Source organism: Pelodiscus sinensis, chromosome 2 (genome assembly GCF_049634645.1).
Source record: "Pelodiscus sinensis isolate JC-2024 chromosome 2, ASM4963464v1, whole genome shotgun sequence".
Taxonomy (NCBI): Eukaryota; Metazoa; Chordata; order Testudines; family Trionychidae; genus Pelodiscus; species Pelodiscus sinensis.
In genome coordinates this window covers 4860160-6013592 of record NC_134712.1, presented here as the reverse complement: position 1 = coordinate 6013592, position 1153433 = coordinate 4860160, and the positions used below count along the sequence as shown (strand labels likewise).

The 1153433-nt window shown below is 45.6% G+C and overlaps 1 protein-coding gene and 2 long non-coding RNA genes across 15 annotated transcripts in view; all 3 read right to left on the bottom strand.

Annotated features, from left to right (window-relative positions):
• Positions 1–402977: 402977 nt before the first annotated feature.
• Positions 402978–1134160, bottom strand: TSNARE1 (t-SNARE domain containing 1). 13 transcript variants are annotated; one of them, XM_075920025.1, is made up of 14 exons: positions 1134016–1134160; positions 1133134–1133289; positions 1045363–1045519; positions 1001193–1001259; positions 902744–902865; positions 826643–826720; positions 812203–812272; positions 741837–741927; positions 732252–732326; positions 729189–729245; positions 681826–681993; positions 630268–630340; positions 483802–483917; positions 402978–406497 (listed from the first exon to the last, which is right to left on the bottom strand). In XM_075920025.1, exons 5-14 carry the CDS (start codon positions 902826–902828, stop codon positions 406417–406419), a joined length of 894 nt encoding a protein of 297 aa, XP_075776140.1. In that variant the 5' UTR covers positions 902829–902865; positions 1001193–1001259; positions 1045363–1045519; positions 1133134–1133289; positions 1134016–1134160; the 3' UTR covers positions 402978–406416. The 13 variants fall into 13 exon arrangements, with proteins under 13 accessions (XP_075776140.1, XP_075776143.1, XP_075776148.1 ...); XM_075920028.1 differs by lacking the exons at positions 1133134–1133289; positions 1134016–1134160 and adding exons at positions 984526–984618; positions 1079264–1079410; XM_075920033.1 differs by lacking the exons at positions 1133134–1133289; positions 1134016–1134160 and adding exons at positions 614880–614962; positions 1079264–1079409 and having other exon boundaries at positions 681826–681990.
• Positions 598067–612523, bottom strand: LOC142826916 (uncharacterized). Its single transcript, XR_012901179.1, has 2 exons — positions 599493–612523; positions 598067–598881 (listed from the first exon to the last, which is right to left on the bottom strand). It is a non-coding gene; the product is annotated as an uncharacterized LOC142826916 (long non-coding RNA).
• A 14810-nt stretch (positions 1134161–1148970) lies between the features above and the next one.
• LOC142826681 (uncharacterized) overlaps positions 1148971–1153433 on the bottom strand; it is a 12476-nt gene continuing 8013 nt past the window's right edge. Inside the window, exon 3 of the long non-coding RNA XR_012900881.1 lies at positions 1148971–1149278. This is a non-coding gene — a long non-coding RNA (uncharacterized LOC142826681). The remainder of the gene's footprint in view (positions 1149279–1153433) is intronic.

Genomic DNA, 1153433 nt, shown 5'->3' with positions numbered 1-1153433 from the left:
CTCTTGGTGAAGGTCCTGAACCGCTGGACTTTGAATAGACCCCCATCTAATCTAACCTGGATGTGTACACCTTGGCCAAAGTGCTGGAATGCACATAGGAACTGGGCTGACAATGGCAGAGAGAACTGGATCTATTACACATATTTGCTTGGTGTCCTTAGTGCCAAGGAAGACTTGTGATGCGTCACCTCACCCAGCACCCTGGCCATCATGAAATGCGCAGTTGTTAGCAGTCATCGTCTCTGGGCAACCAAATTTCTGAACGAGTTTCCATAGTCCCTTGTGATTCACTGTGTGGAAGGCCCTGTGATTTACTATGTGGAAGGCCTGCTCGACAAACACAATGTAGAAATCTTTGCTCAGTTGACAAGTCTTTTTTCGTATTTGTTGGGCTGCAGAGATTGTGTCCATGTTGCCCAAAGAACACAAAAGCCACACATACACTGAGTCCACTGGGTGACAGATGGGCGGCTAATGAATACTACAATAATGATACCAATGAACTATGTCATTAAGGACAGATAATAATGTCCATGCATTCACTGTTATTAAACTAGTTATATCAGGTGAAGGTAACTGAGGCCTCTCTGCTCATAACATGAAGGTCTATTTAGAAAAGGAAAAATTACCTTTTCTCTCAGAGGACAGACTACAGAGGGAGGACCTCATTTCTTGGGTACCCTCACTCAATGAGGGTGCTTGTTATGAATGATGGGGAAGTTGACTACTAGCCTCCCAGAAGATGGTCCCTTCACCCATCACTTCATGTGGGGGTCGTTCATGGTATGATGGGTGTGCTAGTCAGGACAGCTAGTCTATTGTTAGGATCATATTACATTGTTCTACTCTGAGGGTACGTCTAGACTACGTGGCTCCGTCAACGGAGCCATGTAGATTTGTTGTTTTGGCAAAGGCAAATGAAGCCACGATTTAAATGATAGCGGCTTCATTTACATTTACATGGCTGCCGCGCTGAGCCGACAAACAGCTGATCAGCTGTTTGTCCGCTCAGCACGCTAGTCTGGATGCTCCCCTGCCGACATCAAAGCCCTTTGTCGGCAGCCCCGGTAAACCTCGTCCAATGAGGAATAATGGGGCTGCCGACAAAGGGCTTTGATGTCGGCAGGGGAGCGTCCAGACTAGCGCGCTGAGCGGACAAACAGCTGATCAGCTGTTTGTCGGCTCAGCGCGGCAGCCATGTAAATGTAAATGAAGCCGCGATTATTTAAATCGTGGCTTCATTTGCCTTTGCCTATGTGTCTAATCTACATGCCTCTGCCGACAGAGGCATGTAGTCTAGACACAGCCTGAGAGTATTCACAATGACTATCCAGTCTTGAGATACTTGCTCAGGCCCTACTTGGGCTGTGTCTACACTGGGAAGGTTTGGTGACAAAAGTGCTCTCGACATGCAAAAGTCAACAAAAGCGAGAGCCGGTTACGCCATTTTTTTTCTGACTCCCATTATTAACATTTCATGGCCACCTTGCTAGCACCAGGTCAACACACAGAGCAAAGCAATGTGGGTAAGCATCCCACAGGGTAGTGTTGTGGGAAGGCAGAGCTGATCCCTGCACTTCTGGGGAATCCTTCCTAGCTCTGTGAGCTCTTCCTGCTGAGGAATGTCAAAGAAGCACAGCCATCTCACCAGCCCTCCTTCCACAGCATTAGTCTGCCCGCTGCTGTCTTTCTAGTGTCAGGCAGAACAGGAACATTCCAATGATTTGCTCTTTGTTTGTTCTCCAAAGGGAGCAGCTCACTCAGATGTCAGAGACTTCCTGGAGCTTTGAAAAGGGGGGGGAGAGGGAGTGCATGCCTGCAGGGCAGCAGAGATCACAAAACACTGAGCACAGCCATAAGGGCAGGCATTGTGGGATACTGATGGAAGCCATTTCTCTTGACAACAAACAGCAGAGTTTACACTGGCTCTTTGTCCACAATAAAGGGAGGGGAAAAGACAAAAGTCTTTCACAGAGGTGGAAGTTTTTTGCCACAAAAATTGGGTGTTTTCCTGAAAAAAGTCACACTGCAGTGTAAACCTTCTCACTGTTTTGTCGTCAAAAGGCAGTTTTTATCAACAATATGTGCCAGTGTAGACAAGGCCGTAGAGTCTTTGATTTAAGTCTTGGGTGCAGCAGGGTGATTGTTGCCCTACTAAATTAAATTGGCATTAGTCTGATTAAGGACCAAATGAAAACAGACTCGTGATTTTGCCATTAATTTTTAATACCTTGCCTTTCTTCCGGTATATCTATTTACACAACACTGAAGATTCTGACATAACGTGTCACCATTTTGTTCCACTCTGATCAACAAAGTCAGCTTCATGCTCATAATTATGCTCTTCCATAGATATTTATCTATAGACCTGAAAAAAAACTCCTCCAGGGTGATCAGTATCTCTCTCCCCATTTTACAGAGGGGAAGGCTGAGGCCCAGAGCCAGGCCCAAATTCATCCAGCTGCAGACCTGAAAATAAAAACCTAGTCTCCCAAGTCCCCATCTACTTCTCATTCCACTTGACCAGGCTACTTGTAACGAACACTCCGATTTTCTTTTATTGTTGTCAGACATATAGTCAGCCTGGCCTATGGAGGTGTGCTAGAGTGTGATTTTTGCCTCCCCCAGATTGCCAAGTCAAAGTAATGTCAAGGGGAAGATGAGTTTAGATTCAGGAGGCAGTGACAGGTTTCTCTGATTTGTCCCTAGGATATCAGATCCTCACCAGGGTTGCTCATGCTGTCCTTGTGCCCTGCACTCTGTCCTGCACCCTGGGTAGTAAAAGTCTTTATGTTTGGCAGGTCAGTTAAAAAATAACTATCCCCCTGTTTGTTTTATGGGCAACTTCATTAACGAGAAACAGCATGGACTGAAATACAGGGCTGTAAAACCCACGTTCGGTTGGCAGTGTAATGCCATTCGAGTAATTAGTCCACTTACACGCTTTAATGTGGTCTCCTGGTTTCCAAAGTGCACAAATGCTTTTTAAAGCCAGTTCCAAAAGATTTGGTTTGCATTGCACTGCGGGTGTGAGAATCAGAAAGCAGAGCACACATCAATGCTTTACAGGTATAATGCCGAAGGAGCAGCCCTGACTGTTGCATGAGCCAAGGTGGGAAACATTTTTGGCACCCTCTACTCAAGCCAAAATTTAAAGAAACGAAAATGCTGGCCAGTCAGCAGAGCAAAAATGAATGGCAGATCAGGGAGAGTGGAGAAAACAAACAAAGGAGCTCATTTACACTGGCTGAGGATTTGGTCTTTGAAGCACTTTTCACTCAGATATCTCAAACCACAGCAAAAGTGGTTGATTATTGCTCTCCATGGGGTGTTGCATAATCCTAGGGTTGGAAGAGACCTTAGGAGGTCATCGAGTCCAACCCCCTGCCCAAAGCAGGAAAAAAAAGAGGGACCAAGGTGAAGAGACATCTCCAGGGTGCTGGGTCCACGGTCCTGCAGTGAAAACAGTAGCAGAACCAAGAGTAGAAACTATTCCTGTCCACACGGGGCTGCATCCCATTTACATTGGAAAATGAAAGACTCCAGTTCAAGTAGAGATAGTGGCATTTCCATGGTGAATCACTGAACACTGGAATAGCAAAGCAATTAGAAATGCACGATCCTTACACGGTTCTTCATTTGGGTTCAGTTTTATTACCCGCAAAATTTCCTTATCTCTTCCACACTTCAGAGACACACAACTTCTCCCAATTCCTAGGGCTCAAGGTGCAACCCTGTTAATTTAAACACCCACCCGTACCCAGTTCCTAGGGCTCAGGGCGTAACTTCCAGCAGGTCTGCAGGATCTTTTACTAGTGAAAGAGCTTTACACGTTAATATTTGTATTCTCTATTTATTGACAATTGCCAAGGAAGCAGAATGCACATGCTAAGCACACAGAGTCATGCTCACCAATCCTGATAAAGGCAGGCAGACTTCTCGGCTTTGTCTAGACTGGCCAGTTTTTCCGGAAAATCAGCCGCTTTTCTGTAAAAACTTGCCAGCTGTCTACACTGGCCGCTTGAATTTCCGCAAAAGCACTGACTTCCTACTGTAAGAAATCAGTGCTTTTTTGCGGAAATACTATGCTGCTCCCATTTGGGCAAAAGTACCTTTTGTGCAAAACTTTTGTGTGAAAGGGCCAGTGTAGACAGCTGAGATTTGTTTTGCACACAAAAGCCCCGATCGCGAAAAATGGCGATCGGGACTTTTTTGTGAAAAGCGTGTCTAGATTGGCACGGATGCTTTTCCGCAAAAAGTGCTTTTGCGGAAAAGCGTCTGTAGCAATCTAGATGCTCGTTTCCGAAAATACTTTTAACTGAAAACTTTTCCGTTAAAAGCATTTCCGGAAAATCATGCCAGTCTAGACGTAGCCCTCCTTTTGGCCAGGCAAGGTCAGTCTCTCGGGATCTGAGCTGCTGCACCTCAAAAATCATGCAGAGGAGTCTTTGCAGCTTGGGTCTCAGGCTGTGTCTTGGAGGTGAATTCTTCTTCCAGGTCGTCCATCCTTTTTCTTGCTGTTCCTTTCTTCCTTTCTTCTTTCTCTTCCTCTTTCCCTTTTTTCCTCCTGGTCTCCTTCTTGGATCCCAGGTTACATAGTGAAACTTAAGTCCTGCTTAGCTAGAGCTTCACCAATTATTTTAGTATAATTTTACTAACCAATCAGAGCATACTGTAACAGAATTACCTAACCAATCATATGCCACCACCTTACGTTGATTTACATCTTGCAAAATTAATTAGACATCCAACAGAAACAATGAAAAAACAGAGATCACACAGACAATCAATAGGAAAGTGAGGACAATAATCGTAGAATGAGGATTCCACAACCTCAACTATTGATAACCAGTTTCTTGCCAGACAAAAAGCTATTAAGTTAAGTTTTCTCTACCCGTCTTGAGATCTATTTTGTTATCTGGTGACAGTAGGGGCCATTAGGACACGATTTCTTTTTCAAGAGCCTGGTGTGACACTATTTTGATGCAGTTTAGATAGACTGTGAGTTTGTGACACCAAGCTTTACAACTAATCATAGAATCATAGAATACTAGGACTGGAAGGGACCTCGAGAGGTCATCGATGGCAACTGCTCTTCAGTGTGGCTGCAAAAAAGGCTTTAGGCCTTCCATTGTGGCTACAGGACTTCCAATATGGCCACAGAAAAACCATATTATTACACTTCAGACTATCATCCTAAACCAGATGTTTCTCAAATGTTCTTACACAGTATCCAGACTGTTGGGGTGTGCAAAATTAGCATGCCATGCTATATGGGGTTCAGTTCAATTGGGACGGAGGGCACTGAACATCTGGCAGGATTTAGATTCTAAGCCTAAAGATGTCTCAAGAATTACAAACTCTTTTAGCAATTTGTAGATTTTTTTTAGGATCAGAGGAGGAAATTGCAATGGTCTCAGCTGATCACCTGCATAGCCCAAGCCATAGAATTTCTCTTTGAGATTCCTGCAGTGGAATGAATGGTTTTTCCCTTTGAAATATCTGCTCAGATGTTACAAAAATGCTATGTGAACTGAGGCGCACGTTGAAATCTACAAGGTTTGAAAGATAAATATAGTATCATGAGCTTTCATGGGCACAACCCACTTCTTCTGATGAAAGCTCATATATCCCGAAATAGCTACCCTGCATCTACACAAGCCACCCGTTATTTCAAAATATTTTTTCAAAATAACGGACGCTCTATTTTGCCATCCTGGTAAACCTCGTTGCACGAAGGGTAAGAGATGGCTCGAAATAGCATATTATTTCAAAATTTGGTGCTGTATGGATGTGCCAAATTTCAAAATAAGCTATTTCAAAATAGATTTGAGATAAGATACGCAATTTGCATAGCTCAGATTGCGTATCTTATTTTGAGTTTAGGGTTCTGTGTAGTTTACACAGAAATCTTATTTTGAGTTTAGTGGTCCTGTAGCACCCTAAGGTGCTACAGGACCACTAGTTTTTAGGCGGGTTTTTTTTAGTTACAGACTAACATGGCTACCTCTCTGAGGGTTTGACATATAAATCCATGCATCATTGCTAATAAATGAAGGCAACTATGGGTTCCTTCCTAACTCATCTTTTCCTACTGGCTTGTGCAACAACACTGAATTTGTAATATCATGTATTTAGTACTGGTTGGAAAACAGAATTTCCATCCCGGGGCGGGGGAGGGGGGAATTCCAACAATTCAGGGGGGAAATTGTTTGGAATTGGAATGAAAAGACAAATTTCAAATGTCTTTCAGAAGAGAAATGAAACATTTCAATTCCGAGACACTGAAATACTCCGTTTTGATCATTTCATGTCAGTAATGTCAAAGCACTCTAATAGACATCAACAATGTTTTATAGTCTATCACATAAATGTTGTCATATTTCAACAGACAAATTTAAAACATTAAAACAGATGATGAAAAAAATGTGTCAATGTTCTCTAACCTTGTTTCACATGGTTTCACATGCTTCCATTGAAAACGGCATTGAAAGTGACACTTTCCCACAAAATGTTTCAGTTTTTTACTAAACAGTTTTCTGATAGAAAACCAGTGCTGTTGAAAAAATTCCAGACAGGTCTACTTGCATCGTCATGGCAATGGGTTGCCATGGTACCAATCCTGAGGTCTGACATCTCTAGAAGACTGGCCTTCAGCGTAGGTTGGGCTAGGAGTAAAACTATTTTCTGAGCAGACAGGGATGCAGAAAATGACTCATCAAACAAAGTGGCCGGCACCCTGGTGGGTCACGTTTTGCTGTGACCTATCAAGTTTCCCCGGCAATTTCCTGTTTGGACAGGCGAGTTGCCAGGGAGAGATGGTCAACTCAGGAGGTGTTCTCTGTCCTGGTCTACACTAAAAGGGAAAGTCAATTAGAGCTGGAATTGATGTATCTTAAATCGAGTTTTCATGCCGTCCACACAATGGGAGGTCCATGAGAGCAAACACTCCCGTTGGCTTCCCTTACTCCTCGTGAGGAGCAGAACGAGCAGCACCAACAGGCACATGCTCTCAGTTTGAATTAATGGGTCTTACATAAGAACATAAGAATGGCCGTACTGCGTCAGACCAAAGGTCCATCTAGCCCAGTATCCTGTCTGCCAACAGTGGCCAGCACCAGGTGCCCCAGAGAGGGTGGACCGAAGACAATGATCAAGTGATTTGTCTCCTGCCATCTCTCTCCAGCCTCTGACAAACAGAGGCCAAGGACACCATTTTATCCCCTGGCTAATAGCCTTTTAATAGCCTCTTTTGGGCCCCACCCCACAACCTACGGGGGCCCACAAAAATCTCTTCACTTGACCTAATAACTTGAACGCTAGAAGATGGACCTCCGGAAGGTCGATCTTCTCCAAAGTGTAGACATGCCCTCTGTGACTTAGGAGAGTGATGGTGTGGATCAGAACTCAACCAATCCTCCAGCATGGGCTTACACACTACAGTGCTGCCTGTGAAATCAGAATGGTCCCAGTGCTGCATCAGGAAGGGTTTTCTTTCCAGGGAAGGGGTGGTTTACACCTGGGCTACGTCTACACTGGCCCCTTTTTCCGGAAATGCTTAAAATGGAACAATTTTCCGTTATAAGTATTTCCGGAAAAAGAGCGTCTACATTGGCAGGATGCTTTTCCGGAAAAGCCCTTTTTCTGGAAAAGCGTCCGCAGCCAATGTAGACGCGCTTTTCCGGAAAAAAGCCCTGATCGTCATTTTCGCGATCGGGGCTTTTTTGCAGAAAACACTACTGTGCTGTCTACACTGGCCCTTTTCCGGAACAGTTTTCCAGAAAAAGGACTTTTGCCTGAGTGGGAGCTGCATAGTTTTTCCAGAAAAGCAGCTGATTTCATACAGTAGATCGTCAGTGCTTTTCCGGAAATTCAAGGGGCCAGTTAGACAGCTCGCAGCTTATTCCGGAAAAGCGGCTGCTTTTCCGGAATAAGTGGCCCAGTGTAGACACAGCTCTGGTGGCCTGACCACTATTACAGGAGAATATGTTGCATTCATCTATATTTCCCCTGCGGTCTAATCCGAAGCTCAGTGAAGTCAATGGGAAACTTTGCCTGATTTCCGTCATATTGATTCAGACCTGTCTGCATAGACGATTCTTCTTCGTTCCTTTCCTAGGATATTAGTGTTCCCGGCTCATGCGCATTGTCTCAAAGGTCTGGGTATGTGCAAACTGTACCTGCTACACCACTGTGCTGCAGAGGGTATTCGACCCAGGAGGAAAGCAGATGGTGCATGGGCCGCTTGAACATACATTTGTGATGCCCAAGGAACTACACGCGGGCAGCGGCTGGTTTGAAGAGGCAATGAATTAAGGTAATGCCTGTCTATCACTTGCGCTAACCAGCTATGGGCTCCCTTTAATACAGGGGTGGAGAACCTATTTTGGGTAGCCAGGGGCCGCTGACCCAGAGAAAAATCAGTGATGGGCTGCACAAAAGTGAGAAGAAAGAAAAACCCGCCTCATTGACAGGGCCCCGGACTGAGAAGCAGAGAGTCACTCCTCACATTCTCCTCACATACAAGAGCCCTAGGGGAAGGACTCAGGCTAGTAGATTTTTGTGGGCCCCCGTAGGTTGTGGGGTGGGGCCCAAAAGCGGGGCTTAGTGGTGGGGGGGGAGGCTGCCAGGAAGCAGGATTTGGGTGTGGGGTCTGGGAGGGAGAGAGGATGCAGAAGTAGGTTGGGGGTTGATGGGTGGGGGGAGAGTGGTAGGGTGCAGGAGTAGATTGTGGGTGTGGAGTCTGGGCAGAAGAGAGGTTGCAGGAATGGGGTGGGGTCTGGAGAGGAGATAGGGTGCAAAAGCGGAAGGGGGTGCAGGAGCTTCCTCCCCCTACCAGGAAGAGCCTGTGGGTCAGATCCAGCCCCAGCTTGCCTGACTCCAGCATGTGAGGCTTTGCTCCCCCCCCCCCCCACCCAGCAGTGGGGAGCCAGCTCTGGCAGCCAACTCGATGGGGCAGGGTGGGGAGGGGAGACACAGGGCTGCAGTCTGCTTTAAAAGGCGATAACCTTGAACCGCTGCAGCTTTCTTCCTGCCGCTAGCCCTCTCCCACTGCTGTCCTAGCTCAGGGCTGAGCCTAGCCTGCCGTGTGAACCCAGCCACCGGTCTCTGCCCCACTGATACCTGCCTATCACTTTGCAAAGGGCCCTAGGAGGCCATACAAGACAGATTGTGTGCACTTTGTCAGGAACGCCTCCTTTACAGAAATCAAACTCCCGGGTCTCGACACTCCGCTGCCCGCTCCCTGGCATGGGCGTCGGCACCCGGGCACAGTGTGGACGGCTTGTGGGAACTGACTGCGCTTTGCCCGGCTGGGAAAGGTGCCAGGGCCAGGCAGAGTCAAGCCTTGCTCTGATGGCCCATCGATTGTGTTGCTAGACTTGCTGCGCAAGCAAAATGTCTCTGCTCTTCTGAGCAGGCTAACCACTGAGCGTTAGCTTTGGCGGAGTGGGCCTATTCTCCTTAACTAACGCACACCCCGACAGGAGCCAAGAGAGTGCAGCCTGGCACATGCTACCTTGCTGGGCCCGTTCGTAACATTCTTGATTTTCACAGGGTGGCGTTTAACTCTTTGGTAATGACTAGGGAGTCATTATGAGATGGGTTGGATTCGGGGAGGTGCAGGAAATGAGAAATCTGTTAACAAACAGTTGGCTTTGGTTCTTTTCCTTCTAATTAGATAATTTGCCGTTAGCAGTGTGACGTCCAGGTTATTTCTAGCTATTTATCTGAAACCGATCCGCTCCTTCTGTAAATCTCACCACAGTTTGGAAAATGAGTTTTCCCAAATGTTAGCGGTGCCTGGGCTTTCTCTTTCTCTCTCTCTAACACACACACATACGCGCACCTGTGGAAAGTGCACATCCTGTGGGAGTAAGGCAACACGGAGAGGACAGCTGGGCTTTGGTTAGAGCAACAGGTTAGGACTCTGCAGATCTTGGTTTAATTTTTGGGCCTGCCACAGAATTCCCGTGTAATCTTGGGCATGTCATTTAATCCCTCTGTTGCCCTGCTTTATAATGGGGATGTAACTAACTCTTTCCTCCCATCCTTCATCTTGTCTATGTAGATTGCAAACCATTGGAAGCAGGGACTGTCTCTTACGAGGTGTATGTATAACACCAAGCACAATGGGGCTCTGGTCTTGGTGGCAGTTGCTAGGGGCTACAAATAATAATCACTCGGCCCCGTTTTTTAACACTATTGGCCCAATTGTGTCTGGGCCTGTGCTCAACAAACTTTCTCTTCACCTGCAAAGGGGCATGTCTTGATACCATGTCTATGAGAATAGAAGGGAGAGGGATGATGCTAGAAACCACAGAAAGGGCGGAGAAGGGTGTGGTGAGGAATGACCCTGGCTTTTCCCCCTCTGCACAAGCCAGCAGTACTACACTACCGCAGGATGGGCTGGTATCTGCTCTCTGATTCCAGAAGGATCTGGTGGCTCCAGTCTATCTTCCAGGTAGGCTGATATCCAGGGCTGCTACACATGCCCTCCTTGATTTATAGCGACCAGCAGGTGGGACCTTCTCCCATCACACTCTGACTTGGCCACAGGTATCGGTGCATTCATAACCTGGAGGCTTGTTTATTGCAATCATTGTAAGTAACAATAAAGCTGCCAAGGATGGAAAAGCTCCAATCACTCCAGAACTCCTCAGCCACTCACTTTGCAAGGGTCTGAGGGCACAACACCCCAGTGTTCTGCTCTGACTCACAATGGTATGGCCCATCTCATACTGGGCTTTGGTCCTGAAGGACCCAGCTCTCCACGGGACTGACCCACGTCACTTGACGACCTGCCTCCTTGATGTTTGATTGATGTTCCAGTGGGCCGGTGGAATGGCCAACGCTCGTAAAGGTGAGACTTAACAGCACAGGGCGGAGAGGTTGCTCATCACATGGCCAGTGACTTGGAGTACTCATTGCTGACATGCAAATCTCACTGCCCTCTGTGTCAGATGAATGGCTTCCTGATTTTAACGCCGCTCTCCCACAGCACACGCACTATGCAAAAAGGAGAGAAGTATTAGACAAAAATCTTGCACAGCGCTCAGATGCCACGGAGACAAGCAAAATATGAAAGCACAGAAAGATCATAAGAACATAAGAACACCCATAAGAACGCTGTCTGCCAACAGTGCCCAATATCAGATACCCCAGAGGGAGGGAACACAAGTAATCCTCATGTGATCCCTCCCCTGTCACCCATTTCCAGACAAACAGAGGCTAGGGACACCATTCCTACCCATCCTGGCTAATAGCCATTGATGAACCTAATCTCCATGAATCTATCTAGATCTTTTTTGAACCCTATTAATGTCCTAGCCTTCACCACATCCTCTGGCAAGGAGTTCCACAGATTGACTGTGCACTGAGTCAAGAAAAACTTCCTTTTGTTTGTTTTAAACCTGCTACTTATTAATTTCATTTGGTGACCCCTAGTTCTTATACTGTGGGAATAAGTGAATAACTTTTCCTTATTCACTTTTTCTACACCGGTCATGATTTTATAGACCTCTATCATATCCCTCCCTTAGTCTCCTCTTTTCTAAGCTAAAAAGTCACAGTCTTTTTAATCTCTCTTCATATGGGATTTTTTTTTCCCCCCTTTTCTGAACCTTTTCCAAAGCCAAGATACCCTTTTTAGATAAGGCAACCACATTGGTATGCAGTATTCAAGATGTGGACGTTCCATGGTTTTATATACAGGCAGTCCCCGGGTTACACGGATCCGACTTACATTGGATCCCTTACAAACGGGGTGAGGCAACCCCGCACTAGCTGCTTTCCCCCAGCAGACCAGGGAGATGCGACGCTAGCGCCCCCCCCCCCCCAGCAGACCAGGGAGACGCGAAGCTAGCGCTGCCCCCCCCCCAGCAGACCAGGGAGACGCGAAGCTAGCGCCCCCCCCCCCCCAGCAGACCAGGAAGACGCGGAGCGGCTTTTCTCAGCAGACACCTCAGCTTGAGAATAAAGGACTGAGGGAAGTGAGGTGTGGGAGAATAAAACTGAGCTCTGGAGAAATGTTTGGCTAGAGTTTCCCCTACAATATGTACCAGTTCCGACTTACATACAAATTCAACTTAAGAACAAACCTACAGTCCCTATCTTGTACGTAACCCGGGGACTGCCTGTAGAGGTAATAAGATATTTTCTGTCTTATTCTCTAGCCTTTTTTTAATGATTCTTAACATTCTCTTTGCTTTTTTGACTTCCGCTGCACGCTGAGTGGATGTTTTCAGAGAACTATCCACAATTACTCCAAGATCTCTCTCTTGAGTAGTTGGAGCCAAATTAGTCCCCATCATATTGTATGTATAGTTCAGATCAGTCAGTGATACAGGTATAGTGCACCAAGTAAGATTTAGTGGGCACCCCCTTGAAGGGAGTCAGACGGAAAGTCTCCAGGGACTCTATGTGTGCATATACACTGCATCATTAATTTGGAATAACTAGTGTTAACAAAATGCAGGACAATATAGCACTTTAAAGACTAACAAGATGGTTTATTAGATGATGAGCTTTCGTGGGCCAGACCCACTTCCTCAGATCAAATAGTGGAAGAAAGTAGTCACAACCATATATACCAAAGGATACATTTAAAAAAATGAACAAATATGAAAAGGACAAATCACATTGCAGAACAGAAGGGGGATGCGGGGGGGGGGGGGGGAGGGGGAGGAAGGAAGGTAAGTGTCTGTGAATTGATGATATTAAAGGTAGGGAGAGTGGGATGTTTGTGAGTTAATGGTATTACAGGTGATAATTGGGGAAACTGTCTTGGTAATGGGTGAGATAGTTCAAATTCTTGTTAAGTCCTTGTTGGCAAGTGTCGAATTTTAACAATGCTAGTGTTAACAATGCAAGCGTCTACACAGCAATTCTGTTATTTCAAAATAATATTGAAATAACAGGTGGCTTATTCAGACTTCTGTAAATCTCATTCCACGAGGAATAACTCCTCTTCCGAAATAGCTATTTTGAAATAGCTGCAGTGTGGACGCTCCACTGCTGCTGTTTTGAAATAGTTCCTCACCAGGGCTATTGTAAGTAATTTCTCCCCAGTGCTTCCTGGGGCTCTAAATCTACATAGTCCATCCACTGCCTGGACTAATTTTGAGACTTCCCTGTAGTGTGGATGCTCTGTTTTGAAATAAGCTATTTCTGAATATATCTTCCAGAATAGCTTATTCCGAAATAAGCATGCAGTGTAGACGTACACTATCGGATGCCTTTTGCATCTTCCCCATCCCTAATAATAGATGTGATTTAACAACCACGTAAGACACAAATTGGAAGGTTAATGTGATGAGGTGAAACCAGGAGCCAGGAGAGCTGATTAACATTGAGACTGACTTAATCCATCTAGGGCTGCTGGCAAGCATTCATTGTTTAGGCCGTGTTTGGAGCTTGATCCAATCCTGCTGACGCTAAAGAATTCAGGACCTTCAAAGAGAAACTCACGGTCTCTTAACATCTGCCCAGACCAGGAAGGGGAAAAAATATTTCTTTTAGAGACATCTGTTCTGTGATATTAACTAGTAAATAATGCATGAATCGGTACAATGTTTGGCACGACAACATTCCTTTGTGCAAAATATATAGTCAACACATTCTAATAAAGCAAATAGCAAAGAACCCTGGAACATGGCAGAATTTACATGCACAGTATTTCTTGCCAGCTAAGCCTGAGGCAGGTTGGGAGGCTAAAAGCAGAAAGGGAAATGTTTTTTCTATGCCTGGGTCTGTGTTGAGACTCACAGTGCAAAAGGGATTGTGCAAATGCTTGCTCCGTTGTTATGTGGGTGGGTTTGGGAGCAGACAGAGAAAGTTTAATTTGCATTTTGTGCGGGAGCAAATGCCAACAATCTCTGAGAGACACTTACTTAGTCATGTTGTGATGCACCTGGATTCATGTAGAATCAGCCAACACTCCACATGGCACCAGGGCTCACTGTGAAACAATAAACCTCCTCAGAATTTACTTACCACGGACCATACGTTGATTCAAGAGGTTTGGGAACTTTTGCAAACCTTGCTGAGAATGTCGAGCCATAGGGAAGTTAGTGGGGATTTTGCTTTAGACTTCGATGGAATCCTAGTTTGGTCTGTGGTTTGAATTCTGGCTTCATTGCAACTCAGAAACCCACGCAAGCTGGTTTCTTGCAAAGATGTCCCAGGGTTCCATCTGCAGAACTCACTTGTGGGACACACGGTAGAAATGGTGATGTGGTTATGAGCACAGTGAGGGTGTTCTACTGAATGTTCAGGCAAAGCTTAGTCTAGCCCATTACCTCCTTAGGAATCATTTGCATTAATAGTAATGAGTGGGCTTCTGCTATTGGGGGAACAAGAACTATTCCTGGGAGCCAACTGGAATTCAGCAAAATATGATGGGGCGGGGGAATACGTCTAGAAGCCAATGAGAATGCCTATCTCCACCAAGAGCTGCTGGAGTTAATGATAGGGTAGAGCATCCATGCAATTCTGCCTGTGGTACCGGGGTTGGTTCTCTAGTTCCAGCTAGTCTCTTCCATTTGGTTTAGGTTCTCATACAGGGCTCATCTCTGTCACATCAGAGCACCGTCCAGAAGTGCACTGAACAGAGTTAATTGCTCTCTCATTGTCTCTCCAGGGCAGGGTTTTCCAACCTATGGGTCACCAGGTGGCTCTGAAGGAGCCATTCACACATTTTTTGAATTGCCCTGGGTCACCAAGTCTTCCTGAATTGTCAAAATGGGTCCCTCTCTGGAAAAGGTTGGGAATCGCTGTTCCAGGGGAAGCAGCGTCTGCAACAGAGGTTGGGTTTTAGGTTTTAGGGGGAAAAAAGACATGCTGTTGTTAGGGAAGACAAGGTCAAAGAAGGATGCACTTGGAGCAGAAGATGGGAAGCTTTGTTTGGCTCTATGGTGTCCAACATGCTAGTTACTAGTCACAAGGGGCTATTTGGCCAGTTGAGTGTGGCTAGTTGGCTATCGCAGTATCTACTGTATTATTTACATTTTCAGAATAATGTGGCTAGTTCGCTATAGCAGTCGTCACTATAGTGGCAACTGCTTCAGAACTGATTGAACACCACGGGTTTAGATCCTTGATTCTTTGTGGCAGTGTATTCAAATTCCTGGCAGTCTGCAGGCATTGAAAGCTATGCATCTCCTCCTTCAATAGGGTTGAATATTCTGGGAAACCTCTTTCAATCAGGTCTGCAGTTAGGGGTGGGATGGAGGAAGTAACACAATCCAAGTCTGTAGCATGTAATACAGGTGTGCTTTAAAAGACCCTTCGATAGCATAAAATACAATGAGTGGTCCGGAGGTATCTTGAGGTATGTCCACACAGTAAAGTTATTTCAAAATAACAGCCGTTATTTCGAAATAACTTTCCTAGCGTCTACACAGCCATTCCATTATTTTGAAATTAATTCGAAATAGTGGATGGCTTATTTCGAAATTGGTAAACATAATTCCACGAAGAATAGTGCCAATTTCAAAATTGCTATTTTGAAGTAATCGCTGTGTAGACACTTATTTTGAAAAAGGGGGCCTCCAGCCCTTCTCAGGGTGCCCTGCTGGCCACAAGGTAACTTCTGACCTGATGCCCTGCCAGAACTGGTTCCAACCAGCCTTTAATGCAATTCAATGTCCACTAAGTGTGGACGCGCTATTTCAAAATAGAAAAACGCTATTTCGAAATGCATTTTGTGTGTAGACACATTATTTCGAAATAAGCTATTTCAAATTAACTATTTCAAAATTAGGTATTTTGAAATAGCGCTGTAGTGTAGACATACCCTTGGAGACTAACAAATTTATACAGGGTCATGAGTTTTCTGGGGTAAACCCACTTCACCCGATGAGTTCATGAAAGCTTGTGATTCTGTATATTTTTGTTAGTCTGTAAGATGCCACAGGACTACTCGTTTTTAAAGTTACAGACTAACATGGCGCCCCCTTTGGGACTTTTCAGTCACAGTGTCCTTTAACATTCATAGACATCAACATTTCCTTCCAACCCAAGGTGTCACCTTTCACTGCATTGTACCAATATATATCAAATCTGACTGGCCTTAAAATGTTTTAAAAAAAGGATTAAATGAATTTAGCAGAGATCTGAGGACAGTTTTGCATAGATTTACTATGTCCCTCCCTGTTTAGTATCTCTCACCCATTACTGATGCATGAAGTGCCTGCCAGAATTTGGAAATCTCTTTCATTTACTTACTTAGAAGAAAATGTTTAATAGATGCCACATGAATTTTGCAAATTGTGCTCAATCTGATGCTGATTAATAGAAAGCTGTGCAAAATGCATCAATAATTTCTTGCCTTAAATTAGTGCTGGGTTCTACTTAAATCCAAGGGATAGAGGCAGACGTTGATTCTTTTACTTTCACCTGTTTTCAGCATATTTATGTCTTCACCGAGTTTCATGTTAAAGATGAAATTGGAGCATATTACAGGATGGACATTGGGTTTCTTCCATTATCGCTAGCCTACAAGAGGGTGCGTGTCTGTACCACCATGCAACCAATCCCAAATTGCCCTGATTAGTCTGAAACCTAAAAAAACCACTTTCCCTTAAACGGCTTTACGTTAAACAGCTAAAATGATAGAAGCCAGGACACCATCTAATGTGCTTAATGTAAATCAGAGTGAAGTTTTGCCCCACCACTTACTGAGGGAGGGTTGACCCGACTCTAATCCGCTCGGTTGATTTAGGATTTAAACTAAACTGCTTACAAGTTGCTCCTTTCAGTGCCATGCGAGCTGTCAAGAGGACCAAAATCTTTTCTGCAGCCTTCCGGGAGCATCAGCCTTTCTGGCGTCTGTGTTGAGAGCAGTACTCACTTAAGTCATTTGCTGAAATAACACTGACGCTGAGGGCGACTGTGCTGGTGCTTAGCTGAGAGGAGGCCAGTGATGGATGATAGAATATGTCGCTTGGAGGCCATCGGTTCAAATCTCGCCGGGCCAACGCGATTGCCCCAGTCGCTACCATCTGTCAGGAATGTATGTGGAATGAATTGAGGGGTCTCCCTCCAGCCCCAGGTGTTCATGGCGTGAAAGCCGCTGCTGCAACTGGCGCTAATTGGCCCCCCCTTCTTGACAGCCTCAGAGGTGAGGGGACGCGCTAAGCGGACCATGGAAACTGAACTGAATTCCCTTTTCATCTGTACGAGAACAGGCTTGGAGCATGTTGGCCCGGTGCTGTCTACATGTTGTGGTATTTCTTCTGAGGATAAATACAGGCCTTGATTCTTTGGGGTTGTCAAATCTCACCTTTCAGTAGCTCCACTGACCCCACTATGCCTCAGTTTTCCACTGGGCATAGGGCTGCCAGTCAGTGGGGATGGGAAAGGGGAGAGGGAAAGTCTAGCTGGCCACCTACAGGCCTGTCTTTTATGCTCAGGACCAGCTGCCACCGCTTATCTTGCATTTTTCCAAGTGTCAGAGTTTGCAGACGTGTCTAAAAGTTCAGCCCCTGCCTCTGTGGCAGCAATTCTTGAGACAGTGTCAGCCCAGCACAAGGCATCCCAGCGGACGTTTCAGTTTTCTCTCATGTTGCCCATGTCTCAATGAGCAAGACATTTCAGAGCCTATTTGAGATGTATCCAGGCCTGGGCAAACTACACTGTGCGGGTTGGATGCGGCCCGCTAAGCTGCCAGATCCTGCCCGCGGACGCAGCGGGGAACCTCAGGCAGACTCCCTGACTGCCCCCGACACGCTGCTGAGAAATATTGCTGCGGGGTCCTTTTTGAACAGCTGTGAGTCCAGGGGAGGGAGGAGAGGGTTAGCAGACTGCTCCTGCCCCCAGCACAATCCCATTGGCCAATTTCTGGCCAATGGAAGCTGCCTGTTGTCAATAGGCAGCTTGGGAAGCACCGTTCCCCCTCCCCTGAGGCTTGTAGCTCTTCAAAAACCATATGGTCCCTGCAGCCAGTGCAGAGAGGAGCAGGCAGGGAGTCTGCTTGAGAAGGTTGCTGGCTGGGTGTCAAGCAGGTAAGTCTCCCAGCCAGAGCCTGCTTCTGGCCCCCCAACCCTTTTCCCCTCTCCCCCACATAACCCAAACCCTCTGCCCCCCTCTTGCCCTCATACTCCCTCCCAGATCCTGCACTCCAATCTCCTGCCCCCGGTCACTGCCCATGCCTGTCCTAGGTCATAACCTAAACTCCAGCACCCTAGTCTCTTAACCCAGGTCACAACTGCCTCCTTTACCCAAACTCCCTCCCAGACCCCCACACCTTCTCCTGCACCCCAATCCCTTACTGCAAGCTCCCTTCTGCTCCCAAACTCCCTCCCAGACCCCCACACCTTCTCCTGCACCCCAATCCCTTACTGCAAGCTCCCTTCTGCACCCAAACTCCCTCCCAGACCCCCACACCTTCTCCTGCACCCCAATCCCTTACTGCAAGCTCCCTTCTGCACCCAAACTCCCTCCCAGACACCGCACCTCCTCCATTAATATCATGGGAGAGTGCAGTCCTTGACCACTTTCCAAATTCTTGGAGTGCCCTCCCCATCAAAAATTATTGCCCACCCCTGCCATCGCCGCACCTCCTTTCCTGCCAGCACTGCCCACTTTCTACTGTGTTCCTCCTTCCAGCGGACTCCTGGTGGATTAGGTTTTGTGGCTACTTTACCCCATGCCTCCATTTCCTCTCTGTTTAGCAGTTTGAATTTTTATGGGTAAATATTGAGAAACCTCAATTTCATGGTACACACAAACCAAAACAATATTTCAATCGATAATCATTTAAATGTACAGCTAAGCGGGGCGGGGGGGGTCTTACTTTGCCTGGGAAATTCTTAAAGTTTGATTCGAAGATGTTGACTTTGTATGTTTTGACATGCACTGTTGACAGTTTGTGTATTAACAGTGATGAAGCTTTTATTTCTTGACTCTCCATGGATATTGTCATGAAATTATTGTCAACCCCCCTGCCCTTTTCTCCATTTCCTGCAACTATGAAAATTTAAATTGAAAAAGCACAAACATAAAAATCAATATTATTTAAAAAAATTGAATTCTGTCAGGTCTACCTGCTGTGGTGGCAAAAAACAGAGGTAGAAGTGGTCCTTGAGCAGCTTGAAAGGTGTTTATTCAAGTAAGGTGCATTGGCCTTCAATGAGATTTGGATCAGGCCCTTAACGTATGTTTACACTGCAGTAAAACACCTGGTGCATATCTGCAACTAGCCTGGTCAGCTGACCAGTTGCAATATAGATAGTGAGGCTTGTGATGAAGCCCATGTTGTTAGAACCTGGAAGCTTGAAAGTCTACCCCACAATCAGCCCAAATCAGAGTACTTGAACAGGTTTTGTTATCAGAGTGTAGACATAACTTTTCTTCGGAACCGGTTCACCTATCCCCACTGAGAAAGGCGCCATGAAATTGCTATAGATTCTGAGGCAAATTGTACTTTTCAAACACCTGGACGTTATCATTTTCTGTACGCTAGGTCACTTGTCGGAAGTCAGCCAACATTTTTACTTGGAGAACATTATATTCAGAGTATTTTATTTAATTTGACAAATATCTGGAGGTAATTTTCCTTGTTTCTCCTCATCTCACCGCAGTAGTCTTTTCAGTCATTACAAGTTAGCTCTAAAATGTGATATAGCTGGCATCCAGCATTTCCTGGAAGTTACCCATTTCCAACTACTTTCACTGAAACAGACGCCTGTTGTTAAACTGAAGTCATTATTTGACAATAGATTTACAACTCATACTATGTGTCCTTGATGCAGACTGTGAAAAGCCTCAGCCACAATGGGAAAATGGGGCTTGTCCATTACTATATGGAAATGGCAGAATTACCAATAATAGTGGTGTAATAAAATATTGGAACAATTTAGCAAGGACGATGGTGGATTCTCCATCACTGGCCATTTTCACATCAAGATTGGATGTTCTTTTAAAAGAGGGGTGGGGAACCTAAAGCCTGGGGGCCCGGATGTGGCCCCTGGGTTGCATGGATCTGACCCCCGAAAGTTAGGGCCTCCCCCAGGATTGGAGAGCCTGTGCGGGCACTCCAACTGTCTCCCCACCTCCCCACAGCCCACAGCCCTCGACTGATTTTTCTTTGGGTCAGCAGCTCTGATCTGAAAAAGGTTCCCCGCCCCTGTTCTAAAAGACCTGCTGTAGGAATTCTGTGGCTTGTGTTATGAAGGAGGTCAGACCAAATGATCACAGAATCTAAGAATAACTCTCTTGACATTTCTGGTACGTACAGCTTAAGTCGTCACTTAGCCTCAGAGGTCAATCGCTGCATCTTCCTAATTACTTTTGCCGGCTTTCTCTGATTTAGCGCTGGTTTTTGTCTAACAGCGTTCAGAGCCATTGACTTTCCATTTGGCTCATACAAAGGAAAGGCCCCTTACCTCTCTGATTCCTGAAGCGAGGTCTTTTCATCATTTCATTGGCTATTTTTTGCTGCTGTGCAATACCGCCTTACAAACATAACTCATTTTGCTGCCCGATATTGCCTACTCTTTTTCAGCATCACTGCTTCCCAGGTGTTCATGGCTTTTAAGGCCAAAGGGGATCATTATGATCCCTTGGTAAATGAAATCTTCCCATAGTAGATATTTCTAGACTGTGCTCAAGTGATCAGTTACACTTTTTTTGTGTGTGGATAAACTCAATAGACTGATGCCCTTTAGTCTCTCTCTGTAAGTTGGGTTTGCCAGACCTGAAATAATTCTCTTGCTTTTTCCCCAGCCCTTTCAATTAATCAACATCCCTCTTATCGGTTGCCACCGGAACTGGAGCGAGTATTTCAGTCATAATCTCAATAATGCTGCACATGGTGGAAATACCACCTCCCTACTCCGCATTGATCTTGCCCTGCGTATGCATCCCACAGTCTCTTACCACATCACCTCGCACTGGGAACTCGTGTTCCATTGAGTACCCTCTATGAGCCATCTCTTCCAGAGTCATTGCTTTCCAGGACACAGTCTCTCACTGTGGTCGCTGAGAAGGCCCCGCAAGAACATTTCTCTCAGCACTTTCTGTTGGGGTCAGAAATAACTCACTTACCTCTGGAGTCTTTAAACAATAACCCTTCTTTCCTGGAATCTAGCTTATTTCATTCCTCAAAAGAAGTCATTCCTCAATAGAGGCCATCCTGACTATTACAGACCGGTAAGTCTAACTTCAGTACCAGGCAAATTAGTTGAAACAACAGTAAAGAATAGAATTGTCAGGCACGTACAAGAACATAATTTGTTGGACAAAAGTCAACATGGTTTCTGTAAAGGGAAATCATGTCTTACTAATCTGTTAGAGTTCTTTGAAGAGGTGGGATGGCTCCTTTGTCCTGCTACCCTTCAGGGGAGAGGCCAGCACTTGAAAGTGTGCCCTGCATTCTTTGTTTTGACCTCTATCAGGGCTACTCAACACATGGCCCGCAATGCAGTCTGCTGTCCATTTGTTAACAGCCTGAAGTGCGGTTTGGGCTTTCGGTGCGCTTTGGGTTCAGATGTGTTTTAGTGGTTACATTCCTGGACTGTCATTGCTCATTACCAGTGCTGTCATATGGGTGGAAAATGGGTAAATCTTGCATTTTATTAATATCAGCAGAACTGACTTAAATGGGGCCTGCAGGTTGTGTACTCTTGTCTTAATCTTTGTATTTGCTCCTGACAGTATGAAAGAATTTATTTGCATACATTTGCATATACATTTGCATGTATATGCAACCACACTTAAGTTGTGGCCCTCAGCATGTGCTGTGAGTATCATTGTGTCCCCCAAGGCTTCCAAAATTGAGTAGCCTTGATCTATATGAACTTTCTCCCTCACATACAGTATATGGGATTCCCGGGGGGGGAGGGCGGGAGAGAGGTGTGTTTCACGTATGTATTATCTTGCATTTCTCCAAGTTGTTGATTTTTTTTCTTAATTTGCTTCTAGTCTCATTTCATTCCTTTGCATTATTTTCCTGTCATCACTGGAGTCCACAGAGGCACCCACATATGAGTGTCAGATGTGTATTCTACTAGCACTTTGATCCTTCTTTTAGATCATGACATGAGATGCTAAATACAATTTAACCTGACACCGATCCCTGAAACATCCTCGCCTGACACAAACTCTCAGCCCAACCCTGCACTGTGCTTCAGTAATTGAGATTTTTCATATCAAACCCTACTGGAACTGAGCCTCAAAATCAACCGCACAAAATTTAAGCACACATTTACATGCTCAGCAAAAGAGTGGCTGAAATCCCATTCTGCTTCTTGTTTCATTATCCTCTTATTTGGTTTGATGGGTTTTTCTCTTAATATCAGCGTCATCATTCTATTAGGGATTGAATTTAGATGGATGTGGGGTTAATTGCCAGGATCACTCCTCTCTCTCTTTTCAAATACCAGCATGGCCTCTGCTTTTCTCCAAATATTTCTGGTACCTTTGTAATTCTCCATGACATTTGAAAGATAGTTTTCAATAGTACTAAACATTTGCTATCTCTTTCCCTTAGTTCTCTAGGATATGTATATCAGGGCATGTCTACACTAGGAAATTATTGTGAAAAAACTCCATTTGAAATATTAACACCCAAAATAACTATTCAAAATAAGTGTTATTCCCCGAGGAAAGCAGGGGTACAGAATTCAAAATAACCAGACTGTTATTTTAAAATAATGGGCTTGGTAGTGTGGGTGTACCACTTATTATTTTGAAATAAGGGGGGTTATTTCGAAATAACTCCCTCGTGTAGACCAGGGATTACTATATAGACTTGCAAAAAGAGGGTCTGTGTACTAGAAAGTGGTAACTCCAAAAAGAGGTCATAATGGACATGCATCTTGATAGGGGCTCCTACTGCGGTGGTATGGCAAAATGAGCTAATGCACTGCATGGGTGTGTAAATGGAAGGAGTAGTTATTAAGAGTGTCAGTCCCCGTAATACACGAGGTTCGAAGGGATGCCGGAAAGGATGAGACCACAACTGGGGGTTTCAAAAAGTACAAACTGATTTTATTTTGATGGCGCCAGACAATCATCAGAACAAAAATTAAACAGATTGCCAGACAACACAAAACAATTCCCTGAGGCTTTTCTAAATCACAATAATTCCCAATAATTGCCCAGGGGTTAGGAACAGTTGAATTAACACTGGTATTATCCATAGGGCTGACTATTTACACAACTTTATACAAGGAAACAGTAAAAAACCTAAACCACAACTATTTATAAACTAACTTAGTAACTTTTTAGCCACTGTCACTTGGCAAGCAATAAGGACAACTAAAAAATCAATTAGGATAGGGATGATGGCGGGGGGGGGGGGGTTATACCAGTTCTGGAGACAGCAGGAACACAAGTACCGGTCACACGCTCATAAACTGTCTCCACTCTGGTCGACCAACTCGGAGTACGCTCAGTAAGACTCAAGAGCGGGGGGTGCAAGGCGTCTGGGTGATCAGGCCAGGCGTTCACTCAATGCGAATCCCCCGTGAGAGAGGGGCTGCCTGCCTGTTTTATTGCCTGTGAACTTATCACCCCATAGGTTGGTTTTTGCTGCAGTGGGTGGAGTAGCAGGCCTGAGCACCAGTCAGCCCACTGGCTGATCTGTTACTGCAATGGGTGGAGTGAGCAGGGGAAGATTATTAATTTACATGCCCTTATATGGAAAACACTCCACCTCACAGACAGAGCCCCCTATACCAGCCTCAGAGGTATTACAGGCTATGACTCCCTGCGACGGGCAGCCATTCCTGATGTTCTGTCTCGGACATGCCCCCGTGGCTGTCCGGAGCAAGCGGTAAGGGGGTTGCCTAAGGTGAGAGCGCACGTAAGGGTAATCAGCAAGAAGCCAATTGGGTAAATTGAGGTTCTGGTGAGCTGCTGTCTTCAGAAAGGGGAGAAAGGGAAAAGTAAGCAACAGTAACAGGGAAAGCGGAAACAACTCTGTGGATAAGAGCTTTTGCAACAGCAGTGCCCACTAAAAAGGCTAGTAACACAAGAGCACATACAATCAACCACTGCTTAATGGTGGATGCCCAAGTACTCAGTCCTCAAGAGGAAAGTTTTGTTTGCCACCAGTCCCATTCTTCCCGCTGTTCGCGAATCCGAACTGCAAGTGAGGTCAGCTGATGGGTGATGGCTGAAACGTTGTTCCACCCGAGCTTGAAACGCAAACGGTATTGGTCCTTAAACCTGGGGTCAAGGTCCTCGAGTGCCATACAAAAGTCCTTCTGCAATATAACCTGTATCATTAGACGATTCTTTTCGGCATAATGAGCTAGTACAGTAAGAGCCAAATCAACTTGTCGAAACCCTTCAGCGGTCAAATTAGTGAGGGCTTCGAGATTGCGGGACAGTTGGTAACATATCCCCAAACGAAAGATTTAGTGGCAGACTTAAATTTTTTCCATCTTGATGGTTCTCGTCGGCTCCGGAAGTCAAACAGCCGGTGGGGGGCTCGAATGGGTTGGTACCTGAAAAACAAAAAGGGGACAAACAACGCCCTCAAGGCGGGCTAATTAAGATCGAAGAGAAAGCCAATTGTGATGGACTAACATAGGTTGCTTCAACGCTATTTAATCCCTGTACAAAGACTATCTTTCCAGTGGGGGTGTGGGGCATATCGGGGGGGATGATGGATACCTGTGCCCCCGTGTCTAACAAAAAGGGGATAATTGTCTCGTTTTCGGTAGTCAGGTTTTGATAGGGTCGAGGGTCATTTAAATCGGGCCGAGTGACTGCTAGGCACTCGGCCTCTCCCCGTTTTTTGGCTGCGGGGGAATAGGGCGATCTTCCCACCCCAATTTCACAGCCAAGTCTTTCTGTTGATCACTATTCATTTTCCTAATAGCTTCCTTGGTGAGTCCCTTACCCAATAAAAATCCAAAAATCTTACGCTCGATGAACGAACGCTCGGGGTATTTGGGTTTGGGCGCCATTTTGGACCCTTTCACCAGAGTAGAGGGGGTTGCAAGTAGGGCGGCCTTTAGTGTTGCCCACTTCACCCTCTCTACAGCGTCGTATAGTCGGCCAATAGGTTGTCCTGTGTATCCCCTTAGCCACAGAAGAGCCCCTGTGTCTAGATTAGGGCTGTTGTCCACGGCTAGGGTAACAGCCGCATCTTCTATGGGAATCTGAGTGGGATCATCAACAAAACGAAATGGGTTTTGTGCTACCGTCTGAACGTTAGTTAAGTTGAGGGGGTGTGCGGTGGGATCCCAGAGCAGAATAGAACTCCCAGCGATTGCGTACATAAGGGTAGTGGAGTTATTCACACAATCAGGTGGCATCTGTACTGCGCGAAATCCCCCTTGTATTTGGAGGTGCGCGGCAGCTGCGGCCGTTACAGGCCAATGATTATTCGCTGCCAATACTCCCCCCATAAGGCCCCGCGACCAACTCCCGGTACGGGTTAACGTTAAGGCTTCCTCCCGGTCAACCCAGTCACTCCCCTGTTCCAAGGCTAATCTCCCTACCCAGATTATAGGAGGCTCATCTGGACGTCGGGCAGTATCTGTGATGAACTCCTTCATTTCCGCCTTGGTTCGGGGGCGGGTCTCAGTTACCTGAGAGGTATTCCCCTGACCATCCATTTTTAATCGGGTTACAGTCACAGGGAGGGCCTCCGGTACAATCAGGTCGGGAGCTGTGGGTATGGTTGAACTCAGGGTAGTCAAGCCAGGGTAAATGTTTGGTGGGTCATGAGAGCCTTGGTATGGGGGAGGAAGTTGTGTCTCTAAAGGAGGCGTCTTTGGCGCCTGAGGGGAAAACTCCGGTTCTCCCTCTGACTGTGAGTGCGCCACCCCACGTGCACAATTTGTAACGGCCCCATGGTAGACAGTAACTTTATCAAGGGCTGCTGCTAGGGTATTGCAGATGGCAGCCAGAACATCCTCTGATTTATAAGAATCGGGGCGTAGTTTTTTAACCTTTTTTATCCCATCTAACCTTTGGACCAATCCTATTAACAGGTGGTGTGCAGGTGATCCATGTGGGGCTCTTGGCTCGGGGGCCAAGATGGAGGGGGCTACCCCACAGAGTTTAATTACCCTGTTCACCTCTTTCCAGAGGCTAAGAGGGTTTGAATTAGGGGCTGTCTCACCCACTTGAGTGAGACACGGTTGAAGGCTATTATCGGCCGGGGTGGCCCTGAAGGTGGGATGGCAAGTTAGCAAGCAGCCCACATCGCTCAACCCCAAAGGAATGGTGTAGGTCCTACAATCATGGCCGTGTCCTATGACACAGACCCAGTCAAAAGTGTTAGGGGCCCCTTCGCGCTGTCGAGTACAGAGGAGGTGGTATTGCAAATGATTAAACTGATCCTCCTCAGAACCTGGGGTCTCAGTTTTAGCCCAGGGGCAACTATCAGAGTTGTCATGGTCTCCGGGGTTCCGGCATCCTGTTCGTGACGCCATGTCAGTCCCCGTAATACACGAGGTTCGAAGGGATGCCGGAAAGGATGAGACCACAACTGGGGGTTTCAAAAAGTACAAACTGATTTTATTTTGATGGCGCCAGACAATCATCAGAACAAAAATTAAACAGATTGCCAGACAACACAAAACAATTCCCTGAGGCTTTTCTAAATCACAATAATTCCCAATAATTGCCCAGGGGTTAGGAACAGTTGAATTAACACTGGTATTATCCATAGGGCTGACTATTTACACAACTTTATACAAGGAAACAGTAAAAAACCTAAACCACAACTATTTATAAACTAACTTAGTAACTTTTTAGCCACTGTCACTTGGCAAGCAATAAGGACAACTAAAAAATCAATTAGGATAGGGATGATGGCGGGGGGGGGGGGGTTATACCAGTTCTGGAGACAGCAGGAACACAAGTACCGGTCACACGCTCATAAACTGTCTCCACTCTGGTCGACCAACTCGGAGTACGCTCAGTAAGACTCAAGAGCGGGGGGTGCAAGGCGTCTGGGTGATCAGGCCAGGCGTTCACTCAATGCGAATCCCCCGTGAGAGAGGGGCTGCCTGCCTGTTTTATTGCCTGTGAACTTATCACCCCATAGGTTGGTTTTTGCTGCAGTGGGTGGAGTAGCAGGCCTGAGCACCAGTCAGCCCACTGGCTGATCTGTTACTGCAATGGGTGGAGTGAGCAGGGGAAGATTATTAATTTACATGCCCTTATATGGAAAACACTCCACCTCACAGACAGAGCCCCCTATACCAGCCTCAGAGGTATTACAGGCTATGACTCCCTGCGACGGGCAGCCATTCCTGATGTTCTGTCTCGGACAAAGAGTAGGAAGGTTATTTTAATTCTATATATGACATTGATGGGACCTATAGTGGAATACTGTGTCTAGTTCTGGCATCCGCATTGTAAAAATGTGGAGAAAATTGGAGAGGGTACAAAAAAACGCCAACCCACACACCAAGGAATTGAAGGCTTGAGAAAATGCCTGCCAGTGAGAGATTTAAGGCGCTCAGACAAGATTGAGAGGTTTATGTAAAGTACCTTCATAGGGAGAAAAAATCAGGTACCAAAAGGGATCTTTAACCTAGCAGAGATGTGCGTAAGAAGAACAAATGGCTAGAAGCTGAAGCCAGACAAATTTTTAAAAAGGCATATTTTTAACAGAAACAACAAGGAGTCTCGTGGCACGTTAAAGGCCAACATATTTATGTGAATGTCACAACTTGGTTCGGTGATGTGATTGGGGGCCCCCAAGGGTTAAAGCCGACTACCCAGTGAAAACTACTGGATGATGGTGAAACAAATGATTTTTTATTAAACAGAATGGTTTTCTTATAAAAAATCAAGTGACTTTTAAATGAATTTTAAAACAAGCAATTGCCTAATGCTTTTACAGGAGAGGAAAACTGAACCAAACTGCACATAACTTTGTGATTATAATTAACAAACTTTGTGATTATAATTCGATTATATTAAATTACTAGCTCTAATTTGCTTAAGGCAGAGGAGCATGCAAGAAAAAATACAAAAACAAAGCCAATATAATGATAATAAAAACTCCGTCCACAACCAGCCCCTCTATGGTTATTTTAGGGCAGCTGGTGGAGTTAGTCATTAATCTACCTCTACAGCTTAACAACTCCTGGGTTTCTATTTCTAACACTTATACTTGGCCTACATACAACACCACTGCACAACACAAGATTATACAATTTACACCGTGTGGTTAATAGAACTCAGTTACATTCTACAGAAATTAACACGATTCAAATATTAACTAAACCAATAACTAATATATTTAAGCAATACTTACAAATCCAGCAACGACAACAACGTAAAGACACATTAAAATTCGGAGCATGCTCAGGACTCGCGCACCCCTATCTTTGACTCGAAGGGTGGGGAGGCAGCCTCAGGGTGATCAATCCTTCAGCCGGGGCAAAAAAGACACGTGCCCTCAACATTCGGAACCTCCTCGAACAAAGGGGTTGAGGGTCTTTTATAACACTGATATCCTGTACCTTAGGGTCTGTTCCCTGACCGGGCCTGATAGGCTGGTAATGAGGTAATGTGCAATATTGCCCTATAGGATTTTTCATGATGCCTGCCTGATGGCCCCATGGACAGTGCCGGGTGCGGGCATAGTCAGTGTGCATGGCAGTTGCGTCTTATCTCCCTGTGCCTACCTCCCTACCTTCAAGGACCAGTCAAGAGAGTCTTAACTATCTGTTGCAGCTGTGCTCTACCTTTTCATGCTCACCTCCCTGTTCTTTGAAGCCTACAAGGTTAAATTTCGTTCACAGAAAGCTGCATTGTGTCCTTACAAGTTATGCTTTCTCAGAGTGTGTCAGCGGCCTACATTTTCTCTGAGGGGCCTTTGTGTGGCAGAATGGGCAATGCGCGTGCGAGACCGTGGTCAAAAGGACCTGCTCTACGACAGTGAGGATAAGCTTTCATGGGTCAACACCCCTTTATCAGATTTATGGAGTAGACTTTTTTAGTAAAGAAAGTCAATAACAATCGGAAGAAACCAACAAGGGAATTGTTGGATTGTACATCTCCTGATGACTTCAGATCAAGACTTGATGTCCTCTCAGAAGACATGCTGGAGCCAAACACAAGTTGTTGGGCTCAATACAGGAATGAGTTGAACAAAATTCTGCGGGCTGTCATACAGAGAAGCTCAGACTAGCCGAGAAAGGAGTAATCAAACGTGGGCTCGCCATTTCTAGCCAAGGGGAGCTGCGGGAAGTGGCATAGGGCTCCGTGTCTATGGACACTTAGATAAACAAAACATCTCGTAGACAGCCTGCAACCCCAGTTTGAAAACCCCTGGATAATCGTTGTCCCTTCTGGTCTTAATGTCTATGCATTTATGGATTGTCTGCCCTGCATGGCTTATATCTGTTTTATTTCCCACTTATTTCCCTACCAACTTGTTTACAAAATCTTATCTTCTAACTTAATTTCTTTGAGACAGATCCTCCTCTGGTGTAAACGGGTTTTATGGCATTTTTTCAATTGACACCCACAAGTATTGGGTCCTTTAGGTTTCCTGTTAAAGGTTTTTAAAAATCTGTTATTCACGCCATCTTTTTGAGCTGCCTGTGACTCAAAATGTTTTTGCCTTTCCCTAGTTCTGAGCATTGCAAACCGTGCCTCAGAAAGTCGTCATCCACGCTTTCCTCCAGTCCTGTGGGCCGATGGCAGATAGACAGTGTCATTTCTCCTTTGTTTCTCATTTCTGTTCTCAACATATTTTACCATCATACTCTTCATTGGAGACGGGTAGCTCACAGGCATTTTAAATGCATCTGATGCATAGCATGAGCCTACTGTGTCTTCTGCCATTTCTATCTTTCCCATATAGATTGCACCTATCTATGAAATGACAGTTCAGTTATGTGACTCATCCCACTAGGCTGCAACAGTGTCCTCTAGATCATAATCTCCCTCATTTAGCAACATTCTCACTTTTCTTTCTTCTATCTTCTCATGTGCCTTGCATTTAAGTGCAAATCCTTCAGCTCACTTCTTATTCTTTACCTTTGGTGGCAGAAAAACTCCACCCCCTGCCTTACTTTGTATGTTGAAGTGCTTGCTGTGTTCTCTGAGGTAAGACAACACTCCTTGGGTCCCTCTTCTCAACCTCGTTTCACGCCTGTTGAATCAGATAGTCCTTACGCTTTTGAACATAAACATCACTTCTGTTCTCATAGAAACCGTATGTGGGTTGGGAAGGAATTTATCAGCTTGGGAGAGACCCTGGTGGGTTTTTACTTTCCTTTGCAGCATGAAGTACTCGTAAATGGCGGAGTCTTTGTAATTTGGGCTAGATGGACCTTTGGTCTGACCCAATATGGCTATCCTTATGGTCTTAAAATCTCGTCTTTGAGTGGTAACAGCTAATTTACACCCCATCATTACATATATATATATACATAGAGAGAGAGAGAGAGAGAGAGAGAGAGAGTTGGGATTCTATTTAAAAATGTGTATTACTTTGTGTTTATCAACAATAAATTTCATTTTGTTGCCCAATCACCCCATTTCATGAGATCCCTTTGTGACTCTTCACAGTCAGCTTTGGACTTAACTCTCTTGAGTAATTTTGTACCATCTGTAAGCTCTGCCATCTCCTGGGTTACTGCCAGTTCCAGCTCATTTATGACTATAGCCAACAGCATTGGTCCCAGTACAGATCCTTGGGGGACTCTACGGTTTACCTCTCTCCACTGTGATGCTGACCATTTATTCTGACCCTTTGTTTCCTTTCTAACCAGTTTCTGATCTGTGGGAGGACTTTGCCTCTTATCCCACGGCTGCTTAATTTGCTTAACAGCCTTTGACGAAGGACCTTGTCAAAAAGCTTCCTGAAAGTCCAAGTACATTATGTCCACTGGATTGTCCTTGTTCGCATGCTTGTTGACACCCTCGAATAATTCTGAGAGATTGGTCAGGCGTGATTTCCCTGTGCTAACGTCATATTGACTCTTCCCCAGCATTGCGGGGAAGAGAGGAAGGAGAGAGAGGAACAGGATTGCTGGGCCCCTGGGCAATTTGGAGAGAGCGTAAGGGGAGGGGCTCTGGCAAAGGGGGCAGTGTTGGGAGCAGCCAGCCCTCAGTGCTGTTCAGATTGTTCCCCCTTTCCCCTACAACTCTCAGAGCTACCACAAGTACACAGTCCTTCTGTGGTGCTCCCGCAGAGATTGAAAGGGCCCAGGGCTCCAGCTATTGCTGCTGCCATGGTAACAGCAGCCATGGCCAGAGCCTTGGGCCCTTTTGAATTGCCAGGCACCAAGGGAATTGCCCCATTGGCAGGCCTGCCCAACATGTATGTCTGATAATTCAGTTCTTTACCATAGTTTCAACCAATCTGGTTGACTGAAGTTCAGTGGAGTTAGACTTACTAGCCTAGCCGACATCACCTCTGGAGCCTTTGTTAAAAATCAGCATTCTGTTAGCTAATTATTCCCCAGTCATCCGGTACAGAGCCCAATGTAAGCAATAGGTTACATACTACAGTTAGTAGTCTTGCAAAGTTATCTTTCCATTCCTTCCAAAATCCTGAGTGACGGCCATCTGGTCCGGGTGACTTTATAGTTTAATTTACCAATTTGTTCTGAAAGCTCTGCTATTGGCACTTCAGTCTGGGAGAATTCCTCAGCCTCATCATCTAGAAAGAACGGCACATGTTGAAATCTCTCTCCCAACCTCTGCCATGGAGACTAATGCAAAATTCATTTGGTGTCTCTGCGTCTCACAAAAGAACTAGACAGATTCACAGAGGATAAGTCCATCGACGGTTATTAGCCAGGATGGGTAGGAATGGTGCCCGTAGCCTGTTTTTCAGAGGCTGGAAATGGGCAACAGGAGAGGGATCACTTGTTGGTTCCACGTTCTGTTCATTTCATCTGTGGCACCTGGCATTGGCCAATGTTAGAAGTCAGGCTACTGGGTTAGATGGACCTTTGGTCTCTCCCAGTAGAGTCTTTCTTATGTTCTTATGCAATGTTCTTGTCTTCCTTGAGTGCTTCTTTAACAGCTCAATCATTCAGAGTCCCCATGGACTGTTCGGCAGGCTTCTTACTTCTGAGGTACAAAAAATAAATTGGTGCAAATTTTGTGTCTTTTGCTAGTTTCTTTTCCATTTTGTGGTGGGTGGGGGGAGGAGGGGGCTTTTAAAAGGGTTGAAAATGCATACATCCATCGTTTCAGTGAATTCAAATGTCCTCCAAGTTATTTCTTTCTCTGGACTTCTGTCAGCTGACGGTCAGGGCAGTGTGTGTGGGTATGTCTCCTAAGTCTTTGACTGCTAAGACACGAAGTCTCGTCGCAGCGGGCAGCCCGGAAGGCTGAAAGGAGCCCCGAAAGTTTTTAACGTCCATGACTTTACTGCTAGGACCACAGTCCCTTCGCAGAGGGTAGCCAAACAGGCTAACAGACGCCCCAGTGTGTAGGAAGAGCTTATTACACCTTAGATTTTAGCTGCTAGAACACAAAGTTCCTTCGCAGCGGGCAGCCTGGGAAAGGCTGGAAAGGTGCCCCAACGGATCTTGTCACCTGGGAGTGACACAGATCCAAATGCCCAAGCTCTCCCTATGTCTGTCCCTTTATGACCGGCTGAAGTTCTTTTAAATTGTGCTTGGTTCTATTACAGCAACTGAAGGAGTCAGGTTAAAGCTTAAACAGTTACAGGTTTATTAAAAGACTTATAAAAGCATATGGTTACGATGGCTATTGCTCTCTTTCTTAACTGTTAGCAAATACAGATTTTAAAAATGGTTACAAAGAAAATAAAGATAGAAAATAGAAATAATGGTACCAAGTGACAGCTTAATCTTTAAAGAGCTCTAAGTCTATGTGTACACTTAAGACAAAGGACCACATCCAGGTACCATTTTTACCCCTTTCTGTGCCTCTCGACTCCAGCATGTCAAGCCAGGGCTGGTCTCTCAATTCCTAGGAAAGACGAATATGAGGTAGGCGTCCCCTCTGGAACTCAGGAGATCAAACACCTAACTCGACCAGCAGATAGATGGTAGATTGACACTCAGAGAAAATGTGCTGCTGGACCCATCTATACACCCCTGGGGGCCCGTATCCTCTTTCTTATCTAAGATGCCGAATTCTACTGGTCCGTTTTGTGGCGCCAGTTCTTACAAGCAAGTTTCAAGTTAATTTACACTTGTAAGAGAGGAAGATAGCTAAATTAGGAGTACTAGACATTTTTTTACTGAATGAGAGATTCCTCCCCCCGCGGATGGATGTGTGTTCATATCAATATGGGTTTGAGTCAAGGGCACTGCTTGGCAGCCTCTTGGTCAGCAATTGGCATATCTCTGTTTACAGCCATTCACGGTCACACAGCCTGGGCCTTCTGCTCTGTGTGCCCTGGATGCTCCAGACAAGCAAAAATGGATGTTACAAGGGGGGTTCCTGTCTGGCTACAACTTCCCAGTGTGAACGGTCTTCTCTGCTTGTCTTCCACTGGTGCAGTGGCTTTCATGATAGTGTGTGTTTCCAAAGCGGAGATCCTCATCCCCATATCATTATTATCTCCACAGCAGGAGCACAGCCTGTGTTACTAGGTGAAGTGAAATTAATACGAAGACGCTAGACCTGCTCCAGAATGAATGGGAGCATCTAGGTGCTGGAATTTCTAACAAGAAGATATAGGCCCTCCCAAAGATCCTGGACTTGCTCAAAGTCACGAAGGAAATTCATGACACAGAGAGGAATTGACTCAAGGTCTCCAACGTATTTGTCACCTAACCACTGCAACCTAACCACAAGATCATCCTTCCTCTCGTTAAGAAGCACATTAATAAGTTATTAACCCCCCTGCAGCGTGTAGTTTATTTGCAGGTCAACGTGGGCTAATAGGGCTTTTTGTCCTTCTCCTACACGTCTGCTGGTATTAACGGATTCCCATAAAACTACTTCATTTATTACCATTTCAAGCTCGCTGGAAGAGATAAATAGGACATTAAACATGTACAGTGATTTAAACTGGCAAAATCCCATCTGTTCCAACCCTTCCACGAGACACGCAGGAGTCTACCATCCATCAGGCCCATGGCTCTGGGCCAGGAAGCAGCACTGTATTTTCCCCAGAGCTGGAAAAGTCATGGGGTGTTGTGCAGTCTCCCATTTATGTTTTTTACTTGCAGGGGTGTGGTTGCTGTGTTGGTCCCGGGGTACAATCGAGACAAGGTGCGGGAGGTAGTAACTTTCATGGGACGAAGTCTATAGGTAAAAAAAAAAACTAAAAAAACCCGAGTAGTTCCGTGGCACCTTAGGCTAAGTCTACATTGCACATTAACTTCTAAATAAGCTATTCTGGAGTAGTTAGTCTGAAACAACTTATTTCGAAATAGCAAGTTGTTGCAGGGCCGAATGATGGACGAAGTCGGGTGCAGTGGTAAGAGATGATTTATTTGGTTACAGCATCCAGACCGCTCGTTTCCCTCCGCCTCGCGACCAACGACGTGAGCCCCGAGTTATGGTTACAGCATCTTTTATCCCTACCCTTCCTTGGTACTCGCCCTATCCCGTTCTTCCAAATCAACCTTTTGTTTCCTAATACGGTTTCCTAATAAGGTAAGGATTGCCCCTTCTCGGACCCGACCTCTTTGCTTCCTAATATGGAGAGGCTACCTTTTCCCAGACGCTACCTATTGAGTCCTTATATGGTGCATTTTGAAGCCTTATTTTAATGGCAGCAGATGGGATAACTGGATGGCCTAATTTACGGTAGGGAACTTGGTGGCTTAATTTACGAGAAAGCGCTACTCCTGAGGCAATCCTTGCATGGCCTCTTTCCTGTTACACAGGGCCCGTCATGCAGCTGAGGGTCATCTCGTTTCTAAGCTTGGGTTTCTGTGGAGAATTATGAAGGCAGGCCTTTATGCCTGGATCTTGCCTTCCGCTCCCAGCGGGCCAGATCCAGCGCTGAGACCCTCTTTATTTCTGCACCCACACTATAGGGAAGTACACTATAGGGACACCTCAAAATTAGTCCAAGGCAGGCTCCCCTAATGTAGACTTGCTATCCTGATTTAGCGCCCCCAGGGGGCCCTAGGGAAGAATAACTTAGAATGGCCCTTATGAGGGGTTATTTCAAAATACAGGCAGTCCCCGACTTACGCGGATCCGACTTATGTCAGATCCGCACTTACGTACGGGGCTTTTCTCGCCCTGGAGCTCACAGGCGGCGGGTCGCCACCCGTGTCCTCCGGGGCGAGAAAAGCTTCTCCCGGTCTCCCTGGTCTGCTGGGGGGGGGGGGTCCAGAAAAGCCGCTGGACCCCCCCAACAGACCTGGGACACCCGAGCAAAGCCGCCGCCTGGGCGGCTTTGCTCGTTTGCCCGGGAGCAAAGCCGCCCAGGCAGCGGGACCCCCGCAGCCTGGGCGGCTTTGCTCCTGTCCCCCTGGTCTGCTGGGGGGGTCCAGCGGCTTTGCTGGACCCCCCCAGCAGCCCAGAGGGACAGGAGCAAAGCCGCACAGGCGGCATCCCGCCGCCTGGGTGGCTTTGCTCGGGGGCAAAGGAGCAAAGCCAGACGGGCGGCAGGGTCCCTCTGCCTGTGCGGCTTTGCTCGGGTCTCCCTGGTCTGTTGGGGGGAGAAGGGGGCGCAGCTAGTGCCCCTTCCCTCCCAGCAGACCAGGCTTTTGTTACGGGACGCCTCGGGTAGAGCAGCTCGGGTGCTGCCTGGTTGGTCCTGTGGGAACCTACCGGGCAGCGCCCCAGCTGTTCTGTCCCAGGCTCCAGATTCAGCAGGTGTTGAAACTGATCAGGCTGATTCCAGGAAGCTGGGGGCAGAGCAACTCTGCCTCCGGCTTCCTGTAGTCAGCCCCTGGTCAGTTTCAGTGGCAGCAGCTGAATCTGGAGCCAGTTCCGACTTACATACAAATTCAACTTAAGAACAAACCTATAGTCCCTATAGTGCGTAACCCGGGGACTGCCTGTAGCAGCAGTGGAGCGTCCAGAGACACCTTATTTCAAAATAACTGTTTTGAAATAGGCATTATTCCCCATAGAATGAGCTTTACAGATTGCAGAATAAGCTGCCCCTTACTTCAAAATTATTTTGAAATAAAGGAATGGCTGTGTAGACACTCACATAGCTATTTCGGAATAACGGCCGTTATTCTGAAATAACTTTGCTGTGTAGACATACCCTGAGACACTAACCAAAGTATATGTTTAGTATCATGAGCTTTCGTGGACACAATCCACTTCTTCAGATGAGATGATCTTGAGTCAAAGAGACTCTTCCTCAGGTCTGTGATGTTCTGGCAATCATCCAGACCAGTAAAGGGTCTCTTACCATCTGCTTTATGACATGGGCTGTCTTAATCTTGGGCTGCTATGGTTCAGAGCCACACACAAGTAGCCAAGTCACAAGTATGCACATTTCACTCTGCCTTCCACCAGTCTAGTTATGCCTTGCAACCGCAGCAGCCGGTTGGGTCATGAGTCTCCCCAAAACTGTTTGCCCCAAGTTCTCAACTACAAGACACTCTGGCTTTTCACCTTGGTTCATCCTCCCCACCCCCACCATGACCAGTTCATACTGGCATATACGCTCCACAGAGTTTGCACAGCAGAGACCTACTTGAGATAAACATTTTAAAAAATGGTTTATTTAATAGAAAAACCACAGGCTCAAAGATGAAATAGGAAGGGACACAGAAAATACACAAAAGTACAACTGTGCACGTCTATTTAAGATAAATCCCTTTTCTGATAGAAGTGACCTATTCAAACACTTTCCAAGTCTTCTCCTTGGCACACAGGGGATAGCATAAGAACACAAGAACGGCCGTACTGAGTCAGACCAAAGGTCCATCTAGCCCAGTATCTTGTCTTCCAACAGTGGCCAATGTCAGGTGCTCCAGAGGGAGTGAACAGAACAGGTAATCATCAAGAGAACCCTTTTCTGTTACCCATTCCCCAGCCTCCGATGGACAGAAGCTAGGGACACCATTCCTACTCATCCTGGCTAATAGCCATTGATGGATCTATCCGCCATGAATTTATCTAGTTCTTTTTTGAACCCTGTTAAGCCCTGGCCTTCACAACATCCTCTGGTAAGGAGTTCCACCGGGTGACTGTGTGTTGTTGTTGGGGTGTGTAAGAGCTAAATAAAGGATCTGGATAATGGCTGTCATGATGATGGGGATCCAGTATGGGCAGGCACTCTCCCTATTGATTTGTAGATGTGTTTTCCTCCTTTCCTGTTTGCTTGGGATGAGCACGTAATCATACCAATGATGCAACTTTCAATGAATGCTCTATGTGTTAAACAAATAGTATCTCCCTACTCTCTTATCTGTTCCCATTTGCGCTGAAGTATACATTCAGGGTCACATTTCCTATCCCCCTTGCCAGATGCTGAGTTTTGTGATGTGAGAACTTCTTACATCAACTAAAATGGTAAACAGTAAACAGGGGTGGGTATAATTATATTCCTCACATGGTAGCAAAGGAAAGAGAACTAAATTAGCAGAAATAAAGACCAGCATGCATCTTCTCTGTCCTATCAGGGTCTTCCAGCCATGGGTCCTATAGTTCTTCATTTAGTGGCAGCCTAGAACTCTGCTATGCTCCTTTGTGTGAGAGGAGGAGCGGCCCATCCCCCCACCCAAAATGCAGCCTTCTGAACCGAGCCACTCCCTTTTTAAGGCTCTTCTTCCAAAACTGGGAAGCCTGAACCCAAAGCTGCTCTTTGCTCCCTTTTTCTTCCTGAAGTGGGGTTTGTGCACCTCCTCACAAGGTGGTGGTGACATGGGTGGTACAAGCAGAAAACCCTCGGGTTAAGGTTATCCCTAGTTACTGTTATAAGACCATGCGCTGGACTGCTTATCATAGAATCATAGAGCTGGAAGAGACCTCAGAAGGACATCAAGTCCAGCCCCCTGCTCTAGGCAAGACCAATCCCAACTAAATCAACCCGGCCAGGGCTCTGTCAAGCCAAGACTTAAACAGCTCTAGGGATGTTGACTCCACTACTTCCCTAGGTAACCCATTCCAGTACTTCACCACCCTCGTAGTGAAATAGTTTTTCCTAATATCCAACCTGGACCTCTCCCACCTCAACTTGAGACCATTGCTCCTTGTTCTGCCATCTGTCACTACTGAGAACAGCCTTAACAGCCTTTCTCCATCCTCTTTGGAACCTTCCTTCAGGAAGTTGAAGGCTGCTATCAAATCCCCCCCTCAGTCTTCGCTTCTGCAGACTAAACAGACCCAACTCCCTCAGCCTCTCCTCATAAGTCATATGCTCCAGCCCCCTAATCATTTTGGTTGCCCTCCGCTGGACCCTTTCCAATGCGTCCACATCCTTTTAGTAGTGGGGGGCCCAGAACTGGACACAATGCTCTTATGATACTCCCAGACTGTAACCACACAGCCTGAATTTTTCTACGCTCGTTGTCTGCCTCAGAAGTAAATGTTTTTGGAAAGTGTATACAAAAATAGATCAGTCATGTCCAGGAACCAGCTTAAGGGAAACCGTGCTGCTTGGCCCAGGAAAACAAAGAGGTTATATGGATGATTTTTGAGAAGCTCTCCTGTCTCTGTGTTTTGAAATAGGGACTTGTAACTTAGAAGTGGGGCCACTCTTTTGAAAGGGAGGTGCCTGTTGCTTTTCCTAAGAAAAAAGGAAACTTTGGTAAAATTACAAGACTTTGGAAAAAAAAACCAACCTCGGTTTACACAGGAAAGACTTGTTCGATTTTTGGCAGCCACATGTTCTGAAGATTCTGTCTATAGTGAGCGTGCTCCAGCTCTCACTGCTCCTATCTACCAGATATATTGGGCATGCGCCAGCCTTGTGCAGAACCCCAGATCTGCAGGGGTAAGGAGGATGCTCTCTGCAACTGCCCCTCCACAGGGACAGAGCAGGAGTCTGGGGGGTTGAAATAGGAGGGGCAGAAGATGGAGGAAATAGGGGCATGGACAGGAATGAGGGCCGGGAATAGAGTGGCTAGCAGAGTCTATAGTCATTTGAAAGCTCTTCTTTATGGATGTTGGAATTTAATCCATTATTCCTGAGTTTTACATTCCTGATCTGTCATCAACCATTGGTGAAATCCACCAGCAAAGTATGTGTCCCTGTCCACTGTCTAGGGGCAGTCCACACAGAAGACAAATCTTCAATCACCACCAGTTACTCTTTTCGTTCAAGCAATGGAAGATTGTGCTAGGTCTCTAAAGAGCCCTGCTGCGGACCTGTGAGGGAAGGACCATTGTGGTTTTGCAGGATGGAATTTTTGTGTTGTCTGTGTTTAGTTGTTAAGAAACAAGAGGTGGATAGGATGTCATTTCCTGCGTGTAAAGAATGCCGGGTTTGCAAAGCGAGCACAAGAAAAGGTGAATTGCCTGGGTTAAGGATGCCTGTGCAACCTTAATTTGGTCTCCGTGGGTGCATGTGTCATGGTATTGTCTTTAATTCCTTGATCCGCCCTTATTGAGTCCACAAGAGCTCTGCCTCATTGCTACCCAGATCAGTGGCAAATCCTTCCCTTTCTGTTCTGACTCAGCTGGGCTTGCTGCTGAAATGGGGGATGGAGCTGAGGCCTGTCCATTTCCTGCCCAGGTCCATGGGGAGTGGGAAGGGAGTCATGGCCCTACTGGGTCTGCTCTTAGGGTTGCCAGATGGTTTAACAAAAATACCAAACATTCCACCCCCCTCCCAAAAAAAACACCACCGGGGAAAAATTCTGTCGAGGAAAAAAAAAGGGATGATCAAAGTTGTTAAGCCAACCCCCCTCCCCCCACCACCCCCACCAGCCCCCGAACAGAATTGTGGAGCAAAAAAAATTTTTTTTGAATTTTTTTTTAAAAAGGAGGCTGCCCCTTTAACAGCCACCATCTTCGGTGCCATTTTTAAAACCTCGCAGCTCCACCTGGTAAGCACAGGGAAGCCGGGGACTGGGAGAGGGAGCCGGCAGGGGGCCGTTCAGGAGGGGACGCAGGAGCGGCTTTGCAAGTCACACTTTTGGGGGGGCAAGAGCCACGGGTTGGCCACAGCTGGTGTTGAGGGAAGCGTCACGTGGTCAGCTCCTGGGTCTCAGCTGGTCACGTGGGCTAGAGCAGCGCACGCTTCACTCCCACCCCAGGCCGACGCTCCACTAGCGTGGCATCTGGCAAGTGCCCCCTCTACTCCTCCTTCGCTATGCCTCTGCTGTGCTCCTCACTACCCCGCTCCCGCCAGATGCAGCAGGGGAAAATTGTCCCTGCCGTGCTTCTGTCCCAGGGAAACAGGAAATACTAGACATTTCACATGTTCAGTATTTTCTGGGTTTTTTTACCGGACGGAGCCTGCAAATGCTGGACTGTCCGGGTGAATATCGGACACCTGGCAACCCTATTTGCTCTATCTCCTGCCCCACCTGCATACAGGACCCAGCATGGCTGTGTGGGGCAAGTCACAAGCTTGACTTTCACCTGCAAGCTCCTCAGGAGGGGGCTCTGTCTTTATCTCTGTTATGAAGAACAATCCTATTTTCACCCACTCCGGAGTGTTGTTTCCTAGGCACTGGAGTCCTTTGGGAGTGAGCCACTCCATGACTTTAAACCCCTGAGTCTCTGCCTATTTACTATTGTGGGCCGCATCCCCACATTATATATACCGGCTCTATGGGCCTGAGGATGTCAGTCACATGGGCCACAGCTGCATGCTCATTGGGCCACAAGCGGCCTATGGAGAGTCACTGCTTCAAACTGTCATCTCGTCCCATGCTCCTTTATGGAAGTCCAGGCGGTGCTCTACCTATGCCTCATGCCCACTGCTCCACCCGAAGAGAAGGGCTACAGCACAGTAACCTATATGAGGCCGGGCCAGGCCATTCTAACCAGTGTTGGCTGCGTCCTTTGATTTGCTGCACCATTCCTGCCGCCTGCAACTCTGTAAAGCCAGGACTGGGAATGAGGTCATCTCCCATCCACCACAGAGCTGCTACTTTATCCAGAGTGCACCTGAAATGAAAATATTGGCCTTTGTGGACAGACAGTAGATTTGCCACAAGCCGGCTCCCGGAGATAATGACCCTGACCTTGAATAGCCGCATTATTCACTCCGAACGGCAGCAAGTGATGCCACGGCAGGGTACTATCTGCACCGCTCTCATGGCCTAAATTACCTCGCAAACATAGATGGATGTCCAGAGGTTCTTCAGTGTAAATTGATTCCCGGAGGCTTTTGTGCATGTGTACTGTTTTCCCCTCCCTAGTGATCATTGAAAAACACTTTTCCATAATAGCACAATTCACTAGCTGCTCGATAGGAAGCAAAGACGTAGATCTGATAGGAGATTAATGCAGTGCAAAGTGAAAAGCTTTCTAATTTATGTTGCCCGGGCTGGCAAAAGCCTTCAGGCATATAGAACAGAGTCACTCCTTCATTCCCTTCAGGGCAAGGGTGCCTCAAACACACTGGCTCCTAGCATGCACTGGGGATCATAGAATCACAGAGCTGGACCTCAGGAGGTCATCAAGTCCAGCCCCTGGCCCAAAGCAGGACCAATCCCAACTAAATCAACCCAGCCAGGGCTTTGTCAAGCCAAGTCTTAAACACCTCTAGGGATGGAGATTCCACCACCTCCCTAGGGAATCCATCCCAGCGCTTCACCATCCTCCTAGGGAAATAGTTTTTCCTAATATCCAACTTAGCCCTTCCCCACTGCCATTTGAGCCCATTGCTCTTCGTTCTGCCATCCGTCACTACTGAGAACCACCCCTCTCCATCCTCTTTGGAACCCCCCGTCAGGATACCCCATGCTTTATCGAGGTAACACACAGGGCATGTCTTCACTACCCACTAGATCAATGGGCTGCGATCAATCCAGGGCTAATCGATTCATCGATAAAGGAAGGTGCTTGGTCCTGACTCGTGCCAGGTCCAGGCGCTCCCCCTGCTGTGGCTCTGTCATTTAAATATAGTAGGAGCCAGGTGCGCAGGCAGCCCGGCTTCTACTATGTTTAAACTGCAGCGCTGCAGCAGGGGTAGGTCCCCGACCTGGAACAAGCTGGGACTAAGCAAGCCTGGCTCAGTCCTGGCTCACGCTGGATCCAGGAACTCTCCCTGCCGAGCTCTGCGTGTGAAATGTAGAGCCGCAGCAGTCTCGGACCTGACGAGAGCTGGGACTGAGCTGGGCTTGCTCAGTTGCGACTTGTGCCGGGTTCAGCAGCCCCTGTCTGCTCAGTTTGGGGAGGGTTCCAGCGGGGAACTGGGGGCCCCCTGCAGACAGGGGCTGCTGCTGGATGATGCTGCTGGATGCTGCTGCTCTGTGGGATGCAGAACAGCCTCTTCTCGTGGTAAGATGGGCCCATCATGGGCAGACGCTGCTTCACAGCAGCCTCCCCTGCCCTCTGCCCCCGTGGTGCTGCCTCTGACAGAGGCAGCAGTGCGGGGTGGCGGGGGAGAAAGGAGCAGGCAGAACCCCAGAGATGGTGCTGGGGGGTACTGGCTTTTAAGCCCCAGAACAAGCTCCTGTTCCCCCCCCCCCCCCACACACACACGCTTGTTGCCTCTACAGAGGCAGGAAGGGGGAGGAAATGAGAGCAGTCAAGTGGTCAATTTGACTACTCTCTTATATCCCTAGGATAGACACCATGGCTACGTCTACACTGGCATGATTTTCTGGAAATGCTTTTAACGGAAAAGTTTTCCGTTAAAAGCATTTGCGGAAAAGAGCGTCTAGATTCCGCAAAAGCACTTTTTGTGGAAAAGCATTCGTGCCAATCTAGACGCACATTTGCGCAAAAAAGCGCCGATCGCCATTTTCACAATTGAGGCTTTTTTGCGCAAAACAAATCTCATCTGTCTACACTGGCCCTTTTACGCAAAAGTTTTGTGCAAAAGAGGCTTTTGCCCAAACGGGAGCAGCATAGTATTTCCACAAAAAGCACTGATTTCTTACAGTAGGAAGTCAGTGTTCTTGTGGAAATTCAAGTGGCCAGTGTAGACAGCCGGCAAGTTTTTCCGGAAAAGCGGCTGATTTTCTAGAAAAACTGGCCAATCTAGACACAGCCAATAAGTTGACCAACTCCTCTGTTGACTCCACCAAAATGAGAAGAGTGGGCAGGAGAACATCAGCTGTCGATTTACCACTCTGAAGATACTGTGGTAAGCAGACCTAAGTACGTTGACTTCAGCTATTTTGTTCACATGGGTCAATGACCCGCGGTAGTGTAGACAAGGCCAAGGAGAGCTCAGTTGTAGCTTTTCCACAGCATGTCGTATTGGATAGTTTCATTGCCCCGGCACCAAGCTTGGAGCCACACAGCAATGCTCAGCAGAGTGTTGCTCCAAGTTGGTAGTAGTCTGGGCCAGATCTAGACCCAATACAGACCACTTCCTTTGACACGCAGGCTCAGCTGTGTTGCCCTGCCCATCTTGATGGGGTGTGGGAATAGCTGTTCCATGCAAGACTCACAACTGAGCTGGTGAGTATCACTCAATACTTCACTGACTGATGTAGGAAATCAGATGTTCCAAAGTCCTGTCTCACCATGGACTTGATCCTACAAAAGCAGGACTGAAATCCTGGTCACACACGTTCAGCATTAAAGTGGAAGAACATGCCATGGGAGCTTGAGTTTAAGAACATAAGAACGGCCATACTGGGTCAGACCAAAAGTCCATCCAGACCAGTATCCTGTCTGCTGACAGTGGCCAATGCCTGGTGTCCCACAGGGAGTGAACCGAACAGGTAATGATCAAGCAATCTCTCTCCTGCCATCCATCTCTACCGTCTGACAAACAGAAGCTAGGGACACCAATCATTCCCCGCCAAAACTGGCTAATAACCATTAATGGGCCTAACCTCCATAAATTTATCTAGTTCTCTTTTAAACCCTGTTATAGTCTTAGCCTTCACAACCTCCTCAGGCAAGCAGTTCCACAGATTGACTGTGCGCTGCGTGAAGAAGTTTGTGTTCATGAACATTGCTAAGTAGCAACTAACTATCCTTACCCCAAAGTGAAGTGTCCTAGAGTGAGCCTCTTAAAGTAGGTTCCAGGCTCATATTATTCTGGCCTGGATAGTGTGACAGACCCAGGGCAGCTGGCTATAACAGTTTGGTGGAGGCTAAACATACCAGGAGCTGGGTGAATGCATCTCTGTTTCCTGAGTGAACTGTTGGCAGTTCCTGAGGCTAATTAAGGCAGGCAGGCACCTGAGGCTAATTAAGGTCTTGCCTGAAGCAGCAGGCTAATCAGGCACCGGCAGCCAATTAAGGCCTGCTGGGCTACCTTAAAAGGTTTCCCCTTAGGTAAGGGAAGGAGAAGGAGAAGAATGAAGGACTGAGAGGAGGAAGTGTGTTCCCAAGAGCCGAGACAGGAAAGAAGTGTTTGTGCTGAAGCAAAAAAATTCACTCAGGTATCAGGGAGAAGGTTCTAGTGGAGCGTTTGGAGAAATGGCCCAGGGAGAAGGCTGCTATATCGGAGCAAGAGGAAAATCCCTGTCAATTGCTACTACCTAGGGTCCCTGGGTTGGAACCCAGAGCAGTGGGTGGGCTCAGGTTCCCCCCAAATCTCCATGCCACTGAAAAGTCTGCTCCTGGAAAGGGAAGCTAGGATTATGGGGGGGAGTCCCCCCTCTCAATCTTTTGACTCTGCCAGTGATGAGGATAACTCAGTAAACGGTGACTCTGGCCTCTAGGAAAAATAAGAAACAGGGTGTCGGGTCACAGAGAGCCTCTGAGGCATACAGTAACCACCTAGAAGCACAGGACCCACGGGGCATGTCTGGAGCTTTGCCACAATAGTAAACAATGTCGCTGCTTGTAGCCTGAAGGACACCTTACATCACCAGAAGGCATGCTGGGAAAGAGGCCAGCCCATATAAACCATTCTACACAAGAGGAGAACGGGGAGAGTGGTCTTATTCCCATCATAGCAGGCAAGAGGCCCACTAGAAAAAGTGAGTTTTGAGGGATACACATGGCAGGTTTAGGGGCACAGATAGCTTGGCCTATCCCTTTTTTAACTTGTGTGCTTGGGAGCAAGGCTGTGGGCAGGGAGGTGGGGTCCTGAGATGTGAAGGAGGATTATGCCTACTCTGAGCCCACGAGTAGCTTGGATTTTGGCTTGGCTGGGACATCACACTCTCGCCCTTTATAGCTCTCATTGGAGAGTTTTGTGGGGTCTGTCTATTGGTTTCTCTGTGGACCGCATGCCTATGAGCACTGCGCCGGAGTCTCTCCAGAGATCCTACCATATGGAGGTACCCATATGTTGGCAGAGGCCAATGATTTAACAAGGGGGTCTCACCCTAACACCCTCCACCACTCAGCCTGTGGTATAACCCACACCTCAGAGTCTTTCAGAGGGGAGAGGGATAGCTGGAAATCTCCCCCAACTTTTCCTTCTTAAGAAAGGAACTTTCTGAAATTGAAAGGCAAAAGAAGTTAGAAAACATGTTCACATGTGAGGCACCGACATCAGGGTGTTATGTTTTCTATCTCTCCAGGCTCGTCTGTGTTCTTCTTCCAACACTGTATTATCTAGCACTTAAAATGTATCCCCACAACCTGTATAGGTGGCAAACGGAGGCACAGACAAATTGTGAGCTGCCCAGGGTCACTCAGGGTATGTCTAAACTGCCAAAAAAATTTTCAGAAAAACAGCTGTTTTTCACTTATGTCCATACTGCAATCGTGTTCATTTGAAAAAAAAAAATTGAAATAACAAAGGGGTTTTTCCAACATTGGTAAACCTCTTTCTACGAGGAAGAAGCCTTTTTCTGAAAGACCTCTTTCACAAAAAGGTGTGTGTGGATGGGGAAGAGAGAGTTCTTTCAAAAGAAGAGGAAAAAGCACAGGTGCCCTGATAGCCACTCCGTCCATAGCAATCACAGCTTACATGCCAGATAGCGTCCATTCAGTGTGGACACAATCTTTCAAAAAAGCAGATCATTTTTTCGATGCACTTTGGCAGTGTGGACAATCTCTTCCAGAAAAGCTCCTTCCGAAAGAAAAGCCTGCAGTCTAGACAGAGCCTCAGAGAATATTGGTACATCTAGACTACAGGCTTTTGATAACAGAAGTTTTGTCAACAGATACTGTCGACAAAGCTTCTGTCGAAAAAGAGCATTTAGACTACATCCAGTTCTGTCAACAAAGCAAGCCACTTCGTCGACATGACAGTGTAGACGTAAAGGACATTGTAAATGCAATAACACCTTCTGTCGACAGAACTCTGTCAACAAAAGGTGTTATTCCTCGTAGATTGAGAGTGTCACTAGACTACAGGTTTTTGTCAACAAAAGTGGACTCAGAAGTTTTGTTGACGGCTGTAAACCCTTATTCTATGAGGAATAACGCCTTTTGTTGACAGAGTTTTGTTGACAGAAGGCGTTATTGCATCTCCACTGTCATGTCGACAAAGCGGCTTGCTTTGTAGACAGAACGGGATATAGTCTAGACACTCTTTGTCGACAGAAGCTTTGTTGACAGTATCTGTCGACAAAGCTTCTGTAGACAAAAACCTGTAGTCTAGACGTACCCTGAGGGTTTACAGCTGTCGACAAAACTGCTGAGTTCTGTGGACGTTATGTCGACAGAACTCAGCGGCAGTGTAGATGCAGGTATAGTTTTGTCGACATAAGTCCACTTTTGTTGACAGAACCCTGTAGTCTAGACACACCCTAGGTCACAAAACCAGGAAATGGATTCAGGTCCTTCAGGTCGTACCTCATCCCCTTATCCACAACCCTGACCTACCTCTTGACACTGAGGGTGCATCTAAACTACATGGCTCCATCAACGGAGCCATGTAAAGTAGTTTACTCGGCATAGTCAATGAAGCAGGGATTTAAATAATCCCTGTTTCATTAAAATAAAAATGGCTGCCGCGCTGTGCCGACAATCAAGGGATGCCTTTGTCGACTGCTCCAGTAAACCTCATTTCACGAGGCATACCGGAGTAGTCGACAAAGGCTTCCCTTGTCGACCGTGCCATGTCTAGACAGCTGCACTATGCCGGATCAGCTGATTGTCGGCACAGCGCGGCAGCCATTTTTATTTTAATGAAGCGGGGATTATTAAAATCCCCGCTTCATTGACTATGCCGAGTAAACTACTTTACATGGCTCTGTCGACGGAGCCATGTAGTCTAGATGCACCCTGAGAGACTTCATTGGCTTGACTTTTCCTACAGTTTGGTGACATATTTGAACACAGATCTCCGGTGAGCAGTTTGTCAGGAAACCAAAAATCTGTGACTATAAATCTGCACCATTTTAAAATAATAATAATAATAATAATAATAATTGCAAAGAATGGCAATTTTTCCTGATATAGCACTTATAATTTCCAGCCGCTCAGCTAAACTTCTCACTCTACTGACTCTCAGCAATTATGGCCTGCAAGAATTGTGAAATGGTCAGGCTGTTGTGGATTTAGTTTTACGTTTATATCTCAGTGGACTCTTCACCCCATTTATTGTGTTTGTCTCCTTTGAGCCCCTCTAAAAATAATGAGGACGGAAATGAAAATCCGTGGATCCTTTTGTTATCAGAATCCCCTCTTATCTGAGCATGCCACGGTCAGCGATGCGGTTGTGCACCCTGACAGGCTTTGCAACAGCCCCGTGCATTTATCCATAACCCTGGGCATCCAGCTAAGTCCCCTGGCTCCTGTTCTAGTCAGATAAACAGCCTCAGCTTTGTATTCATTTATTTTAAAGACATGGCTTGTTGTTTGAGTGCACCAGCCGTAAAAGCTCCTCGTTTGGCTTTGTTCTTCTCACCTTGCAATTAGAGGAAGAGGGCAGCCATGCGTCATGTTTTAGGACATCACAAGCAGCATTTTGACAGTATTCGGGGTATAAATAGCAGGGGCAGAAAGAAAGGGAAGAGAGGGAGAAGGAGCAATGCTGTGTTTTTTAAAAAGGATCTAAAGATTGGCCTAGCCTGGGCAACAAGCCTTAGAGGCGCAGCCGTGTTCGTCTGTCCACACAAAAGCAACAGGAAACCCTGTGGCACCTTAGAGACTGAAATTTTTCTTTGGGCATCAGCTTTTGTGGGCTGAATCTCACTTTGTCGGAAGCGTCTGTCCTTGAAAGCTGAAGCCAAATAAATCTATTAAGGTGCCACCGGACTCCTCCTCATCATCACATGTTTGGGTGCCACTGCTCTCTAGGGGGTGAAATCAGAATTGCTTTATTAACCTGCCACTACTAATTGTTGTTCTCTCTGAGAAATGGCTCCGTTGACAGGGGCGGTGAGCCAAAGTCCATTAAAATCAGCGGACAGATTCCTGTTGGTTTTTCAACTTTGCCAGAGGCCCTTGGACTAAAATCAAGACTCTTAGCCTACCTGATACTCGCAGGCCCATGGGAGGGGGAGAGGGAGGGAGAGGCGGAAGGCCCTGAGGCTTCTGTGTGCTGCCACCGCTACTGCAGCAATAGTGGAGCCAAAAGCTCTGGGCCTTTGAAATCACTGCTGGAGCAACATGCTCCGGGCAGCTCTGAGGGCAGGGGGAGGCAGGGTGCCATGGGCCAAGCGACAGTGAAAGGTGACTGACTCAGTTCCACCCATTCCACTTGAGGCCCTGCCCCATCCAGGAGTGTGGAGCTACATCGCCTTCCCCAGGGGTTTGGCAAGGTTGTTGTCTCTCCTGGATACAAGCCTAATGACACCCATGAAATCATTAGGTAGCCAGAGTTTCATCCTTGCTACTGCTATTTAATAGCACTAACAATAAGAGTCTAGCACCTACAGCAGCTCAGAAAACAGAATTGCCATTCCACAGGAAAATCCACCTTTTCAAAATTTGTTTTCATTCGGAATCAGAACCAAAAGGAAAAGTTTCTTATGGAATGAATTTTTTTTAAAAAGCACTTGGAATCATCAAATCATTTTGGTTTCACCACCTCAGAACATGCTGTAATCGTATATAATATATTAAATATTATAAGTAAATATAATGATGTTAATATTTAAAATAGTGTAAAAGCCAAAAAAGAATGAACAAAATGAAGCATTCCGATATTATTAAAACAAATTGAGAACATTGTGTTTTCATTCTGACTTCTTCCCATGAAAACCAACACAGTCATACAAAATATTTAGATGTTGATGAAACTGCGTCTTCCAGTGGGAAGCTACTCAATAGAAAAATATTCCAACCGTTGTACTTCAAGTATTTTTCATCCAATCCACTTCCTCATGGTGGCTAATTAAAGCTGACCTCAGCTAGGGAATCTAAACAGAGCATCCACCCTACTAAGCCCATTATTTTGAAATAAAAGGCTAGTTATTTTAAAATCTGTACTCCTGCTTTCTTCGGGGAATAGCGCTTATTTTGGAATAGTTATTTCGATATAGCGATAGTATGGATGCTTCACTGCTGCTCTTTCAAAATAACTACTTTCCAGAGTAATTCAAAGTAATTACTCCCTAGTGCTTCCTGGGGCTGTGAGTCAAGGGAGCACAACCCCACAAACAGAGGCTGCCTCAGACTAATAGCTATAGTGGGGCGACGCTATTTCGATTTTGTTATTTTGGGAGTTATTAAGTCAAATTTAGTAGTTTTGAAATAATTTCCTAGTGTAGACATGCTCATGGGCTGTGTCTAGAGTGGCAAGTTTTTCCGCAAAATCATCTGCTTTTGCGGAAAAACTTGCCAGCTGTCTACACTGGCCGCTTGAATTTCCGCAAAAGCACTGACGATCTCATGTAAGATCGTCAGTGCTTTTGCGGAAAAACTGCTGCTCCCATTCGGGCAAAAGTCTTTTTCCGAAAGACTTTTGCGCAAAAGGGCCAGTGTAGACAGCTGAGATTTGTTTTGCGCAAAAAAGCCCCGATCACGAAAATGGCGATCGGGGCTTTTTTGCGGAAAAGCGCATCTAGATTGGCCACGGACGCTTTTCTGCAAAAAGTGCTTTTGCAGATAAGCGTCCGTCACTGGAAAATTATGCCAGTGTAGATGTAGCCTTAGTGTTTCTCTCTCTCTCTCTCTCTCTCTCTCTCTCTCTCTCTCTCTCTGTGTATATATATATATATATATATATATATATATATATATATATATATATATATGGTGTCGTGGGCTTTCATGGGCTTTCATGGGGGCCAGACTGGCTCATAAAATATTGAATATCACCTTTGACCATCTCCTTGGATTCTGCGTGCGTATATGGGGAAAAAGTCTTAATCATGTAGTTTGGTTATAGGATATAAGAACTGTCTACGAGAATGTGAAGGGTGTAAATGTTCAGGACAGAGAGGAATTATTTATTTAGGAAAGAACAGGAGATCATTACTGACAAAGAGAAAATTGAAACTTTCAGGAAAAGTGTCTTGACAGTGAGATATATTAGAATGGAAAAACAATCTCCCAAGGGATATGATGGAAACCCAGCTGCTTGGGACAAATTTAAATTAGATCAAACAATGCATTAAAAAGGTACCAAAAGGGAATGACCTTGCACTGGTGGGAAGGTAAACTCAGTGACTTAACTGATCTTTTTCCCATCTAATTTATCTGAGGGTGCATCTACACTGCACCCATAGCTCAAAATAAGCTACACAATTTGAGCTACACAAATTGCGTAGCTTATTTTGAATGCATTTCGAAATAGAGCACTATTCCAAAATGATCCTTAATCCTCAAGGAACGAGGTTTACAGAGACATTGGAATTATGAGCCCTGTGAATTTATGAAAGCAATTTCAAAATAACGGGCTTGTTTCAAAGACGCGGAATAGCTATTTTGGGATACCGGACATATCCTGAAATTGCGCCTAAGTGTAGACATACCCTGAGAGTAGTATGGAATAGCAGTATGAGGCTGACTCATGCAGCGGGAAATCATGATATTAAGGGCTAGATTTTCAAACACTGAACAGGCATATTGGGCATGCAATTAAATAACTTCATGTGCCGAATGAAACACTGCAAGCTCATGAGCAATTGTGTATAAAGACACCTGTTTGCATGTTATAATTTCTCTTCTCTCATGAGCAAATGTCCAAGTGCCAAGATGATGGTGAGCAAATATCTAATGTTGGCTCCTGTGAGTGGGCAGGCTTGAGCCTGAGACCTCTGAAACTGAGTGAATGTAAGAACATGAGAATGGCCATACTGGGTCAGACCAAAGGTCCATCCAGCCCAGTTTCCTGTCTGCTGACAGTGGCCAATGCCAGGTGCCCCAGAGGGAGTGACCTGAACAGGGAATCATCATGTGAGCTCTTCCCTGCCACCCATTCCCAGCTTCTGACAAACGGAGCTTAAGGACACCATTCCTACGCATCCTGGCTAATAGCCATTGATGGACCTAACCTCCATGAATTTGCTAACTCTTTTTTGAACCCTGTTAAAGTCTTGGTCTTCACCACATCCTGTGGTAAGGAGTTCCACTGGTTGCCTGTGCGTTGTTTGAAAAAGAAAATACTTCCTTTTGTTTCTTTTAAAGCTGCTACCTATTAATTTCATTTGGTGACCCTTAGTTATTGTGTTACACTGCAGTGGTCTCCAACCTTTTTACACCCAAGATCACTTTTTAAATGACAGACCAAGCCAAGATCTACCGCCCCGCCCCTTCCTTGAAGCCCCGCCCTCTCTCTTCTCCTCCTCTCCATCATTTGCTATCCCCAATCCTTATACTGCTGCTTTAAAAAAAATTCCCACCATTCCTCGCAGCTACTCACCTGTGCTGTTGCTCAGTGAGTAGCTGCTCCTCAAGTGAGGAAATCTAATGTAAATGTACTGTGCAGGCATGCAGTTCAGAGAGGGCTCAAGAGCTACTCTTAGAGCCTCAGAGATCTACCGGTAGATCATGATCTACTGGTTGGTGACCACGGTACAGTATATGAGTGTCTACTGCAAGAGCCGAAAGCTCCCTGAAGTTTAGCTGAGACTGTAGCAGACTCATGACTTTCTTAGTGGTCTCAGTGCCAGCAGCAGGGAACAGAGTGCCATATCCAGCAGGCATAGTTTACAAATGCACATACAGTATTTTGTAGACAACACGGCTATGTCTAGATTGCCATGATTTTCTGGAAATGCTTTTAACGGAAAAGTTTTCCGTTAAAAGCATTTGTGGAACAGAGAGTCTAGATTGGCATGGACGCTTTTCCGCAAAAGCACTTTTTGTGGAAAAGCGTCCGGGCCAATCTAGACGCGCTTTTGCGCAAAAAAGCCCCAATCGCCATTTTCGCGATCGGGGCTTTTTTGAGGAAAACAAATCTGAGCTGTCTACACTGGCCCTTTTGCGCAAAAGCTTTGCGCAGAAGGGACTTTTGCCTGAATGGGAGCAGAATAGTATTTCCGCAAGAAGCACTGACTTCTTACAGTAGGAAGTCAGTGCTTTTGTGGAAATTCAAGCAGGCAGCGTAGACAGCTGGCAAGTTTTTCCAGAAAAGCGGCTGATTTTCCAGAAAAACTGGCCTGTCTAGACACAGCTCACATGTTCTAGGACTGCAAATGTAAAGCTTGGAGTTAAGACAGAATGGAATGAGTTGAACCATCAGGTCAACATTAAAAGAGGCAGGGAAACGTTTTCCATAGAAAAACTGGTTTACTGTATTATGATTTTGGACAACAGAATCTGAAACATTTAAAAAAATAGTATGGGGTGACTGAAACCAAACAATTTCAGCTGGTTGGACAAAAATGTCTGCTTGTACTGAACAGATAAGGGGTGTGTGTGGGGGGGGAGGTAACATCTTTGGGTGTGTCTAGACTACAGAGTTTTGTCGACAAAAGTGGACTTTTGTCGACAAAACTATAACCTGCGTCTACACTACTGCTGTGTTCTGACGACATAATGTCGACAGAACTCAGCAGTTTTGTCGACGCTGGTAAACCACATTTTACGAGGCATAACGCCTTTTGTCGACAGAGTTCTGTCGACAGAAGGTGTTATTGCATCTAGGGTTGTGTCTAGACTACAGGGTTTTGTTGACAGAGCAGCTTGCTTTGTCGACAGAACTGACTGTAGTCTAGACGCTCTTTGTCGACAGAAGTTTTGTCGACAGATACTGTCGACAAAGCTTCTGTCGACAAAACCCTGTAGTCTAGACGTACCCTTTTATGGGACAATTTGTCCTTCTCACTAACGGAAGTTGCTCCAACAAAAGATACTACCTTAACTACCTTGTTTCTAATACCCTGGCACCAACATGGTTACAACAGCACTGCTTTGCCTGAACATTTTCATCCTATCAGCCAAATGACTCCAGTTTTTTCCCTCCCCCCAACCAGAAACTTTTCAATTTGCCACAAAAAGCCTGAAAATATTCATTAAAATTGACATTTCTTGCAAAAAAATTCCATTTTGACACCAGGCCATTTTATGCGGAGAAAACAGTTGGAACTTAAAATGTTGACCAACACTATGCAGCATATACTTTGATAATTATTTTTTTTTTGCACTAAATGAGTCTTTCTATGCAATTAGATAATTTGGTTGCTGTTTGCATGTGATTCATCAATAGTTATTGATGAACTCTCATACAAGATGACACAGAGATCAATTAAAAAGCATGCCCCAGAGCCAAAGCAATTCAAATACATAATTATAGGCTCCTTACTTCAATAATACCTGCTTATTGCTTTTATTTTGTATAGTCCAACAGTAATTGAAATCCTTGCCTTCGGGCCTCCTTTGGCCCCTGTGTTTTACAGTGCAGTGGAGAAAAACAAACTTTTGGGATCTTAATGGCAATTCAGATTTTTTTTTAATAAATATGAAAATAACCTTGCATTCACAGCTTCTTATTTTCAAAAAAAAAATGCACGAAAAGTCAGAAAATAAGATTCCCTGGTAACAGCTAGGTCAGTGGATGAGCTAATTGCTTTCTGTTGGCTCTCAGACAGGGCCTTCCAGCTTGAGTGAGGTGAATCTCTCCTCACCACCTGGAATCTGCAATTAGTGCCGCATGTTCTGTAGCATCCCAGCCCCAGAACATGGTTCAAAACCTGGAGAAGCAGCACCAGCAGCCTGATTACTAATCACAGTGTGTGCGCCTGCTTCCCCTTTGCTCCAAGGGGACGATGGATGTTCCAGATCATTTTCTGACTCAGCTGACTTGGACAATCATACAGCTGGCCACCGTAATGGTAGCCAAGTGTCCAAATCTGTTGCTGGGTGCATTAGGGAAAGAACTGGAAATACGACAGTGTATCCTAGGTTTTATGGCAGGCACCCACCTGCTTTCAGGGGAGGCTGGATTCCACTGCAGCGCTGTGTGATTTTTGCACCACTACTGTTTATGCATCATCTGTGCATTACTTGCCTTCTCCAGAGGATAGCGGGAGTCAGCTCTCGTTACAGTGGAGCGGTTTTTAGGGCAAAACTCTCATTTGAATCCTCTCTGGAATTTACCAGGCTTCCCATTTAGCACCAGTCCAGAGATAACTAGGTGAAGGCAAGTTTCTTTCTGCTAATTGCTGTTTGCAGAGGCCATTTGTATCTTGAAAGTAGGTTCTGGTTTTTTTATTTTTATCTTCAGTGCTCCTGACCATCTCTCCATCCTGACGAGTGGTATTTCAGAGATGGTTTCAACGGCTCTCATCTGAGAACTTAAATTAGCCTGGAGAGAAAAGAGCTGCGAGATCTTTATCATCAAGGCTAGGAAAAGAAACTGACTGTGGTGGGAGATTCATTTTTAAAAACACCGCTGCACTCAGGAGTTATCCGAGTAGCTCTTCCCACTCCACTGTGAAAACCGATCACTTCCATACTTGGCAAGGCCAGTGTTGATGAGTGCCCATCAGGGAGCAAGGCCTCCATACTAGGCACTGTACAAAAAAAATAACACAAGGCAGTCCCTTTCCCCTGGAAGTGGCTTTCAAGAATTTGAACACTATGGGTACATCTAGATTACATGCCTCTGCTGACAGAGGCATGTAAAATAGGCTACCTGACATAGTAAATGAAGCGGGGATTTAAATATCCCTGGCTTCATTAAAATAAACATGGCCGCCACACTGTGCCAGCTCAGCTGATTGTCGGCACAGAATGGCAGTCAAGACACGGATCGGTCGACAGGGAATGCCTTATACGAGGCATAAGGGAGTGGTCGACAAAGGCATTCCCTGTCGACTGATCCGCGTCTTGACTGCCGTGCTGCGCCGATGATCAGCTGAGCCGGCACAGCGCGGCGGCCATGTTTATTTTAATGAAGCCGGGGATATTTAAATCCCCGCTTCATTGACTATGTCGGGTAGTCTAATCTACATGCCTCTGTCGGAAGAGGGATGTAGATTAGGCACATCGCTATTGCAAATGGAGCGGGGATTTAAATATCCTGTGCGTCATTTGAATAAAAACAGTTACCGCTTTTTGCCAACGCGGCACTTTGCCGGCCAAAAGCGGCAGTCTAGACGGGGATCGGTTGACAAGGAAAGCCCTTTCCGACCGATCCTGTAAACCTCGTTGCACGAGGCATAAGGGATCGGTCAGAAAAGGCTTGCCTTGTCGACCGATCCCGGTCTGGATTGCTGCTTTTTGCCGGCAAAGTGCCACGTCAGCAAAAAGCGGCGGCCATTTTTATTCAAATGCAGTGGGGTATATTTAAATCCCCGCTTCATTTGCAATAGCGATGTGCCTAATCTACATCCCTCTGTCGGCAGAGGGTTGTAGTTTAGACACATCCTGAGAGAAGAGCAGGAAGGGAATGTGTTTCTCTAGGCATTTGAAAGTATAGCAGATGTTGAAACCCATTGTGACTAGGCCTGAAGCCCCCTGCTGGTGGTTGGTGTCCTTGCCACACTGCGCCCCCAGGAAAAGAGCAGAAGATTGGTCCTCCAGGCAAGCTAGAGTGGCTGCTTCTGCTGCAGCCAATCAGGGCCCAGCAAGCCAGTATAAAGAAGCTGCTGGGCCAGGGCCTGGCTGTTCCTTGCTGGAGCTCAACCCAGTCAGACCTAGGGACTTACTGGGAAGACAGCAGCACCGTGGACAGCTCCGAGTGTGAGCTAGCTTTCAGAACTGGCTCACACCCAGGTCCCGTGGCTGAAGACTGGCCGTGGTAGACTACAGCAAATTGCAGTATCCTGGACAGGATCGTGTGAGAACTTGACCTCAAAACCCTGAGAGAAAGGATGGGACAGAGCAGCTTCTTGGGGAAGTGGCCCAGGAAGCGAGGGGGTGGTAGTGGATAGCAGGGACACTTAGCGGGCAACTGCTACTGACAGGGTCCCTGGGCTGGGCCCCAGAGGTGTGGATGGGTCTGGTCCCCCACTAAATCCCCCAGCATATGTAAAAAGAAGCTTGGTCCCAGGCGACCGACCAGAAAGGCCATTTGGGACACCTCCATTCCCAGAGCCAGTCAGAGTGGAGGAGCTTCTGAACACACAGGGTCACGCGGAAGAGGGCGAGCCCATATTTGACTAAATCTAACACAAAATGGGGGAAAAATGTATAAGGAACATCAACCGCTTAATAGCTTTTGTTAAAGAGTTATTCATGGTTATTCAAGTGGCTGACTTGTCATAAACCAATTCTACTAGCCAGATACACAGGGAAGCATTGGAATTAGAGTTCATCTACAAATTCAATTCGCATGCTAATGGACTCAATCATGATGAAGGATGGTTAGGACATTATCTACTTAATAGTCTATGAAAGTGCAAACAGCTCTTTGTGTAGACTCCTATGTCAGGAAGGATACTATCAATTGACTTTGATTCTTATCTGCTTCGTTTTAACTACCCAATCTTCAGATACTTACTGATTCCCTCTACCTTCCTGAATTTGCTGTACCCTCTGCACCCTGTCTCCCACCCCCTCCTTTTTTCTCCCCTCCCCCCCCACCCCCCCCCCCCCCACCCCTCTCCTATTTATTTTGGGTCTGCACATCCTAAACTTAAAACTCAGGTCAACTGAAAAGTGGGCTGTGCCCATGAAAGCTCATGATACCACCTACATGTTTTGTTAGTCTAAAAAGTGCTACCAGACCATTTGTTGTTGTTTTTCTGTACAGACTAACTCGGCTACCCCCTGAAACATTTACAGTGTTTTCCAATCCTTACTATGTGTTTTTTGTGCATTAAATGTTTGGGGTTTTTTTACTAAAAAAGTGAATGGTGCCTCACACAAGATGATGGGGTCTAAATTAACTCTTACCACTCAAGAAAAAGGTCTTGGGGTCATTGTGGGTAGCACTCTTGAAATATCTGCTCACAATACAGTGGCAGTCTGAAAAGCAAACAGAATGTTGGGAATCATTAAGAAAGGGATAGACAGTGAAACAGACACTAGCCTACTGCCAGTCTATAATTCCATGGCATGCCCACCCTTTGAATACTGCATGCAGATTGGATTGCTCAATCTCAGAAAGACATACTAGCATTGGAAAAGGTACAGAAAAGGGCAACAAAATAATTAGGGGTATGAAACAGCTTCTGAATGAGGAGAGATTAAAAGGACTGGGAATTTTCAGGTTGGAAAAGAGAGAACTAATAGGGAATATGCTAGAGGTCTATTACATCGTGTCTGGTGTGAAAAAAGAGGTAAGGATCTCAACCAAAGGGACATAAACTCTTACACTGACTCCACACCACAGTTTCCTGACTCCACGACCTCTCAATGCCAATGGGTTTTGGCTTCCTTGTTCCTTGGGCAGCAGACACAGTTTAGTTGAGGGTGACCCCCTCCATCAGGGAATCCCAAGCACAGTTCTTCCCCTCTTGATTCTTCACACAGCAAAGATAATGACCCCTTATTATCTCTGCCCCTCCCCCCAATAATGTTGTGACTTGTGAACGAGCTCAAAGTGATTGTTTGGGAAAAGCGGGCCCATCCCACTGAGCAATGAGACAGGGTGGGTGTGACCATGCAAATCAATTGACTCCTGCAGTCCCCTTTCCCAGTTCGTGGCTAGGTGTTGGGGTGAGTTCATTCAAACCTTCCTTAAGAACGACAATGTGTTGATGTGGGCCAGCTCACAAATGTTCCCTCAGTCCAAATGGGCCACAGGACTGAATTGGGACAGTTAACCGATGTGCAGAGACTCCAGCCAGCCTGTTTTTCCTGCCAGTTTAGGCCCCCAATATCCTGTCTTGAGTCAGACACGTAGGGTCTGAGACACGCTCCCAAAGCTGCAGATCTTAACTGAAAATAGCACAGTGAGATACCCATCTCCCGCACTCAGCCTTTACAAAGACAATTGGTATCATTGCCCTGCTTTCAAGATGGGGAAACTGAGGCATAGAGGGGAAGGAGACTTGAGGTCACCCAGCAGACGAAAAGCTGGGACTAGACCCCAGATCTCCTTAGTGCATGTCCAGTGCCCTAGCCACTAGTCCACATTGGTAGTTGAATCCTAAATGAATCTGTCTTATACTGTATCGAAATATGTATACAATAAACTTACGAAAGTCACCCTCTTTCTCAGTGTAAAGAGACAGATGCACAGACATCTTGCCCCAGCAGATAATTACTTACCCTGGACATATTACTAAATAAAAGTTATTTTAATAATACAAGATTGGATTTAAGTTCACATAGGAGGGAGCACAGAACAATGTAGGTTGCTAAGCAAAATAAAACAACATGCAAGCTAAGTGCAATACACTAAAGAAACTAGTTAAATGTAATATTTTACCTTCAGAGTTGTTCTGATAAGTTTCATTGACATACTGGAAGGCCTTCCAGAAGTCATCCTTGGGGGGGTAGCCAGGGAGAAGTAACAATCTAAATTACTTCAGGCTTCACCCTTACATAGGTTTTGCATAAGGCAGGAATCCTTTGTGTGCAGTCTGAATTTTCCTTTTGCTTTTGTAGAAAAATAAAATGTCCAAAATGGACCCCAGCATCATGTGACATGGCTACATGTCTTGATAAAAGCCACCATACCCCCTCTTTCCAGGCTTACGGGGGGAAAAACAAGTCTATACTCAGATTATTGTCTTGGGTACTGGGCCATTAAGTTCCTTGAGTATTACTAATGGCCCTCACTGGGAATTGAATATATTAGTAACACAGGTTTATACTTAACGTTTCTAACTTCCAATACAGGAAGAATCCGTGCATATGAATGAGATAATCATGATCAGTAGATTACAAGCTTTCTAAAGGTATCTCATATGAAGTGTCTCACATAAAACATATTCCAGTTTTGTCATATTCACAAACATATTCCCATAAAGAATAACGAATGACCCGTCACAACCACCATCTCTTATTATTGTCACAGGTCGGCTGCCATTTCCCCAACGTCTATCTGCACATCAGACTTAGACCGCGCTGAATAAAAAGATGGCTTCCGCTTCCTTATGTTTCCAGTGGTGATGAAGCCACGCTCACAGGCACTGTTGTCACTGCTCTGTGGTTCGGGGGCTGGTCAAGACTCAGGGACTTTGAGGAGTAGCTGAGACCATTGTGAAAGGCAGCAAGAGCAGGAGGAAGATTTAGAGAGGGAAGAGGGATGCAAAGGGCAGGATGGGGGCGTCAGGGCCCTGTGCAGATAGGAGGGAGTTGGCAGACCATGAAGAAGCTAGTGATGGTTGTGAGAGAGAGGGATCGGATGGCAGCTCCCTCCAGTCTGGCCATGAGAAGTTTTATGACGTTCCAGGTCCGAGCACCTGGGCAGAGCTTTGTGTGAGAGCTGAGCTCTGATCTGAACACACCAACCTACCTTGCCACTGAGCCCTGCCTTCAGGCATGGCCCGAGGGCAGAGAGAGGCCTGGGGCAGAGGGGAATTTTAACACTCCTGCTGGCGGATCCCAGGAGTGCAGTCCCAGGGCAGTGAGAGGCGCAGATCTAAGGCGGCTGGGGCATGACATGAAATGGCCGGCAGATCCCCTCGCTGCTGGGTAAGAAGAGGGGTCAGTGGCTGCACCATCTGAGTGGGCAGGGAGATCAGTGCATTGATACATAGTCGGCTTCTCCACTTGACATTAACCCCCCCCCCCCCTCGCCGGCAGAGTGGAGTTCAAAAGTCAACAGGCTAAACTCGGTGATTCTATTAAAAAAGCTCTCATGATTTTTCATCCCTTGAGGCTGGCAATACTGGGCAAAGAAAGGAAAGGGAGGGGCCCAATACCAGTCTGTAACCTACTTCCCCAGGAACCAGCCAGCCCCCGAGATCCCCTAATCACCCCCATCTACCTCTGGACATAAGAACGGTCGTACTGGGTCAGACCAAAGGTCCTTCTAGCCCAGTATCCTGTCTGCCAACAGCAGCCAGCACCAGGTTCCCCAGAGAGGGTGGACCGAAGACAATGATCAAGCGATTTGTCTCCTGCCATCTCTCTCCAGCCTCTGACAAACAGAGGCCAAGGACACCATTTATCCCCTGGCTAATAGCCTTTTATGGACCTAACCTACAGGAAATTATCTAACTTCTCTTTAAACTCTATTATAGTCCTAGCCTTCACAGCCTCCTCTGGCAAGGAGTTCCACAGGTTGACCCACTCACTCTCAGCTCTCCATTGCCCCCAGCTATCTCTAGTGCCTGCCCCACACAACTCCCCCACCTACCCTAGCCACTGCATATATGGAGCTTAAGCTGAGAATCCCATGCTAATTATTTGCAATATTCAGCCCAGCCTCTTAATTAATAACAATGTGTCATGCACAGAGCTGCAGTGACTAGCAGAGAATGCCATTTTTTAAGATAGAAATATACCTATCTCATAGAGCTGGAAGGGACCTCAAAAGGTCATTGAGTCCAATCCCCTGCCCTCCCAGCAGGACCGAACACCATTCCTGACAGATTTGCCCCAGATCCTGACATGGCCCCCTTGAGGATTGAACTCACAACCCCAGGTTTAGCAGGCCAATGCCCAAACCACTGAGCTATCCCTCCCCCCCATTTCTGAGATGTAAGGCTAGCACTGCTTGTGCTTATGCAGATGGAAAGTGCTATGCGTCCGCTCCCACCTTTACATGCCAAAGCTCACAATCTAGGCCTGATCATTCAGGCTCGGTGCAATTAACACTAATGCTGTAATTACTGGAAACGTGCATTGCAAATACCGAGATTCCCTAAGGATTCGGCACCAGCTTCAGTCCTCCCTGAATCCTGCTAATCTCGCCGCTGAAAGATCTTTGTTCTTTGCCTTCATGATGGGTATTTCTCTCCCCACCGCTCAAATGCATCATTCGCTCTGCCCACGCCGCTTTATTGATGCCCCCATTAGCTCCTCCTGCTATGAAACACAAGGGCAGGCTGGGTGTTTTTCTTTAAACTCCATTGGCTGTTGTGAATTCTTGCAGGCCCATCATAAAAGTAGTTAATAGCCAGCCAAAATCAACATTTTGGAAGAGGAGGCTTGGAAGTGGCTCCATTTTTCGGCAGCGGTGTTATCAGGTCTAATGCAGCAGTGGTTTGAATGCTCAATCAATCGTCTTGCCTGCTCAATGAGCTTGCTCGCTAGAGTCCTAATTAACACTGAACGAGAGCTGTTTGTATCCTTTATGAGCACTGGCTGTTGCCTGGATGATCCTGTTTTGGTGGGAGGCGGAGAGGGAGGAGAGCGTGTTTAATATTTCTTGATTAGACAAGTGTGACAAGTGGGAGCCGACGGAAAAGCCTTTCAAATCATTCATCACAGGCAAACGGAAAGGAATAGCAGCCATACCATGTAGCCGGTGAGGCTATTTGCAGCGTAAGGCACTGTCCACTGTGTGTGAAGACAACAAAACAAGAATCTCGATCTCACTCAAGCTACGTCTACACTACAAGGCTTTTGCGCAAAAACCGGAAGAGCGTCCACACCTCAAACACATTTTTGCGCAAAAAAAAATCCCAGTAAATTGATAAGGCAGAGGGCTTTTGCCAGTAGAGTTATTCCTCTCCCCATGAGGAAAAACTCCTTTTTGCACTACAGCTCTTGCACCAAAAGTCATGTGTGGACGCTCCACAGGGGTTGCCTGTGCAAAAATATCTGACACAGGTGCTCTGATGGCCATTCTGTGAATGGCAATCAGAACTTTCTTGTGCAAGAGCGTCCATGCAGTGTGGACGCTCTCTTGTGCAAAAGCACATGGCTTTTGCACTGCACTTTTGAGGTGTGGATGCGCTTTTGCACAAGAAGGTTTTGCAGATGATCTCTTCCGCAAAAAGCTTCTTGCGCAAAAACCCTGCAATGTAGATGGAGCCTCAGGGCTAAGTTTTGTTCATAGTGATAATTCTATGAATAAGAACATAAGAACAGCCATACTGAGTCAGACCAAATGGCCGTCTTGCCCAGTTTCCTGTCTTCTGCCATTGGCCAATGCCAGATGCCCCAGAGGAAATTATCAGAACAGGTAATCATCAAGTTATGAATCCCATGTTGGCCATTCCCACTTCTGACAAACAGAAGCTAGGGACACTATTTCTGCCATCCTACCATTGATGGACATATCCTCCAGGAATTTTTGTTGCTCTTATTTGAAGCCTGTTAAAGTCTTAGTCTTTATAACATCCTCTGGCAAAGAGTTCCACAGATCACTCCATCACCACAGCACTGGGCCAGACTTTGAACAGGCACAGACGGTGTAGTTGTAACTTGAGTTCCATACACCGAGGACTGGACTCAGAATGTTAGAACTTTCTGGGTGTGTCTAGACTACCTAGTTTTGTCGACAAAAGTGGACTTTTGTCGACAAAACTATACCAGCGTCTACACTACCGCTGAGTTCTGTCGACATAACGTCGACAGAACTCAGTAGTTTTGTCAACGCTGGTATACCTCATTTTACGAGGCATAACACCTTCTGTCGACAGAACTCTGTCGACAGAAGGTGTTATTGCCTGTAACACTGCGTCCAGACTACGGAGTTCTGTCGACAAAGCAGCTTGCTTTGTCGACAGAACTCAATGTGTCTGGACGCTCTTTGTCGATGGAAGTTTTGTCGACAGTATCTGTCGACAAAACTTCCGTCGACAAAACGCGGTAGTCTAGACGTACCCTCTGACACCCTGTGTTCTCATTGAGACCAGCTGGTGTGGACTGAAGTCCATGTGGGTGCTGGAGTGTAATGGTAAACAACAGTGTCCCACAGAGTGAATTTCGGCCTTGTGTAGAGGGCCAGTGTGTGCACTGGATCAGGTTGAGGTGAACTCACTGAGCAATGAGGATAACAAAAATTCAGTTAATTAAGAAATCATTATCAAAATCGATTTTGGATTGGAGGGTGTCTTAGCCCTACATGGCTACTGAGGGTGTTTCCCACCCAATGGCATAGGATGTGTTAGGACTCCTGGATCACAGCTCCTGGCATTGAGAAGAAGCACGCAAGGACTTCCCCAGAGATAAGAGGGGGGACAGAGCTGAGACTCAACTCTGTGCCCTGTCCCATTCCCAAAACCACTGTAAGTAGCACTGCCCGGATTTGTCAGCAGGGAATATGGTGCATTCCATAAAGTATTGCCACAAGTTTCCCTCACCCCTGCCTCCCCTCACAGTGCCCCAGGAGAAATTACACCTCTCCACATCACAAGGCAGGTGCGGCATCTCCCAGAGGTCACTCTGCCTTCCTCTTTATAATTTATGCAAAACTATTCTTGCCCCTTCTCACCGAGAGTCCGATCCAACCCCTACTGAAGTCAATGGGCAAGCTCCTGTTGATCTCCCAAGGAGCAGGTCAGATCCTCACGGCACAGCATCCATGATGCATACTGAATGAGGGGGGGTGCTGAAGAAATAGCAGAAAGGTTGTGACCTCCATGGCAGCAGCCTCAGTAAGGCAGACTCCAGGGCTCACACAATGAGGCAGGGTAGGTATTCCTTCTCAGGCTGGAGTGTCAGTCTCGAAGCCCAGGCAGGGATGTCTACCCAGCTCGTGGTGAAAGCATGAGAGCACAGGTCCAGACTGAGACTCGCCACTGCAAGGTTTTTTTGTGTTTGGGGTTTTTTGCAGTGTACCTGCACTCTAAGAGCTCTGGTAACGCAGTGCACATGCACAAGGGTCAGAGTTAAGGGTGAATGTGAGAAATTAATTGTTGTATTTCCTGACTTTTGAGATAGTTTTGTGACCGTAATGTGTTAACATAATTTTCTGTGTGTAAAAGATGCAATTGATGAAGCCATGGGTGTGGATGAAGTAAAGTGTAAAGTTTGATGAGAAGGGATCCTTTTGGGCCTGATCCTGAGCTTGTGTAGGTGTGACTTCATCTAGGAGCTGTGAGCAATAATATATCCTCGTACAGAAGTGTGGAACAATTAGGCCCTTAAATATTTTAATTTGGCTAAGTACTTAAAAAAAGGAAATATGAAGTTAATGAAGCTTCACCAATTAATACGCCCTGACAATATTTCCCCAGCGATTATATTCCAGTTTCTCCATCTGTAAATGGAGTTTACTGTTAGGCTATGTCTACACAGCAGAGCTATTTCGGAATACCTCGATATTACCAGAGGTATCCCAAAATAGCTATTCTTGGTCTTAAGAGCATGCCGGTTATATAAATAGCTATTCCAGTGTCCATGCAAATCTCATTGCATGAGGGTTAGGGACATTTCAGAATAGCGCCTTATACTTGCATACTACAAGTGCATAGCTTATTTCCAGGGCTCACCAAGCGGCGGCAAGCCCCACTTGCCAGCCGCGTGGTTTCGTGCGGTTCCGAGTTCTGCGCATGCACAGATCACTCTGCACCGGCTCTTCCAGGTTGTAATCTACTCGCCATGGGTGAATAGATTATATTATTTGTCGAGCCCTGCTTATTTCGAGGTAAGGGTATTGTGTAGATGCACCCTTATTTATTTATTTGCATTATAGCAGCAAGTAGCAGCCAACCAAAGCCACAACCCTATTGTGCTAGGTATTGTACAAACACACACACACACACAGTCAGCAAGCCATGCTTCAAAGAGCATACAATCTAAATAGACAAGACAGACTAAGGGAAATAATGTAGCATCCTAGTTGAGTGAACAGATAATGCTTACTTGCAGAGCCGTTGAAAATTATTTGATGGAACAGTTTGGGGTCAGATAATTCTGAGTTGATGAAATCAGCACATTTCATGGGAACCTATTGATTTTGTTGAAAATTATGTGAAATTTTAGAATTGTTTTAACAAGATCAAATGACGTAGTACATAAAATAACAATAAAACATTTTGACATTCTACATTATAAAGTACAACATAATATAAAATTAATATCAGAATGAAATATAAAAGTTCAGAAAAGTTCATATTGCTAAAAGTTCTGACATTTCTGCTTTTCAAATTCCAAATGAAAAGAACTTTCAGAATCCCTGAATTTTCTACTGGACAAGAATTCCGTTTTTTTCACCAGTTCTACTTAATTGCTAAGTAGTCCAAAGGTTAATCAATACCATGACATCTAATGCAATCTAATGGTAGAAGTTACTTCTCCACCTGTAAAGATTGACTCATATTTTTCTTTCATTCAAAGAAGTGGGAATAGACACAAATTCTGCTCTTAGTTACACTATCTGTCCATTTTACCTGTCCATCTATGTTCTCTGCCTATGCTACCTACTTTTAATCCCCATTGCCAGTGTATCTTAGGGTACATCTACACTGCCACACTATTTCAAAATAACTAGTGCTATTCCGAAATAACATAGTCTGCATCTACACAGCAGGCAGTTATTTTGAAATAATGTCAAAATACTGTCAAGCTAGAGGACTTCTTACTCTGACCCCAGTAACCCTCATTGTATGAGGAGTAAGGGAACTCAGAAGAAGAGTGCTCTGTTTTGAAATAAGTGCTATGTAGATGCTCCCTATTTCGAAACAAGCTATGTCGAAATAAGTGATGCAATTCACATACCTCAATGTGCATTGCTTGTTTTGTGTTACGCCCTGAAGTGTAGACACACCCTTAGTCTCACACTCCAATGCAGCCACACTGAGCGCCCTCAAAATGAGTGAAACCGGTGGCTTTGAATGGGTGCAACTGAGAGCAAAATTTGTCCCTAAGCAATTTTGTGTATATCAAACCATCTAATATTATTCACATGAGAATATATCTGTACGGACGAGTAATTCACAACAGGTACCAAAAACCCACAATTTATCACCCTATTATCTATGACTTTGAAGGCACGCATATTATTATTTATGTCTAAGCTAGCCTAAAGAAAAATTTTATAAGCAATTTATTTTATACAGGGAGAAACAGTGCCCTGAGACAGCTGGCGGGGATGACAAGGGTTGTAATATATAAATAATACAATCTATAAAGATGAAATATTTAGAAGGACTGAAGAATGCAATAAAAGTCCCGAAATAGCCAAATTATTCCTCAAAAGAAGGGAATTTCACCATCACCTTCTCATGTGTATATAAGACAGATACAACACCTGATTTGCCACTCAGGCTGTGTCCAGACTCAGGGTTTTTTTTGGGAAAAGTAGACTTTTTCCGAAAAAACTTCTCCTGCGTCCAGAATCAAGCCGCGTTCTTTCGAAATTGAATCGAAAGAACGCGGCTTTTCTTTCGATGGCGGTAAACCTCATTTCACGAGGAAGAACGCCTTCTTTCAAAAGTTCCTCTTTCGAAAGAAGGCATTCTTCAATGTAAATAGGGCTTCTTCGAAAGAGAGCATCCAGACTCACTGGATGCTTTCTTTCGAAAAAGCAAGCTGCTTTTTCGAAAGTTCAACGTGCAGTCTAGACGCTCTCTTTCGAAAAAGGCTCTTTCGAAAGTATCTTTCGAAAGAGCCTCTTTCGAAAGAGGCTTGCAGTCTAGACATAGCCTCAGTTACTCCAGTTTTAAGCACCCATTCAGTAAGGTATGCAAGCCCATACCTAACTTTTAGGACACCAGGGTACAGTCAAAAGAGTACTCATGATGTGAGGTACTTTGGTGAATGGGGGCTATTTACAGTATAAGGCATTTGGATTTAAGCGTGTTACATTGATCCAGAATTGGAGTGTTGCAGTCATGAACTGACCCCATATTCATTAAGTAGCATGTATCCAATAATTGTGTTGATCACTGTTACATTGACAAGCACTGCTTTTACAGTATGTCTAAAAGGTGACCAAAGGGAGAAGGAAGGGGGGTTCGTAAACCTCTCAGCCCTGATCTACACGAGGACTTTATTTCAAAATAACCCCCCTTTAGTTGAATGTATAAGTGGAGCGTCCACACTACCATGCACTTTATTTTGAGATAACAGGCTGGTTATTTCAAAATAATAACTCCCGTTTTCCTCAGAGAATAACGCTTATTTTGAAATAGCTATTTCAAAATAGCAGTAATGTGGATGCTCCACTGCTGCTATTTCGAAATAACTATGCTGCAGATGAATTTGAAGTAAGTACTCCTCGAAGTGCTTCCTGGGGCTCTAAGTCAAGGTAGTATGTCCACAAAAATGAAGCCTGACTCGGACTAATTTCGAGGTTTCACCATAGTCAGGATATGCTAGTTTAATTTTGTTATTAAGTCGAATATACTAATTTTGAACTAGTTTACTAGTGTAGACATGGCCTCTCGGTGTGGCACACACTTAGCAGTCTATATTAAATGATTTGCCACAATTGTATTTAATTTACAAATCTTTGTAATATACTGACCAGGCCCCACAATCATAGTGAATCAGCACCTCAGTCCTTAATTATATTTATCCCCATGGCACCTCTGTGAGGTAGGGAGGTGTAGGAGTAATAGGGAGGGTAAATGAGGCCCAGCATGACTAAAGAATTTGCCTCAGCTCATTCACAAAAGGTATGTCTCTACTGGAGCTAATTTCCAGCTTGGGCTTGTGTAGCTGTCTGGGCTGTGGGGGATCAGACTTAGTGGTGGAAGTGGCTTATAAGCAAGGCAGCTAAATCAGCAGCCAATGAGAGGCCATGGTGACACTGTCTGTTCCAAGGCAGTAGAACTGGTCTCACTGGTTGCTTAGCAGCACAGTGAGGCAGGAAGCTGGTCCTAGTTGGTCTGGTCCCTGGAGAGCTCAGTGCAATGTGACAGATTAGGCAGCCTGTGTCTGAGCCCGTCTGACACCCTAGGCTACATCTAGACTGCAGCTCTTTTCCGGGAAAAATTTCGGAAAAGCGGCCACGCTGTTTCGCCATCCCTGTAAACCTCATTTTATGAGGAAGAAGGGATGTGTTGAAAGAGGAGGTATTTCTGAAATTTGGCACCATGCAGACATGCCAAATTTCAGAAAAGCCTCTTCCGAAAGAAAAGTTGAAAAAGATCAATTTGTGTATCTTTTTCTGGCTTTTCTTTGTAGTGTAGACATATACCTAGGCAGCAGCTTGGGAAGCTAGCCAGTCTAACACTAGCCCAGTCTTCAGAATTAGGGATCCCATAACATAAGAATGAGGAGTCGCCAATTGAAATTAATGGGTAGCAGGTTTAAAACAAACAAAAGGAAGTTTTTCTTCACACAGCACACAGTCAACCTGTGGAACTCCTTGCCAGAGGATGTTGAAGACCAGGACTTTAACAAGGTTCAAAAAAGAACTAGATACCTCCATGGAGGATGGGTCCATCAACATTTATTAGACAGGATGGGTAAGAATGGTTGTCCCTAGCCTGTTTGTCAGAGGCTGGAAATGGATGTTAGGGGAGGTTCATTGATTATTACCTGTTCTGTTCACTCTTGGGGGCATCTGGCATTGGCAACTGTTGGAAGACAGGATACTGAGCTAGATGGACCTTTGGTTTGACCCATTATGGCAGTTCTTATGTTCTTATCAGAGCTGGTGTGGGTATGTCTATCCATGCTGGAATTTACTTCTTCATGGTCTGCGAATACATACCCAAAGTCTGTGGTAGAGCAGGCTTTACAAGTCCCCAGCTACTACCCTAACCACAGGAAACCCATTTTCTCTCCAAACATGCCTCTAGTAGCCTGTCTGTGCATCGTCTATAAGAGATGAAAAGGGCCCATGTTGGATATTTAATGCAAACAGATTGAAATGTGGAACTGTGAGTACTTACCTAATGTTGACAGCAGACCCAAACCTGAGACCTCTAGAGATTAGTGCAGAAGTCTCTACAGCAGCCTAAGGGTATGTCTACACTGCCACCCTAGTTTGAACTAGGGTAGCTCATGTAGGCATTCGAAGTTGCAAATGAAGCCCGTGATTTAAATATCCCGGGCTTCATTTGCATCTTGCCGGGCGCCACCATTTTTAAATCCCCCTTAGTGTGGACTCCATGCCCGTGGCTACACGCAGCACAGAGTAGGTGGTTCGAATTAGGCTCTCTAATTCGAACTACTGGTACACCTCGTTCCATGAGGAGTAATGGTAGTTCAAATAAGAGATCCTAATTCAAACTACCTACTCCCGGCAAGATGCAAATGAAGCCCAGGATATTTAAATCCTGGGCTTCATTTGCAACTTCAAATGCCTATATTAGCCACCCTAGTTCGAACTAGAGTGGCAGTGTAGACATACCCTAAGGGACCAGACACATTCACAGATCAATTCTAGTTTGGATCTTTCCCAAAATACTTCACTACCAGACGATCCTGTTGTATCAAAGACCAAAGGTTTTATTATAAATGAAAAGACAAGAAGGAGAAGAGAGTTGTTAAGTAGTCAATGCACTCAGGTACATACATATAATTTCAGAGTCCATATATCAGGGTCTTAGCAGCATTGGTGAGTTTGCTGGCTTATACAGTCCTCTGGGAACACATCCAAAACTTGGACAGGTCTATCAATCCTTTGTTCATAGCTTCTAGAAGTATTTGTAGCGAAGTGAGTCCAGAGGTGAGAAGCAGGATTGACAGCAAAACGGAGATGATGCAGCTGCCTTTTTATATCCTTTGTCGTGTGTGTGTGGGGGGGGAGGTATATTCTTTGTCCCAAGCATAAGCTCACAGCACATGAGCACAGAAAGGAATTTGAAGTTCTCTGTCCGTCGGAATATCCCTACATGTCCTGATGTCTCACAGGTGTAGCTGTGTCTTCTCCCCATTGTACAGCCGATTGCCCTTGATGGTCTATCAGTCATCCCAATCTGATACCAATCTGTATGGGGATGTCACCCAGAAACTGCATGAGCATGAGATATCAATATATCACACATATAACTCATGATACAAATATGAAATATGCATATAAACAAGTCTATCATATTTAGCAAGTCTTAACTTCTTCACTGATACCTTACATGACATAGTATAAGATGTATTGAATTTTTGTAATATTGGTATCAATAATATAAATAGTCACCCATATTCCATACAGCATCACAAAGGGGCTGGAACGGGAGGCGGAATCCACTTTAGTGCTTCCATGAAATTTTCATAGACTCTTCACTCAACGCAAGCTTTGGCCTAAAGATGAAGTCTAGGCCATCAAGCAAATAATCCATTAGTCTGCCTCCTCTACTGACCAATACCTGCAGCAGAAGCAGCAGCAGAAGAAAAATTAACAATTTTGCAGTAGGGTAACAGGGTCCTTTCTGACCTCTGCAGCAGAAAGTCCTACAGGATTGGATGGAGAACCCTACATTTCCTATAGATTTCTTTCTTTGGAACAACCTTTAGACTTAAAGACTGCGTCTAGACTGGCCACTTGAATTTCTGCAAGAACACTGACTTCCTACTGTCTGAAATCAGTGCTTCTTGCAGAAATACTATGCTGCTCCCATTTGGGCAAAAGTCCCTTTTGCACAAAGCCTTTGCACAAAAGGGCCAGTGTAGACAGCTCAGATTTGTTTTGCACAAAAAGCCCCGATCGTGAAAATGGAGATCGGGGCTTTTTTGCACAAAAGCGCATCTAGATTGGCACGGACGCTTTTCTGCAAAAAGTGCTTTTGTGGAAAAGCATCTGTGCCAATCTAGACGTTCTTTTCCACAAATGCTTTTAACGGAAATCTTTTCTGTTAAAAGCAGTTGCGGAAAATCATGCCAGTCTAGACGTAGCCAAATAGAAAATTATGTCCCTGCTGTAGAATTCTAAAAGAGGAGTCAAAACCCCAGAGAAAGTCAGTATTTTGCTACAAGTTTTTAGAGTAGTTTTTTTTTAATGCATATTTTCTGAAGGTTCTTATTCTATACCTGTTGCAGTCTATAGGACTTTTCCACTGTGGTTCTAATGCCTTCAAACGTGAGATCTGATCCCTCTTCCTGGATAACTGTGGATTCCAAATAATAAAAATAGTATTGTAGAAAAATTACTCTGTCTGGCAAGCTGGGTGATGGTTTATCTGACTGTAGTGTTACTTCATTCACACTCTAGATGATAACAGTGTTGTCTCATAATCGATTTAAGTAACAGTGCTGGAAATCCTTCCTCCAAATAGCTAAAAAGAGGCTTATGACCACATCTTTTGTCCTAGATGAGCAGATCTGTCTGTGTGAATCATTTCATGGATTCCCAGGGAAGCCGAGTCAGGTGGAAATTTGTTGGTCTCAAAGGGTATTATTTGTCCCAACAATACAGCTAAACTAAAGATAAGCAAAATCAATAGAGCTGGCTGAAAATTTTCTGACATTAGAGTTTTCTGTTGTCAAAGACAGACCCAGTGAAATCAAAATATTTCCTAGGAAAGTACTGAGTATGTCAACATTTTCTCAGGGAAATTATTGAAACATTTTGATGGAATAAGTCTCTGATGCCATTCACTTTATGTGACATTCTAATTTAATATAAGACAAACAACATATAGTATAATCAGAAGATTTATCTGATGTCGCTCTGGTCCTTAACTCAATTAATTTTTGTTTTTTGGAAAATCAAAGGAAAATGGACATGCTTCGTTTGAAACATGGCTCTGGGTTGGGGCTGGGGAGGAGGGGTTCAGGATGCCTTGGGGAGAGAGGACAACCTCAGCCCTCTCTCACCGCAGCAGCTTGGGGCCAGGTGAGAAGCACCTCTCCATGGCCGCTGCAGCCTGCCCCAGCCGGGGAGGGGTGCATGTCCCCAGGCTGGGGCAGGTCCAGGTTCATCTGCCCCCGTGCGCTCCCCAGCCAGAGTGAGGAATGCAGCAAACTGTGCACTTTCCCCTCGTTCCCTGATGAAGGGGAACAGCCAGCAATGATCCCTATGAAGCAATGGGAGAGAAGGGCACTTGGAGGTGGGAGTCTTAGGGCTTGGGCAGTCCCTGAGGTGGTGGGGTTCTGCCCCCAGCCAATCCCTTTCACATGCCTGGTGATTCTGTCTCTTTTCTGTACAGTTTTCTGAGAAATGATCCCATTCCAGGCACATCCCATTCTCCTAGCAAAATCAACCCCGACCTTGCTTTAAATTATGATAAAAGGAAGCTGCCTACCAAATTGGGTGGTGCTAGCTTTTACCAGTTAGGAGGAATTCCTGAACAAACAGAGGGTATGTCTACACTACCACCCTAGTTCGAACTAGGGTGGTTAATGTAGTCATACGAACTTGCAAATGAAGCCCAGGATTTGAATTTCCCGGGCTTCATTTGCATGTTGCCGGGCGCCGCCATTTTTAAATGTCCGCTAGTGCGGACTCCGTGCCCGCAGCTACACGCAGCACGAACTAGATAGTTCGGACTAGGCTTCCTATTCCAAACTATCTAGTTTGTGCCGCGTGTAGCCGCGGGCAAGGAGTCCGCACTAGCGGACATTTAAAAATGGCGGCGCCCGGCAACATGCAAATGAAGCCCGGGAAATTCAAATCCCGGGCTTCATTTGCAAGTTCGTATGACTACATTAACCACCCTAGTTCGAACTAGGGTGGTAGTGTAGACATACCCAGAGAGACAAACTCTCTCAAATATATAGGGGTATGTCTAGACTACATGACTCTGCCGACAGAGGCATGTGAAATAGGCTACCCGACATAGTCAATGAAGCGGGGATTTAAATATCTCCGGCTTCATTAAAATAAAAATGGCCGCCGCGCTGTACCGGCTCAGCTGATCGTTGGCACAGCGCATGAGTCAAGACATGGATCGGTCAACAAAGGAAGCCTTTGTCGACCAATCCCTTATGCCTCGTGAAACAAGATTCACAGGAGCGGTCAACAAAGGCTTCCTGTATTGACCGATCCACGTCTTGACTTGCTCGCTGGGCTGATGATCAGCTGAGCCAGTACAGCGTGGCAGCCATTTTTATTTTAATGAAGCTGTCGATATTTAAATCCCCGCTTCATTGACTATGTTGGGTAGCCTATTTTACATGCCTCTGTCAGCAGAGGCATGTAGTCTAGACATACCCTGGTAGATTAATATAATATAATGTAAAAAGTTGAAACGAGAAAGCCAAAATAAAAAATGTCAATAAGATCAAATCAACATATTATTGGGAGAGCTTCCTTTGGGAAAAAAATCAGAGTTTTTGAATTTTCATTCTGATTCAAGACAAATCAAAATTTCATTAACCTGCAAGATCGAAATTCTCAATTTTGACCAGGTCTGAACATTTACCCTAGATTACCTTTCTATCTTCTTCAAGAGTGGTAGGGCCAGCATGACTCGGGAGATACTCAGTAGCTTTACAAATAGAAGGCTAACAGATGGTTTTATGATGATCTATGAAAGACATCACAGCAGATGCTAGAGCACTCTATAATTTAACAGGCCAAGTTGTAACTGGATCTTGCATCTGGAAATTGAAGCATGAAAATTCAAGTAGAAATAAGAGGAAAATTGTTTGCTTGTTTGTTTTTTAAAATGGTCACCGCGCTGTGCCGGCTCAGCTGATTGTCGGGACAGTGCGGCAGTCAAGACGCGGATTGGTCAACAGGGGAAGCCTTTGTCGACCGCTCCCTTATGCCTCGTGAAACAAGGTTTACAGGAGCAGTTGACAAAGGCTTCCCATGTTGACTGATCCGCGTCTTGACTCGCATGCTGTGTTTACGATCAGCTGAGCAGGCACAGCGCAGTGGCCATTTTTATTTTAATGAAGCTGTCGATATTTAAATCCACACTTCATTGACTATGTCGGGTAGCCTATTTTACATGCCTCTGTCGGCAGAGACATGTAGTCTAGACATACCCTTGGGGTGTTCAGATGCAGAATAGATGATTTTCTAAAAAGTATTTTCTAGTTTAACCACAAGTTGTTTTGCTCACAGCAGGAATCAGTGGGTGAAATACTTGCATCATGTAGAAGATCAGACTATAGGTATGTCTAGACTACAGAGTTTTTGTGGAAAAACGGCCGTTTTTTCAACAAAACTCACGGAATGTCCACACTGCAAGCGCATTCTTTCGATAGTAAATCGAAAGAACAGAGGAGTTTTTGCGTAATTGCTATGCCTCATTCTACAAGGAAGAAGCCTTTTTGCGAAAGAGTTCCTTCACAAAAAGGTGTTTGTGGACAGGGAAGAAGGAGTTTTTTTGGAAAAAAAAGGGAAGAGGAAAAAGCACAGGTGTCCTGGTGGCCATTCTGTCCATAGCAATCACTGCTTACATGCGAGATAGCATCCAAGCAGTCTGGACACTACTTTTCGAAAAAGTGCATTGCTTTTTCGATGTGCTTTTGCAGTGTGGGCACTCTCTTTCGGAAGAAGTTTTTTCAGAAGATCTCTTCTGAAAAAACCTTCTTGCGCAAGAAGCCTGTAGTCTAGACGTAGCCTGTATGATCATCATGGTTCTTTCCGGTCTGAAAATCTGGAATTCCAAAACTGTTCACGTGGCGTGAAGATAGTGGTCTCCCTATTTGTGGCAAGCCACACACTTACCCAAATCAATAACATTCCTGACAAGAGGAAAAAGTGAGCTCTTTAAGCCATTTATCCCACCACAGCATCACCCTTTTCATAGCCTTCAGAGTTATTACTATTCCCATACTTTACGGCAGCTCACTCTATAAAATGTTTGTTAGCAGCAATGTGCAATGTCCCAGGCAGCAAAGGACTCTCTGATTTACTGACTCCCCTGTCTCTCTGTTGAATATTAAAATGATGTGCCAATTGATCTCACAGTGCTCCTTGGTGGCCTTCAGTCCAACCTGATTAGCTGCTCGTCCTGCTCATGCCTGAGGCTTGGATGTACCATACTCTACTTGTCTAATGCTCATAATTTCCCCTCTTGGCCTGATGCCTCAAATTTATGTAAGTTCTGGGCAGAGAGCTGAAATCAGTCTAGGCTTAAGGAAACCTATGATTGTTATCTTGAGAATCACCTGGAAACCAGAGGCCTACCAAGGTATTTACTTAAGTCCAGAGGGAGAATCTGTAGTAGAAATTGCCCCAGGAACTCGAATGATACCCTCAATCTTCTTAGCTTGCAAGTGACCTTCCCAAGTGTTGTTTGATAGAAATTCACTAAGCTGGTTCAGAAATTTTGCATTCCTCAGACTATTTTGGACCTAATCCCATAACATAAGAATGAAGGGTCACCAAAGGAAAATAATAGGTAGCAGGTTTAAAACAAACAAAAGGAAGTTATTCTTCACAAAGCACGTAATCAACCTGTGGAACTTCTTGCCAGAGGATGTTGTGAAGACCAGGACTTTAACAGGGTTCAAGAAAGAACTAGATAGATTCATTAGCCAGCTATTAGCCAGGACAGATAGGAATGGTGTCCCTAGACTCTGTCAGAGGCTGGGAATGGGTGATGGGAGAGGGATTGCTTGAAGATTCCCTGTTCTGTTCACTCCCTCTGGGGCCCCTGGCATTGGCCACTGTTGGAAGACAGGATCCTGGGCTAGATGAACTTTTGGTCTAACCCAGTATGGCCGTTCTTATGTTCTTATGGTCTAAGATAAGTGACTATGCCAATGATCATGCTCCATCTGTGGTCAGTCTACCAAATGCAAGAGAGAGAGGAAGAAATCAGACACAGAGAGAGGTTTCCCCATCAGATGCAGATGATTTTCCCATTGTCTCAGAAGCCAACTACTGCATGATGTCTGTGGGTGTCTCAACACTACAGAAGCTATTATAAACTATGCCACTGTCACTATGCCAGCATAAATTTGTAGTGTAGACACAGCCTATACCAATGGAAGGGGTTATTCTATCAGCATAGGAACACCACCCCTCTAGTTTATTGAAGCATCCTTTCATTGACCTACCTGTGTCTACACCAGGGTTGGGCTGCCATACCTATGTCATTCAGGGGAATGGATCTTTCTCATCTCAGACTGAAATAGCTACAATGACCTAGATTTGATACGTAGACAAGGCCTGTATTGTCACTGGAAATGAGGGACTTAGATTCTGATTTGCAAAAACTCATCATTCGGGTTATGGTGATATTAGAAACAAACTCAAACACCGGGATGGTTCAGCTTCCCCCAACCACTTCCTTTGAAACGCCAAAATCTCCTCTTTCCTGGCCTTGGCAAACAACCAGATGGAGCTATCGCTAATCCCCGATGACTGTGAGCTGGTTTAAAAGTCCAAAGGGTGTGAATAGTATGAGTTCAGCATCCATTTCCTGGGCTTTTATTTATTTATTTAAACATTCTCATGGATTTGTGTGATTGTCACAAAAACTTTGCAGCACCTGTTGTTCTCTGTGAAGCATTAAAAAGCAATAGGATTTCTACTCTCAAGCCACATAGGTCCAGATTCTCAAAGGTATTTAGGTTCCAAATTCCCACTGAAACCGTGTGAACCAGGTAAAAATTGGCCTCAATCCTGGACTAAATTATAAAGTAGCTGATGCAGGACTTTTTAAATAGAGAATTAAAGAAGGGTAATGCATTTAATTACATTAAGAGTAATGGGATTTTCTATCAAGATGGATTTATAGAAAATAGACCCTGTCAAACTAATATGGTATCTTTTTTAATGAGCTCGCACATTTGGTTGATAAAGATAATAGAGGTGATATAGTGCATTTAGACTTCTGTAGACAGCGCTCCCTCCAATTTTCCCCATCCATGTGCAGAATAAGTGTTATGTGCACCAAGACTGGTGCAGATGCGCACCACCAATAGAAACACATACTGCTGTCTGTGGGAACTCTGCTAATCAGCTAGGTAGCATTTGTGGGTCTGGATGTTTGACACTCTTCATAACTTAACATTAGACTTTATCAGGGGTCTGTCTTCTCTGGGCATGATGCAAAGAAGGCCAGTTCCTTTATAGCATGCTCTAAAGACTAACGACTAAATGTGTTCATGATCTGAGACTAATTCAAAACAAGACACAAAAAGTATTAAAAATTAAAATCAAGAGCATCATAACCTCTTAAACACAAAGAAAGTTTCAGGTTGTTGGTTTTTTTTTTTTTTTTTTTTTGCTAAAGAGCAATTTTTGATCCTTTTCTGGCTAAATACATTTTGGGAACATTTGATTATGTTTCTTAACCTCTCACAAGTAGAGCAGGTGAAGAAGCATTTTAGCGAAGTTGCATTATAAATGCATAAGGAAGAGAAATGCTTTGATTAGGTGAATGTGCCTAGCACACTTAAGAAAAGGAATGGGCTTTCCCAATGAGTCAGTGGCTGTTTGATACAAACCTTTCAAGCCTAAACCCTCAGATTATAGAGCAAATGGAGCTTTGAGGGGATTTGCAGGAGTTGGTACGTGTCTGAGTGGCCTAGTCCGGTGGAAAGGAAAATCTGAAGAGAAGTGATAACGTTCATGTCCAAGGCTTCAGATGGGACGTAATTGATACGTAGCCCTGACGACTGCTAAAAGAGGATTTAGCTGTGGCAATGCTCAATACTGAGGTAGGAATAGGAATAGGAACAAATTGAGGTCTGTGTATTTAAGCTCATACATTAAGGTTGAAATGAATTTATTAATAAAAATAAGAGAAGAGACATTCAGTTTATACTATCAGGAGGACCCTTAAGGTTCCCTGGGTTTCAAGGCTCTCTTTTCAGGTATCTAAAAGGGTGTCATAAGGAGGAGGGAGAAAACTTGTTCATCTTGGCCTCTGAGGATAGAACAAGAAGCAATGGGCTTAAACTGCAGCAAGGGAGGTTTAGGTTGGACGTTAGGAAAAAGTTCCTAACTGTCAGGGTGGTTACACACAGGAATAAATTGCCCCGGGAGGTTGTGGAATCTCCATCTGTGGAGATATTTAAGAGTAGGTTAGATAAATGTCTATCAAGGATGGTTTCTCTAGACAGTACTTGGTCCTGCCATGAGGGCAGGGGACTGGACTTGATGACCTCTCGAGGTCCCTTCCAGTCCTAGTATTCTATGATTCTAAGCTTAAAGCTTTTCTAGTCTTTCTAAAAGATGGAAAAATATTGCTGCTGTAGGTAACTACCCCCTGCTGAGGCTGTAGGTGGTAGATACAATGTACATATCACAGAAGATGGTGTGTCATCTACCTCTGGTTCCAAACCTTGCCCAATTGCCATGTTAACGAGACTCATCCGTGAGGCTTTAGTTAAGAGAGTAGTATTCAGAAATTATAAATCAGGCTCTGAAAACTCATGAGAATGGATTGTTTTAAACAACAAATAAGAGCGTCTTTCTATTTGCCTTCTGGTTTCTGAGCCCTGCTGGTGCACACAGGTTATAGTTTCAAGTTTTTCTCTGCCACCAAGAAGGCCTGAAACATTTTTTAATAATTAAAGTTGAGATTCTCATGAAAAAACAGGACAGTAGGAGCTGGGGTTTGAGAACACCTACTGTGGCAAAACTTGAGATGCAATCATATGATTTGCCAGCACCAGCTGAAAAGCATCCTGAGCCTATGGAAACCTGTGAGGTTTCATAATTCAAATGAATTAGCTGGACGGACACACACACACACACACACACACACGCACCTCCCCTCTCCTCCCTTCACCCCATGCAGAGCCAGAAAATGACCAAATAGGGAAGTCTATATGATGTAGAGGGAATTTTCAGTACACAGTACTCTTAAAGCATTTCCAGTAAAATACATTCTTCCAAGTAGCTGGTCATTTTAATTTGGATTTCACTGCAGCATAAATACAGGTGAAGGCAGGCAAGAAAAGCAGAGCATCTGGGTTTTAAAGCAACAAAGCATCTGGGTCTCTCTACCCTGGTGACTCTAGGAACTGGAGCCTGATGTCTTCCCCACCAGGGAACTTTGTGTGTGACGGATGGCTGTTTAATCAATTGATCAGTTCCATTTCAATTTCCCTGTGTTTCTATAATCATGTGGTGATGGCTGATCGTAATAAATTACTCAATTATTTAAGCACATCTCTGATTTGCTGCAAGCATCTCTCTTCTTTTTTCCCCTCCTTTCTTTTTATTCCCTGCCCAGTGAGAAACAGACAACAGGAAGGGAGAGGAGAAAAGAAAGCTGGGAAAGTGATATGGTGGGGATGGGAGAGAGGGAAAAGTAAACGTTGCTAGTGTTCCCAGTGATGTTACTATGTCACACAAGCTACATCTACACTATGAGTTTTTATGGCAAAAAATATGCTAATGAGGGGCTCATTTGCATGCATCACAATCTAATTTGCATATTTTCTGCCGATCTGTTTTTGTGCTATGGGTTTTGCGCACAAACAAGCAGTGTGGATGTTTCCTTTTTGCGCAAAACCCCCATTTTCTGCAAAATCTTGCAGAAAAACGGGGGGGGGGTTGCAAAAAGGAAATGTCCACACTGCTTGTTTTTTGCACAAACCCCCTAGCACAAAAATGGCTCATCAGAAAATATGCAAATGAGATGGCGACTCATGCAAATGAGGCCTTCATTAGCATATTTGCTGAAAAAACTCATAAGAACATAAGAACGGCCGTACTGGGTCAGACCAAGGGTCCTTCTAGCCCAGTATCCTGTCTACCAACAGTGGCCAGCACCAGGTGCCCCAGAGAGGGTGGACCGAAGACAATGATCAAGTGATTTGTCTCCTGCCATCTCTCTCCAGCCTCTGACAAACAGAGGCCAAGGACACCATTTTATCCCTTGGCTAATAGCCTTTTATGGACCTAACCTCCATGAAATTATCTAGCTTCTCTTTAAACTCTGTTATAGTCCTAGCCTTCACAGCCTCCTCTGGCAAGGAGTTCCGCAGGTTGACTACACGCTGTGTGAAGAAGAACTTTCTTTTATTCGTTTTAAACCTGCTACCTATTAATTTCATTTGGTGACCTCTAGTTCTTCTATTTAGGGAACTAATAAATAACTTTCCTCTCCACACCACTCATGATTTTATAGACCTCTATCATATCCCTCCTCAGTCTCCTTTTTTCTAAACTGAAAAGTCCCAGTCGCTTTAAACTCTCTTCATATGGGACCCGTTCCAAACCCCTAATCATTTAGTTGCCCTTTTCTGAACCCTTTCCAAGGCCAAAATATCTTTTTTGAGGTAAGGAGACCACATCTGTACACAGTATTCAAGATGTGGGCGTACCATAGTTTTATACAGTAGCAGTAAGATATTCTGGGTCTTATTTTCTATCCCTTTCCTAATAATTCCTAGCATCCTATTGGCCTTTTTGACCGCTGCTGCACACTGCGTGGAAGTTTTCAGAGAACTGTCCACGATAACTCCAAGATCTCTTTCCTGATTTGTCGTAGCCAAATTAGCCCCCATCACACTGTACGTATAGTTGGGGTTATTTTTCCCAATGTGCATTACTTTACACTTATCCACATTAAATTTCATTTGCCATTTTGCTGCCCAATCACTGAGTTTGGTGAGATCTTCTTGGAGTCCCTCACAATCTGCTTCTGTCTTGACTATCCTAAACAGTTTGGTATCATCCGCAAACTTTAACAGTTTGATATCATCCGCAAACTCATAGTGTAGACGTAACCACAGAGAATAAAGGAGATAGTCTGCTGGATTTCTGTCCGTGACAATTTGCCTGGGGAGTTCACTGCACAGCAAACTAGGAACAAAAGGAGAAAAAGACAGGTAGCAGCTTTTCACTGAATTCAGGGCATGAAGGGGGAGGGTGGAATGGAGAAGGGAGTGAAAGGGTCATGAATTAAAAATCATCAAAATCCCTGGAGGTGTAGCAGGTTGCCTCCAAAGCATGTATACAAGGATTAAAGGTGCCAGCAAAAAGCTGTGGTGCAGCGCAGCAAGGGACTTTTCACAGCAAGCAGAGAGTCCACGTGGTTTGGATTTCTATTTCCTCTGCACTGCCTTTCATCAGCTGTAAACGTCTCTGACGGCATTCAGAAATGGGACGGATCTGTCAGCCCTCCTCTCCCCACTGAGCATGCTCAGACCTTTTGCCTGAACTCAGCGCTGTCCTCCCAGATTTACCTGATGTCTTTAGCAAAATGGCCTCTCTTTGGATTGTGCTGCAAACCAACTGCTCTGCAAGAACATGTTGTTTTACCCCTGTCCCACTAGCCCCACATTCATGAGGCTATGTCTAGACTGCAGGCTTCTTTCAGAAGAAGCTTTTCAGGAAAAGATTGTCCAAAAAAACGTCTTCCGAAAGAGAGCGTCCACACTGCGAAAGCGCATCGAAAAAGCAATCTGCTTTTTGAAAGAGAGCGTCCACACTGAATGGACGTACTCTCGTATGTAAGGTGTGATTACTATGGGCAGAATGGCCACCAGGGCACCTGTGCTTTTTCTTCTTTCCTCTTCTTACAAAACAACTCCTTCTTCCCCATCCACACACACCTTTTTCCAAAAGAGCTTTCAGAAAAAGGCTTCTTCCTCACAGAAAGAGGTTTACCAATGTCAGAAAAACTCCTCAGTTCTTTTGATTTTTTTTGGAAAGTTCACGATTGCAGTGTGGACGTAATTGAAGATTTTTTTGGAAAAATGGACGTTTTTATAAAAAAAACTCTCTGTAAGTGGTCTAAGAGCTGCTCCCTGTGACAGTGCACCATACCCAATAGGTGTGTGGGTTACAATAGTCCTTGTGACTTTCTTTTTCTCTTTGTTCCTGTGCTTTGGAGATGAATTTATGAGAATTTACAATGGAGACTAAGATGCTCACTGTCATGGGATAAGAGGGAAAGTCCTCTCATATACTGATAACAGACTAAAAGATAGGAAACAAAGGGTAAGAATAAATGGTCAGTTTTCAGATTGGAGAGAGGTAGCTAGTGGTGTCCCCCAAAGGTTCATATTGGGATCAATCCTATTCAACATAGTTATAAATGGTGTGGAGAAAGGGGTAAACAGTGAGGTGCCAAAATTTGCAGATGATACAAAACTGCTCATGACGGTTAAGACTAAAGCAGCTTCAAAAAGATCTCACAAAACTAAATAACTGGCCAATACAATGGCAGATGAATTTTAATGTTGATAAATGCAAAGTAATGCACGTTGGAAAGCATATTCCCAGCTATAGGTATAAAATAATGGGGACTAAATTAACTCTTACCACTCAAGAGAGAGATCTTGGAGTCACTGTGCATATTTCTCTGAAAACATGCACTCAATGTGCAGCAGCCGTCAAAAAAGCAAACAGAATGTTAGGAGTCATTTAAAAAGGGACAGATGATAAGAAAGAGACTATATTATTGCCTCTACATAAATCCACGGTACGCCCACATCTTGAATATCGTGTGCAGATGTGATTGCCTCATCTCAAGAAAGAGATCTTGGCATTGGAAAAAGTTCAGAAAGGGCAACAAAAATGATTAGGGGTGTGTAATGACTGCCATATGAGGAGAGATTAGGAAGACTGAGACTTTTCAGCTTGGAAAAGAGGAGACTAAGGGAGGATATGGCAGAGGTCTGGTGTGAAGAAAGAAAATAAGGAAAAGTTATTTACTTGTTCACATGACATAACACAAGATCTAGGGGTCACCAGAGGAAATTAATATGTAGCAGGTTTAAGACAAACAAACAAAAGGAAGTATTTCTTCACTGAACATACAGTCAACCTGTGGAACTTGTTGCCAGAGGATATGGTGAAGGGTTCAATACAGAGCTAGATAAATTCATAGAGGATAAGTCCATCAATGACTGTTTGCCACGATGGACAGAAATGCTGGCCCTAGCCTTTGTTTGTCAGTTGGTAGGAATCGGCAACAAAGGGGATGGATCTTTTGATGATTACCTGTTCTGTTCATTTCCTCTGGGGCTCCTGGATTGGCCACTGTGAGAAGACAGGATACTTCTCACAGTGGACTTTTGGTCTGACCTAATATGGCCGTTCTTATGTTCACCTTGCATCCGAATGGATCCCAAAGTTCTCTGTGGAGTTTTTAGTAAGGGATCGTGCAAGCATTCTGGCCAATTATTTCACTCATCTCTGAAGTGCAGCTGTGTAAGGCATGAATATAGCCTCTGTTTAAGAGCACACTGCACAAACTATTTTGAAAATGAGGTGCAGTGTGAGGGAATTGATTAAATGGATTTCTCCATATGGACATTTGACCAGCACTTTCCTCGAGAATATGTTTTGTAGAGAAGTGCAAGTGGGTTTCATATTGCAAAAAGGCCTCTATTGCTGCACTAGTTCCATATGGAGTGTGACTGCAGCAGATATAAATAGAATCAATAATACAGAGAATTGTTCAAGCAGCAGCCAAGGAATTAGCTTTCATGTCCATGTCTGATAATTGGAGGACATCATCTACCAGTCAGTGAAAGGGATCAGATAGCCAGAAAGGCATATAGATAGTTCGGTTCGAACAAGCCGGCATTTAAAAATGGCGCCGGCCGGCTTATGCAAATGAAGCCTGGGAAATTCAAATCCCGGGCTTCATTTGCAAGTGCGGTATGCCTACATTACCCCGCTAGTTCGAACTAGCGGGGTAATGTAGAAATACCCTCTGAGATTTTCAAAGGTGGCTAACAGCCTATCTACACATACCATGCTGCGGTGCTGTACCGATGTAGCTGGGCCACTGCCGCATGTCTGGTGAAGATGTTCCGTGCCAACAGGAGAAATTTCTCTCGTCGGCATAATAAAAACCATCTCTGAAAATGGCAGAAGCTATGTCGGTGGGGGATGCTTTCCCACTAACATTGTACCGTGCACACGCACGCTCGTGTCTGTGCACCTTTGCGCCGCCCAGAGGTGTAGTTTATTCACGCCCCCTGCACAATGTAAATTTTACCAAAATAAGCTGCAATGTTGACATAGCTGAAGGCAGTTAGAAATCCATCTCCCTTTGCATGCCAGTTGTATTTGCGCTCTTTAAAGAGCTCGTCTTTTACAAATCCCATCTTAATCTCATATGAACATAAGAACGGCCAGACTGGGTCAGACCATAGGTCAATCCTGCCCAGTGTCCTGTCTCCTGATAGTGGCCAATGCCAGGTGTCCCCCAAGAGGAATGAATAGAACAAGTAATCATCTCACTTAGGGCTTGATCAAATTTCCACTGAAATCATGAGTAAGATTTCGATTGGCACCAATGGGATTTAGCTCCTACCTTAATTGCTTGAAATATCCTTTTGCTCTCCAAATAAATGACCATTTTTCCTTCTTAAAATGCCGATTGTGTTGCAGGGCTTAGAATGAAAGTGTCACCTACGATTTAATTGTATCCTTCATTAGTGCAGAACCATAACTGATCATTAATGATACGTTGTGTTTATATACTGTTGATGATCTTAAAGCACTTCATATACAGTGCATTGACTCATCCCATTGCCTTTTCCTCAGCAAGTTGTTCCATGCATATTATAAATGCAATCCGGCTTTCCAATAGTTAATTGGCTATGTATGGTGAAATTGTAGCAGTCTCTGTACTAACCTCTGTTGATCTCCAGCAGTTGTCCCAGAATAAAATTCTTACTTATGTTTGCTAGTAATTAGCTTTAGTCCTAATTATGAGATCTAAATTGTAAAAGTTCCGGAGATGATATGCCTTTATTTGGCAAAAACTTATGCTTGCTAGTTTTTAATTACAGATGAACCTCTTAGTCATTTCTCATTTGCCAGAAAAAGAACTAATTTGGTGTAGAATTGTTTGAAACTTTTAAAATATATAACTTAATGTTCTTTTCTGTGTAGTGTATATATATATATATATATATATATATATATATATATATAATCTTATATAATGTAACGGTATGCTGAAGGTCAGAGAAGTTTATTAGACTATTCATTCATTTTCCAAGGGAAGTAGAATTCTCATTTCTTGGAATGTTTCAAACTACAGGGTGAAAGCATTGGTGAATTTCCATTTTGGGAGCCCAACATTTGAACTTATGGCATCTGATACCACGTTCAGGTGATCCAACTAGCCAGCTGGGTTTTGTCTACTGTGTTGATATATCATAAGAACATAAGAATGGCCATACTATGTCAGACCAAAGGTCCATCTAGCCCAGTATCCTGTCTTCTGACAGTGGCCAATGCCAGCTGCCCCAAAGGGAATGATCAGAAAAGGTAATCATGAAGTGATCCTCTGTCACCCATTCACCCATGCCTATTCCCAACTTCTGGTGAAAGAAGGTACAAGCTTTTGAGCTACACAGAACTCTTGCAAATCCAGAAAAGGTAACCATAGTGTCCAAGCTAAATACAAAGTGAACAGATTGTTGAGCATCTGGGGTTCACACATATTGTAGGATACCACTTAAAATGAGTAGACAGTTAACATCTCTGCAACTGCAGGACAGAGGAAGGTGAGTAGGCAGCAGGGTGTGTTACAAATTGCTTGAGTGTGCCACAAAATCTCGTTTGGCTCTAGAATATGTTGTGGAGGTTTCCGTTGAGGATGATGATTTGAGAGGGCTGATATGGAGTGATGCATTTGTGAAAAGTGTTCTTGCCTGTGAGTGAAAGCCAGGAGCAGACTGGCCCGGCAGGATACTGGGAATTTCCCAGTGGGCTGTCGTCCAGTGGGCTGTCGTGTCCGCACGCTGTTACCCCTAACTCCGAGTGACTCAGCGTCCATGCTGCATGCGGCACACAGAGCCTGACCCTCCACGTGCACCACGTGCTGGACATGACACAGAGGGCGGGCCTTGAGGGGCACTCAGGGGTGATGTCATAGGGAGGGCCATTCTGAACTCATTTCCCAGGCCTATTTTGATTGCCAGTATGCTCCTGGTGAAAGCGTGCTTTTCTCTTTTCCTTGTGAATTCATTTGCGAGCACAGTGACTGTCCATTTTCACTGACATAGCTCTCCTGGTGCTGGTGGGGCATTTGAATTACTGGATGAGGTATGCACATGGCGTGACAGGCATGTTTCGGAGCCATGGATATTGGAAAATGAAAGGTACTGATCTGTATAGCAGTGTAGATATGCCTGGAAGTTGTTCTGGAAGGGTCTAGCGACTGTTTGAGTTGAATATCGTGATCTGTGCAGAGCTTGCTTCCGATGCTAAACATGGTGGCTGTGTCTACACTGGGCCACTTATTCCGGAAAAGCAGCTGCTTTTCCGGAATAAGCTGCGAGCTGTCTACACTGGCCCCTTGAATTTCCGGAAAAGCACTGATGATTTACTGTAAGAAATCAGCTGCTTTTCCGGAAAAACTATGCTGCTCCCGCTCGGGCAAAAGTCCTTTTTCCAGAAAACTGTTCCGGAAAAGGGCCAGTGTAGACAGCACAGTAGTCTTTTCCGCAAAAAAAGCCCCGATCACGAAAATGACGATCGGGGCTTTTTTCCGGAAAAGCGCGTCTACATTGGCCATGGACACTTTTCCAGAAAAAGGGTTTTTCCGGAAAAGCATCCTGCCAATGTAGATGCTCTTTTTCCGGAAATACTTATAACGGAAAACTGTTCCGTTTTAAGCATTTCCGGAAAAAGGTGCTAGTGTAGACACAGCCTGTGAGACTAGGTGGGCTGGGAAAGATTTCTTTCAGATGCAGTCACCATCAGATATGAATTGTAATAGAGAGGTAGCCTTGTTAGTCTGATCTTGCTAAAACAAAAGGAAAAACTATGTCGCACTTTAAAGACTAACAAGATGGTTTAATAGGTGATGAGCCTTCGTGGGCCAGACCCACTTCCTCAGATCATACTCTGGAAGAAAACTGGCATGACCATATACAGGCAGTCCCCGGGTTACGTACAAGATAGGGACTGTAGGTTTGTTCTTAAGTTGAATTTGTATGTAAGTCGGAACTGGTACATATTGTAGGGTAAACTCTAGCCAAACATTTTTTTTAGTTTTGGATAGCATAGGGAAAGGTTAACTCCCCTCTAATGTTTGTTTTGCTGTCTGTTCCCCTGTTCAGAAGATTTCACATCTATTTCTGTCCCTGTGACAAACTCAGGACTAAAGGAGTAACTCATCAAATACCAAACAGCTCTGCACCATGCTTTGAGCTAATAGCTTTATTTCCACACACCACCCAGGGTTCTAGGAGGAGGGTCCTTTTTTTGCTAACACAATGAGGCCAGCACTTTGTTTGTTTTGGTGGAGTCTTTGTTTGCCCAGGGAGCCCAGCATGTATAGGGGGAGGAGGGGCGGAGAGGCTGCTTTTGTCTGCTGTTCGGCAGCCTGTTGCTCAGGGGAGGGGGCAGCCTGTTGCTGGCAGGGGGGGAGGGGGAGGTGTGCAGGATGCGAGGCTGCGGGGGGGGGGGGCAGCGGGCGTGGGGAGGCACTTTTCCTCTGCCCGGCAGCTCTGCGGGATCCCTGTCCCTGTGGCCAGCTGCTGCAGGCAGAGGCCAGTTGGAGCCGGCCGAAGAGCAGGAGTAGGTGGATTCTAGGACCCAGGTGAGCGAGCCCCGGGGACGCTGCTGCGCTCCCGGAGCCCGGCATGTATAGGGGGAGGAGGGGCAGAGAGGCTGCTTTTGTCTGTTCGGCAGCCTGTTGCTCAGGGGAGGGGGCAGCCTGTTGCTGGCAGGGGGAGGCACTTTTCCTCTGCCCGGCAGCTCTCCGGGACCCCAGTCGGAGCCGGCCGGAGGAGGAGGAGGATCCTAGGACCCAGGTGAGCGAGCCCCGGGAATGCTGCTGCGCATGTGCGGGAGTTGCCTCACCCCGTTCGTATCTAGGGATCCGACGTAAGTCGGATCCACGTAAGTCGGGGACTGCCTGTATACCAAAGGAATACAATGAAAAAAGTGAACACATTATTACACTGACAAATCAGATTTAGTATAGAAGGTGAGGCAAGGGAGAGCAAGAGAGGGAACAGCGATTTATGAGTCAATGAATGGCTAATCAGGGGTGATAAATGGGGAAGCTGTCCTTGTAATGTCTAAGGTAATTAGCTTCTTTGTTAAGGCTCATTCGTAAAGTGTCAAATTTAAACATGAATGAAAGTTCTGCAGTTTCCCTCTGTAATCTGGTGTTAAAGTCTCTTTGAAGTAAGATGCATGTAGTAAGGTCATTAAGACTATGTCCAGGTAGGTTGAAATGAAAACCAATTGGTTTTTCCTTGTGAAGATGTCTGTTGTCTGATTTGTGGGCATTAATTCTTTGGTGAAAGTGGTAGGTGACAAATAAGAGTGTGCAGTCAGTGGTTTGTTTATTAGTTTTTTCTGTATTGAATCAGATTCTTCTGGGGTATCTGTGTGACCAGTTCCATGATGTGGTCTAGTTCTCTGGTGGAGTGCCTTTGTTTAGTGAATGCAGTTTTATGTGGGTTAAGATATATATCCTGACATATTTTCTCTTGCACAAAAACTCCCTTTTATGCAACATCTGTATACCTCCTTTTTTGAGGCATAAGGATCTTGAGCAAAAGGGTTTTTTTGTGCAAAACGGATCCATCTACACTGCTTGTTTTTGCGCAAAAACCTCTTGCACAAAAAGCCTCAGGCAGACAATATGCTAATGAGCACTTCATTAGCATTCTCTATGCCGGTAAAACCCTCTAGTGTAGACGTTGCCCAGAAATCTTCTAGTCCAGTCCCCTGCACTTATGAGAGGACTATGTATTATCTAGACAATCCCAGACAGGAGTTGTCTAACTTGCTCTGAAATGTCTCCAACAATGGAGATTCCACAACCTCCCTAGGCAATTTATTCCAGTGATGAACCACCCTGACAGACAGGAAGTTTCTCCTAATATCCAACATAAACCTCCCTTGCTGCAATTTAAGCCCATTGCTTCTTGTCCTATCCCCAGAGGTCACGGAGAACAATTTTTCTCCCTCCTCCTTGTGACAACCTTTTACATACTTGAAAACTGTTATCATGTCTCCTCTGAATTTTCTCTTTCCAGACTAAACAAATCCAGTTTTTTGCAATTTCCCACATACATCATGTTTTCTTCACCTTCAGTCATTTTTGTTGCTCTTCTCTAAACTTTCTTCAAATTGTCCACATCATTCCTGCTATGTGGTGCCCAGAATTAGACCCACTATTCCAGGTGTGGCCTAATCAGCCAGGAGTAGAGTGGAAGAATTACTTCTTGGCTGCGTCTAGACTGGCATGATTTTGCGCAAATACTTTTAACGGAAAAGTTTTTCCGTTAAAAGTATTTCCACAAAAGAGCATCTAGATTGGCATGGATGCTTTTGCGCAAAAAGTGCTTTTGAGCAAAAACATCCATGCCCATTATAGATGCGCTTTTGCGCAAGAAAGCTCCGATGGCCATTTTAGCCATTGGGCTTTCTTGCGCAAGAAATTAAGGTGCCTGTCTATGCTGGTCCTCTTGCGCAAGTATGCTTGTGCAAGAGGGCTTATCCCTGAGCGGGAGCGTCAAAGTATTTGCGCAAGAAGCACTGAATTCTTATATTAGAACATCAGTGCTCTTGCGCAAATTCAAGTGGCCAGTGTAGACAGGCAGCAAGTTTTTGCGCAAAAGTGGCCGCTTTTGCGCAAAATCTTGCCAGTCTAGACGCACCCCTTGTGTCTTGCTTACAACACTCCTGCTAATACCAAAAATACCAAAACACTCCTGCTAATACATATAGCAAGGTAAAATGAAGTGAGGTACAGATCTCACTTGCTCATGTACAGAAGGACCAAACAACTAAGTGCTGCACATGCTTTCTTTTCCTAAAGATGGCTCTGCTCTTTAGATTCCAGTAACACACTTTATTCATGAGTTCAGGGAGGAAATTCCCTCCAGCAAATAGTAGAGATATTACTCCTAATGCTAGCCTTAGGCTACATTCCTTTTTCAATTCCCCTTGCTCAGACTCTTGCTATTACCAGGGCGAGTGTGCTGTTTAGAGAAGAGAAGCAACACAGAAATGGGAGACTTCTAGACTGTGTTGACACTACGAAGCCTATACCAACAAAGCTATGTCAGCATAGCCATACGGGCATCACCCCATAGTGTGTAGGCAAACTGGCGAAAGGGGTTGGAACACTATCAATGGAAGCATTCTTCCAACAATGTTTCTGTGTCGACAAATGAGGGCAAAGTCAGCATTGTTCACACTTTTGACCAATCGGATGGTCAACCTAATGTTTAAACATAGACCATGGTAGATATAGTACATGTTCCTGTGGACATCTCATTCATCTGTAATATACTGGGGCTTCATCTCATTATGATGCGGTCTTCCATCTTTTGAAAAGTGTCAATCTAAGGCCCATTAAGTCAATGGACTAAGATTTCCAATTTTGGTTGGACATATGCATGTGTGATAATCGTCTTGCTCCAAATGAGAGGACAAAACTGGCAGAAAAATCAGCTTGCTCCATGTTGATTAGGCTTCAACTGGAGTATTTGGTCGAGTTCTGGGTGCCACATTACAGGAAAAATGTGGACAAACTGGGGAAAGTACAGAGAGGATCAACAACCATGACTGGCAGTCTAGAAAACATGAGGTGTGAGGGAGAAACTTGCAGGAGCACATCCTGTAGTTCAGTGGTCCCCAACGTGGTGCCCGCGGGTGCTATGGTGCCTGCCGGGGCATTTATGTGCGCCCGCCTAGTGACCGGGTCAGCCCGAGCCATTCTTGAGCCCCGGGCCCCAGGCTCCCGGTGCATGTGCGGCCCCGACCCCGGGCGCCCAGCAGCCCCAAAAGGTTGGGGACCACTGCTAGTTTATCTATCCTTAGCAAAGTACAGGATGTTAAGGGCAGATTTGCTGAGACAGAAAAGCTGGACACTAGAATCTCCCCATGCATTTGCAAGCTGTTTGCAATAGTAAATCTTGGTAAAAATAAATACTTCATAGTATTAAATCTCATAAGAACATAAGAACGGCCATACTGGGTCAGACCAAAGGTCCATCTAGCCCAGTATCCTGTCTGCCGACAGTGGCCAGTGCCAGAGAGGGAATGAACAGAACAGGAAATCATCAGGTGATCCCTCTCATGTCATACATGCCCAACCCCTGACAAACAGAGGCTAGGGATACATTCCTATACATTCTGACTAATACGAATTGATGGACCTAACCTCCATGAATTTATCTAGTTCTTTTTTTAACCCTGTTAAAGTCCTGGTCTTCACAACATCCTCTGGCAAGGAGTTCCACAGATTGACTGTGCGCTGCATGAAGAAAAACTTCCTTTTGTTTGTTTTAAACCTGCTACCTATTAATTTCATTTGATGACTCCTAGTTCTTATGTTATGGGAACAAGTAAATAACTTTTCCATATTCACTTTCTCCATACTGGTCATGATTTTATAGACCTTTGTCATATCCCCCAATATCTCCTGATATTTTCCTTTTTTTTTCTGAGAGGATGTTTGTCAGGTAGGATTGTTCCTCCCACTCCCCCGCCAAAAATAAATTGAATGTGTTTCTCCTTTGAGCACTTCCTCCCATCTCTTCCTCCAACACACACACACACACACACACACACACACACACACACACACACACACAGTGGAACTGTCCATGAAAGGGACCTATCACCACATGAGCTCAGTACCTGCCAGATGGATCAACCAGGTGCAGACATGAATGGCATTTTCAGTCTTCTAAAAGAATGTTTCAAATAACAAAGTGTTAAAGAGAAATCCATATGGCATCAGCTGACAGTGTCTTTTTAATTAAAAGAGAAAACCCCAATTGAGCATCCTTCTGAACCAGAAATAAATACGGCTGCTTAAGAGAACCAGAGAAGTATTTCCCTTTCTTCGTGCCCTCGCATGATAACCTTTAGTAGGTGAGTAATACATCATCAGAGTTATGCTTTGACAGCACAGCCATTAGTGTGGATTGCTTTGAAGGCGCACTATGGTAAAGGGTCCCAACAGCAATCAATTACAATTACTAGCAACGCTTCAACAGGCTAACACTGGAGAGCGCCTCCGCCCCAGGAAAACAGCAGCAAATAAACTGTGCTTGCTGAAATGTGGGTGGCTTTCATTCATTAAAATATTCCCAGGGCATGCCCTTTTTTCTCTCCCTCTTCCCCTCCCGCTGAATGAATTCTAATACTGTATAGATGGAAAACATAAATGTAAAATGTTTAAAAATATTGTTTAAAAATAATATGGTTAAAATGCTGTGGCCTGCGTCATCGTGTTCTTCATATCACAGACTTATCAGCCTGGGTCACTTCCCTAAGTCTCCATAAATATCATGATTTACTGTTTGTGACATGGTCCCGTCTACTCCAGGGGTGGGCACATACTGGCCGATAGGCCGGATCCAGTCCACTATAGTTAGCTCCTGGTAGGCCCCACTGCTTTAGTTATCTACATGGCTGTAGATATGGGCGATCACAGCTCCTATTGGCGTTTCCAGCCAATGGGAGCTGTGGGAAGTAGTGTCTCAACCCACACTGCTTCCTATTGCTCCCATTGGCTGGGAACAGCCATCCGCAGCCAATGGGAACTGTGATCACTGGTACGTGTGGCCAGGCAAGTAATATTGCAGTGGCAACCCACCAGGCACTAACCCTGGTGAACCGCCTCTGTGGTATTGCCCACCCCGATCTAGGCATTGCAACCAAGATTACGAACACCATTCCACTAAGCTTTCTACAAATATATAGTGAGAGGCAGCCCCTTCTTTGGTGAGAAGAAGTGACTTATTCAAGGAAGTGACTTATTTGGTAGGATAACAAGCCTTGTGGGTAAGGGAGAAGTGGTGGATGTGGTATACCTAGATTTTAATAAGACATTTGATATGGTCTTACATGATCTTCTTATCAGTAAACTAGGTGAATATGACTTAGATGGGGCTACTGTAAGGTGGGTGCATAACTGGCTGGATAACTGTTCTCAGAGAGTAGTTATTAACAGTTCTCAATCCTGCTGGAAAGGCATAACAAGTAGAGTTCCACAGGAATCTGTTTTGGGACCCGTTCTGTTCAATATCTTCAACGATTTAGATATTGACATAGAGAGTATGCTTATTAAGTTTGCAGATGATACCAAGCTGGGAGGGGTTGCAACTGCTTTGGAGGACAGGGTCATAATTCAAAATAATCCGGACAAACTGGAGAAATGGTCTGAGGATGAAGTTTAATAGGGACAAATGCAAAGTACTCCACTTAGGAAGGAACAATCCATTTCTCACATACTGAATGGGAAGTGACTGTCTAGGAAGGAGTACTGCAGAAAGGAATCTAGGGGTCATAGTGGACCACAAGCTAAATATGAGTCAACAGTGTGATGCTGTGGCAAAAAAAGCAATGTGATTCTGGGATGCATTAACTAGAGTGTTGTGAGCAAGACATGAGAAGTCATTCTTCTGCTCTACTCTGCATTAATTAGGCCTCAATTGGAGTATTGTGTCCAGTTCTGGGCACCAAATTTCAAGAAAGATGTGGAGAAACTGAAGAAGGTTCAGAGAAGAGCAACAAGAATGATGAAAGGTCCAGAGAAAATGACCTATGGAGGAAGACTGAAAGAACTGAGCTTGTTTAGTTTGTAAAGGAGAAAACGGAGAGGAGACATGATAGCAGTTTTCAGGTATCTAAAAGTGTGTCACAAGGAAAAGAGAGAAAAATTGTTCTCTTTGGCCTCTGAGGATAGGACAAGAAGCAATGGGCTTAAACTGCAACAAGGGAGGTTTAGGCTGGACATTAGGAAAAACTTCCTAGCTGTCAGGGTGGTTAAACACTGGACTAAGTTGCCTAAGGAGGTTGTGGAATCTCTGTATCTGGCTAGATAGACATCTATCAGGGATGGTCTAGACAGTACTGGGTGCTACCATGAGGGCAGGGGACTAGACTCGATGACTCTTGAGGTCCATTCCAGTTCTTGTGTTCTATGATTCTAAGCTCATGTAACACATCCATGGCAGAGGTGGGAGTAGAAATCATGTTCCTCACATCAGTATGCCACATCCTGTCCACTAGACATCCTGCCTGGTGACCACTTGAGTGCTTCGAAATACTTTAAGTTCACATTCTTTCTGATAATAGGCCTGATCCTACAAACATTTTTTTTTTCTGAGTGTAATGAACTCCAGCAGTAACTCCTGAGAATCCAATGGGCCCCTTGCTTTTCGGGATGCTGCAGTTGGCTTCCAGCAGACAGGGCTCTCCTAATTTTCCGCTGGGGCACTCAGTTGGTCCACATTCTTCTCCTCCTCCAATTCACACCACAGAATGTTGCCTACCTCATCATGCCATGATTCAGAATGCAACACTGCCATGTAGTGTCATAACCTGGGAATCAGAAATGGAGACATAGCAGAAAATGGAAGCTTGGCATCACAAGGGACTATCTTGATCTAATTTGTGTCTACACAACAGCTGCTATAGCAACTTCCTGCATCGACAGATGAGGATTCAACATACATGTCATTAATCTGCCTCTCTGAGGGTACAGCTAGACTGCAGGTTTTTTTCAGGATACTGGAGGTATCCCAAAAAAAACTCTGCCGCGTCCAGGGAATGCGTTTGCTTTTCCGCATTTTTTTGCAGAAGAGCAAATGTGCTTTTTTGAAAGCCCCCGTATTCCTCGTTCTACGAAGAAGGGGGCTTTCGAAAGAGGGTTTTTTTCTGACATTTGGCCCAGTCTAGATGGCCAAATGTCAGAAAAGCCTCTTCTGACAAAAGAATCAGAAAAAGGTACATAGCCATAGTGTCATGACACAAAAACAGACACAGGCTAGTGACACGTAACACGATGCAAAGAGACCCATTCTGTTGTGTTGTTTCTTCTATGATGAGCAGGAACCCACATTCAGAGTTTCACTAGTGAATACGAACAAGTTCACTGCAATAGACAAGCTCTCACCAGTATCCACAGTCTGTCTTCATTTGGGAGCAGACACCTTCAAGACCTTTTGTTCACCCCTTTTAAGACAGGGTCAGCACACAGTTCTCTTCTGGGTGCATTAAAGGCACGTATTTCTCTAATAGGACTGAACCACAACACATGGATAGATTTTGCTGAGGATTCATCTCGGAAGACACTGGATCAGATTTTTATGTGCAGGAGTCAAGATAAAAAATAAAGTGGAGAGTAACTGAGGTCTCCTGCTATCCCCGGCTCCACTCTGGTTTTACACCTCTCTGGGGGTACGTCTACACTAGCTTGTTAGTTCGAGCTAGGTAGGGTAATTAGGGCAACCAGAGTTGCAAATGAAGCCCAGGATTTAAATATCTTGGGCTTCATTTGCATGTTCCCAGGCGCTGCCATTTTTAAATCCCCCTTAGTCCGAACTCCGTGCCTGCAGCTACACGTGGCATGGAGTAGGTAGTTTGAATTAAAGATCCTAATTCGAACTGTCATTCCATGGAATGAGGAGTAACAGTAGTTTGAATTAGGATCTTTAATTCAAACTACTTACTCTGTGTAATCCTCATTGAACGAGGAACAAGGGAAGTCAGAGGATGAGTATTTTATTTCGAAATAAGTGCTGTGTAGACACTTCCTATTTCAAAATAAGCTAATTCGAATTAAGATACGCAATTGACACAGCTCAATTTGCATAGCTTGTTTCAAGTTAAGCCCTGCAATGTAGATGCACCCTTAGGCCAGGTTTACACTAGACCTGGAAGGTCGGCCTAAGGTACGCAATTCCAGCTAGACAGAATATGTAAGCTGAGCTTGGCGGAGCCCCCACAGTGGGACGCTGCAGCTGTCCTCAGTGCTCGATTTATGAGTCTATACTACACCCGTTCAATTGAATGCCAGAACTCTGATCTCCAGCACAGCGAGTGAAGTCTTGCCCTTAGGAGACCTTTTCTGGGGATAGTTCTCATTGGTCAAGGTGTTTCTGTATCTCAAATCCTGCCAGATCCCTACTCAGTGCAATTTTCAAAGCCCACTGCTTTGCACTGGGATCTCCATTGTCAATCCAGGCTGGAATGCTGAGGAGACAACCTTCCATATCTGCTGTCCATCAGCCTTTTCTCTTCCTCCCCCTCACCTCAAGGGATCGAGACTTGTTTCTGAAATTATGTTTTTGACAACATGAGCAGCCAGCATTTTGATTAGCCCAGCACTTGGCCCCAGGGTGAAAGAACAGGAACAACGCAGAAGCCAACATTTTAATTGGCTTGGCAATTTGCCCCCTAAGAACAAAATCAGATGGAAGAAAGAAGCAGGACAGAGGTAGAACATACACATGGTTAGTTGTGCAAGACGAATATGCTTGGTTTTCATAGACACCGTTAGAGGAGCGTTCTTTCACTTCGTGGTCCTGCAACAGGGTACCTTGAGCCTTAAACAAAACCAGGCCCAGAATTCCTGTTCATCTCCAGGTGCTCCCTCATTTGCATAAATGACAGTTCAGATGCATGAGTGTGAGATAAGCAAAATAAACTGTCATGGGAAAAGAGGGTAGGTCCTCTTCTGGATTGATAACTGGTTAAAAGATAGGAAACAAAGAGTAGGAATAAGTGGTCAGTTTTCAGAATGGAGAGAGGTAATTAGTGGTGTCCCACAGGGGTCTGTGCTGGGACCAATCCTATTCAACATATGCATAAATGATCTGGAGAAAGAAGTAAAGAGTGAGGTGGCAAAATTTGCAGATGATACAAAAGTGCTCAAATTTGTTAAGTCCAAAGCAGACTGTGAAGAGCTTCAAAAGGATCTCACGTAACTAGGTGACTGGGCAACAAAATGGCAGATGAATTTGTTAATAAATGTAAAGTAATGCACATTGGAAAACACAATCCCAACTATAGGTATAAAATGACGGGGACTAAATTAGCTCTTTCCAAACAAAAGAGAGATGTTGGAGTCATGGTGCATATTTCTCTGAAAACATGCACTTAATATGCAGCAGCAGTCAAAAATGCAAATAGAATGTTAGGAATCATTTAAGAAGAGAAATTTAGAAAAGAAGACAGAGAATATATTATTGCCTCTACATAAATCTATGGTACGCCCACATATTGAATATTGCATGCAGATGTGGTCACCTCATCTCAAGAAAGATATCTTGGCACCAGGAAAAGTTCAGAAAAGGACAACAAAAATCATTAGGGGTTTGGGATGGCTAACATATGAGGGGAGATTAAAAAAACGGGGACGTTTCAGCTTAGAAAAGAGGAGAGTAAGGGGGGATATAACAGAGGTGCATAAAATCATGACCAGTGTGGAGAAATATATAAGGAAAAATTATTAACTTCCTCCCATAACACAAGAACTAGGGGGGCACCAAATTAAATGAATGTAGCACATTTAAAACAGACATAAAACAAACATAAACAGTATTTCTTCACACAGAACACAGTCAGTCTTTGGAACTTCTTGACAGAGGATGTGGTGAAGACCAGGACATTAACAGGGTTCAAAAAAGAACTAAATAAATTCATGGAGGTTGGGTCCATCAATGGCTATTAGCCAGGATGGGCAGGAATGGTGTCCTTAGCTTCTGTTTGTTCAGAAGCTCGGAATGGGTGACAGGGATCACTTGATGATTCCCTGTTCTGTTCACTCCCTCTGGGGCACCTGGCATTGACCACTTTTGGCAGACAGGATACTGGGCTAGATGGACCTTTCTTCTGACCCAATTTGGCCATTCTTATGTTCTCAGGAGGGATGTGTCTACATTCCAGGGCTTAAATCGAATTAAGCTATGCAAATTGAGCTACATTAATTGTGTATCTTATTTCATAATAGCTTATTTTGAAAAAGGGAGCATCTACACAGCACTTATCTATCTATAATATATAAAGGAGAATTTTGGTATGTTTGTACACTAATAGCTTTGACACTATGAGTATGTCTAGACTACATGCCTCTGACGACAGAGGCATGTAGATTAGGCTACCCGGCATAGGGAAATGAAGCCGCGATTTAAATAATTGCAGTTTTATTTAAATTTAAATGGCTGCCACGATCTGCTGACCAGCTGATGATCAGCTGTTTGTCGGCAGATCGGGGCAGTCTAAACATGCCGCGGTCGACAAGGAAGCCTTTGTCGACCAGTGCAGGTATGCCTCGTGAAACCAGGTTTACATGCACCAGTCGACAAAAGCTTCCTTGTTGACTGCAGCGTGTTTAGACTGCCCCGATCTGCCGACAAACAGCTGATCATCAGCTGGTCGGCAGAGCATGGCAGCCATTTAAATTTAAATAAAACTGCAATTATTTAAATCGCAGCTTCATTTCCCTATGCCGGGTAGCCTAATCTACATGCCTCTGTCTCCAGAGTCATGTAGCCTAGACATACCCTATAAGGGCTACCACAACCAAACTTTGCATGGGATAAAACCTTCTCCTGGAGGAAAGCTTAAGTGACTGTGTGAGGGAAGAGATGAGAGACTGATGCCTCTTCCCGGGGCTGCTCGGAGCTTGGCAGTGTGGGGAGAAGCAGCTTCCCGGGGGAACTAGCAGGCACAGTCACTCACTAAGGCCAGCGGGGAACAAGGAAGCAGAGGGCAGGCTCAGCACTGGCAGCAGGTGCAGAGCTTCCTTCTTCCTCCCTCCCCTTGGGCTCCTCACCTCAGTTATATCAACTTTCCCGAGCAACTCCAGCTAGTTTCAAAATCAAGCACTCTTAGGGTATGTCTACACTACCCTCCTAGTTCGAACTAGGAGGGTAATGTATGCATACCGCACTTGCTAATGAAGCCCGGGATTTGAATTTCCCGGGCTTCATTAGCATAAGCGGGGAGCCGCCATTTTTAAATCCCCGCTGCTTCGAACCCCGTGTAGCGCGGCTACACGGGGCTCGAACTAGGTAGTTCGGACTAGGGTGCCTATTCCGAACTACCGGTACTCCTCGTGAAACGAGGAGTACCGGTAGTTCGGAATAGGACCCTAGTCCGAACTACCTAGTTCGAGCCCCGTGTAGCCGCGCTACACGGGGTTCGAAGCAGCGGGGATTTAAAAATGGCGGCTCCCCGCTTATGCTAATGAAGCCCGGGAAATTCAAATCCCGGGCTTCATTAGCAAGTGCGGTATGCATACATTACCCCGCTAGTTCGAACTAGCGGGGTAGTGTAGACATACCCCTGCTCGTACAATGAGGGTTACAGGAGTTGGAGTAAGAAGTCCGCCAGCTTGGCAGTATTTTGACACTATTTTGAAATAACTGACTACTGTGTAGACGCAGACTAAGTTATTTCGGAATAGTGCTAGTTATTTCGGAATAGTGTTGCAGTGTAGACATACCCGAGGTGTTCAGAAAGGGCATGCAGGAGTAGAACTGACAGCTTCAGGGAAGGGGCCAGTAGAGAGATTCCGCTACTAAGTTCTGGATGGGCAGGGCAGGCTGGTGAAAACAGAATGGATATTGGAGCGTCACCTGCAAACTTTTCCATGCCAGAGACCCATGGCCAGAGATGGCTGAAAGGAGGGGAATGATGACTGGGTTGAGTCCAGTGATTTCTCTTGGCAAGACCTGGAGCAGTATCTGGAAAGGCACAGAAGTAAACTTACACTCAAGGCTGGCCCGAGCCATTTTGGTGCTCCGGACCCCAAGCGCATGGCACCACTCCCGGGGCTCACAGCCCCACCTCCGGGCACACGGCGCATGCGCGGGCCCGCCCCCAGGATACGCAGCCCCACCTACGGGAGCACAACGCATGCACAGGCCCGCCCCGGTGGACGCACAGCACATACGCTGCCCAGTCGGCCTGGCCACTGCCGATGGCACGCAGCCTGGGGCCGCCCGGGGCGGGCTGCACCTGGCCATGCAGGGCCCTGCGGCTGCGGGGGGAAGGGTGCTGCTGGCCGGTGCTGCGGGTATTAACATGGCCCCCGCCCTGGGCGGCCGCTGCAGCCTGCCAGGAGCCGGGCATCCCCCTTAGGTTGGTGCCCTGGGCAGCTACCCGGCTAGCCCACCCCTTAGTCCAGCCCTGCTTACACTGACCAGAGGGACTCCTTGCAGTGTGCTGGGAGGATCCTGCTGTGGGCAGTGGGTTTTTGGTGATCCATTCATCCTACCGAAAAGAACTATTTATGTTCTTCAAAAGCAGTGCCAGCTTGGTTTGAGGAACCATGCGTGAAGCCGCTGGGAGGTCCCAAAGCCACCAAAGAATCCTCAACAGACTGCCACATATTCCCAGCACCATTGAACCAGTCAGACTCACCTTCATATATAACACTGGAGGATCAGACCCCTCCCCACCACCCTGGAACTGCATAAGCATAAGAGACAGTGCCTGTCCCAGAGAATGGACACTTTAGAGACAAGAGGAGGGATGGGAGAAAGGAAGTATTTACTGTTCCAGTTTTTCCAAGGGGAACTGAATCAAGGGAGATTAAGAACCTAACCTCTGCTGACGTAAATTGGTCTTGCTCCACTGAAATCATTAGGAATGAGTGAATGAGCGTGCAACCTCCTGCTCTCTGCAGATGTTGTGACTGATAAAATATTCACAACCCAAGTGTACCTGGGATACATAAAGGCAGGAAACAGCAGCATGTTAGACCATAACATGAAAACTCCAGTAACAGACAATGGATTTGAGATTCAAGCTGGGGGCATAATGCAATTTGTCAGAATCATTTGGAAAATAACTAAGAAGCACCATACTGATAGAAATGTAGCCGTGTTAGTCTGGTCTAGCTGAAACAAAAAACAGGACTATGTAGCACTTTAAAGACTAACAAGATAGTTTATTAGGTGATGAGCTTTCATGGGCCAGACCCACTTCCTCAGATCACAACCATAAATACCAAAGGATACAATCAAAAAATGAACACATATGAAAAGGACAAATCAAATTTCAGAACAGAAGGAGAATGGGGTGGGGAGGTAAATGTCTGTGAGCTAATGATATTAGAGGCGATAATTGGGGAAGCTATCTTTGTAATGGGTAAGATAATTAATGTCTTTGTTAAGACCTAGGCATAAAGTGTCAAATTTAGGCATGAATGACAGTTCAGAGGATTCTCTTTCAAGTCTGGTGTTAAAATGTCTTTGAAGCAGGATGCAGGTAATTAAGTCGTTGAGACAATGCCCTTTCTGGTTGAAATGGCAAGAAACTGTTTTTTCTTTGTGATCCTGTCTAATATCTGTTTTGTGTGCATTGATTCTTTGGCGAAGTGTATGAAACGTTTGTCCAATGTACATAGCAGACAGACACTTTCGGCACATGGTAAGCATCAGGATATCTTCACAGGCTGAAAGAAATATAAGGAGTTATAGGCTAGCTGTGCTGAAATAAAAACAGAATTTGCTGGCTCATGTAAAAGCGAGGTGTTGCCAATACCTATATAGTCTAAATTTCTAATGGAATTTTTCAGGTTCCTTTCCTCCAAACACATTTTGCCCCCCACTAATTTGAATGGTCTCTTCCATTATGTGTCAATTCATCTCAAACATCCAGACAGATTCCAAATGCCTCCTGTGATGTTATCAACCCTATTCCATGTTCCAGTCTATTTATATATCCATGGAAAATAAGGGGATGGGGTGTCCTTTAGGAATGAGTGTACAAAAGCTGTGTTTAAAATCACATCCATTAAAAGCACCCAGTACTAAATCTGAGAAAATCGGATGCATCATTTTTCTAGGCAAAGTTGGTAGCGACACTTATACTTAACATTGATCAACATTTCTCTTTATGAGACCCTCTTTTCTGACACCAAACGTAAACAATTTGAGGTGTGAGTTTTCCACTTCTTCTGGCTAAACTTTATTGGTAAATCTGAGGCAAACGCAGGCAGACGGTTTCCAAGAGCAAGAGTAAAGGGGAAAATGATTTTGCTCGTGTTCAATAAATTCGTACGATTGTTTCATTGAGAGGCTGCCATACACACTTAGGAGTAGGCAACTTAGCATTTGGCCATGAAGTCACCTTGACATCAAGGCTGTGTCTGTTGCCATTTCAATGAAAATTCACCCAAATTTGGCAAAAGTTACAAACCTCCAAAAAAATCTCACCCTGAACTCGCCCAATAGAGACTTGATCGAGTTTAGCAACTACATGCATGGAAGATTACATCCACACTGAGCATGCTCCAGCCCCCAGAATGCCTATGTGGGACCAGACTCCAAATGTACCTTCCCCACAGAGTGACTGAGTAGTCTCAATTCCAGGACTGCCAGGGCAGAGAGAACTTTCCCTCCTATTGCTCCTCTAAGCAAGATGAGTGGAGGGGGAAGGCTGTCTGTCCCTCTTGTGCTCACATTGGTCTCAAAGGATGGATGAAAGGAGCCAGGAGGTGGATGGTTGTGAAGATGGGAAAAGACCAGAAGAAGAGTGGATCTGGAGAGGAGGGTGAGGAATGTCTAGGAAAACAGGGGAACAGAGACAGGCTACAGGCAGAATGATTTACAACTATAACAGTGTGCTGTGCCGGTGCTGGCCACTGTCGACGGACAGGATACCGGGCTAGAAGGACCTTTGGTCTGACCCAGTACGGCCGTTCTTACGTTATGTTCTTATGTTCTCTCCTACAAGCCCTACAATTCAACCCAGTAGATCTCTGTCTCCATATGACTGCTATCAGCAAATCTCCATGAAATCCACTGATCAAGTCTCATCTGCCTCCAGTGCAGCGCCCCCTACAGAATAACAACCTTCTACTAGGGGTTACCAAATGAAGTTAATAGGTAGAGGGTTTAAAACAAACAAAAGGAAGTATTTCTTCATGCAGCGCACAGTCAACCTGTGGAACTCCTTGCCAGAGGATGTTGTGAAGACCAGGACTGTAACAGGGTTCAAAAAAAGAACTAGATAAATTCATGGAGGATAGGTCCCTCAATGGCTATCAGCCAGGATGGGTAGGAATGGTGTCCCTAGCCTCTGTTTGTCAGAGGCTGGAAATGGTGATGGGGAGGGATCACTTGATGATTCCCTGGTGTGTTCATTCTCTCTGGGACATCTGGCATTGGCCATTGTCAGAAGACAGGCTACTGGGCTAGATGGACCTTTGGTCTGACCCAGTCTGGCCGTTCTTATAAGGTGGAGTGAGGAGGGATGGGGTCAGGGCCAGCAGTAGGGAGGGTGGACCTGGACCCTGAACTTGGGGGATTGGGAGGAGTAGCCCCCAGCCTTTCCCCTCCCCCAGTGATATTCCTTCATATCTCTTTGGGAGGATGTATCTTATAGTAGACCTAGAGGCCTCAGCATGGTCAGGGCTTCATTGTGCTAGACACTGTATGGACACACGGTCAGACACCCTTGTCCCCAAAGGGCTTATAATCTAACCACGGGGAGATTCTCATTGGCAGCTTCATTCTGTAGACAGGGACCGTACTTGCCCCCCCCCCCCCAAATAAGAGCTAGGAATTCTTTTCTCAGCCGTTCCAACCCGGGGTCTTAACCACCAGACCTGCATTCCTCACTTGCACTGGAGATGGGAACGTTTCACTCCTTTTCCTTCAGGCCACTGGGAAGTTGGTCCGGTTCAGTATGTGTCTTTGGGACACTGAGCAGCCGGTCTGGACTTTAGAGCAGTGTTCCCTGTGAGCTGTGCACTTGTGCGGTCACTCAGGAGAGATGCAAATGTCACCCAGCTGATTGGCAGAGTGCCCACAGGTAGGTTTTTTGTGTCTAGTGGTGGTGCACTTGGTGCACATAACAATTATTCCACACATGCAGAAAAACCCACTTATAGATGGAAAAGATTAGCGGAAACATTGCCTTATTTGATCCCAGGCCAGGGGGAAAAAAAACAGGTCTCCTGATTCAAAAGCTGCCATAGATTTAAGGCACTAGATCATGCTTCCTTTCTAACAGCACAGTGGAGGATTCACAGGAGCCATTCACACTTGTTTAATGTCCGTCTATCTCTCCCTGCTCCATTTGCCTTCTTTGATAGCATCCCCTGCCATCTCAGAGAAAAGAGGCCTCCGTCTTCCATCAGCATGGTCCCTCTGCCTTTTCTCCTCTCTGCCGGAACTTCAGGAGTGTGTGTGTGTGTGTAGCTCTTAACTCACCATCCCTGTCATTCAACGCCACATAAAGCCATTTCCTCAAACGCTCTGCTGGCCTCTCTGACAAAGCCGACAGCAGCTTCCCCTGGATTCCAGCTCAGCTGTCAGGCTGACTGTCTTTCCGTAACCCAAAACGCGTCCAAAGTGCATGGGTTTTGCTGGCTGGAGCATTCAGCTGCGCCCCCTTAATGATCTATTCTAATGCGGCTAATAATGATCGTGTGTCTGCCTCTGTGATGGCCACGTCATCTGTGACTGGCCCTCCCTTGGATCTGTCTCACTTCTTCTGGTAGCCGAGCCCTGTATGGGCTCGGTGAATATCACACCACCGCATCCGGAACGTGCCAGAGACATCTGTAGAAGGTTCAGCTACACAGCTTCCTTCCCCAATTATGCTCCCCCAGTCCCGCGCTTCCTTCCCGGGTTTATTTATTGGCGATGGAAACAGCGGAGCTGTAGGGAAACCAGGTAGCAAGTTTGAATAATTGAGACACTTTTGGGGGGGAGGGGCAGGGAAGGTGCATAGTAGCCTAGATAAGGCAAAGTCCCTAATATTTGGATGATCCCGATAATATTGGAACATCTGGTCACCGTATTGAGGTTTGCTTGTTTAAGTGAACTTGGTGCCTGAGGGTGAGGAAAGCCCTCTGTTTAGCCCCAGGACAGGTACAGCCGCCATCAACTCAGGGCGAATGGGACTATCGTCTCGGGATGGAAGGGTGGCTAATGACTTTTAAAGACCCCAGGCGGCCTGCAAAGGTGTTAAGGGCCAGTCCAAGTGGCCTTCGGCTCCGACCCTCCTCCAGTTCTGTATGAAAAGCTGAGTATCAGGTGCCATCCGCTCCATTCCAGACAAACCTGAGGCCTGATGTGTCACCATGGCGCAAGTGAGAGACTCAATTGACTTCAGGAAAATAATCCAGGGAAGTGATTGTTCCCCTTTATTCAGCACTGGTGAGGCCACACCTGGAGGATTGCGTCCAATTCAGCCCCTTCCTCCCATTACAGAAAGGGTGTGGACGCATTGGAGAAAGTCTAGCAGAGGGCAACCAAAATGATGAGGGGGCTGGAGCACATGACTCACGAGGAGAGGCTGAAGGATTTCGGCTTATTTAGTCTGCAGAAGAGAAGAGTGAGGGGGGATTTAATAGCAGCCTTCAACGTCCTAAAGGGAGGTTCCAAAAAGGATGGAGAGAGGCTGTTCTCAGTGGTGGCAGATGCAGTGGGGGGAAGCCAAGGTTGGATATTAGGAAAAACTATTTCCCAAGGAGGGTGATGAAGCACTGGAATGGGTTACCTAGGGAAGTGGTGGAATCTCCATCCCGAGAGGTTTTTAAGTCCCGGCTTGACAAAGCCCTGGCTGGGATGATTGAGTTGGGGTTGGTCCTGCCTTGGGCAGGGGGCTGGACTCGATGACTCCTGCGGTCTCTTCCAGCGCTAGGATTCTGTGATTCTATGAAAACTTCCTGGGTGTCAGGGAAGCTGGCCCTGGAAACCTTCTAGGTTGCTCAAGCAGCTCAAAGTCTGCTCTTCCTGCATGAACAGTAGTTAAGTGCAAGCGATCCAGCCTTGATACATGACTGCACAGGCCGTTCCGGGCAGAGTTTAGAATGAGCTAGTCATCAAAGTAGTCGGAGGCCTACTCCACCGCCCTCCTGCCCCCCCGTTCCCACTCATCCTCAATAATACTGCCACAAGTAGACCCACAAGGGATACGTCAGGGCTCCTCTGCCCTCCTCAGGCACCGTGGCATCCAATAAACCCACCTTCCACCTTCCTAAAGTCAGGATTCTCCTTTAAATACCATACCTACTCATCCCGAGCTACAGGATGTGGCTTCTTTGTGCTGCTCCAGCAGCCCGGAGAGGCCAGGAAGTGAGCTATTGCCTCAGCTCAGAGGGACTTCACAAGGAAGGGCTGCCTCTGTGCTCCAAAAATCACTAGCCACCCGCATGGCCCTTGGGAGTGTGACCAGGCAGCCATGAGCCATGGCAGCCGCTAGGTCCCTCAACATGCAGCAGGGGCTGGAATGGCTCCTACCTGAATCCAGGACTCATAAAGGTGACAGAAAGACACTTTGAGTGTGTCTAGACTACCTGGCTCCGTCGACGGAGCCACGGAGATGAGTTTACCAGACATAGCAAAATGAAGCGGCGATTTAAATAATCGCCGCTTCATTTACATCAAAATGGCCGCCGCGCTGTGCCGATCAGCTGATTGTCGGCACAGCACGGTAGTCTAGACGGGGATCAGCCGATCCCAGCACCCTTTGTCGTCAGATCCTTTACGCTTCGTGCAACCAGGCTTACCGGACCTGATGACAAAGGGTGCTGGGGTCGGCTGATTCCCATCTAGACTACCGCGCTGTGCCAACAATCAGCTGATCGGCACAGCGCGGCGGCCATTTTGATGTAAATGAAGCGGCGATTATTTAAATCGCCGCTTCATTTTGCTATGTCTGGTAAACTCATCTCCGTGGCTCCGTCGACGGAGCCATGTAGTCTAGACACAGTCTTTATGATCTCCTCCTCCTGGTTCTTCGTTATACTTATACTTACATCCCTGTGCTGTCTTCATTGCGCTTCTCTGGGGCCATAACATCAACCTGACAGGTTCTAGGACTGGCTCTACCCTTTTCCTGGTTGTGCCCAGAAAAGAAACATTCTGAAGCTGTTCGGTTCTAGGGAGATTTTTGCCTGAGAGCCCTGACTGCTTCGTTAACCTGCCTGGGCACTCACTCGTGGATTTAAAAGTAGCCATTCTTCCACAAAGGAATTTTACCAGCTAACTAGAGAGTGTGGCATTGACCTTCATATGAAAACCTGACAGGGTTTCCCTGGGCTTGAACAAGACTTGAACTGGATGGCCCATTATAAAACCACCTTTCCTTACATTCAGCACCCCCATTGACATCAAAAGCTAAATATGAGACACTTCCTGCCCACTCCGTTAGCCTCATTAGCACCAGCACTACAATGGACAGATCCTTTCCCCCCCTCCCTTCTTTTTCCTGTTATAATTCTGAGAGTCCTCCCATTTTTTTCTCCACTTCTGAGGAAGTGGGTTTTGCCCACGAAAGCTTATACTATTTATATATTTTTGTGAGTCTCTAAGGCTAAGCCCACACTGGGAAATTATTTCGAAATAAATGATTTTGAAATAATAACTCCCGAAATAACTCTTTCGATATAGCGCATTCACACTATAGGGAAGCCTCGAAACAGGCTCTGTCAATGTGGACATGCTACCTTGACTTAGCATCCCAGGAAGCGCTGGGGATGAATTACTTTGAATGACTCTGGGAATTAGTTATTTCGAAATAGCAGCTGAGCACCCATGCTAACACTGTTTCGAAATAACAATTTTGAACGAATCATTATTCCTCTTCATAAGCTGGAATTATTATTTTGAAATGACAAGCCCGTTATTTCAAAGTAATTTCGAAATAACGGGCTGGCTGTGTGGACGCCTGCTTGTTATTTTGAAATAAGGGGAGTTATTTTGAAGTAACTCCCCAGTATAGACATACCCTAAGGAGCTACAGGATTACTCATTGCCTCTTACTAGGTTAGAAATCAGTCAGACACACAGTGGTAGGGGCACTTTAAGGTCCTTTGTGACCCTGTGACCTTGTCACATTGATCTTCTCCATCTCTGACACATCCTGTCCCTACCTTCCATAGGAATTGGCACCACTGTCCCCTCCCCATATGACCTCTCTTATTAGCTGCTCTGTCTTGCTGTCTTTTCCCCTCTTGTCCTTAATTTCCCGCTCCCCACCCGCCCCTTTCCTGATCTCATGCAGGAAGCCTGACAGCCTCAGAGCTCTTCCTCTCCTGGAACAGGGAAAGTGCTGACGGTTTACAAGGTTGATGTCACGGATCAATTTTTATTAAATATCTCACGTTAATCAGCCCCATTACGGCAGCCTAACCTGGCGTTCCCATGCCATTAGCCCAGTGTGGCGGAGGGGACATGTGCCCATAAGCTGTTCATGAAACTGATCCCCTGTTTATCGTTCTGCGTCTCCGACTGTGAGTCTGCCTGTGCTCACCGAGCAGACAGGTCCACTAGATGGCAGCGGAACAGAAACAATCCACGTGCAATTAGCTTTGTGTGTGCATCCCCAGGAGCCGCTACTCTTGAACTGTAATTGCGTTGAGTTCAATGTAGCCAGGCTCCCGGTGGGTGCTGACTGTCTGTAGTGTGAGCCACCAATCAAACCACCACACAAGGCACTCCTGAGAGCTACCCCTCCCAGAGGCAAGGGAACATTTTTAAGGGTGCCGAGTCCCTTTGCCTGTGGCCACCCCCACTCCCAGTTCAGTCTGAGCCCCAGCACACAGGGCCAGAAGCCAGCACCCCAGGTGCTCTTGGCTGTCTCCCTGCATGCTGGGGACTCTGCTGCCCCCAGGTGCATGGGGCTCTAACAAGGGCCCCAATGTGTGGGGCTGGCAAATTAACAACCCAGCGTGTGGGCACTAGGCCGAGAACTGCACCACAGTTTCCTGCCAGTTGGGCACATGTGCGGCCCTTCAGGAGAGAATCAAATGCCACCCAGCTGATTAGCAGAGAGCCCACAGCTAGGTTGTTGTTTCCACGGGTGGTGCCCATTTGTACATGCTTCGGTGCACATCATAATTTATTCCACACATGGATGGAAAAGATTCAAGGAATCATTGTCCTGCACTCCTCCTTCCTGTGCCGGTTGACCCATCCAGATCATTTTTTTAAAGACACCCAGACAACACTTCCTAGGTCCTGTCCCTGTTTTCCCAGCCCCACTAGCAACTACACCACTCAATGCTCAACACCTTCTTCTAAGGTACAGCTACAGAGGGCTGAAAAGCCCATGGCTGGCCTTACTCAATGAACTCAGGCTCACGGGATGTAGGATGAAAAATTGCTGTGTAGACCGATGTTCAGGCTCAGGCTGGAATTTGAGCTCTGGGATCCTGCGTGGATGGAGGGTCCCAGAACACAGGCTCCACCTCAAGTGCAAATGCCTACACCGTATTTTTTAGCCCTGCAGCCTGAACCCCACAAGCTGGAAACAGCTGACTCCAGGCAGCCGCAACTTCACTGCGGGTCTTTTATCCTAGAGTAGAGGTACCCTGAAAGGTCTGGGAACACCTGTTGAGTCCTGAATGTTACTTCAGCCCCAGCCATCTGTCTCTTGGGGCACTGCTAAGTTCTCATGGATGGGCTGGCCCCAAGACACACTGGGAAATCTGTTTCTGCTGTCTCACGCCTGGAGAAATAGCTCCAAAAATTATTCCTACATCCTGTTCCTTCAGCATCCAGCTGCTTTGGAGGAAGGTGTAAGACGCCATGCAGTAGGCCGCTATGGGATCAGCTCCTCCCTGGCCTGTCCTTGTTAAAGGCTGGCTTCTGCAGTTGGATCCCTTCCAAAATGCTTCTCTGTTACATCTAGAAAGTATTTGCTGTGATAACTCTGGATATCTTTGTTTTGCATTTGGGTGTCTCATTCTGAATCCGAGTCAGATGCTATTCGCATTGCTTCCTGCACAACTGGCAGGCACTGAGATGCTACAGTGATGAGAATGAGGGAAAAGCCCATATGAATGGATGGTATCCAGTGGCAATGAGTTCCATGGGCTAATTGCGAATAACATTTTTTTCCCTTCCACTGCTTTTCAGTGCCTTGTGTCACTGGCTGTCCTTGTGTTCTGGGATGGGGATCAGAAGGGCCACCCTACCTTTTCTGTACCGTCCACTGCTTTCAACATGGAATCATAGAATCCCAGGGCTGGAAGAGACCTCAGAAGGTCATTGAGTCCAGCCCCCTGCCCAAAGCAGGTCCAACCCCAACTAAGTCATCCCAGCCAGGGCTGTGTCAAGCCGGGACTTAAAAACCTCTAGGGATGGAGAGTCCACCACCTCCTTAGGTAACCCATTCCAGGGCTTCACCACCCTCCTAGGGAAATAGTTTGTCCTAATATCCACCCTAGACCTCCCCCACTGTAACTTGAGACCATTGCTCCTTGTTCTGCCATCTGTCACTACAGTGAACAGCCTCTCCATCCCCTTTGGAACCTCCCTTCAGGAAACTGAAGTTGATTCATCCTACTTTGAAGTCATGCACCAGTCCCATACCAGGCAGGTACCTGGCTCTCAAGTTTTTTCCAGACTCACTGGGTCTATGAGTCCTTGGTGGTGAACCAATGACAGGATTGGTCCACTTCCTGGGTGGCAAGTAGGGAAAGCTCAGACTTCCACTTGGAGGACAACAGGGCTAGATTAAGATATACTGAGGCTCTAAACTACATCAAGTTTAATAGACCCCATAGCATTAACCTCCTCCCCCCACCCCACCCAAAAGTGTATTATTCTAACAGAGAGGACAATGAAAATAGAAATAATCAAGTTCTATATTTGCATTTGTAGCGGTACATAGGGGAGGATGCAACTAAAAACTAATTTTTTTTTTATTGAAAGGCTCCCTCCTAATCTGAGGCTCCTCCATCCTGTAGTTTAGTTAGCTTGTGCATAAATCCGGCCATTCCATGCTCAGTGCAGAATGAGGGGCAAAAATGGTGCTAACGGTGGAAAATGAGCATTTGGCCAGGATCGCTGCCTCACGGTTGCCATGACGAACACAAGATTTTGATGCCTGGTCTTAGGCCCAGATCCTCAGAGATATTTAGGCTCTGGAGGTTAGCCCCTTGCTGTGCTTTAAATGTGCTACCGTGTTCAAACCCACACAGATCCTGTGCCAGAGGGTGTGAGAGAGGCAGGGACTAATAACTAACATAGGCCTTCGAGTAAATGATTGTAGCAAGCTAAATCTGAGTCTTAGCCATGGCCTGACGCCAGTGTGTGACTCTCTTGAATGTGCCTCGGCAACCAGAGCTGGAAGGGAGGTGCCCTGGCCGGGAGAGGATGCAGCGAAGTTGGTTTTGGGGAGGAGGGGGTGGAACATGGCAAAAGAAAATAGATTCTGAATGGTTGTTCCTTGACTGTGAGTCAGATGGAACCCTAAGCGGGGTGCTGCGGAGGTTCTCACAGTACGTGGCTTTGGCAGGTGTGGAATGTGCTGTATTACTGGGCTGATAAATGAACCTTTCAGGAAGCTGTCTCGGATATAATTGCACACACAGACAAAACAATGAGTCGCTTATTAGTTCAGAGCAGCACGGAGCGCAGCTGAGTTGGAACAGCTGCTGAAGCAGTTTCTTGTGGGGTTTTTTAATATGGAACGGGGACACCGTCATGTCGACCCCTGAAGCCCTCAGGGGTCTTTGAGCAAGTGGGGTACCTGCTAGATTGTCCTCTGTACTGCATCGTTCGGGGCCAATTCCTCCGCCCGCCTCTTAATTGCAATGGTTAAAACCAGGTGTGGCGGCGGAAAAGGGTTGTGTCTTAGAGAATACCCTGTAAGTGCAACCCTCGTCATGCTAATGAGCTGCTTAGCTATGCGCTCCTTACGGTCCTGCACTCTCCTAGAGGGCAGAAATTTGACTGCTGCAGCAGGGTCAAATGAGTTCATATCCCCCTCCAAAAACTGGCAGGGATCTATCACCCCACAAGTCCACCCTTAACTTCATCACTGGCTAGTGCCCGCCAGCTGCAGTTTACATAAGCACAGAGGTTTCTGTTGCCTGCAACCCAGCAAGCAGGGTCCAGATTTTGCTGCAGGCAAAAATGTGAATTAAATCAACAGGAGTGAATTGAATCACATGCTTTTCCACAAATGCGGGGGAAGGGAGAGGGTGCTGGCTGGACTCTGGTTTATATAAGGACCTGACCCTGAAAGGTGCTTTATTCCCTCAACACCCAGTTGCTTAGACAGAGGTAGGAGGTATGTGCTCAGTCTCTGGCAGCAACGGGCCCTAAGTGAAGAGGAAGTCCTGTGATCCCAACTCCGGGTTTTTTTCACTTCCCTGAGGCCAGGTCTGTACTAGACCCACAGCTCAGCTTCAGGTATGCAACTCCAGATGCGTACAATACGTTGCTGACGTCAGCTTACCTTAAGTCGAGCCTGGCGGTGTCCCCACAGTGGGAGGCCAATGGGAGCAAATGCGTCCGTTGGCTTCCCTTACTCCTCATAGGGTTGCCAGTGTCTGGTAGTCTACCGGACAGTCCAGTTTTTGGGCCCTCTGTCTGGTGAAAATATTTAGAAAATACTGGACATGTGCAGTGTCCAGTATTCTCTGGTTTTCCGGCAGGCACTGGACAGAAGCCTTGCGAGGGCGGGGGGAGTGGCTGGGAGTGAGGGGGCAAGATCGGCGCTGGGAGCCCTCAGCTGGTTGCATCTGAGGAGGAGGGGAAGCCCTGTCCCTGCTCCTGAGCGCTGGTCAAGTGTGTGGTGGAACTGCAGTTGGACTTCCTTCGCCAGGACGGGCAGCGCCCTGGGATCTACACATGCCCGGGTCAGTTCCTCTCCCCGCTGGTGGATTCGCTCCCCCCTTCCTCTGGCCAGCCCCGCTGCCCATGACCCCACCCTCCCACCAGCTCTGCTTCCCGTCTCCCCCCCTTCCTCCCGGCCAGCCCCACTGCCCATGACCCCACCCTCCCACCAGCTCTGCTTCCCGTCTCCCCCCCTTCCTCCCGGCCAGCACCGCTCCCCTCCCGGCTGGTTCCTCCTCCCTGCCCCCCCAATCAAGTGTGTCCAGTATTTTTTTTGAGACTACTTGGTAACCCTACTCACAAAAGCAGGAATACTGGATGCCGACAGCAGTGCCCTCTGAGTTTGATTTAGCGAGTCTTAAGTAGACTCACTTAGGGTATGTCTACACTACAGCGCTAATTTGAACTAACTTAGTTCGAATTAGTTAATTCGAACTAAGCTAATTCGAACTAACGCATCCAGACTAAAAAACTAGTTCGAATAAGCATTTTGCTAATTCGAACTAGCATGTCCACATTAAGTGGACCCTGAACCGGGGTTAAGGATGGCCGGAAGCAGTGCCGGCAGGGCATCAAATGAGGACTTAGAGCATGGAGCTGCTGCGTCAGGCTAGCCGAGGGCTGTGCTTAAAGGGACCCGACCCCCACCCCGGACAGACAGTTCTCAGGGGTGCCCCGCTTGCAAATCAGTCCTGGCTTGGAGTGCCCTGAGTGCCCACACTGGGCACATCACAGCACTCAGCCATCAGCCCGGCTGCACTTGCCGCAGGCTGCCATCTGGGGAAAGGGGGTAATTGGGGGGCTGCAGGAGAGCTTCCACCCCCAGAAGCCCGCAGAGCCAGCCCAATCCTCCCCATCGGGGGCTCATACCCCATTCCTCCCCATCGGGGGCTCATACCCCATTCCTTCCTCACCTCCTTCCACTTACCACTCCCTAGCCCCCCTTCCTGATGTACAAAATAAAGAAAATATGTGGTCAAAAATAGAATCTCTCTTTATTGAGCAAAACTCGGGGAGACTGGGAAAAGGAGGTGGGAGAGGGGAAGAGAGATGGTGGGAGAGGGGAGGGCAACTAAAATGATCAGAGGTTTGGAACAGGTCCCATATGAAGAGAGGCTAAAGAGACTGGGACTTTTCAGTTTAGAAAAGAGGAGACTGAGGGGGGAATAGGATAGAGGTCTATAAAAGTATGAGTGGGGTGGAGAGGGTGCATCAAGAAAAGTTCTGCATTAGTTCCCATAATAGAAGGGCTAGAGGACACCAAAGGAAAGGAATGGGTAGCAGGCTTCAAACTAGTAACAGAAAGTTGTTCTTCACAAAGCAAAGAGTCAACCTGTGGAACTTCTTGCTGCAGGAGGCTGTGAAGGCTAGAACTAGAACAGAGTTTAAAGAGAAGTGAGATAAAGTGATGAAGGTTGGGTCCATGGAGTGGTATTAGCCAAGGGGTAGAAGTGGTGTCCCTGCCCAAAGTTTGTGGAAGGCTGGAGAGGGATGGCACGAGACAAATGGCTTGGTCACTGTCTTCGGTCCATCCCCTCCAGGGTCCCTAGGGTTGGCCGCTGTCGGCAGACAGGCTACTGGGCTAGATGGACCTTTGGTCTGACCCAGTACGGCCATTGTAAGTTCAGGGCTCAGGGTCGGGGGTCTCAGTGAAGCACCTTGATTTTCATGCACAGCTGCTCCTGGGTGGCCAGGCTGGCAGCTCTCCTGCCCTAGATGGCCACTTTCCTGTGCCTAGTGCGGCGGTCGTGGACGAGGTCCACGATGTCCGCACTAGACCAGGCGGGCGCCCGCCTCTTGCGGTCCCGGGCAAGCTCCCAGGAGCCGCCAGCCTGGTCCCGGGAAGAGGGGGAGGGCTGGGGGGCATCAGGTGGCTGGCTCGAGCCATGCCAGGTGCAGGGTCTGCTGGCTGGGTGCTGGCAGGCTTGCACCTGGCACGGGCACCGTAGCCAGCCCGTGCCCCTTTAAGGGGTCCGGGGCCGGGAGGGGGGCAATAGAGTTTCCCTGGTGTTGGCCAGAGTGGCCACCAGGAAAATCTGGGGAGGGCTAGCCTCCCACTAGTTCGAATTAAGGGGCTACACAGCCCTTAATTCGAACTAGTAAGTTTGAACTAGGCTTAGTCCTCGTACAATGAGGTTTACCTAGTTCGAACTAAGCGCTCCGTTAGTTCGAATTAAGTTCGAACTAGCGGAGCGCTAGTGTAGCGCCTATCAAAGTTAATTCAAACTAACGTCCGTTAGTTCGAATTAACTTTGTAGTGTAGACATACCCCCAGTCAAACTCTGGAAGATTGATCGCAGCAGCGGCAATCTTCCGTTTAGCATAGACAAGGCCTCGCTGTCTATTTTTAGCAAGGTTAGCCTTATATTTCTCCACCTATAATCATTTGGGATGTGATTGGAATGGTCAGTGGGAAGGTGGGAGCAAGGAGTAGGCTTCTAGTCCAGCATCCTTGTCTTCTGACAGTGGCTAATGCCCGGTATTTGAGGGAATAAACAAAACAGATAATCATCAAGTGATCCATCCCCTGTGAAACTGGGTTGATTTAGTTGGGATTGGTCCTGCTTTGGGCAGGGGGCTGGACTTGATGACCTGCTGAGGTCTCTTCCAGCCCTAGGATTCCATGAAACTTTCCCAGCTTCCAGGAAACTGAAGCTAGGGACATCATTCCTGCCCATCCTGGCAAATAGTCATTGATGGATCCTCTATGAATGTCTCAATTCTTTTTTGTACCCTTTTAGTGTCTTGGCCTTCACAATATCTTCTGGCAAGGAGTTCCACAGACTGAGGATGCGTTATATGAGGAAATACTTCCTTGTGTTTTAAGTCTGCTGCCTACCAAATTCATTTGGTGATACCTGGTTTGTGTTATGAGGAGTAAATAACACTTCCTTATTTACTTTCTCCACACCTGTCATGATTTTACAGATCGCTATCATATCACCTCCTAGTCTTCATTTTCCAAGTTGAAAAGTCCCAGTCTTATTAATCTTTCATCCTGTTTTCAGTCTAAGGAGCCATATGCCCGTCAGCACTTGGGCTATGTCTAGACTGGCCCCTATTACTAAATAGCCATGCTAATTTCCAACTTTGGAATAGGGAAATCCGCGGGGGATTTAAATATCCCCGCGGGATTTATATAAACATGTCCGCCGCTTTTTTTCTGGCTTGGGGAAAAGCCGAAAAAAAGCATCTAGACTGGCGCGATCCTCCGGAATAAAGCCCTTTTCCGGAGGATCTCTTATTCCTACTTGAAAGTAGGATTTCCCTATTCCAAAGTTGGAAATTAGCATGGCTATTTCGTAATAGGGGCCAGTCTAGACGTAGCCTTGGAGATGTGTACATCAAATGGGTCTAGCATTTACTGCCTCTCCAATGTGAAAACAACAAGCCAGCATGCAGCATAACAGCCCACCTATCAAGTCGAGAAGCCTCTTCCCATCTAAAATTAGTAAATAATTGCACAGTGTCAGATAAATTACTGGTTGTGCCTATTGATGTTGCTTCGAAACACAGCTCCAATAGCCTGCCAATTCTTGTTTTCACCTGTGGTTCCATTACAGACAGAATTGCAGGGCAGGTTTAAATCAGCATCGCTCACTCTGGACCAATGGAGCTTCACCAGCTGGGGAGTCCAGAAGCCTTTAGAGTTGGACAATACCAATTGGGACAGTGATGGTCCATTTTCAGAGATGCTGAACCTCTCTGAGCCACAGCTGGTCTCTGTGTATTATTACTCTCTCAAGAATGGAATTGGACCCAATGCAGTTATCATGTGTTCCACGTTATGTGTTCTGCGCTATGTGTTCTAAGAGGAAAAGGAATACAGGAGTGAGGTCAGTTTCACAGGATGATACTAAGAATAGCACAATTGCAACGTATCTGATGCAAAAAAAACGTAGAAAGACTAGTAAGAGGCCAACATGGCTCCATCATGAGCTTATTAATTACCTGAAAATCAAAAAGGAACCTTACAAGAAATGGAAACACACAACTTGCTCAGGGTGAGTACAAAAGAATCCTACAACCTTTTAGGGGCAAAAGCAGAAAGGCTAAAACATAGCAAGGAAAGACAAAGGCAATAAGAATTTCCATAAATAGATTAGGAGACGGAGAAAGACTAAGGAAAGTATAGGCGTCATACTTCAATCACTCTTAAACTTTTCAGACCACTGCACCCCTTTCGGAAGTTTCATCTGTCTTATATACCCCCACAAGTTTCACCTCACTTACCTCTACACAGCAGCATTATTTTGGCATAACTGACGTTATTCCAAAATAACAAAGAGTGTGTGTACACTGCAAGTCTTTATTTCAAAATAATATCAAGCTGGAGGACTTCTTACTCTGACTCCTGTAACCCTCATTGTGCGAGGAGTAAGGAAAGTCGAAGGAAGAGTGCTCTTTCTTCAACTTCCTGCTGTGTAGACAGTGTCTAAAGGCGAATTAAGCTCATTTGATATAAGCTACTTTATTGACATAGCTTAAGTTGCATAACTTAATTCGAGTTTTGCCTTGCTGTGTAGCTGTACCCTTACTGGTTTACAAAATCAGACATAAAAATACAAGCATCACAGCATGTTATTACTGAATAATTGCTTCCTTTCTCATTTTTACCATACCATGCTAAAATAAATCAATTGGAATACAAATATTGTACAGGCAGTCCCCGGGTTACATGGATCTGACTTACATCGGATCCCTACTTACAAACGGGGTGAGGCAACCCCGCACTAGCTGCTTCCCCCCGGCAGACCAGGGAGATGCGAAGCTAGCGCTCCCCTCCCCCCTCCCCCCAGCAGACCAGGGAGATGTGGAGCGGCTTTTCTCAGCAGACACCTCAGCTTGAGAATAAAGGACTGAGAGAAGTGAGGTGTGGGAGAATAAAACTGAGCTCTGGAGAAATGTTTGGCTAGAGTTTCCCCTACAATATGTACCAGTTCCGACTTACATACAAATTCAACTTAAGAACAAGCATACAGTCCCTATCTTGTACGTAACCCGGGGACTGCCTGTACTCTTTTTCAGTATATAATATATAGAGCAGCATAACTTAGTTGTTGTCTGCATGAAATTTTAGTTTGCACTCACTTGGCTCACGCTTCTATGTAGTCTGTTGTAAAACTAGGCAAATATTTAGACGAGTTGCTGTACCCACTGAAAGGCCCCTGCGTACCCCCAAGGTACCCATATCTCTGGCAGAAAACTTCTCCACTTTGCAGGAAAAGAGAGCTAACAGATGGCATGAAAAAGGGTGAGGTGCATAATGACTATGTTGCTTCAGTCTTCACTACGGGTACTTGCTGAAGCACTCTTGGAACTGTTTCAGCAATTATTTTTGAGAACTCATGGAGAACGAGTTTAGTCTCACACACATGGAGAATGGCAAATATAGTCCCTATTTTAAAAAAGGGAAACAAAGAGGATGTGGAAAATTACTGATCAATTATCCTAATTGCAGTACCTGAATGATACTGGAACAAATTTTTAACCAACCAATTTTGCAAGCGCACCTAGCGGATAACAGGGTAATAAGTAATAGCCAACTTGAATTTGTCAAGAAGAAGTCATGCCAAACCAACCACATTTCCTTCTGTGACAGGGTTACAGGCCTAATGGCTGGGGAAAGATACTGTAGATGGGATACATCTTGATTTTAGTAAGGCTTTTGACACAGTTCCACATGATATTCTCCTAGGCAAAGTAAGGAAATTTGGTCTACATTTAATTACTGTATTGTAGGTGCATAACTGGTTGAAGGAGCATACTCTAAAATACATTAGGAACAAGTGAAAGACTAAGGAAAATATAAGTCTTCTACTTAGCAGGAAAGGAGAGCTGATAACCAATGAGGTCTAGAAGGCTGAGGTGTTTAATGCCAATTTTGCTTCGGTCTTCACTGAAAAAGGTAAATAGTGGCCATGTTCTGGAGTGGCTTGGGCCCCTTAGACAGCGTGGGTACATCTAGACTACAGGCGTTTGTCGACAGAGGCTTTGTCGACAAATACTGTTGACAAAGCTATTGATGACAAAGAGCATCTACATCCAGTTCTGTCGACAAATCAAGCCGCTTTGTCGACATGAGAGTGTAGATGCAAAGGACAGTGTAGATGCAATAACGCCTTCTGAAGACAGAACTCTGTTGACAAAAGGCGTTACTTCTCATAGAATGAGGTTTACTGCCATCAATAAAACTGCTGAATTCTGTCGACGTTATGTTGACAGAACTTGGAGGTAGAGTAGACTCAGGTATAGTTTTGTCGACAAAAGGCCACTTTTGTCGACAAAACCCTGTAGTCTAGACATACCCTGTGAGAACATGGTTTTAATTTACTTTTCAATGAAGACGGAAGCAAAATAGGCATTAAACACCTCAGGGCAGGCTGCCAGAAAGCAAGGCAGACTCCCCACATTGGTGGCATATTCTATAATGAGATTTCACTAGGCCTGTACCAAATATGAACAATCCTAGATCACTATACCAGCCGTACCATGGAGTTGACAGTCCCCTTAAACTCTCTAGTCTCTCGCCACCCAGACAAACTGGACTTTATGATAATGTTACACCAGTGCTGGTAACCTGTTCTAAAATAAACTTTCCAAAGGTTAATAAGGTAAGAAAAGGAAATGAGAGTTACTGAGAAGTTAAAGCAGGTAAAATATATGCACATGTGAGTTACAGTCTATAATTCCAAAAGGCAGCAGAGATGTAGCAATCTGCCCATTTACTGAAAGTCTCTCAGGGCTACCCAAAATAACTCTGGGAATCTGTCTTCTCATTCAATGATTCCACCCAAGGAAGGGGTCAATGTATGATCTACCACACAGAAAAGATGTGTCCACTGAAGTTGGACACACTAATCCTGGTGTGACTCCCAACCAGTTCTAGACTAGGGTTGTGAATGAATAGTCAAGTAGTTGACTACCTGATCATCCCCCGCCACTGCCCTGTGCTCATAGAGGGGACAGAGAGGAGCCAGCGCGCAAAGACGCCGGCTCAATCTCGGGTCCCCCACCAGAGCTCAGGCCTCCTCCCCCCGCCCCTGCTGCTACTCTGCCACAGAGCAGCAGCAGCCGGTCCCATGGGTCTCAGCACAAGCTCCCCCACTCCCCAGATAGTGGAGGGGTTGTCCTGAGACCCGACAGGGGGACAGAAATTAAACCAGCATCTTTGTGTACCAGCTTTTCTCTATCCCTTTAAGAGTGCAAAGTGGGTCGGGAGGGTTGTGCTGAGACCCAGAAGTGAGCGCTGTAACTGCTTTCCCTAATGACTAGTCGAGTAGTCGATGGAAATTTCATCGACTACTCGAATAGCAAATTAATCACTACTTAACATCCCTATTCTAGGCACATTTCAAGAAGGATGTGGAGAAACTGGAGAAAGTGCAGAGATGAAAACCAAAACTGATGAATGGTCTAGAACACATGACTTCTGAGGGAAGAGGATGATAGGACAAGAAGCAACAGGCTTAAATTGCAGCAAGGGAGGTCTAGGTTGGACATTAGGAAAAACTTCCTGTCAGGGTGGTTGAGCACTGGAATAAATTACCTAGAGAGGTGGTAGAATCTCCATCACTGGAGATTTGTAAGAGCAGGTTAGACAACTCCTGTTGAGCAGGTCCAGATGGTGCTTGGTCCTGCCATCAGTACAGAGAAATGGACTAGATGACCTCCTTGGATAGCAGGTAATGTAGCCAAACTCCCACCACCTGAGAGAGCTGGGGCTACAGCATCGTTGCTTGGCTCTCTGCCTGCCAGGGAATGCTGGGAATGCCATGTGGGGAACTCAGCCACCAGGAAGGGGAGGGCCATGACACAGCTGCCCACCTCTCCAAACATTTGAGAGGGATGGGGCCGCAGCATGGCTGCCCAGTTCTCCAGCCATTTGGGAGGACTGGGGCCGTGGTGTGGCTGCCTGGCTCTCCAGCCGGTGAGGAAGGGCAGGGCCATGTTAGTCACTGAGTAAGGACTCTCAGGATGTTCAGGTCGCTGGGGGCAGTAACCTGAGGTGAGCTTGGCTCTGGGCTAGGAGGTTGTGGAAAGTGCAGGGCTATGGTTTGCCTTCCCCAGTTGGGCATTCACCCGCTGCCCATGATGACTTCTAGATCTAGACCTTAGGACTGGAAGGAACATTTCTAGATGTTCCTTCCAGTCCTAAGATTTGAGGAAACATTTGACTTCTTCCCTGAGGAGCATGGAAGCTTTACGGTAAACCAACATTGGGTCAAGTCATTAGCTGTGAAGATGGCTTTATAGTTTTCCTTTTTTGTGGTGTGGCATGGGAGGAAATCAATAAACAGCATTTTAGGAATAATCAAAAATACATAAACAGTCTCTGACTCAGAGTGAGTGCTGGGCCTGGAATGTGTTTCACAGTGCTACAGGATAATGCATTTCCCCCTCCCTGAACTTTTGAAGAAGAGAAATTCATTTCATCATTTGTGTGAGCTCTGGCAAGCACTCAGAGATGCTGCCAAAGGAGAACTTGCAATAGAGTGTCAGAAACAACAGTTTTTCACTCTTTGAACTCTTTCCCAAGTTCATAGCAAGCAAAGATGTCCTTTATTATCCTTTTACTTTATCCCTACTCTCACTGACAATTATTCAGAGACTCAGATTCTAAAAGAAATGGGAAATGCTGTATAGTTTGTTGGAAAAAGAAATAACCCTTCCTTTTTGCTTTTCATGGTCAGTGCTTCCATCTACAGATTTATTGCATTTGAACTGTACTGAAAGGTAATTATAACAATTCCCTAATCCTGCAGCGTGGCAGATAACACACCCTTCAAAAGAAAGGTCCCGTTCCACCTCACCTTATATTTTCATTGGATTTTGGAAAATTCTGAGCATCACTGATTTTTCTGAAAGAAGGAGAAACCAGTATCCCCACTAGGCCAAGTACTTGCAAAATAGTAGTAGACTGCAGAGAATGTTTCCGGGAGAACCAAATAAATGGTTGCACTTTATAAAACCCTGTTTATAAGTATCTCAGAGAAGCAATGTGCAACCACTAGCTAGTGTTCCCCCAAGAAACAGAAATTAAACGGTTGATTATTTACTTTTATTGGCATCCTGGGCACCATCTGGAGCCATTTTCCAGAGGGGAAGTGGATGAGTGGGGTGGGCCTCTCCCACCTACCCTCTTAAGTCCAAGGCCCTCTGGCCTGAGTCTGAAGCACAGTCCACATCCAGCCCTTTCTGGCAATGCCAAGGCCCTCTGGCCTGAGTCCATAGCACAGTTCAGGGTAGCGGGGACACACCCCAGGTAGGGGGGCCCAGGCCCACTCTACTCCACTGGGTCCCGGTCCAGGACCCTGTGAGTGACCGAGTAGCGGGTGTGGCGGCATGTCAGCATTCCCCCACCTCCTGCACCCCCGTAGTGGCACGAACAGGCTCCACCAGCCAGTAGAATAGAGGGAGTTTATTGCTTCTCCAGGATACAGCACAGCAAAGATGTAATCCGGTTACAGGGCAGGCCTAGGATGCCTCAGCCCCCCTTGAGATGGGGGAGACTGGGCCCCTAAATCCCAGCCCGTTGCTTAGGCTGCTTCCTCCATGATACCAGACAGAAACTCCAAACGTCCCTTCCAGCCCTGCCCCCCAGCCAGGGGCTGACCTCGCCCTCCTTCCTTTGTCTCTCCCCTTGGGAGGCAACTGGTCAGACACCCCTTGCATAATGACTCATCCCCTGTCCTGCTGGGCCGTGCTACAGACAGCAGCCAGTGGGGGTCACCCACAGCCCACCACCCAGCATAGCAACCAGCAAGGTACCAACACTACATCACAGTGGGTCACTCCCTCAGTGGGGCAATCCAGCCAAAATGGAGGGGAGGCTCCCGCTCCTGCCCTGGGCCACTTCCTACCCAGTTCCCTGGGGTTTCTTCCCCTGTACTCATCCCGCTTGCTGCAACCTCCAGGCCGGCATCTCCTCAGCAGGCAGTCTCTGGGGTGCACCAACTCACCTCCTCCAGCCTCTCCAGGAGTCTCCAGCAACAGCAGTGCAGGCACTCCCTTCACAGGTCCTTCTCCTCCAGCTGTCTCCCCAGACTGAGTCCTTCCCCAGGCTTTTATAGTGGAACTACAGCCCGAGCATGCTCGGTAGGGCTGTGGGGGAGGGGCCTCTGCAGCCAGGTAACCCTGGCTGGGCCCTGCAGGTTCAGTGCGGGGCTGCCTCACCCCGTCACAACGAGAGTTGGACAGCTCAAGCTTGCAGTACCTAGACACCTTCATATGCGATGTTCAAATGCTTTCAGAGATCACTTATCCCTCTGTGCTTCCAAGGCAGATTAGTTTAGTTCCTTGCTGTTTGCTTAGTGTGGGTTGTTCTGATGAAGCTCTAGCTCTGTTGCATGAGGGACATGAAAGTCATGATGGCATGGACGAGGACTAAAAACCTCCTGATGGGGGACTCGGGGTCCTGCCCACCCATCCCAGGAATGGAGCAGTGAAGAGGTCCATAAAGCAGGCCAAAAGGACTGCAGGGGAAGCAGCCAATCAGAGAGGCTGCAGGAATCAGCCAATGGGGGCCCGATAGGCTGATATAAAAGGAACTGCTGTGCCACAGTGAATTCAGTCTGTTTGCAAGGACTGGGGGAGCAAGGGGTGAACAGGTCAGTCTGCTAAGGAGGAGCGGGGAATGGGAAGTGGCCCTGGGAAATATGGATCGTTACAAAGATGTGTCATGTGTCTGCTGTGGAGAGGGTGTCCAGGCTGGGACCTGGAGTAGGGGATGGGCCTGAGCTCCCGCTGAGAGACGGGAGTGTAGCCAGGGCTAGGGAAGGGACTGTAGCAGAACTGATACCCCCTAGAAGAGGCTGACCTGAGACTGACCCAATTGGACAGCCAGGCTCGGAGGACTAACGAGCAGGCCGAGAGCCTCCAGGAAGGAAACCGTGAGGATGTTGCTCCAGCCAGGAGCAGGAACCTCTGCACACAAGCTGGGCCATCTAGGGTACAGAGATAGGTCCTGTTTCTCAGATGTAGGACCAGAGGGAAGGCTACAGAGACATGACCAACAGAGGGTTGCCATGGTGCGCCCAGTTGACCTGTGAAGGGACTGAGCCCGGAGAAGGCTGGGGACTTTGATGGGCCTGGTTGGGTTTATTTGCACATGGACTGTGGGTGTCTCAGCTAAGACCTCGAACCCCAGCCTGACAAGCACTGCAGCCGACAGGAGGCACCGTGAGGTGAGGCTGCTGACAGAATTGGCAGGCCCCTGGCCTAGGTAGGAGGGGCCCAGTAGGGGCAGAGCTGGGGCTGCCCAGCCTGTGCTGCCCAGGGCTCTGGTGGCAATTTTAAAGATCTGGGGCTCTGGCCACTGCATGTTAGCAGCGGTGGTAGCCAGGAGTCCTTCAAATCACCAGCGACGGAGGTATCTGCCCCTTTTGCCCCACCCTCGGCGGCGGCGGTCTGACCGTGAGCTGAGAAACTGAGAAAATTGCCGGCACGCACACACTCGGCCAGAGGGTGCTTGTGAGAGGTGGGTGCCACGCCATTCCATTCTACCTGCCTTTTCAGAAGAGTAAGGGATTGCTTTGATGTCCATGGCCCAAATTTCCCCTACATTTGTCGCTGGATAGCTACAGTACCAAAGTCCTGTGGGTCTCTCAGTTGACTTCAGTGGGCTTTGGATCAGTCTTTTTCATGAGGGACAGTGTGGCCTAATGGCTAGTAAGGGGCTCTGTGAGTCAGGAGATATTGGCTCTGTTCCTAGCTCTGCTACTGGCCTGCAGTAAGGTCTTGGGGCAGTCACTTAAATGCTTCCCTGCCTCAGTTTCCCAAAGGGGAATTACACTGGCCTCCTTTGTAAAGCAGTTTGTGATTTACTGGTGGGCAAAGGGCTGTATGAGAGTTGTAACTATGTACAATATGAACATGGAAATATTTGTCCACTCAAAACAACTATTGCAGTCATAGAGAAATATCTTCATTCTCATGTATTCCCACTCTTTTTACTACCTGTCATTAATTAAATACAAATCCTTCTGTAGTCTCGTCTCCCTTCAGCTCTTCCTCTCACCTTGCGTCTCTGCAGTGCCCATTCAGCCAGCCTGGAAAACAGCGAGGGTGCCAAATAAATTCAGTAGCATTTCCCCCATGACACACCACGGAGTCAGGCACATTATTTTGCTGCTGCTGTATCATTAACTGTGAAATATTTTCCTCCTCTCCCACATATGCACATTATATTTATACTTGCCACCCCTCTGAAGTGTTATAAAAAGCCTCCACTTGCCCCTTCCGACCTCGTCACAGCAAATTGCTTTTTGATCCTTTTCCATTTGAAGAAGCACAGGCATTTATCTTCGTGTCCCTGCCGGTTCTGAAGAAAAATGCTCCACTCTGTGTCTGGCTGGGATCTTTCGCACCCGGACGCGCTCTGTTCTTCTCCCCTCTCCCCGGCGAGAGGCCATGGAACCCCTGTGACCAGCTCGTGATCATTCCCACGTGGTCGGTTACTGCTATGCTTCCCTGGAGCAGAGGCCGACCTGAATACCAGAGGAGAAGCGTGCGGTGGTAGGCAGCTGACGTGTCTGCAGATGGCAATTGGGATCAATCTGGTGCACTGTTTACACAGGAAGGGAAGTTTGGTCTAGTGCAGGCGTGGGCTATAATTTGTAATGAGGAGACACACCAAGATTTTGGGGAGCAGTCAAGGTCAGCACTTTTCTACGGGGAGGGTGCCAGGTGTTGGGTGCAGATGGGAGCTCAGGGTAGGGGACTGGGGTTCAAGAGAAGGTGTGGGGTCTGAGAGGGAATTTGGGTGAAGAAGGGGGTGTGTGACCTATGGCAAGGACTTGGGGGGCAGGGTCTGGGAGGGAGTGTGGATGCAAGAGAGGACTTTGACCTGGGGCAAGGGTGCAGAACGGGATGAAGAGGATTGGGGTTAAGACTTAGGGCAGGGGATTGAGGAGCTGCGTGTGTGTGTGCAGAATTGGGGATGGGGTTGGTTCCAGGAGAGGATTCGGGCCTGGGGGAAGGATGTAGGAGGGATGCAGTGTCTGGGAGGAAGCTGAGATCTCGGACAGGAGGGACGAGGGGAGAGGGGCAGAAGATTTAGGTGGTGGCTTGGGGCAGGGAGTTGGCATGCAGCAGGGGGAGGGGTGCAGATGCAGGCTCTGGCTGGGAGACACTTACCTACATGGCCCCTCTCAGAAAAGTGCGTGAGGGAGAGACCTTCCACAGGGCCGCTCTGGAGTTTGTGATGGGAGCAGCACAGCGAGCGGTGGGGAAATGCTCGTAACTGACAGAGCCTGTGTCCTTGCGCACGGCAGGAAAGAGGCTCAGGTGCCTTCCCTGGGAGTCAGGGGAAGCAGATGTGGAAGCCAGATTTCTGCCTTGTCGTCCAATGCCAGCTCCAAAGCAGCGGGCGAGTGGGACGGCGTGACTTGAGCGTGCTGCTGTGTGATAGCCGGCCCCAGGGGAGCCCGATTCCAGCCTGGCATGCAGAGGCAGGTTTCTCTTTCAGAATTGTCTGCATTGTTCTCGGGGGACCTGGGTGCTGCTGTAAGCGGTCACGCTGACCGCCTGGACATTGGTCCTCGGTGTGTCCACAGAAACGGGGGTGGCCAGGCTCTGTCTCCGAGTGTCCCTGGAAAGTTTCTCCACAAATTCCTAGCGATAGTCCCAACCTCACCAGTGATATATCCCACGAGCCATCCTGCATCAAGCATGGCTCAGCAAGGCCGTGTCCCTATCATTCGCATATCATTCACATCTGGAATACTGTGTACAGATGTGGTCTCCTCACCTCAAAAAAGACATTTTGGCCTTGGAAAGGGTTCAGAAAAGGGCAACTAAAATGATTAGGGGTTTGGAACGGGTCCCATATGAGGAGAGGTTAAAGCGACTGGGACTTTTCAGTTTAGGAAAGAGGAGACTGAGGGGGGATATGATAGAGGTCTATAAAATCCTGAGTGGTGTGGAGAGGGCTGATAAAGAAAAGTTATTTATTAGTTCCCTAAATAGAAGAACTAGAGGACACCAAATGAAATTAATGGGGAGCAGGTTTAAAACTAATAAAAGAAAGTTCTTCTTCACACAGCGTGTAGTCAACCTGTGGAACTCCTTGCCAGAGGAAGTTGTGAAGGCTAGGACTATAATAGAGTTTAAAGAGAAGCTAGATAATTTCATGGAGGTTAGGTCCATAAAAGGCTATTATCCAGGGGATAGAATTGGTGTCCTTGGCCTCTGTTTGTCAGAGGCTGGAGAGGGATGGCAGGGGACAAATTGCTTGATCGTTGTCTTCGGTCCACCCTCTCTGGGGCACCTGGTGCTGGCCACTGTCGGCAGACAGGATACTGGGTAGAAGGACCTTTGGTCTGATCCAGTACGGCCGTTCTTATGTTCTCTAGTTTGTCCAGATTATTTTGATTTATGACCCTGTCCTCTAAAGCAGTTGCTACCCCTCCCAGCTTGGTATCATCTGCAAACTTAATAAGCGTACTCTCTATGTCAATATCTAAATTGTTGAAGATATTGAACAGAAGGGGTCTCAAAACAGATTCCTGCGGAACCCCACTTGTTATGCCCTTCCAGCAGGATTGTGAACCATTAATAACTACTCTCTGAGAACAGTTATCCAGCCAGTTATGCACCCACCTTACAGTAGGCCCATCTAAGTTATATTCACCTAGTTTATTGATAAGAAGATCATGCAAGACCGTATCAAATGTCTTATTAAAATCTACCACATCCACCACTTCTCCCTTACCCACAAGGCTTGTTATCCTACCAAATAAGTCACTTCCTTGAATAAGTCACTTCCTCTCACCAAATGTAAGCGGGAGAATGATCCCGCTATTGTGGGGAACTTTCCTGGCTTCTATACCACCCCGGTGAAATGAACCAGCGAAAGGATCTGAGTCCCCACTCCCACTTCCTTTACCCCACGGCTCCCTGATCCTGAGGGCTCCCCCTCCACTCTCCAGAGTAGCAGAGCCCTCGAAACCCCAACAAGGCTGGGCCCAGGTTTCCTGGGGCTTAATTCCTGACCTTGTAGTCACTAGGGGCTCACTAGGGGCAGGAGTTAGGGTGTCCCCACTCCGAGGTGCTCTCTTTACACTGCAGGCCTTCTTGGCCCAGTGATCACTTCATAAGGTTCAAAGCAAATACAATTTATTAAACATCAACTGATTAAAGAGAAAAGAATAAGAAAAAATGAGAATGGTTAAATGAGAACACACAGCCCTGCTCTGTAGCACAGGGACATCAAAACAGCAGTCTGCAGAGTGTAAGGACAGTCCACAGTCTCTTTCTTAGAGGCCCTGGATATGCTGCAGGGGGGGCTACAGGCTGGACACGCTAGCTCTGGTAGTGACCACACAGTCTCAAGCTCGAAGTGGCCAGACCCCTCTCCCAGTCCAGAGCCTCTCCCCACACTTTGCTGGTCCCAGGTGCTCACCACATCCAGCTGCAGGCTGTGCTGCTTGGCCAGTTCCAGCTCCTTGTGTTGCTTCTCTGTTCCTTTTGGCTCTCTGAGCACTGCCAGTCTGCTGCTCAACACAGGGTCTGCACCCCTTGAGTTGTGTATGCCTGGCTCTGCTGCTGCAAAAACTGCCCCTCAGCACAGCTTGCACTCCTCTTAGCAGTCTCTCAGCTCTCTGTTCCTTTTGCAGGACTTCTTCTGCACACAGCTTGCACTGCTCGGGCTGTCTGTGTCTGTTTCTGTCGCTGCAGGACTTCTTCACAGAGCTTGCACTACTCTTTCAGCTTTCTGTTTGCTCAGAGAGAGCCAGAACAATCCCCGCTTACAAACTGTCAGTCAGGCTGAGCTGGAGTGTTGACTGCTTTCCATTGTCTCTGGGGTCTGTCAGTCTCATGAACCCTTCCCCTTCTGAAGCTGGGAGCTGGCAAACCAAAAAACTCCCACAGAGTTTTAGTAAGGGGTAACAGTCCCCTTACACAAAGAAGGGGCTGCCTCTCACTATATATTTGTAGAAAGATTAGTGGAATGGTGTTCGCAATCTTGGTTGCAATGCCTAGATCGGGGTGGGCAATACCACAGAGGCGGTTCACCAGGGTTAGTGCCTGGTGGGTTGCCACTGCAATATTTACTTGCCTGGCCACACGTACCAGTGATCACAGCTCCCATTGGCTATGGATGGCTGTTCCCAGCCAATGGGAGCAATAGGAAGCAGTGTGGATTGAGACACTACTTCCCACAGCTCCCATTGGCTGGAAACGCCAATAGGAGCTGTGATCGCCCATATCTACAGCCATGTAGATAACTAAAGCAGTGGGGCCTACCAGGAGCTAACTATAGTGGACTGGATCCGGCCTATCGGCCGGTATGTGCCCACCCCTGGACTAGACGGGACCGTGTCACAAACAGTAAGTCATGATATTTATGGAGACTTAGGGAAGTGACCCAGGCTGATAAGTCTGTGATATGAAGAACACGATGACGCAGGCCACAGCATTTTAACCATATTATTTTTAAACAATATTTTTAAACATTTTATATTTATGTTTTCCATCTATACAGTATTAGAATTCATTCAGCGGGAGGGGAAGAGGGAGAGAAAAAAGGGCATGCCCTGGGAATATTTTAATGAATGAAAGCCACCCACATTTCAGCAAGCACAGTTTATTTGCTGCTGTTTTCCTGGGGCGGAGGCACTCTCCAGTGTTAGCCTGTTGAAGCGTTGCTAGTAATTGTAATTGATTGCTGTTGGGACCCTTTACCATAGTGTGGATTGCTTTGAAGGCGCACTAATGGCTGTGCTGTCAAAGCATAACTCTGATGATGTCTTCGGTCCACCGTCTCTGGGACACCTGGTGCTGGCCACTGTCGGCAGACAGGATACTGGGCTAGATGGACCTTTGGTCTGACCCAGTACGGCCGTTCTTATGTTCTTATATTTTGGTAAAGCATATGGAATATTATATCATTCAGTGGATGTCCCCTGGATTTACACTGAGGCCATATGATATTTTCAGGCTTGCTATCGATCCTTTTCTTATGGATTCCCAACATTCTGCTCGCTTGTTGCGTCTGTACACTGAGTGGATGTTTTCAGACCTCGTGTGGAGTAAATAAAAGCCAGGAAGCAGGGTGCGGGGTACAGGGGCAGGGCAGGGAATGGGTGGCGTGGAGCCAAAGGGGCGCAAGGGGGGGTGGGCTCAGCGAGCTGGGCGAACGGCAGGGAGCGGTCTCTTGCCGGCGAAGGGGACTGGGGCCACAGCAGGACTGGCTGCACCACGCTCTGCAACCAGCTCCCGGGGACATGCAACCAGAGCCGAGCTCCAGCGGCCCTTTAAAATCGGCGGGGCGGGGCTGCGCATTGCTGGGGGTGGTTGCTTCCCAGGAAATGCCACCCCTGGAAATGTGCCGCCCCAAACACGTGCCTGATTTGCTGGTACCTAGAGCCGGCCTTGCCTCTGAGATGCAAAGAGTCTGACACTCCTCTCCTGATGCGGTTACTAGCTTGTGAGTGATGATGGGGGAGCTTTCTTCTCTCCCAGGCATCAAAATGCTGCCCATGACCGTCAATAGAGGCGGCAGTTCTGTGACCATGGCCAGCCCAGTCCTAAGCAGGCGATGCACCGATCAGCTCTGATATCAGTTGCTGGAAGATGACTGCAGTGCAAAGTGGATTCTCGTTGGCTACGTCAGAGATGGGTGACGTGCATAGTGTGTCTACCCAGCAAGCGGCAGCCCAGGCCTACAGGAAGTTCCCGGCCAGCATTAAAAATAGCTGGGCAGCCATCCAGGCTTGGTCTCTGAAACCTAAGGAGGAGTTGGGCTTCACAGCCGCAGCTCTGGCTTGAGCCCAAACAGCTGCAGGGCTGCTTCTGAGGCTGTAGCATGAGCCCAAGTCTGCTTAGCTGGGCTCCGAGAGGATGTGTACACGGCCCACTCAGATCCTGCTCTGATTCAGGTTTCAGCCCAACCCCCTGTTCCATCCGCAAGCACATGAGTCTGACTCAGGTCCACAAGTCCTCCAAACCCAGGTCCTAGGACTCTGCTGGATGGAGGCTCAGCCCCTTTGGTGACTCGTGTCCAAACCTTGTCCCGTCTGAGGACAAAGCTCAAGCTACAGACTCAAGTCAGAAGGTCTGTGTAGACTGATGAGCATAGCTGTGAAACTCAGGCCCCACAACTGTACCCCAGCTCCTAACGCAATGCGGATGCTCAGATCCAGGCCCAGACGCTTGCTGCCGCTCACTATGTACACATACCCGTAAAGGGATAAAGGACAGTTCAGGTCAAGGACCTGACCCTAAGGCCACCAGACTCCAAAGGAAATCCACACACATTCTATCCATCGTGATGTTTTATTTCAAAGGGCTTTGGAAGAGGCCCTAAGACAGGGGTGGGAAAGAGGCGGCCAATGGGCCGGTTCCAGCCTGCCAAGCTACCGGATCCAGCCTGAGGCCACGTCACCAGGACCCTTAGGCACAGAGCAGCTGACACTTTAAACATCTGGATGCCCTCTGCTCAGGACACTGGGGAGGGAGGCTTCGTGTGCTTCCCCACTCCCAGCAAAATCTCTCAGCTCCCATTGGCCAGGTTCCAGCCAATAGGTGCTGAGAAATGTTGCTGTGGGCAGGGGCATCATGTGAAACCTCCTTCCCCTGCTTTTCCTCTTCCCCATGCTGAGGGCAGAGCCACATGAAGCAGCCAGCAGACCAGCCTGGGTCTGCAGCAGACAGCCTGCGTCAGATTCCTGCAGGGCTGCTGGCTGGGAGCCACCTAGGTAAGTACCTCCAAGCCAGAGTTTGCTGTTCCCCTTTTCTCCCCCTCCCTGACCCAGCACCCCATTCCCCTGCTCCATGTCACCACCCAAACCCTCTGCACCTCCTCTCCTCCCTTCTCCCAGGTCACAACTCCCTGTCAGACCCTGCATCCCCTCTTACACCCGTTCCCCAGGCCAGAATCCTCTCCTGCACCCATACCCCTCCCAGACCCTGCATCCCAAGTCCCTGCCCCAGATCACAACATCCTCCTTCCCCAAAACTCCCTCTCAGATGCCGCATTCCCTCCTGCACCCTAGTCCCTCAGCCTAAGCTCCCTTCTACACCCAGCCTCCATTGCAGACCCCACACCTCCTCCATAGACATGCAAAAATCTTGCCAAAATCTCGCAGTGGCCTTCCCGTTAAAAATTATTGCCCACCCCTGCCCTAAGTGAAAATCCAAATGAACTGGGTAGGAAGCTACTGTATTAGCAATAGCAACTTCCCACAAAACTCTGCATTTTGCAAGGTCACCCATCCAAACACGCCCTTAAGTCTTCTCAAGAGAGCTGACACGATTGCACTCCAACAGACGGTCATTCTTTGCAGCATTGGGAAGCCCGTGCTGGCGCTCCAGCCTCCCTTGCCGCCCCTCTGCAGGGCTGGAGCACAGAAAATCTACTAGCCTGGCCCCCACAAGCTCTGTTGTGTGAGCGGTTTGTGGGGAAAGACTTTCTCCTTCTTAAGCTATGTCTAGACTGCATCCCTCTGTCGGCAGAGGGATGCAGATTAGGCAGGTCGACATTTCAAACAAAGCGGGGATTTAGGCTGTGTCTAGACTACATGGCTCCATCGATGGAGCCATGTAGATTAGGGTTGTAGGCAAAGGCAAATGAAGCCGCGATTTAAATGATCGCGGCTTCATTTAAATTTCCATGGCTGCCACACTGAGCCGACAAACAGCTGATCAGCTGTTTGTCGGCTCAGTGCGCTAGTCTGGATGCTCTCCTGCCGACATCAAAGCCCTTTGTCGGCAGCCCCGTTATTCCTCGTGGGATGAGGTTTACCGGGGCTGCCGACAAAGGGCTTTGATGTCAGCAGGGAAGCATCCAGACTAACGCGCTGAGCCGACAAACAGCTGATCAGCTGTTTGTCGACTCAGCGCGGCAGCCATGTAAATTTAAATGAAGCCGCGATCATTTAAATCGCAGCTTCATTTACCTTTGCCAAAACAACAAATCCCCACCCCAATTTAACACTGAACAAGTGTCATCAATATGCTTTTTCAACATATTGAGATAAAAGAAGAGCAGATCCTGTGGCTGGCCAAGTAATGATGCACGCAGCATGCAAATTGCGAGGCAGGGCGCTATTTAGGACTAAATGGTATCCAAGAGAGATCCATGAAGTGGCTGGATTGTGGTATAACTCTTTTTTAATCTTCCTTCTGCTGCCTGATCTCTCTCTCTCCTTCCCCTCTTGTCCATCTCTTCCTCTCCTTTCCTCCCCCCCCACACTGATTCACGTTCCCTTCTCGTTACAGTAGAGCATTCAAGTCCAGTGTCGCAAAGTCGGGCAGAGAACACAGCTTATGGATTATGAAATGGATTTTATTTTTAGCAAAAACCCAGTTAATTTGTCTCTGGCACAAATGTGCTCATCGCCTGAAAATTACTGTAACTTAAAATACTTACAGTGAGGAGAAGGGTTAATCCGGGAAGTTTTGATAATAGCCCCGCTCGTGTTACCTATCGCAGTACCCATTAACATTGCCATGCTCTTTATTAACACAACTAATTGAGATAGGAATGCATGGAAAACCTGTTCAATGGTACTTTAAAAATAAGTTTCAAGGGATGGATTTTGCCTCCCACAATGCACCATGGAGCATGCTGATTATGTTGCCATGCAGTGACTTTTTACACTGAAGTCGTTAAGCATGTAAGATAATTGCTACCGGGGGAGGTTAGGGAAGGGATGACCACTCTACATTGACCCTTGATTTTACCAATTAGTCCTGGTCCTGCACATCTTTCCTCATTGCGTAATCTTTACTCACGCAAGTCACGGGTTTCGCTCACTCCCCATTACCCTGGGGCCTGATCTACACGAGACCAGGTAGGTCCGTTTAAGGCTGCACAAAATGCATAGCTGGATTCGGCTTACCTTACGCCGAGCCCCCGTCTGCAGATGGCCAATGGAGCACATGATCCCGCTGGCTTCTCTTACTCCTCACAGAAGGGGGAATACTAATTGCAGGTGGGGGCTGCCATCCGCAGTTGTTTTTCGGGTCTACATGAGCCTCGCTAAATTGAACACTAGAAAATTGACCTCCGGAGGGTCTATCTTCTTTGCAGTGTAGACATGCTCTGAGATAGTTTGAGGCATGCTGGAGAAAGGGATCAAGAGGACAATATCTGCCACAGGTTGGAGTTGCAAGGAGCATCTACCATGCTTCTTTCCTCTCCCTGCCCTGTCTCCATCCCCCAACATGTCAGTTACCCTGCTTCCTCAGGAATGGGAGACCTGAGTTGGAAGGGAGAATTTTGGCCGGTTGGGGAGTGTAGTCAACTTAGACCAGAACATCCAGCCTGTGGCTTCTATTTATAGTCTCATGTCTGTGCAATTCAGGAGTAACTACTGAAGTCAGTTGAGTTGCAGTGATGTGAACCCACTGAAATGAGAGCAGAATCTGACCCACAGAGTTTGGTGATTCCACTCATGCTTAGAGCTAAGGCCACGTCTTCATGGTGGATCTGGGGACAGTACATTGCTGGATATAGGTATGTGTCGGGGGCCACCCCTCACGCTCGGGGTTGCCGCCCTCACCCGGGGTATAATCCAGCCCGCTTGGGCCTAGGCCCGCAGTGTGATTCCCCTTTATTTAGGGGAAATATGGCCCACTGGCCTAGTCTCGAAGTACACTGCCCCTGCAGTTGGGGAGATACGGCCTCCCAGCCTAGTCCTCAATACGCAGGTCCTGAGGCCTAGTCCAAAAATCCTTTATCCCAGCCCCCACTCGCCGGGGTCCAGGGCAGCTGGGGTAGGGGGGCCCGGGCCCTCCCTCTCCACCGGGCCCCGACCCAGGGCCCTATGAGCAGCGGGTGGCTCCCACCACTGGCTCGGTGGGGGGTCCTCCCCGCAACGCGCCAAGCCCTCAGGTACTTTTCCAGCTCCCTGCCCTGGGTCACTTCCTACCCCCTCTTCCCGACCCGTAGCAGTCTCACTGGTCGGCGTGAGTGGCATGGCGGTCGTGGCACGTCCCCTGTCGGCATCGGGGCTGGGGGGCAGTTGGTCCGATGCCTGGGTCACCGCGAGGGTGGTCAGCTGGCGGCTCCGTCGTCTGGGTCGAGCTCGGCTTGGGACTGGTGGATCCAGCAGCCCTGGCAATTCCCTCTCTGTCCGTCCAGTCTGCGCCGCGGGCCGTGTGGCTTTAGCTCCAGCTCTGGCTGCAGTCTCCCCTTTTGGAGCAGGCCGGCAGTCCTTTATACACTGGTCGCCCTGGGAGCATGCCCGGTAGGGCTGTGTGGGTGGAGCCCTCTCCGCCCCCTGCACCAGGTGGCTGCCCTGGGCTTGAGTGCGGGGCGGGGCTGTCCCGTCAGAGTATGGTATAAAACATTTCCTCCACATTCGCTTGGGATGCCTGTTTTTACTTTTGGAAACATTCCAGAGGGGCTTTAGAAGTATTATTAGTTGAACCTCTCTAGTCTAGTCCTCTCAGGACTTGACCAGTTCCAAACTAGAGAATTTTCTGGACCATGGGAGGTCAATAACATCTAGCATCATTACCAATGCTTCCATTGCTTACTGGGTTCTTAGAGGACATTTAGGGGTAAATTGGAGCTAAATAACAGCACAAAGCACTAAGAGCCACGACTAGGGGCTGCAAATAAACTTTATGGGACCATGGGAAATGGCCACACTCATGAAAAGTGGACATTCAGCGAACTCAAATCATGCTGGTCGACAGATGTTACCAGACCAGAGCGTGCTGGATTAGAGAAGTTCAACCTGTACAGGTAGTCCCCGGGTTACATGGATCCGACTTACATCGGATCCCTACTTACAAATGGGGTGAGGCAACCCTGCACTAGCTGCTTCCCCCCAGCAGACCAGGGAGATGTGAAGCTAGCGCCCCCCCAGCAGACCAGGGAGACGCGAAGCTAGCGCTACCCCCAGCAGACCAGGAGATGCGGAGCGGCTTTTCTCAGCAGACACCTCAGCTTGAGAATAAAGGACTGAGGGAAGTGAGGTGTGGGAGAATAAAACTGAGCTCTGGAGAAATGTTTGGCTAGAGTTTCCCCTACAATATGTACTAGTTCCGACTTACATACAAATTCAACTTAAGAACAAACCTACAGTCCCTATCTTGTACGTAACCCGGGGACTGCCTGTAGTAGTTTTTGTATTTTTCCACTTGTAAAATCAGGCTCCCTGAGATCCTAGGATCCACTTCACAAGCCTCAGAGTGAGAATGGTCCCCAATAAGTCCTAGACACCACAAAACATTACCCAGCATTGGTACCCTCTCCATACAATCTTAAAATCATCTCTGTGATTCCCTGAAACTCCAGAGAACTAGAAAAACATGACTTTCTCTGTAGTCCCTTGATCATCAACTCTTCTATTTCAACCCATAACTCTTGTGAAAACTTATTTCTTCCTTTGCTGACACCTTTTAGTTCCCCTGATTTGTAATTAACTCCAGAATTGCATTTGTGAGCTTTGAAACAGGCGTCGGGGTAAATGTTTATACAGAAGACATCCTACACAAAATAGCCATGGGCTATGTCTAGACTGGCATGATTTTCTGGAAATGCTTTTAACGGAAAAGTTTTCCATTAAATGCATTTGCGGAAAAGCGCGACTAGATTGGCACGGACGCTTTTCCGCAAAAGCACTTTTTGCGGAAAAGCGTCCGTGCCAATCTAGACGCGCTTTTGCGCAAAAAAGCCCCGATCACCATTTTCACAATCGGGGCTTTTTTGCACAAAACAAATCTGAGCTGTCTACGCTGGCCCTTTTGCGCAAAAGCTTTGCACAAAAGGACTTTTGCCTGAACGGGAGCAGCATAGTATTTCTGCAAGAAGTACTGATTTCTTACATGAGATCGTCAGTGTTCTTGTGGAAATTCAAGCGGCCAGTGTAGACAGCTGGCAAGTTTTTCTGCAAAAGCAGCTGCTTTTACGGAAAAACTTGCCAGTCTAGACACAGCCATGAGTTGTATGGTAGATGTACCCAGTCAGAATTCTTTTTACTCAAAAGACTAGTCTCAGAAAGGGGGAATTTTGGGTCTCTTAGGTAAGCAATGGACAGTTTGAGTGCAAATGCTGGGAAATACTCAGGAAACATTGATCAAAGAATTTCCTTTTTGCAGGAAAAAAAGTTTCAAAGAGATTAAATCTTTCAACAAGCGAGCTCTGATTAAGCAGTGATCTTGCACTCTGAGGGATACTTTCATGTACATTTTCTGACTCTGTAAGCCGTCAGAATGGTTCATGTCAGCAATGCAAAGCTTTCCTGAATATTGATTAGAGAAACACCCCCACAGTTGGTCCTCATATAGAAGCTGCAAATATGAGAAGGAAGATGAGAAAGTTAGAGAATTAGGTGGAGCTGTGGGGGCACATTATGTCATTAAACTGACCAATTAGATGATTTGGAAAGTCCTCAGCATAGAGCACATGATCTTGTTAGTATATCAGCCTGTGGCTGCTATGTCTACACTAGCACTTTGGGGGTAAATGTATGATGCTTAGCTGTGTTCCCTGTAAACTGAGCACTTGGGCGGCCACCCAAGAGAGATTCAACCACTGCCCAGCTGATTAACGGAGCGCTCACAGTGCCCACAGCCAGCAGCATGGTGGTGCACATACACACATGCCTCAGTGCACATCACAACATTTATTCTGCACATGTGTAACACTGAGAGGTGGCCTCAAACCTGGGACCGCTGGAGCTTAATGCATGAGCCTCTACCACCTGAGCTAAAAGCCAGCTGCAGCTCAGCTAAGGCTGTAGGACCAATTCTTTATTCTCTCCATAAGTGGTCTCAGTGCCATTAGATGGAGAGGGCAGCACACCCAGCAGGTGCTCCTTTAAACTTAACCCATAGACTCTCAACAGGTTTTTCTCCCTCTTTATACTGGAGTTCAGAGCAATCGTCGTTTCCTTTTGGGGGTGGTGGCCGTGGAACCCCCATCCGTAGGACTACGCATCCCATGCCTTCCAGTAGATGGTGTTCCCTTCTGGTTTCTTCCTTGTGAGGTCCCTTCCAGAGCTTTCAGCACTGCAGAGCCTGTGGAGAGAGCTTGAAAGCGATTGCTTACCTCTATAGCATCGGGGGATTCCCGTGCTGGCCTTTTTCCCCTTTTAGAAGTTACATGCTGCCAGTTCTCTTCTTGGTCATGTACTGCCCTCTCTGGCTCTTCTGCCTGCCGTGCTTGAAGGATTAAATGCTGCCTTCTATCGAGGAAGTCTTCATCCTCTCTGATCAAGCGTAGGGTCAACACTTGTGCCTCCAGTCCTCTAATTTTTTCTTCCAAAATATCGACCAGCTTGCACTTGGTGCAGATGAAATCCGTTCTTTCTTCCGGGAGGAAGACAAACATGGCATACGCTGTGAAGGTAACAACAGCAGACCCATCACCAACCATCGCTGCTGTCCTAGAAAAGGGATTTAAAAAGAAAGGCAAGAGAACCTCCCGCCCTTCCCTCTCCCCTTCCAAACTCCCTCTCAAAACTCCCTGTTAGCACTCACCTGTTCGCAAGCTGCTTGGTTGCTTGCCCACTGCCTTATAAAGCCCCTCCCCCTACCAAGGCTCAGCCAATCAGCAGAGGCTTCTAGAATTCAAACTTTAATTAGAAGCCAACAGTTTCCACCTGCCAATCACAGCCAATCACAGCACAAACTCCATCAAAGGGAGGGGGAGGGCAGAGGGAAGGTGGGGGGGAAAAAAAGCCTCACTCTCAAACACAGAGGAAAATAAATAAATAAAAAAAGAACACACACCAGCCCTCACTCACAAACACAAGCTCAGCACACAACAAGAAAGCCCCAAACACAACACCCATTTCCCCCAAGACTCCTGTATCTGCTTCTCCTCTACCTGGAGAACTCCCTCTCTAAAGCCTCACTCAAACAGGGGAAAAAAAAAACCCACCACCACACACCAAACAAACACAAGCTCAGCACACAGTAAGAAAGCCCCAATAACAAAAACACACTTCCCTCAAGAGTCCTGTATCTGCTTCTCCTTCACCTGGAGAACTCCCTCTCAAAACTCCCTGTTAGCACTCACCTGTTCGCAAGCTCCTTGGTCGCTTGCCCACTGCCTAACATTTAACGGTTCCTAACATTGTTTGCTTTTATGACTGCCACTGCACACTGACTGGATGTTTTCAGGGAACTAGCCACAATGACTCCATAAAATGTACTCAGGGTCATGCTCCCTCCCCTCTAAGTTGCTGATTCAGGGACTTTATGCTGGGGACTTTATGCTGTGAGAACTGCATGCTTCATCTAAAAGTGCTGTAAACAATAAACAGGGTTGGGTATCATTTTGTTCGTCACACGGTTACTACTATTCATTATATATGGGTGTTCACATTACTCAATAAGGGTTTCAGGGGCATTGTAATAGAGATGTGTATTTACATGCTAACTTAGATAAAAGAGCATACCTGTGCTTAATTCGTTGCTCACTCAGACAGGGTTTTTGAGGGCCATGGTGGAATGAATCTCTGCAATAAAGAAACCCGTCTTTTCCACATGCCTCTGGGGCACCTGTTCTTGTCTAACAACATGGAGAAAAAAAAATGAGCGGGAACATTTGTGCTCAAGGATGTCCACAAACCCACGCTTGACTGACGTAAATTATTGCCACAGACGTGCCAGCGTAGACAGCACTGTATCTCCCGCCAACAAATCTACCATCACTCAGTTGGTGATGATATATTTATCATAGAATCATAGAATCATAGGACTGGAAGGGACCTCGAGAGGTCATCGAGTCCAGCCCCCCGCCCTCAAGGCAGGACCAAGCTCCGTCTACACCATCCCTGACAGATGTCTATGTAACCTGTTCTTAAATATCTCCAGAGAGGGAGATTCCACCACCTCCCTTGGCAATTTATTCCAATATTTGACCACCCTGACAGTTAGGAATTTTTTCCTAATGTCCAATCTAAACCTCCCATATCAATGGGAGACCTCTCTCCAGTTGGCCTAGAGCATCTACACAGGAGATCCTATTGTTGCTACAACTGTGCTGCTGTAAGGTCTCTAGTGTAGACACAACCTAAGACTCAGGAGACCTGGTTGAACATTTTAGCTCTTCCAGAGACCTGGTGAATCGTTGTACGATTCTAGTCAATTCACTTGGTTTGTCAGTTCTACCTTTGTGAGCTAATTATAGTAACGAGAGCAGAGTGGAATTTGTTTGGCAGAAACTTTTGGACCAAAAATGCAGATTTGGTGTAACCAAAATATTTCAAAACTGTGCATTGTGTTGGCTGAATTAATCTTGGGCAAAATCCTGAACACCTCAAAGCGATGTGTTTTGATATTTTTTAAAGAAATGTTTTGATGGGGGGATCACGATGATTTTTCATTTCAAAATGTCCTTCGATATTATTTTAAAAATATATAAAACAATGAAACATTCAAAAATGTTTTGTTTAACCCAAACCAATGCCTTGATTTTAGAATTTGCTAAAAATTTCATTCTCGAGTCAAACCAGAAATTATTTATTTTCTGATTTTTTGGAACTGTAAATGTGGGGGGGAAAATCTCTTGTTCACACAGGTGCCATAATGCTAATCTCATTTCCTTTCTCCACTAAGATTACAAAGGCTTTCAGACAGGGAAACACTTTAAAAATGGGAATGATGAAACTGACCTTTTTTAAAGCATCCTTGGGGGTCTGCTAATGTAAACGTTGGGAAACTGAGGCACACAGGTGTCCTGGGGCAAGCCATGTTCCAGCCAGCAGGCTAATGACAGAGCTGGAAATAGAATCCAGGTCTCTTGAGTCATATGGCCAGCACTCTATCCACTAGGTCATATTGCTGCTGCAAGAAACAGAGCTTTTTTCCAAGCTTGGATGAGAGTGGTCCGGCAAGGAACACTTATTCTCCTCCTTTCCCGACATGAGGCAGCATGGCTTCCACAGTAGCCATTGGCATAAGCATCCCTGTGGCTTTTCAGCAGCAGCTGAGGCAGGGGTCTCCGAAGGACCTAAGAAGGACCTTGTGACGGGGCATCTGCCCTGCACTGTCTCTTTAAGGGTTAAAACCCAGCCCTGGGAGAGGGCTGGAGGTGGAGCTATGGAGCCAGCAGCTGAGGAATTAGCCAATTAGGGCCCAGCTGAGGGCAATATAAGACTCCTGGAAGGGAGGAAAGACTCCAACTCAGTCTTGCTCCAGATGGGGAGCAGGAGGGACCTAGCTGCCAGGAAAGCTAGAGGCTTCCTAACTTAGAGCAGGACTGGGAAAGGCAGGCAGAGCTGGGGAAGCTCTGGCCAGGCAAGCTCCCAGGCTGCAGGGCCTGAAGCAAGGCCTGAGGCTACTAAGGGACACAGCCAGGATAGCAGAAGTCCGCAGGTCCATGCCTCCTTGTCAATGGTGAGTGGCCATTGCAGACTGCAGTTTGCCTCTATGGCAGGGCCTAGATGAGGACTGGCAGTGGGCCACTGAGGCAAAGTGGGCATAGAGGTGTAACCCCCAAAGAGATTGCTTGGATTCCCGGGGCTTTGTCTGCTGGCAGCTCAGGGAGAAGCACTCTGAGTTTGCCTTGGCTCCCCCTCCCTACCAGGGCCAGAGTCTGCCCGGCAACCCATGGGGAGTGAGATGCCCCTCCCAGGGGGAAGGAGAGACCATTGTTGAGGGGAGTCTGGAGCCAGCCAGGAAAAGGGGAGGACTGAGTGTGTGGGAGCTAGTAAGCCCCAGGCCTGCATGCAGGGTTCCCCCTGAGAGCTAGCCTCTAGGGACCTGAAGGCAGGATCCCTCCGCTGGGTTTATGTCTCCACTGTTGATTCCCAGTTGTGGAGTTTGCTGGGAGGCTTCCCCAGCCAGGCGGAGTTGGCTCTCCAGCTCCCTGGGTGAGAGAGTCACTGCATGGTCAGCTGGGCTCTAGCAGCAAGTTCAGGGCTGCTGCCTGCTGTGTGGGTCTGGAGGCTGGCCTGGGAGGCTATAGTTTTGAATTTTGGTGCAGTTGTGTGGTCTGCATCTTGAGCCCTGCACCCCTTCACAGTGAGGGGAAATTCTGGGACCGAAGCAGCCTGGTTCCTGCTTGAAGAGGACCCCTGTGAGAAGAGAGCAGCCCCTTTGCAGAGACTGAGTCATCTCTCAACCTGAGGCTCATTCATGGAGTGTGTGAGTGCACCAATTTTTAGTTAGTAAGTCAGGGAATTTGTTTGGGGATTTTATTACCTGCAGCCTATTAAACTGTGGAGGGATTTGCTGCCTTCTCCCATTTGTGAGTCCTTTGGGCTGTACTGGACCTAGTCAGCCCCACTGCTAAACCTCTGCAGAGAAGGATTGTGTGGTCAACAGTCATCAAGGGCCCCAACAAAGTACGCGTACCAACGGGACACTAACTTCACAGTTGCAGGGCACCGGTGACCCTAAAAATAATGTTTTACCCTGTTCTGTTATAATTGTCTCCTGTTTAATATAATTGTGTTTATTATAGTGTATGTGTTTGTGTTATTTTCTGGGAGTCTCCAACTATCTGGTGAATACGTGGGGATTATCCTGGGCTAGAATTTTCCTCCCAAGCTGCCCTGGCAACCCTGCTAGGAAGGAGTGAGGGGGGTGGAGGCACCGCCAAGTACATCAATCAGAAAGAATAAAATTGAGTAGGTGGCGGGATCCAGAAGAACCCAGACCCATCCATCCGAACCTGAAAGGAGATTGGCTCTAAAAGAAGGTAACCAGGTGGAGAGGGGGCGCTACAGAGGATTGGGGGGTTGCAGAGGGGAAAGACCTCAGAGTGTAGGGGTGCTGCAGCAGGGCAGTACCCGGGGAGGATGCCATGGTCTGGGAGGGACATCTCCTAACACAGAGGTGGAAGAAAAATAGATAACAGCGGGTGAGACGCCAGCCAAAAGGGGGCGCTCCAGAGCTGAACAACTAATTCCCAGAATGTCCAGCAGGAGGTGCCATGGTGGTGAGTCCCGCGCCATGTTACAGACCCAGCCACGTTATCTCTTGCACAGGCCTTGCAAGGGAGAGTGCTGGAAAGAAAGACACCTCCCCATCTCTACTCACCCCATGCGGCGCAGCTCCCTTTAGGCACAGTAAAGCTTCCCTAGGGCAGGTCCCGGGAGAGGAAGAGTGTAGCGCAGGTGGAACGTCTAGCCTCGCCTTTCTGTGCTCCCTAGGGGCCAGGTTCTTAGCCGGCGTGCTTCGGCGTCTCTCCAGCAGAGCCCGGCCAGTCACCCCAGCTGAGATCTGGCCTCGGAGCTCTACGAGAAGGCACATTCACAGCAAGACCAAGCCGAGCTGCTCAACATCCACTACTCACAGGAGCGCCTCCCCCCACTTCCGTCGGCCCCAGGCACAGTGCTTGGGCATATTGCCTTTGCGATGTAGGTTCTGGTGTCGGAGTCCGGGGAGACCGGCGAGGCAGCTTCCCACAGGAGCAAATGAAATGGAAACAGGAAGACAGAGACAGAGCGCTCGTGTCGAACAAGTCGCTCCAGGCACCGCTTCGCAATATCACAGAGTGCACTAGAGAGAGGGAGAAACCAATTGATAGCTAGATAAAGTTGTTATTTAGCCCGTGGAAGCGGGAAGGCGGGTAGAGTTCCCCTCCACACATCCAATCATACTCCACATAACTGAGGAAAGTGGGGGACGATCATAGGACATCTCTCCCCCCACCCCACAGCAGATCTGGAGTTGCTATTCCACCCTTAACTTTTTGGTTTTCCTTATTAAAGTTCCAGGAACATTTTATTCTTAAAAAAAACCCAAAGCCTTCCTAAAGCTTCCAGTTGCACATCCTGGTCGGTGAGCTCCCCGGAGGCGACGGTGTATTTCCGAATGTCTGGCGCGTAGGATTTGTCATCCTGGATCGTGGACCATGAGGTGACTAGTACAGTGATACACTAGACTGGGCTAGTGAGTGGGCCACATGAGTGGCCTTCCTTCATCTCAGTAGGCCTGAGAGGGGGTGGATGTGCCCCGCCCTGAAGGGGCGGGGGCTAAGATTCTGTCGGCGGAGACTGGGCATGCTCCAAGTGCTGGAGCTGCATAAAAGCCAATGGAGCAGCTCAGTCTAGGTGGACCGCCAGCAGGGAAGGAGCTCAGGCTGGAGCTCCCGACCACTCCCTGCAGCTACCGCCACCCCAGCAGCAACCTCAGCAGCCCTGGGACCCGCAGCCCTGGCAGCCGCCGCCACAGCCTCGGTGGCAGCAATCGAGCAACGCCCCGAGAAGAGGGTGACACTAGTAAGTAACGCAGGGTGGAGGGTCGTCCCTCCCGGCAGCTCAGCATGTTGCAGTGGGAAGCTTTGCTGAGCTGGCACCAAAAGCGTCCACTGCCAAAAGGGCCCTGGGTTGGGACCCAGTGGAGCGGGAGGGCCCGGGTCCCCCTTCCTCCCTACCCTACAGTACTCGTCTCCTTAACAGCCAGGGGAGACTTACCAAGGCCTTAGGCCTTCAGGCCAGAAAGCGTTCCAGAAAGAGACAACTGTATTTGGGAACTAGGCCTATAGGGCCGTATTTGCCCTGAAAGAAGGAACAGTACTTTTTGGACTAGGCCTATAGGGCCGTATTTATCCTAAAAAGGGGAATTCGAATTGTGGGTTCCTACAGCCCTTGTGAAAAGCGACATCGACCATGCCTTTTCCTGCCCCTTCTACTCCTCTCCCTACCAGTGCGGGGGTCTGGCCCCCGACAGGGCTGCAAGATTGTCATAATCGAGATGGTCTCCCAGGACAGGGTAGTGTTGCTAACTGCGCCTGCCTACCGAGAATTTGCGGGGGGTGCTGACTGAACCATGGCAGCACTTCGACTGCAGAGAGAGTGCATGGCTCTCACAGTCAGTGTTCAAAAGTCTTAGTGGGGGTAGCCATGTTAGCCTGAAACATTAAAAATGAATCATCCCGTGGCACGGTAGTATATAGTATCCTGAGCTTTCGTGGGCAAAACCCACTTCTTCAGATGAGCTGGAAACTGGACTGGAAATAACTGGAACCCAGGATTTATAACAGAAAAAGAAGGGAAATTTAAAAAGTACCTGTCAATTGTAGGACCAGTGTTTAATGAGGCTAATTAAGTGGGCTGGAAGTGTCCCATACGTAGCTTTTGATATCAATGAGGTGTTGACATCAAAAGCTAAGTATGGTAGACTCAGTGCTTACTAATAAAATCAAGATTATCATGATCTCTTCTAGTGCACCACTCATACAACAATTTTCTTTTCCCCAGACAAATCGGCCTTGTAATTGATGGAGACTGATCTCCTCTCTTGAAAGACTAATATTTTCAAAACTACGTGACAGAGTCTATTCAGTTTTAATTTGATATAAATGAGACACCAGAGATGCCCCAATTTACTTTATGGTGGATACACTAAGGAGTTATTTCAAAATCACCCCCCTTTTTTCGAAATCACAAGTGGAGCGTCCACATTACAAAGCCTGCCATTTCGAAATAACAGGCTGGTTATTTCAAAATCTGTACTCCTGTTTTTCTCAGGGAACAAGCTTATTTGGAAATAATTATTTTGGAATGATTATTTTGAATTTAGTTATTTTGAAATAATTTCCTAGTGTACACATGCCCAAAGCTTGTCTTAGGAGCAGAATTGTTTCCTTCTCAATGGGTAGGAAGAGAGTTTGCCAGGCTGTGTTACTGAAATGAACCAAACAACTTAAAGCAATGGATTTAGAATGTGCAAACCACAGCTCTCAAGAAACTCTTAACAATTAATGAATCGTTTGTGTGAAGGAAAGAGACTGAGTTTAGCACAAGTCTTCTTTGCTTTCCTTAGACAGAGCTGAGCAAAATATGGCCCATGAGCTGCATCTGGCTCGCCAAGCCCCTGAATCCAGCTTGCGGGACGCTCTGCCAGGCTCTCTGCCTGCCCTGCCTTTTCATGCTGCTCCAAGCAGCAATCTGAATGCTGCAAGCCCGGGGGGAAGGTGAGGTGAGTGCTTCAAGCATTGCCACCGCCCCCAGAAAAATCTTGCAGCTCCCATTTGCCAATTTCTGGCCAATGGGAGCTGCCTGTTTGCAGGACAGGTAGCATGCAAAGGACCCCTCCCCCATTTGGGCCGTGCCTTACAATCAGAAGAAACAATCAAGGTGACGGAAGAAACGTGTCTGCACAAGACCTCCAACCCTGGTGGCCTATGGATACAATTCTGTCAACATAGAAATGCTGGCCCCTAAATTGTGCTACATTTGCAAAGATGCTTTAAAGAAAGGTAGGTTACCTCCTATTAAGATGGAAGCCCTGCATTATTTAAACCTGACAAGGATATGCAAAAGTCAGTCAGTTAGAGACTCATCTCTTTAATCAATATTGTTATAAAATAATTGACAAATATGGGCTCAGAAGCTTTAAAAAGTAATGGGTGATATGGCTTCCCTCAGGAGTGAGTTTATTTAAAAAAAAAAGGCCTGGTTCAGATAACCTGCTTCATCCACATTTCATCAGCACTCTAGAAATTCCCCTGCAACCATTTTCTTTAAAGCAGAGAATGCTTTTGACAGACTACATGGGCAACAGGGTTTCCTGTGAGTTGTGCACTTGTCTGGCCACTCAGGGTGTGTCTAGACTACATGCCTCTGTCGTCAGAGGCATGTAGATTAGACACATAGGCAAAGGCAAATGAAGCTGCAGTTTAAATGATCGCAGCTTCATTTACATTTACATGGCTGCCGCGCTGAGCCGACAATCATCTGATCAGCTGTTTGTCCGCTCAGCGCGCTAGTCTGGACGCTCCCCTGCCGACATCAAAGCCCTTTGTCGGCAGCCCCGGTAAACCTCATCCCACGAGGAATAACGGGGCTGCCGACAAAGGGCTTTGATGTCGGCAGGGGAGCGTCCCTGATCAGCTGTTTGTCGGCTCAGCGCGGCAGCCATGTAAATGTAAATGAAGCCGCGATCATTTAAATCGCGGCTTCATTTGCCTTTGCCAATGTGTCTAATCTACATGCCTCTGACAACAGAGGCATGTAGTCTAGACAGACCCTCAGTGCTCTCACCGCTAGGTATCGTACTTGTACTGGTGGTGCACATTCAATCTGCACATGGAAGGAAAAGATTAGAGGAGACATGAACATAAGAACATAAGAATGGCCATACTGGCTCAGACCAAAGGTCCATCCAGCCCAGCATCCTGTCTGCCGACAGTGGCCAATGCCAGGTGCCCCAGAGGGAGTGAATCGAACAGATAATGATCAAGCGATCTCTCTTCTGCCATCCATCTCCACCCTCTGACACACAGAAGCTAGGGACGCCATTCCTTACCCATACTGGCTAATAGCCATTAATGGACCTAACCGTCATGACTTTCATAGAACCATAGAGCTGGAAGAGACCTCAGAAGGTTATCAAGTCCAGCCCCCTGCTCTAGGCAGGACCAATCCCAACTAAACCAACCCAGCCAGGGCTTTGTCAAGCCGAGACTTAAACATCTCTAGGGATGGAGACTCCACTACTTCCATAGGCAACCCATTCCAGTGCTTCACCACTTTCCTAGTGAAATAATTTTTCCTAATATCCAACCTGGACCTCTAGTTGGATATTTATCTAATTCTCTTTTAAACCCTGTTATAGTCTAGCCTTCACAACTTCCTCAGGCAAGGAGTTCCACAGGTTGACTGTGTGCTGTATGAAGAACTTCCTTTTATTTGTTTTAAACCTGCTGCCCATTAATTTCATTTGGTGGCCCCTAGTTCTTATATTATGGGAACAAGTAAATAACTTTTCCTTATTCACTTTCTCCACACCACTCATGATTTTATAGACCTCTATAATACCCCCCACTTAGTCTCCTCTTTTTCAAGCTGAAAAGTCCTAGTCTGCTTAATCTCTCCTCATATGGGGCCCGTTCCAAACCCCTAATCATTTTAGTTGTCCTTCTCTGAACCTTTTCTAATGCCACTATATCTTTTTTGAGATGAGGAGACCACATCTGTATGCAGTATTCATGGATGGCAATATCTGTTTCTTACCCCCAAACAAATTTGGGTTGGGAAAATCCTTTATTTTAAAGATATTATGTAGCAAGCCCAACTCGTGTAGCCTAACAAGTAGGATAATATCCCTCTCCCCTGTCCCCTTTGTTCTGTTTTAGACCGGTATGCACTTTCTTCCCGCTACTGTTCAGTCTACACTAGAACTGATTAGGGAACACCAAGGCATTCCAGGGATCAGATCAGGGATTCAGGAGACAAAAAATCCTTCTATATGCCAACAGCATCCTCCTATTTATTAAAAACCCACATCAATCCATTTCTTTCACCTTCCAAACTCTCCCTATGCCCCTTTGAATTGGGACCTTCCTATCATTTCCCAGGCTTAAGGAGGGATGGGGTGGCATCTGGTGAGTGTCTGAAAGGGAGAAAACCAAATAGTTCCCAGACAGCAGCAGTAAATTTTGAGGTGAAACTCTCCCATCTGGGCCAATTTACCTGCATGTTGGTAAGGGTGGGGATATATTATTTTCTGCAGCTCATTTGGGATCCGTCAGGATGAAAGGCGCAATATAAATATATTATTATCCAGCTCGAAATAAATGCAGATAATGTATCCCACGCTTATCTCCATGGTATCGGAGCATCTATGAGCTGGCATAATAATATAATCTCTCTAAAGATGGTACCATAATTATGCTCCCCGCTGTAACATTCCACATGAAAATAATGTTAATGGGTAGTACTCTTGTACTTACTTTTGGAAAGGGTTCACTGTCTTCTGAGAGAGACTGCAGAAGAACACTAATGACAGAAAAGTTGGTCTAATAGTGAAGGCCCTAAAACAAACTACAGGAGAACTGAGATTAATTCCAGGTGCACTGCTACAGACTGGGTGACTTTGAGCATCTCTGTGAGTTTTAGTTTTCCTACAGTAAACTAGCGATATTACTTAATTGAACTGTGAAACAATAATAATACCATTTATTTAAATATTTGTAATGTTTTCTACATTTTTAAATATACCGATTTCAGTTACAACACAGAATACCAAATGCCTAGCGCTCACTTTATATTATTTTTATTACTGGTATTTGCACTGTAAAAAGGTAAACAAAGGACAGTACTTTTAGTTCACATCATACAAGTACTATAGAATAGAATAGAATAGAATAGAATAGAATAGAATAGAATACTAGGACTGGAAGGGACCTCGAGAGGTCATTGAGTCTAGTCTCCTGCCCTCATGGCAGGACCAAATACTGTCTAGACCATCCCTGATAGACATTTATCTAACCTACTCTTAAATATCTCCAGAGATGGAGATTCCACAACCTCCCTGGGGAATTTATTCCAGTGTTTGACTATCCTGACAGTTAGGAACATTTTCCTAATGTCCAACCTAAACCTCCCTTGCTGCAGTTTAAGCCCATTGCTTCTTGTTCTATCCCCAGAGGCCAAGATGAACAAGTTTTCTCCCTCCTCCTTATGACACCCTTTTAGATATCGGAAAACTGCTATCATATCCCCCCTCAATCTTCTCTTTTCTAACTAAACAAACCTAATTCCTTCAGTCCTATAGTGCAATCCCTTTATCATGAAAGTATAATTTACCAATGTAGAATTATTATTTTTTACATATCTGAACTCAAAAATAAAACAATGGGGAAAAAACCTTTAGAGCCTACAAGTCCACTCAGTCTCGCTTTTTCTTCAGCCAATCACGAGGACAAACAAGTCTGTTTACATTTATGGCAGATAATGCTGCTCCCTTCTTATTTACAATGTTACCTGAAAGTGCAAACAGCTGCATGGCATTGTTGGAGTTGGCATTGCAAAATATTTACATATCAGATATGCTAAACATTTGTACTTCCCTTCCTGTCTGTCAACATGCAAGCATATAATCTGAAATGGGGCTGAAGCATGAACGTTTAGCATAATTTAAATGAGTGTATTTAAAAATATGAAAAAACATCTGAAATATTTATAATAAATTGAAATTGGTATGCGATTATTCTTTAACCGTGTAATGAAAACTATGCTTAATCGTGATTATTTTTAATCAGCTTAATTTGTTTTGAGATAATTGCTTGAATTAACTGTGATTAATTGGCAGCCCTCAATTTAAGTTGAGTTCTCTCCCTTCCTGATCAAGAATGCAGCTGTGAAAATCAGGACCTTTCGCAGGTGAAATGTGGCCCAACATAATTTTTCAAATTCCAAATTTTTCCTCCCTTTTTCTGCAGCGTGGCTGTTAATCATATCTTTGTAGCATTTTAATTCAACATCTTTAAATGAGAGTTCAAAGATGCTTGTTGTAATTATTAACATTTTCCTTCCACCAGATCCTTTCGCACTTTATGATCTCTATGAAAAGCTAATTATTTTTTTTGTTTGGTTATTGTGCTTAACTTGCTGATTTCTGGTTTGACTTTCTGCATTTAATTAGCTAAGAAGAAGGTTGTCAGATTTTAATTAGTTAAAATACATGCAAGTATGCAGTCTCTGCCAACTATCTCCATTTTTAATCAAAGGTAATGGAATTTTTTCCCCTGAAAATTCATACAGCATGATGTGTTTTTAGGCAGATCTGTTTGTGCTTCCAGAGGATCTCCTGGGCACAATGTAAGCTGAAAAAAAATAAATTTTACTGTACAAAAATGAAACCCAATTCAGCACTGTGACTCTCATGTGTATGCAGAACCTCATTGCTCTCCACCTGCAGGAATGGGACCTAAATGCATAAAACACATTGGCTGTGTCTACACTGGCATGAATTTCCGGAACTGCTTAAAACGGAATACTATTCCGTTTTCAGTTTTTCCAGAAAAGGAGCGTCTACATTGGCAGGCTGCTTTTCTGGAAAAGCCCTTTTTCCGGAAAAGCGTCTGTGGCCAATGTAGACGCGCTTTTCCGGAAAAGACTACTGGGCTGTCTACACTGGCCCTTTTCCAGAACAGTGTTCCGGAATAAGGACTTATGCCCGAGCGGGAACAGAATAGTTTTTCCGGAATAGCGACTGATTTTGTACAGTAGAGCGTCGTTGCTTTTCCGGAAATTCAAGGGCCAGTGTAGACAGCTCGCAGCTTATTCCGGAAAAGCGGCTGATTTTCCAGATTAAGTGGCCCAGTGTAGACACAGCCAATGGGTTAACTTCATACTGGATTCTGTGCACTGTTTACTTCTTTAGGCCCAATTCTTCCACATAAGTGTTTTTTACCATTGACTTTAATACTGTAGAAACAGGCTCATCATGATATTAGGAATCGTAATCTGTCCTTTCTTTCTCATGGTGCCAGCCTAAAGGCACAAATGAGCAGGGCACAGTCATAGAAAATTGCCTTTTGCTTCCAAGGAACGATCAATGAAATGCCGTTGCCTAGAAGGCTAACAATATGGTGGGCTGCATTAGGAGAAGCATTGCCAGCAGATGGAGGGAACCGATTATTTCCTTCTATTCAGCACTGGGGAGGCCACATCTGGAGTACTGCATCCAGTTTTGGGGCCCCCATGACAGAAAAGATGTGGACAAATTGGAGAGAGTCCAGCAGAGGGCAACAGAAATGATGAACGGGCTGGAGCACATGACTTGTGAGGAGAGGCTGAGGGATTTGGGATTATTTATTTTGTAGAAGAGAAGGGGGAAGGATTTGATAGCAGCCTTCAACTACCTGAAGGGGGGTTCCAAAGAAGATGGAGAGGGGCTGTTCTGAGTGGCAACAGATAACAGAATAAGGACTCAAGTTGCAGTGGGGGGGTATCTAGGTTGTATTTCAGGAAAAACTACTTGACTCAGAGGGGGATGAAGCACTATGATGGGATACCTAGGGATTCTGAAGGCGAGGCTTGACAAAGCTCTGGCTGGGATGATTTAGTTGAGGTTGAAACAAAACACAGGACTATGTAGCACTTTAAAGACTAACAAGATGGTTTATTAGGGGGTTGAACTCGATGGCCTCCCGAGATCTCATCCAACTCTGTGATTCTCTGGTTCCATAATGCAGACAACTGAGTGGGGCTGGGATGTACTGGTAAGCACGCAGCAGGACTAGACTAACAGCTTGCCACTTCTGCCCAAGTCAAGAAAGGTGTACGGCACAAGCCCACCACTTGGTAATGCACAGCTCCTTAAACACTAAGATGCCTCCTTTAACATTCCCTATGGCCCCTTTTACTTTTTACTCCTCTTTTTACTGCCACAAGACCTTGGAGAAAACCAAACCACGTTGGGTTTGAACCCATGGCTGTGTCCTCTTCCCTCCCAATGGTCGGTCCTCCTGGTCATGCTGAGTTATTTCTACATGTGTCCACACGAAGTCTTGCAGCAGCCACTTATTCGTGGCCCTCATTACATTTTGGGACAAGTGGTCCATACACCAGGTGGGACAGCCCAGCCTACAATTAAGCTACACTGAGTCTTAAAGGAGTCATCTCTAAAAAAGGAAACCGGTTGAAACAGTTTTCAGATAGCGACTGCTAACAGCTTTCCATAAGCATCTCATCCAGATTGAGCTGTACTATAGTTGGTGGCTCAGGTGCTCTGTGCATCTTTAAAAACACTGTCAAGTATCAGAGGGATAGCCGTGTTAGTCTGAATCTGCAAAAGCAGCGAGGAGTCCTGTGGCACCTTATAGACTAACTGAAGTGTAGGAGCATAAGCTTTCGTGGGCAAAGACCCACTTCGTCAGATGCATGTGTTTTTTAAAAACACTGGTTACACTTGTTTCTGCGTTTGCAAGTTCACAAATATTGTATGCGCCTGCAGGTGTCATTTCAGCACAGCACACTGCGAGACTCATAAAGCAGTTGCATGAAATTTAAAGAGGCTAACCAGAGGCACTAAACAGATCCGGGAAACCTGCCACAGTGCACGGATCAGCTACTTCCAATGTAGGGACCACATGGCAATATGTTAGCACCATGGACAGCACTGCTCTCCTGTTGAAGAGGTCATGAGGTTATATTGTGAGCAGAGAGCTTTAAGTGACCCCTGCAAGGATCCAAAAACATCTGAATATGGGGGCCATGCTGGTGCTAAGTACCTGTCGGTATGGACAGCAAGGCCGGTTTTCAGCTCTCAGGCAACACCATAGTCTAACAGAGTGAGCCCAGGAGTTGGAAGCAGAGAGTCAAAGTGCCAGTGCTGGCTTGGACACAAGGATTTAAGTTAGCCCAAGTTCCTGTGTGACCGGCACTTTCCCAAGTCTGCGTGACTCCTTTCCCCCAACTCTAGCAGGATATTTCATAGAATCATAGAATAATAGGACTGGAAGGGACCTCAAGAGGTCATCGAGTCCAGCCCCCCGCCCTCAAGGCAGGACCAAGCTCCGTCTACACCATCCCTGACAGATGTCTATCCAACCTGTTCTTAAATATCTCCAGAGAGGGAGATTCCACCACCTCCCTTGGCAATTTATTCCAATATTTGACCACCCTGACAGTTAGGAATTTTTTCCTAATGTCCAATCTAAACCTCCCCTGCTGCACTTTAAGCCCATTACTCTTTGTCCTGTCCTCAGAAACCAAGAGGAACAAATTTTCTCCTTCCTCTTTGTGACACCCTTTTAGATATTTGAAAACCGCTATCATGTCCCCCCTTAATCTTCTTTTTTCCAAACTAAACAAGCCCAGATCATGAAGCCTGGCTTCATAGGTCATGTTCTCTAAACCTTTAATCATTCTTGTCGCTCTTCTCTGTACCCTTTCCAATTTCTCCACATCTTTCTTGAAATGTGGCACCCAGAACTGGACACAGTACTCCAGCTGAGGCCTAACTAGTGCAGAGTAGAGCGGCAGAATGACTTCACGAGTTTTGCTTACAACACACCTGTTGATACAATCTAGAATCATATTTGCTTTTTTTGCAACAGCATCACACTGTTGACTCATATTCAACTTGTGGTCCACTATGACCCCTAGATCCCTTTCCGCCATGCTCCTTCCTAGACAGTTGCTTCCCATCTTGTATGTATGGAACTGATTGTTCCTTCCTAAGTGGAGCACTTTGCATTTCTCTTTATTAAACCTAATCCTGTTTACCTCTGACCATTTCTCTAACTTGCTAAGGTCATTTTGAATTATGTCCCTATCCTCCAAAGAAGTCGCAACCCCACCCAGTTTGGTATCATCTGCAAACTTAATAAGCGTACTCTCTATCCCAATATCTACATCATTGATGAAGATATTGAACAGTACGGGTCCCAAAATAGACCCTTGAGGAACTCCACTTGTTATCCCTTTCGAGCAGGATTTAGAACCGTTAACAACAACTCTCTGACTACGGTTATCCAGCCAATTATGCACCCACGTTATCGTGGCCCTATCTAAGTTATATTTGCCTAGTTTATCAATAAGAATATCATGCGAGACCGTGTCAAATGCCTTACTAAAGTCTAGGTATATGACATCCACCGCCCAGGAGCCCTGAAAGGTTGGGGACCACTGATCTAGACAGTGTGTGGTCCTGCCGTGAGAGCAGGGGACTGGACTTGATGACCCCTCGAGGTCCCTTCCAGTTCTAGTGTTCTATGATCCTATATTGTTTCCTTATACCAATTTTACAAAGTGATCCAAATCACTCTGTAATAGTTACCTGTCCTCTTTATTATTTACCTCTCTCCCCATTTGTATGAAATCTGCCAACTTTTTCAGTGATGGCTTCATATTTTTTTGCAGGTCATTCATAAGAATGTTAAATAGCGTGAGGCCAAGAAGAGATGCCTGAGGGACCCCCATTAGAAACACATCCATTCAATGATTATCCCCTGTTTAGAATTATATTTTGGGGCTTATCAGTTAGCCAGCTTTAAATACATTTAACATTTGCCACGTTAATTGTATTTTGTTCTGGATTTTTAATCAAAATCTCATATCATCCCAAGCCAAATGCCTTAGAGTTGACATAATATACTTAGACTTCTCTATTACCTTTATCAGCCAAACATAATTTCATAAAAACTGTATCAAGTTAGCTTAACAGGATCTATCGTCCATACATTCATGTTGATGAGCCATAGTTATGTTTTCAAAAGTGTTCCTTTATCTGAAATAAGTGGGAACTGCTGAATCCTCATTATCTGTGAAAATCTAGCCATTTGGGTGCCAAAAGATGACCTCCAGATCCTCATTTTAGGCATCTCTATCAACATTTTCAAAAGATCTGATTAGTCTCAGATCTTTGGGGAGATATAGGCACCTAGCTCCCATTGGAATCAATTGGAGATAGGCACGTATGTTACTTTGACAATTTAGGCCATTAGGGATTGGGGTGCCTTTGTTTTTGGCTTTTGCAGAGACTTGAACACCTACCCTCTGAAAATCAGGCCCCTTTAAGCTACCTCAACTTGGGCACCGCAAAAGTTTGAGGCAGCCAAAAATCACTCACCCTTTTTGAAAATCTTGATTCCATTCACTGATGATAGTGCAGAAATTCCCAGTTTAATTAGCAAAGGATTAATAATTGCAGGAAAGGAGGTTATTTCAGAACTTGATTTCAAGAGCAGACAAAATCTAGCTTGTGTCCAGAAAAGTATACTGACATGAAAAAAAAACAGCACAAGTGAATGTTAAGAATAGAACAGAGTCCAGATTTCTGTAACAGGTTTCATACTCAAAACACCGGACGGCTCTTTGTACAGAGCAAATGTACTTAGCTATCATTAAGTGTAAAAGGAATATTTATGTATTTATTTAGCTGTTAACACGATGGCCCAGAGCTATTAATGTTTTTGATTTACAATAGTCATTGCAGATAATGGACAACTTAATAGGCTTGTTTAATTGGATTCTAACTACCGATGACTTGATACGGCTTTTCTTTTTTGCCAAAAGGCAGCAATATTCCTGACAATTCCACTATGAGTGTAAGGTGCTGGTGACTTTAATTCCACTTTTATTGCTTATTCAAATGGGAGTTCCTTTGTGCGCCAAAGCAAGGGTCAGATGTAGAGGAGGCAAAGGTTGATTCCTCTCCCAGATGCGAGCACAAAACAGTTGCGAAGAAACTCCCAGATGTTTGCTCTATGTATTAAATTGATCAACAGGCCCACCCCCCCCCCTTGCTGGTTCTGCCATGGTGGGTCAGATACCCCCATGCGCGGTTGTTTGGCAGGTTTGGACTGAATTATGAGAGTCGGAAACACATGCTCTCCGCAGATCGCGGAGTTGGCATCACTTTGGATTACCAGGTTGTGCTTGCAAACTGACTTTAAAATCATCATCAAGTTATAGACTCCCAGGGCTGGAAGAGACCTCAGGAGTCATTGAGTCCAACCTCCTACCCAAAGCCAGACCAGCCACAATGAAATCATCCCTACCATGGCTTGGTCAAGCTGGGACTTAAACACCTCTATGGATGGAGATTCCACCACCTCCCTAGGGAACCCATCCCAGTGCTTCGCCCCCCCCCCCCTAGGGAAATAGGACTTGTTCATGCTGTCTCTCACCCAAGTGGAAACTGCCCCTATCAGGAAACATCCATCTGATGCACTGCTATCCCCATATCCAAAGGGTAAGTTCTAGAGGGACTGACAACTTCTGTAGGCCCCCAGGCAAAATATGTGTGCAGAAGGGGGTGGTATCTCTTGCTCCCAAAAAGGGTGTGGCCTCAGGTGGAAAGGGCAGGGCTAGCAGCCCTCAGAGTCATCTAGACCCTGGCTCTGGGCCCCTCCAGCCCTCAGAGCCATATGGAGCATGTACAGCAGTGCTCTGGCAGCAATTCAAAATACCCGTGGCTCTGGCTGTTGCAGTAGCAGCAGCAGTGGCCACAAGCCACAGGCCCCTTTGAATCTCCGGGCCCTGGGGCAACTGTCCCCTTTCTCCCCCCCCCCCCCCCCGTGAGCTTGATGAGTACTATTAGCAGGTGATTGCACTCTCTCTCTCCTCCATTAATCTACAGGCTGAGGAGCAAAGAGCACTGAATAGAGAAATGGTCTGAGGTAAACAGGATGCAATTTAATAAGGACAAATGCAAAGTGCTCCACCTGGGAAGGAACAATCCGTGTCTCACACACAGAGAGGGAAGTGACTGTCTAGGAAGAAGTACTGAAAAAAAGAGATCTAGGGGTTATAGTGGACCACAAACTAAATATGAGTCAACAGTGTGACACTGTAGCAAAAAAAGCAAACATGATTCTGGGCTGCATTCACAGGAGTGTTATAAGCAAGACACCAGAAGTCATTCTTCTCCTCTATTCTGCACTGATTAGGCCTCCGTTGGAATATTGTGTCCAGTTCTGGGCATCACATTTCAAGAAAGATGTGGAGAAACTGGAGAAGGTCCAGATAAGAGCAACAAAAATAACTAAAGGTCTAGAAAATATGAGCTATGAGGGAAGGCTGAAGGAATTGGATTTTTTAGTTTGGAAAAGAGAAGACTGAGAGGGGACATGATAGTAGTTTTCAGGTATCTAAAATGGTGTCACGGAGCGAGGCGGGGGAAATTGTTCTCCTTGGCATCTGAGGATAGGACAAGAAGCAATGGGCTTAAAATGCAGCAAGGGAGGTTTAGATTGGACATTAGGAGAAACTTCCTAACTATCAGGATGGTTAAACACTGGAATCATTTGCCTAGGGAGGTTGTGGAATCTCCATCTCTGGAGAGATTTAAGATATTGAATAGACATCTATCAGGGATGATCTAGATAGTGCTTGGTCCTGTCGTGAGGGCAGAGGACTGGACTCGATGACCTCTCAAGGTCCTTTCCAGTTCTAGTATTCTATGAATGGTTGTTTCTGTACAATGCTCTGAATTTGGGATTTCAAGACTTTAGCACATGTGAAATGACCAGGTTTTCACATGCTCTTGTTTTTAACATTGATGCCCACTGCTCGCTTTGACTTCAGCACTTCTACTGATCAGGCACCCAGATTCTTAAATCAGGCATCCAGGAAATGGGAAGCACAAAATTAGTGACCACAGCTGAAAAGTTGGGTTTAAGGGTATGTCTAAACTACAGGCTTTTGTCAACAGAAGTTTTGTTGACAGATACCGTTGACAAAGCTGCTGTCAACAAAGAGCGTCTAGACTACATCCAGTTCTGTTGACAAAGAAAGCTGATTTGTCGACATGACAGTGTAGATGCAAAGGACAGTGTACATGCAATAATGCCTTCTGTCGATAGAAGGCATTATTCCTCGTAGAATGAGGTTTACAGCCATCAACAAAACTGCTGAGTTCTGTCGACGTTATGTCGACAGAACTCAGCAGCAGTGTAGATGCAGGTATAGTTTTGTCGACAAAAGTCCACTTTTGTCGACAAAACCCTGTAGTCTAGACGCACCCTAAGTGACTGGTAGAGGCAGGAAAAAGAATCCAGTTCTCCAGGGGGGTATTCAACTGCCTTCTCCCTTGTCAGCCGACGGTCAGGGCAATGTGTGTATGTGTGTTTCCGAGAAAAGGTTTAACGTCTGTGTCTTTAATGCTAGGACCGGGATCCCATCGCAGAGGATGGCCAGCAGGCCAACAGATGCCCCTTTATATAGGAAGAGCTTATTACACCTTAGATTTTAGCTGCTAGAACACAGGGTTCCTTCGCAGCGGGCAGCCTGGGAAAGGCTGAAAGGTGCCCCAACGGATCTGTCACCTGGGAGTGACACAGATCCAAACGCCCAAGCTCTTCCTATGCCTGTCCCTGTATGACCGGCTGAAGTTCTTTTAAATTGTGCTTGGTTCTATTACAGCAAGGCTACGTCTACACTGGCCCCTTCTTCGTAATAGCCATGCTAATTTAGAACTTTGGAATAGGGAAATGCGCGGGGGATTTAAATATCCCCCGCGGGATTTAAATAAAAATGGCCGCCGCTTTTTTTCCAGCTTGGGGAAAAGCCGGAAAAGAGCGTCCAGACTGGCGCGATCCTCCAGAATAAAGCCCTATTCCGGAGGATCTCTTATTCCTAGGAATAGGGCTTTATTCCGGAGGATCGCGCCAGTCTGGATGCTCTTTCCGGCTTTTCCCCAAGCCGGAAAAAAAGCGGCGGCCATGTTTATTTAAATCCCGCGGGGGATATTTAAATCCCCCGCGCATTTCCCTATTCCAAAGTTCTAAATTAGCATGGCTATTACGAAGAAGGGGCCAGTGTAGACACAGCCCAACTGAAGGAGTCAGGTTAAAGCTTAAACAGTTACAGGTTTATTAAAAGACTTATAAAAGCATATGGTTACAATGGCTATTGCTCTCTTTCTTAACTGTTAACAAATACAGATTTTAAAAATGATTACAAAGAAAATAAAGATAGAAAATAGAAATAATGGTACCAAGTGACAGCTTAATCTTTAAAGAGCTCTAAGTCTATGTGTGCACTTAAGACAAAGGACCACATCCAGGTACAATTTTTACCCCTTTCTGTGCCTCTCGACTCCAGCATGTCAGGCCAGGGCCGGTCTCTCAATTCCTAGGAAAGACGAATACGAGGTGGGCGTCCCCTCTGGAACCTCGGGAGATCAAACACCTAACCCGACCAGCAGATAGATGGTAGACTGACACTCAGAGTAAATGTGCTGCTGGACCCATCTTTATACCCCTGGGGGCCCGTATCCTCTTTCTTATCTAAGAGGCTAAATTGTACTGGTCCATTTTGTGGCGCCAGTTCTTACAAGAAAGTTTCAAATTAATTTACACTTGCAAGAGAGATAACTAAATTGTGAGTACTAGACATTTTTATTACTGGGTAAGAGATTCCTCCCCCCGCGGACGGCTGTGTGTTCGTATCAATATGGGTTAAGTCAAGAGCACTCCTTGGCAGCCTCTTGGTCAGCAATTGGCGTATCTCTGTTTACAGCCATTCATGGTCACACAGCCTGGGCCTTCTGCTCTGTGTGCCCTGCATGCTCCAGGTAAGCAAAAATGGATGTTACAGGGGGGTTCCTGTCTGGCTACATCCCTGCAATCCTGTTTCTTTCACTACACGCCTTCCAGTTTCTGCCACAAATAAGACAGCAGTCCTACAGACAAAACATCTTCACTAGGCAGCCTGGATTCATCCCGAGTTCTGGTCCAAGCAGTACACTGAAGGGGCAGGCATCCTGTATTATAAATAATATCTGATCCATGTAGTTAAAGAGTGAATTATAATGCATGCACGTAGAGGGGCTGGCCTGCACAGGTGACCTCAATTCTGACATATCCTTCCTTTTGGTTGTGTAAAAGGCTGCACTCTCTGCTGGTGTACTCCTTGTGGGTGGACTTGCCGTACCAGCAAAGAGGAACAAGTCCTCACAACTCTTTCATTGGAGCCACCTGTCCTGTTTCTGGGGACCTGTTGTAATGCCCATGTGTGCAGGAGAGGGAAGATTTGGGAAAATAAACCTACTTCACAACCCTACAGCCTAAATCATAGGCTCATAGAACCTTAGGGTTGGAAGAGACCTCAGGAGGTCATCAAGTCAAACCCCCAAATCTAATATGGCCTAAATAACTGTATGAGTTTCTCTATAATTCCTAGGCTGGGAGGGGGGGCATTGTAGCAGAACTCTGCAATATTTGTTTAAAACTGGCAGTTTTTGAAAGAAAACAAAACTTATGAATATTATTTGATGCTCTCATCCTTTGGCATCTATGGATAGAAGAGCTAAGTCTTATTATTATTGGAGATAGCTACTAGTACAGGTATTACTGAGCTAACCTTTCCTTTCAAGATGCTGTATGTAATTGCTGTAGTCTCTTTCCTATGTTTCTATTTCTGTGTTTTTTAAAGGAGGTAGGGGGTTTTAAGAGTGGCGGGGGTGAGTTGGAACTTTCCCTGAGAAATCAATTAAGGTCTACAATCCAGCAAACTGTGAAAAAAGACAATAACCCTCTTTTAACGTTACATTAGCGCCCAGTAACAGCTCATTAGATTATACTAGGTATGTGTAATTGCCCAGAAAAGATGCACTACCTTCCGTGTGGCTTAATTTAATCTCCACTCTTTACATACAACTGTAACCACCCACTAAGCAAGATTCATGGCTTTGTGCCCAGGTGTGTTTAAAAAAAGGAGAACACGTTTAACAGCCAAAACGGGTACAGTCTTTATTCTGAGCTGGTCACAGAAACCTTGCCAACCAGGACCGTGAAGAGCAGGTGTTCTCTGAGAAGAAAGGGTTTACAGAGGCTGGGCAGTTCTGGCTTCTTATTTGTGTAAGCAGGATTTCCTTGTCATCTTTTGCACACAACGGCTGGTCTTGCCAGCCCCTCCATGCCCACTGATGGCAGATATTCTGTCACTGCCTGTCTGTATGGTTGGCAACCTATTAAAAAGTTCTTCGCAGACATACGGTGTATTCTACAATGGCGTGTTACAAAGACAGTTTTGCTAGTCACTCTGTGAGGGTTAGTGGGGTGATGGCTTTTGCTCTGTTTTAGCTCCCCATGGGGTACATTTTCCTTTGATTCCACAGGATTTGCTCAGTTCATTTGTAGATGCTGACAAATGTGGCATAGCTATGAACCTGTCATGTCTGTATTGTGTGTGTACAGCACCTTTCAAGTTCTAGGAATTGCAATTCCAGTGGCCATTTTGTTTTCAGAGTTGCTGCAGCTTGTTACAAAGAAAGAGAGACACACCCTGTGCTCTCTCTCCCTCATGAAGACTTGGCTTTTGACCTTTCTTGTTGCTTTTGTCAGCAGCTCTGGCAGGGAATTTTTTTTCCTTTTTATAAGTCTTTTCAGCTGAGCCAGATTAGGTCAAATAAGAACATCCCCAAACCTATCCTTTGTTCTAACCTTGAACTGAATCAGTATTGAAGTTTAGACCTGGTTTGGATGGATTGAGCAAAATCATGACAAAACTACCATTCACTTCAGTGGGGTCAGGACTTCATCAACGGTTTTCATTTTCACCGACCTCTGACCTTGTTTCCAACTGGGATAGTATACAGAAGAGCAGAACTAGTCCCCAAAACGGTGGTTCTCTCACCTCTAGTAGGAGATACAAGAAATCTTCTGTATACAGCCGGTCCCCAAGTTGCAAACGGTCGACTTACAACCGTTCGCAATTACGACCAAAAGCGTCGTAAATGGCGGACCCCGAATTATGAACGCGATCCGTGCTTACGAACAGCGCGGTTGCGTGTAACTCAATGGGGTCCGACTTACGAACAAACTGAGTTACAACCAATTGCTTGGTCTGTAACTGGTTCATAAGTCGGAGACGGGCTGTAAATGTGTTCTTACTAGACCACAATGCCATTTTGAAACATCTGAGAGATTCAGAGACATAAATATCTCCGAGGGACTCCAATCATTGTGAGGTTCAGCTGTTGTTGTTGGGATATGTAAAAAATGAAAAGAGGTCTGAAATTGCTTTACATTAGTGGTTCAGGGGGCAGACACAGTATTACCCTTTAAACATGCTTTTTCTTTTTGTTTTTTGTCATTTGGGAAGAGTCCAGTCAAAACCAGTATTATCCTTTCTGATGTATAAACACGTTCTTTCTCTTCATTCTTGTAGCCTAAGAAACCAGATAAGTATGGAGTTGCTTTATTTTGTTATGTCTCTTGCTTATCCTCATTGGCTCTGTATAACACATCTTCAGGGTCAAATTCCTTGTACTCTCTGTAACCTGTTGATTTAGAAAGTTTGTAGTATAGAAAAGTGTTGATTTCATTAGAAATTATGGAAATAGTAATTAGGAGGTGGGTATAATTGTATTCATTATTTGCTTATTAATTTTCATTTTATGGGAATTAACATTATTAAATAAGGTTTTAGGAAAAGTAGTGATAGACATGTGAATTAACATACCAAAATAGATAAAAGGGTATGACTAATGCCAATTTGTTGCCACTTGGACCTTGTGTTAATGCTTGAGATAAACATGCATAGGCAATAAAGCAGTTTCGTTTACCCCATCCATTCTTGGATTGCCTGTTTCTTCTCTAACAGTTATTATTATTGTCAAATGTTTGTATCGCTGGCAAAGCGATTATTTCTAAAATGCTCTAGACAGTTACCTAAAACCTGATCAACCACATGAAATACTTTTACTTGTGTTAGCTGTAATTTTCCATGCTCCCCAGAAGTCAGGCACAACATAGTCCCTTGCAGTGAGTAACTATGTTAGAATGCTAATATAATCCCACCAGAGCTTTCCAGTCCAGTGCTAGGTGACAGTCCAGTTACTAAGAATCTTGTGAGACAGCCTGCTTTCAAGAAATCTGCCAAGAACTGAGATGGTCAGATATGCAAGAGAGAAATATCCAATTTCTGGGTGCTTATTCTGGCAAGGCCAAATCCCTGAACTAGAGCTGGTAAAAAATGGTGGACATGTTTAATGGAAAAAAAACAGTATTTTTGGAGAGGGAGGAATGAGAATTTTCTTTACAAAAAAATCTTTGCAGAAAAAAAAATGAAAACTTTTCAGCAGAATTTTGAATTTCCCTCCAAATTTCTGCCAGCGGCAATGCGCTTGTGCCCCAAAACACCGATAAAGTCTGCCTCCCGCTACTCTTTCTTTGCTTTCCAAGAGCTCCCCTTCTTGCTGCGAGGTGCCATTCTGTGCCAGACCGCGCAGCGCATCGATCTCACAATTTCCTGCCTGTTGGTTTATAACAAACAGAGTTCTCAAGCACTCCCTGAGGCCGAGTGTGTTGGACAGGCATTGATTTTGCAAGGATGAAGACTGTTCAAATGGCACGGGGGCAGAAAGTACAGTGCCTTTTAATGTGACACATCAGGCATACATCAGCCATACTAATGGGGAAGGGAAATTAAAAGAGGCCGGAGAACATTAGTTTTCACTCAGCAAAAGCAATTATTTAGATGCTTAAAGCCTTCCTCTAATTTAGCATGCTGTGACACAGATACCTTGAGCTGTTTCTCCCAGATGGCATGAGGCATTCTGAAATGATGTCAGGTGACTTGACAAGAATACGTCCCACGATACACTTTAGGGCAGGGGCGGGGAATCCAAGGCCTGCCCTGGCTTACCTAGATCCACTCTCCCCCTCCTCCAGCATTGGAAAGCCTGCACTGGTGCTCCAGCATTCCTCACTGCTCATCTGCAGGGCTGGGGAACACAAAATCTACTAGCCTCATCCCAATCTAGGCTCTGGTGTGTGAGGGGAATGTGGAGAGTGTTTTTCTCCTTCTTAATTGGGGGCCATGTCAGTGAAGGGTTTTTTGTTTTGTCTTTTTTGGTTTGTTTATTTCTTTGGGTTTTTTGTTTGGTTGGTTGGTCGGTTGGTTGGGATTTTTTTGCTTTTTACTTGTATGAGGTCCCGGACTGATTTTTCTGTGGGTCAGCAGCCCCCAGACCCAAAACGGTTCCCTACCTTTGGGGAGAAATAGGTCCATTTGCACCCTCTGGAATAATCAACTCTTTCCCAGTTTAATCAGCCCCAACCCCTAGCTGTTACATTGTCCTGATGGCTGTGGTATTTTAATTTGCAGCCTGTACATGAAAACATAACTAAGCAGATACGACAACTGGCTAATTCTACCTCAGACGGTGCCCCTCGCGCTACTATCTGAGCACTTCACAAGCTTTTATGCACCCTGTGGGGTAAGGCAGGGATATTAGCTCCCTGTGACAGATGAGGACCCCAGTCACGGAGAGACAAAACCGTTTGCCTAATGGCATACAGGAAGAATGGGGTGGAGCAGGGAATTGAACCTGGTTTCATAAGTCCCCGATTAGCATCATAATCACTACATTAGCCTTCTCAGTTTTCCGAGTACCCCTTGTCTTCACCCTCTGTGGGCTGCACTGGCATAACAGCACCTTGGAAACTATGGGTGCCTCCTTCGAGTTTCAGGAAACCAAGAGATCTGGCAGCCTCTGGGCAAGGTGGTGGCTTTGTGATCCCAGAAGGGGCGGGGCTTTGGGCAGAAGGGGCGGGACCAGAGCAGCCAGACCTCAGCACCACCCAGACGGTGGTGCACCTCCCCACCCCAACTTCAGAGCTGCACTGAGCACAAAATGTGGCTCTTCAGCATCCACACTGACACGGATGCTTTTGTGCAAAAGCAAATCTTTTGCGCAAAGGCACATGCCAGTATAGGCACTCTCTTGTGCAAATACTTTTAACGGAAAAACTTTTCCTTTTGCGCAAAATCTTGCCTGTCTAGATGCAGCCCTGAAGTGCAAGCCGGAGGAAGAATAACATTGCCGGAGATTCCAGGCCCCACAAAGCCACAAGGCAGGACTGCTGAGAGCCAGGGCCAAAAACCCCTTCCACACCAGCAAGCTGTGCCGTGCCAGGTGCTATGGGTAGCACATGATGTGCTCCAACATATGTGCTGTGTCGGGCGATATCTGCAGCAGTTTGCAATCCTCAGCAAGTACCAACTGCACAGGGCAGCTTGTGTTGTCTTCCATCATCTGAGCGCCAGTCCCGAGTTTTACAGATGGTTTAAAATTAAAGCTAATGTTTGAAATAAGGATTGACCGCCAAGTGTTGTGCTTGGATTATCTAAAATTACATACAAAACCTGTTGGAAAACACTTTAATCTCCCTGGGCATTCATTAACTGATCTTCAAGTAGCTGTTTTGTTATAAACCAATTCCACAAGCCAAATACACAGGGAAGGACTGGAACTACAACTCATTCACAAGTTCTATTCTCACACCCATGGATTGAATAAAGATACTGGATAACTGGGTCATTATCAACCTACCAAACAATGAAGGCGACAATGGTTCTTTGTCTATGTAGAATCTTATGATACCATCTACAGGTTTTGTCAATCTTTAAGTGCTACTTGACCATTTGTTCAGGAACTTCAGGAGGTAGCCGAGTTAATCCGTTATGTTAGTTCCTCCTGCAATGAGGTTTAACGGGTAGTTTGAAATAGGGCTTTATTTCGAAATACCATTTCACTGCCGCGTGTAGACGCGGGCAGATACTTCGGGCTTGTAAATTTCAAAAAATGGCGACTGGCTGGGAAGATGCAAATCAAGCGCGGGATATTTAAATCCCGGGCTTGATTTGCAATTTCGAATGCCTACATTTGCAGCCCTATTTCGAAATAGGCTGCAAGTGTAGACATCCTCTTACAGAAAAAAATAACAAATGGTCTGGCACAGCCCACTTCTTCAGATTGTTGTTTGATAATTAATGGTTCTTATCTGCCTCTTTTAACTATCTGGCCCTTTTGCTTTTCCTATTACATTCCAGTTTGGCTTTCTCCTTGATATTTTTTACCCACAGCCTCTTCTTGTCCCCCCGCCTCCCATTTTTTCCTTCTTCTTCCCCACCTCCCTTTTCCCCCATTTATTTTGGTCCTGGACATCCAACAATCTGGTCATCTGAAGAAGTGGGCTCTGCCCACGAAAGCTCATGATACCATCTACATATTTTGTTAGTCTATAAGGGTATGTCTACACTGCCACCCTAGTTCGAACTAGGGTGGCTAATGTAGGCATTCGAAGTTGCAAATGAAGCCTGGGATTTAAATATCCCGGGCTTCATTTGCATCTTGCTTGGCGCCGCCATTTTTAAATCGCCCTTAGTGCGGACTCCATGCCCGCGGCTACACGCGGCACGGAGTAGGTAGTTCGAATTAGGCTCTCTAATTCCACGAGGTGTACCGGTAGTTCGAATTAGAGATCCTAATTCGAACTACCTACTCCGTGCCGCGTGTAGCCGCGGGCACGGAGTCCGCACTAAGGGCGATTTAAAAATGGTGGCGCCCGGCAAGATGCAAATGAAGCCCGGGATATTTAAATCCCAGGCTTCATTTGCAACTTCGAATGCCCTCATTTGCCTAACTAGCTCGAACTACCGAGCTAATGTAGACATACCCTAAAGTGCTACCAGACTATTTGTTGCTTTTTTAAGTTTATTCTGTACAGACTAACTCAGCTACCCCCTGAAGCTTCTAAAATTAAAAATTTGACTTATAAAGTCACACAATACCTACAGTATTTAATCAGCATTGATCCAGATGTCGGTGCACACATTTAGCTATACAGCTTTGGTTTTAGTGAACAAATATTTGAGTACATCCCCTGTGGAAAGTTTTACAGAGCTAGTTGTGGAAAGAGGGTATGTTAATGAGTGGAGATTGTTCCTCAGCCCATCAGTATTTGGGATAGACTGTCTGCTGGAAAATACAGTCTGCCAAGGAAATATTTGAGCAATGTTTGGTACAAGTCCATATTCTCCTGCAGTGATGCGTCCATTGGGAAAACTCTCAGTGATATCTATGGGAATCGGATACCAAGTATGGGCTCTGATTCAGAAAAGTACCACTTTTTTAGGGAGTACTTAAGCACACTTACCTTTAAGTACACATTTAAGTCCAATTGAGGTCCCTAGGTTTAAGAATGTGTGTGTTTTTCTGAATTCACATGCTAGTTTGTAAATTACACAGGGTATCCCTAAGAATGAATGATACTATACACTATATATATATACTCCCAATTTGTTTTCATTGTAATATAATTTCATCCTCTGCATTTTAATTAAAGCATGGACAGGTTTCCTCTAATAACATAAACTGGTCTAATGCCCATATACATCTCTAGTGACACTTCTGATCTTGTCTCTTTGATATCGATTACAGCAATCAGCATTCAACCAGTTCCTGTTTCCAGGAACCCAGGTAAAAGTCTGATGTTATACAATTGATGTTAATGGTGTTTCTCCAGGTTTCTGTCAGGGTAATGGAGCACAGAAACTGGGCCGTTGGTTTTTATTTTAAATTAGTGATGAGCCATTCCTGAACCAAACTTATATTTCCACTCTTCGTACAAAAACACGAGGATAAGAGCAGAATAAATATTTAGGGCACAGTGGCTGCCAAATGAACAGCCTTCAAAATTAAACATGGGTGAGAAATGGAAGCTGACACTCCGGAAATGAAACTCTTAACTACGCAGGTTATTCACCACAGGAACTCGGTGGCCCTACCAAACTCATTTTCTTGTTCTCATCTGCTTTTCCCTTCTTTCCTGAAATTGCCTGATAATGCTAATTTCCAGCCAAATGGGATGGTGGAGATATAAAAGGAGTGTGTATGTGTGTTTAGAATCTGTGTTTGACAAAGGGGATTCTATAACTACTTCAGTGTCTTTATTATTAACCAGAGCCTGAATCAGTGATATTTTCCAGCTTTTTTAGAGGGTGGGAGATGCCAAAAAATGAGTTTGCAACTAATACAATTGTGTCTTGGTGGAAAGATGGACAAAGCATTTAAGAGGAGCCTCTTTAATAATAATTAGCACTTGTCAGAACTATTTACTACTAAGCCCCATTAGCATGTTAGTATTAAATATTAGCCAAATGTAATGAGAGTAATAACAATTGACATTTATATAGAACTCCATGAGTTCAAAGCACTTTGCATACATTATGAAGCCACCCAGCCCTGACGAGTACAGCTGGGTGAAAAAGGCAATAAAATGCTATGTAAGTGTGCGCTCAAAGTTTTTATCTAATTGTCTTTGATTGGGCTCCTGCTGCTTTCAGGGACTACTCTAATTATTGAGTAAGACTCTGTTTGTACTGCACCTATCAGAAGGGAGAAACTGGCCCATGACCTGCCTCCTAGGTGCGACCGTGCTGCAAATACAAAAGAATGACATTAATTAATGTTCATCAAATGCTCAGTAAATGCTACATGATTGTTGCCGCCTGGGAGCAGGAATTGCATTTGAAATTCAGAACCATAAATATTCTTACACAAAATCCAATCCTAAAAGTGGCATGTGTCAAGTGGAGGAATAGGAAAGTAGCGCGTGACCTTTGTCCACTCCACAATCCCCAAGATTCAAACTTCAAATGTCAAATAATGGCAGCAAATTTGCTCATGAATAAGATGCGGCCCAGAAATTCGTTGCAGAAATTATTCAAGGGAATAATGTCAGATATGGAATACATTTGAGAAAAATCAAAATTTGCGGGCAGGCAATTTGTGAGCCGGGAAGGAAAGGTGACGTTTATCAAATAAACTATTTCCCTATGTTATTTTCACCTTGCTTTTGTTGTGCAATATGTAAACTAGTTTGCAAATGGTGAAACTGCAGCAAAGAGAGGGAAAAAATAACTTGCCCAGGATTACCTAGTCATAGGCCTGAGATTAGAATCCAAAAGTGAGACCATGAGATCATAGAATCTGAGGGCTGGAAGAGCCCTCAGGAGTCATCAAGTCCAACCGCCGGTCCAAAGCAGGACCAACCCCAATTATCATCCCAGCCAGGGCTTTGTCAAGTCAGGATTTAAAAATCTCTAGGGATGGAGATTCTACCACCTCTCTAGGGAATCCATCCCAGTGCTTCACTACCCTCCTAGGGAAATAGTTTTTCCTAATATCCAACCTAGACCCAGGCTTGTGTGAGTCAGCAGGGACTAGCCCTCAGGACAGAAATTCCAGGTCTTTGTCCCATTTAATTCCAGTCTGCTTTTTCTGAGCTAGAAACAAGTGCACCAGGAGAGGGTTAACATTCATGATGACTCAAAAATGGCTAAGAAGTGACAGGCTGCTCAGTAACTGTACACGGACACTGGGAGTGGAGGGGGAAGGATGTGCTACATGAGTGGTTACCTCTACAGATCAGGCCCCCGATTTACTTGGATCTGGTCAGTGATGAGGCTCTAGGCTCCCCGCCCCATTGCGGTGGACTGGCATTCGTGATCTAGTCCTGCGGCAAGTCTATGAGCCACAATATACTCTGGATCCTCATAGAACATAAGAACGGCCACACTGGGTCAGACCAATGGTCCATCCAGCCTAGTATCCTGTTTGCCGACAGTGGCCAATACCAGATGCCCCAGAGTGAGTGAACAGAACAGGTAATCCTCACATGAACCCCCTGTCACCAATTTCCAGAGAAACAGAGGCTAGGGATACCATTCCTTACCCATGCTGGCTAATAGCCATTGATGGACCTAACCTCCATGAATCTATCTAGCTCTTTTTTGAACCCTGTTGAAGTCCTACTCTTCACCAAATTCTCTGGCAAGGAGTTCCAGAGGCTGACAAAGTGAAAGAGACTTTTTAAAAAAAATTTGCTTCTCCCCTGTGCATGACCCCTGAATGATTTTTCCATGGGCCAATGGCCCACAACGAAAAAATGGTTCTGCACCTTTACTCTAACAATGCAATGAAACACTACTGAACTCACAGCAAATGCTAGCATTCATGCATGGGTACCCATCAGACCACTTACCTCCCAGGACCTATTGATCTTCTTCATCGAAAAAAACTCTGAAAACATCGGCTCAACGAACAGCTGCAGTAAAAAAAAAAAAAAGCTAAGGGAATGTTAGAACCTATTTGGGAAAGGCATAGCTAACAAGACAGAAAATATGCCCACGTTTTCTGTCCCCCATGGACTATTTTGGAAGTTATGGCCGTTTGGGGTTGATGTATGGGAATTCAGAAATTGAGTGAAAATGAGCTAATCTCCCTAAGATGTCGTAATAATTTTTGTCAGAGCAAACATGAGGTGGCAAATGATTTTTGCCAATATTTTAGTCTTGAGAAGGAGGTTTTGATAATACTGTTGTATAAAGCCAGGATATTCATCTTTGAATTGAAGGCAAACAAGAGGACTAAAGGAACACTTGGTATAATTCAGATGCAGTGAAGTACACAGCTCATGCTAAGAGCTAACACAATAGCCCCAATCAAATATGATTTAGGCACAGTTAGAAATAGTACTTTAATTACTGGCAATTGACTTAGCTAAAGGGCTTCCTGAAACTCAGATGCAAATATGGAAGGAGAAGAGGACTCTTTAAAATAACAATGGTTTCCAAATATTAAGATAAAAAATTAGCGGGTCCGCAGGGCTTTTTAAGGACTATGTCAAAGGAAATGTTGTCATCCGTAAATCCTAATGTGCACGCCGTACTAGCCATGGGAGTCAAAGAAATGGGCAGAGAAATGGGCAGGGGACAGAGAAATGTGACAGCCTACGACTCTCTCCTTATCTGTGTGATTGGTCAACTCTACTTGTGATCGGCAGGGAGAAGAGCTCCACCAAAAGATTAGTGGGTTCCCGTGTATACATCCGTTCTACTGGAATATAGCCACATGGCACTGTCTAGAGTCATAGAATCCTAGAATCCTAGGGCTAAAAACATTTAGGGATGGAGATTCCACCACCTCCGTACGGAACCCATCCCAGTGCTTCACCACCCTTCTAGAGAAATAGTTTTTCCTAATATTCAACCTAGACTTCCCCCACTTGAGAACACTGCTCCTTGTTCTGCCCTCTGTAACTACTGAGAACAACCCCTCTCTATTCTCTTTAGAACCTCCCGTCAGGAAGTTGAAGGCTGCTATCAAATCCCCCCTCACTCTTCTCTTCTGCAGACTAAATAAGCCCAAAGCCCTCGGCCTGTCCTCATAGATCATTTTGGTTGCTCTCCACTGGACTGTCTCCAATGAGTCCACAACCCTTCTGTAATGGGGGGGCCAGAACTAGATGCAATACTCCAGGGCTGTGTCTACACTGGGACCTTTTTCCGGAAATGCTTAAAACGGAACAGTTTTCCATTATAAGTATTTCCGGAAAAAGAGCGTCTACATTGGCAGGATGCTTTTCCGGAAAAGCCCTTTTTCCGGAAAAGCGTCCGTGGCCAATGTAGACGTGCTTTTCCGGAAAAAAGCCCCGATCGTCATTTTCACGATCAGGGCTTTTTTCCGGAAAAGACTACTGTGCTGTCTACACTGGCCCTTTTCCGGAACAGTTTTCCGGAAAAAGGACTTTTGCCCGAGCGGGAACAGCATAGTTTTTCCGGAAAAGCAGCTGATTTCTTTCAGTAAATCGTCACTGCTTTTCCGGAAATTCAAGGGGCCAGTGTAGACAGCTCGCAGCTTATTCCGGAAAAGCGTCTGCTTTTCCAGAATAAGTGGCCCAGTGTAGACACAGCCCAGATGTGGCCTCACCAGTGCTGAATAAAGGGGAATAATAACTTCTCTAAATCTGCTGGCAATGCTTCTACTAATGCTCCCTAATATGCCATTAGCCTTTTTGGCTACAAGGGCGCCATGTTGACTCATATCTAGCTTCTCATCCACTGTAATCCCCAGGTCCTTCTCTGCAGAACTGCAACTTAGCCAGTTGGTTCCCAACCTATAGCAGTTCATGGGACTCTTCCATCCTAAGTGCAGATTCTGCACTTATCCCTGTTGAACCTTATCAGATTTCTTTTGGCCCAATCTTCCAATTTGTTAGGTCACTCTGTATACTGACACCATCTTCCAGCGTATCTGCCTCTCCTCCTAGCTTAGTGTCATCTGTGAACTTTCTGAGGGTGCAATCCATCCCTTCACCCATGTCATTAATCAAGATGTTGAACAAAACCTGCCCCAAAATTGTCCGTTGGGGCACCCCGCTTGATATTGACTGCCAACCAGACATTGGGTTATTCTGTTTCACTTTCTGGTTCCCATGCAGAAGCACAGGGCTGGTGTGTTTCAAAGGGAGTTTTCATTATAATTAAAATAAATCAGGGAAATGTTTCAGTTAGTATCAGATTCCATAAGCTCCCCGTGCCTCTATTTAATGCATTTTCATGTCTTTATACAGTTACATTCAATTGAAATGCAGCCCTGCAACCCCGATGGTACCTTTTGAGATGATTTACCTGCTAGACACAAATGGAAACTGTTTCACGGTTTCCTTTTAAATAAGCAGCGAGTTAATTAAAGAAGGCTGGGAATCACTGCTTTAAGCACCGGATGAAGGAAAGATCAAGATAATTTTGGAATTGTTCTAATCTCATGAATCAACACCTTAAAGAACCCATTTCCAGTCAATTTAGTCTTTGGCCACTGACTAAAATCTAATAACTTTGGTAGCAAATGAGGCGTGAAATGCTGTCCAACGAGTATCAATAATACATTGTGTGACTCCAAACATTTAAATTCTCCAGTGAGGTGGTGCTGTAAAAGCAGTGGGCTTCAAATCAACTATTCTAAAAACCAGGGTTTTGCATAGTTTGCAGCCCCCTGAATCCTGATAATTAGAAGATATTCTCAGAAACATTAACTTTTATTATCCCTTTTGATGTCTTTTCTTGTCCTTCATAGCTATATGAATCTTTAACAAAGGCCATGGTTCTATATTATAAACTTGGAAAGCTGTTCCTATAAGGAGTTCCAGAGAACCAGGAAGTTTATTGTGAACAGCGAAGCATGCTGTGTTTTTTTCCTGTATAAATACAGATACACTTATGTTCCTCTTAAGAATTCTGGGTAGTGTAATCAAAGAAGCAACTTCCTACACTAAGCACTGAAATTAGAATTACTACTGAGTCATTGAAGACAAAGGGTGCATCTACACTGCACCGTTATTCCGGAATAACAGCTGTTATTCCAGAATAACAATGCTAGTGTCCACACAGCAAGGCTACGTCTAGACTGGCATGATTTTCCGCAAATGCTTTTAATGGAAAAGTTTTTCCGTTAAAAGCATTTGCGGAAAACAGCGTCTAGATTGGCATGGATACTTTTGAGCAAAAGCACTTTTTGCAGAAAAGCGTCCGTGCCAATCTAGATGTGGTTTTGCGCAAGAAAACCCCGATCGCCATTTTCGCCATCGGGGCTTTTTTGCGCAAAATGGTTCTCAGTTGTCTACACTGGCCCTCTTGCGCAAAAGCATTTGTACAAGAGGGCTTTTTCCCGAATGGGAGAGTCATTGTATTTGCGCAAGAACACTGATGATCATACATTAGATCGTCCGTGTTCTTGCGCAAATTCAAGTGGTCAGTGTAGACAACTGGCAAGTTTTTCCGCAAAAGCAGCTGCTTTTGTGGAAAAACTTGCCAGTCTAGACGCAGCCCAATTGCATTATTTTGGAAGAAATACAAAATAATGGAGGGCTTTTTCTGATGTTGGTAAACCTCATTCCACGAGGAATAACACCTTTTCTGAAAAAGCTCTGTCAGAAGAGGGGGTGTGTGGACGCTCCACTGCTGCTATGTCGAAATAGCTCCTCAATAGGGCCATTTTACGTTATTCCTCCCCAGTGCCTTCTAGGGCTCTAAGGCTACGGCTACACTGCAGCCTTCTTCCGGAAAAGCTTATGCAAATGAAGCACAGCATGGAATATCGCTGCACTACATTTGTATAATTAATTAGCAGAGGCTTTTGTGCAAAAAGGAGCTGTGTAGACACAAAAAAAAAAAAACCCTTGCACAAGAGCTGTTCTTCCTGAAGAAATGAGCAGTGGGGCTAGTTACATACTCCATGTTAACCATGGGTTTCACGGCTTTGCTGGATCCACATCAGGACTTTAGTCCTTTTCTCTTTCTCGTAAGTCAGTCCCTTTTCTCCCTTCATCAATTCAATAATAGTTTCTTGTTTCCTTCATTGTTTGTGTCTTTTTCATGCAATCACTTCACCTTGATGTAAGCTTGGCACTGAGAACTGTAAGCAGCATGGCCAATGTGATCTCACCAGGACCATATAAACAGGAACTGTTTGCTCCCTGCTCTGTAACCTGACTCCAGGTAAACAGCCCAGAATTGCTCTGTTTTGGCTCATGCAAACTGCTGTCTAGTTTGCACTCTGTGTTGAGGTCTCTCTTAGCATTGCTGTTTCCTAGGCATTCCCCTGCTACTAAAACTCCAGGGTTCAAATGATGGCATAGCATTTTTAAAAATGGATTTCATATTGTGCTCTCATCTAGCTGATAATAACAAGGCTGAATAAGATAGGACTGAAGGGTGATTCTTGCATTATCCTGTGAATCGCCTCTTGATAATCTCATTTGGGATGTTGTGACACTCTGTACCTTGGGGGTACACCCTGTATCCTCCATAGTCCTCATCTGTATACAGTTGTGATATTACATATAAGTGTGCCTTGTAAGGTATCAAGGGAAAGGTTATGATCTACCAAAAGTCATCTCTCGATTTGCATACGTATATTATTAACCGATATGAAGTTATGAGAATTAGGGTGTTTGGCTGTCACTAAAACATGCTGTAAGTTGGGGAATCAGGCAGAAACTAACTTTCCCCAAGACAATAGCCAGGAGAGTGATCAACACGTAGATGGGTGACAGTGATCATTGTCCAGCAAGGGGAACTACAATGCAATGACTCACCTGCCTGTGGACTGAGGTTTTGAATTTGATTCGCTATTCTGTTAGAAGACCAAGGCTTGGAGATACTTGCCTGAGCAACATAAGAACACAAGAACGTGATGCAAGCAGGAGACCGGCATGACCTGCTCATGGTAGCCCATGATGTTGAGCAGACAAGCTGTAGCCTTCTATACTGGTTGGAGTTCCGTAAGGGCTTCGTGTCACTGTAGTCCAGGCAGGAGATGACGGCATGAATAATTTGGGCCAACTCCTTTTTTGCCAGTAGGGAATGCAGTCTTCTAACCAAAAAGGAAGTTGCTATTAGAATGGATTAAAATCTGTGTATCCTCTGTAGGAAGAGGAGAGTTTCCCCCTGTCCCAAGGAAGTTCTTTCATGGGTGGTCCATATGGATCAGAGTCCAGATATATGGAGGGAATGAGGGACAGTATGGAGAAGAAGGCTGATCTCCATGGCTTTGTCCCTACCACTCCCAAGCCTGAAAAGCATCCCAGGGTGAGGTAAACTGAGCCAGGCAGCATTGTCCCGTATGGCCCAGAGGGTTGTTGAACTAGCACCTTTCACCAGCACGTTGAAGTTCTAAAGGGATTAACTCCTAGTCCCTTTCAAGTCATTAGCAAAACTCCATCTGCTTCAAGGAAGCCCGTTCCTCTGTCTATTCACAGTGGACAGCTCAAAATAATGCAAAACCCTGACTCTTAAAGCCCAAGCTTGAGAAACACAAAAGAACCTGGTTTCCAAGAGTGTTTTAACCAGCTTAGAAAAAGTCTCTGAACCGCTCAGTTCTCCTCCCCCATCCTCACAAGCTTTTGTGGGAGCCTTTTACGGGGTGCCTTCTTTGACCTCACTCTTATCAGAAAGGGGGTTCAAGAGTAGTTATTTCAAAGAAAATCACTTTGCTACCTTCAATTATCTCAATGATTGTTTTGATCCAGGGATAAAGAAAAGGCGCACTATTTTTGGACAGTCAATAGGAGAGGAATGTAGCCCTATCCTCTGCCAACAATACTTGATCATTTTGGTACCAAATGGCAGAAAAAAAGCTGAAACGCCATAAAACTGAAAAGATTCAGAAGGGGGGAAAAGCCAGCTTCACGACATTTTATTTTTATGTGGTTTTTAAATAACATAAAGATCAAAAAAGAAAAGACAGAGTAGAGCCTTAGGGAGAGCTAATCAATTTCGCTCCATTGACTTCAGCGGATCTGTGCTACTATACATCTCTGGGGTAGTTCACCCACTGCTAGGGTACCCCCTTGTGGCTGCATCACAGGATAAGCTCCTCTCCTCTCCTCTGACCTGCCCGCCGTTCCTCTCTCTCTCTCTTCAGGACTCAGGGTGCTCCTTCTTCGTGACTCAGGTCACTGGCCAAGTCATTAAACTCCTCCCCTTCTTGGATAACAAAGGCTCTCTGTGCCAGGGCTGTGTTTACATTGGTGTGGTCACTTTTGCGCAAAAACTTGCTGCCTGTCTACACTGGCCGCAAGTTCTTGCGCAAGTACACTGACGTTCTAATGTGTGAAATCAGTGCTTCTTGCACAAGAACTATGATGCTCCCACTCAGAAATAAGCCCTCTTGCACAACTGTTCTTGCGCAAGAGGCCAGTGTAGACTGGCAACATGAATTTCTTGTGCAAGAAAGCCCTATGGATAAAATGTCCATCATAGCTTTGTTGCGCAAGAAAGCATCTACACTGGCATGGATGCTCTTGCGCAAAAGCACATCTCTTGCGCAAACACACATGCCAGCATAGACGCTCTCTTCTGGAAGAGTTTTTGCACAAGAATTCTTCCGCAAAAGAGTTCTTGCGCAAAAGCAAACAATTCCGCTGTGTAGGAAAGATAGAAAATATGGCAAAAGACCAGCTTGGCTTAACAAGGAGATCTTGCACGATCTCAAAATAAAAAAGGAGTCATATAAAAAATGGAAACTAGGACAACTAACAAAGGATGAATATAGGCAAGCAACACGGCAATGCAGGGGCAAGATTAGAAAGGCAAAGGCACAAAATGAGATCAAACTAGCTACAGGCATAAAGGGAAACAAGAAGACCTTTTATAAATACATTAAAAGCAAGAGGAAGACCAAGGACAGGGTAGGCCCACTGCTTAGTGAGGAGGGAGAAGCAGTAACAGGAAACTTGGAAATGGCGGAGATGCTCAATGACTTCTTTGTTTCGGTCTTCACCGAGAAGTCTGGAGGTGTGCCTAACGTAGTGAATACAAGCAGAGAGAGGGTAAGTTTAGAAGATAGGATACACAAAGAACAAGTTAAAAATCACTTAGGAAAGTTAGATGTCAGCAAGTCACCAGGTCCTGATGAAATGCATCCCAGGATACTCAAGGAGCTGATAGAGGAGGTATCTGAGCCTTTAGCTATGATCTTTGAAAAATCATGGCAGACAGGGGAGATTCCAGAAGACTGGAAAAGGGCAAATATTGTGCCCATCTATAAAAAGGGGAATAAGAACAACCCAGGAAACTACAGACCGGTCAGTTTAACGTCTGTCCCAGGGAAGATAATGGAGCAGGTAATTAAGGAAATCATATGCAAACACTTGGAAGGTAATAAAGTGATAGGGAATAGCCAGCATGGGTTTGTGAAGAACAAGTCATGCCAAACTAATCTGATAGCTTTCTTTGATAAGATAACGAGCCTTGTGGATAAGGGAGAAGCGGTGGATGTCATATACCTAGACTTTACTAAGGCATTTGATACGGTCTCGCATGATATTCTTATTGATAAACTAGGCAAATATAACTTAGATAGGGCCACGATAAAGTGGGTGCATAATTGGCTGGATAACCGTAGTCAGAGAGTTCTTGTTAACGGTTCTAAATCCTGCTGGAAAGGGATAACAAGTGGAGTTCCTCAAGGGTCTGTTTTGGGACCCGTACTGTTCAATATCTTCATCAATGATGTAGATATTGGGATAGAGAGTACGCTTATTAAGTTTGCAGATGATACCAAACTGGGTGGGGTTGCGACTTCTTTGGAGGATAGGGACATAATTCAAAATGACCTTAGCAAGTTAGAGAAATGGTCAGAGGTAAACAGGATGAGGTTTAATAAAGAGAAATGCAAAGTGCTCCACTTAGGAAGGAACAATCAGTTCCATACATACAAGATGGGAAGCGACTGTCTAGGAAGGAGCATGGCGGAAAGGGATCTAGGGGTCATAGTGGACCACAAGTTGAATATGAGTCAACAGTGTGATGCTGTTGCAAAAAAAGCAAATATGATTCTAGGTTGTATCAACAGGTGTGTTGTAAGCAAAACTCGTGAAGTCGTTCTGCCGCTCTACTCTGCACTAGTTAGGCCTCAGCTGGAGTACTGTGTCCAGTTCTGGGCGCCATATTTCAAGAAAGATGTGGAGAAATTGGAAAGGGTACAGAGAAGAGCGACAAGAATGATTAAATGTCTGGAGAACATGACCTATGAAGCCAGGCTTCATGAACTGGGTTTGTTTAGTTTGGAAAAAAGAAGATTAAGGGGGGACATGATAGCGGTTTTCAAATATCTAAAAGGGTGTCACAAGGAGGAAGGCGAAAATTTGTTCCTCTTGGTTTCTGAGGACAGGACAAGGAGTAATGGGCTTAAAGTGCAGCAGGGGAGGTTTAGATTGGACATTAGGAAAAAATTCCTAACTGTCAGGGTGGTCAAATATTGGAATAAATTGCCAAGGGAGATGGTGGAATCTCCCTCTCTGGAGATATTTAAGAACAGGTTAGATAGACATCTGTCAGGGATGGTGTAGACGGAGCTTGGTCCTGCCTTGAGGGCGGGGGGCTGGACTCGATGACCTCTTGAGGTCCCTTCCAGTCCTATTATTCTATGATTCTATGATTCTAAGATCATGCCAGTGTAGACATAGCCTGCTGCTGTTTGGATGGCATCTCCACCACTCCTCTGCCACTTCTCGTGGCTATTAGGACAGCACCGTGCCACTCTCCACAAGGGGTTCCAGCTCAGGAACTTTCTAACAAGCAGCCAAAATCTTCACTGTTTTACCCCTTGCTGCTCTTTTCCTAGGCTTCTTCCTGCCACGCTCTCTCAGGTTTCCTTTCCCCACTACTCCTCTGGAGTTGATCCTTGTTCTAGGGCTATAACCCCAAGGCTTTGTCTCCTTCTTGGGTTGTCACCTCATCTCCTCTCTGTTCCCACAGAATGACTGCAGAGTCTCCCTGAAACCCCGTTCTTCTGTAGACTTCCTGTCTTTATCATCCAGTCTTCTGTGGCCCAGCTAAACACTTTGGCTTTAGACTAAACACTTTAGACTGGCAAGATTTTGCGCAAATACTTTTAATGGAAAACTTTTTCCATTAAAAGTATTTGCTCAAGAGAGCATCTGTGCCAGTGTAGACGTTCTCTTGTGCAAGAACGCTCCGATGGCCATTTTAGCCATGGGGCTTTCTTGCACAAGAAATTAACTTGTCTGTCTACACTGGCCCTCTTGCACAAGAATACTTGCATAAGAGGGCTTATCCCTGAGTGGGAACGTCGGAGTATTTGCACAAGTAGCACTGATTTTGTACAGTACAAAGTCAGTGTTCTTGCGCAACTACTCACGGCCAGTCTAGACAGGTGGCAAGATTTTGCGCAAAATCTTGCCAGTCTAGATGCAGCCCTTGTTTATTTCAACCCAACTTTGGCTCCCGATATAGTCAGTTACCCTAACTGTTCCCTCAATCCCACATTCCCCAAACAGGCCCTGAAGGGGTTAATGTACCGCATCAGAGGCCCTCAGCTCTCATGCTACCTACATTTCCAATGTAGTATAGAATATTTCTTCCCTTCTTATGTTCACAGATGGTGCCATGGGAGAGCGGACATGATAGCAGTTTTCAAGTACCTAAAAGGATGTTACAAGGAGGAGGGAGAAAAATTGTTCTCTTTGGCCTCTGAGGATAGGACAAGAAACAATGGGCTTAAACTGCAGCCAGGGAGGTTTAGGTTGGACATCAGGAAAAACTTCCTAACTGTCAGGGTGGTGAAACAGTGGAATAAGTTGCCTAGGGAGGTTATGGAATCTCCATCACTGGAGATATTTAAGAGCAGGTTGGACAGACATCTATCAACCTGTGGAACTCCTTGCCAGAGGAGGCTGTGAAGGCTATAACTATAACAGAGTTTAAAGAGAAGCCAGATACATTCACGGAGGGTAGGTCCATAAAAGGCTATTAGCCAGGAGGTAGGAATGGTGTCCCTGGCCTCTGTTTGTCAGAGGTTGGAAATGGATGGCACGAGACAAATCGGTCCAGGGCACTTGGCGCTGGCCACAGTCGGCAGATAATGGGATTGGTCCTGCCTAGAGCAGAGGGCTGGACTTGATGACCTTCTGAGGTCTCTTCCAGCTCTATGGTTCTATGATTTTATGATTCTATGACAGACTACTGAGCTAGATGGACCCTTGGTCTGACCCAGTACGGCCATTCTTATGTTCTTATCAGGGATGGTCTAGATGGTGCTTGGTCCTGCCATGAGGGCAGGGGACTGGACTTGATGACCTCTCGAGGTCCATTCCAGTTCTAGTATCCTATGATTCTTTGTTCCTGAGTGCCAGGTTCTACTCTACAAGTGACTCCATTTCAGTAGTGGATTCCTAAATATAATTTTGCTTGCAAAGCACTTTGGAATCCTTCTGGATGAAAGGTAACATATAAATGAAAGCCACAGCCCCTCTGCCTAGCGGCCCTGTTGAACTGACACATATTTACATTGCACACATACGTCTTTTTTAACAGGAAATCTTGCTGTTCTCTCTTTTCCTTAGCTAAATCATTTATTCACAAATAACTTCAGGCTTCACATGCAGGCTTCCTATCCTAGCTACTCTGAGTCATACACACAGTGCATCAGCAGAAGGGTCCCAATAATCTATTTGACATGGTTTGGTTTGCATTAGATCTCGGTCAAATTTACCCAGATGAGTTTTTGTCTCAATAAAGCATAGCAGACTGAATGATTGATACAGCGGAGCAAAACAAGACAACACAATAAATGTTTAACACGCTGATAACACGGGTTTGGTAATATTTGCCTTATGGAAAACAATTAGCGGGAGCATACCATCGGTAATGCGGTGTGCAATCATTTCTGAAAAATGTATGTGACTTGTGAAATTCAGATTAGCTGGGTTGCCTAGGGAAAGAGTGGTTGCAAATGTATTTGACTTTCGAGGCAGCACTGGACAGTCTGACATTAGCAAAAAAAATCAGATTTTTAACAAATAGCAGCAAATGAATGCAAATATACATTTACATAGGGCTGGATTGGGGCTTTAGACAATGTGACTCATTTAGACAATGAGATAGGCCTGAATCACAGCATAGAACATAAGAAGGACCACCCTAGCTCAGACCAATGGTCCATCTAACCTAGCATCCTCTCTTCTGACACCTAATATTAGGTGCTTCAGAGGGAATGAACAGAACAAGAATGTACGTGACTAGTCAACTATCCATAAGCTTAAGCTTGTCGGATAGTCAACTAGTGATGTGATTAGTTGCTTCCCCCTCCCCTTGCTGCATCTATCAGGCCATGTCTACACTATAGAGTTTTTTTGGAAAAACCGCCATTTTTCCAAAAAAAACCCCTTCGCTTACGTCCACACTGCAATCACGTTCTTTTGAAAAAAAAATCAAAAGAATGGAGGTTTTTTTCCGACACTGATAAACCTCTTTCTACGAGGAAGAAGCCTTTTTCAGAAAGAGCTCTTTTGGGAAAAATCATGTGTGGACAGGGAAGAGGGCGTTCTTTCAGAAGAAGAGGAAAGAGGAAAAAGCACTGGTACCCTGGTGGCCATTCCACCCATAGCAATCACAGCTTAAATGCGAGATAGCGTCCATTCAGTGTGGACGCTATCTTTCAAAAAAGCAGATCATTTTCGATGCACTTTGGCAGTGTAGACACTCTCTTTCGGAAGAAGGTTTTTCAGAAGATCTCTTCCAGGAAAGTTTCTTCCACAAGAAGCCTGAAGTCGAGATGTAGCCTCAGAGGCTATGTCTAGATTGCAGAAATTTGTCGACGGAGGCAATGCAAATGAGGCGCTCGTTAGCATTTCTCATGCTGGCATTTGCATAGTCTCTTCTGATCCTTTTTGCAGAAGAGGTTTTTGCACAAATAAAAGCAGTATAGACGGGGCCATTTGGTGCAAAAAAAACCTTTTGTGCAAGATCCTATATACCTCCTTTTTTGAGGCACAAAAGTAGTTTTTTGTGCAAAATGGCCCCATATACACTGCTTTTTTTTGCGCAAAAACCTCTTCCACAAAAAGGATCGGAAAAGACTATGCAAATGACAGCGTGAGAAATACTAATGAGGGCTTCATTTGCATTGCCTCTGCCAACAAATTCCTGCAGTCTAGATATAGCCAGAGAGACGCAGCAAGGTGGGGGAGCAGGAACTGGTGCTAAGGGGGCTGGTTGAAAAGCCAGTTCCCCTCACCACTGTCTCCGCAGGAGCAGAGGAGATAGAGGCACAGCGGGAATCTGAATAAAATTCCATCCAGCATAAATCCTGCTTTGCTAGGAACAAATAGCAGAGGATTATCCAATGCATCTGCAGACAGCTGAACTGGAGGGAAAAAAAACAAACTATTTGTAATACTGTCTCCAATCTACGGTGGTGAGGGAATTTGACATTTCTCATTGGAGTGGCTTTTTTCAGATTACAATAGAGGTTGAGATTGGGAGTAAATGATTTAACAATAAATCAGACCAAATTTTTGGAAGCACCTTCTTCAGAAAATGCACTGATCATTCCCCCATTGTGTGCTCTTACAGGTCTACCCCGAGTGAACAGAATAGCTTATGCAGATCTTCATTATGTGCCTCCTCTTTTCCTTTCCACATTTTGAGAAGCAAAATAGTAAAAATCCTTGATGTTTACAGTATCATTCTTGCAATCTGAGTTATTACTATGAAAAATCACAGGGCACTTCACACCTTGGAGCTATTGTTTCAGGCTCTTTGCAAACTCAAACATCTTCTTAGCATCAGTTACTTACACCTGAGTCATATTTTTCAAAACTTCTATGAAGCCTCAATAGCTGGAGATTTTTCAAAGGCAAGTTTATAATCTGGAAAATTATGTCTGCATACACCTCCACACACCATCTCCAAATGAGAGCTAAGCCCTTAATTTTCTATGTTCTCTTCAAACACATACTAAGTCTACACAGTGGAGCTATTTCAAGATACCTCCGGTATCTCAAAATAGCTATTCCGTGTCTTAAGAGCAAGCCCAATATATTGAAATGTAACAGGCTTGCTATTCTGACATCTCTAAATCTCATTGCACAAGGGTTAAGGGACATTTCGGAATAGCACCTTATTTCAAAATTTGGCATTGTGTAGACAGTGTCAAATTTCAAAATAAGCTATTTTGAAATTATTTCGAAATAAGCTCTGCAATGTGCATAGCACAAATTGAATAGTTTATTTCAAGGTAAGGATGCTGTGTAGACACCCCCTCCCTCTGGGCAGTCCAAATCTGGAAGAGAAAAAAACAAGACAAAGAAAGGATCCGGGTTCTTGTTCCGTAAAGTATTTGAAGGGAGGCACCTCGGTGTGTCTCGCTTTGTGAAATGCCGCATGACGAGTGATTGACCATGCAGCAATTGGATTTTGTACTGAACCAATGCTCCAAAAATGATTTCAAGAGCCACTCGGCTGCTCGTAGGTGCCGTCTTTTAATTAACGCATGCAATTGAGTTCTTGACCATATTTTCCCATAAAAATAAAGAAGGAGGGACTCTTGGGTAGAACACTAGACTTGAGATTAGGAGATGTGGATTCAGCTCATGGCTCTGCTGTAGACTTCCTATGTGAACTTGGCAAGTGACTTCTCTCTCACTGCCTGATCTCCCTGGCTGCAAAATAGGACCATAATACTCCCCTTTCAACTGTTTGTCTTGTCCATATGGGGTATGTCTAGACTACATGCCTTTGTCGCCAGAGAAATGTAAATTAGACTCCCCGAAATAGTCAATAAAGCCGGGATTTAAATATCCCCAGCCTCATTAAAATAAAAATGGTCGCTGCACTATGCCGGCTCGGCTGTTCATTGGCACAGCACGGCAGTCAAGACGCAGTTCGGTCAACAGGGAATGCCTTTGTCGACCGCTCCTGTAAACCTCATTTCACGAGGCATACGGGAGCGGTCGACAAAGACGTTCCCTGTTGACCGATCTATGTCTTGACTGCCATGCTGTGTCAATGATCAGCTGAGCCGGCATAGCATGGTGGCCATTTTTATTTTAATGAAGCCGGGGATATTTAAATCCCAGCATAACTGACTATGTCGGGTAGTCTAATTTACATGCCTCTGGTGACAGAGGCATGTAGTCTAGACATACCCTTAGATTTTAATCTCTCCAAGGCTGGGCCTGTGTCTGATTTTATGCTTGTACTACACCTACCAACAGGGCCCCTCGGAACTCGTTTAGGACCCCGGACCTCCTGTAGTAACACAAAAATAATAACATTCCATATTGCTCCTTGCTGGAATAAGGGTTAGTCTACATAGCAAGTTAGGGTGTGCATCTATAGCCCACGAGCTTGACATGAAGTAATGTCCCATGTGGACACTGGTGTCGCAAGCTAAGTTTCTGGGCAGTAATTTGCTGGCTAGGCCAGTTCCGAGAGGTGCTTCCCACAATATCATCCCAGTTGTCTAGTCCTACATTCCACCCACCATCTACAATTTCGATTTTAATCCCACAGCTGTGGTACAGCACTGTTAAAACAGGTCCTATGTCCCTCCACAGAGTTGGCAGCATTTTCTTGTGGAGTGGTGAAATGCTTTGGGGATAAGTGCATTGCTGCTTTTTTGAATTAAATACAGGGGCAGCCCTAGACTAGCTGCCAGCAATTGGCGCCCGAGGCAAACCATGCAATTGACGCCCCCACCTCCAAACCCCTTGATGATATTGCGCCACCATTTGGCACCCCATTTAACTTGGCGCCCTTGGCAACCGCCTAGTTTCGCCTATATAGACGGGCCACCCCTGATTAAATATATACATGATCAGTAATAATGATGAGGTTTTGACACATCCCTTGGCACCAGTTCATGGCACCAGGCAATCCTCTCTCTTCCCTGAACGTGCTGTATTTTTGTAGCTAATTGATGAAGGACTGTGTGCTGTGGAACAATAGATCCTGAAATAAAAACCTTCTGCTGAGTACGTGCCTCCTAGGACAGTCATAATGAATGTGATAGCACAATTACAGGGCTGTGATTTCACCCCCAAGATCTTCTACACGGCGGAGGCGACAGCAAGACGCATAGCTTTCAATTAGGGGAGACAGCCTGGCCATTCGAGAGCTCGAATTCTCGCTGTACCCTCACCTGCCATTGTGTTGTCATACCTCTTCATGGTGTAATTTAAAGACATTAGACATTTTTAATTAAAATTACACCAACCCTCCGGTTACGTAAACCTTCAATTACGCCCCCCTTCACACCCAGTTCTAGACAGCTGTATGGGGAACTGCAAAGCATCTCAAACAATAATTCACCACTGCACCCAGCAGAAAAACAAGAGCCTTCTGTCATGACTGTGGTTTGGAGGACTTGTGCTGCATTCAGTTGGATGTGAAGTTCCTTACCCTAGGTGAGTTGCTGTCACACAGCTCACAGGGTTAACGCCCATGAATGCATTTGCAGCCAGGGCTTTGGAATGGTCTGCTTAACTTGAATTACAACTCCTGATGCCAGGGGTACTGCGGTAGTTAGTTTAGCCTATGTTTGGACACGCTCTGTATAACAATTGCCATAGATCCTCGAACCAGTTTTCCTCCTAGTCGACAGTCTGAGGCCACGCCTTCACTAGGGGAAAGATTGACCTTGCCACGATTGATCTTCCGGAGTTTGATTTAGTGGGTCTAGTAAACATCTGTACTCTGCAACCCTCCCCTGGCTGTGCCTGCTGCAACAGCCATGGAGAGGTGCTTCTCCCCTGGCCCCAAGCTGATGCTATGAAAGAGGGATGGGGCTGTCCTTTCTCCCCAGGGCAGCTGCATCCTGACCCCCTCATCCTCAGCCCCACCCCAGAGCAACGATTTAAATAAATAAAAACAAAACTTACTTGAGTTAAGGACACGAACAACTACATCTTCTGGTGTATTCATATGTAAGGCTCTGATTTGGGTGGAGATATTTGTATTAAAAGTCACAGGGCATTTCCACACTGAAGAGGAAGGTTGACTTCAGATACACAACTCCAGCTATGTTAATTACATCGTTGGAGTTCACATAAGAACATAAGAATGACCATATTGGGTCAGACCAAAGATCCATCTATCCCAATATCCTCTTTTCCAAGTGGCCAATGCCAGATGCCCCAGAAAGATGAACAGAAACAGGTAATCATCAGGTGATTCCTCTCCTGGCACACATTTCCTTTCCCTGACAAACAGAGGCTAGGGATACCATTCCTACCCATTTTGGTTAATATGTATTAATGGACTTTACCCCCCATGCGCGGCGAGGAGTCCTGTGGCACCTTAGGGTATGTCTACACTACCCTGCTAGTTTGAACTAGCGGGGTAATGTATGCATACTGAACTTGCTAATGAAGCCCGGGATTTGAATTTCCCGGGCTTCATTAGCATAAAGCCGGCGCCGCCATTTTTAAAAGCTGGCTTGTTCGAACCCCGTGCTGCGCGGCTACACGCGGCACGGGCTAGATAGTTCGAACTAGCGAGCCATTCTGAACTATCTGTGGAACGAGGCGTACAGATAGTTCGGAATGGCTATCTAGTTCGAACTATCTAGCCCGTGCCGCGTGTAGCCGCGCAGCACGGGGTTCGAACAAGCCGGCTTTTAAAAATGGCGGCGCTGGCTTTATGCTAATGAAGCCCGGGAAATTCAAATCCCGGGCTTCATTAGCAAGTTCGGTATGCATACATTACCCCGCTAGTTCGAACTAGCGGGGTAGTGTAGACATACCCTTATAAACTTACCGGAGTGTTGGAGCATAAGTTTTCCTGGGCAAAGACCCACTTCGTCAGACATGCATCTAATGAAGTGGGTCTTTGCCCACAAAACCTTATGCTCCAACACTCCGGTTAGTCTATAAGGTGCCACAGGACTCCTCGCTGCTTTTGCAGATTCAGACTAATATGGCTACCCCTCTGATACTCTACCCCCCATGAATTTATCTAGTTCTTTCTTGAACCCTGTTAAAGTCCTGGTCTTCACAACATCCTCTGGCAAGGAGTTCCACAGGTTGATGGTGCGCTGCATGAAGAAAACTTCCTTTTGTTTGTTTTAATCCTTCTACCTATTAATAGCATTCGGTGACCCCTAGTTCTTATGTTAGGGGAACAAGTAAATAACTTTTCCTTACTCACTTTCCCCATACCTGTCATGATTTATGATGTATCTTAAATCAGCATCCACATAGCGGGAGGACCCATTGGCTACCTTTACTCCTTTTGAGAAGCAGGAGTACTGGTGCTGACAGGGCAACCTCTCCACTTCAATTAGTGGGTCTTTACTAGTCTCACTAAATCGAACCCTGGAAAATCGACCATGGCAGCGTCTTGAAGACAAGGCCACAGAGAGGATGTGGGCAATAAATAATACTTTATGGAAATGTATACACAGTATTGAAAACTGAGCCCCTTGGCCTGAGGCTGAAGCCGAAGACAAAGAACTCATGGACATCTCTTAAAAGAACAGATTCTGTGACCAAATTGTAGCCTTACAAGGGGCCAAACCAGCTCTGACACTACCACACTTTTAGTTGCTCTCACTGGTTTGTCCTTTTTACACAAGATCATATTTTAAAATGTGAGGGGTTAACCCTTTCCACTCCATACCCACCACCTCCCCCCCCCACTCTGCACTATCCAAGATGTTTCATTTCACAGCCTTTCGGTTCCCTGCATGGGGGAGACAGCTTCTTCGGTTTTCCTTTCTGATCAGTTGCTCCCAGACAAAGTGAAGGCAGAATTTGTCCAGACAGCAAACGCAGCCCGTGAAAACATGGAATGAAGTGCAGTCACGACAGTGCAACCTCACCTTGATGATCATCCCTTTTTCAAGGGAAGGGAGCAATCAGGCATACGGAAGCACAGCTTCTTGCCAGAACACATCAAGCCACAGGCTGGGAGCAAAGTTCCAACAGCGGTAGGCAATGAAATCATACGGCTGTGTGGGTGCCAGGAAGGAGAGAGGTACAGTACTTCTGTAAGTTCTTTGGGAGCCTCTGAATGGCTCTATCTAGCCTTCAGTACATCATTAGGTAAATCCTTTAGCTACAGCCCCTGAGAAGGGGAGCTATGGAAGCCAAACTGTAGAACACTAGCGGCAAAGCACTTTAGAGATGAACTCCCATGATTCTCTGGAGTTTGATTTAGAGGGTCTAGTAAACATCTGCACTCTGTAACCCTCCCTGGCTGTGCCTGCTGCAGCAGCCATGGAGAGGTGCTTCTCCCCTGGCCTCAAGCTGCTGCTATGAAAAAGGGATGGGGTTGTCCTTTCTCCCCAGGGCAGTCTGCATCCTGACCCCCTCGTCCCCCAGCCTCACCCCAGAGCAATGATTTAAATAAAGAAAAACAAAACTTAAGGACACGAGCAAGTACATCGTCTAGAGTATTCGTATGAAAGGCTCTGATTTAGGTGGCGATATTTTTATTAAAAGTCACAGGGCACTTCCACACTAAAGGGGAAGGTTGACTTAAGATACCAGGAAAGTCTCAAAAGTCAAATACATTTGCAACCATTGCAAAGGCAATTATGTATATGTGGTTCCACAACCATGTGGTTCCAAGAGCTCCTTACAGGATCCAAGAAATGTTTTTTTTTTAATTTCATGAGCTATCAAATGGTGCATTATCTTGACTGAACGTACCTTTCTTGTGAATCTTAAGAGTGGTCTTGTAGCAATGAGGCTATGTCTAGACTACAGGCTTCTTTCGGAAGAACCTTGTTTCAGAAGAGATCTTCCGAAAAAACTTCTTCCGAAGCAGAGCGTCTACACAGCAAAAGTACATAGAAAAAGAGATCTACTTTTTTGACAGATAGCGTCCACACTGAATGGACACTATCTCACTTGTAAGCTGTGATTACTATCGGTGGAATGGCCACCAGGGAACCTGTGCTTTTTCCTCTTTCCTCTTCTTGCAAAAGAACTCCCTCCTCCCCATTCACATACGCCTTTGTGTGAAAGAGCTCTTTCGCAAAAAGACTTCTTCCTCATAGAATGAGGATTACCAATGTCGGAAAAAGCCCTCTGTTCTTTTGATTTACTATCAAAAGAACGCGATTGCAGAGTGGCCGTAACTCAAGTTTTTTTCAGAAAAAAGGCCGTTTTTCTGGAAAAAAAAACTCTGTAGTGTAGACATATCCTGATATATCACCTGGTATCTGAATATCTCTTACAAAGAGAAAATTGATATTCTGTAGTCAAAGTTACACCTTACTGCTTACAGACTGAGGCCATGTCTTCACTCAGGGGAAGTCCGACGCTGCCATGATCAGTCTTCCAGAGTTTGATTTAGCGGGTCTAGTAGAGACCTACTGAATCAAACTCAGAGGGTGCCCTCAGCAACAGCTGGTACTCCTGCTCCTGTGAGGCATAAGGGAAGCCAACAGGAGTGTTTGCTGCCATCAGCCTCCGACTGGGGGCATGGTGGGGAAACTTGAATTAGGGTACATCGACTCTAGCTATGTAATTAACATAGCTGGAGTTGTGTATCTTAATTAGAACTTCCCCTTTAGTGTAGACCTAGCCTCAGTATTCCACCCCTCTTTAGCAGTAAGCTGTGTAGGTAAGCAGAAATGCTAGTACTGTTGGTTCTTATTTAACCTGAAATGGGTCGCCCATAGGAATTGCCATACTGGAACTAGACCATCTAGCCAGGTTTCCTGCCTTCAATATTTGATTCTCTCGATAAAGTAGGGAGGAAATAAAATAAAGCTCATAATGTACCTGGCCAGTTGTGCAACATTGCAGATGAAAAACAAATTAAAAATTCTTTTGATTGGTAAGAAAATAACCCCAGCATTGAATTGCATATGATAGCATGAGTTTGTCTAGATTACTGCCATCATGTTAATGTCCACTTGTATCATTGTGTTAGCTATTTTCTACACCCTAAATGCCACAAAATGTATCATCTAGCAATGGACTGTTATCCCATTTTGTCTTTCTCTGGATCCCGGGCTTCCTTCCCATGAGGTTAATGCTTTCATGTTGTGTTACCACAAGGGTTTAACCTTCAGTAGGCTGAAAGTTTTACTCATTTCAGGTAAGTCTCTGCCTTGTGAAGGCACCAAACTAACATTGTAAAGGAGAAATGTAAAGCCCAGGAAGTATTTAGACAGAGTACGTGATAAATGAAGTGTCTAATCAATCATGGGATGGTTGATTTGATTAACTCCTCTGCTAGCAACTCCAGGGAGTAATTGCTGCCAGTAGTTTGCTTTCCTTTCAGCTACTAAACAAATTCATTAGCTCTGTTAATTTTACCAACTCTAGGAAGCGTGAGCTTTCCTAATTGCCCTTCTCCCTGGCAGCTCTGAGGAAGCATTTCACACGAAATGGAAGGTTTCGTCCAAAACTTGTAGAACTTCAAACAGCGTCACCAAACTCCCCACTGAATGCAACCTGAGATTCCATGAACATTGATGGCCGAAATGTAGATAGGTAACCTCTAGATATTATCCTTGCTACTCACCACCGAACAAGTCTTGTTTAAGTAAGGATGACTTACAGGTCTGTAGCAATTTATGCTTTGTCTACTTTGCAGGGTTTTTGCGCAAGAAGCTTTTTGCGGAAGAGAGCTTCTGCAAAAACGTCTTGCACAAAAGCGTGTCCACACCTCAAAAGCGCATCGCAAAAACGATGTGCTTTTGCACAAGAGAGCGTCCACACTGCAGGAACACTCTTGCGCAAGAAAGTTCTGATTGCCATACACAGAATGGCCATCAGAGCACCTGTGCTTTGCACAAGAACGTACAGTGCAAAAAGCCCTCTGTTCTGCCATATTACTGTAAATTTTCTTGCACAAAAATGTGCTTGAGGTGTGAACGCTCTGTGGGGTTTTGCGCAAAAACAGCTGTTTTTGTGCAAAAACCCTGTAGTGTAGACATAGCCCAAGAGACAGGACAATTGGGATTGGGTTCTCATGGAAGCTTGAAAAGACTTTGGAATATCAGCTTGTTTTAGATGGATGCCAGAAAGTCAAAGCTAAAGCACAAAGCTTTCCTTCCCCAGTACTGAGCAAAAACTTACACTATTCCACCAGATATTGGGTTCCAAGAGAGTTCTAAGTGATCTTTTCACCACCAGTTGGATTTTTGATTGTTCTGGGCATATTGGGACTTCATTTGGCTGTTTGTTCTGAATAGTCATTTTCTCCTTTATCCTATTCTGCTTTAGCTCATCAGAAGGTTATTTTAAATGGGTTCTGTGGAACCGTTATATAGCTATAAAAATGAATTCCTATCCCTCTTATTCCTCAGATGGATTTGGACCAACACTTTCAGAAATCCAGTCTCTATAAATGGACCTTCTACCATCTTTACAAACAGGGTTTAATTTCATCTGGATTTCCCTGGAGTGAAGTTCCCATAAACATTTTCACCATATGGGGCTGAGGCCCCAAGTCCCAGCGCACCCCATGGGGCTGAAACCTTGAGCACTGAATGGAGAGCTCCAGGAAATGGTATATGAACATTTAAGCCCAGCTTATTAACAGAGTGTAATTAGTTTGCTCCACAAATCGGCAGATTGAGTTCCACCATTCATAGCACTTGGTACCACTTAGTGCAAATGGAGATAATATAGCCTAGCCCTTTGTATATTCTGCATTCACCCTGAGATCCAGATGCATTTTTGTGGAGCTATTGACCTTGGCAAAGCTGCAAAGCTTCATTTAGCACTGCTTTTTTCTTAAGTGAAATGTACATATTTTAACTGGGTTGGAAAGGGAGGGGTATTTAGAGGGGTGTATGTTTCGGGCAATAAATGACTTCAGGCATTCAAATTCTACCGGTCAGTAAGACAGAACTTCCTCTGGGTATGTCTACACTAGTCACCCTAGTTCGAACTAGGGTGGCTAATGTAGGCATTCGAACTTGCAAATGAAGCCTGGGATTTAAATATCCCGGGCTTTATTTGCATGTTCCCGGGTACTGCCATTTTTAAATGCCCCGTAGTTCAAACTACCTGCCCGCAGCTACACGCGGCACGGGCTAGCTAGTTTGACTTAAAGCTCCTAATTCAAACTACCATTACTCCTCATTGCAGGAGGAGTAATGGTAGTTCGAATTAGACGCTTTAATTCAAACTACCTAGCCCGTGCCGCGTGTAGCTGCGGGCAGGTAGTTTGAACTACGGGGCATTTAAAAATGGCGGCGCCCGGGAACATGCACATAAAGCCCGGGATATTTAAATCCCAGGCTTCATTTGCAAGTTCGAATGCCTACATTAGCCACCCTAATTCAAACAAGGGTGGCTACTGTAGACATACCCTCTTGCAGTAAAATGGTTCAGGATGTTATATGCTGGCTATATCGTACAAGAGATGCATGCTACCATGAGAAATTTAAAATATATATTACCTATTATTTAAAAACTGTAATATTTTATTAAAGTTTTTAAAAACCGGCTTCTGTAAGCCACACACGTACTGGCCATGGTGGACTGTCCCATGTGGTAGCACCAAGATCACTTACAGAGAGAATAATCAGTCTGCTCTATAGCCTTACCTGAGATCTTAGCTCAACCTTAGATGAGGCTTCTAGCTGATGCAATAGCAACTCAAGCACTAAGCTCCAGAGGTTCCAGGTTCAATTCTGCCCACCAATGACTGGAGTCTGCTGTGGTATACTTCCATCTCAGAAAAAAATATTGACTTATTCTATGCATGAGCGGCTTGCTAAATCCTTAAAGATTAATAATAATTGATCAAATTAGTAGGGCCTCCCTTTCCTGGCTGGAGATGGGGGTACCCATGTAATGTTCAAAACTCTTATTTACGCTAACAAAAGCAATCTAAAAATAAGGAACTATGAACAACCTAGTACTCAAGAGACGCCCTGCAATAACGAACCAGCACGTGCAGTCTAGCACTCATTAGCAACTTGAAAATACAATGCCCGCTTCCAGGAATGATCCTACAACATCCAACCAGTGTGCACTTCCTGAGCAACTTCACAACAATAAACTAACAAGGACAGATGGTGGAAAGAGAAAAATGTGAATAAAACCAGTGAAAGCAACGTCCGATTGTCATCGCCCCACTGGGGGGACTTCGGGAAATTATAAGGCAGTTCTCTGTAGACCCAGAGCCAGAGAACTAGAATGCCAAGGCACCGGATGTGTTTAAACTTGGGATCAGCATGTGGCCAAACGCTGATTATGCTACAGGTAACCCCATGAAGATTGTTTTCAAGAGGTGGGCACGACCAGGGATGTGGATGAACGAGCCTTTAAACATGGAGGAAGACTTGGGTGAATAAATCCTCTTTGAACTTTGGGAAGCTCAGTCTTTGGGACTATTTGAGGGCTATCAAATACACAGAGCAAACAAATGGAAAACATCAACAAACACTGCCTTCCTGTTCATCTGCCCACGATGGGAGTCCAAGGGGCTACTTGTAAACCAGGTGGTCTGTATTTTTCCAGATGGGAACACAATTTCTCAAGTCAGCTCTTTAATTCTAATGAGCTTAACTGAAACTGGATGAGCAGCTGGGGACGGCAGGTGGGAGGTGGCCTTCCTGAGGTGCCATCCCCTACAGAGCTCTCCAGCAGGATAGCCGCCACCAAGTACAGGCAACCCCCGCATTTATGACCTAATTGGTTCCTGGAGAGCCGACGTAAGTCGAACCCTTATTTCCCATAGGCGCAATGTTATCAATGGTGGTGCCATTCCTGGAAATCCATTTCATACCCTAAAACTACCAAAAATGACTACGGAAATGGAGGAAAATTAAACTAAATAGGCCAAAGAACACACAAAAATAACCAAAAAGTGAAGATTGATGTGGTGGAAACTCATGCAGTTCAAGCAGCAGTTGTAGACTAGTGAGTCTGACTGACTTTGTACATTTCCTGTTTTGGGATGATGCGTGGAGTTTGCATCATACACTGTCATAAATGCAAGCTGCAGATGTAAATTGAGGGGTTTTAGGAGCTATCTCCCATGAAAAAAATGGTTGTAAATGCAGGGGGTTTGTAAGTCAGGAAGTTGTAAGTCGGGGGTTGCCTGTATCATTACTGAGCAGAGGTGAATGTTGTCCGAGAGGTGAAGACGTTGCAAGGTGGCTCAGGGGAGCGGAATGCACACCCTCTCTCTGATACTGACTTCTTGTGTGAACCTAAGTGCCTGACCCAATCTCTCAGCGCCTTAATTCCGTTGCTGTAATAAGATGCCAGTAATGCTTTGTTTCCCCTCCCTCTTCTTTGTCTTGTATACTTAGCCTCTGTGTGTTGCTGCAGGGAGAGTCTCTCACTTTTGTCTGTCCCGTGTTTTGAACAATGAAGCCCTGATCTCAGGTGAGGCATCTAAGTGTTAATCCAGTCATAATAGGAATAATCTTTGCTATATGGGGACAGCCAGGAAAATAAAGACAAATTAACTACAGGTATGATTTTTAACTGGATTTGTTTAAACCACATTACAACCTCCTGAGAGTGTAATTATTCAAAATTTGAAGTGGCCTTAATTTGGTTTATCTTAATTCATTTTGGAAATGAATTAAACCAAACCAAATTAAGGCCACTTTATTTCTGAACAAGAGTGTTCACACAGGGACTTAATGTCGTTAAATTAACCCATTTCAAAGTCACACTTTAAATTAATTCAGATTAATTCTCTTGGATGTTCCCATGCAGATATGCTTTACATGTTTATACATTCCCTGCCAACCAGGTCTTCAATCCATAGTTGCAGCTGTATTATTATTGTACTGTGAAAGAAACCACAAATGTTAATGGACCAACTTCTGTCAGGGACTATCTCTCCCATCCTGTCTCTGTAATATTTGGGACCAACACAGCTACAACATCACCGTAAACAACAATTATTAAATTTGTTACTTAAATAGTGTAGTGCCAGAAACCTCAGACAGTGCTAGACCCTGTACAAACTTATTCAAAACAGAGTTTTAGCTGATCACCCCCAGTGAATGATAGTTTTTCTAGATATCTTGGAGCCTTTTCCAGGTAAATCTGCTGATTGGTGTCACATCTTGGAATCCTAGGGCTGGAAGAGACCTTGGGAGGTCTTGGAGTCCAATCCCTTGCCCAAAGAAGGACCAGTCCCAACTAAATCATCCCAGCCAGGGCTATGTCAAGATGGGACTTAAAAACATTTAGGGCTGGAGGTTCCACCACCTGCCTAGGGAACCTATCCCAGTTCTTCACCACCCTCCTAGAGAAATAGTTCTTCCTAATATGCAACTTAGTCCTCTGCCATTGCAACTTGAGACCATTGCTCCTTGTTCTGCCATTTGTCGCTACTGAGAACAGCCTCTCTCCTTCCTCTTTGGAACCTCCCTTCAGATAGTTGAAGGCTGCTGTCAAATCCCCCCTCACTCTTCTCTTCTACAAAGTAAATAAGCCCGAATCCCCCAGCCTCTCCTCATATGGCAAGTGCTCCAGCCCCCTTATCATTCTGTTGCCTTCTGCTGGACTCTCTCCAATCTATCCACATCTTTTCTGTAGTGGGGGGAGGGGCAAAACTGGACACAATACTCCAGATGTGGCCTCACCAGTGATGAATAAAGGAGAATAATCACGTCTCTAGATCTGCTGGGCAATGCTCCTCGCTAATGCAGCCCAAAAGACTGTTAGACTTCTTGACTACAAGGACGTACTGTTGACTCATAAAAGAAAAGAGAACAGCTGAGCCAAAGGCTGCATCGATTAAGCATTGAGTCCAGACCAGCCACTTGGAAGGCTGCCATGATAACCACTACACCACCAACATCCTCCATTAATAAATGTGGGGAAAAGAATAATGGCTGGGTGGCCATCGGTGCTAAAACAACATTGTCCTATTGCATTTGCTATTGCTGTGGTTCTCATATCCTCTATCTTTTCACATTTGTGGTGTCTGTGGACAACAAAAGTAAGATGGCACTTGTGTAAATGAGGCTAATCAAGCCAAGCTGGAAGTGGTTCTTTCTTTAGTTGTTCTTATACCCAGGCCTCTGTAAATTCCACTCCAATTCAACTGATGAAGTAGGTTTTATTGATGAAAGTTGATGCCCCAATACATCTGTTTGTCTCTTAGGGTATGTCTAGTCTACATGGCTCCATTGACGGAGCCATGTAAACTAGTTTACCACACACATTCAATGAGGTGGGGATTTAAATAATCCCCGCTTCATTAAAATAAAAATGGTCGCCACACTGTGCCAACAATCAGCTGATCCAGCACAGTATGGCAGTCTAGACACGGATTGGTCAACAAGTGAAGCCTTTGTCGACTGCTCCCTTATGCCTCGTGAAATGAGGTTTACAGCAACGGTCAACAAAGGCTTCCCTTGTTGACTGATCCGCGACTAGACTGTTGTGCTGTGCCAGATCAGCTGATTGTCGGCACAGCGCAGGCACCATTTTTATTTTAATGAAGCCGGGGATTATTTAAATCCCCGCTTCATTGACTATGTCAGGTAAACTAGTTTACATGGCTCCGTCGACGGAGCCATGTAGTCTAGACATACCCTAAGGTGCCACAGGATTGCGTGTTGTTTTTGCAGACACAGACTAACACAGTTACCCCTCTGAGATGATAACTGTGGATTCACTTCATGGCATGAATACTTAGGAAGGAACAATCTGTTTCACACCTACAGAATGGGAAGCGACTGTCTAGGAAGGAGTCCTGCAGAAAAGGATCTAGGGGTCACAGTGAACCACAAGTTTAACATGAGTCAATAGTGTGACACTGTTGCAAAAAAGCAAACATGATTCTGGGATGTATTAATAAGAGTGTTGTGAACAAGACACAAGAAGTCATTCTTTTACTCTACTCTGCACTGATTAAGGCCCAATTGGAGTATTGTGCCCAGTTCTGAGCACCGCACGTCAAGAAAGATGTGGAGAAATTGGAGAAGGTCCAGAGAAGAGAATTGGAGAAGGTCCAGAGAAGAGCAACAAAAAGGATTAAAGGTCTAGAAAACATGAGCTATGAGGGGACACTGAAAGAATTGGAATGGTTTAGTTTAGAAAAGAGAAGACTTAGAGGAGACATGATAGCAGTTCTCAGGTATCTAAGAGGGTGCTACAAGGGGAGAGAAAAAATTGTTCTATGTGGTCTCTGAGGACAAGAAAAGAAACAATGGGCTTAAATTACAGCAAAGGATGTGTAGGTTGGACATTAGGAAAAAGTTCCTAACTGTCAGGATGGTTACACACTGGAATAAATTGCCTAGGGAGGTTGTGGAATCTCCATCATTAGAGATATATAAGAGCAGGTTAAACAGACACCTGTCAGCTGTGATCTAGACGGTGCTTGGTCCTGCCGTGAGGGCTTGATGACTTTTCAAGGTCCCTTCTAGTTTTAGGATTCTACCATTTCCCTGCCTTAAATGAATGCAGTGAAAGCGTTGTTCACTGGCACTCATGCAGTATGGGGATTGCCAGTTAATTGAATAACAAAGCTTAGTGCTGTGTTCCCGCACGCTACTGGCAGCTCTCGCTCCTGGCAACTCAAGGAAGGCTGAGGGGGAAGGAGGTGCCTGCTGCTGATCTCAGCTAGTGGTGCCGGCTGTCAGAAACCCTGCAATGGCTGGCTGGGCAGGTGGGAGTTAGGCACGTATGCCGGAAGACGCGGGGGGAATTGCGGCTGGGGCAATGCCTATTAACAGAGTTTTCCAGCGAACAGCATGCCAGATAACAAAGGGATCCTGATGATTATCTAAACAGACCTCATGGAAAACACAGGCCACGGAATTTCACTCAGCCCTTCCTACCTTGAGCCCAGTGGCTGAATTCAAGTGCATCTTTGAGCATTCTCGATTGAAGGACGCACGTGGTAGAGAATCCATCATCTCTCTGTTCCGATGGGCACTGCCCTCATTGGCTAGTAGAAAAAAGGGTATTTTCTTTCCACTTTGAGCTTGGCTGGCTTCACTTTCTAGGGACTGGATCTGGCCATGCCTTTCTCTCTCGAATTAAAGGTTGCTGCTGTACTATCATTCTGGGGACTATCTTTCCCAAGCTTCATCCCCGATTCAAGCAACACACAATCTCGATTTTATGCTTTACTGGAACTGAAATTCCGTTTTGTCAAAGCTTGACCTTTCAGATGCACTCTGAGGCGTTGTCTTCACGCTCCCAGCGTTTGCGCTATACTTGCAATGTTTTCCCCCTTTAATTATTTAGCATGCGAAAAGCCGAGCTTGGCCACTCCAATTCCAGTCCCCAGCTTTATTCCCATCTAACTGATTTACAAATCAAGTCTTGCCCCTAATGGGGCTGTGCATTTCCATTTCCAGTGCTTTCCTTTACTGTCAGCTCTCATTGCAGGGAGCAAACGTCATCCCACAAATAATCAAAATTAATGTCAAATTCTATAAAGTGCAGCTTGAATTTCAATTACCCGATCAGAGCAAAATGCCTTGTTTTCAGCAAACAGCAATAACATTATGCAGCTCACAGCCCCTGCATGCACTTTACTAGAAAGCAGCCAAGTCTAGACAAAGCTACAAGATTTAGCAACCTTAAACCCAATCTGCTTCACACTTAGTTAAGGCCAATTTGCTGAGAGAACAGCTGGCTCTGGATTTCATGCAGGCCCTCCCTCTCTGAATCCACTCCTTCCCCTCCCTGCTGGGACATATGTGTTTGAATCTCAGCAATCTCATCGGTGCACAATGCAAAATGATTAGATGAGCACCTAACCTCCAAAGGTTGGATGCAAACAGCTCTCCCTCTGGGGAAGTTCAAATCCCGGGTTTGTGGCTTAGCTTGGCTCTATTTCTGTATCTGGCACCATTTGCAGTGGCTGGGTGGGAAGGGGCTAGGATGTTTCAAGACACGGTTTGTTCTGCTTTGATCATGGCCCAGCCTGGCTCCTTAGTCAGCAAAGAATGCAACTCCCAGTTCAGCACCCACACCAGAGGACTTGTTGAACAGGCCTCTGAGTTCTTATCTAACCTGGTCCCCAGGGTGGGTGCTAAGCCCTGGGAAAGGTCTCAGTGAGCAATCTGGGAATGCTGGCCACCAAAGCTACATCCCACGCCAGATACAACAGACCAAGTCATAGTTACTACTGAGCTAGCAGCGCACACCCTCCAATTATCCTGATTGCATGTTGTTCCGAAAAGCTCTTCTTCCTATCACCACTTGCTTGAATCACAAAATCACAGAATCATAGAATCCTAGAACTGGAAGACATCTCGAGAGGTCATCGAGTCCAGTCCCCTGCCCTTATGGCAGGACCAAGCATCATGTAAATCATCCCTACAGGTGTCTGTCTAACCTGCTCTTAAATATCTCCAGTGATGGAGATTCCACAACCTCCCTAGGCAATTTATTCCAGTGTTTAACCATCCTGACAGGTAGGAAGTTTTTCCTAATAGACTCATAGAATCATAGAGCTGGAAGAGACCTCAGGAGGTCATCGAATCCAGCCCCTTGCCCAAGGCAGGACTAATCCCAACTAAATCAACCCAGCCAGGGCTTTGTCAAGACTTAAAAACCTCTAGGGATGGAGATTCCACCACAACTTTTGCGCAAAGGGGCCAGTGTAGACAGCTGAGATTTGTTTTCTGCAAAAAAGCCCTGATCACGAAAATGGTGATCGGGGCTTTTTTGCGCAAAAGCGCTTCTAGATTGGCCATGGACGCTTTTCCGCAAAAAGTGATTTTGCGGAAAAGCGTCCGTGCCAATCTAGACGCTCTTTTCCAAAAATGCTTTTAACAGAAAACTTTTCAGTTACAAGCATTTCCGGAAAATCATGCCAGTCTAGACGTAGCCGAAAGGTTTCTATAGCCATGTTAGCAATAAGAGGGTGAACAGAGAAGGTTTGGGGCCTTTACTGGATGAGGGAGGTAACCGAGGCTACCTGCAGACTAGAACCTCTGTCGGCAGAGGGATGTATATTAGGCACTTTGAAAGTGCAAACGAGCCCGGGATTTAAATTTCCTAGGCTTCATTTGCATACTCACGTTCGGGCGCTGTGCCGACCAGGCACCCTTTTGAAAGTGAAAGTAAAGTCTAGCCGTGGCTCTGCCGACAGCAGGGAGCTTTTTCAGCAGATCCTGTACTCCTCGTATTTTTTACTTTACTTTCACTTTCAAAAGGGCGCCTGATCGGCACACCACCCAAACGTGAGTATGCAAATGAAGCCTAGGAAATTTAAATCCCGGGCTCATTTGCACTTTCGAAGTGTCTGATCTACATCCCTCTGTCGGCAGAGGGATGAAGTCTCTGATCACCCTCTTATTGCTAACATGCCTATAGAAACCTTTCTTGTTCCCCTTCACATCCCTTGCCAGCTGCAATTCCAATTGCGCTTTCGACTTCCTGATAACTCCCCTGCATTCTCGAGCAATATATTTATACTCCTCCCTAGTCATCTGTCCAAGTTTCCACTTCTTGTCCAACCTAAATTGCAGTTTAAGCCCATTGCTTCTTGTCCTATCCTCAGAGGTCAAAGGGAACACTTTTTCTCCCTCCTCCTTGTAACACCCTTTTAGGTACTTGAAAGCTGCTATCATGTCCCCTCTCAGTCTTCTCTTTTCTAAACCCAGTTCTTTCAGCCTTGAAAGATATCTTGATATTGGGATCTAGAACCATTTGCTGCTCCTTTCTTGCTCCCCCAATCTCTGCCCTCCTATTCTTCCACATCTGAACGCACCGATTTGTAAACATTAACTGTTGTTTGTGTTTCAAACGCTCACCTCCTCCTTTACCATTTTTTTAAAAGTGCTGATTATGCTCTGTGTCTGCAAAGTGTCTCCAAGAAGCACTTCATGCCCTGCGGACTGGCAGAACTTCCTCTTGCCCCTATGTGCCCCGAAGGTGTCCCCTCAGAACAGACTTTATGGAAGACCAGCCACACTGGCTTTCCCACGCCTTCCTCTGTCGTATTCTTTGCACGTGTATTGTGCCATGGATTCATTTTGGGGCGTGAATGCACTTTCACTGGCCTTCGAATAAGAGATGTCTGCCACCGTGTAATTAATTGGCCTTTGTGCTATTTTAGTAGATTCTGTGGGCTGCAGTGTGATGGAACCAGAGAAGGCCCGTTGGCTGAGATCATTATAGACGTGGTATCTTCTTTGGGAATGTATTAGTGAACTTGCATGAATCCCCATTCTGTCCCAGCGCTTTCCTGGCATGGTGGGGGCAGCCTAACCCACAGGTCCTGTGCTTTTTCACTTGCTGTTGAAAATGCTGAGCAGAAGTTAGTTCAGCATATGAGGCTAAGTCTAGAATGCAGGCTTCTTTCAAAAGAAATGTTTTCAGAAGAGATCTTCTGGAAAAACTTCTTCCGAAAGAGAGCGTCTACACTGGCCAAGCGCATTGAAAAACCGATCTGCTTTTTCGATAGAGAGCATCCACACTGAATGGATGCTCTCTCGCATGTAAGCTGTGATTACTATGGGCAGAGTGGCCACTGGAGCACGTGAGCTTTGTTCTCTTCCCTCTTCTTGTGAAAGAACTCCCTCTTCCCCGTCCACACACACCTTTTTCCAAAAGAGTTCTTTCAGAAAAAGGCTTTTTCCTCGTAGAAAGAGGTTTACCAATGTTGGAAAACCCCTATGTTCTTTCCATTTTTGTTTTGTTTTGTTTTGAAATAATGCGATTGCAGTGTGGACGTAATTAAAGTTTTCTCGGAAAAATGGCTGGAAGGAAGGAAGGAAGGAAGGAAGGAAGGAAGGAAGGCAGACACTAGGGGTGTGTCTAGACTACATGCCTCCTTCGACGGAGGCATGTAGATTAGCCAGATCGGAAGAGGGAAATGAAGCCGCGATTAAAATAATCGCGGCTTCATTTAAATTTAAATGGCTGCCCCGATCTGCCGATCAGCTGTTTGTCGGCAGATCGGGGGAGTCTGGACGCGATGCCCCGACAAAGAAGCCTTTCTTCATCGACACAGGTAAGCCTCGTGAAACCAGGCTTACCTGTGTCGATGAAGAAAGGCTTCTTTGTCGGGGCATCGCGTCCAGACTCCCCCGATCTGCCGACAAACACCTGATCGGCAGATCGGGGCAGCCATTTAAATTTAAATGAAGCCGCGATTATTTTAATCGCGGCTTCATTTCCCTCTTCCGATCTGGCTAATCTACATGCCTCCGTCGAAGGAGGCATGTAGTCTAGACACACCCTGAGTGAGGGAGGGAGGGAGAAAAGGAGGAAGGGAGGAAGGGAGGAAGGAAGGAAGGCAGAGAGAGAGGGAGGGAGGGAAGGAGGAGGGAAGACACGGAGGGAGGAAGGGAGGAACGAAGGAAGGAAGACACTGAGTGAGAGAGGAAGGGAGGAAGGGAAGGAGGAAGGAAGACGAGGACAGAGAGAGGGAGAGAAGGAAGGAAGGAAGGAAGGAAGGAAGACACTGAGTGAGGGAGGGAGGAAGGAAGGGAGGGAGGGAAGGAGGAAGGAAAGAAGGAAGGAAGACGAGGAGGAAGGGAGAGAGGGAGGGAGGGAGGAAGGAAGGGAGGAAGGAAGGAAGGAGGGAAGACACGGAGGGCGGGAGGGAGGGAAGGAGGAAGGGAGGAAGGAAGGAAGACACTGAGTGAGAGAGGAAGGGGGGAAGGGAAGGAGGAAGGAAGACAAGGAGGGAGGGAGAGAGGGACGGAGGGAAGGAGGAAGGAAGGAGGGAAGACCTGGGAAGACCTGGAGGGAGGAAGGAAGAAAGGAAGACACTGAATGAGGGAGGAAGGGAGGGAGGGAAGGAGGAAGGAAAGAAGGAAGGAAGACGAGGAGGGAGGTAGAGAGGGACGGAGGGAGGAAAGAAGAAAGGAGGGAAGACACAGAGGGAGGAAGGGAGGGAGTGAGGAAGGAAGGCACGGAGGGAGAGAGGGAGGAAAGGATACAGGGAAGGTAGTGTGACAACAATGCTAATTAAATGAGAATCCTAGGGAGTTAATGATCTACCTGCCTCCAGGGAGTGACTGAAGCCTCCCATACTGTTGCCAACCTCCATGCTTTGTAGGAGTCCCACTTGTTCCCTCAGTTACCTTCCTCCAACCTCTATCTCTCCCTTTTGCAGCCTACTTGGCTGATTGGACCCACATAGGCCAGTTTAGGAAGCTGTTGACCAAATGCAAGGGGGCTGAAAAAATGCAACCAACCAAATATTTTCACTGCAGTTCATTGACAAGTCAAATGCAAACCGGGGAACCACCAACCTGGCCCTGCTTTCTGCCTCTCCCAGTCAGACAGGAAAAAACCACCCAGCAATTGAGATCAGCTGGCGATGGTGCCGATGATGCACAAGGCAGAAGAGACTCCATCACACTCTCCCATGGCTGCATGAGCACTGAACTCAGGATAGAAAATCAGGTCTTGGCGCGATAAGCGGCTCCCATTCAGAAATAACCCGGCACACGGAGCAGACAGAAGGTGTCCAGGTGTCATTTTAGAAAATGCCTCGTCTGTTTATGGCCCTGCTTAAATGTTTGATACAATTATCATTTAGAACCTGACGTCCTGGAAAAGCAAACGGGTTTCGGACAGCTGACACACAGCTCACTCATAATGTGATGCACACCTGTGTGTCACGATCAGTTTACTGCAACTGCAGAATATCTAGCCTGACAGGAAGCAGTCAGCCATGCCAACTTTGTTAATTGTATTCCTTAAAACCACAGTGGGATTACGAAGAGATTCTTAGAAGGACGTGGATTTGCTTTTAGATTGACAACGTTGGTGGCAGAAGTCCTCTCTTCAACTGCAGAACAGAGACAATAAAAAAGCAAACATTTCTGAGACGAGAAGTAATCTACTTAGATGGCAGCAAGGGAGGTTTAGGCTGGACTGTGCAACTGCTCTATCCAGGGATGGCCAGGAGTTTGAAACCAGTGGACTCGATCACTCTTGTGGTCTCTTCAAGCCCTGCTCCACCGTACGATTCCTCCTCCACCGTACATCAGCAGCAGCAGGGTTTCCGTTGGCCTTCAGCTCAGAGTGCACAGCTCTGCCATTTGTGCTAAAGGAGTAACTCCGTTAACTGGCACAAGTAGTAGGCTATTATTCAGCAGTGAGAGAGTCCCCAGAGGAGGGGAGACATGGTACACAGACCTTGCCACAGTGTCCCCTTTGCACTTTCAGAGCAATGCCCTGGTGTGCAGATATGGAAATATTTGCTGTGCTGTTTCCTCTAGGGGAATGGATGCCGATCTGGGTGGTGGTGTATTTTGGGATGGAAGGAATTATATACATGTAATAATATAGATACCCTTGTAATGTTCAAATATTCTGTACTGCTCATCGTAATTCACTTCAGGAATATGGCCCAGTTTGTGGGATAAAGCTCCAGGCACGACGTCACTCTGTCTGTCCCTCCCCTTCACTCCCACTCCCCTAGAGAAGTGGAGTTTCAGTACTGGGGCCCTGAGTCTCCTTGCTCAGCACTCGGGGACCCTGGCAGCTGACTAAAACTGGATTGTGACCCACACGTCCTGTTCTGACACTGTGCTGCACCCTGAAAGCCGCCAGCAGCAGGTCTGGCTCCTAGGCAGAGGGTCCGGGGGGCTCCACACGCTGCCCCTGACCAGACAGTGGGAGCTGGGAGGAGAGCTGTGTGGATGCACTTGCATGCCTCCACCTCTGAGCCGGACCTGCTCCTGGCTGCTCTGAGGCACAGTGCAGTCCACCGTGCCAGGACAAGCAGGAAGGCAGCCTCTGTACTCCCACTATGCTGCTGACCGTGGAGGTACTGTGCCCCATGCCACAATCCCTTGCCCCACTCCTCCAAACCTAGAGCCCCCTCCTGCACTCCAAACCCCTCATCCCTCACCCCACCTCAGAGCCTACATCCCCAGCCTAGAGCCCTGAAACCCTCCTGCACCCCAACCCCTTGCCCCAGCCCAGAGCCTCCTCCCATGACCTGAATCCCTCATTCCTGGCCCTACCATTTCACCAACCTCCCTGCACTCCAACCCTCTGCTCCAGCCCTGGACCCCGCCCCCAACCCCTCATCCCCAGTTCCATTGGGCCATGAGCATCAACGATTTTCTTCAATTGGGTGTCCATGAAAAAGAGTTTGCAAACCACTGCCCCAGAGATTCCCCACTCTCTCGATTGTGCAGTGCTTACCCTGCATTCAAGATGTAAGAACTCCACTGTGCCGACGTCTTCTAGTCTGATCCATGTATCAAAAGACAGAGCTTCAGTGGGAACTTAGTTGAAGGGGTTTGAAGCTCTCAGCATCGGAGCTGCCAGGAAAGAAAACACGGAGATGAAATAATGTGATCCATCCCTGAGTGTTTAAAAGTTTGTTGTGACATCCTGTACCACAAAAGCCAGTTTGCTAGGACTTAAAATCTCAACCAAACGTATCCATAATGGGGCAAATGCTTGGTTGCTGTGAATTTAGCTTGAGAAATCTAATAACACAAGATGGTGGAGTTAGAGAGGTTTCTCAAATGCCTTAGTTCCCATTGTATGGGGGCAGATTACCTCAGACGCTAAGCTCTGGTTTTGGGAGCCATTAGCACGTCCGCAAAGCGGCTTACGTAGCTAAGCTCCCAATTGTGAAAACAACTTTCGCTAAGATGTAGAAGGGTCAAGAAAATGCCAGTCTCTGTAAATTACAACAGGGGCTGGTCTTTGGATTAAGAAAGTCTGTTTCACTCGCATCATTTAAAGAAACAAGAAATGGGAATGATGGGCTAAGATTTGCTCTTCAGCTCAAGATCTATTTGCATATGAAGTTGGTTAGGAGAAGGGGGAACATCAGTGCTTCTGGCAACAGCTGGAATGGAGACTCATTTCATAGGAACAGAAGAACGGCCGGACTGGGTCGGACCAAAGGGCCATCTTGCGAGGATCCTGTTTGCCGACAGCGTCCAATGCCAGGTGACCCAGAGAGAGTGAACAGAACAGGTTGCCACCAAGGGCATGTCTACACTAGGAACTTATTTCAAAATAACTAACTTCAAAATAATCATTCCTGAAATAACTATTTTGAAATAAGCTAATACCCTGAGGAATTCAGGAGTACAGACTTTGAAATAACCAGCCCGTTATTTCGAAATAACAGGTAGTGTGGACGCACCAATTGTTATTTCGAAATAACTCCCTAGTGTAGTCCAGGGCCAAGTGATCCTGCCCTGTTGCGAAGTCCCAGCTTCTGACAAACAGAGACTAGGAACACCATTCGTACCCATCCTGGCCAGTAAGTATTGATGGTCCTATCTTCCTATTTCACCCTGTTTTCTTTTTCCCAATCCAGTCTTTTTATTGTTTAAATATTTCAACTGCAGCACACTCATAATAGGGATGTAAAGGACTGGTCGACAGGATAGTCAACTAGTCGCTCCCCCCCCCCTTGCTGCCTCTATCAAACAGAGGCAGCAAGGGGGCGTAGGGGGACACTTAAAAGCGGCAGCACCGCACGGAGCCTGGGGTCAGCTGCTCCGTGCGGCGCTGCCACTTTGAATGTCGTGGAGAGCCCAGCGTCAGGCTCCTCGCGGCTTTTCAAAGCGGCAGTACCGCGTGGAGCCTGGGACTCCCTAGCTGACCCCCGGCTCCATGTGGTGTGCCTGCTTTGAAATGTACAAGAGTTCCCAGCAGGGCAGGGGGCGAGGTCTTGTACATTTCAAAAAGGAAGCGCAGCATGGAGCCGGGGGCCAGCGCGGGGAAAGCGTCCGCTTGGAGCCCAGAATAAATGGGACTTCAAAGGCGGAACACGGAAGTGCCTATCGACTAGTCGAGTAGTCGATGGAATTTCCATCCACTACTCAACTAGCAAATTAATTGCTCCTTAACATTCCGAGAAACTAGGCCACGCCATGTTATTTTATAAACACTCATCCTATTCTTTCTCAAATTATTGCCTTCTCGTACCAGGCAGCCAAAATGAGAAGTATGTGAAATATTTCTTTGACAGGAGGGCAAAGATACATCCATTGAGCCCCACCTGTCACCTAACATTGAGGGAGGGGCAATGCAATGTTTTTTCTTTATTATTTGTATTATAGGCTACATAGAAGCCTTCTGGCCAAAGTTGAGCAGCCAAATCCACGAGTCACTTGGCCACTGCACTGGGAACTGAGCTGAGAAGGGACCAGACGTACTTCTTAGGCTCCGGACCCCACTCTCTTAGAAAAGACTTTTTACCCTGCCCTTTTGGTGTTTTAAAAGTTGGCCAGAACTGGATTTCCCTTAGGATTTAAAGTTCTTTCACGTAGGATTTCAGTTAATACCGCCCATTAAAGAGAATCACAAACTCAAGAAAATGACTGCAAAAGAGGTCAACAGGATTATAGGCTCAAATCAGGGAACTTGAATGCCTGACAACCGAACAAAAGCAGAGTTCTCCCTGCCCCGATCTCACACAAAGCTATCTATCTTGTGGATTTATAGAGCTCCCATTCCTATAGTAACGGCAGGCTCACAATCCTTCATTTATTTATCCATCACTGAGAGGCAGGAAAGCACAATTGTCCCAAACTTACAGACGAAGAAATTAGTTCTTTGCTCAAGGTCCCACAGCAAATTAGTCATAGAATGAGGGCTTACATCAGGGGTGGGCAAAAGGGCCTTCATGGGCTGGAGCTGGCCCGCCAAGGGGGTGGATCCGAGCCGTGAAGGCCTTGCTGCTCACCCACCCCCAGGCCAAAAAGGGCCTGGGGGCAGAGGAGCACACAAAGCCTCCTCTCGCCCTGCCAGGAGTATGTGGTGCTTCGAAGCGCTGCGCACTGCTCACAGGGTGCTGGGAGAGCAGAGGAGGTTTTGCGTGTTATTTATTAGTCCCCATAATAGAAGAACTAGACGACACCAAATGAAATTAATGGGTAGCAGGTTTAAAACTAATAAAAGGAAGTTCTTCTTCACACAGCGTGTATCAACCTGTGGAACTCCTTGCCAGAGGAGGCTGTGAAGGCTAGGACTATAACAGAGTTTAAAGAGAAGCTAGATAAATTCATGGAGGTTAGGTCCATAAAAGGCTATTAGCCAGGGGATAAAATGGTGTCCTTGGCCTCTGTTTGTCAGAGGCTGGAGAGGGATGGTAGGAGACAAATCGCTTGATCATTGTCTTCGGTCCACCCTCTCTGGGGCACCTGGTGCTGGCCACTGTCGGCAGACAGGATACTGGGCTAGATGGACCTTTGGTCTGACCCAGTACGGCCGTTCTTATGTTCTTATGTTCTTATGCGTGCTCCCCCGCACCCAGGCCAATCAGGGCCTGGGCATGGGGAAGTTGCGTGAAGCTTCCTTCACTCTCCCCCAGCCCTGCAAGGAGCCCGCGGCGCTTCAAAGTGCCACGTGTTCCTTGCAAGGCGGGAGGAGGTTTCCCGCCCTCCCACCCCCTCAGGCCCCGATTGGCTTGGAGGTGGGGAAGCGTGCCAAGCCTTTTCCAGGGCATGGTTGCCTAGAGGGAAAGGGGGACAAAGGGGATCCTCCACCCCCAGACCAATCATCGTCTGGGGGGTGAGGTAGCCCCGCCTCTTCCTGTTTAGGCCCCATCCCTTCCGGGGTGGCCAAGGGCTACTTAAAAATGTTTTGAAGTGGCCCCCAGTCAAAATTATTGCCCACCCCTGGCTTACATCCACATTTTTCAATAGCTAGGGTAGCCATCTGAATCATTCTTCAACTCATTTTGTATTTACTCCCATCCTGCGCTCCAGTTGATCCTCAGTGGGTGTGTCAAACCCCAGAAGGCTTGCATGAGTATCTGTGAGGAGAGATCTCGGAGATGCTCATCTCTCTACCTGCTATCACAGCACTCAAACATATAAATATTCATGGCTAGAAGCTCCACCAGGCCCCAGGTCTTTCTGGGGAGACTATAGACACAGGGGAGAGTTTCAGGGGTGGTTTTAGGCAGCCTGCAGTGGTTCTCTGACCTTGCACTTCCTGGCCCTAGTGTAAATCAGAGCTGCTGAAGATCTAGTCCTAACCCAATGACATAAGGTCCCTGCCTAGAGGAAGTCTTCTTGCAATGGAAATATGGAACCAAACAAGAACACTAGAGCATATTGAAGGAATGAATGGGCTCAGTCGAGTTCACAGCTGGGCAGACATCAGCATCACAATACTCACTGTTGCAACTACTATCCAGACTGTGTTTCCTAGCAAAGGCACCCTGGATGGAATGAGTGGTACCCGAACTGATGGGTCCTCTCTGCAGCATAAGTGGTCCCTCAAGAAGAAGGTTAAGAACATACAATTTATAGCATCTCATGCCTTATGTCTTCCTATTGCTCTACTAACACCACTACTTTGTCCTCATAATGCCCTGGGGAAGGTCAAGTTGCCATGGTATACATGGCAGAAACTTCAAGGCTTCAGGGCCACATTTTCAAAAGGGGCCTCTGATCTTATCGGAGGCACTAAGGTCACTCAAAAAGTCAGGGGCAGTGGAAGGATAAGACCTCACGGACTCCCCTAGTTCACTAAAGTGTCATTGCCTCGGTCAATGCTGCCAAGCTCCAATCCAATTAGTCATCCCTAAAAGAGAATAAGTGAATTTCATTTTTCAGTGTTGTCCTTCTCCAGCCCTAAACCCTCCCCATGTAAAACTCGCCCACTTCTGCACTTTCCTAGCAGGAAGTCACTGACGTGGGCTGAGCACACTGCGAGAAGTTATTTATGGTGCAGTCACAAGTGTCATATTTTGAGACGGTTGCACCTTGAAGACACAGCTGCACGGTAATCAACCCGCATTTCACATGGCTGACTTCTGGGATGGAGGGAGAGGGTGACAACAGCGGTGCAAAAAAAAATTGCCTTGGCATTTTAAAATTAGAAAACGGTGGGTGGGTGACATTAAAATTCCATCTTGCTTTGGAGGTGTAGGAAGCTAATACTCCATAGCTCCTCTCCTTTCTTCACAGCAGCAGAAGATCAATAGAGAAGACAGATGCCAATATTCATGACCTAGACACACGTGCTCATGCGCCACATGCTATTTTCCACATCAAAAGGCCAAGTCCTATTTCTGACAGCACACGAAGTACTCAGGAAGCTGGTTGTTGTCTTTCCGCATGTCCATTTATACAGTTGTATGTAGCAGCACATTGGGTGACGTGTAAATATTGTTGAGGTCATCGGGGAAACTCTCGTTGAAGGCAACAAGTTTTGGATTATGTCCTGAAGAGTAACACCCTCAAAGGACTGCCCTTGTAAATCAAACCCGGACTCCACATTAATTCGTAAATTTGTAATAAACAACCTCATGTTTGCACAAGACCCCGGACAATCTGGTGCAGAACACTGGAACCATTCAGATGTGCACCTAGAAATTGAGAATACAGGCCACACTTACATGGTGGCAAATTTTATCCTGGGAAGCAGGGACTGGAAAATGTCGTGGGGTATAAATAAGGAACGTTGAACAATACTAGAGCGCTTCTGTTAATTCTGTCTATGGTGCTAGTGTTCAGATCTGTTGTTCACACTTCCAAACAAATGTACAAGGTCAAGAAAGGGTTCATTAGAGAGCCACAAGCATGAAGCACGGTTTGGAAAACCTGCTTTATGGTGAAAGGCTCAAGGAACATTGTCAGTTAGGATACATCTACACAGCAGTATTATTCCGAAATAACATAGTCCGTGTCTACACTGCAAGCTGTTACTTTGACATAATGTCAAAGTAAGGTTGAGCTGGAGGACTTCTTACTCTGACTCCTAGTAACCTTCATTTTATGAGGAGTAAGGGAAGCCGAAGGAAGAGTGCTCTTTCTTGGACTTCCTGCTGTGTAGACAGTGCCAAAAGCCGAAATAAGCTATTTCGACTTAAGCTATGTATTTGCCGTAGCTCAAGTTGCGTAACTTATTTCAGCTTTAGCCCTGCTGTGTAGACATAGACCAAAGAGAAAAATAAGTGATAACGTGATCGTGGGCTGAAATAGCTTGTCTACATGGCCACATAGTGCAGATGATGAGAGTGTGAATTCCCGTGCACGCTGAAGTGTTGAACTTTAGCTGACCCATGTAGTGTGAACTAAAAGTGCCCACTTTGTGTTGACATAGATTATGTTAATGCAAACTAGGCACTGCTAACAGGGTCCACATGGGAGCAGTTACAGCACAACACTTTAGTTCATGCTCCATGCTTGTAGGCTGCACTGTGTGGGCCATGCAGAGAAGCCCTAAGTATCTATATAGCACCAAGTGGAACTGAACCTGGGACCTCTGGAACTTAGTGCATGAGGTGGCTGTACAGCAAACTCATTCTCCCTCTCTGCAAGTGGTCTAAGTGCCACTCCATGACACAGTGTGCCATGCCCAGTATGTCTACAGAGCAACATTATTTCAAAATAACTAGTGTTATTACGAAATAATGTAGTCCATGTCTACTGAAGGACTTCTTCCTCTGACTTCTGTAACCCTCATTGTACAAGGAGTAAGGGAAGTCGGAGGAAGAGTGCTCTATTTTGAAATAAATGCTGTGAAGACACTCCCAATTTCGAAATAAGCTATTCCGAAATAAGCTACTCAATTAATGTAGCTCAATTTGCGTAGCTTATTTCGAGTTAAGCCCTGCTGTGTAGACGTGTCCTTGGTGTGTAGGTTACACATAAATGAAAAGTTGTTCAATAATAGCCGACTCTTTAATCCAAGAGACTGAGGCATAACAAGATGTAATGACAAGAAGATGAAACTAGATAAATCCAGAAAGGAGATATGGTGACGATTTTTAACAGAAAAGGTAATCAACTATGGGTACCATTTACCAAGACATGTGATACGTTCTCCATTACTCTGGAGTTTTTACATCAAGACTGGATGCCTTTGGAAAAGAAAGACAATAATTCAACCACACATCACTGGGTTGGTGTAGGAATAATGGGTGAAATTCTCCAGTCTGTCTGATGCAGGAAATTAGACTAAATGATCATAACAAATATCTTCTAGCCTTTAAACTATGAGTACAGCCTTAAAATGCTGGTGAGTAGGGCTTCTTTCTGCCTTGATTACCCCTAGTGCAACTCCAGCTGAAGTCAAGGGAAGTTGTGTGGGCATATCTGAGGGTAAAACTGGGCAATATGGGTACGTCTAGACGGAGCCATGTAGATTAGTGTACTCGAAAAAGGGAAATGAAGCGGCAATTTAAATAATTGACACTTCATTTACATCAAAATGGCTGCCGCACTGTGCCAATCAGCTGTTTGGCGGCACAGCGCGGTAGTCTGGACGCTCTGCGGTCGACAAGGGAACCCCATTCCACAAGGCATAACGGGGCAGTTGACAAGGGCTTCCCTTGTCGACTGTGGACTGTGGTCCCTTCCAGCTTTAGGAGATAGGCAATCTCCATTAATTTATAGAAAGAGCTTTGTATATTTTAGACTTCAAAGTTCTGTGTAGATGGAACAACCATTTCATGGTTCTCTCTCTCTCTCTCTCTCTCTCTCTCTTTCTGACAATAATTGAGGCCGCCGGATCAGACCAGCTAATATTACTTCATGTCTCTCTCTTAACTCCTGTTCCCCTGTGTTTTCTTGCCTAGACCTGGTACCATTTCCAGATTTCCCTTCTTCACTAGTGCTGATGTTTTATGTGATTTCACTTCTGTAATTAAATTCTGATGTTTCAATGTGCTGATGCGTTTGCAAGAATGGCCATTAAACCAACGCAAGGAAAACCTCTAGTCAGAGGAGACACTGGCTTCTAGAAAATGAAAGAAAGAAATGGCCCAGGAGAGAGGTTAGAAGGGAAGGTCAGAATTCAGGACCCTATTGATCTGTTCTCCGCAGCAGCATGTGGACCTGGGGCTGCTGGAGGCTAGCGGTGCTTTTAGAAGGCTCCGTATCTAGAGAGCTGAATTCTGCTACTGCATTGCCCCATCCAGAATCAATGAAGATCAAACTGATGAAAGATTTGCAGGAAATGGGTTATTTTCCATCTTGGTGGGTGGCTGAGGAGTCAGTGGGGGTGGCTTCCTTCCTTCCTTCAACCAGTAAGTTCCCATTAGAAGGTGTAACTCAGCTTGTCCAATGCAGACATCTTTCCTCAGTTGAAATGTCTCTGCTCAGACCCAGAGGGATGGTTCAGGCTGCGGTACGGAACATGCAGAATCCAGGGGCCAAATACTCAGCCAGTGTAAATGATCCTACTTCCATTTACTCCAGCTCAGGGTCTGGTCCAAGAGGCATTATTCCCAATGCATCCACCGCTAGGCTTAGTTTAAAGCAGATTGAGGGATTGCCTCCACGACACTGCCACAATCGATCCACTGGCCATTGATTTATCATATTTGCTTAGACTCGATAAATCGATCTCCGGGAGCTCTCCTGTTGACGCCGGTTCTCCATCAGGACAAGAAGAGTTGCTGGCATCAAAGGGGAAGCAGCCCCCTGGCCTTACTGCATACAAGACACCTTGGTAAGTATGTCAACTTCAGCAACACGATTTGCACAGCTGACGTCATGTACATAGACAAGGCCTATGCGCCACGAGCCAAATCGTGTTCTATGTTCCCTGGCATGAATCCAGATTAACTCCATCAAAGCCAATGTAGTTACTCTGGATTTACCCTGGTGTAAGTGAGAACAAAGTCTGATGCTTTATGTCCCAGAAGGGAGGAGTCTGCATTGTGCTGGAGATGTGACATATGGGCAAAGGGGAGAACCAGCTGCTCTCTTCAGGAGTGGACAAGCTGGTGAAAGAGCATCAGACATCTAAAACCCTGAACTGTGTTCATAGAATCATAGAACCCTAGGGCTGGAAGGGACCTCAGGAGGTCATCAAGTCCAGCCCTCTGCCCAAAGCAGGACCAACCCCAACTCAATCATCCCAGCCAGGGCTTTGACAAGCTGGGACTTAAACACCTCTAGGGATGGAGATTCCACCTCCTCCCTAGGGAACCCATTCCAGTGCTTCCCCACCCTCCTAATGAAATAGTTTTTCCTCATATCCAACCCCCACTGCAGCTTGAGAGCATCGCTCCTCATTCTGCCATCTGTGTTGGAAGAATGACTGTGTCCACCCCCACTTCTGTCCCCACCCTACCTCACATGAGCACTGCTTGGCCAGGCTGCTAGGGAGAATGATGTACAGCAGGGTAAGAAAGCTTTATGAGATCATGTAGGATGGGTTGCTTGTGATGGATGGGAGAGCCAGGGTTCAAGAGCCCTGATGCTGTCTTCTGGTTTATGTCTTACAATCCTAAAGCTCATGCTTCAGGGTGTCAACCGGCCATCGATTGTGGTCAGGAAGGGATTACTCCCCTTTACTGTGTTCTGGGAGGGGTTTTGTCTCCTTCTACACTGCACCAAATTTCAAAATAAACCACTATTCTGACACGCCCCTTAATCCTCGTGGAACAAGGTTTACAGGGATGTTGGAATAGCGCGCTTGTTGTATTTCGAAATAATGAGCATGTTTCAAAGACATGGAATAGCTATTTCCATATCCTGAAATAGCCCCACAATCTAGACATACCCTAACTGCTGATCAGTCTTAGACTTCTATAATTCTGCACATTAACTCTACTTAACAGACAATGAAAATACGTAACGTGTTCATTTATCATAACGTCACACAATAAACAGAGAATAAATTAAAACCATCGCTTACATTAGTGGGTTACATTTAATTTGGGATAATATGATGGTTGAGTTCAGTGTGTGGGCGTTGGTGGCCAGTGGGATGCAGAGAATCAGAATAGATGCTTTACTGCTCCCTGCTGGCCGTAAACTCTATGGCTCATGGTGCACAGTAACACACTCATACAGCCGTGGCTACACCATGTACTGCAGCAGGTAAATACACGAGAGGACGAGTGTGGGGGAGTGAAGAGAGGAGGGCCTGGTATCACAGGGGTTGGACAAAGCCTTTTGGCCCAGCTAGCCCCGCCCCGCTTTACCTGTAGCCAATGCCAAGCCTGGAGGGAGGATAAAAGGAAGGAGCCTGGCTCAGTGAGGGGCAGACCAGCAAGAGGACAGGAACCAGAGCCCGTTCATTTGGCCAGCCACAGGAGCAAGTAAGCCTGCAACCCCACCCCCCGGGACAAAGGGGGAAACCTGCTAGAACCCTACCTGAGGGAAAAATCTGGACTCTTGGGGCCACACCCCAAAATTAAGGCCTATACTCATACAGTGGGCTGGAGTTTCTAGGCTGGGGCACCAGTGGCAGGGTTCTGTACCATTTTCTGCCAGCTAATCAGGGGCAGATGAGAGTGCCGTGGGGCCCTGGGCAGCACAATTTCACGGGGGCCCCCCCTTTGACACGGCGCATGCAAGCTCAGGGCCCGGGGAAGCCGCCCCACCCCAAATCCGCCGCTGTGGCTAATGCTGGGTCCTCACCACTGCCACGGTGTCTGGAAACGAGTGACAGGGGAGGGATCATGTGAGGATTCCCTGCTGTGTTCCCTGCCACTGGGGCACCTGACATTGGCCACTGTTGGCAGACAGGATACTGGGCTAGATGGACTTTTGGTCTGATCACGTCTGGCCATTCTGATGTTCAGGGAAACCCAGCCACAGTGAGAGAATCTGGAAATAATCCAGCCTCTGAATCAAGCAAGAAATAAGTACCCAGGGTCAGGATGCAGACCCAGATATATAAAGAAGAGGGATACAAACTGTAATGCCATTGGCCAAGTCTTTGTGACCATGACCATGCTATGGGAAGTCCACCCAACGTCATTATGGTCTTTGCTCTTGTTTGGCAGCCTAGACTGTCATCTTCCCCCATCAGCCCTATTCCGCTGAGTGCTGTTGGCCATGTGTTACTTGTGTTGTGTGGAATTCATTGGGGCCTGATTGGGTTCCCCATTCTCCCACCATCCCAACTGTTGGTGTGTTAACCTGATCACAGGGCAACGGAAGTGAATCAGGTGGCTAGTTATTTGCCTGTGTGGTTGGCACCGGCTCCATCCACCTGCCATACAGACTAGTAGGTCTAACTCGTCTTTTGTCCATGCCCTGCTTGTTGCATGCCTGCATTTTTAGCCCATTTGAAAGAGAGCAATAGGGTGTCAAGCCCTCTATTTGATGAACTGAAAGCTGCACTATTTTAACCCTTGCAGTGGGGCCCTGAGGGGATTTTGGGGGGTGAATAAACTTGGCATCTTCCATCTGATCACCTGAATATCTGAATGCAGGTGCTCACATTATGGTTGGTTTCTCTCTCTCCTTTCTTCTTCCCTCCTGGAGCTTCCCTCTTGACAAATCTCAGCTTCATAGGAAATGTCTTGAAGATCTGAAGCTGCCCATTGCTTTCCCACCTCAGAATCAGACCCAACCGGCCCATGCTGAGGGGAAGAGCTGGGTGAAATATGGGGACCAACCAGTCACGCAAGATTCACCATGGCATAAATGTATGTGGAATCCGGCCTCTTTCATTTCCACATCCTGGAGCTTCAAAATCTCCTTACCCGTGTCGGATGAATTCTACTGAACGCCAAAAAGACCTTCCCTTCTTGAACTTGCACCTCAAATGTGTGAGTTTGCTTTAAATGATGATGGAGCTCTCAGTCCCCTGGAGCCATTGTGCCGAACACAAAGGAAGACATTTTGCTTTCACAGGCAATCTCTCTCCTTGTGCATTTGTCTCCTGGATGTTTGACTCCTAGGGTGTGTCTAGACTCCATGCCTCCTTCGACGGAGGCATGTAGATTAGCCAGATCGGAAGAGGGAAATGAAGCCGCGATTAAAATAATCGCGGCTTCATTTAAATTTAAATGGCTGCCCCGATCTGCCGATCAGCTGTTTGTCGGCAGATCGGGAGAGTCTGGACGCGATGCCCCGACAAAGAAGCCTTTCTTCATCGACACAGGTAAGCCTCGTGAAACCAGGTTTACCTGTGTCGATGAAGAAAGGCTTCTTTGTCGGGGCATCGCGTCCAGACTCCCCCGATCTGCCGACAAACAGCTGATCGGCAGATCGGGGCAGCCATTTAAATTTAAATGAAGCCGCAATTATTTTAATCGCGGCTTCATTTCCCTCTTCCGATCTGGCTAATCTACATGCCTCCGTCGAAGGAGGCATGTAGTCTAGACACACCCCTAAGGGCCTACATACAAACACTCTAATAGCACCTGTGTTTAGGCAAAGGCTAAGCAAAATCAGAGTTTCGAAAGAACTGTTTTTATAGTTCACTGTTAAGTTCTTAAAAAGGTCACCAGACACTTTTTTTTTTTTTTTTGCATTCTGCCCCTGTTGCTGCTGCCTCGAGAATGGGTGGCTTAATTGCAACTGTCATCATTATGAGCAGCCAAATTAGACATGCATATGGAATGTATTTAAATTTACATAAATTGATTATTAGAAGAAATGGAAATTCGGAACCAGCGTCTCCCCTCTGCCCTTCTGCTGTTTTCAGCAAGGTCTTTGCAAACAAGTTTGCACCGCCTCTCCATTTACCTCTCAGAGTCATTCTGGGCACGCCAGCCATCTGCATTCCCTTTGCAGTGACCTAAAGCAAGAAAACGTGGGGGGTAATGCTTGGTGAGTTGAATGCTCCTTTGACTGACAGCCCTGGCACTGAGGACTCCTATTTATGCAGTGTGACGTTCACCTCTGTGCAAAACAGCCTGGAGGAAGGCTATCTAGTTCCACTTAAGCCATATTCTGGGAGGATTAGAAGAATTTAGGCAGGACAGAGACCTTTTGCCGTGCTGGGGACAGAACCAGAGACCTCTAGAACTAAAGGGATACACTATTAAAAGGTTATACCAACATGCCAAGCCAACTGAGGTAAGTGGGCAATGCCAATGTAACTTCTGCAAATTGGGCACAGGGTGGGGCAGTAACTCACACTCCCCAGTGGTGCTTTGTAGAGGAGTGAACTTTGCCCCAGTAGAACAAGTATAATCAACCTTCATGCTTCAGCCAGTCACCAGTAGGGGTCAGGAAGGATTTTTTTCCCCTGAGGCACAATTGACTAGATATATTCCAAAATTATTTCATCACTTTCCTTTGAGTCATCAGAGATGGTCACCACAGAAGATGGGACAATAGACGGGGTGGACCAGTACCTTAAAGAGACACAGAAACTCTTTTCTCTAGATGCCTGGCAGGGGTGTCTTATACACTTATCGGCTGTGTCTAGACTGGCCAGTTTTTCTGGAAAATCAGCCGCTTTTCCGGAAAAACTTGCCAGCTGTCTACACTGGCCGCTTGAATTTCCGCAAAAGCACTGACTTCCTACTGTAAGAAATCAGTGCTTCTTGAGGAAATACTATTCTGCTCCCGTTCGGGCAAAAGTCCCTTTTGCGCAAAAGGGCCAGTGTAGACAGCTCATCTGAGATTGTTTTTCGCAAAAAAGCCCCGATCACGAAAATGGCGATCGGGGCTTTTTTGCGGAAAAGCGCGTCTAGATTGGCACGGATGCTTTTCCGCAAAAAGTGCTTTTGCGGAAAAGCATCTGTGCCAATCTAGACGCTCTGTTCCAAAAATGCTTTTAACGGAAAACTTTTCCGTTAAGAGCATTTCTGGAAAATCATGCCAATCTAGACGCAGCCATCAAGTTTGGGTCAGGAAGAAATTTTCATCCCCATTAGACTGGCAGGGAACATGAAGGGTGGAGGGGAGATTCACTTTCCTCTTCAGCATGGGGGTGTGGATCATCAGCTAGATTCACCGGGATATTACTTACCTAATCAATTTCCTCCATTTTAGGGCCCTGGGGCAATGCCGGAATCTTGGTCTCTCCTGTTCTCTCCCTGTGGCACACAGTGTAATCGCCTGAGGACAGAAATGATTTTGTCTATATAAAGGCGTTGGGCTCGATAGAGTTATCTGGGTGCTAACAACCATTCTGTATTATTCAGGAGATCGGCTTAGATGATCAGATGGTCCCTTCTGGCTTTCAGCTCTATGAAGCTATGAAGTAAATGTGTCAGTTTCTTTCCACAGGCAGTCTGGGCTAGTTTTGACCCAGTGACTCAGAGATGAAAAGGAGAAAAACTCAACATGATTCATTTAGGCTTGCAAACAAACGTTGACACAACCTCTCAGAAGAGGATTTTTAGAACAATAGATCAGATTTAGGTAAGAGGCGAAGGACTGGGCCAGAAACAGGCTACGAGAAAACAAAGAGTCAAGGAATCAACATATTGACTGTTTTTGTTATGGCAGCAAGATGCCACGAAGTTCCATAATCCAACTGGCATTGTGGCATATACAAATTAACTCTGTGGAATGGGGGTTGAGCAGTAACATGGCAAACTTCAGAGACACCATCTAAGTGTTTAGCATAATCAAGACCAGAGAAGAGTGGAAAACATTTCAGAAAGGCTTTAAAGAGATAGATGACTATGTAATACGATGGCAGATAGAATCCCACATTGGCAAGCTAATGCACACTGAAAGGAATAGTGGACGCTATTAATATACACTTCTGGGATCTGAATTATCTATGTTTGCTCAGGAAAAAAGACCCATGCCGTTAGCTTGCCTGGATAATAGTCAGCATAATGCGGAGACGGTATGCTTTTTATTTTTCGAAAAAAACCTTTTCCGAAAAAGGGATTGGAAGAAGATATGCAAATTCAGGGTAGTCTATACAAAGCCCCTGTTGAGACAGGTTTTAGGGCCTAATCCAATCCTCACTAAAATCAGTGGAACGTCTCTTATTGATTTTCGACAAGATTTAGATCAAGTTTATTAACTCTCGTGCTTCAGGGCAGATGCTAAACTCTGAGGGTATGTCTAGAATACACGGATCTGTCGCCAGAGCCATGTAGATTAGTTCACTAGACATACCCAAATGAAGCCGCGATTTAAATAATCGCCGCTTCATTTAAATTAAAATGGTTGCCGCGCTGCGTCAATCAGCTGTTTGTCAGCTCAGTGTTGCAGTCTAGACGCTCCGTAGTCGACATCAAAGGCATTTGTCGACCTCCCCGGTAAACCTCATCTCACGAGGCATACCAGGGAGTTCGACAAATGCCTTTGATGTCAACCGCGGAGCATCCAGACTACAGCGCTGAGCCGACAAACAGCTGATTGGCACAGCACGGCAGCCATTTTAATTTAAATGAAGCGGTGATTATTTAAATCATGGCTTCATTTGGGTATGTCTAGTGAACTAATCTATATGACTCTGGCAACAGAGCCATGTAGTCCAGACACATCCCGAGTCAGGGGGCTAGGTAGAAATTTGTCTTCGGGCAGGTTGTCCCATAACTACCAACTACAGGGCTTCTCCCAGCTTCTTCTGACGTAGCTGCCACTAGTTGCTCCTGGAGAAAAGATACCATTGGTCTGATTTTTAGCAGTTCCTAGGCCCTTTTGATTGCAAACATTATTTTATATGTATAAAATATTAATGATTATTAAAGATTATTCATTTACTTTTAATAACTATATAGTCAGATGTGGGTCTTACATGGTTTATAACCCTCATTAATTTGTGTATCTAATTGAGATGCAGAAAGTGCCTTATCAAACCTAAATTAAATATTTATTTGAGACACTTGATTTAAAATGTGCTGTGTATGTTTTGAGTGGATTCTAATCGTAAGGTTTTGCACTATAGTTACACAGTACAATACCACTGCCTAACGGTACCCAATGAAACTCAAATTTCTCTCTCACTCTCATGTTTAGGTTGTGTTCACAGCCAATTGTAGATCTCTCCAGAGATGAAAGCGAGGTTTGGCTCTCTAATTAGGCAGCCAAGTCTGCCTATGTACACAGCACTTCCTTGTAAAAACTTTGGTTGCTCTTCACAGATCCAAAGACATCTCTGCATCCTTCACTCATCAGTTCAGGTTGTCACCAGCTTTTCCTGTGTTTGGCATTTGGCTTGAAAGTGTCTTATCGGCTTTCTTTTTTTCTTCCATATTTATGTCAAGGACTCCAAAATATCTACTGATGTCAGCCGTTATCTCACAGGGCACCGCACTCTGAGGACAGAACAAGAAGCAATGGGCTTCAATTGCAGCAAGAAAGGTTTAGGTTGAACATTAGGAAGAACTTCCTGTCAGGGTGGTTAAACACTGGAATAAATTGCCTAGAGAGGTTGAGGAATCCCCATCACAGAATCACAGAATATTAGAACTGGAAGGGACATTGAGAGGTCATCGAATCCAGTCCCCTGCCCTCACGACAGGACCAAGCATTGTCTAGATCCAGGGCTGACCTTATCATGAGGTGAACTGAGGCAGCTGCCTCAGGTGCCAGACTGTGGGGGGAGGGAGTGCCACTAGGACCCAGAGTGTAGAAAATTGTGTCTGCTGCTGGTGCAGATGTATTCTCTCTGCTCTAGATGCACAGAGATGGAGGAGTGCTGTGCTGGAGGAAGGATGGCACAAGAGACATAACAGGCAGGCAGGAGAAAGACATTCAAGAGCAGGTTAGACAAACACCTGTCAGGCATGGCCTAGATGTTGCTGGATCCTGCTGTGAGGGCAGGAGACTGGACTAGATGACCTCTCGAGGTCCCTTCCAGTTCTAGTGTTCCATGATTCTATGATTGTCATGTTGTTAGGGATCCGCTGGCAACCAAAGAAAAATTGTCTAGGGTTCTTCACCAATATCACCGCAGCTTGGGTCCAGAACTGTGTGTGGCCCTGAAGCACTGATGTGTAAGGTACACTGCCTGCCTTTTTCACCACGCTTCACATCTTCAGCCATTTCTGTTTCAGCTCCTGTAATGCAGAAGTGACTAGGTGCCGTTGGGACAGAAATTGTGGGTGCAGAACAAAACAGTAAGAGCTGTGTTGATTAGGAAGGGTTAATTCAGCTATAGAAGTCAATGAAGATAAAGTATTCTGGCGGGTTCTGTCCACAATGGTAGGGAGAGGCCAAACCCATTGCAGTCATGTGTAGGTACATACAGTTTATAAAAAAAAAAATCCAAAGAAGTATTTCCCCAACTCAGGAACTGTACTGATGTAATCCCGACAGAGCCCAGTGAGCAGAGCCTAGAATCAAACCTGGGACTTCTGGATCTTAATGCATTAATTGCTACTGCAGGATCAAAAAGACAACTCTCACTTAGCTAAGCTACAGCTGGTCCTCACATTCTAGCTGCTCCACTTGCCACTAGAGGGGGACAGAGTGTCCCACCACACAACATGGGCTACACTGGGATCACACTTGGGATATGCTGTAGGGGGAGCCATGCCTAGAGCCCGTTGTTACATCCACTTTATAGGGCCATGGGGAGGCTACGGTAACTTAAAACAAACCCAGGGCTGCCTAAGTTAATACGGAGAGCTTCTGCAACAAGCGAGACAGCCCAAAAATGGCTCCTGGAGGTATGGGACCCCCTTTTGCAGGGTTTGGTGATGACTTTTTTGATTTATTATGCCCCCTACCCCAGCATTCCTGATGAAACCAGAAAGGCAAATAGCACCACCGCCTCTGCCAGCCCTCCAGGAGCCTTTGGCTACGTCTACATTGGCCCCTTTTCCGAAAGGGGCATGCTAATTTGACAGGTCGTAATAGGGAAATCCGCGGGGGATTTAAATATCCCCCGTGGCATTTAAATAAAAATGTCCGCCTACTTTGAAGTAGGAATAAGAGATCCTCCGGAAAAGGGCTTTTTTCCGGAGGACCGGGGCCAGTGTAGACGCTCTTTTCCGGCTTTTCTAAAAGCCGGAAAAAAGCGGCAGACATTTTTATTTAAATGCCGCGGGGGATATTTAAATTCCCCACAGATTTCCCTATTACAACCTGTCAAATTAGCATGCCCCGTTCGGAAAAGGGGCCAGTGTAGACATAGCCTTTATGTATACAACTCCAGTTGGGCCCTGATTGGCTGTTTCTGCCACTGCTGTGGGCTTTGCTCTCAGCCCTCTCCCCCTTAAAGGGCCAGTGTGGGGCAGATGCCCAGTCACTATCAGCTATTTGAAATTACACTTTGTTTTCAAGCTCTCTCCTGAGGGAGGGTAAAAGAGCTTGGGGGATGCCCTACAGAAAGAAGTTCCCAAGTGAATCTTAGTGGGTTCAAAAAGAAAGGGGGTTTTGCGCTTGGGTGAGGGCAGCATATCACCCCAGGTCAGGGAATCTGTCCATGCCTACACTAGGAAATGATTTTGAAATTTCTAAATTCGACTTACGAACTCCCAGTTTAACAAATTCGAAGTTCCGTGTCCTCGCAATGGGGAAGCATCGAATGTGGTCTGAGGCAGGCTCTGTTAATGCGGACGCACTACCGCCAACTCAGAGCCCCGAATTACACTTTGGGGAGCAGCGAGAAGCCTCCCGGGGGCCAACGAGTTGCAAATAGCAGCACCGGAGCGTCCCCACCCACGCGGAATTAGCGTTATCCCTGATGAAAAGCAGGACAACGAAGTTCGAGTTCTGCAGCTCGTTATTCTGCAATAACGGGCTTGGGAGTGTGGACACACCACTTACAATTTCGAACTTGGGGTGGGGGGGTTATTTCGGACCAAGGTCTGAGTGTAGATCAGCTTTCTGTGACCTTGGGGAGTTTTTAAGCAGGAGCCCTAGAGGCAAGGTGGTTTAAAAGTCTCCTGTGGACCTCCACCTTCTGCACTCGAAGTGCCAGCGTGGGGAACAGACCTGGCAGAGACATTTTGTGATTTCAGCCTCAACCCTGATATTCCACGGAGGCTTTTCTTAGCAGCCTTTTGTCTGTATCCGCAGGCGCGAATCAACTCTGTTTTTGTTAGCGGAAAGGCTGCTTGAACTGCTGGCTGCAATTCAAACAGACTTCTTTGGATTATTTCGGGGCATAGCAAGAGAAGTGCGACAGTCTCTCTGTATGAGCGGCCTGGTTGCTCTGGCTGCTTCTGATTCTTCATGGCGGCTCAGTCCCTTCCCTCAGTCCCGTTACGTTGTTTAACAGAGTCGCCAAAAAGGAAACAACACCCTTGCCCCAGACAGCAGGTTCCGGCTGTAATCGCATCCTCCCAGACTGGCATAGCCATCGGCCTTTGGAGAAGACCCTTTCTGATTTATGCAGAGCCATTTGTACAGTAATCATACGCCTGTTAATACAACTGTTCATGATTTTAATTCAAAAGGGTTTTGCTTCTTTGCCCCAGAGCTGCTATCATCAGAGTCAGAGCTAGTGCCTTTGAAATGATCCACTCTTCTGTGCTGCATGGAATGAACATGAAGAGGCTGTTCCGCGTGTTGATTCATTTGAGGAAGAGATCGATAGTTTACAGTGAGACCCAGGGACCAGAGCATATGGCAAAAGGTGCTGCTAAGAAGTGTGTTTGCAATTTGGGAAGATTGCCCCTGTTTTTGTGGAAATGCTAATAGAAAGGAGCTGGCTTTGCAGTAATGGAGACTGGAATGCAGTATGCTCCCACGGTTAGGGGAACTGACAGGGCCCAAAGAAGCGACAGGCCTAGCCCAGGCTCTGCTACTGACCTGCTGCATGGCCTTGGTCAAGTCCCTTCACTTTTGGTTCACCTCCCACTCTACCAGGACTGAAAGTTCTTCCAGGCAGAGTCTTCAAAGCCCACCTGTGCTGCAGAAAGACACAGTTTTCCTTTTCTTTTTTTTTTTCCTTTTCAAGCTGAGGAGTAGCACGGGCTGGAAAATTGTGAATGACACGTTTTTCCCCTGAGGAAAAATTTTTCCATGAGGCACTGTGGCCACTCAGACCCAGGGAGGGCCCACAGTGAATCTTGGGAAAGGTAGTCTAGTTTGAGGAGCAGGGCTGTTGGGGAAGTGGAGACTTAAGGACCCAGAACTACAGCTCCCAGGGATCTCAGGTGGCCACAGAGAGTTTCAGCTTTTCCAAATTCAGCATTTTTTTTTGGTGAAAACTTGTTATTCAGATTCCCTCCCCCCCCCCCCCCCCCCAATAGGAGACAAAAACAGGCCTCAAAGGCTTACATTTCCCATAGGAAAATGGGAAAGAGGGGAGGGGCGATTTGTTTTTTTTGGTAATGATCACTTGTTTGGTGTCTTCCAGCGATTGGAGCACAAAGTTGTACTCTTTCTCTTTTACTTAGTCATCAAATGTTTTTATTCTTAAAGCTGAGAGGCCCCATAGAACACTTTCCCTTGTAAAACCCCAGCCGACTCCAGCAATAACGACAGTAAAGAATCCGCATTGGCCTGGGAAAAAAAAAACCAGGCCCCTTGTTCTCAGCTTGTAATGATCATGCAAATACGCGCTGATAAAACGGGGGGAAGGGAGGTTGGCTCAGGTTTACCGCCTCTAAACGCATTATAAATACTGTATGGCGCCGTTCTTCACGGGAACACCCGGGCTGATTAAATTAACTGCTTTGCTGTCCTTGCTTCAATTGATGCCCCAGGGACATAGTAAATATAGAAAGCTCTTTTCTAGGTGTCTGTGCTGTTGCTGTTTGAGGGAGGATTTATTAGTATGGGAAGAGAAACAAGACGACTCAGGGCCTTGCTGGTTTTGTACTTTCTGTCTTCTGAAACTGCGGGTGTTGTTTTTTCTCTCTCTGACTGAAACTTGACAACTCTTTTCCTCGAGGAAAGCACACCAAAAAACCCACAAGCAAAACCAAGCAAAAAAACCCAATTAAACCAACCACCAGTCCTTCTCCTTATTTACCAATCTGTCTCATACAAGGCTCAACCCTCAAGCACGTTTAATGATGGGTTAAAAAAAAAGCATTTCTTTCTGTTGAGAAACTTGGGCTCTTTTCTTTGGGAAAGTCTCTTGCTTTTTCAATAAGTATCAACGCAAAGGGCGATGAGAGATGGAAAGAGGGGTCTTTCTCACAGCTAAATCCGATTTTGCCATCACAAAATGTATTTACACGTAGAGCTAATGAGAGAAGCAGGTTCTCTGTGTAGCACCTGCAGGGGTGGGCCTGATTCTACATTGCAAATGGCCGCCCACTGCCTAGGGAGTGTTGCCTGAGGGAGGGGTCCACTGAGGTGACTGTTGCAAAGCATTCTGGGACAGATTCTCTGCTGCCCTATGTGGGGAGGGGTGCAAGGGCTTCCTGGGAGCTGATTATTACTCCCTGTTTCTCCAACCAGACACATAATAGAGCAGCCGGGGTGCTGCTCTTACTTGTACTATCTACCAATTGGGGAGTGTTGCAGCCTTTCCCTGACTCCAGCCCATCCCTTTTCATGCTTGACACATGCCCGGGTCACCCCATGCTGGGTATCTGTAGGGTTGCCAGGTGCCCAGCATTTTCACCTCCTGGCGGGGGAAAAATTCAGAGAATACCAGACATCTCAGGTGTCCGGTATTCTCTGAATTTTTTTTACCAGACAGGAGACGAAAATACCAGACTGTCCGGGTGAATACCGGACACCTGGTAACCCTAGACACAAAGGGTGAGGACAGATGGAAGCCCTGAGAAATGGGAAGCAAAGTTTGCAGGGCTGGAACCAGGGGCCAAAGATGCAAATCTTTGAGCAGACCAAGACCTGGCTTGAGGGCTGATTCAGGAAGAGACCTTGTGTCACTAAGGGTATGTCTACACTACCCCGCTAGTTCGAACTAGGAGGGTAATGTAGGCATACCGCACTTGCAAATGAAGCCCGGGATTTGAATTTCCCGGGCTTCATTTGCATAAGCCGGGTGCCATTTTTAAATCCCGGCTAGTTCGAACCCCGTGCCGCGCGGCTACACGCGGCACGGAGTAGCTAGTTCGGATTAGGCTTCCTAATCCGAACTAGCTGTACTCCTCATTCCACGAGCTAGTACATTCTCATCCCCCTCATTCCACGAGGAGTACAGCTAGTTCGGATTAGGAAGCCTAATCCGAACTAGCTACTCTGTGCCACGTGTAGCCGCGCGGCACGGGGTTCGAACTGCCGGCATTTAAAAATGGCGCCAGCCGGCTTCATGCAAATGAAGCCCGGGAAATTCAAATCCCGGGCTTCGTTTGCAAGTGCGGTATGCCTACATTACCCTCCTAGTTCGAATTAGGAGGGTAGTGTAGACATACCCTTAGTCTCTCTGTGGCCCAGTGCCCATGTGTGAAACTGGGTGTGCTCAATGGTGAGTCATTCTTCTACTCCTCTGGCTCTTCCGGGTGTGTGTGTGAGTGTGTGGTGGAGAGGAGGGGGGCAGCTACAAATGTTTCCCCTTAATCCCTTTCCTGGGGCTGCCCAAGGGCCCTTCCTGCTCTTTGCCAGGCCGTGTCTGAGATGTGGCCACAAGGTGGTATGCTAATTTGCACGCACAAGTGCAATTGCTAACGCCTCCCAGATAGGGAGGGGGTTCCATCACTGCATTAGAGGGAAGAAGTTGCTACCCTGTCTAGATGAGCCACAGCAGGTTACTGGGTGGAACAGCCTGGTACAGCCTCGGGTTTTGTATTATCTGTCAGCAGCAGCCTCAATCGCATGGACCATGTTCTGCTGAGCTGTCCTCTCCCTTTCTGGAGCAGGCTTGAGTGACCGTATTTCCAGGGACTGGTTTGGGGGAGGGGTGATTATTTATCTCCTCCAAGGGATCTCTAGTGCAAGGCTCCATTTTAATCGCCTTCCCTGTACAATGTGTGTGGGAAGCCTCCGGGGGAGCCAGTGAGCCCATACAAACTCCTTCCATCACCAATGTGCCATTGAATCCCGGCCATTGAATCCCAGCCAGTCTCACCCCCTCATACTCGCGTGGAACAGCGTCTTTGCCTTCCAAGTCCACAGCTCAGGATTTGATTGCGTAGCCTGGTCAGTTGGGTGGGAAGAGGAAGGATCTTGTGGGCTCTGTGAGGTTTGGAGGTCGGTGTTCTACCCCTATCGCGGATGGGGTTTCTCATGAGTCCTTCCAAGAAGTTTGCAGCTGGGAAGTGATTTTTGCAGCCCATCTGCTCCCATAGGCCCCACAGTCACAGAAAAGCCAGTTTGTGCTGATGACATGAGAGACGTCTACCGTTTCTTTGCTTGGAGCCTCACCTCAGCAATGGGATCTGCAGCTCTGAGTGGCCTACACTGGATGGTTTCTGTGCTCTCTGCATGAAGCAGCCTCGCTCTACGTGGGACTCATTGAAATACTTCCGTAGTGGGTGCAGAATGTGACTTCGCAGAGCCTTGAAGGTGAAAATGTTTTCTCGGCGTTGTCAGACGGAACCAGCAGGATGGCTTGCATTTCACAGATTAGCATGCAGAACATGTGAGTTCAAGACCAGTTCTTCTGTAGACTTCCCAGGGTCAACTAGCCTCGCTGGATGTGAGAAATGGGGATCCTATTGCCCCCCTGGTCTATCTTGACTGTAAGCTCCTTGGGGGCAGAGGCAGCTTCCTGATTTGTGTATGTCCAGCCCCTGGCACAATAACACCCTAATTTGAGTGGGGGGGCCTCTTAGTACTTCTGTTCTATGAATATTAATGTACAAAGTGGAGCATGTTCAAATTAGCCACATAAAGACATCCATGTTTTTACAGCCACCAGGCAGATATGAACCTGGGACCTCTGAAGTTTAGTGTAGGAGCCTTTACAGCTTGAGCTATAAAGTCAGCTAATGTGCAACTTAGGCTGTAGAGCTCCCTTGTTCTTATCTCTTGCTGTAAATGGTCTAAGTGTCACTCCATGGGACACTGAACCACACCAGGGCTATGTCTACACTGGCGGCTTCTTGCGCCAGAAATATGCAAATGAGGCTAAGCATGGAACATCACCGAGCCTCATTTGCATACCTAATGAGCCGCCATTTTTGCAGAAGAGGCTCTTGCACCAGAGTAACGGCAATGCGCAAGAGGGTTTCTCTTGCGCAAGAAGGGGCAGTGTAGATGCTCTTTCTGGTGCAAGAACCTCTTCTGCAAAAATGGCAGCTCATTAGTTATGCAAATGAGGCTCGGCGGTATTCCACACTTAGCCTCATTTGCGTATTTCTGGCGCAAGAAGCCGCCAGTGTAGACATAGCCCAGATGTGTGAGGTAGACAGTGAAGGGCTGTCTTCTATCACCCACCCAACAAATACCTGCCGTAAGACTGTTGTTTGGGCTGTCTTCTATCATTTCCCATTCGCTGCACAGCGACCGGCAGCTTCCTGAGCATACACAATAATTTACCCAGGAAAGGCAGCCAGGCGAGCCAGGGCAGGGAATTTGTCAGTGGCTCAAGTATTTCTCCTGACTCAACTTGTCTGAGTTGAAGGGCCATAAAGTGCCAATAGCTGTTGAAACGGCAGAGTCAGCACTTGGCGTCTGTTCTTCTACCTCAATGCAGGTTTAGCCCAATTCAAAGAGGCTTCAAATTGAGTGGTCGGTGAGTCCTCTTTCCTTTGTTAGCAAAAGCACAGTCACATGGCCATGTGCCACTGCATTATTCCAGTTATTCAGGGTAGGTCTACACTGCCGTTTTAAAAAACTTCAATTACGTCCACAATGCAATCGCCTTCTTCCACAAAAAAAATCAAAACAACAGAGGGTTTTTTCCGACATTGGTAAACCTCTTTCTATGAGGCAGAAGCCTTTTTCTGAAAGAGCTATATCAGAAAAAGGCGCGTGAGGACAGAGAAGAGGGAGTTCTTTTGAAAGAAGAGGAAAGAGGAAAAGCACCGGTGCCCTGGTGGCCACTCCATCCATAGTAATCACAGCGTAAATGTGAGTTAGCATCCATTTAGTGTGGATACTTTTTTGATGCGTGTGGCCAGGGTGGATGCGCTCTTTTGGAAGAAGCCTGCAGTCTAGACATAGCCCCATAGCTCTGCAGGGGCTTGCAGAACATTCCCTGCTACTTGAGACCAACTCATCCACCAGAGAGCCTAACACAGCATCAAAGCACTGTGTGCCCAAAGGACCCGCTGTTGGGTGAGTTGAGAAACCCAGTCAAGTTGGGGACTGCAGTGAATTCTGCTAGATGGACCAGGGACATTTTTAGTAGCACGAGTGCTGAAAGTTAGCCCCCTTATCCCCTCCAGAGCTGGGGCTGGGAGCGATACGTGTCTCCAGGAGGGGGGACCTGGATGCGGGTACGGTGGGCTTAAGGCTTGACAGATCACAGAACGAGGAGCAATGGGCTCAAATTCCAGCAGGGGAGTTCTAGGTTGGAAATTAAGAAAAACTATTTCCCTAGGAGGGTGGTGAAGCACTGAAGTAGGTTCCCTAGGGAGGTTGTAGAATCTCCATCCCGAGACGTTTAGGTCCCGGCTTGACAAAGCCCTGGCTGGGATGATTTAGTTGGGGTTGGTCCTGCTTTGGACTCGGTGACCACTTGAGGTCTTTTCCAACCCTAGGATTCCATAGGCAAGTCTACACAGCAGGGCTAAAGCTGAAATAATCTGCGCAGCTTCCGCTATGTCAATTGCGTAGCTTAAATCAAAATAGCTTATTTCGGCTTTTGGCGCTGTTTACACAGCAGGAAGTCCGAGAAAGAGCACTTTTCCTTGAACTTCCCTTACGCCTCATAAAACGAGGGTTACAGAGGTCAGAGTAAGAAGTCCTCCAGCTCGACATTATTTTGACATTATGTTGAAATAACGGCTTGCAGTGTAGATGTGCACTATGTTATTCCAGAATAATGTCAGTTATTCCGAAATAACACTGCTGTGTAGACGTACCCTATGATTCTAAGGTGGGGGCAGGCATGGGGCTGGCAGCTGGGATCTTTGGGACAGGACCAGCACTGGAGCCCCATGTACAACGTGAGAGCCCCCACTGCACCCTTCATTTCCACGGCAACGAGATGGTGAGGAAGCCCTGTAGCACATAGACATCTCGATCCCAACACAGATAAGAAATGCTCCCAGTTGCTCCCGATGCATTTGCCATTGTGACTTATTGCTATGTTCTTCCAGGACAAGGGGGGGCTGGGAAATTTTTTCAGGAACAGTCCGGGACCTTCTTGCAGAAATGTATTGGTTTCTGCAAAGCTTTCCCCAGGAATGTTTTGGTGGTGATAGAAAAGAGACTGGCTGGCTGGCACTGGCCTGACTTGAAGAGACCCGGGATGAAAAGCTCTATTCTGAATCAGGCAGAACTGGAGTTTCCTGTTTCCCAGGCCCATATCCTAAGCACCAGACTACAGTCTCAGCCTGGGCAGAGCTGGCCCAAGGTACAGGCTGACCAGGCTACCGCCTGGGGTGCCCCATTGTAGGAGGCGCCGCATAGGGCTGCCGGGCCGGGTGGGGGTGGCACCGTGCATGCTCCGTGTACCTGGGGCAGTGCCATGCATGTGCCGTGCACCCGGGGGCGGGTCCGCGCATGCGTTGCACTCCCGGGGGCAGCGCCACGCTCCTGGAGCGCACAAATGTCTCGGGCCAGCCCTGAGCCTGGGTCATCTGACTTGGTCTCACAGGGCTCAGGTTGTGGGCCTAGAAATGGTAGTGTAGACGTTCAGGCTTGGGCTGGCACCCAGGTCTGGAACTCCTCCCTTCTCCTGGAGTCTCAGAAGGCTCCAATTACCCTGCACTCTTTCAGCCCAAGATCCAGGAGCCTGAGTAGATGGTCTTTTATTGCAAAGCAGAGGTCCCAAGTGTGAAGCATGTGCATGCCCAAACCTTCCCCTGCCACAGTTTTGCAAGACGGCACCAAAACACCTCCAAAACGTGTGCACACCAACTAAGAAGTCAGTTCAAACACCCACCGGTCCTGAGAAAATACCCAAAAGCCACATGCTGTCGAGATCCTCTGCTAATTTCACTTCATTCTGCCTTTCCTTTAAAATTCACAGATACGGGCCTAATTCTTTTAAGACAGGGGTGGGGAACCTCAGGCTCAGGAGCCAGATGAGGCCCTCAGCTTGCCTGGATCCGGCCCCTGAGATTCAGGGCCCACAGTGAAGGTTTTTTTCCACTTCTCACTTGTGTGTGGCCCCCAACTGATTTTTCTGTATGTCAGTGGCTTCCGATCCAAAAAATCTTCCCCGCCCCTATTTTAAGAGGAATATAATGAGAAACATGCTCCCCTCTTTTTTCAGCAAACCTGATACTGCTAATTAAAGGTGCTAACTGGTGCATCTGATTACACACACACAATCACCTCGCCTTTTATCTCTCTCTACCTAAAATGCAAAGGAGAAACATTTTGAAAACAGTGCATCTATTATACGCCTGAAGACTTTTTGGCAGCTACCAGAACGTCTCTTACCAACGAGACTACAATTCAGCTCTCAGGATCAAAACAGGATAAGGTCTCTCTGCCTTAGTGGGTGTTTTGACAGATTGTTACACATTTACTTACTGCAGTCACCGTAAAAGATCTATGCGCACTTTTCTCTTACCTTCTACTTACAGTAATTGATTTATGTGCCCTCTTTCTCTTATACCTTTTCCTGTGAGTAAAAGGTGTGTGCATGTCCCTCTTCCCTGTTACTGCATTTACATGTACCAGCTCCTGGTCTGAGCTAAAGCCCACTGAAGCCAATAAAAAGACTGGGTCAACCTCAATGATGGCAGCATAGTCTGTGATGAGAGGGAGGCTGAGTTGAAATCATCCATCCGCATTTCAGTTATTTTCCTTTTCTTACCGTCAGGGACATTTCCTTCTCTCATTCCCATCTTCACGCCTTGAATCACACTGGTCCCTCTGCATACAGTGATCTCCCCGTGATAAATTAGCTTGGCTGTAGCGGGCAAATGTTCTGGCACTGGTAGTTTATTTGCAGAAGCAGATAGTTCAGCATGGTATGTTCACACGCAGGAGATGGAAAGGCTATTTCCCTATTTTCCATAGTTGCTTCCTAAGGATTGAGGGCGGACCAGCAAAAGCCCAGAAGTACTCAAGGTTTTGTAAACTTTCCACTCAAGAATCCTAAGGGTTGAGAGACAGACAGAGGCTACATCTAGACTGCAGGCTTCTTTCAGAAGAAACTTTTCCAGAAGAGATCTTCCAGAAAAACTTATTTCGAAAAAGAGCGTCCACAAAGCTACATGCTTTTTCGAAAGATGGTGTCCACATGGATTGGACGCTATCTCACATTTAAGTTGTGATTAGTCTGGATGGTGTGGCCACCAGTGCACCTGTGTTATTTCCTGGAGGTCTCTTCCTTCGAAAGAACTCCCTCTTCTGCGTCCACACATGCCTTTTTCTGAAAAAGCTTTTTCGACAAAAGGCTTCTTTTTCGTAGAATGAAGTTTACCACCGTTGGAAAAACCCCTCCATTCTTTTGACTTTCTGTCGAAAGAACTCAATGGCAGTGTGGGTGCAAGTATTGTTTTTCCAAAAAATGGCCGTTTTACCCAGAGAGACAGAGAGACTCGTCAATTGCATCTTATTTCATTTTGTGACCCAGCCAATCCAAAAAACTCTGTCCTCGCTCCTGTGAAAGTTGACTGTTTGATGGTCATGACTGTGAATCAGTAGCTCAGCAGTCTTTGTAGCTCAAGCTGTAGAGCCGCCCACATTAAGCTTTAGCAGTCGCAGGTTCAAATCTACCTGATAGTGGTTATATTTGGGGGCTCGTCTGGGATCTCAAATGGGTCTCTGAAGCTCAGGATGTGCTCCCTTGCCTAGGAGAAGTATGTAACCCACATGCCTAGGCTATGTCTACAGTGGCAGGTTCCTGCGCAAGAGCTCTTCCTCAAAAACATGGCCATGTACTTTTGTGCAAGAGCATCCATGGCAGTGTGGATGCTCTCATGCGCAAGAAAGCTCTGATGGCCATTTTAGGCATAGGGCCCCTGCCACGCATCCACACTGCCTTCTTGCGCAAGAAGGCTTACACCTGTTAGAAAAGAGCATACCTCTTGAGCAAGAAGCCCTCTCTTCCCATGCCGTACTATAAATCTTCTTGTGCAAGAGCGGCAGTGTGGATGCTCTGCGGAAGAATGGCCGTTCTTGCACAAGAACGCGCCAGTGTAGACATAGCCTTAGTGTGGTTGGCTGGCCCACAGCAACAGATGAGAACATGAGACCTCTATAACATGCACTGAGGCCCAGCTGGCTTTATAACTTCAACTGTAGTGTAGAGGCTCCTAAACTAAACTCTAGAGGTCCCAGGTTCAAATCCACCTGGTGAGAGTTACCCTTGGAGACCATGATAGAGTATCACAGGGTCAGACCACATAGGTCCCTAGGAAAAACATCAGGCAAGTGCTGGGTGGAATTAGACTGGTTGGGCACCTATTACTATTCCCTTTCCCTTAGCACAAGCTCCATCAGTGGCATCTGAATTCATAATCTCCATCCAGGCTGAGCTTGACAGAGGGCTGTCTTTCATGATTCAGGGAACAATTTGCCTGCCCTCCCCTCACACAACCATTTCCTATTGTTTGTACAATAACAAGGAACCTCTCTAACCTGTTCTTTCCATCACAACAGTGGAAGGAGCACCTGGAATTTGTCAATGGGAATATTATGGCCCAGATATTTATCTGGACTAGGCTTTCCTGCAGTTGCTTTTGCTCTGTTGTAGCTGCCAAATCAGCCCCTGGGTCTGTTTGTATTCGTTTAAGCACATTTAACAGCTGCTGAAAGAGTTTGGAAAGGACTGTTGGGTTTGGCATTTCCTTCAGCCCTTGTTGGTACATCATAAGGCATTGAACCACATGCTGGCATGGTATCACTGTCATTCTGAGCTTCCTGAAGGATTAACAACACTGTCTGTCACTTGTGTGCTAGAAACACCATCATGCCAAATAAAAGGAAAGGGAGCAATTCCCCTTCCAGAAATTTAACATCCTTGGAGGTGGGGATCCAAAGAAACCCACCAGCATTTTACTTCAACAAGGGGACCTATACAAAAATCAGGAGGCTAATTACATGGAAATTAAAAGTCACAAGAGTGAAATGTTGCCAAGCTTTGTGGAAACTTTTTTTAAACACTGGAAGAGAGATTCAAATCCCATGTATAACCCTCAATTTAAAAAAACTTATAAGAGGACCAAAAGAATATCATCATGGATAAACAATAGAGCAAGAGAAACAGAGAGACAAAAAGACATATTTGGAAAATTGGAAGCCATGGCCTACTTAGGAAAATTGGAATTGAACATAATCTCTGGCAAGTCACGTGTATAAATATAGTTAGGAAGAACACACACGCAAAAAAATAATTTGAATAGGAATTTACAAAATACCCAACGTCCTAGCAAATTTTTAAAGTACAGGCAGTCCCCGGGTTACGTACAAGATAGGGACTGTAGATTTGTTCTTAAGTTGAATTTGTATGTAAGTCGGAACTGGCGTCCAGATTCAGCCGCTGCTGAAACTGACCAGCGGCTGACTACAGGAAGCCCGAGGCAGAGTTGCTCTGCCCCCAGCTTCCTGGAATCAGCCGCTGATCAGTTTCAGCAGCGGCTGACTTGAGGACACCTGGGGTAGAGCAGCTGGGGTGCTGCCGTGTTGGTCCTGCGGCTTTGCTCCGCGTCTCCCTGGTCTGCTGGGGAGACCAGGGCCCCCCCGTCTGCTGCGGAGACCAGGGCACCCCCCCAGCAGACCAGGGAGATGCGGAGCAGCTTTTCTCGCCCCGGAGGACGCGGGCGGCGGGACCACGGCACGTCTGGGCGGTCCCGCCACCCGCGTCCTCCAGGGTGAGAAAAGTCTCGTTTGTAAGTACGGATCCGACATAAGTCGGATCCGCGTAACTCAAGGGACTGCCTGTACATCCAAAGCAGGATGCCTGCCAAACAATCAGTGGTCGTTGGATGACTGAGGTACTAAAGGTGCACTCAAGGATTTTGCACAGAAGCTAAATGAATTCTTTGAGTAAGTCTTCACTGCGGAGGACATGAGGGAGATTCCCATACCTGACCCATTCTCTTTAGTTAACAGATCAGGTGAACTGTCCCAGACTGAAGTGTTAATAGAGATTTTGGAACAAACTGATAAATCAAACAGTAATAAGACACCAGGAGCAGATGGTAATCACCCAAGAGGTCTGAAATAACTGAAATATGAAATTGCAGAGATATTGTGGTATGTAACCTATCACTTAAATAACCTCTAAAAAACGAGTATTCCTGTAGCATCTCAGGGTGCATCTACACAGCAGGGCTTAACTCAAAATAAGCTAAGCAAATTGAGCCATGCAAATTAAGCTTACAGGCAGTCCCCGGGTTACGTACAAGATAGGGACTGTAGGTTTGTTCTTAAGTTGAATTTGTATGTAAGTCGGAACTGGTACATATTGTAGGGGAAACTCTAGCCAAACATTTTTTTTAGTTTTGGATAGCATAGGGAAAGGTTAACTCCCCTCTAATGTTTGTTTTGCTGTCTGTCCCCCTGTTCAGAAGATTTCACATCTATTTCTGTCCCTGTGACAAACTCAGGACTAAAGGAGTAACTCATCAAATACCAAACAGCTCTGCACCATGCTTTGAGCTAATAGCTTTATTTCCACACACCACCCAGGGTTCTAGGAGGAGGGTCCTTTTTTTGCTAACACAATGAGGCCAGCACTTTGTTTGTTTTGGTGGAGTCTTTGTTTGCCCAGGGAGCCCAGCATGTATAGGGGGAGGAGGGGCGGAGAGGCTGCTTTTGTCTGCTGTTCGGCAGCCTGTTGCTCAGGGGAGGGGACAGCCTGTTGCTGGCAGGGGGGGAGGGGGGAGGCGTGCAGGATGCGAGGCCGTGGGGGGGGGGGCAGCGGGCGTGGGGAGGCACTTTTCCTCTGCCCGGCAGCTCTGCGGGATCCCTGTCCCTGTGGCCAGCTGCTGCAGGCAGAGGCCAGTTGGAGCCGGCCGAAGAGGAGGAGGAGGTGGATTCTAGGACCCAGGTGAGCGAGCCCCGGGAATGCTGCTGCGCATGTGCGGGAGTTGCCTCACCCCGTTCGTATCTAGGGATCCGACGTAAGTCGGATCCACGTAAGTCGGGGACTGCCTGTATTTTGAACCTGGGAGCATCTACACAGCCCTTATTTTGACATAGAGAACTCTCCCTCTGACTTCCCTTACTCCTCGTACAATAAGGCTGTGTCTAGACTGGCCAGTTTTTCTGGAAAATCAGCCGCTTTTCCGGAAAAACTTGCCAGCTGTCTACACTGGCCGCTTGAATTTCCACAAAAGCACTGACTTCCTACTGTAAGAAATCAGTGCTTTTTGGCGAAATACTATGCTGATGTAAACAGCTGAAATATGTTTTGCGCAAAAAAGCCCCGATGGCGACTGTGGCTTTTTTGCACAAAAGTGCGTCTAGATTGGCCACGGACGCTTTTCCGCAAAAAGTGCTTTTGCAGAAAAGCGTCCGTGCCAATCTAGATGCTCTTTTCCGAAAATGCTTTTTACAGAAAACTTTTCCATGAAAAGCATTTCCGGAAAATCGTGCCAGTCTAGACGTAGCCTGAGGGTAACAGGAGTCAGAGTAAGAAGTCCTCCAGCTTGTCAGTATTTTGACATTATTTCAAAAGAACTGCCCGCTGTGTAGACATGGACTAAGTTATTTCAAAATAACGCTAACAAAATATATATAGTAGCATGAGCTTTGGTAGGCAAAACCCACTTCCTCAAATGCATGGAGAAAAGGAGTGGGGAAAAAAGGGGGAACCTCCAAATTTATAACAGAAAAAGACAGGAGAGGACGAGGAAAAAAACCACCTGTCAATAGTAATGTCAGTGCTAGTTAAGTGGTAAAATGTGCAGGTGACACACAATTATTCAGGGGTGGTTAAGTCCAAAATTCACTATTTACAGTTACAATGGAATATCAACAATATGGGGTGACTGAGCAACTGGGAAATGCACAATAATGCACATTGGAAAACATAATCCAAACCAGACATACAAAACGGTGGGGTCTGAATTAGCTGTTACCACTCAAGAACGATCTTGAAGTCACCGTGGATAGTTCTCTGAAAACAACCACTCAATGTGCAGTGGCCACTGAAAAATGTCGGAAATCATTAGGAAAGGGAGAGGCAAGCAGACACCAAATCTTTTAATGCCCCTATCTGCCACATCTTGAACACTACAGTACATGCAGTTTTGGTTGTCCCATCTTAAAAAAGAAAAGATAGGTTAGAATGGGAAAAGGTACAGAGAAGGGCAACACAAGTGATTTAGCGCCATGTCTACACTAGGAAACTATTCCAAAATGGCTAAATTTGACTTAAGAACTCCTGATTTAACAAATTGGAAGTAGCGTGGCCTCACTACGGGGAAAGTAGTCTGAGGCAGGCTTCATTAATGTGCACGTATTACCTTGGACTTAGAACCGCAGGAGCCACTCTGGGGAGCTGAGGGAGGCCTCCCGGAGGCCAGTAAGTTTGAATTAGCGGAGCATCCACACTAACATTATTTCCAAATGACTATTTTGGAATTAGCATTACTGCTCATGAAAAGCAAGAGTACAGAGTTCGAATTCTGTGGCCCATTTTTTCAAAATAATGGTCTTGGTAGTGTGGATGCACTACTTATAAATCAGAACTTGGAGGGGAAGGGGGATATTTAGGAATAAGGTCCTAGTGTAGACCAGAGCGGTGAGTGCAGAACATAGAAGAGATTTAAATGATTAGGACTTTTCAGCTGGGAAAAGAGACAATAAAAGCAAGATATAATAGAGGTCTATAAAATGATGAAAGGCATGCATAAAGTGAATAAGGATGTGTTATTTGTTCCTTCTCATAACACACAAACTAGGGGTCACACAATAAAATGATTAGATAGTAGGTTTACATGAATGTGGGGAAGTACTTCTCAAAACACACAATCTGTGGAACTCATTGCCAGAGGCCCAAAGTATAACAGCTTTCCAAAAAGAATTAGATAAGTTCATGCAGAAGAGGAATACAACTCAGTGCTCTGAGTGTCCCTAAACATCTCACTACTGGAAACCAGACCTGGATAATGGGATGAGGCCTGGATGATGGGATAGGTTTCTCAAGATATTGCTCCGTTCTTTTCTTTCCTGCGAGGCATCTGGCATCAACCACAGTTTGCAGCCAGGATACTGCGTTAGATCATTTGTCTGACCCAGAATGGCCACTCTTATATTCTTACGTACCATTGATATAACCTCATTACACCAGGTTCTACTCAGTGAGACAGAATCTTTTAAGAGACCATCTAGGTATGTGCTACAAATGTTATTGATTTAGCACCACCAATGAGCTCCATGCTGTACAGCAGGCAGAATAAACGGCCCCTGCCCCGAGGAACAAACAAAGTCACAGGCTCCAGTGAAGGTCCCTTCACCCTGCTTTGGTTGCTCAATGCTCAGGCTGAACTCCATACCAGGAAGTCCTGCTGACGCAGTGGGTTTGACACTGGCATAGAGTGGGTGGAGCACAGAGACATGCTGACTGGTAGGGGGTGTGGCCAGAGGGTACTGCACTCTGGCTATTCTGGTCCAATAGAGCTGACCATCGGTGAGTCGTTAAGGCTGCTATAATTCACAGCTGTCCCGCTTCACGGTTTCTTCTGTCTAGTCAGTTTCCTGTTGGGCTTCTGTGGCTTTTCCACACAGGAACCAGGGAGAGGGAAAAAACATCTGAAAAATAGGTAACTGATGATAGTTAAACCACCAACATTGGCGAGGAGACTCAAGGACACGTGTAGGATGTGAAACTCCTCCTAACTAATTTTTAATTGAGTAGCCTTTGAGTTGACTGTCTCCCTTTAACACATTTAAGTGCGGAAAAGCTGCACCATACTTCTAATAGCGTCTTTAAGATTCAGTTCAATGCAGTTCGACTCCTTGCCCAGAAAATGAAGGATTAATGAATAGAGTTTGACTGTACGATACAGTAGCTGCTTTTATATGCAAAGGTGCCTCCGCCTGCTTAATAAATAGTGAGTTACAATAGCAAAGGCACTGCATTGCTTAGCAAGTCACACCTTGGGTTAATTGGATTGAGGGTGCACATAAAATATGTAAAAGCTCAGACAGACTCAGTCACGTCACTGAATGTGTGGTGCAAATAATGAATCTGCTAGCATGGTGTCAAAACCACAGCAACAATAAGTTACACAAGATGCAACCGAAACAGCTGCATGAAGGTATCTGTGTGTGCAACGGTAAGAGCTTTCCAGCTGTTTCCAACATCTGCATCAACAGCTGGCAAGCCAAGCACTTTTTTTTAATCACTTCTTTTCTAGAAATACACAGGGGAAAATTCTTTTTTTTTCCCCCGACTCATGCAAAATCTTGGTGGATTTTGGTCCTGCTTCAAGAAATCACGTGCTTAATGGTAACCAAGCATTAGGGAGGTCTCAGTTCTGGTTAAGGTAATTCCATGGGCCCTACTACTGCCACAACATCTAGGGACTTCATTATCTTTAATATATTTATCCTCAAAGCACTCCTGAAAGGCATGTTGTACTATTATCCCCATGGTACAGAGACAGAGCTAAGGCACAGAGACAGTAAGATATTTAAGCTGAGGCACACAGCCTCAAAGGTATTTAAACTCCTAATTTCCAGGACAATAAGGCTATGTCTACATGGTGGGTTTTTTGCGGCAGAGGAAATGCAAATGGAGCACTCATTTGCATATCTTCTTCCAATCTTTTTTGCAGAAGAGGTTTTTGCAATAAAAAACCCCGTGTAGATGGGGTCATTTGTTGGAAAAAAAAAACCCTTTTGCACAAGAGCCTGTAAACCTCATTTTTTACTCTTTGAAGTCAAAAATCCCCTCTTGCGCAAGAGCCGTTCTTCCTGAGAAAAGGCAGCAGAACGGCTCTTGCACAAGAAAGAGTTTTTTTGCACAAAAAGGAGCTGTGTAGATGGCTCCTTTTTGCACAAAGGCCCCTTGTGCAAAAATGGCTGCTCATTAAGTATACAAATGAGGCACGGCGATATCCACCACTTCACCTCACTTGCATATTTTCTTGCGCAAGAGGGGGCAATTTAGATGTAGCCAGAAAGTATTACTGAATATGATGAAATAGCTGAAAACACGTAAGATTTCCTTGGAAAGAATAAGGCTTTGCAAAACCATTCTATTTACTCTGTGATGCCTTCTCCTATCCATCGAGCAATGCAAGGAGATCATGTAATCTAGCAACCCTAGAGGTATTTTAACCGATATAGTTACACTGGTATAAGCTCTATTCAGGACACAGATATACTTGTAATTTATTTCATTCCCCAGACTGGCCTAAAACTGTCTCCTATGGGAAGTGAGAATTCACTATTGACTTCATTTGCCATTCTCCCTCAGAGTATGCCTACGCAGCAGGGCTAATATGGGACCGGAAGTATCCCAAAATATCTACCCCTTGTCTTTTGAGCATGCCCACTATTCCAAGATAGTTCTCAAAATAGCAGACACGCTATTCCGGCGTAACACTCATTTCACAAGAGTGAAGGGATGTCTCGAAATAGAGCATTATTTTGAAATTTGGCACTGTGTAGACAGGCCAAATTTTGAAATGTGCCATTTTGAAATTCGATCGAAATTAGATACGCAATTTGCGCTATGCAAATATTTTATTTCGAGTTTAGGGTGCTGTGTAGACACCCTCAAATTCCCCCTCCCTCTATAGACAACATCAGGCTACTCATATGTTCTCCCCATCCCTCCTCCCCACACACACACACACACACACACACGGAGCGAGAGAACAGAATTAATTATTAATTGTGCGAGAAAGGCTTTGAACTCGATTGATTTTTGTGCCGGATTCTTGATTGCCTCTGATAAATTCATTCCCTTTTGATGGCATTAAGTATTTTGAATAATTGATGTGATAATTTATCCCAAGCTGCCGAATAAATGTTACCTTCCACTTGAGGGATGGTGGGGGAAAGTACTTCTGGGGCATTTTTCCCAGTCTCTTTGAAGTCAAGTTGGTACTGAAAATAGGGGTCTGTTTAAGCGCTAATGCGTCTCCTGGACTCCAGTACACACAGCAACGCATGCATCGGCATTCATTCATACCTCCTGCCTTTTAACTGACTGGAGCACAAGCAAAGCAATAAATTATTTGAATTACACAGGACGGCTGAACGAGGAGCAAAGGAGGCAGCTGCCCCAGAGCCCGGCGATTCAAAAAGGACCAAGGCTTCTGGCCGTCGCTGCTTCCAGCGGGGGGGACGGTGCGCTATAGGCAGCGCTAAAGGGCTGGATAGGGAGCACGTTATGATCCAGTTGATGCTGAGGGTCAGCAGGGGGATGAGATGACCAGCACAGTGAGCTCCGGAAGGCACTGAGGGCTGGCAGCACCCAGCCCCGCCCCTTTTGCCCAAGGCCACACCCTTTCCAGGAGTAAGGAGCAGGCCTTTCCCACACACTTTGTCCAGGGGGCTGGCAACTCTGTCAGCCTTCCCGGAATTACCAGCTTGCTTGATGGAAAAAAAAAATCTCTGGCCTTGTAGGGTCTGATACAGGATCATTGAAATCAAGGAGAGTTTTGCCTCTGATTTTCGTAGGAGTAAGACAATGGCTCTAGTCCAGGCCTCTGCCAAGGACGAGTATTAAGTATTTACACAAGATTCCCTAAGGTGTTGATTTTAAGTGATGCTAGTGATTGCTACTGGAGAATTCAGGTTGGACCTCTCTGATCTGGCACCCTTGGAACCTGCCTGGTCCTGGATGAGGGATTTTTCCAGACCACAGGAAGTCATTTCAGGCCCCCCCCACACAACTCTCCTCCCGCTTCCTGGCCCTCCTCAGGCCATCTGAGCTGTGTGCCGGCTTCTGGTGCTCCCTTGCACCCCAGTTAAGCTGCCCACCGGCTTCCTCCCCCACCCCCAGCAGCACAGTGGAGCCACATGCCGGCTCCCTCCCCTTTGCAGTCCAGTTAAGCTGCGTGCCAGCTCCTGGCTCCCTCCTCACAATCTAACTGAGCCGTGCGCTGGCTCCCAGGCCCCTACCCCCCTGCAGCGCGATGGGACTTTCTGGTCCTGGAACATCCGTGGTCATGCTGGACCATGGATGTTGCTGGACCAGAGAATCCCAGGGTATGTCTACACTACCCTCGTAATTCGAAATAGGAGGGTAATGTAGGCATACCGCAATTGCAAATGAAGCCCAGGATTTGAATTTCCCGGGCTTCATTTGCATAAGCGAGGCTCCGCCATTTTTAAATCCCCGATCGTTCGAACCCTGTGCTGCGCGACTACACGGGGCACGAACTAGGTAGTTCGAACTAGGCTTCCTAGTTCGAACTACCGTTACTCCTCGTGGAACGAGGTTTACCGGTAGTTCGGAATAGGAATCCTAGTTTGAACTACCTAGTTCAAGCTCCGTGTAGCCGCGCTGCACGGGGTTCGAACCAGCGGGGTTTTAAAAATGGCGGCTCCCCGCTTATGCAAATGAAGCCCGGGAAATTCAAATCCCGGGCTTCATTTGCAAGTGCGGTATGCCTACATTACCCTCCTAGTTCGAACTAGCGGGGTAGTGTAGACATACCCTGAGAAACACTGCTCTAAAGTGCCCTCCAGTTTCCACTCTCTGGTGCTCGCTGCCACATGGTGCATTGTCAAGCATTTTGTCTGTCAACTGCTCTTGGCCACTCAGAAATACAGAGAAGCAGACATGATGAATTCTAGAACCTGCATGACATTACACCTCCTCTGTCTTCAACTTTCTGGATCTTTCCAACACCTACTACCAGGGGCAGCATTACTGTGAATACTTGCTACCAGTGTAACCTTCTCTTAGCCCTGGCACCTCTGGCTATTTCATAGTGACGAATAGTCTCCTCTGTCTATTCCCGAATGTGTGTCTCTCTCCTAGGAGATGGTACTTTACGAAAACAGTGCCTTGAAATTCCCTAAACATTACGGCTACGTCTAGACTGGCATGATCTTCCGGAAATGTTTTTAACGGAAAAGTTTTCCGTTAAAAGCATTTTCTGAAAAGAGCGTCTAGATTGGCACGGACACTTTTCCACAAAAGCACTTTTTGCGGAAAAGCGTCCGTCGCAATCTAGACGCGCTTTTCCGCAAAAAAATCCCGATCGCCATTTTCACGATTGGGGCTTTTTTGCGGAAAACAAATCTGAGCTGTCTACACTGGCCCTTTTGTGCAAAAGTTTTGCACAAAAGGACTTTTGCCCAAACGGGAGCAACATAGTATTTCCGCAAGAACACTGACAATCTTACATGAGATCGTCAGTGCTTTTCTGGAAATTCAGGCGGCCAGTGTAGACAGTTGGTAAGTTTTTCCAGAAAAGTGGCTGATTTTCCGGAAAAACTGGCCAATCTAGACACAACCTACTTTTAAATAAAAGCTACGAGGAAGATCATAAATCATAGAAATCATAGAATCATAGGACTGGAAGGGACCTCGAGAGGTCATCGAGTCCAGCCCCCGCCCTCAAGGCAGGACCAAGCTCCGTCTACAATGTGTCTTCCAGCTGCATTTATCTGGATTAACAGTGCAAAACCCTTCAAGCCATGTGTGCCTCTTTTAGAGACAAAAATAAAAGAAACCCTTGTGGCATTTTTCTGGGGTTCCCTGCTGAAGGTAACTTGGAAAAGTTTTCTTATCTTATGAAATAACTTTTTTAACAACACCACAGGTAATAGGAACTTTTGTGAAAGAGAATCATTTGCTGATAGATTCATCCCACACTAGCAGATACAAACCTTGCAAAAAGGGCAGGAACTTACCTTGAGCAATATTTGTTTTGTTTTGTTTCTTGCTCTTGTTTTTTCAATGTCTGTATCAAAAGCTGTAATTTCCTCCAGGCAGCTATGATTCCAATTCCATGCCATCATCAAACATACATTGGGACCAAAGTTGTTTTTCGGAATGTCTCATATGATAAAAAAGAAACTTTCCCTAGCTGGCCAATGCAAAGATGCCAAAAGTTGGAAGAAGATGATTCAAGAGGGAAAAATAATAAAGAGGGCTTTGTGGTACTGGCATGCAAGACAGCTAAGTTCAAATCCCAGCTCAACCGCATGGCTCCTGTGGGGTCGTGGGCGACTCACTCAACACCTCTGTGTCCCATCTGTGACGTAGAGATGACAACACTTCCTTGTCTGTCCTTTCCCACTAGAGCATTGTTTCTTAAACTTTTTAAGACCAGGGAACACCAAACAATATTTTTTTTTTATGGGGAACACCAAGGATTTTTTTGTTGAGGAAAAAAAAGCCCCCAGGGAAAAGTTGTTGAGCAAAAAAAAAAAATGGAGCCTTGTCCCTTTAAGGGTGGCCATTTTTAATTCTGTTCTCTCCATGGCACACCGGTATGCCACGGAACACACTTTCAGAAATGCTGCACTAGATGGTGAACTCTTCAGAGCAGTGACTGTGTCTGACTTTGCAAGTGCTTTGTCTCATTTGAGACCTCTAGGTGCTACCATAACATAAACAAGGATAAGATAACAGCACTTGCCACTTCAGCCGATTCAAGGAAAGTAAAGAAAGAAAAGGATATTGGCTTGAATATATAAATGGGATCATTTGCTTGCAACTCAATGACTTCCAGCCCTTAGTTGGAAAACATAACGCACTACTGCGTGCCTCTATTTTAATTCGGTAAAAACATAACGTCCATGTAAGCGGCGGCTGATCTTGGCAGGATACACGTAAATTTCCATAATATTTTTTCCGTAGACAAAAAGGTCTCCACGGGCCGGATGAGAGGGCCTCGCGGGCCGCATCCGGCCCGCGGGCCGTAGTTTGGAGACCCCTGCTCTAGAGCAAGAGTTCTCAGTTGAGGTCCAAGACCCAGCAGGGGGCCATGAGTAGGTTTCAGGGGGTCTGCCAAAATAAACCAGAGAGCAGGGCTGGTGTTAGAGCCACTGGGGCTGAGGGGGAAAAGCCCAAGCAGCTTAGTGTAATGTTGACCCCTGTGGCGTGGGGCACCAGAGTAATTTCCACGTGCGCTACCTCCTCATGCAGGGGTGGGCAATAATTTTTGGCAGGCAGCCACTCCGAGATTTCGGAAAGTGGTCAAGGGCCACACTTTTATGTGAAGGGAATGCAGGGTCTAGGTGGAGGTTGGGCGCAGAAGGGCGCACGGGGTAGGGGACTGGGGTGCAGGAGAGGGTGTGAGGTCAGAGGTAGTTTGGGCAAAGGAGGAGGTTGTGACTTGGGTCAGGGAATTGGGGTGCAGGGTCAGGGAGGGAGGATGGGTGCAGGAGAGGATTCTGACCTGGGAGAGGGCCTCTAGGAGGAGTTGCAAAGTCTGGGAGGGAGTTGTGACCTGGGAGAAGGGGAAAAGGGGGTGCAGACTGCAGAGGGTTTGGGTGGTGACCTGGGGCAGGGGATTGTAGTGCAGGGTCCAGGAGGGGATCTGGGTGCAGGAGAGAATTCTGGCCTGGAGGAGGAGTGTAGGAGGGGGTACAGAGTCTGGGAGGGAGTTGTGACCTGGGGCAGGAGGGTGCAGAGGGTTTGGATGGTGACCTGGGGAAGGGAATTGGGATGCAGGAAGGGCAGGGGTGCCAGAGGCAGGCTCTGACTGGGAGGCACTAAGTCAGCAGCCCTGCAGTACCCCCAAAGCAGGCTGGGCTCCCTGCCTGCTGCAGCTCCAGATCACTTTAAACTTCATGCTTGTTCCCTCCATATGGCTCTCAAGGGCAGGGAAAGAGGCTTGTGCTGTCCCCATTCCCCAGGCTAATTTCTCAGCTCCTATTGGCTGGTTGTTTCCAGCCAATAGGAGCTGAAGATTGGGCTGGGGGCAGGGAGATCACAGGAAGCTTCCCCCTCCCAGCGGAGCGCAGAGCCGCACGGACTGCTCTTTAAACCGCAGCAGCTGTGTGCCTGAAGGTCCCGGCAAGCTGCTCCATGGGCCGCATCCGACCCCCGGGCTGTATTTTGCCCAGCCCTGTCCTAATGCTGGCCCTGGTTTTTGTTGTGGCACAGGTGGGCTGTGCAGTTTTATAGCATGTTGCAGGGGGAGGTTCAGAAAGAAAAGGATGAGGACCCCTGCCTTAGATGAGTGGCTTTCCACCTTTCCAGACTACTGTCCCCCCTTCAGAAGCCTGATTTGTCTTGTGTACCCCTAAATTACACCTGACTTAAAAACTTTGTCTTTGGTTTTCTGTCCTGGCCCCCAACACCGACCCTGGTGACTCCATTGCAATGAACTCACCCACAGTTTGGGCCTTGCGGATGGAGTGCGTGGAACAAAATGAACACGTCACTGGATGAATTTTTAGTTCGTACTGACTTCGCCAGGGCTTTTCATGTAGCCTGTTGTTAAATTCAGCAAGTATCTAGATGAGTTGATGGACCTTCCTGGAAACCTCCCATTCAGGGGCACACATTCCCTTGGTTGAGAAGCCCTGCTCTGGATCACCGTGGATGCATGCTAGTTATTGCCTTTGTCTGGAGCCTTGAACAAGGAACAAGCCTAGATTTCCAGGTACCAGCTATAGCTTATAGCCCCTCCCCCTCTTTTCCCCATATGTGGCTACATCAGAACTTAGCTTTCCTAACTCACCCAGACCTCACATCAGTCCTCCATTCTGGTGTCCGCTCCAGGCATGGAGAGGTTCAGTTATTTTTACACAAATAGCACGTCTGCGTCAGAGCTGAAAACAAATGCCCAGGTCTCCGGGTGTCCTCCAACATCGTTCCTTCACCTTGGACGCCTGCCCGAGACAGAGCTTCTTCGCCTCAGGTACGGTTCCCTCACCCAAATTATTGACCTACAAGAACGCCATCATTTATTAGCCAGCATGTTGTGGTGCTCCCATGAGAAGAGGAAAATTCTGCGAGGCGTTGATTTGGCTGTTTGCCCCCACTCCAAAGCCTTTTGATATCTCGTGCATGCGTAAATAATTCATGAGCCACTCACGCTGCAGCGGCCCTCTGTTGAGAAGGCTGATGAATGAGATGAAAGGGGGTTCCTGCTGTTCCCTTGTGCAGTTGTTGGTTTAAAGGATGATAAATATCTGGCTTCCCAGCTACGCAAAAAGCAGGGAGGCAGGCCGGCCTTTTTGTAAGCTTCTAACACACAGCGTGGGCTCGGGCCGACCCCTCGTGAGAGCCCAGTGTGTTGGGAACAAGGGGTGGTGTGTCCATGCGGTGGCGAATGATTGAAAGTGTTTGGGAGCCGCTATGCAAACCAGATCCATTCCCGAGTTGCCAGGTATCCACCACACAGCACTCTCACCAGCATAACTGGTGCTCGGCCTTTTTTGATCTGCAACCCCCGTGCTGTGGGGGTCGCCAACTACCGGGCCCAGCCCCCAGCCAGCCAGATCTAGGTGCTGTGCCGCAGGGGCCTCCAACTGCTGGGCCCAGCCCCTGGCTGGCCAGATCTAGGTGCCACACGACCACCAACAGCCAAGCCCAGCCCCTGGCCAGCCGGATCTAAGCACCGCAACACCCCAGGAAGACATCCATGATCACTTTGGGCAGTGTTTCCTAAATTTTTTAAGACCGAACACCAAACAATACTTTTTTTTTTTATGAGGAACACCAAGGATTTTTTGTTGAGGGGGGAAAAAAAAGGTCGGGGGAGGGGGAGAAAAGGGTTGGGGGGAAAGTTAATGAGAAAATAAAGAGTGGGGGAAAGTTATTAAAGAAAAAAATTGTCTGCCCCTTTAAGGGTGGCCATTTTGAATTCTGTTGTTCTCCGTGACACACCTCCAATTGCTTCGCAGCACACCAGTGTGCCGTAGAACACAGTTTAAGAAACACTGCCCTTGGGGGTCGCAGCCAATAAAAACATAAGAACGACCATACTGGGTCAGACCAAAGTTCCATCTAGCCCAGTATCCTGTCTGCCGACAGTGGCCAGCACCAGGTGCCCCAGAGAGGGTGGACCAAAGACAATGATCAAGCGATTTGTCTCCTGCCATCCCTCTCCAGCCTCTGACAAACAGAGGTTTCATCCTTCTCCAACCTCTGACAAATAGGTTGCACACCACTGTTTTAGAGGATCCACTCTTTCAGGCCTAGTGCTCTCATTTGCCACGTTTGTACAGGGTCTCTCTGTGACATGTCTAAGGGGCAACCGGGGTTGTGAGACACCTTGCTAACACTATCCTTGTCTTCAAGGAGCCTGCTCTGCATCTTCTGTCGGTCAGTTCCCAACCACCAGCCTCTAGCATGTCCTTCTAGGCTGAAACTGGCCCTGCTTTCTTTTTGCACACCGCCAGCCCCCAGACATCTCCCTGAAGCATCCAGACCTTGTGCTTCTGAGTAACACCAGCAGACCGCAATAGTCTGCAGGTAGAACTGAACATGGGACCACGGGAGCTTAGAACACGAGCCTCTACCGCAGGAGCTCAAAGCCAGCTGGCTCTCAGCTCAGGCTGTGGAGCAGACTCATTATTCTCTCTGTAAGTGGTCTCAGTGCCACAAGATGGGGCACACCCAGCAGGTGTGGGGGTTACCCCTGCAAAGCCACAGAATTCATGGAACTGCTGCTTCCCAAAGAATGATGCACCCAGCTTACCATTTACCCCCCAAGGTCACCGGTCCACTCAGCACACTGTAAAAGCAGGGCCTGTCGCTAGCAAGGGCCAGAGATTCAAGGAGGAGCAAGTGGGTAGAAGTATCAGAAACAAAGGGTTACATGTCAGATAAAAGCAACACACATTCTAGAAGCTAGTAGTACCCGCCAGCAGTTTTCAGCCAGGTAGGCCGCAATCCCTTTGCCACGAGACAAGCTGTGCTCTCTGCTTGTCCCCTCCACGAAGGAAGCAGAGTACAGCTGTGTACCAACAGTCAGAGTCCAAAAATCCAGCGTTCCCTGGTAAACTGGTCTCCTTGGTGCTGGTTTAGTTCTTCCTCTAAGTTCCCTCTCTGGGGGTACGTCTACACTACAGCGCTAATTCGAACTAAGCTAATTTGAACTAACGCGTCTAGAACTAAAAACTAGTTCAAATTAGCGTTTTGCTAATTCGAACTAGCATGTCCACATTAAGTGGACCCTGAAGCGGGGTTAAGGATGGCCGGAAGCAGTGCCGGCAGGGCATCAGCCCAGGCGGGTGCCCGCCTCTTGTGGTCCTGGGCAAGTTCCCGGGAGCCACCAGCCTGGTCCCGGGAAGAGGGGGAGGGCTGGGGGGCATCGGGTGGCTGGCTCGATCCGTGCCAGGTGCAGGGTCTGCTGGCTGGGTGCTGGCAGGCTTACACCTGGCACGGGCACCGTAGCCAGCCTGTGCCCCTTTAAGGGCTCCGGGGCCGGGAGGGGGGCAATAGAGTTTCCCTGGTGTTGGCCAGAGTGGCCACCAGGGAAACCTGGGGAGGGCTAGCCTCCCACTAGTTCGAATTAAGGGTCTACACACCCCTTAATTCGAACTAGCTAGTTCGAACTAGGCTTAATTCTCGTAAAATGAGGATTACCTAGTTTGAACTAAGCGCTCCGCTAGTTCGAATTAAGTTCGAACTAGCGGAGCGCTAGTGTAGCGCCTATGAAAGTTAGTTCGAACTAACGTCCGCTAGTTCGAACTAACTCTGTAGTGTAGACATACCCTGGGAGATCTGATCATCTCTTCATTAGCATTTGGCATTGAAATATAACAGGCTCACTCTTCTGACGTCCCTGTAAACCTCATTACATGAAGGTTAAGGGGCATTTTGGAATAGCACCTTATTTTGAAATGAGCTATTTTGAAATAAGACCGAAATAAGCTACGCAATATGTGTATTTCAAGGTAAGGATGCTCTGTAGTCGCACCCTAAGGTGAACCATACAACAGTCATTTTACCTCTAGCCAGACAGGTGGATCAACATCTCTTGCCTGAAAGATGCTATATTCAGTGCACATGTACAACTCCTTACATATCATCTATACATTTATAGCACAAGGATTGTGAAGACCAGTGTGACACACCCTTTACGTGACTCTGCTGGCGAACTAGTAGGTAGATACCAGATGAAGGGTATCCCTCATCCTTCTGCACCACTCTGACAGCTGACACAAGAGAGCCCTGTTCACACTAGCACAATGGGTGCTACCATGATAACTCATTAGTGCCTTCTTGAGCGGCAGCCCCCGAAGAGGGACCAGGACTGTGAAGAACGAAGGACCCTCTCATTACTAGAAATGGTCCCTGAAGACCAGGGTTGAGCTACAGTGGCAAGGAGCTGCTGTGGGAATGCTTGTGTTGACAAGGGCAGTGTAGCCTACTGGCTGGAGCAGGTAGCATGCCTAGCTGCCGGAGTCAGAGCAGACTCAGTTGCCAGAGTCAAACCCAGATGTCAGGAACTGGATGCCAGAGCCTGAATATGGAGCCAGGTGCCAAAGGTCAAAATCAGAGGTCAGGAGCTCTTATACTCCTGTCTTATACTCCAAGGGCACCTCATATCTTCTAGACTTTGCCTACAATAAATACCGGAAACCTGGACATGAATGGACAACGTGTAATTCTTTGTTAATTTTCTATCACATGCACGCATCCCTTTATTGAACTATTTGGATCATTGGACGGCACATTATTACCGTTCTGCCTGTAAAACCGATAGACCTCTCTCAGAATTAGGGCCCTATTGTGCAAGGTGCTGCATACATAGAGCGAGAGGCAGCTTCTGTCCTGACTGGACTACAAACAAATGTTGGAATGGTAAACAGAAGTGAAGTAACTTCCCAACGTCCCAGAGAAAATCTACGGTTGCCAGCCCTTCTGGATTGTCCTGGAGTCTCCAGGAATTCAAGATTATTTTGTAATGAAAGATTATGATTGTGTCATGAAATCTCCGGGAATTCTTCCAAAGTCGGCAGCCTTACTAATTGAACCCAGATCGCTCAACTTCCAGGCAACTACATTTAAACCAGTTTACTCTGGGTGTCCCTTATCTGGGAACACCCATGATACAGAGGAGGAAGCGGATCTGTGCACTGCCAATCCCTCCCCCTAGCTGGGGGTACAGCAATCAGCGCACAGAGTCGCTTCCCCTGAGGCATTTCCTCACCGCTCCCATAGAACTGGGGTGCAGTGTTTGAGTGCAGCGTGGGGCATGGAGACACATGTGCCCCCAGGAGCAGGACGGCTAGTAAGCACTCAACCCTGTTCCCCTCACACTCCGACCCTGCAGTACCCTCCCCAGCCCGACAAAACCTTTAATCCGGAGTACCCTGTTTGCCAGGGTTGCCAGATTAAAGAGGCTCAAGTGAGCCTTAACCACAAGATCATTCCTCCTCTCTGTGGGGAAGTCGTGTGACCAAAACCTATTTTGCACTGGGGCTAACACAATAATTTTATTTTCAATGCTATGAAAGCCAGGATTTGAATCTTGCAACTGTTCTTTTTAATGCCTTGAAAGATCATTTCTCGGACTAGCATCTAACTGTGCCACATTTTCATTTCTCATAAAAATAATTTCACTCAAAAATACTTTTGCCTGTGGCATTTCAATGAGATGTAAATCAGTATTTATGATCCCTTTCAAAGAAAACGAAACCGTCAGTTCTTCCCTTACGGTGATTTTGCTGGACTAAACAAGCTAATTCTTGCTTCTTGAAAAGTAGTTTTTGACAAAATGCTGATCGTAACATTAAATTTGCAGAAGCTCAACTGTTTATCTGTTTCGCCCACAGACACCATACGGTGCATAATATGTAGGACACATTGAGTGGCTGGAATTAGCACAACCATTTGCAAACTGCATATAAATGTATCATTTGCACCCTAATTCTCTGGGATAATAGGCAAATTATGGAAAGCGATAGCATTGTTATTTTTATAAAGTTGCCATGGATGGTGATTATCTTAGTCGATTCTATACTACTCAACGCAGAACCAGAACTTCAAGACATCATGGACACGTGTTGTCAGAATGCCCTGTTAAGCATGACGTGACCCAAGAGTTTGTGGAAGATTTCCTGTGCCAGAAATATTAAGAGTCATATTTTGCTCTGAGTGATAACAGATGAATGCCCTGCTCTAACAAAACATTTAGGCTCAGATCCTCAAAGGTGTTTGAAATCAATGGGAGTTAGGCACCTAGATAGCTGCATATCGAGGATCTGGATAAATCAGTTGCTTACCTGTAAGTAAGTCAACTGGATTGTGTGCACACTTAGATTTAATTGTTTTCCTAAGTGCTTTGCCAGATCAAGGCCAAAGCAAAAGCAGAGTCAGGCCCACCAATGGCAAACAGGCTCAAAGAAGAGTAAAACACTTCAGTTTAAACGTCAAACTGTTTTTCATGTATATCACAGGAGGTTGATGTTTTAAAATGCTGTGCAAACCTCTCTCAATATTTGGGCTGCAATTGATTTGTAATGGAATTTTCTAAATAAAATAGGAGGTGAATGTTTTGTGATGCTCTAGATCTTTTCTAGTAATCTTATCTGAACCTTTAAAGTCTAGAACCAGATCCAGAAATAACAAAGTTTTCTCCGAGAAAATTCCTATTTTCACAGAGCTGGAAATATGGCCATAGCAGTCTAGCTTCCTATTGCAATGTATTGTGTAATGTTAAATACTGCCCTCAACTGGATGTTACAAGAACTGCTTGTCTGTGTGTCCTAGGCTCTGTATTGTCAATAGCAAAAGGTGATTCTCACTTTACTAGAGTGATAGGACCTGTGCTTTTTGAGCAGGAGGGTCTGAGTTCTAACTCAATTATCACTGTGGCATTAATGGCCTTGGTGTGCTGGTAAGATAGCCTCAGGTTTATGATATTTTAGTATGTCAGTAGGGAAAATGTGCAGTGTTTGTGCAAATGAACTCTAGCCCTCCCCTAAGCCTAATCTTTAATCAAACACCTGTAATACTCATCTCGTATCGAGAGTCAGAGATTGGGGTCAGATTCCGGTCTAGCAGGGCCTTAACCTCAGGCCAATTGGCTGGCCCAACCATGTTCATTAGCACTGGAACGACTCCATAGCTGCCTTGGATTTTTTGACCAAACTAATGCTAAGGAATCAACATCAACCCAAATGGAAAACAATGGGTTTTTGATAGCAGCTGGACTCTGCGGGGAATTTTGGTCAAGATCCATGTAGGTGATATCATTTGTTGTGCCTTGTGATGGATAGGAGGAGTGTTGGCCAGCTCCCAGTGACTAAGGGGTTAAACCAGCGGTGGGCAATAATTTTTGATAGGGGAGGACCACTCTAAGAATTTGCAAAGTGGTTGAAGGCCACACTCTAACATCATATTAATGGAGGAGATGTGGGGTCTGGGATGGAGGTTGGGTGCAGAAGGGAGCTTGGGGTAAGGGAGGGAGTTGTGACCAGGGGCACTGGACTGGGGTGGAGGGCATTGGATTGTGACCTAGGGCAAGGAATTGGGATACAGGAGGGGTTGCAGGGATTTGGGTTGTGAGCTTGGGCAGGAGGGGACTGTGATCTGGGGCAGGGGATTGGGCTGCTGGATCTGAGAGGGGATATGGGTACAGAATGGGGGCAGAGGATTTGGATATGTGGAGTAGGGGGCAGGAGTGGGGGAACAAGGGTTGGGGAAGGGAGGGACTAGGGTGCCAGAGGTAGGGTTGCCAGATACTTTCCCAAAAAATACCATACATGGTGGGGAAAAAATTGATTGAGCAAAAAAAAAAAAATTTTTTTTTACATATCTGGTATTTTCTTTTCTTTCTTTTTTTAACCGGACAGAGGCCAGGCCAACTCTGGACACCTGGCAACCCTAACCAGAGGTAGGCTCTGCTAACAGACTTACCAGCCAGCAGCAGTTCCTGAATCAGCGTCTCTGCCAGCCCCACCCCCACACAGGCTGCAACCATGTACTCTGGAGCCCCTTGTGCTTTGTGGCTGCCTGTTATTCAAACAGGCAGCTCCCACTGGCCAGTTTCTAGCCAGAAACTAGCCAATGGGACTGTGCTGGGGATGGAAGCTGCTCCCAAAGCTTCTCCCCTCCCCTCTGGACTTATAGTTTTTAAAGAAAAACTGCCCCACAGCCGCATTTCTGAGCGCCGTGCGGGTAAGGCAAGTGGGGAGCCTGCCTGGGGTTCTCTGAGGCATCTGCAGGCCAGATCTGGTGTCTTGGCGGGCTGTATCCAGCCCACGGGCCATATTTTGCCCAGCCTGCTGTAGAGGCAAGGTATATCTGAAGTGTTTTCAGGCCCCCATCATCTGCATTTGGAGTGCCAGAGTGAGAAACAGCCCTGACAAACCTGAATAGAGACTGGGAGTGGCTAGCTCAACTCAAAAAGCTCCCCTTTTAGTATTCTCACCTTCTCATCAGCTGTTGGGAGTGAGCCACATCCGCCCTCATTGAACTGGCCTCATTAACACTGGATAGCGCTCCTCCGCATGGCGATGTAACACCCCCATCCTTGCATGTGGCTATATCCCTGCCAACATGAAGGTTCCACTTCATGCATCTGACGAAGTGGGCTGCAGCCCACGAAAGCTTATGCCCACTTCAATTCGTTTAGTCTTTAAAGTACCTCCAGCCTCCTCGTTGTTATTACTGTGGAGTTGAGCATCTCCGAGATGATCACTGCCTCTTGTGCTTGGTGTGGCGCAAACACACAGCAAGACATGGCCTCAAAGAGCTCCGCATCTGTGTTGACAAGACAGAGGCAGGCAATGGCTTGACCTAGAAGGCCACTGACAGCAACAAGAGTCGAGCCTAGGGTTCCTGACTCTTGGGCTGCTACCGTTCTGTGGCAGGGCGTCTGTCCCACACCGGCCCTAGCAAGGGTTAAATCCGGTCCTGAGAGAGGGCTAGGGCTGTGAGCCAGCAGCTATGGCAAGTAGCAGCCAATTAGGGCCCAGGTGGGGCTGTATAAAAGGAGTTCTTGGAGAGGAGGGGAACAGACATCCTTGCTCCACTTGTGGTGCAGGAGGAAACCTGGTTGCTAGGGAAGCTACAGAGGCTTCCTGAGACAGAGCAGTGTTGGGGAAGAGTAGACAGACCTGGGGAGCTCTGGTCAGGCTAACTCCCAGGCTGAGGCCTTGCCCTCAATGCCTGAGGGTACCAGGGCTGCGAGGAGAGAGCCAGGGCAGCAGAGGGCAAAAGGTCCACCCCCTTGCCAATGATGAGTGGTCATTTCAGCCTGCAATGCTAGATGACGACTGGCAGTGGGTCACTGAGGCACAGTAGGCACAGGGGGCTGGGGCTTTCCTGAGGAGGAGGACCCTAGAGCATGTGGGCACTGTGATAAGGCAGTGCCCTGGGGGAAGGGCTCTGCGGCTGGGGCAGGGGGGCACAGGTCTTCATACAAGGTGGTGGAGAACAACAGCAGGTGAGACACCGGTTTGAAGGGGGCTCTCTAGGGCTGAACTGAACTGAGCCGATTCCCTGAGTGACCAGCAGGAGGTGCTGCAGCAGAGAGTCACGCCCAGTTACACCTTCCCACAAGCACCCTTGTACTCAGGCTGTTCTGCTCCCATTGACATGGTCCACTTGTCCCCCTGCTGCCTGCTCATCCTTTGAAAGGACTCGGAGCCAGGTTTCCACAGCGACGTGGAATCTGTCGGTTTGGGTTTCCTGCCCATCACGGGGCCTGTACCATTCACACACAAAGACTGTGCCATTCCCATGGGCAACCATGCGCTGCTTCCACCCTGAGGCAGGAAGGGTGTTGCAAGTGAGATAAACGAACGCTGCAACAAGACTTCTATCTACTCCATTTCACTCCCTCAGGACTGCTGGAGTTATTCACGACTGCAAGCAAGTAATCTCTCTGTGGGATGCTTTTATCAGGAATCTTCACGTCACAACTGCTTCTCTTCAATCCTAGTTTTATCACGGGTTTCTTTTTGCCCTCCAAGACTTTTGAGATCTCCATATCGTTCCTGTCACAAACCGTTACCGCCTCGTCTTCTCCACCATTACAGAAAAGAACGGCGCCGGCGAGGAATTGACATGGCATTCACTGAGATCAAGAGCTGGCCTAGAGATCAGAGAGAAGCTGTCCCACAGAATGGCAGTGGGTTGTCATGGCTCTCTGGATACCTCTCTAGCAAACATGAGGCCCAGTGTCAATATACTGAGGGAGAAGTGAATTGTGTCCATCACGAAACTGGAAAGAACTCACTAGCAGTGAGGTACCCACAGCGGGCGGCTCATTGATCCCAGCTCATTCTGCAAATAAACCTGGTCTCCTGACTGGATGGAAACTCCTGTAAGCATATTCCTAGCCTGCCTCACGCTGGGGTCTCTGACTGCTCACTGGACCTCCACGACTGCGCTGTTTCAGGTCCTGCCTGCTGCATCTTGTCCCTAGCTTCCAGTCTTGGTTCTCTCCCCGGGTTCCTACTTTCCATTCCTAGCTCCTACCCCTACTCTGGGGGTGCGTCTAAACTACATGGCTCCGTCGATGGAGCCATGTGGATTAGGCTGATCGGCAAAGGGAAATGAAGCCGCGATTTAAATAATCGCGGCTTCATTTTAATTTAAATGGTTGCCGCGCTGAGCCGACAGAGAGCTGATCAGCTGTTTGTCGGCTCAGCGCGCTAGTCTGGACGCTCCTACGCCGACCTGAAAGCCCTTTATCGACCTCCCCGTTATGCCTCGGTGGATGAGGTTTACCGGGGAGGTCGATAAAAGGCTTTCATGTTGGCAGGGGAGCATCCAGACTGCCCTGATCTGCCAAGAAACAGCTGATCGGCAGAATGGGGCAGCCATTTAAATTTAAATGAAGCCGCGATTATTTAAATCGCGGCTTCATTTCCCTTTGCCGAACAAACAAATCGACATGGCTCCGTCGACGGAGCCATGTAGTCTAGACGTACCCTGGCTGACCTCTGGCACTGAATCCTGTCTGATAGCTCAGGTTCCCTCCCTGAACTTCATAGCTCCTGATCTAGGCTCTGGTCCAGTCTCTGCTGTTCCAACCACTAGAGAAACCCCCCACCTTGACCATTAGGCAAGATTGCCCCCAGCTTGGTCCTTAACACACGTTTAACAGTAAAAAAGACTCATTCTGAGTCAGGAGACACACTGGGTGTAGGAATGGAGGACTTGATTCAACACCTACTGAAGTAATCTGAAAATGCCTGCAGTAGTTCAATGGTTCCATTATTGTTGTATCTGGACACCTCACACTAGAATAAAACAGTAACAATAAAATCTTTTGTTTTTTTAAATAGATCTCTCCTGGCAACACCCCTGTGGAACACAAAATGGGGAGCTAAGGCAGGAATTCCCAATGATCATGGAGGGAGCGGGCTCTTTTGGAAAGTTGGGACTCAGCCTCACCTATGCCAGATCTCACCTAGGCCAGTGTAGACAGCTCAGGTTTGTTTTACGCAAAAAAGTCCCGATGGAGAAAATGGCGATCGGGGCTTTTTTGCAGAAAAGCGCGTCTAGATTGCCACGGACGCTTTTCCGCAAAACTTTTAACACAAAACTTTTCCATTAAAAGCATTTGCGGAAAATCACGCCAGTCTAGACGTAGCCTGGGAGTTCACTGTGTCCCTTCTAAGGCCGAGTCTCTGAGATGCCGATAACTCTGGATCTGAAAGCAAGCCAGAAAATGTCTCTGTGAATGCAAATTGCCTGGCTGGTGGGGAAGGTGAGAACTGCCCATAAGTGGCAGCACAAAGGGGTTGTGGATGGTTAATATACCTGGCCAACTAGCAAGGCTCATATTGTAACCCTCAGGAGGTGATGGCAGCAGGAGGCAAACCTGAGAATAAGGGGAGCAGGTTAACCCTAAGTAGAAAAAAATATGCACGCACAGTGCTAAAATCTGAAAACAGGGATAAAAGGGATCTGTTATCATGCACGCTATCCCTACCAAAGACAAATTGTCTAATAAAAGGCACAGTAAACATTGCAGAGCTTATCTGCCCTTCCAATCCACTCATAGCCTTTATGAGAAAACTACTTTGGGAAAGCAAGTGAACACAAAAATTAATATTTTTATGGGCTTTTCCCCTCCCTCCCTCCTAAAAGATCAGTGTGCATCCAAGTGAAGATGGATGTGATTTGGAATACCATCAATTAGGTGTTCACTTTGATAACAACCTTTTTGCACTCCTCTGACAGATCTGAGCTGAAATGCATACATTAATCAAATGCTGTCTCCAGTATTTCCCAAGAACCACCATGCTGGGGGTACGGTGGGGGAGGAAATCAACATCTCCATCTACTAGGAACACGCTTGTTGATCAATTGGATCCTTTTCAGGTAACACTGACATGTAGCCCATGTATATAACATGTAGCGGTAGATCTTGAAGCACTTATTTGATGAAGTTGATTTTACTACAAAAGCTCATCTGTCTATATATATATAAAAATGATTTTCCTGCGGGACAACAGAGTGACATTATCATGTGTCCCGCAGCTCCTCCCTCACTCTTCCCCTTTCCCTCCCTAGTGCTTTGTGGCCAGAAGGAAGAGTGCAAAGCCTGCAAGGTCCTTGGGAGGTCCCCCTCCCCCACGCCGCCTTTCCCCCCACAAGAATTGGAGCCGCTCGGCCTTAGCTGAGTCGCCAGCTGCACGGCCCTTCCCCCTCGTGATCAGGGGGGCTGAGCTGCACAGCCATCCCCCATCGTGGGCCCAACCCCCCTGGTGGCCAAAGGGAGGGAGCCAGGCCAGCTGCGGCCTCGGCCTGGTCCAGCCCCCCGGCAGCGGAAGGGAGAGAGCTGGATCACTCTGGGCCCAGCCCAACCTCCCCCCGCCGGCAGCAGGAGGGAGAAAGCCAGGCCAGCCTGGTGCCCGGCAGAGAGGCTGGGAAGGCCAGGATTGGCCTGGACTTAAGGGGGGACCGGCAGCCAGAAGGAGAGAGCTGGGGCAGGCCAGGGCTGCCACGCCTCAGCCTGGCCCTCCCCGCCTGTTGGGGGGAGAACTGGGGCTGTCTACTCCCAGAGAGGGGGATGGCGAGAGTAGCGAACAGGGGGCACTGCCCCCTAGTGATCCTGTATATCTGTCAGTCTCTAAAGTGCCACAGAGCAATACTAAAAGAAACTACACCATCTGCTCATGAAACTCCCTGCTACAACTCGGGACCAAATCTACACAAATGCACCCCCCAAATCCTCAAGCTGGAGTATTCTATCTGCTACCCAAGATCCTTAAACCCGGAAATCCCGGATGTCCCATCACCTCAGGCATTGTCACCCTTACAGCAGGATTACCCGGTTATGTTGAGTCTCTCCTCAGACTCAATGCCTTTGAGACACCACTAACTTCCTGAGGAAACTACAGAGCATTAGCAATCTACCTGAAAACACCATCCTGGCCATGAGGGATACAGAAGCGCTTTACACCAACATTCCACGTGATGATGGATTATTCGCTGTCAGGAACACTATCCCCAATGATGCCACAGCACCGCAGGTTACTGAGCTATGAGACTTTGTCCTCACCCACAACTATTTCCAATTTGGGGACAATTTATACCTTCAAGCCAGCAACACAGCCATGGGCACCCATGTGGTCCCACAATATGCCAACATTTTTATGGCTGTCCTCAAATGTTTCCTCAGCTCTTGTCCCCTAGCAACCTTCCTCTGCCTACGCTACATTGATGACTTCTTCATCATTTTGACCCACAGGAGGGAGGGTCACAGAGATTTCAACAATTCCCACCCACCATCAACCTTAGCCTGAACCAGTCCACACAAGAGAGCCACTTCCTTGACACTAGTACAACTAAATGATGTTCACATTACCACCACATTATTCCAGAAACCTACCAATCGTTATTCTTACCTATATGCCTCTAGCTTCCATTCAAGACACGTCACATGATTTATTGTTTACCGCCAGGCCCTAAAATACAACCAGATTTGCTCCAATCCCTTAGACAAAGATAATCACCCATGGGATTCTTAAAACTTAAATACCCATCCAGGAGGAAACACTGATTTATTATTAACATTAGCAAATCCACGGGCTACATCTAGACTGGCATGATTTTCTGGAAATGCTTTTAATGGAAAAGTTTTCTGTTAAAAGCATTTTCAGAAAAGAGCGTCTAGATTGGCATGGATGCTTTTCCGCAAAAGCACTTTTTGTGGAAAAGCATCCATAGCTAATCTAGACACGCTTTTGCGCAAAAAAACCCCAATCGCCATTTTCGCCATCGGGGCTTTTTTGCGCAAAACAAATCTCAGCTGTCTACACTGGCCCTTTTGCCCGAATGGGAGCAGCATAGTATTTCCGCAAAAAAGCACTGATTTCTTACAGTAGGAAGTCAGTGCTTTTGCGGAAATTCAAGCGGACAGTGTAGACAGCTGGCAAGCTTTTCCGGAAAAGCAGCTGATTTTCCGGAAAAACTTGCCAGTCTAGACACAGCCACGATGTTACTTTTTGGTCTTTCCATCCTTCTCTCTTCCATGATATTATGATTCCCTCTGTATCAAAATGACCAATATGGGTAAAATCCACCCCTGTGAAGCAGACAAGTACAAAGCCTGTCATCTCTTACGTTTATGATCTGTTCTATGAAGAAGGTCAGACTTGTTGGTCCCTTTTGGCCTTAAAGTCTATTAAGATTCATTCTGAGGTCTTATGTCACCCACAAAGGGCTGTGCTGGCTTCATACCCTAAAAACTTAGTCTTCAAGCTCTAAAATTCTGGCATGTATCACCTTCCTATTTCATGAAAGGTATTTTTACTGAATGCAACTCTCAGTGATTAAATAACATGACAACAGATTTGTGGTTATTTAGAGGTGAATTTGCTTTATGTGAGGAGATTGTCTGCTGCTGGCATTCTTATCATTAACTTCCAGCAATACCGTGTTTAGGTGTTAGCTTTGTTTGCTTGCACTCCGTCAGAGCATTCTGTCTCCTGGTGTGCCGAAGTGGCTCTCCACTGAGCACGGCTACATAACAACAATGTTTATTCTGATACTGATTCGGAAGCTTTCTGCACGGGTGACTATTGTTATCTTTCCAGTCACCAATGGGATCATGTGATATTTCTCAGACTTTTTGTTTTGTGTTTGAACAGTGCCTAAGCACAGGGGTGGGCAAACTATGGCCCATAGGCTGTATCCAGCTTGTCTGACCTTAAAATCCAGCCCTCAAGCTCCTGCCAGGGAGCGGGTTGGGGCCTTGCCCCACTCTGTTTGCCGTGGCTCTACATGGCTCCTGAAAACAGAGGCATGTCCCCTCTCAAGCTCATACATGGGGGCTTTGCAGCCCCAAGTGCCAGCTCTGCAACTTCCATGGGCCAGGAATTGCAGCCAATGGGAGCAGATGGGGCAGCATGCAGAGCTGTTTGGCTGTGCCGCCACCTAGGAACTGAAGGGGGTTGGACATGCTGTTGCTTGAGAAAATGCCACCCAGAGCCTGCACACCTAACTCCCCTTTCCCCGTGCCCTAATCTTCAACCCATGATCTCCCTCCTGCCCTCCAATTCTTTGATCACAACCCAAAGTATCCTTCTATTCCCCAGACTGCTCATCTCCAGCCAGAGTCTTCACCACCCCATACTCTGACCCCTTGTCACAGCCCAGATCCCCCTCCCTACTTCCAAACCCCTTGGTCCCATCCTAGAGCACCCCCCTGCATCCCAAATCTCTTATCTCTGTCTCCACCCCAGAAACTGCGCTTCCAGCCAGAGCCCCCATTCCCTTCCAGATCTCGACTGCCTGCTCCAGCCTGGAGACCCCTCCCACTCCCTGAATTCCTGATTTCTGGCCCCACCCCAGAACCCACACCCCCATCTGGAGCTCTCACCCCCTACCACAACCCAGCCCCCAATTTCATGAGCATTCGTGGCCTGCCATGCAATTTCCACACCAAGATGTGGCCCTCAGGCCAAAAAGTTTGCCCAGCCCTGTCCCTGGTCTAGCACATTCATGACTGTGGCTTCTATGAATGCCAGTGTACACATTCTGAATAATAATAATTAAGGAAATGGACAGTAGCGTGAAAACTTGGGTTAGGCGCCTCATTCATAAACTACAGCAGTCCCCGCTGTTCTAATCTAGGATGGCAGACAGCAAAAGAGTTAATGTAGATATCATCCCATCTGGAAATAATAAATATGTGGCCTCTCTGGGTTCTTATTCATAAAACATTTACCTTTCGCGTGATCTGCTGTGCTCTCTTCTTTCTCAATGATCCCATACAATTGGCGCATGAAACTCCTTGCCATTAGAAATCATAGATCATGGAGGCTAAGAGCTTTGCAGGATTAAAAAAAAAGGCTTCAATATTTACATGGACAATGAGCGCAATCTATAGTTGCATTATGAAATCATAGAAGGGATCTCTAGTCATTTCTTCCAGTCCCTAAACCGAGACAGGATTTAATATTATCTAGACCATCACTAACAGCTTTTTAGAAAAAAGTAGGAGATATTTAAGCCCATACATTTCAGGGCATTACCACAATTCTAACCAATGGCAGATCGAAAGAAGCCTCCATCATGTTCTAATTAATCCACAATTATCCACTTCAGGTTTTCTTTCACCTTCCTCTGAAGCATTAGGTAGCAGCCACTGTCTAAAATGAGGTATTGGATGATTGGATGGATCCACGAGGGCAGTTTTCATGCGGTCAAGACCCAGAATCCATTTTATCCAGCCCCCCAAAATTCTTCAGGTGTATAGAAAAGCATACAGCACCACTGAGGACATAATCATTGGTTTTACTCAGCAGAGCAACTCTTTTGTTCTCCTAAAGGTACCAGCTCTGTCCCCTTCTCCCCCACTTTAAAACTCTATTTATGAAAAGAAAGAAAAGTTTCTTTGCGTAAGTTAAAAATTGCCGAGGCATGTTGTCTTTGATCAACACTGAAACGGAGGTGGTGGAAGAGATATGAAAGACAGTGTCTTTCAAAATAATAAACTGATCAATCCTTCCACACTTTTTCATTATTTCCTTTTGGGAGGGGGATTATTGAACAGGCAAGAGTGCAACACAATGGCACAATCCTGTGAAGACAGACGAGATCTCATTTATTTTTCCCAATAACAACACACAATGATCTACAAGTTTCTTCTCTCTCTTTTTTTTTAAACCCTGAATTCTGAGAGAGAAAATATTAATATTTTGGGAAGCTACAGTAAAATAGGAAGCACAGCTGAGTAAAAAGAAAATTATACGTGGATCACCATATTTTTGCCCCACTTTTTTTTTCATGGAGCTAATGGGAGAGGACCCACATGTTTGATTTTAGAGTATAAATTACATGAGAAAAATGAATGTTGTTCAAGAGCTCCAGCAGAGGATGAAGTGAAGCAAAACATTTTTCACAGCAGGCTGGGAGTTCACTGCCTTGGGGCTAAGAAAAAAAAAAACCTCAGAACAACCCATTGCACTATTGATTGCAATTCCTTATGGCGCATTAGTGATTAAAAAGTCAACCACCCCATCTAAGCATTAAGTCCTGATTAATCATTCTCAGAAGCCTAAAAGTAATATTTAAAGCATAGGTAAGATCAGTTTAGGGCAGTGCTTCTCAAACTTTTTAAGACCGAGGAACACCAAACAATTTTTTTTTATGGGGAACACCAAGGATTTTTTTGTTGAGAAAAAGCAAAAGCCCCCAGGGAAAAGTTGTCGAGAAGAAGAAAAAAAAAAGGAAGGTTGTCCTTTTAAGGGCAGCCATTTTGAATTATGTTCTCTCCATGGCGCACAGAATACACTTTAAGAAACGCTGGTTTAGGGCCTCGTCTGAACTCAGTTGGAGGTTTTCACTATTTTGCATGGGCTTTCTGATACTAATCTGTTTCCCAACCTGTGGGTACCAACTCACATCTAGGGTTTCCAGATGGCTGAAAGAAAAATACCAACCCCCACCCCCAAAAAAAACCACCGGGAAAAAATTTTGTTGCAGGAAAAAAAAGGGGGGGAGACCAAAAAAAAAAACTTAACAACCTCTGGATCACTGCTAGCGGTTACCAGGTAATCATTTAAAAAGAAACACCCCGAACACGCTTCATGGGGGGAGAGAGAAGGAGTGGGCCTAGAAACAGCTAATGGGGGGGTGGCAACGGGGCTGGCCAGGGGAGATGGGGGGGCCAGCGGGAAGCAGGGCTGGTTGTGGGGAGGGAGGGTCAGGTGGAACGGGGCTGGCTGTGGGATATTGGGGGAGGGGGGACTGGCTGGAAGGGGGTGGGGCTGGCTGGGAGTAAAGGGGGGGTGGGAAGCACAGCTGAGGGTGATTGGGGGCCGTGAGGGTGGCCAGGAGGAAGGGGGAGCGGGAAGCAGAGCTGGGGGGGGGGGATACAGCGGCATTGGCTGGGAGGAAGGAGGAACAGGAAGCACAGCTGGTGCGGGGGTGCACCGGTGGGGGGGCCAGGAGGAAGGGGGGTGGAAAGCAGAGCTGATGGGGGAGGGTGCAGCAGTGCTGGCCAGGGAGATCAGGAAGAGGAACAGGCCAGTGGGAAGCAAAGCTGGGGAGGGGGGTCAGGGGACATGGGGCTGGCCGGGGGAAGGGGGAGCGGGAAGCAGAGTTTGTGGGGGGGAGGGGTGCAGCAGCGCTGGCCAGGGGAGACAAGGAAGAGGAACGGGCCAGTGGGAAGCAGAGCTGGGGGCGATGCATGGGGGTGGCCGGGGAAGATCAGGAGGGGAAGTGGGGGGAGAACCGGCCGGCCGAGAAGGGGGGGTGAGCAAACTGGCCAGCAGGGAGCGGGTCTGACCTGGGCACTTGCTGCCTGTCCCGCGCAGGCTCCCGGCGACACACGAACGAGGAGGAGGCTTCCCCTCCTCCTTACACTGAAACGAATTGATGGCTCCCGGCAGCAATCCCAGCCCTGCCTCCCAGCTGCTCCCCCACCACACCAGGCTTCTGTCCAGTGCGCAGCCGGAAAAATCAGAAAATACCGGACATTGCACATGTCCAATATTTTCTGATTTTTTTTTACCGGACAGAGAGTGCAAATACCAGACTGTCCGGTACAATACCGGACACCTAGCAACCCTACTCACATCACATCAAAGGCCCCCAGAGAAATCCCAAACCATTTGAAACTCAGAATCACATACTAGAGTCACCAAAAGTTTCACAACCTCTATGAGAGCCTGACACACGTCTCCAGCGTATCTGTGCATAAAGACTGGCCAAGTATTTAAAATTAGTGGGCCAGCTTACGGTTCCTGATACCAAGGAGGATGTGGGGGACAAGGCGATGGGTGCCCTTTCAGCCCAGATAGCACCTTTGCTGGCATGTGTTGCATCTCTCCCCTAGATATCGACTGCTCACCCACTTGCCAGCAGCTGGCTATTTCCCAGCCCATCTCAACCTAGCTCCCAAATTGCTTGTGATTCTCTTCACAACCAGCTGCTGGCAGGCTGCTCCTGCTGCCAGGCAGCCTCTAGATTCCCTTGGGTCTCCAGTGGTACTTGCCTTTACAAGGGGGATTGGGATACTTTGCTGGCACTGGGGCTACCTCTGTACTACATCCCTCTGTCGACAGAGAAGTGTAGTCTAGACACACCCTGGGAGTTAACAGTGGTGGAATGGGAGGGGGAATGGGCGGTTGTATCCCTCAGAGTGCAAACAATGACACTGGGAATAGTTCCCAAATTCGCAAAGGTATAGTATGTGCAAAGAACCCAGACTGGGAAGCAAGGGCTTAGTTTTGGCTGTTTTCAAGGTTTAAAAATCAGACAGACCAAGCAATACCGCCACAGAAAATAAGCCAAGCTACTAAGGGTGCATCTACACTGCTCCCTGAGCTTGGAATAAGATTCACAATTTGAGCCATGCAAATTGTGTATCTTATTTCAATCTAATTCCGAAATAAACCGTTATTTTGAAACGTTCCTTAACACTCATGGAACAAAGGTTACAGGGATGTTGGAATAGCAAGCCTGTTATTTCAAAATCTATTTTGAAATAACGGGCTGGTTTAAAAGACGTGGAATGGCTATTTCAGAATACCTCTGGTACCACGAGACAGCACCGCCGTCTAGACATGCCCTAACATTCCTTACGGTGAACTGGCAACACAGCAGGGAGAAAAAGACGCCACCAAAATGAGATGCCCAGAAGGCAGAGGGGAAAGGACAGCTGAGCAGTGTGACACAGAAAATGGCCAAGTGAGGCAGACTCAAGCCACCCAGAAAATAAAACTGGCCCCCACCCTGATCATAATGGGAGCCCTCCATGTGCAATTAAAGTAAATGATTAGTAGGTTAGATAGACATCTGTCAGGGATGGTGTAGACGGAGCTTGATCCTGCCTTGAGGGCGGGGGGCTGGACTCGATGACCTCTCGAGGTCCCTTCCAGTCCTATGATTCTATGATCATCTGCCCATGTAAGGGAGGGCTTGGGGTAAAATTGGTCACAGCTTTGCCCCACAACCCTTTCTGCACTTCAGCACTTCTCTTTGCAGGACCTCAGGCCAAAGTGTTACCGGAAGGCACCACACAGGTACAGGTGACCTTTGAACAGCTTTCAAGCCCTATACTTTAGAGTAGGGACGTAACATTTGGCAGTGTGACCTTTGCGTCAGGACTGGCCATTCCCATGAACAACCACCCAAATTAGACCCAGTTGGAAGCCCCTAAGAAACAGCAGCTCTCACATGTAAATAAAGACTTAGCAGCTGAATTCGCCCAAGGAATGTCTGCACTGGACGTGTTCCAGTCCAGGGCTGAACAGGACTTTCCCTGAAATTGCATCGCTGGGGTGCTCCAGGATATGCTGCAGCCAGGTCTGGGCCCATGAAATGAGGGCAGGGAGGGAGCCGGTCTCTCCTGGGTGCCCACGGGTCCTCTGCTGGGCTACGGCTGCTTGACTTGTATGCAGAGGAGACAAGAGCCAGACTTGTGGGTGGATGGGAGTAGGGGAGGCAGATCTGGACAAGTTGTGGGGAGACGGAAACTGGGAGCTGGAGAAGGGGATACTGGGACTGGCTGGACAAAGAAGCTGAGAACATGGGAGGGAAACGAGGGAAACTAAGGCCCTGTCTACGTGACTTCAACTACGCAAATAGCATAGCTGAGATTGACGTAGTCACTGCAGCGTCTTATGTGCGGTATGGTCGAGAAGGGCTGCTTTCCCCTCAACACCAGCTGCTCTTTTAATCCAGACAGAATAGGGGAGAGCACTCAGAGATCAATTAATTGTGTCTAAGCAGACCTGATAAATCAACAGCCAGTAGACTGATCACTACAGAGTTGATCCTCAGCATAGTTGAGACAAGCCCTAAAATCCCATAGGCTGGGAGAGATTAAGGTTGGATGAGGCGTTGATGGGGGATGGAAACAGTGGGACAAGCGGGACAAGGACATGGGAGCTGAGAACGTGATAGCCTGCAAAGGAAACTAAAAGAAACAGCTGTCTTTAGACTTTGTTTTCCAATCTGGGTTTTCCAAAGAATGAAAGGTCAAGATAGGAATCAGAAATGTCACTCTTAGATGACATAGGAAAGGTCTGACACACTGAGAGGCAAATATATAGGACTATCAGTGGCCGTTTTATATTGCAAGTGTCCATAGTTTACATCATTGCGTCTGAGGAGAACTTTTGCCTGGAAGGAGATTCTGTTTTGGTTAAAATTAATACGCATTCAAGCTGTAAAAGGAAAAATAAACTGGGAGGTAATTTCAAGCAGGCTGTACAGACAGATGATGTTGTGACGAATCCTGAGCTGCTTGCAACTTGGAGATTTCATACTTCATTTTTTTCGTGTTGTTTATGTTATTTGATCTAAAACAAAAATAACTCACACTGAAATTTTGCAATGTGTCTGCCGTTGGTGTATGAAGAGCCGCGATAACAAAATATGGATTCTCGTGCTCCAAAAAGGCAAGCCTGTTATGGTATGAGCTGAAGAGGATCTCCCTCATCTGTCAGTAGTATAGAAATGTGATCAATAGCTGAACAGCTCTGTTTTCATCCAGCAGAAGTCAGTGCTGCAAACGAACCCCACATAGGTCATTCTTGCTTTTTCTGTCCTTTCAGGTGTTTCTCTCTTGAATTTTCACAGATTCTTGCATGCTAAATAGAAAAGGTCTTGTTGGACACTCAGTCCAACATCTATCAATGCAGATTAGTACTTTACGGTATATGCACAAGTATTTTATCTAAAACAATGTGTAGTCCTGTGACATCTGTTCATTCCCTCTGGGGCATCTGGCATTGGCCACTGTCAGAAGACAAGATACTGGGCTAGATGGACCTTTGGTCTCACCTAGTATGGTTGTTCTTATCTTCTTATTATCTTACCTTAGAGTACGTCTATACTTGCTCCCTAGTTAGAGTTAGGAATGCAAATGTAGTGGACTGAAATTGCTAATGAAGCGGGGATTTAAATATCCCATGCTTCATTAGCATAATATTGCCCACTTGTTATTCTGCTCAACAGCTGATTCGAACCAGGAAGTGCACTCCAGGTCGCTCTAGTTTGAATCAAACCCCTTTGTTCGAACTAACATTACTCCTCAAAACATGAGGAGTAACGTTAGTTCGAACCAAGGCATTTGATTCGAACTAACATGTCGAATAACAGTTAGTTATTGAGCAGAATAACGCGTGGGCAAGATTATGCTAATGATGCGCGGAATATTTAAATATCTGCTTCATTAGCAATTTCCGTGTGCTACATTTGCATCCCTAGCTCGAACTAGGGAGCAAGTGTAGACGTACCCTTAGAGACTAACAAACATATATATAATATGATGAGCTTTGGTGGGTAATACCTACTTCAACAGATGATGAGCTGTAGTGGAAATAACAGAACCAATATATTTATAACTGGGGGAGCGGGTACCTGTCAATTGTAGGACCGGTGCTAATGAGGTTAATTAAGTGGACTGGAAGTGTCCCATTCTTAGCTTGTGGTGTAAAAATGCAGTTGTTAGAGGCAGAGGAGGCTAGTTTTATAATGCAACATCCAGTTAATGTCTTTGTTCAAGCCCAGGGAAACCATGTCAAATTTGTAGATGAATATCAATTCCGCACTCTTGCTCTGTAGTTGGCTGGTGACATTTTTTGTAGGAGAATGGCTGCTTTTAAATCCATGATTGAGTGCCCAGGCAGGTTAAAATGTTCCCCTACAGTTTTATGTGTGTTACCATTTCTGATGTCTGATTTGTGTCCATTTATCCTTTGTTGCACAGACTTTCCAAATTGGCCAATATATATGGCAGATGGGCATTGCTAGCACTTGATGGCATAGATCATATTATAGGATGTGCAGCTGTATGAACTCCTAATGTGGTGGCTTTTGTGGTTAGGTCCTGTGATGGTGTTGCTTGTCTAGATATGTGCACAGAGTTGACAACAGAGTTTGTTCTAAGTTAGTTTAAATTAACCAGCCAACAGGGCAGCCACCACTTTCTATGCAAAAGTATTAGATCTTGTTCATAAATGTGCCCTTTGCCCAGTTTTATTCCATTACTCTGTGTCGCCCCATAAAAATAACCATCTCAGCTCAATTATGAATATTAAAAGACGCTCATGAGTCTTCCACAGTCCAGAAAACACTCACAGAGTCTAACATGGTGAGAGAGTTGGTATTTTTTCTGACATTGTGTGTGAGCTGTTTCAGCAACCCTGCCATTCCCATCAAGCATGCTAGAGGGTAGGAGGCAAGACACATGTGCCCTTTCTTACCCTAAATCAACCACCCATGGACTGGGAAAAATATAAAGATAAACTAAGCCTGACTTGGATGCATGGCAAGGAAGTAAACATTCCCCCCTTCGTCCCCACCCCCACCCCCCGTGTCCTAATTATCAAGTAAGTATCCATTTCAATAGAATGCTAAGGGCACGTCTACACTACAAAACTATTTCAAAATAACTAAAATCGATTTAATAACTTCCAAAATAACAAAATCTAAATAGTGTGTCCTTACTATGGGAAAGCCTTGAAATTAGTCCGAGGTAGGCTCCGTTAATGTGGACACGCTAACTCGACTTAGAGCCCCAGGGACCACTGGGGAGTAATTACTTTGAATGACTCTGGGGAGTAGTTATTTTGAAATAGCAGCACCCGAGCATCCACAATATCTCTTTTTCGAAGTAACTATTTCAAAATTAGCATTATTCCTCGAGGAAAGCAGGAGTACAGATTTCAAAATAACCAGCCCATTATTTCAAAATAACAGGGTTGGCAGTATGGACGCTCCACTTATTAATTCGACCTAAGAGGGGTTATTTTGAAACAAAGCCCTAGTGTAGACTAGGGCTAAAGGAAATGCAAATGATGTCCCTCTGAATAATAAATAAGTCCATGGTGATGGGTGGCATTAGAATGAAAGAAGGCAAAACGCTGTAATAATTGGTCATTGGTGCTAAGGTGAAGTTTGCTTTTTCTGCAGCTACATGTCACATCTTGTTTTTTATACGGTTTCTGCCTCATAATTTATCTGCTTACACTGAGTACTAATTTTCATTTTTCCCGACAGCATCTAACCTCGTGTTAAAAAAAATCTCCTGACTACAGATGCTTTCTTCGTCTCTTGAGAATATTATTGTTCTCAAGGGATGAATAATCTATATTCCTTCTGTTCTTCTATAATTCTATAACAACACAGGGTTTGCAAATACAGTTGCATCAATAAGAGACACTTTCTCGGAGTCTAGGCTAGTTTATATGTAGCACTTGGGTAGCTATCATTTGTGGACTTAATCTTTTGCTCCAGGCACTAAGTCTGGTTTCCTGAACTGTACTCATACAGTGGCATAGGGAGAAATGCTCTGGCCTGGCAAAGTTTCATGCATAAAGACGACCTTTCCAGTCTCAAATTGGGTATGTGCAAAAAGCGAATTAGAAACGCAACAAACCACTTGTTAGCATGTGTCAAGGCTTGTTAGCATGTGTCAAGTATTGCCCCTGGAGCCTTTTAAAAACATTGATGTTGCATTAACTATCCTCCTGTTCGATTTATGAATTTGTTCCCAACCCTTCTCTATTGATGCCTCAATCGGTGACAATTCTTTCCTAAAAAGAATACTTCAGGCATGGGAATCTCCCTCTTGCTCTTCAGTGAAGACCGATGCAAAGAATTCATTTACCTTCTCTGCTATGGCCTTGTCTTCCAAGAATGTACTTTTAGCGTCTCACTCATCCAGTGACCCCACGGATTGTTTGGCAAGCCATAGAATTGCATCCAATTCTTACTATTGCTTATGTTTGACTAAGGCATTCAGTCTTGATTTGAAGGTCTCAAGAGATAGAAAAATCGCTTTCTGGTTTGTTCCAAAGGTTAGTGATCCTTACTGTTAGAAATGTGTGCTTCATTTGTAATTTGTGTGTGTTTGTTTGGTTCTTGTTATACCTTTCTCTGCGAGATTAAAGAGCCCTTTGGTACCCAGTTTATACATCTTGTGAAGGTATTTGTACATTGTCATCAAGTCACGTCCGGGTCGTGAGGTTTTTTTTTTTCTTTTTTTAAATAAGCTAAAAAGCTTAGTTGTCTTCATAGCAATTTCTAGGCTTCCACTAGATGAAGGAATTCAGTTTTGGGCACCAGCTGTGTTTTAAGAGAGAAACAACATAATGATCAAAGTCTGCAGTATTCCATAAGATTTATGATAGCAAGGGGCTGGTTGAACTGTTCATTATAGACTGGTGAGAAGAGGCCAGAAGGGAATAATGGTAGTTGCTTAAAGGCATGGTGTGCAAAGGACAGGGATCGATTACTCTCAGTCCTAGTCCACCCTCAGATCCTAGACTGTTCCTCAATCTCAATTTAAGCCTCATCTGGTCATCATCTGGTCTCCTGCCACTGCTAGGTGGACAGTTGTTCATATCATAGATCTATACTTCCTTCTGGCACCAGTCTCAGTTACAGAAGAGTAGGAGCCATCACAGGAATTGTAGGCCTGGACTGAGGTAACACCGTAACTGGGGGTATGTCTACACTGCCACCCTAGTTCGAACTAGGGTGGCTAATGTAGGCATTCAAAGTTGCAAATGAAGCCTGAGATTTAAATATCCCAGGCTTCATTTGCATCTTGCCGGGCACTGCCATTTTTAAATCCCCCTTAGTGCGGACTCCGTGCCCGCGGCTACATGCGGCACGGAGTAGGTAGTTCGAATTAGAGAGGTGGAACGAGGTGTACCGGTAGTTCAAATCAGAGAGCCTAATTAGAACTACCTACTCCATGCTGCATGTAGCTGCAGGCACGGAGATCGCACTAAGGGGGATTTAAAAATGGAGGTGCACTGCAAGATGCAAATGAAGCCCGGGATATTTAAATCCCGGGCTTCATTTGCAACTTCGAATGCCTACATTAGCCACCCTAGTTGGAACTAGGGTGGCAGTGTAGACATACCCTGGTATAGCAAGGAAGCTTGTTGCTCATGGTTAAGCTTTGTTGACAGAGCTGTGGAGGGCTATGAGAGATGAGCAGTATTGGGAGCAGGGCTGCGCTGAGATACATTGACAGCTCTGTGGGGGATTGAGGACTGGACTATCTAGTTGTGCTATGAATCCAAATTGAGGTTCACACACCTAGCAGGCTTCAGGCATCATATAAACAGTAACAAGGCCTGGAATAGGAGATGGTGGTGCCGGTCTAGATTGTATGGCTATGGCAAAACTGGGAGAGGGGGACATGCAAGGGGTAAAACTGAAGGCAGTGGTGCAGTGTGTTTACCTTACACTTGCCCTGAAAGGGTGAAAGCAGATCAAGAAAGAGGGCTAATTAATTTAACAGACCACAGCTCAGAGGAATCAGATGGCCAAAAAATCCCTCGGCTGAGGGAGGGAGCCAAATGGAGGAGGGATGAGCTAGCTGGAAATGTAAAGACAGGAATTTGGGAAAGTCTGCAGTCATTGCTGGGGAGAAGGGAGGCATGTTTGGAGGCTGTGAGAATAGGGAGTGCACGGTTACGCCCTGCGAGAAAGGAGTTCAGAAGTTGGAAAACCCCAGATAGGGGAGAAAGCCTGACAACAGAACATGGCTCAAGAAAAGGCAGTAGTGTCAAAGAGGGAACTTGACTGCTGGCTAACTGCTCCCTGAGCCAGAACCTGGGGCATTGGGTGAGCCCTGGTTCCCCTGCCAGCCACTGAAGCAGAGAGAAGGGATCCTGCCCACGTTGCTGAAAGAAAGCCCAGAGAAGGGGAAAGCTCATACAGTGACCTGGCCAAAGGGCCGAGTCATGGAGAGGCAGCAGCAGCTTGTGGAGCATGAGAGGCTGCAGACCAGGGCTGTGTCCAGACTCAGGGGTTTTTTCGAAAAAAGTAGCCTTTTTTTCGAAAACACTTCACCTGCGTCTAGACTGCAGCCGCGTTCTTTCGAAATTAAATCGAAAGAACGCGGCTTTTCTTTCGACGGCGGTAAACCTAATTCCATGAGGAAGAACGCCTTTTTTCGAAAGTGCTCTTTCGAAAAAAGGCGTTCTTGAAAACAAACAGGGCTTTTTAGAAAGAGAGCATCCAGACTCACTCGCTGCTTTCTTTCGAAAAAGCGGCTTGTTTTTTCAAAAGTTCCGCCTACAGTCTAGACGTTCTCTTTCGAAAGAGGCTTTTTCGAAAGTATCTTTCAAAAAAGCCTCTTTCGAAAGAGGCTTGCGGTCTAGACATAGCCCAGTAGAGGAAGGTGGAGTGACAGGGTGCAACCACAGGAAGGCGCGTCAAGCTGACCAGGAGGAGATGTTTCCCTGGCAGAGAGCGGAACACCTCATCCCGGCGGCATTGACCAGAACTGGGTGTGGAAAAGGAAAGGAGCTTAAAGCTCATGAATCAGGCCCTGGAGGGAAGTTCTAAAGGGTATGTTGTGGACAATGCAGAATCTCATCATAATTAGAACATTGTGGTGCCTCTAAATTGGGATGTAACAAGAAGCATCTGGAGTTTTGCATCCAATGTTGGGCCCTCTGTTACAGAAAGGATGTGGACACATTGGAGAGGGTCCAGCGGAGAGCAACAGAAATGATTAGGGGGCTGGAGCACATGACCTATGAGAAGAAACTGAGGGATTTGGGTTTATTTAGTCTGCAGAAGAGAGTGAGGGGGGATTTGATAGCAGCCTTCAACTACCTGAAGGAGGGTTCCAGCTAGGATGGAGAGAAGCTGTTCACAGTGGTGACAGATGACAGAATGAAGAGCAATAGTCTCAAGTCACAGTGGGGAGGTCTACATTGGATGTTAGGAAAAACTATTTCACTAGAAGGATGGTGAAGCACTGGAATGGGTTCCCTAAGGAAGTGGAGGAATCTCCATCCTTAGAGGTTTTTAAGTCCTGGCTTGAAAAAGCCCTGGATGGGATGATTGAGATGGGGTTGGTCCTGCTTTGGGCAGGGGGTTGAACTTGATGACTCCTGAGGTCTCTTCCAGCCCTGGAATTCTATGAGAAGCCATGGGGAAGGAGCCTCACTCAATCAGCAAGACCCAGGAAATTCCGAGGCCAGCCTGCTGCTTGTCCTCGAGTCAACGTACCGAGTTTTGGCATTGTGGGAGGCTGGGTGCACAAGTTCACCTTCTGCTCTGAGACTGCTGCAGTCCCTGAGTGGGAGCCAAGCTTCGAGTAGCAACCCTAGCTCTGTGTTTGTTATTCTGTTACTTAACAGGGTTCCTCTATTTCACAATTTACACTTCGGCTACAGAAATGAATGGTAATTGAGGCGACCTCTTACACTCCCTGGTCACAATGTCAGTATCTTCGGGACATATTATGATATTGATCTATGATATCGGAATTGGGAAAGGTACAGAGGAAGGCGGCAACAACAACAATTGGGGGTGTGAAATGGCTTCCACCTGAGAAATGATTAATAAAACTGGGACATTTTCAGGTGGGAAAAGAGAAGACTAAAGGAGATTTGATAGAGGTCTATAAAATCATCACTGGTGTGGACAAAGTAAATACAGAAGTGTTTGTTTACTCCTTCTCATTATACAAGAACTAAGGGGTCACCCAAAGACATTAAGAAGTACCAGGTTTAAAACAAATAGGAGGAAGTATTTCTTCTCACAACATACAGTCAGTCTGTGGAACTCTTTGCCAGGCCAAGACTTTAACAAAACAAACAAACAAACAAAAAAACCTCAATACATTCATGGAGAATAGGTCCATCAATGGCTGACTGAATTGCCAGGGATGATGTCCCTAGACTCGGTTTGCCAGAAGCTAGGTCTTGTAAGAAGAGGACTTGAAATATAAGCCCATGTAGCACAGGCCTGGTGTAAGCCAAAGTAGTTAAGACTTTGCTAAGATAAAGCAAAGTTGAGCCGTAAGCAAGAGGCAGGCCCCGCTCACAAAATCTGGCAAGAATAAGGCGAATATTGCAAAATACACATACCGACTGAGGTATGAGGAACAGGCCACGTAAACACATTTTAGAGTATCACCAGAGACCCCAACAGCAACACACTCTATAGATAATATAAACATATTGACCCATCTTAAGGATAAGGTCAGGATGATGGATGGGGATGTTTTGATCAAACCAACATGTACAAGGCAATAAGTGGCACTCAAACACGTCAGAAGGAGGCACCTTGATGTGCCAAGGACACATAACTTATTTGTACCTGGGTATAAAGATGGACCTTATTGGGGGCTGCCTTTGTCTGGCCTAAGGGGCAGTGGATGTCCCGATACTGACTGAGCTGGTGCATTGCAATGGGCTTATGTGTTAGGGGACCTATTTACCATTGAGCCAGGACTGTGCATCATTGACAATAAACATGGCCAGGTGCCTTCACACCTTATCTGATTTTGTGATCCTTGGGGGTTCTCTTGGGGGCTGCTGGGGTGGCTGGCAGCACAGAGTCCAGGGTAGCACACAAAGGGAGCAAACACATGCAGACCAATTGTTATCAACATCTGACAGAGCAAAATCCCTGTCAGGACATCCACATTGGTGACACTAAGAATGCAGGGTAGGTGCTGGATCACTTGGTGATTCCCTGTTCTCTTCATCCCCTTGGGGGCACCTGGCATTGGCCATTGTCAGAAGGCAAGACACTGGGCTAGAGGGACTTTCGGTCTGACCCAGTATGGCCATTCTTATATTAACCACAGCAGATTATAAAACAGAGAGGGTCCCAGATCAAAATGATTTATCCAAATACTTTTACCACTGGACAGAGACGATGACCATGTTTAGTTATAGTTTTGCAAACCCAAAGCCACTCATGGCGTTGTTCAGCTCTCATGTTGGGGCCCTGTGAGTAGGAAGCCGCTGTGGAGGGTTGTACTGAATCAATGCTACATATTTCTGAAACACAGAAGCATAGTCTGGGCCTCTGACTATCTGTGCTCATACCTCTAACTCGCTCAGGGGATAAGGGAGCCCAAATGCCTCTTTGTGACAGAAAGATGGGTGACAAAATTGTTTCCACTAGGAGCAGCTGGACCAAATCTGTAACGGGGCCAGGAAATAAAGTTTGGCTTCACTCCTATGTGTCAGGCCTTTATTGCACAATCAGAGCTAGATAGGGTATGGGGATAGAGAGAGTGACACAACTAAGTGAGCTAGACAGGGTGTACATGGAAGGATACATTCTGCCATGACATACGGAATCAGAGTCCATCCTGACCAGGAGGCATTTCTTCAACAAAACCACTACAACCACAATTACAAACAGGTTTCCACATAGCTTGAGTTCTAGCTTTGTCTCCCTTGGTTACCAGGGTTCACATCACACATACAAGTAAACAATTCTGTATGGTGCATATTGACAGCTAGTAGCACAACTGTATAACTGCAGGTATATATATTATACATTGAGGGTATGTCTACATTGCATTCCTCCTTCGAGAGAGGAATGAAAATGCAGACAAGTGAAATTACAAATGAAGCACAGACTTGAATTTCCCCCACTTCATTTGCATAATGTCGGCTGGCCGCTTTTCCGAAATAGCGTATTTTGAGAAAACATATGCAGTCCACGTGGGGTTATTTCGAGAAAAACCCTTCCTTCATTTTTTAAGAGTTCTTGTGCAAAAAGGAATTCTTCCTCATAGGAGGAGGAATACCTACACAGGAAAAAACACTCTGTTCTTTTGTTTTACTTGTGCAAAAACATACTTGAGGTGTGGGCGCACCCTGAGTTTTTGCAGAAAAATGGCCATTTTTGCACAAAAACTCTGTAGTGTAGACCTAGCCTCACAGATCAAACATATATCATAATCAAGGCAACTCCTGGCAGAAGTGCTGAGGTAAATCTACAGTGGACTGGCCTTGTGCCCGGCGTCAATGAGTGATGTCTTCAAGTGGCTGGGCCTATGATCTAGTACCTTCTTTTACAGTGAGCTGTGAAAGATCCTGTTTTAGCTGAAGTGGCAGAGGCTTGCGTTGGTTTTTTTGGGGAGCTGAACAATCAGACTCAAGGGCTGCAGGAATGTGCGTGTTCTGCAGCACATGGATTTGATACAAGTCATGCACAAGAGCATCTAAAATGGATGTCTTAGGATCAGAAGACAGAAAAGGCTTCTTAGGTCAACCACCCCATCCTACTGGGAGCCCGGGTGGGGTTGGTCCCTGCAATGCATGCTGAGTTTCCCTGCTCAATAACACAAGTGGCAGGTAATTTATCACATCCCCTGAGGCATCGGTCTGCTTCCAGGCACCATAGTAGTGTGCTGTGTTTTCCTCCTGCATGGGGGAATTTATGCTTGGCCACCTTGATGTAAAATATTTATCTGAGCTATGAATTATTTAGTATGTAGGAAGAACTTTCACAGTTTATGTTGTTTACATGGCCAGCTGCTCCTGGGACCTAAAGACAGTTTTATGTTCTCTACCGGCCAGTAAGGAGAGCCGCTGTGCTTGCTTCCTTCTGCTAGTCCCCACCAAGAGCCCAAATGGCTCTCAGTGGGTTTTGTTTATGGAACACTCAGGGTCGGCCATGAGATTCTCTAGCCTGACCATCAAGCCCTTTCGGCTCAGAGATAGATGGTGGGGGAAGCAACGTTCTCCTTACATCACCCTACAGCAAGGTATGTAGTTTCAACACGCAGTGTGTCGACTGGGAAAATCAGAGGATTGTGAGGATGAGCTGACAGAAAATATCTTAATGGCACTATATGAATCCATATTGTGCCCACGCCTTCTAGAAATCCATACTGTGCCCACACCTTGAATATTGCATCCACTTCTGGTCGTCCCCTCTCAGAAAGGATACAGGAGAATTGGAAAAGGGTCAGAAAAGGGCGACAAAGATGATTAAGGGTGTGGCTTCCATATAAGGGGAAACTCAAAAGATTACAATTGTTCAGCTTGAGAAAGGAGTTGACTGGGGGAAAGGGGAGATATGATAGATGTCTTTCAACACCATTCATGATTTTATAAACAGTACAGTCACCATATTTTCTGAACCAAAAATAGGGACACATTAGCCACATCCTGACCCTTTTTAGCCACGCCCCAAACCCCTTTAGCTATGTCCCCAACTTCCTTTAGCCATGCCCACCTGCCACCAGAAGGGTTTATACACAGCACTGGCTCTGTCTTTTAAATTGAGGAAGAGCCACACGGACCCTTACATTTAAAGGGCAGAGCCGGCGCTCTGCACAAACCAGGATCAGCTGATTTCAAGCACGGCTCTGCCTTTTAAATCTAAGACCTGCATGACTCTTACTAAGTTTAAAGGGCAGCGAAGTTTCGTGGAGAGGGCGGGGAGGGGGAGGGGGTCAATTACCTGTGCTTCTTCCCGGAGTGGCTCCCAAGAGAACTATGTGCCAGCCAGAGCAGCAGAGGGCCAGAGATCAGGCACTACCTCCTGCTGCTCTTATTGGTTGGATTCCAGAGCAGCAGGAAAAATCTGTAGAAAGGACCCTGTACATCAGTGTTCCCCCGGAAGAGGGAGGGGAAAGGGAAACAGCCACTTCTAGCTGCACTGCCATTTCCGGGACATTTTCAGTGCTTTATGGGGCACTGGGACAGGAGATTGAAATTTGGGATTGTCCTGGATTTTCCGGGCCATATGCTTAGTGTAAGAACCAGTAACTAGACAACTGTTATCTATCCTCTCACATGATACAAAAACCCAGAGGTCACCCAACTTTCATTGGTGTAAAACCAATGAAAGGAAGTACTCTGTCACACAGGTAACCTGTGGAATCCATTGCCTTGAGATGTGATGGCCAAATAGCACCTGGCCTCAGAACAGAAGTAGATACACTTAGTGAGGATAGGCCCATCAATGATTGTTAGCCAGAGTGGTCAGGGATGCAACCCTGCGCCGAGGGCAACTCTAATATTCTGAGTGAGCGGAAGATGAGGTAGTTAACTCCAGAATGGTCCAATTCTGGGCACACTCCCTGAAAATCTGGTACAGGCCACTGTCGGAAGACAAGATGGATACTGGACAAGCTGGATGAGGGTCTCAGACTCATAGACTTTAAGGTCAGAAGGGACCATTATGATCATCTCGTCTGACCCCCTGCACAATGCAGGCCACAGAACCTCACCCACCCTCTCCTAGAATAATCCTCTCACCTATATCTCAGATACTGAAGTCCTCAAATGATTTAAGGACCCCAAGATGCAGAGAATCCTCTAGCAAGAGATCCGTGCCCCATGCTACAGAGGAAGGCGAGAAACCCGGGGTGTGTCCAGACTACAGGGTTTTGTCAACAAAAGTGAACTTTTGTTGACAGAACTATACTTGCGTCTACACTACCACCGAGTTCTGTCGACATAACATCAACAGAACTCGGCAGTTTTGTAGACAGCAATAAACCTCATTCTACGAAGAATAACGTCTTTTGTCGACAGAGTTCTGTTGACAGAAGGCATTATTGCATCTACACTGTCCTTTGCGTCTACACACTCATGTCCTCATGTCGACAAAGCAGCTTGCTTCGTCGCCAGAACTGGATGTAATCTAGACGCTCTTTGTCAACAGAAGCTTTCTCAACAGTATCTGACGACAAAGCCTCTGTCGACAAAAGTCTGTAGTCTAGACGTACCTTCAGTGTTGCCGTTTTTATGTTAAGATGAGCCAGCAGAGAGCACCGGAGGAATGAAAAAAACAACTATTACTGGTGAGCCATGTGGAGACTTGTAAACCGCTTTCCTAGTGGGTATTGTGATGGGGTGAGGTCAGAAAAGACCCTTTGAGGCTGTTCCCCAGTGTGCTGATTATGCCACTAACACTCATTTTCTTGCTTTCTGGAGCTCTCTCTACCCTACCCTGCTGGGCCAGATCCTCTGGTCTTCCTCTGAGGAGGTACAGAGTTGAGGTAACCTCCCACTGCCCCCCGAAGACCAATGCAGACAATGAACCACTTCAGCTCTAGAAGAATGCAATTCTAGTGCACAGCACCCAGGAAACCAACTTTTAAGAGGGATCACAACCCCAAATAAATCTGTTTTACACAAGGAAAGATCATGCAGATGTTTGCCCTCTTTATCGATGAAAGAGAGAATATGCCTACTGATTGTTCCTCCCAGGCAAGAATTATTCACCCGGGGCTTGACAGTAAACAAAAGTGCTTTATTAAGTACATGCAGTAGGATTTGAGTGGTTGCAAGTGAAAGCAGACAGATCAATGCAAGTTACAGAATTAAAATCAAAAGAAACAAATAGCTATCTTTAATGCATTAACGCTTATTACAAACTTACCCGAAAGGCCTGCTCAAAGATGACCTTTTACTCTGATTTGCATCTCTCATCTCTCCCTTTGGTTGTATTGGGCCGGCCAAAGACAAAGGGACTGAGAGCTTCCCATTGTTTCTATAGACATTCCCTGGGTGGGAATCTTTTGTTCTCTACCCTCCCAAGTTACCTGGTAAACTGGTATTCTGGTACCAGGTAGTATGTCATATGTCTTCCTAGGACCAACTACCATTTAGACATAAAGGACAAACAAGGCTTTTTCTCAGGTCGTTAAGCTGATCACTCAGTCATTAAGGCTTCCTGAGTACCACTGATGGCTCTCATTTGCACATTTAAAACCATAAACAGTCTCATACTTCGCACATTTCTAACTTTACATACAAGAAGGATACATACCCCTAAATAAGATATACAGACCCAGCAGATTGTAACATTAAAATTATACATTGCATGAGGTATCTTGTGCAAAGCGTCTTCAAATTATGCACACAGGCAGTCCCCGGGTTACATGGATCCAACTTACATTGGATCCCTACTTACAAACGCGGTGAGGCAACCCCGCACTAGCTGCTTTCCCCCAGCAGACCAAGAAGACGCGAAGCTAGCGCCCCCTCCCCCCTCTCCCAGCAGACCAGGGAGATGCGGAGCAGCTTTTCTCAGCAGACACCTCAGCTGGAGAATAAAGGACTGAGGGAAGTGACGTGTGGGAGAACAAAACTGAGCTCTGGAGAAATGTTTGGCTAGAGTTTCCCCTACAATATGTACCAGTTCTGACTTGCATACAAATTCAACTTAAGAACAAACCTACAGTCCCTATCTTGTACGTAACCCGGGGACTGCCTGTATTTATATTCATAAACCAATCGCATAAAGCATGAGGAGGGGAGCTTGTCACAGATATCTCCCAGAAGCAGAAAGTTAATGGACTGGCTTGAGCATCACAGGCATGGACAGGAAATTTTCTAGTTACCCTTCTAGTTGCTTTCCTTCCAGATTTACAAATAATCTCCTGGACTGTTTGAGGAAACCTCGATCAGTGATTTTCTTGGTATAACAAGACATCCTAGGCAACCTAGGGACCCAATGTGTGACATCTTCCAGGGTTCCGATCCCCAGACAAGAGAGCCTTAGCACTTTCTGAAAATCAGGCCTCTTTAAGGTGCCACAAGTTGATCCCCTAAAATTGTGACCCCCCCCCCATAGAATCCTAGGGCTGGGAGAGATCTCAGGAGTCGAGTCCAACCCCCAGTCCAAAGCAGGATCAACCTCAACTCAATCATCCGAGCCAAAGCTCTCTCAAGCCAGGACTTAAAAACCTCTATGGATGGAGATTCCACCACCTCCCTCAGTAATCCATTCTAGTGCTTCACCACCCTCCTAGGGAAATAGTTTTTCCTAATATACAACCTAGACCTCCCCCACTGTAACTTGAGACCATTGCTCCTTGTCCTGCCATCTGTCACCACTGAGAACAGCCTCTCTCCATCCTCTTTGGAACCCCCCTTCAGGAAGTTGAAGGCTGCTATCAAATCCCCCCTCACTCTTTCTTCTGCAGACTAAATAAGCCCAAATCCCTCAGCTTCATAGGTCATGTGCTCCAGCCTGCTAATCATTTTGGTTGCCCTCCGCTGGACCCTCTCCAATGCACCCACATCCTTATTTTCACCTCCTGTCTGGTAAAAAAATTCAGAAAATATTCACCTAAAATGTCCGGGATAGTCTGATTTTCTTCCCAGCCAGGAGGCGAAAATCCCAGTTGCTTACGGATTCCACAGGGGAGCTGTGCAGCCCGGAGCAGGGAGACAATATGGCGGATGGCCACTGGCAGCCTGTTAGGGCCAAAAAACCTCTTTAAAAACCTTCTTAAAAAGGGCCACGCTTTAAAAAAAAAAATTCTCAACAATTTGGGGAGGAGGGAGGGTGTTCAGTATTTTTGGTTTAACCATCTGGCAACCCTAAGGCCTATATGTATGCAGACACATCCATTCCCTGTCCATGCTGGGCCCCTTTCTTGCAGAGCCTTAAACGTAAACCCATCCCTTCTCTCCCTAAAGCCTCAATTGCAAGGGAAGATTGCTGTCGGACAGAGGGTCTCCCTTCCTTAGGCAGATCTTCAAAGTAAAAGCAGTAAAGAACAAGTATATATATCTTCCCGTTACACACATCAACAGCTAACGGTTATCTGTTTGTTTATACAACCTCCTTCCAGATGCTTCCTTATCTCAAGGTTCCTGCCTAAGTCAGCATTCCATCCTTATCTCTAAAGAGAGACGGGGAGAGAGCATCTCTTACAACTCTCGCGTGGTTAGGGCTAGGGCTAGCTTGTAACAAACCTAAAATGGCTATGAACAAATCCCCTTTCCCTTTCCCTGTGTCCACAAGTGCTTAGCTCGTGCCTCTTCTCCATGTGCTCCTAGGCAGCTAAACCTGACACAAGTAAAAGTCTGTAGGTGTGGTCCATTGCAGTTGAAAGGAGTCCTTTGGACCTCTAACACATTAAATGACATTGTGTCGGTGGAACATTTGCCTTTAGGCAGACAATGTCAAGAAAAGGAAGGAGGGGAGAGAAATCTGTCAATATCTAATCTCCTAAGAATGAATGAGAACTGTTTTTCTTGGCTGTCTGCAGCAGCGGCAGTCAGTTCACTTCAACAGAAGTCTTTAATTTCATACATCAATAAATGTGAGATCACAGTGTGAGCGCTATCAAGGGCTGTCATTGTTTATCACAAACTCATCTTCATAAGCACTGGTCTATAAACAGAATCTCTTTCCAAGAACGTTTGCTTAAGAACGTCCAGTGAGATGCCTTACAAAAATCAAGAAAACGGTGGAATAAATAAAACCAACAGCTTTTCTGTTAAGTTTGTAAAGGCAAAAGACAGTATAAATTATGTGCGCTAAACTCCTTCCTTATTTTGCACCATACAGAGTGAGAACCAGTCCCTGTCTCCCAAAGAATCTCCAAGCTAAACAGATGAGACAAAAGCTGAAAAGTGAAAATGAGCTCACGGGGCAGTCATTTGTCATATGCAGGAGGTTGGTGGCCATATGTAGGAAATAGTGTCCACGTCTCCCATACAATGCATTGAGAGGAAGGATGTTCCACTGTTCTGGAGCTGACGTAGGAAGAAACATGGATTTAATGCCTGTCCGGGGTGGGGGTCAGGTCCCTTTATGCACAGTCCTCGGCTAGCCTGAGACAGCAGCTCCACGCTCTAAGTCCTAATCTGAGGCCCTGCCGGCACTGCTTCCGGCCAGCCTTAACTTCGGTTCAGGGTCCACTCAATGTGGACATGCTAGTTCGAATTAGCAAAATGCTAATTCGAACTAGTTTTTAGGTCTAGATGCACTAGTTTGAAATAGCTTAGTTCGAATTAACTAATTTGAATTAAGTTAGTTCGAATTAGTGCTGTAGTGTAGACATACCCTCAGGCTCTGTCTACACAGCAGCGTTATTTCAGAATAACTGACATTATTCCGAAATAACATAGTCCGTATCTAAATACAAGCAGTCTTTACAACATGATGTCGAAATAACGTTGAGCTGGAAGACTGCTTACTCCAACTTCTGTAACTCTCATTGTACGAGGAGTAAGGGAATTTGGAGAAAGAGCACCCTATCTCAAAATAACTGCTGTGTAGATGGAGCCAAAGTCGAAATAAGCTATTTCAACTTAAGCTATGCAATTAGTGTTGCTCAAGTTGCATTGATTATTTCGAGTTTAGCCCTTCTGTGTAGACATGCCCTTTGCCTCTCTCTGAGGGTACGTCTACACAGCACTTTTAGCTCAAAATAAGCTACGCTGGGAAAATTGCATAGCTTATTTCAAGTGTATTTCAAAATAGCTTATTTTGTAACTTGGCGCGGACTACACAGCACCAAATTTTGAAATAACTTGCTCTTCCAAAATGCCCCTTAACCCTCATGGAACAAGGGTTTCTGGGACATTGGAATAAGCCACTCATTATTTCAAAATCGATTTTGAAATAACGGGCTGCTTCAATTGATGTGGAATAATTATTTAGGGATGCTTCCAGTATCCTGAAATAGCTCCCCAGTGTAGACATATCTAGACTCAGTTCTTCATCTGTAAAATGGACGCAAAAGCACTTCCCTTAGGGGTGTTTTGAGGGTAAATACATTAAAGATTGTGAGATGCTCAGATACGCTGGTAGTGGGGGTGTGTGTATATGTATACAAGATTGTTACGTTAGGATTGTGCATGGTACATTGTTTGTATGGCATAGCAAATTCCGAACCAATCAAAAAAAATATTTCAAACACAAAATTACTATTCGTCTGTGTAATTCAATGCGGTAAGGTACCATCAAAGCCTAGCGCAGAGGGGGACAAACTATGGCCCATGGGTCACATTCAGCCCCCTAGATCAGGGGTGGGCAAAAAGACCTCTGTGAGCTAGTTCTGGGCTGCTAAGCAGGTTGATCTGGCCTGCAGAGGCGGGTGGGGGGAAATGCATAAAGTCTAGTCCAGTGCTGCTCCCATCCTGCAGGGAACGTGTGGCACTTAGAAGTGCCACGTGCTCCTTGCTGGAAGAGGGCAGGGCAGGAGGAGACTATGTGCTTTCTCTGCCCCCTGGCTCTTTGAGAAGGTGCAGCCTCCCCTAACTTCTACCTAGCCTTCCATACATTTTTGAACCCCAGTGTGGCCCTCAGGTCAAAAAGTTTGCCTACCCTAGCCTAGAGTATAACATGATCCAAAAAGGGACTGAGACATACATTGCACAGTGGGAATATCCAGAGTTGTCATATGAAATAAGCAAGAGTAAGGCTAAGTTACAGTAATGGGTACCATAGATGTACTGAAGAGAGATGTGCACTGGGCCATGCTATTGGCACAACATTGTCAACTCACAGGGACAGGGCCCAACAGCGTTGTGGATTGGCTTCAAGACGGAGTCTTGCAGTGGCTGGCACATTATCCTACACTGAAACAGGTCTAAATATGGGACAGGGGTATCTACATATCAGGATTTTCCCCATTCCCCAGAACAAGTAGAAACTCTTAAGTTGACATTTGTGATAATGCATTGTTGCAGGTAAATTAGGTAAAGTTAATTAAAAGTCAGAGAGTTAGTTGATGAGCTCCAGTGCACATTAAAGATCATTACTTCATCCACAAAGAGTAATTAGAGAATTGTTTCTAGTGCACTCTGTTCTCCTGGGTGCTCGGCTGGCATGCCACATGAGTCATTCAAAGTGAAGAAAAGAAGCCACTGATCTCAGGATTTACCGCAGTTGTCGGATAAACGTGGCAAATCAAGTGGCAGTTGGGAAATTCCACAAATAATTACTTCTTGTCCCTACCCATCAGCCCAAGGTGGGCAGTGTTCATTCGTGTGTCCCATGTCTGGAAAATGCTTCCTTGTAGAAATTCAGAGTTTCTGTAGCCGTGTTGGCTCCAGAATCCTAGAAAGAAGGGGTGGAAGGTCCAGGGGCGGTTGGGAGCATGGAGCAGAGGGTTGGATAGGAGGTGGGGGCCAGGCCACGTCTGACCGCTTGAGGAAGCAGTTTCCCCTACCTGGCTCTCTCTATAATTTCTGAACTGCAATGTGGCTTCAGGCTAAAACGTTCGCCTACCCCTCGTCGAAGGCCAAGTGTGCAGCTTTGTTAAGGTTCAGATAGAAAGAGAAAACTAACTGTGCCTAAGAAAAGCTGATTCCCAATGTCTGTACTGCCAACCCTAGCAGTACTGGACCCGGGCCTTTTGCTCTAACACCACAACCCCATTTCCTTTACTGCGTCCATGCTGTCACCCTGGAATCCCATTCCGAGGGGCTAAGGAAAGCATTTACTCCACAGTCAGTAGGAGCTCAGAAAGGCTTCACGACAGAAACGGTCACTGGACTGAATCAGAGTATGAGAGAGCTACAATGAGGAAGTCGGCCATTACTGAATTCCTTGCCCTCAGCAGGCCGCATACTGAGAACCAGTAGTTAACTGGCTCGAAGGAGAAAGCAGGCAGACAAGTTGTAAAGAAAAGACATGGGCGCGCGCGCACACACACACTCTTTTAGTATGTATGACTATAACTAGCACGCCATCTCTCTCTGGCTACGCCTGAGCAGTCTCAATTACATGCTCAGGCAAACCTTTGAGAGAGGAGCCTTCGGACACGGTAACCTTTGCAGAATCTCGCCTCTGCTTGGGACCTCACCTGAAAAGCTCAGGATCAGGCAAGACTACTTACTCCTCCCCCACTTCACTCAGCCCTGACGCTCCCTTGCTTCCTGTAAATAGTCTTTAGACTCTAAAGGCTTCAGAGCTGAGCTGTAAGATAAATAACATGAAGGCCTGGAAGGGGACTTGGGAAGCTGCAGGCCCCAGCGGGGATGTTGTATGAAGCAGCTAGAGTAGGATACTTCAGGGGGCATATAAAGGATGGAGGTATCTCCATCCCATTGAATGCCATCTCCCTGTGTTCCTCAGTTCCCCTTAAAAGTGCTTCCTTTGTCTCATTCATTTACAATTGGGGTGTCTCCGATACACTCCACACCCACGCGGTGTGGTACTCAGTCAGTGGCCAACAGGGCCTGAGTCCCAGAAAGGGTCCTATTACAACCTTGGAAGACACAGGTGGGTCTTTTAGCTCGAACAGGGGAGGCTCATGCATTCAGATCCAGACGTTCTGGGCTTGATCTCCACGCTAGCAGCCCTGCCAGGGTGCAGCGTTATAACCAGTGGCCTGTACAGGCAATGAACCCATCATCATGGCAAAGTAAAACCCTGTGGCCCAGCCTGGGTAACCTATGCTAGGGAATGGGTCGCAGGAGTGGCCCTCCTCCATCTCAGTAGGCTGCAGGATTGTCGTAATCGAGTCAGTCTCCCGAGAGAGGGCAGTTTCGCTCACTGTGCTTGCGTACCTACAATGTGCAGGGGCGGGGGCTGATGGAACCGTAGCAGCGCTGGGATCGGATGCCCCCCCTCTGCTGGTGAACAAGGGAAGAATGGCCTCAGAGCTGCCACATCTACATAAGACATCCCACAGCTCCAGCTGGAGAAATGCTCCAGAGAAGGAGGCCTCTGGTACAATTTATTAGTGAAAAGGTGGAAGTGTGGCTTCATAGAGGGCTTCATTTGCATGAGTTCTCTACCCAGAATTCCCTGAGTTACATTTTGAGAGTCACCATAACTGAATAAACTCAGCACTGATTGAAATGTAGAACTGACCTACGTGATGGGGGAAACCAGTTCCTATCATGTGACAAGGAGGCAACGGTTTGGCTCAAGATTCTGGCTATTCCTTCTGAAGAGATTGTAGACGGGTCTATTTAAGTGCACCTCGGGACTCTATTACCCACTGATCCCAAACTGTGAGGTCAGAGAGTAGGGCTATGTTTACACTGGCAAGTTCTTGCGCAAGAACTACTGTTCTTCCGCAGAGCGTCCACACTGCTCGCCTGCTCTTACGCAAGAAGATTTACAGTAAAGCATGGTAAGAGAGGACCTCTTGCACAAGAGCTACGCTCTTTTCTAACAAAGTGTAAGCTCTCTTGCGCAAGAGGGCAGTGTGGACGGCGGCAGGGGTTTCTTGCGCAAGAAAGCCCTATGGCTAAAATGGCCATGAGAGCTTTCATGCGCAAGAGAGCGTCCACACTGCCATGGATACTCTTGCGCAAAAGTACATTTCTTGGGAAAAAGATGGTCTTGCACAAGAAGTTGCCAGTGTAGACATGGCCTAGGAGTGGTGAAAAGAAGGGATATTTGTTAGTGGATATTAATACCTTTGAGTGAGGGACCAAGTTCACAGACTACTATTACTAGCATTGCCTGGGACAGCAATATAGATAATCGTTCATTTAGATAAAAGATTGCTTTGTTTTCCCAGCTTGACGGTGTGTTCTCTTTCCCCTAATAAAGTTTTCCTGGTTTTAATGCAGAAATAGCTTTGCCAGAGGGAAAGTATTTCCTGATAAGGGCAGCCAAGGAAGATATTTAATGATTTTTAATTAAATTACAACAAGTTCGAATTCTTGAAGAGGGAACCTTATCCAGCTATTATTATTGTCACCCCTACCCGGTGGAAGACTCAAACTTGTGTTTGTACAGCACTAAGCCCAGTGAACTGTCCATCTCGGTTGGGGCTTCCCAATGCTGCCATGGTACAGTTTTTTTGGTCAGGAGCCAGGCCCTCTTTCAGGGTTTTCCAATGCCGAGTCAGTCCTGAACTGACCCCTGAACTCGAATGAGAGAAAATAAATGAATAAGAATGGGCCCCAACTTCATGGAAAGCCTATTTTTCACTCCTCCAGTCGTTTTGAACAGAAACAGCTTGTAAATCATTAGCTAGCCCCTGCTCCAGCCTGTTATGAAGTTTGATTTATGACATAATATATGAACCTTCCAAATGAACCTGGTTTTTCGTTTGAACTGAGATGGCTCCAAGAACGAATTGGTCATTATCTTCTCATCGCTCACATCTTAACTTATCAAATGCAGCCACCTCTCTCCCCAAGTGCAACGGTTTGTAAACAGCGCAATTAGACTTTTGTTCTTCTCAGAGCCTGGGACAGAGCGGAGAAAGAGGGAGAGAGACATGCTGCATTACAAGTGGGATTTCTAAATTACACATGCCAGGGCTCTCGTAAAACCCTTATCAAACAAAGCCAGCTAGAGGAAAGAAAGAGGACTAATTATCAGAGAGTGCTAGTAAATCAAAAGGAGCAGCCAACTGTATTTTGAAAAGTAAGATACAGTGAGATAATTGAGCCAAGCCGGCTCACCTAAAAGATAGTTGCCCAAGTGTGAAAGCGTTTTATGCAACCTGAGTTTAAAGAAAAGCTGCAGTGGAAGGCAAAAGTTATTCTTGTCACTCTATCTAGTTATGAGAGAAGAGGAAAAACTGCAGCAGAATTATTTTAGCATGCCGATGAAAAAGCCTGATTAACTATTGCATAGAACCTTCCCTCTTCATCATCTGAAGGAGGAGATTTTTCTATATAGCTCCCAAGAAAAGCGGGTCACAATGTTTCCATCTGTATCATTTTATTGAAGCCTGGCTTTTTGACAAAACTGTCATGCAGGCGGAGGGAGGTGGGGGAGAGAGAATGCTAAAAACCCAAGGTTTTCATTAAAAAATGTTTCCCCAAAATGTTTGCTCTTCATTGAAAATTGTAGATGGAGCTAAGTGGTGACAAAATAATTATTCCTCAACCAGCTGTACTCCTAAGGGATTTAGGAGTATACATCTGATTGAAAGTCACTGGAACTTCTGCTCCTAAACCCCATAAGCTCAATGTCAGCATGGATCTTTCCATTGATGTTAGTGGGCTCTGGGTCAAACCCCAAAGAAAATGTATCTCCTATTTGAATATGTGGGATAGGGAGCAATTTACAGTGTGGTTATATAGTCAGTGAGGACATCTGGAGGCTACTAGAAGACACCAGAAATATGGGAATACACATTCAGGCTTCCCCTGAAAAAAGGCAGCAAAAGGGAAATGAGGAGGCCAATATGATTTTGGACGGACAGTTTCAAGAAAACTAAATGAGAGCAGAGTCAGTGAACACTTTTTAAAATACAGCATGGGCAGCAAGTCTAGGTCTACACTACAGGCTTCTTGCACAAGAAGCGTTTAGCGGAACAGATCTTCTGCAAAAACTTCTTGTGCAAGAGCACATCCACACTGCATGGACATGCTCTCAAAAGGAAACTCTTGATTGCTATTAAATAATGGCCACCAGAGTACCTGTGCTTTTTTCGATTGCCTCCTTTTGCACAAAAAAACCCCGTTTCCTGTCCACACGCACTTTTTTGCACAAGAGTTCTTGCGCAAAAAGGAGTTCTTCCACATAGAAGAAGGAATATCTACACAGGAAAAACCCCTCTGTTCTTTCGTTTTACTTGTGCAAAAACACACTTGAGATGTGAGCGCTCCCTGAGTTTTTGCAGAAATATAGCCATTTTTGCACAAAAACTCTGTAGTGTAGACCTAGCCCACGTTAGCAGAATGGACAAGGATTAGTAACAGGCTTATAGAAAATAAGTTGGGCTTTATACATATAATTGGGGAGAAGAAAGAAACTTGGTTCTTGGGTAAACAGAGAAGGGGATGAAACAGACTTAAAACCATCTGTGTCTATTTTCCTTGTATATGGATTTTAAAGGAGATGCATTAGGAGTCAGTGAGAGATGCCTTTGTATAAGCACAGCTTAGATTGTAAGCTTGGCAGGCAGGGACTACTCTTTTGTTCTGTGTTTGTACCGTGCCAGGCACTGTAGCTATGACAGCAATACAAATAATTAATAAATATGCCTATTAGTAAAGTTCATCGTGGAAAATGTGACCATATACTCATCAGCCAGTCTGAAGAGATGCATTCAAAGGTTATTAAGGAAAACAAACGAACTTACTGCACCAGTCACTCTTATGTTCCGAAAGCCATGGGAAACCACTGACAGAGGAGAAGAGGTAACATGAGAGGAATCAGACCTATATCTCACAATCTCCTGACTACCTTCTAGAGCTTCCTCACTGGTCCAGCTCCCAGGATCTCCTGGCTGTACCCTGTGGATGGGATATTCCACACTGTGGAGTAGTGGGAGGTGTAGGTGAGGTAATATAACCAAGATTAGCATGATTGATTAAAATCCCCTGATACCACCCCCTACCCGGCCAAGTGTTGCGAGTATCATCCAGAGAGAGACTTATGTGAGATCAGGGAACAGTGCTTGGAGGAGGCATTACCTCTTTCCGTCATCCCTTAGCAGGAATCCTGGGGGTTTTCCTCTCCTCCATCTGCAGAGGCAGATGGGTCTAGTTGTTGATTCAGCCAGAATTTTTGTAGCCATTTAGGCCATAGCATTATTATAGCTTGTATCTAAGTAGCACCTAAAGGGCATGTCTACACTAGGGAATTATTTCAAAATAACTTAATCTGAAATAACTCCCAAAATAACAAAGTAGTGTGTCCCCACTATGGAGGGAGCCTCAAAATTAGTCAACAGCAGGCTCCATTATTGCAGATGCGCCATCTCAACTTAGAACCCCAGGAAGCACTGGGGAGTAATTGCTTTGAATGACTCTGGGGAGTCGTTATTTCGAAATAGCAGCAGTGCAGCGTCCACACTAACGCTATTTCGAAATAACTCTTTCTAAATAAGCGTTATTCCCCGAGGAAAGCAGGAGTACAGATTTCAAAATAACTAGCCCGTTATTTCAAAATAGCGGGTTGGTAGTGTAGATGCTCCACTTATTAATTTGAAAGTCGAAGGTTATTTCAAAATAACGCACTAGCATACACCAGGGCAAAAAGCATACCCAGGCCGTGTCCAGACTCAGGGGTTTTTTCGGGAAAAGTAGCCTTTTCCCGAAAAAACTTCCCCTGCGTCCAGACTCAAGCCGCGTTCTTTCGAAATTATTTCGAAAGAACGTGGCTTTTCTTTCGATGGCGGTAAACCTCATTTCACGAGGAAGAACGCCTTCCTTCGAAAGTTCCTCTTTCGAAGGAAGGCGTTCTTCAATGTAAAGAGGCTGTCTTCGAAAGAGAGCATCCAGACTCGCTGGGTGCTCTCTTTCGAAAAAGCGGATTTTTCTTTCGAAAGATCCGCCTGCAGTCTAGACGCGATCTTTCGAAAGATGCTCTTTCGAAAGATGCTTTCGAAAGAGCATCTTTCGAAAGAAGCCTGCAGTCTAGACATAGCCCCAGTGAGGAATCAGGACTCCTTTGTGTTAGGCACCATATGCACATCACAAAAAGCTGGTCCCTACCCCCAGGTACCTCAAATTCTGAATACAGTAGTAAATCGCTGCAGATTTATGCTCCATATTACACCTGAAACCCTGCGCCTTTGCTCTGTGGAAGGTGTCAGTGGAGAGTGATAAGGCAGCTACTAAAAGCTAGTATTAGCAACAGAAGAGTTTTATAGCCACACACCTTTGGGATAGGATGACTCTGTGCTTCTTTCAATGCTGATTTTAGGGACCATCAAGGAAGACCAGTAGGCAAATGGATAGCTTTTATATATGAAAAACATTGCTAACTATTGGTAGGAGGCATACAAATTACTAGATAGTGGTTCGGAAATCTCTTGTGCCATGTTAAGTTGGCAGTTTAGCATCAAATTATGTTTATTTTCCCCTTCTATGGGGTAGATTCATGCATCACTGAGAAGCTTTAGAAATGTTTATGCATTATGTACTCGGAATAAAACGAGTCGAAGCTCCATTATAGGCATCGCGTTGAAACTCCTATTAAGTGGCTTCTGTAAGGAGGTATAATTTGGAAGATGCCCTGTGATATGAATAACAATGCAAAGGCGGTTTTGATTTTTGCAGTAACCACAGTAGAATGCCAGACACACTAACAATGAGAAGAAGCCAGAAAGCAGCTTTTAACAGCTGCTTTGAATGAAGTGAAGCTCTGATGTCATGCCATGTAATTATAAGAAGATGGGGATAGTTTGGGGTTTATTATGGCCAGGGGATGCCATTGTTTGCAGTAGGAGGGGCTTTCATTTTTGTGTAATTAAAAAAACCCACACCCTAGAATCCTAGACCTGGAATGGACCTCAAGAGATCATAAAGTCCAGCCCCCTGCCTCCACAGCAGGACCAAACACCATCTAGATCATCCCTGACAGGTGTCTATCCAACTTGCTCTTGAATATCTCCAGAGATGGAGATTCCACAACCTCCCTGGGCAATTTATTCCAGTGTTTAACCACCCTGACAGTTAGGAAGTTTTTCCCTAATGTCCAACCTAAACCGCCCTCGCTGCAGTTTAAGCCCAATGTCTTTTCATCAGAGGTCAAGGAGAACAATTTTTCCTCCCTCCTTCTTGTGACACCCTTTTAGAAACATGAAAACCGCTCTCATGTCCCCTCTCAGTCTTCTCTTTTCTATATTAAACAAGCCCAATTCCTTCAGCCTTGCCTCATAGCTCATGTTTTCTAGACCTTTCATCATTTTTGTTGCTCTTCTCTGGACCTTCTCCAATTTCTTCACATCTTTCTTGAAATGTGATGCCCAGAACTGGACACAGTACTCCATTTTAATATGAATAAAAGACATTCCAATTTCTAGTCATTTCTGGCCACATTTTGTCCTCCTGTAGACTGGTTCCAAACATTACACACATGAAGCCAAGATCCAGATTTGCCCCTATTTGGGATTGTAAGGAACTGTGACTCACTAAAGGTGCTCACCCAGGTCAGTTTACACCAGCTGAAGATGTGGCCCAGTGTGTTTAAATGGAAGAAGTGAACGGATAATGGAAGGGAAATCCTGAATTCTACTCCTGTCTCTGCCGCTGATAACTTCACATAGGTACAACTTTATTCACGTTGTTCCAACCACTGGATCTTGTTATACCTTTGTAGGCAAGGATCAAGAGCCTACTACAATATAATTAGACCTGCTTAAATGTTGTTGAAAGGCTAGCTGATGCTGTGTAGAATAAGGATGCATTCTCAGTACTGATCCATGGCCACTAACTCTCTGATACCTGCCTGTGATAATATATGCTATAACATACAACTACCCCAGCATGGTCACATAGAAGAGCAGCATGCAATGATAGTATTAATGTATGGTTGGCTGTCACTTTCCATAAATAGGTTCATTGGGAAGAACTTAAAAAACAACGAATAGTCTGGTAGCACTTTAAAGACACACAAACCATGTTGATGGTATCATAAGCTTTTCTGGTCAGAGTCCACTTCTTCAGATGACATGGCTTAAATGCAATGAATGCACTCAATGATCTCAGTTATCTTTCAGTTCCCCAGTTGGTAGGTCTCATAAACAACATGGCTATGTCTAGACTGGCATGATTTTCCGGAAATGCTTTTAACGGAAAAGTTTTCCATTAAAAGCATTTGCGGAAAAGAGCGTCTAGATTGGCACGGACGCTTTTCCACAAAAGCACTTTTTGCGGAAAAGCGTCCGTGGCCAATCTAGACGCGCTTTTGTGCAAAAAAAGCCCCGATCGCCATTTTCTTGATCGGAGCTTTTTTGCGCAAAACAAATCTCAGCTGTCTACACTGGCCCTTTTGCACAAAAGTTTTGCGCAAAAGGGACTTTTGCCCGAACAGGAGCAGCACAGTATTTTCGCAAAAAGCACTGATTTCTTACAGTAGGAAGTCAGTGCTTTTGCGGAAATTCAAGCGGCCAGTGTAGACAGCTGGCAAGTTTTTCCGGAAAAGCGTCTGATTTTCCGGAAAAACTGGCCAGTCTAGACATAGCCCATAAGTGTTCCATGGAAGGAAGTAACATCATGATTACAGAGTTTCCCTTAATAAACATGTGGACAGGTGGAACCGATCCTGAGACCTCTGGAGCTTAGTGTGTGAGTCTCAACAGCTAGATCTCAGTTAAGGCTGCAGAGCAAACTCATTCTCTCGCTCTCTAAGTGGTCTCTCTTTTCACCACGCACATGTAAAATAAATCAATGGGAATAGAACGATTGCACTTGCAGGACAGTGTCTAGTTGACAGAGCAGTATAAACAAGGCATGGTCTGTCAGAAATTGGACTTTGCTTGGGCTTTTGATGCGGCCTGTTGTAAAAATGGGCAACTGTCTAGATGAGTTGCTGTATTCCCTGGAAGAGTCGTCCCCCACCCCCAGATACATGTTCTTCTGGTAGACACAGACGGTTTTACACATGGGAATATGGACATTGATGGAGCTAGTGAGTCACCTCTGTAAGTTCCTCCGTCCCATTGCATCCTTCTTTGTCTCTCCCCTTACTGTGTGGGGCAAACCGTATGCCATGTCCTGAGCAAGCCCAACAAAGGAATGATTCTTCACTATCTTAACTATTTCTATAGTGCCCATCGCCATCATATTGAAAGCCCCATCCTGCAACTGACTGTCTGGGCAGACTTCTGCAAACATGGAGAAATCCATTGGTTTTTTTATTGTCCCTGCACGAGAGATCCACTTGATGTGTTTAATGGGGGGTGGAGGGGTGATCAAGAAGCCAGCTGTGTTTCCCTGCTGATTCTGACTTAAGCGAGAGCAGTGGAGAAGGAGTTTTGCCTTACATCACTAGCAATGCAGAGGTTTGCACCCATCCTGAAATCCCCCAAACTCAGCCTTTCCCCCTGTGCTGAAGAAGGCGGGGGGGTGGGGGGGGGTGGTCCAAAGCAGACACAGCTATGTAGAGAATCCCTTCTTTATTGGTCCCTAAAACACTTAGCATATTGTCACCGTTATACAAATAATAAATAGCTACCGTCGGCTAAATCTTGACTCAAAATCCCAGTATCCCTCTTGAGGTCCCTTCCAGTCCCAGTATCTTTGCAGGAAGTTCTGCCTGGCCAAATTCTGAAGAATGGGCTTCAGGATTTCTCCCAAGAAGAGCAGTGGGTGCATACAAAGTCTGAGTATGCTTTTAAATCAGAGATTGCCATGGGATTCCTGCTGGTCTCGCCAGAGGCGTTCTGCAAGGTTCTGCCACAAATGCCTTACCTAACTGTGGATTTCATTTTCAACTGCAATGTTTAAGGAAAACATGCGTGTAGTCAGCTCTGAATGCTCAAAGCAAAAAAACGTAAGTGGGTAGTGCTGCTTACACAGTTTTGACTAAAGATGAAACCTTGTAGCTGACTGTCAAATACACTGGTTCTAAGGTAAGGAGATTTCAGGGAAGAGCGAAATGGGTCATGAAAATGAAGGCACTTGCTAGGACTGAACAGGAACAAAGTTTCAGGGCTCAGTTCCTTCAAGCTTTTCCTTCAGTCTGAATTCACTACGGCTTGCCTCCTTGAGTTTCATTCACCCCTCCCCTCAAATTTCCAAGCGAGTTCCTGTCAATACTATGACTGTGCAACCAGTTTTTAAGTCAAACCTCAGATAAAGCCATCCTGATACATTGCTACACCGGCCAGCTTCCTTCACATGGTGCTTGAACTTATTTTGTTTCAAAATTGAACCATTTTAAAGTGAATGTTTGTGGAAATTGATGTGACCTTTGCAAAATGTCATAGTATGCACAAAATCGTATTTTTACACCCGATCACTGTTCCCTGTAAGCTGTGTGTGTGGCTGCTCAGAAGGGATTCATGTGCCACACTGCTGATTAGCAAAGTGCCCACAGCTAGGTTTGTGGTTATCTTGGTGGTGCACATCCACACATGCCACAATGCACACAACAAAATTTATTCTGCACATGGATGGAAAAAAATCCACACATGGATGGAAAAGACTAGAGAGAACATTGTCCGCAATGGAAAATAATTTTGTTGTACCTTTAGGCACATAAATATGTTGAAGGTATGGCCTCTGGGATCTTGACTCAGGCACAGATGACTGGCGTCCTCTCGCGTTTTACATGAGAGGCCTGCTGAGATGGTGGTGTTTAAATAAAACTTCGCATACTGATCTACCTTGGAACTGCTTCCTGTGCCTCAGTGAAGCACCGAGCTTAAATTTGGAGAAAACCCCTTATTGTCTAGTGTTAATCGCCATCAGAAACTGCTTTTATTTGTGTTTTCTGCAGATTGTCAGTTCACACTGTGAGGGCAGGTCATGGCCCGAGAGCCACTTCCAGCCTTCGAGGGTTGTGTGTGTGGCCGGCAAGACATTTTGTTCATCAATGCCCATGTGCAGGGTTGCCAGACTGTGCTGGTTTCCATCCATGTCATTTTTTGCATGCCGGTATTGCTAACGTGACACACACATGTGGAGTGAGGTGAGTGCGGATGCCACACAACATTGATTGTAAAAGCCCTGTGGTCCTTACCCAATCCAAGTGCTGCTATGGCTCCATCGGCACATCCGGCAAATTCTAGGTACACAAGCGCATGTAGTAAAACTACACTAACCCGGGAGACCGTCTTGGTTGTGACCATCTTGTGGCCTATGGAAACGAAGGAGGCCGCTCCTGCCCACTCACTAGCATCTGTTGCCCATTGTTGCTGTAAGCTGTCCAAGACAGGGATCATGCCACCAAGCTCTGTACAATGCCCAACATTGAGGACAGTGCAATGGAGCCTTGATTGAAGTGCCTACGCGCTTCAGTATTACACAAAATAAACAGTAATAATGGGCTTGGGATCAGGCCTATTGCCAGCGCTCAACACACACAATGGAACAGCAATGAGCTTAATAAGGAATATCTCTGCTTCTAGACATCTAAAAGCACATAACAATGTAAAGCTGTAGCACCGTGCATCCTCTTCATCACTGTTAAAGGCAGCAAAGGGACACTGAGGAACACGATGATAATATCATCAGTTGTTGCTGACGGGCTGAAATGAGATGAGGGAAGACAAGCTCTGCAGAGGTCCAATTACTTCTACGATAGCAGCAGAAAAAGCCACGGCTGCGCCAAACTACGCTTTCTGTCAGGGAAGCGAGATACGAAGTAATCCACTTAGGCTGTGGAAACACCCTTATCCTGAGGAGAGGCTCTTACACTCTGACTCCTTCCCTCTGTCAGGCACAAACTAAGGATGTTAAGTAGCCTGTATTTCACTAATCGAATAGTCGATGCATTTTTGCATCGACTATTCGATTAGTCGACAGGGTGGCGCTGCCACTTTGAAATGCTGCCATGGCATTTCAAAGGGACAGCACTGAACAGGAGCCCGAGATCAGCTGGGAACTCCCCAGCTGACCCTGGGCTCCACGCGACACTGCCGCTTTGAAATGCCACCGTGGCATTCCAAAGGGGCAGCGCTGCACAGCTGATCCCGGGCTTAGCACCGCAAGGAGCCTGGGGTCAGCGGGGGACTCTGTGCAGAGCTGAGCCTTTGAAACACTGCGGTGGCATTTCAAAGGGGCAGCACCGCACAGCTGATCCCTGTCCTCTTCCCCCCCTCCTTGCTGATAGAGGCAGCAAGGGGGCGGGGGAGCAACTAGTCCTTCACATCCCTAGCACAAACCAAGGTTCTCTGATTCCTCACCCCACAGAGGGGTCCTACTGCACTGTATCCTGTGGGGTGGGCTTTGCACAGCGTATTCACTCCTGCTTGGTGTGTGGGTGGCTTGGTGTTTGCAATTTGGAGACATGCTCACTAACAGTGGGGGGTAAAAAGGGCAATTGCCCTGCGTCCCAGTGGCCGAAGCCCCTTTAAATGGCTACCCAGAGCACTATGCTGCATGCTCCAGGTGGCTCTGAGGGTTGGGGTGGGAGTGCCACACTCCGGGCAGTGCAGAGAAATGGATACCCTAGTCCTGCCCTCTTCTGCCTGAGGCCCTGCCCCTTCTGGGATCATGGAGCTGCCCCCACACAGGCTTTGCCCAGGGTCCCAGAGGCCATCGGCCATCTTGTTTGAAGATCATGGTACAACAGTAAATAACTACACCCATTGTGTCTAGGAGCTCTAGTCACAGGCAAATGAAAAATGTGTGATCTCCTGCAGCAGTGTAACCATCCTACCCACCAGTCACAGACTGTCCCCTTGGGCACACCACACCAGCAAACTGAACCAACTGCTAGTTGGCTGCTAAATTCCAAAGATCCCAAAAACTAGTTGCTTGCTTACAAGTTGGACCTCCCTGGTCCAGCACCCTCGGAACCGGACTGGTCCTGGATGAGGGATTATTCCCAGACCAGGGGAGGTCATTTCTGGCCCCTCTGCTGCCAGCCCCCATCTGCCCTGCCTCCCCACTGAGCTTCCTGGCTCCCCACAGCTGAGGGGCCTCCCTCCAACCCTCACAGCACAGCTGAGCTGTGGGTCAATTCACCCCTCGTGAGGTGAATGCTCCTTTCCATATTGACATACCTTTGCACTCCCTGGGATTGTGACCCCTCTCACTCACCTCTGTGGGACTCATCTCTGCAGCCAGGACACCAAATGGTTTCTCCTTCTGGGGTTGGCAAGTCTCTTTCCACAAACAGGCTCAGGCAGCAAGTCCATTCCCTTCCTCAGAGCACTGCTCTTCAGTAGCCGGCAGGAGAACCCGGGTCTGCCCTCTGCTCCAGGTTCTGGCTCAGGGATTTTCTAGCCAGCAGGTACATTTAGAGTTGCCAACTTTCTCAACCAGACAGACCAGATGCCATTCGTGGCAATGAAATCTGGCCAAGGAGATTGGTCAGCTTTAGACCACTCTTTGCTCTGGCGGTTGATCTTCCAGAGTTTGATTACGTGGATCTAGTAAAGACCTGCTAAATCGAATGTGGAGGGTGCCCCCATTGATGCTGGTACTCCTCAATTTGCGAGGATAAGGAAAGTCAACAGGAGCCCCTCCCGCTGTGGAGACAGCGCCGAAGGTCGAAATAAGGTAGGTCAACTCCAGCTACACAAATAACATAGCTGGAGTTGTGTATTTTAGTTCAACTTTTCAAGGAAGCATAGACAAAGCCTTAGACCTTGCTTCCTTTCCCTGAGCCTTGTCCTATAGGGCACTGTTTCCTCCCTAGAGTTGGCCAACTTTCCCCTCCTAGGGAATATCTATCCTAACAGCTTCCAAACACCTTTCTTCTAGCACCCTTTCTGTTGCCAGTTTCCTGCCTTTATAACCCCAACCCAGCTCATTCCTCCTCATCTGGGCTCCCTGACTCAGTCAGAGGATCACTCAGCCAACTGGTTCCCCGCAGATGTGGCCTGTTGGGTTCATTACCCTGGTCTTTGTCTTTCTGAGCTCTTTCCGGGCAAGTGTGGGGTGAAACCATTGACTCAGAGCCCTATTCATTATTTTATAACTGGAACCCAACTATGACATGAAACCTTTTCGATCCTAATGAGAATTGAGCATCTACTCAGGCAGCTTTGAGACTCTGATGAGGGTGCTCAGAAAGATGGACAATGGACAGAGGGATGGAAGCCTGATTGCATGTCTTAGGACAGTGTTTCTCAACCTTTTTTTATAAAGTACCCCTTTTAAAAAAAATTGTAATACCTCTTTTAAAAAAATTATAAGTATCCCCAGTATCTACAGTTTTCAGATACACAATTTTTCCCCTTACCGTTGCAACACAATTGTTTAAACAACTTAATCATAGTCAGGCAGGCGATGAAATTTGTGGGTGTAAAAAATACAAAAATAAAGCGCTGTAAAACTTAAAACAAAAATTCAGTTTTCTCCAAATCTCAGTTGTGTTGACATTCCTCCTTGAGTTCTCTCGAGTACCTTTAAGGATGTTTGTATCACTGGCTGAGAAACACCGTATTAGGAGGTGAAAAAAATCTTTCCACCTGACCTTTGCAACAGGATGTCCAGCACCCAGGTCTCAAAGCCACAAGGCCAGAGCCGTCTGTCTTCTCCCATGACAATGATTTAAATTAAATTGAGCATGTACAAAACATCCAGGAAATGATTAGACACAGAGTGTTCCTGGTGCACTCCTGCTCCTCAAATTAATTCTGTACATGTGCCAATACAATTAACAAAGTGGTTTCCTAATGGATGCACCAAATACTATTTTAGTACCTTCTTGGAGCGTGGTTTTATACAACCGCATTTAACATGGGGAAAAAGTAATTCACTGCCTCTCCGCAACCAGCAACAATAAACCTCGTGTGGGTTTACAGATAAATCTTCTGAGTAAATAAAGCACTTTGGAAACTGGAGGTAATAATGCTCACCATAGTTAAGATCTTGCGGAGGGCCATGATATAGAGATTACAGCTGCTCCACAACTGTAGCGTTCAAAGCAGAGCCTGAGTTAATCAGACACACCACTAATTGAGGTCTGAGCTCTGCAGCAGGGCCTCAGTGCAGTGGAAGATGTATGGAACACACAGTCATCACATGAGCCAGTACTAGTGTTCAGACTAGTCACAGAGCTCTTGGCTGGAATGGGGAAACAGAATCGGACAGCGGAGAAAATGCAGTGTGAAAAATTCTGGGGTCTTTGTACAAGCGAATTCTCATAGACGTCAGCAAGAGTTTTATCTGAGTGAGGGTCACCATAGCTGGGCTAAGCTTCACTTCATGGCCTTTCTCCAGTGCCTTAAAAACCCAACTTCCACAGAAAAGTAGATGGAGACCCAGACTGCAGTCTCGAAGGATTTTCAGCAAGGATTGAATAGAGTCAACCTCCCCACAAGCAAATCCCCAAAGGAACTAAAGAAACAAACTTAATTAAATAACTTTATATGAAATATGATCATGAAGAAACAAATCATCTACTTTTTACAACACAGCATAGCTGTATTCTAACCAAGACATTATCTTCACTGTTACAATACAGGCAGTCCCTGAGTTACGTGGATCCGACTTATGTACGGGTTATGAACGGGGTTTTTCTCACCCCGGAGGATGGGAGCAGCGGGACGCCCAGATGCGCCGCGGTCCCGTCGCCCGCGTCCTCCGGGGCGAGAAAAGCTGCTCCGCGTCTCCCTGGTCTGCTGGGGGAGAAGTCCCCCCCAGCAGACCAGGGAGACGCTGAGCAAAGCCGCGGAGCACACGGGCAGCGGGACAGCCCAGACGCGCCGCGGCTGTCCCGCTGCCGGCGTCCTCCGAGGCTTTGCTCCCCATCTCGCTGGTCTTCTGGAGACCAGCAGACCAGGGAGACGCTGAGCAAAGCCGTGGAGCACGCGGGCGGTGGGACCGCGGTGCGTCTCGGTCCGCCGACCGCGTCTCCCTGGTCTGCTGGGGGGGGCGCAGCTAGTGCGCCCCTCCCCCCCCGCAGACCAGGCTTTTCTCCGGACGCCTGGGGTAGAGCAGCTGGGGGGCTGCCGGTTGGTCCCGCAGCGCCGCTCCTTGGCGCTACTGGACCAACCCGGCAGCACCCCAGCTGCTCTGCCCCAGGTGTCCCCAAGTCAGCCGCTGCTGGTCAGTTTCAGCAGCAGCTGAATCAGGACGCCTGGGGCAGAGCAGCTTGGGTGCTGCTGGGTTGGTCCAGTAGCACCGAGGAGCGGCGCTACTGGAGCAACCCAGCAGCACCCCAGCTGCTCTGCCCCAGGCATCCCCAACTCAGCCACTGCTGAAACTGACCAGCGCTGACTACAGGAAGCCCGAGGCAGAGTTGCTGACTTGGGGACGCCTGGGGTTCTTAAGTTGAATCTATATGTAAGAACTGGCATCCAGATTCAGCCTGTTGAAACTGATCAGCAGCTGATTCCAGGAAGCCCGGGGCAGAGCAACTCTGCCTCCAGCTTCCTGTAGACAGCCGCTGGTCAGTTTCAGCAGCGGCTGAATCTGGATCCCAGTTCTGACTTACATACAGATTCAACTTAAGAACAAACCTACAGCCCCTATCTTGTACGTAACCCGGGGACTGCCTGTACACATAAATAGAAAACCAAAAGTATCATTTGAACAGTTCAGTCCACACAGAACACAGTAAGAAGAAACGGAGTGATCTCAAAAGCTCACCCAAGGCTAAGATATTGTCCCGGAGCACCAAATCTGCACAATTTGCTGAGTCTAAACCATCTTGCTTGTAGGAATCCTCAGTTAGGGTGTTATTTCGGAATAATGGCCATTATTCCAAAATAACTATGCAAGTGTCTACACAGCAATTCTGTTATTTCAAAATAATTTTGAAATAATGGATGGCTTATTCCAACTTCTGTAAACCTCATTCTACAAAGAATAACGCCTATTCCAAACTAAAGCCATTCTGCTATTTTGCTCCACTTCTGCTATTTTGAAATTGGCTCTGGTGAGAGGCTTTCTAAGTTATTCCTTGTGGGGCTCTAAACTGAAATAGCATGTCTACACTACAGTCATTTTGAGGCTTCCCTGAAGTGTAGACATGCTATTTCGAAATATGCTATTTAGGATTAACTATTCCAGACTAGCTTATTCCAAAATAACTATGCAGTGTAGATGTAGCCCAATTAGAATCCAGGCAGACTTTTCCTCTGCTGTGGATCACTGCTAGATAGCCAGCTCACTGATTAACAAATCACCTCAGTTAAGCCACAAGTATGCAAGCAAATACAAAAAACTGAGAACAACAAAATAGAAATGACTCTTTCCCCATTTCAACCTTTAACGATAAATTGATGAATCACATTAGTTGAGAAACAAACGTGTAGCCCTGTGGCATTTTAGAGTCTAACAAACAGGAGCTTTCCCGGGTAAAACCCATTTCATCAGATGAGTTGGAGTGGAAAATAGAGAATTCAGAGTACACAGAACAGAAAGCTCTTGATAGAATATACTTGTTAGTCTCTAAAGTGCAACAGGACTGCTTGTTGCTTTTAAAGCCTAACAGGTCGCTCTGAGACTAGTGGAAAAAGTGAACCAGAACAGTTTGGCTGAAATCAAAACAACAACCCAGGAATACAACTAAAACAGAAGTTATTTTTCCTTCCAGTTTCCCCCTTGCTATAATTAACATTGCCCATGTGCCCTGGTAGAGAGCTAGCAATCACACTAACCTGATGCAAATGAGGGACAACATTCTGTTCTCTGCCCTGAGCCCAGCTCACCAGGGCCTCATGGGCCTTAGAAAAGCAGCTGTCCTGCCAGCTTGCTCCTGGAGTCTGACCCTAGCAGCAGAGCCAAAACCTACTAGAGCAGACCCCAAAGCTACCGCACCCAACTCCAGAGCTCCTGGGTGTGAAGTGCTAAACCTGCCTAGCACCAGTGACCCAGACACAACTCCCTTCTACCTCCCCCCCACCGGTCTCTTAAAGAGACATCTCCCAATAAGCTGTCCTGACATGAGAACTCCCAGATTTGACTGGGGCTCAGCATCTCTCATTCACTTCAATGAGAGTTTGCCTGAGCAAGGACCGAGCAATAGCAAAGCAAGGATGCTTGGGATTTGCCCCTCTAGACAGTTATAGGGGAACACTGAGTGCCAAGTGGCTAGGGTGGTGTGACGGGGCATCTGCCCTACACAGGCCTAGTAAGGGTTAAAGTCAGCCCAGGGAGAGGCCTGGGGAGATGGACTATCAGCTAGGGCTGTATCAGCCAATTAGGGCCCAGCTGGGGGCTGGATAAATAAGGGTTCCTGGAGCACAGGGGAACAGATGTTCTTGCTCCAGCTGTGGAGCAGGAGGGGCTGGGTTCCTAGGGAAACCAGAGGCTTCCTCAGACGGAGCAGGCTGGGTGAAGGCAGGTAGAACTGGGGTGCTCAGGTCTGACCTAGTTTCTAGGCTGAGGCCTAGTGACAGGGCCTGAGGTATTGAGGCTGTGGAGAGGCAGTCAGGGTAGGAAAAGGGAGCCGGTCCTCACCCATTGCCAATCAGAGAGTAGTTATTAATGGTTCACAATCCTGCTGGAAAGGTATAAACAAGTGGGGTTCTGCAGGGGTCTGTTTTGGCATTGGCTCTGTTCAATATCTTCATCAATGATTTAGATATTGGCATAGAAAGTACGCTTATTAAGTTTGCAGATGATACCAAGCTGGGAGGGGTTGCGACTAATCTGGAGGATAGGATCATAATTCAAAATGACCTGGACAAATTGGAGAAATGGTCTGAGATAAATAGGATGAAGTTAATAAAGGCAAATGCAAAGTGCTCCACTTAGGAAGGAACAATCAGTTTCACACATACAGAATGGGAAGCGACAGTCTGGGAAGGAGTACGGCAGAAAGGGATCTAGGGGTTATAGTGGACCACAAGTTGAATATGAGTCAGCAGTGTGATGCTGTTACAAAGAAAGCAAACATGATTCTGGGATGTATTAACAGGTGTGTTGTGAGCAAGACACGAGAAGTCATTCTTCCGCTCTACTCTGCGCTGGTTAGGCCTCAACTGGAGTATTGTGTCCAGTTCTGGGCACCGCATTTCAAGACAGATGTGGAGAAATTGGAGAGGGTCCAGAGAAGAGCAACGAGAATGATTAAAGGTTTAGAGAACATGAGCTATGAGGGAAGGCTGAAGGAATTAGGTTTGCTTAGTTTAGAAAAGAGAAGATTGAGGGGGGACATGATAGCAGTTTTCAGGTATTTAAAAGGGTGTCATAAGGAGGAGGGAGAAAACTTGTTCATCTTGGCCTCTGAGGGTAGAACAAGAAGCAATGGGCTTAAACTGCAGCAGGGGAGGTTTAGGTTGGACATTAGGAAAAACTTCCTAACTGTCAGGGTGGTTAAACACTGAAATAAATTGCCCAGGGAGGTTGTGGAATCCCCATCTCTGGAGATATTTAAGAGGAGGTTAGATAAATGTCTATCAGGGATGATCTAGACAGTATTTGGCCCTGCCATGAGGGCAGGGGACTGGGCTTGATGACCTCTCGAGGTCCCTTTCAGTCCTAGTATTCTATGATGAGTGGCCATTTTGGGCTGCAGTTTGCCCCTCAGGCAGGGGCTAAGTCATGACTGGCCGTGGGTCACTGGGGCAAAGGGGGGTGGGGGTTTCCTGAGGGGGAGGACCTCAGAGTGTGGGGGCCCAGTGGCAGGGCAGTACCCTGAGGGAAGGCAGGTATGGGTCCTGATAAGGGAAGAGAACAGACAAACATGTAAAGCAAGTGAGACCCTTGCCAGAGGGGGATGTTCCAGGGCTGAATTGAGCTAATTCCCAAAGGGCCCAACAGGAGGCACTGCAACAGCGAGTTGTGCTGCAGTACAGGTGGATTCATTATATACACAGAGCTCATCGTATTTAGCCAGACTTGCTCTGTGGGGTAGCATCAGAGCAGCCCAAATCCATGTCCTAGTCCCTATACTGTTCCCATGTAATGGGGAGTCACCTTTGCCTGAACTGATAAGCACCTTGTGATTTTTTTGGAGTAGGAAGTTCTGAGTTTTCATAGAGTTTTCACTATGATCATCTAGGGTGATTTCCTGATGAAGGCGAGCCTTAGTATTTTTTTCAAAGAAACCTGCAGCAATCCCACAATTCCCTACTGCTATGAACTTTGCATTTGGCCCGGGGCTGCAGTATATGTGCTGCCTGATTGTGATTTTGTTGTATTGTTTGATACAAATTAGATCAGCCACCTCTAACAATAACAAACAGCCTTGTCACTTTCATTGTTTCTTCTGCTTTCGGCTCTGCACCCGCTGCCTTTAGATTTGCATACTCCTCTTAAACCTTCCTCGTGCTTTGCATTCAGCACAGCTAACTGCCCAGCAGTTTAATACACAGCCTCTCAGATTTTGTAGCCGAGAGGTTCAACTGACTCTCATCTTCTTGGATTGTCACTGCCTGATGATGATGTCAATATCTCCAAACTCCAGTGGCTTTTCAGGACATTCTGCAGATAGCTTCGTTTCCTTGGCAATTAGTGGACTTGGTTCTTCTCCATGCTCCCAATTCCCATAGGTCTGTGCTAATAATACACAGGGCAGAGTGAGTCATCACACGCTTAAAAAGCCATGCAGGTGCAAAAGGACATTTGAACGCTATCAGTCTTTTTCCTCCCTCTTCCCTTACAGCTGTTTCGCAGAGATTTTCAAAGGCTATTGCCATGGCTGACGAGTCAGGTTTAAAATATAAAAAAACCCAGCTTCAAGGTACTGCAAATCTGCTTCATGGTAATTACAGTGGGAAATATGTGTCTGTGCTAGAATCAAAGTTAGTTGTGGCTAGATATAGCCAAGGGTACTTGTATGGTCCCCATGGCCAAAGTATTACAGCACCTCCCAAACTTTTCATGGATTTATCCACACTAGGGCAGTGCTAGTATCTCCATTTTGTGGGAGGAGAATGGAGGCACAGGGCCTGTGTCTACACTGGCACCTTTTTCCGGAAATGCTTAAAACGGAACAGTTTTCCATTATAAGTATTTCCGGAAAAAGAGCGCCTACATTGGCAGGATGCTTTTCCGGAAAAGCCCTTTTTCCGGAAAAGCGTCCGTGGCCAATGTAGACGCGCTTTTCCGGAAAAAAGCCCCGATCGTCATTTTCGCGATCGGGGCTTTTTTCCAGAAAAGACTGCTGGGCTGTCTACACTGGCCCTTTTCCGGAACAGTTTTCTGGAAAAAGGACTTTTGCCTGAGTGGGAACAGCATAGTTTTTCCGGAAAAGCAGCTGATTTCTTACAGTAAATCGTCAGTGCTGTTCCAGAAATTCAAGGGGCCAGTGTAGACAGCTCGCAGCTTATTCCGGAAAAGCGGCTGCTTTTCCGGAATAAGTGGCCCAGTGTAGACACAGCCAGGGATACTAACCTTTTAGTTAGTCTACTAGGCTGTGTCTAGACTGGCAAGCTTTTCCGCAAAATCATCTGCTTTTGCGGAAAAACTTGGCAGCTGTCTACACTGTCCGCTTGAATTTCCGGAAAAGCACTGACGATCTCATGTAAGATCGTCAATTCTTTTCCGGAAATACTATGCTGCTCCCGTTTGGGCAAAAGTCTTTTTCCGAAAGACTTTTGCGCAAAAGGGCCAGTGTAGACAGCATAGTACTGTTTTCCGCAAAAAAGCCCCAATCGCAAAAATGGCGTTTGGGGCTTTTTTGAGGAAAACCGCGTCTAGATTGGCCACGGACGCTTTTCCATAAAAAGTGCTTTTGCGGAAAAGCATCCTGCCAATCTAGACGCGCTTTTCTGAAAATGCTTTTAACGGAAAACTTTTCCGTTAAAAGCATTTTCGGAAAATCATGCCAGTGTAGACGTAGCCCTAATGTCTACTGGGAGAGTAACATTTTTATACTCACCTGAGTGACATAGGAGCATTAGGTCCCTTTCAAAGTGGGACCTAGTATCCAGATTCTCAAGGTATTTAGGTGCCTAACTCCCACATCTCTGAGGATCTGGGCATTTTTGTAATTTATACCCAGAGGCTATGTCTATACTGCCCCCGTTTTGAGCAAAAAATATGCAAATGAGGTGAAGCGTGGAATATTGCCGTGCCTCATTTGCATAATTAATGAGGCTCCGTTTTTGCACAAGAGGTTTTTGCCCAAAAAGGAACCGTCTACATGGCTCCTTTTTGCGTAAAACCCCCCTCTTGCACAAGAGCCGTTCTTGCACATTTTTGTCAGGCCATGTAGATGGCTCCTTTTTGTGCAAAAGCCTCTAGCACAAAAATGGAGCCTCATTAATTATGCAAATGAGGTGCAGCAATAGTCCACGCTTTGCCTCATTTGCATATTTTTGCACAAAACGGGCGCAGTATAGACGTAGCCTAAGAGTCTATCTAGGTGGGGGCTGGGAGGAGTCTGCCAGGCCTAGCAGATTCATGCTAGCAGGGCTTCAGTAGGGTACTAAAAATTTTGGCCACGCTGCAACAACCACAGAGCTATTTTAAGAGCAATTGTTCAACCCTGGCTAGCGTAAGTCCATTTGCCTGGAGTGGAAGGCTCACTTCCTGCTGCTCTGTGGTCATACGTTAAGTGACTTGCCCAAGGCCATACATGACATCGGTGGCAGAGGAGGTTATTTAACCCCCGTCACTGAAGTCTCAGGCTAGCCCCCTAGCCACAGCTGTAAAAGGAACAAAACCTCAGAGGGGGATGAACCAAGAGGTTAAGGGAAGCTCTTTAAAGATAGCTGCTCTACAAACAAGGCTGACATTCCTCTTATACAGGATCATTTCTTGTTCACTCAGTGTTACTTCCCCACAATGGCTATGTCTACACTGGCAGGTTTTTGTGCAAGAACATCTTGCATAAGAACATGTCCACACAGCCATGTGCTTTTGCGCAAGGGATGTGCTTTTCCTCAAAACCATCCATTGCAGTGTGGATGCTGTCTCGAGCAAGAAAGCTCTGATGGCCATTTTAGCCATAGGGCTTTCTTGCACAAGAAACCCCTGCTGCATGTCCACACTGCCCTCTTGTGCAAGCGCTCTTGCACAAGAGGGCTTACACTTGTTAGAAAAGAGTGTAGCTTTTCTGCAAGAAGCTTTACTGTAAATCTTCTTGCGCAAGAGTGGGTGGGCCGTGTGGACGCTCTGGGGGTTCTTGTGCAAGAACCTGCCAGTATAGACATAGGCTTACTTATTTACTTGTCCCCATAACACAAGAACTAGGGGTCACCCAATGAAATTAATAGGCAGCAGGTTTAAAACAAACAAAAGGAAGAACTTCTTCATGCAGTGCACAGTCAACCTGTGGAACTCCTTGCCAGAGGATGTTGTGAAAACCAGGTCTTTAACAGGGTTCAAAAAAAGAGGTAGATAAATTCATGGAAGATAGGCCCATCAATGGCTAGTAGCCAGGGTGGGCAGGAGTGGTGTCCATAGCATGTGTTCTTCAGACTCTGGGAATGGACAATAGGGGATGGATCACGGGATGATTGTCTGTTCTGTTCACTCCCTCTATAGGGTTGCCAGATGGTTTCAACAAAAATACCGGACACACTTGACATTACATCACAAACTACATTACATCTTATTTAGAAAAAAACGGACATTTCTGTTTTCTCATTTATATTTTCTCAATTTGTTTCCCGAACAGAAAGCTCAAATACTGGACTGTCTGGTTCAAAACCAGACACCTGGCTACCCTGTCCCTCTGGGGCACCTGGCATTGGCCACTGTTGGCCGACAGGATACTGGGCTAGATGGACCTTTGCTCTGACCCAAAATGGCAGTTCCTATGTTCTTACCTTCACTGTTCCCTCCGAGCCTGCCAGAATGCGCTTCTTCTGCAAGGAAAGCCTCTGTAGATGGTAGCCTGATATTCCAGGACTTTACTTTGCACAGGGATGAGTTGTCTCCTGTGGCATTCTCCCTCCCCCCCTCCTCCCCCCCGACACATTTATTATTACTCTATATACTTGTACTAGGTACAATACAAACACAAGCTAGGAGGCATGTATCTGTAGTCAGTGCATAGTAGCAGATGGTAAATGTTGATTCTATAACATCTCCTGAGGTAACTCTTTGAATCTGCTTTACCTTTATGCAACATTTAATGTAAAAAGCCCCGCTGTTCCTAGCTTGGACTTGGCAGTGCCAAAACCGATAGCGTTGCCTCAAAGAGGCCCAGAAAGCAGTTCGTTCTCTGCTGTGATTATAACAAATGATCTTCAATAAATAGGCCCTCATGCAGCACACCAGGGCTTTGGATTAGCTACAGAGTTGGGGATATGCCGCTTGGTACTTTTTTTTTTTTCAATCTTCATAAAACACTGCCAGATCCTCAGGGGACAATGCCTGTAGCATTCCTATCTGTCATGAGAAATAGAAGAGAATCTGGTTTATTGCTGAGTTCTCTCTCTCTGTTTTATGCCCATCATTTCTTGTTAGTGCTTCTTCATATCAGATACGTTAGGAGAAATAACAAGAAGCAAGAAGGTGGGTCTGAACAGTAAGATTAAAGGAGATGTGGCGGGGAAAGGAAACGAAACATGGACCGGACCAAGGCTGTTTAAGCCATCATTCATGCCCTAGCACCATGCCTAAGGGTTCTCTTCTGTATAACTAGTGCACAATAAACCAGCATGTCCATACATCATGGCTATGTGTAGACTGGCCAGTTTTTCTGGAAAATCAGCAGCTTTTCCGGAAAAACTTGCCAGCTGTCTACACTGGCCACTTGAATTTCCACAAAAGCACTGACTTCCTACTGTAAGAAATCAGTGCTTCTTGCGGAAATACTATGCTGCTCCCGTTCGGGCAAAAGTCCCTTTTGCGCAAAACTTTTGCGCAAAAGGGCCAGTGTAGACAGCTGAGATTTGTTTTGCGCAAAAAAGCCCCAATTGCAAAAATGGCGATCGGGGCTTTTTTGCGCAAAAGGGCGTCTAGATTGGCCACAGACGCTTTTCCGCAAAAAGTGCTTTTGCGAAAAAGCGTCCGTGCCAATCTAGACACTCTTTTCCGAAAATGCTTTTAACGGAAAAACTTTTCCAAGAGGGCTTTTGCCCGAACAGGAGCAGCATAGCATTTCCACAAGAAGCACTGATTTCAGACAGTAGGAAGTCAGTGTTCTTGAGGAAATTCAAGCGGCCAGTATAGACAGCTGGCGAGTTTTTCCACAAAAGCAGCTGCTTTTGCCGAAAAACTTGCCAGTCTAGACGCAGCCCAGTGTTTAACCACCCTGACAGTTAAGAAGTTTTTCCTGATGTCCAACCTAAACCTCCCTTGCTGCAATTTAATCCTGTTGCTTTTTGTCCAATCAGCAGAGTCCAAGGAGAACAATTTTCCCCCTTCTCCCTGTGACATCCTTTTAAATACCTGAAAAGTGCTATCACCTCCCCTCTCAGTCTTCTCTTTTCTAAAATAAACAATCCCAATTGTTTCAGCCTCACCTCATAACTCATGTTTTCTATGCCTTTAATCTTTCTTGTTGCTCTTCTCTGGACCTTCTCCACTTTCTCCACATCTTTCTTGAAATATGCCCAGAACCAGACACAATACTACAGTTGAGAGCTAACTGAGGAAACTCAGTTAAAAAGATGGAGCAAAAGGCCTCGGAGAATTGATACCTATCTGAAGGTGTTTTGCTACACAAAATGGACAAATGAGAAGCAACTGCAGGCTCATTACTGTTATGCCATCAGGATTTTACAAAGGCTCATACAACATCATTATTGTGGAAGGACCGTTAGCTGCCAGGAGATTAAATTGCTGTTCAATTATTTTCAACTTTATCCTTCCAGATTCATGAGTGCTCTTGACTCTTCCATTTAGTTATTGTTTCTGTGGTAATGTGACATTGGTGCCAGACTTTTCCCCCATTTCACAAGGCTTCATCATGCTTGGCCCATGTCCAGGTGAAAAGAGGCTCTTAAAATAAGGGATAAGGGATATTTCAGAAAAGGCTTTATTTTCCGAAAGATCCGCGTCTAGACTGGCGCTTTTTTCCGGCAAAGCCCCGAGCCAGAAAAAAGCAGCAGCCATTTTTATGCTAATGAAACAGGGGAGATTTAAATCCCCGCTTCATTAGCAATTGCGATACGTCTAATTTGCATCCCTTTTCCGAAAAAGTGATGCAATCTAGTTGTAGCCTGTCACTGTTCAACTTCCAGTCTAAATTGGCTGAGCTTCAGCTTCCAGCTATTTGATCACATTAGACCTTTCTCTGCGGGATTAAACATCCATTTACTGCACATTTGTCCCCCATGTAGGTACTTATAGATTGTCATCAAGTCTTTTCTCTTTGCTACGCTACTTAGACTGAGCTCTGAATTGATCATTGGAAGGATGTCTTTGAATCCTTTAATCCTTCTTGCAGCTCTTCTCTGAATCTACTCCAATCCATCACCATCCTTCATGAATTGCAGGCACCAGAACTGGACACGGTATTGCAACAACACTATCACCAGTGCCAAACAAAGAGGTAAAATAACCTCTACTCCTACTCAAGATTCCCCTGTTTGTGCGCCCTAGAATCGCAATAGCTCTTTTGACCCCTGCTGTTCATCTGATTATCTAAATGACCCCCAAACCTTTTTCAGAGTCACTGCTTCTCCAGTAGAGTCCCCATCCTGTAACTACGGACTACACTCTCTGCTTCTAGGTGAATATATTTGCATTTAACCATATTAAAATGTAATTGTATAGTGTTCTAGTTTTTTAATCAAAATGTCCTGTGATACCAAGTCAAACACCTTATGGAAGTCTATTATATCAACGCTATTATCTTCATCAAGCAAACTTGTAATCTCGTCAAAAAAAAGGATATCAAGTTAGTTGACAGGATCTGTTTTCCATAAACCCATGGTGATTTGCATTAATTACATTATCCTCCGTTAATACTTTATTAATCAAGTCCCATTTCAGCTGCTCCATTATCTTGCCAAGGATTAATGTCAGATTCACAGACCTATAATTACATCTCTGAGCTAACAGAGTTTGTGAGCCTAGCACTAACCAAGATATCTAGATTTGGATTATAGGGTCATTTTTGCAACCTTTATTCACACAGATAGCCCCATTCACATGCATAAAGGTTAACAGGAGATTAAATTGCCAGCTGACAAAGTAAGGCAGTCAAGAACCAGCCCTAGATAGAACCCACATCCTGCCATGGCTCCGCCTCTGTGCTATGGCCTCTCCCAATCTTAATGTGACAGTCGTTTTCATTGTTAAGAAGAATGAAGACCTGAAGGCTAGATCTTTTTTTAACAAATGAAAGCTGAAATTCTCATCGCAACATGAGTCTCTAGGAATGGAGCTGGTGGAGGGGTGAAGGGTGGGAATTCCCTTGCAGAAAATTTAGAGTTTTCATTGAAAAAAAAATTTTGGGAGGGTGGTGGCAGGATTTGATTGGGAGGAGTTGAAAGAGGGGAGGGGCTTGACAATCATAAAAAAATTGGCTGAAATCTGCCAAACTCTGGAAAAAATATGCAAATTAGAGAACACTGAAAAAATCAGTTTGGGGACATTTTTTTTTTTTTTTTTAAGTTTGGGGATTTGGAGTTTTCTGACTCAACTTCAAAGTTTTTCAAAGGAAGCTGACACTGGCGTCCAAAACCTTTATTGCATCAATAACCCAGTTTCCCACTGAAAAGAAGGGGAGACAGAAAATGTTCTACCCGCCCTATAAAGGAGCTGTGGTGCCAAGCATGGACTCTGGGATATGTCTAAACATTAATGGGGCAAAGGTGTAATTCTCAGGGGATAGGCATACATCTGGAGTGCTACTAGAGCTAGCATGCTAATGATAGCAGGTGGCCTGCTCTCTGGTCCTAGACACAGCTCATTGCCCTCAGCCAATTCACAAACCTTGCCTCTTGAATGCCTGAAGACTCCAGCAGTCACATCCTTAAACCCTGCAGCCACGCTGGGTCTCTAGCTACTCTGTAGCGTTCCAAGGGTGCCTCTGAATTTCAGATCCTGCTCTCAGCTTCCTCCTTTCCCCTGGCTCCTGCTTCTTCTTCCTGGTATCCACTCTTGCTGTGCATCTAGACCAGTGTTTCTTAAACTGTGTTTCGTGGCACACTGGCAGTTGGAGGTGTGCCGCGGAGAACATAATTCAAAATGGCCACCCTTAAAGAGACAGGTAACCTTTTTTTCCTCAATAACTTTCTCCCCGGCCCTTTTTCCCCACGACTTTTTTTTTTTTTTTGGCTCAACAAAAAAATCGTTTGTGTTCCTCATTGAAAAAAAATATTGTTTGGTGTTTCTCGGTCTTAAAAAGTTTAAGAATCACCAGTCTAGACTACCTTCCTCTTTCAAAAGAGGAATGCAAATGAGGAAAATCGAAAATGCAAATGAAGCTCTGATTTCCAAATCTCATGCTTTGTTTGCATAATCTCTTCCAATTGCTTTTTAATAAGAGATATTTTTCGGAAAAAAAAGCAGTCTAGATGGGGTTCTTTTTCAGAAAAAAAATCCCTTTTTCGAAAGAACCCTTATTCTTGAAAAAATGAGGTTTATAGGGTTCATTCTAAAAAGGGTTTTTTCGAAAGAATCCCGTCCAGACTGCCTTTTTTTTTCAAAAAAATCTCTTCTGAAAAAGCAATCAGAAGAGATTATGCAAATGAAGCACGAGATTTGTAAAATAGTATTTCATTTGCATTTTCGATTTCCCTCATTTGCATTCCTCTTTTGAAAGTGGAATGTAGTCTAGATGCACCCTTGGTTTCCTGCCGTTGCTTTGGTGATAATTTGGCTCCTGATTCTTGGCTCTGTCCCATTTCATGTCCTTGATATTTGTCTTCTGACCACAGCTCTTCCCTTGATTTCCAGCTCATTTTCTGGACTTGTTAACTCGTGATCTGGACTCTGGACACTAGCTCCAACCAACAGGGCCATGTCTACAGTAGGAAACTATTTCAAAATTAGTAAATTCAACTTAACTCCCAATTTAACAAAATCAAACTAGCATGTCCACACTATGGCTGTGTCCAGACTCAGGGGTTTTTTCGGGAAAAGTAGCCTTTTTCCGAAAAAACTTCACCTGGGTCTAGACTGCAGCCGCGTTCTTTCGAAATTAAATTGAAAGAACGCGGCTTTTCTTTCGACGGCGGTAAACCTCATTTCACGAGGAAGAACGCCTTCTTTTGAAAGTGCTTCTTTCGAAAGAAGGCGTTCTTGAATGTAAATAGGGCTTCTTCAAAAGAGAGCATCCAGACTCACTGGGTGCTTTCTTTCGAAAAAGCGGCTTGCTCTTTCGAAAGTTCCGCGTGCAGTCTAGACGCTCTCTTTCGAAAGAGGCTTGCAGTCTAGACATAGCCTATGGGTGCATCTACACTTCAGGACTTAACTCAAAATAAGCAACGCAAATTGAGCTACGTCAGTTGCATATCTTATTTTGAAATAGCTTATTGTGAAATAGGGAGTGTCTACGCAGCACTTATTTTGAAATAGAGCACTCTTCCTCCGACTTCCCTTACTCCTCGTACAATGAGGGTTACAGGAGACAGAGTAAGAAATCCTCCTGCTTGACAGTATTTTGACACTATTTCAAAATAACTGCCTGATGTGTAGCCGCGGACTAAATTATTTTGGAATAGCGCTAGTTATTTCGAAATAGCGTTGCAATGTAGACGTGCCCAATGGGAGAAGCCTCTAAATTAGTCTGAGGAAGACCTATTCATGTGAACACTTTATCTTGGACTTAGAGCCCCAGGAAGCACTGGGGAGTAAACTGAATTACTCTGGGGAATAGTTATTTCAAAATAGCATCACTGGTGCATCCACACACCCACTATTTCAAAATAACTATTTCAGAATTAGTGTTACTCCTGATGAAAAGCAGGTGTACAGATTTTGAATTAAGCCGTCCATTATTTTGAAATAAAGGGCTTGTAGTGTAGAGAAAATGCTTTTAAATTTGACCTAAAGGGGCGTTATTTTGAAATAAAGTCCTAGTGTAAACCAGGGCTAGGCCAGTCTCCCACCCCTGATCCAACCACTAGGCCAGTCTCCCACCCTGACCACTAGGAAAGAACGCTCATGCCTTAAGACATATAAGGAGCTCTATGGGATTAAGCTGAACCAAGCTTTTTTTAATAGTGTTATTATTACCCATGGAACTGTCTGTGCTTGAGAGAGATGTTATCTATGAATAACGGAGGGTCTCCTTTTATAGTCAGATTCTAGATGCTTTATGATTAAATTGAGGTTGCTCATGAAATAATAATAAAAACAAAAAATAAATGCTGACACTATAAATCAGCCAGAACCAATCTTCTGTCTTCCCGGGAGTTACTGTAGGAAAATTAATTCTCTGCACAGCCAGAAGCCAGCCTTCCAAGTAGAAGTAATTGATAAACTATGTTTTGGCTCCCATGTAATTAGGAATAATGGCTCCCTTCCTTTTGATTGAGCAGGATGGCAGGAGTGACAAGTCGTATTTGCTTGTCAGGAAGAGGAGAGCTTTGTTCATCTTTTTTGTCTCCCATGTCCTCGTTGTGCAGCGTTTCATGAGTCAGGGAGGCAGCTGCTTGGTTTCTCCTTCTTGAGATGCGACAAGTCCACATTCAGGTCAACCTTTGCTTGGACCCTCTGGAGATGTAGGCTGATTTACGGAGGTTACCCACACACAAGCACACATACATTCCTGGAGGGACAGATTCGGACCCCGGGCATGTCTCATTGATTTTAGCGTTCTCCTGCCTCACACCAGGTGTTACCCTTTATCGCTGCAGTCCATCAGAACAGTTTGCAATCCACATGACAGCGCCATATCCCGAGCAATCCCAAATGACGCTTTCAGGTAAAATTTCATAAGATACTGTGTCAAATGCATGATTAAAATCAAAACCGATCTCCTCCCCCGCATCCCTTTCATCTCCTAATTTTGTGTTTCTATCAAGAAAAGCAATCACATTTTGTCTAACGTGATTTGTGCTGTACAAGGCTGCCCTGCTTGTTCCTGAAGGCCATTTGAGCAAAGAAAAGGAATAGAAACTTCATTATGCTAAAAATAAAAGATTAGATTCTGGGGAACATACAATAGCAAAATCTCTGGGAAATTTATAAATGCAAAACAAGCTTAAGGCCATAAATCTTAATTAAACCACTCATGTAGTTGGCAAGTGCTTTTGATACTGTATGCAGTTTGGGACTAGTAGGGCTGTGTCTAGACTACATGCCTCTGTCGGCATGCCTCTGTCCTAGACTACTAGGACTGTCGGCAGAGGCATGTAGATTAGACACATAGGCAAAGGCAAATGAAGCCGCAATTTAAATGATCGCGGCTTCATTTACATTTACATGGCTGCCGCGCTGAGCCGACAAACAGCTGATCAGCTGTTTGTCCGCTCAGCGCGCTAGTCTGGACGCTCCCCTGCCGACATCAAAGCCCTTTGTCGGCAGCCCCGTTATTCCTCGTAGGATGAGGTTTACCGGGGCTGCCGACAAAGGGCTTTGATGTTGACAGGGGAGCGTCCAGACTAGCGCGCTGAGCAGACAAACAGCTGATCAGCTGTTTGTCGGCTCAGCGCGGCAGCCATGTAAATGTAAATGAAGCCGCGATCATTTAAATCGTGAAGCTGATCATTTAAATCGTGGCTTCATTTGACTTTGCCAAACAAACAAATCTACATGGCTCCGTCGACGGAGCCATGTAGTTTAGACGTACCCTAGGGGACGTCTACACTGCAACCCTATTTTGGGATACCGGAGTATCCTGAAATAGCTATCCCGTGTCTTCATAGCAAACCCGTTATTTCAGGCTCACTATTCCGACGTCCCTGTAAACCTCATTCGACGAGGAGTAAGAGACATTTCGGAATAGCGCTTTATTTCGAAATTTGCTGCTGTGTAGAAATAGCATTGAAATAAGATACACAATTTGTGTAGCTCCAATTGCATATCTTATTTCGAGTTACGCTGCAGTGTAGACATACCCGTGTTGTCTGTAAAGTGCCATATATGACCCACACAATTTCTGGGTGTGGTGCACTGTTCCACCTAGTGTCACTAACACAACTTACACAGAGAATGAGTCTGCTCTGTAGCTTTTGCTAAGAGCCCACTGGCTTTTGGCTCATGCGGTAGAGGCTTGTGTACTAAGCTATAGAGGTCCCAGGTTCAGTTCTGTAGAAATCATGTATCCATTCGTGTGCTATGTGTCAGCCCATAGATGGTTTGCTCGCGTAAATATGACTCTGCTACAGGTGTCAGCAAAAGGAGTTGATCCTTCAGGTCACGCTTTTAACACTGGAGATCCTAGATCCAAGTCCCTTGTGCTGGTCACAGACAGCTGTTCTTATACTATAAAGATGTATGTATTTATTAATATACATCAAGGGGCAGAGTCCCTGACCCCAGGCTCTAGCTTCAACCCAGAAGTCTACTCTACATTTTTATAGGCCCATAACTGAGCTCCATGAGCCTGAGTTACCCCACAAAGGTCAGCCGGAGGTATGCTATTGTGGCGTAGACATACACAACCCTTCCATCTGAGGCTAACGCACTGGACACGTTTTATCTGTCACTGACTCATCCCACTGTTATCGCAAGTGTGGCCTGATCTTTAGATTGTGTATTAATTATCTACGTCACTTATGAATTTCCAGCCACTTGGAAGGTTGATCCTTGTCCAAGGATCGGACCCAGTGTGTAAATCAGTCTCTGGTTGGGAACCCTGATGTGCACAGTTGCAGAGCTCATGCTACAGGAACTCTTGCACGGTTACAAATATCATTTATCAATACATTTAGCACAGTCACAAACTCACCCCAACTCCACAGGATAGACGTGGAATCATAGACTCATAGAACACTAGGACTGGAAGGGACCTCGAGAGGTCATCGAGTCCAGTCTCCTGCCCTCATGGCAGGACCAAGTACTGTCTAGACCATCCCTGATAGACGTTTATCTAACCTACTCTTAAATATCTCCACAGATGGAGATTCCACAACCTCCCTGGGCAATTTATTCCAGTGTTTCACTACCCTGACAGTTAGGAACTTTTTCCTAATGTCCAACCTAAACCTCCCTTGCTGCAGTTTAAGCCCATTGCTTCTTGTTCTATCCTCAGAGGCCAAGATGAACAAGTTTTATCCCTCCTCCTTATGACACACTTTTAGATACCTGAAAACGGCTATCATGTCCCCCCTCAATCTTCTCTTTTCTAAACTAAACAAACCCAATTCCTTCAGCCTTCCTTCACAGGTCATGTTCTCTAGACCTTTAATCATTCTTGTCGCTCTTCTCTGGACCCTCTCCAATTTCTCCACATCTTTCTTGAAATGCGGTGCCCAGAACTGGACACAGTACTCCAGTTGAGGCCTAACCAGTGCAGAGTAGAGTGGCTTGCTCACAATACACCTGTTAATGCATCCCAGAATCATGTTTGCTTTCTTTGCAACAGCATCACACTGCTGACTCATATTCAACTTGTGGTCCACTATAACCCCTAGATTCCTTTCTGCTGTACTCCTTCCCAGATAGTCGCTTCCCATTCTGTATGTATGAAACTGATTGTTCCTTCCTAAGAGGAGCACTTTGCATTTGTCTTTATTAAACTTCATCCTATTTACCTCAGACCATTTCTCCAATTTGTCCAGGTCATTTTGACTCTATCCTCCAGATTAGTCGCAACCCCTCCCAGCTTAGTATCATCTGCAAACTTAATAAGTGTACTTTCTATACCAATATATAAATCGTTAATGAAGATATTGAACAGAGCTGGTCCCAAAAGAGACCCCCAGTGGAACCCCACTTGTTATGCCTTTCCAGCAGGATTGTGAACCATTAATAACTACTTTCTGAGTATGGTTATCCAGCCAGTTATGCACCCACTGTATAGTAGCCCCATCTAAGTTGTATTTACCTAGTTTATTGATAAGAATATCATGCGAGACCGTATCAAACGCCTTACTCAAGTCTAGATATACCACATCCACCGCTTCTCCCTTATCCACAAGACTTGTTATCCTATTAAAGAAAGCTATCAGATTGCTCCATTATCTTCCCTGGCACAGAAGTTAAACCAACTGGTCTGTAGTTTCCTGGGTTGTTCTTATTTCCCTTTTTATAGATGGGCACTATATTTGCCCTTTTCCAGTCCTCTGGAATCTCTCCTGTCTCCCATGATTTTTCAAAGATGATAGCGAGAGGCTCAGATACCTCCTCTATCAGCTCCTTGAGTATTCTAGGATGCATTCCATCAGGCCCTGGTGACTTGCAGGCATCTAACTTTTCTAAGTAATTTTTAACTTTGTTTTTTTTTATTTTACCTTCTATAACTAACCTCTTCTCACTAGCTTTCACTATGTTATGCGTTCCTACAGACTTCTCGGTGAAGACCGAAACAAAGAAGTCATTAAGCATCTCGCCATTCCCAAATTTCCTGTTACTGTTTCTCCCTCCTCATTGACCAGTGGGCCTACCCTGTCCTTTGTCTTCCTCTTGCTTCTAATGTATTTTTAAAAAGTCGTCTTGTTTCCCTTTATTCCCGTAGCTAGTTTGAGCTCATTCTTTGCCTTTCTAATCTTGCCCCTGCATTCCTGTGCTGTTTGCCTATATTCATCCTTTGTAATTTGTCCTACTTTCCATTTTTTATAGGACTCCTTTTTTATTTTTAGATCATGCAAGATCTTGTGGTTAAGCCAAGGTGGTCTTTTGCCATATTTTCTATCTTTCCGATGCAGCGGAATCGCTTGCTTATGGGCCCTTAACAATGTCCCTTTGAAAAACTGCCAACTCTCCTCAGTTGTTTTTCCCCTCAGACTCGATTCCCATGGGACCTTACCGATCAGCTCTCTGAGCTTACCAAAATCCACCTTCCCGAAATCCATTGTCTCTATTTTGCTGTTCTCCCTTCTACCCTTCCTTAGAATTGTGAACTCTATGATTTCATGGTCACTTTCACCCAAGCTTCCTTCCACTTTCAAATTCTCAACCAGTTCCTCCCTATTTGTTAGGATCAAATCTAGACCAGCTTCCCCCCGGTAGCTTTTTCAACCTTCTGAAATAAAAAGTTGTCTCCAATGCAGTCCAAGAACTTACTGAATAGTCTGTGCCCCGCAGTGTTATTTTCCCAACATATATCTGGATAGTTGAAGTCCCCCATCACCACCAAATCTTGGGCTTTAGATGATTTTGTTAGTTGTTTAAAAAAAGCCACATCCACTTCTTCCACCTGGGTAGGTGGCCTGTAGAAGACTCCTAGCATGACAGCACCTTTGTTTTTAATCCCTTTTAGCCTAACCCAGAGACTCTCAACACTTCCGTCTCCTATGTCCATCTCCACTTCACTCCAAGGCTACGTCTACACTGGCCCCTCTTCCGGAAGGGGCATGTAAATTTCACGAGTCGTCGTAGGGAAATCCGCGGGGGATTTAAATATCCCCCGCGGCATTTAAATAAAAATGTCCGCCGCTTTTTTCCGGCTTTTAAAAAAGCCGGAAAAGAGCGTCTAGACTGGCCCCGATCCTCTGGAAAAAGTGCCCTTTTCCGGAGGCTCTTATTCTTACTTTGAAGAATATTTAAATCCCCCGCGGATTTCCCTACGACGACTCGTGAAATTTACATGCCCCTTCCGGAAGAGGGGCCAGTGTAGACGTAGCCCAAGTGTGTTCATTTTTAATGTATAAGGCAACACCTCCTCCCTTTTTTCCCTGTCTATCCTTCCTGAGCAAGCTGTACCCTTCCATACCAACATTCCAATCGTGTGTATTATTCCACCAAGTTTCTGTGATGCCAACAATGTCATAATTGTACTTATTTATTAGCACTTCCGGTTCTTCCTGCTTATTTCCCATACTTCTCACATTTGTATATAGACATCTGAGATCCTGATTTGACCTTGCCTCCCAGTTTTGCCCTGACCCTCCTTTCTCTCTGCCATTGTAGCCCATGCTCCCTCCCGTTTCTGACCCATCTCCCAGGTCTCCATGTTCTCCACTTACCTGTGGGCTTTGCTCACCTGTCCCCGTCGAACATAGTTTAAAGCCCTCCTCACTAGGTTAGCCATTCTGTGTCCAAATAGGGTCTTCCCCCTCCTCGAAAGGTGAACGCCATCCCTGCTTCGCAGTCCTTCCTGGAATAGCATCCCATGGCTGAGGAAGCCAAAGCCCTCCTGGCGACACCATCTTCGCAGCCAGGCATTCGCCTGCAGGATGCACCTGTCTCTGCCTGGGCCCCTACCTTCGACATCCTCACTGCCCTATACTCACTCCATTCCTTCTAGCACAGTGGTCACCCACCCATAGATCAGGATCTACCAGTAGATCTTGGAGCCTCTGACAGGTGATCCTGACTAGTTTGACTGGGAGGCACTTCAGCCACCCGTCCACACACTGCCCTGCTGTTCCTCAGAGCTGCCCCCTGGGAGCCTCCCGCTTGTTGTTCAGGGTGGGGAAGACAGTGGTAGGGGCCACTGATGTCACTCTGTCCTGCTCCCCTGTATCCCATCTTCACAGAGTGATGAAGGTGGGGCCTTGAGGAAGGGGTGGGGCAGGGCCTCAAAGAAGGGACAGGGGTATTTGGGTTTGAGGTAGATCCTGGGCTGACTTATATTCAAAAAGTGATCTTGTGCTTGAAAAGGTTGGAGATCCCTGTTCTAGAACAACCTGAAGTGTTATCCATTGTCTTCCTCGTCTCCATCGTCTTCCCGATCATCCCCATTGGCCATTCTTCTGGCAAGCCCTACATCTCCTTCTCCTACTGTTTCTAGCCTGGGATGCCGCTTTCTTAGTATTGCATAGGGTATGTCTACACTACCACCCTCGTTCAAACTAGGGTGGTTAATGTAGGCATCCGAAGTTACAAATGAAGCCCGGGATTTAAATATCCCGGGCTTCATTTGCATCTTGCCGGGCACTGCCATTTTTAAATGCCCTTTAGTGCGGACTCCGTGCCCATGGCTACACGCGGCACGGAGTAGGTAGTTCAGATTAGGAGTAACGAGGAGTAACAGTAGTTCGGAATAGAGAGCCTAATCCGAACTACCTACTCTGTGCCGCGTGTAGCTGTGGGCATGGAGTCCGCACTAACGGGCATTTAAAAATGGCGGCGCCCGGCAAGATACAAATGAAGCCCGGGATATTTAAATCCCGGGCTTCATTTGCAACTTCGGATGCCTATATTAACCACCCTAGTTCGAACTAGGGTGGTAGTGTAGACATACCCGTACTGAATACAGTAGGTTTGATGCATATTCAGTAGGGGATTTTTCCCTCTTTCCTCATTTTGTATTTCCTAAACTCACTAGTGGGGAATTGCCTGTTTCCTGTCCGTCAGTATATCATTGATCTCAGCTTATTATCATGTGTGTCAGTTCATTCCCATGGCCCCTTTGTGGTCGTGTCTCACTCTAGCAGATGTGCCTGGCATTGCTCGGGGCTCTAACTCAAGTAAGGTGGGGGGGTTTTTGGTGGTTTGTTGTTTGGAAAATAAAAGGAAAATGTTCACACTTTATTTAAATGAATATATTGTTTAAGAAATAAAGCAAAAAGACATTTGTATTCATAAAAGAATAAAAGTGATTCAAGTGTTAGACAAAGCTGCTTGGAAGACAATAGGGCAGAGGATAGCAGGCTAAGGGCAGGGGGCTGGATGTGGGGGGGGGCTCAGGGCAGGAGATGGCAGTTGCCGGAGTTGGGGGGGGCGGTGGGGTCTCAGGGCAAGGGGTTGGATTCATGAGTGGGCTCAAGGCACGAGTGAGGTACAGGAGTCAGGGCAGGACTTGGGGGGCTCAGGGCAGGGGGTTGGGTTTGTGGGGGGGCTCACAACAGGGGGGTGTAGGAGTGAGGGCAGGGGCTGGGAGATGGGGGCTTGAGTGCAGGAGGTGGGGATGCAGGGTAGGATTTGGGTATGTGGTGGGGCATGGTGGGTGGGTGAACCCTGATTTCCAAATGCTTGTGTCTGATAATACAGTATTGTCCTTTTGCAGACTTGGGCAGGGTATTTCACCTCTTTGGGGCTGTTTCCATATCGGTAAAGTGGAGAGAAAGATCATTCCTAGCCGGACCGCTTTACAAAGGAGAGGAAATATTCCAGAAATAGCAACGTTCGGAGGCTGTCCAACCTGCTGTGATTAACACCATTGTTCTATCTGTGGTACCTCAACAAAATCAGTGATGTAAAAGCCATGTTGTCGTCAATATGATTCCACAGGTGAAAATAGAGAATGAGAGAGACTATGACCCTATACTTGAATAGCCTGCAATTAATTATTTAAAATTGAGAGTACTTCTTCCACTGGAAAATGCTTCGGGCTTTTATTATTGTCCTGATTTTGAGTTTAGCTGTGGCAGCAGATGTAATTCTATTGGTCACAGAAACATGCGGAAGACAGTTGCAAGCATTCAAACTTTCTTTCTATTCACTTTCTTTTCAGAGGAATATCTCTCAGCCTGCAATGCCTGTTTTTAAACATACAGCTGCAGTGACCAAAAGCAGCAGCTAGGAGGCAGCGTAACTGAAACACTGCACCTGTTGAGGCTAAACTGTGGACAACATGGTCAGATCCCAGGTACCAGCCTGCTTTTAAACATGGCTGCAAACACTTTGCAATGTTCCTTTGCATTCTGTTAATCCCAAACGGTAAAGCTATTCATCTAAAAGAAGAAGCAAATGCCTGAGATTTAGTCTTTAAAGTAAGAGAAGTTTGCGATGACAAACTTTGGACTGTGATAAATATCAGCATTTTTGGTTTCACCCATGTGCCCTGCATACAGGGGAGATTGTGAGGCTGTAGAACGTAACGGAAAGCGGGCCAATCAATACTGTTATTTTTCAATCGATCTTTATTAATTTACACACTGTTTTCATTGGTGTCTGCAAGAGAAATAAAAGGGTGAGAACACCGATGCCACCTAAAAGAATAACATGATGAAAGAACAACACTTAAACCAGCTGCGCGTCTGTACTAGTGCTCTAGAAAGTAACCGTTGCTTATGGGTGTGTGCTACGACAAGTTCTGGACCGCTAGTGGAAAATGAAGACCGCTGGGGTGGGTTGTGTAAACTACACATTGGAAGGGGTTAAGGAGCCGTTCCAGACCCTGAGGATTCTGCCCCGCCCCCTTCAGCTGCAGAGCATGCTCTGTCTGAAAAGGGTGTCCGACCGTCCGGAAGGGCGGCAGAGAGTAGAAGAAACAGACCTGTCCTGGAGATGTTGCACAAGAGAACCTCAGACGCCTTTGGGGTGAGGAAGCAGCTACAAGCTGAGTGAATGGGTGTTTTGGTATTGACTTCAGGGAGGCTTTCTGGCTCCCCAGTGGAACTGGGCACATATCACGGTAAAGATACCCTAGAGAGCTTTATAATCTGCCACGTGACCCTTCTGTGTTCGTACCACAAAGAGCAGCCTCGTGGACCACTTTCTCCCCCGATTACCTGGCATAACCAAATGTTGCTGTGATAGCCCAGGGATCGATGTATTTCAGGGCATTTTCAATATCCTGCATGTCCCAGCAGTGACTATCCTCTGGGAAGTCCCATCAGAAAAGCCTCTAACGACTGTAGTCAGCAGGGCTAATTAGTGTAGGCCCACTGAAGTTACGGGGTAGCGGGGGAGGCGGATTCTTCCACAGCATTCAAAGGGCACTGGATGAAGTCCTGAAGTCTGAGGTACAAGTACCAGAAGATTGTGTCTTTGTGCTGCCAGGGAGGAGGCTAGCCAGAGGCAGCGGGGCTGACAGCCACCTCAGGCCCTGGGCCAAGGGGAGTAGGGAGCCTGGCTCCTGCTCCCAGAAGAGACAAGGCTGGGGCAGCCAGCCCTCAGTGCTGCCTGGACCACCATGCATCCCCCCTCCTCCCCAGTCCTCAGGGCTGTGCAGAGCAGTGCTCCAACATTGATTCAAAGGCAGCTGCCAGAGCCTCAGGCCCCTTTGAATCACCGGGCCCTGGTGCAACTGCTCCCTTTGCCCCCCTCGTATCGGAGGGCCTGGCCTCATGCTCTTGTCCAATAAATTTCGGGAGATGGGAGGGGGTGAGATTATGGCATTAGATTTCTACTCATATTCTCCTGATACATGGGTTTGTCTGAAGATTGGTTGTCATTGTTCTTTGCCCTTTGATGCTTTGATACCCAGGCTGGAGGACCCGAGTGTCCAAAATTATACATCTTTAATTAAACACTAAGAATAACTGAAATATTAATGGTTGGGTCCAACTAACACACCGCGAAGCCGTTTTCTTAGGCCTCCGTCACCATACTCCGTAACTAGCCACTGCACTTTTTACATCTCTCGCACACGAGGCTCTCAGACCGCATTAATTCATTCTCATGGCATCCCCTCAGAAGTACTTGTCATCGGTGTTATTATTACCACGCCCATTTTACAAATGTGTAAAGTGAGGCAGTCCTGGAGAAGTTAACTGTGTGGCGTGGCAGGGTCAGAATCCAGGAGTTCACTCTAGCACTAGCCACTAGACCATACTTCCATGAAGGGTTATAGCTCTTGGCGGTGCTAATATGTTTTGCCACAAAACAAACTGGTGCCCATCAAGGACTCTGCAGCTATCACAGATCAACAGCTATCGCCACTTACAAAAAACAAAACAAAACACACCCCACCAAAACAAAGCCATGCACTCTGCATGCTTCCGCTTTGGAGAGAGAATGAAAGAACAAACATTCAGTAGGAATTAGTCACGCTGTTTAATGTACTACTAGAACACACTCCGCTATGATGATGCTAAACATGATAGAAGAACCTATATAGAATAAAAAAAAGCTATGCCCCTCAACATAGAATCATAGAATCATAGGACTGGAAGGGACCTCAAGAGGTCATCAAGTCCAGCCCCCCACCCTCAAGGCAGGACCAAGCTCCACCTACACCATCCCTGACAGATGTCTATCTAACCTGTTCTTAAATATCTCCAGAGAGGGAGATTCCACCACCTCCCTTGGCAATTTATTCCAATATTTGACCACCCTGACAGTTAGGAATTTTTTCCTAATGTCCAATCTAAACCTCCCCTGCTGCACTTTAAGCCCATTACTCCTTGTCCTGTCCTCAGAAACCAAGAGGAACAAATTTTCTCCTTCCTCCTTGTGACACCCTTTTAGATATTTGAAAACCGCTATCATGTCCCCCCTTAATCTTCTTTTTTCCAAACTAAACAAGCCCAGTTCATGAAGCCTGGCTTCATAGGTCATGTTCTCTAGACCTTTAATCATTCTTGTCGCTCTTCTCTGTACCCTTTCCAATTTCTCCACATCTTTCTTGAAATGTGGCACCCAGAACTGGACACAGTACTCCAGCTGAGGCCTAACTAGTGCAGAGTAGAGCGGCAGAATGACTTCACGAGTTTTGCTTACAACACACCTGTTGATACAACCTAGAATCATATTTGCTTTTTTTGCAACATGACTGTTTAGGAACTACAGTAAGAATATCCTAGCCCAATATGCTCTTTTGGTAGTCCTTTTCAAGTTGTGTTATGTCTGTAGGACTATAAGGAGAGGTAGGTACAAGGGCTTCATTATGTCATGCATTGTACAAAGCCTTAGTAGAAATCAGTCCCCGTCCCAAAGCACTTACAAATTAAAAACAAAAGAAGGACAGAAGCTTCAGCGGGTAGCCAAGTTAGGCTGTACAGGATAAACTTAACAAACAACAAATGGTCTGGTAGCACTTTATAGACTAACAAAACATGTAGATGGTATCATGAGCTTTCGTGGGCACAGCCCACTTCTTCAGATGAGTCCGGTCATAGAATCATAGAATACTAGGACTGGAAGGGACCTCGAGAGGTCATCGAGTCCAGCCCCCTGCCCTCATGGCAGGACCAAATACTGTCTAGATCATCCCTGATAGACATTTATCTAACCTACTCTTAAATATCTCCACAGATGGAGATTCCACAACCTCCCTGGGCAATTTATTCCAGTGTTTAACTACCCTGACAGTTAGGAACTTTTTCCTAATGTCCAACCTAAACCTCCCTTGCTGCAGTTTAAGCCCATTGCTTCTTGTTCTATCCTCAGAGGCCAAAATGAACAAGTTTTCTCCCTCCTCCTTATGACACCCTTTTAGATATTTGAAAACTGCTATCCTGTCCCCCCTCAGTCTTCTCTTTTCTAAGCTAAACACACCCAATTCCTTCAGTCATCTGAAGAAGTGGGCTGTGCCCACAAAAGAAGGACAGTAACTCACTTAACAATTGACCGCGCCCGGAACAGAGCTCAGCACTTTTGAGTTCCCATAGCCCAGGTCTACACTAGGGCTTTATTTCAAAATAACACCCCCTTAGGTCGAATTTATAAGCGGCACGTCCACACTACCAAGCCCATTATTTCGAAATAACGGGATGCTTAATTTGAAATCTGTATTCTTGCTTTTCATGAGGCGTAATGCTAATTCCAAAATAGTTACTTCGAAATAAAGGTAGCCTGGATGCGTCGGTGACGTTATTTCAAAATAATTACTCCCCAGCGTAATTCGAACCAATTGCTCCCTAGTGCTTCCTGGGGCAGTAACTCCAAGGAAGGCCATCCACATTAACGCAGCCTGCCTCAGACTAATTTATGTTGTAATTTTGGGAGTTATTAAATGATTTTAGTTATTTTGAAAAAGTTTCCTAGTGGAGACATGCCCTAAGTGGGTTTTGTGCCTTGGCTCATGCTGCCACTAAGATTTAAAAAAAAAAAAAAAAGAAGTACTATTGAGACAGTGCCTAAACTATTGGGTCAACTCTCAGCTGTTGACAATTGCTGGAGTCACAATCGCATCAAGCCAGCAATTATGCTTAGTAAGGACCTTGTCTTAGTCACACTGAGATTTAAGACCAAAAAACACTACAGTAGCAAACTGCTTCCTTTCCTTTCCCTTCTTTTCTGAGCTGAGATGCAGAAAAGCAAGGGGAGTCACCTAAAAGGACATTCAACAACCCTCAGGAAGTGCAAGTGGATGAAGACGGAGAAAGCAACACAACAAAACGCGGAGAGATCAAGGGATAGAAAAGCATCAAGAATGTGACTTTTATTGTGAGTGGGAACAGTGAAAGGGCACAGCTATTGAAAATGAAGGAACACACACATGCACAATGCAGCGTGATTGGCTGGCTATTAGTCTCACGGAATAATTGAAACCTGCAGGTCTGAGAAAAGTTCCATTTCGAGGTAGTTTAGTGCCTTTCTAAAGACCTTGGAATGAGTTGTGATGATGCACTAGGGGAAGCTAAAGAATCGTTTTGCTTGCCAGGCAGACTAGGCGAGCAGAACATGTGTTGCCCTACTATGGGGGAAGTCAGTATGTGCTATGTGGGTCAAACCTCTACCACCAGTTGGGCCACAACATCCTTTCGCTTCCTCTTATCATCATCCTTATTATTTTCTCTGGAGTCTGGACTTTGACCTGGACTTGGACACCTACACACCTCTCCTTCCTGGACCTCATTGCAGGAGTTTCTATTTAGTTTTACAGGACCATCATTGTGGTATCTGAACCCCTCACAGCCATGACTCTGCTTATCCCCAGAACACCCCAATGAGAGAAGCATCATGCTCACATTACCTCCAAGGCCCTACCTGGAGTCCGGGACACAGCCAAACATGAACAAAGGCCTTCTGAAGGCTTCTCCAGTCTCTTGACCACAGAACAACCCTTCCCTCCTTTTTCTCTTAGCCCTGGTCTACACTAGGGAGTTATTTCAAAATAACCCCCCTCAGGTTGAGTTTATAAGTGGAGCGTCAACACTACCAAGCCCATGATTTCGAAACAACAGGCTGGTTATTCTGAAATCTGTACCCCTGCTTTCCTTGGGGAATAATGCTATTTTCAAAATAGTTATTTTGAAATCACATTTATGTGGATGCACCAGTACTGCTATTTCGAAATAACGACTCCCCAGAATAATTCAAACTAATTACTCCCCAGTGCTTCCTGGGGCTCTAAGTCCAAGGTAGCGCATTCACATTAACGGCGCCTGCTTCGGACTAACTTCGAGGCTTCCCCATAGTGTGGACATGCTATTTCAATTTTGTTATTTCAGGAGTAATTCAATCAATTTTAGTTATTTTGAAATAGTTTCCTAGTGTAGACATGCCCTCAGTGTTTATTTAGTCAGAAGACCCGGCTTTGGGTATTCCCCCTATGACTCATTGTACTTACATGGCCCCCTTTACTGTAGTATCTGAGCACCTCCTAATCATGGCTGGACTTAGTGAATGGAGCCAAAAGAAAACTCTCCACAGGTACAAATGCCCACGATGGGGAGAAATGCCTTAAATTGAGCCAGGACAGCTATATCAGTACAGTGTAGAATAAAAGCCTAGATAGGTAAGGTCCTTGCTTGGAGCTCTACTTTTGGCTTTGCTACTAGGATTGCGACCGAGAGGAGAGAGGCTCAGTTTTGGTGGGGATTTGTGTGATTTGGACATTTCCTACATGTAGAACATCAGGGTACTACTTAAAAGCCACTGACACTTCCTCGGGGGCTTTTGCCCACAATCCACCAACCAGGGTTTCAACAGGTAATGCTGGGAAAGAGGTCTTTAAAATACATGTACAGGATTTGCCACGTACAGTAACTACCACTGACATGTGTTGGCTAATTGCGTGTTTTGAGCAAAAGTTTGGTGTTGTGATTAAAGCATTAGCATGGGTTCTGAGGGATCCAGGTTCAAGTCTAACCTGTGGGTATGTCTAGACTACATGGCTCCGTCAATGGAGCCATGTAGATGAGTTTACTTGACATAGGAAAATGAAGTGGTGATTTCAATAATCACCACTTCATTTACATAAAAATGGCCGCTGCACTGTGCCGATCAGCTGTTTGGCGGCACAGCGCGGTAGTCTGGACACACTGCGGTCGACGAGGGAAGCCTTTGTTGGCCGCTCTGGTAAACTTCATTTCAGTGGCCATTTTGATGTAAATGAAGTGGCGATTATTTAAGTCACCACTTCATTTTCCTATGTCTAGTAAACTCATCTACATGGCTCCGTCGACGGAGCCATGTAGTTGAGACATACCCTGTATGATTTGGGGCAAATAGTTCACTCTTTCTAGAACTCAGCTCCTTCCATGCAAAATGAGGCAATGATACTTCCTGTGTCTGCCCTGGATAATTAATTTGAAAGGGGCAGATTCACAGAGACAGGGAAGCAGTGCCCGGCCTGGTTTGTAGGTGACTGCAAATGCCCCACAAGAGTGATCCACAAAGCCTCAGTTCGGCATGGAAGTGCCCTATACAAAGAATGGGGAGAGATAGGTCCCTTAGGGCAGGTCTACACTGCAGCATTATTTTGAAATACTCACATTATACCTTCTTATGCCGACTTTTGTAATCCTCATTTCACGAGGAATAAGGGAAGTCGAAGGAAGAGTCTTCTTCCTTTGACTTCCTGCTGTGTAGACAGCGCCTAAAACCGTGTTAAGCTCCTTCGACTTCAGCGACGCAATTGATGTTGCTGAAGTTGCGTATCTTAATTTGACTTTAGCCCGCATTGTAGACGTGCCCTTAGAAGGTGATCCACAAACCCAGTGCACTCGGTGGGGAGCCACCTAAGCAAGCCAATGAGAGATGTCAGGCAGGCAGGTGTATGCTAAGCCCTGCCCCTCACATAAAGATAGACACCCAAATCCAGCCATCTATCTTTGCATGCAATCCATAAATCAAGGATAGATAGGCAGGCAACTGCCTGCATTGCCTACGGGCCCCCCAAAAAAACAGCTGGTGGAAGGAAGGTTCTTTTAGCCTAGTAGATAGGGCACTTAGCCAGTCTGTGGGAGACTCCTACATCAGCTAACCCACCCTCAATTGGGGAAAAGGAAATTTAAACAAGGATTTGCCCAACTATGGGATTTTCTAGTCTGAGCTCCCTCAATCTCTCCTATTGGCGTTCTTCCACTGTAATTAAAAATAATTGGATACTTAAATATGAATTGGACCAGTGAAAGAGTGAAAATGGCTCTACAGCCTTGTGATTAGAGCACAAACCTGAAAAGTGGTATCTCCCGGTTCAAATCCCTTCTGCCACTTAAAAAGAAAGGGAAATTTGAATTGGGGGTTGCCCACATCCTAGCTGAGTACCCTCTCCCCTGGGCTAAAGATTATCAAGGCAGTTGTCCCCATCCTCCTGACTGTTGAGTTTGAATGTGCTTGAGGGTGTACTCAGAGGCCATGTACGAGGTGAGGTCCTAGCACATGACTTCAGGAGCCAAATGCCTGTCTGCCTTGGTTCATGAATAAACTCTAGGCTACGTCTACACTGGCATGATCTTGTGCAAGAACTCTTTTGCGGAAGAGTTCTTGTGCAAAAACTCTTCCAGAAAAGAGCGTCTACACTGGCACGTGTGTTTGTACAAGAGATGTGCTTTTGCGCAAGAGCATCCATGCCAGTGTAGACACTCTCTTGCACAAGAAAGCTCTGATGGCCATTTTAACCATAGGGCTTTCTTGCGCAAGAAATTCATGTTGCCTGTCTACACTGGCCTCTTGCGCAAGAACAGTTGCACAAGAGGGCTTATTCCTGAGCGGGAGCATCAGAGTTCTTGTGCAAGAAGCACTGATTTCACACATTAGAATGTCAGTGTACTTGCACAAGAACTCGTGGCCAGTGTAGACAGGCAGCAAGTTTTTGCGCAGCACAAGATCTAGACACAGCCTAGGTTTTCAGTAGGAGATAGGCATACACACATACTGTAATGCCCAAACATAGGCACCCAGTGAGTGTAGGCAACTACAGGGTTGGACAGCAAGTGTTATGTGGATTGCCATGGGGGCAAAAAATGGGACTCGGGTACTTAAATATCTTCCTGGATCATATCTTAAACACTCTGGAGCAGGGATTGTCCCTTACTTGATTATTTAAACACAACCCTTCCTACTGCAGTGAATGTGGATTGTCCGTGTTTGCCCCATTGCCAACTCCTCTTGATAGGAGATTAGCCTTTGTGCTCTAACATGAAATGTAATTGAGACTATTGAATAACGATAGATGTCTTTAAAACATTGCAACGCCTTGGGATCTAAAATCCCCTCCAATTCCCATCTTTAGGTATCCATTGGAAAAATTCTAGGCACCTTTTCTGTTGTTTCTAGGGCCCTGGAAGAATGTAAAGATATACATATGATTTGGGGTGGAGAAATCTTATGTTAAAGTTAATTGACGCAAAAAACATTGGTGTAGATTTCTTAATATTCATCCCACCAATAAAAGACTTACAAGTTATATTTAAAAAAACAAAACCTAAAATCCCACTTAAAGAGATTTGCATATGGCTTTTTTGAAGGTTCACATCAGGCAGCAAAGACTAAATAAATCATTCGTCACAGACAAAACAATGTTTTTAAAAGGAATGATTTGCAAGAGATAGACCATAAAACATTACCCAGGGCAAGTGTAGGATCCGTGTTATATACTGAACAGCCACAAATGACATTAATGGTCTTCTTGGAGGGTTATTTCAGAGAGAGACCTGGGCTAGCTAACGTGGAGTGAAGCACAAGGAGACCTAGTTAAGCCACTCACTGCCTTACACTGTCCATTAATGCCCCTCTTTTAAATACTTCAACATTTTTTTTCTGTTTTAGGCAAAATTTAATAGTTTTTTTCTGATGTGAGAAAAAAATTAAAACATTTTCTTCGACCCTAAAAGTTCATTTTTTTCTTCTGATTTTAAAAGAAATTCAAACATTTTCGTGGGCCCCTAAAAGTATCATGGGCCCTAGGTACTGTGCCTAATGGATAAGTCGGCCCTGACTCAAACACCGTGTCTCAGTGGGATAGAACTCAACTGAGGGAGGCAAATTCAGGACAAATTGCTGAGAAACAGGGCTGACTCACCTCAAACTGGTGGCTAGTCTCTCATTAGATTACACCAAGCCAGGAACAAAAGTAAACTTCTGTCTCACCACGCTGCTTCACAAAAAGCCAAAAACACAGTTTCCTTGGGCGTTCCAGCCTTTGGCTCCTCACCCACACACAGGACTTGGTAATTTTATCAAATATAGGGTCCTTCTCATCCCAAAAGACCAGCCACTTAACCCGGACAATGTTTAACAAAAGGTGTAATAATAAAAGGTAAGCGGATGATGGTTAAGAGATTGTATATGTACAAATAATTGCAACCCTTCTATCAGGTTTTGTAGCAGTAATGGAATGGACTTCTCGAAGGTCACAATCCATAGTACAAAATGTTCCTTGCAGTTGTAAATCCACAATCTAGAGCAGGGGTGTTCAATACGTGTCCCTTTAAGTTCAAGCCAAATGGCCTCATTGTGATTGGTGCTATTACCATGAAGTTCAAAGGAAATTACAATAAAAGCACTCTTAAAAGTAAAGGATTACCATTGCAGCTAGCTGGCTATTAATGATAAATGCCAATTTCTCTCGGAAAGTCTATTTCATCTAAAGGTGGTATGTTCTGAATGCTTCTCTGGTGTGAATTAGACAGAAGGAAAGATGACTCGACCGATTATTTTGCGCTGGGTGGAGCCTGCACAAAATAATCATAGAGCCAAAGTATAATGTTGGCATGTTGGGGTCCAAGGCTGAATTACTATGGTAATAAGTGGTAGGAGGAGGTGTGCAGGTTTATAGGCATGAGTTAGATGCTCAGGAGAGTTTAACATTGCATTCATGACAGTCAGCCCCTGGTAGGTTGATGTTTACAGGCATCATTTACAAATGACCATGGTAGTTTGAAGAGAAGGAGTCAGGGCTTATAAGTTTTAGTCCTGACTCTGTTACTGATCCGACGCATGGTCAGGTGGAAGTCCCTTAACCTCTGGGCAGCTCATTTTATAAAATGCAGATCCTTCCCCAATAGGAATAGTTTCATTGTTATAGCACCTGGCTCCCCCAGTCAAGGCTTGCACCAGGCTCTGTATGAACATGTAACTAAAAGACATTCCCTGCCCCAGAAGTATTGATGGTTTAATGAGTCAATGTTAGGAAAACGTTTGAGATCCTTGGATAATAACGGTAAAGGGTCATGTCTCAGTCTGGCTTCTATGATGGAGTAAGAGGAAGGGGGCCTCTATATTCCCCACTGCATGTAGGTGAGTGGAAGAGGATAGGCAAAGGACAGAGTCTAGGTTTCATTTCCCTTCCCAATCCGCTAGAGATTAGAACAAACTATTTCCCTAGAAGGGTAGGGAAGCACTGGGATGGGTTCTCTAGAGAGGGGGTGGAATCTCCATCCCTAGACGTGTTTAAGTCCCGGCTTGACAGCCCTGGCTGGGATGATTGAGTTGGGATTGGTCCTGCTTTGGGCTGGGGGCTGGACTTGATGACTCCTGAGGTCTCTTCCAACCTTAGGATTCTATGATTTGATGATTCTAGAGTTGGATTCTGCCGAGAAGCATGAAGACTGAGATCTCTTCCTGCTAATGTAGCTGGTTACTCTCTTCTCTATATAAAAATGACCAAATACTTTAAAATCTTGACCTCCAGGATGAGTAAACGCCTATTGCTGGTTCCGTATTGAACCCTTCTGCCAAATTTTCACCTGTGAGAGAATGAGGCCTCCTGACTCCCACTTCATTCTCTGTCCTCAGTCCTGACTGCAGCTATTATCAGACTAAAAGTTATGTGATCATTCTTGCCACATTGCTCTTTACGATGTTCGAGAGACAGAGGCCAGGTTTTATTTCCTCTATGGCTAATAATGGCACGTGACAGAATAATATATAATTTCCCACGAAATAGGAGAAATAATTTCCCTTTCACCTAATATTTTATACAAAGCCAGCTATTTTTGGTGGGCCACCTTTTTCACTGTGTTCATTACCTGGTCATGTGAGTAAGACAAAGAGTTCTGGCCCAGGCAGCCACAAGTACGGAGGATCTCCCGGGCACATTACTCACTTAGCTGTTTAAATTCCAGCCACTAGCAACCGAGCTGAAGTTTTGTAGCTAATCACCAATTGCAGTCAGAATTGAAATCCTCCCCCCTGTCATGCCTCCAATCTGTAAAAATAAATCCTTTGCAGATAGAAAAACCAAGAGCAGCTGTTAAGCGTGCAAGGAAATTGGAAACAGCAATCCCCGGGCTGCTGGGATAGTTTCAATTTTGGGGGCTTGAGCGTTCTCAAAGTCTCTGGGTGCTGACCTCGTGATTGTTAGCTCACCCCTCCTAATGAAACCTCCCTCACGAGTTTCCCAGATGAGGGGACCTTTACCAGACACAATAACCCCCCGGCTATATGACTGAAGGGAGCAAAGCGATACACTTTGACATGTTTGCTTTATAAATAGGTACAAAGCGTGGAAGGGAGGCTGTAAAATAGCCCAGTTTGAGGGAGGCTAGAATGGAAGCTGGATTCTAAGGTGGAAATCTTGACCGCATTGGAGTCAAGGGGTGTTTTGCCATTGATTTCAATAGGGTTAGGATTTTACTTTAAGCGCTGATTTCTTCCAACAGGTTAACAAGTTACATAGATGAGTGGGCATTAGAAATAGCCATCAGTCCCACCGAAGGGAAAAGGAAACTCCAGAAATTGGCAATAAGTGATATATTAGGAAAAATGTCTGTCATTTCTGTTCTTTCTGAGATTGATCCTCGAAGCATCTTAATAATACATCCCAGGTAGCTGGGCAGTTTTTCACATGTGTGCTCCACTGCTCTCTGTGAGAGGGAATTAGAATTACCCTACTGTGTGTCATAGTCCCTACAGTGCTACAGCTAATGAAGCTTCTCTCTTGGCTCCAGTGGGGCAAGCCTATGCTTTCAGTGGCTGTGGGGTGAAGGATGCTGACAGTCACCAGGTTCAGAGATGGCCCGTGGATTTGTTAAAGTATTGCCCCATGAAAGGCCAACAGGGAATTCCTACCTGGCTATGTCTGACAACCAGCAAAGATCTTGACCCTGAGAATTTATCCTAGCTCATGTGTTAGAAATGCCAAACCAGATTCTCAGCTGCTGTAAAACAGCTTGACTTCAATGGAGATACACTGAGTCACGCCAATTCAGGATCTGCCCTTTAGAAATATCCACTCTTATCATTCATTATTGTACTAGTTTGCCTCCATAACATCTCTTGCAAAGGAGTTCCACAGGTTAAATACCCGTTGCCTGAAAAAAATCTTCCTTTATAAATCATTTAAGCTACCTGCCTATTAAATTCATCCGGGTGCCTTCTTTATTGTTTATTCAGAAAAGTGCCCATTAGCCTTGCATTCATAGAACCTCACTAAACTAAATAGTCCAAGAGTGAAGTTTCCAATGGGATTGCCATGAATTTGAATGGGAATTGGGCATTAGAATCCCAGAACGTGTTTTATAAAGCTGACCCTTAGTCCTTGTAATCTCTTGCTTATTACTTAAATTGCCTCCAACCATTCATGTTTTGCTCCTGAAATCATTTCTATTGCTCACCTTTGGACTTCTGTTTCTGAAATGGGCAAATGCAGTCTATTCCTCCCTCATCCTTTCTTTGGCCAGACACTTTTCTTGGCTCATCTCTGAAAGGTCATAAATCTTGACAAGGAGGAAAACAACCTTAATGTTTCTATCAGCCCTTTATGTTTTCAGTGCTTTGAAAATAAGGTGGAATAAAAGAGGCAAGACTCAGGAAAGCCGAGGGAAATGGACTTGGGAAAGAGAATCCAACTATAAATTAAAGTTTTATTAACACAGCGCTTTCCCCAGAACACCCAAAACTCTATTCAAATCATATTTACCGCTGAAAATGTGTGAGTTAACTTAAATATCTCATTGTGTGTCAGGTGCGTTATACCTACATTGCTAGAGTAGAGATTCTGCATTTTATTAACGATGCTGGGTCAGACAAGCCTCGATGCTCATGTGTTTTACATGCCTGCCTTTCATTTGCAAGATTCTAATTATTTTAGCTACTAATTATGCATTCTGCGCCCAGGGTGACGGAAGCTGACAGCTGTAATTTCCACAAGATCATTGAATTGTCTATAAGGACATTTCAGCACTAGCATATTTCCCCTCTCCTGTTCAAGTTTGCAGATGCAGATGTTGATGGAGAATTGGGTCTGTCTGAAAGTCAGCTAACAGCACCTGGATGTGGTACGCCATTGAGACTACCACCACCTAGGCATTTAGATTTCTGCAGTGATGACATCCAAGTTCTTGGCTCAGAATAAATCTGAATGGTGGAAGAGGGCGTGTGACAGGGTGTACTAAGCCCTGAGGCCGGAGAAGGGCCATAGAGAAGTCCTCCAGGAGGCTAGAGTGGCTATGGTGGAACCAGCCAATCCAGGGGCAAGAAGGACTATATAAGAGTTGCTGCAGGACTAGAGGTAGCTCAGTTGCAGCCCAGATTTGGAAGGGAGAAGATCGGGGGAGTGGCTGGCTGATAGAACCAGGGGCAGCTCAGAGTGTGGAGCTGTTGAGAGACTGATGGACTTGAAGGTAAAACCAGAAGGAATTGAATTGAGGACACTCTACAGAAGGCACTGGGATGGGCCTCTGTTAGAAGTGCATCCTGCAAGGGGTTTGTGATCGCACAGAGTGTGACTCGGCTGGAGGACTGAGTAGCCAAAAAGGTTCAGGACTGAAGGGAGCACAGGAACCCACACTTGGTCAAATGGAGGTGCCCATGTCAGGTGAGTGCCAACCCCTTTACAGGGAGGTAGGACAGATGATGTACTAGATGGGTAAAGGGCCTGGGACTTAGAAGACTTGAGGTCAGGTCCTAGGGCAGCCACAGGCGTCCTGTGTGCCTTTGACCCAGTCCCTTAATGTACCTCGCGTCTCATCTGTTTCGTAGACAAGGCACTCGCACATAAACCTGGTGGGATCATCGTGCTCATCTAGTCTAAGTTCCTGCTCATTACAGGCCACAGGTCCTCACCCACTCATCCCTAACTGCCAGCTGAGTTATTGACACCCTTAACTCATGGTTTGAAGATTTCCAGTGACAGAGAATCCGCCATTTACACTATTTTAAACCTGCAAGTGAACCATGCCCCATGCTGCAAAGGAAGGCGAAAAATCCTTGGGCATCTCTATCAACCTGCCCAGGGGAAAATTCCTTCCCAACCTCTCCCAGGGGTGTCAGAGATTCATTAAAATAAGTGAAAGTCAGATATTACAGTGATGCATATCAGCTCTTTGGTAAAATGGCTGTTTTACTAGCACAAGTGTTAGCGATCATTTTAGGACATCAGCTTTGACTATGTATTGTTCTGTGCTGTAATCTAAATGTCAAAGGACTCATATAAACAAACACATCAGATCCAGACTAGCATTCATCAGCATCATCAACAATCATAGGCTCAACGCCCCTTGGTGTCTGATTCCTCCCTCACTATTTCCTGCCATCTTTCCCTGTCCAGTGCGGAGTGGCTTAGTTTCAGTAGACTAGCTCCGCACCAATCTACTATATCATCTCCCCATTCTCTGTGGGGCCTGCCTCTCCTATTTGGACCATCCATTGTGCTGAATACCAGGGTCTTGACTTTTCATTCGTCGTTCATTCTACAGATATGCCCGAATAGCATTGCCTGCCCATATTTCAATTATCTCAATCCTACTTTCCTGGCTTTTCAAGACAGCCAACAATCATCACCTCCAGACCCTTCTTCAAGAACAAGTCTAGGTTTCCCACCTTGCTATCAAGCAGATCTACAAGTCTCTGAAATGGGCAAAGAAAGAGGAAGAGGAATCCTTTAGAGAAGCCCAAGAATGAAATAACAATGGACACAGAAGCTGAGGAAACGGAAACTTCCTACACAGACCTGGCTGGGATGATTTAGTTGAGGTTGGTCCTGCTTTGGGCAGGGGCTTGGACTCAATGACCTCCGGAGGTCTCTTCCAGCCCTAGGATTCTATGCGTCTATGAACTGGCTCCCCAGGAGAGTGGTGGATGCTCCATAAGTTTAATCTTCTAAATTGAATCAGGCAAAACCTCTGGCTCCTGCAGGTGACTGAACAACACCACACTGACTGGTCTCTATGTGCTTTTGTAATATACAGGTAGGGGAGGGGACTTAATGACTCACATTCCCCATTGACTTCAGTAACAGCGTTAGGCCAACCGCGAGTGTTTTGGGAAATTCCACGCTATGGCTACATTTCCACTGGCAGCTTCTTGCGCAAGAACACCTGTTCTGCGCAAAAACTTGCAGAGCACCTACACTGTACGAGCATTCTTGCGCAAGTAAATTTACAGTACAGCATTGTAAAACAGGGCTTCTTCTGGAAGAGTTATTCCTCTCCCCGCGAGGAATAAGTCCTCTTGTGCAAGAGCTCTTCCACAAGAGGGCAGTGTAGACAGGCAACACGAATTTCTTGCACAAGAAATGGTTATAATGGCCATCAGAGCTTTCTTGAGCAAAAGAGCGTCTACAGTACCATGGATGCTCTTGCACAAAAGCACATCTCTTGTGAAAAAGCACATGGCAGTGTGGACACACTCTTGTGGAAGATTTTTTTTCATAAGAACTCTTCCGCAAAAGAGTTCTTTCACAAGAAGCCGCCAGTGAAGACATAGCCTACATGTTTAATCATAATCCCAGAGTATTGCCCAGCCGAAGGAGCAGATGGCCTGCTAGGTCTTTTCTGTATCTCACATATGTGATGTGATACCAGGATCTAGGGTGGAAGAGAGAAATCATTAGGAAACAATACATAAATCCATTGACTGCAAATCACTTAGGATTACAGGTGCCTCAGGCTAATTTCTGTGGGTATTTTTTTTCAAAAGTGCCTATATGATTTAGGACCTTAGGTCCTATTGATTTTCAGTTAGATTTAAGCTCCTAAGACCCTGATCCTCAAAGATGTCTTGAATGGGAGTTAGGCACCTAAATGCATTTGAAGATCCAGGCCAAAGAGCCTAAATCACTTTTAAATTGACCTTAGGTTCCTCAGTCACTTAGGTGTATTTGAGAATTTTCCCCTACGTGTAAGATGTGGTACACAATGGCATGGATATGCCAAGGAAGAATTTCTTCTGTAGCTCTGTCAGGAGGAAGGGGGAACTATACCAAATTTTCCATGAGTTCTGGGATGGTAAACTTCTCCTGAATCGACACTAAGCTGTGTACCAGTGTTTTTTAATCTAACCCAGTGGAAAATTTTGAGAGTTCTTGGTAAGAAAGAAACAACTGCAACAAACAAGAAACATGAAACTTTCATGAAACAAAATTCAGATCAATTGAAATTCATACAAAGGCTTTTTTGTGACTGTGAAAATACAAGGCAAAGGGAGATCTGAAGTGTGAAAAATTTCAAGTCTTTCAGGTAAACAGCATTGAGATGAAACTGTACAGTGTTGTTTGGTGTGAGGAATGGAAAAAAATATCATTGAAAATGAAACCTGACAGCAGTAGCTTGGACAGAGCTGTAACGTGTTGGCTAGTGCAGGGAGCAACTGAAGAAAATCGTAGTGGTACGTTTTGTTTGGGGCTGGGCTGTAAAATATCTAACTGCTGGTTACCAGTTCAAATCTAATCCATGCTAACAGTGATTGAAAACAAATGAACCATAAGCCATATTTGTTCATTCATATTTTCTTTTAAATAAACATTCCATTGTGCTGGTTTCTACCAGTGTTGTCAATGACTCCTTTTTAAACATCCATTAACTCCTTTTTAAAACAGGCCGGAGAAAATTTCCATGGCCTATCATGTGTCGTATTGGTTTACATTTGAACTAGGCAACATGTTTCTACAACTCTTCTTTGGCTAAAACATTAGGTATGTGTCAACCAAAACATTTTGGGCACATCTATACTTATGGGCAGATCAACACTCTGGAGGTCAATCTTTTGGTGTTTGATTAAGCGGGCCTAGTCTAGACCCATAAATCAAATGCTGAGGGAAGCTCCCACCAGCATCCGGTACTCCTCCTTTTGGGAGTATAGGCTCCTTTTGCTATAGCAGCCTCTGACTTTTACTGGGAGGATCCTTTGTGCTCCAATCTAGCCCTCGAGACTACAACTCCCATGATGCCTTGGAAAATAGGAGGGAAACTGTTGCTCTCTTGCGGGCAGTGCAGAAAGAGAATTGGTGGGCTCCAATATGGAGAGAGGAGCCTGCTGCTGAGAGATTGAGGGGCTTTGATCTAGCAGGCTGCTTCAGGGGCTGTCGTTGCCTGTCCCTGAAGTGGAGAGACTCTGGCTCTACCTGTGATTGAGAAGAGTCTGCATAGAAGCAATTGTAAGTAACTGTGGCTGTTTGGGAAAGTGCTGCCTAGGATGGAGCACAGAAGACAGATTGGTTCTGGGTCCAAACAGAAGCAGAGTGATCATTAAGAATACGTCATTAAGGATACGTCTGAACGACAGCCCTCTTTTGAAAGAGGGATGTACATTAGACATATCGAAATTGCAAATGAAGCCGGGATTTGAATTTCCCGTGCTTCATTTGCATAATTGCATCATTTTTCTGAACTACCAGTTAACCAAAAAAACACATTATTTGACAGCTTTAGTCTACATCTCCGCCTATGTGTCTGTCTCATGTATTTCATATCTGCCTCCTCCTCTGTCTCTTGCTTTCCCTGTGCACCTTATCTCCATCTCTGTTTCTCTTGCCAAGGTATTTTAAATGGGTCCATCAATGTAGCATCTCCTGTCTCTGTAAAACGGGTTATATTGCCTAAAGTTCAGTGAATTATTGCTGGCTATGTGTTGGCTGTTTCTTTGGCTGGGCAGTCATTTTATTGCTACAGGCATTTCTCAGATTCGTTGCTTTGTAAAATTCTTTGCCATACTTTGAATATGAAAGAAGCAATGAAAGCCAAATACTTTGCTATATTTGTTTATAGTCTAATCTTTCATAGTGGCGGACAGGATAGATAATTGACTCCAGTTACATGGAGACATGACAGTTACTTCTATTAACAAGGAAAAATCTTTGGTGGGCGCTGTACTTGTGTCTTCCACGAATGCCTAATGAGGCAGCTTTCTTGCTATGATTGAAGCGTTCTGGAGAGTTCTGGGTTATTGCTGTTGTTTTTAAATTGTTAAAACAACTTTTCACCAGGGCTCTGATGATAAAGTACACTGAAAACATGCCCGAAATATTGCCTTTTAAATCCCCCATCCTGATTTGAATTCTTATTTGACATTTTTAAGACACTGACACCACATACAATAAAAAAAAAAAAAAGCCAACTCTAAACCCACACAAACAAAAACATCCAACCTGAACGTAAGTTGGATTGTTTGCAGAAAAGGGAACAGAAAATCTATCGGGTTGGCAAGACAACTGTTCCGTCATCAGCTCTGTTCCCATCATCCTCTCTGCCTCTCTCTGCAAATACACGTGTAATGCTACCATCCACAATGAGTTCAAGCACCAAAAGCAGGATGTTTCTGTCACAAATATCGACCGATCTTTTCTGTCGCTGCCCAGTCTTACGCCAAGCAGCAATCATTCATTGGACATGGGTATAAGAGAGAGCATGTACTAATAAAGACCAAGCTCTGGTTCATTTTATCCGTGATTACCTATTTCCAGTACGACATGCAAAGCAGAGCATTTGATTCACACCAAACTCTGGCCCCGCCCCCAGATTTTTCACTACACCATTTCTCGTTTATACTGTGGGTCTGGCCTGTTATTGTCCCTGGGTTTTTTAGGCAGGGGAGAGAAGATCGATTCCTTAGTACCTTGTCTACCAGCCACGACACCAGGGAGCTCTTCTCCACCCTGGGATCCAGGAGCAGCTGCTGTTGAGCTTGTGAACCGCATTCAGCTGCGAAGATGCTGGCTACGCAGCCTCAATGGGTGAGGGACAGTGGATTCCACAGAGTGGAGGAAACAGCAGGCAAAGCAGCAGGGAGGAGGAAGATTTCGTCTCACAGCTCATCCCCCGAGAGACGCAGCAAGGAGAAGGAACAGCACGGCCTCTTCACCTTCCCTCGCAAGTGAAGATCGTCTGGATGCCAGCCCATCTGCTCGACATCCCCTTTATGCTACCAAGCAGCCTGGCTGCAAAGAAAAGCACTTCTCCCGGGAGTCCCAGTGATAGGCCTGTCAACTGAGGGCTCACGGCTACCACTTGATTGACAGGCTGGTGACAGAGCAAGATGCAGCTGCATCCTCCTGGGAAGCAAAGGATTCCACGGGAGCTGATTGGTGCATTTGATCATTGATCACTGTCAAGCACAGGGTGCCTAATCTCCTAGCTAGCCAGCTTCAGAGAGAGAGAGAAAACTGGCTGTGGCCAACGGAGCACCCTTCGTTCCCAGGTAAGTTAGCAAACAGAGAGCTAGCGAGCCATAGATGGATGGTGTTTGACTCAGGATGTACCATCGGATAGCCTCATCAGTCATATCACAAAGGATCAAATACATAAAGCTTTGAGAAGGCCCCAGGCCAATTTGGGGCTGGCCAGGAGAGGGTGATGAAGGAAGGTGAGGAGTCCATTCAATCTATGCTTCCTCTGCAAGTGATGGTCCTTAATGTACTCCACTTCTATTAGTTCCCTAAATAGAAGAACTAGAAGACACCAAATGAAATTAATGGGTAGCAGGTTTAAAACTAATAAAAGAAAGTTCTTCTTCACACAGCGTGTAGTCAACCTGTGGAACTCCTTGCCAGAGGAGGCTGTGAAGGCTAGGACTATAATAGAGTTTAAAGAGAAGCTAGATAATTTCATGGAGGTTAGGTCCATAAAAGGCTATTAGCCAGGGGATAAAATGGTGTCCTTGGCCTCTGTTTGTCAGAGGCTGGAGAGGGATGGCAGGAGACAAATCACTTGATCATTGTCTTCGGTCCACCCTCTCTGGGGCACCTGGTGCTGGCCACTGTCAGCAGACAGGATACTGGGCTAGAAGGACCTTTGGTCTGACCCAGTATGGCCGTTCTTATGTTCTTATGTTCACTGTGGGTGCACCAGGTGCCTATGTCAAAGGATTTGTCAATAGTGCCCCAGCTCACTGCCTGCCTCCAACTAGGGATAAAAGGACGGCAGACCGACATTTCTCTCCAGTTCTTTCTCACTGCCATATGCTCCAGGCCAGAATCCCCTATAGGGGTACTGGAGTGAACCTAAGACTCTGGACATTAAACACTGTGCTTCCTGGTAGTGTTCCCTATATGCTGTGCTCAGGAGAGATTCAAATGCCGCCCAGCTGATTAGCAGAGCACCCACAGTTGGGTTTTTTTTGTTTCTACGGGGGATTCACATTCGCATGTGCCTCTGTGCACATAAAAATGCATTCTGCACCTGGATGGAAAAGATCAGAGGGAATCTTACATCCTGGCCATGATCCTTCTTGGTTAGTGATGGCCACAAGAGCTGCTTGTACTGCAAGGGAAAGCCCATGTCACAAGGGCAGTCATTCCCCGCTGTACCTGAGAAGAGTGGGAACTGCACCTTCAGAAACATTGGATGGACAGGACCATGAGGCCTCAATTGGAGACAGGCCAGGAATCATCAGCCTGATTCAGCAAGGAGAGCACCTCGTGCTACAAACGCCAACTTTTGTGTCCAAGAGCCTACCCCTATTAATCCCCGGGTGGGATCTTGTTGGGAATCCTTGAAGCAGTCTAAGAGGCTAAGGCTTCTTTTAAATCCACTTTGAGGGGGTCAGATTCAGCTCCAAGCACGTCCATCATCTTGATCCAAGAGGACTCAGGCTGTACGAAGACTCAGCTGCATGACAAGAAAGCCCACAAATATAGAGCCATAGCTGTACCAGAACATACTCTCTTGCTACTGCCCCTCCCAAAACCTGGGATTGAGCAGCCCTGACAAATGTTGATCATTGCCAACTTCCATGTCTTCCTCCACAATAACACAATCTCTCCCAACTCCAGCAGCTTGGACATGTAGAACCTCCTCTTACGCCAGGGAGAACTGAATCCTTTGTGGGTCAGCAAGACATTCTTGTTCTCCCGGATTCCAGATCCCTACTTCCAAAGGGCCTCATGATTTCCAGAGAGGTAATAACATCACCTTCGCAGGTGAGTGCTCAGAGGAACTTACCACCTAGCCTACCCTTGAGATGCACCTCTCTTCCTGTGGTACCACCAGTTCTATCATTGGAACCAGAACCGTTCGCTTCATCAGCGCGCTCCAAACCTCCCAATGAACCTCTGTGCTTTGTATCACCCCATATCTCTTCTGCCACCCAAAAGGCCGACACCAATTTGGGACCAACCTCTATCTCATTCATTTCAGAACGGCTGGTACGGTCTCCATAACCCCCTATCTACTCCTATTAGTCATATTGGGGACCATGGGGCCACTGCCCTCCTGAAGAATCAGTCCAACCTTCTAGGCCATCACTTATTTCCTCTCCAGTAAGGGACACTCAGAGGGACCACAGAGGCTGAAAGAGAAGCAATACATGCCAGGTCCAGCAGTCTTGGCAGTGCCAGCAAGTCCAGCATCTTCCTTCTCCAGAGGAAGCAGTGACTCTCCTTCTCCCCACCATCACCCCTAATGGCTTCAAACAGTCCCAGGATTTTTTTCACGGAGCTGCTGGAGAACATCAGATTCCTCTTGAAGAAATCCGGGACTCCCAGCAGTTAGTCCAAGAGGTCTCCCACTCATCCAGATCCAACTGAATAGCACTCCCCATTAATGAAGCCATACTGAAGCCAGCTAAGGCAGTTTGGCAGTCCTGTTCTCAACTCGCTGGTGGTCCCCACTTCTTCCAAAATGTCCAAGCAGCAACACCCCTTGTCTTCTCCTGTGGATAAAGAGGCATGTGCCTGGACTTGTTGGTAAGAAAGATGTTTCCATCATGTAGCCTCCAGTTCGGGAGAGCTAATTACTAGGCACTAATGACTACATCTGATTTCCTGAATGACTCCAAGTTTGTGGAGTGTATCATAGAATCATAGAATTGCATGCCCAGGGCAGCTCCGGCTCCATGGCACAAAGAGAAAATCTGTGGCATCCAAAAAAGTGGGGCAGCCATAGTAGGTACTGCAAGATCTTTGCTGTCCCTTGAATCATAGAATCATAGGACTGGAAGGGACCTCAAGAGGTCATCGAGTCCAGCCCCCCGCCCTCAAGGCAGGACCAAGCTCCACCTACACCATCCCTGACAGATGTCTATCTAACCTGTTCTTAAATATCTCCAGAGAGGGAGATTCCACCACCTCCCTTGGCAATTTATTCCAATATTTGACCACCCTGACAGTTAGGAATTTTTTCCTAATGTCCAATCTAACCCTCCCCTGCTGCACTTTTAAGCCCATTACTCCTTGTCCTGTCCTCAGAAACCAAGAGGAACAAATTTTCTCCTTCCTTTGATTGTCTTCTGCAACAGGACAGGAATTGTTCCCATGCTCTGATAGACCAAGGCAAGCTGGTCGACATGTCTGCTCTCCTCAATCAATGCCTCTACCACCTGCCCTAGAGCTATGGCTACAGCCATTGTTATGCAAGCAGAACCATGACTCCATGCATCCGGGTTCCCTAGGGACGTCTAGAATAGTGTCGAGGGGAGGAGCATCCAGCACGTGCTGCCATGGCAACTGAGAGTTCTGGGGGTCCTCCCACCAGTAGCTTGGAGTTCTACATTCCACCGCCACCCATGGTCAGCTCAGAACAGCAGGTCCTTCTGCCACTCATGGCAATTTGGTGCTGTGGGGGTCTCCCCACCATTCACAGCAGCTGAGAACCCCAGGACCCTCGCCCAGTGGCTGAAGCAGAAAATGTCACAGACCTCTCTGGAAATCACAGAATCCATAACTTCTGATACCTCTGTGCCATAACAGTAGCCTTTCCTGTGAACCACCATGCAGGATGCACAAGATTCAAGACATCCGCTTCCATGCACCTGCTGCAACAGACTATACGCCAGTCTCAGCCCCTGTCTAGATGTCATTTTTTATAGGAACTCAAGAGCCATGAACCACTAAGCCCCAACACCTCCTGACTTATCCACAACATATAGGGGTTGTCCAGCACTCCATTTCAATACCCAACATGCAATAAAAACAGACAATTGAGTGTTGAATGTTATCCTCTATAGCTGTATGATAGCATTTGCAGTCCCACCTCTTTCAAAATCCTCACTCTTCACCCCTCCTCACCCCCCTCCATGCACACACTTCAGGGTCCATGGTCATGAGAGAATTCTTGAACAAGAGATGGATTCCCTAATGGAGTGAGGAGTGACAGAAATTGTCCCTCCTCGATACCAAGGGGAGTGGGTTTTACTTAACTTACTTCATGGTACTCAAAAAGAAGGGCGATTGAAGATGAGTTCTTGATTTCTACCATCTCAACCACTTCCTTTGTGAACTCGGGTTTTGCATGGTCAAACTGGCATCTTTAGAAAAGGTTTATGGCTCTTGACATTAAAGACACCTACTTCCACATATAGGGTATGTCTATACTACAGCGCTAATTCGAAATAACTTAGTTAGAATTAGTTAATTCGAACTAAGCTAATTCGAACTAACGGATCCAGACTGAAAAACTAGTTCGAATTAGCGTTTTGCTAATTCGAACTAGCATGTCCACATTAAGTGGACCCTGAACCGGGGTTAAGGATGGCCGGAAGCAGTGCCGGCAGGGCATCAGATGAGGACTTAGAGCATGGAGCTGCTGCCTCAGGCTAGCCGAGGGCTGTGCTTAAAGGGACCCGACCCCCACCCCGGACAGACAGTTCTCAGGGGTGCCCCGCTTGCAAAGCAGTCCTGGCTTGGATTGCCCGTAGTACCCACACTGGGCACATCACAGCACTCGGCCATCAGCCCGGCTGCACTTGCCGCAGGCTGCCTTCTGGGGAGAGGGGGCAATTGGGGGGCTGCAGGAGAGCTTCCACCCCCAGAAGCCCGCAGAGCCAGCCCAGTCCTCCCCATCGGGGGCTCGTACCCCATTCCTCCCTCACCTCCTTCCACTTACCCTTCCCTAGCCCCTCTTCTTGATGTACAAAATAAAGATAACGTGTCTCGAGGTGGGAGAGGGGAAAAGAGAGGCTAGGAGAGGGAGGGCAACTAAAATGATCAGGGGTTGGGAACAGAACCCATATGAAGAGAGGCTAAAGAGACTGGGACTTTTCAGCTTAGAAAAGAGGAGACGGAGGGGGGACAGGATAGAGGTCTCTAAAAGCAGGAGTTGGGTGGAGAGGGTGCATACAGAAAAGTTCTTCATTAGTTCCCATAAAGAAGGACTAGAGGACACCAAAGGAAAGGAATGGGTAGCAGGCTTCAAACTAGTAAGAGAAAGTTGTTCTTCACAAAGCAAATAGTCAACCTGTGGAACTCCTTGCTGCAGGAGGCTGTGAAGGCTAGAACTAGAACAGAGTTTAAAGGGAAGTGAGTTCAAGTCATGGAGGTTGGGTCCATGGAGTGCTATTAGCCAGGGGGTAGGAGTGGTGTCCCTGCCCAAGGTTTGTGGAAGGCTGGAGAGGGATGGCACGAGACAAATGGCTTGGTCACTGTCTTCAGTCCATCCCCTCCAGGGTCCCTAGGGTTGGCCGCTGTTGGCAGACAGGCTACTGGGCTAGATGGACCTTTGGTCTGACCCAGTACGGCCATTGTAAGCTCAGGGCTCAGGGTCGGGGGTCTCAGTGGACCCCCTTGATTTTTATGCACACCTGCTCCTGGGTGGCCAGGCTGGCAGCTCTCCTGCCCTAGCCGGCCACTTTCCTGTGCCTAGTGTGGAGGTCGTGGACGAGGTCCACGATGTCCGCACTAGCCCAGGCGGGTGCCCGCCTCTTGCGGTCCCGGGCAAGCTCCCGGGAGCCGCCAGCCTGGTCCCGGGAAGAGGGGGAGGGATGGGGGGAATCGGGTGGGTGGCTCAATTTGTGCCAGGTGCAGGGTCTGCTGGTTGGGTGCTGGCAGGCTTGCACCTGGCACGGACACCGTAGCCAGCCCGTGCCCCTTTAAGGGGTCCAGGGCCGGGAGGGGGGCAGACGAGTTTCCCTGGTGCTGGCCAGAGTGGCCACCAGGGAAACCTGGGGAGGGCTAGCCTCCCACTAGTTCGAATTAAGGGGCTACACACCCCTTAATTCGAACTAGTAAGATCGAACTAGGCTTAATCCTTGTGGAATGAGGATTACCTAGTTCGAACTAAGCGCTCCGTTAGTTCGAATTAAATGGAGCTAATTAAATTCGAACTAATGGAGCGCTAGTGTAGCGCCTATGAAAGTTAGTTCGAACTAACATGCGTTAGTTCGAACTAACTTTGTAGTGTAGACATACCCAGAGTAACTTTTGCTAACTTTGGTTCAGGCCTCAGACCTTGCACCAGGCCCAAGCTTCAAATATCTCTTTCTACTACATCTTCTTCTATCTTAACAACTGGAATCCTTGTTGCCAGGTCATGCATGAAGCCTATTCACTGACTTGAATGACACTTCACTGCTTCTCCTTAGTGGGGGACAGCATAAATTAGGGTTACTGTATTTGAACTTTCAAAAAAGAGGATACCTCTGAGAGGGAGTGTATCTGTATCAGTATCTACCAACTCACATTATATTAATGTGTTTTTTATATATATATATATATATATATATATGGAGGAACTTCTCCTCATTGATTTATTTCTAGAACAGCCTTGAAAACAAAGACGACCACAATTTGGGGTTCAGAAAACCCTAGGTAATAGGAAGAGCAGGGTTTTTTTGTTTTGTTTTGTTTTTGGCATTTATGTAGGGTTACCATATTTGAATTTTCAAAAAAGAGGATACTCCTGAAATATGATAACCCTACATAAATGCCAAAAAAAAAAACCCCACAACAACCTGTTCTTTCTATTACCTAGGGTTTTCTGAACCCAGAATTGTGGGTGTCTTTGGTTTTAAGGCAGTTCTAGAAATAAACCTATGAATCTAAAGAAACATCAAAAATAACAATCATTGTTTTAGTTAGTTTCAGATATTGTTACCCAAATTCTGAGGTGTTGCTGAGTGCTCAGCAGCAGGTTTCTGGTGGCCAGCCTTCCTCCTAGTTGCTAGGGACCTGGATGTTAGACTCCTAGATCCAAAATCTGAACTTCTCCAAATTGCACACTATGGCTGTGTCTAGACTGGCAAGTTTTTCCGGAAAATCATCTGCTTTTCCAGAAAAACTTGCCAGCTGTCTATACTGGCCACTTGAATTTCCGGAAAAGCACTGACGATCTCATGTAAAATCATCAGTGCTTTTCCGGAAAAACTATGCTGCTCCCGTTCGGGCAAAAGTCTTTTTCTGAAAGACTTTTGCCCAAAAGGGCCAGTGTAGACAGCATATTACTGTTTTCCGCAAAAAAGCCCAGATCGCGAAAATGGCGATCGGGGCTTTTTTGCAGAAAACCGCATCTATATTGGCCATGGACACTTTTCCACAAAAACTGCTTTTGCGGAAAAGCATCCTGCCAATCTAGACGCGCTTTTCCGAAAATGCTTTTAACGGAAAACTTTTCCATTAAAAGCATTTTCGGAAATTCATGCCAGTGTAGACGTAGCCAATAAGTTTCTCAAACAAAGCACATAACTCATAGTAACCCCCTAATGGACAATTTTCCTAGCATCAGCAAAAACCCTCATAATTGTACTTAGCAGCAGTGCATCTCTAAACAAGAATATTTATGGTCCTAGTCTATAACCAGAGTCAAGGTCAGCTATCCACACTTGCTCCCATTCTTATGAATCTGTCACTTTATCTATCCTCATTAGCAATCCTGCAGCTTTGCAACTGTTTTGTCTGCTAGGAAAAGGTCAAATTATTCCTGGCTACAAAGTGTTCTTGCTTCCAGATAAGGGTGGCTGAGTACACAAAATGGTTGTGGTCTTATCAAGCCCAGTTCTCTTGTAACATCACTCTCCTCCCACAGTCTCTGGATTTCATCAGGGCCACCTTGAATTCTGCTATCACAAAAGAATACCTGCCTAAGGACATGTTCTAGACCATGAACAATATACTAATCAAGATCACAAATAACTCCTGATTCATGGTCAGGATATGTCTAGCTCACTTAGGGTCATATGGCCTCATGTACTTCTATCATCCCATTCACAAGACTCCACCTTGATTGCCTTCAAATACAGCTAGGCTGTGTCCAGACTGGCAAGTTTTTCCGGAAAACCATCTGCTTTTCTGGAAAAACTTGCCAGCTGTCTACATTGGCCACTTGAATTTCCGGAAAAGCACTGACGATCTCATGTAAAATCATCAGTGCTTTTCCGGAAAAACTATGCTGCTTCCGTTCGGGCAAAAGTCTTTTTCCGAAAGACTTTTGCGCAAAAGGGCCCGTGTAGACAGCATAGTACTGTTTTCCGCAAAAAAGCCCCGATTGTGAAAAAGGCAATCGGGGCTTTTTTGCAGAAAACCGCGTCTAGATTGGCCACGGATGCTTTTCCGCAAACAGTGCTTCTGCGGAAAAGCATCCTGCCAATCTAGACGTGCTTTTCCGAAAATGCTTTTAATGGAAAACTTTTTCGGTAAAAGCATTTTTGGAAATTCATTCCAGTGTAGACATAGCCCCTACAGTCACGCTAACTTCCAAACCACCATCCTATGAAATTCATGGCAACAGCTGCCATCAATGTGATGTCTTCCCTATTTTGGTGAACATATCCTTAGCAGGTGTACCTGGGAGTCCCCTTTCCCTCATCCTCACCAGATTGGACGATTAACTCAGTTGGGGAGCCAACATGGACAACTGCACAGCAGGGTAGCTAGGTATCTCAAGAGTGCAGGATGTACATCAGTATCCTGACGTCGCGAGCAGTCCAGAAAGTATGCAGGGCCTTTTTTTGGTTCATCCATTCTCACCGTGTCCCTATAAAGGCCAACAACTTTACAACCATCTTCTACATTAGCAAGCAAGGAGACGCAGGATCTGTCTCCTTGTGTGCAGAAGTATTCTGCTTATGGAACCAGTGTGTAGGCAATCAAATCACCCTATAGATAGGCCGTCTTTTGGGAAAGTAAAATGGGCTCATGGATTCCCGCAGCAGACGTTTTAGTCAACCACAAGCAGGAGCGCCATGTTGTGGTGCTGCACAACATTTTTGCTCAAAGGGGGAACCCCAATCTGTTTGCATCGCTGATGAACAGTAAACGCATCAGATAATGCTCCAGAGAAGCCCTAAGTAGCCACTCCTAGTACAATAAGAACATAAGAACGGCCATACTGGGTCAGACCAAAGGTCCTTCTAGCCCAGTATCCTGTCTGTCAACAGTGGCCAGTGCCAGGTGCCCCAGAGACGTAGACTGAAGACAATGATCAAGCAATTTGTATCCTGCCATCTCTCACCAGTCTCTGAAAAACAGAGGCCAAGGACACCATTTTTTCACCTGGCTAATAGCCTTTTATGGACCTAACCTCCATGAATTTATCCAGCTTCTCTTTAAACTCTATTATAGTCCTAGCCTTCACAGCCTCCTCCGGCAAGGAGTTCCACAGGTTGACTACACTCTCTCCCTCTTCCTTTGTCAGTCCATTTCAACTATACCTTCCCAACGCTACTGCTCTTGCCACCTGTTCTACTCCAAATCTATCAGGTCTTCTGCATGCTGAGTGTGCTAGAAAAAGCAGGCAAACAACAGAATGATAATCAATAATGGGCCAGATACTCAATTCCCATGCCGTTGCCAGGACTGCATTTGGCCTGTGAAGTTGCATCATAAAGTTAATTATTGCTGAGGAATGGTGGAGTAATTTTACAATTTTAATGTTTGAACAAAAAGCCTTTAGTTGTTTTGAATGCGTATTTAAAACAACATCACATAAATTTTTAAAGTAATACCCACAAAGGATGACAAATGTGCCTTGTTGCTGTAATAACTCCAGCTCTCTAAATTAAGGAACGTGGTTGGAAGTAATAATCATATTTTACATGCCAAAAGGCCTTTCATCTCAAAGGAAACAGCCCTTTTTCAAGTGCAGGTATAATTGAGAGAAGCCTACAGCTCTGAGCCTCTCATTATGCATTTGATCCTGCACTTGCTAATGTCAACTCAAACTGCTGGTTTTCATATTGACAGCAGCCCGTATTGAGATCAGACCTGTACCGAGATCAGAACTCGGCCATGTACGGACACACAGTCTTTGCCCCACAGAACTTAGTCTAAACAGACAAGAGGAAGGATGGGGAGAAGAGAAGTAGTACAAGTGACCCCTGCACTTTTACGACCTAATCGGGTGCTGGAGAACCGTTGTAAGTCAAGCCATTGTAAGTTGAACACTTATTTCCCATAGGCACAATCACCGTCATAAATGCGAGCTGCAGACGTAAATTGGGGGGGCTTAGGAGTTATCGCACATGAAAAAAATGGTTGTAAATGCAGGGGGTCGTAAGTCAGGGGTCACCTGTAATGTTATCCTCCCTTTTCAGATAGGGAACTGAGGCAGAGGGAGATGAAGTGACTTTCCAAGATTAAAGAGGACATCTGTGGCAGTACTAAAGTTTGAAGCCCCCCTCTTCTGAGTCCTAGCCTCATGCTTTAAGTATAAACAACCCCTTTTCTTTTCTTTTCTTTTCTTTTCTTTTCTTTTTTCTTTTCTTTTCTTTTCTTTTTTCTTGTGCCAGCCCTCCAAAGGATGCAGTATTTGTGTGCTGTATGTCAAGAGGCTAGTAATATACACCGGGTCAAATTCTGCTCCTTTTACACCAGAGCAGCTGCATGAGTCACATGAGGTGTGGAGGACAGCGGAAAATAGCTCCCCTCCTCGTTCATTCGCAGCAGTGTTTGATTTGATCTTGGGCACCACGCACATTTCCTTGATCTCTACAGGCTGATCCAGAGTGTTGAACTGCTTTGGAAGAGGAGGTAGCGTCCTGTTGCTGATGCATCGGCACTTCCTATGTTCAGTTGCATTTTGTGGACTGACTCACTGAGGACTCCCTGAGAAATCCAGTTGTTTCTAGGTCTAGGTACGCTGACTCTATTAGGCCTGGTCTACTCTGAAGGGGAAGGTTGATATGCAACTCCAGCTGCGTTCATTACGTAGCTTCAGTCGAAGTATCGTAAATCGTGTTTTGGTGCTGTTCACATAGTTCAAGGTCAGTGGGAGCATGCACTCCTGTCAGCTTCCCTTACTCCTCGTGAGGAGCAGGACTACCAGCGCCAACAAGGGCACCCTGTCAGTTTTAATGAACAGGTCTTCACTAGACCCACTAATTCGAACCCTAGAAGATCAACTGTGGCTTCATCGATCTTCTCCATAGCATAGATAAGGCCTGGCAGTGTAACTCAAGGCCCTGAGGCTAAAACCTGTTGCTTGGAGTGACTGTTTCCCTTTCACCTCAGAATTATGGGTCCTGAGTTCTTTCTCTTGGCACCTGGTGCCTCAATCCAAGGCATCTCCTCCCGGCACTGGGAACAAAGGAGTGCTGTCCTTTGCGGAAAGATATATTATCACATAATTTACAGGATGTGTAGCCTGATACGCAATCCCCGAATTAGCAATACCACAGGCGGGACTATTATGTCAAAGGGATGAGGAGCAAGGAAAGAAGAACAGGTAGAACAGTAGTAATAAAATAGTCTCATTTGCACGGGTGAGAAAGCTCAGAATTTTGGATAAGAGTTGGGTAAGATTTTCTGAATAAATAGTTTAGTCAATGAAAAAAGAGCAGTTCTGGATAACCTGAAATAATGTGTGACTTTGGCATGCGTGTTTTCAGTCAATCACAAAATGCCCAGAGGGGCAGGAGAAGAAGGCATGGCGGTGGAACTGCCTTCTTGGTTTTTAGTTTTTGTTTTGTTGGTATTTTTGATGCCCTGGGCCAGACCCAAAATGATTTTTTTTTTATTCACTAAAATAGCTGACATTTCAGGTTCAATTCGGCCTGAACTTTTGCTTTTTGTTTTCTTCAGAACTGTCACCAAACCATTATTCCCCCAACTCTACCAAAGCTACTAAAGCAGAGGTAGGATAGCCTTCTATTTAAGGCACGTCCTAGCTACATTCTTGCAAAGTAACATATCCGTCCTTCAGCCATTATGCAGCCAGAGTGCTGTGTTCTTTCTTTTGGTAAAACGTGTACAATTATTAGTGACAACTTATTTCTGTCCACTTGGAAGTGCTGGTAATTACCTTGAGGGTCCTAGATGCTATAGTTTGCTATGAAATACTGTTTTCATTACAAAAATGCCACATCAGGTTTGTAGTCTGTGAACCGCAGACATGACCCCAGGACACCTAACAACAGGAATTTGGCAGGGAGAGTTAAGAGAGGTCTTATTTCAAATGTATATCGAATGACTTTTAAGTTAGAGGCTATCATGCTAGTTAGCCAACCATCTGTCTACGTCTCTATCAAGTTATAGGCAAAGTCTACACTGGCACTTTCCAGCATTGTGACTTTCAAGCTCAAGGGTGTGTAAAAACATCCCCCCCACCCCAAGCACTGCAAGTTACAGCACTGGAAAGTGCCAGTGTAAATGGGTTCCCAGTACTGTTAGCTACTCCCCTCGCGGAGGTGATTTACACAGAGCACTGGGAGAACTTCCTGCCTCGACCACACTTTCATTTCCAAGCACTGAAGTGTAGACCAGAGGCATAATCCTGGAGGGAACTGAGTGGGCCATGACGCACCCACTTTGCATCTCACCCACTTTGCACTCCAGGGCTCACCTCAGGCCCCAGCGCTTGGCCCACTGTGCCAGCCCGCCTGGTGCTCTTGCCAGAGATCAGGATCAGGGGCTCACTCCCACCCTCCATCATTGCCCCCCCTCAAGTTGGTGTCCTCCCAAGAGGGCCCTTCTGGGTATACCGCTCATGTAGACAACTCCATAGGGCACGTCTATACTAAAGGGGGAGGTCGACTTAAGATATGCATCTCTGGCTACAGTGATTACATAGCTGGAGTCAAGTATCAGAGGGGCAGCTGTGTTAGTCTGAATCTGCAAAAGCGGCGAGGAGTCCTGTGGCACCTTATAGACTAACTAAAGTGTAGGAGCATAAGCTTTCGTGGGCAAAGACCCACTTCGTCAGATGCATGTAGCCTGACTATAAGTCTATTATTAGTCTATAAGGTGCCACAGGATTCCTCGCCGCTTTTGCAGATTCAGACTAACACGGCTACCCCTCTGATACTTGACATCATGCAGTGTAGCAGCTCGTTAGTAGACCAGGACTGGACAGTAATGACAGAAGAGTTAAAACCCTCTGTGCTGCGTGCAACCTATTTGTGGCTGGGTCACATCCTCCTCTGACAGAGATCTGAAGGATCCTTCTTCTGCCAACACCTCACTAAGGGTGTGTCTAGACTACCTAGTTTTGTTGACAAAAGTGGACTTTTGTCGACAAAACTATACCAGCGCCTACACTACCGCTGAGTTCTGTCGACATAACGTCGACAGAACTCAGCAGCTTTGTCGACGCTGGTATACCTCATTTTACGAGGCATAACACCTTCTGTCGACAGAACTCTGTCAACAGAAGGTGTTATTGCCTGTAACATTGCGTCCAGACTACGGAGTTCTGTCGACAAAGCAGCTTGCTTTGTCGACAGAACTCAATGTGTCTGGACGCTCTTTGTCGACGGAAGTTTTGTCGACAGTATCTGTCGACAAAACTTCCGTCGACAAAACGCAGTAGTCTAGACGTACCCTAACTTCCCAGTAATATCTAATTGAATCAGACTGGGGCTAATACAGCTGATTCTTTGGCTGGCAACCTGGGCCTGTGGATTAGTTGCCTTCAGAATGTCGGCATGTGCCAGCCATTACTACACAACAGGATCCAAGCTACCTTCATGATCTTCTATTCACTGTGAATAAGCAATACTTGTGGCATTTCAGAGATGGCGGTGTAGAAACCATAGGGCAACCTAGTATGAGCAAACAAAGACAGGGACAACCAACACAAAGCAGGATGACACCCGTTCTTGTATTTTATGCATCCGATTCAGCCCATACTACTACTGACTAAATCCACTTGGGTTTCTTCCACTAGTAGAGCACACTGAATTTCTCACTTGCTGATTCAATTATCTCATGTATTTACATTGTCGTTGTTAGGAGAGGATAGCACAATGATGAAGGATGATTGCTATCTCCAAAGACAATGGCGTTACTCTACACAGATAATGGGAAAGGTGCTGTAAGATGCATTGTTCAATGATGCAATTAGCACCATCATCATAAGCCCTGGGCATCTGGTATCATCCACAATAATGGTGTCAACCTGTTATTATTTAGTTCCGTGCAATTAGTGTCCAAAGTAATTTCTCAGAACCTGCTTTATGTGGAGCAACATCCAACGCACATGGTTATTAGCTCCCAATAATAAATCTTGCCATCCCCTAATGCACTGTGAGGGAATTAGAAAGTTTCTAAGCTAATACATGGCTGCAAGACCGATAGAGGCTGAGACATGGATACAGAGTTAGCAAAGCTGAGTCAGCTTGGATTAGTGGGGTGAAAACTGATGAGATTTCATACCTTTTATAGCTCAGCTTCTGTGCTCAGGAACAATGGCTGCTTTGAGCTTCCCTAGTAGCAAAAGAAGTCAAATTGTTGCTCTAGCACACCACAGCTGTGCTTGGATACTTGTCAGGGCAGGATGGCGGAAGAACAAGCCATTTACTAACTGGAATGACAGTTCTATATCGACTTTCCTCTCCACAATCTCATGTCCCCCAAGGCTGCTGTGCTTCAGGGACCTTCTAGAACATGGCTACCATTCCATTCAGGGCCCCAGATGTTTCAGAGATGAGCTTCTACATGGATGTACAGTTTCCAGCCACGTAAGTTTCTTCCATGAGCCGCTGAGGACGAAGTTTTCCACAGTGTCTAATAATTTGGGGCTGTCTCCGCCTTTGTTTGTCCACTTTGAGGAGCCTTTACAAAGGGGCCTGAAGATTTTCAGAACACGCTGAACTTTCTTGGGTTGGACACGACAAAATTAGAGGGATACCAAAATCAGTAGGATCTTACACAAATCTTATCCAAGAGTCTTGTGCGAGAGAGCGTTCTGGGGCACTCTGGCTGCACTCTTACTATGGCCAGTTGCTGTTCTTCCTGGAGGTATCAGAGAAAGTGGGAGAGAAGGGAAGTCACACACATGCACAAAATGGACAGTTTTTTGTTGTTGTTAAAATTCCAAATTTTAGCACAACATTTAATTGAAAAATTGAATGTTGGGAAATTCCAGCCAGTTTAATTTTTTTGTATTCTTCACATTCCCACTTGTGGGACTGTAGTGAGCCGAGACTTTTGGAAGCTGACAAGGGCTGCAGAACAAGTATCTGATCCAGTGGCCAGTTCAACAGTCATGCTACCTGGATGTATAGACAAAACTCCAGGATGTCACTCCCATTGCGCTGAGGGTAGCATTACAAAACAGTGCCAGTTGCAGCTTAGTGATGTGCAAATCCCAAGACCCATAGCCACTAAAACCCAGGTTGATTGTTGACATGTCTCAGTGCACAGTCTGATCCACTTCCAGAGATGTTACCTGGAAACGACGTTCCTTCTACTTTCATCCTCAAAGCTTACAAAATGCCTTTACCTTCTCCAATGCAAAACTCCAAGCCCTCCTGATACCTAGGGCATGGGCTTTAGTTTCAGGAAGAACACCAGGAAATGAATACTCTGGAACTCAGAAACCACTGGGCTACGTCTACACTGGCATGATTTTCCGGAAATGCTTTTAAGGGAAAAGTTTTCCGTTAAAAGCATTTTCGGAAAAGCGCATCTAGATTGGCAGAACGCTTTTCCGCAAAAGCACTTTTTGCAGAAAAGCATCCATGGCCAATCTAGACGCACTTTTCTGCAAAAAAGCCCCGATCGCCATTTTCGCGATCGGGGCTTTTTTGCAGAAAACAGTACTGTGCTGTTTACACTGGCCCTCTTGCGCAAATGATTTGTGCAAGAGGGCTTTTGCCCGAACGGGAGCAGCACAGTGTTTCCACAAAAACACTGACAATCTTACATGAGATCGTCAGTGTTCTTGTGGAAATTCAAGCGGCCAGTGTAGACAGCTGGCAAGTTTTTCCGCAAAAGCAGATGATTTTGCGGAAAAACTTGCCAGTCTAGACACAGCGCTGGTGCTAAACAACTGGGATAAGAAAGCAAAACATCTGTGCCCCTGTGGAGTACATGAAATGGAGGATCAAACATGAAAGCCATCAGTCTTCTCCTCGCTATCCACTCCAGTGCTTCAAAATGCTGGCCAAGAGTTTCAAAAGTGGGGGAACTCACTATGATATAAGTGAGTTCAGAAAAGATTCCTGAAGTACTATTACTGCTAGAATAGCTCTACATACTAGTATAAATGATAAGATTTTTTTTTTAAAAAAATCATCTTCTCCCCCCCAACCCCAAAAAGAAACCAACTTTTGGAGTTAATCCCACCAAAGAGACAAAATATTGACTAAGTCCATCTCCAGAGACCAGGACATGGGCATGTGTGGAAAGGGTGTGTAAAACCACCAAGTTCACCAAGACCTAATCATCCTTTCGTAGAACATAAGAATGACCAGACTGGGTCAGACCAAAGGTCCATCTAGCCCAGTATCCTGTCTGCCAACAATGGCCAATGCCAGATGCCCCAGGGGGAGTGAACACAACAGGAATCACAAGTGATCACTTCCCTGTCACCCAGCCCCTGACAAACAGAAGTTATGGACACCATGTCTACCCATCCTGGCTAATAAGTACTGATGGCCCTAACCTCCATGAATTTATCTAGCTCTTTTTTGAACCCTGTTAAAATCCTGGACTTCACAACATCCTGTGTCAAGGAGTTCCACTGGTTAACTGTGGACTGAATAAAGAAAAACTTCCTTTTGTTTGTTTTAAACCTGCTACCTATTAATTTCATTGGATGACCCCTGGTTCTTAGGTTATGGGAACAAGTAAATTACTTTTCCTTTTTCACTTTCTCCACACCAGTTATGATTTTATAGACCTCTATCCTATCCCTCCTTAGTCTCCTCTTTTCTAAGCTGAAAAGTCCAAGTCTTTTTAATCTCTCTTCATATGGCACTTGTTGCAAACCCCTCATCACTTTTGTTGTCCTTATCCTCCTCCATCCCCCTTCTGTACCCTTGCATGGGTGTCCATAGGCTTCTCCTCTACCCCCTGATTAGAGGGGGGGGGGCTTTTATCACCCTTCTAAGGGTTTGGTTAGCCAGTGGTGTGGGAGACAGGTCTATGTTGGTGGAGCTGGGGTAGGCCCATGTTATGATGTACCTGAGATTTAAGCCTACCTTACCCCCAAGCTGTAGTAGCTAGAGGGCTTGCCAGCACAGCTACCTAGGGTCCTAAGTGCAGGTTGTTTGATTATGTGTTTTTTTGTGCTGCATCAACAGCCCTCCCTCCTCAGAGGCAGAAACAGTCTGACAACCTCCTCCCATGCAGCCTGTACCAAGACCGCTCCGCCTTTGACTTGGACGGAGTTTGGTTTCCCTGCCCGTTCCGTCCTGGATTTATGCTGAGGTGGACAAGAGGGTTGCTAATCTGGTGGTTGTATATGCAGGTTCTTAAGGAGCTAGACTTGGTCCCATCAACTCAGTTCCCTGATGTCCGTGGTGGCCTGAGCTACTGCGGTGCCAATATATCTCCCTAAATGATCCCCGTACTCCCTGTGTAAGCCAATTATCTCCTACACTCACAGAAATAACAGAGATTCTTCACACACACAAATAAAATGTCATATAGGCCCCGAGAATTCAATACACCCAGCTACAATCCAATGTATTTCATTTACAAGCCAATATATTACCCAATTTATAACCAATCTGTCATGCCCATGAATCAATACAAATCATGAAAACGTTCATGCATAACACGCTGTGCATAATTGAATTTTGTGCTCCCTTGCCTCTCATTATCCCACCGCAAACGGCTGGAAATAAACATCTCTTCTTTCGTCCCCAGCGCCGATAACTCCCGGCAGTTCACAGCAGTGCATCGGCACCTCTTCCAGCAAGCAGAGAATAGCCCATCGGGAAAGCAAATACATACAGCAGGTGTCAATTTATCTGCAGCCATAGAAAGGGGCAGTTCAAATAGCAGTGTTTGGACTAACAGTGGGGATCCACAGTCCACCCCATTTTTCATGCAGAGCAATAGACCATTCAACGTGCAGGTTCTACTGTGCAATCTTCAGTCTGGATGACTTGGAGCAATATGGCGTATCTCTCTGAGCCCCCTAGAACTGGAAGGAACCTCCAGAGGGCATCAAGTCCAGTCCCCTACCATCACTGGCAGGACCAAGTTTAATCACCACTGGGCAGATTTGAACCAAGGCATTCTGGATCTTCCTGCAGGCGCTTCTACTGCTTGAGCAATGAAGCCAGCTGGCTCTTGGGTTAGGCTGTAGAGCTCCCTTGTTCTTATCTCACTGTACGTGGTCTAAGTGCCACTCTGTGGGACAGGGAACCACACCAGGTGTGTGGGTTAAATATTTCCCCTAACTGAGGGGGCACATCCCAACCTTCAGAGACCCAGTTGAGATTCCAGACAAACCCCACTTTTAACCACCACCAGGCAGGTTTGAACCTGGAACCTCTAGAGCTTAGTATAGGAGCCTCTTGAGCAATAAAGCCAGCTGGCTCCCAGCTTAAGAACATAAGAACGGCCGTACTGGGTCAGACCAAAGGTCCTTCTAGCCCAGTAGCCTGTCTGCCAACAGTGGCCAGTACCAGGTGCCCCAGAAAGAGTGGACCAAAGACAATGATCAAGCGATTTGTCTCCTGCCATCTCTCTCCAGCCTCTGACAAACAGAGGCCAAGGACACCATTTCATCCCCTGGCTAATAGCCTTTTATAGACCTAACCTCCATGAAATTATCTAGCTTCTCTTTAAACTCTGTTATAGTCCTAGCCTTCACAGCCTCCTCTGGCAAGGAGTTCCACAGGTTGACTACACGCTGTGTGAAGAAGAACTTTCTTTTATTAGTTCTAAACCTGCTCCCCATTAATTTCATTTGGTGTCCTCTAGTTCTTCTATTTAGGGAACTAATAAATAACTTTTCTTTATCAGCCCTCTCCACACCACTCATGATTTTATAGACCTCTATCATATCCCCCCTCAGCTTAGGTTGCAGAGCTCCCTTGTTTTTACCTCTTACTGTAAGTGGTCTAAGTGCCACTACGTGGGAGAGTGAACCACACTGGGGCTACCCACACACCCATGCTGCGTCTGTACCGCACCCTTCTTCCACAAAAGCTTATGCAAATGAAGCATGCAGTAGAATATCGCCACACTTCATTCCATAATTAATTAGGGGCCGTTTTTGCACAAAACTCCCCTCTTGCGCAAGAGCCGTTCTTCCTCATTTTTTTCAGGGAGAATGGCTCTTGCGCAAGAGGGGGCTTTTATGCAAAACAGAGCCATCGACACAGCTCCTTTTTGTGCAAAAACCTGTTGCTCAAAACTGGCTGCTAATTAATTATGCAAATGACGTGTGGTGATAGTCTACTCCGCCCTTCATTTGCATAAGCTTTTGCAGAAGAAGGGTGCAGTATAGATGCAGCATGGGTGTGTGGGTTTCACAAGCACCACCTAGATCATTCGTGACAGGTGTTTCGCATATTTGTTACATACAGCTGTCTCCATTCTGTGAAAATTATATGAAAACTTCTGGTTCTCGCAAATTGCCAGTCTGGCTCTCGCTTGGGTAAAAGCTGGATGTCCCTGGAATAAGATGTCTTATTCATAGGTTTTCAGGTACATCAGCTGAGGACGCTTGGTCTTCTGGTTAAGGCTCTGGAGGAAGGCTGGATTAGATGCCTAGCTTTACAAAAAACAGGACTATGTAGCACTTTAAAGACTAACAAGATGGTTTATTAGGTGATGAGCTTTCGTGGGCCAGACCCACTTCCTCAGATCAAATAGCGGAAGAAAATTGTCATAACCATATATACCAAAGGATACAATTTAAAAAATGAACACATATGAAAAGGACAAATCAAATTTAGTCTTTTATGCAATTTCTCTGGCTCAAGTCCTCAAAGATATTTAGGTGCTTAACCGCCATTAAAACTCCAGTCATCTGAAGAAATGGACTGTGTCCACGAAAGCTCATGACCCCATCGACATGTTTTGTTAATCTCTAAAGTGCTACCAGACCATTTGTTGTTTTTTAAGTTTATCCTGTACAGACTAACTTGGCTACCCCCTGAAACTATTGAAATCATTGTGAGTTATCTGCCTAAAGTACCTTTGTGGATCTGGACCTGTGAACTTCAGAGTTCTGTCTGTAAAGCAAGGACAATAACACTTCTCTGCCTCAGAGAGGGGTTTTGAGAATAAATCGGTGGCTATTTAAGACATGGTCAGATGATATGTGGATTTAATATACGAACCAATATCTAAAGATCCCTGTTTGCAACCAACTTTCTATGAGTATGATGAGTTTCTCATTGGAAGGAAACCAGATATTCCAGTTGTCTTGGCCCAACAAACAAACGTCTATCCAGCTGTTTGGGGGGAGCTGAGAATCCATATGTTTGATCAGTCACTGTGACAGTTCATCCATTCGTGGTCAGAAATGAATTCTATCGATTTCAGGCACTAATCTTCATACTCTTCCAAATAGTTTTTCCAACTCTTGTTTGTAATGCATCTGCTTTCTGTCACCCGCTATGATGCTGGGCCAGAAAGGGTTAAGCAATTAGCAGGGTAAATAACCCAGATTCAATCTTTAGAGATATCTTAGGAAAGTATATAAATGGTAATTAGGGCCATTCCATGTTAGGCAGGCTACAACTTTGACATGCAAACCTGTATTGTTAGAGAATTAGAGGTGATACTAATTGCATGTGCTTATTTATATCTCGTTAGGTGTTAGCTGTGTAAAGAGACCGTCCCTGTCTATTACTATTGCTGTTGATTCAGAGATCAAAAGGAATATTAACATTTAGATGAATCTTCAGTGAAATAATATCTTTGTCTATATGTCTCTTTAAAGTTTGTGATAAACTGTTTAATGAATAAATAACCTTATGTTAATCAATGAAGTAATTACCAGTGATGCTTGGGAAATAAAAGGTTCTATCAAAAGCCTATTGTTCAGTCAAGGACTCTGTGCTGTCCAGGAATTCTATAAAAAACTCTTGGGGCCCAATCCTTTTTATTTCAGATCTTCTTGAGTTTTACTTTAGGGGACGCTTGAGTCATAAGGCTAGTGTCTCCAGTCTCATCGGGATCACCCTGGAAATGAACATCGGACAGAACTCTTTGCAATTACAAAACTCACCCTCTCGACTATGAAATTGATCTGAGAATTGCACTCATGTCTGTCCCCATATTGATTTTTTAAACAGTCTCTCTTTTTTCTTTCTTATTACATTTTAGTTTTAGTTAATAAGAATTGGCTGCAAGCATGTATTTGGTAAGTATCAGAGGGGTAGCCGTGTTAGTCTGGATCTGCAAAGCGATGAGGAGTCCTGTGGCACCTTATAGACTAACAGATTTATTGGAGCATAAGCTTTCGTGGACAAAGACCCACTTTGTCAGTTGTATGTAGTGGAAATTCCAGGGGCAGGTATAAATATACAGGCATAAGAAAAGAGTACCAATCAAGAGTATGGCTGGAGATAACGAGGTCAATTCAGTCAGGGAGGATGAGGCCCACTTCTAGCAGCTGATGTGGAGGTGTGAACACCAAGGGTGTGTCTAGACTAAAGGGTTTTTTCGAAAAAAAATGGCCTTTTTTGAAAAAACTTCCCCTGTGCCTAGACTGCTGCTGCATTCATTCAAAAGTAAATAGAATGGACGTGGCAGTTTTTTCGACTACGGAAAACCTCATTTTACAAGGAACAACGCCTTTTTTTGAAAGTGCTCTTTTGAAAAAAGGCGCTACATAATGCAAACTGTGCTTTTTTGAAAGAGAGCATCCATACTGCCTGCGTGCTCTCTTTCGAAAAAGCAACTTGCTTTTTCTAAAGTACTGGTTGTAGTCTAGATGCTCTTTTTCGAAAGAGGCTTTTTCGAGAAACTGCTTTTGTATTTGGCTAGCCATTCACAGCCTTTGTTTAATCCTAACAAAGGTTTTGTGAAGGGTTTCGGTAGTCCTTATCGTATTTGACTTGGGTGTCTGGGTGAAGCTTAAGACTGGGTTGCCATAAGGGAACTGTGTCTTGGCTTCTGTATAAACCAGCAAGGTATTGTAGAAACTGGTTTGTGGCTAGCTTGGTGGGTCTATTTACTGGAATATCTACCAACTTCGCGAATTGTCTGCTCCGTTCTTTGTCGTTTGCCCTGAGTAACTTCACTGCCCTCCTTGCTCCCTGGGATCCCAGTCACACCAACATTTTGTCTTGGACACTAACTTGTCCTACTTCCTCATCTATGGATGACAGATTCAGAGCTGGGTGAATTGTCCATAATAATGAATTTATTCAGCAAATGGAGGCTTTTTTTCTGTATAGCACGTCATTCTTGATAGCTAGATTTTTCATGAGCGTTGGTTCTGTGTACTCGATATTCAGCAATCAATCTCTTTCCATTTAGTACATATGTTTTGAGCCCCTGGCCCTTAGAATCAACTTTGAAGCACGAATTCTCCTAGATATAGATGTGAATGGCCCATGTCAAATTTTATCCCGTCTCCAGAATGATCACAATAATGCAGTAAGGTCTTCCAAGAGATGACTAGATGAAGACATGGGAGCTTTGTGATCAATTCCTAGCTCTGTGACAGACTTCTCATGTGACCTTGGGCAACTCTGCTTTTCATCTGTCCCCCGATAAAGTGAGGACTATCCTATTTCCAAACATCGCCAGGGGGAACTAAGATAAATTCCATAATACATATGAATGCTGAGATGCAATGATGCCAGTAGACATGGAAGAGTGACAGAAATTTCCCTTAGGAGGGTGTGAACACATTCAACACCGTTACCATTTCTGAATCAAATCTGTGCTCTCGGTTTGTTTTCAAAGGATTGTAACGTTGTCCACATCAGGCCTAATAAGGGATTCTCATCAGCAGTGCTGTCTCTGGTGTCTGTACAGAGCACTAGATGGCGGTATGTACGTGTGGGGATGATGGCTGTGCTGGTGAGTGGTTATTAGATGGGACCTGCCAACGCTGTTCATCTGGCTGTAGATCAGATCCCAGTGAATTAGAATACCAGAAACAATTCTGAATCATTCATGCAGGCTGAGCCTCACGTAGCCCATTAGCTCTGAACTATTTGAAAAGAAATTGGCCTTTGTGCAATTTCAATCTCCAGGTTCCACTAGCGAGCGTGTAACCTCACCTATGATTTGGAGAAAGAGCAGGCCCTGTTCTAATTTGCACAGGTAATGAACCGGGAGATCGCGGATGACCAGCATTGGCAAGGTGGAATTATTTCTCTCCTCATAGAAACGGCTATTGTTTTCACTGGGATTTGGTGGAAAGGGGTGTTGCTGTAGGCAACCCAGGGACAAGAGCCCTTCCTTGGGAGACTGCAGATCAAGGAGAAGCAACATCGAACTCTTCATGGGGCTCACCGGGTGTGTTAGGTTCACTGTGATGGCCTAGCGATAAGACACAATGCAAAGCCATGTCACTGTGTGACATGTTGGAAGGGAAAAAAAACGACCCAATGCAGTGCTCTGAAGCTGAGGAGACCTAGGTTCAAGTCCTTGGTTTAACATAGGCTTCTTGGATAATCGTCTCAGACAAATCCCTGAGGATACGTCTACACAGCAGTGTGATTTCGGAATAACTGACATTATTCCGAAATAACATAGTCTGCATCTACACTCCAAGCCGTTGTGTCAACATAATGTCAAAATATTGTCGAGCTGGAGGACTTCTTACTCCAACTCCTGTCACCTTCATGTCACGAGGAGTAAGGGAAGTCGGAGTAAGAGTGCTCTCTCGGACTTCCTGCTGTGTAGACAGCCCCAAAAGCCGAAATAAGCTATTTTGACTTAAGCTACACAATTGATGTAGCTCAAGTTGCGTAGCTTATTTTGGCCTTAGCCCTGCTGCGTAGATGTGCCCTTACTGTGATAACCACCTCAGGCAAATCACTAAGGGCCATATTTTGAAAGGTATTCAGATGTCTAAATTCAATTGACTTTGTTTAGATGCCTAAATATCTATAAAATCTGACCCTTAGTCTCTCTGGGTATGTCTACACAGCAAAGTTATTTCGAAATAACAGCCATTATTTTGAAATAACTTTACCTGCGTCTACACAGCCAAACCGCTATTTCGAAATTAAACTGAAATAGCGTAGGGGTTATTTCGAAATTGGTAAACCTCATTCCACAAGGAATAGCGCCAATTTTGAAATTGCTATTTCAAAATAAGTGCTGTGTAGACGCTTATTTCGAAATAAGGAGCCTCCAGCCCTTCCCAGGGTGCCCTGCTGGCCACCCTGGCCACAAGGTAACTTCTGACCGGATGCCCTGCTGGAACCAGTTCTGGCTGGCCTTAAATGCGATTCAGCATCCAATCAGTGTGGATGTGCTATTTCAAAATAGCAAAAAGCTATTTCAAAATGTATTTTGTGTGTAGATGCGTTATTTTGAATATTTTTCGAAATAATGCTGCAGTGTAGACATACCCTCTGTGCCTCAGTTCCTCAGCTGTAACATGAGGATAACAGTTACTTACCTCAACTAAAATAAGGATTGTGCGAGGCACTCAGTAATGGAGGCCACAGCGGTACAGTAGATTCCGTGGCTAGGATTCTACACAGTAACAGCAACATCTACACTGGCATGATTTTCCGCAAATGCTTTTAACAGAAAAGTTTTCCGTTAAAAGCATTTGCGGAAAAGAGCGTCTAGATTGGCACAGACGTTTTTCCGCAAAAGCACTTTTTGCGGAAAAGCATCCGTGCCAATCTAGGCGCGCTTTTCCACAAAAAAGCCCCAATCACCATTTTCACAATCGGGGCTTTTTTGCGCAAAACAAATCTGAGCTGTCTACACTGGCCTGTTTGCGCAAAAGCTTTGCGCCAAAGGACTTTTGCCCGAACGGGAGCAGCATAGTTTTTCCGCAAGAAGCACTGATTTCAGACAGTAGAAAGTCAGTGTTCTTGCGGAAATTCAAGCAGCCAGTGTAGACAGCTGGCAAGTTTTTCAAAACTTGCCAGTCTAGACGCAGCCTAACTTGTTTAGATGGGATTGCAAATTCAAAACTGGTTGAAGGAAATACTTTCAGCACAAAATAAAATAAACCTGTCGAACTCAGGGTATGTCTACACTACCCTCCTAGTTCGAACTAGGAGGGTAATGTAGGCATACCGCACTTGCAAATGAAGCCCGGGATTTGAATTTCCCAGGCTTCATTTGCCTAAGCGGGGAGCTGCCATTTTTAAAACCCCGCTGGTTCGAACCCCGTGCAGCGCGGCTACACGGGGCTCGAACTAGGTAGTTCGGACTAGGATTCCTATTCCGAACTACCGGTACACCTTGTGGAACCAGCGGGGTTTTAAAAATGGCGGCTCCCCGCTTATGCAAATGAAGCCCGGGAAATTCAAATCCCGGGCTTCATTTGCAAGTGCGGTATGCCTACATTACCCCGCTAGTTCGAACTAGCGGGGTAGTGTAGACATACCCTCACAGACGAAGATGTGATGAAGGCCAAAAGCTTATCAGGATGCAAAAAGGAAATTAGGCCTATTCTATGGATGAAAAGAATATCCAGAGTTGTAGTAGTTAATATTTGTTTAAAAGTCCAAGAGTTTTGGACAGGGATATAACTTTCATGCTTCAGGGCTTAAGTCAACTTTTAACTATTAAGGGACAGGAGGAAATTTTCCCTGAGGACAGGTTATCTCATGATTGGCCACTGTTAAAGGCAGTGACCCTTTTCCCTCCAACCCTCATTTGCCATGAATAACATGCATTTGCAATGCTGTTCTCTGCTGCTCAGAACCCAGGGGATCACGTGGCTCCATGAACCTGTGCCTTCATTTTCCTAACAGCAAGCTCCTTTCTCAGGCTAGAAAGTCAGAGGGATTCAGAGGCCAGCAATGTCCATGGTGGTTTGCATGTACATGTACAATGACTGTTTGCAATACTAGAGGCCCTTTTCAAGCTCACAGCCACACGGTGCCGGACACTGAACCCAGTAAAAGAAAAGCTACCAGCCCCCAAAGATGAGTCTCTAAGGACTAACCCAAACGTCTCATAGGGCTTGAGGTCTAAAGCCAGGGTGCACTGGGTCCACAAGACATCTTTGGCAGCTACATGAGCAAAACTGTAATAGTGAATTTGATTTATTAATTCTTGTACTTAATGCATTTTCATAGTAGGCTACTTAGAAAAAGCATTAAAACCCATGGGGATTTTTTTATATAAAATAGGGTAGTTAACTTACTTCAAGATGTACCAATGGGAACACAAAAATACTGCATTCCAGAGCCCTTACCGCCAATCACTGTATCGTGTGGGTTCATCTGCCCAGCAACCCTCCAACTGAATGAGTTCAGAGTTGGGGAAGCGAGTTCAGGTGTATACATCACACAATAGCTTTATCTGTACATACCAGTGAAATATTGCCTGATGGCTAAAGGCAGGCAGTGTTCAGAAGAACCCGCACAAGTACCAATGGTGAGAAAGGGAAGGGGGGTGTGGGCAGCTTGTAGATCTAGAAGGTGGTACAAAGGAAAGTTTGAAAACCTCTAGCCAGAAGGGTGACAAGAAAGGCAGCAAAGCCCCGCTCATACTGCGAGAAAACGTAGCTACTCATTTGTCCGTGTTTGTTTCAATAACGTCAGAATCAGTCATGCAATTTAGCCTAAAAATTGCTACATGCTCACCCCCCACTGCGGTGGTGGACTGAGGGCGTATTAGAACATCTCTGATCTGATTACTTTCAAGTTTCTATTCTGCACTCATGAAACAATGGCATATTCGTTCCCTTTTGCTCCTTACCCTCAAGAACTGAGACAGCCTTGGTGCAGTGCCATTGATTTCAGAAGAGCAGGACAAAGTCCAAGAGAATTCCACCGAGGGAGGGCTACAGATAGTACCCAACCTGCCCGCAGCCTTGTCCGATTAAAGAAGACCTGGCCTAGGCCAGAACCTAGCTGAGACCTCTAAAGGAGACCCAATGTAGTAGGAATTTGTATTGATTTGTAGAGCCAATATAGTGTAGGCTCAGGCCCGGCCTTTGGGCATGGTGAGTGAGGCCGTTGCCTTGGGCCCCTGTCATTCAGGTACCCGCGCTTCCCAGCTCCCGGCCCCGCCCACCCGGCCCCTCACTCACTGCCCTGACCGGGAGTCACATGGCCTTGCGGCTCAGCCAAACACAGCGTGCTGCGTTGGACCCCATGAACTCTTTGGTCAGGCCTGTGTAGGCTGCTCTCTCAGACTAGGTCTATACTACGAGTTTTTATGGCAGAAAATATGCTAATGAGTCCCTCATTAGCATAAATTGTGATCTCATTTGCATATTTTCTGCCACTCCGTTTTTTCGCTAGGGGTTTGTGCGCAAAAACAAGCAGTGTGGACATGTCCTTTCTGCGCAAAAAAACCCCTTTTTGCGCAAGATCCTTATGCCTCAAAAAAGAAGGTCTACCGATCTTGCGCAAAAAGGAAACATCCACACTGCTTGTTTTCGCACAAAAACCCCTCCCGCAAAAACGGATCGGCAGCAAATATGCAAATGAGATAGTGACTTTTGCGAATGAGTCCCTCATTTGCATATTTTCTGCCGCAAAAACTCGTAGTGTAGACGGAGCCTCTGAAGCAATACCTGGAAACTGCTGTGGTAGAGACATAAAATGGGAAGGGAAAGTGCTTCTTACTGCCTAAGATCCCCAGTGGCATGGACTCTGCTCCAGGGGGCCTGTCTACGGGGTAAAAACAGGATTGAAATCTTTAGAGAGAAACGGGGTGAGGATGGTCGCTCTCCGCTGAAGCTGGAGAGAGCAGAGCCTGCTTAGCTCCTGAAAGGACTCTTCTACACAACACCCACTAGGCTGAAATCACCATAACTAAGATGAGTCAACTACCTGACAAGGGGTTCCAAAGAGGATGGAGAGAGGCTGTTCTCAGTAGTGACAGATGGCAGAACAAGGAGCAATGGTCTCAAGTTACAGTGGGAGAGGTCTAGGTTGGATATTAGGAAAAATTATTTCACTAGGGGTGTGTCTAAACTACATGGCTCCGTTGATGGAGCCATGTAGATTGCCAATCAGCCTAAAGGGAAATGAAGCCGCGATTTAAATAATGGCGGCTTCATTTAAATTTAAATGGGCTGCCGCGCTGAGCCGACAAACAGCTGATCAGCTGTTTGTCGGCTCAGCGCACTAGTCTGGACGCTCCCGCGATGACCTGAAAGCCCTTTATCGACCTCCCCGTTATGCCTTGTAGGATGAGGTTTACCGGGGAGGTCGATAAAGGCTTTCATGTTGACAGGGGAGCGTCCAGACTAGCGCGCTGAGCCGACAAACAGCTGATCAGCTGTTTGTCGGCTCAGCACGGCAGCCATTTAAATTTAAATGAAGCCGCGATTATTTAAATCGCAGCTTCATTTCCCTTTGCCGAACAAACAAATCTACATGGCTCCGTCGACGGAGCCATGTAGTCTAGACGTACCCTAGGAGAGTGGTGAAGCGCTGGGATGGGTTCCCTAGGGAAGTTGTGGAATCTCCATCCCTAGAGGTGTTTAAGTCCCAGCTTGACAAAGCCCTGGATGATTGAGTTGGGGTTGGTCCTGCTTTGGGCAGGGGGCTGGACTCGATGACTCCTGAGGTCTCTTCCAACCTTATGATTCTATGACTCGCAGTAACGTCCAAGCAAACTGCGCCCGTGAGAGACAGCGTTGCAAGGGGAGGGGATGGCACAACAAAAATGAGGGTGCGGATACAGCATTGCAGCTAGTGGTGGTAACATGATGAAAGATGATCCAGAGAAAGTGGCTAGTTGTCTCTTCGGGTTCCTCAACACTGCACCGTAACTTGAAATAGGATACGCAATTTGAGCAATGCAAATTGTGTATCTTATTTCAATGCTATTTCGAATTAGCTTGTTTTGTCATTTGGCGCTGTCTACACAGCAACACATTTTGAAATAAAGCGGTATTTCGAAATCTCCCTCACGCCTCATGGAATGAGATTTACAGGGATGTCAAAATAGCGAGCCCAAAATAATGGGCTTGCTGTGAAGACACAGGATAGCTATTTCATCCTCCTGACATTCACGCCAGCTGGTAGAGAAGCTGAGGTACGGACTTCTAACCTAGACATTGTGGGGTTAGGGGTTTTACTTACTATTGTTGTAGATATGTTTTTGTTTCCTTCCTTCCTTGTCATGTTTTCCCAGATTAACACTGAGGGTATGTCTACACTACCACCCTAGTTCGAACTAGGGTGGTAATGTAGACATGTATACAAGGAACTCAGGGTATGTCTACATTACCACCCTAGTTCGAACTAGGGTGGTAGTGTAGACATACCCTGAGTTCCTTGTATACATTTCCCTTATTTTTCATACAGACTTGATTCTTGCAAGTGGAGAAGTATTGCCTGTTAAGGGAATCCGGGAAAATTATTTATTTTTTTAGATTTCTGTGTGAGGTCTGGGGCTTCTGGTTTGCCAATTTAAAGAGGAACCTCTATCTGTCTAAACCCAGCCCTTGTTGCTGCTGACAACACTTGGCAGCCAGGTTACAGAAACAAACTGTTTAATATTTAAATGTTAAACTCCTTTTTTAAAAAAAAAAATCATTGAACTAGTATCACAGCTGTCTGGGAACTTATTTCCAGCCTCTGACATTTTTGTTCCATTCTGCCAATGTCACTCTTTTTAAAACAACCTGTCTGCCTGCCAACATGAAGCTCAGAAAAGCCCCATCGCAAGTACAAAGTTTGTTTTCAAATGATTTCACGGTGTATCAACACCGAGAAACACTTTTCATGGGACCTGTGCATTTGCAGAACCCAGAAGGGGCAAATGGCTTGGAGGTTGTTATTTAAACATGGCCCATTCGTCTCCTCGAGGTGCCCTTCATGGACAGCATAAATTCTTAGGGGTTTGGATATTCAACCAAACCTTAGACAAATGACCCCCAGTCTCTTGACGGGAACTGAAAATCTGACAAGACCAGAATGTCTCAGGTGATTCCCTCCTCCTCCTTCTAGCTGGAACAGCATTTATGCTTCTGAAACTGAGTCACATCCAGTTTTCTGGCTGAACATTGACAAGAGACAGTGATAAGAATTTGAGGAAGAGTTAATCAACTTCACCAGGAAACTTCACCAGAGAAGACCTATGTTTGACTCTCATTTCTGCTGTGAGCTTGACTCTCATTTCTGCTGTGAGCTTAATACACTGTTGGTTCAATCATTGAACATGTTTGTGTCTCATAAACACTGGCAAAGTAAGGGCGGTGATATTTACTCATCGATGTGAGGAATTTTGAGATGAGTCGATGAAGGGCAGCAACCTTCCCTGGTGTAAATCAGAATAATTCTATTGACTATGCTGGAGTTACACCAATGTACACGAGTTACTCCAACATATACCAGCAGATGCACTCCAGTTCTGGCAGCCACACAGCTTGTCAAAAGTCTTTGAACCCAAAACCTGAAACAAACAGCTGTTACCTCATTTTGGGAGGTAACCTGATGAGCTGTCGGCAGCGGGAGGCTGTTATCCATTATGTGGATTATCTACTAGAGCAGGGGTAGGCAATAATTTTTGAGAGGGGGGCCACTTCAAAAAATTTTGATGTGGTTGTGGAAGAGGCGGGGCCTTGGGTAGAAGGGGTGGAGCCTTTAAATAGCAGGAGTTGGAAGGACTTGCGCCGCCCCTGTGGCATCACGTTAGCCAGAGGTGGGAGCTGTAAGCCCTTTCAATTGCTGCTATTTATAGGGCTCGCGCCTTCCTTGGGCTGTTGCCTGACAGCCATGGGGAAGGCCGGAGCCTTTTAAGTAGAAGCTGTTGAAAGGGCTCGCATGGCTCCGTCTCCCAGGCAATGCACTGAGGGAGGAGCTGGAACAGCCATGTGGGCCAGATCAAAGCCCTAGCTGGGTCGGATCTGTCCCTCTTCATGGCTTTTGCTCACCCCTGTACTAGAGGCTGATGTTGCATGGTTTTGTGTGCATGATACAAGAGCTATAGAAAGGGTGATTTTATGATTGTCATCTCTGAAAATACAACCAGTGAAGAGTATGCTTCTGCAAGACACCGGGTCTACGTCTACACTGCAGGCTTTTTGCGCAAGATTGGCCGTTCTTGCACAAAAACTTGTGGAGTGTCTACACTGTATGCACGTTCTTGCACAAGTAAATTTACAGTAAAGCATCAGAACAGAGGGCTTCTTGCACAAGAGTTATTCCTCTCCCAATGAGGAATAAGCCCTCTTGCACAAGAGCCCTTGTGCAAGAAGGCAGTGTGGATGGGCAACAGGGATTTCGTGCGCAAGAGAGTGTCCACACTGCCATGGACGCTGTTGCACAAACACACATGGCAGTGTGGACGTGCTCTTGCACAAGAACTCTTCTTGTGCAGGAAGCCTGCAGTGTAGACTTAGCCCCCGGATGTGTGGGAGCAGCACGCGGCAGATCTGAGAGAGCACTCAGTACCTTTTAGGTTCAGCCTATGCCCAGGGCTGGCCTTACCATGAGGTGAACTGAGGCGGTCGCCTCAAGTGCCAGACTCTGTGTGTGTGTGGGGGGGGGGGGGGGCGCCAGTAGGACCCAGAGTGTAGAAAATTGTGTCTGCTGCTGGTGCAGATGTATTCTCTCTGCTCTAGATGCACAGAGATGGAGGAGTGCTGTGCTGGAGGAAGGAGGGCACAAGAGACATAACAGGAAGGCAAGAGAAAAGCGGGCATGGGGGCGTCATTTGAGCTCCCTGCCTCAGGTGCCAAAATGTTGTGGGCTGGCCGTGCCTTTGCCACTGCGATCCTCAGCTGCCAGCCGAAGATGCACTGAACGTTGCCACTGGGGAAAGTCCCAATTCTGCGTTTTTACATATAAAAAGAGAATGTTAATGAATGGAAATCTAACAGCTCTGACAATGCCATGGCTGTCATCCCCATACCTCTCCTAGGGAGATAAATATGCCCTTTCCAGCCTCTCAGAAGGAATTATTGCATTTGATTTGCAGGCGATGTAAAAGCAGAGGGGAGAAAAATCAATAGGAACTTCTGAGAATTTCCATAATGAAACTCAAAAGCATTTTAAATAGAATGGGGGGACACCTTTTGACAAAAGAACCGACCGCAGAATAAATAGTTAATATCTGTTCAACAGTCTTATTGGGGATTGCAAACTTTAGGATGGTTCACGTGGCAACAGCTTCACTTTCAGGTCCTCCATTTGGGGTTCACACCATGCCTCTGTGTTGCTAGGTTAAATCAGAGTTCTTGGTACTCCCATTCCCAGAGTGGAGCAGGGTACGTTAGAGGGGAATCTGAATAAAATGAGGGGCTTCCAAACAGGTGTTGCTTCTAGTCCTTTTCCTACGCAGCTGGAGCCTGGTGTGTCACTGCTCACATCCGTCTCCGGTTATAGTATGGACCCTTGCTGGAATGAGTCATAGAGGAGCTGTCGATAAATCACAGTCAATTGCTTGACCACATTTTGATCCATTATGAAATACGTTCAAGAGACCAGATGACCAATGCCAGTCAAGTTTATTGTTATAAGCCAATAGCAGCATAGTAGAAGAAAAAGCTGGTATAGTAGTACAAGAAAATAACATAGCACAAGACAAAGGTACTGATACAAGTCTGCAGAACACTGTTTCGTGCAGCGATGTTACATTCATCTTCTACAGAAGGTGTGCTCCCAAAACAGCATCTCTAAAGACATCTTCTTACAATCTACCTGTTTACAAATAAAAATACCATGTACATAATCTGGAATTAGATTTAACCAATGTGCTTGCTATCTTGTTTTTCTGGTGTGATGGTGTCTCCTTTATCTCTGTTCTAAACACATGGGCTGTGTCTAGACTGGCCAGTTTTTCCGGAAAATCAGCCACTTTTCCGGAAAAACTTGCCAGCTGTCTAAACTGGCCACTTGAATTTCCGCAAAAGCACTGACTTCCTACTATAAGAAATCAGTGCTTTTTGCAGAAATACTATGCTGATCCCGTTCGGGCAAAAGGGCCAGTGTAGACAGCTGAGATTTGTTTTGCGCAAAAAAGCCCCGACCGCGAAAATGGCGATCGGGGCTTTTTTGCGCAAAAGCGTGTCTAGATTGGCCACGGACGCTTTTCCGCAAAAAGTGCTTTTGCGGAAAATCGTCTGTGCCAATCTAGACGCTCTTTTCCATAAATGCTTTTAACGGAAAACTTTTCCGTTAAAAGCATTTCCGGAAAATCATGCCAGTCTAGACGTAGCCTGTTTGTTTGTCTTCCCCTAAGTGTTATGGTCTCAAGGCTTGTCTAAATTTAAAACACTGCAGTGGCACAGCCATGCCGCTGTAGCACCTCAGTGAAGACAACATTGATGCTGGCAGGTTTCTGCCTCTCCAAGAGATGGTATGTGAGTCAAAGGGAGGATTCTCCCATTGACGTAGCACCATCGATACTGGATGTTAGATGGGTTTAATTGCGTCACTCAGGGCTATGGATTTTTCACACCCACTAAGCAATGTTTTTCTACCAACATAATTTCCCAGTATAGAGCAGGCCTCAGTCCCATGGATTAACAGCTACAGGTTGGATCTCCCTGGTCTGGCACCCTTGGGACCTGAATGGTCCCAGATAAGGGATTTTTCCAGACCAGGGGAGGTCATTTCAGTCCCTCCTCTCCGCCACCAGCTTCCTGTCCCCATCCACAGCCCAGCTGAGTCGTGCACCAGCTCCCTGCTCCCCCTCACAGCCCAGATGAGCCGTGCGGCTTTGCCCCCCTCACAACCCAACTGAGCTGCACACCAGCTCCCACCTCCTCCCTCACTACCCTGCAGCACGCTGGGACTCTCTGATCCTGGAACATCTGTGGTCATGCTGGACCACAGACGTCACCGAACCAGAGAATCTCTGATTTCATAGGTGCAACCTCTACCACATTTTCCATTACAACCTATTGTCACTAAGAATTGTGTTACCATAGCACCTAGAGGCCTCAACTTCAGACCAGAGAAAGAATTAAGTAAAGGATAGAGAATAATATCTTATTGACACTGTATGAATCCATGGTAGGCCTACATCTTGAATATTGCATGCAGATGTGGTCAACTTACCTCAAAAAAAGATATCCTGGCACTGGAAAAAGTTCCAAAAAGGGCACCAAAATGAGTGAGGGTATGGAGTGGCTGCCATATGAGGAGAAATTAATAAAACTGGGACTTTTCAACTTGGAAAAGAAATGAGTAAGGGGACATACGATAGAAGTTTATAAAATCATGGCTGGTGTGGAGAGAATAGGGGTCACAAACTGAAATTAATGGTGACTAGTGGTCACCCAATGAAATTAATAGGTAGCAGATTTTAAACAAAGAAAATGAGATATTTCTTCACACAATGCACAACCTGTGGAACTCCTTGACAGAGGATATTGTGAAACTCTTTGACAGAGGATATTGTGAAAACCAGGGCTTTAACAGGATTCAAATAAGATAAATTCATGGAAGTTAGGTCCATCAATGGCTATTAACACAGATGGGAAGGAATGGTGCCTGTAGCCTATGTTTGACAGAAGCTGGGAGTGGGTGACAGGGGAGGGATCACTTGATGATTATCTGTTCTGTTCATTCCCTCTGAGCACCTGGCACTGGCCACTGTTGGAAGACAGGACACTGGGCTAGATGGACCTTTGGTCTGACCCAGTATGGCCGTTCTTACATTCTTATGTTCAGAGTCCTGCCGTGATAGATGCTGAACATACACATTTTAAGAGACAGTCCCTGCCCCAAAGAACTTATGAGAGGACAGACAAAGTGTTGGAGGCAACCCTCCCTCCCCTTCCACGGCAAAAAAAAATTCCTACAACAGAGATGGGAAGTGACTTACCAACAGTCATATCATCAATCAGTTGTTGAGCTAAGGATAGAACCAAAATTTCCCGATTCCCATTCGAGTGCCCCATGCGACAACCCTCCGAGTCTTTGTGTAACTCATTGAGTTGTTCAGTCATTTGAGTTACTGTGTGATTGAGACACATGTTAGTCTAGGCCCGAAGGCCTTCAAACAAGATCACACTCACTTGTTTTATACAACTTTGTGAGGAAATGCAGCACATTTGCTTTCCCCCTTGGGAAAATTTACCCCTAAGAGGTTCCCAGCTCACCAGGTTTCTGACAATTTCATGCTCTTGTTTTCCCACAGCAGGGAAACTTTCGCTTCTATCTGACAAATGTTCAACAACAAATTGAAATTCCTGGTTGGTTTGTCAGTGCATCTGACCGAGGTAGGGTGCCAATTTTCTTTCTGCAGTAGGATCTCTCTGGCCAGTATTGTTTCTGGGACCCTATGAGCAGGGACCAAAGTAAAGGCTTTCTGCTCCAGAAAACCCCAGATGATGGTCTACCACTAGTTGCGCTAGTATTTCTTTTATTTGTACCAGGTTTAGGGTGTATATAACCATGCAACACTGGCCACTAGAGGGAGCCATAATCACAGACTTAAAAAGGCCTGGTATTTACCATTGGCAACTAATTTGGTGGTCTGGGTTATACAGGAAGTCAGATGAGATGATCACAGTGGTCCCTTCTGGCCTTGCAATTTATGAATTGCATAAATTCATAAATTCAGAGAGTTGTTGTTAATGGTTCTAAATCCTGCTGGAAAGGGATAACAAGTGGAGTTCCTCAAGGGTCTGTTTTGGGACCCGTACTGTTCAATATCTTCATCAATGATGTAGATATTGGGATAGAGAGTACGCTTATTAAGTTTGCAGATGATACCAAACTGGGTGGGGTTGCAACTTCTTTGGAGGATAGGGACATAATTCAAAATGACCTTAGCAAGTTAGAGAAATGGTCAGAGGTAAACAGGATGAGGTTTAATAAAGAGAAATGCAAAGTGCTCCACTTAGGAAGGAACAATCAGTTCCATACATACAAGATGGGAAGCGACTGTCTAGGAAGGAGCATGGCAGAAAGGGATCTAGGGGTCATAGTGGACCACAAGTTGAATATGAGTCAGTGTGATGCTGTTGCAAAAAAAGCAAATATGATTCTAGGTTGTATCAACAGGTGTGTTGTAAGCAAAACTCGTGAAGTCATTCTGCCGCTCTACTCTGCACTAGTTAGGCCTCAGCTGGAGTACTGTGTCCAGTTCTGTGCGCCACATTTCAAGAAAGATATGGAGAAATTGGAAAGGGTACAGAGAAGAGCGACAAGAATGATTAAAGGTTTAGAGAACATGACCTATGAAGCCACGCTTCATGAACTGGGCTTGTTTAGTTTGGAAAAAAGAAGATTAAGGGAGGACATGATAGCTGTTTTCAAATATCTAAAAGGGTGTCACAAGGAGGAAGGAGAAAATGTGTTCCTCTTGGTTTCTGAGGACAGGACAAGGAATAATAGGCTTAAAGTGCAGCAGGGGAGGTTTAGATTGGACATTAGGAAAAAATTCCTAACTGTCAGGGTGGTCAAATATTGGAATAAATTGCCAAGGGAGGTGGTGGAATCTCCCTCTCTGGAGATATTTAAGAACAGGTTAGATAGACATCTGTCAGGGATGGTGTAGATGGAGCTTGGTCCTGCCTTGAGGGCGGGGGGCTGGACTCGATGACCTCTCGAGGTCCCTTCCAGTCCTATTATTCTATGATTCTATGAATTTGTGAACATAGGCACAAACTAGTATGTTACACAAGCAAGGAAACGAGGCTGGGATCATATTCTCTTGATACATGTAATGTGTTTTTTACCCCCAATATGTCCCCTCTGCACGGCCTTGATTTTAGATGAGCAGAACAACAACAAAACAAAAGTCAAATCTACATGCGTGCGGGCAATGCAGGTCTGAAACAGACCCCAAGTGGCTGTTGGCTGCTGTACACAGAGGAGTCTTTAGAAATTTACTTTGATGCTGAGGAGGACCAAGAAGCATACGGTTTATATACAATAGCTATTCAGCAAAGAGAGGCCCTAACGAATTATCGCCTTTTCCTCCCAGATACACAACCTTCTCCTTAGTGTGGTTAAGATGCAGCAAGATTTGGTGCATTGTCAGGGTGTGTCGTCCAGGGAGTGGTTGATCAAAGAAGGAACTCCTCCCTCCAGAATAGTGATAGAGATGCAGCCGTGTTAGTCTGGTCTAGCTGAAACAAAAGCCAGAACTATGTAGCACTTTAAAGACTAACATGGTTTACAAGGCGATGAGCTTTTGTGAGCCAGGCCCACTTCTACATATTGATCTGACGAAGTGGGTCTAGCCCACAAAAACGCATCACCTAATAAACCATCTTGTTAGTCTTCAAAGTGCTACATAGTTCTCCCTCCAGAAGTTTGTCTCACTGCCTCTGCAGGGGTTACTTACCTCACAACCACCCCACATCACAGAATCATAGATATATAGGACTGGTAGGGACCTTGTTAGGTCATCTACCAGTGCACTGAGGCAGGACTAAGCATTATCTAGACTATTCCTGGCAGCAGTTTGTGTAACCTGCTCTTAAACATTGCCTATGACAGAAATTCCAAAATTTGCCAAGGCAATTTGTTCCACCTTTCTCTTGATAACAAACTTGAAGACTTGCTATCATGTCACACCTCAGTCTTCTCTTCCAAACCCACTTTTTCCAATCTTTCATGATAGGCCGTGTTTTCTAGACCGTTGGTCATTTTTTTCTCTCCTTTGGACTTTCTCCAAATTGTCCACAATTTCCCCAGCGAGTGGTGCCCAGAACTGACTATGATGTCAGTCCTCTAATCCTGTCCTCTCAAGTGCTTGCAATCCCTCCCAACTGGATGGTGTCTATAAATTTAGTGTACTCTCATTGCCATATAATCCAAATAATTGATGAAGATATTGAATAGAACCAAACAGATGCCTGCAGGATCCCATAGCATATGCCATTTCATCTTGATTGTGAACCACTTACATCTGCCCTCAGTATGTTTTTCCAAGTTATGCACCCACCTTATCTAGACTGTATTTCTCAAGTTTGTTTATGAGGTCATACGAGATCATATCAAAAGCCTCTCAAAAGTTAACATATATCACATCTACTGCTTCCTCCTAGCTACAAGTTTTGTTACCAACTGGGAAAAGAATTTCATGTTCTTGGCAAACCCACGTTGATTGTTACTTATCACTTTATTATCCTCTAAGGTTGGGTCTAGACTGGCATGATTTTGCACAAATACTTTTAACGGAAAAGTTTTTCCATTAAAAGTACTTGTGCAAGAGTGTCTATACTGGCATGTGCCTTTGCGCAAAAGATTTGCTTTTGCGCAAAAGCATCCATGACAGTGTAGATGCTCTCTTGTGCAAGAAAGCTCCGAGGGCCATTTTAGCCATCGGGCTTTCTTGCGCAAGAAATTAACGTTGCTGTCTACAGTGGCCCTCTTGCGAAAGAATACTTGCGCAAGAGGGCTTATCCCTGAGCGGGAGCATCAGAGCATTTGCACAAGAACCACTGATTTTGTACATTACAAAATCAGTGTTCTTGCGCAAATACTCGCGGCCAGTGTAGACAGGCGGCAAGATTTTGCACAAAAGCGACTGCTTTTGCGAAAAACCTTGCCAATGTAGACACAGCCAAGGTGCTTACAAACTGTTTGCTCCATTATCTGTCCAGATAGCAAAGTTAAGCTGACTGATGTACACTTTCCTGGGTTGTCCTTATTCTCCTTTTTATTGACAGGTATAACATGTGCCTTTTTTCAGTTCGCTGGGATCTCTCCAGTCATCCTCAAATTCTCAGCAATAATCACTAAGGGTACATCTACATAGCAACCTTATTTTGAAATAACTAGCATTATTTTGAAATAACTTAGTCTACATCTATACAGCAGGCAGTTACTTTGAAATAATGTCGAAATACTATCAAGCTGGAGGACTTCTTACTCAGACTCCTGTAACCCATTGCACGAGGAGTAAGGGAAGTCGGAGAAAGAGTGCTCTATTTCGAAATAATTGCTGTGTAGATGCTCCCAATTTCAAAATAAGCTACGCAATTGACATAGCTCAACTTGCATAGCTTATTTCAAGTTAAACCCTGCTGTGTAGACAACCCTCATAGTCCAGAGATCTCTTTAGTCATTTCCTTAAGTCATCTACAATGTATTTCATTGGGCTCTGCTGACGTTAAGACATCCAACTTGTCTAAGTAATTGTTAACTAATTCTTTCCCCATTTCAGACTCAGATTCTACCCCATTTACACTGTTTTTCACTATATTAGTTGTTGAATCACTCGGATGAAACTGAGTTTTATCCATTTAGCTCATTATATGGCTCTCTTCACTACAGAATCATAACTCTTCGCAATCATTAATTGATTGATCCTTGCAACACCCTTTGAGGCAAGGATGTTATTATCCTAGTTCTACAGAAAATGATGCTGAGTCAAAGAAGGAGAAAGTAAGTTTCCCTGTGTCACAAAGGGAGTCTACAGAAGAGCCAGGAATTACCTCTGCTCACCCAATGAACATCCTCTCTGAGTTTTCTTAGATTGTTAAGCAGCGGTTCAGTTTGGCTGTGTTCTCTGTCCTGTTCCATTCATCTTTAATACCGAGCACCTGACTGTTAATGTAAACACACATTTAATATACTGCAGGATAGAATATTAAATGTCACTTCCAAATCCACAGTTAATTCAAATATGTCCTGTTTCATCGTATACGGTCTACAGTAACTATCAAGGAGAACCTAGCCAATTATATTGTTATACCAAATAAATCCTATTTAAAATCGTTAGGGAGGAAGGGGAGTTATTCCATGACACATTTCATCCAGCCAGCATACATTAATCAGATTATTGGCCAGATAATGAATACATGACCATGCAATGCATAAACTCAATGTGTTGGCTCCCCAGGAGGGACAGGGGGGTAAGCCATCTGTAGCGGTACAGTGTGATTTTCACATAATTACTTCATAAGCCGGAAGGCAAGATGCTCAAATGTGGAAGATTTCTGCTCGAATGAGTTATTTTACAGCTGAAACACACTTTCCAAAAGGTCCAGCCAATTGTGTGGCCCAATTACCGAAGGAGGCAGTCCTGGAAGCTCTGTTAAGGGACTGATTTCTCAAAGGCCCAAACAGATTCTTCATCTCAAAAGGAAGGCTGCGGTATAGACTGTTTCCTGTCTACAAGTAGGCCAATATACATTTAGAAGCGTAAAACGATCTGTGGGAATTGAACAAACTAAATAATGGCTCTCAGCATGGCTAAACTCAAAGCACACAAGTGGTAACTCCAATGGTGTGTTACATTGTGGAGCTCCAGATGCTAAATCATATGGGAAGCCATATGTTCCATGTGATGAATTAGTTCTGTTCACTACAAGAAAATGAACTATTTCACAACATTATATTAAAGACCTGCTGATGCATCTAGGGAAAACTTTGAAAAATGAGCTGCTTAGGAAAAGATCTGCCTGAATGTTGTCATGTTTCCTAGCATTTCTTTTTTGCACTCTATAATAATTATTATTGTTCCTTATTTTATTGCCTGGAAACCTCCATTATGGACTGAAACTCCATTGTGTAAAGTGCTGGACAACACACAGAACAAAAAAAAGTTCCTGTCCCAGAAGTAATAATCTAAGTATAAAAGAAGAAATAAAATTTGAAGAAGAAGAAGGTCTGCATCTGTTATCGAGGCCTTTTACGTTAAGAACTTCCTACCTTATTAATGGTGAATGAATAGTGCATTTATTTATGCATTTTGTTTTTTAACTAAAATATATTTATTTAGCATGTGCACAGTCATCTAGCCAAACAATGGTCTCTTCTGTGGAATGATGCAGTTCTTGTAGACCACATGTGAACCTAGTCAGGAGGCATTCATCGATACTGTGTGTCATCCTCTGTGTTGCACAGAAACCGTGCCTGGTCTGGAACCTGTTCAAGGTGGACCATTGGTGACAGGGCTGGTCAAAACCAGGTGGGCAGACTGTCAGCTGCGAGGCACTGGTTGGGGATTCTAGCAGATGTCCATTCCTGTCGCCAGAGTGTTTCTGCCCCAACATCCTGGCATGGTGGAGTGGACTATTATGGGCAATGTGATGTCAAACATGCAGCTGGCATTTTAAAAAAGTCATTGGGCAGCAACAAGCTTGGGTTGGCATGGACTTTCTCCAGTAACTTGCCAGTGGTAACCTCCTATCTGATAAGAGGAGGAGCAATATTGCTCTGAATTTGAAGCCACAGGAGTGGAGTCGTATGCACGATGCCAGAGACGATGCGCATCATGGCATGTAATTGTGTGTCCGCCAGTTGGGTGGGTGACGATCAACTCCATACAGGTGCACACTACTCCATCATCGAATACGGATGCTCATGAGGCCTGAAAGTCTGTGTCCCCTTTATCCTAATTCGTCCAACTGCAGTTTTGTCATTAACAATATAAATGTGCAATGGTCAAAGTTCTGTGATTTTCCCCTATGAAAAAACTGTGAGGCCCTCCTCCACTTTGAAGAAAGAAAGAAAGACCAATAAATGTTTTCAGGCACTTTAATTTTTTATTGTACTTACATGCTCATTTATTTATTTTTCTATCACCATCTTCAATTGCCATCCGAAAGTGAACTCATCTGGAGGTTAACGGAAGGACCAGGTGTCCTTCATGATGAATAGGAACAAAAGGTAATAAATAAAACATGGCAATGCTAACCACTGGAGGCAGCGGGGGCTTTTATCTGTGCTGTAATGAAATACTTAGCCAGTGAACATATGTGATGTTTGAAAATGTGACCTTTAAAGGGCTACGGAATCCATATATATATTTATTTTATTCTGTGGCAAATTTGGAGAGGTGCCAACTCTAAACCTGCAAATCGTGTCTGTATAAAGCCCCTTTGTTTCTTCCAGATGAATTTAGTGCTGGTTAAAGCAAGAAAGTACCTCCTAGAAACTGGTGCCGCCTGTCTTTCCCCTGAATATGTAGTAGCTGGGTGAGTTTTGCTGACACCGCATCCCCAACGTGCTTTAACCCTGTTCCGCAGGGTTCTGAGAAGTGAGGCCCACAGATGCGGGGCCAGACAAAGAGGGCAACTGTCCCAGAGCCTCCCAAATTAAAAGGGCCCAGAGTTCATGGCCACCACTGCCAGTTCTCCGGATGGCACACTGCGGGTGGTGCTAAAGGGCTGGTGGTGGGGGACTAGCTCCGAGCCCCGCCCCTTCCACCTGAGGCCCCTCCCCTTCCGGGAGCACTGAACTGGGCCCACCCCCACCATGCCGAGGGGCCTGGCAGTTCTGTCACACCCCCTCACGAGAAGTCAGTTAAATCTCTCCGACCATTTTATAGTCCTCAGTCTCTCTGCTGAGGCCACTAGTCACGGTGCCACTGAGTGTGGGTTTTTCAGCACCGGCCCCTCACAATGGACTGAAACCACCAAACTCATTTCATGTGTGCAGTGTTGTCATGGCCATGCTGGCCCCAGGATCACAGAGAGCCGAAGTGGACGAGGTGGTGATGATGTTTTTTAATTTGACCCATTTCTGTTAGTGAGAGAGACAAGCTCTCAAGATACACAGCACCCTTCTTCTGACCTGGGAAGGGCACTCAATGAGTCAGCTAAACACAAGACAAAACATACTCGCCCAGGAACCCACCCCTGCAATAAACCCCAGCGCCAAGCGACATCACAGGACCTAACCACATAAGCCACCACATCAGGGACTTCTACTAATGTGATCTCTGCCTTCATGTACCAGCAATGCCCCTTTGTCATGGATATTGGCCAAACTGGACAGTCTCTACGGGAATTAATCGCCACAAATCAGATTTTCGAAAAGGTAACACAGAAATCTGTTGGGGGACCATTTTAACTTGCCTGGGCCCTCACTAATGGATCTAAAAGTGACTATACAATTACAAAGTAATTTCAGGAATCAATTAGAGAGAGAATCTGTGGAACTAGCCTTCACATGCAAATTTGATACTATCTCACACGGCCAAAACAAAGACATGAACTGGATGGGCCATTAAATTCAGCACCCAAATGACATCAAAGGCTAAGTATCAGGCGTTTGCAGCCCACACTATTAGCCTTATTTAACATGGACACTTCAATTGCCAGGGTTTTTTTTTCCTCCTCTTTTTCCCCTTTCTTTCTCTTCCCTATTTCCCCTCCTTTTTTGCTTTATATTTCAAACTCTTCCCCCCCCCCCCCCCGCTTGCTCCATATTTGTCATCTGAAGAAGTGGGTTGTGCCCATGAAAGCTCATGGTACCATTTATATACACACTTTTGTTAGTCTCGAAGGGTATGTCTACACTGTGTGGCTATTTTGAGATACCTCTGGTATCCCGAAATAGCTACCCCGTGTCTTAACAAGTTGCTCATTATTTTGAAACATTTTTTTTAAAATAAGGGGCATGCTATTTTGGCATCCCTGAAACCCTCATTCCATGAGAGTTAAGGGATGTCTCGATATAGGGTGTTATTTCGAAATTTGGCGGAGTGTAGATGCACTAAATTTCAAATAAGCTATTTTGAAATAGAATCAAAATAAGATACACCATTTGCATAGCACAAAGTGTGTTTATTTTGACTTTAGGATGCTGGGTAGACACACCCTAAGGTGCTGCAGGACCATTGTTATTTTTTAAGTTGTTTTCCAAGGCAAAACAGTTACTGTAGTTCTGCGTCCGTGGTTAGCACATATTGTAAGGGGCCATTCTAGGTGAAGTGGCTCTGAGTAGCTTCAAAGCTTGTTTCTCACCAACAGAAGTTGGTCCAATGAAAAACGTTCCCTGCCTGCCTTGTCTCCCTGAACTCATTTCATTTAATGCAGCTATTCAAAGAGGCCCACTTCACCTGGATTGGCCCCTTCCAACATGCACTAACTATGTTGCTACCTGTTCCACTTTGTATTTAGTGCTGACAGTCTAAGTACTTTTCTCAGACCCGAGGAAGATCTCTGTGTAGCCCGAAAGCTCGTCTCTCTTGCCAAGAGAAGTTGGTCCAATAAAACGACAGTTTTCAAACTTTTCTCTCCTCGTGGCCTAGTTGAAGAAAATTGTTGAGGCCCATGACACTGCAGAATTATATCGTTTGACGAGAGTGCAGACTCCAGGGTGGGGGCCCCAGGGTTGAGGGTGTGAGGGAGATGAGGGCTTTGCCTGAGGGTGTGGGCTCTGGGGTGAGGCCAGAGTGGAAGGATTTGGGGTGCAGGCTGGGGGGTGGGGCAGAAATGAAAGATATTCTGTCTCTCTAACACACATACAAGCCACCCATCTCTCTCCACTCTTTTCATGTAACACAGCTACCGGGCAGTAATGAGCTTTGGTCTATACTGAGGAAATCTGAATCGATGGAACAGAGAGAAAGGTTATTGATTCCAGCAGCACACCTGTCACATAAATGTCATATGTGGGTCCTGCAGCTTAGCAGGTCTGGGATGGAAGTTTCCATCCCCGCTGTACCCACCTTAGCATAGCGTGGGGTGCTGCAAGCCCAAACCGCGGCTGGGGGCTTTATCAACGTTAACCCATGCCTTGAGCTGGGAGATGACTAAGCGGTAAACAAGTTTGACCTCGGTCTCAGCCCATAAATGTGATAAGAATGGCGTTGAGCCAGGTACGCGCACACCCGAAAAACAACTGGGCTGCGTCTAGATTGCATCCCTTTTACGAAAAAGGGATGCAAATTAGATGTATCGCAATTGCAAATGAAGCAGGGATTTAAATCGCCCCCGCTACATTAGCATAAAAATGGCTGCCGCTTTTTTTCGGCGTGGAGTTTTGCTGGAAAAAAGCGCCAGTCTAGACGCGGATTTTTCGGAAAATAAAGCCTTTTCCGAAAGATCCCTTATTTTAAGAGGGATAAGGGATCTTTCGGAAAAGGCTTTATTTTCCGAAAGATCCGTATCTAGACTGGCACTTTTTTCCGGCAAAGCGCCGAGCCGGAAAAAAGCAGCAGCCATTTTTATGCTAATGAAACGGGGGGGATTTAAATCCCCGCTACATTTGCAATTGCGATATGTCTAATTTGCATCCCTTTTACGGAAAAGGGATGCAGTCTAGACACAGCCCTGTAGTATAACTAGTGTAGAAAGTCCCACCCCTAGCTGTGTCGCACCTGGGACCCCAACCTAGAGGGCTGACTGGGATTCCCCCATGCTGGAGCCACGCCACTGCGGCCAGGTGCGAGGTAACCGGAACGGGGCTCCATGCAGACCTGACGGGACGTAAACATTCCAAAGAGCCTTTTACTCCTTTCAGCATTGTCCTGTAGTGCTTTTGCTTGCTAGCGTGTACCCTGTGAAGTGAGGTAGCAGTGGAGTTGTAAGCTTATAAAGTACATTATCCCTAATCGACTCTGTGTTGAAGCGAAGCTACAACCCTATTGGGCCCTGGCCCTGTGAATTGACAACACCCTGATTCTACCCTCCCTGTTCACACTGTAAGGCTTCCCCTGCAAACTCACATGAGCAGAACAACTTGGCTGAAGGTCGGAGGTTCGGTATAACCAGCCTGACCAGGGGCACAGTGGAGGCATTGAAACGATCTGGGAGAGCAGAACTCTTCTAAAGCTCCACCCCCAGGACGTGACGCTCCTAGGATGGGATCAGGAGCTCCGTGCTGAGCCAGGCTCCTGCAATGCGGCTTCACCCCAGGAGGTCACATTCTTACCAACCACCACAGGACATACTACACTAATACCAACCCTGGTACCTTCCCTTGCAACAAACCCCGTTGCCAGCTTTGTGCACATATTCACTCTGCTGATACCATTATTGGACCTAACCAAGTGAGTTATAAGATCAAGAACACATATTCCTGCGCATCCAGAAATATAATTTATGCTATCATGTGCCGAAAGTGTCCGTCTGCTATGTACATTGGACAAACGTCTCAGACACTTCGCCAAAGGATCAATGCCCACAAAACAGATATTAGACAGGATCACAAAAAAAAAAAAAAAAAAAAAAAAAAAAACAGTTTCTTGCCATTTCAACCAGAAAGGACATTGTCTTAACGACTTAATTACCTGCATCCTGCTTCAAAAGCCTTTTAAGACTGCACTTGAAAGAGAATCCTCTGAACTGTTATTCATGCTAAAATTCGACACTTTACACCTGAGTCACAAAGATGCTAATTACCTTACCCATTACAAAGATAGCTTCCCCAATTATCACCTCTAATATCATTAGCTCACAGACATTTACCTTCCCCCCCATTCCCCTTCTGTTCTGAAATTTGATTTGTCCTTTTCATATGTGTTCATTTTTTTTAACTGTATCCTTTGGTATATATGGTTGTGACAATTTTCTTCCACTATTTGATCTGAGGAAGTGGGTCTGGCCCACGAAAGCTCATCACCTAATAAACCATCTTGTTAGTCTTTAAAGTGCTACATAGACCTGTTTTTTGTAGAAGCTGTTCTGTGACTCATGGGGCTCCCGGCCTCCTGGTGCTCCAATTGGCTGCTCAGTCTTGGCTTCCTTTTGTGGGGTTCAGATGTGCAGCCGGGATCTGTGGGGTTCTTTGAGATTACAGGTTGCACCTCTATAAACCGGAACTCTCTGATCCGGCAACAACCATGGTGCAGAAGGACCACAGATGTTCCAGGATTAGACAGTCCCGGTGCATTGCAGGGATGAAGGGGCTGAGAGCCAGCTGCTATGCAGACGGATAGGACGTGTGGCCCAGATGAGTTGCGAGGAGTGTGGGGGTGGGAAGGAGCTGGTGTGCAGCCCAGCTGGGCTGCAGGGAGAGCCAGGAAGCCTGTGGGGGGCAGGGCAGAGGGGGACCAGAAATGACCTCCCCTAGTCCAGAAAAATCCCTCAGCCAGGATCAGTCAGGTCCTGAGGGTGCCAGATCAGGGAGGTCCAACCTATAGCTCCCTCTTACCCTCTCCCATCCCATCCACTCATGACACCCAAATGAGCTGTCACCCAGGGTGGATTGTGCAGCTTTTCTTAATACACCCCTTCTCCACCGACTTGCTTTGCTCATCAGTGCCACACTGAACAATGCTAATAGTGAAATTCGCCATCGGAGGGCTTGCAAGACACCCCCCCCGAAAGGAAGAGGACTAATTGGAGCTCTCCGAGCTATCGTTCCAGGCTGCTTGCAGACTCAGGCAGCCAGTAGCTAGACCCTGTGTGCTGGGCTCCCATTCTAAAGATTGTCTTGGTAATCAAGAAGGCTGTGGGTTTATTTGGTTTATTTTTTCCGCAAGAAGGCTAATTATTTTATGTTTCTGCAATTAAAGTCTGGAGCCAACGCTCTGAGTCCCTGCCAATGTTCATAAGCCCACTTTCCCTAGAACATCCTGTTTCCCTCTTCGCTGTGGAATTTTCCTCCCTGCCTCTGAATTGATATTTTGATATTTGTATGTAGAGTTCACATTATTTTTGGCCATTCTCATGGGGTGGCTTCCTCTCTGCTCTACATAATTAGGGTCAAGGTTGAGAAGGCCACCTGGCTATACAAGTGGAAGGCCACAAAAAGTTTTAAGCCCTCGAAAACATGAATTCTGATCAATGAAACAGTATTGCCAGGATGACAAAGAAGCTGTCCTTGGGCATCTGTTAGGGGTAGAGCTATGCTCTGTGATTGGGGCGGGGGGGAGAAGGCGGGTAGCCTGGAACCCTAATAAAGATGTGGAAGACTCAGGCTATGCTGTGGTGGCTGTGGGACCCAAATGGGTTTATTGGCATTCATCTGGGATGACCCGGCTGTCTCAAATTATTTAGCTGGTAAGTTCACAGTGCCAAGCACAATGGAGTCCCAGTCTTGATAACACCTCTAGGCGCTACTAGCTACTACAGAATGAACCTCTGTAAACCGGACGCCTCTGGTCCGCCAACGTAGAATCATGGAACACTGGAACGGGAAGGGACTCAAGAGGTCATCGAGTCCAGTCCCCTGCCCTCACAGCAGGACCAAGCACCGTCTAGTGTTGCCAGATATGCCCAATACTCTGGGGTATGTTCATTTATTAGGGTTACTCTTATGGGACTAGGGGGAAGTTAATAATTCTATCAGGGTATGTCTACACTACCCCGCTAGTTCGAACTAGCGGGGTAATGTATGCATACCGCACTTGCTAATGAAGCCCGGGATTTGAATTTCCCGGGCTTCATTAGCATAAGCGGGGAGCCGCCATTTTTAAATCCCCGCTGCTTCGAACCCCGTGTAGCGCGGCTACACGGGGCTCGAACTAGGTAGTTCGGACTAGGGTCCTATTCCGAACTACCGTTACTCCTCGTGAAACGAGGTGTACCGGTAGTTCGGAATAGGCACCCTAGTCCGAACTACCTAGTTCGAGCCCCGTGTAGCCGCGCTACACGGGGTTCGAAGCAGCGGGGATTTAAAAATGGCGGCTCCCCGCTTATGCTAATGAAGCCCGGGAAATTCAAATCCCGGGCTTCATTAGCAAGTGCGGTATGCATACATTACCCCGCTAGTTCGAACTAGCGGGGTAGTGTAGACATACCCTCAGTGTGCAGCTTGTGCTTACATGTGCTCTCATATGGAGCTGAATTCTCCCCGCTGAATTCTCCCCGCTGCCAATTCCCCCTCCCACTGGAGCTCTCCTGCAGGAACTAGGTTCCTCAGGATGGGGTTCTTCCCATCTTAGAAACACAGAGACACTACCACCCACTAAGAGAGCACATCTGAGAGGACTCAGTAATCAGCACTCACAAGCTGACCCTTCATATGTCCCTGGACTTAGCAGGCTGGGTTAACAGCAAAGCCACACTGCACCCTCATGAGCCTTTGGACTCCGTGGACTGGATTAAACAGCACTTTAAGCTGCCATCCTCCTATGCACCTCCCTACCCCACTTTCACACCACAGTCATTCGCTGGTAAAACCACACAATGAGCAAACCCCATAGGATTTTGGGCATGTCACAGGATTGACTCAGCACCACGGCGCCCCCAGCCAGCTGTCCAGGGAATTGGTTCTTCTCGGCCTTGCGGGGTGTCCTTCTCTCTGGGGTGTCTCCCCGTATTTCTCTTGGATCACGGCAGCCTCTTCCAGACACTCTACTCACACTCCAGGGTCCTCTCCTTCACAGAGCCCCTAGTCTCCTCCTTAGGAGCAAAAGCCTGGAAGCTTGTCCGGCCAGAGCTAGCCTGCCCTGGCCCTGGCCCTGGCCCTGGCCCTGGCCCTGGCCCTGGCCCTGGCCCTGGCTCCAGAGAGCCACCAGTTTCCCTAGCAGCTAGGCTCTCACCGCTTTCTCTCATGAGCAGCGGACCCCTCTCCCTTATATAGCTCCCAGCTGGGCCCTCATCACTAGAACTGCCTCAGCTGGGGCTTGGCTCCCAGCCTCTGCTCCCGGCTGGGGTTTTGCCCTTAAAGGGCCAGTGCAGGGCAAGCGCCTGCCACAGGGCACTACGGGGATCTTTAGTTTGGGTACAGGAAGCGTTGTTGCAGAGCGAATGGGGAAGCCAAAACAACACCCCCTGAGGAAGAGTGAGCGAATGAGAAAGTAAAAGAGAGCGACATAACCAGCTTAACAATGAAAGTTATTTATTTAAGCTATTTATTTCTGGGTAGTGAATATATATATATATGGGGAGCCAAACACACAAAAGAGTTACAATATTAAATCTAAATTGAAACTGATTACAAATGTTAGGGCTAGCTAACCATATAACAGTTTACATAGGGCAGGGTCAGAAGGCTATGATTAGAGAGAGGTAGTTGTGGGGCGGGCGGGGGAGAAAGGAGTGCACAGCCCTTAGCATGATCAGACAGGAGATGAAGATGTCTCAATGGAACTGATGAAGTTTAAATCCAGGTAGCAGAACAGTTTTTCTTGGGCCAGGGTAGGAGTTTTTATAGAGATAGGACAATCGTTCAAAGAGAACACTGGATTTCTTTACGGGTAAACAGAGGCGAGACAATAGAGACTGATCACACCTGCTTCTGGGCGATGTTCCTTGAACGAGCTCACAATGCAACGAGGCAGTTTCCGTATTTTGGATATCAATAGGATCCATTACGAGAATTGGTCTGATACTGACTACTTTGGGTGTGAGCAGGCCTGGGTCTCCCATAATTCAGTTCGGTTCCTGCTTTGGAAGAGCTGTTCTCCATTCTGCATGCTAATGGAGATGTCTCTCTGTTCTATCTTAAAAGCAGATGTGGCTGGGGTATTCGCTTAATTCTATCACCCTTGTCTGGAGGAGTTTAGGTGGGTCTTCCACCGGTCTTTTGTTGCTTTGTCTTTGATTCAAGCAGAGGCCTGGGAGGGGGATGGTTTTCCATGAGTGTCACTCCCCAAGAGCACAGGGCTAACAGGTGGCTATGCTCTGGTTCCCCAAGAACACAGAGCTGGTAGGTAACCCTAGATCAGCCCTGATGTTAAATATCACTGTCTAGATCATCCCGGATGTTAAACTGCTCTTAAATATCTCCAGTGATGGAGATTCCACAACCTCCCTGGGCAATTGATTCCAGTGTTTCACCACCTGGGCAGTTAGGAAGTTTTTCCTAATGTCCAACCACTATCAAAAGTGTTCAAAAGGACCATGGATGTTCCAGGACCAGAGAGGCACAGTGGAGGGGTGGTGGCTTGGGCTGCAAGGAAGGTGGGGGTACTGGCAGGGCAGCGGGGTGGGGGAGGAGCAGTCCAGGGGGCCCAGTAACAGGGGGGTTAGATATGACTTCCCCAGATCTGAGAAGGTCGAACCTGTATTATTAATACATCATTCGTGACTTTCGTGTTCATCCCAAACTTCTGATGCCAATCACACCGTGCCTTCCTGAGCCCTCTTATCCCTGTTGAGAACATCACTCCAGCGTACTCGGTCACAGCCATGCCTGGGCAGGGAAGCAGCGAGGGAGGGCTTTTCACGCAGGCGTGCGTGCCTGACCCATATATGTATTTTGGACGGTCCCATCCAAACCGTGGGTTTAACTTTGAGCTTGTTCTTAAGTCCCATGAACTTCCTGTGGGACGGAAGGGGCAAACTTAAATGCTGACCTGAATGGAGGTGTCTGTTAGTGGGGGGAGAGCGGACACGTCCATGTGTCACGTGGGAAAGCGTTCACGGTCACTCAGGGCAATGACACGGGAATGAGGGGACTCTCCGTTCGGAGGGAAATTCTGGGACTCACACGGCCAGACAGGAAAAATGCGAAGCCTGTAAATCAAGCCTATTGCTCTGAACGAAGTCCCCTCAGTTGTGAGATTGTCGGCGGAGCATCCTACTATTAACATGGAGGGTGAAGATATAAATAGATCTCAGGGATCTTGTGACAACACATAAATCATTCAGGGTTTGCTCTTGTCACTCACCGTGTTTATCCCTTTGTGGCTGCCCATCACTCAGTCTCTTGACTGATTTTTTGATCTAAGTAGATTGATCAGAGCTGGGAAGCCTCTCACAGGTCAAAATCCCATGGAGTTTTGGCTGCAGGGGATTTGCAGAAGCAGGCTCCCAGGAAATAGAGGCTGGAATGAGGCAGTGCGTCATCTGTAATGGAAGAGGTGCTGGGCTCAAGCCATTTTTTTTACATCTCGGCCTGATGCGGCAAACCCAGAGGAGCCAAGGCTAGGAACTGACAAGCCTCGAAGTGTCAGGGCTCAGCCCTGGCAAGAATTAAGCAAGGAAATTATGGCTTCGTTCCCAAAAGCAACTATGTAAAAATTAGGGATGTAACGAGGGATGTAAAAAAAGGAATAAAAATATTAGCTGTGTAACTGATCACATTTCTTTCCGTTACAGTTAACCACAGGACAGCTAGCTGCCTGCTGCTGGTCCCGCGGGGCTACCAGAGGTGCAGAGCTTCCTGCTGCTGGCCCATGCTGATTTTAACCATTAATGGTAACTGATAAGCAGGCCCAAGCAGGACCGATAAGCAGGCCCGAGAAGGCTTGATAAGCAGGCCGAAGCAGGACCAATAGATAGGCCAAAGCAGGATTGCTAGGAGGTCTAACTGGAGCAGCCCACCTGCTTGCTTGCAGGATCCCAGTTAAGCGGCGACCCATAACACCTTACCGGTTAACTGCTTAAAGAGGATTTTACATCCCTAGTAAAAAGGGTCTCGGGCCTGGTCTACACACAATGCCTTGGTCTGAATAGATTTCTACAAGTACAAGCCTTAGCATGGATGCAGCATTGATGCCTTACACCAGCATAGCTCATTCACACCGGTGCCACTATCATCACGCGGGAGTAGGCAGCAGGTTTAAAACAAAAAAAGGAAGTTTTTCTTCACTCAGTGCACAACCTGTGGAACTCCTTGCCAGAGGATGCAGTGAAGGCTAGAACTTTAACAGGGTTCAGAAAAGAGCTAAATAAATTCATGGAGGGTAGGTCCATCACTGGCTATTAGCCAGTATGGGTAGGAATCGTGTCCCTAGCCTCTGTTTCTCTGGAGGTGGATGACAGGAAGGATCACATGAGGTTTACCTGTTGTGATCCCTCCTTCTGGGGCATCTGGAATAGGCCACTGTCAGCAGACAGGATACTGAGCTACATGGATCTTTGATCTGACCCAATATGGCCGTTCTTATGTTCAGTTCTGGTGTTCACTAAGAACTTAGAGAAGGTACAGAGAAGTGCCATAATAAATTACTAAAAGTATTTGAAAGCAAGCTTTACACTCCAGGAATTCAATCTATTCATACCTATGAGGGAACAGACTTTTATAACGGGGGGCTCTTCAGTCTAGCAGACCAGGGCATTGTAAGATCCAGTAATTGTAAGCTGAAGCTCAACAAATGTAAGCTAGAGATAAGGGGTATATGGCTTGCAGCATAGAGGAAATTTGACTAAATGAGCACAACAATCTCTTCTGCCGTGGGTACTCTGTCAGTCTACGAATGTGGTGAATCTGCATTCATGCTGCAGGCTGGAAGGGACTGACAGCTCTGAAAGAACAGTTTGCACTGTGCTTGACAGTGAGGCCTACCTGCAGCCAAGAAAGAACAAAAGTAAAGCCTGCATGAGCAAGCACACCGGGGGGACCAGATTCTCAGCTGGTGCAAATCAGGATAGCTGACGTTAGTCAAGGGAGCTATGCCAGTTCATGCGACCTGAGGATCTGGCCCAATGTGTGTGTGGCTCTTCTGTGACAGTTTGCAGTGGCGTGAACCCAAAATAGCTGCCTGGCTTTGCAAACGGCAATTGGAGAGATGTAAAGGAGTGTACACAGAAAACGAAAACGCCGTAACAGTTATGCTACTAAATACACCATCACTTTCATAGGGAGTCTAGGGCTACCTAGGTTCCTTCCTTCCACCTCCCTGAGCTTCTAAGCCTTGCTCTTCCGGGGTCTGCATCCGGTAAAGTGCTGTCTCTACCACCTGAACCGTGTAACATCTTTCTCGTCCAATTTCTCTCTTCTAAAGCTCCACTGTCAAGGATTGTTAGGCAGAGAATTTGACAGGTACCTTCACAGTTGTTCTCAGTTCCATGGTAGGGCGCAGCTTAGGGATTCCAGGGGTATCCCTTAAAAAACAGAATGCTTTTGCTGTACAGCCAATCTTTGCTGCTGTAACAACAGTTTATCTTCAGCGCCAGCTTAAAAAAAGTGGATTCGGTTTTTGCAGCTGTGGCGGCCACAGGCCAAATGGCCCCCTCTCTTATACACAGACTCCAGCTTGTTTTTCTCTTTTCTTTTTTCAAGCTCTTTTGGGGAAAAGACCTTGGGGTACCCCTGGGGTTGGTTTCAAGTGTCCATCCTGGTTTGTAGATTCAAAAGCACTTGATGGTGGCAGCGGATCCCCCAAAATCTGGGTATTAGGATTCTGGGGGGAAGTTTTTGTACCAGAGCCTGTAAAGGGAAGGTTTTAGAGCACTCTTGAGGGCCCCCATTTCTGCATTCATCGTGCCAGAGTGGGGAACAGCCTTGACACCCCCCTTCAGGTAGCTGAAAGCTGCTATCAAATCCCCCCCACCCCCTTCTCTTCTGCACACTAAATAGACCCAACTCCCTCAGCCTCTCCTCATAGGTCATGTGCTCCAGCCCCCTCATCAATTGTGTTGCCTCTGGCTGGACTCACTCCAAGGCATCCACATCCTTTCTGTGATGGGGAGGAGAGGCAGAATTGGATGCAGTGCTCCAGATGTGGCCTCACTAGAGCCAAATAAAGGGGAATAATCACTTCCCTAGATCTGCTGGCAACGCTCCTACTAATGCACCCTAATATGCCATTCGCCATCTTGGCTACAAGGGCGCCCTGTTGGCTCATATCCAGCTTCTCATCCACTGTAATAATCTTTTCTGCCGAACTGCTGCTCAGTCAGTCGGTCCCCAGCCTGTAACCATGCTTGGGATTCTTCCGTCCCAAGGGCAGGACTCTGCACTTGTCCTTGTACAAACTTCTCCCCACACAACTCAACCAATGCTCTTCCCTCCCAATCCAAAGCCAATGGAAATTCATCCTTTGACTTCAGTGGAGTTTTGAGCAGGCCCCTAGCACTTCCCAGGCTATTCCAGTCCTCCTGGAATTTCCCCCTTCAGGATCTAGTGTGGACCTCACACTTCTCAGCTTGGCCAAAGCAACTCCATCCTGACCCACAGCATTTCCTGTTATTCCTGTGCATCTCTGGACCAGAGGGCGAGGCTTGGCTTACATTGCTCTTCATTGAGATGAGCACAGCTGGGATCTAAGATGAGGTGATCGGCCTCTGTTTTACTTGTCACTTGGGCTGTGCGCTGACATGTATGTCCTTGGGGGTGCAAATCAGATGCACCGATCATCTCGACCTCCGAGCCCTCAGACCTCATGGTTATCTCCCGCAGACCAACGCACTTGTCAATCCAATGACGAGTCCCCGATGTCCCAGCAAGCGGGGTGGACCTCATTAGAGTCACGCGAGACGAAGGCGCCTACACGGCTTTGCTGAGTAGCAGACAAAAGCGGAATGGAGAAAATGTTGCTTCAAGCCACCAGCTCAGTGCCAGCTGGGACTATCTACACAGGCAGCACTCCAGGGCCTTCACTGTGTCAGCGCATGGCTGCATCTCTGTCACTTCTACATGTATCCCAATTGCCTGCTCCTTCCCTCAGGCCAAGGGCTAGCACTGACAATGCCAGCTTGGATGCGCCAGCCCTACCTGAGTTCCTGCAGCGTTACTTACCTACAGCAGGAGAGCGCTCAGTCCCGAGTAAGCCTCCCGTTGATCACGTCCTTTTAGATTTTTTCTTGTTTAAAGAGAGACAGAGAAGCTCAAAATCATGGGGAAGGTCTTATGTCACTTAACTCTGTGGCCTTCAGTGGAGACACTCCTGTTTCCTACTAGATGAGGCTCCGTCCTAGTCATGTTTTAAAAGCAAGTTCCCTTGCTTGTGTCTGCTACGAAGCGTAGGCGAATGAAGGTGGAACCATCCCCCTGATGTGATATGGCCACCGGGAACCATCATGGGTGATCTTGGTGCAGAACAAGGCCCCTCCCGGTGGGTAGTTTATTTCTGAAGGGCTCAGCTCAGAGACTGCAAACGAAAAATCCCTGCCTATGTAACCCACACATCTCCTGGGTGTGGTGCATTGTCCCATGGAGTGACACACAGACCGCTGACAGAGAGAGGATGAGTGTGCTCCACAGCCTTAGCTGAGAGCCAGCTGGCCTTGAGCTCAGGCTGTAGAGGCTTATGCACTAAGCTCCAAGGGTTGCAGGTTCAGTTCCACCTGTTGGTGTTGTGCCTTGCCTCAGGCCACATTCCAATGCTGCTTTTCAGAGCGGCTCCCATTGGCCTGTGCGATTTCAAGAGCTGCAACATGGGTGACTGCCAGTCTAGCTGGTGGTAACTGACATCCATGGAGGTGAAGATCTGCATATACACAGCGGGGATTTGCAGGGCTCTCCCTTTGGAAATGCCAGGTCTCTAAGCTGAGACATGTATTTCGAAATGAGCAGCAGAGGGCATCCAGCAGTGACTCAGCTCTTAGGAAAAGAGCAACGTAGAAAGATTCGTTGGGCCCATATTGTGAATCACCGTACAAGTAATCCAAGCAATTCGGAAATCAATTTCACATCGGAGAGAGAGCAAACGCTGCTTCCTTGCGATGGCAGACACATGCTGAGTCCACTTAACAAAACACAATGAAATGACTTCAGCAGCAGCCGTTTCAACATATGCTGGGGACTGTGCAATGTTTTCTGCAGGAAGGTCAGGAAACAGGCACACCTCGTAGGTTGACTGTTCGTAATTGAGCACCGCCAGCATGACAATGGACATAGAATCAACTTGAGAACTGTACACAGTCAGCACACTACAGCCATAGAATCAGCCCCACAACTGGGCACAGTCAGCATACTACAGCCATAGAATCACCGTGCAACTGGACACAGTCAGAATACTACAGTCATAGAATCAGCCCGCACCTGGGCACAGTCAGCATACTACAGCCATAGAATCACCCCGCAACTGGGCACAGTCAGCACACTACAGCCATAGAATCACCCCGCAACTGGGCACAATCAGAATACTACAGCAATAGAATCAGCCCCGCAGCTGGGCACAGTCAGCATACTACAGCCATAGAATCACCCCGCAACTGGGCACAGTCAGAATACTACAGCCATAGAATCAGCCCCGCAACTGGGCACAGTCAGCACAGCAACAGCCACAGAATCAGCCCTACAACTGAGCACTCAGCACAGCAACAGCCGTAGAATCAGTTCCACAATTGAGCACAGTCAGCAAGGCAACAGCCATTGAATCAGCCCTGCAATTGAGCACAATCTTCAGGCAATGGCCACAGAAAAAGCCCCACCACTGTGCCCAGACAGCATGATTGAACCAGACTGTAGTAAGCGTTAGAGACGGAATTCTTCTGAAGGGCGTAAGGCACATCAGCTCAGGGATAAATGACTCACTGTATGTCCATGGCTGGTCAAGTCAGATGACTTGAGCTCCTAGGTCTCAGACTCCAGGGTTTAAAAATCACTGTGCAGGTGTTCGGCCTCAGACTGGACCTTAAGCTCTGGGACCTTTGGTAGATGGAAGGTCCTATCAGCTAACCTCAAACTCATGTTTGTTGTTATCCTTATGTAACGTCCTCTCTTGCATTGCAGGTTAATGGAGTCCCTCGGGGCTTTTAAGAGGTGTCTTTAGGCGCTGGGGGCAATTATTTTTACAGCTTCAGTGGAGTAGCTGAGTTAGTCTGTAACTGGAAAAACTTAAAAAAACCCACCAACTAGTCTTGCAGCAGCTTAAAGACTAACCAAAACATGTAGATGCGCTTTTGTGGGCACAACCCACTTCTTCAGATGACATTATATGTGTTATGCCTCTGGGCTTTTCAAGAAGTTCTACGTCCAAGGCTATATCTTCTCCAGAGTCCAAATCCCCAACAAACTCGCTTAATGTTCTGCTTCTCTTGTGTGTGATGTGACATCCAACCGTTCCTGGATTCCACTTCTCTGCAGAGAGCAGGTGCTGATTGATCATCACTAGTGTCCATCTTTTGGTTTCACACATTTCCCTGCTCTCTCGGGTTCTGAGCCCAGTGACGGAGGGAGAACGGCTCTTGCACAAAAGGTTTTTTTTGCGCAAAAAGGCGCCGTCTACACAGTGCTTTTTTGGGCAAAAATCTCTTGAACAAAAGGAGGAGGAAATGCAAATGAGAGTGCAACATATGCAAATGAGTGCTCCATTTGCATTTGCTCTTCCGCAAGAGGCTCGTAGTGTAGATGAAGCCTAGGTGTGTGGGTTATACTGGCACTGTGGCTACCATCCCTGGACTACAATAAGTGGGACATTCACTGCACCCTTTGTACAGTGACTAAGGTTTAAAGACGATCATACCAGTGACTTTCTAACCGTTTGTTTTGCTAGCTAGAACACAATCAACTGAATATACTCATGCCAATTACCAAAAGCCTCTCAGCCCCAGAACCAGCCATCTTTTATTGTGAAGCTGGTCAATTTCCACCATCCCTGTGCATGAGCATCAACCAATTTACTGTTAAGCAGAATGAAATCTATTCACTTTCTGTCCAGGACAATGTCAGACCAGGTAAGTCAGAGCCTCTGCTGTCCACTGCAAACCATAAATTCTAGGATCATCAATACAGGAAAGGAACCAATTAAACTTCCTTCTTGCATTGCACCAAGTTGCCCCAGACCAATTATAACTATTTTTCTTTTTGGGCTAATTAGGTTCAACTCAGCTCTGCTGTGTGGAGAGTGATAATGAATGAACACATGAGAAACACAGCTCAGAAGCCATGTGAGGGATCATTAATATGCTCTCGGCTGCTGCTTTGGAAAAAAGACTCTACCTAATTATGTGGGTTAATGCACTCGTACTCTGTGGATGAATTGCAGCCATTTCCAATGTCTTGAGGCCCCTTCGACCGATGGAACTGCAGATTAATAAGCAGTTAGTGAGTGATCGGCCGAACTGTCCTATCACTCTTTCACTTTTCATTTGGCATATTGCTCCTCCGTCACACTCCAAGTCCCCCCACACAAAGAACTCCAATTCTTTGTTGTATCTCAGAAATTTGCTAGGTAGGAAATGAACAAAATCGGTAACTGATGAGATACAGCACTTGATGTTTCCAACTTCAGTGGGCTTTGGATCACACCGATGATGCACAAGAAAAAGAGTTGTCTCACTAGTACAGAAGTTTTAGGAGTCTTCTATTTCATTTGTTAGGTGCGTTTTTATCAGTGACTTTTAGTTCTCATGGTACACCACAATGGAGACAGTAGAAAAACTTAAAGGAAAACAGAGAGTGAGATGAAAGGCCTGCCAAGCTAGGATTGGAACTGACAGGACTGGAGACTGTATACCTCACTATAGCCATAAAAATGGATGCAATGATGTTATATTTGCTTACCAATATTCACGAGCACAGACCTGAGACGATTTTATCTGGGGGTTCAGAGAGGTGTGCAGCTGCTACATTCAGTCACTCATTATGCTGCTGAAAACTATGACAAACACACCACGGGGTGCTGCTTTTGTAATGTGCTCACAGTTTGATTCATGAACGACTAGTTAGATCCTCAGTGTGACACTGCATCCCCATCTTTTTATGGACATACATTTTTAAATATGAATAGGCATAACCGGAACATGCTTTATGTAAATTAGGCTATTTTACCTATTCTTAGGGAGCCTGTAAGACCCTGAATATATTTATTTTATTTGTGTGAAGGTATCATTCTTGTATATGAAGTTAGAATTATGAATTATAATCCCATTTATATAACAAAAGCTGCCATTGAAGGTCATTAGCAGTACTCAAGGAACTTAATGGCACGGTGCTCAAGGTAATGATCTGTGATAGCCTTGTTTTTCCTGTAAGCCTGAATGATGGTTAGTCCTACATAGACATGTGACCATGCCACCAGGTTCTGGAATTCATCTTGAATTGTGTACTTTTCCATGGAACTCAGGAGACTTGAAGTTGTCCCATATGGGGAATTCTATATAGGAGATGGGAAGCAAACAATGATTGTCTTCCTAAACTTTGTGGGCTTGCTCTGTGTAATGTTTTTATACAGAGTAAGATGGAGTTATCTGGGATTTTGATCCCACTGAGGTTATGCACCTGAGTGCTGTGTCTAAGTCCCTGTGATGGAGCCCTCCCAGAGCTGAGCAGTTTTCAGTGTCTGTGTTGCTCTGCTAAGGCCTCTAACCCAACTCTGTGACTTTGCTAGGGGCAGAACTTCTGGCTCAGCGGGACAGGGCAGTGGGGTATCCCAGAAGGCAGGCAGGCAGGCTCAGTGGCATGACCAGCAAATCATGTGACAGTCTCAAGGAGAGCTCTGTGATCGAACCCGTCACACTCAGCTTATTACATTTTTGTTCTGTTCCTTGAATTGTTTTTTGAGTTCCCTTCTCTTTACTTTTCTTTCACACTTGGCAGGATTCAGAGACTCCTCAGTAGCACGCACAAAAGCAACGTTTTTCTCTTGTAGTTCTCATTATTCACATCCAGATGCTCCCCGTGTTTCTAGCTGGGCATTTTGCCCACCCAGAACTGCCAGCTCTTGGGGGTTTGGGCTCAGAAGTCTGCACTGTGTGATACGTTAAGTAAGAAGAGACAGTGCCAATGTGTGTATTCAGAGTATTTATACAAATGAATGTGGGCATCGACAGGGTACATAGCAGTTTAATGGTATTGCTGGATTAATAGGTCATGGAAATGGGAGGAAGAATGTGCCTTCGTAGTGTGCAAATCAATGAAAAACATAAATTCAGAGTTAATACATTGGTTTACAGAAATCTTACAGAATCGGTATGTCGAACATATCTCTTTTCATCGTCGATACATGCTCTACCACTACCAGAGTTCCCAGTGAGGATTTGTAAATGGGCAAGGGATAGCAAACACTGCCTTTCATCTGTGGGTCACTGGTTCAAAGGCCCCAGAAGCTAGTGACCCATAATGGTTCCCATCTAACAGCTATTTGACAGTCTCAGTTCAGAACAGGTGCCCATTAGATTGCAACAACCCACTAGCACCAGTGGTGAGACTCGGCAAACCTGCCAGTAGTCTGAGATCTGGGCTTGAATTGTAAAGAGATCCCAAGCAGAAGAGATAATATCTCAGGGTGCATCTACACAGCAGCGTTATTTTGGAACAACGGTCATTATTCCGAAATAACAATGCGAGCGCCTACACAGCAATTCCATTATTTAGAAATAAATTAAAAATAACAGATGGCTTACTCTGACTTCTGTAAACCACTTTCCACGAGGAATGACGCCTCTTCCGAAATAGCTATTTCAGGATAGCAGTAGTGTGGACGCTCCACTGCAGCTATTTCGAAATAGCTCCTTCTCAGGGCCACTCAAAGTAATTCCTCCCCAGTTCTTCCTGGGGCTCTAAATCAAGATTGCGCTTCTACATTAGGGAAGCCTGCCTTGGACTAATTTTGAGGCTTCCCTGTAGTGTAGACGTGCTATTTCGAAATTAGCTATTTCAGAGTATTTCTTCCGGAACAGCTTATTTCAAAATTAGCGTGTAGTGTAGACATACCCTCAGGGACCTGACTGAAAGGCAGAATAGTAGACACCACATTTTATATCTTTTGATAGCACTAAATTCACTTGAAAATATGTAAATGTCCATTCATCAAATGCTTAATGGTCATTCTGCACGTTGCTGATGTATATAACTAATACTTGGGTTGGGAGATGTACTATTATATGATCTTACAGTTTGGTTGTTTTTTTTTACCAAACCAAACTTCTTTGATTCTGTTAGAATGTAGGTTGTTTCCCCTTAGTGGTATTAAACACCTGCAAATCCCAGGGATTTCAGTGGGATGCAGCTGTGCCCAGCACCTCTCCGGAGCAAGCCAAGTCAATGGCAAAGCTCACACTGAATCAATGGTGCAAGAATGGTGCATGATCAAGCCAGTCTTAACACCCTGATCCTCAGTAAGTGTGACCTGGCCTAACTCTGTGGATGTCAAGGCAGCAGCTAAAGATCTGGTTCATGGTTTGCAGTGCTCAGTGATACGGAATATAGCGAGGTGGCCAACAGTTTTCACATGAAAAGCTTTTTGTTTGTGTTTGTTTCTTGTAAAAAATGGCCTCTTTTAAAAATGCCATTTTTGAGGGAGAAAATTGTTCCTATTTCCATTTCTCATAAAATTCTCCACATGGTCTTTTATTGAAAATTTAATCCAACTAATTTTCAACCCTTTTTGTTTACTGGAAACTGCATTTTCTTAATGGAAACTGGATTTTCAGTAAACGAAGCATGACAATGTTTATTTCAATTACATTTCCAATAAAATTTGCAATGTCACAAGATTGTTTTCCAGTTTTTAAATTAGCTCTAGTTATGTACTTCATGCCAGCCAGGTACTGTGGGGCTTAACCAATCCCAGGCACTGATCTTCCATTTCCGTATCCCCAAAATAAATAAACAGAGCTTTTAAGGCGTGTTTTGTGTGTGGAAAGCTCTGTCTATACCAGGGGTGGGATATAATTTTTGGTGGGGGAACCACTCCAAGATTTTGGTAAGTGATCAAGGGCTGCACTTTTTCTATGAAGTGGTATAGTGTCTGGGACCAAGGTTTGGTGCAGAAGGGAGCTCAGGTGGAGGACTGGGGGGTAGGAGAGGGTGTGCGGTCTGTGAGAGAGTTTGGGTGAAAGAGGGAGATTTTGACCTGGAGAAAGGGATTGGGGTGCAGGGTCTGGGAGTGGGTAGGAGTGAGGAGTAAATTTTAACCTTGGGAAGGGTATAGAAGGAGGTGAAGGGCATGGGATGGAATTGGGACCTGGGAGAGGAAGGGTGCAGAGGGTTCGGATGGTGACATGGAGCAGGGGATTGGGGTGTAGAATCAGGGAATTGGGTCTGGGTGCAGGAGAGGATTCTGGCCTGGAGGAGGGACGTAGCAGAGGGTACAGGGTCTGGAAGGGAGTAGTGACCTGGGGTGGTACAGAGAGTTTGAGGTGACCAGGAGGTAGTGACCTGGGGCAGGGTGTTGGGGGCTAGAGGGGTGGTACCAGAGGAAGGTTGGGAGGCACTGGGTGGGAGGCACTTATCTTAGGTGGCTCCCAGCCAGCAGCCCAACGGGGCACCCACGGCAGAGCCTCAAGCTGCTCAAAATGGCTGGAGGCTCCCTCCAGCTGCTATTCTGTGCTGTGTGCCCCTGATGGTGGAAGAGGAAGATTTTGTGCCCTCCCCCTGCCCTAGCCCAATCATCGCAGCTCCCATTGGCCAGTTTCGGGCCAATGGGAGCTGCGATGATTGGGCTGGGAGCTGGGGCAATGTGCAAAGTCCAAACCTCTCCCTCGTCAAGGTTGCCAGGTACCTAGAGGGAGCTGTCAGCCGTTCTGAGCAGCCTCGGACTGCAGCAGGCAGAGCAGCTGCCTCAGGGTCTTGGTGTGGTTGCCACAGGCTGGATCAAAATGCTTGATGGGCTAAATCTGGCCTGCAGTCCGTATCCTACCCACACCTGGTCTACACTGTGCTACAGTGCCAGTTACGTGGGTCTGAGCTACACCACACACCAAAGTCGTGCGTTGTAATTGTCCCATGTGGACAGACACCCACTAAATGGTACCTTAACATAGTTCTCTTGCAAACAGACAAACCCTAGAGCAACTAAACATCCAACTGGTCTGTTAATGACATGCATAATCCTAAATTGTCTTTTATGGTTTGCCCACGAGAGCAATTTCTAAAGCAGCAGTTTACTGTACGTGAGTTTCATCTGCCTATGCTAGATTATTTTTAAATCCTTTTAAAAAAAAAAGAAACAAACAAAACACATTGACTTTCATGGCTTTAAATGAACAAAATTAGTAATCAGGAACATGTTGAAAGAAAAAAAAACTTTTGAAAGATGAAGGAACATGTATTCCAGCTTGTGAAACGTGAAGCTTTGGCAGCAATAAAATAACATTCCCTAGATATATAGGACAAGGAAAATCCATATCACAAATACAGTGTGTGTCTTCAGTGAAAGGACTAAAAGAAAAAACATTCATGATTACTAATCAATGTTACAAAACCTAGCTTTTCTCTCCCGCAATGACAGGATTTATTAGTTACAGCAGCTCTAATATCACATTGTCAGTCAAGCAGAAATTGGTTTGTGGCCGGCATGTGAAGTACCTTCAAAGTCCATCCCATGTCATGGTGTGACCAGGTGCTCTGCAAAGAAAAGAATAACTGATCAGTATTTATGGGTCTATGGAGAATACTGATAGAAATGTAGCCGTGTTAGTCTGGTCTAGCTGAAACAAAAAACAGGTCTATGGAGCACTTTAAAGACTAACAAGATGGTTTATTAGGTGATGAGCTTTCGTGGGCCAGACCTACTTCCACTTATTTGATCTGAGGAAGTGGGTCTTGCCCACAAAAGCTCATCACCTAATAAACCATCTTGTTAGTCTTTAAAGTGCTACATAGTCCTGTTTTTTAGAGGTCTATGACATTTTCTGACCGTTGCTGATGCAAAATGCCAGTCCATGGAAGGATGGCTAGTGGAGACAATCCAAAAATAATACATAATCAGTAAGAAGGTGGACAGCCAAGCCTATAAAAATGGGCCTGCTTGGAGGCCAGACAGTCTAGGCATAAGGAAGAGAGCAGAGAATCCCGCCTGGAGCAGGCATATGAGTAGGAAGCAGAGGTCAAGCCCCAGGTTAGATCACAAGTCAGACCATATTTAGCAATCATGGCCATGTGGCCATTTGGCCACATCATAAAACCAAGCTATACATTATGGTAAGCGTTCATTTTCTCGCAAACAGTGGCTAACCATTTGTAACTAACATCAGTATCAATAAAATGTCCTGGCTCTGATATTATAGGTGCCTTCATAATGAGGTGGATACGCTGGTCCTGTCTGGAGCCAAAGAGTGAGGGGAAAGGTGTCTTATTATTCATTATTTTGTAACCCAACAATTTATTGGTGCCGATACCTGAAATCTTTTACAAGATGTACTAAAAACAAAAGCTTACACTCCTGTAAACCAGCAAGATAACAAAACAGATGAGCATGATCAAACCCTGACCATCCACAAAATATAAAACCACAAGTTATTTTAGTAGCAATTGTTTGTATTAGAATAGCTCTAATTGAGATCATGGTCCCAGTGTGCAAAGTGTCATACGTGCACAGAAAACAGCGGGTCTCCGAGTTGCGAACGGTTGACTTACGACTGTTCGCAGTTATGACCGAAGCTGTCGTAACTGGCGAACCCCGAGTTATGAACGTGATCCGTGCTTATGAACAGCACAGTCGCATGTAACTCTGTGGGGTCCGACTTATGAACGAACCGAGTTACGACAATTGTTTGGTCTGTAACTGGTTCGTAAGTCGGGAAGAGGCTGTAAAAGTCTCAGAGGGATAGATGTGTTAATCTGTAACTTTAAAAAAATAAAGAGTAGTCCTGTAGCACCTTAGGGTGCATCTACACTGCACCCTTAGCTCAACATGAGCAATGCAATTTGAACTACGCAAATTGCATAGCTTATTTTGAGTTAATTTTGAAATAGCTTTTTTTGAAATTTGCCACTGACTACACAGCACTACATTTTGAAATAGTGAGCTATTCCAAAACGTCCCTTAATCCACATGGAATGAGGTTTACAGGGATGTCAGAATAGCACGCCCGTTATTTTGAAAACTCTTTCAAAATAAGGGGCGCATTGTCATGACACTGAAAATGCTATTTCAGGATACTGGAAGTATCCCAAAATAGCACCACATAAAAAAAATATATCACGAGCTTTCATGGGCAAAGCCCACTTCCTCAGATGATTGTGTAGAGAATAAGATGAACAACCTGTCATGAACGAACATAAATATCAAACTGCTAAAAAGGAAACACTGAAATGTACATCTTCGGTAGATGAATTGTACTGATACCATGACAAAACCATTGCACTGTGTAAGATGAGAGCGGAGAAGCTATCAAAAGAGGCGAAAGAGTAGGGGTCATATAAACCTGCTTAGGACTCTGAAAACATTCCCTTCTTTCTGGACTATGCTGAGGAATGCCATACCTGGAACCAATCGAAGAGTGAAAGGACAAAACCATCCCTGAGAAAGAGATGGATGTTTCAGTAGGTGCCAAGTGTCAATATGGTAACTGGCCACATCAGGAGTGAAAATTGGTTTCTTTAATAATTGCTCTCCACACTGTAACAAGTTAGTGGAGTTAATCTGGGCCAACCAAGCCAAGCTAATAATAGATGCTTTTTTAAGACAAGCTGTCAGCATTCATATTATTTTCTGTGTGTGCATGACCGAAAGTTCAGCCTAATGAAATCCCAATCCCATGGATCTTGGACTGGCTTTCCCCTCTAAGGAGCTGAACTCCAAGCTTTGTTTGGACTGGGACGAGGGGCACCATATATCTGACATGTAAACAAGCTTCAGCACCAACAGGAGCTGTATTTTTTAGCAGATTGTGCAACTAGTCGGGATTATGTATTTATTGGGAGAAAAAATAACTACAATACAAAACCTAATTCAATGAGAATTAGCTGAATGCTGAGCTGGGAAGCAAACCTGTCTTGTGTCGATATCTGGAGATGGACCCTTCGATGTTGTGGCCACAATGCCATGGAGAGAGTGTTTGGGTCATGTGTAATAGTCATTTGGGATTGAATTTAGGGCAACATGAGTCACTTTTAAGGACTGGCAGAAAGGATTTTTATCCCTCCAAATCAGCAGTAGGCAAGCAAGGCTAGTGAGTGGGCCGCATGAGTGGCCCACCCATCTCAGTGGGCCACAAGATTGTCATAACCAAGATGGTCTCTTGGTATAGAGGGTAGTTTTGGTAACTGTGTTTGTGTAGCTAGAATTTGCGGGCTGTGCCGATGGAACCGCAGGAGCACTTTGATAGGGTGCAGAGGGAATGCCCGGCTCCCACAGTCAGTGTTGTGTGCAACCAGCATGCACCTCACTTCATGTGCTTTGCTTTACGTGTGCGTTGCGTTAGTAATACTGGTAGGAAAACACCTTAGTGGACAGAAACCAGCGGAATCTGGCAACCCTGCACATGGGCAACGGTAAACAAAATGTCTTCCGGGCCGTACATAGAACCAAAATGGGCCGTGTACAGCTCACAGCCTGCTGGTGGTCCACCACTGCTCCAAATCGTAAGTTTTGCCTGAGCGCCTATGATGATTGTGATTTTTTCACATGTGGTAATGCTTGGGAACTCTGGTCCTAGGCCAGGGTCCTACGGTGCTGCACAAACATAACAAAAAGGCAACCCTGACCCAAGAGAGCACACCGAATAATGACAGGTCAGGTCCCCATGGTGGTAAATGGGCGTTGCTACTCTGAAGCCATGTGTGCTATGCCAAATTAGGCCTCCCGAACTCGACGTGAAGAAATGAAAACTGCCAGGGAGGCTAACCTGACATCAGGGCAATCATATTTAATGGCCTAGGAGCCTGCAATCAGGTCCATGCTCTCCCTCTCTCTGGGTGGTGCACTTCATGGTTTCTCACTCCTTCTAGCTAATAGTCTTCATTCCTTCTTATTCGTTCACTCTCCGTCCTTTGAGTGGGGCTGCTCACTTGAGTAATATTTGCAGGACGGGGCCCAGGGCCTTATCTGGGACTAGCTCCGAAGTCTGCTAAAGTCAAAGGGCGTTTTCACAGTGAATTGGATGTTGGGATTAGTCCTGAACTCTCTCAACAATGCTGGCGTCTCGTCGATTTATTTTCGGAATAGTGAGCGTCTACACAGCTATTCCGTTATTTCAAAATCATTTCAAAATAACAGGCAGCTTATTCCAAAATCTGTAAACCTCAATCTACAAAGAATATCGCCTATTCCGAAATAGCTATAGCTGTAGACACTCCACTGCTGCTATTTTGAAATAGCCCCTCACCAGGGCCATTCTAAGTGATTCCTCCCCAGTGCCTCCTGGGGCTCTAAATCGAGATAGCACATCTACATTAGGGAAGCCTGCCTCAGACTAATTTTAAGGCTTCCCTGTAGTGTAGAAGTGCTATTTTGAATTCCAGAATAGCCTATTTTGAAATAGCCGTGCAGTGTAGACGTAGCATAAGTGTTTTCTGATTGACTCAGACAGGTGGCATGTGCCCTAAACACACGGTTTTGTGTTCATGTTAGTAGTGAAACAGAGGCTGTGACAGGTCATCCGGCCCTGTCAGCACCCTCCCATTGGACATGTATGGAGCTGCCAGCCCTGGGAATGAATCAGCTGGTGTGAATCAGCTGGTGTGAATCAGCACAGGCCCACTAGCTTCTCTGAGGCTATGGATTTACACCCTCCATGAATCTGGCCCTAAACCTACAGCTTCCCTTCCCCCCACTCCTTATCTTCACTCCCTCCTCTAGGACATTAATCTGCCCCTTCTGGTCTGAAAGCCTGAGCAGCCCACCTGACCTACAAGTGCAGAGCAAAGACTCTTCAACTCCTCCACTGCTGACACAGACCACTATGCTTTTGGACAACTTGCACCAGAAAAGGTGGGAAAGGGGAAAACTTGTGCAAGCTGCCAGAAAAACCACTCTGCTCCAGATACGCTCAGCCCAAAGGACTCCCTTTCAAACCTAAGCTCCTGGAATGCAGGAGACAAAGGAATTCTACCTCTCTGCCCCACCGGCAGAGACATCAAACTCAGCAGAACTCTTCTAGCTGCATCCCCTTGGAGAACCCAACCCAGGAACCCAGTATCATCATCTTATCTCACAAAGGAAACAGCTCTCCTCTGGCATGGGCTCGTGGGACACCAGTAAGAACACAGAATCATAACACACTAGAACGGGAAGGGACCTCGAGAAGTCCTCGAGTCCAGTCCCCTGCCCTCATGACAGGGCCACGCACCAGGCCTCTCCAGAGCCGTCGTGGGAGGGTTCACACAGAGATCACAAATGGCAGGAGAGCTCTGACTTCATCCTGTTGCCTTGAAAAAAAAAAAAAGTTCAAAGCTCAAGCAGTGCATGATATAGTGGAAGTGACATTAACCAGCTGGTGTTGAATAGCCAAGTAAATTGCATGGCTCTCCCCATCAACGCGCATTCTTCCCACTTTCGGTGGCATTAGTTCCGTGAAGCTACAAAATTCAGAGGCGTTTTTGTAGTTATCTATTTATTTGTTAACAGATGAGTTGCGTTGCCTTGAGGGAGTGAAGTTGTTAGCTTAATAGTCAGTAATCCTAGCGCTGGTAAGCAAGACAAATCAGGAGAGCGCATGGCAGGCAGGTTTTTCTGGAATGTGCTGAAACTTCAGAGGAAGTGAAGGTTTCCTCCTGTCGTTGGCCAGCACATAAGGAGCTCCAGGGGTGACAAGGGCTGCGGTGCCTTTGGTCCTCTCGTTGAAACCAGCGTAGCTTTCAGGCGACAGCAGATTGTGGAGCTCTGCAGAGATTGTGTTCCCACAGAGGCTTTTTTAGTCATCCCCTTGCTGCAAACTGGCTCTTTTAAAGTTTTGACGATAAAACCACAGACACTGGCATTCGAAGGCCCCATTTTCCTCCCTGCCCTCACGCCCAAGCTGTGCTCTGAAGCATTCTTGCAATCCCATCCTTTTGTTTATTCTTTAATCCTTTCATGTCCATGCACAAGGCACCAATTCTGCAGACTGCACAGCCTTCCACTTGGGAACGTGTAGTCCTGTGCCACAAATCTGCGTGAGCTGAGGAAGACCCAATGAAGAGATGTAACTCCAGCCTCCCTTCACCCATACTCACAGCCAGCAATAATCCCTTTTCTTCTCTACTCTTAGGGTACGTCTACACTAGCTCATTAGTTTGAGCTAGGTAGGGTAATTAGGGCAAGCGGAGTTGCAAATGAAGCCCAGGATTTAAATATCCTGGGCTTCATTTGCATGTTCCCGGGCGCCGACATTTTTAAATCCCCCTTAGTCCGAACTCCATGCCCGCAGCTACACACGGCACAGAGTAGGTTGTTCGAATTAAAGATCCTAATTCAAACTACCGTTACTCCTCATTCCACGAGGCTTCATTTGCAACGCTGCTTGCCCTAATTACCCTACCTAGCTCGAACTAACGAGCTAGTGTAGATGTACCCTTAGAAGCTTTAGGCATGAGTGGGCAGGATGTAGCTTTTTTAAGGCAATCATGCAGGAGCCTCTAAGGTCTATTCAGCCACTATCCACTTTTCCTCGGGACAATATGGCTGGAAGGCTCACGTTTCACAATCTCTTCTTACCCGAGGAAAGAAAGAGAATTATAGCTTTATGCAGATGTTACCCACACACCTAGGGTACGTCTACACTGCGCGGCTATTTTCAGATCTGGAGGTATCCCGAAATAACTACCCAGCATCTACACAAGCCACCTGTTATTTAAAAATATTTTTCGAAATAACGGGCTGTCACGTTATTGGATTTTAAAGGGAGCAGCCAGATCATTGCTGCGCCCACGGAGGGGAGTGTTTGCCCCAAAGTCTGTACAAAGGGGGCCATGTGAGGTGTCAAATAAAAGCTTATGTTCTACTGATTCTATGTATGCTATTCATGTACTTGTGTGATATCTGTATGTGGAGTTATGAACATGGACTCTGTGCCTGTACTGTGAATGTTCTCTGTCTAAGACAGAGAAATTGGCCTGGACTGCCTGCTGTAAGGAAGGAATGTCCAATGAATGACTATGCTAACTAGCATGGCCCCAAGGACAATGGCTCTCAAGGTGGCCAATTCACACCTGAGGAATGCAACTGGAAACCTGCAACCAATCAGGGCAAAATGGCTGCCAGCATGTGAAACACAGACAGGTCACTTGCCCATGTGACCCACTCTGGCAAGGGAGATGCCAGGAATGGATATAAAAATGCCATAAGGCAGACTCCATCTTGTCTTCAATTCTGCTACTGATCCAAGACGCAGCCTTGCGAGGGACAGCAAGCCGGAAAGGACTGTTGACCCACCCTGATATAGAAGCACACCAGAGACTTTTAAGCTAGCAGTTTGTAACATCTCTGCTGAGAACCTGCATCAAGAACTTGGCCATTGGTGCATGTAATATATTCACCTTAACAACCTTACTCTCAAACCTTTTCTTTTTTTATTAATAAGCCTTTAGATTTTAGATTCTAAAGGACTGGCCCAGCATGCTCTTGTGGGTAAGATCTAGAGCGTAAATTGACTGGGGATCTTTGGCTGGTTCTTTGAGACTGGGAGAACCCGTTTGGGGTAGGTGAGATTGGGTTCCTGTTGGCTGGATTGGCAGTTGAAGAGCTTTGTGTGACTGGGTTGTGGCCTATTTGGGAAAGGTCTCCAGTTGAGGGTGGTAAGCAGCCTTGGTTTTAAGCAATTCGCCCTCAGCGGTGCCCAGACCTGGCCCGGCCAGTTACATAGGCACACTATTTCGCCATCCCAGTAAGCCTTGTTTCACAAGGGATAAGGGATGGCTCGAAAGAACGCATTATTTCGAAATCTGGCGCTATGTAGATGCACCAAATTTCACATTTCAAAATAGATTTGAGATAAGATACACAATTTGCATATTGCAAGTTACATATCTTATTTCGAGTTTAGGGTGCTGTGCAGACACACCCCTTGTGTGGTTCACTCTCCCACGTAGTGGCACTTAGACCACTTACAGTGAGCAATAAGAACAAGGGAGCTCTACAGCCTAACCTGAGTGTTGGCTGGCTTTGTAGCTCAACGTGTAGCAGCTCCTACACTATGCTCTTGAGGTCCCTTGTTCTAATTCACCTGGTGGTGGTTACATAGACACCATGTTATTTTGGGAGGCCTTCAAGAGAATATGGCAATCAGTGCTATAAGAGGAACTGGCCATGTAAGACAGCAGGTACTGGCCATTCCTGGTCCTGGATTTGATGAAGTAATGTGACAAATCCTATGTTCCTATTCAAACATGTAGAGCTACTTGCATTCAATCGTCCATTTGGGTTAGCTATCAGTAGCACAAGTTGGTGGTGGTAAGAGAGACAATGTCAGGACTATCAATATTTACCCACAAAGCTGTGTCTACACTGGCATCCCTTCCGGAAAAGGGATGCTAATGTAGCACATCGCAATTGCAAATTCCGCGGGGGATTTAAATATCCCCCGCGGGATTTGCATTTACATGGCTGCCGCTTTTTTCCGTCTTGGAGAAAAGCCGGAGAAAAGCGCCAGTCTAGACGTTATTCTCCGGAAAATAAAGCCTTTTCCGGAGGATTTCCTACTTTCAAGTAGGAATAAGAAATCCTCCGGAAAAGGCTTTATTTTCCGGACAATAACGTCTAGACTGGCGTTTTTCTCCGGCTTATCTCCAAGCCGGAAAAAAGCGGCAGCCATGTAAATGCAAAATCCGCGGGGGATATGTAAATCCCCCACGGAATTTGCAATTGCGATGTGCTACATTAGCATCCCTTTTCCGGAAGGGAGGCCAGTGTAGACGTAGCCATCGAGTATATCTACACTACAGAGTTTTTTCAGAAAAACAGCTATTTAAAAAAAACCCTTCAATTACACCCACACTACAATCACGTTCTTCCGCAAGAAAATCGAAAGAAGAGAGGAGTTTTTCCAACACTGGTAATCCTCATTCTACGAGGAAGAAGCCTTTTCCCGAAAGAGCTCTTTCACAAAAAGGGGTGTGTGGACGCAGAAGAGGGAATTCTTTCAAAAGAAGAGGAAAGAGGAAAAAGCACCGGTGCTCTGGTGGCCACTCTGTCCATAGCAATCACAGCTGAAATGTGAGATAGTGTCCATTCATTGTGGACGCTCTCTTTCAGAAGAAGTTTTTCCAGACAATCTCTGTGGGTATGAGAATAAAGGGAGTCTCAGCGCTGGATCTGGCCTACAGGGAGCGGAAGGTAAGATCCAGGGCTAAGGGCCTGCCTTCATAATTCTCCGCAGACACCCCAGCTTGGAAGCGAGATGACCCTCAGCTGCATGGGGGGTCCCTGTGTAACAGGAAAGAGGGCAATACAAGGATTGCCTCAGGAGTAGCGCTTTCCCATAAATTAAACCACCAATTTCCATAATTTGGGGCTTTATCGTAAATTAGGCCATCCAGTTACCCAATCTGCTGCCAGTAAAATAAGGCTTCAAAATGCACCCTATGAGGAATCAATAGGTACGGTCGAGAAAAAGGTAGCCTCTCCATATTAGGAAGCAAAGAGGTCGGGTCCGGGAAGGGGCAATCTTCACCTTATTAGGAAACAAAAGGATGATTTGGAAGAATGAGATAGGGCGGATACCAAGAGAAGGGGAGGGATAAAAGATGCTGTAACCATAACTCAGGGCTCACTTCGTTGGTTGCGAGGCAGAGGGAAACGAGCGGTCTGGATGCTGTAACTGAATAAATGGCCTCTTACCACTCCACCCGGCTTCGTCCATCATTCGGCTCTGCAACAATCTCTTCCGGAAAGGCCTCTTCCAAAAGAAGCCTGCAGTCTAGACATAGCCTAAGGAAGGTAGCTCTAGTCTGACAGGTGTCCAAATTCTATTTAACACCCGTTCAGCATATCCTTTCCTTTTCATTGTACCTGGGAGAGGACCTACCATTAGCTACAAGGCCAGTACTACATCTGCGCCTCGGCACCTGCATTTAGCTACAAGCAAAATCGATCTCTCTAGGTGAAAAAAGAAAAGTCTTGTTCCCACTCAAGCTGGAACAGGCATATTAAATCTTAAGAGAAAAGAAGCCGATGCAATGGACTAGATTAATGTTTAAAGCCAAGAAGGCTTGTTTCTCTAATCGATATGCTCTCATTCAAGCAGGAATTCTTTGGGGGAAATTCTATGACCCGTGTTAGGCCAGAGGACAGCGGGGATGCGCTCACTGGTTTGTTTCAGACTTGGACTATAAGAATCGGCTCTGTACCCTTCTCACTCCTAAGAGTTCTTTTACCCTTGTGAGCGCATGGGCCTGCTGAGAGCAGTAGGGGGCAACTTTCCTGGGGCCTGGTGATACAAAAGGGCCTGGAGCTCCCAGCTGTCGCTGATACGCTGGCAGCGATGGCAGTTGGAGCCCCAGGAAGCACTAAGGGCTGCCTTGGGGAAGCAAGGTGCTTTCCAGGCTGGGTTGAGGGCTGCCTAGCTCCAGCCCCGCCCCTTCTGCCTGAGGCCCCGCTCCTTCTGGGAGTATATTCTGAGCAGAATCTACAAATCTGAGCATGCTGCGCCGCAGGGACTGGTGTGCACAGGGAAGGTGAAGCAATAGGCTTGATCTACTGCGCTGACTGAATTACGACCGTCCAATGACTTGCATGAGCACGAGGCAAGGAAACAGCAATCTGAGGGCAGAGAAAAGGCCTGTCTGAGACCTGGGTTAAAGTGGGAGAGCTGAGTGAGAACTGATTGTTAGGGCCAGACGTGATGTCCTGTACAGTTGCCATTAGACAGATCTTAGCTGTGCTACTATTGTAGAGTGCTTACTACTGATACATGTTGAACCGCTGTTGTCCAGGACCACCTGGTCCAGCAACATCCGTGGTCCAGTAGGACCACGGATGTTGCTGAACTAGAGAGCCCCAGAGGCAGATGTTGCTGGCGGCTTGGAGCAGAGCCAGCCAGCGGCACCAGCGGGGCAGTGGAGCTCGTGGGGCAACACAGCCCACAGCGGGCAGGGTAGCAAAGCTGGTAGGGCCACAGATAACCACAGCTAGTGGGGCAAGGGAGCCTGGTGGGGCCACCAAAGCCCAGCAGGAATGTGCATGTGGCAGGACCACCAGAATAGCTGGAGCCAGGGGCAGTGAAGACTGGTGGTCAAGAAGAGGAGCCCAGCAGAGAGGCTTGCACCACCTCCCACCCTCAAGCTCTTGTCCGGGACCAGTCAGTTCCCAAGGGTGCTAGACCAGGGAGGTCCAGTCTGTACCCTTCCTATCCTGAAGAACTTACAATCTAAGTGAACAAGTGGGACCCAGAGTGGGGGAAAACATACAAGCAGAGTGAGCACTATGAAAGTGGCAAATGCATTTTAATAGCATGATTTTGGGGATGGGAGAGGGGGAGTTTAATCTGGAGGAGATCAATTAAAAAGGAAAGAAACATGAAAGGAAGAAACACGAAAAGCAGAGGGGGTGGTGGCCAAGGGGGACCAATGTGGATTGAAACCAAGGGAGCCGGCTAGTGACGGAGGAGGTGGGTTGGAGCAAACAGCCAATCATCACGGGGCAGAAGAAATCAACATCGCACAGTTTTGATTGCAATGTCTAGAAGTCCCAGCCCTGGCTGCTTCTACTCATAACAGATGGAGTCTTTGTTTGGATTTTCTCTGCAGATCTCCCAAGGCCACATGGTGGGGTGGGCCACATTCCAGTGGTGGATAGACACAGCAGAGCAGAACTCCACCAGGTCCTCTTCCTACTGTCTTCTAGCTTCTTTGGCCAGTTTCCTCTCAGGATACCCCCTTATCAATAGGAATCCAATTTTCCTGTATAAAATTATCCTCCATGAAGCCTGTTTTCTGTATAAAGTTCTGTATATGCCGTAATGTCATTTTCTTCATCTTCTTTACTATGGAGGTCATGCAGCCCTTAGCTCAGCCTAGCTATATTCATATCCTGTCAGATTCATTTCTAAGTGCTGGCACTGGCTTTACACATACATTTCCAGTTGCTAGCACTGGCTTTACAAATACACTGAAGAGCGCTGCGGCAGGGGAGGAGGGACTTGGGTCGTGTCTTTTATTTTCTTTTAAGGAGAAGGAAAAGAAGAGTAAATATTAACGGGAACTGAAAGGGGAATTATTACTGAATATTTTGCATAGTTCGACTCACACATAGGAATGACAATTCTGTTTTTTCGTTGTTTTAATTATTACCTACTTATATTTCATGGAGGGAAAAGAAGCAGGGAAGGAAAGGAGTTATTTAGGGGTGACACAGGGTGAAAAAGGGTACAAAATTGTGTGCACTTATATTGCCATTGTCTAGAAAGCAATTGTCGCTGGCCATCCACGCAAGGTCTTTGTTAGACCTCTGTTGCAGGTAACAAACTTGTACATGATCCGCGACATTCCACATCCCAATGATGTAAAAAACCAAGCACGGGGGACTAAAGAGCACTTAGTACCCACTCTATAAGCTTCACTTAGCATGGACACTCTAATTGACAATTTTTTCCATTCCTTCTCTCCTCGCCCCCATCCCCTCTCTTTCTCTGCTATTTATTTGGGAGCTGGACTCCTTAACTCCATTCACCTGAAGAAGTGGGTTGTGCCTACGAAAGCTCATGATACCATCTACTAACTTTGTTAATCTCAAAGGCGCTGCAGGACTATTTGTTATTTTTCACTTAAAATAATATTTGTCAGTTTCTTCCCCACAGCTGTCCAGACTCTTACCCTTGACCTACAGGTGGCAACTGCTAGGATGTCTAGGCTCAGGAATAAGTTAGGAAGCTCTAATCTGGCTCCCTACTCAGAGTTCTCTTCTGGGTGATAGCATAGCATGTAAGGTGTTAGCATTCTCTCTCTTATGAAAAAACATGACAGCCACAGGAGATGGGGCTCTACACAAGGCCGTATTCGGTTTTCTCTGGACAATAACAATGAGCAAGGCATTTTGGCCCTGCCCAGAGGAAACACTGTTCATCAGGGCTGCAAGTAAAGTAGCGATTGAGCCCTGACTTTGCTTAGGATTCTCAAGACCTGCTGCTATTGCCATCAGGGGTTGCCTTCCATCCCCACGCTTCCTGGACAGCACTGGAAGCCAAAGGAGATAAATCCATCATTTACTAACTTTGAATTCAATTGGGCCATGTAGACACATGCCCCATAATAAGATACAGAACACACCCTCCCTGCGGGAGCTCAAGGAGAAATTCTGCCAGAGAGGACACCTCCCTGGATTAGAACATAGTTAATTCTCCATATCGGGGCAGTCGTCTGCATGGGAAGTGACTGCTTTAAAGCAAGCAGCTCATCAGTACCAGCAGAGCTGTCGGGCTTTGCAGCATAGACACCTGTTACATAAGAACATAAGAATGGCCATATTGGGTCAGACCAATGGTCTGCCCTCCAACAGTGGTCAACAGCAATGTTTTTCAGAGGGAATGAACAAAATGGGTAAGCATCAAGCGATCCATCCCGTCTTATATTCCCAGCTTTTTTCAAACAGAGGCTAGGGCCACCATTCCTGCCCATTGTGGCTAATAGCCATGGATGGATCTGTCATCCGTGAATTTATCTAGCTCTTTTTTGAACCCTGTTATAGTCTTGGCCTTCACAACATCCTCCAGCAAGGAGTTCCATTGATTGTGCTGTGTGAAGAAAGACTTCCTTCTGTTTCTTTGAAGCCTGCTGCCTATTAATTTCATGTGGTGACCCCTAGTTCTTGTGTTATGAAGAGTAAATAATACTTCCTTATTTACTATCTCCATGCTCGACGTGATTTTATAGACATTTATCATATCCCCTTCAGTCGTTCTTTCTGAAGATGTAAAGTCCTAATCTTATTAATCTCTTAACCTGCAATCTGGATGCAAATGGTGGTTGTTATCCTCTCTTCCCCATCACCTTATCTGACTCCCCGTGTGGTGACAATAGAGTTTTCCCAAGCAATATGCCGTGCCTTAAGTATGTATGAAATCGACGAGGTTCATTTCCCCTTTCTCTTTCACCCAGTAAAACTTTTGGAGAATCCTGCATGGGAATCCTGTGACAAGCAACTCCTTCCTCAGGACAGACGGTGGTGTGTACTCAAACTGAAAGCAGTGGCTGAGGCAGCCATGCTTAGTAATGGAGGAGGAAAGCTGCATGGACCAAGACGGGATAGGTCATCCATGAGTAATCTCCAACGTGACCAAGCGTCAAGATGAGGAGGAACTGGGAACTAATGAGGTGGATGGAGATGGTGACGGTTCATGCCTTGGTATGTTTTAGACCCAAATCCTCTCCTTTTTCCCCTCCCTCACGGGCTGCAGATATTTAAGGCAAGGCTGAAACACTGCTTAAAAAGCACTTACTTAATTAAACCTCAAAAGCACAAATCGCTGTACACTTAGAGATAAACTCTGGTACTTCCCACTGCAGGGCATACCTCAGCCATATGGCACTTTAATAGATAGTAGCTGAGGGAGACCTTTTTTATTTTTAACAGATGGGTGGATGCTATTTACCAGGAAGAAAAAGGAAAGGGGAAAGAGAACGAAGGAGAGAAAAATGGAAAGTGCAACAGCTATTACCAAGAGGCAATGAGTTTTAACCATTTGTATTCTGCTCAGAGCAGCAAGCTCTTACTTTTCCATTGCAGGAGGAAGATTTTCTAGGGCTTCCCAAAATATTCAGCATCAGCATCATCCATTTTAGTTCCTAGCTGCTTGTGGGACACAATAAAATGAAGGATACATTCCAGATCCCACTGAAATCTACAATCTGAGAGAGATGGATCAGGCTGTAATTTTGTCAGTTCTGGGCCAGGATTGGAGCTTTACAATGCTTCTGCTTCAGAAGTGGCACCATCTAGGGATGTGAGCTTTCTAGAGGTCACTTGTGAAGGACAGTGGGGCGTGTCCGTATGTGGCTTGAAAATCTCAGAGGAAAACTCAGTGGTGCAGGACGTTTTGCTGATGACTCAGGAGGCGGCTGGCTTCCCTTTGAGATAGACAAGCCCCCTAGTGGATTGACAGGTTTTCAGAAAGGTTCTGTGAAGCCAACAGCACGGGTATTAAGACAGGCATAACATCATTGTCATAAAGGTATGACTCACAGAGGTGCTGGCCACACACTGATCTTCATGGATCCAGACACATGACATAGGTCAGAGTTAACAAAATATGACTCGATGGGGGTGCGTATCCACTGACTCCGGGCATATCTTCCTTAAAAAACAAAAGAGATCAACTACAACATAATATCAACCAGAACCAAGCACCCCACACTAGAAGAATCAACTCATGCAAGGCACATGTGGAGACATCTAGGATGGAGACCAGCAAAAAGGACTCATTAAGGGTACGTCTACACTTACTCCCTATATCGAGATGGGGATGAAAATGTAGCTGACCGAAATTGTTAATGAAGCGGGATTTAAATATCCCGCACTTCATTAGCATCATCTTGCCCACGTGCTATTCCGATCGCCAGCTGATTCGAACCAGGAAGTGCGCTCTGGGACGCGTTAGTTCGAATCAGTCCCTTTGGTTCAAACTAATGTTACTCCTCATTTTTGATTGTGGATGTCTGCAAATCACACCCGTCCAGGCTCAGAGTCTTAAAGGTAGCTCAGTCCCTATCTGCCTTGTTAGGAAGCTAAATCCACCATTTAGGTGCCAGCGAGTCCCAAAGTATCCAAGCCCCTCTGGCATCCCAGTGCCAGCTGGCATTTGCAAAGCAGCTAACAAGCTACACACAGCCCTAGCTCGAGCCAAAACTTGGGATGTGTCAGAATGGGTTTTGCCAATTAGGCGGGGGAACACCCATCGGACCAGTGGGACCCAACCCACCGATGTGCTCTGACCACACCCACAACCTGACACTTGGCAGAGACCAGAAGCAGCAGGAGGTCTGAATGCAAGACACGAGATAGGTGTGGGGTGAGCATAACATCCACTCAACTGGGGGCACAGAGCGAACATCAGCGAGGTATCCATTGTGAGCAGAAGATACACAAGAACATAAGAACAGCCAGACTGGGTCAGAGCAAAGGTCCATCTAGCCCAGTATCCTGTCTGCCAACAGTGGCCAATGCCAGGTACTCTAAAGGGAGTGAACAGAACAGGGTATCATCAAGTGGTCCGTCCTCATCACCCATTCCCAGCTTCTGACAAACATCCATTCCTATCACTCCTGGCTCATAGCCATTGATGGATCTAGCCTCCCTGAATTTATCTATATCTTTTTTGAACCCTGTTAAAGTCCTGACCTTCACAACATCCTCTGGCAAGGAGTTCCACAAGTTGACTGTGCACTGCATGAAGAAAAACTTCCTTTTGTTTGTTTTGCTAGCTTCAGATATGCTGAGTAGAGCTGAGCCTAAGTATTAAGTACCTTTGAAGCTCGGAGCCCCTGTATTCTCCTAGTTTTATAGAGAGGTCTTCTGTTCCTTCCTTAGGATTGGCTCTGAGGGATGACTTGGGGGCAGACACTTTCGCCGCTTCTTGGCAGCCAACCTCCTTCCCACTGGCATCGTGGAGAGCTGTTTGGCATTCTCGTCACAGTGTCGGTCTGGCGTCAGTTTCCTGGCACCTCGTTCTTTTGCAAATACGTCAAGGTTAATTTTCTGTGGCTCATGAAACTTGTTAGGCACTGGCACCAATGTCCGACTGCCCACATGCACTCAAGTGTCACTCCTAATAAAACACTGAGCGGTGTATTGGGATATTCTACAGAACCTTTGAATCCAGAACCTTTAAAAAAGGTTATTTTTTTTATTAATTGTACCAACTTCTCTGATAATCCATAATAATTGACATAATAAGGGATTCATGTACTGTGAAGAGTGCATCCAAACAAATTGCTGACACGATTCACGCTGGAATTATGGCCCATCATTTGTTACTTTAATAACTCTTCTGTAATCCCAAAGCAAGCAAATTATAATTAACCTGTGTTATTTCATTGCCCCTCCGGGTATTCTGCAATAGCGCAATTTTTAAAAGCATTAAGCACTCCACTAACAAGTGGCAATTTTTTCCAGTTAATTTGAATAGATCTGGGCCGCATTCGGCGGAAAGGTGAGGAAAAATCTATTAGCGTTTCATTGGGTCTTTTGCATTCTCTTTCTTGTACTGGCTGCAGATTTCACACTTCAACACCTCATCCTCCATGGCAGCATTCATGCCTGACCACAGCAGGACACAAGCTCTGTTCTTGCATGTTCCAATACTTCAGGCATTGTGGATTTTGCCACATATTTCCAACCCCTTATTCAAATCAAATTGTTCATGACCCACTTCCATGTATTAGAAATGTAAGAGGAAAAATACATCAACATTAAGCCTGTATAATTAATGCGTGTACGTGCCTGTCTGTTTTATGAGATTGACAGAAAACACTTGACCTTGAAGAATGAGACTGTGTGGGGAGAGAAAATTCCTTTGCTTTTCATTGTAATCAAATTTTCAACCTATCAGAATGGCCAGGAAGGCCTTCTGTGACCCTCTCCCTCGGTCAGTGCTCGGGAAAGGATTGTATTTGTTACTAAAGCTACATGCCTTGGATTCTTTGTCTCACATTGCTGAATGGTTCAAAGCAAAGCATAACATCCCAATGCCTGACCAAATGTCAATATCATATCATTATTGACTGATATTAAGTATTAGAACTGGGGGTCCGTTACAGAAACTGCACGAAGAGTTAAACATGCTTCTTACCCCCAAAGGATTTACTGTAGAGTGGAACAACCTACCAAGAGAGGCTGAGAGGGACACAATAACATCTAGAACCTTAAATAGATATATAGGCTTGCTATTTGTTTTCGAGTGTTAGCTCAATAGATTTTAAGGCTCAGCGGGACCGTTATGATCAGCTCATCCTATTATCTAGTTCTTACCAGAGACTTTCTTCCAGTACTTCTTGTTTCAGGCCCAATAACGTCTCGTGGAACTATATCCCTCTCCGGGAGAGGCATAAGGATCTTTCACAAAAAGGGGGTTTTTGCACAAAAAGGAAATGTCCACACTGCTTGCTTTTGTGCAAAAACCCCTTGCGCAAAAATGGCTCGAATAGAATATGCAAATGAAGCACGACAAAATGCTAATCAGCACTTCATTTGCATACTCTCTGTTGCCAAAAGCCGGCAGTGTAGCCAAAGCCTATGTGTCCCTCAGCCTACATATTTAATCATGGGCTAATTTTCTGCAGGCTTTGTGGCAGAACTGGGTTTCGGGGAAGGGCTCTGACGGAGAAGGTTGAAAGATCAGCTTGTGGTGGGAATCCCTTCCTGTTCTACAGCTGGTAATCAGTTCATGCCTTGGGCCATGAGGACTGAGTCCTTACTATTTATCTCTTAGCCTGTGTACCTATCAGAGCTATTTTCACTCATATACTTGTTCATCCATTTTTTAAAATACTACAATATCAGTTTGGGTATGTCTGTACAGCACTGTAACTCGAAATAAGATATGCAATTTGAGCTACGTCAATTGAGTATCTTATTTTGATGCTATTTTGAAATAGCTTATTTTGTCATTTGGCACTATCTATACAGTGCCAAATTTTGAAATAAAGCGCTATTCCAAAATGTCCCTTACTCCTCATAGAATGAAGTTTACAGGGATGTCGGAATAGCAAGCCCGAAATAACAGGCTTGCTGTGAAGACATGGAATAGCTATTTGGGGATACTCTGGTGTGTGTGTGTGTGTGTGTGTGTGTGTGTGTGTGTGTGTGTATGGAGAGATTTCTATTAAGATGCCTGCCTTGGCCTTCTCCTTTTCTTATAATTGGTGCCAGTGGGAGGACTAAATGTCATTGAGAATCTTTATTTAAATGGGAGAGGCTTAATTCCCCCCTCCCTAAAATTGCAATTGTTAAAAAAGAGAATAAATGCATAACTTGCCTTTAGCAAATTCTCTCTCGAAAAAGGCCTTGCAGAAATTAAAACCCAGGCTATGTCCGTCCTCTCCTGCATGGCTGCAGCATCACATTTTGACTCTTTAATGAAACATTATGCAAACAAAAATCTAAATATTCCTTGGCAGACACGCTCAGCCACTTCTGCCATATGTCGCTTGCCTTCAAGTATTTGCATTTGAAAGCCTTTTGCTATATTGCCTTCGAATCGCATTTGAACAGAAGCCCTCAGAAGAGACAGCTTTGAAGAAGAAACATCTGGCAGAGGCATGGGTGCCACAAGCGGGAGGTGGCTTCATTGAGCAGAATGTTCCCGTGCGATTACGTAGGCTCTCCTCTGGGCAGCAGCTTTCCATTCCTGGGTGCACCAAAAGAGAGGGAGAACTACAGACTCACCCTACTGGGAGGAAGAGCAAGTTCAGGGAAGGAGTCTACGTTCCCATGCTGTTAGATACATTTAGGAGGCCACCTTAAAAGGTGTGTGCGTGAGACTTCTCCAGGCACAGTGGCGTGCACTAAGCCAGCAAGGGAGTGTTACCAGCAAGTGCAACTAACTGTCAGGGAGGTGAAACACTGGAATAAATTATCTAGGGAGGTTGTGGAATCTCCATCGCTGGAGATGTTAAAGAGCAGGTTAGACAGACACCTGACAGGGATGATCTAGATGGTGCTTGGTCATCTGAAGAAGTGGGTTGTGCCCACGAAAGCTCACGGTACCATCTACATGTTTTGTTAATCTATAAAGTGCTACCAAACTATTTGTTGTTTTTTTAAGTTTGTCCTGTACAGATTAACTCGGCTACCCCCTGAAGCTCTGGGTCCTGCCATGAGGGCAGGGGACTGGACTTGATGACCTCTCGTGGTCCCTTCCAGTTCTAGTGTTCTATGATTCGATGAGTGTCTCTGCTCCACATTCAGAGAAGATGGCAAGAGTATTGAGAGACAGGAGCAAGTGACATGGCTACCAAGTTTTGGACCAATTTCGGGTCATCTAACTCATACAAACAATCCACTGACAACCAGCAGAGCTACTTGTGAGCAAGGCAAGGAGCAAAGCTGTCCTTACCCATGCACAGAATATGCAGCGGCATAGGGCACCAAAGATTTGGGGCACTGCTGGGTCTTAATGCCCACCCACCCTCCTCTTCCTATCCCTGTTCTGTGAATCTGGTTTCTCCGGAGAAGAACACTGAACCTGCAAAAGAGCCATTCAAGTGGTTATGAAACCATTTAATAGTCATTTGCCAACCCCGGAAAAAGGCTGTCAGTTTCTAGAGTCACTGTGTCAGTCTACAGGACTTTAGTTTAAAGTTTGCTTTTCAATATTACATCAGTGTGTTGCTGACGATTGTAAAATCATGTCACTAAAAAGATAATCATCTCCCCCCCCCCCCCGTTATAGGGCATAGGGGCACCAGTTTAAGAGTAGTGCAAAGGGCCCCATAAATCTTAAGGATGGCCCTGGCAAAGAGGATCTGTGTCAGAAACTATGATGGGGATGGTCAAATCTAGTGCATCAGAGCCATTGGCAGTCATGCCTAGTAATTGGAGCCAGACTCGGGCATCCAGAGAAAGGCTGGAGAAGGATAAAGCTCATGGAGTCTGTTGCCACTGTGGGTACGTCTAGACTGCAGGCTTCTTTCAGAAGAAGCTTTTCCGGAAGAGATCTTCTGAAAAACCTTCTTTCGAAAGAGAGTGTCCACACTGCCAAAGCGCATCGAAAACGCGATCTGCTTTTTTGACAGATAGCATCCACACTCAATGGATGTTATCTCGCATGTAAGCTGTGATTACTATGGAGGGAGTGGCCACCAGGGTACCTGTGCTTTTTCCTGGAGGCTTCTTCTTTTGAAAAAACTCCCTTTTCCGCATCCACACACGCCTTTTTTCTCATAGAATGAGGTTTACCGATGTCAGAAAACTCCCTGCGTTCTTTTGATTTTCTTTCGAAAGAACGCAATAGCAGTGTGGACATAAGTGAAGTTTTTTTCGGGAAAATGGCCATTTTTCTGAACCCCCCCGCCCCCACAGTCCAGACACACCTTATGAGGCAGGAGAGAGTTTTTGGAGTGAAACTGAGCAGACTCTTATTATACTCATATACTTGCCCTGAGAGTCACCAGACCAGTTCAGAGTCCTCCTTTGCATGCAGAGTGGGTGGCACTGAAAAAATGAGGAAGAACGGCTCTTGCGCAAGAGGGGGTTTTTGCGGAAAAAGGATCCATCTACACAGCTCCTTTTTGCTCAAAAGCCTCTTGTTATGGCCTTTTGCGCAAAAGCCCCAATTAATGATGCAAATGAAACACGGCAATATTCTACTCCATGCTTCATTTGCATAAGGTTTTGCAGAAGAAGGGTGCAGTATAGACGTCGCCAACGGGGATAGGAAGAGGCAGGTGGGTGGACACCTCACTGTGACCCCAAATTTTCTGATGCCCTACGTAGCGGCAAATTCTGTGTATAGGTAAGGATGGCCCTCAGCCCAGCATTTCAATATAAATGGATGTGTTAAGTTAATAGGCACGTTAACGCTGGATTTCCAGGCATTTATGAGGTTTAAACGAAATGCATTATTTTAACCCTGGGTTGGCTATTTTTTTTTTTTTTGTAATGTAAAGGTAAATTCTAAAGGAGAATGTTTTAAATTTAAGGTAACTATGAATTCTTTTTTCCAGCAGAAAAATATTTTAAAAAAGAAAGCTGTAGACGCCAAATAATGGAGTGAAAAGGAGAAGAATGACACACGGCAGGCAAATGTGGAACAAAACTGGGCAGAACCAGTCCTTCCTTTATTAACTGCACAAGATGTTGGTCCCAAATTCCTTTTTGCACATATGCGGTACAGTAATTTCTCATTTAACACAATACATGCATTTCTGAAAATGTTTGTGCTAAGCGAAAATGTGCTATGCGGGGTCAATTTTCCCATTCAGAATAAGGGAAAAGGTGGGGGTTGCAGTTCAGGTAGTGATGGCAAAGTCAATTTTTTGTTGGTGCTGGGTTGTCATTGCCAACATTAGATGTCTAGCAACACAAGATAACCAGCAACTCAAGTCGCCGTGGTTTGTTAAAACACAAAGATAAACATGTGAGTGAGTGGAGGAGCACTGTGATCACGTGTATTCATCCGCTCATGCATATTACCACTGTTTTCACCAACTTACACTGCCGCGCGAAGTAGTCCGCCACTTGATTATTTTCGTGTTATTTCAGGATGGTCATGTTATTCGAAAAATGTTCCCTAAAAAAATTGTGCTATTGCGAAAACGTGTTAAGCAGGTACGTATTAAACAAGTAATTACTGTACTCTACTGCATTGAAGAAAAGCATTGAATTCAGGATCCCCTGTTTCCATTGCAACAGCGAAAGCCATTGGTGACACTCCCAGCAGTTAGCAGAATATGGTGCTTGTATAACAACTGTAGCATCTATGACCACAACTGATAGTCCAGGACACTGCTGTTCTTGGCACTGTACAGACACAAAACAAAAAAAGCACAGCCCTTGCCTCCAGGAGCTTACAATCCACATATCACACAAGAGATGGCAGACACAGCCGGGAGGAGTACATGGAAACAGGGAGTCAATGGTTATTGTCCAGTTTTTTGCAGGCATTATGGCAAAGACGAATTTTAAAGGAGAGTTTGGAAGAGGACAATGAGGTGGCTTTGCTGATGTTTACGGGAATCTCCTCCGAAGCATGGGAGAGAACATGAAGGCGCTTCTTTGAAAACTGAACAAGTGGGAGATGGAGGCTAGTATCCTGAGTCAATCCGAGGCAGGAGTCGATGAATGAGAATGAGAGATAAGAAGTAGGCGGGGATAGGCTGGCAATAGCTCTTATGTAGGTCTTTCAGGAGAAATACACCGAAATCTAATTCAGAACTCAGCAAGTGAAACGATTTTTAGTTTTCTCAGCCAAACTGGTGCTAAGCACAATACAGGGTGCAAGCACTAGCAAACTGTTTCTAGCGGGGACATCTGTTGGCACCAACAGAGTCACATTTCTAGTTCAGGCAAGCCGCGAGTTATCAAGGCATCAAAAAAAGACGGGAAGCTAGTGATATACATACTTTATCACCTTCCCTGCCTCCCTCCCTCAGTGTTTCTAAAGCAAAACTGGTTACCAAGGAGCTGCTCATTTAACTAGCCTAAGCGGAATCTTGTTGTATTTTGGGGAGCAAAATGGAAATCGGAAAGTCAAATCTTTTCTTTTTGTTCCGTTAACTGCCAAAGTGCAATTTTCTGTACAGCTCTCTTGACCAGATGCCCTTGTCATTCCCCGACTGACTACGGTAATGGAACCTGACGTCCGCTTTGTTGTGCCTCGCTGTGTTTGCGTGAGTCACCCTGCAAAAGAAACCAGCTAAAAATATACTAGGAACAGCTGGGGCTGCATTAAATAACAAAGCCATAAAATATCCTTTGTCTAATAACATGTTATTTTTTTCCCCGCACCCGAAGCTCAAAAGTTTTTTGGATGTGCAATGTTCATTCAACAGGACATCTGACAGGAAGTCATTTGCAGGACAACTCATGTTTTTGGGGGAATGTTCTAAAGCCCCTATAGTCAGATTTTTAAAGGTACTTATGTGCCTAAAGATGCAAATAGGCACCTAATGGGATTTTCAAGTGTGCCTCAGCAGGCTAGGTGCCAGGCACCTAAAATCTCACTACATACTATCTTTAGATGTCTAGATTCTTCTGAAAATCTGGTTCCTAGTGATCTGGTTCCTAGGCAAGTCTTCTTCACAGTCAAAGGGACATACTCCCAGGTCACTCCCCTGTTGGAAAACCTCAGCCATAGTTTAAAAGGAAGAAACAAGATAATTGTTAATGGCTGCTATTGTTGAATCTAAGATCTAACCACCTAGATATCTGATGCAGGAACTCTGTTTGTCTCTGCTCCTTAAATGTAAAATTCATCCCGGTACAGATGGCTATGCATCACGTAAGCCTTCAAAATAGAATATAAGATGAACAGAACTTGTGCTGGTTTTCTGCACCCAGGGGAATTTAACCCAGGAAGAGTTATGTCCAGGGAACTGTGGTCACCTTGAATGCTCAGTTCATCTTTCCTCTTTGTACCAGCTGGCGACTTTAATGGAGAGCTATAATTAATTCTTCTAGAACTAACTATTGTGGTTAGTTCTAGGCATGCTGCAATATCAGCAACAATCAATGAATAACTCAGAGGATGAAAAGTCTGATTTATGAAGAATGATTAAAGGAAATTCGTATCTACAGCTTATCTTAGTGGAAATATGATATGCATTTATAAGCCTTTGCAAAGGAGGGAGGTGAATTATTTCAGGTGACTCACATGGATGTAGACCTAGCAACACTAGAATGATTGGGGCAAGAAATGAGATTGAAAAGATTGGGGCTACAGGCAGTCCCCGGGTTACGTACAAGATAGGGACTGTAGGTTTGTTCTTAAGTTGAATCTGTATGTAAGTCGGAACTGGCGTCAGCCGCTGCTGAAACTGATCAGTTTCAACCACGGCTGAATCTGGATGCCAGTTCTGACTTACATACAGACTCAACTTAAGAAACCCAGGCGTCCCCAAGTCAGCTGCTGCTGAAACTGATCAGCGGCTGATTCCAGGAAGCCTGGGGCAGAGCAACTCTGCCTCGGGCTTCCTGTAGTCAGCCGCTGGTCAGTTTCAGCAGCGGCTGACTTGGGGACGCCTGGGGCAGAGCAGCAGGGGTGCTGCTGGGTTGCTCCAGTAGCGCGGCTACTCGGCGCTACTGGAGCAACCCAGCAGCACCACAGCTGCTCTGCCCCAGGCGTCCTGATTCAGCCGCTGCTGAAACTGACAGCAGCGGCTGAATCAGGATGCCTGGGGCAGAGCAGCTGGGGTGCTGCCGGGTTGGTCCCTGCAGACCAGGGAGACGGGGAGCAAAGCCTTGGAGCACGCCCGCAGCGGGACAGTCCAGGCGCGCTTGGGCTGTCCCGCTGCGGGTGTGCTCCACGGCTTTGCTCCCCGTCTCCCTGGTCTGCTGGTCGGGAGACGGGGAGCAAAGCCGTGGAACACGCCCGCAGGGGGACAGCTCAAGCGCGCCCGGGCTGTCCCGCTGCGGGCGTGCTCCAAGGCTTTGCTCCCCGTCTCCCTGCAGACCAGGGAGACGGGGAGCAGCTTTTCTCGCCCCGGAGGACGGGGGCGGCGGACCATGGCGCATCTGGGCGTCCTGCCGCTCCCGTCCTCCGGGGCAAGAAAAGCCCTGTTCGTAACTGCGGATCCGACGTAAGTTGGATCCGCGTAACTCGGGGACTGCCTGTATTTATTATAGGAGATCTGACACTGAAAAATAAAGTAATTCATGTTTTGCAGAAATTAAGTCAGAAGCTTCTGTTCTCCCTGCCCCCAACGAGCAAATGAACAGTCAATAAAACTGAAAGGCAGCAAATTCAAATCGGACAGAAGAATTATGTTTTCACATATGTAATTATCCTGTGGAACTCATTGCCACAGGATGTTAAGGCTAAGAATTTATCAGGGGTTAAAGATGGATTAAAAATTTATATAGATAACAAGCATATACAGTTACAATACTCAGAGCAAAAAAAAAATTAAGGTCTCTAAAACCTGATAATTAAGGTTTTTCAACCACTCTTTACTTAGAGGTTAAAGTGAAACCTTCATGAGTGGTGACAGAAATGTAGCCGTGTTAGTCTGGGGTAGTTGAAGCAAAATGCAGGACAATGTAGCACTTTAAAGACTAACAAGATGGTTTATTAGATGATGAGCTTTCGTGGGCCAGACCCACTTCCTCAGATCAAATACATTGATCTACATTGTCCTGCATTTTGCTTCATGAGTGGTGGATGACATCACATCTGCCTACTGCAGTGTCCTTGTATTTTCCTCTGAAGCATCTGGTACTGGCCACAGTTGGAGACAATCTACTGTACTAGATGGACATTCAGTCTGATCCATTATGATAATCCCTATGTTTCATCCTATGTACTTTAATCTAAGCAAGTTTAGCCGGAAAAGCAAGTAAAATGTCTAACATCGAAATCTATCAGACTGTAGAACAGAAGAGCAGGGAGAATTGTATCATGAAGGACATTTAAAAGAAAACCGGACAAATCATTGGTGAGTACTGACTAATGCATAAACTAAAATATCTTCATAACACTGGAAGGAATACCTATCCATTGACAGCAAGGTAAAACAGAGATCTTTTTTCCATCCCCAGGGTCTATGATCTTAGGAAGGTAGGAAAATATAACGTGCACTTTTATAGTATATATTTGTTCACCATGTAGCCTTTTTGGCTTCTGCTCTTATTTTCTTGAGGGGCTTGGGGAATGAGAGGTGATGCAGTCTTACTGCACTTTGCATGGCATGGCACTGTGATGAGAGCAGTCAGCAATATTGTACAGAAACCACAATTTGAGTTTGTTTACACTCAACAGCTTTCACAGAGTGAGAGAGATATTTCCTAGACATGGACAATATTGTCCTGTATTAAAAAAAACAGACACATTTTCCCTTTTGTTTGGGTCCACGTCGCAGCACAAGCTAGACCAACAAAGATGACTTTAAATTTACAGGGATTCCTTGGATACCAAAAAGTAAATATTGGGATGAAATTTCCCTATGTTCAGAGGCCCAGGCCCATGTAAGTCCCATCTCATCTGTCAAAAATAGAGTCTAGGTGAGATTTCAATGGTGAATACATTTTGTGCTGACCTCCGGAACAGGTATGTGTTCCATCCTGTGTGAGATTTAAGAGAAGAGTAATTTGATTGTTATATAGAAGAAGGAATTTTGGGGGAACAAGAGATGAGGAAACTGAGGCCATGTGAGGATAAATTACAGATACAGGTAGAGACTGTAGAAATCCTTGCTTCTAGCCTTCAGCTTTCACCCGGGGTACAACATTCCTCTTGTGCTTCTTGCAGCCAGATCGCTGTCATTTTTGTTGCCATTTACTGTTCCCTCTAAAGATCTTTCTTTACCTTTTTGGAGAGGGAGGACAAATTTCTCATTAATTTTTAGCTTGGCTGGGCACTGATTGTTAACGGCTCATTGATGAATGTGACTGGAGTTTCCAAACCTATCTTCTGCATTCTTCCCCAAATGATGACATTCTTATCTATAATTTATTCCTTTAGATTAGCACAGGGTGGTGCAATCATGCTCGGTTCCTTTTTGCCACACACACTGATTTTTGTTCACATTACTTGGTGGAAGTGTTAACTATTGAAAGAGAAGGTCACGCACTGTTTAAACTGGCTACAGTTTAAAAATGAAGGCCGAGAATCTGGTCTTGGTGGTTAACTAGGGGAGTGAAAATTGGGGTTCTGGAGATTAATCGTAGGCATTGCCAAAAGCTTTCTTTGTTGGTTGCTTCAGACAAATCACACTTCTGTATCTTTTATCCCTGCACCTGTAAATGCATTTTATGCAAATGGATGTCATTATTAAAAACTCAGCATTTCCCATTCGTGAGTGACAACAGTCAATCTATCCCTCTAGGCATGGGCAGATGTTCATGGGAGCTTCACTTGAGTAAGAACTGAGTTAAAAAGCTAAATTGCAACCTCAGGATATGACCAAATGGGAATTTTGCCTCATCAAGGGTCTTTAATTGCAAGGAAGGTTAAGAGTCATTATAGGCACAGAGAAGTATAAATGGCTATCCCACGGCTATAGAAGAAGCAAATGATGGAACTAGAACTGAAGCAAACAAACGGAGAAACCAAAGATTGAAATTCTTTGCTAAAGCTGTTTACTACCGTGCGATTAGCTGTGTACGCATTGCCTGTATAGCTAAGTGATGTGCAGAGGGTGCCAGTCTTTATGCTGCTGTGCTACACATTTATTTTAAACCTGATTTCCTAATCCCAAAGACTTTATCTCTGTTGTCATGCAGCTTATCTTGGATGTACGACCATCCGTTTATCTCTTGACTGTGGGAAGAGTGAATTGGTTTTGTCAAAATCTCAGCAGGTACCAATTGCATTTTTCTCCTGTTTCCCTCCGTTTTGCTGACGGTGCATTTTTTCCCGATCTTGTAACATTTCAGCATATCAGTAGCTCTTTAGAACCTTAGTATTCACAGCTTACATTTTGCCAATTTTGTCAGAATTCACCACTCACACCTAGCTATGGCAGAAGATCAGGCTTGTGTGGGTCTTCACATAGCTCTAGATTGTGGCAATTCTTTGCTTATTGGCTTCTCCGGGTCAGTCGCACCCTTGATAACTTTTGATTGAATAGCTACAACATGCTTTACCGGGGACTGCACTGTCCAATCTCTTGAAAAGTACAGCTGGTGCAAAATACAGATGCATATCCATTATGCGGTAATTCTTGCAGGGAAGGCGTTGTATCTGTATTCCATGGTTTGCACCGTTGGCCAACTGATTTCCAACTAGGAAATCAGCAAGGTCCACTGCAGCAGAAGCTGCTGAGGCATCTGAGATATCGAGAGGTTTGTGGGCTCAAATGGAAAGAGGTTTATGTCAGGGAATCTAGAGTGTGGAGACACTGAATCTAGAATGCTTTCTTCCTTCCTCTCTGGCTAGAACAGAAACTCGATTTGGTCATTTGGCTTTGGGAGCAGGCATGTTAGAAATTCTATTTCTATTTCTACTTCTTGATGTAAGGGAGAGAGCTGCTTGAGATTTTGAATCAACCGAAGGGGAAATGTTTATTTTGGTGGCTGGAGAAACCTTTCAGCCTAAAGAGCTTGGGATGTCCTTTCGCCACAATTAGACTGAGTCAGGTTACAGGAGATTATGGTTTAGAACAACTCTTTATGCTTTGGGTACATGTACACGGCACACCCCATCCAGCGGTGTGTAAAATACATACCCTGTGCACAGCCCCATCATGGGCAGCTGGTGAGGCATTTCTTTGGTGAATAAGGGATGGGGGCAGGAACGCGACGTGGCTCTCTACTTGTCCAAGACACGCCTCTATTTCTGAGAGCGCAGTCTCCCATGGCTTCCCCGCTGCCAGGGAAAGGTTCCAGTACCTGGAAAAGCTCTGGCCGAGGGAATCAGTGGGGAAAGCCCCTGCAACTCCCCCCAGCAAGAACTTTTACTCATTGCCTCCTTACTGCCACAGCCTTTCCTTGCCTCATCTGCCATTTTGTTGCCCAGTCACCCAGATTTGTGAGATCCATTTGTATCTCTTCATGGTCGCTTTGGACTTAACTATCTTGAGGAATTTTATATCATCTGCAAACTTAGGCAGCTCAGTGGTTTTCCATGTTTCCAGATCATGGATGACTGTTGAATACCACAAGACTGTGCCTCAGCAGGGGGAATCTCCCACTAATAACTGAACTCTCTGAGGGTACGTCTACACAGCAGCGTTATTTCGGATCTGTTCTGACATATGCAAAAGAAAATGGCAACAGAGCAGTGGGGAGAAAATTTTCTGTCGACGAAAAGTCTGTTCGGGAGAGGAGAAAAGAAGAAGCAGAAATTGAGAAATTAAATCCTCAGAAAAGAGCACGCCGAGCAAAGAAAGCCAACTGGCCAAAACTAGAAGAAAACCTGGTGAAGTGGATTCTTGCACAGAGAGATAGCCAACGTGCGGTGTCAACAGTAGCCATAAAGCTCAAGTCTCGACTTATTGCTGTGGAGATGAAAATTGATGATTTTAAAGGAGGCTCAGGTAACTGGGTTTACAAATTTATGAAAAGAAACAACCTTTCAGTTCAAGCACGGACATCTGTTGGGCAACGGCTTCCTGATGAATGGGAGAAGAAGAAGAATGATTTTAAATATTTTGTCCATAAAGAAATTAACCAGCTGGGCTTGAAACCAAATAACGTTATTAACACAGACGAGGTGCCCATGTCCTTCGATATACCTGCAACTTGGTCTGTTGCAGCAACTGGAGTGAAGACAGTAGGTGGAGCAACCACAGGTCATGAACACACCTGTTTTACAGTTGTCTTGGCATGCATGGCAGGTGGTGAGAAATTAAAACCAATGGTAATTTTTAAGAGGGTGACGATGCCCTGAGAAAAACTATCAGCCTGCGTTTCTGTGGTCTGTAACAAAAAGGGCTGAATGAACACAGAGGTGATGAAGACGTGGACAGACAGCTGCTTTCGTGCATGAAATGGCGGTTTTTTTAATCCAAAATCTCTGCTACTTTTAGATGCCTTGGCCGCCCATAAAGAAACTTCGGTTCAAAAACATATCAACGCCGTGGGAGCATACATCGTCGTAATTCCAGGTGGATTGACCTGCAAGTTGCAACCACTTGATGTGGCTGTCAACCTCCCATTCAAGTGCTTCATCCGTGAGGAATGAGACAACTGGATGACAAATGGGGAGCACACCTTCACTCCGGCAGGTCGACAGTGCCATGCAACTCATGTGGAAGTTTGCAAATGGGTATTGGAAGCTTGGGAAAGAATAAAACTGGCTACTATTCGCAATGGATTCCGTAAATGTGAAATTCTTCCGGAAGTCGACTCGTCCAGCTCTGAATGCGACAGTGATTCTGACACGGCACCACAGACCTCAACCATCACCGAAGCACGCCTATCCGAGCTTATGGATATTTTTCAAGACGAGTATGATGAAAGTTTTAACGGTTTTGAAAACTCAGGTGCTGAGGAGGACGCTGCTAGTGATGCATTATAAACTTATTCAGATGGCAGCATGTACTATTTTTTTTATGACAATACGTAGATGGATTTTTTTAAATCTGCAATTTTTTAAAACTTTGTGGAATGAGGTGTAATAGTTAACTCGAACTAAGGACTTAGTTCAATTTAACGTTTGACTGCCGTGTGTAGCCGTGGGCAGTTAGTTCGGACTAAGGGGATTTAAAAATGGCGCCCGGACGGGAAGATGCAAATAAAGCACGGGATATTTAAATCCCGGGCTTCATTTGCAACTTCAAATGCCTACATTAACCTTCCTAATTCGAACTAGGGGGCTAGCATAGACATACCCTCATATCTCCCAATAGTCTCCTCTTTTCTATACTGAAAAGTCCCAATCTTTTAAATCTCTCTTTTTATGACACCTGTTCCAAACCCCTCATCATTTTTGCAGGCTGATGCCTAGTTACCTAAAGCCACCACCACAGTCTGATGCACTATCAGCATGCTTGGCAAAGAGGCCGAGGACGACATTCCTCTCTTCGTCCCAGACCTCCTCACATTGATGGAGTGATGTAAAGACAGCCCTGCTAGATGGTCAGCCTGCATGTGATCTGCATGTGAATGCTAGTTACGGAGGAACCGCCGCTAGTATCTGTGACCCTAGTGCTACTGCATACGTTTCAGCAGGTGTATCCACAGGGAATCTTTGAATATACGAGATCGAGCAAGCACCGGGGTTACTGGAGGAAAAACGGGAATCTAGAATTGACTGACGCTGGGCCTAATTTAGCGTATCTATGCTGATGTAATGGACACCAGTGTAGATTCCCACAGACTCACCCCCATATTCTCTCACCCCCTAACAAGTCACCTTGGATTCCAACGCCTCTCTCCGAAAAGCCAAATTATGCCACCGACTCCTTTGTGGCTTTTCGTGAGCCGCAGCATCACTGCTCCTGTTCCTTCCATGAATTGTGGATACTTCTCTACCCCACAGGGCCGTTGTGTGAGGATTAATTAACTAAGAGTCATAAAGGAATTTGAAGATGATTAATATGAAGGGCCAAAGGAAGAGGTGATGTGAAGGCACTCTGGGACTCGCCAGAGCTGGAGGAGTGCATATACCAGGAGCTAGTGCCCGGCAAGCTGCTATGTTGTAGATTCACACCCTGGTTTGTTCTGCACTAACTCACCATGTCGACAAGCCCTTAGGCACCTGTGAGAATTATTTAGAAAGAGGAGGGGAGGGATATAGGAGTCAGGGGCCTGAGCCAAAGTCCAGTGATATCAACGGGAGCCTTGAATGGGCTTTGGATCAGTTTCCTGTTGTCGGACTCATTGCATCAATAGGTTTTTCCTCCCTACATATTGCAGTTTATTTTTGCGCTCACCAGTGTGTCTCTACCAAGATGTCTTTTTTACTCTCAGTGAGTGTAATTCTCCAGCTTGATGTGTCAACTTCAATATGTTATTATCAGGAATTGTATAAATAAATATTTGTCATGAAAATCCTCTTGACGCTTTTCAAACTACTCCAGATGTCTCCCCTGCAGACTATTTTCACGACATGATTAGAATTGGTAGAGAAATCCGACACCTCTTCTCCCCAGCCTTCTGCTCCACTTATTATTGAACCGCTCCCGCAGCTCAGCCTGTCCTGTTCTGATGCCCCAGCCTTTCCTCACAGAATCATAGAATCATAGACCACTAGAACTGGAAGGGACCTCGAGAGGTCATCGAGTCCAGTCCCCTCCCATCATGGCAGGACCCAGAACCGTCTAGACCATCCCTGATACATGTCTAGCTAACCTGCTCTTAAATATCTCCAGTGATGGAGATTCTACAACCAGAATAGGAAATTTATTCCAGTGTTTAACCACCCTGACAGTTAGGAAATGTTTCCTAAGGTCCAACCTAAACATCCCTTGCTGCAATTTAAGCTCATTGCTTCTTGTCCTATCCTCAGAGGCCAAGGAGAACAATTTTTCTCCCTCCTCCTTGTGACACTCTTTTAGATACCTGAAAACTGCTATCATGTCCCCTCTCAGTCTTCTCCTTTCTAAACTATACAAGCCCAGTTCCTTCAGTCTTCCTTCATACGTCATTGTGACGGGGCAAGCCCGCACCACGCGGGGACGCCCCCCCGGGAGGCATTGTGGGGCGGGAGGCTAGGCAACCACCGGCGGTGTCCCGGTTGCTCGGCAGCTGCGCAAGCTGCCCGCAGCTCCGGCGCAGCGAGCGACGTCAGCCGGAGTGCGCCGCGCCGCCGGCCGCGTTGCCGTGGCAACAGGCTGGCGCTCAGACGGAGGGGCGGGGACGCCGAGACGCGCTGACGCCATGGCTCTGGCGCCAGACTCAAAAGGTGGGCGCAGAGGGAAGGGCGGGGAATGCCTCGGGAACGGAGGCAAGCGGCCGGAAGAGCAGCCGGCGGGCTCATCCCCAGCGGTTCCCCCGTGCAGACCCCGGACCGGGAACGGTGAGTAACCCGGCGGGGAGCCCTGAACCCGGCATCAAGGTTACGGGAAGGGAAGGAAGCAGCCCAGGGCAGAGTCAGGAACGACTGGAGGACTGACGAGTTACGGGTGCACACAGCTGGTTTGGGTCGAGCTGATCCCGCACCCTTAGGGCCCTGGGCTGGGGCCCGTGAGAGTGGGCGGGCCCGGGCCCCCCTTCCCCTCCCGTCTTGCCTGGGAGAGGGAAACCGAAGACAGAGGTGTCTAAAAGAAAGATTGTGAACGCTTGTGGGGACATAGCAGTGAGACACTTGGGGTTTACGCCGCAGGGCGGCGTCCAAGGTGTCACAGTCATGTTCTCTAGACCTTTAATCATTCTTGTTGCCCTTCTCTGGACCCTCTCCAATTTCTCCACATCTTTCTTGAAATGTGGTGCCCAGAATTAGGAACAATACTGAAACTGAGGCCTAATCAGCTCAGAGCAGAGTGGAAGAATGACTTCTCATGTCTTGCTCACAACACCGAACTCGGTGGTCACTTTGCCAGCTATTTCAACGGTCACCGGGTTAAGTCCCAAGACTCGGATATCTGAGCCCAGATCCTCGGCTGCCTCTGGTTGTGCTCAGAGCCAGCGTGCAGGGACCACAGGGTGTGTCTGGGGGTATCCCCTATCTAAGCTTCCCCCAGTCAGTCTCCCAGCTCCACAAAACAGTGTACAATGCTCAGAATTGCTGCTCAGTGTCATCGGAGCTGTAAAAGTATCGTCCCTGGTGCTGCTAGGTTGGGGGCCAGCCGGCTGTCCTCAAATCCCCAATTCTGCAGAGGCTGGGGAATAAGGGGCCAGATGCTTTGAATTCAAAGCACAGCAAAGGAATCATGCTCCCAGCCCTGCTGCTATCCCACTGCCTGGCAGCCTCCCAAAGTGACTCCTGGCTCCAGCCCCTGCCGGGGTAGCACTGTGACTGAGACCCAGGAGCCATTTTAGAAGGATCCTGCTGCCCGAGCCACTGCCTGGAAATTCAGTGGCATGCACAGCAGGATATAAATAGAAAGTGGCCAGATGCCGTCCGTGGGCCGGATCAAAGTGTTAGCTGGGCCGGATCCGGTCCCCGGGCCGCATCTTGCCCAGCCCTAGGCTAGCTATAGTGTATAAGGGCCAGGCCCTGGGTGAGGGCGGGACAACAACAGTTTGAACAGTTTAAAGCTCAGGCCTGACTCCAGGCTGAGTCACGGTTTATAAGGCCAGGCCGCTATTCAGGGCAGGCCAGAACCCAAGCAGGCGAACCCTCTATAAGCGGCTGTACAGTTTAAACAGTTCAGTGCTCAGGGTTTGCAGGCCGAGATGGGGGTTGGGTTAGGGCAGAGCTGACAAGGGCAGGGGTTTTACCCCTATAAGGGGAGGAACCTGCTACCCCAGAGGAGGGGAGGAAGGGGAGACGCAGGCCACCCACTCCCCTGTGTCCCAGCCCAGGGCCCTAATTGGCTGGCGGGGATCCTGGCTGCAACATGCCAAGCAGGTCACGTGTCAGCAGGGATCCTGGCTGCAGTACGCTGCCCCGTTGACCTCCATTTCCTCTGCCGGCCTTGGGTCGGCTACCCTGGCCTGCTTCCAGGTTCCCCCTGGGGCCCTACCCGGCAATGCAAGGTCCACCAGGGACGAAGGTGCTGGTACCATATCCATGGGTTCTGGGTTTGGCTGAGGCAGGGGTCCAGGGGGTCCAGTCCAGTCTTCAGGGCCTGGCAAGGGTCCTGGGGGTCCCATCACATCCTCGGGCCCTGGTAGCCGTCTCAGCAACCCTGACCAGTCATTGGGGCCCAGCAGCGGCAGCCTGGGCCAGTTTCAGGGCCTGGTGGTGGCCCTGGAGGACCAACCCAATCCTTCCTGCAGGGGCAGCATGGTGGGGCCTTCCTCCTCTGGGGCTCGGGCAGAACCTCTGGCCTGCTCAGCAGCTGGGCTCCAACTGAGCTCTGAGCTTCTCCTTTTATATGTCCGGCCCCTTTCTGCTTCCTGTGCAGATATTTCCCTTGTACCAGCCGAGCTGGAAAACCATCTGGTTTTAAATATTTTCTTTCAATGCATTCAAAAGACTCACGCTACATTATCCTATATTTTGCTTTCATCGGTTCGTATTTTTCCATTATTAAGGACGGGTGCTTAACGCGAGAAAGATCTTGCATGAGCCAAGTGCTGGCCCTCTGCCCAGCAGGAGCCGAGGACCGGTAATTTTCCTAAGTGAAGGGGGAGATATATTTTTTCTTCCTTTCTGCTTCACTTCAACAAGAATAAAAAATATGCAGAGATAAAAAAGAATAAAGGACTGTTAATTCTATGGTTAATTCTGCGTCTGTCCTCTGCTAAACTCGTATAGGGGCTATAGCAAATTACAGCAATTTCCTAGTTGTCCTATCTCTCTTCTGTGCTCTGCTTGCTAGCCCCAGTCTGTGCTACCGAAGACAGCATGGTTGTCGTGCGAAGCAGAGCCGTGAGGACAGGACACAGGTACAACACAAGGGAAGTTTCCCTCAACTGTCAGTCATGGTAGGATGCCAGTAATAGAAGGTGCTATGATTACAAACCCTGGACCAGTAACTGCAAAAGCTAGTTGAAGCTCATTTGAAAGGGACAAGGACCATCGACAGCAGACGCAAGAGTCCCCTGATAGCTGGTGGTTGTCACATGCAGGTGTCCTGACCCAGGCTATGTCTAGATTGTAGGCTTCTTTCGGAAGAAGTTTTTCCGGAGGAGATCTTCCGATCAAACTTCTTCCGAAAGAAAGCGTCTACACAGCAAAAGCTATCTCGTATTTAAACTGTGATTGCTATGGACGGAGTGGCCATCAGGGCACCTGTGCTTTTTCCTCTTTCCTCTTCTGAAAGAACTCCCTTTTCCCTGTCCACACACGCCTTTTTCCAAAAGAGCTCTTTTGGAACAAGGCTTCTTCCTCATAGAAAGAGGTTTACTAATGTGTAAAAACCCTTCTGTTCTTTCGGGTTTTTTTTTCAAAAGAACGCAATTGCAGGGAGGACGTAAGTGAAGTTTTTTTGGAAAAACGGCCATTTTTCCGAAAAAAACCTCGGCAGTCTAGACATACGCCAGAGCCCTTGTGTGAGTGAAAGGAGTAACTCACCCAGCTATCAGCAGAAGAAAGGCCTTTATCTTCACTGTAGGCCTGCCACCCTCAGGGAACATGATCACATATACTACAGCAGTCATTTCTAGTCTGTGCTCTCTTCCAGATGTAATCACTCCTGCAGCACCAAGGAAATCCCTTGCTTTTCCATCTCCGCACTGGACTCTATGCCCCCCCTTCCCTAGTTCATCTCTATAATGGACCCTCTATGGCAGTGTTTCCCAATCCTAGGGGTCCACAGACAATCGTCAGGGGTTCCGTGAGAAATTGTGGAATAAATAAATAATTTTTTTTCTTACAATGTAAGCTGACATACATATATATATATATATATATATATATATATATATATATATATATATATATATATATATAACAGCTCTTTACAAATAAATTTTCTTGACAATAATTTAGCAGTAACTGAATTGCGCTCCCTGCAGTCAACTTTTTTTGGCCAACCAAACATTTTCATAGGTAGGGGTCCCTCAGGATATGAAAAATTATTTTAGGGGTTCCTCCACGGGAAAAAGGTTGGGAATCACTGTTCTAAGGAGCTTCCCTATTTCTCTGTTCCCTTTGTCGATCACAATGAAGAGGTAGCTACAGATTCCCGTGAGACATCACTCATTTGGCTGCTGGATTGTCTCTGCGAGTTAATAAGGCTGCAATTCCACTGCCCAGGCAGAGATGGGCCTCATGAAAAGGAGCTCAAACAAAGGCAGAATTAGAACAAAGCACAGGAGATGAGCAAAACTGTGGCTGCTGATTAGCATATGGAATTGCAAATGAGCATTTACTAATGAGATGGGGGGAACATACGGAGCAACTTTTAATGAGGCTCAAAAGCATGTTTGTAAGATTATCGATTTGCACTTGCAAACCACTCCCATTTATCCCCCAAATGTGGGATTTTGTTCACACTAATCTTTCCTTATAACAGATGGTCTAACTTCAGACTAACTTTGTTTACTGGGTAGGAAAATATTTTAAGTCCAACACATTGTGTGATTGGGCTGGACTGAGTGAGCAAAATAATCTGATTGCTTCTGTGTTACAAGCTGTAGCTGTAGAGGTGCTAAATTAATTAAGATGTCAAATGTTCTAATCAATTCGGGCTCATCCTGTACCACTGAGGTCAGCAGGGACTTAGCCATTGTCTTTCACTGGAGCAGGATCTGGCTCTAACAACCTCCTCCCCCCACCACAAGATCTTGCTATAAATACAAGTGAGTCCAGTGGCACTATCAGCAGTGAAAGCGACAACTGTGTGTCAATAAGGGTTGCAGAGTTGGGCACTATGTCCAAAAATTTAAAAAGTAACCACAGGTTGAACCTCTCTCATCTGGCACCCTCAGGACCAGACCGATTTCGAATGAGAATTTTCTGGACCACAGGTAGTCAGTATTGTCTAGCAGCATTACGTACACTTCAACTGCTTACTGTGCTTTTAGAGGACAGTTATGGACAAATTAGACCTAAATAACAGCACAGAACACTGAGAGCTGAGACTGGTGGCTATAAGCAAACATTATGGGACCGTGGGAAACTTGGCCACACTCATGAAAAGTGGATATTTGGCTCAGTAAAATCATGCCGGATGACAGATATTTCTGGATAAGAGAATTCTGGATGAGCGAGGTTCAACCTGGCATGATTTTGAGTGTCTCCATGTTTGGTATCCAATTAGACAGACTTTACAGGGTCCTCATTTTCATAGTAGAGATGACCATCACTTCTGGATGATCAGTTGGGCACCAAACATCAAGTCGCTTTACAGCTCTACTTACTCACGCAAATGCCTAAAAAAATGAGAGCCAAACCCGCATGGACCTTCAGGACCCTACGGAAATACAAACAAATAGTAACAACTTCCTAATTAGCTATATTTCCAAGTCTTCACACCATGGTCATGGCAAATCTATGAGGATGGGGCCTCCTTGCAAAGCCATTGTCATCCGGATTGATCTCTGGCAGGGTGCTTACGATGATCTGATTGAATATTCAGTGAATGTCCATCACTGGCAATTTTGTCATGGCAAGGAAGCTTTTGATGCCCGGGTGATGGTCAGCCAGGTAGCAGTGGTCCTTGGACACACCATTCAGAATTCACTGGTCTTCCAGCCTAACAATAGGTCCGTACCAAGAAGGCCACTAAAGCTGAACCATTGCTGATGCAGGTAGCTGCTTTGGGTATCTTCCTTTCAGACTTTGTCCTGCCATTTGTGATAGAGCAATTGATGCATAAGACTCGAAAACGTCCACCTCAAATGGGTGTAGCTGCGGTTCCATCAACCTGCAGCTCCAGAGCATGCTCCCCATCACAGAGGACGCCTGAAACATGGCAGCGGCCAGTGCTATGCAAGCCGTACCCCCAGCCCTGTCTGTGATACAGCCCAAGTGCCTGCTAAAATCCGTAGGTTCTTTGATTGGAGTCACTTCATGGCCCTGTTGCCCGCTGACCTGAGTGAGACCTGGGCTGAGTAAGGTCTGTATTGAAAATGAAGGCAAAACCCTTGATTTAATTTACACTGAAGTAATTTCACTGGCCACAGTGGATTTATTCTGAGGAAAGTGAGATTAAAAATCTGGCACAGGGTGAGGGGTGGAGGACCAGTTGCATGAACAACAAGTATCCCTGTGAAGAGCTTCCTCTGATACTGGAACAAGATATGTTTTAACGTCAAAATCATGCAGGATTCCTGGTTGTGCTTGATTTCTACTTGACACCACGTGCAACTCAAATTGTGCTGTGAACTTTTGGGATAAAGCACCAGTAAAACTGGAAGATAATGAACAGGAAGTGATCTGCAAGCCTCTGTTTGCAAGCACCCCTTTAAATTAAATTCCATGTCTTTGGAGTCATTCTAATGCAGATGCCAGAAACAATTTCATAGAATCATAGGACTAGAAGAGACCCTAGGAGGTTATCAAGTCCAGCCACCTGCCCAAAATAGGACCAACCCCAACTAAATCATCCCAGCTAGGGCTTTGTCAAGCCGGAAACAGATTCCACCACCTCCCTAAGGAACCCATCCCAGTGCTTCACCCTCCTCCTACGGAAATAGTTTTTCCTAATATCTAACCTAGACCGCCCCTAGTGCAACCTGAGACCACTGCTCCTTGTTCTGCCCTCTGTTGCGACTGAGAACAGCCTCTCTCCATCCTCTTTGGAACCCTCCTTCAGATGGTTGAAGGCTGCTATCAAATCCCCCCTCACTCTTCTCTTCAGCAGACTAAATAAACCCAAATTCTGCAGCTTCTCCTTGTAGGCCATGCGCTTCAGCCCCCTCATCATTTTTATTGCCCTCCGCTGCACCAACATCCTTTCTGTAGTGGGGGAGCCCAGAACTGGATGCAATACACCAGAACTGGATGCAATTCAACCAGTGCTGAATAAAGAGGAATAATCACTTATCTAGATCTGCTGGATGCTCCTCCTAATGCACCCTAACATGTCATTAGCCTTCTTGGCTACAAGAACACACTGTTGACTCACACCCAGCTTCTCATCTTTTGTAATCCCCAGGGATGAAATGTATCCCATTTCATCAAGGGATAAAGACATGCATGGTCAAATTCTTTTCTTAGTTAAATCACTGTCCATCTGGTGTAACATGGGAGAAATTATAAGCAGAAGTTATATATTATCCCATGCCAAAAACTTTATCCATACTCCCCATTCTACAGTTGCACCATTAAATTCACTTCTATATTTTCACTGCTCATAAGTGGTCCTTCTTGGCTTTAGATGGCTGGATCATAATGGAATGTTATTCCTTTTTTAATATCTCCAGCCTACCAATCACTACGTGAATGCTGAAATTAAAGACAATTTTGAGACGGCATCTTCAGCTCATACACTCTGCAACTCCATCTTTTTACACAGGAAATTAAACCGATGCTAATTAGAGCCAAAAATTAATTTCTGTCTCAACTGGATGGCTGCAGGGTCGGATAGTCAGTTTTGCTCCCGGAAGAGAAGGAAGCTGCATAAAAAGACATGGTGAAACCTAATCATATGTATTTTTCTATTTTGTGCAGGAAAGATCATCAGCAAAGCAAAATTCCATTACGTCATGGACTCTGCCTTGCTAGTTTACGCCACTGCGTGGGAACCAATATTACTTAGCTCACCATTTCATTACATTCTAGCGCCCAAACACTAATGGATATTCCAGCTGTTGGAATGAATGTTCCTTTCCTGTCTATTACAATGCTTATACCAAGGCAACGTGCATACTGCATTATATAAGATTTATTATACCATTTCCTTTGTAAATATAAGGCGATTATGGCCATTGGTACCAATTGTAGACGTCTGCACTATTGTATTTTTAATGTATTGGTACCTTCCACGTGGCACATGGTAATTTACATTTACAATCGTTTTCTTTTAATCATTGTGTTTAAAGCACATCCAGCAAATTACACTTCCCGAGCCCTTGCAAAAGTTCTGATCTTTGAAATCACACACTGGCAATAAGGAGTGTTTGTCTGAAGGGCATTAGCTGCTTCTGTCCTTTCCTTTTCTGGAATTACTTTTTTTCCATCCTTCATTTTTAAAATCAGTGCTCACAATGGTCCCATTCCAGCAACATAATTAAGCTTGAGCGTCACTTTAAGAACGTGAGTAGCTGTGGCAACTTCTTTGTTGCTGGTTCTCGGCCAATATTGACAAATAGCAAACATTTAACCAAATTAGACTTTTGCCTTAGTTTTTTTAAATAACAAACAAGTCTTTGATTTCAGAAGACATTTTTCCTGTGAAGTGCTTATAGACAAGTGTGTTGGAATGGGCCAGGGAGATGGTAGAGATAGGTATTTCAATCTCCCTGACCTAGCACCATTACTAGCTGAAAAAAGGAAGCCACGAAACAAAACAAAACTGGTGAAAGGGGTGGGATGGGTTGAATTACAGGGGTCCCCTTGAGATAGTCATACAGTGTGCTGGTCACACAACTGAGCCCCCCAGTCAGCCCTCTGGGATCCCCCACTATTCTATCCCCTGTGATTCAACCCATCACACAGAGACCAGACCATCATTTAAATAAACAATTCAAGCACCCCATCACTCCCACGATACACTCTTACTACTGAAAGGCAACTGCTTTGTGCCCCAAGGATCTTTTGATGCCTTCTGGCAGAGGGCACGGGGGTGCATGAGGGTTATAGAGATCCCCGATGTTTGGTATTTATAGTTTCCTTCATTAATGAGTGTCATGTGAGATCTCTACTGAAAGTCTGTGTAGTTAAAGGCAGGTCACAAGTGTTCCCTGTATGCTGAATGCTTGGGCGACCACCCAGGAGAGGTTCAAATGCCACCCAGAGTTTGAGAACCCCTGACCTAAGTGATAAATTCTTTGGGGATAGGGACTGACTTCTGTCTCTCTCTCTTGGTCAGTGTCTTCCACAATAGGATGCTACTGCAACCCTAAAGGTCTCCCAGAGAAGAAGAGGCCAGACCTAAGAGCTTTAACTAAGCAATCACAATGTGAGACAGCATGTCTGCAGATATACAAAATCCACGGGGTGAATCCACCAAGTGACTGAACCTAAAAGCCACCCTTTTGAAACCTTCCCCAGTAATGTGACTGACACTTCAGTCTGACTGAAGGAGGTTGGGTGGTGGTGGAGGAACATACCAAGCCATGAATTTTGTATTCAGGCCAACATTTCCCAGTCAGAATGGTTCTGAATGAGTGAAGTTGAACAAATGAGCCCTGAACAGATACACTGGTTCACTTATCTCCCAGCTGCAGTCTCCACTTAGCTCAATAGCAGCTTTTCTAATCTCTGTTTCACCAGCATTAGTGTCGAAGAATGATGAGAAGCTCGGTGAAGATTGCAAGGCAGATTCTCAGCTCTTTCTCTTAGCAAGTTAGCGCTTTAATCCTTTGTGGCTTATGTGTGTGCGTTGCTGCCCTGTGCAAGTTGGTTTAACACTTTGCTTTCTTGTCACGGTGCCTGGATTTACCAAACAGCCAAAACAGGCAGTAGAAAGGAGCCCTTCGGAACATAAAAATGAATTCATGGACCGTCTAATGGTCTGTAACGCACACACCGGGGATAGGAGTGAAGCGGGGGGAGGGGAAGCACGTGCATCCTGGCCATCTCGTTAAGTTGCAGGAAATGGCTCTACTAAACTTTATTGCCTGGAACGTCTTTCAAATGGGGAGTTCCACACTCAGAGGGTCTATACAAGGGGCCCCAGGATTAATGCCATCATACACTGGGAGGGAGAAGGGGTGGTGCACATGCAGCATGAAGTTAGATCGTGCCAACATTTCACAAGGAGATTTTATTTTAAACCTTCTTTTCGTTCTACTCTGCTCATCTCAGGAAGTGGGTTTTGCTCACGAAAGCTCACCATACTCTATATACATTATGGTTACTCTCTAAGGGTATGTCGTGGAACGAGGGGTACAGATAGTTCGGAATAGGAAGCCTAATCCGAACTATCTAGTTCGTGCCGCGTGTAGCCGCGGGCATGGAGTCTGCGCTAGCGGACATTTAAAAATGGCGGCGCCCGGCAACATGCAAATGAAGCCCGGAAAATTCAAATCCCGGGCTTCATTTGCAAGTTCGTATGACTACATTAACCACCCTAGTTCGAACTAGGGTGGTAGTGTAGCCATACCCTAAGGGTGTCACTGGACTACTCATTGATTTTAAAGTTACAAACTCACATGGCCCCCCTTCTGGGACTTGTAAACTCACAGAGGATACACTGATTAATGCCAGAGGCATTTGTTCACTGAGATGGGGTCAGAAAAGTACCCCGGGCAGTCAAGCACAGTAGGCACACGCCTTGGAATGCCAGAGTTCTAGGGGTGCCTAAAAGTTAAACATTGGTTTGAAGTTAAAAAGTAACTAATGTAATTACTCCTTTAAAACGTGCCCACTTAACACGTTTTCGCAATAGCATGATTTTTTTTAGGGAACGTTTTTTGAGTAATATGACCATCCCCGAAATAACACGAAAATAATCGCATGGCGGACTACTTCGCGCGTGTATAAGTTGGTGAAAACAGTGATAATACACATGAGCAGATGAATGCACACGATCACAGTGCTCTTCCGTTCACTCACATGCCAGGTTGTGGGAGGGACGGTAGACATCCATGGAGGCCACTCACCACGGGGAGCAGTACAGTCCCCCCCTTGTGCCTCACGTGAGGAAAGTGTATAACACCCCAGCTTACGCAGGGAGCGCCGAGTGTGGCCCAGGGTCTCATGCCTTCCAGGGGGAGTCTGTGTTTATATTTCTTTCCATCTCATTTTTTAAGGAAAATACAAAGATCAGTTGTAGGCTAGGGAGGTGATGAAGATGAAGTGCTTAAGGACGCGCAAAGGTGTAAATCTGGCCCTGAAAGTACCTGAATATCAGAGAAACTGGTTCCAGTAAAAAAGTGGCTCCGAAGGAAATGGAGGCACAACCAAAAGAAGGCATCTGACCACACCTTTTGAATTTAGGATTATTTTACTGACAAAAAATGAGTTCACATCTGTGAGCACTGAGGAGTCAACACGGCTCTGTGAGGGGGGAGACAGAATAGCTACTCTCCTCAGCACAATTACCAGGCATAAGCAAGTACCACTTGCAGAATCTGTACTATTGGTAGTGATGCAAGAGTCAGACAGAATGCCTGGATGTTTAGAGGCCAGTGTTGAAAGGGATACCTCCAAATACAACCTGGTCCAGAGGAAACATTGGGTAATTCAATGGCTAGCACATTCCTTCCCCTCCTCTGTCTAATTTCCTATAAGCGACTACCCCAGGATGATAGGGGGGGAGTGCTGTTTAACTCAAGGGATTGTCTCTTGGTCATGGCATTGGTACTTGTCATCAGCAGTGATCATTAAAGACTCTCCAATGCTGTTTACCTTTGACACCCTCGCCAAATTCTGTTTTTTTCTACTTCTAATCCCCTGTATGGTTTCAATCGTGTGTTCTTGCTGGAAGATGCTATCCCTTAGTAGGAGGCTCTTAATTGGTGGGCGAAGCAATTCAATCACAGCTGAAGTTGGTCATGCTCTTTTGAGATGAAAGACGTTGTTTTAAAGCATGGAACTGATAGAAAGGAGAATGTTTATAGCCACAGGGACTCGAATGAAAAACTCTGCAAAGTCAAAGTCTACATCCGGGCAGCCCCCTTCGTGTGTCCTGGTCGCTCACACTGCCAACAGATGAGTTGTAGGGTTTTAGTGGGAGCTCCCCAGTTGGTCTCCCATTTTTCTCTAGACCCTTCCCGGTCAGGGGTTCCCTGGGTTTTCTCCTGGTTTCTTCTTCCTTTTATGGGCATCCCTCAATTCTGGGAAAGTCTGCCTCTGAATACACCTTTTCCTCATTCAGGGCTGCTCTGGCGATGCCAGCGAAGTAGGGAGCCAGTGAAGAAGGGAGCCAGCTGCAGGGCCCAGACTGCTCGCCTGGCTACCCACTCAAAAGTGTCTAGGAAAGCAACAGGGTCATCTGCAGGGACTATTTTACAAGGTCCCAAGCCTGGCACCCCCAGGCTGTCCGCCCCTGGCAGACTCACCAGTTGCTGGAGGAGCTGCTGCTGGAGGGTAGTCTACACCCAAATAACGTCTTGCAGGCTCTGCTGCTGCTCAGCTTGCCAGCTCCTGCTGCTGGGCCTGCTGAAAGGTCTGCGGGCCTTTTGCAGCTCTTCTAGCTGCTTTATCAGCCACTGCAGGGTCTCCTCCAGCTCTAGGCTGCCAAACTCTTGCTGCTCTGGCACAATATCCCGGACAAGCCCCATGTGTACCAGGATCTGCTGCGGAGCTCTCCTGGTTCCTGCCCCTATTGGGGCAGACAAAGTCACATCCACTAATATGATGTATTCCATTAAGTGCCAGCAATGGCCCTCTGCCATGTATATTGGCCAAACTGGACAGTCTCTACAAGGTTTAATGGACACAAATCTGTTTAATGTTACCAAAGAGGCAACACACAGAAACCTTTTAACTCGCCTAGGCACTCATTAATGGATCTCAAAGTCACTGTATTGTTTCAGGCCAATTCCACAAGCCAACTCCACAAGGAAACCTTAGAACTTAACTTCATTTACAAGTTTGATTCCTATCACAGAGGTATTAATAAAGACATTGGCTGGATGGCCCGCTACATTCCACCTCCTAATGACATAAAAAAACCAAACAATGGGTACTTAAGAACAATTAGCACCTTCTGTAACAGCTTCATGTAGCATGGACACACTAATTGAATATTTCTTCCACCTTTTTTTGTCCCCCTTGCCTTCTTTTTCTTTCTCCCCCCTCTCCTATTTATTTAGAAACTGGACCTTTAAAGACTAACAAAACATGTAGAACTCCATTCATCAGAAAAAGTGGGTTTTGCCCATGAAAGTTCATGATACCATCTACATGGTTTGTCAGTCTCTAAGGTGCTGCAAGACTATTTGTTGTTTTTTAAGTTTTTCCAGTTACAGACTAACTCAGCTACCCCTCTGAAGCTAAAGTCACTCAGAGACCTTTAAGGGTGGGACTTCCCTGGTGCTTTTATTGACAGGTTGTGCTCCCACCACCTTTTCACCATACAAACAGTCTCTTGTATTCATCATACAAGTATATATGGTTGTGACTATTTTCTTCCACTATTTGATCTGAGGAAGTGGGTCTGGCCCACAAAAGCTCATCATCTAATAAACCATCTTGTTAGTCTTTAAAGTGCTACATAGTCCTGTAAGTAGTCTCTTTGACAGTCCACAGGAAGGGGAGAGCAGGCCTGCCAGTCTCTGCCTGCCTATCTGGCTGTCTGTGTCTCTTTCTCTGTCTCTCTCTCCTTCCACTCCTGCCATTTCCATCCTTCAGCTCTCTTCTTTCCAGCCCTTCCTCCTCTCCCTCACCTTCCTTTCCTTGAGGCTTTTATCCAGCTCCAGCCTAATGAGGCAGCAGCTATTCCAGCTTCCCCAGTTATGGCCAGGCAGTCTCACCAGCTCCAATTCACTTCCCCTACTTGGAACGGGAGCGACAGGGATCAAGCTGGCAGGTCCTGCTTAACACCCTGTTACGGTGCTGTACAAACACTATCCCTGTCCTGCAGAGCTCACAGTGTAAAGAATGTCAATAACTTCTCACCAAATCGGAAAGGAATCCGAAAACAGCATTGTGCTTGAGAAAAACACTGGAGTGATTCAGAAAACAGCCCAGAAAAGCTACTCTGTATTGCTTGGCCAGATGTAGAAGGAAACGTGATAACCGAATGTGCCTATATAGAGTATGAGCATGCCAGGCAAGAATGATTAAAGGTTTAGAGAACATGACCTATGAAGCCAGGCTTCATGAACTGGGCTTGTTTAGTTTGGAAAAAAGAAGATTAAGGGGGAACATGATAGCGGTTTTCAAATATCTAAAAGGGTGTCACAAGGAGGAAGGAGAAAATTTGTTCCTCTTGGTTTCTGAGGACAGGACAAGGAGTAATGGGCTTAAAGTGCAGCAGGGGAGGTTTAGATTGGACATTAGGAAAAAATTCCTAACTGTCAGGGTGGTCAAATATTGGAATAAATTGCCAAGGGAGGTGGTGGAATCTCCCTCTCTGGAGATATTTAAGAACAGGTTAGATAGACATCTGTCAGGGATGGTGGAGACGGAGCTTGGTCCTGCCTTGAGGGCGGGGGGCTGGACTCAATGACCTCTCGAGGTCCCTTCCAGTCCTATTATTCTATGATTCTATGATTCTAGTGCGGATGTACTCAATAACATAATTCCTATCGTATTCAGTGGGACCAGGATTTCATCCCCAAGAGGAAGGGGAACTGCTGAAGGTTCATAGGATGAAATGAAGAAAAGGAAAACACAGACTCATTTAAGGGGGAAGAAGGAGAAATCCAAACTGTGAGATCTATTGCATTGTAGAATAGTCAGTTTTTCCTGAAAACTATTTTGTTTGGCACCAGTATAACTGGACTGGACAAAGCATATGTCCTTCTAAGAGTAACCCTTCATTGCAGAAGGTGATAGATCAGATAATAATTTATCACTGCTGAATATTTTTTAAAAGCAAGGGGATATGATTATGTTCTGCAAGGGAAACATAGAAGACTGTATGTGTTAAAAAGCTTCAGGAGAGTAGCCAAGTTAGTCTGTAACAGGAAACACTTAAAACCCAACAAATAGTCTAGTAGCACTTTAACAACACATCTACAACACATGTAGATGGTATCATGCGCTTTCGTGGGCAAAACCCACTTTTTCTGATGAATGAGTTCTACATGTGTTGTTAGTCTTTAAAGTGCTACTAGACTATTAGTTGGTTTTTTTAATGTGTTAAGACTGTCTATTGAGGGAATGCATGTTTCAGCAGGAATAGATAAGATCCTAGAATTAGGTGACTTAGTAAATAAAGGCACATTTACACAGCAGGGCTAAAGTCAAAATAAGTAATGCAACTTCGGCTACGTCAATTGCATAGCTGAAGTCAAAATAGCTTAATTTGACTTTCGGCGCTGTCTACACAGCACGAAGCCGAAGGAAGAACACTCTCCCTTTGACTTCCTTTCCTCCTCGTAAAATGAGGGTTACCAGGAGTTGGAGTAAGAAGCCCCCCATGTCAACATTATTTTGAAATAATGGCTTGTTATGTAGATGTGTAACCCACACACCTAGGCTATGTCTACGGCCGTTCTTGCACAAGAATCCGCAGAGCGTCCACACTACCCGCCTGCTCTTGCGCAAGTAAATTTACAGTATGGCGTGGTAAGAGGGGGCTCCTTGCGCAAGAGCTACGCTCTTTTTTGACAGGTTTGAGCAGGAGCTCTTGCGCAAGAGGGCAGTGTGGACGCTCAGCAGGGATTTCTTGCACAAGAAAGCCCTATGGCTAAAATGGCCATCTGAGCTTTCTTGTGCAAGAAAGTGTCCACACTGCCATGGGCGCTCTTGTGCAAAAGCACAGCTCGCACATGACAGTGTGAACGTTTTCCCGAGCAAGAGTTCTTGCACAAGAACACTTGTGCAAGATGTTCTTGCGCAAGAAACCGCGAGTGTAGACATAGCCCTCGTGTGGTTACTGAGCAATGCAAGTGGTACCTAGACCACAGCAACAGTTATGATCAAGAGACCTTTACAGGACAGGCTGGGAGCCAGCTGGCTTTTAGCTCACCAGGTAGAGGCTCCTATACTCCGCTTCAGAAGTCCCAGGTTCAAATCCGCCTGGTGGTGGTTACAGATACACACTATGGGTATGTCTACACTACCCCGCTAGTTTGAACTAGCGGGGTAATGTATGCATACCGAACTTGCTAATGAAGCCCGGGATTTGAATTTCCCGGGCTTCATTAGCATAAAGCCGGCTCCGCCATTTTTAAATCCCGGCTAGTGCGAACCCCGTGCCGCGCGGTTACACACGGCACGGGCTAGATAGTTCGAACTACGTAGCCATTCCGATCTATCTGTACACCTCGTTCCACGAGGCGTACAGATAGTTCGGAATAACTACGTAGTTCGAACTATCTAGCCCGTGCCGCGTGTAGCCGCGCGGCACGGGGTTCGCACTAGCCGGCTTTTAAAAATGGTGGAGCCGGCTTTATGCTAATGAAGCCCAGGAAATTCAAATCCCGGGCTTCATTAGCAAGTTCGGTATGCATACATTACCCCGCTAGTTCGAACTAGCGGGGTAGTGTAGACATACCCTCCGTTATTTCGGAATAATGCCAGTTATTCCGAAATAATGCTGCTGTGTAGACATACCCTGCATAGTCCCAATTGTGTTTTGAGATACTTAAATACAGGCAGTTTGGAAACACACAAAAGAGCCTTTTCCCTTCTCTGGTCAGCTCAAGATTTAATCCTTGGAGAGCTTTATGTCCTACTGTAAAATGTCCTGTTTGTTTGATAACCCTGATTTAGTGATTCATTCCTTAGGGTGCTAACCATTAATGATGCTATTCCAGAGCAGTCCCAGCTCTCTCAGATGGATAACTGCAGTGTGCTGTGTTTGTGCTGGTGTGATTACCTTGTTCCCAAAGTGTTGTGGGAATTCCCTTTTCTTTAAACTACTCCAGGCCTGCCGATTCCAAAATTCATAAAACAGCACTGTAGAAAGGAACAACTAATGTAATTAGAAGCCAGTGGAAGATGGAAGAGGGTGACTTCTCAAATGGTTACCAGAGGAGAAATGGGGATTACAGAAAATCTGAGGTATTTGAGCCAACACAAGCTGCTGGGAAAGAAAAAAGATGCAGAGATGTTTTTGTGCATTCATGAATTTATTTAGATTATACTGGCTTTTGCTTTTCCTGCTGGCAGAAGGCACAATCCCAATGCAATTAAAAACAACATCCATTTAATAAAACCACAAATCACACTCAAAAGCACCAGCAGGACTCCCAGATACCAGCCAAGCGTACAAAGCCCAGCACTGCTTAGGGAACTTGGCAGAGAACGTTCAAGCCACTCTTAACCTTCCAACTCGTGATGTTTGTGATAAGTGGCCAGGTCGGGACCACAGCAGCATTTGGGAATGGAAAGACACTGCAGGACCTCTACACATCCATGTCTCTCTCTCTCTCTCTCTGCTTATTGTGCCCTGGGACATCGTTTTCATTTGAACTGGCACAGCTGTGCGGCTTCTGAAGGCTGGTCAAAGTTTGCGAGTGAGGCACAGAGTACGTTTTGGCTGGGGTGGTGTGACCACAGCTACCGTTAGCTCAGTCACCGTGTATGTGTCCATGAGATGCCACGTAGTAAATGAGATGCCAAATTGAGCCAGCAGGTGTCTGATAATAGGTAGAATGGGAGGATCTAGAGAAAAGCAAACCCCTCCACTTGACTAACTGTGAGATTCCCTCATGTGCGCAGTGGGTGAAATGACACTTTATCTTAGCTCGTCTAGCTGCATGATGATATTCTTATTCACACAGGTGTTCAATTATTTATATACAGATCTTGACCAGCTATTTGCTTTACCATGTGTGACGGCGCGTTGGGGTTCCCCCATCTCCTGCACCCCGAAATGGCACAACCAGACTGCACCAGGCGGTGGAATAGAGGAAGTTTATTGCCTCTCCAGGATACAGCACAGCACAGATGGAATCTGGTCACAGAGCTGGGCGAGGATGCCTCAGGCCCCCTTGAGATGGGGGGAGACTGGGCCCCTAAACTCCAGCCCCTTTCCCTAGGCTGTCTCTTCCATGCTCCCAGACAGCCACTAACTAACACTCTTCCAGCCCTGCCCCCCAGCCAGGGCAGCATTCCACCTTCCTTTGTTCCTCTCCATGGGGGGTGTCTGGCCATACTGGTTGAGAGGTCCCTTTGCATAGTGAGTGACTCATCCTGTTTTGCTGGGTCGTGGTACCCATGGCAGCCAGTGGGGGTTACCCCAGAGCCAGCAGCATAGAAACCAGCCAGGTACCCCGACTACGTCACACCATGCTATCCTGTGGCAGTGAATTCCACAGGTTAATTACATTATATGTTACTTTTTCTTTGTCCATTTAAACTGGAAAAAGCTCACTTTTTGTTTCACTTGGTAGATCCACTGCCTAGAAACCACAAGATTCCCGAATTCAAGTACTAGCTGCAGTAATTGACAGAAAACAGCTAGTCCAGTTGCTGGGTAATGGCCTCAGGTAACCGATCAAACACTTATGTTAGGCCATCTGCAAGTATACACAACCGCCACCACTTTGACACTGTGAGTTCCTCTGTTTCCTCCACTCAAAATCGTCTGCTGACCACAGACACAGCAACATTTCAGAGCGTCAGTGCCGGGTGACAGATAAGTTCCAGTAGGTGTTTTCACCATGATATAACTGCCGTCCTTTGCTACATCCCAGCTGGTAGCAAGAGGCAAGACAGTCACATTCATGAATGCCTGGAGCACAGGAAACCACTAAAGCAGCTGCTCCTACAAGCTGGGACTCCCCAGAGAGGCAGAGCTCAACTCACCTGAGCAGGTGTATTGTGATCACTTTCAAGTCTGCTGATTAGCGTGGATTGGAAGCTCATGGTACCTCAAGTGCTCAAGGGATACTTCAAAGGAAAAAGGAGATGGAGGAGGAGAATAGGGAGGAATCTGCATTTTAAATATGTCACTTCCATAAATGAAAGAGAGGATTTCACAGGCTGGCCACCACGAATAATAATCTGACAGAGGTGACATGATTAACTCTTCAGTGCCATTTCCCAGTGATATTAACACAATGCAGGTTGGAACTCTCTGGTCCAGCACCCTCTGGACCTGACTGGTACTGAATAAGGGAATTTGCTAGATCAGGGGAGGTCCCTCGCTATACAGCTCCCCCCCTGCCCACCGTCCCCACCAGTGCTGGCCCCAGCTGGCCCCCCTGCCAAGCTGCCATGACTCATCTCTCTTGCCAGGCTGTCATCCTGGACCGCCGATGTTGCCACACCACAGAGTCCTGGTTTGGGAGGTCCAATCTGTATTACCATCCCCAGATCCACTAGGCAAACAAAAGACCAGGATGGATACATGTTTTCAACAGCAGAGCTTTCCGGGAACAGTGTAGCCCAGAATATAGCCTGCTCTTTGGGGATCCTGTGACATTTGGAAGTGGTAGGATAAGATGGCTGCATCTCCAGGAGAGCATTTCTGCAAACCTCAGAGGCTTTTTTGGCTTTGCATTGTACTCTTCAATGGTCTGCCCATTGGGCTATACGACTAGATGATGCATTTTCACATATTTGCAGCATGTCATCATTACAACTACGAACATGCTGGGACCTTTGCATCTCAGAAAAAGACCCCTCGCTCTTTGGAAACCACAATACTTTGAAGGAGGAGGAAGATTGGAGGGATGAGTTTCTGAGTTTGCAGGAACGAGCATGCCCCATTATTGTTGGTACTTTAAAAAACATAGGTAGGACCTATCAAATTCACAGTCCATCACCCATCACCAAAAACTGAGGTCAAAGGTCTACTCATAACTAAATCTTATCTAGCCACGTCTAATTGGACACAGGAAATCCAGCGAGCACAGGCTGGAAATGGGCAATAAGCTACACAAGACATAGCTTGGACCAGTGAACTTGAATTCTATAGTTGGCTCTGCTATTGATGACTTATTGTGTGACCTTCAGGAAATCACTGGAATTGTGGCTTTAGCATCCTCTATCTCTAAAAAAGAAGATGAGACAAACTTTATAAAGTGCTTTGGGATCTCTGGATGATGCCCTGGATTATGTAAATGCAAAGGGTCAGTCTTGTTAAGTTTATGTGGGGGGGGGAGCATGTCTCTATTGTGCTTTGTAGGTTCATTATTATTATTCTTCAATGGAAATTAAAAGGAACGTCCAGAGTCTCTGAAAGACAAAGAGAATTGCCAGTCTAATTGGAGGAAAATGTCACTTACTAGAATCTCACACAAATAGTGACACAAAAATTGGTAAAATTTAGATGATTAAAAAAATGTCAAAACATAGAGTACCCAGCTTCCATTAGCAGCAAATGGCTCTCATCGGATGTAATTTGAGTTGCTTTGACAAATATATCTCCAGGAAAAAGTTAAAGAAAAACACTAGATACAAATATAACCGTCCTTTCAGGAACCTCATTCCAATCATCATCATCTTTTTATTCCGCTAGTCTCAAAACAAGCACAATTCAGTTCTCATCAGGACAGACTCTGGCTCACTGAGCTGCACACTTCAACTGCTGGAAATAAATGTGTAACCCCCCTCCAGTGACTCATATTACAGTGAAAGGGAAGAAGGATTCAACCCGACATACAAAACCCATGCTTACTGGCCTTGATTCACAAAAGTACTTAAAGAGGGACTTAAGTTCCAGTGAAATCAATGGGACACATATTTAAGTGCTTTGCGAAATTGTGGCCAAAGGGGATAAAGATGTGAAGATGATATATTCACTGAAGTAATTCATATGTAATATGACACAATTCTGGACTTAATAACTCCAGGTGAAAGGTACTTGTGCAATACCTTTAATAAATAATAATACAGAGTCTTTTTATAGCAAGGTCCTTAGTATTTATGGGGCTATATGAAGTACTATTAAACTGGTGCCCATACCCCCAACGACAGCGTAGGGGGAATGATGAATTTTTAGAGATGTGATTTTATAACCTTCAAGAACACACTAATGAAATCGTTTTAAAGCAAATTTTAAACTAAGGTCCTGTCGACTAACACAATAAATTCAGAAACTGACAGTATGTATCTGGGGATGGCAAATGCCTGTTCAAATGGTGCCATTACCACTTGAATGGCTCTCCTAAGGTCTCTCCTGAGATCTCTTCCAGCTCTATGATTCTATGATATTCTGTACAGGGCAAGGGTGGCCCTGCCTTTATATAACACTTTTCATCCAGTGATCTCAAGGCATTTTTCAGAGGAAGCCAATATCATTATCCCTTCTTTACAGAGGTAGACATTGTTTGCACATGGCACCCATTAGCAGAGCTGGATTACAACACAGGCCTTTCCACGTCCCAGTGCAGGACAATCAGCTGAGATGAGCCCAAATCACTGCCAAATTCTGAACATCGCCCCACCTTTGGTTGGACTAGCCAGCACTGCCATCTGCCACTAGGTGAAATCCTCAGCGCTGAATCCAGAAGATTTTCACACGATTTTCACATCTTTTGAGCTGTGTTCCAAACACAGAGGTGAAGCGTGACCAATATTTGCTCCCCCTTGACACACACATCATGGAGCAGACTATTAATAAGGAAAACCTCTATTACATTTCCATCTTGAGTGGCTGCGATGATGACACACCCAACAGAGTGGAAAATGATGCCATGTTATAAAAACAAAAGACATTTTCGGCATGAAGGAAATTGACTTGCCACAACCTGGTGCAGTTTGTTAGTGACACAGAGACATCCAATAGATGTGGGCAGAAAACAGACCCTGCAATCTTAATTGGCTCTGCCATGAAATTAATAAGGTAAATTAATCACTGGGACAATTCCAGTGCCTTCAATCGATTTATAACAGGGAAGCACTGGGTCCATTTTATCGAAACGCTTCTTACAGGAATGATAGAAATGTGGGACTGGAAGAGATCTCAATAGGGGATCTAGTCCAGTTTCTTGCACTCAAAGCAGGACTATGTAACAAGGACAGCTGTCTAACCTGCTCTTAAAAATCTCTAATGATAGAGATTCCATAATTTCCCGGGGTAATTTGTGCCAGTGCTTAACCACCCTGAATATTAGGAAGTTTTTCCTAAATATTCAATAGTAATAGAAATGTAGCCGTGTTAGTCTGGTCTTGCTGAAACAAAAGACAGGACTATGTAGCACTTTAAAGACTAACAAGATGGTTTATTAGGTGATGAGCTTTCCTGGGCCAGACCCACTTCCTCAGATTAAATAGTGGAAGAAAATTTCCACATGCCAATTTTCTTCCACAATTTGATATGAGGAAGTGGGTCTGGCCCACGAAAACTCATCACCTAATAAACCATCTTGTTAGTCTTTAAAGTGCTACATAGTCCTGTCTAAATATTCAACTTATACTTTCCTTGCTGTGATTTGAGCCCATTGCTTCTTGCCCCATCACTGGAGATTAAGAACTATTTTTCTTCCTCCTTTCCTACCCTTTGTATCCTGTCTTTTAACCAGTTCTCAATCCAAGAAAGGGCCATGGGATAAGAGGGAAGGTCCTTTCTTGGACTGAGAACTGGTTAAAAGACAGGAAACAAAGGGTAGGAATAAATGGTAAATTTTCAGATTGGAGAAGGGTAACTAGTGTTGTACCGCAAGGGTCAGTCCTGGGACCGATCCTTTTCAACTTATTCATAAATGATCTGGAGAAAGGGGTAAGCAGTGAGGTAGTAAAGTTTGCGGATGATACCAAACTGTTTAGGATAGTCAAGACAGAAGCAGACTGTGAGGGACTCCAAAAATATCTCACCAAACTGAGTGATTGGGCAACAAAATGGCAAATGAAATTTAATGTGGATAAGTGTAAAGTAATGCACATCGGGAAAAATAATCCCAACTATACGTACAGTATGATGGGGGCTAATTTGGCTATGACAAATCAGGAAAGAGTTCTTGGAGGGGATCAGTCTGTCAGAGGCTGGAGAGGGATGGCAGGAGACAAATCATTTGATCGTTGTCTTCGGTCCACCCTCTCTGGGGCACCTGGTGCTGGCCACTGTCGGTAGACAGGATACTGGGCTAGATGGACCTTTGGTCTGACCCAGTACGGCCGTTCTTATGTTCTTATGCACCTCTTCAAAACAACCTTTTAGGTACTTGAAAACTGTTATCATGTCCTCTCTCAGTCTTCTCTTTTCTAAACTAAATAACCCCATTTTTTTCAGTTTTTCCTCACAAGTCATGTTTTTTAGCTCTTTCATCACTTTTTGTTGCTCTTCTCTGGACTTTCTTCAATTTGTCCACATCTGTCCTGAAACGTAGCACTGAGAACTAGACGCAATACTGCAGCTGAGGCCTTATCAGTGCAGAGTGGAAGAATTACTTCTTGTGTCTTGCTTACAGTATTCCTGCCAACACATCCCAAAATGATGTGAGCTGGTATGTTGTATTTCTCAGCCTGAAAGAAGGATTGAAACACAGGGCTGATTGCCTTTTGCTTCTGAATTCTACTCCCAGCTCTCTAGTATGGCCTTTTGGCAAGCCACTTAACCTCTCTACACTTAGTTTCCCCACCTGTAACACAAGAATACTAATAGCTATGCACTTCCTAGGGCTGCTCTGAGAGTTAATGTTTTCAAAAGGCTTGGCAGATGAAAAGTGCAGTGGTATTAGTCATCTCTGCCTTAAAATGCATTCCACTGAGCAGCACTGTTTTACCGTCCTTCATGAAAGGAGGGTGAGGCATGTACCTGTGCTTAGCAGTGAAGACAGCAATCTCTTTTTATTCCCACGAGAAGCCAGTAACAATGTTCAGGCTGAGCTCTAGAATGGATAAAGCTGTGTTCCCTTCATACTTCCCGCCTCCGCAATATCCATCTGTAAATCCATTTCTAATGGATTTTACAACTGGCTACATGCAGCACGACAGTCTACAGCAAGTGAAGAAAGTCCCTGAAATAAACTTTTATAAAGCCAGACGGTGTACTTCCCTTCATGCCCGTAATAATTTCAATTATTTTCCTTTGTCTAAAACTTTTCTGAGACCTTAACACTCGTGTTTTCTGTAGCTACATTTTTATGAACTTCATAAATGCATGACAATCGATTGTGTGCACAGTTGTTAGCTATCCAGGTACTTTTCTAGCCCCTCATTGCCGTAGTACCTGAAAAACTAACATACCTCCGTTAATTTATCCTCCAAAAACCCCAGTGAGGTAGGGAAGCATTGCCTTCCAGATGGGGAGGTGCCCCATAGACCTCACAGAATAAACAGACAAAACAAAGTGAGGGAATGTTATGACCCTAATGTACATATGAGGGATTGTGTCGCAGAATACTGTAAGAGATTTGCCCCAAGTCACAAAGGAAGTTTATGGTAGCGCCAAGAACTGAATCCACATATTTGTATCTCTGATCAGTATCTAAACCACCCACCAACCGATCCTTTCTGTCCCGCATGCAATGCCAGAGTACATGGGCTCGGTGGAAGGGAACTCTGGTTGCAGCATGCATGGGCCATGCTCTTTGAGAGAAGGGAGGATTGGTAGATTCCCTTCTCTTATCGGGGTGCTTTCCCCTTTTTCTGAGGCATCCTTTCTGCTATTCTTGTGGTGCCTGTCACTCACACTAAGGGCAGGTCTGTTCTAAACTGGAATAAATAACGTAGCTAGAGCGGACTTTCCTTGAGCCAAATTTCTCCAGCATCCCCACAGCAGGAGGCCAACGGGAGAAACTTTCCCATCGACTTCCCTTACTCTTCGTGATTGTGAGGAGTTTTGGAGTCAACAGGGGGCATCCTCAGCTTTTGACTTAGCAGGTTCTCACTAGATGAAGATGCCTAACTCACATAGGCATTTGATACCTAAATGTCTTTAAAGACCTAGGCCAGAGTCCATAGAATCAGAATCATTAGAGGTTCTGACTGCATGGCAGCACTAATAAAGGCTTTTTCTCTAAGGAAGTATTTCTCCCTTTGGGGTAGAATCCTTCAGGAATTAAAACTGGAGACAGAAAGGGGAAGATAAACAGAATAAAGCCAACGGGTGTCTTTTCCTTTGGAATGAAAATGCTCTATATCTCCCTTCGCAAATGCTTTTACCCTCGAAAACTGAAAAACGGACTTACCTTCACTATCATTTCTTCTAGCAGTCTGAGTACAGGAAGTTAAAAGAAACTGTTGGGACCTCCTACCAAACCTACGACAAGTGGAGCTCACTAAATGCTGATACAGTTCTAATGCTGATTTCATTAACTATGTGTCCATTTTGTAAAGCTGGCGGGCTGTTTGATAAAAAACTCCCATCGATTTCCACATGTGAATGGATGGTAAATGCAAATGCTGGAAGCACTGGAGAAAATTCACAGCAGGGCTCTGAGGCAGAATAAAGATTTTACCAAGTGTCAGATTAGGACTTGCTGGGCAGGCTGAATGTCAAGAGGAAAAACAGCAGTCGGGAAAATGAAAGTGAAAAGATCTATGGAGTAATGATTTTGTTGCTGGTGGTAGAAACCACAATTAAAGAAAATTAACTGTCTTCTGTAAGTACTTCAGAGAGAGACAGCGAGGGGGAGAGAGAAAGAAAGAAAACAAAAGCTTGCAAAACATCAAAAGGGGATTTAAAAAGACGAAAGAAAGCAAACCCCCAGCTTTGAATGGTTTATGTGGGAATCAAGAGATAGTACTGGCAGGGCTAAATTTTTTCCAGCACATTTCAAAAGGAGATTGGGTGTCTGAATGACAGCACAGAGGCTAATCTTCTTGCCATTTTTGTTGTGAAGCACTAGCAGGTAGGCTAGCTGGAGGATGGGCAAGTCCTGAGGAGAAAGGGTTGCTACAGCAATGGCCCAAACAGCCACTGTGCCTGGGAAGTGCAGGCCTTGTCTTAAAAGATATGGGATTTATTCTCAGCTGCCAGAGACTCGCTGAACGTCAGTAAGGCGGCCCAGCCCTAGCCAGCAAAGCACTTACAGCGCAAGCTTAATTTTAAGTACATGACTAGATCCATTGACTTCAATGGTTTGCCTCAGCTTCCCTTCAAAGAAACTGCTCTGTGTGCTCCAAGTTAAGCAGGTGCTCAAGTGCTTTTCCAGAGAGCCACTGAGAGCCTTTTTCATCTCCGTGTCTGTCTCCTCACCTCTATAAGGGGGTGGGTGGCACTTAGTTGTGGACGCAAAGTGCCCTCACAACGAGAGCCGTTACCTTTCACAATAGCTAGGCAGTGGAATGGAGTTCAACTCTCCGTTTCTTTCCATCAGCCTGCAAAGAAGGACACTGCCTCCTTGATCCCTTGCAAGAGGAGTGCTTTGTTATTATCCCCTCTAGTCTCTGCAGCAGAGCAATTCCCCGTGAAGGGATGAGGGAAGCAAGCAACGGAAAATGCAAGGGAAGGGTGCCCACCATGATGATGGAAAACCAAGGCAACAAACGGCCATTGGCACAGACAAGCCCAAAGACATTATGCCAGTGGGCTCCAACCTTTCTAAGCACAAGATCACTTTCTGAATTGAAGTACAATCCAGGATCTACCTCAAACCCAAACACCCCTGCCCTGCCTCCTTCCCCGCCCTGTCTCTGAGACCCCACCCCTGCCCTGAGGCCCTGCTCTGCTCACTCCACCTCCCCCACCCTGCACAGCAAACAGGAGGCTCCCAAGGGGCAGTTCCAAGGCAGAGGACAGGAGAGGCACGGTAGTGTGGGGAGGGGAAGCTGAAGTGCTGGCTCTTGAAATGCTCTTGGCCAAACCTGGTGGATGTCTAGACTGGCCAGTTTTTCCAGAAAATCAGCCGCTTTTCCAGAAAAACGTGCCAGCTGTCTACACTGGCCACTTGAATTTCCGCAAAAGCACTGACTTCCTACTGTAAGAAATCAGTGCTTTTTGCGGAAATACTATGCTGCTCCCATTCGGGCAAAAGTCCCTTTTGCGCAAAAGGGCCAGTGTAGACAGCTGAGATTTGTTTTCTGCAAAAAAGCCCCGATCGTGAAAATGGCAATCGGGGCTTTTTTTGCGGAAAAGCGCGTCTAAATTGGCACGGACGCTTTTCCGCAAAAGCGCATCGTTATAACGCGAACTCCACGCCAATCTAGACGCTCTTTTCCGAAAATGCTTTTAACGGAAAACTTTTCCGTTAAAAGCATTTCCGGAAAATCATGCCAGTCTAGACGTAGGCAGTGGGTTCACCTGTCAGAGGCTCCAAGATTGACCAATAGATCCCGATCTTGTGGTTGGTGACCGCTGCCTTAAGAGGCACGATGGTAAATGATACCGACTGCTCCTATCTAAGCCAGGAGGGGAGCCAGTGACGGCCCTTCACTGCTATGCACGGGGAGCAGATTGGCCCCGACCCGCGATGCACAGAAATCATGGCAATGCAGAAAGAGCGCACGCAGGGCGCAGGCCACTCGAGTAGCAAACAAGCCTCCAACGCACATTGTTTTGTAACAGCCACTTTAAATCAACAGCATTTAGTTTGGTAATAAAGCTGAATGTCCACAGGCCCCTTTCGTTTGCAAGCCAGCCTACTGGCAATGGAAGCAGCTGTGTGTGCGGGCACTCACAGAGAACAGGCCAAAGGCTCTAGCTGTCGGGACTGGGGCCTTCAGCCGCCTGAAACATGATAATGAAAGTGAAAACTGGCTGCTGAGTCACTCCAGGCGATTTTGTTCGTCTTTGTAACTGAAGCAACTGCTATTTTTGTCCCTCCTCACAGTCACTGATGTGGATTTTCTGCCTCTCTCCCCCTAAGTGTGGCATAGCGTCAGGTCGATGCGGCGGATGAGTGTTGGGTTTCAGGGGAGGATTGGTCGGATGGCTTTGGTACAGTGAAATTCAAACAATTTGAATACAAAGCGTTATGGAAATAGGGATGTAGATTAATACCGGGCAACTAGCAGGGGGAGGGACACAAAAGGAGAACGAATTGGACACACCTTATCCCCCTCACATGACTTGTTCCCACTCCTCCTCGCGCTCTCCCTGGCCCCTCCCCCTGGCATGTTTCCTGGTGGCGGGAAAGGGTCCTCTCCCAAGCTCTTTTCAGACAGCCTCTGGCCCTGCTGCCCGTGTAGGATGCTGCCTAGTGCAACACAGCAGCTGAAATGCCAGGCAGCATGGCTGGAACCAGAAGAGCAAAGCCTTTGGCCCTGCCTCTTCCCTTCCGGCTCTGCCCGCTGGCTTCTTGCCCCCTCCCAAATTGACACTGTCATGGTGGGAAAGAGTGATGGTTTCAAACACTTGTCCCCTTAAGGCGACAGGGGCAATGTAAATTCACGTCAGTGCTATCCCAAAGGACAGCTCAGCCATAGCTTAGTTCCAGTTAGGGTGCGTCTCCACAGCAACATTATTTCGGAATAACGGATGTTATTCCGAAATAACTTTGTGAGTGTCAACACAGCAATTCCATTAGTTTGAAGTACTCTTGAAATAATGGATGGCTTTTTCTGGATTCTGTAAACCTCAATCCATGAGGAATTACACCTCTTCCAAAATAGCTATTTCAGAATTGCAGTAGTATGGATGCTCCATTGCTGCTATTTTGAAATATCTCCTCTCCCAGGGCCATTCAAAGTCATAACTCCCCAGTGCTTCCTGGGGCTCTAAATCGAGGTAGCATGTTCATATTAGGGGAGCTTGCCTCGGACTAATTTCGAGGCTTCCCTGTGGTGTAGACATGCTACAGTAAAACTCCGATGGTCTCGCATCTGATGGTCCGGTACTCCTGATGGTCCGGCACCATCAGGAACCCGGAAGTGTTCCGTCCAGCCGGACCATTGGAGCTGCTCTGCCCCCAGGTTCTCCAATTCAGCCACTGCTAAAACTGACCAGCGGCTGAATCAGGGAAGCCGGGGGCAGAGCAGCTGGGGCGCTGCCGGGTTGGTCCCATAGTGCCACCCCTCGGGGCTGCGGGACCAACCCGGCAGCGCCCCAGCTGTCCCCATTCAGACGCTGCTGAAACTGACCAGCGGCTGACTCCAGGAAGCCCGGGGCAGAGCAGCTCTGCCTCGGGCTTCCTGTAGTCAGCCGCTGATCAGTATCTGCAGCGGCTGACTTGGGGTCATCTGGGGGCAGAGCAGCTGGGGTGCTGCTGGGTTGGTCCCACAGCGCCGAGGAGCGGCGCTACTGGACCAACCCAGCAACACCCCAGCTGCTCTGCCCCAGGCATCCCCAAGAGCAGCTGGGATGCTGCTGGGTTGGTCTCGCCGCACCAAGGGTCGGCGCTACCGGACCAACCCGGCAGCACTCCAGCTGCTCTGCTGCTGCTGCTGAAACTGACCAGCAGTGGCTGAATCAGAGACGCCTGGGGCAGAGCCGGACTATCAGAAGGGGGGGCTATGACGGGTCTGGGATGGCATCCCCCCCCACCCTTACCCCTCATAGCCTCCCCTTCCGATAGTCCAGCAAATCTGATAACCTGGCACCCCCTGGGTCCTAAAGGTGCCGGATTATCGGAAGTTTACTGTATTTTGAAATAAGCTATTTTGGAGTATTTCTTCCAGAATAGGTTATTCTGAAATAAGTGTCCAGTGTAGACATAGCCTCATAGAATTACAAAGGAGGGCAGAAACAATGAGGAATCCCGTGGCCCCAGACATAAGATTTCATGGGGAAAAAAACCTTCATTATAAATTATATACATATGTATGTACTAGTTTAACAAAAGAAGGGAGTTACTTATCAAGTGTAGGACCAGCGCTAATGAGGCCAATTCGGTCAGGGTGGATGTCCTCATTTGATTGAGTTAGGTTTGCTTTGCTGGTTCTCTGTGTTAATCTGGTTTTGAAGTTTTGTTTTTGGTTTTTTGTAGGAGCAGGGCAGGGCAGTCTTAGGCCCAGGCTCTCACTGGGCTGAGAAAACTCATCCTAATACATCTGTAGTATGAGCACTGGTCCATGTCTGTTTGCTGCTGAGGATAAATGAGTTATTCTAGAAAGCCAAGAAATATCCTAGGGTATGTCTACACTACCCCCCTAGTTCGAACTAGGGGGGTAGTGTAGACATACCCATAGGGATTTACTACTGGAGGAAAAGATGTGATCTGTATCCGTTGTGCAAAGACTAGCAAGTTAGCAGCAATTCACAATTTAAAATGACTGGGACTTCACAGCTTAGAAAAGAGGAAACTATGGGGGGGAGATATGACAGAGGCCTATAAAATCATGACAGGTGTGGAGAGAGTGAGTAAGGAAAAGTTGTTTCCATAATACAAGAACTAGGAGTCACTAAATAAAATTAATAGGTAGCTGGTTTAAAACAAACAAAAGGAAGTTTTTCTTCCCTCAGTGCACAGTTAATCTGTGGGACTCCTTGCCAGAGGATGTTGTGAAGACCAAGACTTTCAGGGTGCGTCCACACTGTACCTGGAGCTCAAAATAAGCAACACAATTTGACCTGTGCAAATTGTGTGTCTTATTTCAAGTTAATTTCGAAATAGAGCACTATTTTGAAAAAATCCCTTACTCCTCATGGAACGAGGTTTACAGGGATGTCAGAATATCACGGAAATTATATTTTGAAATAACGGGCTTGCTCAAAAGATGCAGAATAGCTATTTTGAGATACTTTTGGTATCCTGAAATTGCTCCGCAGTGTAGGCGTAGCCTCACAAGGTTAAAAAAATAACTAGATAAATTCATGGAGGACAGATCCATCAATACTTATTAGCCAGGATGGGTAGCAATGGTGTCCCTAGTCTCTGTTTGTCAGTGGATGGCAGGAGAGGGATCACTTGATGATTCCCTGTTCTGTTCACTCCCTCTGGGGCATCTGGCAGTGGCCACTGTCGGGCTAGATGGACCTTTGGTCTGATCCAGTATGGCCGTTCTTATGTTCTAATATCGGGATGAAATCGTGGCCTCACTGAACTCAATGGGAGATTTGCCACTGAGTGGACTCAGGATTTCACCCCCAGACGCTGTCTATCCTTTTGTGAAAGCCCTCATAAGGGAAAGGAAAAACTGGTCCAGAGAAGACAAAGGGAAACCCAAATTCTTCAAGCAGACTGGAAATATTCATTTCTAATAGCTTGAGAAGGACTCATTCTCTTTCTGTTGTTTGAAAACGTTGGCAGCTCTCCTAGAAGTTCAAGGTGATGGATAAACTAGTCTAGCCTTTTCCCAGGGCCACATATGCCAGAGAAAGATAAAAAAAATTACTTTTCTTCCTGGCTTAGGCCAAGGAGCTGAGATGGTGAAATATTGGCCAGATTCTCTGCTGGTGAAAATGAGCCTAACTCCAATGCTGAATGGTAATGCTTCCATCTAGATCATCTGAGGACTAGACCATTGAAAAGCAAAGCCAAAGAATCATAATGTCTCTGGCCTGACCAAGCCCACAAATGGTAGGAGTGAAATTCTGACTTTACTGAAGTCAGTGAACGTTTTTATGTTGGACTTTAAGGCTACGTCTACACTGCATGATTATTTCAGAATAATCTATTCCAGAAGAAATAATCCAAAATAACTTATTTCGAAATAGCACGTCTACACTACAGGGAAGGCTGGAAATTAGTCTGAGGCAGGTTCCCCTAATGTGGACGTTCTCCCTTGATTTAGAAGCCAAGGGAGCACTGGGAAGTAATTACTTTGAATGGCCCTGGAAGAAGAGCTATTTCAAAATAGCAGCAGTGGAGCATCCACACTACTGCTATTCTGAAATAGCTATTTCAGAAGAGGCATCATTCCTCGTGGAATGAGGTTCATAAATGCTGAAGTAAGCTGCATTTCAATTATTTTGAAATACAGTAAAACCTGTGTTATCTGGCACACTCGGGGATTAGGGCGTTCTGGTTAGGGCGTTCCGGTTATCTAAAAATTCCAGTTATCTGAGAGTCCCATCAACCTAGGAAAAAACAATGGACGATAATAATAAAACTCAAGTTTTTAATACTGGTAGCTTTGTAGTGTGAGGCAGTTGGTCTCACATTTTTATTTTGAGTTAAAGATGATTAGTACTTCTCAAATAAAAAATTATTAAGCCAATCACGGTAAACCAAGCCAGGCCTGTGTGCCTGAAGATGTGACAGTATTGCAGCTGGGGACAATGCCATATAACAAAGTTTTCTGGTTAACAGAGTGCTGGTGGATAACAAAGGTTTCACTGTAACAGGCTAGCTGTGTAGATGCTCACATAGTTATTAATAACATGACTGTGTAGATGTACCCAAATGTGGAGAGGTTTTCACCCTAGGAGTGAATACACAATATTTATAACAGAAGGGGAAAAGTGGTTAAGCTTTAAAACAATTTATATCAAATCTGGGGCAAAGGTTTGGCACAATTCTGATTCCTCCCTCCCTAATGACTAATCTCCAGACCTTTGTTATGCAGACAGAATTGGAGAACATCCGAATGGCAATTTTTTTTTCTCCTGGCTGTTTAGCAAGCACAGGATAAATACTCGAGTCACATTTGGTTTGTGCATGAACCTGCTCACCATGAAGGCAATTCAGAATCACCTGGAGAGTGGTTTATTTAGGAAAAGAAAATCAAGCCAAACCACAGCCAGCATAAAGTCTGGTGCTGAGGTGAATCCTACGCAACAATCAGGCAGCTTTTGGTTTTCAATTTGAGACAACAACAGCAAGAACAAAAAGAGTGTTCGGAGAATTCCCCTCTCTTGATTCACAACAAAACATAACTGTTCATCATACAGAGCCCAGAAAGCTGGCGCATTGCTAGATTCCACATCTCTTGCAGCCTGCAGAAATTAGACACACTCAGGGTTAGAAAAATAGTGTGTAAAGGGCTAGAGATCACTGGGGGTTAAAATAACAATTCAACCTCCCCTCAACCCCACACAAACAACACTGGATGAATGAGTCGCCCAAAGCAGGCCTGGAAAATTGATTCCACAGTGGCAGAGACTTCACGTTGCCCTCAGTGACCTGACAGCTGTAGATATATCTATTTAGGTATCAGCTCCTTCATGGCAGCTGAGTGTTTATAAAGAGCCCATTTCTAGTGTGGAGAATCTGTGTTTCAGCCAACGTATGAAACTGCAGAGCTAGTGACCCTCCTGCAAGTTTCCTGATAATACAGTTAGTCATGATAGGCAAGGGAGACGTTTGGGAGACATTTCTGGGTATGCTAAGCCAGTGTCCAAAACAGTAGACGAACATCATAAACATTGTACATTACATAATGCAGGGGTGGAAAACCTGCCTGGATCTGGCCCCTGGCTTACCTGGATCTGGTCCCTGAGGCGCAGGGATCCCCCACCCAGCATCAGGGAGCTGGCGCTGGCACTCCAGCCCTGCAGCTTCCCCTATGCGACTGGAGTGCCAGTACCCTACCTCCCACCCAGACCCCAAGCCTGTTTACTGGTAGCTCCCTCCCCCACACTGAACCCCTCATTTTTGGCCCTACCCCAGAGCCTTGGGGTGGGACATAAAATCTACTAGCCTGGGCCCCTGGAGGCTCTGGTGTGTGAGGAGAATGTGGGAAGTGTCTTTTTGTTTCTCAGTCAGGGGCCACATAATTGAGGCGGGTTTTTTTGGGGGGGGAGGGTTGCTTCTCACTTTTGTGTGCCCCTGACTGATTTTTCTGTGGATCAGAGGCCTCCGACCCAAAACAGGTTCCCCACCCCCAATATAAGTATACATCTTAGGATGCTACACACACACCAGCCCAATGATACAAAATTAAATCCATTCCCTCTGGTGAACTGGACTGTAGCTGTCAGCCGGGCAGCCACTTCTAGTGCCCCTCTCCCATTGTCTTTAAGCAGCTCCGCACACACAGGGAATTAGACTTTGCTTTTACAAAATTGATTTATAGCCCTTGTGTTCTTTTTAGGACATTCCCATGGTGCTGCAGAGGGAAAAAACCTGGGAATTAGTGCACAGAGAGATGCAACCCAGAAATATGTTGTATGATGCTAACTCTCTGACTTTTTTTATGGGTGTTCAGGCTCTTCTCGGTGATAAGAGAGCTCAGAGGCCTGCAAGGGTAGCTGGAGATGAAAAGGAGATCCATACATCTCTTTGCCCAGGTTTGGTTCACGCCCCGAGACAAACTGGTTCATGGGACATACCTGACCTCCGGAGTGATCCCATTTGTAAGAGGCAGAGCAAACTACTTTGGCAAGAGATGGATGGACAGGAATCATAGAATACTAGAATGGGGAGGGGTCTTGAGAAGTCATCAAATACAGTCCCCTGCCCTCGTGGCAGGACCAAATACTGTCTAGATCATCCCTGATAGATGTCCATCCAATCTGCTCTTATATATCTCCAGTGATGGAGATTCCACAACCTCCCTAGGTAACTTATTCCAGTGTTTAACCACCCTGAAAGTTAGGACATTTTTCCTAATGTCCAACCTAAACCTCCCTTGCTGCAGTTTAAGCCCATTGCTTCTTGTCCTATCCTCAGAGGCCAAGGAGAACAATTTCCCTTCCTCCTCCCTGTGACACCCTCTTAGGTTCTTGAAAACTGCTGTCGTGTCCCCTCTCAGTATTATTCTCTTTTCCAAACTAAACAAACCGAATTCTTTCATTCTTCCCTCATAGCTCATGTTTTCTAGACCTTCAATCATTTTTGTTGCTCTTCTCTGAGCCTTCTCCAAATCTTTCCTGAAACGTGGTGCTCAGAACTGGGCACAACACTCCAATTGAGGCCCAATCAGTGCAGAGCAAAGTGGAAGAATGACTTCTCATATCTTGCTCACAACTCTCCCATTGTGGCATCCCAGAATCATGTTTGCTTTTTTTTGCAACAGTATCTCACTGTTGACTCCTATTTGGCTTGTGGTGCACTAAGACCCCGAGATCCCTTTCTGCAGCACTCCTTCCTAGACAGTCGTGTCCCATTCTGTCTGAGCGGCTGAAAATAGGGGAGCATTCACATGACCTTCCCTGCCTCCACATTTGAAAGTGAGCCTTGAGATGCACAACTGAGTGTAAATGGCTGCTGTGGTGTATTTTCAGCACACTGTGGAATCCAAAACACGGTCCCTCCCCTCAAAACGCATAATTGTTCACTACATACTACAAACCCTGGCATGCTGTGTTTCTAAGATGTTCTTTACCTGTTTCTCTAGCAGTACTGATAAAATAATTCTCCTGCAACCTTTGGTTTCCAGAGAAATCATAGGACATCCTTTAATTAGATTTTGTTCCAGAGAAAGCCCAAGAAGTTATTTTCTCCTGTCCTAAAAGACACATTGTTTCTTACTTATATGGATCACTAGACAGGGCCATTCCAGCCTCTTCAAGGCTGCCTATATTGTCCCAGCAATCTTGTCCACAGAAGGGAAATAACCAGACACTTAAGTGTTCTCTGCCACTAAGTTTATGAAAACAATTATGTAATAACTAACTCCCTCGTCTTACTGTAGCAATGGGAAATACATCCTTAATGGCCTAGGATAAAAGGCCACATTTTTAAATCTATATTTCAAGGGTACTGAGAAAAATATACTTTTATTAATATAACAAGGCAAAGAGTTAGCTAAAAATTATCCTTTGGTCATTGATGTCAGCATCTGATTTTTTCTCTTCCACACACAAAGGCCACAAAACAAAGATTTCACTAGGGAGCTGGCTGAGCTTAATACAGTGGGTGATAACATTCACCAAGTTCAGTGATTTGGGAGATAATATTCATGCAGGCAAGGATTCAGGTAGAACAGCGCAACCCTGTCCCGGCTGCCTTCTCCACCTTCTTGCCCACCCACTCACAGAGCCAGCATCCTCTGTCTTATCCACTGTGACTGAACGTGGACACAAGAGTTATGCTAAGCAGTTCCCTCTTCGGGAGCCAGTCAAAACTCTCCCTTTCACCAGAAAATGCTAACACTGTGCAGGGGTGGCCCTAGACTAGCTGCCAGCAACTGGCGCCCTTGACAAACTATGCAATCGGCGCCCCCACCTCCAAACCCCTCAGTGATATTGTGCCATCACTTGGCGCCTCATTTAACTTGGCGCCCTAGGTGACCGCCTAGTTCACCTATATGGACGGGCCGCCCCTGAGTCTAACACCATGAAGATGGTTCACTGCGATATCAAAAAATCAATAACGCCTCCAAATACCGTCACCAATGAATAGAGGAAGCAGTGAACCCCTATAACTAGATTATCTGCTGCTTCTGATATAGCTTCCCACCTCATCACTGCCAGCCAAAGTTCTCCGTGGTTCTTGGACAATCCGAGACAGAAAAATCACGTAGAAAGATTACTTAAGCACCATTGGTGGAAAACATTAGTTCACTATTACAAGAGCAAAGTGACATTTCATTAAATAAAAAAGGGGGCAAACTCAAAACCGATAAAGGCCATACTTTTCCATACCATGTGACACTGTGGAGCTCCTGGTTTCAAGAAATCACTGAGGCCACAAATGTAACTGTAGGGGTAAACTGAGGCAGTCCACAGTATCTTGCTAAAACTCTCATTCAAATCCTAAATGTGAGGCCTGGGAACACACAGAGCAAGCAGATACCATGACCCTGGTTGCCCTGGCAACCACATTCCAAAAGGGCCTCACTCCGATAAGGTCCTGGCTGGTACCAAAACAAACTTCATGGAAGCTGTTCTAACTGTCTTCTTTAACCCTAGATAATAAGCCTGGATCCCAAGTACTACACCAATGCAAGGCAGTCTCATCCTCGCAGTAGACACATCATAATTCAGCAAAGTTACCATCAACATGTCTTTTGTTTATGTTGGCTTATTGAGCTTGTTAGGAATAACTACCTGTATTATTGATAGGATGTTTAATTGGCGGAGATGCTGTGTAACCTTCATAGTTTATTGGCTTATGTGCTCATTATGTCTTGCCGCCAGAACCTATGAAAATGCTTCCACTCTGCCCACTTGCTGCCTATACAATTCAATGTAATGTTTTGATTAACTAGTGCTCTCCAGGTTAACCCCTGGTTGGTACTCCACCAGCGCTAGTATACAATAAATCCTCTACTTGTTTTCACCTGCATCCAGAGTGTCCAGAATTATTCCCTACAGTAACAAGATTAAAAAGGAATCAAATAGTCATATGGAGATCGAGAACAACTGGAAATATCATAACAAAAATATGGAAGGGACATAAAACGTCACTGATGTCAATGTAAACGGAATTCTTAGCACGTCTGAAAATCAGGCTACTTTATTGGCTGCTTATAGATGGGCTGTCATGTCAAATATTTAAGGGTGTTGCTAAGTTTAATTTAATGATCACACATTACTTTGAGATTCTCAGATTAAAGCACTATAGAAACCTAAGAGAAAATGCAAAATTATGCTACAGATTGTAAAGGAGATGCCACACAAGATTTGAACAGGACTATGAAAGATGATGAAATCCCACAACTCCAGATGATTTCAGTTCAAGTGTTCAATGTTTTGCAGTATCAAGCCCTTTAAGTAGGAAAAAATATCTTGTAAGAATTATCACATAATTTACTGAGGAGTAAGTGTGCCTACATATTATGGGGTCTTTGTGGTTTTACTCCCTTAAACATTATTTTAAAAATATTTTTTCAGGAAGCAGGATCATGTTTCTTAAGGTTTAATTTGCTCAAGATGTCCTTCCCTTAAAATGATATGTAAAGATCAGCAAATAATGGACTATAGTAAAACTCCATTGGTCCGGCATCTGATGGTCTGGCCCCATCAGGAACCCGGAAGTGCTCCGGGCAGCCGGACCATTGGAGCTGCTCTGGCCCCGGCTTCCCCAATTCAGCCACTGCTGAAACTGACCAGCGGCTGAATCGGGAAGCCGGGGGCAGAGCAGCTGGAGTGCTGCCGGTAGGTCCCGTAGCGCTGCCCCTTGGCGCTGCGGGACCAACCTGGCAGCACCCCAGCTGTCCCCAATTCAGCTGCTGCTGAAACTGACCAGCGGCTGACTCCAGGAAGCCAGAGGCAGAGCTGCTCTGCCCCGGGCTTCCCAGAGTCAGCTGCTGGTCAGTTTCAGCAGCGGCTGACTTGGGGATGCCTGGGGCAGAGCAGCTGGGGAGCTGCTGGGTTGGTCGGGTAGCGCCGCCCCTTGGCGCTGCAGGACCAACCCAGCAGCACCCCAGCTGCTCTGCCCCAGGCATCCCCAAGAGCAACTGGGGTGCTGCCGGGTTGATCTCGCAGTGCCAAGGGCCGGCGCTACTGGACTAACCCAGCAGCAACCCAGCTGCTCTGCTGCAGGCATCCCGATTCAGCTGCTGCTGAAACTGACCAGCAGCGGCTGAATCGGGGACCCCTGGGGCAGAGCTGTACTATTGGAAGGGGGGGCTATGAGAGGTCTGGGGTGGCATCCCCCCCACACCACCCTAGACCCCTGATAGCCCCCCCTTCTGATAGTCCGGCATATCTGATAATCCGGCACCCCCTGGGTCCTAAAGGTGCCGGATTATCGGAAATTTACTGTATTTGGTTTGGGGGCCAAACTGAAAAAAATCAAAAGAAAGCCCAGTTTGACTTGAACCAGAACCATGGGGTTTTCTTCAGTTTTTTATCAAATCAGAAAACTTAGTTTAAAACAACCTAAATATTCTGAACTGACCCAAAACTTTTTTTATTATTTCTTAATTAATTCTAAGTGGACCAAAACATTTCAGTTGAATCATTTTTAGTTTTATTTCATCTCTTTGGGGTATTTTCCCACCTTTATTATGTTTTTTTAACTGCTTGATTTAAAATTGAAATGCCGCTTTTAATCAAAAAGTCAAAATGAAATGCTTCGTCTATTTCCATTTTTTTTGTGTCCCAGCAAAAGACATTTCTGCAGAAAAAAAAAATCAGTGAAAAACCTTTGTCCAGCTCTAGCAAGCTTCTGTTTGTGAAGTTGCAATTTGTGCCATGGAAATATTTCTGAAGTCACAGAGGAGGATAGCATCAAGATCAGATAAAGTCTTTAAAAAATTCCATCACTACCGCTTCTGAAATTGACAGCCAGATTCTGATCTCATTTACACCAGTGTAAGATGTGGCCCAATAATCTTGCCAGACTAAAAACTGAGTAAGGACTTCAGGATCTGAAACATTAATTATAGATCAAGACACGATAAATATTGAATGGACTCTTGATGAAAAAAGGAGAATCACTTCCAGAACAAAAGAGCTTTTGCAAAGTTATTGACTTTAAAATTCCTAAGCAAACGACAGAGAGAGTCCCTCAGCAGTTCAGAGAGTAGGGTGGTGGATTAACTGAGCCCTGTGACTGGCAGCTGGCGAGTATGACCAGGTCCTCTGTGGTTTTGGCGATTGATACGGAGCTGCAAATTGGGCCTCTCTTGTGACTGCTAAGCAATGCACAGAGCAGGCGTAATAGCTGTCCCCGTGATATCAATTAAAAAAATAAAAAAACAATTCAATGGAACAAAGCTACCCACCTTTGCCCTTATTTACAATGTTAATTGATTGCTACATTCCACATTGCCTCGCTAGGTAGTGCTGCTGTGTCTGCAATATGCTGGCACAGGGCAAGAAAGACACACAGAATATGTCCCTTAATTTCTATCATGAGAATCAAAACACAGTGGCCAGTCTTTCATCCTAAGCTGGAGAATGCAGGGCATTGTTAGCATTTTAGCCTGTCTCCTCTGTTGGACCCCTTTTTCCTCAGCTCCACAGGGCTTCTCTGAAAGTCCTGGTCCGGACCGCAACGGGTCAGTATTAATTATACCAAATGGGGCTCTCCAAGGCTGATCTAGCAAAATCCATTAGTTCAGAAATTTCTCATGCTGCCTTGGGTCCTACTCGAAGTCTTAAGGCTCTGAAACGGAGAGTGTCTTAGTTTATACAGCGTGAAGCCTTTGACGGGGCATTGCTATGGTCCTCAGAGCCAACCTAGAGCCTGTACCCTAACATTGCGGGAGTTTGTTATTCCCATTGTGGTCAGGAGTCCAGGCATGGAGCACAGAGGGGCGTAACGGAGTACAAAGCACTAAAGAAAAGAGCCAAGAGCTGAAAGCATGAGGAAACAACAAAATGCAGAAAAAACACATCAAACAAGATGTGCCCTCTTGCAGTGGTGAGATAAAGAACTTTGTCAGAGAATGCACCAATTACACGGACTGGGCGGGGCTAATTGTGACTGCAAAGGAATAAAAAAAAACATTAGTCAAAGCAATTTCTTCAGCTTTCTTTGAGGGCTCTTTCACTTTAAGCTGAAAGACAGAGAGTAAGAGAGCGCACCATGTGTTAAACCCCACCAGCCAGATTCTCTCCTTGCATGTAGAATAGGGTCCCCATTCTGGAGGATAATAAATGAGAAACCACACTCCGAATTTCATTTAAACGTCCCCTTGAGGCTGTGTCTCGATTAGGAAAAAGCAAGGAGGAGTCCAAATGCCTAGATCTTACCAACCTTGCACCTTTGGGAAACCTGAGATCTGAATGTGAACTATGCAGCAGGGTTCCAAAGCCCGGGGAGGAACAGAACACATCAACAGCGTGTCTACTGAGGATGCTAATGAGGGTGATAGTTGCAATAAGAGCTATCGATGTGGCCCCATTTCATACAGGCCACCAAGGTACCATAAGACAACAACAACCCTGAAGTCTTGACTGACTTGAGCTGAGTTTGAATCAGCTCCTGCGAAGTGAAATTCTCTTTTATACGACTGCCTCCATCTAAATGCATAGATTAAGGATCCCAGTCTGGTTTAATGTCTACCATGTCTATAGAATTTCATCCAGTTGCCCCTGCCCAGATCCCACAACTTGTGTTTGACAACGTCCAGAGATGGAGAATCTACCATATGTCTTGGTAGTTTTTTCCAATGATTAATCACCGTGACTGTTAAGTCCAGGCCTTATCTCTAATTGGAATCTGTCTGGCTTTAGCTCCGTTCTTGCTATGACAGGGGTGGGCAATAAAATGCTGGTAGTTCACCAGGGTTAGCTCTTGATGGGCCGCTGCTGCTATATTTACCTGCACCTCCACAGGTAAGGGCAATTGCAGCTCCCGTTGGCCGCAGATTGCTGTTCCTGGCCAATGGGAGCTGCGGGAAGTGACACGGACCAGGACGTCACTTTCCACAATACCCATTGGCTGGGAATGGCGATCTGCAGCCAATGGGAGCTACAATAGCCTATACCTGCAGAGGTGCAGGTAAATATAGTGCCAGGAGCCAGTGAGGGGGTAACCTTGGCAAACCAGATCTCGCCAGAGGACTGGTATTTGCCCACCCCTGGTCAAGTCATCTTTGTGATAAACTAACCAAGCTGTGCTCTTTAACTCTCTCAGTGGAAGGCATTTGTTACTAGCCCTCAAATCATTTTTGTGACTTTTCTCTGCACCTTCTCTTGGTTTTCTGCACCCACTTCCCCATGAATCAGGGACTGTCCAAAGGCTGAAATGCTTTGTGCGTAAGTCGGGCAGAGCGAGCCAATGGAGAGATGCTTCCAGAGTCAGGAATTCTAACAATGATAAAACAAAGGCATTGTTATAGTACGGAAATTTGTGCATCAGTCACCAGGACACTGTCCCTTTAAGATGTTCAATGACTTATACCCGACTGGCTAAGAGAGCAGCTGCAACATTGTGATAAGATGAGCAATTTGACTCCAACATGCCTGGTTAGGTCATAAACCCTGAGGTGGAGACAAAACCGTATATCCATACATCTCCAGGAGCTTCTTCCTAACCTCCATGGATGCTTTACTCTCCAGTCCGTTCAGGGTGCCTCAGGGGAGGAAGTGACATACTTAGAGATTTCGTAAGAACAGCTGGTCCCTTTGCTCCCACTGAGCTGAAGGACGGATGGAGCCCCTGTTACTCAGGAAATTCACATGTAGAGCCACTTTCTTGTTTACTTTTCAGGTAACAAAATGATGAATCCTATGGAAGGGATGGATTTTGGCTGTACCTGCTTCACATCTGATTTGTGAAAGAACAACCTGCTTTTTTCCCCTTGTACGATGGGCCTATATTTTATTTTGGGGGTGAGTATCAATTGCTGAAATCATGATTGCAAACAAGTCTACTATAAATTAACATCAGCTAGATCCAAGATGTGCTCAGCTGGATCTGGGGACTCTCAGTGTAGTTTGTAACGCCGACAGGCAGACCGAACCGAACCTCGGACCTGCGCCTCTACAGCCTGAGCTAACAGCCAGCTGACGCCCAGCTCAGACTGTAGAGCAAACTCATTCTCTCCGAGTGGTCTAAGTGCCACAAGATGAGACAGTGACCCACCCCCAGTAGGTGTGTGGATTACTTTCGAAATGGTGCTTTTTTGAAAGACTGCTGTTACGCGATTATGCAAATGAAGTGTGGGATATTGAAATCCCTGCTTCATTTGTAATTTCCAAGTGTCTAATTTGCATCCGCCTGTCGAAAGAGGGATGTAGTCTAGACACAGCCTTAGGGCTCTGGCGGACAGAGGCCAGCCACTTGAGGCTCCTACGGAGAAGGGGAAAAAGGGTGAAGCCCTGTGGCTAATCTCCGCTGGTGGGGGCTCATGTGCTACCTAGAGTCTGGAGACATTCAGGTATTCCATCCTAGGGTGTGAGTGTGATAGCGAGAGAGATCTGGCCTGCTCGGTGTCCAATGGGAAAAAAGAATCACAAGGGATTTAGCAGACAGATCCTTTCCCATTGACTCAGCAATAAAGCAGCAGTCCAGCAAAGACTCAGAAGCCCTCGGCTGTACCTTCTCCTGGATGAAATGTAAAACTGGAGTCCTAAGCAGCTGTCACTTTTACAGATCCCACTTTTAGAAGGCCCTTTGATCAGTCTAGTGATACATCCAAGCCTCATTCAAATATGCAGGGTTTACTTTCCGTCTCTCAGTTTCAGATTCTTCAATTTTTGCCTGGGCTGCTGTACATGGCAAACAGAGTGGATGCCTTTCTCCCTACAGGTGGGTAAAGAGACACTTGGACATAAACGAGCAGTCTCTACAGCATTTTGGCATCTGTCTGGATGAAAATTGGTCTACAAAGCACAGATCTCATCAGGGCACCGTGTTGGTGCTTGTCTCACGTGAGATGAAAGGAGAGGACAGGTCTAGACTGAATCCAATGTAATCCAGTGACGTTTACATTTTTTCATTGGTGCTGCTTTTGAGAAACTAGTGTTTTATGCACTAGATCAATTGCTATTCAACCACTGAAGGGTGATGGGAAAATTAAGTGCTTAGTTTTCCCTCCAGTTGTACAGAGTTTATTAGGATCCCCTCCCCAAACACATGAACTTCTGAAAGAAAATTAACTCTAATTTTCCTGCCAGGCTTTTCATTAGCATTAGGTTATTCTGGCTCTGTAACTGCACTCATCTAATGGATTCCAAATAAAGAGTGACTCAGGTCATGCTACATAGCAAAGAAAACCCCAGGACGGGCCAAGCCAGTTGCGTCGGGTTTGTGGGACTCACACTGCAGGACTTTTCATTACTGTGTAAACTTCCGGGTTTGTGCTAAAGCCTGTTTGGGGACCCTCCCACTACACAGGGTCCAATAGTCAGGGCTCCAGTTCAAGTTGGGAAAACTATCTAGCAATCACTGAATCATAGAATTGGATCATGAAGTCCAGCCCTCTGCCCTCGTGGCAGGACCAAGCCCCTCCTAAGCCATCTCTGACAGGTGTTTGTCTAACCTGCTCTGGAAAATCTCCACTGATGGAGATTCTACAACCTCCCTAGGCAACTGATTCCATTGCTTAACCAATGTAACAGCCCCGGCGCTTCAGACCTGCGAGCCCAAATCAACTGGCATGGGCCAGCCGCAGGTTTTTCTTTCCTGTGCAGACATGCCCTGAAAGGCCTTATATGCTTCCAGGTACAGCCCTGGGTGATACAATTTGTGATTTCCGGGAGCTGAGAATGTTTGAATTGTATAGACCAAGATCACTACAGACTCACATCAAATAGAACACTGGATTGGATTTTGTTCTCAGACATATAAGTCCAGAGTAACACTATTCAGGTCACTGGAGTTAGGCCAGGGCTGATCAGAATCTGCCCTGTGGAGCTTGTTTATAAGTGAGGGGGCTAAAGAAATTGCTCAGGAGAAAACAAAACCCACCAGAGATAAAGTGAGCAGTTTCGACAGAGCCCTGTTTGGAGGGCAATGCAGAGCCAGCTGGACCAGGAGGAGAGGATGGGATGGTAGCTCAGGAAGTGATGTATCCCTTTGACAGCTGGGCATGATGAAGGCCTACCCAGTGTGTAAGGTCTATTCATGGTGCAGATTGTTCCCCTGATATGGGAAGCAGGAGGCACGGCTGTAGCGCCCTCACATGGGCCGTGCAGTGAGGGGGAGATTTCTGCAAGCCCACCAAGGGCTGATCTCAATCTGAATCACAGAGTCCTAAAGCTGGAAGAGACCTCAGGAGTCATCGAGTCCAGCCCCTGCCCAAAGCAGGACCAATCCCAACTCAATCATCTCAGCCAGGGCTTTGTCAAGCTGGGTCTTAAACACCTCTAGGGATGGAAATTACACCCCCTCCCTAGGGAACCCAGCCCAGCACTTCATTACCCTCCTAGGGAAATAGTTTTTCTAATATCCAATGTAGCCCTCCCCCACTGCAACTTGAGACCATTGCAGGGCTGTCCTTACCATGAGGCGAACTGAGGCGGCCACCTCAGGTGCCAGACTATGTGTGTGTGGGGGGAGGGGTGCCACTAGGACCCACAGTGTAGAAAATTGTGTCTGCTGCTGGTGCATATGTGTTCTCTCTGCTCTAGATGAGCAGAGATGGAGGAGTGCTGTGCTGGAGGGAGGAGGGCACAAGAGACGTAACAGGCAGGCAGGAGAATAGGGGTATGGGAAGCAAAATGCAGGACAATGTAGCACTTTAAAGACTAACAAGATGGTTTATTAGATGATGAGCTTTCGTGGGCCAGACCCACTTCCTCAGATCAAATAGTGGAAGAAAGTAGTCACAACCATATATACCAAAGGATACAATTTAAAAAAATGAACAAATATGAAAAGGACAAATCACATTGCAGAACAGAAGGGGGATGCGGGGGGGTGGGAAGGGGGAGGAAGGAAGGTAAGTGTCTGTGAATTGCTGATATTAAAGGTAGGGAGAGTGGGATGTTTGTGAGTTAATGGTATTACAGGTGATAATTGGGGAAACTGTCTTGGTAATGGGTGAGAAAGTTCAAAGACTTGTTAAGTCCTTGTTGGTAAGTGTCGAATTTTAACATGAATGACAGTTCAGAGGATTCCCTTTCAAGTGCAGATGTAAAAGGTCTTTGTAGCAGAATGCAGGTGGCTAAGTCATTTAGAGAGTGTCCTTTCTGGTTAAAGTGGCAAGAAACTGTTTTCTCTTTGTGATCTTGTCTGATATCTGTTTTGTGGGCATTAATCCTTTGGCGAAGTGTCTGAGATGTTTGTCCAATGTACATAGCAGACGGACACTTTCGGCACATGATAGCGTAGATTATATTTCTGGATGTGCAGGAATATGTGTTCTTGATCTTATAACTCACTTGGTTAGGTCCAATAATGGTATCAGCAGAATGAATATGTGGATAAAGCGGGGGCATCATTTGAGCTCCCCTGCCTCAGGTGCCAAAATGTTGTGGGCTGGCCGTGGACCATTGGCCCAACATCAGATAGGCTTCAGCATGCATAGAAGGTTAGTAAAAGATGTCAGGAAAACTGCACTTGAGTCTGAGTACCTCCTTTTCTTCAAAGCACGGGCACAGACTAGAAAACAGCAATGCAAGATTCCCCATGTCTACTGACAATTGGGCTGTGACCACTCACCCATTTCATTAGGCCTCGCAGCATCCTCTAGAGGGTAACGATTGTCACACCTAACTTCTGAGGGCTAGTTGTGAACCAACCAATTAGAGACACACCATCACATGCACTTATCCCAGGCTTCCTCCCCATCCTATGATAAAGAGTCAGACACAAGCTCCTACCTGTCGAAATATCAGCAGGATCAGTGTTTGACTGAGACAGCAATAATGACCACCACCACCAGCAGAACGGCCATTCCAGTAGAGAGGAGGCAGCACTTCATCTTCCTGGCTCGTTGCTAAGAGACAAAAGGGAAATGGAAATAAGCACGTTTGTATTTTCATGGGACGATGCAGAGAAAGTTTGTGAAGAAATAGCGCTACACATCCACTTCCAGGACTGGCGGAGTGGCACATAGGACGTGAGGCTACAGAAGATAAGTGTGCTCCTCAGTGTAGCTCAACCCTTCTGTGCAGCCTCCACATTACTAGCCCAACCACATTACTAGCCCACTGCTTTTCCCACACAGCCTAACACTGACTGATTGCCGGCACTTTCAATGAGGGATTTAAGCAGTACTGGTTGGTTGGCGAAAGGGGTCAAGGCTACCTTCCTACTGCCAGAAGAAGCTGTCTCAGCACAAAATTGTAATAAACCCAGCCATGCAAAAACACAAGGCATTTCTTAGGTTGTCAATGATGCCTTCAGCATCCAAGCACCCTGATTTCCATTCAAATTAAGATGAAAAGCCAGATTTTTGGTCCCAAAAGTTGTAACCTTGATGTCCACTTTTGACTAAAGCAAAAGAAAATGAGGCCAGGTAGCCGGGCAAAAAATTATACGTGGAAGTCAGTGTTGATAAATGCAAAATAATGCACATTAGAAAACATAATCACGGCTATACATACAAAATGATGGGGTCAACATGAGCTATCACCACTCAAAAAGGAGATCTTGGAATAATTGTGGATAGGTCTGTGAAAACATCTGCTCACTGTGCAGCAAAGCATTCAAAAAAAAAAGAGAGAATGTTAGGGACCATTAAGAAAGGGGTAGATAATAAGATTGAAAATACCATAGAGTCACTACATGAAATCATGGTATGCCCATACCATAAATACTGAATGCAATTCTGGTCATCACATCTCAAAATGTCTATAAAATCATGAGTGGTGTGGAGAGGGCGAATAAAGAAAAGTTATTTATTAGTTCCCATAATAGAAGAACAAGAGGACACCAAATGAATTTAATGGGTAGCAGGTTTAAAACTAATAAAAGAAAGTTCTTCTTCACACAGCGTATAGTCAACCTGTGGAACTCCTTGCCAGAGGAGGCTGTGAAGGCTAGACCTATAACAGAGTTTAAAGAGAAGCTAGATAATTTCATGGAGGTTAGGTCCATAAAAGGCTATTAGCCAGGGGATAGAAATAGTGTCCCTGGCCTCTGTTTGTCAGAGGCTGGAAAAGAATGGCAGGAGACAAATCGCTTGATCATTGTCTTCGGTCCACCCTCTCTGGGGCACCTGGTGTCGGCCACTGTCAGCAGACAGGTAACTGGGCTAGATGGACCTTTGGTCTGACCCAGTATGGCTGTTCTTACGTTCTTATGTCCTTAAAATGGATATATTAGAACTGGAAAAAGTACAGAGAAGGTCAACAAAATGATTTGGGCTATGAAACCACTTCCACATGAGAAGAGATTAAAAAGATTGGGACAATTCAGTGTACAAAAGAGACAACTAAGGGAACATAAGTTAGAAGGTTGGTAAAATTACAAATGGTTTGGAAAAAGTCAATAAAGAGGTGTTATTTACCCCTTCACAGAACAAAAGAACTGGGGATCATCCAATGAAAAGGCAACAAGTTTAAAACAAACAGAAGAAAGTACTTCTTCACACTAAAAATATAACTGAGTTCAGAAAATAAGTAGCTAAATTTCTGGAGGATTTGGTCCATCAATTGTCATTAGACATGATGGTCAGGGATGCAACCCCATCCTCGGGGTGTGCCTAAATCTCTGACTACTGAAAGCTGAAACTGGATGAGAAGGGATGAAGCACACTGTCAGAAGACTGGATACTGAACTACATGAACTACTGGTCTGACCTGCTGTGGCCGTTCTTAGGTTTACCCAGTATTTTCCATCTCTGTAATGCCACCTTTATCTATTATAACCTCCCTCTCAGGGGGCAATTCCTTATTTCCTGTTTAACTGGATACAATAATGGAACTCCCATAAGGCCATTGGCATCATGGGTTCACCTCACTCAAGCTCTTCCTTGGATGCACTTATATAAAAGGACATTAAATGAATTTTCCAATATAGCTCATGTAAAATAACGCCACTCACCCTTAGAACCTGCCAGAGAAAGTGAGCACTTCCCTCCAGCTTGGTGCTCACCAGCAAAGATGACAACAATTAGCCGTAATCAAACAATGACATCTATGTCCAGTCTTTTCTTACAACTCCAGCAGGACTTTTGGGATAAAGAAGTCAGCTCATCTGAGTACTTTGTCATCTACTTTCTTTCCTGGTCAGTGCTGTAAACACCTTCCTACTCCACACACATCTCTCAATGTTCTTTGTTCAGAGCATCATACACATCTGAATTCAATTTCATTTGCTATCATTTAACACCAGACCAGTGGCTCTTCAATGATCTGCAAGTGACAGGGGTTCTCTCATGGACCCATCTCCTCTCCCAATATCCAATTCCTCACTTCCTGTTTCTCCAGTTACCTCACCCTGTGGGCCATCAAGACTACGGTACATAACTTGTGAAGACTGAAATAGATGGGGCTTGGGATATAAAAGGACCCATGCTTTGCACTTCAAAGCCATTGAGAAACTTGAAGGTTGATGTTGTTTGGTTTCTGCAGGCGTTTTCTAGCATCAGTTATTAGAGATTTGTGCCTGTTTTGACAAGAACCCCACCCCCGGCACACTATCATCGATGGATCTATAGATGGATTTTCATTTTCCTCCCTAGTTCTGAGTGAGGAGCACCCATTTTGACCATGTCTACATATGTGTGTCAGTCAATTTACCGGTATCGCAGGGAGACAAATGCCAGTGGGCCTTGGTCCTTCCTGCTTTCATTCTCTATCATTTGAATTATTTTTTCTGCCCATGAGATAAAGGGCTTTCTGCATCCTTTTGTTGACCTTAAGCCTTAAATAATTTCATGTCAATGAGGGAGCATCACCTCTGTTTAAAATCACAATGACTATCCTGCAACAACTAGTTCTTGTCAACATCTAAACATCTTTTGCAGCAGTAGGGGATGCTAGCTAGTCATTTAGCTTAGAGCAGGATTGACTTCATTATGCTTAAACATTGCTACCAGTGAGCTTCAAAGACCTTCAATATCACCTTCAATGGTAATTTCATGATTCAGCCATGCCAGACTGTTTCACTGTTCAACTGATTTTGGAGCTACAAAGTCCAATTCCCCAATTTTCCCTGGTGAAATGTGAGTGAAAAACGGGATCATTCCAGATGGCTACACACAGTTGTAGGGCAGTGGAGGAGCAAGGCCATAAAATGTATCCTAATATTTAACTTAACATTTTGTAAGTTCCATCTGGTTGACAAATTGCAATAATGGATCCTGCTCTTTTTAACACCCCATTATGGATTTAGCATGTTGCTCCTATATGCTTCTAAAATTTGTTTTAGGGGTGAGACACTTTTCCTCTTAATGCCTCTTCTCTTTCTTTCATCAATGCAAATGTGCATTCTATTGCAAAGACAATTTGCACTCTGAGTCTGTACTCTCCATTCCGAAGATACCTTACTAGAATATCTGAGTAGGTATATATAAAGATATTGTGCATATATGTTGCATTCTTATACCACCTTTTATCTAGAAGCATCCACAGGAATTTCATAATTATAATCTCTTCACGTGACACAAAATGCAACCAATTTAACGATAATCCAGGAAAAGAAGTGAAGAACATCAGACCCAAAGGAAGTCACAAGAAGTCTTTGGCAAGCAGAATATCAGTACCTAAACTAGAATATGGCTAGGGCACAAGGACATTTTTGGTCATCAAGGACACATCAGCATGCCCGTTTTACATGCAAAAGAGGGTAGCTCTATCAGTACGCTACCCTCTATTGCAAACTACGGTCTTTGGTTCAAGGCCTATTGATAAGGAGAAATATCATGTGCTAAACTACCAAGTCCAGTTCCTGTAGGATCTCTGCTTTCCCTCGAGGATTTTTCAGCACTTATCAGAGCATAAGCACTGTAGCATATGACAGCAGAAGCTGGAGTGGTTTGAGTGAAAAACAGCTGAAGTCTGTGCTATTAAGCCCAATCAGCAATGATTTCAGTGAAGACCTTGTACCTTCTCCATTAGACTGACAAAGGGATCTTACAAGATCAGCGTGGTACCGGCTAACTTAGAAGCTTAGTGAATGCCAGTTTTCTAACTGCCTCGCTCACTATCTGTTACGCCAGAGGTTGTAATGGAAAGGACACAAAGGGGCCAATTTGTTCAGAAAAATCTTTGTATTTTTCTTATGGATGCTGATGTAAAGCAGCCAGTGCCACTGACCTCCAATGGTAATGGAGGAATGGCAGGGTCTCCACAGGCCTTGCACCACAAAGCACTCAGCTCCTTGGGAATATTAGCAATTCGCTTCTCAGTAAACGCGACACAGAAATGAAAGCCACAATGGCTCTCTCAAGCCATTTCCTTCTTTTGCATGGAGACTCTTTAACCCATAATGCGGGTAGCCAAAGGAAACAACATGCAGTTTTATTCAGGCTGTGCAACCTCATCAAGAGTGAGCCACCGTCTTCATGATCGAAGACCTGTGGTGGAAACTTGTCCATGCTGAAGTCAGTGGCAAGACTCCCATTTGACTTCACTGTGTGCATGGAATCTGACGTTCAATCCCAACCAAAGAATCCCCATGTACAAATTCCTGCGTCTCCTTTCCCTTGACATGCAATCTGAAAGTGACGTTTACTCTTCTTTAGGAGTAGCCTTCGGGATCCCTTGTTTACTCTATTATCCTTTGCCCCATTCCTTCCCCTTGGGCCAGTCTAAAAGATCTTGCACTGGGCTTTCTATCAGACCCCAGACTCCCTGATTCCTGGTACGGCCTATTTCTAAACTCAACAACATTTGCAACATAAACAGTGTAGTATTGTGTGAGCTCACGAGCACATCAGTTTTTACTTCTAAAAAAAGCTATCACAGAACAAAAGATATGATGGCACAGGAAGGACTTCATAGCTAGGAAATGCCAGAAATCACGTTGCCTATGTTAACTTAAGAACGTAAGAATGGGTCAGACTAAAGGTCCATCTAGTCTAGTACCCTGTCTGCCGACAGTGGCCAATGCCATATGCCCCAGAGGGAATGAACAGAAAAGGGAGTCATCAAGTGGTCCCTTCTCCTCTCATCCATTTCCAGCCCCTGACAAATAGAGGCTAGGGACACGATTCCTAGCCTTTCTGGCTCATAGACATTGATGGACTTAACCTCCATGAATTTATCTAGCTCTTTTTTAACCTTGTTAAGTCCTGGTCTTCACAACATCCTTTGGCAAGGAGTTCCACAGATTGACTATGTGCTAAATGAAGAAAAACTTCCTTTTGTTTTAAACCTGCTACCTATGAATGTTGTTGGGTAACCCCTAGTTCTTATGTTATGGGTGCATATGCATTACAGGAGCCATACTATTTTCCTCCACAAAGTTCCCACTTCATTAACTAAATTCAATATTTCTTATTATCCTTCATATTCTCTATAGGTGGCCTCTTTACCTCACGCCATCCAAATCACACACTGACCACAACGTTATTCATACCCTTGGCAACGTTTCTCACTATAATAATTGAGTGCATCTCAAATGTTCATTAATTTACCATCATGGCACCCTTGTAACCTAGTGTAACCCTGGCTACATCTAGACTGCATGCTTCTTGCGTAAGAAGCTTTTATCGGAAGAGATCTTCTGCAAAAACTTCTTGCTCAAGAGCGTGTCCACACTGCAAAAGCGCGTTGAAAAAGCGATGCGCTTTTGTGCAAGAGAGCATCCAGACTGCATGGACGCTCTCTCACAAGAAAGCTCTAATTGCCATTAACAGAATGAGACCTGTGCTTCTTTCGATAGGCTGTTTTTGTGCAACCCGCCCCCCCCCCATTTCCTGTCCCCACACACCATTTTTTGAAAAAGCTCTTGCTCAAAAAGGAGTTATTCCTCATAGAAAGAGGAATACTTATACTGCAAAAACCCTTCTGTTCTGTCGATTTACTGTAAATTTTCTTGTGCAAAAACACGCTTGAGGTGTGGATACGTCGCGTGTTTTTTCACAAAAACTCTGCAGTGTGCACATATCCCTTGTAATCCTCATTTCATGAGAAGTAAGGGAGGTTGGAGGAAGAGTTCTCTAACTCAGACTTCCTGCTGTGTAGACAGCACCAAAAGACTAAATAAGCTATTTCAACTTAAGCTACACTATTGACATAGCTCAAGTTGCGTAGCTTATTTTGGCTTTAGTCCTGCTGTGTAGAGGTGCCCTACATGTGTCATGTGGAGTAACACCATATCTTCCCTGCTCTTGGTCTTGAAACTGCCTGAAGCATTTTAGCTGAAATTTAAACTAAACCAAACAGCAAACAGCAACCAATAACCGAACCAAAACAAACATTTTTAGGCAGATGACTCCGATGGAAAATTTCATCCTGAATTGTCTGGCAAAGTTTAAGCAGAACTTAATAATGGAAAACATTGGGCAACTATCTGCATGATCCAACTTAGTGTGGTGAGCAGACAGGCCAGACCCTGGCCAGGGGCAGATCAGTGTAATGCCGACAGGCAGAACCAAATTGAGGATCTCTGGAGCTAAGTGCCTGAGCCTCTACAGCTTGAGCTAAAAGCCAGCTATCTCTCAGCTAAGGCTGTAGAGCAATCTCAATTGGTCTCTCCGTAAGTGGTGTAAGTGCCAGTGCATAGGACAGTGAACCACACCCAGTAGGGCTACGTCTACACTGGCACCCTTTTCCGGAAATGCTTAAAACGGAACAGTTTTCCGTTATAAGTATTTCCGGAAAAAGCACTTTTTCCGGAAAAGCGTCCGTGGCTAATGTAGATGCGCTTTTCCGGAAAAAAGCCCCAATCATCATTTTTGTGATCGGGGCTTTTTTGCAGAAAAGACTACTGTGCTGTCTACACTGGCCGTTTTCCGGAACAGTTTTTCCAGAAAAGGACTTTTGCCTGAACGGGAGCAGCATAGTTTTTCCGGAAAAACACTGACAATTTTACAGTAGATCGTCAGTGCTTTTCTGGAAATTCAAGGGGCCAGTGTAGACAGCTGGCAAGTTATTCTGGAAAAGTGGCTGCTTTTCCGGAATAAGAGGCCCAGTATAGACACAGCCTGGGTGTGTAGGTTATAACAGCACATACCCACATGTGTACACTAGATCTCATTCCAGTCCAATGTGTTTTGAGCCTGTTTTAATTGCTGTTTCTGGCATCATGCAAGATGTGGAGGATGAAACTGTCCAAAATATTTTGATCACATTAGAAGAAAAAAAATGCAAAAACCGCCCCAAAGAAATAACAGATTGTAGTAGTTTTTTCACATTAATCTCAGGATTTATTAGTAACCTGGTATAGGTAAGGACCTGACAGTGCCCTGCAACACACAATTGAAACAATGAATATCAAACGGCAGGGAAGGAATCAGTGAGGCTATTTAGGGACACGACTAGAAAGTGCTTTATAGTGACATGAGAGGTGGATGTAGCTGTGAGCCTGAAAGAACCCTTTGCCTTAACATTCAACAGAAGACGCTGTAGGTCACGTCCTACTGCCTGGAATCTATTTATCTGTGGGAGGGAAATGAAACGTTAAAAGGCTTTTTAATTATGCCACAACAGATAGTTAAGCAATTAGAACCATTAAAAGCTGCTGAGGCACAGGGCCCAGAGGAGCGAGTTACATCCTGGAAATTAGTAGGAAAACCTAGTTGCAAGGGCAAAAGAAAACGTTTTTTTGTTGTGAAGAGTTTCAAAAGCTTGCCTGGAATGAACAATAGAAATGGAGGGCTGGAAGGGACCTCAAGAGGTCACCTAGTCCAGTTGTTTGTGCTGAGGCAAGATCAAGGGAACCTAGCCCATCCCTGACAGGTTTGTCTAACGTGTTCTTAAAAACCTCCACTGATGGAGATTTCAAAACCTCTCTTGGAAGCCTATTCCACAGCAACCATGCCTGGCTGTTTCTGGCAGCTGATTGACTTCAACAACACACCAACACACTCTTTCCCCCAGACCCCACAGGTTCCCTCAACATACACGCTGTTTCTCTCACATACCCACTCTCTCACACACGCTGTCAGCGGCTTTTCAACTCAAGAGGGGAAGGTTGGGAGGAGAGTGTGTGATGGCAGGGAGACACAGACAATCGTGTGCATGGAATGATGGGATTGAACAACTTGCATCACGTGATGGTGTACCTGCCTCGTGAGGCATTGTGGCCAGTTGAATGGTGGGATAGTTATCCACAATGCACTGGTCTCTGGATCGATACAAGAGCTACTAGCATGGATGTGCTCAGCCGACTCAAGGAGCATAGTGTGGACATGCAACAGGGGTTTAATTAAAGCACATTAATGAAAACGGCATAACTTTTGTCCACAAAACTCTGCAGTGTAGTCATAGCCTTACTTCTGTAAATATTCTTGAACCAAATATCTTGGTTTGTATTCCTTTCTCCTCATTGTTAATCTGAACTCTGTTACGTATCTGGTCACAACTTACCTTTTCAGTGAAGACAGAAGCAAAACCTAAATGCCTCAGTCTTCTTGATGTCAGCAATTATTAGCTCTCCTTCCCATTTAAGTACAGGGCCTGGACTTTCTTTCCTCTTTTGCTTTGTCTTAATATATTAAGAGAACGTCTTATTGCCTTTTATGTCCTTCACAATCTCTAATTATTTTGAGCCTTAGCCATTCTGATTTTATCCTTCCATCCTTGTGCTATTCTTTTGTATTCATTCTTAGCAATTTGTCCATGTTTCCACATTTTGTAGGATTCCCTTTTGATTTGATAATCATTAAATAGCTCCTATTCTTCCCATCTCTCCTTTGAATCAGGATAGTATGGTGCTGTGCCCTTAATATTCATTATGAACTACCAGCTCTCCTGAAGTCCTTTTTCCCTTAGATTTTCTTCTATGGGATCTTAGCTACCAGTTTTCAGAGTTTGTTAAAAGTTCACTTTTTTGAAATCCATTGTCCTTATTCTGCTGTTGTGAAGGATTAGTGAGTTACTGGTGATATTCTTATATCAAGAGAGTCAAGAAAATGTTGAGTCAGAAAATGGTGGGGAATTTTTCACAGAATTGGCAAGAGCTCGTCTGTCTGTAATCTCTATGATTCCAGGATCTTTGTTTTTTTTCCTCTCAGCCTACTGATAGACAAAAGCACGGTCAGCACTACTTCTGTCTGTCATGGGTCCTCCAGGAGAATGGGCGAAGGCCTACAGTCAATGGCAGTTGTTCATGAAGGCATGGGATCATTAGGTAAGTTCATCTCCACAATGACCTTATTTGTCTGTGTTGCTCCCACACATAGCTCCTAGCTCAGGGGGCATACCAGGTACAAGAATAATAGCAGCAAAGGTAAGTAGTTCTGTATGCAAGGCCATCAATAGGGGGTGACAAAGAGGGCAGTTGCCCCAGATCTAGGAATTTAGTGATCTGGCAGCAGCAGTGCCTGCGTTCCATCCAGTGCAGTCTGCTGAGGACTGGTTGTCCTTAGCTCTGCCCCTTCCACGTGAAGCCCCACCCCTTCCTGGCAACGTCTGTTGCCAGCCCTGAGCGTACAGAGCTCTATGAATCCATCACAGAACTTCACCCTTCTGCCTCACATTTCTACTCTGCTACCAGATGGCAAAAGCCGGGGTGCACCTACCACTTGGGCTTTATGACACAATGCCTCCCTCTCGGTGCAAGGCGAAGACATGGCGATCCACCTTTCGGACAACAATTCTTAGAGCAATGCTGACGTCAAGCAGAGAAGAAGCCATCCCTCTCCCCTCTTCCCGAGCAAGGAAAGTTACAGTGACCTCATCTGCTTTACACTGGCAGAAATATTTCATGCACATTGCACAAAATAACTTCTACCCAGAAAGGACTGGCTACATATGACCAAGGGAGAGAAGAATTTGAAAACAGAGCAGTAATATTAAAAGATTTTCTGGATGGCACAAAGAATCACTTGAGAAACAAAGGAACCTCTCAGGATTTATACATCATGAAGAACTCTGTTTCCTGCATGGCAACCCTATCCTGAGATATCAGAACCAGCGTGACCCTAAAAAATAACACTCCTTGTTACAGTCTGCAGTTGTCATGATGGAGTTTTTTAAGTGCCCCTGTTGGGCAATGAAAACTCGTCTTCGTTGATTTTCAGGTCAATGTTTCTTTTGCTGCAAAAAGGAAAACTGGTACAATGTAAGATGGCCTATTTCATATAGAATCTAAGGAAGAATCTGAGAATTAGACTCTGCAGTCTTAATACAGGTGAAATCATAGAATAGAATCCAAGAACTGGAAGGGACCGTGAGAGGTCATCAAGTCCCATTCCCTGCCCTCACGGCAGGACCGAGCACTGTCTAGAATGATCCTCCCTGACAGGTGTCTGTCTTACCTGCTCTTAAATATCCCCAGTGATGGATATTCCACAACCTCTATAGGCAATTTATTCCAGTGCTTAAACACCCTGACAGTTAGGTGGTTTTTCCTAATGTCCAATCTAAACCTCCCTTGCTGCAATTTAAGCCCATTGCTTCTTGTCCTATCCTCAGAGGCCAAGGAGAACAAGTTTTCTCTCCCTTGTAACATCCTTTTAGATACTTGAAAATTATCATGACCCCTCTCAGTCTTCTCTTTTTCAAACTAAACAAGTCCAGTTTTCAGCCTTCCCTCATAGCTCATGTTTTCTAGACTTTTAATCATTTTTGTTGTTCTTCTCTGGACCTTCTTCAATTTCTCCAGATCTTTCTTGTAATGTGGTATCCAGAACTGGACACAATACTCCAACTGAAGTCTAATCAGTGCAGAGTAGAGCGGAAGAATGACTTCTCATGTCTTGGTCATAACACTTCTATTAATGTATCCCAGGATCAGGTTTGAGTACATACCCACATGAGTAACACCACTAATGTCAAGACTAATCATGGTAGCAGATGCTCATCAAAATGAGTTAAGACAAGTGCTCTGGGAGCAGAGAGCAAGAAGAGACAAATACACAATTATAAATGACCAGGGCTCGCCGCTGCTCGGTTCTACGCTGTGCGCATACGCAGATCGTTCTGCGCATGCGCAGATCGCTCTGTACCGGCTCTTCCCGGGTGTAATCTACTCGCCACGGGTGAGTAGATTACACTATTTGTCGAGCCCTGTAAATGACTACATCTCTCTAAACCCAATGATTTCCCTGGACTTTGTGGGTAAAAAGCACACATGGGGATCTGGTCTTTTGTGGCCTCAGCTCCACTAAAATCTGAACTATGACAAAATGATTTCCTGATAAAAAGGTATTATTAGTATTATACTCCATTGTATTCAATCAGTTCTTTTAGTCATGTTGTACGTAATCTCGCCTTATAATAAAATAAACAGGCCGTGTTACTGAAAGGGAACTGAGGGCTGTAACCTTTAAAGTGAGTATAAATTAAAACACATTGACCAAATCTGGTGACCTTTATGACACATCTTCTTTAAAAACTAGCATAAATATACCATTTAATATCACTTCTTCTGAAAGAGGGGCTATAAAAGGCTAATAATATTGGAATGCACCTTTTGGTGTACTTAAATGAGAAGGAAGCAGACAATTTGAGTGTAAGAATATAAGATTTTTAGCAGGAAAAGGAAGTCCCACACCAACCTGACATATAGCTTTGGTTGATTTTGTGCCGTTCAGTCCCTTCATATCCTGGACATTAATCTGTATCGCAAGGACTAATTTATCATTTTCTTCTCAACATCATCTATGTATCTATCACTTAGCTCCTGATAGAATTCCCATTCCCTCTTAATTTTCCAAAGGCTACAATAATTTGTTAATCTCCTATAAGTGTCCTATAAGCAGAGTTGGTAGCTTCTCTGATGTGTTCCATTATAATTCCAGAAAGTCTCTGCTGAGCATGTGTCAACTGAGATGTTACAGAGGTTCATAACTTTCAGTTCCATTCACCGTTGCCAAAAATTTGCCATTCCAGCTGACATTTTTCATGCTGGATGTCTGCTTCAAACTGAATTTTTAAGTTTCAGGTGATATGGCTCAACCATGTCTGAGAATAAGATTAGGGGGAACCATGTTGTTTTCCCACTGTTACAAATCTTTACAAGATTGAATTTAGAAGCTCTAGTGCTACCTTGCCTAGAAACAGGAATTTGAAATTTGACCAGGGGGTTGTTCTGTTTGCCAGAAGCTGGGAATAGGTGACAGGGGATGCATCACTTGATGATTGGTTCATTCCCTCTAAAGACCTAGGATTTGCCAGTGGTACGAAGCCAGATGGATCTTTGGTGTGACCCATTGGAGCTGTTCTTATGTTCTCTGTATCAAGGATATACTTTTTTGGTATTTTTGTGAAAACTCTCCTAAATCTGGCTAAAAGTTATGAACCTCTGTAACATCTCAGTTGACACATGCTCAGCAGAGACTTTCTGGAATCTCTAGAGAATTTAGCTGTCAAAGTCCATTTGCACTGAGCCTGTTCCAGCCAACGGCTGCCGGGTTTCAGCAGGCATTTCCCTGCAATAACTCCTCCCGCCAATTAAGGGCTGCTATCAAGGCTGCATAATGTGCCTTCGTTTTGGCATTCCCTAACTTTGGAGTGCTTGACTTTGCAGCTTATGTTCTTTCAGTTTTGCTTTGCCTAACATGACTGACAATGCCGAATGCCAACAGTGCTTGGAGAATATTGATGATAAAATAATTCTCATTCAGAAAGTTGCCAGATCAATATGGGGAGACAATGTAAAAAATACTCTACAGACCTCCTCACGGGCCCTTGTGTGCTCTACCACAGAATACTGCTCACTCATGTGGACACACCAGTTCTCAGTACCACTGTGTGGATCCGTACAGGCACAGTAAAATCGGCTGTGGCTTCCTGTACTGCCAGGCATTCATCTACCCAAATTCATGAGAATCTTTCACAAGTTTCACTGAATGAGGAAACAAAACAAAAATCTAGATTGATGATGTACCATTTCCAGAATACCTCTTCAGGAGTCTCTGTCCCTTATGGATGCCCCAGAGGGTGAAGGAAGCATACCTACCTAAATCACTCAGGGTATGTCTACATTCCCCCCCTAGTTCGAACCAGGGGGGGTAATGTAGTCATACGGAGTTGCAAATGAAGCCTGGGATTTGAATTTCCCGGGCTTCATTTGCATAAAGCCGGCCGGCGCCATTTTTAAATGCTGGCTAGGTCGGACCCCGTGCTGCACGGCTACACGCGGCACCGACTAGCTAGTTCGGATTAGGCTTCCTAATCCGAACTAGCTGTACACCTCGTTCCACGAGGCCGGCTTTATGCAAATGAAGCCCGGGAAATTCAAATCCCGGGCTTCATTTGCAACTCCGTATGACTACATTACCCCCCTAGTTCGAACTAGGGGGGTAGTGTAGACATACCCTCACTGGTTGCTGGGTTTGTGCAGCAAGGCCTTGACTGGGTGGAGTCAGACCTGCTGAAGTGTCCACTTTGTTCTGAAGGTCTGCACTGGAGACCTTCACTAGAATCCTGCATTTGGGATGGAAGAATTCCAAGCATTGTTACAGGCTGGGGACTGAATGGCTATGTAGCAGTTCTGCAGAAAAGGACCAGGGGATTGCAGTAGATGAGAAGCTGAATATGACTTAACAGTGTGTCCTTGTAGCCAAGAAGGCTAATGGCATATTAGGGGGCATTAGGAGGTTCATTGTCAGCAGAGCTAGAGAAGTGATTATTTCCCTATGTCTAGAAACCTCATCTACATGGCTCCGTCGATGGAGCCATGTAGTCTAGACATACCCCAAGGGTTTAGGGGAGGATGTGTCTTCTAGCCTGCAATTCCCTAAAAGAGAACTTACCCCAACCAACAGGCCACACATTCAAAAAGTGCCATAGGATGTTTTATAATTAAATGTGATCAGGACATTAGTTTACTATCTGCTTTGAAACAACACACCTGCACCACCAGAAAGCCCAGAGGTTTTTTTACACTTATCCAGTACAGACCCAGAGAGAATCCCAACACTGCTTCCTATAGCATCCTGAGCTTTGGCTTTTTTATCCAAGTATTAACAAGGTCTAACCTTGCTCAGCTTTAATTCTGTATAATGTGGAATGTACTAGGCTAGATACTTAGCTAGTGCCTTATGGCATAACTCCATTAACTTCAATGGAACTACTCCAATACACATCAGCTAGGGTTCTCACCCGCGGCTAGTCTCAATCCCATTCATAGCTCTCATAGTTTATCTCTAGTACCATCTTGTGGGGCAATGCAGAGGGGTTAATATTTGTACACAACAATTTATTCCAAAATTTTAGACCACGTAACAAGTGCGAGTAAAATGAACCACCCTCACCACACTTCAGTAAGGTAATGCGGAGAGCGGACATCTTTGTGGGGGGAAAGTAGCATGAATTGTAGCAACACCCACCCTTCACAATATTTTCCTCCTTATAGCCTATATATGTTGAGGCTAGAACAACAGACCTTCTCTCATCAATGCATAGTGCTTTACAATTCTTGCACTAAAGGCTGTTCACCTTTAACGCTCAGCCGTGGTCACATGGTATCTCCAGTGCAGACCTTCAGAACAAAATGGACACTTCAGCAGGTCTGACTCCACCCAGTCAAGGCCTTGCTGCACAAACCCACCAACCAGTGAGTGATTTAGGTAGGGATGCTTCCTTCACCCTCTGGGGCACCCATAAGGGACACAGACTCCTGAAGAGGTATTCTGGAAATGGTACATCATCAATCTAGTATATATTTGGGTATGTCTACACTACCCTCCTATTTCGAAGTAGGAGGGTAATGTAGGCATACCGCACTTGCAAATGAAGCCCGGGATTTGAATTTGCATAAGCCGGGCGCCGCCATTTTTAAATCCCGGCTAGTTCGAACCCCGTGCCGCGTTCGTGCCCCGTTCGAACCTCATTCCACGAGTACAGCTAGTTCGGATTAGAAGCCTAATCCAAACTAGCTACTCCGTGCCGCGTGTAGCTGCGCGGCACAGGGTTCGAACTAGCCGGGATTTAAAAATGGCGGCGCCCGGCTTATGCAAATGAAGCCCGGGAAATTCAAATCCCGGGCTTCATTTGCAAGTGCGGTATGCCTACATTACCCTCCTACTTCGAAATAGGAGAGTAGTGTAGACATACCCTTTGAGAGAGTGTGTCTGTAAGTCTGTCTGTCTGTTTGTTCAAGAACGCCTAAAGGGAAAGAGCTAAGGCCACCAAATTTGCTATGCAGCTTCCTCTTACCATAATTTAAAGCAAGGGTGGGGTTTGGTTGTGTCAGGACAATGGGATGTGCCTAGAATGGGATTGCTTCTCAGAAAACCATACAGAAAAGAGGCAGAATCACCATGCAGGCAAAAGGGGCTGGCTGGAGATGCCCTCCCCAGCCCCATCCAGGACTGCCCCAGTCCCCCACTTCCCAGGCACACTTTGGGGGCTGAAGCTCTGCTGCTAATCCCAACAGGAACATTGCTGGCTGTTCCCCTTTATCAGGGAGTGAGGGGAAAGGGAACAGTTTGCTGCATTCCTCACTCTAGCGCTGGGAGCAGATGAACCTGGACCTGCCCCAGGTGAGGGACATGCACCCTCCTTCGGCTGTGCCTGCTGGAGCTGCAACGACCATGAAGAAGTGATTTTCAACTGACCCAGTGAGAGGGGGCTGGGGTTGTCCTCTCTCCCTAGGTCAGCCTGCATCCTGAACCCCTCATCCCCTGCCCCACCCCAGAGCACTGATTCTAATGGGCGGGGGGGGGGGGGGGGGGACAAAGGATTTTAGTTACAGTTCTGAACAACACTGAACAACAATACTACTGAACAACAATACTGAACAACAATACTACTCTATAAAGTCTCTGTTAGGAGTTAGTGAATTCCCATGTTATAAAGTGTACAGGAGTTTTCTATAGAACAGGAGAGCCATATATAAGTATACAATTCAAAGATATGCTAGAAAAAGGCCCTCAAGAATATGTAGCACTATTACTGGGTTTGTAGGACAAATAACACTTTTTATTGTTGTACACTCCAAATGGGCCTTTTGCCTTCAGCTGTTTACATGCAGCTCTTAATAAACCTGGGAGGTGCAGATTTTACTATGGAACACAGTTAGTTGACACCAAAAATCAAAGCATTTTAGCCTCATCGGAAAGAGACTTACTAGAGATGAGTTACAGAAGGCTTCTTTAACAGACTCCAAAAAACCGCAGTGGTTTGCAGCTGAGACTATTTTTAAAACCACAGCACACAATTTCCTCCCAGGCATGTTATTTTTCACAAGTTTACAAGCGTTTATCACTTTGCGGCTGATACTTTGCAGTAGGGATGCAAGCGACTAGTTGACAATCCGATAAGCAAAAGCTTATCAGATAGTTGAGGGACTAGTCAACTAATTGCTTCCCCCACTCCGTGCTGCCTCTATCAGAGGCAGAAAGGTGGGGGGAGGAGGAGCCGGTATTGTGGGGAGCCGGCTTAAAAGCCGGTTCTGCCCAGCACCATCTTCGCGGGAGGCAGGAGGGAAGCGGGGACCGGGTGTGAGCTGAGAATCAGCTGATTCCCAGTTTGCGCCTAGTTCCTGATGCACCTCTGCTTTTAAAATGTATTAAGAGCCGACAGACTTTTAAAACATTTAAAAGGCTAAAGGGCAGCAGGGGGGACCCAGCACAAACCGGGACAGGCTCTTAATCCATTTAAAAGGCAAAGCCGCAGCAGGGTTAGCTCCTTGCTTATCGAGTAATCAGTGATGGAAAATCCATCAACTAGTCGAATAGTTGATTAAACTAAATTTAACATCCCTACTTTGCAGCATGAGAACTAGTTAGGAGAAAAGTGCAAAATACCAGTGAGTAAACTACATTGAGAACAGGCATGAGAGTCTGACTAGGAAAGAGCAGTAAATCCTGTAATAGACAGTAAAGAGATGCACAGGTTTGCACTAAGCATGACATAGGATGGATTTACAAGCTGACTCTATTGCTACATTACATTTTCCAACCCCCCCAAACCCTGAGTTAAAGTGGGCAATGAAGACCTAAAATGTGGAAAAAATAGCAAGAGACGATCCTTTAAGAATGCAGAGTTCATTTCCCATACACTCTGATTCAACGTCCAATCTGTTAATTGTTATAGTGTACAGTACTGGACAAGTTTGCTCTGGTGCACCTTAACTGAAGCCAGTGGAGTTACAGCAAGGAATAATTGGGCCCTGTGTGTCTTGGGTCGGTTGGGATGGAAATAGATTTGAGTCTGAAAACGAGTGACATTCTTTTTAATCAGCACTGATGAGAAAACTGGTTAGGAGAAAGTAAGCCCCAATGAATTTTTCAGCATCTGAATAATATCGACTCCTCTGTTATTTTTCATTTTTCACAGCAGCCTGTGTGCCTTCATATTTCAGATGGAGCAGAACTAGGAAAGCCAGGAGAGAAGCAGTATATTTCTGCCTCATCAAGAAGCAGGATGTATTGGCAATTTCAGGGGAAAGAAATTTCTCATGAGATTGCCTCCCCGGTTCTGCAACTAGAGATCCAGATAAAGTTTGACAAAGAATCAGAGGACAGCTAGGAGCTCAGCATTAAAGGGAAAATACAATCAAACAAAACCTGTGCATCATAGAGCAGATAAAGCACAGAACTGTGCATTAGACTGGGGCTCTGGTTGTTGTTGTTGGTGGTTTTTTTTTTTTTGCTCTGCAGCTGAATTGCCATATGAGCTAATAAGAGCCACTTTACTTTTGAGCCTTATTTTCCCCGTCTGTAAAATTACACGTAGTACAGATAGCAACATCAATAGTTAAGGTTTCTATTTCAAGATCCTGCTTTCAGTTGCCTTTAACTTTGCTCAATTTGTATTGCTCAGGCTGAAGTGTTCCATGCCAAATGTCTGCCTAATAATCATTTAAAAAATAAATTAATAAATTAGTAAATAATAAATAATTTCACCTAAAATGGTTCAGTCTTTTCTGAGAAGTATAAAGGGGGTTATTCTAGGTGATGTCGTTCTAGGTGATGACATTTCTGGAATAACTACATTCCCAAATACTATTTTTTCCACAAGAACTTTGCTTCATTCAACACCCAAGATGCATCAGGTCTGAGGAGGAATGAGCATGGTCTTGGAAAGTAAACTGTTGTTAGGTCCCTGCCTCTTTGGTGCAAAGGTGGAAAGTATACTGGAATGAGGCAGGGGACTGCAGCAAGAGAAAGTCTCAGAGTGAAGACAGTTAAATGCTTCCCTAAGGAAAGTGAGTCTATCTTTGGTCACAGCATTTCCAAGCAAACATCATGAATCTCTGAATTCAGGCCCTTATCCAATTTCCATTAAAATAAGTGCACATACTCCCTTGTTGGGTCTAGCCCTTAGTTCTGCCTCACCCCCATAAAACATGATGTACCACATAGTTGATACATGGCTCTAGCACATTTCAGGTGAATAAAACAAAAGGACGTTAATTTTTCCATAATTGAGTTTTCGTGGAGATGGTATGTGCGGGTGTGTGTGTTGCGACTATGTCACAAAGCTAATACATAAAATCCCTGAAAAAAGTAAGATGCCGCCTGTCACGAAGACCCAAATCTTTGTTTATTCACAGAATTGATACCATCTACATGTTTTGTGAGTCTCTAAGGGGCTATCTAGACTACATTCCTCTTTCGAAAGAGGCATGTAAACGAGGAAAATCGAAAATACAAATGAAGCGCTGATTTACAAATCTTGCACTTCATTTGCATAATCTCTTCCGATAGCTTTTTTGGAAGAGATTTTTTTGGAAAAAAAAGAAAAAAAAGCAGTCTAGACGGGGTTCTTTTGACCCCCACCATCTTTTCCGAAAGAACCCCGTAAACCTCACTTTTTCAGGAATAAGGGTTCTTTCAAATAAGATTTTTTTTAAAAAGAACCCCGTCTAAAATCTCTTGCGAAAAAGCAATCAGAAGAGATTATGCAAATGAAGCATGAGATTCGTAAATCAGCGCTTCATTTGCATTTTCTATTTCTCTCATTTGCATTCCTCTTTCGAAAGAGGAATGTACTCCAGACGCCCCCTAAGGTGCTGCAAGACTATTTGTTGTTTTTTAAGTTTTTCCAGTTACGGACTAACACGGCTATCCCTCTGAAATTTTTATTCACAGAATAGTTATGGTCTAGTCAAGAGCCATTCAAGTTTCCTTTACACTCTTCAATGTTAAGGTCCCGGTAATCTGACCCTCAAGAGTCGCTTCTAAGGACAAAAGGGAAGTTCTGTTTCCATAATCTACTCAGTGCTTGGCCTCTTTCTACCAAGTCTGCCAACGATAAGGCTCAGGAATGCCAATAGTATGGCGATAGGGTTCTAACGCGGTGGATAGCTCAATGGGGCTCAGCTGTATCCTGCAGCAATCAATGACACCAAACACTCTACAAAGTAAATCCACTAACAGGAACAATCACAGTACATTCTGTACACATTTATGATCAATTAGCTTTCCACACAAGGAGCAACATTATTTTTGTCCTTGAGTGGGTCTCACATGGCCTGCAGAAAACCAGTGTTAAAGAACACAATTCGTGACATTTAAAAGAATCTGCCAAGCTGTGGTCAATTTACAAAAGCTATAATAGCAAACAAGCATAATAAACCCATTTAGACTGTGAAAGTAAACATCGATCTCTAAACATTCTGTCTGATGGATAAAGAGAGTGAAGAAACAGAATACCCCAACATGGTGGAAGCAAGAGGGTTATGCTAAAACTCATTTTGCAGGTCAGTTATAAAGAACCTTTAGCCCAAGAAAAAGCTTTTCAGTTATATGTCTGTCTAAAATAGCTTTATAGTGATGCGCGCGCACACTCACACACACAATCTGATGCCCTAGAAAAAAGACTTGTCGATTTGAAATAATACAGTGGCCGATGCAGTCTTCAGGCCAGATGCAGAGCTGTAACTCTAGAGCTGTTGGCACAAATCATGTGTGTGCAAGGGGGTATGTGCATGCAACGGTACAGTGTGATCTCTCCTTGGGTACGCCTAAATGACATTCTATTTTCGAAAGAGTATATGCAAAGTCCCATGGATCTCATTCTATTTTCGAAAGTGGATCTTTCAAAAGTGAAAGTAGTCTGGACGCAGTTTTTTTTCCAGGAAAACCTCCCTTTTTCGAAAAAATAAATAACCCCCCCCCCACGTAAACCTACTTTTTTAAGGAACAGCAGTTTTTTTCGAAAAAGGGATTTTTTCCCCGAAAAAACCCACGCCCAGACTACTTTCACTTTTGAAAGATCCGCTTTCGAAAGTGAGATCGGAAGAAGATATGCAAATTCCCACTGAATTTGCATATCCTCTTTCGAAAATAGAACGTAGTCTAGACATAGCCTTTGATACATGGCTCTGTCAGCACCAGCCTGGTCCCCAAGCACAGATCCAAAAAACCTGAAGCTTCCTCGGGAGAGAAGGAGGCTCACCAAAGTTTCAGATGAGGTCCACTGCATCCAGGCTCGTCTTTGGGAGTGTTCAATTTGGATAATATAACTCTATCCAGGCTTTATCCCAAGCTCAAACCACAATCTGTGTTGAGCTGAGAAAGGCTCGTATGCACTCCTGGGTTCCAGTCAAACAAAATAGACCATGAGAGACAATGTTCTGATGATCTTGACTGGAAAATTCAGAGCCAGAAATCTTCTGATTAGTCCCGTTGAGGTATTTTGAGGTCAATATTTGTGATCCCAGGGGCTTTGAAGACTTTTGCGATAAGTGCTTGCAGTTTTAGGTGCTCTTGTGAGCCAGACCTCTCAACTTTTTTGAGCTCTGGTTATGTGGAGTTGATCAAAGCTTCTAACACTCCATTTCTCTTTTCTTGGCACCCATGACAGGATCTTAAATCATGGCAGAAGGAAAATATATATAAATATATTTCCTCCCTTTCTCTTGTCATAACCTCCATACTTACCATATTAATTTACTGAGTTCATCTTTTTAATGCTAGCTTCTTTAAGTCATTAGCGCTCCTTTTTAGTTCTAATCCTCTTATTTGATAATCAGTCTGCGTCTATCTTATGCCGGATAATTTAAGTTTCTTGTGGAGATCAAGGAAAGTTTTCTCTTGATCTAGTTTACAGACTCAAACTTATTTGTCAGTGGCCCGGAAGGACAATTAGGCCTTAAAATGCTTTGCTAGGCTTCTCTCTTTCCTGTTGTTGGCCCTTCTATATAGGGAAAGGCAGGTTTGTAAAAGTGCATTTAAGGTTGTTGAAAAGTGCCTCATTGGTAATTAGCGATACTAAAGTTCCCAAAGGATCCACAGCACAGGGAGAAGCAGCTAACTGAGCTCCACATGACCAATGTACCTCTGCTGGATGAGCCAATAGTCATTCAAATTCTATTCTGATCATTCCCAAAACTTGTGGGCAGGTGCTGGTTTTGTGATGTGCACCCTATACACTGGGAACTCGGCTGAGCCCGTGAACTAATTTCAGGGCACTGGAAAGATGTTATATTGTAAAACATGTAAAACAATGTTCAGTTGCCCTGATCCAATTTTTCCTATTTTAACTGCTAAAGGGGTCCACTCATCATCATTACCTATCTTTCATAAGAGCATAAGAACGGCCATACTGCATCATACCAAAGGTCCATCTAGCCCAGTATCCTGTCACCCAACAGTGGCCAATGAAGGGACGTGAACAGAAGAGGGAATCATCAAGTGATCCCTCTCCTGTCATCTATTTACAGCCTCTGAATCATCCATTGTGTGTGTGTGTTTGTGTGTATTACTAAAGTCATAGAATCAGACAATCATAGAATACTAGAACTGGAAGGGACCTCAAGAAATCATCAAGTCCAGTCCCCTGCCCTCACGGCAGGACCAAGCACCATCTAGATCATCCCTGACAGATGTTTGTCTAACTTTCTCTTAAATATCTCCACTGATGGAGATTTCACAACCTCCTAGGCAATTGATTGCAGTGCTTAAACACCCTGACAGTTAGGAAGTTTTTCCTAATGTTCAACTTAAACCTCCCCTGCAGCAATTTAAGCCCATTGTTTCTTGTCCTGTCATCAGAGGTTAAGAGAACAATCTTTCTCCCTCCTCTTGTAATACCCTGTTAGGTATTTGAAAACTGCTATCATGTCCCCTCTCAGTCTTCTCTTTTCCAAACTAAACAAATCCAATTCTTTCAAAACACGTAGATGGTGTTATGAGCTTTCTTGAATACAACCCACTTCTTCAGATGAATGGAATAGTTATCATGAGCTTTAGTGGGTACAACCCACTTCTTCAGATGAATGGAGTATTTATTAATTTATTAATTTATTAATACTCCATTCCATTCATCTGAAGAAGTGGGTTGTACCCATGAAAGCTCACGATACCACCGACATGTTTTGTTAGTCTTTAAAGTGCTACCAGACTATCTGTTGTTTTTTAAGTTTATTCTGTAAAGACTAACTCTGCTACCCCCTGAAATGTTTTTAAGAGACAGACAAGTCACTAAATTAACTCAGCATCAATCCCTCAATTTGATCCTCTCAAACTGACGTCTGGGCTATGTGTTAGCAAATGAGCATAAAGAAGGCAGCAAGCTATGTAGAGCAAGGGGCGGCAGTAGAACGAACATGCAGGTTTAACTGTTTTGCTATTCCCACGATCTCTTTCAAAAGCCCGATTTGGGAAGGGCTTTCATTTACCCACTTAAACAAAGAGCAGTAGGCAGAATGCTCCTTTACCTTTCTCTTCAAAACCAAATGTTCAGTGGGAGGGGGCATTGGGGACCATCTCACGTAAACTAACCTCTTCCAGTGAATTAATTAAACAATTATATTAACCGGGCCTGCCCTCCTGACATGGCACAGCTGACATTAATTGGGCTACAATCAAGATAGTAATTCAGGTTAATTGGATTCCCACTGTCAGCAGCTATCAGCTTGTTTCAATATGCTACTGTCATTTAGGAATAATTAATCATGGATGACTTTATTGGATGGTGCTGCTTGACAGCTGATTGTGTGGTGAAGCTTGAAAAAGCTGGTGGATTGCTGAGGGCCCGCTGAGGAGGAAAACTGGGTACTTTCCTAGGGATTACGACACTGCCACTTTATTCTCTAAAACTTATATACGAAATGAAGTGCTGAAGTGATGGAATCTGATGAGTCATTCACATGTACGAGAAGAAGAGAGAGAGAAGAAAAACCAGTCAAAGCCCTTGAGTCACTGTCGTCAGAAGGCACAGGTGTCTACATGCCACAAAGGCCTTGGGCACATAGATTCAACGACAGGATTCGACAACACACCGGAACGCACACCCTGGGGAATGGAATGATGATACTCACCCGTTACATGCTCCATCTTAGTTCCTTTTCTCCAACCTTTAAAACGGAATTCCTTCGAATGGGAAGTGAAACAATCTATTGGTGGAAAATGTGCACAGAGTGACAGGGAACTGACAAATGAAAATATTTGCTTAGTAATGACCAAAGGGATGGCTTACAAAGTTGTTGTGGGGGCTGTGGGGGAACAGCTAGACATAAACGCACAGGACCCTAACAATTTTGGATGCTCCACGAGGAGCAAAAGGAATAAATTAAGCCTATGAGAAATTGAGGCTAGATTTCAGCCTCACTGTGGAATAGTTTCCCTGCAAGAACAGGAATTCCCATCACCTGACGCTTTCAGAACTGTACTGGACAAAGTACAAGAGAAACCATCAGAAGGGGCAGTGCTGTGTAGGACTGAGAGTTTTGGGGAGAGAAAGCGATGAGGAGTCCTGTGGCACCTTATAGACTAACTGAAGTGTAGGCGCATAAGCTTTCGTGGGCAAAGACCCACTTCGTCAGATGCATGATATGCATCTGACGAAGTGGGTCTTTGCCCACGAAAGCTTATGCGCCTACACTTCAGTTAGTCTATAAGGTGCCACAGGACTCCTCGTCGCTTTTGCAGATTCAGACTAACACGGCTACCCCTCTGATACTTGGGGAGAGAAGACACCTTAGCAGGAGTTCGCTTTCAGATTTCTTTGATTCTTTTAAGACCTAGTGTTATAGCCACAAGAAACCATCCCTGGGTGGCCACAATGCTCAGCAGCAGAGCTTTCTGATGGAAGTCAGACAATGCAGCGGAGGAAGAATATGGCTTTCTCTGCAAAGAGATATACGTCAGGCAACTTACCAACTTCCAGCTCAGAAGGTATTTTCTTACCACATTCAATTGCAGAAGCAGGATTTAGGAAAAGATAAAAGGAAAGATCATATGATATCCTTTTTGCATAGCAACTCTAATTTAGCTATCAATACTGATGGACAATGTAAGTGATACTCTTACTTTGAGACTGTTTTTTAATGATCCCTTCCCTCCTTTATAGTTTCCTGATCACTGCTATCTGCTGTCTAGTCCCCCCGTGCGCCCCTGCTGCCAATCTGGTAGACTCAGTGCCTCTTTGGCTTCACTAACTTTATTTGGTACAGACGTAGAGAGGTCATCTGCCCGTGTAGCATGCTACGTTGTTCACAGGCCAATCAGTATCGTCTGTATCGCAATGCAGAGATCTTTGCTGGTAATCCATTCCCATGAACACAATGTCCAAAGTAATCCAAATGCAAATCCAAATCCTAATTGCATCCAGTTATCCCTTTGATCCAATAACTAATGGTGCTTCTCAGGACACAAAGTGAAGGGAGATGGGCCTTTGTTACTTGAGAGACTCCATTCTATAGCTACTGTGATTTGTGACTGATATGATGGACAGATGGAATGTTCAAAGACGGAGAGATCAGCTTTTCCAATGTTATATATTTATCTTCACAATGCCTCTGTGAGGCAAGGCACTGCTCTCAACCCCATTGGACAAATGGGGTGAGTGAGATACAGGGAGACTTAAACAGCTAACTCCTGTTGAAACCAAAGTGGCTTGCCCAACGTCACACAGCAAATTTATGGTGGAGCAGGAAATTAAACCTAGGTCTTTTGAGTCTGAAACTAGCACCATAACAAGTTGATCAACCATTGGTTTGAGAGCTTGCTAACTCCAGGATGAAGCACCATCAAGAACATCCCTGAGGCTACAGCTACTCTGCCATTTTTTTGCAGAAGAGGATATGCAAATGGTGCTCTCATTTGCATATCTTCTTCCGATTCTTTTTGGAGAAGAGATTTTGCCGATAAAAAGACCTGTGTAGATGGAGCCATTTGTCGGAAAAAAAAAACCCTTTTTTGCAAGATCCTTTTCTTCAGATTCTTTTAGTGGAAAAGTTTTTGCCAATAAAAAGCCCCGTGTAGATGGGGCCATTTGTTGGGAAAAAACCCTTTTTTGCAAGATCCCTTATTCCTCAAAAATTGAGGTTTAAAGGAGCTTACATAAGAACGGCTGTACGTATAGTTGGGGTTATTTTTCCCAATGTGCATTATTTTACACTTATCCACATTAAATTTCATTTTCCATTTTGTTGCCCAATCACTCAGTTTGGTGAGATCTTTTTGGAGTCCCTCACAGTCTGCTTCTGTCTTGACTATCCTAAACAGTTTGGTATCATCCGCAAACTTTACCACCTCACTGCTTACCCCTTTCTCCAGATCATTTATGAATAAACTGAACAGGATTGGTCCCAGGACTGAACCTTGGGGGACACCACTAGTTACCCCTCTCCATTCTGAAAATCTTGTGAAAAAGGATTTTTTTTCCGACAAATGGCCCTGTCTACATGGGGCCTTTTATCGGCAAAACCTCTTCTGCAAAAAGAATCGGAAGAAAATATGCAAACAAGAGCGCCATTTGCATATCCTCTTCTTCAAAAAAATGGCAGTGTAGCCGTAGCCTGACACTATGACAAATGTTTGTTTGTCTAACCTGATCTTACAAATCTCCAATGATGGAGCAGCATTTCATGTAGATTACTGTGAAGTGAAGTACCTAAAGTATAAAACTGGGGGGGGGGGGTGCATATAGACTGGCAAGATTTTGCGCAAAAGCAACTGCTTTTGCGCAAAAACTTGCCAGCTGTCTACACTGGCCGCTTGAATTTGTGCAAGAGCACTGACTTTGTAATGTACAAAATCAGTGCTTCTTGCGCAAATATTTTCATGCTCCCACTTGAGAAAAAGCCCTCTTGCACAAGAATACTCGCTCAAGAGGGCCAGTGTAGACAGGGAAGAATTGTTTTGCGCAAAAAAGCCCCACTGGCTAAAATGGCGATCCTTGCGCAAAATCACATCTAGACTGGCCACGGATGCTTTTGCACAAAAGCACTTTTTGCGCAAAAGCATCCATGCCGATCTAGATGTGTTTTTGCGGAAATACTTTTAACGGAAAAACTTTTCCGTTCAAAGTATTTCTGCAAAATCATGCCAGTCTAGACACAGCTGGGATGTCTAATTTAAATGAAAATCAGTATATTTTTTACAACAATGAGTCATAACAGCACAACACACCGCATTAGGCATTAAAATCGTCACAAAACCATCACAATTGTTGGGAGCATGGAGGCCAAGCATCAAAAGGGTCATGGACAGTCAACTAATTTCTCATCCCTAGTGGTGTGGGTGGATTGAACTACATTTTCAGTGAAGAAAGGCTATCCCAGCTCTGCCTTTGCTCAGACATTAGTGGCTCTGCTTGAAAAGAGGGAACTTCATTCTCCAGGGCCCTCAACCACATACCTTGCACGAGGAAAAAAAGTCACTACATATATTTAAAATAGTAAGCCAACAAAAATAAATGAAGCATACTTAGCAGTGAAACCTGCAATCAAAGGAGCCTGTTTCAGATATGACAATGTAAAGTGAATTGTTGGTTGATGTTAAGCTAGCTCAACTGTGAAGGAAACTCACGGACTTCTTTTGGTTTCCAGCCACCCTTTACCATCTAGTCTGTCTTGTTCGAACAATTTGGAGACTATGTGAATGATACAAAGGGCTGCCATGCTTAAAACTTTGGCTCTTTCACTGGGCACTAATGCCAAGACATAGAAAAGAGAGATCTCTATTGAGCATCCTTATTCTGGGCACTAATCCATAAATCTGGCTCCGTTCTCTTTTGTCGATTTTCATTCTTTTCATGAAAAGATCTTTCCAAAAATGTTGTGTTTAAAATGAGGTTCAGAAGAAGATCCAGATGGCAGTTGGATGTGCCTGTTGCTTTTACTTTCCTGTTTTATTTTTCTTGTCTGAAAAAAAGATACGTGCGATGCCTCCCAAACAGAAGTCTTTGTCAAATACAAAATAGATGCTGTATTATTTTGACTTCTAGGCATATTTGCAAAAAAAACAGGGTCGTTGTTTCATCACACTTCCTCTGCTCCCACAGCTTCCCAGAAACAATAATTCATACTGGACAACTTTCAACCGTTTCAGAGGTTCCGCTTAGATAATCGAAATATTTAGATTCAGAGGGATAGCCGCATTAGTCTCTCTCAGCAAAAGCAACGAGGAGTCCTGTGGGGCCTTAAAGACTAACAAATTTATGAGGGCATCAGCTCACTTCATCAGATGCACAAAGTGGAAGCTTCATCAGGTGCATGAAGTGGGACTTATACAGACATACAGAGATGGGAGTGTTACCTGAATGCAGTTGTTACAGCTGTGAGAGCTGATGAAGTCACAGACTACTTGAGTAGTCTGTATACCTCTGGCATTTAAATGATCTGTGTTGATGAGGGTACAACTGGCATCCTTACTGAGTTTTGCAGTCCCTGTGTTGCTCTCAGTAGCTGGGCTCAAGTATCAGTCCTGATTATCTGTCGGCACTTCAGTGCATCAGCAGAAGCTAGATATGTGGCTTGTGGATAAAGAACCCAGTTGTGCATCCAATGCAGGTTCAAGTTCTTAAATCTTTTCCTTACATTTCGTTGGTTAAACTTCAAACTGACAGATTCAAAATCTGTCAAGATCTCTTTGTACTAATGCAGCTTCTATGATTCACAACACGATCTCTGAAGTACCATAGTGATGGTATGTCCGTTTCACAGGTGAAGAAACAGAAATGCAGAAAGGTTAAAGGTCACACACCGACCTCCTGGCTGGGCTGGAGATAGACTGCAGGTGTCGCCGCCTCTCTGATTTAACCACTAGACTGCACTCCCCTCTCTAGGCACAGGACCCAGCATTTTCCAAAACTGCTTGACTATAAACATGCACAGCTGAAATTTCTGTGATTTCTCATCAACCACACAGCAGCAGGTGATGAGGTACCTCCGAAGCTGCCTACACCAGTGCCTGCTAAATCACATCCTCTGGCTAGCGGATGATTAGGCTCAGCAGTAACTCATCACCGCTTGCTCCCATGTTAAAACATATCATATGTAAGGCTGGTCCTCCATTAATGGACCAGTAGGATCCTATTTCCAAATTGATATGGGGCAGCTAAACAAACATTATTCTGTCATAGCCATTAGGCAATGAACTACATTAGGAAACTATTTCGAAATAACACAATTCTAAATAATAACTTGAAATAACAAAATCAAATAGCATGTCCCCACTACGGGAGAGACTCGAAAGTAGTCCGAGACAGGCTCCGTTATTGCAAAGTACTACCTCCACTTAGAGCTCCAGGAAGCACTGGGGAGTAATTACTTCGAATTATTGTTGGGAGTCGTTATTTCAAAATAGTGACAGTGAAGTGTCCACATTAACACTATTTTGAAATAAGCGTTATTCCCTGAGGAAAGCAGGAGTGCAGATTTCAAAACAACCAGCCCGTAACAGGCTTGGTAGTGTGGACGTTCCACTTATTATTTGGAAATAAGGGGATTATTTTCAAATAACTCCGTAGTGTAGACCAGGGCCAGGTGAGTTTCTGGAGAGGGATTCTGAATGTCCCTGCTTTAAAGCTAGGAAGGGAAAGAAAAGGGCACATGGTGTGGGAGAGGATTCTGAGCGTGTCTGAGAAGAAGAGCAACTTTACTGATTGTTCAGATGCCGGGCTGGTCATGAATAAAAGCCTCATCATTCCCAAATGGAATTATTAAGATTATGTTTTCCATGTAAATGTATGCACAAAATGAGGCATTTTAGATAAATCTTTTTATATGTACTTAGACTGCATTTCAGATAAATTATTCAGATACGCAATTTAGATCGATCTGTATGAAGAGTATTTATTTCCTAAGTAATGTTGTCTAACATCCCATATTTTCTAAGTGGATGACAAAAGCTATAATTTTTAAAGCAGCGCATATTCCACTGGGGGAAATGACAGCTTGTGTAACCACCAGGAACGCCTCTTTGGAGGAATTAGGCTTACAGGAAGCATTCTTAGCCCCGCAATCAAGGGGCTATTTCCATATTGCTTTTTCCTGCAAATCAAATTAGGCTCCTGATCCCCCAATTTGCTGAGTTGTGGCCCAGCTGCTGCACCCACAGTGTTCCCCGACTTTGGTGCGGCCCTGTGTGAACACAGCAAGTCACAAGTCACAAGATCAAGGGGTAAGACCTCGCCGTAGCAGGCCCCTCCACTTCTGCGGAGCACCAGGATATTCAAGGATTAGAAATTATCCCTCCAAACAAGTTACGAAGAAGAATATGAAAAGCAAAATGCTCATGTTTGTTATTCTTCCTCTTCTCTCAGGATCACACATCACATTATCTTCTCACATACTAGGGAAGTTAAATTTAAATTAATTAACTAATTGAACAGTCGATGGGATTTCCATTGACTATTCGATTAGTCTATAAGGGCGCCTCCACCTTTGAACTGTGGCACTAGCGCTTCCAGGCTCTTGCTACAGCTCAAAAGCTGAAGCCCCTCAGGGAGTGTGGGGCCAGCAGGGCTCTTGTACATTTCAAAAGCAGAACTGCAACAAAAGCAATGCAAGTGGACACTGCTTCAGTACTAACTTGTGCCATTTCCCGCTGCGCCTCTACCTCCTCTGCCCCCTGTCGAGATGGTGCTGGGGTGAACCGGCTTTTAAACCAGCTCCCCCCAGGACTGGCTCCTGCTCCCACCCTCCGATGCCTCTCTCTGATAGAGGCAGAAAGGTGGGGGAAGCGACTTGTTGCATCACTAGTCAATTATCCGATAAGCTTTTGCTTATCGGATAGTCGGCTAGTTGACTTGTTTTTTACATCCCTATTGCATCAAATATCAGAGGGGTAGCCATGTGAGTCTAAATCTGCAAAAGCGGCGAGGAGTCCTGTGGCACCTTATAGACTAACTGAAGTGTAGGAGCATAAGCTTTCATGGGCAAAGACCCCTTCGTCAGATGCATGTCTGACGAAGTGGGTCTTTGCCCACGAAAGCTTATGCTCCTACACTTCAGTTAGTCTATAAGGTGCCACAGGACTCCTCGCCGCTGGTGTAAATCAGGAGGGATGCCAGTGATGTTATGCAATAATGTGTGTACAACCTGGTGTCCACGCTTCAGAAAGAACGCTGACAAAAATGAAGTGTTCAGAAGGGAGCCACAAGAATGAGCCACATTCTCAAACACCTCCTGAAGCTATGAAATTAAGAGTGGATGGCTGAGAGATCCACTTTAGATCTTTCAGAAGTAGTGGTCTAGATGCAGGATCTACTGAGTTAAACTCTATGGTTTGTTATGCAGCAGATCCGAGTAGATTACCTTAATGGTTCCGTCTGGCCTTAAAGTCAATGACGTGAATGGAGTTATACTGGTGCAAAATGGTGGGAGAGGAGTATTCAACTTCATGTTGGTGAGTGCTGGGTTCTCCTCCAGAGTCCACACCCTACTCACCTCCAAAACACCAACCTCCTGCCCCAGCCCAGAGCCCCTTCCCACACTCAAACTCCCCCTTGCCCCGCAATCTTGTACCCTATCCTGCACTCCCCTTGCCTAGGCTCATCCCAGAGGCTCCTCCCAACTCCAGCTCCCTGCCCCAGCTCATGACAGTGAGAGGGTGGGAAAGCATGAGCGATGGAGGCTGCAGGATGTAGTGAACAGAGAAGGGCCTCCGGGAATGGGCGGGACAAGGGTTTTTGGGTTTGTGTGTTCAGATAGTTGACAAGCCTCGGAGTGGGTGAAAGTTAATTTGTTTGATGTTGTGTGCTTGCTGTTGGTCGTTTGCCTTATTGATTGAAGTGTGTAATGGAGTCTATTTGGGGACCTGTATGCTGAACCTAGCAGCATGCTAGAAAACGCTCGGAACGTCCTAACGAGACTCTAGCCTGCCATATTCTGACCCCTAACCTGTTTAGGATCCCTTGACAAGAGGGCAGAGCTACTCAAGGGGCACAGAGGGTTTAAAGCCCGCTCTCAAGTGACCAAAAGAGCGATTTAACAGGAGCAGCACATGGAAGTTTTGTGAGGGAACTGAGAAAGGAATCGAGCCAGATACACCAAACAAACATTATTAATCTTAAGCCAATAAACATCCCCTTTCTTCCCCCCAAAAAACCACCACAAAAAACGCCCCCTTCAAGAATAAAAATAATGGAGGCAAAAATCTCGCAGCAGAGTGAGGGCTATCTAATGTATTGCACTGAATGAAGCATGCATGGTTACCTGCCTTGTGGTGTATGCGCATTCGGTGCAAATAGCTCATGGCCCTCCGAGACCAAATACGGGCTCTTGAGGGTAGAGCAGCTGATCAGGAGAAGTAAGGGAGGCAGAGAATATACAGAGGGGACTTTCTGGGATGCAATAAAGCTCCCTACTGTCTACTCCCAGTCTGACAGTCTCTGTGCTGTAGAGGCCAAGGAAAGTGTTAGGGAAGAAGAAGTGGAGTTGATGGAAATGAGCCCAAAGTTGGGACCCTCCTGCCAGATGAGGACATGGTTTCTTCTCACACCGAGGATACCTCATCACTGAATGGGAGTCCAGTTATCGGGAAGAGACAGGTAACAGTAATGGGAGATTTAATTATTAAAAATACAGATAGTTGGGTTTCAAAATAAGAGACGACTTATTCCGACTGCTGTAAACCTCATTGTACGAGGAATAATGGCTATTTCAATACAAGTGGCGAGGAGTCCTGTGGCACCTTATAGACTCACTGAAGTGTAGGAGCATAAGCTTTCGTGGGCAAAGACCCACTTCGTCAGATGCATGTATTTCAATATAGTGATAGAAATGTAGCCGTGTTAGTCTGGTCTAGCTGAATCAAAAAACAGGACTATGTAGCACTTTAAAGACTAACAAGATGGTTTATTAAGTGATGAGCTTTCGTGAGCCAGACCCACTTCCTCAGATCAAATAGTGGAAGAAAATTGCCTCTTCGGGCTCTGAATAGAGATAAAATGTCCACATTCAGGAAGCCTCCTTTGCACTAATGTTGAGGCTTTCCTGTAGCGTAGATATACTATTTCGAAATAAGCTATTTTGGAGCATTTCTTCCGGAATAGCTTATTTCAAAATAATCATGCAGTGTAGACAAACCCTAAGTGATAAAAGTCCATGACCTTCATTGTAGGATTCTTTGAAATGCTTCCTTACATGCCCTGGTGTTTATACATGGAGTAACATCGCTGAGACCTCTGGGGAAGGAAGTTCTCTTTCCATGACCAGTTAGTCCTTGCCCTTTCTAATGAGAAGGCTAAAAGGGCAATAATAATCCCAAGCTTGGACACTTTGCACCACTGAGAATGAAAACAGAAATGGCTCACTCATTCCATGCTACGCCACAGAAAAATGGAATGTAACCCACACACCTCTGGGTGTGGCGCACTGTGCCATCTACTGGCACTGAGAAAACTTACAGAGAGAACAATGAGTCTGCTCTACCGCTCAAGCTGTAGAGGTTCATGGACTGAGGTCCCAGGTTCAGTTCCAATCATCGGCATCACATGAGCACAGTAACAAATTTTGGTCTCAAAAAGCTTGGGCTGGATGTGAGCTGATGATTAGCTCTATATTCCAATTGCAAACGGGTGGCGGTATCAGAGAGGTGAAAGACAGGCAGCTGAGCAATGTGGCCCCTGAAAAGCCCAGTCCACCTGCATTCTCCCCACACCCACTACCAGAATGAGCATCCCTCCGGTGGAAAAGAGACTAACTTGACCACTTCTCTGCGACAGGTCATGTGCAAAACCCGGAGCATCTCGCTCTCCTGTTTAAATGCAGACTGAGCAGTACCACCTCATTTTTCAGTTCATGCTATTCTGAAACAGCAAGCACAATCAATCATTTACTTATCACAGGAGCAAAAACAGACTTTTTTTTTGGGGGGGGGGAATGCTACAATAAAGGAATTTTGCCAATCTGAATGTTCCACTTGACAACTATTTGCATAATAGGGTTTTGCCAAGATAAGAAGATTGGTAATTTTCAGCAGCGTGGAAGAGATTGAAGTTTTTAAGCTCTGTGCCCACTATCTGCACACTCACAGCTTTCCTCTCTTGATCTATGGTTCTTTTTAAAGTCCTCCGTCTGTCTCCATTGTGTAAGGAATTCCATCACTCTCAATTGTGTTCTTGAACAGGGGAAGGGAGTTTGCATTTTGATTATAAAAAGGTGCCGTCAGCTCTTATTACAATGGGAAACCCGTCTCCATGTGAAATTCTAGGGCACTTATAAGGCGAGTCCCCTTCTACAGAAGCTGCCTGTAGATCATGCTGTCACCATTTGACAGGTCCCTGAATGGGTACGGAAATCAGCAAAGTCAGGTTGCTTTGGGAGAAGAGAGGTCTGGAAGAATGGAAGCAGCTGCAAATCCAGTTTCAGACGTAAGGAGCTCAAGGGATGATGGGCGGAATTTAGCAGCACGAATGCCTTCATGTAAACGTTGTTACACATGCGACTTGAATTGGCGCATTGACTGGCTAACTGAAGGGAAAGGCAGGCAGAAGGATTTCAGGCTGTCAGCTTAAGTTAATTTCCTTCCACCCACCCGCTTGAGCCGGTTTATCTAACTCTAAGCCTCATCAGCAGTTTTCTGCCAGGGAGTGTGGGAGAGCAGAAGAAGATAGCCAAGGGTCTAACGGGTCAAATACTGAATACGACTAGACATATCACAGAGAAGTGCACCAGAAAAAGTAGGATGCTGGAGGGGCAATGGAGGAACAAATCAAAGCCCATCAAGTATCTCCGTACATTTAAAACCAAGGCCAGAGCCAAACAACACTCTGCCAGGGGGGCATTTGCATTCATTATTCAAGTCTCAGATTCAAATCTCACCTGACGTCCTTTCTCAGGGTGCAATTAAAACCACAGATCTGAATCTCTCCCTGGTAAAGTGAACCCTGGTCCAAATCTACACTGGGCAGGTCAGGACCAATTTTACATACTATTTATCCTGTTCTCATCTCTGTACTTTCTTATTATTAGCACCCAGAAGTCTCTCCTGAGATTAAGGACCTACTGGTTGGGCACTCTACCAGTTGTTCTTGCTCAGGAGCGCTCACAGTCTGTGCTGGCAAGACAGAGAACAGATAGGGAGGGAAGGAGAATCCCAAAGATTTGCCCCAGATCACACAGCAGAGCCAGGTGGGACCCAGTCTTTCCAGTCTAGTGGCCCAACCACGTCACCATGCCTCCTGCCGTGTTCAATTCTGCCCTCTAGTGCTTACCACTCCCGCCAGCCTGTCTGCTCTGAAATCCACTTCATAAATGACAGCTCCTTGCAGACATTTAGTCACACAGAGATTTAAAAAAATATTCACAATAACTAAAGCCTTCATTATCTCCCTGATAATAACAGTAATCCTCAGCATTTCCACAGCACTTTAAATATTCAAGCACTTGGCAATAATTAACTAATTAGTCCTCATGACACTCATCTAAATAATGCTATCCCCTTAATATAGGAGGAGAAGCTGCATGAGGGAATGGAACTGACTTGTCTAAGGTCGCAAATCAAGGTGGGGGTAGAGGCAGAGTTTGAACTCATGTCTGTCTGTCTGTCTCCCACTACTGTATGTGAGAAAGAACTTCTTCCCTGGACCAGCCTCATAGCAACCGGTCACCCAGGTCCGAGAAGACATCATACCCCTCTTCATGACAGACACTGCCACTATTACCATACATTTGGTTAAAAACTGGGGGAGGGGGGGAGCAGGACAGAGGACAGAGCAAAGGGCAGCATGGTGCACTGATAACAGTGGTGTGCCAGGACAAACAGGAAAAATCTTCATAGACTCTTAGAACTGGAAGGGACCTTGAGAGGTCATCGAGTCCAGTCCCTGCCCCTACGGCAAGACCAAGCACTGTCTAGAGATCAGGGGTGGGCAATAATTTTGGAAGATGGGGGCCACTTCACAAATTTTGGAAGTGGTTGTGGGTCAACCCGGAAGGAGCAGGGCCTCAGGCGGAAAGGGCGTGGCCTCAGGCGGAAAGGGTGGGGCCTTGGGAGAAAGGGGCGAGGTTGTGAACTACCCTACTGGGTACGGAGACCTTATTTTCTGAACCTGCTGCAGCTGTCATTAAAATCAGGGAATAAGCCACTGGGTGGGAACAAAACCCTGCGCCGCACAGGTACAAAAGAGCGTTTCTCTGAATGCTTCATGCCAGGTGGCACCAGGTTAGAATATGCCAGAGAATGTCTGTAGGCTCTATGAATCGCTGATAGAGTGAGGCATACTCCTTGGGGCAGACTGCCAGAGAACAGCCTGCAACTAAATGGGGTACCCCCACATGACCTGTCCCTGTTCTTCTGGGTGGCCCTCTTTACACTCCCCACCCTGCCCAAGCACCAGTCACCTCTCACTAAGTAGAGTCACTGGGCTTGTCCTTCTTAAAGACACAGTACCCTCAGGGAAGAAAAATCACCACCATTCCTTTGCTATACAGCACAATACAAAAGAGACACTGGTGCCATAAACATAGAAGTTCATTTTCTAACAGCAGACTGGGAAGGTCTGAGATGTGAGCATTTTCCCAAACAGTCTCATTACCAATCAGTTCTTTAATTACAGCCACTAAAGAAGTAAAGCAAAGTGATGCTCCTGAGTTTGTCCCTAATTAAAAAATACAGTATTTAAAGCCTGCCCGATTCCCTGTTGCTGAAATCTTTAATCTGTAGGAGAAAGAGTCTTCTGAAGCCTTGATTAATAACAGGACCGAGTGCTACACAGCTGAAAATGCCAGGGTATTAAATTTCCCTGTCGCCCGATGTCCCCATCTAATAGAGATACTGGCAATGTTACTTATGTGATAGTGTGCAGAATAATTGAGGCATAAAGTTATAGGGCCCGAATGAGACAAATGATACTAATTCTCCTGAAGACAAAGCTGACGTAGATGTGGGCACTAATGCAATAAACAAGGTACCTGGATAATTACATCATTAAATAAAATAAATGGCCTTTCCCTAAGTGTTACCCATGAAATCGGATGCAAGGGTAAGTAAGATACATTGAAATCCCAGCAAATTACACTATAGGGAGAGAGGGAAAACACACAGACATAATCATCTTAAACAGAACTGCTCACCATTCCAAAAGCTGACACTTAATTTAAGTAAAATGGATTAAAAACCCTCTGAATTATACAAAGGGAAATGCATAGGATGATTCTTACCAAAAATTTCACTTTGCTGGCAAGTAAAATCACAGACGCTATGGATCTGCTGCCAAAGTTGTTTGGGGGCAGTCTGTACCAGGACAGACTCCAAATACCCAGTAGTCATATGCTTGCAAAGGTACATTATTGGCCGCTTTCTCAAGCTATGTCTGTTTGCATCTGGTTATAACTTACATGGGAAACCTTCCAAAAAGCATAGGTGTCAACAGGCATGAGCTGACTTTATTTACTGCCACATGGTTTTTGCCAACACTAGTTATTGCAAATCCCATTACATAAATTATCGCAGTGCTGGTAATTTAGTATGCGGACCTCTTATTTCAGTGTCAGTAATAAACCAGTGGCCTGGCACTGAGTCAGCGGGCACTCTGCTGGCTTTTGGCTATGATGGAAAATCAACGTCCGCGCCATCTGTGGTCATTAAAAATCCCTATTTTGTTTTGTGAAAGATTAGGGGAGTTAACCCCAGTATTAACCTCAGTGTTCTGGCCAGACTACAATATCTGCCAATTTGTTTACAGGTTGGATCTCCTTCATCCAACCGACTAGTTCTGGTTGAGGGATTTTGCTGGACCAGTGGAGGTCATTTCTGGCCCCCCAGCCCGGGTCCTCCTGGCCTGGGTGCTGGCCTCCCTGCCAGCTGCCCCCTGCCACCTGCCCTCCCTCCCCAGCTGTCTCCCTGCTCCTGGCCTCATCAGCCCTGCTGCAGCACCCCATGGTACTGTTGCCAGGTCTTCCAGCCCCACCGCCGCAGACCCCAGACTCAACAGGCCTGCCATGGCTGACCCGCGGCTCCCAGCCCTATTAGTCCTGCTGTGGCAGTCTGCAGACCTGCCACCAGGGCTCCTGACGTCACAGTGGCTAACCAGTGCCCCACTGCTGGGGCTCCTAGCCGCACCAGTCAGACCACTGCCCACCCCTCTCCTGGAGTCCACTGACTCTCCGGCTGCTCTGCCACCAGCTCAGGCTGGACTCCAATGGTAGGGCTCCAGGCCACCGGCCAGCCCGGCTGAGCTTCCAGCACCCCCAGGGCTCCTGCCTCTGGCCTTCCACCGCGACTCTCTGGTCCAGCAACATCCGTGGTCTGTGCCGGACCAGACAGTTGCAGTTTAGAGAGTTTCCACCTATATATCAGAAACTACAGGAAGTATAATTTCCTTCACTTCCTGTCCTGAACTGGAGGCTAAACAACTATTGAGTTCCACCCCCAAGGTGCCTGCATTACAATGGATTGTATTGTGATCCGCATGCACAGAACCAGCGAATGATCCCTTTACGTGAAGGAACTGTTATGCCTGTAACATAAATGACTTTGGTAGTACCAAAGAAGACGGATTTCCATGTGTCGCCAGCTGAAGAAAATATAGCACTTCTGAAAACACTAAGTTTTTACACAGTTAACATTGCAGGGAAATAATACTCAGGCCACATGATCTTTGCTGGACTGTAAGGTGTATAACGTACTTCTGGGTGCTGTGAAATAAAATAATAGAATTAATCATCATTATTATAGTAATGCCAAGGGGCCACTCAAAAAGGGACTCCATTGCGTTATGTACTGGATGCACACAGAATTCTACTTCCTCCCCCACCCTAAAGAGCTTGCAACCTTGTAACAGCTACACACAATCTTATGAGACCATAGTAGAGAGGTAGCTGTGTTAGTCTGATCTTGCTAAAACAAAAGGAAAAAACTATGTAGCACTTTAAAGACTAACAAGATGGTTTAATAGATGATGAGCTTTCATGGGCCAGACCATATATACCAAAGGAATATAAGGAAAAAAGTGAACACATTATTAAACTGACAAATCAGATTTAGAACAGAAGGTGGGGCGAGAGAGAGGGAGGGAGGGAATAGCTGTTTATAAGTCAATGAATGGCTAATCAGGGGTGATAAGTGGGGAAGCTGTCTTTGTGTAAGGTAATTAGCATCTTTGTTAAGGCCCAGTTGTAAAGCGTCAAATTTAAGCATGAATGAAAGTTCTGAAGTTTCTCTCTCTAACCTGGTGTTAAAGTCTCTTTGAAGTAAGATGCATGTAGTAAGGTCATTAAGATTATGTCCAGGTAGGCTGAAATGCAAACTGACAGGTTTTTCCTTGTGAAGATGTCTGATTTGTGGGCATTAATTCTTTGGAGAAGTGTCTGAGAAGTCTGTCCAATATACACAGCAGAAGGACACTGATGGCACATGATGGCATAAATTATATTTCTGGACAAACAGGAATATGTGTCCTCGATCGTATAACTGACACGGTTAGGTCCAGTGATTGCGTCACCAGAGTAAATATGTAGACGAAGTTGGCAACGGGGTTTGCTGCAAGGGAAAGTTCCAGGGTTGGTATTAATGTGGTATGTCCTGTGGTTGTTGGTAAGAATCTTCCTGAGGTTAGGTGGTTGCCTATAGGAGAGTATGGGTCTGTCCCCCAGAACCTCTCGGAGTGTAGTATCCTGTTCAAGTATAGGTTGTAGGTTATTGATAATGCATTGGAGGGGTTTAAGTTGGGGGCTATAGGTGATGACAAGTGATGTTCTATTGTTGGTTTTCTTGGGCCTATCTTGAAGTAGATGGTTTCTAGGTTCCCTTGCAACAAACACTGTTGCCAACTTTGTGCACATATTTATTCTGGTGACACCATCACTGGACCATGCTAATTCTCTTTCAGAATATGATTTGAGGAAGTGTATCTGGCCCACGAAAGTTCATCACCTATTAAACCATCTTGTTAGTCTTTAAAGTGCTACATAGCTTTTCCTTTTGTCTTATGAGACCACACAGTCTTAGCTGTCCCTACGAATGGGATGAGTCCTCTGTCGTCAGGACCTGCCTCTTGCTAACAGCTCTTCTTTGCTCTCTATTAGCAAAGTCTTGATCCCTTTTACCAAGGTTTCAGGCTTCACACCAGGTCTGTGATACATGGGCTTATATTTCAGGCTCTTTTCTTACTAAATCCTCCAAAGTTATAATAGGAAAATTCCACCCCATACCTGAAATGTACAGAATGATGGAGTCTCTCTGCAAAATTTCCTATCCTTCTTATCTCTGGGTCAACTGGAAGAAGTGTAACAGTATTTCTCATGGTATCTATCAATATCCCAATCCTTTGGTGCTTCAGGATCTACCAGATTTCAGGACATACAAGTTTCTTGTCCGCTCTTCTACACAATCTACAATCTGGGCCCCCCTTATCCTTCCTTTGTTCCAAGGGTGCCAGATCCATCCATTGTCAAACTTGTGTTGGGTGAACCCATATTTGGTGGGTGGGGCTTGAGCCCTCAACCTTTGGCTCCCCACCTTAAGTGCATGTGAAGACCTGCCAAACACTGCCAACTGGTTGATGCTTTAGGAACTTATCGACTAGAAGCTGGTAAAGTTTTTTCTTGTAACTTTAATCCCGTTAAGAGAGGTTCAGTGAAAGAGCATGAAGCAGTAAGCTATCCAACCAAAATTCAATCTCTCTTCTAGTCTAGTGACAGTGTAGCACTTTAAGTGTAATTAGAATCGTAGTATTGTAGGGTTGGAAGAGGCCTCAGAAGGTCATCGGGTCCAGCCCCCAGCCTACAGCAGGACCAACCCCAACTCAATCATCCCAGCCAGGGCTTTGTCAAGCTGGGACTTAAAAACCTCTAGGGATGGAGATTCCACCACCTCCCTAGGTAACTCATTCCAGTACTTCACAACCCTTCTAGTGAAATAGCTTTTCCTCATATCCAACCTAGACCTCACTCACTGTAACTTGAGATCATTGTTCCTTGTTCTGTCATCTGCCACCACTAAGAACAGCCTCTCTCCATCGTCTTTGGAACCTCCCTTCAGGTAGTTAAAGGCCGCTATCGAATCCCCCCTCATTCTTCTCTTCTGTAGATGAAATAAGCCCAACTCCTTTAGTCTCTCTTTGTAAGTCATGTGTTCCAGCTTCCTAATCATCCTTGTTGCCCTCCATTGGACTTTCTCCAATGCATCCACATCCTTTCTGTAATAGGAGCCCCAGAACTAGACACAATACTCCAGATGTGGCCTCACCAGTGCCGAGTAAAGTGGAATAATCACTTCTCTAGATCTGTTGGTAATGCTCCTCCTAAGAGGGGACATGATAATGGTTTTCAGATATCTAAAAGGGTGTCACAGGGAGGATGGGGGAAATTGATCTCCTTGTCCTCTGATGATAGGACAAGAAGCAATGGGCTTAAACTGCAGCAAGGGAGGTTTAGGTTGGACATTAGGAAAAAGTTCCTAACTGTCAGGGTGGTTAAACACTGGAATAAATTGAGTACGGAGGTTGTGGAATCTCCATCACTGGAGATATTTAAGAGCAGGATAGACAGACAACTATCAGGTATGATATAGGTGGTGCTTGGTCCTGCCATGGGGGCAGGGGACTGGACTTGGTGATCTCTCAAGGTCCCTTCCACTTTTATGATTTTATATTTAATCCCTTTGCAAGCTAAAGTTGTGAACAAAAGTAAGCACTATGTGATAAAAAACTACTTTGGTGAGAAACTAGTTGAGGTTGATTCAGGTCTTGGTCAAAATTCTCAGACACATTCATTTGCATTGATAAAAAAGAAAATATTTTTCAGTTCAGAAAATAGAAGGTGGCCCTGTCAAGAATACTTTATCTGGCTGTTTCCCTCTTTTATTCCTGTACACAAATTTCACAAATGTCTCCATTTATAGACTCTGTACCTTTCCCTGAAGATACAGTGCAGATAATGTCAATAAAATACTCTCCATCAAGTCAGTGAGTTGGAAAAAAGATTTTGTACCTTTCAGATATTCTTGGAGGCTAAACTCCTGGATGGCTGAGGAAGGTTAAATAAGGTAAGTGGGCCTGTCAGTGCTACACGCTCTCTGCCTCTAATAACTGTGAGCTTCATTAAAAATTGAGGGCTCAGATTAGCAGATTCTAACAATATATTTAAGACCCATGGGCTCCTTCAAACTTTAAGATCTTTGCAACAGAAAACTACTCTTGGAGGCGATATGAAGGAAGCTGGACTTTCTAGATTTGCTTGAAGTTATAGTTAAAGAACAATAAGAACAGCAGAACACCAATCTTTCTTCCAAATCATGGCCCAGATGCTTCTCTCCAGCGGAAACACCCACTGGAATATCAAAAAATTGGAAAGCGCTTGAAGCCAAGAGGAACACGTATGACATGGTAAATAGAGAGATGGTGTAACTCCTGGTGGACAGGCAGTGTTTGTAAGTCTCCTAGTCTGCAGAGAACCATCATCATGTGGATATCCATCATGTCTTGGGGCATACAGAGAAGGCTAAAGCATCTGTGCTATACTGCATGTACCTCGGCCATGCCAACTATGCCTTCCAACACAAGGTGGGAGCCCACATTACATGATGCTGACACAGCCAAGAGAAAATTCAATTCAAACCCTGCTCTATTACTGCTTGGGATGGGGTTTTGAAGAGATCCCTTGACCTCCCTGTCCCATAATGCATCCATACAGAAAGAGCAGGATTCTGTTCATCGGTTGGTGTTACATGGCTATTCAAAAATAGTGAGAAGTCAAGCAATGAGAGAGCGAGAGAGAGAGAGAACGTTCTCTTCATTGGCTAATCTAAAATTGATGATTTTTTCCTGCAGCATGTTGCACATTCCTAAGAGGTGTATGGAGCCTTTTAAAGACTAATTTTTTTTCTTGAAAGCAAAGTACAGAATATGGATCAAATTCAAACTGTTCATTACAAATTCTCTTAACATGGAAGGATTCCTCCAAACTAGGTCTTGATCACTAGTTATCATTTACTTTCTTTTAGCAATGAGAATGAAAGGCAGCCAGAAAATTCAGCACAACTCACTATCACCAAGCGATTGAACAACTCCATTAGCAGCTGATCCCAAGTTATCTTCACTCATGAAAACCAACTGTCAGTAATAAAACCTAACCTCATCTACAACATCTGCCAATTTGGGCCCTTCTGTGTGGGATTTAGATATATAATAGGAAGCCATATTTGATACCTGTGGCCACTGGACAGAGAGCACTTTGCAGTGCTCTGGAATGAAAAGTCATTGTGTCATCTTGTTTGCTGGAGACAGAGATTGGTTTGGACATTTCTGCATTAACACATACACTGAAAGGAAAGGGTCAGTCTCTCAGCTAGTTTCTCTTCTGGGAGAAAGCCATACACATTTCATTCTGCATATAGGGCGGGGCCTTTTATTGGTCATGATAGAACCAGCTGAAATATATACTGGATAGAATAGCTACGTGACAACCTGCTCACTTCTTCTGCAAAAGGTCCAGAAGAACTTTGAACAATGAACTTCCAGTACAGATCCAGATCTGGAGTTGCATCCGGAGTACATTTGTTCTTCTCTCTCTGCATATGGTGTGTAAGTAACCAAGGGTACCTCTACACTGCAACACTATTTCAAAATAACTAGTGCTATTCTGAAATAACTTAGTCCGCGTCTACACAGCAGGCAGTTATTTCGAAATAGTGTCAAAATACTGTCAAGCTGGAGGACTTCTTACTCTGACCCCTGAATCCCTCATTGTACGAGGAGTAAGGGAAGTCGGAGGGAGAGGGCTCTATTTCAAAATAAGTGCTCCCTATTTCACAATAAGCTATGCAATTGACGTATCTCAATTTGTGTAGCTTATTTTGATTTAAGCTCTGCAGTGTAGACGCACCCTTGCGAGGCACTTAGGGCTCCATACACTCAGCCAAGACATGACAAATGTAACAGCTTATGAACCATCTCTCTGGGAGTAGCATGGCATGAAGCAGTGGACAAGGGAGACAAAATGTCTCCCTCTTGCGCTAGCAGCTCTAATGATGTCGTTTAGCAGGATCTGGCCAACAAAGGAGAGAAAAGGCAGGCACCCGAGCCCGAGGATATGATTTCAATCTCATGGATAGGCCATCCTTGAGGGACTGGAGGTTGGGAATAAAGCGGAGCTGAGGTATAAGCAGATGGTTCAATTCCAGGTGTCACAGTAAGTCTGAGAAGTGGAGTGGTCTCTTGATGCAAATAAGCATGTGTTCTTGTTAGAATAGCCTGCTTTTTTCAGTAGTTCCCATTTTGGGGCCATTCAGCCATGCAAATCTCCTGTAGAGGGAATAACTACTTCCCTGGAAGAGTGTATAAGGAGCACATGGAATTGGAAGTACTAGCTTGGAGAACACGGGTTATGTGAGCCAGTGCACAGTGACCAGAATGATCAGGGCTTTTTCTGTTTAGATATTTTTACACCACTTTGGATCTAAGGGAAGGGTGCATCTCTGTGCTAGCCTACTATTCCCTATCCACGAATACCTTAATGCAGGATTCCCTCTGACAAATGCTGAGCTTGGCAACCATTCTCCTTGATGCAAAGATATTTGGGTAACCCAGGATGCATTCCCATTTGTGTGCCTCAAGTAGCTATGTAGGAACATATGGTCCTACAATTGACAGGTAACTGCTTTTGCTGTTCTATATCTCTTGGATTCTGTTCTTTCCTCGCCAACTCATCTGATGAAGTGGGTTTTACCCATGAGAGCTCACGATCCTATATATTTTTGTTAGTCTCTAAGGGGCCATAGGACTACTCATTGTTATTCATATACACATGTTTCGTCATTCCACTTGCCCTCAAAACAGCAACAAGGCTTCTCGTTGTTTCTCCTCTATGGATTCATGAATGAGCTGGCGGTGGTGGAGTCTGACTTCACTGTGATGTGTCATTGTTCGAGGCCGTGTGGGAAATGTAGTTGGATCAAGACATCTATTACCTCTCTACAGAGCATACGCTGGTTTTGCTTTGTTGGGAAACCAGAGCTCTCGCACTGAGCCCACCCTACAGCCTCACAAGCTGGGTTTGATGTTCGTGTTCCCCCACGATTCACTTGACTTAGTACTCCTTGTAGAACTTTTTTTGTCCCCATCTGCCAGCAATCTAATCCTGTGGGGTGTATTCAGGCAACACTCCCACGGAAGTCATCAGGAGGTTTGCCAATATACAGGCTGCTTCATGACACCTAGCATGCCGTACCATGCTGGCTTCCAATACAATCTGCAAAACTGTGGATTTAGTTAAGCCTTTTGGGCCCTAAATTAAGAATCTGATGGATTTAAATATGATCCTACATCTCATTAGCGCCAAGCGAGTGTGCATAATTGAAGGTCCTGGGAAACCTATTTGTACTGATTTATTTGTAATTGCTGCAAAATCCTTTGTAAAAGGGCATCAGTTCCACATGTCCAGTGGGAATAAGAAAGCAACAAGCATCCTATAGAGGCAAATAACATGGTGTAAATCTTAAGAAAGGTTGGAAAGTGGAGCAAAGGATAAGGTGTGTGTGGGGGGGGGGAGAAGTGCCGGTTATAACAATAGCAGCGAGGAGTCCTGTGGCACCTTATAGACTAACCGAAGTGTTGGAGCATAAGCTTTCATGGGCAAAGACCCACTTCATCAGATGCACGTAGTGGAAATTTCCAGAGGCAGGTATAAATATGCAGGCCAGGATCAGGCTGGAGATGACGAGATGGATCCAATCAGGGAGGATGAGGCCCACTTCTAGTAGCTGAAGCTGCTTTTGTAGTTAGCGAGCAATTCACAGTCTTTGTTTAATCCAGAGTTGATTGTGTCAAACTTGAAGATGAACTGTAGCTCAGCAGTTTCTCTTTGAAGTCTGGTCCTGAAGTTTTTTTGCTGCAGGATGGCTACCTTTAGATCTGCAATTGTGTGTCCAGGGAGATTGAAGTGTTCCCCTACAGGTTTTTGTATGTTGCCATTCCTAATATCTGATTTGTGTCCATTGATTCGTTTACGTAGGGACTGTCCAGTTTGGCCGATGTATATAGCAGTGGGGCATTGTTGGCACATGATGGCATATATTACGTTAGTAGATGTGCAGGAGAATGAACCAGTGACCGTATGGCTGATCTGGTTAGGTCCTGTGATGGTGTTGCTGGTGTATATATGTGGGTAGAGTTGGCACCGCGGTTTGTTGAATGGATTGGTTCCTGAGTTAGAGTTATTGTGGTGCGGTGTGTAGTTGCTGGTGAGAATATGCTTCAGGTTGGCGGGTTGTCCGTGGGCAAGGACTGGCCTGCCTCCCAAGGCCTGTGAAAGCGAGGGATCATTGTCCAGGATGGGTTGTAGATCACTAATGATGCAATGAAAACTTACTCAAGGAATGAATCAGCTCTGGAATGATCCCTCTGGTCACCAGAAAGACCCTCGGTAGCTGTTAGTGAACAGTCTAGCTGTTGTGCTGCTGAAGGAAACACTGAATTTTTTCCTGCACAGCCACCCAGCTTTGGAATGGTGGAGCTGCTCTCTCATGTTACTGTTCTGAGGGGGTAGCTCATTACATAGAAGGTGCAGGGCCTGTGTTATAACCTTGGTGCTAGTACCTGCCACAATTTCGACCAATAAGGGACAATGCTAGTATGTGCAGCTGCACAAAATGCTATCCTGGGGCAAGACAGACGAGAGGCAGTTTTTGCGGGTGAGGAGGCAGTTGGAAGATAGGTAGAGAAGGATGTGAAAAGAGGAGGTGTTGGGATAAAAGGGAGATTTGCTGAGGAAGCTGGATCATGAAGGGCCATGAGGCAGAAGCCCAGCTGTAAGGGGCATAGAGTGTATGACCAGAGAGGCTGATGGATGACTGCACTGAAGAGCTTGTTCATCACAGACTGTCTACGGACCAGCACAATTGCTTTGACTGACAGATTAGCGCCGGAGTGTTCAGTTCGATATGGTTATACAGATCTAGCTGCAGATAGGTTCATTGGAGTTGGAGTCCGTATGGGGAGCAGTGGGGATGTGGAATGCAGGGCTCCTCAGCAGGGCTTACCAGCTCAATGGTGAGACAGAGGCACCCCAAACCCAGTCAGCTTTCTGCCACATGGCCAAACCCTACGCCGGATCTGAGGCTTGTGGGGAAGGAATGCTGCCCCAGCTCCACCTATGGTGCGGTGAGGCACTGAGGTTGCTCTGTCGATAATAAGAACATAAGAACAGCCATGATGGGTCCATCTAGTTCGGTACCCTGTTTTCTGACATCAGAGGGAGTGAACAGAACAGGTGATCCATCTCCTGTCACTCGTTCTCAGCTTCCGGCAAACAGAGGCTAGGGACACTGGAATGGGTTCCCTAGGGACATGGGAGAATCTCCATCCCTAGAGGTTTCTAAGTCCCAGTTTGACAAAGCCCTGGCTGGGATGATTTAGTTGGGATTGGTCTGGCTTCGGGCAGTGGGCTGGACTCGGTGACCTTCTGAGGTCTCTTCCAACCTTAGGATTCTATGACACCATCCCTGCCCATCTTGGCCAATAGTACTCCACTCTCTAAGTAGTAACAGTCTTTCCCACCTCCATTCCTCCCATTCCCTACACAGGCTAGACACAGCTATGGAGTCTCACAGAAGTGGATCCACCCACCCACCCACTTTCAAGTCCTCACTGCACACTGCTGAGCAGAAGCCCCCTTCGAACTGGGTCACGCTCCCTTGCTCTGCTGTAAAAGGGACAGCTCTGATCCAGAGGAAGTTACTCAGTAGTACTGCCTTGGGTGGGAGGGGCAGTGATGACCACACCCCATGCCTTTCCTCCACTCTTGATCACTCAAGCAGCCCAGCCCAGGACAAAGCCAGTAGTGTGGCGGCTGCAATTTTGGGCGCAGCTTTCATTATGTGTTGGAGTGGTGATTTGAATATCATCAACTGCCAGGTTCTGCAGTCTTTTAATTGTCCATCAGAGCATTCACCACCAAGGACGATGCAAATAGCCAGTGAGTCAAAGTTGTCTATGCTTTTTACCACTGCGAAGGAACCAACAGCACAACACACTTGTATGAAAAACAGTTCTTAGTGCCTGGCTCTGTGGCAATCAATCCTTTTACACTCTGAAAAACATATATAGGAAGGTTTAATATTCTCCATCTGTTAAAACTCCTGTGCTGCTGCAGCAGCCTCCTCTCCTTTGTACTGAAGCAAGAAACAAACCATCTTCCTTGTAAGGGGGGGGGAGGGTGTTTTTGTGTAAATAACAGAAACCCATCACCCATCGGGGATCCTGTGACTAATTGCGTGCTATATGCACAACAGCCAAAGGCAAAAGACTATTACTGTGCACTTGAGATCACTTAGCGGAGCCCAGGGGGAAATGTGAGAGTATTACAGCCAAAGTAACACACAAAGAAACTACCTCTGTGAACACCGTGGGAGAGGGGCATGAAAATGAGTTCGTCCCAGAGGTCAAATATTAACATTTGGTGGGCGAGCGCTTTCGGTTGCAGTTTCATCCTCTTTATTTCAGCAGGGAGGGAAAATATCACATGACGAAACTCTGATTCAAATAATAAAGGATTCAATACAATGTGCTGCACCAGGGTAAAGCTTACCCAGGAAAATATGGGCTGTGACAGCTGCAATATTTAATAAGATGAAAAGGAGGAAAAAAGGCTAGAAAACCCTCACAGTGATCTTATCCAACCTGATGGCTTGCTCTGTTATCTGTGCCAGAAAGCAATGAAGGTTGGGTCTTGCGGTGTTGAGCTGGCGCAAATATGATTGCTCTTGTTTTTGAATATTTTTACTACTTTAGGCTATTCTGGAATGATTCTGCGGCGTGGGTATGAAAGATACAGAGAGGGAGTTGGGATGGAGACGGGTCAGGTGGGAGAGCGAATGGGTGGAGTGAACTAGGCGAGGGGCTTGAAGTGCCGTATTGGAGTCAGCCAACATATATGCGGGAGGAAGGCACATCCTCACTTACTCAGCTTCAGGGATCATTGGGTCATGGATAGACACTGTTGCCTCGCAAGGTTCTACCATACATCCAGCATTGTTTAGTGAGTAGTGATAAAAGGACACATTACAGGTTGAACCTCTCTAATCCGGCACCCTCTGAACCTGACTGGTTCCTAACCAGAGAATTTGCCGAACCACGGGAGGTCAATATTATCTAGCAGCATTATCAACTCTTCTGCTGCTTACTGAGCTGTTAGAAGACATGTTGAGGTAAATTAGAGCTAATTAACAGCACAGAGCAAGGACTAGTGACTGTCAACAAACTTTACGGGACCACAGGAAAGTTGGTCACACCCATGATAAGTGGACATCCAACTGACTAAAATCATGCCAGACTACAGATGTTGCTGGACCAGAGAGTGCCGGATTAGAGAGGTTCAATCTGTACTCTTATATGTGCTCTGCTGGAAACACTTGAAACGATTTTAATCAGGGTCACCTGAATTACTATTTACTTAGGCAGCTCTTCACTATCCACTGCTGCCCATTTTGATCCAATTAGTAGCTCTCATTCCCAATGTTCTTTCCAAGCTGGGACTCTCTTAGTTCTCTCATTACATGGTTGACAATATGCACATTAAAGGGCACTGAGTTTTAAGGCCAATAAAGAGCCAGGCCCGGTGTGAAGCTATCCCCAAAGTAGGCATTATTTCATTTTCCAAATACAAAAATGCTGCAGTTTATAAAAGAGGATAGCACACACTGTAAAGAAAACTATGCTTGCTATGTTGGTACTAAATTTGTAACAATGCCTTAAGAATCAGCAGAGCATATAAAACACACCACTGTCCTTCAGGTTTGGTGGTTACTTTTCCCCCTTTTACTTGCAATAAGTGAATTCATTTTCCGCGCGCAGGGATCTCAGGTGCAGAGACTAGCAAAAATAGCCTGAGCAGATTGGTGGTTGCAGCTGTGCAGATGGCTTGAGACAAGAGACCCCATTCTGCATGAGCAGGAGCTGGAGGTGGGATGCTAATGCAAATCTGTAATGATAATTTCTATTCCCAGGTTTGTTAAGCATCCACAAAACAGAGTCCCCTTTCATGCACTCCATACTGCAGGTTGTCAGTTTCACCTGTTACAGCAGTACAGTTTGAACCTTGCTAGTCCAGAACTCTCTGGTCCAGAAACATCTATCGTCTGGAATGATTTTAGTTCACCGGATGTCCACTTTTCATGGGTGTGGCCAAGTTTTCCGCAGTCCCATAAAGTTTGTTTACAGCCACCAGTCCTGGCTCTCCGTGTTTTGTGTTGTTACTTAGCTCTAATTTACTCCTAAATGGCCTCTAACAGCCCAGTAGGCAGTGGAAGTGTTGACAGTACTGCTAGAAAATACTGACCTCCCATGGTTCGGAAAATTCTCTCATTTGGAACTGGTCAGGTCCCAAGAGTGTTGGACTATAGAGGATCAACCTGTAGTAACAATACAGTAGCCTACATGTACATTGCTGTATACGTTTTTTATACCAAAGGGTGTGGCCAATCTCTCTAGTCCAGAACTCTCTTCTCCACAAACCGAAGGGGAACATAGAGTATTACAGGGATCCCTAAATGTAGTATGTGCACAAATATTCACCAAAAGAGAGCATATAAGGTCTCTGCTGAGAGCCAACAATTCGCGGGTCATCATAATCATTACAAACTGCGTGTATGGATATTTAAAAAGTTGTATATCTATACTTAAAATCATGCTCTTTAAGCATTGAAGTTAAAGACAGATTATCAGGAGGTGACATACCTTGGACAGGTTTGGTTCAGGCAAGGGGTGATAGAATCATAGTTCTGCCTGGTCATTGTGTATCACACCATGCACATCTGTTTGCATATGGAGCCATCAGGTAATCAAGACTGTAAAATTGGCAAACAGGAAAACACAGTAGTTTATGAATGAAGATCAAAGGGTTGTTTTGATATACAGTGCACTCCTGTTATATGAATGACATTGGTCCTGGATGGATTGATTCTTATAAATGGGCTATTTTAATATAGCAATGATTTTGTTTCAGTGGTTTTAGTCACTATGGGTGTGTCTAAACTACATGGCTCCGTCGATGGAGCTGATCAGCAGAAGGAAATGAAGCTGCGATTTAAATAATCGCGTCTTCATTTAAATTTAAATGGCTGCCGTGCTGAGCCGACAAACAGGTGATCAGCTGTTTGTCGGCTCAGCGCGCTAGTCTGGACGCTCCCACGCCGACCTGAAAACCCTTTATCGACCTCCCCATTATGCCTCGTAGGATGAGGTTTACCAGGGAGGTCAATAAAGGGCTTTCATGTAGACAGGGGAGCGTCCAGACTGCCCCGATCTGCTGACAAACAGCTGATCGGCAGAACGGGGCAGCCATTTACATTTAAATGAAGCCGCGATTATTTAAATCGCGGCTTCATTTCCCTTTGCCGAACAAACAAATCTACATGGCTCCGTCGACGGAGCCATGTAGTCTAGATGTACCCTATATGTGGTTGAGTCTGATATCAGTGATTCTTATAAATAGAGTGCACTGTCCCTGGGGTTGCAAGAAGACAGACAAGTATACTTTATTAGGGGACAAGTTGGCCACATGTTTTGTCTCATGAAAAAGGATCTTAACCAGCCTTGGCTGAAAAAAATGCTGGAAGTCTTTGGGGGTGAGCTTTAGCTGAATAAAACTAAGTTGTAGAATAGGTTTTAAGATTTTATTGTAGATGTAAGCATCTGTTTCCAATGTTACTACTTGCCATCCTTTGAATCTCTTCTCTTCCATTAAGTAAGTGTTGGTGTGTTTTTATCATAAACATATTTAAGTGCTGTGTTAAGCAGAGCAGAGATCTGATGTGGGATTGGAAAGCTAGAGTGCACTGCTTTTTTGGAAGCCTCCAAACTATAAATACTGTGAGTGTCCAGGGCCTGGACACATCAGGGAAATGCTCTAAGAGCTCGGGGTTGGAGCGTGCCAATCACTGACTTCAAGGACAGCGGGCGAACTTGTGTTGCTCGAAGCTGGTGGAGTCAGGGACCTGATCCATAGCAAGAACAGCCAAACCTTCCTCATGCTCAGGCAGGTGGTTATAAGAGGTACCTCATACCTAGGCACACCGGGCATCATCACAGTGGCATCAGCAGCAGGACCTGGTGAAATTCTCCCTGCAGTACGTAAAGAACTAGCTGAAGCAATCTTCAATTGCTTGCAATTATCTTCAAAAACTTATGGCGGATGGGTGAGGACCCAGAGGATGGGAGAAGGAACACCTTTTTCGCCCATAAAAAAGGAGAAACTGAGGCACTGAGAACTATAGCAGGGTTTGAACAGGTAGGATATCAGAATGATCTGCAATACCATTCCCATTTTGAGTGAGAGTTTCCAAGGCAAAAGAGTTTCCAAGACTGTGAATGGCTCGCTAACTACAAAAGCAGCTTCTCCTCTCTTGGAATTCACACCTCCAGATCAGCTACTAGAAGTGGGCCTCATCCTCCTTGATTGGATCCACCTCGCCATCTCCAGCCTGATCCTGGCCTGCATATTTATACCTGCCTCTGGAAATTTCCACTACATGCATCTGACGAAGTGGGTTTTTGCCCACGAAAGCTTATGCTCCTACACTTCAGTTAGTCTATAAGGTGCCACAGGACTCCTCGCTGCTTTTGCAGATTCAGACTAACACGGCTACCCCTCTGATACAAGGCAAAAGGGCATCTGATAGGCATCTTCCTCCCATTTGTGCCTTTCAAAAATTACCCTCCTATTGCCTAAGACTCAAGCCAGACATCATGAACAATGGTGTGTGAACAGGGAAGTAATCAAAACAAAAGCAAAAGAACCCTGTTCACTTCATCTTCAATGGAAATAAAGGCAAAGGCCAAAATGGTAACACAGAAATGTAAATATGGGTGAAGCTGATTGCAGTTTGGTTAGGAAGCCAGGATTAAACTTTCACATTCTCGTGAAAGATGTGAAGATTCTTGTGAAATCTGAAATGACCACAAAAGGTCAGGACCCTGGTATCAGAAAGACAGCAGGCCAAACCCTCACCTGGGGTAAATCCATATAGCTCCATTAACGCTGATAGAGGTACAGTGCTTTACACCCGGGGAAGAACTGGGCAAACACCACCAGCAGAACTGTCCCTGCTCACACCATTTAGGCGTGTTGACTCTGACAGTGCTGCGGACTGAATGTCCACTTTCACCATCACCTTGGTTTTGCTCCATCTTTGACTGGTCCCAGTTTTGCTTTGGGCCTGGTCCTGCGGGGAACAGAGTGCTTCCTTCAAAACAAAGTGGTCCCAGGATCTTGCCTGAGGCATTCAGCACTTCTTAAAGAGACCCCCGTCAATGTCATTGGGCTTTGGATCTGGTGTGAGGCCCTTAACTTGTGAAATCTGTAAGGTGATAGCCCTGGGGTGAGCAGCTGCTGACAGTCCTGCATAACAGAAGACCTCAACTTCCATTACGACAGGATACAAGTCTTGAATACAGTAGTCGTGGCAAAAGAAACCTCCAAAACGCTCTTCGATCCTTACCCTGGCAAGTGGCCATTCCCCAGTTGCATGAAGTCCTAGAAGGGTGGCATCTCCATCCCTAGAGGTGTTTACGTCCTGGCTTGACAAAGCCCTGGCTGGGATGATTTAGTTGGGGTTGGTCCTGCAGCTTCTGAAGTCTCTTCCAACCCTATGATTCTATGATTTTATGGAGCTGAAGTGATTTGAACAAACCCAACAGAGAAACCATCTGGGCTCCCCCTTTGCTCTGAACAACAACAAAAAATTATTTAGGCATATGAAGAAGACAAAACATATGCTCAGAGACACAGATGGGCAGCTCATTCTCTGTGTTTCATCTGATGGCATGTTTTGTCTCCCCCCTACTTGCTCTTCTTAATACCTTTCCTCCATACACGTTTCCCCTTGAAATATGCTTGCCGGTTTCCTCCTTTTACTCAGAATACAGCAGCATGCACAGTTTTTATGCAAATTATTTCCTTAAATTTTTATGACGTATGCTGAATGAAGCTCTTTGCCGTGAACATCCTTTATGATGCTATAAATGTAAAACAGCCTTCAAATTATCCACATTCCATTGACATGGCGGAATGAAAACCTGCTGAGGAGGCATTGACTGGAACGTGCAGGAATTCAGGAATAAAATGACTTTTATTGGTTGTAAAAAATCAAGGCTTTAAATGGAGGTATTTACATGTTTAAAATAGTAAGGAAGGCGCCTGAGAAACTGAAGAGCCATTTCATTTTTTTCCCTTTTGCGACATGAAGATTAAAATAAGACATAAAATAGTAGAATTACTGCAATGCTTTGTACTTTAATCGAACCTTTTGCGCTAGGATCCCAAATCCTGTGATAGCTGGGAATTTTCAAAGACGTCTAAAGGATTTAGGGACCCATATTAATGCAAATCGGTTGCCTCACTCCCATAGGCTGCTTTGAAAATCCCATCCTCTAAACGTAAATTAATTAACCCTAATTCACAACACTCCTGAGAAGCCGATATTTTTTTCCTCAGATGGGAACATTGCGGCCCAAGGCATTGGCGACTGTCAATGGGAATGGGAAAGCAGAACTCTGGAATCACAGCATCCACCTCGATCGTACTCCATTTCACCTTTTTCTCATTGCAGGCTAGGACGTCTGTGCGTGCTCAGTGCTTCAGTGGGAGGCAGAGCAAGTAAACAGTCTTTGCACAAGAAAGTCCAAAATGGAGACTTTCCTGAAAAGTCTGTGAACACCCCCTACCATTTCCCAACTTGTCAGGAGGAAAGACCGGAGGACTAGAGTGCAAAAAAGGTAAAATCACAGGACTTCTCTGTGAGTCTTGAAGTCACTGCTTGAGTATTTTGCTGGGGACAGATTTGTTGCCATGATTGGCATTCACCTTTCCACCGCCCTGATCAGGAAATTGTCAGCATTGGCCTTCTGGACACTGGTACTAGACAGAGATTAACTTCAGGGGAAGGATATAGTTTCCATGGTGAAAAAGAGGATCTCCTTTGGCTGGGCAAGATATGTTCCATGGGACGGAAGTAGCCTGCCTAACACTTTGATCCGGTCCACAGATTGCATCTGTCTGCTTACTATTAATGTCCTGTTGCTGGTGCCGCACAATTCCTAGGAGGTAGCCCAGGCAGGAGGACCTTATTTAAGAGCCCCTGGTCATGGTGTTACCCTGGCAACGTGAACCTTTTAAATAGTCACAGCAACTCCAGGAGGCAGGCCAGCCACACAGCAGCACCAAGGCGAGGAGCTATGAGCCCTTTGCTGCTTTTTTAATTCAAAGCTTCCAGGCCAGGCAACACTGGAGGGAGGAGGGGAAGGTTAGCACTCACCCCCACCCCTCCTGCTCTAAGGACCCATCCCTCCCAGAGGGGAGCAGAATTGGCCCGTGACCAAAATTCATGAAGTGAATTTTGCTGCAAAAATTATTGCCTGCCCGACTATAGGTATATGAGTACAGCTGTAAGTGGTGGTTTGAAATGATTCCCAGAGAAGGGGTTTGTTATTTCACCTGTGCAATGTTTAGCTTACACCAGGGATCTGCTCCATCCTTGCCCTTGCTCAGGGCTTTATCTCAAAGCCCCAACAGCCCCTCTCCAGGGTTCTGCAATTCTTCCTACCTGCCACATCCGGTCTTCAGCCACCAGCCCTGGGTCTGCAATCTACCCTCCACACTGACCTAGCCAAGGTTCTGCTGCCTTTCCAGTCAGCCAGGCCAGCCATCCCTGGGTCTGCCTGGCTTAAGCTTCAGTGAGGAACAGACAAGACCTTGGCCCAGTAGCGTCTTTATACTGGCTTGCTGGGCCCTGATTGGCTGCAGCAGAAGCAGCCACTCCAGCTCGCCTGGAGGACTTCTCCTCAGCTCTCTTCCCTAAGGCAGGATGTGGCATGGTCACAAGCCTCCAGCAGGGGGCTTCGGGCCTAGTCCACCTCGTCACAGGTATCTAGCACAATGAAACCCTGACCTCAACTGGGGCCCTTAAGGGTGGCTAGAACATGAACAACAACAACATAAAGCCTTATGTGCTGTAGAATCCCAGAGTGCATCGTAAGTGTAAACTGATCTACACAGAGGGCAATTACTTTCCCTACTCCTGAATTGCTGTAGCCTCTGGGGTGGAAGTTTGTGCATTATAAACAACACGCAGACACTGCACGGGGGGCGCTGGGACTGACTAGTGATCTCTCTCAAACTTGTTCCTCAGCTGTCTGCACTTAAAAGAGAGTTAAAATGCAAGCCACAAAACAGATGACAATAAATTAGAAAGCCAGCAGTCTGCAGAGTAAGTTGCACACACTCCACAACAAGCTATTGAGGAAGAAATATTGCCCTACATTGTATTAAGTGCTGCGAGTGAAGATGGAAGCGCAGCCTTTGATGAGAGTTACAATAAGGGTCTGAAGACCAGCCATTTGTGTCCTGCAGAACGCCGAGCAATAATCTTACTATCTAAAAAGGACGCAGGCTGATGGGAAATGGTGGGTGTGCAGACATCACAACACCAAGCACAGGAGCCTCGGCCTATGGGTACCACGTCCTCCTTCCTCACAGTGACTGCAGCAAATCAGGATACTCCGCATCTTTCAAGGTCTCAACCTTTGTATTTGCTTCAGCGGAAGCAGGGTCAGACCTGAACATCACCTCTGTGAAAATACAGCTTGGCAAAACCCACCCTGAAATTGTATCCGCTCATGCACAAAGTGTACTTACTTGCCCCATTTATTTGTGATAATTACAGTATCCAGAGGAATTTGCATGAAAAAGGTAGAGCAATTTTTCAGTCCAGAGTTCCCATATAGTAGAAATTGCACTTTTGTTGGGGTAGCTCCTGCACCCAGCTCACTATAGAGGGGGCTCATCTAGACTATGCTGAAGTGTCAAAAGAGGATATGCAAATTCTCTGGAAATTTGCATATCTTCTTCCGATCTCACTTTTGAAAGTGGAGCTTTTGCGTTTTTTTCGGCACCCCCCCTTTTTCGAAAAGCCGCTCTTCCTCAAAAAACGAGGTTTACACGGTTTTTCGAAAAAAAGGGAGGGATTGTTGAAAAAAACAAGTCCAGCTCTGCTTTCGAAAGTGAGATCAAAAGAAGATATGCAAATTCCTGCTGAATTTGCATATCCTCTTTCCACACTTTAGTGTAGTCTAGATGAGCCCAGGGTGTTTCAGGAGAGGGAAGGAATGTGCCCAAGAATGGCAGAGCCCTGCTCTGCTACACCGATTCCCTACCGATATTAGGTCTCCTAGGGATTTTATGCCAGTTGCATAAGCTCCCTGACTGCTGTAATTAATGACAGGAACAGACTGGTGCTCAATCAGGAAGCCCTCGCCAGCTCCCAGATACCCCTTCCACCATAACTGTGTGGAGGCTGAATTCATTTTCCTCGTGCTGTTTTTGAAGGCGCTAAGGACAATAAGTCATGTCTGGTTTCCATTATAACTTTTCCTGCAATTAGATCGAAACATAAACTAGGGAGCATGCTTGGTCTGAGAACCGCACTTCCCTCTCGGCTGCCCCCAGCATTCACTGAGAGGGCCATAAATGAGCCAGCAGCAGCTTCATAATTCTGGACTCTGTTCAATACCAGTCCTGCCAACATACACAGAAAACTACAGGCTACTCTGGTCTATGCTGCAGAATTATGGCTCCCCAGGGTGGCAAACCTGCAGCTGAGAATACCTGGCGTACAGCTTTGGGTTCGCTGCTTTTGTTCCACCTCATCCCCTATGCCAGGGGCTGTGGGAATGTGTGTGGGGTGGGGGAGGGGGGCGACATGATGCCTGCCAGGCCAGTTCTATGCCAACGAGGGACTTCCTCCACAGAGTGACCGTATTTCCCAGAACAAAATGGGACATCATGTGGGATTAGCCAGAGTCCTTCCCCCAACCCTGTGCAGGGCTGGCTTGAGTCGCTTGCCTAGGCCCAATGACACAGGGGTGGGGGAGGAGGGGAAGGAGCCAGTTTCCCCAGGTCCCAGCAATTCAGAGGGGACCCCCATCCTCCCCCTTTGAATTCGTGTGGCTCTACGGGCTGAGGGGGGCACTGGCTACTTCACCTCTACTGCCCGAGGCCCTTCTCGGGTTGCAGAGACGCCCCCCACACCTTGCCCCGGGGCCCACAGCGGCTGTCAGCCATGTTGCGCTCACCCGAGTCAACTTCCCTCAGCAATGCTGGCACAAGCTACTCACTCCAGTACCCTGCCCTACACAAAGCTGGAGCTAGTGTTGCTGCTCGCTCAAGCCCTGCCTTCCCCCCATATGGAGCAAGCATTGCGCTATATTCCCCCACATGTTCCTTCGCACCCTACTATTTTGACAAAAATTGACATTTGCCCAAGAGCAAGTTCCCTTTTGTCCAGGACGCTCAGGCCAAGGCTTAAAAAAGGGACAGTCCTGGCCAAAATGGGGCATATGGTCATCCTCTCCCATCTAGGAAAAGCTTTCGTGTCTTTTTGATCTGCCAGATCAGCACAAAAGGTTCTGACGGTGGCAGAAGCCTGGCCTCCTGTATTCAAATATTTAAATACATTATCCTTGATATTTCTCACGCATGCAAGGAACACGGTGCCAGCCCTCCAGTGGCTAATTTAATAAATCCAACTTAGTATAGCTTTGTGAAGTCGATTTAGCCTAATTGCTAAATTGTTTCCCTTACATTTCAAAGTTCAAACAATCTTCAGGAGGTGTTTTTATTACAGTCTCCTTGTCATTATTTCCCCCCCTTGGGTCAAAAATGGACCATTGTCTCTACAGCACTTAATTATCTTTATGAGCCCCGAATTTTCTGCAGCCATTGGAAAATAGTTAAACTCTTTTGGATGAAGAATCAAAATGCCATGTTAATTTTTCCCAGGACATTGTGACATGAATTAAAGGAATCGTCTTTGCTCTGTTGCCTTTAGTTTACATAAAAGTTTGATTCATTTGTAATTCTCATTATATTTTTATGGTATTCATAGAGCAAGATGAGCTCCCTCCTATGGCACATTTAAGAGTGATACATATCCATGCCTGATAACTACACACTCTGAAACCTAGACGCAAAATGACCAACCTGGTCCTGCACTCCTGACGTTAATAGCTCGTTTGCCATTGAATTTAGTGTGAGAGGCATCAGGGCTTATAATCTGACAGAATCAAGGCCAATGCTCTAAATTGGCTGCCTACAGCTAAACACCTAAATCCACATTCAGGCACTTAAATAAAAGGGGTCTGATTTTCCAATATGATGAATGCCGGCTCTTCCCACGGAGGTCAATAGGAGCTACAGGTGCTCAATACTTTTGAGATTGCAGCTACTTTCATTTAGGCATTGACAGAGGCCTAAAGCTAAGCCCCCAAGCTTTATCTCTATTCGCTATCAATTAAATGATTACATTTCATCATGCTGGGCCAAACTGACGCGTAGTTTCCTAGACCTGAAGGACCTGTTGTGATTGTCTGGTCTGATCTTCTCCATAAAATACCCCTCAGAAACTTCCCCCAGATAATTCCTTTCTGAATTTGAGCATGTCTTTTAGAAAAACCTCCAATCCTCATTTAAAAATTGCCAGTGATGGAATTTACTCATGTTTGCAGCGGCTTAGCAGTGGGAGGAGTCATAGGTGAATCCTGAATTATGTGGATTATCTAAAAGTACTTTGCACTATGCCAAAATTTTTACCCTGTTCTAGTAGAAAACAATCCAGAATGTTCTGCCTGTTTTTTGATGTCATAGGCTTTCCCGTAGACCTTAGAGTCATAAATAATAGACTAGTGTGAGCAAAACTGCACCTGTATTTACACCCTGCACAAAACTGTAATAGTCTTTGTGAAAAAATATGCCATTTAAAAACTAATAAAACACCGATCAATGTTCTTACATTATGTATGTAGACAATATGTATTGAGCATTATGAGTGTAAGTGCAAATAACGACTAAAATGTGTTTACCAGAGAAGCCTGGGGTTTTTCAAAGTCAAATGAGAAGTTGATGCTTCTAGCCACGTGTCAAAGTTGATTGGCAAACACCTGTAAAATGGATTTTTTTTGGCAACAAAGAGGGACAACGGCATTTTAGCAGACAACATGGATACTCCTTCACCACAAGGCTCCATTTATATTTCCTCACAGCTGGAATGAATTTTGTTTAGGGTTTACTGAACTGTAAAAGTGAGGGGCCCAAGCATTCCAAGCTCTCTCACCTCTCTCACACACACACCTAAGAAGATACAAGAATCAACGGTTGGGGGACTTCTTGGTCTGAGAATTTGGTCTGCAACATTGCTGGCAATCTGTGGTAAGGGTTTTAACTGGACCAAATATAATTTGTTAAAATTTAGCTACCAGAAAGTGTTTTTATTTTATTTCTCTTGCAAGTACATTTAACTTTAATACCTTATACTTGTAAAATCTCTTGTAATTACATCTAACTTTAATACCATGTACCTCGTGCAAAATCTCTCTCTCACACTTGTGGGGTTTTTTTAGCCTAAACTAATCCAGTATTGTGTTTGAAGTGACCTGTTTGGCTACCTCCATTTAAAATAGGAAACTGCTGCATATTGATCCCTTAGGCTACATCTACACTGTGGAGCTACTTTGTGATACCAAAAGTATCCCAAAATAGCTATTCCATATCTTTTGAGCAAGCCCATTTTTTCAAAATGTAACAGGCTCGCTATTCCGACATCCCTATAAACCTCATGGCACAAGGATTAAGAGATATTTCAAAGTAGCGCTCTATTTTGCAATTAACATGAAATAAGGTATGCAATTTGTGTCGCTTGAATTCCATAGCTTATTTCGAGGGAAAGGTGCAGTGTAGACACCCTTCTAGAGGGAACAGGCCTTTAATATTTGAGCAGGAAAAGGTGAGACATGAAAACGTGTTTTGGGGAAAATTCAGGAGTCCAAGGTGTCTGGGGGGAGGGGGACTCTGTTCTGCTGATTCGCTTCAGTCCAGAGATAACTGCTCAGCCAAGTGCCATTTTGAGGTTCACTTGCCTGTGATTTCAAATCCATTGCCACCACAATGTTTGTTTTGCTGTGGCATGAGCTTTGCTCCATCTCTGCTATTGGTCTCCCTCGCCCAGTCTTACTCAGTCCATCCCCACCCACCTTGCAGGGGTAGAGCAACCTAGTAGGGAATCCAGATCAAAAGACGTTCTTGATGCCTGGGATAGGGCTTCTCACTTCTAGAACAAAGCCCTTTCCATTCTCTGATGTGCCAGAGCTTATTACCCATCCCAAATCCATTGCTGGTGCACCCAGTACCCCTCCCCAAAGCATATCCTGCACAATTCCTCTGCCCTTCATGAATACAGTTATGATAATAATTCATTCTCACATTTACATAGCAAACCAAACACATTCCAGAAAAAAACAACAACACTCGGTAGTGGAACGATGGGTAAATGACATTATAATTTATGTCAATGAAGCTGGCCAATGCTGGCTTGTTCTTTTCCCAATAAAGGAAGCAGACCACTCCACGGGGTCTTCTAGCAATGGGTCCTATACATGCATTTTACTATTGGCGCCAGAGAAAAACCTGCTGAACTGAGTCTCAGAGCCTGTGTCAATAGATTTGGACCTGCAGGACTCAGGCCATGGGGCTAAAAATAGTTGTGTAGATGTGCCAGCAGGGGTTGAAGCCTGGGCCCAAAACCTGGCAAGGGGGGAGGGTCTGAGATTCCAGCTCTAGCAGGAACATCTACTCTTCTATTTTTTTCCCAGAACCCGAGCCCTGAAAGCCTGAGTCAATAGACCAGGCTTTGAGATTCAGTACCAGGGTTTTTCTTTGCAGTGTGGACATACACAAGATGACTCAGAACCCCTGTGGTAGCAGACCCCAGAGAAGCAGACTTGTTTTGGAGAGGCCTCCGTGGCATTTCCTCTCCTCAGTGAGTGAAGTAATGTAGCCACTGATGTACTGAACTGACCACAGAGTGGGAAGAAAAAGAGGTAAATAAAAAGCTTTACTCAAAGAAGGAGGGTCTGCAAGCTAAGACTCCTGCGTTCCATTGCTAGCTTCCTGACTGGCTCTTTTTTTATAGCAAAAAAGTCCTCAAATAAAACTGCTATATAAATGCTAATTATTATTGTTGCAGGCTCAGCAACAAACGAAGGGGAAGGTGAAAACTCTACAGACCCCACCTGTCAGGAATTAATGAATCTGTAGGCTTTGCCGTTGAATGCTAAAATTCCCTTTGATGTGATGAAGGATGATCAGTTGTCAATGCACACACAAAACTGAGAGGGAAAACTGATTTTGCAAGAAGCAGTTCACAGCTAAACTCTGCCCCATTCTCTCCCATTTCATGGGATACTAACCAAAGAAGTGACTCCAAGTAGCTATTAATTTGCCCAATTACGGCTGATAGATGTTGGTTTTCACTTTCCAGAACCCATCTCATTCCTTAAAAGTTGTCAATTAGTCCCTGTGTGACATTACGGCCTTCACCAGACAGGGATTTCAGGGCTTATTTGGGCAGATTTTTATGTCATTCAATAATATGTGTGTGTGTGTGGGGGGGGGTATCTGTTGGTGTGTGTACTACGTCCACAAATTTATACTCGCAGGCATGAAAAAAGAGAGAGAATTTAGTTTCTTAGCATTTCTACTGTGGAGTAAACAAACATGCTATTTAATCTTAATAAAAAGAAAGGTTGAATAACGCAGTCTGCTTTCAGTGACTGAGACCAACCAGATGTAAAATGCCCATTAGCGTTAGTACTATATGACAAATTGCCTACCTACTCCAGTACTTTATTTGATATAGAGTCTTTCCAAACAACTGTGCCCCCTGAAATACTTTAGAGTTAAATAATAGTATCACATAGTTAAATACCATCAGAGGAAGGCAGAAATTAGCAGGCGAGGAAGAGAGAAGAGCTTTCAATTGAGGTTTGAAATGAGACAGAACAAATGAGGAAAGTGCACAAGCTGTAGAGAAGGCTTTCCAGCCTTCAGGCGCAGTACTCTGGGTTGTAGCAGAAAGGAGGCCATTGCTAAATAATCAGAGAGAAAGAAAGTCCATGATGGAGATAAAGCCATTTCCCTGTAGTGTAGATGTGATATTTTGAAGTAAGCAATTTCGGAGTATTACTTCTGGAACATCTTCTGCTGAAGTAAGGATGCAGTGTAGATGTACTTTTAGAGATTAACATAAATATATCATATCATGTGCTTTCATGGGTAAAACCCACTTCATCATCTATAAGTTCATGATACTAAATTTTTTTTAGTTTCATAGGGTAAGTCTACACTAAGGACAAAGTCGAATTAAGATACACAACTTCAGTGACGTTAATTGCATAGCTGAAGTCAAAGTACCTTAACCCGTCCACACTGCAGGAAGTCGAAGGGAGAACACTCTCCCTTTGACTTCCCTTACTCCTCGTGGATGCAGAACTACCGGCATCAACCAGAGCACCTCTCTCAGTTCAAATTCGCTATTTTAACTAGATCCACTAATTCGAACCCTGGAAGATCGACAGTGACAGTTATGATCTTCGTCTGTAGTGTAGACGTACCCTAAGGGTCTAAGGGTTATTCTGAAATAACAAGGAGAGCATCCACACTACCAAGCCTGTTATTTCGAAATAATGGGCTTGTTATTTCAAAATAACAACTCCTGCTTGTGAAGAGGAATTATTTTGAAATAGTTATTTTGTGAATTATTATTTCAGCCTAAGGTGCCACAGGACTCCTTGTTGTTGTTTTTTTGGGGGGGGAGGGGGTTAAGTTATAGACTAACATGGGTCCCCCCTGAAACAATTTGTAGTAGGTTAATTATTATTATTCCCACATGTTCTGTGTTACACTGTGACAAACTATCATATGGAGGCACTGCAGCCTAAAGGGCAGGTAATGTCCCACACTGCAATACCAGGGTGGAGTCCAAGGATGTAGTCCAAGGATGTAGATTTTTTGAAACCATTGACCTTTGTTGGCTAAAGTCACATTCTCAGGCCAAATGTTCTGCCCAGGCATTGTGCAGCAAGGCTCCCATCTAAGGAAATAGGCATTAGATGATTAGCCCTTGGGGAACTAATCAGATTCTAGTTAACACATAGAAATCACCGGGCTTTGTAAGTATGGTGAGGTGCTGTGTCCGAGATTAAGGGGTGGAGGGTGCTCTGGCAGTGGGAAGGGAGAAATAGGAAAGTTTTCCCAGAATCTCTTACCTATCCCAGCCCTTCACTCTTACAGGGACCTCATTACGAGTTCTTAGCCTGTCCCTACAACCAGGAATCAGTGGGGAGGAGTTGTGTAGAGAGGAATCTAGCAAGGTTCCAGGAGAAGGAACGGACCTGCAGTGGGGATAGCAAAGCATTTAAAAAAAGACATAGTAAAAATGACAGATGGGTGAAGAGAATGGAACAAGCAAACTAAGCTGTCAAGATGAAGATAGGCACAATCCTATCTCGTTCCATGGGCTTTAGTAAGCAAAATTCTCATCTTGAGTAAATGACAGAAACTTCACTGAAGTTAATGGAACTACATCTTTTACACGAGGTTTCACACACTATGGCTATGTCTACACTGGCCCCTTCTCCGGAAGAGGCATGTTAATTTCCAACTTCAGAATAGGGAAATCCGCAGAATAGGGAAAACCTGAAAGTAGGAGTAAGAGATCCTCCGGAAAAGGGCTTTATTCTGGAGGATCGCGCCAGTCTAGACGCTTTTTTCCGGCTTTTCCCCAAGCCGGAAAAAAAGCGGCGGACATGTTTATTTAAATCCCGCGGGGGATATTTAAATCCCCCGCGGATTTCCCTATTCTGAAGTTGTAAATTAACATGCCTCTTCCAGAAAAGGGGCCAGTGTAGACGTAGCCTTTGTATATATAACCCATCACCTGGCCCCTGTAAGTACTGCACTACTTATTCTGTGTTCACTGTTGCTGTTTGATGGCTTAGTTACACGCATACATGAATGGCAAATAGGGTTAGGAGTGGGAGGAAAAGGAAGGAGTAGAGAAAGAAAAACAGTGGTAGAGCAAAAGAAGTGGATAATTGGAGGGATGATGTAGCTGAACCTGGAAAGATGGTATTTATGGGCTTTGATCTCCCTTGTGAAAGGTTCCTGGAGAAAAAGGATTCACCTAGGATATTGTGGATGATTTTGTCACTCATACTGGTATGCTTGTTTCACTGGTATAACTGTCTGAAGAAAAACACGCCATTTCTTTCTTGCAAATCTTATTTTCCAGAATCTTCTTTTCAGGAAAAAAATTGTCCTTGTCTGTTCTTATACACTTAGTTAAAATCACAATCAAGAAGTGATAATAATAACAACCTTAATAATATATTTAACGTGTCTTCACATTATTTCCCTCTTGTGAAACACAAGCAAATATGGCTTTGATTTCCAGCTAAGTGTCCAAATATCTCAATAAACTGAAGACCTTAATTCCTGAATTCATGAGTGCAGTATCCTCCTCCATAGCTCCCCCACACATATTGCCCCCTTCTGCCCAAAGTCCTGCTGCATCTTCCTTACCTGCCATGCCAACCCCACCAATCCCCTCCATGAAACCCTCTCTCATTGCTATGGCATCATAGAATCATAGAATACTAGGACTGGAAGGGACCTCGAGAGGTCATCAAGTCCAGTCCCCTGCTCTCATGGCAGGACCAAATACTGTCTAGACCATCCCTGATAGACGTTTATCTAACCTACTCTTAAATATCTCCACAGATGGAGATTCCACAACCTCCCTGGGCAATTTATTCCAGTGTTTCACTACCCTGACAGTTAGCAACTTTTTCCTAATGTCCAACCTAAACCTCTCTTGCTGCAGTTTAAGCCCATTGCTTCTTGTTCTATTCCCAGAGGCCAAGATGCACAAGTTTTCTCCCTCCTACTTATGACACCCTTTTAGATATCTGAAAACTACTATCATGTCTCCCCTCAATCTTCTCTTTTCTAAACTAAACAAACCTAATTCCTTCAGCCTTCCCTCATAGGTCATGTTCTCTAGACCTTTAATCATTCTCGTTGCTCTTCTCTGGACACTCTCCAATTTCTCCACATCTGTCTTGAAATGCGGTGCCCAGAACCGAACACAATACTCCAATTGAGGCCTAACCAGCGCAGAGTAGAGCGGAAGAATGACTTCTCGTGTCTTGCTCGCAACACACCTGTTAACGGATCCCAGAATCATGTTTGCTTTCTTTGCAACAGCATCACATTGCTTACTCATATTCAACTTGTGGTCCACTATAACCTCTAGATCCCTTTCTGCTGTACTCCTTCCCAGAGAGTGGCTTCCCATTCTGAATGTATGAAACTGATTGTTCTTTCCTAAGTGGAGCACTTTGCATTTGTCTTTATTAAACTTCATCCTATTTACCTCAGACCATTTCTCCAATTTGTCCAGATCATTTTGAATTATGACCCTATCCTGCAGGTTAGTCACAACCCCTCCCAGCTTGGTATCATCTGCAAACTTAATAAGTGTACTTTCTATACCAATATCTAAACTATTGATGAAGATATTGAACAGAGCCGGTCCCAAAACAGACCCCTGAGGAACCCCACTTGTTATGCCTTTCCAGCAGGATTGTGAACCATTAATAACTACTCTCTGAGTACAGTTATCCAGCCAGTTATGCACCCACCTTATAGTAGCCCCATCTAAGTTATATTTGCCTAGTTTATTGATAAGAATATCATGCGAGACCGTATCAAACGCCTTACTAAAGTCTAGGTATACCACATTCACCGCTTCTCCCTTATCCACAAGACTCGTTATCCTATTAAAGAAAGCTATCAGATTGGTTTGACATGATTTGTTCTTTACAAATCCATGCTGGCTGTTCCCTATCACCTTCCCACTTTCCAAGTGTTTACAGATGATTTCCTTAATTAGTTGCTCCATTGTCTTCCCTGGCACAGAAGTGAAACTAACTGGTCTGTAGTTTCCTGGGTTGTTCTTATTTCCCTTTTATAGATGGGCACTATATGTGCCCTTTTCCAGTCCTCTGGAATTTCTCTTGTCTCCCATGATTTTCCAAAGATGCTAGCTAGAGGCTCAGATACCTCCTCTATCAGCTCCTTGAGTATTCTAGGATGCATTCCATCAGGCCCTGGTGACTTGCAGGCATCTAACTTTTCTAGGTGATTTTTAACTTTTATTTTACCTTCTAAAATTACCCCTTTCCCACTAGCATTCACTGTTAGGCGTTCCTTCAGACTTCTCGGTGAAGTCCGAAACAAAGAAGTCATTGAGCATCTCTGCCATTTCCAAGTTTCCTGTTACTTTTTCTCCCTCCTCATTGACCAGTGGGCCTACTCTGTCCTTGGTCTTCCTCTTGCTTCTAATGTATTTATAAAAAGTCTTCTTGTTTCCCTTTATTCCGGTAGCTAGTTTGAGCTCATTCTGTGCCTTTGCCTTTCTAATCTTGCCCCTGCATTCCTGTGCTGTTTGCCTATATTAATCCTTTGTAATTTTTAGATCATGCAAGATCTCGTGGTTAAGCCAAGGCGGTCTTTTGCCATATTTTCTATCTTTCCGATGCAGCGGAATCACTTGCTTATGGGCCCTTAACAATGTCCCTTTGAAAAACTGCCAACTCTCCTCAGTTGTTTTTCCCCTCTGTCTCAATTCCCATGGGACCTTACCAATCAGTTGTCTGAGCTTACCAAAATTCTCCTTCCCAAAATCCATTGTCTCTATTTTGCTGTTCTCCCTTCTGCCCTTCCTTAGAATTGTGAACTCTATGATTTAATGATCACTTTCACCCAAGCTGCCTTCCACTTTCAAATTCTCTTTCAAAATCATACTCAAGATTGTTACTAACTAGATCAATCTGGCTCCACTTTCCTTTTCTCATGCCACCTTAGCCCTCCACCAGTGATTGCAGCCTCATCCAACCATCTATCAAGTTCTCACCCAATCATCTTCATTATCTTCTTTCATGTTGCCCTCTAGACTTGAAATGCCCTTCTTGAATTCATCCATAAGGGTCTTACTCTCCTCAAAGTTACAACCCCATTAAAGACTTACTTCTGCAGAGTCTCTCCAGGAACTCCTTAGATGGGCAAGTAGTACATATTTATATTTCACTAAACAGGCATTCAAGCCGCAATTTCGCAAGTTTATGGATAAACAGAATTATACAGAATTATAAAAGTGTCGGGCTAGAAGAAACCCCTGACCTGAGGCACAACCAAGTAAACACGGACCATCCCTGACAGGTTTTTGGCAAACCTATTCTTTAAAATCTCCAGTGGTGGGGATTCCAACCCCTCTGGAGTCTTAATCCATTGCTTAACTACCATTATAGTTAGGCCTCCAATTCTGGGATGCCTCTCCACTCCATGCTTGCTACTACTGACTGGGCGATGGTTAACTGATCCAATTTCTAATGGGACAGTGGTCGGGGGAGTGGATGTGGTGAAGGTATGCTGAGGAACCCAGATTGCTTTAATCCAGGTCTGGATGTTTGCAAAAAAATTAAGCAACTCGTAAGGTTAACAGAAATTAAATTATTTGAGAAAGCGCTAATCTGTCTGTTTTAGGCATATATAAAGATAGCCCTTTATTTCTGCAGGATCTCGTTAGTGATAAAAGCTTCCAGGTTATTGCAATTCGTTTGTTTCCATTAGTGTGTGTGTGATATGATGACATTGGTTGTATGTACATTATGGTGATATTGCTATTAAAATAAAAGATTAAAGGGGGGTACAAGCAGAGGCCTTCCCAGGATGTGTATGCATCACGCTGCTGTGCACTTTTCATCCCGAAAATTTGCTGCAGCTCTAGCTCCCAAACTTGAGCGAACATTCATCTTCCTTCCTTTACATATATAACCAAACAATGCTGAGCTGCCAGTTTGTGGCAATAAAGAAATGAGACTCACATTATTGGCTTTGCATTCGGTTTGTTTATAAAAGACAAGGCATATTAATCATTGATATCTGCGCTGGGAGAAGCATGCAGCAATGCAAGAAATGTATTCATTACAGAAAGCGGGATGTCAAGCAGAGGAGGAACTGCTATGGATTGATGCCCTGGCTCCTCAAAAGAAAGCTAAACATGATTTTGTTGTAGCTCAGGTTTGAAATGAGCATTAACCTCTTCCTCTGCAAAGTCTCCAAACAACTTTTGTGCCGTGGCAGAAGCCAGCTTCTGTTCTTTGCTGTGCGCATTAAATGATCTGCTGACATGTCCTTTGGTAACACAGGACTAGGGACATGCTGCCAGGAATTTAACAAGAGGCTCTTACAAAAATCATCCCTCTTTGACGGTAATATGCATGAATGGGCAAAGCATGGATGAGCTACTAGAAAGCAGAAGGGACAGACTAGCAAGTTTATGTGTATACTTCTCCTTTTGGGGAAAATTCTGTCTTGATATACACTATGCAGTGGTCCCCAACCTTTTGGGGCTGCCGGGTGCCTGGAGGCAGGGCCACTCATGCGCCGTGCGCATGGGGGTGGTGACCGCGCATGTGCTGCACACCCAGGGACCACTTTGGGGACCACTGCACTATGGAATCCCACTTAAAAGTCAGTGGGATCCCATGGGAAGTAAGTCAAGGACCAATTAACTTTTAAAGAAAAACACTTTTGTAAAACCTTAAGAAAGAAGAGGCAGCGTGCTACCTGGCTACTGAATATTAACATTCGTTTGTCTGGAAATGCCAGTTACCTGTTGTTGACATAGACAAGGGTAATAAAGTATATAACTCAACTTGTGTAAGTCCAACGTGAGGGAAAGGGATCACAGGATGATCTCTTTCCAGGGAATACCTACCATTTGGTGCTCTTCCATTCCAAAAGAGAAAAAAAGGCTCTTCAGAATTATTTATGAATGCTAGAAATAGGAAATCTTCAGCAAAGAAGTACTGGAATGGGTTACCTAAGGAAGTGGTAGAATCTACATCATAGAGTTTTTTAGGTCCCGGCTTTGGCTGAGATGATTTAGTTCGGGTTGGTCCCGCTTTGGCCAGAGAGCCGGACTCAATGACCCCCGGCGGTTTCTTCCAGCCCTAGGGTTCTATTGTAAGATTTTGCTGCACCAAACAAAAAATGGTACAGTCCATCAGATACTGAGCAATCACTCAAACCCATTCGTTATTTTCATGGCAGAAATGTAATGAGGCTCAAGAAGCTCTCATTGAGCACATGGTCTCCCTTAGGGCATGTCTAAACTAGGAAACTATTTTGAAATTACTACATTTGATTTAATATCTCCTGATTTAACAAATTTGAACTAGCGAGTCCCTACAATGGGGAAGCCTCAAAAATTAGTCTGAGGCAGGCTCCGTTAAAGTGGACGCACCCCCTCGGATTTAGAGCCCCAGGAAGCACTGTGGAGTAATTATTTCAAAATGGCAGCAGTGGAGCATCTAAACTACCGTTATTTTGAAATTATTATCTCAGGATCAGCATGATGAAAAGCAGAAATTCAGATTTTGAATTCCGTGGCCCGTCATTTTAAAATAACGGGCTTGGTAGTGTGGATGCTCCGCTTATAAATTCAACCTTGGGGGGGGGGTTATTTAAAAATAAAGTCTTAGTGTAGACCAGGGCCCAAAGAGTTTGTTTGCCAAGGACAAACTCGGCCATCACAATCGGGTTGTGCCTTTTGTCCGCATTGAGATGTCACAATCATAGAATCATAGAATACTAGGACTGAAAGGGACCTTGAGAGGTCATCGAGTCCAGTCCCCTGCCCTCACGGCAGGACCACGTTCTGTCTAGACCATCCCTGATAGACATTTCTCTAACCTACTCTTAAATATCTCCACAGATGGGGATTCCACAACCTCACTGGGCAATTTATTCCTTATGACACCCTTTTAGAATAGGGCATTGCTTCACACTACCATCATGCTATGATGCATGGTGGTGAAACAATGATATATTGCAGGTTATGGTACCCGTAGACATCCAGAAACATGCAGGAATAATGGTTAATTGTGGCACAAGGATGGGTGGCAACACATATGCAACACTTGCAGTTCGTTTTGTCCCAACATGCCAGGTACATTCAGCAGCATTGAAGCGGTTAAGAAATATCCTTCGATAGAGATGTTTAATGGGAAGCTTGACTGCACATGAACATTTTGCACAGATGTCAGCTCATGAATCCAACCGCGGGGTATTTTTGCTGAGCAAAAGAGTGTGCAGGGGTGTTAATGGCAGGCGGAGCAGATGAATGTGGCAAAGGAATTGAGGACAGAGCAAGACTCTTGAGCAGTGATTCTCCCACCGGCATCAGCATGAGAAGAGAGAGAATGTTTACGCTGAGACCCCAGCACCCATTCTTGCAGAAGAAAACTTTATGTGCTCACAAGCTTTGAGCCATAGCACAGACATGTGGCTGAATTCCAGTGAAGGGCTCACCCTCTCGCGGGCATCCCTTTGTAGCTGATGGCCTGTCTGCTGCTCCTCTGTCCCAGCTGTCTTGGGGGGTGTAGGTGTTCCCAGTGACTTTCGGGTCTGTTGTCTGGGACCACGCTTCCTCTGGGTCCCGGCCCAGGACTGTGTACATAGCAGTTGCCTGCTAATGTCGCTACTGTCTGCTGCTACTTTGCTCGCTACATCGCTTCCTCAAGATGATCCTCCATCCAGTCCCATCTCTCGGGGCTTTGAGGCCCAGCTCTCAATGCACCTTGTCTCAGGTTCTGTAGAGTTTTGTAGTGGCTAGTCTTCTGCCACGGGACCGGGGTTTCACCAGGTCTAAAATTTAGCCCACTCTTGGAGCTGTCCGAGGTGCTGCTGTTCTCCCAGTCAGCCCCTAGATCTGGCTGGGTAAAGCTCCAGAGAGGAACTACAGGCCCTGGTGCAGCAGCTGCTTTTATATTGCCTTGCTGAGCCCTGATTGGCTGCAGCAGAAGCAGCCACTCTGGTCTGCCTGGAGGACTTCTTTCTGCTCTTCTCCCTGGGGCAGGGTGCAGCAAGGTCTCCAGCCTGGCTTCAGGCTGAGTCCACCCCGTCACAAGGCCCTCTGTTGTTGTTCCTGTTGTTATCAGAGGTTAATACAGACAGAAGTAGGATAATGGGGCCCGGCATACAAAACAAATAGTTAATTGCTTTATTCTGTCAAAAGAGAGCCAGGGTGTAAGAACTGCGGTGGGTGTTGAAGCGAAGAGTCAGTGGCCTGGGGTAAGATGATATATCTGTATGAACAGCAACTGCTCGGTGAGAACAGCTGGGACCCACATCTTCAATTTATAATCACAGGATGGCCTTTGGGTGAAAAGTCTGCCCCTCTTCTGGCAGAGAGCAGATCTATTATGGATGCATATGACTCTTCTGGGATACGCTGCTCTCGCTAGTCAACCTGAGACTTGATTTCAGAAGATGGAGGAAGGAAATTCACACTAGTGTGCCTGGGGAGTGGGGAATTTGGGAAAGGAAATGCGCTGCATTCTCACAACTGCCTGTACTGCCTAGCTGCCTGAGAGGGGCTGGAGCCATGGAAGGCTGGAGCTACGCTGCACAGTAGCCTGGCTCCCTGGTGGCCATGGAGGGCTGGGGCTGCACAGTGTGGGAACCTGACTCCCTGGTGGCCAGGGAAAGCTGGGGCTGCGGTGTGAGGCAGCCCTGGCCTTCAGCTGCGGTTGCCACGGCTTGGCTGGGGGGAGAGGTCATTGAAGGGGCATGGTCTGGGGAGGAAGGGGGTGTGGCTTCGGGTGGAATGGGCGAGGCTTCGGCTTGCCTTCCCCAGCTGGGCCTTCACCTGCTGCCCATGCTAGCATGGGGAGGAAGTGGGGGAGGGTTCAAAATTGCTTTTGTGCAGAGAGCTAGTAAAAGGACTGTACAGAATGTGCAGACAAGTTAAGCCTTCAAAGTAGCCCCTTGAAATTCCCCATTGCACTGGGGTGAATTTCAACAAGGATGAACACCTGTAGTTACGGAAGTGCAATCCATTTTCTTTCTTGTAGCCTCTATTCCTGCTCACTTTGCCAGGCCCCAGCAGAATACAACATAGGTTACAGAAGGCAACACAACAAGGCTACATCTACTCTGCAGTGTTATTTTTGAATAACTGACGTTATTCCAAAATAACAAAGAGCACGTCTACTCTGTGACCCATTATTCTGAAATAATGTCGAGCTGGAAGACCTCTTACTCTGAATCCTGTAACCCTCATTTCAGACAAAATAAGGGAAGTTGGAGGAAGAGTGCTATTCCTTCAACTTCCTGCTGTGAAGATAGCACGAAAAGCTGAATTAAGCTATTTCGACTTCAGCTATGCAATTGATGTAGCTCAAATTGAGTAGCTTAATTCAATTTTTGCCCTGCTGTGTAGACATGCCCCAAGAGTGTGTAGGAAACCTCATAACTGCACAAACAGAGCATGGGGAGAGTTTGTAGGACAGAAGGGATTATATGCAGGCCTCTTCTATGGTCAGGTATGTTCTCTAAAGTTTTTGTTTCTCTGCTCTACAGTGGGATGGAACTATTCATCCATCCAATTCATCGTCTGTCTCTCTAGTGTGGCAATTTGGCTCTTACAGCCAGCAACTATGACCATGATGGATCAACACCTCGTATCCAGGCAGGTTCTCTTTTCTCCAAGAAACATCACTCTCCCTCTTTCCTTTCCTGGTAGTTACCCCAGCAAAAACTGCCGGAAGGAACAGAGAATGCTGGAAAGACAAGCAAAATGAGTCACGCCCCTTCTAATCAAACACAGTCAGCAGCAGCTGCAGCCCAATTCAGCTCAATAGTTTACAGGTGCCTCCAGGAACGACTCTCAGAAAAAGTTCCCGAAATACTTTCTTCCCCCCCTTTTTTTTTATTCCAGAGCAGTTTAAAATTTGTTCACCAACAGTTACCGACTGAAAGCAGGAATTAACAGAACCGAAAGGAAGTGAGAGACACTGAAGGAAAAACAAACATAATCATCTCCAGCTGCAGCTCAATTAAACAACCGTTCAGAGAAAACTACTCATTCACGAGTTACCCACAGAAAGCCACTTTCTGACAGGCTCTTCAGGCTTTTGCACCACACTAGCAGATTCCTCTTTCGGGCTCCTTAAAAGGCAATTTAGGGCTCTTTGGCTTTTAGAGACAGACAGCAACTCCTTCGCACTCCGGTCAGAAGGAAGCAGGTGAGGGATTAGGCTGGTGAGGTGAGTCTCTGTTTAGACAGTGAGTCTGGTTCTTACCTGCGCGAGGGCAGGGATAGAAAAAGGAGGCTTGAATGTCTCCAATTCAAGATGTGTCCTTATGGCTATTTTACATTGTGGATCTATTTTACCGGCCCTTCCTGGCTCCTCGTGCTGGCCTATGGTGTATTCTTTCAGCAGCTGAAATGCTGTTTGCACCTGGACTGCAGTTCAATTGGTTTAGACCTGGCACAATCTAGCTGGGTACAGAGTCTACCTAGGACTCTGATGAATCAGGCCCAAAGGCTTTTGTTTCCAAGCCCGAAGTGAATGTTTTAGTCTCTCTTGTGCCTTCCCCAGCAGATATTGGTTCCTTTCCTTGTAACAGTCTGAAGTGACACCAATCTCACAATCGTCTGATAAACAGCAGCAATCTGAAGCCCCGGTGGAAGAGAACTCGTATCCTTCCATCTCCTTCCTAAATGTAGCTGCACCAGTCAGATTATCTAGTGTCCTCCAGGTGTCATCTCATCAGCCGCCGTGGCCACTCACAAGGGTGGGACTTAAAATGGGAGAGGATTAATGGGAAATGCTTTCGGAGAGCCTGTGTGATTAGCTGAAAATTCTCCACAGTCCAGATTCTGCTCAGGCCTAGATCCAGCTCTATCAACGTGTACAGGGTTACCCCAGAGGTACACAAATGTAACCAGCGAGAACAGAGTTTACCCCATGTTTGAATAAAATAATGAGGCTCCCCCCTGGAGGCTGGATCCAGCCCACCAAGCATTTCTCTCCAGCCCACCCAGCTGATTTGCAGAGTGTGCATACTCACAGCTGGCAGCCTGTGTTCAGCTGCCCCTCCCAAACTTTACAGTCGAGCTGCTCCCAGGATTCTCCTGCTAGCTCTGCAGGAGGGTGGGGTGAAGGGGAGAGGGAGTGCTGAAGTCAGCATGTCTTCCTGCCCCTGCGCCCCATCTCTGCAAAGCAGGGGTCACAGCCGGAGACACACAGTCAGGGAGGCTGTTCCAATCTGAAGCATGTGACTCAGAGGAGTGCAGAAGGGGGGTGGAGGGAGTCAACAGAGCAGGACAGATTTCCCTTAAAGAGACAGAGTGTGGCTTCTCTCAGAAACTTAGCCAGCACACACACACACACACTGTGTCACTGTCACACACATCGGCTGTGTCTACACTGGCATGAATTTCCGGAAATGCTTAAAACAGAATAGTTTTCGTTATAAGTATTTCCGGAAAAAGAGCATCTACATTGGCAGGCTGCTTTTCCGGAAAAGCCCTTTTTCCGGAAAAGCGTCTGTGGCCAATGTAGACGCGCTTTTCCGGAAAAGAGCCCCGATCGTCATTTTCGCGATTGGGGCTTTTTTCCAGAAAAGACTACTGGGCTGTCTACACTGGCCCTTTTCCGGAACAGTGTTCTGGAATAAGGACTTATGCCCGAGCGGGAGCAGAATAGTTTTTCTGGAATAGCGGCTGATTTTGTACAGTAGAGCATTGTTGCTTTTCCGGAAATTCAAGGGCCAGTGTAGACAGCTCGCAGCTTATTTCGGAAAAGCGGCTGATTTTCCGGAATAAGTGGCCCAGTGTAGACACAGCCATCCAGTCTGTGCCACACTGTCTCTGAGCCACACACACACAATCACTGCCACACATACTTTCCCAGTCTCTGTGCCACATACACAGTCACTGCCACACACATACGGCCGCATTCTCCAATCTCTCTCACACACACACAATCTGAGTCACAGTATGTCTCACACACAAAGTCTCGCTATCTCTCTCTCACACACACACACACTCTCTTTTTCTCCCATTAGCTCTAGCCCCACCTTTCCATTCAAGGCCCCGCCCCTTTTGGGGGGGCCGGAGCTGGCCCGTGGCCATGTAACAACATTTGTGAAGTGCTCCACCCCTTGCAAAAATTATCGCCCACCCCTGATTTAACATGATTTTCAGAAGCCCTGAGCACCTAGGACTCCAACTGAAGTCTTTGGAAACTACAGGCTTTCCGCCCCTATGGATATCTGACCCTAACTGTCCAGCATTGGTTACCCCAAAACTGAGACACCCCAAAACAAGGACTACTTCTCAAAAAGTTGGTCTACATGATTTTCTCTAGGATCACACAATGAGTCAGAAGCAGAACCAGAAATAGACCCAGGATGCTAGGTCTGCTCGAGCCACTTATCCAGCGCATCTCATCCAAGTGACACTTTTGATTTCCCCATCTCCCAGTCAAGCCACAGAACCAGAGGTACAAGTGAAACGCCCTTGCAAGTGACGTTCTCAGTGAGCAACAAATACCTTGCTGTTGGTCTGTTTTTAGTAGAGGAGTACCCAACCTACTGTCTCCGTACCAGGCCAGGGGTATAATAGATGCGTGAGACTGGAAAACATGAAAACTACTACACGATCATTGTAATTACCATTACCTGGGTCCTCGCTTATAAAAAAAATATTTGTGCTACTTGGAAAGTCTAGAAACCACTGAAACCGGAATAACCATCTTTCTCTGAACTCGTTCCCTTGTGAAAACTGCCTTCGCACTGATTCAAATTCTTGTATCCTGGCTGAGTACAATTACCTCAGTTATACAACGACATGTTGGAGCAAGCTTCCTACGCACAGCTGTTGGTTTTATTACGTTCAGGGTAATTAGGCCGGATAGAGAATGGAGGCGAAGAGACCAATCACTGCTAGGAGGAAGACCAGAATGAGCCCTTTTCTTATGGTGATCAGTACAAAGCTATGAATCCAGACTCTGGTCATCTCCCAGCTCAAGTGCTGCAACTTTCTTCGCCTCTCCTCATCTTCCTTTTGTCTCATCACGAGGGCACCATCAACATTATCTTCCTTTTTCCAATGTTCTGACCATGTCCATATGCCTGGAACCAGGTTCTATAGCTGGTTCAACCATTTCTTCCTCACCTTTGAAGGACCACACTACAGTGCATTCACTCACCAATTGTCTTGTGTTTCAGTCTGCTCTGGGACTACTGAGCTATGTCTACACAGCATTTTGGAGTCCAAGGGAATGAGCCTCCCAATTTGAGTCTGGGCTCATGCTAGCATACTAAATATAGTCCTATAGACTGCACTTTTATGTCACGGCTTGGATCTTAGGCATCCAATCCAACAGTCCAGCCTGAGTTACAACTTCAAAGCACCATCGATATAGCTATTTTTAGAGACAGGACAAGCCATGCCATACCAAGTTCGCCAACCCAATGGGTTCCCAACTGCATTGTAGACATATCTAGTGAGGCCCCAATTTCAATCAGGGCTCCATTGTGCCAAGTTCTGTGTATACAACTGGAGTGAGGGAATCCCTACTCAGAGTCCTAACAGTCTAAGTAGCAAGACAGAGGGTGAGAGGCATACAGCAGTACAAGGGGGGAGGGATAGCTCAGTGGTTTGAGCATTGGCCTGCTAAATTCAGGGTTGTGAGTTGAATTCTTGAAAAGGCCATTTGGGGCAAAAATTTGTCAGGGATGGTACTTGGTGCTGCTATGAAGGCAGGGGACTGGACTCAATGACCTTTCAAGGCCTGTTCTAGGAGATAGGCAATCTCCATTAAATCTTTGTATTTTTTTTAATAAGGTGAAGTGACTTGACCAGAGTTACACAGTAAGGGTATGTCTACACTGCACACTTATTTCAAAATAAACTATTCCAGAATAGTTATTCCAAAATAGCTTAGATCAAAATAGGATGTCTGCACTGCAGGGAAGCCTCAAAATTAATCCAAGGCAGGCTTCTCTAATGTAGACGTGCTATCTTGATTTAGAGCCCCAGGAGGCATTGGGGAGGAATAACTTAGAATGGCCCTGGTGAGGGGCTATTTTGAAATAGCAGCAGTGGAGTGTCTACACACGCCTTATTTCAAAATATCTATTTCGGAATAGGCATTATTCCTCATAGAATGAGGTTTACAGATTTCAGAATAAGCCATCTGTTATTTCGAAATTATTTCTAAATAACGGAATGGCTGTGGAGATGCTCGCATGTTATTTCAAAACAACACTAGCTATCTCGAAATCCAAGTGCAGTGTATATGCACTCATAGTCAGTAGCAGAGCTGGCTATAGAGCCCGTCCCAGGACCCTTTCCACTGGGTCACATTACCTGCATTTTGTCCTAGTTCCCTGTCTTCCACACTCCTCTCCTCAAGCCATCTTTCCCTCTGCCTCTGTCTAGAACAGTCTCCCAGTTAATGTATGTGAAGCCCCAGCCTTTTCCCTCTAAAACAGACCAGTTTGGAAGCACTGACTACCATGAGCACCCATTTCACTGAATTGTCTGAGAGATACATATCCATGTCATCATGCCTCTTTTTTGGCCTATACTCACTCAGGGGAAGGAGAAGAGATTTTGTACCTGACATACCAACCAACTGCAAAGTGCTGGGCACAACTTTTGGAGCTCTGTGAATGCTAGATGAATAATAGTATTGTGACCAAACCAAAGTTTTCTATTTTTTACTTTTCTGATTCCTTGCAGTAAATTGCAACCCTGTGAAAGTCACTGAATTGAGTGGAAATGCTAAAGAGATGTTATTGATTAATGCTCTGGCACTGAAAGGTGAGAATTACTTAGCACAATGTCTGATTTAGTTTATTTAAATTGCTTCTGTGCTAGAGAAAGATGCCCTCAGACACCGAAGTTCTCAGTAACCAGGTTAATACTCATTTAAAAAGTGGGCTCTTAACATGAGTGAACTTAGGGTATGTCTACACATCAAAGTTATTTTGAAATAACAGCTGTTATTTCGAAATAACTTTCCTAGCATCTACACAAGCCAACTGCTATTTCGAAATTAAATCGAAATAGCGGAGGGCTTATTTCGAAGTTGGTAAACCTCATTCCAAGAGGAATAACAACAATTTTGAAATTACTATTTTGAAAAAAGTGCTGTGTAGACACTTATTTCGAACTAGGGGGCCTCCAGCACTTCCCAGGGTGCCCTCGTGGCCACTCTGCCTCAACCAAGAACACTCCTCTCCCTCCCCCCGATCCCCGGAGCCCTTAAAGTGGTAGACTCCAAGCCTGCCAGCCGAAAGCCAGCAGTCACTGCCCCTGACCCAGTGGCCCCAAACCATAAGCCAGCAAGCCACTGGCAGCCAGCCCTCCACCACTCCCCAGGAGCAGTCTGCCAGCTCCCAGGAGCCTGCCAGGGCCTGGAGAAGGCGGGTGCCTTCCTGGTCCACCATGGAGATCACGGATCTTATTCAGGTTTGGGGGGGATGCCCCCAACGTCCATGATCTCCGCACTAGACAGAGGAATGAGGCCGTCTATGGCAGGATAGCTGCCAGCCTGGCCACCAAAGGCCACATGCGAACCCAGGAGCAGGTCCGCATGAAAATCAAGTTGGTCCGGCAAGACCCCCAACCCTGAGCCCTAAGCGTCCCCTCCCCCTTCTTTCCCTTGCTTCCCCCTTCCAGCTCCCTCCTCCTAGGTTTCCCCCTCCCCTCTTCCACCCTCTCTTCTCCCGCCTCCTTTCCCCAGTCTCACCAGAGTTTCATTCCCTCCTCCCTCCCCCGTTTTGTTAAATAAAGAGAGTTTGTGTTCATGAAAATACATGTATTTTATTTGACATCAGAAAGCGGGGTTAGGGAGGAGTAAGTGGAAGGACGTGAGGGACAAATGAGGCACAAGCCCCCAGTGGGGCAGACCAGGGAGGCTCTTAGTGCTCCTCAGGGTGGAAGCTCTCCCGCAGGGCCTCCTGGATACTGACAGTCCCCCGATTGACCTCCTGGATGGCAGCCTGCAGAAAGTGCAGCCTGGCTCACCGCAATGCGTCCACAAGAAGCACCAGAGTGCCCAGGGGCAGCTCTGGCTCCAAGTTGCAGAGTGCTGTGGTGTCCCGAGTGAGGGCAACGAGAGCACACAGAGACAAAATGCTTTGCTGTCCCTCATCGAGGTAGGCAAGCAAGCAGGGAAACCTGAGACCTGGCTGTTTAGGGGGGTCCCTTTAAGCACAGTCCTCAGATAGCCTCGGGTAGCAGCCACACAAAGTAACTCCTGACCTGATGCCCTGCTGGACCTAGTTCCAGCCAGCCTTAAATGTGATTCAGCATCCACTTAGTGTGGATGTGCTATTTTGAAATAGCCAAATGCTAAAGGCCACATGAAGGTAGCTGTAGGAGAAGCTGACAAATGGACCAGCAAGGCTGGGGCTATAAATCGAACAGAGGCAAATCTTCTATGTTCAGACAGGACATATATCTATATATCTATCTATATGCAAATAAATAAATAAACAAATACCTCTGACAGGTTTTTTATCCAGAGGCAAGGGAGAAGATAATAGCAACATGAGTGCATGCACACTTCACTCAAGAAAATCATGCTCCAGCCTCCCAGAACCCATGTAAACATTGTCAGATGTTTCCCTTGGAACATAAAAATGTAATTTGGAAATTTGAATGAGTGGGGATGCAAATGACAAGCCCGCCTAGCAGAGTTAGTGGAAATCTATGGGGGGGGGGGAATAAAGAGAGAAGGAGAGAGAGGAGCAAAGTTAGCAGTAAGGAGGAGAACTTTTCCAGATGTGGAGATCGTTTTTGTTCAGAGTCTTCCCAGCCTTTTCATTTAGGAGGCCATGAAATTCTATTTGTCCCCTGTTCATTTTCTACATAAAATGCCACTAAGCTACTAGCTTTCGGCAATGGCACAAAATGTAATAGGTTAGGACTGAACATCTTAAAATATGTTAGGGTTTTTAATGAAACCAATTTATATCCATTTGTGCCAGTGAAAGGGCTGAGGCAACTTAATTTAGTTTCATTTTCACACATTTGTGGCCAAACCAAGGATTCGCTTATTTCTAATTCAGGTTTGCTTCCATATGCCTGCCTAAGCCATTTCCAACTGATTTAGCTGGTGACCTCTATTAAATAGCCAGGTGTTCAGCTTTATTAAATGGATAAACTATTGGTACCTATACACCAAAGCTGCAGTCAGCTCCTCATCTGCACACTTTAAAAAGAAGGATTTATTTATTGCATATGTGTCCAATTGCAAACGCGAGTTCTTTTTGCAAACGACAGGAAAATTTGTATTTGTAAAGCGAGCTATTCGCATGAGTTTAAACTGGCATTCCACTTGAGAATGATAGATGCAACATCATCAACTGATCACAAAACACAAAACAAAACAACCCAGACATATAAATAAAATCATCTCCATTAGGACATAATTCTGATCCAAGTTTTTCTAGTTTTACATTATTTTAACTCCTTTGATTTCAATAGGGCTACTCCTCATTTATGTGAATATGAGGACAGAATCATAGAACTGGAAGAGACCTCAGGAGGTCATCGCCTCAGGTATATATTGTTTGATCATTTTTTTTCAAAACTTCTGCCATAGCCACAAATACTTATTTTGTACTATTTACCTGAGAATAACAGAATTGTAGGATTGGAAAGGACCTTCAGAGACACACTGATCAATGAAATGACTTTTCAGGAAGATGAATACTAATGTCAGATAGCTGAAAACATAGACTGAATGAGTAAGGGTGTGTCTGGATGAGTAAGGATGAGACTGGATGAGTAAGGGCTTAACTAAGCTATGGAAATTGAGCTACCTCAATTGCGTAGCTTATTTCGAAATAGAGAGCATCTACACAGCACTTATTTTGAAATAGAGCACTCTTCCTCCGCCTTCCCTTACTCTTCGTACAATGAAGGTTACTGGAATTGGAGTAAGAAGTCCTCCAGCTTGACAGTATTTTGACACTATTTCGAAATAACTGCTTGCTGTGTAGACTCGGACTAAGTTATTTCAAAATAATGTTGCAGTGTAAAAGTATTCTAAGAGAACTGGAAATGTGTAAGGGAGCGTTCTATCATTCCCCACTGAAATAAGCAGATTGAAACTAACCTGGGTTGCTAGTGACTGAAAAGCAATGGTATCCAGTGGCCATTATGTTATGTAGCTCTTGGCCCTTTGTGAGCATTCTTATGGGAATGATGAAGGTTTGAAGTTCTTCTCTCACCCTGGAGGTTTGTCCTTCCATTGAAAGTGAGGGAGAATGAGGAAGTAGCTTGCAGTGCTGTTTTATTTGATCTGTGACTGATCAAGATAAACAGAGGACTTTAGTCTCAAGAGCTAAAACGGAAAGTGAATGCTAAATTCACTTACGCATTTAAATAAAATGGAGGAGACCTTGACTGGGGGACATAAAATATGTAGACTTGACAGTTCTGTTGCCTGAAAGAAAGGTTGGGCAAATCAAATGAAGCAACTTAGATCAAATAAGATTCAACCTGAGCATTTATTAGTCATAAATCCATTCTAAATCAAAGCTCTTGTGAGCTCCAACAGAGTTGGGTTAATTTCCCAGACAGCCTGTTTTTATGTTTATGTTTTGGATATGCAGAATTATGTTTTGGATTACAGAAAATCCTCACAGAGATGACGGATGAGATAGACTTGATGAATGGTTGATCAAGTCCAATATCCTGCCAGTGCATAATGCCGGATATCTGAAACTTCAATGGAAAGCAAAATGTACCCAACAGCAGGCAGGTAGGTGCTAAAACACCAAAGTAGAGGTCATCTTAGTGGTTTTTACAGCCTGGTTTGATGTCATCAACGGAACTCCTGTTGGTGTATAGACATTATGCTTGTCCTCTGTCCAGCAGTGAGTTTTAGCAACAGCACAGTTTCTAAATTGAAATAAGGAAAGAGATCACTACTCTCCCTTCCTTTATAGCAGGTATGTCGAAGAGAACAACTTATCTCTTCCTGGGTCATGGATGCAACTGCACGTGCTCAAGTGTATAATGAATTCATCAGATAACTCCTGAACTTGGGTGTCTGTTCTGCCAATCGTTTCCAGATCCATTTTAAAAAGCAAATGTACATACCATGCTGGGCTCCCATCCGATTTACTACCTGATCTTTAATAATCATCTGTGCTGTATATTTTGAAAGCACAGTTGTAATCAGAAATGTGACTGTCAAAATAACCTCATGGCTTTCCATATTTCATCTCGCTCAACGCTGCCTGAACCAAGTTCTTTTACTTTACAAGGCAAATGTTGATTTGTCTAACAGCCGGTGCCATAAAATTTCCCCAGGATTTGACCATCAAAGTGTCTGATATTTTTGCCTCTTATATCCTCATGAATAACAAAGATTCTACAAGGAGAACTTAGATGGCAATTTTGTCAGGGAGGTACAAGGCAGACTAGAAACTAGTTCATTGTTTTATATCTATATTGGAACCTGCAGCACAAATAGGAATAAAAATATTTTTCAGTAAATAAGGAAAATTGGACTTTAAGTCACTAAGGGACAGATCCTCAGCTGGCGGAAAGTACCATAGATCCATGAGTGGAAATTACACCTGTTTCTACCAGCTGAGGATTTCGTCCAAGGGGAGGAAATGGTATAAGTGGAATTAAAGAGCATGTTATTTTACAGACTGCAGTTACATTATATGAAGATTGATGGTGACAAGGTTGTCAAACCTGACTTTTAAAAAAAAAAAATTTCCTGCATCTGTTTGCAAACTTTAAGTCCTTAAATACAGGTTTCCTTTTAAAAGCAAATTCCTTAAGGCTTTATTTTTGTAATGAACAGCAAGAATGCTGCGTTCTATTCCCTCCTCCATCCCATTGACTTGCTTTTCAATATTAACCATTTAACCTCTCAAGGAAGAATCTCACTTTAATTAATGAAGCTTAATTAAAGCCTCCCTATCAACGACACCATTCTATGTCTGTGTGTAGCCACCACCAACTTATATTATTAGAACTTGACATTTAATAAATCACATTTACTTTTCATTACATACACTCTATTTAGTTTTGCTTTTCTCTCAGCCTAGATGCCGAAGAAGATACCTTCGCCTTTTGTTTATTCTTCTTTTCATGTTGGGGTTCTCAGTTCTGCTGCGTTTGAGCTTCAATCACGGGTGTCTTGCGCTTCCAGTAGGTTTTGGTAAACAGCAATAGCAAGTGGCGGGTGATTTTTTTTTAAATGATGAAAAAGTTCTTTGTAAAAATCAAATTCCTTTCATCTATATCAGATGATGTAAAACTGTTGGCAAGCAGAGCTGACTCCTGCAGACCCAGATCCCTCTCTGAAAGCCAGCTGTACAGGGTACAGTCTGAACATCATTAGTTTTCATCATTACAGCTTGCCAGTGATAATGGTGTCCAATATTCATTACCCTATGGGCTGATGTTTTCATGTCCTTATTGTGCTTCTCATTCAGTCTTTTCCTGTACTGTGCAATCCAGTGTATGGGAGGGATGCAGCCAATCTCATTGAGTAGAGCAGGGCACACGGTCAGCAGCATTGGGAGCGTCTATGATTCAGCAACCGCTTGAGCTACACTACTTGCCGTCAAACACTCACCTGCCAACAGGTTCAAGTTGGGTACTTTGGCATTTCTCCACCATGATTATGCATAATTACTTGCATAGGGATTGCATCCAAGGGAAGAGGAGTTGGTGGAAATGACTGGAATTGTCCTGCTGTAGCACTGAGAGGAGTATGATCAGATGCAGGCAGGATTATAGACTGTATACATCTGCTTCCAAGAGAATGCTGAATAGAGATTTGGATGCATACTTCACTTTCCCAGAGACCAAGCATGCTGAGGTCAAGAATTTTGGTTTGGTTAATTATAATAATGGGGGCCAGCCAAGGAGTTCAGCTCCAGATCCCAATGTCCTCCACATTTCAGGGTGTTTGGAGCTGGGATTTTGGTTTGGCTCCTTAGAGAGGTGGAGGCCACATATGAAGTTCATGAGTGCTCAGAGCAGTTGATTGTTCTTGGCTTCTATGTCCTAAACAGCACAAGAAACATTTTGCGGTGGGGGACATACAGTTTGGGGGAGCAGAAACTATATAGAGAACATGGCAGTAAGTATTTTAAAGGTCAGTTGGTACATTTTGCAAGTGAGCCGGAAGGCCATCAGTTCAAGTACTGTACCAACAATGTCTTACGGTCATCGGCCATGTTGTCAAAGAGTCCGTTCCCTTCTGGTGAGTGACAAACCATATGAAGCTGCCCTCAATCGATCTTGTCTTCCACTGCAGTGGACTGATTGATTGAGGATACTGTTTGGATACTGTTAATTAAAATTCTAAAACTTAAGCTAACAAGCTACAGTATTGGTTTAAGTCTCCTTTCTGGATTTTTACAGGCTGGCCTGGCCAGGATCGTTCACAGAGATCAAATCACTTGGCTCCTAGGTAGAGGAAAAAGATAGTGTCTCTGTTCCTTATATCTCCAAAGAGATTGTCTTTGTCTTACAAGTCAGGAAGGCTTCATGAGAATTCAGTCAGCTGTCTTTCTCTGGGGTATAGGAGCCATATTAATTCTCTGTCTCTCATGCGCTGGATCAGGATTAACTCTACTTGCTAAGCTTGAAGATTTTGTTTACTGCTAATAGGAAATTTGAGATAAACCCATATTCCTTAGGCTAGGGCTGAACTGTTTATCACTTTTCCTTAGGCTAGGCTTCCCGGTCTAAAATGTGTACAAATTACATCATATAGGGTGTGTCTAGACTACAGGGTTTTGTCGACAAAAGTGGCCTTTTGTTGACAAAACTATACCTGCGTCTACACTACCAGTGAGTTCTGTCGACATAACGTCAACAGAACTCGGCAGTTTTGTCGACGGCGGTAAACCTCATTCTACAAGGAATAACGCCTTTTGTCGACAGAGTTCTGTCGACAGAAGGCGTTATTGCATCTACGCTGTCCTTTGCGTCTACATTCTCATGTCGACAAAGCGGCTTGCTTTGTCAACAGAACTGGATGTAGTCTAGATGCTCTTTGTCGACAGAAGCTTTGTCGACAGTATCTGTCAACAAAGCCTCTGTCGACAAAAGCCTGTAGTCTAGACATACCCATAGAGAGGGTTCGTATTTCACATAAAATGTTAACACATCCATTTTACAATTATATTAACAGCCCACTTTCATAGGATACCTCACAGGGCACATTTTTTACAAATATTAAAGCAGCAGAACACAGGGTAGACCTATAGTGCCGTGGGTCATATCTGTCATTAATAGACTGCTTTTGAGTGTATATATCCAAGCACAAACCACTGCTCTTGAGACTGGCTTTCATCCAAAGGCTTTGGGAGGTCAGTCAGCAAACAGGATTCTTAAGGACAGTCAGTCTTGCCAAAAGCAATTCACTAAAGTGATCTAGGCAAATAGATGGAGGGACAGAATTTCAAGGTATTTAGGTACCTAAAGTTGCAGCAGGCACCCAGTGAAACTGTCACAAGCATTAGGAGCCTAACTCCCCTAGGAGTTACCAAGGTGACTAATCTCACTGGGTGCCTGTCTACCTCTGTACTAGTATAAATACTTTTTAAAATCTGGCTTTCAATAAAAACAAAACACACATCCACCTTCTCAGCATGAGCGTGCGGAGGTTAGGGAGAAGTCACGAAAGATTCATCTGTGTTTACAAAGAAGCCACAATCATTGTCAGATACCTCAGTTTTTTATATGAATATGTGTGTATATATAATTTCACATTTTGACAGCTCTTCAAACAGTAAGAGGTTTTTCGACTGAGATAGGAGCAGATCAGTTAATTATCACCATTTCTGAGCAATGGGAAAGCTATTAAAGTAGACTTTTTGAGCACTTTTTGACATTAAGCCAGCAGAGGGATGACTGAATCATTAAAACACATTTAAAGTTGTTTTTTTAAAATCCCTTTCCCCTTAATTTTAGTGGTCAAGTTAGGTACGCTACTCCTTCTAACCCATTCTCTAAAGCAAATGGAAGTATTTTACTCTGTGGAATTATTTCTTCAACCACTACATTCTGGGCATATCTACACTAGGAAACTATTCTGAAATAACTAAAATCGAGTTAACAACTCCCGAAATAACAAAATTGAAATAGCAAGTCCTCACTACAGGGAAGCCTCAAAATTAGTCCAAGGCAGGCTCCGTGAATGTGCATGTGCTACCTCGACTTAGAGCCCCCGGAAGCACTGAGGAGTAATTAGTTCGAATTACTCTGGGGAGTCGTTATTTTGAAATAGCAGCACCGGAGTGTCCACACTGCTGCTATTTCAAAATAATTGTTTGAAAATTAGCTTTATTACTTCAGGAAAGCAGGAGAACAGATTTCAAAATAAGAGGCCGGTTATTTCGAAATAACGGGCTTGGTAGTGTGGACACGCCACTTACTAATTCGACCTAAGGGGGGTTATTTCTAAATAAAGCCCTAGTATAGTTCAGGGCTCTGATGTTTTATATCTCAGCCCCTTTAGCCTCCTGCAGTGGCTCATAGATTCAGAGATTATAAGGCCAGAATGGACTACTGTGGTCATGACATCCTACACAGCACAGGCCACCAACCTTCCCCCAAATAATTCTTAGACGACATTTTTTTAGGAAAAAAAAAAAAAGAAATAGTGATGGAGAATCCACCACAACCCTTGGCAAATTGTTCCAATGATCAATCGCTCTGTTAAAAATGTAAACCTTATCCTCTGAATGTGTCTAGCTTCAACTTCTGGCCTTTGGATCATGTTAGACCTTTTCCTGCAAGACTGAAGAGCTCATCATTAAGTATTTGTTTCCCATGTAGATACTCATGGACTGTAACCAGCTTATCCATTACCCTTCTCTCTTCCGTTTTGCTAAGCTAAACAGATTGAGCTCCTTAAGTCCATCATTACAAGGCACGTTTTCTAATCCTGTTATCATTTGTATGGATCTTCACTGAGCCCTCTCCAATTTATCAGCACCATTCTTGAACTGTAGGCACCAGCACTGCACGCAGGATTCCAGCAACAGTCGCATGAGTGCCGAGTACAGATGTCAAACAGCCTCTCTCCTCTTACTTGGGATTTCCCAAGATTGCATTAGCTCTTTTGGCCACAGTGTCACACTGGGAGATCATGTTCAGCTGATTATCTACCGTGATCCCTAAATCTTTTCCAGAGTCACTGCTTCCTAAGATAGACATCTTGTAAGTTTGCCTGACCTGCTTTGTACCCAGATGTATGCATTTACACTTAGCCGCATGAAAGCACACACTGTTTGCCTACATTTAGCTGTATTACAATGTGTGCAGTTCGATTCGAGGATACAGCAGGTTCCTTTACTTCCTCCATGATTGATCAGCACCTGAAATGGGTTCCAACCTAGTTGCAGGAAGTCCCCGATTTATGAGCAGGTTGTCTTCCAAAATTTAGTTTGTACATTGGTTCTTTGGAACCTGGAACACATCTTCCCACAGAAATAATGTTATCAATGGTGGTGAGGTTCCCAGCCTCGCCCACAAAAGCCTATTCAACCCAATAATATCGCTGAAATACTGTATATTTGTAATGAAAAACAGTAGAAAAAGGGTGGGTTTTTTACATTTAGCCTTGAATGCTGGTGCTTGAAGAAAGGCAGGTTTAATTAGAGGAGGATGAGGAGGTAGGTGGAGATTCTGAAGGGGACTTCTGGGCAGCCCCTGGCTGCCACCTGACACCCCTACTCCCTGCGGGCTCTACGCTGGCTCCTGTGGATAGCCCCGGGCCCTGGCCGCACGCCCCCCCTCCCACAGGCTGCACCAGGATGTGGCTAGTGGCATAAACAAGGCTGAAGGACTCCACAGGAGCAAGGGACGGCTGTGCAGCCTGCGGCTGGAGAGAAGTGACGGTTTCCACTTCAAAGCATCACTTCTCTCCAGCCTCTGGCTACACGACTGCCCCCTGCTCCTGTGGAGTCCTCCTGTCCGTGGTCACAATGCTTGCCCCCACCTGTGTCTCCTGCCTGCTTCCCTGAGGCAGCTGGTTTATACGTGCGGATGTTCGTGTTTGTAACTCGGGGAGGACCTGTGTTTCTATCTATTGGACAGCACGAATGACATGACTTCTGTGCTTTCCAGAAAAGCATTCAAGAGACTCATAATGGGCATATCAGAGCAGTTTTGATTCAGATTCTTTCTTTGGATGTTTGCATTTGTTCCGGCTAGTGGAAGTACAACAGAGATGAGAAATGGAGCAGGCAATACTCCTCAAAGGGGTTGGAAACCTCAGGAAGAGAGAAAAGATTAAAGGGCTTTCGCAAAGCCTGACCCCCACTTGAGGGAGTGAGCCAGCTATGGCATGCCATTGCATTGTATTTCAGCAAGGATGCAACTTTGACACGAGCACTGACCTGCCTTGAGCGGCTACCAGTTGGTGAAAAAACAAAGTTAGAGAAAGTATTTTCAAGGAGACACTTTATGGGGAGTACAGTGAGAATCCTCAAGCCTGGCAGTATCTTTTAAATAAGAGATGCTGTTTGCAACCTTTGTTACCAGAGCCAAAGGCAACGTATTCCTTTTTCTGTTTTCATAGCAACATTTTAAAGCAGAGACAGTTTAGAACAACATGAATCTGGGTGTAAAATCAGCCAGATGGGCCAAGGGAAAGAGAAAGTGAGGAAGTTTGAATTCAGATGTTTCTGCGTTTCTGATCAGATTCAGCAGCAGCTGACTCTGGGACGCCTGGGGCAGAGCAGCTGGGGTGCTGCCAGGTTGGTCCCGTAGTGCCACTCCTCGGCACTGCGGGACCAACCCGGTAGCACTCCGGCTGCTCTGCTCCAGGCGTCCCCAAGAGCAGCTGGGGTGCTGCCGGGTTGGTCCCGCAGCCCCGAGGGGCGGCACTACGGGACCAACCTGGCTGGACCCCAGCTGCTCTGCCCCCGGCTTCTCCGATTCTGCTACTGGTCAGTTTCAGCAGCGGCTGAATCGGGGAAGCTGGGCACAGAGCAGCTCCAACTGTCCGGCTGCCCCGAGCACTTCCGGGTTCCTGATGGTGCCGGACCATCAGGAGTGCCGGAGCATTGGATGCTGGACTAATGGAGTTTTACTGTAACTACTCCCCAGGGTAATTCAGAAGAATTATTCCCCAGTGCTTCTTGGGGCTCTAAGTTGAGGTAGCGCGGCCAGATTTATGAAGCCTGCTTCAGACTAATTTCAAAGCTTCCCCATAATGAGCACACACTATTTTGATTTTGTTAAATCAGGAAGTTGATTTAAGTAATTTCGATATTGTTTCCTAGTGTGGACATGCCCACAGAGTGAAGGGGGAGAGGGAGTGTTGGTAAACAAAGCACAGGCTACCGAGTAGTTCTATGTCAGGTTGATGCAAAACTGAAGCCAAAGCTGGCACTTATAGGAAAGGGATGGGCTCAAACTCAGGATGGCCTGAACTAAATTAATGGTTGAAAACTAAACTGCTTGACCTGTTGAAGTCCTTGCTCTACACAGGAGTCACACCAATTTTTCCTTGGGCTTCTGTCCTTGAGCAGCTCTATATTCCAAGGTCTGAGTGATTCCCTTTGCAACTCCAGCTCTGGAAAACTACCATTTAACCTTCTGATCTCCATGGCACAGATCCTGTGCAATGCACTAAAAGTAATCCCGCTTCTTTGCCTTTCCACTGCATTGCAATAAACACACTCCGAACAATTAAGAGCTCTTAGGCAGGACTCCCACAACCCCTGGGAGCGAGGGAAGTATAACTGGACCCATTTAGAAAGGGGCAAACAGAAAGGATGAAGCGGTCTACCTAAGATCAGACAATGCACTGGCAGGCTTCATGCATATGAACTCCCAGGGCACGGTACTAACCTCTAAACAACATCCTCTTTGGTCTTTGGAGTGTTGCCTTTGTCTGTATCTGGAGATAACTACTGATTGACACGAAGAACTGCACTGCCATGTGTCAACCAGCACAGAACCTATGGCAACTGGGTTTCATAGACCACCAGAGCTTTGTACTCATCCTGAGCCAAGCTGGTGAAAAAGCATTGAACTTCTTAGCTGGGACAGAACATACTTTTTGTGTGGTTTTAGGGCCTGGAACTAATTCATGTTTAACCCTCATTAAACACATCAACCTTCCTGGCTAGGGGTTTACAAAAGATCCCTTGTTAGCTTTTCAAAAAAACCCAGTTCCTGCTGGGGAAGCCACTTTTGCAAGATTAGCCTAAATGCTTCAGAGCCAGGGCCAATTGTTCTCATTGTTCATAAGATGGAGCTAGGGGTTGCTTTGGCAGCTTTGACATTGTTCAGCTGTATTTAACACTGAATAGCTACATTAGTTCTCTCTACCGTGATGAGAAAAGATTATCAAGGAGCCAGACCTTACAGGTCTCACTCAGGATCTGCTTCTCCTCATATGTTCTGGTGTAAATCAGGAATAATGCCACGGCAGACATGCCAGATTTGGGTAAGTGTTAGGAGAAATTGCCATCAGTTTTCACTTCATCATTTCATAGATTCATAAAATTTAAGGCCAGATGGCACCATTAGATGTGACTACCACAGTCCAATACATTTCACCCTCTTACTCCTGTATGGAGCCCAATAACTGAGGGTATTCGTGGAACAAGGTGTACCGGTAGTTCGAATTAGAGAGCCTAATTCGAACTACCTACTCCGTGCCGCGTGTAGCCACGGGCATGGAGTCCGCACTAAGGGGGATTTAGAAATGGCGGCGCCTGGCAAGATGCAAATGAAGCCTGGGATATTTAAATCCCGGGCTTCATTTGCAACTTCGAATGCCTACATTAGCCACCCTAGTTCGAACTAGGGTGGCAGTGTAGACATACCCTGAGAGTTGACTGAGGCACATTTCCAGAAAGGGGTCCAGTCTGATTGGAGACAGGGAGAGATGATGAATCTATAGATTCCCTTGGTGCTTTCTGCCAATAGCTAAATCACACAGTCCTGGTCTACACTAGGACTTTATTTCAAAATAACCCCACTTTGGTCGAATTAATAAGTGGAGCATCCAGATTACTAAGCCCGTTATTTTGAAATTATAGGCCGCTTATTTTGAAATCTGTTCTCCTGCTTTCCTCGAGGAATAACGCTAATTTCGAAATAGTTCTTTTGAAATAGCGGTAGTGTAGACAGTCTAGTGCTGCGATTTTGAAATAACGACTCCCCAGAGTCATTTGAACTTATTACTCCCTAGCGCTTCCTGCAGCTCTAAGTTGAGATGGTATGTCTCAAGAGCTAAACAAATGGAGCTCTTGACATCTCTCACTGGAAGGCATTTTCTCCAGCCCTCAAATCATTTTTTGTAGCTCTTCTCTGTCCTTTCTCTAGTTTTTCAACAGCCATTTTAAAACGAGGCACCAGAACTGGATACAGTATTCCCACAGAAGCCTCACCAATGCTGTGTACAGAGATACACATCACCATCCTAATTCTTCTTCTATCAGAGGGGTAGCCGTGTTAGTCTGAATCTGCAAAAGCGACGAGGAGTCCTGTGGCACCTTATAGACTAACTGAAGTGTAGGAGCATAAGCTTTCATGGGCAAAGACCCACTTCGTCAGATGCATGCATCTGACGAAGTGGGTCTTTGCCCACGAAAGCTTATGCTCCTACACTTCAGTTAGTCTATAAGGTGCCACAGGACTCCTCGTCGCTTTTGCTAATTCTTCTTGCTACTCCCCTGTTTACGTACTCAAGGGTCACAGTAGCTCTTTGTGGCCGCAGCATTGCATTATTCAATTGTTTGCCTCCTAGGACCCTTAAATCCTTTTCAAAGTCACCGCTTCCCAAGATACAGGCCCTGAATTTCTAGAAGTGACCTGTAGTCCTTGATGTATAACTGCATTTCACTGTAGTACAAATAAATTGTGTTTGAATTAGCACAGGCTACCAGACAATCCACATCGATTTGTACATCTGCCCTGTCTTCATGATTATTTACCAAGCTTTGTGCCAACCGAAAACTGTATCTGCACGGATTTTATATTGATTTTGATAGCATTGGTGAAAATATTCATTGGGAGGAAACTTGCTTAATATTAATAGCCCAAGGCCTATTACAGAATCCTGCAGAATTCCTCTTAGCAACATCCCCCATTTGATAGTGATGCCCCATTGACAGCTACTTTTTGAGATCTTTCTTTTAGCCAAATCTTAATCAATTTAATGTGTGATCCATTGGTATCATATAGTGCTGATTTTTAATCAGACCATTGAGGGGTACTAAGTCAAATGTCTTACAAAAGTCTATTACATTTCTCTGTGCCAACCAAACCTGTAATCCCATGAAAGAACCATTAGGAATAGAAAAAGAAGTAAGAGAAAATATAATAGTATCCCTATATAAATTGATGCTTCGCTCACTGTGTGCAGTTCTGCTCCCCCCATCTCATAAAATATATTAGAATTTGAAAAGTACACAGAATGGTAACAAAAAAGGTTCTGAGTATGAAACATTTTCCACATGAGGATAAATTTAAAAACTCGGGACTGTTCAGCATAGAAAAAAAAACAACTAATGGCGCTTCTGAAGGAGGCCTATAAAATCATGACTGATGTGGAGAAAATATATAGGTAAATGTTATTTACCCTTCCACATAACACAAGAAATATGGGCCACCTCATAAAATGAATAGGCAGCAGGTTTAAAACCAATAAATGGCAGCATCTCTTCACATAGCACAAAAGCAACCTGTGGACCTCCTTGCCAGGGGACATTGTGAAGGCCAAAAGCATACCTGGGTTCAAAAAAAGAATTACATACGTTACTACTGGAGGATAAGTCCATCAATTGCTGTTAGTCACGATGGTCCGGGATGCAACCCCGTGCTCAGGGACTGGGCAATTAACCGTGAAACATCTAGCATTGGCCATGGTTGTCAGATAGCATATGCGGCAAGATAGATCCTTGGTCTGACCAAATGTGGCCAATCTTGTGTTCTTGTGTTAATGAAAAGCGGCTTGTTGACAAGGCTTATTTTCATAAAACCATCCTAGCTGGCATGAATTATATTCCTGTCCTTTATCAACTGAATCCCCGATCAGCTATGCCAGTGTTTGGCCCAGGACTGATATCATGACCCAGGTTATCTCAGTTGCCTTTGTTGAGTTTCACACGACATTGGCATTCTGGATCCCAATGCCAACAAAGCTGTAACCTGTACTATAAGCAAGAATCTGGTTTGCGCTCATTCCTTCCTTGTCTTCCCGAACCATATCGCTTTGGCGTCTCCAACAGCAGACACTGTACTGGTGGCTGCTAGCTCCATTATCTCATCTCTCAGAGGATTTGGAATGCATCATAGTGAGCTTTCTTCTAAAACTGAGTCTCTTCCAGGGCTGGGTGCAGCCACCCCATCTGTGAGCTATTTTTGTTCCAGCCTGATATGGACAGTGACTAAAGTGCAGCTCTATTGATTAAATAACATTTTTTCCCCTGTAACAGTCTGAGGCATTTAATCAATATGGCAATGCCCTGTATCATGGTCCAAAGACACAATCCCCAGTGATCATAAATGGCCTCTAAGAAACAGAGGGAAGTATTTTATGACTTGACATCTATTGAAATGTCTCTGCATTGTTGTGACAGATACATATATTTTCCTCTACAAGCCCATTACATAAACAGAACTAAATATCACTGTGGCACAGGCGTTTATTTTCAGCTTGAGATACAAGGCTCCTTTGACACAAAGATCTGAAATATATCCAAAGGGTCTTTTGCACCTCTGCTCTGGATACCAGACATATACTGAAGGCATATACTGAACCTACTGAAGGTCTGCTCATGTCTTCTGCTCTGTCTCCCCAGATGGTCTGGAGACCTTTTCCTGTTAACCCTCAGCATGTAGTTTATTTACATTGCTCTTCCCACCTTTTTACTGGACTGTACACCACATTATATACAGAAGGAGATTCACCTCAGATCTCTAAGCTTCCTCTTGGTACAGATTCCTCTAGATTTCCTCTCTTCCCCAGCCATTCCTGTCTGTGCTGCCTCCCTGCCAATAAGATAATTAGATCTTTTAGGCCTTCCCAGCAGATTTTAATCCACTAATTAGACTGGGGAAGGGGGTTTAATGTGTGTTTGTGTCATTAGAATGCTGGTTCAGCTGTTGGTTCCCAACATTATGTCACAATGTCTCACAAACACACTGGGAAAGGGAACAAACATGGTAATCTCTCTAAGGGTATGTCTACACTGCAAAGATAATTCGAAATAACAGCCATTATTTCAAATGAACTTTAATAGCGTCTACACATGCAAACCGCTATTTCGAAATTAATTCAAAATAGCAGAGCACTTCATTCAAATTTGGTAAACCTCATTCTACAAGGAGTAATGCCAAATTCGAAATAGCTATTTCGAATTAAGTGCTGCGTATACACTTAATTCGAAATAGGGGGCCTCCAGCCCTTCCCAGGGAGCCCTGGGCACAACCAGGAAAACTTACTCTCTTCTCCCCCAGCCCCGGAGCCATTAAAGAGGTAGACCCTGGCCACAGTGCCTGTGCCAGCTCCAAAACATAAGCCAGCAAGCCACTGGCAGCCAGCCCTCCACCGTTCCCCAGGAGCCGTCTGCCAGCTCCCAGGAGCCTGACAGGGGCTGGAGAAGGTGGGCGCCTTCCTGGTCCACCGTGGAGATCATGGACCTTATTCAGGTTTGGGGGGGATGCCCCTAGTGTCCATGATCTCCGCACTAGATGGAGGAATGCGGCCGTCTATAGCAGGATAGCTGCCAGCCTGGCCACCAAAGGCCACATGTGAACCCAGGAGAAGGTTTACATGAAAATCAAGTTGGGCTGGCGAGACCCCCCAACCCTGGGCCCTGAGCTTCCCCTCCCCCTTCTACTCCTTGCTTCCCCCCTCCAGATCCTTCCTCCCAGTTTTCTCCCTCCCCTCTCCCACCCTCTCTCTTCCTTTTCCCACCTCCTTTTCCCAGTCTCCCCAGAGGTTCGTCCTCCCCCCAGTTTTGTTCAATAAACCCAGTTTTTATTTTTGAACATATGTGTCTTTTGTTTGACATCAGGAAGGGGGGATAGGGAGGGATACATGGAAGGACGTGAGGGAGGAATGGGGCACAAGCCCCTGGTGGGGTGGACCGTGGTGTTTCTGAGGGCTCCTCGGGGTGGATGCTCTCCTACAGGGCCTCCAGGATCCTGAGAGTCCCCTGATGGACCCCCCCCCCCGGATGGCAGCCTGCAGGAAGTGCAGCCGGGCTGATGGCAACGACCCCACAAGATGCTGGTTCAGGGGCAGCTCTGGCTCCATGTGGCCGAGTGCTGTGGTGTCCCAAGTGCAGGCACTTAGGGCACTCCAACACAGGACTGCTTTGTCCCTCATCAAGATAGACAAGCACGCAGGGAACCCAGAGAACTGTCTGTTTGGGGTGGGGGTAGAGTCTCCTTAATTACAGAGCTCAGTTAGCCTCAGGCAGCAGCCCCACACACTAAATCCTAACCTGATGCCCTGCCGGCACAGGTTCCGGCCAGCCTTAACTTGAGTTCAGGGTCCACTCAGTGTGGACGTGCTATTTCGAAATAGCAAAATGTTATTTCGAAGTAGGTTTTGTGTGTAGATGCGTTAATTCGAATTAACTATTTCGAATTAAGTTAACTCGAATTAACGATGTAGTGTAGACGTACCCTAAGGTACTTATATGGCCCCATCTATCATAGTAAGCATCTAAAACATTTTTTCCATTTTTTTTTTAATTTCACAACATGCCTCTGAGGACCCACATGCCATTATCTGGAGGTAGAGGGTACCAATGGAATCAATGGAACTTATGAGCCTACATACTTTTGAGCATCTGGGCAGAGAAATTAAAGCTTTGGCCAGCATGGTAATATTGTGTAATCTTTGGTAACATTTTTGTATCAGCAAAAGTGCTACTCTCCTTTGAGTGTCGACATTTTAACTTCTCCTCATAGACCTGGATAGGAATTGCTGTAAAGTGAAGGCAGATAACGGTAACTCGATGTCTGGGAGCTATTCTGAATGACAGCATCTCATTGCAAACAAGTATGTTAGATTTTCCCTCTCAGGATACGCTGCAAGAAGAGGCACAGGCATCCGGCGCTCACTAATAGCACTGTGCACATGGGAGAAATTGTAAATTGACATTTAACAAATGAGAAAGACAAGGTGGGTGAGCTGGCATCATTTATTGGACCAACTTCTGATGGTGGAAGGTAAAGGCTTTCAAGCTACATTCACTTTTCTTCACGTCTGGGAAAGGAAATCCCACTAAATACAAACTGGGACAAACTGAAATAATGATTCTTTATTACTGCCAAATGCCCATAGTAGGAGCTGATGAAGGAGTAAAGTGCTCATCCCACACGGACCGCCAATAAAGGTCAGTGGGCATTGGCGTCTCCTTCCCTGAGATGCTTCTGAAAAAGTAGATTGCAGACATATAATCACGGAAAGAGCAGTTCAACTGCAGTGTGTACATAGCCATTTTTAGTGACAGCTTTCTGCTTGCATATATGAGTTGAGAGCTGGCCCCTGAGGGGATGTCTACACTACAAAGGTATTTTGAAATAAGTTATTTCGGAATAACTACTCCCGAAATAACTATTTTGAAATAGCGCATCCCCACTACTGGGAAGCCTCGAAATTAGTCCAAGGATGGCTCCCTTAATGTGGATGAGCTACCTCGATTTAGAGCCCCAGAAAGCACGGGGGAGTAATTGCATTGACTGGCCCTGCGGAGGAGTTATTTTGAAATATCAGCAGTGGAGTGTCCACACTGCTGCTATTTCGAAATAGCAATTTCAAAACAGGCATTATTCCTCATGAAAGGAGGGTTTATAACGCTGGAAGAAGAAGCCTGCTATTTCAAAATAATGGGTTTGCTGTGTGGACACTCCCCTTATTATTTCAAAATAACGTGAGTTATTTGGAAATAACGCTGTAGCATAGACGTGCCCTAAGTGTGGCATAAGATACCCACGTCCAACATGTAGGTATAATTCACATCTGCAATTAATACGTCTCTCGTGTTCCAATGACTCAGAGCAACACTGAATGTCCTGGTTTATAAGAATACATGCAAAATAACACGTTATACCCTTTCCCCTTTTACAATATGGTCAGTTTGAGCTCTGCTGGTGACACATTCACACTCAAGTGCAGGGATAGGTCAGATGTGTCCGTGTGGTGGGAGACCCATGGAAGATTAGAATCCCCCGGGGCCTTATAAGGCTACTAGCATCTTCAAAATTCTCCCCAAGACAGCCAATAAAGCTGTCAAAGAAACAATGTGCATAAAAGTCAATGGCTCCCATATCAGGACTCTATTCGGAAAGAGACAAAAGGGCTGGGATCTTCGTCTCACAGTTTCATGGAGCCATAAAGAAAGGGAAAGTTGTCCTAACGCTTGTTCCTTTACCTATTTGTGATCCCCAGGTTGAGAACACCAGGGTAAAGTTATTAAGAGTAAGACTTGCTAAAGAGCATGGCACACATGCACTCTGTACCAAGAAGAATTCCATCATAGAGGGAGGAAAAAGATTACTCCATAGGCCGGATACTTATCCTTGAGGACTGGACTCCATTACTGCCTTCGCCACAGGCTTTCAGAGTGACCTTGTGCAAGTCACTTAGTCTCCTTGAATCTCATTTCTCCTTTGAAAAGCAGTAATAATAGTACTTTGTCCACTTCCTACTGTGAGGATACATTCAAGGTGTGGAGATGCTCACATCAGTCATATAAATACTTTAGGGAGAGAGAATTGTAAACATTTCTCCTACAGCCTTCCGCAGCATAGCTAAAGGCCAGTGAGGGCTGGAAACAAAGTGGCTATTGAAATGCCAGGATAGGATGAATGAGGAAGGAACTTTACAGAGAGATGGATAGTGCCCTGCTTGAGATTACTTTACACTTACCCAGTTGTAATGGGTGTCTGAAATAAATAAATAAATACAATTGGCAGGCTGCAATGTTATAAAGCTGAAATATGACCTTAAATGCAGTGTAACTTTACTTGGAATGGCCTTTCCTCCAACCCCGTAAACGTTTTGCAATGACTCAAAGATTTTTCCTCTGCCTACGGGTATCTGACTTCCCCGTATTTATTCAGCATGGAGCAGATTGATTTAAATCTTTGCCCAGGGTTATTTTTTCTACTTTGCTTTAATTTCAACACGTAAGAGAAGGTCATATACATGGTAGCGTGTCCCATTGAGGGCAGCAGAAATAGCTGATCGACTGGAGGGAAAATATGCACACATATTTTAAGGGACTCTTTAAATATACAAATGCTCTGCCTATATGAGGAGGAGGGGGGGTTACATTTACATTTCTCAGCAATGCAGCAGGGATGGTTTATAATGCCATGAAAGTGAGAATCCATAAAAACCTGATCAACTAAATGGCATTTGCAAGCGCTCTATTTGGAAAGGAGCTCTGACTTGTTAAGAGCCATTGCAAACTTTAATGCAATCCAATTACTGGCCATTTAATCTGATGTACCTGAAAATTAAAAGTATAAGCACTTTTGTTGTTGTTGCTAGTCACACAGGGGCCACATTCTGCTTTCATCTTCCCCACGGACAATTCGGAGTAACTATTGCTTTCAACAGTGACTCAAGATTTCCACTGGGAAAACTAAATGCCGCAAATGCAAGTGATCTGCCCGAACGTACCCTGGGAAGCGCCACTAGGCAATTCAGCTTCGCTTGACCAAAGGGTGGGGGGATTGACAACAGCAAATAATGCTCCTTGTCATGAGGCAGAGGCAGAAATTCTTTCTAGTTTTTCATTGTCTGGGGTATTCCTTGTGGGAAGAAAACTCAGTTAGAAACGGAAACCTCATTTCTTTGATTAATGCCCCAGAAAAGAAAACGAGAAAAAAAGAGACATAAATATGGAACGCATCTGAGAATGCTCAAGGATAGAAAATAATTGTTTTAATCCTATTAAGGAGATGATTAATAAAATGAAAGAAAACGATATTTCAATTAGGTGATGTTTAAAGCTGTTCCACTTACAAACCATTTCTCCCTCCTGGAGTTGCCATTTGCATTATTTTTGCGCTCCCTGGTAATGGCCCCTTTTACTTAGGCCTCACGGACTTGGAGATGCAAAACAGGAGCACAGAATCATTACCCACCCTATCATCTTCATGCTATTTTATGGGCAATTGGGTTTAGGGGGGTTCAACCAATCTTTGAGTTTCTCTTTGAGCAACCTGCCCTCTCTCCTTTGCTGCATATTGCTCCTCCCCTTTCTCCCACTCACCTTCATGAAGTGCTTCTGCTTAGGGCTAAGCGCTTCAGGTCCCACTAGCAGCTGAGCGTGCCAAGTACCACCCACAATAGGCCCTTCATGTAGGCTTTCACTGCAGAGTTATGTCAAGTTGTCTACACTCGAGCGAGTGTACCTCTGAGGATGGCCAGATCCAAGGGAAGGCAGCTGCACTGACAGATCATACTCGTTTGGCAGAGTAACTAGACTAGCGTCACAGAGGGTGTGTCTAGACTACAGGGTTTTGTCAACAAAACCCTGCATTCTGTTGACAGAACCGCTGCATTCTGTCGACAGTAAGTTGACAGAACGCAGCAGTTTTGTTGATGGCAGTAAACCTCGTTTTACGAGGAATAACGCCTTTTTTCAAAAGTACTCTTTCGAAAAAAGGTGCTATTGCATGCAAACTGTGCTTTTTCAAAAGAGAGCATCTACACTCTCTTTCGAAAAAGCACTTGCTTTTTCGACAGAACTGGTTGTAGTCTAGACACTCTTTGTCAACAGAGGCTTTGTCAACAGTATCTGTCAAAAATGGCGAGCAGTGTAGACATAGCCAGAGTGACCGCATGAGCAGATGGAGACTTGTGATAATTAAGCATTGGACAGTACTCCCTGGCGGGCTTACCAGCTCCAGGTGAAAGCCACCACACTCAAGTTACATGTGTGTGTTTAGAAGGGACCCCACAACTTGAGTTACAACTTAAACCAATGCTGCAGCAACGTTAAGTTCTGAATCTCTTGCTGGTAAGCAAGCCTTCAGCTTAGAGAACCTACAAGTTCCTTGGGCACAGAGACTGTAAAATGGAATGTAAATGGGCGAATGAGCTTCCTACACCAGCTGAAACCGGTGTTTGGTATTACAGGACACCCCTCAACTTTCTCTTCCCTCTGCTTGGGAAGGGAAAGGAGATTACCACAGGGTTAAAACAAACCAGATGGGCAATCCAAATTAGTGCACACAAATCTATGGCAGACATAAGCTGGGCTGTTGCGGGCTTCTTAGCCAACAGAAAACAAGTGGTCTAGGACCATCAAAAAGGAAAGGTGATGGGTGCCTGTCTCTCATAGGGTACGTCTAGACTACCGGGTTTTGTCGACAGAAGTTTTGTCGACAGTATCTGTTGACAAAACTTCTGTCGACAAAGAGCGTCCAGACACATTGAGTTCTGTCGACAAAGCAAGCTGCTTTGTCGACAGAACCCTGTAGTCTAGACGCAACCCTACAGGCAATAACACCTTCTGTCGACAAAACTCTGTCGACAGAAGGTGTTATGCCTCGTAAAATGAGGTATACCAGCGTCGACAAAACTGCTGAGTTCTGTCGACGTTATGTCGACAGAACTCAGCGGTAGTGTAGACGCTGGTATAGTTTTGTCGACAAAAGTCCACTTTTGTCGACAAAACTCAGTAGTCTAGACACACCCATAGTGAAGCGTCCCCAAGTAATCTCACCCATTGTTCAGCAAAGAGCAGCCCAGTTCTAAGGCAAGTCTCAATTTGTTTGAAGGTGAGGTTTGTTTGGATTTGGCAGTTTGTTTTGATCTGTGAACTGAGAGAATAACACAGAAGAAAAAAAAACCAAACAAAGAGGCAATCAGGAGGGGCCTTCTCTACCAGGAATAAGGCTTAGGACAAGAAAGCAACATAAATGAGTATCATCAAAAACAGAAGTGCAAAGTTTTGGATTCAGTTCCATCTTCTGGGAAGCCCAACTTTCCCAAAGTCACTCTCCCGCTCCGTCATCCAATCAGCCAATTTACCGCCCGACCCCCGAGTAGTTGGTTGAAGGAGAGGGAGGAGCTGAACTTAACTCCTTGTTAAGCAGGAACAGATACTTCCCTGCACGCTGTCACTGGGCCCACCTCCAAAGTAGAGCTGGCCTTTCCTGAGCCTCTATCTGGGAGGGGGCAGTCTGGCTGCAATTACTAGTAGAGCCTCTTTTATGGGCTGCATGGGAGATTGCAAACTACCGTAAGCTGTTTTCTTCCTGATTTAGAAGGGGATTTTGAAAGTGCAAGAGCACGTTCATTTTCCCTTTCATTTCATTTAGGTGTAAATCCCACCCTTACTAAGGGTCAAAACATCAGGAGAACTTCAGTGTGTAAAAATTAAGGCTGCTGGGCTTAGGTATGGAGAACAGGCCTCAACACTGAAGTGGGCAATGAGGATTTCCTTCTCACTGAGTATTATGAAGAGACGCATTTTGGCATTGATTCATCATGTTCATTCTCCAACCTGAAGCAGATCTGAGTGGAAAACCAAGCGAAGAAAGCAGCTTTTCACCCAGAAAAGCAATTTTCTGCGTGACCAGTAAAACTATGTTAGACGGGATCCCAGGAGACCTCACAGATCTGGGACTGGAAAAATATAAATAAATACATGAAGTACAGAGGTGTTCTGATGCCTTAATGCTACTGGGGAAAACTAAAACCAAAATATAGTGAGTTTCCATAGAACATCGAAGGCCTATGACCAAGGACAGCATCTGCGGTTATGCTACAAAGACAACAGTGATAAGGGCTCTCTCATGTCAAGGGCTTGGGTATATGAAAATCACTAGCTGAGGTCAGAAAGGTATCTCCTCTACAAGGACAAATTCTAGCCATGGAAGGGTGAGTCTACACAACAATGTTATTTTGGAATAACGGACGTTATTCTGAAATAAATTCGTGAGCATCTACACAGCAATTCCATAGTTTCGAAATAATATCAATATAATAGGCAGCTTATTCCAGATTCTGTAAACCTCATTCCACGAGGAATAACTCCTCTTCCGAAATAGCTATTTCGGAATAGCAATAGTGTGGACACTCCACTGCAGCCATTTAGAAATAGCTCCTTCCCAGGGCCATTCAAAATAATTACTCCCCAGTCCTTCTTGGGGCTCTAAATTGAGGTAGCGCATCCACCCATTAGGGGAGCCTGCCTCGGACTAATTTTGAGGCTTCCCTGTAATGTAGAAATAAGCTATTCCAGAGTATTTCTTCTGGAATAGCTTATTCTGAAATAAGCGTGCAGTGAAGACGTAGCTGAAGTGTGCACACAATTCTCACTGGTTGCACATGGAGTTGCACACATGCATACACTTTAGGATGGAATTTAGTCATGGAATAATATTTTATAATTGGGTGCATTATAGGAGTTCACAATGTTGCATCTAATCAATACAATTCTGCTCACACTAGTTTTACTTCACTAAACTCAGCATCATTATTCCTAATGCATGCCAGTGCTTGTCATTAGTGCTTGTCAGAGGAGAATTAGACCCAATATTGCATTACAATTCTTTTGGCATCTAATGCTGGTCGCTTATAAAGTTTTGCTATCAGACTATAATGTCCATTGGAGTTCTTTGGTGCTGCAATTCATATATCTGTGTAAAACTGTCACAAAATAGCTGGCATTCCTCCCTTTTGCTTTCCTAGGTGTGTGGAGTGGTGTGATTTCTGGATAAATCAGATGGATTTCAGAGGGGAGCAAACCACATTTCTAAGAGGTTTAGAAAATAAGTTGTGTTGTCATATGGTCAAGCTCAGAAAAGATCTGGATTGAAAAACGGTTAATTGCCTATGAACTCAAATGTAAAAAAAAAATGTAAAGAAGAAAGGAGACAGTTAATAGAATTAGAATAGGATGTGCAGGGCTATTAATACTTTAACTCTTAGGGTACGTCTAGACTAGGGTTTTTTTCGAAAGGAGATATGCATATTCGGTGCTAATTTGCATATCTTCCTCTGATCGCTTTTTCGAAAGAGGTTTTTTCGAAAGTGAAAGTAGTCTGGATGTGTTTTTTTCAGAAAAACACCCTTCTTGAAAAAAATGCTCTTCCTAAAAAAAGGATGTTTACTCAGTTTTTCGAAAAAGTTTTTTGTCCAGACTCCTTCTGGATATGCCAAATTTGCATATCTCCTTTCGAGAAAAACCCCTAGTCTAGATGTACCCTTAGCAAAAATGCTTAGAGAAAAAAACTGCAATAAGCATATTAAGTTTGCAGATGATACCAAACTGGGTGGGGTTGCAACTTCTTTGGAGGATAGGGACATAATTCAAAATGACCTTAGCAAGTTAGAGAAATGGTCAGAGGTAAACAGGATGAGGTTTAATAAAGAGAAATGCAAAGTGCTCCACTTAGGAAGGAACAATCAGTTCCATACATACAAGATGGGAAGCGACTGTCTAGGAAGGAGCATGGCGGAAAGGGATCTAGGGGTCATAGTGGACCACAAGTTGAATATGAGTCAACAGTGTGATGCTGTTGCAAAAAAAGCAAATATGATTCTAGGTTGTATCAACAGGTGTGTTGTAAGCAAAACTCGTGAAGTCATTCTGCCGCTCTACTCTGCACTAGTTAGGCCTCAGCTGGAGTACTGTGTCCAGTTCTGGGCACCACATTTCAAGAAAGATGTGGAGAAATTGGAAAGGGTACAGAGAAGAGCGACAAGAATGATTAAAGGTTTAGAGAACATGACCTATGAAGCCAGGCTTCATGAACTGGGCTTGTTTAGTTTGGAAAAAAGAAGATTAAGGGGGGACATGATAGCGGTTTTCAAATATCTAAAAGGGTGTCACAAGGAGGAAGGCGAAAATTTGTTCCTCTTGGTTTCTGAGGACAGGACAAGGAGTAATGGGCTTAAAGTGCAGCAGGGGAGGTTTAGATTGGACATTAGGAAAAAATTCCTAACTGTCAGGGTGGTCAAATATTGGAATAAATTGCCAAGGGAGGTGGTGGAATCTCCCTCTCTGGAGATATTTAAGAACAGGTTAGATAGACATCTGTCAGGGATGGTGTAGATGGAGCTTGATCCTGCCTTGAGGGCGGGGGGCTGGACTCGATGACCTCTCGAGGTCCCTTCCAGTCCTATTATTCTATGATTCTATGATAATTTGGCTCAAGCTGCCAACGGGAAGGTAAGAATTTGTCTTCACTAGAAGTGACAACTATCAGCAGATTTTAGCAATCAGGCATAGCGAGGGTCAATAAAATCAAGTCAGCTACAAGCAATGGAGACGAGACAAAGGGCATGTCTATGGGGAAGATTGATGCTGCCACGGTTGATTTTCTGGGGTTCTATTTAGTGGGTCTAGCGAAGATGTGCTAAATCAAACCCAGAGGGCACCCCCACTGGTGCCGGTACTCCTGTGGCTCACAAGGAATAAGAGAAACTGACAGAAGCATTTGCTCCCGTCAACCTCCCGCTGTGCGGATGGCGATTTAAGATGTGTCGTCTCCAGCTATGCAATTAACATAGCTAAGTTCTGTATCGTAGGTTGACCTTTCGTTTCAGTGTAGACCAGGCTTAGATGAGCCACATTAGGGGCTTGGTCCTGAACCACTGACAACGAGGGAGCAGGAGGAGGTTTCAAGTCTCGTTCAGAGTGGTGGATACTGGGAGATGTAGACAATATTCCTCAGCTGGCTATAGAATAAACTTGAAAGTAGGAATAAGAAATCCTCCGGAAAAGGGCTTATTTTCCGGAGAATCGCGTCTAGACTGGCGCTTTTCTCCGGCTTATCCCCAAGCCGGAAAAAAGCGGCAGCCATGTAAATGCAAATGCCGCGGGGGATATTTAAATCCCCCGCGGATTTGCAATTCCGACTCGTCTCATTAGCATCCCTTTTCCGGAAAAGGATGCCAGTGTAGACGTAGCCTATAGGAATAGTTAAAGGCTCTCAGCGTTCAAAGCAGATTTTCCCCAGTTGTTTAGCAAGAATCCCAATCCAACAACCTCCTCTCCCCCCACAAAAATCTAAAAGCCAAACATAACCCCTATATCTTGAATTGTCTATACTAGTGGGGGATGGGAAGTGATGTTCAAAGTCCTATCCAATCCTATGTAGACTGGCTGCTTTTCCTCTTCTAAGAGATGTATGTGCCATTGATGCAGAAGGTCCTCTGGGCACTTTTTAAACAACAACCATTCTCTTCTGTTAAGTGCTGGTTTATTCTTTTCTCTGTTTTTTTCAACTCCCCAGTGTCAAAAACATCCTTTTTGTTTGAAAATGAATGTCTCTGGGGATCCAGGGAAAACTGATTTATAAGAGAAAATAAAGCGAAAAGTGCTGAGTTTTGCATCTTCTATGCACTGAACAAGCATGGCACAGTGATAGCTGCACTAACTTCCTACTTTCTGCCCAGGTGTGGGGGATGCAGGAAAAATTCCATCTCCACAGCCCAACCTGTCATTAGAAATCGCTAGACTTCCTAAGAGTTCCTAGTGTGGATATGACTAAAACCAGGAAAACTGTGGTGGAATAGAGAATTTCAATAGACTATTGGTACAGGGGTGACGCACACACTCCCGGGTGTAATAAGATACACTGGGAAAATTGCAGTTCTGCTGGTATAGCTTTGTCTACACTTTTGTCAGCATAGCTTATGGCAGTGAGGCCTTGTCTAAACTACACCCCTTTGTCGGCAGAGGGATGTAAATTAGATGTATCGAAAGTGCAAACGAAGCAAGGATTTAAATATCCTGCACCTCATTTGCATAATGGCAGCCCCCCCTTTTTTTCAAAACGGGGCTTTTTGAAAAAAAGCCGTCAGTTTAGATGGGGCATTTTCGACAGAAATGCCCCGTTTAGAAAGATCCTGTATGTGTAGGAGTATAGGATCTTTCGAGATGGGGCATTTCTGTCAAAAATTCCCTGTCTTAACTGCAGGGTTTTTTTCAAAAAGCCCCGTTTCGAAAAAAAGTGGGGGCTGCCATTATGGAAATGAAGCCTGGGATATTTAGATCCTCGCTTCATTTGCACTTTTGATACCTCTAATTTACATCTCTCTGCCGACAGAGGTGTGTAGTTTAGATGTTAGTGATCAACTTCTTCCCAACTTTGTCCAAAAGAGCTATGCTTGGAAAAAGTCGCAGCATAGATGTGTCCTTAATGACAGCTGTGGTGATGGGTTTTAAGACGCGGACACCTGTTCCATTGGAACTGGATTGAGACCCATCATGTCATTCCCCATAGACCACCAGGCTGACACCAACTGGTAAGAACTCTCAGACCCCCAGCAATTTGGACCAGAATTAAAGCAAACTGAGGAGAGAAAGCTCTGTATTACCACTACCAATATTCTGAGTAATCTGGTCATTCACACAGGGATTTTATTGTTTGTTTTTTGAAGATTTCCATTCTAAGTGACACATTAATCTTGTCAGGGATGGAGAATTCACCACACACTGGATAAACCATCTCACTGGTTAATTACTCTCACCATTAACATTTACATCTTACTTCCACTGAAAGCAGTAGACTGGTAATGAGAGGATCTGAGAATCAGTCTATGACTCTGTCCCAGATGTTCTCCACAGGGATGGTCCTTTACAACCTTACAGGGCAGCTGCAAGGCCAGATAATTTCATGCGCCTGAAGTGCGCAAATACGAAGGCAATGATGAGATCTATTAAGTCGACAGACCGTTGTTTCTCCAGTCTTCAGACATAATACTGTCTTAAAGATACATGCTTTTTTCCCACTAACTGTAGTGAGATCTCCATAGGTACGTGGAGGGCAAAACATTGGCTCCTGGGTTCTAGATGTGATGCAATTGATATTTTTGCTACTATGCAAACAAAGTGTGTGCACAGGCAGTTTAGGGTGTGCTTAAGAACAGCCACTGCACAACCTTTTGTTAGATTCTAATTAGCTTTTAATGGTAAAATGCAAGGAAGGCCTGAGCAAAGTGAAAACCAGACACATTCATTCTCTCTCTCTCTCTCTGTAGGCTGCGTTGCCAAATGAGACTGTGGATTGATGTGGCGGGAGCAGTATAATTTTTGGCAGCTGCTGCGAGCATATGGGGACGTTTATTGATGCATGTGGGTACCATGCAGGACAGTACCTCTGAGCCAGGCAGGTGCTGCAGGTATTTCATTGCATCTCTATTCAGCAAAGCCTGAGCACAAAACTGATGAGGAAGCAAGAGATACTCCCCAAACAAGAAGCTTCCATGCTAGACTGTGCTCTGGATTCCTCCCCCAATGACACTAGGAGATTTCTGGTGCAATACCCCTGGAGTTAATCCAATTTCACAGCAATGCAACTCAGTTTGGCTTTCTGGCTCTTTTCTCATCTGTCTGCATGTCCAAAAGTGTTTCTATACTGAGTGTCCAGGATAAATTAAGGAGGAAGTGAATGAAATCTTGTAGAATCTCCACAGACACCAAAGTTAGCCCTCTTCCCCAACCCCACAGCTGTCCTATGGGCAAACTGTTCCTCACAGCCTGACTCGCAAAATCCAATCGATGCAGACTGCCCTAGATGGCCTTTTCCTCTCACTTCTGAGTCCTTGATCACTACATTTCCACCTGCTGCAGACTCACAGCTGCAGCTAAGCCCCCTCTCCTTATTGCAGGACCCAGAATTCAGTGGGCTCCAGGAAAGAGGATGTGAACACAACATAAGAATGGCCAGACTGGGTCAGACCAAAGGTCCATCAGCCCTGTATCCTATCTGCTGACAGTGGCCAATGTCAGATGTCCAAAGGACTGAACAGAACAGGGAATCATGAAGTGAGCCCTCTCCTGTCACCCATTTCCAGCCTCTGACAAACAGAGGCAAGAGATACCATTCCTACCCATCTTGGCAGACAGTCACTGATGGATCTAACGTTCATGAATTTATCTAGGTTCTTTTCTTTTTTTTTTTTGAACCCTGTTAAAGTCCTGGTCTTCACAACATCCTCTGGCAAGGAGTTCCACAGGTTGACTGAGCGCTGCATGAAGAAAAAAATGTGGCTAAATGTTACACATATTTCCATAACCATACATACTTCCTGCAAGGGAAAAGAGTATTTTCTCCATGCTGCTTTGAACTCTGAATGATTTGCTGATTTATCTTTATCCTCCATCTTATATCCTGCAATCTTGGTTGCCATTCCTCTGTCTTTGGAGTTCATTAATTAACTTTGCCCAGTCATCCGCAGAAGAGGAATCTTTCTTGCACGTCACAAGGTATTACGTTCTCTCAGAGCCCTGGGCTGACTCCACATCCCTTATTGGTTTGTGGAAAATAACAGCCCCGGGAATCAAATCCATGTTTTCTAAATGACAGTAGTAAAGCAGCTTCTCCAGGCTATCAACTCAGCAGCCTCATTGTTGAGTAACAACAACATGAGAATCTACAGGTCAGGACAGGTTTGAAAAGTCCTTTTTATAGTACATCCCTCAGAGAATCCAAGGAATGACTGAAATGAAGTTGTCATACAACATGAAAATGAATTTTCATCTGAGTGATAAAATAGTGGGCACAGGATAAAATTCCTAAATCAACACACGTATCAAAGCCATGTGAAAGTGTCCATGTCTGTGGGCACAATCACATGCAATTTGTTTAATAATGGCAGGATTTTCTTCAGAGTAATAACCTTGCCTACACTAGGGAGTTATTTTGAAATAATAAGCGGAGAGTCCACACTACCACGCCCGTTCTTTCAAAATAAGGGGCTGGTTATTTCAAAATCACAACGTCTGCTTTCCACAAGGAATAGGGCCTATTTCAAAATAGTTATTTCAAAATAGTGGTAGTGTGGATGCTCCACTGCTGCTATTTTGGAATAATTACTCCCCAGAGTCATTCTGCCTCGGACTAATTTTGAGGCTTCCCTGTAGCGGGGACATGCTATTTTGGGAGTTATTATTTCGAAATAAGTTATTTTGAAATAGTTTCCTCGTGTAGACATGGTCACATGGTTTCTTTTAATCTACAGTCTATTTTCTGAAAGCACTCATGTCATGTTTTCAACTCTTTCTCTGCAATGCTAAGGGCTGGAAGCTTACTTTTTTGGTTAAAATGAAAAACCAAGTTTCTCATTTTGTCAGAGGCAACAGGAAAAGAATCACTTGAGTATTCCCTGTTCTGTTTACTCCCTCCAGAGCACCTGACATTGGCCACTGTTGGAAGAAAGGATCCTGGGCTAGATGGAGTTTTGTTCTGACCTAGTATGGCCATTCTTATATTCTAATTCTGTGGCTCCAGATCTTGCTTGAACACGAGGTTCAAGATATGATGATGAGACCGGGCAACACTGCTAGCATTGTGGCTGTCAATCACTGCAATATCTAGGCATGAATTTCCCCCAAATGCTTTATAAATGGGAACAAAATGAAACCCTGGAGATATTATTATTACCATCACTGAAGGCCCCATACACATGGGACTAATTGCATTTTACTACTAATTGCATTTTACTACTGTCATGCGCTTCTCATGATCCCACTCACCTATGGCTGGTTGGTTCATATTTGAAAATGCTGCTTGATGACAAAGTGCTATTTTTCTACAGCGATTCTACATGCTGTCCTCTTTGGCCTGCTGCACTCCCCTCTCCAGGCCCTGCTCCCATAACCTAGACCTGAACAAACTTTCTTAACCCTCCCCTGTGTATTTAAAGGAATCTGCAGCATTTCTTTGTGCAGTCTCACCTGGCCTCAGCTCCTGCGCTGTTCTCTAGGCAACATGATGCAGAGCCTTGGTTTCTGGCTCCTCCCCAGCTTCATCAGGTCTAGCAAACCAATCCCCCACGCCCATGCTTGGCTGTATGGGGAGTGCAGGGGAACAAGAGATGGGGAAGGCAGGGCTCAGCGGGGCAGGGTGGCAAAATAAAGTAGTTGGCTGCAGCAAAACGATTTTCGGGAGATGGGATCAAGTGCACCTCCCACCAAAGGTAATGGAGATGCTCAGCAGATCAAAGATCAGGCCAGGCCTTAAGTAAGATTTATGTCCCTAAATGTAGCCATCTAAAAAAATGTACCCAAAGCAGAACAGCTTCTGGATGCAAAGATTTTTTATGAGAACTTAAGAACGGCCAGACTGGGTCAGAACAAAGGTCCATCTAGCCTAGTATCCTGTCTTCCGACAGCGGCCAATGCCAAGTGCCGCAGTGGGAGTGAACAGAAACAGATAATCATCAACTGATTCCTCTCCTGTCATCCATCTCCAGCCACTGACAAAGAGAGGCTAGGGATACCATTCCTATCCATTCTGGCTAAAAATTATTGATGGACCTAACCTCCATGAATCTATGAGTATTTTTTTTAACTCTGTTAAAGTCCTGGTCTTCACCACATCCTCTGGCAAGGAGTTCCACAGGTTGACTGTGCACTGCACGAAGAAAAACTTCATTTTGTTTGTTTTAAACCTGCGACCTATTAATTTCATTTGGTGACCCCTACGTTATGAGATAATTATTTCCTTGTGACACAGTCTGAATATGGCCTGTACTTTATGATCCACCCGACACTGTGATCTCACAGTGTTGGGGCCTGTGGGCAGGTGAATGAGAAGTTTGTAATGTACATCTAAACCCTTGAGAAAGAAACAGTAAAGAACCAACAGTCTTTTCTGTAAGCTACAGGGACGATGTCTAGTTGGTGATACCAGTTTTGGACTCGCGCCAGCATGGTTAATTACATTCCATCAGCGTAAATCCCCCTGCTGTTTCAACTAGATATGGTATACTTCTTTTCTTCCTTCACTAAACTGTTCTCTAATGGTGGTTTGTGATAGTGGAGTCTGATCTAACCATCATTATAGCCAGTGGGAGACTTACCCTGAAACAGTTGCTATGTTTCATTTCCAAGAGGGATGAAATTCCCGTGCTGGTAGAAATGATCTCTATGTCTAGTTTAAAGAGCAATTTGTAAAATGTTTTGTGATCCTTAGAGAGGAAGGAAACTATCAGAAACAGAAGATCATCACAAATGCGTTCATTAAATATATATATATACATTTTAAGTGCCTGCTGTTTAATACATTACAAATGTATCAATAAATGTAAACTCCCAGCTTTTTATGGTAAATGATCAGTATAATATGTAAACATCATTGTTGTGCAGTGATGTTAAAGTGTGTTACGCTCCAAAGGAACGTACTTGGTTCATTAGATGTTTATGAATATAAGGGGAGGGGAAGAAAAGGAAAGAAAATACTTTACGGAGCAATCTGAAAGATGCTTACGCCACAGAAAATAATATAATCTGTACAACAAGAGGGAATAAAAGAAACAGAGAGTGTTTCTCTTTGACACGGAGGACCCTTTACACCACTCTGACAGCCAAAACAGACCTTAAAGTGGGGGTATATTGCATTTATGATCCCTTTAAGGCGCCTTTATGCTGTTAAGAGTGGTTTAAAGCTTCCTGAGTGTAACTGTGAATAAGGCCACAATGCAGCACTAATAACTGACTTAACCAAAGTCATTCAGTGAAGGTGAATCCTTTCATGCATCAAGCTATTTCAAATAACTGCCTTCTGGTTTTCAAATGTTAACATGGATTCTGAGATCAACAGAAGCATTGGGGCATGGGATCTATAGCTAAGTACCATTTGGTTTTTGACTTAACTCTTTGTAGTAGATAAAAAAAACAACTGGGATTCTAGCAAGACTTTGTTATTGAACTGTGGTCATTCTTCCCCAGCATTTTATTTGGTTATTACTTCAATGGAGATTTTAGATCCATTTATCCTTTGTATGGGTAGAGTGTGGCATTATTCTTAACAGCGGCGGATATAGGGCAGGGTGAGCGGGGCGGCTGCCCCGGGCCCCGCGCTTCAATGGGCCCTGCGGACGCACCCCACACACACTACTTCCGGTCGGCTGCTGCCGAAACGCATGAGCGAAATGCTACTTCCGGTCGGCTGCTGCTGAGGTGCATGCACAAAATGCTACTTCCGGTCGGCTGCTGCCAAGGCGCACGCACAAAATTGTGCCTCCCTGGGCCCCGCGGTGCAGCCCTGGGCTTCGCAAAATTATCATCCGCCCCATATTCTTAATAAACTGATTTGGTGATTTCACTCCCTCACACTGGACTATGGATTGGAATGGGAGGAAACCAATTCAAGCACAAAAACAAGGGGCTGTCCAGTGGAACTGAAAGGTGACAAATTCAAAACCAATAAAGGGAAATCGTTTTTTCGCACAACATATAATTAGCTTGTGGGCTCTCATTGGCATGTGATGTTGCTGAGGCCAAATATGTGGCAAGATTCCAAGAGGGATTGGACATGTATCTGGATAACAAGAATACTTAATGCAAACAAAAAGGTTTGGAAGGGATATTAAACCTCAGACTTAGCGGCATAAGCCATTCTCTTAATATTAGGGAGCAGGACGAGCTGGAGAAGGGCAGGATATCCCACATCTGCCACTGTGGGGTTTCTTGCCCCTTCCTTTAAAGCAGTGGTTTCCAAACTTTTTTTTCATGACCCAGTTGAAGAAAATTGTTGATGCCCATGACCCAACATAATTTGACTGGAGTGTGGGCTCCGGGAGGAGAGCTTTTAGGTGTAGGAGGGGACCCAGGCTTTGGGGTCAGGGCTGGGGAAGGAGGGTCTGACCTTGAGTGGCTCCCAGGCAGTGGTACAGCAGGGGTGCTAAGGCAGCTTCCTGCCTGTGCTAGCACCGCAGACCATGCTGCTCCCCGGAAACAGCCAGCAGCAAGGTCCCAGCCAATAGGAGCTAATGCTCGGGGTAGGGGCAGTGCGTGGAGCCCTGTGTGCTCTCCCTCAAACCTAGGAGCCGGGCCTGCTGCCGGCTGCTTCTAGGGCACAGCGCATTATGCAGTGCCAGGACAGGTAGGCAGTTGCTTTAGCGCGCCCACTGGTCACCTGATCCCCCTGCAGCAATGAGACCCAGGGCCCGACATTCCATGACTCAGTCCTGAGTTGCGACCACTAGTTTGAAAACCTCTGCTTTGAAGCATCTGGTGTTAGTCTCCACTGGAGACAGGATGCCAAAGTACATGGACCTTGCGTCTGGTTTGATATGTCGTAGTGCAAATCTCCAGGGCTCTCATTCTCTGGAGCCACAGGATGTTTTCAGTCTTTTCTCGAAAACCAAGAGGCCTAGAAATGTCGGGTTTTTAAAAGGAAAACTCAGGGACTCACGTATTACTCAAGAGCTGGGGTTTTCAGAAAAACACATAAATATCATGAGTTTTGTGACAAAAGGGGTGCAAGATGACAACATTGAACTGTACTGTTGAGTACAGTAAAACTTGTGTTATCCAGCATGCTCAGGGATTAGGGTGTTCCAGTTATCTAAAAAATCTGGTTATCTGAGGGCCCCATCAATCTGGGAAAAAACAATGGACAATAACAGTAAAACTCGAGTTTTTAATATTGGTAGTTTTGTAGTGTGAGGCTGTTGGTCTCACATTTCTATTTTGAGTTAAAATATACCTATCACCATATATTTTTTATATCTCATAGAACTGGAAGGGACCTTGCACAATCATCTAGTCCAGTCCCCTGCCCTCATGGCGGAACCAAGTAACATCCCTGACAGATTTGCTCCAGAACCAAGTAACATTCCTGATAGATTTGCTCTAGATCCCTAAATGACTCCCTCAAAGATTGAGCTCACAACCGTGGGTATAGTAGGCCAATGCTCAAACCACCAAGCTACCCCTCCCCCCGATTTGTACTTCTTAAATAAAAAATTGTTAAGTCAATCATGTTAAGCCAGGCCTGTGCGCCTGAAGATGTGACAGTATTGTGGGTGGGGGTAATGCTGGTTAACAAAGTTTTCTGGTGAACAGAGTGCTGGATAACAAAGGTTTCACTGTATTATGTTCCTAAATGTCTCATTCAATGGTACATTGTGTGTCATTAAACACAAAGCTGGTGAAGGGTTGGGACAGACTGAAGGGGGTATGAATGGAATGCTGTGTGTTTATATTTAGAAAACAAACTGTCTTATTTACTCATAAAAGAACTCTCCCAGGTATTAATAAATCAACAAACACAATCCAAATAGCAGTAAGAGCTCCATCCTGCACCTACCAATATCAATGACAAATTTCTCTTTGACATCAATGGGAGGAGGATTAGGCCTTAACTTTTTACAGCCTTAGAAATGATTTCTTCTGTTTTTTAAACCTGTTCCTAAAAATGTTTCCGGAAAAGAATAATATCAATGGGCGACAGACTCTTAAGAGTAAAGATAAATATGAACAGAGTTTATTTTATATGTTTTCGATTTCTGTAAGAAAAATATCTTTCACAATAAAAAGAACCGATACAAAATTGTTTCTCATAAATGGGCAATGCTGCTGGTTATAAAAAAGAATAATATCCTGTCCTATACCAGGCAACCAAAGAAGTCTATATGTAGAATATAACAGAGACTCGTGGCCCACTAAAAAAGAGCTACTGTAGCATTGACTGTGATCTACAAAACATGAGGAGGAATTTTTTACTCCCCATAAAACATGTTTGTTTTAGAGAATTGTCCTTAAAAACTACAAAAATGACTGCTGAGAAGAGTCGGTGCTTCTATTTAGATCTCCTCTTCGACTTTCAAGATCATTCCTGAGAACACCTCGATCTCAGGGTGCCCCACAGACTCGCCACCAGCAATCCAGGAGAGCAGATGGGCAGAAGTCCCAGAGGTGCAGTCTGTCTGCCAGCCTCTTGTTCTGTTCCACCAAGTTCTCCAAGATGAGGTTCTGCTGAATCATGAGAGAACTCTGCTGCTGGTACCAGGAGGACTAGAGGGTGCTTTGCTGCAGATGGGCATCCATCAGCTGCTTCTCAAATTCGGAGGCGCCGTGCTTGTGCTTCGGATGCCGGGCAGCCTGGGAGGACCTTCTCCCAGGGGCAGCTCGCCACTACATCTGTGGGGAGGAAGGTGAGGAGGGAGAGGAAGCTGAGGTGTGCTGTGCCCCCCGCTGCTCTAACACATCTATTTCAGCTGGCAGAGGCATTTCAATTGTCCTCAAAGGCACCCATGTGCAACTGGGCACTTCCTCCTCCTCATCTGTGAGGGATCAAAATATCAAAACTTGAGTTCTTTACACATCAGCAACATAGAAAGCAGCCCCTTCGTGTAGTGCGCTAAAGGGATGATGTGTGCTGTGTGGGTGTGCACGTGAGCCTAGGAAGGGGGCATTCATTTGACTGCGTGCATGCGGATGTCTAAATAGCTCTCATGCTTTGTATTTGTGAACCAGGGGGAGAGCTCCCTGTCTCTCACTCATGTCATTGTTTCATCTGAAATGCTAGGTGATAAGGTCCTGGGATGGTCAAATTCCTCGTGTCTTGTAGACGATTTCTTGCTTTGCAGGGTGAATTCCTTTGAGTAACTCCAAGGAGACATCCCTGACCTTGCGGACAGGGGTGAAACGTAAGACTCCACGAACCAAGCAGTTGTGTGAGAGGTTCTATGCATTTGGATCTGAGATTTCATTTGCAGTTCTCTCCTGCCATAGGGTTGGCTGTGGCAATCTAACATTGCCATGGTTATCATTCCACAGCCACCAAAGATTACCTCACAGAAAAAGGCTCCATGCCCTCCCCTCTTCCCTCAGCTTCCCCCCAGGCTGCTAGACTGTGTGGATGGGATGAATGGTTTTGCTTGGGATTCTTTACCTGACTGAAGCTGAAGAGTTATGTGAGGGCCATCAGTGTGCAGAACATCACCACCACCACCACCACCACCACCATCTTCTTGCTGTGCCACCACTCTGCCCTCAGCCTCTTCAACAGCCTCCGCCTGCCCAATCAAAGGGCTTTTCAAAATCCGCACCAGGACTCCCTCGACGAGCGACTCATCTGCATGAGCTTCTTCTTGGTGCGCCTCTTCATGTCATCCCACCTCCTCCAGAGGTCCCGGGTGGTCCTGGGGGACCTGCCCACGGCATTGACCTTCCTGGCTATGCTGCGTCATATCGTCTCCCTCTCTGGCTGGCTCAGGTTGACTCTCTCACTCCTGTAGAGCCTGGCGTGATTTCTGGTCACCTCTGCCACCAAAATCTCAAGCTCTTCAGGAGAAAATTTTTCCTTCCGCATCCGGGGGCCAGCAGCCATTTTAAACCTGCTCCTCTTGCAAAAAAACAAAGAAGAAGAACAACAACAAAAACCACGAAAGAGGAAGAGGCAATTGGATACTGGATTCTCATCAGGAGCACCACACACCGAAACACTGCCACGAAGTCTTCCGACCTTAATCTTCTACGGATTCTAGGCAATACATGCGCCATGTTGATGCTGGTCCATGCCTGCTCGCGCACGAGGACAGAATGCAGCAAAGTAAACAGCGTCACTGCTAACAACGACAGTGACTAACAAACCGGTATTGCTACTGGAGTGCTGGAAAGGAGGAGACACGAAGATAGAAACCTTAGCTGGTGCAAATTGGTGCATCTTTGTGGACTTCAATGCAGTTATGCTGATTTACACCAGCTGAGGATCCGGCTCTGTGTTTAATCACTAGCACGGAGATAACCGAGTAACTCCACTGAAGTCAAACTGGTACAGGTGTGAGGAACACCAGCCTCACTGTACAACCTCAGGCTCCGCTTCACACACAGCTAGAAAGCCCCATTTTTTTCTAGCCGCAGGTTTACACTGTGTACGTCCAATGACTTGAGGAGAGTTACTCCCGAATTATACAAAAGAGAATCGCCCTCCTTGAATCTGACCCTGATCTCACGTGCATTTTAACAACAGTTTAACCCCCTTGACTCCACAAGAGACGCTCCTTCTTTACAACGACTGACATTGCAAGCAAGCCTAGAGAGTCTGCATGTTAGACATTCGGCTGCTTAAAAAGGCAGGCTAACAGCATCAGATGGTAAGAATCATGCAAACAAGAGACAAAGGAGATTTGGGGACAGATTCACTGATATAGCCTGGTGGGCATAACACTGCTGTGTATCTGGTTTAGGTGGGTGGTTACACAGGGTTTGTAACTGCCTTGACTCACTAGAGTTACACAAAATACCTGGAGATATAGGCTCATTATAGCATCTTGAGCACTCCTTGCCAATGTAGAATTAATCCCAGAAAGGTCTGTTCTTCAGTTACTTTGCTGGGACTACAGTTAGCAGGTACAACTCCATAGAAGTCCGAATGCCAAACTGAGCAATTCAGTAGGAGGGGGTGTACATTTGTCAGGGAATGGATGTAACTGTAACTTAGACCAATTTGGCAGTCAGAGGAAAGGGGATGTAATGATGAACAAGACAGAAGAGGGGATGTAGAGAGAAAAGCAATAGAAGATTCAAGATAGAGTGGGGGTAGGATGTGTCAGGGGAATGGGATGAGTTATCCGCAACCTCCTCGCTGGCAGCTTTTCTTGCTACAGCTTTCTCTTTGGGCCCTTCTGTACATGAGTAACTATTTCTTAAAACTTTACAAATTGCACCTGCTTTCTCATCAAGCTATAGGTAACTTTAATCACAGCATCTTTTTATCACTGTTAATTCTGGTCCACTGGATGTCACACTTCCTTCTAGGAGATTAGTGTCCAGCTATGTAGGTTTCTGGTGCTTTGTAAGTTACAAAGAGGGCATGTCTACACCAGCAAAGTAGTTCCAAATAACTAAATTCAAAATAATAACTCCCAAAATGACTATTTTGAAATAAGCTGCTTCCCACAAGAAAGCAGGAGTACAGATTTTGAAATAACTAGCCTGAAATAACTAGGCTTGGTAGTGTGGATGCTCCACTTATTATTTTGAAATAAAGGGGGGGGGGCGTATTTTGAAATAACTCCCTAGTGTAGACCAGGGCAGAGTGTATTATGGGATGGAGGGCATTGCTTTGCCTATAACTTGCACTTTGCATAAATAAGCGCAACTAAAGTCAATTAAATTTACACTTGTGTAAAAATTGTGCAAGTGACAGGAGAATAGGGCCCAAATGAATCATTGTTGATTTACACTGGTTTAATTGAACCAAACTGTCTCTGGATCTGTGAAAATTTTATAGAACACAACATTCAAAAAGAAAAAAAAAGTAACCTAATGAATGTAGTATTTTAATGGCTCTGTTTTATTTTAAGAGTGTTACTAATATACCTAAATAGTCACCAATTTTAATTTAACAAACAAGTTACAGCCTCTGCTTAAAAAATAGGGGACATATCAGCTTTTAATTCTGCATGTGTCTCTGTAATGGGTTACTTTGTCAGATTCTGCACCACAATCAGTGGGGAAACAATCAGTTCCCCTCTTTTTGTACTGTCACATAATATGAAAAGCAGAAGGAGGGTGCTGGAAATTAAAAAGTAGCAATAGCAAAACTGATACTATGAAGAATCCTTAGCACTCACACAGCATGTCACATTTATCAAAGAGCAGCACAAATATTAGCAGACTGGTCCTTACAACAGCCTTATTAGGTAGGCAAGTATGTTTGCATAAATACAGAAAAAAATATTTCTTTATGCTGTAAGGAATCCTCTTGGGGAGTTCTGTGATACTGGTACATTATTAGGTTTTTTTCAAATCTATATAATAGATTGGAGAGGAATATCACTATCAGTTATACAAGCTAGGAGACGAACAATCAAATTTCATGATTCAGGAGGTGGTGCCTACACTGCTCCATCTTGTGCAAAAAACCCTTGCGCAAAAATGGCAGCTCATTAAGTATCGCCGCACCTCATTTGCATATGTTCTTGAGCAAGAGAGGGCAATATAGACATAGACTAGGCGTCAAACAATGAACGAGATGAGATCATAGAATCATAGAATACTAGGACTGGAAGGGACCTCGAGAGGTCATCGAGTCCAATCCCCTGCCCTCATGGAAGGACCAAATACTGTCTAGACCATCCCTGATAGACATTTATCTAAATGTTTTAGATAAATGACATTTATCTAAAAGATACTAGAGGCTGGCAGATGGATTGATATTCTGATATGAATAGAGAAGAGACTTGGGTTTTCGTATTCGTCAAATAATTTCAGTTCCTCAACAGGTTGCTTATTTAGGACGCCAATACTTAGGCCCACTAACAGGGGTGGCAGCTGCCCCGGGGCCCAGCGATTCATAAGAGCCTGGGGCTCCTGGATGCTGTTGCTTCTTTAGGAGTGGCGGTGGCAGTAGCTGAAGTCCTTGACTCTGGGTGGCTCTCAGGGCTGGCTCTTTCCAGTCTCGTTCCGTCCATCTTAGGCCGTGCGCCTTCTAGCAGCGTGGAGCCAGGCCCACCCTCCCCACCATCCCAGCAAGACTGTGCCCCCCTTTCCAATAATCGCAAAGAGGCACCTAAATTAGACACAAATCCTACATCAATGAAGTCATTTCAAAACTGTCCTCTGATTTCAGGATCACGATTTTAGGAAGGTTTTAACACCAAGTATCTGGTTTGCATATGAAATAGCTTGCACCAGAAAAAGAGCTTAAAAATAACAATGGGTTTCAATGGGCCTGATTCTCATTTAGCTTCTGGTGTGTCTACATGGACATTTGGGTATGTCTAGACTACATGGCTCCGTCGACGGAGCCAAGTAAACAAGTTTACCTGACATAGTCAATGAAGCGGGGATTTAAATAAGCTCTGCTTCATTAAAATAAAAATGGCCACCGTGCTGTGCTGACAATCAGCTGATCCGGCACAGTATGGCAGTCCAGGCGCAGATCGGTCGACAAGGGAAGCCTTTGTCAACCACTCCCTTATGCCTCCTGAAACAAGTTGGCAGCAAGCTGAGGCATTGCACTGAGTGTCCTGCACACTAGCACTTCCTTAGGTGTATCTACACAGCAGAGTTATTTAGAAATAGCTGTCATTATTTTGAAATAACAATGCGAGCGTCTACACAACCATTCTGTTTTTTGAAATAAATTCGAAATAACGGACAGCTTATTCCGACTTCTGTAAGCCTCATTCCATGAGGAATAACACCTATTCCAAAATAGCTATTTCAAAATGGCAGTAGTGTGGACGCTCCACTGCTGCTATTTCAAAATAGCTCCTCCCAGGGCCATTCAAAGTAATTATTCCCCAGTACCTCCCGGGCCTAATGACATCCAAAGCTAAGTACCGGACACTTATAGCACACTCTTATTAGCTTCATTTTTCCCGGACACTCTGAGGGTATGTCTACACTACCACCCTAGTTCGAACTAGGGTGGCTAATGTAGTCATTCAAACTTGCAGATGAAGCCCGGGATTAAAATATCCAGGGCTTTATTTGCATGTTCCTGGGCGCCGCCATTTTTAAATGCCCGGTAGTTCAAACTCCCTGCCCGCGGCTACATGCGGCACGGGCTAGGTAGTTCAAATTAAAGCTCCTAATTCGAACTACCGTTACTCCTCCTGAAATGACAAGATTTATTTTTCTTCTCTTTCCGCCCCATCCCCTCTTTTTCTGCTATTTATTTGTACCTCTGGACCCTTTGCTCCATTCATCTGAAGAAGTGGGTTGTGCCCACGGAAGCTCAGGATACCATCTATATTTTTTGTTAGTATCTAAGGTGCTACAAGACCATTCATTGTTTTTTAAGTTTTCTGAGCTAATAAGTACAGGTTGAACCTCTCTAGTCCAGCACTCAACGGTCTGGCAACCCCCGCGGTCAGGCATGATTTTAGTTCACTGGATGTCCACTTATCATGTGTGTGGCCAAGTTTCCCACGGCCCCATAATATTTGTTTACGGCCCCCAGTCCTGGCTCTCAGTGTTCTGTGCTGTTGTTTAGCTCGAATATCTTCGAAGACCCAAGCGAGTAGTGCAAGGGTTGGTAATGCTGCTAGACAATACTGACCTCCTGTGGTCCTGCAAATTCTCTGGTTTGGCACCGGTCAGGTTCCAAGGATGCTGGATTAGGGAGGTTGAACCTGTACTATTTCTGTACCTCCTGAGCATATCCAAAAAGCAAAGCTGGATTGGGGGCTGAGTCAGTTTATTGAACATAAATATCCATGTGGAAAGAAGACACACGTTCACCCATGCACGTAGATATGCACCGCACACCCACTCACGTGTATAAGACGTCATACTGCATAAACTCTGATCTTCTATCAGCATCAAAGACATGAAGTCCACAAATGCTCTAGCTCTGACGATTTACCTGGCATTGCCTGGATTTGGCCTGGGAATGGGGGGAGCACAATGGCTGGGGGGAGGACTGTGGAGGCCTCCTGCTGGTGCTCCTGGGGATTGGGGTGGAAAGCAGCATGGAGGCCTCCTGCCAGCTTTCCCCGAGCTTGGGTCCAGAAGCAGAGGAGGGAATGGCACGGAGACCTCCCAGCGGCACTCCCTGGGCCTAAGCCTGGGGAAAGAGAGGGATTCAGGCCAGCCCCAGCGGCACTCCCTGGGGCTGGTGTGACCACGATGAGCAGCCTGGTGGTGTTGTGGGGGTTCACCTGTGGATCCTGAGGAGGGGGAGGCTGTGCTGCCCCCAGGGCACAACGATAGGGGCTTCCCTCCAGTCTGGCGCTGGGGGTAAGGGCTGGGGGGAAGTGTTTGAGGGGGGGCAATTAGCTGGGACAAGAAGGTGAGCCCCATCCTCAGCTGGCCACTTCCTTCCTGCTGTGGCCGTCCCCAGTGGTCACTCTGCTGTACAGCTGTCCCCACACTCGCTGCTCCCAGTGGAGGCTGTGCAGTATCGTCCCCCTCAATCAGGCCCTTCCCTTTTCGTGTCATGGAAAACAATCACATTCCAGACACTTCCTGTTTTCCTGGCACACCCAAATACTGACCTTGCTTTAAGCAAGGAGAAGAGGAAGCTGCCTACCATAATTGGGGGTCCTAGCTGTTACCATTGAGGAGTTCTTGAACGAATGGTCTCGCAGAAAGACAGATGGACTCACAGACAGATGCCTCTAAAAAGATCACCCCGACTCAGGAGATATTGACTTCACTATGGGCTGGCCAACGCACCTAACTTTATTTAGCCATCTGTTTCCTGCAGGTGTCTGGTTGGTTTGCTAGCACTACTAAGGGTTGATGCCATGACCATTCTTTATAAAAGGTTATTTTCCTAAATATGCTACCATGAGAAATTTCGTTCACATAAAGCTGCTACATACTGTTGTCACTATGCCTGTTATGCATCTGTCTGAATTCACTCTTGGCCTGAGGTAACAGACTGCAACTCATTGGCATCTTCTGCTATAAAATCTATACAGTACATTTATCTCACGAGGACACAGAATCATTTGGGCCAAAACATGCGATGGACAAAGTTTGTCCTTGTACACATACCACTGGCCAGGATTCAGAAAATTAAGATGATTAAACTAACACCTCTCTACAGAAATCATTTCCCTGGAGAGTCCGAATGAAAAGCTTTTTAGGTGCAATCAGAATTTTCCTGCAAAATGGCACCTTAGCACTCACGCAAACCCATCAGAAAGCCCTAAACAATCCTACGCCCGATAAATATTTGATCACACAGATCCATTGTTTAGAGAAAAAGATGGGTTTAAATAAATGTTATGGCTCAGACCTTGCCAAGGTTAAATTCTTGCGTTCACTCATCTCATTTATCACTTGAACTGCAGCTGACTCGAATACTACTTCCAGTGGTGAGCTGCTATTTTGTAATGGGCTGTATTAAAATAAAATAAAACACATATACAGACAGAAGCGGCTTCAGAATAAACCGCTCTCAGATCTGTAATCTCAGCCTTTCATCCGTAGCCACTGGAGGAGAAAGCACACTTTTTATCAGGACCACCTGCACCAACTTATTTGCCATTGGACATTAATGCACCATGCAGTTTAATTGTCAAAAGACATTGCCCATATCAAAATATCTTGTGGTTCACAGCATGTTGCTACAATAAAGAAGTGTAAGAGGAGGCAGGAACAGCAGACAAGGAGTGGTGGGAAGGTGTAGCCACTCAAGGCATGGGATCATTCATTTATCGTGTGTTGTACAATGTTATGATTAACACATGCGCTATGTCAGATATAATAATTTTGTGCTAAATAGACGTAAGTTGTAGGACTATGCAACCTGGACTTCCCTGGTCCAGCACCCTCAGGACCTGTCTGGTCTCCAATCAAGGATTTTACCAGACCAGGGGAGGTCAACGCCAGCCCCACTGCTGCCACTTTCACCAAAAGGGCAGGTACTGATGGAGTGGGGATCGACAGCGCTTGGGGGGAAAAAGTGCCGTAGGGTGGCACTCCTTGCCCCTGGCCTCAGCTGCCCCACCTCTTCTGCTGAGTACCTCCTGACCCCACACCTCTCCCTTAGGTTGACCACCACAAGTAAGCAATCTGTGGTGCACTGGGAGGGCAGGGAAGGAGTTATGGAACACAGGCTTTTCCCCATGAATGCTGCCACCCCAGTGCACCCGCGGATGCCAGACAATAGATGTTTCTGGATGAGGGAAGTTCACGTTATAGAGGTCCAACTTGTAGATCACAGATTGATCAGTAGCTAGAAGGGCTAAGTACACCTTAGGGTTGCGTCTAGACTGGCATGATTTTGCACAAATACTTTTAACTGAAAAGTTTTTCCGTTAAAAGTATTTAACTTAAGAACATAAGAACGGCCATACTGGATCAGACCAAAGGTCCTTCTAGCCCAGTATCCTGTCTGCCGACAGAGGCCAGCACCAGGTGCCCCAGAGAGGGTGGACCGAAGACAGTGAGCAAGCGATTTGTCTCCTGCCATCCCTCTCCAGCCTCTGACAGACAGAGGCCAAGGACACCATTTTATCCCCTGGCTAATAGCCTTTTATGGACCTAACCTCCATGAAATTATCTAGCTTCTCTTTAAACTCTGTTATAGTCTCTGTTGAGCAAGAGAGCATCTATACTGGCATGTGCCTTTGTGCAAAAGATTTGCTTTTGCGCAAAAGCATCCATGCCAGTGTAGATGCTCTCTTGTGCAAGAAAGCTCCAATGGCCATTTTAGCCATCGGGCTTTCTTGAACAAGCAATTAACTTGTCTGTCTACACTGGATCTCTTGCGCAAGAATACTTGCACAAGAGGGCTTATCTCTGAGTGGGAGCGTCGGAGTATTTGTGCAAGAACCACTGATTTTGTACAGTACAAAGTCAGTGTTCTTGTGCAAATACTCGCGGCCAGTCTAGACAGGCGGCAAGATTTTGCACAAAAGTGGTTGATTTTGCGGAAAATCTTGCCAGTCTAGATGCAGCCTAGGTATCTAGATAAGTGGAACTGAAACACTAGAGCTATAAGATGAGACTTGCAAGTTTTAGATTAGCCATACTAGTCCCTAGTTTAAGAAATGCTGACATAAGCAAGTGACCAAAGAATGGTCTTATGCTACTAAATTATGGGGAGAAAGGTACCAATGGGTGGTATTGCAAAAATTAACTGTCAGAGTAATTTCGTCTTCAAGGCACAGGCACAGAGTATTATCAGAATCAAAAGATAAAAGAAGGTTGCCAGAGTGGGTAAGATGAGTTCCCTTTGGGAATACTCCTTCAGGAACCAGGAAGCCTCTACCGATGATCAATTGGCAAGGAATCCATCAAACCTTATGACTATTGTTAAGGATGTGAGTTTGACTATAGCTGTAGCTTGTGCATAGGTTTTTAGAGGGTTTCCATATGCTTGGGTAATCATAACCTTAGTGGTAACTTTAACAAAACATAAAACAAACTAGACCACGGACTTGCCAATGTATGTATGTGTCTTTCTGTGTTCCTAGAGACTCTAACTCTGATGCAAGTAGCAGAGGTCACTTTCACTTGGATAGCCTTGAAACCGCGACTGCCAGAACTGAACCCAGGATGGTGTGATGCAGCATCACCAAATCCACTTTACAGAAAATAAAAGGCTAGAAAGGATTCAGGTTCGCAAAAGGGGGAAAGACACTAGAGCAGCGGTGGGGGAACCTTTTTTGGGTCAGGGGCCACTGACCCACAGAAAAAATAAGTTGGGGGCCGCACACAAGTGAGAAGGGGGGAATATCCCTTCACTGTGGCCCCTTATTGGGAAGAAGAAAGACATTCCGCTACATTCCCTTGCATATCTGAGCCTGGGTGGGGGAGCAGGGAGAGTCAGCCTAGTAGATTGTGAGCTCCAGCTCTGGGGGAACAGCAGAGCGGTTGGAGCACCAGCATGGGGTACCCAATGTTGGGGGTGGGGGGGAGGCTGAGCCTTGGAGGCCAGATCCAGGCACGCTGAGGGCTGCATCTGGCCCCCAGGCCTGAAGTTCCTCCCCACCCCTGCACTAGGGCATGTAGAGGCATCCTTAAAAGAAGGATTTTTACCTACATTACACAAATGAGGAGGGTCAGTGCAAGTGAACAGCTTGTTCAAGGTAGCTGTGATTATTACAGAAATTCCTGTCACAGGGTATGTCTACAGAGCAAAGTTATTTTGAAATAACAGCCGTTATTTCAAAATAACTTAACCACAGCCAAACCGCTATTTCAAAATTAATTCAAAATAGCACAGCGCTTATTTTTAATTTGGTAAATCTCATTCCTCGAGGAATAATGCTAAATTTGAAATAACTCTCGAATGGCAGCCTGCAGAAAGTGAAGCCAGGCTTGCAGCAACATGTCCACGAGAAGCACCAGAGTGCCCAGGGGCAGCTCCGCTTCCATGTTGCAGAGTGCTGTGGTGTCCTGAGCGAGGGCAACCAGAGCATGCAGAGACAAAATGCTTTGCTGTCCCTCATTGAGGCTCTCGGGGGGGGGGGGAAGGGGGCCTTTAAGCACAGGCCTCAGATTGCCTCAGGCAGCAGCCACACAAAGTAACTCGTGACCTGATGTCCTGCCGGACCTGGTTCCGGCTGGCCTTAAATGCGATTCAGCGTCCACTCGGTGTGGACGCACTACAGTGTCTTCTCAACATATCATAATGCAGTCTCATGGATGAAGAGACATTCTCATTGCATCATGGCTCTACCTCATCACAACAGGCACACACATCAATTTGGGATGATGTATGTGCTGTCTAAGTAAGATTCCAAGGACAAATCCATGGAACTAGGACTGCCCTACCAATGTCAGAACAGTTGCGCCCCTTCCTCAGAACACAAGTAAGCATGAATTGCATTCCGAGGCGCAAAATGCCAAGAGACTTCAAGAACCTGACAAATAAAACCGGAGCTAATAGCAAGTGAGGGGAACTTTTTTATTCACCCTTCTGTGCCTCTATTTGCCCATTTCCAATCCTCTGGAATTTCTCCCATCTCCCATGACTTTTTGTAGATAATTGCAAATGGTTCACCTATCTCCTCAATCAGCTCCAAGAGTATTTCATCAGGACTTGGTGCCTTGCATTCATCTAATATGTCTAAGTAATGTTTAACTTGTTCTTTCCCTAATTTAGCCTTTGATTCTAACACATTTTCACTGCCATTCATTATGCTAGACATCCAGTTGCTACAGTACTAACCTTTAGGTGAAAACTCAAATAAAGACACTCAGCACTTCTACCATTTCCACATTTTCATTTATTGTTGCCCCCCTCCACCATGAGTAATGGCTTCACTCTGTCCTTGGTTGTCTTCTTACTTCTTGGCTGTGTCTAGACTGGCCAGTTTTTCCAGAAAATCAGCCGTTTTTCCGGAAAAACTTGCCAGCTGTCTACACTGGCCGCTTGAATTTCCGCAAAAGTACTGACTTCCTACTGTGAGAAATCAGTGCTTCTTGCGGAAATACTATGCTGCTCCCGTTCGGGCAAAAGTCCTTTTGCGCAAAACTTTTGCCCAAAAGGGCCAGTGTAGACAGCTGAGATTTGTTTTCTGCAAAAAAGCCCGGATGGCGAAAATGGCGATCAGGGCTTTTTTGTGGAAAAGCGCGTCTAGTGCTTTTGCGGAAAAGCGTCCCTGCCAATCTAGCCACTCTGTTCCAAAAATGCTTTTAACGGAAAACTTTTCCATTAAAAGCATTTCTGGAAAATCATGCCAGTCTAGACGGAGCCCTTATGAAGTTGTAGAATGCTTTCTCATTACTCTTTTGGACTCTAGAATCACAGAACCATAGAAATGTAGGGATGGGAGGGTCCTCGAGAACTGAAGTCCAGCTTCCTTGGGCAGTGGCAGGAACAAGTAAACCTAGAACACCCCTAAGTGGTGTTTGTCAAATTTGTTTTGAAAAGCTTCCAGTGACGGGGACTCCTTGATCTCCCTTGTGGCCTCTTCCTGATCTTACCTAACCTTACAGTTTGAACGTTTTTGTTAATAACTCACCTAAACCTCCTTTGCTGCAGATTAAGTCCATTCCTTTGTGCCCTACCTTCAGTGGACATGGAGAAAATTTGATCTTTGCCTTTTTCATAACAGCCCTGAACATATGTCAAAACTGTTTTCAGGTATCCCTGAGTCTTCTTTTCTCAAGAGTAAGTTTGTGCCCAGTTTTTTTAACCTTTCCTCGTAGGTCAGGTTTTCTAAAGCTTTCATCATTTTATTGCTTTCATCTGGACTCTTTCCAATCTGTTGACATCTTTCCTAAAGTGTGGTGCCCAGAACTGGACACATTTTCACAACTAGGGCCCAGGTATTGAGCAGAGCAGACTAATTACCTCCTCTGGCTTATGTACAACACTCTTGTTAATACACCCAGAATCATATTAGCCTTTTTTTGCAGCTGTGCCATATTAAAACCACATTGAGTTTGTGATCCACTATGAAGCTGAACCAGTCCAATGTCGAACACACCATCATATGACCCAACTGAGCACCCCCTCTATAACAATTAACTTCTTGATGCCTCAGGGCGCCTGTACCATCTCTTTCACCCACATGATCATGGTAAGTAGAACTTCTTCCACCACTTCCTCTGTTTGGAGATCCAGACAAACCCGTGCAGATCTCAACTGGTGTAAACAAGAAGTCCATGAAACTAAACAGATTTACAGCAGCCTCCAAGGAGCCAAGCCACCAAGCCATAATATTAAGATATTATTTCTCTTCATTTAACTCCTGGATAGGTACAGACCATATGTTTATTAACCTTTATTTTCATGGTTGTTATACGGACCCCCATCACCATTATATCTGACCATGTCAGAATCTTTAAAAGAACCAAGAAATAGAGAGAGTAACACACAGATCTGTAAAGGTAATTAGGAGTTGCTACACTCAACATTATAAAGCCTAACTGATTTAGGAGCATAAATCCAGTTTTCTAAACGGATTTAGGCAATGCATAAAATCTCAGTCTAAACAACTTGCACGAGGACTCTCAATGAAATTTCTTAGGGAGCTGGGTCTTGAACCCATACCTCCTAAATCTTAAGGCAGTTTCCCAGCCAGTGGACTATCTAGCCCTTCCTTCTACTAAACTGATAAATTATCATTTAGGTACCTTTAAACATACAGTACTGTGTCACTACATACACAATATGAAGCAGCTACTCCTCTTCAGCTAGTACATCAGTGGCAAGCTGAACATCTCTCCACAAACACAAGCAGAGCAGGCATCAAAACCACTGACAATAAGCTATGGTGTATTACTTGCATGGGATTTATGTAATGAGAAATATCCAGCTTGTTTTCTCCAGATAGATAGATAGAAGCAAGGATGGGGAAGACACAGCAAAAAAGCTAAATGCTGCCATCGGCATCGGCTAAGGAAGACAGTTGGCAAAAGTAAAGTACCAGACAAAGTTGCTCAGCAGGAGCGTACTTACACTTGTTTCAATATTTTTATCACTGTCTGAAACCTAAATGCCTTGTTTTACAAGAGACTCAAAGGGGGGGGGCTGTGTTAGTCTGTAACTTTAAAAACAAATAGTCCTGTCACACCTTAGAGACTTATTATATATATATATATATATATATATATATATATATATATATATATATATATAAAATCATGAGCTTTCATGGGTAAGATGTCTGGCTCATCTTCTGAAGTGGGTCTTATTAGGAAACCTCATGAGCCTATTTATTTTTGTTAGTCTCTAAGGTGCCACAGGACTACTCGTTGTTTTGTAAGAATGAAAGAAAAGCCATTTACTTATGTGTCGCTATGTTAATGTCTGGATTGCTGCCAGCAGTCCATGCTGCATTGTCAAAGCTACTGTTCTGTACTCTGCTTGAACACTATGCTAAGTAACTCATCACTTTACCTACTCCCAACAAGAAACCCCTTCGTTAAAGACTACAGTTGGTTGTAAACTCAAGTATTTCACCACATTCAAGAAGAATGTAAGAAAGAAACACATAACAAATGCATGTTAGCCAGCCTGCATTTATAGCAACGCTCCCCTCCCCTCCTCCATCATGCCATAGGTTGTGGTTAATAGCAAGATAGAATGGCAAACTGACAGTTTAATAAAGCAAGGGCAATACATAGAGAGATAATGTAGAGCACCGCAAACAATGTGAGTGGCTTCCAAGGATGTGACATTCCAACCAGTGCTTTCAAGTGAAGTAGTCTACAAAGTCATCCTACCCATAGTGTCTAAGTACTTAAAATAGGTTTAGATTTGCCCTAGATTTTCAATATTATAAATATACAAAACCATAGTATCTAAGTACTGAAAATAGGGGTTTAGCTTTGCCTACCATTGTCCATACAGGATACTTTGTTCACTGTTTTATGAACTTGAGCAATCTGGAATGCAGACTCTGCAAGGAACGTAGCTAAAATTTGTCCACAAGGAAATTCCGTTAAGTAGAGCTCAGTCATTTTTGGATTGTTCCAGGCATGTGGGGGTAATTCCACATAGCCAATTTATTCCAACTACAACATTTCCTGTAGTACATTATTGCCTGAGAGATTTGAGCATTAATGTGTAATTCAGGCCCACACATATATTATATGTTCCCCCCGCTATATGTTTAAATCATGCCAATGTTCCACAGAAATGCCTTCTGCCTGAAGACGCAGTATTATTAAGTGCCTAATCACCTACATTACCTATGATCAGACAATCAGGGCAGACTTTAAAAAGCATACTACGTAATCTCCTGTGAACAGAACCTTATAGTATCTCAATAAGGTTAGCTACAATCTTCAGAATTATGCCCTCTATTATTTAGCAAGGAGAAGGTTCTGTTCATTCACATGCATCTAAGGGTGTGTCTAGACTACAGAGTTTTGTCGACAAAAGTGGACTTTTGTCGACAAAACTATACCTGCGTCTACACTACCGCTGAGTTCTGTCAACATAACGTCGACAGAACTCAGCAGTTTTGTCGACGCTGGTAAACCTCATTTTACGAGGCATAACGCCTTCTGTCGACAGACGGTGTTATTGCATGTAAACTGTCCTTTGCGTCTACACTACCATGTCGACAAAGCAGCTTGCTTTGTCGACAGAACTCAATGTAGTCTAGACGCTCTTTGTCAACAGAAGTTTTGTCGACAGTATCTGTCGACAAAACTTCTGTCGACAGAAGCCTGTAGTCTAGACGTACCCTAAGCTATCATGCTGGGTACAAGCAACAAACCTTGTGCTTTAATATATTTATGTTTCAAAAAACCCCCAAATTTACCTCAAGAACTTTTGGTCACTAATCAAATGTAAGCTATCATGCAGTTTTAATGCATTTGGGATTTTCGCCCCATCTTCATGTCTAAAAAGTATTGAACTCCAAAAGTCAACGTATTCTTTTTGGTCCAGCTATTTTCAAACAAGTCTGACTTTTTGTGTGTGCAATTTACTTTTGCTCTGAAGAAAACATAATGAAAATTGCCTTAAAAAGCACTGAGCGCCATTTCCTTAGCCATTATTTACCAACTGCATCTCGTCTGCAGGCAACACTTTTGTTTTTGGTAAGCACTGTTGTTTGATTGTAGAGAAGCATTCCAGTAAGAAGAACATATATGCTTAAATGATGCACTCTTCATGCCATCTTTCCAAGAACAACAGTAGCTAATTGCTCAGCTTCCTACTGGGAAATGTCTCTTTAACATGCATATCACTAAACGACTACTCCAATCCAAGCTGCCAACACTAGTCATGTAATCATAGGAAAGAGTTTAGCTTTCACTTAGACTACTCTTTATCATACTTCCAGGTAGTGCAAGAACACAGCAGAGCTTTTGCCATAGGCTCATGGAAATAAAATAGCTTTCAACTGCTCTATTTTAAAAAATGTTACTGAATGAATCTATAGGGTGTTTTGGACCAACTTACTTGGTGCTGACTGGCTTTAGCCAACTGCTCATTGGCTGATTCTACATTAGAAGATGCAGTCTCAATGTTGGCTTCAATACTATCTGTAAATTAAGATAACAGAAGGTAATTACATGGTGGAAAGCTGAAGGATTAATTCACACCAACACAGTGGTGCAAGTAAACAAAAGTTCTTCCCAGCCTGGGAGGGGAACCACCTAACCCCCTCATGTGACTCCACAGCCCAGGACCTCCATGCTCCTCCCAATCCCACTTGAGAGGAGCCAGGTCTAAGCTGGTACGGCAGCCGGAGAAGTTGTTGGCCGTTCTGCTCCTTTACCCACTGCTGCACCCAACAGGGAAAGGACTGAGGCAGAACCCCCATCCCCCCCACTGCCCCTTCAAGGAGTTATCATAGAATCATAGGATTGGAAGGGACCTAGAGAGGTCATTGAGTCCAGCCCCCCGCCCTCAAGGCAGGACCAAGCTCCATCTACACCATCCCTGACAGATGTCTATCTAACCTGTTCTTAAATATCTCCAGAGAGGGAGATTCCACCACCTCCCTTGGCAATTTATTCCAATATTTGACCACCCTGACAGTTAGGAATTTTTTCCTAATGTCCAATCTAAACCTCCCCTGCTGCACTTTAAGCCCATTACTCCTTGTCCTGTCCTCAGAAACCAAGAGGAACAAATTTTCGCCTTCCTCCTTGTGACACCCTTTTAGATATTTGAAAACCGCTATCATGTCCCCCCTTAATCTTCTTTTTTCCAAACTAAACAAGCCCAGTTCATGAAGCCTGGCTTCATAGGTCATGTTCTCTAGACCTTTAATCATTCTTGTCGCTCTTCTCTGTACCCTTTCCAATTTCTCCACATCTTTCTTGAAATGTGGCGCCCAGAACTGGACACAGTACTCCAGCTGAGGCCTAACTAGTGTAGAGTTGCCGTGCCTGTGTAGAGGCCTGGAGGGCAGGGCTGGGAGTTCTGCTCCCATCCCTGCAGGGAGGGGCAGCAGGGGAAGGGCCAGAATGCCAGCAACTCCCCTGGCCGCCATTGCGCTCCCAGACCCAGCCCTGCGCGTGGAAATGTGGGCCAGGGGAGGTGCTGGGAATAGCCACCAGGGAGTCCTTCCGGGATGCCGTATCAGCTGACTTGCCAGTACCACGTGCTGGACCATATCCACTCACCTGCACCAACAGCAATGCAGCAATTTAACGGTAGCCATGAACAAAGAGGAAAGATCACACACCCTTTCGTTCACAAGTCCATGTGTGCCCATAATGACCACCCCAAATTTGGTAAAATAAAGACTAAATCATCACAGTCAGAGGCAGAGTACCCGATGACAATCATTAGTTTACTAGAGCATACACAATAGAGGGATTACAGGTGAGATCCAATAGAAAGAGTCCCACAGACTCCAATCATCTCATTGGTGGGGCGCTACATTCTAAAATGGGTACATCACGGTGTGCGCTACTGCATTTGCCTTGCTATAATGAACTTCGTTTTTTACCTCTGAGTGGAGAGAAAACATTTGGGGATAGGAGGATTAATAGCTACAGAATGCAGCCAGTTGGGGAGGTGGGAGGAATCTATACATGCCAGTTAAAGAAAGAAACCTTTTAAATGGACACCAGTCCTGTGTTTAGAAACCAACATCTGTGTTTCAAAAGCTGCAATGAAGAGTTAGACTGTGGTTCAAATAGAAATATGGCCAACTTGTTCCTTCAGAGATATGCACATGGCGACTGCTGGCTTCAATGGGAGTTGTACATTGCCTTGGAGGGAAGAAAGCAGATCACTGGCTGTAAACAAATCACCTGGGGGAATGTACTACAGGCAGCAAGGCGGGAATAAAAGTTCAGGGCTTGATCTAAATCTCATAAAGTCAACGGAGAAACTTGACCTGACATCACTAGAACATTGAACGGATCCTCGGTATAGAAAATTGTTCTAATTAATTTATTATTTTATTTTCCAAACAGAGAAAAAAATGTTAAAAGGGCGTCTGTGTATGAAGTGGGGGAAACGGAGGGTTCAAATGATATGCACTCAGATACTTTTCAGAAGATTTGTCTTATTCTGTGCTGAAATTATTTTTTAAGGCTGCTAATACACTTGGGCACCTTTGATAATGTAAAGAAATGAAATGAGTTTAACATGTGGAAACCTACTCAAAAGCTTTCATCACAAGTTGGAGGGAGGGCCTACTCCTTTTATTCGTTAATTCATATATCTGGGTTAGCAGTGCAGAAGCTCTGTGGGCACTGCTATTAAGGACTGACATGCCCTAATTTGAGGGCCAAATCCCAACCATGTCAAGGAGTTTTAAACCAAGGACCCAAGCTACAACAGAGGTCTAAACCTGTGCATAGTTCCACTGAAGTCACCGGTTTCTGACCAGATAGTTCTTTTTGCACCAGCCGTGGGAATGGAATGAAAACTGCATGATGAGCTCAGGATCTGGCCCAGAAGCATCTCAAATTTGCCTTTATGAGGACTGATGAGCGCTATCTATCTACCTATCTATCCATCCCCAAAGAATCCCTCAATCTAGCTATCTGCCTTCCGACCTATCCCAAAATATGCCCTCTTCTCCCCACTCCCCCACCGCCACACATACAAAGGACTCATTCACACTTTTATGTTAATTCTAGTACACTGCTGGGATAATGACAGCTTCTTTTCTCCTCTTTTTGTTTTCAGGACTAGCAGAAAATAATGGCTCAAACACACATTCAAAGCACTACCATTCAGTGCTTCCTCTGATCTCTCTTCTCTTGGACACCGGTACCTCAGCTCGCACTACCTAGGTGTTTCTGGGGTCTCTATCAGCACATTATCATATAAACAATGGAAAAATGTGTCTCTTCCATAGCTGTCCATATGAGTTTGTCTGTACTTGGACATTACATTGTGTTAGAGCACAACTCTCAGGAGTCAAGGTAGATAACTTGATGTTATATTAAGGTTGTAAGTGACTAGTTGACTATCGGATAAGCATGAGTTTATTGGATAGTCGAGCAGTGACTTGACTAGTCGCTTCCCCTCACCTTGCTGCCTCTGTCATCCCTTAGCACATAGCACAGACAGGAAGTATCAGATGTAACCTCTTGGCAGCGAGTTGTGGTTAGCTCTAAGGTTTCTGAATCCTAAGCATGTCACCTGAGGCACACTGAGCATATACTATGAATATCATAACCAGATGGGACACTATTCTGTTGCATGGAAGCCAATGGAACTACAACAGTTTACACAAGCTGACAATCTAATCATAACTGTCTAATATTTTGTTATCGTAACTCCACAAAGTCGTGCTCAAGTATGGTATAATCTCTCAGTGTAGACAAGCCCTGGAGTAGAGAAACAGGATGTAACACAAGATAAAGAAGAGTATGTCTACACTACCCCCCTAGTTCGAACTAGGGGGGTAATGTATGCATACCGAACTTGCTAATGAAGCCCGGGATTTGAATTTCCCGGGCTTCATTAGCATAAAGCCGGCGCCGCCATTTTTAAAAGCCGGCTAGTGCGAACCCCGTGCCGCGCGGCTACACGCGGCACGGACTAGATAGTTCGGATTAGGCTTCTAATCCGAACTATCTGTACACCTCGTTCCACGAGGCGTACAGATAGTTCGGATTAGAAGCCTAATCCGAACTATCTAGTCCGTGCCGCGTTCCACGAGGCGTACAGATAGTTCGGATTAGAAGCCTAATCCGAACTATCTAGTCCGTGCCGCGTGTAGCCGCGCGGCACGGGGTTCGCACTAGCCGGCTTTTAAAAATGGCGGCGCCGGCTTTATGCTAATGAAGCCCGGGAAATTCAAATCCCGGGCTTCATTAGCAAGTTCGGTATGCATACATTACCCCCCTAGTTCGAACCAGAGGGGTAGTGTAGACATACCCGAAGTGAATAAATGATAACCAGAAACAACCGATAGCAAGTAACAGGAGACATGTTTATTTCAGGACCATAATATGAGGCAAGGTTGTCAGTTTGGGTGTGTCTAGACTACATGGCTCCATTGATGGAGCCATGTAAAGTAGTTTACTCAACACAGTCAATGAAGCGGGAATTTAAATAGATATGCCCTAAGGTGCCACAGGACTACTCATTTTTAAAGAGGACAGTTAATCTATATTCGATAACGGAACAGGCTTATAAACAGTTTAGAAAAAGTTAAGTAATTTGAATTTTCCCATCTTAATAGAAGAACATGTTGTTTTCGTCACTAGTACTACTTAGGATCCCAGGACACTACATCTCTTTTTATATTAACAGCTGCAGTTTATCAGGCTCCTTTCCTAGGGAAATAACTTCTTAAGTCTGAAGAAGCAAAACAAAATTTTTTAGATTCTATGAGGGCTTTTTTCCCCAGAAAAACCAGCATCATGCTTTGCAAACACTATATGCTAATTTGTTCCACAATGCAATCTTTTAGTGTACAAGGAATCTTTACTGAATGGCGGCCTGCATATTACATACATGATGGTATGATGTTACAGAGGGAGGAAAATGGGTAAGCAGCCCTCCTAGCTGAAAGGTTCCTCTAATGTACAGAACTCCAGCTTTGTCATGACTACAAAAGATTTAAGACGAAAGGTCCTAATTAACTTTTGCTATAGTAGCTTGCAATCTTAGCAGCCAGAACCCTCGCCCCCCCAAAGCTAGAACTGACTGAAAATTGAGTAATTCCATGGGTAATGTGGTGGATTTGTCTTCACTGCTAAAAAGATGCAATGTTCCACCTCGGGACTACTAATTAATATCAATTATCCCAAGGAAAGTGAAAGACCAGCATTTTAATTTTACTGTAAGGTAAAAACCACTGAAGTCATCCCCTGGAAGAGGCATCGAACTGTGAAACACAGGCTTCATTTGCATGTTAGTTATTCTGAGGTAAAAAATCTGCCATTTTTAGCAGTGAAGACAAGTCCTGTGCATACAAGTGATTTCCACTGATTTACACACAAGGGAGAGAGAGTAAGAGAGATGTAGTCCAGGAGACAATACACAAACATGGTAGCCAAGAATTACTGGGGTTCCATCATCCAGTCAATTATCTGTCTACCACTTCACTGATTTTAATGGGACGCCCTGCACGCACATGGCAAGATGAACCCAGCTACTATGATTTGTGTGGCTTGGGCTGTGATTCCTTAACTTGGCCTTAATCCTTCTGACCACACAGGGTTTTAAGCAATAACAATGAAATGTTTTGAAGAGAACAACATTTCAGAAGTGCTAAGTGTTGTGATCTGCATTTGTATTTCCTTTACAGTGCTAACCTGTTGTGATAGAGAGCTAGAAAACAGCAGCTGATTCAGCATCCTGTCCCTTGCAAGGCTAATTAGTGGCTCTAGAGCTGACCTGGTTAAGAAGAACTGGGCCTAACTGATGGACTGAGTTGGGCTGCGGAGAGCTAAAAGGCTAATTAGCCCATAAGGCAGAGGTAGAAAAGACAGGAGAGGGCAGGGACGGAGAGAGAAGCTTTTAGAGGTACATCCCAGATGGATCCCCCAGGAAGAAAAACCTGTCTGTCTAACTCCACTATTGGCTAAGAGAGTTAAGGATTGTATGAAACAGCAAACAGGGGACTGAATAACCGTGTAAAACAGGAGTGTTGTGGGCAAGACACAAAAAGTAATTTTTCCGCTCGGCTCTGTGCTGTTTAGGCCTCAATTGGAGTAATGTGACCAGTTCCGGGCACCACATTTCAAGATGTGGAGAAACTGGAGAAGGTCCAGAGAAGAGCCACAAAAATGATGCAAGTTCTAGAGAATGTGACCTATGAGGAAAGATTGAAAGAATTGTCTTGTTTAGTTCAGAAAAGAGAATACTGAGAGGGGACATGATAGCCGCTTTCAAGTATCTAAAAAAATGTTACCAGAAGGAGGGAGAAAAATTGTTTAGGTTGGACATTAGGAAACGCTTCCTAACTGTCAGGGTGGTTAAACACTGGAATAAATTGCCTAGGGAGGTTGTGGAATCTTCATCACTGGAGATATTTAAGAGTAGGTCAGACAGACACCTGTCAGGGATGATCTAGATGGTACTTGGCCTTTCTGTGAGGGCAGGGGACTGGACTCAATGACCTCTTGAGGTCCCTTCCAGTTCTAGGATTCTATGAAAAGTGGAGAGAATGCTGCAAACTAAATCACATGAAGTGCTTACCAGAAAAAGGTCTCCAGCTGTTTGTAGCTTGAAAAAAGACCAGAATGAGACCCTATCCTGTCACACTTTTCCTTAAGGTCATCTTCTGCGTGTTAAATGGCAGTAAAATCTTCTTTGTGAAATTACACAATTGTCAGTGAATTCCACACTTAATAGCATGTAAGTCATAGTGCTTCAAAAGGTGGGATTTGTTGGGTTTTTTGGTCATACCATGTTGAACAGTCACCGGTTATAAGAGGACAAAACCAGGTCCTCAGTTTGGCTATTATTAACTGGTATCACTGGGCAGGTATCTGTGCTAAGTCTGATTGAAGAAGTGGGAAGGATTTTGAATTCAAAATACTTCTGTTTTGCAGGAATTGAAATGGATCCATTTAGTTTTGAAACCATTTTTCATGGCTTTTATTCTTTAAATGGTTACCTATACTTTTATCGAAATTATTCTCCATAAAAATGTCAGTGAAAAATATGGAGAGAGACATTGTGAAAAATGGAACATCAAGTCAAAATGTCCCTTTCTGGAATAAAGGCTATTTTTCAATGAAAATGTTTTAGTGAGAAACATTTCAACTAGTTCTGATTTGTCCATTATACAAATCTAGACTTGTGTCATTCTTTACAGCCTGTGATGTGAGGTGCAGAACATCCTTAATTGAGGCTATGTCTAGACTGCAGAGCTTTTCCAGGATACTGGAGGTATCTGCATCCAAGGAACGTGTCCGCTTTTCCAAAAATATATATATATATTGGAGAAGCGGATGTGTTTTTTCGGCATCCGTGTAAACCTTGTTTTACAAGGAAGAAGGGATGTTCCAAAAGAGGGTTTTCCCCCGAAATCTGGCCCCGTGCAGAATTTCAGAAAATCCTCTTTCGGAAGTAAATCGCACCGCAAATTGTGTTTCTTTTTCCTATTTATCTTTATAGTATAGACATAGCCTCAAAGAGCACAGACGTTTTGCCACTTGTAAGATTGGGGAGTTAGCTCTCATTGATAGATAGGTGAGTCCTTCCAGAGTAAAGCTTAACATGACACGGTCTGGTCATATTCAAATGTGTGTTCGTCAACTTGCAGAACCAGATCTATGTGTTCTCCCAATTTATAAATTAAGGGACAGACGTCAGGTTGACTTAACCAGGTGCAATTTGTAGCTCCCTAAGCCATGATGACCTGGGGGTATTAACCTCCAATGGTGAGCAGACAGCATCCACATCTCTACTCTATCCAATAGTTTCCGATGGGAGATGGCAGCTTTGAATTTCACAGCTGTGTTGCTCTATCTGCTTTTCTTTAAATGATACTTTAATAGAAAAGTAATATAAAAGGGTTGGTCCTGCTTTGGGCAGGGGGCTGGACTCGATGACTCCTGAGGTCTTTTCCAGCCCTAAGATTCTATGACCCTTGCCTGCCAGTGAATCAAGCCAACACTTTCTAAAAATCTCTTTATTGATTCCTTGAAGACCAAACTGGAGCGGACATAATCACCATGAAATGCCATAACCTACTGCTTGCTGGATTTGCCTTCATCAAGAGTTCTGTGTCATAGTTTTTAACAACGGAAGTAGGTGTAAAGCAGTGTACTCATATTAACAATGCATATCTCACTTTAGTGTCAGACAAAGATGCTATTTGCACTACTCTGTAAATGACACATGACCTTAAAATGTGCTTTGGAAACATTAAACATTCTTAAAAACTATGGGAAGTGCAGAATTATATCACAGGGCCAACAGCTTATCGTGTATGCAAAACTCATTTCCATTCAAGCCTATAATTATTCCAAAATAAATAAAAATAAACTCCCAAAGACGACCAGAGACTACTCCTATAACTAGTGGACTAATTCAAAGGCGTCAACTCTTCCCAGGCAAAGGGAAATATCAACACAACATGTTTGATTCATTTTAAAAGGGCGTGTGTGTTTGCTTGTTATTTTGGTAAGGCTGAATTTTGCTTCCAAAGTGAAATCCATGATATGTATTATTTGTCTTTCAATTGCAGTGGTTGATGTGATTTACTTAACCTATTCATGACACAGTGTCACATACTCTAACCTTATAAGAGAAAGTATAACACCTCCCAAATGAAATAAACCAACCACTCAGCTGGTTGTACATTTATGACCCAGTTCAGCCAAAGGATTTCTGGGAGTTCAGAGCACAGCAATGCCACCTTCCTGATTATCTGATAATTACTGCAGCAGAAAATTCTACTGGTGGGGGAAAAAATCATAAAAAGAAAAGACCCCCCCCACGGCTACACACTTGGTTTCTCACACTAAATTAGTCGGCTCCTTAGCTGCAACCACACCAACTCTATCACATTAAGAAGACTAAATACAGACTAGTAGACACAACTTTAAGCATTAGTAAATTTACAAGTCTGTTATCATCTAGTACAGTAAACTTCTGATAATCCGGCACCTTTAGGACCCAGAGGGTGCCAGATTATCAGATATGCCGGAATACCAGAAGGGGGGCTATGAGGGGTCTGGCGGGGGGGTGGGAGGAGAACTGCGCAGCGTGGGAGAGGGCGGCGCTGTGGGACCAACCCGGCAGCACCTCAGCTGCTCTGCCCCCGGCTTCTCCAAGTCAGCAGCTGGGCAGTTCCAGCAGCAGCGGGCTTGGGGAAGCCAGGGGCAGAATAGCTGGGGTGCTCTGCCCCAGGGCTTCCCCAAGTCCACCGCTGCTGAAACCGACCAGCAGCAGACTTGGAGAAGCCGGGGGCAGATCAGTTCCAATTGTCCGGCTGGCCGGAGCACTTCCAGGTTCCATTTGGTGCCAGACTATCAGGAGTGCCGGACCACTGGATGCCAGACAATTGGAGTTTTACTGTACTGTGTTCTTTACAAGCACACACATTGACTTCCTAACACAGGATTGGCATTACAAAAAGAATGTTCAAACAATGAGGGAAGAGACAGAAATGCAGAGACAAAGCTTTTTAAACAAAGAGACATAAAAAACTCAGATTCCTTGCACCCCTACCACTATAGCTGAAATGAGAAGAACAGAGGAGATCAAACTAACCTGTACCTGCCTCCTGGGAGATATGCTATTAAAATGCATGGTACACTTTACAATAAAGCTGTGAGTTGTAATTGTGTTGAGAAGAAGACGCACTAACTGACTCCAAAATATACACTTTTAGTTCAACAGATTCTAGATTTGGCCTTCAAAATAAAGTGAAAATTTTTCACCTTATCTGAAACAGATAAGCAGCAAATTCAGAAAAACTGGGGTGGCACCAGGTACTGCTTCTGAAGAAGTGGAGCTCTGAACTGACACATAAGTCCATGTTTTCCTACCAGGAACAGCTAGACATGAAAAAGCCAAGTGAGGATTCTACAATGCACAAAGAACTGAGTTCATAACTGAGTTCCAGTCAAACACTGGAATAAATTGCCTAGGGAGGTTGTGGAATCTCCATCTCTGGAGATATTTAAGAGTAGGTTAGATAAATGTCAATCAGGGATGGTCTAGACAGTATTTGGTCCTGCAATGAGAGCAGGGGACTGGATTCGATGACCTCTTGAGGTCCCTTCCAGTCTTAGTAGTCTATGATTCTATGATATCTATCAATATAACTATCTTCTCGGATATTTAGGAAGTGTTACCAACTGAACAGATATGAATATGTGGACCCCATTTTGTTGCATAAAGGTTATCAAGAAAATAAATACAGATATTTAGGGACCAATTCCAGAAAGTATCCATTTTTCAGCTGTCTCAGCTGAGCCCCAGGACAGTTTAGTTAATGATCCAGATGTCTGGTTTTCCAACTTATTTCATTTTACTGTATCTCATAGCAGGCTCCAGTCTCCAGTTTCATAGCAAAGAAATTCCCATGCCATTAAAGCCATCAGTCACAGAACATCCATGAAGAGTCTTCTAAAGGGACCCAAAAGGCCTGCAGAGGACACAGGGGTGATGGCTCTTTGCGGCGCATGCCATGATGGCGTGTAAACTCTTTTCAATCTGCTACGTGTTAAATCCTATGAGTCTGCAAATGACATGCCTCACTTTTGAAAAGACATCAGCCTTCAAGTCAAGATGCAAGTACCCAGATACAGGAAACGATGTTAGCCAAACAGGGCTGGTTCTAGGAGACAGACGAGGCTACTGTGGTGGCAGATACGAGTGGCTTCCCCCAGGCTCCATCTAACCTAAATGATCTCAGTGACCCCATATTTACGTCCATACAAAAACATTTTACTTTCACAAGAGTCATTTATTATGACTGGGGAGAAATGACAATGCTGCATCCAAACAAAATCTCAACCAAGCTCATTGACTACATATATTGACCCAATTGGATAATTTTTTCTCTCTTCCTCAACTTAACGAGAAAATGAACCAACTACCACATGTCTCCTGTTTCCTGGGTAGGCTTGCATATCTAGGTTGGCAGGCACCATGTGTATGAATTATCTAAACTACTCAAGCCTCCAAATTAGGCTGTATTACAGAATTTCCTTATCCTCAGCCTTAATATTCTCAGTCTGAGATGTCCAGACTTCAGGACGTGGTGAAGTGCAAGATCAGAATCAATCAAAATCTAAAAACCAGGCAACTCGGACGCAGCAACATGAGAAGCTGGATGGATGGCAAATGTGATGATAAGAAATGAAAGCAAAACAGAGGTGAAGAAAGTTCTCATCTTTATATCACACAACTTCCCTTCCCTGCCAGCAGGTCTTGTGACCTGTGATCTGTACATCTTTACGTACAACAAAGAGGAGGCTGGAGCTGGCAAATAAAGCTCAGAGTCGAGTTCCCATGTTTCCTACGCTGTGGTCTTGGATCCACTGTATGGATGTACCAGTCTTTGTATCTCTTGCTGTTTTCAGGAAACAAGGTTGGGATGTGCCTGTGTTGTACTTGAAGAACGAGTGTTGGTGGCAAAATGGCACGATGGGGAGAATGTGCAATCATTATAATCTCAGTAAATTGCATTCACAATAATTTGTCACTCTGCTGTGCGAAATGTGTCTAAGTGGCAAGCAGTGAACTTACTTGTGGTGTTTGGTGTTGGATGGCTTATGTAAGGAATTGGATTTTGTGTGGTGTGTTGGGCTGCCAAAAGCATTGTATATACGTGTTTGGGAGAGGAAAGCATCTCCTTCCTGGTGGGCATGAAAATAGCAGTATTATTTCTGTCATGAGTTAAAAAAATGCAATGTGTACATTATGTCAATCACCTTGACTCTCTCTTGCAACATACACAGTAGACTCCAGAGATGGACCAATGTGTGTCTACTAAAATGTGTTAACAAGATCGATATTGCCAGTTATGGCAATGATGTCTCCTTTGAACCTGCTAGATGAAGGGTTAGAGTTGCCTCACACTAATAGTGATTGTATATTGACTTAATGGAGTTACTCCTAATTTACACCAGTACATGTGAAAGGAGAAACCAGTCCAGTAGGGGAAAAATATTCTTTGACAGGGAATGGTTGGTAAGTTTTGAGCTGATGAGTACTGGAAAGTGGCTGAATGTGTATGTGCTTATATATATGCAAATATTTCTCTGATAACTGCCCCAGAGTAACTTACTTCTAAGGGTGTCAACTCCTTGACCCTTTCCATGGATGGTTTGAGTGGAGAATGTTTCTGTTACTATTTGCTCCACTGGAGTGAGGACATGGGACTGGGGTGGTCCTCCTCCGGCTGCAGCTCTCTGATGTTCCCCAATTTTTTTCCTTATCACCCCACGGAGATCTCGCCATTTGTGTTTCAGGTCCCCCACGTCCCGCCTGCAGTACCCTAAAACATTGACAGCTTGTAGGATCTTATTCCACACTTTGTGCTTCTTGGCAGGGGTCCCCTTTAAGGCCCCCAAAATTAGCTGATAGTGTTTCATGACCTTTTGCACCAGCACCTCAGTCTCTTGTGGTCTAAAATTGGGTTTCCTTGTTTTGTTCCACGAGTGCTGGTCTGGACATGGAGTTCCAGCCGTGTAGTGTGTGAACATAATAACATTCCCATGAGTAGCAGGGTCAGAAGGAGAAGCAACCAACTGAGCAGCCATTGCAGACTCTGGTGTGGAACGTCTCTTGCAAATCAACATGTTGAGGTTGGTTCCTAGAAAGGCACCAAATGTTGGGTATTTATATGCGCTTTTATAAGGTAGCGTGTAAATTCTAAATGAGGATTTGCGCGCGCACCTTATATGCGTTAACAAAAAAGAAGTGTGTCCAACTCCCATATCTGAATCTTATTTGAAAATGTAACTCCCTGCCTACTTGCTAATCTGCAGCTGTGAAAGCCTCTTAACTTTCCTCACAGGGTTACACTGCTAAAACGAAATCTCAGCTAACACATGGGAAAAGGCCAGTGCCAACAAAATTGCTGTCTACATAACTACAGGAGTTAACTTCATTTCCTTCATGAGAGCTTGTGTCAGTTGTACAAAAGAACAATTTCTCACAGGTGATCATTCACTGATTAGCCACAGTAGTAGACATGCTGGAGTAAGAGAGGACATTTACTCGGGATCTAGCATAGATTTAGGGATCAGATCCTGCAATGGAGGCAGGGAGGTAGATTAGATGACTCAGTAGCGATATGTATTTGAAAGTATTTTGGCTTGCTACTGCCCTAGGCTGGCATAAGAATGGACCAAAAAGATCCTTGTCCCTGATGTAATGATAATTGGTGTCACTAACCACTATTAATGAATCAGGCCCATTGATATTATGATCCTCAAACATGTTAATGTAACCACTGTAAGAGAGGAAAATATTGCTATTGTGAACAGAAGATCACAATCTTTAGGGATGATGATGTATTTGCAAAAGATGCAAAGTGATAGAGATACATCATCTGGGATTCCACATTTTTTCCTTCTTCGTTTATTCCCCCCCTCCCTTGCACAGCAGCAAACTCCCCTCTCTTTAAGAAGGACTGTGGACGTGTTGCCTCAAGAGCTAGCCAACTTGGTACCTAGGTCAACTACCTCTGGTTACTTGAGACAACATGGATCTCCTCCTGAGGTAAGCACAAACTGCCCTTCTAATGCTTCCAGCAACGTGGTGGGCATGGGTGAGTGTGAGACATGATCTTGTATCATGGACACAACAATATATTTCGCTGGTTAGACTCACAATTCTCCACTAAACAGTTGTTTAACTCAAACGAGGACACACAGTTACAAAACTTTTTTCTCGTGTGTGTAATAGGCAGAACCTAAGCCTCTGGGTGTGATGAGCCCTTTCCTTTCTCGTCAACGCTGAACTTTCACTCGGGGTTTTTCAACTCCCTGTATGTGCTGATTCCTAATCTCTCTCACTTGTATGTAACACAAATGTCAAAAGATAAACAGTGGAACTTGCATCTGTTGAATAGGGAGATATCTCTTGAATGGCATGATTGACTGAAAAGCTACTCAGAAAGAAATAAAAAGGTTTGCGATGCTACTGAAAAAACGAATGCCCCCTAAATAAAAGAATGGAAAGAATGGTACTTGTTTAAAGACAAAAAGGCCTACTTTCTACACCTTTTCATTTTCTCCCAGGCAAGTTAATATTGGGAACACTTCCACCACGTGGGTAACAACTTAACAATAAATCAAACCTTAAGGAACTTGGTGACATAGGTCATGAAAGTAGCTGATCTATGCTGCCATGTCCCTCAAGGCAATAACATCTGATATGCCTCCTGAGGCCCAAGCGGATTCAGTAGTTATCCGGGCACAAAAAGAGCTGCCAAACAAGCACAAGATCAAAAACTGAATTGTTGAAGATGTCATCTTGATTTTGTTGTGTGTCTGTGAATGAACAGGGTGTTCCACTGTGTGATGGCAGCTGCCCATTTCTGTTTGGATGGACATGCCGCTCCTTGGACGGTTGCCAAAGCCTGCGTGCTGTGCAAGGAACCAGTGTGATCAATAGACAGACTGCAAGTATTGCTCCTTTTACAATCTCCCTCCTAAGGTCTAGTCCAGGGGCTCCGCATCTTTGGAAACCAGGCGTATTTTGCAGATAGGTCCCGACACATGGATTTAAGCCTGGCTTAGGCACTCAGGTTCTTAGGACATTGTGGCAATTATGTAAGGCACCAGATAGTTCAGTTAATCTCACAGAAACTGGAAAACAAGAGCGGGAGAAACATATCTGACCCTTCCTTCCTTTACCTGTAACAGGATATAAACACAGGAGATTTTAACAGAGGTGGATCTTTTATATTCTGCTTCCATTTCTTTCTCCTGATCCCAAAAGGTTCAGGATTGGTCACCACTTCTAGTGGTGCTGGAACACATTTTACAGAGGAGGTGCTGAAAGCCAGTGGTCCCCACCACCCCCAAAAAACCCTTTTTACCTCAACTCCCTTACTCCTATCTGTGCCCACCACACCCCAGAGTTAGGGCCAGGAGCAGGGCCATGGTTCTGGGCGGAGGGTGACATGAATTAGGGAAAGGACGCCTAATCTGGGACCACACATGAGGGGCTGCAATTAGAGTCCCTCGGTGCAGATCCAGTGGCAGCCACTGGTCCACATGCAGTATAGGGAACAGAGCCCAATCACACGTCCTGCATGTGGGAGCCTAGGTGTGGGGCCTGGAGAGCTGGGTATGGGGTGGCGGCCAGGACCACACAGTTCCCATTCCTATGTCCACTTCCTGTCAGTGGTGCTCTGGATGTTGGGGAACAGTCAGTAAACTGGGCATTTTCTCTGTTCCCCTGTCTTCCACCAGTGCACAAGCATGCTGCTTCACTCTGCTCCAAAACCCTGCCGGCTAGGGAATCAGGCTTCAGACCTACAGTGCATGTGGCCAAAAATATTCTGTGACAGAAAAAGAAAGTTTTATTAAGCAGAACTGAGCAGCACGATTTGCGGCAGCTACAATAATTTTTTCATTCCAATTCCTGAGGAAGATTAACCATGTCTTCTTATTTTAGTTTCTCACTATTTCTTCCCTTTCCTATACTCAACAGCGCATGGTCTGCTATCCCTACGAAATCTATTTTTATGCAAACACTACCAGTAACAATCACAAAGAGATGATCCACGTCACAGAGGGCAGCTTTTCAAACCCAAGGAGATTTCCACGTTCAGAATCCCCTAGAGTACAGGACGACTAGTCTTAGTGGCAACTTGGCTGTATTAAGCAGTTATAGAATTTGGGTCATTTTGACCCCTTAACTCCTTCATGGGTGAGTTCTCGCCAATCGGAAAGGCAAAGTGAGACAAAGCACATACCTTAGCACTAATGGTGATACCTACCTATTGTGTCTCCTTGTTCATAAACCATGGAGGCCAGGTCTTTAATGATCTGGTTTACGTCCAACATGTCGCTCTGAAAAGGTGAAAGGTTACAGTAAATGGTCAACAGATACATCAAGAGCCAAATGAGTTGCCCCATTTTTCAAGCATCTACACAGAACAGTAAGGACTAGATATTCTCACAATGCCTTAACTGGCCTCCTAAGTAAAACTATAATTTGTTGGACTTCAATTATCGAGCTTTGCACCTGAACTGGATGTGTTGCCTTCTAAAAAGAAGTCAAATAATGAGACCACCCAGCTGCTTGCCACAACTGTGAAGCACCAAGGAACAAAAAACAGCCTTCCCCTATTTCTAAGGAGCAGCTTTTGAAGGTACAGCCACTTGGACAGCCACTTCTTATGTACAAAATTCTAGTTCTCTAAGTGTTGCGTGTTTGTGGTGAAATACCATTAGAAAATGAATTGAGTGCTGATGGAAAGACTGTCAGATTTTGAAATCTCTTTATATTTCGGTCAGTCAGGGCAAAGCTATGTGATGAAAGGACTCTATTTGCACTCCTTCAAAATGTCAACGAATTAACTAGTGAAAGCAACAGTAATTCTTAATAGTCAAAAAAGCAACTGCTACAATCAAGTCTTGGCTGCATGTAACTCTGACTCTAAAAAGAATGATTACTCTATAAATGGGATAATGTTGAATGCAACAGAAAAAAGACTCCTATTAGCATATCAGAAAAGAACACTGAATTTTTGAATGTTTATGGTCTTTCATGGAGAAACACCCAACTTTGTTTACTATTTTTACACACACTTTGTTTACTATTTTTAATTATTTTTAACAGTAAACTTTGTTTACTATTTTTACACACACCCAACTTTGTTTACTATTTTTACACACACACAAACGCATTCTCAGTGTCAATAAAGCTGCTTTATGTATAACATAACTACAGGCTGAACCTCTCTAAACCAAGACATTCTGGCCTGTTGGGCCATGGATGTTCCAGGACCAGACGTGGCCAGGAGACCAGTGTGCTGTATTTGGGCTGCCTGGTGGTGCCGGGAGCCCAGTGGAGCCAGCTAGGAAGCAGGTACAGTAGCAGGCTATGGCTGGGAGCCGGGCCAGAGTTGGAATGGCCGGTAACAGGAAACCGAGGAATGACCTCCTCTGGTCTGGCAAAATCCCTCATCTGAGACTGGTCAGGTCCCGAGGGTGCCAGACCAGGGAGGTCCAACCTGCATCACACAATTTTATTGTGGGTTCCATCATAATACAGTACTTCTGATACACAGATAAATTGCCAACTGATGCCAAATACAATTCACAGCATCAGAGCGAGAGCAAACTTTACTCCTGTGTGAAGTATCCCTGGGCCATTAATATCCACATGGAGCAGACAAACTCTCAGGACATAGTAGCCACTTTCGGTAGTATTAACTTCCCTTAGATCTGCAGAGAGATGTTTTCAAGTGCTGGTGCATAAACATAAGGGCTATGTCTAGACTGGCATGATTTTCCGCAAATGCTTTTAACGGAAAAGTTTTTCCGTGAAAAGCATTTGTGGAAAAGAGCATTTAGATTGGCACAGACGCTCTTCCGCAAAAGCACTTTTTGCGGAAAAGCGTCCGTGCCAATCTAGACGCACTTTTGCGCAAAAAAGCCCCGATCGCCATTTTTGCAATCGGGGCTTTTTTGCGCAAAACAAATCTGAGCTGTCTACACTGTCCCTTTTGCACAAAGGCTTTGCGCAAAAGGGACTTTTGCCCGAACAGGAGCAGCATAGTATTTCCACAAGAAGCACTGATTTCTTACAGTAGGAAGTCTGTGTTCTTGCGGAAATTCAAGCGGCCAGTGTAGACAGCTGGCAAGTTTTTCCGCAAAAGCAGCTGCTTTTGCGGAAAAACTTGCCAGTCCAGACACAGCCAAGGTCTTTATTCTTGACTGTAAATCCCAGGGAATTAGTGTATTTGTGGAGAGGAACCCCCACTGAGTGTACTGGGGCACAGAGAGAAAACACATACACATACAAACACGTGTGTGCATGCATGCACGCAACACACACTCACGCGTACTCCCGTCAACTGATATGGGAACACTCCTCACAGAGAAGTGTAATTTCTTTCTTCCCTCAGATTCATCCCATATGTTCCTCACAGGATACCCACTCCCGCCCTCCAACTTTTAAAATCTCTTCTGAGAGATTCCCACACACTGCTAACGGAATGGTAGCTTAGTCACTGACTTCAGCTCTGCTGGGAGTAGAATTTGTGATGTAAAGAAGATTTAACTGTCCCAACCTGATAGCTAGACTAGCATTTCTCAACTATTTTTTTTTATAAAGTACCACCTTTAAAAAAAAGTAGAAGTACCCCCAGCCCCTCCGCTCTAACCCAATGCCCTTCCCCTCCCCCAGAGCCAGGCACCCCAGCCCCCCTGTTCTAACCCAATCCTCTTCCCTTCCTGCAGAGCCAGTCCTCCCCAGTCCCCCCGCCCCCCGCTCTAACCCAATGCACCCACCCTTCCCCCAGAGCCTGGTACTCCCAGCCCCTCTGCTCTAACCCAATACTCTTCCCCTCCCCCAGAGCCAGGCACCCCAGCCCCCCTGTTCTAACCCAATGCACCCACTTTTCCCCCAAAGCCCAGCACCCCCAGGCCCTCCCCCCCCCCGACTCTAACCCAATGACCCACCCTTCCCCAGAGTCAGGCACCGGATGTATGGTAACCCGACCTTTGAAGTGCCCACTCCTGCTGCCTGGCCCTGCCTCGGCGGCGTGTCTGCAGGGAGCAAGTGTCCACCAGCATAGGGCTCGCCACGTGGGGCTGTGCACTCCCACCCTAGCCTGATGCTCCCTTAGCGTGACGCCTGGGAGCAACTGTCCCCCGCTTGCTCCCCTTCGCTATGCCACTGATGCGGGTGGGTCCTTTGGAGTAAAGCTTATTGTGCTGCTTCACCACCTTTTATCTCCTCTCCACTGCACCACGGGGAAGGGGCGATGGGGATGTGTGGTACTGTGCTGCTAGCGGGGGTGGGGGTCATGTGCATCTCCAGGTTCAGCCGCCCTCCCCACTGGAGCACCCTGGTGAGGATGCTGGAGAGAAAACGAACTAGGAGAGGCAGCTGTGGAAGAGATTTTTTTTCTCCCCTCCCAAACCTGCCCCCAACTTGAACTGCCCTGGGTCTCATGGGAGCCACCACTGCTGCAGCCACACGCTTTTCCTGCCCGGCGCTAGGGCGAGTGCACAGAGTGGCTGTTAACGTCCGGTGGTATGGCTCCAAATGTTCAATTTTACAGGCACGTATCGCCACCTCCTCCCTGACCCCTTTGCAGAGCAAAATCCCAGACATTTTTTGCCAAATTTCACTTGTGTTGACATACTCTCCCCCCCTCCCCCAGACTTCTCAACGTGTATCACTGGTTGAGAAACACTGAGCTAGACAACTAAACTATCCACTCTGATTAAATTATAAATTATTCCAAGTGTATCTACATTTATTTTTGAAGTTTATTGCATAATTGTGAGTAGAGTAGCACTTAATTATAGAATGCAGTCGAATCTCATTAATTTGTAATGGAGACTGGGAGAAGCACAGTGAATTAATGAACATGGCAAATTTCCGAGCAAGTGAACAAATACAAGAACCAAAAGCTAAAACAATTACAAAGGATAGGGTAAGGCCTCACAAAATGTACCGTGTTCACGTATGTGTCGAGTGCTGTCTAGCTTTAATTATGTAGGAGAATATTCATAACTAGTAAATGTTCTGTGGAATATTTCATAGAAGTAATGAGATTTAAAGGATCACACTTTAATACTATGATCATATACCATTGTCAAGGAGGCCGATGTGAGTGTTGTTCTACTATGGGGTGTGGGGATTCGCAATAAAAGAAAGAGATGATGCGTGCAGGGGTGAGGAGGAAGCAGCATTCACACAGGTCTCTTGGGCTTAAGTACATCTCCGTCAAAACTTGGTTGAACCAGAAAGAAGTTCACCTCTTTCAGCCTGATTGTCCCTTCTAAAGAGACCGCAATGGAATGGAATCACTACTGCATCTCTGTCTGATGTGTGCATCTGTAGCTGCATTTGGTTACATGGTGACTCTTTGGCTGTAATGCAGAAAATCCCTCCAGTGTTTACACTGAAGTCAAGGGCAAACAAGTGAACAAACTTTGATTCGGAAGGATTAAATTACCTACTGCCTCAAAAGTCAATTACACTTCACACACTGCTGTGATATTTACACAATAATCTTAGCATATTGCAATATAAATGAAAAGAGAAGAAGCACACAGATAAACTTACTATACATTATTAGTCACACACTGTAATGCTTGCTGCCTATCATACCCCATTATTTAGGGGAAAATAGACTTCCGCCCTTGCACTGTGAGCCCAATACTTTCTTTTCCAAAATCCATAGCAATGCTTGAAGATATTGCTGAGCATCAATGCAGTAGAGAAGCTGCCATGGATATCAGAAGGTTAAAAGGGAGCAAGGGAATGAACTTAGAAATTGTTGATTACGGTATTAAAAAGCAAAAGAGAGCAAGTTGTAAAGTGGTGAGCACAGAATAATATCACCTACCACATGGAATCTGCTGAATAATTTAACCAGGCGCCGCAAAGCTTCCAAGGTACTGAAATATGTTAGCAAACAAAAAAATAAATGACTTTTCATTGCACACAGTATCCGAGAGTTACATTCTGAGAGCTTCCTGCCAGGAAGCAGTACATCATGATGAACCATTGAACCTTCCTGTCATTGCGAGTTTGCCTATAAAATGAAAGAAGCACCTCTATTTTCCAAGTTTCTACAGATTGTACATGTTTCACAATGGAATATAATGGCTCACAAATCTCCTTCACTTTATAGAAACAAGAAATGCTTGGTTTACTAAATCCTGATATTGTTTCATATATTCTATGCCTGTACGTTTATATTAGTATTAATATTCATATTAGTATTAGTAGCAGCAGCAATAGTAGTACCACTAGTAGTAGTACTACTACTAGTAGTAGTAGTAGTAATAGTTGTCGTCATAGTAGTAGTACCATCATCATCACTAGGAGTCAAGGTCAGGGACCAGGACTCTACTGTGTCAGGTACTGGACAAAAGCCAACCGAAAAGGCTGTCTATACTCCAGAGAGGTTACAGTGTAAGAGACGAGAAACAGATGGATACAGACAGAGCAACAGAGTACAAGAAAACACTGAGATCACACACACATGTAAGCATGTCCAGGATATTTAAATGCACACTTCTCTCTTGTGTGGATTAATATTACAGGGCATTGCAGAGGAAGCACATTTTAAGGAGGGATTTAAACGAAGAGAGGGTGCACACTGATGGCTGATCCAAAGTTCAGTGCCATCGATGGATAGACTTCCACTCCCTTCACCTGGCAATGAGCAAGGCAATGAACAATGCAAACGGAAAGGAAAGGAGCTCCAAATGAAAAAAAAAAGCCAGCACAAAAAGTGGAACGAGGACACGCTAAGGGAAGGATACAGGTGAGGCACCGACCAGAATGACTCGTGTGAACAGGGAGGAAAACGAAAGGGCATCTGAGAGTATACAGAGAGGAAACTGTATTGGAGTTTGAAGGTGAGCGTGGCCAGCTTCAGTGAGGAAAAGGAAGTCACGGTGTACAGATTGAGAATGGAATTACATGGCTAGACTGCTGGGAGGGGATTCGGATTTGTAGCTTGTAAGGTGGTCAGTGTGTCTAGACCAGGGGTCTCCAAACTACGGCCCGGGGGCCGGATGCGGCCCGCGAGGCCCTCTCATCCGGCCCGTGGAGACCTTTTTGGATTCAAAGGCAGAAGAAGTGAGATTGTTTCAAAACCCATTTGAAGCAGATGTGGCCAGTTGCCCAGATGAACTGCAGCTGGAAGTCATTGAGTTGCAAGCAAATGACCTCCTTAGGGACAAGTTCAAAATAGGACTGGTGGGTTTTTACCAGTTTTTGCCCAAGGAAGACTTTCCTAATGTCAAAACTTTTGCATCAAGGTACCTTTCAATCTTTGGAACAACATACCTGTGTGAACAAACATTTTCAAGAATGAAATACGTGAAGAACAATTTGAGAACAAACTTGTCCGATGATAATCTCAGGTCACTGTTGATGTTAGGGACAACAAATCTAAAGCCAGAAATGTCTGCTATTTTGGCATCCAGGAAACAATTTCACCATTCACACTAATACAGGTGTTCATGTGTAGTGTATGAATGTGTTATTAAATAATAACTGAATAAAATAATATTAAATAAATAATTAAAAACAACATCCATGTTTTGATTGTTTTTTATTTGGACCTCAAGTGTGTAGTCGGCCCCCGAACTGCTGTTTGATAGTTAATGTGGCCCTCGGGCTGAAAAGTTTGGAGACCCCTGGTCTAGACTGTCGTGAGTGCTTGCCATGTGCCAAGTGATTTCAGTGGGAGGTGTGGGTGGTCTGTCAAGGTTGTACCTCCGAAATCCAGCATTCTCTGGTCTGGCAACATCCATTGTCCAGCAGGACCACAGATGCTCTTGGACCAGGGAGCCTAAGGGCAGGAGGGCCAGCCGGGTGTGGCCAGACAGCCCGCCTCCATCACATCAATCTTGCTTGCCCTCTGAGATGTCAGCATACAGGACAGAGAAGGAGCAATAAAATCAGCATAGTCTATGCTGGCTCATCTGATCCTGAGAAGCTGAAACATAGATATGAGGAGAGATCAGGATATGCGAGACTGCCACCGGCTGGCACCTATGTTGATTCGAACACACACAGTCCCTGGAAGAGGAATTTCCCACTGAGAAAAGAATCCCCAGTAATTCCAATTTAGTTCTCTCTCTTACAAGTGTAAATTAAGTTCACAACTCCCTTGGAAGAACTGGTCTCACAAAAGACAGACCAGCCCCATTTGGCATGACAGATAAGAAAGAGAAATACGTGACCCCATGAGTATAAAAGATGGGCCCAGCACACACTCACTTTGAGTGTCATTCTACCCTCTACCTGCTGGTCGGGTTAGGTGTTTGACCTCCCGAGGTTCTATGGGGACGCCCACCTCGTATTTTCGTCTTTCCTAGGAACTGAGGGACCGGCCCTGGCCTGACATGCTGGAGTCGAGAGGCACAGAAGGGGGTAAAAATTGTACCTGGATGTGGTCCTCTGTCGTAAGTGTACACATAGAAAGAGTAAGCTGTTACTTGGTACCATTATTTCTATTTTTCTATCTTTATCTTCTTTGTAATCATTTTTAAGATCTATATTTTGCTAGCAGTTAAGAACTAGAACAATAGCCATTGCAACGATATGATTTATAAGCTTCCTCAAAGAAACCTATAACTGTTTAAGCTTTAACCTGACTCCTTCAGTTGCTGTAACAGAACCAAGCACAATTTAAAAGAACTTCAGCCGGTCTAAAGGGACAGATATAGGGAGAGCTTGGGCGTTTGGATTTGTGTCACACCCAGGTGGCACAATCCACTGGGGCACCTTTCAGCCTTTCCCCAAGGCTGCCCTCTGCGAAGGAACCCCTGTGTTCTAGCAGCTAAAATCTAAGGTGTAATAAGCTCTTCCTATATAACGGGGCGTCTGTTGGCCTGCTGGCCACCCTCTGCGATGGGACCCCGGTCCTAGCAGTAAAGGAACGGACGTTAAACCTTTTCTCGGAAACATACACACACACACTGCCCTGACCGTCGGCTGACACCGGGGCAATAGAGTCAGTGCCCCCAAGACTGGGACCAAAGCCCTGTGGCAGCCTATAGCAGCTGGTGGCAGCACAGGGCCAGGCTGAAGTCCCCCAGTGGCTGGACCCCTGCAGCTGCCCAGGAGCCCTGCAGCAGTCTCCGGGAGCTTGGAGCTGTAGCAGCTTCCTGGGACATGGGGCTGGGCCCGACTGCGGCAGCAGCCCCTTGGAGTGTGGGGTCAGGGAGGAGCCCTGCAGCAACCATGGAGCCGCAGCCCTGCAGCAGCCCCTTGTAACACGGAGCTGGAGCCCCACAGGAAATGTGGAGCCAGAGCTCTGCAGCAGCCACCTGGAGCATGGGCCTGGAGCTGGAACCGGAGCCTCATGGCTGCCCCCCGATGCATGGGGCTGAGCTGGAGCCTCTGCTGCCCGGGAAGCCAACAGCAGCTTGGCAAGCAGCCCAGACAGATTAGGACTGAGGGAAGGGAAGGCAAGATGCCTGCTGAGGCAGTCTGCTAGCAGCAGGTGATGGGGCTTGGGAGAAGGTGGCAGGAGGCCTTCCTTGGTCCAGCAACTTCCCTCATTCAGGACCGGTCAGGTCCTAACGGTGCTGGACCAGGGAAGTCCAACCTATACTTTGAATGACTGGGCCTCTTATATCATTGTGTGTACACTAGCCAGAGAGAGATAGGCAAAGACATGTGGCAAGGTGGGGGTGCAACAAGAGATGGGGACTGTGGTAGTAGCTAAGGGCACCTCTACACAGCAGAGCAAAAGTCGGATTAAGCTACGCAACCTGAGTTACGTCAATTGTGTATCTTAAGTCAAATAGCTTAATTCAGCTTTTGGTGCAGCAGGAAGTTGAAGAAAGAACACTCTTTCCGCGATTTCCCTTGTTCCTTGTAAAATGAGAGTTACAGGAGTCAGAGGAAGAAGTCCTCCAGCTCAACATTATTTTGAACTAAAGACTTGTAGTGTAGATGCTGACAAAGTTATTTTGGAATAACATCAGTTATTCTGAAACAACGCTGCTGCGTAGACATACCCTTAGTAAGGATGGGTATGTCTACACTACCCTCCTAGTTCGAACTAGGAGGGTAATGTAGGCATACCGCACTTGCAAATGAAGCCCGGGATTTGAATTTCCCGGGCTTCATTTGCATAAGCGGGGCTCCGCCATTTTTAAATCCCCGCTCGTTCGAACCCTGTGCCGTGCGGCTACACGCGGCACGAACTAGGTAGTTCAAACTAGGAAGCCTAGTTCCAACTACCATTACTCCTCGTGGAATGAGGAGTAACGGTAGTTCGAACTAGGAAGCCTAGTTCCAACTACCTAGTTCGTGCCGCGTGTAGCCGCGCGGCACAGGGTTCGAACGAGCGGGGATTTAAAAATGGCGGAGCCCCGCTTATGCAAATGAAGCCCGGGAAATTCAAATCCCGGGCTTCATTTGCAAGTGTGGTATGCCTACATTACCCCGCTAGTTCGAACTAGCGGGGTAGTGTAGACATACCCCATATGATCAAGGCAAATATAACAGTATGAAAAATTCCCACGTTCTGTTATATTTTAACTCTCTCCTGTTTTAAGGAACTTGAACAAGTGGCATCATGCATATGGAAGAAAAGAGCAAAGAGCAAAAGTACTCGAGGGTATGTCTACATTACCACCCTAGTTCGAACTGGGGGGGGGGGGGGGTAATGTAGTCATACGGAGTTGCAAATGAAGCCTGGGATTTGAATTTCCCGGGCTTCATTTGCATGAAGCCGGCCAGCGCCATTTTTAAATGCCGGCTAGTTCGGACTCTGTGCCGCGTGGCTACACACGGCACGGACTAGCTAGTTCGGATTAGGCTTCCCCCCCGGAAGGGGGGTGGGAAGCAGAGCTGGGGGGGATCGGGGGCTGTAGGGGAGGATGGAGGGGCCCAGAGGAAGGGGGAGGGAAGCAGCGCTGGCAAGGGGGTGTCGGGGGGGCCGGCCGGCAGATAGAGGGGGTGGGAAGCAGAGCTGGGGGGGGATCGGGGGCGGTAGGGGAGGATGGAGGGGCCCAGAGGAAGGGAAAGGGAAGCAGCACTGGTGAGGGGGTGTCCGGGGGGCCGGCCGGCAGGAAGACGGGGTGGGAAGCAGAGCTGGGTGGGGGATCGGGGGCCGTGGAGCTGGATGGGAGGAGGGGGGTGGGAAACAGACTTGGCGAGGGGGGGTGCAGCCACAGGCCTCTTGCCGCCACTTGCTTCCCCGCTGGGGCCCAGCTGAGCACCCCTCAGGTGGGTCCAGTGGGACAGGAAGGGGGCGGGGCTGTGTACGTCACCGCCCCCCCCCCCTTCCTCCTCCCGCTGTGGCGCTGAGTGGTGTGCCCCTCAGCCAGGCCGCCGCGGGAGAGGGGAGGGGGGAGCGGTGACGTAGACAGTCCCACTCCCTGGCCGTCTACGTCACTGCCCCGACCCTCCGACCCTCCCCTCCCCTGCGGCGGCCCGGCTGAGCGCGCATCACTCTGCCAAGCCGCCATGGAGAGAGGGGAAGGGGGCAGGATGGTGATGTACACAGCCAGGGGGCGGGGCCGTGTACATCACCGCCCCCCTTCCCCTCCCGCTGTGGCATTCAGCTGAGTGCTGCGCCCCTCAGCCAGGCTGCCTGGGGAGCCAGCAGCGCAAGGGGCAATTTGGGCTCCCCCGGGGTGGGAGGGGAAGAGAGGGTGGTGATGTACACAGCCCTGGCCCCAGCCGTGTACGTCCCCGCCCCGCCCCCCTCCCTCGTGGCAGCCCAGCTGAGCAGGCAGCACTCAGCCAAGCGCCACGGGGGGGGGGGAAGGAGAATGGGAAGGTAGGTGGGGAGAGACAGAGGGGAGAGAGAGGCAGGAGGAGGAGAAGAGAAAGGGAGAGTGAGAGGCAGGAGGGAGAGAAGAGAAAGAGATGGAGAGAGAGGCAGGAGGTGGAGGAGATCTGAGAGAGAGGTGGGGAGGCAGTAGGAAGGAAGAGAGACAGAGAGACAGAGAGAGAGCGAGAGAGCTCAGGAGAGAAGACCTGAAATTCCTGTCTTATGATGGGCTAATTGGCTAGTTCTAAATAACAGCCACAAGAACCATGCTTAATAAACAAGAGGTGACTTCATCCCCATTCCAAAGGGACAAGACAAGGATGCCCTGACTATGTCTTCTCATTCACTTCTTGCCACACTCTGGAGTCCTTAATCAATATTGACTTAGTCCTTCTTCAGGGAAGAGTTGTTCTGATTTCAAAGGAATTTTATCTGAGTAGGGATAGAATTAAAAAAACAGAGTTTGTCCCTTCTTTGGGAGAGCCTCTTGGGCAGGCTTAATACATTATTTACACACCCACCCACCATGGAGGAATTTAAACCAACACCTAAATTCACCCTATGTGTGTATGTGAATCATATATACATTCTGAACCAAATTCTTGGATTTGCTCTGCCATTCATTCTATGAGTGATAAAAAGGACTGTCATAAAATGAAGTGCAAGGAGAAAGAGATACTGGGGTAGAATCTCAAAGGAGTAAAACAGAATATTTTTGTGCATGTTTATATGAGGAAGCAACTCATGAAGTATCTAAAATATGTTATCCTTGGGATAGCCGTAGAGAGGCAGAGAGAAGAACCGTGGAGAGGTTCTTTGATGCTAGGTGGACAAAAATTAAATCTCCTCTGTAACATTCTTTCAAACAATATTTTTCTCTTGTCTACAGCTGGGGAGAAACGATGACATCCTATAAATCAAACTGAGTCAGGGTAAGCAACAACAGACCAGCAGAAAATTGTTTTGAGGGCAGAAGCTATTCAGAACAGCAATTACAGCTTGAGTTAGACCCCCTCTGGGACTGCTCAACAACCAGCGTGGGTTCTTTCTTGCCCCTTCTCTTGCTTTATTTTGCTGTCTTAATGGTCAGTGCCATCTTGGGACACGATGGCACCGTGCTGAATAAAAAATAGTTCTGTCGAGCTTCCACATTTTAGTCCCCAAGTTTACTAGAGCAGTAGGCTCCAGGAACACTGCCGAGACACCGCACTCAAGCGGATGGGCTTCGGAAGGTGTGTTTTTAATGCCGACAGATCCTGGTTGTTTGCAGGCGGAACTAAACCTGGGCCCTTGGAGCTTAGTGCATGAGCCTCTACCACGTGAGCTAAAAACCAGCTGGCTATTGGCTACTATTGCAGAGGTGATTCCCTATTCTCTCTGTAAGCGGCCTCAGTGGCATTAGATGGGACAATGCACCACACCCAGAAGGTGCCTGGGTTACACGATGCCTAGGTCTTATCAGACCAATGTGATGCCATTACCTAAGGCCTCTAGCCCCAGGGAGGAATAGAAAGGAAGGCTCCTGGAAACCTCTCCCTATTAACATGATTCATGTATTAGGGATGAGGTAAGAACTAACTCAGTTAAATGGCAGTTCAGTCTCTGGTTCGGGCAGTGGAATGAATTCAGATGTGGTGCTGGACTGACAGGTCAAACACCAAATCCCTTTATTTATTCAAAGAAGAGTCCATGCTTTCTCCTCACTACTACCAGGCAATATGGTTCAGTTCTGAGGTAGAAGCTAAGGCCGTGTCCAGACTCAGGGGTTTTTTCGGGAAAAGTAGCCTTTTCCCGAAAAAACTTCCCCTGCGTCCAGACTCAAGCCGCGTTCTTTCGAAATTATTTCGAAAGAACGCGGCTTTTCTTTCGATGGCGGTAAACCTCAATTTACGAGGAAGAACGCCTTCTTTCGAAAGTTCCTCTTTCGAAAGAAGGCGTTCTTCAATGTAAAGAGGCCGTCTTCGAAAGAGAGCATCCAGACTCGCTGGGTGCTCTCTTTCGAAAAAGCAGATTTCTCTTTCGAAAGATCCGCCTGCAGTCTAGACGCGATCTTTTGAAAGAGGCTCTTTCGAAAGATGCTTTCGAAAGAGCCTCTTTCGAAAGAAGCCTGCAGTCTAGACATAGCCTAAGAGAGCAAGCTAGTTAACACAGCCTATTTAATCCTTGGCCCCACCACTGGGGTGCAGAGCATGAGCTGGTTATCAGCGACCATGGACCTTTTGTGATACGCTCACTAAGAACTGGACACTCACTCATTTGACATCATTCACCAGTTACCCATCAGACTTTCAGTCTCTCATAACCGAGACTGCAAGGCAATGCTACTCCCCTGGAGCTACCTAGGCACTTGTTCTTGAAGGCGTTTCTCTGCACCGAGGAGTAATGATCAAGGTCATTACTTGTGATGCCGACTAGCAAATGTGGTGTACAAGAGATATAGTAATAGCAACGTATTAAGCAGACGGCACATGGGTAGAGCTGAGCGAAATATTTTGGCAAATAGTAGATTCACCAAATCATGGTATTTTTTTCAGGACACCAAAATAAGAGGTGAATTCAGGCTGATTCAGTGAATAGTTCCACCCCCCCCCTCCAAAAAACCCGAACCATTTTGACATTTTGTTTTGAACCAAAATTCAAGCCATTTCATTTGACTTGCATGATTTTAATTTTTGGTTTTTTATTTTGGTGAGTAAAACTTAATTTTAGTTCTAAACTGATTAATTTCCCAGGTTTTTCAGTTGACACACACAAGCAAAAGCCCAATTATTCATTATTTAATATCTTGTATCTCCTTCTTGTATACACCTGCACAAATACACACACAATTCTGACGTTTCCAAATTGCACTTTCAGCTAAAATTATATGCATCCTTGTGTTCCTACTACTTTTGCTCCTGTTTTATATTCTAGGTGCCCTGTTTTGATTTTGTGTTTAATTCATATTTAGTTTATAGACTCTTTGGGGAGGGATTTTCTCTCATTGCAAGTATGTGCAACACCAAATATATTGGGGTTGTGATCTGGATTGGCACCAGTGTTAATGTCACACTTTTAAAGCATCTTCCATCAGACAATTTCAGAAGACCATCTCTTCCAGAGAGAGAGAAAAAGAGGGAGAGAGAGAGTCCCTCTAAAAAAGACTCAACCAAGAGTCAGATGAAGGCTTGAGGTTTGGCAGATTACAGAGATAGAAGTGCAGTCTAATTCCGTCTGAACCAGCAGAATGCACACATTTTATCTCAGCCCCCATTCCCCTCTAAACACTACATTTCAAGATAAGCGTGAGCACTGAAATGTTCTGATAACAGACAAATAAACCCAAAGAACAGGATTTCCCTGCTTCTTTTTGACAACAAAAGCTGCATTTGATTCCATTTTATCTTCAAGGCACCAGAATGATGATTTGCTATTAGGAGGGCAGATCAGGGAATGGCTTGCATTAGAAAATAGAGAAGTGATATTCTTGCAAAGGAGACCCCAAAGTTACCTGACTATGCCAAGGTGTAGAACAAACAGAATAATGTTTCCAAACTCATCGGGGATGCCTGGCAGAGCATGTGTTTTGTAATTAGATATGGACATCCCTCTCCCCCCCCAACACTCCTATTGCAAACATTCATCGAGCATTGCTGGCAGGGACGGAAAAGGTGAAGATCTGCACATAAAGTAAATGATGGGGGAAGGTGTTTCATTACTCTCCTGAGTACAACCGATAATCTCAGCTCTGTTCTCCGACAGTGATACTGCCACAATGCTTATTTCCTTTCGCTCAGCATCTGATGTTGCCGCACTTTGTTAGTTCAGATGGCTGAGGCCTGTGGGACTTTGCAATTCATATATGGAAGCAATAATGCCAAAAATGTATTAGGCTGGTCACACCTAATATTTATAGCCTTTGAATTTATTCATTGATGTATTTCTTTTTATTGCGATAAGGCATGAAAACAGGCATGCTCTCCAAACCTAATGGTGTGATCCCCTGAAGATGAGCTTTTCTGTTACTCTGAAAAAAAATCATAAAAAATCTGCCTCTCTCACCTCCCAACACCACACACACAAACATACAAAGTTTGAAGGAAGAATGCCCTTGTATCTGAGTCTCGGAGGGATAGCCGTGTTAGTCTATAACTTTAAAAACAATGAGTAGTCCTGTGGCACCTTAGGGTATGTCTACACTACAGCGCTAATTCGAACTAACTTAGTACGAATTAGTTAATTCGAACTAAGCTAATTCGAATTAGCGCATCTAAACTTAAAAACTAGTTCGAATTAGCGTTTTGCTAATTTGAACTAGCATGTCCACACTGAGTGGACCCTGAACTGAGGTTAAGGATGGCTAGAAGCAGTGCTGGCAGGGCATCAGATTAGGACTTAGAGCGTGGAGCTGCTGTCTCAGGCTAGCCGAGGGCTGTGCTTAAAGGGACCCGACCCCCACCCCGGGCAGACAGTTCTCAGGGGTTCCCCGCTTGCAAAGCAGTCCTGGCTTGGAGTGCCCTGAGTGCCCACACTTGGCACATCACACCACTCAGCCATCAGCCCGGCTGCACTTGCCGCAGGCTGCCATCCGGAGGGGGGGTCAATCAAGGGGCTTCAGGAGATCTTCCACCCCGAGGAGTCCGCAGAGCCAGCCCAGTCCTCCCCATTGGGGGCTCGTACCCCATTCCTCCCTCACCTCCTTCCACTTACCCCTCCCCAGCCCCCCTTTCTGATGTACAAAATAAAGGACATGTGTGGTCAAAAATAGAAACTCTCTTTATTGAACAAAACTCGGGGAGACTGGGAAAACGAGGTGGGAGAGGGGAAGAGAGAGAGTGGGAGAGGGGAGGGCAACTAAAATGATCTGGGGTTTGGAACAGGTCCCATATGAAGAGAGGCTAAAGAGACTGGGACTTTTCAGCTTAGAAAAGAGGAGACTGAGGGGGGATAGGATAGAGGTCTATAAAAGCATGAGTGGTGTGGAGAGGGTGCATAAAGAAAAGTTCTTTATTAATTCCCATAATAGAAGGACTAGAGGACACCAAATGAAATGAATGGGTAGCAGGCTTCAAACTAACAACAGAAAGTTCTTCTTCACCAAGCAAATAGTCAACCTGTGGAACTCCTTGCTGCAGGAGGCTGTGAAGGCTAGAACTAGAACAGTTTAAAGAGAAGTTAGATCAAGTCATGGAGGTTGGGTCCATGGAGTGCTATTAGCCACGGGGTAGAAATGGTGTCCCTGGCCTCTGTTTGTGGAAGGCTGGAGATGGATGGCACGAGACAAATGGCTTGGTCATTGTCTTCGGTCCATCCCCTCCATGGTACCTAGTGTTGGCCGCTGTTGACAGACAGGCTACTGGGGTAGATGGACCTTTGGTCTGACTCAGTACGGCCATTCTAAGCTCAGGGCTCAGGGTCGGGGGTCTCACTGGACCACCTTGATTTTCATGCAAACCTGCTCCTGGGTGGCCAGGCTGGCAGCTATCCTGCCCTAGATGGCCACTTTCCTGTGCCTAGTGCGGAGGTCGTAGATGAGGTCCACGATGTCTGCACTAGACCAGGCGGGCGCCCGCCTCTTGCGGACCCGGGCAGGCTCCCCGGAGCCACCAGCCTGGTCCCGGGAAGAGGCGGAGGGTTGGGTGGCAGCGGGTGGCTGGCTCGAGCCGTGCCAGGTGCAGGGTCTGCTGGCTGGGTTCTGGCAGGCTTGCACCTGGCACGGGCACCGTAGCCAGACCGTGCCCCTTGAAGGGCTCCGGGGCCAGGAGGGGGGCAGAAGAGTTTCCCTGGTGGTGCCCAGAGTGGCCACCAGGGCAAGCTGGGGAGGGCTAGCCTCCCACTAGTTCGAATTAAGTGGCTACACAGCTCTTACTTCGAACTAGTTAATTCGAACTAGGCGTTAGTCCTCGTGGAATGAGGTTTACCTAGTTCGAATTAAGCGCTCCGCTAGTCCGAATTAAGTTCAAACTAGCGGTTCGCGTGTGTAGCGCCTATCAAAGTTAATTCAAACTAACGTCTGTTAGTTCGAATTAACGTTGTAGTGTAGACATACCCTCAGAGACTAACAAAAATATAGATAGTATCATGAGTTTTTGTGGACAAACCCATGTCCTCAGATGAACTTGAGTAGAGAAAAACCAGGGATGTGTATTTGAGAAAACTGGTCTGGAAATCTAGATATGTGGGTTCTATTCCCATCTCTGCCATGGATTTCCAGTGTGATCGTGGGCAATACATCTACTTCAGTTCTTTGCGGTCAAGAGGCTAAATCCACTGACGTTTGGGAAGCGCACAAAAAAACCCCAAGAAATAATATTAAATACAAATTAGTGAGCACATGACATTGTGACATCTGCAGTAGGGATACAGCATTGTCGGTTGACCTAAAATGTTTCCCTGATGGAGTGGATTCATTGAAAAAAAAAAAGACTTGAAAGCTTATGAAAGGAGACTGAACACTGAATGTTTAGAAAAATTACAGCAGATGCAGGGTTATCAAACGTCCCCCCATAGTTATTCACTGTCTCTGACCTAAAACAACACTTCTGTGGGTAAGAGAGGGTATGTCTACACTGTCACCTAGTTCGAACTAGGGTGGCTAAGGTAGGCATTCGAAGTTGCAAATGAAGCCTGGGATTTAAATATCCTGGGCTTCATTTGCATCTTGCTGGGCGCCGCCATTTTTAAATCCCCCTTAGTGCGGACTCCGTGCCCGCGGCTACATGCGGAATGAGGTGTACCGGTAGTTTGAATTAGAGAGCCTAAGGGGGATTTTAAAATGGCGGCGCCCGGCAAGATGCAAATGAAGCCCGGGATATTTAAATCCCGGGCTTCATTTGCAACTTCGAATGCCTACATTAGCCACCCTAGTTCGAACTAGGGTGGCAGTGTAGCCATACCCAGAGTATGGGTCTTCAGACCCATTCTGCCCACAGCCTCTCTACAGAACCTGATAACAAGTACTCCAATTAGTTGAAATTGCCACTTGGATTGGTTTGTGATGTGGATGCCCATGCACGAGGAGCTATTAGTCTAAAATGCCTCGTTATTTTAGATAGGTCTCTCAACAGCTCCACTGAGCCTTGGGTCTGTAGAGCAACAAATTGCTGAAAGCAATGTATGAGGGTGCATGTGATATCCTATGAAAAAATGCTTTTAACTGTGAATAAATAAACCAATGACAGATCTTCAACTGCCTGGGACCATTTACTCAAAAAAGAAAAGGGCTTCTAATATTGTCAGCTACAGGTCTTTTTTGTAGTTGCTCAGAAGACGAAAATCTACTGTGTACTGAGTAATCAAGGATGTAGAAATCCATAACCAAAACCCAAGCTGAATATCACACACGCTTGCTTTTTCAGCTATAGACCTCAGACTCTGGTGTGTGAACTAATACAGGTAGTGAGGGAAGTAGCAGTAATCTATCAAACTGACTGATACCAGCCTCAGGAAAGAGAGGTTTATTGCAGAAAGTATGTTATCTCAAAAAAAAAAAGGGAGAAACTGTGCAAAGATTATGACAAAAAGCTAAGCGGGATCCACTCTTTATACATTTCGTTTGCAGCACTATTCATTCTGCACTATGGATTTATTTCTGTGAGGGTCATTTAACTGGAAAAATATTAAGAATAAATTCATTTTATTTTAGGAGTGTTCTGGGAAACTGGGCAATTAGTGTAATCTTAAACAACCATGGATTATCAATTGCCATTCAATCATTTTATGTCATTATGATAGCGAGTGTGAAGTGTGATCTGCTATTATCAAGTACATGCTTCATTTATGAGGGGGATGGGGTTGCGAGAGAGACAGAATGGGAATCTCAAAGCAGGACAAATTCTAACTAAATTATCCCAGCCAGGGCTTTGTCAAGCCATTGTCATTTACTGAGCACTAGCAATCTAACACCTTGGGAAACTTTCATTTCTAAGTTGCCAGTTCAAAACCTTCTGACTACGGGATTAGTTGAAAGCAGTTAGCATCATCTGAATGCTGGCTCCTGTGTGTGAAATAATGTTACAGGCTTTCCAACCTGGGACTGAGGCAGGCTGGTGGCGAAGTTTACGTTATACTGTTGACAAGGACGGAGTGAAGGTATCACCTTTTTGTTCTGAGTTTGTACAGCATTTGGCACAATGACCCTCCGCACCACAACAAGCTCTCCAGGGATGTTATGGTAACATAAATAATAACCACAACTACTCCAGATGCCAAGACAGGTCACAATTCAGGAATCTTCACCAGCACTAAATTAACTAAAAAACATACAAACAAAAAAGCCCTATCTGCTGTTGCTCAAACATTTTATATCAGTTCAGCATCATTTAATTCTGCTTTAGCTACTCTAATGATACAGTTAGATGAGATCTTCTTTAAAATTAATTAACACAGTAATGACTAATCCCTTGACAACCTTAATAGAAATTACTATATGTGTGTTTTAAATAAGGGTTGGTGTTTCCAGTAGTAAGAGAAAACGAAACATTTTTTTAAAGAATGAGTTAGCTAAAAAATAGGAGCTGTAGCCTTCTAGGTGGTCTAAGACTTGGAGTGCTTCCAGTGTCAGTTGCATGGTGAAATTATTCTTCCAGGAGGAAGCTAAGACTAGAACGTGTCTCTTTTTCCATAGAGAAGTCTATTGAAAATGTCTGATTTCAATGAAGGTCTATCAATAATTAGCCAGGATAGGAAGGAATGGTGTCCCAAGCCTCTGTTTGTCAGAGGATGGAAATGGATGACAGGAGAGGGATCATGTGAGGTTTACTGTTGTGTTCCCTCCCTCAGGGGCACCTGGTATTGGCCACTGCTGGAAGACAGGATACTGGACTAGATAGACCTTTGGTCTGATCCAGTATGGCCATTCTTAAGAAGTTTTTTGAGTTTCCATTCAAAAATCGACTCCCTCTCCTTCTCTCTCCCCCCCCTCCCCCCTCCCCCCGACTCTGTGCATTTTACTTAGAGAGTTTTAGGAGTTTCTTTATTTGTAGATACGTGAAAACATTTGAAAAAAGTTTAACCCCCCCCCCCGAAAAGCCCATGTATCACAGGCGTGGTGTGAAGCCTGAAACCTTGGTAGAAGGGATCAAGACTTTGCTAATAGAGAGCAAAGTAGAGCTGTCAGCAAGAGGCAGGCAAGAGGCAGGCCCTGATGACAGAGGACTTGTGCTTCTAAATGCTTGAAGCTCTTTTGGAAGTCTCACTCCAGGATCCCAGTTTCAGAGTCAGACTCCGTGCCTTTCTGAAGTTCTTCCACTACTGTCCACGATCCCTGGTACACTGCTCACTCCGATGACATCCACACTGACGCCAATAGTATTGCTTGCCTCTCGTTTGAAAGCAGATCTTTGATGTTATTGTTGCTTTGTTGGTTTTAATATTACATCCTCCCCCCCCCAACTTTATTAAAAAAAAAAAAGCAAACCAAAAAACCTACCGCAACAACATTTAAGAAGGAGAGACCTCATGAAGATACAGCTGTAGGAATGAGTAAATAATTCCTGTTAGAGCATATATTACAAAAATGGAGGAAAAAAAGATAGTCACTTCTACAACAACTGGTTCTGTTTATCTTGGGACCACTGAATATCTGTGAATCCAGTCTAACACCAACAAATGGTCTGGTAGCACTTTATAGACTAACAAAACATGTCGATGGTATCATGAGCTTTCTAGGTCACAGCCCACTTCTTCAGATGACCGGAGTTTTGAGGTTAGGATGTGCAGACCCAAAATAAATAGGAGAGAAGGGGAGGGTGTGGAGGGATAAAATAGAGGGGGGTGGGAGACAGGGAACTAGAGGTAATCACTAAATATTTGAAGAATTGGGTAGTTAAAATGAAGCAGATAAGACTCAAAGTAAATTGATCGTATCCTTCCTGACATAGGAGTCTACACAAAGAGCTGTTTGCACCTTCATCCGCTGTTAAGTTGGTAGTGCCCCAACCACCCTATGCACAAGTGATAGTGATAGACAAGGTTAGAGCGGGAACGAATGACATTAAAGAAGCAAACAAGTGGCGTTGCTACAGTACATAAATTGCACATATATTGGGAAATAAGTTGCTATCAACAGGAAAAGCATATTGCACTTTTTTTGTTTAAAACAAAATTAACTATCTTTGGCACCAAAATATACCCAAAATATGACTTCACTTTGTAAAATGTAATGAACAGTTTTGTCTTGCTTCTAAAACAAATAATTAAAAGTGTTTTAGTAAAAAAAAAAAAACCCCAAAATGCATAACAAACTTGCACTAGTATAAAATCTTGATAGAAATGCAAATATCTGTTCATTTCAAACAAGAATAAAAAGGGGGCACATTTGTACAGCAATTCATTTTTATATGTGTAAGTTTGTTAGCTCTCATACTACAGTAACTTATTGATAACTAAACAACAGCAGAAATAAATAGATGAATAATTATTCCAGTGCTTAGTGGCACATCGCAAGTCCTGAACTAATAATGGACAAATTAAACAGTTGCTTACATTAGCTAATCAAAGCACTCAGAGTCAGTCGATAACTATTATCAGTGTTCTGGTATATGGTACTAATACTAACGACACAGCAAAGTACGTGTCACTATTTCAAGGCAGTTGTAGATTCACCCTTCTCATTAGCTAGAACACCACAGGAAATGGAAATAGGACAAGATGTCACAGTGCCATGGTCTTACATGCTTTGTGCCTGAACATCTCTTGACCTATGATTCTGAAAGTCACTTAGTCCAGATCTGCACTAGATTTGGAAGGTCAGTTTAAGGTACACAATTCCAGCTATGTAAAATACATAGCTTGGATTCAGCTTATCTTAAGTCAAGCTTGGCATTGTCTTCACAGGAGCAAACACTCCCATCAGCTTTGTGATGGACCCTCCCCACTTATGAAATGGTCTTACGGACATGAATGCACATAACTCAAAGGTGCTTTGGGCAAATGGCTTCATGTCATAATCCGCTGGATCTGTTTATCTTATTTTGGTGCATATATCATTCTTGTGTGTAAAATGAGATGTATGAAGTGTGGAGTGCATTGTGGTTTTTAAATGTGTGAATGAAAGCTAGGATGGGTGTTACCCTCAATGTCTTTATGACTAACTGTTAAAAAAATCACTTTTGTCCTTTAAGTCTTAGTAGTCACATGTCTATCCCAACTGACCAGATGACTTCCCATGCAATTAGGGAATCTTTAAAGACAATAGGAAAGTAGGAGTCTTTTGTCTTTGGCTGGCACACCCAGGAGAGTGAACCAGAGATCCCAAAGGAAGAGGAGATTTTGGTGGCTGGGAGGCTTAGCTGGAAAGGAACAGTTTTAGGGTGAGTTTCAAATAAGTTTCTACTGAGGTTTCAGTTTTAGAGTTAGCTCAGCGTTCTCTATTTTTTGGTTTGTTTGTAACCTACTTTGCTCTGCCTGTTCTCACTTATTACCACTTAAATCCCACTGCTTGTACCTAATAAAATCACTTTTACTTATCATCAAACTCAGTGCAAATAATTGTTACCTGGGGGCGCAATCGGTGTGTCCATTCCCCCTTTCATTGCCAAAAGGGCCTTACCTAAATAATTCATTTGGGGTTCTGATCCCATTTGGGGAGTGGTATCTCAGGAAGCTGGACCCCAAACTGCATTGACTTGCACCTGAAGAGCTTCCATGTCTGTACTGCTTCTTGGGGGGGCATGAGTCTCAGCTCCATGCCTTGCTGGGGGTGGGGAGCAGGGAGCTGGCTCAGCAGGACAGGGTGGTGAGAAGCCCCAGGGAGCAGGAAAGCGAGTGTCAGTGGCCTGGTTAGCCCTCCAGGAGGCACCCCCAAGCGGTCTTCTGTGACCTCCCACCATCATAGGCTTTCCTTACTCCTCATGCCAGCAAGGAGTACCTACACTGACTGAAGCCAACTTGAGCATTTGATTTAGCAGGTCTTAACTAGACATGCAAAATCAAATGCCAGAAGATCGATCCCTGGCGTGGCAAGTGAAGATGTGGTCTTAAACACGAGTGCACCGGCTTTCTGAACCAGGGCCCCAGTGACCCTTCTGGGAGTTTTGGCTGCACACAAAATGAGACACAGAACGGCAGGGCATTATCCAATCCATCCTGCGGAGGAGGGATTCTCAGAAGATATCCCAAATACATCTATCTGTTCTTAAAGAATCATAGAATACTAGAACTGAAAGGGACCTCGAGAAGTCATCAAGTCCAATCCCCTGCCCTCACGGCAGGACCAAGCACCATCTAGATCATACCTGATAGATGTCTGTGTAACCTGCTTTTAAATATCTCCAGAGATGGGGATTCAACAACTTCCCTAGGCAACTTATTCCAGTGTTTCACCACCCTGACAGCTAGGAAGTTTTTCCTAATGTCCAACCTAAACCCCCCTTGCTGCAATTTAAGCCCATTGATTCTTGTCCTATCTCAGAGGCCTAGGAGAATAATTTTTCTCCCTCCTCCTTATAACACTCTTTTAGATACTTGAAAACTGCTATCCCCTCTCAGTTTTCTCTTTTCTAAATTAAAGAAGCCCAGTTCTTTCAGTCTTCCCTCATAGGTCATGTTTTCGAGACCTTTATCATTTTTGTTGCTCTTCTCTGGACCTTGTCTAATTTCTCCACATCTTTCTTGAGATGTGGTGCCCAGAACTGGACACAAGACTCCAATTGAGGCCTAATCAGTGCTGAGTAGAGCAGAAGAATGCCTTATTTTGTCTTGCTCACAATACTCCTGTTAATGCACCCCAGAATCATTTTTGGGATTTTTGCACTAGCGTCACATTGTTGACTCATATTTAGCTTGTGGTCCATTATGATCCCCAGATCCCTTTCTGCAGTACTCCTTCCTAGATAGTCGCTTCCCATTCTGTCTGTGTGAAATAGATTGTTCCTTCCTAAGTGGAATACTTTGTGTTTGTCCTTATTAAACTTCAGCCTATTTACCTCAACTCATTTCTCTAGTTTGTCCAGATCATTTTGAATTATGACCCTAACCTCCAAAGCAGTTGCAACCCCTCCAAGCTTGGTATCATCTGCAAACTTAATAAGCGTACTCTTGATGAAGATACTAAACAGAAACTGGATCCAAAACAGACACCAGTGGAACCGCAGTTATTATATCCTTCCAGCACAACTTTTTCTATATGATGTACATTGTTGTAAGTGGTGTGCCCATTTTAGGACCTCTTTGTTACTTATTCCATCAGTCCATTTCACTTGGAATATTCTACACAGATTTATGCACTGAAAGCTGTTCTATTTGCACTGGGTTGACTGATTATTTTCTAGGACCGTGCTCTACCCAGAAAGACATCCAGAATTTTGCTTCTAAAGATCTTAAGTTTGATGCTTTTACGGAATCACATTCCATACTGTCTTAACGTTTTGAATTACAGCACTTGCTTTACCAATTCTGGACTTTACATCAAACATGCAATCACCAGTATTGTGAATGATGTTTTGCCAGTAAGTAAACTTATTAAAAGGTTTCAAGGCCTCTTCTTCAAAGTAGATAAAATCATCATAACTTCTGTCTTTGATATATTGATAAAAAGACCTATCTTCCTTGGAAGACTTTGCAAGAGCATGTGTCTCCTACTATGTGTTATTAAGTGATTTATTTGTAAGGCAGAGGGCGCTTGCAAAGCCTTTGACCCATTTAACTTGAAAGGCTAATTCTCATAAAGACTTGTAGCCACATCTGAAAGCTTATCACTTACAAACATAGTTATAACTAAACACAATCAGTAACTGGATTTACGTCCAAACATGTTTGTGACCAGTTTTATATCTACTCTGTTTACAGTGCTAATTTAAGTTCAGACACTGTGCCAGATATTTATCAGCATGTAGTCTCATCAGGCATGACTGCTACTGGAGTATGTTTTCGTCTATAATTGCTTGAATTGTTGGTGTTTAACACCAGCCTTGTCTTTGCAAAGCTCACTGGATCTACACAAACCCATCTTTCTCCAAGTTCCTTTCCTTTGATATTTATTTCTTAAGATTATTTCACACAAACAACTTACGAGCCAATGTTTATCTAGTCAGAGCCAGAGTTACTTCATTAAAGCCAAGGTAATGACTCAATATTTACACCCTGGAGCAAAGATCCGAACCTAGCACACATGCTTCTCACTTGTTTCCACTTGTATCTGTGGTGCTTTGCTGCATGGTGGGCTGTAAGCTAATAGCAAGGAGGGAGAACTAACATCTTTTAATGGAGCTATTATAGATAACAATGTCAAATATTCTGCGAAGATCAGAGAATAATAAAGGTGTTTTCTTTTTGTTTTGGTTTAACCGGTATTGGTTGATTTTTGTGTCCTTAAACTTACGTGCCTAAGGCTACATCTTGACTGCACTCTTAGATCAGAAAAAGATACATACTTTGCACTACACAAATTGTGTATCTTCTTTCAATTTAATTTCAAGAGGCTTTTTCTAAATTTGGCGTGTATACACTGTGCCAAATGTTGAAAAAAGTGCTATTTCGAGTCATCCCTTATTCCTCACAGAACGCGGTCTATAGGGATGGCCAACGAGCATGTCTGTTGTTTCAAAAATATTTTTTTAAAAGTGAACTTGTTCCTCGGACACGGCATTGTTTTTTGGGGATATTTCTTGTATCCCGAAAAAGCAACGCAGTCTAGATGTAGCCTAGGTTACCCGGGAGAAGCAGAGTGCCATTGTTCTCTGCGGATTAGCTCTGTTTGTTTTTTCAACTCCAAGCAAAACGGAGATTGTGGTAGCGGGGAGAGCTTTGTCTCAGCAAGGGGATTCCAAGTGATCTCATCCCTGGAAAGGGTTTATTTTATATTTTAAGTTACACTTGGTGGTGGCAGCAATCAGTCTTCTTTCTTTTTGGGTCTCAGGGAAACTGAGACTGGACAAGTTTGCCTCTGGGAGTTACAGAGACAGGTTCTTGCAGAGTTTATTCTGCTAACCTGTCCCCATATCTACACAAGTGCTAGGTTGGGAAATTGAACTGTGACAGGGCCAGATTAAAGAAATCAGTGGTGGTTATACCTTTGTTTGAAGAGGTAAATGCAAAGATGAGCACTACATGCATGGAGTCAGCTTTGCTATTAAGAATAGCCTTATGTGTAGCCTCAGTGAACATCCTACTGGTGTCAGTGAGCGTCTAATGGAGGTTCTCATAGGGAAGCATGAGGCAAAGGTTTTCTCATTTGTGAAGTCCCACAAGGACCAATCACATCATACTACCTATTCATCATCTGTGAGAGATTGCCGGGAGACATCATGCAACACCATAGCTTGTGATGTCAACAATATGTTGACATCACATCGTTTTCTTCTCATTAGAATCCTAGAGTTGGAAGAGACCTCAGGAAGTCATTGAATCCAACCCCCTGCTCAAAGCAGAACCAGCCCCAACTAAATCATCCCAGCCAAGGCTTTGTCAAGCCAGGAATTAAAAACCTCTAGGGATGGAAATTCCACCACCTCCCTAGGTAGCCCATTCCAGTGCTTCACCACCTCTTCCAGTGAAATATGTTTTCCTAGTACCCAACCTAGACCTCTGTAGCCTATAAGGTCAACCTTGTCTGCTAAACTTGCTTGCAAACCAATATATTTTTAATACATTTTTTACTTTTTACTATTTTAGAAGTAACTCAAGGCCTGTGGGATGTTACCCCGTAAAATGTTAGCTTTGGCAGTACGGTAAAATTTTTAAAAAATGGTGAATACAAAATATGGCAAAAATAAAATATAAAATATAAAATATATTTTTGTTAAAATATGGTGTAAGGTTAAAACATAAACAAATATATGTAGTGGGTAGTCAAATGTGCTAAATCTAGCTCACCAGAACAAACAGGGGTTACCACAAAACACAAAAGCCATTTACTAACATACACAACAGCATGCAAACATCCCATACCCTAAAATAAAATGATCAAACCTGGCATCTAATGCCAATCTCAGAAATGCAGATGTAATAACATAACAGCACAAAACTTGTGGTATTTCTCTAAATGTTAATCAAAACACCCTCTCCTCGTGGGAACACAATGTAACAGATCATGCATATTCACAGAGGTGGTCTCATTTAATCCTCCAATCAAACATAAGCATCCACAAACATTATAGGGTACAAAAGTCTGTTTTTTAGGGTGCAAAAGTCTGTTTTAGGGGTTGGCCTAAAAAACATAATTAGGCCTATAAATCTGTACATTTTCAAGTAAAAAGGTGCAATCATCATTCTCATCTTCTCTATCTTCTCTTTACTTACTTTCTAAACTTTCCTTTCAAGTACTTTTTAAGTCTTTAGTTTCTTATGCTATCTTTCATCTCTCATTAAAACACCTATTATATCAACAAAGCAGGTCCTGTAACTTCTCAAAGCAAGGAAAAGGGTGTAAGGGGTAAATATGGAGTTCTATTAGGTAATTGCAATTGTATACTTACATTATATCCATATTATCACCTAGGGATATTAAAACTCTGTATCTAATTGTTGCCAAAAGTATATTAACGTGTTTACTTGTATTGCCCATTGCAAGAAAGGTAGTTATTAGTTTGTACCAAACCCACTGCAAGTGTAAAGTCTGTGGTTCCCAAAAACTCCCTCTCAAATGCAAAAATCATCAGAAATCTCTAACCTTGTAACCAGGGGCAAAAAACAAACTAAAATTTTTCTAGTCAAATTTGACAAGCCTTAAATCCAAAATGTATATTCCTAAACCCTCGGCCAACAGTGGTGAGCCAGCAACAATTTCTGTTAAAAAAACCAACAACCCCTTTTTCACTATCTGATAACAAGAAAAATCATTTAGGTACTGTTTGATAACTTTACAAGTAAAATTTTGCCATAGAGTGTACAGTTCTGGGTTACCTAGTAACACAGCTAGAGTCACTTCTTCTTCTGGTCCTGTGGTTTTGTTTGGCAATATGCCCAGACTGAGGTTTACAAAAAACAAACCAAAACAAAAAAAACTGATTTCCTTCTTTTGTAACTTAACTCTTTGTGGCCATTTGTATTACAATCTGCAAAAATTAAATTGTCTGTACGTGCATTTAAGGGGCTTAAATTGTTTTGTTTTCTTAATAAATAGTTGTGTCTAAATCCACAGGTTTCCCTGTTTTTAGTCCCCACAACTCCCCTGAGCCATGGCCTCCAACCAGCCCCCACTACTCCTGAACTCCCCAGATAAAAGCTTTTATCTCTCAATTCACCTTTTAGGCTTTCGATAATTTTTTTAACCCTTCTCATACTTTAAAACTTTTCTTTTTTATAAAACCATCTGGGGGTATTTTATGTTTGTCTGTTTGGTCATAAAATAAAATAAATAAATAAAAAAGCTTTCCAACCATTAGGTTAAATTAAGTTAGTGTGCAATAATTTCAATACAGGCAGTCCCCGGGTTACATGGATCCGACTTATATCGGATCCCTACTTACAAACGGGGCGAGGCAACCCCGCACTAGCTGCTTCCCCCCAGCAGACCAGGGAGACGCTAAGCTAGTCCCCCCCCCCCCAGCAGACCAGGGAGACGCGGAGCGGCTTTTCTCAGCAGACACCTCAGCTTGAGAATAAAGGACTGAGGGAAGTGAGGTGTGGGAGAATAAAACTGAGCTCTGGAGAAATGTTTGGCTAGAGTTTCCCCTACAATATGTACCAGTTCCGACTTACATACAAATTCAACTTAAGAACAAACCTACAGTCCCTATCTTGTACGTAACCCGGGGACTGCCTGTACTCAATAGTTTCAGAAACTGTAAAAATAAGTTATCTACAAAGTGTCATGTATAAGTAAAATAAAATTTAAAACAAGTAGGCACAAGCATCCAGCAGGGTGCATCTAAAATCACATGCCAACCGTTATGTAGTGGTGAGGGAGTTTGGCTCTTCCTTGCCAGAGTGAGACCCGAGAAGGAAACACTGGATTTTATTAGCTGTGTTTTGACAGGGTTGCACATTAATTTTGCCTTGTTTTGCATTTGCAGCAGCTTGTTTTAATTTTGCCAAGTGCTTTTTTTTGGTGCGTGTGGCTAAACACAGATTATTTACATACTGAAACAGAACAGAAGGTTTAGAAAATGGTTTAAGTATTTTTTGTATTTAAGCGTGAAATAGTGCAGGACTATTTTTATAGCCTTATGATAACCTTATTTAAGAATATTGAATGCCCTCGAAACTAAATGTAAATTTATATTAGGAATTTTGGGGCACCGGTAAAGTTTAGAAGCTTTTACTGATGTTTAGGACAGCAAACCATGTGGCCTTTGGGTTTAAAGACTTGATAAGAATTGAAAATTTCTAGTCAAATTTTGGCAAGCCTTATACCCAAAATATATATTCCTAAACCCTCAGCCAACATCTCCCCCACAAAAACTTGAGACCTTCACTTTTCGTCCTGTCATCTGTCACCAGTGAGAATGGTCTGGCTCCATCCTCTTTGGAACCCTCCTTCTCCTCTTTATACAAATGATCTTCCAGATATTCCAGAACCTTGATGAAACAGGGACACATTTTAAAAGCAGGGGGCTTAGGTTCTTTCTAGACAACACAAACATGACAGAGATTGACTGAGCAAAGCATTCTGAAGATCTAGTAAAACTGATAAGCTACATCCACAACCCAGGCATCTGCTCTCCTAAGTTCAACGTGCTATGTAATGTCATGGTCCAGCTAGATCCCTCTGCGAGTCTAGGCTCTCAGGTTGAAGCTGGAGCCAGGATGCCTTCTCCCGCCTATGGGTGACTAGGGAAACTCATCCTCTTGCTAACAGAGAACTACCAAGCAGATGGACAAGAACATGCCACACCAGTTCCCTGAAATGCTACATTGGTTAGCTACCTAAAACAGGGTATGTCTACACTACCACCCTAGTTCGAACTAGGGTGGTTAATGTAGTCAATCGAAGTTGCAAATGAAGCCCGGGATTTAAATATCCCGGGCTTCATTTGCATCTTGCCGGGCGCCACCATTTTTAAATCCCCGGTAGTTCGGACTCCGTGCCCGCGGCTACACGCGGCATGGAATAGGTAGTTCGAATTAGGCTTTCTAATTCGAACTACTGTTACTCCTCAAGGTGTAACGGTAGTTCGAATTAGAAAGCCTAATTCGAACTACCTACTCCGTGCCGCATGTAGCCGCGGGCACGGAGTCCGAACTACCGGGGATTTAAAAATGGCGGCGCCCGGCAAGATGCAAATGAAGCCTGGGATATTTAAATCCCGGGCTTCATTTGCAACTTTGATTGACTACATTAACCACCCTAGTTCAAACTAGGGTGGTAGTGTAGACATACCCACAGAGTGTTGTTGGCGGTCTTCATCTTCCAAAGCCTTGAGTGGGCTGAGCGTGGGGTTGTTTCTGTTCAGGAGATGCTTCTGTTAGTGATTCCTGTTCAGGATCAGAGAAGGTGATAGAGCTCAAAGCAACCATACTTGGAGTAAGGGACAGAGCTCTTGATAGAAGGCTCACTTTTGAACAGCTGCTTCTGGGGATCAGGCTGAAACCGTCTTGCCAACTTTAGAGCACAAGGCTCCCCTCTGTTTGGTGGGTAGTCTTTTTCACACAACTGAGAGGAGTTTATATCATGCCTCTGGAGCAGAACCCTGAATTTGGCAACATGAGACAATATGGAGACAGGAAGAGACCATTGTCTGTTTGTACGTATTCCTTGAACATGCTCAATTCTGCCATGAGAGTTTCATTGCTACTGGAATGTATATTTAATCATAACTCATATGCATATGAGTTATGATTAAATATACATTCTAGTAGCAATGGAACTATCAAGTTCAAAAGACTATTACCATGACCTTTAACCTTCCATACTACAAGAAATGACACTCACGAGCTTTGGACTAACAACTTTCTTTCTCACGAATGAAGCTCTAGTTCAAACACCTCGCTGGATCTCCCCTAGAAACATATTATAGCAGGAGAGAGGATGTTTATTCAGGAAATGAGGTCAAGACATTTAAAGCTGCATAGGCTAGAACAACATTCCACATACAACTAATGCAGATCTTGGATCTCACGTGTCTGGTGCTAATAGCGAAGCACGTTTAAGAGGCAGGCCATTACCTCCTGCATCAACATCAGTTCCTGAATTGATTTCAGATATACACAACCTCCCCAGTTGCTGCCTGTCAAGAGGAAACCAGAACCTCTCTCATGTTCCGCTCAACAACTCTACCCACAAAAATAAACTGCAGCAATCAATAAACCTTCACCAACGTATCAAAAGAAATGAAGATATTTTAGGTCATTACACAGCAACAGATACCAATCAGACAGCAGAATCTCACTTCATTAGCAGAAAACAATAACAACTGTAGGCAGTACATGCTATCAACCCCAAGTCCATCAATCACATCTGTTGGGAAAAACCTTGCACTTAGAAGCTGTCAAGCATGTCTATGGTGATAGACCAAACTCTTTGATGCTTGTTATGCCAGCATTTATCCAACACAGAAGTAAAACAGCTTCTTTTTCCCCAAGAAAATGTGAATTCAGAATAAATGTGATCAATCATTCAATGTTATTAGAAACTTTTATCCACATTTATTCAGCTGCTATATAATCCTAGTGCTGGAAGATACCTCAGGAGGTTATCAAGTCCAACTGCCTGCTAAAAGCAGGACCATTCCCAACTAAATCATCCCAGCCAGGGCTTTGACAAGCTGGGACTTAAAAACCTCTAGGGATAGAGATTCCACCCCCTCCCTAGAAACCATCCCAGTGCTTCACCACTCTCCTAGGGAAATAGTTTTTCCTAATATCCAACCTAGACCTCCCCCACTGCAACTTGAGGCCATTGCTCCTTGTTCTGCCATCTGTCAACACTGAGAATGGCCTCTCTCCAGCCTCTTTGGAACCCCCCCTTCAGGTAGCTGAAAGCTGCTATCAAATCCCCCCTCACTCTTCTCTTCCATAGACCATTCCTCAACTAACGCTCCTAGAATTAAAATTAACTCTCAGTGGATTGTTCTGAAATCTCTGTTCTGCTTTGTTAACAGGCCAAGTAAAGTCCTAGTATTCACGAGGTGGTCCTGGCTCATTCTGAGCTAAACAGAGTTGATGCTGGCTGGACAAGGGAAACATTCAGAGAATCTGGGGTGGGAGACGAAAGGCAACCACACTCATATATGAGGAAATGTACTCCCTAAAAATCAAAGTGCTGTAGAACAGTATGGTCCGGCTGTATCCGTTACTGATCTTATGTTCCCAGATAAAAGCTGGGGCAAAATTCCTTCTTCCATTTTTGGCTGGTGGTTAGAATGCTTTCCCTTCAGGCAGAGAAGAACCTAGAAACTATTTGCATTAGTTATTATCTGCAATGCTGTTGTAGCCAGGTTCGTCCCAAAATATGAGATAGACAAGGTAGGTGAGGTAATATTTTTATCCTCTGTTGGTCCAATAAAATATATGACTACACTTATATCGTCTCTCTCACTATTATTATAATTTAGAGCATAATCGCTTTCAAAATATAAATATAGGCACCTTTTTTCTTGTCTCCGTATTTTAATTAATATCAAATGTGGGTGGAAATGAGTCCTTGACCAAATCAGTTCATAATCACTGAAATGGCTTGAATGACCGATGAAGGAATAGGAATCTCTGAATCACTACAGGTTGAAACTCTCTAAACTGGGACTCTCGGGTCCCAGAGGATCCCGGTAGAGGGTTAGCGCCTCGGAGCCCCCTGCAGGCAGGCAGGGCAGTGGGAGCCTGAAGTGTGGTAATGGGGCATAAAGAAGCAGTGGGATTGCCTGACGTGGCAGCAGGAACCCAGCACAGCGGCAGGGGTCTGGTGCACGCAGGTGGTGGGGCAGCAGAGGCCAGCAACAGCCGGGGAACCAGCCAAGAGGCTGGAGGTTAGGCCAAGGCTGGAGGGGGGGAGGGGCGGTGATGGGGGGGGCAGAAATGACCTCCCCTGGTCTGGCAAAATCCTTCATCCAGGACCAGTTAGGTCTCAAGGGTACCAGATCACGGAGGTCCAACTTGTAGCTTGCTTTCTTCTCCACTTGGTTAGGTGACGTTAAGCTTGAATTAACCGATGGCTGTTTGGTAACCTTTCTGACATGCATGACGGCTCTCTCAGCCTGGTTCTTAGTGGCAGCTGTTGGCACAGATTAGGGACACAAGGGGTGTGTGTATTAGCATCCACCTCAGTTGCTGCAACATTTGAGACCACAAACATTTTCCTTTTCCCTTGATATTTGTATTTATTTGCCAGGGAAAGGGCCAGATTGACAGGTCCGGAGACTGAAGCCCTGTGTTGATGTACAGGTGGCACAGAACTTGTAAAATATGACCATGAGATTCAACCCTGACTTTCAGTCATCCAGATCTAGGGGTGAGAGGGAAGCTGGCCCATTCATGACAGCTAGCTGGGAACATTCGTACTGTGGACATCCGTGCTTTGGTTACTGAGCTGAGACCTGCCATCTCAGTGAGTCAGGTGAAGGATCAGCCATCAGATGGGACTGCCTTGCAGCTTTGACCTAGCTGATCTGGATTTGGCATTTGCTTGTGAAAAAGGAGACACAAAGTTACATCACAGCACAGTTGTACATCCATAATACACCCCCTGTTGCACTGTTCTGTCCTACCCACTAGGCACCCCTGCCACCAGCCTAGAGGACGCATCAAAGGCTGACACCTTGTGGTCCATCTGGGCTAGAGTGGGCATCAGTGCTTAGGGGCCCTGAGCAGATGCATTCAGCCAGCTCTAATGGGGCCTAACTGTCCGTCAGCCGCCTCTAGGATCAGAGAGGCACAGAGGTTTCTTTAATCCATGTTTCCTACCCCAAGCTGTCCCCCATCAAGGTCCTGGGCCTCACAGGACTCAGCAAGTGCAGAGTATCTGGACCAATGTCTCTTGCCTACATGTCCGGTGTCAAACCAGAGGTATATAATCATCTAAATCCAGGGCACTCAGCATTTGCACTCACCCCCTTCATGCCTGTGAATTCTTAAGATCATGCATGCTTCGATTTATGGCACTACCGGAATGGTTTATTAGAGGAGGAGAGACGCTCCAACTTAAATTCTATCCATGGCATGTGCCAAGAGCCCTCACCTCTCTCTGAAACCTCCTTGCTATTTCAGGAGGAAATAGATTGCCGTAATTTTCTGCCCTTTATAGCATTCAGTGTCAGAACGGAGATGCCCTCAATCACATCTGTTTATCCTGGTAAGCACATTTATAAAGCGATTTCCTATCCTACTTATTCTGTCACACCGTGGCTACTTTAATGTAGCATTTTATCACTTTTCCTGAGGCGGCTAACAGCTGCCAATCCCAGGGCTTCATTCCAAATGCAATTCCGCGATTTTTCTTTCCCCTTCCCCTACCTTCCCCTTTATTTCTAACTTTGGGGAGGCAGGCAAGATTAAAATGATGAGCTGCTGTGATTTCCTTTTCTCTTTAACTTATAGGTGTGGAGACCGCTTAATGTGAAGTCCTGTTATTATCAACACCAGAAAAATTAAACTTCAGGAAATTGAGGCAGCATTTCTGTTTGCTCTTAGTCGTCTTTGCATGCACCTGATACATTCTCGGTTAATGCTTCCGATTTTAAATTCCCCTGTTCCTTTGCTCAGGACAAATTGGGTTGTTCATCTCACAAGCAGGGCACTCTGCATTCTTCCTTGCTGTGATCCGCATGCCATCCCAAAATTACCCAAATAGGCCGCAATCTGAATCAGGCTTCTGCAGAAGGGAAATTCTACATGGGGATCAGTTGTTCTTGTTACTGTTCCCTTGTAGCCACAAGGCCTGCGTTTGAATCCGGAACAGAAACACATAAAGCGGGGTAGTGGGATGGGGGAGGCTGACTACACAGATATGTTTAGTTAAACAATTAAGAGCCAAATATTGATCTCCCCGATGCCAGCAGGAAAATTCCCACTGACTTCATTAGAAACAGAATTTGGCCCAATGAGACGAAAGTGAACAGAAATGAACCCACACTTCATGGACCACAAAGAGATTTTCCACTCTTAGCAATATTATTTGCAATCTTCCAGCCCATCATGAGCGGGGCTAACCTCAGCCCCTCAAAGACTGAGACTTAAGATTTTATTGCAGTAAGTCTGTCTACACTAAGGACCTTAAAGCGCACTGCTGTACCGCTGCAGCGGCACTGCTGTACAATCTTCTGTGTAGACGCTCCATGCTGCTGGCATAATTCAACTATTCCCAAAAGGCGGCGGTAGCTATGTCGGCAGCAGATGCTCTCCCACCACGATAGCACTATCCATACCAACAAAAGTGCTAGTGTAGACACACTGTAGACTCCGTTTTGTGGTAGCAGAGACACTGGCAAGTTAAGCACTACTCTCGAGCTGTGGTTTTCAAACTACAGGTAACAACCCAGTAGTGGGTCCTGGAACGTCAGGCGCTGGGTCTCATTACTGCAGGGGGATCAAGTGGCCACTGAGGGTTCTATGGCAGGCTACCTGCTTGTCCTGGCACCTCATACTGCGCTGTGGCCCAGAAGCGGCCAGCAGCAGGCCCGGTTCTTAGGTGGGGGAGGGAAGAGAGCGTGCAGAGCTCCATGCACTGCCTCTGCCCCGAGCACTCCCATTGGCTGGGAACTGGCAGCTTCTGGGCGCAGCATGGACTGAAGTGCCAGGAGAGGCAGGAAGCTGCCTTAGCCCCTCCGCTGCACTGCTGACCAGAAGCCGATCAAGGTAAGCCCCTCCAGCCCCTGCCCTGACCACCCCTCTCAAAGCTGGAGTGCCCCTCCGACAGCTCAAAGCTCTCGCCCTCGGCCCCATCGCCGAGCCCACACGCCAGTCAAATTCTGTTGGGTCGCAGTATCAACATTTTTTTTCCGTTGGGTCATGGGGAAAAAAAGTTTGAAACCCGCCGCTTTAGAGTGTAGGTCTTTCCTCTGTTGTCTCAGCATGAGTACTGCTTCTGCCTTAATGGTAACTTACTGTGTTCAATGGCCCAATGAAGAGACTTTGCAGCAGCAAGCTCGCCTCCCCACAGTGAGCCTTTTAACGCTGACAGGGTAAAACAACCGAACCCTCGGGCAGAGAACAGATCCCACACGCAGGCCCAAAGGGGGTTTTGCTGAATGTTACACCAGTGAATGGAACATGAGCTTGTACTTAACATGATGCCCACACAGGATGACACCGAGGCCAAGTTAATGGGACACGCCATGTGCACTAAAGGATCGTCTACCCAGAGATAACAAACAAACAAACAAACACACACACACACACAGCTGGCCTGGGTCAATCCACTTGGGCTCACTGTCTCTGGTTCCAGGGGTGAAAGGAGCTGTGTAGACATTCTGGCGCAAGCCAGGGCCAGAACCAGAATGTCCACAAAGTGATTTTTAACAGCCCAACCCCCATGACCCTGAGTCTGCTGAGCCAGGCCAGCCACGGCCATGCCACTGTTCTTTTATCCTGGTGTAGATCGACTCTTTGGGTGTATCTAGACTACTACAGGGACTTTTCGAAAAAAAATGGCCTTTTTTTGAAAAATCTTTACCTGCATCTAGACTGCTACCGCATTCTTTCGAAAGTAAATCGAAAGAAAGCGGCAGTTTTTTCAACCGCGGAAAACCTCGTAAATGTTTAGACTTCCAAAAGGTCTTTAGCAAGGTCCCTCACAAAAGGCTACTAAAGAAGCTACGTAGTCACGTGGTCAGAGGCAAAATATTGTCATGGATCAAAGCCTAGCTCGGAGACCGAAAGCAAAACGTAGGCCAATTGTCACCATGCCAAAAGATGAAGCCTCTCAGCTCATGTGTTGCTTAGTATATGCAATAATGATCTGATAGAAGCAGTGTGGCAGCAAAATCTGATACAAAGTTCTTTAGATTAGAACCAGAGAGAATAGTGAGGAAGTAGAGAGAGACCTAATTAAGGCACATGAAGGGCCCATGGGTGAATGGCCAACAACATTCCATGGAAATTAATGAAAAGTAATGCACGTGGAAGGGAAAAAATAAACTACATGTTCATGTTACAGGGTTCTAAGTTAACTTTATCAAATCAAGAAAGGGACCTGGACATCATTGTAGAGAGCCCAATTAAAACTTCTGCTCAATGTTCAGATATGGACAAAAAAAGTAAACAAGACGTTAGGATGCATAAGGCATGAGAGGATGAACAATACAAAAATGTCAATCTTGTGCCACCTTCCAGCTCTAAATTCACTTCAAAAGGAAGAACTAACCCATTTAACACTGCATAATCAGTAAGATCCCACCTATATATTCTCAATGCTCAAGTTACACTGATGCTGCAGATGCATCAACCCTCTCAGGAGGACATGTGGCACCTGATATCCGATGAGGAGTCACCACCACACCTGCCTGAAGGTTAAAGAAACGTCAAAGAATACAGAGTACAAAGCCATCTGCTCAAATGCACCTTCAGCTTGACCTACTGCGACAGTGTTATTCTAGCACCCGCAGGGGAAACAAATACAAATATGACTCGTAAAGGAAAAGTTCTCTCTTTCCAAAGTAATTCCAAAACTATTACTGCTGCCTGTTTGATGACAAAATATTTTTATTTCAAATCAACAGCTATGGCCAAAAACTGTTAAACAAGGTTATTAGACGTTGTACAAGATTAATTATTTAAGTGTCATAACACCCTTAGTGTAGACCGGTAGTATCCCCATTTCAGTGATGGGGAACTGAGGCACCAGGAAATAAAATTATTTTCCTCTAAGGTAACATAGCAACTCTGTATAAGAAAGAGCTGGAATTGAACTCTATTATGTCTCCTGTACTCTATTCACAGGATAAAGCTGACTATTGCTTAACTACAGGTTGAACCTCTCTCATCCAGAACTTGCTTATCTGGAAACATCCGTCATCAAGAATGATTTGAGTTAGCCAGATGTCCACTTTGATGGGTGTGGCCAAGTTTCCTGCAGTCCCATAAAGTTTGTTTGCAGCCACCAGTCCTAGCTTTCAGAGTTCTGTGCTGTTATTTAGCTCTAATTTACCCCTAAATGTTCTCTAAAAGCACAGTAAGCAGTGGAAGTATAGGTAATGCTGCTAGAAAATATTGACCTCCGGTGGTCTGGAAAGCTGTGTCATTCAGAACCAGTCTGGTCCCAAGGGTGCCAGACGAGAGAGGTTCAACCTATAGTAAATTTCAGTGTTGTAGTTGTGTTAGTCTCAGAATATGAGAGAAACTAGGTGGGAAAGTTCATATCTTTTACCAAGCCAACATTGATTGGCTAGAGAGGGAAAAGTTGACCCAATAAAATATGACCCGATATAAAGAGATCTTTCCAATGATCTCAGAGTACAAAGCGACACAGAGTAATTGCTGTGAAAACTACACAAAATACCAAAAGAAACCAAAACATAAGCTTAAATGGCCATAAGTTTAAAACAGGTATAAATCAGGATTGAAGTCAAGGCTACTACATCACTTTACAATTGCTACGGATCAATCCCACAATTTCTACAAGTAAAATTACCTCCCTTTCCAAACTTCTTAAAGCTACAGGGAAGAAGATTAATTATGTTTAAAACCCAATGATGTATAACATATTTCCTGGGTCTGTTTCCTGCCAGATGATGGTCTCAGAGAAGTTACAATTCTCGTTTTGTGATCCACATAAAACCCACGACAGGAGGAGAGTTGCCTTAAATCTTAATAGGCGACTTGTAAAACTGTGTGACATTTCATAGCAGCTCGAATTAAATGTAAAGACTCAGGACTAAAAGATGCAAAGCCATTAATCCTCAAACAGGGCGACGGATGACTGGGAAAGAAAAGCAGGGCTGGTTCCTTGCTTGCCCCTGCTGTATATGCGTAAATCTCTGTATTCACTGGCTCAGCAATTCCACCATCCGCTTTTTTATTTGGTTTGATTTTTGGAATGTGACTTTCCAACAGCAAAGCATGAAGCTACCTTCCTCAACCTTTCATAGGGATGTAGAATAGAAGCCTGATAAACTAATTGGAGGAGTGTAGCTTATCTCTGTCTGCCAGTGCTGAACTATTTAGCAGTAAGCACAGCCTTGGGAAGGCCTGCTGAGCTATAGGGTTTGGGATTTGTCTCTGGCTACCCCACAGAACGGAAGGAAAATATTTCCCTGCCATTATATGTTGATCCATAGAGGGTCCAACTATCACGGGAGGTCTGAAAATGTGGAGGCAGGGAAATCAAAAGCAGTCCTGAGACTTGCCTTTCCTTGCCTTGATCCTGGTAGGTGCTGAGTTCCTTCAGCTCCCAGACCAGCTCTTCATGTGCAGACAGCCCAAACCCAAAGTTATTGTGCCTGTGTTGATTCTGTGTTATGCAGCCCTCTTATCAGACATAGGGCTGCTAGCTGATTTGTTCCACTTGAGAGGCTGAGTTTACGAGGAATAAACAGTGTGCTGTTATCTTTCTGGTTGCTTCCTTTTTATCCACATCTAGCCAGGACTGGAGCAGGCAAGGAACGGGGGAATTGGATAGAGTAATGTATTCAGTGCACGCAGAGGTTCTGGTCCATTTATTTTAGGGCTATTTAGTATAAAGAGTGCAGCAAGACCCAGGAATTCATGCTAGCCAACTGACATTGGACGTCGGGAAGCTGCCATTCTTCACTAATCAGATCAGGCTGATTAGCTGAAATTTGCATAACAATATGTTTAGCATGTCCACCTAAACGATACTATACATGACACCAGGCTGACTTAGCAGAGCTGTGTTGTCTCTCTCTACTCCACAGTCTGTCTGCACCCCAGGCCCCTCCAATGTCTCCTGCTGGGGTGGCTAGACCACTCAGGAGAAGGACAATAAATGCTAAAATTTAGTCCTGGTGGCGAGAGTAGGATCAGCAGCCCTGAAGACTGAGACCCACCTTTTATTCTCTGGAGAGATATACCATGGGCTGCAGGCAATCTCAAGGGACCCTCCATGACACCTCAGGTGGCAAGAAGACAGCTACATCTTTGCATATCAACTATTTATTTTGAAGAAAAAGATTTTTTTTTGGAAGGTAGCAGGTTGGGAGGGATTCAAAACTTGGAAAGGAGAGTAAAACTGAGGAGATTTAACTTTTGTTATGTTTTTGAGAGAAAGGGGCGAGAGAACAGAGCTCCGTCTGCTGCTGAGGACGACAGAGAAGGAACAGAGGGGGTTGCGCGTGCGCCTAACAGACACCAACAGCTTGAGGAAGTGCCACGGTGCACGCGCAGTGCGGCGGGGCACTGCTAGAGACACCTCCGGTCGCCGGCATGAGGACACAGCAGCAACCTGAGTGGAGCATTCACGGGGACATCGCTCAAAGGAGAAGCTGGAGATATTTAAGTGAAAAATTCCAAACTCCATTACCTGTCCCACATACTATCCTCTGATTAAATTGTGCCTCTCACCCACTGATAGACTTGTCTCTTTCCCCTGAACTCCGGCCGTTCAGGCTATCTCCAGCCATGGGGGAGAAGCATCAAGCAGTCTCTTACCTTGCTGTACTAATTGATAATTTATGGGCATTAAGCGTTACTGTACATTTAACTCATTCCCCTCCTGATGTGTCCCTTTCACCATCCTGGGGAAAAGATTTTACTGAGATGCTGGATACATGCCAAATACTGTTATGTAACAACACCTAGAGCACAACTCTCCTGAAATAGTATGGGCCAGTCATGAACCTTGTCTTTAAACCCAGCACTTGTTAATCAACTTATCTGATGCAGAGCTCTGCATGCGACTTCTCTGCATTGTACCTGCTGCTGTTTGGAGAACATTGGCCTGTTCCTCACGAAGCATTTAAAGAGACTGATTTTTATTTCAAGAGCTCAACGTATAGTCATCCAACACAACTGACACACCTGCGGTATTTCCTCCTGATCTGTTTAAAGTGCACACATGTCTTAGTAACTCCTCTCCTCCCTGCTCCCCCATATCCCCAACATTATATCCCAAGATTCTTCACAATGCAGTAGGTTATCTTTCTCTTCTCCTTGGCAGGGTAATCTGCTATCTGCCCTCAGAGAGACAGGCAGCTATTTAGCTTCACTTGGTAAAGTCATGATATCGTGGCTAAACTTCAAAGCGCAGCACGCTCCCCTGTAGGGAAGATCTGCCTTCAGTTACAAATGACTATTAGCATTTTCCTTGAGCTTCTTCCAAACTGGATCGATTACAATTGTGTTTTGTCAGCAATAGTATTTTCCAACTGCCTAGCAATTCAAATAAAGGAAGCAAAATTAAAAAACAAATATGCCAGATCCAGTCCTGGGGCCTCACATCACAGCATGCTAAAAAGGAGATTCAGTGTGGACCTGGAGGCAGTATCAAATTGTAATCCTGCCTCTAATGCTCTGGTTTTAGAAAAGTGGCATTTTATACACTGGCCTAAAACTGCAAAGAATCAGGACCGGTGTGTGTCAACTTGCCCAGATGCAAAACGGGGATAAGACTATAGTAACAAGTCCACGGCCGTTTAGGACTTTTCAGTTGCAACTACGGTTCATATTATGGCCACTTAGAATGATGTAGAATGGATAGAGCTCGGATCCTTCTGCGCCAAAGTACAGGCCCTTCTACTTCAGTTAAAGGACACTAAATATTATACAAAGAATCATAGAAATATCAGTCAAGAAGGAACTTCAAGTAGTTATCATGCCCAGTCCCGGCACTGAGACAGAGCCAAGTAGAACTAGATCATCCCTGACAAGTTTTTGTCTACAGTCTTCTTAGAAAAATCTCCAATGATGGGGATTCTACAACTTCCTGTAGAAGCATATTCAGTGGACAAGGAGAAACACTGATCACCACCCTGCTTAAAAGAGCCCTTAACATACTAGAAGACTGTAATCAGGTCTCCCCTCGATCTTCTTCTCTCAAGATTAAACATGCCCATTGTTTTTAACCTCTGCTCATAGGCCAGTACTTCTAAACCGTTTCTGAGTTTGTTGTTCTCATCTGGACTCTTTCCAATTTGACCACATCCTTCCTAAAGTGTGGCACCCAGAACTGGCCACAGTTGAGGTCTCACCAGTACCAACCAGAGCGGGACAAATACCTTCCATCTCTTTCATACAACAGTCTTGTTAACACACCGAGAATTAGATTGGCCTTTTCAGATCTGCGTCCAGTTGTTCACTAAGGAAGCCAGGAGTCTGGTTTTTTATCAGAACGTCCAGTCAAAAGGGGACCCTAGCAGCTGCAGTCAGCACTGCTGATGGGGCTGTTAAAAGTTTGGTTGGTGCAGGGCTGGCAGGCCCTCTACCTGGCTCCATATGGCTCCCTGGAAGCAGTGACATGCCCCTCAGTTCCTAGGTGGAAAAAAAGCCAGAGGGGGCTCTGTGCGCTGCCCTTGCCCCCTCCGCCCCTGAACATCAGCTCCACACCTTCCATTGGCCAGAAACTGCACCCAATGGGAGTTGCAGGGGTGGTGACTGCAGGCACAGGAAGTGCATAACACCCAAATTCCTTCCTGGAGCCTGCATCCCACATGCCCCACCTAAACCCCTTCCCGTACCCAGCGCCACATGGGAGCTGAACTCTTCGGAAGGTTTGGTCCCAGTGTGTGGGTTTAAACATTCTTTAACCATTTTTAAAAATCAGTGACATGCCTCTAACAACCAATCAACACACAGCGGCTGACATCACATTGACTCAAACTTATTTGTATGTATAGTATAGGATAAATGACTGCATGGGGTGTTATCAAGTTTTTGTTGGCAGAAATTAGGGGTCACTACATATGGCATTCATTATTTGTACCATCTGATAATGTGTTCCTCTTACTGTCTTCAAAATGGATTTTTATAACCTACTGTTTGCTCTTTCCCATTGTCAGTGATGAGTTAATAGAGAAATCAATGTAATATTAATAGATGAGCGGTGGGTAAAAAAAATAATCATTCCACTAGACAGCATAGGCCCTGCTCCACCACGGTCTGTTCCTAATCAGCACCCTAAATGGAGCTTCATGGGCTGGGTTAGTACATGTGACATGAGTTTCATCACAGATGACAGCTAGACAAATGAACCTGCATTAGATTCTCTGCCAGGCACTTTTACGTGAAAGAAAAATTGTTGTGGGGAGATTTGGCATCTTCCCAAAAGCCAAGGAGAGCGTCAAAGTCAGAATAAGAACTCGTTTGTTCCAGGTTCCTCGCCCTGAATTCGGGCTGTTCCTCCTTGACTAAATCCTGGGCACACTGAAGTCAGTGGAAAAGGTCACAGCCTGTGTTTTTCCAGGGGGAATGTGTGCTGATAAACAACGCTGTTTCTGACTTGCGACAACAGGCCACGGGATAGGCAAATAAAATACCATCTTACTCTATAAAACTGCTAAGGCACATCTACGCTACATGAGAGATCGACGGTGGATTGGTCCATCTTCCAGGGTTCAATGTAGCGGTAGTAGTATAAATCCACTAGATAAGGGGTGGAGCTTTCTTTCCGAAGCAGAAAATTGACAGGACCTTCTGTGCAGGCTCCCACCCCCAATCCTTCCTGGGAGGCTTCCTGAGGATTACTAAAATCACTTAAAACAGTTGGGTGGCCCCTGGTAATTTTTTAGCAGACATTTTAGTTGTTTTTTATATGTTTTAAGTGCACCTTAAGTATAATATAATGACCTATGAGGGAAGGCTGAAGGAATTAGGTTTGTTTAGTTTAGAAAAGAGAAGATTAAGGGGGGATATGATAGCCGTTTTCAGATATCTAAAAGGGTGTCATAAGGAGGAGGGAGAAAACTTGTTCATCTTGGCCTCTGGGGATAGAACAAGAAGCAATGGGCTTAAACTGCAGCAAGGGAGGTTTAGCTTGGACATTAGGAAAAAGTTCCTAACTGTCAGGGTGGTCAAACACTGGAATAAATCGCCCAGGGAGGTTGTGGAATCTCCATCTCTGGAGATATTTAAGAGTAGGTTACATAAATGTCTATCAGGGATGGTCTAGACAGTATTTGGTCCTGCCATGAGGGCAGGGGACTGGTCTTGATGACCTCTCGAGGTCCCTTCCAGTCCTAGTATTCTATGATTCTATGATAATGCTTGCTTATAAAGCACTATGGGGTAACTTGTGACTGCCAACAAATACAGCTGTTCATAGTTTTCGGAGAGGAAGCAGAGCATAAACACTGGCTGGATGAGGTAGTCTGGTTTGCTGGGACAATCATAGTGTCAGTGGGGAAGTGTCCAGTCTGGAAAAACCCTGGTCAGGAGGGAGAGAGAGACGTCTCTCCAGCCAAGAGGAGCTTGGGGCTTAGAGCTGGTGACCGAGGTGAACCCATGGAAAGAAATACAGGTTCAGTTGCTCTGAACTGTGACAATCAGGCGGAACAGAGATAACAGAAATAAAGTGATTGAAGAGCAAGAGAGATTGGCTTATGAGCAGGACAATAACTGGCTGTTAGTATTTGAGGAAGGCTAATGTCAAAAAGGAAGAAGAATTGTTCAGAGGATCCAAGCGAGTTTCACTAGGTGTAGAAGGCCGAGAATGAGGAAGGGATATTTAACAAGAATAGAGAGTTTCATCAACAGTGAAATCTACTGGACCATGAAATAATCTCCCAAAATACATGGTGCCAGCCCTGTAGCTTGGGTGATTTAAAGTTAAATGGACAATACAGCCAAGCATATTCCGCAGTGAACAATCCAGAATTGACTCCAAGGAGATGGACATGTCAAGCCAACAGGATTTTCTATCTCTAATGATAGAACGAGAATTACAGAAACGTAGGCGTGGAAGGGACCTCAGTATGTCATTTACTCCAGTCCCCTGAACTGAGACAGGGGTGAGTATTATTTAGACCATTCTAGATAGGTGTCTGTGTAGCCTGTTCTTAAAAACCTCTAACGGTTGCAATTCCTCAGTCTCCCTAGGTAATATGTTCCATTGCTTTAATTACCTTTACATTTCTGATTTTTTTGTTAGTGTCTAACCCTAAATCTCCACTGCTGCAATCTGAGGAGGTTACCTGCCTCTGACTGGAGATTCTTCAAGATGCGTGGTTCCTATTTGTATTCCCTAAATGGGTGTGCATGCATGCCAGGCGCCTGAGTCTGGAAGTGTTTGTTAGCAGTGTCTGCTGACCTGCATGTGTCTTGCGATTTCCTCATGCTCGCAGCCGAGGGTATAATAATTGGTAGTGCGGGTCGATGCCTTTCTAGTGTCCCTGTTACTGCCGTGTAGTCCAGTCCACTGCAGGAAAAGATGCAGTGTGGATAGTGGAATACACATAGGGACTGCTCGTTGGAAAGAACCTCCAGTTCATAAACATTTCATGCCTCCTGACACTGGAGCGGTGGGGGGTCCCCAGTGTAAAGTGAGGGAACACATAATCGCCCCACACAACTCCACTGGGAGGAAATTCCAGCCCCACCTTCCTGGGCCAGGGCAGCCAGTCCTGCTGACTCCTGGGCATCTTGGGTTGCAGGAGTGGGGTTTCTGGACACTAGCATAGGGCCAGCACTGATTGTAGCCGAGCAGAATCCAGAGAATCTGGCCCAGCTCCATTCTGTGCCCAGCTCAGGCCTGCCTCCTGGGGCCAAGAGTGTCAGAAACATGCCAAGAGGGAGGGGAAGTCTTGGGGGACTCTGGCTCGCTCAGGCCCTGTCCTTGGCAGATGGGCTCTGGTGAGGAGTGGAGGGGCAAGCCGATATTAACAGTATCTTCCCAGCTGGGCTGTCTCAGGCAGCCATTATGAGAAGCAGCTGAGGTAGAAAACCAGTGCACAGCAGACACTGAGGGAAGGGAGGAGGGTGTGGTTAGGGGTGGAAAGTTGGATGCACTGATTGACAGGTGGAATTCTGGGAGGAGTCTGAAGTACTTTGTGCTTGCGGGATACAGTTTCAGTGGACTGTGCTCTTGGCATGACTGTGCTGACGTGGTTAGATGAGGGAATTGCTACCAAGAATATCACCTGCAGGGAGCTCGTTACCTGTCGCTCAATAGGTAGCTTCATGAGGCCAGAGAGAGCAAGATTCAAAACCCATGGAAGTGTGGGCTTCAGTAGTGGCAGGAGGGTACTGAGTAAACCACTCATAAGACAGTCAATGGGAGGGTGTATAAACATGGAGGTGCTATCCATGGGGCAGGAGAAGGGAAAAGGAGAAGAAAGGAACTGAGTCCTTCCAGGTGGATCTGTGTAGAGCTGAGGGTGAGACTCAAAGGTCTGAGGTTGAGAAGAAAGACAAGGTTTAGACAGCGTGGGCGGTGAGTGCAGTGGGGTCCACAATGTAACACGTCTCCAGTGTTGACTCAGTGGAAACAACTGTCCTACCAACACACATCTGCCCGACCAACACACCTTCCCTCTAAATTAAAAAGATCACTTCCAGGCAGGGGTGCTGGCAGCCTTCACGGGCCCCTGGGCGAGGTGGGGGAGACCTGACACTACTCCCTGAAGGGACAGGGCATCGGGCAGAGGGGCAGCGCTAGGACAGCCAGCCCTTCACAGCACCTGGAACGCACCACCCCGACTGCCTGCTCTGAGAGCCACCTGTGGCATGTGGTGCAGCGCTCGGGCAGCAATTTTTAAGGTCCAGGGCACCAGCAGTGGGAGCAGCCAGGATTCCCAGGCCCCTTTGAATTGCTGGGCCCCAGGTCAACTGCCCCCTTTACGTCCCTGCTCTCTCGTCAGCGGCCTACTTCCAAGGATCATCCATTCTCCATAGTCTAGTCAGTCCTCCCCCTCTTTGCCGAGCCTGTCAAAACAGACCCCTATTGGGAGAGGGGAGGGAGAGATGTATGTGTCGTCATTGTGGTCTTCTTTTTTCAAAAAACAGTGTGTTTACGCATCCACCAGGAACTGGAATGAAGGCACCATACTGCCCAATGATGTGACACAAGTGACCGTACCCACTAATAGTGACTGTCTGCCAGGGCTGAGTATGTGAAGTTGGAAAATAATAATAAAGTATATCCAGCTTATATAAAGTATATCCAGAAAGCTGTGAGGCATGGTCCATATCATTCTCATCACATTTCTTTCAAAACACGTTTTAAATTAGCAATACCGACTGCAGCAGGACTGCTCAACACCTGCTTAATGCAACATAATGATGGAGCGACTTAATACACTATGCTAATTTTCTTATATTTTATCCTCTTCCAATTAATTAAAGAATAACTGAAGCTCTGTGTGCAAGAATATATAAGTTGTGTAGCCTCCCAAGGTCACTGTGCCGTTTCAGTTATCAATCCAAACCGGTTTTCGTTTGTGATGTCAGTGGGGAAACAAACTCTTCAGAAACAGAACCCTGAATCTCTATCACCTTATGCAAGTGGCTGAGTGAATGATATAACACCTAGCTAACAGGAAGGGAATTGGATGTCATAGTTGGAAATCCTACAAAATCAGTAAGAATCTAAATTAAAAATAAAGGTGTGTTGTGTCTGTATAGTTGTAGCAACTTTGTAGCAACTTGAGTCAAGTCTTCTATATCTTCTGGGCATCTTCTCCAACAGTCTCCCACAATATTCTTTCTAGCAAATTAAAGAAGCATGGCTTGGAAAAACAGACCGTAAGTAGATCCTGCAAATCTACGAGTATCTGCATCAGCAGATGTGGATGAAGATATCCCTGGCTCATTTTTGTGGATGCAGATGCAGATGAAGATGCAGTCACAAATTTTGTTTCAGCTCAGGGCTCTAACAATCAGGTGGATAGAAAGCTGGCTAGATCGTCAGATTCATTGAGCTATAGACCTGACGAACTACACTTCAATGTCTAGTTGGCAGTCGGTGTCAAGGGCAGTGCCCCATGAGCCGGTCCCGGGGCTGGTTTCGTTCAACATCTTCATTAACGATGTGCATGATGGGATGTATTGCACCGTCAGGAGGTTCACAGATGACGCTAAGCTAGGGGAAAAGGTAGCTACCCTGAAGGGTAGGGGTAGAGTCAGGACAAATTGGAGGACTGTGCCAAAAGAAATCTGATGACATTTAACAAAGACAAGTGCAGAGTCCTGCACTTGGGACGTAAGAATCCCATGCACTGCTACAGGCAGGGGACCGACTGGCTAAGTGTCAGTTTTGGGGATTATAGTAGACAAGAAGCTGGATTTGAATCAACAGTGTGCCCTTGCAGCCAAGAAGGCAAATGGCACAGTTTTAAGGTCAGTGACAATGATTTATTTGGGGTTAGTCCTGCTTTGAGCAGGCGATGCTGGACTCAATGACCTCCAGTGATCTCTTCCATGTCTAATCTTCTATGATACTATGATCTTCCATCTGATTAGTGTAGGAAGGTTTCATCTAGTATTTTACAGGGAACTGACAATTCTGTGCTGGGCAGGGAATGGTAGGAACATGCATATGGAAAGGCAGCTGTTACGTTCTCTCAACAAGATCAGAAGAATATAACCCATCTGCACCACTTCCTGGGAAAATACCATTACATCCATGATTTTTGGATATCAAAAATCCACCCCTCCACAGCCTGGCTCTTTAGCACTGATACATAGGAGAAAGCAGAGTGCAAAGTAGCCTAGACCTGTGTTTTTCAACCTTATTTTATAAAGTACCCCTTTAAAAAAAAGTTATAAGTACCCCCAGTACGTACAGTTTTCAGACACACCATTTTTTTTCTACCATTGCAACACATTTGTTTAATCAACTTAATCGTAGCCAGGCGGGCAATGAAATTTTGGGGTGTAAAAAGTACAAAAATAATAAAGCGCTGTAAAACTTAAAAACAAAATTTCAGTTTTCTCTAAATTTCAGTTGTGCTGACGTACTCCCCAGACTTTTCTCAAGTACCCCTACGGATTCTCGTAGCACTGGTTGAGAAACACTGGACTAGACTGCACCTGTTTAATTAACAGTGACGTATGCCTGCAATAGGGTGGCACTCACCTCACGTGAGCGCCTCCGTCTGGCTGAGTGCAGGTGCCTGCTCTGTCTCGCTGTCAACACTGAAGGCCACTTCAGCAACTCAGCACTCCGGCCAAGTTACACCCTGTGTATCACAAATACCTTCTGGGGTACATACCTAACCAGGGCCCATTCCAGTCCCCTCTGCTAGTGTCCCATTTCTGATTCCTCACTCAGGAGAAATGGTGCCTTCAGGGCCTCTCCTCCAGGAGACAGTTTCTTGCCCCTAGCTCAGGGGGCTTTCCCTCAGTTCAACATAATTTCACACTAGCTCCCCACAGAGCTCTCTGTGGTGCTGCTGCCCCCTTAGCCAGCCAGCCAGTCAGTCTTCACTTCTTCAGGGCTCCAGAGACACTAAGCTAACTCAGGTACTGCAGATCCTTTTATAGGGATTCTATGACCTCTGATTGGCCAGTTCCTTCATAGCCACTCTAACCTCCTGGAGGACTTATCTATGGCCTTTTTTTCTGGGGTGGGGTGGGGTGGGGCCAGACCACAGGGTCTCCGGCAGGAGGCTTTAGGGTTTGGTCCATCCTGTCACAATGCCCCACATGTCGGAATGATTGTCTCTATCCTTTACCCCAAGGAGATCACCTAAGCTGTCCTTCGTCTCTGTCTAAAAATTTCATTTTGATGGGAGATGGCCCTTTTTACATTGTGGGCCACCTTTTCTACAAATGTACTGGGAGGACATCTACAAACATGGACTGTACTAACTTCAAGACACTGTAAACTTATCTTATTTAGGTAAGTCTTTCCTGAATCATTATTATCCTCTCAGATGATGATGATGATGATTTTAGTTGTACATACAGATGGAATATCCAGATCATTGGGCTGGACATATTTTAATTGTGTTTACTTGTGTACAATACTCAAGATGATTTTACTAGCAGAACCTAAAATAAACACCTAAGTATACCTCAGAGCAGCAATATCCCAAAGTACTAATTTATGCAACACACTAGAGTGAACTACTTCATAGTTGGTTCTGCAGGAGGCTAATCCAATGGAGATTTTCACTGGATACTGCTGTCAACTCATGCCCACAGAGAGGTACAGCTTCTAAAATGTAGTATCATCTTTCAATTTCATCCCTGGAAACAAAACTAGTCAATGACTTTCTGTATCTTAGGGTACGTCTACACTTGCTCCCTAGTTCGAATTAGGGATGCAAATGTAGCCGACCGAAATTGCTAATGAAGCAGGGATTTAAATATCCTGCGCTTCATTAGCATAATCTCGCCCGTGCGTTATTCCGCTTGCCAGTGGATTTGAACCAGGAAGTGCGCTCCAGGACGCGTTAGTTTGAATCAAACACCTTGGTTCGAACTAACGTTACTCCTCATGAGTAACTAATCTTACTCCTCAAGGGGCTGATTCGAACTAACGCATCCTGGAGCACACTTCCTGGTTTGAATCAGCTGGCAAGTGGAATAGTGCGTGGGCGAGATTATGCTAATGAAGTGTGGGATATTTAAATCCCCGCTTCATTAGCAATTTCAGTTGGTTACATTTGCATCCCTAGTTCAAACGAGGGAGCAAGTGTAGACGTACCCATTGGATGTGTCTACATTTCAGGGTTTACTCAAAATAAGCTACTCAAATTGAGCTACGTCAATTGCATATCTTATTTCGAAACAGCTTATTTCAAAATAGGGAGCGTCTACACTGCATTTATTTCGAAATAGAGCACTCTTCCTCCGACTTCCCTTATTTCCTCGTACAATGAGGGTTACAGGAGTCAGAGTAAGAAGTCCTCCAGCTTGACAATATTTTGACACTATTTTGAAATAACTGCCTGATGTGTAGACACGGATTAAGTTATTTCGGAATAGCGCTAGTTATTTTGAAATAATGTTGCAGTGTAGCTGTACCCTTAGTCATCTTCACTACCATCCAACCAACTTGAGAAGAAGTTGTGTGTGCATTAGGGAAGAGATATCCCCACGAAACAAATAAGACTCTCATTTAAAACACTGAACCGTATCTAGTTCTTATGTCTGTACAAAAGCAGCATGTATCCCCTTCTCAAAGACACAGTATGTCGGACCACAGTGTGAACATTTATCCTCTTCTTGTACAGTAAATTGCATCATACGTTTTGCCTCACTAATATCCAAATCCATTCCGATAAAATTAGCTTAAGCCAATTAGAAGATAAAGTATATCTCTTAATCAAATGTTCTGATTCATTCTGAAGCCCTACCTATAGGTTCATTCTTAGTTTACATGTGCATAAGTTTATGATTGAGAACGTTGTCTGTTCACATCGATTTACTGGTGAAATTCAAGCAACTGAATTTTTCAAAAGCATGAACTGCATTTTTAAAAGGGACAAATGAATTTATATAACTCAGTCAAATCTCTGTAAAAAAAAACCTTTTGCCACTTTTTGTCGTCATATTTATAAAGATATTTATAAAAGGCAACTTTGCGTTGCCTTTTAGTAAAAAAAATACAGTAATGCTGCAATATAATTCCTTTCATTGACCATTACCATGTGAAGAAACTACATATTCTTACATAAAAGAGCAAAATATTTAATTATTAAAGTAGGAGAGGTACAGTATTTCCTTGTGCATGCTTATTGGCATTAGCCATTGACTGCTGATGGAAACAAAGGAAGCAAGAAGTAGATGTGTGTATAGAATAAGGTGGGTTGTCCAACCTAGCATTCAACAACATATCTGGGTATTTGGTTACCAGATACTTTCACAAAAAATACTGAACATGGAGGGAAAAAATGGGTTGAGCAAAAGATAAAGATATATCTAGATCTAGATCTAGTTGCGAGCCAATACCAGACACCGGGCAATATCTGGGTATATTACCTGTAGTGATAACCAACCAGTAGCAGAAAGATCAGCATTTTAGTCCTACACTGTAATCTTCTCCAAACACCATGTTTTCGAATGCCAGCAAACTGTATCTGTCCCATGTCTCCCACATGCTGGGTTTGATCCTCTGATTGTCATGCACACAAAGCTCTGTCTGCACTAGCACCAAGACCACTAACACTATAGAAGATGAGACAGAAGACATGTATAAAGACACTGAATCCTACACTCTCATTCCTTTAGCTTTCATCAGAGACTATATGGATTGTAATTCTGCCTTGCTCTGCCTGTTCCAGATGTAAAATATACCTGAAACTACCCCTCACATCTAATGGAGATGTCACAATGCCAACAATGTAAAATTAATATTTGTTTTCATTTTCTTCAGTGTGTGGCTAACCTAATGCCCACTCTGAGCTTCCGAGCCTGCTGGTAGGGAAAGATGCTGACCTCAATCTGGTGTATGGCTTCTTCCCGCTGACGGATGGCCTCCAAGTCCTCCTCTGTGATTTCTGAGAGCAAGGCTTGATCCTGACTCTGGTCCTTCCACATGCTATCTCCTCCGTTAAAGATCTTTTCATCATCAGCCAGGTCGGAGAAGGGGGTCTTGGGACTCTGCTAAGATGGGAGAAAGGAAGTAAAACATGGTTAGATTGAGCACTGTGGTTGCTGCCTTACGTACCAGGCACATCATGCAAAACACAGCTCCGTGTACCAGATATAGCTCCTTTGGAATACCCCACATTTAGGGAAATCCCTCCTGCCCTGACTTGCCACGCCACCACACTCTTATTCTTATTTACATCGCAGTACCATTGGAGATCCAAACCAAGATCAGAGCCCTGCTGTGATAGCTTTTGCATATACAATGAGAATCAGTCCCAGCCCCAGGGATGTGGCAATATAAATACACCAGACAGATGGAGGGTAGGCAAAGTATTATCCCTATTCTATAAATGGGGCATGCAAAGGGTTAAGTGACATGCCCAAGGTAACAGGGAAGTCTCGGTAGAGCTAGGGATTGAATTGCGATCAAAGACCCAACGCAATGTCTTAGCCAAAAGACCATTCTTCTCACTCCCCAGATAGGCCCTAATCCAGAAAGCACTTACCGTATATACTCGAGTATAAGTCGACCCGAATATAAGCCGAGGCACCTAATTTTACCCCCAAAAACTGGGAAAAAGTATTGACTCGAGTATAAGCCTAGGGTAGGAAATGAGGCAGCTACTGGTAAATGTAAAAAATGAAGATAGATACCGGGTCTAGCCCCGGAAGTCGGGGCGAAAGCTGCTCCGTCTCCAGCAGACCAGGGGCACCGGGCGGTTCCCGCGCTTCTGAGGCTTTGCCAGAGCAAAGCCTCAGAGGTGCGGGACCCCCGCAGCTGCGGCTTCAGTCCGGGAGCCTGTGGTCTGCTGGGGACGGTCCCCAGCAGACCACAGGCACCCAGATTGAAGCGGCAGCCGCGGCGGTTCCCCGCGCCCCTGAGGCTTTGCCAGAGCAAAGCCTCAGAGGCGCGGGACCCCCCCGCGGCTGCCGCTTCAATCTGGGAGCCTGTGGTCTGCTGGGGACCGTCCCCAGCAGACCACAGGCTCCCAGATTGAAGCGGCAGCCGCGGGGGGTCCCGCGCCTCTGAGGCTTTGCCCGCCTCAGTTCTCGAGATGCTGACTCGAGTATAAGCCGAGGGGGGCATTTTTCAGCACAAAAACTGTGCTGAAAAACTCGGCTTATACTCGAGTATATACGGTATGCAGGCATTAAAGTTTGAGCACATTATATGTCTCTAATACCCTAAAGTGGATTAGACACTGTAGGAAAGCATATACAATTTCCTTCCCTCAAGACTTTATAATCTAATATACAGTACCGGAGTTACCAGCGTATACCACACCATATGCATGATGGGCGTAGGAAGGAGAGCTGTAAGAGTCATAAGAAAATGCAATTATCGATTTGGGCCACTCCTGGTTCCATTTTGGTTTGCTTTTTGTGTTAACTCCCTTGCTGTTCACACAACAGGTGTTGTTTGTTTTAGGAGGTGTTTAAGTCTCCAGTCTTGCCACCCGTTACACTAGGAGTCCTCACACTTCGTTACATGATGACCCCCTATCTGACAATAAAAATTACTACTTGACCTCTGAAGGATGGCCCAAAGACAAATGCTTTCTGACCCCATGCCCTGGGAGGAGGTAGGCCAAAGCTGAAGTCCAAGGGCCTAAGTTCCAGTAAGGGAGCCTGTAACCTGAGCTCCACCGCGCAGGGCTAAAGCTCTTGGGTTCAGCTTCAGCCATGCACAGTGGGATTCAGGATTCGGCCCTGGCCATTGATGTGTTTAAACAGATTATGGTCCATGTACATGATACTCATGTTCTTCCTATTACACAGACTGGTGGCATGAGTTAACTTCAGAGTCACTGAGGAGAGCTCTGTGATTCTGCCTCCTTGACATCTTGCAAACAAGCTACATAAACGAGGGATCTTGTATTATAGGATGTGTGCTGGCTAGAATTTCCTGTAATATGTAAAAATGGAGCTGTGCTATACTAAGCACAGCCATACTAAGATCCATTTGTTGCATGCAACCCTCATACAGTGGGTTGAATGAGGAAACCCCTGGTTTTCAAGCTGTACCAAATGGAAATTCACAGCTAACAGAGACAAGGACTTAACTATGTGGAGCCCTGGCGGATACAAAGTTGGTAGCTGCATCCACATCTGCATCTGCCAAAATGATCCGCGGATAGTCGCATCCACATCTGTGGATGTGGATATTATGGCTATAAAGCAGATATCCACAAATGTTCAGGATTCTACATACAAAATGCGTATCTTCAGTGCAAAAATGAGCCATGGATTTGCAGGGCTCTACAAGCATGTACAGAAATCTAATTTGATTTAATACTTTGGATTGGGAATTCAGATTGGGTTTTTCGTGCATTTCCTTCACATTTGGAATTCTGTTTGCTACGGTATTTGTAAATATTATATCTATAGTCAACAAAACTGTAAGTGAGGCATTCCTTTATCTTCCACAGTCAAAGGTACAATCGGAGATAGGCTTAAAATGAGGCATAATTTCTTGGTTTCCTTTACACATGTTATTTTTCAGTATACAATTGAACAGGGTGAGAGATTTTATGCTATTTGAATTTTGTATGTAATTATTATTTGAATTCTTTTTATAAAATTTTAATGGGAAGTGTCTGAAGTTGGTCTGCTGTTGAAATTTGCCTGTGGCAGACTTCTGTCAGTGTGTATCTTTAAAACAAACATTGTATCTCCAAGATATTGGTAACGGGGTGAAAAAGTTCAGCACTTCTGCGACGCTGGGTAGTTTGGAAAGCACATTTTTAGGACTAAGGGTCATTTTTGTTTGTTTTGTTTTGTGATTCAGCATATGGAAAACTAATGAACAAACAATCGCCAAGGCACATTCTCTACATCGGATAAAATCTTCTCGGCAGGATAAAATCTTTCTGTTGGCAGCGAGAGTTTTATCAGGTTTTATCCCACACATAAGAAGGTTCTATATGCAACTCTTGATAGAAAAGGTTGAATCTGGATAGATGGATAGAAGTTCTGTCAGTAGCTGTACAAATCTGAAACCCAGTCCAGGTTACATAATAGTAACAATACCTAGCGTTGGTGTGCAGGCTACACTCGTGAGATTTCAACAGTCACTCTGGATTCATATCCATGTAACGGAGAAGGAAATTTAGCACACATAATCAAACTATAAACTACAATCAGCAAGTTGGTCCATGGTAACCATTTAAATCTGTAATCCAATGGGAACTTTGTGTACACCAGGTTACAAACCAAACTCTGCCTCTTTCTCTCTTCAGAATATCCTGTACACCTACAAGGAACAGGACCCCCATGAGGAGTCACTCACACACAAACCTCTTCTCCTGTAAGGTATCACAGCTCATCTAAAAACATAAGAACAGCCACACTGGGTCAGATCAAAGGTCCATCTAGCCCAGTACCCTGTCTTCTGACAGTGGCCAATACCAGATGCCCCAGAGGTAGGAAACACAACAGGTAATCTTCACATGATCCCTCCCCTGTCACCCACCTCCAGAGAAACAGAGGCTAGGGACACCATTCCTAACAATCCTGGCTAATAGCCATTCATGGACCTAACCTCCCTGAATCTAGTTCTTTTTTGAACCAGGTTCAAGTTCTAGCCTTCACCACATCCTCTGGCAAGGAGTTCCAGAGGTTGACTGTGCGCTGAGTGAAGAAAAACTCCCTTTTGTTTGTTTTAAACCTGCTGCCTACTAATTTCATTTGGTGACTCCTAGTTCTTATATCATGGGAATAAGTAAAGAACTTTTCCTTATTCACTTTTTCCAAACCAGTCATAATTTTATAGACCTCTATTGTATCCCTTCCTCCCCTCCCCCACTTAGTCTCCTCTCTTCTAGGATGAAAAGTCAAAGTCTTTTTAATCTCTCTTCATATGGGACATGTGGGATCTAAGGAACTTTTTGGCTGTAGCATTTGCACGAACTGCAAACTCGCCAAAAGAGAGATATTTATCTCTTCTTCTGCACTATGTGTATACATCTAAAGAGTTGGACTAACTGTCATGAGGATAATCCCACTCTCATTAGCATGCTTGGAGATTAACAGTTAATTGTACTTGGAATAATGAGGCCAAAATGCCTGTATAAAGAACATTAAACTAATCTACTGCAACGGCCCAAAAGACCATCACTTACAATAATATTAGTTACAGTGTTGGAATGGTGATTTTTGTACTACGTATGTTGGCATGGCAAACAGTCCAGAACAAAAATGACGTGGAACAGCCAGCTCTTTCTTCCCAGCTGCAAAATATAGCTAGATTAAAAAGCCATAAATTAGATTAGATTATCTTCCTCAAACCATCCTTCCAAAACAACTAACCTTGCAGACTCAGAACGATTTATAGATGTATCTTGTCAAGCTGAAGCCCAAAGCAATTACAGGTAGAATAGCCTCAGGCAGCCGCAGAACAAGTGGCCTGGGACTTCTAAATCTTTTAGAAAAGTGAAATAGTGATATTACAACTTTGCATTATCTTTCATACAGAAGAGGGTAGCAGTGAATGGTAACCAGAGCGCTGTTATCTTATGAGCAATACTTTACCATGTCAAGGGGGAAAAAAATCCAATCATAATCTAACCGTTCCATGCCCTCCTCTCCTACTCTGTATGACCTTTATTAGACAGTTAGAGACATTAATTTCAGCTCCTAAACTACAGTTGCTTTAAATAATAGACCGTCCATCTGTAGTATTTGCAGCTTCCACATGCACAAATACAGACGTCACTCCAAGTTTTTGAACTACATAACTATGATGATGATGATGATGTACCACTGTCAATTGAGAAAAAAATGCACGTCATTTGTTGTAACTAGCATTTTTCTTAGGTTGGTATTTTGAATACTAATGTAACCACGAGGCATGGATTTGAACCTGGGCCCTCTGGAGCTTAGTGCAGGAGCATCTGCAGCTTGAGCTATAAAGACTGTAGAGCTCCCTTGTTCTTATCTCTGACTGGATGTGGTCTAAGTACCACCACACGGGACAGTGAACTACACTGGGGCTACATCTACACTGTAGCATTTTTGCGGAAGAGGAAATGTAAATGAAGCACTCATTATTATTTCTCGTGCTCTCATTTGCATAGTCTCTTCTGATCTGTTTTGCAGAAGAGGTTTTGGCAGAAAAAACCACAGTGTAGACGGGGCCATTTTGCGCAAAAAACACTTTTGACCAAGATTGCTTTTCCCTCAAAAAGGCAGGTATACAGGATCTCGAGCAAAAGGAGAGACTATGCAAATGAGAGCACGATAAATGCTAATGAGCACTTCATTTGCATTTCCTCCTCCGCAAAAATGCTACAGTGTAGACGTAGCCTCGGTGCGTGGGTTCTATCAACACTTGGTCAAGTTTAGACTAGAATGAGGGAGAACGAAAGCTAAGCAAGAAATAAATCACCAGTTGAACTGGTTTTCTGTTCTATGACAGTACTTGCAGCAATGGGGGGAGTGAAAAAGTGGGAGGTATTTGTAATGTCAGTTTGTATTTCAGCATCTCTTTGAGCTTAGCATTTTTCTTCTTGACATCATGTTGCCTACAGAAAGGCTTATTAGTTCTATGGAATGCTGGAAGAGACTTGGTAACAGAACAGCTTATTTCATATCCCCACTGCTTTCTTCTTTCTTCGTGATCTTGATCTCACAAGAGGAGTAACGTTAGTTCGAACTAAGGGTTTTGGTTCAAACTAACGCATCCCGGCGTGCACTTTCACTTTTGAAACAGCTGTTCAGCGGAGTAACACACTGGCGAGATCATGCTAATAAAGCGCGGGATATTTAAATCCCCACTTCATTGACTATTTCAAATGCCTACATTTGCATCCCTAGTTCGAACTAGGGTGCAAGTGTAGACATACCCCTTAGAGACTAACAAAAAATGTAGATGGCACTATGAGCTTTCGTGGGCACAACCCACTTCTTCAGATGAAACTGCCAGTACAACCTTTAACTATCATTATCATCTGCCTTCACCCCACTCAATTCTTAGCCATGTTCTGTAAGGGGGAAAAAATATGACCTGCTTCTATTTCTAGTCTTCTCTCTCCCTTTATCTGAACGCATTATCTACAGTGCCAACAGATGGTCCTGCAGCAATGTGACTGATGTGGAATAATAATGATGAGCAGAAAGCCATAGACATTCCCTCCTCTGCAGCCTCATGGTAATGTTAAAAGAAACCATTTCATTTAACAAGCAACGTTTTGATCACCGACATCCATGCACACTTAGACTCCATTGAGTTTGGTTCTTGTGCTGTCACCCGCTTCAAATGGCATCTGGATAATATGCAAAATGACGCAGGTCAATGTTTCCTAGGTTTGTCATCAATGTGAGTGTTGGCTGGTATTTTTATTGCATGGCCTCACATTTTTGAAATCTGCTTCTGCCCTTTCCTGGCTGTCTGAATTATATCCTCATAATTCTTAGACTCCACAGCATTCTGCCCACTGGTAAAGTTTTCCAGCCGCCATAGATCAAAACAGCATAGCACATCTCTCCTGTGACCGGTAACAGGCAGAAAGCCATGCCACGTACAGCTCCCTCTCTGAATTTTGCATGCAACCATCATTTTTTTTCTAGGTACCAATTACTAGGATTACTAGGAGCATCATGGTTGTCTAAGAGCTACATTCTATGCAACTCCCAATGGACAGTCATGTTTTCGGCTGGTTAGTTTGGACACTGACTATAGAAAAAAAATTGAAAAAAAGAAGAAATAATGTCACTGGTCTGTTCGGTAGTATGGTTAATTATGGGAAGAGGAAAATCTTTCATTGGGATCTGACGGGGTCAAGAACCAAACTCAACATGATTTCCAGTGTCAGGAAGTTCCAAAGGTCCATAAATGAAAATGCCCTGCCCTTGAGAGATTCTCCTTTAGCACAGCCACAAAAACCCTGCTGTTCATAGGATTCTTGGAGTGAAAGGAGAGGTGGAGGGATTAAAAGAGAGCAGGAGGTGGATGATGGGAAAGCAAAGAGAAACAAGTCTTCTTCCAAGTGACTCTTTTCCCATTTCAGAGAGGGAACAAATGACCAAGACAAGATTTGATGAGTGCTAATCCACATTTGCGGAAAATGGACAACGCACATGGAATTAATACATCAACACCAAACAAATGCAATGGCAGGCTATGTTCTGTGATGCACAACGAAAGAATTTGCAACTATTAGCCCTCAGCAGCTGACAATAGTGGGTCTGGAGCTTCCATTTAGGAAGGAACAATCAGTTTCACACATACAGAATGGGAAGCAACTGTCTAGGAAGGAGTATGGTAGAAAGGGATCTAGGGGTTACAGTGGACCACAAGCTGCATATGAGTCAGCAGCATGATGCTGTTGCAAAAAAAGCAAACGTGATTCTGGGATGCATCAACAGGTGTGTTGTGAGCAAGACACGAGAAGTCATTCTTCCGCTCTACTCTGCGCTGGTTAGGCCTCAGTTGGAGTATTGTGTCCAGTTCTTGGCACCACATTTCAAGAAAGATGAGGAGAAACTGGAGAGGGTCCAGAGAAGAGCAACAAGAAAGATTAAAGGTCTAGAGAACATGATCTATGAAGGAAGGCTGAAAGAATTGGATTTGTTTAGTTTGGAAAAGAGAAGATGGAGAGGGGACATGATAGCCGTTTTCAGGTATCTAAAAGGGTGTCATAAGGAGGAGGGAGAAAACTTGTTCATTTTGGCCTCTGGGGGTAGATCAAGAAGCAATGGGCTTAAACTGCAGCAAGGGAGGTTTAGGTTGGACATTAGGAAAAAGTTCCTAACTGTCAGGGTAGTTAAACACTGGAATAAATTGCCCAGGGAGGTTGTGGAATCCCCATCTCTGGAGATATTTAAGAGTAGGTTAGATAAATGTCTATCAGGGATGGTCTAGACCAGGGGTCTCCAAACTTTTCAGCCCGAGGGCCGCATTAACTATCAAACAGAAGTTCGGGGGCCGACTACACACTTGAGGTCCAAATAAAAAACAATCAAAACATGGATGTTGTTTTTAATTATTAATTTAATATTATTTTATTCAGTTATTATTTAATAACACATTGATACACTACACATGAACACCTGTATTAGTGTGAATGGTGAAATTGTTTCCTGGATGCCAAAATAGCAGACATTTCTGGCTTTAGATTTGTTGTGCCTAACATCAACAGTGACCTGAGATTTTCCATAGACAAAAAGGTCTCCACGGGCCGGATGAGAGGGCCTCGCGGGCCGGATGCGGCCCGCGGGCCGTAGTTTGGAGACCCCTGGTCTAGACAGTATTTGGTCCTGCCATTGGGGCAGGGGACTAAACTTGATGACCTCTCGAGGTACCTTCCAGTCCTAGTATTCTATGATTCTATAAAATTCTCCAGTTCAGGACCAGTCATGTCCCGAGGGTGCCAGAGAAGAGATGTCCAACCTGCACTACTATGCACAAAACCTCAATTGGTTTTCTTCAGGACATTTTCATTCATATTAAAATAGAAACAAAAGGTGATAAAGGGAAAGGGAAACCAAGTGACAGATACCTGCAGAGAAACAAGAGACACCAATGGAACCGAACTGAAAATACAGCTTCTCTCTGACTTACGAACCGGTTACGGACCAAGCATTGGTCGTAACTCAGTTCGTTCGTAAGTCAGACCTATTGAGTTACACGCGACCGCGCTGTTCGTACGTGCGGATCGCATTCGTAACTCAGGATCCACCATTTATGACAGCTTTGGTCATAACTGCATACGGTCGTAAGTCGACCGTTCGCAACTCGGGGACTGGCTTTACTGGAAATTTAATTTGGAAATACCGAGCTACTCAGAATTCTACCACGCAGCCTGTCATTATGCTTTGCCCTTCTCGCTCCGAGGTTTAGCATCCTGGGCTGGAATGCAGAGCCCGCACAAGTACTCTGTTTTATTAAAACTCAGGAATGGCTGCAATTACACTGGCCAGTTTTGTCTTACTGTTACTTTGTTCTCGCTCTGCTGTATCCAGGCATTGTGGGCAGAGGCTTTTTTATTATGTGTCTGTACAGCACTAATCACAATGGGGCTAATCTATGATTGTATACCGTGGCTCCAGGGCATTACAAAGAATGATTAATTGGCTGCATGAAAAGGCCTACCCTTCTCACCCAAGATCACATTTTTCCAAGTTTTCTTTCCCTTGGTACACAACATCTTCCAGATTTGGCTGGAATATATGCAAATAGTCTTGTACAGATTAGGGAGAAGGGAACATACATGTAGCTTGCCTTTAATCTTCTGTCCAGCCAGAGACAGTGAGATACTCTTAGTGCCAAACTACAATATGGGAATGGGGCAACAGTTGATGTAGTATATCTTTGACCTCCTTCGAGGTCTGCAAAGCATGTTTAAAAAAAAAGGTAAACAGGGGGCATAATGAACCTGAAAAGTCTCCCCTCTGGAGGAAGCTAATCAACATTTATTGTGCTTGTGGCATGATGTTTGTGTGCAGCATGGTGATGCACAAAAGACATTCCCGGGTCAATCTCAGCACAAGATCAGAAAAGTTTAACAAAACCAAAGCAACAAAAGAAAGAAAAATAGATACACCTCCTTTTCAATACAAACAATAATACAGCCATTATTGACACACGAGAGTTCAAAAAAGAGGAGCTTAAGATCATAGTCAAACTCTGTCATAAATGTATATTTGTAGCCAAAATGAATGCAAAGTAAAATACAAATGTGAAGTATGAATATTGCTCAACTGCATAAAAGAACAACTCTGACACTGTTTGCCATGGAGGAGTGAGGAGAAAACACTTTGCTTCTTAGCTAATTTATTCAGTGTAAGTTCTTTAAAAGGCAAGAAGTTGTTAATTTTTTAAATGATAACAGAACGTATGGGGTAGGTACATAGGAATGCTACACGGACCGGTTTCTTTTCCTGGTATATTCCATATTATATTTGCATTATATGATCATCAAGATGGTGACCTTCAATAGCTAACTCTTCCGCCCAACAGTCCCAGAATGTGTGATGAACAAGCCAACATCCTGACGGTTTCTACTAGGGTTGAAAAACTATCAAAATGTTTTGCAGTATAATAAATTCTGAAGACGGTAAGAGAGAAAAGATCTTGAAAAAATTCTGTTCAGTCCCTTGGAAACTTATGCTCACCAACTAAGTGTTTGGAATGCATACGTCCTCCCAAAGAAACTCAAGGAACCAGCTTGCCTAACTGCATTGTAGATATCTGGTCTGCAGATGGATTAGGGATCATGATTTCATTGCCTTTTGATAGGCTCACATATTATTCTTATTTCTGGTGATGCTTTATCTATATTGTTGAATTTCTGCAGTTACAATGCTTGGGGGCCACCTTTCTCAGCAGCTCTATTTGAATTGTTCTTACTGTAAGAACTTTCCCTTCCCTCCATCCTTTCTCTAAATGTTTCCTTCTTTAGCTTCAGGTCATCAGCTCTAACATCAGATCACCCAACACTGTAAACAAATTACCCATTCCTCATGTATATTGTCACATTGATGGTATTTAGAACCTGCAATCATGCCTCTTCTGGGTCTTTGTTCCTAGACTACATACATTTAGCTCCCTCGTTTTCTCACCTGATGTATTATAGTCCATCCTTTGTGTTTTTTCTGCTGTCCTTTTTTGTGCTCAATTTCCTTAACATCTTTCCTGAACTGTCGGGACCAGGGCTCGACTATAAGTAATAACCTGGAGTGTTCGCTCCAGCACTCTAAAGCTTATGTCAGTTTCTATACTTCATATTAGCAACTTTCATCCATAAAATTCTAATGATTTTGCAACCACTAATGCGTGCTCTCAAAACCCACCCCAAGTATGGCAGCTAGTGGTAACAAGCTTATTATCTTTTTTCTTAGCATATGGGCTCAATTTATGAGTTAAAAAATGTTGATTCCCACCTCCCTCCCTCAAGTGGAGTGCCCCAACAATCTGTTCTAGGGCTGGTTTTGTTCAACATCTTTATTAATGACCTGGATGAGGGGATAGATTGCACTCTCAGCAACTTTGCAGATGACACTAAACTAGGGGGAGAGGTAGATATGTTGGAGGGCAGAGATACATTGGAGCATTGGGCCAAGAGAAATCTGATGAAGTTCAACAAGGACAAGGGCAGAGTTCTACACTTGGGACGGAAGAATCCCAAGCATTGTTACAGACCAGGGACTGACTGGCTAAGTAGCAGTTCAGCAGAAAAAGACCTGGGGATTACAGTGGATGAGAAGCTGGATATGAGTTAATAGTGTGCCCTGGTAGCCAAGAAGGCAAATGGCATATTAGGGTGCATTTGGAGGAGCATTTCCAGAAGATCTAGAGGAGTTATTATTGAGGCCACATCTAGACTATTGTGTCCAGTTCTGGGCCCCCCACCATAGAAAGAATGTGGATGCATTGGAGAGGGTCCAGCGAAGGGCGACCAAAATGATTAGGGGGCTGGATCACATAAACTATGAGAAGAGGCTGAGGGATTTGGGCTTATTTAGTCTAAAGAAGACTCCCCTCCTCCCCACGGAGTGTGTGCTGTGACTGGCAGCTGGAAACTGTTGGCTTCTAATTAAAGTTTGAAATCTAGAAGCCTCTGCTGATTAGCTGAGCCTTGGTAGGGGAAGGGTCTATCAGGCAGTCCAGGGCTTTATAAAGCAGTGAGTCAGCGAACAAGTGATTGCAAACAGGGAGTTTAGAGAGGGAGTTTGGAAGGGGAGAGGGAAGGGGGCAAGGTACTGTTGCCTTTCCTTTAAACCCTTTTTTAGATCAGCAGGTATGGATGGTGATAGCTCTGCTGTAGTTACCCGCACAGCATGTGCCATGTTTGTCTTCCTCCCAGAAGAAAGAAGAGATTTCTTCTGTACTAAGTGCAAGCTGATCGCCATTTTTAAGGAAAAAATTAGAGGACTGGAGGCCTAATTATTGACCCACCACTCGATCAGAGAGGATGAAGACTTCCTCGATAGAAGGCAGCATTTAATCCTACAGGCACAGCAGCCTGAAGAGCCAGAGAGGGCGGTACAGGACGAGGAAGAGAACTGGCAGCATGTAACTTCTAGAAGGAAAAAAAGGCCAGCACAGGAATCTCCCATTCCTACAGAGGTAAGTAATCGCTTTCAGGCTCTCTCCACAGGCTCTGCGATGGTGAATGCTTTGGAAGGGACCTCACAAGGAAGGAATCGGGAGGGAACCCCTTCTACTGGAAGATATGGGATGCATAGTCCTAAAGATGGGGGTTCCATGACTACCACACTCAAAAGAAGAAGGTAGGTAGGTGGTGGTGGTCAGGTACTCCCTCCTAAGAGGGACTGAGCCATCCATCTGGACCTGGAATCTCGAGAGGTGTGCTGTTTACCGGGAGCTCGAATTCAGGATGTGACTGAGAGTCTTACAAAATTGATCAAACCTTCGGATCGCTACCACTTCCTGCTTCTCCATTTGGGAACTAATGATATGGCCAAGAATGACCTTGAGTGGGTTACTGCGGATTATGTAGAGTTGGGAAGAAGGATCAAAGAATTCGGAGCGCAAGTGGTGTTCTCGTCCATCCTCTCTGTTGAAGTGAAAGGACTGGGTAGGGATTGTCAAATTGAGGAAGTAAATGCGTGGTTGCGCAGGTGGTGTTGCAGAGAGGGCTTTGGTTTCTTCGACCATGGGACTCTGTTCCGGGCACAAGGATTGTTAGGAAGAAATGGGATCCACCTAACAAAGAGAGGAAGGAGCATCTTCACGGGCAGCCTTGCAAACCTAGTGAGGAAGGCTTTATAGTAGGTTCATTGGGGGGCGGTGACCAAAACCCTGAGGGGAGGAGGAAGTCAGATACCGGGAAGAAATTCAAAGAGGAACGAGCAACAAAGGAGGAACCCTGACTTGAATGGAGAGGGTAGGGCGATCAGCTGCTTAGCTAAGGTGTTTGTACATCAATGCGAGAAGTCTGGGTAACGAACAGGAAGAATTGGAGGCCATGGCCCAGTTCAAAAACTACAATTTGATTGGGATAACAGAGACTTGGTGGGATGACTCGCGTGACTGCAGCACTGTCATGGAAGGGTATAAACTGTTCAGGAAGAACAGACAGGGAGAAAAGGAGGTGGAGTTGCATTGTATGTAAGAGAGCACTATGGTTGCTAAGAACTCCAGTATATAGAGGGAGAAAAGCCTGTTGAGAGTCTATGGGTCAAGTTTAGAGATGTAAGCAACAGCAGTGATGTTGTGGTTGGTGTCTGCTATAGACCGCTGGATCAGGTGGATGAGGTAGATGACGCTTTCTTCGGACAACTGAGAGAAGTTTCCAGATCGCAGGCCCTGGTTCTCATGGGGGATTTTAATCACCCTGACATCTGTTGCGAGACCAATACACCAGTATGCAGACAATCCAGGAAGTTTTTGGAGAATGTTGGGGATAACTTCTTGGTACAATTGCTGAAGGATCCTACCCGAGACGGTGAACAGCTTGACCTGCTGCTCACAAACAGGGAGGACCTAATAGGGGAAGTAGATGTGGGTGACAACCTGGGAAGCAGTGATCATGAGATGGTAGATTTCAGGATCCTGACCAAAGGAAGAAAAGAGAGTAGTAAAATACACACCTTGGACTTCAGAAAAGCAGACTTTGACTCCGTCAGAGACCTGATGGGCAGAATCTCCTGGGATGCTAACATGAAGGGGAAAGGAGCCCAGGAGAGCTGGCAGTATTTTAAAGAAGCCTTATTGGGGTGGGAGAGGTCCAGGTTGGAGATTAGGAAAAATTATTTCACTAGGAGGGTGGTGAAGCACTGGAATGGGTTACCTAGGGAAGTAGTGGAGTCTCCATCCCTAGAGGTGTTTAAGTCTCGGCTTGACAAAGCCGTGGCTGGGTTGATTTAATTGGGATTGGTCCTGCTTTATGCAGGGGGCTGGACTTGATGGCCTTCTGAGGTTTCTTCCAGCTCTATGCATCTATGATTCTATGAGAAGAGTGAGGGGGGATTTGATAGCAGCCTTCAACTACCTGAAGGGGGGTTCCAAAGACGATGGAGAGAGGCTGTTCTCAGTGGTGACAGATGGCAGAACAATGAGCAATGGTCTGAAATTACAGTGCGGGAGGTCTAGGTTGGATATTAGGAAAAACTATTTCGCTAGGAGGGTGGTGAAGCACTGGGATGGGTTACCTAGGGAGGTGGTGGAATCTCCATCCCTAGAGGTTTTTAAATCTCAGCTTGACAAAGCCCTGGCTGGGTTGATTTAGTTGGGGTTGGTCCTGCTTTGGGTAGGGGACTGGACTCAATGACCTCCTGAGGTCTCTTCTCTTCTAGTTGCTAGTCTCAAAAAGAAAGAAATTTGGAGCCTTTCCATATCACACATCCTAATTACCGGGGCTTGACGAACGGCGGCAAAAGCTACTCGCCAGCCCCGCAGTGCACATGCACAAGAGCCGTATTACGCATGCGCGCACCGGAAACAAATGGGGTGCCCGGCTGAAATCTACTCGCCACGGGCGAGTAGATTCAAAGCTTTATCGAGCCCTGCTTATTACAAAAAGTTCTACTTGACTAAGACCTGAAGAAGTCCACTGTCAACAATGTAATTACACTGGTGTCACTGATTGGAACTTGACAAACGATGTCACTGATGCTCCACCAGATGGACCAGAATCCTGCTCATTTTCCTGTAGCTGGCTGCATTAGCTCTGCACAGCTAGCAAGTGTACGCCGAAGTAAAACTTCAATTTAGTCACTAAAACCAGCAGGATCTCCCCCTGAACACGTGGGAAGCACATCTCTTCTGTAATGAGTGGACATTTTTACACGGGCACTTTTTAAGACTAGAATGGCATCCAAGCCTCACAATACCGTTGGATTCTTGTGGGGTTTTTTTACAGATCAGGAAAGGGTGGCATTGAGAAGTGATTTGCTCGTGGTCACACAATAGCTGTGTCTACATTGGAGAATTGCACTATTGAAGCTCACATGGGTTCAAAACATCCCTATTAGACACCCTAGTTCAAGTGCACAATGTACTGCATCCACACAGTCCCTACAAACACTGAAAAACACAAATGTCCACACTTATCCCATTAAGCCTGGCTCCCTACAGCAGGTGCATAATGACTACGGTAAAACGTGTGTTTGTACCTGCTCACATCTTTCTTTTCTCCTGGAAATGGTTCTATTCTGCGTTAGGCATCACACATGTGTTGTGAGGCTTGGCGATTACACATCTTTGCTGCTATGCAGGGTGTGGGTTCAGAGACAGACAACTGGCCAGGGCAGAGGTTAACACAGGGGTACTTAACACGCGGGCCACGGGTGAGATGCTTTGAACGTGGCCTCTACTGGGAACATGCTCCACAATGACGAGGTTTCTCCTAGGCAGGGTGAGCATTTAAAGACACAAGCGGACGGGCTGGCTGGAACAGACGGGTACAGGGGAGTGGCATTTCTAGCCCTAAGGGAGGAGGTGCCGGGAGCGCTGTGGCATTATGGGAAGTGCTTTGTATTCATACCCGTCAGTGTGAAAGAAGCTATTTGCATATATATTTCAATGTAAATGCAACCAGACTTAAGTTGCGGCCCCCGGCACGTGCTGTATCACTGTAGCCCCCAGGGCTTCCAAAGTTGAGTAGCCCTGGGTTAGCACATACTTCCACAGCCCTACATCCTGCCAGCTTTGCAGGAAGAGAAGAGCAGAACCATTCTGGGTCAGCAGTAGAAAGAGAATTTGCACAAGAGGAGACTGGCACAGTTGAGAACATAGAGGTTAGGCAGCTAAACTTGTTTGGAACAAGGCTGTACCAAAAAGAGCTTGCACTACTGCCAGGAATCTCACATGTGGACATGCAGTGCATGGCACATGCTTTTGGATCCCAATGGTGGCTAGCATGCCTAAGGGTATGTCTACACTACAAACTTAATTCGAACTAACAGCCGTTAGTTCGAATTAACTTTGATAGGCGCTACACATACAAACCGCTAGTTCGAACTTAATTCGAACTAGCAGAGCGCTTAATTCGAACTAGGTAAACCTCATTCTATGAGGACTAACGCCTAGTTCGAATTAAGCAGTTCGAAATAAGGGCTGTGTAGCCACTTAATTCGAACTAGTGGGAGGCTAGCCCTCCCCTGCTTTCCCTGATGGCCACTCTGGGCACCACCAGGGAAACTCGTCTGCCCCCCTCCCGGCCCCGGAGCCCTTAAAGGGGCATGGGCTGGCTACGGTGCCCGTGCCAGGTGCAAGCCTGCCACCACGCAGCCAGCAGACCCTGCACCTGGCACGGCACGAACCAGCTACCCGCTGCCACCCAGCCCTCCGCCTCTTCCTGGGACCAGGCTGGCGGCTCCCGGGAGCTTGCCCGGGACCGCAAGAGGCGGGCACCCGCCTGGGCTAGTGCGGACATCATGGACCTCGTCCCCGATCTCCACACTAAGCACAGGAAAGCAGCCGTCTAGGGCAGGAGAGCTGCCAGCCTGGCCACCCAGGAGCAGGTGTGAATGAAAATCAAGGTGGTCCACTGAGACCCCCGTCCTGGGTCAGAACAAAGGTCCATCTAGCCCAGTAGCCTGTCTGCCGACAGTGGCCAACCCTAGGGACCCTGGAGGGGATGGACCGAAGACAGTGACCAAGCCATTTGTCTCGTGCCATCCCTCTCCAGCCTTCCACAAACTTTGGGCAGGGACACCACTCCTACCCCCTGGCTAATACCACTCCATGGACCCAACCTCCATGACTTTATCTCACTTCTCTTTAAACTCTGTTCTAGTTCTAGCCTTCACAGCCTCCTGCAGCAAGGAGTTCCACAGGCTGACTATTTGCTTTGTGAAGAAGAACTTTCTGTTACTAGTTTGAAGCCTGCTACCCATTCCTTTCCTTTGGTGTCTTCTAGTCCTTCTATTATGGGAACTAATGAAGAACTTTTCTGTATGCACCCTCTCCACCCCACTCGTGCTTTTATAGACCTCTATCCTATCCCCCCTCCATCTCCTCTTTTCTAAGCTGAAAAGTCCCAGTCTCTTTAGCCTCTCTTCATATGGGACCTGTTCCAAACCCCTCATCATTGTAATTGCCCTCCCCTCTCCCACCCTCTCTCTTCCCCTCTCCCACCTCCTTTTCCCAGTCTCCCCCAGTTTTGTTCAATAAAGAGAGATTCTATTTTTGAACACAATTGTCCTTTATTTTGTACATCAGGAAGGGGGGCTAGGGAGGGGTAAGTGGAAGGAGGTGAGGGAGGAATGGGGTACGAGCCCCCGATGGGGAGGACTGGGCTGGCTCTGCGGGCTTCTGGGGGTGGAAGCTCTCCTGCAGCCCCCCAATTGTCCACTCTCCCCAGATGGCAGCCTGCGGCAAGTGCAGCCGGTCTGATGGCCGAGTGGTGTGATGTGCCCAGTGTGGGTAGTCCGGGCAATCCAAGCCAGGACTGCTTTGCAAGCAGGGCACCCCTGAGAACTGTCTGTCCGGGGTGGGGGTCGGGTCCCTTTAAGCACAGCCCTCGGCTAGCCTGAGACAGCAGCTCCACGCTCTAAGTCCTCATCTGATGCCCTGCCGGCACTGCTTCTAGCCATCCTTAATCCCGGTTCAGGGTCCACTCTGTGTGGACAAGCTAGTTCGAATTAGCAAAATGCTAATTCGAACTAGTTTTTTAGTCTGGATGCATTAGTTCGAATTAGCTTAGTTCGAATTAACTAATTCGAACTAAGTTAGTTTGAATTAGTGCTGTAGTGTAGACATACCCTAATTTATCTAATGGAGGACTTGACCAATGAGGCAGTGATGAACTGGGACTGACTTCCACAATAGAGCACTAACCACCAACCCACATTTCCTTTCGCAAGGAAAATCCCTTCTGTGCTGCATTTGCGGCAGAAGAGCAGTTGTTTCTGTCTGGCTTGAGGCAATGTTGAAAACAAAATGATTTGATTCATTCCTTTTATTTTTTTTCACTTCAACGACCTTCTCTTCCTACCACTGATCGAATTGGGTTCCCATCTTGAGGAGTGCTATGTGCCATCTACTGAATGCCCTCATCTCCTACTGCAGTCCCTTTGACATTGGAGGACAGCCCACAAGGATCAGGCCCCTAAGGAGTTAACGATACCGTCAGGATGTGGAGCGATCAAAGCTATATACTGGTCCCTTTCAAAACCACGCTGCTAGAAAACTTTGCTAGATTCCTTTTGCATTTGCTTATCTTTAAGGGTTATGGCCTGGATAGTAGAGCATCTGGTAAATTGATATAATGTGTGGTTAAAGGGGACTAATGGCTATAGTAATTGATTGTTTGATGGATAGCCAAAGAGCCCTTTCAGCATGTGAGTTTCTGCTACAGTCCAAGGCATTTTCATTCTCTCGTTAGCCCAGTACTGATTGCTCACATGAATTATCTCCTTCTCTGCCTGCAGATATCATTTTTCCTAATAAACACTGCATTAGAAACAAACTGGGGGTGGGGGGTGCGGAAGAAAGTAAAACACTTGATACTGTGTCCTCTGAAGAACAAACAGAGTCTACTGTGCAGAGACATTGATTATGGAACGTGTATTGGACAGACGAGAGGGCTTTGTTCCTTCACACCGTATTGCTCAAATGACACAGAGTGGATGAAGCTAAAAGGTCAATTTAAATTAGAAACGGCACCCACGCCAGCCAAGGGAAGTAGTAGTGGGTGCTGAAACGGGGAGGCTGTTATTTCAATTCTGGTCCTACTTCCAGATCTCCCCCCATCTCGCCACCATCCTTCTGTATAAGGGTATGTCTACACTACCACCCTAGTTCAAACTAGGGTGGTTAATGTAGGCAACCGAAGTTGCAAATGAAGCCCGGGATTTAAATATCCTGGGCTTCATTTGCATCTTGCCGGGCGCCGCCATTTTTAAAGCCCCGCTAGTTCGGACTCCGTGCCCGCGGCTACACGCGGCACGGAGTAGGTAGTTCGGATTAGGCTTCCTATTCCGAACTACCGGTACACCTCGTTCCACTAGGGTGGTAGTGTAGACATACCCTAAGGCTTTACTCTGCAAGGTCCTGAGTGCCCTAAAGTGGGTCCTCCGGAGCTGGTGGGATCTGTTCAATAGTAGGTAAAGTTCCTGAAAGCAGGACCCTACCTGCCTGACACCTAGAACATTCTTGTTCATGTGTCAAATAAAAAACCTCCCATTTATTATTAATATCAGTTTACACATTTACAACTATTGGCCTTCCTGAAATTTACAGATATGAAGAGCGCATCCTAGGTCTCCAGACCAAGAATCAATCTGGGGGAAAACTTTGTCAAGGGCCAACAGCTACAGAACCCAGCACTAGCTGGAAAAACGAGATGAGACTGACTGTTAATCCCAATTCGTTTCAGAGCTACACACTTAATATGCTGCAAGCTGCTGCAGTTTGTAAATCTGCTTTTATTGAAAAATTGGTGATGAGCAAAATGTATAATGTTCTCTATTAGTCTCCATCTTGTGTGCTTCCCTTGGGCATTGAGATATTCTTATCTTGTTTTCCTAGCTGCTCCTCAAGCATATTTACATTGTCAGTTTCACAATAGGTATCATTATGTCAATAGGAGCAATTTAAACATTAATAGTATGGTTAAGGGCAGAAATGCAACCGATCATATCATGTGCTACTAAACGGAAAACATATGTCATGGAATTGGCTTAATCGTTCTTTGTTCTGGAATCTTATCTGCGCCAAAAATTCTACGGGGGAGGGGGGCAAAGTCAGAGGGAAAAGAGATGAAGATGTGAGAACTGTGACCTGACAAGGAATGAAGGACAGAAGATGCTGATGAGAAGGAAGTGTGAGACAGAGAGCAAAGATAAGGAGGAGTTGCTTCAGCTATGTTAATTGCGCAGCTGGAGTCGATGTACCTTAAATCCCCATCCATGCTGTGGAAGACCTGCAAGAGCACATGCTCCTGTCGGCTTCCCTTACTCCTTGCAGATTGAGGAGTACCAGATATCGTCAGAGCTGTCCTCGGCATTCAATTTAGGGGTCTACATGAGACCTGCTAAATGGAAAGCTAGGAGATCGACTTCCGGAGGTGAAGCAAAATACAGGACTATGTAGCACTTTAAAGACTAACAAGATGGTTTATTAGATGATGAGCTTTCCTGGGCCAGACCCACTTCCTTAGATCAAATAGTGGAAGAAAATAGTCACAACCATATATACCAAAGGATACAATTTTAAAAAAATGAACACATTTTTTTTTAATTTTTTTTTAAATTATATTCTTTTTTTAAATTGTATCCTTTGGTATATATGGTTGTGACTATTTTCTTCCACTATTTGATCTGAGGAAGTGGGTCTGGCCCACGAAAGCTCATCACCTAATAAACCACCTTGTTAGTCTTTAAAGTGCTACATAGTCCTGTATTTTGCTTCAGCTACATCAGACTAACACGGCTACATTTCTATCACTGAACTCTGGAGAGACGATCTTCTTGCTAGCATAGACATGCCCTATGGTGAGTCAAGAGGCAGAGCCATGAGTAAACGTAAATCCCGTTTCAGATAGACCATGATGTCCTTCTCAGATGAAGCTAGGAAGGGCCAGCTGTTCAGAATCACAAAAAAAATCAGTTGTGTGGGATATCATCACCTGACCCTAATGGATCTGTGCAACGAAGGAAGTGGGGATTCCCGACATCCCCAATATACATCTAGGCTATGTCTAGACTGGCATGATTTTCCACAAATGCTTTTCACGGAAAAGTTTTCCATTAAAAGTATTTGCGGAAAAGAGTGTCTAGATTGGCACAGTCGCTTTTCCGCAAAAGCACTTTTTGCGGAAAAGCATCCGTGCCAATCTAGACGTGCTTTTCCGCAAAAAAGCCCCAATTGCCATTTTCGCGATCGGGGCTTTTTTGCGCGAAACAAATCTGAGCTGTCTACACTGGCCCTTTTGCGCAAAAGCTTTGCGGAAAAGGACTTTTGCCCAAACGGGAGCAGCATAGTATTTCCGCGAGAAGCACTGATTTCAGACAGTAGGAAGTCAGTGTTCTTGCGTAAATTCAAGTGGCCAGTGTAGACAGCTGGCAAGTTTTTCCGCAAAACTTGCCAGTCTAGACACAGCCCTAGACTATGTGGGGCAGCACAGTGGGGGGATCCTTCCCAACCCAAAATGTAGCTCTTAGTTTAGCCCTTTCCAGTATTGTTCTTTGCACCTACCATGAGAATCACTGCAGCAAAGTGCCCTATCTCATTTATGGTCAGAGAAACAAACCAACTGTTCATTTGTCTTGTACACCCCGGCTACGTCTACATTGGCCCATATTACGGAATAGGCATGCAAATGTAGAACTTTGGAAGAGGCAAATGCACGGGGGATTTAAATATCCCCCGCGGCATTTGCGTTTTCATGGCCGCCGCTTTTTTCCGGCTTGGAGATAAGCCGGAGAAAAGCGTCCAGACTGGCGCGATCCTCCGGAATAAGGCTTGCAAGTAGGAATAAGAGATCCTCCAGAATAGGGCTTTATTCCGGAGGATCGCGCCAGTCTGGACGCTTTTCTCCGGCTTATCTCCAAGCCGGAAAAAAGCGGCGGCCATGAAAATGCAAATGCTGCGGGGGATATTTAAATCCCCCGCGCATTTGCCTCTTCCAAAGTTCTACATTTGCATGCCTATTCCGTAATAGGTGGCCAATGTAGACGTAGCCCCTTAGTAAGGTGGCTTTTTCCAGCACCTCCTAGCAGACACACCCAATCTTATTTGCTATAGAGAGGTGCAGGTATTTAAACACTCTCTGTTACACAGGAACTGCATTGCTTCTCTGAAGTCACGCCAGTGATTTGGAGCAGAAGTTTGCCCCGTCATTATGCACCTGCATGAAGAGACACAGTAAACATTGCATGAACATTTCCTCTGCTCAACTGTGCTACCTGAAGGATCTCTTAAAACTGGGCTGACTGACAGCTGCACATGCATGAAGAGACAGAGTAAACGTTGCATGAGCATTTCCTCTGGTCAACTGTGCTACCTGAAGGATCTCTTAAAACAGGGCCGGATTGACAGTTTTCCTTATGCTATGTAGTGCCTGTGGCTGTGTCTAGACTACATGCCTCTGTCGGCAGAGGCATGTAGATTAGGGTTGTAGGCAAAGGCAAATGAAGCCGTGATTTAAATGATCGCGGCTTCATTTACATTTACATGGCTGCTGCGCTGAGCCGACAAACAGCTGATCAGCTGTTTGTCGGCTCACCGCTAGTCTGGACGTTCCCCCTGTTGACATCAAAGCCCTTTGTCGGCAGCCCCGTTATTCCTCGTGGAATGAGGTTTACCGGGGCTGCCGACAAAGGGCTTTGATATCGACAGGGGGAATGTCCAGACTAGCGGTGAGCCGACAAACAGCTGATCAGCTGTTTGTCGGCTCAGCGCGGCAGCCATGTAAATGTAAATGAAGCCGCGATCATTTAAATCGCGGCTTCATTTACCTTTGCTGAACAAACAAATCTACATGCCTCTGCTGACAGAGGCATGTAGTGTAGCCGTATCCTGTGTGAACCAATGTGATGACCCATGGAATAAGGTATTACTCAATGTGAGTAAAGGTGTCCTTGCCCACAGCTTATTTTACAGAGCACTAAGCCTGTTTGGGTTGCGTTTTTGTCTGTGGTTTTCCCTGAAGCTGCCTAGATCAAACATAACTTCATTTTAATAGCCAGACCCATACATTTCTCAATAACTGGTTGCACTCAGTCAGTACTTGGAGGGGACACATCCATGGTGGTGGATGACTCAGTAAACCAAGTAATTCCTCCAATACTCTAGTATGCAGGGCCACTCCTTGGGGGAAGGAGAGGTGCCAGGGCCTCAAATAATACCCTTCTGCCCCAGTTCCCTCCCTTGCTCTGCCTGCACTCCGCTCCGACTACTCCACCCCACCTCTTCCTGCCTCTGTTCCTTTCCTTCCTTCCCCATTGCACCTCTTTTCCTAAGCACCCCCACCCGCAAGTGATATGACCTGGGGGATTAGCAGGGGGCTTGGCACAGACAGCAGAGATCAGACCTTCCTCTCACACTCAGGGTGTGTCTAGACTACATGCCTCCTTCGACGGAGGCATGTAGATTAGCCAGATCGGAAGAGGGAAATGAAGCCGCGATTAAAATAATCGCGGCTTCATTTAAATTTAAATGGCTGCCCCGATCTGCCGATCAGCTGTTTGTCGGCAGATCGGGGCAGTCTGGACGCGATGCGCCGACAAAGAAGCCTTTCTTCATCGGCACAGGTAAACCTGGTTTCACGAGGCTTACCTGTGCCGATGAAGAAAGGCTTCTTTGTCGGCGCGTCGCGTCCAGACTGCCCCGATCTGCCGACAAACAGCTGATCGGCAGATCGGGGCAGCCATTTAAATTTAAATGAAGCCGCGATTATTTTAATCGCGGCTTCATTTCCCTCTTCCGATCTGGCTAATCTACATGCCTCCGTCGAAGGAGGCATGTAGTCTAGACACACCCTCACTGTGGCAGTGGGAAACGGAGAAAGAATCATCCCTCCACCTTTCCACCCGGACTATGGGTCATTACGGGTCATTGCAACACCAAGGACTGATTAACGGCCCATTCACGCCTGGGTAATGCTACCTGCCAGGAAGCTCATCCTGCAGGATTGAGGTAAAGAAAACCACAGGAGATTTTCCATCTTTATTGCTGTTTGCAATCTAAAGGGCCAGAGACTCTAAAATGAAGCCAGAGATCCCGAGAGGCTGCCTCCTGGATCCACCCTGAAAAACACTTAGAATTGAAAAATCGCTACAATTCTGTATTCTCAGGATTTAGTCGGTATCTCCCTGGGGCATCTATGTTTGCTTGTTTTAATCTGTAAATAACTCGCTTCTTCCTTCGTCCTGGGGAATAAACCTTTGGGTAGTTTACTACAGGATTAGCTAAAGGCATTATCTTTGGTGTCAGAGCCACTGATCTGAGGTATGAGAGTGGTCTGCTGGGAATGGAAGCTGCCTGAATGTGGTGTGATATTTCGTGTAAGTGGCCATTTATCACTAAAGCCCGTTTGGTCTGAGTGGCAAGGCAGACGAGAGCAGGGGTGGCCAACACGCGCCCCTTCAAAGAAAACATTGTGGCTTCCGCACCCGTGGCTCTGACAGGGGCAGCGTGTTTCTGTCTGCACAGGATACCACTATTTTGGCTCTTCATCTGTAACGGGTTGGCCACCCCTGGACTAGAGGCTTAGGCAAGGGGAGGGGGAACCTCTGGGGTTCATTAGAGTTGCGTCAGATGCTTGGTTTTCCTGAGCGGCTGCAGGCACAGAGCCCCGCAGCTCGCTGTGGCTGTGGTTTACCATTCCCAGTCAATGGCTGGACTCGCGCCGCTTCCTGCAGTTCCCATTGGCCAGGAACGATGAAGCGCAGCCACTGGGATCTGAGAGTGGCCGTAGACATTCATGTGGCCCACCAGATGAGTGGCATGCAACTGGCATTCTGGGAGCTCCCCACCCCTGACCTAAAGGGACTTTCTGTGACTCTAGGGTAAGACCCTTCTTGTGATCTTGAAGCTCACTGGCTTGGTGAAATCCAACTTAGGAACACACCACCAGCAGGCAGTGTCTGACCTGTTTCTGACAGTCTGCCCTCAGGTAGGTTCTCGGAGCCACTTCTTGTGAACCCTTAAAGGCCCTGGCAAGCAGATGTCCCAGTGTGCTGTTAGGCGTGTTTTGATTTTGGAGGAAAAGCATTAGTCTGAGACATAAAAGTGTGGTTTTAACCACTGGTGACCATGAGATTCCCTGGTCTTCTTAATGATTAACAGGGTTAGTCCAAATGTCTTGGCCAAATTAATGCTCTGGTAATTACATTTTGCCTATCCAAATAGATCCTACAGATTCAAATAAACATGGAGGCATTCCGCACTTCCTGTCCTAAACTTCTGTCTCACGTTCCATTGTATCTTCTCCTGCACCCAGTGAAAGCAATGGCAATATTCTCAGACAGCAAGATTGAGCCATCACAAAGGCAGATACAATCAATCCTTGGAGTGGCTGCACTTTTGTGAAAGGGAAGTGAATGATCTAGGCAGAGAAATAAATCCTGAAAAAACCCACAACAAGCCTGAGTCCCCAATGTGACGTTTGTGAGGCACATTAAGTTCTACGTGGATGAGATGTTCTGAATAAATGCAAGGCAGATCCTTACTAATCTTATTTCACACCAGCGCAAATAATGGAATTCAATGATTTCTTTTGTTTTTCTCTTGTATTGTAGCGGATGAGCCAAGCCCAGATCCATGAGATACCCTTGTGGGCATTATTGTTTCCGTCAGAGCTGCTGGGAAGAGTTTTACAAAACGATTGCCACCTCGTTTTTCCTGTTGGGTTTCCTGCATTAATTTCACCCCCAGCCCAATTTTCACACCTACAGTGAGAGGGAATCACAGAGGCCAGTTTCACTGCAGCATCAGAAGTCCTACGGCTGAACCAAAGGCATCCTTGCAGTAGTCAGCGGAAGAATAGGCCAAAAGTAGGCAAACAGCACTGTCTGAGGGTGTATCTACACTAGCCCCGTAGTTTGAACTAGGGAGGCTAATGAAGGCAACCAAAATTGCAAATGAAGCGCGGGATTTAAATATCCTGCACTTCATTAGCCTGTTCCTGGGCAGCCACCATTTTGGAAATTGACTAGCCTGAAAGAACTGCCCACATCTACACACGGCAGAGAAGAGAGATTCCAAAATAAACTCCTTACTTCAAATTAACAGTTAAACCTCATGGATTTGACAAAACTGAGGTTTAACTGTTAATTCGAAGTCAGGGGTTTATTTTGGAATCGCCCTTCTCTGCCACGTGTAGACATGGGCAGTTCTTCCTGGCTAGTCAATTTCCAAAATGGCGACCGCCCGGGTACATGCTAGTGAAGTGCGGGATATTTAAATCCAGTGCTTCATTTGCAATTTCAGTCGCCCTCATTAGCCTCCCTATTTCAAACTACGGGGCTAGTGTAGACATACCCTGAGAGGGCAACTATCATACATTTTAGTTTAGCCATAACAGTTAACTTACGGTTTACGGGTGATCCAGTCTCAGTCCAAGTGAATGAGAGAATCAATTTCTCTCAGGATGAGATGTTTGGGGTTAACAGACTGCATTGTAAGGATAATCAGGGTACTGCTAAAACATGATGAGACAGGCTAAAAGTAAAAAGTCTACCAAAGGCCAAATCTCTTCTGATTCTTGGATACTTCAGCAATGGTTCTGTCAGCATCTCCCACCATGTAACAAACCCCATAACCTGCTCCTCACTCCTCATGTTGATGTCATGGTGACCAGGAGAGCCAGTGGAAATGGGGGAGAGCGGGGAGGGGAAGGTCACAAGAAGTTTCCATCATCCCACATTGGCTTTTGTTTGGATTCAGAAGGAAAGAAACATTACCTGCCTTTCTTCATGCACTGGAGACCCCTGAGCATTTCATTTCAGAAACACCCCAGAATATGGTGCCCCTCCAATAAAACATGGGAAATTGACATATTTGTCTGTTTGAGAGATGCTCTTCCCTTCTCCAGAGCGGGAAGCATGGTGGCCAGATGGCCTGAGATCCTGCAGCCTCTAAGGTCCAATCCTAGGACTTCTAGTCTCCAAGCTTTGTGGCACAGACCTTGACAGCCCTGAGAGCCTCCGCTCGAGCAGGGGCCTGGCAGCTACAAGACACCTGACTTCAGTCATGACTCCCAGGACGGCCTGCCACTCTCTCCCCACATCGAGAACCAGGTGCCACACATTCTGCTGTGGAGTGTCGACCCTGGAACACTGGCAGGTTGGCAATGTGTTTTGCTGGAAGTTTTCTCAAATCTGCAATCATTTCAGTTAAAGGTTCCTCCAGCTCTGGGGACAAGTACCGCAATGAAACTTCCCTGCTGTCTTCTGTCCCCTGCCCTTCCAGTGATCACCAGCAATGTGCAACTGCACTAGAAGCTGCCACAACCTTGTTCAGTTCTCCAGTGAAAAGTTCCATAACTTATAGCTTCCCCGACCAGTGGACAAAACCCTCCTCCGGTGATGTCCCCCCACATCGAATTAATCCTGCCAGTCACTGAAAGTCTCCCCCACCCTCATAACAAGCACCTTGGTCAACCAGTCCCAAGCCGCAGCTTCTAAAAACCTTCATAGTCCTAGTGCCAAATTCCTCATTTTTGAAAGCAGCCCAAACTTTTCCTCATCCCTCAAAGCACAATTCCATCCCACCCCACTGCTAAAATATCTCCTTCTGAGGCCTGTAAAAGAATGCGTACGAGTTCTGAAAGAAGCGCATTTCGAGTAACCGGTTGGGAACTGAAGCACCTAGGTTCTACACCTGACTCGGTGTGTGACTTTTAGCATGGCAATCGGGGACAGCCATTCTTCCACACATCACAGGGCCACGCCATTTCATGTCTGCAAAGTGCTTGGAGCTCTTGCTACAGCCACGCAAGAACAGCCACTTGAAGTCAGGACATAGGAACTCCCCTACTAATCTCAACATGCTTCACAGTGATCACCCTTTCAGAGAGCTTACCAAATTATGGAGTTGCGGGGGTGGGGGAAAGGGGAGTGTGTGTGTGTTTGTGTGTGTGGTCAGGGGGCCAATGACCCACAGAAAAAAACAGTCGGAGGCCGCACATGATTGAGACGCAAAGTGAGAAGCCCCTGACTGAGAAGGAGAAAGACACTTCACATATTCCCCTCGCACACCAGAGCCTGGGAGGGCAGGCTAGTAGATTTTGTGTGCTCTAGCCCTGCGGACGGGTGGCAGGGTGGCTGGAGCACCAGCACGGGCTCCCCACTACTGAGCCTTAGAGGCCAGATCTAGGCAATCCAGGGGCCGCAGCCAGCCCGCGGCCTGAGGTTCCCCACGCCTGCTTTAAATGTAAAGTCTCCAGGATCTGAACCAAACTAAACCAAAACGAACTCCCTAAAACCTACATTTTACCTCCAATGAGATTCTGGACAGTAAAGTGGCGATTAAGATGATGGCAAGCAAACTTGGAGCTCTGTAGGGGGCCAGTACCGGGAGGCTGGAAAGCAGTAAACAAAGCTAGATAAGGGCACAGCAGGTTTATAATGATTGATGTCATTGGGCACAAAGTTTTTTTTTTTAAAAAAAAGATCAGCAGATTCCTCAGAAGACAGGAACACAAACTCCCAAATGCAACTGACGCATATTTGTGAGATAAGAAGAGAAATACTCAAGAAATATGAGGGACCAGTTAAATGGAAATAAAGAAAAAAACAGAAAAACACTTCGCCCCTTTCTTGCGCTTCACCATTCATGAAGGAAAACTGATGAGCCATTTTCAAGGCCCTTGTCTTTCCTCTTGGCCATTGCAATCTCCTCGCTGCCCTTATTTAAAATCCCTGCTCACGACCCATTTCTGCCATGACACAAATGGCAAAGTGCCCACTGAGAGTGATCAGGCTTGTCGATAATACTTGATACGAGTTACGCAATATAATTAATGTGTATTAGAACAAACAATGACTTTGCTAATGTTGCAGGTAGCTGATCTCTATTATCATGTGCTCCACTCGGCGTTACTCTAGCCCTCTCTCCCCCACCCTGGCCTGCCAACGGGTGCCAAATTCCTGTGGAGTGGAGAGGGGAGGGCAAAGGGGGTAACTATCTCAGGGCATGGTGCTCCCGGATGCCGCTAATGCAGCAGCGGTGGTGGCCAGAACCCCAGGCCCGCTGAAGTGCTGCCAGAGCCCTGCGTTGTGCACTCTGGGTAGCACTGAGACTGTCTGAGGGAAGCGTGGAACTTTCCGGGCAGCACTGAGGGATGCCGGGGGGAGATGCAGCATGTCCCAGGCCGCGCTGAGGCGGCCTGGGGGAAGCTAGCCACAGCCCCGCTCTGTTCTTCTGAGCCTCTGTCCTTTCTGGCGGGTGCGGAGCTGGGCCCAGCGAGTCTGTTGGCCCCGCTGTGCTCACCTTTCATATTTGTCTCATAGCAGTTCAGCCCTGATGTTTCATGCACACAGATACCCGTGCCCACTAAATAGCCTCATCGTATTAAAACACGGGATTTATGGCTTAGGGGTGTAAAATCCCGGTTAATCGGCTAACGGATTCAACCTAACATTTAACCAGTTAATCGACTAAGCAGGATGCGGGCTGCTGCTGGCTCCCATGGACAGAGGCTGCTCTAGATGCTGAAGTACCACCTGCCTGCAGGACACCTGGGTCTGCCGCAAAGAGGGGCTGCTCCGGACTACGGATGTGAACGACTAGTCAATTATCTGATAAGTAAGTGCTTATCGGATAGTCGATAGGCTAGTCGACTAGTTGCTTCCCCTACCTACTTGCAAGGGGAAGAGAGGAGTTGCTTCAAAGCGGCAGCACCGTGTGGAGCCTGGGGCCAGACCCTGGGCTCCATACAGCATTGCCGCTTTGAAATGCCACGTGCAGCCCAGGGACAGCTGAGGACTCCACTGCTGACACCAGGCCCCATGTAGCGCTGCTGCTTTGAAACTCCGTGAGGAGCATGGGGCCAGCGGGGGACTGCTTGAGTCTCCCACTAGCTCCGTGCGCCCCGCAGCACTTTCACTTTTGATGTGCAGCAACAGCCCTGGGAATGTTGCTACACTTCAACGGTGGAGGCGCTCTTATTGACTAATGGAATAGTCAATGCAAATTGCATTGACTATTCCATTAGCCAAATAATCCAAATTTTACATCCTTACTCTGGACCACAGCAGTCCCTGTCCATGGCTGGACCCCCTGCGGGGCTGGAGTAGACCCCTCCCCACGGCAGACGGGGAGTTGCTCCAGCCCCCACTAGAGACCTGTGAACCAGTTAACCTTTCACACCCCTAGAATGGCTTTATTATTAGAATAAAGGCCCACTAGCACCTCCCTCCCCCATTTTGCCCTTTCGCTGGAGAGGGGATAACGAGCCATTTCAGCTTCAATGGTCTTTTAGAATATGCATCAACTGCTTTCGCTAAGCAATCTGTACCACCTTGTACTGTGCACCTTTCACAGACCAGAAGAGGAGCTCCGTGTTGTTCTGAAGCATGTCTCTTTTGCCAGCAGAAGCTGGTTCAATACAAAACATGCCCTGACCCCCTTTTGTCTCTCTAATATTCTGGGGCCTATACGGCTAAAACAACATTGCAGCTATCGTTCTGAGCACATTCGACATGCGCGTGAGTCTGAATGAAGCTGTTTGCATGGCAACACGCGCTGTCAAATGCCCTTCACGAGAGCCTTACTGTAACAGGGCTTTAATTAAAAGCAGGCTGGAAGAATGGGACACTGCTGTGTGTTACAGTGTTTTACCTCAGAGGAAGCCAGAAGAGGTATTCTTGACAGCCTGTCATCATAATGGCATCTCACACAATGAAACACCCACAAGCCAGGAGGATGTGCGATGCGTTACATGAATCACGCAACTCCAGCTTCCTGAACCATTTTGGGGAGGGAAGTGTCAGCTGTTAGGTGGGTAAAGAAGCATCATCTGCATCATGATGATAGCTACCTAGACAGCTGTTCAACAGGCTAGTTCAGCGGTTTCTAACTTTTTTGTCTCAGGACTCAGTTGAAGAAAATCGTTGATGCGGGTGACCCAACTCACCCAAAGGAGGACAGCTTTGGGATGCAGGAGGGGGCTCCGCCTTTGGGTGTCAGGGATGCAGGAGGGGGCTCCGCCTTTGGGTGTCAGGGCTGGGGCAGGAGGGGCTTACCTCATGTGGCTCCCGGTCAGCGGTACAGCGGTGGAGCTCAGGCAGCTTCCTGTCTCTCCTGGCACCACAGACTGTGCTGCGCCCCAGAAACAGCCGTCAGCAGGCTCCCAACCAATGGGAGTGCAGAGGTAGGACTCAGGGCAGGGGCGGTGTGTGGAGCCCTGGTTGTTCTTCCGCCCAGGAGCCGGGCCTCCTGCTGGCCACTTCTGAGGCGCAAGACAGTCAGCAGGCAAGACAGGCAGGAAGCTGCCTTAGCCCCCCACTGGTCCCCCTGCAGCAACAAAATCCAGTGCCTGACATTCCACCACCCAGTCCTGGGCTGTGACGCCTAGTGTGAAAACCACTGGGCTAGAGGAGGGATGGAGGCTGTGAAGTCCTATCCCTTCTATTTCTGCCTCTCTGTACGCGCACAAGTAGGGCATGCCCCCCTTTCTGGATTGCTCCTCTAATTTCACAATCAGTGGCAACCTCTCCAGCACAATGTCCTGAAGCAAAGGCTTTGGTGATGGTTTATTCTGTTGCAAATGAGCCATTTTACATTAAGATAACAACTACAAGGAACAACCCATATTTCTGTAATGCATTTTGAGTGTTCCTTCTTTCTCTCCATTGTTACAAGGTATCCCCATCAACTTCGTACTAACAACTCGATGTCCCATCTATAAGGAGCCTTTCATCCCCACAGATCCCAAAGACATTAGATGAAATGCACACCACTGAAATGCGGGTTTGATTGTGAATGATGTAGAGGTTTCCATAACATCATATTTTTTTACAGGGATCAGTTGTTAGCCCATCGCCCAACCTGGAGGATCAGTGAATCGCTTTTTGTCTGGTCTCTACACATCGACCTCTCCGGCTTGGATGGCCCTACCAGGAGCACTAAGCTCCCGCTGGCATAGCTCTTAGGGTCCCTGAGAACGCAAGCCCCCCACCACATCAAGGTAGGAGCCCAAAGGACTAACAGCTAGATATAGAAATGCAGTTACTTCTGTGGTGGAATACAGATGCTGTTGAATGGAGCTCAGTAGTGTTACTGCACAAGAAGAGAGGGAAAAATTCGGTGTCCACATGAAACTATAGCAGTAGCTTAATTTGACAGAACAATGTAATTCACAATGAAATTTTCAACACCACACCAGCCTGAATACCACTTTAGATATCAGCAAGCAAGGCAAAGTTAGGGGCTTGATCACGTTCTCCTTTGCATTGATGTAAATGAGGAGTAACTGCACTGCAGTCACTGAAATTACGCTGCTGTTACATGGTTGTAGATGAGATCAGGATGAGACCCTTCATTCGGATTGCAAGCTCTTTGCATTGCTTAGAATCACAGAATCATAGAACTAGAAGGGACCTCAAGAGGTCATCAAGTCCAGTCCCCTGCCCTCATGGCAGGACCAAGCACTGACCGATGTCTGTCTAACCTGCTCTTACATCTCTCCAGTGACTCTAAAGATGTGTGCATAATGCACAGTTAGCCCAGGTGATTGGCACCCGGGTCCGAGCGCTCAGGGTCAGAAGGAACCACTGTGATGATCTAATCCCACCTCCTGCACCACAGAGGGATTTCCTGAAATAAAACTGCTTTACTTCCTCTCTGAATTTGTCCAGCTTCAACTTCTACCACAGGGTCTTGACACCTCTGTGTCTGCTAGGCCGCAGCGCCTGTTCTCCAATGTTTGGTCCCCTGTAGGTACTCACAGATCAAGTCCCGTCCTTCTCTTGGTGAGCTCCTTGAGTCGATCACTATACACCATGTTTTCTAATCCTTTAATCAGGCCACGTGCGGGCTGGGGGGGGAGGTACCTGCCTCAGGGCTCCGTGATTCAAAATGTCCCGGCCACTGCAGCTGCCAGTGGAGAGCCGGGTGGTACACTCCAAGTGATGCTGAAGGGTTGCCAGGTGGAGGCTAGCCCTAGCCCTGCTCCTTCTGCCCGAGGCCCTGCCCTTTCCAGTGGGTGCATCTGTCTCTGGAGCTCCTGCCGTCGGTCCTCCCTCTCCAGTGTACAGCCCAGACTGAGCTGAGCTGCTTCCCTGCAAGCAAGGGCTACTCTACTGACTCTATTAGGCCTTGCTGTCCTATAGTGTGCAGGGCTGTTGCACTGAATTTGACTTTTAGGCAATGCTGCCCCCGGTGAAGGGCCACGCTACTGACTCTGCCTGTTAGGCCACACTGCTCCAGGGGCACAGCCCCTCACCCTGAGCCTTAGACTGTGGATGGTGTGAGGCCTGGAGATCACCCCATGGGGGGGCGTGCATCACGACAGATACGACAGGTACCAAGTCAAACACCTTCCAGAACAATAATACTTCAACACTATTACCTGTGTCAACCAAACTTACAATCAAGTTAGACAGGATCCATTTTCCATAAATCCATGCAGACTGGCATTAACTATATTATCATTCTCTTGGTACCATTCTATATTACTGTTCTCCTTGCCCAGAGACAAGAGAATCCATACAGGCAAACACTGTTGTAGAGATGTACCCCAAGAGCAGGCTGTATCTAGACTTCATTCTTCTTTCAAAAGGAGATATGCAAATTTGGAATTAATTTGCATATCTTCTTCCGATTGCTTTCTCAAAAGCATTTTTTTCGAAAAAGAAAGCAGTTTAGATGCGTTTTTTTTAAAGAAAACACCTTTTTCGAAAGAACCCTTCTTCCTCAAATAATGAGGTGTATAGGATTCTTTCACAAAAGGGAGTGTCTAACTGATTTCTTTTAAAAAAAAATGCGTTCAAAAAAGTGATTGGAAGAAGATATGCAAATTAGCACCAAATTTGCATATCTCATTTCAAAAGAAGAACACAGTCTAGATGTACCCTTGGGCTGTGTCTAGACTGGCAAGTTTTTCCGCAAAAGCACCTGCTTTTGCGGAAAAACTTGCCAGCTGTCTACACTGGTCGCTTGAATTTCCGCAAGAACACTGACGATCTCATGTAAGAAATCAGTGCTTCTTGTGGAAATACTATGCTGCTCCCGTTTAGGCAAAAGTCCTTTTGCGCAAAAGGGCCAAAGTAGACAGCTCTGATTTGTTTTGCGCAAAAAAGCCCCGATCGCAAAAATGATGATCAGGGCTTTTTTGTGCAAAAGCGCGTCTAGATTGGCATGGACGCTTTTCCGCAAAAAGTGCTTTTGCGGAAAAGCATCCGTGCCAATCTAGATGCTCTTTTCTGCAAATGCTTTTAACGGAAAACTTTTCCGTTAAAAGAATTTGCGGAAAATCATGCCAGTCTAGACGTAGCCTTGGTGTGCTGTATCTTAGGGAGAAAAAGCTGAAGAGGGGACATCGGTCAGGTAGTAACCAAGGACTTGTACCTTCATCCTAGTGATGCTAGGGTTACTCTGTTCAAATGTATTCTGGGGAAATACCACTGCCTTTCGCCTTTAATCACATTATAAATGCAGCTGTCAAAGAGTTCATAGGAGAATATGATTTTCTTCCTTTCAATAATCCATCTCCAACCTGTGAAATAAAGCTGCACGCACTTTGGAAGAAGGTGACACGCTGGGTAAGGTTTCACATTTGTTTCCTGGGCGCTGTGTGACTTTTGCCAGGGCAGGAGTCGACTGAAACGGTGGCATTGTAATTTCTGAAGGGGAAGCGGGGGGGCGGGGGCGAAAGGGGCTGGGAGATGAATGAGGTCATCTAAATTACGAGGCATCGCCATCACCTAGGCAAAACCCACCCACGCTGCCGAGGAGCAGAAGCTACACGCTGATTACATCATCCGCTTCCTGTTGAAGGAAGAAAACAATAAATACCCAATTATACAATGAGCCAAATGAAGAGACCGATGCTAACGCTAATCCGTTCGCAGATGTAGCCTTCATTTGTTCTGACTCTCACACGGCAGCCTGCACAAAGCCAACGGCAGGGGGGAGAAAAGCTGCATCCACAGCCCAACCAGGCTGTGCATTGGAGCAGGAATCATTGGCCCAGGACTGCATACGGACAGCAGTTCCGGCTGTTAGGTCCCAGCACTGTCTGTATAATTTGGGCACTGATCAAGGAATCTCTGGCCTCTGTCAGCCCGGAGCCAGCAGCACTGGCTGTGTGGCTACATAGGAGAGCATTGCCTGTATTTATACGCTCTGCACAGGGTGAGGAAATGGGTGTCCACAGGAACACAGGCAAACAAAGACTCCTGTAATGCCTGTATGCAGACTGGACCACCCAGGCCTGTCTGCCCTCTCGTACCCAGTGGTCACCTGCAAAATCTGTCCAGCCTGGCCTTAAAGAACAGCGCCAGTGTTGGCACTCTCCCTTATATAGGCTGCACCTCTATAAACTGGATCTCTCTGGCCCAGCAACCGGACCACAGATGTTCCAAGATCAGAGAGTTCCAGCACGTTGCAGGGGATGAGGGAGCCCACGAGCCCTGTGTGGTGTAGCAGGCTGTGGCGTGCGGCTCAGTGGGGCTGGGGGGCAGGAGACCGGAGGGGGGCAGGAGCTGGGAAGCCTTAGGTACGGCTTAGCTGGGCTGCGAAGGTCCGGGAACCAGCAGGTGTGTCAGCTGGGCTGGGGGGGGGGGGAGGCGGAAGAAGACAGGAGGTGGAGCTGGCTACAGGGGGGCAGGCAAAATCCCTCCTCTGGTCCAGCAAAATCCCTCATCCGAGACCAGTCCGGTCTCGAGGGTGCCGGATCAAGGAGGGCCAACCTGTACGCAGCAGCAGAAATAACAGGGGACACTGCAAATGCTTAAGTCACCCTCCAAGACAATTGAAGCGTGTTGCAGAGCAACCCCGGCGTGGGGAGGGTCCCTGAAGTGGACAGGGGAGGCGTTCTGTTGTGTGCCTGAGCTGCTGGAGACAATCAAGACTGGCTCGCTCACATCACGCCCCCGGAGCACCGTCTTCTTTGTAACAAGGCGCACTCCGGCAGGCATCTCCTCTCACCACCTCACAAGCCACCCACGCGCCCCTGGCGTCACCATTTCCCTCTCCCTCTCATTCTCCGTGCTCTCCACTTTGGAGTGGAGAGAACAGTGGCCGGATTAAAGCATACACGTGCACATGCTCACTCCGGGAGGCACTGAGTCTTAGGGTCCTCCTTTCAGACAAAACAGCCTGTCATTCAGCATGTGTGAAGACACCGCTAATGACTCAGAGACTGGGCTTTGGGGGAGGAAGGGGAGTGCCTCAGTATACTCGCCTAAATATCAAAGCACACTGACTATTGGGAAGCAAATCACTCTCTCTCTGCCCCTCCTGCACTGACCTGGTCCCCAGGTGGTGAATATGAAATCTTTCACCCCTGTGCCAACTAGACAGCTGCGTTTACGAGCTAAAACTGCAACTGTTCTAACGGCGGCTGTGATTTTAGGCAAACCGCACTTTTGAAGCAGTATTAGCTAGTAACACGGGCTTCAGGGGAAATCGATCACCAAGGAAAATCCAGCCTGCGGATGGAGATACAGTATCAATAATTCAGGAGAGGGCAGCTCTCTCCCCACAGAGACAGGGTGGCTGTGTCTACATTGGCACCCCTTTCCGGAAAAGGGATGCTAATGAGACACTTCGGAATTGCAAATCCGTGGGGGATTTAAATATCCCCCGCGGCATTTGCATTTACATGGCTGCCGCTTTTTTCCAGCTCGGGGTTATGCCGGAGAAAAGCACCAGTCTAGACGCGATTTTCCGGAAAATAAACCCTTTTACGGAAGATCCCTTATTCCTACTTCCAGAAAAGGCTTTATTTTCCGCAAGATCGTGTCTAGACTGGCGCTTTTCTCCCGCATAACCCCGAGCTGGAAAAAAGCGGCAGCCATGTAAATGCAAATGCCGCGGGGGATATTTAAATCCCCCACGGATTTGCAATTCCGAAGTGTCTCATTAGCATCCCTTTTCCGGAAAGGGGTGCCAATGTAGACACAGCCAGTATGTCTACACTGCAAAGTTAATTCGAAATAACAGCTATTATTTCGAATTAACTTTAATAGCATCTATACATGCAAACCACTATTTCGAAATTAATTCGAAATAGCGGAGTACGTAATTCGAATTTTGTAAACCTCATTCTATGAGGAGTAACGCCAAATTCGAAATAGCTATTTCGAATTGAGTGCTGTGTAGAAACTTAATTCGAAATAGGGGGCCTCCAGCCCTTCCCAGCAAGCCCTGGTGGCCACTCTGAGCACAATCAGGAAAACTTACTCTCCTCTCCTCCAGCCCCGGACGCATTAAAGGTGAAGACACTGGCCACAGAGCCTATGCCAGCTCCAAGCCTTCCAGGCCAGAGCCAGCAGTGGCCACCGGGGTCCCTGAGCCAGTGGCCCCAAAACATGAGCCAGCAAGCCATTGGCAGCCAGCCCTCCACTGCTCCCAGGAGCAGTCTGCCAGCTCCCAGGAGCCTGACAGGGACTGGAGAAGGTGGGAGCCTTCCTGGTAGGGCGGAGATCATGGACCTTATTCAGGTTTGGGGGGATGCCCCCAACGTCCATGATCTCTGCACTAGACGGAGGAATGAGGCCGTCTATGGCAGGATAGCTGCCAGCCTGGCCACCAAAGGCCACATGCGAACCCAGGAGCAGGTCTGCATGAAAATCAAGCTGGTCCGGTGAGAGCCCCAACACTGGGCCCTGAGCTTCCCGTCCCCCTTCTTCCCTTGCTTCCCCCTTCCAGTTCCCTTCTCCCAGGTTTCCCCTCTCCCACCTCCTTTTCCCAGTCTCCCAGAGGTTCATCCCCCCCAGTTTTGTGCAATAAACCCAGTTTCTATTTTTGAACATACATGTCGTTTGTTTGACATTAGGAAGTGGGGTAGGGAGGGGTATGTGGAAGGACATGAGGGAGGAATGGGGCACGAGCCCCCGGTGGGGAGGACTGGGGTGGCTCTGAGGGCTCCTCGGGGTGGACGCTCTCTCGCAGGGCCTCCTGGATCCTGACGCCCCCCCCCCCCCCCCCCCGGATGTCAGCCTGCAGCAAGTACAGCCAGGCTGATGGCAATGACCCCAAGAGACACACCGGCGTGCACGGGGCAGCTCTGGCTCCATGTGGCCGAGCACTGTGGTGTCCCGAGTGCGGGCACTCAGGGCACTCCAAGACAGGCAAACGGGGAACCCTGAGAACTGTCTGTACGGGGTGGGAGTAGGGTCCCTTTAAGCACAGAGCTCAGTTAGCCTGCGGTAGCAGCCCCATATACTAAGTCCTAACCTGATGCCTTGCCAGCACTGGTTCCGGCCAGCCTTGACTTCAGTTCAGGGTCCACTCAGTGTGGACATGCTATTTCGAAGTAGGTTTTGTGTGTAGATGCGTTAATTCGAATTAGCGTAATTCAAATTAACTATTTCGAATTAAGTTACCTCGAATTAATGCTGTAGTGTAGACATACCCATAGAGGGCAATGTGTCTTTTTCTTGTCTTTTGCAAATAATTCTGTTTTAAAATGGAAGGCCCAGATTTGTAATGTTATTTAGGCATTGCTGTGCCCAGCACTTTCAAAAGGTATTTAGGCATTTAAGAGCCTAAATCCCAATGTCAAAGAGATCTGTCTCTTCAGTACCTAAATCCCTTTTGAAAATGAAATGTAGACACCAAAATCAGTTTAGTGTGCAATGCTACGTCCAGTAACACCTAAGTGCCTTTTAAAAGTCTGGAACAAAGATGTTTGGACCTTTGTATATTTTATATATGCTTCATTAGAGGTACAGCTGAAATCCTGATCATTAATGTTCATTGGACTGATCCTATCACAACATAAATGTTATGGCCCACAACTAATAGGGCAGTTGACCCAAGGGCCCTGTTCAAATTCAAGGTCTGATACCAGCCATGCCAGTCTAACTTCTCCTTGGCGTTATGATGTGGAATACTCATTTTTTGCTGGGCAGGATCCTGTGTCCTGTTACACAGCTAACACCTTCTATTGTAGAAAGAGGAAGTGGGAGGAAAGAACTACAGGAAGTGGAGGATAAGTTGAATGGATAGCAAGTGATGCATGTAATCGGTAAAGCCTTGGAACAAAGCTGTGGGCATGCTGACAATGTCCTCTCTTTAATAAAATATGCATTTCTGACTTAACAAAGAAACCATTTGGGGCCATGGACTCAGATTTTAAGGCCAGAAGAGAACATCTAGTTGACCTGCTGCACATGATAGACCATAGAACTTCACCCACCTGCTCCTGGAACAGATCCCTAACCCCTGGCTGAGTTGCTGAAACCCTCAAAGCATGACTTAAAATCTCCCCATCAGAGAGAAAACACCCCCTGCACTATACAATTCAACCCCACCACCTTTATCTTCATTTCTGTTTCTGGAACAGCCCTTTAGCATCTGTGCTCCAATTACAACTACTATACGCCCGGTGTTTCTATTTTCTTTATAAGATCTGGTTTCATTTCCTACTCCTGTAGTTCTAGTCCTTCCATTTTGTGACCAAGGCTCCTTGCCCTGACGTACAGACATCCTAGTAGTTCCTGCTTAGCTTCTCCCAGTTTCCTTGCCTGGCTGGCTACAGTCATTCTACTGCTGGTATCTTTCCTCCTAGGCTAGGTCTAGACTGCAGACTTCTTTCTGAAGAAGCTTTTCCAAACAAGATCTTCCGGAAAAACTTCTTTCGAAAGAGAACAGAAAAGCGCGTCTACATTGGCTACGGACACTTTTCCGGAAGAAAGGCTTTTCCGGAAAAGCATCCTGCCAATGTAGATGCTCTTTTTCCGGAAATATTGATAACGGAAAACTGTTCTGTTTTAAGCATTTCCGGAAAAGGGTGCCAGTGTAGACGTAGCCTAGGAGATTATTTCAAATTTACTAAATTCAACTTCTGGGCACCCAATTTTACAAATTTGAAATTCTGTGTCCTCACTATGGGCAAGAATTGACGTAGTACAAGGCAGGCTCCGTTAATGTGGACGTGCTACCTTGGACTCAGAGCCCCAGGAAGCTCTTTGAGGAGCTGCAGAAGGCCTCCCAGAGGCCAATGCGTTCAAATTAGGAGCACTGGAGCATCCACACTAACGTTATTTTGGACTTACAAGTTCAGGAATAGCGGTATTCCTCATGAAAAGCAGGACTACGGAGTTTGAATTCCACAGCCCCTTATTCCGGAATAACGGGCATGGTAGTGTGGATGCAACGCTTACAAATTCAACCTAAGGGGGGACTATTTTGGACTAAGGTCTTAGTGTAGACCAGGCCTAAATGCATGAGACAGTCCACTTAGGAACCCTTTGATTAGAAATACTCTTCCCTAAAATTCAGGCTGTAGTTTGGGTCAGCTTTGTACTAACTCAAAGTTCCCTTAGCAATTTGTTAAGGAGTTATGCTTCCCTGTGACAGTTAAAGGGCTGAAAAGAAAATAAATGAAAATTAAAATAAAATTTAATTTTTTTTTTTGCAATTATGATAGTGTTAATTCAACAGTTTTAAAGGAAACCTTTGAGAGCTTTACAGAAAGCATGGGTTGGGTGAAAGTGACACTTTGTCTGCCTGAAGAACTGAAAACGGACAATTCACCATCCAAAGCCTCTAGCTCATTCACTCACTGTCTCCTAACCAATGTCATAGTTTATCAGAATGCTACAAAGTCTGCTATAGTCTGATCAGGTGACTCCATAAGTTTAATCAAATCTAGTTTCAGTTCCCAGTGAAGGGTCATGAACTAGGGAAAAAGTATGAATATTCAATTAAGATTTTTTTTTTATTATGGGGGTGGTTAACGATGAAATAGCCTTGAACAGATGTAGCAATTGCCATAACATTTACTAGATAAGCTGCAGATTAACTCGATTGCTTAAGATATACCAGCTACTCCAAAACATTAGGAACTGGGGATGAGATTTTTGTTAGATGATCATAGTAAAAATCCATTCCCTTCGCATGCAAAAAGCCTTATTGTCAGTCTGTGTGATTGTAAGAGAAGGTTTTGTATTTCAAAGCCACACTCTCTGCCTACTCCTAAAAGTGGGAGTTTGGATCCAGGACAACTATATCATTTTGACAAATCAATTCTGCAAGAATGTTGGGATGAAAAGTTTGATGCACAGTAGTTACATTAAAATCATCGTAGACAATTTATATTGTCTGAGGAAGTGGGTCTGGTCCACGAAAGCTCATCACCTATTAAACCATCCTGTTAGTCTTTAAAGTGCTACACAGTCCTGTTTTTTGTTTCAGCTGCACCAGACTAAAACGGCTACACTTCTACCACTATTCTATATTGACTAGTCATTTATTTTGATTGTAATCTCTTTGTGGTCTTTTTCTCCCGATTGCGTACAGCTCCAAGAACAATGAGGTCCCTGTCTAGGTCTGGGGCTCCTAGGTGTTATTAGACTAAAGAGTCTATGGATGTAAAATTTGAGCTCCTTCACCAAAGTGTACAAGAATCTCGGCCTACTGTACGCATGTGAAACATGGACAACATTTAAGCATCAAGTCAAGGCACTTGAACAATATCATCAACACTGCCTCAGGAGAATCCTAAATATCCCTTGGGAAGACAGGTGCACGAACACTAGCGTCCAGGACGAGTCGAACATGACCAGCATTGAAGCTATCATCATCTCACAACAGCTTCGCTGGACTGGTCACATGGTTTGGATGTCTGATCAGCGCCTCCTAAAACAGATTCTGTTTTCCGAGCTGCAGGAAGGACGGAGGAGAGTTTTGGGGCAGAGGAAGTGATTTAAGGACATGCTGAAGGCAAACATGGAAAAGTGCGGCATCGGTATCATCATCTGGGAGAACCTTGCCCAGGACCGTGCCCAGTGGAGAGTGGCAATCCGGGGGGGTGGCACAATTTGAGAGGTCCCACCGCAGCGCAGACGAGGAGAGGCGGAGAAGGAGAAAACAGCAGCGGACACTGCCCTGTGTCCCTCCAATCGCCACCAGCATCTTCACCTTCTGCGATAAGGCCTGCAGCTCCAGAATGGGCTGGTCAGCCACCAACAGATCCACAAATGGGAGGGTGACAGGAAGACGTCCGACTGCTTATCGAATGACCGCCGAGAAAATTCTGGGCGGGAACTGTTTGTGACCGGCCCCCTGCAGGGATGGAGCAGCCCTTGCCCCCCCCCCCCAGTAAACCTTCACCTTATCACTAACAGGTTCGACCTATAATGTCCAGACTCCTGCCGTCTGGCAACGCTATGGGTGCTCCCAGGCTGGAGCAATCACGGGGAAAATCCGTCCCCATGCTTAGCAATTCCTTCCTTGCCCTCCCAGAGCTTTGGGACTGCCACAAATAGCTCCCTTGTGGTGCCTACGCTCAGGGAGGGAAGGGAAGGAGTAGGGACTCAGGGAAGAGTCGGGACAGCTGCAGAGCCCCACGGCAAAGAGGTCAGGAGCACCGCCTGGTGGCTGAAGGCTTTGGCCGGCAGTGGGGGCTGGATGTGTAGGCCGGCAGTGGCAGGGCTACGTTCCCTGTCCTGCAGCCACGGAGTTCTGCAAATGCCCTGCCTCTTCCCCTGAGCACCCTCTCTTCTTCCATCCCTGCTCAGTCAATGCTGGCCCCTCTGCTGCCTCTGGAGCGGAGCCCTGCAGCCAGTGGCAGCAGAGGGGCTGGTGTTCACCTCTCTTGTCGGCTGATTCCCCAGTTTGAGGGTGCCGGGACAGAGAGGTACAACCTGTACATATAAAGAGATAAACAATAATAGGGCAATAACCACAACATATCCACTGCTATTTTTTCCTCTTCTAAGGCTACGGGGAAAAGGGGGTAACCCAACGCCCACTGAAGTCAATAGATTGACTCGAATGGACATTTAATCAGACTTCCACTGCAGTACTTCACGTTTGGCAAATCCTGTCTTTTTAGATGGCAGCCAGAGTAGCAGCATGATAAATTCTGTGTAAGGCCAATGGATGATTTTCATTAAAGCTGAAGATTAAACGGGGAATTGTGCTGTATTCCTCAACAAAGAGAAATGAAAGAGACGCACAAACACACATACACGCACAAGCGTGCAAATGCATGTGTGCGCACACACAAAAGAATCAGAAGCTGAGAGAAATTGGTGTGATTTGCATAAAATCATCCCTTTAAATGTAAACAGACATTCATTAGTCTTCTCCTAAAGATACGCAATTTAGTGGCTCTAGAAAGGAAGGGTTCAAACAGTGATATGACATGAAAATAAAAACATTGTTGGTCAACTGTTCTGTTCAATGGCAGTAATTACTCTCTTCCGCTGAAGAGGAGGGAGGAAGTGAAGAGGGTGGCATTATACTCTCAGTATTACGGTCATTTCATTTCCTAAAACCACCCGAAAATGAGTTTCAGGCTTGTCAATTTCTGAAAAAGTTCCAGTTAAACGTTTTATTCCTTGCAGACGGACTTACCCAGTATCACCTGGGTCCTTCAGGACAGGGGGCTGGCAGTGGGGGGGGGAGGTCCAGGCCCTTGAGGAAGTGGGGGGGGTGCAGAAGGTTGGGGGCAGGGATGAGTAATGAAAGTGAGGGTTGGGGGGTGAGGAGGCACTCCGGGTTGGGGTCTCATCTGGCATGGGCATTTTCTCTGACCCAGCTCCCCTGACTGCCAGGGGCATTTTATTTCCCCCCGTCCCCTCCCCCAGCAACCAGGATTTTTTTCTCTCCCCACACTACTGGCCACGAGGGGGGGGTTTTCTTACCCAAGCCCTCCTGGTCGCCAGGGACATTTTCTGCCCCTCCCCAAGCTTTCCCCCATATGCCAAGGGCCTTTTTTCCCCTCGAACCTGGCCCTGGATGAGGAGGGGATAGTTGCGGGGAGGGATAGCTCAGTGGTTTGAGCATTGGCCTGTTAAACCCAGGGTTGTGAGGTCAATCCTTGTGGAGGCCATTTAGGGGACACATTATCAGTTGATTAATAAGTACAACTGAGTGCATGACCAACAGGAATCATTGAAGACCCTGTGGGAGCATTGAGGAAAGGGAGGAGCCTGGAAGAGCATACACTGATACAGAATCAACTGACATGCTGACACATTCAAGATCAGTGAAGGTTCTGAAGCTGGATTCTCCCCCAGTCCTTTTCAGTGTAGCTGATGGCATGACAAGGTACTTGACAGCCCCTCCGCTTTTAGAACTCATGCCTCTTTTTCATCCAATGGCGCCTGAACTTGTATATCTTCAGGGCCCTGGATTTGATGACCTCCTCATGCCCCTTCCAGCCCCATGCTTCTGTGATGTTATGATGTAGGGCGCACTGCCGCTCTCCCCTGCAGTAGGGTGTTTGGGGAAGGAGATGTTATTCGAGAAGAACAACATACCTTTCCTTAACTCTCCTTTTCCTACATGGTTGAAGGAGGTACAGCCATATTCCATGGAGTTATTGCTGGCTTTTGGACTTGGCATTGGATTGTGTATGTATGTGCCTATTAAAGGAGTCTAGAGCGTGTGATCAGTGTTTTAGGGAGGATACTCTAAAGCCAAATGGAATACTCTAAACATCAATAGTGACAAATACCATAAAATAAAGTGTTCTAAAGTTTCACTCTACATCCTTTAAAGCATTACCACTGGAGAGGGAATGTAAAGGAAATTAGTTATTTCCCAAAGGATATCCACTAGGATTTAGGTTACTGACCCTCTCACCTTGCCTGCCAACCAGTGTAAGGCGACAATTGTTTGGAATCCCATCAGTTGCAATCCCAATCCATTGCAATGAAATGCAATTTTAAAACCCCCTCTGCAATATGGCACCATTGTCATGGAGCATTTTCATGCACAACCACCAGGAAAGTCACTCGGTAATTCCCAAAACAAGCATACATCAGCTCTCCTGCACATATGTTGCCTTTTGTATCACTCGACGAGGTGTAAACTGTAATGTCTTAAAATAAGCACAATATAGTCAAGTTGCAGTTGCTGTGGGAACAATCATTTTGAATTTCCTGACTCCTGTGTGGGTGGGGAAAAAAAAACCAACCATACCAGTAATTGCTTTAACATCAGCAAGTTTTATACATTTAATTTCTTTTTTATATTTTAAAGAAGGAAAAAACAAAAAGATCCTAGGGGAGTGGCAGGCAACCTGTAGCTGACAGGCCACGTGCGGCCCATCGGGGTTCTACGCGTGGCTCACAAGACGTTTTCTTTACTACTGCTCATGTGCCAGGTTGCCAAATTCCATCCATGTAGATTTTTTTCCTACTGCTCTTACTAAAGCAACACACATGGGATGTTGAAGTGAACGTCTAAACGTCCACTGATTTTAATGGGAATGCAGTCTGGCTCATGGGTGGTGGGTATGTTAGGCAGGGGAAGGCATTGCCTTCCCAAAACACCAGCCTGGCCCTGCCTACACTCCACCCCAGAACACCTGCTGCAGGCATTCTGGGGGGCAGAGTGTTTCTGCTTCCAGTGCCCGCCCTCCTCATGTTCCAGGCGGGGAGGCTAGAGTCACCCGCCCACGTCCCTCCCTGGTGCTCCATGTCCGGGACACTGGAGCCACATGCTGCCCACCCTCCCCGTACTTGGGCCATTCACCCTCCACCCTTCCCATGATCCAGGCTGGGAGGCTGGGATGCACGTGCCTCTTTACCCTCCACCCTTCCCTGTGGAAGTGGGGGTCACACAAACCCACCTCCCCCTGATGGGGGAGCTGAAGGAGACAGGCTGGTGTGGGGTTAGGGGCTTGCCTCCCCCAGCCCTACCCTCACCTATTGCCCATGGTCCGGATCATTCTGAATCTCTCTCTGGTGGAGTCTAAGGCCCTAAGTAAAGAAGGTGTATGCTGATTGCCAGAGGAGCTGACAGACTCAGCAGGCCCCTGGACAGACTGGGGAGGGACGGTTCCATGCACCTAGAAGGGGCATGGCCTTGGGCAGTAAGGGCGGGACAGCCCTCAGTGCTTCACGGAGCGCACGAAGCACAGGAAGCAGCACTCCAGCTGCAATTTAAACGGCACGAGCCTCCGACCGTCACTGCTGGAGCAGAAGCAGCTGTCAGTGTCTGGGAGCCCTGGGCCCCTTTGAATCGTCAGGCCTCGGGACGATTGCTCCCCTTGTCGTGCCCCTCGCCCCAGCCCGCTGGTGGGCGGCTGACCGCACACAACACTGAGCGTGAGAGCCAAGCGCTCCCTCCACATCCAATCACAGCGCTGCTACCATTCAACTGGCACACCCCGCGCATCCTCTCTACACAAGGGTGTTGGCAAAACTGCCCTCTCCCAGGAAACCATCTTGCTTCTCTTGTGGCCCATGAAGATGAAGGAGGTTCCACTCACATGTGCCCCTCCCTTCTCACCTAGGTTACCCATCCTTGTCCTGGATGGATGACAGAAGCAAACGCACACACCCACACATACACATTCAAACCTGATCTGAGCATGTCTATTAAATAACTGCACATACAAACGTGCGCACGCAGACATCAAGCACTGGGACAGGCACCCAAGCTGGGCACGTGCAAATCTATGTATGTGCCCACGTACGTTTTGAAGCTGGGAGCCTCTCAGACATGAAGTTCCACAAAGGGATCTTTTTAGAGCCCTCATTTCACATGCGCTGAAGTAAAAAGTCCCCAACTTTAACTGCAACGTGTAAGATAGGAAGAAATGGACTTCCCGCTGAGACATGCTTAGCTCAGCCCCTAACAGCTCAGCCCGGAGAAAAAAATCACTTCTGCTTCACCTGGCAGACATCCTATCTCTGAACCACGACAGCCCTGGTTTGTGTCATAGCTGTGTTATATACAAGCCAAACATCAAATCAGGACAAGCATGAAATCTAGCCACAAGCTAGGGAACTCCACTGACTGGTCAAGTCCACTCCAGTGATTGGCTGCTATTTTGTGAGCCATCTAACAGCAGTAAAACAAGGCATCATTGAAAAAAAAAATCCTCACTGTGTCATATGACTAGATTTGCCTGGGACCCATGATGCTAGCTCCGTCCTTTTGAATTCTAGTCGGTCCCAATAACATGTCAACTTTTATACAAATCATTTGCCTGTGATTTTATTTTTGCTGGATAAGAATTTCACTGTTGTCCTTTTTGAGTGAAATCAACTGGGAGCAATCTGTTGGGGGGCCTATCTTGGCCTGAACTCTAATAGGTGTGAAGGACTTTCCAAAAATGGTTCGTTCCGATTTTGAACAAAGGTTCAAATTATTCCACCAATCCCTGTTAAAAATCAATGGCGTTTTTAGAGAAGCGGTCCAACCACTGCTACTGTTAAGTCAAACGTGACCTGTGGTTGTACCTGAGGTTTAGACCAGTAGGTTATAGCATAGTCAACTAGACTCACTAAATCAAACTCTGGAAGATTGATCACGACAGTGGCAATCTTCCATTTAGTGTAGACAAGGCCTAAGATACAGTATCAGAAAAATTCCCTATTGGTAAAATCAGTGAGACTGAAAAACTACCCTCAGGGAAGTGAGGGAAAGTCCATGTCCAGAGATGTTTCAGAGTGCATAAAAGAGTAGAAAGCATGCAGTGGGAAACGGTCCTGTAGGAGCAAGAGACTGAACAAGATAATGCAACATGTCTCTATTTTGGGATTCTATGATCATTGCCGTGTGTCAAGGGTGACATGGTGATATGCAATTTTAAAAAGAGGATCAACCCCATTATTTCAATGGAGCTACTCAGGGAATAAGCTGCTACTCAACATTAGTAAGCTGTGTATGGACTAGCATCATATCAATGTGTCATTCGTTATACCCACATACCTACCTGTTTGCTGCTTCTCTGTCCTCTAGGAAGCAATGCTTTCGACTTCTCTGCTATTTTCTGTCAAAAAAAAAGGGGGGGGGGGTTAAGTGGAAGGATCACTAGTCAATCATTATGATAAAAAAACCACACAATTTTTTTTTCTATTTGTGTTACATTTTAAAAAAATATAGAAATCAAAATAACTCTGCAGTTTAGCAATGGAAAACGGTCTTGAAGTAGACGACCTTTCAGGCATTAAGTCATTTGGGCTTCAAAAATGACAAGGTTATCAAAACCAAAACGTGCATGTAAGGACTGACAGCCAGAACATGGGTAAGTAGCAATTTGCCAGTCAGTTCCTGATGCAACCAGGCATTCGCAAAATGCAACAGCTAATTTTAGCACTTCGGAATTTATTAAAAAAAAAGTCATATGCACAGCACAGATGGAGTGTGTTGATGAACATGTATCTAACAATAAACAAACCCATTACACAGGTATTTTTGACTTGTGATCTAACAAGATAGCACCATCTAATTTAGACCCAGCACTTAGGTGTTGAAACAGAGGAGGAAGCGTGTAGGAAGAGAGACAGGAGTAGAAATAATTCAGTGGTATTTCTGTTATATACACACAGTTTAAAGGCTTTGGGAACTTTCTAAACCCTGAAATGTTAGCAACCCAAACAAAACAAAATGGCTCTAATGCAGGAGAAACAGAGAGCGATTCTTCCCAGTCTATTTCCATCCCCAGGCAAAATAGTAAACCAATTGTGTCAAATGTCAAGTATAGGGATTTTAAAATACATTATTTCAACCTCAATGATTTAATGTGTTTATCAACACAGACACCAGAAAAGCACTTGAGAACATCTTGGACTTCAATAAAAACAGCAAGGAGTCTGATGACACTTTAAAGACTAAGACTATGTGTACACTATTGTGATGGTTAGAAGGAGTGTTGGCCCACATTTGGTGACTAAAGAGTTAAACTTAGGTAGCTGGGGGTGTTGGCAGGGAGCCCGGAAAGCCTATCAGAAAAGGTGTTGAAATTAGAATTGGAAGATATAGCTGCGTGCTGTTTCTCTTTGTCTGAGTTTTAAGCCAGGAGTTGGGGGAACAAGATGTATTGAACCAGGCAGAACTACCGTGCCTACAAGGAATACTGGGCATGGAAACGGACTGGATCTTGAAGCACAGATCATGAGTAGATAGGAGAATGTCGATTTCGTCACCAGCAGGTTATTTTCTTTGTTTTGTTGTTTGTTTAAACTTCTCTGTGCTAAGCCCATCTGCTTTCCCTTCCCCATAAACTGTATATTTTAAGCTAAATCCCAGCGATACAACTTCTCTGTGTTTTAATGTCCTCTTTTTTCAGTTGCTCTTTAACACCCAGCAATCAAGTGTGCTTTACCAAGTATATCTCTTTGTTTTATTAATAACATCTCCTTTTGTAAGACTATGATTTAATTCTTGTGTCCTGGAAGGTAACAGGAGGTCTATGCATGCCTAAGACCGATAGGTCAGCTATTAGAGACTGTGATTTCTTTCTGTCTGTCTGTCAGATACCTGACTTTTACCTTGATTGCATCTCTTTGGAATCTATCAGGAACATGACTGGCTTTAGTGTGTTTTTAATAAGTGAAATCCTATCAGAACCTCACAGCAAGTGTCTTGTATTCAAATGTTTGGGCTGAAGTGTACGCCTCCAATATTTCACTGGCACATAATCCTGCCTTCCCCTATTTTAGAAAGGAGCATATGGAACAACTATGGAAAAAGGGTAAGTAAGGAGCTCAACTTTGGCCAGGCTGGGCTTGAACATCCAGGTGAATGTGCCATTGGAGTAGGGCTGGCTCATACTTTCCGGCATTGGTGGAAAATGACGGATTGTAGAAAATGCCGGATTGTAGAAACTGGAACATTTTGTGGAAATTGGTTAGTTTTGACAAGCTCCTGCTGAAACCCAAACAGGGTTGTACTGGAACTCTGCCTTGCCTAGCGATCTGCTGTGGAGCCCACCCTTCCAGTGTCTGTAGATCCAGGGTGACCCTGCCTTGCAGACCGCAGAAGTCTGAGAAGCCTGACCCAGCTCTGAGTTAGTCTGCATTGTGGGAATGCCCCAGAGCAAGGGATCTGGAAACCCCAGAGAGTCCAAGGAGCGGGGGGGGAGGGGGGGAAACGACTGTCTGTTCTGTTTCAGCATAACCCATCAGAAACATTTCAATGTTTCTGAAACAAAGGGGGAAAAAAATCCAGAACTTTCTTTTTGCAGGAATTCCAATGTTTCCAGTCTTCGTTCTGGTTTGAAAGTAATCTCCCTCCCCCCCCCCCCCCCCCCCAAAAGTTGGAATTTCCTGCGGAAGGGAAATTCTGTGTTTTAACTCGACACTGTCAAATATGGAACAGGCACAAAGGGAGACAGGGTTGGGGGAACAGATGTATGAGTCATCAGCATAGAGATGACTGTTGAAATCAAGCACATGGAGAAGGTCACTCAGGGATACGGTGGGGGAAGGAACTGAAAAGGAGTGGATTGGCTTCTGTTTGTTTTATGTAACAGGTTGAGCGGTAGCAGCATTGTCTATTCAGCTACAGGCCACCAGAAGCCTTAAGGTAAGACCTTTTAATATGGCAGAGCTGTCAAGGTAGGTCTGTGTTTCAGCCTAACCATGTCACACAATGTCCCTTTAAATAGCATCGGTCAGAGCAACACTGAAAGCTTTGTGTTTCTCTGTCATATCTCCTGAAGACACCCAAGCCATCCAGCACCTGTTGTTCTAGCCAAGGATGCACCATATTGGGATGTCATCATAGCTCCACAGCTGCCCCTGACATTGAGCCATGGATGGGTGGAATCAGTTGATCAGTAAAGTCTTTGATATGTTGCTATTTCACTAAATGATTCTCAGCATTTCCATACTCTGGGCCACACACCAGGAAGGATAGATTGCAATAACCATGATGCATTATACTAATACCCTATTGGTTGTTCCATGCTCTTGGGCGTCTGTGGCAGATATTGATCACTATGTTTCCAAATCCACAAATCAGAAAGTGACAGGAAATGTGGGAGTCCTATTACCTTTTGTACAGTTCCATAGCGCTGGATGGCATCAGACAGCTGGTTATTCAACCTGTCCAGCTGCAGTCGCTCTTGCTGTAATTAAAAGAAAAAAGCAAATGAAAAAAAAATTACTAACAAAAATATCTCACAATTCAGCTGAAAGTGACCTTGTATGACCTTGAGCTGTGATCCTGCAAGACCTCCGACACTGAGCAGTATTAGATCTGCTTAGTACTTGAACAATGTCTCACTGACTAGAAACACCAAAGTGCTACAGCAAGTTGTTTTGATTAGCGAGTTAGCTTTACCCTTTCACCTTTACATAAGAACAGCTACACTGGGTCAGACCAAATATCCATCTAACCCAGAATCCTGTCTTCCAACAGTGGCCAATGCTAGATGCCCCAGAGGGAGTGAACAGAATAGTGAATCTTCAGACAATCCCTCTCCCATCAGCCTCTGACAGAGGTTACGGACACCATTCCTAGCCATCCTGGCTAATAGCCATTAATGGATCTAACCTGCATGAATTTATTTAATTCTTTCTTGAACCCAGTAAAACTCCTGGACTTCACAACCTCCTCTGGCAAGGAGTTCCACAGGTTGACTATGCACTGTATGAAGGAAAATTTCTTTTTGTTAGTTTTAAACCTTCTACCTGTTAATTTCATTTGGTGACCCCTAGTTCATATGTTATGGGAACAAGTAAATAACTTTTCTTTATTCATTTTTTCTACAGGTCATGATTGTATAACAGTCCCCATCATACTGTATGTATAGTTTGGATTATTTTTTTCCAATTTGCATTACTTTATATTTATCAACATTAAATTACATTTGACATTTTGTTGCCCAATCACCAAGTTTTGTGAGAAGCTTTTGAAGCTCTTCACAATTTGCTTTCGTCTTAACTATCTTTAGTAGTTTGGTATCATCTGCAAATTTTGCCACTTCACCTCACCCTTTCTCTAGATCATTTATATATAGGTTGAATAGGATTCGTCCTGGTATGGACCCTTGGAGGACCCCACTAGTTACCTCTCTCCACTCTGAAAACTTACCATTTATTCCTACCCTTTGTTTCCTGTCTTTTAACCAGCTATCAATCCATGAAAGGACCTTCCCTCTTAACCCATTACAACTTATTTTAACTTAAGAGCCTCTGTTGAGGGACCTTGTCCAAAGCTTTCTGGAAATGTAAGTATATTATATCCACTGTACCCTCCTTGTCCACATGTCTGTTGATCCCTTCAAAAATCTCTAGTAGATTAGTTAGGCATGCTTTCCCTTTACAGAAACCATGCTGACTTTTCCCCAAATTATGATCATACATGTATCTGACAATTTTATTCTTTACTACAGTTTCAACTAATTTGCCCGGTATTGACATCAGGCTTAATGGTCTGTAATTGCTAGGATCACCTCTAGAGCCCTTTTTAAATATTGGCATCACATTAGCTATCTTCCAATCATTAGGTATGGAAGCTGATTTAAAGGATAGGCTACAAACCACAGTTAATAGTTCAGCAATTTCACATTTGAGTTCTTTCAGAACTCTTGGCTGAATGTCATCTGGTCCCGGGGTCTTGTTACTGTCAAGTTTATCAACTTGTTCCAAACCCTCTTCTAATGACACCTCAAACTGGGACAATTCCTCAGATTTGTCACCTAAAAACAATGGTTCGGGTTTAGTAATCTCCCTAACATACTCAGCTGTAAAGATCGAAGCAAAGAATTAATTTAGTTTCTCCGCAATGACCTTATCATCTGTGCATTCTCTTTTGGCATCTCGATAGTCCAGGAGCCCCACTGGTTGTTTAGCTGGCTTCCTGCTTCTGGTGTACTTAAAAAAACATTTTGCTATTACTCTGAGTTTTTGGCTAGCTGCTCGTCAAACTCCTTTTTGGCTTTTCTTATTATATTTTTACACTTAATTTGACAACATTTATGCTCCTTTCTATTATCCTCACTATGATTTAACTTTCACTTTTTAAATACTGCCTTTTTATCTTGCACTGCTTCTTTTACTTGGTTGTTAAGCCACAGTGACACTTCTTTGGTTTTCTTACTGAATTTTGATTTGTTTTCTTTTTTAATTTGGGGTATACATTTAAGTTGGGCATCTATTATGGTGTCTTCAAAAAGTTTCCATGCAGCTTGCAGGGATTTTACTTTTGTCACTATACCTTTTAATTTCTGTTTAGCTAACCTCCTCATTTTTTGTGTAGTTTCCCTTTCTGAAATTACATACCACCATGTTGGGCTGCTGAGGTGTTTTTCCCACCACAGGGATGTTAGATTTTATTACATTATGGTCACTATTTACAAGTGGTCCAGTTATATTTACCCCTTGGACCAGATCCTGTGTTCCACTTAGGGCGAAATCAAGATTTGTCCCTCCCCTTGTGGGTTCCAGAACCAGCTGTCATTTAAGGTGTCAAGAAATTTTATGTCTGCATCTCGTCCTGAGGAGATATGTGCCCAGTCAGTACGAGGATAGTTGAAATCCCCCACTATTAATTATTTTTTTATTTTATAAACTCTCTAATCTCCCTTAGCATTTCATAGACACTATCACTATCCTGGTGAGATGGTCGATAATATATCCCTGATGCTATATTATTATTATTGGAGCATGGAATTACTATCCATAGTGATTCTCTGGAACATTTGGGTTGATTTCCATGCAATATCCCATTTATATATCAAACAAGTCTCATTTTGCTTAGTTTATGCAATCTAACTATTCCAAGGAAAGAGCCAGACACTATTCTTAGAGTCCTAAAACTCGATCAGAAACAAAAAATACAAGTTAAACTACAGTAGGCAACAATCCTAGACTGTCCACTAGAACACTTTATTATTTAGTTAACAAATATGCCACTCATCGATATGGTAGTCAAATTATGTGACCTAAAAGACCTTTGGCATGATTCATTTCAACAGGCCAAATCCCAAAGCCCTTAGGTTTCACTCTGATATTACTGAGGCCTACTCTCTACAATAAACTTTTGCTGGTAGTAGAAAACTGACATATGTCATTTTTATAGCATTTGTATACCACCAAAAGCCTACAGGAGATGTGGTTATACTGGTTGGATATCCTTGGTCTGGGACCTGACTGGTCCCAGATGAGAGAATTTGCTGGACCAGGGATGTTGCAGGACCAGAGAGTCCCAGTTAAGAAAGGTTCAAAGTGCACCAAGAAAAAAAGTATTTTTCCTAGTACTTTCACTAGTAGCTTATTTCGCACAGGAAAGCATTATAATACACAAGTTGAAAAGTACTCTCTAGCCAATATAAACTGTACAGTTCTACCAGCAAAGGTTTCCTGCTGTACATCTGGCCCCAGGCAAATTTCCATTTGCTTCCGTGGACAGATGACTTCAGCTGAAATCTGAGTAAAAACCTCAGGTTTGATCCACATGATTTCACAGGTCTGTCAGACATCATGACATTTCCTTTAGGGCTGGTAAGAATGCATATGGAGAATACATTAATGGATGAATTTTATCAGCACTCTCAGAAATTTATATTTAACAAATACTTTTTTTAGCATCAGATCAACAATATTAATTAGTGAATATATAATGTGATTAATATCAGTGCAATTTGCCAAAGAGCAGAAATATTCCATTTCCGATATTTAACCAGATCTAATGGATATGAATTATGCCGTCAGAATGATTATGGTACGTTAAGAAAACAAACATTGAGAATATGTAAACTTTGTTCCCGTTATAAATACCCATATTCTCTTATGGAAAAATAAAGTATTTGGTCTCAAGCTGTGGGGGACGTGGGGGGAGGGGAAACTCTGTATCCATCACACAAACACACAAGAAGGTGTAATGAAAAGCAATCATGACAGCATGATGCTTCATACACCACATGTTAATTCGTGCATTTATATAATGACAACATATCTACAGAAGAGAAGTCATCAATGGAACAGAAGGTTGTAGCATGGTCTCCTACGGCTCCTTGTTAAATGACACGGCAGACCAAAAACGTCTTTAACGCGGGGACACTGATTCTGGGAGGATGTCGCATCAAAAGGACATTCTGTGTATGATGCTGAATGATTTGATGATTTTGTCTGATGGCTGACTCGGTATTCCATCCTGACTGGCTTAGGGACAAAAGAGCTCTCATTGGAAGCTGGCTTGTCTGTACATTTACCGACAGGAGCGGGAATTCCTCTCTGGAATTCACTTCCCCAAGGCATAAGCACCCCTGTGAACATGGTCTGACAGACTTGCCACTTGGTCCATGGGCAAGGTGCGGGGAGGGAGGCTCTACACCACCAGGAAGGGATGGGGCCTCGGGTGGAATGGACGAGGCCTCAGGATGAAGGGATGGGGCTAGGGAAGACATCTGGATGCATCCCATGCATGTTCCCCTACACACAGCCAGTGGAGCGCACTGTGCAGTTCTCTGGCAGAGATGTTAAGAACCTAGGACTCCGGGAGTTCCAGGCCCTTTTGAATTGCCAGGCCTTGTGGCAGCTGCTCCCCTTTTCCCTCCCTCATCCCTGTGTCAGCCGGCCTGCATGTTCAAATCCAGCCACGTTCATAGAGACCACACAAAATGGAATTTTTGGTTTAGATTTTCCTCCTAACTTCTCTTTCTGGAATTTCTGTTTTACTGTTTCCTTCACTTTCAAATCTGGGGTCACTGAATCCTTGCTCTGTATGTGGGAAAGTCGCCTTTCATATGTATATCTTGTAATGGACGATTAGTACAGCAATGAGTATCACATAAATACTTGTAATACAAAAATAATAAAAAGTGTGCATATTATTAATGATGCTAATACTAATACTAATTTTGCTGTAAGAATAAACTTATTTATTTTATTTCTAAACCTTCTTGAACAAATAATGGCAAACTATACCACACTTTAACTAACACAGCTTCTCCCATAACTTAGACTGAATATACCATAAGCAGTATTGAAAGATTTAGTAATGAATATCTAGTAATAAACTGCAGCATGGGAGGTTTAGGTTGAACATTAGGAAAAAGTTCCTGTCAGAATGGTTAAACACTTGAATAAATTGCCTAGGGGGTGTGTGGAATCTCCATCTCTGGAGATACTTAAGAGTAGGTTAGAGAAATGTCTATCAGCGATGGTCTAGACAGTATTGGGTCCTGCCATGAGGGCAGGGGACTGGACTCGATGACCTCTCAAGGTCCCTTCCACTCCTAGTATTCTATGATAGGTGCAAACAACGTGCACCTTATTTTTATCACACCTTGAGAGCCAAGATAGTCTTGGATGACCGTGGTACATTAGAACAAGAAAGGTTTTCTCCCTGATTCACAGGTTCAGTGGCCGAAGTTAAAATGTCTAGCAATTAAAATCTCTTTTCCTGTAGCAATGTTGTTCACAACCCTCTTAAACTGCTGGGTTGGTTTAGTCCCTTCTTACATGCTAGTTATTTGGGGATAATTAGGAAAACAAGTGCTTGGGGACGGACATCTCAGAATCACCAATTAATGAAGTCCCATGGACATTACCCCTCCACCCCCACCCCCCGACTCAGAAGGTAGCAACCATCATCAGTGAGGATTAGCAGAATATTTCAAATAGCAGGAAGGGCAGGATGAAAAGCCGAGCCACCACTGTGCATGGTTTCAGGCCCCAGAACATGAGTGGGTGTCTCCTCCCCTAGTCCTAGTTCCCAGGCTGTTCAATCCTCCTGTGGTACCTAGTTGGTCCAAACCCATCCAAACCCAGTCCTGCACCCACAGGAGTCAAGAAGAATTTGATTATTGACTTCTACGAGAGCAGGAGCTCTGAAAATTAGGATCTCGGTACAAAAAAGCCAGCAAAGTTCCTCCAAAGAACATGCCAAAATATTCTATAGGAATAATCCAACAGGAAGCCACATTGTTGTTTTAAGCTGGAGGTTTGGGACCAATACTGTAGTGTTTTTCAATCAGCTTGTGTATCGGATCATCTTCCAGACACTATCCGTGGTTCGAGAGAGTCCTCTGAGCCATGGACTTTGCATCTTAAAGTTCAAGCACTTCAAGGGCCAATGCAGGTTTGCATTTGGGATATGTAGGGAGAAAAGGAGGGGGCATCATTTAAAACAAAATGCAATCACGGCTCAAAGACCATTCAAACCTAACATTTGCCCCCAAAGAACCCTTGCCTGGGTCAGTGTTAGATAGCAGCTTTACAGTTTACCCCTTTAATCTTGGTTAGAGGTAGTCCCAAGTATACTAGTCCAAGTAGTATACTTGCCTCTTCTCAGAACAGATCCAGTCAGTGGCTTATCTACATCAGTACTTTTGCTCCTGCTGTACTAAGAATTCACTCAACTGGATCTCCTGCCTCCAACAATTCTTGTCAATAAGTCATGTCTCAAAGGAAGGCAGAAAAAACCCATAATGCACTTGGCTAGTGGCACATTGCTGTTGGAAAAGAGAAACTTCTTGTGCAAAGCAGTAGACAAAAAAAATGCACCAGAAGGGACTGACTATAAAAATTCAAATCAATGAAAGTCTTCCCATGCTATGAGAAACTTTACAAGAGGAAAACTTTAAAACACTATCCCCAGATTCCCCCAGAGTGACTTAAGAGACCCACCAACCAAGCCCTAGCAGAGTAATTTGTTTTATAGAAGGAGAAAGTCTACAGGTTTTACATCAAAATGTGTAGGTTTAATTATTTAAGCGACCCACTGTTACAGAGCAAGAAAGAGAAAAAAAAAGACTTGTTACATTAATTGACCAGGGAGAGGGAAAGTTATTATGTAATGTCAACACAGAGTTACAAGTTTATTTCTCCTATTACCATAAACGTTTGGGCCACTTTTCCTGTCTGCTCTTAAATACAATTTAATTTAAAAACTTTCCATCCACTACAGTGGAACCTGTTCGGATCACAGCTTCCTCTGCTGGACTCTAACTTGGCTTCAAGGGCTGATAATGACATTCAAGGAAAAGACACTGTGATTATTTTTCAGCTGGCCTTATTTGACTTCCCCTTGGACCCAATTTGCGTCACACAAAATAACATGGGGATATATGTGCAGAATGGCCCAGCCATCACATCTCTATGAAGTCAGTTGTTTCGCTCAAGCCAGCTTTGATCTCACCATTCGGCATCCCCATGGCTCATTCTCTTTCTACCAGAGGCTACCGTGACCCTTACTAGAGGATTTATTTGCCACTACCTCCTCTGTACCACAGTGCAGACAGGTGGTGTGAAGAAACAATACTTGTGCTCCTACATAAAACAATGGAGAATTTTACATTAGCACAGCTGGAGCCTATCAGGGGCTATTTGGACAACCCCTGATTTAGGCATTTCTACTAATACTTGTTCTAGGTAGAGACACACTGGGAGCAGGGTCTAGGAAGGAAGGCAACATGGAATTCTGGGGAACATCAGGAAGGAAGCAGGGCTGACATGTGGGAGGGACATGAGGGGGCACATGCCCCGAAATGCCATTGGCATGAGGAACAAGCCAGCAGCCAGTGGGGGTACAGCAGAGGCAGTGGGGACTGGCATCCGCAGCAGGGATTATACCCTGTATACTCGACGGCAGTGGCCCAAACATATTGTGCTCTGCTCTCCCAGCCATGTTGCTCAGGGGAGAACAAGATCACCCCCGCGCTCTCCTGTGGCAAGCGGAGCAATGCATCCGGGGGAACAAATGGGAAGCAACTGCCTAGGAAGGAGTACTGCTGAGAGGCATCTAGGAGGTCAGAGTGGACCACAAGCTAAATATGAGGCAATGATGGGACACTGTTGCAAAAAAAAGCAAACATGATTCTGGGATGCATTCACAAGAATATTGTGAGCAGGACATAAGAAGTCATTCTTCCACTCTACTCTCCACTGATTAGGCCTCACTTGGAGTACTGTGTCCAGTTCTGGGCACCATATTTCAAGAAAGAGATGGAGAAATTGGAGAAGGTCCAGAGAAGAGCAACAACAATGATTAAAGTTCTAAAAAACATGAGCTATGAGGAAAGACTGAAGGAATTGGGCTTGTTTAGTTTGGAAAAGAGAAGACTGAGAGGGGACATGATAGCGGTTTTCAGATATCTAAAAGGGCGTCACAGGGAGAAGGGGGGGAATTGTTCTCCGTGGCCTCCGATGATAGGACAAGAAGCAATGGGCTTAAACTGCAGCAAGGGAGGTTTAGGTTGGACATTAGGAAAAACTTCCTCCCTGTCAGGGTGGTTAAACACTAATAAATTGCCTAGGCAGGTTGTAGAATCTCCATCACTGGAGATATTTAAGAGCAGGTGAGACGGACACCTGTCAGGGATGTTCTAGAACAGCGGTTCCCAACCTTTTCCAGCTGAGGACCCATTTTGACAATTCAGGAAGACTTGGTGACCAAGGGCAATTCAAAAAATGTGTGAATGGCTCCTTAAGAGCCACCTGGGGAGACACCTGGTGACCCTTTTGAAATGTAATGGTGACCCATATTTGGGTCCCGACCCATAGGTTGGGAAACCCTGATTTAGACAGTGCTTGGTCCTGCTCTGAGGACAGGGGACTGGACTCAATGACCTCTCAAGGTCCCTTCCAGTTCTAGTGGTCTATGATTGCCCTATAAGGTTCTCTCCCTCTCTGTGTTTGTCAAGGTCTTGGAGGATGGGGACTGAATATGTCCCTGCAAAAACTGGGGCTGGCTTGGCATTGTCAATTCACAGCAGCATGGCCAAACAGGATTATGGATTTGCTTCAAGACAGAGTTGATTAGGGATAGTTGCTTTTATTAATCTCACTATGACACTACTATTTCAGGCTTAATACTGCCAGATGGCTACACAGCTACTGCAAAGTGGCACATCAATAAGCATAGGCAGAGCAATGCACAAGGGATCAACAGGCACTTAGAAATGCTTACTCCCCTTCAGTCTGCGGGGAGTTCCTTCCCTGTCACCTCGCACCAGGCCGTAGTGGATGTGGCTCCAGCTGGGGGAATCCACGGCACCTTCCAAGGTGTAGGTCCCAGGTGAGACTCACCAGGCACAGGACTCCCTACACTAGTTATACTACAGTTGTTTATCAGGTGTCTGTGAACTGGCCCAACACCACTCTCAACGTTCCCACAGGGCTGGGAACTGAGGTCAAAGTTGTTTACCACTTAGTAGTTTCCCAGCTCAAGGCATGCATTAAAGCTGAAAGCCCAGCTGCTGTTTGCACTTACAGGGTCCCAGGCTATGTTAAACTGTATACTCCAGGGATGGAAACTTCCTTCCCAGCCTGCTGAGCTGCAGGCCCCACATATGAATTTGTATGTGACAGGCATAAATTAGAATACAGCACAGACCTCCTTGAACTTACGTTATGAGCCTTTGAACATGTCTCCCACATCCTGCGTAAGGGTTCTACCGACTGGGCCAATTGGTATAAAGGGAGTTTCAGCATGCTCTGATTTTCCCATCTCTGTCTCTCAGTAAGGAAATTGCACATATCTGCACTCAATGAACGCCACACCATGCATATGTCCCTGCTTTTGCCACCTCACCCATTTGCAGACCACCTCAACAATTTGTAGACCAACATTTATCTTTAACAACCAAAGCCAAACTTTCAATCTCAATGGCATCTCAAAAGGCACATACCCTAGATGAACCTCTGACAATCTCAGACAGCTGCTTGATAGCTTTGGTGCTGGTCGTAATGGTTTTATTGGTCTCTTGCTGGCTTGCATGCCTGTAAGAAAAAGAGAGACCATGCCAATTACAATTACAATTTAATTTGAGCATGAGTCAGTCGCTCACATACACGCTGCACCAGAATAGCCACAGCCTGAACAATGACGACGTGGCAGCAGGTTCAGGTATTCCCTGAGTTACAAACGTCCGACTTACAAACAGCCACACAGACAAATGCTCACCTGCAGTTTCAGTGGACCAGGCAAGAGGTGCAGGTGGTGGTGACAGGTGTGTCCGGAAGACTGTGGCCAGCCCAATCCCTCCGTCTCCCACCCTGTGGGCTCTGCAATTGCTCCTACAGCCAGCCCCAGCCCCCGGTTGCATTAGCTCTGGTAAGCCCCATCCCCAACCTTAGGCAGGTCACCTCCCCATGGGTCCTGTGTCCAGCACCCACTCACCAGGAGGCAGTGAGTGGTGTGAGCATGGGCTGAAGGAATCCAGAGCAGGAGGGAGCAGAAACAGTCACTTCTCTCCAGCCACCAGCTTTGCAGCTGCCCCCACGTAGGCATGGGAACTAGGGGTGTGGGAGGTGCTGCATCACCCCCAAGCTCCTGGCCTCACACCTAGGGTGCCAGCTGCCTCCCCTTGTGCCATTGGCTCTGCTGCTGGCCCCGTATCCAGGGACCCAGCTACCATCCTATGTTACGAGGTCGCAACTGCTGCCCTGCACACCCAGGGCTCTACTGCTGGCCCCACAACCAGGGACCCAGATGCTACCTTGCGTTCTGGGGTCCAGACTGCCATATTGCCAAAGAAAATAACCTGATTGTGTCTAACTAAACAGTCCCTGTTCTACTCACATCTCTGTTGTTCCAAGGTTTACACCTTCCCTAGGCATGGATATCTCTGGAAATTCCATGCCATGTTCCTGGCTTAACTCATCTCTCCCAGCTCTTGCTCTGATCTCAGAAAGACTCCAGCAAGAGGGTTCTGCCTCAATTCAAAACTTCCACACTCTTTCCATTGGCTCTCCTGGCTTCCTTCTAAGACTTTCTGGAGACTCTCAAGGGCCCACTGTCCCTGGGTTTAACAGTTACAGGCAACTTAGTTAACTGAATACCTGGGATGTCCAGAAAAGAGTAGTAGCCCTCCCATTCATCACAACCTGAAATCTTAAATTATTTTTAATAGCCTACGACCATGAAATTGACCAAAATGGACCATGAATTAGGTAAGGCACGCCTTGAGGAATGCCTTGTAGCCCAATCTTGCAGTCCATACTCAAATGAGTCATCTTATAATGTGCATGATTTCCAGGACTGAGAGTTCCATGATAGAGCCTTTAATAAAAACTACTTTTGAATACAATTTAATATAGATATATAGATATATATATACAGATATATATATAAAAGGCACTAGAGTTGATCCTAAGTCACCTTCTTAAAAAAAAGCCCTATCTATAGAAGTTGGACATTTCCAAATGGACAATCTCTATCCCCAAAGTAAAAGGCATCATTACTTCCATTCATTAAATTCTTTTCAATGTCTGAAGTTGAGTAAAAGCCTTGCTTTTGACCTTACATACAATACGTAATAAATTCAAGCCTTGTTGAAACTTATCACTTGGATGCCAATCTTTTACTTATTCTGCCTTAAAAAAAATTGCTCTCCATCCCCCTTTTAAACCACATTTTTAACAACACTGTAGAACTCAACTTTGGTAGTTACAAGTATGTTGTCAGCATAATTAACTTACTATGCTGCAGCTTCAGAGATACATTCAGAAATCAGACAGTGATTATATTTAATTTACATTAAATGGTATTAAGATCTTTATTAAAAATAAAGGCCTTGGATTCCACCTCCCGCAGCATTTTATTTTCCTTTAATATGTAATGGTAATAAGATATACCGCTACTATTATTATTATTATTAGCTTCCTCCATATCCCTCTCCCTATGGGACTGTGCAAGTTAATTAAAGGGATGTCTCAGATGAATACAGTTTCATTTTGAGAAAAGTCAGCCACACAATAGTAAGTTAAATATATAATCTATACAGATATAGTGTGAATATTTTATATATGCTGCAAAGAACTACACTGGTGATCGTGATGAACCACAGGACTCTGAATAGAATGTAATTCTCTCAGGAGGAAGAAAGATTTTCTCATTTGTATGTGTTCATAAAACAGGATGCAAGATATTGTACTCTGTAATCTCCAGTGGCCACAGCTTACCCCACATAATTCTATACAGCTGCCATTTTCTTTAATATGAAAGTATGGCCCCTTGGATGTATATTTCCTAGCACACAGGTCAGGCAGGTTATAGACCAAAAATTGCTTATTTGTAGGCACTAAGTAATGATATGAACAAGGAACTGTGAGCTTACATTGCCGCTAACTTCCTGTGTGACTTTAGACAAGCCATTGTTTGCTTCAATTTCCTATAGCTGTGCTTCATTTATCCAGTTTTAAAACAGGCTTAAGTGAGAGGCAAGTGAAGTGATTTCTCCATTTCCCTCCTCTACATCACCTGAGTGTAATGAAGCCTGTTCATTATTGTTTGTACAAGGTTCTGAGATTCTTAGTGGGGAAAAAAAAAGCCAAAGCACACAATCTGGTCAGACCCCTTGGACTCACTTTAAGGAAGCAGCAGAGAATTAGAGACAACAAAAGGGTTCATGATCTTTATCATCCCCTCCATCACAGGCTCCAGTACATAAACCACCACCCTAGGGATGGATTTACCCTCCAATTCCAGAGGTGAGAGGCTACAAACGAATCCAATGAAACATACAGTTTCACTTAATAATGTGTTTTTTTTTTTTAGGATTACATTAGAAGGCTCAAAAGTGGAATTACTTAATATTGGCTCACATCTCACTCAACAAACCGCAACACAAGAAAATGTCAAAGAGAAAAAAAAGTGACTCGGTACTTCAAAAAGGCCAAGAAGAAGGTGTTAGCGGGTGATTAATTATCCTGCTAGATACTAAAAATCACCCACTGAACAGAGACACTGGATTTATGCTTGTTACAACAGTATGTAACCTACTAGCCTCTTCTTTTTGTCCTATGACTGCAGAGACATGCACGGGCCAATCTACCTTGAAAGGTCCCTTACAATATGTAATGTTATGACCAGCGGTGGGCAATAATTTTTGATGGGGGGCTACCCCAAGAATTTGCAAAGAGATTGAGAGCTGCACTCTTCCATGACATCCTAATGGAGAAAGTGCTAGCTAGAGTTGCCAGATGGTTTAACCAACAATACCGAACACAACCCCCTAAAAAAAAAAAACCTACCAGGAAAAAAATTCTGTTGAGAGAAAAAAAGAGGGGGAGACCAAAGTTAAGAAGAGGCTTTTTTGCCTGTGGCCATCTTGTTTTTATGCTCCAGCCACAAGACAGCTCCCCTGCGGAACCAAGTAAGTGACAGGGTGGGGGGGCCTGGCGGGAGGTTCAGGGAGGGCCCAGGGGGAGTTCAGGGGGAGCCCGGCAGAGGATCGAGAAGGGCCTGGGGGGCTGGGCCCAGTTGCTGAGTGTTTCATAGGGTTGCCAGGTGACTGGTATTTTCGTCTCCTGGCTGGGACAAAAAAAAAAAATCAGAAAATACTGGACATTTTAGGTGTCTACTGTTTTCTGAATTTTTTTACCGGACAGGAGGCGAAAATACCAGACTGTCTGGGTCAATACCGGACACCTGGCAACCCTAGGAGGTGCGGGATCTGGGATGGAGGTTGGGTGCAGAAGGGAGCTTGGGGTAACGGAGGGAGTTTGGATGAAGGAGGCAGTTGTGACTTGGGGCACTGGACTCGGGTGCAGAGGGTTGGATTGTGACCTAGGGCAGGGAACTGGGGTACAGGAGGGGGTGCAGGGGATTGAGGTTCAGGGGTTTGTGTTGTGAGCTAGGTCATGAGGGGACCGTGATCTGGGGTAGGGGCACTGAGGTTCCAGATCTGGGAGGGAATAAGGATGCAGGAGAGGGGCAGAAGATTTAGGTATGTGGAGTGGCGGGCAGAGGGTTGAGGGAGGGAGGGGCACGGGTGCCAGAGTCAGGCTCTGGCCAGGAGATTTATCAGCTACCAGTCCAGCACTTTCCTGAAGCAGCCTCCCTTCCTACCCTATCCCTTCACAGGCTGCAGCCATGTGCTCTGTGAATAACTACGAGCCCCGGAAGGGAGGGATGTGGTGCTTCTTGGCTGCCTGTTATTGAAACAGGCAGCTCCCATTGGCCAGTTTCTGGCCAAAAATTGGCTAATGGGATTATGCTGGGGGTGGGGGCAGCTCCTAAAGCCTTCCGTCCTCCCATCCCGGCTCACAGATTTCAAAGTGAAACGGCCCAGCTCCCCTCTGCATCTGTGGGCCGGTTCCAGTGGCTTGGTCAGTCCTGGTTTAGACCAAACACTCTGTTCTACCTTGCATTTTGCTGTGTTGCGGTGAGTATCTTTCCGAGACCCAAACAAGGCCTCTGTTTGGATGGAAAGTTTGCCTCTCTCCCCAAAGTAGTCAAAATAAAAAATATCCCTTCACCCTCCTTGTCTCTCTGGTTTGCTTATATTTCCCCATGCTGAATACGGGACATCTGGTAAAATTACTTGCATTCAAGCAAGTTCAATGGCAGTCAATGAAAACTATGCAGTGCAAAAATTAGCATCCAGTTGACTGAGCTCCTGTTAAAAAGAAATACTGCACAGACAGAGTCTTTTCATTTACCGTCGTAGCTTTCAGGTCTGCACGGAGATAGGTGACAGTGTCACATTTCTTCATGTCTCTCACACAGGGATGTGGGTGACTGACCGATTTGACTCAACCCTTTCTACACAGTGCTCTCTCCCCTCCAGGCCTGACTGGGCCCCTGGGTTGGACCCCCTTTGTTGGTATCTGGTGCTCCCTCTGCTCAAGGCAACATGGGGGGGCAGGCCCCCCAGATTTCTGCAGAGGTTCACACCAGAACATGGCAAGGAGCAGCTGTTCAGCACTGCATGGGAGGGAAGGAGAATGGGGGTGGGGGTAAGGATGACCTGGTCCATTTTTTTCCAGCAGTTATTTCTTCCCTTCCCTCCTTCCCCCGGCTAGAAGCAGCTTGTCCCTTCCTGCCTGCACTGTGGAGAAAGGCAGCTCACACCTTCAAACTTTCGCTAGCAACGGACATAACCCAGGCACCTTCTGTCCCCTGGCTTCAGCATGGGCAGGAAGGGGTTAAGCCCTAAGGATGCACTGAGCACCAGGGCCCAGGGAACCTGACTGCACAGGCCAGAGAGGTGGCTCAACAGGGGGACAGAGGACAGAGCAGCCCTCCATTTCCTGCAGGCAAGGCCTGAGGGAGGGGGGCAGTGTGTGAAGAGGGTGCTAAGGGCCCCTGCCTGGGTACCTGCAGGGTCAGAATGAAAACAGGCTGGAAATAGCTTCCTCCCCGCCACACCACAGCTTAGCTGAGGGGCAGAGAAGCTTCCCTGTGCTAGCGCTGTGTGGGGCTTTGACACACGCAGGGTTTGGCTCCATCTGGCCACAAGGAGTTGAGCTTTGCCTGGGTTGCAGCCCTGCCAGAGGCAGTGGAGGGAGGAAGGAGCCTGCCAGCCAGAATGGGGGGGAGATGAAAGGGTAGGGTAGGGGGACGCACCCAGCTGGGGCATACGGAGGAGCAGCAGAGTTGGGGGGAGAGAGAGTGAACGGGCACAGCAGGGAGAGGATAGTGAGAGGGGAAGCACGTAAAGAGCCAAAGGATGGGCAGCAGAGGTGACACGTATCCAGCCATCGCCCACCTGTGCTCCCCAGGCAGTGCAGCAAGCAGCCTATGCAGGCTGGAAATGGGACAGCAGGTTGTGGGGGGGACTGCTGGCCAAGAGGAGGTACACAGCCGGCCTGAACTGATGGACCAGTAAGAGAATGACCAGCACCAAACACTACAGCGTTGCGCAATCACTTGTCTTGCTCAGTCAGCCCCTCATCAGACACCCCCTCAGTCATCCCCTTACTAGTCGTCCCCAAATCACTGGACCTGCCCTGCCACTCGCCGCTTGTGGGTGGGCAGCTGGCAAGCAAGGATCCGGCCAGCAGCTGGACTCAGCAGTGCGGAAGGGAAGGAAGAGAGAAAATATGAGACAATTTCCCCTCCCCTCCATTTTTTTTTTTTAAAATAGGGACATCCGCAGGAGGGCTCAAATACAAGATGGTCCTGTTAAAAACAGGACATCTGGTCATCCTACTTCTGTTATATCAGTTGGCAGGATCCAACTAGTATCAGAACAGCGTCAGCTTTACCAGGGATCTGCAGACAGCACCAGAAAGTCTGAAAATAATACCAGAAGAACTTGAGGCCAGAAGAACTTTATAATCATTTCACTTTAAGGAAAACTTCGGAAGAGAAATTAGGATGTGAAAGGAACCCATAATTGCTATTTCTACGATGACTGGGAGCATTCTGATATACTGCTGCATTTCAAAACACATTTTCTTAAAAGGAGCATGCACACCCACATGCATGAAAGATTTTCAAAGCAACTCACAGATTAGACCCCATACAATTCTTTTTAAAACATCTGTGTGTGCAGGTGCAGTCACCCAACACACACACACACACACACACAATATTCTATGTTAAAAATATCACAGCTGTGAAGTCAGGCACTAAAGAATCCTGAGATTAAGCTTGCATGCTTTCATTCACACTGCCCACTTTGTTTGGAGTAATCCTCCACTTTTCTCCATCATGGGGCCCATTTACATCTCTCCCTAAAAACCACTTCCTTACAGGAATTCTTTCTACCTTCTTTTCCTCAGCAGTAATCAAATGCAAATCTCTCTCCTTTAGGGTGCATCTATACTGGACCCTTAGCTTGAAATAAGGGACACAATTTGAGTTATTCAAATTTCGTAGCTTATTTCAAGTTAATTTCAAAACAGCTTGTTTCGTAATTTGGCACTCTTTACACAGCACCACATTTCGAAATAAACCACTATTCGGAAATGTCCCTTAATCCTCGTGGAACGTCAGAATAGCGAGCCCGTTATATTTCGAAATAACCGGTTTGCTTGAATGACGCGGAATAGCTATTTCAGGATACTGGAAGTATCCCAAAATAGTGCTTCACTGTATGATAGCATGTCTCTGTTTTGTCTGCCTTAGGGTGTAACTTCTTTGGACAAGTGACATGCCTTATTGCAGGTTCATAGTCATTTATGACACAATACAAATGATCATTAAGAAGCTACAGAGCACATTTTAAGTCTGAGCAAATGCATCTGCATCCCCGGACATACTGCTAGATTAGTAAACTATTCCTTGTGTGCAAACTCCTGCCTCCTCAGAAGGCTGAAGGGATAAATGCACATTATTATGCAAGTTCAGCTGATGGGGTAAACACAGCCATGCACACAGGGACCTAATGGACAGACCAGCCATACACAAAATATTTAGATGCCAGTAACAAGCACAGAAATAATAGCCAATATAGACCTAGACTGAGGAATTCAAGTCATGTTCAGGATCATCACTGGCAGCTATTTCTGCGGGGTCAAGTCCCTATCTGAAAGTTCAGAGTTGGGGCATAGTGAAGATTATAGATCAAATTGTGTGGACAGACAGCACATATTACTGAGAAAGGATGCTGATACCATTTCTCTACAACAATTTATGGAGCTTACAACACCTTAACTGTCAAAACAACAGCCTAATAACTTAGAATTTATACTGTTTCTCATATCCAAAAAGGATCTTAAAGCACTTTATAAATTCCATACAATATAATGAATCCTTTCATCCAGTACATAAGGCAACAACTCTTCTATCAACATGACAGAATTTTATACAAGTGTAAATGGCTGCTGACGGGCTAGGGCCAGAATGAATGAGACCCGATAACTCTACACAATCGGTCAGCACAGGGACTGAAAACTGAAAAACACAATTCAAACCAGAATTCAGATAGGCAAAATGAAATGTTCTAAATTGCCATTTGACATGGCCTTTGTGTCCTAGTCAACACTAGGCTAGTGAAGACCCTCTAATTAGAACTGAGAAGGCACAAACATTTGCGCCACTAGTCTACGCCTCACGAAGAGTAAGAGAAGTCAACAGTAGCGTTTGCTCCTGTCAAACTCCCACTCTATAGACAGCCCAAAAACACTATTTAAGATACGGCAATTCCAGCTATGTAATGAACGTAGCTGGAATTGTGTATCTTAAGTCAACTTTCCACTTTAGTGTAGACCAGACCAAAATTAATAACCACTCTTTTACAAAATACCATCATTCCATGTTTAAGGCCACAAGTAGTTAGGATTTCAGTTTCTTGTTTGCAACAGTTACGTCACCTACACCATAGCCCAAGTGCAAAAGAGTACAGCTTCAATCTGGTGACATGTATACCCACTTTGCATGGGGCAAATCAGTCAAAGTGCAAGTCAGGGGAGACCTGGACCACTTGTTTCCAGTTTCAGCCATGGAGTTATCTTACTGAAGTGGGGCCATTCATCCCAAGTTTCCCTAAGGCTTTTTAAAGGAAATGGAAGTATTTCACCTGCTATTTCTAAGAGGACAGCTACACTGCGCGGATAATTTGGGATACCGGAGATACCCAAAATAGCTATCCTGTGTCTACACAAGCCACCCATTATTTTGAAATATTTTTCAAAATAACAGGTACGCTATTTCACCATCTCGTGTAGATAAATTTCAAAACAGGCTATTTGAAAATAGATTCGAAATAAGATACGCCATTTGCATAGCGCAAATTGAATATCTTATTTCGAGTTTAGGATGCTGTGTAGATGCACCCTTAGGGAGGATGTCGTAGGAGTTTAATAAAGCATTATTACTCAATGGTTTAGGACTGAGATACAATGTATCCAATTCTAGTTGTACAGAGGGTGCAGAGAGTATTTACATAAATCACAGCTGGGCTTAGACATTGCAGGTAACCCCCTAACCTTTGCAGAAACTTCCATGGGATCTATAATGTCCATGTGTCCTGAACTCCAATTTATCTCTCTCCATGGAGGGTAGAGGGAGGGGGAAAACATATCCATGTCCAGCATCTCCGGAGGAGAAGACAGTGTTCATTGCAATCAGAGGTCATCAGACCCCGAACCACATGAAAATGAGAAAGAGCCCTGAACACGATCCAAGGGCCTAACAGTTACTCTGTACTTTACACCAAACTATTCCTACATTACACTGATGTTTCCTTTTTCATTCTCTTCTCCCCCCACTCCTCTCTAGTGTTAGCCAAACGTGCAGCAATGGCACTACCACCTCATTTCCCAATAAGGCCGCCAGTTGGAACCAAAGCAAATGTCTTACACCAGCTAAGCGATATCACATACGCCACTTTCTTTTTAATGGCTAAACTTGTTAGTTTATCAAGGAAAGAAATTAAATTAATTTGCCACAGTTTGGTTTTGACAGACCCTGGTTGCCTGGTGTTTATCACCTTGTGTTCTTTATTTTTGACTCCAGGTTAAATCTCTCTAGTCCAGCGCCTTTGGGACCTGACCGGCGCTGAACCAGAGAATTTGCTGAACCACAGATCAATATTGTCTAGCAGCACTGCCAACACTTCCACTGCTTAAAACGTCCGGGGTAAATTAGACCTAAATAACATCACAGAACACAGAGCCAGGACTGGTGGGTGTAAACAAATTTTATGGGACTGCGGGAAACTTAGTCACACCCATGATAAGCGGACATCCGGTGAAATAAAATCATGCCGGACCATGGATGTTGCCAGACCAGAGAGTGCCAGACTAGAGAGGTTCAACCTGTATGTCATTAATTTTTTTTCTTGTGGTTTACATTGTACTGAAGTTAAACTTACTGATATGCAATTTCCTGGGCCCTGCTTCTCTCCCTCTTCAAAAAAAAATATATGGATGCTTGTCCAATTCCAATCCATAGGGACCTCTCCTGCCCTCTGTAAGCTCTTACAAATACCTGCCAAGGGTTGCAACAATACCTGTGCTAATCTCGTTAGCATTTCAGTGCAAATTTCATCCAACCCTGAGGATTTGGACCTCCTGGCTTGGTTCCCTGCCTACCCAACTCAGCCTCGTGGCCTCTACATTCCCTGAATGGGTGACAGGAGAGGGATCACTTGAGGATTGCCTGTTCTGTGCATTCCCCATTGGGGCACCTGGCATGGGCCACTGTTTGCAGACAGGACACTGGGACACATGGATCTTTGCTCTGACCCAGTCTGGCCGTTCTCAAGTTCTCCATGACTGACCAGACAATGTCTCAAAGCCTGCAGGAGGTGGGGGAATGGAGGCACAAGATCCTGGCAGTAGCGTTTTTCATGCATTAGCCAAAAAATATCCCCACCAGCTGCTGCTCCACACTTGTGTCAGAGTGCTGAGTCCCCTCCTCTCCTGCCAGCTGAGCCCAGCTGGATGTTGCAGAACTAGAGCCGTTCTGCCCCGGGGCACCAGGGGAAGAGGGAGCATTGCAGTGGGCAGCTGCCAGGATAAGGATGTGGGGTACTGGGCTCCACTAATGATAGTGGGCAACTGGGACAGCGATTCTTCAGGAGCATCGCCAGCTCTAAACAGCTGTGCTGGCTCCTCCGCTTGTTCTGTGGTGCACGGCGTGCAAAAATGCACACAAGGAGCTGGGAGAGTGAGCCAGGGAAAGCTACTCCTTCCTCACCCGAGAAGGGCCACAGATGTTGCTGGACTAGACAGCCCCAGGATGGAGGTGGCTGGCAGCTCAGAGCAAAGCCGACTGGTGGGGCCAGTGGAGCCCTTGAAGCCAGCGGGGTTGCCAGAGTCCGCGGGGTGGGTGGGGTTGCTGAGCCTACGGCTGAAGGGTCTGGGACGGGGGGTGAGACTGCGGCTGCAGAGCTCACAGCTGTCGCAGACAGTAGACCAGGGCAGCAGTAGCAGGTAGCTGGTGAGAGGAGCCCAGAAGAAACGCTGCCCAGCCCCACCCAGACTTTCCCTGGTCTGGAAAACTCCCTCATCTAGGACTGGTCGGGTCCTAAGGGAGCCAGACCAGGAAGGTCCAACCTGTACTTCACTCTGCAGTCCTTTCTTTTCCTTTTTACAGTGGATGTTTTGAGGAGAGGGGCAGATCCAGCTGTCCACTCTGCCCTCCCTCCCCCCCGCCCCCGGCCACGGGTCACGCGCTGGCTCCCCGGAAGCAGGACCCTCTGGGCTCTGCAGTATAAAGCTTATATAAGAGCCCGCAGTGCGTGTAACTGCTGGATTTTTAGCATGTCCACAGTTACATCTCCACTGTCTAGCTCAGGGGATAATATTTCACCCAGGGTATGTCTACACTACCCCGCTAGTTCGAACTAGCGGGGTAATGTATGCATACCGCACTTGCTAATGAAGCCCGGGATTTGAATTTCCCGGGCTTCATTAGCATAAGCGGGGAGCCGCCATTTTTAAATCCCTGCTGCTTCGAACCCCGTGTAGCGCGGCTACACGGGGCTCGAACTAGGTAGTTCGGACTAGGGTCCTATTCCGAGGAGTGAAACGAGGAGTAACGGTAGTTCGGAATAGGCACCCTAGTCCGAACTACCTAGTTCGAGCCCCGTGTAGCCGCGCTACACGGGGTTCGAAGCAGCGGGGATTTAAAAATGGCGGCTCCCCGCTTATGCTAATGAAGCCCGGGAAATTCAAATCCCGGGCTTCATTAGCAAGTGCGGTATGCATACATTACCCTCCTAGTTCGAACTAGGAGGGTAGTGTAGACATACCCCCAGACACCCATCAGGTAAGCTCAAAACTTTAGTTAAATCAAAGCATTTCTGTCTTCAGGAGACCAAACTGTGTGTTACAAGCAGAGACCAGGAGAAGCCAAAATGACACCAATGCCCGATTGATTATGTGAGATATGTCCAGATAATCCCAGAAGATGGCCTCCTCCACGCATGGCAGAGCAGGCAAGAAAACCCCAAAGTCCCTGCCAATCTGCCCTGAGGGAAAATTCCTTCCTGACCTCAACTCTGTTGATCAACGGAACAGTTTGGGCTCCCCAGATTTGCCCAATACTTCTAATCCCCTGTGAAATCAGGTCTTTGCATTCACTGATCATTTGTCTCGCCTTTAAAAATAAATGGGAACTGGGAAGTCAGCAAAGTTATTTCAGGAATTATATTAGCATGTTATTTCTCCAGCTCTTGCTTTTAGCAGTTAACACAAGTTGAATGCTTGGTTCAGCGCTGCAGAAAATAAACATGAAAGACATTCCAGGGTTGTGAATGAATGAATGAATGAATGATCGACTCAGCTTCTCTTGAGAAACTACCATGGATTTATCACAAATAAACAAGAGCAGCCACTTTGTCTCCTGGAGTAAGAAAGGTTTAAGGAAACATACATATAGAGAAGCACACACATCACCATGATTGTGCTATGACATTTTGCAAGCTGCAAGTTTTCCTGTTGTGTGATTTTGTACCATCACAACTGGTCTTTGGGTTTCAGTTACTCTCACATTCACAGCATGCAGAATCTGTTATGTTTCATAAGCTTCTAATGCAGAGCCATTTTGCTTGAAAGTGGACTCATTTCATTTCAGAAATGGGCTTGATTTTGCTTAAGAGCAGGTTATTTTCCACTGAAAATAGGCCTCTTATTATATATGTCTACACACCCTGGTTATGTCTACACTACAAGCTTCTTGTGCAAGAACAATCGTTCTTGCGCAAAAACTTGCGGCGCGTCCACAGTACAAGCCCGTTCTTGTGCAAGAAAGTTTACGATAGATCATCAGAAGAGAGGGCTTTTTGAACAAGAGTTATTCCTCTCCCCACAAGAAAGAAGCCCTTCTGTGCAAGAGCTCTTGTGCAAGAAGGCAGTGTGGACGGGTACAGGGGTTTCTTGCGCAAGAAACCCCTATGGTTAAAATGGCCATCAGAACTTTCTTACACAAGAGAGCATCCACACTGCCATGGACGCATTAACGCAAAAGCACACGGCAGTGCGGGTGCACTCTTCTGCAAGAAGTTTTGCTCAAGAACTTTCGAACAAGAACTCTTGCAAGAATCCTGCAGTGTAGACATACCCCCCGAGCTTGGAACAAAAAGCACAGAAAACTGGGTTCGGAGTACATTTGTATTTTCATATTAATATTTTGCATATTTGAATTTAAAGATTTTATTCAGAAAAGATTTTAAGCAAATGCCTAAAGTATGTACTCAAGTGCTTTGTTCAGTCCGAGCCAGACTGTGGAAGAAAAGATATTAAAAGCGGCAGCATTAGTCAAAGGATAATGAGCAATCTGATTTAGTCAACTTGAACAAATGTCTACTGCTGCCTAGAAAGGCCCAACAGGAACTTTTAAATTCCAAAGAGACATGGTACATGTCATTTTGTCATAGTCTATGATATCGCATGTACAGAGCATACACAGGAAAGAGAAAAATCTATGTTTAGCACCTCCAAGAAACTCATCCTTAATAATCAAGGGAAACAAATACCCACTGGCTACGTCTAGACTGGCATGATTTTCCGGAAATGCTTTAAATGGAAAAGTTTTCCGTTAAAAGCATTTTCGGAACAGAGCGTCTAGATTGGCACGGATGCTTTTCTGCAAAAGCACTTTTTGCGGGAAAGCGTCTGTGCCAATCTAGACGCGCTTTTCCGCAAAAAAGCCCTTTTCGCGATCGGGGCTTTTTTGTGGAAAACAAAGCTGAGCTGTCTACACTGGACCTTTTGCACAAAAGTTTTGCGCAAAATGACTTGTGCCCGAACAGGAGCAGCATAGTATTTCCGCAAAAAGCACTGATTTCTTACAGTAGGAAGTCAGTGCTTTTGCGGAAATTCAAGCGGCCAGTGTAGACAGCCGGCAAGTTTTTTCCGGAAAAGCGGCTGATTTTTTGGAAAAACTGGCCAGTCTAGACACAGCCACTATGGTTACTAAAATACACAAACAAAATGCCATCTTTATCAACATTGATGACAATTCTGTATTGTGTACTACAAGAAGGAACACGGCCTCTCAAGAAAACATGATTGATTTAAAAAATTACATCCACGCCAGTATAAGATTAAGTATAAGGTACTTGACCCTAACATTGATGGTCCATCCACAATCAAGAGTTGTATACACACTGAACAGGTTGTTATCGGTTGTTTTTCCTTCTTAAAAGGAATGAAAGAACAGAGTCTGAAAAATGCATATTGCAGACATACCAGGGGAATCTGTTTCTACTAAACAGAAGTCCATCTATTTCTTCAGTCTCTTAGAAAGTGCTTCATAAAAACCTCACACGTGTGTTAATGGACAGTTCATCTAAATTTAAATTTGATAATATGGAGGAGGCAAATGAAAATCCATTTACTTTAGCTGTTCAAAGCAGTTGAAAAATCCACAAAAAGGAGAACAGTACATAAAGCATGAAGCATTAGATTCTTCATTAATGCATCAGATTCCGAACACTCAAGCATTAGATTCTGAACACTCAACTAAAATTCCGTTAATTTAATGTAAGATCACACCAACATTAGTAAAGGTTGTGTAATTCAGGGTTTGGTTGATTGGTTTTTTTCATTTTTTGTTTGAGGGGAGGAGAAGTGTGAGCAAGCAAGACCGTCTTAAAATAAGTTTTATTTGGAAGTTATGGTGTAACTATTAGCATTGAAAGAAATGGTGCTTGTTTTCGGAGAAATAACAGTAGCATGACAACTTTGGAAATGAAGGGCAAACTAGAAAAATAAGCTAATAATACTATCGATACTGTGGGGAAAAAAAAGGTGAGTTTTAACTCTAGTTAAAACAGCAGTGAGGACAAGGAAACCTGACTTTTAACTTGGGTTAGCAGCAGCTCAAATGCAATTGGGGAGAGTGTTGAATTCACACTGCTAACACAAATTACAGAAGAATATAGGAACAGCCATGCTGGGTCCATCTAGCCCAGGATCCTGTCTTCTGACAGTGCTTACTGCAAAATGCTTTGTAGGGAATAAAGAAGAAAAGGCAAGCGTTGAGTGATCCATCTCTTGTCCACTCCCAGCTTCTGGCAACGAGACTAGGGACACCCAGAGCACAGGGCTGTATCCCTGGCCATCTTGGCAAGTAGCCATTGATGGATCTATCCTCCAGAAAAATACCTAATAATTTGTGAACCACGTCATAAGTTTTGGCTTTCACAACATCCCCTGGGAATGAGTTTGTGTTGATTGTGCACTGCACGAACAAATCTGTGGTTTTGTTTGCTTTAAATCTGCTGCCTATCAATTTCATTGGGTGACCTCTGGTTCTTGTGCTATGTAAAGGAGTAAATAACATTTCCTTATGCTCTTTATCCATACCATTCACAATTGTATAGCCCTCTCTCTTATCCCACCTCAGTGATCTCTTTTCCAAGCTGAAAAGTCCGAGTCTTGTTAATCTCTCCTCATCTGGAAGATGTTCTACACCCTTAATCTGTTCCCCTTCTCTTTATCTTGTCCAATTCTAGTATATTTTGAGATGACACAACCAAACTGCACACAGTATTCAAGGTGTGGGCCTAGCATGGATTTATACAGTGACAGTATGATTCAGGTTGAACCTGTCTGGTCCATCACCCTTAGGACCTGATTGGTACCGAACCAGAGAATTTGATGAATCACAGGAGGTCAATAGTGTCTAGCACAGGGGTTCTCAACCTTTGTGATACCACGACCTCCAAAAAAAGGTAGATGAATTTGCGACCCCTCCCCCACACCCTGGGTTTCTTCCTTCCCCCTTCTCACCAGACTCTTTGCCCTCCTGGGATTCCTTCAAGGCATTTGCAGTCCTCAAGGCCCTTCCCCCGTGCAGGTTCCTTCCCCCCGTCTCTTTCTCCTCTGTGCCTCTTTTCTGCTCCGCATCCCTTTGGTTCCTTCTCTCTCTCCTCTCGTCTCCCGTTTCTCCTCTGCCTCCTCCTCTGCCTGCCATGTGCCCTTATTTACCTCCAGGTCCTCTGCCCCGACCCAATCCCTCAGCCCGCTGCCTGAGGGACCCTGCCCTCTCCCAGCTGGGGAAGCGTTTGGTCGCCCGGCAACCTCGCCCTAGCCAGCCCCTCGCATGTCCGCTCCTGCGCGGGTACCAGCCTCACTCCCCCGCCGCCTTGCCTCCTGCTGCAGCTGAGCCGCGCTCCTGGAGTCCTGCAGCCCCGGCCAAGCTGTGCGGCTTGCCGGTGACTGCCTTCTGCCGCCCTTCGCGGCCCGGGAGAGTGGGGTCGCAAGTGAAAACTGAATCCAGCTGTGACCCCCCCCCCAAGTTGCTCGCAACCCATAGTTTGAGAAAGGCTGGTGTAGCAGCATTATCAACCATTCCACTGCTTACTGAGCTCTTAGAAGACATTTAGGGGTAAATTAGCATTAAATAACAGCATAGAACATTGACAGCCAGTATTGGTGGCTGTGAACAAACTTTATGGGACCATGAGAAACTTGGCCACACCCATGGTACGTGGACATCCAGCTAAAAAAATGATGGACCACGGATGTTACTGGACCAGAGAGTAACAGACTAGAGAGGTCCAAACTCTACTTTCGGTTTTGTTATCTATTCCTTTCCTAATGATTCCCAACATTGTTACATTTTTTACCTGCTGCTGCACAATGACCGAAAGTTTTCAGAGAACTAACCATAATGACTCCAAGATGTCTTTCTTAACCGTGATGAGCTAACTTAGAGCCCTTTAGTCTGCATATATAATTGGGATGAATTATGAATTGCTGTGTCTTCACTGTTGTTTTGATATGAGTTAGCTAACTTGAGTGGAGAACATGCCTTTTTATGCAGTGTTGGCATACTTTACAAATGCTCTCACTTATTATAAGGAGGCAAATATCTATTTTGTTTTGCTTCTAGATAGTCTAGGGAAGGGGAAGCAAACATTAACGTATACAGACAAATTGCTTTATTTTTCAAGAGTTCAGAGACAACCATAAGGAACTGCTCTGAGATGAAAAATGGACCTCAGAAGCTCAGTCGACAAGTTTTGCTCTACACTGTATTCTTCATCCACCCATTTAAACAACTTTCTGAACGTTGAAGGGCAAACTGTGAAGTGCAGATGAGGTTAATATTTTTTTTCTGCTGTGTAAACTCCAATACACTCAAAATATCAAGTTCTTGATCTTTGAATTTTCTTATTTCCTTCGCTGTCTTTTCCATTCAGGTGATGTTTCATTCTGACTTGTCTTTCCTTTGCAGAAACACTTAAATACAGCTGATGGAAAGATCTATCTGGCTGGTTGTTTCTTTTCTAATAATCAAATTTCCCAAAGGCAGAAAATGTGAAAGCCAATCCTGCAGGTGGTGTTTCTGTCGTGCATAGCCCTATGTTTCGCTGAGTTAACGATCCTTCAGTCTGTAAGAAGATGATCATGCATAAGTCCCCGTGCATTACACTCTGCTCTCCCCCAGCATTTTTTGGCTGACATGGTCTCAAAGCAGGTTAGCAGCAAGATCCTCAAAACACGGGGTCCATTATTGGCCAATAAAACCTCTACAAGGTGAATAAGGACTGCATTTGGGTATACAACTAGCAGTAAACGTTGCATGAGCTCCAAAAAGGCAATGCTATAACAGCTCTGTGCAAATCACCATTCACGGGGCATGATGGGAGGGTTTTAGTACATGGGTAAGAGAATGTGCACTTCCAAGGCAAGAGAATGGCCATTAAAATGCACTGACAGTGTCAAAAAACGAAATGTACGGAATATATTTCTCCATTAAGAATTTGGTACAAATATTCAGGCTGGACCTCCCTTGTCTAACACCCTTGGGACCGGACTGGTCCCAAATGAGGGAGTTTGCTGGACCAGGGCTCAATTCCAGCCTCCCCAGTCTAGTTCTGCTCCCAACTCGAGTCTGCTGCTGCCCGCCTCACTCAGACTGCCAGCACTGGCCGGACTCCCAGCCGCCAACCCTGCTCGGGTAGCTTGCCCTGGCCAGGCTCCTGGCTCCACTTTCCCCAGACCCAGCCAGACTTACAGCCCTGCTGCAGCTGCTGGCCACACCTGGGATGTTGGTCTCACTGCTGCTGGCCCTGGCCAGGCTGCTGGCCTCGGGTTCCTGCCAGCCTTGGACAGACTGCTGGCCCTATTGCCCTGCTGCAGCTGCTGGCCCTGTTGCAGGGCTGCCATCCCTGGCTGGACTTCTAGCCACAGTCCCTCCTGCTGCATGACTCTCAGCACTCACTGGGGCACTCTGTCCCAGAAACATCCGTGGTCCTGCTGGACCACAGATGCTGCCAGACCAAAGAGTCACAGTTTTCAGAGGTTCAACTTGTAAAAGAAAAAAAAATAACAGAAGAAAATCTCAAGTTATATCTTTAAAAAAATGTTTTAAATTCATAGGCTCAGAACTTCTGCTGTTGGTGGTAAAGACAAGGCTGTCTCTTTGCTGGCACAAGGCAACTCACCAAACGTATAATGAACTTGATCTATAACGAGGTATGATGGGAGCTCCTAGCTGCTCCAACCCATTGAAATGTAAAAACCGTAAGTCCACTTATCAGGAACTCTGCTGTTAATTGCAAATGTGCTCGTTGGAGGAAAACAAAGGGATTCACTTGAAGAGCAGCCGTGAAAAGTCCAATGTGTATAGCCAAAAGAAGAAAATTACTTGATGAAAGATCAATAATCCTTCTTCTCTCCCTGAAGTGAAATCTATGCATAGAAAAAGTATATATACTCTGGACTTCATTCTCTGCTGCCTGTGCTTTGCATAGTCATTTATACCAGAAGAAATACTGGAAAATGCTAGTAGTATCAGGAGGGTAGTGTACCTAACAACCAGTTTACAACCACCTTGAACTGCTATGCAACTATGCAGCACATCAGAACCATTGAAAAGGTGAGGGACTGACATACTGTAACCCAATATACAGTCCATCGAAAAGGAACTTCCCAATAATACCAAAAAAATGGGCTTCAGCACAAATTCTTTAACAACCTAGGTGATTTTCCTAGGTATATCTCACAGCTGACTTTTGTGCCCATGGATCTATGCCACTAACTCGTATTTAAAAACAAAGAAACCCCAAGAGCATTGGACATTCCATGTTGAGTGGAGCGAGACCCCTCTGAGACAACAGAAAAAATAGTTTTCTTTACTAAAAGCTGACTTCTTTTTTGTACAGAATGGAAAACTGGAATACTTCAACCGTGTCAAAATACTCAGCCTATCAGAGCAGAGAAAGATGCCCTTCTCTTACATATTTTTCAGCTAACTCAAATTTATTATTATTTGCACAACACTAGTGTTACAAACCCCAGATACACATGGGTGCCACTATGTTAGCTTCACGAACCCGGGCAACGCTGTTCAAATACAGTCACTGAAATTAAGAGATGAGAAGGAGCCAGCAGATTAGACAGTAGACTCTTCTCTAATGAATAGAGAGCCCTGTTCAAACATCTCTCCTTCCCTAGTACAGCTATTTTTATTCCAGTGCTTGCTGTCAGTGGACAGTGTTACATTGAGTAAGACCATTAGTGTTGAAAAACTCAATGGCTCCAACACGACGCTTGATTTTGTTTAATTTCAGCTCTAGTTGAATATGTTCCCATCTGATTTGTTCCAGGCTGATACTGAGGCTATGTCTACACTGGCCGCCTATTACGGAATAGGCATGCTAATGTAGCACTTGAGAAAAGGCAAATCCGCATTTTAAATATCCCCCGCGGCATTTGCATTTGCATTTTCATGGCCGCCGCTTTTTTCCGGCTTGGAGATAAGCCGGAGAAAAGTGTCCAGACTGGCGCAATCCTCCGGAATAAAGCCCTATTCCGGAGGATCTTGCAAGTAGGAATAAGAGATCCTCCAGAATAGGGCTTTATTCCGGAGGATCGCGCCAGTCTGGACGCTTTTCTCCGGCTTATCTCCAAGCCGGAAAAAAACGGCGGCCATGAAAATGCAAATGCTGCGGGGGATATTTAAATCCCCCGCGGATTTGCCTTTTCCCAAGTGCTACATTGGCATGTCTATTCCGTAATAGGCGGCCAATGTAGACGTAGCTGAGGGGAATTAGTGGCCTCAGGACAGTTCTTGAGCGATGAATCCACATCAAAGGCTCAGACACAACTGACACTGACTGGATCTGAGGAAGAGCTTGGTGTAGTTTGAAAGCTTGCTCAGCGACAGCAGTTGGTGCAATAAAAGGTATTACCTCACCCACCTGTTCTCAACTTCTTTCCACACTGATTAAGGCGGAGACCACAGATCTCCAAAGGCCATGAAGACCTGAAGTGGCAACTTCAGGTGAGAGATCGATGAACGTGTATACTGTTGCTACATGTGCTCTGCTGGCATTCTGCATAAACGGAAGATTTCCATCTCTAGAGCTGTCCATGTGGCATCTGTCACTGGCAGCGAATTCACTGAAGAACATTTTGAGGATGGACATTCTCTTAGCACTACAGAAAATTCTCCTGCCACAGCCAATATTGCTTCCTAGTAGCCTTCATGTTCTACCTCTGACGACAATGTAAAATCCTGGCCTCAATGAAATCAGGGCCAAACTCCCATTGACTTGAATGAGGTCTGATTTCATCCCTAGACCACATTTAGCCTGGAAGCTATTCCACTACCCAGCTTTAACCAATGACAAATGAAAGAGGGTATGTCTACACTAGAAAGTTAGTTCGAACTAACGGACGTTAGTTCGAACTAACTTTCCTATGCGCTACACTAGCGCTCCGCTAGTTCGAATTTGAATCGAACTAGCGGAGCGCTTAGTTCGAACTAGGAAAACCTCATTTTACGAGGACTAACGCCTAGTTCGAACTAGCTAGTTCGAACTAAGGGCTGTGTAGCCCTTTAGTTCGAACTAGTGGGAGGCTAGCCCTCCCCAGGTTTCCCTGGTGGCCACTCTGGCCAACACCAGGGAAACTCTATGCCCCCCTCCCGGCCCCGGACCCCTTAAAGGGGCACGGGCTGGCTACGGTGCCCGTGCCAGGTGCAAGCCTGCCAGCACCCAGCTAGCAGACCCTGCACCTGGCACGGCACAGAGCCACCCACCCGATGCCTCCCAGCCCACCCCCTCTTGCCGGGACCAGGCTGGCGGCTCCCGGGAGCTTGCCCTGGACCGCAAGAGGCGGGCACCTTCCTGGGCTAGTGCGGACATCGTGGACCTCGTCCACGATCTCCGCACTAGGCACAGGAAAGTGGCCGGCTAGGGCAGGAGAGCTGCCAGCCTGGCCACCCAGGAGCAGGTGTGCATGAAAATCAAGGGGGTCCACTGAGACCCCCGACCCTGAGCCCTGAGCTTACAATGGCCGTCCTGGGTCAGACCAAAGGTCCATCTAGCCCAGTAGCCTCTCTGCCAACAGCGGCCAACCCTAGGGACCCTGGAGGGGATGGACCGAAGACAATGACCAAGCCATTTGTCTCGTGCCATCCCTCTCCAGCCTTCCACAAACTTTGGGCAGGGACACCACTCCTACCCTCTGGCTAATAGGACTCCATGGACCCAACCTCCATCACTTGATCTCACTTCCCTTTAAACTCTGTTCCAGTTCTAGCCTTCACAGCCTCCTGCAGCAAGGAGTTCCACAGGTTAACTATTTGCTTGGTGAAGAAGAACAACTTTCTCTTACTAGTTTGAAGCCTGCTACCCATTCCTTTCCTTTGGTGTCCTCTAGTCCTTCTTTATGGGAACTCAGGAAGAACTTTTCTGAATGCACCCTCTCCACCCAACCCCTGCTTTTAGAGACCTCTATCCTGTCCCCCCTCCGTCTCCTCTTTTCTAAGCTGAACAGTCCCAGTCTCTGTAGCCTCTCTTCATCTGGGACCTGTTCCCAACCCCTGATCATGTTAGTTGCCCTCCCCTCTCCCAGCCTTTCTCTTCCCCTCTCCCACCTCCTTTTCCCAGTCTCCCCCAGTTTTTTTCAATAAAGACAGAGTCAATGTTGGAAGAAACGTTATCTTTATTTTGTACATCAATAAGAAGGGGGGCTAGGGAAGGGCAAGTGGAAGAAGGTGAGGGAGGAATGGGGCACGAGCCCCCGATGGGGAGGACTGGGCTGGCTCTGCGGGCTTCTGGGGGTGGAAGCTCTCCTGCAGCCCCCCAATTACTCCCTCTCCCCAGATGGCAGCCTGCGGCAAGTGCAGCCGGGCTGATGGCCGAGTGGTGTGATGTGCCCAGTGTGGGCACTCAGGGCACTCCAAGCCAGAACTTCTTTGCAAGCGGGGCACCCCTTAGAACTGTGTGTCCGGGGTGGGGGTCGGGACCCTTTAAGCGCAGCCCTCGGCTAGCCTGAGACAGTATCTCCACGCTCTAAGTCCTCCTTTTATGCCCTGCCGGCACTGCTTCCGGCCATCATTAAGCCCTGTTCAGAGTCCACTCAATGTGGACTTACTAGTTCGAACTAGCAAAACGCTAGTTCGAACTAGTTTTTAGTTCTAGATGCGTTAGTTCGAACTAGCTTAGTTCGAATTAACTAATTCGAACTAAGTTAGTTCGAACTAGCGCTGTAGTGTAGACGTACCCAGAGGAACTAAATAGGTTTAAGAAATTCCTTGGGTATGTTTCGTTTTCTTCTGTTGTTTTGTTATATTTTGCTTCTGTCCTCGCCTTCTGTAGCTACCAAGAGAAGCCCTTTTATTAGACTTCCACAGCCCAAAGGGATGATCTATGGTCTTGTTTCACACAGCACATCAAGCTCCATGCACATTGCCAAAACAAAACAGAGAGAAACCTGTCAGGATTAAATCACATTTGCCCATGGTAGGGCAACATATCATTTGGGGTTTGTCACATGAATTTCCCATTGACATCCATTCCTGATCAGGGGACGCATTGTTTGGAGCATGATGTCATATCTGCTGTGTCTCTTCTTCCTCCCGGGACCAGAGGCAGTTTTTCCTCACTGGTTGTTGATGAGAAATGTTATTAATTCTGATAGTCTGAGGAAACTTCTCTCACAAAACTGCTTCACATTTGGGTCACTGCTGCAGAAAGTGTCTGACTAAATCTCTCTTCTATCCCACTAGCTCAATCTCGGTTTGATTTTAAACCAACTCGCCTTCACATTTTTTTAAGAGATCCCTTGTCCTATCTCCTCTGGAACAACAACAAAAATCTATAAACAAGCCACTGCATTTTGCCTTAAGGGTATTCTGTGAAGGTTGATCGGCTCAGCATTTGATTCCCTCTTACCAGTTTCCTCAATCAATGTGAGTACATTTATACATCTCCTAACCCCAAAATAAAAAATATCACTATCCTTTCCCCCTGAAACACAACGATCAGGGCCAGCAACTCAGAACTCACAAGCAATATTACCAGATTAATTAACGTATAAACACCTGGGAGGGAAGGAGGCCTGACAACTGAGAGAAATCAGATTGCAGCCTCAAGGTTTCAAGAGCTTGTGATGTCATTTACTTTTATGGAGAAAAATTGTTAGAACAAATCTATGGGTGGTATCTTTTTAGCTCTGTCAGTGTTTGGAACAATACTGGGGCTGGACTCAATGACCTCCTGAGGTCTCTTCCAACCCTCTGATCCTAGGATTCTATGAACACTGCACCAAAAGCAAAGAGCTTACAGGGCAGCAAATGGAACCATAGGCTACGTCTAGGCTACATGGCTCCGTCAACGGAGCAATGTAAAATAGTTTATTCAGCATAGTCAATGAAGCGGGGATTTAAATAATTCCCACTTCATTAAAATAAAAATGGCCGCCGTGCTGTGCCGACAATCAGCTGATCCGGCACAGCGCAGCAGTCTAGACATGGCAAGGTTGACAAGGGAAGCCTTTGTCGACTGCTCCCTCTTTACCTATGGCAGGCTGTCTGGACCTCAGTTAAGTGGTTAAACTATTACAAATATATTGTTTAACCAGTTAACTTTGTAAAGGGTATTTACGTCCTTAAGAGTACGTCTACACTGCAGGACAAAGTCAAGTTAAGATACACAACTTCAGCTACGTTAATTGCATGACTTTAACTCGACTTTTGGGGCTATCTACACAGCAGGAAGTCGAAGGAAGAACACTTTTCCTTTGACTTCCCTTATTCCTTGTGAAATGGGAGTTATAGAAGTCAGAGTAAGAAGCCCATTATTTCAACATTATTTCGAAATAACGAGCTTGCCATGTAAACTTGCACTCCGTTATTTTGAAATAACACGAGTTATTTCAAAATAAGCTTGCAGTGTAGACATAGGCCAACAGATATCAAATAATCTCTTTGCTCCTACACGAGATTCCCTGTTTCCCAGGGAATTTGCATATCCTCTTTCAAAAGTAAAAGTCTAGACGCACCCTTACTGTCCCCACTGTTATCGTTGCGGCTCCCGCTCCACACACAAATCCCACCTTTTCCCTTGGTTAACAAAATCATATCTGAGCCCAGAAGGCCTGGCAAAACACCACTGAGTTACACTCTCAGAAGGTACAGAATGGTGACTGAATGTGCGTTTGGGCAATTGTAATCCCGCTGGCGATGTTTACAGACATGTTTGGATGCCTGTGTCATCATGCCAGCCGTACCACTCTGGTCTTCTGCTCTCCATAGTCTGTGTGAAGCCAGAGATGAGCTACTTGTGTCTGGCAATGATGTATTGCTGAGCTGTGCACCTACAACAGCTGGCAGAAGATGCACCCAGGCAACACAAATCAGGAATGTTCTGTGCTTCTGCATTATGGACATGGGGGCCACTGCAAGAAAGAATGGGACCTTGTGAATGTGCTTGTGCAATCTTTACAATACATGAGGTATGGTCACATCAAACAATGAAATGGGTGTGGTGGGGTGGGGTGGACTGCCATGCACTGTCATTAGAAATGACATGAGGGGATTGACTGACATTGACTGTACCTATGAATCACATGACTGCTTACAAAATGGGGGCAGGAGGCAAGAACTGTGGATTTGCAGGTTTGATGTTCTAGAAATGTTATGGAGAAATAGTATTTTTCTACATCATCCCACTTGTTCCTGTCATGTGTTTACTTTCATTACTTGAGATGCACATTATATGGGTGACACAGTGATGGCAATACAAGTTCCTATTAAAATAAAAGTCCTTTGTTTTTGAACATATGTTAGAAAAACAAAACATTAAACCTATGCCAGGCAGGTCAGTGCACCAAAACACCAGAAATAAACCAATTCCCAAACTATTTGCCAAAATAAAGGTATGACCAGGGCTAAATTTCCAAACAGTTAATCCCCTACTCTTACGAGCCCTCTGCCCCTCCCCCCTGCTGTATTTTCCTTCCATGTTAACATGCGTGTGGCCCCACAGCAGGAGAGTGGGGGAAAAGATGTGGATGGGAGTGGAGGTAAAGAGTAACAAAGGAATCTGTAGGGGTGTGGAAGACTTCAAGGGGTAGATTTGAGCTGTCTAGCCACTAAGTCCTCATTGAATGGGCCACCCACCACAGAATTGTCCGAAGTGTTCCGGGTCTGCAGCATGTGGAAGCAAGGAAAGAACTCAGGACATGGGTGTGAGTGCAACTGGAGCCAGTACTCTGGTGCCCATAAACAAACTGTACTGCAAGGCCCTCCTTGCACACCGAATCTCTGTTCACAGTGGCTGTTTTTCCACTGGCTGTGAATGCTTCTCCCTTGGGTATTACACCAGTTTGATGGGCCTGTCCTAGATGTCCACTGGAAGCTGATCCTGGAAAAGCTTCTGTTCTGTGAGAGATCTACATTGCAGAGACCTGCTGGAGCGGACCTGCGCTGCTGAGACGAAAGAACCAGAGCACAAATGGCCTGAAGGCAGACATCAAACCGGGCACTACCGCTTCAGTGTTCCACGACAGGTTCACAGCATCCCCAGGCAAGCATGCCTCATGGAATCTCCAGGCCAAAAAACAGCCTTCTTGCATTTTGCAAAACTGAGCTGCAATCTATTCTGAGAGGGACGCGCCTCTGCTCCCAGAATGTCCTTAGACACAACTCAGTTCATCACCAAAGTCTTGTGCAACTCATCATAGAGTTGAACAGTCCCTGCTGTATGGTGCTTGCACAACCCTCATTGAATTGTAAATCCTTTGTTTATTATTCCCGTGATGGAAAATGAATGGTCACCACCCGGGTATTAGTCACCTCCTTTGCCCTGGTCACTGGAGAACTAGTACTGGTTCCAAACGTACAACATATTTCACTGGACAACCACACAACAAAGTCTCCTAAGGTCTTACACACTCAAGATACACATACGTTGACAGAACAACTGGTTTCAGCAGGTCATCACCTTACTTATCATAGCCTACAAGGCGTACTTTGTAGAATTACATGACAGTGGTGACTATGGGGGTTACAGGTGATGCTCTGAGGTGCAGTGCCACAGTTGGCAGACTCTGGGAACCCAAGTCTCTAGGCTCAGGACTGACCTGAATCTATACTGCAAAACAATGGAGTTCAGGCCTAAGTGCCCGTGGGCCTCACACCGTCCACGTCCCCTCCCTACCAGCTGGGAGAAACTCACTGCTCTGTCCTCAGCAGGATGCTGCTGCTGTCACCGAGGGAGAAGTGCCCCTCCCGCAGCTAGGCAGCTCCATGCACAGCAGCCCCGAGCCCCTGGGCGGGGCTCATTCAGCAGCTGCTGGGTCATGCTGCCACGCAGTTTAGAGGGAACCATGGCCTTCAGTGCTTGCTGCCTATGCATGGTACACCTGGGCCCACAGGACAGTACCTTAAAAGGTCTGGTCTATCAGAGCAACAATTCTGAACAGCCCACCCACATACTTGCTTCATGCTGTAAACATAAGAACCACACAACAAACAGGCTTTGAGGTGCTATTCACTTGTGCTCCATGTAGAAATGGAGTACAGGATGCAAGGAATCATAGTTTGCTCTTGTTTAGCTTTCACTCACACACACACACACACACACACACACACACACACACACACACACACACACACACACACACACACACACACACACACACACACACACAGGCAGGCCATTTTGGAATGAGCATTTCTTACATTGCATTATGGGCAGCAAATGCTGTGGCAATGAGAGCATATCACAATGTGATACCCTCAGTTTGCTGTTGCTTTTAAAAGTGATAAGGTTTTAAAAAAGAAAAGGAAGCCGCACAAACTATTATTTTAGATCCTTTGGGATAGTCTTGCATGCAAAACACTGGACTGAGACTCAGGTAATCTAGATGAATTCCTGGATGCCGGGGACTTCATATGTGACCTTGGCCAAGTCACTTACACAACAGGGAACTGAGGCATATATAATGTAAAACAGGAGTAATTACCACTTCCTTTCCTCCACTCTTTGTCTGCCTTGTCTATTTGGAGTGTAATTTAGTTAGGACAGAATCTAGCACAAATGGGGCCTAATCTAAGCTGGGCTTCACCGTGATTAAACCTAATAAATACTAACATCTTCCTTAGGAATTAAAAGTACAAGGCCTGATCTGCCTCCAGTTTTATGCCATGTAATTACGTGAGCTTCATTAGAATTACTCCAGATTTACACCAGAGTAACAGGGTAGACTCAAGCCCACTGATTTTCAGGATGTGGTTTCTATCCCTACAACAAGATTCTACCCAAGCAGTGCAATTCACTCTGCCTGCAAATCCACCTATTACTTCGGATTATCTAGCTGACCTCTACTTGCTCTTGGACATCAACTCTTTTAATCATCCGCGGTTACTGCAGCACACTGGTGCTGTTATCTTCTATGTATAATACCAGTTAGCTGTAAACAAAAAGGAAAGAAATGCTCATGTTCACGTCTTCGTAGTCCTGTTGCATTTCCTTTTTATTTTCTTTCAGGTGCGTTCTACTCAGAGCACTCACCTTTCATCTCTGGGAATGTGCTCGCTTTTTTAATTACAACTGCCTGTGACCCATTCTGGGGGCTATTTAAAGAAAGGCTAAAAGGAAGCAATGCACGTGATCAAGGGACTGATAGTAGTCTACAGAGTCATTCCCATCTAGGTCAAGTCCAGTCCTGACTGGCATTCACCAGAACTTACCTGAGAGCTGTTCACTGATCTATATGTGGCAAATACGATCCATAGTGGGCCACATGTGTACTGTACAAAAAAACCCCACATCTGCAAACAGCTCTCTCAGGGTACGTCTACACTACAGGGGTTTCGGGATACCATAAGTATCCAGAAAAACTTCACCCCATCCAGGGAACAAGTTTGCTCTTCTTTTTTTTTCCCCCCAGAAATTCAACTGTACTCTTCCAGAAGCCCTGTCTTCCTCATTTCATGTGGAAGAAGGGATCTTCCAAAAGAAGGTGATTGTCAGAAATTTGGCCCAGTGTAGACCAGCCAAATTTTGGAACGCGCACGCACGCAGCTGTGGTGTAGATCTAGCCTCACAGACCAGAGGATGGAATGGGCATGCCTGTGGCTGCAGAGACATCAACTCAACTCCTAGAGGTGGCCTCCACCAGAAAAAAATTGACACGGTGGCAGTGCCACTCATCACTGGTCAAAGGGGTGTGGACCTACTGCCCCTGCCTACAATGTCTGCTCCTTGCAACCCCAGTAGCTTCCGGCCTTGCAGCTTGGGAGCTTGCTTGACCAGTTTCCCCCGCCCTGCTCTACCTCCAGGAAGCCTCCTGCTTCCCAAACAGCCAAGTCCTGCTCTCTAGGCACAGCAAGAGTGAACTTCCTCCTCTCCCTCAAGGAGCCCTTCTTTATATAGTCCCCTCCCCAGCTGGGCCCTCATTAAACTGCCTCAGCTGGGGCTTCACTCTCTGCCCTCACTCAGGGCTAGTGGTTTTGCCCTTAAAGGGCCAGTACAGAGTAAACGTCCTGTCACACAGGCCAAAAAAAATGAAAGGTGTTTGAAAAACTATGGCTGTGCGGATTCACAAATGCAGAGACTGTAAGACCAGAAAGGGCTGATAGATACTACAGCCTGACTTCCTGTATGACACAGGCTATTACATTTAGTCCAGTTACCCCATATTGTGCCCAGAAACATGTTTGGTGAAAGCACAGATTCCAGAAAAGCAGCTAATCCTGATACAAAGACATTGAAAGACAGAGAATCCACTTCTCTTGATAGTCTATGGCCCAGTGGTCCCCAACGCGGTGCCCGTGGGCGCCATGGCACCCGCCGGGCCATTTATGGGCGCCCGCAGAGCCATCTGGGCTGGCCCCACCCCTGGGCATGCGGCAGGAGCCAGCCCCGGGCGCATGGGCGGCCCCTGCCCCAGGGTCGCGGCACATGTCGGTGCCGGCCCCGGCCCCGGGTGCATGGCACATGCCGGTGCAGGCCCTGGGCGCGCGGCGCATGCTTGGCCCTGCCCCCAGGCACGTGGCCCGTGAGCGGCCCCACCCCCACGCACCAGACAGCCCCAAAACGTTGGGGACCACTGTATGCCAATGAATGGTTAATTGAACCTCCCCCCACCTTTAAAAAAAAGTGTCTTATTTCTAAAACAAATTTGCCTGTTTTCAGCTTTCAGGCATTGGTCCTTGTGAGGTTGTTTGCCCCTAAAATTTTTGACAAGTACTTTCAAAAGGAGAAAAAACTACATATCAATCAACTCATTGCTCACACTTCCCTTTTGATAAAGTTAGGAGACTGATTGAGTTTTATGTCTCTCACTATAAGGCAGGGATTCTCAATCAGGGGTAAGTGTATGCCCAGGGGTATACAGAGGTCTTCCAGAGGGACATCAATTCATCTGGATATTTGTCTGATTTTACAACATGCTACATACAAATCCCTAGCAAAGTCAATGCAAACTAAAATTGCATATAATGACTTGTTTATACTGCTCTATGTACTATATGCTGAAATGTAATTACAATATTCATATCCCAATGAATTGATTTTAGAATAAGAATATAAGAACGGCCATACTGGGTCAGACCACAGGTCCATCCAGCCCAGTATCCTGTCTGCCGACAGTGCCAATGCCAGATGCCTCAGAAAGAGAGTGAACAGAATAGGGAATCATCAAGTGATCCCTCTCCTGACACCCATTTCCAGCCTCTGACAAACAGAGGCTAGGGACATCATTCCTACCCATACTGGCTCATAGCCATTGATGGACCTACCCTCCATGAATTTATCTAGCTCTTTTTTTAAGCCTGCTAGACTCCTGATCTTCACAAAATCCTCTGGCAAGGAGTTCCACAGGCTGACTGTGCACTGTGTGAAGAAAAACTTCCTTTTGTTTTAAAGCTACTACCTATTAATTTCATTTGGTGACCCCTAGTTCTTATGTTATGGAAACAAGTAAAAAACTTTTTTCTTATTCACTTTCTCTATACCAGTCATGATTTTACAAACCTCTATCATATCCCCTCTTAGTCTCCTCTTTTCTAAGCTGAAAAAGTCCCAGTCTTTTTAGTCTCTCTTCATATGGCATCTGTTCCAAACCCTTAATAATTTTTGTTGCCCTTTTCTGAACTTTTTCCAATGCCAATATATCTCTTGAGATGAGGTGACCACATCTGTACACAGCATTCAAGATGTGGGCATACCATGGATTTATACAGAGGCAATATAATATTCTCTGTCTTATTCTCTATTCCTTTTTAAATAATTCCTAACATTCTGTTTGCTTTTTTGAATGCCGGTGCACATTGAATGGATGTTTTCAGAGAATTATCCACAGTGACTCCAAGATCTCTCTCTTGTGTGGTTATAGCTAAATTAGTCCCCATCTTTTTGTATGTATAGCTGAGATTGTTTTTTCCAACGTGCATTACTTTGCATTTATCAACATTAAAATTCATTTGCCATTTTGTTGCCCAATCACCTAGTTTTGTGAGAAGCTTTTGAAGCTCTTCACAGTCTGCTTTGTTCTGAACTATCTTGAGCAGTTGAATATCATCTGCAATTTTTTCCACCTCACTGTTTACCCTGTTCTGCAGTTCATTTATAAATATAAATAAAATGGTTAAAATGAGAAAGGAAGCAATTTTTCAGTAATAGGGTGCTGTGCCATTTTTGTATTTGTATGTCTGATTTTCTAAGCAGATGTTTTTAAAATGAGGTGCAAGTTGGGGGTACACAAGAGAAAACCGACTCCTGAAAAGGAAACGGCAGCTGGAAAGTTTGAGATGCATTGCTGTAAGGCATATTTTCTAGCACTCAAATTATTTGTGTAGCCCTTTCCTGGTCCTTCTCTAATTGTTCACAATTCTTTTCAAAATTTGGACACCAGACATAACCACAGAACTCTGGTAACAGTCTCACAATGCCACATGCAGAGGTAAAATAAATTCCCTATTTCTTGCTACTCTCTTGTTTATATGGCCAAGGAGCATATTTGCTTTTGAAGCCACAGCATGGCCCTGGAAGTTCCTGTTCCATTGTTTGTCCACAAGGACCTCCAAGTCTTTTTCAGAGTCACGACTTTCTAGGCCACATGCCCCATGCTGTCAATATGGCCCCCATCTCTTGTTCCTAGTTGTATAACTTTGCATTTGTTTGTTGTATTAAATAGTTTGGATCGACCTAGGTTGATAAGTGATCTCGATCATGATGAAAGATCTCATAGGGTATGTCTAGACTACATGCCTCTGTCGCCAGAGGCATGTAGATTAGGCTACCAGACATAGGAAAATGAAGCGGCGATTTAAATAATCGCCGCTTCATTTAAATTTACATGGCTGCCGCGCTGAGCTGATCAGCTGTTTGTCGGCTCAGCGCGGTAGTCTGGACGCGCGGGTGTCGACATCAAAGGCATTTGTCGACCACCCAGGTATGCCTTCTGGGATGAGATTTACCTGGGTCGTCGACAAATGCCTTTGAGGTCGACACCCGCGCATCCAGACTACCGCGCTGAGCCGACAAACAGCTGATCGGCTCAGAGCGGCAGCCTTGTAAATTTAAATGAAGCGGCAATTATTTAAATCGCTGCTTCATTTTCCTATGCCTGGTAGCCTAATCTACATGCCTCTGGCGACAGAGGCATGTAGTCTAGACGTACCCTTAGTTATTTATTACTTCACCAGTCTTGGTGCTACCTGCAATTTTTATCATCAGTATTTCCTGGTCATTGATGAAAATGTTGGGACTTCTACTCTTTTTTGCAGAATCCCAATTAACATCCTCCCTTCCCCAGCCATCAATCTCCCAAATGAGAAACTATTAGATTTGTCAATAGCAACTTCTTAATTGACCAGGCATTTTAGTGATATTTGACAGTGCTATTTTTTAATCAAAATGTCATGCTGTTCAGGGAAAAAGGTAAGATAACTCCCAAGGGCGCGTTTACACAGCATCCTAAACTCAAAATAAGATACGCAATTTGGGCTATGCAAATTGTGTATCGTATCTCAAATCTATTTAGAAATATCTTATTTTGAAATTTGGCATGTCTACACAGCGCCAAATTCTGAAATAACACACTATTTCGAGCCATCCCTTATCCCTCATGCAACGAGGTTTACTGGGATGGCTAAATAGCATGCCCATTATTTCAAGAAATATTTCAAAATAACTGGAGACTTGTGCAGATGTGGGGTAGCTATTTCGGGGTACCAAAGGTACCCCGAAATAACCGTGCAGTGTAGACGTACTTTAAGTGTCCCAAAAAGACTGCATTCATCCTACCTGTGATTTTGCTAAGTAATAAAAGGAAATTCAGCTAGATTTGCCTGCTGGAAGAAATCTTTCTGTAGGGTTTACAAGGAATGGGGGAAATGGGGAAGAAGACCTCCCAGAAACGATTCCTTGTTCCACAGAGGAAACAAAAGCACCGAGAAAAAATTCAACGCATGTTGCCTGATTAAAAACGTACTCTCTCTTGCGCTAACAGAAAAAGAAACAATTAATCTTGATTCAGCAAAGCCTTCCTAAATCCCAGTCCTGAACATTAATTAATTCATTTACAAACAAGCACCAGTGAACTCAATTAAGAGATAATCATCACTGACAAATATACATCCTGGGATACAATACAAAGCATCCAGCCTGCTGGACTCTTGGCATGATTTGTACTGCAGAATGGGTACCCCCGGAGCTAACGTCCCCTTTTGTGCAATCTTGGCTTTGTGGGTGGCTACACAGCCTCCCAGAATGCTCAGCCTCTCAGAATGTTAGTGCCCTGCCCCAGGCAGGGTTCAGAGACAGCTTCTCCTTATGCCAATCAAATGACTAAATGGAAAACAACAGTTTAAAAAAACAGTAGATCTCAGAACAATATGACTGACAAGTTCTCTACAACCCTTTGAGAACCATAAGTCTCACCCCCTCACTGCCTGATGGCCCCCACCACACCTCAGAAGGCCTCATATCTTCTTTCTGGCTGAAAAGAATCAAATCATAGAACACTCGAACTGGAAGGGACCGCGAGATGTCATCAAGTCCAGACCTCTGCACTCATGGCAGGACCCAGTACTATGTAGACCATCCCTGATAGACATTTATCTAACCTGCTCTTAAATATCTCCAGAGATGGAGATTCCACAACCTCCCCTGGCAATTTATTCCAGTTTTTCACCACACTGACAGATAGGAAGTTTTTCCTAATGTCCAACCTAAACCTCCCTTGCTGCAGTTTAAACCCATTGCTACCTGTCCTATCCTCAGAGGCTAAAGAGAACATTTTTCTCCCTCCTCCTTGTGACACCCTTTTAAACACCTGAAAACCGCTATCATGTCCCCTCTCAGTCTTCTCCTTTCCGAACTAAACAAGCCCAGTTCTTTCAGTCTTCCTTCATAGGTCATGTTCTCTAGACCTGTAATCATTCTTGTTGCTCTTCTCTGGACCTTCTCCAATTTCTCCACAGCTTTCTTGAAATGTGGTGACCAGAACTGGACACAATACAGTAGACTTCCAATAATCCGGAAGCTTTGGGACCTAGGTGGTGCCGGATTATCAGATATGCTGGACTATCAGGAGGTACTAAAAGCTGGTTTTATATATATATATATATATATATATATATACTGTATACAGTATATACTGTATACAGTATATACTGTATATAAAGTATTTTAACCCTTTTTATTATACATACTGTATACAGTATACTGTAATGTTTCAGTTTTTTTAACCCTTTTTACCCTTTTTACTCGGTTCAGCTGCTGCCATTGCTGCCTTGTGACTTGTTTTTTGCTGAAACTCACTCACTAGGCTCTTGCCATTTTGATGCCGGACTATCAGGAGTGCCGTACAATTGGATGCCGGACTATTGGAGTTTTACTGTACTCCAACTGAGGCCTAATCAGCACAGAGTAGAGTGGAAGAATGACTTCTCGTGTCTTGCTCACAACACCCCTGTTAATGCCTCCCAGAATCATGTTGGCTTTTTTTTGCAACAGCATCACACTGTTGACTCATATTTAGCTTGTGGTCCACTATGACCCCTAGATCCCTTTCTGCCGTGCTCCTTCCTAGACAGTCGCTTCCCCTTCTGTATGTGTGGAATGGATTGTTCCTTCCTAAATGGAGCACTTTGCATTTGTCCTTAGAGGAACTCCCTTTGAATCAGAGGCTGTTTCAGAGGATGTTATAAAGGTCAGGACTTTTCACAGGGTTAAAAAAGAGCTAGATAGATTCATAGAGGATAGGTCCATCAATACGTATTAGCCAGGAGGAGTAGGAATGGTGACCCTAGCCTCTGTTTGTCAGAGGCTGGGGATGGCTGAAAGGGGATGGATCACTTGATGATTTCCTGTTCTGTTTACTCCCTCTGGGACACCTGGAATTGGCCACAGTCAGAAGACAGGACACTGAGCTAGATAGACCTTTGCTCTGACTCAATGTGGCCGTTCTTATGAATCTCAACACGATACTTCTTCACTAAGGGGGGCAGTGGTGCCAGTCAGTGAATAAAGGCAGGAGCTCTCAATCTTCATTGCACCAGTACCTTCTTCTGATAACAAACATTATTCCACTGAAGTCTGAGACTCCAGAGCCCGAGGCTGGGGGGGCAGGGAAGTGGAGTCAAGGCCCAAAGGCTTCAGCCCCCTACAGGGGGCCCATGGACTAGCCTTGCCACTGAGATTTAAAGACTTTGAGCTTCTGCTGCAGTTCTAAGCCAGCCCTGGCGACCCCAACTAAGATGGAGTCTCGGCCCATGTTGGGGCCTGAGCCACAGCTAGAGAACCGCTGAGCTAGTGCAATTCTTCAGCAGAGCACATGGCTTCCACAGTACTCCCCACCAGCTCCTCCTGACGCCAACAGGAGCATGTGCTGTAGTCTGTAATAGACCAGCATTTGGCCACAGGAATTGAGGGGGTGACATCTGTGGAGAGGCATGAAACCTGGGACTTCCACTCAGCATTATTACAGAGCTTTATCGCTCTGGGCCACCAGGCCAGCCCATAAATATGGCTTAAAGGATGAGATCTGATTTGGAGAGTCCTAATTAATATGTATTTTTAAAGCTTGGGTATTAAAATCCAATTAAAGTACAACGAGGAGTGAAAATTAATTCTTTAATTATTCTAGGTTTCTCACGAAATCGTTCACAGCTTAGTTTTCCAACAGCCAGGAGCAATGATCCTTGGCAATGCCACCGGAGAAAATGACTCTGCCAACTCCAGCAGATTTCGGAGACAACCTACAGTAGCCCGAAGATACTGTTGCCTTTTCAGCCTGAGCAGTTAGCAAGGCTCTGAATGTTGGCTGAGTTGTTTCCATTAGGACAGTGTTTCCCAAATGGTGTTCCATGGAACCCCGGGGTTCTGCGAAGCGAAAATAAGGGTTCAGCGAGAAAATTCCATTAAAATAACATTTTATGATTTAAAAAAATAATTAATATTTAAGCATGGATGAATTTTATTGAAAACAATTTTCATTTGTGTTTGCCATGTTACGTGCCCGTGTGGAATGCCAGCTTAGCTAGAGATGATGTCGCTACTCAGCTCTGCGTGCACAGTCAGTCAGTCTGCGCTGCGTGCGCAGTCAGTCAGCCTGTTATAGATCACCGTAAATCCCCGTACTCGCTCTCAGGGAGCGTGGATCACATGGGTGACTGAATACGAATATATTAGCACCGCATAAGACAAAGTTGAAGCTTCTGCTGTCAAACCAGTTGCTTTTACGGAAGTGCGCAGGAAGTGCTCCCGTGAATACTTCACTTCAGTATTGTCACATGATTTCTTGTATTTAAAAATTTAATTGTGATAAATATAAATTGGCTATGATAGATTAATCTATGTGCAATTAAACTAAATGTTGATCTCATGCCCTTGTTTAGCATTTGTTTATTATTATCCTTACTTATTTGTGGTCTACTTGTTCAGCTCCATATATAAGACCGTTATTAGGGGTTCCGCGAAATTCTTTCGAGATTAAAAGGGTTCCGTGGCCAAATAAAATTGGGAAACACTGCATTAGGAGAAGAAATTGAAGATGCAAGTCAAGTAAATTTTTGATGAAACGATGTTGCGTTTCGAGGAATACACACTACGTCCGGTTTTCCTGAATACAGAGTGACATTTCCTTGGCTTCCTTTTCCAAGCAAGTCCTGCACCCCAAGCAGCTCTGTCCCTCAGCTCCCTCTCACGGATACACTCGGGACTGCTCCTCTTGCTTCCTGCCTCTCACACACACATAGTCAATCAATTCCCTAGTCCCTGCATTTGCAACCTGTTCCTGGGTTAAACTTCACACCACTTCCTTAGCCCTGCTCAGCTTCTGCCATGGGACTGACTGGCTTGGGTAGCAGCTTCTATTTCCTCCTGCTATCTCGCTCCATACAGTACCTTAATTGCTTCTTTCATTTAAGCTTGAATGGGTGTTTAGCACACCCCTGGCTTTAATTAAGTCTATAATTAGCTATAGGTCAAATGTGCTTCCTAGCAGCCATTACCACCTCGCAGTACAGCAATTGTACTATCCCTGAGGTCTGTGCTAAGTCCTTATTAGTTTCTCATCTAGGAAGGTAAAAGAACTGTTAATGTTGGGGCAAACTGTGAATCGGCTTCTCATCAACTTTACATCTGTTTCTTTTTATCCAAGCCCTTAATTGTTTATTTTGACAGCTTACTTTCTTTTGTGAACAATTACGCTTTGACATGTATTGTGCTTAAAATAAGCTTGGCAACACTAATTGGGCTTCTCAATTCCCCACAGATTAATAACAAAGAAAAAAGTAGGGATTATGGTGATTCTGTAGGTCTCTTATGTCTCTGTGTTCTTGCAACTGCCCTGTACATGGCTTGGGGGCGTGGGGTCCCGCCAGAGCGGATATGGCGGAAGATGAAAAAGTGTCCTATGATGAATGCCTCAAATCCTGTCCTGAAGGGATCATCTTTGCAGAATCTAAATATCAGTAATAGGAGAAGAGTACAAAGCATCTAGCAACCCCAGCAAAGACCAAGACCCTACTGTCCTAGATGCTATATGCAGAGCCACCCCATCCATAGGAAGATTAGGGTGACTGCCTTAGGCTCCACCCAAACCATCCTATGGATGGGACCTAGGGGATTACCTGGGGGCCTGGTATGGGAAAGAAGATCCCTCCTGCCCCCTGTACTCACCAGGGCAGCAGATGCTGGAATGGCCCAGCAACCTGCGCTACTCAACCCTGCCACCATCTCCTGGCCTACTGTTCTAGGCTTCACCAAGCAGTGGGAAGCAGAGTGTCCCAACCTGGGTTTGGACAAGGGTGGGGCATGGGGGAAGGGCATGGGTGGATCAGAGGTGGGGAAGGGACAGGGCTTATGGCGGTGGAGAGTGTTGTCCCGGGCCCTGCACTTGGAGTGGGGGGTTAACTCAGCCCCCTCACCCCTCTAGGGACATCCCTGTCTCTATGTATGCATACTGAGACAACCCCGTCCTAAAGAGTTTTCAACCTAACTAGAAAACAGACAAAGGTGTGGGAGAAAGGAAATGTTGTAATCCCCATTTCACAGACGGGAAACTGAGTCAAAGAGCGATGGATTTGTCCAAGGTGACACAGGAAGTCCGTGACAGAGCAGGAATCCAAAGCCAGACATGAATCCCAATCAAATGCCTTTCCTCAAAATCGTTCTCTCTTCAGATAGTGAACTAAACCCTCTACGCATACTTCTAATACTGACACAAATCACCCCAGACTCTGTATGTAAGCAGTGGAGAATCTGACCATTATTGTAGACTATTTTACTATTTTCCCTTGGTAAGGGATGGCGTTAGTGGTTATTTTTGAGAGGAAGGACCGGATGAAGATAACCAACTTACTTCAAACAAGCTAATGAACAAGTGGAAGAGGGTACAGAAAGGATTTTCACTCACGACCAGCCCTGCGGATGTTAAAAATCGTGGACAAGACCACACATGATTACAGCAATTAAGATGCTTCCCTATCTCTCAGCTGAAATGGCAAAAGAAGGACACATGCAAATATGCCGACCTGGTCTGCGTCACAGAGCTCAAAGCAAGGCAGCTTACATTGGCCTATGTAGAGGCTTACATGTAAATTTCATTGCCACCGTTATAACCACCCCACTGGGCCGACTTAAGAAGCCCACCTCCACAAGCAGCACAGACAGTGTTCCAGGAGTCCTCCCACAATGCCCTGTACTGACTGTACAACTGATACAAGTGCCCCTGTATCCTCGTGCTGGAGCAAATTGTGGACATGCACAAGCAATGCAATTATTGCCCTGGTTGAATGACACTGTAAGTTACGTCAAGTAGGGATGTAAATAAAAAAAACCACTAACTCTGTGAGGGTATGTCTACACTACCCTCCTAGTTCGAACTAGGAGGGTAATGTATGCATACCGCACTTGCTAATGAAGCCCGGGATTTGAATTTCCCGGGCTTCATTAGCATAAGCGGGGAGCCGCCATTTTTAAATCCCCGCTGCTTCGAACCCCGGTACACCTCGTTTCACGAGGAGTAACGGTAGTTCGGAATAGGACCCTAGTCCGAACTACCTAGTTCGAGCCCCGTGTAGCCGCGCTACACGGGGTTCGAAGCAGCGGGGATTTAAAAATGGCGGCTCCCCGCTTATGCTAATGAAGCCCGGGAAATTCAAATCCCGGGCTTCATTAGCAAGTGCAGTATGCACACATTACCCCGCTAGTTCGAACTAGCGGGGTAGTGTAGACATACCCTAACTGATTGAATCCATTACATGGTTAAATGCTTTGTGGGCTACTGACCCCATGCCGGTGGCTCCCAGCCCCGCAGGTTCCCGAAGGCTGCTGCCCTTGTGGGCTCCCAGAGGCTGGCAGACTCGTGGGTTGCTGGCACCACTGGATCCAGGGGCTAGACAGGATCCCTGCAGTGGCCAGGAGTTGAATTGGGAAGGTTAACCATTAAGCAATACAAGCTAAGAAGTTAAACTCTTACATCTCTAATATCAACCTATTTGTGCAGTTTAGACATGGCTTCAGCATGGCGCAAATGAAAAGGAAGGTGCTAAGAGTTGAATTGAGGAGGTAGATGGAGCTTAATTACTAAAGCCTAATGATTATAGCATGAACTCCTGTGCTCTAGTCCCAGCATTTCTTGAATCGTAGAATATTACAACTGGAAGGGACCCCAAGAGGTCATGGCGTCCAGTCCCCAGCCCTCATGGCAGGACCAAGCACCATTTAGATCATCCCTGATAGGTGTCTGTCTAACCTGTTCATAAATATCCCCAGAGATGGAGATTCCACAGCCTCCCTAGGCAATTTATTCCAGTGTTTAACCACCCTGACAGGAAGTTTTTCCTAATGCCCAACCTAAACCTCTCTTGCTGCAGTTTAAGCTCATTGCTTCCTGACCTCTGCTGATAGGTCAAGGAGAACAATTTTTCTCTCTCCTCCTAGTAACACCCTTTTAGATACTTGAGAACTGCTATCATGTCCCCTCTCAGTCTTCTCTTTTCTAAACTAAACAAGCCCAATTCTTTCAGTCTTCCCTCATCGCTCATGTTTTCTAGTTCTTGTTGCTCTTCTCTGGGCCTTCTCCAATTTCTCCACAGCTTTCTTGAAATGTGGTGCCCAGAACTGGACACAATACTCCAACTGAGGCCTAATCAGCGTGGAGTAAAGCGGAAGAATGACTTCTCGTGTCTTGCTCACAACACTCCTGTTAATACATCCTATAATGATGCTTCATTTTTTGCAACAGCGTCACTGTTGACTCATATTTATCCTGTGGTCCACTATGACCCCTAGTTGCCTTTCTGCAGTACTTCTTCCTAGACAGTCACTTCTCATTCTGTATGTGTGAAATGGATTGTTCCTTCCTCAGTGGAGTCCTTTGCATTTCTCATTAAACTTCATCCTATTTACCTCAGACCATTTCTCCAGTTTGTCCAGATCATTTTGAATTATGACTCTGTCCTCCAAAGCAGTTGAAACCCCTCCCAGCCTGGTATCATCTGCAAACTTAATAAGCGTACTCTCTTTGCCATCATCTAAATCGTTGATGAAGATACTGAACAGAAACTGGACCAAAAGAGACCTCTGTAGAACCCAACTTGTTGTGCCCTTCGAGTATGATTGTGAACATGATTGTGATTCTCTCTGAGAATGGTTGCCCAGCTAGTTATGCACCCATCTTATAGTAGCCTATAAGGTGTGGGGCCTTGTGCAAGAACTTTGGAGGTATGACTGTATCCTTAGTTCTTCTACAGACTCTATTTCGCCATCACTAAACAGTGGGAACACAGGTGTGCTATGAGGCTTGACATGTCTAGTAGGTACTGAACATCTCTGATAAAGGTGCTGCATGAATGTCAAATGACTTAGGTCCACAAATGTTCAAGGACGTAAAGTTTGTTTTTGTTTTTAAATATAACTTTGCCATCAAAATTCCACACTCCTCCTCCCCCCCCCCCACAAGATCTTTGACTGTGGCTTTCAAAATAAGTTTTTAGGTGCCTCCATGCTCTGTGCTGGAAACCATCTCCCACACAAGTAACACCCCCACTTTGGCCAGATGCACATTAGTGTTTATGCTTCCAACCCACAAACTTTTGGAGAAAGCCCAAAGACACAAATTTCTTCTTGAATTCCAAAGGACAATGCTAATGTGCTAATTCACTTCCACCATCACACAGTGCTTACAGCAAGAGGCCCTGGTCTTCAGATATTCATCAGGCCTAGTTAACTTTTCAGTCAGGCACAAAACATCCTCCACCATCTCACGACATGGGCTTAGAGGCTTTACGTGGCTTTTCAGCTACATTGCCCCAGTGACTGCCAAACATGAGGGATGGAAGGAGTTGTGGGAAGCTCAGCAAGCGCTATGATTAATATTACCGCTCTTACAGTTTGATACCCTGGAGATGTTCGACCGAGGGAGTCATGCAAGGGAGTTCATGTAACCTATTATTATACTTGTCACCACTCCCTGTACATGAACCTCAATTGTCTCTGCTCTAAAGAGCAAGCAGTAGTTGGCATTTTCAATGTTTACATGAGACAATTTCCTGTCCTCCCTCAGATAACCTCTTTCCCTCCGGTAACTGCTCTTTGCAATCCTCATCCCCTTCACAGTCCAGTTCTGGAGAAAAGAGGCATCCAAACTCTCTCTCTCTCTCTCTCTCTCTCTCTGGCCAAATGCACCCGATGTTCTCCTGAAATGTGGAGGGGAGCTACCAATCAAAGCAGAACAAAGACTTCAATAGCTTAGAGGGGACAGAGAATTGGTCAAAGTTACCTGGGAAGTCCTAAAATACCATGGAATCGCTAATGTCCATGCAGAACAGAGAGAACTGTATTTGTAAGGTCTCCTTTGAAAGATCTATTCACAGTGAACAAAACTCAATATCACTACCTCAGAAAGATAAACAGCTCAATCATCCCTCCTGGTGGTTTCATGGATTCTGAAGGTGAGCTCCTGTAATCCACACACCTACTGGTGTGGTGCACTGTCCTATGTCGCAGCACTTAGACCACTTACAGAGAGAGAATGAGTTTGCTTTACAACCTTAGCTGAGTGCCAGCTGTCTTTGCGGTCAAAGGACAGATGCTTATGAACTAAGTTCCAAAGGTCCCAGGTTCAGTTTTGCCTCTTGGCCTTAAACTCCTCCTCTATCTTGCAACTGTTCAGGGAATCCTAGCACTGGAAGAGACCTCAGGAGTTATTGAGTCCACCCCCAAGCCCAAAGCAGGAACAACGCCAACTAAATCATCCCAGCCAGGGCTTTGTCAAGTTGGGACTTAAATACCTCTAGGGATGGAGAGTCCACCACCTCCCTAGGGAACCCATCCCAGTGCTTCGCCCCCCTTCTAGGGAAATAGTTTCTCCTAATACCCAACCTAGACCTCCTCCAATGCAACTGTTGTGGTCATTTACACTTGACAAGGGGAGTGTAAGGTGTCACTGCTCTGACCTGCCTTGAGATACACACATTAAATTTGCTGAAGTGCAAATCATAGAATGATAGACTCATAGGACTGGAAGGGACCGTGAGAGATCATCGAGTCCAGCCCCCCGCCCTCAAGGCAGGACCAAGCTCCGTCTACACCATCCCTGACAGATGTCTATCTAACCTGTTCTTAAATATCTCCAGAGAGGGAGATTCCACCACCTCCCTTGGCAATTTATTCCAATATTTGACCACCCTGACAGTTAGGAATTTTTTCCTAATCTCCAATCTAAACCTCCCCTGCTGCACTTTAAGCCCATTACTCCTTGTCCTGTCCTCAGAAACCAAGAGGAACAAATTTTCTCCTTCCTCCTTGTGACACCCTTTTAGATATTTGAAAACCGCTATCATGTCCCCCCTTAATCTTCTTTTTTCCAAACTAAACAAGCCCAGTTCATGAAGCCTGGCTTCATAGGTCATGTTCTCTAAACCTTTAATCATTCTTGTCGCTCTTCTCTGTACCCTTTCCAATTTCTCCACATCTTTCTTGAAATGTGGCGCCCAGAACTGGACACAGTACTCCAGCTGAGGCCTAACTAGTGCAGAGTAGAGCGGCAGAATGACTTCACGAGTTTTGCTTACAACACACCTGTTGATACAACCTAGAATCATATTTGCTTTTTTTGCAGCAGCATCACACTGTTGACTCATATTCAACTTGTGGTCCACTATGACCCCTAGATCCCTTTCCGCCATGCTCCTTCCTAGACAGTCACTTCCCATCTTGTATGTATGGAACTGATTGTTCCTTCCTAAGTGGAGCACTTTGCATTTCTCTATATTAAACCTCATCCTGTTTACCTCTGACCATTTCTCTAACTTGCTAAGGTCATTTTGAATTATGTCCCTATCCTCCAAAGAAGTCGCAACCCCACCCAGTTTGGTATCATCTGCAAAGAGTCATTCAATTTTGTAAAGCAGAGAATCTGACTGGAAAACAGAAGCTCCCCTTGCTCAGAAACTCCCCAGGGGAATATCGTTTATCAAGCCTGCCTGCCCGCCTTGGGACGGGTTCAGTCACAGAGAACCCCTTGAGACTGTCTCTTGATGTGCTGAAAATACCTCTGAGCCCGCCTAGCTGCTCTTTGAGGTGCCCCACCACACTGTCATTGAGCCAGATTCTCTGGCTCCTCAGGAATGGCACAGAGTTGGGATCACAGCCCCCAGCAAAGCAACGGAGGCACTGAGATCAGCTCAGCTCTGGGAAGGCTCAGGCACAGGGATTTGACACAGTACCCAGGTGCACTGCCCCAATGGGACTAGAACCCCAGATAAATCTGTCTTACGTATGAAGTTGTATACAAAGCAAGCTCATAAAATGTTTGACCCCTTTATCAATGACCTAGAGATATGCCCAGTTCCCTGTGCACCCCTCCCCCCGGTAGCAATTATTTACACTGGATTTATTAATAAACAAAAGTGATTTATGAGGTATAAAAGGTAGCATGTAAGAGGTTGCAAGTAATAGCAGACAGATCAAAGTAAGTTACTAAGCAAAAGAAAAGAAAACACACCAGCTAAGCCTAAAACTCTAAGGGTATGTCTACACGGTCACCCTAGTTCGAACTAGGGTGGCTAATGTAGTCATTCTAACTTGCAAATGAAGCCCAGGATTTAAATATCCCGGGCTTTATTTGCATGTTCCCGGGCACTGCCATTTTTAAATGCCTCGTAGTTCGAACTACCTGCCCGCAGCTACACGCAGCACGGGCTAGGTAGTTCGAATTACAGCTCCTAATTCAAACTACCGTTACTCCTCATTGCAGGAGGTAGTTCGAACTACGGGGCATTTAAAAATGGTGGCACCCGGGAACCTGCAAATAAAGCCTGGATATTTAAATCCCGGGCTTCATTTGCAAGTTCAAATGACTACATTAGCCACCCTAGTTCGAACTAGGGTGGCAGTGTAGACATACCTTAAAAAACTAGTTATATGCAATTTCCTACGATAACAATCGTTCTAATAATCTTTTCTCGCAAGTGGGGAAGCTTCCCAACTTGGGCCTGATCCTTCTTAATGTTCTGTTTCATGTGGTTGCAGCAGATATCTTAGATGGTAACCAGGAGTGTTCTGGTATCTAGAAGCAGCCCTGTTGTTTGGTTTACCATGTTTATATCTCTGTTGCCAAAGGTGGTGGTCAGTTTGCAGTCCGTTTAAACATTTCACACCTCCAGTGGCAAAGTACAAGATCCAAAACAGGTTCCAACATCAGGTGATCTGGCCACATGTCCCAGCAGGACCAACCATAGTCCAGGTTTACAGGAAGAACAAGACTGATCACAGATCATTGTACCAAGTACCAGGGCATTCAGTGCCTTGAGTACTATTAATGGCCCTCACTTAACACGTCTAGATTAGGAAACAGGCTTATACTTCATATTTAAATTTTAACTAGAGGAGTGATACATACACACAAACAACCAGAATATACATATCCAACAGATTATCACTTTGCTAATGATCTGCTACAAGCTGTATTTTTGTATAAAATACAAGGTGCATAAAACATCTTACATTTATTCACATTCCTATTCATGAGCATATTTTCAAAAGAATATGGGGTGTAATGTTACACCCTTCCATTCACAGGTATACTTCCTTCCGCCTTACTTCCTGTTTAACCTAATCAAGAGGTGGTGAGGTGAACAGAAATTACACACCTCAGTCATGGATAAAGAAAACACAGCATGTTAAGACCAGCATATCATGGCAACCAAAATAAGAGACTTGTGATGAGCAGGAAAATGTATGGGCTTAGGTTCAGGCAAGGGCAACTGGCATGTCACAACGTATCACAAGCCAGAAGAAAGTAAGTGTAGGATGGACTCCGGGAGGAGAGAGGCTGCATGCCACTGCTGTTAAGACAGGCCAGTAGTTTGCAGAGTTCTTACTCCGGATGTGTGTGCATTGCTCCATGGACTTCTGTCTTCCCCACTGAGATGGAGGCCGCTTTAACACAGAAACTCTGCATTCTGCTGCCAATGCTGACAAGCGCCATGTGGAAACACATTGCATGAAAAGCAAATAGTCAAGCATATTACAAATAAATAGTCACACGACTCTATTATAACAAACCCTGCTCTGAACCAGCGCCAAGTTATTCTTGGCCAAGTTATTCTGTCGCACCTTGTCTCAGGGGGTATGTCTACACTACCCTCCTAATTCGAAATAGGAGGGTAATGTAGGCATACCGCAATTGCAAATGAAGCCCGGGATTTGAATTTCCCAGGCTTCATTTGCATAAGCGGGGAGCCGCCATTTTTAAATCCCCGCTCGTTCGAACCCCGTGCCGCGCGGCTACAAGGGGCACGAACTAGATAGTTCGAACTAGGCTTCCTAGTTCGAACTACAGTTACTCCTCATTCCACGAGGAGTAACGGTAGTTCGAACTAGGAAGCCTAGTTCGAACTACCTAGTTCGTGCCCCGTGTAGCCGCGCGGCACGGGGTTCGAACGAGCGGGGATTTAAAAATGGCGGAGCCCCGCTTATGCAAATGAAGCCTGGGAAATTCAAATCCCGGGCTTCATTTGCAATTGCGGTATGCCTACATTATCCTCCTACTTCGAATTAGGAGGGTAGTGTAGACATACCCAGGATGAATAGTTGCACAGAAACCAACGGGACTCCCCTGGGTCAGGCAGCACTCGAGATACCGGTGACAGACTTGTAGTCTTTATTATTCAAGCGAGTAATATAGTAAGGAGTGACAAGGACTAAACTGGGTCACCTCCCCTCTCCCCCTTCAAGGGGGCTCCAGTGTTGTTACTCTTCTATAACTATAAGAAGGCTACAGTCTCCAGGGCCCTCACTCCAGGGCTGAGGAGAGGAGGTCCCATACCCCAAACAAGCTCAGTGAGCCCTGAGGGAGTGAGGTGGAGCCTTTCCACTCTCTGGGCTGTAGCCTGGAAAAGGGGTGGAGAGAAAAGCAAACAGACAGGCAGGCAGGGGTGAGTCTGCCGGGAGCACAGTGACCCCACGAGGCTGTCGCCTACTGTACCCGAGTGAAAGAAGGGGCGAGCTAGCCATCAAGTGGATCAAAGCAATAAAGCCGGTGGTTAGACAGGAGGCGGGTGTCTGGCAGTGAAGGCACGCCTGCAATGAGATGGCTGCCAGCAGAGCCCAGCCTGGCTGGAGGCTTGGTTCGGTATGTATTTTGTCTGGCCTTTGGTCAAGGACTCATGACTTCAGTTCCTAGGTCTGCCTAGGCAACCCCTTTCTCCAGCATTAAAAGAAATGCATTTACAAACTATTTAATGGCTGAAAATGGGAGCTATTTGGAAGTATGGTCAGATTGTTATGTGCCTGAGCAGGGTTACCTTACACTCCTCTGACTTTGTTCATCATGAATTTGGGATTGAAGGAGGGAAAAGGAGCTGGATACAGAGTTAAAAGTGGATTCTTACTCCTGATGGAGGTGCTGTTCTCAATCTTATCAGAAGGGCTCTGGAGGAAGACAGGTCTTCAATCTGCACCTAACAATTCTTTATTCTTGTATACCCTGCAGTGTAACTAATTGGTTAATTATCTCTATGGCTTTTTCTGGAGATGAAAACAATACATATAAAATGCTAGATGTTATCAGCATTTGCCATGTATTAGTACATTCCTGAAATATTTTGTTTCCATACCTTTTTAATTGCCTAACGAGTCACACTTCTGAAGTTATAACTAGAGATCTGCGTGGATACTAAATTTGCATCCACATCTGCGTCTGTATCCGGAAAAATAAGCCGTGGATATCCTCAATGACAGCTGCGGATGTGGAGACCCACGGATCTAAAGCGGATATCTGCACATTTGCAGGGTTTTAGATACAAAATTTGCATCTGTAGCTGTATCCATATCTGTGGCCACAAAAACAAACTGTGGATATCTGCATCCACATCTTCGGAAGTGGAAACGTGTGGTTATAAAGTGGATATTCATGGATTTGCAGGGCACTAGTTATAACTGTTCAATCAGCCAAAGTGATTCTGCCTGTCAAAACACAGGGGGAATTAAAACAGTAATTACACAGTTAGCCACACCGTAGTTAAAAGCAATACTCAGTCATCCCAAAGTGACATGATCATTGAAATGTAACTCTCACATGGAAGAACAATGGCAAAGGTATCTTCCCACTCCCCCACCCCATTTGTAGTAGTCATGTCAGTGACACAGCATTCTGGGTTGTGTAGTTCACATAACCTGACTCAGGGGAACTTGCAGAATTAGAGGAGTTCCTGGCTGCAACCAGGTTACAAAGGAAGAGGGAATTCTGGTATGGAAAAAGGACACAGTATGGAAAGATTCAGAACCACTGAGGGTATGTCTACACTACCCCGCTAGTTCGAACTAGCGGGGTAATGTAGGCATACCGCACTTGCAAATGAAGCCCGGGATTTGAATTTCCCGGGCTTCATTTGCATAAGCCGGCCGGCGCCATTTTTAAATGCCGGCTTGTGCGAACCCCGTGCCGCGCGGCTACACGCGGCATGGGCTAGATAGTTCGAACTAGCAAGCCATACCGAACTATCCGTACACCTCGTTCCACGAGGCGTACAGATAGTTCGGAATGGCTTGCTAGTTCGAACTATCTAGCCCGTGCCGCGTGTAGCCGCGCGGCACGGGGTTCGCACAAGCCGGCATTTAAAAATGGCGCCGGCCGGCTTATGCAAATGAAGCCCGGGAAATTCAAATCCCGGGCTTCATTTGCAAGTGCGGTATGCCTACATTACCACCCTAGTTCGAACTAGGGTGGTAGTGTAGACATACCCTGATTTACCTACCGGCATATGTAGCAAATAATCCGCCTAATTTTTAGGCGCAGTGGTTAATTTGGGTTAAACCACAGGTTAAATCAGACAAGAACAATGTTAGGCGGTAGAAGGTAATGTTCTGTAATGGTGGTGATGCTTACTTTCTCCAAGGAGCTAAAAAATATTCCACTTAATCTCTGATGATAGGATAAGAAGCAATGGGCTCAAGTTGCAGCAAGGGAGGCTTAGGCTGGACATTAGGAAAAAACTTCCTGTCACGGTGGTTATACACTGGAATAAATTGCCTAGGGGAGTTGTGGAATCTCCACCAATGAAGATATTTAAGAGTAGGCTAGACAGACGCCTGTCAGGGATGGTCTAGAGCAGGGCTAGACAAGATGCTACCCAGGGGCTGGAACTGGGTGCCTAACACTCTGATCCGGCCCACGGACTGCATCTGGCCCCAGACAACTCTGAGGGAGGCTATTCCCCAGTCCTGCCCCTTCCACCTCAGGCCCCACCCCTTCCAGAGAGTGGAGCTGGCCTGTGGCCACGTACCAAAATTCATTAAGTGCCCTCCCCACCACAAAAATCATTGCTCGCCCCTCGTCCAGATAGTACTTGGGCCTGCCATGAGTTCAGGGGACTGGACTTGACAACCTCTCGAGGGTGCCTCCAGTTCTGAGTCTATGAAATGCCTCATGAAAGGCTCCGCTCCTTCTGACCGTTCTGTTTGCCAGGCCTTCACACTGGAGTGCGTAAGGGATGGGAGAAGAGACTGCAGGAGCTTCTGCTTAAAGGGTTGTTGGGTGACTGAGAAGAGAAGCTTGAGAGACTTTTTTTTAACCTCTGGTTGCTTCATCTAGCAAGACTACGGTGATTAAAGGATCCTGGGGACTGTGATCTTCATTGCATATCTTGTCTTGAGATCTGTCTGGTTCTGGCATGGCCTCTGCTATTCTGAGTCTGAAACCTAGAATTATTAGTCTAAAATTACCAGAATCATAATTGGTTAATTAATTGCATAAGGTTTCCCTCCACCACCCAGTGAAAACCAAACGTTAACCAGACAGCATCTCTAACATACAGCAGAGTCTCACTGACACACACTAATGACGAAGGGCCTGATCCGAGGCCCACTGAAATCAACGGAAAGACCCCCGTTGACTTCAACAGGCCTGGCTGAGGGAGTAGTGCCACTGTCCTTCCATGGACAAAGTTACCCTCACCACAGTTACGCCCTCTCTCGCTAGCTCCCTTCTATATGGCTGAACAGTGCCTGCCTTTGGATTGAGGACAGTATCCTTGGCAATATCCACCCTTGTAACCTGCAGTTGGCTTGTGCCAGCTGACTCAGCCTCCTGGAGCTCTGGCTGCAGGACTGTTTAACTGCACAGGTTGGGGTTTTATGCAACGTGGCAGGGTCTAGGTTTGAGCTGCAGCCCAGACCGGAAAATCCACATGACAATTAACCAGATTTTTAGCCCAAGCCCCAGAAGCGGCCATAGGAGACCCAGGGCTGTCTAACAGCACAGGAGACAGACCCTGTGTACACAGTGCCTGGCGCATCAATGGCACTGCAGTAATGTAAAGCAAATAAACAGCAACAAATCATAATCATTCTAAGGAGTGTGGGTTAGAGAAATTAGGTTCTTTTGTAATCCCTCCAGTCTGACTATGTTACAGAAAGACAGGCACCTTTTATATTTTTAACTATTATCAATCATGTTCTTCAGAGAGCAAGCCTATTCTTCACATTATCCAGCAATTATGTGGAACTCATACACTGTGTCCCTAAGGGGTCTCTACACTTTTGCAATCATTTCATAATTTCTACGAGTAGATTTTTACGTACAATATGGATTTATTGGCTTTTTTAAGGAAAATGAATTTTTTGGTAAAAAATGATTATTCTATTTTTTTTTCCAGGAAATCTTTTGGATTCACTTCAACAACCCTGCTTCTAAGAAAATGAGAGGGGATACGGGAATACTGAGTTGTATCTCATTCATCCTCAGTCTCTCCCCTCAAATCCTCCATCCTATTCCATCCCACCCACATTTCAACAACTCCTCCACCTAGGGCAGGGGATTGGACTTGATGACCTTCTAAGGTCTCTTCCAGCTCTATGATTCTATGATTCACCCCATCACTTACTCTTACTCTGCCCGCTGTGCCTTCTCCCACACTATGTATGGAATATCGTCCCCATTCCAATTTACTAAGCCATCATCTTCTGCTGGTCTAGTGTCTTCATGCCAAATCTGGTGGCTGATGTCCAGCTGATGTCAATCAGAAGATTTTGCAAGCACACAGATATCACAGTGATGGGCGTGGTATTCAAAACCTAACAGAATGTTCCATATTGAAGCCCCTCACTAAAGACTTCCTTCTTCAACGATGCCCCAAGAAGGGATTTAAGGATGTAAAAACAAGCACCTAGCTGCTCCGTCTTCCAAGGTTTCTTCCTGTCTTCTCCATGTCCATCATTTAGGGAAGGGGTGGGGAAATTCTTTTGGCTCAGGGGGTGCTGATATACAGAAAAATCATTTGGGGGGCGCACACAATTGAGAAGCCAAAAAAAAACCAACACCTCACTAATGTGGCCAGCCGCCAGCTGAGAGGAGTCTAGTAGATTTTGTGTGCTCCAGTTTCGTGGACTCCCCAATGCTGGGGAGGGGGGAAGTCTTGAGCCTTGGGGGCTAAATTCAGGCAAGCTGGGAGCTGCATCTGGCCCCTGGACTTTAGGTTCCTCACCCCTGATTTAGAGCCAGTTGTGGCAAACACTTCCTGACACAACTGCAGATTCTGCTCCTTTAACTGGGATTCCAGCAGCACCACTGATGTTCCTGGACCATAGAGTCCAGGTATAAGGAGGTCGGGCTGCAGGGCAGGAGCTGGAGAGGAGGGGCATGACTCAGCCAGGAGTCCTGTGTTGAGGGAGGGGGCACAGCAGGGAGTTCTGGCCCCTGCTGCCGGGCGGTAGCGGGGGACCGGCAGTGGCTGCAGACTCCCAGCAGCCGTGGAACCTCGCCTCGGTCCCGGCAGCTGCAGCAGGCATGGAGCCTTGGCAGCCCCGGAGCTCCAGCCTGGGGATCCATGGCCAGGCAGGCAGCAGTGGGGCTTGGATGGAGTCCTAGCTGGGGGCAGCACGGGCCATGTTGGGAGGGACCTCCTCTCGTTTGGCAAATCCCCTTTTTCGGGACCAGTCAGGTCCCGAGGGTGCCGGACAAGGGAAGTCTAACCTGTAACACCTTCCATAGATGAGGTTCCACTGATGTCAGTAGAAACATTCATGGGCTAAAGGTCCCATTCAACATGAGCAGCTATCCCAATCTGACTGGACACGGTGTCACCGACTTCAATGGGACTCCTCAAGGTGTTAATCATGACAGAAGATAGCAAGTGTTTGCATCAGAGAAATCAGCTCCTCGGGGCAAAGACTGGTTTTTTTCAGCTTGTACAGCACCAAACATTTTTCAGCTTGTACAGCACCAAACACACTATTGATGTTTAATGAAAAGATATAACCACGACTGACCCCCAGCCAACTTTCTCAGCCTGCCTGTTTCAACAAACAAACAAACAAGCAAACAAAAGAAATAAAAATCCCCGAACACAAAAACCAAACAAATGTACAGACAGTCTGAATAATACATTACCAAATTCACAGTCCAGTATGCTCAATTTAAACACTGTACATTTCATTATTTCAGACATTTAAATCTGAAATTTCACAGTGTTGTAACTGGGGGGGGAGGGAGTATTCTCCCCCAAAAGAAGGTTTTGAAGAGATTGCAAAGTTGTTGTAGGGAGACCACAGCATTGCCACTCTTACTTCTGTGCTGCTGTTAGCGGCCTTCAGAGATGGGACTCTGGCCACCGGCCACTGTCCTCTAGCTACCGAACGAGGAAGACAGCTCCCCTTCTGCAATACATATTAATTGGGTCATTTAAAAGGTGAACTTAACTGCAGTAACACTCTTTGGGTTGGGATAAATGCTGGTCCCCATCGTGAGCACTGTATAGTCTAGGGTAAAAGTACACTAAAGAGCAGGTTTCACGGTCCGTGCCATGTTTTTCATGGCTGTGGATTTGGTAGGCTCCTAAGTATGAAACAATGCATCAAATTAGCACTGAATCTATACACAGCAAGCCATGGTTTCTGGCTCATGCTATTACACAGCAATACATTATATTGCTCAGAGGAGCTTGTTGTTAGCACTGCAAACAGCGGAGAAGGGGGGAAAAATAGGGCCACTGAGGTGCATTTTATATTAAGTCTACCTGTCTGCAAGGGAATCATTTCCTTTTGATGATCAGGCAGAGTGGCTCATCCCAACCCCCTACCTCTTCTCTCCTCAGAGGCTCCTGCGAAGCATCTCCAAGTGTTGCTTCATATCACTAATATTAGGATGGGGAGATTCGGAAGATTGCTGAATTCATCTAAAGAAAACGTAGAATTTCAGATAAATGAGGATATTATAATGAAACAGGCTCGGACTTTTTGAGTGCTGCCGGATTCCTCTATGCTGTGACATCTGTAGTTAAACATTTCCACAGACAAATATCAGGTATTTTGCTTCAACCGAAATACAGCGGTTGCTGATGAATGAGACCATCTTTTCGGTTTTTCCATTGTCTATTCACTGACCTTTAACGATTGTGTGTACCCTGTGGCAAAGTTCCGACCATGCCCTGTGGGTCCCACACTTCTGACGGACAGTGTTTACCTCAGAGGCTCACTGTGACCCTCCATGTGGCCTCTTCTTTTTCTACAGGCAGGGGTCACTACCTACTGAGCCATCCTCAACATAGGCTAGTCCACAGACAGAGTTTGTTCTACTCCCATTCTGGCAGCTTCTTCTCTGGGCCACTTCCCCAAATGATCCTTCCCAGTACCTTTCCTCTAGTACTTGGGCAAGTCTGCCATGCTCCTCCACAACACTCTGCCGTGCTCGCAGGCCTCAGCTCACACACTCAGTGCACCTGCGCAATCTCACATCTTGGGCTCCTCTGCCCTCCCTGCAGGGAGGCCTTATACAGATGCCTCAGCAGGCCTTAATGGGTGGTGGGAGCGCTGATTAGCCTGCTGCTTCCAGCAAGCTCTTAATTGGCCCCATGTGCCTGACTCATTATGCAGCACTAGGCTCAGCCCTGTTTACTCAAGGAAAAGAAAACTGTTCACACAGAGCCCAGAATGTCTTCTCTCCATTAGTGTGCATCAGCCAGCTGGTCTGGGTCTGTCACAACACACACACATGCACACACAGAGTGAGAGACAGATACATGACAAATACAGTCCATCTTTTTGGCTTGTCCCATAGTTCCACCTTTAGACATTTTCTTGGTAAGGCAAGAGACACTAAGAACACCCATTTAATCAATTTAATCTCTGCAGTCCTGAAATGCATCTCCAGTCAATTCATACAGGTAACCCAGGGAATCAACGCACACATTCCAGGCTCAGAGGTAGGAGTCATGTGTTTGATCAGAGCGGGGATGTTTCTTTGTGGCGATCTGTCCTACTGTACCTCATTAATGGCAGGGTGACTAGAGAAGTCCTGAATCATTTCAAAGGACGCCCAACTGTTTTGGGAGAAGTGTCAAGGAAGACTTTTTCTGGCTTTTGTGGAGACCCAGAAGATGATTATTGCTGAGACCCAACCAGTCATCCTGAGAGTAAGAGCAACAAATGATACAGACTAGTTTCCCATTGGATGGACCGATGCCTTTGTAATTCCATTTGGCAAACATGCCTGTTAGCCTTAAAAACCCCACACAATTCAAGTCATGGGGTCTAGCATTCATCATTCAGTACTGTTGCTTCCAAAAGTTTTCTGTTGCTTCCAAGCTTTCTGCTATCATATGTTCTCTCTTTCTCTCCTTTCCTCCCCATAAGTAGAAAACTTTATGGCAAGTGTAATGCTAAAGGCAGCAATATACTGGCGAAACAGATGCTCTTTTTTTAATTGCCCATCTCCCAGGCATAATTGCTTGAGATTAGGCAGAAATAAAACAGACGAGATTGGAAAAAGAGAACGTATCCCAGCTCGTGGGAAGAGAATCCCTACCTAGATTTGGAAAGAAATTTAATTATTTTTCTGGTCTCAGAGGGTGCAGCCATGTTAGTGTGTAACAGAAAAAACTTTAAAAACAACAAATAGTTCCACAGCACCTTAGAGACTAACAAAAAATATAGATGGTATCACGAGCTTTCGTGGGCACAACCCACTTCTAGACAAAGTTAAGTTCACCTTTTAAATGAGCAAATTAGTATTTTTGGCCCATAATCTAGTTAAAACATTTACCTTTACTATGCTGTCCCCTTGTTCTTAGCAGCTCGTTAGTTACTTGGTCACTCAAGCATAGAAGAGGAGGAAAGTATGACATAAGAGAAGCTGCTGATGCCATATTAGAAACCTTGGAAAAAACATGTCTACTTAGAAATGTTCTTGTCACTACATGGTCTATTTTCTGGATATTTTCCAACATTCTCCTGTTCTACTAATTAGGGTCTTTTGCATGAAAACAGGAGTTTTGTTTCATGGGAGTTTATCTGTGTCTGCTTTGGTTTATTCTACTTCCCCATAATCAGGTATGGATTAAAGACTGCTCCAAGGAGTAGAAATTCCAGCCCCTTGGCTGGGTGGCAGTTAGATCAACACATAAGCCAAACCAAAGGCCAGGGTCCACAGTGAGAAAGATGGGAAAGAGGAGGGGGAAAAGAAGGGACTTGTGAAGGGTAGAGGCTACTGGGGTCAGACTATAGGTCCATCTGTGCGAGTTCCTATCAAACAGCAGAAAGAAAGATACATCTTTGGAAAGGGAAAACATGCTGATGGTTGCAAGCCCCGGTTAACCTGGGGCTTGGGTTATACTACAAAATTGAAAGCCAGGTCTATATTTGACTACGAAGGGCGGCTTAACGTAGGCAACTTCAGCTATGTAAAAGTAGCAGCAGTTGACATACCTTAAGCCAAACTTGGTGCCACCTTCACAAGGGGAGGTCGATGAGATCAAATGTTCCCATCAGCTTCCCTTACTCCACGCAACTGCGAGGAGTACTGACGCTGACCGGGGGTGCCCTCAGTGTTCAATTGATTGGGTCTTTACTACACCCATTAAATCAAACACCAGAAGATTGAGCTCCAACATGGCAGGTGGAGATGTGGCCTAAGATAATATCTCATGTGCTATGTAGCTGCAGATTCATTGTGGTACTGCTAAGTAAAATAAAAGGCTAAGTTAGCTGTATGGCTACAGCTGGCATAGACGTGTCAGGAGCACAAGAAAAAAAATCACACTTCCTAGGCAACACAGCTATGTCGCCAAAATCACCAGTAGAGCCACAACTATGCTGTCAGAAAGGAGTCTTTGTTGACACAGTTAAGGTTGTTTGGGGGATGTAATGTAGCCATGCTGGCAGAAGAAATCCTTCTGCTAGTTCATTCTGAATCCATAATACAGGGCCTCTGCGGGCTTAAATATATCAGCAAAGGCTCTAGTGTAGACAATGCTTAATCTACCCCTGCTCAGAATCATCTTCACAGCAATCAGTTATGATGCATCATAGATAATTATGTTTTCTGTTAAGGAATAATCAGTGGACATAGGCAAATTAAGACCCTGAAATCATTAGATATTAGAAATGTAGGAGAGCTAAATAAAATTACAGTGTATACCTCAGGGCTGGATAAGATATCGCCTGTGGACCAGTATTGGACAGCCTAATAATTTGATCCATCTGCAGTTTGCATCTGGCCTCTTACTATTTATGTCCTGCTGACAATGCCACAGAATTTCCAGGATTTGGCTCAGGCAGCAGAGCAGTATTTAAAGGGTGCGTGGCTCTTGGTTGTGGCACCAGCCTGGTAGGGGCTGGAGCCACAACCGTTTTAAACCCCGGGCAACAGCCGGCAACACGGTAGCAACATTTTTAATTCAAAGCATCTCATCCAGGATACACTGTGGGGAGGAAGGAGAAAAATTATTCTCTTTTACCTTTGATGACAGGACAAGAAGCAATGTGCTTAAATTACAGCAAGGGGGGTTTAGGTTGTACATTAGAGAAAACTTCCCAAATGCCAGGGTGGTTAAACACTGGAATAAGTTGCCTACGGAGGTTGTGGAATCTCCATCACTGGAGATATTTAAGTAATAGAAATGTAGCCGTGTTAGTCTGGTGTAGCTGAAACAAAAAACAGGACTATGTAGCACTTTAAAGACTAACAAGATGGTTTATTAGGTGATGAGCTTTCCTGGGCCAGACCCACTTCCTCAGATCAAATTATGGAAGAAAATTGGCACAACCATATATACCAAAGGATACAATAAAAAAAAATGAACACATATGAAATTTGATTTGTCCTTTTCATATATGTTCATTTTTTTTATTGTATCCTTTGTTATATATTGTTGTGCCAATTTTCTTCCACAATTTGATCTGAGGAAGTGGGTCTGGCCCACGAAAACTCATCACCTAATAAACCATCTTGTTAGTCTTTAAAGTGCTACATAGTCCTGTCTTTTGTTAGAGATATTTAAGAGCAGGTTGGATAGACATCTATCAGGGATGATCTAGATGCTGCTTGGTCTTACCATGAGGGCAGAAGACTGGACTAGACTATCTCTTAAGGTCCCTTCCAGCTCTAGTATTCTATGATTCTCTATAACATATTTTAATGTGTTTTTATGTATATAGTTCTAAAGCTGATATCCCTGCTAATAAAGACTCGGGAAAGAGAAATTTTAAAAATGGGAAAATTCCAAAATATTTTCTGAGAGAGTTCATAATGGCTTTATGGGCTTTAAATAAGTATATTATCCTGGCAATCACTGTTGATCAGTAGTTAAGACAGTAGCTAAATCCCTGTTGTATCCCCATCTACTCTTTCTTTATGCTCACCAGCCTAGTGAGAACTCATTTTACATATAAGCCTCAGTTTCGGGAGCTTCCAGAAACTCAACTCCTAGAATTCAATACAATTTGTTCAACTTCTAAAAGTAGATTAGTAAATGTAGCAAAATGATGCTGAAGAGTGGCCACTACATATGCCTTTGGGAGTGGGGTAGAGTGGGAGAAAGCGAAAAAAAAGGGCAAGTGAAAACATGTCTTCATAAGACAGACTGAGATCAAATTTTCAAGTCTGATATCATACTAAATGATAGAATTGTTTTACAGATTTCCTACATCTAAATTCAATTAAAAACACAGAGAAAGAACAAGGATGATTGCCAAATGGAGAGCCAAATGCACAGATGAAGAAAAGTTAGTTTCACAAAAAAAAATTAAGTTTTGCAGAGAATCCTATTTCTGAATACATTGGTTCATATATTTAAAACAGATAAAAAGGGAGTGAAACATGACAAGCTGCTTGCTAGATGAAGGGACCAGGGTGTAGGATTCCTGGATTTATTCCCTGATTTGTGAATACACTAAGTATCCTTGGACAATTTACTTAACCTCTCTGTGCCTCAATTTACCTATTTGTAAAATGGGCATAGTGTTACCACCTGTACTTTCCTCTCTGAGAATTTAATTAATGTTCACCTATACAGCATTTTCAGATCCTCCAATGGATGAGGACAAAAGGTTATTCACATTCCAAGAGATCATTGCCAAAAATGACATGAGAAAAAAAACCACTAAAAATTTCAATGTCCTTTCAAACTTCTGAAATTTGTAACTGAAATACAAACTGACCTTTACATACTGTAGAGTATGGCTAAAATTTTGCTAAAATGTATTTTTCTAGGGGGAACTCACTATTCTCTGTATTACAATAATCTTACTTTATTTGATTTACTGCCTTCAAATAAAGCAGCACATCTGGGTTTTCTCTCTGCTTTCCAGCTGCTTATTATCCAAGAGAGGCTTAGTGGACTACCAGCTCTACGATGTAAGTCTCTTGTCAGTCTGCTATTGTGATTATCCATTGGGCAAATAATTAACTTCTGTAGGTGCACTTCCCCTCTCAAGTTGTCTCATTAACTAATATTAATCCACGTTCACCTCCATTTGCAACCTATTTGCTCAAATGCTTAATTGTTCCAATGCTTTCCTTAGCTTATTGAAGAAAGCGACTGTCATTGTTGTCTATGCTCTTTGATGCTGTTTTATTGATTACTTTTACCATAGCCGGACATATTTGCACTATGTCATTCATGTGATGAGATACACCAGGCGTCAGGTACTCAACATCTTTATTATTGGCAGTTACACTGAAATGAACAACTGCACTCAGAGACATTATCTTGTAAACACAAAGCCCTCACAGAGTAACAACTGCATTCACCTCCAACCGCGGCTGTTTGTCTTCTCAGTTTTCAATCAACCTCCTTCACTGCGATTCGGGTCACCAGAGAGTGGGACAAGGCCTAGTGGCCTGACATTAAAGACTCAAGAACTATTGTGTTCTGTTGTGTATTCTACACTGTGGAAGACATAACATCGCTGTGCTTCAGATTAGCTGCACCAAGGGTTCAAAAATCATGCATCAAGCCTCCCAAAAATCATGAGACTGGCTTTAGATCATGAGATTTCAAACAATAATGCACATGGCGCTGTATGTATTTGCCTTGCAGCTTTTAAACTGTGAGTTATACTCTGATCCACCTTTTCTCCACAACCACAAGAGTTAAGAAACTTAGTTGTGAACAGTTTTGGTGGTTAATGAATGCAGCAAAAATATGAAACCCAGTGAAGAAAAAGGATAGAGTAATGTGATATTCTTTTAGACAGAGTATTCTTTTGTGTGCCTAATTCTTTTTTGGATTGACTTGTCTCAAAATAATACATTCACATTTATCTGCATATATTAATAAGCAACAAGATTAACTACAAGTAGTGTACCGAGCGAAGGGATAACCGTCTCCCGCAGAATAAATCCATTAAGTCACTTGCCAAATTCCCAAAGCTGTGACATCAATAAACAGCTGGCTAGAAGAAAAATAAACACTACTATTCCAAAACCCTGCCTTCTTTCTTTCTTTCTTTCTTTCTTTCTTTCTTTCTTTCTTTCTTTCTTTCTTTCTTTCTTTCTTTCTTTCTTTCTTTCTTTCTTTCTTTCTTTCTTCTCCAGCATTACTCAGATGTCCTTCTACTGTGGTCCTTCCCTACAGTATCTCTTCAAATGATTTTTCTAGTTTAAACGTATGCACGTTGTTTCTATCAGTTCTCCTAGGACACACTTCAATGGTCTAAAAGACCTCACTTCAACCTTGGCTAAATTTTGTTTGACGTAAAATCAACCCATTATTCTGAAGCTATAACCTACATCTTCCCACCTGAATAATTTGTTGTCCTCCTTTAGCTAGACTATGATTGTCACCATGCAGAGTTTTAAAAGAGAACTCGCTATTACACAGAGGACTATCCTGTCGGAACCACAACAACATTACGAAGCTAAATTGATTTAATCACCAAAGAAGTGCACAGCACCTCACCCCTCTATTGCACAACATCAACATTAAAATAAACCTTGCCTAATTCTATCAGGACATATTCCAGAGAACATTAATTGCTTCCACAGATGTGCTGCAAGAATGCCATGGAGCCCAACAATCAACATCAAAGAAGAAGAAATGCCAGGCTAGTCGAAGGGAAGAAATTCCTGGCTTTCGGGCCAATGCAAATCAAGGGAAATAAATGAGACCTCCCATAGAGCCAATGTAAGTATTTCACTAAACATTAGCCTGTTTGGATTAACATGTCAGGCCCTGAAGGACTTGACTGCAAAATGAATGCCTGGCTCTGACAGCAGTACACACTGTGTGTGTATCCATGATCTATTAAAAAATCGTCTATCCACAAACTCCTTTCCATTTTGTAGATGAGCTGCACTGTTCAATGTGCAACCATCGGGACTAAAATTTACAAGGACTGGGCACATTTTTTTAAAGAGCTTTTGACCTTGGGATATTTACAACAATGTGCTTAAGAATCCAAAGGCTAGTCACTCCAGTTAACATCTCATGATGCAGCATTTCCAAGCTTGATGACTGCCAATGTTCAAAATCAGACTATGAAACAATTGCTTACTGCTGGCAATGCTAACAGATGGTGAAAGTCAGTTTGCTCTGCCTCTGTACAGGAGGGGGAAGAAGTAATTAAAAGTTTTAAAGCCACTTTCCAAAGTGTAACTCAACTTTTTGGTCTACTGAAATATTGTTTCATGACACCAAGTCATAACTACATAAGAAATAAACTAAAATAATTAAAATATCAGATTTCTGTTCATGGGAGCAAAAGAGAAGGCCTGAATATTATTGAGAAGGTGAGATGGAAATGCCCACTTAGGCCGTGTCTACACTACAGATAAGACTGAAGCAGCGGCCGTCGATCTTCCGGGGTTCGGATTCCTTTCCTGCCATGACAGCAGGGGACTGGACTTGATGGTCTCTCGAGGTCCCTTCCAGTTCCAGTGTTCTATGATTAGTGGGTCTAGTGAAGACACACAAATTCAAATTGACAAGGCACTCCCATCGATGCTGGTAGTCCTGCTTCTACGAGGAGGGAAATTGAAGAGAGAGTGTGCTCCCTTCAACTTCCCAGAGTGAGGACGGCACCAAAATTTGAGTTCAGATACTTTGACTTAAGCTATGCAATTAATGAAGCTGAAGTTGAGTATCTTAATTTAAATTTATTCCTTGGTGTAGATCAGGCCAAAATAAATTGAACAGTATAAAGAAATAAATACAAATACAATGATAATCAATCTATAAGGTGTATTTCACTAAAAGATTTCAAAGCATTTTTACAGTGGTGGTCAAGTACTATCCCTATTTTGCACAAAGCACAAATGAGAAGTTATGGCTATCATTTTTCAGCTTCAAATAAGTAGCATGATTTTTAGCTGTGCTGGGAACCTGCAAGGTTTACTGAGGCTAGGAACGCTCATGTTTTAATTCTAGGAAACACAATTGAAAGAAAACTGGCTCAAAGGGTGGCTAAGGGTGGTTAAACACTGGAATAAATTGCCTAGATCGGTTGTGGAATCTCCATCTCTGGAGATATTTAAGATCAGGTTTGACAGACACCTGTCAGGGATAAGGTTTGACAGACACCTGTCAGGGATAATCTATACAGTGCTTGGTCCTGCCGTGAGGGCAGGGGACTGGACTCGATGACCTCTGAAGGTCCCTTCCAGTTCTAGGATTCTATGAAGGTGTCACAGCATGTCAGTGCTGAAACAAGACTAAGATCTAGTTCTCCCAATCCCAAGCCTGGTGTTCTAAGCACAAACTATGCTGCACGGGATATCTGAGAATCCTTTTTTTTTAATCTCTCTCTCTCTCTCTCTCTCTCTCTCTCTCTCTCTCACACACACACACACACACACACACACACACACACACACCATGATAAGACCCCCACCCCTTTCTGCACTGGTTGCAGTGAATCAGTAAGATTCTACCACTGACAAAGTAGTAGCATCAGTATCCTTTTCTTGCCCCGGGGAAAGCCCATATAAGAAATGGGAAGCAAAAAACTGCTCCCCACCCCACGAGGACACACAAAAAAACCTGGGAAAAAAGAACTCTAATGACAAGAGTGGAGAAGAGCTTCTGGACCCAGATCAGAAAGAACAGCTCTGGCGTGAGAAGGACTTTACCTAAATTAAGAGCCAGGGTAAGAAATTATGATTTGTAACAACTTCTCTTAGGGTATGTCTATACTGCATGGCTATTTTGGGATACAAGAGGTATCCCGAAATAGCTACCCTGCGGCTATACAAGCCGCCCGTTATTTCAAAATATTTTTAGAAATAATGGGCATGCTATTTTACCATCCTGGTAAACTCGTTGCACGAGGAACAAGGGATGGCTTGAAATAGCACTTTATTTCAAAATTTGGCGCTGTGTAGATGAACCAAATTTCAAAGTAAGCTATTTTGAAATAATTTCAAAATAACATCCGCAATTTATGTAGTGCAAATTGCATATCTTATTTCGAGTTTAGGGTGCTGTGTAGACACATCCTAAGGCTACGTCTACACTGCAAAAATGATTATTTTTGCGCAAAAACTTGTGGAGCATCCACACTACAAACACGTTCTTGCGCAAGAAAAAAGTACAGTACATCGTAAGAACACAGGGCTTTTTGCGCAAGAGTTATTCCTCTTTCTATGAGTTATAAGTCTTTTTGCGCAAGAGCTTTTGCGCAAAAAGGCATGTGTGGACAGGCAACAGGGTTTTCTTGCGCAAGAAACCCCTATGGCTAAAATGGCCATCAGAGCTCATGAAACGAGCTTTACCGGAGCGGTCATCAAAGGCTTCCCTTGTCGACCGCACTGTGCCTAGGCTGCAGCACTGTGTCAGCACAGTGTGGCGGCCATTTTTATTTTAATGAAGCAAGGATTATTCAAATCCCCGCTTCATTGACTATGCTGAGTAAACTAGTTTACATGTGCTTGCTCAAAAGCACATGGCAGTGTGGACGTGCTCTTGCACAAGATCTTTTTGCACAAGAACTCTTGAGCAAAAAGTTCTTGCACAAGAAACCTGCAATGTGGACGTAGCTGTGTATTAGGTTTAGCTGGCATGTTTTGTTTGTTGGCTTAGTAACTTACTTTGATATGTCTGTTATCACTTGAAACCACTTAATTCTATTTTTCATACTTCATAAAATCACCTTTGTTATTAAGACACATTTATCTGGGGTGCTGGTCTCACTAGGGCTGTGCACCTGGGTGATGTGTCACGTCCCTGTGACTGAGTCTTCCCAGAGCTGAGCTGCCCTCAGAGTTTGTGTTAACCATCTGTGGGCTGAAACTCCAACTCTGTGCCTGGCATTGATCAACCAACCCACTGAGTGACAGTCTCAAGGGGATCTCTGCGACCGAACTCATCAGAAAGCAGTCCTTACACTCTTGGTATGAAGGGTCTTTCTTGTCACCTTCCTCACTGGCAGGTACCTCCTCCCTTCCCCAGCCTCTCTCGGTTTTAGTCCAGGGAATCTTTAGCAAATCAGCTAAGGTCTGCTCCTTCCCTAGGCCAATTCCTACCTCAGCCTATTTCAATCTGGGCCCCTTCCCCCAGGCCATTCCTGGGCTCACACTTCCACGGACTCTTGCAACTTCCTGGGCTCTGAAGAGGTCTCTCCAGCTCTGGTATTCAATAATAGCTCTTGGGCTTTTTCCCTGGAAGCCTGGGTCCTTCCCATCTCCCCCAAGGCTCTCTGGGTGCCTACATCTATTTCCTCTACACACCAACCTTTTGGCTGCCTCCCCACCCGTCCCATAGTGCTTTGCCAGAGCTCCCTTCACAGGAAAGAATCCTAAGGTCTATTCTACCCCTAGAGGTCTTGTCACTCTTCCAACACCTTGAAGTTCCACCTTTATTGTGCACCCTGCTCCTCTCAGCTGGGACTATTCTTTAATTCAGCCACACAACTTCTTCCCAGCCAATTACTCCTAAATTTGGCCTGGCCCTGCTTTCAGATGCAAATAGGAGCACTAAATAGTCTCTGGTTTCCGTTAACCCTTTCACTGCCAGTTTGGGGTAAACACCTAACCACATGTGATTTTAAGAAATGGCAGCTGTTTGAATCCATCTGGGGGTGGGGATAGGAACTGAAGTCACAGAGAAGCAGATTAATGGCCAGGGGACAGGTGATGTTGTCAAAGGTGTATGATAAACTTGTTTATCTGACAGTTTTGCAGTCTATCACATGCTTCTGCCATTTGTCATAAAGATGTCACATTTCTGGTGCTTTAGGATTCTAAAGGATAAGAGATGCCAAATAAATCTATGATATAATTATTAATGAGGCAAGGGAATTACAGAAAAATGTAAATGGTACAGTCTGGTAACCCTGTTTTACTGTCAAACCAATAAGATTTTTCATGTCAGAAATTGATAACAGTAGTGATAAATAAAGGACAGATGAAGCTAATCCAGCAGCTTTGAGTTTAACTGAGAAGTTATTACTTTGGAGGGTTTAACATATTAATGGAATCAAAATGGCATGTCAAAATATTTATGGAAATCTTTTTTAAAGCTTATACAAGAAGAATAACAAGCCCCTATAAAATATGGTTAAAATCCTACCCTCAATTAAACATGCTGACACTTAAAAGCTTCTGTCTGATTTACTTATAAATCTTCTTTAGTAAATTATGGCTCTAAAATACCTTTCGACTCTTCACTTACAAAAAAAGAATTTACTTTTCTTAAAAATAAAAACAACCCCAAACATTTACTGAAGACTTTTTTAAAGCCAACACTCCCAGTTATAAAGTTTAAAGTTAATATTAAGAATAGTCAGGCCTTTTTTCTGAAAGATTTGAAGGTAATATACATATAAAACCATATAGGGGATAAATAGTGCTGAACACTGGATCTAGCAAGAAGAACATGTGGACTGGCCTTTTTACATGCTGCAGATCTACTAATAAGAAAATAACATTCTCTTTCATCTTTGGGCAAGGGGTGGTTATCCATTTGCATAACAAGGGCCATTTTCATCCTCCATCCTAGCCTTAAACCTGATAGAAGGAGCCGCAGGAGCTCAGCAGTGGAGTGGTGTCCTAGAAGATGGGTCTCTCCTTTCTTTTCAACTAGTTTGTTCACACAAATGAGGTTGGATACCAGGAGTAAATTCGCTAGATAGCTATGGTCCAGTGGTGACACCCTGGCTACGTTTACATTGGCACCCTTTACCGGAAATGCTTAAAACGGAACAGTTTTCCATTATAAGTATTTCCGGAAAAAGCGCGTCTACATTGGCAGAATGCTTTTCCGGAAAAGCACTTTTTCCGAAAAAGCATCCGTGCCAATGTAGACGCGCTTTTCCGCAAAAAAGCCCCGATCGTCATTTTCGCGATCCGGGCTTTTTGCGGAAAATACTACTGGGCTGTCTACACTGGCCCTTTTCCGGAACAGTTTTTCCAGAAAAGGACTTTTGCCTGAACGGGAGCAGCATAGTTTTTCCGGAAAAAATGACGATTTTACATTAGATCGTCATTGCTTTTCCGGAAAAGCAAGCGGCCAGTGTAGACAGCTGGCAAGCTATTCCAGAAAAGCGGCTGCTTTTCCGGAATAAGTGGCCAGTGTAGACACAGCCCCTAAGTATTGCTCAAACCATTGACTATTTGGAATAGATGACATGACCTCTACAAAGGTGTCAGTATCCATCACCCTCCAGGAGACCCCAGGGATCTCAACTATTTTTAACTAACCATGTCTTATGTATTTACAGGTTCCCAGGCCAGAAGGATTACTGTGATAATGTAATCTGTCCTATGCAACACAGCTATATGACTGCCCCAACATAGTACAGGACCTAGAGCATCTCTTCAAGGAAAAACACCCACTCTTGACTAAAAATTATCAGTGAGAGAGAAACCACCATCACTCTTACTGAACGGTTCCGGTGGTTAATTCCTCTCGCTATCAGAATGTGGCATCTTATTTCCACTCTGAATTTGTCTGACTTCCACTTCCAGCCACGGGATCGTTTCAGACCTTTCTCTGCTAGGATGAAAAATTCATTATTAAACTATCTGTTCCCTATGTAGGTGCCTATAAATGGTAGCCAAGTCACTCCTTAACCTCCTCTATGTTGAGCTATATAGACTGAGCTCCTTGAGTCAAGCACTCTAGGGTACGTCTAGACTACATGCTTCTTTCGAAAGAAGCTTTTTCAAAAGAATCTTTCAAAAAAGCTTCTTTCGGAAGAGATCGTCTATACAGCCATAACTTTTTTGGAAAAAGTGATCCGCTTTTTCGAAAGAGAGCACCCAGGCAATCTGGATGCTCTGTTTCAAAAAAGCCCTGTTTGCAGTCAAGAGCTCTTTTGAAAAAAAGGCGTTCTTCCTCGTAAAATGAGGTTTACCACTGTCGAAAAAACCACTGCGTTCTTTCAATTTAATTTCAAAAGAACGCGGCAGTAGTCCAGATACAGGTGAAGTTTTTTTGAAAAAAGGTCACTTTTTTCTAAAAAGCCCTGCAGTCTAGACATAGCCTAAGGCAGGTTTTCTAACCCTTTAATCATTCTTGTGGCTCTTCTCTGCACCTTCTCCAATGTATCAACATCCTTTTTGTAGAATGGGCACCAGAACTCGACGCAGGATTCCAGCAACAGTTGAACCAGTGCCAAATACGGAGGCAACAGAAGCTCTCTGCTCCTAATCCAGATTCAGGGGCACCAAGAATTTTCAGACAGACCTCTTTTTATTTTCTGAATATCTAATAACCAAGAGATGAGGGGTGTGACTTGAGTTAAATGTGGTGATACAGATTTCGGGTAGTGTATCAAGTGTTTTTCCTTGTGCGGGTAGGAGTAAGATGTTTTATTTTCAGGGATCATTTTATGGTGCCTGTTGGGTGGAGAAAGTAACTGTCCCCACAGAATATTATGGTGGTTCTTCAGGGCGTGTGATCCTGGTTTTTAGGGAAGAGGAAAGGCAAATGGAAGGAGGAAGTGATGAACCTTCGGGAAAATTTCTGCTGGTTACTTCACAATTCCACTTGCCAATGAGCTACATAATCTTTTTCTCTATCACGGCACTTGAATAACAGTGCGTTGATCCATAAATGTCTTCTGGCACAGTATATACGCCATGGGAGAACAGGTGCTTAAGCAGAATGGCTGAAAGCCAAGCATCACAAGCAATCCAAATGCTCTGAATTCCTCTTCACTTGGGGAAAAAAAGTTCATTGCCCTTGACTCATGCCAGAGCTGCTCAGCTAAATTCATTATTCTCAAACACATTTTGGAATTTATTTTCAGCAGAGAACTTACGTCAGGGCTACAACACAAATCTCAATAAAAAAAATTCTACTTATATTGCTTCAAAAAAACTATGTTAAAAGAACATTAAAACAGCAAAGTGAAGCACCCACAAGTTAGGAAATGCTGGGTTTGAGGTTGCCTGTGCAACCTTTCTTAATTCAGCCCCCTTCTGAATATGCTTTGTGACAGTCCAATTACATGATCACAAACCATTTTTTCTATCAGACCTCTGGCCCCATTCAAAATACGCGAAGAGTCAGATTTAGAAAAAACTCATCACATCAGACAAAACTTTCCTACTCAATGAGTAAGTAAACAAACCATTTTGCTTCTCTGGCAAGGTAGGCTTTGTGCACATTTAAAAGTTTAAAGTGCAGCTGCGGACATGGAGCCGTGGAAGCACTTTAACACAACAGTGTGGCCACAACAGGAGCAGTGGGAAAGATCTCCCAATGCTCTAGGTAATCCACCTGAAGGGGAGGAACTGACAGCATTCCCAGGGCTGTAGTCTGGTTAACACTGGTGTTTTATAGCACTGTAACTTGCTGTAGCACATACACATACACATACACATTGTGACGGGGCTAACCTGACCCACACTGAGCAGGAGGGAGAGGAGCCCGTTTATTGGGTAGAGCATGCCCCGCCCCCGCAGCCCTACTGGGCATGCCCGAAGTGCAGCCTGACTATAAAAGGCTGTCAGGCTGCTCAGTTGAGGCAGACCGCCGGGGAGGAAGGAGCTCCGGCCCAAGCTGCAGACCTGCCGCCGGACCTGCCGCCTGATTCAGAGCTGGAGGGACCGCCGCTGTTGCTGCTACCATCCCCGGGGCGAGCACGCCCCCGACGCCGCCTCCGGGGGGCCGCCCGCCCGCCCCGCTACAGGGGACACCCCCCCTGCGCTGCTGCCCCCAGAGACGGGACCAGTTGACGTTGACGCCGCCGCCAGCCCAGCATCGCCAGGTGGGACCTCCGTCGGCCACAAGGCTGGGGTAGGAAGCAACCCAGGGCAAGGGACAGGGAAACCCCCCCAGTGGGCTCAGCGCATTTCGGGGAGGACCCCCCCCCCCCGCTGAACCAGTGGTGGGAACTACCCACCACCATTAGGGCCCTGGGTTGGGGTCCGGTGGAGAGGGAGGGCCCGGACCCCCCTACCCCAACCCGTCAGGGCGTGGACTAGGCCTCTGGGCCTGCTGCGATTGCTGGACTAGGCCTCAGGGCCTACTGTGACTGTGGACTATGCCTCAGGGCCCATTGCGGCTACTAGACTAGGCCTCCGGGCCTGTTGCTACTGCTTTAATCTCGGGGAGAAGGGAACGGGGCGGGGAGGACCCCGCCACACACATATACACATACACTTCAATTTCACTCCAATCAGAGAGATGTAGACACAAAGCATGGAACCAGAATGTATGGCAATTTTATTATCTGAGGGTAAGTCTACACTTGCACCCTCTTTCGATAGAGGGATGCAAATGAACACATTTGAAATTGCAAATGAAGCCGGGATTTAAATATCCCATGCTTTATTTGCGTTATGGCGCTATTTCGAAATAACAGATGCTGTTAAGACTCGGTTATTTCAAGAGAAAACCCTTCTCTCGAAATAACTGGTAAACCTCATTGTATGAGGAATAAGGGTTATTTCGAGAAAAAGGTTTTCTCTTGAAATAACCTTGTCTTACCAGCGTCTGTTATTTTGAAATAACGCTCTTTCGAAATAGCGCCATAGCACGGATATGCAAACGAAGCGTGGGATATTTAAATCCTGGCTTCATTTGCAGTTTCAAATGTCTTCATTTGCATCCCTCTATCGAAAGAGCGTGCCCTAAATACCCTAAATATCATTCTACGCACACGTGGTCTTCACAGTAACAATAGAAGCAATAAACTTACCAAATATCAGAGGGATAACTGCATTAGTCTGTATTTTCAAAAAAAACAAGGTAACTTGGGACCCCTTAAAGACTAACAGATTTTTTGGGGGGGGCATAAGCTGTTGTGGGCAAAACCCCACTTTGTCAGATGCATCTGACAAAGTGGGTTTTTTGCCCATGAAAGTTTATGCCCACGTAACCCAAAGTTCACACATTGCTCCCTGAACATTTTCTGGGCTGGGGGATACGCAAGGGGAAATATGGGACAATCACACAACAAGGAGGGTTGCGTGCTGAGGAGGGGGAAAGAGATTAAACCGTCATGGCTGGCTGCAGAGGTAGCACACACGTCTCAGAGGTCTCTTCTGAAGAATGAGCGAGGGTAACTGCAGAGTGTTCAAGGTACATCCAAATTGGAGCAGCCCCGGAGGAACAGCTGTATAGTATGTCTGAGGTAAAACATCATCTGCCATGACGAGAGCTCAATGAAACCCGGTGTCAGAATGGCAGCTCCGGTGCTGGACTGTTTAGTGCCTCCAGGAGGCAAGGTAGCTATGCCTACATGCAGCCTAGTGCTTTCGCTACATCTGAAGTTGCACACCTGCCACGTTGCTCAAGGCAGCAGGCTCATTCAGGTGAACGCACGTCCTTTGCTGCTGGATGTGTCAGGCACACCTGGATGTTGTGTGGGTGAAACAGCAACGAAAAGGAGCAGCACGGTGGTGATCAAGCCGCAAAGACAACGAGGGTTTAAAAAAAGGCTACTGAGGCAGCAGCGGGAGCCCTGGGCCCTTTAAATCATCACATGGAGCGCTGTGCTGATTTAGGAGGCTCAGCACCATGTTCTGAGTGACACAGAGGACTGGCTCGCCTGGCCCCGCCCCTTTTGCCTAAGGACCCACCCCTTCCGGGAGCATAGAGCTTCCCCCGCCCCTTGCCCACAAGCCCACTGGTTGTTGCCACTGCACCCCATTCTGCCTCCTCTGAGAAGCAACCACCTGCTAACAGCTCTCCACCCCTCAAGCCTCTTCCCCAGCTGCCAATCCCTTGTCTGGTGGCTTCTGATTGGCTAATTGGAGTTGCCCTCAAGCAGGTGCCTGGAGAGTGCTGGGCACCCACTTCTTTTTTTTTTTTTTCTGTGAGTGCTCCAGCCCCGGAGCATCCCTGCAGTCGGCACCTCTGAATAGGAGCCAAACTCTGCCTTGATGTGGACGTGCCAGGAGTTATGTTCACATCCATGAGGCCAGAACTGATTTTTATCTCTGATTTTGTTTTATTGGTCATTATCAAAGAGTCATTTTTAACCACAAATTGCACCCCACTTAGTGTGTATACAATGAAAATGTCTGTGTTAGTGTTAGAGAGAGAGAGAGAGGGACACTACCCAAATCTGCTAGAAGTGAAATGTAACATGCTGTTTTGTGTCATTTCATGTGTTCTGACCCATGCCGGTTATGACACCGTAATAAGCAGGGTGTTGTTGTAAATGTATGTCTTCCTATTACTCCCCCTCCTCTCCGCTTGACTGTTCTTGGCAAGGAAAGCCTAATTCAGTTTCCAATTCTGGCCATCGCATTCACATTAAAAATATAATGAACTGGTCGTTTTCCTTTATCCACTCACCATCCTTCTCGAACCAGCACAAAATTTCACAACATCAGTGCACTTCCTACCTACATCACTCCGAAGTGTGAAGTAACACAAAAGAGTTGGACAAAAAGTTGTCCAGTGACATAAGGAGAGGCACAGGGAGGACAAAGGATTGGTGGGAATAATATGGAAAGAGCAAGACAGAGACCCCCAGCAATACAAAATAGACTCACAGCCCATCTCGCAGCTCTTGAGTATCATTCGAGGTCCCAAGGGATCTGAGGGTTCTTTCCAAGGAAGTCACTATCAACACAAAAAGAAAGGGAAGATAAAGAAATGACACCACATTTCAAACACAAGTATGCATGGGATTAAATGTGGTTTCTTTCAAACCTGTATGCAAATATGCACAAATAAAAGCACAAAGCAAAGCAAGGTCGGACCATGTTAACTCTATCATAGGAAATTAATAATGTGGAATAATCTTTTTGCACCATGAGGGCATATTATACATATTTGTTATTTGTGTAGACCATAACTGTACAACAACTCATTTAAACGAAAGGAAATTTTTACCCAATTAGGGATGAGAATGGGTAACCAGTTAACTGGTTACCTGGTACCTGGGAGCAGCCTTCGACCTGACAGCTGAACATCACAAGCCCTCTGGTCATTTTCTGTGGAAATTTTTCTAAAGAGATTCTTAGGCGGTAGAGAAGACTGCTCAGTTTTAATTAATGATTTAAGCATAAGGAGTAGCATGAAAGGAACAAACTATGTAACTGAGGAAGAAGATGGGACAGCCTAGTGTAACTGAATTAAAAAGAAGGCGGAGGCCATGCGAGACGTTAAGCGGGAATAGAGTTCTGAAGCACACGGAAGGCCGGGCTAACTTAACCTTTATGTGGATCATGAAGAACCCAGTGAGACAGTCAAGCAAAGGAGAGATACAGAGAGAGTGTCAGGAAAGGAAAATCATCTGGACAGCTTGAATGTCCTTGCTCCACACTCCAGAAGAACAAACTGCCCGTGTGGTCAGAATGTCCAGTGAGGAACCTTCCCCTCCCCCGTCCCGTGTCACAGATAACCATTGTTACTGAGCCCGAATCTGTTCTAGGGCTCACGGGTACAAAAATTCACAGCCTGTCCGTGACGTGTGCAATATACCCTTGGCTAATCTTGGGCACTGGAGGGGGGCGATCTGGGGAGCTCTGCAGGTGCTCAGGATGTGGCAGCCCACAGGGCATCCGGGTACTGGGAGAGGGTGCGGCCTGGGGTTGGTGATCTGTGGGGAGCAGCCTGGGATCCCTGCTCATGCTGACGGAGCCAGGCAGCGGCGCACAGCCCGGGACTCCCGCTGGTGCTGGGGGAGAGGGATGTGGCAGCTTTGGCAGGCTCCCTCCCTGACTCTGTGGCGGATCCCTGGAAGCAGTGGTCATGTCACTTGGCTCCTCGGTGGAGTTCAGCTGGGGGAGGGGAGGCTCCGTCTTAGGGCTTCCACCCACTGACGCTATTCCAGGAAGGGCTTTTTCCAGCATGATGTAATGTCATTTTCTTAAAACACCCGATTAAAATCTCCCTGGCTGCTTTCAATAGTAATCAGGAGACTGATGTCAATGTGGGGAGACTCCAGGCCAATCCTGGAGAGTTGGCAGCCCTTCTCCATGCACTGCCCCCACCCCAAGCACCAACTCCATAGCCCCCTTTGGCCAAGAACTACAGCCCACAGGAGCCGTGTCAGCAGAGGCAACGTACAGAGCTGCTGGCTGTACCTCTGTCTGGGAAGGATATTTCGCTACTTATGGGAAGCTGCCCACGGTAACTACCTTCAGGAGAAGCGACGAGGAGTCCTGTGGCACCTTATAGACTAACTGAAGTGTAGGAGCATAAGCTTTCGTGGGCAAAGACCCACTTCGTCAGATGCATGACATGCATCTGACGAAGTGGGTCTTTGCCCACGAAAGCTTATGCTCCTACACTTCAGTTAGTCTATAAGGTGCCACAGGACTCCTCGTCGCTTTTGCAGATTCAGACTAACACGGCTACCCCTCTGATACTTGATACCTTCAGGAGGTCTCACACCCTCCCATGTCCCAATACCCAGCTGCATCTGAGCCCCCTCTTGCACCCAAATTCCTGCCACTGCTGGAGGTATAAAACTACCCCAGCATCGGCCAGTGCAGCGGGCCCAGGGACTGCTCACGCTGTTCAGAAATCCACTGCAGAGATCAGGGAGGTCTTGGAATGACACAGAATCCATGATTTCTGCAACCTCCAAGACAAACTCACAGCCTTACCCATCAGTGGTTTCTTCTCAAGTTGGTATAACGTATAACAAACCAGCATGGCAGTTAAACTGTCAGGCCACAAACATTCTGTGCTCCTCCCTCTTCCGCTATGCACGAGGGACCACCTGCAGCATAGTTAATTTATTCACACACACACACACACACACACACACACACACACACACACACACACACACACACACACAAACAAATTGGAAAATGTACAGAGAAGGGCAACAAAAATCATTAGCGGTATGGAACAGCTTCTATATGAGGAGAGGTTAATACGACTGGGTCTTTTCAGCTTGGAAAAGAAATGGCTAAGGAGGGAATATGATACAGGTCTACAAAACATGAATGATGTGGAGAAAGTGAATATAGAAGTGTTATCTACCCCTATCATATAACACCAGACCCAGGAATCACCCAATGGAATGAAGTGGCAGCTGGTTTACAACAAACTGAAGGAACTACTTCTTCGCTCAGCGCACAAATCAGGCTGTGGAGCAAATTACGAGAGGACGTTGTGATGGACAGCAATATAACTGGCTTCCAAAAGGAATTCGATCATTTTGCATGGGATCAGTCTGTCAATAGCTGTTGGCCAAAATCACCATTTATGAAACCTCCTGTTCGGGGTGTCCCTAGCCTCTGTTTGCCAGAAACCAGGAGGTGGATCACTTGATTCTGTTCTGTTCATTCCCTATGAATGGATTGCATTGGCCACTGTCAGAAGACAGGACACTGGTCTGGCTGGACCTTTGGACCATGGGATCCTGTACCTGGTAGGACTCAAATCTGTAAAAATCCTTCAACCCAGGCCAGAGATCATCCGAAAGTGGCAAACTGCAATAGGCATAGCTCTGCAAGTCAAGAACAGGTTAACCCCCACAATGAGCACCCCGGGCGCTAAGGAAGTTAGTAAAAAACAGTTGAAACTCTCATCCAAGCCTTCATTCGCTTGCATCTCGACTGCACAGACCCTCCTTCGTGCCTCCATAAATTCCATCATGCCCCACTCACAACCATTCAAAATGCTGCAGCAAAGACCCTTTTTCCTGGTTCTTTGCTTCAACCCTGTCAACAACAAAACACGCATCTAGTTATCACTGGAATGGGCCTGATCTTATGTGTAGCTGACCATCCTTATCTACCATGGAAGTGGAAGGGATCCTGCCCTTGGGATGTAAACCGGTTCACTAGTTTAACAGTGCATAACTGGGGGGAGGGGACGGCTCGGGCTGGTCACCCTTTACAAGTTACACCCAGCTTCACTTCACTGTGTGGTTCACTTTCTCAAGCTCCAGCTGCTGCCAATGAACACAGCTTTTGAACGTTGCTAACGCAGGCTTTTGCTGGGGAGAAGACGCACTAAAATGATTTAATTATACTTAAAAAGCCGAGTTCCGAGATCTATTCTAACCTTCCTACTTTGATTGATCAGGATTTCCTCATACAAGTGCTCTGTATCTTCTCATCCAAAGGGAGTGATTTTTTTTTAAACTTTGAGCCAAAGTTGTGCTTTTGAATTTTGCAACTGGGAAAAACCAAACAAAGCTACCTCTTCCATATGTTCCTACTGGAATGGATGCAGCTAGAAACTTGGCTTGTTTTGTATTCCATGACTTAAAGATTTATGAAAATCAGCCCAGAAGACTTTTAAAGCTAACAATGAGATTCTTGAAAATCAACAACATAATTTGGCTCTTATTACTTATGTTATTTAATCTATGCCATAAAATATGCAAGATACAGAAAAGTGACAAGTGAAATCCAGAAGAAAAATTATATTTTTCAGTGTTTGATATCTGAACCGCAATGTTGAATCAACAGTGCATTATGTTTTCCTTCTTGCATTTTGCATATTGAGTATATAAGCACAAAAAAGATACATGTAAATATAGACTGTTATTATTATTATTTATCTCTCAAATTTTCTCAAGACACTCTCAGTGATACAAACATATGTACATCATCAGTTGTTCTAGTTCCTTATTAAGTCACGAAAAAGACCAAATAACTAGTATGGGCTGATCTGTGGAAATGGAAGCCAGAAATCCTAAATTCTAACCTTTGTTCTGACACTGATTCCATCTGTGGTCTTGTCCAAGCCACTTAATCATTCCATGGCTTCGTTTTGCTATCAATAAGGCAGAAGAAATACAGGTTGGACCTCCCAAAACTGGGAGACTCTGCTCCAGCAACATCAGTAGTTCCTGGACCAGGGAGTCCTGGCTGGGAGCCCCAGTGGCAAGAGGGCTGGTGGCTCAGAGCCCAGCAGGGCTGGGACTGGGACCAGAGCCCCAGTAGCATAGCTAGGGCCAGCCCCAGTAGGTAGGCCAGCGACACAATAGCCCCAATAGCAGGGCCGGGGCCACAGCAGTCCAGGATGCTGGGGCCTTAGCAGCACAACAGGGGGGAGGTGTGGATGGGGCTGGCAGCAAGGAAGGGAGGTGGGCGGAGGGCCTGATATCAGGGGACCTCTCCTGGTCCGGCAAATTCCCTCATTCGGGACCAGTCAGGTCCGGAGGGTGTCGGACCAGAGAGGTCCAACCTGTATGTACGTCTCTTGTAGGATTGATTCATTTGTAACATACCTTGACAGTGAAATCAGCTACATACGCAATAAGAATGACCTTTTTCTGGAGCCTGGACGGTGCGACAAACTATTGTCACCCTGGGATACCAGGGACAAGGATGGTCAAAGATGTCCATCAAAACTGTTTTTTTGATAGAAAACTAGGCTTTTGATATTTTGTTTTGTCATGAGAAGTGTCTGCTTTCCATAGAAAAAACCAGTCACTTACCTCATAACTGTTGTTCTTCGAGATGTGTTGCTTGTGTCCATTCCACTTAGGTGTGCGTGGGCCACATGCACGAGTCCCAGAAGCTTTTGATTTTTAGCACAGGGGTTCTCAAACTTTATGATACTGCGACCCCCCTCTAAGTTGCTTGCAACCCACCGGGGAGTCGGGAACCACAGTTTGAGAAACGCGGCCTTAGCAGTATCTGTTGGGCCAGCCAGGGAGCCCCCTGGAGAGACGCTGTTATATCAGCCCATATATACCCCTGCTGGCCCTCCATAATCCTGTTTGTCCATGGCCCTGTGAGTTGGCAAACCCCAGCCAGCAACCATTAAGATTTGGTGTGGTGGTCCCCTTTGTCTTGTAAGTTGGCCCTGTGGCTTGGTCACCTTTACTGGTATCACAGTCTAACTCAACAGTAGTCCCACAACAGGTCATCGGCCTCAGTCTAGACCCAACAGTTCTAAGCCTAGTGTTTCCAATCTTTACTCTATCCTTTTCAGTGAGGTTGTAGGGAAACCCATTCCCTCCTTCTGTCCTGAGTTCGAGTCCTAGGACCCTGCAGCAAGCAGTTACCAGCTTCTCGCTGGATCTCTTGGTTCCTCCCTGGGCTCCTGCCTCCCAGGGCTCACATTGTGGGCAGGGATAGAAATATAGCCGTGTTAGTCTCATGTAGCTGAAACAAAATACAGGACTATGTAGCACTTTAAAGACTAACTAATAAACCATCTTGTTAGTCTTTAAAGTGCTACATAGTCCTGTATTGTGGGCAGGGTCCCAGTTCCCAATATGGCAAAGGAAAGAGAACTATTGGCACCTTCTGGCCCACATTTTCCACACGGCTCCATCAGTCACCTGCACAACTGCTCCAGCTCCACAGGAAATCTAAGGCCTCTTGACTCCCTTGGCCTCCACGGTGGGAGCTGAGAATGAGAGGTCTCGCCAGCTCCCCGGGCTGGGGCCTCCTAAGCTGGGTTTCTCTCAGTTAATGCTCCTCCTCCAAGTCTGGCAGGTTTCACGTGGACAATGGTATGGGGCAGTCTGAGACCACAGCTGCTCTTTAAACTCTTCCTGTGTATTGAGGGGCATGTGTATCTCCATGCCATCCTTTGGTTTGGCTCAAAACCAAAGTTACCTCCCCACCTTTGCCCATCTCCTTCAGGCTTCCCTAATTAAAAGTTGCTCTAAAATAACAGGTTCATCTGGGTATCTTGGCCAACACACTCTCTTCAAGTATCAGGTTCTAGTAGCCACAGTTGTGTATGGACAATCGGAGAACACAAACAGCTGCCAACTTTGCTTATACATTCACCTCATGGTCAGCAGCTCACGTCATGCTTTCTAAGCCACTTGGAGATGCAAGAACATAAGAATGGCCATACTGGGTCAGACCAAAGATCTATCTAGCCCAGCATCCTCTCTTCCAACAGTGGCCAATACCTGATGCCCCAGAGAGAGTGAACTGAATCATCAAGTGATCTCTCTCCTGTCATCCATTTCCAGCCGCTGACAAACAGAGGCTAGAGACACCATTCCGACCCATCCTGGCTAATTATTGATGGACCTAACCTGCATGAACTTATCTAGTTTTGTTTTGTTTTGTTTTGTTTTTTGAACCCTGTTAAAGTCCTGGTCTTCACAATATCCTCTGGGAAGGAGTGCCGCAGGTTGACTTTGTGCTGCGTGAAGAAAAACTTCCTTTTGATTGTTTAAAACCTGCTGCCTATTAATTCATTTGGCGACTCCTAGTTCTTATGCTATGGGAACAAGTAAATAACTTTTCTTTATTCACCCTCTCCACACCACTCATGATTTTATAGACCTCAGTCATATCCCCCTTAGTCTCCTCTTTTCTAAGCTAAAAAGTCCCAGTCTTTTTAATCTCTCTTCATATGACAGCCATTCCAAACCCCTAACCATTTTAGTTGTAAAAAGCAAAGCGCCTAAAAGAAGTTTTGTGTGATGTATAGTGGTCCAAAGGCTAAATTGTAGGTTTTCCCTAATGTCCGTTAGCATCTCTAACTGGAGAGCTTAACCTTTCTAGAGGTCTCCCACATATGATGATGTCTTCCTGTTTTTGGTTTTTTTGTCCATACCCCTAACAAATCAATCTACAGTGCGATCTATATATTGCCCGTTTCCGAGATGAAACACGACACTTCTAAAAATATTTCAAGGCCTTCAGAGAAGAACTCAAATGCATCAGCAAGAAACAGTATGGTATTTGCTATAATGAACTTGTCAGATAACAGACTGAATCAAGGTGGCCTGCGCATTCACACAGGTACTCAACTGGTGAGAATGTATTACTAGTATGTGTATAATTCAAGTAGGTAGGAAGTAGCTCATCATGATGATCTGGTTTTGACTTCTGCAGAGAAAACCATGACAATTCCGAGTGAAGGCTCTCCCCTTAATGTCTTTGTACTGCCAAACTGGGGAGATCTATGGAAGACAGACTGATCTGATATTTCATGGGTTCTGTGTAAGAGCAGCATAGATCTTTGATATCATGTACTCTGGAGGAAAGAAGCTTGTCCGAGACAAGTGATACCTCCACACTAAGGCTCAGCTTTGACCCAAAAGTGTGGCGTTGCTTTTGAAGGGCTGCAGTCTCTCTGTTCGGTGCGAGAGCATTTGGGCTAGGTGACCCGGAAATCATTTCTAGCTTTAAAAAGTCTCAGAGGGGCCAGTTGCCGTGTGAGTCTGTAACTTTAAAAACAATGAGTAGCCCTGTGGCACTTTGGAACCTAACGAAAATAAATCTAGTATCATGAGTTTTTGTGGCCAAAATCCACGTCAGAGGAGCTCATCTGAGGAAGCGGTTTTTGCTCACGCAAACTCATGATACCATCTACATGTTTTGTTAGTCTTTAAGGCGCTACCAGACTATTTGTTTGGTTTTTTTCTTTGTTTGTTTTTAAATATATGGAGATATACCTATCTCATAGAACTGGAAGGGTCCTGGGGAGGTCATTGAGTCCAGTCCCCTGCCCTCATGGCAGGACCAAGTACCATGCCTGACAAATTTGCCACAGATCTCTAAGGGTATGTCTAGGCTCCATGGCTCCATTGACGGAGCCATGTAAACTAGTTTACCCGACATAGTCAATGAAGCAGGGATTTAAATATCTCTGCTTCATTAAAATAAAAATTGCCACTGCACTGTGCTGACAATCAGCTGATCTGGCACAGCTCTGCAGTCTGGGCATGGTGTGGTCAACAAGGGAAGCCTTTGTTGACCACTTCCTTATGAAACAAGGTTTACAGGAGCAGTTGACAAAGGCTTCCCTTGTTGACCAATAGCTTCATCAACTATGTTCGGTAAGCTAGTTTACATGGCTCCATCAAAGGAGCCATGTAGACTAGACATACCCTAAACAACCCCCTCAAGGACTGAACTCACAATCCTGGGTTTAGCAGGCCAATGATCAAACCACTAAGCTATCCCTCCCCCCACAAAAATTGTTAACTGAGTCCAAGAACTGTCGGTTTGCAACATCTGTGCCGCTTCTAAGTTCACCATCATTGACAGTAAATCCATTTTTCCAAAGTTTAATAATTATATCAGCTTCATTTTTAACTTTAGTTGGTGGCACACATATAGCTCCAACCTTCTGCGCTTCTTCAAAAAGGTTATCAACAAAACATTCACAGCTTTTCTCAGTCCCATTAAGATTCTGGACATCAGTTCCTTTCTTACACACCCATTCTTCTTTTAAAGTTTCAATTTTGTCTACATCTTTTATGCTGCTGCTTCCCCTGGCACCACAGCCAGGCGTGTTCCCCCGCCACCAGTTAGTCTCTAAGGTGCCACAGAACTACTCATTACTTCTAGCTTTAGTATGAATAGTGGAGTTGAAAGTGAAGGTGGGTAAATGAAGTATACCCACTTCTCATTTGGGGAATAGGCTGTTTAGTCGTTTCCAACTATAGCATTCTTTCACATACATGATATTCAAACACAGTGGGACAGATCCCCTGTGGGTGTAAATTAGCACAGCTCCAAGGACGTCACAGGAATTGCACTGATTTGCGTCTGTTGAGCACCTGACTCAGAAAATTCATATAATCCAACTAGAACCTTTAAAAGCAATCAGTCCCAAAAGAGGGATGTGAAGGACTATTCAACTTTCCAATAAGCAAATGCTTATCAGATAGTCGATAGGATAGTCGACTAGTCGCTTCCCCCCCTTGCTGCCTCTATCAGATACAGGCAGCAAATGGAGGGGGAGAAGAGGGAGTACTTCAAAGAGGAAGTGCCGCTTGAAGCTTGGGGCCATGCTCCACGCTCTACGCAGCACTGCTGCTTTGAAATGCTGCATGCAGCCCAGGGCCAGAAGGGGTGTCCCCAGGCTGTATGTGGCGTTTCAAAGTAGCAGTGCCACATGGAGCCCGGGATCAGCTGGGGACTCCCCCACTGTCACTGGGCTCTGTGCAGTGGTATCGCTTTGAAACGATGCGAGGAGCCCGGCATCAGGCTCCTCGCGGCATTTCAAAGCGGCAGCCCCCCATGAAGCCCGAGATCAGCTGAGTCCCCAGCTGAACCTGGGCTCCACGTGGCACTTTCACTGAGTCAATAGGCAGAGGTGCCCTACTGACTAATCGAATAGTCGATGCAAAGTCCATCGACTATTCGATTCGTCAATTACCAGATATTTAAGATCTTCATCCCAAAATGGCCACCGATATTTTACACCCCTGTGGGACAAGACAGAATGCTTTTCTCAGCCCCCCAAATCAAAGAAATGGGGGACACACAGCCCCACCTGTCCTGGGGCATCATTAATAAGCAAGTAACAGGAATCTGAGATAGAAGAGCCTTATTAGAGCATTCAGACCCCCCATCCGGCCAGTGTGGGACTAATCCCTCCAGTGCATTCTTGGGATCGGCTCTCCTGACATGATCTACTGAACTAATTCCTTTTATTGGTGGTGTTTATTTTATTGATTTCTAAGGCATTTGCCAGGAGGCAGCTAAGTACTGCTCAATTAAAAGAAAACCACTTTTTGGAAAAATAACCACAAAAGTCACCAATCAGATAAATGTCATCTGCAACCTTGGAATTAAAAAAAAAAAATCTGGCACAAGCACAAAACCCAACAGCTATCACGCAAAATTCCATGGCCACAAAGGGTACGTCTAGACTACGGGTTTTTTTCTAAACGACATATGCAAATTTGGTGCTATTTTGCATATCTTCTTCCGATCGCTTTTTTGAAAGCTGGTTTTTCAAAAGTGAAAGTAGTCTGGATGCTTTTTTGGGGGTGGGAAACCTTTTTTGGGGAAAAAAATGCTCTTCCTAAAAAAAAGGAGGTTTATGGGGGTTTTTTTCCAAAAAAAAGGCATCCAGACTACTTTCACTTTCAAAAAAACCCACTTTTGAAAAAGAGATCGGAAGAAGATATGCAAATCAGCACTGAATTTGCATATCTCCTTTCGAAAAAACCATGTAGTTTAGATTTACCCAAAGAGGAGAGCTCCTAAAGGAATGATGTAAGCGACACAAAAAAACCAGAGGAGACCAAAACATGGCTTCAAAACACTGGAGCACTTAAACAAGCCAAACATCTACTATAGCACTGCATATTTCTGACACACCCAGGGTATGTCTAAACTACATGGCTCCGTCGACGGAGCCATGTAGATTTGTTGTTTTGGCAAAGGTAAATGAAGCTGCGATTTAAATGATCGCGGCTTCATTTAAATTTACATGGCTGCCACGCTGAGCCGACAAACAGCTGATCAGCTGTTTGTCTGCTCAGCGTGCTAGTCTGGACGCTCCCCTGCCGACATCAAAGCCCTTTGTCGGCAGCCCTGGTAAACCTCATCCCACGAGGAATAACGGTGCTGTCGACAAAGGGCTTTGATGTCGGCAGGGGAGCGTCCAGACTAGCGCGCTGAGCGGACAAACAGCTGATCAGCTGTTTGTCGGCTCAGTGCGCCAGCCATGTAAGTTTAAATGAAGCCGCGATCATTTAAATCGCGGCTTCATTTACCTTTGCCTATGTGTCTAATCTACATGCCTCTGACGACAGAGGCATGTAGTCTAGACACAGCCTCAGTGTCTTAATTCCAAAGCAATGAGATAGTGAGCTATCAGAAAATGAACTGCATCATCGCCACGGGCAACAGCTGGGATTCAAAATCATCTAACTCTACAAGTGCAAGTGATGCAGTAGGGAGATAGTGTTGCCTAGTGGACAGAACACTGGGATGGCACTAAGAAGACTTGTCTATTTGTGGCTATGCCACTAACCTGCTGGGTGACCTTGGGCAAGTCACTTCCCCTCTCTGTACCTCAGTTTCCCCCTCTCTAAAGTGATACTGATCTCCTATGTAAATCACTTGGAGACCTGTGGGTGAAAACTGCTATGCGTTATTTTACTACAGGTTGGCTATCCCTGATCCGGCTCCCTCGGGACCTGACTGATCCTGAACCAGGGTATTTGCCGGACCAAAGGAGGTTCCCTCCACAGCCCCCAGATGCCGACTCTGACAGGGCTTCATGAGGGGACGGTACTATCTCCAGCCCCTGCTGGCTGCTAGCTCTGTCTCTGGTTGGGCTGCTGTGGGCTGACGAAGGGCTCGGACTCCAGTTCCAGTCCCGTGGCAGCCTGAAGGCTCTGGCCTCACTTCCACAGGCTGGCCGAGGCTCTGGCTCCACACTGCCGTGGGCTGCTGGGGCTACTTCCAGCCCTTGCCCCATTCCCACTGCCACAAGCTGCCGGGGACTCAGGCTCCTGATCCATGGGTGCCCACAGGCTCTGTGCCTGTTTCTGCGGGCTGACCGGAGCACAGGCTGTTGCCAGCTTGGTTACGTCCTGCGGGGGGCTGCCCCAACCTGTTCTCAGTACCGCAGACTGTCAGGGCTGCTCTCGGCTCCAGCCTCACTGCTGCAGGGGGCTGTCGCCAGCCCCAGCCCCTGCCCTGTCCTACTGTTTCAACATGGCCCCCCCCGGGTTGCCCTCCTGCCACTAGGCTACCAGGGTTCTCTGATCCAGGAACATCCAGAGTCCTGCCGGATCACAGATGTTGCCGGACCAGAGAATTCCAATTTGGGGAGGTGCAACCTGTAGCTTGAGTGCCAACTGATTTATCCACAGATCTCCTTCCAGCCGTGCGTTGTACTACTTTCCCGGTGCATAATTTCTGTAATTGCAGCTAATCACAGAAGGCAAAAATAACTGGAACCCCATTTCTGACCACGAGAGCATCAATAAGCTATTTTATAGCTATCCCTTCATTCCAAAGGTTATTATCCGAGAGCTTTCAAAACATTACAAATTCATGGATTTCAGGGCAGAATGAACTATTTAGACCATCCTCCCGTACAACACAGGCCAGAAAATTTCACCCTGCAGTTCTTATAGTATGACGACCATAACTTGCCGCTGAACTACACCCCGCATTTTACAAAGACATCAAAACTTGGCACGGGAGTTGTGGGTGAAAACAGCATAATCGGTTTTAAGCAGAGCTTGACAAATCTCTGTGTTGCGACTACATGACAGGGCTGCTTGTGATGGTAGGAGGAGAGGACTTTACAGCCCTGGCTGTCACTTTCAGTTTATATCTTATCATAGAACACTAGAACTGGAAGGGACCTCGAGAGGTCACAAAATCCAGTCCCCAGCCCTCATGGCAGGACCAAGCACCGTCTAGAATATCCCCAATAGATGTCTATCCTACCTGCTCTTAAAGTGATGGAGATTCTGCAACCTTCCTAGGCAATTTATTCCAGTGTTTAAACACCCTGGCTACGTCTAGACTGGCATGATTTTCCGCAAATGCTTTTAACGGAAAAGTTTTTCCGTTAAAAGCATTTGCGGAAAAGAGCATCTAGATTGGCATGGACGCTTTTCCGCAAAAGCACTTTTTGCGGAAAAGTGTCCGTGCCAATCTAGATGCGGTTTTGCGCAAGAAAGCCCTGATCACCATTTTCGCCATAAGGGCTTTTTTGCGCAAAACAGTTTTTAGCTGTCTACACTGGCCCTCTTGCGCAAAAACATTTCCGGAAAAGGGCTTTTGCCCGAATGGGAATGTCAAAGCCTTTGCGCAAGAAGCACTGATTTTGGACAGTAAAATGTCAGTGCTTTTGCACAAAATCAAGCAGCCTGTGTAGACAGCTGGAAAAACTTGCCAGTCTACACTTGCACCCTATTTCGAAATAGGGATGCAAACGAAGACATTCGAAATTGCAAATGAAGCCGGGATTTAAATATCCTGCATTTCATTTGCATATTCGCATTATAGCGCTATTACAAAATAAAACCCACTGTGTAGACACGTTATTTCAAGAGAAAACTCTTCTCTCGAAATAACCCTTATTCCTCATAAAATGAGATTTCACAGTTATTTTGAGAGAAGTGTTTTCTCTCAAAATAACGTGTCTACACAGCGTCTGTTATTTCAAAAAAGCGCATAAAGGGCTTATGCAAATGAAGTGTGGGATATTTAAATCCCAGCTTCATTTGCAATTTCGAATGTCTTCATTTGCATCCTTATTTCGAAACAGTATGCAAGTGTAGACATACCCCCTGACAGTGAGCAAGTTTTTCCTAATGGCCAACCTAAACCACCCTTGCTGCAATTTAAGCCCATTGCTTCTTGTCTTATCCTCAGAGGCCAAGGAGAACAATTTTTCTCCCTTCTCCTTGTAACACCCGTTTAGATATCTGAAATCTGCTCTTATGTCCCCTCTTAGTCTTCTCTTTTCTAACCTAAACAAACCCAGTTCTTTCAGACTTCCTTCGTAGCTCATGTTCTCTAGACCCTTCATCATTTTTGTTGCTCTTCTATGGACCTTCTCCAGTTTCTCCAGAGCTTTCTTGAAATGCGGTGCCAAGAACTGGACAGAATACCCCAACTGAGGCCTAATCAACGAAGAGCAGAGCGGAAGAATAACTTCTCCTGTCTTGAAGGCTTGATCCAATCCCCAACCTACCTAAATTCTTAGGATGTGTCAATCATTGTTTGCACAGGGGAGAGGACCAAGGAGTCTGGACTCCCTGGCCCTCTTTTTGTCATTTACCCCTGAATCCTGCAAGGTCCTGCGACCACACCTCCCATTACCTTCAGTGAGTGTGGAGGGTCCTGAGCACCTCCCAAGAGGCACTCTGACCTACTCAGTGCACAGGAAACAGTCTCCTGAACAGACCCATGGGGAATTACCTTGACTAGCATGCCCAATGGGGAAGAATAAAGGAAAGAACAGCTGTTCTGCAAGCTAATCTGACAGGCTCTGAACTTCGTAGCAGGCAACACTTCGGAGAAGTGGTGTCACTTGTTCCACCTTTCTGCCTTCTAATTCCTTATCGTAACAGATGACATGATTAAAAATAGAAAAGGATGCAGTCTTGGCAAGCCTAGGCATAGATTTCTGCCTCTTTCATGCAACATATGAGGAAATATTTTTATATCTTATAAAGAAATGGGGATTGCACGGGTGCTAGAGATCATGACACCCGGCAGTTAAAATGCATTTGGACCTGCTCCCTAACAGCAGGGCTTTGTACATACTCGCACGTCCTCAACAAGGCTGCATACACTTGACTAGGAAGCCGTGCATTATACGCACCGTTAGAGTTGATTCGGAAGATGTTGGTTGAAGTTTCCTGAAACAATTCCTGCAGTTCATTGGGATCGATCTGGGTGGCTGGAACAAGAGAAGGAGAACGCACATTAATGCATCTGCCTTAGCAAGAGAACAAGCATCCACAGCTGAACCTCTGAACCGGAATGCACCAAAGAGAGGGACATTCGTCACAGCTTTGTCACCACACTGTATTTGGGTTCTAGTGTATATGTAACAAACACACAGCTACCTCTGCAAGTTAATGGGACTGAAGGTGAACACTGGTTCCAACAATTACAGACCTCAGTACACCCTTCCTGATGTAAAGGGGTGATCCTTTCACTGTTACCAACAGCCTATGGATGCGAGACCAAATATTTACAGGGGCAGGTTGTGCCTTCCTTTGCGTTCCCACAGTTCACAGGCACAAACAACAGCAGTGGCGTTTTTCACCCACAATTATTCTAGAGCACAAGTGATTCATAAGAACATGAGAACGACCATACTGGGTCAGATCAACAGTCCATCTAGCCCAGTATCCTGTCTGCCGACAGCGGACAATACCCGATGCCCCAGAAGGAGGGAACACAATGGGTAATCCTCTTGTGATCCCTCCCCTGTCACACCATTCCTACCCATCCTGGCTCCATGAATCTATCTTGCTCTTTTTTGAGCCCTGTTAAAGACCTAGCCTTCACCAAAACCTCTGGCAAGGAGTTCCAGATGTTGACTGTGCACTGAGTGAACAAAAACTTCTTTTTGCTTGTTTGAAACGTGTTTTAAATTCCATTGAAGCATGTGGGCTGTTGCTTTCCAAGGTGCCTAAGGCAGCACAATTTCCCATACAAATTAACGGGCATAAGACATCCAACCCCAATGGTGGTTCTGAAAATCCCAGCTCTGATTCCCTGAATGTAGCTACATATCAGGGAGTTGGACATGCCACATTTTAATTATTTAAATATTTGTATCAGACCCTGTGAGAAGCAAGACCCCATTGTGTGAAGTGCCCTACAGCTACATGGCTCCTGTCCTGATATGTGTATTAATCTGAGACACAATACACACACATGCAGCCGTCCCCCTGACTGGTTAAGAGTAGGCCAAAAAAGCAGGTCATTAAAGTAGTCTATAAACATTAACTGAGCCACAAAGCTCCTGTCAAGAAGTCAGGGATGGGGAGGAAGTAAGAAGCCACCTCTGAAAGGGCGGCAGTCAGCAATGAATGTTCAAGTGAGTTGTGGAGCTGTAGCCGGACTCACTCGTGTTTTGCCGGGACCGTGCACAGGACAAGCAGCACTCTGGGATCTGCATGTGCCTGGATCAGTCCTGCTCCCTGCTGGCCAATTCTCTCCCTCCCCGGCCAGCCCTGCTCCCCCCCGGCCTCCCATCTCTCCCAGCCAGCCCTGCTGCCCCCGACCCCTTCCCCTGCCAGCCCTGCTTCCCGTCCCCCCCCCTCCTATCCAGCCCCGCTCCCCTCCCGGCTGGTCCCTTCCCCCCCGGCATCAAGTGTGTCCGGTATTTTTGCTGAAGCTACCTGGTAACCCTACCTCCAATTGCTGAGGAACCTGCTTTATCTGTCCCTGAGCAGCGGTCGCACCAGCTGGAATGAGCCAGAATTCTCCCATTTCCCACCTTTTCAAGTCCACCCACTTACTCATCAATGTCCTCACAGGCACAGCCTCAGCAGCAGGAAAGGAGGGGGAGGAGCAAGTCTGACCAGGAGTCTCTGCCACTGGCTGTAGCTGGCATTCGACTAAGAAGTGTGTGGTTCGGTTGGTTGGTTTGTTCATTCTTTCCAATTCTTTTCTTATAAGACATCCCCCGCAAACTTGCCCATCGTATTTTCAGGCTAACCTGTAAACTCCAGGAATTGCTGACCAGACGTAACCAGCTCACGTTTGGCTTTCTCCCCAGACATTTAGTTCATTCACAGCCTGGTCCAGTTCCCATTAAGTCAATGGCAAAAAAGTCAGAGTGCATTCTTAGCCCTCTAGGTCTTTGCTACGGGCAGCAGAACCATGGGGGATCTTACCGTAGTTTCCCTGATTCAGGAAGATCCCTGCAGATCCCTGTGTGCTTATGATTAGGTACAGGATTGAGTGTATTACTAAACGGGGATGTTCTCTAACCCCGACTGCTGACAGACTTGTCGGGCCCTTGGGCAAAGGGAGGGGCAGCTCCATTCACCGGAAAAGGGCGGGGCCTCCAGCAGAAGGGGCGGAGCTATGGGTGGGCAGCCAGCGGCACCACCCCCAGACAGCCCCCAGCTCTCTGTTGGCGATGTAAAGGGCCCGGGCTCCGGCCGCCATCTCTCCTGCAGTAAGGGCCCTGGGCCCTTTTGAATCATCAGACCCTAGGGCAAAACTCCCCAAACAGCATGGGCTGTGCTGGTTCAGGGGCTTCCGCAGATGGACTGTCCTGCCGGAGTAAAATCGACCGGCAGGAGTTTACAGGGAGCCGTCTGAATGCTGAATCACCCAGAAAACAGGAGTTTGGATGATTCCATCACATGTGGGAGTAACATATGCCCGCAGATTGGAGATTAGGGATGTGAAGGGTGACCCGGATAACCAGGGAGCTGAAGCAGCTCCCCACCAGCTGTGCACAGCCGGTTGTTCCAGCCCTGCCAAGGGCCTGCCGCAGGCAGGGGCTGATCTGAAGTCCTGGCTGGTGCAGCCTCTGCCTGCAGCAGGGAGGGGGTCACAAGCAGGGGCTGCTTTAGTGGTTCTGGAGAAGCCCCTGGCTGCAGCGGAGAATTGGGGGGTCTTCCAGCCCAGCGGCAGCTCCCACTTGCTACCCTTTAATTGGTTAACCAGTTAAACAATATTGTTAACCCGATAGCCAATTAAATATGTTTTTACATCCCTATTGAAGATTATGAAATTCAAAACGGAAGGAACACTTTAACCCGGGAGGTGGGTTCCGTGCTCTGCTACATACTCCCTATATAACCTTTGTCAAGTCATTCTCCTCCTCTGTAAAATGAAAATAATAGCATCACTCTGCCTCAAAGGCATGAGTTATGAGGCTCTATACATTAAAGATTGTCAGGTGCACTGACACTATGAAAATGGGGTCAGAAACACATTTTAATTAGATATAAGAGGACTAACAAAACGCACATGCTGAACTTTCAGGTATACTGTGGAGAAAAGGAGCCACTTCTAATCCAAACCTCTTCGCCACCAGCTACAAAGCTGCCACAAATGTAATATGGAGTAAAGGTACAGTCACGTGCTGATCTATTAAACAGGCTGGAACCTGGAATATTTCTTGACGCCCATCTCTTAGGCTGGGTATGTCTACACTTGCAACCTCTTTCGAGAGAGGGATGCAAATGCAGACATTTGAAATAGCAAATGAAGCTGGGATTTAAATATCCCGTGCTTCATTTGCATAACCACATTATGGCGCTATTTCGAAATAACAGACGCTGTTAAGACACAGTTATTTCAAGAAAAAACCCTTCTCTTGAAATAACCCATATTCCTCATACAATGAGGTTTACCAGTTATTTCGAGAGAAGGGTTTTCTCTCGAAATAACCGCATCTTAACAGCATCTGTTATTTCAATATAGCGCTATTTTGAAATAGCGCCATAACGCAAATATGCAAAATATGCATGGGATATTTATATCCCGGCTTCATTTGCAATTTCGAATGTCTTCATTTGCATCCCTCTCTCGAAGGAGGGTGCAAGTGTAGACATACCTTTACTGTAACACAACAGCAACGTCATGATTTATTTTGGGGCGGTGCTATTTTAGCTTTCAATCTCTAACGCAGTGTAGTGTTTGCACCAGGGGAGAAGCGATTCTCTCTCTCTTCCTCTTCTCTCGGTGTTGCAGCCCGCCGTTGCAAGCACAAATTCCCAACTGAAAAAAAGCAATTTAAAAAAGAGATGTGCTCACTGCCAAGTGAAGTGCAGATTCCATGGCTCAGATACTTACTGACACCGTAAAAGGAAAGGGGCGGAGTGGGGGAGAACATGAAAGATAGTTGTGGCTAATAAAAATTAAATGCTTCAGACTTCATAAAGCATAATGTTAAAATATTACGATTCCCCTAGCCAGAATATGGAGTTGCCAATATGCAGTAAATATTTTGTGTGCCCTGCTACAGATACAATTCAGTGTCACAAACAAGGAAATGTGAACTATCATTAGAGCAGAGATGCTGAAGGCAGCATGGGAGTTTTTGGGACAAGAGTCGCAGAAACAGGTGCGCAAATCAATTCTTCACCATTTCCATTTCTAGTTCTCCCCCTTTTCTGTTCACTTGCTTTATTTTTCTTGACGCCTTCTAAGGGGGTGATATAAACACAACTTTCACGGCTACCACTTTTCGCTTCTCACATTTGGAAAACAGCAATTCCATTATTTATATTTTCTAAAGTAGCAGAGGCCAACATGGGTACTTGTGATTTTTGTTCCATGGTCCTCAAAAAAAAAAAAAAAAAAAAAAACCCAAAAACCCTCAGACAGTATTTCCATAATACTTCACTTGCAACTGCACTGGTGCATTTGATCCAGCTATTTGGACACCCTACTACCCAATATGAATAAGCAAAATGTGTGGGCAATTTTATGGAAACACTGTCCCATTAAAATAAGATCCAAAGCACTTATTTAGCCCTGAAAATTGCGAGTGCTGAATAGGTTTCTCATTGAAGATGGTGGAAGGTAAGCCCTAGTTTTGCTTGATCACACAAAAAATGGCAAGAGGGGTACTTTTTAAAGTATGTGTACTTGTTTATTTTTATTACACTAACACGTACACAACCCAAATGACCTCAGTGCCCCATTGTGCTAATGCTCTTCATACACACAGTGAGAGAATCATAGAATCACAAAACACTAGAACTGGAAGGGACCTCAAGAGGTCATCAAGTCCAGTCCCCAGACCTCATGGCAGGACCAAGCACCATGTAGACCATCCCTGGTAGGTCTGTCCAACCTGCTCTTAAACATCTCCAGCGATGGAGAATCCACAACCTCCCTAGGCAATTTATTCCAGTGCTTAGACTGTTAGGAAGTTTTCCCTGAAGTCCAACCTAAACCTCCCTTGCTACAATTTAAGCCCATTGCTTCTTGTGCTATAATCATAGGCAAGGAAAATATCTTTTTTTCTCTCTCCTCCTTGTAACACCCTTTTAGGGTGTTAGATACGTGTCAGGAATGGTCTAGTTATTACTTTGTCCTGACTTGGGTGCAGGGGACTAAACTAGATGACCTGTTGAGGTTCCCTTCTAGTCTTACGCTTCTATGATACTTTGACACTCATTTCAATCAAATCTTCATAATAATAAAGTGCATCTCTAACACCTTGACTCCGGAAGAGACTTCATCTCATTTTACCCTACCTTTCTGCCCTCTTCACTGTACTGCCTGGAGACCTCAATGCAGAATGCATTAACTGACCTTCTCACCATCTTGTCTGATTTCTTCCATCACAGGAGATATTTAAGAGCAGGTTAGACAGACACCTGTCAGGGATGGTCTTGATGGTGTTTGGTCCTTCCGTAAGGCAGGGGACTGTACTTGATGACCTCGAGGTCTCTTCCAGTTCTAGGATTTTAGGATTCTAACCCATTCTTAGACATCTCCAATGAGAAATACCTGTCAGGAATGGGCTAGTTATTACTTTGCCCTGCCTTGAAAAAAACAAAATAAACATCATGCTATCTTTGCATCATCACTCTGATTATAATTACAGCACCCACAGTGTCACTTAAACTGTAAGCTGCTGCAGCTCTTTATGATGTGTCTACATCCTTGCATAGCACAGTGGGGGCCTGACACTCAGCTGGGGTCCTTAAATGCTCCCCTAACACACAGAAGAAGAAAAGAAGAAAGAAATGCATGCATTACGGGGTTACTGAAATGCAATCCATGTCTGCGTTTCCCCCCAGAATATTACCCTTTCGGCAAGCCTGAACAAAGAGCCCACAACCACAGGCGCTGGGTTATTCTCGTGTTGGCTGAGGTTCACGTTCTTGTGAGTCTGGAACCCCCCTGAGGGGTGTCCAGGCTGTGGCTCTGCCTCCCACACCTCCCTGAGACTCCACCCTCAATCAGTCTCCTCCCCCGAGACTCTGTTCATGCTCCTCCTCCTCTTCACCCATGGCTCCTCCCCCAACCTCTCACTGCGGTCCACTATCCCCGTGCCCCCATGGTCCCTTCAACAACCACTCACGATTCTCTGCCTCTCCCCTAAGAGCTTGGGGGGTTAGGGGGAGGACAGTTGGAAGAGGCCGAGTGAGGGCAGGACATTTGGGGGAAGAGATGGAAGAAGGCTGGGAAGAGGCCAAGTGACGGTGGGGCCTCAGGGAAGAGGGCAAGCACAAGATCTCACAGCAGAGCGCGAGCAGGCCCACTGTCCAGACACCGGAGGCTTCCAGACTTCTCAGGGGCTTCCGGCAGCTGCGCTTCAAACGCTGGGGGCCAGCACGCCTCCCCAAGCTTCCTGTACCCCCACCCATTCCCTCAACCATGTCTGTAGCTTCTTCCATTGCTTGCCACGGACACCACAGACACAATGGGCTTCATAGCCACACACACACACACGGGCATTCCTGGAATCCTAGCATACAGGCCACATGCCCATGGGCTATGGGATGGTTTTACAGGATACAACCCAGGAAGGAAATATCATTTCCTGTAAGAGCAGGGTGTGGGGCGGGTGGATTTTAGAACATCATCCGGTTGTATTGAACTCATATATACCTCCGATATGGAGAAACCTTTTTCATGGATCCTAGACCACGCTCTGGTCAAAATAAGGTATATCCATATGACCTCTGTCCAGTCCACTTTCATACTGACTCAAGAGATACTGCTTATGCCATGTGCTCTGAAGAAAGGCTGTCCAGTCTGATGATTCTCAGTGCCTCACCCGAGGAAAAAAAAATCCATTAACATTCAGCCCGTGTAAACATATCAGAACTTAGCTTTAGGAGCACAGTTTTGCACACCAACAAAAAAGGCTTATAAATAAAGAAGAAAATGTGAATATAAATGCATTCTCATATTGTAATCAAGGTTCAATCAGACCTGCCTTGTGTTATTTTAATTAAGTTGTTTTTATTCTCTTTTGTTTCCTTCTTTAGCATGCGTGCTAATAAGCTGCTTTTCAAGAAGGGTACAGCAACCTGAGTTAGGTGGATGACTGATTGGATAAGCATGCGATTGCTGTATTTCTACCATTTGTCCTGAACTTTTAGAAGGGGATGGATACTGCTAGGGATGTAGGACAACTTACACCATCCATGTATCATCTCCTGAGCAAGTACTAATGGTTGGAGCAGAGGGCTAGGATAGGAATGAAGACCCCTAAATTCTCTTCCCAGCACTGCCAATGACACCATATGTGGCCTTGCATAAATGACTTTACCTCTTGGTACCTCAGTCTACCACACATTAAAATGGACTATTTTGTGTGACAACTATGGAACCATTATCATTCCATCTAATCTACTATGAAACAAACCAATGCAATCATGCAGCAGATGGACCATGCTTTGAGTTCTCTTCTTGTTTACCTATGAGCGGAGTGGTTATGCTGCTAATTTTGTGGAGCATCTTGTCTACAAGAGGGCTCTTAGAGGAATACGGTCGAAAAGGAGTCTTGTACCTATCTATGAAGGAAAGAAGATTCCTAGATTCCAAGGCCAGAAAGTAACACCGTGACCGTCTGCTCTGGTTTTCTGTATAACACAGGCCATCAAGCTTCCCCAAAATAATCCCTAGTGCATATTATTTAGAAAAAAACCATCCAATTCTGATTTAAAAATGGTCTGTCATGAAGAATCCACCACAACCCTGGACAAATTGTTCCCATGGTTAATTACTCTCAGGGTTGAAAATGTGTGCCTTATTTCCAGACTCAGTTTCTCTAGCTTGAACTTTTAGCCACTGGGTTGTTTCATGCCTTTTTCTGCTAGACTGCACATCCCGTTATTAAATGTGTGCACCCCATAGCTTATTCCAGACTATAATCAATTCACCCCTTCCCCTTCTCTTTCTCAAGCTAAATAAATTGAGCTCATTGAACATAGGGGCCATGTGTGGGGGAGGTAAGGGGAGGAATCACACGCCCCCGTTCGACAGGGGCAGGAAGGGCCAGCTGGCAGCGAGAGGGAGGAATTAATAGGGGGGCTTGGCGCCCACAGCAGGGGTCCGTGTCTACCCCACACTCACCGATAGCAGCAGGGAAAGCTCAGCAAGGCAGCCTCATTGTTTTGTTCTTCCAGCCATGCCGCTCCAGAGGACAGGACCACCCCCACACTCATTTCACGAGGAGTAACGGTAGTTTGAACTAGGAAGCACGGGGTTCGAACCAGCGGGGTTTTAAAAATGGCGGCTCCCCGCTTATGCAAATGAAGCCCGGGAAATTCAAATCCCGGGCTTCATTTGCAAGTGCGGTATGCCTACATTACCCCGCTAGTTCGAACTAGCGGGGTAGTGTAGACATACCCTTGGGGAAGAAATGGGGCAGGAAGAGGGTGGAGCAGGAGTGGGGAGGGGGCAGAGTAGAGGCCGCAAGCTGGGCAAGTCTTGCACCCCGGCTGCTTCCCCAGCTCTCCGAAGCGGCCGCTCCGCGCTCCAGGCTCCCTGGGCTCTTCACAGAGCAAAGCTGCCTCAACAGGCCTCTGCAGAACAGCTGGGCTGGTGCTCCTGCTGTGGTGGCCTGGCCCAGTGGTGCTCCTGCGGGGGGGAGGGTCCCACAGCTCAACAAATTCAGGGGAGGGGGCAGGGTGTGTAGGCGGTAGGGAAGGGGGAAGGGGGACAGGGTGTATGTGGGGATGGGCGGTGAGGTAATGAGGGATGGTTGGAGTGAGAGGGGTATAGGAAAGGAGGCAGGGAGATGGACAGTGTGGGGGTGCAGAGGGGCAGGGGTTAGTGAAGGATGGGGGTGTAGGAATGAAGGAAGGAGGTGGGGGGTAGGGATAAGTAGTGAGAACACTTGACATGCCTGTTTTGCATATGCTGTGTATATCAGCTTCCGGGGGCTTTCATGTGGACTCCTTTCTCCTCTACAAAGCACTCTTTGAATTTAACATTTAATTCAAAAAATATATGAGTGTTATGAAAAATAAGTAACCCTTGCGGTTTTGTGGAAGGAATTAAGCAAGTTTAATTCTGGTAACGTGGAATTTTGGTTTCAGCTGGGTAGTTTTATAATTAAGAATTTTCCTACTTTTTAAACCAACGAGGAGGAAAATATTAAAGGTTTTGCATAATTCTGATTTATTACCAAGACACAGTTAAGGGGGTTTTTAAACACAAATGATGTGAATTATTTTTACTTGGGGTGGATTAGGAGAGTTTTAAGACAATTCATTTTTTGACTTAAATAAATCAGCCAAATGGAAAATGCACATTTCACTTATAAAACTTCCATATCAACTCCCATCACCCGCCCCCGTGACACAGAATGTCTAATCCACATTTCACTCTTTGAGCTGTAAAGAACTAACAGAAAGATGCATTAGGGTGGTTTCAACCTGCCTTTTATGGGGGCATTCAAGTAGCTTACACAGTGGAAAAAAAAGGAGATTTAAAATGTTTCCCAAAATATTTTTCCCATGATTGTATATATTTAACTTCAGTAAAAACAGGTTTTATGGTTTGCTCTGAAATAGTCCCAGAAGTATCTGCAGCTCAAATATTACAGCACTGCAGCAATGCAGAAGAACAGTACATGAAACTGACCAACCTGTAATCAGAGAGCACATTAAAGCAAAAATGGAAACAGGCCACACAAATGTGAAAAGTGACCACGGCTGAAGCTTTAATAATTTAATGATTTATTGGTACCACAGTTAAGAAATACTGTTTTATTTTAAAAAGCAATTATTAATAGCTAGGTTGTACTGATGCACTCCTTGGAATGCTTTTACATCATCCTTTTAATAATCTACATTACTAATGCCAAACAAAAACAAGGATTTTCCCCCTTATTCTGGCATGGCCTATATGATAAACAGGAAGTGCTATCACAGAGAAGTCAGCCCACTGAATAACAGAAAGAAACAAATCTCTAACCATTTTGTTACAATGCAAGATGGATTTCAATGAGAATCGCCTGTGCTGGTGGGTATTTTTTTTTCTGATTCTAAAATATGAATGCCTTAAACAAAATCTTAAAGTATAATCTTGATCACTGACAAGTGTATTGGGTAAAAGGTTAGTAATAAAAATGAGTGAAAGTGTGTGATCCCAGCAGATAAAATACATCATTCATGAGATTACCCTCACCAGCAGTGCGTTGGAGGGCTTCCAGTGCAGTGATGAGTCACGAGCTAACGGGAGAGATAATGACTGTATGACAAGCAAATATGCCTCGATAGCACTGACAGTCAGATTGAGATGAACAACAGTGTGGGAGATGGGAGATCTCTCCTCAGAACTCCAAAAGCTGGCAGCCAATAAAGAACACTTCACGGGTTTTGGGTTTTTTTCTAGCAAATGCAAGACTGCAGAGGAGGCAAGAGTCTAAAGCTATACCCACCATGTTCTGTGATTGTAGCATCACCCACATGGTAAGTAGGAGTAAGACAGGAGTGTACGTGGATGGGATATCGCCAAGAAAAATAAATCTCTGTTGCATATAGCGAAGAGATGTTTTGACTCCAGTAGGGGGCACCCTTGTCCCTATGACAATTCTACACTACCGCTCCGTATGAAATCAAGGAGTATTACACTGCTGAAGTTTTTTGACAGAGTATGAAACCAAGTTCCCAACCACTAGTGATCATCCCAGATCTCATGGCACTTGCTATAATACGGGGGTGAGGAACCTTCTTTGGGTCGGGAGCCGCTCACTTACAGGAAAATCAGTTGAAGGCCGCACACAAGGGAGAAGCAATCAAACCTTCATTAACGTGATCCTCAGGTGAGAGAGCCCCAAGCATATAAATTGTGTATATAAATCAGCAAAAGCTACACAACACACACGCACACACACACACACACAGGAGAAGGAAAGGCAATGCCACCGCAAAGTAAGTTGTCCAATGGGCCTCTTAGCACACTATGCAGTCAGTCAACATCAGAAAGAAGAATATTTTACAAGTGTGCAACACTGTAAGTGCTTGCAACAAATTTAGGAAAAAACATGTTTAGGGTGGTAGTTTTCATAACAGAGGGTTACAGAATCTGTCGAAAAAGGGTTTATTTTCAACAGATCCGCTTCTAGATTGCCTTTTTTTCCCCCGAAAAAGCTCCATTTCGAAAAAAAGTGGCAGCCATGTTTATGCTAATGAAGCACAGGATATTTAAATCCCTGCTTCATTAGCAATTTCGACAGGCCCAATCTATATCTCTCTGTCGACAGAGAGGTGTAGTCTAGACATGGCCAAAGTGAAAAAGAACATTGTATTCAGCTGCAACTTCATGGGGGAGAGCACAGGAGTAGAATGAGGGATCTATTTTGATTGCAAGAAGTATCCAAAGTATCAATTGGCTTGAACACTGGGACTAATGCTCATGCAAAATGTCCTAGGACCTTTAATGACCATAAGTGGTCAGCACCCTGGATTTACTTTGCATCTACAAAATATAACAACATAGTCCTTTCATATGTGACCATGTGAGCTAGGAATAAACATGCATCTGCAATGGGAGAATAATTTAAAAGCCACTAACTAAACTATGCCTCTTACTGGGATTGGTAAAGTTCAGATGCTGAATTATGTTTGTCCGGGACGACACTAACTATCAGCAGAGAGTAGGGCTATGTCTACACTGCAGAGGTTTTTTCGGAAAAGTGGCTAATTTTCCGAAAAAACGTCACTTACGTCCACTGCAATCGAAAAAAAATCAAAAGAACAGAGGGGCTTTCCCGACACTCGTTAAACTCTTTCTACGAGGAAGAAGACTTTCTGAAAGAGCTCTTTTGGAAAAAAGCGTGTGTGGATGGGTGGCCACTCCGTCCATAGCAATCACAACTTAATGTGAGATAGCATCCATTCAGTGTGGAAGCTATCTTTCAAAAAAGTAGATCGCTTTTTCGATGCGCTTTTGCTGTGTGAAAGCAACAAGGAGTCCTGTAACACCTTATAGACTAACAGATGTATTGGAGCGGTGGTCCCCAACCTTTTGAGGCTGCCGGGCGTCCGGGGGTGGGACCGCTCACGCACCGGGCATCCAGTGGTGGGGCTGCTCACGTGCCACACTTCAGGGGGTGGAGCCACGTATGCGCTGCGCACCCGGGGCCAGCACCGCCCATGCGCTGTGCACCTGGGGCAGGGGCCACCTACACGCCCTGCACCAGAGGCCAGCACCGCACATGTGCCACACGCCGGGGGCGGGGCCAGCCCAGATGTTTCAGTGGGTGCATATAAATGCCCCGGCGGGCGCCAGGGCGCCCGCGGGAACCACGTTGGGGACCACTGTATTGGAGCATAAGCTTTCGTGGGCAAAGACGCATCTGCCCACGAAAGCTTATGCTCCAATACATCTGATAGTCTGTAAGGTGCTACAGGACTCCTTGTCGCTTTTGCAGATCCAGACTAACACGGCTACCCCTCTGATACTTGATACTTTTGCTGTGTGGACACTCTCTTTCGGACGAAGTTTTTTTGGAAGATTTCTTCCAGAAAAGTTTCTTCCGAAAGAAGCCTGCTGTCTAGACATAGCCTCATTTATCCCTACCCTCTTTTATCACTACCTGGCCCCCGCACTTTGCTTAGCTTGGAACAGCCGTACTAGGGTTCCCTAACTTGAACTTAGTTTCCGCATAAGGGGGGACATGATAGCGGTTTTCAAATATCTAAAAGGGTGTCACAAGGAGGAAGGAGAAAATTTGTTCTTCTTGGTTTCTGAGGACAGGACAAGGAGTAATGGGCTTAAAGTGCAGCAGGGGAGGTTTAGATTGGACATTAGGAAAAAATTCCTAACTGTCAGGGTGGTCAAATATTGGAATAAATTGCCAAGGGAGGTGGTGGAATCTCCCTCTCTGGAGATATTTAAGAACAGGTTAGATAGACATCTGTCAGGGATGGTGTAGACGGAGCTTGGTCCTGCCTTGAGGGCGGGGGGCTGGACTCGATGACCTCTTGAGGTCCCTTCCAGTCCTATTATTCTATGATTCTATGATTCTATAAATGGAGCTACTCTGAATTTACAATTTACACCGCTGCATATTAACTACGAGCAGAATCCTCTCCACAATATCTTGTCTTAACAGAAACATTTCCATAACATATTTTGTACACACGCGTGCCCTGCCTCTCCCTCCCACAAAATAAGAACACGGTACTGATTTAAATATTCCCTTGCAGTATCTGCAATCCAAACACTGCAAAACTGTGATACTGTTGCGAACTAGGAAGTGAAACTGACAAAACACAGAAGACTGGACTCATCCTCCGAGCCGAGTGCCTTGCAAACCATAAAGAGTCAGATACTGAAAGGCAAATTAGGTTTTACAACATTCTCCCTGTTCCAGGTGGCCTGATTTGGAGTGGTGCTCAGGACCAATAAATCAACGGACGTTAACTGGAGCTCGGGGTACTCAGTACCTTTGAAAATCAAACTAATTTAAGGTTCCTAGAGAAACACAGGAAAGCAAATTTGCTTAGTGGGGGGAGGAAGGGAGGTCTGTTTACAGTTTTAAACATCCCAGATGTGGTTCTGAACTTGCATCTGTCTTACTCCAGTGGAACCTGACCCCAGTGGACAGGGCTGCTGATGCAATTTCCGGGCCCTCACAAGGGGTAAGGAAGAAGGAAAGAGCCTGGCTTGGGGCAGAAGGGGTTGGGCTGAGTAAGCCTCCCCCTGCCAGCCCTTCAGCTCTGCACCACCTGAGGCTCCGGCAGCGATTTAAAGGGCCTGGGGCTCCAGCTGTTGCTGTGGTAACGGCGGCTGTCCCTTTTAAATCACCAGACCCTGGAACAGCTGACCCTCCCTTTCCGCCACCATTGGCAGTCCTATCAGTAGAGTGACTCCTGATTTACATCGCCGAATCAGGCCCCTGGCTTTTTTACCTGGCAGCCTCAGTTCAAAAGCCACTGGAAACGGCTTCAGTTATTTTCTGATACTCCCTTCGCAGCGGTGCTGTTGCGACTGGAAGGGAACAAGCCTCTCTGACCGAGTTTTGAAGCAGGAGAGTATTACACACGCTTGCTTTCGTGCACGCACCCCCGCGCACCCCTTCTCCGTGCAAGGGTGAGCAAGACAAATGAATAGGTTCGCAGCAGGCCGATGGCAAGGCGCATTTCTGAAATCCAGGCTACGTCAGGGCCACAATAAATAAAATACAATGTGCTAGCAGGAGAAGGAGGACTGCTGCCAAGTTTCTGCTCTCCCACACTCCCGCTTGCTGATATTTCATCAGCTGGCTTGGAGAAGGCGAGGGACAAGCCGCCAGAGCTCTCAGCTACGTGTGGGAGGCTGTGGGGGGGGAGTGGGAGTCGGTGATGATCATCTGAGAGGGATTGGTCGCTCGGTGCCCTTATGAGATTGTCATTTCATGCATTTATTCTCCACGCAGCCCCTCCTCGCTCCACCTTCCCGTCTCTCCCTCCTCCTCCAGCCTCTCAATGAATGCTCTTCCCACCCACCCTGTGGAAAGTCAGCCACATCGGCCTCAGAAATCTCCTCACGAGGCAACTTAGGGAGCATGGGAGATGCACAGGTCCCCCCTCGCCTCCCCAGGAAATCCCCCTTTCTTCTGCCAGAAATCCTAGAAATCCACGTAACCGGGTATGTGCATTTCAGGGCAACTGCGTGTCGCCTGGAGCAATCCCCCTAAACTCTGCCTTTGCCAGAGCACACTGCTGCAGAACGCTCAGACAGCCCTGTTTCCCCTGACTCATACACCCGCTCCCTAGGCAGGGCATTTGCCATGGGGCACAGGAGGGCAGTTCCCCCCCACCAGCTCCAACTTGGGTTCGTCCCCCCGACTCCATCCTGCCTTCTGGGCCTGCTCATTAGGAAAACAAGAACTGCCCAGGGTCCCTCTCCTGTCGTGATGCTCTTTGGGACAGAGACGGTTCTATACACTGACACCCGTTTACCCCTCTCGCAACAGCGAGAGCAGTGCCAGGCCAATTTTCCAGCCTGAGGGCTGCATCTGGGTATGGAAACAGTATGGCAGGCTGAAGCAGGGTGGGAGGACTCATGGAGTGTGGCACAAAGGTGGGGGAAGCACTCCATAAGGGATATGCACTAAGGGGAGCGGGATAGCTCAGTGGTTTGAGCATTGGCCTGCTAAACTCAGAGTTGTGAGTTCAATCCTTGTGAAGGCCATTTGGGGCAAAAAATTGTCAGGAATGGTACTTAGCCCTGCTGTGAAGGCAGGGGACTAGAGTTGATGACCCTTTAAGGTCCCTTCCAGTTCTAGGAGATAGGCAATCTCCATTAATTTATTGTATGTTTCCAAGGTGGGGGAGGGGAGAGGGAGCTCATGGGGTGTGGCATGGGGCAGTACGGGGAATTCGTAAGGACCTTGCTGGCTGTGACAGCAAGGAAGCTATCCTTACCAGGCACCAGCTTGGGCAGAGGTGCCTAGCTGGCATGGGTGCGGCTTCTGGGCTGCTGGGAGGCTCTCGAGGTGGCACCGTCGAATACCAGGAGGGGACTGGGTGTGTGGCGCATTGGAGCGAGGTTCAGATCCTGGAACCACTTGGGCCTACAAACTGTCACTCTGCCCATGCTGGAAGCAGGCAGAATTGTGAGTCGGGGGCTGGGGAGTGCTGGGCCGTAATGTGCCCACTTACCCCTGAAATAGAGTGATGAGATCAGTATGTTTCCTGCTCTCAAATACCAGCCCTGATTCTTCCCCAGTGGCCAATGCCAGACAAAGGAACCCCAGCTGCTCACACCCGCTCACACCCAAGGACGATTGTTCTATGCAGAGCAGATGTGGGTGCAACGCCATTGATCCATTTACTAGAGTATCACATCCAGCTGCCTCCACTTAACTCCCTTCCAATTGCCTCCCAAACCCCAGGACTGATCTTTCACAAAGCAGCCGCCCCTCAAGTACCCCGGAGCAGCTGGGCTTAGAAGAGGGGCTCCAGAGAAGCAGGCATTACTACCTTCCTGTACAGTGTCTGTCTCCAGTATTTCTCAGGCCAAGGAAGGAAGGGAGGGGTGAGACAGTATTTTCACTTATGCCAGGAGGGGCTGTCTCTTTCCAAGTGTTTGTGCAGGGCAGATTTCCATGCCTAATGCGTTTCAGAAAAGCCTCTTGAAGGCTCCAGGTAGCTTTGTCATAAAACTAAAAATACAATCAACACTGAGCTAGTAAACCAGCTGTTACTCCCCACACCGAAACCAGAAAGCAAGTGAACAGATGCTCAACCCATCACCACAATTACTTGCCCTTACCGTGGCCTCTCTGCCCCCAGAAGCCTCATCAAGAGGACACTTAGGAGCCCTGTGACAGTAAGTGGGGGTCATGTGTCAGACCGTCTTTAGTCATACTGATCTCCTTTTTCATAGTGCTTTGAGTTCTGCTGATGAGGAGTGCGGTATAAGAGCTTGGCAGTACTGTCGGCATGCTCATTAGGCTGGCGGTGGTGAAAATCTACATAAGGCTGAACAGATGTAACGTTCACTAAAGATCAAAAATCCAGGCTATTTGGGACCACGTTAGGAGCATGAGACAAAAATGAAAGCCATTCATGCTAACAGTTATGGTAGCAAATATGTACCAGGAAGAGAGAGAAAAGTTTCCTGAAAAAAGAAAGAAAGAAAGAAAGAAAGAAAGAAAGAAAGAAAGAAAGAAAGAAAGAAAGAAAGAAAGAAAGAAAGAAAGAAAGAAAGAAAGAAAGAAAGAAAGAAAGAAAGAAAGAAAGAATCCATCTAGAAACTGTAATTTTATGGCCAGCTCCTGCTGAACCAATAATAGCCTTTCCTCCCAGTTGTGAGATCTAATAATGAGCATCTCACATCCTCAATAAGCAGAGTCCAATCACATCTTCTGGTCACTTCCCTCAACCTGCCAACTTCCTTGTTGCCTTCACCCCACTCACACTCATGCACATCCCACTCCACACGCAATGCTGAGCTAGGCATTCCACACCACTGACTGGGTCATTATGATGTCCATCTGTTTGCACTTGGAAAGGAAGATGATGTCAATGAGTTAGCAACACGCAGTTGGGGAGGTCATCGGCATTTATTTTTAGTGCCTTTCGACAGCAGCCCAATTAACAATTGCCATTAGTGAGTTTCAGCTGTCGATTTTAGCTCTTAAATGTCTGCCATCTCCGCCATTCCCCTTACGCTTGGTGTCTTCGGTAAATAGAACACACAAACCAAAAAGTTATCCTTACACGTGATGCCCCTACAAAAGGTCCCTCTATCCCCTTGAGAAAGCCTCTGCTTTAACACTCTTACAATGTGTCTAGTTTAAGACAGGTGGGGATTATTGCTTGCAGACCCTACTGATAAACCCACCAGACATGTGCCAGGAGTACATTAGCATTGTTTAAAAATGAGTGGTCCTATGGCACCGTAGAGACAAACAGAAATATATATAATCATGAACTTTCATGGACAAAACCCACTTCCTCAGATGAATTAGATTAGAAGTAACAGAAACCAAGAGATATATACAGCAGCAAAAGTACCTGTCAATTGTAGGACCTGTGTTAATAAGGCTAATTAAGTGGGTTTTGACGTGAAAATGCAGATGTTAAAGGCAGGACAAACTAGCTTTTTAATGCACCAACCAGTTAATGTCTTTGTTCAAGCCCAGGGTAGTGGTGTCAAATCTGCCGACAAATTCCATTTCTGTGGACTCTTTCTGTAATTGGGTAGTGAAATTTCTTTGTAGAAAAATGGCTACTTTTAAATCCATGATAGAGTGCCCACGCAGATTAAAATGTTCCCCTACATATCTCTGTGTGATGCCACTCCTGATGTCTGATTTGTGTCCATTTATCCTTTGTCGTAGAGTTTGTCCAGTTTGGTCAATATACATGGCAGAAGGGCATTGCTGGCACCTGACGGCATGTATCATATTAGTGGATGTGCAACTGTATGAGGCCCTGATGTTGTGGCTTATGTGATGAGGTCCTGTGATGGTGTTGCTAATATAGACATGTGGACAGAGATGGCAACAGGGTTTGTTGCAGGGGTGGATGAATGTATTTGAGGTGCAGTGTGTGGCTGCTCGTAAGCATTCGATTCAGGCTAGGGGGCAGTCTGTAGGTGAGGACTGGCATGTCTCCCAAGAGTGAGGGATTGTTTTCCAGGATAGGTTGTAGATTGCCAATGATGCGCTGGAGGCGTTGAAGCTGTGGGCTGTGGGTAGCACTCTTTGTAGAGGCTGGCAGAGACACCTGGGAGCAAGTTCTCCGCCCAGGTCTGCCTCAAGCAATGTGTAGCCCACAATACTTTAGTGCATGCAGAACACCACAAACGCCGAAGCGGAGCTGATTCCTGCAGATTTTTCCACAGCGAATTTCTTTGGGGAGTGTTCAACTTTGAGGGTGTGTCTAAACTACATGGCTCCATTGATGGAGCCATGTAGATTAGGCTGATCGGCAAAGGGAAATGAAGCGGCGATTTAAATAATCGCTGCTTCATTTAAATTTAAATGGCTGCCATTCTAAGCCGACAAACAGCTGATCAGCTGTTTGTAGGCTCAGCGCGCTAGTCTGGATGCTCCCATGCCGACCTGAAAGCCTTTTATCGACCACTCCGTTATGCCTCATAGGATGAGGTTTACCGGGGACGTCGATAAAGGGCTTTCATGTCGACAAGGGAGCGTCCAGGCTAGCGCGCTGAGCCTACAAACAGCTGATTAGCTGTTTGCCGGCTCAGCACGGCAGCCATTAAAATTTAAATGAAGCCGTGATTATTTAAATCGCGGCTTCATTTCCCTTTGCCGAACAAACAAATCTACATGGCTCCGTCGACAGAGCCATGTAGTTTAGACGTACCCTGAGAGACGGACACAGAACCCATCTCCTTTCTTTCACCCCCAAGCCAACCCTCCGCTGCAGCTAAGCTGAGGGGAAACTTGAAAGAGGACTGCAACACCAAGGACTAAAGTCACAGTCCTTGCAAAAAGACCAGCCGAGCAACCCCAGCTCATCACACAAGGTGGTACACCGCTACACCTCAGAGGGGATTGCCCATCAGCAGTAGATGAAATGCTCCCTACAGGCACTGGGCCCGAATGCATTGTAGTTGTCAGGAAGTGTTGTCTGCTCCCCACCTCTCAGGAGGAATAATCGGTGTGGTTAGAGAAGGGCTATCCTCACCCGGGCCCTTCGGTTGAAATGTTCGCCTCCACGGCACTGCAATACGGAGCCAGCCGTCCTGTGACTCAGGGCTGACAGCTCAATGCAGAACCTGCACGCGACACTTGACGCTGCCTCGTAAAACCTTTGTGACTCGTATCTCTTCAGTTATATGGACCCATGGAGAGTGAAGGGGGAAATCATCGCTCCGTCCTGCCAAAACAGCTAGCGAGATGTTCCCTAGATTAGTTGATGGTTCCTCCAACCCATGAGAGCTGGTTTTTATGAAGGATTGTGACAAGATCAGCACCAAGGCCGGTAGGTCTGATATAAAACATACATACCCGCACGCTGACCCCACTGTGTCCTGCCCTTGAGCCCGACCCATTTCTGCAAAGTGGACTGGTGACAATGTAATGCTGCAAAATGACAGATCTACCAAAGCACCTGAGATTTAATCTTTGGCAGATCATTTTACCATTGTAGGAGAGCCCCACAAACATCTGTGCGTGCTCATCAATACTAGACTTGCAAATGGTCCTGCCGATACGCCTAAATCCTCGTGTCCATCTCCTCCTTGTTATTGTAGTACAGGAATCTCGCACAGCTCTGCACAGTACCCGAGCCTCCACAAATGGCATCTCCGTTCCGGATCACTATCACAGCTTTGTAATGATGCTTCACCCTGATATCCGGCAGGTCTTGGTAGCCCAGTGTCTACCTTCTTCTGGGCAGCATTTGCCAGCTGTGGCATGCGAAGTGGAATGGCCACATTCATTTTGGCTCCTACCCCAGAAATGTATAGTAACATCTTTATTAATGACCTGCATGAGGGGATGGATTGCACCCTCAGCAAGTTTGCAGATGAGACTAAGCTGAGGAGAGAGGTAGATAGGCAGGGATAGGATCCAGAGTGACCTAGAAGAACTGGAGGATTGGCCAAAAAGAAATCTGATGAGGTTCAACAAGGATAAGTGTAGAGTCCTGCACTTGGGACGGAAAAATCCTAAGCATTGGTACAGGCTGGGGACTGACTGGCTAGGTAGCAGTTAGGCAGAAAGGGACCTGGGGATTACAGTGGATGAGAAGTTGGCTATGAGTCAACAGTGTGGCCTTGTAGCCAAAAAGGCTAATGGCATATTAGGATGCATTAGGAGGAGCATTTCCAGCAGATCTAGAGAAGTGATTATACTCCTTTATTCGGCTCTGGTGAGGCCACATCTGGAGTATTGCATCCAGTTCTGGGACCCCAACTATAGAAAGGATGTGGATGCATTGGATAGAATCCAGCAGAGGGCAACCAAAATGATTAGGGGTTTGGAGTACATGACCTATGAGGAGACGGAGGGATTTGGGCTTGTTTAGTCTTCAGAGGAAAAGAGTGAAGGGAAATTTGATAGCAGCCTTCAACTACCTGAAGGGAGGTTCCAGAGAAGATGGAGAGAGGCTGTTCTCAGTAGTGACAGATGACAGAACAAGGAGCAATGGTCTCAAGTTGCAGTGGGGGAGGTTTAGGTTGGATATTAGGAAAAACTATTTCCCCAGAAGGATGGCGAACTGGGATGGGTTCCCTAGGGAGGGGGTGGAATCTCCATCCCTAGAGATGTTTAAGTCTTGGCTTGACAAAGCCCTGGCTGGGATGATTGAGGTGGGGTTGGTCTTGCTTTGGGCAGGGGGCTGGACTTGATGACTCCTGAGGTCTCTTCCAGCCCAGGAGTCTAAGAGTCTATGGAATGGTGCTCAACCCAGGTACCAACAACAAATGTCCTCAGCACTCTCAACCCGGGAATGACCTCGACTTTCTCACCAAGTTAACCAATTTCCTAAAGTGACTGGACTTGATATGGGAAGAGACACAGATCTCTGCCAACTGCTGCAATACACGATGCAAGAACATGACTGCAGGTCACTTCCCTTCCCTCTTCCACAGGGAGAGGAGTCTTCTTCAACAAACCAAACCTCTTATCCGGGCATTTTATTAGGACTCCGAGTGCAAAGAGCATTATGCAATCCCTGGGGGTTCTCCAGGACAGCTGTCAGGCCAGGAGCATGGATGAGCGGCCCACACTAGCCGAAGATGGGCTGCAACACACACACACACACACACACACACACACACACACACACACACACACACACACACACACACACACACACACACACACACACACACACACGGGAAAGGACACTGACCAGGATACCTGACCAAATCTAGAGGCATGCATGACAGTTCAGACACACAAAACTGAAGGGCAATGTGGTTAATCAAAGAGAACTCAGCTGATGGCTTAGACTTCCAATCAAAAATACGGGGGCACCCTGACCTGAAATCCAAACCCTGAGGCAGCTCCACACCCCAGTGTGTCTTCACCGTATGGAGACACCTGGCCTGATTGTCCATGGTGCAGAGTATGTGCAGTTCCACTGCTATCAATCAGTACTCATCCCTGGGATTTCATAACAGGTCGGGACATTCCAATGTGTCTAGCAGCTGAAGGACATGGTGGGGCGGGGGAATACGAAAGGAGATTGGTAATGGAAACACTAAGAAAGGGCAGCTACATTCCACACCAGAGGTGGCCACATTTCAGTAGTTAGGAGGAAAGTGGACTGGACTCTCCATGCTCTGCTACAGTCATTTCACCAGCGAACATGGAAAAGTGATTATCTAGATAGCCAGAACTCCTGGGTTCTTCTCCAAGACTGCACACAAACTCACTGTGTAACCGCCAGCAAGCCACTGCTTCTCTCCCTAGGTCTCAGTGTCCTCACCTGGTCAGAGAGCTAACTATTTTCCCTACATAGGAAAGCACTTCAAGCCCCTGGGGAAAAGCACTGACTATACCTGCCAAAGAGTATTGCACTTTATGAGACGTGTGGGGGAAACCAAGGTGAAATGCCGTGGTCTGTGTTGCGAAGGAAGGTCAGGGAAGATGAGTTCCTGAATGGTTCCTTCTGGCCTTAAAAATCTATGAACCTAAAGGATGAAAGACACCCCCTGAAATTGAATATATGGCCACTTACTATTATGATCACAGTCAGGGAAAGAAGAATTTGCTACACGTTCTTCCTACAGCACTGCAGCTGTACACGTACACACACAGTGTGCAAAAGGGGACCAGAGAGGTGAGCAAGGGAATGGCAAATGTTCCAATAACTTTTCTGCCTCTACAAACGTACTGCCTAGGGTGGAAAGCAGCATTTAGAAATAGCCTCTCTCTACAGTCCGGCTGTGAGTATTATTAAAATCTAGGCATGACCTGATCAGTTACCCGAAACTATTACAGGCAGGCTTCCGGCCGGCTCCTGGGGAGCCAGCTGTCACCCTGCGCTGCCGGCAGTCATCTCCCTGAGAGCGGGGCCAGGAACTGGCTTAAAAGCCGGCTCCTGGCACACCCCATTCCCTGGAGAGCTGGCTGCGGCCCCACGCTGAGAGCTCTGCAGTATAAAACTTATACTACTGAGCCCTCTGTACAGCAGGTTCCCCTGGAGTGGGGCTGGTAGCCAGAAGCTGGCTCCTAGCTTGCACTGGCTGCTTGCTCTGCTCCCAGGGAGCCGGCTACAATGTAGGTCCAGCAGTGCAGGTTGTCCATCTCTTATCTGGCACACTCGGGAGCTGACCGGACCTGAACCGGGGAAGTTGCAGGACTAGAGAAGGTTCCCTGCCTGCCAACTCTGCCAGCTGGGAGTGGGGGAAACATGGGGGAGGGAAGGACTACCTCCAACTCCTGCTGGGCTGCCTGCTGGTTGCTGGCCCTGCTGCTGCTGCCCTGGCCAGACTATCTGCCAGGCTCCATCAGCCTGCTCTGCCACAGGTTGCCAGGGGCTAGCTCTGGCCCTGGTCCAGCTGCTGGGGACTCTTGAGGGTTCAGACTCCGGTCCCAGCCCCACAGCAGCCGGAAGGCTCTGGCCCCGCTTCCGTGGGCTGCCCGGAGCCCCGGCCCCATGCTGCTGTGTATTGCTGGGGCTGCCGTCAGTCCCAGTCCCGCTGCCGCAGGCTGCCGAAAGCGCAGGCTCCTTCCCCAGGGCATCCCGCAGGCTCTGGCCCTGCTTCTGCAGGCTGCCCAGCAGCCCTGCGCTGTTGCCGACCCAATCCTGTGCTGTCGGGGGCTGCCCCGACCTGGTCCCAGTGCCACAGGCTCTCAGGAGCTGACAGGGAATGCTGCTGGCTCCAGCCCCACTGCTGTGGCTACCAGAGTTCTCTGATCAAGGACCATCCATGGTCCTGCGGAGATTTTCAGCGATTACACAGTTACCTAATTAGCTGCTTTTTAACATCCCTATTAAAATCCTGTTCCAAGAAAGCCAGGGCTAGGAACAGGGGTTTCTAGTCCGTTGTCTTCAACCAGATCAAAAGTATAAGAGGGATGAAAGCAGAGTTCCCATGCCCCTGAGGCGAGAGAGCGATTGGAAATTGACAGCACTTAACCTGCTTTTAAATCAGAGACTATTGATGCATGGAGATCTGCACTCTGCCTTGGTGCCGTTAAAAAAAAATGTCCTGGTTAATTCAACCAAAACGCTAATAAGACCGGGCTGTCCTGAAGCAGGCATTGTCAGTACAGTAAAATCCTCCAGATTAATACCCACCAGTAAGTCTTGTATGATTGTTAGAGGCATCGTCCAGCACTCCGAGACTAAAGGGTGGACTTGATCATTACATTAAGAGACAGGCGTTAGGGATATTTTGGACCCACCGGACAGAGGGGCTTTATTTCCTTGCTCACCGTTTTGTGCCCATTGCATTACTAACAACGCTTTGCGCTGGGATGGTGCATTTCATCTGAGGCAGCAACGTGTTTCTTGCATGACTTCACTGCAGCTTCCTAACTTGGACACACTCCACATCCCACAGGGAATTATTTCGGGGAAGTTTTCTGGACAGATCGCAGTGGTCCCTTCTGGCCTGGGAATCTAGGAACCTAAACTATCTCGTCACACCACAAAAGTGTTATTACCTCTCTCCCGCATATGGGGAAACTGAGGTTCCGGGAGTTTATATAACCCGAGCAAGGCAACACCACAGGGCTGTAACAGTGATGGGAATGGAACTAGGGGTTCCTAATACCCCAATGCCCTTTGGATTATGTCCTTTAAGAGGTGATAACGTTTCAGTGGGCACAGGTGTGGCGACAGTGCCAATACCCCGAGATAAGGGTGCTCAGATTTTGCAAAGCCAAGAACTGCACTGATCAATATGCCAAGAACCTAAGGGACAGGCTTAATTTATGCACAAATATACACTACACTCTGCATATCTTTTATCAGCCGTGGCTAATAACGCTCACTAGGCTCCCTCTGATGTGGGAGTTCAGTGTTCGTCTGTGCATGTGTCTGTCTGTCTGTCGGGGGGGGGGGAGGGGGGAAGAGACAGACCATTCTGCAAAGGGCCAATTAAAGGAATTCTAGATAAATTCTAGAAAAAGCTAAACCGTGGCTAAGCAAAGAACAGCTCCTGTTGAAATTATTATACACTAGTGAAACATTGACAAGAAAGCTCAAGCTATTAATAGAGGGGATGCCAAAGGGGAAATAAGCTAGTGTAAATGAACAAAATCACACTCTTACCTGCCTCGCATGCAAAAGTTATAAAGTCCTTGTTGCTAGTATTACAGAATAACCCTTAAGGACTGGTTGGCTCTAAGGTTGATAATGAGAGAATGAATGTTTCAGCTCTCGGTTGCCAATTGACATCCAATGCAGGTCAGAAGTTACCTGAAGTTCCACACCACCAGTGCCACGTATTGGGGCCCCTTCATGGCTAACACCAGCGTCACGGACACAACTTTCTCCCTGTTGCTAAAGAGAGTCCCATCCAGGGATGGTTGAGCAAGGCAGGATGGCATTGGGGAAGACAGTGTTCCACATGCCACAGCCAGCCGCGGAAATCGGGCAGGACAATTGTTCCAGATGCTTGTTGTCATACCCATCACGAACAACAAAATACTCTTGTGCACGTGCAAACATCCCTTTCTTTGAAAAGGGCTTTACCAATTCCACACACTCACTCATGCACACATACCTACACATAATGGCTGTGTCTAGACTGACCAGTTTTTTCGGAAAATCAGCCGTTTTTCCAGAAAAACTTGCCAGCTGTCTACACTGTCCACTTGAATTTCCGCAAAAGCACTGAATTCCTACTGTAAGAAATCAGTGCTTCTTGCGGAAATACTATTCTGTTTCCGTTCAGGCAAAAGTCCCTTTTTCTCAAAGCTTTTGTGCAAAAGGGCCAGTGTAGACACCTCAGATTTGTTTTCCGCAAAAAAGCCCCGATTGCGAAAATGGCGATCGGGGCTTTTTTGCGGAAAAGCGTGTCTAGATTTGCATGGACGCTTTTCCGCTTAAAGTGCTTTTGCAAAAAGCGTCCGCGCCAATCTAGACGCTCTATTCCGAAAATGCTTTTAACGGAAAACTTTTCCATTAAAAGCATTTCCAGAAAATCATGCCAATCTAGACGCAGCCATCGTGTGTGAGGCTATGTGTAGACTGCAAGCCTCTTTTGAAAGAGGCTTTTTCAAAAGATACTTTCGAAAAGGCTCTTTCGAAAAAGAGCATCTAGACTACAACCAGTACTTTCGAAAAAGCAAGCCGCTTTTTCGAAAGAGAGCACACAGGCAGTCTGGATGCTCTCTTTTGAAAAAGCACAGTTTGTATCACACAGAGCCTTTTTTCAAAAGAGCACTTTCCAAAAAAGGCATTCTTCCTCATAAAACAAGATTTTCTGCGGTCGAAAAGACTGCCACGTTCTTTCGATTTACTTTCGAAAGAATGCAGCAGCAGTCTAGATGCAGGGGAAGTATTTTCGGAAAAGGTCTAGACACATCCTGAGTTACCATCCCACAAGTACCAGGAAAAGGTTATGGAAGTGCTGTAAACTCAATCAGCTCCACCCACCACAGATAATGGGTGTCGATCATAACAAAAAGGTCTGACAAGAAGAGACCTCTCTCAGCTGGGGGCTGGCTGGGGAGAGCAGACCTACATTCCTACTTGGAGAGCAAGTAGCTGAGTGATATTGCTGCCTGTCAATCTCCCAAGAGGGGAAATAGATCCTGACATGGGACTGTGTCAGAGACGAGCAACCTAGGCTAGTGAGTAGGCTGCATGACTGGCCCTCCTTCCTCTCAGTGGGCCGCAAGATTGTCGTCACCAAGACAGTCTCCTGGGATAGGGTAGTTTTGCTCACTGCGCTTGTGTACCTAGAATTTGTGGGGCTCTCAGAGTGTATTTTGTGTCCAATCAGCACTTCACATGCCGAGGAGTAAGGGAAGTCGGAGGAAGAGAGTTCTTCTTTCAACTTCCTGCTGTGTAGACAGCGTCCCGAGATGAATTAAACTATTTCAACTTCAGCTACGCAATTGCCATAGCTGAAGTTGTGTAGCTTAATTCGACTGTAGCCCTGCTGTGTAGATGTGCCACTACACAGCCTGCAGAAAAATTACAAGTCAGCAGAATGTAGTTCCCCAAACCAGAATATGGCCATGACCCCATAGTTATTCCCCCAACCCCTTATCCATATACTGTCTGCAAGGACACAACCCAGTGACTGATCCATCAAATAGCTACTTACACTACTGTGTAATTACACTGCAAATAATACCAAACTAACTATGGTAAATGTAGGTAGAGCTACATAAGTTATACTTGGGCAATGCACACATTTTATTTTGTGTACATACAATTTTCAGTCAAGCAAAATCACACAGATAAGTACTTTTCATCTGTGGATTCGTGTGTGAAATGTAGTTAATTTATTCTAATCAGATGGAGGTAAGTACACATCAAACAAACGTGGCATGTAGATTTCATGTTTTATGATAACATTTTCTAAGTGTATCTACATGACCAAGATGATAATTCTGAAATTAATGATAAAGTGTATAATGTATAATAATGTATGTCCAGAGAAAGAGAAAGAGAGAAAGAACAAACCGATACAGGACTTCTTTAAAACCTGCTTAAGTAACTGGGAGTTTTTCCATTTATTTCAATGGGAAATGTCTCAAATCCATTGTACCTCAAATATAGCAATGACACGAGTCATAAGAAAACACTGATCTACACATGCCTCATTATTACAAACAAGTGACTACCAGATGCAGTGAACATAACTGACTTGTGTGAATTAGCAGGGAAGCAGATAAATCCTGACCAATACATCACCTGAAATTCTGGGTTCATTTGTCAGCTGCAATTCAGATGTAATTTCAAACTATGCTTTGCTGTATATTCATTTTTCATAAAAATGTCTCCGAATGGATCATCCCTACACTATCTCTTATTAAATCCTGGCTAAAAGCAGCAAGGAGAAAGCTCCCTTTTCTTGTGCAAGTAAAAAGGATGCTGTTCAGTAAATTGTTGAAGTTTCAATGTAAATATATAAGGTTACCGACTGTAAATAGTTTACATTATTACCTTATGTGTTCCATGCACTTCACACACATCAATCCTTTTGCCTGATCTCTCAGTGAGACGGGTAAATATTAGCATCCCTATTTCAAAATTAGAGTAAGTGAGTCAGGAAACGCCCAAGGTTACTGTGTCAGAGTCTGGCTTCCAACTGAGGACTTCCTGACTCCGAGCCTTGTTCTCAGATCACTAATTCATGACTTCTGATTACTGTAATAGCAAATTAAAGCAATCATGTATCTGACAAACAATACGGCATGGTCTAGCTAATTAAACTACAAATGGTTCCTTTAGAAAAACAAGAAGTAGATTTTTTTTTTTTAAAGAGACACTTTATCACACTGAAGGGGAGCAAATGGCAGGAAAAGACTGGAGTTCCAATTGTTCCAAGAACAAATAAAGCAATCCGTTTCACTGATTACATCGCCTCCCCCCACGAATGCATTTGCTTGCACGCAGAATAAATAAATATATACATACATACACAGTCTGCAATGCTTATCTTTGCTGTTTTCTCTCAGCTGCCTCAACCATTTGGTGTCCTCCCACCAGTCCCATTGTGAGGCAAAATAAGCGCATTTTTGTGTGTGTTTTTTTAAAGAAAATGACAAAGTAAAAAGCTCTTTCATTCTGCAAGACCTCTGCGTTTCATGGCGAATTATTGTCCAATGCCATGTTGTTATCTGCTGAGAACAGAAACATAAATTAAGACCTTTTCATGCGCATTTGGCAATTACAGTCTACAGTTTTACACAAAGCTTATTTTCCCCCTTGGTATAAGTATCAGCTCTTTATTTTAGTAGATGTGGTTCCCAGAAAACCTAAGTAAGGGGCTTGAAAAGCAGGTGAGGTGGAATTTCTGGGTTACATGGAGAACGGTATCAGGGTATCCCATTCTGAGGTGAAACTAGATACACAGTGTTTGTCATTAAAAAGTTACCAGGGCCAAGAGATACCACCACGGCTATCTCCTATTCCAGTGGGTCTCAACTAATTCTACACTAGGACCCTATGTTACAAAAGGGAAAAAAGAAAGGGAAGATGGTGTTACTCCCTTGAAATCTGTTCATGACCCCAATGTGGGTGGTTAAATCCCTAGAATGAGAACCCACATTCCTTTCCATGTGTATAGACAAGCTATGGTAGGTGAAATAGTTACAGTCACCTAATGTTGGCTTCCAGTGTGAACTGCTGTATTTAAAATTCATAACCTCACATAAAATCTTCTGGGAGGAGCATGGTTTCCTCTGGAGGAGCATAAGAACTACCATATTAGATAGGACCAAGTCAGTCTGTATCAGAGAGCTAGAGCCCTGCAAATCTGCAGCTATCCATTTTATATCCATGGGTGTCTGCTTCTCATTTTTGCAGATACGGATGCAAATGCAGAAAACAATTTTGCATCCACACAGAGCTTTACAGAGAGCAAGCCAGTGCTAAAGTCTCCAAAGATGGCTGTAAACACCACACATGGGACAATTATGGAACAAAAGGCTTGCCACAGGAATGAGAATGGAGTTTCTCCCAGGTCAAGGCATTTACTGGTTGGGTTAGTCCTTGTGTAATGCCGAGTAGAATTGAACCTGGGACCGCTGGAGCTTAGTGCATGAGCCTCCACAGCTTGAGCTAAAAGCCAGCTGGCTCTCATCTAAGATCATAGAGAAAACTCATTCTCATATGGGACAGCAAACCACACCAGTAGGGTGCGTTGGTTACACTTGCGCCATGGGAGTTGTTATCCCTTTAAAAGTTGTGGTTTAGATAATATCACTTCAAATTATATCCTTCACTACTGAATATTTTCTCTCAAATTAACTGCGTTCTTTGCCTAAAGGATACCTTGTGGTAATGAGTTTGAATGGATAATTGTGTAGTGAATTAAACATTTCCTTTTTATTCCCCCTACTTAACATGTGGGGGCTTTTCATTTTATTACAAACAAATGAAATGGAGCAAGCACTCCTGAGATCATAGAGGCTATGTCTAGACAGCAGGGCTATTTCGGGATACCAGAAGTATCCTGAAATAGCAATTCCATGTCTTTAAACATACCCATTATTTCGAAATATTATTTTGAAATATATTTCGAAATAATGGGTGTGCTATTCCAGTACCCTGTAACCCTCTTGTTCCACAAGGGTTATGGGACTTGTCGGAATAACACTTTATTGCATAATTACCTTGAAATAATCTACACAATTTGCATAGCGCAAACTGGGTAGCTTATTTTGAGGAAAAGGTGCTGTGTAGACGCACCCAGAGTGTGAGATCTGAGGAAGTCCACTCATTGTTAGGCAGCTCAGTATCGCTATTTATAAAATAAGGATGATAATTGAGCTAGCGCACTTTGATGCTCCGAAGGTTAATTCATTAATGTTTGTAAAGTGTCTGAGATGTTTAACTGAAAGGTATTAAAGGCAGGCAGAGAGTTACTATTTATTCCCCATCCAGCCCATTCTGGCTTGAGCTCTCTACTTGCATTAAGAACATAAAAATAAAAAGTGAAGCCAACTAGCTCCTCAACCCAAAGAGGCGCTCTGCATGCTAGCCGCAATCCAATTAGAGCACTTAGACATGTGCTTAACTTCCAGGACCTGGAGAGACTCACTGACTCCAGCAGAACCTGTAACCTGCATTATATGGAGCCAGAGACTTACAAAGCACCACACTCCCAATTCTAGTCAACCGTCCGGTAGAAAAGGAACAGGCAGTATTCCAGTTCCAGCTCTGTGTGAGGCTAGACAACTCCTTTAACCATTAATATTGGTTTTAAATTTGCTGACTTTCTGTTTCATTGACCAATGGGACAGACAATGGAACTCTGTCTCACTGAGACAAAGAAATACATTTTCAGGAAATTAACCATTAAGCTGTGGAACGTTTCCACCAGGGGGAGAGAGGTCAAAAATATCTTAATAAAGTTCAAGAAGGGATTGAATGCTTACATGAATAATAATAATAGCCAAAGTTATAACAGTTAATGCCAAGAGAGAGAGAAAGTGCTAGATAATTTGAGATAACATAAAAAGCTCATAATTCAGGTTCTCTTTCTCACTTGCTATTCTGGACATTTTGCGTCTTCCTCTGGAGCATCTGGTACTCACCATAATCTGGGACAGGATCCTGAACTACATGGACCAGAGGTCTGATGTAGTGTGGTAGACCTGCTGATCCTAAGCACCCTTTCTGCCTCAGTTTACCAATTTTTTTTTAAAGTAGGATAATACTATTTCTCTACCTACCTCACATGGGTGCAGTGAGAATTAAACAGTAAATCAGATACAAGAGCCCTCAGATGTGGTGACACAGAGCTAGCCCAGCGACTATAAATAAATACATACACAGAATGTGTTGGACTATATAAAATGATTATACAGCTGTTGAGAGCACTTTAGAGGGAAAGAAATAGGGCTATGAGAAAGGAGGGGGTGATGTGCCTACCGGACAATATAAATATAGCCCAGCTCACACAGCATGGGGACACAGCATTTGTGTGAGATATGACATCCCTGTGAAGCATAGGTTTGTATGTACATAAGCAGCGAGATGGTGGACAGTGGATTTTGGAATCACGTCTCCGTTTCCTCAAAGGCGTCACTATGGCTCCTTGACGGGGAGAACGCTGGCCTCCATTAATGCAGCGGCTGATGTGTATATGCCTGTGCCGCCACTTTGAGGAAATAAAATCTTACATGATGGGTTCTCTCCTCTTGCCTGAAGGATCCTAGCAGATAGGTTTTCCCATGGTAGTTGAAATATGGCGGCGTTGCATTGTATACTGAAGCCCTCAACTTAGTCAAATTAAAACATAAGCTTTTATTTTCTCAAAGTGGCATCATCTGTCCTGCCCTGGTCAACACCTCACCAGCCTGAATTATTACCCAGTTTGCCTCCCTTCAGTGTAGAGAGGGAACATGACATCCTGTGCTCCCTGAACTAAGATTCCCAAGCACTTTGGTCCAAACTCACTGGTTTCGATTAAAACATAAAATAAGTTTGCTAATTACAAAATGATAAATGTTAAGTGATTCCAAGTGATAGCAAACAGATCAAAGCAGATTAGCTAGTAAATGAACAAAAATGCAAACTAAGCCTCAGATACTAGAAAGACGGGATAGCAATTAACAATCGCTCACCCTGACACATGATACAGGCAGGCTTGCCATTCTCCAGGAACAAGCTGCACTTGCTATACAGCTTGAGATTTCCCGGGTTTTCACACACAGGCTAGAAACCCTTTTACCCTGAGTCCAGCAAGTACACCAGTTCAATCTTTGTTCCTCAGGTGTTTCCAGGTATCCTTTTGTGTGACAGATGATACCACTTTGGCATATAGAATTATACAATCATAGACTACTAGAAGAACCTCGAGCAGTCATTTAGTCCACTCCCCTACCCTCATGGCAGGACCAAGAACCATCTAGACCATCCCTGACAGGGGTCTGTCTCACCTGCTCTTAAATATCTCCAATAATGGAGAGTCCACAACCTCCCTAGGCAATTTATTCCAGTGTTTAACCACTCCGGCAGTTAGGAAGCTTTTCCTAATGTCCAATCTAAACCTCCCTTACTGCAGTTTAAGCCCATTGCTTCTTGTCGTATGGCAGGAACCTTTGTTCCCATACTTGGTTTGTAGAAAAACAGTGGTACCCAAGATGGAGTTGTGTGCCATGTGGCCTGGTCACATGCCCTTGCTAAGTCAGAGCAGCCATTAATTACAGGTTGTCTAGCGCATTTTCTGGAAGGCTTACCAGGAGGGATATGCAACTCTTAAGACCCCTTGATTTCCCTAATAACCCATTACCTTGAATAGGCCCTAGCTAGCTCGACTGGAAGAATTTTACCTAGTGGGTGTCACCCAACTGCAATTACAATTGTAATACAGACTCATAGTCAATATACAAAAATGGTTCATGCACACACATAGGATAATCATATTCAGCAAATCATAAAGTTTCCAATGACTTCTCACATGACCCGTCTCCTACAAAATGCATCATAATGATGCCAGACTTCCATCATAATAATATCAATGAGAAAAATATGTGCAGAAGGGTCACAACAGGGCCCTGCATATGTTCTAGATCAGTGGCTCCAAACTTTTCAATCTCTTAAAATTTTACAGATCCCCCAAACAATATAGCTGTGCCTGCAGCCTACACGTCCCTAGCCCGTGCTGCTTCCCAAGCCACGTCCTTCAGCTGGAAGCAGCACAGGCTAAGGGACTTGCTGGTCTCCGGCATGGAGCCCCTTAGCTGAGAGACTCCGTGCCAGCTGCCAACACATCTTTCAACCTGCGTTGCTTTTCGTGGCTCAGGGAGCAATGCGGTCTGAAGGACTTGCTGGCTGCCAGCATGGAGCCTCTTAGCTCCCAACTTTCAGTGGACCCACACACAAACAGTACCATCGCGGACCAGGAGAGATCCACAGACCACAGGTTGAGAACCACTGGTCTAGATGCTTCAGTCCCGAAATATGATCTACTGTTCCTCAAGCTGTTCGAATGGAAGCGCTCAGCTACTGCAGGGTAAGCAGAGAGGCATTCCCTTGGAATTAACACAGCTCGGTTTGTTGCTTTGGTATTAATGCGTTTTGTTTTGTTTGTGTTTTTGTAAATATTCCACTGCTCTCTTCCTGGGAGCTTAGGAAAACATAACTGCTGTATATGCCAGGCCTATCAAAACTATTTTTTCCATTCTCTCTTAGTTCTGTACCATTAATCATCGCTTGCATAACTGTGCTGAGACCAGTGATGATGTTCATACACGGGCCAGCACGGCTTGGCAGGATGAGCCAGCTAGCTAAGTTATCACTGATTATATGCTAGCATTTGAAAGCCCCAAGCAGGGCCAGGCTCTCCTCGTAGTGGGTGCTGTCCAACCTAGGGATGTGAACGTTTAACCGTGTAAACTGTTAACTGATAACCCTGCACATATCGGTTAGAGTTCACGGTTACACGCAGGCTCCCGCTGGCTGCCACCCCGTGCGGCTGCCTCTGTATAGGGCCATGGTGCTCTGCAGCCTCTCGGCCTCTTCCCCCAAGCGCCACCTCCATCCCCATTCCTCTCCCTCTCTCCCTGAGCTTCAGTGCTGCAAATGAGTGATCTGTGGTGCTCTGGACGCTTTGGGAGGCCAACTAGGAGTCGCTGAGCATGGGGTCCATCTTTTCCCTGTGAGCACTCCAGACTAGGGTCTCCCATGGGAATGACAGACCACAGATGTTGCCAGATGACAGGCTCCAGACTACAGAGATCCCACCTGTACCTTTCCACTTGTGAGCAGGTGCCTTTCACGAGCTGCTGTGCAAACACCACTGGCACATCTCTTGACAGAGTTACTGACAAATAAAAAACAGCACGTGTGCATCTGACTGTTAAAAGTGCTGTGAGCGTGCCCCTCTCAGCCCCCAGGCAAGGGCAGCCAGCTGTCCAGTTTTCGATCAGAAAGTCAGGTTGGAAAGAAGACCTTAGAGCGTCCAGTCACATACACCGAGTGGCCACCCAACGTCCGGTTACTACACCCAACGTCCGGTTCCCGGGCTGGGAAGCTTCAAGTCCATCAGGGCCACCTTCTACCTGCATAGAGCAGCTGCTGTGCCCAGCCCTGGCTCTGCAAGCGAGTCCCTCTCAGCCCAGGCAGAGGTGGGGAAAGCAGTGAGTGATGCAGGGAGGAGGAAAGGGGAGCAAATGGGGGAAGGCGCAGAGCCTCAGGAGAAGAGGTGGGGCAGGGATGAAGCCTGGGGGAGAGGTTTACCGGGGCTGCCGACAAAGGGCTTTGATGTCGACAGAGGGAATGTCCAGACTAGCGGCGAGCCGACAAACAGCTGATCAGCTGTTTGTCGGCTCAGCGCGGCAGCCATGTAAATGTAAATGAAGCCGCGATCATTTAAATCGTGGCTTCATTTACCTTTGCTGAACAAACAAATCTACATGCCTCTGCCGACAGAGGCATGTAGTGTAGACGTACCCTCACACTCCTGGGGAGCCTGCTAACACAAATGCAGATCCCCTATCATTTCCAACCCTGGAGGCCTGTTCTCCTCTAGGTCGTGAACAAGGTGGGAGCCCATCAGTCAAACTCTCCCTGGCATGTTCCCAGAGAAATTAAAGGCGCGTGAAGTCCTCAGCGCCATAAATTCAGCAAAGACATTAAAAACTCATTAGAGATGGATAATGAAATTAAGAAGAGAAGCAGCTACAGGACCCAGTCTTTGCAGAGGGAGTCCCACTGGTGCTCAACAATGTGTCTAGCTGAGCGGTGACAAAGAACAAATTGCGTGTTGAAGACAGGAGGGGAAATGGCTCTGCGTGGCAGAGACGTGTGATGGATTCCGCGCCCAGAGAGGCAGCCCTATCGGATGCTTTCACATCACAAGAGGATGACAAAAAAAGACCAATGCAAATCACGCAAAGAATAATTTATGGAAGACTGTTTAGGACAGTGCATCGTCTCTGGAGTCAGTGCAATTAAAGAGATCCAAAACTCTGCAGCAGGCAGCGAAGTTCCAATTCCCGCCCACCACTTCAGCCTCTGACACCGAAAAATCCTAAGACTCCTCCAGTCAGAACCAGATACGCTTTTTCCTATCAACTGGCACCAGAGAGTGTGAACATATATACTGTTATTGTCACACAGAGAGGACGACAGTCTCAACACAGATCTAAAATTGAGGACTATAATAGAGTTTAAAGAGAAGCTAGATAATTTCACGGAGGTTAGGTCCATAAAAGGCTATTAGCCAGGGGATGAAATGGTGTCCTTGGCCTCTGTTTGTCAGAGGCTGGAGAGGGATGGCAGGAGACAAATCGCTTGATCATTGTCTTCGGTCCACCCTCTCTGGGGCACCTGGTGCTGGCCACTGTCGGCAGACAGGATACTGGGCTAGATGGACCTTTGGTCTGACCCTGTACAGCCGTTCTTATGTTCTAGGGGCACCTTGTGTTGTAAAAAAAGCGTCCTTAACAGCAGGGGAAACTGAGGCACAGATTTTAAAGTGACATGGCACAGGCCAGAGCAGGAGTCAGCATCAGAGGTGGGGCTACACTGCTGGAGTTCATAGCTCCCAGCTACACAGAGGGTCCATCTGCGCTGCGGAATAAAATCGAGTTAAGATAGGCAACTTTAGCTACGTTAATTGCATTAGCTGAAGTCGAAGTACCTCAACCCAACTTTTGGTGCTGTATATACTGCAGGAAGTCAAAGGAAGAACACTCTTCCTTTCACTTTCCTTATTCCTCGTGTAATGAGGGTTACTCAAGTTGGAGTACAAAGCCTGTTATTTTGAAATAACAGGCTTGCCGTGTAGACACGCACTCTGTTGTTTTGAAATAAGACTGCAGCGTAGACATAGCTAAAGAGTGCATATATATATATATATGTCTGTCTCCATCCCTACCTATCTCAGGGTATGTCTACACTACCCCGCTAGTTCGAACTAGCGGGGGTAATGTAGTCATCCGCAGTTGCAAATGAAGCCCGGGATTTGAATTTCCCGGGCTTCATTTGCATGAAGCTGGCCGGCACCATTTTTAAATGCCAGCTAGTTCGAACCCCGTGCCGCGCGGCTACACGCGGCACGGAGTAGCTAGTTCGGATTAGGCTTCCTAATCCGAACTAGCTGTACTCCTCATTCCACGAGGAGTACAGCTAGTTCGGATTAGAAGCCTAATCCGAACTAGCTACTCCGTGCCGCGTGTAGCCGCGCGGCACGGGGTTCGAACTAGCCGGCATTTAAAAATGGCGCCGGCCGGCTTCATGCAAATCAAGCCCGGGAAATTCAAATCCCGGGCTTCATTTGCAATTGCGGATGACTACATTACCCCTGCTAGTTTGAACTAGCAGGGTAGTGTAGACATACCCTCATAGAGCTGGAAGGGACCTGGAAAGACCATTGAGTCCAGTCCCCTGCCCTCAGAGCAGGACCAAGTACCATCCCTGACAGATTTGCCCCATGTCACTAAATGGCCCCCTCAAGGATTGAGCTCATAACCCTGGCTTTGCAAACCAATGCGCTCTCCCTCCCCCTTCTCCCACCTTTCTGGATGGGGAAGATGGTTGTTTTGTATTCCAAGGGTGCTTGGCACCCAAATGAGATGGATTTACAGGTAGTAGGAGTCCATGAAAAAGATCCAGAGTAGCATCCCATATAAAAATAGTTTTTAGAAATAGAGTGAGGACAAATGCTGCTACCAGCTTAATGGACACCTGGGTCTTCACCCACCATGACTGATCCTTGGATATGACCGTCACAAGTAGGAATGCATCATACACCCTTACGATGCTAGAACAAGCATGAACTCTCTTTTTTCGCAGCTATGAATTATTGTACCCACTGGATACACAGCGAAATCTACCCTACGTGACCATTTAAGGACAAGAGGGAAAAAAAAACAACATGCTGCCCCTAGGAGACATAAGAACATAAGAACGGCCTTGTTGGGTCAGACCAATAGTCCATCTAGCCCAGTGTCCTGTCTGCCGACAGTGGCCAATGCCACATGCCCCAGAGGGAGGGAACACAACAGGTAATCCTCACGTGATCCCTCCCCTGACATGGTTCTTTAAAGAACAAACAGGACTGAACTGAACCATTTGGAGACATATCAAAGTCTCTGAGCTGCCTATTGAAGATGGTCTCTGCTCGTCACTGCAGGTTTCATTGCATTAGTAAATTGCTTTTCGTTGTACTCATTATGGATATGTCTAGACTACATCCCTCTGTCGCCAGAGGGATGTAAATTAGACATACCGAAATTGCTAATGAAGCAGGGATTTAAATATCACGCACTTAATTAGAATAAAAATGGCCTTCGCTTTTTGCCGACGCGGCAATTGGCCAGCAAAAGGCAGCAGTCTAGACGGGGATCGATCGGCAAGGAAAGCCTTTTTCGACTGATCCTGTAAACCTCGTTACACGAGGCATAAGGGATCGGTCGGAAAAGGCTTTCCTTGCCAACCGATCCCCGTCTAGACTGATGCTTTATGCTGGCCAACTGCCGCGTCGGCAAAAAGCAGAGGCCATTTTTATTCTAATGAAGCGCGGGATATTTAAATCCCCGCTTCATTAGCGATTTCGGTATGTCTAATTTACATCCCTCTGGCGACAGAGGGATGTAGTCTAGACATACCTTCTGTGTGTGTCTAGACAGAGGTTGGGTTTAAACATCTCATTCTCTCCTTGTTCCCAGTGCTTGTGGCCTGCAGCAGAGGAACCACCATAAAGTTGTTTTACTAAAAACAGTACCCTGTCTGTGCAGCTGTGGTTTGTTCATGTCACTTAGGGCAGTGGTTTGCAAACAATGGGTCGTGACCCAGGACTGGGTCGTGAAATATCAGGCACTGGGTCTCGGTGCTGCAAGGTGACCAGTGGGGGGCGGGCTAAGGCAGCTACTTGCCTGTCCTGGCACCGCAGATTGTGCTGCGCACCGGAAGCAGCCGGCAGCCGGCCTGGCTCCTAGGTAGGTGGGTGTGGGAAGAGCACACAGGGCTCCATGAACTGCCCCTGCCCTGAGCACTAGCACCGCACTCCCATTGGCTGGGAACCTACTGGCTGCTTCTGGGATGCAGCATGGTCTACGGTGCCAGGAGAGGCAGGAAGTCTGCCTTAATGCCCCATCCACCATGCGCACATGCACAAACACACATACATTCACTATTGACACACAACCACCTCTGGAATGGAACAAGGCAGCTGTTTAACATACAGAGACAAAATACCTCCTCAGATTAGTGCATCCAGAACGCGACAAGGGCTTTAACATTCATTACACATCCCAGACACAAGACACCAAGAATTGTCTCCACAAGGCCAAGAAAGGAGACGACATTGTCCCTCCCCATTCCAAGTACAGTAAAATTCCAGTAGTCTGGCATCCAATTGTATGGCACTCCCGATAGTTCGGCATCAAAATGGCAAGAGCCTAGTGAGTGAGCTTCGGCAAAAAACAAGTCACAAGGCAGCAGCGGCAGCAGCTGAACCGAGCGAAAAGGGTAAAAAAGGGTTAAAAAACATAAAACATTACAAGGTTAAAAACACTTTATATACAGTATATACTGTATAGATATAACCATTTTATAATACCTCCTGATAGTCCGGCATATCCGATAATTCGGCACCACCTAGGTCCCAAGGGTTCCAGATTATCGGAAATCTACTGTACATGAGTAAATGGGAGAGTGTGAGGGGATGGAAGCTTGCTTTCTGGGGGGGGGGAAGGAGTTAAGATATGCATTGATAGACTGGACTCAATAACCTCTCGAGGTCCCCTCCAGTTCTATTATTCTATGATTTGCAACCAATCTCCCCGTTCTTTACTTCAGAACCGCAAGCCAAGCTGTATCAATGTAAATGCAAACAATGTGGTGTACGCAGAGGGCTTTGCTCAGACAAACTCTCACTGTGCTTAGTCTTTTCAAGAAACAGAACTATGTAGCACTTTAAAGACTAACAAGATGGTTTATTAGGTGATGAGCTTTCGTGGGCCAGACCCATTTCCTCAGATCTGAGGTAGACCTAATAAACCATCTTGTTAGTCTTTAAAGTGCTACACAGTCCTGTTTTTTGTTTCAGCTACACCAGACTAACACGGCTACATTTCTATCTTTTTTCAAGAAGATACTCCAGACCCAACAGACGTTTGCCAGAGCAAAATGCAGGTCAAGCTGCAGCAGGACCCAAAGATCTGATGTTCTACAAAGCACCATCACGGTTAGGGTATTTTGGCCATGTCTTTGCCCGCTTCTCATCCCCAGCGTCACACCCTCCTCCAACCATTTCTCCTACGTCTATACTGGCGGTAGACTGTCAGAAGCATGGATAGGGCAAATCTCACATCAAGCTGCTCTACCATCTACCCACCACCCCCAGGCTGTGTAGCTTGTCCGGACGTGCACCGTGAGACGATGCACAAGTTGCCATGGCAACCTGACCATGCGAAAACCATAAACTGTCAAGGGTGGAGGGGCGGTACTGGCTGGGTTTAAGTTTAGCAGAAGGCATAAAAGCAAGCCTAAGGGAAATCACACAAAGCATATTCTCACCAGAGTCACAAAAAAGCAGATGGAGAACTCATCTTCATGCTACCCATTTATCAAGGCACAGTCATGGCCCGACTCACCGCTCACCCTAGTCCGACGAGTCTCACAGTCACTCATTTATTGCCACACGGGCAAGGAAGCATCGTCTCCATCTCACTGATGGTTCCAAGAGAGGTGGTTACTTGACCCATGTCACACAGGGAGTCCATGGCTGAGCTGGGGTGTGAACCCAGGTCTCCTCTGTACCAGCCCCACCCCTTCATCCCAAGCGTCTCCACCATCTCGGTAAGGGTCGAGTGCAGGAACGCCACTTATGGAGCAGTGCAATTCTACGGGCTGGCGGTGGGGTGGGGGATGAGCGAAAGCCACATTCTGCCTCATGCTGGGCAGTGCCTGCGTAGCTGTTCCACAGAAGCTGTTTCTGTCTGATGGGGGCCAATAAGGATGCCGGGAGAGACACCCTCGCTTGCTCCCTGCTATTGCAGAGTCTTCATGCTGCTTGCCACACAAGGGGTGAGCACCCCATGTGCAGCTGCCCAGTGCAGAATGCCTTCGGGATGTCCAGCCCCCCTCACTTCCATCTCCAAGGGACCTCTGCAGATGCCCTAACAGTGCTTTGTACTACAGGACTGGGTGAGTCACTCCCCGCCATATCCCGCCTTTCCTATTCCTTACACACACAGCAATAATGCAGAACCCTCTGCAAACCTTCCAGAAAGGGTACCAGTGGGCCTCATAAACTTCTGGAAAATAAATCTCCACTAAAGGCCCAACGGAAAAGAAAGCCGGCAGCCTGCTTCATTATTCATGGACGAGTCCTGCAAAGAGATTGCAATGACTTTCATAAAAACAGAAGCCTTCCTCTGTTTTATTGGCCCCATCCGCGACCTGCCTGCATTTATACAAATGCAGCTTTATGGATATTTACTCTCTCGTCACCACAACAGTACTCTGCCCTTCCAAAGCACATTACGTCAGAACATCCCATTTGTTTTACACAACCCACTACAACACCTGTGCTGGGCAAGGCAGACAGGTGTATAATATAAAATTTAACCAGTGATCCCTCTGGTCATGTGCCCTGACAACGGTTCTCTCCACGTGGTTGGAATAAGGAGCAAGAAACCCTGTTAATGGACAGCCATGGGAAAATCATCCACCCACAGGGAACAATCGCTTCTAGCTCCAATACCCAGAAGCGATCTTACGTCCTAAAGCAGAAGGAAGTACATTCTTGATAGTTTTTATTCATATTAATGTCTGATCTGTTTCAAGCCTGATAAACACTTGGCCTCGTTGATATCTTGTGGCAATGAGTTCCACAGGTTCATTGGAAACAGCAGTCAGATGGGGTACGACTAGACTACAGGGTTTTGTCGACAGAAGTTTTGTCGACAGATACTGTTGACAAAGCTTCTGTCGACAAAGAGCGTCTACACTACATTCAGTTCTGTCGACAAAGCAAGCTGCTTTGTCGACATGGCAGTGTAGATGCAAGGACAGTTTACATGCAATAACGCTTTCTGTCGACAGAACTCTGTCGACAGAAGGCGTTATGCCTCGTGAAATGAGGTTTACCAGCGTCGACAAAACTGCTGAGTTCTGTCGACGTTATGTCGACAGAATTCAGCGATAGTGTGGACGCAGGTATAGTTTTGTCGACAAAAGTCCACTTTTGTCGACAAAACCCTGTAGTCTAGACACACCCGTACAGAATACTCTACCTAATAGGGATGTTTATTACTAGTTCATGTCAACCATGCCCAGAAGTATGGAAGTTCTTTATACAAATATCTAATGTATAGTCTATCAAACGTAACTGTGAATGTCATTATCTAGCTATCGATATATGTCATGACAATGGCCACACTGGGTCAGACCAAAGGTCCCCTAGTCCAGTGTTGTGTCTTAGAAGAGTAGCCAATGCTAAGTACTCCAGAGGGAATGAACAGAACAGGTAATCCTCCAGGGTGCATCTAAACAGCACCCTAAACTCGAAATAAGATACGCAATGTATGCTACACAAATTGCGTATCTTATTTCAAATCTATTTCAAATTAATGTGCTCTTTTGAGACATCCCTTAACCCTTGTGGAACTAGGGTTATCGGGACGCCGAAATAGCACACCCGTTATTTCAAAAAACATTTCAAAATAACAGAAGTCTTGCGTAGATGTGGGGTAGTTATTTCAGGATACCTCCAGTATCCCAAAATAGCTATGCACTGTAGACGTAAGCCATGTAATCCATTCCCTGTTGCCTATTCCTAGTATCTGGCAGACAGAGGCTAGGGATCCCATCCCTGCTCATTCTAACTAATAGCCATGGATGTCTGATCATTTTTTCAATTCTGCTAAGTACACAGCCCCTGGGATCAGTGTTCCCTGTACGCCGTGTGCTTCTGCAGCTGCCCAGGAGAGATGTAAATGCCACCCGACTGATTAGCAGAACACCCGCAACTAGTTTTTTTTTTGTTTCATTCTGTTTTGTATTTCAGTTTCTATTGGTGGTGAACATTCACACGTGTCTGTGTGCACATAAACAAAATTATTCCGCAGGTGCACCGAAAAACCTCTGTGCCTGGAGGGAAAAGATTAGAGGGAACACTGCTTGTGGTATCTTGCGGCAGTAAGTTTGGCAGGTTAACTGTGCATTGTGTAATAAAGTATCAGCATATGCTAAGTATTAAATCTATTGCATGGGAGAGAAATGGCAGACAGCGTAAAGGGAACTCTATGCCTCCCTGAAACAGGGGCGCAGAGACCCAGTCTCCACTGTGCACGATTCAGGGAAGGTCCATCTCAGACGAGGCTGGAGACTGACAGGGAAACAGTCATATCTGCAGCACTGATTCGCCCCACAGCTGGCTGCTTTGGGCAAGGCACCCAGGCCATACCAAGACAACAGTGACAGGGGAGCACTTGCTGGGCCCTGTTTCAGGAGCCCCTTTGTTTCCCAGCAGCGTGAAGGAGGGCCATCCCGCCTCTGAACAGAACTCAAGCAGGCTGCCGTTGTACATCCCTAGGACATGATGCTCAGCCTTCTGGAAAACATCACAAAGCCTCGGAATGACGTGCACAATGACGTTCAACGTGAGCAGACAGAGGAGCGGGGAGTAGAACCCGAGACTGGGCTCTCCTTGCTGTTTTTAGCCACAAGATGCCACATTCCTCATTGCCCGTTGAGGACGGTTGTGCTGCCCTAGCAGGTGGTGAAGTGAGAAGACAGGACCAGAGTCGCAGATGGAGCCTGCACTTCCCCGGAGGTCTACATCATGTTACTGCAGGGGAATACACAAGAGGCGGCAAGCAGAGACCCCGCTCCCATGATCAGCAGGGTCACCATGAGGTCTGGCTCCAGCGCTCTGCCGCGAAGAACAAGCTACTCTGAGTCCAGGGCCACAGCAGGAGCGAACAGCTTCCCCGCGCTGGGGCCTTAGTGGTGGCACAGAACATGCCCCTACAAAAGTGGTCAAATTTAAATTCCTACACAAGCCCCTGAGGCCATGCTGTTGGTGTTTGTGGTTACTCCTCCAAGCCAGAGGGAGCCGCAGCACTCCCAGTTCCTGCACCACGGCCCTACTCGTTATCCACATTTGTACAAATCAGTAGGAGAAATCCCATTGCATCCCACGCCTCTGCATCATGGAAGGCCCCCAGCTGGCTTTTGAAAATGGCCACGGTATCCAGGAAAAACATTCACTCTCCAAGCCAATGAAACAGTTATTTTCAGTTCTTCTAAATCCAGCATTTGGGTGACGAGGACACATCTCAATCCCAAATTCCTGTAACCAATACAGTTTGATACGCTGCACATAACGGCGTTCTTGAGTACAGCCCCAGGGTTATATTGTGTAGTTTAAAAGCAAGACAGGGGCTTTGAATGAGGTCGCTAGATTACCACCAGTTCACTGACATCTTTAAACACCTTTTGATACACAGTCTTCTGTCCTGAAGGTTTTCTAAATACGTTATTGTTTCTGCATTGACTTCGCAGTCTTGTATGATGAAAAACTATGGTCTCAACCAGGCGCGGTCATTACAAGATCACGCAAGACTTTCCCTTAGAGGTTGACCCATGTCGGAATACAAGTAACTCTGTTTCAAATCCCAGGGGTATCAGGATGACTACAATCCATAACACCACACCACAGGTGAGCTGTGTGCTTATGCAGCCACATGGGAGAAATTGAGGTGCTGCCCAACTGCGCACCCACAATTAATTAGTTTGTTTCTACTGGAGATGTCTTGATAGAACGCCAAGAGATGGAATTGAACCTATGATCGCTAGAGCTTAATGTATAAGCCTCTACCACATGAGCTAAATGCCAGCTGGCTTGCAGATAAGGCAGTAGAGCAAGCTCACAACTCTTTTTGTCAGTGATTTTACTCGTTGGGACAGCACATCACACCCAGTAGGTGTGTGGGTTACACCACGATACCGTTAGACACATCTGAAAATCCACTCAGTGCCTAATCCCCATTGATTTCCAAAACTTCTTTTAAAATTCCGGCGATAGCATGTGGAAGTAGGACAGGGGTGACTGAGATGCTGTGAAGGGGTGTACAGTCCCCACGCTGACGAAGAAGGTGCCTGGGAGGCCTTGCAGGACAGGGTTATCCCCACCCATCTGGACATGTCAAATATGTAAGCTCATGGGGCACCTTCAGAAGGAAGGAAACTGCAGTCCCCGGTTCTGCAAAAACTTCTTGCACAAAAGCGCGTCCACACCTCAAAAGCACATTGTAAAAGCGATGTGCTCTTGCGCAAGAGAGCATCCACACTGCATGGACACTCTTGCGCAAGAAAGCTCTGCTTGCCATTCACAGAATAACCATGAGAACACCTGTGCTTTTTGCACAAGAAACCCCTGCGGAGCGTCCACACATGCCTTTTTGCACAAGAGCTGTAGCACAAAAAGGAGTTATTCCTCATGGGGAGAGGAATAACTCTACCGGCAAAAGCCCTCTGTCCTGCTGATTTACTGTTTTGTTTTGGGGTTTTTTGGAGCAAAAATGCACTTGAAGTGTGGGGACACTGCTGGTTATTGCACAAAAACCTTGTAGACACAGCCCCAGGGTAAGCCAGAGAGACTTCAGAAGGAAGAACTTTGCAAGTTGTAAGGAGCTGGGGCCCATGCCAACGAAACCCAGTGCAAACAACTGGGTGCAACCAGTTTCTCCCATTGTCTGGAAGAAGTTCCTTAGGAAGATTTTTTTTTTTTCAGATGATTTTGAATATTTTCCTCTCTGCACTTAAAATTCCTCATCTGCAAACCAGGAAGCTGCCTACCTACTTTACCAGGATGTGAGTGATTTCATTCCTTCAGTCCGCTGAATGCACGTGGAGAGCTTGGGATAAACCAAGCATTGTCATCACACCGCAGTAGGCAAAAACGAAGAGTAACTTTGAAAGGGATAAACCGCATTGACCTTCCATTAGCGCGCTTCTGTCTGGCGCTCTTCAAATCTGATTACTGGAAGGCGGCCAAACGAGACTGCCCTTGGCTCCAGCTGAGGGGGGAAGACCCAGAGGTGAGCCCCTGCTTAGCTGAAGGACTGCAAAGAGGACGACAAAGCAAAGAACGGAGGAGGATCCCTCGCAGTTCTTGGCAACAGACTCTGCAATGTCAACACGAGCCAGCTGCTCTGCTCCCTTCTCTCCTCCCGCCTGCCCCCCGTAAACGACAGCAGGCCGCGTCGGGCAGTATTTGATTATACCGAACGTTCCAAACTCAAGGCAGCTCAGGGCCAGTTTGACGGCAGCCAGCCCCTCGATGTGTGTGTGAGCCCAGCGTGCACAGCCTGTTTCAATATTTCCCGTTGGGAATCACATACCGTACTGCCAAACAGACAAGATGCTGTTTGGTGCGTTGGCTGCCTACCCTCGTGCCCATCTGTTAGGATGGCATCGCGCCCGCTCACTAGTTGCATGGATCCTCGCCAGGGGCAGAGGTGCCAAGTAAACATGGACTTGGATGGACTAAGCTTAGTTAAATCTAAAATTAGCATTTCTGCCACAAGACGTCGGTTTTCTCTGTAGACGTACAGAACCTTTAGCATTCCAGGGCCCCCTAAGGACCTTTTGCCTCGTAATGTGCACCACCTAGCATGCAGGTGAGGTGCTGTGGGAATGCCCTGCCTTAGTTTCCCATCAGCTGGATACAGACAAGTCTAAACAGTGTGTCAAAGAACAAGCCCTTCAGAAAGTCTCATTTATTGGCCACAGAAATTAACAAAACAGCAGCAAGAGTTTATTCTGGTGCATCCGCCGGTCCAGGGTCAAATTCAACTAACTTTGGAGAATCTGTGGTTTATTCCTTCAGGATTCTTCTTCCTGCTCCTCAGAAACAGTCACTGATTCCTTCTCTTCAAGACACTCCTGGCTCCTTTCAGCTGGGAAACAGTCTTTCTGGAACCTTCCCCCAGTTACGTCTATTCCTCTTCTTTCCCTCCACTGTAATCTTACAACACTATTCTCCTCTGAGGTACCCTCCTCATGACACTACTCTCCCAGCTGTGCTCAGGCAGCCTTTTCATCGGGTGCCAATGATCCTTCACAAATGTGTAGATCCCAAGGCCAAAAGAGACCACTGCAATCATCTAGCCTGACTCCTGTATAACTCAGACCAAAGAACCTCCCCAGAACAATTACTAGAGCACATCTTTTAGAAAACAAATCCAATCTTGATATACAAATTGTCAGTATTGGGGAATTGGCCATGACCTGTGGTAAGTTGTTCCAAGAGTTAATTACACTGACTGTTAAAACACCATGCTTTACTTCCAGTCTTTCTCTAGCTTCAACTTCCAACCATTGGATTGTGTTACACCTTTCTCTGCTAGACCAAGGAGCTCATTAAACAGTTGTTCCCCGTATACGCATTTACAGACTGTAATCAAATCACCCCTCAACCTCCTCTTTGTTATGCTAAATAGATTCATATTCTTCTTGGACATATTGTTACATGGCAGGATTTTTAATTAATTAATCATTTCCAGGGGGCATCTGTGCAATACTTCCAATTTATCAACATGCTTCTCGAATTATCGAGACTGGAACTGGACACAGGATTCCACAGCGGTCACACCAGGGCCAAAGACGGAGGGAAAATAACCTCTCTGCTCCTACTCAAGAGTCCCCTGTTGATGCATCCAAGGATTGTGCTAGATCGCAGTGGAAATTCAAGTGCAGCTGATTATCCACCATGACCCCCCTAAATGTTTTTCAGAGTCACTACTTCCCACGATAGAGTCTACCATCTTGTAAATACGGCCAGCGTTCTTTGTGCCTAGCCCTAGATTTAGTTGACCATGATAATCAGAACACATTTAGTTGACCATGATAATCAGACAACTGGAAGAACCAAGGCCCGACAGCCCGTAAAGTGAGTGGGAGCCCATGACTCTCCCCAGTGTTAATCATGTCTTACATATAGTACTACATAAAGAAAAACAGCAACCCGTCAACCACAAGAGAGGAAAAATAAGAGGAAGTGGTGCTTCAGGCTGCCACAAAGTCAGACGTAACAAGTTCTCTGCAAAAGGTTCGTCCCAGGCAGACAATGCTTGCAATTATTTGTACTACACAGGTGCATGTATACCACACCTAAGATGGGGGCCCCACTGTATTCGATGTCATAAAAAAAACATAGCAAGTGAAAGTTCCCGGTAGAGCTTACAGTCTGAACAGACAATGCACAGGGAAAGAGAAAGGAAGTAGAATTATTCCAGTCACATACAGAGCTATGTGCCCGCCTTCAACAGGATGTAACAGAGCCTTGATCTCCTCAGCACAAGTTCTGTGACTTAACTGAAAGATTATCCTGTCACATATAGGAAGGTAACACAAAATGAGTGAATCCGGCACATTTCACTATGTTGACTTGCATGAACCCATCCCTATAATCTCAACAAGAGGCAAGATGGTCAGGAATATGACCCCACACCCTGGATGTCCCTAAACCTCTGATGGCCAGATGCTGAGACTAGAAGAAGGGGATGGATCCCTCAATAATGGCCCTGTTCTGTCAGCCACTAGTATCAGCCACCTGCCAGAAGACAGGTTATTCGGCTCCATTGGTCCCACTAAGGCCGTTCTTATTGTTCACTGATTCAGTCACCCAAAGTGTTTTTAACCCTGGATATGTACAATGCTTGCCAAAGCTGGTAGCTCCAGGCTTTCCACACTAGGACGGCTACAGCTGAACACGGCACAGCAAAGTAGCCAAGAAGAGAGAGATTACTGATGGGGCCCCCAGAGTGCGGGACGTTGAACAGGCAGGTAGAGGGGGACACAGCAGCACTTAGCACAGTCAACAGCGCTAACAGGAGCAAACTTCCAGTTCAGTGCTCTTGCATGGACGCCTGCACGATTTTTGTCCGGAAAATGAGCAGCTCTTCTTTAGAATTCACGCAGGGCACGGGCAAGAGGGGCCACTTTCACAGTCACTTTCAAGAGCACAACCATGTGTTTGTCTTTGCCTCTGGGGGAGGGGAGTCCCAAAGAAGCCTGAGGAATGAATGGTGTGTGCACAGAAAGTAACACTCACTTTTTACATGCTTTAAAATCCTCAGAGAGATGACACCCATGCTGAGGATTATTAAAGGGGAATTATTAACATGCAATAAATCTACAGTGCTTAAACTTACTCCATGCTCCTTCTAGTCCAGAACTACAGTTATAATGAGGCGGAGACTGCCTTCTAAATTCTAGGAATCCAAACATACCAAAATGTCCCAGTTGATCGCTGGGGAAATCAATAGTCAGAGTTTATGTAAGTTGTACAGTATCACATATTCTGCAGTTGCAGGGCAAGCCGACAGAGGGAGAGCACGCTAACAAACTTCCTTCATTCCCTGAACTTTATAGACTTTGAATGATCACATCAGCACAGAAATGAGAAAGCCATGGCAGCCAAGTTAAGAGATACTGCCAAGGTTCCCCCCACATGCCATTTACCAGGTAACCTCACATTTATTTATTAGTTAGTTTATAAATTGGCAGTGCCTCTGACATTTGCTGCACTTTTTTTCAAAAACAGCTGCATCTGCTATCCAACATAAGCAAAGGAACACCATCATGCTTCTGAACCATCTACAACAACTTAATGTATATCTTAGATCTTACACTGTTGCTTTTGCCACCCAGCTACAGCCTTAGCTCCTAAGGGGGGATATGATAGAGGTCTATAAAATCATGACCAATGTGGAGAAATTAAATAAGGAAAAGTTATTTTCTTGCTCCCACAACACAAGAACTAGAGGACATCAAATCAAATGAATAGGCAGCAGATTTAAAACAAAAAAAAGGAAGTATTTCTTCACACAATACACAGTCAACCTGTGGAACTCCTTGACAGAGGATGCTGTGAAGACCAGGATTTTAACAAGTCTCAAAAAAGTACTAGATAAATTGATGGAGGATAGGTTCATCAATGGCTATTAGCTGGGATGGATAGGAATGATGTCCCTAGTCTCTATTTGTCAGAAGTTGGGAATGGGCAACAGGGGTGGATCACTTGATGATTGCCGGTTCTCTTCACTCCATCTGGGGCACCTGGCATTGATCACTGTCGAAAGACAGGATACTGGGCTAAATGGACCTTTGGTCTGACCCAGTGTGACCGTTCTTATGGAACAGTACACTACATCCAGAAAGTGTGTGCGTTACCCAGTAGAAGATGTGTGGGTTACACTTACAGTTGTCAGTTCCTTTCCCATGATGTTTCATCTTTAACTTCTCCCCACTTCTAGTGGTAATTTATTTCCTCTAGCAAAGTCAAAACTAGGGTTGTCATCTCCGACTAAAGCTATTCCAGGAGATTCCTCCCTCCCTCCCTCTCTCTCCCCTCCCCCCCAAAAAAGGCATAAATACGTTTTCTTAAAATAGACTCCTAAAAGCTCCTGGAGACTCCAGGCCAATCCTGGGGGGTCGACAACCCTCAAAACTAGTACAGAAAAAGGGGCTATTTCCAACATTTGTGGATACTGCAACTGCAAGGAATGGGAAGTAAAAATAAATCAAATAAATTAAAGCTAAAAGGAGGCTGAACAACATCACTTTAAAATACATGATCTCCTACATTGCTCATTTCATATACTGACAGAATACACCATGTCTCACATGTGTGCATGTAGCATGCAAATATTCAGATATATACTTCATGTAAGTGGATGTGTCTATCTATAGATTTAGGTTTTTAAAAGGTCACTCGTCACCATGATAACTGAGCATCTCCCATGAAAGACTGCATATAAATCTTTCTTCCAGCCCTATTTTAAGGAACACATTTAAAAGGCATTGTTGGAAAATATTTGTAAATGCAGATACAGATGCTGGTATGTCTGTTATTTGTATTGTGGGAGTCTATGGAGTCAAACTGTAAATAAAAAAAGCAGTGGTAGCCTTTTCCCCAAAGAGCCTACAGTCTACAGAGAGGAGTGATTCACATCTGGAAGAAGCAGCATGGAGATGTGAAGTGACTTCTCCAGGGTTATATAACAGGTCAGTGGCAGAGTTTGAGAATAGCTTCCTAGTCTCCACCATTCCAGCCGAGTGCCCCACCAATGTGATAGAACATTTGGCCTCTAAAATTTCAGGGAAAAGACAAGTCACAGAGACATGTTTTGTCTTTGAAAAGTAAACTGATGGGTTTCCATCGTAAGCTTAACACTCGGCAGGTGCTTTTACATATGATATGTCACTGCAGTTTTGAAGTACAGTTTTATGCATATGCACTGGTTTAGACATGATCCATGTCTAAAATGCCACTTAAGCAGGTCACATGTAAAAGGGGCCACTTTTTATTCTAAATCTGATATGAAACATACACGTAAGAACTTAAGAATGGCCGTACTGAGTCAGACCAAAGGTCCATCTAGCCCAGTAGCCTGTCTGCTGACAGTGGCCAGCACCAGGTGCCCCAGAGGGAGTGGACCGAAGACAATGATCAAGCGATTTGTCTCCTGCCATCCTTCTCCAGCCTCTGACAAACAGAGGCCAGGGACACCATTTCTATCCCCAGCTAATGGCCTTTTATGGACCTAACCTCCATGAAATTATCTAGCTTCTCTTTAAACTCTGTTATAGTCCTAACCTTCACAGCCTCCTCTGGCAAGGAGTTCCACAGGTTGACTACACGCTGTGTGAAGAAGAACTTTCTTTTATTAGTTTTAAACCTGCTACCCATTAACTTCATTTGGTGTCCTCTAGTTCTTCTATTATGGGAACTAATAAATAACTTTTCTTTATTCACCCTCTCCATACCACTCATGATTTTATAGACTTCTATCATACCCCCCCCCTTAGTCTCCTCTTTTTTAAAGTGAAAAGCCCCAGTCGCTTTAACCTCTCTTCATATGGGACCCGTTCCAAACCCCTAATCATTTTAGTTGCCCTTTTCTGAACCCTTTCTAAGGCCAAAATATCTTTTTTGAGGTGAGGAGACCACATCTGTACACAGTACTCAAGATGTTGGTACGCCCACATCTTGAGTACTGTGTACAGATGTAGTTTTATACAGGGGCAGTAAGATATTCTGTGTCTTATTTTTATCCCTTTCTTAATAATTCCTAACATCCTATTTGCCTTTTTGACCGCCACTGCACACTGTGTGGAAGTTCTCAGAGAACTATCCACCATAACTCCAAGATCTTTCCTGATTTGTCGTAGCCAAATCAGCCCCCATCATACAGCGCCTGGGATGGATGTCTAGTATATAGCTAAATCACATACACATGAATGGATTCAACTGATTACAATGGTTAACTGAGAGGTCTCAAAATATAATTTTAAATAGGGAATCCCCATCAAGTAGATGTAAATCCAATGGGGTCCCACAAAGATCAGTACTTGGCCCTAAGCATTTAACATTTTTGTCAATGACAAAAATGTGTGGAAGGGGTAACTAATCTTGGAAAGGACTGGTCTGTGATTCACAGCAGAGAGACAAGAGAGAGAGAGAGTGCGTGGGTGAGTGCGTGCACACACGCACATGAATACAGGAACAATATTGGCCATACTTACAGGATGAGAGGCAGTGGCTCTGAATGCTTTGGGAGCTGCGGCTGAGAGGAGCCCAAACGATCCTGAGATGCGTAAATGGGGGAATTTCAACCAGAAGCGGGGAGGTATTTTATTTTTGTATTTGCCACTGGTACCACCAGGGCTGGAACACTATGTCCCGTTCTTGGGTACACAATTCCAGAAGGATCTTGACAAATTGGAGAGAGTTCACAGAGGGACTGTGAGAATGAAGAAGGGATTAGAAAACACACCTTATTTGTGAGAGACTCCAAGGCCTCAATCTATTTAGTTTAATAAAGAGAAGATTACAGTCTACCTATCTACATGGGAAACAGATGTTTAATATTAGGCTCTTCGCTCTAGCAGAGAAAGGTCTAACACAATCCAGTGGCTGCAAGCTGAAGTCGGACAAGCGCAGACCGGAGATAAGGCAGAGCATTTTGACAGCGAGCGTACTTAACCATCAGAACAATTTATCTGGAATAGTCTTGGATTCTCCATCACCGACCATTTTCAAATCCAGATTGGAGCCTTTAATAAAAGCTTTGCACTAGGGATTGTTTTAGGGATGTTCCCTGGCCTTGTGTTATGCAGAATTTCAGAAAGCCAAGGTTTCGCAACCTGTGGAATGGGACCAAAAATTGGGTCACCGGAGTGTTTCAAAGGGTCACATGGCTGACACTGTTCCACGCGGCTGGCTGGGCTCACCCTCTCTGCTCCTGGCATTGCAACCTCTGGGGGCCCAGAGTGACTCAGCTTTGGTCCAGTCGTCATGACGACAGGAGTTTGGACAGGCCAGTGTGAGTGCATGGCCCTGCAACCCCATAAGCCACGTCACAACTTCACTGGCCCAAACCCCGTCTAGCTAGGGAGCAGAGCCAAACCTAAGCTGTGCTACCACGAGAGGGGGCAACCCCTGGAGCGGACAGTTAAGCCCGGTCAGTCCCACAGCAAAGAAGCTGTAGCTCTTGCCACTGCAGGCTGAGTGCCACGCAGGACCCTACCCCACTGGGGATGAGGGGAGGACCCTACTGAAACTGCTGCAGGGCCCTCAATCCCAGACTATTTACTAGGTTGCAAGAGGCCATAAACATTTTAGAGACTGGGCCCTAATCCTAAAAAGCTCGAGAACCACTAAACAAGATAAACACACAGGCCCGTTTTCTCCTTGGAATCCAAGAGTCTGGATTTTGCTGCTGGCGAAGTAGGGATGCATCCAGATACTGCTAGAACATGTATGTGCGCTTAGGTGCTATGTAAACAATAATGGAGGAAAATTCCAGACATATGGATGGTAGGAGGTGCATGTGGGAGCATGTCATTACAGACATCAGTAAGCATGAAGAGCCCAATTGTGCACGCATGCCCTAAAGGGTTAATTAGACTCACTCCAGGATGAGTTGTACAGCAATACCTTGAGGAGGTTTGGCTGACTGTGTGATGGTTCCTACAATGCACTTTGCACATTAGCAGCTCCTGTGCATCTGTTCTAAACCCATGCAAAATCTGACAAGATGCTGCGAATGTACAGTCTTGATCTCGGAGTAAAGGCGGGGGACCTGTTAAAAGCATGATTAAAGGAACCTTTCCACTGGGAATATCACAGAGACGCACAATGTGACAGTAGCATTCTGGTGAGTCATCCATCCATCAGCATCAGGCTGAACTGCTAAGTGTGACATTTCTGTGGGCTAATGGCATTGCAACTGAGAGTTAAACACAAATCCCTTCATTCCCCTGTAATTCAGGTCTGAACACAGCCTGACTAAAGCAGACTCAAATCGCAGCTCTGCGGGAGTAGGCGCAGCAGCAATGAGAATCAATATCATGATCCAGTGCAGGGAGTAAGGTGCAGTTCCCATCTGCTAAACTTTGAGCCCAAGACTCTAATTCTATATACAGAGCCCTGCAAATCTGCAGCTATCCACTTTATATCCACTGGTATCTGCATCCACAGAGGTGGTGGATGCAGCTATCCACAGCTCATTTTTGCGGATATGGATGCAAGTGTAAATTTTGTATCTAGAACCCTGCACATATGCAGATACCCGCTTTATACCCACAGGTTTCCACACCTGCAGGTGTCAATGCAGATATCTGTAGCTCATTTTTGAGGATACAGATGCGGATACAAATTTTGTACCACACAGGGCTCTCTCGATGGGTTCGCCCTCCCTTGTCGAAAAGCTGCCGGGAGAAACATTGACCATAATGGATGTAACAAATAAACAAAAGCCCCGTTCACTCCATTCTGTTATGACCAACGCTGAAGATCTAACAATGGCCTTGGAGACTTCCTGGCACAAAGGCTGAGATACATACATTTAAGTTCAGGAAACAAATGCAGCACTCAGCTCCATACAGACTGTGATTACCAAGGCGAGAACTGATGAGTCAATACATTAAAGATACGGTACGGTAAGTGAAGTTGATTCATAGACTCAAAGAAATTAGAGAGGGAAGAGACTTATTTGGGTCAATCAGACTCTCCCCAGGGGAGCAGAGTAAATGGTTTCCAGAGATATATTCACTGGTGCTTCATGGAACAGACTGCTAAATGGTTCCAGTGAAGGGGCTTCCGCCATTTCCTTTCCTCAGTCTAATATATGTCATCACCAGTAGAAAACGGTTCCTAATGTTCATCGTAAACTTATTTCCCTTCACTCAGTTTTATTATTCCAACTTATCCCCTATGTCACTCACAATACTCACCTGATTCTTTGCTGTTTATACCCTTCAAATGCATGCAGATAGGTTTGGGCCACTCAAAAAACGAGACTGTCAGATTCATTGTTTCTAAGGCTCAAAGGCTATGTCTACACTACAGAGAAGATTGATGCTGCCACTGTCAATCTTCCAGGGTTTGAATTAGCGGGTCTAGTGAAGACACACCCATTCAAACTAAGAGGGACACTCTGGTCAATGCCGGTCGTCCGGCTTCCATGAGATTTGAATTAGCAGGTCTAGTGAAGACACGCTCATTCGAACTGAGAGGGGCACTCTGGTCAATGCTGGTTGTCCGGCTTCCATGAGGAGTAAGTGAAGTCGAAGGGACAGAGTGTGCTCCCTTCAACTTCCTGCAGTGTGGACAGCGCTAAAAGTTGAGTTAAGTTACTTTGACTTCAGCTACACAATTAATGCTGCTGAAGTAGCGTATCTTCATTCAACCTTATCCCGTAGTATAGACATACCCAAAGGGACCACGAAAACATGTAGAGCACGGTGCTGGAACATCCTGAAAATAATTTGTACTTGAACTAGAGCAGCTCTTTTAGAAAAACATTAACACTTGATTTCAAAATGGACTATGATGGAGAATCCATCATGACACTGGCTAATCCACCACAACCCTAGGGAATGTGGAATAAAATGCAATACACTAACGAAATTCGGTTCCTATTATGTTATGCACTGTGGCCCTTCAGAACGTCATGATGCTGATGAGGACAGAACTCAGATCCTTCCGTTGAAAGAACAGAGTCCCTCACAGAGAAGTTAAAACTCTTTTAACTGTTGAAAGTACAGAAGCGATGGCATATAGCTAATTAGTTGTAGTTCTACCCTGGTGCATGACTACACACAGAAGTCCTGTTCATGACGGTACCTACCAAAATGTATACAACACATTGTGACCTCACCAGATGACCAAGAGAACAGAGGCAGAAGTAATCATTTAAGCCAGAGAAAACTGGACTGAATTTAATCCAGGTTGCAATTCACAGCAGGAAACCAAGAGCATACATCCTCAAAAAGAAACAGGAAAAAATACATTTTTAGATATGAAAAGAAACCCTGAGGATCATAGCTGATATGTAAGGGTATGTCTACACTACCCTCCTAGTTCGAACTAGCGGGGTAATGTATGCATACCGAACGTGCAAATGAAGCCCGGGATTTGAATTTCCCGGGCTTCATTTGCATAAGCGGGGAGCCGCCATTTTTAAATCCCCACTGGTTCGAACCCCGTGTAGCGCGGCTACATGGGGCTCGAACTAGGTAGTTCGGACTAGGTTCCTATTCCAAACTACCGGTACACCTCGTGGGACTAGCGGGGTAGTGTAGACATACCTTAAGGTATTATAATAGCTACCAGATAGAGGGAATGACTGCTAGAGCGACCTGAAGAAACATAGGACTTCATGGATTTTTTTTTTCAACAAGGGCACAGTAAACTATTAAAAGGTCTACAGTATGCATTTCATCTTTGAAGACGACATCATACATGCTTACCTTGTAAACACTCCTAGAGACTTGCCATTAAACCGTCTGCCCCACACTGTCAGAATTCAAACCCTGGGTAATACATTCCCAAGAAACTAGGAGAGCAGCCTGAGAACAAACCTAGGAACCATCTCTGCCACTAACTTATGGCAGGATTTCCCCTCTGTGTCTCGCTTTTCTCATCTAAGAAACAAAGGGCTTTAGATTCAGACTTTTAAAGGTTATCGGGAGGAATCACTTGTATCACTGTTGTTTGACTTACACTAGTGCCTAGGAGCACTGCTACACAGCAATAGGGGAACTCACAGACTGGGTTGCCACATTCACATTAAGGGGGCCCAGATTAGCATGCTAACCATGGCTGTGGACACATTGCTTTGACGTTCAGCCTCGGGCTGTGACGCCTGCCCCATTAGTTCCTGCCCAAGCTGGAATTCCCATTTTGCTATGTTTCATGCACTGCGAGAGCCCCACTAGCATGAGTCCACCCCTTCAGGCTGCCAGGCTCATTCCCAGCTGCTGCGTAGACATACGCTTAGGAGTGCCGACTCAGAGAAGGACCCCGCTGTGTTAGGTTTGGTCCATACGGCCAACCAGAGAGAGGGAGTCCCTGCCACAAATCTGAGAGTCAAAATAAGCAAGAGAGTTAAATGGTAGAAGAAAGGCAGCATTATCCCCATTTTACAGGTGAGGTACTGAGGCAGAGAAATACATATTTCCTGCATAAAGAAACAAGGCATTCATGGCAGAGCCAGGGTTTCAACTCAGCTTCCTAAGTTCATGGCCAACCTTCCTCTCTGAGGGTACATCTACACAGCAACGTTATTTCATAATAACTGACGTTATTTCGAAATAAAGTGCACCTCTCCACAGGAAGCCGTTATTTTGAAATCATTTTGAGATGGCGGACTTCTTACTCTGACTTCTGTAACCCTCATTTCATTTCCTTCAACTTCCTGCTGTGCAGACAGAGCCAAAAGCCGAATTAAGCCATTTCAACTTCAGCTACGCAATTGACGTAGCTGAAGTTGCGTAGCTTAATTTGACTTTTGCCCTGCTGTGTAGACATACCCTAAGTAGCCTTTGCAAAGAGCTTTGAAGAGGCAAGGCACTGAGAGGACAGTTAACATTCTAGCACTTTGATGGCATGCTATGGGACTTGGGACTATGGAACGGTCAAACTTCTCATCATATGGATTAAGGTACCTTAGATATGCCACTAAGCCTTATTACAGTGATGTCTCCCATTCCACATGCTAATGCTGGAGAGATCTCCAAAAACGGGTCATGATGAGTTCTCTATAGCTGGTCTTAGATTGTGAGCCCCTTACAGCATGATTTGAACAGAAGCCAACCCGGACAGAGTAGCAGAACGCAATGAAAAAATCAGAGAGCAAGGGCAGCGGGCTGCATGAATTTAAGTGAAAGTCAGGCTAGTTTTGTGAGGCATGGACAAACTGAACTCTCACTCTCTTACTCCCTGGTTCTGTACACCACAAAGGTCCTTTCACAATTTGTCCCCACAACTTTCTGTCAAGGGCACATTCTTCTCTATTGATAATAATTCATATTTTAGGTCTTGCAAACACCACTTCGATGGATGGATGGATGGATGGATGGATGGATGGATGGATGGATGGATGGATGGATGGATGGATGGATGGATGGACTGAGGGTACATCTACAATCCAGGACAAATTGCATTAATTGTATAGCTGAAGTCGAAATAGCTTAACTCAACTTTTGGTGCTATCTGCACAGCAGGAAATCAAAGGAAGAGCACTCTTCCTTCGACTTCCCTTACTCCTTGTGAAATGAGGGTTACAGATGTCGGAGTAAGAAGCCCGTTATTTCAAAATTATTTTGAAATAACGGGCTTGCTGTGTAGACTCACACTCTGTTATTTCAAAATAACAGGAGTTATTTTGAAATAAGCGTAACATAAGAACATAAGAACGGCCATACTGGGTCAGACCAAAGGCCCATCCAGCCCAGCATCCTGTCTGCTGACAGTGGCCAATGCCAAGTGTCCCAGAGGGAGTGAACCAAACAGGTAATGATCAAGCGATCTCTCTCTTGCCATCCATCTCCACCCTCTGACAAACAAGAGGCTGGAGACACCATTCTTTACCCATACTGGCTAATAGCCATTTATGGACTTAACCTCCATGCATGTATCTAGTTCTCTTTTAATAGCCTGACAGTCCAAAACCAAGGAGGATCGCTTGCCCCTCCAGCAAAGTAAACCCAGTCTAGGAACACTCTCTAGGGCCATACCATAAGAACAAGAGTAAGCATGATCCCAGACATGACAAAACTATTGACAGGACAACTGGGGAAGTGTGTTTATCAGACTCCATGTTGTCCAAAATGAGGCATACATTCCCAAAAAGTAAGGAGCACAGAGTCGGGAGAGGATCCTTCTCTTAAGACCTGGGTCTGAACTAGGACAGAATGGAAAATGGAAAGATGTTGTTTTGAGGAAAGTAGACGTTCAAGGCCTCCCTATAGCAGCAGCTGTTATTTCCAGATGTATATTGCGTAGGAAGAAGCCTGTAACATTGATTTTGTTTTTACAAAATAGAAACCCTAGGTATGATTTTTAATAAACTTGTTTTTGGTGAGAGAGATCAGAAAGCAATGTTGAACACCAGGGTTGGGAGGTGGGGGTAGAACTGTTGCTAACAGAGTTTATCTTTACTCCCAAAGGCTTTTAATGAGAGATGCTATTTCTACAGCACTGATACGGTTCATTAACACATCTGTTTACTCCACTGGATTTTTTAAAAATTATTCACTAGTTACTTATGTAAATATATTCATCCGTTAGCATCACTGAAACACAGATTAGGAGAAACACTTATAAACTTATAATGGCTTGAAGGAAGGGCAGAAATTTTTAACATGGGAATTAGGCCTCCATACAGGCAGTCCCCGAGTAACGCGGATCCGACTTATGTCGGATCCGCAGTTACAAACGGGGCCCTCTCCCTGGTCTCCAGCAGACCAGGGAGAGGAAGCAAAGCGGCGGAGCACGCGGGCAGCCGACAGCCCAGACGCGCGTCTGGGCTGTCTGCTGCCCGCGTGTTCCGCCGCTTTGCTCCCCATCCTTCTGGTCTGCAGACCAGGTGGACGGGGAGCAAAGCAGAGCAAAGCCGTTGAGCCCAAGGGCAGCAGGACAGCCACGGCGCGTCTGGGCTGTCACGCTGCTCCCGTGCTCCGCGGCTTTGCTCCAGACGCCTGTGGTACAGCAGCTGGGGCGCTGCCGGTTGGTCCTGTAGCGCTGCTCTGGGTGCTACTGGACCAACCCGGCAGCGCCCCATCTGCTCTGCCCCAGGCTTCCCCAAGTCAGCCGCTGCTGAAACTGACCAGTGGCTGACTACAGGAAGCCCCTGCCCCGGGCTTCCTGGAATCAGCCGCTGATCAGTTTCAGCAGCAGCTGTCTTGGGGATGCCTGGGGTTCTTAAGTTGAATCTATATGTAAGTCAGAACTGGCATCCAGATTCAGCCGCTGGCGTCCAGATTCAACTTAAGAACAAACCTACAGTCCCTATCTTGTATAACCCGGGGACTGCCTGTACTTTCAAAGTCAGATCTATTAGCAACTCTTTTCTTTCTTGTTACAAACAAGTTTTCCACGTGCTTTTTCAATACATCTTCCATATTTAGGATTTATTTAGTCATTCAGTCTCTAGTAAGATCACAGTCAGATAAAAGTAGAAATTTTTCCTACAGCTGCTGCAACTAGACTAAAGAAACAAAGAATATTCTGCAACATAGACACTGACTCCATGCGTGCTCCGTGGCTGGAATACCCAAGGAAAAAACACTGGTTTTGCTCAGTACCGTTATGGCTAATTACTAAACTGTTAAACAGACTGAACCTCTCTAGTCCACAACTCTCTGGTTCAGAAATATCCATCGTCTGGAATAATTTTAGTTAGCCAGATATTCACTTTTCATGGGTGTAGCCAAGTTTCCTGTAGTCCCATGAAGTTTGTTTACAGCCTCCAGTCCTGGCTCTCGGTGTTCTGTGCTGTGATTTAACTCTAATTTACGCCAAATGTCCTCTAACTGCCCAGTACGCAGTGGAAGTGTTGGTAATGCTGCTAGAAAATATTGACCTACCGTGGTCCAGCAAATTCTCTTGTTTGGAACTGGTCAGGCCCAAAGGCGGCCAAACTACAGAGGCTCAACCCGTACTTGCAAAAAATGGCATATGTCAATAAAAAAAACAGCAAGAGCCATATGGGAAAAAACTGAACAGCGTGCAAATTTTTGGATAACAGCTCCTAGACAACCCAGCCTTCTGCAATGCCAAGGGGAATAAACTGCCATGGTCAAAAAGAAAAGGTTAGAAGGTAAATGAACTATTAACTTGCATGTCTGTGTTTATAACAGCAATCCCTTGACATCAACCATATCACTCTGCAGAGAATTCTGCACCAACATATTTAAAATTCTTCACAAAAAAATGATGTGCACTAGATTTTAAAATTCTACAAAGTTCCTCACAAGGTCAATAAATAAATGTGGCTCTGGCATGACAGTGAGGAGCAGACGCCACTGGCTGCATTGAGACGGGAGACCACCCTGAGGGCCCCACCTTCCCCTAGTACAGAGAGTTGGTAGTGAGGTAGCACTTGACACTGTGCAAGGGTTGGGCCCGAGAAACACCACCGGTCCCTGCCCTGCTGTGTGAGGCGCACCATGTGTGGCTGGGCAGATTCAGCCCAGCAGGAGCCAAGTGTGGACAGGCTTAGTGTGGGGAGTCCAGGTGTTGGGTAAGAGGTTTCTATGGGGGGCAATTGTGTGTGGGAAGCGCAGTGGGAGACTTGGATGCACAGGGGCTCCTTGGGATGTTCTGGGTGCAAGGGCAAATGTCTGCCTCTGCAGGGCATCTAGGTGAAAGTGGTTGGGGCTCAACAGGAGGGTCTGGGTGCGGAGAGCACAGGAGGGGTCTGGGTGCTGAGGGCCCAATGGCGGGGGGGAATTACATGCAGCTGGTTGGGGATGAGTAGGGTGGAGATCTGGGGGTGGGGGGTTCGGAGAGATCCAGGTGTAAGGGGTAGGACTTGTCAGGGTGAGGATTCAATGACCTACTTAATGAGGGAACCCCAGCTGTTGCCACGGGGACGCCACATGCTGGGCTACCACGTCCCTCCCACAATTCCCCCATCTCCTTATCCTCTCCATCTTCCTCCCCTCACTCCCACATTCTCATTTCCCCTGCTCTATTCCACCCCCTTCCTTCCCCATTGCCTCTTCCTCCCCGCCACCCTTCCCCACCTCCCCCCTGCAGACACTCACTGTTGCACACAAAACAGGAAGGCTCCTAGCACACAGAAGAGGAACAAGACCAGCACTAGGACCCAGGAAGCGACAGTCGGGTGCACAGGTTTATGGATTTCTGATGTGTGTTAAATTGGACAATTACAAACCAAGTAACAGAATAAATAGATGTCTACATGCATCTGACGAAGTGGGTCTTTGCCCACGAAAGCTTATGCTCCTACACTTCAGTTAGTCTATAAGGTGCCACAGGACTCCTCGCCGCTTTTGCAGAATAAATAGAAAGTCTCAGTTTTTGAGGGGAGGAACGGGAAAGAGGAGAAAGAACCGGGCGTCTGTACCACTAACTCCATAAACAGCTTACGTTTCTCAATGGGAGTTTTACCAGTAATTATCCTGCAGCGTGGGCTGGCACATTTAATGGTCCTGAATCGGGGAAAAAAAAACACCCAAGCAAATTATTCAATTAACTGAAAACAGCTAATGCACTGGATCGCGAAAGCAGCCACTTTTCACCGTCACTTGCCACCCCAATGAGGTGTGTCAGGCACCTAGTGCAGTGTGTACTCTTGCTGTTCTCTGCCGTCAGCTGCGCAGTTCGCATTACAATCAGCGAAACAGGGATGAGATATCTGGCCCGTGAAATGTATAAGACGCTCAGGTTTTTAACCTTTCCTCAGAGGTAAGGTTTTATAAACCTTTTTATCTTGTTGTTGCTTTCCAATAGACTCCCTCTAATTTATCCACATCTTTCCTAAACTGCAGCATCTACAACTGGACACGGTACTCCCGCTGAGGTCTCACCCGTGTCAAGAAGAGGAAGATAATGACTGCTATAATGACTGCTTGTCTCTCCCATATGGCCCTCCTGCTAATATTCCTGTGAATTATATTAACATTTTTCACAGCTATATCACATTCAATTGACTCACATTCAAGTTGTGATCCACTATCGCACTCAAATCCTTTTTCAGCAGTGCAACCACCTAGCAATTTATTCCCTATTTTGTAATTCTGCCGTTAACTTTGTCTTCCTAAGTGAAGTACTCTGCACCTTGTCTTAAATGAAGTTTATCTTGTTCTTTTCAGGCCAATTCTCCAATTTATCAAGCTCATTCTGAATTTGACTCCTGTGCTCCAGAGTGTTTGCAACCCCTCCCAGCTTGGTGAGGTCAACAAATTTTGTAACCACTCTCCACTCCATTATTCAAGTCATTGATGAAAATACTGAATAACACCAGACCCGGGACTTATCCGTGGTTGGACCCACTAGATATCCCAGTTTGAAATTACTGATTGCTGATTCGCTCTTTGAATATAGATTTTTTCAACTACCTTATGGTAATTTCATCTAGACAACATTTCCTTTGATTGCTTATGAGAATGTCATGTGGGAATGGATCAAAACCCATTTTAAAAATTAAGATACATCATGACTACTGCTGCCTCCCTATCCACTAGGTCGGTAAACCTGTCAAAGGAGGAAATTAGGCTGGATTGGCATGGTTTGTGCTTGGCAAATCCATGCTGGCTATTACTTATTACCTATTATCGTCTAGGTGCTTAATAACTGTTTAATAATTTGTTTTGTATTTTTTCCAGTATCAAAGTTAGCCTGACTGATCTATAATGTCTCCTTCATTCCTCTTTTTTTAAGAATAGGTATTATGTTTGCCCTTCCCTGGTTATATGGCAGCTTGCCTGTCCTCTACGAGTTCTCAAACATAATTGCTAACCGTTCCAAGATTCCTTCAGCCAGTTCCTTAATCACCACGGATAAATTTGATCAGGCCTTGCCGAACTGAACACATTCAACTTATCTAGCTATTCTTTAATGTGGTCTTTCCCCATTTTGGCTTTCCCCTCAGCTTTCTAAAGGTCATGAGTTATCTTTTCCTGTGAAGTAGAAAGTCTACATTTTCCTTCATCTCGCTCCAAAAGTATTTGAAGAAACTGTTCTTATTCCTTTTTATGTGCCTTGCTAAGTGTAATTCATTTGTATCGTCGCCTTTCCCATTTTGTACCCAGAAGCCTGCGCAATTCTTTTGTGCCCCTCATGAGCAAATGGTCCATGTCATCACTTTTTGTAGGGTTTCTTTCTGATTTGTAGGTAATAGAAGAGTTCCATTTGCAGTCTTATTGGCCTCTCACTAATATTCCTATGTTTCCTTTGCATCAGAATAGCTTACGGTTGTATTTTAATATTATCTCCTTGAGAAGCTGCCAGCTCTCCTGAACCTCTTTACCCCTTTGATTTTCTTCCTAGGGGACTTCATCAAAATTGTTAATGTTTGCTTTGTAAAGTCCATGCTATTTCTGTCACACTTTCCTTTTCTCTGGCTCATTAAATCTGCTGTTTCATGAGCACCAGTCTTACCAGGTTTGCACAGGAACATCTATCCAACGCTCCCATAGTGCTTCACAATGTCTAGTACGTATTATTCACATTCGACAGAGGAAATTATATAACCAGCCAACGTTCTTCCCAGTAGTGTGTAGCAATGTGTGGAACAGAACACGGGGTCCAGCACCTCAGGGCTCTCTTTGAATCAACTACTTCTCTACAGTCTGAATGATTTGATATCTTTTTCCTTCCTAAATTACAACCAAATTGTCATTAAAATACAAAACACTTAAAAAATAAAAAACACATTAGCATCATAGGGACTGAAATTCCAACAGTGTATCTCCCAAAACAGGTGGGCACCCAAATTCTGCAGGCATGGGCAAATCTGGTTGGAGCGCTGACAGCAAACACTTATAAAAGGCTTGCACAGCTGTCCTCCCAGATGTGTGGGGCACCGTGCACCGCCACCGGCAGCTCTATTAATTTGAAAGATGCTACCTGCTTCCCCAGGTGACAGTGAATTATTCCCGCGCCTCAGAGCTCTCCAAAAGGTTGGAACTATGGAAGGCACCCAATGTACACAGAGCAGCAATACACATGTTACTCGGTAGTAAAGAGTCTGAGTTAGAAGGGTTCATCTTCCATTTCAGTTGTACGTTTTAACTTGCTCAAGAGGAGCTCCTGGTAAATGCCTACAAAACTAATTCATTTTCCTCCTTCAAAATCGGCCTTAAACTCTTCCCTGTCATGACACCTACAAAAAAACTTGACCACAATTAGGTCTCTGGTTTGCTGGGACCACTGCCTAGCTAGCTGATGAATGTCGCCCCATTGTTCCCTTGCACTCCCTTTTCCATCGATATGCACCTTGTGTCGTCTTATACTTAGCTTGTAAATGCTTTGGGGCAGGGACCTCTCCTTGTTCCGTGTCTGTCCAGCACCAAGGCCAATGGAATGCTGGTCCATGACCAAAACTCATGGGCACATGGACAATAATATATAATAGTAAATGGGTAACACCTGTGGTGTCCTTAAGATTTTTACACTACACGCACCTGAAAGGAAAAATAAACCACTTCTCCATCTCACTAAAGTCCTTTTCTCTGAACTCTGAAATAACTCTGAAGCAAACCTAACACTCCCGGCATGGCTGCTTGAGAACTATACAGGTGGGAGGCTGTAATCTATCTGCTTTGTGGCACAGTGTTCAACTCCTCCAAATTAACCACTAATCTAAAAGCATCTTGTGCCCCCCAATGCACCTATTGCACCCCATTTGCAATATAAAATCCCCCTTGCTCATCCTGATCCACTGTACTATTACCACAGCACAATAAAAGAAGTGAAGATGAGAGAAGCACCTTTAAAAATGACCAGGTTTTTTTGGCAGGTTTTTTTTTTACCTCTATAGTTTTGTATACACTGTGGAGCTTTCCCCCATAGAACAGCACCTCTGGAAAAACAGATTCACAGCTATAAGGCGGTAACCTGCATTTTTTGACAAATCAGAGCTTTATTTCAATCTCATTATAACTGTATTTCATTTCCTCTAACTGCACTGCAGGCAGATGAAACACCTCCCGTTTGAAAAAATTCCTGTCCTACCAAAATCATTTCAGTCTTTCATCCTAATCCTAACCAGTCATAAGACAAGGATTTCCCAGAGATATCTATGTCTAAGAAAACAAACCTAACCTTTGGCACAACGGATTTGTGAGTAGAACAGGGAATGTTTATAGTTAGATGCGATCAGATTATTTTCTTTGTTTTTAGGTTGGTTAAACGTCTCTGTGCTAAGCCCCCAGTACACTGTAACTGAAACTGAATCCCAGGGAAGCAATTCTCTCTGCTTTAATCTTTTTTTTTCTTTGTTGTTGCTCTGTAACACCTAGCAACCAAGTATGCTATGTTTTGTTAATTAAATTACCTTTTTTAAGACTATGATCTAATTCCTGTGTCCTAAGAAAAAGCAGGAGGTTGTGTGTGCACATGCATGAGACTGAAGGTCCGCTATTAAGAAATTAGTTTGTTTCCAAGCTCTCGCGTCAGGGAGGATTAAGGATCTTGGGATTGCTGCTTAGGAAGAAGCTTCCAAGTGTTTCTTCCTGACTTGCAAGGTTGGTTGGTTTTGGTTTTTGTTGTTGGGGTTTTTTTTAATTTGTTTTGCTTTTTTGCAAGTTGGACGTACACAAAAGTGCCCTTTTGGAAATGCAGTTCTGAGTCCTTGGGATGAGACCTTGGAAACAAGGACCCTGTCTCTTCGGTGTGGACACCAGATGGCTGTTTACAGGCGAGCTCATAGACTCAACAGGCACCAGAGCAAGTGGGCAAGGAGTAGGGGGGATGGCTCCCCACACCAGGAAGGGGAAGGACTTCCTCTCAGCACAACACAGACTGCTCCTCTTCTCCCCACCACCCAGCACCATCCGGAGCATGGCGCTTGGGGCTCTTCAGCACACCGTGCGTATCTCCACTGGCAATTTAAAGGGCCCAGGGTTCCAGATTCCGCTGCTGCTACAGTAGCAATGGAAGCGGCCAGGAGCCCTGGTTCTCTTTGACTCACCAGGCCCTGAGGTAATTGCCCCCTCTCCCATCCCCGTTGGCAGACCTGGCTGTTTATGAGAGATTACCAATACGCCCCAGTGTAACAGTCAAATATATCCTGCTATTGTTCAGCATGCTCTGCCTCAGGTGTTTTTGCCATCCTCCACCCCAGAAATGGGTGCATTTCAATGAGAGAGAGAAAGAGAGAGAGAGAGAGAGAGAGAGAGAGAGAGAGAGTGAGTGAGTGAGTGAGTGTGTGTGTGTGTGTGTGTGTGTGTGTGTGTGTGTGTGTGTGTACTTTGCAAAGCATGCTGGGATTCTTCCAGATAAAAGGTGCTATATGTCATAAATGAAAAATGTTCTGAATAATCTGAATATTTTTATTTAGGTTTTCCAAACCTCCATACATTTGGGTCCAGGATCCATTCCAAAATTATTAGAAAAAGGAATCCATAAATCTTTCTAATTAGATTGGCTAAAAAGGGCAAAGCTGTGCAGAAAAGACCCTGTTATCAGATTTCTTCTATGGGCAGCAACATTTTAATAGTTATAATTTCATCATGCATCACATCCGCTCACTTCCAAATCATTTACTTTCCCTTGATAAGGGAGCACACGAGACTCTAGCACAGAGGAAAAAGAGCCAAGATGCAGCGGAAATTACAACTAAGCAAGGAACATTTTCAAAGTATCTTCAACACGTGTGTGTGTGTGTGTGTGTGTGTGTGTGTGAAAGAGAGAGAGAGAGAGAGAGAGAGAGGAACATTTTCAAAGTATCTTCAAAGTATCTTCAACACTTTGTGTGTGTGTGTGAGAGAGCGAGAGAGAGCAAGGGACATTTTCAAAGTATCTTCAACACTTTGTGTGTGTGTGTGAGAGAGCGAGAGAGAGCAAGGGACATTTTCAAAGTATCTTCAACACTTTGGGCTCGTCTACACTGGCCCCTTTTCCGAAAGGGGCTTTGAAGTAAGAATAAGAGATCCTCCGGAAAAGGGCTTTTTTCCGGAGGATCGGGGCCAGTGTAGGCGCTCTTTTCCGGCTTTTCTAAAAGCCCTTTTCCGGAGGATCTCTTATTCTTACTTTGAAGCAAGAATAAGAGATCCTCCGGAAAAGGCCTTTTTTCCGGAGGATCGGGGCCACTGTAGACGCTCTTTTCCGGCTTTTCTAAAAGCCGGAAAAAAGCGGCGGACATTTTTATTTAAATGCCGCGGGGGATATTTAAATCCCCCGCGGATTTCCCTATTACGACCTGTGAAATTAGCATGCCCCTTTCGGAAAAGGGGCCAGTGTAGACGTAGCCTTTGTGTGTGTGTGTGTGTGTTTGTTTTAATGTTTATCCTTTTTGTTTTGGTTACCCCTTTCATGGATCTCCAACCCACCCGCCCCCCCAAAAAACCCAAAACACAAAAACCACTCTTCGAAGACAAACATTTCTTCCCAAATGCTCTTCCTCTTTCATGGGGCATGCAGATTTCTTTGTTATTGTAGGGTTTCATCATCCACAGTTCTGGACTGGACACAATAACTTGTTGGCATTTGACTGCCATGCCAAGCATATTGGTTGGCAATTGGAAGGGGACATCAGTGTGCTTGTAATTGTGTAGTTGAGCTCATAAATGATGGCTCTGATTTGTTTTGCACCTCTTTAGACATCTCTCAGGGTTGATCTAGATAGTGCTTGGTCCTGCCGTGAGGGCAGGGGACTGGACTTGATGATCTCTCGAGGTCCCTTCCAGTTCTAGTGTTCTATGATTCTGTGATTACTAGGTTGCGCACCATGGCTTGTTATTGTAGGGTTATTACTGACTGAGGGGGTGCTGGTACTGATTCGTTAAATACAAAGAGCATTGTTTTCAAGAACCCACACACCCATCTGTCAAGAATTCTCTTCACTCTGCAAACAGATCTATGTAGGAGAAGAAAGAAGGCCGGGCCCCTTTACTCTGACCTCACTGTGAGGTTTCTCCAATGGAGCAGGTTTTCTCATTAACTCAGTAATCCCTCTCTGGGGAGGGTGGCGGCAGAATCCAGCTTTCCAAATCAGCCTCCCTTGACATTTAATTAATGGCAATATTTGGGAATCCTACAATGAAAAGCAGCCTGCATGTGTCACTCGCTCTGCCAGGATGAAAGGGCAAAGAACACCGCAGAGGCTGAAATGACACTGAATCACACAGAGGAAATGCAAACAGGACAAAAAGGTTCTCTGGTCCCACCCACCCACTCCCCAGCTAGTGCAGAACTGCTCCGTCGTGTATGTCCTAGCGCTTCTGCCAGGCCGCATCCAGATTTCCTTAAGCAATAGGGCCCTCCATCCCATCTTATTAACTTCTATATACACCCCTTTATGCCCTCCCCTCCCCCAAGCACACGCTCCCCTTGGACGCCCAAAGGCAAAGAGAGATGTACTGTTAATTAACACTTGCTGTAGCACAAAAAGCAATCATCTGGAATTCTCACACGGGAGGTACAGGAAGAGGGCAAAGTGCCCAAGGGACCTGGCTAAGCCACGTTACCATCCTCGCCAGACGGGCTGATGACGCCCTTTTATACAGCTAAGGAAACAAAGGCAGCAACAGAACCCGGGACTCTTGGCTCAGAGGTTTGCACTCTAGACAAACCAGACCAAGGCTCTTCTCACGTCTATTCCTTAACTGCAAAAAGCACCTAATAGCACAGAGCAAGCGCCAGGGGAAAGGAGAGAAGAAGGAACCAACGAGCTAGAGAGACAGGCAGGAAATCCTTGGAGTCTCGAATGCCAACCAAGTACGCTCACTACTCAGCAACTCCCAGATTCACTTGCACTTGCCTGAAATCAAACCTGCAGGCTTACATAAGAACATAAGAATGGCCGTATAGGTTAAACCAAAGGTCCATCTAGCCAGTAGCCTGTCTGCCAACAGTGGCCAGCACCAGGTGCCCCGAGAGGATGGACCGAAGACAATGATCAAGCGATTTGTCTCCTGCCATCCTTCTCCAGCCTCTGACAAACAGAGGCCAGGGACACCATTTCTAACCCCTAGCTAATAGCCTTTTATGGACCTAACCTCCATGAAATTATTTAGCTTCTCTTTAAACAATGTTATAGTCCTAGCCTTCACAGCCTCCTCTGGCAAGGAGTTCCACAGCCTCCTCTGGCAAGGAGTTCCACAGCCTCCTCTGGCAAGGAGTTCCACAGGTTGACTACATGCTGTGTGAAGAAGAACTTTCTTTTATTAGTTTTAAATCTACTACCCATTAACTTCAATGGATCAAGGATTCCTTGATCTGTACATGAGGACAGCAGGAAGGCAGGACTCAGGGTCAAGGCTAACGTCTTACAAAGACTCGATGTGAACCCAACCTATTTTCAGGGATTCCACTGTCAGTGTCCTTTGGCTTCTTAGAACACCCCATCCTGCTTCGCTTCCAGAGAGTTCATCCTCCCAGCAGCAACTGCTTCAAACTGAGCATTTGAATTTGGCTTAGTACTTACAGTTGTGTTTCCAAAAAAGGTAAAAACGCCAAAGAAAAGCCATAAGGCACTGAAACATTTCCGCCTGTTAGTTCCCTCCCAGGGGGAACATCTGACTGGACACAAGGAAGCATTTCTCCTGGGACGTGAGCTGCCCCTCTGCAAAGTGCGACCACAGGGCCTGTTCCACGGTGCACAGCCATCATGCTGACCGGGTACACGGGGGTGAGTGTCACACTAACTCCGCCAGATCAAACTGTGACAAGCAAATCTCTCTATCTATTTTAGAAATAGAATATCTGTCTGTCTGTCCATCTGTTGGTGCAACAACTCCTCCAAAGCAGTAAGAGCAAGAACTAGAGATGTAATAGTGCAGTCGATTAACTGATGAACTGATAAGCAAAAGTTTATTGGTTAATGCTACAGTCTACACGCATCCCTCCCCCCCGCCAGTAAATTTTTTAGCAGTCTGGCCAGCAGTGCGGCTCAGTTCCATCTTGCACTGTGTCCAGGAGCTCAGAACACCCCCATGGACAGGAGCTGCTGCAACCCCAGTGCAGAGTGGTAGGCAGCCAGTCCACGAGGGGAGTTGGTTTTTAAACTGACTCCCCTTGTGGACCAGCTCCTGCCTGGCACCCCACACTGCTGCCTCTGATACAGAAGCAGCAGCACTGAGTGGCAGGGGGCTCTTTGAGAGCGGGGCCAGAGCACACTGGCTACCAGCCCCACCCCCGGGGACTGTAGAATAGTCGAGTAACTAATAAGAATTCATGACGTTAATTGACTATTCAATTAACCGATTTTTAACATCCCGAGCTATCGCCACCACATTTGGCAGGCAGTTTCCTCTTACCCTAACTTAAAGCAGGGTCAGGGTTTGTTTGTGCCAGGAACATGGGAAATGGCGGGAATGGGGCTGTTTTCCACAACATGGAAAGGGGTGACACAATCCTCACACGCAGCATAGGGGGAAGCAAGTGGGGCCAGGATACTGCAGATTAAACACAGGGGAAAGCCACACCAGCATGAGCCTGACCGCAAGTAAGGTTCCTCTCCCCAAGCAGCTACAGGGCCTGGGCATTATCCCCTCACTCTGCTACGGGCTCGTGAGATCCCCTGGCACCCTCCTACCACCACTTCACTTTGCTCCCTCCGCACCTCTTCATGGAGTCTGAGGATTCCCTTCCCCCCATGTCGCTTCACCTGGGGCCTGGGATTCCCTCCACCACCAGCACCCTCGCGGCTCCTCACCGAGCCAGGCTGTGCCCCTCCTTCCCCTCCTCTGCACCGGCTCTCTCAAGGCCTGAGGATTCCCTCCCTCCCACCCCGTGCTGCTTCACCAGGAGCCTGGGGATTCCCTCCACCTACCCTCCTCTTCTCAACGTGGCTCCTCACAGGCCCTCCTTACCCCGCTCCTCTCAGAGCCTAGGGATTTCCCCCCCCCACAGCTTCACCCACACAACGGGGATTCCTTCCCCCACGCTTCACCTGGGGCCTGAGGTTTCCCCACACACACTCCCTGCACTCACACCCGAGCCGGGGAAATCTGCTAGTAAGGTTTGTAAAACTCCTGCTTTGATGACCTACATACCTCCATTAGTGACAGAGGGAAGACAATTCGCTGGTTTAAAATGTAGGCTTTTGAAACTGATTTCATCCCTTGAATACAATACGTAGACTTTAAAACTCCAAAAAGCATCTAGCTACATCTCTCTAGGAGCCCCCTTCCTGGGACATCCAAGTATTTCCACCCACTGTATAACACGTACCCAGGGGAGTTTGGGTTCCTGCTAAGATGGCAAACTTCAGCCCTCCAATGGCAACAAAGGCAGTGAAGTTATCAAACACAGAGGGCATATGCACTCAAACAAGGATGGGCTTGGTGTAACCACCACTGTGCAGGTCTCTTGTTCTTATCTGTTGCTGTAGGTCAGTGGTCCCCAACCTTTAGAGGCTCCCGGGCGCCCGGGGGGCGGGGCCACGCATCCGGGGGCACACCAGGGGACGGGGATGCCCTTGCACCCGGCACCGGCGCCGGCATGTGCCCCAGGGCCAGGGCTGGGGCCATCCGAGTGCCTTGTGCCGTGGGCCCGGGGCCGGCGCCGCCGCCAGAGCCGCGTGCCTGTGACTGGCACTGCTCCAGCGCCGCGCGCCCGAGCGCCCGCATGTGCCCCGGGGCTGGGGCCGCCCAAGCGCCGTGCACCCGGCGCCGGTGCGTGTTGAATGCCTGGGGCCGGCACCTCCCGTGCGCCGGGGGCGGGGCTGGCCCAGGTTGTCGGCGGGCATGCACAAATGCCCCGGCGGCCGCCATGGCACCCACAGGCACCGCGTTGGGGACCACTGCTGTAGGTGGTCTAAGTGCCACTGCATGGGACAGTGAGCCACACTGCTGGCTTTTGCCAGCAGAGAGTATGTAAATGAAACACTGATTAGCATTTTATCATGCTTCACTTGCATAATCTATTCGCACCGTTTTTGCGCAAGGGGTGTTTGTGCAAAAACAAGCAGTGTGGACATTTCCTTTTTGCGCAAAAAGCCCTTGTGCAAAAATGGTTTGAATAGATTATGCAAATGAAGTGCAACAAAATGCTAAACAGTGCTTCATTTGCATACTCTCTGCTGGCAAAAGCCGGCAGGGTAGACATAGACTAGGTGTGTGGGTTACATTGGGATAGGATGGCTCCTTCTCTTTGCCAAGCCTATCACAGGTATGAATCTCTCCTCGCATCACAGCCTCACCACTGTGCTCTAGGACCACCAGATGGGCTATCCACCAGGATATGCCACTCTGCAAACATGAGAACACACCAAAGAATCATCTCCCCCTTACTGTGAGCGGAGAGAAGCCAACCTTGCCACCTGTAATGCTACAGACACCCATGCTCTTGCCCACTGCTCCCTCCAGCTTCCCATGGCTCACTCATCACTGTAGGATCTGAGCAAACCGGCGTCTGCTACTTCCTCCTTCCCCCGCAGCCCCCCACAAGGAGCAACGTGTCCTATAACGGTCTGCCTCAGAGGAGGGCAAGCACAAGAGCAAACGCCTTCCGAAAGCTACAGCATGAGGTCGCAGGATTAGCTGCCCTTTGCGTTCTGACAGTTGTATTATGAGTTGGCTTTTATAAAGCGCAGCCTCGCACTGTACATTAGAGACCATTTCAAACATTCAGGTTGACAACTGGATGCTTTGCCTTCTTTTCCGTTCCTATTTCCAAAGCCCCTCAGGAAAGAAGCGAGCGACAGGGACATGATTTCTGAGCTTTGGTTAATAATAAAAAAAAAGTACAGCCATTTGCTAAATAAAAGTGGCGAAGAGTCCTGTGGCACCTTATAGACTAACTAGAGTGTTGGAGCATAAGCTTTCGTGGGCAAAGACTCACTTTGTCAGATGCATGTAGTGGAAATTTCCAGAGGCAGGTATAAATATGCAGGCCAGGATCAGGCTGGAGATGACAAGGTGGATCCAATCAGGGAGGATGAGGCCCACTGCATGCAATTTCCACTATATGCATCTGACGAAGGGGGTCTTTGCCCATGAAAGCTTATGCTCCAATACATCTGTTAGTCTATAAGGTGCCACAGGACTCCTCGCCGCTTTTGCAGATTCAGACTAACACAGCTACCCCTCTGATACTTGATATTTGCTAAATGTTATTGGTGGGACTGCATTTATTTACTGAGTCACTCTCTGTCCCCACTGCTGTAATGTCATGGCATGCTGCACAGATTAAATGCAGCCTCCCCAGAAGTTAAGCTTGCCATAGTGGGCACATTACGCCCAGCTTCCCTATGCACTTCATTCCAATCTCCCCAATTGTAAACACACCTACAAGACCGGAACAGACTCCTATATCTGCAGAACTGGAATGCTTTACCTCCAGTCCCCACAAACACCGCTACAAAACATCACAAGCAAAAGACCCCAGCTGAATGCTGTATGCTAATGGGTCGCCCATGCTATTCATCCTGCATGCATCAGTTCAATGTCTGATACATTAATTAAACCCAGGAGAATGAGCTACCATGCAAATGCAAACATCATAAAATGCAACACAATCATTTGATCACACCGCAAGAGTGAGCATAACACCAACAGGTGGAACTAAGTCTGGGACCTCTGGAGGTTAGTGCATGAGCCTCTACCCCTTGGAGGTAAAAGCCAGCAGGCTCCCAGCTAATTCTATAGAGCAAACTCACTCTCACACACAGGAAGTGGTCCTTCATGGGACAGTGAACCACACCCAGAAGGTGTGTGGGTTACATGAAGACATAGTGAAAACTGATCAATCCCCCAGCATTCCGCCCACATCCCATTATATTGCAGTAATGCAGACATCTAATGACACTACAAAGCTAGAACTATAGAATCCAAAAAAAATTTCTTCAGCCAGGCCACAAACCAACCTGGGGAACTCACTGTGGCAGTTAAATATTGTAGCTGGAGCGAATAAGATTAAGCCCACTGTCGACATCAGTAGCCGTGCAAATTAAGAGCTCCACTGTGCAATTCTTAAGGGCACAGTTACACGATACAGAAAGGCGCCCCACCGAGGTATGATATCTAAAGCACACTACACTGCAGCGCTATTTCGGGATACTGGATATATAGCTATTCTGCACCTTCTGAGCATGCCCGTTATTTCAAAATATAACAGGCTCGCTATTCCAACGACCCTGCAAACCTCATTCCACGAGGAGTAAGGGACGTTCCGGAATAGCGATTTATTTTTAAATAAGTGCTGTGTGGACAGCGCCAAATGTCGAAATAAGCTATTTCCAAATTGACTCACAACAAGCTATGCAATTTGTGCAGCACAAATTGTGTAGCTTATTTGTAGCTATGGGTACAGCGTAGACGCACCCTTACGGGCTGCGCTTTAATTGAAATAACACTACGTGAATGGCCCAGAAAGGCGAACGCAAACTGGAACAAGTGACGTGAAGATCAGGGGAATGGAGGGCCTATTTTATGAGAAGAGACTGGAGAAGTTCAGCTTGTTTAGCCTGAGAGGGGATATGTTTGCTCTCCATAAATGCACCAAGCACCAGGAGAGTGAAGAGGTTTACAGATTGAAGGACAATGCTGGCGCAAGCACAAATGGGCATAAACGGAACAAACTCAGTCTGGAAATTAGAAGAAGGTTTCTAGCCAGCAGAGGGGTGAGGTTCTGGAACAGCCTGCCAAGAGGAGGATCCAAACTACTTCATCGGAAAGAGCTGCCCAAATTCGCGAGTGTCGCTGTGTGACAACAGTGCTCATGAATGCAGCCCACAGCCCTGGGGGATCAGTTCCTGTTTATGACATCTCTTCCTAAAAGCTCATGCTTCAAGGATTCAGACGGTCAGCCTGCAAGGGTCAGGAAGGGATTCCTCCCCCTCTCCCTTACAATCCATCTCAGTGAATGTGGTTTTTTGCTGAAGCATCAGGGATGCAGATGGACAAGCTGGACCATGAGTCTGAGGGGACACTGCTCACTCTCTGTCTCGGGGCTTGACTGGCTGGTCTTGCGCAAATGTTCAGGATCCGAGTTATCCATATCAGTGGGATAGGGAAAGAAATATCCCCCTGGGTCAGACTGGGAATATTTCACCTTCCTCAGCAGCAGGTGGGTGTGGATCACATGCCAGGATTATTAAAGTGGTATCTCACTTTATCAGATCCCTGCCATTGCAGACGCCTCACACACTGGTGCATCATGGTCCTTCTTATTCGCACCCCGTGTCTTGTCTCCCGTGGGCTGTGAAACTTCGGGCCAATTCAGTTATTGGATTTAGTAGGAAGACGGGTGAGGTGGTGGCTTGGGAGACACGGGAGGTCCGACAAGATGGCTTGCAGGTTCTTACAGCCTTCAGAGCTATGATTCTATTACTTTCAGTGCACAGAGGAACCTTCCATGCAGCAGCAAGGTCTGCACGGAACAATTAACGTGCAACACATTTGTGCACTTTGGAAATCACACCCCAGTAGCACACGTTGCCCCACAGTGCAGGCAAGCCCTTACTCTTGTAGGTCAGTACTTACCCATGCAAGTAGCCCTAGAGAAGTCAATAAGACTATTTGGATGACTGGTCCTCAGTATAAGGACTGCACAAGACAGCCCTAAAACAGTGAAGAGTGGTGATTAAATTGTACTTTGAGGGAGTATCATGCATGTGAAGGATCAATCTCATACCTACACACACTACACAGGGACTAGGTGCATAGTGGTGGGATGTATATTGTCTTCTGAAGCATCAAGTGCTGGCTACCGATGGGCCAAGAATATAATGTGCCCAGGCAATACTGTTATATATTGCATGGGGATATTTTATAACGTGCTGAGAGACCACTTGGAAAGCAACTCACAACTTCTGTCTAGCTCACAGAACTGACATCAGAGAAGTGGGCCTAGGGGAGATCTTTCACTTGACTTCCTTGTGCCTAATCACCACACAAAATGATCCACCACATAGTGCAGCATGTGGCTACTGGGATATAGCAGCCTTTTTACACATGACAAATGAAAAACGCCTTCCCCAGCTTAGTCAGGTAGAGTAAATTATAGCACACAATCAGTACTTTACCGAGGGGCTGATATCCTTGTCTCGACGGGCCTCCAAAGGGGTTCCGGCTTCCGAATCCACTCCCATCAATGGAACCATAAGACATTTTCTACTAGGTGGTGAATGCGGATTCTCTGGTAAGGCTGAAAAAGGACACAAAAAAGAACAGTTGGCTAAAGTGCACTCACATTATCTAAAAGAGACTGCAAAGGGGGAAAAAAAACACAAACCCATCCCCACTGGTGAGAACAGAGGACTGGACATGGTCAGGTATCAGGATATATGCCCCTAGCCTTTCTAGCGGCCTGCTGTGCAACTCTGGGCAAATCATTTATTTCCCTTTTCTATACTATACATGAGGATAACAACACCCACTGGGGGTCAGGAGACTTCATTCTTTACCAGGTGTGCATGCGTTGGGATCCTCAGACGGAAGGCGAGCACAGGGTAGCGTTAAAGGAAGGCAGGCATTGCCTTCTGCCGCATTTTCACTACCGAGCCAGACAGGAGTCCATCCGTCACACCGCAGGCCTGACGCGCTCTAGTTTATGGCCATTTTATAATCTCCTGGGCCTCCCGTACAAAAACTGCAGCCAGTTGTATTTCTCCGTGCCGGTAAAAAGATCTTGCATGAAACAGCAATGGACTGAAACCAATTCAGTTCTGGCAGCTGCAAGCCCAGATCTCCACCTTTGTCTCCTTGCCCCTGCCACACAAATCCACCACTGCCCCTGACGCCTTAGATTATTTCAAAGGGCTTGAAGGGCCAAACATGACTCAGCCAGCAGGCCTTGGAAATGAAAGAAATAAGGACCGAGGTGCTGAAGCAGGGTTGGGCGAGTAGCCAGGATGTGGCAGAAGCAGCAACAGGAAGAACAGCCTGGGAAGTAGGCTGGCTCCCCTCCCGCCCATCCTAGGGAGTAGAACTGGAACCGGTAGCTCCAGCCCTGCTTACAGAGTTGGGGCCAGGAAAAAGAGCAGTAGGAGGTGGATAGAGAAGCTCTCTGGGGGGCAGATGGATGTGCCAGTAGAATCCCAGCTGTGAGGGTGGCAAGACCATACAACAGCGGTTTTCCATCCTGCCCCAGTGTAACACACACACCTGCTGGGCGTGGGTCACTGTCCCGTGTCGTGGCACATAGACCGCTCACGGAGAGAGTGAGAGACTGAATGTGCTCTACAGCCTTAGCTGAGTTTCAGCTCAGGCTGTGGAGGCTCATGCACTAACGTCCCAGGTTCGGGTCTGCCTGTCGGTGTTACACCTGTTCAGTGGAGAGCCCTTCACAGGAAACGGTGCCTACAGCAGAGGAGATGGCAGGACTTAGGAGCTGATCAGCTACATCTCATGTTGGGGAGGAGGGTATAATAAAAACCCACACAGCTACCAAGAACCTACACAAGCAGCTAGGGCAGAAGATAGGGTGTCAGGGGATCTCAGATTTTATTCCCAGTCACTCAATGTTTGACCTCGGGCAACAAACACGACTCTTCTGGGCCTCAGTTTGCTGGTGTGTACAATGGGGATAACGCATGTACCCCATTTCAGGAAGAGATGTGAGATACGTGTCAAGTCAGGCGTTACTGAGGAATTATCTAGTCTAGGTGTATCAACGGTATGAAAGAGCAGCTTCTGCTGGAGTGAGGGATTTATTCATTGCACTAGCTACCAAAGCCTGCAGCAGAAGGCAACTTCTCTGGATGGAATCTGTAATATGGCAGTGGGCCGGGCTCTGCTCTGTCCAGTAGGTGGCTGTTCTGGCCACCGGGGCTGAATACAATAATATGCGGGGGGGGGTCACAGGAGTCAGGGCTGTATTGTATGAGGGGGCGGGGATACATATTTTGGCAAATCAGGAAATGGTTTATTTGTTATTTGCACAATTAATATGTAAATATGCAAATGTTGCCAGTCCGCCGCAAGTTGCGACCAGGTTGCCGGTCCCTGGTATAAAAAGGGGTGGGAACCACTTGTCTAGATGGTGCTTGGTCCTGCCAGGAATGCAGGGGACTGGACTAGGCAGCCTCTTGAGGTCCCTCCCTCTCTTACATTTCTATGATTCTGCGACTCCACAAATCAGTGGTCCTCAACGCAGTGCCCGTGGGCACCATGGCGCCCGCCGGGGCATTTATGTGCACCCACCGAAACATCTGGGCTGGCCCCGCCCCCAGCGCATGGCACAGGCGTGGTGCGTGCCCCAGGCGTGTGGCGCATGGGCAGCCCCTTCCCCGGGCACGTGGCACATGCGTGGTGCCAGCCCTGGGCTCAGGGTGCGTGGGCGGCCCCCACCCCCAGGCACGTGGCGCATGCGTGGCCCCACCCCCAGAAGCGTGACGCATGAGTGGCCCCTCCCCCGGACGCCCGGCACGTGAGCGGCCCCACCCCTGGGTGCCCGACAGCCACGAAAGGTTGGGACACACTGCCATAGATCATGATATGTACGGTATTTTCCTAATAAAAGAAATTATTTTATAGATGTTAATGATACAAACGTAGGATGAAAATCTGAAGAAAAGAAAAGAAAAGAAAAGAAAAGAAAAGAAAAGAAAAGAAAAGAAAAGAAAAGAAAAGAAAAGAATCGTATTTGTGTGCAAAAGCCAGCAATTTTGGTAAAAATCGGTTTAAAATGAAAACAAAGACGCTTACTTATAACTAAGGCTAGTCACGCAAGTCAGGGATCCTGTGATTTTATGAAACCTCTATGACTTCCTCAAAACTCCACTAATTCAGCATCAGGGGGTGCGGCATAAGCTTGTGAGTTCACTTAGTGGGGCCCGTGGGGCCTTTGGCAACTGTCCTGTGTACATTTTGGTCAATTATTATTCCCTGCATCTTTTCAATAAAAATACCTGTGCTGAAATATCATTTTCCTTACAACCCCACTGCTTTCGCAGCTGAGATCCTGCGCTAATCCCTGCATCAAGCTCTGCTGCCAGTAGTTGACCTAGAGGACACCTTTTACAAAGGTATTCATTCTTGCTTCCCAGTGAAGAAGAGGAATAAGCCACATCCTTGACTGAGCTGTTCCGCATCGTTAAAAAATTGCATCTCACTCCCAGTTTGAACTCTGCAGACTTCAGCCTCCAGCCATTGGATGTTAATATACTATTGCCTGCTAGACTGCAGAGCCAAGATATCTGACGCCTATGTAGGTAACAGGCTAATCGCATTGTCTCTTAACCTCCTCTTGGATAAACTAAATAGATCGATCCTCGTTATGTTTTTGCTATAAGGCATGTGTTCCAGACCCCATGCCACTGTCAAAAGGGGACAGATGAGCATTTTCTGAAAATCTTGACCTAAACACCTAACTCTCAGTTTTCCCCCCTGTAACATGGCAGAATGACACTGACCTGCCTTGCAAGGATGCTGTGAAGCCAAAGTTACTAACACAGAAATACTCTGAGATCATGACGTGAGATCTACCACAAAGATTTGCACAATATTAATATTAATGCCAAGTCCTTTCCAATGGTTTGGTCTCCAGGCTCCACTCTGTCAGTTATGCTGGCATCATGTCACTTTCCAGGCTTTTGTTTTCAGAGATTTATTCAATTATTAAAAAAAAAACTGTATTGTTCTGGAACATCACCTGGAGAAATACCACTCTCTTCCCTCAGAGATCCTGAATTTCTGAACAAGCTCTATTGTCTGACTCCTTCTAAAAATCACCGGTTTTGTGTTCAGCTGATAAAATTGCACGAATCCCTACGCTCTTGACGACCTTTGACATGTTCAGTATGAGGCTCAATCAGAATAGCTATAGGGGATGGCTTTAAAAATGTGTGTCTCTGAGCTGACATATTTTAGTTCTCCTGTGATGTTTGTAATATTAACTGTCTGTTCTCTGGTAGCGCTGCACAAGGACACGTTAGGAGGCAATATGTTTAAAAGCTTCAAAATTATTTGCAGCCAATCACCATGCAGTGTCATAGTCTAACACTGGTACCCCAAGCGTACTGGGACAGGCTGGACAGGAACCGGATAACACGAGGAGTACAGGTAGTTCGGAATAGGAAGCCTAATCCGAACTACCTAGTCCGTGCCGCGTGTAGCCACGGGCACGGAGTCTGAACTAGCCGAAATTCAAATCCCGGGCTTCATTTGCAACTCTGGTTGCCTACATTAACCACCCTAGTTTGAACTAGGGTGGTAGTGTAGACATACCCATAGAATCCTAGGGCCAGAAGAGACCTCAGGAGTCATAGAGTCCAACCCCCTGCATGAAGCAGGACCAACCCCAACTAAATCTTCCCAGCCAGGGCTTGGTCAAGATGGAACTTAAACACCTCTAGGGATGGAGATTCCACCCCCTCCCTAGGGAATCCATCCCAGTGCCTCACCACCCTTCCTGAGAAAGAGTTTTTTTCCCAATATCCAATCTAGACCTCCCCCACTGTAACTTGAGACCATTGCTCCTTGTTCTGCCATCCATCACTACCGAGAACAGCCTCTCTCCAGGAACACTACTGAGAACAGCCTCCCTTCAGGAAGCTGATGGCTGCTATCGAATCCCCCCTCACTGTTTTCTTCTGCAGACTAAATAAGTCCAAATCCCTCAGCCTCTCCTCATAGGTCATGTGCTCCAGCCCCCTAATCGTTTTGGTTGCCCTCTGCTGGTCCCCCTCCAAAGCTTCCACATCCATTCTAGAGTGGGGGGCCCAGAACTGGACACAATACTCCAGATGTCGCCTCACCAGAGCCGAATAAAGTGGAATAATCACTTCCCTAGATCTGCTGGCAATGCTCCTTCTAATGCACCCTGATAGGCCATTAGCCTTCTTGGCTACAAGGGCACATTATTGACTCACATCCAGCTTCTCATCCACTGTTATCCCCAGGACCTTGAACATGAAAAGATCTCTTCCAGGAATGAAGTCCTTCTGCCTTCGGTCCGTTCATTGTGGTTACCAAGGCACAAATCACAGGAACAGGGTAGTTCAGCTTACGTGAGGAGGCTAATGGCACAGTTACTGAAGTCACTGTGGGGTAACGAGATCTATAGAGTAGACCAAGCCTTGGATGGCTGCTAGGACTCATGGCACGTAATGTATTTGTCCTAGGTTGGCCATCACCAGCTTGTAGACCCTGGGGTTGACTATTTCAACTTCAGAGAAGCAAGAGTAGCCATCTGGGGTAGTCACGTGCTCCATCAGTGACATCACAAATGTTTCTTCGATTTCCATCCACAGACTGGATGAAATCGAGCAGCCGGGTTCCTATGGATAGCAGCATGGCACTACAAGCAGGCGGGATACTGAGGTTGTAAGGTTTATTCCTGGAAACACTTTTTTTTCCCCCCTCCAAGGGAGCGGTTAGTTTTTCAGGATTCTTTGGTGGCTAGCTCAATAGAATGGCCCAAAGAAGGTTGGGAGAGGGAGAGTGGGGGATAATGAATTATCCATTTTCTTGTATACTGAAAACCCATTGACATCTACACCCGTGTTCCCTGGCTCATCTTCTAGGTCACAGGGTGAGAAGGGCTGTGAGGCTGAGATAACGGTAATAAAACAATTTTGAGATCTGCTCATGAAAGACATAATCCATTCACATGGCCATAGTGCGATGCTCTGTTTTCACTGCAGCCCAGTTAATGGCTCGGCATTGCTGCTCCTATTCCCAAGAGAATACAGCCGAGGATGAGAAGTTTACTACTAAAATGTTCCCACCGTTGATGCATTGAGCTGTTGCCTGAGCGAATCTGTTGGGTTTTTTGTAGCACCGTATTCTCTTTGTCATTTCATGCTATGTTGTCTGGGTTTTGTTGGGTTTTTTTTTCCTTGTTTGGGTGAACCCTGCATGTAGAACAGTCTTAATCTGTCAATGCACTAAGCAAACACAGGAGTTTTACATATTTCAGTGAACAGCAAAATTAAATTTCTAGTCAGTTCAGGAATCCAGGCTTCATCTTCCTTTCCGTTGGTTATGGATTCTGAATATTAATGCAAAGCTGCTGTAAACGAACGGGGAGGAGGGAAGAAGCGGGTGGGAATGAGGCTCTGTAATTTGCTCCTATGTAACCAGAGCAGAGTTATTAACTTTGGATGGTTGTTATGCAGAAGTGAATTGAGACAGGGGGTGTTACAACTTGTTCAAAATAATAGATACAGTCAGTTGTGTGCATTCGCCTCAGATACCAATGGGGTAAAGGAGGCAGTGAGGAAGACGCTGTAGAGACAGGCACACAGCTGTTGAGACTTCAGTTAGGATTGGAAATTCCACGTTGAGGCACCTGGAAGACAACGTGTTTAAAATAATTCAACAGGGAATTACCAAATCTCAGTGTCCTGCTGCACCCACCAAGCAAACTTCTCCATGCCCCCACTTCAACTGTGCCCAGGAAGACCTTGTAATTACACGTGCAAGGTTTCCGAGAAGCCCCTCGCACACTGCTTTGTACTAACACAGATCCTCACGCGCAGCCTCGCTACCAACACGTCTTGGAGATGGCTAAGTAAGTAGCAGCAGGGCCTAATGGGAAAACGTGGCAACGTGGGCAAGAGAACGCAGGAGGAGTCCAGCCATGATTTATAGCAGCGGTGGGGAACCTCAGGCCCGGGAGGCCGGATGTGGCTCCCGACTTGCCTGGATCTGGTCCCCGAGGTTCAACACTGGGGAGCCCCTGCTGGTGCTCAGTGGTTTGAGCATTGGCCTGCTAAACCCAGGGTTGTGAGTTCAATCCTTAGGGGGTCATTTAGGAATCTGGGACAAATCTGTCAGGGATGGCACTTGGCACTGGACTTTTGACAATCTCTCAAGGTCCCTTCCAGCTCTATGAGATAGGTATAGCTATATCTCACTTGCAGAGCTAGAGCACATAACATCTACTAGCCTATGTCCCCCTAGGCTCTTGTGTGCAGCCCCCAACTGATTTTTCTGTGGGTTAGTGGCCCCCAACACAAGAAAGGTTCCCCACCCCTGATTTACAGAGAAGCCATGTACAACTCCCTGGACCTCTTTATTGCAGGTTCCCTACTAAGAATAAGGTGGTAACACCACTCTCCAGCCATACCTGTGCTTGGGAAGCCTTTGGAAGGACAGGGAGGATAACAGCGTGGTTAGGATTGTCTAACAACGAGGGGGAGATACTCTCCTTAAACATTTCCAAAGGGTTGTAAGAAGTAAGGAGAGGAGAGAGTTGTTAACTGGGGCCCATGGAGGTAATAACAAGGAGTAACGGGGTGACACTGAGCAAAGGAAATATGCAAGTGAACAACAGGTAACGTTTTCTCAGGGTGAAATCATCTCGACTGTGACAGTCTTCCCCCTCCCACAAGCTAGTGTGACCTGCACACCTGCTGGGTGTAGTTCACTGTCCCATGTACAGGCACTGAGGCCACTTACAGAGAGAGAGAGAGACAGAGAGAGAGAATATGAATTTGCTCTACAGCCTTAGCTGAGAGCCAGCTGGCTTTTAGCTCAGTCTGTAGCGGACCCTACAATGAGCTCCAGAGGTCCCAGGTTCAGTTCTACCTGTTGGCATTACACAAGAGCCATCACTGGAATTATTTAATGCTGGTCAAGACAAAGGCACCCCAGGATGTTCTGCAGGGAAGGGGGACAGAGGTAGTGATTGCCAAGTCTCCCAATTGAACACCTTTGCTGCAAATGGCGGCCAGTCAGGAACGTTGGCAACCTTAGTCATTTCCATCCCCAATTTCTGTCTGAATACTTATTTCCTCGCCAGGATGTGCCTCACACACTCAAAGAATAGCAAAATGTACTCACAAATCCACACACGTCAGAAACACTGCATCCAGCTAGTGCTGACAGCCACAAATCTTATGTACAAATCCCCCCCTGAAAAGGGGAAAGATGCTGCACAGAATTGGGTGTATCCCAGCGTTCCTCCCTTCTCTGTGCAAGATCAGTTCCTGCAGCTGCTCTTTGATTCACCCAGCCAAGACCTTCACCCTTTACTGAAATCTCAAGTGACAATTACACATTTTCTTATTTACTTCTCTACATTAATTTCCAGAATGCCCTTCACCGAGAACGCCTCTTGCAATGGCACACAACACAGTGACAATTTAAAACCATGAACTGAGTCTAGTTTCCCAGCTACACCCAATCCCCTGGTTTGCACATTTAAATAGAACACACCCATGAAGTAAATTAGCCCTTTTTTTACAGACAAGGTGAAGTGACTTGACCAAGGCTACGCAGTGCCTCAGCAACAGAGTAGGGATCAGACCAAAGGAAGACATCCTGGCTCCTAAAACCCAATGCATTTTTATTTAACCTTTCTGATTAATTCAAGCCCAAATAACTAAGTCCATTACACCAATGACAAAACTGATTTTTGTACCCTCTGTACTGCAGTTTTTCTTTTTATATTTCCACCATTTTAAAAATGTTTTAATTTCCCCTAAACTTTTACTCCCACTGCCACATGTTCCAGACTGACTAAATTAATGCATAGGATGTCAGAGGCAGAAACAAATTAAAAAGCATACAATTCTGAAAGATCCTTCTAAATATAATATAAGAAAAAGGAGTTAATTAGTTAATTGGAGATCATTAAAGGAGTAAATCTAACACTATCATATCTCAAAGCAGAGCTTAACTAGTAGGGAACAGCAGATTATTATGGAATAGAAAAGGAGAGTAAGAAGGGACCTCTTCAACATGCAAATAATTCATCTGCTTGCTTCTATCCTATGTATATTTTTTCAATCTGGATTTCCCTAAGGCCTAACCTTATACTACAGAGTTAGGTCGACAATTCAAGGCAGCTTACATCGACGTAATTCTGTAAGCTTCTACACTAAAAAGTCACTTCCCCAATGTAAGTCACCCACCACGCCAACTGAATAACTTAGTGCTTAGGCTGACAGAGATCGCTAACTTAGTTAGATTGATATGTTGTCAGTGTACAATACAAGTGCTGATCAGAGAGAGTGTTAGACGGGGAATAAAAAAAAAACATCAGTCATTTTGACACCCCCCTGTTCTCGGTGGCAAGGTCACTTTCTAAAGGGCTGAGTGATAGGGACTGATTTTCAAGTTGTTTTCCTCATTTCCTCCCGCCTCCAATCACATTTGAGACTGGTGTGAGTACAGTGCCTGTACTTTTGAATAAAGAGAAATAGGCCATCACTGAAACACTGTAACAATCCAGCAGAATCATGTTCTTTCCCAATGCTCTTGGCTCTCAATGACACAGGGCATCACCTCTCGCCCAGTGCAAGTCCTGACCTACGTATTTAACATTAAGAGTGGCATTGCCTGGAGATTTCAACCAGAACAATCCACACTGCTAAGTTACACCCTGTGTAGTAAGATGAGGGCCTGAAACATAAGCCCAGGTATCACAGGCCGGGTGTGAGGCCTGAGGCCTAGACAGCAGTGGTCAAGACTTTGTTAATATAAAGGAGAGTTAAGCTGTGAGCAAGAGGCAGGACCTGCTGACAGAAATTGGCAAGAACAGGGCTGACATCACAGAAACACTTCTACCTAAGAGGGACTAGACACTTTGTTAAGAAACATCTCTGTATCAACACACACCCCACAGATTACAAGAGGATATCAGCCCAGGTTCTGGGTCTAAATTGACAACATGAAGGATAGTAATTGAACTCCCTGTGTGTGAAGTAAGGCATGGTAATTAAGCAACAGAGGGTGGCAACCTAATATGTCAGGAGTGATGTGCAACTTGTTTGCATCGGTGTATAAAAGTGCACCCCAAAGGGTGGTCGTCACCTGACAGAAGGGGCAATGCTAGACCCATTGCATTAATTAGGTGTGTGTCCATTGTCACAGCATCAATATGTACAGTGGCACAGTGGCAAGTCTGTTCGCTATCAACTATTATTGTATCTCACTTGGCAAAAAACCTGGCCGGGTACTTTTAATCCGCATTTAATTTGCAGTTTCTGGGGGCTCTCTCAAAATCTGTCTTGTTAACTAATTGCGTATGGTTAACGCGTTAGACAGGGAAGCATGCGCGCCGCCACCAGAAGTTTAGCATCACTGACAAAGCGGAAAACCTGTCAGGAACCCTTCAGGATGCCTGACTGACAACACCCTGTACAAACACAAGAACTGGCAGTCCCTGCCCCAGAGAGCTTCCTATCGAAATGACAAGACACAAGAGGTAGGCGAGAAGGAGGACGGGATGACAAAAAACAACCGCATGCATTTACATGCACTGCTAAGCAGGCAGTTCGTAGTCAATCAGAAGCAATATTCAAAACTCAGCACCTGGACACTGTGTCCAGCCACGGTCACAGCAGTGCTGATACAGAGGTAAATTAACCATTCGATTCCCACTTGAGAGTCCCCTCTTTGTGTAACCTGAAATCGCATTTGCCTTTTTTGGCCACAGCATCACACGGGGGGCTTATGCACCTTATTATGCGCCATGACCCCCAAATCTTGGCCAGAGTCCTGGGATAGAGTCACTCATCCTCTAAGCATGGTCTGGATTCACAAAATCATAGAGTTATATGGGTCAAAGAGACCTTAGGAGGTCATCGAGTCCAACCCCTGCTCAAAGCAAGACCAACCCCAACTAAACTATCCCATCCAGGACTTCGTCAAGCCTGGACTTAAAAACCTCTAAGGATGGAGATTCCACCCCCTCCCTAGAGATCCCATTCCAGTGCTTCCCAACCCTCCTAGGGAAATAGTTTTTCCTAATATCCAATCTAGACCTCCCGCTCTGCAACTTGAGACCATCGCTCCTTGTTCTGTCATTCCCATTTTTGTTCCGACTTATATGACTTATATTTAAGCCATATTAAAACATATATTTGGTGGTGCCCAGTTCACCATGTCTCACGCTTAATCAGGAGGGATGGGATCATCACCAGCGAAAAGTGGGGAATTGGACTCTCCATGGCTTTTCATCCCTTGGCCACTCTGCTAAGATTACGAGCTATTTGCAGGCTGATGGACTTTACCCATAAATCAAAGGATGTGACTTCTCTCATGAGGAAACTGTGAGCAAGAGAAGGAAGAAACAGACAATGGAGATGAAATGTGATACATGATAGAACATAATAGCTCCAGCCATTTTCTGTGTTATTTTAGGCCTGGGGAAAGGACTTTTGTAACGTGAGGGGAGATTTAAAGATGGAAGTAGGGTTGCCAGATGGTTTAACAAAAAATACTGAACACTCCCCCCTCCAAAAAAAAAAACCATCAGGGGAAAAATTCTGTTGAGAAAAAAAAGGGGGGAGACCAAAGTTGTTGAGGAAAAAAAAGACCCCGAGAGTTATTAAGCAAAAAAAAAATTAAATTTAAAAGAAAACAGCATGGCCCCTTTAAGAAATCCCTTTGAGACTTTTTGGCCCTAACAGGCTGCTGCTGGCCATCCACCATCTTGTTTTCCTGCTCCGGGCCTTAAAGCTCCCTGTGGAACCGGGTAAGCACCTGGTATTTTCGCCTCCTGGCCGGGAAAAATCAGAAAATACCGGACATTTTAGGTGTCTGGTATTTTCTGAATTTTTTTTACTGGACAGGAGGCGAAAATACCGGACTGTCTGGATGAATATCGGACACCTGGCAACCCTAGATGGAGGTTTCTGGTTTAATAGCCTAGGAAAACAATAAGATCCCTCCACCTCATGAGATAATGGAGGGCTTGGGCTGCCTTTGTTTTTATCAACAAGTAGTCCTATAGCACCTGAGCCCTGGTCTACACTTGGGAGTTATTTTGAAATAATAAGCAGAGTGTCCACACTAGCAAGCCCATTATTTCGAAATCTGTACTCCTGCTATCTTCAGGGAAAAAAATTATCTAAACTTTTTGTTGTTGTTGTTTTTAAACACCCATAAATGTACCAGAAAGTCTTTACAGAAATCTGTGCTGTATAGTTTGGCCAAACTACCAATAAGTTTGATATGACAACTCTTGGCATTTATTTAAAAATGTATAAAAGATGTAGGAGGCAGAGGAACTGTGAGAATGATCCAAGGAAATTTCATGCACAGACTGGGACTTTTCAGCTTAGGAAAGAGGAGACTAAGGGGGGATATGATAGAGGTCTATAAAATCATGACTGGTGTGGAAAAAATGAATAAGGAAAAGTTATTTACTTGTTCCCATAATATAAGAAAAAGGGGTTACCAAATGAAATTAATAGCAGATTTAAAACAAACAAAAGAAGGTTTTCTTCACGCAGCTCACAGTCAACCTGTGGAACTCCTTGCCAGAGGATGGTGTGAAGACCAGGATTTTAACAGGGTACAAAAAAGAGCTAGATAAATTCATGGAGGTTAGGTCCATCAATGGCTATTAACCAGGATGGGCTGGAATAGTGTCCCTAACCTCTGTTTGTCAGAGGCTGGAAATGGATGACAGGAGAGGGATCACATGATGATTCCTTGCTCTGTTCACTCCTTATAGGGCACTGGGCATTGGCCACTGTTGGAAGAAGGATACTGGGCTATGGACCTTTGCTCTGACCCTGTGTGGCCATTCTTATGTTCTTATAGGAAGTAAAGATGAATTAGAATGAAACAGTAAAATATTTTAGAATGTGAAATATTCATCCAGTGGAAATGATTGAAAAACCTTACCCGGCAGCTGAGTTAATCAATAATGAATTCAATTAAGTACTGGATAATAATCTAATACACTATAGAGAACAATCCCACATCAAGCAGGGAAGCAGGAAGAGAGAAGGTCTATAGACGACTGGATTGATCTTCTTAAAAGTGCTTTGCTGTCAAAGGAGTTTCTCTCAAAGTCTCAAAATAACGCTGCTACATGGGGTGTTTTATTTTGCAATAACGCGATTTCAAAATGGTGGCCTGACGCGATTATGCTAATTAAGTGCAGGATATTTAAATACCATGCTACATTAGCAATTTCAGTACACTGCATTTGCATTCCTATCTCGAGATAGAGAGCAAGTGTAGGCATACCCTAAAAGTGTCAAGGGAAGCTATGCCTGAATATCAAGGGTGAAAACTAACACCTCTCTAATGGGTCTGAGTCACAAAAGAGAAAACACCAAGACTTGAACAATAAGTGCTTTACCAAAACAAAACAAAACAAAACAAAAAGTCACTACATTTCAGAGTCCACAAGACAAACAGAAGACAAGAAGAAAGAGACTGTACTGATCAGCTTCCAAACTTCAATTCAGGCTGTCTTTACCACAAAAATAAAATAAAATAAATGGCTGTGCCTACATCAAGTTAGCTACCTCGATTTAAAATCTCAGTGACGACAATGCCTGGCATTTTAAAATGTATCTTGATGTATCTGTCTGAGGGCAATCGGAAGTGGGGGGAAGGCTGGGGAGAGGGCTGACCACCTTGCTAGGGAAAACACCAAAAAACAAAACAGGGCTTCCTTTGGCACCTTAGAGAGACTAATAGATTTATTAAGGCATAAGTTTTTGTGGGTAAAACCCACTTCATCAGATAAACTTGAGTAGAAATTACAGAGTCAGAAGGAGGTGACCTTGGAAACTAAGAGATTTATTTGGGCACACGTTTTCATGGGTAAAACCTTCATCAGATGAAGTGGGTTTTACGCACAAAAGCTTATGTCCAAATACATGTTATACCTGGTATACACTAGACCAGGCAGGTCGGCTTAAGGTACGCCATCCAGCTACGCAAAATAAAGCTGAGCCACCACAGTGTCTACACTGCAAGAGGCCTCAGCTTCCTTTCTTGCAGAATCAGGACACCAGCGGGGGCTGCTCTCAATGTTTAATTTGGGGATCTACACTAGACCCTCTAAATTGAATGCTAGAAGATCGACCTCTGGAGGGTCGGTCTTCTCCATCGTGTAGACATGCCCTTTGTCTCTAATGAGCCACAGGATTCCTCGTTGATTTTGCAGACAGACTAACACAGCTACCGCTCTGTGGCTTCTCACTTTGCCTTCGTACATGAAAGTTAAAACTACCCCTGCCTTGCCTCAAGTAGGATTTAACCTCAAGATGCCCCTAAGGGTGCAGGTTCAATCCCTCCTGCAGATGACCCAGGTCCTTTGGCTTTACAAATGGAGGCTCGTTTGGGATGAACTGCTGGGAGGTCTCAGAAGCTCAGAAGACGCTTCCTCAGCTGAGGGAAGTATGTAATCCAGCGGTACTGAGACCGGAGTGAAGTCTGCACTATAGCTTTAGCTAAGAGCCTATTGTCTTTTAGTTCCTGAGGTAGAGACATGTGTCTTTAAATCCTAAAGTCAGAGGTTCTATCCAACCTGCTGAGGACCTGCATCCATCAGCTTTACACACAGACACACACGCTTTTTTTTTTTTTGCAGTGAAGTCAAAGCCTCAGTCCAAATGTGCAATGCCAAATAGGCAATTCCTCTTCACTACTGGTAGACTGGAAAACTAACCAAAGCCAAGGGAAAGGGATTGAAAGCAAAATGGAAAATATTAAAAAGGATAAAGTGGGAAAGTATTTCCTCTCCACTTCCAAAAACAAAAACACAAAAAACAAAACACTTGCAACTTTCCTTCACACAATTTTAAATTTCAGGTCACAATACTATGAAAACCTCTAAAAATCAGTCACACCCTCCTGCCCTGTTCCTTGTCTTTGTGTAAATGGTTTGGATCAGGAGGCGGGTGCTGTGAAGGGGGAAAAGAAGAAGAAAGGAAGCAGGGTCTGGATAGGTCCGGAGAGCTGAGGATTAGCAGCTCTCCCTGACGTTGGATGGAATTGGAGGTGCTCAGCACACCTCAGAATGAGACGATGGGAATGTGATGCCAAGTTTCACTGGAGCTTCCACGGACGCCAGCTTTCTGAGCCAGCTGCAACAAGAGGCTGCTTGGATCCAGGGGTGGGAAATCCTGGGTCTCACCTTGACTTCCAGAAACCTCGTTACTCTTTGCAGGGGAATCCCAATAGCCCTTCTGATCCCGTCTCTCCAAACCTGAGCACATCAAGTTCTAAACTACCAGAAACTCCAACTTTTCTCTTTTGGTTCTTTGCTCCTGCAGGAGTGAAACCTACCCCTAGTTAGTTCATTTTGGCACAGAGACTCGACAACAGAGACTTACTTGAGGTAAACATAAAAATACTCACAAAAAATCACCGACTCAGGGTATGTCTACACTACCCCGCTAGTTCGAACTAGCGGGATAATGTAGGCATACCGCACTTGCAAATGAAGCCCGGGATTTGAATTTCCCGGGCTTCATTTGCATAAGCGGGGTTCCGCCATTTTTAAATCCCCGCTTGTTCGAACCCTGGGCCGCGCGACTACACGCGGCACGAACTAGGTAGTTCGAACTAGGAAGCCTAGTTCGAACTACCTAGTTCGTGCTGCGTGTAGCCGCGCGGCCCAGGGTTCGAACAAGCGGGGATTTAAAAATGGCGGAGCCCCGCTTATGCAAATGAAGCCCGGGAAATTCAAATCCCGGGCTTCATTTGCAAGTGCGGTATGCCTACATTACCCTCCTAGTTTGAACTAGGAGGGTAGTGTAGACATACCCCCAGAGATGAAAAGCAACTAAAAGCGGAGACACACGAGTTCCACAGAAATAAACAAAGGCCCAACTTCAAGCTTTCCACATCCATGTTAACTAAATCCCCTTTTCTGATACAGGTTGCCTCGTGTCTCTGGACACTTTCTCAGAGTGTCCCCATCATAGAGTAGATCCAACATTTCAGGGAGACCCTGTCTAGCCCTTGGCTTCTGGATAAAAATCCTCAGCCACAAGTCTGCTTTTAAAAAGCTTTTTGCCCCTATTTTTCCTCTTCTTACTCCTGGCCTGGAAGTAACTTCCTCTTTTCTTCATTTTCCAAGACGTGGGTTTCTCAAGTGGCTCAACATTTGTCTTTTCCTGGGCCGTACAACTAGGTGTCAATGTGAGTCAGGAGGGACTGGCCTACAGAGCTGGGGCTGGAAACTGCTGCCAACTGACACAAGTAGAAAGTGGCCCCCGCTGAGTAGGGGATGGTGCAGGTGATGACCCAGTACCTCCCCTTCCCACAATAATCAGATTTTGGGTGTGCAGTCAGTAGATCTGATTGGACATTGTCAGGTCTCCTTTTTGACTGAAGGTTCTCCTCAAAAACTGGCCCCCCTATGTACAGGTCGAACCTTTCTAGTCCATCACTCTCTGGTCCAGCAACATCTGTGGTCCACCATGATTTCAGTTAGCTGGATGTCCACTTATCATGGGTGTGGCCAAGTTTCCCGCGGCCCCATTAAGTGTGTTTACAGCCCCCCGTCCCATCTTCTCAGTGTTCTGTGCTGTTATTTAGCTCTAATTACATAACAGCATAAGAACGGCCATACTGGATCAGACCAAAGGTCCATCTAGCCCAGTATCCTGTCTGCTGACAGTGGCCAATACCAGATGCTCCAGAGGGAGGGAACACAGCAGGTAATCATCACGTGATCCCTCTCCTGTCATCCATTTCCAGACAAACAGAGGCTAGGGACACCATTCCTACCCATCCTAGCCAATAGCCATTGATGGACCTAATCTCCATGAATTTATCTAGCTCTTTTTTGAACCCTGTTAAAGTTCTAGTCTTCACAACATCCTTTGGCAAGGAGTTTCACAGGTTGATTGTGCGCTGCATGAAGAAAAACTTCCTTTTGTTTGTTTTAAACCTAAATGTCTTCTCATTTACCCCTAAATGCCTTCTCCAAGTCCAGTAAGCAGCGGAAATGTTGGTGATGCTGCTAGACCATATTGACCTTCTGAGGTTTGGAAACTTCTCTGGTTTGGCAGCAGGCGGTGCCGGACTAGAGAGGTTCAATCTGTACAATGCCAAGTGCCTGTAGCTATCTCATCCAGTTGGGAAGGCAGCCTCTCTCTGCTTGGCTGATCACTTTCCTATTGTGTGGTGAAGCTGAATGTTGCAGCACAAAGGATGAGCTTAGCTTTGTATCTATATAAATTCCTGGCCACAGTCTATGTACATCTCTCCCAATGACTATTAAGTTCAGACACTACACGCCTTCACAAACAACCTCACCCACCGTATTTGCATGCCACAATAACACTGCCTTCAAAAAGCTGATTCCATTGCTGCTGCTTTGGAGATTCATACATCGCTGATCTCTACCGGGAGTGTCTGGACACAGACTGTCACCCAGCTGTGGAAGCACACAGTGCTATAGGCTCTGAGCAGAATCAGATGAGGTGGAACAGGGTGTGCTGGGTTCTCCTGTTCTATTTTATTTGGTTTTGGTATTTATGACCAGAGTGCCTAACACCATCAGCTAATGGGTTTCTTAAGAGTTTTGTTTTTCTTCCTTTTGTTACAAAATGCATACTTTAAAGAAATGTAAATGTTAAACATGATTCTATATCCAGCTCACTTAACATAATCGGCCCTCATTTATTATTATTGTTTGGTTCAGTCTTGTTCGTTCTAGTGAATTAATATGACATATAGGGCAGGATTTCAGATTTAATACACTATATTTGCTCTCATTCTGCACTTTTAAACATGATTTGCTGTTTGTTTCACAAGGTTTTTCTTTTTTCAAACCTTTACAGAAATGTAATTTTAAAACAAATGAATAAATAGCAATGAAGGAAACTCTGTAATGGACTTAGGATATGGCCCCAAAAAATTGTCATACAAATATCTTATTGCACCCTTTTCTCTCTCTCTCTCTCTCTGTATATATATATACACACCGTAAATTAGCATATATAACCCACGGGTTATACATGTTTTTACAACTCCCCCCCCACTCGGCGGGGTATACATGTCCGCGAGGTATACAAGTTTATTTTTACCCATTAGAATTGGGTCAGCTCCGCTCCACAGTAGGGAGGGCCTGACGAGCTTCCAGCGCGCCTGCATTGTGCTCTCCGTTCCCCCAGCTGGAGGAGAGTGGGTTGCGCCTGGCTGCGGCTGCACGGGGCCTGGGAGCGAGTGCGGCTCCCCTCCTGCAGGCCGGCCAGCTTACCTGCACTGCGCTCTCCGTTCCCCTGCTGGCAGCAGGATGGCTACCTAACAAAAGATGGATGGAATGCAGGACATTGGCAGTTTATCCTGGTATGTGCAATTACCATGAATTAGCCTATAGAACCCGCGGGTTATAAACGTCTGCGGGTTATACACATCCGCAGGTAATCTACGTTGTTGTTTTTTTACACAGCAAAGAAAAACCATGGGTTATACACGAGCTAAAATACGGTGTGTGTATATATATGAAAACATCCAAATCTATGCAGACAGAAAGCAAAATACCCAGGAAAATTACAGCTACAAGCTGCCCGTGCTGAAGAAAAGTGTTTTTATTAGAAAATGAAACTGAAATCTCAAGAATGAAATGAAAAGCGTGAACTAGAATGTACAGTAAGCACAACAGCAGAAAAAGTAATGGTGAATAAAGGAGATTTGACAAAGGAAAATAAATCGGCATCTGTGATGGGCTGAGGGGAAGTGAAGAGGAGACATATAAGAATAAATCAGACAATCAATCAGATTCAAGAGCAGTTTGCATCATGTATGAGCATGTTTGTTTGCTTTGCATTCTAGTCTCTGTACAGGACCCATTCCCATCTTGGGACTCCTTAGGGCAGGGGTGGCCAACATGCGCCTGAGAAGGGGCCGGAATTCACCAATGAACGTTGCCAAAGAGCCACAGTCATCTATCAGTAGCACCCCTCAGCTCTGCGCTCTTCCCCCAGTGCCTCCAGCCTGACAGCAGCCCCACGGATCAGCACCTCCCCCTCTCTTTCCATGCCTCCCGCCTGCTGTGATCAGGTGTTGGGAGGGGGGGCAAGAGTGTGGGTGCAGCAAGCTCAGGGGAGGGGGAGGAAGGGGCGGGGCCTTTGGGGGAAGGAGTGCAGTGGGGGCAGGGCCTAGGGAAGAGCTGGGGGTTCAGCAGTGACCTTTCCACGCCCCCCTCCCCTAGTATATTGGAAATCTGGCACCTGTCGCTCCCACTCCAGAGTCGGCATCTATGCAAAGAGCCGCATATTGACTTATGAAGAGCTGCATGCAGCTCCAGAGGCGCAGGTTTCCTTTCTCTGTAGGCTCACAAATGGGAAAGGGAATTCCTGGCCCAGATGCCTCGCTCATGTACAGAACAAACCTGTGGTCCATGTGCATCGTGTGCTCCTCTTTTTCCTGATCCGCAGAGAAAGTGACTCTGTCACAGGCCCAGCTACTGAGCCTGGCTTTGCAGCTCAAGCTGCAGAAACAAATGCTTTTAGCGTTGGTTTTCAGCAGCCCCCGGAAGCGCCTTTTAAAAGGCAAAGAAGGCTACCACTTCTTACACAGGCACCTAGATCCCAAAGTAGAAGCCTCATTGTAAAGACCCTTTGGCTATGTCTACACTCGCGGATTCTTGCGCAAGAACATCTTGCGCCAGTGTTCTTGTGCAAGAAGTCTTGTGCAAGAAAACGTCCACACCGCCATGTGCGAGCTGTGCTTTGGCACAAGATCTCCCATGGCAGTGTGGACGCTCTCTTGCGCAAGAAAGTTCTGATGGCCATTTTAGCCATAGGGCTTTCTTGCACAAGAAATCCCTGCCGAGCGTCCACACTGCCCTCTTGCGCAAGAGCTCCTGCGCAAGAGGGCTTACACCTGTCAAAAAAGAGCGTAGCTCTTGCGCAAGGAGCCCCCTCTTACCACGCCGTACTGTAAATTTACTTGCACAAGAGCAGGTGGGCAGTGTGGACGCTCTGCAGATTCTTGCGCAAGAACAGCTGTACTTGCGCAAGAAGCCGCGAGTGTAGACATAGCCTTTGGGTCTGATTTTCACTAACGCTGAGAATCTGAACGGAAAGTCACCACCTCTCCATCCCTCGGTGAACTCACCATTGACATGAGGTTACAGCCAGCCACCTTAAGAATTCTGACTGAAGTGCTTTGAGATCCCGAGATGAAAGATGCAACGTGTTCTTCATATGAAACTGTCATTGAGTAGCCACAGTTCTGCATTCTCCCTGGGTGCCTACAGCACCATGTGTCTGGGCAGTGATCAGCCCATGGAGAACTTCTCTACCAGCCTGCTCCTCCAGAATTCTATTAAAGGTATGGATGGAACGGATTGCTTCCTAGTTAACGGCATCTGGATCCCTGATTTAATAGCTGGGGAAAGAGAAGACTGGCAAAGGGGACTTGATCACTGCGTATTGGTTACTTACACATGAAAAAGAGATGTGGTACTGGAGGACCATTCACCCTTGCTGACAAAGGCATAACAAGATAATGGCTGGAAATTGGAATTCAGCCTTGAAGTAAGATGCAATTTCCTAGCTGTGTGGACAATTAAACACTGCAACAACTTACCAAGGCGGGTAGGGAACTCCCGGTCCTTTGCAGTCTTTAAAATGAGATTAGATATTTTTCGGTAAGACGTACTTTCAATCCCACTTCAACATGCATGTCCAGGTGGCCAGAGTGCCTGACCATGGCAGCCACTTCTGGCTTCAGAGTCTATGAATTTTCTCTCAGCCTACAGCAGCATGGGCGGGTAATAAATTCTCCTGTGTAGTGCTCAGAGGAGAATGCATCCAATGGAAAAATAAGGAAATAGTCAATTTTCTGAGGAATATTCAGAGGAAGGAAAATTACCAAAACCACTAGGTTGTTCCAATATTGGGAAGGGTACCATGGAGAGACGAGTATGTAAAGCAAATCTGCTCAAAAATGACGCAAATCACTCTTGAATCAGATGGATTGCCCTGGTTCAAGAGATGTATCCGGATTGTGGAACTTATAGAATCATAGAACACTATAACTAGAAGGGACTTCGAGAGGTCATCAAGTCTAGTCCCCTGCCCTCACAGCAGGACCAACCACTGTCTAGATCAGGGCTACTGAACTTTGGAAGCCCTGGGGGCCACAATGATACTCACAGCACATGCCGAGGGCCACAACTTGCATGTACTTGCAAATATATATGCAAATATAGACAAATAGCTTCTTTCACACTGACGGGCAAGAATACAAAGACTAAGGCAAGGCTACACAACACACAGGCACCATTTAAGTCAGTTCTGCTGATATTAATAACATGCAATATTTACGCAATTTCCACCCATATGACAGATCTTTTAATGAGCAACGACAGGAATTTAACAACTAAAATGCATATCAACAGAAGACAATTATATTGACTCGCCATTATGGAGCATGCTCCCAATGGAGGCCATGTTCAAAGGATGCCACCCGCAGGTTGTGTGTTGAGCCCTGCGTAAACCCAAACTGCACCGCAGGCCGCAAACAGGCCACGGGCCATGTGATGAGTGGCCCTTGTCTAGATCATCCCTGACAGGTGTCTGTCTAACCTGCTCTTACATATCTCCAATGCTGGAGATTCCACAACTTCCTTAGGTAATTTATTCTGGTGCTTAACCAGCCTAGCAATTAGGAAGTTTTTCCTGATGTCCAACCTAATCTCCCTTACTACAATTTAATCCCATTACTTTTTGTCCTATCCTCAGAGGCCAAGGAGAATAATTTTTCTCCCTCCTCCTTATAAAACCCTTTTAGATACTTGAAAACTGCTATCATGTCCCCTTTCGGTCTTCTCTTTTCTAAACTAAACAAGCCCAATTCTTTCAGTCTTCCCTCATCGCTCATGTTTTCTAGGCCTTTAATCATTTTTGTTGCTCTTCTCTGGACCTTCTCCAATTTCTCCACATCTTTCTTGAAATGTGACACCCAGAACTGGACACACTACTCCAACTGAGTATTCAAACAATGGCAGGATCTCAGCTTCAGACAAATTTTTCTCCCCAGCCATGAACAGAACCAAAATACTCAGCTGAGCAGCAGGGTTTTCGGTAGACGTAGCACTGTCTGTTACATTGTGGAAATGTCTGCTGTCCCTGACGCTGCGTAGGAGTACAGATCCATGGCACATTACACATCTCCCAAGGCTCAGAAAGCTTTAAAATCACTGATTAGAAACTCGAGTCTGGATGATCTGTGATGGCTAGCTATTCCCAAAGAAATTTCTAAACCCTCCCAGTACTCATTCAAGGCTCTATATCTTATTAGTATCCAAATTCATACTCCAGTTCCTGGCTCCCCTCCTCTGTTTCTTCAGAAGAGAATATTGTTGCATCCGATTATACCTAATTTTGCTTGAAAAAAAGCTTGAAGAGAAATCTACTAAAGGAAGCTGGAAAATTCTACCTTTAAATATGTGGGTGATCTTTCAGATCTGAACCCAAGTCTCCATTTTCATACCTTGAACAAAGCCACACAAGCAACAATGAGAGATTCTATTGTCAGGCTGAGGAACTTTCAAAACAATATATATAATGCACGAGTTATAGGCCAGGAAAGAAAATAAAACATAGCGGATTGAAGCACAGCTTAAGTATTGTAACTCCAAAAGCAAGCACAATTAAATCAAAATAGTCCATGAATTGTAAGGAGTGTGGGGACTAGATCAGACACACATACTCATGTAAAGTTATACAAGTTGAACCTCTCTAGTCTGGCACTTTCTGGTCTGGCAACATCCACGATCTGGCATGATTTGAATTAGCTGGATGTCCACTTATCATGGGTGTGGCCAATTTTCCCATAGCCCCATTAAGTTTGTTTACAGCCACTAGCTCCGGTTCTCAGTGATCTGTGCTGTTATTGAATTCTAATTTACCCTAAATGTCTTCTAAGAGCTCATTAAGCTATGGAAGTGCGGGAATGCTGCTAAACAATATTGCCCTCCCGTGGTTCAGTAAATTCTCTGGTTCGGCACCAGTTAGGACCCAAGGGTGCCAGACTAGAGAGGTTCAACCTGTACTTTATTTCTTGTATAGTTTCCTTTATAACCACAAGAGCATTCAAAGAGTAAGTTACTGCACTGTATAAACAAAGGCAGCACAATTTGCTCCATAGTGATTAAATACTCATGGGGGGGGGGGGGGGGAATGATACTGTTGCTATTTCAACTGAGTATTGTTAATAGTTACATCAATTAGATTCTGTAAGGTACCGCATATATCTAGGGCCTATCAAATTCACGGACAAGAAAAAAGCATCACGGACCATAAAATCCGGTCTCCCCTGTGAAATATGACGATTGCAGCAGGGTCATTACCATCCTTATTTCTGCCCAGCCTTCAGAGCTGGGTGGTCTGAAAGCAGTGGCTGCTGGACAAGCATCCATCTCTGAAAGCAGTGCCATCGCCAGCAGCAACACAGAACTGAGGGTGGCATAATATGGGGAAAGGGGGTTGGTCCTTTTGGTGGGAGAACTGGGCTGGCCTTATGAATGGGTCATGTAGATGACAGACCCGGGTGTGATGATGATTGGGGACATGCGCTGCGTTCACCCCCACACACTCACAGGCAGAACAAGACCCATTTAAACCCCCAGGGCTGGGGAGGGGCAGGATTGGGGGGTACCTAGCATACATTGCAGGGTTCTAGTTACTAGTCCCAGCCAGGCTGAGGTGGGATGGGACTTTCTCTTCTCTTGCATAAGCCGTTCCCAGGGCTGGGTCAGACCCACCTCTGCCAGCAGCACAGGAATAAAAGCGGCACTACTGAGACACCCCTCTAATAGCTTTGTGATATCCCCACAGCCTCCTTTTGGGTTGGGACCTCCATAACTTACAGCGCCATAAAAATGTAGAGTAAAGTATCTGAAACCAAGACATGTAAGATTGTCTAAATCCTAGGACTAACATTTACCAAAATGGACTATGAACTCAGCAGGGCCCTATATATATTCCAGACGCCGTAGATAAATGTTTTGATTGTAAAACAAAGTGTGTACAAGCAGCAAAGGGGACGGGTAGGCCATTTTAAGTAAATCTAAATAAAAACATGCTTCTATTCCATTATGGTGAGAGGATGCTTCAAAATGCATTTTCAAACTCAGTTCAAAAAGTTTTAAGATTGCTGTTCTCTGTGGATAAAATTAAACTATAAGAGAACTGAAGGCTAAAAAAAGAATGCGAGTCCAGATGGATTCTCTGCTGAATTCTATAAAATATTTACAGATCTTCTGTCACCAAAACTTACGCTTCTTTTTGATGAGATGAAAGCCAAAGACTCTCCACCTGTTCCCTGCCCCAAAGAAGCACTGACAATTGGCTGGAAAAAAATCACAGAAAACCTTGTGTTTGAAATTATCATAGGATACTCTCCCTTAGCTATGCTGAGTCCAAAATGTTTATGAAATGGTCCAGTTGCTACTCCCCCACTTTACTGAGCCCCCACCAAGCTTCCAGTCTCAAGAAGTCCCCACTAAAATAGATTTTCTTCGGACAAACTCGAGATATCAGTCATGAAATGAACGAAGAGACTGGTGTTATCTTTAGAGTCCAAAACATATTTGATCCTGTGTGATAGGATTATAACATCTTTGTACTTCATTGGTATAGGGATGTTAAATTTTGTTTAATCAACTAATCAATGAGTCGATAAGGGGGGAAACTGCAGAGCCGCAGCGGGGTTAGCTCCCGCCCTCAGGAGCTAACCCTGCTGTGGCTCTGCCTTTTAAATTTATTAAGAGCCGCCAGACTCTTAAAACATTGAGAAGGCTGAAGCTCAGTGGTGGGGACTAGGCGCGAGCTGGGACAGCTGATTCTCGGCTTGCGCCCGGTCCTCTGCCTTTTAAATGAATTAAGAGCCCCACAGGCTTCCTGTACACAACCCTTAGCACGTTCCTTCATCTCTCTGTGCCCTCCTCCCACATTGTGCTAATCCTGGGTAATGCCAACAGGCCAAATCGAACCAAGAACTTCTGGAGCATAGTGAACGAGCCTCTACCGTAAGAGCTAAAAGCCAGCTATAGAGCATACTCATTCTCTCTGTAAATGGTCTTTGCCCCCACTAGGTAGTGGGACAGTGCACCACACCCAAGAAGTGTGTGCGTTACACCATCATAGTTAGACTGTAAGCTGTCCGAGGCAACAATTGTTTCTCACTATGTGTTTCTATTGCTCGTACTAAAATGGGGACTTGGTCTTGTTGGGGCCCTCCAGGCATGACAACAATCCAAATAATAATCATTTAACTCTCCCAAACAGGCCTGCTCTAATATCTCAAGTTATTAGGTTAACAGGGGAAAATCCGAGCTTTCCGTCCTTCTTGATTCCACATTCCAGCCCATTCAGCCCAGCCCTCTGCGAGAAGGGAGTTTGTGCCACATGAAGTATTCAATTTGCATCTGACCTCGACTCAACTGATCAATTTAGCATTATGCTTCTTAAAAGCAAATCAAAAGAAGAAGTAGCTAATTGGTCCCCACTGGATGCTCTTTGGTCAGAGCTATTCGAGACCACAGTTAATTTATAATCAGTACGATGCCTCTTCCTTTCTCTTCGCCTCTTCACAAATAAGTTTCCATGACCCACGGCCATATTTAAAGGTACTGAAAAAACACTCCTCCGCAAGTATAGGGTGCAGGGAGGGCTTATCTCAGCTTTCAGTTCTCAAGGAATTTATTGTGAGGCAAGTAGTGCAGTGATTGAAGAATGACACAGCTGTTTCTATTGGCTACACATGGAAAGACACAGAGCTACTCGTTCAACCATGGTGCCATATACTGTCTCCCTTCTCTCCACTTTAAATTGCATCCTGTTGCCCACGCCACTCTAAACAACTTTAGATGGTGGAGCCGCTTCTTCAGTGATCAAGGATCTTGTGTTTCATGCACTTCTTTAGAGCCAAGGCCTTGTTTTCTGTGAGGCAAGGTAGACCTAAATCATGGACGTAAATCAGGCAACTGAATTTTGTGGAACACTGCACTAATGTTAATGGAGCATCAAATCAGTCAGAGTCCAGCTCTGAGCTACTCTCTGAGGGGGACCAAGAAGGGGTAGCAGCCACGCAGGTATCTTCAGCTACATTCAGCAGTGCCTCACGTGGGTGGGACCTTTCTGAACTGCACAGTCCTGAAAGCACCGCAGGGAGCCCTCAGTGCCCTCTGCCAGATGCATACCCTCTGCCTTTCAAAGCAACTGTGTCCTCCCATTGCCCCAGCCACTGTGCATGCAGCTCCTGAAATAGAGCCCGAGGGCTGGAAGAGACTTAACTAAGGGGATCGTCGAGTCCAACCGCCTGCCCAAAGCAGGACCAACCCCAACTAAATCATCCAAGACGCGGTTCTGTCAAGCCGGGACTTAAAAACCTCTAGGGATGGAGATCGCTAGAGAACCCATCCCAGTGTTTCACCACCCTCTTAGGGAAATAATTTTTTCCTACTATTCAACCTAGACCTCCCCCACTACAACTTGAGACCATTGCTCCTTGTTCTGTCATCTGACACCAGCCTCTCTCCATCCTCTTTGGAACCCCTCTTCAGGTAGCTGAAAGCTGCTATCAATTCCCTCCTCACTCTTCTCTTCTGCAGACTAAATAAGCTCAGCTTCTCCTCATAAGTCATGTGATCAAGGTTCCTAACCATTTTTGTTGCCCTCTGTGGAACTCTCTCCAATGCGTCCACATCCTTTCTGAAATGGGGAGCCTAGAATTGGATGCAGTACTCCAGATGTGGCTACACAAGTGCTGAATAAAGGGGAATCATCAGTTCCTTAGATCTGCTGGAAATGCTCCTACTAATGCACCCCGATGTGCCCCCAATAGTGGAAGGACAAGTTGAAAGTGGCCACTGTAAAGAAAAAAATCTAATTTATATGGGAACACACCGATATACACACACACATCAACTAGACAAAACAGTAAGGGTTGAGGATTTCATCTAAGGAAGCTGGTAGGTGCATATGGGCTTGCATTGGAAAGGAAGAAGCTATGGTAGCAGGCAGTATAGCCATTGTGATTATTGGCAGAATGGAGCGTCACTTATAGAAACATTCCTGATGAATTTTTACCTGTGCGTAGTAACTCCAGTCCTCACTTTCCTATTATAATCCAGCACAGTGAGCTCAGGAAGTACAAAAATGATCTGTCCATTAATGACTCTTACTGATTAGGAAGCAGCCAACGCATTTATTCTCACCTTATTTCAATGTCCCTAGGAACCAATTATTCCGATTCCAACAACCAGTTGGTAAGATTATTAGATGGCATGTTCTCATCAGAAAATATATCTGACTATGCAAAAGTTTATAAACGGAAAACTCTCATACACCCTGACTGCCATTAAAAAACTTGCCACTTGCCAACTACTTTATTTTACTGAGGCAAAGCACTGCTTATATGCAATATATAATGGCAATCACCGGTACGTATTAACCTTCGACATTAAAATAAGCTGTCGAGATCAGACGGGTGACTGCACAAGTTCATATTATAGACCACTGAATCCATTCACTTCTTGACTGAACAATCTGAGAGCGGTTCTCAAGCATGACCAAATGGGTTTCAATGTTAGGAATCCTATAACTGAATATCTCGTTTAATATCATTTCTCACGTTCCAGTGGGCAATAATTCATTATCAGTGACTTCTTTTTTCGGTATCGTTCCTGTCTTGGCAGCTTTCTTTTTAATTTGATTTTTTTTTGTGCCCATATATGGTTTAAGGTTGAATTAAGCTTTTTAGAGAGGACACCACGCCTCTGTATTGAAGAAAGTAAGAGTTTTCAGAGTTTTGTGTATAACACACTTGTGAAATGTGTGTTATGCCCTCTGTTAGGGTATGTGTGATACTCTTCAGGGGTACCCACAGTCGTGAGGCACCTCGCCTCGTCTGCCCTTAGCATGAGGCAGTCTTACCCATGCCTGCAGTGGAAAAGCTCCTGGAAACCATGAGCTCTGCCTTCCAGGATTCGACAGGCCTCAACTTCTCTGTATAGGCTAGTGAAATGCACAAACTAAGCCTCGAGTCCCCAAAGCGTTCCCTGTCACACACAGCCCATTATCCATTGGACGCTGTCGAAATTATCCAGCCTGCTCGGCCACAAAGAAACGGTACACGCCAGCTTGCAAGATTCACTCAGGACCATCACCTTGCTTAATATCACAGCGCTTAGTTATATTCCTAGTGAAAGCAAGAATAATTGTGTCAGATAAGCGCAGACATTCAAAGGACAATGAGGAAAAATACTGGCGACAAACAATTAAATATAAAACAACAATTGTAACATGTTTGCTAGAGACGAATCTTAATTCACAGCTTAATCTCTCATCTAAAGAATCTTATTTCACCCAAAGTTCTCTCCAGTGTTTTCATCCAAACCTGGCTGAGACCTTTCCTTCAGGAAGTAAACTTACTGTCTGTTCACTTCCTTGGTTAAGTGTCTATTTTGTTTCTCAAATATACTATAACAAATCTTTGAGGGGGACTTCAAGATAGCCCCAACCCCTGTCCCTCCCCTCTCCTCCCCCCCCCTTTCCCGCCACTTGGCTGCCTGTTTTTCCTGTTACCTTCTCTCTCTCTATGAAGTTTTACAAATCTTTATTAGCAGTGTGCCTAGATTGGTGAAAGGAGATCCATTGTAGCTATACAATACTGACTTTACATGTAGACAGCCATTTTAACCAGAAAGGACACTCTCTCAATGACTTAATCACCTGCATTCTGCTACAAAGACCTTTTACATCCGCACTTGAAAGGGAATCCTCTGAACTGTCATTCATGTTAAAATTCGACACTCTCCGGGAAGGAATGAACAAATACGCAAACTATCTTACCCATTACCAAGATAGCTTCCCCAATTATCACCTCTAATACCATTAGCTCACAGATGTCCCACTCTCCCCACCTCTAATATCATCTATTCACAGACACTTACCTTCCTTCCTCCCCCCCCTGCATCCCCCTCCTGTTCTGAAATGTGATTTGTCCTTTTCATATGTGTTCATTTTTTTTTAATTGTATCCTTTGGTATATATGGTTGTGACTATTTTCTTCCACTATTTGATCTGAGGAAGTGGGTCTGGCCCACGAAAGCTCATCATCTAATAAACCATCTTGTTAGTCTTTAAAGTGCTACATTGTCCTGCATTTTGCTTCAGCTAGATATAGATGTCTTGTCTGACAGAAGCCCTCTCTTTACCAGCTTTCATGAGACCTTCCATGGTGCTCTTTTGGTGAGCTAGAGTGTAAATACCAGACTGAGGGGATTTCCATAACCCTTGTGCACTGTTTCTGTGCCCCTTGCTAGCTGGCACCAACAGGTTCCTGGGTCACAGCATGTGCTCACAGAAGAGATTACCCAGGCTCTTACCCAAATTTTAGCCTGGACTCCCTTCTGTCAACACACAAAGTCCTTAAAAACCTGGATGTACAGGTGTTCTAAATCCAGGGCTGAAAGTATTGAAACATCTGAAGGGTTAAGGATCCCAGTTTTAATAATCCTCTCAATTTGTCCCACAATCCCTGTGGGCTGTGTTTTCTGATCCTTCTACCTACTTGCTTCCCACTTGACTCCTCAGCACTGGAAGCCATTTGGTAATGACTAGTCCATATAAAGTGTATCAGCCTACATTAGTCCTGCAAACTAATTTAGCTGCTTTAAGCTCACTGATAGTTTGAATAGTAATAGATATGTAGCCATGTTAGTCTGGTCTAGCCGAAACAAAAAACAGGACTATGTACACTTTAAAGACTAACAAGATGGTTTATTAGGTGATGAGCTTTCATGGGCCAGACCCACTTCCTCAGATCAAATATTTGATCTGAGGAAGTGGGTCTGGCCCACGAAAGCTCATCATCTGATAGTTTGAAGTCTGTGCTCTGGTGCTAAGGATTTCAGGTCCAAACCTCATTCACAACTTCTGTTAGAGATTATAACATACAGTAAAACAACCAATGGACCTTAAACAGATTCTATCCTTATGCAAATTATGGGGCCAGAGTTTTCCTTAGCCTGATATCCTTTTCTGTGTGCTGATGTTGAGGTGGCAGGTTAGAGACCTCACAAAGATGCTCTTAATTTTTCCTTGTACGCCCCACTAAAAATGCCGTACACATTCTTTATTTCAACTCAGCTGGGTTTCCATATTTATGCATATCCTTTCCTGTGTCACCCACACCATCTTAGAGGATTAAAACTAAATGAATGTGAAACATTTAATTGACATTGCAGCTTTTCAGAACTTTATATTCTGTATGTCACTAAGCGTAGACAGCGAAATGAGTCTCATCTTTCTCGGCTTTGCAATTGTCTGTTTCATTCCCTCGCTCTGCTGCAGTAGCACAATATTATTGTGTTTGTGATTCCCCTCTCGAACCACAATCCCCCCCACGTGCCCAAGGAAAAAAGCAGGGGTGTTGTCTGATGTTTCAGTTACTGTTTTATTTCTGTATATTTAGATTTTGTAACAATAAAAAAAAAGAAGTCTAAGCCGACAACACTTTTTCATGCGCATTCAGATTTCATAGTTGGATAGTGACATGAGGAAGAACATGTTATTGCCTTATGCTGTGGAAGAAAAAGTCGTCATTTCAAAGGCCCTAATCCTGCAATGAACAAACGTACATGCAGGAATCTTGCGTGCACACTGCTCACTGGAAGAGCAAGGCTATGAAGAGGAACAATTTCCCTGTGGTTTACAGCACAGTTCAGAGCACTGCCATCAACTTCCTGTGGGACTGGGGGCAAGCCTCAATCTCTTTAGGTCTCTGTTCTTCCATCTATAAAACAACTGGCAATACTTCCCTCTCTCTCGCACATGGATTCCTTCAATTCGTTTAATAATTCTGCTATAAGATTTTTGAATGCAACGTTCTACAATCGTGCAGAAACAAGGTAACAGGTATCCCTGTAGCATCAAACCTCTTCTTAGTAGGGGTGTAAAATTCCATTTCATCAGGTTACAGATTAAGCATTATGTTTAATTGGTTAACCTCTTAATTGGGGTGGGGGGCCACTCCAGCCTGACTAGTGGCCCCCTGCCTGTGGCATGGCACAGTGAGTCCAACTGCACTAGCCAGGCCTGGCCCGAGCGCCCACCTCCCATGGTATGGCAGGCTACTGCCTCCAGCCTGCAGCCAATTCCTCCCTTTCCCTTCCCTCTCCCCAAATGTGGGCACGGGCTCTTCCGGCCAGGCGGGAACACTTCCCGCCTCTGGCATGGCAGCCCGCTGTGGGAAGAGATTGTACAGGCCCAGCCGGGCTTCTGAGAACTGTAACCAGTAAGCATTACCCAGTAAGGTTAATGCTTACCAGTTAACTGATTAATCATTCACATCCGTACTTCATCAGTTACGACAGAGCTCACAAAACAGAGCTTTCGTTACCATCCCATCCCTCCTAATTAAGCTTGGCAAAATATGACTTAATAATTTTGATGTATCATATAAATCTATTTTAAAATATTTTTTTCTATTTTTATCAATGTAAATTTTCAGTGTCTGGCAGTGCCAGGTAATTCTTTAATGACACATTCAAAGAAGTTCTCAGGAAGAACTGTGAGTCTGCGTGTTCAAGAACGCCTCATAAAAAAAACTTCCCCTAATGGCAAATTTCAGTGATCATCGGTGGAAATATTTTCTTTATCATTTACCAACAATCGTTAATAAAAATCGCATCCTTCTACTCTGTAAGCTTACTCACAAGGCAGGATGTATACACAGCTGTGCTTGGTGCCTTAGAGAACAGATTCCATTCCCCTTTGGTCCCGATGGGATTTTGCATTTCCCATTTGCCTACAAATATCTAATTCTGAATTTCTGTCTGGGAGCATCTGTCTGTCTGTTTGAGATGGAGCTGAACATTCATCTGACACCAAACCTGCTGTTTACTCTCTCAAGAGGGCAGACTTTTCCAAAGCAACCTGGAGATACTTCCTCCTCTCGTACCTCACAAACCTAATGCAATAAGACAACCCCAGACTGCTGCAATATTCTGGCTGGTCACTATAATCACTTAACAGTTTTACAGGGGTCTTCTTCTTCTTTGCCCTTAGCTCCTATAGGAGCATAGGCCATCAACACTTTCTTTCCACGCCTCTCTAGTTTTACAGGGGTGGGGAACCTTTTCTGGGTCAGGGGCCAGAGACCCACAGAAAAATCGGTTAGGGGCCGCAGGCAAGCAAGAAGCAAAACTAAAATAAAATTTAAAACCTCACAGATGTGGCTCCCGAACTAAGAAGTAGGGGGGAAAAAGAGTCACTCACTTCACTCATGCAACTAGGGGCATCTCACTTCACTCCTGCCCCGTGGGAGGGGGGGATGCCAAGATTCAGGGCTTCCCCCAAACGACAGATTAACTCTTCTGGGGGCCCAGGGCTAGTAGATTTTGTGCTCCCCCCCCAACTCCAAAAATCAGGAGCCCAATGTGTGGGAGCGGGCTATAGGGGAGCAGGCTGGAGATTGGGGGGCAGGGTATGGGCAGCTGGTAGGGTGTAGGAGCAGGATGGGAGTAAGGGATCTGGGTTGGAGGTAGGAAGCTAGAGCTGGATGGGGGCGCGGCGTCTGGGTGGGAGGTAGGGTTCAGGAGCAGGTTGGGGGTGGGGGTGCGGGAGGGAGGCAAGGGAGGAAGCAGAGGTGGAGGAGCAGGCAGGGGATTGCAGCACCTACCTGGCACAGTTCCTGGCACACCCCCTGTTGCTCCCATCGGCATTATCTAGATTTAGATCTACACAAATTAGAGAGTCTTTTGCGTCTGTCTGTCTAACCAGGAGTCTGTCCACAGTCTGCGAGTCCGTGTGCTCAAGAATGCCTCGTAAACGATAAGAACTAGGACCACCAACTTTGATATGCCGTTTCCCCTTATCCTCACTTAAAGCACGGTCAGGATTTGGCTGTGCCAGGGAAAGAAGATGTGCCTGGAATGGGATTGTTTTCCATAACACGGAAAGGGTGTGGGTGGATTGGAGAGAGAGTAATAGTGCAAAGTGACCACTGGGGGCAGTGAGCGCCGAGGACAGCTATATGACAGTGACCACATGGAGGCAGTTGCACCAGGACGAGAGTGGCCCACTGAGGCCAGGACTCTCCATGTTGCCAGCCACTGGCCTTGGTAAGTGCCCCCCATCTCATCCCTCTTGGCCATCAGCCGCTGCGCTAGGCAGGGGGGGAGAGCCCCATCAGCCAGCAACTGGGCCTGGGCACTGCAGCTCGGACCCACCCCAGAGGACCTGGGGCCAGGCACAGCAGTCCAGCCCCTGCCCCTCCCCCCCCCAGAGGAGATGGGGGGGCGGCAGCTGCAGCACCATCCTCACCTCTGGGGGTGGGCCCGGTTGAGACCCCAAACCTACCAGCCCCCTGCCCTGAGCCCTCTGGCCTAAGCCCCCATCCTCTGACCGGAATCCTGCACCCCCACCCTCTGCCCTGAGCCTCCCACACCTGACCCCTTGCAGTAAGTCTCCCACAGTTCCCACCCCCTGCCCTGAGCTCCCCAACCCCAGCCTTGACCCCCACATCTCCCACCCCCTGCCCTGACTCCTGCATCCCACATGCTACCAACCCCCTGCCCTGACGCACCCAATACACTCTGGGTAAGTCTTCCAATGGAAATATAAAACAAATCACAAGCCCACCTCTGCAGAGGCAAAAGCTGAGAAGGGACATGCATGAACGCTCTTCCCCCCCCCCCCCCCCACACACACACATAACCCCTCCCTCTGCTATCCCTAGCCCAGGGGAGAGCTGTGACAACCTCTTCTTCACTCCAGGCCCCACCAATCCCTTGACCTGCCTCTTCCCCCAAGTCTTCTCCTCCTGAGCAGCATGGCAGAGGGGATCTGATGCCCTCAGCATGGGTCTCTCCTCCCCGCCCCCCGCCCTCACTGACAGCACTGGAGGGAAACAGAACGATGCTTCCCCAGCTTGTTCTGCAGTCCTGCCTCCTGGCTGCCTCCCTTGCAGGAGGGATGGGACCGCCCACCACAGTCTCCAGTCACTATACATTACTAGATTACTGTGTCTGCTACGGGCTGGCTGAGAAGCATCAGACCTTACTGCCCTGCCCAACAGAAAGAAACAGATGTAAGCCTCAAAGCCCACACATGCAAGAGCACGATACCACACCGAGGCAGGAAGCGGGTGTGAAATCTATGTCATGAGGACCAAGGAACAACAGGGCCGGCCAGGAGAAGGCAACACACCTGCCGCTCCCCTCGACAGGCCGCCCAAGTGCAGCAAGCTGCAAGGATGGGCACATAGCAGCTGTCCACCAGGAAGAGGGGAACAGCTGCCACTTCAAACCATTCCCTCCCCCGAGATGAGCGGAGTCTGAACTGTTTGCAAGGCTGTTCTGCTGAAGGGTGCGGGAGGGGAAGGCTCATGCAAGGAGAAATTCTGCCCCAGATTAATGAATGTTTCAGGAGAATAAATCATCATTAGCTGCCACTAACAGCTTTGGAATGGATGTCCCTAGCACACTTCACATTTACCACCAGGGGCTCAACATTAGTCCTGTGTTGCAGAACTCTTCTACCGCAGCGTAATAAACAGCTTTCCCATTCACGCTGCTCCACTTCTCTGCTCTCTGGACAACTCCTTTTCTCCTTGCCCTCTAGTGCCATAGGAGATTCCTCATTCAGGTCCCTCCCCTCAGCTACACCACTGAAGGGAGGCTGGAACAATTTGTATAGTGGGGGTGCTGAGAGCCATTGAACCAAACAGCATAGCATGGAAAACCCTTCAAGTCACAGGATGTGGCAGCATCCACACCTAGTTCTAGCACCTTTGGGCACCACTAGGCATGTGAAAAAATGGTTACTAATGTAACTGTGACAAATCTTAGTGGTTACATGCTGCAGGCTATGCAGGATATAGCTTATGCTGCAAGACCACAGTGCAGCCAGCTGCCTGGGAATGAGGCTGGCAGCCAGTGTGTGCTGGGAGCCGGCTCCCGGCTGCTGATCCCACTCCCAGGGAGCCGGCTCCCAGCTGCTGACCCCACTTCCAAGGAGCTGGCTGCCACCCTGCACTACAGACTCTGATATAGGGCCCGCTGTGCAAGGTGGCAGCCGGTTCCCTGGGAGCTGGTGCATGCTGGAAGCAGTTTTTAAGGCAGCTCCCGGTGCATACCAGCTCCAGCCTGCCACCCCCGGTCCAAGGGAGCCAGCTGCTGCCCTGCGCTCCTGGTTCTGATACAGAGCCAGGAGTGCGAGTGGCAGCTAGCTCCCCACAAGCGGGGCTGGGAATCGGCTTATACCGTTACAGAAACCAATAAGCTCATGCTTATCGCTTAACCGTTTAATCGATTACACTCTTCTATCCCTAGGCACCACTAAAGTAAGTCATTTACCTGGAAGCTGAATGCTGTCTGTACCACTCTCATTTATTTATTTATTTCTACCGGAAAACTGCAGCTAGACAAATTCGGTCTGGAAATAACACAAACATTATTGACAGGGAGGACAATGAACCACTGGAAAAATCTGTCAAGTACCATGGTGGATTGTCCGTCACTGGCCATTTTAAAATCAGGACAGCATGTTTTGTTACAAATCTGACCCTGAAAAAGCAAACGCCGCATTCCTCCCTGGTAGCTGTTTGCACTCTATTCTTGCTTCTATTTAGGTGTTTAAATTGTACAGACAAATTGCACCCTTGCCCTTCTGCATTAAATATTAAACCAGTTGTTTTTATTGTTTGGTCTTCCAATATCCTTTTTACAAAGGACTGCCTGCTGCAAACAGAGTTCTAATTTCCATTAATGCTGTTCTATATGAATTATTATATTACACACATTTATCTTTGTCTCTGATCTCAGTACAACATTGAACCTTTGCTTGATAATGGAAGTTTACAACAGTCATTGTATCTCTCCTACCCCAGGACTTCTTTTATGCAAACACAACTCTGAACCAAAAAACAAAATTCTCCTTTTATGCCAACACCTACAAGAGCTTTCACGTTATCTACTATAGTTAATAAAACAAAGATGAACTGAACACTTGCAGTAAAAGGTGGATTTTACTATATGGAAAGTTAGTAAATTTTGGGTGACATTAAATTTTAGATTACAGCTTGAAATGCTTGCTGACTGTTTACTGGGACAGCTTTGGACCCAAAAGTGTGTGTGCATTTTAAGTGACCAGCAAAGAGAAAAAAATGTCTGTATGTGACTTTTATTTCTTTACAGATGGATAAAGAAGTTTGAAAAGACCGTTGGTGTTTATTTAACTCTAGTGTCATAGGAACACTCAGAAGAAAAAGATATCTTTGTTAAAGATCCATTCCCTTCCTAAACTTTAGATTAAGGGCTAGCAAAGCTCATTCCAATCACAATGTGTGAAACCGCCGACAAAATGAAGGAAGATCAGATTTGACCTTCTTGATATAATTAAAGTAGAAAATACATACATCCATTCTGATCCCTCTTAAAGACCTTGAACCCAGCTAGTCATTCAAGAAAGGGATCACAAACTGAATTACTTTGCAACTTTTTTTTGATGTGGTTTGACACACAAAAAGTTGTATGCAAATAGCACTTGTTCGGAGCAGGGCTTTTCTGTGTCGCCCTCTTTCTGCTACAGACCACAAGGTGTCGTTAAGGCAAGGGAGCACAGGAAGATGGATTAGATCCAAGAGGAACTCAGAGAGGATTATGGGGTACACTGGAGTAGGTCAATGTGTAAACAATGGAACAGCATCAGCCTCTTCAGAGAGCAACTAAAGATGGGCTACTTAGAGGGGAAGTTTTGAAGAGAGAGGTTCAAATCACAAAAGCACACAGTGAGGCACCCAGTCTCCAGAGCAACCTATGGAGAGTCCACCACTTCCCTTGGTAGCTTGCTCCACTAGCTAATCACCCTGTTAAGCACGGGTACCTTATCTCTAATGTGAATGTGTCTGGTATCGGCTTCCAGTCACTGGTGTTTATTAGGGTTTTCGTCTACAGATTTAAGAAAACGTTAGTGCAGAAGATTTTCTCTCCATAAAATTATACACACTGTAATCAAATGACCTCCTCAGTCTTCTTTTTCATAAGCTAAAGAGATTAAGCTCTTTAATATTCCAACTGTCAGGAGTTCTTCCCAGCCCTCGGCTCTTGTGGCTCATTTCAGAACCCACCCCGGTTTTTTAACATCCTGTTTAAAATGGGGGCACCAGAACTGAGTGCAGTATTTCAATATCAGTCTCCACAATGCTGAATACAGAGGAAAAACCGCAGCCCTCTTTCGACTCACTTATAAATCCCAGGAGCATTATTGCACTTTTTGCCACAGTGTTGCACTAGGACCTCATGTTCAGTTGTTTTTTCTCCTCAATCCCTAAATCCTCTTTAGGGTACGTCTAGACTACAGGCTTTGTCGACAGATACTTGGCAGTAGTGTAGACACAAAACTATACCTGTCGACAAAAGGCCACTTTTGTCGACAAAACCCTGTAGTTAGACTACCCTGTAGTCTAGGGAAACACCCCTAGAGTCCTGCTTTCCACAGTACAGCTCTCCATTCTGAAGGTATGGCCTGCATTCCTTGTGCCTACATATATCATTCTGCAGTTAGCTAAACTACAATGCGTTTTGTCTGATGGGACCAAATCTTCCAAGTGATCTATATCAATATGTATGACTGCCCTGTCCTTATCGTTATTTACTCCCACGTAGCCAATCTTTGTGCCATCTGCAAATTTTCCCTGCAGTGATTTACTTCTGTATCATTGATGAAGATGTTGAATAAAGTCAGTATTAGTACCAATCCCTGCAAAATCCTACTGATCTTTTTTGAATAATGGCACAACATTTGCACTTTTTCTGTCTTCTGCAATTTTTCTTGGTATTCTAAGATTTAAAATTTGCATCAGTGATAGGGAGATTGCCTGAGCCAGCTCTTTTAGGACTCTTTGGTGCAAGTTCTCCAGAGCTGCTGATTTAGAAATATTTATCACTAGTTGATGTTATTTCACATTCTCTTTGGTTAATAATGGACTGCAAAGTACTTCATCATCCACATGTACTATAAATATAACATCCCACTTCTTTCCAAATATACAGCAGAAATATTTATTGACCCCTTTTTTTGTTCCTTTTCTATTTTTTTTTTCTTTTTTTATTAGCAGCTACAGGTGGGACCTCCCTGGTCCGGCACCCTCAGGACAATGAGAGATGTCAACGCTCCCCTCCCAGCTGTTGGCCCCGATCCCTGCACAGGCCTGCTGTCCCCAGTCCTGCTGGGGCTGCGCTTCCCACCCAGAGCCGAAGCTGCACTCCCCAGCACACTGACCCCATCTGAGGCTACACTTTCGCCACCAGCTCTGCTGCCTCCAGCTGGGTGGGACTACGCGTCCTGCTGCCACGGAGTCCGCACACCTGAGCAGGGCTGTGCTTCCCACCACACTGGACCCGCATTCCCCACCACTAACCCAGCCCCTGAACCTGGCCAGCCAGGGCTCTCTGGAAGTTGCTGGGCGAGAGAGTCCTGGATTTTAGAGATCCAGCCTATAGTCCCAGTCTTGTGAGTATACACACTGGCCATTCAGGGGTCCAAATGTCAGTTTTATCATTAAAACATATTTCCAAATGCACTTTTCACAGTTTTTTCACAACACAGTGTGGCTCTGTACTGAGTGAACTTTCAGTCTGTTTCAGTGAGCAGAACTTCAACATTTCCCAGAAACTCCTGCCTCCCTCCTACATTATTCATACTTTGAATTGCTATTTCTTCTCAATAACAAACTAGAACAAACTGTGTTGGGCTTCCTTTTTATGCCTTTCAACAAGGTGAAAATGCAGTCTGTCTATCTCGAGGAAAAGTTTGCGGAACCACCAACCTGCCATAATTAAAGGTTAGAAACCTCAATTAAAAGTAAATCCAATTCACGGTATCTTGTATCTGCCACCTACAAAGCTGCGGTGTGTGCATGTAATGGAAGAATTACAGATCCAGCCAGATGAAGAGTGCCCTATAAATATAAAATTATGATTATTACTGAGGTTTTTATTCCATTCAAATGATTATGCAGCAGCAGAACAGAAGGATTCCTTAACGGTACAGTCTCTAAAATGGGCTAGAAGTCACAGATGAAAAAGATCTAATCAGAGTATCATAGAATCATAGAATCATAGGACTGGAAGGGACCTCGAGAGGTCATTGAGTCCAGCCCCCCGCCCTCAAGGCAGGACCAAGCTCCGTCTACACCATCCCTGACAGATGTCTATCTAACCTGTTCTTAAATATCTCCAGAGAGGGAGATTCCACCACCTCCCTTGGCAATTTATTCCAATATTTGACCACCCTGACAGTTAGGAATTTTTTCCTAATGTCCAATCTAAACCTCCCCTGCTGCACTTTAAGCCCATTACTCCTCATCCTGTTCTCAGAAACCAAGAGGAACAAATTTTCTCCTTCCTCCTTGTGACACCCTTTTAGATATTTGAAAACCGCTATCATGTCCCCCCTTAATCTTCTTTTGTCCAAACTAAACAAGCCCAGTTCATGAAGCCTGGCTTCATAGGTCATGTTCTCTAAACCTTTAATCATTCTTGTTGCTCTTCTCTGTACCCTTTCCAATTTCTCCACGTCTTTCTTGAAATGTGGCGCCCAGAACTGGAAACAGTACTCCAGCTGAGGCCTAACTAGTGCAGAGTAGAGCGGCAGAATGACTTCACGAGTTTTGCTTACAACACACCTGTTGATACAACCTAGAATCATATTTGCTTTTGCAACAGCATCACACTGTTGACTCATATTCAACTTGTGGTCCACTATGACCCCTAGATCCCTTTCCACCATGCTCCTTCCTATCAAATCCATCCATCAAGGGGCCATTGGAGGATTGTACCATTGGTCTATTCTCCATCGTATTGTCAAGACCAAATTTAATTGTATCAGGGCTGGAGCCTCCACTAGCTATATTGCAAGCAGGAAAGCAGATTTAGTTGAGCCTCCACTAGCTACATTGGAAGCAGGAAAGCAGATTTAGTTGAGAACCATTATACATCCATTTAAAATCAGAGGACAAAAGAAAGAGGTCAGTATGCAAGATGTGTTCGTACTAATGGAGCGTCCCCACTTTCAACAAAATCAAGGCAATAGGCAGAAGGTTTAAAACAAACAAAAGGAAGTTTTCTTCACTCAGTGCACAGTCAATCTGTGGAACTCCTTGCCAGAGGATGTGGTGAAGGCTAGAATTTTAACAGGGTTCACAAAAAAGCTGGATAGATTCATGGAGGTTAGGTCCATCAATGGCTATTAGCTAGGATGGTTAGAAATGGTGTCCCTAGCCTCTGCTTCTCTGGAGGTGGGTGACAAGGGAGGGATCACGTGAGGATTACCTATTGTGATCCCTCCCTCTGGGACATCTGGTATTGGGCACTGTCAGCAGACAGGATACTGGGCTAGATGGAGGCAAACGGTGGGTACTCTCCCAGACCTTACAGACATCAACACTTTTCCTTTAAACCTCCCCACGGTCCTACTTTCGTGCTATGTCTCAGGATGAAAAGACAGAGCACTGCAAATGAAAGCCAACGTGTGCAAAAAAAAATAATAATAATAATGGACTGGCAAGCCCGGGTTTCCAGCCAATAGGGCTGCATGTAGCAATTATGTCTAATTTATTTAGTCACCAATTATTAGTCCCCTAACTGTGCCTCTGAGCGGAATCTGTATCGCCTCATGCAGAGTCGCTCATAAGGCAGCGTCATAGAAGAATGAAACAGCACCGACATAAAAGTGGATTAATCAAAAAAACCAAATAACTTGGAGTATTTCACAGCCGCTACGGACATCTTAATCTTGAGCAGTTTTGGCTTAATGGCTCAAGTACTAGCAGGTTAACCATGTGCTGCATATTGTCAAGAAGGCACTTCCAGATGCCGCCAGCTGGGTTCCATCCAAGATCACAGAACAATTTAGCCTCTGTAAGTGCCCCCATCTGAGTTGTACAAGCAATCAGAGGCTCTCTCCCTGGCTCACTCGCTCTCATCTTTGGTCAGAAGGGAGGCTTCAAGCCAAAGGGAATGGGAAGGGGGAGGAGATGCACATTCTAGCTCTTCTCTTCTGATTTCACTAATTGGTTACATTTATGGAATCACATTTTGCATTAAAAGAGCAAGTCGGCGGTAATGAGACCAATAGTCGCCCCAAATTGGACAGGAGCAACTTGATTTTTTTTCTGTTCTTTTTGAGACAGCACAACCCCGAATATATCACACGTTTTTTTTAAAAAAAGGGGGGGAGGGTTGTAATACAATTGTAACAGCTAAGCCAAATTATTCCTGAGCTGTAGGGGGCAGGGACAAAAAGAACAGACCCTCAGCAACATCTTCCAGATCGAGGTAAATCTTGTTATTCTTCAGGGTCTGCCTAGTGCCGTTACACTCTGAATAGCAACCCTTATGTTAGGCGTAAGTGATGGTTTCCTTGCTGGGCACAAGTTATATTGGCTGCAAAACCAGTCAAACAACATTAAGTGATTCCAGTTTTCTGGTCCATGCACCATACAGGAAAAGTACAATCTGAGAACATTTGGCACTCACCTGCATAGGTGAGTTTCTCAGAACACACAGTTATTTCAGCATCAACAATGCATCCAACCCTACTGGTTACGGATAACTCTGGGAAGACAACAGGCTCCACCAGAGCAGCTACGTAAAAATAACACGATCTTACCAACCGCAGCTGCTCCCTGTGTGTCACCAAGTCAGCACTGCTACCTTTCCTGGCCAAAATAAGATTTCACTCCCACTAGCACTGCAAAAGCCAATGCCACTCCAGGGAGATGGGAGTCTGTTCTGCCTCACACTTCCTCAAAGGAACTGTCACGCTCAATTCTGACAGCCGAATCTTTAGCACAGGTGACACCCTAAAACAGAAAGAGCGACCAGTTCTCCAGCTACCAGACCGAGTTTGCAGCACATAACAATGGGGAAAACATAACAATGAGGGGGTTTGCATATAGTAAACTATGCACATTGGGACGTCGAGAAATTGGACCTCATGCCAGCATGTCATTTGTAGAGTCCCTTTTCTGACTACAGCTCTACTTTAAATGGCAGTTTTAAAGGTTACCAAATTTCCATTCAGTACTGTGTCCAGTTCTGAGCACCATGTTTCAGGAAAGATGAGGAGAAATTGGAGAAGGGCAACAAGAAGGATTATTAAAGGTCTAAAGAACATGAGCTATGAGGGAAGACTGAAAGAACTGGGCTTCTTTAGTTTGGAAAGGAGAAGACTGAGGGTGTGTCTAGACTACCTAGTTTTGTCGACAAAAGTGGACTTTTGTCGACAAAACTATACCAGCGTCTACACTACCGCTGAGTTCTGTCGATATAACGTCGACAGAACTCAGCAGTTTTGTTGACGCTGGTATACCTCATTTTACGAGGCATAACACCTTCTGTCGACAAAACTCTGTCGACAGAAGGTGTTATTGCCTGTAACATTGCGTCCAGACTATGGAGTTCTGTCAACAAAGCAGCTTGCTTTGTCGACAGAACTCAATGTGTCTGGACGTTCTTTGTCGACGGAAGTATTGTCGACAGTATCTGTCGACAAAACTTCCGTCGACAAAACGCGGTAGTCTAGACGTACCCTGAGAGAGGACATGGCAGCAGTTTTCAAGTATCTAAAAGGATGTCACAAGGAGGAGGGAGACAAATTGTTTTTCTTGGCCTCTGAGGATAGGACAAGAAGCAATGGGCTTAAACTGCAGCAAGGGAGGTTTAGGTTAGACATTATGAAAAACTTCTTAACTGTCAGGGTGGTGAAACACCGAAATAAATTGCCTAGGGAGGATGTAGAATCTCCATCACTGGAGATATTTTAAGAGCAGGTTGGACGGACACCTGTCACGGATGGTCTACTCTAGACAGTGCTTGGTCCTGCCATGAGGGCAGGAGACTGGACTCGATGCCCTCTCGACTTCCCTTACAGTTCTAGTGTGTTATGATTCATTCTATGATTCTCTATAGTCTTAAAAGAACTTTGAAGATAACACAAAACACATGCACAAACAACCCACTGGCAAGCAGCAAGTTGAGGACAAAACTAGGTGAATACTGAAAAAGTTTTCCACGCATAAACTTTGGATTTTTAAAGGGCTACTCACAGGCTGCAGCTCCATCCTTACTACACTGGCTTTCCATCGATATTCTAGCAAACAAGCTGGCAGAAACATTTGAGGCAGGGAATTGCCAATGAGTACTGCAGAATATTCTATAATTCACAACCAAGAGCATTTTTGCCAGAACCTAGCTTTAGAGGGGAAGACCACATCAACTCAGGGAACGGCAGCATATTGTCTGGTGTCTTTTCAAATATAGTTAACATGCATGTTATTTGGCTCTGGTGAGGCCACATCTGGAGTATTGTGTCCAGTTCTGGGTCCCCCACTATAGAAAGGATGTGGACACATTGGAGAGGATCCAGCGGAGGGCGACCAAAATGATGAGGGGGCTGGAGCAGATGACCTAGGGGAGGAGCTGAGTGATCTGAGTTTGTTTAGTCTGCAGAAGAGAAGAGGGAGGGGGGATTTGATAGCAGCCTTCAACTTCCTGAAGGGAGGTTCCAAAGAGGAAGGAGAGAGGCTGTGGGACCTCAAAGTGGGTCGCAACCCCATTTTAATGGGGTTGCCAGGGCTAAACGAGACTTGCTGAGGTCTAAGAACCCCTAATCGTATCTAATCTGGACCCAACAATCTGATTTCTCCTCTTTACTGCACAAAAGCAGCATAAGATTATCCCAATTTTCTCCTATGTGGAATTTCACCTAAAAGGGCCTAGCAACAAGTGTGAGTAACAAGGTCTGGGCAAGTACATCACAGACTTGCTTCCCAAGACAGCAGACATGAGGTCTGGTAGGGACAGCTCAAGAGACAGCCCCATTTAGGCAAGTGAATACACAAATCAACACATTAGACCAGGGGTGGGCAATTATTTTCACAGGGGGAGGGCACTTACTGACTTTAGGTACGTGGTCATGGGCCGGCTCCACCCCAGAAGGGGCGCCTGGGATGGAATGGGCAGGGCTGGGGATTAGCCTTCCCCTGGAGATATCTGTGACTAGAGGCTTTGAATTAAACACACAATAAAGGGCTTGCAGCTCCCAGCCACGCGTGGCAGCTGCCCAGGGTTACTGCAGCTATTTAAACAGATCATGGCTCTGGCCCCAGCCGGGGTAGTGCTGCAACCAGGAGCCAGGAGCCCTTTAAATAGGATCCTGCTGCCTGAGCCACCGCCTGGAAATTCGGTGGCATGGGCAGCAGGATATAAATAGAAAGCAGTCTGGATGCAGTCTGCTGTTTGGTGGACCGAATCTGGCCCCCGGGCCCTGCACTAGATAGTGATGGATGCATCCTGCTGGCAAGTGTCTGAATGTGGCATGAAGCTGCAGCACGGTTATCACTGGAACAACCTAGCAGGTGGAGCCACTTAGGTTTAACCAGCACAAACCAGGAATGGTTAAAATTGGCGCTCAAGGGGTCCTACAAGGCAACGTCGAGGAACAAAGGGAGAAAGCTAAGACTGAGGTTTAAATCCTGTCATTCCTAGTGAGCGACTACTTTTTTGGAGCAAGGCAAAACACCGCCTACTTCCAAGCGCCTTCACTTCCTGATCTTAAACTTAACTGTGCACAGTCACAAGAAAACTCCAGTGCCTTACAAAAGTATTCGAACCCCTGCATGAAGCTCCAGAAGAACAAATCCTTTAAAGAATGTTATCGATAACGGTCACTAATTACACAGCAGAAATATGCTCCCATGGCAATGACCTTGTGTGAACTTAGCTAGCCAGCAGGACTCTTCCATCTGGAGAATTGAATAACGGAGCTGAAATGTTCACTTTTGGAAAGTACCGAAATCTTTCTAAGCAGGGTATGTAGATTCAGGACCATAACACTTGGGCTACATCTAGACTGTAAGCCTCTTTTGAAAGAGGCTTTTTTGAAAGATACTTTTGAAAAAGCCTCTTTCGAAAAAGAGCGTCTAGACTATAACCAGTACATTCAAAAAAAAGCGTTATTCCTTGTAAAACGAGGTTTTCCACGGTAGAAAAAAAACTGCCGGATTCTTTCGATTTACTTTCAAAAGAACGCAGCAGCAGTCTAGATGCAGGGGAAGTTTTTTCGAAAAAAGGCTACTTTTTTCGAAAAAACCCTGTAGTCTAGACACACCTTTGGATACCTAGTTACATCTCAGATATCCATACTGGAAATGGACGTATGGCTGCCACGCAGATAGGCATACTTTTGCTAGCTTTAATCTAGTTAGCACAAGTAAGAGCAGCAATGTAGATCTCATGAAATAGGTTTCACCACGGGCGAGCAACAATGCTCTAATCTTTTCTATCCATGGGAAGATTTTTTTCCATGCATGTGTGGAATAATTTGTTACGTGCACCAAGGCATGTGTGAAAGTGCACCACCAACAGAAACACAAACTTAGCTTTGGGAGCCCTGCTACTCAGCTGGGCGGCATCAGAATTTCTCTTGAGTGGCCGCATAGGCGCACAGTTCACAGGGAACACTGACAAGCCACCTGAGCACATACGCAAGGCCCACTGGTGGTGGTGTACTCTGGTTGCCAGCCTGTGCTGACACCATGTCACCATAGCACAGACGCTGTTACCTGAGCCGACTAGATTAAAGTTTGAATGGGTTTGCCTCTCTATGCAACAATCGCTCCTTCCACTTTCAGTGCAGACATAGTCTTAGTGGAAGTTTGAAACTGACATTAGACCAACAGAATGGAGGGGGGGCACAATGAGACAATATGGCACAACTAAAAGGCTGGATCTGAGTGCTTCTAATGGGTGGCAGCGTGACTCATGAGAAAAGCTCAGCATGTGATTCCCTCTGCCGATTCCACGCACAACCACCAAATGGGAACATCCAGTAGAACGCTCACATTGTGTATCTATAGCCTATATATAGGCCTGACATTTTAAATTTGCTAATTGATTTTAAAGAGAAAATCTAATCTTTTAAACTCCTGACAGATGAAGAGTTTTTTGGCACTGGGAACTTTTTTTTTTAAAGCCCTAATTTTAAACCTGCAAGTTTGCCATGAACAGAGTCCAGTAGGGTGAGAAATGCCTTTCATTTGGAAGTACTTTTCCTCCTTTTCAAAGAAAGAACAACAGAAGGAATGGACAAATTTACCTTACGATGTCTTTTAAACTCTCTGACCTCCAAGCTTTTTAGCAAAGCATATCTGATTCTCTTACCTCCAGTGAACAGGGCCATATTGGGCCTACTGCTCAAAAGCATCACTAAAATAACTATTACTGATCAAAACAGTAGCTTTATGGACAGACAGAGCTAGGGGTACAGCCTCTCTCTGAAATGCCCTGAAAACAACTTTTTCTATCCTTTCATTGACAACTCAACTCTCCAAGTAATTAAGACTAATTACAGGAGGTTTTCATTTATACAGTCTTTGTGTCCCATGCCAGAGGTGACTGCAACTCCGGAATGAGGAAAAGTCCACATATTTAGATGTTGGTATTTATCTCTTCTAATGGAAGACTAGAGCCAGGAATGGGTACAAATTTGTAATTCTCCAAAGCATTTTGAACCTGGAACAAAGGCACTATCTAATAATACTCACATCCAAATAAATAATTCATTTGCTTATTACTGGTGACTTTTTGATTCCTCCATATTTGGGCGTCACGCCCATGCTTTCCTCATTGAGTCTGCATGTTCTAGGCACGATCGAATCGTTGCTCCCTCTAGGAACAGCAGAAATTGACCATAAAAGGAGCGTGGTGATCAGCACTGTCATTTGGCTGGAAAATGAAGCAGATTGCTTCTCAGGAATGTATTTGGAGCCAAACGTTCACATTTAGCCACATGCATTGGCGTGCATCCACTTGTATGCCCTGACAGCCTCATCCAAAGCCTTCTGAAGTCAATGGGTTATTGTTATTATTATCATTTTATTTCCATCGCATCTAGTTGCCCTCATCATGGACCACGAGCTGTGATGATTGCCAGAGTTTCCTAAGGTTGTGACACTCTTTGCTATCACCTGGAAGCTTTGTATGTCCCTGGAAGGGGTCAGCTCCCCAACTCCATCCCCTACAGGTAACACAAGCAACTCCTCTCTGGGCCAGGCGATCTCACTGTCTCCGGGTTAGCTATAGGCACGCTGGATGCCTCACACCTTCTGCGTGCTTCCCTGGCCATCCAGCCCTTTTCCACTGGACCCTTGGCATATTCATGTATTTGCTGCCTCTCAAGAAACAGCAGGCCCCAGCTTATCAGTTCCACTTCAACTCACTGTTCTACCAACACACAGAACCCCAATATGTTTGCACTGAAATCACACGTGAGTTTACGTAACAAAGCACAGACTTTCAAGTAACACCAAATAGAAATATAGCCGGTCCCCGAGTTGCGAACGGTCAACTTGCGACTTACCAAAGCTGTCGTAAATGGCAGACCCCGAGTTACAAACGAGATCCACACTTACGAACAGCACGATCGCGTGTAACTCAATGGGGTCCGACTTACGAACGAACGAAGTTACGACCAATTGCTTGGTCCATAACCGGTTCGTAAGTCGGAGAGAGGCTGTACTGGAAACAAACAGCCACATAGGAACCAAAATCATAGGATGCATTCTAGAACCAAGATTTCATTAACTAGACATGCTCATCTCTTGAAGAGCAATGCTCACCTAGAGTCATTGCAGTGCTTTACAGCTTTGACTCTCCCTTTCATGAGGACAGACATGCTATCAGCTTGCGTCCCTGGCAAAGGTCCCAGGAGGGATTTTGCCCCTTTACATATACTAGTACAGTCTTTAGTCATAAACAAGATTCCCCCTCTCCGCCAGTCTTCCCACCCCCACTGTTAGTTTCATCTTGTATATTTCCTTTCTTGTAAGTTTCACGTTCTCATATTTCACCTGTGGCTCCCTACCCATCTAGGCATACAATACAGAAATGACCAGACAAGAAAATAAGCGTCTTCCCACCTGCTTGAAAATTGTGTGACCCAAAGAACCTCTTAATGCCAATTGTTAAGGGACTGCAGGGAGATTACAGGACTCTCCTGAGTCTGATGTATATATCCCAGGGTATGTCTACACTACCACCCTAGTTCGAACTAGGGTGGTAATGTAGGCAACCAGAGTTGCAAATGAAGCCCGGGATTTGTATTTCCTGGGCTTCATTTGCATATTGCCGGGCGCCGCCGTTTTTAAATGTCCGCTAGTGCGGATTCCGTGCCGCGCGGCTACACGCGGCATGGACTAGGTAGTTCGGATTAGGCTTCCTATTCCGAACTACCGTTACTCCTCATTCCACGTAACGGTACTTCGGAATAGGAAGTAACAGTAGTTCAGAATAGGAAGCCTAATCCGAACTACCTAGTCCGTGCTGCATGTAGCCGCGTGGCACGGAGTCCGCACTAGCGGACATTTAAAAATGGCGGCGCCCGGCAATATGCAAATGAAGCCCGGGAAATTCAAATCCCGGGCTTCATTTGCAACTCCGGTTGCCTACATTACCACCCTAGTTCGAACTAGGGTGGTAGTGTAGACATACCCCCAGTCCGCTAACGAGTGCCATGCGAGGTCTCACAAAAAAGTTGGTATCACATTAGCTGTTAATATCATTGAAAAACCCATGCACTCTCTAAGAATTATGTCTATATACTGAAAATATGTTCTTAAAGTCTGCGTCTGGGGAGTTGGTCACAAGCAAAGTTGAAAAACTGGTTTTCTGGCAGGCAGGAAATTCTTACCCTTATATATATCGTATTGTCTCATTCAGAGTGGCTCTCCTACCACCACTGAATGCAAATGAAGGACTCTAAGACCTACAAAAAAAACCTAACAAAAAGAGAAAAAAGCTAGGGAGAGAAATCATATCTTAAGGTACATTTCCAAGGTTTGCGCTCTTCTATTTTGGGGGGGAAGGAGGGTGGCAGAGAAGAAACCGGCGCATCTCTCACTTTACTTCCTAAGAGACAGTGGATTTGATTCACGAAAGTGGGATCTCAACCAGTCTTCGCTGAAAATGCTAGAAAGGACTTTAGTGAGATAAGTTTGTTTAGACAGGAGATCAATCTGTTGGTTAAGTATAGTCTCTAGAAAGTGCATTATGATTTGTTTTACATGTAATCATTTGATTCCGATATCATTCCTTCGCATTACGTGAATCTCTAGTCTGATATTAAACTTACTCTTGTTTTCACTGTAACTATATTTCAGCACTGTGGCGATAAGCAAGGTGACGATCTTATGTGAATCACACAAGCTGGTGTTTACTGTTAGTTTCACAACAACAGGCCTAGTAATTCTGAGTGTTCAGAGGATACAGGTATCTGCTGCTTACAAAGAATGAATATAAGCAAACAACACAAGTATGCAGGGGCAAGATTAGAAAGGCAAAAGCACAAAACGAGCTAAATCTAGCTAGAGGCATAAAAGGGGAACAAGAAGATGGTCTACAGGTATATTAGAAGCAAGAGGAAGACCAAAGACTGGGTAGGCCCACTGCTCAGTGAAGATGAAGAAACAATAACAAGTAAACTAGGAAATGGCAGAGATGCTTAATGACTTCTTTGTTTCGGTTTTCATCAATAAGATGGATGGTGACAAGATGCCTACATAGTGAATGCTATTGAAAATGGGGTAGGTTTAGAAGTTAAAACAAAAGAACAAGTTAAAAATTACTTAGTAAAGTTAGATGTCTGCAAGTCACCAGGGCCTGATTAAATGCATCCTAGAATACTCAAAGAGCTGACAGAGGAGATGTCGGAGTCTTTAGCTATCATCTTTCAAAAATCATGGAAGTCAAGAGAGACACCAGAAGACTGGAAAAGGGCAAATATAGTGCTCATCTATAAAAAAGGGGAATAAGAACAATCCACAAAACTATAGACCAGTTTAACTTCTGTGCCAGGGAAGATAATGAGGCAAGAAATTAAGGAATCCATCTGCAAGCATCTGGAAGATAATAAGGTGATAGGTAACAGCCAGCATGGATTTGTAAAGAACAAATCATGTCAAACCAGTCAGATAACTTTCTTTGATAGGATAAGCCTTGTGGATAAGGGAGAAGCAGTGGACATGGTACACCTAAATCTTAGTTAGACATTTGACAAGGTCTCACAACACCTTCTTATCAATAAACAGGAAATACAACCTTGATAGGGCTACTATAAGGTGGGTGCATAACTGGCTGGATAAAACTACTCTCTGAGAATCGTTAACAGTTCACAGTCATGCTGGAAGGGCATAATGAGTGAGGTTCTCCAGAGGTCTATTTTGGGTCTGGTTCTGTTCAATATCTTCATCAATGATTTAGATAATGGCATAGAGAGTATGATTATTAAGTTTGCAGATCACACCAAGATGGGAGGGGTTGCAAGTGCTTTTGAGGATAGGATCAAAATTCAAAATGATCTGGACAAACTAGAGAAATGGTCTGAAGTAAACAGGATGAAGTTTAATAAGGACAAATGCAAAGTACTCCACTTAGGAACTAACAATCATTTGCACACATACAAAATGGGGACTGATTGTCTAGGAAGGAGTGCTGCTGAAAAGGATTTAGGAGTCATAGTGGACCACAAGTTAAACATGAGTCAACAGTGTGACACTGTTGCAAAAAAAAGCAAATATGATTCTGGAATGTATTAACAGGAGTGTTGTGAGCAAGACACAAGAAGTCATTCCTCCGCTCTACTCCGCGCTCATTAGGTCCCAATTGGAGTATTTTGCCCAGTTCTGGGGACCACATTTCAAGAAAGATGTGGAGAAATTGGAGAAGGTCCAGAGAAAGGCAACAAAAATTATTAAAGGTCTAGAAAACATGACTCAGGGAAGACTGAAAGAACTGGGCTTGTTTAGTTTGGAAAACAGAAGACTTAGAGGCGACATGATAGTGGTTTTCAAGTACAGGCAGTCCCCGGGTTACGTACAAGATAGGGACTGTAGGTTTGTTCTTAAGTTGAATTTGTATGTAAGTCGGAACTGGTACTTAGTGTAGGGGAAACTCTAGCCAAACATTTCTCCAGAGCTCAGTTTTATTCTCCCACACCTCACTTCCCTCAGTCCTTTATTCTCCAGCTGAGAGGTGTCTGCTGAGAAAAGCCGCTCCGCATCTCCCTGGTCTGCTGGGGTGGGGGGGGGAGGGGCGCAGCTAGTGCGGGGTTGCCTCACCCCGTTTGTAAGTAGGGATCCGATGTAAGTTGGATCCATGTAACCCGGGGACTGCCTGTATCTAAAAGCATGTTACAAGGAGGAGGAAGAAAAATTGTTTTCCTTGTCCTATCAGCAGAGGAGAAGCAGCAATGGGCTTAAATTGCAGCAAGGGAGGTTTAGGTTGGATATTAGGAAAAACATCCTAACGGTCAGGGTGGTTAAGCATTGGAATAAATTGCCTAGCGGGGTTGTGGAATCTCCATCACTGGAGATCTTTAAAAGCAGGTTGGACAGACATCTATCAGGGATGATCTAGACGGTGCTTGGTCCTGCCATGAGAGCAGGGGACTGGACTCAATGGCCTCTCGAGGTCCCTTCCAGTTCTCGAATTCTATGATTCTATGGTCAGCATGTGCCTGTCACCACCTGTACTAAGAGACAGAGGCTTGTGGAGACCTGGAAGGCAGCACTTTCTGCTGCTAGAGGCTGGTGGATTCAGGCAGGTGCTGCAGGCTACGTCTAGACTGCAAGCCTCTTTTGAAAAAGCCTCTTTTGAAAAAGAGCGTCTAGACTACAACCAGTACTTTCGAAAAAGCAAGCCGCTTTTTCAAGAGAGAGCACGCAGGTAGTCTGAGCTCTTTCGAAAAAAGGCATTCTTCCTCATAAAATGAGGTTTTCCGCGGTCGAAAAAACTGCCGCATTCTTTCAATTTACTTTCGAAAGAACGCGGCAGCAGTCTAGACGCAGGGGAAGTTTTTTCGAAAAAATCCTGTAGTCTAGACACACTCACAGGCACAGACAAGATTTGCTCACACTGATGCAGCTGGTGGTGAGTTGCCTCCCCTGGATACTAGGGTATCCCAGGATTGTTTCTGAGGTGAACTCCAAGACCTTAAGAGCATAATTTTAACATGGACTCACAGCTCCTTAAATAGTATCCACACACACTCATTCTATAATGATTATGAGAATCAATAGGGTATTGACTCCCTCACAGGCCACCCTTCGGTGAGCTACTACACAACACATTCAACTCAGCGGGATCCCTGCAAATCCTTAGGCATTTCCTGTGTCCTCTGCTAGCGGGCATCAAGGGGCACCTGGTCACTGTGCTAGGCACTGTATGGACACAGCACCAAATGCAATGGACCACACAAGAGACAACAGAAGGATACAAACAGGGGAGTACAAGAACACAAGGAGTCAGTGTTGGTCAGCATGTTCGGCAGTGCTCTCTGCACACTAAGGGTGTGTCTACACTGCACCATAAGCTACGCAATTTGAGCTACACAGATTGAGTAACTTATTTCTATGGGTATGTCTACACTACCCCGGCTAGTTCGAACTAGGAGTTCCACGAGGTTTACAGCTAATTTGGATTAGAAGCCTAATCCAAACTAGCTACTCCGTGCCGTGTGTAGCCGCGCGGCACGGGGTTCGAACTAGCCGGCATTTAAAAATGGCGCCGGCTGGCTTCATGCAAATGAAGCCCGGGAAATTCAAATCCCGGGCTTCATTTGCAACTGCGGATGACTACATTACCCCCGCTAGTTCGAACTAGCGGAGTAGTGTAGACATACCCTATGTTATTTTGAAATGGCTTATTTCGAAATGTGGCGCAGTCTACACAGCACTTCTTTCAAAATACAGCGCTATTCCGAAATGTCCCTTGCACCTCGTGGAATGAGGTTTACAGGGACTCCAGAATAGCTAGCCTGTTATATTTTGAAATAACAGGCACGCTCAAAAGATGTGGAATAGCTATTTCAGGATAGCTGACGTACCCCGAATTAGCACTGCAGTGTAGACATAGCCCAACACTCTAACCACTACATAATGTTTGTAGGTATCACGGTAAAGGGGGGCTTGGTGGTTTCCTTCCATTAATTTCCAATGGCTTCAGACTTGGCCCTTAGCTTGTGTACACTCAGATCAGATGTCTGTTGTACACACAGAGCAATTAGGTGCTTCACTGAACGCAGACACAAAACAAACCTTATGTGCATTCACATTCACTCGTGCAATATGTGTGCACCTCAATGAGCCATGCAACCACAAGCACACAAACGCAACTTTGTAGATAACTTTGTTAGTTACGCTAACCACTACTTCGCCAATCCCATCCGCACTTCCATGCAGCCACTCTCACTAGGATATAAAGCACCAGTACACACAATGGGGAAAGGGCATATGATGACCACAATATACCTGCCTTCCCCTTGACATGGCATTGCACAAGTGGGTGTGCTACAGAGGGGTACGGCAAACCTCAGCCCCAGTCTGGCACACAATATTGACTCAGTTGGACCATGAGATGGACAGCTCCCACTTTCTTATCTTAGGGTGCATCTACACTGCACCATTATTTGGAGATAACTAGCGTTATTTCAAAAGAACCATGCGAGCATCTACACAGCCAATCCATTATTTCAAAATAATGGATGGCTTATTCCGAAATCTGTAAACCTCATTCTACGAGGAATAGCACCCATTCCGAAATAGCTATTTCGACATAGAGCACGTGTAGACATTCCACTGCTGCTATTTTGAAAGAGCCCCTTACCAGGGCCTTTCTAAGGTATTCCTCCCCAGTGCCTCCGGGGGCTCTAAATCGAGATAACACGTCTACATTAGGGAAGCCAGCCTAGGACTAATTTTGAGGCTTCCCTGCAATGGAGACGTGCTCTTTTGAAATAAGCTATTTTGGAATAACTATTCCAGACTAGTTTATTTCGAAATAAGCGTGCAGTGTAGATGTACCCTTATATCGTAAGTGTCTGACTTGAAACAGACTCTTGCTTTAGCCCTTTTCTCTATTCTCAGCTCCGGCCCTGATGGGCGTGACACTCCAGCCACTGCCAAAAACATCCTACCATGGAGGCAGGAAAATGGGAGGATGGATAAAACTAATGCCAGTCCACAAAGGCTGCCAGCACGCTGAAGAGCTTAAGTCCATTAGCAACAAAACACGGAGACTGCCCAGCAAAAAACTCTATGCTGTCAAACAAAACTAGTATCATGATGAGCTCACTGAGGAAGGGGATTTCAGGACAGGCAGGGAACAATCCAAGTGGATTCTGCTAAGGTCAGATCCTCATTTCTTGAAGAGCCATGTAGAATTCCCCCTTCACTTTCATTACTGTTACAATGAAGTCCTGTTGTTCTTTTTGCTGATACCTCTATAGATCTCTCCCAGGAGACACTGATCCTGAAACAGTTCCAATAAAAGGCTCATTGAATTTCCTCGCTGGGGCTTGTTCATGTTCTGACTGTCTGACAGTGGACACAAAGCTGAAGGCAGACAGAGGAAGGGAAGGAGTCAAGAAATAAGGCACCAAGACCAGAAAATGCCTCATACGGTGTCTTGTAAAGAGAGATGTTTTCTGCTCTCACACTGCCGCTGCTGGCCCCTTCCCCCCCAATAATGGGTAAGACAAGTAACAGATACTGATTTTACATGGAGCTTCACTGTTTTAGGAAGTTCTAAACATTAACTAATCCCCATAATATCCCTGCATGGCAAGTATTATCCCCATAGGAGTTGGGGGAAAATGAGGCACAAAGCAGCTGAATGACTTGCCTAAGCTAGCCAGTGGTTCAGCCTGGATCCTGGGAGTCCTATCTCCCTTTTCCCCCATCTAAGTGTCTAAACATTACGCACTATGTCTGCTGAGTAATCTCTCCTGTTGCAACGATGGCTGTCTTCTTTCCTCGTCCATAAACCAGTGGGCGTACCAACACCTCATAGTGAGCCACTGCGCTGAAAAATAAGATCCTGCCGTGTTTATTTCCTCCCAGGAAGCCAACTGGGACAAGGCACAAACACCACCTGGTACGACACGCTCATAACACTAACGAGTCAGGATTTTTCCACGGACCTCTAAGATTACAGCAAACTTGGAAGCCAAAAGGGCTTAACGGCTAATAAATGGAAATTATTTTAGGCAGCTCAGGGCATCTATAATTGCATTACAGTAATACAAATATTAAGAATACTTCCCCCATGCCCAGCTCTTCAACAGCCAGTCTGCCAACATTACAGGGGATATAACTACAGCGGGATAATCCAAATCTCCCCCTCTGGACCATGACACAAGAGACCACACGAGCATTAATCAGATTTGTTCAGTCATAACAAGAACAGAGGGAAGGAAAAATCATCCAAATCAGAGCTGACCTAATGGTCTATTTGCATCTAGTTTATTTCAATACAAGCCTCTCTCCCCGCATAGATAGTTCGGCATTGCTCGCTGTGGTGTCACCCATCATGCATCGTCCAGTGGACAGGGAGGCGTCCCCAGCGAAGGGGCAGTCCACCAGCTCCCCCAAGGAGATCACTGCACCATAAGACATAGACCCGACATTTGAATCAACCCTAAGCCTCTGCACACAACCACTGCCTTCACACGTGAACAGCACAGAGTTCTCTCCGCAACATCATGGAGGGGAAGCTCTACCCAGTTTCTACTAGAAATGATCCAAGAAAGCTGCTCCTCCAGGGATGATAAACACTGTAATTGGGCTTATTTTCTATAACTTCACTTGTGAGCTGTAGAGAAAGAAAACTGCTGCTTTACTTCTCTTAAGAAGCCATCACTATGCAAGTGAGACAGGAGGGGGTATGAGGTGTGGGGAGGGAGGGAGTTTGGAGGAGGGAGTGCCGGGCAATGCTTTATTTAATGGCAGCCTATTCACAAAATACAAGGGCACTTTAGACATGAACGTAATAGGAGCAGACAGCTCTGGGGTTAACTGTTCAAAATAATTTTAGGAGCCTTTTTGTCAAGGCAATGAGTTAGACAGCAGTGCTTGTGAGCTATAATGGGATTGATGCAGCTGTTCTTTCAGCATAGCTCCACTGGTCCTAACAAATAGAGACATATGGAACTCTTCTGGGCAACTATAAATGAGCATTTTTCAAAATAATACAATAAAATCCAAACGCCGAGAGGAGAGTTAACGTTAATTATTGCATTTGGAGTAATTTTTCATTTTGTGCTTATCCCTTCACCGGATGGAAGGACTGGATTTTTATTGGCAAATGTTAGGAAACGTCAATTTCAACACACAGAAACCGATTAATAAACTATTTCTATCAATAATAATCAGAATGCACAGACAGGCAAAGGAAAAAACGTTGCTTGAGAACTTAGTGGAGTTTGAGTAAAGGATACACATATTGTATATTTTGATGTGTGATGACAATTTTTGAATCTCAGGCCAGGTCTACCATAGACTTGGAAGGTGGGGATAAGGTACGCAACTCCAGCTACGTAAAATGGCACCATGTTCGCAAAAGGAAGCTGACGGGAGCAAACGTTCCCTTTAGCTTCCCTTATTCTATGCAACTACAAGGAGCACTGGTGCCAATCAGAGCCACCTTCACTGTTTGGTTTAGTGGGTCTTCACTAGGCCCACTAAATCAAATCCCAGGAGACTGATCTCCAGCGAGGCAAGTGAAGATGTGGCCTCAGTTTATACTACCACTGCACAATTATTATCAGATCCCCTCATGGCCTGACCTTCCCAAAACATTTCCTGCAACTGCGAAAATGTAAATCCATTTAAAATGCTGTAAAATAAACATCAATATTATCCATCGAAACTATTAAAAACATGAGTTCTGCCAAGCATAATTGCAAAGAACAAATAAGTACAGTGGGAGTTATACATTACAGATCCCAAAAAGGCTTATACAGGATATATGGATAAGCTGGCCTCGTAACTAACTCAGGGTATGTCTACACTACCCTCCTATTTCGAAATAGGAGGGTAATGTAGGCATACCGCAATTGCAAATGAAGCCCGGGATTTGAATTTCCCGGGCTTTATTTGCATAAGCCGGGCACCGCCATTTTTAAATCCCGGCTGGTTCGAACCCCATGCCGCGCGGCTACACGCGGCACGAACTAGGAACTAGGCTTCCTAGTTCAAACTACCGTTACTCCTCATTCCACGAGGAGTAACGGTAGGTCGAACTAGGAAGCCTAGTTCAAACTACCTAGTTCGTGCTGCGTGTAGCCGCGCGGCACGGGGTTCAAACCAGCTGGGATTTAAAAATGGCGGCGCCCAGCTTATGCAAATGAAGCCCGGGAAATTCAAATCCCGAGCTTCATTTGCAAATGGGGTATGCCTACATTACCCCGCTAGTTCGAACTAGCGGGGTAGTGTAGACATACCCTCATTGAGCCTCTGGATGGCTTGGAAAATCTTTCACATTCTCTACCTTAGTTTCTCCATCTATGAAATACACCAGAATGAAACTGGCCTAACTTGAAACAAAGTATGAGATTCTATGATGAGAGGAACTAGAAAAACACTTCATAGTGGTGTTAAGGGGATAAAGAAAGACTGCGCGGCGCTGTAATAGGATCCCTGAAAGTCCCTAAGACAGATAAATATTGTTAATGAATCCTTTACAAACCATATATAGCTACTATGACAGGGTCCAGCCAAAGGGATACAAAAGAGTAACAGAAGGGAGGTATACTAGTCTCACACCAAGTAAATCTTTGTTCCCAGGGTAACTGGCAAGGGCTAGTCCTGAACCAGCGAGAACTTGCCATAGTCAGTCAGGGCAATTGAGCACCCAGAGCTAATTAATTGGGCTTACACAGTGAAGTGAGCCAAGGTTAGTTAGAACACCTGGGACCAAATGAAGAACTAGCTGAGAGTGAAATGCAGGACAATGTAGCACTTTAAAGACTAACAAGATGGTTTATTAGATGATGAGCTTTCGTGGGCCAGACCCACTTCCTCAGATGAAATAGTGGAAGAAAGTAGTCACAACCAGATATACCAAAGGATACAATTAAAAAAAATGAACAAATATGAAAAGGAGAAATCACATTGCAGAACAGAAAGGGGATGCGGGGGGGTGGGAAGGAAGGAAGGTAAGTGTCTGTGAATTGCTGATATTAAAGGTAGGGAGAGTGGGATGTTTGTGAGTTAATGGTATTACAGGTGATAATTGGGGAAACTGTCTTGGTAATGGGTGAGACAGTTCAAATTCTTGTTAAGTCCTTGTTGGCAAGTGTCGAATTTTAACATGAATGACAGTTCAGAGGATTCCCTTTCAAGTGCAGATGTAAAAGGTCTTTGTAGCAGAATGCAGGTGGCTAAGTCATTTAGAGAGTGTCCTTTCTGGTTAAAGTGGCAAGAAACTGTTTTCTCTTTGTGATCTTGTCTGATATCTGTTTTGTGGGCATTAATCCTTTGGCGAAGTGTCTGAGATGTTTGTCCAATGTACATAGCAGACGGACACTTTCGGCACATGATAGCATAGATTATATTTCTGGATGCGCAGGAATATGTGTTCTAGCTGAGAGTGGTTATAAAAAGAGCTTCCCTGCAGTTAGTTAGGGGACATGAGTAGCGGAGAGAATGGAGGGAGCATTGCCAGGAGTTTAGGGGGAACAAGCACCAGGGCTACCAAGCAAGATCACGAAGCAGAGGCTCGTGACTTCTAATGTCAACTCATCCATCCCACCCAAATACCAAGAAAGGAATGTTCCCGACACGGGAATTTCCAGTGTGCAAGCAACATCACTGTGCAGTAACTCAAACTCTGGTGCTGCCCTTGCCTCTCTGGCAAGTCTATTCCGCAGTTTACAGATCTCACGGGGAGAGCATATTTTTTCCCCACTCATATCATCGGAAAAATTCGACAGCTACAGAAATGCAATAAACCCACCAGTCTGATTATATATATTATGGGTTGAAGAGATGAAAGGCTATTTTGTGAAGAGAGAAATAATCCCACCGGTTTCAATACACAGCCCTGTGTCCAGGAAGGGGGACCTGAAGTACCTTATATTTCTCCTAGTAAATTAAGAAATATAATCTAGGCACCAGTGCCCAGCTCACATCAGGAGGGCATCACGGAAAAGGCTAATAACGACAGGTCTGACAGCTAATCAAGACAAAGTGCTGGTGAATTCGTACAGCCTTTTACCAATGTGCTAGGTGAGAAGGTCGGGGAGAAAGACTATCCAGTTATGAACCACTCATCCAAAGTCAGGAGAGTACACAAACATGGGTCTGTTTCTTTTTCGGACAATTGTATTATTGACTAATGTGACTGGAACATAAGCAGAGACTGACTGCAATGAACAGTAACTAACCGATAGCCATACCACAGGGAGCAATCTTAATTTAATTGCTACAGCCATATTTATCCAGGAGAGGGAGGCTATGTAGTCTCAACATGTAAACAAGAAGGCATGGCAACAATTATTAATAAAGGTGATCTAAAGTGATCATCCTGTATTCCAGACCATCCTGTAAAGCCGTATCTTATTACAAGCCTTTCACTGTTCGTCCAACATAGGAAGAAGAATATTTCAACAAAAGAAAATTGACTCGGTTTTGCACTTAGAGAGGGGCTTTCAGAAATGAGCAGAGAGCACCGTGTGTCTGAACCTGCTCCTGACATTTGTGTCTATAGCGACTGTGACAAAACTTTGCCTGGTTTGGGACTCTGAATGACATCCACTTTGCGAAAAGAAGTCAGCTGAATCCGTGAGCTTGAGGACATTTTGAATGGTGGAAACCTTGTGCGATTTCATTTGTATCTGAACAGAACCACACACACCTTTTGGTTTTGGAGGAAACTTAGAACCAAAACCGAAGTGCTGAGTTTGAATCTGGGAATTCAACATCGAGCACCACTGACACACAAATTCAGATGAATTCAGATTAGACAACAGGGTTTCGGTTCATGCCTACCACCATCCAATCGCAAGGTCCTGTGGGCAGGGAGTGCTTTCATCCTCTATATTTGGTACAGCACTGAGCACATATGCTTAGGGCTCCATAACAGCGGGGTGTTCTCAAAACACAAATCTCTCGAAAGTTTACGGAAAAACAAGAAGGGAGAAAGTTTTTGTGATTAAAAGTAGAGGGTCTCGGGAAACCAGGATTTCATTCCTGCCTTTGACAGGCAAGTCCGGTGTGACCTGGGCCAATTACTCAGACCTTGATCAGGCCCTGTATTTGCTTGGGCTGAATACCACTCATTTCAGTGAGGCATAAGCCCGCATTTGAGTACACTGATGAGTCAGTCAGGACTTTAATCTCACTGTTTCAGTTCCCCATCTGTAAAACGGGGACAATAAAGATCACTTCTCTCCCAGGGGAACTGTGAGGATGAATCATTAACATTTACAAAGGCCATATAAGTAGATAGAGAAAAGAGTCACATTTTCTGTTGTGTTTTGAACAATTTATACCAACTACATTTCATTTGATGTCTTTATTCCTGGTTCCCTATTCCCTCACTCTGCAGTTTTCCCTTACTGCCTTCCCTGAAACAGAAAGAAAAATGCACTCCAACCTTTAAAAGAAATTACACTGCAAGACTCGCAAAGCTAATATTTAAGTTGTCTACTTATTTAGTGAGAAAAATTGAAAGGTCTTGCCTATAAAAAGAATTAAGATACTAAAGTTCATTCAGCAAAGATTAGATACTCACATTAATATTTTCTGATTCGGAAAGCCTTCAAATGAAAGAATTCTTTAAAATGAAAAGGGAAATTATGAAAGAAGATGCAATGGAGTTGCAAAATACAAAGGAATATTAGTAGGAAGAATTCATGTTCTAATACACTCCATTAACAACCAGGCACTCCATTTCTTAGCCCATCATGAAGTCAAAAGACAGAATTCATAGCCAAAAGCAAAGGATACTTGGAAACATGCAAAAATTTGCAACCATTTCAAATTCAGCAACAAACAAGGGAGTGCCGGTCTGCAAAAATCAGAAGTTCTGGGTCTTCCAAATTCTGCAATTCACTCACTGATTTGCTCTTTGTCAAGTCACCTAGGTGTACTGAGGAACAGGAGCTATCTAGTAAAGTCAACTTAGTTAAATTCATATTTGTCCAATTTACCAAAAACCTCAGATGAAAAGTGTTATCCTGCAGAGATATTGTTAAACAGCCATGTTCAAAAGCACACTTACAATCCAGGAGCGATACACGTGCTTAAAATGACGACATCCAAGCAAAAGGTTGCTGAACAGAAAAGCTGGGGTCACTGGAAGATTGATTATGTGTTGCTTTTTTATGTGGGGGAGAACATTAAAACGGAGGGAATTTGATAGAAGTTTTGATTTGGTCTTTTCCCCTACTATTTCCCATCAGGGTCCACTGAATGAAAAGCAGACAACAAAAGAACATAATAGCAGGGTAAAAACACAATGCTCAACCAAGAAGCAACATTCTGTCAGATTTTGGCCTTGGAAGGCTTTAAAAATTGAGAAAGCTTCTGAAAAGGAAGCATTAACCACATACAGAAGAGAAAAATATCAGTGAGTGCTGGTACTGAAATAGCATCCATACCACCAGCAAAGAAACTTCAGGACAGCGCATTCAGAGAATCAGCACACTTCATTACTAACATTTTCCTACAGTACTAGTTTTTCTCATGGGTAAATGCCAATATTTACAATGTTGTACCTATTCTGTAGATAGAGAGGTTTCAGATTCCAGTCCAATCAATCTGGAACTTCTTATCCCAAAATCTCTCCTAGTCCCATGGAGTTCAATGGTATTTAAAACTGTAAGTCTAATTTTTCTTCCACATGCCCCTGCATATCGATTTCACATGTTGGCAAGTGTGGTATAGGCATGTGGGTTGTTTATATACATAATTGCTCCATTCCAGAGTTATGGTCAATTAGCCAAATAACCCTACATTCACACACATTACCAAAAAATAAACACTGAAAAATATTCAAGAGCAGGTCATTGGGAGCTAGATCCTCACAAGTGTGTGAATGCTTCGGAAATTCAGTAAGTTTAAGAACATAACATAAGAACGGCCATAACGGGTCAGACCAAAGGTTCATCTCGCCCAGAGTCCTGTCTGTCGACAGTGGCCAATGCCAGATGCCCCAGAGGGAGGGAACACAACAGGTAATCCTCACATGATCCCTCCCCGTCACCCATTTCCAAACAAACAGAGAGTAGGGACACCATTCCTACCCATCAGGGCTAATAGCCATTGATGGACCTAATCTACATGAATCTATCTAGCTCTTTTTTGAACCCTGTTATAGTCCTAGTCTTCACCACATCCTCCAGCAAGGAGTTCCACAGGTTGACTGCGCTGAGTAAAGAAAAACTTCCTTTTGTATGTTTAAATTAATAGCCAAAGTGCTGCCTATTAATTTCATTTGGTGACCCCTAGTTCTTATATTGTGGGAATAAGTAAATAACTTTTCCTTATTCACTTTTTCCACACCAGTCATGATTTTATAGACCTATATCATATCCCCCATCGGTCTCCTCTTTTCTAAGATGAAAAGTCCCAGTCTTTTTAATCTCTCTTCATATGGGATCCATTCCAACCCCCTAATCATTTTTTTTGCCCTTTTCCGAACCTTTTCCAATGCCAATATATCTTTTCTGAGATGAGGTGACCACATCTGTTCGCAGTATTCAAGATGTGGGCGTACCATGGTTTTATATAAAGGCAACAAGATATTCTCAGACTTATTCACTATCCCTTTTTTAAGGATTCCTAACTTCAGCCCTGCTTTCTTTCCCACTCAGTATAGCTTGCGGTATTTCTCATGCCTATTCAGCCTCTCCACATAGCAAAAACAAAAACCATTTTCTCTGGTCTCCTCCACCATAAAACCTGTGATCAAAACCAAGGCCTCCCATCTGTCTAGGACAGAGGCGGGCAATAGGCCAAAGGCAGTCTGCCACCGCTTTATTTACTGGTGCCTCTGCAGGTACAGACGCTCTGTTCCTAGGAGTTGCAGAAAGTGGTGTGGACTCGGACACAGTTTCCCTCAGCTCCCATTGGTTGGGAACGGCCAATGGGAGCTTCAAGTGGCCGTACCTGTGGAGGTGCAGGTAAATAAAACCCTGGGGAAACCACAACCGACATGCAGGCCGGTCATAGCCAAACGCTGCTCCAGGACAAGTAGAGCATGATCCCATTGGAGTGACACTGTGTGGTTTTCCATTAGATACTATTTTCAACATGGCCAAGGGTAAGCATTACCAGCCTCCTGCATTTGTCTGAATTCTCCGCCAGCCCAGGAATACACAGTTCCTGTGATGCCACTTTCAAACCTCTTCTCCAGGAGCATCTTGGCCCCAAATCATTAAAGAACATAGAGGACACACTTAACTATAAGCACATGCTGAGGTCCCCTAGGAGACACACAGACACACACACACAAACTTTGCTGAATTAAGCCCACAGTGCTGGCTGTTCAGTGTAGTTGTGGTCAGGAAACTGAATGCAACAAGGACATATCCATGTTTCATATTCATTTGCCCCTCCCTCACTTCTAGATCAAAATTCTCTCCTTGGGCCAGTCAAAACAAGGATTTATCTATTTCACAGACGTCTCAGCCCAGGATCCAAAACCTAGGCTGTTCTTTCCGCACCCACACACCCCAGCCAAGAGCAAACAAAGCCCTTGCTGGAACTTAGCTGATGATCCTCTGCACTCAAGAATCCAGGCTACTCCCCTGGAGTTACAGTAGAAGGGGTGCAATAAAACGGGATTTCCTCACGGTAGTCAATCAGGCACGCAGTAAGCAGACGTGAACACCACCAAGGTGTGCTCGTTAGACCAGAATGTGGATTTAAGAGCCGTATCTTACATACATACTTTGCACAGAAATATGTTGCTTAGCATCTAGAAGCCCGAGTGTGGGATTAGGTCACTACTGTACTGTACACGTGTGCATGCACACACCGACTCACAAAAGACAGGACTATGCAGCACTTTAAAGACTAACAAGATAGTTTATTAGGTGATGAGCCTTCGTGGGCCAGACCCACTTCCTCAGATCAATATGTGGAAGAAAACTGGCACTACAATATATACCAAAGTGATACAATAAAAAAAAAGTGAACACATATAACAATGACAAATCAGGTTTACGAACAGAGGGGGGAAGGTTAGTGTCAGTGAGGTAATGACATTAGGGGTGATAATTGGGGAAGCTATCTTTGTAATGGGTGAGATAATTAGCATCTTTGTTAAGACCCGTACGCAAAGTGTCAAATTTAAGAATGAATGAAAGTTCTGAGGCTTCTCTTTGAAGTCTGCAGTTAAAATCTCTTTGAAGCAATATGCATGTTTTAAGGTCATTGAGAGAATGGTCAGTCTGGTTAAAATGGCAAGCAACAGTTTTCTCTCTGTGAGAGAGCCTGATGTCTGTTTTATGTGCACTGATTCTTTGGCGAAGTGTCTGAGAAGTCACAAAGGCAAGGCATGCCACAAGCAGCATAAGATGACGCAAAAGATAGATACAACAAACAGACAGGGCAGCACAAGGTCAGGGGGACTCAATTACTGTCTGCGTACATCCAGAATTCACAGCACACCTGTTGCCAAGCTATACTCAAATGTTTTCAAACCCCATTCTCCTATGGGGAAAAGGCCAAACTAGGCCCCAACAATGGACTAGCCCAAAAGAGGGAGCAGAGGTAAGGAAAGAGGAGGCTCTCAGGGGTCAGTTCATTGTTGTGACAAGGCAAAAAATGAATGAGACCGATGGAATAAGGAAAAATTAATTCCAAGCTTCCAGCGGGGCTGATGTAGGAACTGTGAAGATCAAGTTTAAAAAAAAAATTAAAAACCACAGGGAAAAAAATCTTACTGCTGTTCCCATCAGGGTCTCTTTGTCCTTAATTCACCCCACAGGCTAGGCATTGTACGTCAATTTCAAAATAAAAGACCTCAGCCAAGCTTTAAATCACTATAATTTGAATATTTAATAAGGTACCTTCCCTTCCACTGCAACAAGAGAGAAAGATGAAGTTTTCTGTAGCTGTAATTTGTTATGGCAACATATAAGCAAGGCCAGGACTCAGAGGGCAGGTCTCAGGTACCCATAGTGGATTCAATGTCTCCCAAAGAGCTCCCACACAGAGTTTAAATAACAAACATCCCCAAAACAGCCCTCGAAGTGACCAGCCATTCAGACATCCCTTTGCTGGGGTGGTAACCTGTCGTTTCTTTATTCTACCCTTGAAATGTTCCTACAAGAATGTGCACAGAGCGCATCAAGGGTCAGCAGCCATTCACTTCCAGCGTGGACAGTGGTTCTGAGGTCTTATCCAGGCCTGGAACAGACGATTTACTATATTTATTCAGATGGGACAATATAGAAGAGGCATCCCCACCAAAGCTTGGAGCGTCCTACTTAAAATGTAAGCCAGCAGCCCTAAGGACCAAAACACCAAAAAAGTAAGCCTACCAACAAAGCGTCAACAATTCCCTTTGATCAATAAACAAGCAAAAGTACCTCAGAAAAGCCATCACATTCTGCAGCTCCTCTAGAGAGGGACATTACCCTATCTGTTAGCGCTTACCATTTAGGGATTCCTACACTTATTTGTCAAGAATATTCTCACAAAACAATTAAAGAAAACAAACGATCTGACAGAGCTTCTAGCAGATGGGGGAAGCTGCAGATATAACAACTCTTGATTTTAGTAAGGCTTTTGACATTGCCCCACCTGACATTCTCATAAGCTAGGCAAATGAGGTCGAGGCTGAATCACCTTAAAGTAGATGCACAACTGGTTAAAAAGCCACACTCAAAGAGTAGCTATCAAACGATTCGCTGATATCGCTTTGTTGCAGGGATAGATTCCTGGGTAAGTGCTTCTGCGGTGCGTTGTGTGGCTGCTAGTGAATATTTGCTTCAGGTTGGGGGGCTGTGTGTAGGTGAGGATGGGCCTATATCCCAAGGTCTGGGAGAGTTCCACAGGACTCCTCATTGTTTTTGAAGATACAGATTAATACAGCTACCCCGTTATGACTACTGCAAAAGGTTAGTTAAGGAGGTACTGAAATCCCTGTCTTTGATGGTTGTTAAGAACAGGTTAGAGACAAACACCTGTCATGGATGATCTAGGTTTAGCTGGTCCTGCCTCAGGGCAGGTCTTTCAATGTCCCTGTGAGGTCTTTCCGTTTCTATGGCTCTATGAAATGACATGTACTAGCTGGAGACTCAGGGTACGTCTAGACTACCGTGTTTTGTCGACGGAAGTTTTGTCGACAGTATCTGTCGACAAAACTTCCGTCGACAAAGAGCGTCCAGACACATTGAGTTCTGTCGACAAAGCAAGCTGCTTTGTCGACAGAACCCCGTAGTCTGGACGCAACCCTACAGGCAATAACACCTTCTGTCGACAGAACTCTGTCGACAGAAGGTGTTATGCCTCGTAAAATGAGGTATACCAGCGTCGACAAAACTGCTGAGTTCTGTCGACATTATGTCGACAGAACTCAGCGGTAGTGTAGACGCTGGTATAGTTTTGTCAACAAAAGTTCACTTTTGTCAACAAAACTCGGTAGTCTAGACACACCCTCAGCCTGGTGCCTCCAGGCAAGGTCAAGGAACAGGCAAAAATCCCATCCCAGCAATGGTGGGTGATACAGAGAGCAGAGCTTCTTTCCAGAGGGTTGTCTTTGGGAACTTGCCTGTGGATCTGAAACAAAAAGCTAGCCCCAAATTCTGTATCTAAATGCTACCTCTGGTTGACATGTTGGTATAGTTTCATACAAACAATAAAAAGGGCATCTTATCCATATGTTCTTGGCCCACTCAACATCCCTTAGAATACATCCTAACTGCAGACACCCCACCATCAGGCAACTTACCAACTCAGAGGCTTTTCCTAACTTCTCAGTACTGGATTTTGAATGTTTAATAACATTCTTTTAGTAGGGTTTCTCTGTACAAAATTGCTATAATACTTGTTTACAGTCTGACAGTGGCCAAGTCGTGATACATGAGAGGAGGGGAAGGGAAAGGAAAGGAAACAAAATCACGCACCAAATCACTGTCTGGCGAGAAGTGTAGGAGGCAGACATTTCTGACTCAAGTAAGCAATCAGTTTTAAAACCAAGGTGGAGAATTGGAGCACACACCTTCAGCTAGTTAACAGAGGGACACGAAATCTGCCTGAGCACACTGAATGGCTTCCTCTCTTCTCACGCAGCTCATAAGGCTGCTTCAGCACAGGTCCCCAACCCCCACTCAGACTGCAGCTCCTCTACAGCTGGAGAAGGAAGAAAGGTCCCCGATAAGACCACAGTCATCAACATAACTGCTACAATGAGCATTGTCTGAACAATCCCCTGAATGTGCAATCAAGACAATGGAACACAGCAGCAGAGGAAGGTGGGGAGGTGCCATTGATGTTCCGCAGCTAAGGGATTCGTTAAATTTCAAATTTCACCCAATGTATCCAGGCAGAATAGCTACTCAAACCCACTGCTAGCTAAGGGCTGTGTTCCCTCACTGCAAGGACAGACTTGGTAATGAGCTGAGATGTTTAAAAACAGATTAGGGCTATTTGTTTTAATATGCATCTTCAGACTATGCTAATAGAACCATTCCATTTCCACGGAGGGCAGGGAGTTATTTTGCAGGAAAACATTTAGATGGGAACCCTGAGTTGACAAGCAACAGTTTCATGGCCACAGGGCAAACCAAAACCCTGGCTGGCCAGGGACACATCTCCCAGAGCAGAAATCGAGCTACAGAAAGGCTGGACTCAAAGGCTTTCATTTTTTGTTACCTTCTAAAGTGCTGCAAGACTATTTGTTATTTTAAGGGTTTTTTTCAGTTAGGGTGTGTCTACACAGCACAGTTATTTTGAAATAACAATGCGAGCATCTACACAGCAATTCCGTTCTTTCAAAATAACTAACAACTTATTTCAACTTCTGTAAACTTCATTCCATGAGGAATAATGCCTATTGAGAAATAGCTATTTCGGAATAGCAGTAGTGTGGATGCTCCACTGCTGCTATTTCGAAATAGCTTCTCCCCAGGGCCATTCAGAGTAATTATTCCCCAGGGCCTCCTGGGGCTCTAAATTGAGGTAGCACGTCCACATCAGGGAAGCCTGCCTCAGACTCATTTTGAGGCTTCCCTGTAGTGTGGATGTGCTATTTTGAATTAAGCTATCTTGGAGTATTTCTTCCAGAATATCTTATTTCAAAGTAAGTGTGCAGTGTAGACATCCCTTACAGACTAACACAGCTCCCGCTCTGAAACTTCTGCTCAGAGGTAAAGATAACACTTCCAGTGGCAGGAAGATGGACAGGCAGTTATAATGCAACATGAGAGGGGACTCATTTATAGACAGCAAAGGGAGAGGGACGGCGACTCCATTAGGACTCCAGTATCTGATAAATTTGATAATTCTGCCCACTGTCACACCCCAAAACAACAGGGCTTGCAACAGTGTAATTGGTGCCAGCATTTGAAGATAAAGAATCTTACAGGTATATCTCAGAGCATAATCTGTCCTACCAAAATCCTTGGGCTATATCTGCATTGCAGAGCCAACAAGCTATCTTTAGTCAAATTAACTCCAATGAAGCCAAGCTCAAGTAAGAGGAGTTCCCTGTGAGATGCCACTGACATTACACGGAGCGGTAGTGTTAGCAGCTGAAGGCTGGTGGTAACTCGAATGGTAACCTGTACCCCATTGGACCAGACAGCTTGAGTTCAAGCATGCCATCCACCCAAGTTAAAGGGTGTTGTATATGGATGACACATTGCATTGGGGGAGTAGCTAACTCTGTGGTGAAGCTCCATGCCCTTTGAAGAGCCGAACCGACCCTAGGCTGAGTTTTGGAAGGCAAATGCAGGAGCAGGAGTGTGGGTGACTCATTCCTATCCACTGGACCTGTCAGAGTCCAATATCTAACTTATCTATCTAGGGGTCTATACTGCCATCTATCAATACAATCAATAACAATGAGTCTGGGCAACTTCATGAGTCTGGGCACAGCTCCCCTTTTGGTGCCAAGACTGTGCTCAGCACAGGGAGTTGTAGTCGGGTGGGAGTGACGGGGGTGTTCATGTTTAGTGCATTATTTATAGTGAGAAGGGCTTTTTTAAGAGGCTTACCCAAAGAGCATAGCTGTCAAGAATGACCATACTGGGTCAGACCAAAGGTCCATCGAGTCCAGTGTCCTGTCTTCCAACAGTGGCCAATGCCAGATGCCCCCAGAGGAAATGAACAGAACAGGGAATCCTCAAGAGATCCATCCCCTGTCACTCATTCCCAGCCTCTGACAAACAGAGGCTTGGGACACCATTCCTACCCATTTTGGCTAATAGCCATTGAGGGATCTATCCACTATGAATTTATGGAGCTCTTTTTTTTAACTCTGTTAAAGTCGTAGCCTTCACAACATCCTCTGGCAAGGAGTTCCACAGGTTGACTGTGCGTTGAGTGAAACAAAACTTTCTTTTGTTTGTTTTAAACCTGCTATCTATTAGTTTCATTTGGTGACTCCTAGCTCTTACGGGAACAAGTAAATAACTTTTCCTCATTCATTTTCTCCCCACCAGTCCTGATTTTACAGACCGCTATCATATCACCCCTTAGTCTCCTCTCTTCTAAGCTGAAAAGTCCCAGTCTTTTTAATCTCTCTTTATAGGACAGCCATCCTAAACCTCTAATCATTTTTGTTTCATTTTTTTTAATTCAATCTTCGATGTAATTGGGGCTTGATCCATTAATTACTTGGAAGAAGAGGCCAAGGCCTTAAAGCGGCATGGGAAGCTGACTTGGGAGCTGGTGGAGGGATTTGAGCCTGAGCCAGGCGTGCTCATGGCAGCCTGAGCCAAGGAGAAGGTGGGAAGCCACATTCAGTACCATCTGGAGCCTGTGAATCGTCTGCATATTCAGCCTCAGAGATGAGTTACAATAATACAGCCAGGAGGTGACGAATACCAGGATCACCGTGGGCAGGGTCGTCATCTGGGAGTTGCCTAGCCCACTGGAGGTAAAAAGGCATGTTAGGAGACAGATGCTACCGTGTCATCCAAGCTTAGCGAGGAGTCAGGTGTAACCCTATGGCCTGGACCACTTTGATCAACCGGGGCTGTGAGCCTTCAATGGGAGGTGGAGACAACGTCATGGCCAACTCATCGCTGTATCTCCCCTTTCCAATCAGCATCACATCAGTCATACCTAGCTCCAGCTTGTGCTCGTGGCCCGTCATCCTGTTGGCCTTTTGATATTCTAGTCATGGTGTGAGTATCATCAGGTGAATGTCATCAGCATCTACTGGCAGCTGAGCCCAGGGCATCTCAGTCGTTTTACATTGCCATTAAAGAGACGTGGGAATAGCAAGGATCCCTGCATGGAAAAAGAACCCATCACCACCCACAAGTTTTGCCAGAAAGGAATGAGTGCTACTGCTGGGCCTTTTCTCCGACTGTGTCATGCAAATGTGTTAGCGATACACTGCACTGCACCGTGGCAGAAGCTGCAGAGAGGCCCAGCAGCACAAGCTTGGAGTTCTCTGTGGCCATGACCATGAAGGTGCCATTGTTTTATGCCACTAGAGCCATCTCTGGGAAGAGCCTTGGTCCGAACCCGGATTGTGGGGGCATCTAGCATGCTGGGTCATGTCTCTCATGTTTGAAGAGAGCGATTACTTTGGAAACTGTCACAAAACCCACCAGCTGCAAAGAGTCTAGAATAGTCCTGACCTATATTTGGTCTGTGGAACCATATTGCTTAGTGTGTTGACTTGGAAGCTAAATATGTTTTGTATCACCTTTCGCGTATTATCCCCATTCCATCTCCTTTACCCGGCATTTCATCCATTGCTCACTATGAATAACTCATTACTGTGTGGCGGGAGTGCAAATCATCCTTCCCTTACTCAGTTATTTGCATATTGCTGTTGTAGTGGATGAGGTGAAATGAGACAACAGAGGGCGAGAAACAGACAGGCCTGGCTTTAGTTAGGAATGAACCAAAAGGGCTGTCATGAATAGGAGCTGCTAAGGAGAGTCTGATGTACCTGGAGAGCAAGGAAAGGGTTAAGCAACTCTAGAGATGCACCTGAGAAAGGAAGCTTCAGGTATTCAGCAAATGAAATGCAGATAGGAATTTCAAACTGAGAGAAGGTTTTTTTTCCCTCTCTTCCTTTGTTTTTAAATCAGAGCAGTTTTTCCCCAGGTAGCAAGAGAGACAGGCTCTCCCAGGAACAGACTCCCTGAATTGTGTAAGCAGGGGAAAGTTTACATCAGTGGTCCCGAATGAGGTGCCCGTGGGTGCCATGGCATCCCCTGGGGCATTTATGTGCACCCGCCTAGTTGGGATCGTGACGCGGGATGGCCAGGGGAGGACAGGCCGCACATGCAGCAGGGCCGAACTTGCGCCATGATGGGGCGTGGGGAAGCGCCGGCGGTGGGAGAACCTGCCAGGGAGTGTGGCGGGGAAGCCGCGGGAGCAGGGCAGCCAGTCTGGAGTGGCCAAATGGCCGTGGTGGGGGGTTTGGCGCCGGCACAGGCGCATTTGGCACGGGGCTGCCAGCTGGGCGATGCAGCGGGATGACGTCACCCACCAATGCGGTGCCCGCCACACAAAAAGATTGGGGACCACTGGTTTAGATAGTCCATCAGGTTTTATTGTTTTCCTTGTCTGGCCGTTTGGAAATCATGTCTGAGCTGGTTAATTGTTTTTCTCTTTTGTAACTAAGGGTATGTCTGCATCTAAACCTAAAAACTAGTTCGAATTAGCATTTTGCTAATTCAAACTAGCATGTCCACATTGAGTGGACCCTGAACCGAGGTTAAGGCTGGTCGGAAGCAGTGCCGGCAGGGCATCAGATTAGGACTTAGAGCGTGGAGCTGCTGTCTCAGGCTAGCCGAGGACTATGCTTAAAGGGACCCGACCCCCACCCCGGACAGACAGTTCTCAGGGGTTCCCCGCTCACTTGTCTAACTCGATGGAGGACAGCAAAGCAGTCCTGGCTTGGAGTGCCCTGAATGCTCACACTCGGCACATCACAGCACTTGGCCATCAGCCCGGCTGCACTTGCTGCAGGCTGCCATTCGGGGGGCTGAAGGAGAGCTTCCACCCCGAGGAGCCCGCAGAGCCACCCCAGTCCTCCCCATCAGGGGCTCGTACCCCATTCCTCCCTCACCTCCTTCCACTTACCCTTCCCTAGCCCACCTTCCTGATGTACAAAATAAAGGACACGTATTCAAAAATAGAAACTCTCTTTATTTAACAAAACTCGAGGAGACTGGGAAAACGAGGTGGGAGAGGGGAAGAGAGAGGGTGTGAGAGGGTGGGAGAGGGGAGGGCAACTAAAATGATCAGGGGTTTGGAACAGGTCCCATATGAAGGGAGGCTAAAGAGACTGGGACTTTTCAGCTTAGAAAAGAGGAGACGGAGGGGGGATATGTTAGGTCTATAAAATCATGAGTGGTGTGGAGAGGGTGCATAAAGAAAAGTTCTTCAATAGTTCCCGCAATAGAAGGACGAGAGGACACCAGATGAAATGAATGGGTAGCAGGCTACAACTAATAAAAGAAAGTTCTTCTTCACAAAGCAAATAGTCAACCTGTGAAACTCCTTGCTGCAGGAGGCTGTGAAGGCTAGAACTAGAACAGAGTTTAAAGAGAAGTGAGATAAAGTCATGGAGGTTGGGTCCATGGAGTGCTGTTAGCCAGGGGGTAGAAATGGTGTCCCTGGCCTCTGTTTGTGGAAGGCTGGAGATGGATGGCACGAGACAAATGGCTTGGTCATTGTCTTCGGTCCATCCCCTCCAGGGTCCCTAGTGTTAGCCGCTGTCGGCAGACAGGCTACTGGGCTAGATGGACCTTTGGTCTGACCCAATACGGCCATTCTAAGCTCAGGGCTCAGGGTCGGGGGTCTCACTGGAGCACCCTGATTTTCATGCAAACCTGCTCCTGGGTGGCCAGGCTGGCAGCTATCCTGCCCTAGATGGCCACTTTCCTGTGCCTAGTGCGGAGGTCGTGGATGAGGTCCACGATGTCCGCACTAGACCAGGTGGGCGCCCGCCACTTGCGGACCCGGGCAGGCTCCCAGGAGCCGCCAGCCTGGTCACGGGAAGAGGCGGAGGGCTGGGTGGCAGCGGGTGGCTGGCTTGAACCGTGCCAGGTGCAGGGTCTGCTGGCTGGGTGCTGGCAGGCTTGCACCTGGCACGGGCACCGTAGCCAGCCCGTGCCCCTTTAAGGGCTCCGGGGCCAGGAGGGGGGCAGAAGAGTTTTCCTGGTGGTGCCCAGAGTGGCCACCAGGGAAAGCTGGGGAGGGCTAGCCTCCCACTAGTTTGAATTAAGTGGCTACACAGCCCTTAATTCGAACTAGTTAATTCGAACTAGGCGTTAGTCCTCGTGGAATGTGGTTTACCTAGTTCGAATTAAGCGCTCAAATTAAGTTCGAACTACCGGTTTGCTAGTGTAGCGCCTATCAAAGTTAATTCGAACTAACGTCTGTTAGTTCGAATTAACTTTGTAGTGTAGAAATATCCTACAGTTTACAGCCCTGGGATTCTCCCTGAGTCTATTTCACTCCATGGCTTTTAACACCCAGTCATTTACTATGCTTGCAACAGTAATCTTGTTTTGATAATAAAACTGTTTCCTTTTTGTTTTAATTAACCGGTATTGGTTGATTTTTGTGTCCTTAAACCTACATGCCTAAGTTACCCGGAAGAAGCAGAGCCCTATTGTTCTCTGCAGATTCCCTCTGTTTTCCCAACTTCAAGCAAAATGGAGCTTGGGGATAGGAGGAGAACTTTGCCTCAGGGCAGGGATTCCAAGTGACCTCTTCCCTGGAAAAGGGCTTATTTTATATATTTCTTTTAATTTACACCTGGTGGTGGCAGCAAACTGATTGTCTTTCTTTTGTGTGTCAGGGAAAGTGAGACTGGACAAGTTTCTGTCTGGAAGTTACAAAGACAGGTTCTTACAGAATTTATTCTGCTAGCTGGCCCCCATATATCTACACTCAAAATGCCAGGTTGGGAAATTGAGCCGTGACAAGAACCAACCTCTGAAGTTATCGAGAAACCCTGTTCTCCTCTTTTCCTCGTAACTTTAAGACTTGTTTTGTCTCTAGAGGTTCTAAAAATAAATGGATCTGTTTTTTACAGAAACCTGGTGGGATGGGTCACACGATTGGAATGTTGGTATGAAAGGGTACAGCTTGCTCAGGAAGGACAGACAGGGAAAAAAGGGAGGAGGGGTTGCCTTGTATATTAAAAATGTACACACTTGGACTGAAGTGGAGATGAACGTAGGAGATAGCTGTGTAGAGAGTCTCTGGGTTAAGCTAAAAGGAGTAAAAAATGAGGGTGATGTCATGCTAGGAGTCTACTACAGGCCACCTAGCCACGTGGAAGAGGTGGATGAGGCCTTTTTTAAACAATTAACAAAACTATCCAAAGCCCAAGATTTGGTGGTAATGGGGGACTTCAACTATCCAGACATATGTTGGGAAACTAACACAGCGGGGCACAGGCTATCCAATAAGTTTCTGGACTGCATTGGAGACAACTTTCTGTTTCAGAAGGTTGAAAAAGCTACCAGAGGAGAAGCTGTTCTGGATTTGATTTTAACAAATAGGGAGGAACTAGTTGAGAACTTGGAAGTGGAAGACAGTATGGGGGACAGTGATCATGAAATAATAGAGTTCATGATCATAAGGAAAGGTAGAAGGGAGACCAGCACAATTGAGGTAATGGATTTCAGGAAGGCAGAGTTTGATAAGCTCAGAGAACTTGTAGGTAAGGTCCCATGGGAAGCAAGACTGAAGGGAAAAACTGAAGGGCCCAAAAGCAAACAATTCCGCTGTGTAGGAAAGATAGAAAATATGGCAAAAGACCAGCTTGGCTTAACAAGGAGATCTTGCATGATCTCAAAATAAAAAGGAGTCCTATAAAAAATGGAAACTAGGACAAATAACAAAGGATGAATATAGGCAAGCAACACGGGAATGCAGGGACAAGATTAGAAAGGCAAAGGCACAAAATGAGATCAAACTAGCTACAGGCATAAAGGGAAACAAGAAGACCTTTTATAAATACATTAAAAGCAAGAGGAAGACCAAGGACAGGGTAGGCCCACTGGTCAGTGAGGAGGGAGAAGCAGTAACAGGAAACTTGGAAATGGCGGAGATGCTCAATGACTTCTTTGTTTCGGTCTTCACCGACAAGTCTGGAGGTGTGCCTAATGTAGTGAATACAAGCAGAGAGAGGGTAAGTTTAGAAGATAGGATACACAAAGAACAAGTTAAAAATCACTTAGGAAAGTTAGATGTCAGCAAGTCACCAGGTCCTGATGAAATGCATCCCAGGATACTCAAGGAGCTGATAGAGGAGGTATCTGAGCCTTTAGCTATGATCTTTGAAAAATCATGGCAGACAGGGGAGATTCCAGAAGACTGGAAAAGGGCAAATATTGTGCCCATCTATAAAAAGGGGAATAAGAACAACCCAGGAAACTACAGACCGGTCAGTTTAACGTCTGTCCCAGGGAAGATAATGGAGCAGGTAATTAAGGAAATCATATGCAAACACTTGGAAGGTAATAAAGTGATAGGGAATAGCCAGCATGGGTTTGTGAAGAACAAGTCATGCCAAACTAATCTGATAGCTTTCTTTGATAAGATAACGAGCCTTGTGGATAAGGGAGAAGCGGTGGATGTCATATACCTAGACTTTAGTAAGGCATTTGATACGGTCTCGCATGATATTCTTATTGATAAACTAGGCAAATATAACTTAGATAGGGCCACGATAAGGTGGGTGCATAATTGGCTGGATAACCGTAGTCAGAGAGTTGTTAACGGTTCCAAATCCTGCTGGAAAGGGATAACAAGTGGAGTTCCGCAAGGGTCTGTTTTGGGACCCGTACTGTTCAATATCTTCATCAATGATGTAGATATTGGGATAGAGAGTACGCTTATTAAGTTTGCAGATGATACCAAACTGGGTGGGGTTGCGACTTCTTTGGAGGATAGGGACATAATTCAAAATGACCTTAGCAAGTTAGAGAAATGGTCAGAGGTAAACAGGATGAGGTTTAATAAAGAGAAATGCAAAGTGCTCCACTTAGGAAGGAACAATCAGTTCCATACATACAAGATGGGAAGCGACTGTCTAGGAAGGAGCATGGCGGAAAGGGATCTAGAGGTCATAGTGGACCACAAGTTGAATATGAGCCAACAGTGTGATGCTGTTGCAAAAAAAGCAAATATGATTCTAGGTTGTATCAACAGGTGTGTTGTAAGTGTAGCCCAAGGTCCAGTGTGTTTCAGCAGCAGCCCTGGGAACTACAAGTTGTGGACTACAAACTGCGGTATGTTGGGAGAACTTCCTGGTTCCTTCCAGGATGTGCCCTCTGCCCCCAGCAGGGTCTCAGCAAGGACTGTGCTAGAAGCAGCACACAGGCTGCATGCAGAGAGAAGGGGGCTGCTGAACTGTTTTCCTGTTCTATGTTTTTTACAGAATAAAGCCTGTTCCTGGTGATTTGTCGGAGTGGGTCTGGTCTGAGGTGCACTCACACATACACAACGCAGAGCACACCAAGCAGCCTCAGGCCTAGCCCTCCCCCCACAGTGGTGTAAGAAGTCACAAGCTTCCCCTATGCTGAATAACCTCACACTGGGCTAGCCAACAGGAGAGGTTACATAAGCAAAACTCGTGAAGTCATTCTGCCGCTCTACTCTGCACTAGTTAGGCCTCAGCTGGAGTACTGTGTCCAGTTCTGGGCGCCACATTTCAAGATGTGGAGAAATTGGAAAGGGTACAGAGAAGAGCGACAAGAATAATTAAAGGTCTAGTGAACATGACCTATAAAGCCAGGCTTCATGAACTGGGCTTGTTTAGTTTGGAAAAAAGAAGATTAAGGGGGGACATGATAGCGGTTTTCAAATATCTAAAAGGGTGTCACAAGGAGGAAGGAGAAAATTTGTTCTTCTTGGTTTCTGAGGACAGGACAAGGAGTAATGGGCTTAAAGTGCAGCAAGGGAGGTTTAGATTGGACATTAGGAAAAAATTCCTAACTGTCAGGGTGGTCAAATATTGGAATAAATTGCCAAGGGAGGTGGTGGACTCTCCCTCTCTGGAGATATTTAAGAACAGGCTAGATAGACATCTGTCAGATATGGTGTAGATGGAGCTTGGTCCTGCCTTGAGGGCGGAGGGCTGGACTCGATGACCTCTCGAGGTCCCTTCCAGTCCTATGATTCTATGATTCTTTCGACATACATCAAACAGAACAAATCAATCAATTTAGTGTTTTCATGTTTAGTATTTTAATCCAAAGCTAGTCTTGAGAACAAACTTACAAATTACATTCATGAGCATAAAAGGAAAACAGATACAACACTACACTCTCTACAGGTGGTCAGTTTTTCACAGGTGGTGTAATTTCGACAAATCAGTTGTGCTCATGCAAAATAATATGCACGCTTCCAATCCAGCATCAGTTTCAGCCTATATAACTTTCTCCTGGCAAGCAACATCATTACTTATTCCGGGGCCCCAAATACACCCAACACACAGCTTTGCTTTATTTTCCTTTTGTAATTGTTTTAACAAATAGCAGGAGCAGTTACAAGGAAGAATTCATGTTCGGTTTAGAATAAAAGTAAAGAGCTAAACAGAGATCAGTGTTTGTGGCAAAGAACACAGAGTAATACTCATTAGACTCTTACCAAATCCTATAATAGCATTGCCAAATTTGATTTAACTGTGTGACACATTTGGAAAGCCATTCAGGCTACAAGATTAACGATGAAAAAATAGATGAGTTATCCATCTTTCATCCTATAACCGTTAAGGGATAGTTCCACTCTGAAAAGCAGTTCCAAAATCTGTTCTGTTTTTTAGAGAATTGTTTATCCTCTAAATTTGATGAGCCATCTCCTCTGATCATAATCTAACTTTCTTTCCTATCATTACTTTATAATTAGACAACAAACTAAATGACCTGATTTATTTATAAATAACCCTCTAACCTACAGGCGCCTCTCTCTCTTTCGCCTTGTTCTTGGTTGTTTCCCCTCCTCTTTCATCACTTGTCATTACCTACCTAATTTAGTTTATAAACTCTCCAGGGCTGGCATTTTGCCTGTTATAGATGGGCACATCTAGAGCAATCATCACTGTAGCAGTCAAGCACTTATTTCCTACGGCATTATCTACACGATGACACGGGGCACAGTACTACATTTGGAGGCTCTAATCAATGAAATTAAGAGATGGGGGAGGCAGGGAACAATCAGATCAATTAATCCACCTATCCCTGTGACTACCACACTGCCCTGATTAGGTTTTCTAAGATTTTGTCTAGGATAGCTATGCACCATCATAGCAATGCTGCTGCCGTTATGTTCTTCTCCAGTCTAACAGACATGTCATAGAATCATAGAGCTGGAAGAGACCTTAGAAGGCCATCAAGTCCAGCCCCCTGCCCAAGGCAGGACCAATCCCAACTAAATCAACCCATCCAGGGCTTTATCAAGCCGGGACTTAAACACACCAGGAATGGAGACTCCACTACTTCCCTAGGTAACCCATTCCAGTGCTTCACCACCTCCTAGTGAAATAGTTTTTCCTAATATCCAACCTGGACCTCTCCCACCGCAACCTGAGACCATTGTTCCTTGTTCTGCCATCCATCACTACTGTGACCAGCCTTTCTCCAGCCTCTTTGGAACCTCCTTTCAGGAAGCTGAAGGCTGCTATCAAATCCCCCCTCACTCTTCTCTTCTGCAGACTAAACAGACACAACTCCCTCAGTCTCTCCTCGTAGGTCATATGCTCCAGCCCCCTAATCATTTTGGTTGCCCTCCGCTGGACCCTCTCCAATGCATCCACATCCTTCCTGTAATTGGGGGCCCAGAACTGGACACAATACTCCAGATGTGGCCTCACCAGAGCCGAGAAAAGAGGAATAATGACATCTCTGGATCGACTGGCAATGCTCCTCTTAATGCAACCTAGTATGCCATTACCCTTCTTGTCTACAAGGGCACACTGTTGACTCATGTCCAGCTTCTCATCCACTGTAACCCCCAGGTCCTTTTCTACAGATCTACTACTTAGCCAGTTGGTCCCCAACCTGAAACAATGCTTGGGATTCTTCCGTCCCACGTCCAGGACTCTACACTTGTCCCTGTCTCTGGAGTAAACTTTCTTGACAGTCAGCCTCAGGTACTCATTTGCTTAGTCTCCTTCCATTTCTCCTTACGATAATCCTTTCTCCTATTCAACCCTAATGGATTCCTCTCAAACCTAGGGCTATGCAGCCTTTGAAGATTTGCTTCCACACTATGGCTTCTCCCTTTGTCATTCTCTGGCCAGTCCCTATATAATGTGTTCTACCCATTTTCTTAAGCATCAGCTCCACCTATCTCCTCAGTGATTTTTGAAGATCTTCTCTAAACTCCCCCCAATTTGGTCAAAGAGTTGGAGCTCCCAGGACTCCCATCACAATCCTAGGTAAGTTCCGAGACGTCATGATGGGCATCTGAGGAGTACAAATGGGCAAAACACTTCCAACTCTTGCGAAAAGTGGCCTGGGATTCCAACAATGAACACAGTAATCAGAACCCTACCAGTAAGACTCATGAGGTATGTCTACACTGCAGCGCTATTTTGGGATACTTTTGGTATCCCAAAATAGCTATTCTGCATCTTGACAGCATGCTGGTTATTTTGAAGTATCTTTCGAAATAACAGGCGCTCTATTCTGATGTCCCTGTAAATCTCATTCCACAAGGATGAAGGGACATTTTGGAATAGTGGTTTATTTCAAGATTTAGCACTGTTGCATTGCTTATTTCAAGCTAAGAGTGCAGTGTAGACACACCCATGCAAAATACACAGGGCAGAAGAGAAAACAAAATAAAGGGACTGCAGTTCAGAAAGCTGCCAGATCTTAGAGGACTGTGACAGAAATATGGTGTTGTGTTGATGGGCATGGACTGAGGCTCAGGAAATCTGGATTCAATTCCCAGATTCTCAGTTTACATTTCCTGAACGACTTCGGGAAAAATCTCTCCTTATCTCAATTTCCCCTCTGTGTATCGGGGATGATAACCCTTCCTCCTTTTTCCCCACTCTTTTTCCTTTCAATTTAGATTGTAAGCTTTCTGGGGGCAAGAATTAACTCTTACTATGGTTTTGTACAGCAGGGCTGTGATCTCTATTGGGCCTCGAAGTGGGGTGCCCACATCAAGCCTCCCGGCCCAGGTCAACAAATTCAGTCTCCTGCTACTGCACTAAAAATAACTGTGTAGACATCACCTTGAAGTTGTGGAGCTCATGTTTTACATTCAATCCCTATCCTCTAAGCTTCAGACACTGAGTTCCATCCGGGCCTACAGAGACACCACTATGAAAGTGGGCTCACAGCCTGCGTAGACAAACCTAAGAGCTCCTGTAACACACATCACAGTGGTCCTACAGCCAATGTTTTCAATGAGCAGTGGCCTTTGCCAACCATCAGGACAACAGAACTAACCTGTGAATTATTTGATGTGCCGACTAGCAGGTGGCAAGAAGAGGAGACAAAATCTACTCTGGAGATGAAGGAAGGCTCAGGGAGAAGAGAAGTGGGTAAAGATGGAGATTTCATTAAGTAGGAGGAAACGAAAAAGCACTGGCTGAAGGAAAGTGAAATACCAAATGGCACTAATGGGCCAAGAGCCAGTGAGCAGTCAAAAGCTGCACTGAAATGGAGAGCAATGCAATCCAGTATAACTGGTTTATAGAGCATCTGACATACTCAAAAAGCTTCTCAGAGTTAATTTCCCTCTTCCCTCTGCTATTATTTATGGAGGCGAGGGCAAAGGAGAAGAGAGAGACACTCAGAGGATATTTGAAAAAAGATGCAGAGCCAGAGAGGCAGAGCGATATAGAAAGGCTGGGCCAGGCAACACACACTGCAGAGGAGAGGGCTCCTACAGCAACCGCACTGGAGTAGGACAGAAAGTCGATCACTATCGGCTGAGTCCTTGGAAGTTCTCAGGGTAAACTGGGGAATGTCCTGACACAGAGCTCCTTTCTTTGCACACAACACCTTTACTGGGGAGAAGAGATATAGATCTGTCACCTTTCGATGGTCTTTACCAGCAGGTATTTGAGAAATACCAGGCCTGCCATGTGGCTGAGACTCAAAAATGTGTCCTTCCTTAACAGAAGCTGCAGCGGTCAGTTACAATACGGGTGGCCCCACTCCTGCAAGCTGTGCCACGTGTGACTGGGTGGAGTTGCAGTTAAGTCAATGGCAGACTTCAGGCTGGGAGCCTTCAATGGTTGAATATACAGTAAATGCAACAAGCACATTAATAAAGAAGCAAACTCGAGCACCAATCCAGGAAATGAAAGGGTTTCCAGGCCAGGTTATACTGCATGCAGCTCCTATCAAGTTCAACAATTAGGACTACTATACTCTGGGTGCCCAACTTGAGGTAGCTAGCATCTGATCTGCAGAGGTATCGCGCTCCTCCTGAAGTCAAAGGGAGCTCTGGAAAATCAGGTCTGTTTATCTCAAGCAGGACTCCCGAAAACCAAAGCACCCAGTGGTAAATGCCCCGATTCCATGTGTTGCACATTGCCACGCAGGACTAATTTCAGTGGGAGCTAGGGACAGTCAACACCTCGCAGGAGCGCCTAGGAATTTCATAGTCTAACCCCGTAATTCACATTATTATTAATGTTCACATACAAGCATGGTAAACCTGACTACTGGAACCTCAAATACAGTTTTTCCTGACTATTTTGTGTGATATGCAAATGTTCAGCCTCCATGCTTCATTACTGTTTTTATAGCCACATGCGCATTCGCACACTCTCGGTTTTAGTTTACGAGGCAGAAAGAGAATAAAAACAATTCCCCCATCCCCCATCCTTAGCTAGCACTCAGGGGGTTGTATAGCTATTTGGCACATCTCAGAAGATTTTTAAATTCAGTCCTCCCCATAAACAAAGCTTGCAGCTGCAGGTTCTTGTTTGGCAAGAGATTTTTTTTGTTCGCTTTCTTTAACTTAACTTTAACTGATGCACGATGTTGATCTTATTGTAAAAATACTGCCCTAGAGAAGAACAACAGGGTTCACTTTACATGGTGGAAAGAAAACGATTATTTAATGCCATTTGCAAAACTTAACTAAAAGCCTAAGAGGCTTCTGAAATTATTTTCATGTTTATGTTTCCACCTTCATCCTGCCTCAGGTTACAACTTACCAAGCAACTCCTCCTCTCTGAGAACGGGTCACATGTGATGTCTGAAGTGCCAGAACTGTCTTTTATTCTGTGTTTGTACAAAGCCCCGGACATCTGTTTGCAACCACAACAGAAAAAAATCATTATAAAGCGCAACCCATTTGGGGTGAGGGTCAGAAGAGGACTATCGAACAGTTTGTACACATTTGACAAGTGGGCAAAGAAAATTTGTTCCTAATTCAAACAGTTTGTATATTTTGCCCGAGCTTCCTAAAGAACTTGCCTTCATCCTAGATAGTTTTAATTCCAAAGCAGGATTTTGGGCAGTTATGACCAAGTACAAATACCAGCTATCACGAAGACTAATTTGCAACAGCTCTCTAAGGGTATGTCTACACTGCAGAATTTTTTTCAGAAAAATTGCTGGTTTTCTGGAAAAACTATACTTACATCCACACTGCTATTGCATTCTTGCGACAGAAAGTTTTTTCTGTCAGCGATCAACCTCATTCTACAAGGAAGAAGCCTTTTTCTGAAAAAAAGCTTTTTCAGAAAAAGGCATATGTGGACGTGGAATAGAGTGTTTTTCCGAAAGAAAAGGCCTCCAGGAAAAAGCACAGGTGCCCTGGTGGCCACTCTGTCTACAGTAATCATAACTTAAATGCAAGATAGCGTCCAATAAATGTGAACGCTATCTTTTGAAAAAGCAGATTGCTTTTTCGTTGCGCTATTGCTGTATGGACTCTATCTTTCGAAAGAAGTTTTTCCAGAAGATCTCTTCTGAAAAAGTTTCTTCCAAAAGAAGACTGCAGTCTAGACGTAGCCTGAGAAATAACCATAACTCACTGATTTACCTCTAGATGCAAATGGTGTTTGTATCTTTCACTCACTGCTACCATTTAAAAACACAGCCTTTTCATTATATTTAAGTCACCTGATTTTTAAAGCTATTTTCTCACTATAGAACAGAGTCAGTTGAACGGCAGAAGGGGACATTAGAAAATACTATCAAAACTTCTAAAATTCCATTAAAATTTTGATTTTTTTTTTAAATCACCAATTACCAAAGAAAAGGTTGGATTTACTTTCCTTGTGACATGCTTAGAATCTCTCATATTACACCACAACTTTTCTGCCTTGCTGGATGCTCATGAGAAATCTCCTGTGGTTTCTGTTCAGCATTTGTGCAGGAGCCTCAGATATGTTTTATGGTCCATTGCCTCTTCCGCTGTGGTCTGCAACCACCATTACCTTCTATGCTAGAAACGCACTAAGATATGCACCTGTGCAATCCACACCCTGACTAGAACACTGCATCACCCCAATTTCTCTCCTTTAGGACTGTAAGCTCAAAGGGAGAAGGGATATACTCATTTTGGTCCTGTAAGGTTCCCAGCTTTGCAGGCAATCAGATTCAAGGGCTACTACCCATTCAATTACTAATCAGTTCAGACTTTCACATCTTTAAAAGTAAAAGCAACCCAAAGCCTCTCCTTTCCACGCTGTATTAATGAAAGAGGCTCAGGGATCTGCTGTCTCTCTCACAGAAATCCTCACAAGGGTTTCATGTACCAGCTAACACCAGCTCACCAGGGTTTGATGTAATGCTGGCTGCCCTCGGAAGCTTGTTCCAAGAGCTGCCCTTGTCTAAGGGAAGCCGCCAAAAGAGATGATAACCAAAGATTATACAGGAGCAAAAAATAAGCCCAGGCATGCAGATAGATCAAAATATGCTCATCTCTGCTGAGGGCTGTCTGCTCCAGACAGCACTGCGAAAACCATCTTGCCTGCCACATGACAGGGTCATGTGCAACTCACAAGAAGATTAATAGATTTCAAGGCAGCATTAAGATCTAGTCTGACCTCCTCCTGCGTACCACAGATGAGAGAATTTTACATCATTATTCCTGGGGGAAAATCAGAGTTACATCAACTGGCCCTAGAAGAGAGGGTCCCACACCAGGTCATGGGAAAAAACTGATCATTTTAATTACTTGTAAACCCAGAATATTTAGTCCAATTTCAGCAGCCCAAAAATTAAAAAGCAGCCTGCACAGAACTAATTCCTGCCCCTCAATGGGACAAGAATCAATGGGCTTAAACTGCAGCAAACGAGGTTTAGATTGGACATTAGGAAAAACTTCCTATCTGTCAGGGTGTTTAGACGTTAGAATAAATTACCTAGGGAGGTTGTGGAATCTGCATCACTGGAGATAATTAAGAGCAGGTTGGATAGATATCTATCAGGGATGATATCTCTACTCTGCACTAGTTAGGCCTCAGCTGGAGTACTGTGTCCAGTTCTGGGCGCCACATTTCAAGAAAGATGTGGAGAAATTGGAAAGGGTACAGAGAAGAGCGACAAGAATGATTAAAGGTTTAGAGAACATGACCTATGACGCCAGGCTTCATGAACTGGGCTTGTTTAGTTTGGAAAAAAGAAGATTAAGGGGGGACATGATAGCGGTTTTCAAATATCTAAAAGGGTGTCACAGGGAGGAAGGCGAAAATTTGTTCCTCTTGGTTTCTGAGGACAGGACAAGGAGTAATGGGCTTAAAGTGCAGCAGGGGAGGTTTAGATTGGACATTAGGAAAAAATTCCTAACTGTCAGGGTGGTCAAATATTGGAATAAATTGCCAAGGGAGGTGGTGGAATCTCCCTCTCTGGAGATATTTAAGAACAGGTTAGATAGACATCTGTCAGGGATGGTGTAGACGGAGCTTGATCCTGCCTTGAGGGCGGGGGGCTGGACTCGATGACCTCTCGAGGTCCCTTCCAGTCCTATTATTCTATGATTCTATGATTCTATGATCTAGGCAGTGCCTGGTCCTGCTGTGAGGGCAGGGGACTGGACTCGATGACCTCTCCAGGTCCACTCCAATTCTAGGATTCTATGAATCCCAAGTATCAGAGGGGTAGCCGTGTTAGTCTGAATCTGCAAAAGCGACGAGGAGTCCTGTGGCACCTTATAGACTAACTGAAGTGTAGGAGCATAAGCTTTCGTGGGCAAAGACCATGCATCTGACGAAGTGGGTCTTTGCCCACGAAAGCTTATGCTCCTACACTTCAGTTAGTCTATAAGGTGCCACAGGACTCCTCGTCGCTTATGAATCCCAAGTATCCAGACCTGAGAAAGCAGGGTGGGTGGAGACGTGAGGGAATGGTTTCTGTACTTACCAGGCACAAACACCGCAGCAAAGCAAATCTACATTGGAATAGTAAACCATGGCACAGCAGGGGAAGGCTTGGGAAGAGACACGTTTTCACAGAGTCAGATGTTTTTAAGACCTCGAGATACCATTACAATCTGTTCCAATTACCACAAAATATCCTTTATCATAAATTTCACGAATCTATGGTAGCAACAAACATTATGTTTTGCATTGTTTGTCTTGTTGCCAGACTTACCAACAGGGGTGGAGAAGGAGGAGACAAGAGGGTGTAACTGCTTTGTCAAGCAGCAGCCATAGCCAGAGCTCCAGGCCCCTTTGAATTGCCCCATTTGCCCGCCAACCTGTAATCGGGCCTAGAGTTAAGCAAAAGTTTCATAGCCCATAGCAACCCCAATTCTCAGGTCTGATAAAAAATAAATAAATAAACTGCTTTATTGAAAAACACTGCAAAAAGTAGTAAACCACACTAATAAAAATGGCGTAAAAAGCTACCTTTAATTTTGTCTGCATCTGCAGCAGTAACAAGTTAAAAAACAAAAATATTGTTCAATCAGCTGCCTTTAACCTGAAAAAAAAAGTTACACAAATGTCTCTGAACTATGGATCAGCACAGCTTTCTAAACTTAACACTATCTACCAAGTTTTAAGGCATATAGTCTAATAGTAATGTTTGTGTAAAAAATGCAGTATTAAATATATAATTAGCAAAAAGGTACAGAAAAGCTAATAAAAGGCATATTTTAAAAATCCATATATAAATTACAAACAATTATAATCAATTACAAATCCAACATGTGAAAGAACATTTAAAAACATTAATAAAAAACTTCAAAACTGAAAATTAGGAAATATTTTAATTTAAATTTTACTTCTTTTTCTACCTGTAAACCATTTTGTGTTTGATAACTAACATCCAGAAGTGGAAAGCGCCCCAAAAATTTTCATTTTAGGCTAAAACACTCCCTTGTATAATCAAATACTTAGCAAAAACCAAACACATTCAAAAACAAAGCGACAAATAAAAACACTAAGGGGGCATAAAAGGTATAACAAAAAAAATTAAGTAAAAATTATGTGGTATTTTAATAAAATAATCCAAAAGTATAAAATAGAAAATTTAAACCAGCTGTTATTAATTTAATTAAAGCATATATTTCAAACCAATGTAAACCAGCATTTAAAGATAAAAATAAAAAAATAAATTATAGTCAATGTATTAATATACAGTAAAATCCCAGTAAGTGTATAGCTGCCCTAACACTATTTCAATATAAACTATTACAGATTATTAAGTTGGCTTAGCAGTCAAAAGTAAATAACTAGCCTAAAAAAAAAGAGTCCCCAAAATATAATTTAAATAAAAGTAAATTAAAAGTTTAAAAGGCTAAATACTTCTAACACAAAAAGAGCAAACAAACAAATATTTTAAAGGTTGTCCCCCTTATAATCATTGATCTTCAATATTATAATATATACTCTAAAAATGTTCATACTAATTAAAATAATGTTTGTTATAATGTGCTATACGTATTGCTAAACTAATACCTTAAATTAACACCAGAAGCCCAAATTGCTTCACAATGCATTGCTTTAAAACAATTATACAAAATATGATCCATCTGATGTGATTATTAATGGGTCAAAAGAGGAACAATATAGGCCAAAAGGCCTAATTAATTGAATTGATGTAAGTGGTAATACTTGTGTTCATTTTGCTAGTATAATGTATTTTAAATTACTAAGAAAAATGTGGGGGATTCTTAGTATTCGTAAAATGAAACGTTTTCATTCTGTTCTTAGTAAGATTTAAATTGTTTAGCTCTATCCTGTAATATAAGAGGTTTTATTCTTAAAAACCTTGACCTATTCTATGTCTAAAATATTTATATATAAAATGCAAAATTATAAAAGTACCAGCACAAAGAAGCGTAAGCAAGCTTGTTTACACAGAAAAAGCAAAGAAAAACCACCAAGAAACGATAACTTCTTTATCTCAATGGCTAAAACCGGCAAATTAACGACCTTAAAGTGCAAAGGTAGCCATCCAAAAACCGAAACACAAAATAAAAAATAACTCAAAAACACTTTTGTAAAACAACAACCAGTTTATAATTAACAGGCAAAACATAACCCAGCAAAATCCAGATATCGGAATAAAAACTAATCACTATAAAAAACTGGAGAGGCCCAAAGGACTTTGGGTTTGTCCTGCAACAACAACAGAGCATTGAATCACAATGGACAAAACCCACCTCCCCATTCGTGTTCAATCTAGCTGGCCACTAAATTATAATACAAACACACAAGAAGCATTTCTAAGGGCACATCTACACTCGCCGCACTGGAGACTGATGTTCTGGCATTCGATGTAGCAGGTTCGATTTAGACCCATAAATCAAATGCTGAGGGCAGCTTTAGCCAGTGCCTGTACTCCTCACAATTGCAAAGGAGTAAGGGAAGCCAACAGGAGCGTTTGCTCCCATCAGCATCCTGCTGTGTGGACGCCACCAAGCGTGGCTTAAGGTAAGATGATTCCAGCTACTTATTCTTATTTACACTCAAAAATCAAGACTTCGAGAACAAAATTATATAGACAAACAAGAACTCATGAAGGGAAGTAATTCTTTAATTGCCTATGCATCCATGTTAGGAGCCTGAGTAATAAACAAGAGGAATTGGAATGAATCATTAGATTCAATTTAGTTGGTATTACTGAAATGTCGACGGATGATTCGCATGAACAGAATGTTATAATCAATGGCTATAACCAATTTAGGAAGGACTGAGTGGGCAAAAGGGGTGGGGGAAATGGCACTCTATGTCAAATATGCCATTACTCGTTTCCAAGTCACTAGTAACATAAAAGAAAATCATCGTAAATGCTTCTAGATCAATGTCATAGTAGACAAAGCAGAAGATGGGATACCAATTGGTGTTTGCTAGAGACTGACACATCATGACACTCACCAAATGAAATTAATGGGTAGCAGGTTTAAAACGAATAAAAGAAAGTTCTTCTTCACACAGCGTGTAGTCAACCTGTGGAACTCCTTTCCAGAGGAGGCTGTGAAGGCTAGGACTATAATAGGGTATGTCTACACTACCCCGCTAGTTCGAACTAGCGGGGTAATGTAGGCATACCGCACTTGCAAATGAAGCCCGGGATTTGAATTTCCCGGGCTTCATTTGCAGAAGCGGGGCGCCGCCATTTTTAAAACCCCGCTGGTTCGAACCCCGTGCAGCGCGGCTACACGGGGCACGAACTAGGTAGTTCGAACTAGGCTTCCTAGTTCGAACTACCGTTACTCCTCGTTCTTATGTTCTTATGCCAGTGTAATCCAGAGAGCCTCCCAACAGACCCGGGGCATCAGTACGTGGGCTTGAACCTGGGATCTTGGGGGATAAAGCCATGAGCCTCTACTTCATGAGCTAAAAGCCAACGGGCTCTGAGCTATAGCTGTAGAGTAGACTGCACTTTTCCTTCTCAGTGCCTCTGATTAACACCAGTGAACAGGATAACCAACTCTTTCCCCATCTATTTATAATATGTCGGGAAAAAGTTGTATGATCATTGGAGACTTCAATTCTGTGACATATGCTGGGGGCCTCATGATGCCAGTGCTAAACATCCTTGAAATTTCTGAATATTATAGATAGCAACTTCCTAACTTAAAAATGTTACAAAACAGTTAACCATTGGGACGCTTTACTGAAGGCTATGGTGTACCCTCCATCCTGGGCAATTCTAAAATCAAGATTAGATTTTTTTTTCCCTAAAAGATCTGCTCTAGGGATGATTTTGAGGCAGGGGCTCTGTCCTGTTTTACACAGCAGGTCAGAACAGATGACCATAGTGGTCCCTTTTGGCTTTGGACTCGAAGAAAAGTTATGTATTAAGCCTGGCAGCATGAATAAGGGGAAGATGAAGGGAACCCATGAAAGAATTCATTGCTACTATCATCTCATAGTCTCATTTAGCCCTGCGTACGTTAGAAAATAAGGGCCCAAACCTGCCTTATAAACATCTGTGCAAATGAAGGCTGCAGAATCAGGGCCCTATGTTTAGAGGAAGCACTTAACTAGCCTCTGAAATGTAGCCACCTCCTGGTGCAGAGTGACAGCTCAGGACAAGGAGAAGCGAACATGGGGCTCAGTCTTACCTACAGAAGGAATTTATGTGGGCAGAATGTTATCGTACGACTAGTAGTTCTGCCAGAACACTGAGATGAATCTTACTCAGGCAAGATGTTCCATGGACTCTCTACAGCAGAGGTGGGCAACCATTTTTAAAGGGGGGCCACTTGAAAAATGTTCAAAGTGGTAGCAGGCTGCCGTGGAAGGGGCAGGGCCTCAGGTGGAAGGGGAGGGGCCTTTAAATAGAAACAAGCAAAAGCCTCCCTGTGGCTCTCAGGTAACATGGCAGGGCAGGAGCTGCGAGTCCTTGTAACTGCTTCTATTTAAAGGGCTCACGCCTTAGCAGCCACCGGGAAGGCGCAAGCCATTTAAATAGAAGCAGTTGAAAGGGCTCACGCCTCCCCGGCTCCCAGGCAGTTAGGGGGTGGGGTCGGGAACTGCCACATGGGCTGAATAAAAGAGCGAGGCGGGTCGGATCTGGCCCACTGACTGGCTCTTGCCCAGCCCTGATGAGCATAAGAGATCAGGGCTTTGGCTGTACAGTCACAATAATCAAGTCACAGTCAGGTACCCAAAGATAGAGAAACAGTAATTAAAATACAGCACAAAGGTTTCCAGCCTCTGGTCTATGGACCCCTAGGGGCTGCACCTTCATTTGAATTATTTTTAGGGATCCACAGATGAAAAAAAAAAAGCTTAAAACCCATTGATGCAGCTCTTCTCAGTAGTAGCCCTCAAAGCGCTTCATAAAGGAGGTGATTTGTTATCTCTTGGTCAGTGGCAGACCTGGGAACAGAGCCAAGGTCTCCGAAGTCCCAGTGCAGTGCTCTAGGTTACATTGCATCTGACCAGGTGGGTCTTTGCCCACGAAAGCTTATGCTACAATAAATCTGTCAGGCTGCGTCTAGACTGGCAAGTTTTTCTGCAAAAGCGGTTGCTTTTGTGGATAAACTTGCCAGCTGTCTACACTGGCTGCTTGAATTTCCGCAAGAACAATGACGATCTCATGTAAGGGCCAGTGTAGACAACGCAGTATTGTTTTCTGCAAAAAAGCCCCGATGGCGAAAATGGCAATCGGGGCTTTCTTGCGCAAAACCGCGTCTAGATTGGCACAGACGCTTTTCCGCAAAAAGTGCTTTTGCGGAAAAGCGTCCGTGCCAATCTAGACGCTCTTTTCCGCAAATGCTTTTAACGGAAAAACTTTTCCGTTAAAAGCATTTGCGGAAAATCATGCCAGTCTAGACTTAGCCACAGTCAATAAGGTGCCACAAGACTTCCCATTGTTTATGCAGATTCGAACGAACACGGCTACCCCTCTGATACTAGGTTATGTTGCCTCCCTACACGCTCCTCATGTTCTCTGTTGAGCTGCCTCACTCTCTGTAAGCTGTGCACTTGTGCCGTCTCTCAGGAGAGATTCAGATGCTGCCCAACTGATTAGCAGAGCTGCACATTTAGGGTTTTTTTGTCTACTGGTGGTGCGCATTCACACGCCTTGGTGCATATAAAATATGATTCCGCGCATTGAAAACATCTGCACATGGATGGAGAAGATTGGACGGAACATTGGTGGAGAACTGTGTTTAAACCAGCCCCGCCCATGTCATACGTGCCCTGCAGGTAGAGGGGTAGTCACGGCTGGCAAAGTGACTCCTTGCATCAGCACTGAATTCACCTGCCCATGCTGGAGGTAAGTCACTCAAGCCTCCTACCCTTCAATAACTGCTACCTGCCATGTCCTAACTCAGAAGAGAACATAGTGAAAGTACCAGATACTTCCAGCAGCAGCAGAGATGCATTCTGGCGCATTCAGAGTAGTTAGGGGCTTTCATTTTACCTCCAATGCTGAAGAGATCATCTCATTCACTTAGGCAGGTACATCTATGTTCTCATGTACCCTCTTTCTGCTTCTTCAGCAGCAGTTACGCTACTTTCCAGAGCTGAGGCATCAAAGCTTATACTCAAACAAGGAAGTTTTTAAGCCACATTAATTTCGAGCTCTGCCAGAAACAGCGGGAAGACTAAAATAACGGTAGCCAAATGAGAAAGCGAGACATCCAAGCTGGTGAGGAACGAAGTGGCATTTTCCAGCTTCCAGATGGTTATTTCAAAGAGGGAAGAAAGAAAATATTTGTAAAAGAGATACAATTTAGACAGTTCATGGGCAGGATCTCCTTAAAGACCAGAGAGAATCAGAATACTGAAAAGAGATCCAACCAATCTGGAAATTCAAGTCCATCACTACATCCACGGTTCACTCTTCAGACATTTTTGTTAGGAATCATCCCACAATTATTCCTGGGGAAAGGAGGAGATAGTGATTATTTTGCTTAACTGCAATTATGCATGTTTAAAACACAGAAAAACACACTACCAGAACTAGACACAGCAGAGGGAAACCAGCAACATGCTATTTAGCCAATTGAAAATATCCCAAACAATATTGTAAAGAATGCAAAACTGGCAACTACCTGCACCCAGAAATCCCATAGTGCTTTTGAAATCCAGTCTAGGGAACCAATCCCACAAAGAGTGGGAATACACTGACCAGCTCCTGGGATGACAGAGGAATGATCTGGTGGTTAAAGCTATAAATCAGGAAGTCTGGGTTCTACCACAGAAGCTGCTGTGATTGGAGGAAAAAAATAACTTTCCATTCCTTAGCTGCCGTATCTATAAAAGCAAGATTCTGATATCTACCTCACTACCAGTGAGTATTAGTGGCTTAATTCATAAACACACACCCAGATCAGAGGATCCTGATAAAAAGGCAGATTACTAGAAGAAAAATCCTCCCATGACAAGCCCCAGCATGAAACACATTGCAACGAGGTCGGCTACAGAGCACAGCTGTTGCTGCTAATATTTCTACATTTACTTGAACACGCTCTGGGAGACGGTAATATTTTGAGCATGCTGTGGTAAACACCAACTCTGAGCCATTGTGCTGCAGTCTGAAAGAGGTAAGAGAAGCCATTGTACAGCCTAGACAAGAACAATCCATTGGTAATGAATCAAAGCTAAGAAGAAAACCACCCCGAAGTCTAAACAGAGCGTAAGACGGAGAATGTCTTATTGCCCTTATATAAATCCATGGTATGCCCACATCTTGAATACTGTGTACAGATGTGGTCTCCACATCTCAAAAAAGATATACAGGCACTAGAAAAGGTTCAGAGAAGGGCAACTAAAATGATTAGGGGTTTGGAATGGGTCCCATATGAGGAGAGATTAAAGAGACTAGGACTTTCCAGCTTGGAAAAGAGAAGACTAAGGGGGGATATGATAGAGGTCTATAAAATCATGAGTGGTGTGGAAAAAGTGAATAAGGAAAAGTTATTTACTTGTTCCCATAATATAAGAACTAGGGGCCACCAAATGAAACTAATGGGTAGCAGGTTTTAAACAAATAAAAGGAAGTTCTTCTTCACACAGTGCATAGTCAAACTGTGGAACTCCTTGCCTGAGGAGGTTTTGAAGACTAGGACTATAACAGGGTTTAAAAGAGAACTAGGTAAATTCATGGAGGCTAGGTCCATAAATGGCTATTAGCCAGTATGGGTAAGGAATGGTATCCCTAGCCTCTATTTGTCAGAGGGTGGAGATGGATGGCAGGAGAGAGATCGCTTGATCATTACCTGTTCGATTCACTCCATTTGGGGCACATGGCATTGGCCACTGTCAGCAGACAGGATACTGGGCTGGATGGACCTTTGGTCTGACCCAGTACGGCCATTCTTATGTCCTTACGTTATCAGCAGAATAAGCATCATGTAACCCACACAACTCATGGGTGTGGTATACAATCCCATCTAGTGACACTGAGACCACTTACAGAGAGAATAACGGAACTGCTCTACAACCTTAGCTAATGGCCAGCTGGCTTTTAGCTGATAGAGTAGAACAGGGCTACTCAACACACGGGCTGCATGTAGACCATGGCCCGTTTGTTTGCAGCCCACAGTTCAGTTTGGGTTCACATTGCAGTTTGGGTTGATATACGTTTCAGTAGTTAAATTCCTGGACTGCTGTGAAGCCAAAACAAAAAAGCAGTCAATAGAATGGCCTTCTGTTGATATGCATTTTAGTAATTAAATTCCTGGACTGTCATTGCTCATTAAAAGTGGTGTCATATGGGTGGAAATTGGGTAAATACTGCATTTTAGTAATATCAACAGAACTAACTTAAATAGGGCCAGCGTGTTGTGTAGTCTTGCCTTAATTTTTGTATTCATGCCCATCAGTGTGAAAGAAGCTATTTGCATATATCTGCATGCATATGTAACCACACTTATGCTGCGGCCCTCAGCATGTGCTATGAGTATCATTGAGGTCCCCGAGGCTTCCAAAATTGAGTAAGCCTGGAGTAGAAACTCATGTCCTAAGCTCCAGAGGTCCCAGGTTTGATTCCGCTGACCGGAGATTGTAACTAAGGTTTGTCAGCACTACAATCACACAATGCAGCAGTGCTACAAAACTCACTGCAAAGCATCTGACACTCCTCTGGCTTTATCAGAGACAACTCCATGCCAGTCCCAGGTTGGGTAAGGTCACCAATATGGTGAGCTAAACCTAGCTGAATTGGGCAAGATTCCAAGAGAGACCACCAGCTCAGATTGAGATATATTGAGACTCCTGCCCCAAGAGACACTGACCTGTATTTTGAGTCTTTAGTTTTGCATGGAAGGGTGTTTGCAGAAGGCAGAGGTTGCCAAGATGCAGTCTCGAACTACAAGGCCATGCTCAGACCTGGCAGCTGCCTGCTGGAGGGCCCTTGGCAGACGCGATGCCATGGATAAGAAGACTTTCAGCAACTACCCTCCCACCCGTCTCACAAGTACCTGTGCTGTAGGTACGTTTCATGTCCCTCGCCCACTGAGCGCACGGCTGAATCTCGCACATGGCTTCCACCGCAACGCACAGAGTGGAGAGGCACAGCATGAGCAGCCAGGATCAGAATGTGTTCAGATGCCATGGAAACGGGCGCAGAACAGGATGTGTAAACAAGCCCTCTCCGGGCACAGAATACTACACACAACCGCAGCCCATGCAGACGGGTTGTCACATTTAACATCGCATCAGCCGCCTGTAGGTCAACCCCGGCCCAGTTCCAGTTGGCGCAATTCACAGACTAGGGTTGCCTAGTCCGACTTCCTGAATAGTGCAGGCCAGGGAATTTCACCAGAGATTCCTGCACTGAGCCCATAAGGTCTGCTCAAGCTACAGAATACGGATTTAAAGACTCCACGTGATGGGGCCTCCAGAACATTCCTACATAAACTGTGCCAGTGGTAAATTCCTGTGACGGTTAAAAGTCCACATTACACACGATGCACTTGTCCTCAGCGAGCGCAAAAGGGGCAGTTACAGCTCCTCAAGGCCGTGTTCCAGCATGACCGAGTTTTCATTCCTCAGCCTGCAAAGGAAATTTTATATCAAAACAAGTCAGACCTGGAGAATTACCATGGCCATCGGAGAGCCCACACAGGGAACTCTGTGTGTCAGGAGAGGCTAGTTACACAACAAAAGGGAAAGTGATTTGTAAATTGAGTCTCTCTCTTGCAGGAGCAGGCTGAGAACTGAGGCCTTAGGACACGACATCTTCACGTTTCTTTTGTAGTAAAGCTTGGCGCTTAGGAGGACAGCCCTGGAGAGTGAAATTCTCTATCCACAAAGGAGGGGTAACAACATTGCAAGCTTCCCTTACCCTGCACCACCCACCTAGAGAGACCAGTGAGCCGAAGTCTTCCCGCCCATTAGCGTTCTCATATAATGGTGCTACTTGCTCACTATCAAAGCAGGACTCTAGCTACAGTCCTCATATCCCTGTAGGGACATTGTGGAAAATAGAGTCGCACTTACAAACCGAATCAGAGTCCTAAAAAAGCCCCAAAATAACCCAAATCCACAGACACTTGCTAAGGAACAAGGGAAGACACAGGAGTCGAACCAAGAGCCACAAAGCAGTATGACTGGTAAAGGATCACCAACTCGCAGCTCACAGTGAGCAAACAATCTGGAAGAAAAGACATAGATTGCTGGGGTGGAGAGGAATACGCTACCTTCTCTGCTTTCAGAGACAAATGCTTTCACAGCTGCTCCATGCCTTTGACTTCTGGTTTCTAGTAACCTTAAAGTTAAGCCTGAGTTCAGGTTGCCAAACAGCCATTCAAAACCTTCCTGTCAATTCTGGTGTAATGGGATCTAACACTGAAACACACAGTTGTTAACCCCAAGCAACTTAATGAACAAGGCCTCTGTGTCAGTGGGTTTCAAACTTTTTTTTCCTGTGTCCCAATTAGGAAAAATTGTTTATGGCCATGACCCGATGGCTGTGTTTAGACTGCATCCCTTTTCTGTAAAAGGGATGCAAATTAGACACAGCGCAATTGCAAATGAAGCGGGGATTTAAATCCCCCCGCTTCATTTGCATAAACATGGCTGCCGCTTTTTTCCGGCTCGGAGCTTTGCGGGAAAAAAGCACCAGTCTAGACGTGGATCTTTCGGAAACTAAAGCCTTTTACGAAAGATCCCTTATTCCTTATTTTAAGAGGAATAAGGGATCTTTCGGAAAAGACTTTATTTTCCGAAAGATCCCCATCTAGACTGGCGCTTTTTTCTGGCAAAGCTCTGAGCAGGAAAAAAGTGGCAGCCATGTTTATGCAAATGAAGCGGGGGGGGGGGGGTTTAAATCCCCGCTTCATTTGCAATTGCGCTGTGTCTAATTTGCATCCCTTTTACGGAAAAGGGATGCAGTTTAGACACAGCCAATAAGTATATCTTTTTAAAGTTCCCCCAATCCCCACAGAGCTCCCCAGAGACTGCCAGGAAACTACTCCCCCCCCCCAGACAGAGTCACATGGCTGCTGGGGAACACCGCCCCACAAGCAGAGCTCTGGCTGTTGACCCAGTGCCCCATATCCTGCACCCCAGTGCTGGATCATAACCCTAAGTTTGTGAATGACTGTTCTATGTAAATAAGTAGTTGCCCCCCCTACAGCTTGAAGCGTAGGAATTCTGGAAGCAAGGGAGAACAATCCAGCGATTACAGGAAAAGTTATATACACACTGAATGGATCTTTGCTTTTGCTCACTTGGCCCAGAATGGCGTTATTCAGTTGTGAAATATGCTGCTGAAGCAGATGGCAAGTCCCCAGAGAGGCACCCTTCCATTTCCAGGACAGTGATTGGAACATACTGAGCCTGTTCAGATACACACAGCATGGGTGGTATTCCCTGGGCAAGGGCAACGACAGATCTGCTGTGCCACAGACCATAAATGGTGGCATCTCTTAGTGTGCTTGACACGCAAGTTTCTATTTCACAGCACACTTCAGCCCAACGGCAAAATTTTCCATGCAGGGTAAGTTCACCCACGTCTATATCTGAGGGATCTGGCTGTGATACTGTGCCCCCATACTTTTATGGAAATGTGTTTTTGAATATGAATATGCTTTATGCAAAATGAGGAAAGTAAAATACGATTCAAGAGCTTGTAACTCCTTGAATGTGTATATTCCATGTGTGCCTGTATCATTCTAGTATGCAAAGCTAGAAATATAAAGTGTAAACCTGTTTATTAATCTAGGTCTTCTAGTGAAAGCCATTAGTGTTGCTTAAGGAACTTAATGGTCCGGTGCTCAAGAAAAGGATCTGTGAAGAGTCTTGTTTTTCCTGTAAACTTAAACTGTGGTTGGTCCTATGAAGACATGTGATCATGACACCTGATGCTAGAATCCATCCTGAATTTGGTATTTTTCCATAGAAGTGAGGGGATGGGATAAAAACATCCCACCCTGTGGAAATTCTATTTAAGGGATAGAAAGCAACCAATGGTCTTCAGCCAGCTTCAAAGACTGCTCCCCACCTCAAGAGGACACATGAAAGGACTTGAAAAGAAAAGAACTCTAACAAGGGGAGAAGCTCTTAGACCCAGGTTAGGAACAGATCAGCTCTGGCCTGAAGAACATTACCTAAAATAAGGACTAAGGTGAGAAATTATGGTTTGTAACAATTTCTCTTCGTGTATTAGGCCTACTTGGTGTATTTTGTATATTTTAGCTTAGTAACTTACTTTTATCTGTCTGTCATCACTTGCAACTATGTACTCAAGTCCCACTTTTTATTTTTATATTTAATAAACTCACTTTTGTATATCATCAGACCTAGTGTAAATAATTGTTACCAGAGGCAGAGGGGGACAGACAACAGCAGTGCATCTCTCTCTCTCTTTCACGGATAAAGGGAATGAACGTACAAGCTTTCTCTGTGTAAAACTTTAATACAGAATAAGAGGGATTTGGGGGTTTAATCCCATTGGGGTGGTGCTCCTGGGCACTATCAAGTTCCTGTAACTGAGTCCTCCCAGAGCTAAGCTATTATCAGTGTTTATGTTATTCTGCTGGGGGGGCTGTTACCCCAACTCTGCGCCTTTGCTGGGGGAGACCAGAGCTTCTGGCTCAGCAAGACAGAGTGGTAGGGCATCCTAGAGGGCAGGTAGGTAGGCTCAGTGGGTGGTTTGATCAGCCCACCATTTTAAGGAGATCTCTGTGACCCAGCCCATCACTTGACATTCAGGGATACTGACCATTTTCACTTAGCTGACTTTAGCTATTCAGCCTCAAGACAACCACATTTCAAAGTATTCACCTATGGACATTCATTACCAATGAAATGCAGCCTGCTCTGGAGTGGGAGCAATCAGCCATCTACTGCCCAGCATACTATATAAAAACATTCAGAAATGCATGTGGAAACACATCCTGTAGAATACATCCTCTGGGACAAGACTATGATGCACTCTGAACAAGGCTCTTCTCCACTCAGGGGCAGACTAAGACAGGATCCATGAGATGTGTGTCCCACAGGCAGAGCCCCCACAAGGATCTGCTGGCAGAGGTGCAGCATTTGACCAACTTCTGCTAACTAGCTACCCCCTGGGTGGGCTGGGCTGTGGCAGGGATGCAAGGATGCAGGAGTGGGAGGGAGAGAAGTATGGCTGAGAGTCTGGACAGACTGGGTTAACTGGTGTTTCTTCATCAAGTTCGCCAACATGCTTTGAAATGCCACTTAGTGTAGACACCTTTAAAATAACATTACCAGGAGGTCTCGAGAGCTTTGCAGGGAACAGAACATCTGCCTGGAGAGACTTCGTTTCAGAGCCTACTATCTTGATGGACCTCAACCTCATTTTGCAAACTCTGAACCAACAAGAGAGTGCTGGGCCTCTAAACACACGTGATGAAGAACCAGAAACAACCCATCTCGTCTAACCAAATGTGCAAGATTGTTCATGACTGTGCAACCTGTGTCCAAGATTTCCAATGACCCCACAACTCACCTCAACCTCTCCAGTCACAGACAAGATCTTTCCCCCTTACCTTATCTTGGAAACGAGGTCCTATAGAGTTATTCTGTTCTTCCTGTCATACAAGAGCCCTGGACAATCTGAAACAAAAGATATAGATTGCTGAGTGGTGTTGGGGTGGAGAGGAATACGCTACCTTCTCTGCTTTCAGAGACAAATACTTTCACAGCTGCTCCATGCCTTTGACTTCTGGTTTCTAGTAACAGCTCATGGGCTTTGGGCTGCAGATCATGAATGAGTACAAAACAACACTTACCAGGTCTGCCACACTTTGCACATGTTAATCAGAACTTCTCCGAGGTAACTGAGGATTACTCCCATTTTAAAGATGGGAAAACAAAACAAAGGAGGGAATGGACTTAAAAATCCTCCAGATTTCCGGGTGTATTTATGTGCTGAGGAGTGTGGGACAAAACTAAAGAGATTTCTCAACTTTCACTGAAAACTTTTAAGAAATGTTCTGGTTTCTTTAGGGCAGGGGTGCGAAACCTTTTTTGGGTCGGGGGCCACTAAGCCACAGAAAAATCAGTCGGGGGGCACACACAACCAAGAAGAAAAAAAAAAGACAACCCCTCACTGACCTGGCCCCTAACTGAGAAGGAGAAAGACACACCTCACATTCCCCTCACACACCAGAACCTATGGGGTCCAGGCTAGTAGATTTTGTGTGCTCCAGTTCTGCTGTAGGCATAGGCTCCCCAATGCTGGGGGGGAGCCCTGAGCCTCGCGGGCTGGATCCAGGCAAGCCGGGGGTCACATCCACCCCCCCGGGCCTGAGGTTCCCCACCCCTGCTTTAGGGCCTCACTCCTGCCAGACACTGAGCATGCTGGCTTTGGTGCAGCACTATAGAACAAGCGTAGGTTAAAGCATGTGAATAGTCCCATTGGAACATGCCCAAGATGTTACCCACTGTAAGTACTGGCTATTTTCTAATATTTTTTGGTGTGATCCTCTGCACAACACCTTACACGAACTTCAGTTTTCATCCAAATGATGGAACCTCCAGCCGCACAAAACCACTGAGGCCTTCATGGGGTGCTGATGGAGAAGGCAAGGCACTATCCGGTCAACCACACAGGTGGTCTCCCACCAGAGTCTGCTGTGGTCCACATCAGCCAGGTACCGACCAGCTTCTGAGAGATGCAATAGTATACTGCAGCCACATGCTGCCAACACTTCTTAGCAGCTACACTGGCTACAGTAAATGGCCTTCTGTATCCGTAAACAGAGGATCCTTAATATATCAACATATCTTGAAATAGTGGTGAAGAACTATTTTTAATAGATTTGATTGCAAAATAAAAATAAATGTCTTTTCCATCAATTTATTACCAGAAACGCAAATGAAAAATCTTTAGCAAATATCTACTGAATCCCTATATTTGGTTAATAATGAATAGCAATGTCCTTTATTTATTCAAAACCAAAGCATCAATAGCTAGTGTTTTTCTACATATTTGGGGATTCTGGTTCATACTATGAACACTCTCCCCAAGCACAACTCTTTTTTATAGTAATAAATAGTAATAAATTTTCCATTTTTCAGTAATAAATACCATGCTAGCTTACAATAATATAAACTCACATACATGCATATTTAAAAAATCTGTAAAAACCTGAACTATAAGTTCCCCTACCAGATGTTATTCAGCTAAAACGCCCATTATTAATAATAATTTTATTACAGCACTGCTTAGATGCTCCAGTTGAGGCCAGGGCAAATTTTGCTAGGTACTTTGCAAACACAGGGTAAGAGACAATCAGTGCCTCAATAAGATCACGGCTTCATTTAAATTTACATGGCTGCCGCGCTGAGCCGACAAACAGCTGATCGGCTGTTTGTCCGCTCAGCGCGCTATTCTGGACACTCCCCTGCTGACATCAAAGCCCTTTGTCAGCAGCCCTGTTATTCCTTGTGGGATGAGGTTTACCGGGGCTGCCGACAAAGGGCTTTGATGTCAGCAGGGGAGCGTCCAGACTAGCGCGCTGAGCGGACAAACAGCTGATCAGCTGTTTGTTGGCTCAGCGCGGCAGCCATGTAAATTTAAATGAAGCCGCGATCATTTAAATCGCGGCTTCATTTGCCTTTGCCAAAAAAACAAATCTACATGGCTCCGTCAATGGAGCCATGTAATTTAGACGTACCCTAAGATCTCAGTCTAAATAGACAAAACAAAACAAAAAGCAGGAGGGGAAACCAGGTAACCCAAGAACAAGTGGAGGGAGCAGCCTAAAGTTGACGTTACAATGACTTTTTGTTGGAAAACAGTAGTAAATTTAGACTAAAAAATGTTAAAGAGGGAAAGTCAAAATTGAAACAAACTCTTCTAAATTGTCCTACCTTTGAAACTTTCTGAAATTTTGTCCTTTTTATCCTGATTTTTTTTAAATCTAAAAAATTCTCACAAGACAGGAATCTCACTTCCCATCCAACCCTAACCCCAAGTACTAGGTTTACACTAATGTCTCTTAGGAGAGCAGATTAAGCGTGGGAAGCCACAAAAAGGGATTCCTGACAGCTAATCCTGGATCTGACGTTTGACTGTTCCATCCCAGGACAGTAAGTTAAGGTGGTGAAATCTGACCACTACATAGACTGTGGAGGCCTTGATTTTTGTCTAGCCCCCAAGAGAGCAGATTGAGACTGAATATCAGTGTAATGGAGGGATTCGCCTTCCAACCCCATTTGTTGCAAGACATCACTCAGAAATCTAAACTACAAGGATTTCCACTGATAGACCTAATAAATCATCATCATTGTACAATTGCCTCAGCCCTCAGACTACCCCTTCCTTCCCCATTGCCCACACAGATCTCTGTGGTTTTCCGGCAGCCTGAACCACATAAAGAGACAGGGCCAGAAATTTGTGCTTCTACAGCAGAATACAAAGACTGAAACCGAGAGGCTGAAAAAATGAATTTCTCCAAGCTTACACAGAGGCTGAATGACACACCAAGAAAGTCTTCCTAGCAACCTTCCCACCCCATGAGGCTAAGAAATACACCACTTCATTAATCCTGAGTGTCTATGGCCCACAGCAGAATCCCGCATTAACAGATGCAAAAATGTATCATCCTCATTCACAGAAAAGATCTCAGACATTTGGAAAAACGTCTCTACCAGCCCACATCTGGCCCCATCATATACCCATACCCATCGCTACCTGCCCGTGTTCAGTACATTCACTACTAAAGGGGTATTGGACAGCAAAATGGAGTCTTGACCCAAGACTTATGTATCCAACACATGATCTTCTGAGCTAGCAAGTCATGAGCAATTGGTACCATCCATGACTGAAACAGCCAAATCCTCATTCAGAGAAGGAAACTTCCCTTTCTTTTTCAAACAGGCAACTGTATAGCAGGCATGTAAAAAACTCATCCTGATACATCCACTGTAGCAAACCACTGCCCAGTAACAAACATATTCCTAAGCATGCTCAAAGAGGATGCTAATTGATGCTAGCATCCTTGTCCTGGCACCATCTGGATTCAGTCCAGGACATGAGACAGGAATAATGTTCAGCGGTACTGACGGATGCTCTTCTGCTATTGATGGATGAAGGGCAAACATCTAGTCTCATCTTCCTGGATCTATGTAGTGCAGTCAACATTGCTGTCCACCAGCCACTGCTGTTTCATTTTAAAGGTAACAGGGGTACACTGGAGTGTGCTGGCCTGGTTTTCATCCTTCCCGGAGGGATGCACACAAGAAGTGGAGACAGGAAATGGCACCTGCATCACAGTCCTTTCTCCAGACCGACTCCACATCTACGTGCAACCCTTGGGAGACTGATCAGACAACATGAACTCAAGGGCCAGCAATGTGCAGGGGGCACACAGCTTACTTTTCACTACATATAACCCCCTAAACTCAACATGGCTCAGAGGTTCAAGATCATGGATGGTGAAGACAGCGTATTGAGGCTGACCATGCTCAAGGCCAGAAGAAATACTGGTGAGCACAAGGAAGTTTGCAGGCACCATGCAGTCTCCTTCAGTTGAAGGCACACACCCACAACGCTCAATTCAGTTGATAACTTCGGGATTCTCCTGTACTACTCCTCTGAGGCTAACAAAATTTCACCTCCTCCCGTCAAAGGATGACCTGGCCTCACTTACATGTATTTTTGTCACCTGCCATCTGGATCACAGCAGTGCTACAAACCTAGCCATGGGGTTATCAGCCCTCAGGGAACTCCAACTAGTACAGAACACCGTAGCATTTCCAGCCAATAACACTGGATGCCATGAGGACATCATACCTTCCTGTGGTTGCTAAACTGGCTTCTCATAGAAGAGTGAGTCAAAATCCTGGTCCTTTGTCTTCCAAATGGATCTAGCTAGGGGGAGAGGTAGATACATTGGAGGGCAGGGATAGGGTCCAGTATGACCTAGACAAATTAAAGGACTGGGCCAAAAGAAATCTGATGAGGTTCAACAAGGAAAAGTGCAGAGTCCTGTACTTGGGATGGAAGAATCCCAAGCATTGATACAGGCTGGGGACCAACTGGCTAAGTAGCAGTTTGGCAGAAAAGCAGAGGGGGATTACAGCGGATGAGAAGCGGGATGTAAGTTAACAGTGTGCCCTTGTAGCCAAGAAGGCTAATGGCATATTAGGTGCATTAGGAGGAGCATTGCCAGCAGATCTAGAGAAGTTATTATTCCCCTTTATTCGGCATTAGTGAGGCCACATCTAGATTACTGTGTCCAGTTCTGGGCCCACCACTACAGAAAGGATGTGGACGCACTGGAGAGGGTCCAGCAAAGGGCAACCAAAACGATGAGGGGGCTGGAGCACATGACCTACGAGGAGAAGCTGAGGGATTTGGGCTTATTTAGTCCACAGAAGAGAAGAGTGAGGGGGGATTTGATTGCAGCCTTCAACTTCCTGAAGTGAAGTTCTAAAGAGGATGGAGAGAGGCTGTTCTCAGTAGTAATAGATGGCAGAACAAGGAGCAATGGTCCCAAGTTACAGTGGGAGAGGTTTAGATTGGATATTAGGGAAAACTATTTCACTAGGAAGGTGATGAAGCACTGGGCTGGGTTCCCTAGGGAGGGGGTGGAATCTCCGTCCCTAGAGGTGTTTAAGTCCTGGCTTGACAAAGCCCTGGCTGGGATAATTGGGTTAGGGTTGGCCCCGCTTTGGGTAGAGGGCTGGACTCAATGATCTCCTGAGGTCTCTTCCAGCCCTAGGATTCTATGATCAATGGACGGGGCCCAGCCAGTCAGAGAAGGCCTGAAGTCGGGGACGAAGACAGCACTTGAAAGCTTTGCTCCTCACACAACAGAGCATTCTAAGAGAAGAACAAAGCTCCTCTGTGCAAGAGACACAATCTTCTCAGGGAGCACTTCAAGCCTATGGAATAAATTCCAATGGAAAATAAGGCTCATCACAAACTTCCCCGCCTTCTGCTTCACCAACCTGCCTTCTCTAACACGCGTGAGAGCAGACACATTTAAAATGAAAACCCAACTAACCGCACAGACAACTCTCCCCTTCGTGAGAAGATGAGAGAGAGAATGTACCACATGTAACAGATGTAAGTCACATTGCTTAATGCACAACTGGAAGATGCCTTCATACTAAAGTGATGTGAGTGGATAAGAGCTAGTATGTTATACGAAAGAAGCCTTAGGAGCTCAGTCTAATAAGAGGGTCAGACAGGAATGGGAGTTGGGCGGCTGAGGACTGAAATCACAAGTGAAGTTTAATGAATGAAATACAGGATGTTGGCAATTCCGAAGCAGAGTGAGGGTATGTCTACACTACCCTCCTAGTTCGAACTAGGAGGGTAATGTAGACATACCGCACTTGCAAATGAAGCCCGGGATTTGAATTTCCCGGGCTTCATTTGCATAAGCGGGGAGCCGCCATTTTTAAAACCCAGCTGGTTCGAACCCCGTGCAGTGCGGCTACACAGGGCACGAACTAGGAAGTTCGAACTAGGCTTCCTAGTTCGAACTACTGTTACTCCTCGTGAAATGGAGAGTTCAGCCAAGGACCCTAATAGGCTAGAAGTAAATGTACTTTTTAAAAGGGAACAGGTCTGATTTTCAAAAACCTCCACAATCCCAGCTCATTATGGATGCTCATCAGCTCTGAAAAATCAGGCACAGCGAACTTGCTAGGCAGGATGCTACGGAGGCACCTTATTAAGAGTCACAAAAAGGACAAAACACTTTAAGAACAGCAGACTGAGGCCAGGTCTACACTAGACCCAGAAGGTTGGATCTAGTGTAAAATATGTAAAATACACAGCCGGAGTCGGTTTTACCTTAAGCTGAGCTTGGCGCCGTCTTCACAATGGAAAGCCGAAGGGAGAAAATGCTCCCGTTGGCTTCTCTTACTCCTCACAACTGAGGTGCTGACCAGAGCCGCCCTCTGCATTCGATTTAGTGGGTCTTAACTAGGCTCGCTAAATCAAATGACAGAAGATCAATTTACGGCACATAAGTGGAGGCCTGACTCCTCTGATGTATTACATCAAACTACCTCTGCTGAAGACAACAGAGCCGGGAAGAATTTACACCAACTGAGAATCTACGCCAATCTATAGTTACACGTAAGGGGATGAAAACAATAGAGACTGTCAATCCTGAGTCATGTTCCAGGGTCTTTGTGGCTCAGAGGGCCAGAAAGAAAAAATCCACCTCCAGAACCCAAGGTGTATGCACCCAGTTAGCAGAAAGGTAGGTGGATCTTGGCTTTACCTTAAAGCCTCCAACCGCTGGAGAAGACAGGATATCAGTCTCTGTTGGCAGAGGAATTGCCAGGGCACGTTCAGAAAAACAAAAGTAGCTGATGGATTTCAGAGATCAGGCCAGACTGGGGTAACCGGCACAGGAATTCTGGAGGACTTGACAATGATAATAACGGTTTTCTGACCAAGTCTCCTGCTGAGTTATGTGCTTGACCCACAAGAAGTATACACAGAAACGCAATACTAATAAAGAGATTACACAGAAGGGACACAGCTTCGTTCTGGATTAGCCAGAGCAGGCCCGACGCGGCTGCCATCTGGAATAGATTACTGGGTGGGTTCTACTGGAATTCTCCTGGCTCACTGCGCTAGCCATGCTTGGCAGCCATGCAGAAGCCTTCCTCAGACATAAATAGCCTCTGAGACACAAACACACCCACTGCCATGAGAAGCCAGTTGTGAAACAGAGTGACTTTTACCTGTGCTGATGACAACACCTTCTATTACTAAAACAAGGGGAATTGTAAAATTCTATTTTAATTTCCACTACCCACCTTAGGTAGGTATTTGGTCTAATGAGGCCAGCAGCTGTTTCTCCATCTATCCCTCAGGTGTGGGCTTATTCAGCCAGCTCCAGTCAACCCAGTCCTGATGGTTTCCTAGCCAGCAGCCTGTCACATCCTCCTGTGACAGTTAAGGAACTGGGGACAGAGAGGCTAAGAGTTATGCCCCAGCTCTCTCAGGAAGTCTATGGCAAAGTAGGGACTTGGACCCAGGTCTGAGGCTTCCCAGGGCAATGAACCCTGACGGTGAGGAAGGCTTCTCTGGGCCTGCTGAGTGTGTCAGCTTCCTGTCTACCAGCCACAGACAATAACGAGTGTTACTTCAAAATACATAGTCCATGTCTACACAGCAGGCAGTTATTTTGAAATAATGTCGAAATACTGTCAAGCTGGAGGACTTCTTACTCCGACTCCTGTAACTCTCATTGTACGAGGAGTAAGGGAACTCGGAGGAAGAGGGCTCTATTTCGATATAAGTGCTGTGTAGACGCTCCCAATTTCTAAATAAGCTATGCAATTGATGTAGCTTAATTTGCATAGCTTATTTCAAGTTAAGCCCCACTGCGTAGATGTACCCTAAAGGCATGTCAACATGTTATTTTGAAATAACAAAGAGAGCATCCATACTACCAAGCCCGTTATTTTGAAATAAAGGGCTTGTTATTTCAAAATAAGAACTCCTGCTTGTGAAGATGAATAAGCTTATTTCGAAATAGTTATTTCGGGAGTTATTATTTCTAAATAACTTATTTCAAAATAACTCCCTAATATCAACATAGCCTCAGGTACTATAGGACCATTCGTTGTTTTTTTAATATTTGGGTTTTGTTGTTTTTTGTTTCGTTTTTTTAACTTCCCTGTTCTGTTCATTCTCTCCAGGGCATGTGGCATTGGCCACTGTCAGAAGACAGGATCCTGGGATAGATGGACCCTTGGTCCCATCCAGTCTGGCCATTCTTAGATTCTTATATTCTTAAGAAACTAGACCGTCTGCAGATTTTTTCCACTCCATCTAATGTGATGCGTGAATCAGGTCCAGTTCTCATACCCATACATTTTGGACAGCACAATGGCTTTATAGACTTTCAGACTGGCTCAACGCTTAATGTCATGTTGCTTGCCAACTTTGGCTGATAGTCTGCCAAACGATAAATTGGCTTTGTTGATATTACTTGTCAGCTCCTTGTCTATACTATCCTCATCTGACAATATACTGACAATAAAACAGAAGTCGGTAACTTCACTCAGCTGTGTGTTGCTAATGGCGACTTTCAGTTTCCTGTAGGGTTTCCCTGGCATAATTTGATACATGACCTCTCTTTTTCAGACTGACTGTCAGCCTGCAGCATTCTGCAGACTCTGAGAATCTGTCCAGAATCAACTATATCTCTTCTACATACCTCCAAGCCACAGAAAGTGCAACAACTGTGGATGACAGAGAGAAGAGGTGGGAGGGAGCTACTTATTGAAGACATGAAAATAGATAGATACATGAGTGGTAGTGTCCTGTGCCACAGGTTTTACTGAGAGAGCAAGAGACATCTCTGACCATCATAGAAATCAGAAGCAAGAAAAGAGCAGATACAACCTGTTGACTTCCACCTTCTCCCAGAAGCTTTTGCTATAGGATGGGCTAATAGTGCCATGGGACACCCACTGGTGGATTTCCTGCTCCAAGGGAGGCTTTCTCGACTCAGACTACCCTCCTAACACTCACAACCAAGTGCAGCGTGCACATGTATAGTCAGGAATTTAATGCTTGGAGCACTGGGCTCCGAATAATACAAAAGCGTGCTGTATTTCTGTTAGTGCCTTAATTGCTACGTGTCTGCTGTTTCTCCCGCCTCTTTTGTCGTTTACAAATTTCAATTCCATCCAAAGCTCCAATGACCCCTCTTAAGCGCTCCCTGCAGAATGCAATTGTAATTCAATGTAATTAAGCAGGACAGAAAGCCGGGACCTTTTTACATTGTCAACCGTATTTCATTTGTTGGACATGATGAAAAGGCTCTAATTGAATGCTCAGGCTGCTGAATGATACATTTCTGATTCTGTCAGTTTCCCACCGGATGCTTGAGAGATTCAGACAGTAGAATGTAAGGAGGATCGTTGCTCTGAACAGGGAGGATGGCCCTGTAATACCTCCCCTTTGAGATAAAGATTCTCCAGACCTGCGGAGCACAAAAAATCTACTAGCCTGGTCCCCCCTAGGCTCAGGTGTGTGAGGGGAGCATGGGGAGTGTCCTTCTCCTTCTTGGTCGGAGGCCACGTCAGTGAGGGTTTGTTTGTTTTTTGTTTCTCACTTGTGTGCTGTCCCCGAGTGATTTTTCTGTGGGTCAGCGGCCCCCGGCCCAAAAAAGATTTCCCACCCCTGCAATATAGCAACAGTCATGAAGTGCCAGGTGCTCCCAGAGGTATAAAATAAGTATATACACATTATTTTATGCCTAGGATTTCCTGTGTTTATTGTTTCCCAAAACGTCTTTATTGTATGCAAATTATACACGTTTCCAAGGTATTTACACTTGACTGGTTGGTGTGGGGTTTTTTTTTTTTAAATAGCAAAAAATTGTAGTTCGAGTTCTCCTCTCAGCATCCAGATTTTCAATGCAAAGCAAAGGTTCCTATGCCCAACACAGGGATAGATAAACGCCACAAACATGCACTGGGCAGCTTCCTCCAGCTCTAGCTTACAAACAGACATTAGGACAAACAAAAAAGCTTACAATCTGAAATCTGAAACAGCTAAAATTGATAATTTTCAATTTTTACCAACTTCCAAACTGCTAAGCGGTGTTCCCTATAAACTGTACGTTTGGGCGGATTCAATCTCTCCTGACTGAATCTCAAGAGATTCAAATGCCACCCAGCTGATTAGCAAAGCATCCACAGCCAGCAATATGTGTTTCTATTGATGGTGCACATCTGCACATGTTTTGGTGCAGAGAACAAAAGTTATTCTGCACATGGGTGGAAAAAATTAGAGGGAACATTGCTGCTGAGGGAAAACAACTCTGGGGATAATTTTTTTAAGTGAAAAGCCTACAACCAGAAACCCTTCTTATGCCTTGACAGTCTATACTGGACATGCATTAGTCCTTTCTTATATGAACTGGAATATTCCAAAGTAACTCTTATGCATATAACCTAACTGACCTAAGCCATCATTCCATATTTAGGTGGTAGCATGCTCTTTGAAGGCATCTTCCTACCAGAGAATCAAAGGTTGCTTTTGTTTTGTTTTTGTAACTGCAGCGACAAACAAGTCAAAGCCTGTAGCAATCAGTTCCAACTGCAAAAAGGAACTGGAGAGGCAGCGTTGCTTAGTAAGTGGACTACTAGACCAGAACTCAGGAGGCCAAAGAACTATTCCCTGTCCTGCCACTGGCCTGCTAAATTACTCTGAGCAAGGCACGTCTCTCCGTGCCTCAGTTTCTCCATCTATAAAATTTTATTACACTGACCTCCTTTGTGAAGTACAGGGGATAAAAAGCACTCTATAGCAGGTAGATATTATTATAAGCAGCACTAACTCCAACAGAATTTTATAGGCAAAACAATTCTGCATACTAACTGAAAACAGGTAGAAATCCCCAGCAGAACCATATAAGTTTTCATAATCGAAAAATAACCCCAGCAGATTGTCCCTGGAATTATGTGAATCATCATGTTGTTATAGCAACTTCATCTTTGCATCAAATCTAAAAACCAAGCACAGCTCAAATGCATTAGGTAAAAATGATCTATAACGAGATAAAAATAGATGGGTTCAACCTAAGAAAAACACCCCCACATTTCACTTAACCCCTTCTGAAAACATTTCCCTTTCTGTCATTAAAGAAAAGTAGCAGGGGGAGCAACATAGAGCTTGTTTTAAAAGAATACGGCAGTTCACGTCATCAAATTCTATTCTGACACCACAATCAAGATCCATTAAACCTTTGTAAATTACCATTGGGAAAAATGAGCTAAGCCAAATGAAATTCTGAACATTGCCAAAATACCCTTCAATCACACTCAGTTGATCCGGAGCTTGATGGAATTTACCCACTGTCTGAACATTCACACGCTCGCTGTTCTAAGCACTAAGACACAGTGTCTTAACAGCTGCAGCATCTCCTCCCGATGTGTGTAGAATGTCTTGACAGTAAATGAGTTTATTGGTTTTCCAGGTACAACACTACAACTTCAAGGAATCCAGAACAAAAGCAAAGCAGCGCTGTTGCCTCTAAGTATAGCCTTTTACAGCACAAATCAAACTCTTCCTGAAAATAAAAAGAAAAAACATTCTTCATGTAAGTGCAATATTGTTTCCCTTAATTTATGCACGTTCACTACGGGAAGTGCCATGGGTTGGGTTACCACTTCCTGCAGCTCCCATTGGCCAAAAACAGTGAACTGCGGCCAACAGGAGCTGCAGGGAGTGGTTACATGAAGCTACACATGAAGACACACAGGTAAATAAAGCGGCTGGTGGCCCACCAGTGGCTAACCCTGGCAAGGCATGTCTGGCCCGCGGGCTGCTTATTGCCCACCCCTGGTCTAAGCCTTCCACTTCTGCAGGATTCAATCTTCCACTAAAACAAGCCAAAAAGGTGGGTAGGAGGAGATAAGTAGTAGTTAGAGATCTCCAACTCTTATCCAGGTTGAACTTCTCTCGTCCGGGACTCTCTGGTCCAGCAACATCTGTGGTCCTGCGGGACAACAGATGTTGCTAGACCAGAAAGCCCCAGCCTTAGAGGTTGAGAGTGGCTAGGAGTGGAGCCAGTCTGAGAGCAGAGGACCCGGGAGAGCTGCCACCCCATGGGGGATGGAGGCAGGGAGGACCAGGAGCAGCCACCGCCCTGCCCACAGCCAGAAGCAGGGAGCCTCAGGACCAAGTGGCTGGGAGCAGCTGCTGTCCCACACTGGGCTGGGTCAGGAACAGCTGTCATACCACACGGGGCCAGCGGCAGGTAGCAGAGTCCTGGGAGCAGGCTGGGGGCAGCAGAGCCAGGCAGGTGGTCCGGAGGAGGGTCAGGTCGCCGGGTTTTCCCAGGGCAGTGGCCAGGAGGGGAGCTTTGAGAGATCCCCAAGGCCTGACCTTCCCTGGTCCAGCAAATTACATTGTTTGGGACCGCTGAGTCCTGAGGGTGCCAGACCAGGGAGGTCCAACCTCTAGTAACACTGACAACTTTCCGAGTGAACTGCATCTATCAGAGCCAGTGTTGTCTTCCTGAAGCTGCAGGCAGACAGACCCAGTGCTTCTGCTGCTGCTCAGAGTTGTCCCAAGCTAGCACAGACCTATTCGGGACCTTGCAGACAGCAGCAAACTGGACCAGAATCAGGTCAGCTTAACTATGCTACTGATTGGCAGCTGTGTGTAGCATTACAAGCAGGCTCTACAGCAAGTCACTAGGGAAGAGGAGCTACAAAAGAGAGGCTGGGAAAGGAGTAGACCAGTAGGGAGAAAGTGGGGCTTCAGATTTATACAGAACATATCTTTTATCCCTTTGAATTAGAGAGATGGGGTGTGTTTGCCGGGGGGCTTGGTGCGGGGTGGGAGGGAGGAAACAAAGAGTGGTGATACAAATGATGTTTCATCCAGGATAGCAGGTTTCAGTCCTCGGACTAGCCGAGGTAAGGTAAAATTTCCAAGTCTCAGATAAGCGATTTTTTTATGTGGATTCTTCAATTCATTCCACGGAACCCATTAAATCAGGGTGCGGGACCTTTTTTGGGTCAGGGGCCACTGACCCCTCGTCAGAAGCAAAAAAAAAACAAAACAAACCAACTTTCAATGACTTCGCCCTCAACTGAGAAAGAGAAAGACAGTCCTCACATTCCCCACACACACCATAGGTGGGGGAGGGGGGAAAAGGGGGCAGGCTAGTAGATTTTGTGTGCTCCAGCTCCACAGCGGGGCAACAAGGGGGCTGGAGTGCCAGCAAGGGCTCCCCAATGCCGCGGGGAGCCCTGAGCCTTGGGAGCCAGATTCAGGCAAGCCAGGCTGCTCCCAGTGCCAGGTTCCCTTCCCCTGCATTAAATGGCAACTTTTTGGTAATTTCTAAATAAGGTGAAGCAAGAGCTCCCCTATTCACAGCTACCATACAACTCCAGTAATCCCATCCAGATTCTCAGAGCTGGGCCAGGAGGCAGCTCACAGCTGTGACAATTAATACAAGGCAAATTAAACCCACCAAAACAAGGTTTCAGTACACAGCTTTGATCCCAACACAGGCAGCAGATTAATCAAGAAGAGGACAGTAAAATATTTTCACTAATTGCCTTCAGCAAAAATCAAGTACTAAAAAAGAACAGCCCGACTGCAATTTCCTCATGACCGAGGATGCCAGAAGCGCCATTCTCCCTTAAACAGAAAGGGCTTTTTAAATGCATTTCTTCATTAAAGTTTCCTCGTGGGCTGATGGAATGAGTCACCTTCCCCTGCTTCTCCATGAAGGAAAAAGTGGGAGGGAAAGACTCGCACGGCTTTACAAATACCTGTTTTGCCCAGGCAGTTCCAAAGGGAAAGGCTTTTAGTGCGCGGCATCCCAGATAACGTGAAGGGACGCCAAGTTTCTACACTAGCACAGCGACTCCTGGGCCCTTCTTTCCCTCACTACAGAGGGGAAGAGTTCTCCGGTAGCCTCAGGCCTTGCTCCATCCCCTCACACACACAGCTGTACACCCAGCCCTGAGCAAAATGCTGCCAAGCTCCTTTGCTCTGCAGAAGGGGTTGGGAAGGAGCATGGGGTTGGCGCGCACGGTTGAATGTTGCTTTGCTCCCCACCTCACCCCCCGCAGCGCTTTGGTGGCAGGCTGGCTGGCTCATGCATACAGATGGGACTTTCTGCGCTCCACTCAACTATAATGAAGTGAGATCACATAAGCCATCATTATCAACAGCGCGAGTCATGTCATCTCTTCCCCACACACAGCCAGCGGAGTCAAGAGCACGGCACCATGTGAGCTGCATGTGATTCTGAGGGCGGGGGAGAGCAAGTTGTTGTTTTATAACTGCCTCTTAAAAGCTTTCAGATCGGAAAAGGTCTCAGGGCCACGCTCAAGAAGATTTTCCCTTGTTCAGCTGGTCACAGTGAGACCCTTTGTGGCCAATTCCCTGTGGCCGGGGAAGGGGAAGACAACACTGGATGCTGACTCTGTAGAAAGGAGAGGAAACATTTCCCTCTGGGAGATGGATGAGCAAACACAAACGATATTCTGTTGTCGCCCGGCTTTCCAAAGCCTCCCCCGAGACAGCCGTTCAAGGTCCTCTTCGCTTGTTCAACAAACTTGGAAGAGCCAGGCAGCTCGGGAAATAATAAGGGGACGACGTCTGATCCTGACTGAAGGGATTTCTCTTCAAAGCGCTGCACAAACTTTTCTTCAGCCACAGAACCACTCCACAAGCAGGGAAGCAGCGTCATTCCCCGGAACAGACAAGGCAACTTGAGGCAGTGAGGATAACAACAACTTGCCCAACTTTTCAATCGCACACGACCAAACACCCCTGCCCCAAGCCCTACCCTGACCGTGCTTGCTCCTTTACCCTCCCTCCATCGCATACTCCCCCTCCCAGCCCCACTCACTTTTACTGGCTTCGGCAGGGAGGTTGGGTGAAGGAAAGAGTTGAGGATTCGAGCTGGCGGGGGAGGGTGCCGGCTCTGGGGTGGGGCTATGCGGTTTGGGATGCTGTAGCGGGCTCCAGGCAGGGGCAGAGGATAAGGGTGTGGGGGAGGGCATGAGGATTCCTGCTGGGGATGTGGACTCTGAGGTGGGGCTGAGGATACAGGGCTTGGGGTACAGGAAGGGGGCTCTGGGCTGAGGCAACAGGTTAGGGTATGGGAGGGCTCCAGCTGGGGGCTGGGGCTCTGAGGTGGGACCAGAAATTACGGGTTTGAGGTGCAGGAGAGGGCTCGGGGCAAGGGGTTGGGATGTGGGGCAGGTGTGGGTTCTGGGAGGGAGTCTGAGTGCGGCAGGGGACTCCTGGCTGAGGCAGAGAGTTGGGATGTAAGAGGGGGTGAGGGCTGCTCCCAGGGCCAGGTTTGTAGCTCCCATTGGCTAGAACGCCACTTTGTCTGGCCCAGTTAATACTGTAAGCGCTTCAGGGCAAGGACTGTCAGATCCCAGGCTGTTCAGTACTCGGCACAGTGGGGCCCTACTCTCAGAGAGGGTGCAACTGGAACACAAAGAACACTGAGCTTCATCCATCCCTGATGTCACTCTCCTGTTTCCCAGTATCCCCAGGGAAGAATTTGGTCCCTATTGCTGGAGTTACACCAGGGGATAATGTGACAACCCTCCCCCACCACTAATGGAGTTACGCCAGGGAAGAATTTGGTCCTCTGCTTGTGTTTTGGTTAGAGATGGCGCAGCAGGGCTGCAAAGCGGGGGCTGTTTTCAACCCGCTGCATGCTCACATTTCGTGCTTCACGTGTCAGTAATTTTCTCTCTCACCTAGAACGGCACACCGACTTTTCTACAACATCGGCATTTATTCCATAGGGAGCAACAGAGACAAGAAGTTTGTGTGCAAACGTGAGAAAAACAAAATCAAGTGATATAAAACAGTAATACAAACGGGATCCTGGAGGCCTAATTCACTTACACCGGGGATGTGACCAGAGGGCCAGCCCGCCAATCTAATCACACAGCTGCAACAGGGGTGATGTGATTTGAGGTTGGCTGACAGCAGCAGTACTATATCTTGTTTTTAAGTGGTCTCCTCAGTGCCACACAAAAAGAGACACCATTTCTGAAAGACGCAAGCCACTTGCCTTTGACTGTGTTTGAAAAGTCGTGGGAAGAGCCAGCAGAGCAGTGGCCTTATGAGAAGATGGGAGAAAAACATATGCAAAGATATGTGGACTCCCTTAAATTTAACCTGCATCTCCACAATCAAAGGCCTTCGACCAGGCAACAGTCCTTGACCCAAAGAACATACAAGGGTCACACAAGAAAACAGGCAACAGATGGACAGAGAGTAGGGCTGCCAGATGGCCGAAACAAAAATACCAAACACTCCCCACCCCCCTAAAAAACACACCGGGAAAAAATTCTGTTGAAGGGGGAAAAAAAGGGGGGGGGGGGAAGAAGGAGACCAAAGTTATTGAGCCAAAAAAAAAAAACCAGCATTAAAAGAGCATGTTCCCTTTAAGAGCTAGTGCAGGGATAGGAACAGGGGAGCTGTTGAGCACTAAGACCCAGGGGAAGCATTGCTTCCCCTAGGTCTTTTGGCTGGCAGCTATTTTGTGCTGGCAGCCTTGGGGAACCAGGTAAGCAGGGCTTGCCAAGCAGCGGCAAGCCCTGCTCGCCAGCCGCGCGGATTCACGTGGTTCTGCATTCTGCACATGCACAGATCACTCTGCACCGGCTCTTCCGGGTTGTAATCTACTCTCCACGGGCGAGTAGATTACATTATTTGTCAAGCCCTGCAGGTAAGCATGGGGACTGGGGTCGGGAGGTGTCGGGAGCCAGGGGGTGGGGGAGGCAGGCGCTGAGTGTTTGTAGGGTTGCCAGGTGCCCAGCATTTTCACCTCCTGGCCGGGGAAAAATTCAGAAAATACTGGACATCTCAGGTGTCTGGTATTCTCTGAAATTTTTTACAGGACAGGAGGCGAAAATACCAGACTATCCGGGTGAATACCGGACACCTGGCAACCCTAACAGAGAGAGACCAACGGGGCAGTGCAAGAAACAATGAGACCATATTGATCAGCACAGAAGCATGCCAGCAACCTAACTGTCAAGTTTCTTGTAGGCATCACATCCAAGGAGAGTTTTAAGAAGGGAAGGAGGATAATGAGTTTGTTTGGGGATGTTTGCAGGGAACTCCTTGAAGCACATGAGGCAGCATAGAGAAAATATAAAGGTGCTTGCAGGCAAATTTAACAAGTGGGAAATAGGGATGCACATAAGGGGCTGCTCAGAATTATTCAGAACAGGAAAGGTGAATAATTACCGTGAAGTGAAGACAAGCAGCAAAAACAAACGAATGGATCTTTTAAGTGAACCAATCCTAGGGAATAAGCAGAAGCCAACAGGGCAGGTCGTCACTAAGGCCATGACTATACTAGGAGATTTTTTTGAAGTTCAACTTCTGGGCACCCGATTTTACAAATTCTAACTTCCGTGTCCTCACTACACAGAAGCATGGAATGTGGTTCGAGGCAGGCTCCATTAACGTGGACGTGATACCTCAGACTCAGAGTCCCAGGAACACTCTGGGGAGCTGCAGGAGGCCAATTACTTCGAATTAGCATCACTGGAGCGTCCACATTAATGTTATTTCACACTTACAGGTTTGGGAATAGCGCTACTCCTCATGAAATGCAGGACTGCAGAGTTCAAACTCCACGGCCCCTTTCCGCAATAACGGGTTTGGTAGCGTGGACGACCAATGAGGAAATATATAGGAAGATACAGCCGAAAGAGAACCTACTGCAGAAGGTTATACAATGGAAGTTACAGCTATTCGGGCATATCTGCCGAATGAATGATGAGCAAAAAGTTAAGACCCTGGTATTCAGCACAATAGATGGTCCGAATAGGAGAGGCAGACCCCACAGAGAATGGGGAGATGATATAGTAGATTGGTGTGGAGCTAGTCTACAGAAACTAAGCCACTCCGCACTGGGCAGGGAAAGATGGAAGGAAATAGTGAGGGAGGCATTGGACACCAATGGGCGTTAAGCCCATGGTTGTTGATGATGATGATGATAGTGTGGATGCATCTCTTACAAATTCGACCTTGGGGGGGTTATTTCAGACTAAGGTCCTAGCGTAGACCACCCCTTACACAGGGACAGCTATAGCAGCTGGTGATGATTTCCCTTCATGTTGCTTTCCCTCTATATAGAATCTAAAAGGGTATGTCTACACTACCCCGCTAGTTCGAACTAGCGGGGGTAATGTAGTCATCCGCAGTTGCAAATGAAGCCCGGGATTTGAATTTCCCGGGCTTCATTTGCATGAAGCCGGCCGGCGCCATTTTTAAATGCCGGCTAGTTGGAACCCCGTGCCGTGCGGCTACACGCGGCACAGAGTAGCTAGTTCGGATTAGGTTTCCTAATCCGAACTAGCTATACACCTCGTTCCACGAGGCGTGCAGCTAGTTTGGATTAGAAGCCTAATCTGAACTAGCTACTCCGTGCCATGTGTAGCCGCGCGGCACGGGGTTCCAACTAGCCGGCATTTAAAAATGGCACCGGCCGGCTTCATGCAAATGAAGCCCGGGAAATTCAAATCCCGGGCTTCATTTGCAACTGCGGATGACTACATTACCCCCGCTATTTCGAACTAGCGGGGTAGAGTAGACATACCCAAACACTTCCAGAAACTCTAATACATGGGTATGACCATGAAGTAGCATCAAGGTGAGGGAGGATGGAGTATCTATTTCCATTTGGATGCTGTGTGCTACGAACTGTTGTTTCAACCTAGCAACTGGTATTCATACTGATGATTCTTTACTCTTAGCAGGTCAAATAACATGGGTTAAGTAGGAGAGTGATATAAGGGCAGAAGATGTATTACCTTTGCTTGGAAAAGTGAATTCCTTGGGTTAATACTAAAGAGGATAAACACCCGTACAATCCAAACGATTATATTTTATCAGCTTATGTTTGTTAATAATGGCAAAAATTAAAGAAAGGAACAAACAGCCATCAGATGATAGTCCCTGTCACAATGGGCATTGCTACAGAAGATGGAATGCTGTACACGCTCTGCCAGTCACACACAACACTTGGGATACGTCTATACTGCGAGTTTTTGCGGAAGAAAATATGCTAATGAGGGACTCATTAGCATAAGTCACGATCTCATTAGCATATTTTCTGCTGTTTCTTTTTGCGCAAGAAGAAGCAGTGTAGCTGCTTCCTTTTTGTGCAAAAACCCTATTTTGCGCAAGATCCTTATGCCTGTCCCAAAGACAGACAGGTACCCTGAAGAGCTGAGAAACAAAAGTCCCTTTGTTGTTTTGACTCTCCAGTTTATTGGTTCTGCCGTAATCGTTTTGTGTACATGGTTTCCAGAAAACAGCACAAAGGATTTTGCACAAAAAAAACCACATCCACACTGCTTCTTTTTGCACAAAAACCCCTTGCACAAAAAGAAATGGCAGAGAATATGCTAATGAGATCACAACTTATGCTAATGTGTCCCTCATTAGCATATTTTCTGCCGAAAAAACTTGTCGTGTAGATGTAGCCTTGCTCCCTCCAGCTTTCTTAAACCAGAGGGAGAACAGAGTAGAAAATCGGACTGCTAAAATGAGGGAGCACTGCAGGACGCCCACCAGAGAACCTCCCCTGTACCAACCAGAATAAACATTTAAAGATAGGTTGCAAGGCTTTCAGTAACATCATGTTTAACGAAGGGCTATTGCAGGAGGAGACAGACCGTAAAATAGGCTGCCACTCACTCATTTCCTAGTTCATTACTGCATGTGTCCTAGATACAGAATTCACTTGGGGTATTCCCTTCCAAAACTGGACAGTCTTTCAACTCCAAGCAGAGAGCAGGAGGTGCTGTTTTCCGGAAACCGTGTACACAAAACGATTACAGCAGAACCAATAAACTGGAGAGTCAAAACAACTAAGGGACTTTTGTTTCTCAGCTCTTCAGGGTACCTGTCTGTCTTTGTGTATATATTGCCAGGCAGATTCATAAATAATGAATCACAGTAATGAAACCCTGGGGAAATAAAATTTGTCAAAGGTTTTGTTCTGCTCAGTGGGGTTCAAAGCAGTAGCTGGAAGAGAGGGGGTTAAATTAGGTTTATAATGGCTTGGAAACTGCAAAATCGATTGTCTTTAGTGCTGCTCTCTTTCAGGGAACTCCCCTGTTGCTATTTTTCTTCCACCAGGGAAAAAAGGAAAAAACAATGCATGTAGTTAGTACTGTTATTCTACGAGTCTGGCCAGAGGAAAAAGGGAACACTATCACTACATCTTCTTATAGACTCAAAAACTGTAGCTACTAGGGTAGGAGTGGGCAATAATTTTGGCAGGGGCTCATTTAATGAATTTTGGTATGTGACTACAAGCCAGTTCCACCCCCATAATTCCACCCCCAAAGGGGTGGAAGAGGCGGCTTCCCCCAGAATCAGCTTCCCCCAGAGTTGTCTGGGGCCAGTGGCTATGAATTAAAAACACTGCAAATGGCTTCTGGCTCCCTCCCCTCTGCTACCACGTTGCCTGGCAGCAGCCTGGGTTGCGGCAGCTATTTAAAGGACTCCCGGCCATCACAGAATTATAGAATCCTAGGGTTGGAAGAGACCTCAGGAGGTCATCAACTCCAGCCCGCTGCTTGAAGCAGAACCAACCCCAACTCAGTCATCCCAGTCAGGGCTTTGTCAAGCCAGGACTTACACCTCTAGGGATAGAGCTTCCACTATCTCCTTAGGGAACCCATCCCAGTGCTTCACCACCCTTCTAGCGAAATAGCTTTCCCTAGTATCCAACCTAGACCTCCCCCGCTGTAACTTGAGACCACGGCTCCTTATTCTGCCATCCATTACTACTGAGAACAGCTTCTCTCCAGCCTCTTTGGAACCTCCCTTCTGGAAGTTGAAGGCTGCTATCAAATCCGCTCTCACTCTTCTCTTCTGCAGACTAAATAAGCCCAAATCCCTTGGCCTCTCCTTGTAGGTCATTTGGTTGCCCTCCACTGGACTCTCTCCAATGCGTCCACATCCTTTCTGTAATGGGAGGGGGAGCAGGACCCAGAACTGGATGCAATACTCCAAATGTGGCCTCACCAGTGCCGAATAAAGGGGAATAATCACTTCTCTGGATCTGCTGGCAATGCTTCTCCTAAAGCAGCCCAATATGCTGTTAGCCTTCTTGGCTACAAGGACACACCGTTGACTCATATCTAGCTTCTCATCCACTGTAACCCCTAGGTCCTTTTCTGCCAAACTGCTACTGTCATGGCACTATCCCTGCAAAGGCCAGAGCTTGTTAGCCCTGCTGCCAGGCAACGCGGTAGCGGTGGGACCGCGAGCCCTTTAAATTGCTGCTATTTAAAGGGTTTGCAGTTCCAACCCCTGCTGAGGTAGCACCGCAACCGGAAGCTATGAGCCATTTAAATAGGAACCTGCTGCCTGAGCCCGAGCCTGGAAATTCAGTGGCACAGGCAGCAGGATATAAATAGAACGCGGACAGATGCAGTCTGTGGGCCGATTCAAAGTGTTAGGCAAGACAGATCCTGTCAATGGGCCGCATCTTGCCCAGCCCTGCACTCGGGAGTTTAGCTGATCAGACTGGGAAGGAGAGGAATTTTTGGAAACCAGTAGACGATAGCCAATGAGAGATCCAAGGAGTCCCCCTCCATCTCTAACAGGCCTCCCTCCTATTCACCCAAACTTGGCAAAGCAAGTCACCAACTGCTAATAACAATATGGCCAAAAAACTGAGTACCTGAAGTTAAAAAACAAAACCCCTATTGAAACAGCCCTCGGGTCTGATTTATACAATGATGGCTCACCCCTTTTATTTAGGTACCATGCCCCCTTTGTGCTTATGCTTTATGCGGGGCTGGCCGCAGATCCCCAAGCGTGGGTGGGCAGCCACGGCTGGGAGCAAATTCTAGGGCATGGGGCAGGCAGACAGGACTCCTGGAACAGAGCAAGCAGTCAAGCAGAGCTAGGCGGCACTCCTTCTCCATCCCCTTCGGGGACTGGTCCAGGCCTCATCCACGCCCCTCCCCTCCATGTTCTTCCTTGTCTCCCTGCACCTCACAGATTGAAGACCACGGAGCTATGCATTTTTGTAACAACCTTCTATTCACTGCATTCTACATTAATAAATTCAGTGAGGTACTTCCCATAATACTCAGTTCCTGGCCAGCTATCATTCAAGTTAGCAACACCAGAAACCCACGAGGATTACTCACAATTACTTGTGTTTACCACTTTCAATGTAGCCTGCTGATGAACAAGGTCAAGCTGAAACCCCCCTCCCCCCCGTTTCCTTTATCAGCCATCAGGATGTTAAGATAAACAAGCAGTGGATTAATCAAGACTGTTCCAAGGAGAAGGGAGAAAAAACTGTTTTCCTTGGTCTCTGAGGATAGGACAAGAAGCAATGGGCTTAAATTGCAGCAAGGGAGGTTTAGTTTAGAAATTAGGAAAAACTTCCTCACTGTCAAGATGGTGAAGCACTGGAATAAATTGCCAGGGAGGTTGTGGCATCTCCATCTTTGGAGATATTTAAGAGCAGGTTGGATAGACATCTATCAGGGATGATTTAGATCAGGCCTGGGCAAAATATGGCCCACAGGCCGGATCCAGCCTGCCAAGCCACCGGATCCGGTCCACAGAGGCAGCGGGGAGCCCCAGGCAGACTTTCCTGCTTGCCCCGCAGCCCCGCGCACCGTGCAGAAACGGGACTGCAGGGCTCCATTTCTGTTTTAAAACTGGAGGGGAGGGGGGAAGTTTCAGATGCTGTCCCCATGCCCAGCACAATCCCATTGTCCGGTTTCTGGCCAGAAACCAGCCAGTGGAAGCTGCTTGTTTGAATAACAGGCAGCCAAGAAGAACCACACCCCCATTCCTCAGCTCAGTTATACAGCAAAGCACCTGGCCAGGCAAGCAGGCAGGCTGGCTGAGAAACGTTTTAAGCTCTGCAGGCAGACAGGCTAGTTTGGCTGCTGGCTGGCAAGTCTCCTGGCCACAGCCTGCTTCTGGCACCCCAGCCCTCCCCTGCCCCAACCCTCTGCCCAACCACTCAACATACCCAAACCCTCTGTCCCCCTCTTGCACCCATACCCCCTCCCAGATCTGACACCCTAATCTCCTGCCCCAGCTCACAGTCCCCTCCAACCCTAGGCCACATCCCAAACCCCTGTACTACAGTCCCCCGCCCTAGGTCACAAACACCTCCTTCACCCAAATTCCCTACCAGACTCCAGTCTCTCTTCTGCACCCCAATCCCTTACCCTAAGCTCCTTTCTGCACCCATCCTCCATTCCAGACCCCGCACTTCCACCATTAATATCATGGAAGAGTGCGGCCCTCGACCACTTTCCAAAATCTTGGAGTGGCCCCCCATCAAAAATTATTACCCATCCCAATCTAAATGGTGCTTGATCCTGCCATGAAGGCAGGAGACATGATTTGATGAGCTTTGATCGAGGTCCCTTCAATTCTAGTACTCTATGATTGTATGATAAGTTGTTTCTAGTTCACTTTAGATCATAGGAATTGCCATATCTGAGCATACCATTTACGCCAGTACACCCGACAGCGACTGGACAGTACTGTCTGATTCAGACAGCAATACAAGAAATCCCATAATGCAGAATTACGGAAGAGTTTTACTCTCGGGGGAATTCTGCACCAAAAAATTAAAAATCCTGCATGCATTGTCACATTCTGCAAATTTCTGCATTATTTTATTTGTCAAAATAACACAATATTAACTATGTCACTTTCAATTATTTTGGTAATTTACTTCAAAATGCCTGTCAGCGTCTCTAACACAACAAACAGACAACAAAAAAGATTCAGAAAATGTTTTTTGACAGAGTCCTTACTAAGCATGTTAATACAGAACTTTGAGTACTGTTTTAACACAGAGACGTATTTCCTGCACCTCTCAGAAAAAGTGCAAGTCTTGGCAGAGTCAGCGATAACACAGGAGGTGAGGGCAAAGGAGGTAATTGCTGGGCTGAAGCCTGGGAGTGAACCTGGAGGGTTGTTTGGTGTGGGTGGGAGAAGAATGCAACAGTTGTTTTTTGGCAAGTAGGGAGATGGACTGTTGAGGAGCCTGCCCTATGCAGACCCTACACTCCCCATTCAGTCAAGCACCTCTGCCAGCCAAACTGTGCTAGCCCTGAAACTGCAAACAAATAAAACAGTCCCTAGAAACACTGATTTAATTCTGCTGTTTATGGGAAGCATAGAAAAACGTGTAACTAGATTTTAAGGCCATTAAAAAAAATCAAGACTTCTGCAGTGTATACACTACGCTGCAAGTTCATCAAACTTTCCAAATAAAGCTCTGTGCAACACTGCTCATAATACTGAGCTGTTAAAAATGCAGCTATAATGATTTATTTATCTCTCACACAGCAGCAGGACTTCTCACAAAACCACAAGGGACCCAATGCAATGACAATCTTCTCTGTTAATTCAGGAACTATATTGCATTGAATTCTTAAAGTGTGGTTACATGCTAAAATGATATTGCACCATGAGGTTCTATAAATTATTCTCTCTCAATATTTCCCTAACTCACAAGGCTGCGGAGAAGCTGAAAGAAGTGTTCTGAGATGCCTGGATGAAAGGCATGCCAGAAGTATAAAGAATTGCTCAAAGACCAAGCTCTGGTTGCAACTCAAATGATTTTTTAACTGCTAGATCTACAAACTCCATCAATGATCTGACCGTGCAGCCCTGCCTTTTAAGCCTCATCTACACCAAGGAAACTTTGCAAATACTCCCTACCACTAACGGAGGGCCAGCTCCACTGCTTTTAGAAATGATGCCTACCTGTAGACAAGCTGCCCCAAGCGTTTTAAACACCATGTGGAAGAGATGTGCACTGATGAAAACACCAGTGGATAGCTAGCAGCAGCGGAAAACTTTTTTTTTTTTTTTTGCAAGCATTCCCTTCAACTTTAATCATTACCAGAGCAAAGACCTGAAGGCTGGAACTCAGCGGACAATTCTGTATGAGACAGGAGGCAAAACATAGTTCAGATCTATTGCCCACATTGATAGTGTCTCTGCAAAGCTAACTGATAGGAAAACAAATTTCTATGTGGTGTAGCAAGCAGGTGTGACTCAAGTTAACTGAGTAAGGGCTGACACCTCTCTCTGACCAGAGCTACAGTCTGAGGAGGAAATAAACAGGTACAAGTCAAATCATGATGCACTAACATATGCTGGATAAGAGAATGACACACACAGTGAATCACTAGTATAAATACCTGTTAGCAGTGATTTGCAAAGACATCCAGAGGATTCAGACACTAGATGAAGTTTCCAAAGGCACAGACAGAGGTTAGGCACCCCACCCTTATTTGCGTCTTTGAAAACCTCCCCTATTATGGAACAAATTTCAAAGAGAGCTATGTATCTACATCCCCTACATGGCATTGGAAAAAAAGTCCCCCTTTATGTCTATACTAGTGTATATTGAAAGGCTGGGAAAATCCACAACACTATGAAGTAGGCACAGTTAATACAGTTTGAAAATAGCAACAACTAGCAAGTATGGCCCATCGTTGACCCAGCAAAGTCATTTTGCATATATTACACTTATAGGAAAGTTCAAGAAATTAAATATATGTAATATTTTTTTTATTAATGTGCTTGCAAAAGGGAAGCAAAAGAACAGTTTTAAATTTGTAGGATTTCAGCTTCAAACATTATTCATTTTACTGAATAATTACCATACATAGTCCATTTGAATCAGAAACTCATAAAGCTTCCATTACTCTTTCCGTAACTAATTTGAATTATTTTGTGATTTGTAACAGTAAAAATTTCTTGGCACTAAAATGACAGTTGAATAGAAGACCTGATTTTAATTTTGTTAGCAAATATTTTTAGGAACTCTAATCATAATAGTCATGACTTTTTTTTTCCGATGAAAAACAAAAATAATTATTTAAACCTTTCACCCAGCCTATTCCAGTATAAAAAGTAGTGCATTCATCTAATTTCAGCACGAGGATTGATTATGCAAAATTTGGTATCTATAGGTAATCGCAAAGTATGACTTTATTTTGCACAAACAAACAAACTCTTCAAAATATGTAGTAGATTGGCCAGCTTATAGCAGAAATCACCAACCTGTGTGGGGCACCACCGCCCCCATTGGGGCATGGAGGAAAACTGGGAGGGGGCTGTGTTGGCCCAGGCCTCGGAGGGGCAGATAGGAGTGTCACACAGCCCAGCTCTAAGCTTGCCCCCAGCTGTGGCCCCAGTTCCGACCTCAGATTCAGCCTCCCAACTGTGGCCTGGCTGCACATCCACAACTGGACTCACCCCCAGGCTCTGCCCCTAACCATAACTCCATTCCGGGCCCCACTCTCGGCCCTATACAGAACCTTCGCTGCAGTCCCAGGCTCAAAAAGGATGTTGCAGAACTAGAGGGGCTGCAGAGAAGAGTCTTAAAAATGATCAAGGGCCTGGAAAAAATATTAATGAAGAGCAATTGAAAAGGTTAGGATTGTTATGTTAGAGAGAAGAAGATTGCAAGGGGACCAGATAACAGTCCAATAAGACAAGAACAAGGGAACATTCAATTTAATTAAAAGGGGAGAAATTCAAAATCAATACATCAAAAGGAAATTTTTTCAGGCAACGATGTTATGAAACTAGAACTCAGTTCCTGTTGAAATCAAGAATGTAACAGGATTTAAAAAGAAACTGGACATTTCCAGTTATATAAAGAATACCCAGGGTTACAATTAATTGTAAGAAATTTTGGAAGGAATATCAGACCTTGTGTTTCTAGGGCTCATAACATTTGTCATGTAGTAGAGTGCTGGATGAGACCTAATATGGACAACACATTATTCCTCATCTACCTACAGTGGAATTAGGGTTTTTTAATTGTATCCTTTGGTATATTTGGTTGTGACTATTTTCTTCCACTATTTGATCTGAGGAAGTGGGTCTGGCCCACGAAAGCTCATCATCTAATAAACCATCTTGTTAGTCTTTAAAGTGCTACATTGTCCTGCATTTTGCTAGGGTTACCAGGTAGTCATAAAAAAAATACCGGACACACTTCATGGGGGGGGGGAGACACTGAGATTTAAAAAGTTAACGCTCAACTGTTAAAACTAGGGATGTGAAAGCGTAACCATATGTATGGTTAACCAATGAGTTTGGGTACAGTTACACGCAGGCTCCTATTATGCGCGGCGAGCCGGCTTAAAAACTGGCTCTCAGCACACACTGGTTCCTGAGGAGCCCCTTTCCCCCACCCCTCCGGCTCCTGCCAGAGATACGATACTGGAATAGGAAGACTTTAGATCCGATACAGTCTGGCAGTTCCTATGTCCTTAGAATCACAGACCTCACTGAACCACACAGAGAAATAAGACTCCAATCCACTCCCAATCACCCTGCGTAATTAAAATTCTATGCTGTAGGATAATGACAACATTATTCCTGAATTCACCATTCCTGAATGCAGCTGGCATGTACACCAATGGCTCTATGGTGCCATGTGCTGCCCCTCATCTACAGGCACCCACCCCACAGCTTCCTAAGATACCTTAGGAGTCAGCTAAGTGTTTTGTGCTAACCACGCTCCATCCTTTAGCTCAGTCAGAGGCAGCAACATGAGGAGAGGGCAAATGAGAGCTGCCTGCCACCCTACGTGTAAAGATGTGACCACTGAAAAGCAGTTACACGTTTACTTAAACACGTTTTAACATCCCTAGTTAAAATACAAATTGTCAACATCACATGTTCAAATATACAAAATCAATATCCTTAAATCAAATGCTAATAAGCTCTCAAGCAGCATTTATCTTACTTCACTTATCTATACATTTCATTTATTATACATGGAAATATATTTTGTCAGTGTGTGTGTGAATACTGAATCAACGATTATTGATATTTACAGATAAAAATCCAATCCTTCCTAGACTACATATGCTAAATAAGTATTGACACTGAGGAATACATCAAAGTTAGGCGGCACATGTGAGTTACTCTTGCCAGCATTAGCACTTCAATGCTTTAAAGAAAAAAAGCTGTCATGTTCTCTGCCAGCAAACTTAAGAGGGTTGGAATAAGTAATTATTACAAGCAAAAGTCTATGTAGCTCCTGCTATTCGTAAGCAGAGAGAAAAAAGTACTTTACATCAGATAGGAAATTCTACCTCTACCTCCTGACAATTCACTACTTTTCATAACATTTCACGTTTCCTTTTTTGCAAACTTATCTTTTTTTTCAGTTCTGGGGAAACAGTGAAGAGACTGTAAATTCTTGTGGATTGGTAAATGTCACTCGCACAGTTCAGCTGCTCTTGAAAGATTCCTTCATAAACATTTTAAAAGACAATTAATCAAATGCAGTATTATGCTATAGTGATAGAAATGTAGCCGTGTTAGTCTGGGGTAGTTGAAGCAAAATGCAGGACAATGTAGCACTTTAAAGACTAACAAGATGGTTTATTAGATGATGAGCTTTCGTGGGCCAGACCCACTTCCTCAGATCAAATAGTGGAAGAAAGTAGTCACAACCATATATACCAAAGGATACAATTTAAAAAAATGAACAAATATGAAAAGGACAAATCACATTGCAGAACAGAAGGGGGATGCGGGGGGGTGGGAAGGGGGAGGAAGGAAGGTAAGTGTCTGTGAATTGCTGATATTAAAGGTAGGGAGAGTGGGATGTTTGTGAGTTAATGGTATTACAGGTGATAATTGGGGAAACTGTCTTGGTAATGGGTGAGAAAGTTCAAAGACTTGTTAAGTCCTTGTTGGTAAGTGTCGAATTTTAACATGAATGACAGTTCAGAGGATTCCCTTTCAAGTGCAGATGTAAAAGGTCTTATGCCACTGTGCCTGGTATGTGTAACAGAATGCCCCAAATTATCTTTTGGATTGAGGCTGTGATCCAATTTCCTCTCTAATTTTTTTCTTGGGGAGGCCTGGAGTAGGGCAGGGAAGGGGGGGGGGGGGGGGGAGGGGAGAATGACACCTGTTTCAAATCAGACCAGAGGCAGCCATGCTGTAAGAGACTGAAAATTACTTTTTGAACAACAGAAAGCCTGACGATAATTTCTAGACCGTCTCCACTGTGGAGAAATGAGCAGGAGTAAATGCCCAGACCAGTAGATGCCCATGTATTTGGAGAGGTGTGGAAGAATCATAGAATCATTGCATACTAGAACTAGAAGGGCCCTCGAGAGATCGAGTCCAGTCCCCTGCCCTCATGGCAGGGCCAAGCACGGTCTAGATCATCCCTGGCGGATGTCTGTCTAACCTGCTCTTGAATATCTCCAGTAATGGAGATTCCACAACCTCCCTAGGCAATTTAGAAGTAAACATCTGATCATGTTCTCAAATAACTTAGCCAGATACCTCCTTCCCCCCAAAAAATGGAAGAGCCAAAATTTCTTGAAGCTCCCACCCCGACAAAGTGCTGAAGGCAGTAAGGAGAAGTCTTTACTACCATCAAACAGTTTACCCTGTATTCAAAACTCTCCACCTTCTGCAAGTGGCAGTTACACGAGGAAGGACCCATTCGGCTCACTCCATGTTCCAAAATATGGGCTCATCTACACGACACTGAAGTTTCGAAACAGGATATACAAATTCCGCGGGAATTTACGTATCTTCTTCCGCTCTCACTTTCCAAAGTGGAGCTTTCCGAAGTGAAAGTAATCGGGATGCAGTTTTTTTGGCAACCTCCCCCCCTTTTTTTCAAAAATCCACTCTTCCTCAAAAGATGAGGTTTACGCGGCTTTTTGAAAAAGGGGGGACGGTTGCTGGAAAAAAACACACAGAACTTTCAAAAATGAGATCGGAAGAAGATACGCAAATTCCCGCGGAATTTGCATATCCTTTTTCGAAACTTCAGCGTAGTCTAGACATAGCCTTAGGGAGATGTTGAAAGTGGCGGTACTGATAGATATACTTGGGTGCATGCCTGCCAGTTGCATGCTCATTCCACCATAATGGAAGCAGTTTAGGATTCATTTTCGGGCTTTCTGTTGTTCAGAAAATAATTTTCAGTCTCCTATAGCATGGCTGCCTCTAGACTGATTTGAAGCAGGTTTTTGTTTCTTTCAACCCTCCCACCACTCCCGCTGCCGCACAGACAAAGGAAAAATTGGATCACAACCTTCATCCAGTAGGTAATTTGGGGCATTCTATACAGATCAGGCTGCGCGGCAGACCTTTAGCGCACAGCCATGCATTTGATTAATTGTCCTTTTAAATGTTTATGAGAGCATCTTTCAAAAGCAGCTGAACTGCGCTTGTGACATTTACCAATCCACAAGAATTTACAGTCGCTTTGCTGTTTCACCAGAAACTGAAAAAGATAAGCATGAAAAAAAGGAAACTTGAAATGTTACAAAAATTAGTGAATTGTTCAGGGGTTTGGAGTGGCAGAATTTCCTCGTTGCTTCTGCAACTGGCAGCCAGAGGGAAGGACATGCCCTCCCATTCCCGAATATGGTAGCAGATGCTGAAAGTGGTTGCATTCAAATCACTACAGGTTGAACCTCTCTAGTCCCGCACCCTCAGGACCTGACCAGTTGAACGAGAGAATGTTCCGGACCACGGGAGGTCAATATTGTCTAGCAGCATTGCCAACACTTCCACTGGGCTGTTAGTGGGCATTTAGGGGTGAATTAGAGCTAAATAACAGCACAAAACACTGAGAGCTAGGACTGGTGGCTGCAAACAAACATTATGGGACTGCAGGAAACTTAGCCACACCCATGAAAAGTGGACATCTGGCTCACTAAAATCATTCCAGATGACGGATGCTTCCAGACCAGAGCATTCTGGACCAGAGAGGTTCAACCTGCAGCTGAAGTTAGCTAAAGACTGCACATGCAGGGAGCCAGCAGCCCAATGCAGAGTAGAAAGCAGCCAGTGGCACAGGGGTTGCTCCAGTCTACCCCCATTTAATGAATTTACCAGTTACATGTAACATTTAAGTAGTTAACTAATTAAATGAGATTTATATCCCTAGTTCCCACACGGTACCCACTATTATGCAAACCAAATAAGTCATCAGCCTCAAAACAGAAACCAGGTGGCAGAAGAGCAGTCCAGTTTCTCACCAGTCTTCGCCAAGAAAGATTCCTCTCACCATAGAAATTAAAAACATCAATATTATCTGCAAAGCAAAGGGCAGCAGGAGCCAAGAACTCCAACTTACTGAACTACCAGACTGAGATACCACGGACTTCTTAGAGGAACTAACAGAAATGCCTCCCCTCTGTCATTCTTTGGAGTCCTTTAAGGCTTTTTGCTGCTCTTCTGTGAATTGCCTGACATCTTTTTGGTACTGACCGGGCAAGAACCGTACACTACACCTCCCCTGTATAACAAAAAAGACTACGACGCCCTTGGTTCACATCATGAAGCCTTTCTGTGTAAAGAGCATATGGAGAAAGCTAATGATTTCAATAAAGCAATCACATTAAGAGAGGAAACAACCATAAACATATTTGCCTTGGGCCCTAACATACCTCAGTCCTCCCCCCGTTCTCTACGTCTGGCACATTACAGTTTAGTCTCCTGCTGGGTGTAATATTCTGGATTCATTTCTGCTGTTGGGCTAGTGTGCCAGTAGTGGTGTTCTCCTGTATATCACAAGCTATCACACAAGATGATCTATTGGTCCCTTTTGGCCATGAATTCTATGATTCCATGACACTTCAGAAGGACCCAAGGATATTTAAACTCAAGCACAGTTCTTGCAAATCCTAAATTTAACTGCCCACACCTGATACCTGAGAATCCATAGCCTCGACCCTTTTCAGAGTTAACACTATGTCTATTTGTACACCAATATGAAATACCCCAATGCAACATGAAAAAAAGCAAACCGCATTTGCGTCCCTCCTGCCGAATCATGAGAACAAGCATCATGAACCTTGCTCCTCCATGTTAAATGCCAGAGCTCGGCACCTCTCCCCATATCAACTTCTCTGTGGTTGGTAACTGGGCTACATGGTAAAAGAGTCTGCTCCTGGGGTTTCTTGTTTTATCGGAGGATCTGACCCCGCAAGCTCCCAAAACTCCCACTGAGAGCTGCAGGTTGTTACACTGTTAACGTAAGGGTGACATAAGAAAGAAAGGGGCTTTGAGACTAATCTTTTCATGAATGATACTGTCCAAAAGAAAGGGACTTGACACTCCAATGCAGTGAAGTCAGAGGGTTGCCTGTCATAGCTGGACTCAATGACCTAGGAGGTTCCATCTAGTCACATTCCAGCGGTACTACTCTTGCACCCATAATTAAGTAACTTCTGTATTAAGGCTCGGATTTCTTAATAAAAGTGTCACTCAACAGAAAAAGCAGCTAAAGTTAGGAGCAACTTCTTAAGAGGATTTAGGGAGAATCCCAGCCAGTAAGGAAAGATTAAAGGGACAGACGGAAAGGAAAGCTAAATTTAAATCTTACCCTCTTATCTCAGCCAGGAGCATCAATATCACCTGCTCACACAAACCTTTACCTGAAGCCTCACTCACTTTCTTTTGAAAAGTTTAGTAACAAGTCCGACAGATCTCCTCAAATATACTCTGCAAATAATCCCACAGTTTACCAGTTGGAGCAGGATTAATCACAGATTAAAACAGGGATAGAGAATAAGACAAAGAATATTTTATTGCCTCCATATAAAACCACGGTATGCCCACATGCTGAATAGTGCACACAGAATGGATCCCATATGAAGCAAGATTCAAAAAACTTGGACTTTTCATCTTAGAAAAGAGGAGACTAAGGGGGGATATGATACAGGTCTATCAAATCATGACTGGTGTGGGAAAAGTGAATAAGGAAAAATTATTTATTTATTCCCACAATATAAGAACTAGAGGTCACCAAATGAAATTAATAAGCAGCAGGTTTAAAACAAACAAAAGGAAGTTTTTCTTATCTCAGTGCACAGTCAACCTGTGGAACTCCTTGCCAGAAGATGTGGTGAAGACTAGGACTTTAACAGGGTTCATAAAAGAGCTAGATAGATTCATGGAGGTTAGGTCCATTAATGGCTTGTTAGCCAGGATGGGTAGGAGTGGTGTCCCTACCCTCTGTTTCTCTGGAAATGGATGACAGGAGAGGGATCACGTGAGGATTACTTTTTCTGTTCCCTTCCTCTGGGACATCTGGTATTGGCCACTGTCAGCAGACAGGATACTGGGACAGATGGACCATTGGTCTGGCCCAGTACAGCTGTACTTGTGTTCTTAATAAATATCTAAAGGAAAAGTACTTGGCACATGAAAGCCACTGAAACTCTAGAAATTTTAAGAGGAAGAATAAAATATGCCAAACTTCATGACAGGAAAAATAAATGTTCTCTTAGAGTGTCAGAATCTTCCAAAGACATTTCTAAGTGTTGCTGTACAATACAGTCCGCCCTTCAACCATCTTCTTGTTTTCAAAAGCCTCCATTAAGTTAGCACTATTTAGTTCAAGGACTTTCCCTCCCTAGCTGGTACAAGAAACTTCAAGGAACATTATTCCCCTTTCAAACATCACCCAAAAACTCTGTTCTGCCATTAGGAGAACTTACATGCCATTCAAAGAAATAAAGGAGAACAGTATGAAAACACAAAAGCATGCTTTTCTGAATTAATACTAGGGTTCGTATCCAGGGTGTGAGTGTTCATTTAACTGACCATAAACTGTTCTATGATCCAGTGCTTCCAAGCTGCTCCTGTCTGGGTGCAGGTAACAAGGCATTATAGTACTACAAAAACAGACATCTCTTTTACCATATCAGATGTTTGGCTTCCCTACTTGTTTTCACCTCCTCATTGCTGCTTCTACCATCAAACTACTGTGCGTGTGGAGGGGGTTATGCAAAACATTTGTACTGCATTATCCAGAATACACTGGTGCCCCGGCAGAGAAACTTGCAATGGTATCTGGCAGTCAGTTCACTACAGCAGTGTACAGTGAAGAAGTTACACACATTCAGAGATAAAAGTGTTAAAGTTCCATATGACTGAAGCCATTGCTGTGCATGGAAGGGAAAGCAGTTTCTAATATTAGGATATAATTCTGTTATAATTTTGTTAGAATGCTTTCAGTCTTCAAAGCACTTTATGAACATTTAATTAATCCCCTTAACCCCTGTGAGGTAGCTGACTGCTGTCATCAACATTTTAACTGCAACAGATAGAAAGCATTCAGTGATTTAACACATGGCCAGAGAATACACTATTTCAGAATCAGGAGTAGGACCCAGGAGTTTCTACTATCTAGTCCTCTAAGATTACATCCCTCTCTTGCAATAAACCCGATCTCTTTCTATCCTAGGACATAGCCAGAGAAACTAACTGGCTGTGTCTAGACTGCATCCCTTTTCCGTAAAAGGGATGCAAATTAGACACATCGTAATTGCAAATGAAGCGGGGATTTAAATCCCCCCCGCTTCATTTGCATAAACATGGCTGCCGCTTTTTTCCGGCTCGGAGCTTTGCCAGAAAAAAGCGCCAGTCTAGACGCGGATTTTTCGGAAAATAAAGCCTTTTCCGAAAGATCCCTTATTCCTCTTAAAATAAGGAATAAGGGCTCTTTCGGAAAAGGCTTTATTTTCCGAAAGATCCGCGTCTAGACTGGCGCTTTTTTCCGGAAAAGCTCCGAGCCAGAAAAAAGCGGCAGCCATTTTAATGCAAATGAAGCGGGGGGGATTTAAATCCCCGCTTCATTTGCAATTGCGATGTGTCTAATTTGCATCCCTTTTATGGAAAAGGGATGCAGTCTAGACACAGCCACTGTGTCTATCTCAATGGACTTTTCTTTTTTCTTGACAAGTATTGTGGTTTTAAAAACAGTAATACTGTTGCAAAAAAAGGCAAACATCATTCTGAGATGCATTAACAGGAATGCTGTAAGCAAGACACGAGAAGTCATTCTTCCGTTCTACTCTGTGCTGATTAGGCCTCAGCTGGAGTACTGTGTCCAGTTCTGGGCACCACATTTCAGGAAACATGTGGAGAAATTGGAGAAGGTCCAGAGAAGGGCAACAAACGTAAATAAAGGTCTAGAAAACCTGACCTACGAGGGAACACAGAAATAATTTATTTAGGGTTTGTTTAATTTGGAAAAGAGAAGACTCAGAGGGGACATGATAACAGCTTTCAAGTACCTAAAAGGGTGTAACAAGGAGGAGGGAGAAAAATATTCTCTTTACCATCTAATAATAGGACAAGAAACAATTGGTTTAGGTGGCCATTAGGAAAAAACTTACTAACTCTCAGGGTAATTAAATACTGGAATAAATTGCCTACGGCGGTTGTGGAATCTCCATCATTGGAGATATTTAAAAGCAGGTTAGACAACCATTTCTCAGGGTTGATCTAGATGGTGCTTGGTTCTGTCATGAGGGCTGGGGACTGGACTTGATGACTTCTCGAGGTCCCTTTCAGTTCTAGTGTTCTATGATTCCATGATATTCGTAATTAGTATTTATTTAGTCGACAGAACCAAAAGTTTACCCCTGTGGTTTCCAGCTGAGTAAAATGCAAGATTCCTGCCTCCGACATAAAAAGAATGGCAAATGAGGATGGAATGCATGTAGTGATGTCTACGGAGCCTCTTGATAATTCCATGGTTTAATTATTGTGTTATACTCTAAATTAAAGATGAAAGAGATACATATAGAAACTAAGGGCATGTCTACACTAGAAATTATTTCGAAGTAACTAAATTCGAAATAATAACTGCCAAAATAACAAAATCAAAATAGCATGTCCCCACTACAGGAGAGCCTCAAAATTAGTCGAAGGCAGGCTCCATTATTGTGGACGTGCTATCTCGACTTAGAGCCGCAGGAAGCACTGGGGAGTAATTACTTTGAATGACTCCAGGGAATAGTTATTTTGAAACAGGCGCAGCGGAGCGTCCATACTAATGCTATTTTGAAATAACTATTTTGAAATAAGCATTATTCCTAAAGAAAGCAGAAGTACAGATTTCAAAATAATCAGCCCATTATTTTGAAATAATGGGCTTGGTAGTGTGGATGCGCAGCTCATTATTTTGAAATAAGGGGGGTTATTTCAAAATAACTCTCTAATGTAGACCTAGGTATAGCCCCCCAAATTATTATTTATAGCTATTTATGAATTGCCCGGCCTCCAGGCTGTTTAGAACAGAGGGATGCGAGAAAAATAAAATAATGTTTAACAGCTAGATTTCTTCAATTCAGAGTCGCTGCAGCCTTCTGAAAGAATGTATTCATTTGTGCAGCTAAAGAGATGCTCCCTTTTTCCCCTGTTGGTAAGTGAGTTAAAATTAAATTCTATCAAACACCAAGATGTTATATGATATGCCAGATGCAGCAAGCAAACAGGGAACTTGATGAAATATACCGATTCTGTGAAGTTATATTTATCCAAGAGAAATTCACTATAAATAATATAACTTGGGGCATAATATTGTAAATGTTAATGATGGGGGTTACTTCTTGGACAATCCTGTTGTGGGGGAGTGGATTGTGGTCATGCTGATTTTTTTTAGTCGGTCAAGTGAAAGACTAAAATTCATATTTCCAATCAAGCATGCCATCAAGTTTGTTAAATATACACATACACACCTGTGCCAAAAGAAGCAGTAAATAAAAGGAACCGAAACCAAATATGGTGATTACAAAGACATCTGATCACAAATTGGAATAATCAGAAATGTAACTCTTTGATTAGTAATGCCCACATTCAACTCAGCCATATACACAGGAGACCAGGAATGGAAGACTTACTCAGCTGTCCCTGCCTGCGGTAGAGTCGTTGAAGTGACTTTGCATTGTATAATGGATTGTTAAAACAGGTTTAAAGAGCATCAAAGAGCATGAAGGGACTTCGTATAAATTACATGAATTTCAAAACAGACATTTCACCAACCAGCAGAGTACTGAGGGAGAAACTGAAACGCTTGCAGGCATAACTGCAAAGCTGGCCTGGGGATGCACCTCCATGAGAGCCCACTGAAAGTTGCTGACCAGAACTGGAACACTGGTTGGATTGCTAGATCTCGGGATGGTTGTGACAACAGACAGCTTTGGCCTAACTTGTCCTATGCAAAGTGGTGTGACAAGATGAATTGCACAAAAAAGGAAATTATCAGCCCTATTTGCAAGAACTCAAATTATGATGTCTCGTTTCCTGATAGGATGGTGAGGACAAACAACTAATTTTGGTTGGACATTTTGAATCTTTGGAACTCAGTGGCCCAATCCAGGACCTTCAAAAAGACCAACCAACTTGTACCACCCAGGAGAAAAAGGATAAAACATCTCTCCCGAAAGCTGAGACAAAGATATGTTTGCTGTCTACAAATACAACAGGGAGATAAATAGCAGGAAGGGAGAAGATGTAAGTGCCAATGTGAACACAAAAACAAATGGATATAAACTGGCCAACACAACACATTTAGGATTGAAATTAAGCAAAGGTTTCTATCAGAAGAGTGATGTTCTGAAACACCCTTCAAAGGGAACAGTGGGGGAAAAAACCTAGCTGGCTTCAAAACTGAGCTTGATTGTTCTCCTTGACCTCTGAGGACAAGAAGCAATGGGCTTACACTGCAGCAATGGAAGTTTAGGTTGGACATTAGGAAAAACTTCCTGCCTGTCAGGGTGGTTAAACACTGGTTAGACAGACATCTATCAGGGATGGTCTAGATGGTGCTTGGTCCTGCCATGAGGGCAGGGGAGTGGACTCGATGACCTCTTGAGGTCCCTTCCAGTTCTAGTGTTCTGTGATTCTAAGTTTACGGAGAGAATGGCATAATGAGACTGCCTGCCACAGCATATAGACCAACCGAGAAGCACTGAGACCATTTACAAAGAGAATGAGTCTGTTTGCAGCCTTAATTGAGACTCATGGTAGAGGCGGTAGAGGCTCATGGCACTAAGCTCCAGAGGCCCCAGGTTCAATACCACTTGTTGGTGTTACACTACCAGCAACCATCCCTAGGGGCTGGTGATGGGACACTAGATGGGGAGTGCTCTGAATCACTAGAAAGAGTTCTTTTACAGGTGTTTGGCTGGTGGGTCTTGCCCACATGCTTAGGGTCTAACTAACCACCATATTTGGGTTCAGAAGGAATTCCCTATCACCATGAGACTGACAGAGACTGGGGGAGGGAGGGAGTTGCCTTCCACTGCAGCATGGAGCATGGGTCACCTGCAGTTGTAAACTAGTGTAAGTTGGAGGTTTTAAACCATGATTTCAGGATGTCAGTAAGTGAGCCAGAGGTTATGGTTCTAATACAGGAGTGGGCAGGGTGACATCAAGTCCCTTTCTCAGAGAGGCACCTTTGTCTCTATTTTGTATCAATTCTATTCAGCTGATGGTGCACCAGGCAAAACGACTGTCACGTCCATTTTTCCCTTTAGCTGTGTGTGCAGTGTCATCAACTACTATAAACAGTAACCGAGCTAAAAGCTGATAGTGAAGCAAAGATCAGGTGGTAAGTAACTCACAGACTTTCTCATAACTGATGACTTTTATTCATCCATTGACCTCTAACAGAACGTGGATGCCTTATTAGTAAGGAAGTGTACATGCCTATGCATGTGCTTTAAAGATTGTTGCAGAGTCAGCCTGTTCCCTTGCTTTGCAACAGCTTTCAACTGAGGTTGTTTTAAAGTGGTTTAAATACTGAACAAGTTACTGTTGTTAGCTAAGTTTGTAGAACACTGTACATGTCTACTATAGTTAATTAATTCATGCGTCCTTCAACTTCTGTGTATAGACATAAAATGAGACCAATTGTGAAAGCTCTGTGAACTGTATTCAGTCTGTACAGTTTGTCACAAACGTAGGAGTTTATGTTCGACAGGAGTGCTAGTCAGACCCCGGGGTTAACATAATTTGTGGGAAAGTAGGTTAGAAAGAGTTGACAGCCAGAAATCCACTGGGAAGAGGATTTTGGCAAACTAGCATGTTCACAAGTAATTAACTAAACTGCTGTGATCTAGCTTTGGATTGGTGTTGCTAGTACAACAGAGGAAGAACAGAGTTGCTAACCAATTATCACAAGTGAGATACCCAAATGGCAATCAAAATTAAAATAACCCTAAAAAAGGTGATATAGATAATCAGTTAAGCAACCGCTTAACTAGGATTTGTTTTATACCCTATTTTTCTCACACAGTTACCAATCATAACTCTGTATAAAAGAGAGTTGCCTACAAGTTTTGTGGACAAAAAACTGCTCATGAAGAATCTTTCCATGCATACCAAGATTCAGACAATGTGGTTCAATATATCCAAAGCACTGAGATACTCCTTCAAAAGATTCAGGCCTTTTATTTGCCCTCATCTGTCAGTGGGTCAGAAGATTTTAACTTAATAAAAAAGTGCCAAAGTGTCATGTAAGCATGGTGGCACACTCATCAGTCAAAGAGTATCTCAAGAGTCATTTCCCACTTTGCCTGAACTTCTTTACTAAAGAAATGTCCTCTATGGAATACAGTATTGCACATGATTTAGTTGGGATTGGACCTCCAGCAGGAGGTTGGACTTGATCTCCAGAGTCTCTTTTAACTCTATGATAGGCAGCAGGTTTAAAACAAACAAAAGGAAGTTTGTCTTCTCTCAGTGCACAATCAACCTGTGGAACTCCTTGCCAGAGAGGAGATGGTGAAGGCTAGGACTTTAAAAGGGTTCAAAAAAGAGCTAGATAGATTCATAGAGAGGTTAGGTCCATCAATAGCTATTAGCCAGGAGGGGTAGTAATACAGCTGGTCCCTGAGTTGCAAATGATCGACTTACAACCATTCGCAGTTACGACCAAAGCTGTAGTAAATGGCAGACCCTGAGTTACTAATGTGATCCATGCTTATGAACAGCATGGTTATATGTAACTCTATGGAGCCCAACTTACAAATGAACCAAGTTACAACCAATTGCTTGGTCTGTAACTGGTTTATAGGTCAGAAAGAGGCTGCAGTGTTCCTAGTCTCTGATTGTCTGGAAATGGGTGACAGGGGAGGGCTCACAATATAGAGAGATATACCATCTCATAGAGCTGGAAGGGACCTTGAGAAGTCATTGAGTCCAGTCCCCTGCCCTCGCAGCAGGACCAAGTACCATCCCTGACAGATTTGCCCCAGATCCCTAAATGGCCCTCTCAAGGATTGAGCTCACAACCCTGGGTTTAACAGGCCAATGCTCAAACCACTGAGCTATCCCTCCCCCCAATCATGTGAGGATTATCTGTTGTGTTCCTTCTCTCTGGGGCATCTGGTATTGGTCACTGTCAGCAGACAGGTCACTGGGCTAGACGGACTGTTTGTCTGACCCAGTATAGCTGTTCTTATAATTCTATGATTTCCGGGGGATTGGAAGGTCTTTACATCTAACTCTGATGCATCCTGACATTGGATCCTGAAGGAGAAAGAATATAGGTCTAATGGGGGGTTCCAGTCTGGCAAATGAGATTTTTTAATCTGATTTTTACTTATCTCTTTCAATTAAAATATGAGTTACACCACACCAAAACTATCACCAAAATAATGAAGATAGACCCAAACTGGGTTGTAATAACCAACCCTGAGGTTATGACAAAAACCACCTCTTGAGTCAACCCTGAGCTAGTTTATACTATGACAGATCTGACAGTATCTTGAGATATGCTGAATAATATGGATCAAGGTGTGCGTTTTTCAAATACCTGTATGTGCTGACAAACTACATCTACACTACATGCTTAAATTGTGTGGCTAGATACATAAATGGCGATGAAGTGGTTTCTTACATTGAAACAAAACCAGCAAAAATTGTGTGCTGCATGCACTGTTTTCCTCCCACCTTCCTCTTTTCTAGACTGTCTGAAAGATCAATTAAAATGCTTTTGCACACAGCAGGCAGGAAAAAAGCACTTGCAGAAAGATGAAACTCCTTGCTTTGTTTTTAATATGATTGCTAAAGAAAACGGCTACGTCTACACTGGCCCCTCTTCCGTAAGGGGCATGTAAATTTCAAGAGTCGTCGTAGGGAAATCCGCGGGGGATTTAAATATCCCCCGCGGCATTTAAATAAAAATGGCCGCCGCTTTTTTCCGGCTTTTAAAAAAGCCGGAAAAGAGCGTCTAGACTGGCCCCGATCCTCCGGAAAAAGCGCCCTTTTCCGGAGGGTCTTATTCTTACTTTGAAGTAAGAATAAGACCCTACGGAAAAGGGCGCTTTTTCCGGAGGATCGGGGCCAGTCTAGACGCTCTTTTCCGGCTTTTTTAAAAGCCGGAAAAAAGCGGCGGCCATTTTTATTTAAATGCCGCGGGGGATATTTAAATCCCCCGCGGATTTCCCTACGACGACTCTTGAAATTTACATGCCCCTTACGGAAGAGGGGCCAGTGTAGACGTAGCCAACATGTATAATGGTTTAAAGATTTCCATAGTGAGAAAGTAACTACTGATAGCTCAATCATCCCTTTAGAAAGTGCAAAAGGGATTTCTTTATATTCTTAAATCCTTAGTAAACCTGTAAGCACTCGTACACAAATTGTGTTAAAATTGTGAAGAAAGTAGGAAAATTTATCCCAAAATTATATCAGATTAAAGAGTATAAATGCATTCTAAATATACAAACACACACACACCATTCTACATATCAAACAGCAAACAGCTTCCTTCATTTATCGACTTATACATTCTTTTGATAACTTTCCAAGTAATCCCACTTCTATGTTTAATATATTGCCCACTCAGATAAGACATACAACCACAGATACGGGGATTTTCTCTTTAACCACCATTCTGGGCAGCCCCAATAGAAGACTCCCCCACATTGGCCAAGCAGCAAGCCTCACTGTGCGCATTTTTCAGGGGTGTGAGAAAGCTTCAGAGGGCTAGCCGAGTCAGTCTGTAACTGGAAAAACTTAAACAACAAATAGTCTAGCAGCACCTTAAAAACTAACAAAACACGTTGATGGTATCATGAGTTTTTGTGGGTGAGGTCGGTGCAGTTTACTTTTTGGCCTCCCGGGCACCAACTGTAATGGTAATGTTGTGAGGTATCTGTCTACTGGAACAGGATTGAGACCTACCAACTCATTTCATACTAACATCAGATGATATCCGGTTACTATCCACCTCAGGCAAACATGAAATTGCTCAATTGAAGGCTCAAAGTCTCCACATCTCAGGCCAGGTCTAAATCAAACTCCAGAAGATAATCACAGGAGCGTCATTCTCCCCTGGACTGAAGACATAGCCTCATTCCCAAATCCCCTGAGCATACAGTCCACCACCCATGAACAACCTTTTTAGAGGCAAAGTAAGAACCGATGAATACTGAAGCTAGATGGTCATTCACAGGGCTTGACAAACGGCAGCGAAATTTACTCGCCAGCCCCACACTGTGCATGTGCAAGACCCGCATTGTGCTTGCGCGCGCCGCTGGTGAACGGGGCGACCGGCTGAAATCTACTCGCCACGGGCGAGTAGATACACTGATCTGTCGAGCCCTGGACATTCAAATGGTAACAAGAGTAGTTCTACTAGACCTCACACTCTTTAGACGATTGCAACTGCTCCCTCCTCCAGAGGATCACCACAGACAATTTTCTGCCCCCTATAAACTGGGTGCTTGCATTTCAGGTGAAGCTATGCAGGAGCAAAAACTTTCCTTCCCTATCTGGGGGACAATATTCATGCTAGTGGTCCACTCAGACAATTTTCCAACCAGCTGTGCTTCCCTCAGCTTCCCCTTCTTCTCTCTCCTGTAGCATCAAGTGAAAACATTTCAAGAAATAAGGCAGAAATTGATTGTTCCTATTAACAATTCATTTTTCTCAGCTGTTGCAACTAGAGATGTAAAATCCCGTTTTAAATGTTAACCAGTTAAACTATGCTTAACCAGTTAACCAACCACACTGGGGTGTGGCAGGCCCTACTGGGCTCACTACATTGCACCTTGGGCAGGGGGCTGCTCCAGCCGGACCAGGCACCAGTTAAAACAGGTAACCAGTAAGCATCACCCAGTAAGGTTAACCGGTTATCTGTTTACATTCCTAGTTGCAACCTCAGCAAATAATAGATTACGAGGCCACAAGGAGCCACATTGATCCAGTCTGATCTTAGCCTTCCCTTTGTTGACTCCTGTTTATATTAGAGCACACCATTTAGACAAATATCCAACCTCAATTTTAAAATAGTCTGTGATAGACAATCCCCCACAACCCTTGGTTCGTTATTTCAATGGTTAATTACTCTCACTGATAAAAATGTGCACCTTATTTCCAATATGAATTCGTCTAGTGTCAATTTCCAGCCACTGGATCATGTTATGCCTGGCAAGCTCATTATCAAACATTTCTTTCCCACACAGGTATTTACGGAAGGGGATCATGTCAGCTCTTAACCTGCTCTTTGTTATGCTAAGCAGCCGGAGCTATCAGAGCATATCTGTATAGGGCAGGGTTTTCAATTCTTTCATCCTTCTCATGACTATTCAGAACACAAGGACAGCTTTATGAGTGGTAACAGCTAATTTAGACTCTACCATATTGTAAGTATAGTTCGGATTATGTTTTCCAATGTGCATCACTTTGCATTTATCAATACTGAATTTCATCTGCCATTTTGTTGCCCAGTACCCAGTTTTATAAGATCCTTCTGTAACTCTTCACAGTCTGCTTTGGACTTAACTAGCTTAAGTAGTTTTGTATCACCTGCACATTTTGCTACCTCAGTGTTTAACCCTTTTCTCAGCTCACGTATGAATATGCTAAATAGGATCGATCCCAGAATGGACCCCAGGTGACACTACTAGTCACCTCTCTCCCTTCTCAAAACAAACCATGTAATCCCACCCTTTGTTTCTTATCTTTTATCCAGTTATTGATCCATGTGATTACATTCCCTCTTATGCCATGGCAGTTTGCTTTCCTTAAGAGCCTTCATTGAGGAACCTTGTAAAAGGCTTTCTGAAGATCTAAAAACACTATATTCGCTGGATCTCCCTAGTCCACAGGCTTGGAGACACCCCTCAAAGAATTCTGGTAGATTGCTGAAGCATGATTTCACTGTACAAAAACCACGTTGACTCTTCCACAACAAATCGTGTTCATCTATGTGACAATTCTGTTCTTTACTATAGTTTTAACCAGTTTGCCTGGTACTGAAGTAAGGTTTACCTGCCCATAATTGCCAGGATCGTTTCTGAAACCTTTTTTTTTTTAATTGGTATCATATTAACTATCCTCCAGTCATCTAGAACAGAAGCTAATTGAAATAAGTTACATACCACAATTAGTAGTTCCGCAATTTCACATCTGAATACTTCCAGAACTCTTCGGTGAATACTGTCCAGTCCCGGTGACTTATTACTGTTTAGTTTATCAGTGTGTTCCAAAATCTCCTCTAATGACACCTCATCTGGGCCAGTTCCTCAGATGTGTCACCTAAAAAGAATGGCTCAGATTTCAGAACTTCCCTCACCTCCTCCATCATAAAGACCAACTCAAGTCTTTAAATCCACTATGACACTTAGCCAGAAAGGGTTTAAGCAGCTAGCAGGCTACGTGACCCAAATTCAATGTCATAAAAGTATATACATGGTAATAAGGGCCTTTCCTTATACATAGCTAACCAAGCCATGATAAGATAGAGCTTTGAAATGCAAACCTGTATTGTTAGAGAATTAGCAGTAAACACTAATTGTATGTGTTTACATATAACTTGTTAAATGTTATCCATGTAACCAGATTAGCCTGTGGATGCTAATTCTCTTTCATGTGTTAATTACATCATATTATGCTTATGGATGGTTCAGTTAACCTTAAGATCAAAGATGTTGCAGGAAATAATATTACCTACATTGTCTTCACCTTAAATATTCTGTCCCATAATGAAATGCCTTGACAGTATGGCTGGATAATTGCCTTATGTTAATTAGTACTACAAATTTACCAGTGTATACACAAGAGAAATAAGATTTTTACTTCAAAGGAACAAGGTGCATTGCTTATTCTTCATTCAAGGAAAGTCTGTTTTGTTACCAGGTGGTCAAGAGGCTATAGTAGCCTGACAGAGATCTATAATCCTGTGATCTCAGAACTGCTTGGATCAGTTGCAAGATGGAAGTCTCTGGCTCCAGTCTAGATTACCCTACTAATTCTCACAGAAGAATATGAACCAACTCTATATTTGATGCATCTATTTGAATTATCATCTATGAAACAGATTCTGAATAGGGATGTTAGTTAACGGTTAACTGAATAGACGAGTAACTGCATGAATTCCTATCAGTTACTCGACTACTCTGAGGTCCCTGGGAGCAGGACCAGCAGTCAGTGTGCTCTGCCCCACTCCTGGAAAGCCCCCTGCCACCTTGCGCTGCTGCCTCTGTATCAGCACGGGGTGCCAGGCGACAGCTGGTCCATGAGGGAAGGCAGTTTAAAAAACATCTCCCCACCAGACTGGCTGCCTGCTGCCTCGCACTGCTGCCTCTGAGACAGAGTCCAGACTTATTGGTTAATCATATAGTTGACTACATGTCAACATCTCTAATCCCAAAGGAACTTTTCGCACCTCACCATTTCTACTATGAAACCACCTTAAGAACTTTACTCATATATGTATGTATAATGCTCTTTAACTAACACTCTCTTTTCTAATAAATCTTCGTTCCATTAATAAGAATCAGCTACTAGAGTGTACGTTCTGAAATAATTATTGATTGGGCAGGAAAAGCACCCAATCCTTTGAGACTGGTAGGACTTTATACATGATGAACAAAATTTTCAGGAAGTCTCATTACATTGGAATTGACTGTCTGGGTGCAAGCCAAAGGTTGGACTGCTTTAAGGGACTGTGTTTTGGTCTGCTGGGTAACCAGCAATGTATTGCAGAAGCTGTTTTGTTGCTGGCTTGGTGAATCTAAGTATTAGCATAACCAGCAGGATGTGGGATTGTCTGCGCCATACTTTGCTGTTTGCCTTCACTGAGCAATCTCAAGGCGGCCCCTCCCAGCACCAGCAATCACACCCTCTAACCCTTCTTGAACAGTGGGCATCACAGCTGGATACAGAATTCCAGCAGGGGTCGGCCCAGTGACAAATAGAGAAGTAACATAATCTCCCTATTCCGACTTGAGATTCTCCTCTGTCTATACACCCAAGGATTGCATTAGATCTTTTGACCACTGCTTCATTGTAGATGCTCATATTCAGCTGATTATCAACCATGACTCCAAAGTCTTTTTCAGAGATACTGCTCTGGATAGAATTCGCTGTACCATTAAGTATGACTGACATTCTTTGCTCCGAGATGTATGACATTGCATTTGGTTGCAGTGACGTGCATATTATTTGCTTGAGCACTGCTTACCAAGTGAACCAGATCGCACTAGATCAGTTACCTACACCCTTCGCTATTACCACTCTCCCAATCTCCCATCACCTGCAAACTTTATGAGTGATGATTTCATGCCTCAGTGAATGGCTCTGCATCAGCATGGCAAGTTTGAGCCATAAGGCCCTTTGCAAGCCTCTGTAATTTGACAGAAAAAGATAACAGTGACATTCTCATTTACTATCCATGGTACATAAGTGGCGCCCAGTGACCCCTGCTTTAAAGGAGACCAAAAAGAGGCAAATGCTGTGGGAAGAGTCTACTGATTTACCTGGTTAAGAAGGGCTGGTCTTGAATGACTCTGGCATGGTTTTGAGACTCACCCTATCCTTACAAACAGAAGGCTTGCAAGAAAGAGAGAGAACCCAGTTTCTGATCCAGTTAAGCCTGGGCCAGTGAAATTTAAAAAAAAAAAAGTGATGGCACAATTGGGTTGTGCAACACATGGCATTTGTATCCTATGTGGATAGTTGAGGTCTGAGAGTCTAATCAAAACCACTAACAGGAGCTAGGCTAGGGCCACAAGAACAAAACTTAAACATAAGCAACCTGGGTTTCTCTGTAAGGGACCCCAAATCAACACTCTTTAAATAGGAAAATAAATTGCAATCTGCCAATTGACCATTAGGAGAAGTCAGTGCCTAGAGCTTTCAATCAGTCATGCATAACAGGAGTCGCGGAGTCGCTACTACTCATGGTTCTGCATATTAGTGGGTCTTCTGTCCCATCCATGGGTGGGGGGGAAGGGCACCAGGGGCTGGGAGCCATGGGGAACTCACTGTAGCTACCAGGATCACAGTGTTCCCTGCAGCTCCCAGCCCCCTGGATGAGTTCCCATGGCTCCTGGCTGTTGCAGTGAGTTTGGGAGCCATAGGGAGCACACCCGGAGGGTGGGGAAGGGGAAAGCAGGAGCCAATGCTCCTAGTATTTGCAAATTTCGCCATTCACTATGGATGCAGTCACAGATTGGAACATCCAAACCTAGCTAAATATGGATATACGTGGTGCTTGATCTGCAAAGAAGCTATGTCCCTTTGGGATTAGTCATGATGTTATGAAGGCCAGACCTTTAACGTGCTTCAAAAAAGAACTAAATAAATCCAAAGAGGTTAGGTCCATCAATTCTTATTAGCCAGGATAGGTAGGAACGGTGTCCCTAGCCTCTGTTTGCCAGAGGCTGGAAATGGATGACAAGAGAGGAATTGCTCGATGATTCCCTGTTCTGTTCAGTCCTTCTAGGGCATCTGGCATTGGCTACTGTCGGCAGACAGGATACTAGGCTAGATGGACCTTTGGTCTGACCCAGTATGGCTGTTCTTATGTTCTTATTGATGACAACAGAAAACGTCCCTGCATAACAGTACTCAACATCACTGATAAGAAAGTCATTTTGCTTCTCTCCTAGACTGGATCTAATGTTCAACAGAAGACCTCATTCACGGAAAGCAATGAAGCAGGAAATACCATATACCAACCATGCAGGCAGCATAACACCAGTGAGCAAGCACAGAATTAGTAACTACAAACAAAAGAAGAGAGGAGACTCTGGGTCAAACAAAAATGAAACTAAGTAACCATCTCATAAATTTAAATTAGCCTGAGATTATAAAAGATGCAATCAAGATTATTCAATTAGCTTTGAACTCAAAAATTACTACTTCCCAGAAGGAATCATTTTCTCTCTCTCTACATATATATTAGGGAGATGCCTGTAGAGACTCCATCATTAGGGTTGTACTGAGGTTCACACTTAAAGCAGGGCTCACTTCCCTATTTCACATGTTAATTACTGAGTTTATTGCAGTAAATTTGGAGACTAATTCCTCAGAAGACAATTAGTTTTCTATCCATTGCTTTTAAGGAGAAGTCTTTATTGCCGTTTGCAGAGGAAGCATTTTTAAAATGCACCTTTTGGAAAAGCTGCCATTTTTTTCAGATGTCTGATTCCCTTCAGCTAAACCAACATCCCCATGCTTCAGAAGACAAACAGAGCAAACTAAGGCACAGACCAATTTAGAACGTCAAGCACAACAGGTCATTTACCTTAGTGCGGTAAAAAAACAACATCTCCCAACTAAAGAAGTAAAGATACGTTACATACTGTGCCCAACATCCATAAGTTCATGACAGAGCTAAACTCAGAATCCCGGAGTATGCCAGCCAGCCCCTCAGTCAAAGCCATTCAATCACATTTCATATTCTTGAGCAGACTACTATATCTCCTCATGTGGGACAGTAACATTTGCCATCTGCAGACTGAAAGCACAATGCAAGGAAGTTCTCCAATTCAAAAATGCACTAAATGTGAAAGTCCTCCATCTATTTGTCATTGGGGAGAAGGATTTGGCATTACAACCCTATCACCATCTCGTCCCTGACTAATATGAGATTGGCAGTACATTTCTAACTCTTCAAAAACCTACACTCAGAAACCCTGTACTTTCTTCAAGGATTTTACCTAAACTCTCCCTAAATTAGGTCTATTCCATTTAGTCCACAATATCTTGTCAAACTGTTCAACATTCCATGCTTGTTATTGCACTGTACAGGGGTCAGGTTTTACGGTTTCTAAAGACAAGACGCCATACATAGTACCATCAACGACATTTTGTGTTCAGCCACAGTGGAAGTAATTTGATGCTGCTTATGCCAAATCTGGTAATCCTTCTCTATACCACCATTTATTTATAAAACTCTGATATCCACTGCATGACTTTACATCCACATGCATACAATATACATATTACACAGAACAGAAAGCTACTCATGCACCTTCAAGTATTAAATAAACGCCTACCAGCAAATACAGTAATGATACAGACCAATAAGACACAACAAAAATACCATCAAGCCCTCCCCTGCGCATCTGAAAAAGACAATTAATCCACCACAGGATAGTGGCAGAAAGATTTGAATTCTCCTGTCTTGGAACCAAGGCAGAGAATACTTTCCCACCAGCACCCTCCAAACTATAAAGACGGTGGAATCCAGCCAGACCTTCGCTGCAGGTAAAGAAGAATTTGGATAACACAGTCCCATACCAATTAGGACTCTGTAATTGAAAATCAAACATGCCCAGCCCCTGCTACTTTTTACACTGGTTTGTGGAGAGTCTTTGTCTCTTTCTCACCTGCATGCTGTATCAGAGCATGTTCAGCACTCTTGGTAGTATTGCATGTGACTAGACATCTCTTTAGCATCACTCTCAGATCTCCAGAAAAGCACAGCCCTTTACTAACCACTCACTCTATGCTACTGGTTCAGAAGCTCTCTTTTCAAACTTCCAATAATTCACAAAGATGGTGAAGCTCTGAATGAGTTATAGAGATCATTCCTGACATCGGCAGTTATCTATCTTCATCCGATCAATTACATTACATTTATACAAACATTAAACATTCTGATGATTTATCTCAACTCAAAAAAAAAAAAAAAAACCCTGGAAAATTTGCTGATAGCGAGCTCAGACGTAGCAAGACTCTTCATAGTGAAGTCCTAACAAAAGGCTACTTTGCCTAGTGGATGCAGCTGGGAGCTGCAAGCCGGGAACACGTCTATTCTGATTTCTACCAATACATTCCAATGTGGCTTTAGGACATTTTGAAACTCAGTTGCCTATATTAAGGTATCTAATCCCAATTTCATTGCCTAACCAAAATTGGCTTCGATTTCTGAGGGATGGAGCATCTGCTATGCCCCCCCCCCCCCCCCCCAGTTAAGTCAATGGGTGATGGAGCTCCTCCAAATCTTGGCCCCTACATTTCAAACGTTTCTCTGTGTCTCAGCCCCCCTGTTTCATGAGAGGGTAAACTTTTCCCCCATCTCTCAAGGCAGTTAACAATGGTGAAATGCGCCGAACAGGGAACTCTACAAAGGACCACTCTAAATTATTTCAATACACCACACTGTACAAAACACGTTTGCTTTTCTGCCCAACTCTGTTCATTGTGTTACCTTGTCCTCCAGCATCAGTGCTAGCTTACTAGAGGCCCTAAGAAGCAATATTTTTGCCCCTCACACACATACTAATAGTAGGAGGGGACTTGAGCTGGTTAGGGTACTGAGCAATTGCTTAGGGCAGTGGTCCCCAATGCAGTGCCCGCGGGCGCCATGGTGCCCGCCGGGCCATTTCTGTGCATCCACCAAGTGATAAGGGCCGGCCCCGCCCCCAGGCGTGCGGTGCATGGGCAGAGCCAGTCCCTGGATGCATTGGCTGCGCTGGCCTCGGGCGCGCAGCACATGGTCAGTGCTGGCCCCGGGCACATGGCAGTGAGGCGGCCCCACCCCCGGGTGCGCGGCGCAAGGTCTGTGCCAGCCCCAACCCCGGACGTGCGGCGTATGGGCGGTGCCGGCCCAGGCACATGGGCAGCGCCGGCCCCAGGCACGCAGCACATGGGCAGCCCCGCCCCCGGGTAAGCGGCGCATGGGTGCTGCCGGCTCCTGGGCACGTGGCACAGGCCCCAGCTCCGGGCACGCAGCGCATGGGCGGTGGCAGCCCCGCCCCCAGGCATGCAGGACATGGGCTGATCCGGCCCTGGGCGTGTGGCATGTGGGCAGCCCCACCTCTGGGCGTGCAGCACAGTTGTGGCGCCAGCCCCAGGAGTGCGGCGCATGGGTGGCGCCAGCTCCGGGCACGCAGCATATGGGTGGCCTCGCCCCCAGGAACATGTGCGGCCCCGCCCCCGGGTGCCCGGTGTGGGAGCAGCCCTGCCCCCGGGCGCCCGGCAGCCCCAAAAGGTTGGGGACCACTGGCTTAGGGTGTCTACACATAAAGTACTGAAACAGCACAGCTGTGCTGCTGCAGCACATCTGGTGAAGACACTCTATGCCAATGGGGAAAAAAAAACCTGCCTCCGCAAGCAGCATGACTCTATTGACAGGAGAAGCTCACATAAAGCCCACATAAAGCTGTGCACATGAACACTTATGTTGGTGTAACTTATGTCACTCAGGGGACTGAATATTCACACTCCAGAGCAACATAACTTTGCAGACATAGACTGCAATATAGACATATTCTAAGTCCACTTACGCCTCGCACCAGCCCTGCCCATCCTCCCATCCATCCTCAAACTGCATTTCTTGGTCTCCTATTGTGTCTTGTCAATCAGGTTATTTCTAGATTCTCTAGGACAGACACTCTCTTTGTGATCAACAAGTTGAACCTCTCTAGTCCAGCACTCTCTCGTCAGGCAACACCCATGGTCCAGCATGATTTTGGTTAGCCAGATGTCCACTTATGGATATAGCCAAGTTTTCCATGGTCCCATAAAGTTTGTTTACAGCCACTAGTACTTTAATTTACCCCTAAATGGCTTCGAAGCCGTGGAAGTGTTAGTAATGCTGCTAGACAGTACTGACCTCCCATTGTTCGGAACCGGTCAGGTCTGAGGGTGTTGGACTAGAGACATTCAACCTGTAGCGTGTCAAAATTAAATATAAATCAACAATGTAACATTGTTGCAAAAAAACAAACACCATTCTGGGATGTATTAGCAGGGGTATTGTAAGCAAGACAGAAGATATTATTTTTCCACTCTTCTCAGCACTGGTAAGACCTCATCTAGAGGAATGTGTTCAGTTCTGGGCACCACACATAGGAGAAAAGTCCAGAGAAGAGCAACAAAAATGATTAAAGGTCTAAAATGCATGACCCACCAGGAAACATTGAAAAAAATGTGTTTAGTCTGGAGAAGAGAAGACTAAGAGAAAACCGATAACAATAGTAGGTAAATGGTTGTAATAAAGACAAGGGTTATAAATTGTTTTCCTTATCAAGGAATAAGAAGCAATGGGCTTACCGCAAGGAAAATTTAGGTAAGACATTAGGGAGGTTAAATTTAAATTGACTAATAGTTGATGGGATTTCCATCGACTATTCAATTAGTCGATAAGGGAGCCTGAGCCTTTGAAATGTACACGAGCCCCACAGGGAGCGCGGGGCCAGTGGGAACTCCCTCGGTGGCCCACACTGCCTGTGGGACCTCAACCTTTGAAAGGCCACTGGAGCTCTTGAACATTTCAAAGGCACAGGCACTGCAGGGAGCAGATCCTGCTCTTCCCACTTGCTGTCTCTCTCTGACAGAGGCCGCAAGCGGGGGAAGCAACTAGTCACATCACTAGTCAACTATCCAATAAGCTTATACTCAGGGCTCGACAAATAATGCAATCTACTCACCCGTGGCGAGTAGACTGTAACCCGGAAGAGCCGGGTTCGGGCGATCTGTGCATGCGCAAAATGATCTGTGCATGCGCAGATCGCTGGACAGCGCGGCTGGCAAGCAGGGCTCGCCACGGTTCGGCAAGCCCTGCTTATACTTGTCAACTAATCGCTTACATCTCTATTAGACATTAGAAAAAACTTACTGTCGGAGTAGTTAAGCATAGGAATAAATTGCCCAGAGAGGCCGTAGAATCTCTGTCATTGGAGATTTTAAAGAGCAGGTGAGACAAACACCTGTCTGGGATGGTCTAGATGGTTCTTGGTCTCGCCATGAGTGCAGGGGCCTGGACTTGATAACCTTTTGTGATTCCTTCCAGTTCTAAGACTGTATGATTCTATTTAAAAAACCTAGGGAAGTTGGGAAATCTCCATCACTGGGGGTTTTTAAGAATAGGTTCAACAAACATCTGCCCAGGCCATGCCACTTCCAGCTGCTCCCCTTGGCTGGAAACAGTGAACCAGAGCCAATGGGAGCCATGAGGCTCCATAGGTATGGACCCTTTAGGTAAACAAAGCAGCAAGGACCCACTAGCAGCTTCCCCGATGCGGCCCATGTCCCACTGTGAGAAACAGTAGTCTAGCTAAGGGTGCGTCTACTCTGCAAGGCTTAACTCGAAATTAGCTACGCAAGTTGAGATACATCAATTGCGTATCTTAGTTTGAAATAGCTTATTTCTAATAGGGAGCATCCACACAGTACCATAGAATCACAGAGTACTAGGACTGGAAGGGACCTCGAGAGGTCATCGAGTCCAGTCCCTTGCCCTCATGGCAGGACCAAATACTGTCTAGACCATCCCCAATAGACATTTATCTAACCTACTCTTAAATATCTCCAGAGATGGGGAGTCCACAACCTCCCTGGGCAATTTATTCCAGTGTCTGACTACCCTGACAGTTAGGAACTTTTTCCTAATGTCCAACCTAAACCGCCCTTGCTGAAGTTTAAGCCCATTGCTTCTTGTTCTATCCTCAGAGGCCAAGATGAACAAGTTTTCTCCCTCCTCCTTATGACACCCTTTTAGATACCTGAAAACGGCTATCATGTCCCCCCTCAATCTTCTCTTTTCTAAACTAAACAAACCCAATTCTTTCAGCCTTCCTTCATCGGTTATGTTCTCTAGACCTTTAATCATTCTTGATGCTCTTCTCTGGAACCTCTCCAATTTCTCCACATCTTTCTTGAAATGCAGTGCCCAGAACTGGGCACAATATTCCAACTGAGGCCTAACCAGCGCAGAGTAGAGTAGAAGAATGACTTCTCGTGTCTTGCTCACAACACACCTGTTAATGCATCCCAGAATCATGTTCGCTTTTTTTGCAACAGCATCTCACTGCTGACTCATATTCAGCTTGTGGTCCACTATAACTCCTAGATCCCTTTCTGTCGTACTCCTTCCTAGACAGTCGCTTCCCATTCTGTATGTGTGAAACTGATTGTTACTTCCTAAGTGGAGCACTTTGCATTTGTCTTTATTAAACTTCATCCTGTTTACCTCAGACCATTTCTCCAATTTGTCCAGATCATTTTGAATTATGACCCTATCCTCCAGAGCAGTCGCAACCCCTCACAGTTTGGTATCATCTGCAAACTTAATAAGCGTACTTTCTATGCCAATATCTAAATCATTGATGAAGATATTGAATAGAGCCGGTCCCAAAACAGATCTCTGCGGAACCCCACTTATTATACTTTTCCAGAAGGATTGTGAACCATTAATAACTATTCTCTGAGCATGGTTATCCAGCCAGTTATGCACCCACCTTATAGTAGCCCCATCTAAGTTGTATTTGCCTAGTTTATTGAGAAGAATATCATGCGAGACCATATCAAATGCCTTACTAAAATCTAGGTATACCACATCCACCGCTTCTCCCTTATCCACAAGACTCGTTATCCTACCAAAGAAAGCAATCAGATTGGTTTGACATGATTTGTTCTTTACAAATCCATGCTGTCTGTTCCCTATCACCTTGCCACCTTCCAAGTGTTTACAGATGATTTCCTTAATTACTTGCTCCATTATCTTCCCTACATATTTCGAAATAGAGCATTCATCCTCCGACTTCCCTTGTTCCTCGTACAATGACGGTTACAGGAGTCGGAGTAAGAAGTCCTCCACCTTGACAGTATTTTGACACTATTTAGAAATAACTGCGGACTAAGTTATTTGTGAATAGTGCTAGTTATTTCAAAATAGTGTTGCAGAGCAGACGTACCCTAATACTTAGTCCTATCTCACTGCAGGATACTGGATCAGGTGATTTATCGTGGTCTCTTCTAATCCTACATTTCTATTATTCTGTTTCTATACAGAACCTAGCACAATGGAGTCCTTATCTCTGATTGCAGTTATACTGACACTGCACAATCATAACACAAATAATTAATCGTGCTGCTACAGCAATTTTACTAATAGCAAAGTTGTGTTTGTTTATTTTTTGGAAAAGAAATTTCATTTAGGGGATTCACATATATATATAGAGAGAGAGAGAGAAAGACAGCATCAGTATGGTTCTTAATCCGCCACAAATATACAGGCAACATTCACATCATCATGTCAGTACAGAAATATCATGGTAATGATTCTGACTGTGAGGGGTGGGTCTTTTCATGTTCCTATGGTTACCATAAGGCACTTTTCTGACCAAACCAAACTGCCGCAGAGAAATAGTAGGAGGATGTCACACAGGCATTTAATTTGGTTTGACAAGTGACATCATGCCTCTTAAGAGCTATCAAAAACGTGTTTTAGACCACAAATCTTTAGCATAGTATATGTGCAAACTTATTGCAAAGAGGATATATATTTTCCTCCAAATGCTTGCTATGCATGAAGACTAGTAGAGATCAGATTAGAGTTTCCTCCATGAGAGTTAAAGATACCATAACTACCTGAGGCAGAATAAAAAAGCCCAGTTTTCTTCATTAATGAGGTCTTCAAATAATGGAAAGGAAAGAATCTTCATTTGTGGTCTTGGCAGGGAAATGAACAGTGAGTGAACTTCAGATATGCTGCTTCTCCCAAAATAAGAGTATTTTAAATATTTAACAGTCTTGATATAGTGCTGTGCTCCACTGATGCATTGTACAGACATGAGCTACAACTCAAGCTCTCACATGTATTCTGTTAAAGTTTCAGAAGGCTGTTTTCATTTTTAAGAAGTTATCACTTTTACAAGCTGAGCTGCAATGACTAAGTTGCTTAACACAGGCAATCAAGGCCTGATTTGAAAATGATCAGTTCTGATTGGGAATAACAAGATGATATATCTCATGTAGGACACTGGTTTTTGCTAGACCTCATATTTTAAAAAAACCTAACTAATTCAGGATTCTCAATACATCCTATCAAAATAGGATCACAGTTTAGATTAGGGATGTTATTGGTTACCCAAATAACCGGTTACTGATAAGCGAATGCTTATCGGTTAACAGTCTCGGTTAACCACAACAACCCTCATGATATGCATTTAAAACTCGGACCGGTAGGCTGGCTCAATCTCAAAACTGGTCTGAGTTTTAAATGACGAACATGCAGGGCAGCTGCCTGCCACCCTGCGCTGCTGCCTCTGATACAGAAGTAAGGATGTGAATGAGTAATGGGCTGGTCAACTATAAGGAAATGCTTATTGGATAGTCAACACACTAGTCGACCAGTTGCTAACCCCCTTTGCTGCCTCTATCAAAAAGAGGCAACAAGGGGAGTGGGGAGAAGAGGAGGAAGTGCTGGCCCAGGCTGCATCTGGCATTTCAAAGCAGCTGACCTCAGGCTCCACACGATGCTGCCGCTTTGAAATGCCGCATACACCCCGGGGCAACATGTGGCATTTCAAAGCAGCAGCGCTGCATGGAGCCCGGGGTCAGCAGAGGCACTGCTGCTTTGAAACACTGCATGGAGCCTGACACCGGGCTCCCCGCAGTGTTTCAAAGTGGCAATACCACATCGAACCCAGGGTCAGCTGGGGACTCAGAGTCCCCAAATGACCCTGGACTCTATGCAGCTCTACTGCTTTGAAATGTTGCGGGGAGCACAGGGGCAGTGGGGGACTGTTTGAGTGACCCTGGGGCTGTTACTACACTTCAAAGGCAGAAGTGCCCTTATCGATTAATCAAATAGTCGATACAAATTGCATCAACTATTCGATTAGCCAATTAATCGAAATTTTACATCCCTATACAGAAGCAGCAGCACGGAGTAGTAGGTGGCTACCCAGGAATGGGGCCAGCAGTTCATGGGCTGTCAACCCTGCCCCCAGGAGGGTGCCAAGTAACCATGCAACCACTAAGAATTGCAGTGGTTACATAGTTATTAAAATATCCAATTTCTAACATCCCTTGTTTAGCTTGGTAAAAACTAAGTCTGACAAAACTCAAGAAATACAGAAATGTTCCAGTGAGGGCTTTCTTTCCCTCACAGATTGCATTAAAAGAGAGTTTCTCTGTTTACACTCAAGCCTTTAACCAAAAAATAAATAAAATAAGATCTCTGCCTTTCTTTGAACTGTTTCATGTGACACTCAGAAACTGAAACTGAGCAGAAAGAAATAAACCTGACTCACTATTGCTCAAGATGAGAGAAAAAGCAAACCATGGGGAAAAAGTTTTTTTGGGGGAAAAAGTTAGATTTTCAAAATATTCAAGAATCATAATATAAGATGTATTAATTACATGGACAGGGACAATTATGTTTTTTTAAAAAGGAATATATTTAAAATTCCCATTCTTCTCTACGGGAGAGTCAGAGCAAGTAAAGCCAAATTCAAGACTCCAGATCCTATTCTTAGGTCAATCATTCACTGGTTGGTTGACCTTAAGCAAGTCAGTTAACCTCCTGGTCTTTCAGTGTTCTCACTTTTAAAACAGGGGTTAGGAGGGTTAATTAAGGGCTATGAGATCCTTTGTGAAAGACACTACATGAGTTCAACCCAGCAGGCTCAGCACAAATGAACCACGCTACAACTGAACTGAGCGGGAAACTCTAAAACTACTAGGAAAATGTGGCAAATGGACAATTGGAGAAAGAAATGAAGTAGCACTTGAGCGTATACAGGTAAAATGCCACTGCCGTGCAACTTGACAGAGTGTAAAAGATTTCCCTGGAGATAATTTAGATGAAAATGTCCAAAGACTGAATGTTAATTCCAGCTCCTGGTAGAATGAGGTATATAAAATGTAACCTCATGGCTGTAGGCCGCTCCATTCCTCCAGCTGGCTTTATAAACAGGGCTGTCAACAGGGAAGGGCAAAAGGGACCCACAATTTAAAGGGTTAAGAGCTCCCAGTCACCACTACTGATACCGAGGGATCGGCAGGAGCCCCACGCAGCACGGGCCACACAATGCTAACCGGCTGGCTGGAGGACACTGGCTCCTAGCCCCACTCCTTCTGCGGGCCTGTAGTACCTTCCCGCACCTTCCCCGGGAGCCCAGCAGTTCTATCAGCAGTCCTGTCCACAAACCTCAATCAATTCCTTCCAGCCAATGCCTACTGAATTAAAATCCACCACCACCACCACTAGACACACACAGTTCAATACATGTGGTTACATTGTCTACTCTGCCCCTTGAAACATTTATGCTTTAGAGTCAAAATTCAAGGTCTCCTCCACCTGCATGACACTTCCAGCCATCAGTGCTGTGTATGATTGCATTTTTAAATGCATCATTCATAAAATTGCAGAGCAGCCCAAAGAAAAGGAAGGGGTTCAGAAAGAAGGTCCCAAATAAGAGCAAGTGAGGGCCCTAACAAGGCCCTGTTTGAATCACGAGATAATTGCCAGAAAATTGAGGCTGAGTTGCAGACAAGCCATGGAAAATTGTGGAAAAAGAATAACTGACCTTATTATGTCCCGTCTTAAAGTCCATTATTATTTTTTCATGATTTTCCACTTTCAGCCACCTGGGGGCCCAGGGCTGACCAAAGCCCTGATATTTGGTTGTCTTTATTTTACACTTTCAGAGCTCAGTGGCTGGAGGAGGAGGAAGTCAACTAGGTTTTGAGTGGCCTTTTCCAAAAAGTGGAAACTGCTGACATTAGAAAAAAATGTCAGGCATTTCCCAGGTCTAGAAGTTCTTCACTTTGTAGATGCTGATGCTCAGAAGACACAAAGGGTATGTCTACCCTTGCAGCCTAATTCGAACTAGGGCTGCAAATGTAGGTATTCGGAATTGCAAATCAAGCCTGGGATTTAAATATCCCCTGTTTGATTTGCATCTTCCCGTCCGGGCAGCATTTTTTGAAATTTACAAGCCCAAAGTAACTGCCCGTGTCTACACGCAGCAGTGAAACGGGCATTCGAAATAAAGCCCTAGTTCGAACTACCTGTTAAACCTCGTTGCAAGAGGAATAACAGGTAGTTCGAACTAGGGCTTTATTTTGAACACCTGTTTCACTGCTGCGTGTTTAAATCCTGGGCTTGATTTGCAGCCCTAGTTCAAATTAGGCTGCAAGTGTAGACTTACCCAAAGTTACTGCAGTCATGATACAAGACCACAAATATGCTGCTTTCCCCTCTCCCCCGTTCCTCCAAAAAAATAATGGTTTAACTTATTTGCCTCTCTCTCCAGTGGTACCATCATGAAATTGTCAATGAGAAAAGAAAACAATTTGTGCAGCACTTCCCAAACTGCTGCACAAACAGTTAAGCTTCCCGATCTCACACGTTTAGTGACTTCTAGCATTTAACAACCTGAGGATTTGAAGCAGGGCTGAAGTGACTTGCAAAGGCTCACATAGCAAATCAGTCGCAGAGCTGCTCTCAGGACTCCCCATACCAGTTCTGGTAGCCACCAGAGACTTCTTCCCTGGCTAAGGCTCAGTAATCATTTGCAAATGAAATGCAACGGGAGTTGAGCACTTCCACAGTCCTCAAAACCCAGAGCTATGGAGATTAAGTTATATTTTGTTTTGCTAGTGTTAATCTAATGTTTTCCAAAGGTGCATGCATTTGAGTCCATTAGCACAACAACAATTCAAAGTAGAAAGCAAAGTTTTAGAATAAACATGCCCTGCTCACCCTCTGGATGAAATCCCTGGTTTAAATATTTATTCAAACACATTGCTTCGATGCGCTACGTGTGCAGTGCCAAAGACACCTTAAAGTTTCTTCTTACAATGATTTGCATACGGAAGTTTCATTAAAGAGATAACCCAATCTTACAGTGCTACTCCACAGGTGCATGCTGACCTCTGCACTGGACTGGCAGAAAATTGTGACGTAGTTCCAAGTCTTCAATGACCCCTTCTATGGCCATATATAAACAACTCCTAGTTCTCATCCCATATATAAAAATAGGAGTAATACCCACCTCTCTCTCATGGAGGCTGCTTACTCTATACAATGCTTTGAAAATGAGACTTGTTAAATACATTATGGCTGTGTCTAGACTGCATCCCTTTTCCGTAAAAGGGATGCAAATTAGACACATCGCAATTGCAAATGAAGCGGGGATTTAAATCCCCCCCGCTTCATTTTCATAAACATGGCTGCCGCTTTTTTCCGGCTCGGAGCTTTGCCGGGAGAAAGCGCCAGTCTAGACAGGGATCTTTCGGAAAATAAAGCCTTTTCCGAAAGATCCCTTATTCCTTTTTTTAAGAGGAATAAGGGATCTTTCGGAAAAGGCTTTATTTCCCAAAAGATCCGCGTCTAGACTGGCACTTTTTTCTGGCAAAGCTCCGAGATGGAAAAAAGCGGCCGCCATGTTTATGCAAATGAAGCGGGGGGATTTAAATCCCCGCTTCATTTGCAATTGCGATATGTCTAATTTGCATCCCTTTTACGGAAAAGGGATGCAGTCTAGACACAGCCTATAAGCATAACACTCTTTTCTTCTCACCCCTATATTATAGACCGTGTTTTGGTGAAGAACTTTTAACTGGGGAGAGGAAGGAAATGACAAAATTCTTTGGAAGCTGAGAGTGGCAGGTGGATGGAATCATCAGAACCAGACAGTTCCATGGTGCTTGGATGGCTGGACTATGGACAGACCCATCAGAACCAGAAGAGTCCAAGGCACTCTGGCAACCAGACTATGGGAAGCATCTGGTATTGTCATTTCATGGTGTTTGGAAAGACTACGGATGGAAACATCAGAACCAGGTGCTTGTGGGGTGTTGAGATGGCAAGACGATTGTGTCTGAGATCAGGCAGGGCCCTCTCTTCTGAGCCACCCATCAAATCCATGGATACTAGAGTGATTTAAATTCACAGAGCCTGAACAAAGTCCGACCAATGCCCCAATCTCTACTATATGCCTAGGCCAACTCTCAGGGCACAGACCTGCAGTCTAGTACCCCAGTGTGAGAGCTGGACCCCACTGTCCAGCTGACAAGGCCCTCTGGGTGCAGAGGCAACCCTTCAGACACTCTCATACTTAAAACACACTCTCTCTTTTTACGAGGGTGCTAGAAAATCTTCTGGGAAACAGCTGGTTGGACTTGGGCTGCCATAATGCAGTGTAGAGTCAACAATTCCAAACCTGAGGTTACAAAATGAGTGTAGATGCTCAAGCCGTAGGTTAACAAACCCCAGAGCTGCTAACAAGTTCTGCAATTCTTGGGTGTGCACATATCAACGCTGGCTAGTTAGAGTGGTTCTGTGCACACTGCCATTTCGAGATCTGATACAATAACCAACCAGGTCCGAACTGCCCACGCACATAGACGGTGGAGTGGTACTGTGCTGAGCCACTAGGGAGTGCCTCCTTACTCAAAGATCTAGTCTATGTCTTCTATTATGGAAGTGTTTCCCAATTTTATTTGGCCACAGTACCCTTTTAAACTTAAAAGAATTTTGTGGAACCCCTAATAACAGTCTTATATATGGAGCTGAAAAAGTAGACCACAAGTAAGTAAGCATAATAATAACTATCGATGCAGCTAGTATATTCGTATTCAGTAATCCATGTGATCTATGCTCCCTGAGAGTGACTACAGGGATTTACGGTTGTATATAACAGGCGATTGCACCAGACTGACTGAGTGCATGTGCAGCGCTGAGTAGTGACATCGTCGACCCCCACTCTCTGGCTAAGCTGGCATTCCACAGGGACACTTATCGTGGCAAACACAAATGAAAATTGTTTTCAATAAAATTCATAAATGCTTAAATATTATTTATTTTTTTAAATCACAAAATGTTATTGTAAAGGAATTTTCTCACTGAACCCTTATTTTCACTTCACAGAACCCGGGGTTCTGCAGAACACCATTTGGGAAACACTGTATTATGGTATTAGAGAACCTGGTTGCTACTTAACAACTCCCTCCACACACTGACCCTGAACAAAAACCCTAGTGTAATCGAACGAGAAGTAGAGTGGCAAAGTATGGTAATATTATGACTAAGTAGAAGCTGAGAAAGGACACCAGATGTGAATGTGGAGTGCGTAAGCAAGTCTTTGAATGCTGCCTGACGCAGCACTCTCCATCAAAATCCTGTACTCCCAAGGAGCTATTCAAGATAAGTGATCCCAGCAGAACTTCACAACGGCTTTGGAGCTATGGTGATGATCCTCACTGAACAATATGCATCTTCTGAATAGGCTTCAAGGAAATTCCCATCCAGACTTTCACAGTTACCAGAAGCACAGTGCCTTCAACGGTGCACAACGACATCTGATGCTGTGAACCTGAGAAAAATGAGATCTGAAAGGCCCCAGCAACATGGGGCAGAGAGGGCTAAAAATAACTGTAGCTTATACTGCTGAGATGCTGTGCAGAGAAAGGGGCTGTCCCTCTAGAGCGGTGCTGCAAGTCACAAAAAGGAAGAAAGAAAAAAAAAAACCTCCATGAGAACACAAAGGGGATCTCTCATCAAATGTGTCACACAAAGCTAAAGACATCAGAACAAGTGTTCTGCAATGCTTAAGCTGTCCTCTAAGATTTGCTCTCTACATATTTGTGTACAGGAAGAGGCAGGAAAAGAATGGAGGGTGGATAAGATTGGTTGGAGCCAAGAATGTAAAGTGCGCAGGTGAATAGACAAATGCATTAGACACCCTGCCTCCAAAACTGCAGTACACACTCCAACAATTCGATGTGTTGCTCTAAGTCAAACTAGCACAAGCTGCGCAGTAAGCTGTGACACCTTGATCTTGCTGACTAATCATGCAATTTACCTTTAGTAAGGATCCTTTTTATTTTCCTTTTCCCATCCACCCCTGAAGCCAAAGGCAGAGTAGGGCAAATGCATTTGGCAGAAGAAGGCCCCGTTGAGCAGGACTACTGGTATCATACAGATTTTGAATCCTGAAGGACCAGAAAGAAGCTCCTGGGAGTTATCAGATTGATTAGAGGCAGGACCTTTACACTTGGAGCATTAGGGAGAAGAGAAGCTCCATTTACATACCAAAAGCTTTAGCCTGTGTGTGCTGCATGCTGCTCTTTATGGAAGGCAAGTAACCAAGGAGGTACTTACATTGTAAGCTCTTTGGGGCAGGGGCTGTCTCTTTGTTCTGTGTTTGTAGAGCATCTTGCACAACAGGGTCGGGGTAGGTCTACAACTGCAGCTCCTAGACATTATCTCAGGTTATTAATAGCAGTAAAAGGAAGTATCTGAAAAAAGGACTGTGAGAAAGAGAAGTGAATAGGAACAGGAAGGAGAGTTAGTAGAGAAATGGGACAGGTTATGACAGAAGCTCAGAAGATCTTTCCCACGTTCAGATAATAAAGGCAGCCATCACGGGGAAGATCCAGGCCAGAGCAATGGAAGAGGAAAAGAGAACATGCATCTCTGGGTGGAAATGAGAGTATTTGTGATTGAAATGCCTAGGTATAGATGGGAAGTTAACAAGAGGAAATGGAATTTTTTCTATAGGTCTACTGCAGGGAAGATTACATCTACCTGAAACTCTAGTTTTAGTTCAACTGAGTATTATATATTGTCACTGAGGGAATTCACTTCCATCATGGTTTTTACATTCATGCTAGAAATCCGGGGGAAAGATAGCATCTAGATAGTTTTGTCATACATCCACTCTACCAAAGAAGGGAAATTCAGAGTCGAACATCCTGTCTTATTATATTAGCACAATACTTTATATTCCTCTCAATAAGATTCATTTCAACAGGGCCCAGTTTTGACATTTTCCTAGGGTGAAAATGAGTTATAGTAAATGAGGAGCAATGAAACTTCACTTCGGTGCATGATGAGTACTTTATTTTGAAGAAACGTTAGCCGTTTCAAAGCAGCATAGTGAAAAAGCCTGAGGCCAGCATTTCAAACACAGATACCAAAAGTTTGGCACTTCATTTCAGTCAGGAGCTTGTATTTAATGGAAGATACACGTTAAAAAAATCAGCATTTCATATATCTGGCTGCCTAAATATCATTTTCAAGATCAAGGTTTTAATATTTTTGATCTTGGTTGTCATTAGGGAAAAAACTTCCACCCAAGTGACAATTTTGCACCACCACTAAAAGTGTGAATGGTTGTATTACTTGTAAGAGAACTTTAACAAAAGCCAAATAGCGCTGTCAGATCTTGCATGTTTCCATGCTAATAGATCTTCTGGGCCACTTTGGGCCTGACCCACAACACCAGATGAAATTCCAGCACCGGGCTCCATATATTCATAGTTCTACCAGTGAACTTTTAATATCACTCATCAACCACCCTTTACTCCATCCCCATTGACTTCAACAGAATGGGATCCAGGCCCCAAACCTTCTGAAACTCATCCATCCATCTGAAGCAACACTGACACACAAGCCAAAACCGACTTGGCAGGGTAGATTTGTGAATTTACTGGCTTTGGGACAACCTTTCATTCTTACAACTACAAATGTGCATGGTTCAGATGGGCAGCTAGCTTTTTAAAAAAAGTAGACAGGTACCATCCAAATGGAGAAGAAATGTATTAAAGGGACTGATCTTCAGTTGGTGTCCCTGACAATCTGATATCAGATGCTGGTGGCATGAGGGACATTTCCACAACACTGAAGAATCATGCAAAAGACATTGCTACTCATTTAGTAATATATGCATACCCCAAACTGTAGCAAATGCACCCATAAGCAGTAGAATACTACAGTTGTCACAAACATAATAAATAAAATAATCAAAGTTCACCCAAGTCTACCAGCAAATGGCCATTTCATTAGATTTTTTCATTGCATGGACAGCCAGTGACACAAAAAGCCTGCTCAAAGGATACAATTTATAAGCCACATCTAAGATGCTAAGAAATACAGTGGCAGAAGAATTTGCTCTAAACTCTGATGCTGCAGAACACCTATAAAGCTGCATATCATACAATATGATTTTTGCTAATTATGCTCAAGATCTTGTTTTGACATAGGCCTGTTACAGTAAGTACAGTTAAAAGTTTGCTTTGATTACCATTAACAAAGATCTAAATGAAAAAAAATCAAGCAATGCTTTTTAGCTTAGCACCTTAAATGGAAAATTTCCTAATGTTAGCAGATAATCCCTATGGCAGAACAGGTATACTCTGACCAATGCAAAGACAGAAAATACCCACTGTGAACCTGGTTAGGTCAAATTTATAAGCAGAGCATCCACACTACCAAGCCCATTATTTCTAAATCACAGGCTGCTTATTTCTAAACCTGTACTCCCGCTTTACTCAAGCATTAATGCTAATTTTGAAATAGTTATTTTGAAATAATCGTAGTGTGGATGCTCTGGAACCGCTATTTCAAAATAACTACCGCTATTCCAAAATAATTCAAACTAATTACTCCCCAAAAAACAGGACTATGTAGCACTTTAAAGACTAACAAGATGGTTTATTAGGTGATGAGCTTTCGTGGGCCAGACCCACTTCCTCAGATCAAATAGTGGAATGGTATATATGGTTGTGCCAATTTTCTTCCACTATTTGATCTGAGGAAGTGGGTCTGGCCCACGAAAGCTCATCACCTAATAAACCATCTTGTTAGTCTTTAAAGTGCTACATAGTCCTGTTTTTTGTTTCAGCTGCACCAGACGAACACGGCTACATTTCTATCACTAATTACTCCCCAGTGCTTCCTGGGGCTTTAAGTATGAGGTAGCACGTCCACATTAATGGAGCCTGCCTCGGACTCATTTCTAAGCTTCCCCATAGTGTAGATACACTATTTCAATTTTGTTATTTCAGGAGTAAAGTCGATTTTAGTAATTTTGAAATAGTTTCCTAATGTAGACATGCCCTTAAGTGACTGATGCAGCTGAAATAAGAGGAGAGAGGTATTCGCTAAATGGCACTGCTACAGAAAGTTACAAACGCATTTTAGCAGAGAGACACTGCACTTAAAAAAGCTACAGTAAAATTACACAAACTCAATTGATCAGCGTCTGCAGTTCCCATTTCAAGTCAGATGAAAGTGCAATAAATAGTGAGCTAAGAAAATCAGTCATGCACAGCACTTTATTAAATAAGATGTTAGTCAATGAGTCAGCACAGCTCTATTAAGTTCTCGCAGAGTCTCATCTAACTTTCCCATTACTAAACAGATTACTAAACTGATAAACAGCAGTGGCTGTTTTTTTAATCTTTAGCACAAGATTTAAATATAAAACACTCTGCACAACAAAAGCTTTCTGGCTAGAACCAAGCGCAGTACCTGACATTTTCCTCATCAGAAGCTCTGAGGTTGTAGGCAGATTTTATGGATGATCTAGGGGCTCTTTCAAATTGTTAATAGGAGGTGCCTATTCACCTTCAACTATATAGAAACATACTGTAGGAGATAGAGTCGGCAACACCTAGAGTCAAATTTGCCCAACACTTTCTAGTACAGGCCCTCTTTTTCAGTTGCTTATAACTTTTCCAAACCTTAAGCATTCGTGTTTGAATTTTCCATGTTGGGTGGTGCCTTGGGTTGAACTTTTCTGGACAGTTTCAATAAAAAAGGATTCAGCTCTCTCTCAGAAAGAGGTTAGGGAAAATATATGACCCCTGCAGTCCTTCCTACCCCTGTTTTGCTGAGAACTCCATGCTTTGGAGTAGGGATGTTAAATATTGGATAACTGAATAGTTGAGCAATCCCCCCCAAAAAAATTAGGTGGGAGGGATAGCTCAGTGGTATGAGCATTGGCCTGCTAAACCCAGGGTTATGAGTTCACTCCTAGTGGAGGCCATTTAGGGATTTGGGGCAAAAATTTGTCAGGGATGGTACTTGGTCCTGCTGTGAAGGCAGGTGACTGGACTCAATGACCTTCCAAGGTCTGCTCTAGGAGATAGGCAATCTCCATTAATTTATTTAAATTTAAAATTTTTAAATCTCACGAATTCTTATCAGTTAGTCAAATATTCTAAAGTCCCCAGGGCACTCTGGCCTCACTCTCACGGAGCCCCCTGCCACTCCATGCTTCTGCCTCTGTATTAGGGGCTGGTCCACGAGGGAAGCCAGTTTAAAAACCAACTCCCCTCACAGACCAGCTGCCTGTCACCCTGCGCTGCTCCCTCTGTCTAGGGGGGGGTCTGAGCTCCTGAACCTGGCACAAGGCAGAACTGAACCAGGCTGCTTGCCCTGCCTGGCTCCTAATACACTTTAAATGCAGAGCCGCAGTGGGGGTAGGTCCCAGACCGGTCTACCCCCTAACCCTAACCCAAGCCAGGACTGAACTGCACTGCTAACCAGCCTGCTAAAAAATGTACTGGCAAGGGGCAGGAGGAATGTGTGGAGTCTATAGCATTAACCTATACACATTTGCCTATTGGTTAATCAGTTAATCGACTACACTATTATATACCTACTCTGGAGTAAGTATTTTCCCTGGTATCAGGATTGTGCCTTTTGCCACCTGCATGAAAATCAACCCAAATTTGTCCAAATTATGAGGCTCTGAAAATCTCAGTTTGCACATACTGAGTAGAAACTTGCTAGACCACAACAGTTAAATTGTCAAAGGATTCTGTCTGCGAAGATCATGCAACAGGTCACAGCTGAGTATGACTCTCCCCGCAATTACTCCTCCCAGAAGCCTGAGTCACTGTGGCACAGGGCATAAGAACAAAGCCAGGAGATTGAGAGCACAAAAGAGACAATCCCACACCAAACATAGTATTTGTTCCACAGGAATAGACCTGCTCTGGAGATGAATCAGAGTTGTGTAATGAGGGACACTGTTTGTGAGACCCCTGCCTCACTTGTTGCAGAAGTTGGAAGGTGTGTACTGAATGATGCAGGGGACTGCTGCAAGAGAAAGGATAACCTCATGGTTACAGCAACTGGGAAGCTGCCCTGGAGTGTGGGATTCTACCCTGATTCTGCCACAGAGCTCCCATGTGATGCTGTGCAAGTCATATCAAACTGTTCACAGGCAGTCACTGACTGCACGTTCCTTATTTTCTGGGTGGCCAGTTTGCTCTGCTGGGGCTTGACTTGCAGAGGTGCTGAGCAGTCCCACCTGTGGTCAATGGGAGCTGAGTCATGAATACCTCAAGCGCTACGTGAGGCAAAGGACTCTGAAAACTCAGGTCCTAGATGCCCCAAAATTATATGACATTTGACATCGATGTCTGTAGTAAGAGAACGGTGTGAAACATAAGCCCAGGTATCACAGGCCAGGTGTGAGGCCTGACGCCTAGACAGTAATGGTCAAGACTTTGCTAATATAAAGCAGAATGAAGCTGTGAGCAAGAGTCAGGCTCCTGAGAAGTTGACAAGAACAGGGCTGCTATTACGGACACACTCCTACCTAAAAAGTACTAGGCACAGGCCGTGAACACGTTCCAGAGGGGTGGTAACCGAACACCTTGTTAAGAAACATCTCGGTACCAGCCTCCTCCCCACAGATAACAGGCAGACCGACCCAGGTTCAGGATCGGGTCTAAACTGACAGCATGATAGATAGTAATTGAACCCCATTTGTACGAGGTGAGGGGTAGTAACTAAGCAATAGGAGGTGGCAACCTGATACTGGGCCCGCCGTAAACAGAGACTGGCAGCAGCACGGGGGGTGGGCAGGCAGCACCATGGAGCCAGTGCTGGGGGGTAGGAGGGAGGGAGACTAGCTTTTAAGCCAGCTTCCCTCAACACCTGCTCCTGCTTTCCCTCTGATACAGTGACTCCATGATACGGAGGCAGCGGGTAGGGAATGCGTGTAGTCAACAAGATTAACCAATACACCTAGGCTTATCGGTTAATCGTATAGTTGACTACACATTGACTTCCCTACTGTAGACCTTTTGGTTCAGAGAAGCTAGAACTGTGCCTCATCTACAATAAACCTGGCCTGGCACCTTTGATCCTTATCTAATTTTGTGGCCTTTGGGGGCTCTCTCAGAGTCTGCTGTGTTGACGAATTGTGCATGGTCAACACAGTAAACAGGAAGCAAACGCATAAGCACACGCACATAATTGGTTATCACCACTGAACAAGCAGGAGACCCGTCAGGACCCCACCAGTGACACCTGGCTGTGCTTCAGTTTCCCATCAATAAATTGGGACCAATGCCCCTACTGTACCTCACAAGGGCAATGCGAAGACAAAAGTGTGAACCACTCAGATGCTGCAATGGTGAGTGTCGTAGGAAAGCTTATGAGGAAATTAATGACGCAGTAAGCTATTCACAGCAGGGCTTCAACAGTGTGCCAGTGAAGCCCAGGGCCACATGGCGGATGACAAAAATAAAACAAAAATACTGTTCATTGAGTATGCACTGTCCATCCAGCGTACTGAAGGAGGGGGTCTCATTGAAAAATATGTGGTCATGTCAAAGGTATATCGTAATGCATGTGCACAAAATGAGTGACTTAAAGAGTGCACAGGCAACCTTAAGCCTGTCATTTCTTAACATTTCACAACTTTCACTTTGCACCTCTTACATTCCATTAATGTGGGGGGAAGGGATTGTACATAACTGCTGTGATGATGCGTTGGGATTCCCTCGCCTCCTGCACCCCCGGAACTGCACGAACAGACTCCACCAGCCAGTATAATAGAGGGAGTTTATTGCTTCTCCAGGATACAGCACAGCACAGATGTAATCAGGTTCCAGGACAGGCCTAGGATGCCTCAGCCCCCCTTGACATGGGGGGGTCTGGGCTTCTAAACCCCAGCCTGTTGCTTAGGCTGCTTCCTCCATGATCCCAGACAGAGACTAACTCCCTCTCCTCCAGCCCTGCCCCCCAGCCAGGGCAGCATTCCACCTTCCTTTGTTTCTCTCCCTGGGGGGGTAGCTGGTCAGACAGGTTGAGAGACCCTCTTTGCATAATGACTCACTCCCTGTCCTTCTGGGCTGTGGTACCGAAGGCAGCCAGTGGGGGTTACCACAGAGCCAGCATAGAAGGCAGCCCGATACCCCCACTACGTCACAACTGCATTTAAAGCCTAGTTAAAAAGTATTCAATTATCTTCCTTCTGAACTCCACAGTCCCCTGCATTGCCTGCTCTCATCATTTGTCGCTTTATTTCTGTCCGCTACTGATGCATTTGTATCTTTCGCACATACACACACAACTCTGTGTTCAGAACATCGCTCTTCATCAATGTCAAGTGTTTTCACAGCCCTCGTCAACATCCACCTTGCTTTTAACCAGGGATTTTTCACTTCTGAACTCTCTATTCTTTCCTTTTGCCCCAAGTAAGAACGGGTAGAAGTACAGAAAGTGCGCTCATTTTAGGTAACCCAGTTTAATTAAATCAGTGCAGCAACATCACGAGTTTGGTTGAACGCATGCAACTTCAGTATGCGAACAAACCCCCAGTCTGAACTCTCAAGTATCAGAGCTACAGGACACGACGTATAATTATGTATTGCCTAACTTCATGTTCGTAGGTTGCTTAACATGGGTTTTTAAGATCTTTGCAGCAGGGGCCATGTCTTGTGCCATGTACAGGCCTAATTAGCGTGGGGAATGAGTGTAAAAGAAAATGAAAATGTTGTACAATAAAGAGCACAAAACACTTTACAACTAATTAATTTGCATTTTATTGAGAATGTATAAAAACCAGTATGACAAAAAAAAACCACATAAGCCATCATAAGCATTTGTTCAACAAGCACTAAAACAATGTGACATTTCACATCACCATATTACTACACAGCTCTGCAACAAGACAAATGCTGCATCTTAGGCCACATCTACACTTAAGCATGGCACTGATGCAGCAGTGCCACTTCGCACTTTAGATGCACTAAGCCAACAGGAGAGTGCTCTCCTTTTTCTACTCAGTTAATCCACCTCCCCAAGAGACAGTAGCTATGTCAGCACTGACACAGCACTGTCTACATTGGGTTAGGTCGACCTAACTACGTTGCTTGGGGGGTGTGGACTTTGTCACACCCTTGAGTGATATAGTTATACCGATACACGTTGTAGTAAGACGAGGGCCTGAAACTTAAACCTAGGTATCACAGGCCTGGTGGAAGGCCTGAGGCCTACACAGCAGTGGTCAAGACTTTGCTAATATAAGATAAAGCGAAGCTATGTACAAGAGGCAGGCCCCTGCTCACAGAAGTTGGCAAGAACAGGGCTGACAACACAGAAACATTGAGACTTAACAAGGTACTAGGCAGACCGTAAGCACATTCCAGAGGGGTTGTAACAGAACAGGTTATGAAGAAAAATCTTGGTACTAATACACACCCTACAGATAAGAACATACAGACCCAGCTTCAGGACGGGGGTTTAACATGACAGCATGATAAATAGTGATTGAACCCCCATGTACAAGGTAATGGGTGGATCTAGGTAATGTCAGAGGGTGGCAACCTGATAAGGCAGAAGTGATGTGTAACTTGTACGTACCCGTGTATAAAAATGTACCCCAAAGAGCTGTCTGTGTCCAGCCAAGAGGGCAGTATCTCATCCCTAGCACCGAATGAACTATGTTCATTAACAGAGGGGTACACATGCATAGTGGTTCTTTAGCGTCTACTGACAACTATTATTGTACTTTGTTTGACAATAAACCTGGCCTGGTGCCTTTGATCCTTATCTGATTTTGTGGTCTTTGAGGGCTCTCTTGGAGTCTGCTGTGTTGGCTATTTGCTCAAGCTAACACAACACCCAGAGGGGCATATGCATGCAGCCAAAGGGTTATCATCACTGATGGAGCAGGAGACTTGTCAGGGCACCACAACAGTGACTTCTGACTACCATGTACATCTGTAGTGAAGACCAAACCTTAGTCTCACACCCCATTCAAGAGAAAGTTGGAATAAACTTTGTAGGTCTATCTTGCACATTTCCCTGCAATGCTGGGAATTGCTGTGCATGAGAAGCCAAGTGAAAATGATTCAGCTAGGTTCACTTCCCCCAGCTAAGTGAACTGTAGAAAATCAGAGCAGAAAGGATTAAAACGTGGATTTTTAATAGTTCTATTTTAATCTATCATGTTTTTATGACAGAGGTAAAAACTCCAAAATATCATTTTTATCGTGATATTGCCCCTTTAGCACTTGCAAAAGAGTCAACAATTCAAAATACCATGTTATTTTCGTTACCTATTTTAAATAATACAAGTATTGGTGGCTGAGACAGCGCATACCATACACTTTATGAAAATATGCTTATTAAATGAATATATCATAACTGAGATACACTTTATGCAAGATGGCTCCAGTAACACATCATTGGATGGGCTGTGATTTACTGAATATGATTATCCTATTTGTATGCATGTACCATTTGGGCATAAGCTAGGAATACTGACCTGTGAAACTGTAATCAAAATATTTGCTGCTTTGGGTCACACTCTCTACTGACAGTTCAGCTACAACAATGAAAAAGGGGCCACTGATGTGAGCAAGAGACAATGAATTGTAAAAGTGCTTAGCCTTCCTGGGAATAGGTGGGTCAATCCATGAAAAACGGCTACAGAGATATGTGACCATGTCAACTGAGACTAGAACCCATCTTGAATTGTGTAATTTTTCATGAGAACCTGGGAGGGGATCAAACTATGAAACAATGGACACCTGCCCTATGCAAATCTAAACGGCCCTCAGCGATCTGTAGGGCACCACTGAGAGATCCAGCGGTGATTTAAAGGACCTGGGGTTCTGGAAGCCACTGCTACTGCAATAGAAGCCAGGAGCCCCAGACCTTTTTGAATCCGTCAGCCCTGCGGCAGTTGCCCGTTGCATCCACCATATCAGTGGCCCAAAGGGACACAAAATAGATCTTCCTCCCCAATATCCATCCATTGCAAAGGTGCAGTGGGCAGGGAATCAGGAAATCATGCATTCCATTACAGTCGCCTCTGTTAATTAGTGCCCTGCACAACATTTAGAACTGAACAAGGATTAGCACCCCATTGAGCGATTACACAAACTGGCAACAGAACACAGATCTCCAACACAGTAGACCCAAGTCTGATGCAGTTAGCCACATTGCCAAATTTCTTAGTAATGCCATCCATACAAGGGGCTGCTTATGCATTAACAACACTCTTTCAGTGTCAGACAGCCCCCTCTAGTAGTTGGCTGACAAATGTTAAAAGCCTACTGCTGCTCCCAGAATTTGGTTTTGCCTTTTTCTTTAAAATAAAGCTTGCATAAGTAACTATCATGACGTGTACGTACAAAGGAGCAGCCTAGGCACCCTCAATCTTTTTACTTTGGAAAGCTTGATTTTGCAAACTTAACATTGTGTTAACACTAATACATAAAAAAATAGTCTCTCTCTATGCATGCTGTAAGTATGTGTTCAAAAAGGAACCCTTTTTCAGGCTGTATAGGTCTATTTCTGCTGCTACAACAGCTACCCAAACAAAATATCCCAGTGATGACTTCAGAAGGAATTCACCTACCTAGGGACAGCAAAGACTAGATGTTATATAGACACTAGTATGACTCATTCATCCTCCATTCAGCCTCTAATTTTACAGCCCATAACCTGGATTAAAGTCTTCATTCATGTTTATCAAGGGGGACTGTAGTCTGTAATAGTGACACGGCCCACAGTTAAGAATGCTGATCCCAGATCAAATACCCTTCTGTAAGATAAGGCCTCCCCCCCAATCCTGAAAGCTGTTTTACATGGACACACATGGCTTAAGTTAGTACCACCCGCCTAAATATAGGGTCTATTCATGCAGAGTAGCTTGCATACTCAGAGCTCAAGACTGTATTTGTATTTACACTTTGTATACTGTATTTATACGTATACAGCACTCAAACATTTGCTACACACATTGCAGAGCCAGTAAGTAGAGCCCAGTGCAGATACAAATTTTGTATTCGCATCCATACCGGCAAAAATGAGCCGTGGATATCCACATCCGCAACCACGATGTGGAGACGCACAGAGATAAAGCTTATACCCGCAAATATCCGGGGTTTTAGATGCAACATTTGTATCTGCATCTGCAAAAATGAGACAAATATCTACAGCCATCTCCAAGGACATAAAGCGAATCTCCAGGGATTTGCAGGGTTCTGCCAATAAGAAGCATAGCCTCTATGATCTCATTTCACATGAGACAGTGAAGAGTGCAACATCAAGGGAAGTTAATGGTCAACTAGATTACAGCACTGTTAAGATCACAGGATTGCAGAAGCACAACACACAAGTCTCTGTCCTTCCTTTAAAGCCACATTTTGGGTTTTATTAACATTAACACTTTGCTTATAGGTGGCATGGAAGAACTGAGCTTTTAGGAGGGAACAAGAGACATTTATTGCTTGGTAAGCAGGCACAAGAAAGGCATTCTGCATGTAGGAGGCACCACGTAAAAAGCCAGAGCCAAGAGTGGGAGATGAAAACAAAGGACATCAAGGTTGGAGTCAGTGACTGATCAGAGGAGAAATGCTATAAGATGAAAAGTCAGAGATGTAGGCTGTGGCTGAGTCATCATTACTTTAAATGACTTGGACTATCAGCCTGCCACACTTAATCAGACCAATAAAAAGCTCAAGAGGTATAATATGCCAGTCAATACCTTAATGCCCTCATGACTAAGAAAAATACCACTTAATTAAAATGGTCACCACCAGAGTAAACATATTTTTAAAAGATGAGTCTTAGCTTTGTCACTACCACCAGCTGAAACTAAAAATAAAAAGTAAATTTAAAATCTAGCTTGCTTTTCACATTTTGTCTTAACCACAGAAATTTTCATGTACATCCCTACTTAACCTTACGCATGCAAGGAGTACCATCCTCACATGTATAAAGTTAAGCATGTGCAAATACCGGATAGCAAACACCATAGAAGACTATTTGAAATTCACTTTCAGCCCTTTTTTCAAATGGGAAATATTTTATTATATGTTAGAAAATATTTACTTTTGCTTTATTTCATAAGCCAAGACACTGGTGAGACCTAGATTTCCTGCTCCCTTTAAATGTTTGATATTCATACTATACAATCTAAGTTTATGTTCATTTATGAAGACATTTAGATCTTTGGAGAATTAAAAATATAGATACAGGAAAAAAAATCACTCAAGGGCTGCGTAAAAAGTGAAGTTTTCTAAATCAGGAAAAATCTGTACGATGTTTTGCCTGCATGACTGTATTTTGATAGACATGTTGCTGGTAACACCCCACTAGAGGTTCATTTGTGATAAATTCCACCTAAAACACATGCCTTGTGATGCCATGTTGTAGTTTCCTGGAAAACAATCACCATATCAAATCTGAGTGACATAAGTGAGCAAAACCTTTTATTTAACAATGGTCAGAACTAAGCATCATCCAAAGTTGCTACATCACAGAGAGACTATGAATGTTCCCAAGTTCCACTGCATTCAAAAAAACTTAGAAAAAAGAACTTCACAGTGACATTTCCAGCTAGAGGGGGAGTGTGTCTGTCTACTTAGATGCACCATTAAACAGATCATCCAGCAATATGAAAACCAAATCCTTTGGCTGCCATGAGTTGAACACTGTGATACTGAAGGACACAGTGGAAGGGGAGTTCAAGGAACTGCCACTGTGTACAAACACTCTACAGACACACCTTAGAACAGGGGTGAGCAATAATTTTTGATAGGAGGGCACTCCAAGAATTTAAAGTGCTCAAGGGCAGCACTCCTCCCAGGATATTCACCCCCCCCCCCATCTCTCACCCCACACACACCTTGTCTACAAACAGGGACCTCACCATCCCTCCCCGATACCCCCCTCCTCTGCACACAGAGACCCCCTCATTCCTCACCCAACCCCCCCTCCTCTGCACACAGGGACCCCCCCTTCTCTGCACACAGGGAACCCAGTCCCTCACTCAACACCCCTCTTCTCTACACACAGGGACCCCCACCCCGTCCCTCACCCGACACCCCCCTCCTCTGCACACAGGGACCCCCTCATTCCTCACCCAACCCCCCCCCTCCTCTGCACACAGGGACCCCCCCCTTCTCTGCACACAGGGAACCCCGTCCCTCACTCAACACCCCTCTTCTCTACACACAGGGACCCCCACCCCGTCCCTCACTCCACACACCCCCCTCAGCGAACAGGGCCACCCCCGCCCCTCACCCCCGCCCCTCACCCAACACCCCCCTTCTCTGCACACAGAGACCCCCCCCGCCCCTCACCCGACACCCCCCTTCTCTGCACACAGGGACCCTCCGCCCCTCACCCCACACCCCCCTTCTCTGCACACAGGGACCCCCCCGCCCCTCACCCCACACCCCCCTTCTCTGCACACAGGGACCCCCCCCGCCCCTCACCCCACACCCCCCTTCTCTGCACACAGGGACCCCCCCGCCCCTCACCCGACACCCCCCTTCTCTGCACACAGGGACCCTCCCCGCCCCTCACCCGACATCCCCCTTCTCTGCACACAGGGACCCCCCCCCGCCCCTCACCCCACACCCCCCTTCTCTGCACACAGGGGCCCCCCGCCCCTCACCCCACACCCCCCTTCTCTGCACACAGGGGCCCCACCGCCCCTCACCCCACACCCCCGCCCCTTACCCCACACCCCCCTTCTCTGCACACAGGGACCCCCCCGCCCCTCACCCGACACCCCCCTTCTCTGCACACAGGGACCACCCCCGCCCCTCACCCGACACCCCCCTTCTCTGCACACAGGGACCCCCCCCGCCCCTCACCCCACACCCCCCTTCTCTGCACACAGGGTCCCCCCCCGCCCCTCACCCCACACCCCCCTTCTCTGCACACAGGGACCCCCCCCGCCCCTCACCCCACACCCCCCTTCTCTGCACACAGGGACCCCCCCCCGCACCTCACCCCACACCCCCTTTCTCTGCACACAGGGACCCCCCCCGCCCCTCACCCCACACCCCCCTTCTCTGCACACAGGGAGCCCCCCCGCCCCTCACCCCACACCCCCCTTCTCTGCACACAGGGACCCCGCCCCCGCCCCTCACCCCACACCCCCTTTCTCTGCACACAGGGACCCCCCCCCGCCCCTCACCCCACACCCCCCCCGCGCACAGGGCCCCCCCGCCCCTCACCCCACACACCCCCCCGCGCACAATGACCCCCCCGCCCCTCACCCCACCCCCCTTCTCTGCACACAGGGACCCCCCCCCGCCCCTCACCCCACCCCCCTTCTCTGCACACAGGGACCCCCCCGCCCCTCACCCCACACCCCCTTTCTCTGCACACAGGGACCCCCCCCCGCCCCTCACCCCACACCCCCCTTCTCTGCACACAGGGACCCCCCCCCGCCCCTCACCCCACACCCCCCTTCTCTGCACACAGGGACCCCCCCGCCCCTCACCCCACACCCCCCTTCTCTGCACACAGGGACCCCCCCCACCCCTCACCCCACACACCCCCCCGCGCACAATGACCCCCCCGCCCCTCACCCCACCCCCCTTCTCTGCACACAGGGACCCCCCCCCGCCCCTCACCCCACCCCCCTTCTCTGCACACAGGGACCCCCCCGCCCCTCACCCCACACCCCCTTTCTCTGCACACAGGGACCCCCCCCCGCCCCTCACCCCACACCCCCCTTCTCTGCACACAGGGACCCCCCCCCGCCCCTCACCCCACACCCCCCTTCTCTGCACACAGGGACCCCCCCCCGCCCCTCACCCCACACCCCCCATCTCTGCACACAGGGACCCCCCCCGCCCCTCACCCCACACCCCCTTTCTCTGCACACAGGGACCCCCCCGCCCCTCACCCCCACAACCCCCTTCTCTGCACACAGGGCCCCCCCCCCCGCCCCTCACCCCACACCCCCCTTCTCTGCACACAGGGACCCCCCCGCCCCTCACCCCACACCCCCCTTCTCTGCACACAGGGACCCCCCCGCCCCTCACCCCTCACCCCCCTTCTCTGCACACAGGGACCCCCCCCGCCCCTCACCCCACACCCCCCTTCTCTGCACACAGGGACCCCCCCGCCCCTCACCCCCCTTCTCTGCACACAGGGACCCCCCCGCCCCTCACCCCCCTTCTCTGCACACAGGGACCCCCCCGCCCCTCACCCCCCTTCTCTGCACACAGGGACCCCCCCCCGCCCCTCACCCCACACCCCCCTTCTCTGCACACAGGGACCCCCCCCCGCCCCTCACCCCACACCCCCCCCCGCGCACAGGGCCCCCCCGCCCCTCACCCCACACACCCCCCGCGCACAGGGCCCCCCCGTCTATGCAGCGGGAGCCGCCGCTCGCGCCCCTGCTCCCCCGCGGGGCCCTCACAGGCCCGAGGCCGGGCCGGGCGCCCCCGCCGCGCGCAGCTCACCTGCAACTGGGGGCCGCGCCGGGGAGAACCCAAACATCACGTGACCGCGCGGCCGCCCCGCCCCGGCCCCGCCAAACTACATCTCCCAGCGCGCACCGCGCGGGCGGCACTTCCGGTCTCTGGCCTGGCTCCGGCTCCTCCCCCGCCCGCAGGGAGTTCTACGCCGCTGCGGCTCCGGCTCCGCTCCTGCCGCCTCGGGACCCTGCTTCGTTCCCCGCCCCGCCCCCTGCTGATCCCGCCCCGCTTCCCCCGCACGCGGCCCCGATCCACCCTGGCTCCCCCCCCCCCGACCAGTGGGTGCCCGGTGCCCCCCCCCCTCATTCATACCCCGACCTGCTCCTCCTCCCCTGCCGGGTTGCCCCACAGCCCTGCCCGGGCTTGGCTAGGACACGCTCTGCACCAGCCTTTCTTAAACTGTCTATGAGCCGGGAACACCCCCCCCCCCCCCACACACACACACACACCCCCACACACACACACACCCCACACACCCCCCCCACACACACACACCCCCACACACACACCACACACACACCCCCACACACACACACACACCCACACCCCCCCACACACACACCCACACCCCCCCACACACACACTCCCCCACACACACTCCCCCACACACTCCCCCACACCCACACACACCCCCCCCACACACACACACACACCCCCACACACACACACACCCCCACACACCCCCCCCCCCACACACACACACACACACACCCCCCCACACACACCCACACCCCCCCACACACACACCCACACCCCCCCACACACACACTCCCCCACACACACTCCCCCACACACTCCCCCACACCCACACACACCCCCCCCCACACACACACCCCCACACACACCCACCCCACACACACACCCCCCACACACACACCCACACCCCCCCACACACACACACCCACACCCCCACACCCACACCCCCCCACACACACACCCCCACACACACACACTCCCCCACACACACTCCCCCACACACTCCCCCACACCCACACACACACACCCCCCCACACACACTCACCCACACACACACCCCCCACACACACACTCCCCCACACCCACACACACACCCCCCACACACCCCCCACACACACACACACACCCACCCACACACACCCCCCCCACACACACACGCCTTGAATACCAGAGGACAGTATTTGCTCACTGCCCAATGATACTTAAGTACAGGCAGTCTCCGGGTTACATGGATCTGACTTACATCGGATCCCTACTTACAAACGGGGTGAGGCAACCCCGCACTAGCTGCGCCCCCCCAGCAGACCAGGGAGACGCGAAGCTAGCACCCCCCCCCCAGCAGACCAGGGAGACGTGAAGCTAGCACCCCCCCCCCAGCAGACCAGGGAGACGTGAAGCTAGCACCCCCGCCCCCCAGCAGACCAGGGAGACGTGAAGCTAGCACCCCCGCCCCCCAGCTGACCAGGGAGATGGGAAGCTAGCACCCCCCCCCCCAGCAGACCAGGGAGACGTGAAGCTAGCACCCCCCCCCCCCAGCAGACCAGGGAGACGGGAAGCTAGCACCCCCCCCCCCCCAGCAGACCAGGGAGATGGGAAGCTAGCACCCCCCCCCAGCAGACCAGGGAGATGGGAAGCTAGCATAACCCCCCCCCCCCCCGAGCAGACCAGGGAGATGCAGAGCGGCTTTTCTCAGCAGACACCTCAGCTTGAGAATAAAGGACTGAGGGAAGTGAGGTGTGGGAGAATAAAACTGAGCTCTGGAGAAATGTTTGGCTAGAGTTTCCCCTACAATATGTACCAGTTCCGACTTACATACAAATTCAACTTAAGAACAAACCTACAGTCCCTATCTTGTACGTAACCCGGGGACTGCCTGTAGAAAGAAACCACACACACACACACACAAACACACACACACCAACCCCCTGCGTCACCACTCGCTCCCCTCTTCTGCCCTTCGCACCACTAGGGTTACCAGATGGTTGGAACAAAAATACCAAACCCCCACCGCCATCCCAAAAAAAAAAACACCAGGAAAAAATTCTGCTGAAGAGGAAAAAAAGGGGGTGGGACACCAAAGTTGTTGAGCAAAAAAAAAAGGACTTATTAATCCAAAAAAAATAAATTTAAAAAATTAAAACAACACAGCATGTAAGCATGGGGGCTGGGAGTGTTGGGAGCTGGGGGGGAGGCCAGGCGCTGAGTGTTTGTAGGGTTGCCAGGTGCCCGGCATTTTCCCTCCTGGCCGGGGAAAAATTCAGAGAATACCGGACATGTCAGGTGTCCAATATTCTCTGAATTTTTTTACCGGACAGGAGGCAAAAATACCGGGCTGGGTGCATACCGGACACCTAGCAACCCTACGCATCACCCGCTGCATCTCAACAGCTCTAGCGGCCATTATTTTTCATCAAATGGTCACGGCATACCTGTGAGAACACAGTTTAAGAAACAAGGCTCTATACTCAGTGAGGATGACACACCGCCTGCAAATGCCTGCTTGCAAACCTGAACTGCAAACCCCAAATCTGCATTAGTCTCTGAAATGCTTAGCAAAAACTAGTGATGTGAAACAGTTTCTTAAGGTTTAAATTTCAACAGATGGAGGGTTAACTTCCAGCCTTGAAAAGTGCTGTTACTGGCCTGTGACACTACCTTCAGATATATGATGCCCCTAAAGCAAAACTAACTGCTTTAGGTGGACAGAGGTGCAAAAAAGCAAACAGACTGCAGAAAGAAGAAAAGTCAGTCCAGTTTTGATCATTGCAGGTGTTGTGAAGTTACTTATAATAGCAGTCAAGTATCAGAGGGGTAGCCATGTTAGTCTGAATCTGCAAAGGCAACGAGGAGTCCTGTGGCACCTTATAGACTAACAGATTTATTGGAACATAAGCTTTCGTAGGCAAAGACCCACTTCCTCAGATGCATCTGACAAAGTGGGTCTTTGCCCACGAAAGCTTATGTTCCAATAAATCTGTTAGTCCAGTGATTCCCAACCTTTTTCCCACGGAAGAACACCAAAATATTTTTTCATATTCCGAGGAACCCCTACATATGAAAGTAAGTTGGCCAGAAAAAGTTGGTTGGCCAGAAAAAGTTGGCAGCGGGGAGCGCAACTCAATTATTGCTAAATTATTGTCAAGAAAATTTATTTGTAAATTTGTAAATTCATTTATAAACCTCAATTACCCACCCTGAGAAATAAAAAAACAAATTGAAAGAGCCAGACGAATACCCAGAAACCATCTACTTCAAGACAGACCCAAGAAAACCAACAATAGAACACCACTTGTCATCACCTATAGCCCCCAACTTAAACCCGTCCAACACATTATCAATAAACTACAACCTATACTCCGAGAGGCTCTGGAAGACAGACCCATCGTCTCCTATAGACAACCACCTAACCTCAAGATGATTCTTACCAACAACCACAGGACATACCACACTGGAATTTTCCCTTACAACAAACCCTGTTGCCAGCTTTGTTCACATATTTACTCTGCTGACACTATTATTGGACCTAACCAATTGAGTTATAAGATCAAGAACACATATTCCTGGTCATCCAGAAATATAATTTATGCTATCATGTGCCGACAGTGTCCGTCTGCTATGTACATTGGACAAATGTCTCAGACACTTCGCCAAAGAATCAATGCACACAAAACAGATATCAGACAGTATCACAAAGAAAAAACAGTTTCTTGCCATTTCAACCAGAAAGGGCATTGTCTCAACGACTTGATTACCTGCATCCTGCTTCAAAGACATTTTAACACAAGACTTGAAAGAGAAACCTCTGAACTGTCATTCATGCTTAAATTTGACACTTTATGCCTGGGTCTCAACAAAGATGCTAATTACCTACCCATTACAAAGATAGATTCCCCAGTTATCACCTCTAATATCATTAGCTCACAGACATTAACCTCACTCCCTTCATCCCCCTTCTGTTCTGAAATTTGATTTGTCCTTTTTTTGATTGTATCCATTTGGTATATATGGTCATGCCAATTTTCTTCCACAATTTGATCTCAGGAAGTGGGTCTGGCCCACGAATGCTCATCACTTAATAAACCATCTTGTTAGTCTTTAAAGTGCTACATAGTCCTGTCTTTTGTTTCACCTAGACCAGACTAACACGGCTACATCTCTATTATTATTTGTTATTATTATTTGTAAAGAGCTGTTTTTATATATGTGTCAGCTTACATTGTAAGAATTTTTATTTATTTATTTATTCCATGATTTCTCGTGGAACCCCAGACGATGATCTGCGGAACCCTGGTTGGGAACCACTGTGTTAGTCTATAAGGTGCCACAGGACTTTTCGTCACCTTATAAAAGCAATGTGAACACTTAGGGTAAGAGAATGTGCCTTTTTTGTGCTTTTGCTGCCCTTAGCACATGACGGATGCCACCAGAAACAAAATAAAATTCACTGCATTATTACTAAAGTGCTCATGGTGTGCTCGCTTCTGTACAAAGCGCAGAAAAACACAATCCCAACCAACAATCTAAACGGCTTGACAATTCAATTCAGGCACACGATGCACTTGGTGACCCAAGGGATAACGCCATCTTAGCTCATAGCTGGATCTTTTTTTGTTTGTTTTTTATTGGATGGGTGACAGCTGTTTTACTGAAGCACTGGCTGACTTTGTGGAAGAAGTGAGTTATAAGGAGGGATTTTCTTGGTAGGGCCTTTAAACAACATTTCATTTTAACAAGGGGTTGTCAAGCCGGCTGCTTTTTCAGAAATGTAATGCTGCACAGATAGCGCTGCCAGAAAAGTTTTAAAAGGGTGGAGGGGCCACCACAGCCTTCATAAACTTCAAGATATTACAGCGCCAAACCCCAGTCACAGTTGTTTCCTTGATCTTTTGCTGCATTGATAAATCATTTATTGGTGCGGACATTGCGGAGAATCCCTTAGGAAAAAAGCCATTCAAATGCACTGATAACAAAACGCTGCTGTCCTGCTTGCAGTGTGAAAATGCCTCTGACCTGGTAGCCTGTTCTGTTTTTTGCTGTTCTCTTTTTGTCCCACGAAAAATACAGCTTAACGCAGGGCGGGGCAAGGTGTGGCCTGGGGGCTGGATTCGGGCCTCTTAACAGTTTGATCCAGCCCACAGACCACATCGGGCTGCTTTCTATTTATATCCTCCTGCCCATGCCACCGAATTTCCAGGCATGGCTCAGACAGTAGGATCCTATTTAAATGGGTCCCAGCTCCCAGTTGCGGCACTACCTGGCAGGGGCCGGAGCCGCAAATCTTTTAAATAGCCACAGCAACCCTGGGCGGCTGCCAGGCAACGGGGTAGCCGGCGGTAGGTTTTTTGCTGCCCCAAGCAAAATATGTTTGGACGCCCCCTTTTTGTGTTGGCTTTTACACATGTTTGCACTTTGCAATTTTTGTTTGTTTGTTTTCGTTTTTGTCCCGGCATTTTAGCCCTATAAATAACAAATATAATTTAAATTATTTTTTTTCTATAAAGGCAAAGGCGCGTCAAGTAAACTCCCCCTCCCCTTTCACTGGCTGCTGGGTCACAACAGCCTTTACCCTGCCCTATCATGCCCCTCCTTATAGGCAAGCACCCCTCACTCCCGACCCACAGGAGGAGCAGGGTGCAGAGACAGCGCAGAGCCAGAGGGGCATGGGGACCAGGCGGAGCAGGGTTCACCATGGGGACTGGAGGAAGCAGGGAGACTGGAGTGCTCAGAGCCAGAGGGGCGCGGGGAACAGTGTGGGGGGGTACAGGGGTAGCGCGGGGAATGGGAGGTACCGAGCCAGAGGGACGCAGGGATTGGGGGGAGCAGGATGCGGGGTACAGGGGAGGCACGGGGAATGTGACGCGGGGAACGGGAGGGGCAGAGGGATCAGGGTTCAGGGGCAGTGCGAGGAATGGGGGGCACAGACCTAGGGGGCGCAGGGAAAAGGGGCTGCGGGGTGCAGAGGGGGCACAGAGCCAGAGGGGTACGGGGTGCAGGGGTGGTGCAGGGAACGGACAGCACAGAGCCAGAGGGGCGCAGAGATCGGGAGGAGCAGAGTGCGGGGTGCAAGGGCGGCACAGAGCCAGAGAGTCGTAGAGAACAGGGAGAGCAGGGGGACTGGGGTGCAGGGGCGCAGGGAATGGGCAGCACGGAGCCAGAGAGGGGCGGGGCGGGCTCAGCGAGCTGGGCGGCCGGCAGGGAGCGGTCTCTCGCCGGCGAAGGGGCCTGGGGTCGCAGAAGGTCTAGAGCTGCAACAGGACTGGAGCCGGCGGGGCGAGGTGGAGCCTGGCCGTGCCGCACTCCGCAGCCAGCTCCCGGGGACATGCAGCCAGAGTCGAGCTCCAGCGGCCCTTTAAAATCAGCAGGGCGGGGCCGGGCATTGCCGGGGGCAGCTGCTTACCTGGAAATGCCGCCCCTGGAAATGTGCCTCCCCAAGCACGTGCTTGATTTGCTGGTGCCTAGAGCCGGCCCTGGCGGTAGCAGTGGGGTCAGGAGCCACAAGCCCTTTGCTGTGTTTTTAATTTAAAGCCTCCAGGCCCAGACAACTCTGGGAGGAGGCTAATCCCCAGGCACCGCCCTGTCTATGCCAGGCCCCGCCCCTTCTATCCCAGGCCCCGCCCCTTCCAGAAATGGAGCCGGCCTGTGACCACGTAGCAAAATTCATTCAGTGGCCCCCCTGTGAAAATTATTGCCCACCCCTGGCTTAAGGGTTTGTCTTCCCATAGTCCCGGTCGACACTAGAGAGTTATTTCAAAATAACTCCCCTTACTACCCAGCCCATTATTTCGAAATATGGGGCTAGTTATTTTGAAATAACTCCTGCTTGTCATGAGGAATAACGCTTATATCAAAATAGCTATTTCGAAATAGCATGAGTGTGGACTCTCCTCTACTGCTATTTCAAAATACCTCCTCCCTAGAGTCATTCAGTGTAATTACTCCCCAGTGCTTCCTGGGGTCTAAGCCAAGGGAGCACGTCTACATTAAGGGAACCTGCTTGGACTAATTTCAAGGCTTCGCTGTAGCGTGAACACGCTATTTCGGGAGATATTATTTCGAAATAAGTTATTTCAAAGTAATTTCCTAGTGTAGACATGCCCACAAAGTGCTACAATGATTTAGCTGCACCCTGTCTGCTATGTCAACAGAAAAGCATATTCTGGTGGCATAGTCAATCCACCTCCCCAAAAGGCAGTAGCTAGGACCACAGGAGATGCTCTCACAGGAAGATAGGTCAGTATAACTACATGGCTGAGGAGTGTGGATTTTTTTTTTTGGTTATAGGTAGGGCCCTACCAAATTCACAGCCTTGAAAAACATCTCAGGGACCCTGAAATCTGGTCTCACCCCATGAAATCTGCTGTTTTGTGTGCTTTTACCTTATACTATGCAGGTTTCACAGCAGAGACCAGCGTTACTCAAATTGGGGGGCCTGACCCAAAAGGGAGTCACAAGGTTGTTTAGAGGGCTCCTAGTACAGTGTTAGTGAAGGTTCTGTTGACTAGGAGCCCTGAGAGCCGACAGGGGCCAGTGGCAGAGGGCTAGAGGAGAAACCGGCTGGGAGGCCAGCTTCCTGAGGGTGCCGGATCAGGGAAGTTCCACCTGTATTGTCTCTCTTATTTCTGTGGTGCTTTCAAAACTGGGTGGCTGCCACTGTTGGCCGAACGCCCGGCTCTGAAGGCTGTGTCCTGCCAGCAGCATGACAGACGTAAGGGAGGCAATGCCATACCATGTCATCCTTTCTGCTGTGCTGCTACCTTCAGAGCTGGGTGGCCAGAGTGTGGCAGCTTTTGATGGATGGCCTAGCTTTGCAGGCTGCAGTGCAAAAGGATGGCAATACCATATCATGCCATCTTTCCTTCTGTGCCTTCAGAGCTGGGCTCCAGGCCAGCAGCCACTGCTCTCCAGGTACCCGGCTCTGAAAGCAGTGCCTCTACCATCAGCAATGCAGAAGTAAGGGTGGCAGTACTACTACACCCCTCCTGCAATAACTTTGTGACCCCCAACCTACCCCAGTTCCTTTTGGGGCCAGGCCCTCTTCCATTACATCGCTGTGAAATTTCAGAGTTAAATAGCTGAAATCATGACATTTAGGATTTTCAAAATGCTATGACTGTGACATTGTCCAAACTGGACCAGGAATTTGACAGAGCAGACCTGGTCTGAGATCAAAAAAAGCAACATGCCAAATTCAAGCCAGGCACTAGTGATGTTCAAAACAAGTAGGGTTTACTTTCCATCCAAGCCTCGTGAGAATACATAAAAACCAAAGTGCTATTATAAGTGTGCGTGTAGCAATACATGACACAGTCCTTACATAAGATACAACAGACCGTGGGTGTTAGAGGAAAGGAAATATGAGAGTCACACGAAGATGATGATAATGTAATAGTTTTGGATTGCAGTGTGTGCATCTTGCTGGTTCTGTGCATGAAATAACGCTATTTCATCAATAATTGGGTTAATTAATAATGCAGGAATAATACTCTGTATACAGCTACAGCACTTTTCCAAGGAACTAAAAGTACTTTTCACATGTTATGGATGCGTAACAGGGTCGGCACTCACCACACAGGAGCACCCCCATTTGGCCATGTGCGGGTTCCAGCATTGCCTACGTCTTAAAAGCCTTGAGGCTACTCAGCCCTTCAGCCTCGTGTGCAGTCACAAACCCCTTCTGGAGCGGACCTCTAAGAGGGGCCCATCCTGGTACTCTCTGTAGAGTGTCTCTCTAAGGCCAGTCTCAATCTATACCTCCACTCTGTATGCGAGTGGCTTCTCCTTCTGCAGACAGTGTTCTAACAGTGCCCCACTCTGAGCTGTCTTTGGTCGGTCCAACCAACCCCCTTGACCTTCTCCCTTCCAGGTCTGGGCTGCAATCCAGCTGCCTCTGGTGCTGCAGCTCCTTTTGTAGTCTCTCCTGGCTCCTGATTGGCTGTGGAAGAACCAGACACTCTAGCCTCCAGGAGGACTTCTCTATGGTCCTTTTGGCCTTAGGGCCTAGCCCCATTACAGGCTGAAACTTGTTATTACCAAGACTTACTGAGGCCATAAAGTGTCCAAATTACTACATTTATTGAAGGGGGATAAAAAAACAGAGTGAGCAGCTGATTCGTTTCACCCACTGATTTGAGACTCCTCCATTCTGTACTATACAGAAGCAAAATGCAGGACAATGTAGCACTTTAAAGACTAACAAGATGGTTTATTAGATTATGAGCTTTCGTGGGCCAGACCCACTTCCTCAGATCAAAGTGGGTCTGGCCCACGAAAGCTCATCATCTAATAAACCATCTTGTTAGTCTTTAAAGTGCTACATTGTCCTGCATTTTGCTTCAACTACCCCAGACTAACACGGCTACATTTCTATCACTGTACTATACAGACTGAGAGCTATGACGGCTTTTTTCAGGAGGCAGAGAATAACATCCAGAATGGTTGCACACATGAATCTGTAAGGGGGCCCTTTAACCCAGGGGCAAGCAAGGCAGACTCTGCAGACTGGATCTAGCCCACTAAGCTGGTGGATCCGGCCTGCAGCCACCCTGCCATTCCTCGCCCCCAGGCCAATTCTGACCTGGGTCCAGGTGCACGCACAAAGTCTCCTCCCCTGTCAGGAGCGTGCGGCATCAGAGTAAATGTATACTACGCTAAAATTGTCTGTGTTTGCCAGTCAGAGAGTGCGATGCACAGCTCTCCAAAAAGCAGTCAGAGGATGGATTAAGAGAGTGACACAGCAACCCTGATGGATTTCTCGCCAGTCAGCAAAAGACAAAGTTGCCAAACCTAAGAGCTTAAAAATCAGAAGAGAAAGCAGAGTTAGAAATTCAGATTATTTTTTCCCCAGGATGCACCCAAACTGTTTCCAGTGTGTGTATCCCCCATAGGGTACCACTAGTAAGCCACACAGGGTCTTGAAATATACGGAAACGGAACAACCATCCCCATGCTGGGATTTCTTATTCACAAAGAGCTTCTTCTGGCTTTGGTTGTATCAAATTCCTTCCCAACAACTGAACGCCCTCCGAGGCGGTGTTGGCCAGGTAACCCTGTTTGGAGTCTCTGTCACAGCTGAGCAGGAAAGATGCTCCTGTGGCCAACGCATTAGGGACTCAGGACGTTTACAAGCTGAGGAATGGTCCCCCGGTGGTGGGGAACTTTCCTGGCTTCTGTTCCACTCCGATGGAAACAGGTAGCCAAAAGGATCTAAGTCCTCATTCCGACTCCCTTTAACGGCCTGGGGGCCTGACCCTGAGGGCTTCTCTTCCATTCTCCCATGTGGAAGTCCTTGTTACCCTGATAAGGCTTGGCCCAGGATTCCTGGGTGGCTTTTGTGTTGTGGCACAGGAGCTAGGATGTCCACATTCCGCGCTACTGTCTACTCATTGGCCTCTTCACGGGCCCACTGATCACGACATAACGTTGAAACAAAATACAACTTATTAAACAACCAGATGAGAAAAACTCTGGGGAAAGTGGAAAGGGGGAAAGGAATGAGGGCCCTCCATGAGCCTGGGAAGCACCATATCCAGCAATCTTTGCCACTTCAGAAAAGTTCCCAGCTTATACCTCACCTCCCCGGCCTCTCTCCCAGGCCCTGGCTACACTGCAGTGAAACTGGGGGTCGAACACCTGCTCTGGTGGTGACTACATGCCCCCAAGCTTTAGGTGGCAGGAGCCCTTCTCCCCAGCAGTGGCCTTCGCATTGGGTTTGTGTCCCCATTATCCAGGCTTCTTCTCTGGCAACATGTCCCGTGAGCTGCCCAGCTCTCCCCAGCCACTCTCAATGCCCAGCTGTAGCCTTAGCAGCGGCCCACTATCCCAGATGTGGCCCCTCAACTCCCTTCAGTGGCACAGTTGGTCTGTGCTGCTCTCGCTCCAGGCTGCTCCAGCTCCCGGCTGCTCTAGCTCCCCAGCTCTATTGCCTCTGACTCAGCGCTGCTCCTCTGTTTTCCGGCCCCTGTGTCTCTCTCCCGGGCTCAGCTCAGGCTGCTGCTCTCTCCTTAGCTCTGCGCTACTTTGGCTCAGGCAGCTCCAGCTCTCCACCTGGGTGGGTCGCAGGCCATTGATTCCCACATTGGCCTGCCTGTCTTCTCCTCATTGGTCGTGGAGACTGTCAGTCTGTTCAGTCCTACCTCTTTCTCCTGGCATTGACACATTGAAGTCCAGTCCTGGCTCTGCCACAGACTTTTGGTGAGAGTTGGGGCTGGCTGCTGAAATTTCTATGACTTCTCATCTGCAAAATGGCAGCAAGACTACATCCCTAGGCTACATCTGCACTGGCATCCTTTCCCGGAAATGCTTAAAATGGAACAGTTTTCCATTATAAGTATTTCCAGAAAAAGCGCGTCTACATTGGCAGGATGCTTTTCCGGAAAAGCAATTTTTCTGGAAAAGCGTCTGTGGCCAATGTAGACGCGCTTTTCCGGAAAAAAGCCCCGATCTTCATTTTTGCGATCGGGGCTTTTTTTGCGGAAAAGACTACTGTGCTGTCTACACTGGCCCTTTTCTGGAACAGTTTTTCCAGAAAAGGACTTTTGCCCGAACGGGAGCAGCATAGTTTTTCCGGAAAAACACTGACAATTTTACAGTAGATCGTTATTGCTTTTCCGGAAAAGCAAGCGGCCAGTGTAGACAGCTGGCAAGTTATCCCGGAAAAGTGGCTGCTTTTCCGGAATAAGTGGCCCAGTGTAGACACAGCCCTAGTATATTTTGTCCATTGTGTGCCCTTTGGGGAAGAGACTCCTATATTCCTACAGCTCCTCACCCATTGGAACAGTCTGGGTTGGGGACTCCAGGTGCTAATTTGTGAAGATGGGAGATCATCTCATCAAGATATTGCCTGCCTGAGGGCCAGAGGTGTGTTTCTCCCTACACCTCCTCCCTGCCTGTTGTTAATAGACAGTGCTCTCATTTTGCTGAGGGCAGGTCTGTTTTAGAAGTATTCCAGAAGCCACAAAGAATGGTCCCAATTAAGCAAATAATGGAAGCAGCCTGTGTCTGCCACTTTCTTATCATTAATACAAGAGCAGCTACAAAGATTACAGATCCAAGTATACAATTCTCTGACTAGTTCCAAGTGGCCTTCTGCTTGGCGCAAGTGTGAGTACTGCATTGATGTTTCAAGCCAGGTCTACACTAGACCTGGCAGCTTGGCTAAGGTACGCAACTACAGCTACATAGAATATGTCGCTGGAGTCACCTTACCTTAAGCCAGGCGTCCCCACAGCAGGGAGGCCAATGGGAGCAAACACTCTGGTTGGCTTCCTTGCTCCTCGCAAAAGCAGGAGTACCAGATGCCTGCAGGGTTGCCTTCTGAGTTCGATTTAGCAAGTCTTAACTAGACTCACTAAATCAAACTCCGGAAGATTGATTGCAGCAGTAGCAATCTTCTGTTCAGTGTAGTCAAGGCCTGAGTTTCTGCAGGCAGAATCTGTGTGGTGAGGAGGAAGGCAGTGATGTGCTACAGCCCAGAACTCCATGGGCAGCCTTCCTGTCAATGGTATCAGATTCTGAAAATGACTGAGTGGAATAGGTTCAAACACCTTTGTGTATACCTGGCACGTAGCTTCATTGGATGTTTCAATAACAGCAGCAACAACCAAAACAACCCAATAACCTACATGCCACCCTAAGTGGGAAAACTAAATTGGACACAAATTAAGTAGCACTCTGCCAATGTAAGTGCCAAGAAACTCACTGAACAACTCATTTTCTCCCACATACTAAGCTTTGAATTAATGGTTGCTGCCCATCCTAAAAATTACAAGAAAACCATGTGATGAGATCTGCACTCGTGCAAGAGAGAAAAGTCTGGTAAGGGGATTAAAACTCTGTGAGGAACTTTGCTTTCAATGATGTATATTTACAATTGTAAACATCATTAGGAGCCATAATTTGAGCGAAGCCATGCTAGCAGGACTTGTTAGAGGAATGTGTACCGGCTGCCTTGGTAAACAATTGGACAATAAAAAAAATCCAGGTAATTGAAACTTAAGCGTATACACTACGTTTATGGAGGTTTAGATGCTCTCAAACCCAGAAGCTGGGTTGTTCACTGCAGATGTGAACTGAGCCTGTTTTTTTCTTTGCAAGTTGTTTACAAACTAGTCCTGATGTTGGTTTGTTATTTCTGTTATGGCGATTGCTAGGCATTCCAAGCCTGGATCAAGGTTCTCTATAGATAAGTACAAAGACAGCAAACCCTGCTCCAGAGATCTTACAGCTGAAGGGCAGACATGAGGCAACAGGCAGGGGTCAAACAGATACACGCATGGCAGTGGATGTGTAGACCATGAGGGTATTGTGTGCTTATTTAACGTGTGTTGAAATACAGATAGAGAGCACATCTTTAGTGCTACATTTTAGGCTTTATATTAGTTAAAGTTAGGCTTTGTTGGCCTGAGTGAGGTATTAATAGAAGTGACTTAAGGCATAACCTTGGGTCACAGCTTGCTCTCTATATATATATATATTGTGGCAAATTTCTGGCCATGCCTCATGGGTCTCGTGTTGCTGGCAGACTCTCAGTGGTCCTATACACAGCCCCTTTCTCTTTACAGGAGACAGGGTCCACAGTTTAGTGAGCCATACTCATCACAGGCTAGTCCGTGGTTTTGGGATGTAACCCCCCTGATAGTCCTGGTCTCCTTTCTTGGAGCAGGCTCTATGTTGGCACAGGGGGGGGAGATTTTAGGGGAACTCAGGCCCACCCACTACTCCAGATTGCAGCTCAGGGATCCTAAAGTAGCAGCAGCAGTCAAGGTTGTTTTTCCTTCCAACTTGGCAGCTTTTTCCCTGAGTCACTTCCCCAAACAACCCCTCCAAAATGTCTCCCCCGGGTACATGTTAATCAGCTCTCAGCTCACACACAGCTTCTTCTGGTTCCTCCCTTTCTCCTTCCAGTCCCTCACTCTTTGTCTTCCCCCTCTCCTTACCTAGGGGAGGCCTTTTAAAGCAACTCTACTGGCTGTAATTGGCTGCAGGTGTTGAGTGACTTGCCAGTTAATTAGCCCCAGGTGTTTTCCTGCCTTCATTTTATTGCAGCACGCTCTAGGGGCTGTGTCTAGACTGGCCAGGTTTTCCGGAAAATCAGCCGCTTTTCTGGAAAAACTTGCCAGCTGTCTACACTGGCCGCTTGAATTTCCACAAAAGCACTGACTTTCTACTGTCTGAAATCAGTGCTTCTTGCGGAAATACTATGCTGCTCCTGTTCGGGCAAAAGTCCCTTTTGTGCAAAAGGGCCAGTGTAGACAGCTGAGATTTGTTTTCTGAAAAAAAGCCCCAATCGCGAAAATGGCGATCGGGGCTTTTTTGCACAAAAGCGTGTCTAGATTGGCCACGGACGCTTTTCCGCAAAAAGTGCTTTTGCGGAAAAGTGTCCGTGCCAATCTAGACGCTCTTTTCCGAAAATGCTTTTAACAGCAAACTTTTCCGTTAAAAGCATTTGCGGAAAATCATGCCAGTCTAGATGTAGCCTAGTGGTTTACTCTGGTAAGAGAAAACCACTTATCCAGTGCCCTGTATACCTGTTTCTACTAGAGTGTGGCGGGCGGCTGACTTAGGTCTGTCACTATATCTGTATCTACGTAAGAAGTTTGCATCTGTGTGTCTGTCTGTGAGTCTGTTTGCTCAAGAACTCCTCCTAAATGGTAAGAGCTAGGACCACCAAATTTGGTAGGCAGCTTCCTCTTCTCCTAACTTAATGCAAGGTCAGGGTTTCATTGTGCCAGGACAACCCAGAGCCCTGGGAAAGGGATGATTTTCCATAACATGGAAAGAGAGGGGCTGTTTGGTGGGACACGTTACTGAGAGTGGCCATGGGTGCAGCTACCCCACAGGGGTGCACTCTCCTACGCACTGTCCACTGGAGACAGTCTTACCACTGAGGGAGTGGCCAGCAGGGCTGGAGTTCTGCCATCTTGCCTGTCAGCACCTCAGGTAAGTAGCCTCCCTACCCCAAGCCCTTTCTCCATCTGCCCTTGGTCACAGCGCTGGAGGGGGCGGAGGAGAGAAAATGCCCCTGGTGGATGAGGGGGAGACAAAAGGTTCCTGGCAGCTGGTGGAGGGAGAGAAAAGGCCTGTGCTGGCCCTAAGCTCCCCCCCCCCCATCTCACAACCCTCACTCTTGCACCCTCCATCCTACCCCCACCCTCCTGCATTTCCCTCTCATATCCCCAAGCTCTTGCATCGCCCCTAACACACACTGCCAGCCCCTGCCCTGCAGAACTCAGGCAATCTGATAAGTCTGCTAGTAGTAAATATATTTTACTATCGTGAGGGCAGGGGACTGGACTTGATGATCTCTCAAGGTCCCTTCCAGTTCTAGGGTTCTATGATTCTCTGATTTTTGTTTTAATTAGTTTTAACAAATGTTGTGCAAACTGCAGAATTTGCACTGATGCAAATGCGTATTCGAGGTATATTTGATATTAATAGCAACAAAGAAGAAAGGTATTTGGCCTTCAGAGTATGGAAGACTAAATATGTAGCAGAATAGAGATGATAAAAAGGTAAACTTAATGTTGATTAGCCTTTCAAAATTTTCTATAAATTGGGGAGTTCCAAATTTATGGGGAGCTCCATACACCATCAAACACAGCATAAAAGAAGGCTCCTGTATCCATTCCTTCCTCAGGAGACTGATCATTCCTTAAAGTTGTTACATCCTCGGAATGTGAGTATAAATGCAAAGTTGTTACACTGTAATGGTTTCGTGCACACTTGCTCTAGTTTGATCATATAATAACGCTGTGAATTTCATCCCTCATTGTGTCATTCATGGTTCTTAAGCTGAATTAAGTAAATCACCGGTAGGCAAATCAAGGATTGAACCTTGGGCTGACATTATTTTAAAATTTCGCATCTAATCATGTTTGTGGGAACATCTGAGCGGCAGATTACAGATGAAAAGGCTAAGGGTTACAAATAGCTCACCACCGGAGCCTGACAGTAGTGGTTTGGAGCCATGAGACTCAAGTCATAAGGAGGGATTCTGCCAACCTACTAGTTATGCATACACCCGTATTCAATTGTTTGAGAGACAACAAATTTGCAGAAGTGGCCACTTCAACAGATTGTGCTTATTTATGACACACAGTGTTGTTTCTGCTCCTTGAATAGGTGATAAATGTTAAAGTAAATAAAAACGAAACAGGAGATAACAAACCCTTTGTTCACTTTCCATTGAGAATTTTAACATAAATCATTACTCTGGATGAAACCATTGAGATGTGTGAACATTTTCTCAGCTAGCCGGCAGCTGCCTAAATGCATAAAATAAGAACTTGCAAATAATGTTGGGGCAAGCAGAGTCTGAATGAGCTCTCTGAGGAGGAGGAAAGACTTCAGGGGCAAACTGTATTGACATGAGCATCCCTACTCTGTCCAGACATCCTGCAGACAGAGCTGTGTTGCCCAAAGCGATCAGCTGTGGTTGGCGTTGGGTTACAAATCACGTTAGTACTGAATGCAGGGGCGGTGAAATGTTGTTATCAATGTTGTTGTCTTCACTGTAGGAATAAAAGGGGGCAGAACTGTGCTTAGCCTGTCTTAAATGAATCTTCCATTTTGTTGAGTGCTCACTAGAGCTGATGTCGCTTGTGGCAGGACAGCGTTTCTGCCCAGCCTGCTTCAGGTTCCCCCGTTAAGAGCCGACCTTCGCTAAGAGAGGAAAGTCCCAAAGAGCTGGGCGGAATCCCAGGAGGCAGGCTAGCAGAGATCACTGCGGAGAAGCAGATGGCAGGAGAAGGTGTCTGGGGAGCTGCCGGTGGGGTGGCCAGTGGGCTGGCAGAGCGGGTAGCGGAGGAACGAGAGGCTGACGAAGCAGCCGGCAGAACGGAACGGTGGCTGTCAGGATGCCAGCCAGAAATGAGTGCTCCGAATGGCACAGCAAGCAGAGGATGAGTGTGGATATGAGTCAACAGGGTGCCCTTCTAGCCTAGGAGGCTAGTGGCATATTAGGGTGCATTAGGAGGAGCGTTGCCAGCAGATCTAGAGAAGTGACTATTCCCCTTTATCTGGCACTGGTGAGGCCACATCTGGAGTATTGTGTCCAACTCTGGGCCCCCCATTACAGAAAGGGTGTGGATGCATTGGAGAGGGTCCAGCAGGGGGCAACCAAAATGATTAGGGGGCAGGAAAACATGACCTATGAGGAGAGGCTGAGGGATTTTGGCTTATTTAGTCTGCAGAAGAGAAGAATGGGGAGGGGGGGGGGGCGTTGATAGCAGCTTTTCACTATCTGAAGGGGGATTCCAAAAACGATGGAGAGAGACTGTTCTCAGGGGGGGCAGATGGCAGAACAAGGAGCAATGGTCTCAAGTTGCAGTGTGGGAAGTCTAGGTTGGATATTAGAAAAAAACTATTTCCGTAGGAGGGAGGAGAAGCACTGGGATGGGTTCCCTAGGGAGGGGGTGGAATCTCCATCCCTAGAGGTTTTTAAGTCCTGCCTTGACAAAGCCCTGGCTGGGATGATTTAATTAGGATTGGTCCTGCTTTGGGCAGGGGATTGGACTCACTGACTTCCAAAGGTCCCTTCCAACCCTATGCCTCTATGAAAGTGTCTTTTACAACACCCTCTCCCCACCCAAGTGGGAGGTGAATTCACACAGTTGCACCTGGGTTCTCACTGGCCAAAGACAACCACCATGAGTGGGGTGTGGTGGGGGACCGCAGAGAGGCACAGGAAAGGAACTTTAGGTTGTAAAACTGAGGAACATGAGGGAGAAGGCCCTGCCCCACATGCTCTGGTCCTGTTTTATGATTACGAATCCTGCTTGTAGCATTTTCCCAAACATATATTGGGTGATTTCCTTCCTTTCATTAAAAGTTTCTTTTCTACACTCAGACTGTATTTGCAAGAGGGGAAGGTATTAAACGTACCTACAGGTAGTGTGTAATTTCCCCAAGTTACTGGATGGGAGCTTAAACCAGTTCTGTATTGTTTTATTGAAAAGGAACCCCTAGATATTATACCTGGCCCTGTTTGCTGCCAACTTCACCTGGCAGAAGAGTTCCACGGGCATGAGCCTGTGTATTTTCAGTTATGATTATGAATCTTTTTTTTCATTATTGAATCAGCTCATCAGGGCTTGCAATAGCTACTAGTCATTCATCCCATTTTCAGAAGTGGTGCTCCGAGGGTCCTGAATATTTAGCTGTTGATAGCATGCAAGTCACCTTACTTCTGTGTTTGTAGCAGCTCACTCCAGTGATGAGGGTATAGCTAAGGGCAACATTTTCAGAAGTGTCCTAGGAGCCCCAGACCTATTTTCAAGGGTACCTTGGGCACATAGGAGACTTTCGGCGAGACTTATGCTTCCAAGCTCAGAAGCCACTTTTGAAAATGAGATTTAAACTCCTTAAACACTTAGGTGCTTTTGAAAATTCTGCTCTTAAGGCTGGTCTGGTCTCTGTGAACATTTAGTTTGTGGCAAGCTGGGGTATGAATTTACCCTGCATGAGCCTGCCATGGACTAACTGTTCATGGAGACCCTGCTGATGCTCACGAACAGTGTGTTAATTTAGTCCTCTTTGAGATGAGACAAAAGCTGAGTGCGTTAATGAATTGCTATCAGAAGGGTCCACATAGACAGTTAGGCTATGTCTACGCTCGCGGCTTCTTGCGCAAGTATGGCCATTCTTGCGCAAGAATCCACAGAGCGTCTACACTGCCCGTCTGCTCTTGCGCAAGTAAATTTACAGTACAGCGTGGTAAGAGGGGGCTCTTTGTGCAAGAGCTACACTCTTTTTTGACAGGTGTAAGCCCTCTTGCGCAGGAGCTCTTGCGCAAGAGGGCAGTATAGACGCTCGGCAGGGATTTCTTGCGCAAGAAAGCCCTATGGCTAAAATGGCCGTCGGATCTTTCTTGCGCGAGAGAGCGTCCACACTGCCATGGGAGCTCTTGCACAAAAGCACAGCGTGCACATGGCAGTGTGGATGTTTTCTTGCGCAAGACTTCTTGCACAAGAACCCTTGCGCAACATGTTCTTGTGATAGAAGCCTCCAGTGTAGACATAGCCTTAAAGAGCAACAGACGTGGGGTGGCCTGATATCCTGCCTTGTTGAAAATGTAATCTTTATATACATGAGCTCTAAGTCAGGGATGGGAAACCTCAGGCCTGGGGGCTTACCTGGATCTGGCCCCCGAGGCTCAGGTCCCCCTCCCCAATATTGGGGAGACTGCGCTGTGTGACCCACAACTGATTTTTCTGTGGGTCAATGGCCCCTGATCCCAAAATGGTTCCCCACCCCTGATCTAATTCATGAATGGCAGGTAACATAGGCACGGGAAAGCATTGCCTTCCCCAAAACTGCCCACGCTCTGGGCGGCCAGGACCGCAGCATGACTGCCTGGCACCCCGGCCTCCCGGCAGGACAAGGACTGTAGCCAAGCTGCACCGCTTCTTGGCCACCTGGGAGGAGTAGAGCTGTGAAGTGACTCCCCAGCTACTCCGCTGCCATGAGGGCTGGGGCCTCACCACCCCTTGGGAGTGGGGAGGCTAAGAGGCCTGGGGGTATTGAGGGGCTGGGGGCAGTAACCGTTGGAGACAGGCTCGGTTCTGGAAGGGGGTGTTAGTTTGCAGAAGGGGCGGGGCCTCAGGCAGACAGGGGCGGAGTTGGGGCCTGCCTTCCCCAGCTTGTCATTCACTCAACACCCATGCTCGAAGCCTCATCCTGAGCAGGTGCAATTCTGTTGAAGTCAATGTTGTCACGTCTGTTTAGGACAGGAGAGAGGGAGAATTCCCTGGTGTCCTGTCTCTTCTGTGCTGTGTGAACAGGAGAATTCATGCAACAGTGCCTACATTTTAAATAACTCCAGCCAGGAAACGTCCACGCTACATTCCAGCTGACCATATCTTTAGGGGCTTCTTTCTGATGTTCAGACTAGACTTGCCCTTGGTTCAGTTCCACCCCGTTAATTTTAGTAATCACTTTATGAACACCTTAAATAATAATCCTTTAGTGGTGACACATTCCAAATATTTATAGAGGGATTCTCGTATTCTCCCTTGGTTTTCTTTTAGCTGATCTCTGTTCATTCCCTTTCTCGAGCCTTTCCTCACAGCTCAAGTTACCTCTTGGCCCTTAATCAGCCTTTATTGCCTCTCTAGAGCCTTTGTAATTTGTCTGTGTCAGCGGGTGTGTTTCAATTCGTTTGGCCCACCACAAAGCACATCATGCCCTCCTGGGGGAAAAAGGCTTTAGGATTTAATAGGAAATGATAACCCTATGATGGACTAATCTTTTATAGAATAATAAAGAACTATATCCTGGCTGCAGTCTGGTTTAAAAATACTATTGAAAGGAAATAATTCAGTGTTAAATCCTATTGATTTTTTTTAGTGTAATTACTGTAGAACCCAGTTGACTTAATCCTTAATAATTCTGTGGGGCTTTTCCATAAAGGCTGAGAATGCATCAGATCATCTTACCTTGAAGCTTTAGAGTGGCTTTGTTAGATTACATCTTGCTCTGTGATCCCAAGATGGAATTTGCAATATAAACACAAACTACTAGTAATTGGTCTGCTGCTTTAGATTGATTAGAAGTGTCGGTGGCATAATTGTTGTGTCACCCTGGTATCCATCCCACAAAAGCATAGTTACCATATTCGTCTCAATCACTATGTAAAACAAACATGGCAAACCAGACTCTTCTGTAGCCATGCAGGCGGAGAGGTCAGAAAAACTTCCATCTGGAGGGACATGTAGGGGTGTGGATAAGGGTGGGTGGGAGATGTGATATATCTTGATTTTAGTAAGGCTTTTGACATGGCTTCCACATGGCATAGGGAAATGTGCTCTAACTGAAATGTAGTAATCAAAGAGTAGTTATCAGTGGTTTGCTGTCAAAATGGGGGGGAGGTGTCCAGTGTGCTCCCCAGGGTCTGGTATTATTTAGTATTTTAACTAATGCTTTGAATAACGGAGTGGAAAGTATACTCCTACAATCTGCAGATGACTCCAAGCTGGGAGGAACTCCTAGTATTTTTGAGAACAGGATTAGAATTCAAAAGGGTATCGACTAATTGGAGAATTGGTCTGAAATCAACAAAGTGAAATTTAGTAAAGGCAAAGTATAGGCTGAACCTCTCTAGCCTGGCACTCTCTGGTCTGGCAACATCCGTCGTCCGGCATGAGCCAGATGTCCACTTATCATGGGTGTGGCCAAGTTTCCCGCAGTCCCATAAAGTTTGTTTACAGCCACCAGTTCTGGCTTTCAGTGTTCTGTGCTGTTATTTAGCTCTAATGTAACCCTAAATGTCTTCTAAGCACCCAGTAAGCAGTGAAAGCGTTGGTGATGCCACTAGACAACATTGACCTCCCGTGATTTGGCAAATTCTCTGATTCAGCACCGGTCAGGAGAAATCAATTGCACAGTTACAAAATCTGGACTACCTGGCTAGTCAGTAGTGCTTCTAAAAAGGATCTGGGGTTTATACTGGATCACAAATTGATACGAATCAACAATGTGATACAGTTATGAAAAGGCTAATATTTTTCTGGGATGTGTTAACAGGAGTCTAGTTGTCCTGTGTAGTAGGAAAGATGTGGACAATCTGGAGTAAGTCCAGAGAAGGGCAACAAAAATATTGAAAAGTTTAGAACACTTGACCTATGAGGAAAGGTTACAAAACGGAGCATGTTTCTCATCTTGAGAAAAGATGAGTATGGGAGTACTGATAACAGTCTTCAAATACGTTAAGGGCTATTGCATAAAGGACAGTGATCAATTGTTCTCCATGTCCACTGAAAGTAGGAGAAGAGGTAATGGGCTTAGTCTGCAAGCAAAAGAGATTCATGAGGAGAAGTCTTCCAATCTGAAGCTCTGGAATAGGCTTCTAGAGGTGTGTCTACACTGCAGGGCTGTGTCTAGACTGGCCAGTTTTTCCGGAAAATCAGCCGCTTTTCCGGAAAAACTTGCCAGCTGTCTACACTGGCCGCTTGAATTTCCGCAAAAGTACTGACTTCCTACTGTAAGAAATCAGTGCTTTTTGTGGAAATATATGCTGCTCCCATTCGGGCAAAAGTCCCTTTTGCGCAAAACTTTTGCGCAAAAGGGCCAGTGTAGACAGCTGAGATTTGTTTTCTGCAAAAAAGCCCCGATCGCGAAAATGGCGATCGGGGCTTTTTTGCGGGCAAGCGCGTCTAGATTGGCCACGGACGCTTTTCCGCAAAAAGTGCTTTTGCGGAAAAGCATCCTTGCCGATCTAGACGCTCTTTTCCGAAAATGCTTTTAACGGAAAACTTTTCCGTTAAAAGCATTTGCGGAAAATCATGCCAGTCTAGACGTAGCCCAGGACTTTACTCGAAATAAGCTACGCAAATGGAGCTACATCAGTTGCGTAGCTTATTTCAAAATAGCTTATTTTGAAATTGGGAGCATCGACACAGCACTTTTCAAAATAGAGCCCTCTTTCTTGGACTTCTCTTACTCCCCCTACAATGAGGGTTACAAGGAGTTGGAGTTAGAAGTCCTGCAGCTTGACTGTATTTCGACATTATGTCGAATTAACTGCCTGCTGTGTAGACACGGACTAAGTTATTTCGAAATAAAGTTGCTGTTTGGACATACCTTGGGGGAGGGGGGCTGAATCCCCTTCACAGGAGGTTTTTAAGAACAGAGTCTGGGTATACTTAATCCTGCCGCAGAGTGATGAGCTTTCAAGATCCCTTCCAGCCCATTAATCCATATAATGAAGTCAGGGAAGAAGGTAAACAGCAACATGTAGTAAATAAGATTGACCGGAAGGAGATAGCAGCTTTGAGCCTTAAATTCATGCTTCTGGTGAGTGGTGTCCCAAGGACAAGTGACATCTTCTGCACCAAACCCATCAGACTACTAATACGGTTGCAACACGACACTATCAGCAAGCTGTCAAAGCTACTTCTTTTGTTGTTCCCTAATAGGACAGGTTGTTTCTGGAGTGTCACTACAGCTCTTAAGATAGGTTGGCAATTGTCCATCAAATGCATGGGACTGATCCTCCACTCAGTGACGTCTAGTAGGGCCACAGCTCTCCTCTGCTGGCACAAGAACATCCTGCATTGCAGCTCCTCTCATCTGCCTGCTCAGCCAGCTCTCTGCTTCTGTGCAAATCTCAGCAGAAATGCGGCTCTTTGCCTTTGCCTCTGCATTTCTGCCTCCATCCACACGTATTCATTAAGGGGATAGTGGTGTTTTTTACAGCAGTTCTGTCGTGCCCTTTTGCACACGGGTTGAATGAAGGATGCTAAACCAACCCCAGGTATTTCGGAATGTAACCTTTTGATTCTGGACTTCATTGGCCAATTGCACCATTAGAAAACTGCTTTTACGTTGCTAACCAAGGCTGTTTTCCAGTCCCATTGCTTACATTCCAAATGGTCAATTGCAAGGAATGCTGAAGTTGTCCCCTCTCCATTTCTTTGCAAATACCCGTCTGAATGCTCCCTTAAAGAAACACAGGTTTGGCTTTTACCTCTGAATGTTAGGGCTACATGATGGTGGGCAGGGAGTCCTTCAAAGAGTGCAACTCTGTTAGCTCATTGCAGCATAATCTGTACCTTGCGGTTCTGTGCAAACAGTTGAATAAAACGTTGTTATACCAACAGTCAAGGCAGACTGCAGAGCACCAAGCATTCCCCAAACAACCTTATTTCAGACTGTTTAAAGTCCAAAAGAGGCTTGGGCCATGGCCCATCAAATCTTGACACAAAACAAATGTTTTCATCAAATGTGGCAATGGTATCAATACATACCTCCCATAGGAGTGATTCACAGGCCACTCTGATACGTCACGGGTGAGATTCACTGGCGACAGGAAGTTTGTATTCTGGCTGTAGGTCATATTCAGCTCTCCGTTATGCTGGGGAAGATCTGAATTAACTCCGGTGAAGTCGATACAATCATCTCCCGATTTCCATCAGTGTAACTAGGAGCTGACCCTGCGTTTTTTGGAGGTAGTGGACTGTTGGATTAGAAGAATAAACCCTGGGCAGCAATGAGTCAATCATCTCATCAATAAAGCACGTCCAAAGCCATAAGTGATCCTAGTGATTGGTTTTTTTTTTCTTCAATGAAAGCTGGAGAATTTAAATTGAACTCTGCACCACTGTGGAGAGGGATGAGAAGTGGCAAATGAAATTAATGTTGACACAGGAACGCATGCTGGGATCAGCTGTCGTAATGCAACAGAGAGTGAACAGAGAACTGAACTAAGATGATGGGGAGGAAAACTTTGAAGTAAATAACGGACACTGGGGCAATTTTCTCGTTCCATTGACGTCAGTGAGAATAAGATTTGCTCCAGTTTGGGGAAGGAAAAAGAAAAAGGCCGCACAGATGCCCAGATCCAAGACAAGACTAAACATATAAGGGTAAATTCCACTCTGATGCAGCTGGTGTCACATGGTGTAAGCAAGAGAAGAGTTTGGACCCTTCAATTAAGCCAGGATAAGGAGGATGCCTTTCCAAACAGCAGCAAGAGCACAGTTAAGGGTAAACCGAGGGGGATTTCATGGGCTAAACCTAAGTTTAGGGTTCTTCCTGACAACACTAGCATCTGAAGGACGAGTGAAACTTTCATTCTTTACGGTGTTCTTGCTGCTTGGGCTGCGATCAACCATGCTAGGCAACACACAGAACCCAGAACTCATGACATGCCTGGCAGATCCAAAATATAGTGAGGGAGTGTAGCCCATACACCTTCTGGGTGTGGTGTGCTGTCCCACAGAGTGGCACCTAGATCACTTACAGAGAGAAAGAATGAGTTTGTTCTACAGCGTTTAGCTTATATGCACTGCAGCCTCGCCCCTCCAGCAGAGACTCTGGGGTCAGAAACATGGCCCCGTCCCAGACCAGCTGGAGGCAGGGGTGCAGGAGTGTCAGCCCCCATGGTCAAGCTGGAGTCAGGAGGGGGAGCAGCTGGAGGCCAAGGCAGCATCTGAAGACTGGGGCTGGTCCTCCAGGCTCCTGCACCCCCAAACAGGCTGGAGGCCGGGGATGGGGGGGGGCCAACTGCAGTCTGGACACCCCAGTCTCCCCTTCTCACAGACAAACTGGAGGCGGGGGCCATATATTTTCCTTTTAATTAAAACAAATACTACAGTTAAGGACCTGAGCAATGCCAGCTGCATCTGATGGTAATACATGTACATAATAATACATTTCTCATTCTTCAAGAAGTAAAAAGTTTAGTTTCAATAAGTAATCACTGTAAATATTTCACTTTTCACAGAGATTTCCATTTCCCCCCCAAACAGAAGAACATTGGATTTGGCCAAATCTATGACAAAGAATAATTGGACACAAATCAGACATCAGACATGGTAACACATAAACCTGTAGGGAAATATTTTAACCTGCCTGGTCAGTCAATCATGGATTTAAAAATAGCTATTCTTCTACAAGGGAATTTCACTAACCAATTACAGTGAGAGTCTGCAGAACTGGAATTCATCTACAAATTTGACACTCTTGCCCTGGGCTTCAATTACTTGGTTGGCGCATTACAAAGCCAATTTCTCCTGCTTTTAACATCCACATTTCCACATCACAATCTATCTATGGAACACATCCAGCCAACTGAATTACCCTGATTAACATGGGTCTTACAATTGACAGGTACTTTTTTTGCTGTGTGTGTGTATATATATATATATATATATATATATATATATATATATATATATATATATATATGTATGTATTGCTGCTCATCTGATGATGTGGGCTTTACCCACAAAAGCTCATGATTCTATATATTGTTTGCTTGTCTCTAAGGCGCCACAGGACTACTCGTTTTTAAAGTTATAGACTAACACGGCAAATCTTCTGGAACTTCAACATTTCTAGAAACTTTAGATTTCTAAAGGGGCAGAGCATGCCCCCTGGTGGCGTGGTCTGGCACTGCAGACACCCTGCTGTCAGTTGCCTCTTGGTTCTCCCAATAATTCATTCACAACCTAGAATGCTTTAAATAACATCCCCCCTTTTGGGAGGTTACTTTATAGTATAAAGTCCTTTTTTGTCCTTCAGGTTCAAATCTTCCCTCTTTCATGTTGTTCCCATGAAATCAGGGGGCTCTCCCAGCATCCAGACTGTGGTCCTATTTCAAAGTACTTCCCGATGTGATACTTTCTGCCATCTTCCAAGCTCACAGCAGTGTATTAATATATTCCAGATGTGGTCACCTGTCAACAGCTGGTTCTCCTTACCAGCTTGTGTCCTTAAAAGGACTATGCCTTGGAATAGGGATTGACTGGGTCCAAGCCCCATTTCTCTTGAAGAGAGCAAATCACCCTATAGCATCACCCACCCTAAGCAATTAAATGTAGCTGTGTGTATAATAAACATGTTTACATTGGAAGGATGAATGTAGTCATAATTATGTCAGCTGAGAGTCTGAAGAAAACTTATAACTGTTAATAGTTACAAACGTGTCACTTTTCACTAGCACTAAAATTAATGAGTAACCCCCATAGGGCATTTTTATGTAAGAGTGGGTCAGATCCTCTGCTGGTGTAAATCAAAGTGTCTCTGAAGTGAACGGAGTTATGCCAGTTTACACCAGTTGAGAATTTGGGCCATGACATGATTTTTTTGTATCATTTGAAGAACATCCCTTTAAGATCAAAACATTTGACTCGTTTAAGCAACAGTTCAGTAGCACAATGGAGTATGAAAAAAAAGACAGCAAATCATTCTCCTGTGCACTTCCCTGTGTTTATATCGTCAAGATGAGTGCATGTATCCGTAACACCATTTCTCTTCCCACGGCAAGCCCAAATATCATATTATCTCAGTGGTGCACTCCAGCAGATGTGTTGGGTGGGGATGGGGGAGAGAAAGGTCCTATTTATCAACCTGAAGGGAGGAGGGAATTTTACACTTGATCATGACTCAGAATAGCTCATGAAAATGAAGCAACCAGCCTCTGTCTGGCTTCACACTTTTTAATCCAGTGATGGAAGACCTGCAGTCTGCAGGCCACATGTGGTCCCTCGGGGTTCTATGTGTGGCCCGCACGACATTTTATTTACAGTTGCCCATTGTCACGTTATTGGAGTCTAAAGATCACTGTTGCACCCATGGAGGGGGTGTTTGCCCCCAAAAGTCTGTACAAAGGGGGGTCATGTGAGATGTCAAATGAAAGCTTGTGTTCTACTGATTCTGTATATGCTAGTCATGTACTTGTATAATATCTGTATGTGGAGTTATAAATATGTACCCTGTGTTGATGCTGGAAAATTGATGCTGTTGATGCTCTGAGGCAGAACAATATGCCAGGAATGTTCGTTCAGTGTCTATGCTAATTAGCACGGCTCCAGGGACAATGAATCTCTAGGTGCCAATACACACCTGAGGAATGCGTCTGGAAATCTGGATACTTGCAAGCCAGCCAAGGCATAATGTCTGCCAGCATGTGAAACAGAGATAGGTCACTCGATCATGTGACCTGGAAGATGCCAGAAGAGGTATATAAGTGCCATGTGGCAATCTCTGTCTTGTCTTCAGTTCAGCTACTGATTCCAGGTGCAGCCTTGTGAGGAACAGCAAGCCGGAAAGAACTGTGGACCCATCCTGACATTAGATGTACACCAGAGACGTTTAAGATAGCAGTTAATGACATCTCTGCTAAGAGCCTATATCAAGAACTGGGTGATGCATGTAATATATTTTCTTTAATAACCTTACTCTCCACCTTTTCTTTCTTTTATTAATAAATCTTTAGGCTGTGTCTAGACGGGCAAGTTTTTCCGCAAAAGCATCTGCTTTTGTGGAAAAACTTGCCAGCTGTCTACACTGGCCGCTTGAATTTCCACAAAAGCGCTGACTTCCTACTGTAAGAAATCAGTGCTTCTTGCGGAAATACTATGCTGCTCCCGTTCGGGCAAAAGTCCTTTTGCGCAAAAGCGTTTGCGCAAAAGTGTCAGTGTAGACAGCTCAGATTTGTTTTGCGCAAAAAAGCCCCGATCGCGAAAATTGCGATGGGGCTTTTTTTGCGCAAAAGCATGTCTAGATTGGCACGGACGCTTTTCTGAAAAAAGTGCTTTTGCGGAAAAGCGTCCGTACCAATCTAGATGCTCTTTTCTGCAAATGCTTTTAACGGAAAATGTTTCCGTTAAAAGCATTTGCGGAAAATCATGCCAGTCTAGACGTAGCCAGTGATTTTAGATTCTAAAGGATTGGCTCAGCATAGTCTTGTGGGTAAGATCCAGAGTGTAAATTAGGAACTGTGGCTGGTCTTTTGGGACCAGGAGAACCTGTTCAGGATAGGTGAGATTGGGTTCTGTAACCCCACACCTGTGTGCAGGCCCGTGGCCGATTGGTGCACAGGAAGAGCTGGGCTGTCAGAGAGGTTTTGCTCGTGAGGCTTCTGGTTGGCCAGATAGGCAGCTGAAGCACTCGGCATGACTTGTTTGTGACCTGTTTGGGAAGGTCTCCACTCAGGGGCTGTAAGTAGCCTTTGTTTGGGGCAATTCATCCTGAAAGGATGCCCTCAGCTGTGCCCAGACCCGGTACAGTCCGTCCCAGCCAAGGTTGCCAGATTCTGCTGGTTTTCGTCCATGTCGTTTTTTTCCCCACCGGTATTACCAAAGTGAAATGCATGTAAAGCAAGGGCATGTGAAGCGAGACACATGACATGGACTGTGAGAGCTGTGTGCTCCTTCTGCATCCAATTTGTATTGACTCAGGCTGGGACATCCACAAACAGGGGCTGCTGGACCTGGTGCAAGCTGGAACTGAGCACCCTGACTCCAAAAACGTCTCCTGACTGGTGCATGGTTACGTGCAGGCAGCTCCAGAAAGAAGGGGAAGTGTAGAAGAAGAAGTGTAAAAAAGAGGAGTGAGAGAAAGAGGCACAGGAAGACGTAACCCACTCACAGGGCAAATAATGGGTTTGCTCTACAACATTAGCTGAGAGCCAGCTGGCTTTTAGCTCAAGTGGTGGAGGCTCATGCACTAAGCTCCAGAGATGCTCATTTCTGTTCCCCGTGTCAGCGTTACAGTTTGGCATAAAAAGGAGGATGTAGATGGGGTATTAGGAGGGAAGAGAACTGAGATATTGATTAGAGTGGAGTTATGCAAAACCCTTGATAGCTAGACCAGAAAGCTGAATTTGGTGCAAAAAGCAAGAGTCAAAGTTGACCTGTCTTGACCTCCTTAACTTTGAGTAGACCTTCCACAGTCTGGGACCCATTCCTTATTTTAAAGAGTTAAAGTGGAGCCAAACCAGAATAGATTCTGAGCATGCAGCAAAACACCTTTTATTGTGCCAAGAGCAGACTGCATTCCAGGCACTCTAAATACACCGTCTAAATATACAGGTTCATAAATCTTGTGCGTGAAATTAAAACAAGAGGAAGGACACGGATTTATTGTCTGTTTACGGGCATGCTTAGGTGTTACTCATAATAATAATAATTGTGTCCTCCACGCTCCAGGCACTTGTCTTGGATTTGTGGTTCCCTTGCTTACAGTAAGTGTAAGGCCACTATGCAATGTTTCTGGAGCAGCAATAGCTACTCTATAGTTTAGCTTATATCGAGATTCTCAATATCCTCTCTCTGGAATGTCTGAACAGCTAAAGCAATTTCCCTGAAGGGGTAGGGTAGATGCTGGATTGCCCTGACATTCAATAAGTGTCAAAAAGCTGGAGACCACTGGTGTAGATGGTTCTTGGTCCTGCCGTGAGGGCAGGGGACTGCGCCTGATGACCTGTTAAGGTCCCTTCCAGTTTTAGGATTCTGTATTCACAAATTTGCAGACTGAGGTCATCAGAAAGATCAGGACTTTTAGATTTTAACTCTTTCCGAGTGCCAGCCTGCACATGAAGGGACACGTTTAATGAAAGGCTATTACTTGAGGTCCTGATGAAATGCATCCCAGGATACTCAAGGAGCTGATAGAGGAGGTATCTGAGCCTTTAGCTATGATCTTTGAAAAATCATGGCAGACAGGGGAGATTCCAGAAGACTGGAAAAGGGCAAATATTGTGCCCATCTATAAAAAGGGGAATAAGAACAACCCAGGAAACTACAGACCGGTCAGTTTAACGTCTGTCCCAGGGAAGATAATGGAGCAGGTAATTAAGGAAATCATATGCAAACACTTGGAAGGTAATAAAGTGATAGGGAATAGCCAGCATGGGTTTGTGAAGAACAAGTCATGCCAAACTAATCTGATAGCTTTCTTTGATAGGATAACGAGCCTTGTGGATAAGGGAGAAGCGGTGGATGTCATATACCTAGACTTTAGTAAGGCATTTGATACGGTCTCGCATGATATTCTTATTGATAAACTAGGCAAATATAACTTAGATAGGGCCACGATAAGGTGGGTGCATAATTGGCTGGATAACCGTAGTCAGAGAGTTGTTGTTAACGGTGCTAAATCCTGCTGGAAAGGGATAACAAGTGGAGTTCCGCAAGGGTCTGTTTTGGGACCCGTACTGTTCAATATATTCATCAATGATGTAGATATTGGGATAGAGAGTACGCTTATTAAGTTTGCAGATGATACCAAACTGGGTGGGGTTGCGACTTCTTTGGAGGATAGGGACATAATTCAAAATGACCTTAGCAAGTTAGAGAAATGGTCAGAGGTAAACAGGATGAGGTTTAATATAGAGAAATGCAAAGTGCTCCACTTAGGAAGGAACAATCAGTTCCATACATACAAGATGGGAAGCGACTGTCTAGGAAGGAGCATGGCGGAAAGAGATCTAGGGGTCATAGTGGACCACAAGATGAATATGAGTCAACAGTGTGATGCTGTTGCAAAAAAAGCAAATATGATTCTAGGTTGTATCAACAGGTGTGTTGTAAGCAAAACTCGTGAAGTCATTCTGCCGCTCTACTCTGCACTAGTTAGGCCTCAGCTGGAGTACTGTGTCCAGTTCTGGGCGCCACATTTCAAGAAAGATGTGGAGAAATTGGAAAGGGTACAGAGAAGAGCGACAAGAATGATTAAAGGTTTAGAGAACATGACCTATGAAGCCAGGCTTCATGAACTGGGCTTGTTTAGTTTGGAAAAAAGAAGATTAAGGGGGGACATGATAGCGGTTTTCAAATATCTAAAAGGGTGTCACAAGGAGGAAGGAGAAAATTTGTTCCTCTTGGTTTCTGAGGACAGGACAAGGAGTAATGGGCTTAAAGTGCAGCAAGGGAGGTTTAGATTGGACATTAGGAAAAAATTCCTAACTGTCAGGGTGGTCAAATATTGGAATAAATTGCCAAGGGAGGTGGTGGAATCTCCCTCTCTGGAGATATTTAAGAACAGGTTGGATAGACATCTGTCAGGGATGGTGTAGACGGAGCTTGGTCCTGGCTTGAGGGCGGGGGGCTGGACTCGATGACCTCTTGAGGTCCCTTCCAGTCCTATTATTCTATGATTCTATGATTCTACTTTCTTCATTGTACTGGTCATACTGGGTTTGATGCCTTGGCATTTAGAGAAAGGAGAGTCATCTGAGTTCACCTGAGTGATACATTTTCTTGGCTAAAATCCCACGCACACATCTACACATTTATGGGGAAGGCAATTAAAAATGTCATTGATGTCACCAGTGCATGCTGCCATTTAAGAAGAAATTCCAGCATATCTACCTCTCCCGCCAGTTTAGTATCATCTGCAAACTTACTGAGGGTGCAATCCCTTTATTCGGCTCTGGTCAGGCCACATCTGGAGTATTGTGTCCAGTTCCGGGGCCCCCACTACAGAAAGGATGTGGACGCACTGGAGAGGGTCCAGCGGAGGGCAACCAAAATGATGAGGGGGCTGGAGCACATGACCTATGAGGAGAAGCTGAGGGATTTGGGCTTGTTTAGTCTGCAAAAGAGAAGAGAGAGGGCAGATTTGATAGCAGCCTTCAACTACCTGAAGGGGGGTTCCAAAGAGGAAGGAGAGAGGCTGTTCTCAGTGGTGACAGGTGGCAGAACAAGGAGCAATGGTCTCAAGTTACAGTGGGGGAGGTCCAGGTTGGATATTAGGAAAAACTATTTCCCTGGGAGGGTGGTGAAGCACTGGGATGGGTTCCCTAGGGAGGGGGTGGAATCTCCATCCCTAGAGGTTTTTAAGTCTTGGCTTGACAAAGCCCTGGCTGAGTTGATTTAGTTGGGATTGGTCCTGCCTTGGACAGCGGGCTGGACTTGATGACTTCCTGGGGTCTCTTCCAGCTCTATGATTCTATGATCCTATCATCCAGATCATTAATGAAGATGCTGAGCAAAACTGGCCCCCACTTGATATCAGCTGCCAACTAGACATGGAGCTATTGATCACTATATATTGAGCTCAACAATCTAGCTAGTTTTCTGTCCACCTTATAGTGCATTCATCCAAGCCATACTTCTTTAACTTGCTGGCAAGAATAAACTTAAAAAACAACTAGTAGTCCTGCAGCACCTTAGAGACTAACAAAAAATGTAGATGGAATCCTGAACTTTCGTAGAAACAACCCACTTCTTCAGATGAACGGAGTTTAAGGCATCCAAGTTCCAAATAAATAGCAGAGAAAGAGGGGATGGGCAGGGAAAGGAAAAGAGAAAAATGGGAAAAGAATAGTCAATTAGACTCACCATGCTAAATGAATCTGATAGAGAGGGTTCTAAGTACTCTTAAGTATCTGGTGTTTGGCTTTTTATGTCACTAGGATGTGGAATTTAGCGGGTGATCCAGTGAAGGTCTTTGTTTAAACCTCTATTGTAGGTATCAAACTTGTAAATTAAAGTAAGCTCTTCCCTTTCAAGCTGGTTTTTGCAATTGGTTTGTAATAATATGGAAATTTTGAGATCCATTAATGAGTGCCTGGGCAAGTAGAAATGTTCCCCAACAGGTTTCTGTGTCTTACCTTTTCAAATTTCTGTGTTGTGTCCACTAATCCTTTGTCATAGAGACCACCCAGTTTGGCCAATATACACGGCAGAGGGGCATTGCTGGCACTTGATGGTGTAGATCATATTGGTGGATGTGCAGTTATATGAGCCTCCGATATGGTGGTTTATGTGATTAGGCCCTGTGATGGTGTTGCTTGTATAGATGTGTGGACAGAGTTGGAACCGGGACTGATTGCAGGGGTGGGTTCCTGGATGAGGATGATGGAGGTGTGCTGCGTGGTTGCTGGAAAGAATTGGTTTGAGGTTAGAGGGTTGTCTGTAGGCGAGGACTGGCCTGTCTCCCCCAGACCTGTGATAGTGAGGGGTCATTTTCCAGGGGAGGTTGTAGATGGTTGATAAAGCATTGGAGGGGTTTAAGTTGGGAGCTGTAGATGATGACCAGTAGTATTCTGTTGTTTTCTCTGTTGGACCTATCTTGAAGAAGCCGATGCCTGGGTGATTGTCTGGCTCTGGCAATCTGTTTTTTCACTTCTCCAGGTGGGTATTTTAGTTTTAAGAATACCCTGCAGGTACCAAAAGCTTTGCTAAAGTCAAGGTACATAATGGCCACTGCTTTCCCAATGTCCACAGAGCCAATTATCTTATCATTGAAGATAACCAGATTGGTCAGGCATGACTTGCTCTTGGTGAATCCATGTTGACTGCTCCTAATCACCTTCGTCTCTTCCACGTGCTTCAGAATGGATTCTTTGAGGATCTGCTCCATGATTTTTCCGGGGCTGGCAGTAAGGTTGACCGGTTGGAGGTTCCGCAAGATCCTCCTTCTTTTTTCTAATGATGGGCACTAAATTTGCCTTTTTCAGTCATCTGGGAACTCTGCCGATCACCAGGAGTTTTTAAAGATAATGGCCAATGGCTCTGCAATCACATCAGCCAACTCTGGGTGTCACACTCGGCTTTAAGAACATAAGAACATAAGAATGGCCATACTAGGTCAGACCAAAGGTCCATCTAGCCCAGTAGCCTGTCTGCCGACTGTGGCCGGCACCAGGTGCCCCAGAGAGGGTGGACCGAAGACAATGATCAAGCGATTTGTCTCCTGCCATCCCTCTCCTGCCTCTGACAAACAGAGGCCAAGGACACCATTTTATCCCCTGTCTAATAGCCTTTTATGGACGTAACCTCCATGAAATTATCTAGCTTCTCTTTAAACTCTATTATAGTCCTAGCCTTCACAGCCTCCTCTGGCAAGGAGTTCCATAGGTTGACTACACGCTATGTGAAGAAGAACTTTCTGTTGTTAGTTTGAAGCCTGCTACCTATTCATTTCATTTGGTGTCCTCTAGTTCTTCTATTTAGGGAACTAATAAATAACTTTTCTTTATCGGCCCTCTCCACACCACTCATGATTTTATATACCTCTATTATATCCCCCTCCCCCCCAGGGCTTTAACACATGGTGGGAACCCTCGTTCTAAAAACAGTTCCCATCCCTATTTGTGGAAACATACAGGTACCCAAAATGGAGTTCAATATCATGTGGTCTGGTCATATGCACTTGCAGCGTTACAGCTGCCATTACTTACAGGCTGTCTGAAAGTTTCACAGGAAGGCTAAGATTTCCACAGACCATTGTCTTTGTTGATGAATTATTAGCACTTATCTAGCTTCACCATTGTTATACCTAAAACTTTCCCAATGACAACTTACATGACCCATCATGTACAAAATGCATCATAATTATGTCACAATCACATCATATAGATATGAACAACAGGGGGTGTAGTGTCACAATATAGCATATTTATCTATATGTCCGTGTACTTATATGCATCTTTTATAACAGATTTACAATTAAAAGAGGCAGTTTGAATGGAGCATTTAAGACAAATGTAAATGATTTTCATATGCAAGAGCCTTTAGAAACTACAGATGGAGGCTATCGTTCTTCCCAATTATAAATGTTCCAAGCCTGCATAGTGTACATTAACAATAGACTTGCTTCCTCTTTAAAGGTGCTAAAGATAATTTTAATTGGGATATGAATTGGTTTGTCGGGAAAAAAATCAGAGCCAAAGCATTCCACCTATGTTTTTAATTAGCTGCATTTTAGAGAAACCATTCCCCCCCTCTTCTTTCTTAAAATCTAGTTTGGAGATGACTAATAATAATAGCTGATATGATATTTTGTTATGGCTTCTCTTTGGTCCCTTTGTAACATTACCACATGAAAAGCCCGTTGTGTCATTTTAAAAACGTGTGATCCTGATTCTGAAAACTTCATTGCACCGTTCTGACACAAAGCCCGCTGATGACATGGACAAGATTTGCATTGATGTCCGTGGGCTTTAACAATGTTGCCAACTCTCATGGTTTCTTCATGAGGCTCCTGATACTTAGAGCTTCCAGCTGGGGGTCGGGTGGAAGCAATTTCTAGCCTTCCTTGCTGTAGAGAATAGCTTGGCCACATGAGCTGAGTGCACCCAGAAGGCTTAGAACCACGGAAGCAAATAAAAATAACCCACATTTTATGGATTTTTTTTCAATCTCATGATTTCTAAGCCTCTTGTGATATTTGGAGACCTGATTCACTATTGTTAAATGCTTAGGGCTTGCAAAACTGGATCTAGCTGCCTGGGTTGAATGTTAAGTGTGCAAATAGTCCCACAGAAATCAGTCCCGCTGCTCACATGGTATCCCAAAGGTATCCCAAAATAGCTATCCCATGAAATAATGAGTACACTATTTCGGCATCCCAGTAACCCTTGTTGCATGAGGGTTAAGGGATGTCTTGAAATAGTGATTTATTTTGAAATTTGGCACTGTGTAGATGCACCAAATTTCAAAGTAACTTATTTTTAAATAGAACCAAAATAAGATACGCAATATTTCAAGTTTAGGGTGCAGTATTGACATATCCATGCTTAACACTGACTATATACTTAAGTGTTTATGTAACTCACGCACCTAGGGCGTGTTTACACAGCACTCTAAACTCTAAAGTGCAAATTGCGTATCTTATTTCAAATCTATTTCTAAATAGTTTATTTTGAAATTTGGCGCATCTATGCAGTGCCAAATTTCAAAATAACACACTATTTCGAGCCATCCCTTAACCCTCATGCAATGAGGTTTACTGGATTGGTGAAATAGTGTGCCCGTTATTTCAAAAAATATTTTGAAATAATGGTCAGCTTGTGGGGTAAATATGGAGATATACCTGTCTCCTAGAACTGGAAGGGACCTTCAGAGGTCATCGAGTCCAGTCCCCTGCCCTCATAGCAGGACCAAGTACCATCCCATGCAGTGTAGATGTACCCCCCAGTGTGGTTCACTGTCCCATACAGTGACACTTAGACCATTTACAGTGAGAGATAAGAACAAGGGAGCTCTACAGCCTAAACTGAGAGCCAGCTGGCTTTGTAATTCAAGCTATAAAAGCTCCTACCCTAAGCTCCAAAGGTCCCAGATTCAAATCTGCCTGGTGATGGTTACACTTCCATTATTAGAGCCTATAAAATATAATTTGGGGTTCTAATCAACCCATGGAAATGGTGTGGAGAGGGAGGGTGGGGGAGGACAGTTGCCCCCGGGTGCCAGGCTAGGGTGGTGCCAATTTATTCCCCCTCTGCTCCCCGTCATCCCTCGGCTCACCTGCTCCTCCGCCACTGCCGGCTGGAGCACCCTCCCTGCCCTTCTGCTGCCAGCCCGACCCTCCTCCATCTCTTCCAGTGGGTAAGTGCATGCGGAGGCCCAGCCCCAAAATGGAAGCTCCCTCCCACCTCCCAGGGTCGGGCTCAGCAGTGACCCAGATGAAAAGTACACCCTAAAGCTACTAGGAAATTTTAACGTTTTGATTTAAAATGAAGGGACAGATTCTATTGTAATATCCGTGCCCACTGATTCATGGCCAAAGAAAGCTGATAGAAGTCTTGGTTTGAGATATACATATTATTTCTAGGAAGGCTGGAAATGAAAATAATGTACTCAGTACAAAGAGGACTATTGTTAAATACAATTATTTAAAATAAGGGCTTAATTAATGTGAATCTGAGACAAAGCGGAAAGAGAACCAACATTACTTGTGAAGTCACATGCCACATTGTAATTAAGTCAATAACGAATGCTTTATTTCATAAGCAAAAACAGCCAATCTTGTCTTGTCAAACCATATGTGACACATTTCAAGAAAGTGAAAAAAAGGATACCATGGAACTGGAAAAAGCCAACAAATATGATCAAGACTTCCATATGAGAAAAGGCTTAAAAGATCACGACTGTTCAGCTTAGAAAAGATTACTAGGGAGGCTATTATAGAAGTCTATAAAATAATTACTGGTGTGGAAAAAGGAATAGAGAAGTGTTATTTACCCTTTCCCATCATACTTAAAACAGGTGTTAGTCAGTTAAATTGAAAGGCAGCATGTTTAATCCAAACAAGAGGAAGTATTTTTTCATACAATACACAAGTAACCTGTGGAACTTATTATCACGGGCTGTTGTGAAAGCCAACGGTATAACTGGGTTAAAAAAAAATTAGATACGTTCATGGAGGATAGGTCCATCACAGGGATGTTAAATTTAGATTCATTGTCTAATCAAATAGTCGATGCAATTTGCATCGACTATTCGATTAGTTAATAAGGGCGCCTCCAACTTTGAATTGTAGCAATGGCCCCCGTGCTCCCCGCAGCATTTCAAATTGGCAGCGCCTCATGGAGTCTGGGGTCATCTGGGGACTCTGCTGACCCCGGGCTCCATGTGGCGCTGCTGCTTTGAAATGCCACAGGAAGCCCATTGTCAGGCTCCATGCGGCGTTTCAAAGTGGCAGTGCCGCATGGAGTCAGTGGCAGTGCCGCACGGATCAGCAGGGGAGTCCCCAGCTAGTCCTGGGCTGCACATGGCATTGCAAAGCAGCAGAACTGTGTGTGCCCCAGGGTCTGGCCCTGGGCTCCACATGGCACTGCCGCTTTGAAGCACCCCCTCTTTTCCCCCCCTCCTTGCTGCCACTTTCTGATAGAGGCAGCAAGGCGGGAAGTGACTAAACAACTAGGCTAGGTCTACACTCGCGGCTTCTTGCGTGAGTAATATGCAAATGAGGCTAAGCGTGGAATATTGCCGAGCCTCATTTGCATACCTAATGAGCCTCCTTTTTTTTAGAAGAGGCTCTTGCGCAAGAAGGAGCATCTACACTGCCCCTTCTTGCACAAGAAAAATCCTCTTGCGCAATGCCGTTACACCTATTACTTTTCAGGAAGAACGGCATTGCGCAAGAGGATTTTTCTTGTGCAAGAAGGGGCAGCGTAGACGCTCCTTCTTGCACAAGAGCCTCTTCTGAAAAAAATGGTGGCTCATTAGGTATGCAAATGAGGCTCAGCAATATTCCATGCGTAGCTTCATTTGCATATTACTCACGCAAGAAGCCGTGAGTGCAGACATAGCCCTGGTGTGTCGACTATCCAATTAGCATTTGCTTATCAGATAGTCAACTAGTCATTTACATCCCTAGTCCACCAATGACTATATGATAAGATGTTCAGAAATGCCATCTCATTGGGTGGCCAGGCTGAGACAATGCCCATGCAGCAAAACTATTTTTTGTCTGTCTACCTGGACTGGGACACTCATTTTCAGTTGCAGTGTAGACATCAGAGACAACTGATATTTAGAGGACTCAGGCATTGTTACTTAAGGGAGACAGGAAATAGCAGGCATTTCAAGGGTTAGTCACTTTTGTCTACTGATAAGTATTTTCTCTTTTTGGGCCAGTTATAACCCTATGTTGTTTGAGTTTTGTTTTGTTTTTGTTAATATATTAAAATCTAGTAATGAAAGAGAGAACTTGATGTTCCTGAGACACTGGGTAGTTAAGCACGGGAATATATTGCCCAGGGAGGTTGTGGAATCTCCATCTCTGGAGATATTTAAGAGTAGGTTAGATAGGCATCTGCTAGGGAAGATCTAGATCAGGGGTTCCCAACCTTTTTTGGTCTCCGTACCCCCTTGGCTTTTAGTAAACCTTCCTGTACCCCCTATTCAATATGAAAGGAAATAAATTCTAGACTCTAGAATCCATAACTTTTTTCACTTGTGCTGCATCTAGACTGGCATGATTTTGCGCAAAAGCGGCCACACTGGCTGCGAGTATTTGCGCAAGAACACTGACTTTGTAATGTACAAAATCAGTGGTTCTTGCACCAATACTCTGATGCTCCCGCTCAGGGATAAGCCCTCTTGCGCAATTATTCTTGCGCAAGAGGGCCAGTGTAAATGGCAACGTTAATTTCTTGCGCAAGAAAGCCCGATGGCTAAAATGGCCATCCGAGCTTTCTTGCGCAAGGGAGCGTCTACACTGCCATGGGAGCTCTTGTGCAAAAGCAAATCTTTTGCGCAAATGCACATTTAAGTATAGACGCTCTCTTGCGCAAATACTTTTAACGGAAAAACTTTTCCGCTAGAAGTATTTGCGCAAAATCATGCCAGTCTAGACGCAGCCTAACACTACTACTTTTGGAATATTTCAGTTAGGATAATCTAGTTATTTACCAAATATTCCCCATACCCCGTTGACAAGCTTCTCGTACCCCGGGATTGGGAACCCTTGATCTAGATGATGCTAGGTCCTGTCATCAGGGCAGGGGATTGAACTTGATGACCTCTTGAGGTCCCTTCCAATTCTAGTGTTCTATGATTCTAAGCACCCACTGTTTTGCGTGCCCAGCAAGAGACACTTTTATATGCTTTAATTAACGAGCCCTTTGTTTGTTGGGCTTGACATTGCTGATTTATTTTATTTGCCAGAAATGTATCTGCAAGAAAAGTAAAGTCGGAGAAGTCACCCTTCTGGGAGGCATGCATGACTTTCCAACTGGCATTACTGGAGGGAACATGATTGGGAACAAAGCCGGCATTGGCACAATCCTCAGCTTCAAAGGCAGAACAGTCTTGGAATGCCTCCAAGAAAAGTATCAAGAGCTGGCAAAATGTCCAACGCAATTCAAAGGAAAGGCGTCCTTTTTTTCCTCCCCTTCACCTGCGAGTTCAGGCGAGCCTCGGCGTTTGAAACAGTTCGAACCTCATGGAGGTGGGAAGCCACTTTAGATCTAGACATAGACACGTAGCACTATCCTATTGGTCCAGGTCATCGATATTCTTGGAGAAGAGGCTGAACAGGTTAAGTGGCATCACCACCAGAACATGTGCTATCCAGTTATGCACTTCAGAAACAGGAAGTCCTGGCTGCGAGAAGTCTCTCTTCATGTTCAAAACAGAAACGATACAGGGATCTTCTTGTAGAAAATGAGGAGTGAACAGGCCCAGTGATGGGGGGCGGGGGTGCAAATTGCCCCAGGGCCTGGTGATGCAAAAGGTCCCAGAGATCCCAGCTGCTGCCGCTGTTACTATGGTAACAGCGGTGACTGGAACCCGCCCCCTTTGAATTGCCGCTGGAGTGCCATGCTGAACGCTCTGAATGGCTCTGAGGGCTGGGGGAAGCACTGCAGTCTGGGTGGTACTAAGGGCTAACTGCCCCTTCTGGGGGTGTGGAGCCGTCCTGCCCCACACCTTACCCTGGGGCCCACGGTGGCTGTAGGCCCCTCTGGGAGTGAATGAATGGATGCTGGACTATGTGCCTTGCAGAGTTCCACAGAAGGCAAAACTTTCCAATCTGTTGGGCTACATCTACACTACACGTTTTTTCAGCAGAAAAATATACTAATGAGGGACTCATTAGCATACGTCGCAACATCATTAGCATATTTTCTGCCAAATAAAGTGTTGTGTGGATGTAGCCTTGTTGTTATGTCTCTGCTTGCTGTGAACAAAGTATTTTCCTATGCAAGCCCAGAGAGAGCTTGCACTTTTCTACCGGTGGAAAAAAAATACCCAGTAACTGTTGCTGGGGTGTAGGGCTTGCACACATACTTCTCTGCTTCTCACCTCTGTTCTGTCAACAGATGCAGAGGAAACCTAAACCTAGTTGTCTAAAAAAAGCCTGTTTCCTGGGGCTCTGTGCCTACAGATTTTAGCACAGAAATCTGAGCGCACACACATATGTGGGTGTGTGGAGGTAGGTGGTAATTTAAGGGTCTTGCCATCATCAACTCTTCTGGGAAGATTTAAAATACCACTCTGCCTGTAGGCAGCAATTTCAGGACTTTCTCCTCACAAATTAAAACCCATTCCTTTTTTCTTTTTTGTAAAATGCATGTGGAGGTGGTGAGACCGGGCTCACCTTTGGCAACTCCGATGTAAAAATAAAACTTGTAAGACATTTAAACATCCAGAGAAGGTTTCAGATCTTCCTGCCGCCAAATTAGCACAGATACATAGAGTAGACATGCTACAGATCTGGAGACTGGTTGTGTTACAGTAGCTTCTAGAGGCCCCACTGAAACAGGTGGCCTCATTATGCAAGGGGCTTTACAGACACAGTCTAAGAGACACTTCCTGTCCCGAAGAGTTTAGAATCCAAAAAAACAAGCCATACAAAGGCTGGGAAATGGGACGTATCCCTATCCCCATTTTACAGCTGGGGAAATAAAGCACAGAGCTATCCGATAACTTGACCAAGGTCACATTGTGCATAGGTGGCAGAGGTGGAAACTCTCCCGGGTCCTGATGCAGTATAGCCTCAACACAAAACTGGATCTAATCTCTCTGTGGGTCCTTTGATGTCAACAGGTGTTTTGCTAGTGATTTGAGGGGGAAGCAGGGTGAGTAACATAGTCCTACTTAACTCACTTTGATTCAATGGCACTGTGTACATGTCATATGGCCTAGGAACAAGGATAGGCAGATGAAAACAAAGGATGGGTGTGGTCCCAAATCCTGAAGTCCTTACTCAGGCAAAGGTCCCATTAAAGTCAGGATTCAGCACTTCCTGAAGAACCAAAGGGCACAGAAGATCGACGTTGCTCTGGTTGATCATCTAGGGTTCGATTTAGCAAGTGTAACATAAACCCACTAGATTTGAACTCAAAAGGTGCCCCCATTGGCGCTGTTACTCCTACTCCTCGCGGGGAGGAAAGGAAGTGTTTCTCTCGTCGACCTCCTGCAGTGCGGATGGGGATTGAAGATATGTCGACTCCAGCTATGTAATTTAAGTAGCTGGAGCTGCATATTTTACTTTGACCCTCCCATGCAGCATAGACCAGGTCTAAGTTGCCCACCGAGTATTCTCCCAGTTTAGGTGTGCTGGCAATCCTGTTCTTTGCTTACTCAGGGTATGTCTAGACTGCATCCCTCTGTCGGCAGAGGGATGCAGATTAGGCGGGTCGACATTGCAAATGAGGCAGGGATTTAAATATCCCATGCCTAATTTGCATAAAAATGGCTGTTGTTTTTGCCGACTCAGCATGTTGATGCCAAAAAGCGGCAGTCTAGCAGGGGATCTGTCGAGCTTTCAACAGATCCTGTAAACCTCTTTGCAGGAGGCATAAGAGAGCTGTCAAAAATGGCTTTCTTTCTCGACGGATCCCCCTCTAGACTGCCACTTTTTGCCAACAAAGTGCTGAGTCGACAAAATGCGGCAGCCATTTTTCATAGAATCATAGAATAATAGGACTGGAAGGGACCTCAAGAGGTCATCGAGTCCAGCCCCCCGCCCTCAAGACAGGACCAAGCTCCGTCTACACCATCCCTGACAGATGTCTATCCAACCTGTTCTTAAATATCTCCAGAGAGGGAGATTCCACCACCTCCCTTGGCAATTTATTCCAATATTTGACCACCCTGACAGTTAGGAATTTTTTCCTAATGTCCAATCTAAACCTCCCCTGCTGCACTTTAAGCCCATTACTCCTTGTCCTGTCCTCAGAAACCAAGAGGAACAAATTTTCTCCTTCCTCCTTGTGACATCCTTTTAGATATTTGAAAACCGCTATCATGTCCCCCCTTAATCTTCTTTTTTCCAAACTAAACAAGCCCAGTTCATGAAGCCTGGCTTCATAGGTCATGTTCTCTAAACCTTTAATCATTCTTGTCGCTCTTCTCTGTACCCTTTCCAATTTCTCCACATCTTTCTTGAAATGTGGCGCCCAGAACTGGACACAATACTCCAGCTGAGGCCTAACTAGCGCAGAGTAGAGCGGCAGAATGACTTCACGAGTTTTGCTTACAACACACCTGTTGATACAACCTAGAATCATATTTGCTTTTTTTGCAACAGCATCACACTGTTGACTCATATTCAACTTGTGGTCCACTATGACCCCTAGATCTCTTTCCGCCATGCTCCTTCCTAGAAAGTCGCTTCCCATCTTGTATGTATGGAACTGATTGTTCCTTCCTAAGTGGAGCACTTTGCATTTCTCTTTATTAAACCTCATCCTGTTTACCTCTGACCATTTCTCTAACTTGCTAAGGTCATTTTGCATTATGTCTCTATCCTCCAAAGAAGTCACAACCCCACCCAGTTTGGTATCATCTGCAAACTTAATAAGCGTACTCTCTATCCCAATATCTACATCATTGATGAAGATATTGAACAGTACGGGTCCCAAAACAGACCCTTGCGGAACTCCACTTGTTATCCCTTTCCAGCAGGATTTAGAACCGTTAACAACAACTCTCTGACTACGGTTATCCAGCCAATTATGCACCCACCTTATCGTGGCCCTATCTAAGTTATATTTGCCTAGTTTATCAATAAGAATATCATGCGAGACCGTATCAAATGCCTTACTAAAGTCTAGGTATATGACATCCACCGCTTCTCCCTTATCCACAAGGCTAGTTATCTTATCAAAGAAAGCTATCAGATTAGTTTGGCATGACTTGTTCTTCACAAACCCATGCTGGCTATTCCCTATCACTTTATTACCTTCCAAGTGTTTGCATATGATTTCCTTAATTACCTGCTCCATTATCTTCCCTGGGACAGATGTTAAACTGACCGGTCTGTAGTTTCCTGGGTCGTTCTTATTCCCCTTTTTATAGCTGGGCACAATATTTGCCCTTTTCCAGTCTTCTGGAATCTTCCCTGTCTGCCATGATTTTTCAAAGATCATAGCTAAAGGCTCAGATACCTCCTCTATCAGCTCCTTGAGTATCCTGGGATGCATTTCATCAGGACCTGGTGACTTGCTGACATCTAACTTACCTAAGTGATTTTTAACTTGTTCTTTGTGTATCCTATCTTCTAAACTTACCCTCTCTCTGCTTGTAGTCACTACGTTAGGCACACCTCCAGACTTCTCAGTGAAGACCGAAACAAAGAAGTCATTGAGCATCTCCGCCATTTCCAAGTTCCCTGTTACTGCTTCTCCCTCCTCACTAAGCAGTGGGCCTACCCTGTCCTTGGTCTTCCTCTTCCTTTTAATGTATTTATAAAAGGTCTTCTTGTTTCCCTTTATACCTGTAGCTAGTTTGATCTCATTTTGTGCCTTTGCCTTTCTAATCTTGCCCCTGCATTCCCGTGTTGCTTGCCTATATTCATCCTTTGTTATTTGTCCTAGTTTCCATTTTTTATATGACTCCTTTTTTATTTTGAGATCATGCAAGATCTCCTTGTTAAGCCAAGCTGGTCTTTTGCCATATTTTCTATCTTTCCTACACAGCGGAATTGTTTGCTTTTGGGCCCTTAACAATGTCCCTTTGAAATACTTCCAACTCTCCTCAGTTGTTTTTCCCTTCAGTCTTGCTTCCCATGGGACCTTCCCTACAAGTTCTCTGAGCTTATCAAAATCTGCCTTCCTGAAATCCATTACCTCAATTGTGCTGGTCTCCCTTATACCTTTCCTTAAGATCATGAACTCTATTATTTCGTGATCACTGTCCCCTATACTGTCTTCCACTTTCAAGCTCTCAACTAGTTCCTCCCTATTTGTTAAAACCAAATCCAGAACAGCTTCTCCTCTGGTAGCTTTTTCAACCTTCTGAAACAGAAAGTTGTCTCCAATGCAGTCCAGAAACTTATTGGATAGCCTGTGCCTCGCTGTGTTCGTTTCCCAACATATGTCTGGATAGTTGAAGTCCCCCATCACCACCAAATCTTGGGCTTTGGATAGTTTTGTTAATTGTTTAAAAAAGGCCTCATCCACCTCTTCCACCTGGCTAGGTGGCCTGTAGTAGACTCCTAGCATGATATCACCCTCATTTTTTACCCCTTTTAGCTTAACCCAGAGACTCTCTACACAGCTATCTCCTACGTTCGTCTCCACTTCAGTCCAAGTGTGTACATTTTTAATATACAAGGCATCCTCCCTTTTTTCCCTGTCTGTCCTTCCTGAGCAAGCCGTACCCTTCCATACCAACATTCCAATCATGCGTCCCATCCCACCAGGTTTCTGTAATACCAATGATATCATAGTTGTATTTATTGGTTAGCAATTCCAGTTCTTCCTGCTTATTACCCATACTTCTCGCATTTGTATATAGGCATCTAAGATACTGATTTGATCTTGCCTCCCTGTTGTGTCCTGACCCTCCTTTCTCCTTGCCATTATAGGCCGTAGTCCCCCCCATTTCCAACCCATCTCCCAGTCCTGCACATTCAGCACTTACCTGTGGGCTTTGCTCACCTGCCCCCGTCGAACCTAGTTTAAAGCCCTCCTCACAAGGTTAGCCAGTCTGTGTCCAAACAAGGCCTTCCCGCTCCTGGAAAGGTGAACTCCATCTCCGCCAAGCAGTCCTTCCTGGAAGAACACCCCGTGATCAAGGAAGCCGAATCCCTCCTGGTGACACCATCGTCGCAGCCAGGCATTCACCTCCAGGATGCACCTCTCTCTGCCCGGGCTCCTACCTTTGACAGGAAGGATAGAAGAGAATACCACCTGCGCTCCAAACTCCTTCACCCGTACTCCCAAAGCCCTGTAGTCACACTTGATCCGCTCAGTGTCACACCTGGCAGTATCATTTGTGCCCACGTGGATGAGTAGCATGGGGTAGTAGTCAGAGGGCCGGATAGTCCTCAACAATGCCTCCGTAACATCTCGGATACGGGCCCCTGGCAGACAGCATACCTCTCGAGATGAGCTGTCAGGGCGACAGATGGGTGCCTCCGTTCCCCTCAGAAGAGAGTCTCCAACCACCACTACCCTACGTTTCCTCCTCGCAGTGGTGGCACTAATTTTATGTAAATTAGGCACGGGATATTTAAATCCCTGCCTCATTTGCAATGTCGACTTGCCTAATCTGCATCCCTCTGCCAACAGAGGGATGCAGTCTAGACATACCCTGAGTAAGGATAATGTAGCTGATCGCATCCTGTTTTTAGGTGGGCTTTTATCATGCTAATTCCAGCAGTTGTCAGTCTTTAAGAATATGCCTGACTACTGGTAGCAAATAGCTTTTTTGGACTCCCATACACACACCCTTGTGGTACATCTGAGGTTTATTTTTCAGCCCAAGGTGCAAGGTATCTCTGACAAGAGGCTGGAACTCTGGCATTAGCTCAGTGCCTCTTGAGTTGTTCTTCTTTCTGGAATCAGCCCAATTTACTGGGCAGCAGCTGCAGGCACTGATGCTACAGAAGCGCTTTCTGGTGACAGGTGTTCTGTCCATCCAAACACAGGGTTGGTTTGGGAAATTGATGGATTGAAGACGTGTTGATCATGACGGAAGTGTACCCCTGACGGGGACTAAACGTCCCAAGTCCTGTCCCCGTGTGCACGAGACTCAGTGGAGAAATCATGGAGACACTAGCTCCTGATATAGGAGCACTGTTACGTCACGTGGCCATGAGCTACTTTAAGGATCAAAGGCGGGGCAACGTTCTCAAGTCAGGCAGCTCCGCCCGGACACAGGAGTGTTTGTTTTCAACCAGTGGTTCTCCAAGGGTGAACTGTGGATCACTAGTGGTCCACAACCATCTTGAAGGTGGGCCGTGGGCTTGGGCCTTGTCCCCCTCCTCCACAACAGGGAGCCTGTGCTGGCGCTCCAGCTCCATGCCAGCCTCTCTGGAGGTGTGAACATGACCCACACACCTCCTGGGTGTGATGTGCTCTCCCATCTACTGGCACTGAGACACGTAAGGAAAGAATCATGAATCTGCTTGACAGCCTTTGCTAATAGGCGGCTGGCTTTTAGCTCATGCGGCTGAAGCTCACATATTAAGTTCCGAAGTTCAGAAACTAGTCAGTCAGTCAGAGCACAGGGAGACCCACCGTGTGGTAGGCAAGGTACTCCTTGCACCAAAGAACTCAGCTGAGTGAGGTTAACAAACAGGGTTACAAGGACACTACCCATCTGCATGCTTCAGGAAATGAGCCAACTTTTATCGAATGGAAGGTAGGAGAAAATTTTCCCTGCAAGTGGGTTATCCCATAGCTACATACAGCAGTGGTTTTTTGCACATCCATCTAAAGCACCTAGCACTAACCATTGTCAGACACACAATACTGGACAAGATGGACCATGGAACTGGTGCCACATGACAATTCCTCTGCTACTACAGGCAACATCTACTGTGGTAGTGGCGCATGTCTGTGTTGAAGAGGAGAACTATTCAAAGCAGTGGTTCTCACATTTTTTGGCCTGCGGCCTACTCAACTCAACACAAACCTTTCCATGGACCACCAGCGAATCGCCCATGATGATAAAATGGGTGCAGGAGGAGGTGGGGGTGCAGGATCTGGCCAGGAGTTAGGGAACCAGGGGAAGGCTGTGGGTGAAGAGGTCTGGGCAGGAGGTTGGGTGCAGGAGTGGGCTGAGAGTGCAAGCTTTGGGTATGAGGAGCTTGGAGGATGCAGCCTGGCTCCGTGCCTCTTGCTGCTCCCATTGGCTGGGATTCCAGCCAATGGGAGCAGCAGGGAAAGCCTCTAGGCTAGCGTTTCCCAAGCTATGGGCCACGGCCTGGTACCAGGCCGCAGGAAAAAAATACTGGGCCTCAGCGTGGTCGCCGGGGTGCTCCGGGATCCCGGAGTGCCTGTGTGGCACTGGGTCCGCCAAGCCCTTGGCCAGCTGGGCATAACCTGCAGCCCGATGTTCCAGCTCACGGTAGAGGTGTAGCTAGGGGAGGTCGGGACCGGGAGGGGGGGGGGGGGTGAGGAGGAGGAGGAGGAGGAGGAGGAAAGCAGAGCCGGCCACTGGAAGCAGCACTGGACAGGGGAATTGTGGCAGGCTTTGGAGATTTGGGGCGGGGGACAGCCAGTGGAAGCGTAGCTGGCCAGGAGATCGGGAGGAGGAGTAGGGGAGAAGCGGCTGCCGGAAGCAGAGCTTGCCTGGGGCATCAGAGCTGGCCGGGAGAGATGTGAGCAAAGCTTCTGATATAGTCACCCACAATATTCTTGCTAGCAAGTTAAAGAATATGGGTTGGATAAATGGAGTGTAAGACAGACAGAAAGCAGGTTAGACCAGGGTCTCCCAAACTTTTAACTTTAGTTGGAACCCTTTTTTTCAGCACTTTTTTTTGCAGCCCCAAAATATGAACGCATAAAAAACAAACCGAGAAAATACCAGACCTATAACATGTCTGGTATTTTCTCACTAGGTATGTTTTATTATTACTCGATGTATCAGTTTGTAGTTTCGAACTGCCTGGCTGCTAAATGTGCTCAGGCTGCATGAGTGTGTCTACCAGCCAGACAGTTCGCAACTACTCGGGGGGGGGGCACAATAGACTCCCCAGGCCGGACTCACTCGTGCTCTGTGCGGGGGAGAGCAGCATCCCAAGAGCTACGTATGGCTGGGTCAGTCCTGCTCCCCCCACTGTGCCTCTGGCCAGCCCCACTTCCGTCAACCCCCTCCCGGACAGCCAGTTCTCCCCCGCTTCTCCTCCCAATCTCCCTTGGCCAGTTCCACTGCCCGCGTCCAGCCTTGCTTCCGGTGGCTGCTTCTCTCCCATCCCTCCCAATCTTTCCCGGCCAGCTCCCTACTCCCGACCTCGCGCCTCCCCAACCCCCCGGCAGTCCTACTTCCTCAATTCATACGGAAGAGCTCTCTAGGATCCCATAAAACTGATGGGTAACCTCTGGCAAACTTTTAGCCTGTGGATAGGAATGTTCACAGTTGTTTATGTTTTCTCGGCCATGCTGTTACTCTGTGAATGTATTTTTGCGTTGTGAAGGCAACCAACACACACTGTTGCAGTCTCTGGCGCAGTGAGGTGCAACCTTGGCAGCATGGATCGCCTTTCTTCATCTCAGCGGGCTGCAAGAGTGTCGTCACCGAAACGGTCTCCCGGGATAGGGTAATTTTGCCAACTGCGCTTGCATGCCTAGAGTTTGCGGAGGGGGCCAATGGAACCGTAGCAGCGCTGTGATTGGCTGCCAAGGGAACTCCCGGCTCTCACAGTTGGTGTTGTGTGCAACCAGGACGCACCTCACGAGATGCTTACAGAACACTGATGGGCCACCCAGGCACTGAATTCCAGTCAGACCTGCTGGGGAATTCACACAGAGACACAAAGAAACAACACGCCCAGTCTGGTGGCCATGAGATGTGGCGCTTGGCCTAAGAGAGACACCTGACATCTGAGCTAGATGCCCTCAAGGAAGACCCAGGGCAGGAGGGAGCCAAAGGTGCTGCAAACCCTGAAACTGTGACAGGAACCACATTGAATCCTCAGCTGACAGGGGGTAGATCAGAACAAACACCCTCATGATTGGCACTAATTGGCCCCCAGGTTGGCAGACTCGGCAGGCAATGCTGGCCTGGGTGTGGAGACAGAGCAGCCCCCTCACTGCTAGAGGGGGAAGCCAGGAGCGAGGCATCTCCCTGATGTGAGGGAAATTTGTGCTCGGTTGCTAGGGCTGTGGCCGAGGGGAGAAATCGGGAATTATCTGCCGGGTGCTGAATTCGTTAATAGAACGTGAAAATTAAGAGAAGAATTGACGCGGCAGATTTGGGCATGAGTCCGCTCTTCTGAGTCAGCACCGTGTTCCTCTCGCGCTCTTCCCCCCTTTTAATGCCTAACTTCCCCAAGCCCACTGACAGGTGACACACTGTTATCTAACAGCCGCTCTCTCACCTCAGAGGCTGTGACTAACGCTGTGCCGAGCTGAAGAAACGCTGCTTATTTTCCCTCCTGGAGTTTAGCTGGAACCACCAGTGTTCCTGCTGCGTGTGGCCCAGTTCCCCCAGCGCAAGGACAAGTTTTCGCTGGGTGGTTCATCTGGCATTCTCCAATGAATTCCGGCAGCCCTGGTTGCCTTCCTATTGGACCTTTAAAGAACATCTTCCTCCTCTGCCTCTCGTAACCAAGGCGTGAGTTTGAAAAGCTCCGGTTCAGAGTGAAAGCAATTGAAAGATGCACATTGACTTCTATCAGGGTCAAATTAGACCTGCTGTAACTCTGCCTTCAGGGTCCAATACTTCCCTCCCCCCGCAAAGGCCTTTTAAGACTACACTCGAAAGAGAATCCTCTGAACCGTCATTCATGCTTAAATTCGACACTTTACACTTAAGTTTGAATAAAGACTCTAATTATCTTACCCATTACAAAGATAGCTTCCCCAGTTATCACCTCTAATATCATTAGCTCACAGACATTTACCTGCCCCCCATCCCCCTCCTGTTCTGAAATTCGATTTGTCCTTTTTATATGTGTTCATTTTTTAAATTGTATACTTTGGTATATATGGTTGTGACAATTTTCTTCCACTATTTGATCTGAGGAAGTGGGTCTGGCCCAGGAAAGCTCATCACCTAATAAACCATCTTGTTAGTCTTTAAAGTGCTACATAGTCCTGTTTTTTGCTACAGGAGAAAGACTTTCTGGTGTAAATGAAGGTGACAGTGTAGACATTTATTTTAGTATCATAAGGACACAGGAACTCAGGAATGGAAGGACACGTCGACACTGTGGGCTAAAGTCAAGTTAAGAATTGCAACTTCTGCTACTTTAATTATACATCTGAAGTCGAAATAGCTTAACTTGCCTTTTGGCGCTATCTACACAGCAGGAAGTTGAAGGAAGAACATTCTCCCTTTGACTTCCCTTACTCCTTGTGAAATGAGGGCTACAGGAGTCGGAGTAAGAAGCCCATTATTTTGAAATTATTTTGAAACAACGGGCTTGCTGTGTAGATGCACACTCTGTTATTTTGAAATAAGCGTGTAGTGTAGACCAGTGGTTCTCAAACTTTTTGTGCTCCGGAGCCCTTTACATGCGTAAACATTTATGTGGAGCCCCAGCGGTCCACTGATTGTATGTGTTGTACCTATCGATGTTTCCAGTTTGTCCCCTGGAGATGTCTCGCGAAGACCTGGGGCTCCGCGGAGCACTGTTTGAGGAACACTGATGTAGACATAGCCGAAGGGACCTGCTGGGTCATCAAACACAGTCCCCGGACAAGCAACGATTGTTGTTATTAATATTATTAATAATAATAATTAATAAACAATTAAAACAATAAAACCAGGCATTCTGGGTTCACTGCTGGGGAGGTACTCATGTTCACCACTCTACTATCAGCCTAACCCTGATCCTAACCAAGTTAAGCAAAGCAAAATGAACCACCAATAAACCAAATGAGGGCCTATTTCCACTAGGAAATTATTTCAAAACTAGCCAATTACCCCATCATAAGACGGGATTTTCAGGTCTTTCCTCCACGTTGGTCTTCTCTCCTGAGCCTCCGGTCTCTCTCTCTCCTCCTCCTACTGCCTTCCCCTACTCTCTCTCTCTCTCAGCTCTCTTCTGCCTCTCTCTCTTGTCTCTCTCTTTCTCTTCTCCTCCCCCTCCTGCCTCTCACTCAGGGAACTGCAGATCCTAAACAGCTGTTTGGGCTCCGCACTCCCCGTGCTGCATGGGGAGCGTGGAGCCCCAACGGCTGCTTGCGCCACTTGCTCCCATGCGGCAGCCTGGCTGAGCAGCGCAGAAGTCAGCCGAGCGTCACGGAGGGAGGCGAAGGGGGGCGGGGCGGGGCGGTGACATTCACGGCCGGGGCCTGGAGTCCCTGTCACGCCGCACATCACCGCCCCGCCCCCCCCTTCGCCTCCCACCGTGGCACTCAGCTGACTTCTGCGCCGCTCAGCCGGGCCACCGCGGGGGAGCGAGCGGCCGTTTGGGCCCCGCACTCCCCATGCAGCACGGACCGCCCAGAGGGAACAGCCAGCATTTCAGGCAACAGCACCACCTAGAGGGAACAGCCAGCATTTCAGGCAACAGCGCCCCCCAGAGGGAACAGCCAGCATTTCAGGCAACAGCGCCCCCCAGAGGGAACAGCCAGCATTTCAGGCAACAGCGCCCCCCAGAGGGTACAGCCAGCATTTCAGGCAACAGCACCACCTAGAGGGAACAGCCAGCATTTCAGGCAACAGCGCCCCCCAGAGGGAACAGCCAGCATTTCAGGCAACAGCGCCCCCCAGAGGGAACAGCCAGCATTTTGGCGTTACAGACTCTCAGACACTGGGCTACTATATATATGATAAGTTATTTTGAAATAATAACTCCTGGAATAACTATTTCAAAATAAGCTTATTTCCTCAGAAAAGCAGCAGTACAGATTTTGAAATAACCAGCCCGTTATTTCAAAATAACAGGCTTAGTAGTGTGGATGTTCTGCTTATTATTTTGAAATGAGGGGTTATTTTGAAATAACTCCCTAGTGTAGATGTGCCCTATGTGTCCAGCCATCCTCTTGCAGCTGAATTGCATCAACTTCAGTATTGCCAACCCAATATTCAACACCCATGAATCAGTTCCTTGCCTCTCCAAAATTGCAAGATTGGCTTTAAAAAAAAAAAAAAGCTTTTGGTTTTAGCGCCTTCAGGGTGCAGCTGGGTCACATTTTCAAGCTTTTCTCTGCAACCGTGTGAGCTAAAAAACTTGCTTTGGTATTAAATGGAAGCTGAAGGTCGTGTGGATTTGTTCATCTTCAGAAGTGGGGGCTTTAACTTAAGGCATAGAATCATAGAACCATAGAATCCTAGGACTGGATGAGACCTCGGGAGGTCATCAAGTCCAATCCCTTGCCCGAAGCAAGACCAACCTCAACTAAATCAAGGCATCAAATATGAGTTGGCAAGAATGTGGTTTAAAAGTTGACAAGTTACATCAGTGCAAGGATTTTGTTTAGACAAGCCTTAGCTCCCCTCTGGCTTCCCTGGGAATGGCTTGCCTCCGACAGAGAGGAAAGGAAGCCCTGGTTTGAAATGCCTCTCCATTTTGCCTTGTAATTTTGAACCGAGGTTTGGGTGGCCGACTCTCAGTTGTATCCGGTCTTTCCTGACAGAAGAGTTGACGAAGTGGTAAGTGCAAAATTAAAATGGCACCATGACATCATCCTGTCATCTGTAAGTAAAGCGAGGGCCTTGACATTCACCAGACGCAGAGGAATCTTTGGCCTTCAAGTGCCAACGGTGCTTTTCAACCTGAGCAATAGCTTGCCTTGTTTTCCTTGTCCCATGTTTCCACTTCCATGAGTGCTGCATTGCGCGCTCAACAAGATGCCTCCTCAGTGAATGGATATGGAGTGTCTCTCCTCACTCTGTGTTCTACTGGAAGAGTCTCTCGTCTTTATTCATAGGTGGGGCAAGCCACTGTCAGTTATGATGCTCCTTTTTGAGTTCCAAGTAGTTTTCGGTCATTGCAGTTTTCTCAGATGGTTGTCTGTTGACTGTCCTGGGTGGGGGTAGCAGTGGACAACTGAGCCAACTAACCAAGGAGAGGTGGCATCTGCCTTCTCCGTGAATAGACCATCAGCCTGCTGACCTTAAGACCGTAAAGGCATATACTTCAGCTCACTGATTTTGGTCCTTAAATATAACTGGTCCGTTGGCTGTAAAGTGGTTACTTGCCCCAGAGTCTGGCAAGTCGAAAGGGTCTGGGGGGCTGCAAGCAGTGACAGCGGTGGTGGCCAGAGCCCCGACCCTTTAGAATTGATGCTGGAGCACCATGCAGCGCACTCCAGAGCCCTGCGCCACACGCTCTGGCTAGTTCTGAGGGATGGTGGTGGCGGTCGGGCATTGTGCCATCCAGACAGCAGTGGGGATTGGCTGCTCTGGCTCTGCCCCTTCTGATCAAGGCCCCTCCCCATCCAGGAGTGCAGAACGGGGTCCTCCCACATTGCCCAGGAGCCCGGTGAGTGATCCTGTTGGCTCCCCTGCCCATACACACATCACACCTCGAGTATGAACATTGGGTGAGTTGTAACCTATGAGTACAGACCTTACCTGTTACCGTGGGTGGAGAAATGCCCTGTAGCGAGTTTGTCCTTTTCAGAGGAGAGTTGTTTGCAAAGGACAGGAGACCCTTTGGCCAGGGGTCTTTGTGTCCTAGTTGGGCCTTTGTTTTCCTTATGTTATTAGTTTCCTTTTGTTGTTGTTGGTCTGCAAAACAAAAGGGATGTGGGTATGATGTCTTTCTTCTGTGACATGTTTGTATGTATTGGCCAACGACCCTGGCATCTGCTTTCACCTATGAGCCACTCTGTACAGAAAAGATCGACTCGTTCATCTCTCTCTGGCATTCTCAAACTATGATACTTCATTTTCATGTCCCTAGGCAGGGGCGGTATAGCGGGGGCGGGTCAATTTCATGTTCTGTGTATAGTCAGTGTCGCTATCTTGATTCTTAGGGCTTTGTGTTGGCAGGTCTTACATTGACATTACCTAGGCATGATGTGGTTGGCTTTAATCTTCCCAACAGAGCAGGAGAAACCTTAAATCCCACCCTTGGCACTTGCTAGACTTTATTTACTGAAGAGTAACCCCTCGTGAGAACAGTTAAATGTTCTGAATTTTGGAGCTAATCTAAATTATTCTCATTGAGTAGGAGAAAATATGTAGCGAGCTTCTCCTTCCTGTGGCCATGCCGCAAAGCAGCACTGTACTTTCTGTATCCTCATTACCATAAAAGTTGTTTAAATAACAAAGAAAATGCTTTCAGAATTGTCTCCCCCCCATCCCTCTGTTTATTCAAACTCTCTCCCTCTCTGTACACACTTGGCAAACAGAGCCTGGTACTCCAGCACAAGGGACACCTGTTAAGCAACTAGGCTCAGTGCACAAATGCAGCATTTATGGCAGAGTTTTCTGGCTTCCTTAGACACTTACTTTTTGGTCATTATCATACAGTACAGAGATTGTATTTCTCCATTTCATTCAGGCGGCCTCTAAGTTTGCAGTGAAATTCATGTGACTGGTGCAGGCAGCGGACTTGGAGTAAGTAGGCAGAGAGGATGTTTATGCAAGCCCTAATCACAGGTCACCTTAGCTCAGAAGAAAGAACAGAACAATGACACTGGATTCTGACGCAAAGGAGAATCGGAACCCATGTCACAATGTTTTTAAATTCTAACAATGTTCCTGGATTGGATGTTAGGAGGTTAGGTCCATAAAAGGCTATTAGCCAGGGGATCGAAATGGTGTCCCTGGCCTCTGTTTGTCAGAGGCTGGAGATGGATGGCAGGAAACAAATCGCTTGATCGTTTACTTCGGTCCACCCCCTCTGGGGCACCTGGTGCTGGCCACTGTCGGCAGACAGGCTACTGGGTTAGATGGACCTTTGGTCTGATCCGGTACGGCCGTTCTTATGTTCTTATGATATCACTGGGAAATGACTCAAGCCCCTTGGATCTAAAAGCATAAACTATTATTGCTTATTACCAGGGATGTGAAAGGTTACCCAGTTAACCAGCAAGGATCACCCTAAACGGATAATGCTGACTGGTTCCAGTTAACTAGGAGCTCATGGGGGCTAGAGCAGTTCCTCCCTGCCATGGGCAGGGGATACTCTATCATCGAATCCTAGAATCCCAGGGCTGGAAGAGACCTCAGGAGTCATCGAGTCCAGCCCCCTGTCCAAAGCAGGACCAATCCCAACTCAATCATCCCCACCAGGACTTTGTCAAGCCAGGACTTAAACACTTCTAGGGATGGTTCCATCCCCTCTCTAGGGAACCCATTCCAGTGCTTCACCCTCCTAGGGAAATAGTTTTTCCTAATAGCCAACCTAAATCTCCCCCCACTGTAACTTGAGACCATTGCTCCTTGTTCTGACAACCTTCACTACTGAGAACAGCCTCTCTCCATCCTCTTCGGAACCTCCCTTCAGGAAGTTGAAGGCTGCTATCAAATCCCCCCTCACTCTTCTCTTCTGCAGATGAAATAAGCCCAAATCCCTCAGCCTCTCCTCTTTGGTCATGCGGTCCAGCCCCCTAAACATTTTGGTTCCCCCTCCACTGGACCCTCTCCAATGCGTCCACATCCTTTCTATAGTGCGGGGCCCAGAACTGGACACAATACTCTAGATGTGGCCTCACCAGAGCTGAGTAAAGGGGAATAATCACTTCTCTGGATCTGCTGGCAATGCTTCTCCTAATGCACCCTGATATGCCATTCGCCTTCTTGGCTACAAGGGGTAAGCAAAATAGTCTGAACTTCTTTAATCTCGCACTGTAAGGCCTGGGTTCCAGATCTCGAACCAGCCTGTCGGCTCTTTCCGAACCCTGTGACCGGCAGCATCGTTTTAAAATGTGGGCGCCAGAACAAGGCACCATCTCTCAGTGACCGGCAACATGGTGGCAACATCGTCCCTGTTCTTCAACTCAACAGTCCCCTGTGTATGCAACCAAGGAGCATATTTGTGTTGCACTGACAGCTCATGTGAAGTTGGTTGTCTGCCATGATCCCTAAGTCTCTTTCTTAAAAGTCCTGTCTGCCCCAACCTATCCCTATCGTTTACGTCCTCTGCTTCCAAGATCCCTGCCCTTGCACTGAAGTGTGTTAAAACAACTGTTATTCAAGAGAATCCTGCTTTCTTCATGAACTGCCTCACCCCCTCCCTCTACTGGTTTTTGAGTTGGCTGAAGACTTTACCAGTAACGATTTTACGTTTTCTTTCCGATTGTTCAAAGAGCTAACGAAGCACGTTGGCCCAAGTACATATCCCTGTGGTAATGTCCAAGGCCTTTGTGATCATCTGATCTGGTCGTCTGCTGCATATCACAAGCCAACGAACTGTCTCCAAAATGTGCCTAGGGCAGATCTTTTAGAAGAAAAAAAAAATCTAATCTTGATTTGTCAGCAATGGAGAAACCACCGAGACCCCCGGTAAATTGTTCCAGTGGTTAATTACTCTCCCTGTTAAAAAAAATATGTTTTATTTCCAGTCAGTTTCTTTAGTTTCACTTTCCAGCCATTGGATCATGTTAGACCTTTCTCGGATAGACCGAAGAGCCCACAATTTAATATTTATTCCACATGTAGATATTTACAGACCGTGATCCAGCCACCTCTTAGTTGGCTTTCTTTGTTATGCTAAGTAGCTTGATCTGCTAGAGTCTGTCCTGATCAGGCATGTTTTCTGAACCTTTAATTGTTTTTGTGGCTCTTCTCTGAACTCTCTCCAACTTAACAACATCCTTCTTGAGTTGTGGGACTAGAACTTGACACAGGATTCCAGCAGAGGTTGCATCAATGGATATAACATAAGAACAGCCATACTCGATCAGACCAAAGGCCCATCTAGCCCAGTATCATGTCTTCTGACAATGCCCGATGCCCCGGAGGGAGAGAACTGAACAGGCAATCATCAAGTGATCCATCCCCTATCTCCCATTTCCAACCTCTGACAAACAGAAGCTAGGGACACCATTCCTACTCATCCTGGCTATTACGTATTGAGGGACCTAACCTCCATGAATGTATCTCGTTCTTTTTTGAACCCACTGAAGGTTCTGGTCTTCACAACATCCTCTGGCAAGGAGTTCCACAGGTTGACTGTGTGCTGCATGAAGAAAAACTTCCTTTAGTTTGCTTTAAACCTACTACCTATTAATTTATTTTGGTGACCCCTAGTTCTTATAACAAGTAAATAACTTTTCCTTGTTTACTATCTCCATACCTGTCATGATTTTATAGATCTCTATCATATCCCCCCTAAGTCTCCTCTTTTCTAAGATGAAAAGTCCCAGTCTTTGTAATCTCTCTTCATATGGCACCTGTTCCAAACCCCTCATCATTTTTGTTGCCCTTTCTAAACCTTTTCCAATGCCAAGATATATTTTTTTGAGATGAGGCATCCACATCTGTATACATTATTCAAGATGTGGGTGTACCATAGATTTTTATAGAGGCAATACGATATTCTCTGTCTTATTCTCTTTCCCCTTTTCAATGATTCCTAACATTCTATTTGCTTTTTTGACTGCTGCTGTGCATTGAGGCTATGTCTACACTCACGGTGGAATATCACCGAGCCTCATTTGCATACCTAATGAACTGCCATTATTGCAGATTGAGCCCGAAGGAGCTGCCAATGCTGCCCATTCTTGCACAAGAGGGGTTTTCTTGCACGAGAAGGGACAGTGTAGACAGCTCCTTCTGGTGCAAGAGACTCTTCTGCAAAAATGGTGGCTCATTAGGTATGCAAATGAGGTTCGGTGATATTCCATGCTTAGCCTCATTTGCATATTTCTGACCCAAGAAGCTGCGAGTGTAGACATAGCCAGGGTGTCTGTTTTCAGAGAACTATCCGGAACGACTTCAAGAGCTCGCTCTTGAATGGTTGTAGCTAATTTAGTTCCCATCATATTGTATGTTTAGTTGGGATTATTTTTTCCAATGTGCATTACTTTTCATTGATCGACATTAAAATTCATTTACCGTTTTGTTGCCAATCACCAAGCTTTCTGAGAGCCAAAAACAGAAGTAAAATAACTTCTCTATCCCCATGTCAGATTCTCCTGTTTATCTTTCCCAGGATTGTACTGGCTCTTTTGACCACAGCATCATCCCAGGAACTCACAGTTGGCTGAATCTCCGTCACGGCCTCCAAATCTTTTTCAGAGTCACTGCTGGTCTGCTGCTGTCAGGCCAGGCCATTTTTAAAAAAATATGATTTTTAACCTGACACAAGTTCTTTCACCTACTCAACTAGAGATTTTAAACAGATTTTTTTTAGCAATACATTCAAAAGATCTCCATTGCATGACCGTGCTCCCTTTGGGAGCTCTCTGAGTTAGCCAGTCAGGACACAGCCATGCTGTAAGCAAGTTCCCAGATGCAGAGAGAACAGAGATCCAGTTTTAGAAATGTCAATGGCCTCCCAGGCTATGTCTAGTCCACAGCCCTCTGTCGACAGAGGGATGCAAATCAGACACGTCAAAATTGCTAATGAAGCAGGGATTTAAATATCCCGTGCTTCATTAGCATAAACATGGCTGCCGCTTTTTTTTTTTTGAAATGGAGCTTTTTCGAAAATGCCTTCCCCTCGGCAGTCTAGACGTGGATCTGTCGAAAATAAACCCTTTTTTGACAGATCCTGTATTCCTCAAAAAATGAGGTTTGCAGGATCTGTCAAAAAGGGTTTATTTTTGACAGATTCACGTCTAGACTGCCGTTTTTTTCGAAAAAGCTGTTTCGAAAAAAAGCGGCCGCCATGTTTATGCTAATGAAGCATGGGATATTTAAATCCCTGCTTTATTAGCAATTTCGACGTGCCTAATCTACATCTCTCTGTCGACAGAGAGGTGCAGTCTAGAGACAGCCCTAGAGGCGGAGCCCTTCAGTTGCCCTCACTGTGTCTTTGCCTCGTTAGTTGAATCAATCATTTATAGTATGAAAAATGCTTCTTCTCAGTCATGTCCATTTTATTCTACATATCAGCAAGTTTAATGTGCTTTTATTTCAACTCCCAACACATGCATATAATGTAACCTGCTGATTTTACTGGTATCGTTTAATTGTAATTGTAGCAGGAGCAATATGGCTCACAGAAATCTTAAGATATTATAAGTAATTTGATTTGCTGAACACCTTGTAAATCAAAAGCCTAACAACATTTTTTCCCAACTTAACAGGAAAATGGCACAGCTGGATACAAGTAATTCATTAAGCCAGCTCTTTATTTTAATACCAATCACACCATACCATTTAGACAATATTGCCAAAAAAAGCAGAAATACAAGTTGGTGGCTTGTGCTATTGATACATCAAATTAGAAGAGCATATTTCTCTTTTCCAAACCAATGAGCATTAATCATAGAACAATAGGACTGGAAGGAACCCTGTGAGGTCATCAAGACAAGTCCCCTGCCCTCATGGCAGGACCAAGAACCATCTAGACGAGTGTTTCTCAACCTTTTTTTATAAAGTACCCCTTAAAAAAATTAGAAGTACCTCCAGTACGTACAGTTTTCAGTCGCCCAACACTTTTTTCTACATTGGAACATGTTTGTTTCAACAACTTAATCGTAGTTGGGCGGGCAATTAAATTTTTGGGTGTAAAACGTACAAAAATAATAAAACCCTATAAAACTTAAAAGAAAAAAGGAGTTTTCTCCAAATTTCAGTTGTGTTGACGTACCCCCCAGATGTCTCTCGAGTACCCCTAAAGGGACTTGTACCACTGGTTGAGAAACACTGATCTAGACTATCCCTGAGAGATGTCTGTCTAACCTGCTCTTAAATATCTCCATAGATGGAGATTCCACAACCCCCCTAGGCAATTTATTCCAGTGCTTAACCTCCATGACAGATACAACGTTTTTCCTAATGTTTAACTTAAACGTCCCTTGCTACAATTTAAGCCCATTGATTAAATTGGACAAATGGAGAAGGTCCAGAGAAGAGCAACCGAAATGATTAAACTAGAAAACATGAGCTATGAGGGAAGACTGAAATAATTGGGCTTGTTTAGCTTGGAAAAGAGAAGACTGAGAGGGGACATGATAGCAGCTTTCAAGAACTTAAATGGGTGTTACAAGGAGGAGGGAGAAAAAGTATTCTCCTTAGCCTTTGATGATAGAACAAGAAGAAATGAGCTTACACTGCAGCAAAGGAGGTTTAGGTTGGACATTAGGAAAAGCTTCCTAGCTGCCAGGGTGGTTAAACACTGGAATAAATTGCCTAGGGAGGTTGTGGAGTCTCCATCATTGGAGATATTTAAGAGCAGATTTGATCAACATCTATCAGGGATGATCTAGATGGTGCTTGGTCCTGCCGTGAGGGCAGAGGACTGGACTTGATGACCTCTTGAGGTCCCTTCCAGTTCCAGTATTCTAGTATTCACCTGAAGGAGTGGGTTGTGTCTACGAAAGCTCATGATACCATCTACATTTTTTGTTAGTCACAAAGGTGCAATAGGACTATTCATTGTTTTTCATGTTTTTTCAGGTACAGACTAATACAGCTACCCTGCTGAGACTTCCAGTTCTATGAGTCTATGATTCTGTGATTCATACTCATGACCAATTCATCAGGTGGGCTGAGCTTTCTAGTGTTAGCTACTAACACTGAACTTGATCTTTCAGGTTGCTGAGCACCATGAAGGGAAGCTCACGCTTACGTAGGCCCGTTAGTTCCACTGATGCCACTTTTCAGGTATGAAGTGCTTGCAGAGTCAATCCTTCATCTTTCTAGAACATCTTCCTATGCCCGGCTCAAAAGTTGGGGCCTGTTCCAAAGCCTGACCAAAAGGCTTCACCTCCCAAGCTTTTGACTGGGGTCCTTCATGCATTCCACCCCAGAAGTGGATACAGTGATGCACATTGTTCCTCTGCAAAATACTTTTACAAGCCTGGTGGGACCCTAAAAGGTGCACTCTCCATGTAAGCTATTATTAGCATCGATGCCTTCATGTGTCGCTATGTATGTCACTCTGTGTGCCGTTATATGCTCCCACACGAGTGACTCAAAATCTGCAGAATAATTAGTTTGAGATTTTTCTTCCAAATCTGTAGATTTGAGCAGCAGCTAAAATTAGGCTTTTTTTCCCCCCTTGAGGAATATTTTTTATTTTAGATGCACTATATATAAATGAAGTTTGCATGGCAAACACTGAGGCTCTGGCTCTGCCCTTGGCAGAAACTTCTAGAAAGATGAGCGAGTGGGCTGCTGTCATAAGAACTACTGAGTGACAGGTCTTCTGTTTCATCTCTCCTCTTACAAGGGAGACTAAAAAGCCACTGGTTAGGAGGCTCAGATGAAACCCAGAGAAAGGAAAGGATCAGTTAAGAACATACTTGATACTGTACAGATTTCATCCTTAGTCACCGTGTCACATTATTAGGGTCTGTTACTATGATCACTTTAGCTGGGCAAAGTTCGTTATGTAAATCGGGTTTTTTTCCCGACAAAAAGCAGATTCACGGTGACTCAAATGACTTGTGAATTCAGGTGGAATACAGCAAAGAGATTTGACAAAATAAAAGCACAGGAAAATGTTTCAGAAATATCAAGAAGAAATGTTTTGACTTTTTGGGTCAGAAAGCTGTTTTGTGCCAGAGTATACAGAAGTGTAATTTTAAAACCGTATTCAATCATATTTAACCCTCTCAATGAAACAAAATTAAATGATCTCTCATCTTTCCACCCCAAAATCATCTCAGATTGAACATAACATTTAATTAACATGAGAACAGCCACAAAGGGTTGGATCAAAGGTCCATCTAACTCAGTGTCCTGTCTGTTGACAGTGCCCAATGCCAGGTGCCCCAGAGGGAATGAACAGAACAGGGAATCATTAAGCGATCCCTCCCTGTACCCATTCCCCAGACTCTGACAAACAGAAGCTAGGGACACCATCCTTACCCATCCTGGCTAATATGTACTGATGGATCTAGCCTCCATGAATGTATCTCATTCCTCTTTGAATTTAAGAATCTAGTTCACATTTATCTGGTTCCTTTTCAAATCTAGTTCCAGTTTGACCCTCAACAATTTTTTTCAATCATTTTGGATCTACCACTGAACCAACTTATGGGATTCATAGTCACAACATTAGCTGGAAAACATAATAATAAAGAGACACCTGCCCTTCCGATCAATCCCACTTCCCCTTCCCCCATTCTGTACTCCTTCCCTCTCGTGGCCCCATGCCCTCTCCCAGGTTATCTATCCCATGTAATCTACTGTCTGCAGATCCCAGGGTTTGTTATTGATTGACCTGAAGCCAGGAGATTGGGGGAAAGTCTTTGATGAGGTTTAGAACTCAGGTACCTAGCAAAGGTGTTGGCCAGGGGCCAGGAGAACCAATCCAGATAGTGTGTTGAAATTTGAATTGGATATAGATTCCTTGCCTGCTTCCTTTGTGTAAGAGAGAAAAACCAGAAGTTGGGAGGCAGAATGATTTAAACCCAGGCAGTTCTACCATGTCTCCAAGGAATTTGGGGCATGAGAATGGACTGAACAAAGAGAAAATTGGAAGTAAGTGACAGGGAAAAGTTAATTTAGTCGCATTCAGGGTAATATTTCTTTATTTTATGGTTTGGTTTGGTTTGAACTGCTCGGTGGGAATCTGTGTCTCCCCTCCCCATTTACCATCTAGCACTGTACCCCAGAGACTTTTCTCTGTGTTTTAGTTTGTTTGCCTTAGTTGCTCTGTAACATCGAGCAACCAAGTCTACTTTATCTAGTTTATCTTTTGTTTTGTAATTAAAAAAATCACTTTTTTTAAGGTGATGACTGGATTCTTGTGTCCTGGAAGGTCTGACTCTATGTATCTGCATGCCTCTGACTGAGAGATCAGCTACCAGAGACTGCAGCCTGTTTTTCTCTTTTCAAGTTCTTTTGGGGCAAAAGAGTTTGGGGTACCCCCAGAGGTGGGTTCAAGTGTTCACCCCTAGTTTTAGGGATAAAATCACTTGATGGTGGCAGCTTGTTTGTTTGTTTGTTTCTCAGAGTCAGGTAATCTGTGACTCTGGGAAGTTTTGGTAATCAGTGCCTGTAGAGGCAAAGTTTTTAAGCTTTCTTGTGAGCCCTCACCTTCTGTACTTGGCATGCCAGAGTGGGGAACCGCCCTGAAACACCCCCCATGAAAAATTATTGTCCAATCCTGCTCTAAGGGATGCTGATAAATTCCTTTAAAAAACCAGCGCCCTCAGCCATTAACCCCCCATTGGCCACCAGCCGTCATCTCAACCGCCATCTCAGCAGCAGCCAGCAAAAACCCAACAGTCGGCACGATGATGAAGAATTCCAGCCCAACCCTTCCTATGCTCTTCCGGAAAGGGAAACCAAATACGCCCTGCAGAGTGATCAAGGGTAAAACAAATGCCTGGATCACCCATTGAAACTGACGATCTCATCACTTATTTAGCTTGGCCGTCCTGGCTGGATTCCAGCGACTGTAGCTGGCTTTTCTCTGCATTTCTCCCCCTTTGTAGGGATGTAATGTTCTTCTTCACAGCTTGGCTTGGACTGTTGTACAGCCCTGCTGTGTGCTGTCAAACATGTGCTGCGCTCTGCCCCCAGACCAAGCTGTTGGGGTGAGGGAGGTAGCTGCTGAGTGAAGCACTTTGAGATCCTTAAAAAATAGGTGTAAGAATAACAATGGGCCAAATAATATACACTAACACCCCCGGGACACACTATATTGAAGACCTTGTCATATATGGACTGGACTACCTCACAGCAGTCTCTATTTGGAAGACTGATGCACTGAAAAGAGGGAGAAACAAAAGGGACTTATAAAAATGGCAGAGCTTTATCAAACCGCGAGCCGCAGACCCGTTGATAGTCTCATGCAAGCCTGAACAGTGCTCTTCATTTCTCGCAGCTCCACTTTGTCAGATGGTATCTGATGCGAGAGGAAGCAATAAAAGTCTTTATAGGCAGGCATTAAAATTTAAAAACCGCTGCGGTAACAAGCCGGGTATTTAAAAAGTCAAACAATAGCCACCCCCTCATGCCTGCAGTCCTCCGCCGGAGAGATGCAGCATGGAGCACTCTTACAGAGACAGTTTCAGACACAGTCCCTTCTCTGTCAACTTGAACCATCTCCCTTCAAAAATAGATCAATGTTTGAGCAGTGAGAGTAATTAACAACTTACCCAAAGGTCGTGGTGGGCTCTCTACAGGGCCGCCCCGGGCATAGGACAGTTTGGGGAGGCTGCCCCAAGCCCCCTGGTATCAGGGGCCCTGCGGGGGTTGCCCGAACAGTCCTATGGGCAGGTCCCAGATGGGGATGGAAGCGTCTAGTCAACTAGTCCCTTGGCTAGTCGCTTTCCCTCCCTTGCTGCCTCTGATAGAGGCAGCAAGAGGTGGGGAGTGGAGCCAGTGCTGGGAGGAGCTGGTTTAAAAGCCGGTTGTTCTCCCCAGGACCTTCTCCATGGGGAGCAGGAGAGGCAGAGGGGCATCAGGGACCAGGCATGACGCGGGAATCAGCTGTTTCCTGGCTTGTGCCCACTCCCAGACACTGTGCCTCTGCCGGCTCTTAATACATTTAAAAATCAGAAGCACAGCGGGGGGGAAGAGGGGACCTGTTGCGAGCCAGGACAGCTGATTCCCAGCTCGCACTGGGTCCCACTGCTGTGCTCCAGCCTTTTAAATGTATTAAGAGCCTGTCAGTTCTTAATACATTTAAAAGGCAGAGCCACGGCGGGGTTAGATGCCAGGGCCGGGAGCTAACCCTGCTGCAGCTCTCTTGCTTATTGACTAATCGACTAGTCGATGAAAAATCCATCGACTAGTTGATTAGTTGATTAAACTAAATTTAACATCCGTAGTCCCAGGGCAGCTTGGGGGATTACTTGGGGGGCCTGGCACAGGTGGCCCCTCCCACACTCACCATGGCAGCAGTATTTGGAGGGACCCAGGCTCAAAGTTTGCAGGCTCAAAGGGTATGTCTAGACTACATGCCTCCGTCGACGGAGGCATGTAGATTAGACAGATCGGCAGAGGGAAATGAAGCCGCGATTAAAATAATCGTGGCTTCATTGAAATTTAAATGGCTGCCCCGCTCTGCCGATCAGCTGTTTGTCGGCAGATCGGGGCAGTCTGGACGCGCCGCGTCGACAAAGAAGACTTTCTTGATCGGCACAGGTATGCCTCGTGAAACCAGGTTTACCTGTGCCGATCAAGAAAGGCTTCTTTGTCGACGCGACGCGTCCAGACTGCCCCGATCTGCCGACAAACAGCTGATCGGCAGAGCGGGGCAGCCATTTAAATTTCAATGAAGCCACGATTATTTTAATCGCGGCTTCATTTCCCTCTGCCGATCTGTCTAATCTACATGCCTCCGTCGACGGAGGCATGTAGTCTAGACACACCCAAAGTTTGCCCACAGCACGCACCAAGCACCAGTTGACAAATCAATCTTGAGCTGAATGGTACTATTCAATGGAAATCACTTATATTTCTCCCCTTTACGCGGTCTTATTTAGTTTGCAATTTTCAGATTACACCATTAGCAGCTTTTATGGCTCGTTGTTGTTGCTCTAAAACCAAGGAGTTAAAAGCATCTGCTGCTCAGATTTCATAAGCAAATCCATCACAAGATAAAGGAAAGGAAAAATAAAAAAAACAAACGAGAGGAAAACAAGCCCAACTCTTGGCCAGGAGCTGTGCGCTTGTAGATTTGTGTGAGATGAGAAAGTTTGCTGAGCACATTGAGGAATGGTGCTGCAGACACCTGTCTTACATTTTTCTGGTGCTTTTTGTCTCTCACTTTCTGAAGGTAAGTACAATTCTCCCTATATTACCGAAGGGGGACACGGAGCCTTGAGTTATTGTTAATCATGAGGGTGTTAAAGAGTAATAATCATCCTCACTAGCGTGTTAGACATTTTGCAGACTAACAGGAGACCAGGTTCTCCGACCTGAAGGATTTACAGTCTCAGAAGACAGATAGGGTGTGTCTAAACTACATGGCTCCATCGATGGAGCCATGTAGATTAGGCTGATCGGCAGAGGGAAATGAAGCCGTGATTTAAATAATCGCGGCTTCATTTAAATTTAAATGGCTGCCGCGCTGAGCCAACAAACAGCTGATCAGCTATTTGTCGGCTCAGCGCGCTAGTCTGGACGCTCCCGCGCTGACCTGAAAGCCCTTTATCGACCTCCCCGTTATGCCTCGTAGGATGAGGTTTACCTGTGAGGTCAATAAAGGGCTTTCATGTTGGCAGGGGAGCGTCCAGACTGCCCCGATCTGCCGACAAACAGCTGATCGGCAGAGCGGGACAGCTGATCGTCGACGGAGCCATGTAGTTTAGACGTACCCATAGTGTCCACACTGAATGGATGCTCTCTCGCATTTAAGCTGTGATTACTATGGCTGGAGTGGCCACCAGGGCACCTGTGCTTTTGTCCTCTTTCCTCTTCTTGCGAAAGAACTCCCTCTTCCCTATCCACACATGCCTTTTTCCGAAAGACCTCTTTCGGGAAAAGGCTTCTTCCTTGTAGAAAGAGGGTTACCAATGTCGGAAAAAAAGCAGCTGGGAGGCCACCAGGGAGGAGAGTTCTGGGCCTGCCACAGGGAAGGAGGACGAGACAGATGGGAGCGGGGAGAGCGGCGGATACCGGCAACCGGCCGGGGTAAGTTGAAACCCCTCGCTGACCCAAATTGAGGAGAACCGCAGGCTGGGGAGGAAGTGGCCCAGGGCTGGCAGAGGACCCCAAGTGCGGGTGACTTTAGGGGTTTACATCCCACCTGCAGGCAGGCGAGAGCGCGTTCTCTCACTGCGTTATGGCCCTGGGCTGGGGCTCGGGAAAGTGGGTGGGCCCAAGCACCCCTACCCCACCGCTAGTGGGGATAACGCTTGTTGGTACGATTTTGTGGCCTTGTACGGCAACCATCCACGCAGGAAAGGGTGAACCGAATTGTAAGGTCGGCCCACGGGACTTAGCGGTGGGACAGAAATATAATAAAAATAGGCCACCGGCCCCAACTTTGGGGTGGCCTTTGCGCACCCCCACTATGTCACAGAAGCATCTTTGGAGATGGGACTTGAGCAGGCACAGGCAGATGGTTAGTTAGGACAGAGCAATGATTTGGGAGGCAGGGGCTGCCGGTCAGAAGAGACAGAAGTGACCATGTCAGGGGACTTGTAGGCTGTGCCTACTGGAGGGATTGACTGCCCAAATGTCCTGCTGTTGCAACCCACCTCTGGTTTGATGCCCCCAGTGGTGTTAGCATGAGTGTAGCAGAAACATCTCTGCTTCTTGGTGCATGGGATGCAATATTTGCCTGAACCCAGGAACGCTAACGCATGCACCTCTACTACCTGAGCTGAAAGAGTCAACTCTGTTAGCCCGGCCTGTGGCAAACTCATTGACCTGCATTTGTGGCCCAGCTCCAGGGAGTAGACGAGAGATAAATTGGGACCAGGCTTTGAAGGCAACAGCTCAGATGGAGTCAGTCAAAGCTTATTTAGACTCTAGACTTCAGAGATCTGCGTGGGCAGCCCTAAAAGAGTTGAGACCTGGAGGGAGGGATGGGGGCAGGAGCGGGGAGAAGAAATTTGCCACTTTAGTTTTTCAACCCAGAAAATGATCAACCCAAACGGCAAGAGGCTGGCAATAATCCAACCTCTTCCCCAACGGGCCAGGTGAAGCAAACCAAGTCTGAGTGACCAAGGAATGTCTGTCTGGATTTGAAGAGCCGCGCCCAAGCAGTAAAAGCACCGTTGTGGCTCTATTTCTCATTTGCGGATCCATTCATGCTGCTTGTGCCAATGCACTCTTAAATTTGGAAGCACTTAAACTACTGGTGCTGGGGTTTTTGAGGGGTGGAGGCAATTCCAAAAGCAGGTCTGAGCTGTGAGAAGAAGGCCTCTCTTAGCAAGCTCACCTGGACCACCGGTGGCTTCCATCCCCAAAGGGGAAAACACAGTACCGGTAGGATGGGTTGTGCTGAACCTGAGCTAATGACCGTGTTCATCTTAGACCTTGCAACCAGCTGGCATGAGCCGCACCTAGAAAACTTCGGGGAGCACCTGTGGATGCAAAGAGCCACGCAACCACTCCGCGCTCCGGAGGGAAGACCCTTGTGTGGTCTGAATTGTCATCGCTCCAATGACTTTAAAAGTGATGACAATGAACCCACCCTCCAGCTAAGGCTCTGTTCCAGTGTGTTCCCAGACAATGGTAGAAACAGTGTCTTATGCAAGCAGCCCTGAAAGTGTAACATCATAGAATCCTAAGGCTGGAAGAGACCTCAGGAGTCATTGAGTCCAACCCCCTGCCCAAAGCAGGATCAACCCCAACTCCATCATCCCAGCCAGGGCTTTGTCAAGCCGGGACTTAAAAACCTCTAGGGATGGAGATTCCACCCCCTCCCTAGGGAACCCATCCCAGTGCTTCCCCACCCTCCTAGGGAAAGAGTTTTTTCCTAATATCCAACTTAGACCTCCCCCACTGCAACTTGAATCCATTCTGCCATCTGCTACCACTGAGAACAGCCTCTCTCCATCCTCTTTGGACCCCCCTTCAGGAAGTTGAAGGCTGCTCTCAAATCCCCCCTCACTCTTTTTTCCGGTAGAATAAACAAGCCCAAATCCCTCAGCTTCTCCTCATAAGCCATGTGCTCCAGCCCCCTCATCATTTTAGTTGCTCCCTGCTGGACTCTCTCCAGTGGGTCCACATCCTTTCTGTAATGGGGCAGCCCAGAGTTGGACTCAGTACTCGAGACGTGGCCTCACCCTTGCCATTCCAAATACTCTCTGTTTCTAATCCATCCTATGGAACAGCCCATCCCTCCTCAGGACCAGCTGAAGCCAGACGCATCATTGGATCCTCCAGATTCAATTTGGACGCAATCTCAGAGAGAGGCAACATGCCAGCATTCTGCTGTAATATGGTGCATGATAGAACCCCCTGAAATGCAGATACTTAGGCACATAGTGAAGATTTTAAAAGTGAATTGTGGAGTTGGACTCTTTGTTGTAGGATCCAAAGACCTGCCCTGTATTTATGGATCCACCTTCACAATAGCCTCTAAGATAGGGAAATACTATCTGCATTCAATAGAGGGGAAACTGAGGCACCGAGTGGTTAAGAGACTCGTTCACAGTCACACAGAGCTTCTTGACTAGAGCTGGAGCAAAACACAAATGTCCAAAGCCCTACCTTGGTTCTTTAACCACAAGAGATTTTGTCCTCGCTAAGAGAGACATAGAGTGGGTGATTCAGGCCTTTGGAATATGTTAACTACGGCTAGTTACCGAGTTAGGGGTAGCAGGGTGAAATAGAAACAAAGACAAAAATCATGGCACTTTTCCAGTAAAAGAAAACTGCCGCTTCACAATGTTTTTGTAAAATGGAAACAGGGTTTAATCATTTTCTGCAGGAACGGGGTATCATTAGTGAGCCGATGAGCATGTAACTACATGACTGTATTACGCAAACTGCGATGAAAATGACTGTTTTCAGCACAAAATGATTGAATGTCATTAACAAGCGGGAATCCAAGGGTGAATCCCAGTGGGGCATTCACATGGGAAAGCTTAAGTGGATAAAATATTACCAGGCCATGAAATCCCAATTTGCCGGATTTTCTGATGAAGTCTGGCCCCTTCACAAGGCCGTCAGAAGCTATAGAAGTGAGAAATCCAGGCACCGCATAAGCCCATGGAGCACCCTCTTCTAAAAGGTGGTCTCTGAGCAGAATTAAAAAACAGAGCAAAGCCTCTCATGTTAATACTAACACAACCTTGTGCAGTCACCAACTAATGCGAGCTTTTTTTTCCTCCAGCGTTTTTAAGTGAATCCAGTGTGAATGATGGGAGAACATAAGAAGGGCCAGACTGGGTCAGACCAAAGGTCCATCCAGCCCTGTACCCTATCTGCCAACAGTGGCCAATGCCAGGTGCCCCAGAGGGAGTGAACTGAACAGGTAATGAGCAAGCGATCTCTCTCCTGCCATCCATCTGACAAACAGAGGCTAGGGACACCATTCCTCATCCATACTGGCTAATAGCCATTAATGGACTTAACCTCCATGAATGTATCTAGTTCTCTTTTAAACCCTGTTATAGTCCTAGCCTTCACAGCCTCCTCAGGCAAGGAGTTCCACAGGTTGACTGTGCGCTGTGTGAAGAAGAACGTCCTTTTATTTGTTTTAAACCTGCTGCCCATTAATTTCATTTGGAGGCCCCTAGTTCTTATATTATGGGAACAAGTAAATAACTTTTCCTTTTTCACTTTCTCCACACCACTCATGATTTTATCTATCATATCCCTCCTTAATCTCCTCTTTCCAATCTGAAAAGTCCTAGTGTCTTTAACCTCTCCTCATATGGGACCAGTTCCAAACCCCTAATAATTTTAGTTGCCCTTCTCTGAACTTTTTCTAATGGGAATATATCTTTTTTGAGATGAGGAGACCACATCTGTACACAGTATTCAAGATGTGGGTGTACCATGGATTTATATAAGGGCAATAAGATATTCTCCATCTTATTCTCTATCCCTTTTTGCTTGACTGATACTTCAGGAATCCCTCTGTAGAGTCCCGGAACAGGCAGAAGCATCTCTTGCAACTCTGTCCATGTGCCTCAGCGTAGATGAAGAGGGATAAAATTAGGAATGAGAGGGCATTTGATTCTTGCCCTTTCTACTGGCACAGCTACTGAGGGAGAAAACGGGATAATTGTGAAAGGAAAGGGGCTATTTCTGTAACCCATAAAGGATTCCCACTAGGAACCAGACTGGGACCTTTCACACTGTCTCCTTCCCCCATGTTTTCCGATGTTAATGGCTCCTTACTACCAACCTAGGCAGAAGGAAGCAGGTAAAACAAGTGTTGCAGATTTTCATAGTTTAAAATAAATCCCTAGACAACTGAAAGCTTCACAGCTTGGCCACATCAGCCACTGAGAAATCCAGGGTGCCGGTGGTGATGAAACCCAGAATCAACAGCTCCCAGAACTGCCATGTTTTTTGAGTGAAAGGAAAATCCTCTTTGGATTGCAGCACTGCAGGAACAATGACACATAGCAGAACAATTCTGTTAGCCCTTCCAGAGGTTAGTGGTACGGGGTGAACCTCTCTAGTCTGGCACTCTCTGATCTGTAAACATCCATCATTCAGAATGATTTGAGGTAGTCGGATGTTCACTTTTCATGGATGTGGCCAAGTTTCCCACAGTTCCATAAAGTTTGCTGACACCCACGAGGCCTGACTTTCAGTATTCTGGGCTGTTATTTAGCTCTAATTTACCCCTACGTGTCTTTTTAGAGCTCAGAAAACAGTGTAAGTGTTGGCAATGCTGCTAGACAATATTGTTCCCCCCTGGTCTGGAAAATTCTCTGGTTCAGAACTGGTCAGGTCCCGAGGGCGCCAGACAAGAGAAGTTCAATCTGTACATACGCACATTACCCAGTTAATTACAGTGTGAACCCCAAAAATGCTTTTCATAGCTTTTGTTTGAATTTCACATTCCCCTATACTATAGGAAACCCAAAGATGACAGCACAGAGCTGCTGGTGCGTCAGAATGCGGATAATACGAAACACATGAGAGTTTTCATTTTCTGTGTAATATATAAAGGGCCAGATTCACAGTCAGTGTCAAATTAGTGCCTCTTCATTGAAGGCAACAGAGTTAAACCAGCAGAGGCAACATTTTTATGTCTGATATGTCTCCTTTAACACATTTTGGGATTATGCCAAATGCTTTCTGCTCCCCTTCATAGGCTCCGAGAAGTGAGAATTTTATGGCTTTCGAAGCTACAGATGAAAAGGGTCATGGGAGCAGGGGAACCCACACCCTGGGCCCGATTTTCTCAGCATGGTGGGTGCAGCTGAGCCCTTGAAAATCTTGTCCAATGTGCTGTAGCGTGGTGCTGGGAGAAAACTTGCTGGTGCAAAAGGCCTTCCTGACTCACCCTGCTGGCATAACCAGCATCAAAGCCACAGATAATGCCTATTTGGTTTAACCCCAAGGCCTTACTACAGCTAATTAGCAGGGCTGGGTTGGTCAAGGTAGCCCACTAGGGGAACTAGACTTGTCCTAGTGAGAGACAAACATCCCAAGACCCGATTCAGATTTCACACAAGAGTAAATAAAAACCAGCTCAACTGGAGTCACTCCCTTGTATATGCCTGTGCCTTGTATTTCGGGATGAATCCAGGACAAACTTATTAGCAGTAAGAAGAAACTTCTCGTGTAGGCCTGTTTCCAGGGGTGTCTTTGCCAGTCAGACCCTTCTTTTGATTGTGTGGTGTCACTGCAAGGCTGCCTCAGTTTCCCACACCCTGCCACTAGTCATTTGCCCTGTGCATCTGTAACCCACACGCCTAGTGTGGTTCACTGTACCATGCTAGCTAACTACAAAAGCAGCTTCTCCTCTCTTGGTATTCACACCTCCAGATCAGCTGCTAGAAGTGGGCCTCATCCTCCCTGATTGAATTAACCTTGTTATCTCTGCCTGATTCTGGCCTGCATATTTATACCTGCCTCTGGATATTTCCACTACATGCATCTGACGAAGTGGGTCTTTGCCCACAAAAGCTTATGGTCTAATACATCTGTTAGTCTATAAGGTGCTACAGGACTCCTTATGGCTTTGGAAGATCCAGACTAACACGGCTACGCCGGTGATACTTGTACTATGTAGTGGCACTTAGACCACTTACAGCCAGAGATAAAAACAAGGGAGCTCTGCAGCCAAAATTGCACACCAACTGGCTTTATAGCTAAAACTGTAGTGGCTCCCCCATTAACTTCCAAAAGTCCTAGGTTCAAATCCACCAGGTGGCAGGTTATACCTTCTCTTGTTATTCCTATCTAGGACATGGAGGTCTACTACCCCTTGAGCTAGGTTGCTCATCATTCCTCCTGTTCTAGGGCAATAAAAAGTCTGGTAGTGCAGGTGTCCTATGGTTCTAACAAAGGGTAGTTATCCCAGGCCCCCATAGTGTTAAGACCTTTCTTCTCCAAGGCTATGTCTAGACTGCAGGCTTCTTTCGAAAGAGGCTCTTTCGAAAGCATCTTTCGAAAGAGCCTCTTTCGAAAGAGAGCGTCTAGACTGCCCGGAGAAATTTCGAAAAAGCGGCTTGCTTTTTCGAAAGAGAGCACCCAGCGAGTCTGGATGCTCTCTTTCGAAGACGGCCTCTTTACATTGAAGAACGCCTTCTTTCGAAAGAGGAGCTTTCGAAAGAAGGCGTTCTTTCTCGTGAAATGAGGTTTACCGCCATCGAAAGAAAAGCCGCGTTCTTTCGAAATAATTTCGAAAGAACGCGGCTTGAGTCTGGACGCAGGGGAAGTTTTTTCGGGAAAAGTCTACTTTTCCCGAAAAAACCCCTGAGTGTGGACACGGCCCAAGAGTGTTTACTGTCTCCTTTGCAGTGGATGGTGGGAAAACTCAGACCCATTTGCTCCTCTAGGTTCCAGCTGGGCCAATCCCTCGTTGTTTCCTGTTTCATCTCTCTGGTCAGCCTTTTCTAAATTCATGTTTTCTGTGTCTCTCCCTCTGGAAGGTTCCCCTGTTGTCTCCCTGCCAGCGTGCTGCTGAAGTCTTCTCTCAATTCCATCTGGCAGCTCCCTCCCTCTCCTGCTCCTCTGCACTGCAGCCTTCTTCTCCCTCCGCTACTGGCCTACCTGTTGCTGCAGGTACAGCAAGCTGACCTGCTAGCCCGGGGGGCGGAGGGGGAAGTGCACAAAGTCTCCTCCCACCTTGCAAGGGGCTCGGCACTTAAAGTCAACCACCAGCTGCTGTTCAGAACAGCTGGCGGTTCTCAGGGAGCATGGGCAAAGATATCAGGTGCTCCCCCACTGCAGACCAATCAGGGTCTGTGGGCAGGGAAAAACGG

What these genes read in the sequence shown, in the direction of transcription:
- TSNARE1 (XM_075920025.1), bottom strand. Translation starts at nt 902,828, where the DNA reads ATGTCTTATGGTTCCATTGATGGGAGTGGATTCGGAAGCCGGAACCCC. An exon ending in TTGTCAGAGGTTCATCTAGG is followed by an intron (nt 732,327 to 741,836) that starts GTATGTGCCTTT and finishes TTTTAATTACAG; the next exon opens with CAAGAGCGACTGCAGCTGGA. An exon ending in GCTATGGAACTGTACAAAAG is followed by an intron (nt 729,246 to 732,251) that starts GTAATAGGACTC and finishes TTTTTTTGACAG; the next exon opens with AAAATAGCAGAGAAGTCGAA.